This window comes from Ranitomeya imitator, chromosome 3, assembly GCF_032444005.1.
Source record: "Ranitomeya imitator isolate aRanImi1 chromosome 3, aRanImi1.pri, whole genome shotgun sequence".
In the NCBI taxonomy this organism is placed as follows: Eukaryota; Metazoa; Chordata; class Amphibia; order Anura; family Dendrobatidae; genus Ranitomeya; species Ranitomeya imitator.
In genome coordinates, this window is record NC_091284.1 from 178,743,148 (window position 1) to 179,896,580 (window position 1,153,433).

At 44.4% G+C, this 1,153,433-nt stretch overlaps 3 protein-coding genes across 9 annotated transcripts; 1 reads left to right on the forward strand and 2 right to left on the reverse strand.

Moving 5' to 3' along the window:
- The first annotated feature begins 48,884 nt into the window (after nucleotides 1-48,884).
- On the forward strand, nucleotides 48,885-209,789 carry LOC138673069 (amine oxidase [flavin-containing] B-like). 2 transcript variants are annotated; one of them, XM_069761650.1, is made up of 15 exons: nucleotides 48,885-49,042; nucleotides 75,484-75,578; nucleotides 92,647-92,784; nucleotides 111,361-111,465; nucleotides 117,605-117,696; nucleotides 120,203-120,344; nucleotides 131,210-131,359; nucleotides 138,743-138,902; nucleotides 142,282-142,378; nucleotides 151,063-151,116; nucleotides 158,264-158,321; nucleotides 161,468-161,565; nucleotides 170,339-170,450; nucleotides 202,933-202,995; nucleotides 209,467-209,789. In XM_069761650.1, the coding sequence occupies exons 1-15, from the start codon at nucleotides 48,997-48,999 to the stop codon at nucleotides 209,632-209,634; spliced, it is 1,578 nt and encodes a 525-aa protein (XP_069617751.1). In that variant the 5' UTR covers nucleotides 48,885-48,996; the 3' UTR covers nucleotides 209,635-209,789. The 2 variants fall into 2 exon arrangements, with proteins under 2 accessions (XP_069617751.1, XP_069617752.1); XM_069761651.1 differs by lacking the exons at nucleotides 48,885-49,042; nucleotides 75,484-75,578 and adding an exon at nucleotides 108,852-108,934 and having other exon boundaries at nucleotides 92,650-92,784.
- Nucleotides 209,790-237,392: 27,603 nt separating this feature from the next.
- Nucleotides 237,393-538,963, reverse strand: LOC138673071 (amine oxidase [flavin-containing] B-like). Its single transcript, XM_069761652.1, has 15 exons — nucleotides 538,672-538,963; nucleotides 349,877-349,971; nucleotides 341,412-341,549; nucleotides 309,622-309,726; nucleotides 309,198-309,289; nucleotides 307,354-307,495; nucleotides 304,587-304,736; nucleotides 296,408-296,567; nucleotides 295,747-295,843; nucleotides 286,467-286,520; nucleotides 280,324-280,381; nucleotides 257,909-258,006; nucleotides 256,843-256,954; nucleotides 253,353-253,415; nucleotides 237,393-243,445 (listed from the first exon to the last, which is right to left on the reverse strand). The coding sequence occupies exons 1-15, from the start codon at nucleotides 538,715-538,717 to the stop codon at nucleotides 243,293-243,295; spliced, it is 1,563 nt and encodes a 520-aa protein (XP_069617753.1). The 5' UTR covers nucleotides 538,718-538,963; the 3' UTR covers nucleotides 237,393-243,292.
- A 170,623-nt stretch (nucleotides 538,964-709,586) lies between these two features.
- NDP (norrin cystine knot growth factor NDP) lies at nucleotides 709,587-993,581 on the reverse strand. 6 transcript variants are annotated; one of them, XM_069761656.1, is made up of 4 exons: nucleotides 993,496-993,581; nucleotides 991,770-991,882; nucleotides 830,592-830,939; nucleotides 709,587-710,233 (listed from the first exon to the last, which is right to left on the reverse strand). In XM_069761656.1, the coding sequence occupies exons 3-4, from the start codon at nucleotides 830,763-830,765 to the stop codon at nucleotides 710,006-710,008; spliced, it is 402 nt and encodes a 133-aa protein (XP_069617757.1). In that variant the 5' UTR covers nucleotides 830,766-830,939; nucleotides 991,770-991,882; nucleotides 993,496-993,581; the 3' UTR covers nucleotides 709,587-710,005. The 6 variants fall into 6 exon arrangements, with proteins under 6 accessions (XP_069617757.1, XP_069617760.1, XP_069617755.1 ...); XM_069761659.1 differs by lacking the exon at nucleotides 993,496-993,581 and adding an exon at nucleotides 992,236-992,406 and having other exon boundaries at nucleotides 830,592-830,936; XM_069761654.1 differs by lacking the exon at nucleotides 993,496-993,581 and adding an exon at nucleotides 992,236-992,406.
- Between the last annotated feature and the right edge of the window lie 159,852 nt (nucleotides 993,582-1,153,433).

Consider the following 1,153,433-nt stretch of genomic DNA (forward strand, 5'->3'; position numbering starts at 1 on the left):
TCCCAGGTGGAAATGTTTGTCAGCCCATACACTTAGTGTATGGGCATTGCAAGTCTAAGAAACCAGCTCCTTTACATTGGGCCTAGTTTTTAATGAGGCCTTCATCAATGTCTCATCATTCTCCGACAGTAGATCACCAGGGTTAACATGTTCCTTTCTGCTGCAACTAGTCAATTTTTGGACAAGGGTGTCTATGATCCCCATAAAATATTTTTTTAAAATGTACCCCGTATAGGGAAATGTTTGTCAGCCCATGCATTTATTGTATGGGCATATCGAATCTAGGAGACCCACTCCTTTGTAATGGGACAGTTTTTTGTAGGAGGCCCTCCTCCATGTTTCTTCCAAGGGGGGATTGTGTTGCGTGCAAATTTGTGTCAAGGAGGCCCTTGCATTCAATGTATACGGAAACAGTATGGCAGAACCAACGGAAGAATGTGAAGTGGGTTTTCCTGTGGCCATCCAGTACCTGGGTTCAAAGGCTTATTGGGGTGCATATGACTTGGTAGCAGGGTAGGCCTAGCTTTTAATACATGCAAACAGTATGGGATTACAAAATGACTAATGTGAAGTGTATTTTCCTGTGGCCATCCAATACCTGGGTTCAAAGGATTCTTGGGTGCAACATTTTTTTCAGGAAGCCCTCCTGTACCTCTTGTGAAAGGGGTATTTGGGTGCATCACAATTCTTGGAAGCCCAGCCACTCACTGCTGAGGCAATAACAGCATTGGAGACCCACTGTTTAATAATGGCCCTTTAAGAATATTAATACCGCCTTATACCCCTCTAAAAATAGGCTTTGTGACTTTAAGAGTACCTACATCATAAGTGAAACAAGATGGGTCTGCTTATGTGTCACACAACACATGGCCTGCGAGGATTGTTAAATGTTACAATGACATTTCCCAGTGAATGTATTTGTATTGGTCAAAAGCAATGTTAAAGTTGAAAAACGCATCAAAAACGCTGTGTGTGAACATAGCCCTAGTGGTAGAGGAACATTTTGGTCTGGGTTTAATTATTTTGCCTTATTTACATTACCCTGGAAAGGATGTACATTAACATATTTAACAGCAAAATCCATTTTGGTTTCTTTTTTGCATGTTTTTTGGTGCACCTGTAAAAATGGCATGAAACTGTGACAACATTGCTTACAGCTTTGACCTAGAAGTCAGAAATGGGGCGATCCCCATGATGGGGCGATCCCCATTGAGCAGTATTTCCATCATTTTCAGACGTTTTTAGACCTTAAAAGGACCCCTGGGGCGATCGCGGTAAAAATGTTCAGGTTTCCCATATACTTATATTGGGCTCCTTGCTCGGGTCTAGTGCCTGAGTATTCCAATTTCCTCGACCTGAGCGACGAGCACCCGAGCATTATAGTACTTGCCCATCACCAGTTAACAACTGAGGGCTCCACTCTGCTCCACCCGCAATTGTTTGCAGCAGGTTCTGGCTGTAATACACAGCCATTGCTTGCCGGGTATGTGGCTGGCTTGCTGCGTGAACCCGCTCCATACACCTGCTTCCGACTTGTGCCATATATTTACGGTGCATGTCATGAAAGAGTTAAAAAAAAACACGTGCCCAATATAACCTACGCTGCTATGCACATGTCTATGTCTTGGAGAACAGGAGGAGGTGCCATTCAATACTCTGCTGAAGGAAGATTGATGGCAAGGTGAAATCAACAGTATTTTATTGTAAAGGTTTACAAGTAAGAGGTTACGTATAGTGTTGAGCGATACCGTCCGATACTTGAAAGTATCGGTATCGGATAGTATCGGCCGATACCCGAAAAATATCGGATATCGCCGATACCGATATCCGATACCAATACAAGTCAATGGGACATCAAGTATCGGAAGGTATTCTCATGGTTCCCAGGGTCTGAAGGAGAGGAAACTCTCCTTCAGGCCCTGGGATCCATAGGGATGTGTAAAATAAAGAATTAAAATAAAAAATATTGATATGCTCACCTCTCTGGCGGCCCCTGGACATCACGCTGCTAACCGGGAGGCTTCTTTGTTTAAAATGCGCGCCTTTAGGACCTGCGAATGACGTCCCGGCTTCTGATTGGTCGCGTGCCGCCCATGTGACCGGCACGCGACCAATCAGAAGCCGCGACGTCATTCGCAGGTCCTCAATTCCTAGAATTAGGAGTTTTTGTGAATGAGAATGACGTCGCGGCTTCTGATTGGTCGCGTGCCGGTCACATGGGCGGCACGCGACCAATCAGAAGCCGCGACGTCATTCTCATTCACTAAACTCCTAATTCTAAGAATTGAGGACCTGCGAATGACGTCACGGCTTCTGATTGGTCGCGTGGCGGTCACATGGGCGGCACGCGACCAATCAGAAGCCGGGACGTCCATCGCATGTCCTAAAGGCGCGCATTTTAAACAAAGAAGCCTCCCGGTTAGCAGCGTGATGTCCAGGGGCCGCCGGAGAGGTGAGCATATCAATATTTTTTATTTTAATTCTTTATTTTACACATCCCTATTGATCCGATACCGATTCCCGATATCACAAAAATATCGGATCTCGGTATCGGAGTTCCGATACCGCAAGTATCGGCCGATACCCGATACTTGCGGTATCGGAATACTCAACACTAGTTACGTATGGTTTCCAGAATAACTTCCATTCCCTGCATTGGGTCACACACAACACTATTAAGTGAGCAGTTCTGTTACTTCTTTACTAGTGATGAACATTCCGATGCTACAATATTGGGTATCGGCCGATATTCGCTGTATCGGAGTTTCAATACTGAGTTCCGATACTTTTACAATATCGAATACCGGAATCAGAAGTTCCCATAATACAATGAGCCAGTTGAGGATCCTAAGAAATGTGGGCACATCCTGTTAGGCATGTTAGCCATGTTAACCCCTTCATGACCCAGCCTATTTTGACCTTAAAGACCTTGCCGTTTTTTGCAATTCTGACCAGTGTCCCTTTATGAGGTAATAACTCAGGAACGCTTCAACGGATCCTAGCAGTTCTGAGATTGTTTTTTCGTGACATATTGGGCATCATGATAGTAGTAAATTTAGGTCAATAAATTCTGCGTTTATTTGTGATAAAAACGGAAATTTGGCGAAAATTTTGAAAATTTTGCAATATTCACATTTTGAATTTTTATTCTGTTAAACCAGAGAGCTATGTGACACAAAATAGTTAATAAATAACATTTCCCACATGTATACTTTACATCAGCACAATTTTGGAAACAAATTTTTTTTTTGCTAGGAAGTTATAAGGGTTAAAATTTGACCAGCGATTTCTCATTTTTACAACGAAATTTACAAAACCATTTTTTTTAGGGACCACCTCACATTTGAAGTCAGTTTGAGGGGTCTATATGGCTGAAAATACCCAAAAGTGACATCATTCTAAAAAATGCACCCCTCAAGGTACTCAAAACCACATTCAAGAAGTTTATTGACCCTTCAGGTACTTCACAGCAGCAGAAGCAACATGGAAGGAAAAAATGAACATTTAACTTTTTAGTCACAAAAATTATCTTTTAGCAACAATTTTTTTATTTTTCAAATGGTAAAAGGAGAAACTGAACCACGAAAGTTGTTGTCCAATTTGTCCTGAGTACGCTGATACCTCATATGTGGGGGTAAACCACTGTTTGGGCGCACAGCAGGGCTTGGAAGGGAAGGAGCGCCATTTGACTTTTTGAATGAAAAATTGGCTCCACTCTTTAGCGGACACCATGTCACGTTTGGAGAGCCCCCATGTGCCTAAAAATTGGAGCTCCCCCACAAGTGACCCCATTTTGGAAACTAGACTTCCCAAGGAACTTATCTAGGTGCATAGTGAGCACTTTGAACCCCCAGGTGCTTCACAAATTGATCCGTAAAAATGAAAAAGTACTTTTTTTCACAAAAAAATTTTTAGCCTCAATTTTTTCATTTTCACATGGGCAACAGGATAAAATGGATCCTAAAATTTGTTGGGCAATTTCTCCTGAGTACACTGATACCTCACATGTGGGGGTAAACCACTGTTTGGGCACATGGTAAGGCTCGGAAGGGTAGGAGCGCCATTTGACTTTTTGAATGAAAAATTATCTCCATCGTTAGCGGACACCATGTCGCGTTTGGAGAGCCCCTGTGTGCCTAAACATTGGAGCTCCCCCACAAGTGACCCCATTTTGGAAATTAGACCCCCCAAGGAACTTATCTAGGTGCCTAGTGAGCAGTTTAAACCCTCAAGTGCTTCACAGATTGATCTGGAAAAATGAAAAAGTACTTTTTTTTCACAAAAAAATTCTTTTCGCCTCAATTTTTTCATTTTCACATGGGCAATAGGATAAAATGGATCCTAAAATTTGTTGGGCAATTTCTCCCGAGTACGCCGTTACCTTATATGTGGGGGTAAACCACTGTTTGGGCACACGGCAGGGCTCGGAAGGGAAGGCGCGCCATTTGACTTTTTGAATGGAAAATTAGCTCCAATTGTTAGCGGACACCATGTCGCGTTTGGAGAGCCCCTGTGTGCCTAAACATTGGAGCTCCCCCACAAGTGACCCCATTTTGGAAACTAGACCCCCCAAGGAACTTATCTAGATGCATATTGAGCACTTTAAACCCCCAGGTGCTTCACAGAAGTTTATAACGCAGAGCCATGAAAATAAAAAATAATTTTTCTTTCCTCAAAAATGATTTTTTAGCCTGGAATTTCCTATTTTGCCAAGGGTAATAGGAGAAATTGGACCACAAATGTTGTTGTCCAGTTTGTCCTGAGTACGCAGATACCCCATATGTGGGGGTAAACCACTGTTTGGGCACATGCCGGGGCTCGGAAGTGAAGTAGTGACGTTTTGAAATGCAGACTTTGATGGAATGCTCTGCGGGCGTCACGTTGCGTTTGCAGAGCCCCTGATGTGGCTAAACAGTAGAAACTCCCCACAAGTGACCCCATTTTGGAAACTAGACCCCCAAAGGAACTAATCTAGATGTGTGGTGAGGACTTTGAACCCCCAAGTGCTTCACAGAAGTTTATAACGCAGAGCCATGAAAATAAAAAAAAAATTATTTTCTCAAAAATGATCTTTTAGCCTGCAATGTTTTATTTTCCCAAGGGTAACAGGAGAAATTTGACCCCAAAAGTTGTTGTCCAGTTTCTCCTGAGTACGCTGATACCCCATATGTGGGGGTAAACCACTGTTTGGGCACATGCCGTGGCTCGGAAGTGAAGTAGTGACGTTTTGAAATGCAGACTTTGATGGAATGCTCTGCGGGCGTTACGTTGCGTTTGCAGAGCCCCTGATGGGGCTAAACAGTAGAAACCCCCCACAAGTGACCGCATTTTGGAAACTAGACCCCCAAAGGAACTAATCTAGATGTGTGGTGAGCACTTTGAACCCCCAAGTGCTTCACAGAAGTTTATAATGCAGAGCCGTGAAAATAATAAATACGTTTTCTTACCTCAAAAATAATTATTTAGCCCAGAATTTTTTATTTTCCCAAGGGTTACAGGAGAAATTGGACCCAAGTAATTGTTGCGCACTTTGTCCTGAGTACACTGATACCCATTATGAGGGGTAAACCACTGTTTGGGCGCACGTCGGGGCTCGGAAGTGAGGGAGCACCATTTGACATTAGTGTTTCCAGCCATGGCCGATGATATTGCAGCATCGGCCATGGCTGGATTGTAATATTTCACCAGTTTTAATAGGTGAAATATTACAAATCGCTCTGATTGGCAGTTTCACTTTCAACAGCCAATCAGAGCGATCGTAGCCACGGGGGGGTGAAACCACTCCCCCTGTTCCTGCAGATCGGGTGAAATGGGAGTTAACCCATTCACCCGATGTGCAGGGACGCGATCTTTCCATGACGCCACATAGGCGTCATGGGTCGGATTGACACAGACTTTCATGACGCCTACGTGGCGTCATGGGTCGGGAAGGGGTTAACTAATGGCATGGCTGTGATTGGCTGCTGAAATGATGTCATGATGCAGTATAATGGAGTGTGGGCGATGTGTGGGCGGAGACTGCGTGTCTGTGTGTGCAGGCGGGGTCTGTGCGTGACTGTGTGGTGTCTATGCGGGCCTGCCAGGGGTCTGTACGGGCCTGCCGGGGGTCTGTGCGGGCCTGCCAGGGGTCTGTACAAGTCCCATCGGGCTGTGCCTTCTACAATGACAGTGATTGACATATTGGCCAATGATGGGACAGTAGTAGTCCCATCATCCGACTAATGTGTTGAATGTAAAAAAAACCCACAAACATACATACTACATACAACATACTATGTACATGCAACATACATACTACATACATACTACATACATACTACATACAACATACATACATACATACAACATACATAGTATGTATGTTGTATGTACAGTACAGACCAAAAGTTTGGACACATCTTCTCAATTAAAGATTTTTCTGTATCTTCATGACTATGAAAATTGTACATTCACACTGAAGGCATCAAAACTATGAATTAACACATGTGGAATTATATACTTAACAACAAAGTGTGAAACAACTGAAAATATGTCTTATATTCTAGGTTCTTCAAAGTAGCCACCTTTTGCTTTGATGACTGCTTTGCACACTCTTGGCATTCTCTTGATGAGCTTCAAGAGGTAGTCACCGGGAATGGTCTTCCAACAATCTTGAAGGAGTTCCCAGAGATGCTTAGCACTTCTTGGCCCTTTTGCCTTCACTCTGCTGTCCAGCTCACCCCAAACCATCTCGACTGTGTTCAGGTCTGGTGACTGTGGAGGCCAGGTCATCTGGCGTAGCACCCCATCACTCTCCTTCTTGGTGAAATAGCCCTTACACAGCCTGGAGGTGTGTTTGGAGTCATTGTCCTGTTGAAAAATAAATGATGGTCCAACTAAACGCAAACTGGATGGAATAGCATGCCGCTGCAAGATGCTGTGGTAACCATGCTGGTTCAGTATGCCATCAATTTTGAATAAATCTGCAACAGTGTCACCAGCAAAGCACCCCCATACTATCACACCTCCTCAATGCTTCTAGGTGGGAACCAGGCATGTAGAGTCCCTCCGTTCACCTTTTCTGCATCGCACAAAGACACGGTGGTTGGAACCAAAGATCTCAAATTTGGACTCATCAGACCAAAGCACAGATTTCCACTGGTCTAATGTCCATTCCTTGTGTTCTTTAGCCCAAACAAGCCTCTTCTGCTTGTTGCCTGTCCTTAGCAGTGATTTCCTAGCAGCTATTTTACCTTGAAGGCTTGCTTGTGCAGCAAGCCTTCAAGGTAAAATAGCTGCTAGTCTCCTCTTAACCGTTGTTGTAGAGATGTGTCTGCTGCTAGAAATCTGTGTGGCATTGACCTGGTCTCTAATCTGAGCTGCTGTTAACCTGCGATTTCGGAGGCTGGTGACTCGGATAAACTTATCCTCAGAAGCAGAGGTGACTCTTGGTCTTCCTTTCCTGGGGTGGTCCTCATGTGAGCCAGTTTCTTTGTAGTGCTTGATGGTTTTTGCCACTGCACTTGGGGACACTTTCAAAGTTTTCCCAATTTTTCGGACTGACTGACCTTAATTTCTTAAAGTAATGATGGCCAGTTGTTTTCTTTACTTAGCTGCTTTTTTCTTGCCATAATACAAATTCTAACAGTCTATTCAGTAGGACTATCAGCTGTGTATCCACCAGACCTCTGCACAACACAACTAATAGTTCCAAAACCATTTATAAGGCAAGAAACCCCACTTATTAAACCTGGGCACACCTGTGAAGTTAAAACCATTCCCAGTGACTACTTGAAGCTCATCAAGAGAATGCCAAGAGTATACAAAGCAGTCATCAAAGCAAAAAGTGGCTACTATGAAGAACCTAGATTAAAAGACATAATTTCAGTTGTTTCACTTTTTTGCTAAGTTTATAATTCTACATGTGTTAATTCATAGTTTTGATGCCTTCAGTGTGAATGTACAATTTTCATATTCATGAAAATACAGAAAAATCTTTAAATGAGAAGGTGTGTCTAAACTTTTGGTCTGTACTGTACATACAACATACATACTACATACATACTACATATATACAACATACTACATACATACAACATACATACATACAACATACTACATACTTACTACATACATACTACATACATACAACATATTACATACTTACTACATACATACTACATACAATACATTCTACATTAAATACAATACATACATACAGTACATATAGCATAGAGTACATACCATTACTCACCATCACTTGTCACTTTGATCCCGGAAGTCAGTGTCATCTGTAAAAAATATTAAAATAACAAACAAACAATATACTTCCTGATCCACAGAAATCCAAGAGTGCCCCACGACGATCTCCTGTAGAGAACAGCAGCATCAGCTGATGTGACCGCTCTCTAGGGGCTCGAGGAATACAATGACGAGGGGAAGGTATCCTTCTGCACAGTATTCCTCCGCCACTGTTAAAAAAATAGTCCCTAGTCTCACTTTTGGCATTGCTGTGTGAGAAATTTCCCACGCAGCAAATGCCATAAAGTGAGACCAATGAACTAAAGTTACCTCTCAGTGATGCACTGCAGGAGCCGTTGTCTCCTGTCAGTGAGTAACTGAAGGTCCCATAGAGCAGTGACATCACCCGATGTCACTGTTCTATAGGGGAGATCATCGTGGGACACTCGTTATTAATTGGACTATGGCTAACAGGTAGTATACGGTTTATTATTTTATGTTTTTTGCAGGCGCTGAAGTATGGTAAGTATGGTGAAATTAAGAATAATAAAATACTTTTTTCTGGCTGTGTCTTTATTTTGTTTTTAACTCTTTCACTACTCTAGGATTCATAATGGATAGGCGTCTTATTGACACCTCTCCATTATTAACCCGGCTTAATGTCACCTTACAATAGCAAGGTGATATTAACCCCTTATTGCTCCATTTCCCACCACTACACGGGAGTGGGAAGAGAGGGGCTAAGTGCCGGAATTGGCGCATTTTACAGATGCGCCATTTCTGGGGCGGCTACGGACTGGTATTTGTAGCCAATATCCATGGCCTCTCTCTAGGCTATGAATATTAGCCCGCAGCTGTCAGCGTAGCCTTTCTGGCTATAAAATATAGGGGGACCCCACGTCATTTTTTTGGGTGTCCCCCTATTTTAATAGCCAGTAAAGGCTACACGGACACCTGTGGGCTAATATTCATAGCCTGGGAGGGGCCATGGGTATTACCCCCTTCCCAGGCTACAAATATTGGCCCCCGGCTATCGGCTTTTCCCCTCTGGCGCAGAAAATTACGCGGGAGCCCACATCGTTTTTTTTCCCATTTTTTTTCTTTATGTTCATTTATCAACATCGGCCTATCTATGGATTTATCTATAGATATATATATATATAGATACATAGATGTTTCTATCCATATATCTATCTGGCTAAATTCACACATCAGGTTTTTGCCGTCAGGCACAATCCGGCGAGTTTTGAAAAAAAAGGATCCATTTTTTTTTCTGCTGGATCCGTTTTTTCTCATAGAGTTGTATTAGCGCCGGATTGCGCCTGATGGCCACACGTTTCATCCGTTTTTTTGCCGGACCCGTCAAAAAAGCTGTTTCCGCCGGACGGAAAACACATACAGAGGAATGGTTTTCCTGTCTGGTGAAAAAACGCACTGCGACGGATCCGGCGAAAAACGTATGAAACTGAGATGTGAAATGATGAATCCGTCCTCCGACTGCATTTTTTCATGCATGTTTCCATTTAAATCATGCACATTTTCCGTTAATTTATTTATTTATTTCCAAAAACTGCATCAAAACCGCGCAAAAAACTCACCAAAAACTGCATCAAAACTGCACCAAAAACTGCACCAAAACTGCATAATAAACGCACCAAAAATGCATCAAAACTGCACCAAAAACCACATCACAAACCGCACCAAAAACTGCATTAAAACTGCATAAGGCTATGTGCACACGTATAAAGATCCTCTGTGGATTTTTCCGCAGCGGATTTGATAAATCTGCATTGGAAAACTGCTGCGGTTTTTAATGCGGATTTATTGCGGATTCTACTGTGGATTCTGCTGCGGTTTTACATCTGCAGTTTTCCATTGGAGCAGGTATAAAACCGCTGCGGATTCCACACAAAGAATTGACATGCTGCGGAAAATAATCTGCTGGGTTTCCACGTGGTTTTTCCGCAGCATGTGCACTGCGGATTTCATTTCCCATAGCTTTACATTGTACTGTAAACTCATGGGAAACTGCTGCGGATCCGCAGCTGTGGAAACGCTGTGGATCTGCAGCAAAATCCGCATCGTGTGCACATACCCTAAAAACTGCTTCAAAACTTCTTCAAAAACTGCATCATAACTGCACCAAAAACTGCATCAAAACTGCATCAAAAACCGCACCAAAAACTGCACCAAAACTACATAAAAAACGTATCAAAACGGCACCAAAAACTGCATCAAAACCTGCATAAAAAACTTGTGCAGTTTTGGTGCAATTTTTGGTGCATTTTTTTATGCAGTTTTGGTGCAGTTTTTGGTGCAGTTATGATGCAGTTTTTTATGCAGTTTTGATGCAGTTTTTGGTGCCATTTTGGTGCCGTTTTGAAGCAGTTTTGATGCAGTTTTTGATGCAGGCTTTCATGCAATTTTTGGTGCGGTTTTTGATGCAGTTTTTGGTACAGTTTTGATGCAGTTTTTGGTGCAGTTTTGATGCAGTTTTTGGTGTGGTTTTTGCGTGGTTTTGATGCAGTTTTTTTAAAATAAATAAATAAATAAATGGAAAATATGCATGATTTGAATGGAAGCATGCATGAAAAAACGGATTCGGAGGCCGGATTCATTATTTCACATCTCAGTTTCATACTTTTTTCGCCGGATCCGTCGCTGTGCATTTTTTCGCCTGACAGAAAAACCGTTCCTCTGTATGTGTTTTCCGTCCGGCGGAAACAGCTTTTTTGACGGATCCGGTAAAAAACGGATGAAACGTGTGGCCATCAGGCGCAATCCGGCACTAATACAACTCTATGAGAAAAAACTGATCCAGCAGAAAAAAAATGGATCATTTTTTTCAAAACTCGCCGGATTGTGCCTGACGGCAAAAACCTGATATGTGAAAATAGCCAGATAGATATATAGATAGAAACATCTATGTATCTATAGATATATCTATAGATAGATATATCCATAGATAGGCCGATGTTGATAAATGAACATAAAGAAAAAAATGGAAAAAAAAAACGATGTGGGCTCCCACGCAATTTTCTGCACCAGAGGGGGAAAGCCGATGGCCGGGGGCCAATATTTGTAGCCTGGGAAGGGGGTAATACTCAAGGACCCTCCCAGGCTATGAATATCAGCCCGCAGCTGTCTGTGTAGCCTTTACTGGCTATTAAAATAGGGGGACACCCAAAAAAATGACGTGGGGTCCCCCTATATTTTATAGCCAGAAAGGCTACGCAGACAGCTGCGGACTGATATTCATAGCCTAGAGATGAGCCATGGATATTGTCCCCCCCCCCCCGGCTACAAATACCAGTCTGCATCCACCCCAGAAATGGCGCATCTGGAAGATATAACCTTATACTACCTGTCCGCCGTAGTCCAATTAATAACGAGTGTCCCACGATGATCTCCCCTATAGAACAGTGACATCGGGTGATGTCACTGCTCTATAGGACCTCCAGTGACACACTGACAGGAGACAATGGCTCCTGCAGTGCATCACTGAGAGGTTACCTTAGTTCACTGGTCTCACTTTATGGCATTTCCTGCGTGGGAAATTTCTCACACAGCAATGCCAAAAGTGAGACTAGGGACTATTTTTTTTACAGTGGTGGAGGAATACAGTGCGGAAGGATACCTTCCTCCTGTCATTGTATTCCTGGAGCCCCTAGAGAGCGGTCACATCAGCTGATGCTGCTGTTCTCCACCGGAGATCGTCATGGGACATTCGTGGATTTCGGCAGATCAGGGAGTATATTGTTTGTTTGTTATTGTAACATTTTTTACAGATGACACTGGCTTTAGGGATCAAAGTGACAAGTGATGGTGAGTATGTACTCTATGTTATATGTACTGTATGTCTATATGTATGTATTGTATGTAATGTATGAATGTATTGTATATAGTATGTATGTAGTATGTATGCATGTTGTATGTATGTTGTATGTATGTAGTATGTTGTATGTATGTAGTATGTATGTTGTACGTATGTATGCTGTATGTATGTAGTATGTTGTATGCATGTATTTTGTATGTAGTATGTATGTAGTATGTTGTATGCATGTTGTATGTATGTATGTAGTATGTATGTAGTATATAGTATGTTGTATGTATGTATGTAGGTAAGTAGTATGTAGTATGTATGTTTGTGCTTTTTTCTTTTTACATTCAACATATTAGCCGGATGATGGGACTACTACTGTCCCATCATTGGCTAATGTGTAAATCACTGTCATTGTAGCAGGCATAGTCCGATGGGACTTGTAGTCCCATCGGATGATGCTTGCACACAGACCCCCGAGAGGCCCGTACAGACCCCCGAGAGGCCCACACAGACCACCGGCAGGCCCGCACAGACCCCCGAGAGGCCCGTACAGACCCCCCGGCAGGCCCGCACAGACCCCCAAGAGGCACGTACAGACTCCCGGCAGGCCCACACAGACCCCCCACGGTCTCGCACAGTCCCCGCCCGCACACACAGACACGCAGTCTCCGCCCATGCACCGCCCACACTCTTCCCCCCTTTCAAACTGGATGTACAAAGGAAAGAAAGGGTTTATTTTCATTCCGATGTTTGTGTCCCATTGACTTGCATTGGTTTCCGGTATCGGAATTGGCGATATCCGATATTTTTTGGGTATCGGTCCGATCCAATCTGATATTTCCCGATATCGGAAGGTATCGCTCAACACTATTCTTTACTAATCATTTATGATGGATAAGACCCTATTGCGCTCTTCCATTTCTTTATAGTGCTCTGCTTTCACATATAAGCAATTTGTAAATGGTATACTACCTGTAGCAAATGTGCCACCTAAGAGGTCCAAACTGTCTGTGACCCACCACCACAATGTCATTTTGCCTAACTTCTTCCAGGTGGGTGTCTAAGGTAAGGGATCAAGAAGGATCAAACACCTTTATTTGAGTGTTTATACTTTTGTGGGAATTTCTGTGTATCATTTTTGGAGTTTTTTTTCTTTCCCTGGCTTATTATTTTGTATTCATTTTTATGCGTTAACTTTATAAAAATATTTTTAATCTTTACTGCTGGAATCTACAGTAGATATGTATTATTCCTTGGTGTTTTCGTGATATATTTAACTAGTGTCTGTGTCTAGCATTACAATTTTCTTTGGACTATTGTTATTGAGTATAATAGTTGTGGACTAGCCAAGGAGTGCCACTTTATGTTTGTTCAGTGTAGGGATAGGAGCACACAGCTCACTCCACTTAGAGATTGAAGAAAAAGGCCTAATTTGACTGTTGTGTACCAGTGTCAGTGCTCAAACAGATTAAAAATGGCTGTGCTAGTCTCTGTATGTGAATATTAATCCAAATATGTAAGTGATACTGTATATAGGGAAGTTCTGTAGCTGTATAGTCACTCAACATAACTGAATTGATTGATATGAGATTTATTGCAGCAACAGCACCAATATGACAGCTTTCTTTTTATTCTTCACACAATGCAAACAAGGATGGCTGCCGGGCCACCATCATTGCATTACTGTCCTTACTATTGTATGGGTCCCAGTGATGAAAACTAAAAGGGGGCGGACTCAGTTTTGGCACAGGGAGCCTTCGTTGAAGCTCCACGTAACAGCCATACAGTTCCAAAGGAGTCCCTCTACCTTTTCTGTGATGCGTTGGTGATGGCATATATGCATGCCACTCTCCAGGAGGATATTACAAGTGGAGCTGCGCCTGAAGGTGGATCACGAGAGGTAAGTATGAAAACTTTTTTTTATTAATACAATGAATTAAATGGGCTTGGGGGGAGCAAGTGATGATGAATTCAGGATGTGGGATGGGAGACAGTGAATTTAGGAGGGTGAGAGCAAATAATGATTAATTGTGGGATGGGGACAGCAATTGATGACTTTGGGAGGGTAGGGAGAGCAAATAATGATGAATTGAGGGTGGGGTATAGCAAATGATATTGAATTGATTTTGAGGGTGGAAAGAGCAAATAATGATGAATTGGGGTGGGGACAGGACATGATCAATTGAGGGTGGAGGGTGGGGGACAGCAAATGATCAATTGACGTGGGGAGAGCAAATAATGATTAATTTAGGGTGGCGGACCGCAAATGATGACCTGAGAGGAAATGACATAATGAATTGAGGCGGAAGGAGGCATGTAAATATAATTGATCAGGAAAGCGGGAAGTACAGAGTGGGGGTGTTGAGAATGTAAGAGTGTTACGGGTAATAAATTGGGAGGAAAGTACAGGTTCTAATTAATTTATATATTTATTGGGTAGGGAAAGTGGTTATTTATAGTTGGCTGGGAGCACAGAGATGCATTACAGTTTATAATTGGAAGGGTATGTTGCATAAAAACTAATTATATATTAAGGGTGGGTGCACGTTTGTATGTAGCTGTGTAGTGTATAAATTGGGGAAAAAGTGGGGAATGTGCTCTGGAAACAGTGCTCTAGATAACTGCAGAGACGAGTCTTGGCTGGAAGAAGTGATGGTGGTGTGCGCTGAAAGAAGAAGAAAAGCGAAGTCAGTGTGTTACCTGTACGCTGACACTATACACTGTATACTATATACAGAGCTCCGGTATATAATGTCACTGATGTTCACTGTATTACCTGTACACTATATACAGAGCTCGTTTGTATAATGCCACTGGTGATCACTGTATTACCTGTACACTGACACTATATTCAGAACTCCTGAGTATGATGTTACTGGGGATTACTGTATTACTTGTACACTGACACTACATACAGAGCTCCTGAGTATAAGACCCCTGTGTTACATGTACACTATACGCAGGAGTCCTGTGTTTAATGTCACTGGGGATCTCTGTATTTCTTGTACGCCATACACTATATACAGAGCTCCTGTGTATAATGTCACTTTTGATAATATTATTATTGTGACTTTTTTATTAATGATTAGTATTGTAGTATTCAGTCACTTTGTGGTGGTAATATGTGGTCTGGTCATGGTGTGGTGGTATTTATTCCTTTTATGTGGTATTATTCAGTCACTATCTGGTGGGAATACAGTGGGGCAAAAAAGTATTTAGTCAGTCAGCAATAGTGCAAGTTCCACCACTTAAAAAGATGAGAGGTGTCTGTAATTTACATCATAGGTAGACCTCAACTATGGGAGACAAACTGAGAAAAAAAAATCCAGAAAATCACATTGTCTGTTTTTTTAACATTTTATTTGCATATTATGGTGGAAAATAAGTATTTGGTCAGAAACAAAATTTCATCTCAATACTTTGTAATATATCCTTTGTTGGCAATGACAGAGGTCAAACGTTTTCTGTAAGTCTTCACAAGGTTGCCACACACTGTTGTTGGTATGTTGGCCCATTCCTCCATGCAGATCTCCTCTAGAGCAGTGATGTTTTTGGTTTTTCGCTTGGCAACACGGACTTTCAACTCCCTCCAAAGGTTTTCTATAGGGTTGAGATCTGGAGACTGGCTAGGCCACTCCAGGACCTTGAAATGCTTCTTACGAAGCCACTCCTTCGTTGCCCTGGCGGTGTGCTTTGGATCATTGTCATGTTGAAAGACCCAGCCACGTTTCATCTTCAATGCCCTTGCTGATGGAAGGAGGTTTGCACTCAAAATCTCATGATACATGGCCCCATTCATTCTTTCATGTACCCGGATCAGTCATCCTGGCCCCTTTGCAGAGAAACAGCCCCAAAGCATGATGTTTCCACCACCATGCTTTACAGTAGGTATGGTGTTTGATGGATGCAACTCAGTATTCTTTTTCCTCCAAACACGACAAGTTGTGTTTCTACCAAACAGTTCCAGTTTGGTTTCATCAGACCATAGGACATTCTCCCAAAACTCCTCTGAATCATCCAAATGCTCTCTAGCAAACTTTAGATGGGCCCGGACATGTACTGGCTTAAGCAGTGGGACACGTCTGGCACTGCAGGATCTGAGTCCATGGTGGCTTAGTGTGTTACTTATGGTAGGCCTTGTTACATTGGTCCCAGCTCTCTGCAGTTCATTCACTAGGTCCCCCCGCGTGGTTCTGGGATTTTTGCTCACCGTTCTTGTGATCATTCTGACCCCACGGGGTGGGATTTTGCGTGGAGCCCCAGATTGAGGGACATTATCAGTGGTCTTGTATGTCTTCCATTTTCTAATTATTGCTCCCACTGTTGATTTCTTCACTCCAAGCTGGTTGGCTATTGCAGATTCAGTCTTCCCAGCCTGGTGCAGGGCTACAATTTTGTTTCTGGTGTCCTTTGACAGCTCTTTGGTCTTCACCATAGTGGAGTTTGGAGTCAGACTGTTTGAGGGTGTGCACAGGTGTCTTTTTATACTGATAACAAGTTTAAACAGGTGCCATTACTACAGGTAATGAGTGGAGGAAAGAGGAGACTCTTAAAGAAGAAGTTACAGGTCTGTGAGAGCCAGAAATCTTGATTGTTTGTTTCTGACCAAATACTTATTTTCCACCATAATATGCAAATAAAATGTTAAAAAAGCAGACAATGTGATTTTCTGGATTTTTTTTTCTCAGTTTGTCTCCCATAGTTGAGGTCTACCTATGATGTAAATTACAGACGCCTCTCATCTTTTTAAGTGGTGGAACTTGCACTATTGCTGACTGACTAAATACTTTTTTGCCCCACTGTATGTGTCCTGGTCTTGGTGTGGCGGTGTTTGTTTCTCTGTATGTGGTATTATTCGGTCACTAGGTAGGGTTAAAATGTGGTCCGGTCATGGTGTTTTGGTATTTGTTCCTTGTATGTGGTTTTATTCGGTCACTATGCGGTGGTAATATGTCGTCCGGCCATAGTCTGATTGTATTTGTCCCTTGTATGTGGTATTATTGTTCATTTTAAAAAATGTAGTGTATATGATACATTCCCTTAAAGAAAAATAAATAAAAAGATACAAGATATTTTAAGATATTTTAAGAAATGTTTAACCCCTCTCTGACCTCAGACATACTATTCCATCCATGTGACCTGGGACTTAATTCCCATGGCCGGAATAGTACATTATTAGCGATCGGTCGCTCACACAGGGGGTGTGCGGCCAATCGCAGCTGGGTGTCAGCTGATTCTCACAGCTGACACCCAGCACTAAGTGAAAGGAGCTGTCACGGAACCGCTCCCGGGACTTTAACCCACGGAATACTGCGATCGAACACGATCGCAGCATTTCCAGAGCAGGCAAAGGGCTGACAGCCCCTCTGCCTTTGGATCAGAGACCACGCGGCATGACGCGAGGTCCCGATTGCTTCCATGGTAACCTGATGTCGTCATGACAACATCCTGGTTACCAGAGCTGAGCATGTCAGGAAGTCTCTCAGGTCAGTGTGAACCCACAAGCGTTTTTGCTTCTTATTGCACCTTTTGGAATCGTTCTGATGTTTTTTCTTAAAAGCTGATATAAATATGTATATATTGTAGGGGTTCATAGTCTCAGATAGCAACTTGAAACACAATGCCACAAGGTTTTCAATATCATGCACAGCATAATGATTATTTTCACTGGTTGTACAGTACCAAAACAAAACCATGAACATAAAATCTCAAGCCTTGTCCTGGTGCTACCTAAACAATACAGACCCTGGCTACCCAAACACGGCTATCTAAGTTTGGTCACACAAAACAGCTATCATCCATAGCAACCAGTAATACCAGACGAAGGCACGCTTGTGGAAATACATGTAGGGGAAGTTTAAGCATTGCTTGGTTAAGGTACAGTTTCTAGTCTTTTGTACTTTTGTTTTGTTTATGGCTTGTTTTTCTTTTGGGCGGGTACTATTTTGCCCTAGCATCTTTGTACATGCACTAAGCACTTTAAGATGTCAGTTTGGCCTGCACTAGCTCCTAATAGAAAGTTTTTTTTCATGGTTCAATGCCTATAAATTTTCTAGAGTAATTGCATTAGTTCTGACCTTTGTCTATACGATGCCAACCTGTGGTGCCTCCAGTTTTCATTGATTCTAGGCCATTATTTACCCATCCCACCTTTTTAATATCTTTGTATTTGTATTATTCAATGAAAAATTGTGTTTTTATACTCAGTTAAGTGTGCTTGTCATGACTCTGCTGTCAGATGTCCTGGGACCATGGGCTCCTTACTTTCCCTAATGCTAGCGGTGCCCTAGCTCTCCCTGTTCCACAGATTACTTCTGATGGTGAAGATGCTGGGGCCACATACCTTGCCTTAGCTCCTGAATCCGTCCTCAGTCTGTACCCTTCCTTCACCCAGGGAAGAGGAGAGTGGTAGTATACCATAATACACCAACCATACCGGCAAGGTAGTACCAACAGGGGTAGAAAAAATACCAAACATATAAATATACTCACACATACAACATACAAAATTTTGCATTCCCATGCGGTCACCGCACACCTCAAATCGCCGCATGCAGATGCATCTGCATACAATGCATGTCCCTGCGTACCCAATGTTAAGGATAGGTACGCAGGGAAACACATGACGCAGGTGGCAGTAGGCGGAGTCTGGGCGGAGCTTCACGGAGGAAGCAAGGAGGAAGTACACTGCCATCCGCAGCGCACAGCAACGCAAGTCTGAAACCAGCCTAAGCACTGTGCATGATTCAATAGGGCCCCAAGATCTAGAGGACAGTTCCAATGTCAAAGTTAGGGTAAATAAAGTCTAAACTGGCATCTTTAGGGGGTGATATAATCCAGTGTTCCCCAACTCCAGTCCTCAAGGCCCACCAACAGATCATGTTTTCAGGTTTTCCTTTGTTTTGCACAGGTAATGCAATTATCACCTGGGCAACACTAAGGAAATCCTGAAAACATGACCTGTTGGTGGGCCTTGAGGACTGGAGTTGGGGACCCCTGATATAATCTATGCAAAATATACCAGATTTAAAAATAGATTATTTTTTCACAAATGAATAAATATACAGTACAGACCAAAAGTCTGGACATACCTTCTCATTTACAGATTTTTCTGTATTTTCATGACTATGAAAATTGTACATTCACACTGAAGGCATCAACACTATGAATTAACACATGTGGAATTATATACTTAACAAAAAAGTGTGAGACAACTGAAAATATGTCTTATATTCTAGGTTCTTCAAAGTAGCCACCTTTTGCTTTGATGATTGCTTTACACACTCTTGGCATTCTCTTGATGAGCTTCAAGAGGTAGTCACCGGGAATGGTCTTCCAACAATCCTGAAGGAGTTCCCAGAGATGCTTAGCACTTATTGGCCCTTTGCCTTCACTCTGCGGTCCAGCTCACCCCAAACATCTCAATTGGGTTCAGGTCTGGTGACTATGGAGGCCAGGTAATCTAGCGTAGCACCCCATCACTGTCCTTCTTGGTCAAATAGCTCTTACACAGCCTGGAGGTGTGTTTGGGGTCATTGTCCTGTTAAAAAATAAATGATGGTCCAACTAAACGCAAACCAGATGGAATAGCATGCCGCTGCAAGATGCTGTGGTAGCCATGCTGGTTCAGTATGCCTTCAATTTTGAATAAATCCCCAAAAGTGTCACCAGCAAAGCACCCCCACAACACCACACCTCCTCCTCCATGCTTCACGGTGGGAACCAGGCATGTAGAGTCCATCTGTTCATCTTTTCTGCGTCGCAAAAAGACACGGTGGTTGGAACCAAAGATCTCAAATTTGGACTCATTAGACCAAAGCACAGATTTCCACTGGTCTAATGTCCATTCCTTGTGTTCTTTAGCCCAAACAAGTCTCTTCTGCTTGTAGCCTGTCCTTATCAGTGGTTTCCAAGCAGCTATTTTACCATGAAGGCCTGCTGCACAAAGTGTCCTCTTAACAGTTGTTGTAGAGATGTGTCTGCTGCTAGAACGCTGTGTGGCATTGACCTGGTCTCTAATCTGAGCTGCTGTTATCCTGCGATTTCTGAGGCTGGTGACTTGGATAAACTTATCCTCAGAAGCACAGGTGACTCTTGGTCTTCCTTTCCTGGGGCGGTCCTCATGTGAGCCAGTTTCTTTGTAGCGCTTGATGGTTTTTGCCACTGCACTTGGGGACACTTTCAAAGTTTTCCCAATTTTTCAGGCTGACTGATCTTCATTTCTTAAAGTAATGATAGCCACTCATTTTTCTTTACTTAGCTGCTTTTTTCTTGCCATAATACAAATTCTAACAGTCTATTCAGTAGGACTATCAGCTGTGTATCCACCAGACTTCTGCACAACACAACTGAAGGTCCCAACCCCATTTATAAGGCAAGAAATCCCACTTATTAAACCTGACAGGGCACACCTGTGAAGTGAAAACCATTCCCGGTGACTACCTCTTGAAGCTCATCAAGAGAATGCCAAGAGTGTGCAAAGCAGTCATCAAAGAAAAAGGTGGCTACTTTGAAGAACCTAGGATATAAGACATATTTTCAGTAGTTTCACACTTTTTTGTTAAGTTTATAATTCCATATGTGTTAATTCATAGTTTTGATGCCTTCAGTGTGAATGTACAATTTTCATAGTCATGAAAATACAGAAAAATCTTTAAATGAGAAGGTGTGTCCAAACTTTTGATCTGTACTGTATGTAAAAATTTTATAAGATCACAGTGTGAGTTTGGGAATACCCCTTTATCGACTTTTGTATCTATACTGAGTTAAGATCCTATTTATGCATGCTATCCTGAAGGCCAAAACAATGATTGAATAGGTTTACTCAACTGCTCTTTAAACACACACAATATATGTTTTTTCCAGCTTCCGACAGTTTTCTGGGCTCAGTGCCATGTTGTACAAAATGAAAAGCATCAGAGTGGTTTAATTGTGGTTTAATAATTGTACAGAACCACACAACATGAACGGATTCTTACTGTTTGCAATGTTTTTTTTTCCATGGCAACTTACAAGCTAGATGACATTGGACAGGTTGAATATATTCACCAGTATCAACACAGAATACATACAACCGTGTGAATGAGTGTTACCATGTTACCATGGCGACACCTTATAAAAAACTAGGCCGGTGGATAACTGTTACACAACTTATCTGCCTTTTATGTAAAGCATTAATACAAACTAAACCTATATAGTATACAACACTATACTTGTGTGTTAAAACACCTTTATTGCAGCATTTTAGATACTTATTGATTACCCTTCTGTTTAGCATCTATAGCAGATAATGTAATAGACCCTTTTGACTAGAGAATCTGTTTGCATACTGCTGAGACACATTTCCTTAAGATATGTAACCAGGCCCATGATTCTCAATCATTAATTTACAAAATATAATATTATATTAAAAACAATATATACAGTAACATATGAGGGTTTTTTATTGTTCAAAACCCTGTATTTTTTACAGACCCCACCTGGATGGCAAATCACTCAATGCCAGTTAAGCCCTCTAAATTAAGATTTAAAATACACAATAACTTATTGTGAGTGTCTCATTGTTTTTTTTAATGAGGTTGGATTAATAAAGTTTCATATGGAAGTGAATACATTACTGGGACAGACTTATTCTGACAACCAGAATAATAATTGTTTTTTTATGTTAAATTCGCACCAATTTTGTATATTGACTAGTGTTGAGCGATACCGTCCGATACTTGAAAGTATCGGTATCGGATAGTATCGGCCGATACCCGAAAAATATCGGATATCGCCGATACCGATATCCGATACCAATACAAGTCAATGGGACATCAAGTATCGGAATGTATCCTCATGGATCCCAGGGTCTGAAGGAGAGGAAACTCTCCTTCAGGCCCTGGGATCCATATTAAAGTGTAAAATAAAGAATTAAAATAAAAAATATTGTTATATTCACCTCTCCGGCGGCCCCTGGACATCAGCGGGAGGATCCGGCGTCCGGCACGGCTTCTTTCTTCAAAATGCGTGCCTTCAGGACCTGTGGAATGACGTCCCGGCTTCTGATTGGTCGCGTGCCGCCCATGTGACCGCCACGCGACCAATCAGAAGCCGCGACGTCATTCCTCAGGTCCTAAAAGGCGCTCATTCTAGGACTTTAGCTGAGGAATGACGTCGCGGCTTCTGATTGGTCGCGTGGCGGTCACATGGGCGGCACGCGACCAATCAGAAGCCGGGACGTCATACCACAGGTCCTGAAGGCGCGCATTTTGAAGAAAGAAGCCGTGCCGGACGCCGGATCCTCCCGCTGATGTCCAGGGGCCGCCGGAGAGGTGAATATAACAATATTTTTTATTTTAATTCTTTATTTTACACTTCCGATACCGATACCCGATATCACAAAAATATCGGATCTCGGTATCGGAATTCCGATACCGCAAGTATCGGCCGATACCCGATACTTGCGGTATCGGAATGCTCAACACTAATATTGACACACATATCTATTAGGCTTGAGCGACCTTTACTTTTATAGGATCGGGTCGGGTTTCACGAAACCCGACTTTTTCAAAAGTCGGGTCGAGTAAAATCGGCCGATCCTATAAAAAAGTCGGGGTCGGGGTCGGCCGAAACTCGAAACCCAATGCAGTGCATTGGGTTTCCAATGGTTCCCAGGGTCTGAAGGAGCGGAAACTCTCCTTCAGGCCCTGGGATCCATATTTAAGTGTAAAATAAAGAATTAAAATAAAAAATATCGCTATACTTACCCTCTGACGTGCCCTGGTACTAACCGGGAACCTTCCTTCCTTCGAATCAGCGCTTCCAGGACCTTGCGGTGACGTCGCGGCTTGTGATTGGTCACGCGAGCGGTCACATGGGCGGCCGGCGACCAATCACAAGCCGCGACGTCACCGCGACGTCACCGCAAGGTCCTGGAAGCGCTGATTCGAAGGAAGGAAGGTTCCCGGTTAGTACCAGGGCGTGTCAGAGGGTAAGTATAGCGATATTTTTTATTTTAATTCTTTATTTTACATTAAATATGGATTCCGATACCGATTTCCGATATTGCAAACATATCGGAAATCGGGATCGGAATTCCGATACCACATTCAGAAGATCGCCGACTTCATGGCCGACCCCACACAAAAGTCGGCGACTTCTGAAAGTGGCCGACCCGTTTCGCTCAACCATAATATCTATATCTCCTCAGCTATTTTGTAAACTTCACACCGCACAAATAAGTCATTTTTTCATAAAACACCATCCACCTTCTCGTCTCTTAAAAGGGAACCTGTCACCTACAGAAATGCTATTTTCATGTTGATATAGTGATAATCCACATGTAAATAGTGTTTAAACTATGCTAGGCTGGTTTACTGGTAGTGCAGCTACAGGGAAAAAATACAGTTATATTGTCCCTGCAGCCGCTCCATTCTCCTGGCTGGGACTATGGGAGCTGTAACAGTCACCAGAATTCTGGTTTGGCTTTTATCCTAAGTCATGTGACAAAGTTCATTAAAGGGTCGACATTGACTGTTAGGATTCCTACTTCCAATAGGTGGCACTAGAGTTCTAGTCCTCTTCCTCTCTGAAGAGATAATTTGCATATGTAAATGTATAAAATTATTGTTCTGAGTTTTAATCCAGTTAAAGAAGCATTCCTATATTTTTTTTAATTCATTAAATGTGTATATATACACATGTAATGTAGAGTGTAGTGTACGTACAGCTGCTCTCTCTGGTGTCCAGCACCATTATTTTCTGCTTCTTAGTGACATCACAGCAATTGCAACAAACCAGCTCATTCTATGAGCTGGCCAGAAATCTCATACAATGTAAGTCCGTGCAGGGCTGACACTAGGAATTTAGGGGCCCCATACTGGCAAAATTTTCTGGGCACTTGAGACTCCGCCCAGGCTCCACCCCAGCCTCGCCTTCAACCCTCGAACTTTCCACAGTCCCACCGCCCACTCATAGAAAAACTCCACATCTTCACCACATCCTCATCAATCACACATTTAGGGTATGTGCACACGTTGCAGATTTGCCTGCGGAGTTTTCTGCACTAAATCCGCAGCTCTTGACAGAGAATGAGGGTGCATTTTTGATGCGTTTTTTCACGTTTTTGATGCGTTTTTGCATATTTTTGATGCGTTTTTGCATGCGGTTTTGAAAACTAAATAAAGATGTATTATTGGGCAAAAAAAAAAATTGTGATGTCATTTCTTGTCCAACCTCCTCTTTTACATTTGTCCAACCCACACTCCATTACACATAGATAGATAGATAGATCTATAGATATATGAATAGATAGATCTATGTATCTATCTATAGATATATCTATGGATAGATATATCTATGGATAGATGTAGATATAATATGGATAGTTAGGCTACTTTTAAACATCAGTTTTTTTCCGTCAGGCAGGATCCGGCAAATTTTTGAAAAAACGGATCCGTTGCAAATAGTGAAAAACTGATGCAACTGATCTGTTTTTTTTTTTAGAGAGATATAGAGAGAGAGAAGGGAAAATGTGCATGATTTGAATGGAAAAATGCATGAAAAACCGGATTTGGAGGCCGGATTCATCATTTCACATCTCAGTTTCATACGTTTTTCGCCGGATCAGTCGCTGGGCATTTTTTCGCCGGACAGAAAAAAACCTTCCTCTGTACGTTTTGTCCATCCACTGGAAACAGCTTTTTTGACGAATCCGGCAAAAACTGATGAAACATCTGGCCATCAGTCACAATCCGGCGCTAATACAACTCTGTAAGAAAAAAACGGATTCGGCAGAAAAAAACGGATCCTTTTTTTTCAAAACTCGCCGGATTGTGCCTGACGGCAATAACCCGATGTGTGAAAGTAGCCAGATAGATATATGGATAGATATACTGTATCTATGTATATATAGATATACAGTAACTATCTATCTATAAACATATCTATAGATAGATATATATCTCTATTTGATGTATGGATGCGTCTGCATCCCCACTGATCGTGCACTCCTCCCATTGACCTGGCAGGTGGTGGTAATCTACTCTACCTGCCCATAAATTGTAGGTTTAGCCCGAAGTGACATGTTTTGTCCAGAGTTGTAGGCTGGTTGCCCAAAAGTGGCATGTATGGTAGTGTAGGACCCATCAGAGGGAGATCACCTTGCCATGGTTGATGGGCACACATGAATTGGCCAATTTATGTGCTTAGAATCTTCATTTTATCTATAACTAAGTTTTATGAAAAAAAAATTTTGAAAATTTTTTTTATGAAAAATATTTTTGAGAAGTATAATTATTTATATTGAATATTTGTCTGTGTTTTCACATGGCCTAGATTCATCATGTACATGTGCTGCTGTGTTCTTCTTTATCTATATGATGCAGCTTGCAGCTTGCACGTGTTTACATTAGGAGTGCTGGTTGGTTTTTTTCTCTATTACCGTATATACTCGAGTATAAGCCGAGATTTTCAGCCCACTTTTTTGGGCTGAAAGTCCCCCTCTCGGCTTATACTCGAGTCATATACCCGGGGGTCGGCAGGTGAGGGGGAGCGGGGGCTGTGTAGCTATACTTACCTGCTGCGGCGCGGTCCCTGCAGTCCCTGGCTTCCCCGGCGCTGCAGATTCTTCCTGTACTCAGCGGTCACATGGCACCGCTCATTACAGAAATGAATAGGCGGCTCCACCTCCCATAGGGGTGGAGCCGCATATTCATTGCTGTAAATGATCGGTAACTGTGACCGCTCAATTACAGGAAGAAGCTGCAGCGCCGGGGAAGCAGGGACCGCGCCGAAGCAGGTAAAGGGGAGCGCAGCGCTGCGCGATATTTACCTGCTCCTTGCTCCGGTGCGGCTCCGTCTGCAGCGTCTCCTGGCAGTGACGCTCAGGTTAGAGGGCGCTGTGACGTATTCAGTGCGCGCCCTCTGCTGAGCGTCAGTGCTGGAGACGGAGCCGCACGAGGAGCAGGTAAATATTGAAAGCGCTGGCGTCCTGAGCAAGAGAGGTGAGTATGTGATTTTTTTTTTATGGCAGCACCAGCAGCATTCTATATGGCACAGCATTATATAAGGAGCATCTATGGGGCCAAAAAGTACGGTGCAGAGCAATATATATGGCACAGCATTATATAAGGAGCATCTATGGGGCCAAAAAGTACGGTGCAGAGCATTATATATGGCACAGCATTATATAAGGAGCATCTATGGGGCCAAAAAGTACGGTGCAGAGCATATATATATGGCACAGCATTATATAAGGAGCATCTATGGGGCCAAAAAGTACGGTGCAGAGCATTATATATGGCACAGCATTATATAAGGAGCATCTATGGGGCCAAAAAGTACGGTGCAAAGCATTATATATGGCACAGCTTTATATGGAGCATCTATGGGGCCATAAAGAACGGTGCAGAGCATTCTATATGGCATAGCTTTATAAGGAGCATCTATGGGGAAATAATGAACGGTGCAGAGCAATATACCGTATATGGGGCACAGCTTTATAAGGAGCATCTATGGGGCCATAATCAATGGTGCAGAGCAATATACCGTATATGGGGCACAGCTTTATAAGGAGCATCTATGGGGCCATAATGAACGGTGCCGAGCATTCTATATTGCACAGCTTTATAAGCAGCATCTATGGGGCCATAATCAACGGTGCAGAGCAATATATATATATGGCACAGCTTTATAAGGAGCATCTATGAGGCCATAATGAACGGTGCAGAGCACTAGAACTACTGATGGAGTCATTTTGACTCCTTTCGTTTTTTATTTCTCTTCTGTGACTACATTTTTCAGAATTCCGGCTTGAAACTCGGTGACTTTTCCTCAAATATGATGTGAAAAAAGATTTTGTGAGAATAAATAATTTTGGTAAAAAATTTGCGCGTTTTTTTCAAAATTTACCAAGAACTACTGAAGGGAGTCATTTTGACTCCCTACTATATTTTGAGGTCCTTTTGTCACTAAATGTTGCTATAAAGTTTTGTGCATAATTTTTTCACTCTGTCTTATTTACCCTGATGTTCATATAGATGTAGTTCAATCTACATGTCAACTTTTCACATTTTCCTTGTGTTTTACCTGCTTGTATTACTGTGTAATGCTGAACAAAATAGCTTGTTTACTCTAGGCTCTTATCTTATGCTAATGAAGGGTGGTGTTTTTCTAAGGTCCTAGCAGGAGACAGTATTCTGGATAGTAACTTTACTTTCAGTTCAGCTGAAGAGACAAAGAGAACAGACGCAGACATACGAGCTCTGAAGACTCATACAGGTATGAATTGTTATGAAATAGTTTAGCTGTCTGTCAACTGATTCAGCCCACCTACTTTTAAAGGTGGCAGAACAGTTATTATTTCTTTTAGTTTTCATTTCATTTCTATTTTTCAGCAGTGAACTATATAGAATTATGGAATTTGTGAGGAATATGGAGAGAAGACGTTTGATAAAGCCTCAGGATATTCTGGCTACTTTGCAATCCATACCGGAGGATGAATCGGAATCCGAATTGCAGGAACATGTATTTGATTCTGACAGTGATGAAGATTTCATTCCTCAGAACATATCAAGTGAATCTGAAGACTCAGAAGGAACAAATCCAGAAGGTAAGTAGTTATGTGTATTTATTTGTTCTTCCACACACTGAGTTAGGGCCTGTGCACACTAGCAGAATTCTGGCTGAATAGCCATCTGGATATTCTTGCGGCAATACAGGCCGTACCTGCCCGCTCATGCCTGAAGCTCCGCTCCAAGCCCCGGGCTGGAGCCGCTGTCAGGGACAGAGCAGCGCTTGCTTACGCGCGAGCACGGCTCCGTCCCAGACAGCGGCTCCAGCCCGGGGTTCGGAGCGGAGCTTCAGGTATGAAACTCCGCTCTGTACCTGAGCGGGCAGGTACGGGCCAGATTGTGGTGAGAATATCCGGTCGGATATTCCGCCGCTAATCCAGCCAGTGTGCACAGACCCTTACAAAACAAAAATTCTAAATATTCATCAACTTTTTTCCAGATATTCCAAGCACATCAACTGGGGATCGGGCTCATGCAGTTATGTTGCCTCGTGACCATCCTCCTGGTCGTGGACAGAAAAAATCAGCAAAACGTCCCAGAAATGAAAGAACAACAGATAACGATGGCGGCGAAGGTAATGCAACAACAAACACCAGAGAAGGCGAATCTGAAGGAATACTAGTTTCAGCGGATGGTATTCAATGGAAACCTGTTGAAATTGGACAACACTTGCCTGGTAGGCGTGACAGCCAAAATATTCTTCGAGAAGCACCTGGCCCTACAGGATACGCCAGAAGAAATATCATTATCGATAGTCCTTTGAGCGCATGGCGTTTATTTTTTGATTCATATATATTGACACATATAAAGAACTGTACGCTTGCAGAAGCATGCAGGAACAATAATTTACAGTTTACTCTATCTGATGAGGAGCTAGATGCATTCATTGCGATATTCTATGCTCATGGAATATCTGGCACGAACCATCACTCGATTAGCAGTATTTGGTGTAATGACTGGGGAATACCGTTTTGCAAAGCGACAATGTCTAGGGACCGCTTTGTTGAAATTATGAGGTTTCTCAGATTTGATGAGAAATCTACTCGATCGGAGAGACTGCAAACGGACAAGTTTGCTCTATTTTCTACTGTGTGGGACAGGTTTATTGAAAATTGTATTGCGTGTTACAAACCTGGCCCATACATAACGGTGGATGAGCAACTTTTCCCAAGCAAAACTAGGTGTCCATTCACGCAGTACATGCCTTCCAAACCAGATAAATATGGCCACAAATATTGGCTAGCTGTTGATAAGGAGAGCAAATATCTGGCAAATGGCTTCCCTTATCTAGGCAAAGATGACACACGCCGTGCTGAGGACCGTTTAGCTGACCATGTGGTAATGAAGTTATTGGACCCGTTTTTGAAAAAAGGTCGCAATGTTACAACCGATAATTATTTTACTTCAGTAAAATTAGCTAAACAGCTAAAAAGCAAAGGAACAACCATCGTGGGAACACTGAATAAGATAAGGCGAGAAGTGCCTAAAGAAATAAAATCCATGAAAGAGGAATTGTACAACACTAAAGTGTTTAGAAATGAAGACAATTTTACACTTACAGTATATCAAGGAAAGCCCAACAAAAATGTTGTCATTTTGAGTTCCGTCCATCCAGATGTTGTTGTTGCGTCTGATTCCGCTAAAAAAACTTCAGAAACGGTAAAGTTTTACAATGAAACAAAATATGGAGTAGATGTAGTGGATCAGATGGCACGAAAATATACCACACGAACATCCACAAGGAGATGGCCTGTTCATGCATTTGAAAATGCCTTAGACTTTGCGGGTATAAATGCATGTATAATATTCAAGGAGATTACCCACCAAAAAATGTCACGCAAGGCATTTTTGCAAACGCTTGTGAGAGAGTTGAGTGGTCCTTATGTCACAGATAGGGAAAAGGGTTCCACGTCCCAAGTTTCTACATGTTCAGAAGTGATGGTTCAAACAAAATTTTGCCAGATCAAAGAAAAGTGCAAGAAAAATAGATCTGTCGGCAATTGTAAGACTTGTGGTAAGTCTTTGTGTGGGCAATGTACTGCCATAAATCAAAGGCAATGCCTAAAATGCGAAACACCAAATGTTTAGAAGGTGAATTCTGCGCCATATTTTCATTTTTATGCTCCTCCACCTACATTTTCTCTGCTTTTTGTTCTTCAGTTGTTGTTTATATGTGTGCACTTGAATAAAAAAAAATGTTTGAAAAACGTCTATTATAATTATTGTTATTTTCTGTAGAAAAATAAGAAAAGCAGAAAAAAAACAATCAAAAGCATTACTGTTGGATCTCACAATAATAATACATTACAAAAAATATAATTATTAATAAATAACCACAAATGAAACTCTAAAAATAAACGAAAACAAGCAAGGAGTCAAAATGACTCCTTTCAGTAGTTCTAGGCGGGGTCACGAGTCCAGTAGTCCTAGTGTTATATGTGGCACAGCTTTATATGGAGCATCTATGGGGCCATAATGAACGGTATAGAGCATTCTATATAGCACAGTTGTATATGGAGCATCTATGGGGCAAAAATGAACGGTATGGAGCATCTATTTTTATTTTTGAAATTTACGAGTAGCTGCTGCATTTTCCACCCTAGGCTTATACTCGAGTCAATAAGTTTTCCCAGTTTTTTGTGGCAAAATTAGGGGGGTCGGCTTATACTCGGGTCGGCTTATACTCGAGTATATACGGTAGATATATCCAGTTATATCTATAGTTATATCCATAGTTGTATCTATATATATATCCATAGTTAAATCTATAGATATATCCATAGTTATATCCATCGATATATCTATAGATATATCCATAGATATCCATCTATAGCTATATAGATATATCTATAGATATCCATAGAGATATACAGTTGTGGCCAAAAGTATTGACACCCCTGCAATTCTGTCAGATAATACTCAGTTTCTTCCTGAAAATGATTGCAATCACAAATTCTTTGGTATTATTATCTTCATTTAATTTGTCTTAAATGAAAAAACCCCAAAGAGAATGAAGCAAAAAGCAAAGCATTGATCATTTCACACAAAACTCCAAAAATGGGCCAGACAAAAGGTCTGGACTCATTGCTGGCCACCTTAGAAGTCTCCAGTGCTTTCTCTCAAACCATTATCTAGTGCTTTTTGAAGTGTGTTTTGGGTCATTGTCCTGCTGGAAGACCCATGACCTCTGAGGGAGACCCAGCTTTCTCACACTGGGCCCTACATTATGCTGCATAATTTGTTGGTAGTCTTCAGACTTCATAATGCCATGCACACGGTCAAGCAGTCCAGTTCCAGAGGCAGCAAAGCAACCCTAAAACATCAGGGAACCTCCGCCATGTTTGACTGTATGGACCGTGTTCTTTTCTTTGAATGCCTCTTTTTTTCTCCTGTAAACTCTATGTTGATGCCTTTGCCCAAAAAGCTCTACTTTTGTCTCATCTGACCAGAGAACATTCTTCCAAAACGTTTTAGGCTTTTTCAGGTAAGATTTGGCAAACTCCGGCCTGGCTTTTTAATGTCTCGCGGTAAGAAGTGGGGTCTACCTGGGTCTCCCACCATACAGTCCCTTTTCATTCAGACGCCGACGGATAGCACGGGTTGACACTGTTGTACCCTCGGACTGCAGGGCAGCTTGAACTTGTTTGGATGTTAGTCAAGGTTCTTTATCCAACATCCGCACAATCTTGCGTTGAAATCTCTTGTAAATTTTTCTTTTCCGTCCACATCTAGGGAAGTTAGCCACAGTGCCATGGGCTTTAAACTTCTTGATGATACTGCGCACAGTAGACACAGGAACATTCAGGTCTTTGGAGATGGACTAGTAGCCTTGAGATTGCTCATGCTTCCTCACAATTTGGTTTCTCAAGTCCTCAGACAGTTCTTGAATCTTTGGTCTTCTTTCTTTTCTTCATGCTCAATGCGGTACACACAAGGACACAAGACAGAGGTTAAGTCAACTTTAATCCATGTCAACTGGCTGCAAGTGTAATTTAGTTATTGCCAACACCTGTTAGGTGCCACAGGTAAGTTACAGGTGCTGTTAATTACACAAATTAGAGAAGCATCACATGATTTTTCGAACAGTGCCAATACTTTTGTCCACCCCCTTTTTTATGTTTGATGTGGAATTATATCCAATTTGGCTTTAGGACAATTCTTTTTGTGTTTTTTCATTTAAGACAAATTAAATGAAGATAATAATACCAAAGAATTTGTGATTGCAATCATTTTCAGAAAGAAACTGAGTATTATCTGACAGAATTGCAGGGGTGTCAATACTTTTGGCCACAACTGAAATAGCAAGGCCAATGTTGATAATGAACATGTTTAATAAAAAAAAAAAACGGGAAAAAATGGCGTGGGCTCCCATGCACTTTTCTGCGCCAGAGGGGGGAAGCCGACGGCCGGGTGCCAATATTTGTAGCCTGAGAGGCGGGTAATACCCATGGCCCCTTCCCAGGCTATGAATATCAGCCAGCAGCTGTCTGTGTAGCCTTTACTGGCTATTAAAATAGGGGGACCCCCCCAAAAAAATGACGTGGGGTCCTCCTATATTTTATAGCCAGAAAGGGTATGCAGACAGCTGTGGACTGATATTCATAGCCTAGAAAGAGGCCATGGATATTGCCCCCCCCCCGCTACACATACCAGCCCCCAGCCGCCCCAAAAATGGCGCATCTGTAAGATGCACCAATTCCGGCACTTACCCCCTCTCTTCCCACTCCCCTGTAGCGGTGGGATATGGGGTAATAAGTAGAGTTGAGCCATCTCCCTAGTGTTCGGGTTCGGTTCGGTTCATTGAACAGGGACGTGTTCAACGAAATGTTCGTCGAACGTTCGACGAACACCGTCGAACCCCATTGAAACCAATGGCAGGCAAACACAAACACATACAAACACATGGAAAACACATAGAAAACACCTTAAAAGGTGTCCAAAAGCAGACAAACTGCTCAGGAGACACAACAAACACATGGAAAAGTCACAACTACATATAGTCATGCGAAAAGAAAAGAGGTGGAGGAGTAAAAGGAGGAGGAGACACAGATATAGGCATGTAATGCCCTTCTAAAATCAAGAAAGGCTGGAGTACAAATCTAAACTCACTCTACCAACACCCAGACGTCTTGACAAAAAAAAGAAAAAAAGAAATATCTTTAGGTAGAATGGCGGCGGGTCCATTCAGAACACTTTCCTTAGAAGATGTAGTGGTACCCCCGTTGAGAGTTGTGCCAAAAAATGAACCCAATACATTCAGACTAATCCACCATTTGTCATATCCAAGGGGCAGGTCAGTAAACGACCACATCGACGCGGAACCAAGTACAGTACTATGTACTGTACCTCCTTTGACGAGGCAATCAGGCAGGTCAAGAAATTGGTAAAGGGCACCCTAATGACCAAAACAGACATTAAGGGGGCGTTCCGGTTTCTACCTGTGCCTCCGAATAGTGTCCTCCCATTGGGCTGCCTCTGTGAAGGAGCATACTACATAGATCGCTGTTTGCCCATGGGGTGCTCCATATCCTGCTCACTATTTGAGGCGTTTATTTGCCTCATCGAAGGTGTCGTCATGGACGTTTTGTAAGGCGGCACATATTGTGAGCTCGGGGGGTTTGTGGCCCCCCTGTGCCACAAACCTGACTACCCTGGAAGGGGTGTGACTATGACAGCTGCCTGGGTTTTCACTGGAGCCTCTGATGGTGAGGACAGGCTTGTGCAGCAGGCAGCTGCCAGGTGCTACTCCAGGGTGGTGTCTGGCTGTGGCTGCTGATCCCACTTGGGAGACAGGAACACCAGGATTGGTGCGGGCATTAGGCAGGACTGGCAGAAGAGCACGGCTGGAACACAGACGAGTAGGCTGGCACGGCTGAGACAGGGCTGGCAGAGACACGGCAGAGAACTCAGGGCTGGCAGAGACACGGCAGGAAACAGGACTGGCTAGGACAGCAGGAACACAGGACTGGAAGGAAGGGCAGGAACGGCAGGACTGGCAGGAACACAGGATTGGGAGGCACTGCAGAGAACACAGGACTGGAAGGCAGGGCAGGAACGGCAGGACTGGCAGGAACACAGGATACACAGGACTGGTTGATGTGGTGTATGAATCAAGCTGCACTCAGATGACACCTGAGTGCAGTCCTATTGTGAGAGTGATGAAGGAACAGGTAGGGACCTGTACACACAGAAGATGCAGGTACGGAAACAAGCCAGAAGGAAAGGAGAATGAAGGAACAGGTAGGGACCTGTTCACACAGGAGGTGCAAGAAAGGAAACAAGCAGAAAGGAATGAGGTATGAAGAAACAGGTAGGGACCTGTTCACACAGGAGGACCAAGTAACAAGTAGAAGGTGGAACTAAGAAAAAAGAAGGAGAAGACAGAGCCAAGGGCAGAGACGCTGGAGGCGGAGCCAAGAGCAGAGACGCTGGAGGCAGAGCCAAGAGCGGAGATGCTGGAGGCGGAGCCAAGAGCGGAGACGCTGGAGGCGGAGCCAAGAGCGGAGCCACAGAGCAAAGCCAGAGAGTGCGAAGCAAAGTCTGAGTGCAGAGCCGCAAGAGTGCGGAGTGTAAGCAAACAGAAAACACAAGGAAAGAAAGCAGGGAAGGAAGCCACAGACAAGGAGACCGAGAAAAGACAAAGTACAGACAAGGCAATAGAACTAGACACAGGGACAAAGACACAGGGACCAGGATATTCTGCCTCCTGGAGGGTGGACTACAAGAACAAGGCAAAAGCACAGAGAAAAGCTCAGAGGGAGTAACTCAGAGCAAGGCCAGGCAAACTCAGCAGCTAAACACTAACTGAGCTAACACATTGCACAGGCCCAGACCACAGGGTGGAGCTGCACTATATACAGGAGGCCTCCTGGTAATTGGTCAGGAACTGATTAGACAGGTGCACCTGATTCCTATAAGAACCAGAGAGTTCAGGCGCCGGCCCCCTATACACATAGCCATGAGGCATGCACCGAGCAGAGACACAGAACATGGAGCTGGCATTAAAGAGAAAGCACATCATGGCCTGGAGCAGTGGGTAAGATTATGTGAGAGATGTGAGGCCATGCTGTGATGCCAGCAGAGTTGTTACATCCATTACCTCGACGACTTCTTATGCCTGGGCCCAAAAGATTCGCCACAGTGTGAAAACACGCGGTAGTCCACCTGTGAGAAGGAGAGAGCTGGAGGGACACCCCAGAGCCGAGGGGTTAGATTGAGAAAGAAAGAAGGCGGTGTAGCTTGCTTCATGGGTGGGGTACTCTGCTGAGTAGCAGAAATTGCTACAATGCCCAAAAGGATTTCCTGGGCCAAATGCTGTGAAAAAATAGTACTTATGTAAACAGGCGGTGTAGCTTGCTTCATGGGTGGGGTACGCTGCTGAGTTGCACCAAATTCTACTAGGCCCAAAATGATTTCCTGGGCTAGATGCCGTTAAAAAATAGTACTTAGGTAAACAGGTGGTGTAGCTTGCTTCATGGGTGAAGTACGCTGCTGAGTAGCACCAAATTCTATTAGGCCCAAAAGGATTTCCTGGGCTAGATGCCGTTACGAAATAGTAGTTAGGTAAACAGGCGGTGTAGCTTGCTTCATGGGTGAAGTACGCTGCTGAGTAGCACCAAATTCTATTAGACCCAAAAGGATTTCCTGGGCTAGATGCCGTTACAAAATAGTAGTTAGGTAAACAGGCGGTGTAGCTTGCTTCATGGGTGGGGTACTGTGCTGAGTTGCACCAAATTCTACTAGGCCCAAAAGGATTTCCTGGGCTAGATGCCATTAAAAAATAGTACTTAGGTAAACAGGCAGTGTAGCTTGCTTCATGGGTGGGGTATGCTGCTAAGTAGCACCAAATTCTATTAGGCCCAAAAGGATTTCCTGGGCTAAATGCCGTTACAAAATAGTAGTTAGGTAAACAGGTGGTGTAGCTTGCTTCATGGATGGGTGAAGTACGCTGCTGAGTAGCATCAAATTCTATTAGGTCCAAAAAGATTTCCTGGGCTAGATGCTGTTACAAAATAGTAGTTAGGTAAACAGGCGGTGTAGCTTACTTCATGGGTGAGGTACGCTGCTGAGTAGCACCAAATTTTACTAGGCCCAGAAGGATTTCCTGGGCCAGATGCCGTTAAAAATAGTACTTAGGTAAACAGGCGGTGTAGCTTGCTTCATGGGTAGGGTACGCTGCTGAGTTACACCAAATTCTACTAGGCCCAAAATGATTTCCTGGGCTAGATGCCGTTAAAAAATAGTACTTAGGTAAACAGACTTAATCATGCAAAATCATGCTTCCTTCCTCTGCCCTCTCCCCCCAACCTCGCACAACAGAAATTTGATCAAGGTCTCCCTCATCTGATGAGTCTTCCATGCCCAGTGCCAGTTCGTCCTCCACTTCTTCCTTGCCTCCTGCACCTTCCTCAACAGTTTGGCTGCTACCATGCACCCTCGGTAATCCCTCTTCCCCAGCCTCCAATGCCAGCCGCCTTGGTGCTGCCAACCTTCTTGACCTTGGAGATATGATCCCTTCCGCATATGACTCCTCCTGTTCCGCCTCCTCCTCCTCTTGTTCCACCACCTGACTCCGAACACTGTGTAAGGTGTGCTCCAGCATGTAAATCACCAGAATGGTCATGCTGATAATGGCATCGTCAGCACTAAACATCTTCGTTGCTATTTCAAAACTGTGCAGAAGGGTGCATAGGTCCCTGATTTGAAACCACTCCTGCAGCGTGATTTGCCCCAGCTCTTGATCTCGTTGGCCCAGGCTATACGTCATAATGTATTGCACCAGGGCTAGTCGGTGCTGCCACAGTCGCTGCAACATGTGCAGAGTTGAATTCCACCGTGTGGGCACATCGCATTTCAGCCGGTGAACTGGCAGGCCCAACGACTTCTGTAGAGATGCAAGTCGTCGAGCTGAGGGATGCGAACGGCGGAAGTGAGCACACAGCGACCGTGCCCTCTGCAGAAGCCCATCTAGTCCGGGATAGTGGGATAAAAATTGCTGGACAACCAGGCTCAAAATGTGAGCCATACAAGGCACGTGTGTGACATTGCCCCAGTGAAGGGCCACACCCAGGTTTGCAGCATTGTCGCACACAGCCTTCTCTGGCTGCAGGTTGAGTGGAGACAACAATTGATGGATCTCGGTCTCCAGAGCTGACCACAACTCCTCAGCTGTGTGACTCACATTTCCCAGACATTTCAATGTAAACACTGCCTGATGCCATTGAGCCCTGGTGACACATAGTGAAGAGGTGTGCAGGATTCCTTCTGCACAGTTACAATGCAGGTGGCATTACCAGACAGGCTTTGGGTGCAGGTGGAGGTCCGAGAGGAGGTTGAGGAGGCAGAAGCAGTGGAGGAACTTCTAGATACAGAGGATCGACAAGCAACTCGTGACGACGGCAAGACTTGGACAGCAGCCCCTTCTCCAGATGTCGCCGTAGTTACCCAGTGCCCAGTCACCGACATGTAACGCCCCTGTCCATGACTATTCGTCCAAGTGTCTGTGGTGAAATGCACACTGTCGCACACAGAGTTTCTCAAGGAAGCGGTGATGTTGTGTGCGACATGCTGGTGTAGCGCAGGCACAGCTTTCTTTGAGAAGTAGTGGCGACTGGGCATCTGGTACTGGGGCACCGCAACGGACATAAGGTCTCGAAAATCCAGCAGGTGTTTCCACGTGCAAATGTCCTGTGAGCTCCGATCATAGGCCGGTGCCTAGCAACACCGGCGTCACCAGGGCCTCCTCTGATTGGTGGGATCGATGTGATCATCGATCCCACCAATCACAGGTCACAGCAGCAGTATGACCGCTCTGTGACCTGTCTCACCTGCCCCTAATCTGTCTGACTGCTCTGCAAGAATCCTCACACTTGGTGAGGATTCCTGCAGAGCGGTCACGCTGAGAGATCCCCTCCTGTGCTGAGACTTGTGGTGCCACAGTAGCCTGTGACATCACAATTCTTGCTAAATTAAAAAAAAAGAAGACAGAAGAAAGAAGAGATACTACAACCGTAAGTGTTGATACCCCAATCCCGGCCCGATGTCTCTTCATCCCCCCATCTCCCCTTCCCTTTCCCCCTCCACCTCCACCTTGCGCCGCATCTGTGCACAAATTTAGCAGCCGCCGAGCGTTGATTGGTGACACAGTTCACCGATCAACACTCATGCTCACTTTTCTATTTCCCATCCCCGTGCGCTCACCCAGCCGCCGCGTCTAATATGTGCCTTGCCTTTTCTTTTTTTTCACATCCCCGTGTGCTCACCCCGCCGCCGCATGTAATCTGTGCCTTCCATTTTCTTTTCTTTTTTTCCCATCCACGTGCGCTCACCCAGCCGCCGCGTCTAATCTGTACCTTCCCTTTTCTTTTTTTCCCATCCCCGTGCACTCACCCCACCGCGTCTAATCTGTGCCTTTTCTTTTTTTTTCATCCCTGTGCGCTCACCCCGCCGCCGCTTCTAATCTGTGCCTTCCCTTTTCTTTTTTTCCCATTCTCGTGCGCTCACCCTGCCGCCGTGTCTAATCTGTGCCTTCGATTTTCTTTTTTTTTCCATCCCCGTGCGCTCACCCAGCCGCCGCGTCTAATCTGTGCCTTCCCTTTTCTTTTTTTTCCCATCCCGTGCGCTCACCCCACCGCATCTAATCTGTGCCTTCCCTTTTTTTTCCCATCCCCGTACGCTCACCCCGCCGCTGCGTCTAATCTGTGCCTTCCCTTTTCTTTTTTTTTCAATCCCTGTGCTCTCATCCTGCCGCCGCATCTAATCTGTGCCTTCCCTTTTCTTTTTTTTTCCCATCCCCATGCGCTCAGCCTGCTGCGTCTAATCTGTGCCTTCCCTTTTCTTTTTTTCCCATCCCCATGGGCTCAACCAGCCGCCGCGTCTAATCTGTGCCTTCCCATTTTTTTTTTCCCATCCACGTGCGCTCACCCCGCCGCCACGTCTAATCTGTGCCTTCCCTTTTCTTTTTTTTCCCATCCCTGTGCGCTCACCCCGTCGCGTCTAATCTGTGCCTTCCCTTTTCTTTTTTTCCCATCCCCGTGCGCTCACCCAGCTGCCGCGTCTAATCTGTGCCTTCCCTTTTCTTTTTTTCTTTTTCCATCCCCATGCGCTCACTCCGCCACCGCGTCTAATCTGTGCCTTCCCTTTTCTTTTTTTTTCTCCATCCCCGTGCGCTCATCCAGCCGCCGCGTCTAATCTGTGCCTGCCCTTTTCTTTTTTTTCCTATCCCTGTGCGCTCGCCCCGCTGCGTCTAATCTGTGCCTTCCCTTTTCTTTTTTTCCCATCCCCGTGCGCTCACCCTGCCGCCGCCACATGTAATCTGCTCCTTCCCTTTTCTTTTTTTCCCATCCCCATGCGCTCGCCCGCCGCGTCTAATCTGTGCCTTCCCTTTTCTTTTTTTTTTCCATCCCCGTGCACTCCCCCTGCCACCGCGTCTAATCTGTGCCTTCCCTTTTCTTTTTTTTTTCCCATCCCCGTGCGCTCACCCTGCCGCGTCTAATCTGTGTCTTTTCTTTTTTTTCCATCCCTGTGCGCTCACCCCGCCATCGCGTCTAATCTGTGCCTTCCCTTTTCTTTTTTTCCCATCCCCGTGCGCTCACCCCGCTGCCGCATCTAATCTGTGCCTTCCCTTTTCTTTTTTTTTCCATCCCCGTGCGCTCACCCAGCTGCCACGTCTAATCTGTGCCTTCTCTTTTCTTTTTTTCCCATCCCCGTGCGCTCACCCAGCCGCCGCGTCTAATCTGTGCCTTCCCTTTTCCTTTTTTTCCCATCCCCATGCGCTCACCACGCCGCCGCGTCTAATCTGTGCCTTCCCTTTTCTTTTTTTCCCATCCCTGTCCGCTCACCCAGCCGCCGTGTCTAATCTGTGCCTTCCTTTTCTTTTTTTTCCCATCCCCGTGCTTTCACCCTCCCACCACGTCTAATCTGTGCCTTCCCTATCCTTTTTTTCCCCATTCCCGTGCGCTCACCCAGCCACCGCATCTAATCAGTGCCTTCCCTTTTCTTTTTTTCCCCCATCCCCATGCGCTCACGCAGCCACTGCATCTAATCTGTGCCTTCCCTTATCTTTTTTTTCCCATCCCCGTGCGCTCAGCCCGCCGCGTCTAATCTGTGCCTTCCCTTTTCTTTTTTTTTCCATCCACGTGTGCTCACCCAGTCGCCACATCTAATCTGTGCCTTCTCTTTTCTTTTTTTTTCCCATCCCGTGCGCTTACCCCGCCGCGTCTAATCTGTGGCTTCCCTTTTCTTTTTTTTTCCCATCCCCGTGCTCTCACCCTCCCACCACGTCTAATCTGTGCCTCCCCTTGTCTTTTTTCCCCCATCCCCGTGCGCTCACCCAGCCACTGCGTCTAATCTGTGCCTTCTCTATCCTTTTTTTCCCCATCCCCGTGCGCTCACCCAGCCACCGCATCTAATCTGTGCCTTCCCTTTTCTTTTTTTCCCCCATCCCCGTGCGCTCACCCAGCTGCCGCGTCTAATCTGTGCCTTCCCTTTTCTTTTCTTTTTTTCATCCCCGTGCGCTCATCCAGCCGCCGCTTCTAATCTGTTCCTTCCCTTTTCTTTTTTTCCCCATCCCCGTGCGCTCAGCCCGCCGCGTCTAGTCTGTGCCTTCCCTTTTCTTTTTTTTCCCATCCCCATGCGCTCACTCCGCCACCGTGTCTAATCTGTGCCTTCCCTTTTCTTTTTTTCCCATCACTGTGCGCTCACCCCGCCGCGTCTAATCTGTGCCTTCCCTTTTCTTTTTTTCCCCATCCCGTGCGCTCACCCAGCCGTCGCGTCTAATCCGTGCCCTCCCTTTTCTTTTTTTTTTTTTCACATCCCCATTTGCACACCCAGCAGCCACCGAACTCTGATAAGTGACACGGTTCACTTATCAGAGCTCTCGTGCCTGCCGTTTTTTTCACATCCCTGTTCGCACACCCAGCAGACGCCGAACTTTGATGAGTGACGTGGTTCACTTATCACAACTAGGGCCTGCTGTTTTAGACTTTTCCTTTCACAGGTATTTTTTTCTCCCCATTTGCTTTTTTTCCTTTAGCTTTTTCTTTTCAGAATAGTTTACACCAAACACTATCCCCCCCACACGTACACATAGTTACCAATAAAGTACAGCCAAGCACCATACTCACAAATAAAATGTCCCGCTTGTTCCGTTCGTCCCAACAGCGCTATTCAGCGGAGGAGGCATATTCTTTCCTTGCCTCCGACACTGATAGCGAGGGAGATGATCCGAATTTTCTTTATTTTTCTGATTCTTCCTCATCCTGTTTCCACTCCTCATCTTCCTCCTCCGGCCCTGTGGAACCGACACGCAGACGTCGCAGGACTGAAGCAGTGCCCATCATTCATGAAGATGAAGATGAGACAGGGCCTACTCCTGAAGATGAACCAGCGCGCCCCTCTTCGGACCCCGTATGGACCTCGCCCCCCGAAAATTACGAGCCACTGATTCCTGATTTTGTGGCAGAATCAGGAATCAGGTTTGACACCACCGGCCTCACAGAAATAGACTTTTTCAAAGTCTTTTTCTCTGAGGATTTTGTTAACCTCATGGTGGAGCAAACTAATTTGTATGCTCGTCAATTTTTGGAGCAAAACACCGGTTCATCATATTCTAACTGGTCTCCTGTAGATGCAGTTTTGGGGCCTGGTCCTTCATATGGGGCTCCTGAAGAAGCCAGAAATTCGGCAATATTGGAGTGTTGATATTATATACAACACTACAGTGTTCCGAAAGGTCATGGTCCGGACGGGTTTTGAGGCCATCCATAAGTTCCTGCATTATTCTGATAATGCACAGTGTCCCGCATGAGATGACCCCAACTTTGACCGTCTGTTCAAAGTTCAGCCTGTCATCGAACACTTCAACAAAAAGTTTGGTGAAGTGTACGTGCCCAAAAGGGACATCTGCGTGGATGAGTCCTTGGTTCATTTTAAGGGGCAGCTCAGATTCCGTCAATACCTGCCCAACAAGAGGGCCAGGTACAGAATCAAACTCTACAAGCTGTGTGAGAGTACCTCAGGGTACACCTACAGCTTTAGAGTCTACGAAGGGAAGGACACGAGGATTGAACCCCCTTAGTGTCCCCCTGTGATGGGAGTGAGTGGGAAAATTGTGTGGGATTTAGTTCACCCACTGCTGGATAAAGGTTATCACCTGTACACTGATAACTTTTATTCCAGCATCCCACTCTACAAATCCCTCTCTGCGCGAGGTACCGCAGCCTGCGGTACTGTCTGCAAAAATCAGAGAGGCCTCCCAAAAACACTACTTAGGCAGATGCTCAGAAGGGGTGACAACAGAGCCCAATGTAGCGACCACCTGCTGGTGGTCAAGTACAAGGACAAGAGGGATGTCCTTCTCTTGACCACCATATACGGTGATGGCAGTGCCCTCAGCACTGTACGAGGTACCTCTACACAGGTCAGCAAACCTGACTTTGTACTGGGGTACAACAAAAACATGAGGGGCGTTGATCTCTCTGATCAACTCCTCCAACCGTACAGTGCTTTGAGAAAGGCCAAGGTGTGGTACAAAAAGCTGTCCATGTACATCGTACAAATGGCAATGCTCAACACTTTCCTGCTGTCACGATGTGCACGCTCACTGATACATCATGCCTTCAGTACCAGGAGGTAGTGGTTAAGGCCCTGATATTTGGCACGAGGGAAGGAGCGGGTCTCAGTACTTCCGGAACTGAAGATGCTCGTATCGTACCAGGTCAGCATTTCCCGGGGGACGTCCTGCAAACTGGAAAAAGAGGTAAGTCGCAAAAAAGGTGCCGAGTGTGTTACAAAAGGGGAATACGCAAGGATACCATTTATCAATGCGACACCTGCCCCGAAAAACCTGGCCTGTGTACGACGGATTGCTTCAAATTGTACCACACCTCCATGCACTACTAATTTACTTTACAGGAAACAGTAGATTAGTTCCAAAAAGGAGGCACATCTATGTAAGTTCATTGGGGGTCTAGTATACAAAATGTCACTTGTGTTTTTTTTTACTGTTTAGGCACATCAGGGGCTCTGCAAATGGAACATGACGCCTGCAGACTAGGGTTGAGCGACCTTTACTTTTATAGGATCGGGTCGGGTTTCACGAAACCCGACTTTTTCAAAAGTCGGGTCGAGTGAAATCGGACGATCCTATAAAAAGTCGGGGTCGGGGTCGGCCGAAACTCGAAACCCAATGCAGTGCATTGGGTTTCCAATGGTTCCCAGGGTCTGAAGGAGCGGAAACTCTCCTTCAGGCCCTGGGATCCATATTTAAGTGTAAAATAAAGAATTAAAATAAAAAATATCGCTATACTTACCCTCTGACGCGCCCTGGTACTAACCGGGAACCTTCCTTCCTTCGAATCAGCGCTTCCAGGACCTTGCGGTGACGTCGCGGTGACGTCGCGGCTTGTGATTGGTCGCGCGGTCGCCCATGTGACCGCTCGCGCGACCAATCACAAGCCGCGACGTCACCGCGACGTCACGCAAGGTCCTGCAAGAGCTGATTCTTAGGAAGGAAGGCTGCCGGAAAGAAGCAGGGCGCGTTCGAGGGTGAGTATATTCCTATTAGGTATATACTCACCCTCGGACGCGCCCTGCTTCTTTCCGGCAGCCTTCCTTCCTAAGAATCAGCGCTTGCAGGACCTTGCATGACGTCGCGGTGACGTCGCGGCTTGTGATTGGTCGCGCGAGCGGTCACATGGGCGGCCGCGCGACCAATCACAAGCCGCGACGACACCGTGACGTCACCGCAAGGTCCTGGAAGCGCTGATTCGAAGGAAGGAAGGTTCCCGGTTAGTACCAGGGCGCGTCAGAGGGTAAGTATAGCGATATTTTTTATTTTAATTCTTTATTTTACATTAAATATGGATTCCGATACCGATTTCCGATATTGCAAACATATCGGAAATCGGGATCAGAATTCCGATACCACATTCAGAAGATCGCCGACTTCATGGCCAACCCCACACAGGGGTCGGGTCGGGTTTCATGAAACCCGACTTTGCCAAAAGTCGGCGACTTCTGAAAGTGGCCGACCTGTTTCGCTCAACCCTACTGCAGACCATTCCACCAAAGTCTGCTTTCCAAAACGTCACCACTTCCGTGCCCAGACGTGTGCCCAAACAGTATTTTTTCCCACATATGGGGTATCAGCGTATTCAGGAGAAATTGGACCCCAAAAGTTGTTGTCCAATTTGTCCTGTTACCCTTGGGAAAATTAAAAATTGGGGACTAAAATATAATTTTTGTAGGAAAAAATAGGATATTTTATTTTCACGCCCGGGCGTTATAAATTTAAGTGAAACACTTGGAGGTTCAAAATTCTCACCACACACCTAGATAAGTTCCCAATTAGGTTTAATTTCCAAAATAGGGTCACTTGTGGGGGATATCTACTGTTCAGGCACATCAGGGGCTCTGCAAATGGAACATGACGCCCATGTACCATTCCATCAAAGTCTGCTTTTCAAAACGTCACTACTTCCCTTCCGAGCCCCGAAGTGTACCCAAACAGTAGTTTTCTCCCACATGTGGGGTATCAGCGTACTCAGGACAAATTACACAACAAATTTTGGGGTCTAATTTCTCCTGTTACCCTTGGGAAAATTAAAAATTGGGGACTAAAATATCATTTTTGTGGGAAAAAATAGGATTTTTTTATTTTTACGCCCGGGCGTTATAAATTTAAGTGAAACATTTGGGGGTTCAAAATTCTCACCACACACCTAGATAAGTTCCCAATTAGGTCTAGTTTCCAAAATGGGGTCATTTGTTGGGGATTTCTACTGTTCAGGCACATCAGGGGCTCTGCAAATTGAACTTGACACCGGCGTACCATTCCATCAAAGTCTGGTTTTCAGAACGTCACTACTTCCCTTCCGAGCCACGAAGTGTACCCAAACAGTAGTTTTCTCCCACATGTGGAGTATCAGCGTACTCAGGAGAAATTGGACTACAACTTTTGGGGTCCAATTTCTCCTTTTACCCTTGAGAAAATTAAAAATTGGGGACTGAAATATCATTTTTGTGGGAAAAAATAGGATTTTTTATTTTCACGCCCGGGCATTATAAACTTCTGCGAAGCACTTGGGGGATAAAAGTGCTCACGACACATCCAGATAAGTTCCTTAGGGGGTTTGGTTTCCAAAATGGGGTCACTTGTGGGGGGTTTCCATTGTTTAGGCACATCAGGAGCTCGCCAATCGCGACATGGCGTCCGATCTCAATTCCAGCTAATTTTAGCTTGAAAAAGTCAAATGGCGCTCCTTCCCTTCTGAGCCCTGCCATGCGCCCAAACAGTGGTTCCCCCACATATGGGGTATCTGCAATAAATTTTGCTGTAAAAATGAGAAATCACTGGTTAACTTTTAACCCTTATAACTTCCTAACGAAAAAAAAATTTGGTTCCCAAATTGTGCTGATATAAAGTAGACATGAGGGAAATGTTATTTATAAACTATATTCTGTGACATATTTCTCTGTTTTATGGGCATAAAAATTAAAAGTTTGAAAATTGCAAAATTTTCCAAATTTTTGCCAAATTTCCATTTTTCACATAAATAAATGTAAGTAATATTGAAGAAATTTTACCACTATCGTGAAGTACAATATGTCACGAGAAAACATTGTCAGAATCATCAGGATTCGTTGAAGCGTTCCGGAGTTATAACCTCATAAAGGGACAGTGGTCAGAAATTGGCCTGGTCATTAACGTGCAAACAACACTCGGGGGTAAAGAGATTAAATATATCACCTCAGTAATAATATCCCTTAATTAGACCCTATGATAATAATATCCCCCATCCTGGCCTTCATGTTTCTCATTCCTGGCTCCAGCCATATGTTCTCCCATCCTGCCCTCATAAGTATCCATCCTGCCCCATCTGTCCCATGATCCTACCCCATCGGTCCCATGATCCTGCCCCATCTGCCTCATGATCCTGCCTCATCTGTCTCCATCATATCCATCTTGCTCCATGATTCTGCACCATATGTCTCCATCCTGCCCCATGTCTTCATCCTGCCCCATGATCCTGCACCATGTATCTCCATCCTGCCCCATCTGTTTCCATCCTGCCCCATATTCCTGCCCCATCTGCCTCCATCCTGCCCAATATTTCTGCCTCGTTTTTCCATCCTGCCCCATATTCCTGCCTGTGCCTCCATTCTGCCCCATATTCCTGCCCTGTGTCTCATTCCTGCCCCATGTCTCCATCCTGCCCCCTGTGTCTCCATCTTGCTCTCGCATCTCCATCCTTCCCCCTGTGTCTCTATCCTGCCCCAAGTTTCCATCCAGCTTCCTGTGTCTCTATCCTGCCCCCTTGTTTTCATTTCTGAGCCCTGTGTTTCCATTCCTGACCCCTGTGTTTCCATTCCTGCCCCCTGTGTCTCCATCCTGCCTCCTGTGTTGCTATACTTTCCCCTGTGTTTCCATTCTTGTCCCCTGTGTTTCCATTCCTGTCCCCTGTCTTTCCATTCCTGTCCCCTGTCTTTCCATTCCTGCCCCGTGTCTCCATCCTGCCCCCGCGTTTCCATTCCTGCCCCCTGTGTTTCCATTCCTGCCCCCAATGTTTCCATTCCTGCCCCCAGTATTTCCATTCCTGACCCCTGTGTTTCCATTCCTGCCCCCAGGGTTTCCATCCTGCCCCCTGTGTTTCCATTCCTGCCCCCTGTGTTTCAATTCCTATCCCTGTGTTACCATTCCTGCCCCCATGTCTCCATCCTGCCCCTGTGTCTCCATCCTGCCCCCGTGTCTCCATCCTGCCCCCTGTGTTTCCATTCCTGCCCCCTGTGTTTCCATTCCTGCCCCGTTTCCATCCTGCCCCCAATGTCTCTATCGAGCCCCTGAGTTTCCATCCTGCCCCCTTTGTCTCCATCCTGCTCCCTGTCCCCATTCCTGCCCCCAGTGTTTCCATTCCTGCCCCCTGTGTTTCCATTCCTGCCCCGTTTCCATCCTGCCCCCAATGTCTCTATCCTGCCCCTGAGTTTCCATCCTGCCCCCTGTGTCTCCATCCTGCTCCCTGTCCCCATTCCTGCCCCCAGTGTTTCCATTCCTGCCCCCAGTGTTTCCATTCCTGCCCCCTGTGTTTACATTCCTGCCCCCTGTGTTTCCATTCTGCCACCTGTGTTTCCATTCCTGCCACCTGTGTTTCCATTCCTGCCCCCAGTGTTTTCATTACTACCCCCAGTGTTTCCATTCCTGCCCCCAGTGTTACCATTTCTGTTCCCTGTGTCTCCCATCCTGCCCATTTTGTCTCCATGAAGCCCCCTTTGTCTCCATTCTGCCCTGGGCCACTTTCAATAAAAATAAAAAAAAACCTTTCTCCTTACCTGGTAGTGCTCCATCAACGACATACACCCCAGGCATTTCAAGAGCGTACTCACCGGCAAATGACAATGACATCATACGCCGGCAGCCTGCATGCTCACATCAGCTGCCAGCCTCCGATTGGCTGTAAAAAAAAAACAGCACTCTAACTTAGCTTTGGTCAGTGGATTAATTGTGTCCACGTTAAACAACAGAAACATTTCGGTCCTAATTTTCGGACCTTCCTCAGTCACAGTAATAAGATGTGGTTGACACCAGGCAGACCCCAGGATTGCGAGATCTCAGTAGATTCATGGGGGATGGTGGACACAGACAGTGTCTCAGGGCTTGTATAAATATCTGGAGGGTGCCCTTAAGGAGAATCTGGAGCCTGTGTGTGTGGTCTGAAGGGACGCGGCATTCACCGTAAGTCCATGCGACGACATCAACCCCAGGCATTTCAAGAGCGTACTCACCGGCAAATGACAATGACATCATACGCCGACGGCCTGCACGCTCACATCAGCTGCCAGCCTCCGATTGGCTGGCAACTTTTAACTATTGCCATGTGGATGCCGGTTCAGTTACTGCACCAGCAGAAGCCTGCCGCTGGGGCCCGATGAGTGGAAGAGAGGGAGCCCGATGCAGGTCCCCTCTGTTCATAGGGCCCCATACGACAGTCATGGCAGTAATGGCCTGATGGCGGCCCTGTGTCTATGGAACTTCATTCTGAAGCTCCATAGACTTAAATTGTAGTCGTCTGACCTGGGTATAGGGGTGAAAGACTACTCGAGCCATCTAGTAGCTGGTTCTCTCCGAAGTTTCCCTCAGTATAGCTGTCGCGCTCCAGACAGCCAGTTTTATCCGGTAAAGGAAATGATTAGAAGTCTTGGGGCCGAAACGATCTCAACCTATTCTCAAAGTTTAAATGGGCAAGAAGCCTGGCTCGCTGGCCTGGAGTCAGGCGTGGAATGCGCGTGCCCAGTGGGCCCCTTTTGGTAAGCATTGACCTGGCCATTCTGCAGAGCGGTGACATCACTGAGAAGAGGAGCTGGACACTGGAGAAAGCAGCGGTATTAGAGTATATTAATAAGCTAAATTACATGCATATATACACAGATTTAATGAATAAAAAAAGTCTTATGGAAGTGCTTTATTAAATCAACACTAAGGAATTACTTTTTTTTAGGCAGATGGGTCTTGCATTCTGGTTGTATATACGTCTCTTCCTTTTATCCTCTTTTATCCCTCCGTCGATCTTAATAGATGTGTTTTTTTCAATTTTACTGACTATTTAACTATGTCACATTTTAATGAGTATATTTAAAAAAGCAAAATTTGTCTTTGCAGATGGCAATTACATCCAAAAGAGCCACCAGAGTGGCATGTGATAGTCGATACATACTAATTTGCTTCTAAAGGTAGAGTACATAGATTTTTGAACAAATCATTTTAATCCTAAACTATATTCTACGTATACATTACATCCACTTCTATGTCTAGTTCAAAAATTTGCTATCATTGATATATGTCTAATAAGATTTCTTAAATCCTATGTGATATACAACTTTTAGTTTACAGTGTCTTTAACAGGAAAGATATATTTCTTTCCTGTATCAAAATGGAGGATACCAGAATGTACCGCATCTTTATGGAACTATCCACTGGCTAACACGGTACCAAGATATATTTCTTTCCTGTATTTAATTGCATGATCATTTCAAGAGAAACATAATCAATGTGGGGAAGCTGTGAATGTTAATCATTAACCACGGATTCACAATAGGGTTTACTGATTAAAATCTTACATAATCTGATGATTTTAAGCAAGCTAAGCATTTACATGAGATTTCAAATGTTGCACCAGAGCAGTTAACATACTCTATAAATTGTTTATATGGGCAAGCTTCCAGATCCACGCTTCCTTCTTACGCCCACTCCTTTAGCAACCAATCCCAAAGCTCTGCGCTCCTAAGCTGTAAGTAACTGGCTGTAAAAGAGCAATAACAGGGACTCCACTCCCTTCTGACAGCCTCAGCGTGGAGAAGACACCCGTGCATTCTAACCAAGGCTCCTGGGGAGAGAAGAGCAGGGACATGAAGGACACGTACGATGTGATTGTCATTGGAGGAGGCATTTCAGGTCTGTTGCATTGCAATTTTAATGAATTAATACTTGTGGCTTCTAATGATTTTATAATGAACTAGATGGTGGCCCGATTCTAACGCATCGGGTATTCTAGAATATGCATTTCCACGTAGTATATTGCACAGCCCACATAGTATATTGCCCTACCACGTAGTATATTGCCCAGCCACGTAGTATATTGCCCAGCCACGTAGTATATTGCCCTGCCACATAGTATATTGCCCAGTCTCATAGTATATTGCCCAGCCACGTAGTATATTGCCTACCACGTAGTATATTGCCCTGCCACGTAGTATATTGCCCTGCCACATAGTATATTGCCCAGTCTCGTAGTATATTGCCCAGCCACGTAGTATATTGCCCTACCACGTAGTATATTGCCCAGCCACGTAGTATATTGCCTACCACGTAGTATATTGCCCTGCCACGTAGTATATTGCCCTGCCACGTAGTATATTGCCCAGTCTCGTAGTATATTGCCCAGCCACGTAGTATATTGCCCTACCACGTAGTATATTGCCCAGCCACGTAGTATATTGCCCAGCCACGTAGTATATTGCCCTGCCACGTAGAATATTGCCCGGTCACGTAGTATATTGCCCAGGTACATAGTATATTGCCCAGCCACGTAGTATATTGCCCAGCCACGTAGTATATTGCCCAGCCACGTAGTATATTGCCAGTCACGTAGTATATTGCCCAGTAACGTAGTATATTGCCCAGCTACGTAGTACATTGCACAGCAACGTAGTATACAGCACAGAGCTATATATACAGCCACGTAGTATATTGCCCAGTCACATAGTATATTTCCCAGCTACATAGTATATTGCACAGCAATGTAGTATACAGCACAGAGCCACGTAGTATATTGCCGAGCCACGTAGTATATTGCCCAGCCACGTAGTAAATTGCCCAGCTATGTAGTATATTGCCCAGTCACGTAGTATATTGCCCAGTCACGTGGTATATTGCCCAGTCACGTGGTATATTGCCCAGTCACGTAGTATATTGCCAAGTCACGTAGTATATTGCTCAGCCACGTAGTATATTGCCCAGCCACATAATATATTGCCCAGCGACGTAGTATACAGCACAGAGCCACGTAGTATACAGCAGGGGTGTCAAACTGCATTCCTCGAGGGCTGCAAACAGGTCATGTTTTCAGGATTTCCTTGTACTGCACAGGTGATAATTTAATCACCTACACACATAATGATTGCAGCACCTTGTGCAATGCTAAGTAAGTCTTGAAAACACGAATGGTTTGCGGGCTCTCGAGGAATGCAGTTTGACACCCCTGGTATACAGCACAGCCACGTAGTATACTGCCCAGTCACGTAGTATATTGGCCAGGCACGTAGTATATTGCCCAGACACGTATGTGATAGGTTAAAAAAGAGTTAAAATAAAAAAAACATATACTCACCTTCCGAGGGCCCCTTGTAGTCCTGTTGCCGGTGTGCGGTGTACGCGGTAGCTTCCAGTCCCAGGGTTGGATGAGCGCAGGACCTGTGATGATGTCACGGTCACATGACCGCGACGTCATGGAAGGTCCTTCTCGCGTACCATCCTTGGCCCCAGAACCTGCCGCTTGCACTGACGAGGAGAGGACGCAACGGCAGAGGGTGAGAATAACGTTTTTTTATTATTATTATTATTTGTAGCATTAGATCTTTCTACTATTGATGCCGCATACGCATCATCAAAAGTAAAAAGTTGGTCACACAGGTTTAATAGCTGTATAAATAGAGTTACACCGCGGTCCATTAACGCTGGCATTAACCCTGTGTGAGGGCTGACTGGAGGGGAGTACGGAGCGGGCACTGACTGCGGGGAGGAAGAAGCGGCCATTTTTCCGCCGGACTGTGCCGGTCGCTGATTGGTCGTGGCTGTTTTGCCGCGACCAATCAGCGACTTGGATTTCCATGACAGACAGAGGCCGCGACCAATGAATATCTGTGACAGAAAGACAGACAGAAAGACAGACAGACAGAAGTGACCCTTAGACAATTATATAGTAGATGTATATACATAACCATCCACTATAAAAAAAAAACTTAAGCCCTCAAATACTGTGTCACAGACTTTTCACTCAAATTGTCCACTGATGGGTGGTAAACCCCCACACAGCTGTAGGCAGATGGGGGATTCTAGTTTGGTTTTGTATCCTAAGTGTTGTGGCAAGTCTGTTTAACCCATTAACGACCAGAGGTACCTTTGTTTTTGTTGTTTCATTTTTTACTCCCCTTCTTCCCAGAGCCAGAACCTTTTTAATTTTTGGTCAAAATGGCCATGTGAGGGCTTGTTTTTTTGCAGGAAAAGTTATACTTTTGAATGACACCATTGGTTTAACATATCATGTACTGGAAAATGGGAAAAAATTCTAAGTGCGGTGACATTGCAAAAAAAAAAAGTGCAATCCCACAGTTGTTTTTTGCTTTTTTTTTACGATGTTCACTAAATGCTAAAACTCACCTGTCATTATGATTCTCCAGGTCATTATGAGTTCAGAGACACTAAACATGCATAGGTTCTTTTTTATTTAAGTGGTAAAAAAAAAATTGGGCAATTTTACGATACCCATAGTGTGTCCATTTTTCATGATCTGGGGTTGAGTGAGAGCTTATTTTTTGCGTGCCGAGCTGACGTTTTTATTGGTGCCATTTTGGTGCAGACGCAATCTTTGGATCGCCTATTATTGCATTTTAATGCAATGTTGCAGCGATCAAAAAAACGTAATCCTGGCGTTTTGACTTTTTTCTCATTACGTTGTTTAGAAATCAGGTAAAAAAAATGTTATTAATAGAACAGACGATTCTGAATGTGGTGATACCAAATATGTGTATATTTGACTTTATTTATTATTTTATTTTGAATTTTTTAAAAATATTTTTGAAAACTTTTTTTTTTACATTTTGCATGCTTCAATAGTCTCCATGGGACACTAGAAGCTGCAGTACTTTGATCTGCTCTGCTACACACAGGCGATGATCAGATTCCCTGTGTGTAGCAGAAAAGCTCACTTGCTGTGAGCGCTGACCACCAATTGGCGCTCATAGCAATCTGGCAATGACAACTATAGAGGTCTGCAGGAGATATCTTGTTGTCTTGTTTTCATGCCAACCCATCGGTGACCCGGGATCATGTGATTGGGTCACCAATGGGCAGGATTTGTTGCGTTTCCGTGTGGTCGGCGGGCGCGTCAAGACGACGCATCGGCATACATCTGCATGTCCTGCTTATCCAATGTTAAAGGTAGCTATGCAGGAGGCATGCAGAAGTAGGCAGACCTAAAAGGAAGAAGTGCAGAAGTGGGCGGAGCTTCATGGAGGAAGTATGCAGCCGTCCGCAAAGCCCGGTATGCAAGTGTGAACTTAGCCTCAGATACCCAAGTTTGCCAATGGTAAAGATTTATCTTTTGTATATATCACAGCCCAGGGGCAGATATAGACAGAAGAGGGCACTTGTGCAACAACATATGGCCCATTTACAGACCAATAATGTGTCTGTGACAGAATCCGCTTGCTTCTTTGGAGGTGGAAGTGGACCCCCTTACACCTTGGGCTCCTGTGCGGCTGCACAGGTTGCACCAATGGTATGTCATAGCCGAAATGTTCAGTGCAAGCAGCATTGGTGTGTACAGAAAGACATTCACAGGGACAGTTCTCAGGCAGGAAACGTTCTGGTCACTGAGGCTGGTGCTGACTTCATCCTGGAGTCAGCTCAATACAGTATTCGGTTCTGTCTTAATTATTTCATTCATCATTTTTTATTTTTTTATTTTGGTTTTTTCCTCCACTTTTAGAAGAGTTATATCATATAAATTCTTCCATGGATACAACCATGTGAATCAACAGCTGGGGATGAGATGTGGTAAATGACACCATTCATTTTATCATATAATCTACTGAAAAATAGTAACAATTTTCCTATAAGGATGAAATGGAGAAACAAATATAATTCTTCCATCAAACCTGCATAGTTTTTTCTTTTATTTTGCTGGGTTTAAGTACATTTAGATCTTTATATAAAAAAAAATGCCTATATTTTTTTATTTTCCATTGATGGGTTGTGTGTAATGGATTTCTCTTTGCATGGTTGGTCGTACTTTTAGTTGGTGCCATTTTGGTGTATATTCATTTGGAATGATTTTATTGCACTGTAATTAAAAAAAATGCCTTTACCATATGGATTAAATAGTTTTACATAGTTATATAGGTTAAAAAAAGACATACGGTACCAGAGCTGCAGCGACGTGAGCAGTCAGCAGTGCGGTGCGGCTGGATGACATAATTCAGCGCCGTGGGAGTGGAAGCTGCTGGCTGCTGTGAGGGAGTGCATTGAAAGGTGTTTGTGTGTGTAGTGATGGAGAAGGCAATGATGGGGGTGTGAGGGCAATGATGGAGGTGGGGTTACCATGTGTCGCCATTATACTGTACACATCATCATGTGAGGCCAATATACTCTATGTAGTATCATGTGGGGCCATTACACTGTACACAGAATCATGTGGGGCCATTATACTGTAGGCAGCATCACTTGGGGCCATTATACTGTACCCAGCATGGTGTGGGGCCATTATAATGTATGGAGCCTCATGTGAGGCCATTATTCTGTACGCAGCATCATGTGTGGCCATTATACACTATGCTGCATCATGTGGGGCAATTATACTGTATGGAGCATCACGTGGGGCCATTATACAGTATGGAGCACTATGTGTTGCCTTTATACAGAATGGAGCATCATGTGTGGCCATTATGCATTATGGAGCATCATGTGTGGCCACTATACAGTATGGAGTATCATGTGTGGCCATTACACAGTATGGAGCATCATGTGTGGCCATTATACAGTATTGAGCATCATGTGTGGCCATTATACAGTATGGAGCACTGTGTGGCCATTATATAGTATAGAGCATAATGTGTGACCTTTATACAGTATGGAGCTTAATGTGTGGCCATTATACGGCATAGAGCATACTGTGTGGCCATTATACAGCATGGAGCACTGTGTGGTTGAGCATCATGTGTGGCCATTATATAGTACGGAGCACTATGTGCGGCCATTATACAGTATGGAGTATCATGTGTGGCCATTATACAGTATGGCGCATAATGTGTGGCCATTATACAGTATGGAGCACTATGTGTGGCCATTCTACAGTATGGAGCATCATGTGTGGCCATTATACAGTATGGAGCATCATGTGTGGCCATTATACAGTATGGAGCACTATGTGTGGCCATTCTACAGTACGGAGCATCATGTGTGGCCATTATACAGTATGGAGCATCATGTGTGGCCATTATACAGTATTGAGCACTATGTGTAGCCATTATACAGTATGGAGCACTGTGTAGCCATTATACAGTATGGAGCACTGTGTGGCCATTATACAGTATGGAGCACTGTGTGGCCATTTTTTTGTGTATAATTATTGTTTATGAAAAAGTGTGATTAGCAGTGCTAAATGGGTGTGGTTGGGGCAGGATATAGGTGTGAATAGTTGTGAAATGGGTGTGATCAGAGGCGTGGCCGTAAACTTCGCCCCTCTTTCCCTTCTTCAAAAGTTGGGAGGTATGCAAACATGTACAGGTTCTTTGTGTTGCAAATCTGGAGTTACATGTTTACCTGGGTTTTGTATACTGCTGGTAAATAAAGTGAACGTGTGCAAAGTGCAATGAGTACAAGTTAGCAGAAAGATTTCATGCAGCAGATAAGCATTATCTTATCTGTTTTGCACGTATGTATCGGCCCTAAGCAGAAGTTCATATGTGCAGAGTGCAATGAGTGCAGGTTTACATGGAGATTTCATGCAAGTTTGTCTTCTTTGCTTTGCATATGTGTACTGCCTCTGAGCATAGTTGTCTGATGCAGAGTGTATTGTATAAAGGAGTGAAAGAATGCTGATATACCTGATACAGTACTTGTCCCGATTGTGAATACAGTAGAATAGGAGTTGTGTACTTCAGCTTTTGGGACATACTGTATGTATATAGCATTGTAAAGATGGTATAACAACAAAAAGATACTTGACTGATTTTTATGTGGGAATTGTAACTGCAATGGGATATTTCATCTTGGTTCTAGATAAATTATTTTTTAATGGATAAATTACTGTCAAACATACAGTGGGGCAAAAAAGTATTTAGTCAGTCAGCAATAGTGCAAGTTCCACCACTTAAAAAGATGAGAGGCGTCTGTAATTTACATCATAGGTAGACCTCAACTATGGGAGACAAACTGAGAAAAAAAAATCCAGAAAATCACATTGTCTGTTTTTTTAACATTTTATTTGCATATTATGGTGGAAAATAAGTATTTGGTCAGAAACAAAATTTCATCTCAATACTTTGTAATATATCCTTTGTTGGCAATGACAGAGGTCAAACGTTTTCTGTAAGTCTTCACAAGGTTGCCACACACTGTTGTTGGTATGTTGGCCCATTCCTCCATGCAGATCTCCTCTAGAGCAGTGATGTTTTTGGCTTTTCGCTTGGCAACACGGACTTTCAACTCCCTCCAAAGGTTTTCTATAGGGTTGAGATCTGGAGACTGGCTAGGCCACTCCAGGACCTTGAAATGCTTCTTATGAAGCCACTCCTTCGTTGCCCTGGCGGTGTGCTTTGGATCATTGTCATGTTGAAAGACCCAGCCACGTTTCATCTTCAATGCCCTTGCTGATGGAAGGAGGTTTGCACTCAAAATCTCACGATACATGGCCCCATTCATTCTTTCATGTACCCGGATCAGTCGTCCTGGCCCCTTTGCAGAGAAACAGCCCCAAAGCATGATGTTTCCACCACCATGCTTTACAGTAGGTATGGTGTTTGATGGATGCAACTCAGTATTCTTTTTCCTCCAAACACGACAAGTTGTGTTTCTACCAAACAGTTCCAGTTTGGTTTCATCAGACCATAGGACATTCTCCCAAAACTCATCTGGATCATCCAAATGCTCTCTAGCACACTTCAGATGGGCCCGGACATGTACTGGCTTAAGCAGTGGGACATGTCTGGCACTGCAGGATCTGAGTCCATGGTGGCGTAGTGTGTTACTTATGGTAGGCCTTGTTACATTGGTCCCAGCTCTCTGCAGTTCATTCACTAGGTCCCCCCGCGTGGTTCTGGGATTTTTGCTCACCGTTCTTGTGATCATTCTGACCCCACGGGGTGGGATTTTGCATGGAGCCCCAGATCGAGGGAGATTATCAGTGGTCTTGTATGTCTTCCATTTTCTAATTATTGCTCCCACTGTTGATTTCTTCACTCCAAGCTGGTTGGCTATTGCAGATTCAGTCTTCCCAGCCTGGTGCAGGGCTACAATTTTGTTTCTGGTGTCCTTTGACAGCTCTTTGGTCTTCACCATAGTGGAGTTTGGAGTCAGACTGTTTGAGGGTGTGCACAGGTGTCTTTTTATACTGATAACAAGTTTAAACAGGTGCCATTACTACAGGTAATGAGTGGAGGAAAGAGGAGACTCTTAAAGAAGAAGTTACAGGTCTGTGAGAGCCAGAAATCTTGATTGTTTGTTTCTGACCAAATACTTATTTTCCACCATAATATGCAAATAAAATGTTAAAAAAACAGACAATGTGATTTTCTGGATTTTTTTTACTCAGTTTGTCTCCCATATTTGAGGTCTACCTATGATGTAAATTACAGACGCCTCTCATCTTTTTAAGTGGTGGAACTTGCACTATTGCTGACTGACTAAATACTTTTTTGCCCCACTGTATATATGAACCAACAAACATAATCCTCTAAAGGGTGTGCCAGGCAGAGGATAAGAAGTGAAATGAACAGCAATAAATGTTAAAATAACTATTTATTAATACATAGATTAAAAAACAAGGGGAACACGAAAATGTATAATACAAAAAAGACGCAAAAATGGGACCTCTAAGTGGTAAAGGGGGAGAGGAGCCACCAGAATAAATCAATAACAAAAGTTGCAAGATAGTCTATATGCCGCTTGGAAAAGATCCCCCTCCAACACAGGGCATTAATATTCTTAGAAATATAAATATGGCTGCAAGAAACGGTATGGCTAGCTAGCCTGATCTGTGGAGTAAAAATACCTTAACAGAGCCATCACATACGTAGAGTATATAATAATGAAACAAGAAAGCTGAGCGGTGGTAGGGGCTATTTCCAAAGTACAGAGAGCCACTGGTGCTAAAACGCTACTCAAGAGGCTAATACAGGAATCCCTATGCACTCATAGCATCAGTAATATGAGGAAGTAGATGGCGTATTGTGAAGTAGGTATTATTACCTGTGCAGAGTCGTGGAGGAGATGGGGGCCAGAGCCCTGGGATCAAGCAGGCATAGGGGGTGTGTGGCTGTGCTCTCCCGACGCCCGACGAGCGCCGTTTCGCAAGGATGCTTCTTCCGGAACTTATCTAGAGGTGTAGTGAGCACTTTGACCCACCAAGTGCTTCACAGAAGTTTATAATGCAGAACCGTAAAAATAAAAAATCATTTTTTTTTCACAAAAATTATCTTTTTGCCCCCAATTTTTTATTTTCCCAAGGGTAAGAGAAGACATTGGACCCCAAACGTTGTTGTACAATTTGTCCTGAGTATGCTGATACCCCATATGTGGGTGTAAACCACTGTTTGGGTGCATGGGAGAGCTCGGAAGGGAAGGAGCACCGTTTGACTTTTCAATGCAAAATTGACAGGAATTGAGATGGGACGCCATGTTGCTTTTGGAGAGCCATTGATGTGCCTAAACATTGAAACCCCCCCACAAGTGACACCATTTTGGAAAGTAGACCCACTAAGGAACTTATCTAGATGTGTGGTGAGCATTTTGACCCACCAAGGGCTTTACAGAAGTGTATAATGCAGAGCCGTAAAAATAAAACAAAAATTTTTTCCCACAAAAATTATTTTTTAGCCCCCAGTTTTGTATTTTCCCGAGGGTAACAGGAGAAATTGGACCCCAAACGTTGTTGTCCAATTTGTCCTGAGTACGCTGATACCCCTTATGTGGGGGGGGAACCACCGTTTGGGCACATGGGAGGGCTCGGAAGGGAAGGAGCGCCATTTGGAATGCAGACTTAGATTGAATGGTCTGCAGGCGTCACATTGCGTTTGCAGAGCCCCTAATGTACCTAAACAGTAGACACCCCCCACAAGTGACACCATTTTGGAAAGTAGACCCCCCCTAAGGAACTCATCTAGATATGATGTGAGAGCTTTGAACCCCCAAGTGTTTCACTACAGTTTATATCGCAGAGCTGCGCAAATAAAAAAATATTTTTTTTCCACAAAAATTATTTTTTAGCCCCCAGTTTTGTATTTTTCCAAGGGTAACAGGAGAAATTGGACCCTAAATATTGTTCTCCAATTTGTCCTGAGTACGCTGATACCCGATATGTGGGGGGGAACCACCGTTTGAGCGCATGGCAGAGCTCGGAAGGGAAGGAGCTTAATTTGGAATGCAGACTTAGATGGATTGGTCTGCAGGCGTTACATTGCGTTTGCAGAGCCCCATATGTACCTAAACAGTAGAAACCCCCACAATTGACCCCATATTGGAAACTGGACCCCCCAAGGAACTTATCTAGATGTGTTGTGAGAACTTTGAACCCCCAAGTGTTTCACTACAGTTTATATTGCAGAGCCATGAAAGTAAAAAATCCTTTTTTTCCCACAAAAATTATTTTTTAGCCCCCAATTTTGTATTTTCCCAAGGGTAACAGGAGAAATTGGACCCCAAAAGTTGTTCTCCAATTTGTCCTGAGTACGCTGATACCCCATATGCTGGGGTAAACCCCTGTTTGGGCACACGGGAGAGCTCGGAATGGAAGGAGCACTGTTTTACTTTTTCAACGCAGTATTGGCTGGAATTGAGATCGGACGCCATGTCGCGTTTGGAGAGCCCCTGATGTGCCTAAACAGTGGAAACCCCCCAATTATAACTGAAACCCTAATCCAAACACACCCCTAACCCTAATCCCAATGGTAACCCTAATCCCAACCCTATTTCCAACCGTAAATGTAATCCAAACCCTAACTTTACCCCCAACCCTAACTTTAGCCCCAACCCTAACTGTAGCCTTAACACTAGCCCCAACCCTAACCCTAGCCCTAACCCTAGCCCTAACCCTAACCCTAGCCCTAACCCTAGCCCTAACCCTAACCCTAGCCCTAGCCCTAGCCCTAACCCTAGCCCTAGCCCTAACCCTAGCCCTAGCCCTAACCCTAACCCTAGCCCTAATGGGAGAATGGAAATAAATACATTTTTTAAATTTTTTAATTTTTCCCTAACTAAGGGGGTGATGAAGGGGGGTTTGATTTACTTTTATAGCGGGTTTTTTAGCGGATTTTTATGATTGGCAGCCGTCACACACTAAAAGACGCTTTTTATTGCAAAAAATATTTTTTGCGTTACCACATTTTGAGAGCTATAATTTTTCCATATTTTGGTCCACAGAGTCATGTGAGGTCTTGTTTTTTGCGGGACGTGTTGATGTTTTTATTGGTAACATTTTCGGGCAAGTGACATTTTTTGATCGCTTTTTATTCCGATTTTTGTGAGGCAGAATGACCGAAAACCAGCTATTCATGAATTTCTTTTGGGGGAGGCGTTTATACCATTCTGCGTTTGGTAAAATTGATAAAGCAGTTTTATTCTTCGGGTCAGTACGATTACAGCGATACCTCATTTATATCATTTTTTTATGTTTTGGCACTTTTATACGATAAAAACTATTTTATAGAAAAAATATTTTTGCATCGCTTTATTCTGAGGACTATAACTTTTTTATTTTTTTGCTGATGATGCTGTATGGCGGCTCGTTTTTGCGGGACAAGATGATGCTTTCAGCGGTACCATGGTAATTTATATCTGTCTTTTTGATCGCGTGTTATTCCACTTTTTGTTTGGTGGTATGATAATAAAGCGTTGTTTTTTGCCTCGTTTTTTTTTTCTTACGGTGTTTACTGAAGGGGTTAACTAGTGATACAGTTTTATAGGTGGGGTCGTTACGGATGCGGCGATACTAAATATGTGTACTTTTATTGTTTGTTTTTTTATTTAGATAAAGAAATGAATTTATGGGAATAATAAATATATTTTTTTTTCATTATTTAGGATTTTTTTTTTAATTATTTTTTACACGTGTGGAAATTTTTTTTCTTACTTTTTTACTTTGTCCCAGGTGGGGACATCACAGATCGGTGATCAGACAGTGTGCACAGCACTCTGTCAGATCAACGATCTGACTTGCAGCACTGCAGGCTTCAGAGTGCCTGCTCTGAGCAGGCTTTGTGAAGCCACCTCCCTCTCTGCAGGACCCGGATGCCGCGGCCATATTGGTTCCGGATCTGGAGCAGGGAGGGAGGTGAGGAGACCCTCGCAGCAACGAGATCACATCGCGTTGCTGCGGGGGGCTCAGGGAAGCCCGCAGGGAGCCCCCTCCCTGCGCGATGCTTCCCTGTACCGCCGGCACACCGCGATCATGTTTGATCGCGGTGTGCCGGGGGTTAATGTGTCGGGGGTGGTCCGTGACCGCTCCTGGCACACAGTGCCGGATGTCAGCTGCGATAGGCTGGACGTACTATTCTGTCCTTGGGAAGTAGGGCCCACCCCACATGGACGGAATAGTACGTCCATTGGTAGAAAGGGGTTAAAAACTAGATGGTGGTCCAATTCTAACGTATCGGGTATTCTAGAATATGCATGTCCACGTAGTATATTATATTGCACAGCCCACGTAGTATATTGCCCAGCCACGTAGTATATTGCCCAACCATGTAGTATATTGCCCAGCCACGTAGTATATTGCCCAGCCACGTAGTATATTGCCCAGCCATGTAGTATATTGCCCAGCCACGTAGTATATTGCCCAGTCACATAGTATATTGCCCAGTCACATAGTATATTGCCCAGTCACATAGTATATTGCCCAGTCACGTACTACATTGCCCAGTCACGTACTATATTGCCCGGCCACATAGTATATTGCCAGCGCGCGTAGTATATTGCATAGCCCACGTAGTATATTGCCCAGCCCGCATAGTATATTGCCCAGCCCGCAAGGTATATTGCACAGCCCACGTAGTACATTGCCCAGCCCGCGTAGTATATTGCCCAGTCACGTAGTATATTGCCCAGTCACATAGTATTGTGCCCAGCCATGTAGTGCAGTGCACCAGAGATCTGGTCGTTGCAGTAACGTTGCTCTGCCACTAAGGGGAGTGATGGTACGTCTGACTGCACTAAAGGAGTTCTACTGACCAGGTATCACCAAGCACACACTACACTTCACACTCCGGCCACTAGGGGAGTAAAAGGCTTTATTTATTGGGCCACTCCTCACATTGGTAAAACAAGGGGTTGGACAGGAAGTTAGGGAGAACGAAGCCTAGGAGAGCTCCAGGGAGGACCTGTCAGAACTGGGAAATCTGGCAGGTACCTAGTGAAAGGACAGATTGTTACGGTACCGCGCCTGCACTACCTTGCGGCGGTATCCTAAGAAAGAGACACGAAGCGAAGGATATTGTGGAACAGTGAGAAACAAGATCAGCACAAAGGAGATCCAGTAGGAGTCGTGCTCCGAGAACGGCAACATCCTACTGAGGCGCATAGCCGGTGGCCGGAGCACCGAGGAAGTAACAGTCTCCACACATTACTTCAAACAGCGGCAGGACAGTTAATTACAGGTTGGCTGTCTACCATACAACACCTAAGAAGGACATAGGAGGCATTCGTGGGAGAGGGGCGACAGTAGGGTTCCAGAATAACTCCAGGCCTACCTGTCATAAAGGTGTGTCCTAGCCATAACATACCTGGGGGACGGAGAAGAGAAAGATCTAGAAAGAACAAGAACAGAAGTTGTGAGGACTATCCTGAATGCTCAGCAGGGAAGCACTACAACACACAGGCGCTAGTAGGTAGACACTGATTTCCACCTGCAAGGGGAACTCTGGATGTGCCTTCGGACCGGCCGGTCTCAGACAGCCCTGTTGACAGTGCCCCAGATTGAGGATCCTGAAACCTTCAGTAAAAGGTAAAGAAACTGAACCCTGTGACCTCGTTATTCCTCGCACTACGCACCATCACCCTTTATTGGACACCCCTTAGCAGGGTCACGGACCGGGTCCAGCCACCGTGACATCCCCAGAACTGAGCCAGCAGAGGACCGGTACCGAGTAACCCGTGGCCCTGTGTCTGGGGGCGATCCATAGTATATTGCCCATTCACGTAGTATATTGCCCAGTCACGTAGTATATTGCACAGCCCGCGTAGTATATTGCACAGCCCGTGTAGTATATTGCAGAACCTGCATAGTATATTGCACAGCCCACATAGTATATTGCACAGCCGCGTAGTATATTGTCCAGCCCACGTAGTATATTGCCCAGCGCGCATAGTATATTGCCCAGCCCGCGTAGTATATTGCCCAGCGCGTGTAGTATATTGCCCAGCCCACGTAGTATATTGCCCAGCCCGCGTAGTATATTGCCCAGCCCGCGTAGTATATTGCCCAGCGCGCATAGTATATTGCCCAGCGCGTGTAGTATATTGCCCAGCCCACGTAGTATATTGCCCAGCCCGTGTAGTATATTGCCCAGCCCGCATAGTATATTGCACAGCCCACGTAGTATATTGCCCAGCGCACGTAGTATATTGCCCAGCCCGCATAGTACATTGCCCAGCCCGTGTAGTATATTGCACAGCCTACGTAGTATATAGCAATGTGGGCATCATATCCCTGTTAAAAAAAGAATTAAATAAAAAATAGTTATATACTCACCTTCCGTTGGCCCCTGGATCTATGAAGCGTTTACCGACGCTCCTCGTGCGCTCCGGTCTCAAGAGTGCATTGCGGTCTCATGAGATGATGATGTAGCGGTCTTGCGAGACTGCTACGTAATCATCTCGCGAGATCGCAATGCATGGACCGGTCGCCGGAGCATCGCCAGGAGTGGAAAAGGCGCCGGAAGGTGAGTATATGATGATTTTTTAATTTCTTTATTATTTTTAACATTAGATCTTTTTACTATTGATGCTGCATAGGCAGTATCAATAGTAAAAAAGTTGGTCACACAGGGTTAATAGCAGCGTTAATGGAGTGTGTTACACCGCGGCATAATGCGGTCCATTAGCACTGCCATTAACCCTGTGTGAGCACTGACTGGAGGGGAGTACGGAGCAGGCATTGACTGCGGGGAGGAAGGAGCAGCCATGTTGCCGCCGGACTGCACCCATCGCTGATTGGTCGTGGCAATGGTCGTGGGCGTTTTGCCACGACCAATCAGCGACTTGGATTCCATGACAGACAGAGGCCGCGACCAATGAATATTCGTGACAGAAGGACAGACAGACAGAAAGACAGAAGTGACCCTTAGACAATTATATAGTAGATAGGGGCCATCACACACAATTTTTTTAAATTTATTCCTAGAAAGCTGCCGGATATCTTCCATCTATTTCTCTATTTCTCTGTAGCTATCTAAGCTATCTATCTATTATATATCTATATATCCATCCCTCTATCCCTTTAACTAAGCCCTTTTTCCTCAACTAACTTTAAACAGCATTCAGTGCTATACAGAAATGCAGGTAAAAATGTGGTAAAAACATGTGTGCACACAGCTGGGAGACTTTAAGGTTACTGGAGTTCCCAGCTACTGGGACACCTGTAGGCTGTGAACTAAGGTTACAGCAATTCCACCAAGTCCCTCGGACTGCCGGTCACAGTGCTCTGTGAGGTTTCCAGTATTCACAGCCTCTAGGTGTCCCAGGAGCTGGGAGTGCCTGTAACCTTAAAGGCACCCTTAAGTTTTCCGGGCCTCATAGCTGCCGCAAAACCCAGTGGCTGTGAACTCTAGTAAGTTAACAGCCAACAGGTCTAGCGGTAGCTGTAAGGTTTGGAAATCTTAAGGAGAGACTTTAAGGCTACTGGAGTTCCCAGCTGCTGGAACACGTGGAGGCTGGTAATTAAGGTTCCAGGAATTGCACCAAGTAATGAGGACTGCTGGTCACGGTGCTCTGTGATGCTCAGGCGATTGTGAACTAATGTAACTTTACTGATGTCACTGAGGTTACATCAGTTCATAGCTGGCCAGTATCGTGTAATTACACAGGAAAAAAATGTTTCCAAACATTTTTCCCTGTAAAATGCATTTTATCTTCGGTTTTGCATGTTTTAGTGTCAGTATGTAAAAGTGGCGTAATACTCTGGCAACATTGTTCCCAGCAGCGACCTGGGAGTCAGAGATGTGTCTGGAGGTCACTTCTGGGGGGTTTCCACTGTTAAGGCACATCAGTGGGTTTCCAAACGCGACATGGTACCCGTTATCGATCCCAGCCAATTTTGCGTTCAAAAAGTCAATCGGTGCTCCCTCCCTTCTTAGCCTTTTCATGCACCCAAGCAGTGGATTTACCTCATACATGGGGTATCGGTGTACTCAGAAGAAATTGCACAACAAATATTGGAGTCCATTTTCAACTGTTAACCTAATGAAAATAAAAAAGTTTGGGTCTAAAGTAAATTTTTTGTGAAAAAAGTTAAATGTTAATTTTTTTCCTTCCATGTTGCTTTAGTTCTCGTGAAGCACCTTAAGAGTTAATAAACTTCTTACATGTGGTTTTGGGCAACTTGAGGGGTACAGTTTTTAGAGTGGTGACACACTTGGGTATTTTCTGTCATATTAACCCCTCAAATTGACTTCAAATGTGCTATGGTCCCTAAAAAATGGTTTTCTAAATTTTGTTGGTAAAAAGAGAAATCGCTGGTCAACTTTTAACCTATAACGTCCTAACAAAGAAAACTGTTTCCAAAATTATTCTTAGGTAGAGTTGACATGTGGAAAATGTTATTTATCAACTATTCTCTGTGATATAAATCTCTGATTTAAGGGCACAAAAATTGCAAAACTTTCAAAATTTTTGCCAAATTTCCATTTTTTTTTCCATAAATAAACACAAGCCGTATCAAATAAATTTTACCACTACCATGAAGTACAATATGTCTGGAAAAAAAAGAATCTCAGAATGAGTGAGATCCATTGAAACGTTCCAGAGTTAAAACCACATCAAGTGACACTGGTCAGAATTGTAAAAATTGGCCTGGTAATTAAGATCAAAATTGGCTAAGTCACTAAGGGGTTAATGGCATTCCAGCTGGAAAACTGTATTTTTGACACTTTGAACTCTCACTTTAAGGCTATGTGCACACGTTCAGAATTTTTTGGGTGTTTTTCGCAGTATTTCGCTATAAAAACAATATAAAACCGTGAAAAAAACAAATACATTAAGCATCCTATTATTAGAATGTAATCTGCAATTTTTGTGCACATGCTGCATTTTTTTCCGCAGCGGAATCGTATTCCGGAAAAAAAATGCAGCATGTTCATTCTTTGTGCGGAATCGCTGGGATTCCGCACACATAGGAATGCATTTTCCGCTTACTTAGGCAGCATCAATAGTAAAAAGTTGGTCACACTTGTCAAACACAATGTTTGACAAGTATAACCAACCTGTCAATCAGTTTTCCATGGCCATCTCCAGGAGCGGATCTGTCCTGGTGACAGACATCTTTGGTTAGCATTAGAGTCTCTGTAGGGGGTGGATCCAGCTTTCGTGCCGGTTCTTGATCTCCACCCATGGCAACACATCTTCTTCCTCCTTTATCCACCTCGTGGTGCAATAGTGGCGGCCATTACACAAATCAATACATTCCATTACAGTCCATGGCGCACAGGACCCATTTTAATGGGTTGGTCCATCCTGTTCGTGATGCCAAAGTTGAGTCGCCCACCAGGGCAATGGGGATACTCGGTACCGGGTACGGTCACTCTTAAAGGGGATGTCATGGTAGCTGCGACTCGGTCTGTGGCCCTGAGCACTCAATAGAAGGGGAAATGTATTTAAAGGGATATTTAGTAATAAAGTCAATTTGTGACGCCACCTGTGGTTCTCGGTCAGAGGGACCGACACTACTTAAAGGGGTCCTCTGGGGTGATGTTGTTGCAGCAAGATGGTGTCACTTCCCACAGGTGAAGCGGGGTCCCCAGGGCTCCCAAGGTTTATGGCAAGGATGGTGGGTTGCCAGTAATAACGGAAGACACAGATTTGTAAAGCCTTTACCTGGTTTACTGATCGGTCCAGGATACCAGGCACGGGACGGGAGGTGATGTGATCTGGCCGGCCTGGAGTCAAAGGTGACCGCTCTCCCAGGTGAGGTCCGTAAGCCTTCCTACTCATGCTAATATGCGAGTTCCCTGCTGCCTATAGCTTGCTGGCAAAGTCCTCTCACTCCTGTCCTAGAACAGATACCCATATGATGGGCAACTTGAACCATTTAATTGGGTCTCTATCATGTTCCAGGCTCTTTAGGTGCTGCTTTATCTTCAGGCATGGTGTGGGCAAATAACGTACAGTCCTATGCCCTCCGGTTCTGCTGTGTCCTAGAGTACCACAAAAGCCTCGGGCTCCCTGTGCCCGGTTTCTGCGCTTCGGCTCTGAGGGTGCCCAGTCTCAGTTCCCCTCTGAGCCCTTTTCCACTCCTTTGCTCCTTCCCTCAATGGCTCCACTACATGCAACAAACCGTGTGAGGGCTTGTGTTTTGCGGGACGAGTTGTACTTTTGAACCTCACTATTAATTTTACCATATAGCCCAAAAAAACGGGAAAAAATTCCAAGTGCTCTGAAATTGCAAAAAAAGTGCAATTCCACAATTGATTTTTTTCTTTTATCATGTTCACTAATGCAAAAACTGACCTGTCATCATTATTATCCAGATCAGTATGAGTGTGCAAATAGCAAACATGTATAGGTTCTTTTCTATTTAAGTGGAGAAAAAAAATCCAAAGTATGTAAGAGAAAAAGCGGTGCCATTTTCCGAGAACCATAGCTTCTCCATTTTTTGGGATCTGGGGCTGGGTGATGGCTAAGGCTACTTTCACACATCCGTCTTTTGCCATCAGGTGCAATCCGGCAACTTTTGAAAAAACTGGATCAGGCGAAAGATGCTGCTGGATCCTTTTTTTTCCCATAGACTTGTATTAGCGCCACATTGTGACGGATGACCTTACGCTTCGTCCGGTTTTTGCTGGATCCGGCAAAAATGTCCTTTCCAGCGTCTGAAAAAAACGTACACAGTAACGTTTTTTGTCTCTGGCAAAAAAGTTGGAAGCGCCGAAGGCGCTACAGGCTTTTTGCTAGAATTGAAGCCTATGGGCGCCGGATGGCGCCAGATCCAGCAAATGACGGATTCTGGCACCGAATTCTGTTTTCTTAAACTGAGTATGCCCTGAAATAATTGGCCAGACCCCAATTAGGAAGCATATATAAAACCAGCCAAGTAGTCCTTCATTCATCCATTTACCTGCCAGCAAGAGAACACCTGCTTCAAGAGCTGAATCTGCCACCGGATCCACAGCTGAACCTGCCACCGGAGCCAGAGCTGAACCTGCCACCGGAGCCAGAGCTGAACCTGCTCTAGGACAGCCAGCCAGCAGCCAAGCCAGCCAGCTCCAGCCAGCAGCCATCTTCAGCTACAGCCACAGTTCCACCTACACGAACAGCTCCAGTTCCAGCCACAGCTCCAGCCACAGTTCTAGCCACAGCCACAGCTCCAGCTACAACCACAGCTATAGCTACAGCCACAGCTACAGCCACAGACACGGCTACAGCTACAGCCACAGCTCCTGCCACAGCTCCAGCTCCAGATACAGCCACAGCTACAGCTCCAGCTCCACCCACAGCTCCAGCCACAGCTCCAGCCACAGCTACGGCTACAGCCACAGCTCCAGCTGCAGCTCCAGCCACAGCTCCAGCTCCAGCCACAGCTCCAGCTCCAGCTACAGCGACAGCTACAGCCACAGCTACAGCCACAGCTCCAGCTACAGCCACAGCTCCAGCTCCAGGCACAGCTCCAGCCACAGCCAGCCAGAATTGTCTTCTTCTGGGAGCCCTCCCTCTCATCGCTAGTGCTGTAAGGTAAATATATATCTTATTGGTTTTTGTTTTTGGCGATGTTCAACTAACAATATGCTTTAATTCTTATCAGGAACCTGCAGCGTCAGAGGTGCTTCCAGAAGGAGACGGAAGGGGTGGAAAGATACCCGGAGCGGGCGCGCATGTAGTAAGTATCTACATGCTTCGCAGAACCACATCATCACTGACATCACAGTACACACAACACATAAAAACAGATCATTACAGACATTACAGAATGCACAACACATAAGCCAACATCCAAGCACATATTTTTTTTTTGTTTTTCTTTTTTCTTTTAGTCTTCCGATTTTGGGGTTCAATCCAGAGGTCCTCAAAGCACCTCCCAGGGTCGTCGTCGTGAACGTTGTGGCGGTCACCACCAAGTAAGTATTTTTTTCTACCTTTTTTTTATTGATTTGAGTCTAATCTCTTTTGTTTTTTTTTAACAGGCTTCACAGTGGGCTCCTGACTCTGACAGTGAGGAGGCCGGTCTAAACATCGACCTCCTCATCATAGTAACATAGTAACATAGTTATTAAGGTTGAAAGAAGTCTTTAAGTCCATGTAGTTCAACCCATAGCCTAACCTAACATTCCCTAACATGTTGATCCAGAGGAAGACAAAAAAAAACACATGTGGCAAAGAGTAAGCTCCACATTGGGGGAAAAAAAATTCCTTCCCGACTCCACATACTGCCATCAGACTAGTTCCCTGGTTCAAAACCCCATCAAGGAAGCTAATATATATAACCTGTAACATTATACTTTTCAAGAAAGGCATCCAGTCCCCTCTTAAATTTAAGTAATGCATCACTCAATACAACATCATATGGCAGAGAGTTCCATAGTCTCACTGCTCTTACAGTAAAGAACCCGCATCTGTTGTTATGCTTAAACCGTCTTTCCTCCAGATGTAGAGGATGCCCCCTTGTCCATGTCACAGGTCTATGATTAAGAAGATCATCAGAAAGGTCTTTGTACTGTCCCCTCATATATTTATACATTAAAATAAGATCACCCCTGAGGCTAAGTGCACACGTTCAGGTTTTTTCACGTTTTTTTTGCGCTATAAATGCTATAAAACTCATTTAAAAATGCATACATTATGCATTCTATCATTTAGAATGCATTCTGCATGTTTTGTGCACATGAATGCGTTTTTTTCCGCAAAAAAAACCGCATAGCGGTAAAAAATGAGCATGTTCATTATTTTTGCGTTTTTCCCGCAATTCTATGCATTTGGGAAAAAACGCACAAAAAGCGCATCAAAAACACGTCTAAAAATGCAAAAAAAAAACCGCATGCGGATTTCTGGCAGAAATGTCCAGTTTTTGTCAGGAAAATTTCTGCCAGAAATCCTGACGTGTGCACATAGCCTTAGCTTTCGTTTTTCCAAACTAAATAGCCCCAAGTGTAATAACCTATCTTGGTATTGCATACCCCCCAGTCCACTAATAACCTTGGTCGCTCTTCTCTGCACCCGCTCTAGTCCAGCTATGTCTTTCTTATACACCGGAGACCAGAACTGTACACAGTATTCTAAGTGTGGTCGAACTAGTGACTTGTATAGAGGTAAAATTATGTTTTTCTCATGAGCATCTATACCTCTTTTAATGCATCCCATTATTTTATTTTATTTCATCTAGTCTGAGAGCTGGAGCCGCTGTGGAACATGGGGGACCGCCGCCACCCTGATCTTGGTGTTACCCAACGGCTCTGGGAGGAAGTCTGCCAACAGATTGTGGACAACTGAGAGACCTCGTTGTTCGGGCCCAGATTCAAGCACGTAAATATTCACAGTTCAGTTATGTTGCTGGATGTAATGTGTTGTGTACTAACCAATTGTGCTTTCACTTTACAGGTGAAAGAGTTGTCAAGCTGTGGCGGTCAATCAGGGATCGCTTCAAGAAAGAGTTCAACAAGGAGATGCAGGCCCCGAGTGGATCCGGAGGACGCAGGAGCAAGTATAAGTATGCGAGTGCCCTGTCATTCCTCAGGTCAATGATGGTGAGCAGAAGGTAAATATTACCCACCCCATTTAAAAATGTTTACATGTCTAACCTTTTTTTTGGTTTCAGCCAGTGCCAAGCAATATCAATATATTTCAATTTTTTTCTTTTTTCCACAGCACCGTCTGCAGCACTTGGGAGCCTGTAGAGTTAAACCCTTCTGAAACGATCCCTCAGGAGTCTGCCACCGAGGGACACTTTGACAAACCCGACCCCTCTGCACCTTCCCAGCCTTCCCGCACATGCGATCCCTCGGTCCCATCCACCAGCGCTGGAGCATCGTGGCAGACTTCGTTACATGAAGCTGCTGGTGAGGATATAGCTTTTCCTTTACCCCACCCTTCTGATGCTGCCACCGCTAGAACACCTGTGGGTTCTGGGCGGCAGCGCCAGAGGGGTCAGGTACAGAGCTATGCGCCCAAGTTCTTGCATCTGAATGCAGCCTTCCAGAACTGTCTCAAACTGTTGTCTGAGCAAATGACTGCAGAATTTAATTTGCTCAGCAACAGTATTCTTGAGTTGCACACATGACTGGATAGGATGCATTCAGATGCAAGAAGATCGCCTAACCACTTGTTTTTCCAGGCGGTTGTCAAGCGCATAGACAAGCTATCTCCTGACCAGCAGATGCATGTAATGCAAGCCTCCCCCTCTGCTCTCGCACCTGCCTCCCTTCCAGCCACTGTCCCTCTGCCACCCCCTTTTCAATATAATCATACTGGCCAGTACCATCATCCTGGCCAATACCATCATCATGCCCAGTGCCAGCATCCTGCCCCGCACCAGTTCCCAACCACATCTGTGCCCCCACTCCCTGACCAGTACCACCAGTCTCCTACATCACCCATCATGCCACAAACACATCCCTCTTCTCCACCCTCCACCTCCTCTGTCTCCCAATCCCTTCACTCCACCCCTCAAACCTTCCAAGTTCCCACCACTACTCACGGTTTCATGTCCACACATTCTCTTACTTTCTCCACCCCTTCACCTTCTGTTTTTCCTCCTTATCCTTCAGCACCATCCTCTCTCCACACTCCCACTGTCGAAGTGACCCAATCTGACAGTACCTCCAGTATTATATCCACCTCACAGTTTTTAAATTTATAAAAGTTTTGTTAAAAGATTTCTCAAATAAAGTACTTTTTTGGTTTAAAAAATTGGTGTAATTTATTACATTATAAGGTTTAATAGTATGGGTAAAATAGATACAATACTTTGGGTTAAAAAGGTAATAAACATTTGGGAAATCACAACCAGGTACAATACATTGGGTAAAACAAATACAATACAGGTAATAAACAAGCTAATACTCGGTAAAAAAAGGTAATAAACTTTGAGAAAATCCCAACCAGGTACAAAACTTAGGTAAAAACATGTACAACACTTTGGGCAAAAAAGGTAATAAACAAAGTAATATTGGGTAAAAAAAAGTAATAAACTTTGGGAAAATCACAACCAGGTACAATACTTTGGTTAAAAAAGGATAAATACTTTTGGTAGCAAGGTCCAAAACACAATTTTCAAACTCTCTCATCCTGCCAGTCTACTCTTCCTTGAGGTGACATAAAGTATTCAGCAAATTTGTCCCTCATTCTGGAAACTGTCACAGAACTTCTAAAAGTAATGTTCTGATAATCATGCAAGGTGGTTTCTTCAGAGTGGTCACCAATGGTTCCTTTCACATAACAAAATTGTGCAGGACCACACAAGCTTTCACCACCTTGTCAACAGTGTCAGCCTTCGGTTTGATAGCGGTCAAGAGAACTCACCATTTGGCTGTTAGAATTCCAAAAGCGCACGCCACCATTCTTCGTGCTTGTGTTAGGCGGTAATTAAAAATTCGTTTAGTTGCCGTCAATCCACTACTGGAGTATGGTTTCAGCAGGTGCTCCGATAGTTGAAATGATTCATCTCCAACACATACAAATGGCAATGGTGGCCCAGAGGTTTGAGGAAGTGGTCTTGGTGGTTGAAATTCAAAGGTGTTTCCTTCCATAGAGATGATGCTCCATTGCAGACACTTTAAACACTTGTGAATCATTGGAGCGTCCATAGGCCCCAATATCGACCGCTATAAATTTGTATTCAGTATCTGCGATGGCCATGAGCACGATGGAGAAATATTTTTTGTAGTTAAAATATACCGATCCAGCAGGTTTTACGATGCGTATATATTTCCCGTCCACAGCTTTCAAGCAATTGGGAAACTGACAAATTTGTGCGAATTTGTCCGCAATCTCCAGCCAAATCTCCATTGTGGGATGTGGTATAAATTCCGCATGTAGACTGTCCCACAATGCACGGCAGGTGTGCTTGACAATTCTGAATATGGTGGAAATCAAAAATCGGAACTGGAAGCGAAGTGACGAAAGGGATTCTCCAGTTGCAAGGAATCTGTGGAAAAAAAGTCAAAGATTAATGCAAAATGCCAGTAATAACTTTACAGTTATAAGTCAGCTTTAACAGTTGGAGAGGAGATACAATAAAAATAATATTTAAAAACTACCAGCAACAACATTACAGTTATAATTGTGCTTTAACAGTAGGAGATACAATAAAAATGGCTTACCGAAGAGTCACCATCAGACGCTCTGCCGGTGAAACGGAGAAGCAGCAATACGTATCACTTCTTGCGATGAGGTGTCCAATCCATTCCACAAACACGTCAAAGTTCTGCGCTTTCATCCGCACGTAGCTGAAAAACTTCTCAGGGTTTCCTCGTAGCTCCATGTATAAAGTGGAATAGACTCCCCGCGTCATTCTCTGTGCTGTGATGGGGTGTATCCACAAACACCGTCGCCGCTGACGCATGATGCGCTGTTGTCTCTCTCGCTTCGCTCCTTCTCCAGAACAGTCGCTTTCAAACAATTTGCCTCCACACTAAAATCCACATTAATCTTCAGAATCTTCGCAATAATGCCTTCCATCTTGCTCTCCAACCACTTGCTCTCCAACCTGTCAAAGATGGGCTGTAGGTACATAGGATGTTTTGTTGGCCTGTAATTGCATTTTATTGCAATGTTGTGGCGAGCAAAACAACGTAGTTCTGACATTTTGTTTTTTCTTGTAACGCTGTTACCGATCGGATGATTCTACTTTATATTTTGATAGATCAGAAATACCAAATGTGTATTTATTATTATTTATTTATTTTATTCTTTTTTTTTTAATTAAAATATTTTTTTGCTTTTATTTTATACAATCGTCCCGTTAGGAGACTTGAAGCTTCAACCATCCTTCAGCCCTGTTATGTGTAACAGGAATCATCATCATGAGCCACAGGCTGAAATTCATAGGAGATCTGCAATGACAAGAACGGGGGTCTTCTGCAAACCCCCGGCTGCCATGTCAACTCATTAGCACCCCCTCTATCACATGACGGAGCACAGATGGGCGGGTCTTATGACGTGCATCTGGTTTAAGTGAGTTAAATGCCGCTCTCAGAGATTGACAGCGGAACTTAGCATATTAACAGCCAGGGCCGGACTGGCCATCTGGCAATTCTGGCAAATGCCAGAAGGGCCTGTCTGGTCATGGGCTGCCTTGTCTGCTATGTTGTTAACAGAATCAGTGTTCTCAAGACACCCATACTGTTAAGAGTTGTAATGGAGCACAAAGTCGCTGACTACGTCACTTACCCCAGCAGGTCACCGGTATCATTAGAAATATTGGTCTTGTAGAAAATCTTCCTTTCTCTTCCATCCAGGGTAATATTAGTAATATATCCCATCTGGTTCATGTGGATGGGGACAACCTGGGCCTGTGTGATTTCAAATGCCAGGACTGAATTTCAGCCCCAGTCCGTACCTGTTAACAGCCACAGGTGGTTTGCGATTCCAACAGCAACTGTTTTGGGCACATGACAGCTGGTCAAAGGTCACCCAAGGTCATAAAAGGGTTAACTAAGAGATTAGAAAGAATCTTTTATAGAATGTACCATTTACGACGACTTTGTTTCCTGTTTTTTAACCAATTCTTTACCTTTCTGCATATAGGTTTCCCCAGTCCCTGGTTCTGGAACTTAAGTATAAGGCTGTTATGTGGTACAATATCAAGTGCCTTTTCAAAGTCCACAAAAATCACATCAGCCGTATTACCTATTGTACATCCAGATTTGCACTCACCTCCTCATAGAAACCAAACATGTTAGTTAGACACGACTTAGTCTTCATGAATCCATGCTGGCTGTCAGTTATTATATTATTATCTGCAATATATTTCTGCAGGTCATCTCTTACAATCCCCTCAAAAACTTTGCACACTACTGATGTCAGACGTCCCGGAATGTAGTTGCCTGAATCCACCTTCTTATATTTCTTAAATTCCACATGAGCCATCCTCCAGTCCTCTGGCACCAACACTGTTACAAGAGAGTGTCATCACCACAGAATGTGGGACGTTCTGATATGTGGTACCTGCTCCAAATTAAATTGTAAAATCTAAATACGTAGAGAAGTACCATGTAGAACACTCTTATGTATCTAAGCAGAACTCTCTCTTGGTGTGGTACCTCTCACTTTCACTTTGCTACGTTATCTCTAAGTCCTGTTAACGAAATTCCTGAGAATCCATTTTGGAAAGAAATGAGATGCATGTAGAACAACCAAAACGGAGTCAGGACAGATAAATGAATCTTGCTCTCACAAGAGTCTAAGAAGATGAAAAACAGTGGTCTGTCAATTACTGAACTCAATTTCCTCAATGTCTGTGGATGATGATACACATGAATAATCACACCCTAGCTACTGGTATGGGAACCATTTAAAATGTCAATGTAATTGATGATTCATCTTATAACAAAACTAAACTGCAAAAGAACAGAACAAGTAGTACCAAACATGGAAGCAGTCGATATCAGATAGAAATAAACTAGTATCTACAATTACAGAATCCCATAATGAGACTAATATGTATTGTGGTAGATCGGCTCTCTCAGCTGCACACGCAGGTAGATACAAGTACACTGTCTCATTAAATCTTTTGCTGGTTTATTAGACAGGTGGAATAAACCAATGTGAAGTAAAAATAAACATGGCCCCTTGGGCAAAACAGGAAAGAAAAAAACAAAATCGTATACAATCTCTGCAGCTGCTGGGATCCGCCCGCTCAGCATATAACAGTCAGGTTCTAAAAACCACTTCTCCAGATCTGGAGGCCTGGTGGACAACCTCCCACCTAATCTATGGTTGCTCACAAAAACTCAGGCCTTAAAATGGCCGATTAACCCCTCTCAACGCATAGTGTGCTGGAGGAAACTTCTGGGTTTCAGATCACTGAATTGCCTCAGTGAAACGTATTTCCCCTCCAGCACTCTGCCAGTGACTTTGTTACAGTATCTATAGTACTACACAATAAATTATCTGAATTACAGTACACTACACCAAATACTTCGCATTTCCTAATTGTTCGTGAATGTGTAAAGTTTGTAATTGGTTTTGTATATTTTTTTCAGGCCTTTCAGCTGCTAAACTTCTGACAGAAGCAGGACTCAATGTCATTGTGTTGGAGGCTCAGGACAGGGTTGGTGGACGAACACATACTATTCGGGTGAGGTATTATTGATTTAACTGCACATAATCTGTTTTTTCACTTAAAATAAAAATGTTGAAACCCATGAGTTTTGCGGTTTATGGAACTAATGAGAACAATCATGGGAGTTTTACATGGCAGAAACGCAACACATTTTTCTTTGTTCACTATGTGCGATCTAGTAAGTGGATGTGTTATAAAAATCCCTGTGCATTTTTTTTCCTGTAATAACAAGTAATGTTTAATACTGGCTAAAAACACAGAATGCACAGTGAATATTGAAAGAACTGCATGTTGCTTCAATAGTTTTTAATTTGTTTTGTTTTGCTTATAGTATATTCACACAATGTGTATTATAGATGGAAACATATTCCGCTCAAAATCCACATGAAAAGCCTCTTCAAATACTCTCAAAATAATGTTCCATTTCATGTTAAATGGAAAACTATACCCATATTGCACATGGTGCAATCTTTTTATTTCATGTGGAAAAACAAGCAGCATGTGAATTCTTCATGCAGTTCTGCTTGAAAAATAAACCCTATTTAAATCTGACTACTCAATGTACTGAAGCAGAAAAAACAATAGCACAATCCCCCTCCCCAAAAAAGTGTATATTTTTTTTAAGTACTTTATATGTAGATTTTTAATCCAGAAAAATCCATGTCGAAAGCTTCCATGTGAATATACACTTAAACACTTATGGATGATTTATCAATGCAGTCACAAGAGTTTTGTTGCAATGTAAAATCATGTTACTAATTTGCAACAGCTGCTGCTGTTGATCCTGGTCTCTGTTTACAAACAGCCAGCATGTGACCAGCATGTGACCACTGCAGTCAGTCAGTGACAGAAGCAGTCATGTGCAATACTACTTGCATCATTGTTAAGGGCCCAAGCAAGGTAGTCATGGATGAACTGCTGCTTCCACTTTCTCTGGAACTCTACATAAAACATGTGTCCCCGTCTCGGTGTGCTGCTGTGTGTGGGGTACATCACACTTACTTCTGGCCCACAGGCTTCCATTGGCTCCAGGTTTTTCTCTTCTGGAATCTTGGCAGCAATCAATCCAGGGGACACAGGATTCCTAAAAACAATCTAAATTTTACTTGACAGCTGGCAGTCTTTACAAAACGACATAAAGGATAAGGCCCAATGGGTTGGTGTCTTTCCAACAGATACCGGACAAAACTTCAGCCCTGGTTCTCCGCATGGGTAAAGTGTCCCTCTTGTTACCTTCTCTAGCACTAGGAATTCTTCTCCAACACTAGCAGTGCACCCAGATTGCATCACCTCCCGCCTCTTAAGTTTGAGTCGATCTTTCCCTGTAACTTCACAGGCCTTGACATCCATCTCGAGGTTTCCAGGTCAGCAGACGGATTCACATGGAAGGGTTCTTTGGCAATCCACTGCACTGAGTATTAGGCCCACTTTGTCCCTAGTAGCCTAGTGCCTGCGACTGCTGCTGTCACTTTGCACAACTCCTCTCCTTTGAAATATCACTTCCTGAACATGGCACTAACTCTTAGTTCCCCCTCCACAAACTGGGCTGGCCTTTACAGTTAACCCTATCTAGGCTAGACTGCAGCCCCAGTGGGTGTTACCCTGGACAACACCCATTAATGCAAAACACATTTAACCATTTGGGGTATCAAGGAGCAGGACATCACCACCACCATTCCTACATCATTGCTCAGCGACAAAACCAATTATGCCAGTTGTATGGCACATGGCCACTGCAATTTCTGATTGGCTGAAAAAAATCACATTCCAGTTCGATGTAAGCAAAGACCAGGTGCACCACTGGAGTGGTCAGTGAGAAACAGTCATGGGGAAAATAGGTTTTTATAACATCTTCAGCTGTATATATACAGTGGGGCAAAAAAGTATTTAGTCAGTCAGCAATAGTGCAAGTTCCACCACTTAAAAAGATGAGAGGCGTCTGTAATTTACATCATAGGTAAACCTCAACTATGGGAGACAAACTGAGAAAAAAAAATCCAGAAAATCACATTGTCTGTTTTTTTAACATTTTATTTGCATATTATGGTGGAAAATAAGTATTTGGTCAGAAACAAACAATCAAGATTTCTGGCTCTCACAGACCTGTAACTTCATCTTTAAGAGTCTCCTCTTTCCTCCACTCATTACCTGTAGTAATGGCACCTGTTTAAACTTGTTATCAGTATAAAAAGACACCTGTGCACACCCTCAAACAGTCTGACTCCAAACTCCACTATGGTGAAGACCAAAGAGCTGTCAAAGGACACCAGAAACAAAATTGTAGCCCTGCACCAGGCTGGGAAGACTGAATCTGCAATAGCCAACCAGCTTGGAGTGAAGAAATCAACGGTGGGAGCAATAATTAGAAAATGGAAGACATACAAGACCACTGATAATCTCCCTCGATCTGGGGCTCCACGCAAAATCCCACCCCGTGGGGTCAGAATGATCACAAGAACGGTGAGCAAAAATCCCAGAACCACGCGGGGGGACCTAGTGAATGAACTGCAGAGAGCTGGGACCAATGTAACAAGGCCTACCATAAGTAACACACTATACCACCATGGACTCAGATCCTGCAGTGCCAGATGTGTCCCACTGCTTAAGCCAGTACATGTCCGGGCCCGTCTGAAGTTTGCTAGAGAGCATTTGGATGATCCAGAGGAGTTTTGGGAGAATGTCCTATGGTCTGATGAAACCAAACTGGAACTGTTTGGTAGAAACACAACTTGTCGTGTTTGGAGGAAAAAGAATACTGAGTTGCATCCATCAAACACCATACCTACTGTAAAGCATGGTGGTGGAAACATCATGCTTTGGGGCTGTTTCTCTGCAAAGGGGCCAGGACGACTGATCCGGGTACATGAAAGAATGAATGGGGCCATGTATCGTGAGATTTTGAGTGCAAACCTCCTTCCATCAGCAAGGGCATTGAAGATGAAACGTGGATGGGTCTTTCAACATGACAATGATCCAAAGCATACCGCCAGGGCAACGGAGTGGCTTCGTAAGAAGCATTTCAAGGTCCTGGAGTGGCCTAGCCAGTCTCCAGATCTCAACCCTATAGAAAACCTTTGGAGGGAGTTGAAAGTCCGTGTTGCCAAGCGAAAAGCCAAAAACATCACTGCTCTAGAGGAGATCTGCATGGAGGAATGGGCCAACATACCAACAACAGTGTGTGGCAACCTTGTGAAGACTTACAGAAAACGTTTGACCTCTGTCATTGCCAACAAAGGATATATTACAAAGTATTGAGATGAAATTTTGTTTCTGACCAAATACTTATTTTCCACCATAATATGCAAATAAAATGTTAAAAAAACAGACAATGTGATTTTCTGGATTTTTTTTTCTCAGTTTGTCTCCCATAGTTGAGGTCTACCTATGATGTAAATTACAGACGCCTCTCATCTTTTTAAGTGGTGGAACTTGCACTATTGCTGACTGACTAAATACTTTTTTGCCCCACTGTATATACAGTTAGGTCCATATATATTTGGACAGAGACAACATTTTTCTAATTTTTGTTATAGACATTACCACAATGAATTTTAAACAAAACAATTCATATGCAGTTGAAGTCCAGACTTTCAGCTTTCATTTGAGGGTATCCACATTAAAATTTGATGAAGGTTTTAGGAGTTTCAGCTCCTTAAGATGTGCCACCCTGTTTTTAAAGGGACCAAAAGTAATTGGACAATTGATTCCAAGGCTATTTCATTGACAGGTGTGGGCAATCCCTTCATTATGTCATTCTCAATTAAGCAGATAAAAGGCCTGGAGTTGATTTGAGGTGTGGTGTTTGCATTTGGAAGGTTTTGCTGTGAAGTAAACATGCGGTCAAAGGAGCTCTCCATGCAGATGAAACAAGCTATCCTTAAGCTGCAAAAACAGAAAAAACCCATTCGAGAAATTGCTACAATATTAGGAGTGGCAAAATCTACAGTTTGGTACATCCTGAGAAAGAAAGAAAGCACTGGTGAACTCATCAAGGCAAAAAGACCTGGGCGCCCACGGAAGACAACAGTGGTGGATGATCTCAGAATAATCTCCATGGTGAAGAGAAACCCCTTCACAACAGCCAACCAAGTGACCAACACTCCCCAGGAGGTCGGCGTATCAATATCCAAATGTACCATAAAGAGAAGACTGCATGAAAGTAAATACAGAGGGTTCACTGCACGGTGCAAGCCACTCATAGGCATCAAGAATATAGGCTAGACTGGACTTTGCTAAAAAACATCTAAAAAAGCCAGCATAGTTCTGGAAGAACATTCTTTGGACAGATGAAACCAAGATCAACCTCTACCAGAATGATGGAAAGAGAAAAGTATGGTGAAGGCGTGGTACAGCTCATGATCCAAAGCATACCACATCATCTGTAAAACACGGCGAAGGCAGTGTGATGGCTTGGGCATGCATGGCTGCCAGTGGCACTGGGTCACTAGTGTTTATTGATGATGTGACACAGGACAGAAGCAGCCGAATGAATTCTGAGGTATTCAGAGACATACTGTGTGCTCAGATCCAGCCAAATGCAGCCAAACTGATTGGTCGTCGTTTCATACTACAGAAGGACAGTGACCCAAAACATAAAGCCAAAGCAACCCAGGAGTTTATTAAAGCAAAGAAGTGGAATATTCTTGAATGGCCAAGTCAGTCACCTGATCTCAACCCAATTGAGCATGCATTTAACTTGTTAAATACTAAACTTCAGACAGAAAGGCCCACAAACAAACAGCAACTGAAAACCACCACAGTGCAGGCCTGGCAGAGCATCAAAAAGGAGGAAACACAGCGTCTGGTGATGTCCATGAGTTCAAGACTTCAGGCAGTCATTGCCAACAAAGGGTTTTCAACCAAGTATTAAAAATGAACATATTTTTTTAAAATTATTGAATCTGTCCAATTACTTTTGGTCCCTTTAAAAACAGGGTGGCACATGTTAAGGAGCTGAAACTCCTAAGCCCTTCATCCAATTTTAATGTGGATACCCTCAAATGAAAGATGAAAGTCTGAACTTCAACTGCACCGGTTTTGTTTTGTTTAAAATTCATTGTGGTAATATCTATAACCAAAATAAGAAAAATGTTGTCCCTGTCCAAATATATATGGACCTAACTGTATATAGTACAGACCAAAAGTTTGGACACACCTTCTCATTTAAAGATTTTTCTGTATTTTCATGACTATGAAAATTGTAAATTCACATTGAAGGCATCAAAACTATGAATTAACACATGTGGAATTATATATTTAACAAAAGAGTGTGAAACAACTGAAAATATGTCTTATATTCTAGGTTCTTCAAAGTAGCCACCTTTTGCTTTGATGACTGCTTGGCACACTCTTGGCATTCTCTTGATGAGCTTCAAGAGGTAGTCACCGGAAATGATTTCTTTTCACAGGTCAGGTCTAATAAGTGGGATTTCTTGCCTTATAAATGGAGTTGGGCCATCGGTTGAGTGGAGCAGAAGTCTGGTGGATACACAGCTGATGGTCCTACTGAATAGACTGTTAGAATTTGTATTATGGCAAGAAAAAAGCAGCTAAGTAAAGAAAAACGAGTGGCCATCATTACTTTAAGAAATGAAGGTCAGTCAGTCCAAAAAATTGGGAAAACTTTGAAAGTGTCCCGAAGTGCAGTTGCAAAAACCATCAAGCGCTACAAAGAAACTGGCTCACATGAGGACCACCCCAGGAAAGGAAGACCAAGAGTCACCTCTGCTTCTGAGGATAAGTTTATCTGAGTCACCAGCTTCAGAAATCACAGGTTAACAGCAGCTCAGATTAGAGACCAGGTCAATGCCACACAGAGTTCTAGCAGCAGACACATCTCTACAACAACTGTTAAAAGGAGACTTTGTGCAGCAGGCCTTCATGGTAAAATAGCTGCTAGTAAACCATTGCTGACAGGCAACAAACAGAAGAGACTTGTTTGGGCTAAAGAACACAAGGAATGGACATTAGACCAGTGGAAATCTGTGCTTTGGTCTGATGAGTCCAAATTTGAGATCTTTGGTTCCAACCACCGTGTCTTTGTGCGACGCAGAAAAGGTGAACGAATGGACTCTACATGCCTGGTTCCCACCTTGAAGCATGGAAGAGGAGGTGTGATGGTGTGGGGGTGCTTTGCTGGTGACACTGTTGGGGATTTACTCAAAATTGAAGGCATACTGAACCAGCATGGCTACCACAGCATCTTGCAGCAGCATGCTATTCCATACGGTTTGCGTTTAGTTGGACCACCATTTTTTTTCAACAGGACAATGACCCCAAACACACCACCTGGCTGTGTAAGGGCTATTTGACCAAGAAGGAGAGTGATGGGGTGGTACTCCAGATGACCTGGCCTCCACAGTCACCAGACCTGAACCCAATCGAGATGATTTGGGGTGAGCTGGACCGCAGAGTGAAGGCAAAAGGGCCAACAAGTCCTAAGCATCTCTGGGAACTCCTTCAAGATTGTTGGAAGACCATTTCCGGTGACTTACTACCTCTTGAAGCTCCTCAAGAGAGTGTGCAAAGCAGTCATCAAAGCAAAAGGTGGCTACTTTGAAGAACCTAGAATATAAGACATATTTTCAGTTGTTTCACACATTTTTGTTAAGTATATAATTACACATGTGCTAATTCATAGTTTTGATGCCTTCATTGTGAATTTACAATTTTCATAGTCATAAAAATACAGAAAAATTTTTAAATGAGAAGGTGTGTCAAAACTTTTGGTCTGTACTCTATATATACACTGCTCAAAAAAATAAAGGGAACATTTAATCAACAGAATATAACTCCAAGTAAATAAAATTTCTGTGAAATCAAACTGTCCACTTAGGAAGCAACACTGTTTTACAATCAATTTCACATGCTGTTGTGCAAATGGAATAGACAACAGATGGAAATTATTGGCAATTATCAAGACACCCCCTATAAAGGAGTAGTTCTGCAAGCGAGGACCACAGACCATATCTCAGTAACAATGCTTTCTGGCTGATGTTTTGGTCACTTTTGAATGTTGGTTGTGCTTTCACACTCGTGGTAGCATGAGACGGACTCTACAACCCACACAAGTGGTTCAGGTAGTGCAGCTTTTCCAGGATGGCATATCAATGTGAGCTGTGGCAAGAAGGTTTGCTGTGTCTGTCAACGTAGTGTCCAGAGGCTAGAGGCGCTACCAGGAGACAGGCCAGTACACCAGGAGACGTGGAGGGGCAGTAGGAGGGCAATGACCCAGCAGCAGGACCGCTGCCTCAGCCTTTGTGCAAGGAGGAACAGGAGGAGCACTGCCAGCGCCCTGCAAAATGACCTCCAGCAGGCCACAAATGTACATGTGTCTGCACAAACGGTTAGAAATCGACTCCATGAGGATGGTCTGAGTGCCCGACGTCCACACATGGGGGTTGTGCTCACAGCCCAACACCATGCAGTACACTTGGCATTTGCCACAAAACACCAGGATTGGCAAATTTGCCACTGGCGCCCTGTGCTCTTCTCAGATCAAAGCAGGTTCACACTGAGCAAATGCGACAAACATGACCGAGTCTGGAGATGCTGTGGAGAGTGACCTTCTGCCTGCAACATCCTTCAGCATGACCGGTTTGGCAGTGGGTCGGTAATGTGTGGGGTGGCATTTCTTTGGAGGGCTGCACAGCCCTTCATGTGCTCGCCAGAGGTAGCCTGACTCCCATTAGGAACTGGGATGAGATCCTCAGACTCCTTGTGAGGCCATATGCTGTTGCGGTTGTCCCTGGATTCCTCCTAGTGCAGGACAATGCCAGACCTCATGTGGCTGGAGTGTGTCAGCAGTTCCTGCAAGATGAAGGCATTGAAGCTATGAACTGGCCCGCCCATTCCCCAGACCTGAATCCGATTGAACACATCTGGGACATCATGTCTTGCACCATCCACTAACGTCACGTTGCACGACAGACTGTCCAGGAGTTGGCGGATGCTTTAGTCCAGGTCTTGGAGAAGATCCTTCAAGAGACCATCCGCCGCCTCATCAGGAGCATGCCCAGGCATTATATTGAGGTCATACAGGCACTTGGAAGCCACACACACACTGCTGAGCATCGTTTCCTTGTTTTGAGGCATTTCCACTGAAGTTGGACCAGCCTGTAATTTGATTCTTCACTTTGATTTTGAGTATCGTTCCAAATCCACTGGTTAATAGATTTGAATCCTATTAATGATTTTTGTGTGTTTTTGTTGTCAGCACATTCAACTTTGTACGGAACAAAGTATTCAATGAGAATATTTCATTTCATTCAGATCTAGGATGTGTTATTTGAGTGTTCCCCTTATTTGTTTGAGCAGTGTATATATATATATATATATATATATATATATACATATATATATATATATGTATATATATATATATATATATATATATATATATATAAAAACAGGAACAGCATCAATATTACCGCAATTATGGTGCAAAGCTTTCCAAACCAGAGGTCCAATGGCTTCAATTATAGAAGTAAAAGAAGGAGAAGGAAAACAGCACACAAAAAAAAGAAAAAAGTGGGCTTTTAATGCCTGAACGGCGTGGCAACGTTTCAGATATGGTATCCTTTTTCAAGCTTTATATATATATATATATATATATATATATATATATATTGGATAGCCCCTTGAAGACCAGATGTACATTTCATCTGGGCACTTAGCTTAAAGTATACATTGAGAACTTGTCACGACTTACACTGTAACGTGCCCTTAGGACCCAACTAACCAGATGGAAGCCAAAAGTGTGCTTTATCCACCTCTGTCTGGCAGGTGTGCACAGGCAAATTGTTTAACTGCGTAGAAAGTGCAGAAGAGTGTGCTTTCCTATACAGAGACACATTATGCAATTCTTTACTGTGGGTCCCTATGTGGGATGAATGCCTTAACCCCTTTCTGGCATTTGACATACTATTCCGTCCATGTGACCTGAGACTTAATTCCCGTGGACGAAATAGTACATCATAGGCAATCAGCCGCGCTCACGGGGGGAGGGGGGAAGGGGGGATCGTGGCCGATCACGGCCGGGTGTCAGCTGATTCTCACAGCTGACACCTGGCACTTTAACCCCTGGAACACTGTTATCAAACATGAGTGCAGTGTTCAGGAGTCGGCAGAGGAGCTGATGTATTTGAATAAAAAAATCTAAACAATAAAAGTACACATATTTAGTATCACCGCGTCTGTAAGACCAAACCTATAAAACTGTCCCACTAGTTAACCCCTTAGTGAACACCATAAAAAAAAAAAACAAGGCAAAAAAAATGCTTTACCATCATACCGTCGAGCAAAAAGTGGAATAACACACGATCAAAAAGACAGATATAAATAAACATGGTACCACTGAAAACGTCTTTTTGTCCCACAAAAAACAAGCCCCCATACAGCTCCATCACCGGAAATATAAAAAAGTTATAGCTCTCAGAATAAAGCGATGCAAAAATAATTATTTTTTATGTAAAATAGTTTTTATTGTATAAAAGCGCCAAAACATAAAAAAAGATATAAATGAGGTATTGCTTTCATCATACTGACCCGTAGAATAAAACTTCTTTATCAATTTTACCACACGCGGAACGGTATAAACGCCCCCCCCAAAAGAAATTCATGAATAGCTGTTTTTTTGTTTATTCTGCCTCACACAAATCGGAATAAAAAGCGATAAAAAAATGTCATTAGCCCGAAAATGGTACCAATAAAACGTCAACTCGTCCATCAAAAAACAAGACCTCACATGACTCTGTGGGCTAAAATATGGAAAAATGATAGCTCTCAAAATGTCGTGATGCAAAAACTATTTTTTTGCAATAAAAAGCGTCTTTTAGTGTGTGACAGCTGCCAAACGTTATAAAAGCCTGCTATAATCAGTAAGTCAAACCTTTTTATCACCCCCTTAGTTAGGGAAAAATAATAAAATTAACCCCTTCATGACCCAGCCTATTTTGACCTTAAAGACCTTGCCGTTTTTTGCAATTCTGACCGGTGTCCCTTTATGAGGTAATAACTCAGGAACGCTTCAATGGATCCTAGCGGTTCTGAGATTGTTTTTTCGTGACATATTGGTCTTCATGTTAGTGGTAAATTTAGGTCAATAAATTCTGCGTTTATTTGTGATAAAAACGGAAATTTGGCGAAAATTTTGAAAATTTTGCAATTTTCACATTTTGAATTTTTATTCTGTTAAACCAGAGAGTTATGTGACACAAAATAGTTAATAAATAACATTTCCCACATGTTTACTTTACATCAGCACAATTTTGGAAACAAAATTTTTTTTTGCTAGGAAGTTATAAGGGTTAAAATTTGACTAGCGATTTCTCATTTTTACAACGAAATTTCCAAAACCATTTTTTTTAGGGACCACCTCACATTTGAAGTCAGTTTGAGGGGTCTATATGGCTGAAAATACCCAAAAGTGACACCATTCTAAAAACTGCACCCCTCAAGGTACTCAAAACCACATTCAAGAAGTTTATTAACCCTTCAGGTGCTTCACAGCAGCAGAAGCAACATGGAAGGAAAAAATGAACATTTAACTTTTCAGTCACAAAAATTATCTTTTAGCAACAATTTTTTTATTTTCCCAATGGTAAAAGGAGAAACTGAACCACGAAAGTTGTTGTCCAATTTGTCCTGAGTACGCTGATACCTCATATGTGGGAGTAAACCACTGTTTGGGCGCACGGCAGGGCTTGGAAGGGAAGGAGCGCCACTTGACTTTTTGAATCAAAAATTGGCTCCACTCTTTAGCGAACACCATGTCACGTTTGGAGAGCCCCCGTGTGCCTAAAAATTGGAGCTCCCCCACAAGTGACCCCATTTTGGAAACTAGACGCCCCAAGGAACTTATCTAGATGCATAGTGAGCACTTTGAACTCCCAGGTGCTTCACAAATTGATCCGTAAAAATGAAAAAGTACTTTTTTTTCACAAAAAAATTCTTTTAGCCTCAATTTTTTCATTTTCACATGGGCAACAAGATAAAATGGATCCTAAAATTTGTTGGGCAATGTCTCCTGAGTACACTGATACCTCATATGTGGGGGTAAACCACTGTTTGGGAACATGGTAAGGCTCGGAAGGGAAGGAGCGCCATTTGACTTTTTGAATGAAAAATTATCTCCATCGTTAGCGGACACCATGTCGCGTTTGGAGAGCTCCTGTGTGCCTAAACATTGGTGCTCCCCCACAAGTGACCCCATTTTGGAAACTAGACCCCCCAAGGAACTTATTTAGATGCCTAGTGAGCACTTTAAACCCTCAAGTGCTTCACAAATTGATCTGTAAAATGAAAAAGTACTTTTTTTTCACAAAAAAATTATTTTCGCCTCAATTTTTTCATTTTCACATGGGCAATAGGATAAAATGGATCATAAAATTTGTTGGGCAATTTCTCCCAAGTACGCCGATACCTCATATGTGGGGATAAACCACTGTTTGGGCACGCGGCAGGGCTCGGAAGGGAAGGCGCGCCATTTGACTTTTTGAATGGAAAATTAGCTCCAATTGTTAGTGGACACCATGTTGCGTTTGGAGAGCCCCTGTGTGCCTAAACATTGGAGCTCCCCCACAAGTGACCCCATTTTGGAAACTAGACCCCCCAAGGAACTTATCTAGATGCATATTGAGCACTTTAAACCCCCAGGTGCTTCACAGAAGTTTATAACGCAGAGCCATGAAAATAAAAAATAATTTTTCTTTCCTCAAAAATGATTTTTTTAGCCTGGAATTTCCTATTTTTCCAGTTTGTCCTGAGCACGCTGAAACCCCATATGTGGGGGTAAACCACTGTTTGGGCGCACGGCAGGGCTCGGAAGGGAAGGCACGCCATTTGGCTTTTTAAATGGAAAATTAGCTCCAATCATTAGCGGACACCATGTCACGTTTGGAGAGCCCCTGTGTGCCTAAACATTGGAGATCCCCCAGAAATGACCCCATTTTGGAAACTAGTCCACCAAAAGAACTAATCTAGATGTGTGGTGAGGACTTTGAACCCCCAAGTGCTTCACAGAAGTTTATAATGCAGAGCCATGAAAAAAAAAAAAAAATATTTTCTCAAAAATGATCTTTTAGCCTGCAATTTTTTATTTTTCCAAGGGTAACAGGAGAAATTTGACCCCAAAAGTTGTTGTCCAATTTCTCCTGAGTACGCTGATACCCCATATGTGGGGGTAAACCACTGTTTGGGCACATGTCGGGGCTCGGAAGTGAAGTAGTGACGTTTTGAAATGCAGACTTTGATGGAATGCTCTGTGGGCGTCACGTTGCGTTTGCAGAGCCCCTGATGTGGCTTAACAGTAAAACCCCCCACAAGTGACCCCATTTTGGAAACTAGACCCCGAAAGGAACTTATCTAGATGTGTGGTGAGCACTTTGAACCCCCAAGTGCTTCACAGAAGTTTATAATGCAGAGCCGTGAAAATAATAAATACGTTTTCTTTCCTCAAAAATAATTATTTAGCCCAGAATTTTTTAATTTTCCCAAGGGTAACAGGAGAAATTTGACCCCAATATTTGTTGTCCAGTTTCTCCTGAGTACGGTGATACCCCATATGTGGGGGTAAACTACTGTTTGGGCACATGCCGGGGCTCGGAATTGAAGTAGTGACGTTTTGAAATGCAGACTTTGATGGAATGCTCTGCGGGCGTCACGTTGCGTTTGCAGAGCCCTGATGTGGCTAAACAGTAGAAACCCCCCACAAGTGACCCCATTTTGGAAACTAGACCCCGAAAGGAACTTATCTAGATGTGTGGTGAGCACTTTGAACCCCCAAGTGCTTCATAGAAGTTTATAATGCAGAGCCGTGAAAATAATAAATACGTTTTCTTTCCTCAAAAATAATTATTTAGCCCAGAATTTTTTATTTTCCCAAGGGTTACAGGAGAAATTTGACCCCAAAAGTTGTTGTCCAGTTTCTCCTGAGTACGCTGATACCCCATGTGTGGAGGTAAACCACTGTTTGGGCACACGTCGGGGCTCAGAAGGGAAGTAGTGACTTTTGAAATGCAGACTTTGATGGAATGGTCTGCGGGCGTCACGTTGCGTTTGCAGAGCCCCTGGTGTGCCTAAACAGTAGAAACCCCCCACAAGTGACCCCATTTTAGAAACTAGACCCCCCCAAGGAACTTATCTAGATATGTGGTGAGCACTTTGAACCCCCAAGTGCTTCACAGACGTTTACAACGCAGAGCCGTGAAAATAAAAAATCATTTTTCTTTCCTCAAAAATGATGTTTTAGCAAGCATTTTTTTATTTTCACAAGGGTAACAGGAGAAATTGGACCCCAGTAATTGTTGCGCAGTTTATCCTGAGTATGCTGGTACCCCATATGTGGGGGTAAACCACTGTTTGGGCACACGTCGGGGCTCGGAAGTGAGGGAGCACCATTTGACTTTTTGAATACGAGATTGGCTGGAATCAATTGTGGCGCCATGTTGCGTTTGGAGACCCCTGATGTGCCTAAACAGTGGTAACCCCTCAATTCTACCTCCAACACTAACCCCAACACACCCCTAACTCTAATCCCAACTGTAGCCGTAACCCTAATCACAACCCTAACCACAACCCTAATTCCAACCCAACCCTAACCCTAAGGCTATGTGCCCACGTTGCGGATTCGTGTGAGATTTTTCAGCATCATCTTTGAAAAATCCGCGGGTAAAAGGCACTGCGTTTTACCTGCGGATTTTCCGTGGATTTCCAGTATTTTTTGTGCGGATTTCACCTGCGGATTCCTATTGAGGAACAGGTGTAAAACGCTGCGGAATCCACACAAAGAATTGACATGCTGCATGGTATTTTCCGCACCATGGGCACAGCGGATTTGGTTTTCCATATGTTTACATGGTACTGTAAACCTGATGGAACACTGCTGCGGATCCGCAGCCAAATCCGCACCGTGTGCACATAGCCTAATTCTAAAGGTATGTGCACACGCTGCGGAAAACGCTGCGGATCCGCAGCAGTTTCCCATGAGTTTACAGTTCAATGTAAACCTATGGGAAACAAAAATCGCTGTACACATGCTGCGGAAAAACTGCACGGAAACGCAGCGGTTTACATTCCGCAGCATGTCACTTCTTTGTGCGGATTCCGCAGCGGTTTTACAACTGCTCAAATAGAAAATTGCAGTTGTAAAACCGCAGTGAAATGCGCAGAAAAAACGTGGTAAATCCGCCATAAATACGCAGCGGTTTAGCACTGCGGATTTATCAAATCCGCAGCGGAAAAATCTGCAGAGGACCAGAATACGTGTGCACATACCGAAACCCTAACGCTAGCCCTAACCCTACCCCTAGCCCTAGCCCTAACCCTACCCCTAGCCCTACCCCTAGCCCTAACCTTACCCCTAACCCTAACCCTAACCCTACCCCTAAGCCTACCCCTACCCCTACCCCTAACCCTACCCCTAACCCTATCCCTATTCTAACATTAGTGGAAAAAAAAAATCTTTATTTTTTATTGTCCCTACCTATGGGGGTGACAAAGGGGGGGGGTCATTTATTATTTTTTTTATTTTGATCACTGAGATATAATCTATCTCAGTGATCAAAATGCACTTTGGAACGAATCTGCCGGCCGGCAGATTCGGCGGGCGCACTGCGCATGCGCCCGCCATTTTGGAAGATGGCGGCGCCCGGGGAGAAGATGGACGGACCCCGGCAGGATCGGTAAGTATGATGGGGTGGGGGGGAGCACGGAGGGGGATCGGAGTATGGGGGGTGGATCGGAGCGCGAGAGGGGTGGAACGGAGCACGGGGGGTGGAACGGTGCATGGGGGGGTGGAACGGAGCACGGGGGGGTGGATCGGAGTGCAGGGGGGGTGATTGGAGCACGGGGAGGGTGATTGGAGCACGGGGGGAGCGGACAAAAGCACGGGGGGAGCCGGAGCACAGGATGGAGGGGAGCCGGAGCAGTGTACCGGCCAGATCGGAGGGCTGGGGGGGGGCAATCGGTGGGGTGGGGGCACATTATTGTTTCCAGCCATGGCCGATGATATTGCAGCATCGGCCATGGCTGGATTGTAATATTTCACCAGTTATAATAGGTGAAATATTACAAATCGCTCTGATTGGCAGTTTCACTTTCAACAGCCAATCAGAGCGATCGTAGCCACGGGGGGGGGGGGGGGGGGTGAAGCCACCCCACCTGGGCTAAACTACCACTCCCCCTGTCCCTGCAGATCAGGTGAAATGGGAGTTAACCCTTTCACCTGGCCTGCAGGGACGCGATCTTTCCATGACGCATATGCTGCGTCATGGGTCGGAATGGCACCGACTTTCATGACGCAGCGTATGCGTCAAAGGTCGGGAAGGGGTTAAAAAATGTATTTATTTCCATTATCCCATTAGGGCTAGGGCTAAAGTTCGGGTTAGGGTTGGGGCTAAAGTTAGTGTTAGGGCTGGGGATAAAGTTAGGATTACGGTTAAGATTAGGGTTAGGGTTGGGATTAGGGTTAGGGTTTGGATTAGAGTAAGAGGTGTGTTGGGGTTAGGAGTTAGAATTGTGGGATTTCCACTGTTTAGGCACATCAGGGGCTCTCCAAACGCGACATGCCTCCTGATTTAAATTCCATCCAATTCTGCATTGAAAAAGTCAAATGGTGCTTCTTCCTTTCTAAGCTCTGCCCAAACAGTGGTTTACCCCACATATGGGGTATCAGCGCACTCAGGACAAATTGCACAAGAAGTTTTGGGGTTCAATTTCTCCTGTTACCCTTGGGAAAATAAAAAATTTTAAAAGATTTTTTATTTTTATCACTCTACATTTTAAATTCTGTGAAGCACTTGGGGGCTCAAAGTGCTCAACACACACCTAGATACGTTCCTTAGGGGGTCTACTTTCCAAAATGGTGTCACTAGTGGAGGGTTTCTACTGTTTAGACACATCAGGGGCTCTCCAAATGTGACATGTCGTCCGATCTCAATTCCAGCCAATTTTGCTTTGAAAAGTCAAACGGCACTCCTTCCCTTCCGAGCTCTGCTATGAGCCCATACAGTGGTTTACCCCCACATATGGGGTATCAGTGTACTCAGGACAAATTGTACAATAACTTTTGGCATCCAATTTATCCTGTTACCCTTGGTAAAATAAAACAAATTGTATCTGAAGTAATTTTTTTGTGAAAAAAGTTAAATGTTATTTTTTTTAAACATTCCAAAAATTCCTGTGAAGCACCTGAAGGGTTAATAAACTTTTTGAATGTGGTTTTGAGCACCCTGGGAAGTGCAGTTTTTAGAATGGTGTCATTTTGGGGTATTTTCTATCATATAGACCCCTCAAACTGACTTCAAATGTGATTTGGTCCCTAAAAAAAATGGTGTTATAAAAATGAGAAATCGCTGGTGAAATTTTAACCCTTATAACTTCCTAACAAAAGGTATATGAAGAAAGGTATTCAGAGCAAAGAGCTTGAGACCAACAACTCTCTCCTTCACAAGTATAATATTTATTTACAGTAATGTACGATACACCTTGTATTCCCATCTCTACCTTTCATAGCAAGTCCACAGGATAAATCGTGAATAAATAGCAGTTGCTGGTGTCGCCAACGAGACTTGCATCAATTTTTAGAAATGGGCACTGACGCGCACCACGGTCACTTGAGAGGCGGTAGGCATTTTAATTTCTGGCTAACTCCATTAATTTGTATAGGAATTCCTAATAATTTCTACTGACAGAAGCGATTGACAGGACCCAGTTCTTAAGATACAAGAGGATCCTATTGGTGTGGTCTGCAATTACCATACTTTTATGGAATATATTGTGAATATGCCATAATTCTCTGAAAAAAACAAAAAACAAATAAGGGGTGAATTCACATGTTGCACATTTGTCGAATTAATATCTGTTATTGACTCATCTGAGCTGGATCTGCAAAAATCAAAATTCAGATGAATGGAACGGATTTTCAGATTCACGTCTGCTCTAATTTGCTGTATGTGAATACATCCATACTTGTTTTACATGCTGAAAAATATTATTAAACAATCCCATATATGAACATACCTTTGTGTGATAAATTATGAGTTTGCTAAAGTAAACTTTACTATTTTATCCTCTTTTTTTTAAGAACAAGGAAGTTCAATATGTGGACGTTGGAGGTGCTTATGTGGGACCGGCACAAAATCGTTTATTACGGATGGCAAAAGAACTCGGCGTGGAGACGTATAAAGTATATTTAAATGGTCATCTCCTTCAGCATACAAAAGTAAGACAAGCAATGGCAATAAGTATCATTGTATAATGTTATCATATTCATAACAAGCGGACATTGGAAAAGAGGTGCTTTGCATCTTAGCATATTCAACTCATGGGTTATAATTGTAAGCAAGCAGTTAGGTAGTTACTTTTGTCTTTATACACGCATGATATTATGCAGGCATGAACATATTGTAAGATCCAATTTAATGTTTAGTGCTTTCCATAGACATTGCTCAGGTCCTAAATTATCAGGGGCCCAAGCCCTAAAGTGTGTGTCTCCCCATATGACCATCCCATCATTTAAAAGAGGATCCATATGTAAGTACAGTACACCACTGTTGCTAACCAAAAATACACTATACAAATACCAATATGATCAAAATTACTAACACAAAAGGTCAAAATAATATGGCTACACAACGTCCCCTACCATTACCACTACACAGTGAATCTAATACAGATCACATGCTTTTCCAGTCTTTCTATCTAGTTCAGACTTCTTCTTCCAGCCACGAAGAGATGCAGAGATTACTACAAAGACACATTTGACTTTTCACATTTCCAGCACTGTCCCCATCTAGTCCCAACCTAATAAAACCTCCCCAGTCTGTGTGCACCTGCAGCATGGAACAGTTATCCCAATATTTAAAAAATTGTGTCCCCCAAAAAATTAAATGGTGTCCTATAGAAAGTTTTAATGCCCCTACTGTACTACCTAGAAAGTAATAAGGCCTCGTATGCTCCTTTGAAGGATATATGCAAATTGCCTCTTCAGAGAAAAAGAGGACTCTATAGCGCCACCTGTTGGAAGTAGCGATCTTATAAGTCACAATCAACCCTTTAACGAGTCGTGCAATATGACTTAGGATAAAAGCCAAATCAATATCTCAATTTGCAGACACGGTGTTTCGGGCTGTTGGCCCTCGTCAGTGCGAAGCATGAGAACTAATTTGGCTAGGTGAGAGGCTCTGGACTGAGGTCTAAGGGGTAAGGTTTCTCCTTGTGGAGAGTGACATACCAGCTCTGGCTTGTCAAGGTAAGGAGGCTTGAAGAATATAATATCCCAAGTGCCCACTTCCAGCAACAAATACCCTTGAGTGTCCACTTAAAGTTAGCAATGCCCCCCTGAAAAAATAATGGAACCAGAATGCCCCAATCCAAAATAATAATGCCCCATTTACATCAAATAATGTCCTCTTAGTTCCCACACAGCTCTGTATATACAGTATGATGGCCCTACTGCTTCCTATAAACAATATAACGGCCCCAAAGCTACTTATTATACATTGAGCATCCCAGAGTTCCCTGTTTATAGTAAAATCACTACAGAGATGCCTATATACAATATGATGCCCCAACAGCTCCCTATATATAGTATTATGTCATAACTGCCCCACTATATATAGTATGAAGCTCTACAGTTTCCTATATATAGTATGAAGGTGCCCAAAGCTCCCCACAAATAGTATGATGTCTCAGCAATCCCCTATATATAATACTAGCTGAAGAGCCCGGCGTTGCCTGGGCATAGTAAATATCTGTGGTTAGTTATAGCACCTCACTTCTCTTATTTTCCCATCACGCCTCTCATTTTCCCAATCACATCTTTCATTTTCCCCCTCACATCTCTCATTTTCTCCCTCACATCTCTCATTTTCTCCCTCACTCCTCTCATTCCCCCCTAACACTTGTCATTTCAACCTCACATCTGTCATTTTCTGATCACTCCATTATTTTTCCTCACTCCTCTCATTTTGCACTCACACCTTTTCATTTTCACCTCACACCTCTCATTTTCACCTCATCACCTCAGTATATACATGTTTGTCATCTCCCTTATATATAGTATACATCTGTATGTCATCTCCTGTATATAGTATATACCTGTATGTCATCTCCCCTGTATATATTATATACCTGCTGTGTGTCATCTCCCCTATATATAGTATATACCTGAATGTCATCTCCTTCTATATATAGTATATACCTGTATGTCATCTCCTCCTGTATATAGTATATACCTGTGTGTCATCTGTTGTGAATTCTGTGGCTGAGTTCACTTCTGTGGTCACAAGTGGTATTGCAGTCTCTGGGCTTCCTCCCTCAGGTGTTTTGGTGAGCTCGTTGGCTGCCTTGCTATTTAGCTCCACCTGAGTCTGTCTTCCTTGCTCCTTGTCAATGTTCCAGTGTTGGATCTGAGCTACTGCATCTTTCCTTGGGCCTGCTGCTCTGCTAGATAAGTGCTTCTAGTTTGTTTTCTGTTTTTTCTGTCCAGCTTGTTATTATCTTTTGCTGGAAGCTCTGAGAAGCAAAGGGGTGCACCGCCGTGCTGTTAGTTCGGCACGGTGGGTCTTTTTGCCCCTTTGCGTGGTTTTCGTTTTAGGGTTTTTTGTAGACTGCATAGTTCTCTTTGCTATCCTCGCTCTGTCTAGAATATCGGGCCTCACTTTGCTGAATCTATTTCATTCCTACGTTTGTCTTTTCATCTTGCTAACAGTCATTATATGTGGGGGGCTGCCTATTCCTTTGGGGTATTTCTCTGAGGTAAGTCAGGCTTGTATTTCTATCTTCAGGCTAGTCAGCTCCTCAGGCAGTGCCGAGTTGCATAGGTAGTTGATAGGCGCAATCCACTGCTGCTTCCAGTTGTGTGAGGATAGATCAGGTACTGCAGTCTACAGAGATTCCACGTCTCAGAGCTCGTCCTATTGTTTTGGGTTATTGCCAGATCTCTGTATGTGCGCTGATTACTGCACGCTGTGTTGCCTGATTGCCAGCCATAACAGTACAAGGAGCCATTCAATGATTTCCAATAGAGGGAAAAAAGAAATCCTGACATCATTTTTTTTTCTTAGCTCTGTCTTCAGTCTTTTTTTTCCCCTAGACATTAGAGTGCTTCAGGACACAGCTGTGGACATGGATATTCAGGCTCTGTGCTCCTCAATGGATAATCTCGTTGTAAATGTACAAAAGATTCAAGATACTATTGATCAGAAATCGATGCTAGAACCAAGAATTCCGATTCCTGATTTGTTTTTTGGTGACAGAACTAAGTTCCTGAGCTTCAGAAATAATTGTAAGCTATTTTTGGCCTTGAAACCTCATTCTTCTGGTAATCCTATTCAACAGGTTTTGATTATTATTTCTTTTTTGCGCGGCGACCCACAGGACTGGGCGTTTTCTCTTGCATCAGGAGATTCTGCATTGAGTAATGTTGATGCATTTTTCCAGGCGCTGGGATTGCTTTACGATGAGCCTAATTCAGTGGATCAAGCTGAGAAAAATCTGCTGGCTTTATGCCAGGGTCAGGATGATGTAGAAGTATATTGTCAGAAATTTAGAAAATGGTCAGTACTCACTCTGTGGAATGAATCTGCACTAGCGGCTTTGTTCAGAAAGGGTCTCTCTGAAGCTCTTAAGGATGTAATGGTGGGATTTCCTATGCCTGCTGGTTTGAATGAGTCTATGTCCTTGGCCATTCAGATCGGTCGTCGCTTGCGCGAGCGTAAATCTGTGCACCATCTGGCGGTATTGTCTGAGAGTAAGCCTGAGCCTATGCAGTGCGACAGGACTATGACTAAAGTAGAACGGCACGAACACAGACGTCTGAACAGACTGTGTTTCTATTGTGGTGATTCTACTCATGCTATTTCTAATTGTCCTAAACGCACTAGGCGGTTCGATAGCTCTGCCGTTATTGGTACTGTACAGTCCAAATTCCTTTTGTCCATTACCTTAATGTGCTCTTTGTCATCATATTCTGTCATGGCGTTTGTGGATTCAGGCGCTGCCCTGAATCTGATGGATTTGGATTATGCTAAACGTTGTGGATTTTTCTTGGAGCCTTTGCGGTGTCCTATTCCGTTGAGAGGAATTGATGCTACACCTCTGGCCAAGAATAAGCCTCAGTACTGGGCCCAGCTGACCATGTGCATGGCTCCTGCACATCAGGAAGTTATTCGCTTTTTGGTACTGCATAATTTGCATGATGTGGTCGTGTTGGGGTTGCCATGGCTACAAACCCATAATCCAGTATTGGATTGGAACTCTATGTCGGTAACCAGCTGGGGTTGTCAGGGAGTACATGGTGATGTTCCATTTTTGTCTATTTCGTCATCCATTCCTTCTGACATCCCAGAGTTCTTGTCGGACTTTCAGGATGTATTTGAAGAGTCCAAGTCTGATGCCCTTCCTCCGCATAGGAATTGTGATTGTGCTATCGATTTGATTCCTGGTAGTAAATTCCCTAAGGGTCGTTTATTTAATTTGTCCGTACCTGAACACACCGCTATGCGCAGTTATGTGAAGGAGTCCCTGGAGAAGGGACATATTCGCCCATCGTCGTCACCATTGGGAGCAGGGTTCTTTTTTGTAGCCAAGAAGGATGGTTCGCTAAGACCGTGTATTGATTACCGCCTTCTTAATAAGATCACTGTTAAGTTTCAGTATCCCTTGCCATTGATTTCTGACTTGTTTGCTCGGATTAAGGGGGCTAGTTGGTTTACTAAGATTGATCTTCGTGGTGCGTATAATCTGGTGAGAATCAGGCAGGGAGATGAATGGAAAACGGCATTTAATACGCCCGAGGGTCATTTTGAGTATCTGGTGATGCCGTTCGGACTTGCCAATGCTCCATCTGTTTTTCAGTCTTTTATGCATGACATTTTCCGTGAGTATCTGGATAAATTCTTGATTGTTTACTTGGATGACATTTTGATCTTCTCAGATGATTGGGAGTCTCATGTGAAGCAAGTCAGAATGGTTTTCCAGGTACTGCGTGCTAATTCCTTGTTCGTGAAGGGATCAAAGTGTCTCTTCGGTGTGCAGAAAGTTTCATTTTTGGGGTTCATCTTTTCCCCTTCTACTATCGAGATGGATCCGGTTAAGGTTCAGGCCATCCAGGATTGGACTCAGCCGACATCTCTAAAAAGTTTGCAGAAATTCCTGGGCTTTGCTAATTTTTATCGTCGCTTCATCTGTAATTTTTCTAGCATTGCCAGACCATTGACCGATTTGACCAAGAAGGGTGCTGATTTGGTTAATTGGTCTTCTGCTGCCGTGGAAGCTTTTCAGGAGTTGAAGCGTCGTTTTTGCTGTGCCCCTGTGTTGTGTCAACCTGATGTTTCTCTTCCGTTCCAGGTCGAGGTTGATGCTTCTGAGATTGGTGCAGGGGCGGTTTTGTCACAGAGAGGTTCTGGTTGCTCAGTGTTCAAACCATGTGCTTTCTTTTCCAGGAAATTTTCTGCTGCTGAGCGTAATTATGATGTGGGCAACCGAGAGTTGCTGGCCATGAAGTGGGCATTCGAGGAGTGGCGTCATTGGCTTGAGGGTGCTAAGCATCGCGTGGTGGTTTTGACTGATCATAAGAACCTTACTTATCTTGAGTCTGCCAAGCGCTTGAATCCTAGACAGGCCCGTTGGTCGTTATTTTTTGCTCGTTTTGATTTTGCGATTTCATACCTTCCGGGCTCTAAAAATGTGAAGGCGGATGCTCTGTCTAGGAGTTTTGTGCCCGACTCTCCGGGGTTATCTGAGCCGGCGAGTATCCTCAAGGAAGGAGTCATTGTGTCTGCCATCTCCCCTGATTTGCGGAGAGTGTTGCAGAAATTTCAGGCTAATAAACCTGATCGTTGTCCGGCCGAGAAACTGTTCGTCCCTGATAGGTGGACTAGTAAAGTTATCTCTGAACTTCATTGTTCGGTGCTGGCCGGTCATCCAGGAATCTTTGGTACCAGGGAGTTGGTTGCTAGATCCTTCTGGTGGCCATCTCTGTCACGGGATGTGCGTGCTTTTGTGCAGTCCTGTGGAATTTGTGCTAGGGCTAAGCCCTGCTGTTCACGTGCCAGTGGGTTGCTTTTGCCCTTGCCGGTCCCGAAGAGGCCTTGGACACATATTTCGATGGATTTCATTTCTGACCTTCCCGTTTCTCAAAAGATGTCTGTCATTTGGGTGGTCTGTGATCGCTTTTCTAAAATGGTCCATCTGGTGCCCTTGGTTAAATTGCCTTCCTCCTCTGATTTGGTGCCTTTGTTCTTCCAGCATGTGGTTCGTTTACATGGCATTCCTGAGAATATTGTTTCTGACAGAGGTTCCCAGTTTGTCTCGAGGTTCTGGCGAGCCTTTTGTGGTAGGATGGGCATTGACCTATCTTTTTCCTCGGCCTTCCATCCTCAGACTAATGGCCAGACCGAACGAACCAATCAGACCTTGGAAACATATCTGAGATGTTTTGTTTCCGCTGACCAGGATGATTGGGTGTCATTTTTGCCGTTGGCTGAGTTCGCCCTTAATAATCGGGCCAGCTCGGCTACCTTGGTCTCTCCATTTTTCTGCAATTCTGGGTTCCATCCTCGTTTCTCTTCAGGACAGGTTGAGTCTTCGGACTGTCCTGGTGTGGATTATGTGGTGGACAGGTTGCAGCAGATCTGGACTCAGGTAGTGGACAATTTGACCTTGTCCCAGGAGAAGGCTCAGCTTTTCGCTAATCGCAGACGCCGTGTGGGACCCCGACTTCGTGTTGGGGATCTGGTTTGGTTATCTTCTCGTCATATACCTATGAAGGTTTCCTCTCCTAAATTTAAACCTCGTTTTATTGGTCCGTATAGGATTTCTGAGATTCTCAATCCGGTGTCTTTTCGTCTGACCCTCCCAGACTCCTTTTCCATACGTAATGTATTCCATAGGTCGTTGTTGAGGAGATACGTGGCACCTATGGTTCCATCTGTGGAGCCTCCTGCCCCTGTTTTGGTGGAGGGGGAATTGGAGTATATTGTGGAGAAGATTTTGGATTCTCGTGTCTCTAGACGGAAACTCCAGTATCTGGTCAAATGGAAGGGTTATGCTCAGGAAGATAATTCCTGGGTTTTTGCCTCTGATGTCCATGCCCCAGATCTTGTTTGTGCCTTTCATGTGGCTCATCCTGGTCGGCCTGGGGGTTCTGGTGAGGGTTCGGTGACCCCTCCTCAAGGGGGGGGTACTGTTGTGAATTCTGTGGCTGAGTTCACTTCTGTGGTCACAAGTGGTATTGCAGTCTCTGGGCTTCCTCCCTCAGGTGTTTTGGTGAGCTCGTTGGCTGCCTTGCTATTTAGCTCCACCTGAGTCTGTCTTCCTTGCTCCTTGTCAATGTTCCAGTGTTGGATCTGAGCTACTGCATCTTTCCTTGGGCCTGCTGCTCTGCTAGATAAGTGCTTCTAGTTTGTTTTCTGTTTTTTCTGTCCAGCTTGTTATTATCTTTTGCTGGAAGCTCTGAGAAGCAAAGGGGTGCACCGCCGTGCTGTTAGTTCGGCACGGTGGGTCTTTTTGCCCCTTTGCGTGGTTTTCGTTTTAGGGTTTTTTGTAGACTGCATAGTTCTCTTTGCTATCCTCGCTCTGTCTAGAATATCGGGCCTCACTTTGCTGAATCTATTTCATTCCTACGTTTGTCTTTTCATCTTGCTAACAGTCATTATATGTGGGGGGCTGCCTATTCCTTTGGGGTATTTCTCTGAGGTAAGTCAGGCTTGTATTTCTATCTTCAGGCTAGTCAGCTCCTCAGGCAGTGCCGAGTTGCATAGGTAGTTGATAGGCGCAATCCACTGCTGCTTCCAGTTGTGTGAGGATAGATCAGGTACTGCAGTCTACAGAGATTCCACGTCTCAGAGCTCGTCCTATTGTTTTGGGTTATTGCCAGATCTCTGTATGTGCGCTGATTACTGCACGCTGTGTTGCCTGATTGCCAGCCATAACAGTCATCTCCCCTGTATATAGTATATATCTGTGTGTCATCTCCTCCTGTATATAGTATATACCTGCATGTCATCTTTTATATATAGCATATACCTGTATGTCATCTCCTCCTGTATATAGTATATACCTGTAGGTCATCTGCTCCTGTATATAGTATATACCTGTGTGTCATCTCCTCCTGTATATAGTATATACATGTATGTCATCTCCTCCTGTATATATATGTACCTGTATGTCATCTCCTCCTCTATATAGTATATACCTGTGTGTCATCTCTCCTGTATATAGTATATATCTGTGTGTCATCTCCTCCTGTATTAGACCTCGTTCACACGTTATTTGCTCAGTATTTTTACCTCAGTATTTGTAAGCTAAATTGGCAGCCTGATAAATCCCCAGCCAACAGGAAGCCCTCCCCCTGGCAGTATATATTAGCTCACACATACACATAATAGACAGGTCATGTGACTGACAGCTGCCGTATTTCCTATATGGTACATTTGTTGTAGTTTGTCTGCTTATTAACCAGATTTTTATTTTTGAAGGATAAGACCAGACTTGTGTGTGTTTTAGGGCGAGTTTCGTTTGTCAAGTTGTGTGTGTTGAGTTGCGTGTGGCGACATGCATGTAGCGACTTTTGTGAGATGAGTTTTGTGTGGCAACATGCGTGTAGCAACTTTTTGTGTGTCGAGTTGCATGTGACAGGTTAGTGTAGCAACTTGTGTGCAGCAAGTTTTGCGCAATGCGAGTTTTGCGCCTGGCGAGTTTTGTGTGGTGCCTTTTGAGTATGTGCAAGTTTTGTGTGAGGCAAATTTTGCATGTGTTGCAACTTTTGTGCATGTGGCAATTTTTCCGCGTGTGCAAGTTTTGCGTGTGGCGAGTTTTCCATGAGGTGAGTTTTGCACTTGTGGCGAGTTTTGCAAGAGCCTAGTTTTTGCATGTGGCGAGTTCTGCGCGTGGCGAGTTTTGAGCGGCGACTTTTGTGTTTCGACTTTTATGTGGCGAGGTTGGAGAATGTGTGGTGAAATGTGTGCTGAGGGTGATATGTGTTCAAGCACGTGGTAGTGTGTGGCGCATTTTGTGTGTGTGTTCATATCCCCGTGTGTGGTGAGTATCCCATGTCGGGACCCCACCTTAGCAACTGTACGGTATATACTCTTTGGCGCCATCGCTCTCACTCTTTACGTCCCCCTTGTTCACATCTGGCAGCTGTCAATTTGCCTCCAACACTTTTCCTTTCATTTTTACCCATTATGTAGATAGGGGCAAAATTGTTTGGTGAATTGGAAAGCACGGGGTTAAAATTTCACCTCACAACATAGCCTATGACGCTCTCAGGGTCCAGACGTGTGACTGCAAAATTTTGTGGCTGTAGCTGCGACGCCTCCATCACTTTTCCTTTCACTTTTTCCCCATTATGTAGATAGGGGCAAAATAGTTTGGTGAATTGGAAAGCGCGGGGTTAAAATTTCACCTCACAACATAGCCTATGACGCTCTCAGGGTCCAGACGTGTGACTGTGCAAGATTTGGTGGCTGTAGTTTCGACGCCTCCAACACTTTTCCTTTCACCTTTTTCCCCATTATGTAGATAGGGGCAAAATTGTTTGGTGAATTGGAACACGCGGGGTTAAAATATCGCCTCACAACATAGCCTATGATGCTCTCGGGGTCCAGACATGTGACTTTGCAAAATTTTGTGGCTGTAGCTTCGACGCCTCCAACACTTTTCCTTTCACTTTTTTCCCCATTATGTAGATAGGGGCAAAATTGTTTGGTGAATTGGAACGCGCGGGGTTAAAATTTCGCCTCACAACATAGCCTATGACGCTCTCGGGGTCCAGACATGTGACTGTGCAAAATTTTGTGGCTGTAGCTTCGACGCCTCCAACACTTTTCCTTTCACTTTTTTCCCCATTATGTAGATAGGGGAAAAATTGTTTGGTGAATTGGAACGCGCGGGGTTAAAATTTCACCTCACAACATAGCCTATGACGCTCTCGGGGTCCAGACGTGTGACTGTGCAAAATTTTGTGGCTGTAGCTACGACGGTGCAGATGCCAATCCCGGACATACATACACACATACACACATACACACATTCAGCTTTATATATTAGATGATGGTCTCCACAAATCATTATTACAGATATTATGTCCCCCACAGAACCTTATATATAGTATGACGATCCCACAGCCCCTCTATATATAGTATCATGTCCCTATAGCTCAATATATGGAATATGATGGCCCCAAAGCCCCCTTATGATAGTCCACACAGTTCCTCTATATATAGTACTAGCTATTGAACGCCCGGGTGGCGAGCATTTATATTGGTATATTGTCTCCATCATGGTATGTGCTGCTCCATCCTGCGTCCCCATCCTGTCATGTGCTGCTCCATCCTGCGTCCCCATCCTGTCATGCGCTGCTCCATCCTGCGTTCCCATCCTGTCATGTGCTGCTCCATCCTGTGTCCCCATCCTGTCATGCGCTGCTCCATCCTGCGTTCCCTTTCCTGTCATGCGCTGCTCCCATCCTGCGTCCCCATCCTGTCATGCGCTGCTCCCATCCTGCGTCCCCATCCTGTGATGCGCTGCTCCCATCCTGTGATGCGCTGCTCCCATCCTGCGTCCCCATCCTGTCATGTGCTGCTCCATCCTGCGTCCCCATCCTGTCATGCGCTGCTCCATCATGCGTCCCCATCCTGTCATGCGCTGCTGCATCCTGCGTCCCCATCCTTATGTGCTGCTGCATCCTGCGTCCCCATCCTGTCATGCGCTGCTGCATCCTGCGTCCCCACCCTTATGTGCTGCTGCATCCTGCGTCCCCATCCTTATGTGCTGCTGCATCCTGTGTCCCCATCCTTATGTGCTGCTGCATCCTGCGTCCCCATCCTTATGTGCTGCTCCATCCTGCGTCCCCATCCTTATGTGCTGCTCCATCCTGCGTCCCCATCCTTATGTGCTGCTCCATCCTGCGTCCCCATACTGTTATGTGCTGCTCCATCCTGCGTCCCCATCCTTATTTGCTGCTCCATCCTGCGTCCCCCTCCTTATGTGCTGCTCCATCCTGCGTCCCCATCCTTATGTCCTGCTCCATCCTGCGTCCCCATACTGTTATGTGCTGCTCCATCCTGCGTCCCCATCCTTATGTGCTGCTCCATCCTGCGTCCCCATCCTTATGTGCTGCTCCATCCTGCGTCCCCATCCTTATGTCCTGCTCCATCCTGCGTCCCCATACTGTTATGTGCTGCTCCATCCTGCGTCCCCATCCTTATGTCCTGCTCCATCCTGCGTCCCCATACTGTTATGTGCTGCTCCATCCTGCGTCCCCATCCTTATGTCCTGCTCCATCCTGCGTCCCCATCCTTATGTGCTGCTGCATCCTGCGTCCCCATCCTTATGTGCTGCTCCATCCTGCATCCCCATCCTTATGTGCTGCTCTATCCTGCGTCCCCATACTGTTATGTGCTGCTCCATCCTGCGTCCCCATCCTTATGTGCTGCTCCATCCTGCGTCCCCATCCTTATGTGCTGCTCCATCCTGCGTCTCCATCCTTATGTGCTGCTCCATCCTGCGTCCCCATCCTTATGTCCTGCTCCATCCTGCGTCCCCATCCTTATGTCCTGCTCCATCCTGCGTCCCCATACTGTTATGTGCTGCTCCATCCTGCGTCCCCATCCTTATGTGCTGCTCCATCCTGCGCCCCCATCCTTATGTGCTGCTCCATCCTGCGTCCCCATCCTTATGTCCTGCTCCATCCTGCGTCCCCATACTGTTATGTGCTGCTCCATCCTGCGTCCCCATCCTTATGTGCTGCTGCATCCTGTGTCCCCATCCTTATGTGCTGCTCCATCCTGCGTCCCCATCCTTATGTGCTGCTGCATCCTGCGTCCCCATCCTTATGTCCTGCTCCATCCTGCGTCCCCATCCTTATGTGCTGCTGCATCCTGCGTCCCCATCCTTATGTGCTGCTCCATCCTGCGTCCCCATCCTTATGTGCTGCTCCATCCTGCGTCCCCATCCTTATGTGCTGCTCCATCCTGCGTCCCCATCCTTATGTCCTGCTCCATCCTGCGTCCCCATACTGTTATGTGCTGCTCCATCCTGCGTCCCCATTCTTATGTGCTGCTCCATCCTGCGTCCCCATCCTTATGTCCTGCTCCATCCTGCGTCCCAATCCTTATGTCCTGCTCCATCCTGCGTCCCCATACTGTTATGTGCTGCTCCATCCTGCGTCCCCATCCTTATGTGCTGCTGCATCCTGCGTCCCCATCCTTATGTGCTGCTCCATCCTGCGTCCCCATCCTTATGTGCTGCTCCATCCCGCATCCCCATCCTTATGTGCTGCTCCATCCTGCGTCCCCATACTGTTATGTGCTGCTCCATCCTGCGTCCCCATCCTTATGTGCTGCTGCATCCTGCGTCCCCATCCTTATGTGCTGCTCCATCCTGCGTCCCCATCCTTATGTGCTGCTCCATCCTGCGTCCCCATCCTTATGTGCTGCTCCATCCTGCGTCCCCATCCTTATGTCCTGCTCCATCCTGCGTCCCCATACTGTTATGTGCTGCTCCATCCTGCGTCCCCATCCTTATGTGCTGCTCCATCCTGCGTCCCCATCCTTATGTGCTGCTCCATCCTGCGTCCCCATACTGCCTCTGACCCGCTCGGCGCCGAGTGCTGGGGGGCCTGAGCAGGCGGGGACACCGGCGCGCTGTGGGGGTCAGGTGCCGGTATCGCCGCCAGCTCAGGCCCCCCAGCACTTACTATACTCACCTGTCCGGCGTTCCATCGCTGAGCGCCGCCATCTTCCCGGTCTCCTGGCTGTGACTGTTCAGTCAGAGGGCGGCGCCGGCGCGCATTAAGCGCGTCATCGCGCCCTCTGAACTGAAGGCCACAGACCGAAGACCGGGAAGATGGCGCCGCTCAGCGATGGAACGGGGACAGGTGAATATAGGCCGATACTCACCCTCCTGGCGGTCCCTGCTTCTGCGGTGGAGATCGCGGTGTGTGTTCAGTGTGAACGCACACCGCGATCTCCCGGGAGCGTCGCTCTGTGAGGCCCAGACTGCGCCGGCGCTTGCGCTTGCGCAGTCTATAGAGGCTTCGGACAGAGTGACGCTCCCAGCGTTATATTATAGATTGAACATAAATGTGCAAAGGAACAAAACACCAGATGTGTTATATGTATCAAAATATAAATATTTATTAGTGTCGGTATGGACAAAGAATGGAACCACTCGGATTAACAGGAGAAACCAAAGGGGAAAGAGAGCCGAGGCACGATGGAATAGATAGATAACAAGACAATAAAAAGAATATAAATGAAATGCCTTTATTAACAAGTACATGGGCGAGACGTGGCACCGGATGCGCATGCAAACAATAGATATAAAATATGTCTAAAAATACTTAGGAAAGTAGTGCAACACCCCAGGTAACCGATTGATCTGTTTTATTTGGGGCAAAAGAATAAAATATTGAAGTGACAACAAAAATTTATTATCTTAAATACAAATTTGTATTAAGGCCGGCTTCACACTCAGCGTATGAAAATACGGTCCATATATTACGGCCGTAATACGCTGAAATGTCCCGAAAATAGTGGTCCGTAGCTCCTCCGTAGGCAGGGTGTGTCAGCGTTTTTTGCGCATGGCATCCTCCGTATGTAATCCGTATGGCATCCGTACTGCGTGGTTTTCTCGCAGGCTTGCAAAACCAACATACCGCTATAGAAATGATCCATGTGTCCCAAAAAGAAAGAAAAATATATATATACTGTCTATATATATATATATATATATATATATATATATATATATGTCATTAGACACATATATGTATATATATATTAATATTTATTCTAGCGCTATACAGCTTGAAAGCCGGTAATTCAATTACCGGCTTTTTCTTTCTCCTTCTTAAAACCCGACATGATTTGAGACATGGTTTACATACAGTAAACCATGTCTTCTCTCCATTTTTTTTGCATATTCCACACTGCTAATGTTAGTAGTGTGTATCTGCAAAATTTGGCCGTTCTAGCTCTTAAAATAAAGGGTTAAATGGCGGAAAAAATTGGCGTGGGCTCCCGCGCAATTTTCTCCGCCAGAGTAGTAAAGCCAGTGACTGAGGGCAGATATTAATAGCCTGGAGAGGGTCCACGGTTATTGGCCCCCCCCTGGCTAAAAATATCTGCCCCCAGCCACCCCAGAAAAGGCACATCTGGAAGATGCGCCTATTCTGGCACTTGGCCACTCTCTTCCCACTCCCGTGTAGCCTGGGAGCTTTCTAGGAAATTTCCCACGATCTATGAACATCCAGCAGAGGGCGCCTCACCGCAAATGAAGCTAAATATAGCTCATTGATCTATATTTAGACTCATTCCCCGGGGTTTTGCAGCGAGGAGCAGCCTGCATTAGCAAAGCTCCTTGCTGCAAAATGTTTTAACCCCTTCAGAAGGATTTACATCGTTGGACGTTACAGATCTGCGGAGGGTAAGTATATTGTTGGTTTATTATGTTTTTTCTTTCACAGAACGAGGGTCTTCAGTGATTGGATTGGGCGTAGAATAAAATACTCCAACAACCATTGTTTTTATTTCATTAAAATAATTTTAAATAATGTGTTTGTGTTTTATTTAACCCTTTCATTCAATTGGATTAATAATGGATAGGTGTCATAATTGACGCCTCTCCATTATTAATTAGGCTTAATGTCACCTTACAATAGCAAGGTGGCATTAACCCTTCATTACCCCATATCCCACCGCTACACGGGAATGGGAAGAGAGTGGCCAAGTGCCAGAATAGGCGCATCTTCCAGATGTGCCTTTTCTGGGGTGGCTGGGGGCAGATATTTTTAGCCAGGGGGGGGCCAATAACCGTGGACCCTCTCCAGGCTATTAATATCTGCCCTCAGTCACTGGCTTTACTACTCTGGCGGAGAAAATTGCGCGGGAGCCCACGCCAATTTTTTCCGCCATTTAACCCTTTATTTTAAGAGCTAGAACGGCCAAATTTTGCAGATACACTCTACTGACATTAGTAGTGTGGAATCTGCAAAAAAAATGGAGAGAAGACATGGTTTACTGTATGTAAACCATGTCTCAAATCATGTCGGGTTTTAGGAAGGAGAAAGAAAAAGCCGGTAATTGAATTACCGACTTTCAAGCTGTATAGCGCTGGAATAAATAGTAATATATATACATATATGTGTCTCACTGACATATATATATATATATACCTATTCTATGTGTACACATTTATTCTACCTATTGGACTGTAAGCTGTCAGTGTGATTTTACTGTACACCGCACTGAATTACCGGCTTTTCTCTCTAAAAGCGCTGCGTATTTCTCGCAAGTCACAATGCTTGTCCGTGTGAAATCCGTATTTTTCACGCTTCCATAGACTTTCATTGGCGTATTTCTTGCGCAGTACGGTGACAAACGCAGCATGCTGTGATTTTGTACGGCCGTAGAAAGCCGTATAATACTGATCAGTAAAATACGGCAGATAGGAGCAGGGGCATAGAGAATAATTGTGCCGTATTTTTTGCGAGTTTTACGGACATAGTTTCTGCGCTCTTACGTCCGTAAAACTCGCAAGTGTGAAGCCGGCCTAATTCATACAAAAACAGTATTATGCTAAAATTCAGAAACAAGGTACTGGAAAATTATTTATCACACGCCCCCGGAAGAAGCTGGGCGAAACACGCGCGTCGGGGCGCGAGGTCCTCTATATTCCACCAGTGGCATTTTCTGGATTACAGCGATTTAAACGGTAAACTTTACTTTCTATTAGATGCTTGTCATTGGTATGTGTATTTATTTATATGATCCTCTTGGAACGGCAGACTTGTGATATATTTGCTTGTGAAAGCTTCACTATATGATATAAAGTATTTGTATATAGATCGGTATTAGTAACACGGGTAATCCAGTAAAATATAACAAGAGTGCCATCTAGCGTTTATTTGTAATTATGACAGTCTAACATCCATAAATCACAGTATTAGGCATTTTTGGCTTGATTAAAATATGTATTTTGGATGGATTGTTTAATACATCTTAATATGTGCATGTAGATAATATTTATATAAAAGAATGGTTAATTTATAGAGGGACCTCGTTTTTTTCCAGTACCTTGTTTCTGAATTTTAGCATAATACTGTTTTTGTATGAATTAATAAAAATTTGTACTTAAGATAAAAAAAATTTTTTGTCACTTCAATATTTTATTTTTTTGCCCCGAATAGAACAGTTCAATGGGTGTACACAAAAATATAAGGTGTTTTCCATGTTTCTGGGTTAGTAATTTATTCTTGAGGACTTTTTGTCTTGACCCCAGGTAACCGGTTGTTGCAGTGATGCTGCCTTCCTTTCGGGGAGGGTAATATCACACTTGGAGGCAAGGGAGATTCTTTCTATCAGGTAAGGCACTCGTATTCAACACATCTGAATCTAGGCCAGAAGGGGGAGCTCAGGACCCGGATTCAGGGGAGCTTCCTTACACTTTGTATCCTGGTCTGGAGGAGGAGCTAGATAGCCTGAGGGAGACAGTGGAGGGAGACAGTTGGTCTCCAGGAGAGCAGAAGGATGTCTGGAGCAGACGTAGGGGCCAAGCAGCCACGAGGGAGCTGCTACCCCTGGAAAGAGTGAGAAGCAGAAGGAGAGTTGAATTGTGGAGGAGCTTAGAGGGAAGAAGCACAGAGGAGGAAGAGGCTCAGCAGGGGAACAGTGGAAGGACACCCTGGGAGCCAGAGCGCAGAACCGGGTACCAGGATCCCAAGGCTATAGTGGGACTCTACGACACTTAGCAGAACTGGAGAGCATAGGACTGTATGTCAATTGCCTGCATCAAGTCTGAGGTGAAGCAGTAACTTTAGAGCCCGGGGCATGATAGAGTCCCTATAAACAGGCTCAAACTGCCTATAGTACAGACATCTGTCTTAGGACAGGAGAGAGGGGACTTGCACTGAGCTTCAAGCGGCAGGGACCTAACCAACTAAACAGCGCAAATAGGAAAGGCTCACGGACCTCACCTGGGAAAGGGATCTCCTATTGCCTCCAAGCCGGCTGGACCACAGCTACCCTGCACTTGGTACCATGGACTGAGGACTACTACTACCATCAGTAAACTAGGTACAGACTTTGCAAACCTATGTCCTCGTTCTTTGCTCATTTATCGGCTTACACCATCTTGCCATACACTTGGGAAGCCCTGGGGACCCTGTTGTGAGTTCTGTTTTTGGGCTCCCTCTGGTGGTTAGTGATGGTACTGGGTGACTTGTGTTCTCTGCGGTCTCTGGTGTCCACCTGTTCCATCAGGTTATGGGAGTTTCCTATTTAACCTGGCTTTTTTGTCATTTCCTCGCCGGCTATCAATGTAATCAGCGTGTCTTTTTACCTCTGCTCCCTGCGTCTGTTATCTTCAGGACAAGCTAAGTTTTGATTTTCCTGTTCCACGTTTTGCTTAATTTTTGTCTTAGTCCAGCTTGCAGATATGTGATTCCTTGCTGCTGGTTGCTCTAGTGGGCTGAAATTACTCCTCATGTTCCATGAGTTGGCACATGAGTTCAAGTAATTTCAGGATGGTTTTTTGAAGGGTTTTTCGCTGACCGCGCAGTTCACTTTTGTATCCTCTGCTATCTAGCTTTAGCGGGCCTCATTTTTGCTGATTCTATTTTCATAACTACGTATGTGCTTTCCTCTCATTTCACCGTTATTACATGTGGGGGGCTGCTATTTCTGTGGGGTGTTTCTCTGGAGGCAAGTGAGGTCTGTGTTTCTTCTTATAGGGGAAGTTAATCCTTCGGCTGGCGCGAGACGTCTAGGAATCATCGTAGGCACGTTCCCCGGCTACTGCTAGTTGTGTGTTTAGGTTCAGGATCGCGGTCAGCTCAGGTTCCATCACCCTAGAGCTTGTTTTGTTTTTGTGCTTGTCCTTTTGTGATCCCCTGCCATTGGGATCATGACAGGACCCCGCTTCACCTGTGGGAAGCATCACCATCTTGCTGCATATGACCACCCCAGAGGACCCCTTTAAGCAGCGTCGGTTCCCACTGACCGAACACCACAGGTGGAGTCACGAACAATAGACTTTACTCACAATCCCTTAAAGACCTTCCCCTTTAATTGCACGCCCAGGGCCATGGACCGGGTCACAGCCATCGTGACATCCCCTTTAAGTACCCCACGGCCCAGGCGGGCGGCTCAGTAGGACAACACAGCAGCAGATATTAAATACAATAGTATCATACCTCTGAACGTATCAATAAAGTGCAATGTGCCAGCAGCATAAGGAAGTACACATATAATAAGGGGTAAACAATAGAACACTGCTGCAGAAAATGAAAGTGCAGAGAAGCCTTGATTGATACACAAGATGTATGACCACAGGACCTATGGTATAGACATATAGGTAAAAGCTAACCAAGATGTTATAAGGAGTAAATAATATAGTCAAATTCAAAGTTGTAAATGTATCTAGAGGATAGTAAGGAAAAAAGTCCTTAGAAGGGTAACTTGCCATGGTGGCATCATATCAGTAGGTAGCCTGTGGTGGAAGTCATGGAATGCTCATGATGTACAGTAAGGCACCTATGTATGTGCGGGTACATACCAAGTAGCTGCTGTGTGTACAGACCACAGCGCCAAACCCCGACGCGCGTTTCAGACCAGACCTTCTGCTATAGGCGGTGAGCCACTGCTCTTGAGTGTATGTGCCAAACAGTGGGAGAAAACTGAGTGTGTCCCTAGTCAGAGCTTGGCTACATTGTATATATGTCAAACCATAGAACATTTTTACTTACCTTTCATAATGATAAAAAAATATGTCAATGCATCTTTATTTTCAGGGTAAATCATACAAATTTCAAGAAACTTCTCCACCAGCCTATAATCCTCTGGTTTTATTGGATTATAACAACTTCATGAGAACTATGGATCACTGGGGGAGTGAGGTATGATACTGTTATTTCTTGGTCTGTATGTAAAAAGTTTGTTTGCATTTACAAACATTGTAGTTAGAAGGTTTAACCCTTTAGTGACTGAGCCAATTTTGACCTTAACCCCTCCAGTGGTAAACCTACACCTTTTCTGGGACATGACAGATGATCTGATCAGCTGACATATGCCCTGTACAGCCGCCGGTGAAATCATGATTCACCCGCGGCTGTTAACATTTTAAATGCTGCTGTCAAACACTGACAGCGGTATTTAACATGGATGCGCAGGAAGCATGTCATTCCCTCCTCACATCGGCGCCTGTGTCACATGACCGTGGGTCACCGACGGGTTGGCATGACAACCCGGGGTCAGGAGGAGACCCCTGTGGCTGTCATTACTGAATCTATCACAAACCTATCCATTACAGTAAATGGCTGCCCACTCTCCCCATTCCCACAAGCTTGCTGTCTCAGGGTAATCCTTGACACTGATCTCTCCTTCAAACCGCATATACAAGCCCTTTCTACTTCCTGCCGCCTTCAACTCAAAAATATTTCATGGATCCGTACATTCCTAAACCAAGAATCTGCAAAAACCCTAGTCCATGCCCTCATCATCTCCCGCCTCGACTACTGTAACCTGCTCTGTGGCCTCCCCTCTTAAGGTACCGTCACACTGGACAATATCGCTAGCGATCCGTGACGTTGCAGCGTCCTGGATAGCGATATCATCCAGTGTGACACGCAGCAGCGATCAGGCCCCTGCTGTGATATCACTGGTCGGGGCAGAAAGGCCAGGACTTTATTTCGTCGCTGGCTCTCCCGCTGACATCGCTGAATCGGCGTGTGTGACGCCGATTCAGCGATGTCTTTGCTGGTAACCAGGGTAAACATCGGGTGAGCGCCGGGCAGCCGGAAAGCAGAGCTCACAGCCAGAGCAGAGAAGCAGAGCGCCGGGGACAGACAGCGGTAGGTAAGTATGTAGTGGTTGTTTTTTTTACTTTAACGATGGTAACCAGGGTAAACATCGGGTTACTAAGCGCGGCCCTGCGCTTAGTAACCCGATGTTTACCCTGGTTACCGGCATCGTTGGTCAATGGAGAGCTGTCTGTGTGACAGCTCTCCAGCGACCAAACAGCGACGCTGCAGCGATCCAGATCATTGTCGGTATCGCTGCAGCGTCGCTTAGTGTGACGGTACCTTAACACTCTCGCACCCCTCCAATCTATTCTAAACTCTGCTGCCTGACTAATCCACCTGTCCCCCCGCTATTCCCCGGCCTCTCCCCTTTGTCAATCCCTTCACTGGCTCCCCATTACCCAGAGACTCCAGAACAAAGCCTAACCATGACATACAAAGCCATCCACAACCTGTCTCCTCCATACATCTGTGACCTCGTCTCCCGGTACTTTCCTGCATGCAACCTCTGATCCTCACAAGATCTCCTTCTGTACTCCCCTCTTATCTCCTCTTCCCACAATCGTATACAAGATTTCTCTCGCACATCACCCCTACTATGGAACTCTCTACCACAACATATCAGACTCTTACCTACCATCGAAACCTTCAAAAAGAACCTGAAGACCTACCTCTTCCGGCAAGCCTACAACCTGCAGTAACCACCGATCGACCAAATCACTGCACGACCAGCTCTATCCTCACCTATTGTATCCTCACCCATCCCTTGTATATTGTTAGCCCTCACGGGCAGGGTCCTCTCTCCTCCTGTACCAGTTGTGACTTGTATTGTTCAAGATTATTGTACCTGTTTTTATTATGTATACCCCTCCTCACATGTAAAGCGCCATGGAATAAATGGCGCTATAATAATAAATACTAATAATAATTGCTATGAGCACCACCTAGTGGTCGGCATTCATAGCAAATGAGCATTTCTGATACATAGAGCAGGGCTGCAGCCCTGCTCTATGTTTTAGAGGCGATCAGACAAGTGCAGATTCTAGTCTCCCATGGAGGTTATTGAAGCATGTAAAAAGTAAAAAAAATGTTTTTAAAAATATTACCCCCCTTTTACCCCATTCAAAAAAAACAAGAAAAAAAATCAAATATACACTTATTTGGTATTGCCGCATTCAGAATCGCCCAATCTATCAATATAAAAAAAAATAATCAAATCGGTAAACGGTGTAGTGAGAAAAAAATTCAAAACATTAGAATTAGGTTTTTTTGGTCGCTGCAACATTGCAATAAAATGCAATAACGGGTAATCAAAATAACGTATCTGCACCAAAATGATATCATTAAAAACGTCAGATTAGCACTAAAAAAATAAGCCCTTAGCCGGGCCCAGTTCCTGAAAAATGGAGACGCTGCAGGTCTCGGAAAATGGCAACTTTTTTTTTTTACCCACTTTGGAATTTTTTTTCACCACTTAGACAAAAAAAACGTAGACATGTTTGGTGTCTATGACATGGGAATCATAATGGCAGGTCAGTTTTACCATATAGTGAACCTAGCAAAAAAGCCAAACAAAAAAAAGTGTGGGATTGCACTTTTTTTGCAATTTCGCGGCACTAGGAATTTTTTTCTCATTTTTTTGTTACACGACATGGTAAATCCAATGGTGTCGTTCAAAAGTACAACTAGTCTCACAAAAAACAAGCCCTCACATGGCCATTTTGATCAAAAAAATTAAAAAGTTATGGCTCTCAGAAGAAAGGGATCAAAAAATGAAGATGCAAAACCAAAAATACCCCTGTTGTTAAGGGGTTAATGACTGAGCCAAATTTTACAATTCTGACCAGTGTCAATTTATGAAGTTATAGCTCTGGAACATTTTAACAGATTCCACTGATTATGAGAATGATTTTTCGTGACATATTGTACTTCATGTTATTGGTAAAATTTACACTAAGTATTGGGAGGCGTTAGTGTGATGAGGAGGGTATTACTGTAGCTGCAAATAGAAAAACACCACAGAGGTGTCACAATGTGTCTTAATATATACTTACCTTGTAATATCTTCACATCCTGTTCCGGCCAGATGTGTCCGGATCCCAGAATTCCAAGCGGCCGAAGTTCACCGACTGCCATATTGGGACACCAAAGTGATGGGTGTCTCAATATGGAACCAGCCTCTTGCGCGGTACCACCAGCGGAACACCGTCACACCACACACACACAGAAACACTGTATACGCCGTACACACCAGACACAAACACACACTGTAAGTGCCGTACTCACCACACACTGTATATGCCGTACGCGCCACACACACACACTGTATACGCCGTATGCAGCCTCTTGCGTTGTACCACCAGTGGAATACTGTCGCGACCATGCTGTCGCCGGGATTAGCCAAATGATTCACTGACCGCTGCCATCTTTGTACAGGAGGAGCGCATGAACAGTTTTAATTTGGCGACCGCTATCTGCACAAAGATAGCGGCGGCCTGATTTACTGCGCCTGATCCCGGCAGCAGATGCGTGACGTGTCTACAGGCAGAGGAAGCTGTCACATTAAAGGGGTATCCCACGAGCGAAAGTTCATTTTAAAAATTGTCTGTGTCTGACCCTGTACGGAGCATACCACATCTCCTGGGCAGGGGAGAAAAAGACAATATTAAAATTACAGCAGGGAATCACGGAGGATTCATTTTGTCAGGTTAAATAATCCACTGACTGCTATTAAACAATATTTTACCTCATAAAATGGATAAGTCAGCACATGGGGAAAAACAGAGTGTATAGTTGGGTGAGCACATGGGGGGGAGATATTCTCAGTGCTGCAAAGCCTGCCCCCATCGTGATATTACCGCCCTCCCGATGCGATTGCATCGGGCCTCCATCTAGTAATACTATAAATAGGAATCAGTAATTGCGCTACAGGTACCTTCTTTATAAGGTGGAGTAACCGGTGATTTAATGAATGAGACAGATTGGGATAATTAAACAAATGTATTCCAAGCAGTAGAGCAGTAGAAATGGCATACAGTTACACTGAAGGTCACTTAAATAGATGTTGGAGTAAGAGGCATGATAGGAAGGAATTGGTCCCTATTGCGCCTCTTACTCTGCCGAGACACATGACCACCTAAGTCACCCAGGTCATGCTGGCTCCAGAGATGCCGTAGGACTTTATCGCTTTGGAAGATTCATCATCATATAGCTACCACAAGTCTCTATCTTGTGAGGTATACCCACCGACGACCCTACATCTTCTGTAATCAGAAACGGAAAGGCGCCTCAGCCAATTGGAGAAAGGTAAAATCCTGCTACTGAAAATTATCAGGCTATCCATGAGCCTTCATTTGACTACCAACCTCTAACACTGACTATTTCGAACTGTACTCTTAATATGTTTTAAATCCAACATCTATTTAAGTGACCTTCAAGGTAACTGTATGTCATTTCTACTGCTCTACTGCTTGGTATACATTTGTTTGATTGTCCCAATCCATCTCATTTATTAAATCACCGGTTACTCCACCTTATAAGGAAGGTACCTGTAGTGAAAATACTGATTCCCATTTATAGAGGCAAAATTTATTCGATATGACTTACGTTTACTTATGAAAAAAAATGGAAATTTGGCAAAAATTTTAAACATTTGGCAATTTTCAAACTTTTTATTTTTGTGCCCATAAATCAGAGAGTCGTGCCACACAAAATACTTCAGTTAATAATTTTACATTTTCCACATTTCAACAGCACAATTTTGGAAACTTTTTTTTTGTTAGGGCGATATAAGGGTTAAAATTTGACCAGTGATTTCAAATTTTTCCAACAAAATTTACAAAACCATTTTTATAGGGACCATCTCACATTTGAAGGGACTTTCGGGGGTCATTATAACAGAAAATACCAAAAAGTGACACCATTCTAAAAACTGCACCCTTCAAGGTGCGCAAAACCAGATTCAAGACGTTTATTAACCCTTCAGGTGCCACACGAGAACTAAAGCAATGAGGAAGGAAAAAATTAACATTTAACTTTTTTCACAAAAAATTTAATTTAGACCCAAACTTTTTTATTTTCATAAGGGTATCGAGATAATGGACCACAAAATTAGTTGTGCAATATCTCCTGAGTACGCCGATAGCTTGTATGTGGGGGAAAACCACTGTTTTGGCACATGGCAGTGCTCAGAAGGGAGGGAGCACTGTTTGACTTTTTAAACACAAAATTATCTGGAATCGGGCACCATGTCGCGTTTAGAGACCCCCTGATGTTCCTAAACAGTGGAAACCCCCCAATTCTAACCCCAACCCTAACCCCAACACACCCCTAACCGTAATCCCAATCCTAACCCTAACCACAACTCTAACCCCAACACAACCCTAACCCTAACCACAACCCTAACCCCCAACCCTAAAAAGCGGTGCTGAGGAATATCTACCTTTAACTGCCACTGTTAAAAGGCATAATGGCAGTCATTAAGGGGTTAAAGGGGTATCCCCGTTTCCAAGATCTTATCCCAATATGTAGCAGGTATAATAATAAGATTAAGAAATACCTCCAGTTAGAGATGTGGTGTAATATGCTACTCATATTAGCTGTTTCACTTACTACATGTGCAGGGCATTGCAGTAGCTTAGTTATCCATGAATATGACCACTAACAGCTAACTAACTAATTGTCACTATATCAGTGGCTGCAACTCTGGATACCTAAGCTACTGCAATGCCCTGCACTTGGGGTAAGCTACAATATTTGTGAATTTATTACAACTGTTGTATCTTTTTCACACTGTGGTTTGTTAGTATTGCGATTATGATTTCCTATGCTGGGTAAAATTTAATGAAGCTCTCCCAAGAAAATGTATATTCCAAAAATCTTTCTAAGTATGTGTGTAGTGTAGTGTGAGTGCAATAAAATACTCACTGATGGTCATTTCCCCCAGTGACTTCAATTCCGACTATCACACTTTAAGTCTATGGAGCGTCATTTTTAGACTCAATGATTTACATTGTAAAAGTAACTTCCAGTTTACACATAAGTCCCAGTGTGATCCAACAAGTCCTAATAGTAGTCGCATGAGTCAGGAGACGACCGGAGCCGCGTTGGAAACTGGGGAAGACGACGTTCAGTGAGTATTTTATTGCACTTACACTATACTACACTCATATTTAGATAGGTCTAGGGAATACAAATTTTCTTGGGAGTGCTTGTTTAATGTTGATATTGCTGTCAGATTCCTGCAGATGCACCATGGAAAGCTCCTCATGCTAAAGACTGGGACAATATGTCAGTGAGAGAATTCATAGACAAAGTATGCTGGACAAGGTAAGCTTCTTTTAGGGCTAATTATTGCAGTGCATACAACACTAGATGACCAGGGAATTCACATTGCACAACATAGCTACAGTGAATTTTCATTTACAGATCAGCACAAAGGGCAGAGTACTTGAAGAATAATGTTCAGACCTGCATTTCTATATGTCTTCATCTATCTCTGCGTAAAAGATTGGATTATGTTTTTTGTTTCAATGAAAGCTTCTATTCAAAGAAACTGGATCGTTGGCCTTAAGTATTGAGGCTTATGCTGAAAAATGGCAATTGAAGTGTAATTTAGATAAATGGAAGGTCATGCACTTGGGCAGAGAAAATAAAATGCATAATTATGTACTAAATTGTAAAACTGTCACTGAAAAAGACTTGGTGCATGGGTGGACGTCAACCTCAACTTTAATGACCAGTGCCAGGTAGCTGCTGCCAAAGCAAATAAAATAATGGGATGCATTAATAAAGGCATAGATTCACAAGAGCACAGTTTGGCCTCTATACAGATCACTAGTGCGACCACGTTTAAAATACTGTGTACTGTAGTCTTCTGTGTATAAAAAGTACATGGCTGAACCAGAGCGGGTGCAGAGAAGAGTGACCAAGGTTATTAAGGAAATGGGTGTATTGCAATACTAAGACAGGTTATCAAGCTTAGGGGTATTCCATTTGAAAAAATGAAGGCTTAGGGGCGATCTTATTACAATGTACAAATATATAAGGGGAAACTATAGAGCTCTTTCTAATGAGATTTTACACCTAGGTCTGTGACGGTGACATCTAGTGGAAAAAAGGTTCAATAATAACCACAAACGCTGGTTCTTTACTGCTATAGCAGTGAGACTGTGGAGCTCACTGCCATATTATGTTATAAGGAAAAAAGAAATAAATAAGCTCACCACGCCAATGTTGTTCAGAATACATCGGAAAGTTGATGAATGGGCGAAAATTCCTACTTGTGATGCGCAGATATTGTAGAACTGTTGAAGAAAACCGGTTTTTGGGTACTTCCATCAATAAAATTAGCCCTTTTATTAGAAACTAGATGGTGGCCCGATTCTAACGCATCGGGTATTCTTGAATATGCATGTCCACGTAGTATATTGCCCAGCCACGTAGTTTATTGCCCAGCCACGTAGTATATTGCCCAGCCGCGTAGTATATTGCACAGCCGCGTAGTATATTGCCCAGTCACATAGTATATTGCACAGCCACGTAGTATATTGCACAGTCACGTAGTATATTGCCCAGCCACGTAGTATATTGCACAGCCACGTAGTATATTGCCCAGTGACGTAGTATATTGCACAGCGACATAGTATACAGCACAGAGCCACGTAGTATATTGCCCAGTCACGTAGTATATTGCCCAGCCACGTAGTATATTGCACAGCCACGTAGTATATTGCCCAGCCACGTAGTATATTGCCCAGTCACATAGTATATTGCCCAGCCACGTAGTATATTGCACAGCCACGTAGTATATTGCCCAGCCATGTAGTATATTGCCCAGCTACGTAGTATATTGCCCAGTTACATAGTATATTGCACAGCGACGTAGTATACAGCACAGAGCCACGTAGTATATTGCCCAGCCATGTAGTATATTGCCCAGTGATGTAGTAAATTGCCCAGATGATATTCGAGTGATGTGCATTGTCTCACTCACACCCATAGGCTTATATGGGTGCGAATCAGCCGAGTCTCAGCCGAGTGTTGGTGACAATCGCAGCATGCTGCGATTTCACTCGCACACTGAAAACAGCCGAGAAAAAATACGGTGAGCTACCCCATATATGAATACTGGTCCGAGTGCTATGCGATTTTTCATCGCATAGCACTCGTCTGTATTCAACGGTAGTGTGACTCCAGCCTTAAAGGGAGTCTGTCTGTAGAATCAACCCTGAGTCCTAAGCCATTTATATGAGCATGTAGGTCATAGGAATTTAAATAAATTGATACCTTGATATCTGTGATCTGATGTTTTATTACAGAGTCATCCACATTTTTGTTAATATGTAAATCAGCTGTTAAGATCTATGAATCAGACATAGATCTCCCTGAGAATTTGCCTCTACAGCTTATTTTAAATGAAAGATGGCTTTACCAGAGTGGAACAGTAATGGCTGACAGTCTTCTCTCCTGATTTATATGTCTCTCACTGGTAGCGCCCCCTTTAGGGGAGATCTGTGTCTGTGTCATAGATCACAGATATCAAGATATCATTTTTTTCAACTTTTTATGAACTACATGCCCATATGGCTTAGATGGGTTGATCCCCATGACAGATTCCCATTAAAGCTGCTTTATTCGCTTTATTCATTTTTAAAAGTCAAAGTAATATAGTTGCATGATGCTAAGAATAGGATGACAGTGGAGCATTTATGGCTTTTCCATAGGTCTTGGAGGTGCAATTTATTAATTTATTAAATATAATTAAAATACTTAAAAAGTGTTATTATTGCATTTATATTAAATTTATATATATATTTGATATCTATTTGAACAGAGCAGGAAGGCGGTTTGCAGAGTTAGTTGTGAATTTGGTTGTTACTGCTGAAACACAACAGGTTTCTACACTATGGTTCCTCTGGTGTGTAAGGATCAGTGGTGGAACTGCAAGAATGTTCTCAATTGACAATGGTGCACAGGTAAATTTTTATTGTATATTTACTTTTTAGCTTACTATAAAAAAAAAAATACATTATTGAATGTTTGCATGCGATGACGTAACAAGAGTCTTATGGTCCTCAGAGGAAACTTTGGACCTTAGCCCCTACCAGAAGGTTGTTCAGATGTTAGGGCCCCTGTACTAATATCCAAGTCCTGGTCCCAATCTTGTAATAAAGTTTTCCATCCTGTAATAATGTAATAATGATCCCTAACCTGGCCTCTGTACTGCAATAATGGAGTTTGGAGTTTCCAGAAAGACAAGGTGTTCAGTGCTCAGAGTCATGGCCAAGATAAGGAAGGCTGAAACCCGACAACCACTGAGCAAAATACCTAAATTGTATTGACTCAGCCGGGAAATATCTGAAGACAGATCAGATGGATGGGTTTATGGCTGGATCAGTAATGGTCATAGATTTCCACGTCGAGGATAGAGGTGGGGTATTACCAGGGCCGGACTGGGACTAAAATTCAGCCCTGGCATTTTAAGTTACACAGGCCCACTTGTCACATGGTGACTGTATAATATCTTTGTAAACTTGTAGGCAGGGCCGGTTTTAGGCAAAGTGGGGCCCTAGGCAAAGTTTAAAATGGGGCCCCAAATGCTAACATATTGCACATCACACAAAAGCATTTCGGTTGTATTTACATGCGATGATCTCAGGCTAAATGAGTTTGATCGACAATACTGAAGTTGTTCAACACTTGTTTCCCGGCCTCTTTCCACCAGCTGAGGAATAATGATGGGACAGAACCATCACTAACAGATCACTAACAGATCACCATACAGTATCATGTTATCAGCAGCACATCTACAGTTTACATGGGCGATGTGCTGCTGAGAACAATGATTTTTGTTCCAGCAAAAACAATCTGAATATGCAGCATTTTACTTGTTTAGTAAAATACACCCCATAGTCCTCCATATATTATAATGTGCACTACAGTCCTCCATATAGTATAATAAACTCCCTATAGTTCTCCATATATTAAAATACACTGCTCAGTCCTCCACATAGTATATTACACTCCTCATAGTCCTTCATACAGCATAATACATTCCTCATAGTGCTCCATATAGTATAATACTCCACCATAGTCATCCATGTAGTACAATTCACTTCCCATAGTATAATGCACCCCATAGTTCTTCATATAGTATAACGTATTCCCCACAGTCCTCAATACAGTATAATGCAGCCCACATACTGTTAGGGTTGGCGGAACGCACCAAATATATTGTTTATTAAAAGGAATTGGTGCGTTCGCAACCCGGGATCCACCGTGCAGGAAAGTACCTGCTGCTAAATAATGGCGGCTCTATATGGCGGTATATACTAACTCTGTTAGCTTCACAGAGTAACCGCGAGAGGTGAGCTCTGTGCCCTGTTAGACTTTCACAGAGGCACAGGCCAACTACCCAGATGTGAGCAGTGAGTGGTCATGCATGCATACTCAATCTCCTCGCCGGAGGAGCCAGCATTCTAGGGGCTTATTTCAGCCGGGTCCCTGAACACATTTATACACAATCTCCTCGCCGGAGGTGCCAGCATTCTAGGGGCTTATTTCAGCCGGGTCCCTGAACACATACAAACACATGACCATATTGGCGCAAAGCATATAGCAAAAGACGATACTAGCGCATGGCCGTGCGGTCATGCGCAGTTTATATAGTTGCAGCACAGGAAGCTGCTACTGAAGTTTTTGCCCTTTCAGGACCTTCCAGAAGGACCAATGGAAAGTGCTGCAGTACCTGAGCATGTTTTGCCCTTTCAGGACTTTCCAGAAGGACCAATGGAATGTACTGCAGCACCTGAGCATGTGACTGAACATGTGGCCCTCGACCTCCAATGGGAGACCCTGCCCTGGGCATGCTCAGTGTGAGTAAACAAGGACTTAGTCCCAGAGAGGCTCGCTCACCGCAGATCAGTGCAGGGTACCATAGGAAAGCCAGAAAAGGCAGTAGTGACCCTATGCACCGAATCAGCCCCAGTGAGACGCTGGGAGCGACGTCTCCGCTGAGCAGAGCCCACTGCGGCCGATACCGAATGGGAGACCGCAGCAGACACGGATCGAGATTCCCCCTGTGCAGCAGAGGAAACTCGACTCCTAACATTACCCCCCCCTCCTAGGGCCCCCCCCTCCTTGAGCCTCACTACGCTCAAAAGCTGCGATAAGCAGCGGAGCCCGAATGTGATCCACAGGCTCCCAGGTTCTATCCTCTGGGCCGTGACCCTTCCAGTCCACCAGATAAAATTTCTTGCCACGTACCACCTTGCACCCCACAATAGCATTCACCTCAAACTCATCCGTGGATGAACCCGATGTCCCAGCAGATGACTCGGAAAACCGGGACAAATGAACGGGCTTTAAGAGGGAAACGTGGAAAGTATCGGTGATACCAAGGCGTGGAGGAATAGCCAAACGGTAGACCACAGGGTTGACCTGTTCCAGAACCTTAAACGGGCCAATGTAGCGAGGAGCAAACTTAGTGGACTCAACTCGCAGCCTGATGTTACGGGCGGAGAGCCACACTAAGTCGCCAGGAGCAAAGACCGGAGCGGGGCGCCGGTGTGTATCAGCCGAAACCCTCATTCTCTCCTTGGAGGCCCGGATGGCATCCTGTGTGCGGTCCCAGATGTCACGTGCCTCCACCGCCCAGTCTGCCACCCTAGAATCGGTGGATGACACGGGCATGGGCACAGGGACACGCGGATGCTGGCTGTAATTAAGGAGAAAAGGAGTTTGACCAGTGGAATCGGCTACGGCGTTGTTCAGGGCAAATTCCGCCCAAGGTAGCAAAGATGCCCAGTCATCCTGCCTAGCAGAGACGAAATGTCGCAAATATGTCACCAGAGTCTAGTTGGTTCTCTCCACCAACCCATTCGTCTCGGGATGGTATGCAGAGGAGAGGTTTAACTCTATGCTGAGTAAACGGCAGAGCTCTCTCCAAAACCGAGATGCGAACTGGGGACCCCGATCGCTGACAATCTTATCAGGCATACCATGCAAACGGAAAACATGTTTAATGAACAACACCGCCAAGGCCCGTGCTGAGGGTAACCGAGGAAGCGGCACCAAATGCACCATCTTGGAGAAATGGTCGGTGACAACCCAAATAATGGAGCAGCCACGCGACTTGGGTAGACCCACCACAAAGTCCATCCCGACCATCTCCCAGGGCCTGTCTGCCACCGGTAGAGGGTAAAGCAACCCAGCAGGCCGTTGCCGAGGAGACCGATTCTGGGCGCAAGAAATGCACGCCTGAATATAGTCCTTGACATCTCGGGCCATATGCGGCCACCAGTATGTTCTCGCCAGAAGCTCAGATGTCCTCTTGGTCCCAAAATGCCCACCCACTCTGGAGGAGTGAGCCCAAGAGAGAACCTCCGGTCGCAAGTTAGCTGGTACGAAAGTCTTGCCCGGGGGCACAGACTCTAGCGAAACCGGAGCTACAGTTCTCAGGCTCTCAGAAGCGACAATAAGCCGAGGCTCCTCCTCCTCCTCCTCCGATGACACCACGGAGCGGGAGAGAGCGTCAGCACGAACGTTCTTCTCCCCGGAGAGGAAATGGAGAGTAAAATGGAACCGGGAGAAGAACAGGGACCATCTAGCCTGGCGAGAATTCAGCCGCTGGGCCGTTTGCAGATACACCAAGTTCTTGTGGTCAGTGAAGACTTGGAAGGGAAAGCGAGCTCCCTCCAAGAGATGTCTCCACTCCGAAAAAGCCAACTTCATGGCCAGCAACTCCCTGTCCCCGATGGAATAATTCCTCTCCGCTGGTGTGAAGGTCTTGGAGAAGAAGAAGCAAGGATGCTTCCGACCTTGAGCATCCTTTTGGAAAAGGACTGCTCCAGCACCAACGGATGAGGCATCCACCTCCAAGATAAATGGCTTATCAACATCGGGGCGATGTAGGATGGGAGCGCTAGCGAAGTGTGACTTGATCGAGAGAAAGGCTTTGGAGACCTCCTCTGACCACAACTTGGGATTTGCTCCCTTCTTGGTGAGGGCAACCAAGGGAGCTACCAAAGTTGAGAAGTGTGGAATGAACTGGCGATAGTAATTAATGAACCCCATAAAGCGCTGCACCGCTTTAAGAGAATGGGGTTCTTGCCAGTCCATTACAGCCTGTAGCTTGGCAGGATCCATAGCCAAACCCTGGGCAGAGATGATATAACCAAGGAAAGGCAAGGACTCCTGCTCAAACACACACTTCTCCAACTTGGCGTAGAGGGAGTTTGCCCGTAAGAGGTCGAAGACTTTGCGAACATCTCTCCGATGGGAGTCAATATCTGGAGAGAAGATGAGAATATCATCCAGATAGACTACGACCGAGGTGGTGAGCCTATCCCGGAAGATGTCGTTCACAAAGTCTTGGAAAACGGCTGGGGCATTACAGAGCCCGAAGGGCATCACCAGATATTCATAGTGCCCATCCCTGGTGTTAAAAGCCGTCTTCCATTCATCCCCCTCACGGATGCGAATCAGGTTGTAAGCACCCCGCAGATCTAACTTTGTAAATACCCTCGCTCCCCGTAGCCTATCAAACAGCTCAGATATCAGGGGTAGTGGGTACTTGTTCTTAACGGTGATGGCGTTAAGACCCCTGTAGTCTATGCATGGACGTAAGTCTCCAGTCTTCTTCTGTACAAAGAAGAACCCTGCCCCTGCCGGAGACACTGACTTCCTAATGAATCCTCTTGCCAGATTCTCCTGGATGTACTGGGACATTGCCTCCGTCTCCGGGAGAGATAACGGATAGACTCGACCCCGGGGAGGCTCAGCACCAGGCAAGAGGTCAATAGGACAGTCATAGGGGCGGTGAGGCGGAAGGGTCTCCGCAGCTCTTTTGGAGAACATGTCTGCATAGGGCCAATAGTGCTTGGGGAGAGAGGAAAGATCTGTGGGTACCTGTGTAGTAGCAACCTGAACGCACTCCCTCAGACATCTACCCTCGCAAGATTTACTCCAACCCAAAATTCTCCCAGAGGACCACTCAATATGAGGAGAATGGTAGCGAAGCCATGGTATCCCCAACAGGACCTCATCAATTCCCTCAGGAATGACTAATAGGGAGGTTATCTCCTGATGTGATGGAGACACAGATAGCGTGAAAGGAATGGTTTGGTGGGTAATCTGTGAAGGTAGTGTTGACCCATTTACCACTCAAACGGTTACCGGCTTGGCGAGCATCACCAAGGGTATTGCGTGACGCTGGGCAAAAGCGGAAGACATAAAGTTACCCTCTGCCCCAGAATCCACGCATAGCTCGACCATAAGAGTGGATGGGCCTATGGTAATTGTCCCCTTGAAGGACAACTTTGAGGCAAACGTCGCCGTGTCTAGTGTACCTCCTCCAACTGCCACTAGACGCTGACGTTTCCCCGACCGCTGAGGACCCTTGGAGGCAAGGTGTCCTGACGGCTGGCAAACATGACGGACCTTATGTGCACGGGCAGACTGAGACTTGGATCCCGCTCGTGTCACCTCTAAGGCCTCATGTGACTCGGATGCCTGGACTGGAGATTCCAAAGGTTTGGCGAAGGTGGGAGCCAGCCGAAACCTCTGCCTACACTGGGCTCGCTCCAACCTCCGCTCGTTAAAACGGAGGTCAATACGAGTAGATACGGCTATGAGCTCCTCCAGTGTGGCGGGAATCTCCCTAGTGGCCAAAGCGTCCTTCACATGGTCAGCCAGCCCCCTCCAAAATACGGGAATGAGGGTTTTATCTGGCCATTCCAACTCAGACGCTAATGTCCGGAAGTGAACAGCAAAATGGCTGACCATGGTTGAACCCTGAGTCAAAGCCAGCAGTTGGAGCGCTGTATCATGGGTGACTTGAGGTCCTAAAAAGACCTGTTTCAGAGTGTCCAGAAACCTAGGAACACTCCGCACCACATGATCGTTGCGCTCCCACAGCGGCGTAGCCCACTCCAACGCTCTGTCCGACAGGAGAGAGATTATGAATCCCACCTTTGCCCGCTCAGTAGGGAAACGTGCAGCCAGAAGCTCGAGGTGTATACCACATTGGCTCACGAAACCCCTACAGGACTTACTGTCCCCAGAGTATCTCTCAGGCAAAGGAAGGTGAGATAGGGTCGGAACAGAGGTGGCAGTGGGTAAAGCTGCTGCAGCCACGCTAGCAGCCTGAACAGCTATTGCGGTAACATCCACCGCCGAGGTTGCACGCTCAAGAGACGCCAACCGGCCCTCCAGCAGCTGGATGTACCCCTGCAATCGCTGTTCATCCGCCATTACTTAGCCAGATCCTGGCGCTAGTATACTGTTAGGGTTGGCGGAACGCACCAAATATATTGTTTATTAAAAGGAATTGGTGCGTTCGCAACCCGGGATCCACCGTGCAGGAAAGTACCTGCTGCTAAATAATGGCGGCTCTATATGGCGGTATATACTAACTCTGTTAGCTTCACAGAGTAACCGCGAGAGGTGAGCTCTGTGCCCTGTTAGACTTTCACAGAGGCACAGGCCAACTACCCAGATGTGAGCAGTGAGTGGTCATGCATACTCAATCTCCTCGCCGGAGGAGCCAGCATTCTAGGGGCTTATTTCAGCCGGGTCCCTGAACACATTTATACACAATCTCCTCGCCGGAGGTGCCAGCATTCTACGGGCATATTTCAGCCGGGTCCCTGAACACATACAAACACATGACCATATTGGCGCAAAGCATATAGCAAAAGACGATACTAGCGCATGGCCGTGCGGTCATGCGCAGTTTATATAGTTGCAGCACAGGAAGCTGCTACTGAAGTTTTTGCCCTTTCAGGACCTTCCAGAAGGACCAATGGAAAGTGCTGCAGTACCTGAGCATGTTTTGCCCTTTCAGGACCTTCCAGAAGGACCAATGGAATGTACTGCAGCACCTGAGCATGTGACTGAACATGTGGCCCTCGACCTCCAATGGGAGACCCTGCCCTGGGCATGCTCAGTGTGAGTAAACAAGGACTTAGTCCCAGAGAGGCTCGCTCGCCACAGATCAGTGCAGGGTACCATAGGAAAGCCAGAAAAGGCAGTAGTGACCCTATGCACCGAATCAGCCCCAGCGAGACGCTGGGAGCGACGTCTCCGCTGAGCAGAGCCCACTGCGGCCGATACCGAATGGGAGACCGCAGCAGACACGGATCGAGATTCCCCCTGTGCAGCAGAGGAAACTCGACTCCTAACACATACAGTATAATGCAGCCACCACCCTACAGAGTATAATGCAGCCACCCCAGAGTATAATGTAACCCCCCAAAAATATAATGCAGCCCCCCATAGAGTATGGTGCTATCACCCCTCATATAATATAAATATAATACAGCCCCCCATAGAATACAATGTAGCCCTGAATAGAATAGAATACAGCCCACCTCCCCATAGAATATAATGCAGCCACATCAAAGAGTATGATGCAATCATCCCTCATAAAATCTAATACAGCCCCCCATAGAATATAATGCAGCCCACCTCCCCATAATATATAATGCAGCCCCCCCATAGAATATAATGCAGCCTCCATAGTATATAAGACAGCCTCCCCCATAGAATATAATATACCCCCCATAGTATATAACACAGCCTCCCCCATAGAATAGAATATACCCCGCAATAGTATATAACACAGCCACATAGTATATAAAACGGCCTCCCCCATAGAATATAATATACCTCCCATAGTATATATCAAAGCCCACATATAATATAGCACAACCTGCATAATATAGCACAGCCCGTGTAGTAGTATACAGCACAGCCCGTGTAGTAGTATACAGCACAGCCCGCGTAGTAGTATATACAGCACAGCCCGCGTAGTAGTATATACAGCACAGCCCGAGTAGTAGTATATACAGCACAGCCCGCGTAGTAGTATATACAGCACAGCCCGCATAGTAGTATATACAGCACAGCCCGCGTAGTAGTATATACAGCACAGCCCACGTAGTAGTATATACAGCACAGACCGCGTAGTAGTACATACAGCACAGCACGCGTAGTAGTATATACAGCACAGCCCGCGTAGTAGTATATACAGCACACCCCGCATAGTAGTATATACAGCACAGCCCGCATAGTAGTATACACAGCACAGCCCACACAGTGGTATATACACAGCACAGCCCACACAGTGGTATATACACAGCACAGCCCACACAGTGGTATATACACAGCACAGCCCACACAGTGGTATATACAGCACAGCCCACACAGTGGTATATACACAGCACAGCCCACACAGTGGTATATACACAGCACAGCCCACACAGTGGTATATACACAGCACAGCCCACACAATGGTATATACACAGCATAGCCCACACAGTGGTATATACACAGCACAGCCCACACAGTGGTATATACAGCACAACCCAGATCTCATCCCCCCGATAATGGCTCCACAGTCCAGTTAAAAAAAAAACAAAAACCCTCTCCACACCTTTCCTCTTGCCCGCGCTGCTCCTGGCTCCTGGCTCCTGTCTCGTCGGCTGTAGTCTGCCCGGGACACAGCAGGTGCGCGATGATATGAAGTTATCGCGCACCGCCAGTGTCAGAGGCAGAGTGAGGAATGATGGGAGAGGGAGCGTCAGCGGACGCTCTCTCCTCCATCATTCCATTGAACTATACCGGCGTCATAGATGCCGGTATAGTTGAATGCGGCGGCGGCGGCACTGGTGAGGGGAGGGGGGAAAGAGTGCAGCGGCCCACTACTGGCACCGGCCCTTCTGGCATTTGCCAGAAGTGCCCGATGGCCAGTCCGGCCATAGGTACTACTATGGGCTGGTAGAGATAAGCTAGTTTGCCCTTTTCACATTGAAGATAGAATAAAAATCAATTCCCAAACCTACTGCTAGTTTTTAGAAGACTCTTTCTTCAAATAGTGGTACAGGAAAAAGTGTGCATCTTTCAAGAAAACCTTTATTTTTATGCAGTGTAATGCTCCATTGCATGCATCAAAGAATGACACTGCTTAGCTAACTAGTAAAAGCCTAAAACATAAAAATAATGTCTTGGCCCCCTTTCTCATCTAACCTAAACCACCCAGGATAAAGAAGAAGAGTTATGAGAATGGCAAATATTTGCTCTTTGGACAAAAAGCAGCAGATGCTCGTTAACCTGAGTTATTTCTGTTACAAAATTCATTTGTGTTTTGTTTTTTTTAGTTTGTGGTGAACATGTAACCAAGTAATTTTAGTAGTTTCCAGACTCTTGCCAGGAGCTACAGAGATAAAATCAAATCAATAAAAAAGTGCATAAGTGTGCAATAAAATGTTATCTATGTTATAAAAAATGCAGGGAGATTATATGAATAGCATAATGGTTTACTGTTAACTGGGGACATAGGGTAAGATATGTGCTCACAGAGGTTGCCAAGAAACCACCCTTTAAGGGTATTTAGATAGGGAAGGATATCTCAATTGAAAAAATATTGTATTAGTTACACAACAGCCAGTTTCCAGAGATTCACAAGCTTTCTCTGATAACTTAAGACATTCTTTAAGTTTAATGGAAAAGACAATTAATTTACAGTAAAAGCCTCATTGTGGCAACATGATATATCGTTTCTACTCATGCAAAGATAGGCAGAAACAAAAGGTTGTTAAGAATTCAAGGTGACCTTAGAAGACACATTTGGCTGACAGCAATCCCCCATACTCATGCAAATGCATGTTGGTCTCACCACTGAACTTCATGTATCTATAATATAAAGAAGGAATAGAGTCAGTCAAGCATCGATCACCCTTCACTTCATACCCATTAGATGGATGGCTAACCCAAGCTGACATAAATCTGATATGTAGTGCCACCTTAATACATTTTTTTGCACAGATTATAGTCCCACATAGTAAAAATCATGCACTAGAGCTTATTTTAATTCAATACCTTAAAGACCTACCAGCTACTTAATTGCAATGAATAAGCGTTACTAGAGATTAATATTTTTAAAGAAAAACCCATGAGATATAGTGTTTTTAATCAGACATCAGTGGAATCAATGATGTTGGCAGCAAATGCTAATGATGTGTTCTGTCAAGTACCCGCACACATCGTCTGTCTGCCAGCAAATTATTTATTAATGCTCATTGGATCATGGCAATAATGATGACTTGTAATAGTGTTAGCATTGATTTTCTGGTGCTCAATAAAGCTATGCTGCAATAAAGTTTAATGTGTAAATGTGGCTGTATCTTTAAATTACATCTATAGGCCAACAAATGATGTCCCTTATGTGCTTGAAGAGACACATCCAGAGATGTTGCAGATCATGGTAGCATGTCTAGGCCTCCTAGGTTGATCACTGTAACAACAGGAAGACGTGGCTCGTTATTATTGTTCCCGGGGCACTTTAGAGAAATGGGCATATCACTGGTTTCATAACCAAATCACTTAAATGCAGAGCTTTAGTGTTCCTGAAGTGAAGATTAAAGAGGTCCAGTTACCATACACTATGCCATACCGCACTATTATCCCAGAAGTAGATGTGGTGTGATGTTCCCTCCTGGAGGACTGTTCATTGTGTTTCCCACTTTTCCTCCACTTGTCCGTATATCATTGCATCCAAGACAAAAGCGCTGAAAAAGATAGACTTTCATTCCAGCCAGCTTTGCCATCTTGCTCAGCATAATTCTAGCCTTTGAGAGCACTGGAGTGAAGGGAACGAAGAGGCCTTCAAGAGGGAACATCACATCACTCCAATTCACAGGATTACGGTGTGGGGTAACATAATGTTCAGCACCTTGACCTCTCCAGTCTTCATTACAGGTATTCCAACAGCATACAGTACTGTAGAATATTTATTAAATGCAAAATATAACTATGTTTCACAATTTGCCTATGGTTTTAGGAAAGAAAGTTTGTAGGAGGATCTGGGCAGATAAGTGAAAAGATAATGGCACGTCTCCAGGATCGAGTGAAGTTAGAGAGACCCGTGATCAGGCTGGATCAGTCTGGCGAAGTTGTCATTGTGGAGACATTAAATCATGAAGTCTATCAGGTAAATGCAATAAACTATTTATTAATATATTTTTACTTTTGAACATGCTATCTATATTTTCAATATATTCCATTCTATTCTAAACAGAAATTTACATTATCATATGTTTTATAAAAAAATTTGAAGCATGAAAAACTGTACAGGATTAATAGCTTTGCATTGAGCCCGTGCGCCGCACTGTGCCCATGCTCAGACCAATTATTTGAATTTACTGGGACTTATGAATTGATTTCTTGTGACATATTGTACTTTATGATAGTGGTAAAATTTTGTCGATTTGACTTGCATTTATTTGTGAAAAAAAATGGAAATTTGGCAAAAATTTAGAAAATTTTGCAATTTTTAAACTTTTGGTTTTTATGCCCTTAAATTAGAGAGTCATATCATACAAAATAGTTAATAAATAACATTACCCACATGTCTGCTTTACATTAGCACAATTTTGGAAACATAATTTTTTTTGTTAGGAAGTTATAAGGGTTAAAAGTTGACTAGCGATTTCTCATTTTTACAACAAAATTTGCAAAACCATTTTTTCTAGGGACCACCTCACACTTGAAATCACTTTAAAGGGGTCTATATGACAGAAAATGCCAAAAAGTGAAACCATTATAAAAACTGCACCCCTCAAGGTGCTCAAAACCACATTCAAAATGTTTATTAACCTTACAGGTGCTTCACAGGAATTTTTGGAATGTTTAAAAAAAATTGAACATTTAACTTTTTTTTTTTCACAAATTGTCTCTTCAGAGAGGAAGAGAACTAGAACTCTAGTGCCACCTATTGGAAGTAGCAATCCTAACAGTCAATGTTGACTCTTTAACGAGCCTTGTTACGTGACTTACGATAATAGCCAAACCAGAATCTCAATTTGCAGACACTGTGTTTCAGGATACTGCCCCTCGTCAGTGCAAAGTGGAGATCTGGTTTGGCTGATTGAGAGGCGTCTGACCGGGATCCAAGAAATATTGTTTATCCTTGCGGAGAGTGAGATGATAAGCATGTCGAGGTGAGGAGACTTAAAGCCGCAATGCTCCACTGGGAAATATGCAAATTGTTTCTTCAGAGAGGAAGAGGACTAGAACTCTAGTGCCACCTATTGGAAGTAGCAATCCTAACAGTCAATAGGTGGCACTAGAGTTCTAGTCCTCTTCCTCTCTGAAGAGACAATTTGCATATTTCCCGGAGGAGCATTGCGGCTTTAAGTCTCCTCACCTTGACATGCTTATCATGTCACTCTCCGCAAGGAGAAATGATTTTTACTTCAGGTCCAATTTGTTTTATTTTACCAAGTGTAACAGGAGAAATTGGACCACAAAAGTCATTTTACAATTTGTCCTGAGTACGCCGATACCCCATATGTGGGGGTAAACCACTGTTTGGGCACATGGCAGAGCTCGGAAGGGAAGGAGCGCCGTTTGACTTTTCAAAGCAAAATTAGCTGGAATTTAGATCTGACACCATGTCGCGTTTGGAGAGCCCCTGATGTGCCTAAACAGTGAAAACCCCCCACAAGTGACACCATTTTGGAAAGTAGACCCCCTACGGAACTAATCTAGATGTGTGGTGAGCACTTTGAACACCCAAGTACTGTTTATAATGTAGATCCTTAAAAAAAATATTTGTTTCACAAAAAATTAACTTTTTGACCCAAATTTTTTATTTTCCCAAGGGTAACAGGACAAATTGGACCCCAAAAGTTGTTGTGCAATTTGTCCTGAGTACGCTGATACCCCGTGTGGGGGTAAACCACTGTTTGGGCGCATGGCAGAGCTCGGAAGGGAAGGAGCGCCGTTTGACTATTCAATGCAAAATTGGCTGGAATTGAGATTGGACACCATGTCTCATTTGGAGAGCCCCTGATGTGCCTAGACAGTAGAAACTTTCACAAGTGACCCCATATTGGAAACTAGACCCCCCAAAGATCTTATCTAGATCGAGAAAAGAAAAAATATATTTTTTCCACGAAAATGATATTTTAGCCCCCACATTTTTATTTTCCCAAGGGTAACAGGAGAAATTGGACCCCAAAAGTTTTTATCCAATTTTTCCTGAGTACGCTGATACCCCATATGTGGGGGGAACCACTGTTTGGGCGCACGGCAGAGCTTGGAAGGGAAAGAGTACCTTTTGGAATGCAGACTTAGATGGATTGGTGTGCAGGCATCAGGTTGCATTTGCAGAGCCCTGATGTACCCCCCACAAGTGACTCCATATTGGAAACTAGACCCCCAAGGAACTTATCTAGATGTGTTGTGAGAGCTTTGAACCCCCAAGTGCTTCACTACAGTTTATAACACAGAGCCGTGAAAATAAAAAATCTTTTTTTCTTCCACAAAAATTATTATTTTTTAGCCCCCGGTTTTGTATTATCTCAAGGGTAACAGGAGAAATTCGACCCCAAAAGTTGTTGTACAATTTGTTCCGAGTACGCTGATACCCCATATGTTGGGGTAAACCCGTGGTTGGGCACACGGGAGAGCTCAGAAGGGAAGGAGCACTATTTTACTTTTCAACGCAGAATTAGCTGGAATTGAGATCGGACGCTATCTTGCATTTGGAGAGCCCCTGATGTGCCTAAACAGTGGAAACCCCCCAATTCTAACTGAAACCCTAACCCAAACACACCCCTAACCCTAATCCCATTGATAACCCTAACCACACCCCTAACCCTAATCCCAACCCTAATCCCAACCGTAAATGTAATCCAAACCCTAACTTTAGCCCCAAACCAAACCCTAACTTTAGCCCCAACCCTAACTCTAACTTTAGCCTCAGCCCTAACCCCATCCCTAACTTTAGCCCCAACCATAACCCTAGCTTTACCCACAACCCTAACCCTAACTTTAGCCCCAACCCTAACCCTAACTTTACCCCTAACCCTAATAGGAAAATGGAAATAAATACATTTTTTTAAATTGTATTATTTTTCCTTAAGTAAGGGGGTGATGAAGGGGGGTTTGATTTACTTTTATAACTTTTTTTGGCAAATTTTCATGATTGGCAGCCGTCACACATTAAAAGATGCATTTTATTGCAAAAAATAGTTTTTGCATCACCACATTTTGAGAGCTATAATTTATCCATATTTTGGCCCACAGAGTCATGTGAGGTTTTGTTTTTTTGCGGAATGAGTTGACGTTTTTATTGGTACCATTTTCGGGGACATGACATTTTTTGATCGCTTTTTATTCCAATTTTTGGGAGGCAGAATGAACAAAACCCAGCAATTCCGTAATTTCTTTTAAGGGGGGCATTTATACTGTTCCGCGTGTGGTAAAATTGATAAATCAGCTTTATTCTTAGGGTTAGTACAATTACAGCGATACCTCATTTATATCTTTTTTTAACTTTTGGTGCTTTTACACAATAAAAACTATTTTATATAAAAATTAATTGTTTTTGCATCTCTTTATTCTGAGAGCTATAACTTTTTTATTTTTTGCTGATGATGCTGTATGGCAGCCTATTTTTGTGGGGCAAGATGACGTTCTCAGCAGTACCGTGCTTATGTATATCCGTCTTTTTGATCACATTTTTTTGCACATTTTGTTCGGCGGTATGATAATAAAGCGTCGTTTTTTGCCTCGTTTTAATTTTTTTTTTTTTTTGCGGTGTTCACTGAAAGGGTTAACTAGTGGGATAGTTTTATAGAGCTTGTCGTTATGGACCCAGCGATGCCAAATATGTGTACTTTTATAGTTTTTTTTAATTTACATAAATAAATGGATTTATTGGAAAATATTTATTTAATTATTTATTTTTTTCTTTATTTTGGGGATTTTTTTTTTTTTATACCTTCTATTTTTTTTTACACTTTATAACATTGTCCCGGGGGGGACATCACTATATTTCATCAGATCGCTGATCTGACACTTTGCATAGCACTGTGTTAGATCAGCGATCTGACAGGCAGTGCAGGAGGCTTTCCGGCGCCTGCTCTGAAGGACCCGGTAGGAGCCCCGCGGCCATCTTGGATCTGGTGACTCCTTCCAGAATACCGGAACAATGCAATCGCATCGCGTTGTTCTGGTGGGAGAGGCAGGGAGCCCCCGTCCCCGCACTATGCCCCTCTATGTCGCTGTCACTACTGACGGTGGCATCAGAGGGGTGAAATGCCCAAGATCGGCGCTAGCGCCAATTGTGGGCATTGTCATTGAGGGGTGTCAACTGTCACATACAGCTGACACCCGCATGCGATCGCTGCGGTGCTCACTGTGAGACCGCGCATACTCAGTTCCTGCAGAGCAGTTCTAGTACGGAGCATGTCAGGAAGGGGTTAAATTAATTTGATAATATCTAGCACTGACCTGATGAATCATGTTGTCAGGTCAGTTTTATGTCACAATGAATATCAAAATGCAGCACTCAAAAAACAATTGCAGAGTTTGTAAATATTTTTGTCATTTCACAGCACTTAAAATGTTTCTCCATTTTCTAGTACATTATATGGTAAAATGAATGGTTTCCAAAAAAGCACAACTTGTCCGCCAGAAAACAAGCCCTAATATATAGTGGGGCAAATAATTATTTGATCCCTTGATGATTTTGGAAGTTTGCCCACTGACAAAGACATGAACAGTCTATAATTTTAAGGGTAGGTCAATTTTAACATTGAGCGATAGAATATCAAAAATAAAATCCAGAAAATCACATTGTATAAATTTTATAAATATATTTGCATATTACATTCATAAATAAGTATTTGATCCCCTGCCAACCATTAAGGGTATGTGCACACGTAGCAGATTTGCTTCTGGGATTTTCTGTGCGGATTCTGCATCTCTTGGCAGAAAACGCAGGTGCAGATTTGATGCGCTTTTCTTGCGGATTTTGTTTGTTTTTCCTGCGGATTCTGTGCGGATTTCATACGTTTTTACCCCTGCGGAGTTCAATAATGGAATGGGTGCAGAAACGCTGCAGATCCGCACAAAATAAGTGACATGGTCCTTTTTTGAATCTGCTGTGTTTTCTCTGCAGATGTTTTCTCACCTTTAGCATGGCATTTTTTTGCCATTGATTTACATTGTACTGTAAATCACTTGCAGATCTGCAGCAGATCGGCAGGAGTTAGATGTTCCTAATCAACTTGTTACCTGCATTAAAGACAGCTGTCTTACATTGTCACATTTATAAAAGACCCCTGTCCACAGACTCAATTAATCAGTCAGACTCTAACCGCTACAACATGGGCAAGACCAAAGAGCTTTCTTAAGGTATGTGTCCACGTGCAGTAAACGCTGCGTGTTTGACGCTGCATAGGGACGCAGTGTCAAGCACGCAGCGTCCAGATGTTACAGCATAGTGGAGGGGATTTAATGAAATCCCGTCTCCACTATGAGTGGTAACACGCACGCGGCGGCCCTGTGACTCCGGACATGCTGCGCGTCTTTTCAGATCGCAGCATGTCCGTATATCTTGCAGCGACGCTGCGTCGCCGCAAGATATGGCACAGGGCCCTATGGTGGGGAGCGATGATGCCGGATGTGTGCTGTGAACACATCCGGCATCATCGCGTCCCAGAAAGGGGGCGGGGCTTAGCGCAGAGCGGCTAAGCCGCTCCGGCGATACCGCCGGCCATCCTGAAAATGGACACATACCCTAAGGATGACAGGGACAAGATCATAGACCTGCACAAAGCGGGAATGGGCTAGAAAACCATAAGTAAGATGCTGACTGAGAAGGCGGCAACCTACCCTTAAAACTAAAGACTGTACATGTCTTTGTCAGTGGGCAAACTTACAAAATCAGCAAGGGATCAAATACTTATTTCCCCCACTGTAGCTTGGATGAAGAGGAGGAAAAAACAATTGCACGGAAGCAAAAATTGGCCACAGCGGGAAGGGGTTAATATACCCTGCTTGAAAACTTATTGCCAGATTTCCCCACAGATTATTGATGATTGCTGAGTGTGAGTCCTATGAATGTGACATTAACCCCTTCATGACCTTGGGATTTTTCGTTTTTCCGTGTTCGTTTTTTTCTCCCCTCCTTCCCAGAGCCATAACTTTTTTATTTTTCCGTCAATTTGGCCATGTGAGGGCTTATTTTTTGCGGGACGAGTTGTACTTTTGAACGACATCATTGGTTTTAGCATGTCGTGTACTAGAAAATGGGAAAAAATTCCAAGTGCGGTGAAATTGCAAAAAAAGTGCAATCCCACACTTGTTTTTTGTTTGTTTTTTTGCTAGGTTCACTAAATGCTAAATCTGACCTGCCATTATGATTCTCCAGGTCAGTACGAGTTCATAGACACCTAACATGTCTAGGTTATTTTTTATCTAAGTGGTGAAAAAAAATTCCAAACTTTGCTAAAAAAAAAAAAAAAAAATTGCAGCATTTTCTGATACTCGTAGCGTCTCCATTTTTTGTGATCTGGGGTTGTTTGAGGGCTTATTTTTTGCGTGCCGAGATGATGTTTTTAATGATAGCATTTTGGTACAGATACGTTCTTTTGATCGCCCGTTATTGCATTTTAATGCAATGTCGCGGCGACCTAAAAAACGTAATTCTGGCGTTTCCAATTTTTTTCTCGCTACGCCGTTTAGCGATCAGGTTAATGCTTTTTTTTAATTGATAGATCGGGCGATTCTGAGCGCGGTGATACCAAATATGTGTAGATTTGATTTTTTTTTATTGATTTATTTTGATTGGGGCGAAAGGGGGGTGATTTAAACTTTTATATTTTTTTTATTTTTTTCACATTTTTTTTTACTTTTTTTTTTACTTTTGCCATGCTTCAATAGCCTCCATGGGAGGCTAGAAGCAGGCACAACGCGATCGGCTCTGCTACATAACAGCGATCTGCTGATCGCTGCTATGTAGCAGAAATGGAGGTGTGCTGTGAGCGCCGACCACAGGGTGGCGCTCACAGCTGCCGGGGATCAATAACCATAGAGGTCTCTAGGACCTCTATGGTTACCATCCAGACGCATCGCCGACCCCCGATCATGTGACGGGGTCGGCGATGACGTTATTTCCGGCCGGCCGGCCGGAAGCGGTAGTTACATACCGCTGTCTGCGTTTGACAGCGGCATTTAACTAGTTAATAGGTGCGGGCAGATCGCGATTCTGCCCGTGCCTATTACGGGCACATGTCAGCTGTTCAAAACAGCTGACATGTCCCGGCTTTGATGCGGAGCCCTGCATCAAAGCAGGTGATCTGACCTCGGACGTACTATCCCGTCCGAGGTCAGATAAGGGTGAAATAACTTGATTTGGTTAAAGGTTCCTTATATTTACAGTTTATCCAAAGCAGACAATGCCATTAAAAGTTCAGTCAAGACATCAGTAAAGTCAGGACCAGTTCCCTCTAATTGTTAAAATTCGATCCTGTAAATAATACAAATCATGAAAGTGCAAATTTGTTTTTTCCTCGTTCAGAGCAAATTTGTCATCAGTGCTATACCACCAGTACTGACCACAAAGATTCATTTTAATCCAGAGCTACCACCAATCAGAAACCAGCTAATACATCGTCTTCCAATGGGATCTGTGATCAAGTGCATGGTCTATTATAAGGAAGCCTTTTGGAGGAAAATGGGTAAGCATTCAATTCATTTTGCCTGTATGGACTCAATATATTCTTCAGCACTGCACACAGTTTGTGATGACTCTCATTAGTTCTTGCTCCAAAGGGTTTACAATCTAATAGAGCAAATTGTATAAGAAAGCAAATGACCTGTCAGTAAAGTTACAGAAAGTCTTCTAAGACCATACATCAATATTGAACACACCATGTAATCGTAGTTAACTGGAGAAAATTGATGCAACTAATTTCTTAAGAAAAAACAAATTGTCTTGAGTTATTATTATCCAGGAAATAAAAGATGATGTAAATCTTAAAATAAAATAATACTAAAACTAATCCTGCTTCACCATACAACAGTTTCCAGTACCCCCATATGTTCTCTTGTTAATAACATTATGTTATATAATTTATGTCACATAACAGCTATGAGCAACTATGTAAAAGTAGAGAAAAAACTATAATCAAAATGTAATACTGTACATTCAAATCTAGATGTACCTATATAAATCCATAAGAGACCGCATCTCTATATAAAAATGAGAAAAATAAAAAAAACGATATTGTAGAGACAAAAAGTAAACTTCAATGGCTGCCACAAGCGTTACTAGGGCCATACAAGAATAGGGGCACAAGTCTCCCCATATTAGCCATTATGCCAAATAAAATAAAGCTTTAAAAATATACAATTATATATATATACAGCTCTGGCAAAAATGAAGAGACCACTGCAAAATGTTCAGTTTGTCTGATTTTTCTCTTTATAGGTATATTTTTAAGTAGAATAAAAATTGGTCTTTTATTGTATAAACTTCTGACAATGTCTCCAAATTTTCAAGCAATAAATTTTTTATTTTTCTTCTGAAAAAGAAAAATGGTCTAAATTAAAAAAACAAACAGGGCTTTCAGACTTCAAATAAGCCAAAGAAAACAAGTTAATAATCATTTAGAAACAACAATACTAATGTTTTAACTCAGGAAGAGTTCAGAAATCAATATTTTGTGGAATAACCATGATTTTTAATCACAGCTTTCATGCGTCTTGGCATGCTTTCCACCAGTCTTTCACACTGCTCCTGGCGCAAAAATGTAAGCAGTTCTTCTTTGTTTGATGGCTTGTGACTATCCATCATCCTCTTCATTACATTCCAGAGGTTTTCAAGGTGGTTCAGGTCTGGAGATTGGGCTGCCCATGACAGGATTTTGATGTGGTGGTCTCTTAATTTTTGCCAGAGCTGTATATGTGTTAACAATGATACTTCTATACAAAGACTATATAAGGTAATCCTTACCTACTGTTCCAAACAAATCCCACTTTACAAAGCCAATATTGCCAATAATACCACAATACTAAGCTGAAAGAATACTGCCATACCATGATAACAACCACTATCATAACATAGTGAATAAATATTGCTTCTACAGAACAAAACACACTGTACAAAAGCAGTTTTACCAATAATATCACTGTACACCGCTATATACTATATACCACTAGAAAGTCACTAAATTGCACTACCAAACTATTATGGAAAAAACTTACATTGACTATCCAGTGGTAAATACTACTTCTGCAGACTGTGTAAGTGAATACAGTTCAGTTATATAGTGACTTACAGCTGATGTTATTTCTTATTGGAGTCATCCACTTTTCTTGATTTTTCCAACCCACCCACACTGCCATGATGACTTCACTCTGCAAATTTTGTAGCCCAAAAACAATTTGCATCTCACATTTCCAGCATCATCCCCACATATCCCCAACCTACACAAACTACCCATTGCACTGTTACCCCCAGTTATGTGGCTCAAGTAATAATGCCTCTTGACTGTTCCCATCAAGGAATAATGATCAAGGAACATTTGGATATTTATACCATCCTTTCAGGGCCATACAAACCTTACACTAACTCCACCCACAAAGTATGTCTTGACGCTGGCACTGATGTCATGACGTAATTTTATGTTGCATGTGCCTCAGCGTTCAGTAATGAATGCAGTGAGCATGTGCTCACTGACCAAGAAGAAATAGAAAGGCTGGTGGCCGTCAAAACATAGCTGCTGACCCAAGCCCTGCTGTCCCCAGGAATTCTCTGAGGGCCAGAGAAAAGGTCATTGTGGGTCGTAAATGGCCCATGGGCTTGAGGTTCCCCACCCCTGCCTTACAACAATAATGCTTGATTAGTGCCCCTCCGGCAATAATACTCCATTTACTCCATTAGTGCCCCATCCATTAATACTGTTTCTTTGGTGTTCCCTCCATTAACAATGTTCCATTAGTGGCCCCTGCAGTAATAATTCTTCATTAATGTTGCCTCCATTATTAATGTCCCATTAGTTCTCCTTTCAAGTACTTCAGTATTAATGCCCCCTCAACTAATACGTTTCTATTAGTTTATTAGTGCCTATTGGAGAAAAAATGTCCCTTTAGTTTCCCTTCCATTAATAATGCTCTATTAGTGGCCCCTCTGATAATAATTTCTCATTATTGCCCCCTCCAGAAATAATTCTCTTAGTGCCCCATCCAGTAAAATTTTCCATAAATGCCCCCTCCAGAATTAATGCTCCATTAATATACCCCCAGTAGTAATGTTAACCGTCTAGTAATACCCCAGTAATAATAATGCATTGGTGCCACCTGCAGAAATAATGTTCCATTATAGTGGGCCTTACAGTAATAATGTTTCACTAGCGCCGTCTCCAGAATTAAGGTCCCGTTATTCCCCCAACAGCAATAATGTCCCCTTCACCAGTAATAACTTTTTAATTGGTGCCCCCTTCAGAAATAATGCTCGATCAGTACCGCTCCATTAGGAATGCTCCATTATTTTGCCCTCCAGTACCAATCTTCTATTAGTTCCCCTGCAGTAATAATATTCCCCCCTCCAGAAATAATGCTCTACCAGTGCCCCCTTCAGAGTTAATGCCCCACTATTCTCCCTCCATAACTAATACCCCAATAGTGCTCCCTCCAGTAATAATATTCCATTAGTGAACCCTCCAGTAGCACTGCCCCATTTTTGCCAATATCAACACCCCTAATGGAGTCACTCTTCCTCAGGAGTAAAGAATGTGGTTGTTATGTGCAGGTTCAGATAATTACTGCCTAAGAATCTCATCAAAGAATACCAAAGAAAATGAAAGTATAGATAGGTAATTATTACATTGTTTTGGTTTCAGCCAAGGGCAAGGTAAGTGGAGGCTGACAGAGCCCATGGATGGTGAAACCCATGCTGTTAGGTTTCACCATGTGCTCTGTAGAGGATCTATAGTAATGGCAGGTACATCATTCATAAAAAGGGATAGCATACATTTCTGTGACTTCCAAGGATACATATATAGAATTTTATTAATACAATAAACTCTGAATCCCTCTTTTTCTGTATCTAATAAGGATGCTGTGGATGTATGATGATTGAAGATGAAGATACACCAATAGGATTCACGTTGGATGACACTAAGCCTGATGGTTCTGCACCTGCTATCGTAGGGTATGGATTAATGAGTAGTGAAATCATTTCAGCATATGAAGTACAGGTTAAAGCTACAAAATGCACAATATAAAACTCATTTAAACTTTTGATTTTTCAATGTACAAGAACCCCCCCCCCCCCGATAAATTTATTTATTATCATACATACATTTTTATAGCGCCATTTATTCCATGGCGCTTTACATGTGAATACGGGGCAAATATAGACAAATGCATTAAACATGAGCCAAAAATAAGGCACACGGGTACATAAGGAGGGAGGACCCTGCCCGCGAGGGCTCACAGTCTGCAGGGGATGGGTGATGAAACACTAGGAGAGGGTAGGGCAAGTTGTACGGGGGTTCAGTAAGTTCAGGATCACTAAATCTGATCAGACTCGGATCACAGTGTGATCTGAATGTGATACCAGTGTCATCAGATTTTCTCGTCTAGAGAATTTCTAGAGAAATTCAAAAAATAAATAAATCCTCCATCTTATTTGTTCTGAAAGTCTATGAAAATTGGACTGCATTTGGATGTCTTCCAAATATGGTCCGATTTTTTTCACGAACCCATTCAAACACATTGGTGATTTTGATCCAACCCTTGGATCAAAATCGGACATGTCTCTACAATTTTCCGAGGACTTCTCGATCCTCGAAAATTTCACAGATGTGTGCATGGCTCCATAGACTAGCACAAGTACGAGTGCCATCATGAATAATGAATAGCACTCAAATATAAAAATCAGACATGTGAATGATCTGCTCGGACACCCGGTAATAAGCTCAGTTTCCATGTAGCAGGGTGTAGTAAGCGTTTCCCACTGCGTCCAATTTTCATTTTTGTGGTTTGGGGTTTTCCTTCCCTTTTTCCAAGAGTCATTACTTTTTTTCTGTAGTCCCAGGCATATGAGGGATTGTTTTTTGCATCGCGAGTTGTAGTTTCGAATGACAAATGCATGTTACCAATGGGCAGCAAATGTGTAAAAAAATACAAGTGTTGTGAAATAGTGAGGAAAAAAACAATTCCAACCTTTGTTATTTGTGTTTCATTTTCAAAGCATTCATAGAGCCAAAAAGTGATCTCATTTTACAAGTCAGTATAATAGTGATGCCAAACATGTATGTATGTGTTTTAATTCTAATAGTGATTTAAAAAAATTCTGAACTTTGCAAAAAAAATTGATTTCTGTCACTAATATATTCCTGGACCCACCAGTTTTTTATTTTTCTGTCAGTGGAAGTTCATTTGTTTGTGCTTAGCTGTAGTTTTTTAATGCTACTATTTTGGTTAGTTTTTATTGTATTTTTGTGGGATGTATATAGCACAAAAAGTGGCAATTTTGTTATTTTAATTTTTTTCTTTGACATTTACCTTGTGAATTATCCCTTTCATGACATGCCCCATACTAGCATGTCGTGTCTCCCCTTTTGATGTGGGCTCCAGCGGTGAGCCCACATCAAAGTCACGACCTGTCAGCTGTTTTGTACAGCTGACATGTGCGTGCAATAGCGGCAGGTGGAATTGCGATCCACCTGCTGCTATTAACCAGTTAAATGCCGCTGTCAAACGCTGACAGTGGCATTTAACTACCGCTTCTGGCCGCGCGGCCAGAAATGCGCGCATTGCCGACCCCATCACATGATCGGTGGTCAGCGATGCATCGGCATAGTAACCAGAGTCTCCTTGAGACCTCTATGGTTACTGATGCCGGCGTGCTTTGAGCGCCACCCTGTGGTCGGCGCTCATAGCCAGCCTGCAATTCATATACATAGGAGCGATCTGATGATCGCTGCTATGTAGCAGAGCCGATCAGGCTATGCCACCTTCTAGCCTCCCATGGAGGCTATTGAAGCATGGCAAAAGTTAAAAAAAAGGTTTTAAAAAAATATGAAAAAAATAAAAAAAATATTAAAGTTTAACCCCTTCCCGACCTTTGACGCCACGTAGGCGTCATGAAAGTCGGTGCCAATCCGACCCATGACGCCTATGTGGCGTCATGGAAAGATCGCGTCCCTGCAGATCGGGTGAAAGGGTTAACTCCCATTTCACCCGATCTGCAGGGACAGGAGGAGTGGTAGTTTAGCCCAGGGGGGGTGGCTTCACCCCCCCGTGGCTACGATCGCTCTGATTGGCTGTTGAAAGTGAAACTGCCAATCAGAGCGATTTGTAATATTTCACCTATTATAACTGGTGAAATATTACAATCCAGCCATGGCCGATGCTGCAATATCATCGGCCATGGCTGGAAACACTGATGTGCCCCCACCCCACCCCACCGATCGCCCCCCCAAGCCACCGATCTGTCCGGTACACAGCTCCGGCTCCCCTCCGTCCTGTGCTCCACTCCCCCCGTGCTCTTGTCCGCTCACCCCCGTGCTCCAATCACCCCCCCTGTGCTCCAATCACCCCCCCTGCACTCCGATCCACCCCCTCCGTGCTCCGTTCCACCCCCCTGTGCTCCGTTCCACCCCCCGTGCTCCATTCCACCCACCCAGTGCTCCGTTCCACCCCTCCCGCGCTCCGAGTCACCCCCCCATGCTCCGATCCCCCCCCCCGTGTTCCCCCCACCCCATCATACTTACTGATCCTGCCGGGGTCCGTCCGTCTTCTCCCCGGGCGCCGCCATCTTCCAAAATGGCGGGCGCATGCGCAGTGCGCCCGCCGAATCTGCCGGCCGGCAGATTCGTTCCAAAGTGCATTTTGATCACTGAGATAGATTATATCTCAGTGATCAAAATAAAAAAAATAATAAATGACCCCCCCCCTTTGTCACCCTCATAGGTAGGGACAATAAAAAAATAAAGAATTTTTTTTTTCCACTAATGTTAGAATAGGGTTAGGGTTAGGGGTAGGGTTAGGGTTAGGGGTAGGGTTAGGGCTAGGGCTAGGGTTAGGGGTAGGGTTAGGGGTAAGGTTAGGGGTAGGGTTAGGGGTAGGGTTAGGGTTAGGGGTAGGGGTAGGGTTAGGGGTAGGGTTAGGGGTAGGGTTAGGGTTAGTGGTAGGGTTAGGGGTAGGGTTAGGGGTAGGGTTAAGGGTAGGGGTAGGGTTAGGGGTAGGGGTAGGGGTAGGGTTAGGGCTAGGGTTAGGGTTTCGGTATGTGCACACGTATTCTGGTCCTCTGCGGATTTTTCCGCTGCGGATTTGATAAATCCGCAGTGCTAAACCGCTGCAGATTTATGGCAGATTTACCGCGTTTTTTCTGCGCATTTCACTGCGGTTTTACAACTGCGATTTTCTATTTGAGCAGTTGTAAAACCGCTGCGGAATCCGCACAAAGAAGTGAAATGCTGCGGAATGTAAACCGCTGCGTTTCCGTGCAGTTTTTCCGCAGCATGTGTACAGCGATTTTTGTTTCCCATATGTTTACCGCAGCGTTTTCCGCAGCATGTGCACATACCTTTAGAATTAGGCTATGTGCACACGGTGCGGATTTGGCTGCGGATCCGCAGCAGTGTTCCATCAGGTTTACAGTACCATGTAAACATATGGAAACCAAATCCGCTGTGCCCATGGTGCGGAAAATACCGCGCGGAAACGCTGCGTTGTATTTTCCGCAGCATGTCAATTCTTTGTGCGGATTCCGCAGCGTTTTACACCTGTTCCTCAATAGGAATCCGCAGGTGAAATCCGCACAAAAAACACTGGAAATCCGCAGAAAATCCGCAGGTAAAACGCAGTGCCTTTTACCCGCGGATTTTTCAAAAATGATGCTGAAAAATCTCACACGAATCCGCAACGTGGGCACATAGCCTTAGGGTTAGGGTTGGAATTAGGGTTGTGGTTAGGGGTGTGATTAGGGTTATCGCTACAGTTGGGATTAGAGTTAGGGGTGTGGAGGGGTTAGGGTTGGAGTTAGAATTGAGGGGTTTCCACTGTTTAGGCACATCAGGGGTCTCCAAACGCAACATGGCGCCACCATTGATTCCAGCCAATCTTGTATTCAAAAAGTCAAATGGTGCTCCCTCACTTCCGAGCCCCGACGTGTGCCCAAACAGTGGTTTACCCCCACATATGGGGTACCAGCATACTCAGGACAAACTGCGCAACAATTACTGGGGTCCAATTTCTCCTGTTACCCTTGTGAAAATAAAAAAATGCTTGCTAAAACATCATTTTTGAGGAAAGAAAAATGATTTTTTATTTTCATGGCTCTGCGTTGTAAACGTCTGTGAAGCACTTGGGGGTTCAAAGTGCTCACCACATATCTAGATAAGTTCCTTGGGGGGTCTAGTTTCTAAAATGGGGTCACTTGTGGGGGGTTTCTACTGTTTAGGCACACCAGGGACTCTGCAAACGCAACGTGATGCCCGCAGACCATTCCATCAAAGTCTGCATTTCAAAAGTCACTACTTCCCTTCTGAGCCCCGACGTGTGCCCAAACAGTGGTTTACCCCCACACATGGGGTATCAGCGTACTCAGGACAAACTGGACAACAACATTTGGGGTCCAATTTCTCCTGTAACCCTTGGAAAAATAAAAAATTCTGGGCTAAATAATTATTTTTGAGGAAAGAAAACGTATTTATTATTTTCACGGCTCTGCATTATAAACTTCTATGAAGCACTTGGGGGTTCAAAGTGCTCACCACACATCTAAATAAGTTCCTTTCGGGGTCTAGTTTCCAAAATGGGGTAACTTGTGGGGGGTTTCTACTGTTTAGCCAAATCAGGGGCTCTGCAAACGCAACGTGACGCCCGCAGAGCATTCCATCAAAGTCTGCATTTCAAAACGTCACTACTTCAATTCCGAGCCCCGGCATGTGCCCAAACAGTAGTTTACCCCCACATATGGGGTATCATCGTACTCAGGAGAAACTGGACAACAAATATTGGGGTCAAATTTCTCCTGTTACCCTTGGGAAAATTAAAAAATTCTGGGCTAAATAATTATTTTTGAGGAAAGAAAACGTATTTATTATTTTCACGGCTCTGCATTATAAACTTCTATGAAGCACTTGGGGGTTCAAAGTGCTCACCACACATCTAGATAAGTTCCTTTCGGGGTCTAGTTTCCAAAATGGGGTCACTTGTGGGGGGTTTCTACTGTTAAGCCACATCAGGGGCTCTGCAAACGCAACGTGACGCCCACAGAGCATTTTATCAAAGTCTGCATTTCAAAACGTCACTACTTCACTTCTGAGCCCCGGCATGTGCCCAAACAGTGGTTTACCCCCACATATGGGGTATCAGCGTACTCAGGAGAAACTGAACAACAACTTTTGGGGTCAAATTTCTCCTGATACCCTTGGGAAAATAAAAAATTGCAGGCTAAAAGATCATTTTTGAGAAAATATTTGTTTTTTTATTTTCATGGCTCTGCGTTATAAACTTCTGTGAAGCACTTGGGGGTTCAAAGTCCTCACCACACATCTAGATTAGTTCCTTTGGTGGACTAGTTTCCAAAATGGGGTCATTTCTGGGGGATCTCCAATGTTTAGGCACACAGGGGCTCTCCAAACGTGACATGGTGTCCGCTAATGATTGGAGCTAATTTTCCATTTAAAAACCAAATGGTGTGCCTTCCCTTCCGAGCCCTGCCGTGCGCCCAAACAGTGGTTTACCCCCACATATGGGGTATCAGCGTACTCAGGACAAACTGGACAACAACATTTGGGGTCCAATTTCTCCTATTACCCTTGGCAAAATAGGAAATTCCTGGCTAAAATATCATTTTTGAGGAAAGAAAAATTATTTTTTATTTTCATGGCTCTGCGTTATAAACTTCTGTGAAGCACCTGGGGGTTTAAAGTGCTCAATATGCATCTAGATAAGTTCCTTGGGGGGCCTAGTTTCCAAAATGGGGTCACTTGTGGGGGAGCTCCAATGTTTAGGCACACAGGGGCTCTCCAAACGCGACATGGTGTCCGCTAACAATTGGAGCTAATTTTCCATTCAAAAAGTCAAATGGTGCGCCTTCCCTTCCGAGCCCTGCCGAGTGCCCAAACAGTGGTTTACCCCCACATATGAGGTATCGGCGTACTCAGGAGAAATTGCCCAACAAATTTTATGATCCATTTTATCCTATTGCCCATGTGAAAATGAAAAAATTGAGGCGAAAATAATTTTTTTGTGAAAAAAAATTACTTTTTCATTTTTTACAGATCAATTTGTGAAGCACCTGAGGGTTTAAAGTGCTCACTAGGCATCTAAATAAGTTCCTTGGGGGGTCTAGTTTCCAAAATGGGGTCACTTGTGGGGGAGCGCCAATGTTTAGGCACACAGGAGCTCTCCAAACGCGACATGGTGTCCGCTAACGATGGAGATAATTTTTCATTTAAAAAGTCAAATGGCGCTCCTTCCCTTCCGAGCCTTACCATGTGCCCAAACAGTGGTTTACCCCCACATGTGAGGTATCGGTGTACTCAGGAGAAATTGCCCAACAAATTTTATGATCCATTTTATCCTGTTGCCCATGTGAAAATGAAAAAATTGAGGCTAAATTAATTTTTTTGTGAAAAAAAAGTACTTTTTCATTTTTACGGATCAATTTGTGAAGCACCTGGGGGTTTACAGTGCTCACTATGCATCTAGATAAGTTCCTTGGGGCGTCTAGTTTCCAAAATGGGGTCACTTGTGGGGGAGCTCCAGTTTTTAGGCACACGGGGGCTCTCCAAACGTGACATGGTGTCCGCTAAAGAGTGGAGCCAATTTTTGATTCAAAAAGTCAAATGGCGCTCCTTCCCTTCCAAGCCCTGCTGTGCGCCCAAACAGTGGTTTACCCCCACATATGAGGTATCAGCGTACTCAGGACAAATTGGACAACAACTTTCTTGGTTCAGTTTCTCCTTTTACCATTGGGAAAATAAAAAAATTGTTGCTAAAAGATAATTTTTGTGACTAAAAAGTTAAATGTTCATTTTTTCCTTCCATGTTGCTTCTGCTGCTGTGAAGCACCTGAAGGGTTAATAAACTTCTTGAATGTGGTTTTGAGTACCTTGAGGGGTGCAGTTTTTAGAATGGTGTCACTTTTGGGTATTTTGAGCCATATAGACCCCTCAAACTGACTTCAAATGTGAGGTGGTCCCTAAAAAATGGTTTTGTAAATTTCGTTGTAAAAATGAGAAATCGCTGGTCAAATTTTAACCCTTATAACTTCCTGGCAAAAAAAAATTTTGTTTCCGAAATTGTGCTGATGTAAAGTAAACATGTGGGAAATGTTATTTATTAACTATTTTGTGTCACATATCTCTCTGGTTTAACAGAATAAAAATTCAAAATGTGAAAATTGCGAAATTTTCAAAATTTTCGCCAAAATTACGTTTTTATCACAAATAAACGCAGAATTTATTGACCTAAATTTACCACTAACATGAAGCCCAATATGTCACGAAAAAACAGAACCGCTAGGATCCGTTGAAGCGTTCCTGAGTTATTACCTCATAAAGGGACACTGGTCAGAATTGCAAAAAATGGCAAGGTCTTTAAGGTCAAAATAGGCTGGGTCATGAAGGGGTTAAATCATCCCCCTTTCGCCCCATCCAAAATAAAAAAAAAATAAAAAAAATCAAACATACATATATTTGGTATCGCCACGTTCAGAATTGCCCGATCTATCAATAAAAAAATCATTAATCTGATCGCTAAACAGCGTAGAGAGAAAAAAATATAAAAAAACGCCAGAATTGCATTTTTTTGGTCGACGTGACATTGCATTAAAATGCAATAACGGGCAATCAAAAGAACATATCTGCACAAAAGTGGTATCATTAAAAATGTCAGCTCGGCACACAAAAACAAGCCCTCACCTGACTCGAGATCCCAAAAAATGGAGACGCTGCGGGTATCGGAAAATGACGCAATTTTTTTTTTTTAGCAAAGTTTTGAATTTTTTTCACAACTTATATAAAAAATAACCTAGACATGTTTGGTATATATTAACTCGAAATGACCTGGAGAATCATAATGGCAGGTCAGTTTTAGCACTTAGTGAACCTAGCAAAAAAGCCAAACAAAAAACAAGTGTGGGATTGCACTTTTTTTGCAATTTCATCACACTTTTTTTTCCCGTTTTCTAGTACAAGACATGGTAAAACCAATGGTGTCGTTCAAAAATAAAACATGTCCTGCTAAAAATAAGCCCTCACATGGCCAAATTGATGGAAAAATAAAAAAAGTTATGGCTCTAGGAAGGAGGGGAGCGAAAAACGAAAATGCAAAAACGAAAAAGGCCTGCGTCTTGAAGGGGTTAAACTTTTTAAAAATATTTTTAGAGATTTGATTCCAAATTTTATGCTTTATTAATATTACTATTTTTTTCTGCTTTTAATTTATACTTTATTTTTTAGTCCCCATAGGGGACTTGAATTTCTAATCTATTATAGTATTGCAATACATTAGACAAATCGTAGTCTGCAGACTGTTATAGAGCTTCACAAAAGTATTGTCTTGGCAGCGACAGGACCTGCCACCAATGATGCAGGCAAGATCATACGGCTTAAATGCTGATGTTAGTGATTGACTTTTAGGGGCAGACACAGGTTTTGTAACACAGCTAGTATCCGGCCTGTAAATTGCTCCTGAGCCTGCTTCACACACTTTGACCCACTCAAAGATGTATATACCTTCATTCAGCTTTAAGGTATTCAATTTAAAGGTCCTTGACTGTTTCTAATTTGGCTTGCAACAAAAATATGGAAAGATAATATAAAAAATTATTATACATTCAATTGCTCTATTTAATTGTCATTTTTCTCATAGATTTATTTTGGCAAGGAAAGCATCGTTATTTGCAAATCTGAGCAAGGAGGAAAGGTATTTTTGGTTTGGGTATAATATAATGTAAAATTGTTTCAAAGGAATTGTCTCCTTACAGAATTGATCATTGTAAAAAAAACAAGCTAAGAATAACACTACCTGGCTCTAGCACTATCTCTTTCCTGCTATCCCAGTCTCTGTTGTTTGTCTGTAGCGCTGAGCTCAGTGGCTTTGCCTGTGTTGGAGCCCCTAAACTCTCTGATTGGCTGGAAATGTTAATTCTGCATAGTGACACCATAGATTGGGGCAGTGGCAAAGAGCCAGCAGTGGCCCGAACCAGGGAGGGTAAGAAATATTTGGTTTGTTTTTGTATAACTACTGCAACTGATAGCAGAATGTTTTCTGAAAGGAAGAAGCAATTCTGGGTTTTCCTGCACGTGGGGCAAAAATTCAGTTTGGTGCATCTGCTATACATAGCTTAAGTGGTTTAGTGTTATGATCTGGTGGTTTAGGAACAACATTAGACAAGCTCTGAAGGAGCCCTCGGCACAGCCTAAGATCTAACTTCCCCTAAAGATGGAAACAGGAAACCTATCTTGCCTCAGAGAAAATCCCCAAAGGAAAGACAGCCCCCCACAAATATTGACGGTGAGAGGAGGGGAAAATAACATACGCAGAGATGAAATCAGATTTTAGCATAGGAGGCCAGTCTAGCTTGATAGATAGGACAGGAAAGGATACTGTGCAGTCAGTATAAAAACTACAAAACAATCCACACAGAGTTTACAAAATCTCCACACCTGACTAAAGGTGTGGAGGGTAAATCTGCTTCCCGAAGCTTCCAGCTAACAGAAAAAATCCATAATGACAAGCTGGACAAAAATAGAATGCACCGAACAATAAGTCCACAACATGTGGACTGAAATGAGCAAAGCCAGAACTTATCTTTGCAGAACTGGTCAGGAAACCAGGATAATCCAAGCAGAGATGTGAATCCAGCCTGAAAACATTGACAAGTGGCATAGGCTGAAGACTAGAGCCAGGTTAAATAGCAGAGCCAGGAGAGACGATTAGTGAAAGCAGCTGCTAAAGCTAAACCCAAGGAGCGGCAGTTCCACTCAAAACCACCAGAGGGAGCCCAAGGGCAGAATTCACAAAAGTGCCACTTATACAACCACCGGAGGGAGCCCAAGAACGGAATTCACAACAATACCCCCCCTTGAGGAGGGGTCACCGAACCCTCACCAGAGCCCCCAGGCCGATCAGGATGAGCCAAGTGAAAAGCACGAACCAAATCGGTAGCATGGACATCGGAGGCAACAACCCAAGAATTATCCTCCTGGCCATAATCCTTCCACTTGACAAGATACTGGAGCCTCCGCCTCGAAAAACGAGAATCCAAAATCTTCTCAACCTCATATTCCAACTCTCCCTCAACCAACACCGGGGCAGGAGGGTCAACCGAGGGAACAACGGGCACCACATATCTCGGCAACAAAGATCTATGGAAAACATTCTGAATGGCAAAAGAGGCTGGAAGAGCCAAACGAAAAGAGACCGGATTAATAATTTCAGAAATTTTATAGGGACCAATAAACCGAGGCTTAAACTTAGGAGAAGAAACCTTCATAGGAACATGACGAGAAGACAACCAAACCAAATCCCCCACACGAAGCCAGGGACCAACACACCGACGGCGGTTGGCAAAACATTGAGCCCTTTCCTGAGACAACGTCAAATTGTCCACCACATGAGTCCAATTCTGCTGCAGCCTGTCCACCACAGAATCAACACCAGGACAATCAGAAGGCTCAACCTGCCCAGAAGAAAAACGAGGATGAAAACCAAAATTACAAAAGAAAGGTGAAACCAAAGTAGCCGAACTAGCCCGATTATTAAGGGCAAACTCGGCCAACGGCAAGAAAGACACCCAATCATCCTGATCAGCAGACACAAAGCATCTCAAATAGGTCTCCAAGGTCTGATTAGTTCGCTCAGTTTGGCCATTAGTCTGAGGATGAAACGCCAAAGAAAAAGACAAATCAATGCCCATCCTAGCACAAAAGGCCCGCCAAAATCTAGAGACAAACTGAGAACCTCTGTCAGACACAATATTCTCCGGAATTCCATGCAAACGAACCACATGCTGAAAAAACAATGGAACCAGATCTGAGGAGGAAGTCAACTTAGGCAAAGGTACCAAATGGACCATTTTAGAGAACCGGTCACAAACAACCCACATAACAGACATCTTCTGGGAAACAGGAAGATCGGAAATAAAATCCATGGAATAATGCGTCCAGGGCCTCTCAGGGACCGGCAAAGGCAAAAGCAACCCACTAGCGCGGGAACAGCAAGGCTTGGCCCGGGCCCAAGTCCCACAGGACTGCACAAAAGCACGCACATCGCGAGACAAGGAAGGCCACCAAAAGGACCTAGCAACCAAATCTCTGCTACCAAAAATCCCAGGATGACCAGCCAACACTGAACAATGAACCTCAGAAATGACCTTATTTGTCCATCTATCAGGAACAAACAGCTTTCCCACTGGACAGCGGTCAGGCCTATCAGCCTGAAATTCCTGAAGCACCCGGCACAAATCAGGGGAGATAGCAGAAAGAATCACCCCCTCCTTAAGAATGCCAACCGGCTCAAGGACTTCAGGAGAATCAGGCGAAAAACTCCTAGAGAGGGCATCAGCCTTAACATTCTTAGATCCAGGAAGATACGAGACCACAAAATCAAAACGTGAGAAAAACAGGGACCATCGAGCCTGTCTAGGATTCAGCCGCTTGGCCGACTCGAGGTAAATCAGATTCTTTAGATCGGTCAGGACCTCAACGCGGTGTTTAGCTCCCTCAAGCCAATGTCACCACTCCTCAAACGCCCACTTCATAGCCAACAACTCCCGATTGCCGACATCATAATTGCGTTCCGCAGGCGAAAACTTTCTGGAAAAAAAAGCACACGGTTTCATCAAAGAACCATCAGACTCCCTCTGAGACAAGACGGCCCCTGCCCCAATCTCAGAAGCGTCGACCTCAACCTGAAAAGGAAGAGAAACATCCGGTTGACGCAACACAGGGGCAGAAGTAAGTCGGCGTTTAAGCTCTTGAAAGGCCTCAACAGCCTCAGAGGACCAATTTGTCACATCAGCGCCTTTCTTCGTCAAATCAGTAAGGGGCTTAACCACACTGGAAAAGTTGGCAATGAAACGGCGATAGAAATTAGCAAAGCCCAAAAATTTTTGAAGATCGTTCACAGATGTGGGTTGGATCCAGTCATGAATAGCTTGGACCTTAACAGGATCCATTTCTATAGACGAGGGAGAAAAAACAAAACCCAAAAAAGAGACCTTCTGAACTCCGAATAGGCACTTAGACCCCTTCACAAATAAAGCATTATCACGAAGGATCTGGAACACCATCCTGACCTGCTTCACATGAGACTCCCAATCATTGGAAAAAATCAAAATATCATCCAAATATACGACCATGAATTTATCAAGATAATTGCGGAAAATATCATGCATGAAAGACTGGAACACAGATGGAGCATTAGAAAGCCCAAATGGCATCACAAGGTATTCAAAATGGCCTTCGGGCGTATTAAATGCAGTTTTCCATTCGTCACCCTGTTTAATACGAACAAGATTATATGCCCCTCGGAGGTCAATCTTAGTAAACCAACTAGCCCCCTTAATCTGAGCAAACAAATCAGTAAGCAAAGGCAAGGGGTATTGGAATTTGACCGTGATCTTATTAAGAAGATGATAATCAATACAGGGTCTCAAGGAGCCATCCTTCTTAGCAACAAAAAAGAAACCTGCTCCCAATGGTGACGAAGAGGGCCGAATATGCCCTTTCTCCAAAGATTCCTTAACATAGCTCCACATGGCGGCATGCTCTGGCACAGACAGATTGAAAAGTCGGCCCTTAGGGAACTTACAACCAGGAATCAAGTTAATTGCACAATCACAGTCCCTATGTGGAGGAAGGGAACTGGACTTGGGCTCTTCAAATACATCCTGGAAATCCAACAAAAACTCAGGGACCTCAGAAGAGGGGGAAGAGGAAATTGACATCAAAGGAACGTCACTATGTACCCCTTGACAACCCCAACTAGTCACAGACATAGTTTTCCAATCCAGCACCGAATTATGTTCCTGTAACGATGGAAATCCCAGCACAACAACATCATGCAGGTTATGCAACACCAGAAAACGGCAATCCTCCTGATGTGCAAGAGCCATGTACATAGTCATCTGTGTCCAGTACTGAGGTTTATCCTTAGCCAAGGGTGTAGCATCAATGCCCCTCAAAGGAATAGGGCTCTGCAAAGGCTGCAAGGAAATACCACAGCGCCTGGCAAATTCTAAGTCCATTAAGTTCAGGGCAGCGCCTGAATCCACAAATGCCATGACAGAAAAGGACGACAATGAGCAAATCAGGGTCACAGATAAGAGAAATTTAGGCTGTATAGTACTAATGGTAACAGACCTAGCGACTCTCTTAGTAAGCTTAGGGCAATCAGAGGTAACATGAGCCGAATCACCACAGTAAAAACACAGCCTATTCTGACGTCTGAATTCCTGCCGTTCTATTCTAGTCAAAATCCTATCACATTGCATAGGTTCAGGACTATGCTCAGAGGATACTGCCATATGGTGCATAGCTTTGCGCTCGCGCAGACGCCGATCAATCTGAATGGCTAGAGACATAGATTCGTTCAAACCGGCAGGCGTAGGAAAGCCCACCATAACATCTTTAAGGGTTTCAGAAATACCTTTTCTGAAAATAGCAGCCAGAGCCTCTTCATTCCATTTAGTGAGCACAGACCATTTTCTAAATTTCTGGCAGTATAACTCTGCTGCTTCCTGACCTTGACACAGGGCCAACAGTGTTTTCTCAGCATGCTCTACCGAGTTAGGTTCGTCATACAATAATCCGAGCGCTTGAAAAAATGCGTCTACATTCAGTAATGCCGGATCCCCTGTTTCAAGAGAAAAAGCCCAGTCTTGCGGATCACCACGCAGCAAGGATATGATGATTTTCACCTGCTGAATGGGATCACCTGAAGAACGGGGTTTCAAAGCAAAAAACAATTTGCAGTTATTTTTAAAGTTCAAAAACTTGGATCTGTCCCCAAAGAACAAATCCGGAGTAGGAATTCTTGGCTCTAAAGCCGGAGTCTGGACAACATAGTCCTGGATATTCTGTACTCTTGCAGCAAGTTGATCCACACGAGAAAACAAACCCTGAACATCCACGCCAAAGCATATATCCTGCACCACCCAGATATCAAGAGGAAAAAAGAAGCAAACCAGAGCACAGAAAAAAAATGGTTCAGAACTTTCTTTTCCTTCTTTTGAGATACATTTAATTCATTTTTGGCCACTTGTACTGTTATGATCTGGTGGTTTAGGAACAACATTAGACAAGCTCTGAAGGAGGTGGTATCTGTACTGACCGCAGACCCTGAACCTAGCAGCGCAACTAGAAATAGCCGTGGGGGGTACCTGACGCTCCCTAGACCCCTCGGCACAGCCTAAGATCTAACCTCCCCTAAAGATGGAAACAGGAAACCTATCTTGCCTCAGAGAAAATACCCAAAGGAAAGACAGCCCCCCCACAAATATTGACGGTGAGAGGAGGGGAAAATAACATACGCAGAGATGAAATCAGATTTTAGCATAGGAGGCCAGTCTAGCTTGATAGATAGGACAGGAAAGGATACTGTGCGGTCAGTATAAAAACTACAAAACAATCCACACAGAGTTTACAAAATCTCCACACCTGACTAAAGGTGTGGAGGGTAAATCTGCTTCCCAGAGCTTCCAGCTAACAGAAAAAATCCATAATGACAAGCTGGACAAAAATACATTATCACAACCATCAGCAGTACATACTGTAAAAAACAATATTACAACCACCGACAGTGCAAAAATACATCACCAAAACCACTATTAGTACAAAAATTCATCCCCAGACAATCAGTAAATGAATACATCAAAATTAGTACAGCAATAAATTCTAATGTCCTTTCAAAAATACATTACATCACCAGAACCACCAAAGTTGTAGAAATGCAGAATTACAGCCACCATTAATACTGGACTACAACACCAGAACCAGCATCAATACAGGAATACATCACCAGAACCACCACCATCAGTACATGAATACATCACCAAAACCACCACCAGTACATGACTAAAGCACAAAACTTGTGCATCAATTGTAAGAACTACCATAAGTACAAGAATACATCACCAGTACCGCCAACAGTACAGAAATATAGCAGCACAACTATGACTAGTACCAGAAGACATCACCAGAACCACCATTATTACAGAAACACATTACCAGAACCACGAACAGTACAGAAATAGAGCATCACCAGAACCACCATCAGTACATGAAAACATCACCAGAACCACCATTAGTTCATGAATACATTACCAGAACTACCATCGGTGCATAATTACAGAAATCATGCTTATCACAGTGATCAATTGTAATATCAAGTTAGCCTTATGTACAATTGTATCGCATGAACCTAGAACACCGAGTATATCCATTACCATAAGTGAGAAGTTACTTGGAGTTGGTCTTATCAACCATCATCAGACTATAGATCATACAGGAATTAAAGTACTCATGAGACACAGGCACAACACAACTATACATCCAGCTGTCTTATAGTTGACATCTTCTCTGACTGGAGTCATTCTCTTTTTTTCTTCTCCATCTTGTGCAAATGCCATGATGAATTTTCACATCCACAGCTCACCTCTGCAATCTTCTCTCTGGTCTTCTGTGGCACACTCTGACACATTGCCCTTAAAAATAACAGTGTTATTAAAATGGCACTGAATACAAATATCATTTTTTAGATTGTACCCCCTCCTCATACTCCCACCCACTCTGTATACTCTCCCCTCTATACTGTACACTCACACTGTTCCCCATGCTGTCCCCTCTATACTGCCCCCCACAATATCTATCCTGGGCCCCCTCACACTTTTCTATTCTGCACCTTAGCCTCCTCCCTCCACCCTTCCCAGAAGAAACCTTTTGTGCTTCCAATCTAAAGTAACAGAGAGAGTTATTGTTTTATAGGCCTAATTCAGATATGAATGGAATTACTACAACAGTGTTTTCAGAAATTAAAATCCAAGATCTAACAAATGTTTTCTCATTAGGAAAATAAAAATATGTGAATACTATGCCAAAGTAATGGGAACTGAAGAAGCATTACATGTAAGTTATTACTGCCCAATGTATTAAATGTATAGTAAAATGCAAAATAATCATGAAATCAATCAATAGTAAATCCAGCTCCAGTTAAAAATTATTTAAAGTTCAAGTTTATTCTATCAGCAATAAAAATCAAATTAGTGAATAAAATAAATTGCAAAAGAGAAACACATAACCTATGCGTCTCAAACATGGCCACTGTGTGCTTTTATTTAGAGATGAGTGAATATCTTCGGCTCCCTCCTTATTCGACAAGCTACAGCCCTCACCAAAGAAGCTGCATCGGGAACCTGGCTAACTGGAGCGCTCCCGATGATCAGCTGTTCTGAGCCGCAGCTCATCTCTATTCTTAATCATAGCAAAGTGTAGCACATTATACAAAGTTTACATATAATCTATTATTTGAACAGCAACTTGGAGAAAATCACATTGAGTATAACATCCATTGATTAATTAGCAAGAAAGTGGGAAAAGTGTGAAGATTAACCCCTTCACAATCGAGCGATTTTTCATCTTTTCATCTCTGTTTTTTCCATCCCTTTTTCCAAGAGCCATCATTTTTTTTTTATTTTCTTCAGTAACATAAACGTATGAAGGATTGTTTTTTTCCAGGATGAGTTGCTCTTTTGAATAACACCATCCATTTTATCATGTGATATACAGGAAGCAGAAAAAAAGAAATTCCGAGTGCAGCGAAATTGCTATTCTGCCAATGTTTTTAGGGCTTGGTTTTTGCAGCATTAATTATATGATAAAAATGACCTGGCAATGTGATTCTCCAGGCCAGTATGATTATGAGGATACCAAACATGGCTACTTTCAATTTTATTTTGTTGTGAAAAAAATTGGAAATTCACCCTCCCCCCCTTTTAAAATTTTTTGGGCTGTATCACCATTTTCTCAGACCCATAGAGTTTTCAATTCACAGCAACGCCATCATGACAAGATATAAAATAAGGTTGCACTCTATCGTGCCAAAGCATGTCGAATATGAAATACTTGAAATATGAATAGCAAAATGGCTTTTGAACACTAGGAAAAGTATTTAAGAGACGCATTGCACAAAATTTGGCCAAATAGTGTGAAATCATCATGACAGGAACAAGGGTCTTCAATTGAGCCCTTGTCATCATGCTAACCCATTTGGTACCCCGATTGCTTCACCCCGGGCTGTGTGCTATAAATGCGGCTGTCAGAGATTGACATTGGTATTTAACCGATTAACAGTCGCTAGCGGAGCTCCGCTATACCTGCAGCTGCTAGAGGCAGATGACGTCTGATTGGCTGCTGAATAATACAGGTATCTTCTGAGCACGCATCAAAGTCAACGAGCAAAGATAATAAACCGAATGTGACCAGTAATTTCTTTATTCCAGATAACGGACAGAAACGTGATTATTTCCTTCCTACTGAAAAGTAAATAAGACATGACATAAAACACAGTAGGACATACAGTTTACTTTAAGGAGTAGTGGTAACGATATCATGTATCTAGCGGAGTTTCTCTTAATGTTCACATCTACTAACATGTTGCTTTTTACTCAAGACTACAGGCTAAGGAGAAAGGAAATTCCCTGCAGTCTATTTTCAAAATAATCCTACAGTTAAATAATAAAAGATGTGATCATTACATTAAAAAGACCCTTGTTATCTGTGTTTTTATTTTTCAGGTCACAAAGTAATAAGTAATTTCTCCAAACGTCTCTTTTTTTCTAAATAAAGTGAAAGGGCAGAAAGTGTTAGGCCGGAGTCACACTACAGCGAGATACGGCCGAGTCTCACTGGTTAAAACCAAGCTCTGGCACCGGCACTCCGGAGCGGAGCATGCGGCTCCATGTATTGCTGTGCGTCCGCACGCTCCGCTCTGGAGTGCCGGTGCCAGAGCTTGGTTTTAACCTGCGAGACTCGGCCGTATCTCGCTGTAGTGTGATCTCGGCCTTAGGGTGCTTTCTTAATGCGCTTTGTCACATTTGTTGGTCCTGTAGGGGCTTACTACTCAACCCCAATTCCCAGGAAAAACAGGATTCGGGCGCATGCGCCGACGGGACCATAGATGATAATAGTGCTGACAGAGTGAAAGTGCGCTCTTGCGTGCATCATTTTCAATCGTGTACGCCTATTGGAGGTGGACATAGTAGATCACATCTAGGTTTCTGTCTCCAGTAGGCGTATACACTAAAAAATGATGCACTTCAGAGCGCACTTTCGCTCTGCTGGCACCATTATGGGCTATGGCCCCATCAGCGCACACATTCAAATCCCGTTTTGTGGGGGGTTCAGACGTAAGCCCCGATGGGACCAATGAACGTTTGACAAAATGTAGTGTGAAAGCACCCTTAGGCCGGTTTCACACGTCAGTGGCTCCGGTACGTGAGATGACAGTTTCCTCACGTACCGGAGCCACTGACACACGTAGACACATTAAAATCAATGCATCTTTGCAGATGTCATAGATTTTTTGCGGACCGTGTCTCCGTGTGCCAAACACGGAAACATGTCAGTGTTCGTGGGAGCGCACGGACTACACGGACCCATTAAAGTCAATGGGTCCGTGTAAAACACGTACCGCACACTGCTCCCATAGGGGTGGAGCCGCATATTCATTACTGTAAATGAGCGGCCCCACGTGACCGCTCATACAGTAGAAGGTGCGGCCAGGACAGGAAGCAGTGCCAGCCAGCGAGGGAGCTGGGTGAGTATTTTAAGAACAGCGGGCGGGCGCACAGGGTGTGGGAGGGGCGTGGACACATAGATCTTTATTTTAAACATGATTATTCATATCTTCTCTACAGCAAACGCTGCTGCAGGGAAGATATGAATCGCGGTTTCAGCACCAGATGCAGGGGACAGCGCTAAACTTTAGCGCTGTCTCCTGCATGCTCCGTGTGGTACCCAGTGGGCACACGGGCGGCACACATGTGCCGCCCGTGTGCCACACTGATGTGCCACAGAAACGCACCGGCACACGGACACAGATAATTCCGGTACCCATTTTTCCAGTACCGGAATTATCTGGACGTGTGAGACTGCCCTTATTATGAGTGGATTCCATGTCACAAGATACTGCTGTAAGGGAATGTTGTGTTGGGGGCTTTTTATTTTTCCTCTTTATTTAACTATTGATAAACTATTCTAATTATTATTCATAGCCAGTGCACTATGAAGAAAAGGACTGGTGTAAAGAACAATACTCAGGCGGATGCTACGCAGCATACTTTCCCCCTGGAATTATGACTCAATTTGGAAGGTATGTATGTATAGAAGTTAAAATACACATGATAATATAACTGATTACTTATTCTGCTCTATCATCATTTAAAGGGAATCTATCATCGAATTTCGGCTACCTAATTTGAGATAGAGACCCTAATTCCAGTGATGTGTCATTTACTGGGCTGCTTGCTATAGTTTTGATAAAATCACTGCTTTATCAGCAGATGATTATCACTAGAGGACTAGTAAACCTGTTGCCATGTAGTCATCATATGAGCTCCGTAAAACCCTGCCTCCAACTCTGATTGGCAGCTTCCTGCCTATTCACAGTGTAGTCAAAAAGCTGCCAATCAGTGGTGTGGGCGGGGTTATACAGAGCTCAACATGCAGAGAACTGGGAGATCTGCAGCAGATAAAACAGGGATTTTATAAAAACTACAGAAAGCAGCCCAGTAAGTGGAATCAAGGTCTCTACCATTGCATCATGTTGCTCTCAGATGGGATAGCAAAATGCTGGTGATAGATTTTTTTTAAATTCTATTATATATGTATTTTCTAGATTAGTGAACATTATGCTAACCGCATAATCTCTACTAATCTATTTAATGTGCTACAGTTTCAGCCATCTGTCTATTTAAATTCAGCGATTGATAATGTTAACGTTTATTCTAGAGATCATACTCTGCTAATAAACTTACATATAAACTTACATATAGACATACTTGTGCATTATGTATTACACGACACCTGTTGTCTCATATGGCCTTCATAACCACTGTAATTACAGTAATACATTAAAATAAAGCCATATATATATATATATTTACTGTATATGCACGCATGCACCGTATGTGTGTATATATATGTACAGTACAGACCAAAAGTTTGGACACACCTTCTCATTTAATGATTTTTCTGTATTTTCATAGCTATGAAAATTGTACATTCACACTGAAGGCATCAAAATTATGAATTAACACATGTGGAATTATATACTTAAAAAAGTGTGAAACAACTGAAAATATGTCTTATATTCTAGGTTCTTCAAAGTAGCCACCTTTTGCTTTGATGACTGCTTTGCACACTCTTGGCATTCTCTTGATGAGCTTCAAGAGGTAGTCACCTGGAATGGTTTTCACTTCACAGGTGTGCCCTGTCAGGTTTAATAAGTGGGATTTCTTGCCTTATAAATGGGGTTTTGACCATCAGTTGTGTTGTGCAGAAGTCTGGTGGATAGTCCTACTGAATAGACTGTTAGAATTTGTATTATGGCAAGAAAAAAGCAGCTAAGTAAAGAAAAATGAGTGGCCATCATTACTTTAAGAAATGAAGGTCAGTCAGTCCGACAAATTGGGAAAACTTTGAAAGTGTTCCCAAGTGCAGTGGCAAAAACCATCAAGCGCTACAAAGAAACTGGCTCACCTGAGAACCGTCCCAGGAAAGAAAGACCAAGAGTCACCTCTGCTTCTGAGGATAAGTTTATCCGAGTCACCAGCCTCAGAAATCGCAGGTTAACAGCAGCTCAAATTAGTGACCAGGTCAATGCCATACAAAGTTCTAGCAACAGACACATCTCTACAACAACTGTTAAGAAGAGACTTTGTGCAGCAGGCCTTCATGGTAAAATAGCTGCTAGGAAACCACTGCTAAGGACAGACAACAAGCAGAAGAGACTTATTTGGGCTAAAGAACACAAGGAATGGACATTAGACCAGTGAAAATCTGTGCTTTGGTCTGATGAGTCCAAATTTGAGATCTTTGGCTCAACCACCGTATCTTTGTACGATGCACAAAAGGTGAACGGATAGACTCTACATGCCTGGTTCCCACCGTGAAGCATGGAGGAGGAGGTGTGATGGTGTGGGGGTGCTTTGTTGCTGACACTGTTGGGGATTTATTCAAAGTTGAAGTCATACTGAACCAGCATGGCTACCACAGATATGTGGATACTTCCTGAAGAAGAAGCCATGAGCTTTGAAACATGTTGAATAAACCACCCAAACAATTGATAACTATATCTGGATCCATCATTTGTCACAGCAGCACGGATTTTATCCACATTCATCTATTATAATGGTTCTGAGAGGTCGCAACGCCGACCTGCGGATCTGCAGCAGCTGACAACTACATGCTTTTACTTTGTACCACCAGGTGAGCAGTTCTCTCATAATTGATTGGAAACAATCCTGGGGATAAGACCCTATTTGCGCTTTTTTGTCTCCTACCTTTCTATACTACCAATTTGGATGATGCAATCCTTAACTTAAGGTTCTTAGTTGACAGCCAGACCAAGTGTCCTACCTTGAAGGCTGGTGCGGGTTTACGAAACTTATCAGCTGCTCTCTTATATTTCTCCTGAGCCGATTCCACCTGTTCTCTGGGAGAGTATAGCTCCGATGGCACAGTCCGAGACATCCACCTCTGCTATGAAGGCCAGTTCAGGGTTGGGATGCACTAGGATAGGTGCTGTGGTAAATTTACTCTTCAGGTGAGAAAATGTTTCTTGGGCTTGAGGAATCCAGGTGAAGATAGATCTTTTACAGGTAAGTTGCGTGACAGGTGACACTACCTCAGAAAAGTTCCTAATAAAACGCCTGTACAAATTGGCAAACCCGATGAAGCGCTGTACTTCTTTCACATTCTTAGGAACTGGCCAGTTCTTGATGGCTTGGGTCTTACTTTCATCCATACAAATTCCTCGTGATGACATTACATACCCCAAAAATTTAATCTCGGTCTGATGGAATTTGCATTTTTCAAGTTTGATATAAAGATGATTCTGTCGTAGGCATTCTAAGACCAACTTCACATGTCCATGATGTTCCTCTGTGGAGTTAGAAAAAACCAAAATATCATCTAAATAAATCACTACAAAAGTATCCAAGAGATCCCTGAAAATGTCGTTCACTAAATGTCGGAAAGTTGCTGGGGCATTACACAGACCGAAAGGCATGACTAAGTATTCAAAATGTCCATAGCGTGATCTGAATGTGGTCTTCCATTCATCCCCAGATCTAATACGGACCAAATTATAGGCCCCACGGAGATCCAGTTTAGAAAAAATGTTGTCATGCTGTACTTTTTCAGGGATCAAAGGCAGTGAGTAACAGTTTCTGATAGTAACCTTATTAAGCTCCCGGTAATCTATGCAGGGTCTAAGAGATCCATCTTTCTTCTTCACAAAGAAGATGGGTGCACCTGCAGGAGATGAGGAGTGGCGTATGAAGCCTTTGGATAAATTCTCATCAATATAGTCCTTAAAAGCCTTTAGCTCGGGCCCTGCCAAAGGGTAGATCTTACCAAAGGGTATACCTGCTCCTGGCAAGAGTTCAATTGGACAATCATATGGATGAAGAGGGGGAAGCTGGTCAGCATTCCTCTTGTCTCATACGTCGGCATACTCACGGTACATAGCTGGTAGCTCTGAAAGCGTTGAGGATCCCTCAGGAACAGCACAAGCTGCAACTTCTGGACCTATCTGTTTCTCTGGGAAGTGCAGCTCCTTGGTCTCCCAGTTAATTGTAGGGTTCTGAGCCTGCAGCCATGGCAGCCCTAAAATGATGGGAAAATGGAAAGAAGCGATAAGCATAAAAGACAGTCTTTCTTGATGATCTTTACCCATGAACACCTTCAAGGGTTCCGTCTCTTGATCCACTGGTCCAGTTTAACATGGAGCCATCCACAGTCTCCATCTGTACAGGAGTAGCCTTCTTCATGGGACGTATCCCCTGTTTCTGGGCAAAAGAGATGTCCATAAAATTGCCGCTTGCCCCTGAGTCAATCATGGCAGAGCTACACACCCATACCAAGTCAACCCAGAGTTTGATGGAGAGGGAGCAATGAGAGTTGTTCTTCTTACAGCTCAACTGGGATACTGTTGGGGAAACTTGAAAAATTGCTGCATTTATACAATCATTGGGCTTTGAAATAATGGAGTTTAAGTCCGAGAAGTCAGTATCTAAAGCTGCAGATCTCCCTAGAACTTGAGGTTCGGATTTGACAGATCCCCTTTCGCAGCACTCACAGTGTATGACTGCTGCAGCAGTCTTACGAGAACGGCTGGGGAAGCTTGTAATGAAGTGCCCTGACTACCACAATAGAAACATAGATTTTCTTTTAGTCAATGTTCTTTGCGGGCATCACTCACCCGTCTCTGTAAGGAGTCCACCTGCATCGGTTCAGGTTCTGGTTCCTGTGTGGTCCGGCTCACAGGCTCTTTAGCTGGGGAGGAAGGCAGGAAATGATTAGCACAATTAATTTCAGATCATCTCTCCTGTCTGCGTTCAGTAAGACGGCATCAATACAGATGCAGTAGTTAATAAAGTCTCCAAATGTGGTGGGAGGGTCGGCACGAGCAAGTTCGTCCTTAATCATTGGAGACAGTCCTTTACGGAAAATGGATGTTTTGCTGAACTGTCTCAAGTGGTATCAAGGGCCCATCTCTTGAAATCCAAGATATATGGCTGCTTCAGCTGTTGCACCTCGGTTTGGGTCATCAAAAACCTGCCCCATGGCTGAAATGAAAGCTTTAAAATTATTTAGACATTCATCCTCAGTCTCAATCAGGGGGTTTGCCCACATCACAGCTCTGTTGGAGAGCAGCATGATTATGGTTAGCACCTTGGATCGTTCAGAGATTAATTGTGAAGCATGAGCAGAGAAAAACAGTTTGCACTGATTAATAAATCCCCTAAATTTTTCCCGTTCACCGCCAAAATGGAAAAGTGGCAACTTTGGAAACCCAGAACCGGGGGGTGTGGATGGTGCCAGGACTCGTTCCTCCAGAGACTGATCCTAGTTCGCAATTCCTGCGTATTTTGTCCGAAAACTTGCAAATTGTGATTTTTGCTGGCTTGCAAAGCTGGTCTTTAAAGCCTGAATATCCGCAAGAATTTTATCAGTAACTCCACATAAGTCTTTTACACGAGCCTCCATCTTCCCAGATACTTTAAGGCAGAAAAGCTGGAAGAGAGAAAAGGGCGCACAATAGTGTTTACCTGTGGTAACACACCTGGCTGAAAAAAGAGAATGCACTCACCTGAAATGGTTGTGAGAAGTCACAACCACTGTCGTCACAGAATGTATAAATTAATATCTTCCCAGATCCTTTAAGATAGAAATGCTGGAAAAGAAACAAGGACGCACAATAGTGTTTACCTTTGGTAACACACCTGGCTGAAAAAAGGGAATGCGCTCACCTGAAATGCTTGTGAGAAGTCACAACCACTGTCGTCACAGAAGGTATAACTGGATATCTGGCATCCACGGTCCACAGCAGACTCGGTGTTCCCAGACCCAGCAGACACTAATGTTGGCTTCAGAATCCTGTCAAATATAAAATACAGTCTGTATAGAGTCTTGTGCTTGGAAACATAGAAGACACAGGCTTGTTTAAGTAGTTCTTGTATTACTTCATACAAGTAAGGGTTAACACAGTTGCAGGCAGGAGACAAGACAGGCAGGAATAAACCTTAACTCCATCTAGTCACAGAAACAGGTTAAAGGTTCACTCCCTACTTCCTTTGCCAATGTTGATGGTAAGCTGAGGGATTCCTGAGTCCACGCATATCCAATGATCTGAAGTTTATTCTCTGTCCTCCTTAGTACATGCCTGCACAAGGCAATCTTGCCTTGCGCAGGCGTGTACAATGAAGGAAAGAGAATGAACTTCAATCCAATATTGCAGCCAGCATGCAGCCAGCGGGTAAGGAAAGGGTGAATCAAACACCCGAAAACCCCGCCCCTATGGCTGAAGATTGTTCCCTCCAAATGCAGGTGACAGAGTCCCTTTAAGCAATAATGCTGATCAAAATTCACATATTCAATGTTCAAATATACCTTAGCACGCTTAGGTTGCTAGTTCATTTGTTTGCATGATAATGAAGAGTTAAAGCATCCTGAATATGTTCACATTTGTCTCATTTTGTCAGCAAGTGATGGTCAGTTTTGTTTTTTTCTGCTAGCATGCATTTGAGAGTACTGCCTGCCTCTATAAATATTTGGCTGAGGGCTACTTCCCTCTATGAAAAACTGTTTCTCACTAATAGCTGGATCTATGTCCTATTTTATTGTTATATTGCAGGCTTTGGGCTGGAAGAGCTCAGTTTAACCCCTTTCCGACATTGGGTGCAATAGTCCACTAATGCCAGACTCCCTCCATTTGATGTGGGCTCTCGCGTTGAGCCCACATCTTTAATGAGACATGTCAGCTGTTTTGAACAGGTGACATGTGCCTCTAAAGGCCGCAGGTGGAATTCCGATCCACCTGAGGCTGTTAACTAGTGAAATGCCTCTGTCAATCTCTGACAGCGGCATTTAACATGCACTTCCGGCAAGTGTGCTGGAAATCCCGCCCATCAGTGACCCCGTCACGTGATTGCGGGTCACCGATGGGTTGGCATGACATCAGAGGTCTCCAGCAGACCTTTGTGGTTGCCACTGCCGGATTGCTATGTGAACAATTCTGCTACATACAGGCAATCTGATCATCACCTGTGTGTTGAAGAGCCGATCGTATCACGGCAGCTTCTAGTCTCCCATGGAGACTATTGAAGCATGCCAAAAGTAAAAAAAAGTTTTAAAATATAAAAAAAATTAAACAATATAAAAGTTCAAATCATCCCCCTCTTACCCCATTCAAAATAAAACAATAAAAAGAAATCAAACATACACATATTTGGTATCACTGTGTTCAGGATCGCCCAATCTATCAAAATAAAAAAATAATTAACCTGATCGTTAAACGGCGTAAGGAGAAAAAAGTCTAAATGCCAGAATTAGGTTTTTTTGGTGGCTGCAACATTGCAATAAAATGTCATAACAGGTGATCAAAAGATCGAATCTGCACCTAATTGGTATAATTAAAAACACTAGTTTGGCATGCAAAAAATAAGCCCTTGCTCAACTCAAGATCACGAAAACTGGAAACGTAACAGGTATTGGAAAATGGCGCATTTAAAAAAAAAAAAAAAATCAGAATTTTTTTTCACTGCTTAAATAAAAAAGAACTTTTTATAATTTAGGGAACATGCTAAAAAAGAAACCCAAATAACAACTGTGGAATTGCACATTTTTTGCAATTTCACAGCACTTGAAATTTGTTTCTTGTTTTTGAGTACACAACGTGGTAAAACCAATGGTGTCGTTTAAAAGTGCAACTCGTTTCACAAAAAGCAAGCAAGGGAGAAAAAAAATGAAAATGCAAATCCAAAAGTATCTCTGATCATTAAGGGATTAAATTTGATAGTACAGGTTCCCATCTACAAAATATGCCTTGTCATGAGAGATGGGCACACAACAACTGATAAATTAATGTGCAAAGAACCTTCATTCTACAAATCTTGTCTATAGAGATGAGCAAATCTTTCATTTACCAAAGTTTTCTTGGCAACTCAGTTCGTGGAAAATACATTTTCCACAGATCAAAAGGACTCTAAAACCTCTAATAGTCATAAAAATTGTGTATGACACCATCTGCTTTTGCTGTGCTGTCATACAGTATATGTACAGTTTCTTCAGTATTTTATGGAATTCTCTCCCTATTTTATGGCTAAGCTGTCAGCTGTGATGTCCTCTCATGATCAAGATTAACCACAATACGGCTGCTGTATTTCCTGCTTTGCTTTTTTACAGGCTATAATAGTAGCTCCCACCAGAGTTCATGTGATGCTTCTCTGGCTGATGCAATCTTCTGCAATGTGTACAATGGCAGTGACCAACTTTAGGCAATTCAATCAAAGCAAATTGAAAACTGTTCACTAGGGTTGAGTGACTTTTACTTTTATAGGATCGGGTCGGGTTTCACGAAACCCGACTTTTTCAAAAGTCGGGTCGAGTGAAATCGGCCGATCCTATAAAAAAGTCGGGGTTGGGGTCGGCCGAAACTCGAAACCCAATGCAGTGCATTGGGTTTCCAATGGTTCCCAGGGTCTGAAGGAGAGGAAACTCTCCTTCAGGCCCTGCTATCCATATTTAAGTGTAAAATAAAGAATTAAAATAAAAAATATCGCTATACTCACCCTCGGACGCGCCCTGGTACTAACCGGGAACCTTCCTTCCTTCGAATCAGCGCTTGCAGGACCTTGCGGTGACGTCGCTGCTTGTGATTGGTTGCGCGACCGCCCATGTGACCGCTCGCGCGACCAATCACAAGCCGCGACGTCACCGCAAGGTCCTGCAAGCGCTGATTCTTAGGATGGAAGGCTGCCGGAATGAAGCAGGGCGCGTCCGAGGGTGAGTATATTCCTATTAGGTATATACTCACCCTCAGACGCGCCCTGCTATTTTTTATTTTAATTCTTTATTTTACACTTAAATATGGATTCCGATACCGATTTCCGATATTGCAAACATATCGGAACTCGGGATCGGAATTCCGATACCAGATTCAGAAGATCGCCGACTTCATGGCCGACCCCACACAGGGGTCGGGTTTCATGAAACCCGACTTTGCCAAAAGTCGGCGACTTCTGAAAATGGCCGACCCGTTTCGCTCAACCCTACTGTTCACATTTGCTGTTTTCAGCAAATTAAGAAAAATTAGAAACAAATTTGATTTGTTCAAATCAATTTGCTCATCTATAATAGTATATGTAACAGTAACGCAGTTCAAAATTCACACATTTAATGCTGATATAAATCTTATAGCACTCAGTGTGCTGCTGTACGTGTTTGTATATAATTGCAATTATAGCAGCTTGCACCAGTTCAAATGTGGTTCATTTTACATATATATAAGCAACTACTCATTCTAATAAAATTGTGGATATGAACTTTATATATACAGTATATGTCATATGTTCCCACAGTGTCATTCGAAAACCTGTTGGAAACCTTTACTTTGCTGGTACAGAGACGGCTACAGTGTGGAGTGGATACATGGAAGGTGCTATAGAAGCTGGAGAAAGGGCAGCCAGAGAGGTGAAGTAAAATTGCATGTTTGCATGTAAATAGTGAAAGGGATATTGTGAAGCAGCTCCTGTGTTGTGCAGATCAAAGAGAACCTCAGAGATTTGTCATTAATGTCAAAATCCCCAAGAACTCATTTAACTATCTTTATCAATGTATTGTATTGAAATTTATATCTCGTCAAGAACATAATTTCTGTAAGCTTTTTACACTTCTACTTTGTGCTATCTTGTCGAAATTGCTAAAAGGCAAAAATACCTTTGTTGTAATTTGGAAAGTACAGAATTGTCATTTGAAATTCCAAGCTTCCAATGAAATGTCAACAAAGCAATAACTGGTAATAAATATACCTCATTCCTTAAATCAGCACTCCAGCAAAAACAAAAATATTTCTTTTGCATATATATTGCATCATAAATTAAAAATCTGGCCCATAATCTCTTCTTTAGACGATGGCAAGCAAAAGGGTAACAATGTTGCTGCAGAAACCTCTTGCTGCAGATCCACTCCACATTCCTTGTGGCTCCACTCTGCTTAGCTTCTGCTGCTGCAGAAACCTCTTGCTGCAGCTCCTCTCCACATTCCTTGTGGTTCCGCTCTGCTTAGCTTCTGCTGCTGCAGTAATCTCTTGCTGCAGCTCCTCTCCACTTTCCTTGTGGCTCCGCTCTGCTTAGCTTCTGCAGAAATCTGTTGCTGCAGCTCCTCTCCGCATTCCTTGTGGTTCTGCTCTGCTTAGCTTTTCTTGCTATGTTATCTCTTGCTGCTCTTCCGCTACTATTTGCAGCCTTGCACTTCTCTTCCTGTGTGAACAGGTCCCAACCTGTTCCTTCATTCTCCTTTACTTCTGGCTTGTTTCTGTACGTGCATCTCCTGTGTGAACAGGTCTCAATCTGTTCCTTCATACTTCATTCCTTTCTGCTTGATTTCTTACCTGCACCTCCAGTGTGAACAGGTCCCTACCTGTTTCTTCATTCTACATATCCATACCTGCACCTCCTGTGTGAATAGGTCCCTACCTGTTCCTTCATACACCAACCAGTCCTGTGCTCCTGCCGTCCCTGCCAGTCCTGTGTTCCGGCCAGCCTTGTGTTCCCTGCCGTCCCTGCCAGTCCTGTGTTCCTGCCAGCCCTGTGTTCCCTGCCATGCCTGCCAGCCCTGTGTTCTCTGCTGTGCCTGCCAGCCCTGTGTTCTCTGCTGTGCCTGCCAGCCCTGTGCTCTCTGCTGTGCCTGCCAGCCATGTGTTCTCTGCCGTGTCTCTGCCAGCCCTGTGTCTCAGCCGTGCCAGCCTACTCGTCTGAGTTTCAGCCGTGCTCTTCTGCCAGTCCTGCCTGATACCCGCACCTGTCCTAGTGTTCCTGTTCTCCAAGTGGGATCAGCAGCCACAGACAGACACTGCCCTGGAGTAGCACCTGGCAGCTGCCTGCTGCACAAGCCTGACCTCACCATCAGAGGCTCCAATGAAAACCCAGGCAGCTGTCATAGTCACGCCTCTTCCAGGGTAGTCTGGTTTGTGGCACAGTGAGGCCACAAACCCCCCGAGCTCACGCCCACCAGTCAGGGCGTGAGCGTGACAATAGATATGCACAAAGCATAAGCACAAACCTCTAAATTAATGTGCTTTAATAATAGCCTAAGCTGCTCTTTATAGGCTTTTTTGGGGGGGAGAAGGGGGTAGAGGAATGTGAGATGGGGTGGAATCTAGAGTGCTTCTTTTATGATATGATCTATTAAGGTATACAGTGGTTTGCGAAAGTATTCAACTTTTTACTTATTTTGTCACAAGTTGCGTTTAAATTTTATTAATCCAATTTGTGTGTGATGAATCAGCACTAAATAGTCTAAGTTGGTGAAGTGAAATGGGAAAAATATAGGCAGAAATTAAATTTATGAGATCAAATAACTAAAAATTGGCATATGCATATGTATTCACCTGTTTTGCTATGAAGCCCTTAAAAATTTCTGGTGCAAGCAATTAATAATTCAAAATGCTTACTGAAAGGAAGCTCACCTGTGTGCAATCTAAGTGTCATATTATCTGTCAGTATATGTACAACTTTTATGAGAGGCTACAGAGGCTGCAAGACCATTAAGCAAGAGTTATCACTAACCAAACAACACCATGAAGACCAAGGAGATCTCTAAACAAGTCAGAGAAAAAGTTGTTAAGAAGTACAAATAAAAAATATCCCAATCACTGACAATCCCACAGAGCACCATCAAACCCATTATCATCAAATGAAAAAAAACATGATACCACAGCGCATCACTCCAAGAACACCATCCCCACAGTGAAACATAGTGGTAGCAGTATCATGCGGTGGGGATGTTTTACAAGAGCAGGAAAAATGGTCCTAGTTGAGGGGAAGATGGATGGTGCGAAATACAGGGATATTCTTGAGCTAATCCTGTTTGTCTATATTCCAGCAAGAGAATGACCCAAAGCATACTGCTAAAGCAACACTGGAGTAGCTTAAAGGGAAACATGTAAATATTTTGGAGTGTCCTACTTAAAGCTTAGAGTTTGTAGTCAGACTTGAAGATTGCTGTTCATCACAGGAAATCACTTAACTTGAAGGAGCTGGAATAGTTTTGCCTTGAGGAATGGGCAAAAATTCCAGTAGCAAAATTTAGAAAGCTCATAGAGACTTATCCAAAGTGACTTGAAACTGTCACTAAAGGTGGCTCTGCAAAGTACTGACTTTAGGGGGAGTGAATAGTTATTAGTGATGAGTGAATAGTGAAATATTTAGATTCCAGAAAATTGGCAACAATAATTTCTAATATACAGTACGTGTATTCGTACTTAATAATGAATCCAATGCAAGTCAAAGGGAAAGGCATGAGAAAAAATCTGAAATGGATGGGAAAGAGCAAAAACTAAATGGGAACAGCATGGAGAAGATGCCTGCATGCCTTTCTGGTTCACATATGGTATCTGGGAATCATGTTGTCAGACTATTGTGCTGGTTTTATGGATTTTTACAAAGACCTACCCAGCCAAACCAAAATAAAATTTTAAAGTGAAATATGCTAAGAAACGTTATTTCCTTCATAATTACATGTACAGTACAGACCAAAAGTTTGGACACACCTTCTCATTTAAAGATTTTTCTGTATTTTCATGACTATGAAAATTGTAAATTCACACTGAAGGCATCAAAACTATGAATTAACACATGTGGAATTATATACTTAGCAAAAAAGTGTAAAACAACTGAAATTATGTCTTATAGTCTATGTTCTTCAAAGCAGCCATTTTTTGCTTTGATCACTGCTTTGCACGCTCTTGGCATTCTTGTTATGAATAGGTAATTCAGAACCACAATGGACCTTGAAGTTTAGAGCACACAAAGTGACCTGACAATAACCAAAAAACATAGGACGAGCTCTGAGACGTGGGAACTCTGCTGACCGCAATCCCTAATCCTATCACACCACACTAGAGGTAGCCGTGGATTGCGCCTAACGCTCCCTATGCAACTCGGCACAGCCTGAGAAACTAACTAGCCCTGAAGATAGAAAAATAAGCCTACCTTGCCTCAGAGAAATTCCCCAAAGGAAAATGCAGCCCCCCACATATAATGACTGTGAGTTAAGATGAAAATACAAACACAGAGATGAAATAGATTTAGCAAAGTGAGGCCCGACTTACTGAACAGACCGAGGATAGGAAAGATAGCTTTGCGGTCAGCACAAAAAACCTACAAACAACCACGCAGAGGGGCAAAAAGACCCTCCGCACCGACTAACGGTACGGAGGTGCTCCCTCTGCGTCTCAGAGCTTCCAGCAAGCAAGAAAAACCAATATAGCAAGCTAGACAGAAAATATAGCAAACAAAAGTAACACAAGCAGAACTTAGCTTATGCTGGCAAACAGGCCACAGGAACGATCCAGGAGGAAGCAAGACCAATACTAGAACATTGACTGGAGGCCAGGATCAAAGCACTAGGTGGAGTTAAATAGAGCAGCACCTAACGACTTAACCTCATCACCTGAGGAAGGAAACTCAGAAGCCGCAGTACCACTCACATCCACCAACGGAAGCCCATAGACAGAATCAGCCGAAGTACCACTTGTGACCACAGGAGGGAGCTCGACCACAGAATTCACAACACATTCTCTTGATGAGCTTCAAGAGGTAGTCACCGGGAATGGTTTTTACTTCACAGGTGTGCCCTGTCAGGTTTAATAAGTGGGAGTTTTTACCTTATAAATGGGGTTGGGACCATCAGTTGTGTTGTGCAGAAGTCTGGTGGATACACAGCTGATAGTCCTACTGAATAGATTGTTAGAATTTGTATTATGGCAAGAAAAAAGCAACTAAGTAAAGAAAAACGAGTGGCCATCATTACTTTAAGAAATGGAGGTCAGTCCGTCCGAAAAATTGGGAAAACTTTGAAAGTGTCCCCAAGTGCAGGGGCAAAAACCATCAAGCACTACAGAGAAACTGGCTCACATGAGGACCGCCCCAGGAAAGGAAGACCAAGAGTCACCTCTGCTTCTGAGGATAAGTTTATCCAAGTCACCAGCCTCAGAAATTGCAGGTTAACAGCAGCTCATATTAGAGACCAGGTCAATGCCACACAGAGTTCTAGCAGCAGACACATCTCTACAACAACTGTTAAGAGGAGACTTTGTGTAGCAGGCCTTCATGGTAAAATAGCTGCTAGGAAACCACTGCTAAGGACAAGCAACACGCAGAAGAGACTTGTTTGGGGTAAAGAACACAAGGAATGGACATTAGACCAGTGGAAATCTGTGCTTTGGTCTGATGAGTCCAAATTTGAGATCTTTGGTTCCAACCAACGTGTCTTTGTGCGACGCAGAAAAGGTGATCGGATGGATTCAACATGCCTGGTTCCCACCGTGAAGCATGGACGAGGTGTGATGGTGTGGGGGTGCTTTGCTGGTGATGCTGTTGTGGATTTATTCAAAATTGAAGGCATACTGAACCAACATGGCTACCACAGCATCTTGCAGCGGCAAGCTATTCCATCCGGTTTGCGTATAGTTGGACCATCATTTATTTTTCAACAGGACAATGAGCCCAAACACACACCCAGGCTGTGCAAAGGCTATTTGACCAAGAAGGAGTCCAGAGTCATCAGACCTGAACCCAATCAAGATGGTTTGGGGTGAGCTGGACCGCAGAGTGAAGGCAAAAGGGCCAACAAGTGCTAAGCATCTCTAAGAACTCCTTCAAGATTGTTGGAAGACCATTCCCGGTGACTACCTCTTGAAGCTCATCAAGAGAATGCCAAGAGTGTGCAAAGCAGTCATCACAGCAAAAGGTGGTTACTTTGAAGAACCTAGAATATAAGACATATTTTCAGTTGTTTCATACTTTTTTGTTAAGTATATAATTCCACATGTGTTAATTCATACTTTTGATGCCCTCAGTGTGAATGTACAATTTTCATAGTCATGAAAATACAGAAAAATCTTTAAATGAGAAGGTGTGTCCAAACTTTTGATCTGTACTGTATATGACACAACATTTTAAAAAAATATATACCTCACCTTTAGAATATGTTCACACGGAGCATTTTGGCTTTACTTTTTACTTTAACATTTGTGAGGGCTCTCACTCCTACATTTGGTAGGTCTTTCATGCAAATTAGTTAGCAAGATAGTGAAATACATATTCCCCATCCCTTTAGAATGCTATTTCAAACATGCCTATTTGAATTTTGCAACCCTTGCTGATAATTAACCCCTTAAACCCCAAGGGTGGTTTGCATGTTAATGACTGGGCCAATTTTTACAATTCTGACCACTGTCCCTTTATGAGGTTATAACTCTTTAACTCTTTCATGGATCCCGGTGATTCTGACACTGTTTTCTCGTGACATATTGTACTTCATGTTAGTGGTAAAATTTCCTTTACATTACTTGTGCTTATTTGTTAAAAAAAATGGAAATTTCGCGAAAATGTTGAAAATTTCACAATTTTCCAACTTTGAATTTTCATGCCCTTAAATCACAGATATGTCACACATACGTCATATGTCATACATACAACACTTAATAAGTAACATTTCCCACATGTCTAATTTACAGCAGCACAATTTTTGAACCAAAATTCTTTTTGTTAGGGAGTTATAGGGGTTTAAAGTTGACCAGCAATTTCTCATTTTTACAGTACAACACCATTTTTTTTAGGGACCACATCACAATTGAAGTCACTTTGAGGGGTCTACATGATAGAAAATACCCAAGTGTGACACCATTATAAAAACTGCACTCCTCAAGGTGCTCAAAACCACATTCAAGAAGTTTATTAACCCTTCAGGTGTTTCACAGGAATTTTTGGAATGTTTAAAAAAAAGGAACATTTTACTTTTTTTTATTTTTTTATTTCAGATCCAATTTGTTTTATTTTAGCAAGGGTAACAGGAGAAATTGGACTCCAAAACTTGTTGTACAATTTGTCCTGAGTATGCCGATACCCCATATGAGGGGGTAAGCCACTGTTTGGGCGCATAGCAGAGCTCGGAAGGGAAGGAGTGCCATTTGACTTTTCAATGCAAAATTGGCTGGAATTGAGATAGGACACCATGTCTCGTTTGGAGAACCCGTGATGTGCCTAAACAGTGGAAACCCCCTAAAGTGACACCATTTTGGAAAGTAGACCCCCGAAGGAACTTATCTAGATGTGTGGTGAGCACTTTGAACCCCCAAGTGCTTCACAGAAGTTTATAATGTACAGCCGTAAAAATAAAAAATCTTATTTTCTTCACAAAAATGATTTTTTGCCCCCAATTTTTATTTTCAAAAGGGTAGCAGGAGAAATTGGACCCCAAAAGTTGTATTGCAATTTGTACTGAGTACGTTGGTACCCCATATGTGGGGATAAACCACTGTTTGGGTGCATGGCAGAGCTCGGAAGGAAAGGAGCGCCATTTGACTTTTCAATGCAAAATTGGCTGGAATTGAGTTAGGACGCCATATCTCGTTTAGAGAGCCCCTGATGTGCCTAAACAGTGGAAACCCCCCAAAGTGACAGAATTTTGGAAAGTAGACCCCCTAAGGAACTTTATCAATACACTCTTAAATCACTTAAATTTAATAGATCACATGAATTGATGAGGCAATAAATTCCCCTACTAGACATAAGATAACACCACAACCCCAAAAATATAAATTAAAGGGGAAAGAGGATACATTGCAAAAAATTATAAACATATAAATTTTATTGCAGAATACTTAAAAGCAATTAAAACTCCAAGCATGGGAACACAAACCAAGTGATATGTTAATGATGATATGAATATACACTCCTGTATAAGGTCAACATCACAGACAAAAAAACCTTTTTGAAGGAGGATATTTAAATAAAAATGTGTAGGAATTACATAACATATCCTACCTAAAAAAATCAATAAATAGTTCAGCAGCTTTCAGATATAAAGTGTATGTGCATAAATTTAATTTGAAGAATTTTATCTAAATTACTATATTACTGAACGAAAAAAAATTTTTGTGCAAAAAACTTTTTTGTGCAAAATAAATGTGTCTGCTTGATGCATCAAGATCAAAATTCAACAATAGTTCCACAGCTCTTCAATATTATATTCATGTGCATATATAAAAGCTATAAATCATATTGCCGAAATTGAAAGAGAGCATCCAAAACAAAAAAGCAAGTCTCTTGAATACAAGTGAATATACTTACAAATGCTGATGTGCCTATAAGATGAAGATAACGCATCACCACCCTGGATGACGCTGTTTCGCTAAAGTGAAGTTTAGAACGTAGAGCCTTGAAAATAAAAAATCATATTTTTTCCACAAAAATTATTTTTCAGCAACAATTTTTTTATTTTCACAAGTGTAAAAGGAGAAATTGGACCCCAAAAGTTGTTGTCCAATTTGTCCTGAGTACGCTGATACCCCATATGTGGGGGTAAACCACTGTTTGGGTGCACGGCAGAGCTCGGAAGAGAAGGAGCACTGTTACTTTTTCAACACAGAATTAGAAAAAATTGAGATTGAACATCATGTTGCATTTGCAGAGTCCCTGGTGTGCCTAAACAGTGGAAACCTCCCAATTCTAACTCCAACCCTAACCCCAACACACCCCTAACCCTAATCCCAACCCTAACCACACCCCTAACTCCAACACACCCCTAACCCTAATCCCAACCCTAACCACACCCCTAACCCAAAAAGCACACCCCTAAACCTAATCTCAACCCCAACACACCCCCAATCCCAACACACTCCTTACCCTAATCCCAACCCTAACCATACCCCTAACCCTGACACACCCCTAACCCAACCGTAAATGTAATCCAAACCCTAACCCAAACTCTAGCCCCAACCCCAACTTTAGCCCCAACTCTAATTTTATCCCCAACCCTAACACTAACTTTAGCCCCACCCCTAACTTTAGCTTCAACCCTAACTCTAACCCTAATGGAAAAATGGAAATAAATACATTTTCTTAATTTTATTATTTTTCTCTAATTAAGGCGGTGATAAAGGGGGGTTTGATTTACTATTTATAGTGGCGTTTTTTAGTGGGTTTTCATGTTTGGCAGCTGTCACACACTAAAAGACGCTTTTTATTGCAAAAAATATTTTTTGCTTTACCACGTTCTGAGAGCTATAATTTTACCATATTTTGGTTTACAGAGTCAAGTTGACCTTTTTATTGGTACCATTTTCGGGCACATGACATTTTCTGATCGCTTTCTATTCTGATTTTTGTCAAGCAGAATGGACAAAAGCCAGCAATTCGTGAATTTTTTTTGGGGGGGCCTTTTAACCGTTCCATGTTTGGTAAAATTGATTAAGCAGTTGTGACGCCCAGGAGACCGGGATACCCAGCACCGGACCAATGGAGTCTGTCTCTTGAGGGGGATGTCACGGGTGGCTTGACCCGGTGCTGTGGCCTCAGGCAATGCACAGTGTAAGGGGTATCATGAGGAGACAGGCACTTACTTGATCAGCAGCAGGTTCTCCCAGCGGTGACGATCTCGATCCTGGATAGATGGCTATTGTCCAAATGAAAGACTGAGGCACTGAAACGTTTAACCAGTTTACTTTAACATAAAAGGATTTACAACCAGTCCTGTCACCGGAGTCTGTATGGGAACTCTGAGTTACTTTGACCCTGCCGGGGTCTTCGCCTCTTATTGTGCGCAATTTCTGTGTGGCCCTGCTTCTGTATGTGAACTGGCTGCCGGCCCAATCTGTCCCCTCTGTCCCTCTCACTATCAGCTCCTTGGCCCAACTGCCATTTCTTCTCTCAGACCAGAATGGATCAAGGGGAGTCTCTGGAGCTCCCCCTTCTGGCCGGAGGTGGTAGTGCAGTCTTGCTATTTTAGTATTTGTACTTACTGTCAGTAACTATTTTTGTGGCAAATACCCCTAGGGGTGCCACATTCCCCCTTAGTTAAGAACAGTACTCCGGGACTGTGGGACAATAACATTTTGAAATAACAATTAATATGTACAGAGTCTTAAAAATGAAAAGTTACAAAAACCACTCAAGGAAACAAAAATAGAGTTCTGTAAAAAGTCACTTCAAATAGCGTCCATTAATACAGTTCTATCCTTGAAGGTATTAGGAACGGCACTGTACTTAGTGTCCAGGAATTTAGTTCCATTTTTCCAACGGAGTTATCAATATAAAGTCTAAAGAAAGTTCAAAAAGAGCAAAAAGCAAAGTTCAAAAAGCAGTCTTTCCGGAGCTTTGATTTAGTGCCTCCGGGCTGATAAAAAGTTCAAGAATATGCACTAAGTTCATACAGACAAGTCTCTGTAGGCACTAGGCTTAAACGTTGCAGACTGATAGCAATGACTATACTACATTTTCTGTTTAACTATATACGGCATAACATATATACAATTCACATTATGAGCTTTATAGTTGGTAATCTGCATACCTGGCCGGTAATTGACCCTGGGTACTACGCTGTGATCTACGTAATAGCGGTGTCTCTTCATGTGGTGTACTACTGTCTACTGCGGATGTAGTATCTGCCCGCTCTGCTAAAGATAATTCCACGACTATGGAGTTGGCAAGTCCACCGTGAATGGGATTACTCTGACCAGGAATCTGTTCTTCCTGGCCTGGAACCTCCTGTAGTACGGGGTCAGCCTCTTCCTGTCTTGGGACTTCTGTTATTGGGTTCGGTGTTGGGTAAAAGGCCACCATGGGAACCACTACTGCACCATGGTATGTTAGTAGGGTTTTGGGAAAGTCTCCTATACAGGTGTGATACACTTCCTCTTCTTTTTCCTTTACTGGTTGAACCTGTATGGGTTGAATAACTTCTGGTTCTGGCTGGACAACGTCTGGCTCTTTCAATGCTTCCGGACATAATTTAAGATTGTCTCTTGACACTAGTACAGATGTTAAGCCTCCGTTTTTGCTAATGAGACACATTTTAGGATTATCCACTCTTGTTGGTAAAACTGTGTAGGGTACGGCTTCCCACTGATTGTCCAGTTTATTGGTTCGACGATTTCGCTTGAGCACTTGGTCACCCGGTCTTAATGGGGTCGCTAGAGCATTCTGGTTGAAAGTTCGCTCTTGTCTTTCTCTAGTTTGCTGAAGGCTTCTTTCCACACTCTCTTGCACTTGGCGATACTGCTTTTGCCGTATGATATCCCAATTGGAGTCTTGAACTTCTGCGTCTGGTTTCAGAATTCCCATTTCTAGATCGATTGGTAATTGGCCGGGTCTTGCACGCATAAGGTAAGCTGGGGTGCAGTTGGTGGAGCTCACCGGGACATGATTATACAGATCCACCAAGTCAGGCAATTTCTCTGGCCATTGATTCCTTTCTGTCTCAGGTAAAGTCTTTAGTAGGTCTATTACAATATGGTTCATCTTCTCGCATAAGCCGTTTGTTTGTGGATGATAGGCCGTCGTCCGGATCTTTTTGCAACCATACATATTACAGAATTCTCTGAAGATCTCTGATTCAAAAGCTGTACCTTGGTCGGTGAGAACCTGTTCCGGATATCCATGGGGTCTACAAAAGTACGTTTGGAACGCTTTGGCTGCTGTTTTTGCTGTCAGATCTTTTACGGGTACTACTACCAAGAAACGTGAATAATGGTCCACGATGGTCAAGGCATAGACATAGCCGGACTGGCTTGGTGTCAACTTCACGTGGTCCATGGCTACAAGTTCAAGTGGTTGTTTGGTGATTATGGGCTGCAGTGGTGCTCTTTGGTTCTTTTGATCGTTTCTTCTGAGGTTACACGGGCCACAATTTCTGCACCACTGTTCGATTGATTTTCTCATCCCGACCCAATAAAATCTTTCTCTTAGAAGTACTTCTAACTTTTTCCAACCGAAGTGACCAGCACCATTATGGTGAGCTTCGAGGACCATCTTCACATCTTGTTTAGGCACAATAATCTGCCAAACCAATTCATGTGTTTTCGGATTGGTGTATCTTCTACAGAGCTTCCCTTGATACAGGAACATTTTGCCTCTCTCTTTCCAGAGTTGATGCGTCTCTTCTGGGGCATCCTCATAGGGATATGCACTTTGCTCAGTCAACAGTTCCTTCACCAACTTCACAGCCGGATTGCTGTCTTGGGTGTCAGCCCATCTATGGTGTGCTAACGGATTAAAATTCACCTCTTGTTGTTTCTGATAGGTACTTGACTGATGATGTTTTGCCTTGGGACGATGGAAGGCTGGTAGTTCAATTTCTTCAAGCTCCCCCGTTTCCTCTTCTACATCTCTCAAGTGTGGCATCCGGGATAGGGCATCGGCATTTCCATTCTTGCGACCTGCTCGATACTTGATTATGAAGTTGTAATTAGATAACCGGGCTATCCATCGCTGTTCTAACGCACCTAATTTGGCTGTGTCCAGGTGGGTCAACGGATTGTTGTCAGTATAGACAATAAATTCTGCAGCGGCCAGATAGTGTTTGAAACGCTCCGTCACAGCCCAAACTACTGCCAGTAGTTCCAATTTGAAGGAGCTGTAATTTTCTGAATTTCTTTCAGTAGGCCGGAGCTTTCTACTTGCAAAGGCGATGACTTTCTCCCGACCTTCTTGCTTTTGTGACAGCACCGCTCCTAGTCCCACATTACTGGCATCGGTGTAGAGGATGAAAGGTTTATGGTAATCTGGGTATGCCAGAACCTCTTCTCCGGTTAGTGCCTTCTTTAGTTGTTCAAAGGAGTCTTCCCTTTCGTCGTTCCACTGAAAAGGAGGGTTTCGGTTTGAAGGTTTCTTCGTCTGCCCTACCAAGGTGTCTTGCAAGGGTGCTGCCAACTTGGTAAATCCTTTTATAAATCTGCGATAGTAACCCACCAATCCCAGGAATTGTCTCACTTCTTTTGCGCTGGTAGGTCTTGGCCAATCCCTTATGGCGCTTATTTTCTCGTGATCTGGTGCTACTCCCTCCGAACTCACGATGTGTCCCAGGTACTGTACCTTTGGCTTGAGAAGGTGACATTTGGATGGCTTGACTTTCATGCCATACCTGGATAAGGCTTCGAACACTTCTGCCAGGTCTATTAAGTGTTGTTCGTAAGTCTTTGAGTAGACGATCACATCATCTAGGTACAGGAGGACGGTCTCGAAGTTCTTGTGTCCGAGGCAGCATTCCATCAGCCGCTGGAAGGTACCGGATGCGTTGCAGAGTCCGAACGGCATGCGATTAAATTCACATAGACCCATTGGTGTGGTGAATGCCGTCTTTTCCTTATCTCTCTCAGCCACAGGGACTTGCCAATACCCGCTTGTTAAGTCTAAGGTGGAAAAATAATTAGCAGATTTCAAAGCAGTTAAGGACTCTTCTATCCTAGGCAAGGGGTAGGCGTCTTTATGGGTGATGTTATTAATCTTCCGGTAGTCTACGCACATTCTCATGGTTCCATCCTTTTTTTTGACAATCACTAGAGGGGCCGCCCAGGGGCTACAGCTGTCTCTTATTACCCCGGCCTGTTTCATTTCCCTCAGCATATCTTTTGCACATTGATAGTGAGCGGGCGGTATGGGTCTATATCTTTCTTTTATTGGGGGATGGTCACCTGTGGGGATTGTGTGTTCTACCCCTTCTATCCGTCCGAAGTCCAATGGGTGTTTACTGAAGACTTGTTTATATTCCTTCACTAGCCTATACACCCCTTGTTTTTGATGGGTAGATGTTGAATTTATGCCCACGTGTAGCTGTTGGCACCAATCCTCCATTTCTCCATCTGAGCCATTGCCTTCCACCTGACAGGTTGGTTCTAAGGGCTCAATGGTTGTGATGGCATTGTTGTCAACAGTATATAGCTTTGCCATTGTAGCATACCTTGGCAAAGTGACCTCTTCCTCTCCACAGTTCAAAAGTCGTACCGGCACTCGTCCCCGGTGTACCTCGACTATCCCTCGTGCTGTGAGTATAGTGGGCCTGCTGTCGGTGTACACTGGTTCTATTAAGGCTTGATAATCTCGTCCCTTAGTACCAATGGCTGCTCTACACCATACCAGCATTTCTGTTTTTGGTGGGATTACAATAGACGTTGGATCACTTACCCTCACACTGCCGATTTCTCCACCTGCAACTTCTACCTGTTGCCTTAACATCAATACTTTTATTTCCCTCCGGAGAACTCTCTGCTGGCAGGATTGGGCAGTTTCAGCAATTTGCTGTAAGACAGAAATGACTTCGGAAAAGCAGTTCTCTAACACATTCATTCCTATCAATACAGTTGGTTCACAGTTCCGCCGGTCAACATCAACAACAATTATACCCTGTTTCTTCAGTTCTACTTTACCAATCTTCATGGTCATCTCCCTGAATCCTAGTTTCGGTACCAACTTACCATTACTGGCCCATATATCTAGTTCAACATCAGAGGGCCCTTTATCAATATCTGCATCAGCCCAGTACCTCTTATAAAGGATATACGGTATAGATGAAATCTGGGAACCTGTGTCCAGCAAAGCGTTGAGGGGAATTCCGTCCAGCACGATAGGGATAATGGGTCGTCCTCCGATGTACCTGTCGTGCCAGGGTGTTGGGCCTTGAAAGTTCATTCCTGCGAAGCGGCCCGCATTCCCAGGGGATTCCCGTTTAAATCACAATCTCGTGCAAAGTGGCCCGGCTGCTGGCAACGGCGGCAAATGGGCTGTCCATCCGGTTGGTAGCGGTCGCGGGGTCGTCCTCTCCATGTCGGGTATCTCCGGGGTCTCATCCATGGAACATCCTCTCTACAGTTTGCCAACTCCATCTTGTGTCCTCTCATCTCCTGCATGGTTTTAGCCATTGAAGCAACAACATCAGCTAAAGAGTCAAGCTTTTGTTGAAGAGCCTCATTAGTACTGGGCCCCAGGGGCTTAGCAATGGCCCCAGACATAGCTGATATCACTGGCACTCCCTGTTGTTGAGGTGCCTCTGCCATGGGTTGCGCAGGATCCTGATCCCGAGGTGCCTCTGCCAGCTGGAGACGTATAGCGCTCTCCTTTAATTGGGCAAATGTCAATTCAGGGTTCTTAAAAACAAGCATGCTCACATGCCCCCGGTGAGAAGGGGTGTAGAGTCCCTCAATAAATTGATCTCTTAGCAGTTTATCCGCTCCGGTGTTAAAAATGGGTTCAGCCAGTGTAAGTGATTTAAGGGCTTCCTGCAGGTTTAAGGCAAAGTCTCTCACGCCCTCATTAGCTTTTTGTTTGCAACTAAAGAATCGTATTTTAGCTTTGCTGCTGGCCGTGGTTTCAAATGTAGCTTTTAATCCAGCAAATATGCGTTCAACAGTGCCTTTTAGATCAGCTGCCCATGCTGTGACTTCTCGCTTAGCATGGCCACTTAACTGCATCATCAGGAGACTAACACGCTGAACTTCACCCACAGGGAACATGTCAAAATGGGCCAGCATCTTTTCTCTGAAATCGTCAAGGGTATTAGGCTCACCTTCATACATTGGAAGCCATGGGCCACCCGGGGTATATGGCATCAGCACCGCGGCATGATGGGCGCCACTCCTTGCACCGCTGCGCTGCCGGACTCTCTATTGACACTCTGTCTTTCAGCTGCATTAGCGTTGCCGAGTGCTGCGGCGTCTCCGTGCTGCGACATACTGTGCCCCCTTAGTTAATCCAGACCCTTCCGGTCCTCCGCTTCCGTCGGGATAGTGTAGATTCGTTCCGCTGTGCAGCAGGATTGATTTTCCCCTTGCTCTGATGTCAGAGCGCTCAGCTTGGTGCCGCCCACAATGACACGCCCCCTGCTGCTCCCACCCACCGCGCTCTGTAATGGCGGATTCTGAAGTATTTCAGTTAGACTGGGGCTCAGGTGATGGCGTAGCTCAATTAACAGTCTCGTGCCTAACGGTTATGAAGTGATTACCTCAGGGGATGGCGGCCATCTTTACTCCATTATAACCAATGGGGAAAAGTCACTTTCAATAGTTTTCAATGGGGAATGGATTTTTCTTTAATAAAGTCAATTTTCAAGATTTTTCATCCCAGTTTTCACAGTTTTGGGCTCCAATCACGGCACACAATACCCGGTATACGGGCTGGCTAGATCCTGTTCGTGACGCCAATTGTGACGCCCAGGAGACCGGGATACCCAGCACCGGACCAATGGAGTCTGTCTCTTGAGGGGGATGTCACGGGTGGCTTGACCCGGTGCTGTGGCCTCAGGCAATGCACAGTGTAAGGGGTATCATGAGGAGACAGGCACTTACTTGATCAGCAGCAGGTTCTCCCAGCGGTGACGATCTCGATCCTGGATAGATGGCTATTGTCCAAATGAAAGACTGAGGCACTGAAACGTTTAACCAGTTTACTTTAACATAAAAGGATTTACAACCAGTCCTGTCACCGGAGTCTGTATGGGAACTCTGAGTTACTTTGACCCTGCCGGGGTCTTCGCCTCTTATTGTGCGCAATTTCTGTGTGGCCCTGCTTCTGTATGTGAACTGGCTGCCGGCCCAATCTGTCCCCTCTGTCCCTCTCACTATCAGCTCCTTGGCCCAACTGCCATTTCTTCTCTCAGACCAGAATGGATCAAGGGGAGTCTCTGGAGCTCCCCCTTCTGGCCGGAGGTGGTAGTGCAGTCTTGCTATTTTAGTATTTGTACTTACTGTCAGTAACTATTTTTGTGGCAAATACCCCTAGGGGTGCCACACAGTTTTATTCTATGGGTTAGTACAATTACAGCGATACCTCATTTATAATTTTTATGTTTTGGCGCTTTACACAATAAAAACTATTTTATAGAAAAAATAATTATTTTTTCATCGTTTCATTCTGAAGGATATAACTTTTTTATTTTTTTGCTGATGACACTGTTTGGCAGCTCATTTTTTGCGGGACACGATGACGTTTTCGGCAGTACCATGTTTATTTATATCCGTCTTTTTGATCACGTGTTATTCCACTTTTTGTTCAGCAATATGATAAAGCATTGTTTTTTGCCTCGATTTTTATTTTATTTTTTACAGTGTTCACTGAAGGAGTTAACTAGTGGGACAGTTTTATAGGTTGGATCTTTAAGGAAGCGTCAATACTATATATACTTTTATTATTTATTTTTTTATTTACATAAAGAAATGTATTTATTGGAACAATATTTTTGTATTTTTTATTTAGGTTTGTTTTTTTTACACATGTAAATTTTTTTTTTTACTTTGTCCCAGAGTGGGACAGCATGGTATAGTGTCAGATTGCTGATCTGACACCTTGCACAGCACTATGTTAGATCAGCGATCTGACAGGCAGTGCTGCAGGCTTGCAGGCACTTGCAAGCCACCTCCCTGCAGGACCTGGAAGGCCCACCGCGACCACCTTGGATCCGGGGCCTGCAGGGAGGAGGACGGAGGAGACGCTCGGAACAACGCGATCGCATTGCATTGTTCCAAGGGTCTCAGGGGGCATGCATGCTGCCAGAACACTGCGATAATGTTTGATAGCAGTGTTCCGGGAGTTAATGTGCCGGGAGCGGTCCGTGACCGCTCCTGGCACATAGTGTCGGATGTCAGCTGTAATAATCAGCTGACACCTGGCCATAATCGGCCGTGCTTCCCCCGTGAGCACAGCCGATCACCTATGACGTACCATCCCATCCCTGGGAATTAAGTCCCAGGTCACCTCGACAGGATAGTACATCTGATGGCTGAAAGGGGTTAACAGAGTGCCCGTAGGTGCTGTGAACCCTGAGTTTGGTAATTGGTAAGGGCCTTGAGGTGGCCCTGTATCATACATTTGGGAGAACTCTCACTTTTACATTCGGTAGGTCCCTCCCTCATGCCAAATAGTTAGCCAGATAGTGGAATACATATTTCCCATCCCTTTACAATGCAATTTCAAACATGCCCACTTGAATTTTGGGCTTTACCCACCACCACCACCATGTCCACTGCCATGTCATTATGCGTTATGTGTTTTGTAAGCTCCAGAGTTCAGTTTTGCCACTGGATCCCAATGGAACTACTATAATAGTGGGTGAAGCCACTGTAAGGTGAATACAGGATTGGGAGAGCTGTATGAGCAATGTCAGTAAATTTGATTCTTCCAAACACCAAAAGCATTAGAATTAAATTCTGAATACAGTGGATGCAAGTGAGGGGCTGCATTGTGGTCAGTCTGTTAGGCCTGAAACCCATTTCAAGAACATTTACAAGCCTCATTTTACTTTGAAGCAGCCTCCTCAAGGAAAGAGACAGGGGTGTTATTGACCAATCTGTGCAAGCCTATGCATTTTGTATTGGTCTAATAAATAGCAAATCTTTATCTAGCAGTTGTGCGACTGGCGCAAAATCTGCAGAGATATATGACTATGTATCTCTAACTTTTGTAAGTCTGCTGTTACCACGTGTAATAAAACTTATATCTTATATCTTTAAAAAATGCCACACATTGCTAGATATATTGAATTTGTACATAACACCTCTTTGAGGGTACTTGTCAAAAATAAAGCAAGGAAAAAAAATTTCATAAGTATAAAGCATTCAATATGAGAAATGGTGACGTTAAGGGATGTGGATGAGGTGGTGCCCGCCAAGGCATTGTTACAGATCAGAAGGTGACTTGATCTCATTCTAGCTTCCTGACAAAATGTGGTCAGCGCGGTACACCCTTGACAAACCCAGACAATTGCCAGGATGTTGTGGGTTGGATGACAGACAAAGGCTCCAGTGTGTTGACAAGCAGCACCATGAAATTATACACATGGTCCAGTCTCAGTAGCCAAGAAGCTGGGCCTCTGAATCCTCAACTATGGTCTTTCTTCCTCCCACCATCAAGAGTCCCAGGAGACATATGACCCCCAACGCTGGCCACTGTGAGGGACTGTTTAAGTTCCCTTGTAATTTGTCAGGCCTCTCAACATGCATCATTAAAAAGGGTCATGAAGAGGTGGAGTACAGTGATGCCCAAATGTTTGAGCACCCACAACCAGAGAAAGCTACATTGGAGAAGGTCAATTCTTGTCTCAAGAGGTGGATGATAATTGTGATGCAGAGTTGCTATGAAGTCAGCCTAAAGTCGCAACTCAGAAGGAGGATGAAATTGAGGTATTGGAAGATGACATGATTGATGATAAAGCCACTGATCCAACCTGGCACGGCAAGCACAAAAAGTGCAGACAGGGATGGATCCATAGCACAAAATCAGGCAAGAAGAGGTAATGGTTTGACCAGAGGGAGAACTTGGTCAACTGTTCTACAGAACCCCCCCCGCACTAGGCTAGATAATAGGCCAAGGGTGCGATATTCCCCTGTATGGTAGTTTTTTTATGAAATTCCTTCAGACAAAACAACCGTAATTTGCATCGTCTGACAAACCAAGCTAAGAACAGGCAAGAAAACTATCAACCTGAGCACCACTAGCATGTAAAAGCATATGGCAGCCAAGCACCCCAGTAGGTGGATGAAATGCCTGGCTACAAAGTATTTGTCTGATGGTGAAACCACTGCTCCTTCCCCTGTGTTATGGCCTTCCAAATCTGCTGTCCATGAAGCAGGCGCTGATGCCTCCTGCCCACAAACTGCAGTTGCACAGACACAACAGTCAGCAACCACATCCAGTTCATTGTCCCAGCGTAGTGTTCACTTGTCCCTGCACCAGACATTTAACAGAAAGCAGAAACCTCCATCCACTCATAGGCAAAAACTGTAAACCCTCACATTGGCAGATTGGTAGCCCTGGAAATGTGGCTGATTCGACTTGTGGGAACTAAGTCTTTCTGCGACCTCTTGGCGGTGGCAGCACCACGGTACTCGATTCCTATTGTACACTATTTTTCACAGTGTGCTGTCAATGCGTTACATAAGCAAGCATGTGTTACATAATAACAGCCGTACTGTGGCAAAGCAATCACAGGGAAGGTCTACTTTACCATAGACATGTGGACAAGTTCTTGTGGACAGGAATGCTACATTTCCCTTTTGGCACACTGGCTGAACCTGTTGGAGTTTGGGACAGAGCCAGAGGCTGGGATATCACACATCTTACCCACAGTCCCAACTTCCATCAGGGTTTCAGTCTCCTCGTATTACAGTTCCTGTCTCTACTTCTCCTCCTCACCGAAATTTGCCTCCCCATCACTCCTGAGCTGGGAGAGATGCATTACTGCCTTGGCGAAGCAGCAGCACGCTCTGCTGAAGCTCATCTTTTTAGGTAATAAAGCTTATAATGCAGCTGATCTGTTGAAGGTGATACATGAACAGACCAATCAGCGGCTCTCCCCGCTGAACCTCCAAGCAGGTCTTGTTGTGTCTGATAATGGGTGTAACTTGGTGGCGGCTTTAAAGCTTGGCAAGGTAGTAAACATGTTCCATGCATGGCCCATGTGCTGAACCTGGTTGTATAGCATTTTTTAAAAACATACCCTGACATGCCAGACATACTTGCCAAGATACGGCGTGTTAGCACACATTTGCGAAAGTCATCTCAGGCTTTTGCCAGACTAGCTTTACTGCAGCAGTGCTTTAATTTGCCTTGTCACCGACTGATTTGTGACCTACCCACACGCTATATAGTAACATAGTAACATAGTAACATAGTAACATAGTTAGTAAGGCCGAAAAAAGACATTTGTCCATCCAGTTCAGCCTATATTCCATCATAATAAATACCCAGATCTACGTCCTTCTACAGAACCTAATAATTGTATGATACAATATTGTTCTGCTCCAGGAAGACATCCAGGCCTCTCTTGAACCCCTCGACTGAGTTCGCCATCACCACCTCCTCAGGCAAGCAATTCCAGATTCTCACTGCCCTAACAGTAAAGAATCCTCTTCTATGTTGGTGGAAAAACCTTCTCTCCTCCAGACGCAAAGAATGCCCCCTTGTGCCCGTCACCTTCCTTGGTATAAACAGATCCTCAGCGAGATATTTGTATTGTCCCCTTATATACTTATACATGGTTATTAGATCGCCCCTCAGTCATCTTTTTTCTAGACTAAATAATCCTAATTTCGCTAATCTATCTGGGTATTGTAGTTCTCCCATCCCCTTTATTAATTTTGTTGCCCTCCTTTGTACTCTCTCTAGTTCCATTATATCCTTCCTGAGCACCGGTGCCCAAAACTGGACACAGTACTCCATGTGCGGTCTAACTAGGGATTTGTACAGAGGCAGTATAATGCTCTCATCATGTGTATCCAGACCTCTTTTAAGGCACCCCATGATCCTGTTTGCCTTGGCAGCTGCTGCCTGGCACTGGCTGCTCCAGGTAAGTTTATCATTAACTAGGATCCCCAAGTCCTTCTCCCTGTCAGATTTACCCAGTGGTTTCCCGTTCAGTGTGTAATGGTGATATTGATTCCCTCTTCCCATGTGTATAACCTTACATTTATCATTGTTAAACCTCATCTGCCACCTTTCAGCCCAAGTTTCCAACTTATCCAGATCCATCTGTAGCAGAATACTATCTTCTCTTGTATTAACTGCTTTACATAGTTTTGTATCATCTGCAAATATCGATATTTTACTGTGTAAACCTTCTACCAGATCATTAATGAATATGTTGAAGAGAACAGGTCCCAATACTGACCCCTGTGGTACCCCACTGGTCACTTCGACCCAGTTAGAGACTATACCATTTATAACCACCCTCTGCTTTCTATCACTAAGCCAGTTACTAACCCATTTACACACATTTTCCCCCAGACCAAGCATTCTCATTTTGTGTACCAACCTCTTGTGCGGCACGGTATCAAACGCTTTGGAAAAATCAAGATATACCACGTCCAATGACTCACCGTGGTCCAGTCTATAGCTTACCTCTTCATAAAAACTGATTAGATTGGTTTGACAGGAGCGATTTCTCATAAACCCATGCTGATATGGAGTTAAACAGTTATTCTCATTGAGATAATCCAGAATAACATCCCTCAGAAACCCTTCAAATATTTTACCAACAATAGAGGTTAGACTTACTGGCCTATAATTTCCAGGTTCACTTTTAGAGCCCTTTTTGAATATTGGCACCACATTTGCTATGCGCCAGTCCTGCGGAACAGACCCTGTTGCTATAGAGTCACTAAAAATAAGAAATAATGGTTTATCTATTACATTACTTAGTTCTCTTAGTACTCGTGGGTGTATGCCATCCGGACCCGGAGATTTATCTATTTTAATCTTATTTAGCCGGTTTCGCACCTCTTCTTGGGTTAGATTGGTGACCCTTAATATAGGGTTTTCATTGTTTCTTGGGATTTCACCTAGCATTTCATTTTCCACCGTGAATACCGTGGAGAAGAAGGTGTTTAATATGTTAGCTTTTTCCTCGTCATCTACAACCATTCTTTCCTCACTATTTTTTAAGGGGCCTACATTTTCAGTTTTTATTCTTTTACTATTGATATAGTTGAAGAACAGTTTGGGATTAGTTTTACTCTCCTTAGCAATGTGCTTCTCTGTTTCCTTTTTGGCAGCTTTAATTAGTTTTTTAGATAAAGTATTTTTCTCCCTATAGTTTTTTAGAGCTTCAATGGTGCCATCCTGCTTTAGTAGTGCAAATGCTTTCTTTTTACTGTTAATTGCCTGTCTTACTTCTTTGTTTAGCCACATTGGGTTTTTCCTATTTCTAGTCCTTTTATTCCCACAAGGTATAAACCGCTTACACTGCCTATTTAGGATGTTCTTAAACATTTCCCATTTATTATCTGTATTCTTATTTCTGAGGATATTGTCCCAGTCTACCAGATTAAGGGCATCTCTAAGCTGGTCAAACTTTGCCTTCCTAAAGTTCAATGTTTTTGTGACTCCCTGACAAGTCCCCCTAGTGAAAGACAGGTGAAACTGCACAATATTGTGGTCGCTATTTCCTAAATGCCCAACCACCTGCAGATTTGTTATTCTGTCAGGTCTATTAGATAGTATTAGGTCTAAAAGTGCTGCTCCTCTGGTTGGATTCTGCACCAATTGTGAAAGATAATTTTTCTTGGTTATTAGCAGAAACCTGTTGCCTTTATGGGTTTCACAGGTTTCTGTTTCCCAGTTAATATCCGGGTAGTTAAAGTCCCCCATAACCAGGACCTCATTATGGGTTGCAGCTTCATCTATCTGCTTTAGAAGTAGACTTTCCATGGTTTCTGTTATATTTGGGGGTTTGTAACAGACCCCAATGAGAATTTTGTTACCATTTTTCCCTCCATGAATTTCGACCCATATGGACTCGACATCCTCATTCCCTTCGCTAATATCCTCCCTTAAAGTGGACTTTAGACAAGACTTTACATAGAGACAAACCCCTCCTCCTCTCCGATTTTTACGATCCTTTCTAAACAGACTGTAACCCTGTAAGTTAACTGCCCAGTCATAGCTTTCATCTAACCATGTCTCGGTTATTCCCACTATGTCAAAGTTACCTGTAGATATTTCTGCTTCTAGTTCTTCCATCTTGTTTGTCAGGCTTCTGGCGTTTGCGAGCATGCAGTTTAGAGGATTTTGTTTTGTTCCAATCTCCTCACTGTGGATTGTTTTAGAAATGTTCTTACCTCCCTTCTGAGTATGTTTTCCTGGGTCGTCTTTGTTCGAGTCTAATGTTTTTCTTCCCAACCCTCTTCTTCTAGTCTAACGCCCTCCTGATGAGTGTAGCGAGTCTTCTGGCGAATGTGTGTTTCCCAGGTTTGTTGAGGTGTAGTCCGTCTCTGGCGAGGAGTCCATCATACCAGTAATTCACACCGTGGTCCAGGAATCCAAATCCTTGTTGTCTGCACCATCGTCTTAGCCAGTTGTTTGCATCAAGGATCCTGTTCCATCTCCTGGTGCCATGCCCGTCTACTGGAAGGATAGAAGAAAAAACTACCTGTGCATCCAGTTCCTTTACTTTCTTCCCCAACTCTTCAAAGTCCTTGCAGATTGTCGGTAGGTCCTTCCTTGCCGTGTCATTGGTGCCAACATGTATCAGAAGAAATGGGTGGACGTCCTTGGAGCTGAAGAGCTTTGGTATCCTATCGGTCACATCCTTGATCATCGCACCTGGAAGGCAGCATACTTCTCTTGCAGTTATGTCCGGTCTGCAGATGGCTGCTTCGGTGCCTCTCAGTAGTGAGTCTCCCACCACCACCACTCTTCGTTGCTTCTTGGCTGTACTTTTTGCTGTCACTTGTTGCTGTGTGCCCTTTTCTTTTTTGCTTGCTGGTATTGCTTCATTCTTAGGTGTGCCATCTTCATCCTCTACAAAGATTTGATATCGGTTCTTCAGTTGTGTGGTTGGTGATTTCTCCATGGTCTTCTTGCTTCTTTTGGTCACATGCTTCCACTCATCTGCTTTTGGAGGTTCTCTGACACTTTTTGCACCTTCTGTGACCAGTAGAGATGCTTCTGTTCTGTCTAGAAAGTCTTCATTCTCTTTGATGAGTTTCAAAGTTGCTATTCTTTCTTCCAGACCCCGCACCTTTTCTTCTAAAAGGGCCACTAGTCTACACTTCTGACAGGTGAAATTGGATTCTTCTTCTGGTCGATCTGTGAACATGTAGCACATGCTGCAGCTCACCATGTAGGTTGTCACATCTGCCATGTTGCTCCTAGATCCTGCTGACTTGCTGTGTGTTTTCCTTCTTGTGTAATCTACTCAGCCAAGCTCTCTTGCAATAATGTCCTACAGGCAAAAATTTGCGCGCCGTAAGGCGCGCGGTTTGGTGATGCTTTCGAAGCAGCTGGTCCCGGCTGTACCCAACGATCTTCTAGCTTAGGGAGACTTCGCTTCTCCCAGAAGGCACCTGGAATATGCAAATTAGCCTCCTGAAGCTTGAATCCCTGGTTTGGTGATGCTTTCGAAGCAGCTGGTCCCGGCTGTACCCAACGATCTTCTAGCTTAGGGAGACTTCGCTTCTCCCAGAAGGCACCTGGAATATGCAAATTAGCCTCCTGAAGCTTGAATCCCTGGTTTGGTGATGCTTTCGAAGCAGCTGGTCCCGGCTGTACCCAACGATCTTCTAGCTTAGGGAGACTTCGCTTCTCCCAGAAGGCACCTGGAATATGCAAATTAGCCTCCTGAAGCTTGAATCCCTGGTTTGGTGATGCTTTCGAAGCAGCTGGTCCCGGCTGTACCCAACGATCTTCTAGCTTAGGGAGACTTCGCTTCTCCCAGAAGGCACCTGGAATATGCAAATTAGCCTCCTGAAGCTTGAATCCCTGGTTTGGTGATGCTTTCGAAGCAGCTGGTCCCGGCTGTACCCAACGATCTTCTAGCTTAGGGAGACTTCGCTTCTCCCAGAAGGCACCTGGAATATGCAAATTAGCCTCCTGAAGCTTGAATCCCTGGTTTGGTGATGCTTTCGAAGCAGCTGGTCCCGGCTGTACCCAACGATCTTCTAGCTTAGGGAGACTTCGCTTCTCCCAGAAGGCACCTGGAATATGCAAATTAGCCTCCTGAAGCTTGAATCCCTGGTTTGGTGATGCTTTCGAAGCAGCTGGTCCCGGCTGTACCCAACGATCTTCTAGCTTAGGGAGACTTCGCTTCTCCCAGAAGGCACCTGGAATATGCAAATTAGCCTCCTGAAGCTTGAATCCCTGGTTTAGGGATGACCTTTAATAATAATAATAATAATAAAAAAAATAATAATTTTATTTCTGTAGCTCCAACATATTACGCGGCACTTTACATTTTAGCAGGGATTTGTACAGACAATAAAAGACATTACAGAATAACAATAATCACATAAACAACAGATACCAAAAGGTATGAGGGTACTGCTCGCAAGCTTACAATGTATGAGGAAATAGGGGAGACACAAAAAATGGATGGCAACAATTCTTTTCATTGTTCTGACCAGCCATAATATAAGGAATCGGGTATTCATGTAATGCTGCATGAATCGGTTACAAACCAGTATATGTAAATGCACATACACAGAGGGCACATACACAGAGGGCTAATTAATGTATAAAGCGTGTAAGAACAAGATACAAGGATGCTGGTTATGAGGAAAAAATTTTATTGGTAACACAGGGATAATTAGATAAATGTGCTGAGGCGGTAGGCAGTTAATATATTGGCAAGACTTAGAGGGCAGCAGAGAGGTGTTTGAATTCCAGCTTCTCAATGCCTGACGGAGTAACACTCAGCCCGCACACATAACAACTGCCAACTGAGTGTGGATCGATGACATTTATGAGGTTCTTCAAAACTTTGAGTACTGCACCAAGATGGTGAGCGCTATTTTAAACGTAACCTTCCCGCTACTCTGTTTATTAAAACGTTCGCTGCAGAATCGCAAAGAGGAAGCTTTAAATGCCGAGCAAGTGGCTATGGAGCAAGATTTTACAGTGGCTGATTCCACACAGCCCAGCCTCACACAATATTCTCAAGCCACATTGGGTGATAACGAGGAACAGGAGGAGGAGGATGAGGAGGAACAGGAGTTTTGACTCTGGGCTACAGAGTGGAATCCCAATCCCAGATTCTTCCTTGTCCAGCATGGATGGCCTGAAGTGGAGGAAGAGGAGGAGGCCAGTCCTCGTGAGGAGGAGAGAATGGTTAGTGTTCTTCCTTGAAAGGACACCTAAAGTTTGACTCTTTATAGTCTGCCACACTTGGCAGAGTTGATGTCCAAATGCCTTTCCCATGACCCTTGCATGGAAGACATTTTGTTCACCATGAATTACTGGCTGTGCAGCTTTCTTGACCCATGGCACAAGGAAAAATTTGCTTCTCTCATGTCGGAGGTAGATGGGACATTTTCAGTGCATGCATGCCAGAGGGCCATTGAGGATGACTTGCTGAAAAGATTACTCTGTTAGCAGAGGTACTGGCTCTTTTCACCCACAAGGATTACAGGGGAGGGCCATGCACACCAGGTGCAACTCAGGGGGGAATTGTCCACAAACTGGGCCATTTTCATGAGAATGTCACATCAGCAAGGGCTATCTGTCGGTGTAACTATGACGAAGAGGCAGAAGTTGACCAAGATGGTGAAGGACTACTTAAGTTATCATACCAGTGTCCTTCCTTAGTCTTCAGTGCCCTTTAACTATTGGTTGTCCAAGCTCCACATTTGTCCCGACCTCTCCTTCTACACCTTTGAGGTGCTGCCATGTCCTGCTGCAAGTGTGTTGTCTAAGTGGGTTTTTAGTTCTGCTGGTGCAATCATAATGGATAGGTGCCCACACCTGTCAATGGAAAATGCAGACAGGCTGACTCTTCCACAATTGAACAAGGTCTGGATTTACTGCGTCTTTGTAAGCCTTACGGATGACAGCAATATGATGTAAAAGCAGCCCAAATATATTTTTGGGGAAGCTGTCTTAACATCCACCCCTTACCATCCAAACCCATTTTATTCATGAAATCACCTCCTCTTCCTCCTTCTCCTGCTTTTGCAACAAGTACTTAGTGGTCATGTATGTATACCCTACGTGGCTAATGTATTGTACTTTGTGAAAACTTTGCACTTTGTGCAATAGGGAAACTTGTTCTCCCTATCGATTGCCTGGCTGACACTTCACTCTCCAACAGAGTAGTAATGAAGATTATTGCCCCTGCTAAATTGTCACATAAGATTATCTGGACCTGGATTGTTCCAGTCGCACAACTGCTAAATAAAGATACGCTATTTTTTAAACCAATAGAAAATTATGATTTTTTTTTAATTGCTTTGCTGACACACTCCAAATGCGGAGCAATGAAGATTTTTGCCAATGCTAAATTGTCATGTAAGATTATCTCTACCCAGATTGCGCCAGTCACACAACTACTACATAAAGAAAGGCTATTTTTTAAACAAATATTTTTAGGGTGGATTTTTTAAATCACCTTTATGAGGCATACCAACAGCAGACTCAGGGAATTAATGGGAAATAGTGACATTTCCATAGCTCGAGGTTTTGCGCCAGTTGCACAACTGCTAGACAAATATTAAGTATTTGAGCAATAGATAAGGAATATTATGTAGCAATTAGATTAAAGAATGGATGTTACTATATATTGGCACTGACGAGTATTATTTTGTGCTAAAAAAAACAAAACTGCTAGACAGGAATATTATGTAGCTCCCAAAAATATGTTTTTGTATATGCTGTTACTACTGAATATTTAATTCCCTCTACAAATAGATGATTTGTTTATTATGGCAGTGGATGAAATTTTTACCCTATCCCACAGTCTGTAATAATAATTACTATGCAACACAGTGTAAAATAGCAGAGAGCTGCAGCTTGTACTTACAATGATCAGAACACTCACCCAGATGTCTGCCTTTCACCCACCCTCCCTCCTATTACATCTCTCACACAACTGAAATTCCCACCTAATAAACAAGCAATCTAATTTGTTCACAATCTTCAGCTCTTAAAAGAGCTTTTTGAAATGAATAAACGCTCACTATAACCTCCTATCACTCTCCCTACTTTCACTGTCCCTACGCTCAAACTATGCTCTCCCTACGCTGTTTCTGGCTGGAATGTACGCAAGATGGCGCTGGCAGCCTTTAAATAGTCCCTATGAAGCTGGAAGGCCAGCCAATTATAGTAATGCCACACCAAAGATGGCACTGGCATTACTGTGATTGGCAAGCGAGCCCAGCATGTTCATTGGCTGCAAATAAAGCACCAAACATGCTGGACTGGTCACTCGAATATACCGAGGCAAATACCTAACTAGTCACCGAGCAACGAATAGCCCGAATACCGTACTATTCGTGTAAGTAACGAATAGTGCTGAATGTATTCGCTCATCACTAATAGTTTTGCATACTGAAGTTTTCAGTTATTTTGTCTTATTAGTTGTTTTCTTCTCAATAAAAAAAAAAAATGTTCACAGTTGTAGGCATGCTCTTTACATGAACTGATGGAAACCTTGAAAAAAACTATGAAATTCCAGGTTTGGAGGTAGCAAAACACAAAAAATTTCCAAAGGGGGGTTAATAATTTTACAAGCCATTGGGTCTGACAAATATTTCATTGATTGCAAGGACATAAAATTTACCATTTCACGACACAGCAAATATTAACCCCTTAATCCCCTATGACGTACTATCCCGTCGAGGTGGGGTGGGCTTTAATTCCCACCGACGGGATAGTACATCATAGGCGATCGGCCGCGCTCACGGGGGGAGCGCCGCCGATCGCGGCCGGGTGTCAGCTGCCTATCGCAGCTGACATCCGGCACTATGTGCCAGGAGCGGTCACGGACCGCCCCCAGCACATTAACCCCGGGCACACCGTGACCAAACATGATCACGATGTGCCGGCGGTGTAGGGAAGCATCGCGCAGGGAGGGGGTTCCCTGCGGGCTTCCTTGAGCCCCCCGCAGCAACGCGATGTGATCCTTCCTCCTTGCTGGACCCGGATCCAAGATGGCTGTGGCATCCAGGTCCTGTAGGGAGGGAGGTGGCTTCACAGAGCCTGCTCAGAGCAGGCACTGTGAAGCCTGCAGTGCTGCATGTCAGATCGGTGATCTGACAGAGTGCTGTGCAAACTGTCAGATCATCGATCTGTGATGTCCCCCCTGGAACAAAGTAAAAAAGGAAAAAAAATATTTTCCAAATGTGTAAAAAAAATAAAAAAAAATATTCCTAAATAATGAAAAAAAAAAATATTCCCATGAATACATTTCTTTATCTAAATAATAAAAAAAAACAATAAAAGTACACATATTTAGTATTGCCGTGTCTGTAATGACCCGACCTACAAAACTGGCCCACTAGTTAACCCCTTCAGTAAACACCGTAAGAAAAAAAAAAAATGAGGCAAAAAACAAGCATTTATTATCATACCGCCGAACAAAAAGTGGAATAACACGAGATCAAAAAGACAGATATAAATAACCATGGTACCACTGAAAGCGTCATCTTGTCCCGCAAAAAACGAGCCACTATACAGCATCATCAGCGAAAAAATAAAAAAGTTATAGTCCTGAGAATAAAGCGATGCAAAAATAATTATTTTTTCTCTAAAATAGTTTTTATCGTATAAAAGCGCCAAAACATAAAAAAATGATTTAAAGGAGGTATTGCTGTAATCGTACTGACCGGAAGAATAAAACTGCTTTATCAATTTTACCAAACGTGGAACGGTATAAACGCCTCCCCCAAAAGAAATTCATGAATAACTGGTTTTTGGTCATTCTGCCTCACAAAAATCGTAATAAAAAGTGATCTAAAAATGTCACGTGCCCGAAAATATTACCAATAAAAACGTCAACTCGTCCCACAAAAAACAAGACCTCACATGACTCTGTGGACCAAAATATGGAAAAATTATAGCTCTCAAAATGTGGTAATGCAAAAAATATTTTTTGCAATAAAAAGCGTCTTTCAGTGTGTGACGGCTGCCAATCATAAAAATCTGCTAAAAAACCTGCTATAAAAGTAAATCAAACCCCCCTTCATCACCCCCTTAGTTAGGGAAAATTAAAAAAATGTATTTATTTCCATTTTCCCATTAGGGTTAGGGCTAGGGTTAGGGTTAGGGCTAGGGTTAAAGCTAGGGTTAGGGTTAGGGCTAGGGTTAGGGATAGGGCTAGGGTTAGGGTTAGGGCTAGGGTTAGGGCTAGGGTTAGGGCTAGGGTTAGGGTTAGGGCTAGGGTTAGGGCTAGGGTTAGGGTTAGGGTTTGGGCCACAGTTAGGGTTGGGGCTAAAGTTAGGGTTAGGGTTGGGGCTGAAGTTACGGTTAGGGTTTAGATTACATTTACAGTTGAGAATAGGGTTGGGATTAGGGTTAGGGGTGTGTCAGGGTTAGAGGTATGGTTAGGGTTACTGTTGGGATTAGGGTTAGGGGTGTGTTTGGATTAGGGTTTCAGTTATAATTGAGGGGTTTCCACTGTTTAGGCACATTAGGGGCTCTCCAAATTCAGCCAATTCTGCGTTGAAAAAGTAAAACAGTGCTCCTTCCCTTCTGAGCTCTCCCGTGTGCCCAAACAGGGGTTTACCCCAACATATGGGGTATCAGCGTACTCAGGACAAATAGGACAACAACTTTTGGGGTCCAATTTCTCCTGTTACCCTTGGGAAAATACAAAACTGGGGGCTAAAAAATATTTTTTTGTGGGAAAAAAAACGATTTTTTATTTTCAAGGCTCTGCGTTATTAACTGTAGTGAAATACTTGGGGGTTAAAAGTTCTCACAACACATCTAGATGAGTTCTCTGGGGGGTCTAGTTTCCAATATGGGGTAACTTGTGGGGGGTTTCTACTGTTTAGGTACATTAGGGGCTCTGCAAATGCAATGTGACGCCTGCAGACCATTCCATCTAAGTCTGCATTCCAAATGGCGCTCCTTCCCTTCCGAGCCCTCCCATGCGGCCAGTGGTTCCCCCCCACATATGGGGTATCAGTGCACTGAGGACAAATTGGACAACAACTTTTGGGGTCGAATTTCTCCTCTTACCCTCGGGAAAATACAAAACTGGGGGCTAAAAAATAATTTTGGGGGGAAAATATGATTTTTTATTTTTACGGTTCTGCATTATAAACTTCTGTGAAGCACTTGGTGGGTCAAAGTGCTCACCACACATCTAGATAAGTTCCTTAGGGGGTCTACTTTCCAAAATGGTGTCACTTGTGGGGGGTTTCAATGTTTAGGCACATCAGGGGCTCTCCAAACGCAACATGGTGTCCCATCTCGATTCCAGTCAATTTTGCATTGAAAAGTCAAATGGCGCTCCTTCGCTTCCAAGCTCTGTCCTGCGCCCAAACAGTGGTTTACCCCCACATATGGGGTATCGGTGTACTCAGGACAAATTGTACAACAACTTTTGGGGTCCATTTTCTCCTGTTACCCTTGGTAAAATAAAATAAATTGGAGCTGAAGTAAATTTTTTGTGAAAAAAAGTTAAATGTTCATTTTTATTTAAACATTCCAAAAATTCCTGTGAAGCACCAGAAGGGTTAATAAACTTCTTCAATATGGTTTTGAGCACCTTGAGGGGTGCAGTTTTTAGAATGATGTCACACTTGGGTCTTTTCTATCATATAGACCCCTCAAAATGACTTCAAATGAGATGTGGTCCCTAAAAAAAAATAGAGCAAAAAAAGGGGAGAAGCCAGCCCAGCCTAAGGTTAAGACGCAATACATAAAGTGCAAATATATATATGCTCCAGGTACAGCATGTTTTTAATGTGGTCTTGCATTTAGTTCATTTAGGAGGCCTTTATGGCACAGCGAATATAAAAAACGTAGTGTAGGACTGCCCCAATATGAGATTGCCGTGAAGAGGCGGGGTGGCTCAAAGAATTGATCAATTGTTTGCTAAATGTCTCATTTTGATAATACAGCTAGAAATTAATATGTGCATTTGCACTTTATGTATTGCGTCTTAACCTTAGGCTGCGCTGGCTTCTCCCCTTTTTTTGCCCTAAAAAAAAATGGTGTTGTAAAAATGAGAAATTGCTGGTCAACTTTTAACCCTTGTAACTCCCTAACAAAAAATAATTTTGGTTCCAAAATTGTGCTGATGTAAAGTAAACATGTGGGAAATGTTACTTATTAAGTATTTTGTGTGACATATCTCTGTGATTTAATTGCATAAAAATTAAAAGTTGGAAAATTGCGAAATTTTCATAATTTTCGCCAATTTTCCGTTTTTTTCACAAACAAACGCAGGTACTATCAAAGAAGTTTTACCACTATCATGAAGTACAATATGTCCCGAGAAAACATTGTCAGAATCACTGGGATCTGTTGAAGCTTTCCAGAGTTATAACCTCATAAAGGGACAGTGGTCAGAATTGTAAAAATTGGCCCGGTCATTAACGTGCAAACCACCCTCGGGGCTTAAGGGGTTAATGTTAATCAGTTGTTAATATATACGGCCTCCCAATTTAATATGTTTCACTTGAGTGTGTTCTGTTTTTCAGAAAGGGTGGTGTTATCCCAATACAAATTCTGCTTTTGCTTTGTTAACAGTAAAAGTCTCATTAGGAATCATAAGTACATTTACTACAATGCCTAATTTTGTATTATTTATGCCTGTGACTAAGATTTCTACTAATTTCTGAACTTATTTATAACTATATCAGGTAAAACACTTGATTTATTTTAAAACAGTTTGAAATGAAGAATCTAGTTAATCAACATAAGATAATTGATATAGAATTTTAGTCTCATAAAATGTGTCCTTGCAGATTATGTGCAGGATGGGACTAATCGGAGAGAACCAGATATGGGTCCCAGAGCCAGAATCTGTGGTATGTATAACAATAGAAAAAGAAGAATTTACTGTATATTGCATGACAAAATGATAGATAAATAGATAAATTCATTGTTTATCTATTTATAATCATTCAAAAGGGGTTTACTACCTTCCAATGGCTTTTAAAATAAGTACACAACAGTTACTTACATACAGTATTTTCATTTGATCTAACATTAACCTTCCCTGTGGATATATTCTCATTCTAGAGATCCCAGTTGAACAGTAAAACAGATAAAACATGATTTTACATGTCTTTTATGCTTAAGGGAGTATTTCATCAATGGAAAAAAAAAAGAAAAGAAGCACTGAATTTATGTTTTTTTGTAATATTGATTTTTGTTATAAATCATTTCCCTTATATGTGATTCAGCATGATTATTCTCTTCTATATATAGTACTATGAAAAACTTTTAGGCAAGAATAATACGATAAAAAATGCTTTAAGAAATAGAAGTGCTAATAGTTTATTTTTATTAATTAATCAAAAAATGAACAAATAAAAAATCTAACGAACATCAACATTTAGGCATATGGCAGGGAGGTTGTTTCAGACATCTTGGAGAACTAACTACAGATCTTCCATCTCTTCATATAATCACAGGCAGACTCAATGATGTTAATCCCTTAACGACCAGAGGTATTTTTGGTTTCGCATTTTCATTTTCTGCTCCCCTTCTTCCCAGAGCCATAACTTTTTAGGTTTTGGTGAAAATGGCCATGCGTGGGCTTGTTTTTTGCAGGACGAGTTGTACTTTTGAACAACATCATTGTTTTTACCATGGCATGTACTCAAAAACGGGAATAAAATTCAAAGTGCTGTGAAATTGCAAAAAATCCCTGATCTCAATCTGCACATGTGCCGCCTCTGGTGGCCATTTTCCAGGAGGCCACCGCAATACAGCAATGGAAGTGCGGGGGCTCTGGGTTTTCACAAAATGTCGGCGGAGCCCCAGCACCACCGAGCATCGCCGAAACTGCCACGCACCACCTTGGGATGGATGTGCGGGGGCTCCGGGGTTTTTAGAAAATGTCAGCGGAGCCCCAACACCACCGAGCATCTCTAAAACTGCCACGCACCAGCCTGGGATGAGTCTCCTGGTAACTACATCCAGACTATAAGACACATCCCCATTTTCCTCCAATATTTTGAGGGAAAAAAGGGCATCTTATAGTCCAAAAAATATAGTAGATTGTATTGTGATAATAATATTGTCACGACGCCTAGGTATTGCTGCTTCAGGGGAAACTGCACCCAGTAGCATTGAAGCTGGACTAGATACTGAGTAACTAGCTCAGCGGGACCTTAGACATGTGACAGAGTGATCAGGTAAAGCAACAGGACCTTAGACATGTGACAGAGTAGGAGGAGATCAGGGGGCGCATCCAGACTCCTGGAGGGGACACAGAATCAAAACTTTGGATAAGGCATCCACCTTTACATTTTTAGACCCTGGTCGGAACGTAATGACAAAATGAAACTGAGAAAAAAAAGTGCCCACCGAGCCAGTCTGGGGTCAATCTCTTAGCGGACTCGATATAGGAGAAATTTTTATGATCAGTGATGACTGTAACAGGATGAACAGCCCCCTCCAAAAAATGCCTTCATTCTTCAAAGGCCAATTTAATTGCCAACAATTCCCTGTTGCCAACAACATAATTTCTCTCAGCCAAAGAGAATTTTTTAGAGAAAAAGGCACAGGGTGTAAGGTTAGTAAGGGTGGACGGGCCCTGAGGCAACACTGCCCCCATCTCCGAAGCGTCGACCTCTACGATAAAAGGTCTCGACGGATCGGATTGTATCAACACGGGGGCTGAAGTAAAACATTTCTTCAGTGTCTGGAAGGAATTTTTTGTAGCCATGGACCAATTTTTTACCTCCGCCCCTTTGAGTGTGAGGTCCATTAAGGGTTTCACTGCCCAAAAATTGCTACAACCACTTCAGGTCATGAGGTTGCACTCAATCAGAAATGTCCTGAACCTTCTCCGGATCCATGTGGAACCCCTGACCAGATAAAATTAATCCCAGAAAAGACAGTTCTTGCATAAAGAATGAGCACTTCTCCAGCTTTGCGTATAAATGATTCTCCCTGAGTCTCACCAGAACTGTATGAAGATGGTGTATGTGAGACTGACTGTCCTCTGAGTATATCAAGCTGTCATCCAGGCAAATGACAACATAGTGCCCAATCAGGTCAGAAAAAACAGCATTAATGAAACTCTGGAAAACAGCAGGGGTGTTAGTGAGACCGAAGGGCATAACCAAATTTTCAAACAAGCTCTCGGTAGTCAGAAACGCTGTTTTCCATTCATCTCCATCTCGAATCCTTATCAGGTTATAAGCTCCTCATAAGTCAAGCTTAGAAAACCTTTTGGCCCCAGTGAGTTGATTACATAAATCAGGAATCAGAGAAAGAGGATACGTGTATTTTACAGTAATCTTATTTAGTTCCGGAAAGTCGAGGCACCGTTGCAAACCACCATCTTTTTTCTTCACAAAGAAAAACCCCGCTGCGATGGGTGAAACAGAAGACCGAATATGTCCCTTGCGGAGACTCTCAGCGATGTACTTTCATGGCTTGGGGCTCGGGCCCAGACAAATTGTATAAACGAGCCTTGGATAATTTGTCTCCTGGGAGTAAATTAATAGCACAATCACCGGGTCGATGTGGTGGAAGTGCCTTGGCCTCAATTTCAGAAAACTCATCTTCAAAGTCTTTCAGGTACTCCGGAATACCCTCCAGACCGACAGATGACACAGATACAGACTTTATAGGGTTAACAAAGGGTCCCAGGTTACAACACGGACCATTATTCTTACATCTCCATTGAGTGATCTCCCTCGCCACCCAATCAATGGCAGGATTGTGGCGTTGCAGCCAAGTACCAGTCCTGCAGGCAGATTATTCAATACAAAACTTTCAGAGAAAAAATATCAGTTTTGAAACAAATTCCATCATGGGTAAGAGGGGACAAATCAACAGCCACAATTTTAACAGTGATTTTCAGCCTACCTGTCCCTATCTTATTACGAGTCACAACTTGGGCATCAATCAAATTTATTGAAGAACCGCAGTTAACAAAAGTGGTGGTCCCCACAAGACCGTCAGCAAGTTCCAATTCCACCTGGAGCACTATTTTTGTAAGCGAGAAAAAATGTACCTGGGAGTCTGGACAACCTCCTTGATTTTTGCCCAGACTCAGTCGTTTCTCAGACGGTTTCACAGAAGAAGGGCAGGATGGACAGTTCCTTTTCCAATGTCCTGAGGCTACACAGTAAAAACACAGTTGTGCCAAAGCATCCTTCAGACGGTCAGACAGACCCATGCGGAACAATCCCCTCAGGGCTGCATCATTCTAAGAAACTTTGGATGCCCAACACCTAAACTCGGAGCAGAACCATTCAACTGAGTGCTTCCCCTGTGTCACTCATCACCATATCCTCTGCCAGATGCACTTTATCAGGCTCATCATAAATGTGCCCCAGAGACTCAAAAAAGAGGTTCACAGACATACTTTCAGGAGCAGAGGAAGAGATAGAGAAGGCCCATGCCTGCGGGGACCCCCTGAATAAGGACATACCTACCCCCACCCTCTGCCTTTCATTTCCAGAGGCAACTAAAAAAACAACTTACATCCCTCCTTAAAAACCCTGAACAATTTTTTATCCCCCCAAAAAGTGTCGGGTAATTTTACCGGTGATTCGGGGTCCGCTAAGGATACATCACAGGGGCCCCCCTCCTGTGACCGAAATGGAGCAGACATCTGTAAAGCACCTGCCACATCTCTCTGCACCTGTTGGTACGAGTGGACCAGGGCCTGCTGTTCCACAGACAGCTTCTGCAAAAGCTGGGAAAGCTCATTAACCTGTCCCGTGAGATCCTGCACTGAGTCCATGGCATACCAACACCCTCCCACCAGGGAGAAAGACTGTGCAGTCAGCTATAATGTCATGACGCCCAGGTATTGCTGCTACAGGGGAAACGGCACCCAGCAGCAAAGGAGTTGGACTAGACACTGAGTAACTAACCTGATCACCAACGGGACCTTACAAATTTGACAGTGATCAGGTAAAACAACAGGACCTTAGACATGTGACAGAGTGGGAGGAGATCCAGGGGCGGAGACAGATGCTGGGAACAGAGAAGGGACAAGCATAAAGGAATAGTCAAACAGAGTGTAACAACCCTGCCGGCATCACTGCATGGCCTTCCATTCCCCACCTGCCTGTTACATCAACTCACTCACCCAGTGCCATGCTGTGAGATCTGTCTGCTGCCGGCTCCATGCCATGCGCTTCATGGCGGCTTGCTGTGTGTACACTTCCTGGCTGTGTGCATAGGGGGGCGGCGCCAGCCACTCCAGATTCTTATTGAGACTGTGTGCACCTCCCTTGGGTGTTCCTGGCCAATAGCCTTGAGGTCTCTGATATTTAAGGCATCCTCACCCATTGGAGGATGCCTGAGCAAACTATTCCCCTCAGTTAGCACTTGCTACTGAGCTGCCAGGTCGTGTCTGTTTCCTGTTTCAGAGGGCTGCAATACTGCAGGCCTTCATCTGTGTTCTGTTTGTGTATTCGTGTCCGTTCCTGTCTGAACTCTGGTCTAAGTCCGTTCCTGTTCCTCCTTTGTCATTTGTCATTTCCCACTCTGCTGTGTGTACCTCCACCTTATCTTCCTGCTCTGCTTGCCACTTTCTGTGGCTCTGCATCTCTCTGCTCTGTTCTGCCACAACCTGTGGTTCTGTGCCTCTCGGCTTTCCTTGCCACAACCTGTGGTTCTGCACTCTTTTGCTCTTGGCGTCACCTCCTGTGGTTCTGGCTTTTGGCTCCGCCTCCAGCATCTCCGCTCTTGGCTCCGCCTCCAGCATCTCCGCTCTTGGCTCTGCCTCCAGCATCTCCGCTCTTGGCTCAACCTCCAGCATCTCCGCTCTTGGCTCCATCTCCAGTGTCTCCGTTCTTGGCTCCGCCTCCAGCATATCCGCTCTTGGCTCCGCCTCCAGCATCTCTGCTCTTGGCTCCGCCTGCAGCGTCTCCGCTCTTGGCTCCGCCTCCAGTGTCTCTGCTCTTGGCTCCGCCTCCAGCATCTCCGCTCTTGGCTCCGTCTCCAGTGTCTCCGTTCTTGGCTCCGCCTCCAGCATCTCTGCTCTTGGCTCCGCCTCCAGCATCTCTGCTCTTGGCTCCGCCTGCAGCGTCTCCGCTCTTGGCTCCGCCTCCAGTGTCTCTGCTCTTGGCTCCGCCTGCAGCGTCTCCGCTCTTGGCTCCACCTCCTGTAGCTCCGTCCTTTGCTCTGCCTTCTCTTTCTCTACTCTTTTGCTCTGCCTTCTCCTTCTCTACTCTTTGCTCTGTCAGTCAGAAGCCAAGCCAGGGGTCAGTAAGCCAGGAAAATGAATTAAGTAAAGCGTGGAAAGCAAGAACATTATGCAAGTAGACTGAAGTAAACCTATAGCTGACAAGGATACCAGGTTAGGAGCGAGTATAAATAGCCCTCCCATCTTGAAAGAGAGGCTAACAACATTAACCCTGAGAGAACAGGACATTAACCATGTCCTAACCATGACAAATATAATTTGTTATTGAGAATTTTATATATTAAGAAGAATTGAATGGTAGTAGTAGAGAAGCTTATTATTAACTCTTTCCTAATGAGGCCAGTTTCGCTTTTTGCGCTTACGTTTTTTCCTCCCTTTCTTCCCAGTACCATAATTGTTTTATTTTTCTGTCCAAATAGACATATGAGGACTTGTTTTTTTGCAAAATAAGTTGTACCACACACAGTGTGCTGGAGAACGGGAAAAAAATTCCAAATGATCCACCAATATTATTCTCCTCATTAGTACAATTATGAAGATACCAAACATATCCAGTTTTTATTACTGTATTTTAGTGAATACAAAAATCAGAAGTTTAAAAAAAAAGTTTTTTGGATTGTGTTGCCATTTTCTGAGAACCGTAACGTTTTCATGTTTTTGTCGATAGAGCTGTGGTGGGGCTTACTTTTTGTGGGGTGCGTCAACGTTTTTATTGACACTATTTTGGGAGAGATCTGACGTTTTGAACACTTGTTACAGCATTTTTTGTGATATTGCAAAGACCAATTCAATGTTGATGTTTTCAAATGTCTTTCTTTTTACTGTGTTTACAAATCACGTTTTTTTGGATGATACTACATATGTGCATTTTATTGTTATCTTTATTTTTAATTTGGGAAAAGAAGGGTGATTTGAACTTTTATTTTTTTTATTTTTTCATATTTTTAAGACTTTTTTTTTACTCGTGAATGTATTTATTAGTCTCCCATAGTATTACTGCATATAGTAAAAATGAAGGTCTCCTTTGAAGCTACTTCATTATTAGGACCAATGTTATCTAATAATTTAGACATTGAAAATCATATCCTAAAAGACGTATATAATCATTTGGAACTAATTTAATGAGCAATTTTCTAATTATATTTCCTCACTATAGGATGTTCCAGCTCTGCCAATTTCTACAACATTTTTGGAGCGAAACTTGCCTTCTGCTCAAGGTTTCCTTAGATTCATTGGCTGTACCACCTTCTTAGCAACAGCTGCAGCTGGAATTCTAGCCATCAAGAAGGGATATCTAAGCTTTAAATTAAATTTTAGATCTTAACTTGATATAAAAATGTTTATTTACCATGACATCATAATCTAAACTGAAACTGGCAGGCAGCTACTCCTCTATTTAGCATTTGAGATTTTATCACAGAGGATTGTAGTGGCCACAGGATTAAATACTGTATTGTAATAAACACATTTCATCACTACAATAATTTTATTTGCTATTATTTCTGTGAAAAACGTTGTCCAAAATCTTACATTTGTTTTACAATGCAGTCAAACCAAGGTTTTTCTACTATATTATGTGAATAAGGTTATAACCCCTTCACGCCGCAGCCCATTTTAGTTTTTTCATTTCCGTTCTTTTTCCTTTCCTTCTTGTCAGAGCCATAACTTTTTTATTTTTATTTCCAAAGAGACATCAGGGCTTGTTTTTTGTGGGACGAGTTGTACTTTTGAATGATACCATTCATTTTACCACAAAGTGTACTTGAAAATGGGAAAAAAATTCTACGTGAGGTGAAATTGTGAAAAAACACAATTCAGACATGACTTATGATGAGGAGCAGTACCCCAAAACACAGTGTCCGCAAATTGAGATCTGGTTTGGCTCTTATCCTCATGTGCCAAGGCTCCTTAAAGGGTCGACATTGACTGTTAGGATTGCTACTTCCAATAGGTGGCACTAGAGTTCTAATCCTCTTCCTCTCTGAAGAGACAATTTGCAAATTGAGATCTGGTTTGGCTCTTATCCTCATGTGACAAGGCTCCTTAAAGGGTTGACATTGACTGTTAGGATTGCTACCTCCAATAGGTGGCACTAGAGTTCTAGTCTTCTTCCTCTCTGAAGAGACAATTTGCATATTTCCCAGAGGAGCATTGCGGCTTTAAGTTGCCACACCTCGACATGCTTAATATGACACTCTCTGCAGGGAGAAACGATACTTGGTTTTTGGTCAGACGCCTCTCAATCAGCCAAAGCAGATCTCCACTTTGCACTGACGAGGGGCAGTTCCCCCGAAATACAGTGTCTGCAAATTGAAATCTGGTTTGGCTCTTATCCTAATTCATGTGACAAGGCTCATTAAAGGGTCGATATTGACTGATAGGATTGCTACTTCCAATAGGTGGAACTAGAGTTCTAGTCCTCTTCCTCTCTGAAAAGACAATTTGCATATTTCCCAGAGGAGCATTGTGGCTTTAAGTGTCCTCACCTCAACATGCTTATCATGTCACTCTCCGCAAGGAGAAACAATACTTCTTGGATCACGTCAGACACCTCTCAATCATCCAAACCAGATTTTCACTTTGCACTATTGAGGGGTAGTACCCCGAAACACAGTGTGTGCAAATTGAGATCTAGATTGGCTCTTATCCTAAGTCATGTGACAAGGCTCATTAAAGGGTCGATATTGACTGTTAGGATTGCTACTTCCAATAGGTGGAACTAGAGTTCTCTCCACAAGGAGAAACTATACTTTTGTGGGAATTTCTGTGTATAATTTTAGGAGTTTTTTTCTTTCCTTGTCTTATTATTTTGTACAGGAAATATATATATCTTGGTACCGTGTTAGCCAGTAGATAGAAAAATATTTAGAATTGAGAGTCCTCAGTGGTTATTATTTTGTATTCATTTTTATGTGTTAACTTTATAAAAGTATTTGTAATCTTAACTGCTGGAATCAACAGTAGATATGTATTATTCCTTGGTGTGTTCCAAGGTAGCTAGAAGGAATATAGAGCGCACATAGGGTCTTATCCGAGATAAAGGGAATATTCATGAGAGATAGCATAAATTCACTCAACTATTATGGTTGTGTAAGAGACAACCACTGCACTTAGCATTGGCGGCTGCTGCAAGCCCCGATGTGATGGTCCTTCGCTAGGTGAAGAGAATGGGGCATTAGACTGCGCTGCTCGCCTCTCAGGATAATGTACCTGAGAAGTCCAAATAGATGGACTTCTGAAAATCCACAAAGATGCTAAAAGCCCCCCTGGGAGACCCATAATTTCAGGGATAGGGTCCCTGGCATCAAACCTTGCAAATTATGTGGATGTAGTGATGCACACACATGTAGACCAACTACACAGTTACTTGAGGGACTCCAGTCATCTAATCTGACTTACGAAGGACATCCCATGGAATAAAACTTTTGTTTTTATTTCCATGGATGTATCCACCCTCTATTCCAGCATCCCACATGATTTGGGACTGGTGTGTTTTAAAACCTTCATAGACATTGATCCACGGTTGACACCTAGACAAAAAGATTTTTATATGAAAGCATACAGTTCATACTCCTTAATAATTTCTTTACTTTTCAAGATACTGTATACCATCAGATACTTGGGACCGCGATTCGCTCGAAGTTGGTGCCAACTTATGCAAATTTGTTTATGGCCATCTTCGAGTCCATCTTCATATACAGCAGCATACATGCACCCAACATCATCATTTACAAAAGTTACATAGATGATTTATACTTTATTTATGATAATTCAAACAATGATGTGGGGTCATTCCTCAGGAGCATTGAAGATAACACCTGGGGTTTGGGTTTCACCCCCGTAGTAAACCCTGAAACAGTTGATTTCCCTGACCTCACTTTTTTCATGACAATATAAAAATTGATACAAGAACCTACTTCAAACCTGTGGATGTGAACAGTTTTGTCCATTATCAAAGTGGACACCACCAAATGGTTGAGGAATATTCCACTCAACCAATACAAAAGAATCAAGAGGAACTGCAGTATGGACATAGATTTCATTAACCAATCAAAAGTTATATCACATATATTTCTTGAAAGAAAGAAGATTCAATTTTATTACCACTTTTTCAGCCCAGAACAAGAGAATTCGCCTGGTTCTGAAAAAACACTGGGGCATACTTCTTAATGATCCCATATTGGGGAAGCTTCTTCCCAGCAATCCGCTGATAACATTTCGAAGGGCCCCAACATTGAAAAACATGTTGGCCCCCAGCCAGCTAAAGAAAAAAGAGGATCTCAATCCCTCTACAAAAAAGCCCAGACAAGGCTCCTATAGATGTGGCATCCCGAGATGCCTATGCTGCCCCAGCATAATTCATGAAAGATGCAAAAACCTTTTCATCAGACAGTGGAAATTCAGATGAGTTTCAAATCAAATACTATTTGACTTGCCAATCCAGTTTTGTCATCTATGTCATTATATGCGAATGTAAGAAATTATATGTGGGCAGGACAACGCAACAGCTGCATAAAAGAATAAACTCGCACAGGTATAATATAAAAGAAGGTTTTTACAGCATGGCCTTTCCAGGCATTATGCAATATATCACAACAAAAGGATCTCCTTCAGGGTGATCCCTATTGACCATGCCCCCCTTGATAATCCTAATGGAGTCCAGACTCTCAACAGAAAAGAGATCTTCTGGAGTCACAAGCTGAACACTATAAATCCCCATGGACTCAACGAAACAACCGATTTGTTCAATTGAAAAAAGGAAAAAATAAAAAGAGGAAGGAAGAAAGAAAAGAAAAAAACTATTCTCAGGGATTTTTTTTTCTGGAGTTTTTTTTTGTTTTTGTTTTCCACTGTTATCTCTTTGATTTCACAGACTCTTGTGAAACTACCACCAAACAAAACAATCCAATCAAATCCACCCACGGCTCAATGGTTCACAACATCAGTAGCAGGGTCATGACAAAGAACAACTGTTTTAACACCGTAGGTTCTAGCACTCCCCAGCTTGCAAAAGTTATTATTTGCTTAACTACTCTTTTTAATGTGTTTTTTTTGTATTTAGATTTTTACATGTATGAGCAATGGTTTTAAGTGCTATACTCAATTATATTTTATGATTGTTTCGTGTGTTTTATGATGTACATATATGTTTGAATACGTGTTTAAGTCAGATTCCCCACCCACTGGGTGTGGTGTTTTGTTTTTTTGAAAGGAGGCATCTCCATGTGCCTTTTTTTGCTATAAATACAAGACCGTCTATGTGTATGTGTATAGACTGTCCTGAGGAAGTGGTGTGATCACCGTGAAATGCGTATAAATGAAGTCTATTCTCTATTACAGCTACTTGGACTTCTCTGGTACATTATCCTGACAGGCGAGCAGCGCAGTCTGATGCCCCATTCTCTTCACCTAGCAAAGGATCCTTGTGTGTTCGTGATATATTTATCTAGTGTCTAGCATTATAGTTTTCCTTGGACTATTGTGATTGAGTATAATAGTTGTGGACTAGCCAAGGATTGTCAATTTATGTTTGTTCAGTGTAGGGATAGGAGCACGCAGCTCACTCCACATAGAAATTGAAGAAAAAGACCTAATTTGACTGTGGTGCACCAGTGTCAGTGCTCAAACAGATTAAAAATGGCAGTGCTAGTCTCTGTAAGTGAATATTAATCCAGAGATGGAAGTGATACTGTATATAGGGAAGTTCTGTAGCTGTATAGTCACTCAGCGTGACTGAATTGATTGATCTAAGATTTATTGCAGCAACAGCACCATAATGACGGCTTTCTTTTTATTCTTCACACAATGCAAACATGAATGGCAGCAGGGCCGCCATCATTACATTATTGTCCTTACTATTGTATGGGTCCCAGCAATGAAAAATAAAGGGGCGGACTCAGTTTTGGCACAGGGAGACTTCGTTGAAGCTCCACGTAACATCCATGCAGCTCCAAAGAAGTCCCTCTACCTTTTCTGTGATGCGTTGGTGATGGCATACAGCACAGATCAAAAGTTTAGACACACTTTCTCATTTAAAGATTTTTCTGTATTTTCATGACTATGAAAATTGTAAATTCACACTGAAGGCATCAAAACTATGAATTAACACATGCGGAATTATATACTTAACAAAAAAGGGTGAAACAACTGAAAATATGTCTTATATTCTAGGTTCTTCAAAGTTGCCACCTTTTGCTTTGATGACTGCTTTGCACACTCTTGGCATTCTCATGATGAGCTTCAAGAGGTAGTCACAGGAAATGGTTTTCACTTCACAGGTGTGCCCTGTCAGGTTTAATAAGTGGGATTTCTTGCCTTATAAATGGGGTTGGGACCATCAGTTGTGTTGGGAGAAGTCTGGTGGATACACAGCTGATAGTCCTACTGAATAGACTGTTAGAATTTGTATTATGGCAAGAAGAAAGCAGGTAAGTACAGAAAAACGAGTGGCCATCATTACTTTAAGAAATGAAGGTCAGTCAGTTCGAAAAAATGGGAAAACTTTGAAAGTGTCCCCAAGTGCAGTTGCAAAAACCTTCAAGCTCTGCAAAGAAACTGGCTCACATGAGGACTGCCCCAGGAAAGGAAGACCAAGAGTCACCTCTGCTTCTGAGGATAAGTTTATCCGAGTCACCAGCCTCAGAAATCGCAGGTTAACAGCAGCTCAGATTAGAGACTAGGTCAATGCCATAAAGAGTTCTAGCAACAGACACATCTCTACAACAACTGTTAAGAGGAGACTTTGTGCAGCAGGCCTTCATGGTAAAATAGTTGCTAAGAAACCACTGCTAAGGACAGGCAACAAGCAGAAGAGACTTGTTTGGGCTAAAGAACACAAGGAATGGACATTAGACCAGTGGAAATCTGTGCTTTGGTCTGATGAGTCCAAATTTGAGATCTTTGGTTCCAACCTCCGTGTCTTTGTGCGATGCAGAAAAGGTGAACGGATGGACTCTACATGCCTGGTTACGACCGTGAAGCATGGAGGAGGAGCTGTGATGGTGTGGTGGTGCTTTGCTGGTGACTAGGGTTGAGCGACTTTTACTTTTATAGGATCGGGTCGGGTTTCACGAAACCCGACTTTTTCAAAAGTCGGGTCGAGTGAAATCGGCCGATCCTATAAAAAAGTCGGGGTCGGGGTCGGCCGAAACTCGAAACCCAATGCAGTGCATTGGGTTTCCAATGGTTCCCAGGGTCTGAAGGAGAGGAAACTCTCCTTCGGGCCCTGTGATCCGTATTTAAGTGTAAAATAAAGAATTAAAATTAAAAATATCGCTATACTCACCCTCGGATGTCGGACGCGCCCTGGTACTAACCGGGAACCTTCCTTCCTTCGAATCAGCGCTTGCAGGACCTTGCGGTGACGTCGCGGCTTGTGATTGGTCGCGCGACCGCCCATGTGACCGCTCGCGCGACCAATCACAAGCCGCGACGTCACCGCAAGGTCCTGCAAGCGCTGATTCTTCGGAAGGAAGGCTGCCGGAAAGAAGCAGGGCACGTCCGAGGGTGAGTATATTCCTGTTAGGTATATACTCACCCTTGGACGCGCCCTGCTTCTTTCCGGCAGCCTTCCTTCCTTCGAATCAGCGCTTGCAGGACCTTGCGGTGACGTCGCGGCTTGTGATTGGTTGCGCGAGCGGTCACATGGGCGGTCGCGCGACCAATCACAAGCCGCGAGGTCACCGCAAGGTCCTGCAAGCGCTGATTCGAAGGAAGAAAGGCTGCCGGTTAGTACCAGGGCGCGTCAGAGGGTGAGTATAGCGATAATTTTTATTTTAATTCTTTATTTTACACTTAAATATGGATTCCGATACCGGATTCCGATACCGGTTTCCGATATTGCAAACATATCAGAACTCAGGATTGGAATTCCGATACCAGATTCAGAAGATCACCGACTTTATGGCCGACCCCACACAGGGGTCGGGTCGGGTTTCATGAAACCCGACTTTGCCAAAAGTCGGCGACTTCTGAAAATGGCCGACCCGTTTCGCTCAACCCTACTGGTGACACTGTTGGGGATTTATTCAAAATTGAAGTCATACTAAACCAGCATTGCTACCACAGCATCTTGCAGCGGCATGCTATTCCATCCGGTTTGCGTTTAGTTGGACCATCATTTATTTTTCAACAGGACAATGACCCCAAACACACCTCCAGGCTGTGTCAGGGCTATTTAACCAAGAAGGAGAATTATGGGGTGCTACGCCAGATGATCTGGCCTCCACAATCACCAGACCTGAACCCAATCGAGATGGTTTGTGGTGAGCTGGACAGCACAGGGCCAACAAGTGGTAAGCATCTCTGGGAACTCCTTCAAGATTGTTGGAAGACCATTTCCGGTGACTACCTCTTGAAGTTCATCAAGAGAATGCCAAGAGTGTGCAAAGCAGTCATCAAAGCAAAAGGTGACTACTTTGAAGAAACTAGAATATAAGACATATTTTCAGTTGTTTTACACTTTTTTGTTAAGTGTATAATTCCACATTCATAGTTTTGATGCCTTCAATGTGAATTTACAATTTTCATAGTCATGAAAATACAGAAAAATCTTTAAATGAGATGGTGTGTCCAAACTTTTGGTCTGTACTGTATATGCATGTCACTCCCCAGGAGGATATTAGAAGTGGAGCTGGGCCTGAAGAGGATCACAAGAGGTAATTATGCAAACTTTTTTTAATAAAATGAATAAAATGGGATTGGGGGAAGCATGTGATAATGAATTCTGAATGTGGCATGGGGGACAGTGAATTGAGGAGGGTGAGAGCAATTAATGATTAATTGCGGGATGGGGACAGCAAATGATGACTTTTGGAGGGTAGTAAGAGCAAATAATGATGAATTGAGGGTGGCGTATAGCAAGTGATAGTGAATTGATTTTGAGGGTGGAGAGAGCAAATAATGATGAATTGGAGTGGGGGACATGAAATGATCAATTGAGGGTGGAGGACAGCAAAAGATCAATTGAGGTGGGGAGAGCAAATAATGGCTAATTTAGGGTGGGAGACAGCAAATGATGACCTGAGAGGACATGACATAATGAATTGAGGTGGAAGGAGGCATGTAAATATTGATCGGGGAATCGGGAGGTACAGAGTCAGGGTGTTGAGGATGTAGGAGTGTTACTGGTAATAAAGTGGGGGTAAAGTACAGGTTCTAATTAATTTATATATTAATTGGGTGGGGAAAGTGGTTATTTATAGTTGGAGGGGGCACAGAGTTGGATTACAATTTATAATTGGAATGGTGGGTTGCATAAAAACTAATTATATATTAATGGTGGGTGCACGTCTGTATTTAGCTGTGTAGTGTATAAGTTGGGGAAAAAGTGGGGAATGTGCTCTGGAATCAGTGCTCTAGATAACTGAAAAGATGAGTCCTGGCTGGAAGAAGTGATGGTGGTGTGCGCTGGATGAAGAAGAAAAGCGAAATCAGTGTGTTACCTGTAAACTGACACTATACACTGTATACTATATACAGAGCTCCTGTATATAATGTCATCGATGTTCAATGTATTACAGTTAGGGCCAGAAATATTTGGACAGTGACACAATTTTCGCGAGTTGGGCTCTGCATGCCACCACATTGGATTTGAAATGAAACCTCTACAACAGAATTCAAGTGCAGATTGTAACGTTTAATTTGAAGGGTTGAACAAAAATATCTGATAGAAAATGTAGGAATTGTACACATTTCTTTACAAACACTCCACATTTTAGCAGGTCAAAAGTAATTGGACAAATAAACATAACCCAAACAAAATATTTTTATTTTCAATATTTTGTTGCAAATCCTTTGGAGGCAATCACTGCCTTAAGTCTGGAACCCATGGACATCACCAAACGCTGGGTTTCCTCCTTCTTAATGCTTTGCCAGGCCTTTACAGCCGCAGCCTTCAGGTCTTGCTTGTTTGTGGGTCTTTCCGTCTTAAGTCTGGATTTGAGCAAGTGAAATGCATGCTCAATTGGGTTTAGATCTGGAGATTGACTTGGCCATTGCAGAATGTTCCACTTTTTGGCACTCATGAACTCCTGGGTAGCTTTGTCTGTATGCTTGGGGTCATTGTACTATGAAGCGCCGTCCAATCAACTTTGCAGCATTTGGCTGAATCTGGGCTGAAAGTATATCCCGGTACACTTCAGAATTCATCCGGCTACTCTTGTCTGCTCTTATGTCATCAATAAACACAAGTGACCCAGTGCCATTGAAAGCCATGCATGCCCATGCCATCACGTTGCCTCCACCATGTTTTACAGAGGATGTGGTGTGCCTTGGATCATGTGCCGTTCCCTTTCTTCTCCAAACTTTTTTCTTCCCATCATTCTGGTACAGGTTGATCTTTGTCTCATCTGTCCATAGAATACTTTTCCAGAACTGAGCTGGCTTCTTGAGGTGTTTTTCTGCAAATTTAACTCTGGCCTGTCTAATTTTGGTATTGATGAATGGTTTGCATCTAGATTTGAACCCTTTGTATTTACTGTCATGGAGTCTTCTCTTTACTGTTGACTTAGAGACAGATACACCTACTTCACTGAGAGTGTTCTGGACTTCAGTTGATGTTGTGAACGGGTTCTTCTTCACCAAATTAAGTATGCGGCGATCATCCACCACTGTTGTCATCCGTGGACTCCCAGGCCTTTTTGAGTTCCCAAGCTCACCAGTCAATTCCTTTTTTCTCAGAATGTACCCAACTGTTGATTTTGCTACTCCAAGCATGTCTGCTATCTCTCTGATGGATTTTTTCTTTTTTTTCAGCCTCAGGATGTTCTGCTTCACCTCAATTGAGAGTTCCTTTGACCGCATGTTGTCTGCTCACAGCAACAGCTTCCAAATGCAAAACCACACACCTGGAATCCACCCCTGACCTTTTAACTACTTCATTGATTACAGGTTTACGAGGGAGACGCCTTCAGAGTTAATTGCAGCCCTTAGAGTCCATTGTCCAATTACTTTTGGTCCCTTGAAAAAGAGGACGCTATGCATTACAGAGCTATGATTCCTAAACCCTTTCTCCGATTTGGATGTGGAAACTATCATATTGCAGCTGGGAGTGTGCACTTTCAGCCCATATTATATATATAATTGTATTTCTGAACATGTTTTTGTAAACAGCTAAAATAACAAAACTTGTGTCACTGTCCAAATATTTCTGGCCCTAACTGTACCTGTACAGTATACACTATATACAGAGCTCCTGTGTATAATGCCACTGGTGATCAATGTATTACCTGTACACTATATACAGAGCTCCTGTGTATAATGTCACTTTTGATATTAGTATTGTGTCTTGTTTATTAATGATCAGTGTTATAGTATTCAGTCACTTTGTGGTGGTGATATGTGGTCTGGTGATGGTGTTGGGGGTATTTATTCCTTGTATGCAGCATTATTCAATCACTATCTGGTGGGAATTATGTGTCCTGGTCTCGGTGTGTTGGTGTTTGTTTCTTGTATCTGGTATTATTCCGTCACTATCTAGGGTTAATATGTGTTCCAGTCAAGGTGTGGCGGTATTTGTTCCTTGCATGTGGTTTTACTCGGTCACTATGCGGTGGTAACATTTGGTCCGGTCATGGTCTCATTGCATTTGTCCCTTGTATGTGGTATTATTGGTCATTTTAAAAAATGTATGTGATACATTCCCTTAATGAAAAATAAATAAAAAGATACCTAAAAAGAGTACTGGATATTTTAAGAAATATTTAATAGGTTAGAGTAGAGAGCGGCCCTGCCAAAAGAATCTACCTTGGTGTGGTGGTGACTTAAAATTTGTTGGGCCAAAACAAAATCTGCTAGCTATGTATGTGATGTGGTGTTTGATGGAAACTTTTATTGTGTGATTAATGAGGACATTGTGCAGAAATTGAGTTTTTCCAAGAGTGGGCGGTGGGACTGTGGAAGGTTTGAGGGGTGGAGGCGGAGCTAGGGTAGAACCTGGGCAGAGTCTCAAGAGGGCCTGAAAATTATACTAGTATGGGGCCCTGAAATTCCATGTGGCAGCCCTGGATGGAAGTAATAAGCTTCTCAGCACTATGTCGTGCCTTCTGCCTTGTAAAACGGCAAAAATTAAACACAATTTTCTACCACGCAAAGTGTGCACATTGTAAAAAAAATGTATTTTATTGTACACTTTTCTGACCTTGTGGACACTTGAGTATTTGGTGAGTTTTTTGCCTAAGTATTTTTAAGCTAAAACCAGGAGCAGAATAATCGGAGCAAAATTATAAAAGAAACATGTGCACCACACGTGCCTTTTTTAATTGTCCAATTTATTAACCAAACCGCTCATACCCCACGACCATGCTGCATGAAAAATCTATGGATAGCTACTTCACAAGTAGTGTTTCAGTGTTATTTAACTTACTTTGCATTTTTGTTGAAATCGGGAATAGTTAAAATTAAAAGAGTAAATATAAAAAAGATTAAGGCTTTGCCGCTGTAAAACTAGTTGCATTTAAGAATCAAAGGTGCCAGAACAATACTGCTGGCTGCTGCAAATTATTTTCTATGCATGTATCTAGAATTAAACCTATTTGCAAACCTACAACATTTAGACAAGCCTGTGAAATACTGGGAGAATAGAGGCTGGTCAGATAATACCAAAATTGAAGTCTTTGGTTGCCATAATACATACCATGTTATGAAGCCAAAAGGCACTTTGTATCACCATAAAAACACCATACTAACAGTGAAGTTTGGAGGTGGGAACATTTTGGTGTGGGGCTGTATTTCAGCACATGGCACTGATGAACTTCATATGATTGAAGGAAACATGAATGGACAAATGTATAGAGACATTTTTCATACAACTTTGCTGCTATCTACCAGGATGATGAAAATGGAAGGAGGGTGTAAACTGTAAGAATGGCTCAACCAATCACCTGACCTGAATCCAATAGAAAATTTATGGAAGGATGTAAAGCTCCGCGTTCATAGAAAGAGCCCACTGGACCTTCAGAATTTGAAGAGTGTTTGTGTGGGAGAATGGGCCAAAATCACATCTGAGTAATGCATGCGACTAGTTTCTCCATACAGAAGGTGTCTTGAAGTTATCATCACCAATAGAGGATTTTGTACAAAGTATTAAATAAATTTCACTAAGTGTGTTCAATGCTTTTTTTCTGTGTCATTTCTCATTATTACACATAACTTAGCTTATGTCCATCTATGGTTTGAATTATATCTTTGCTTCTTTGGATTGGATGGCTTGTTTCCAACATCTGGTGATAATTTCATGTCAATAGCACCTATAAAAATATATTTACTAAGAAAATTGGTGATGCTTTTGCAGCGCCCCAGAGTCCTGGTCGTTGCAGTAATGTCATTCTTCCACTAGGGGGAGCAATGTTACGTCTGATGGCACAAAAGAAGTTCACCCTGCCAGGTATCACAGCCACACACACACTTCACACGCCAACCACCAGGGGGAGCAAAAGGTACTATCTATTAGGCCACTCCTCACACTTGGGTAAAACTGGGGGTTTGGTTAGGAAGTGAGGTCAGTTGGAGAAGGAGACAGTCAGGAGGAGAGGAGTGGACTGTGCTCGGCCCAGGAAGGAAAGAAGGACACGGAGCTGTGCCTGCACCCCATGCGGCAGCCTCCTAAGAAAGGACAAGAAAGGAAGTGTGCCGTAGTGAGTGAGCACCGAAGTCGTAGCAACAGGAGTAAAACACCAGTGGGATACCAGCTAGAAGCAGGCTGCCTCCCACTGAGCGCAGATCCGGTAGCCGGAACACCGAGGGAGTAATAGACTCTACGCTTTACTTCAGAGACCAGCAGGACAGTCGATTCCAAGTTGGCTGCCCGACCTAAGAACCTAAGCAGACAAGGTGGCAACGCGGAGGAGGGGCGACACTAGGGTCCCTATAAAATAGCCTCAGGCCACCACCGTCATACGGGTTTGTCCTATCCATCTGGGGGACAGAGAGAAGAGTAAAAAGAGTGAGGACCCTATGGGAGCTAATGCACGTAGGGACCTACTACGTTACTGTGCGCAAGGGGAAGGCTACTGATTTCCACCTGGATAAGGGGACTCTGGAATTGACATCAGACCGGCCGGACTCTGCCTACCCTGTGATCCGGCACTCTGGACTGTGGATGCTGAAGCCTTCAGTAAAGGTAAAGAGACTGCACCCATTGTGTCCTCGTTATTCACCGCGCCTTGCACCACCGACCATCACCATCTACACTTCTGGGAAGCCCTGGGGATATACTTCACCTGTGGGAAGGTATACCATCTAGCTGCCATTCCATCACCCCAGCGGACCCCAAAGCAGCGTTGGTCACCCTGACCGAATACCACAGGTGGTGTCACGAACACTACCATTATCTACAAACTCTAACCCCTTTTATTGGGCGCCCCTCATAGGGCCACGGTCCGGGTCGGGCCACCGTGACATCCCAGCTGAGGGAACTGAAGGATCCGGTAACGAGTACCCCATTGCCCTTACGTGGGGGTGTTGCAACAATCTTGGTGTCACGAAAAGGATCTACTTAAGCCTGAGAATTCGGGTCATGTGTGCCTTAGGACTGTGTCAGAATTGTGCTTGAACTGTGATCTGCTTAAGAACTGTGTATTGCTATTCCCCGCAAAGATTCCCGCCAAAACCGCCGCCATTGCTGCGCCACGAGGAGTGCAGGAGAAGAAGGAGGGCGTGCCATGGGAGGAGACCGCGAAAGCGGCGCCAAAAGTAGCGACTGCCTTCTCCGACTACGGCTGAAGGATGACGAGCTCAGAAATGCAGGAGCCGAAACTCCAGAAAATGGAGGAGCAGCATGCGAGAGCGAGCGAAGATCCCGGAGCAGAGATGGCTACCGGCGGGGACCAGGGAGAGAGCAACTTGCCTTCTTGCGGCCTCAAGTTGTCATCGGAGGACTATTCGGACATGCCACCGCTAGAGGAGATCGACTTCGTGCAGCTATGGGTGGAACAGCTGCATCGACTGTCGCAGCACCACGGCTTTACGGCACCACGGGCAACGAGATCCACCCTATCCCAAGAGAACACCCAGGCGGAGTCATTGTCTGTGCCGCTAACGGTTTCCGCATCCCGGACGGCAAAGTGGCTCGGTTCCGGGGGGACCGTGGCCAGAACACGTATGAAGGATACCGGCACCCCCGAGATTGGGCTGATCCCGGCGGTCACTCGCCGCCCCGCATCTGACCTGTCCCCTGCGCTTCCGGTGCGGTGGGGGGTAGTGGTGGTCTCTCCCCACCAGACTGGGATGGGGTATATACAAGAGATAGATCCACCAATCGGGACCCCCACCACCGACCATGAAAGACCATCTCCCGTGGGAACCGACTTTATTGTCTACGAGGCACAAAAGGGAGACATAGTCACGTACAACCGCTATTGGAAAGATGACGGTTGGCGTGCACGAGAAGTGAGAAAAAGTGCCCCTTTAATGTTGTCACCCGATGCCTGGCAGCCTGACTTGATCACCCTCGCAACCACGCAAGACTTGACCGCACAAGCTGATGCAGTGACTACCCTGCAAACCGCATTTGCAGTCCCTGACCTGACCGTGCCAGAGCAACTGATCCACGGGGTCGACGCGGACGAGGACATATATACGGATTGTCCGAGGCCAAAGGGTACCAGATACCGTACCGGTCCCTGGATGCAAATGCCCTCAGAACTTCAATAAACCTTGAAAACCTGAAAAATGTACATAGTTAACTGTTTCCTTCTTTTGCTGCTTAAACCCGTTCAGGGTTAACTTTTAAAGGGATCCCTTAGTTTACCCGGGATTCCTATTTTGTTCCAGTTTGCACAAGTTCATCATGGTTTTAAAGGAACATTGGAATCATAGACGGTGAATGGTTCCCAAACTGTCCTCTGTAAATAGTTTGCACCTTCTTAAAGGTGCTCTCTACTGGTTTTACAAAGAAAGAAGACTTTGAGAAGAAACTATTCCTGATGACGACATGAAAGTTTCTCTTGTCTTAAAGTTTATTAGTGACTTGTTGATTGTTTGCACTACCTCAGAAAAGACTGATTTTTCCTCTTAAAGGGAATGTTTACTCGTTGCAGTTTGATAATGTTTACATAGTAGATAGTATGTAGCAAGAAAGTTAGTAAATGATAGAATGTTAATGACGTACTTTAGATAAAAGTTAGGTTTTAGGAAGAAAAATGCAGTAGGCCCGTAGCGGTAGACAGATAGTCCTGCATGTTAAAAAGAAGAATAAAGAAAAGGTTAAAATTGCACATTAAGGGTTAATGATAGTATACCCTTGGAGGGTACTTGCACTTAGTAAGATAGAATATCTGTATGGGTAATTGTATTTCATAGTAAGTAAGTTAGTAACTGTTCTCTTTTATAATATGCAAAATGTGAATATGTTTTTGTTTGCAACGTTCAAGTGTTCTCACCTCCCATAAAGGGAAGCACTGTTAATTTATGTGTTTAAAGCTTATCAAAATTTTGCATGTCTTTGGCTAACCTGTAATTGTTGTGTTCTTTTCCCAGCCCGGGAGTGCTGGATTTAACGGGGTGAGTGCAGCGCCCCAGAGTCCTGGTCGTTGCAGTAATGTCGTTCTTCCACTAGGGTGAGCGATGTTACGTCTGATGGCACCAAAGGAGTTCACCCTACCAGGTATCACATTGCTGCTATGTACCAGGATGATGAAAATGGAAGGAGGGTGTAAACTGTAAGAATGGCTCAACCAATCACCTGACTTGAATCCAATAGAAAATTTATGGAAGGATGTAAAGCTCCGCATTCATGGAAAGAGCCAATTGGACCTTCAGAATTTGAAGAGTGTTTGTGTGGGAGAATGGGCCAAAATCACATCTGAGTAATGCATGCGACTAGTTTCTCCATACAGAAGGTGTCTTGAAGTTATCATCACCAATAGAGGATTTTGTACAAAGTATTAAATAAATTTCAGTAAGTGTGTTAAATACTTTTTTTCTGTGTCATTTCTCATTATTACACACTAGATGGCAGCCCGATTCTAAAGAATCGGGAGTCTAGAATCCATATATACTTTATTTATTCAAATGTAAGAATAATACAATTAATAAATAATAGTAAGAAAGAACAAAAATAATAGGCAGTATATGGAGAAAAAGTTCAAAATTGGTGTGAAAATGTCACTGAACCACTTCACAACTAAATATATATAGTTTTGGTAAATGGTATTATCATTTTTTTGACGAAATTCGGCAGGAGCTTGAAGAGCAACGTCACTGGGCCCGCCTCCACGCAGTAGAAACTTGCTGTGAGGTAAAAATTCAAAAATCACACCAAAATGGCGGGCGGAGTGTGTCACAGTACGGCACGTTTCTGATTGGTCGCTCGCAGCAGGCGGCAACCAATCAGACACTGGACACTGTTGACGTCACTTATCTCCGGACATTAGCTCCGGACATTAGCTCCGGACATTAACTCCGGACATTAGCTCCGGACATTATCTTCGCACATTAGCTCCGGACATTATCTCCGCACATTAGCTCCGGACATTAGCTCCGGACATTAGCTCCGGACAAAGCCACGGAAGTTGGCACAAATTGCAGGAAGTAGTATTCTAGGCAATTAATCTCCGGACATTAGCTCCGGACATTAGCTCCGGACATTAGCTCCGGACAAAGCCACGGAAGTTGGCACAAATTGCAGGAAGTAGTATTCTAGGCAATTATATATTAGATAACTTAGCTTATGTCCATCTATGGTTTGAATTATATCTTTGCTTCTTTGGATTGGATGGCTTGTTTCCAACATCTGGTGATAATTTCATGTCAATAGCACCTATAAAAATATATTTACTAAGAAAATTGCTGATGCTTTTGCAGCGCCCCAGAGTCCTGGTCTTTGCAGTAATGTCATTCTTCCACTAGGGGGAGCGATGTTACGTCTGATGGCACCAAAGAAGTTCACCCTGCCAGGTATCACAGCCACACACACACTTCACATGCCAGCCACCAGGGGGAGCAAAAGGTTCTATCTAATAGGCCACTCCTCACACTTGGGTAAAACTGGGGGTTTAGTTAGGAAGTGAGGTCAGTTGGAGAAGGAGACAGTCAGGAGGAGAGGAGAGGAGCGGACTGGGTTCGGCCCAGGAAGGAAAGAAGGACACGGAGCTGTGCCTGCACCCCATGCGGCAGCCTCCTAAGAAAGGACAAGAAAGGAAGTGTGCCGTAGTGAGTGAGCACCGAAGTCATAGCAACAGGAGTAAAACACCAGTGGGAGACCAGCTAGAAGCAGGCTGCCTCCCACTGAGCGCAGATCCGGTAGCCGGAACACCGAGGGAGTAATAGACTCTATGCTTTACTTCAGAGACCGGCAGGACAGTCGATTCCAGGTTGGCTGCCCGACCTAAGAACCTAAGCAGACAAGGTGGCATGTTGTGAATTCCGCTCTTGGGCTCCCTCCGGTGGTTGTAAGTGGCACTTTTGTGAGTTCTGCTCTTGGGCTCCCTCTTGTGGTTTCAAGTGGTATGGCTGCTCCTTGGAGTTAGCTGTCTTCAGCTGCCTCCACTTATCGTCTCTTCTGCTCGGCTATTTAGGCCTGGCTTTTCCTTCAGCCAGTGCCACTTGTAAATGGTTCCTGGTTGGATTCACATCTCTGTGGAGTTCCCTGTTATCCTGACCAGTTCAGCAAAGCTAAGTTTTTGCTTGCTCTTTTCTGTCCATAGATTGTGGACTTATCCATTCTGTGCTTTCTATGTTTGTCCAGCTTATCAGTGTGAATTAATTCTGTCTTGCTGGAAGCTCTGGGAGGCAGATTTGCCCTCCACAGCTTTAGTCAGGTGTGTAGATTTTTTTGTAAACTCTGCGTGGATTTTTGTAGTGTTTTATACTGACCGCACAGTATTCCATCCTGTCCTATCTATTTATCTAGACTGGCCTCCTGTGCTCATCCTGGTTTCATTCTGTGTATGTCTTTTCCCTCTCCACTCACAGTCATTATTTGTGGGGGGCTAATCTATCCTTTGGGTATTATCTCTGAGGCAAGATTGCTTTCCTGCTTCTTTCTTTAGGCGTAGTTAGCTCTTAGGCTGTGAAGAGATGCCTAGGGAGAGTTAGGAGCATTCCACGGCTACTTCTAGTGTTGTGTTGAGCTTAGGGACTGCGGTCAGTACAGTTACCACTTCCTTCAGAGCTCGTTCCATGTTGCTCCTAGACCACCATATCATAACAATGGCAACGCAGATGAGGGGCTACACTAGGGTCCCTATAAAATTGCCTCAGGCCACCACCATCATATGGGTTTGTCCTATTCATCTGGGGGACAGAGAGAAGAGTAACAAGAGTGAAGACCCTATGGGAGGTAATGCACGTAGGGACCTACTACGTTACTGTGCGCAAGGGGAAGGCTACTGATTTCCTCTTGGATAAGGGGACTCTGGAATTGCCATCAGACCGGCCGGACTCTGCCTACCCTGTGATACGGCACCCTGGACTGTGGATGCTGAAACCTTCAGTAAAGGTAAAGAGACTGCACCCATTGTGTCCTCCTTATTCACCGCGCCTTGCACCACCCACCATCACCATCTACACTTCTGGGAAGCCCTGGGGATATACTTCACCTGTGGGAAGGTATACCATCTAGCTGCCATTCCATTACCCCAGTGAACCCCTAAGCAGGGTCAGTCACCCTGACCGAATACCACAGGTGGCATCACGAACACTACTATTATCTAAAAACTCTAACCCCTTTTATTGGGTGCCCCTCATAGGGCCACGGTCCGGGTCGGGGCACCGTGACATCCCAGCTGAGGGAACTCAAGGATCCTGTACCGAGTACCCCATTGCCCTTACGTGGGGGCGTTGCAATTTCATTACTTATTTCACCTGCTGTATATATTTAAAAGCACATATACTGTGTATATGGTGTGTGATATATATATATATATATATAGAAAAAAAAACAACCAGCACTCCTAATGTGAACACGTGCAAGCTGCAAACTGCAATATAGATAAAAAAGAGCACAGCAGCACATGTACATGAATCTAGGCCGTGTGAAAACACAGACAAATATTTAATATGAATAACACTTCTCAAAAATATTTTTCACACATTTTAAATTTTTTTTTATTTTTATAAAACTTACAGTAATGGAAAAAATGAAAATTCTTAGCGCATAAATTGGCCAATTCATGTGTGCCCATCAACCACAGCAAGATGATCTTCTTCTGATGGGTCCTACTCTACCATATATGCCTCGTTTGGGCCACCAGCCTACAACTATGGACAAAACATGTCACTCTGGGCTAAATCTACAATATATGGGCAGGTAGAGTTGATTACCGCCACCTGCAAGGTCAATGGGAGGAGTGCAAGAATTGTCTGGATGCAACCAACATCCAATAACTAAATAGAGAAAAAAAACAACCAGCACTCCTAATGTGAACATGTGCAAGCTGCAAACTGCAATATAGAAAAAAAGAACACAGCAGCACATGTACATGAATCTAGGCCATGTGAAAACACAGACAAATATTCAATATGAATTATACTTCTCAAAAATATTTTTCACAAATTTTCTCAAAAATTTTTTTTTATAAAACTTACAGTAATAGATGAAATGAAGATTCTTAGAGCATAAATTAGCCAATTCATGTGTTAGGACTGGTGGAACGCACTAAGTTTAAGATGGAATAGTATTAGGTGCGTTCGCAGTCTGAGGTCCACGATGCAGGTGAAACCCTGCTGTTAGTAGTGACGGAGGATATGGCGGTACAATGTGAATACACACACGGCACAACTTCACCCTGTGTGAAGGAAGAGAACCCTGTTGCGTCACAGGGCCGCGGTACCGCACCAAGAGCGCAAGCAGGGAGTCTCAGAACTCAATCCCAAGACACAGGATTTGAGTTCATAAGGACCTCATGCGCTTGACACCGCAACTGGGGTGTCAGAGTGACAGAAATAATTGAATTTAAGATGCATGCGGTGCCGCACTGGTGGACACCACTAACCACCCAGGTTTGGGTCAGGAAAGCGCATGGCGCCGCACTGGCGGTCACAGCAATTAGAAGCTGTAATGTGTGAAACGTGCTGATGGCTTGGTCGGGCGCTAGATAGCTTCCATCATTCGCGAACAGTCAACAACACTAGGAATGGGAATGATATAGGAGCTTTCATCCATCGACATACATCCATCTACACACACACATTATAAAGTCAATACTAGCGCATGGCCGTACAGCCATGCGAGCCTTAAATAGTTGCAGCACGTTTAGGACCTTCAAAGACGGACCAATTGAGTTGCTGCAGTACCTGAGCATGTGACCCCAGATCTCCACTGAGAGATCTTGCCCTGGGCATGCTCAGAGTGCAAAGCAGGAATTAGTCCTAGCACCTACAAGGACCTTCCAAGAAGGACCAATGACCTTAGCTGCAGTATCTGATCATGTGACCCTCGATCTCCACTGAGAGATCTTATTCTGGGCATGCTCAGAACGTGAAAAGCAGGACTTAGTCCCAGAAGCGTCTGCTCACTGCTGCCCAGCACTGACTTCAATGGCAGAAGCAGGAAATGCAGCAGTAACTCTAAGCACAGAGTCAGACTGAGCGAAAAGCTGGGATCGACGTCTCCGCTGAGCAGGCTCCACTGCGGCACGAGAAGAATGGGAGACTGCAGCGGAGATGGCCCAAGATTCCCCCTGTGCAGAGGCAGGAACTCAACCCCTAACATGTGTGCCCATCAACCACGGCAAGGTGATCTCCTTCTGATGGGTCTTACTCTACCATATATGCCACTTTTGGGCCACCAGCCTACAACTATGGACAAAACATGTCACTCTGGGCTAAACCTACAATATATGGGCAGGTAGAGTTGATTAGGAACTCTCTACCCCAACACATCAGACTCTCGCCTACCATAGAAACCTTCAAAAAGAACCTGAAGACCCACCTCTTCCGACAAGCCTACAGCCTGCAGTGATCCTGAAGTTACTGAACTGCCGCGCAACCTGCCCTACCCTCTCCTAGGGTTTCAAAAAAAATTTTTTTTATAAAACATACAGTAAAAGATGAAATAAAGATTCTTAGCGCATAAATTGGCCAATAGTTGTAGGCTGGTGGCCCAAAAGTGGCATATATGGTAGAGTAGACCCATCAGAAGGAGATCACCTTGCCGTGGTTGATGGGCACACATGAATTGGCCAATTTATGCGCTAAGAATCTTCATTTCATCTATTACTGTATGTTTTATAAAAAACAATTTTTGAAAAAATTTGTGAAAAATATTTTTGAGAAGTATAATTCATATTGAATATTTGTCTGTGTTTTCACATGGCCTAGATTCATGTACATGTGCTGCTGTGTTCTTTTATATATATATATATATATATATATATATATGTATATATATATACATATATATATATATATATATATATATATATATATAAATATATAGTACAGACCAAAAGTTTGGACACACCTTCTCATTTAAAGATTTTTCAGTATTTTAATGACTATGAAAATTGTAAATTCACACTGAAGGCATCAAAACTATGAATTAACATATGTGGAATTATGTATATATGTGTGAAACAACTGAAAATATGTCTTATATTCTAGGTTCTTCAAAGTAGCCACCTTTTGTTTTGATGACTGCTTTGCACACTCTTGGCATTCTCTTGATGAGCCTCAAGAGGTAGTCACCGGGAATGGTCTTCCAACAATCTTGAAGGAGTTCCCAGAGATGCTTAGCACTTGTTGGCACTTTTGCCTTCACTCTGCGGTCCAGCTCACGCCAAACTATCAGGTCATCTGGCGTAGCACCCCATCACTCTCCTTCTCGGTCAAATAGCCCTTACACAGTCTGGAGGTGTGGTTGGGGTCATTGTCCTGTTGAAAAATAAATGATGGTCCAACTAAACGCAAACCAGATGGAATAGCATGCCGCTGCAGGATGCTATGGTAGCCATGCTGGTTCAGAATGCCTTCAATTTTGAATAAATCCCCAACAGTGTCACCAGCAAAGCACCCCCACACCATCACACCACCTCCTCCATGCTTCACGGTGGGAACCAGGCATGTAGAGTCCATCCGTTCACCTTTTCTGCGTCGCACAAAGACACGTTGGTTGGAACCAAAGATCTCAAATATGGACTCATCAGACCAAAGCACAGATTTTCACTGGTCTATTGTCCATTCCTTGTGTTCTTTAGCCCAAACAAGTCTCTTCTGCTTGTTGCCTGTCTTTAGCAGTGGTTTCCTAGCAGCTATTTTACCATGAAGGCCTGCTGCACAAAGTCTTCTCTTAACAGTTGTTATAGAGATGCGTCTGCTGCTAGAACTCTGTGTGGCATTGACCTGGTCTCTAATATGAGCTGCTGTTAACCTGCTATTTTTGAGGCTGGTGACTTGGATAAACTTATCCTCAGAAGCAGAGGTGACTCTTGGTCTTCCTTTCCTGGGGCGGTCCTCATGTGAGCCAGTTTCTTTGTAGCGCTTGATGGTTTTTGCCCCTGCACTTGGGGACACTTTCAAAGTTTTCCCAATTTTTCAGATGGACTGACCTCTATTTCTTAAAGTAATAATGGTCACTCATTTTTCTTTACTTAGCTGCTTTTTTCTTGCCATAATACAAATTCTAACAGTCTATTCAGTAGGACTATCTGCTGTGTTTCCACCAGACTTCTGCTAAACACAACTGATGGTCCCAACCCCATTTATAAGGCAAGAAATCCCACTTATTAAACCTGACAGGGCACACCTGTCAATTGAAAACCATTCCCGGTGACTACCTCTTGAAGCTCATCAAGAGAATGCCAAGAGTGAGCAAAGCAGTCATCAAAGCAAAAGGTGCCTGCTTTGAAGAACCTAGAATATAAGGCATATTTTCAGTTGTTTCACATTTTTTTGTTAAGTATATAATCCCACATGTGTTAATTCATAGTTTTGACCCCTTCAGTGTGAATTTCCAAATTTCATAGTCATGAAAATACGGAAAAATCTTTAAATGAGAAGGTGTGTCCAAACTTTTGGTCTGTACTGTATATATATAGATATATATATATATCTATATATATAATTGCCTAAGGTTTTTCCGCCTGTCTGTCTGTCTGTCTGTCTGTCCTGGAAATCCCGGCTCTCTGATTGGTCGAGGCCACCAGGCCTCGACCAATCAGAGACCGGCACAGCATCGACGTAGAAATCCCGCGTCTCTGATTGGTTGAGGCCGCCAGGCCTCGACCAATCAGCAACGGGCACAGCGACGATGATGTCATAAAGGACGTAGACATCCCGCGTCTCTGATTGGTCGAGGCCGCCAGGCCTCGACCACTCAGCAACGGGCACAGTGACGATGATATCATAATGGTTGCCATGGCGACGATGATGTCATAAAGGTTGCCTCGATCAATCAGCGACGGACACAGTCTGCCGCGAATTCTGGAATCATCATTGTCCATATACTACGGGGACATGCATATTCTAGAATACCCGATGCGTTAGAATCGGGCCACAATCTAGTATATATATATATATATATATATATATACAGTATATATAACGTAAAACATATTACTTACCACATGGAGTGCAATATTAATATATAATATATATAATTCCCATTTATGATATATTTGATTTATTAAAATAGTCACTAAGGTTAAACCGAACATAAAATAACCCACATGTGAAATGGTAGTTTTATTTTAATCAATAAGATTTCACAAGTTGGTTTAGAACACTGCCACAGAGACACTTGTAGAAAACAAAATCCATTTAAGGCACAAGCCTCTGTATTTCAAAAGAAAAAAATTGGTGTCTGGATGCATTAGCGCTAATAGACATACCACATATACTTCAGCAAAGTGTTCAGCAAGGACCCACCTTTAGTACTTAGAATACATTCTGCAATATTGTTATTGCAATTTATCATGAAGTGAAATTTATTTAACAATGATTGCTCGGGCTAAAATATTTTTTACAAATTCAATCTTTATTTATAATATAATCCTAACTGAATAATTGTGACTATATTCACTAATAGTAAACTGTGCTAGGACTCAAACTCTAGAACATGATTTGGGCAGGGCTCCATTTGTGGACTACTTAATGATCCTACTATTCTCAGTTAACAGTCTCAAGATTCATTACTGGTTAGGATAGCCACTTTAATCTGGTGTCACACAACTGTAATGTACATTTTAGCTTTAGGATTATGGTAATAACAAGTCCCTCTTCTTATGATTCAACATTTCGACATCTACTAAAACAAATCTAGAACACAAGAGGATGATAGGCAGCATTGGATCTCATAAATTTAGGCAAAACACATGTACAGATGTATCATACTTTAACTTGACTCTTACAGAACCACAAACACCGCCCATTAGCAAAGTCATCTTAAAAGTTTCCAAGATTTGTAATTATGTGCTTTTAAAACATTTATCTCTGGTTCTTTTTGTTATTTGGTATCCTTAACTTTATGGTTCATTCTAGCTACACACTGCTTGATTATTTTTTTTAAAAAAAGGTTGCTCAATAAAGTGGATCCAAAAGAGATTCTTTTTCACTAAAACTCACTAAACTACAATAATTATTAAATAGCTTAAATACATTAACCATATCAACCATTTTTTAGAATTCGGAGTAAAAAAAATCAACAAAAGCTACAAAGCAAAAATAAAAAAGTCACTTGAAATTCAAATGATGAATCGGGCTCTTAGACTTAACAGTTTAACCTTTCACAAGCTCTAATATCCAGCACGAGCTACTGTGGGTATTTTAAGACTGTCTAGTCTAAGTCTTAAAATTAAGTACATTTAAAAAAATCTACTCAACTGATTCTGATTCCATCGATTTTTTGTTTCACTTACTTCTGCACACAAATGGCCTGCTGTGTTCCCACAAATGTGTAGTGCAGCATATGTTAATACATAAAAAGTACTCTTAATAGTTTGTTTATAATGGAAAGGACTTCTAGGTCTTGTTCACCAACATGTATAGCACAGCCTTCTTGTGGGCACACAGATGGGTAAGGAAATTGAGTACAAACATGAAAAAGGCACATTGTGATTTAGTTTTTAATCTAGTTACTGATTACTGTTGCTTAGGGGGAGTTTTGTATGCGAGAGAGTCTCTTTTATTGTACATGAACATGTTTAACACTTATGGTAGGTACTTTTCTACCAATACCAGAAAAACTATATTACCACTAATATAATCATAAACTTACTGTTTTCAAGAAACAGATATAGAAATCGGATGTGTTCTTGAGGAAAATAAAGCATCCCAGATTTTTCTCTTCCTCCATATTTTCAACTACATATGAAGTCACAAATTTAGCTGAAGGGTGAGCCCTAGATCTGGATTAGAGATCCAATTTACCATATCATTCATCAAATAATTTTTCCAGAGGTAAAACTATTTTAAGTGTCCTGCAAAAAACTTGGGACTTGGGGCGTTTTTATGCCAGACACAGATAGCTCTACTCACTTTTTGAAAAGTTATCAATGCTTATCTCAGAGGGGGGTAGTGAAGCACAGCTGAAAAAATCTTAATAATTTGTTGACATAAATTACAACAGAAATGTAATCTAGTCCCTGACTGGTGTACATTTATTGTGGTAACTAATGGCAGCTATAAGATCAACTAAATTCATTAAGAGTTGCCATCCTCCTAAAGAATTTGGCCTATCTTACCCCAACACAACCCTTATTAAGACAGACATGCAAAATGTCACTCTGAATGATTTGGGGCCATAAACTTTTTAAAAAGTCACCAAGTTATTTTTGGCATAGATACACATATGTATGTTAAAGCAGTGAAGTTAAGGAGTTCTCCAAGAACATAATTAAATGATCCCATCGCATACTTACAATGGTAGCCCATCTTAGTCTGAAATCAGGATGGACTTTAGTTTAAAGAAACTTAGCTCCCAAATCCTGTACCTCAACTGACAGAAGTGCTGTATCATAAGCAAACATACCTCGGTGAGCCAAGGAGAAAGTTAAATTAAAAGGAGTTCTGTGGATATTATCCGCGCTGCTGAAAAAATGCAGGTCCAGACTTGTTAAATAACAGAAAATAGTGGATTAATCTACACGTTTCAAAGTCCAAATGACTTCTTCATCAGGAAATTACCACATGATTTTTTTACACGTCTGGACCTGCATTCATTCAGCAGCGCAGATTATATCCACAGAACTCCTTTTAATTTATCTTTGATACTTCACTGCTGCAGCTGATATGTCTTCAATATCTACATGCTTTACCAAAAGCCTATATCAGGTTAGCAGAATCTAAGTGTATGCTTTATATATCCACCAGATAAGACCCTATCTGCGCTGATCTCTCCTGCAGTTTTATCGAAGGAAAAAGGTTGTGACATGAGAAGAAATAAATCTTCTACTCTGCCGAGAGGATTTTTTTTTTACCAGCTTGAGTCAGCCAAGGAGAAGATTTACTTCTTCCCTTGTGATTGCCCTTCTCGGAGTTATCTGTGCTCAATGGAGCTGAAAAGTTGCATGGGTTAATAAAAGGTTCATTTTACTGGACGTGCTGCCTCACTCTCCATACCTGTTAACTGTTGGTGTCTGTTGCATCAAATTCTTAGAGGCGTGCACCGTTTTTTTAAGTTGCCAGTGCTGCTACCTTTCCTTTAATGTTAACTAGGGTTGAGCGACCTTTACTTTTATAGGATCGGGTCGGGTTTCACGAAACCCGACTTTCTCAAAAGTCGGGTCGAGTGAAATCGGCCGATCCTATAAAAAAGTCGGGGTCGGGGTCGGCCGAAACCCGAAACCCAATGCATTGCATTGGGTTACTATGGTTCCCAGGGTCTGAAGGAGAGAAAACTCTCCTTCAGACCCTGCGATCCATATTTCAGTGTGAAAGAAAGAATTAAAATAAAAAATATTGCTATACTCACCCTCTGACGCGCCCTGGTACTAACCGGCAGTGTTCCTTCCATAGAATCAGCACTTGAAAGATCTTCGGTGACGTCGCGGCTTGTGATTGGTCGCGCGACGGCCCATGTGACTGCTCACGCGACCAATCACAAGCCGCGACGTCACCGAAGGTCCTTCAAGCGCTGATTCTTAGGAAGGAAGGCTGCCGGAAAGAAGCAGGGTGCGTCCGAGGGTAAGTATATACCTAATAAGAATATACTCACCCTCGGACGCGCCCTGCTTCTTTCCAGCAGCCTTCCTTCCTAAGAATCAGTGCTTCAAGGACCTTCGGTGACGTCGAGGCTTGTAATTGGTCACGTGAGCGGTCACATGGGCCGTCGTGCGACCAATCACAAGCCGCGACGTCACCGAAGGTCTTTCAAGCGCTGATTCTAAGGATGGAAGACTGCCGGCTAGTAGCAGGGCGCGTCAGAGGGTGAGTATAGCAATATTTTTTATTTTAATTCTTTCTTTTACACTTAAATATGGATTCCGATACCGATTTCCGATCTTGCAAAGATATCGGAACTCGGTATCGGAATTCCGATACCAGATTCAGAAGATCGCCGACCTCATGGCCAACCCCACACAGGGGTCGGGTCAGGTTTCATGAAACCCGACCTTGCCAAAAGTCGGCGACTTCTGAAAATGGACGACCCGTTTTGCTCAACCCTAATGTTAACTGTTGGTGTCTGCTGCATCAAATTCTTAGAGGCGCACACCCCCTTTTTTAAATTGCCAGTGCTGCTACCTTAATACAGCAAGTATTAAAGAAGTTATGAGATCCCTGTATTTTCCAGCTAAGCGCTCCTCCACCTTTTATGACTCTGGCTACAGAAAGCTTAACAATAGCCCATCAATCATATGTGTCATTTGGGCTAATAGTGCAGGAATTAGTACATTATTTGTATAGTGTATGGGCCCCAATTTCTTCTCTAACCACTGTCACATTGACATAGCATTTTAGGAACACACGCAGTGTAACCTGGTGCCAGTCCATAGACTAAAAATCACCTATTTTGAAATTTGGAGGTGGGAGTAGAGAGAATTACTGACAGCTTACTTTATCCTCACCAAAACACTCTCTAGCCAACACATTATTTTAACATAGTAATACTTTATCAAACATTGATAGATTTTCTAACTTACAAAATGGACACAATGTATAATGATTAACCAATACCCAAAACATGAATAGATTCACCAGTACACGACACAAGTTCTAAATCTTTATTACATTGTATTCTTTAATTTGAAAGCACAGTAGTAGTCAATAATTTGACAATGTAATTATAAGTAAATTAATACAAATTTTGACCATCAGTATGTCTGAGTTTCAACAAGTTGTATTAGTCACAATTACATATGTCTAAATATATGTATAGATATCCACTACTGAAATTATATTTCTAATATAGATACGAACATTGATCACTTTCTTTTCACTCATCTTATCTTTTTTAAAATGCTACATGCAAATTGTAAAGGACAAGTGGATTACAAAAGAACTATGCAGTAACAAATTTTGTCTTAACACTTATCGATCAAGAGTAGGTTTAGAATTCAAACATAGTGACATCATTATCATCAACGAAAAGAAGGTTTATGAGCTACCAAGGTCATAAAATGGGCAAGTATCCTGGCAGTTAATGAGGTTGTCCACTATTAAATTTGATATTTAAATTGTGTGGTGTATAAATTGAAACAACTCAAGATACTCACTTACCGGGCCCCCACAAACAAAAATGGAGACTGTTGTACAAAATATTAAAGTTAGAATTGATCATTCCAAGCTAATTGGTTGCAAAAGTTATGTGATATCATAAAAGAGGGCTAGAAGACTGTCAAAGTTCACAGATAACAGAGTATGGCCAATAAAATTTTAAAAAACTTGAACTCTACATAGTTCTACCAAATTTTCATCATCATAGAACCCTGTGGTGATTTCAAGTCGGGTTCTGAGTGTTATCATGATGTCTTTTGTGACTTCATTTTGAATTAAAGAAGTCTGTGACCACCACTGCCAAAAGTCTTTCTGCAAAGCCAGGACCTATTTTAGATAATATGAAGCCCTGGGCAAAATTAAAAGTGGGGCCCCCAAGTACTAACATATTGCACCATAATATAGAAACAGGTTGCATTTAAGGAAGTAGCTTTCAGTCCATTAAATGATCACCAACTGGTTATATTCAAGTTGTTGGTGCTTTTCTATCGGGCTCTTACGCAGGCTAATGAAGAACTATAGGGACAGAATGATTATTAATACATGGTTTTATATACGGTACAGTTTCATGTCATCAGAGCCACATCTCTTATTTACACAGAAATGTGCGGCCGAGAACAATGATTTTTGTTCCTGCATATACGATCCAATCACCCGATGAATTAACCTTTTACTTGTGTGTTAGGTGATTGTTTACACTTAAGAATGCTCATCTGTGCTGCCAGTGTTTTTATATATGGATAGTGATGGGTGACTCCCCGATGATCGGGTTCGCCTGAGTTTTTTTAAATTTCGAGTTCGGGGCCGGAGATGAAGCGAACTTGTGTCCGAACCCCGAACTTGGACTTTACAGATATGGGATGGGGCGGGGAGGGGGCTGTAAAAGAAAGAATAAAATTAATAACAAACATTATAAATATTATACTTACCTGTCTAGTGACGCTTCCTCCTGTAATGAGAAGGTAATGAGCGGTCCCAGAAGCAGATGTGGCCGGGAGACAGTGGGACGGGAGGAAGCGTCGCTGGACAGGTAAGTATAATATTTATAATGTTTATTATTAATATTATTCTTTCTTGTACAGGACCTGGATCCGATCTGGACCCCATGGAAACCTGTGTTCAGGAACTTTACAGTTTGGGTTCGCCCATCCCTATGTATGGATGCTATACATGCCATTTATGTAACATACACTCCACGCTGCATGTTACACACACTGTATGCTAAACACACACACTCCATGCTACATACACACATTGCATGTTCCTTGTATAGACAAGTAGTACAGGACATAATACATTATTAGCATAGTTTTTGGCTTGAAAAGGGAGGACGCATCAGACTGACAAGCCAACAAAGCTTGCAGCTGTATAGCTTGTCGCTAGGACCCCCTTTGGGAGGCCAGAGCAACTGCCCTAAATGGCGGTCCTGATAGCATCTCATGGGAAATTTAATCTTGGAGCTTAACCACTGTGTTCTCAGTTTGAAGCCAATTACCACTATTTAAGTAAATAACATCAAATGCTAATATATTATGTGCTACATATGGATAGTGTGTATGTAACACACAATGTACACAATAATACGTCTAGTGACCAAATTTAAGTAATTTAATAATTTAACTGTTCTTTATGGGGTTTTATTTTAGAGAGTAATTCCTAAAGAGTAATTTAAACTAATTATACTGGTAACCCCTTAGTGACCGAGCCAAATTTTTTAAATCTGACCAGTGTCACTTTATGTGGTAATAACTCTGCAACGCTTCAACAAATCCCAGTGATTTTGAGATTGTTTTTTCGTGACACATTATACTTTATGATAATGGTAAATTTAGTTCAACATTTTTTGTGTTTATTTATAAAAAATATAAAAAATTTGAGAAAAATGTTAAAAAATTAGCAATTTTCTAAATTTGAATGATTATCCCTTTAATCCAGATAGTCATATAACAGCAAACCATTAATAAATAACATTTCCCACATGTCTGCTTTACATCAGCACCATTTCTAAAATGTTATTTTATTTTGTTAGCATTTTAGGAGGTTTAAAAATGTAGCAGCAATTTATCATTTTTTCAAAGAAATTTACCACATTTATTTTTTTAGGGACATATCCATGTTTAAAGTGACTTTAGGGGTCCCATATATTGGGAAACCCCCAAACGTGATACCATTTTAAAAACAGCACCCCCTGACATATCGAAAACTTCTGTCAGGTAGTTTATTAACCCTTCAGGTGCTTTACAGGAATTAATGCAAAATGGCATGACAGAAATGAAAATGTGTATTTTTACCACCTAAATGTTGCTAACTTCTAAACAGATTACTATAGCCGGCAGACTCTAAGGCCGCTATTTGGTCATGAATTGCCATCGCAAACATCAGGACAACAAAATCATGATCTGAGGGCACCAATTGGGATAAAGAAGAAGCCCCCACACTCTGTTAACCATTTATAATGATGTAGTCACTATTGACAGCAGCATCTAAGGGGTTAAACAGATTTAGAAGGCGCAAATACTGATCGTGGCTGATACAGCAAGTTGTCAGCTATAGTGTACAACCAACAGATGCTGGATTGTCATCTGTATGGGGAGGCTATTCTCTTATATCTCAGGTCAGTTAAAAGACGTATTGGCGGTCATTAAGGGGGTAAAGGAAGCACATGTAAATTGGATAAATGAAACTTATATCTAGAAAATATAGTTCATTATACATGTAGTATTGTGGATACATGTAAAAAGATACGTTCTTATAAATGTTCTGAGGTATTTGTATACTTTTAGACTAGCTCTTCCAGGCTAAGTATAGTCAATTGAAAGCAGCAATACAGACTTGGGATTATCGCAACCATGGGACATCATCAATGTTTCCTTGTAAAAAAAAAAGAATAGTAGCAACCATGTGTAAATTCCTAAAAGGACTAGGCCTCACTAAAGAGTAACCCTCACTAGCAGATGCTAAAACTTAACTTCTAATGCATTATTCTAAAACATGTAAACTAATTCGACATTGAGCCATCCCCTGAGGATACTGTGTATTTGGTGAAGTATGATGCGGGGACATGTGTCTGGTGTTTAGTTTTAAACCTATTGCATCTACCTCTAACTACCAATTGTTGCTCCAACAATCCTAATATTATCTCCATTAGTTTAGAGGAAATCCAACTACCGTATATGATCGAGTATAAGCTGACCCGAGTATAAGCCGACCCCCCTAATTTTGCCACAAAAAACTGGGAAAACCTATTGACTCGAGTATAAGCCTAGGGTGGAAATGCAGCATTTACCGGTGAATTTCAAAAACAAAAATAGATCATTATTTCCCCATAGCTGTGCCATATAGTGCTCTGCACTGTTCATATTGCCCCATAGCTGTGCCATACTGTGCTCTGCAGCGTTCATGTCTCCCATAGCTCTGCCCCATACTGTGATCTGCAGCGTTCATGTCTCCCATAGCTGTGCCCCATACTGTGCTCTGCACTGTTCATGTCTCCCATAGCTCTGCCCCATATAGTGCTCTGCAGCGTTCATGTCTCCCATAGCTCTGCCCCATATAGTGCTCTGCAGCGTTCATGTCTCCCATAGCTCTGCCCCATATAGTGCTCTGCTGCGTTCATGTCTCCCATAGCTCTGCCCCATACTGTGCTCTGCACCGTTCATGTCTCCCATAGCTCTGCCCCATACTGTGCTCTGCAGCGTTCATGTCTCCCATAGCTGTGCCCCATACTGTGCTCTGCACCGTTCATGTCTCCCATAGCTCTGCCCCATATAGTGCTCTGCTGCGTTCATGTCTCCCATAGCTCTGCCCCATATAGTGCTCTGCTGCGTTCATGTCTCCCATAGCTCTGCCCCATACTGTGCTCTGCTGCGTTCATGTCTCCCATAGCTCTGCCCCATACTGTGCTCTGCACCGTTCATGTCTCCCATAGCTCTGCCCCATACTGTGCTCTGCACCGTTCATGTCTCCCATAGCTCTGCCCCATACTGTGCTCTGCAGCGTTCATGTCTCCCATAGCTTTGCCCCATATAGTGCTCTGCTGCGTTCATGTCTCCCATAGCTCTGCCCCATACTGTGCTCTGCACCGTTCATGTCTCCCATAGCTCTGCCCCATACTGTTCATATCTCCCCATAGAGCTCCACATAAATCTGTGCCATGGCCGCTGCTGCTGCAATAAAAAAAACACACACATACTCACCTCTCTTGATTGCAGCTCCCAGCGTCCGGTCCCGGCATCTCTCCGCTCTGACTGATCAGGCAGAGGGCGCCGCGCACACTATATGCGTCATCGCGCCCTCTGACCTGAACAGTAAGAGCGCAGATGCCGGGAAGATGGAGCGGCGCCCGGCGGCTGGAACGTGGACAGGTGAATATAACATACTCACCTAGTCCTGGCGATCCTCGCGCTGTCCCTTCCTGTCGCAGCTGGTCTTCGGTGCCGCAGATTCTTTCTCTATCAGCGGTCACCGGCACCGCTGATTAGAGAAATGAATAGGCGGCTCCGCCCCTATGGGAGGTGGAGCCGCCTATTCATATCTCTAATGAGCGGTCCCACGTGACCGCTGAAGAGGGGAAGAAGCTGCAGCACAGAAGCCCGTGGGACGGCAGGGGGAGCGCCAGGATCGCTGGGACTAGGTAAGTATACCTCAGCGCCCTCTCCCCCTCACCCACCGACCCCACCGCTGCCGTGACTCGAGTATAAGCCGAGAGGGGCACCTTCAGCCCAAAAATTTGGGCTGAAAATCTCGGCTTATACTCGAGTATATACGGTATTTTATTCATAACCCATATTAGTTTGCATTTTTTTAACATAATGAATTAAAAGTTATGTTTTACAACCTGCTAGTAAGGGTTACTATTTAATGGGCCTTGCCCTTTAAGGAATTTATACTATAACATATCTCTCTCTCATAGGTGATATTATCTCTATGGGCTATTTTCATTACTCAATTAATATCAAACATCGACTTAAAATAAAACAAATTTGGTTGAAACATAGCTTGTGACATTTAGATTTCATTAAACATTGACTCGGGCAATGACTCTTAGCCTTACGTTGAATAGTGTCAATCAATTGTATCTTGTACAAACCTCACAAAATACATGTAGAATTGGCATTCAGCAGTTTTGTCAAAATTTCTTGCTTTACAAAATTTTTAGGAAATATCAAAAAGAATATGTTCTAAACAAAAATCAACACTAAAAAACTAAGCTACAAAATAATCCAACACTTACAGTTAATGACATTTTCAATCATTGACTTGAAAATTATTTTTAAACTATATTGGGATTATTAAAACGCAAATTAACTGTTCATTTATGAAATGAGATACAATATGATATTTCACAGACTAGAATTGTAGACTAGAACTAAATCTTTGGAATAAAGCAACTTTTAATTCCGAATAGGAAGTCCTTTTTTGTAAAACATTAAACCTAAAAAGACTGTTGTTATAACTGTTGAAAATCCAAAAAGACTCAGTAAACCGCCCACAGAAGGTAAGTTTCTTTCCAAAAATGTAGTTGTAATTGGAATTGCTGGAATATCCTACAAAAATGTGAGAAGAAAAAAGAACAAGTTACACACAAATCAATTCTCAAAATTCCAAAATATTTATTAAAGTGTAACTACATTTCTGTAAAGTAAGTGGTTAAAAGAATTAGTCATGCTTAAAGGCATTGTCCCATGAACAAAGTACATTTTAATCACAAAATATTGGTATAAAAATTGCTTCCACAACTGGATGTGGTAAAAGAAATGTTCCTGTGCTGATACCGTGCAGGAACATGGTCAGCGCATACCCAAGCTCCTGACCAGAGATGGGCAGACACCTGGATGTTGGGGTCCGGCGGGTTCGGCTAAATAGTTGCAAAAAGTTCGGGTCCAAACACGAACATCCAGTGTTTGCCACACTGTCATGTGCATGACACAGTGGCAAAAACTGCTTCTGATATGTGGTCAAATCATCCCCGCCGGTCAGACAGCTGTGGTTCCCCCACTGTCAAAAGACAGAAGGAGCATGCAGCTGTGATCGGAGGTATAAAATTTACCTCTGGTCACTGATGTCAGCTGAAGGGGTTACTGCTCCCATCAGATGACGCCTGCTGCCGCTAATAACAGCGAGAGCAGGTGCCGCTGCTGGGAGTTTTCATCAGCCGGCGCCTGTGCTGTAAATAAATAATAAAAAAATGGCATGGCTTCCCTCGTATTTTTGATAACCCGCCAGGCAAAACTCACAGCTGAGGGCTGTAACCTACAGCTGTCAGCTTCAGTAAGGCTGGATATCAAGAATAGAGGGGTCCCTGCACCGTATTTTTTAATTATTTAAATAAATAATTTTAAAAAACATTGTGGGTTCCCCCCATTTTTGACAACCAGACAAGCTAAAGCAGACACCGCCACAAGAACACGGAGCAAAAAAGTCCACGTCAACATAGTTATATATATCAAAATCTTCAAAGAATTTTTTATTAGTTTATAACAATCACATTCATGTATCAATACACAATATTCAAGTACAAAATATGTGTGCTGTCTGCACAACCATATAGCAGGAAACAATAAAAAGAAGATGTGACGATAGCCAACTTAGAGGGGGAGTGCTACAATACATCCTTATGGTAACAGCATGAATCCATAATACAACGTTCTATACATGGCCATATGTGTTTATAATATTGTGTCCAGCAGTACACTCATCCAACTACCTCTGTATACCAAGTCACACAAATACACATGGCTCATGCTTACCCATCGATAGTCAGGGAAGGTACCCCCACCTCGCTTGGCACCCTGGACGCGCATTTTGCGTGGCTTTTTCAAAAGGGTCCCTGAGACCCTGTTGAAAAAGCCACGCGAAACGCGCGTCCGGGGTGCCAAGCGAGGTGGGGGTACCTTCCCTGACTACCGATGGGTAAGCATGAGCCATGTGTATTTGTGTGACTTGGTATACGGAGGTAGTTGGATGAGTGTACTGCTGGACACAATATTATAAACACATATGGCCATGTATAGAACGTTGTATTATAGATTCATGCTGTTACCATAAGGATGTATTGTAGCACTCCCCCTCTAAGTTGGCTACCGTCACATCTTCTTTTTATTGTTTCCTGCTATATGGTTGTGCAGACAGCACACATATTTTGTACTTGAATATTGTGTATTGATACATGAATGTGATTGTTATAAACTAATAAAAAAAAATTTTGAAGATTTTTACATATATAACTATGTTGAAGTGGACTTTTTTGCTCCGTGTTCTTGTGGTGGTATTAGTATTGTGGATTGGTCCTGGAGGTTGGGCACCCGTGGGGTGCGTCGAGAGAGCTGGTACTATCCGCTCACGATTACAATATATACTGGTGCTTCATGATTGTAGTATTAAATAAAGCTAAAGCAGACAGCTGGGGGCTGGTACACTCAAGCAGGTAATCGGCTATGGATATTGGCCCCCAACCTAAAAATAGCAGTCTACTGCTGCCCAAAAAAGACACAGGTGTTAGATATGACAATTCTGGTGCTTTGCCCGACTCTTCCCATTTGCCCTGTAGTGGTGGCATGTGAGTTTCATATTTGTGGGGTTGATGTCACCTTTGTATTGTCAGGTGATGTTAAGCCCACGGATTAGTAATGGAGAAGCGGATATAAGACACCTATCCAATAATAATCCAACAGTTGTGTTGGAAATAAAGACACAGCCAGAATAAAGTCTTTTATCTGAAATAAAACAAAACACCTGGGACTTGGGATGTGGGTCGATAAAGGGAATTTACAAGGTTTTTGAATGTATTATAATTGTGAATTTTCAGTTATACCAACTATATATAGTTTGTATCAATAAATTTGTTTTATTTTACCAAAACCAAAAGTGATTAGGGAACAGGGGCGTTAAAGGGAATCGGTCAGTAGGATCAATCCTCCTAAGCCGTCTGTATGGTCATAGGAAGCTGAATAAAATGATACCTTGATATCTGCGATTTGATGCATTATTTCAGAGAAATCCATAGACTGCTGAGCAGAGTGATACCTGTATGCCTCATGTGTTGTCAATACATTTTCTTATATCAGGTTATGTAAATTACCTCTTCCAGGTTATGGGAAGGATGTTGCCTGGAAGATAACTCTTCCTCCATAGCGTATTTTAAATAAAAGGTGGATTTCCCAGTGTGAGGCAAGTAACTATCACAGAACCGGAGAAATGAAATTTGTCTTTGTGCAAACACATTTTTTGCTTCTCTCTCAGCTCTACTGTATTGCAGCAATATTACAACACTGTCTGCCTGTGAGATGGAAGCTGAAGCTGAGAGCAAATTGCAGATGTGTCTGGTATAATCACACACAGCTCTGCAGGAGAGCAGAGAGCAACCATCACAGATCACACTAGTTCATGCAAAACAAGCTCTGGAGGCAGAGTTCTCTTCCAGGCAGCATCTGTTATGATCTGGTGGCCTAGGAGCAGCATGAGACGGACTCTGGAGAAGGTGGTCCCTGTACTGACCGCAAACCCTGAACCTAGCAGCGCAACTAGAAGTAGCCGTGGGGGGTACCTGACACTCTCTAGACCCCTCGGCACAGCCTAAGATCTAACTTCCCCTAAAGACAGAAACAGGAAACCTATCTTGCCTCAGAGAAAATCCCCAAAGGATAGATAGCCCCCCACAAATATTGACGGTGAGAGGAGAGGGAAAAAACATACGCAGATATGAAATCAGATTTTAGAATAGGAGGCCATACTAGCTAAAAAGAAAGAATAGAACAGAGTACTATGTGGTCAGTATAAAAACACTAGAAAATATCCACCACAGAAAATACGAATCACCACATCTGACTAAAGACATGGGGGGTATATCTGCATCTCCAGAGACACAGCTTAGCTGCAAAAAATCCTTCACAGACAAAGCTGAACAAGACAAAAACATGAATATGCACAGAATTATAAGGTCCACCGCAGGTGGACAGCAAAAACAAAGCCAGGACTTATCTTTGTAGAAAAGCACAGCAAACTGGAGAGATCAGCAGGAAAGTGAATCCTTCAAAAACAATGGACAACTGGCAGGGACTAAAGAGTCCAGCAAGGCTATATACCCCAGTCAGTTTTGCAATTAGTAGATACACCTGTCCAATCCTGCAGTCCAGTCACAACTGCATTACCCTCTACAACCACCGGAGGGAGCCCAAAAGCTGAATTCACAACAGTACCCCCCCTTGAGGAGGGGTCACCGAACCCTCACCAGAGCCCCCAGGCTGATCAGGATGAGCCTGATGAAAGGCAAGAACCAAATCAGCGGCATGGACATCAGAGGCAGAAGCCCAAGAATTATCCTCCTGGCCATCACCCTTCCATTTGACAAGGTACTGAAGCTTCCGCCTCGAAAAACGAGAATCCAAAATCTTCTCAACCACATACTCCAACTCCCCATCGACCAACACAGGGGCCGGAGGAACAACGGGCTCCACATATTTCCGCAACAAAGATCTATGGAAGACATTATGAATAGCAAAAGAGGCCGGAAGCGCCAGGTGAAAGGACACCGGATTAATAATCTCAGAAATCCTATAAGGACCAATAAATCGAGGTTTAAACTTAGAGGAAGAAACCTTCATAGGAACATGACGGGAAGATAACCAAACCAGATCCCCAACCCGAAGCCGGGAACCAACACACCGACGACGGTTAGCAAAACGTTGAGCCTCCTCCTGAGACAACACCAAATTGTCCACCACATGAGCCCAAATCTGCTGCAACCTGTTGACCACAGAATCCACACCAGGAAGGTCAGAAGGCTCAACCTGCCCAGAAGAAAAACGAGGATGAAAACCAAAATTACAAAAAAAAGGCGAAACCAAAGTAGCCGAACTAGCCCGATTATTAAGGGCAAACTCGGCCAATGGCAAAAAAGCCACCCAATCATCCTGATCAGCAGACACAAAGCATCTCAAATAGGTCTCCAAGTTCTGATTAGTTCGCTCAGTCTGGCCATTTGTCTGAGGATGAAATGCAGAAGAAAAAGACAAATCAGTGCCCAGCTTGGCACAAAAGGCCCGCCAAAACCTAGAAACAAACTGGGAACCTCTGTCGGACACAATATTCTCTGGAATGCCATGCAAACGTACCACATGCTGAAAAAACAATGGAACCAAATCAGAAGAAGAAGGCAATTTAGGCAAAGGCACCAAATGAACCATCTTAGAAAATCGGTCACAGACAACCCAGATAACCGACATTCTTTGGGAAACAGGAAGATCGGAAATAAAATCCATAGAAATATGTGTCCAGGGCCTCTCGGGGACCGGTAATGGCAAAAGCAATCCACTAGCGCGGGAGCAGCAAGGCTTAGCCTGCGCACAAATCCCACAGGACTGCACAAAAGAACGCACATCCCGCGACAAAGAAGGCCACCAAAAGGACCTACCAACCAAATCTCTGGTACCAAAAATCCCAGGATGGCCAGCCAACACAGAACAATGAACCTCAGAAATCACTTTACTAGTCCATCTATCAGGAACAAACAGTTTCCCCACAGGACAGCGGTCAGGTTTATTAGCCTGAAATTCCTGAAGAACCCGTCGCAAATCAGGGGAGATGGCAGAAAGAATCACCCCTTCCTTGAAAATGCCGACCGGCTCAAGAACCACAGGGGAATCAGGAAAAAAACTCCTAGAGAGGGCATCCGCCTTAACATTCTTAGAACCAGGAATGTACGAGACCACAAAATCAAAACGGGAGAAAAACAAGGACCATCGAGCCTGTCTAGGATTCAGCCGTTTGGCAGACTTGAGGTAAATCAGATTCTTATGATCGGTCAGGACCACAATACGGTGCTTGGCCCCCTCAAGCCAATGTCGCCACTCCTCAAATGCCCACTTCATAGCCAACAACTCCCAATTGCCGACATCATAATTGCGTTCCGCAGGCGAAAACTTCAGAGAAAAGAAGGCACATGGTTTCATCAAGGAACCATCAGAATTCCTCTGAGACAAAACGGCCCCTGCCCCAATCTCAGACGCGTCAACCTCAACCTGAAATGGAAGAGAAATATCTGGCTGACGCAATGCAGGGGCAGAAGTAAATCGGTGTTTAAGCTCCTGAAAGGCAGAGACAGCCACGGAGGACCAATTCGTCACATCAGCGCCTTTCTTGGTCAAATCAGTCAGAGGTTTAACCACACTGAAGAAGTTGGCAATGAAACGACGATAAAAATTAGCAAAGCCCAAGAATTTCTGAAGGCTCTTCACAGATGTGGGCTGAATCCAATCATGAATGGCCTGAACCTTAACCGGATCCATTTCTATAGATGAGGGAGAAAAAATGAAACCCAAAAAAGAAACCTTCTGCACTCCAAAGAGGCACTTTGACCCCTTCACAAATAAAGCATTATTACAAAGGATCTGAAATACCATCCTGACCCGTTTCACATGAGACTCCCAATCATTGGAAAAAATCAAAATATCATCCAAATATATAACCATGAATTTATCAAGATAACTCCGAAAGATATCATGCATGAAGGATTGGAACACAGATGGGGCATTAGAGAGTCCGAATGGCATCACAGGGTATTCAAAATGGCCTTCGGTCGTATTAAATGCAGTTTTCCATTCGTCACACTGCTTGATACGAATAAGATTATATGCCCCTCGAAGGTCAATCTTAGTAAACCAGCTAGCCCCCTTAATCCTAGCAAACAAATCAGTAAGCAAAGGCAAAGGATATTGAAATTTGACCGTGATCTTATTCAAGAGGCGATAATCAATACAGGGTCTCAAGGAGCCATCCTTCTTGGCAACAAAAAACAACTCCGCTCCCAACGGTGAAGAAGATGGCCGAATATGCCCTTTCTCCAAAGACTCCTTAACATAGCTCCGCATGGCGGCATGTTCAGGCACAGACAGGTTGAAAAGTCGGCCCTTAGGGAATTTACAACCTGGAATCAAGTCAATAGCACAATCACAGTCCCTATGCGGTGGAAGGGAACTGGATTTGGGCTCATCGAATACATCCTGGAAGTCTAACAAAAACTCAGGAATTTTAGAAGGGGGGAAGAGGAAATTGACATCAAAGGAACCTGATTATGAACCCCCTGACAACCCCAACTAGTCACAGACATGGATTTCCAATCTAACACCGGATTATGTAGCTGCAACCATGGAAAACCCAGCACAATATCATCATGCAAATTATGCAACACCAGAAAACAACAATCTTCCTGATGGGCTGGCGCCATGCGCATGGTCAGCTGTGTCCAAAACTGGGGCTTATTTTTAGCCAACGGTGTAGCATCAATGCTCCTAAAAAGAATAGGGTTCTGCAAAGGCTGCAAGGAAGGGAAAACCACAACGTCTGGCAAATTCTAAGTCCATTAAGTTCAGAACGGCGCCTGAATCCACAAATGCCATGACAGAAAATGATGACAATGAGCAGATCAAGGTCACAGATTACAGAAATTTAGGTTGTATAGTACTGATGGTAGCAGAACTAGCGATTCTCTTTATATGCTTAGGGCAATCAGAAATAACATGAGCAGAATCGCCGCAGTAAAAACACAACCTATTCTGACGCCTGAATGTTTGACGTTCAGCTCTAGACAAAGTCCTATCATACTGCATAGGCTCAGGGCTCCGCTCAGAGGACAACGCCATAGAGTGCACAACTCTGCGCTCGCGCAAGCGCCGATCAATCTGAATGGCCAGAGACATAGAATCACTCAGACCAGCAGGCATGGGGAACCCCACCATAACATCTTTAACGGATTCAGAAAGACCCTTTCTGAAAATTGCCACCAAGGCATCCTCATTCCATTTAGTCAGTACAGACCATTTACTAAATTTCTGGCAATACGATTTTGCTGCTTCTTGACCCTGACACAGGGCCAACAAGATTTTCTCAGCCTGATCCACAGAATTAGGCTCATCATACAACAACCCCAATGCCTGAAAGAAGGAATCAACATTAAGCAAAGCAGGATTGCCAGTTTCCAGGGAAAATGCCGAATCCTGTGGGTCACCACGCAGCAGAGATATGATGATTTTAACCTGCTGAATAGGATCACCAGAAGACCGGGGTCTCAATGCAAAAAACAGTTTACAGTTATTTTTGAAACTCAAAAATTTGGATCTGTCACCAAAGAATAAATCAGGAGTGGGAATCTTAGGTTCTAAGGCAGGAGTCCTAACATTATATTCTGAAATACCCTGTACCCTAGCAGCAAGCTGATCCACACGAGAAACTAACTCCTGAACACTCATGTTATTACTAGGTTCCGCAGCCACCCAGAGGTAAAGAGGGAGGAACAGACCAAACAGGCTAAGGAAAAAAAATGGCTCAAAAGCTTCCCTCCCTTCTTCTGAGATGCAATTAACTCATTGTTGGCCAGTTGTACTGTTATGATCTGGTGGCCTAGGAGCAGCATGAGACGGACTCTGGAGAAGGTGGTCCCTGTACTGTCCGCAAATCCTGAACCTAGCAGCGCAACTAGAAGTAGCCGTGGGGGGTACCTGACACTCCATAGACCCCTCGGCACAGCCTAAGATCTAACTTCCCCTAAAGACAGAAACAGGAAACCTATCTTGCCTCAGAGAAAATCCCCAAAGGATAGATAGCCCCCCACAAATATTGACGGTGAGAGGAGAGGTAAAAAACATAAGCAGATATGAAATCAGATTTTAGCATAGGAGGCCATACTAGCTAAAAAGAAAGAATAGAACAGAGTACTATGTGGTCAGTATAAAAACACTAGAAAATATCCACCACAGAAAATACGAATCACCACATCTGACTAAAGACATGGGGGGTATATATCTGCATCTCCAGAGACACAGCTTAGCTGCAAAAAATCCTTCACAGACAAAGCTGAACAAGACAAAAACATGAGTATGCACAGAACTATAAGGTACACCGCAGGTGGACAGCAAAAACAAAGCCAGGACTTATCTTTGTAGAAAAGCACAGCAAACTGGAGAGACCAGCAGGGAAGTGAATCCTTCAAAAACAATGGACAACTGGCAGGGACTAAAGAGTCCAGCAAGGCTATATACCCCAGTCAGTTTTGCAATTAGTAGATACACCTGTCCAATCCTGCAGTCCAGTCACAACTGCATTACCCTCTACAACCACCGGAGGGAGCCCAAAAGCTGAATTCACAACAAGCATCCCCCTCAAAGCCTGGAAAAGGTCATTTACATAAAGGGATGAATGAAAATTTATCAACAACACATCTGATATGAGGCATACAGGTATCACTCTCCTCAGCAGTCTATAACCTGTATGCCCATATTACTAGTTTAGATAGGTCAAATGTGACAGATTCCCTTCAATATAAAGGAAAATGAGGGAAGACAAGGGAAGCAATTGTTGTACAGTGCACAACAATATCATCAGGTTTGAGATCTATTTCATTTTGTTATTTTGAAGTCTGCTAGTCACATTTGTGTTAATTTTGGAGTTTGGGATTTGAAAGAAAAATATAGCAACTCAAACAAAAGTTTTTTTCATAAAGTTAATTAAGTGTAAACATAAATTTGGACAAGCAAGGCAGAGAATAAAGTATCTGCATATAACAAACACTGCTGGAGAAATGCAGCCTCTCTCTCAACAAGACATTTCAAACAAGTGCGATACTTATGCACTATGCATTTATAATGCGGCCGCAAGTCACAGCAAGTTTAATGATCTGAGCTAACAGTGTCATAGGCATCCCTGACGCTAGAAGTTTAGATCACTAGACCTGAAGAGAAAGTGATTAATGTTCATAATAAAGCTATATTTTACACATGCATGACCATAATCTGACATATAGTAACCCGGGAATATACTAACAAAGAATGTGGAATGACAGATCTATGGGCTTTTGATTCTTAAGACCATTTTCAACATCATTTGCTATTCTGCAAGTGAAGGTAGCATCTGGTATGCCTTTTCCTGCTGTATTTATGCGTGCAATTCAATTTACTATCATTAGGCCATCAATATTAGATTAATGGGAAGAGGAGACAATCAGCTTTTGCTAGGAGTCATTTTGGTGTGACAAGTTGAATGTTCTCTCTATTGAATACCAGTCAAAGCACCATATATTTACGACAGGTTGTGCCTGGTATTGAAATGCACTACAGATTTGTCCTATTCAAGTAAAATGAGAAATGATGTCAGATGCAACTGTTACTAAAAGTACAGTGCTGTGATGAATTGAGCATTTTAAACACTACAAGCGGTGTGACTCCTGCCAAAGCAATGCAGCCCCTAAAGCTGATCACCGGTGGTGCTGAAAGTAGAAATTCTGACAATTAGATATTACAGGGATTTTTAATATTATCCTTTAATACTGTTCCTTAAAACTTATTTCTGGCACATAAAATAGTATACCAAGCAAGACCGACTCTAGCTGGATCCCTGGGTACACAGTTTTGTATTGAACCAAGATAAGGGACCTAATATTCAGAAACATAATTCAGCTCTTACCAATGACTGTGGTTCTGTCATCAAAATATCATTCTCGGAAATTTTTCCCAGCTCAAATAAAATCTAAAACAGAAATAATAAGAAAAGTTATAGGATTTATAGCCAGACTGTGTAATAAAAATGTAATAACAATTATGCAAGAATAATGTCATTATTTTGGAAATGTATCAACATTTTATGAGTTAACAAATTAATTAGACAATACACATGCAGATAAATCACATTTACAGTATGTCAACTTTAAAAGGTTTATACGAAAAACAGCTATTGATGACTGAATTAATTATATCCAAACACTACTTCTTATTAGTAGGTTCATCTAATTCAGATACCGTCCCTGATCACAGGGTTATTAAAAGAATGCATACAGCAATGTAATGATCAAATTAAATTTACCAGGTTCGACAAATTTTTGCCCAAAATTTGATTTGAACCAAATAGATTTGTCAGGGAATTTCTTTAGTAGTTTTAAAAAAACAATTACCCCACACCTCTTCACAGAATTGCACAAGAAATGCAAACATTCAGTAAAGTTGCTTGTGATATGTAAGTACACCCACTTTGACTGACATTGGTTTCATTTTTTATTTGGCAAAAACTATTGTGTTTGCTTGCTGCTGCTTTCTATTGCGTTAAAATTAACAAAAAATATGTTGTGATTATTATTTGAATGCAGCAAGACAGATGCCAGGTACACCACTGTCTGTAATTGTTGCTGCTGGTACCTCACCTATCTCTCTCTCTCCCTATTTATTGCATTTTTGTATTATTCACATACTTCTATAATCATCTTCATTGCTGCAGGTATGCAACACCTTACTAACTGGAGAATGGGTCCAATTTTCCAGAGCTTTCTATTCCCATCTTTATTGCTGAGCTTTGAGCATTGACATCCTCTCACTATCTTATATCACTCTAAAATTGCTGCTGCATTCCCTAACTAGGCTTGTAAACTGGCTGGATAGTACCTCCTGATTGGCTGATTGGCTGCACTACAACATGTGATATGACATCTGCAAGGCATTATGGGGACACCAGCACGATCATACCTGAGGTCATTTCAGCCTTCTCTGGCTGTTTCAATCTTCCACAAGGTGTGTAAAGGCGGAAAACATTGTGTTTTTTTTTGTGATCCGCACAAATCAAATCACAATTAGTTGAATTCACCAGGATCTACAAATTTCATGACTTTTGACTGAAATTCAATTAGCACTGAAGTGATTAGCTCATCTCTTCTCTGCATAGAACCATAACAATAACCATTAACCCCTTCATGACCTTGGGATTTTTCATTTTTCCGTGTTCGTTTTTCACTCCCCTCCTTCCCAGAGCCATAACTTTTTTATTTTTCCGTCAATTTGGCCATGTGAGGGCTTATTTTTTGTGGGACGAGTTGTACTTTGAACGACATCATTGGTTTTAGCATGTCGTGTACTAGAAAACGGGAAAAAAATTCCAAGTGCGGTGAAATTGCAAAAAAAGTGCAATCCCACACTTGTTTTTTGTTTGGCTTTTTTGCTAGATTCACTAAATGCTAAAACTGACCTGTCATTATGATTCTCCAGGTCAGTACGAGCTCATAGACACCTAACATGACTAGGTTATTTTTTATCTAAGTGGTGAAAAAAAATTCCAAACTTTGCTAAAAAAAAAAAAATTGCGCCATTTTCCGATACTCGTAGCGTCTCCATTTTTCGTGATCTGGGGTCGGTTGAGGGCTTATTTTTTGTGTGCTGAGATGACGTTTTTAATGATAGCATTTTGGTGCAGATACGTTATTTTGATCGCCCGTTGGCGCTCACAGCCACCGGTGATCAGTAACCATAGAGGTCTCTAGGACCTCTATGGTTACCATCCTGACGCATCGCCGACCCCCGATCATGTGATGGGGGTCAGCGATTACGTCATTTCCGGCCGCCCGGCCGGAAGCGGTAGTTAAATGCCGCTGTCTGCGTTTGACAGCGGCATTTAACTAGTTAATAGGTTCGAGCAGATCGCGATTCTGCCCGCGCCTATTACGGGCACATGTCAGCTGTTCAAAACAGCTGACATGTCCCGGCTTTGATGCGGGCTCACCGCGGAGCCCTGCATCAAAGCAGGGGATCTGACCTCGGACGTACTATCCCGTCCGAGGTCAGAAAGGGGTTAAAGGGAAACTGTCAGCAGGATTTTGCTATGTAATCTGAGGACAGCATAAGGTAGAGGTTAAAACACAGAATTCAACAATGTGTCATATATCAAGCTGTGTGATGTTGTTTACCAAGACTTAAGATTTAATCACCTGGTGACTACTATTGCAGTGACTAGCTGGCACACACTTTCAGGTCTGACTCTGCCACCTTCTGTGATAAGCAGCTCACTGTCTTTAAACATGGTCACTGAAAGGCTGGTATGGGTGGGGTTAACTTTCTTAGCTCTGCTGCATTGCTAAATCTAAAAACTCTGAGTCAAAACTGCTGCACACAATAAACTAACTGATACATCACTGGATTCAGGGTCACTTTGCCTACATCAAGCAAAAACCTGCTGACAGATTCCCTTTAATATCTTTAGGATTATAGAACAATTTGGACTGAACCTTATCATAAAGCATCTATACCTATTCTCAATAATCCTTTTAGGTTTTAATAAACCCACATTTGCCTAAAAAATTAGGCTAAGTGTAACAAAAGGCAAATACATAAATATGTAAATGTGATTATTTCTTATCCGTAAAATCTAAAAACTATAAAACTATGCAAAAGGGACATACCGTATTTTTTCACAATATAAGACGAACTTGTTTCCTCCAAAATATTGGAAGGAAAATGGGGATATGTCTTATAATCTGAATGTAGCTTACCTGCTGTGGTGGAGAGGGGTCACAGGAGGCAGGGTCACTGCTGTAGGAGGCTAGCGGCGGGAGTAGTGGGATGATGCTGAGGACCCCACGGGGTGTACTGGCGGTGCAAGGCTACGGGCCCTGGGCTTTGAGCATAGTCTCCTTTACATTGATTTTCCTGTAGTAGGCTTTTGGAAAATGGCCACCAGAGGCAGTGCAGGCACAGATTAAGATCTCGGGAAAAGGGACCTTCAGCATTGCCTTCATTCCTGTAGCCACTGCTGACAGCCTCCCGCAGCAGTGACTCTGCCTCCCATGACCCAGCTCCACCACAGTCACCCCCCGTAGAGCTATCATAAAATTGGACTATAAGATACACCACCATTTTATTTAACAATTTTTCCTATTTTTCTCCCTAAAATTGAGGGTGCATGTTATGGTCCTGTGCATCTTATAGTCTGCAAAATATTGTACATCGCAAGTGCTATTTTGTGGTGCTTACACTAGTTGAGTCTTTTTTGTAACCGCAATCTCAGTAACAGAACTGTGCTAGTCTGGAAAGGCTAAAAAAAGTTCTCAGCATGCAGAGTGTACTCTGCACTGCACTTATTAATTATCATTCAACACTTATCAATAATCAATGACCCCAAAGAAAATATAAAATTAGACCTCTCTAGCAGCTCTTTCTCCAGCTTGGATTGCTCCTTCGAGATATCCACTCCACTCTGTGGCTGTCTCTGTGCCAGCAAAAAAGAGCCGACCAAAAGGTTGTCGTAGAACCCTTAAAAAAAGAGGAGAAAGTTATTCAATTTCTGGCATATACCTATGTATATTACAATGGTATTTCTATCAGCAGCCTTATACTTCACTAATGAAATTGTCACAGGTTTACCGGGACAGAGTGGAGCCAGACTGCAGTGTCTGATTTCTCCTACCCCTGCGCTGATTGGAAGCACTTCACATTCTTATTAAACAATGTCATTTTATTTTGGCAGTGCAGGGGTTAATCTGCCTTGCTGAGAGCTCCTGGAGTGTTTAGGCTCTCAGCTGTGCACTATTAGCCACTCACATTTCCTATATAATCTGGGCCCTGGCTAGCACTCAATGTCAGAGTAGCTTATGCTGCATGGCTGGAAGTTGTTGGTGGTTATTATAGAAGAAGGCATTTGTTTATCTGTGACTGTTGCTAGAGTTTTGAGAGTGTGATAATTCCCTTTCTTCTCCTACTTTGGTTTAACCCCATCCTCCATTCTCCAGTGTTATATGTGTGAGTATATTTGTATGTTTGGTATTTTTCGTTATCCCTGTTAGTATTACCTCGTTAGTCTGATTGGTGTACTATGGTAGTAGTATACTCCCCTCTTCCCTGGGTGGGGGAAGGGTACAGACTGACAGAGGATTCAGGAGCTAAGAATGGGTGCAGGGTTCATGTGACATAACAACCGCACATGAGCCTCAGGAATGCCAGTGCTGACACCGCTGGAACAGCCCCAGCATGGTAGGTGAGTATAAGTATTTTTACTTTCAAGAGGCAAACATTCAGATTGAGAAGGGGGTTGTCCTAGTAGTGGACAACCCCTTTAAGTGTAAAAGATGCACATTTTTTCTGGCAGTACAGAAGGCCATTATTTGTGTTAGTTACTCTTCTTTTTATGAAAGATGATAAGATAAAAAGATGTAAATAAACCCATTGTAAAAATGCCATTGTTTGGTAAGAGTTAACTCTAAAACTTACCTTCCATACTGAGTCAGGATTCCCGGTGGAAAATAAGCCGTATAACATCCCCCAGAATACTGTTCCTCACACCAGTTCTTTTCCTCATAATGTATCGGCTGTTAATAGACTTACAGTTATGTACTTAAAATTGTTTTCTACTCTTTTTTTTAAAGGGTCGAAACACGTTTTGTTGACACACAATAGTAAGGCATTAGTTTTAAAAAATTCCCTATTGTATTCCTTGCAAGTTAATAAACATTGGTATCAAGGACTGTAAATTTCTGTAATCTGCAATGCAAGTACAAAGATAGACTCAAAGATCACGGTGCTTGGAGTACTGCTGATCAGACTTTGTTAGTATATTGTACCAATTTCAGTGTATTAGTGACTTCTCATTCCAAAATGTTTCCACTAAAATTAAAAATGGTGCTGCTACTTAAGTGGATTGTCCAGGACTTATTTATTTGCAACCAATCTTAGGACGGGTCATTAATATCGCATCTTTGGAGGTCTAACACCAGTCACACCAATTAGCTGTTTGCAGCCACCAGTGTATGCACAGTACAGAGCGGAGCAGCATGGCTCCGTAGACTGTTTAGGGGCTGATATACAGTAGACATGGAAAGTATTCAGACCCCTTAAATTTTTGCACTCTTTGGTTCATTGCAGCCGTTTGGCAAATTCAAAAAAGTTATGTACACTCTGCAACCCATCTTGACTGAAAATAAACAGAAATGTAGCAATTTTTGCAAATTTATTAAAAATTAAAACTGAAATATCACATGGTCATAAGTAGGGTTGAGCGAAACGGGTCGTTCATTTTCAAAAGTCGCCGACTTTTGGCAAAGTCGGGTTTCATGAAACCCGATCCGACCCCTGTGCGGGGTCGGCCATGCGGTACGCGACTTTCGCGCCAAAGTCGCGTTTCAATGACGCGAAAAGCGCCATTTCTCAGCCAATGAAGGTAAACGCGGAGTGTGGGCAGCGTGATGACATAGGTCCTGGTCCCCACCATCTTAGAGAAGGGCATTGCAGTGATTGGCTTGCTGTCTGCGGCGTCACAGGGGCTATAAAGGGGCGTTCCCGCCGACCGCCATGTTACTGCTGCTGATCTGAGCTTAGGGAGAGGTTGCTGCCGCTTCGTCAGAAGCAGGGATAGCGTTAGGCAGGGTCCATTAACCACCAAACCGCTTGTGCTGTAGCGATTTCCACTGCCCAACACCACCTTCGGTGTGCAGGGACAGTGGAAGCTACATTTTTTTTTTTTTTTCCCTCAGCGCTGTAGCTCATTGGGCTGCCCTAGAAGGCTCCCTGATAGCTGCATTGCTGTGTGTACGCCGCTGTGCAAACCAACTGCTTTTTTCAAAGCACAAATCCTCTTGTTCCTTCCTTTCTGCACAGCTATCTTTTTGGTTTGTCCACACTTTTTATTTAATTTGTGCATCAGTCCACTCCTTATTGCTGCCTGCCATACCTGGCTGAGATTACTGCAGGGAGATAGTAATTGTTGGACACTCCCTGTTTTTTTTTTGTGGGAGATTAAGATTGACATTTCTGCTAGAGTGCCATCCCTGTCTGTGCCATCTCTCACTCAGTGGGCCATAGAAAGCCTATTTATTTTTTTGCTTGATTTGGGTTATAAAATCTACCTGAAAAAATCACTACATCAATCAGTGGGAGAAAAATATTAGCCTCAGGGCTTGTGTGCCACTCTTGACTCCTGTGTGTGCCACCTCTCAGTCAGTGGGCCATAGAAAGCCTATTTATTTTTTTGCTTGATTTGGGTTCTAAAATCTACCTGAAAAAATCACTACATCAATCAGTGGGAGAAAAATATTGGCCTCAGGGCTTGTGTGCCACTCCTGACTCCTGTATGCATCATCACTCACTCAGTGGGCCATAGAAAGCCTATTTTTTTTTTTTTGCTTTATTTGGGTTCTAAATTCTACCTGAAAAAATCAATAAATCAATCAGTGGGAGATTAATATTGGCCTTTGGGCTTGTGTGCCAGTCCTAAGCGTGCCATCTCTCTCTCTCAGATAGTGGGCCATAGAAAGCCTATTTATTATTTTTTTTATTGGGTTTATAAATTTTCCCTGGAAAAAAAAAAAAAGTGGGAGATTAATATTGGCCTCTGGGCTTGTGTGCCAGTCCTGAGCGTGCCATCTCTCTCACAAATAGTGGGCCATAGAAAGCCTATTTATTTATTTTTTTTTGGTTTTATAAATTCTCCCTGAAAAGAAAAAGGGAGATTAATATTGGCCTATGGGCTTGTGTGCCAGTCCTAAGCGTGCCATCTCTCTCTCTCAGATAGTGGGCCATAGAAAGCCTATTTATTATTTTTTTTATTGGGTTTATAAATTTTCCCTGAAAAAAAAAAAAAAGTGGGAGATTAATATTGGCCTCTGGGCTTGTGTGCCAGTCCTGAGCGTGCCATCTCTCTCACAAATAGTGGGCCATGGAAAGCCTATTTATTTTTTTGGTTGATTTGGGTTCTAAATTCTACCTGAAAAAATCAATAAATCAATCAGTGGGAGATAAATATTGGCCTCTGGGCTTGTGTGCCACTCCTGACTCCTGTGTGCGTCATCTCTCACTCAGTGGGCCATAGAAAGCCTATTTTTTGTTTTATTTGTTTTATAAATTCTCCCTGAAAAAAAAAAGGGAGATTAATATTGGCCTTTGGGCTTGTGTGCCAGTCCTAAGCGTGCCATCTCTCTCTCTCTCAGATAGTGGGCCATAGAAAGCCTATTTATTATTTTTTTTAATGGGTTTATAAATTTTCCCTGAAAAAAAAAAAAAGTGGGAGATTAATATTGGCCTCTGGGCTTGTGTGCCAGTCCTGAGCGTGCCATCTCTCTCACAAATAGTGGGCCATAGAAAGCCTATTTATTTTTTTGGTTGATTTGGGTTCTAAATTCTACCTGAAAAAATCAATAAATCAATCAGTGGGAGATAAATATTGGCCTCTGGGCTTGTGTGCCACTCCTGACTCCTGTGTGCGTCATCTCTCACTCAGTGGGCCATAGAAAGTCTATTTTTTGTTTTATTTGTTTTCTAAATTCTCCCTGAAAAAATCATTTTATTTTATTTGGTTTCTAAATTCTTACTGAAAAAATCATTTTTTTTATTATTTTTTTTTTCTAAAGTCTCCCTGGAAAAAAAAAAAAAATCAAATCAGTGGGAGATTAATATTGCCTTTCTGCTTGTGTGCCAGTCTTGACTCCTGGGTGTGCCATCTCTCTCTCTCTCTCCAATTGTGGGCCATAGAAAGCCCATTATTTTTTTAGCTTGATTTGGGTTCCAAAATCTACCTGAAAAAATCACTACATCAATCATTGGGAGAACAATATTGGCCTCTGGGCTTGTGTGCCACTCCTGACTCCTGTGTGCGTCATCTCTCACTCCGTGGGCCATAGAAAGCCTATTTTTTCTTTTATTTGTTTTCTAAATTCTCCCTGAAAAATCATTTTATTTTATTTGGTTTCTAAATTCTTCCTGAAAAAATATTTTTTTTTTATAATTTTTTTTTTCTAAAGTCTCCCTGGAAAATAAAAAAAAAATCAAATCAGTGGGAGATTAATATTGCCCTTTCTGCTTGTGTGCCAGTCTTGACTCCTGGGTGTGCCATCTCTCTCTCTCTCTCTCTCTCTCTCCAATTGTGGGCCATAGAAAGCCTATTTTCTTTTTTAGCTTGATTTGGGTTCCAAAATCTACCTGAAAAAATCACTACATCAATCATTGGGAGAACAATATTGGCCTCTGGGCTTGTGTTCCACTCCTGACTCCTGTGTGCGTCATCTGTCACTCAGTGGGCCATAGAAAGCCTATTTTTTCTTTTATTTGTTTTCTAAATTCTCCCTGAAAAAATCATTTTATTTTATTTGGTTTCTAAATTCTTCCTGAAAAAATCATTTTTTTTTATTATTTTTTTTTCTAAAGTCTCCCTGGAAAAAAAAAAAAAATTAAATCAGTGGGAGATTAATATTGCCCTTTCTGCTTGTGTGCCAGTCTTGACTCCTGGGTGTGCCATCTCTCTCTCTCTCTCCAATTGTGGGCCATAGAAAGCCTATTATTTTTTTAGCTTGATTTGGGTTCCAAAATCTACCTGAAAAAATCACTACATCAATCAGTGGGAGATAAATATTGGCCTCTGGGCTTGTGTGCCACTCCTGACTCCTGTGTGCGTCATCTCTCACTCAGTGGGCCATAGAAAGCCTTTTTTTGTTTTATTTGTTTTCTAAATTCTCCCTGAAAAAATCATTTTATTTTATTTGGTTTCTAAATTCTTCCTGAAAAAATCATTTTATTCTATTATTTTTTTTTCCTAAAGTCTCCCTGAAAAAAAAAAAAAAATCAAATCAGTTGGAGATTAATATTTACATTTGTGCTTCAGTGACAGTCCTGCGTGTGTGGCATCTCTCTCATTTGTTGCCACCAACAACAGAGTGTGTAACATTGTGCCTGATTTTCGTTGTGGTCTCACTCACCTGTAAAGGGGTAGCTAAATCATACTGAAGTTATAGCTCACCGTGTAAGTTGTGTGACAGCAACAAATACCGTTAGTTTGGTTACGTTTTTAAAACAATGAGGAAGTCTGGTGGAAGAGGTCGTGGCCGGGGGCGTTCATTGTCAGCTGGTAATGAGGGTAGTGGTAGTGGTGGAGCATCAGCTGGTCGTGGGAAAAAAAATATTGCACCTAAGTCTGGAGCTGTGGAGCCAGGTTCGTCGTCTGGCTACACAAGGCCTCGAACGCTCCCTTTTCTGGGAGTAGGAAAACCGCTTTTAAAGCCGGAGCAGCAAGAGCAAGTTTTGGCTTATCTTGCTGACTCAGCCTCTAGCTCTTTTGCCTCCTCTCGTGAAACTGGTAAATGTAAAAGCAGCGCGTCGTTAGTGGATGTTCACGGTCAGGGACAAGTCGCTTCCTTGTCCTCTTCAGCAAAAACAACAACAGAGAAGAATGCAGCAGGCGACACAACGGGTTACTCCATGGAGCTCTTTACACATACCGTCCCTGGCTTAGAAAGTGAAGCAGTTAACGGTCCATGCCCATTACAAGTTGAATCTGACATGGAGTGCACTGATGCACAGCCACAGCCAGACTACTATGCTGGTCCTTTGACTTAGACCACAACATTGCCCTCGCAGGGTAATGATCAAGAATCAGACCCTGATGAGACTATGTTGCCCCATCACGAACGCTATACCACCGACCGACACGGTGACACAGACGAAGTTGCACACGAGCTACAAGAAGAGGTAATAGATGACCCAGTTCTTGACCCCGATTGGCAGCCATTGGGGGAACAGGGTGCAGGCGGCAGCAGTTCTGAAGCGGAGGAGGAGGGGCCGCAGCAGGCATCAACATCGCAACAGGTTCCATCTGCCGGGCCCGTATCTTGCCCAAAACGCGTGGCAAAGCCAAAACCTGTTGGAGGACAGCGTGGCCATCCGGTTAAAGCTCAGTCTGCAATGCCTGAAAAGGTATCCGATGCTAGAAAGAGTGCAGTCTGGCATTTTTTTTAAACAACATCCAATTGATCAGCGCAAAGTCATCTGTCAAAAATGTTCAACTACCTTAAGCAGAGGACAGAATCTGAAAAGTCTCAATACAAGTTGCATGCATAGACATTTAACCACCATGCATTTGCAAGCCTGGACTAACTACCAAACGTCCCTTAAGGTTGTAGCACCCTCGGCCAATGAAGCTAGTCAGCAACGCAACATCCCTTCCGGCAGTGTAGGGCCACCATTTTCCGCACCACCTGCAGTATCTGTGCAGGTTTCTTTGCCAGGCCAAAGCAGTCAGGGTCAGGGAATCACCAGTTTCGTAGTAGGAAACACTGCATCTAGGGCACCGGCGGCAACAATACCATCTCCCACCGTCTCTCAGTCTGCCATGTCCACCGGCACCCCCGCTAGTTCCACGATCTCCAGCTCTCCAGTCCAGCTCACCCTACATGAGACTATGGTTAGAAAAAGGAAGTACTTAGCCTCGCATCCGCGTACACAGGGTTTGAACGCCCACATAGCTAGACTAATCTCGTTAGAGATGATGTCCTACCGGTTAGTTGAAAGCAAAGCTTTCAAAGCCCTGATGGACTACGCTGTACCACGCTACGAGCTACCCAGTCAACACTTTTTTTCCAGAAAAGCCATCCCAGCCCTCCACCAGCATGTTAAAGAGCGCATCGTCCATGCACTCAGGCAATCTGTGAGCACAAAGTTGCACCTGACAACAGATGCATGGACCAGTAGGCATGGCCAGGGACGTTACGTGTCCATCACGGCACACTGGGTGAATGTTGTGGATGCAGGGTCCACAGGGGACAGCAAGTTTGGGACAGTTCTGCCTAGCCCACGGTCTAGGAAACAGTTGGCTGTAGCCGTTCGCACCCCCTCCTCCTCCTCTTCGTCCTCCTGCAGAAGCGAGAGCTCGTCCACAGACCGCAGTCGCACAACCACTCCATCCGCAGCTGCCACTGTTGCACACCAGGTCTCCCATTATGGGGCAGCTACTGGCAAACGTCAGCAGGCTGTATTGGCTATGAAGTGTTTGGGCGACAACAGACACACCGCGGAAGTTCTGTCCGAGTTCTTGCAGAAAAAAACGCAGTCGTGGCTGGGCACTGTAGATCTTGAGGCAGGCAAGGTAGTGAGTGATAACGGAAGGAATTTCATGGCTGCCATCTCCCTTTCCCAACTGAAACACATTCCTTGCCTGGCTCACACCTTAAACCTGGTGGTGCAGTGCTTCCTGAAAAGTTATCCGGGGTTATCCGACCTGCTCCTCAAAGTGCGTGGACTTTGCTCACATATCCGCCGTTCGCCCGTACACTCCAGCCGTATGCAGACCTATTAGCGTTCATTGAACCTTCCCCAGCATCGCCTAATCATAGACGTTGCAACAAGGTGGAACTCAACACTGCACATGCTTCAGAGACTGTGCGAACAGAGGCGGGCTGTTATGTTTTTGTGGGAGGATACACATACACGGGCAGGCAGTAGGATGGCAGACATGGAGTTGTCAGGTGTGCAGTGGTCGAAGATTCAAGACATGTGTCAAGTCCTTCAGTGTTTTGAGGAATGCACACGGCTGGTTAGTGCAGACAACGCCATAATAAGCATGAGCATCCCCCTAATGCGTCTGCTGATGCAAAGTTTGACGCACATAAAGGATCAGGCGTCTGCAGCTGAGGAAGAGGAAAGCCTTGATGACAGTCAGCCATTGTCTGGCCAGGGCAGTGTACAGGACGAGTTAGCGGGCAAAGAGGAGGAGGAGGACGAGGAGGATGATGGGGATGATTATATTTTTAATGAGGAAGCTTTTCCGGGGCCACTGGAAATTGGTGGCGCGGCAAGGCCGGGTTCTGGTTTTTGGAGGGACACAAGTGACGTGGATTTGCCTGAAACTGCCCCTCAACCAAGCACAACCGCAGATTTGAGAACTGGAACTTTGGCCCACATGGCGGATTATGCCTTACGTATCCTCAAAAGGGACACACGCATAACTAAAATGATGAACGATGACGATTACTGGTTGGCCTGCCTCCTTGATCCTCGCTATAAAGGCAAATTGCAAAATATAATGCCACATGAGAACTTGGAACTAATATTAGCAACCAAACAATCAACTCTTGTTGACCGTTTGCTTCTGGCATTCCCTGCACACAGCGCCCGTGATCGTTCTCACACGAGCTGCATGGGCCAGCAGACCAGAGGAGTTAGAGGGGCAGAAATCAGAAGTGGCGTTGGCCAGAGGGGTTTTCTGACCAGGTTGTGGAGTGATTTTGCTATGACCGCAGACAGGACAGGTACTGCAGCATCAATTCAAAGTGACAGGAGACAACATTTGTCCAGTATGGTTACAAACTATTTTTCATCCCTTATCGATGTTCTCCCTCAACCGTCATTCCCATTTGATTACTGGGCATCAAAATTAGACACCTGGCCAGAATTGGCAGAATATGCATTGCAGGAGCTTGCTTGCCCGGCAGCTAGTGTCCTATCAGAAAGAGTATTCAGTGCTGCAGGTTCAATACTAACAGAAAAAAGGACTCGTCTGGCTACCCAAAATGTAGATGATCTAACCTTCATTAAAATGAACCACAACTGGATTTCGAAATCTTTTGCCCCACCTTGCCCGGCTGACACCTAGCTTTCCTATGAAAAGGTCTTGCCTGTGGACTATTCTGAATGACTTTTCCAATCTCGTAATTTTCTGCACCTGATTGTCCAGCATACGACATGTTTACACCTCACTAAATGGCCAAACTCCCCACACGGGGCCGTGGTATCGACACTTGGCGCCAGCACCCATGAGAGTGCTGTTTGTCTGAAGAGGTGGGTGTGCCCGCTTTTGGTCGACGGCACTGCCACTGGGTCCCTCCTAGTACAATAAAGTGTCTCTGGCGGTGGTGGTGCGCACCCAACGTCAGACACACCGTTGTAATATGAGGGGCCCTGGGCCTGTACCGCCGGCCACAAGACAGTTCCCCCCCCAGCTCAAACAGTGCTCTACCACTTGCAAAATTATCTCAAAGCTCCACCAAAGTTTAGTCTATGCGCTGACATCCTTCAATGCCTGCCACTGACAATACCATTGCATTGACATTTTTGTTATGTTAGGCCTTCGAAGCCTGTCTGCGGTCACTCCTTCCACTATGCCTCCACTGACCACACCACTGCTGCCCGTGTACCCCTGGAACCAATTTAAAATTGCCTACAGCCTTGTGTTATTATTTTAGGCCTTCGATGCCTGTCTGTGGTCACTCCTTACAATATGCCTCCACTGACCACACCACTGCTGCCCGTGTACCCCTGGAACCAATTTAAAATTGCCTACAGCCAGCCCAATTTTTTTATTTTAGGCCTTCGATGCCTGTCTGCGGTCCGTTCTTTCTACTACTACTACACTGACCAGGCCACTGCTGCCCGTGTTCCCCTGGAACCAATTTAAAATTGCCTACAGCCATGTGTTATTATTTTAGGCCTTCGATGCCTGTCTGCGGTCACTCCTTCCACTAGGCCTCCACTGACCACACCACTGCTGCCCGTTTACCCCTGGAACCAATTTAAAATTGCCTACAGCCAGCCCAATTTTTTTATTTCAGGCCTTCGATGCCTGTCTGCAGTCCGTTCTTTCTACTACTACTACACTGACCAGGCCACTGCTGCCCGTGTACCCCTGGAACCTATTTAAAAGTGCCTACAGCCATGTGTTATTATTTTAGGCCTTCGATGCCTGTCTGCGGTCACTCCTTACAATATGCCTCCACTGACCACACCACTGCTGCCCGTGTACCCCTGGAACCAATTTAAAATTGCCTACAGCCAGCCCAATTTTTTTATTTTAGGCCTTCGATGCCTGTCTGCGGTCCGTTCTTTCTACTACTACTACACTGACCAGGCCACTGCTGCCCGTGTACCCCTGGAACCAATTTAAAATTGCCTACAGCCATGTGTTATTATTTTAGGCCTTCGATGCCTGTCTGCGGTCACTCCTTCCACTAGGCCTCCACTGACCACACCACTGCTGCCCGTGTACCCCTGGAACCAATTTAAAATTGCCTACAGCCAGCCCAATTTTTTTATTTTAGGCCTTCGATGCCTGACTACGGTCCGTTCTTTCTACTACTACTACACTGACCAGGCCACTGCTGCCCGTGTTCCCCTGGAACCAATTTAAAATTGCCTACAGCCATGTGTTATTATTTTAGGCCTTCGATGCCTGTCTGCGGTCACTCCTTCCACTAGGCCTCCACTGACCACACCACTGCTGCCCGTGTACCCCTGGAACCAATTTAAAATTGCCTACAGCCAGCCCAATTTTTTTTATTTTAGGCCTTCGATGCCTGTCTGCGGTCCGTTCTTTCTACTACTACTACACTGACCAGGCCACTGCTGCCCGTGTACCCCTGGAACCAATTTAAAATTGCCTACAGCCATGTGTTATTATTTTAGGCCTTCGATGCCTGTCTGCGGTCACTCCTTCCACTAGGCCTCCACTGACCACACCACTGCTGCCCGTGTACCCCTGGAACCAATTTAAAATTGCCTACAGCCAGCCCAATTTTTTTATTTTAGGCCTTCGATGCCTGTCTGCGGTCCGTTCTTTCTACTACTACTACACTGACCAGGCCACTGCTGCCCGTGTTCCCCTGGAACCAATTTAAAATTGCCTACAGCCATGTGTTATTATTTTAGGCCTTCGATGCCTGTCTGCGGTCACTCCTTCCACTAGGCCTCCACTGACCACACCACTGCTGCCCATGTACCCCTGGAACCAATTTAAAATTGCCTACAGCCAGCCCAATTTTTTGATTTTAGGCCTTCGATGCCTGTCTGCGGTCCGTTCTTTCTACTACTACTACACTGACCAGGCCACTGTTGCCCGTGTACCCCTGGAACCAATTTAAAATTGCCTACAGCCATGTGTTATTATTTTAGGCCTTCGATGCCTGTCTGCGGTCACTCCTTCCACTAGGCCTCCACTGACCACACCACTGCTGCCCGTTTACCCCTGGAACCAATTTAAAATTGCCTACAGCCAGCCCAATTTTTTTATTTTAGGCCTTCGATGCCTGTCTGCGGTCACTCCTTCCACTAGGCCTCCACTGACCACACCACTGCTGCCCGTGTACCCCTGGAACCTATTTATAATTGCATAGAGCATCCTTTTTTTAATAGTAGGCGTACAAAGTCTGTCTGCGGTTCACTATTGAAATTGTCCTCCACTGCCCAGAGCACTGCAGCTTGTGTACCCCTGTAACTTTTTTCTGCTGCAGTGAGCCACATTTTTGGTTTGAGTCCTACTACCTGTGTCTGTCTGCGCCACTCAATTCAGCTGTGTTCCTTTGAAAAAAGCTGAGCGTCAATAGTCTTGTTTTCAGCCTCTAGGAATTTTAAAACTGCATTGGGTGTACAACTTTGGTAGGGCCTACTAACGGTGTCTGCCTCCCCAAGGTGTTCCCCAGGTTTCCTCTCCATTGCTTCAATCTTCATGCTCTCGTTTAGTAGTTGTTGGAAACTACGCTGCATTAGGCCTACAAATTGGGTATGGGGTGTAGAGAGATGGTGTGTTACACTCCAAGGTGTTCCCCAGGTTTCCTCTCCATTGCTTCAATCTTCATGCTCTCGTTTAGTAGTTGTTGGAAACTACGCTGCATTAGTCCTACAAATTGGGTATGGGGTGTAGAGAGATGGTGTGTTCCACTCCAAGGTGTTCTCCAGGTTGCCTTTCCTGAGCTTCAATCTTCATGCTCTCGTTTAGTAGTTGTTGGAAACTACGCTGCATTAGGCCTACAAATTGGGTATGGGGTGTAGAGAGATGGTGTGTTCCACTCCAAGGTGTTCCCCAGGTCTCATCGCCATTGCTTCGATCTTCATGCTCTCGTTTAGTAGTTGTTGGAAACTACGCTGCATTAGGCCTACAAATTGGGTATGGGGTGTAGAGAGATGGTGTGTTCCACTCCAAGGTGTTCCCCAGGTTTCCTCTCCATTGCTTCGATCTTCATGCTCTCGTTTAGTAGTTGTTGGAAACTACGCTGCATTAGGCCTACAAATTGGGTATGGGGTGTAGAGAGATGGTGTGTTCCACTCCAAGGTGTTCTCCAGGTTGCCTTTCCTGAGCTTCGATCTTCATGCTCTCGTTTAGTAGTTGTTGGAAACTACGCTGCATTAGGCCTACAAATTGGGTATGGGGTGTAGAGAGATGGTGTGTTCCACTCCAAGGTGTTCCCCAGGTTTCCTCTCCATTGCTTCGATCTTCATGCTCTCGTTTAGTAGTTGTAGAAAACTACACTGCATTAGGCCTACAAATTGGGTATGGGGTGTAGAAAGACGGTGTGTTACACTCCAAGGTGTTCCCCAGGTTTCGTCCACATTGCTTCGATCTTCATGCTCTCGTTTAGTAGTTGTAGAAAACTACACTGCATTAGGCCTACAAATTGGGTATGGGGTGTAGAGAGATGGTGTGTTCCACTCCAAGGTGTTCCCCAGGTTTCCTCGCCATTGCTTCGATCTTCATGCTCTCGTTTAGTAGTTGTTGGAAACTACGCTGCATTAGGCCTACAAATTGGGTATGGGGTGTAGAGAGATGGTGTGTTCCACTACAAGGTGTTCTCCAGGTTGCCTTTCCTGAGCTTCGATCTTCATGCTCTCGTTTAGTAGTTGTTGGAAACTACACTGCATTAGGCCTACAAATTGGGTATGGGGTGTAGAGAGATGGTGTGTTCCACTCCAAGGTGTTCTCCAGGTTGCCTTTCCTGAGCTTCAATCTTCATGCTCTCGTTTAGTAGTTGTTGGAAACTGCGCTGCATTAGGCCTACAAATTGGGTATGGGGTGTAGAGAGATGGTGTGTTCCACTCCAAGGTGTTCCCCAGGTTTCCTCGCCATTGCTTCGATCTTCATGCTCTCGTTTAGTAGTTGTTGGAAACTACGCTGCATTAGGCCTACAAATTGGGTATGGGGTGTAGAGAGATGGTGTGTTCCACTCCAAGGTGTTCTCCAGGTTGCCTTTCCTGAGCTTTGATCTTCATGCTCTCGTTTAGTAGTTGTTGGAAACTACGCTGCATTAGGCCTACAAATTGGGTATGGGGTGTAGAGAGATGGTGTGTTCCACTCCAAGGTGTTCTCCAGGTTGCCTTTCCTGAGCTTCAATCTTCATGCTCTCGTTTAGTAGTTGTTGGAAACTACGCTGCATTAGGCCTACAAATTGGGTATGGGGTGTAGAGAGATGGTGTGTTCCACTCCAAGGTGTTCCCCAGGTTTCATCGCCATTGCTTCGATCTTCATGCTCTCGTTTAGTAGTTGTTGGAAACTACGCTGCATTAGGCCTACAAATTGGGTATGGGGTGTAGAGAGATGGTGTGTTCCACTCCAAGGTGTTCTCCAGGTTGCCTTTCCTGAGCTTCGATCTTCATGCTCTCGTTTAGTAGTTGTTGGAAACTACGCTGCATTAGGCCTACAAATTGGGTATGGGGTGTAGAGAGATGGTGTGTTCCACTCCAAGGTGTTCCCCAGGTTTCCTCTCCATTGCTTCGATCTTCATGCTCTCGTTTAGTAGTTGTAGAAAACTACACTGCATTAGGCCTACAAATTGGGTATGGGGTGTAAAGAGATGGTGTGTTCCACTCCAAGGTGTTCCCCAGGTTTCGTCCACATTGCTTCGGTCTTCCGACTCTCGTTTAGTAGTTGTAGAAAACTACACTGCATTAGGCCTACAAATTGGGTATGGGGTGTAGAGAGACGGTGTGTTACACTCCAAGGTGTTCCCCAGGTTTCGTCCACATTGCTTCGATCTTCCGACTCTCGTTTAGTAGTTGTTGAAAACTACACTGCATTAGGCCTACAAATTGGGTATGGGGTGTAGAGAGATGGTGTGTTACACTCCAAGGTGTTCTCCAGGTTGCCTTTCCTGAACTTCTATCTTCAGGCTCTCATTAAATTGTAGTTAAATGGAACAACTGCATTTGGCGTACTAGTTGGTTTGGGGCCTACTATCGGTGTCTGCCACTCCTTGCTGTTCTCCTGGTTTCCTGTCCTGAAATTCCATTTTCAGGCTCTTGTTAAGTAGTTGTTAATGTTAGACTGCATTTGGCCTACTAGTTGGGTTGGGGCCTACTATCGGTGTCTGCCACTCCTTGTTGTTCTCCTCAACTGAACAAAGCTGGGCCGCCTGTTTACTACGGTTGCCAATTTTGAACTGCATGTCGACTACTTACTGATTTGGGCCTACTCTCTGTGTCAGCCTCTCATTCCAGTTGTCCTCCACTGCAATGCCCCCTGGTTAGTCCTGTGTTACCAATTTTGAACTGCATTTAGCCCACTTTATTCTTTGGGCCTATATCTGTGTTTCCTCCTCATCCTGCCCATTGCCCAGCCAGTGATAGATGAGTCTGCTGGTACATTGACCCATAACGCAAAATTCCCCGTGCACGCTATACAGCAAGATTGTGACCCTGCTGAAAGTCAGGTTCCTCTTCACGCATACCATACCACCTTACACGGGGATAAAGAGGAAGGTGCAGATGAAAGTGCAGGTTCCTTCATCAGGTGGGGGGAGGAATACTAGTTGGCGACGTCACTGGCACAGGGCCTCTCATAGTACGCAAAAGTGTTGCTGCCGGTGGGAGGCGCCCCCGCCGTGCAAACACACCGCTGTACTTTGAGGGGCCCTGTGCCAGTGCCAATGCCAACGAGTGGGCCCCCCCTGCTTGCTCAGGATCACAGCACTTGCAAAGTTGAATTACTTACCTCTCCCTGCTCCACTGCCGTGACGTGGTCCAGATTTACTGGGCCCACTAATTACTTGAACCAGAGCTACCCCCCACAACTTTAGCCAAATGACCCCCAATTTCAAATGCCTTCCAATTATTATAAGGTAAATTACGATTGACAAGCTTCTTTAACAAGAATGGATGTTTTTGCCATTAAAATGGGCAGTGTAGGTGTTTTCCTGGCCTCCACTCACTGCCGACTATGCTCCCCCATTGACTTGCATTGGGTTTCGTGTTTCGGGCGACACCCGACTTTTCGCGATAATCGGCCGATTCCACTCGACTCGACTTCTAAGATAGTCGGGTTTCGCGAAACACGGCTCGACTCTAAAAAGGTCAAGGTCGCTCAACCCTAGTCATAAGTATTCAGACCCTTTTGCTAAGTATTGAGCAGAAGCGCCATTTTGAGCTAGTACAGCCATGAGTCTTTTTGGGAATGACTAGAAATACGAACATTTCCACCGGAGCATATACAATATGTCCCCAACTCAAACAATCAGTAGCACAACAAAAGGGAAATTCTAAATATAAAGAAACCCAAGAAAGAGTATCTTAAGGAAAATGTAAATTTATTAAACACATAAAATCTGGTAATCCATAGCAGAGTAGAGCTAACCAAGCAGGACAGGAAGGTACATATTCACCACTAGGGTTGAGCGAAACGGGTCGGCCAGATTCAGAAGTCGCCGACTTTTGGCAAAGTCGGGTTTCATGAAACCCGACCCGACCCCTGTGTGGGGTCGGCCATGAGGTCGGCGATCTTCTGATCTGGAATCGGAATTCCAATACCGAGTTCCGATATGTTTAAGATATCGGGAATCGGTATCGGAATTCATATTTAAGTGTAAAATAAAGAATAAAAAAAAAATATTGATATACTCACCCTCGGACGCGCCCTGGTTCTCACCGGCAGCCTTCCTTCCTAAGAATGAGCGCCTGAAGGGCCTTCGATGACGTCGCGGCTTGTGATTGGTCGCGTGAGCGGTCACATGGGCGTCACGCGACCAATCACAAGCCGCGACGTCATCTAAGGTCCTTCAGGTGCTAATTCTTAGGAAGGAAGCGTCCGAGGGCGCGTCCGAGGGTGAGTATATTCCTAATAGGTATATACTCACCCTTGGACGCGCCCTGGTTCTAACCCGCAGCCTTCCTTCCTAAGAATCAGCGCCTGAAGGACCTTAGATGATGTCGTGGCTTGTGATTAGTCGTGTGACGCCCATGTGACCGCTCACGCGACCAATCACAAGCCGCGACGTCATCGAAGGTCCTTCAGGCGCTCATTCTTAGGAAGGAAGGCTGCCGGTGAGAACCAGGGCGCGTCCGAGGGTAAGTATATCAATATTTTTTATTTTGATTCTTTATTTTACACTTAAATATGGATCACAGGGCCTGAAGGAGAGTTTCCTCTCCTTCAGACCCTGGGAACCATTAGAAACCCAATGCACTGCATTGGGTTTCGTGTTTCGGCCGACCCCGACCCCGACTTTTCTATAGGATCGGCCGATTTCACTCGACCCGACTTTTGAAAAAGTTGGGTTTCGTGAAACCCGACTTGATCCTATAAAAAGAAAAGTCGCTCAACCCTATTCACCACAATAATCAACAGGCTTTATATAGCACTATTTTAATACCAAATGAATAATAAGGATATAAGCTCACTATTAGGAGCCATCTCTAATCTGTAGTAAATCAAGGCTAACAAGTATCATACACAATTATGAAATATAAATATGTAAATAGATAGTATATACCAATGCTATCAGTAATCCAAATATAACCCTCTATTGCCGAAAGGAGGTACCATGTGAAATGTACATATAATCAAAATGCAAGGTGCAGAGGAGTGCTGAGCAAAGGAGAATGCAAAGTGCAAAATGCGTTATTAACCCCTTTACCCCCAAGGGTGGTTTGCACGTTATGGACCGGGCCAATTTTTACAATTCTGACTACTGTCCCTTTATGAGGTTATAACTCTAGAACGCTTCAACGGATCCCGGTGATTCTGGCAATGTTTTCTCGAAACATATTGTACTTCATGATAGTCGTAAAATTTCTTTGATATTACCTGCGTTTAATTGTGAAAAAAACAGAAATTTGGCGAAAATTTTGAAAATTTTGCAATTTTCCAACTTTGAATTTTTATGCAATTAAATCACAGAGATATGTCACACAAAATACTTAATAAGTAACATTTCCCACATGTCTACTTTACATCAGCACAATTTTGGAACCAAGAATTTTTTTTGTTAGGGAGTTATAAGGGTTAAAAGTTGACCAACAATTTCTCATTTTTACAACACCATTTTTTTTTAGGGACCACATCTCATTTGAAGTCATTTTGAGGGGTCTATATGATAGAAAATACCCAAGTGTGACACCATTCTAAAAACTGCACCCCTCAAGGTGCTCAAAACCACATTCAAGAAGTTTATTAACCCTTCAGGTGTTTCATAGGAATTTTTGGAATGTTTAAATAAAAATGAACATTTAACTTTTTTTCACAAAAAATTTACTTCAGCTCCAATTTGTTTTATTTTACCAAGGGTAACAGGAGAAAATAAACACCAAACGTTATTGTACAATTTGTCCTGAGTACGCCGATACCCGACATGTGGGGGTAAACCTCTGTTTGGGCACATGACAGAGGTCGGAAGCGAAGGAGCGCCATTTGACTTTTCAATGCAAAATTGACTGGAATTGAGATGGGACGCCATGTTGCGTTTGGAGAGCCACTGATGTGCCTAAACATTGAAACCCCCCACATGTGACACCATTTTGGAAAGTAGACCCCCTAAGGAACTTATCTAGAGGTGTGGTGAGCACTTTGACCCACCAAGGGCTTCACAGAAGTTTATAATGCAGAACTGTAAAAATAAAAAAACGTTATTTTCACAAAAATTACCTTTTCGCCCCCAATTTTTTATTTTCCCAAGGGTAAGAGAAGAAATTGGACCCCAAAATTTGTTGTACAATTTGTCCTGAGTACGCTGATACCCCATATGTGGGGGTAAACCACTGTTTGGGCACATGGGAGAGCTCGGAAGGGAAGGAGCGCCGTTTGACTTTTCAATGCAAAATTGACAGGAATTGAGATGGGACACCATGTTGCGTTTGGAGAGCCACTGATGTGCCTAAACATTGAAACCCCCCACAAGTGACACCATATCGGAAAGTAGACCCCCTAAGGAATTTATCTAGATGTGTTTTGAGCGCCTTGACCCACAAGGGCTTCACAGAAGTTTATAATGCAGAGCCGTAAAAATAAAACAAAAATTTTTTCCCACAAAAATTATTTTTTAGCCCCCAGTTTTGTATTTTCCCAAGGGTAACAGGAGAAATTGGACCCCAAAAGTTGTTGTCCAATTTGTCCTGAGTGCGCTGATACCCAATATGTGGGGGGAACCACCGTTTGGGCACATGGGAGGGATCGGAAGGGAAGGAGCGCCATTTGGAATGCAGACTTAGATGGAATGGTCTGCAGGCGTCACATTGCGTTTGCAGAGCCCCTAATGTACCTAAACAGTAGAAACCCCCCACAAGTGACACCATTTTGGAAAGTAGACCCCCTAAGGAACTCATCTAGATATGATGTGAGAGCTTTGAACCCCCAAGTGTTTCACTACAGTTTATAACGCAGAGCCGCGCAAATAAAAAATATTTTTTTTCCCACAAAAATTATTTTTTAGCCCCCAGTTTTGTATTTTTCCAAGGGTAATAGGAGAAATTGGACCATAAATATTGTTGTCCAATTTGTCCTGAGTACGCTGATACCCGATATGTGGGGGGAACCACCGTTTGAGCGCATGGCACAGCTCGGAAGGGAAGGAGCATCATTTGGAATGCAGACTTAGATGGATTGGTCTGCAGGCGTCACATTGCGTTTGCAGAGCACCATATGTACCTAAACAGTAGAAACCCCCACAAGCGACCCCATATTGGAAACTAGACCCCCCAAGGAACTTATCTAGATGTGTTGTGAGAACTTTGAACCTCGAAGTGTTTCACTACAGTTTATATCGCAGAGCCGTGAAAATAAAAAATCCTTTTTTTTCCCACAAAAATTATTTTTTAGCCCCCAGTTTTGTATTTTCCCAAGGGTAACAGAAGAAACTCGACCCCAAAAGTTGTTGTCCAATTTGTGCTGAGTACGCTGATACCCCATATGTGGGGGTAAACCACTGTTTGGGCACACGGGAGAGCTCGGAAGGGAAGGAGCACTGTTTTACTTTTTCAACGCAGAATTGGCTGGAATTGAGATTGGACGCCATGTCGCGTTTGGAGAGCCCCTGATGTGCCTAAACAGTGGAAACCCCCCAATTATAACTGAAACCCTAATCCAAACACACCCCTAACCCTAATCCCAACGGTAACCCTAACCACACCTCTAACCCAGACACACCCCTAACCCTAATCCCAACCCTATTCCCAACCGTAAATGTAATCCAAACCCTAACCCTAACTTTAGCCCCAACCCTAACTGCAGCCTTAACCCTAGCCCAACCCTAGCCCTAACCCTAACCCCAACCCTATCCCTAGCCCTAACCCTAGCCCTAACCCTAGCCCCAACCCTAGCCCTAACCCTAGCCCTAACCCTAGCCCTAAACCTAGCCCTAACCCTAACCCTAGCCCTAACCCTAGCCCTAACCTTAGCCCTAACCCTAACCCTAACCCTAGCCCTAATGGGAGAATGGAAATAAATACATTTTTTACATTTTTTAATTTTTCCCTAACTAAGGGGGTGATGAAGGCGGGTTTGATTTACTATTTATAGCGGGTTTTTTAGCGGATTTTTATGATTGGCAGCCGTCACACACAAAAAGACGCTTTTTATTGCAAAAAATATTTTTTGCGTTACCACATTTTGAGAGCTATAATTTTTCCAAATTTTGGTCCACAGAGTCATGTGAGGTCTTGTTTTTGCGGGACAAGTTGACGTTTTTATTGGTAACATTTTCGGGCACGTGACATTTTTTGATCGCTTTTTATTCCGATTTTTGTGAGGCAGAATGACCAAAAACCAGCTATTCATGAATTTCTTTTGGGGGAGGTGTTTATACCGTTCCGCGTTTGGTAAAATGGATAAAGCAGTTTTATTCTTCGGGTCAGTACAATTACAGCGATACCTCATTTATATCATTTTTTTATGTTTTGGCGCTTTTATACGATAAAAACTATTTTATAGAAAAAATAATTATTTTTGCATCGCTTTATTCTGAGGACTATAACTTTTTTATTTTTTTGCTGATGATGCTGTATGGTGGCTCGTTTTTTGCGGGACAGGATGACGCTTTCAGCGGTACCATGGTATTTATATCTGTTTTTTTGATCGCGCGTTATTCCACTTTTTGTTCTGTGGTATGATAATAAAGTGTTGTTTTTGCCTCGTTTTTTTTTTTTTTCTGCGGCCATCTTGGATCCGGGCCTGGAGCAGGGAGGGAGGTGAGCAGACCCTCGCAGCAACGCGATCACATCGCGTTGCTGCGGAGGGCTCAGGGAAACCCGCAGGGAGCCCCCTCCCTGCGGGATGCTTCCCTGTACCGCCGGCACACCGTTTGATCGCGGTGTGCCGGGGGTTAATGTGCTGGGGGCGGTCCGTGACCGCTCCTGGCACATAGTGCCGGATGTCAGCTGCGATAGGCAGCTGACACCCGGCCGCAATCGGCTGCGCTCCCCCCGTGAGCGCGGCCGATCGCGCTGGACGTACTATTCCGTCCTTGGGAAGTAGGGCCCACCCCACATGGACGGAATAGTACGTCCATTGGCAGAAAGGGGTTAAACTAAAGTGCATATCTAGTGCAAAGTAGAAAATATGCGCAAGATTACCTACATGTGGTAAGAGACCTGAGACCCCAGCCTGCCACCTGAGGAACTGAGAGGATCTTCAAGGAAGAATGGCAGAGGATCTCCAAATCCAGGTGTGAAAAACTTGTTGCATCATTCCCCAGAAGACTCATGGCTACTAGCTCAAAAGGAAAATTGTCTGAATACTTATGACTGTGCGATATTTCAGTTTTTCTTTTTAATAAATTTGCAAAAATTTCTACATTTCTGTTTTTTTCAGATGGGGTGCAGAGTGTACATTAATGAGAAAAAAAATCAACTTTTTTGAATTTACCAAATGGCTGCAATGAAACAGAGTGAAAAATTTAAAGGGGTCTGAATACTTTCCGTACCCACTGTATATGCAATAGCTTGATGATGTAATTTAGTTCTAGCAGCCACTCAAAGGGGCATCACAAATCTTTGGCCCAACCATTTAAGGAGAGGCAACTTTTTATATGCAATAAGTTTTTCTTAAAATTCATGAAATCATTGCGAGTTGCACTGTGATCATACATGCAATATTCTTATGTATTTTATGGAAGTAATTTGTGGGCATCTACTGATTTTATCCTTTATGGATCACAACACTATTTACCTATTTTTCTTTGTTTTTTTTTTCTTTCCATTGGCACCTTTATTAGCATAAAGTTACTGTAATACAGGTCCTTCTCAACAAATTAGCATATAGTGTTAAATTTCATTATTTACCATAATGTAATGATTACAATTAAACTTTCATATATTATAGATTCATTATCCACCAACTGAAATTTGTCAGGTCTTTTATTGTTTTAATACTGATGATTTTGGCATACTACTCCTGATAACCCAAAAAACCTGTCTCAATAAATTAGCATATCAAGAAAAGGTTCTCTAAACGACCTATTACCCTAATCTTCTGAATCAACTAATTAACTCTAAACACATGCAAAAGATACCTGAGGCTTTTATAAACTCCCTGCCTGGTTCATTACTCAAAACCCCCATCATGGGTAAGACTAGCGACCTGACAGATGTCAAGAAGGCCATCATTGACACCCTCAAGCAAGAGGGTAAGACCCAGAAAGAAATTTCTCAACAAATAGGCTGTTCCCAGAGTGCTGTATCAAGGCACCTCAATGGTAAGTCTGTTGGAAGGAAACAATGTGGCAGAAAACGCTGTACAACGAGAAGAGGAGACCGGACCCTGAGGAAGATTGTGGAGAAGGACCGATTCCAGACCTTGGGGAACCTGAGGAAGCAGTGGACTGAGTCTGGTGTGGAAACATCCAGAGCCACCGTGCACAGGCGTGTGCAGGAAATGGGCTACAGGTGCCGCATTCCCCAGGTAAAGCCACTTTTGAACCATAAACAGCGGCAGAGGCGCCTGACCTGGGCTACAGAGAAGCAGCACTGGACTGTTGCTAAGTGGTCCCAAGTACTTTTTTCTGATGAAAGCAAATTTTGCATGTCATTCGGAAATCAAGGTGCCAGAGTCTGGAGGAAGACTGGGGAGAAGGAAATGCCAAAATGCCTGAAGTCCAGTGTCAAGTACCCACAGTCAGTGATGGTGTGGGGTGCCATGTCAGCTGCTGGTGTTGGTCCACTGTGTTTCATCAAGGGCAGGATCAATGCAGCTAGCTATCAGGAGATTTTGGAGCACTTCATGCTTCCATCGGCTGAAATGCTTTATGGAGATGAAGATTTCATTTTTCAGCACGACCTGGCACCTGCTCACAGTGCCAAAACCACTGGTAAATGGTTTACTGACCATGGTATTACTGTGCTCAATTGGCCTGCCAACTCTCCTGACCTGAACCCCATAGAGAATCTGTGGGATATTGTGAAGAGAAAGTTGAGAGACGCAAGACCCAACACTCTGGATGAGCTTAAGGCCGCTATTGAAGCATCCTGGGCCTTCATAACATCTCAGCAGTGTCACAGGCTGATTGCCTCCATGCCACGCCGCATTGAAGCAGTCATTTCTGCCAAAGGATTCCCGACCAAGTATTGAGTGCATAACTGAACATTATTATTTGATGGGTTTTTTGTTTGTTATTAAAAAACACTTTTATTTGATTGGATGGGTGAAATATGCTAATTTATTGAGACAGGTTTTTTGGGTTATCAGGAGTTGTATGCCAAAATCATCAGTATTAAAACAATAAAAGACCTGACAAATTTCAGTTGGTGGATAATGAATCTATAATATATGAAAGTTTAATTGTAATCATTACATTATGGTAAATAATGAAATTTAACACTATATGCTAATTTTTTGAGAAGGACCTGTATATTAACCCTTGTTAAGCACCAGTATAAAAAGCTTGTAATGAAATAAATGACCTTACATGTAAGGCTTCCTCAGACTCCAATACTCTTGCATACAGCTCGCATATCTTTCTTTTTCTAAACAAAAAAGGTAGGACACTTTTATTACTTGCAAGTTTGTTTATAACAAGTGGACACATGTTTCTAGTGATAAAGTATATGTTACCTTTTGAACTCCGATAAATGTACGAGGGTGAGTCGAAAATGCCACACTATGGTTATATTAAAATGTCTGTTTACTGCACTGTCTTATCAGAGCTTTCCGTATGAGACCGATGTATCTGCAATCACTGGTGTTTCAGGTTTCAATATGTTATATCAGTTCATTTTTGACTGTAATGTGAGAAAAAATGGCTCCTCACTTGTAATTTGCATGAAACATGAGCAGCTTACTGTGATTAAATATTTTGGGGTATGAGGGTATGTCTGGTGCTTATATTTATCGAACACTTTGAGGACAGTATGAAAAAAGACTTTTGACATGAAAAAATGTGCATTAATATGGTGGTTGAGTGGTTAGCACTAGTCCTGCAGAACTGGGGTCCTGGGTTCAAATCCCACCAAGGACAACATCTGCAAGGAGTTTGTATGTTCTCCTCATGTTTGTGTGGGCTCCATCAGGGTTCTCTGGTTTCCTCCTACACTGCAAAGACATACTGATTGGGAAATTAGACAGTGAGCCTCAATGGGGACAGTGCCGGTAATGTCTGTAAAGCGCTGTGGAATTAATGGCGCTATGAAGAAGAGACAGATGCCCTTCCTTGACTGAAGACAACACTAAGAGTGCATGTGAACTGATCCTGTTGGATAAATCAGTGACTGTAGACTATTTCCTCTGAAAGAAGCTCTACTAGGATGGAGATTCAATTTTAATTAAGAAGTGAATACAGTGGGGCACTCGTGGCTCACAGCTCAGTCTAAAATACTTTTAAAGAGGAAATATCCAAGTTTGATGACAGATTGATAAAGTGTAGAGAAATCAGGGACAGTATGTAAAAAATGATGTAAAAATCTGTTCTGAAAGTTGATTGTACATAATTTTTGACTCTCCCGCTTATAAATTCTATACAACATAAATATATTATAATGCCTATATTATTATATGGCAAAAGTAAAACATAGTTCTTGCCAAAACGGCTGTTAATTATACTGACAAAATATTTATTTTTAGTTATTTAGTTAAATACAATAATGACTTTACATTGTCATAAAAAGTGAAAATACAATAAAGCTTATTCACATGACTGCATTACAAATTCATGATTCATTCCATTAATCTGTTACTCTGTACCAATGCATGCTTCTGATATTACACAGAAGCACGCAAAGACTTTTATTTAAAAAAGTATGTCAAGTTCTGTCACATGTGTACGTAAAAGCTGGAAAACCAAAAAAGGGCCTTATCTGCATTACAAAGGAAAAAGTAAAATCAGGATTTGCTCACCTTTATTAACTTGTAAGCAAAGACTGCTGCTGCAGATCCACCAAACAGATACTAAGCAAACAAGTTTGCTCAAGTTCTGCCACATATTATGTTACAGAACTTGGAGCTGCGAGGTCAGTTGGCACACAAGGACTTATATGGGTAAGATCCCTCTATATGGCTCTGTGATATTTATTTGATGATGGGTGTCTCTGTGCAATTTCAGCAATAGTGGCAATTTTTATTCCTATGTGGATTGTTTACAATTGAAGAGTTCTTATTATTGGCCATCTTGCAGTGGGATTACCATAATATACAGTGTTATGGCATAGGGCCCATAGGAGGTTAACTTCCAGGTCCGTATAATTTGTGTTTGCCTATGACCTTGTATTGTTCGTGTCATTCTTGGAATTCCTTTGTCCCTGTAATTTTCTCTTAACTATTTATGATGATGTTTTGATATAATTTAATTAAAGATTTTTGTAACAATGTTAAACAGGTTATCTGTACTCCTTTTTCTCGTTGTCTGCACACATTATGTTATGCAGGTATTTGTTTATAGGGTAAAATAAAGTACCTCAAAACATCAAATGGTGGAACAAACAGTTCCTTTAGTTCCATAATCCAACAAACCCATAAGGGCTACACTGACAAGAGAAAGGGTAACAATGTTTTGAACTTTTAACTTTCGGGCTCCATATCTCAACATTCACTACTGCTTCATACAGTTAAGTCCATATATATTTGGACAGAGACAACATTTTTCTAATTTTGGTTATAGACATTACCACAATGAATTTTAAACAAAACAATTCAGATGCAGTTGAAGTTCAGACTTTCAGCTTTCATTTGAGGGTATCCACATTAAAATTGGATGAAGGGTTTAGGAGTTTCAGCTCCTTAACATGTGCCACCCTGTTTTTAAAGGGACCAAAAGTAATTGGACAATTGACTCCAAGGCTATTTCATGGACACGTGTGGGCAATCCCTTCGTTATGTCATTCTCAATTAAGCAGATAAAAGGCCTGGAGTTGATTTAAGGCAGTGGTCCCCAACTCCAGGCCTCGAGGGCCGCCAACAGTGCAGTTTTTCAGGATTTCCTTAGTATTGCACAGGGGTTGGAATCATCACCTGTGCAGATGATCACATTATCACCAATGCAATACTAAAGAAATCCTGAAAACCTGCACTGTTGGCGGCCCTCGAGGCCTGGAGTTGGGGACCCTTGATTTAAGGTGTGGTGCTTGCATTTGGAAGGTTTTGCTGTGAAGTAAACATGTGGTCAAAGGAGCTCTCCATGCAGGTGAAACAAGCCATCCTTAAGCTGTGAAAACAGAAAAAACCCATCCGAGAAATTGCTACAATATAAGGAGTGGCAAAATCTACAGTTTGGTACACCCTGAGAAAGAAAGAAAGCACTGGTGAACTCATCAATGCAAAAAGACCTGAGCGCCCACGGAAGACAACAGTGGTGGATGATCGCAGAATAATCTCCATGGTGAAGAGAAACCCCTTCACGACAGCCAACCAAGTGAACAACACTCTCCAGGAGGTAGGCGTATCAATATCCAAATCGACTATAAAGAGGAGACTGCATTAAAGTAAATACAGAGGGTTCACTGCACGGTGCAAGCCACTCATAAGCATCAAGAATAAAAAGGCTGGAATGGACTTTGCAAAAAAAAAAATCTAAAAAAGCCAGCACAGATCTGGAAGAACATTCTTTGGACAGATGAAACCAAGATCAACCTATACCAGAATAATGGAAAGAGAAAAGTATGGCGAAGGTGTGGTACAGCTCATGATCCAAAGCATGTAAAACACGGCGGAGGCAGTGTGATGGCTTGGGCATGCATGGCTGCCAGTGGCACTGGGTCACTAGTATTTATTGATGATGTGACACAGGACAGAAGCAGCTGAATGAATTCTGAGGTATTCAGAGCCATAATGTTTGCTCAGATCCAGTCAAATGCAGCCAAACTGATTGGTTGTCATTTCATACTACAGATGGGCATTGGCCCAAAACATAAAGCCAAAGCAACCCAGGAGTTTATTAAAGCAAAGAAGTGGAATATTCTTGAATGGCCAAGTCAGTCACCTGATCTCAATGCAATTGAACATGCATTTCACTTGTTAAAGACTAAACTTCAGACAGAAAGACCCACAAACAAACAGCAACTGAAAACCACCGCAGTGAAGGCCTGGCAGAGCATCAAAAAGGAGGAAACACAGCGTCTAGTGATGTCCATGAGTCCAAGACTTCAGGCAGTCATTGCCTACAAAGGGTTTTCAACCAAGTACTAGAAATGAACATTTTATTTAAAATTATTTAATCTGTCCAATTACTTTTGGTCCCTTTAAAACCAGGGTGGCACATGTTAAGGAGCTGAAACTCCTAAAACCTTCATCCAATTTTAGTGTGGATACCCTCAAATGAAAGCTGAAAGTCTGAACTTCAACTGAATCTGAATTGTTTTGTTTAAAATTCATTGTGGTAATGTCTATAACCAAAATTAGAACAATGTTGTCTCTGTCCAAATATATAAGGACTTAACTGTATGTGAGACTACCATAATTTTATAGACAATCATCTTAGCTATGTCATACATAAATTTGACTTGCAAATTTTTAGCATATGATTAGTTATGCACAATCTTGTCATGTCACTGCATTGTTACTGTTTTGCTCCTATCTCTTGTAAAAGAAAACTACATGCCCGTTGGAAGTCCGTCCATTCAAAAGCCAAGAGGTGGCCGTCAAGGCAAAATTTGGAAGTCAACAAGTTGGCTCATCACAAGTTCTGTCAGTTCTGGTAGAGCACATGCTTCATAATAGTGAGGTCACAGATATTCATGCAAGCACCATGTGATGCACAATACACAAGTCTGGAATGGTGGCTCAAAAAAAGGTGAAGAAACCTCGAGTTCAATATTGTCATAAGAAGCGTCGTCTCGAGTTTGCAAAACAGTATGAAAAGTGGACAGTAGAAGATTAGAAGATTAGAAATGGGTGATTTGGTGTGATGAGATGAAAGTCAATAGATTAGGCTCTGATAGGTGCAAATGGGTCTGAAAGAAACAAGGGAAATGGGGACTAACAAATTGAGAAATTTAAGGAATTGTCAAGTTTGGTGGATGAAGCCTGATGAGATGGGGTTGTTTCACAGCCAAAGCTGTTGGATATTTGACCAGGATCGATGGGGGTCTCAATGCTGAGCTATACGTGACTATTCTACAAGACAAGTTACTTTAAACATTCGAGTACTATAGCAGCAGGACAATGACCCAAAGCATACATCAAGATTGGCAAAGAAATGGTTCAGTGATAGTGAAGTAGAGGTGCAGGATTCCCAGTTCCCAGACCTCAACCCAATCGAACACTTGTGGGTAGAGTTGAAGAAAAAACTGTTTACATACCCAAGTAAGTTGACCACTATGCACCAACTTTGGGAATGTGTCGGAGAGACCTAAGATCAGATTTTGGTAGATACATGCTTGAATCTGACAGAGAGCATTACCAGAAGAATTCTGGAAGTGTTGAAAACCAAGGGTGGATTTACAAAATACTGACAAAATAATAAACATAAAAATTTAGATTTTAAGGGGCAAAACAGTAACAACGCAGTGACATGACAAGAACCTGCATAACAAATCATATGCTAAATAGTTGCAAGTCAAATTTATGTATGAGATAGTCAAGATGATTGTCTATACAATCATCTTAAGGCCCCTTCACATTAAGCGACGCTGCAGCGATACCGACAACGATCCGGATCGCTGCAGCGTCGCTGTTTGGTCGCTGGTGAGCTGTCACACAGACCGCTCTCCAGCGACCAACGATGCCGGTAACCAGGGTAAACATCGGGTAACTAAGCGCAGGGCCGCGCTTAGTAACCCGATGTTTACCCTGGTTACCATCCTAAAAGTAAAAAAAAACAAACAGTACATACTTACCTAACTCTGTCTGTCCTCCAGCGCTGTGCTCTGCACTCCTCCTGTACTGTCTGTGTGAGCACAGCGGCCGGAAAGCAGAGCGGTGACGTCACCGCTCTGCTTTCCGACTGACCGACGCTCACACAGACAGTACAGGAGGAGTGCAGAGCACAGCGCTGGAGGACAGACGGCTGTAGGTAAGTATGTAGTGTTTGTTTTTTTTTACTTTTAGGATGGTAACCAGGGTAAACATCGGGTTACTAAGCGCGGCCCTGCGCTTAGTTACCCGATGTTTACCCTGGTTACCAGTGAAGACATCGCTGGATCGGTGTCACACACGCCGATCCAGCGATGTCAGCAGGAGCCCAGCGACGAAATAAAGTTCTGGACTTTATTCAGCGACCAACGATCTCCCAGCAGGGGCCTGATCGTTGGTCGCTGTCACACATAACGATTTCATTAACGATATCGTTGCTACGTCACAAAAAGCAACGATATCATTAACAATATCGTTATGTGTGAAGGTACCTTTAGTCTCACATTTGAAGTAGAAGTAGATGGTGAGATAAGGAGACTGAAAGTCAAAAGTTCAAAACATTTTTACCTTTTTGGTGGTCAGTGTCTGTGTTCCACTGTATAAGGCAAAAGATATTATCTTTGTAAACATAAAATGCATGAAACACACGAAAAAATAAACAAGAGAATATATTAGGGAAATTAATTCATTCACATATACAGTAATATGAAGCTATACTAATAAAATTTGAACTGTAAAAAATCAAATCAGAAGAAAATACACTTCTCTTACCGTTCATCTTTGGTAAGACTAACCAGCCTCCTTGACTTGCGGGCAAGTATGAATCTACAATGAAATGAAAAATGCTGATAAATATCTTCAGCATTTGTTTAGGCTGGTTTCACATTTGCGTTTTTTGCCACTGCGTTTTAGCGCAAAAAACTGCATGCATTTTTTTCCTATACTTAACATTAAAAACGCATGCGTTTTTTTGCATGCGTTTGCCGCATTTTGCCGCCACATGCATCTTTTCTATGCATGCGTTGTGTTGCAGAAATGCAACATGTAGTAATTTCTAGCTGCGTTTTTTTGCAACACACAAACACAATTATACACACTGAAAAGCCAACCCCAAACCCTAACCCTAACCCTAAGGGATCCTAACCCTAACCCTAAGGGTTAGGATCCCTGAGGGTTAGGGTTAGGATTCCTTAGGGTTAGGATCCCTTAGGGTTAGGGTTAGGGTTAGGATCCCTTAGGGTTAGGGTTACGGATAGGGTTAGGGTTAGGATCCCTAGGGTTACTAGTGATCCTAACCCTAACCCTAACCCTAGCTATTTCTGTTTAAAGTGGGTTTTCTTGTTGATTTTGATGACTGGCAGCTGTCAGACACTTCTCATCATGCGCTCTAAAAACGCAAACGCAGGAAAAAACGCATGTAAACGCGTCAAAATGCCGCATTTGTATTAAAACATGCAAAAAACGCATGCGTCTAAAAACGCGGTGTTTTAACGCATTTACATGCGTTTTTTTCACCACATGCATTTGCGTTTAAAACGCTGCATTTTTAAACCCAAATGTGAAACCAGCCTTACTCATTCGATTTTATTTTTGTTTATTTTGGCTTTTTAACAAACTACCTAAGTAATACACTGCTGAACATCGCTCATATGCCAACACCTTTTGGTAACTCTTACCAAAAGGTGTTGGCATATGAGCGATGTTCAGCAGTTATCCAAATGATAGGTAATAAAAGTATACTGTATTTGCTGGACGTCCCAATGGAAACGTGCTAACTATTCTTGAGAACAGGGCTCCTGTGTGCATCAGTTGAAAAAGGCATGGCCACACATGCGCACTCCCCTCTATTCAGCGTCTTTGAGTCTAACAAAGATGTTTTGTTTCAATCAGTACCTTAGACAGTGAATGAAGCAGAAGTAATAGCTGATAACATAGTTACATAGTTACATAGTTATTAAGGTTGAAGGAAGACTATAAGTCCATCTAGTTCAACCCATAGCCTAACCTAACATGCCCTAACATGTTGATCCAGAGGAAGGCAAAAAAAAACCCATGTGGCAAAGAGTAAGCTCCACATTGGGGAAAAAATTCCTTCCCGACTCCACATACGGCAATCAGACTAGTTCCCTGGATCAACGCCCTATCAAGGAATCTAGTGTATATACCCTATAACATTATACTTTTCCAGAAAGGTATCCAGTCCCCTCTTAAATTTAAGTAACGAATCACTCATTACAACATCATACGGCAGAGAGTTCCATAGTCTCACTGCTCTTACAGTAAAGAATCCACGTCTGTTATTATGCTTAAACCTTTTTTCCTCCAAACGCAGAGGATGCCCCCTTGTCCCTGTTTCAGGTCTATGATTAAAAAGATCATCAGAAAGGTCTTTGTACTGTCCCCTCATATATTTATACATTAAAATAAGATCACCCCTTAGTCTTCGTTTTTCCAAACTAAATAGCCCCAAGTGTAATAACCTATCTTGGTTTTGCAGACCCCCCAGTCCTCTAATAACCTTGGTCGCTCTTCTCTGCGCCCGCTCCAGTTCAGCTATATCTTTCTTATACACTGGAGACCAGAACTGTGCACAGTATTCTAAGTGTGGTCGAACTAGTGACTTGTATAGAGGTAAAATTATGTTCTCTTTATGTGCATCTATGCCTCTTTTAATGCATCCCATTATTTTATTTGCCTTTGTAGCAGCTGCCTGACACTGGCCACTGAATATGAGTTTGTCATCCACCCATACATCCAGGTCTTTTTCATTGACGGTTTTGCCCAGAGTTTTAGAATTAAGCACATAATTATACATCTTATTACTTCTACCCAAGTGCATGACCTTACATTTATCCCCATTAAAGCTCATTTGCCATTTATCAGCCCAAGCTTCTAGTTTACATAAATCATCCTGTAATATAAAATTGTCCTCCTCTGTATTAATTACCCTGCGGAGTTTAGTGTCATCTGCAAATATTGAAATTCTACTCTGAATGCCCCCTACAAGGTCATTAATAAATATGTTAAAAAGAAGAGGGCCCAATACTGACCCCTGTGGTACCCCACTGCTAACCGCTACCCAGTCCGAGTGTGCTCCATTAATAACCACCCTTTGTTTCCTATCCCTGAGCCAGCTCTCAACCCACTTGCACATATTTTCCCCTATCCCCATTATTCTCATTTTATGTATCAACCTTTTGTGTGGCACCGTATCAAAAGCTTTTGAAAAGTCCATATACACTACATACACTGGGTTCCCTTGGTCCAATCCGGAACTTACCTCTTCATAGAAACTGATCAAATTAGTCTGACATGAACGGTCCCTAGTAAACCCGTGCTGATACTGGGTCATGAGGTTATTCCTCTCCAGATACTCCAGTATAGCATCCCTTAGAATGCCCTCCAGGATTTTACCCACAGTAGAGGTTAAGCTTACTGGCCGATAATTTCCGAGTTCAGTTTTTGTCCCCTTTTTGAATATTGGCACCACATTTGCTATACGCCAGTCCTGTGGTACAGACCCTGTTATTATGGAGTCTCTAAAGATTAAAAATAATGGTCTATCAATGACTGTACTTAATTCCTGCAGTACTCGAGGGTGTATCCCATCCGGGCCCGGAGATTTGTCAATTTTAGTGATTTTTAGACGCCGCCGCACTTCCTGCTGGGTTAAGCCGGTGACATTTAATTGGGAATTTTTATCACTAGTCATTTTGTCTGCCATGGGATTTTCTTGTGTAAATACTGATGAAAAAAAGTCATTTAGCATATTGGCTTTTTCCTCATCCTCATCCACCATTTCACCCAGACTATTTTTAAGGGGACCAACACTATCATTTTTTAGTTTCTTACTATTTATGTAGTTAAAGAATATTTTAGGATTATTTTTACTCTCTCTGGCAATGAGTTTCTCTGTCTCAATCTTTGCTGCCTTGATTTGCTTTTTACAGAATTTATTTAATTTTTTGTATTTATTTAATGCCTCCTCACTACCTACTTCCTTTAATTCTATAAATGCTTTCTTTTTATCACTTATTGCGCCCCTTACAGCTCTATTTAGCCATATTGGTTTCCTCCTATTCCTAGTATGTTTATTCCCATACGGTATATACTGTGCACAGGTCCTATCCAGGATGCTAATAAATGTCTCCCATTTTCTTTGTGTATTTTTGTGTCTCAGGATATCGTCCCATTTAATTGCACCAAGATCCTCTCTCATCCGTTGGAAATTTGCCCTCCTGAAATTTAGTGTCCTTGTAAGCCCTCTACTACAAATCTTATTAAAGGGTACATGAAAACTTATTATTATTGTGATCGCTATTTCCCAAGTGACCCCCAACCCTTATATTTGCTATGCGGTCTGGCCAACCATTTAATGAATATGCTTGCCTCCCGACACCCCCACCACATTATCACAATTATATTGTAGGAGATAAGGATCTGGTGCTTAGAATTAATTTACCCAATTCATTTGTTCTGGGAAAATTAGTCATTTCCAGTGGTCCTGGCAGTGACTACCCCTTCTCTCCATAGAGAACTCTGAAATGCTCTGGTGTACTGAGCTGAACATACCAAGCTGAGCATTCTAGATGTATTTGGGAGTTGAGAGAGATTGTTGTCAGTAAAACAATTGTTCATTTGACATTATATAATGTGTATGATCAACTTTGAAAGATAATTATCAGGTATTAATAATAAATATGCTCGACTTCGAGACAAAATTTGAGCAGTTTACAGGCCCAAGCAAATTCAATTTACGATTCGACAACAGTGTGCGATCTACTGTTTCATTGATGTGTGCAGGGGGCAAAATTTCCAATGTGTGAATGCTGTGTGCAGTATAAAGTGTCCCTACTATATATGATAACATATATAAGATCTATAAGCAATGTATATATGCAAAGTGATAACTATTATTGCATTGCTGGAAATTATGCCTCACAGTGCCTACAGATAGCACTCTGTGGGCAGTCAGGTGTAATGGACTGATCCTTAGAGGGAGGTTATTACAGTACATTTATACAACAGTTAAATTCAAATGATACTTTACAACCTTGTTCTAGACTCCTCTTCAGTTCCAACTAGACCCTGCTTCAACCAGCACCTGGACATTAGCAGAAGCCCAGAAGCAAGAACGGTAAGTTCATGAGTCCGGTCTGTGTATTGTAGCATATTACTTGAATGAAACTTGTTGTATTTCATGGACACAATTAAAAGTGAAGTTGTTGCTTCTAATTTAAAACCCATTTTTAATGTGCGTTTTAGCTGTTTTCTTGCGTGCTACCTTCAGCCACAAGATGGTTAGAATTCCCATTGCCTTGTATAAGAATTTCTACCACCTGTCCCCAAAAAGCAGCTCACTTCATTGCCCCATTCTCAAGATAGATGTATGTACGTCTTATTGATGAGATCCACATCTCCTATTTATTTATGGCTCGTATGCCATAAATATATTGTACAAGATGGGAATACCCCTCTAAGGATGAGTTTCAGTGCAATACATCTGGAAGGCATCATTTCACTGTACGAAACTGGTGACCACTTGAGCAAGGCATTTTCACCAGAATTATGGCATAAAACACTCAATTGTTGGGACTCCACTCATCCTTGGAATATGTATAGAGCTACTTTATGTATTGCACAAAAAGAAAAAGAAGAAGCAATAGCATTGTATCTGGGTGCCATGCCCCCCAGGCAAATACCTAACCTTCAATATAGTAGAAAAAAATGGGGGCAGCACACCAGCATGTAAAGGTGAAAAAAAGGTGCTTTTAATAGCCCATAATGGTTACATTTCGGCTCCAATTGTGAGCCTTTCTCAAGCTTGGAACTGAAATGTTGCCATTATGGGCTATTAAATAGTTCTTTTGTCACCTTTACAAGCTGGGGTGCTGCCTCCATTTTTTTCTACTACTTCAGTCATTAGTGATTTATCTCCGTATCATTGATGTATTTGACAGCATTGCCAATGAAATACTGTAGAATACATACAAGGATAGCATTGGGCCACAGAATCATCTATGTTATATAATCCATATTTGTTCTTAGTGATACACTATCATTCATGCATTACCGTTTTTAAGTACATAACTATCTGCACCTTACATTTTATCCACTTCACTTATATGCGGTATCTCAACTTTTGTTAAAATGCCTCCCTCTAAACTACAGCTCTGACAAAAATTAAAGAGACCACTGGAAAATTTTCAGTTTGTCTGATTTTTCCCTTTATAGAAAGATTTTTGAGTAAAATGTAAAATGTTCTTTTATTCTATAAACTACTGACAACAGGTCTCTGAAGTTCCAAGCAATAAATTTTGTATTTATTTTCTGAAAATGAGAAATGGTCAAAATAACAAAAAAATACATTGCTGCAGACTTCAAATAATGCAAAAAAAAAACAAAACAAAACAAAAAGAAGTTCATAATCATTTAGAAACAACAATACTAATGATTTAACTTAGGAAGAGTTCCAAAATCAATATTCTGTCTTGGCATGCTTTCCACCAGTCTTTCACACTGCTTTTGGGTGACCTTATGCCACACATGGTACAAAAATGGAAGCAGTTCTTCTTTGTTTGATGACTTGTGACTATCCATCTTCCTCTTGATTACATTCCAGAGGTTTTTAATAGGGTTCAGGTCTGGAGATTGGGCTGGTCATGACAGGGATTTGATGTGGTGGTCCTTCATCCACACCATGATTGACCAAGTTATGTGGCATGGCGCATTGTCCTGCTGGACATAACCTTGTATGCGGCTTGATTCATACGTCCTTCACAAAGATTAACCTGCCCAATTCCAGCCTTGCTGAAGCATCCCCAAATCATCACCAATCATCCACCAAATTTCACAATGGGTGCAAGAAACTGTGGCATGTACACCTCTCCAGGTCTCCGTCTCATCATTTGATGACCAGGTGTTGGGCAAAGCTGAAAATTAGACTCATCAGAGAAGATTACCTTACTCCAGTCCTCTATGGTCCAATCCTTATGGTCTTTGGCAAACTTCAGCCTGGCTCTCCTTTGCTTCTCATTGATGAAAGGCTTTTTTTTTGATGAGTCCTGTCTCCAGGAGCCTTTTACGAACTGTTCTTGCAGTGTACTTCACCCCAGCTGCCATTTGCCATTCCTTTGGAGGTCTCTTGATGTCATCCTGTGGTTGCCGAGTGACATTCGAATAAGATGACGATCATCCCGGTCAGTGGAGAGTCATTTTTGCCCTCTGCCGGTCTGTAGCTTTGTTGTCCCCAATGTCTGCTGCTTGACCTTGTGTTCACTGGCTCCCATTCCCTCAGCATATCCAGTTCAAATTACTAATACTGATCCACAGTCATCCATATCCTGTCTCCTCCATATATTTCTGAACTAATCTCCTGATATCTTCCCTCATGTAATCTCCGGTCCTCCCAAGAACTCCTTCTCTCCTCCACATTTATTCGCTCTTCAACTAATTGCCTCCAAGACTTCTCCCGAATATCCCCCATCCTCTGGAATTCTGTGCCCCAACATGTCTGACTATCAACCACATTCGGATCCTTCAGACGGAACCTGAAAACCCACCTCTTCAAGAAAGCCTACAGTCTGCAATGACCCCACTGCCTCCTCACCACTAATGGAGCAAACGCCTCTTCAACACCGGAGGTGCGACAACTCCCAACCTACTGTCTCTTTCCCCACCATCTTGTAGAATCTAAACCCGCAAGGGCAGGGTCCTCTCCACTCTGTATCAGTCTGTTTTTGTTAGCCTGTTTACTGTAATTTGTATGTGAACCCTACTCATGTACAGCACCATGGAATCAATGGTGCTAAATAAATAAATAATAATAATAGTAATAATAATAATGGTGTCAGGATCCCTGCGATAGACTTATAGCTGGAGTCTGAATCAAGGTACTAAAAACTGACTCACCAAGGAGTTAAGGGGTCCGGCTAGCTGAAGCGGGCAAGGGGTCTGAGCAGCAGAGCCAAGCGGTAAGAAAGTTGGCTAGATGCTGCAACAGGACCTGTGGCACATGACCGGTCACGTGATATGGAGGTGGAGTCTCCGCAGGTCTGCAGTGTCAAACAGGAGAGCACGGCGGCGATGATACAGGACACCGCAATGGGGGTAAGCGCATTGGGGTGGGTGAGAACAAAGGGAGGTCAAACCAAAGCCGAGATCAAAGTTACCAGACAGGACAGACAGTGCAAAAGGGAAGCCAAAAGAGAAACCATGAAACAAGCCAAAAGTCAGAACCAAGAGAGCAAGCGAAGTACCCAATCAGCAGGCAGAATTAGCAACAGGAAGACAGACTGGGACAAAACCAAATCTCACAAAATACAGGCACAAAGACACAGGCACAGTGGGGTCGACCACCTCAGCCAAGGGCACGAGTATAACTGACAAGGTCGGAACCCACAGAGAGGCTATAAAAGGCCTCACTGATGCCAAAAAGAAGCTCCCAAAGATTAACCCCAAAGATACCACAACCATGAAATAGACAGAACCATGACAAATGGACTGCCATCTTAGAAATTTTAAGGGTGGAAGCAACATGACGCTCACTGTGTCCCTCTGCTAGTAAAGCCAGAATTGAGCCCTTATTTTCCTACCTCAAGACTTTTCTTTTCAACTCCTTTGGCATGGTTAAAAGTTCTTTTTTCTTTCCTATTACTTTTGGGATATTACTAGCACTTGTTTTGCCATCCAGCTTGTCCTATTGCAAGAGGATTGTGAACACCACAGCAGTGTTTTTTATACTTTCCTTTGTTAAATAAGATTTGGTTCAGGTGAGCACCTAATCAGAAGCACATTAAGTAGAATGAGGTGTACTCTGGTTGGAATTCAACTGACACTGGAATGGAAGCTGATTTTTATGAAACTGTGCAGTGGTCTCTTAATTTTTGCCAGAGCTGTATGTCTCCCTCCAAACATATGATGCTCTCCAAATTTTATATTTGTTTGGGTGTGTGCCCTCTATTTTTGTACATCCACTACTCACCACCTTGATCCCTAATAAATGATCCATTCTATAGATTCGAGTGATTTGTGGACTATTAGGTTGGGTTTTCTTATTTCTATAGGTTTTGTATTTTTACTGACTTGTTCAGTTGGCATTATTGTCTTTCTATTTGCATATTAAATTCATCAGTATTCCGTATACTTCTTGACATCTAGAGAGATACATATTTCCTTTGTCCCCTATTTGTTATGATATAGCTGCATATAGCACAAACAATCAGACAATCGTAGGTTCAAATCCCCTAAAGGACTAATAAGTAAAATTCAAAAGAAAAAAAAATTGATAAAAAGAAAAAATACAAAAGTTAATTCCCCTTTTACCGCATTGAAAATAAAGATAATCAAAAATAAAAAATACACATATACGGTATAGCCACGTTTCCTTTGTTTTCTGTATAAAAATAAGTAACCTAATCTGCAAACATTGTCAAAAAATGAAAAAAAAAATACAAAATTAGGTTTCTTTGGTCAGTGCAATACCATGAAAAATTCTGTAACAAGAATTCAAAATGTCATAGCTATCCCAAAATACTATCAATAAAAACATTGTCTGGCTTCGCAAAAAATAAGCCCTCACACAGCCCCATTGACCAAATAAAATGAAAATGTTGCAAGAAGGCATGAGCAGACCCGTGGAAATTCAGGATTTGGTACCCAACCAAACTTCAGTACAACCCATACTTGAACCTCATCCCGAACCCCATATTTGGAGCAGGAAAATCTTTCTCCCATTGTCCTCACTTTTTCTCTCTCTTTCCCCCTCTTTCTTCCTATCTCCCTCTCTCTCTCACTCACGCCATAAAAACAATTTCTAAAAATCAATGTCAAAATTCTGTTTATTTCACATTTCACTACACTTGGAATTTTTTAAACGTTTTCCAGTACATTTATGTGGTAAAATTGGCCGCATTGGGAAGGGGTTAAACTACCAGTAAAACCTCATGAATATATATATTTGTATTATCATATTATTAGATTAAATCAGGGACAGAGATATCCACTCTGAAGAATTAAATTTACTTTTTTTTTAATGCAGAAGACATATTACCCCATTATAGCTGGCACTGTGCCGTCAGGTTTTGTATCATCCAAGGTTAGACCAATTGGTGCCTCTTCATCTTCAATAATCATACTCCCACAATAATCTAGTGAATTAAAAAACAGAATAATAACTAACTTATAATAATTGGAGCTGGTGTGAAATAATTTGAAGGCTCCAATCCATTGGCCATGTCAGTAATCTCTGGACAGTTATCTATGGCTCTTCTTTTGATTAGCCAACCTGGTGCGATCTCACATGCATGACATGCTGATCTTAGTAGGAAGGTTCTCGGGGTTCACATCCAGCAGTCACTACTGTTGTGGCCATAAGATGGGGCCCTACAAATAGATCATCCCAGCTCTAGTAATTACATTTTAAAATGTCTATAACTGAGAAAATGGTTTAAGCAGTGTTTTCTGAGTGGTAAATTGATGTTTTAAATCTCTTTAGATTAAATCTTTGACTTCAGTTCAAGTAGTTTTATGCCTTATTCTTCGAAATGAAAGAATTTAAATCTAACAATTTTCCATGGCTTGGTTAATAATAATGTGTTAAATTAGAATGAAAGTAATTATGGGGCGTTAATTGTAAAATATTTATGTATGTTCTGTATACATATTTGCATATAGACCAATAAAAGCAGTCCCTAATGTCTAAGAGTCCATACCTTTTTTTCTCCAGAAGGCCTCCTTATAATAAACCATGCACTTTATAACTGAGCCCATAGGAACACGGTTAATTAGCTGATTCCTTAGCGGAGGCAAACCAGGATTAAAATGAATTTTAAGACAAAGAGCGGGTGGAATGGCACTGATGACATATTTGGCCTGTAACAATATAAAAGTGGTTTAAACACAAGAAATAATGTTTGAATGCTTTCTATAGTAGAGGAAATAAGTATTTGATACACTGCTAATTTTCCAAGTTTTCCGACCTACAGAGAATGGAGAGATCTGCAATTTTGATCGTAGGTACACTTCACCAGTGAGAGACAAAATCTAAAAATAAAAAATAGAAAATCACATTGTATGATTTTTAAATTACGAAATTGCATTTTGCTGTATGAAATATGTATTTGATCACCTATCAGCCAGCAAGAATTCTGTCTCTCACAGACCTGTTAGTTTTTTTTAAGAAGCCCTCCTACTCTGAATTCATTGCCTGTATTAATTGCACCGGTTTCTCCTCGTTACCTGTATAAAAGACACCTTTCCACACACTCAATCAATCACACTTCAACCTCTCCATCATGGCCAAAGAGCTGGATACATGTTAGGCCGGTGTCACACTAATCGTAAGTAAATACGGTCCGTAATACGCAGAAATGTTCCCAAAATAGTGATCCGTATGTCATCCGTAGGCAGGGTGTGGCAGCGTATTTTGCACATGTCATCATCCGTATGTAATCCGTATGGCATTCGTACTGCGAGATTTCCTCACCGGCTTGCACAACGGACATACAGACATACAATGGATCCATAGGCTCAAATATTCGTTAAAACATACAGTATATACAGTCTATATATATATATATGTCAGTGAGACACACATATATATATATGTATATTTCATACAGCGCTAGATGGCAGAAAAGCCGGTAATTCAATTGCCGGCTTTTGCTATCTCCTTCCCAAACCCGACATGATATGAGACATGGTTTACATACAGTAAACCTTTTCATATCCCTTTTTTTGCATATTCCCCACTACTAATGTTAGTAGTGTGTGTGTGCAAAATTTGGGCGCTCTAGCTGGTAAAATAAAGGGTTAAATCGCTGAAAAAACTGGCGTGGGCTCCCGCGCAATTTTCTCGGCCAGAGTGGTAAAGCCAGCGACTGAGGGCAGATATTAATAGCCTAGAGAGTGACCATGGTTATTGGCCCCCCCTGGCTAAAAACATCTGCCCCCAGCCACTCCAAAAAAGGCACATCTGGAAGATGAGCCTATTCTGGCACTTGGCCACTCTCTTCCCATTCCCGTGTAGCGGTGGGATATGGGGTAATGAAGGGTTAATGCCACCTTGCTATTGTAAGGTGACATTAAGCCAGATTAATAATGGAGAGGCGTCAATTATGACACCTATCCATTATAAATCCAATAGTACGAAATGGTTAATAAAACACACACATTATTAAAAAGTATTTTAATGAAATAAAGACACATGATGTTTTAATATTTTATTATACTCTTAATCCACCTGAAGACCCTTGTCACCTGAAATAAAGTTGAAAAAAGTGGCAGTGATGCGCCCTCTGCTGGATGAACTCATATGAACTCGAGCGTGGGAAAATATTCTGAAAAGTTCCCAGGCTCGAGTTCATATGAGTTCATCCAGCAGAGGGCGCATCACCACGACTCGAGGTAACTACAGTACATTCCCCTGCATTCCATTCATTCACCAAGTTTTACAGTCAGGAGAACAGCTGTATTAGCAGAGCTCCTGGGTGTAAAATGATTTAACCCCTTCAGATGGATTTACAGCGTGGGACAAGACTGTAACGACGGAAGGTATGGAATATTGTTGTTTTTTTTTTTTACTTTATTTCAGGTGACAAGGGTCTTCAGGTGGATTAAGAGTATAATAAAATATTAAAACACCATGTGTCTTTATTTCATTAAAATGAAATAAATCACTAAAGATGACTGTAAATCATCCTCAGCCTGGGGCTCTATCTTAGATCTCGACTCGTGGGGTATGCATGATTTTGAGAAAGGTCATGAATCAGACCAGAACTAAATGGGAGGACCTGGTCAATGACCTGAAGAGAGCTGGGACCACAGGCTCAAACTTTACCATTAGTAACACACTGCACCATAATGGATTAAAATCCTGCAGAGAACTACAGGAAACATCTGACCTCGTTAATTGTAAACAAAGGTTTTTGGACTAAATATTAGGTTCAGTTTTTCTATTGTATCATATACTTATTTCATGCAATAAAATGCAAAAATCATACAATGTGATTTTCTGATTTTTATTTCTAGATTATTAGTAGATTGTATGCTCGTACGGGCAGGGCCATCATCAGCTTTTCTTTATTATTGTATTATCTTTAACGTAGTTTCTTATGACTTGTATATGAACAGTGGAATATGTTGGCGCTATATAAATAAAGATTATTATTATATAAAGATTATTATTATTCTGTCTCTCACAATTGAAGTGTACCTACGATAAAAATTGCAGGCCTCTCCATTCTCTGTGGGTAGGAAAACTTGTAAAATCGGCAGTGTATCAAATACTTATTTTCCCTACTGTAAATTAAAACTGTTTACCTGTTAGGCCTCTTTCACATTACACTTGCAGGCATTCTATTGTGGGATAATTTGTTTTGGTTTTTTTTTGTTAATTTTGGTCAGGTTTTCATATAATTTGTAAAAGATCTGTTACCAGGTAAAAACTGATTAGTTTTTGCTTTTACTTTATTTCAGCTGCTCTCCTGATTAATTCAGTTTTTTTTTTAAATCTGCTTCGGTTCCATAAATATGGAACTTTAGTTAGGGCAAATCTGTATAGACTTTACCAAGGAGATGTGTCGCGGATAGCACACAGATGACACATGGATTGAAAAAATGTACACATGAGCGTTGAAAAATTAAGCACACGAATGGTCAATACAGAACTTTTCCACATGGAATTGTTTTTATGCAAAGGGGGCCTAAAATGTATTGTAAAATAGGAAAAAATGCAAGTGCAGCGGAATTGTGAAAAGAAAGAAATTCTGCCACTGTTTTGGGGATTTTGTTTTTATGGAACTCACTATGCGATAAAAGTTTCCTAACAACATGATGCAATTACATAACAGGTTTTTTTTTAAACTGAGCCTGTCAGGTCTGATGATGCTATTAAGCAGCCGATATAGGGTTAAGTTGCAGTTGAATGGCATTATGAAAGTGTCTGGCAACAGGGAGAGCTTATTGACAGCCGGTTCTGCAGTGCATCAGTGCAGAGCAATGACTATACCCCGGGCACAACTATATGACTAAAAAATAACATTCTTTTTCTCCTGGGTGCCACACTTTCAGTAGTAAGGGCTAAGCTCTTTCATAACATTATTAACATACAGATTAACTATTCAAGTTAATAGTGTCACCGGACCTAACAGGTTTCTAGAAATGAGCGAACCCGTAAAAGTTTGGGATTTGTACTTTAAGTCTGTTACAATGTTCGAAGTTCCGGGGAGAGAGAGAGAGAGAGAATATTTTCCATCTCAAGTTTGGGTCCCTATTGTTTTCAATGATGTTCTGGTTATGATTCAATTTCGGGTACAATTCTGTAAGGAGAGAGGAGGTGATTTTTTTGAGTCCCGATATTGGAGGCTGAAATCTGTGTGTTGGGTGCCACTCCTGCTGGTCCTATGACTAAGGGCGCTTGGACACCAGAAATGCATCAGATTTTTATATATATTTTTTGGATTCAATGTTTTCAATGACTTTTAATAAAGTATGAACTAATTTTTATACATTGTGGACAGATGTGCCGCTCATTTGTCTATCCTTGAATCTTTGGCTACAATACTGTTACCCGCACCGAACTTTCCATGGCTCCGCTCATCCTTAGAGGTTTCCTTTAAGAAGTGAAAAAATTGAAAAATTTGTAATGAAAAAAAAAAAAACACATTGATTTGGCAAAACAAAACCTGAAACAATTTAACATTTCTTTCGACTGAGCTGCGTGAATGCTTGCTTTTTGAGTGGCAGGAAGTTATTTTATTGGTATCATTTTGTTAGAAAGTTATGTTTTGAATGCTTATTATTGTGTTGTTTAGTAATGGAGCGATAACTGAAAAAATAGGGTTTCTATTTTTTTCCAGTGACGTCACATCATAGTCGTGCGACTGCGCAACAGCGGCCATCTTTTTTGTATCTCCGCATGTATCCAGGGGAGTGGCGTATCTAGGGGGGGGCAGCCGGGGCATGGCAGGGGGGCGCAGTCGGGCCACCTAAAGCGGCGGTCCGCAGTGTCTCCCCTGGTGGCTGCATTCTGCCGCCCCCCGCACTGGGAGTCTGCTGAGATGCAAGTACAATTGAAGCTCTGACTGCCGGGTCAGAGCGAAGCCAGCAGCGTGATCAGGTCATGTAATCACGCTGCTGACGAGCTGCAGAGCAGAGGCAGAGAAGAGGCACTGAGACGCAGATCGGTGGTAAGTGCTCTAGTGGAGCTGAAGACACCGAAGGTGCAGGGGGGGATTTAATGTGAGTGGGAATTGGGGGGATATATTGTTGGGGAGATTTAATGTGAGTGGGGATGGTGGGATTTATTATTGGATGGGGATATTTAATATGAGTGAAGATGGGGGATTTATTGTGGGGAAGGGATTTAATGTGAGTGGAGATGGGGGATTTATTGTGGGGGGATTTAATGTGAGTGGGGATGGGGGGATTTATTATTGGATGGGGGAGATTTAATATGAGTAGAGATGGGGGGATTTATTGTGGGGAAGGGATTTAATGTGAGTGGAGATGGGGGACTTATTGTGTGTGGGGAGAATTGGAGTGGAGATGGGAGATTGAATGTGTGTGGGGGGAGATTTGTCATGGGGATGGGGGTGTTTAATGTGTGGGGTGATATTTGGAGTGGGGATGTGGGATTTAATGTGTGGGGGAGATATGAGGACACAAAATGAAGAGCAAAGGGGGAGATGGGGGGCTGTTATGATGCGGTGGTCTAGGAGCAACATGGAACGAGCTCTGAAGGAAGTGGTAACTGTACTGACCGCAGTCCCTAAGCTCAACACAACACTAGAAGCAGCCGTGGAATGCTCCTAACTCTCCCTATGCATCTCGTCACAGCCTAAGAGCTAACTACCCCTAAAGACTGAAGCAGGAAAACTATCTTGCCTCAGAGAAAATCCCCAAAGGATAGATTAGCCCCCCACAAATAATGACTGTGAGTGGAGAGGGAAAAGACATACACAGAATGAAACCAGGATGAGCACAGGAGGCCAGTCTAGCTTGATAGATAGGACAGGATGGAATATTGTGCGGTCAGTATAAAACACTACAAAAATCCATGCAGAGTTTACTAAAAATCTCCACACCTGACTAAATGTGTGGAGGGTAAATCTGCTTCCCAGAGCCTCCAGCAAGACAGAATTAATTCATACTGATAAGCTGGACAAACATAGAAAGCACTGAACGGATAAGTCCACAATTTGTGAACAGAACAGAGCAAGTAAGAACTTAGCTTTGCTGAACTGGTCAGGAAAACAGGGAAATCCAAAGAGATGTGAATCCATCCAGAAACCATTTACAAGTGGCACTAGCTGAAGGAACAGCCAGACCTAAATAGCCGAGCAGAAGAGAAGATAAGTGGAGGCAGCTGAAGACAGCTAACTCCAAGGAGCAGCCATACCACTTGAAACCACAAGAGGGAGCCCAAGAGCAGAACTCACAAAAGTGCCACTTACAACCACCGGAGGGAGCCCAAGAGCGGAATTCACAACAGGGGGCATGTATGAGGAATCAATACCGGGGAATGGGGGTCATATATGAGGAAACAGTATGGGGATGGGTGCAGACAGTTTGGGGAGCAAATGGGAGAATGTATGCAGACACAGTATGAGTAGCGATGTGAAAAACGTATGTGGACAGAGTACGGGAAGTGAGGGTGTTGGGATGTGTGCATGCGTAGCATGGGGGGACAGTGTAAGGGCACAGCCAGGAAGGGACAGTATACTAAGGAAGGGGAGTGTGATGAGAGAGTACAGTATAAATACTTGGCCCTATAGGGGGAACACAGTGTGAGAGGACAGTGTGAAAATGGGGGCCGGTATGGAAAGGAGAGGTCAGTGTGAAGAACATGTACAATAAGAGGGACAGTGTGGGGGTCATATTTTATGCAGACAATATAGTGAGGGGCAATTTTTCATTCAGGAGCATTATAATGACACTTGTATCTTTAAGGGCATCATGTAGAGATTTTCTGCAAAAGAGCGGAGAAGATGGAAGTCTGCAGCGACGGCTGTGGATGAGAAAACTCATCATGGGGTCTGGACAAGATGAAGAAAAGGAGAACGGCTCGAGAGACGACGCCATCTTTAATGTGCCTGGATGTAAATGATATTTGTGATACTGACTAATTCTCATGTTTTTATTTATGTTAGGAGCATTAAAGGGGATGTCCAGGTTTGTAATGAGTCTGCAGTCATTCTTTGTGACTGCAGACTTCTGACTTCTCACAGTGCGCACTGCACACTGTCAGGATTCTCTGGTGCTGGTGATTTACATACATGCAGTCATGTGCTGACTAGACATGTGTGGCCTCACTCAATGAAAATGAACTCAGCGAGGCCGGGCACATCTAGTCGGAATGTGGTCAGAAGTATACAAATCACATGCTTGTGCTGACATGACTGTCCACCGGCAAAGGAGAATCCTAAAAGTGTGCAGTGCATTAGTTGTGAGAATTCAGAAGCTGCGATGTCAGGATTCAGCTCTGCAGGTTCCAGTAGTCATCACATGGACACTTCACTCACATGCGATTTTCATACTTATGGTCCTGTGACAACGAGCTTCTCTTCCCGCTTCTCTCAGTTTTTAACTGAACATTAAGAGCATTAGGGAGAGGAGCTCGTGGGTACATGACTAAGTGTGCAAATTGCATATGTCCTGGGGGGGCGCCAAAATGAATTCTTGCCCCGGGTGCCAGAAACACTAGATACGCCTCTGATCCAGGGACGCCGCCGGCCGGGGTGCCTCTGGCTCTACTCGCTTTGACATTTTCCCCTCCACGTATTGCTCCGCCTACAAGCTATACCGGGTACGTGCACACTTGCTTCGGCTCTGCAGAGACCCACAAGTACTGATTGCACAAACAACGCATGCTGGAGCACTCCCACACAGCATTAGACTCCACACGCTACTAAGGTATGTGAAACACATATGTATGCTTATCTGGTAACGCATGATTAACATAGGGATGATTGAATATGAGTACATACCATAGCAAATTATAAGTGTGATCAAACAGCTAGTGATTGACTCTATAGAGCACAGCAGTACCTTCTGCGTATTCATTTCCAGTTAATTGAACCCCCAACTCCCATGAGATTTTTTCCGTAGCGCGGTATTTTACAGTGTTTCTTGATTTGGGTTAATTATCCGATAGAGGGAAGCACAGCCTCTATCTAAATACCAGCAGCTTGTTCTCTTCTTTTCCCTCCCTCTCTTCCTCTCCTTCACCCCCCCCCTCCTAGCAGCGCCAGCGTGGTTCTCCTATTCATCGAAAAAAAAAACACATTGATTTTTGTGTCTAAACAAAACCTGAAACAATTTAACATTTCTTTCGACTGAGCTGCGTGAATGCTTGTTTTTTGAGTGGCAGGAAGTTATTTTATTGGTATCATTTTGTTAAAAAATTATGTTTTGAATGCTTATTATTGTGTTGTTTAGTAATGGAGCGATAACTGAAAAAATGGGGTTTCTATTTTTTTCTTTATAATACGGGTTAGACAATATTATATGTTGATGCGGCAATATCAAATATGTTTATAAATATTACAACTTTTTAATTTATTTTTTTAATCAAATTGTTACATTATTATTTTTAAAATATTTTTTTTCAGTTTTTTTCAGTATAATTGATAAGAGAAGGGGAGAGTAGAGAGATATACGATATCTGCAGGTTAATAACATTTTTTCAGGTGACAAGTTCCCTTACATTTAGAAAGCAGCTGAACAATTAAATGAACAATGACAATAAATCTGTGCAAAGATACACATGAACTTTAACCTTTCATGCATGTACAATTGCAACTTGATGTTTACAAAGGTTTTTGGGTGTGTAACTTGCTAACAAAGGAATCCGACTCAAATTTTAACAAATAAACAAAATTAAATTCCTACCTCATATATTTCATGATTGACAGTTTCTACTGTAATATTCTCAGCAGATTGATCAACACGAACAACAGGCCTCTGTAGTTTTACCCGACCTGGTAAGCGTTCTGTCATTTTTTCACTAATTTGTCCAGCTCCACCGATAAATTTTCTTTCCTTAAGAAACAAAATGGGATTTATAATGATTTAATAATATAATAGTTAAGAATATAATGAAAGACTAATAGTACTTTGCATTGTATATGTTTTATGGTGTCCTTTTTTTTTTCCTCCGGAATATATATTAATAAACTGTCAGTGCCCTTGTAAATGTTAAAGTCCCGATACCAAATTATTCATATACTCTGAGGAGTAATAAAAATGGCATAGACAATGCAAAACTTTTAAAACATGCTTCAAAATTATTATTTCATTGGCTAATCAAGTTAATTCATGAATACTGACAAGGCCTCTTTAAAGGGAACCTGAGAGCTGATTTCTGCTGCCTGAACATACTTTGAAAAGGAGGTCATTGACAATGCATCTTGGATGACTGGTCCGAGGCAGAGCCCTGGGGGCATCTCTCTGCCCCACTCCCTATGCCGACAGGTCTCTCTTTGTACAGCACACATAGGGACAGACCTGTCAATCATGGGGATCAGGGCAGGAAGAAGAATCTGGGGACCTGCCTTAAGCTAGTCGGTTGAAATGCAAAGTCTCCAGCCTGCATTTCAAAGTAGTTTTTATCTGAAATACTGCAGCTTTTCAGAGTAAAAGCATACAAGTATACAAGTGTCTTGGGGTTACCACGACTGAGAAGAGCCAGAACATGACAGCATCTGATTGCTCCTACACCTGCTCTGAATAGAAGCACTTCAACTTCTTTTTAAATGATGTAAATTTCATTTGGCAGTGCAGGGGCATAATTGCTCTGTTGACACCTCTGGGAGCTAGGGCTCTCAGCTGAGCACAGTTAGCCACTTCTATCCCCTATATAATTTGGGTCCTGACTAGTGTTGAGCGATACCGTCCGATACTTGAAAGTATCGGTATCGGATAGTATCGGCCGATACCCGAAAAATATCGGATATCGCCGATACCGATATCCGATACCAATACAAGTCAATGGGACATCAAGTATCGGAATGTATCCTCATGGATCCCAGGGTCTGAAGGAGAGGAAACTCTCCTTCAGGCCCTGGGATCCATATTAAAGTGTAAAATAAAGAATTAAAATAAAAAATATTGTTATATTCACCTCTCCGGCGGCCCCTGGACATCAGCGGGAGGATCCGGCGTCCGGCACGGCTTCTTTCTTCAAAATGCGCGCCTTTAGGACCTGTGGAATGACGTCCCGGCTTCTGATTGGTCGCGTGCCGCCCATGTGACCGCCACGCGACCAATCAGAAGCCGCGACGTCATTCCTCAGGTCCTAAAAGGCGCTCATTCTAGGACTTTAGCTGAGGAATGACGTCGCGGCTTCTGATTGGTCGCGTGGCGGTCACATGGGCGGCACGCGACCAATCAGAAGCCGGGACGTCATACCACAGGTCCTAAAGGCGTGCATTTTGAAGAAAGAAGCCGTGCCGGACGCCGGATCCTCCCGCTGATGTCCAGGGGCCGCCGGAGAGGTGAATATAACAATATTTTTTATTTTAATTCTTTATTTTACACTTCCGATACCGATACCCGATATCACAAAAATATCGGATCTCGGTATCGGAATTCCGATACCGCAAGTATCGGCCGATACCCGATACTTGCGGTATCGGAATGCTCAACACTAGTCCTGACTGACACACATCGTCAGATCTAGCTTATGCTGCATGTTTAGGAGGATAGTAGTTGGTGGTTATTTGCGTGGGCATTTAGTGGGTTTATCTGTGACTGTTGCTCGGTTTATTGAGTGTGTTTGTTCCCTTTCTTCTCCTACTTTGGTTTTATCTCATCCTCCACTCCCTGATGCATTCCTCTGTTATATGTGAGTGTATATTTGTATGCCTTATATTTTACGTTTAGTCCTGTTTATGTTACCTTGTTTGTCAGATTGTTGTATTACATTGCACTTCTACTCCCATCTTCCGTGAGTGGCAGAAGGGTACAGACGAAGGGTGGATTCAGGAGACAAGGCAAGGTAAGTGGCCCCAACCTCTTCACCTTCATAAGTAACTCAGGGAACAGGGTGAGTTAGAGACAGGGAAGGAGCCCCTGTTCCTGGGTCACCCAATACTAGAGTCGTGACAACAAAGCTGTAATAATGCAGCAAGAGTCTGGTTCATGCAACATAATTTAGCTGACAGATTTCCTTTAAAGAAACACTCCCATGAAGAATTAAATAAGTTAATAAACGTGTCTATATGTGCATGTAGTGTAAAGTTTTAATATACTCACCAACAGCTGCCTTCCTCGGTGTCCAGTGCCGTTCTGCTCCTGTTCAGAATGACGTAACCACTCTTCAGCCTTTCTGGGTCACATTGCGCTCTGCGTGACCCAGAAATAGATTTTACAATGTAAGCCTAAGAGGGTCAGAACATAAAGAGACTTCTGGCTCACGTATAGAGCACAGTTAGCCGGATAGTCTGAAGTGCAGTGATGTCACTGGAGAAGGCAGCGGTAGGTAAGGATATTAACACATACACACTACGCTATATACTCATATATACAGATTTAAAAAAAACATCTCCATTGGAGTACTTCTTTAAGCTCTCAGGATGAAACATAATGAAATTATGGTTGAACAATTTAAAACTGTCATCTAAATTTTAATTATAATTTAAATTAGTATTAGCTTTACCTGACCACCATTAGATGTCGAAAAAATTCTTGTGGTTCCTCCACATTGCTTTACATACCACAAGAACCAAAGTGCTGAAACTTCATGAGGTTCTGACGTTACATTTACATTCACAAAAAGTGTTGCAAACTTCTTGGCTGTGCTGGAAGATCATAAGAAATTAATATACTATGCTTAAATACATATACATCATTTAAGTATGTATGTCTTGATTCTCAAGAATAGAGGTGGTATTGTATAGTCTAGCCATGTTATTGTTTTGTGTTCTTTATTACACTGACTTTAGTATCAACTTTTATAAGCTTTTGCTAGTATAAGCATTTGCATTCATATCTTGAGCTCCCCCCTTACACGATAGATTTAATTATTGGCTGACAGCTGTCTCCCAGACTCCCACAACTTCACAAAGAAAAACTTGGCTTAGCCCCTGTCTTATCTTCAAGATAACCAAAAAAAATTGGCGATCGGAAATTCAACAGACCGGATTCTTCTCTCCCCCCCAAATCATTTTGGATCAAAGTCAGGAAGCCTCAATACAGATTACAGATAGCCCGACATTGGTGGGTTCGGACAATTTCAGTCTAATTTGCATGGGGGTTTTTATACATCAAATTTCATGTCTCTCGCTTGTATGTGAGCTCCGGTGCTGAGCCCGCATCTTTCTCAACCCATGACAGCTGATTTGATCAACTGTCATGTGCCTCTAACATTTGCCTGTGGAATCGAGATTCATCCCCGGCTGTTAATTTGTTAAATGTCGCTGTCAATCTCTGACAGTGGCATGTAACATAAGAGCACCGGAATCGCTGTGATTCTGCACAAAGAAGTGACATGCTGCGGGTTATAAACCGCTGCTTTTCTGCGCGGTTTTTCCCACAGCATGTGCACAGCGGATTGCGGTTTCCATAGGGTTTACAGGTTACTGTAAACGCAATGGAAACTGCTGCGGACCCGCAGCGGCAAAATCGCAGCGGTTCCGTGGTAAAAACCGCAACGTGTGCACATAGCCTAACCGCTCTAATGATGTTACCATTAAGGCCTCTTTCACACTTCAGTTGTTTGGCGTCAGTCTAAGACCGCCATTTTCCTCAAATAACGGATCCATCATTTTTTTTTGGCGGATCCGTTATTTTCCCATAGACTTGCATTAGCGATGGATTGTGATGGATGGTCGTCCGTTCCATCCGCCATGCGACGGATCCGTCGAAATTTGGCGGACGTTGTCTAGACATAGACGGACACTGAAACGTTTTTTGTCAGCGCCGAAATGGCGGATCGCGACGGATTCGTTGCGTCCGCCATTCCATAGAATGGCCGCCTATGGGCGACGGATCCGTCGCGACCATCATTTCAGCGGATCCGTCGCCCCAATCCGCTTTTTCAATTGCGCATGCTCCAAAAAGTAGATACTTTTCCCAGACAACCCCCAAGTAACTGATCCGTCAAAAAAACGGATCCGTTAGAACCGTTTTCTCAACAATTGTGACGGATCCGTCGATCCGTCACTATGTCGGAAGTGACTGATGCCAAACAACTGAAGTGTGAAAGAAGCCTAACAGCTTAGTAAATTTCTCCACAGGCCTGGTTAGTACAAAGAGCCAGAAATTGCTCTCTCACTATGAGAGTGACTGCACAGTGTTGTGGGATCCCACTCTGTATATTAGAATCCCAAAACCCTGCAGTTTGGACATTTGCTAGAAAATCAGGCTTTTTCGGGGGCATTAGAGTTACTTATGAGCACTTTTGGCAAAAACTTTTAAAATCAAATCACCACTTTGGGGCTGCCCACTCTTTTATTTGACTGCAAATGCCTACTTTCGAGTTGTAGGGTTTTTTACACTTACTTGGTCCAGCATAACTTGTCAATCAGCTCTTTCATTGTTATTTTATCCCATTTTTCAGCATGTGGTGCATTCCAAGGAGAGTCACTGGGAATCTGAAATAAACAGTTTAAAACTAGTAAAAATATGATTTTTCCCTCCTACTCATTATTTACTGTCAAGAATTATATGGTTATTTTGCCAATGCCCAAAAGAAAATTGATATTTGAGCAAAAATAAAGTATTAGGTTTGAGGTATCCTAAATACGTAGCCGTGAACCCAGAGAACAGCAAAAAGTAAATCATTATGGCACCCCAAAATGTTTTCTATTATGGAATTGTCACTTTGTAGTCTATCAGCACTTTCCTACAAAACTACAACACTTTATATATTTTGGGATTTGTTTTTAAATTATGATATAATTATTCAAATTTTATTCAACGTTACCTCCTTTCCCATTTCATCCATAGTTCTCCAGAGATTGTTGTAATCCAAGTAGACAATTGGATTCCACATTGGAGGAAAAGGACCTTTGAAGGCATATGTTTTACCCTAAAAGACAGTGAATTAAGAAAAAAATATATACGGTATTTGTGTGAAGAATGTTATAATGATAATATCTTCATACACATAAGAAATATGTGTATGAAGAATACTTCATAGTACATAAGAAAATATGTACTTGTAGAAAAATTCACAAAAAATTCACTAGAGACTAAATTGGTTTTAATTTTACTATTTAAATGCTTTAACCCTTTCACGACATGCGCCATACTATTACTGCGCATGCCGTGTCACCCCCTTTGAGAGCCCACATCAAAGTCGCGACATGTCAGCTGTTTTGTACAGCTGACATGTGCGCGCAATAGCGGCGGGTGAAATCGTGATTCACCCGCTGCTATTAACCTGTTACATGCCGCTGTCAAACGCAGACAGCGGCATTTAACCGGCGCTTCCGGCCGGGCGGCCGGAAATGATGTCATCGCCGACCCCCATCACATGATCGGGGGTCGGCGATGCATCAGGATGGTAACCATAGAGGTCCTTGAGACCTCTATGGTTACTGATGCTGGCCTGCTGTGAGTGCCCCCCTGTGGTCGGCGCTCACAGCACACCTGCATTTCAGCTACATAGCAGCGATCTGATGATCGCTGCTATGTAGCAGAGCCGATCAGGCTATGCCAGCTTTTAGCCTCCCATGGAGGCTATTGAAGCATGGCACAAGTAAAAAAAAATGTTTTTAAAAATATGAAAAAAATATAAAAAATATAAAAGTTTAAATCACCCCCCTTTCGCCCCATCCTAAATAAAACAATTTAAAAAAAAAAACCTACACGTATTTGGTATCGTCGCGTTCAGAATCTCCCGATCTATCAATAAAAAAAGCATTAACCTGATCGCTAAACAGCGTAGCGAGAAAAACATCCGAAACGCCAGAATTACGTTTTTTTGGTCGCATCAACATTGCATTAAAATGCAATAACGGGCGATCAAAAGAACGTATCTGCACTGAAATGGTGTCATTAAAAACGTTAGCTCGACATGCAAAAAATAAGCCCTCACCTGACCCCAGATCACGAAAAATGGAGACGCATTTTTTTTTTTTTTTTTTAAGCAAAGTTTTGAATTTTTTTTCACCACTTGGATAAAAAATAACCTAGACATGTTAGGTGTCCATGAACTTGTAATTACCTAGAGAATCAGAATGGCAGGTTAGTTTTAGCATTTAATGAACCTAGCAAAAAAGCCAAACAAAAAACAAGTGTGGGTTGCACTTTTTTTGCAATTTCACCGCACTTGGAATTTTTTTCCCGTTTTCTAGTAAAAGACATGGTAAAACGAATGGTGTCGTTCAAAAGTACAACTTTTCCCGCAAAAAAATAAGCCCTCACATGACCATATTGATGGAAAAATAAAAAAAACTATGGCTCTGGGAAGGAGGGAAGTGAAAAACGAAAACGCAAAAACGAAAAAGGGCCACGACTTGAAGGGGTTAAAGGGGGTATCTGGGACTTTGTAAACAACAAAAAATGTTGCTACCTACCTGCCTGTTGTGCTCAACACCATTCTTAGCCAGCACATACCGATCACAGACCGCTCCTGCCAGGGATCCAGCTGCCTCTGCTGACATCTCATTGACAAAGAGGTGGCCTCTTTTCCTCCCTATTATATTGACAGGGTGTGACTTCAGACATCATTCTAATTAACATTTGTCTCTCCCAGTTAGGCAGAAGGGATATGGCTGTGAATCTGAAAGACATTGGCAGTCCCACCCTGTCAATAGAGCAGAGCGGAAAACAAGCTCCTACTGTGTTGATGTGACATTAGCAGTGGCAGCTGAATTACTGGAAGGAGCGGTCTGTGACCACTCTGTGCCTATGAAGAATGTCCCGAGGCACAACAGGCTAAGTAATATACAAAAAAGATACATTGTACAAATAAGGCACATCAAATAATCGAAATAACATCTCTGCAACAGTAATAAAGTTTATCTTTAAACTATATAGAAAAAAACACTAATAAGAACAACTAAAATACACACTAAACTACTACCACTCACGACCACTGGCTCAGCCAAGTGGCAACACGCTGTGCTGAAGCTAATCTGCTTAGGTGACAAACCGCACAATCCTGAACAATTGTGGACAGCGCTGAAAGAGCAGTCAGATTTTTGAATGACACCGCTGAACCTACAGCCAGGCATGGTCGTGTGTGACAATGGCCAGAACCTGGTGGCGGCTCTGACGCAAGGTGAGCTCACACACAAACCTTGCCTGGTCCATGTGCTTAACCTCATCGTATAATGTTTTCTGAAAAGCTACCCAGAGCTGCTGGATTTGCTAGTGAAAGTATGCCACCTGTCTGCCCATTTTAGAAAGTCAGCTACAGCTACAGCCGCCCCTGCCATGCTTCCGCAGCGTTGGCATCTTCCGGCTCACCGAATGGTGTGTGATGTCTCCACGCATTGAAACTCTACACTGCATATATTGGAAAGGATTTGTAAACAGAAGAGGGCAGTGACTACAAGCACCAACAAGGCTGTCGTTATTCAGTTCAGACTCCACACATAAGGCCACAGGAGTAAACATGGATGTCAGACATATGTATCATCCTCCAAAAGTTTGAGGACTGCATCAAGATGGTGAACGGTGATAAGTAACACCATAATTAGCATCACCATCCCACTTCTCTGCATTCTGAAAACCTCTCTGCTAACAATTAAAGAGGATGCATTGCAGGCAGAGCATGAGGACATGAAGCAAGGAACCATACATTGTGACTAAACTCAGCCCAACCTCATGTCGTCCCAACGTGGATTGGTAGACAATGAGAAAGAGGAGGAAGAACAGGAGCTACTTTCATGCGCTATAGACGGTACTACAAGCACAGCTGTCATATCATCTGTTCAGCGTGGATGGCCTGAGGACAGGGAGGAGGAGGAGGACAGCATGGTCAGTCATCCTGTTGGTGAGGACACGGAAGTCTTGTCTGTTAGCAGTCTGGCACGTATGGCTGACTTTATGTTGTGCTGTGTTTCCCATGACCCTCGCATTATTAAAATTTTTGGTGACACTCATTACTGGTTGGTGACATTTCTAGACCCACGTTACAAGGAGAACTCTCAATCTCTTCATCCAAAAGTAGACAGGTGTACTAAAATGTTGCAGTACCAGATGGCTCTTGTAGCGGAATTACTAAAAAAATTCCCATCTTAGCAGGCTGGCAGCAGACGTCAGAGTTTGTTGTACTTCCAAGGAGTCCAAGCGAGAGAGACAGAAGTACAATCCAGCTCAGGCAGGGGAACAAAATTCTGTTCTGGGACAGTTTTCTCAGACCCTCCCATCCTGGCGGTACAGAGGCAAGGGGTGCTGTCAGACGAAGTGCAATTTTTGGGGAAATGCTGAGGGAGTACCTTGCTGATTGTATTCCTCTGTGCCTTTTAATTATTGGGTATCCAAGCTGGACACATTGCATGAACTGGCTCTCTACGCCTTGGAGGACCTGGCCTGCCCTGATGCTAGCGTTCTGTCAGAGCCAGTTTTCAGTGCCGCTGGCTGAATTATAACAGATAAGCTTTCCCCATAGTTTGTAAGCTTGCGAGCAGGGCCCTCACTCCTCCTGGTATCTGTTTTGAACTGTATTTCTGTTATGCTGTAATGTCTATTGTCTGTACAAGTCCCCTCTATAATTTGTAAAGCGCTGCGGAATATGTTGGCGCTATATAAATAAAAATTATTATTATTATTATAAGCACATCTGCCTGTCAACTGAAAGTGCTGACAGGCTGACTCTTATAAAAATAAACAAAGGCTGGAATGGGCAAGACTTCTGTACACCACCAAATGAAAACAGCGAAATATAACCTCAAATACATTGTCTTTTTTGTGGAAGTGTATTCTCATGCTCCTTTTCACAACCACACATGGGTATACGCTTGCTGATTTGGTCTGTTTGGTGTTATCCTCCACCTTATCCTCATCATCCACAACCATACGAACACCAGGGTGAACGTATTCCGTGATGAAAAAGTCACAAATTTTTTGTGCAAGGGTGTTTTTATGATGCTCATTACCAGGGGCGTAACAACTGCGGTCGCAGGGGTCGCGACTGCGACGGGGCCCACAGTGTTTTCAGGGCCCGCCCAGTCCAGCAAACAAGTAGCAGGGGAAGGAGACAAGACACGCACGCATCCTGCTGGCCACGCCCACAGCTTCCCCAGACTTTCAGCAGTGTGCGGCGAGTGGGCGTGTCCGTGAAGGACATGTGACCTAGCAGAAGGGCTGTGCGTGTCACTGACTGAAGCTGGAGAGATGGCAGGCATTAGCTGGTGAGTGATGTGCTGCTTACACCTGACACACACACACACACACACACACACACACACACACACACACACACACACACACACACACACACACACACACACACACACACACACACACCTGTTCTATGCGCACAGGACCTGTGATGAGGTCACAAGAGGGGAGGAGTCAGGGGTCACATGATCAGTGGCCTCAGTGTATGCACTATGCAGGACTCTGCTGTCCTTGATTGTCATGGTGCTGAATGAGGGGATGTTTATGTAACAGAGCCGTGTGTGTACAAGGTGTAGAGAGCGGAGCCGTGTATGTGTGTAGTGGAGCAAGGTGTACGGAGCGGAGTCAGGTGTGTACGAGGTGTACAAAGCTGAGCCGTGGGTGAAAGAGGTGAGCGGATTCGTGTATGTATGGGGTGTATGGAGTGGTGCTGCATGTTTAAGAGGTGTATGGAGCGGAGCCGCGTGTGTACAAGGTGTATGGAGCGGAGCCGCGTGTGTACAAGGTGTAAGGAGCGGAGCCGCGTGTGTACAAGGTGTAAGGAGCGGAGCCGCGTGTGTACAAGGTGTAAGGTGCGGAGCCGCGTGTGTACAAGGTGTACGGAGCAGAGCCGCATGTGTACAAGGTGTAAAGAGCGGAGCCGCGTGTGTACAAGGTGTAGGGAGCGGAGCCGCGTGTGTACAAGGTGTAGGGAGCGGAGCCATGTGTGTACAAGGTGTAGGGAGCGGAGCCGCGTGTGTACAAGGTGTAGGGAGCGGAGCCGCGTGTGTACAAGGTGTAGGGAGCGGAGCCGCGTGTGTACAAGGTGTACAGAGCAGAGCCGCTTGTGTACAAGGTGTAAAGAGCGGAGCCGCGTGTGTACAAGGTGTAGGGAGCGGAGCCGCGTGTGTACAAGGTGTAGGGAGCGGAGCCATGTGTGTACAAGGTGTAGGGAGCGGAGCCGCGTGTGTACAAGGTGTAGGGAGCGGAGCCGCGTGTGTACAAGGTGTAGGGAGCGGAGCCGCGTGTGTACAAGGTGTAGGGAGCGGAGCCGCGTGTGTACAAGGTGTACGGAGTTCTCGGAGCGAAGCCGTGTGTTCAAGGTGTAGGGATCAGAGCCGCGTGTGTACAAGGTGTACGGAGCAGAGCCGTGTGTGTACGAGTTCTCGGAGCGAAGCCGTGTGTGTACGGGCTGTGGGCAGAGCCCAGCATGTGCACTGTGGGGGAGTATTGCGTGTACTTGCCAGTGTCAGAATGTGCAGTGCGCATGCTCCAGAGCCAACCAGTACACCCAATACACCCCCACACTGCACAGGTCTGGAAATGACGCACTGCAGCGTCATACCAGGAAGAAACAGCACACAGAGTTCAAACGCCAGGAGTGCGCTTGGAATTAGAGCGAGGGAGGACATATTACTATAGGGACATGTTAGTTATAAAATCATTTTTCTCAGCGATTACAGGGCAGTATTAGGTCAGACTACGCAACATTGCAACACAACTATAGTGTGCGAAATGAATAGGGAAAATGTGAATTTCGGTGGGAAATATTTTGGCGCGGGGGGGGGCCCCATTTCAAAGTTCGCATCGGGGCCCCTCACTTTGTAGTTACGCCACTGCTCATTACTAATTGTAAACCAAAAAATTTTTTAGCTTAATTTGGGCCTAGTTTTTAATGAGACCTTCATGAACATCTCATCATTCTCTACCACTAGATCACCAGAGTTAACCTATTCTGTGCTGCTACATCCAGTCCTATTTTTGGCAAGGGTGTCTATGATGCTCATAAAATATTTTTAAAAAATGTACCCCCATGGGGAAATGTTTGCCAGCCCATGCACTTAGTGTATTGGTATTACAAGTCTAAGAGACCCGCTCCTTTACATTGGGCCTAGTTTGTAATGAGGCCTTCCCCCATGTATCATCATTCTTCACCACTAGATCACCAGGGTTAACGTGTTCCTCTCTGCTATACCCAGTCAATTTTTGGCAAGAGTGTCTATGATGTCCATAAAATATTTTTTTAAAATGTACCCCGCATGGGGAAATGTTTGTCAGCCCATGTACTTGGTGTATGGGCGTTACAAATCTAGGAGACCCGCTCTTTTACATTGAGCCTAGTTTTTAATGAGGTCTTCCTCAATGTCTCATCATTGTCCGTCACTAGATCACCAGGGTTAACGTGCGTTGTGCTGCTACAGCCAGTCCAATTTTTGGCAAGCGTGTCTATGGTGCCCATAAAATATTTTTAAAAAATGTACCCCCATGGGTAAATGTTTGTCAGCCCATGCACTTAGTGTATGTGCATTACAAATCTAGGAGACCCGCTCTTTTACATTGAGCCTAGTTTTTAATGAGGCCTTCCTTAACGTCTCATCATTCTCCACCAATAGATCACCATGGTTAACGTGCTTGGTGCTGCTACAGCCAGTCCAATTTTTGGCAAGGGTCTCTATGATGCCCATAAACTATTTTTTAAAAATATACCCCCCATGGGGAAATGTTTGTCAGCCCATGCACTTAGTATATGGGCATAACAATTCTAGGAGTCCCACTCCTTTACTATGGGCCTAGTTTTTAATGCGGCCTTCCTCAAAGTCTCATCATTCTCCACCACTAGATCACCATCGTTAACGTGCTTTGTACTGCTACAGCCAGTCCAATTTTTGGCAAGGGTGTCTATGATGCCCATAAAATATTTTTAAAAAATGTACCCCTCATGGGGAAATGTTTGTCAACCCATACACTTAGTGTATGGGCATTACAAGTCTAGGAGACCCGCTCCTTTAATTTAGGCCTAGTTTTTAATGAGGCCTTCCTCAGTGTATCATCATTCTCTGCCACTAGATCACAAGGGTTAGTGTGCTTGTGCTGCTACAGCCAGTCCAATTTTTGGCAAGGCAAGGGTCTCTGTGATGCCCATAAAATATTTTTTAAAAATGTACCCCCATGGGGAAATGTTTGTCAGCCCATGCACTTAGTGTATGGGCATAACAAGTCTAGGAGACCTGCTTCTTTACATTGGGCCTGGTTTTTAATGAGGCCTTCCTTAGCATATCATCATTCTCCACCACTAGATCACCTGGGTTAACCTGTTCTGTGCTGATACATCCTGTCCTATTTTTGGCAAGGGTGTCTATGATGCTCATAAAATGTTTTTAAAAAAATGTACCCCCATGGATAAATGTTTGTCAGCCCATGCACTTAGTGTATTGGTATTACAAGTCTAAGAGACCTGCTCTTTTACATTGGGCCTAGTTTTGAGGCCTTCCTCAACGTCTCATCATTCTCTTCCACTAGATCACCAGGGTTAACGTGTTCTAGTTTTGGGCAAAGGTGTCTATGATCCCCATAAAATGTTTTTTTTAAATGTACCCCCATGGGGAAATGTTTGTCAGCACATGCACTTAGTGTATGGGCATTACGAGTCTAGGAGACCCATTCCTTTGTAATGGGACAGTTTTTTTTATGATGCCCTCCTTCATGTTTCTTCCAAGGGGGGAGTGTGTTGCCTTCAAATTTGGGTCAAGGTGGCTCTTGTATTCAATGCATAAAGAAACAGTATGGCAGGACCAACTGAATAACGTGAGGTGGGCTTTCTTGTGGCCATCCAGTACCTGGGTTCAAAGGCTTATTGGGGTGCATATGACTTGGTTACAGGGCAGGCCTTGCAGTTAATACATAAGAAAACAGTATGAGATTACAAAATGAATAATGTGAAGTGGGTTTTCCTGTGGCCATCCAGTACCTAACTTCAAAGGATTCTTGGGGTCATAGAGTAGGCCTTGCATTCAATGCAACATTTTTTCAGGAAGCCCTCCTGTACCTCTCGTGAAAGTGGTATTGGGGAGAGTCATAATTCTTGGCAGCCAAGTAACTCACTGCATAGGCAATAGCAGCATAGGAGACCCACTGTTTATAAATGGCCCTTTAACCCCTTTACCCCCAAGGGTGGTTTGCACGTTAATGACCAGGCCAATTTTTACAATTCTGACCACTGTCCCTTTATGAGGTTATAACTCCGAAACGCTTCAACGGATCCTGGTGATTCTGACATTGTTTTCTCGTGACATATTGTACTTCATGATAGTGGTAAAATTTCTTTGATAGTACCTGCGTTTATTTGTGAAAAAAACGGAAATTTGGCGAAAATTTTGAAAATTTCGCAATTTTCAAACTTTGAATTTTTATGCAATTAAATCACAGAGATATGTCACACAAAATACTTAATAAGTAACATTTCCCACATGTCTCCTTTACATCAGCATAATTTTGGAACCAATTTTTTTTTTGTTAGGGAGTTATAAGGGTTAAAAGTTGACCAGCAATTTCTCATTTTTACAACACCATTTTTTTTTAGGGACCACGTCTCATTTGAAGTAATTTTGAGGGGTCTATATGATAGAAAATGCCCAAGTGTGACACCATTCTAAAAACTGCACCCCTCAAGGTGCTCAAAACCACATTCAAGAAGTTTATTAACCCTTCAGGTGTTTAATAGGAATTTTTGGAATGTTTAAATAAAAATGAACATTTAACTTTTTTACACAAAAAATTTACTTCAGCTCCAATTTGTTTTATTTTACCAAGGGTAACAGGAGAAATTGGACCCAAAAAGTTGTTGTCCAATTTGTCCTGAGTACGCTGATACCCCATATGTGGCAGTAAACCACTGTTTGGGCGCATGGGAGAGCTCGGAAGGGAAGGAGCGCTATTTGACTTTTCAATGCAAAATTGACAGGAATTGAGATGGGACGCCATGTTGCGTTTGGAGAGCCACTGATGTGCCTAAACATTGAAACCCCCCACAAGTGACACCATTTTGGAAAGTAGACCCCCTAAGGAACTTATCTGGATGTGTGGTGAGCACTTTGACCCACCAAGTGCTTCACAGAAGTTTATAATGCAGAACCGTAAAAATAAAAAATCATATTTTTTCACAAAAATTATATTTTTGCCCCCAATTTTTTATTTTTCCAAGGGTAAGAGAAGAAATTGGACCTCAAAAGTTGTTGTCCAATTTGTCCTGAGTACGCTGATACCCCATATGTGGCAGTAAACCACTGTTTGGGCGCATGGGAGAGCTCGGAAGGGAAGGAGCGCAGTTTGACTTTTCAATGCAAAATTGACAGAAATTGAGATGGGACGCCATGTTGCGTTTGGAGAGCCACTGATGTGCCTAAACATTGAAACCCCCCACAAGTGACACCATTTTGGAAAGCAGACCCCCTAAGGAACTTATCTAGAGGTGTGGTGAGCACTTTGACCCACCAAGTGCTTCACAGAAGTTTATAATGCAGAACCGTAAAAATAAAACAAAATTTTTTTCCCACAAAAATTATTTTTTAGCCCCCAGTTTTGTATTTTCCCTAGGGTAACAGGAGAAATTGGACCCCAAAAGTTGTTGTCCAATTTGTCCTGAGTACGCTGATACCCCATATGTGGGGGGGAACCACCGTTTGGGCGCATGGGAGGGTTCGGAAGGGAAGGAGCGCCATTTGGAATGCAGACTTAGATGGAATGGTCTGCAGGCGTCACATTGCGTTTGCAGAGCCCCTAATGTACCTAAACAGTAGAAACCCCCCACAAGTGACACCATTTTGGAAAGTAGACCCCCTAAGGAACTCATCTTGATGTGTTGTGAGAGCTTTGAACCCCCAAGTATTTCACTACAGTTTATAACGCAGAGCCATGCAAATAAAAAATAATTTTTTTTCCACAAAAATTATATTTTAGCCCCCAGTTTTGTATTTTTCCAAGGTTAGCAGGAGAAATTGGACCCTAAATGTTGTTGTCCAATTTGTCCTGAGTACGCTGATACCCGATATGTGGGGGGAACCACCGTTTGGGCGCATGGGAGGGCTCGGAAGGGAAGGAGCATCATTTGGAATGCAGACTTAGATGGATTGGTCTGCAGGCGTCACATTGCGTTTGCAGAGCCCCTAATGTACCTAAACAGTAGAAACCCCCCACAAGTGACCCCATATTGGAAACTAGACCCCTCAATGAACTTATCTAGATGTGTTGTGAGAACTTTGAACCCCCAAGTGTTTCACTACAGTTTATAACGCAGAGCTGTGAAAATAAAAAATCTTTTTGTTTTCCCACAAAAATTATTTTTTAGCCCCCAGTTTTGTATTTTCCCAAGGGTAACAGGAGAAATTGGTCCACAAAAGTTGTTGTCCAATTTGTCCTGAGTATGCTGATACCCCATATGTTGGGGTAAACCCCTGTTTGGGCACACAGGAGAGCTCGGAAGGGAAGGAGCACTGTTTTACTTTTTCAACGCAGAATTGGCTGGAATTGAGATCGGACGCCATGTCGTGTTTGGAGAGCCCCTGATGTGCCGAAACAGTGGAAACCCCCCAATTATAACTGAAACCCTAATCTAAACACACCCCTAACCCTAATTCCAACGGTAACCCTAACCACACCTCTAACCCTGACACACCCCTAACCCTAATCCCAACCCTATTCCCAACTGTAAATGTAATCTAAACCCTAACCCTAACTTTAGCCCCAACCCTAACTGTAGCCCCAACCCTAACCCTAACCCTAGCCCTAACCCTAGCCCTAACCCTAACCCTAGCCCTAACCCTAGCCCTAACCCTAGCCCTAACCCTAGCCCTAACCCTAGCCCTAACCCTAGCCCTAACCCTAGCCCTAACCCTAACCCTAGCCCTAACCCTAGCCCTAACCCTAGCCCTAACCCTAGCCCTAACCCTAGCCCTAGCCCTAACCCTAGCCCTAACCCTAGCCCTAACCCTAGCCCTAGCCCTAACCCTAGCCCTAACCCTAGCCCTAATGGGAAAATGGAAATAAATACATTTTTTTTTATTTTTCCCTAACTAAGGGGGTGATGAAGGGGGGTTTGATTTACTTTTATAGCGAGTTTTTTAGCGGATTTTTATGATTGGCAGCCGTCACACACTGAAAGACCCTTTTTATTGCAAAAAATATTTTTTGCAATACCACATTTTGAGAGCTATAATTTTTCCATATTTTGGTCCACAGAGTCATGTGAGGTCTTGTTTTTTGCGGGACGAGTTGACGTTTTTATTGAAAACATTTTTGGGCACGTGACATTTTTTTATCGCTTTTTATTCCGATTTTTGTGAGGAAGAATGACCAAAAGCCAGCTATTCATGAATTTCTATTGGGGGAGGCGTTTATACCGTTCCGCGTTTGGTAAAATTGATAAATCAGTTTTATTCTTCGGGTCAGTACGATTACAGCGATACCTCATTTATATCATTTTTTTATGGTTTGGTGCTTTTATACGATAAAAACTATTTTACAGAAAAAATAATTATTTTTGCATCGCTTTATTCTCAGGACTATAACTTTTTTATTTTTTTGCTGATGATGCTGTATGGCGGCTCTTTTTTTGCGGGACAGAATGACGCTTTCAGCGGTACCATGGTTATTTATATCTGTCCTTTTGATCGCGTGTTATTCCACTTTTTGTTCGGCGGTATGATAATAAAGCATTGTTTTTTGCCTCGTTTTTTTTTTTTTTTTCTTACGGTGTTTACTGAAGGGGTTAACTAGTGGGACAGTTTTATAGGTCGGGTCGTTACGGACGCGGCGATACTAAATATGTGTACTTTTATTGTTTTTTTTTTTATTTAGATGAAGAAATGTATTTATGGGAATAATATATTTTTTTTTTTTTCATTATTTTGGAATATTTTTTTTAATTTTTTTTACACATTTGGAAAATTTTTTTTTTACTTTTTTACTTTGTCCCAGGGGGGGACATCACAGATCAGTGATCTGACAGTTTGCACAGCACTCTGTCAGATCACTGATCTGACATGCAGCGCTGCAGCCTTCACAGTGCCTGCTCTGAGCAGGCTCTGTGAAGCCACCTCCCTCCCTGCAGGACCCGGATCCGCGGCCATCTTGGATCCGGGGCTCGAGCAGGGAGGGAGGTGAGGAGACCCTCGCAGCAACGCGATCACATCGCGTTGCTGCGGGGGGCTCAGGGAAGCCCGCAGGGAGCCCCCTCCCTGCGCGGTGCTTCCCTGCACCGCCGGCACATCGCGATCATCTTTGATCGCGGTGTGCCAGGGGTTAATGTGCCGGGGGCGGTCCGTGACCGCTCCTGGCACATAGTGCCGGATGTCAGCTGCGATAAGCAGCTGACACCCGGCCGCGATCGGCCGCGCTCCCCCCGTGAGCGCGGCCGATCGGCTATGACGTACTATCCCGTCCAGGGTCAGATAAGCCCAGGGCACCTCGACGGGATAGTACGTCTAAGGTCACAGAGGGGTTAAGAATATTAATGCCTCCTGATGCCCCTCTTAAAATAGGTTTTGTGACTTTAAGAGTCCATCCTCCATAAATCAAACAAGATGTGTCTCCTTATGTGTCACACAACACATGGCCAGCTAGGGTGGTTAAATGTTATAATGGCATTTCCCAGTGAATGCATTTGTATTGGTTGAAAGCAATGTTAATGTTGAAAAACACATAAAAACGCTGCGTGTTAACATATCCCAAGTGGTGGAGGAACATTTTGGTCTGGGGTTAATTATTTTGCCATATATGCAACTCATTACCCTGGAAATGATGTATCTTAACATATTTCCCAGCAAAATCCATTTTGGTTTCGTTTTTCTATGTTTTTGTGTGCACCTGTAAAAATGGCGTGAAACTCTGACAACATTGCGTACAGCTGTGACTTAGGAGTCAGAAATGCTTCCAGAGGCGATCCCCATTATGTTTCCATGTCATTTGAGCAGTGTTTCCATCATTTTCAGATGTTTTTAGACCTTAAAAAGACCTCCAGAGGGGATCGCGGTAAAAATACTCAGGTTTCCCATAGACTTACATTGGACATGCTGCTCGTGTCGAGTAATTGAGTATTCCAATTTGCTCGACCCGAGCAACGAGCACCCAAGTAATTTAGTGCTAGCCATCACTAATTGCTAGTAATTCATTTATATCATGTAGAAAGAAAACTAGAAACAAAAGAAAGGATGGGATGTTCAATTTAGCCATGTGGTCTTGGATTATGTTTTTTACTTATCAAGCAAGTTTTAAAAAGTGATGTTTTACTAAAAGGAGAGTCCAGTCATCTAAAAAAGACCCTTCGTTACAAAAGGTTATTAGTAGTATAGAAGTGCAGTACCTGGCAGTGGCTGTTACACATTGAATGGAGCTGTGCTGTTCAATGTTTTCATCTGGCCCCTACCAGAGGTATGACAGCTGGGGTGCCAGATATTGGATCTCTACCAACCCAACATGGATGACCCATCTCAAAGGTAGGTAATCAAAATTGCTCAGACAGCCCCTTTAATTATTTAGAAGTATGGTAAAAGACAATGTTTCTTTGCTAACTGATACTGGCATTTTTTTCATCCTGTAATTAAATTTACTATCGGGTTCGAGATTCAAACCTACATCCAATATGGGTACACTTAAATAAGAAGCCACAGCTGCAGAGAAAATGGTCAAAGACTGTAACTTTATCTTCAGATTTATTAGTATATAATCCTCAACATAGAAATTACAACACCAAAATAGAAAAATCATGCAATTATGGGAATCCCAGAATGGGTAGACATGTTAATAATATGAAAATAATGAAAAAATGGAAACAGCATTTTCAAAACATCTCAATTTATTCAGTATTGTGTATGAGAATCATGTCCAGAAATACAAGCACTTACACACCTTGACTGCTATCCAGAATGGCATTTCTGGTTGTCTGAGGAATGTTTTACCACGCTGAATGCACTTAGGTACGTAAATCATCAAGATCTGCTGCTGGCAGCATTGTTTGCGATTGCCAATCTTTTATGTCTCTAATGTGTTTCATGGGAAACAGGTCTGGAGATTCTGTAGGACATGGTAGCTCATTTAGGCCACACAGTCTGCTCACAATATGAAGAGAAACATGTGGCCCAGCAATGTCAAGTTAAAGAACAGTACCTTGCACACTCTGGAGAAATGGCTGTATCACTGTTTCTAAGAACAAATCAGCACAATGCTGAGCAGTTAGTGCACCTATAATGAAGATAAGAGGGGTCCAGCGACCTTAGATAATACCATTTCCCACCTTAATCCCTGGAGTAAGACCGGTGTGAAGTTTCTTTGTGAAGGCCTCTTCATGGTGTGGCCCACTTGGTCTCCACATCACTCTGGGGCTATCATTGCTCTCAATATAAGAGTGGGACTCATCTCTGGAGACCACATGGGCAGTGCCATGAAGAGGTCTTCACAAGGGAATGGCTTCATTACAGGTACACCAACAAATTGTCAATATATTGATTTAATGGTGGAACCAGTGTTAGTGCTATTTTTCCAGTGTACTAGGACCTGTTTTCAACATGATAACACTAGACCACATTTTGCTTTTGTTTTCATGGCCTGCAGAGCCTCCTGACATGTCCATCATTAAGCACATTGGGGATATCATTGGTCAACAATTGCAAGGGCAGCTGCCATTTGTAAATCTTTATGATCCTGTGCCCGTTACTAAAAATAAATGAATATTCATTGCACTTGCAGTGAACATTCTTTTCTCTTATAGCGCGCACACAGTGTCAGCAGCAGTCGCCGGCTTCCAGCAGCTGCCAGGTTATCGAGGGTGCCCGCTCATTAAGGTAATGAATATTCACCTCTCTCCACTCCCATAGGCATGGAGAGAGGTGAATATTCATTCCATTAATAAGTGGGGACACATGATTGCTCAGCCGCAGGAGCTGCTGATACTGGAACGAGATGCTGTGAGGGCATGCGGGGAAGGTAAGTAGGATTTTTTTATGCTTTTCTCATGGGGTCAAACATACAAGGATGGGGATGAGGAACCATGCAGACAAGGATGAGAATAAGAAGCCATGTAGACAAGGATGGGAATAAGGAGCCATGCATGCAAGGATGGGAATAAGGAGCCATGCATACAAGGATGGGAATAAAGAGCCATGCAGACAAGAATGGGAATAAGGAGCCATAAAGACAAGGAAGGGAATAAGGAGCCATACAGACAAGGATGGGAATAAGGAGCCATGCATACAAGGATTGGAATAAGGAGCCATGTGTAAGGGGGTGTCATGCCTCTACCCCCTTAAAGATGTATATTTGTCATGCTGCTATGTATATACAGTACATAACAAGAGTTTGGACACACCTTCTCATTTAAAGATTTTTCTGTATTTTCATGACTATGAAAATTGTACATTCACACTGAAGGCATCAAAACTATGAAGTAACACATGTGGAATTATATACTTAACAAAAAAGTGTGAAACAACTGAAATTATGTCTTATATTCTAGGTTCTTCAAAGTAGCCACCTTTTGCTTTGATGACTGCTTTGCGCACTCTTGGAATTCTCTTGATGAGCTTCAAGAGGTTGTCACCCGGAATGGTTTTCACTTCACAGGTGTGCCCTGTCAGGTTTAATAAGTGGGATTTCTTGCCTTAAAAATGGGGTTGGGACCATCAGTTGTGTTGTGCAGAAGTCTGGTAGATACACAGCTGATAGTCCTACTGAATAGACTGTAAGAATTTGTATTATGGCAAGAAAAAAGCAGCTACGTAAATAAAAATGAGTGACCATCATTACTTTAAGAAATGAAGGTCAGTCAGTCCGAAAAATTGGGAAAACTTTGAAAGTGTCCCCAAGTGCAGTTGCAAAAACCATACTAGCTAATAAGAAAGAATAGAACAGAGTACTATGCGGTCAGTATAAAAACACTAGAAAATATCCACCGCAGAAAATACGGATCACCACATCTGACTAAAGACATGGGGGGTATATCTGCATCTCCAGAGAAATAGCTAGGCTGCAAAAAATCCTTCACAGACCAAGCTGGACAAGACAAAAACATGAAAATGCACAGAACTATAAGGTCCACTGCAGGTGGACAGCAAAAACAAAGCCAGGACTTATCTTTGTAGAAAAACACAGCAAACTGGAGAGACCAGCAGGGAAGTGAATCCTTCAAGAACAATGGACAACTTGCACTGACTAAAGGATCCTGCAAAGCTATATACCCCAGTCAGTCCTGCAATTAGTAGATACACATGTCCACTCCTGCAATCCAGGCACAACTGCATTACCCTCTTTCACCACCAGAGGGAGCCCAAAAGCTGAATTCACAACAGTACCCCCCCTTGAGGAGGGGTCACCGAACCATCACCAGAGCCCCCAGGCCGATCAGGATGAGCCCGATGAAAGGCACGAACCAAATCAACAGCATGGACATCAGAGGCAGAAACCCAAGAATTATCCTCCTGGCCATAACCCTTCCACTTGACAAGGTACTGAAGCTTCCGCCTCGAAAAACGAGAATCCAAAATCTTCTCAACAACATATTCCAACTCCCCATGGACCAATACAGTGGCCGGAGGATCAACAGAGGGAACAACGGGCTCCACATATTTCCGCAACAAAGATTTATGGAAGACATTATGAATAGCAAACGAGGCCGGAAGCGCCAGGCGAAAGGACACCGGATTAATAATCTCAGAAATCCTATAAGGACCAATAAATCCAGGCTTAAACTTAGGGGAAGAAACCTTCATAGGAACATGACGGGAAGATAACCAAACCAGATCCCCAATCCGAAGCCGGGAACCAACACACCGACGACAATTAGCAAAACGTTGAGCCTCCTCCTGAAACAGCACCAAATTGTCCACCACATAAGCCCAAATCTGCTGCAACCTGTCGACCACAGAATCCACACCAGGAAGGTCAGAAGGCTCAACCTGCCCAGAAGAAAAACGAGGATGAAAACCAAAATTACAAAAAAAGGCGAAACCAAAGTAGCCGAACTAGCCCGATTATTAAGGGCAAACTCGGCCAATGGCAAAAAAGCCACCCAATCATCCTGATCAGCAGACACAAAGCATCTCAAATAGGTTTCCAAGGTCTGATTAGTTCGCTCAGTCTGGCCATTAGTGTGAGGATGAAATGCAGAAAAAAAAGACAAATCAATGCCCAGCTTGGCACAAAAGGCCCGCCAAAACCTAGAAACAAATTGGGAACCTCTGTCGGACACAATATTCTCCGGAATACCATGCAAACGCACCACATGCTGAAAAAACAACGGAACCAAATCAGAAGAAGAAGGCAATTTAGGCAAAGGCACCAAATGAACCATCTTAGAAAATCGGTCACAGACAACCCAGATAACCGACATTCTTTGGGAAACAGGAAGATCGGAAATAAAATCCATAGAAATATGTGTCCAGGGCCTCTCGGGGACCGGTAATGGCGAAAGCAACCCACTAGCGCAGGAACAGCAAGGCTTAGCCCTCGCACAAATCCCACAGGACTGCACAAAAGAACGCACATCCCGCGACAAAGAAGGCCACCAAAAGGACCTACTAACCAAATCTCTGGTACCAAAAATCCCAGGATGGCCAGCCAACACAGAACAATGAACCTCAGAAATCACTTTAGTAGTCCATCTATCAGGAACAAACAGTTTCCCCACTGGACAGCGGTCAGGCTTATCTGCCTGAAATTCCTGAAGAACCCGTCGCAAATCAGGGGAGATGGCAGAAAGAATCACCCCTTCCTTCAAAATGCCGACCGGCTCAAGAACCCCAGGGGAATCAGGAAAAAAAACTCCTAGAGAGGGCATCCGCCTTAACATTCTTAGTACCAGGAATGTACGAGACCACAAAATCAAAATGGGAGAAAAACAGGGACCATCGAGCCTGTCTAGGATTCAGCCGTTTGGCAGACTCGAGGTAAATCAGATTTTTATGATCGGTCAGGACCCCAATACGGTGCTTGGCCCCCTCAAGCCAATGTCGCCACTCCTCAAATGCCCACTTCATAGCCAACAACTCCCAATTGCCGACATCATAATTGCGTTCTGCAGGCGAAAACTTCCGAGAAAAGAAGGCACACGGTTTCATCAAGGAACCATCAGAATTCCTCTGAGACAAAACGGCCCCTGCCCCAATCTCAGATGCGTCAATCTCAACCTGAAGTGGAAGAGAAACATCTGGCTGACGCAACACAGGGGTAGAAGTAAATCGGCGTTTAAGCTCCTGAAAGGCAGAAACAGCTGCGGAGGACCAATTCGTCACATCAGCGCCTTTTTTGGTCAAATCGGTCAGAGGTTTAACCACACTGGAGAAGTTGGCAATGAAACGACGATAAAAATTAGCAAAGCCCAAGAATTTCTGAAGGCTCTTCACAGATGTGGGCTGAATCCAATCATGAATGGCCTGAACCTTAACCGGATCCATTTCTATAGATGAGGGAGAAAAAATGAAACCCAAAAAAGAAACCTTCTGCACTCCAAAGAGGCACTTTGACCCCTTCACAAATAAAGCATTATTACGGAGGATCTGAAATACCATCCTGACCTGTTTCACATGAGACTCCCAATCATTGGAAAAAAATCAAAATATCATCCAAATATACAACCATGAATTTATCAAGATAACTCCGAAAGATATCATGCATGAAGGATTGGAACACAGATGGGGCATTAGAGAGTCCGAATGGCATCACAAGGTATTCAAAATGGCCTTCAGGCGTATTAAATGCAGTTTTCCATTCGTCACCCTGCTTGATACGAATAAGATTATATGCCCCTCGAAGGTCAATCTTAGTAAACCAGCTAGCCCCCTTAATCCTAGCAAACAAATCAGTAAGCAAAGGCAAGGGGTATTGAAATTTGACCATGATCTTATTCAAGAGGTGATAATCAATACAGGGTCTCAAGGAGCCATCCTTCTTGGCAACAAAAAAGAACCCCGCTCCCAACGGTGAAGAAGATGGCCGAATATGCCCCTTCTCCAAAGACTCCTTAATATAGCTCCGCATGGCGGTATGTTCAGGCACAGACAGGTTGAAAAGTTGGCCCTTAGGGAACTTACAACGTGGAATCAAATCAATAGCACAATCACAGTCCCTATGCGATGGAAGGGAACTGGATTTGGGCTCATCGAATACATCCTGGAAGTCAGACAAAAACTCAGGAACTTCAGAAGAGGGAGAAGAGGAGATTGACATCAAAGGAACCTGATCATGAACCCCCTGACAACCCCAACTAGTCACAGACATGGATTTCCAAACTAACACCGGATTATGTAGCTTCAACCATGGAAAACCCAGCACAATATCATCATGCAAATTATGCAACACCAGAAAACGACAATCTTCCTGATGGGCTGGTGCCATGCGCATGGTCAGCTGTGTCCAAAAATGAGGTTTATTTTTAGCCAACGGTGTAGCATCAATGCCCCTCAAAGGAATAAGGTTCTGCAAAGGCTGCAAGGGAAAACCACAACATCTGGCAAATTCTAAGTCCATTAAGTTCAGAGTGGCGCCTGAATCCACAAATGCCATGACAGAAAATGATGATAATGAGCAGATCAAGGTAACAGAAATTTAGGTTGTATAGTACTGATGGCAACAGAACTAGCGATTCTCTTAGTACGCTTAGGGCAATCAGAAATAACATGAGCAGAATCGCCGCAGTAAAAACACAACCTATTCTGACGCCTGAATGTTTGACGTTCAGCTCTAGACAAAATCCTATCACACTGCATAGGCACAGGGCTCCGCTCAGAGGACAACGCCACAGTGTGCACAATTCTACGCTCGCGCAAGCGCCGATCAATCTGAATGGCCAGAGACATTGAATCACTCAGACCAGCAGGTGTGGGGAACCCACCATAACAACTTTAACGGATTCAGAAAGACCCTTTCTGAAAATTGCCGCCAAGGCATCCTCATTCCATTTAGTCAGTACAGACCATTTTCTAAATTTCTGGCAATACAATTCTGCCGCTTCTTGACCTTGACACAGGGCTAACAAGATTTTCTCAGCCTGATCCACAGAATCAGGCTCATCATACAACAACCCCAATGCCTGAAAGAACGAATCAACATTAAGCAAAGCAGGATTGCCAGATTCCAGGGAAAATGCCCAATCCTGTGGGTCACCACACAGCAGAGATACAGTTAGGGCCAGAAATATTTGGACAGTGACACAAGTTTTGTTATTTTAGCTGTTTACAAAAACATGTTCAGAAATACAATTATATATATAATATGGGCTGAAAGTGCACACTCCCAGCTGCAATATGATAGTTTCCACATCCAAATCGGAGAAAGGGTTTAGGAATCATAGCTCTGTAATGCATAGCGTCCTCTTTTTCAAGGGACCAAAAGTAATTGGACAATGGACTCTAAGGGCTGCAATTAACTCTGAAGGCGTCTCCCTCGTTAACCTGTAATCAATGAAGTAGTTAAAAGGTCAGGGGTGGATTCCAGGTGTGTGGTTTTGCATTTGGAAGCTGTTGCTCTGAGCAGACAACATGCGGTCAAAGGAACTCTCAATTGAGGTGAAGCAGAACATCCTGAAGCTGAAAAAAAAGAAAAAATCCATCAGAGAGATAGCAGACATGCTTGGAGTAGCAAAATCAACAGTTGGGTACATTCTGAGAAAAAAGGAATTGACTGGTGAGCTTGGGAACTCAAAAAGGCCTGGGCGTCCACGGATGACAACAGTGGTGGATGATCGCTGCATACTTAATTTGGTGAAGAAGAACCCGTTCACAACATCAACTGAAGTCCAGAACACTCTCAGTGAAGTAGGTGTATCTGTCTCTAAGTCAACAGTAAAGAGAAAACTCCATGACAGTAAATACAAAGGGTTCACATCTAGATGCAAACCATTCATCAATACCAAAAATAGACAGGCCAGAGTTAAATTTGCAGAAAAACACCTCAAGAAGCCAGCTCAGTTCTGGAAAAGTATTCTATGGACAGATGAGACAAAGATTAACCTGTACCAGAATGATGGGAAGAAAAAAGTTTGGAGAAGAAAGGGAACGGCACATGATCCAAGGCACACCACATCCTCTGTAAAACATGGTGGAGGCAACGTGATGGCATGGGCATGCATGGCTTTCAATGGCACTGGGTCACTTGTGTTTATTGATGACATAAGAGCAGACAAGAGTAGCCGGATGAATTGTGAAGTGTACCGGGATATGCTTTCAGCCCAGATTCAGCCAAATGCTGCAAAGTTGATTGGACGGCGCTTCATAGTACAGATGGACAATGACCCCAAGCATACATCCAAAGCTACCCAGGAGTTCATGAGTGCCAAAAAGTGGAACATTCTGCAATGGCCAAGTCAATCTCCAGATCTAAACCCAATTGAGCATGCATTTCACTTGCTCAAATCCAGACTTAAGACGGAAAGACCCACAAACAAGCAAGACCTGAAGGCTGCGGCTGTAAAGGCCTGGCAAAGCATTAAGAAGGAGGAAACCCAGCGTTTGGTGATGTCCATGGGTTCCAGACTTAAGGCAGTGATTGCCTCCAAAGGATTTGCAACAAAATATTGAAAATAAAAATATTTTGTTTGGGTTATGTTTATTTGTCCAATTACTTTTGACCTCCTAAAATGTGGAGTGTTTGTAAAGAAATGTGTACAATTCCTACATTTTCTATCAGATATTTTTGTTCAACCCTTCAAATTAAACGTTACAATCTGCACTTGAATTCTGTTGTAGAGGTTTCATTTCAAATCCAATGTGGTGGCATGCAGAGCCCAACTCGCGAAAATTGTGTCACTGTCCAAATATTTCTGGCCCTAACTGTATGATGATTTTAACCTGCTGAATAGGATCACCAGAAGACCGGGGTCTTAATGCAAAAAACAGTTTACAGTTATTTTTGAAACTCAAAAATTTGGATCTGTCACCAAAGAACAAATCAGGAGTGGGAATCTTAGGTTCTAAGGCAGGAGCCTGAACAATGAAATCTGAAATCCCCTGTACCCTAGCAGCAAGCTGATCCACCCGAGAAACTAACTCCTGAACATTCATGTTAATACTAGACTCTGTAGCCACCCAGAGGTAAAGAGGGAGGAACAGACCAAACAGGCTAAGGAAAAAAAAAAAAGGCTCAAAATCTTTCCACCCTTCTTCTGAGATGCAATTAACTCATTGTGGGCCAGTTGTACTGTTATGATTTGGTGGCCTTGGAGCAGCATGAGATGTACTCTGGAGAAGGTGGTCCCTGTACTGACCGCAAACCCTGAACCTAGCAGCACAACTAGAAGCAGCCGTGGGGGGTACCTAAAACTCCCTAGACCCCTCGGCACAGCCTAAGATCTAACTACCCCTAAAGACAGAAACAGGAAACCTATCTTGCCTCAGAGAAAATCCCCAAAGGATAGATAGCCCCCCCAAATTTTGACTGTGAGAGGAGAGGGAAATAACATACGTAGATATGAAATCAGATTTTAGCATAGGAGGCCATACTAGCTAAAAAGAAAGAATAGAACAGAGTACTATGCAGTCAGTATAAAAACACTAGAAAATATCCACCGCAGAAAATACGGATCACCACATCTGACTAAAGACATGGGGGTATATCTGCATCTCCAGAGAAATAGCTAGGCTGCAAAAAATCCTTCACAGACCAAGCTGGACAAGACAAAAACATGAAAATGCACAGAACTATAAGGTCCACTGCAGGTGGACAGCAAAAACAAACTCAGGACTTATCTTTGTAGAAAAACACAGCAAACTGGGGAGACCAGCAGGGAAGTGAATCCTTCAAGAACAATGGACAACTGGCACTGACTAAAGGATCCTGCAAAGCTATATACCCCAGTCAGTCCTGCAATTAGTAGATACACATGTCCACTCCTGCAATCCAGGCACAACTGCATTACTCTCTACAACCACCGGAGGGAGCCCAAAAGCTGAATTCACAACAGCCTTCATGGTAAAATACCTGCTAGGAAACGACTGCTAAGGACAGGCAACAAGAAGAAGAGACTTGTTTGCACTAAAGAACACAAGGAATGGACATTAGACCAGTGGAAATCTGTGCTTTGGTCTGATGAGTCCAAATTTGAGATCTTTGGTTTCAACCACCGTGTCTTTGTGCAATGCAGAAAAGGTGAACGGATGGACTCTACATGCCTGGTTCCCACCGTGAAGCATGGAGGAGGAGGTGTGATGGTGTGGGGGTGCTTTGCTGGTGACACTGTTGGGGATTTATTCAAAATTGAAGGCATACTGAACCAGCATGGCTACCACAGCATCTTGCAGCGGCATGCTATTCCATCCGGTTTGCCTTTAGTTGGACCATTATTTATTTTCAATAGGACAATGACCCCAAACGCACCTCCAGGCTGTGTAAGGGCTATTTGACCAAGAAGGAGAGTGATGGGGTGCTACGCCAGATGACCTGGCCTCCACAGTCACCAGACCTGAACCCAATCGAGATGGTTTGGGGTGAACTGGACTGCAGAGTGAAGGCAAAATGGCCAGCAAGTGCTAAGCATCTCTGGGAACTCCTTCAAGATTGTTGGAAGACCATTCCCAGTGACTACCTCTTGAAGCTCATCAAGAGAATGCCAAGAGTGTGCAAAGCAGTCATCAAAGCAAAAGGTGGCTACTTTGAAGAACCTAGAATATAAGACATATTTTCAGTTGTTTCACACTTTTTTGTTAAGTATATAATTGCACATGCGTTAATTCACAGTTTGGATGCCTACAGTGTGAATGCACAATTTTCATAGTCATGAAAAAACAGAAAAATCGTTAAATGAGAAGGTGTGTCCAAACTTTTGGTCTGTACTGTATATTCCATTTTGTGTATTGTAGTGGTGATAGGGCAAGTGTAGAACCTGTTATCGGACACTAGATGGGGCTCGACAGCATACATAGTTATGCAGGAGGGGCTGTCTTTGTTAAGTGCAAGAGCCTTCCTGTTTGTAGTGAGTAAGGGCCTAGTGCCCGTGCTAGGCAGACAGCTCCTCAACATTCAAGCCTCATACCCAGCTGTTCAGTGTCCGGATGGACAGGAAGTACAGCTGAGGCAACAGCGGTACCACAGTTCGGAACAGGAGTTGGAGAAGTAGTCCTTGACCAGTACAGGGACACAAGTCGCTCACCATGTGTCAGATCATTGCTTGGGCTGATGGCCTTCATACCAGGCGAAGCAGATGAGGGAACACTCAAGTGTGGTGAGCTCGCACAGGGAGGACGCTGCATTATTGCAAGAGGTGTTATGTCCCCATAATGTACTGCAGGACATAGGGGAAAGCGTAGGGAGAGTGGAGAACGCGAACTGCTTGGAACCTAATGCTGATGGTGTAACTCACTGGAATGTGCTGCAACAAGCAAATAATAAAATTCATCGTTTTAAGTTGGAAAAAGACTCTGTCTCTTATTGTTCAATGGAAACAGCGGAACGTCAGCCAGCCCGATGGTACCCAGATGGTACAGAGGGTGAAGTGAAAGGTATGCTGCAGAAGGGACATTGTATGCATGTAACTGGGGGTCAGGGCACGTGTAAACAGTTGTCCTCAGCCTCGACTACGGCCCTGGCCTGGCCTTTTACACTTGGCATAGTGCGGCAGGATGCTACAACTGTGCAGCGTGGGAATGTCGCGAAAGATATTATTGATGCGACTAGAAAGAGTGAAGATTAAGAAATTGTGAATGTTACTGAAATACTGGATGTGACTGATATTATGGACATGTCTAAAACCCTAAATGCGACCGACGTGATCATGGAAAAGATGGCAGCTATAAAGATGGCGGAGTTTGGTGCCAACAAAGAGAATGACAGCTGTGAATTCACTCTTCGTGGGCGTGATTCCCTTAAGATTGTGCAACAATCTTTCTCACCATGTCCCTTGCCTCGCCCGTGGTGGGTGCATCGCAGGAGGAGAAGGTCTCACCCTCTGGCACATGCTACTAGGAAATGAGTAGAGAGGCCGGAACGGGTGGGCCCACAAGAAAACCCTGGATGCAGCTGTGCGGTGTCATTACGAGACACGGCAGTGGCAGCGATGCATCACTCCTGTGCTTGTCACTGCGGGGGCGTAGGCCACATAGAATGGAAATGGCGGCATGAGGAAGAGAGGGCCTGACCCAGGCAACAGAGAGACGATGCTGTGGAAACATCCTCGTTACCTGCATAAAAGAGCTGCCGGCGGCTGACGGAGACAGAGTGCCATCCACCAGAGCCCAATCCACGTCGTGCAAAGCAAGAACATCAGTGGGAAAAGGAGCCTCAACATCTTCCAGAGCGGGGGGCCTAGCCTTTAAGAGTCAGAACAGCAGCGGGCCAGTACGCCTCTACCCCCTTAAACATGTATATTTGTCATGCTGCTATGTATATATATTCCATTTTGTCTTTTGTAGTTGTGATAGGGCAAGTGTAGACCCTGTTATCGGAAACTAGATGGGGCTCCACAGTATACATAGTTATGTAGGAGGGGCTGTCTGTTTTAAGTGCAAGAGCTTTGATGTTTGTAGTGAGTAAGGGCCTAGTGCCCATGCTGTGCAGACGGCTCTGCAATATTCAAGCCTTATACCAAGCCATTCAGTGTCCGGATAGACAGGAAGTACAGCTGAGGCTCTAGCGGTACCACAGTTCGGAACAGGAGTTTGAGAAGTGGTCATTGACCTGTACAGGGACACAGGTCACTCACCATGTGGCAGATCATTGCTTGGGCTGATGCCCTTCATACCCAGCTTATACTTGAGTCAATACGTTTTCCCAGTTTTTCGAGGCAAAATTAGGTGCCTCGGCTTATATTCGGGACAGCTTATACACGAATATATGTACGGTAAGTTCTATGTTTTTTCTGAAAAGCTAGACTGTTCACAGAACAATATCCCTGGCTGCAATTATGCAGTTAAACTCCGATTCATGTTTTCCGTTAGTTAGGCAGCATAAATCATGCGACAGGTTCCCTTTAATATGTCTTTCTGTCAAGTAACATAGTAACATAGTAACATAGTTAGTAAGGCCGAAAAAAGACATTTGTCCATCCAGTTCAGCCTATATTCCATCATAATAAATCCCCAGATCTACGTCCTTCTACAGAACCTAATAATTGTATGATACAATATTGTTCTGCTCCAGGAAGACATCCAGGCCTCTCTTGAACCCCTCGACTGAGTTCGCCATCACCACCTCCTCAGGCAAGCAATTCCAGATTCTCACTGCCCTAACAGTAAAGAATCCTCTTCTATGTTGGTGGAAAAACCTTCTCTCCTCCAGACGCAAAGAATGCCCCCTTGTGCCCGTCACCTTCCTTGGTATAAACAGATCCTCAGCGAGATATTTGTATTGTCCCCTTATATACTTATACATGGTTATTAGATCGCCCCTCAGTCGTCTTTTTTCTAGACTAAATAATCCTAATTTCGCTAATCTATCTGGGTATTGTAGTTCTCCCATCCCCTTTATTAATTTTGTTGCCCTCCTTTGTACTCTCTCTAGTTCCATTATATCCTTCCTGAGCACCGGTGCCCAAAACTGGACACAGTACTCCATGTGCGGTCTAACTAGGGATTTGTACAGAGGCAGTATAATGCTCTCATCATGTGTATCCAGACCTCTTTTAATGCACCCCATGATCCTGTTTGCCTTGGCAGCTGCTGCCTGGCACTGGCTGCTCCAGGTAAGTTTATCATTAACTAGGATCCCCAAGTCCTTCTCCCTGTCAGATTTACCCAGTGGTTTCCCGTTCAGTGTGTAATGGTGATATTGATTCCCTCTTCCCATGTGTATAACCTTACATTTATCATTGTTAAACCTCATCTGCCACCTTTCAGCCCAAGTTTCCAACTTATCCAGATCCATCTGTAGCAGAATACTATCTTCTCTTGTATTAACTGCTTTACATAGTTTTGTATCATCTGCAAATATCGATATTTTACTGTGTAAACCTTCTACCAGATCATTAATGAATATGTTGAAGAGAACAGGTCCCAATACTGACCCCTGCGGTACCCCACTGGTCACAGCGACCCAGTTAGAGACTATACCATTTATAACCACCCTCTGCTTTCTATCACTAAGCCAGTTACTAACCCATTTACACACATTTTCCCCCAGACCAAGCATTCTCATTTTGTGTACCAACCTCTTGTGCGGCACGGTATCAAACGCTTTGGAAAAATCGAGATATACCACGTCCAATGACTCACCGTGGTCCAGTCTATAGCTTACCTCTTCATAAAAACTGATTAGATTGGTTTGACAGGAGCGATTTCTCATAAACCCATGCTGATATGGAGTTAAACAGTTATTCTCATTGAGATAATCCAGAATAACATCCCTCAGAAACCCTTCAAATATTTTACCAACAATAGAGGTTAGACTTACTGGCCTATAATTTCCAGGTTCACTTTTAGAGCCCTTTTTGAATATTGGCACCACATTTGCTATGCGCCAGTCCTGCGGAACAGACCCTGTCGCTATAGAGTCCCTAAAAATAAGAAATAATGGTTTATCTATTACATTACTTAGTTCTCTTAGTACTCGTGGGTGTATGCCATCCGGACCTGGAGATTTATCTATTTTAATCTTATTTAGCCGGTTTCGCACCTCTTCTTGGGTTAGATTGGTGACTCTTAATATAGGGTTTTCATTGTTTCTTGGGATTTCACCTAGCATTTCTTTTTCCACCGTGAATACTGTGGAGAAGAAGGTGTTTAATATGTTAGCTTTTTCCTCGTCATCTACAACCATTCTTTCCTCACTATTTTTTAAGGGGCCTACATTTTCAGTTTTTATTCTTTTACTATTGATATAGTTGAAGAACAGTTTGGGATTAGTTTTACTCTCCTTAGCAATGTGCTTCTCTGTTTCCTTTTTGGCAGCTTTAATTAGTTTTTTAGATAAAGTATTTTTCTCCCTATAGTTTTTTAGAGCTTCAGTGGTGCCATCCTGCTTTAGTAGTGCAAATGCTTTCTTTTTACTGTTAATTGCCTGCCTTACTTCTTTGTTTAGCCACATTGGGTTTTTCCTATTTCTAGTCCTTTTATTCCCACAAGGTATAAACCGCTTACACTGCCTATTTAGGATGTTCTTAAACATTTCCCATTTATTATCTGTATTCTCATTTCTGAGGATATTGTCCCAGTCTACCAGATTAAGGGCATCTCTAAGCTGTTCAAACTTTGCCTTCCTAAAGTTCAATGTTTTTGTGACTCCCTGACAAGTCCCCCTAGTGAAAGACAGGTGAAACTGCACAATATTGTGGTCGCTATTTCCTAAATGCCCAACCACCTGCAGATTTGTTATTCTGTCAGGTCTATTAGATAGTATTAGGTCTAAAAGTGCTGCTCCTCTGGTTGGATTCTGCACCAATTGTGAAAGATAATTTTTCTTGGTTATTAGCAGAAACCTGTTGCCTTTATGGGTTTCACAGGTTTCTGTTTCCCAGTTAATATCCGGGTAGTTAAAGTCCCCCATAACCAGGACCTCATTATGGGTTGCAGCTTCATCTATCTGCTTTAGAAGTAGACTTTCCATGGTTTCTGTTATATTTGGGGGTTTGTAACAGACCCCAATGAGAATTTTGTTACCATTTTTCCCTCCATGAATTTCAACCCATATGGACTCGACATCCTCATTCCCTTCGCTAATATCCTCCCTTAAAGTGGACTTTAGACAAGACTTTACATAGAGACAAACCCCTCCTCCTCTCCGATTTTTACGATCCTTTCTAAACAGACTGTAACCCTGTAAGTTAACTGCCCAGTCATAGCTTTCATCTAACCATGTCTCGGTTATTCCCACATTGTCAAAGGTACCTGTAGATATTTCTGCTTCTAGTTCTTCCATCTTGTTTGTCAGGCTTCTGGCGTTTGCGAGCATGCAGTTTAGAGGATTTTGTTTTGTTCCAATCTCCTCACTGTGGATTGTTTTAGAAATGTTCTTACCTCCCTTCTGAGTATGTTTTCCTGGGTCGTCTTTGTTCGAGTCTAATGTTTTTCTTCCCGTTATGGAGTGATCTCCATAATTCCATGATTTCTTCTTGGTGTTGTAATGTCAATATTATATGTTAATGTTTAAATTCTATTATATTTTCACAATTTTATTTACCATATTTATCACAATGATACAAACACAGTAGATATGTAGATATGTATTAAGAAAAATATATATATACAGTGGGGCAAAAAAGTATTTAGTCAGTCAGCAATAGTGCAAGTTCCACCACTTAAAAAGATGAGAGGCGTCTGTAATTTACATCATAGGTAGACCTCAACTATGGGAGGCAAACTGAGAAAAAAAAATCCAGAAAATCACATTGTCTGTTTTTTTATCATTTTATTTGCACATTATGGTGGAAAATAAGTATTTGGTCAAAAACAAAATTTCATCTCAATACTTTGTAATATATCCTTTGTTGGCAATGACAGAGGTCAAACGTTTTCTGTAAGTCTTCACAAGGTTGCCACACACTGTTGTTGGTATGTTGGCCCATTCCTCCATGCAGATCTCCTCTAGAGCAGTGATGTTTTTGGCTTTTCGCTTGGCAACACGGACTTTCAACTCCCTCCAAAGGTTTTCTATAGGGTTGAGATCTGGAGACTGGCTAGGCCACTTCAGGACCTTGAAATGCTTCTTACGAAGCCACTCCTTCGTTGCCCTGGCGGTGTGCTTTGGATCATTGTCATGTTGAAAGACCCAGCCACGTTTCATCTTCAATGCCCTTGCTGATGGAAGGAGGTTTGCACTCAAAATCTCACGATACATAGCCCCATTCATTCTTTCATGTACCCGGATCAGTCATCCTGGCCCCTTTGCAGAGAAACAGCCCCAAAGCATGATGTTTCCACCACCATGCTTTACAGTAGGTATGGTGTTTGATGGATGCAACTCAGTATTCTTTTTCCTCCAAACACGACAAGTTGTGTTTCTACCAAACAGTTCTAGATTGGTTTCATCAGACCATAGGACATTCTCCCAAAACTCCTCTGGATCATCCAAATGCTCTCTAGCAAACTTCAGACGGGCCCGGACATGTACTGGCTTAAGCAGTGGGACACGTCTGGCACTGCAGGATCTGAGTCCATGGTGGCGTAGTGTGTTACTTATGGTAGGCCTTGTTACATTGTTCCCAGCTCTTTGCAGTTCATTCACTAGGCCCCCCCGCGTGGTTCTGGGATTTTTGCTCACCGTTCTTGTGATCATTCTGACCCCACAGGGTGGGATTTTGCGTGGAGCCCCAGATCGAGGGAGATTATCAGTGGTCTTGTATGTCTTCCATTTTTTAATTATTGCTCCCACTGTTGATTTCTTCACTCCAAGCTGGTTGGCTATTGCAGATTCAGTCTTCCCAGCCTGGTGCAGGGCTACAATTTTGTTTCTGATGTCCTTTGACAGCTCTTTGGTCTTCACCATAGTGGAGTTTGGAGTCAGACTGTTTGAGGGTGTGCACAGGTGTCTTTTTATACTGATAACAAGTTTAAACAGGTGCCATTACTACAGGTAATGAGTGGAGGAAAGAGGAGACTCTTAAAGAAGAAGTTACAGGTCTGTGAGAGCCAGAAATTTTGATTGTTTGTTTCTGACCAAATACTTATTTTCCACCATAATATGCAAATAAAATGATAAAAAAACAGACAATGTGATTTTCTGGATTTTTTTTCTTAGTTTGTCTCCCATAGTTGAGGTCTACCTATGATGTAAATTACAGACGCCTCTCATCTTTTTAAGTGGCGGAACTTGCACTATTGCTGACTAAATACTTTTTTGCCCCACTGTATATACATATATATATACATGTGTATATATATATATATATACATGTATATATATGTATATATATATATATATATATATATATATATATATAATTAGCTGTAGCTGATGAAGCAAAAGAATTGTAAGGAAATATATCTTTGACACCAGATGGGGCTATGAGTGTTTGCATATGATTGCAATCTGTTCCTGACATCCAGCAAAGCCCTCAGGTTTTTATTTTATTTTGATCACTCTTTTCCCTTCAGCACTTGTCTGGTCTTTTACTGCTTTGATCTACTTCCCACATTCTTTCTTATACTTAGTTGCCTCCTTGTCATATTCACCCATTTTAGATTTTCTCTTTGCTAAGACTTAAAAAAGCTTTTCATCATTTGCATGAATTACCAGAAAGGTGCTGTACTGTGAAGAAAACAATAATAATACAGCAAATATGATTATGTAAGGCCACCTATTCCAGAGCAAAAAATAGATATTATAAAATTCAAATTCTACCAAAAAATTATAGTTTTTAAACTTTTCACTGAAAGAAGCCATAGAAATGGAATACTAATATAACTCATAGAATATTATGTTGTAATTCATTGATGGTTACAGTCATAATAGTAAGTGAAAACTAATACTAGTGAAGAGCAGTATTATCCGAGCATCAAGTATTTTCGGCATGCTCCTACATGTCTCGCAGCTGTTTGACAGCCGCAACACATGCAGGGATTGCCTATCCAACAGGCAATCCCTGCATGTGTTGCAGCAGTCAAACAGCTGCGAGACATGCAGCTTCGGAGATTCAAGCATTTTTTTTTTGCACAATGAAAATACTTGGTTAGGACATGAGCGTACTCAGATAATTCCTTATCCGAGCACATTAACTACTGTACAATTACTTTGCACAGTGTAAAATATAAACCTTACCTTGACATAATGAAGGAGTTGCTGCTCTTCATTTACTTTATATGTCTCCACTCCAAGTTCTTTGGCGACTCTTATGATTCTGTTCTGAGTGGGTCCGATATAAGCACCACCGAGATCCACATATTTTGTTTTGCTGTTCTGATATGAAAACAAGTAGAATGATAATTCATAGATGGGACATTTATAAAATCTGTTCTAATACAAAAGAGCTCAAACTAGGATATAAATAAGAGAGGCGTTCATTAAAGATTTCCCCTGACCCACTTCTATTTATCACAGTACGTTGAAACTGCACATGTGCAATGATATGTCTCTCTATGTTGTGTTCCAATTTGCAACTCAGAACTGATAACGATCTTGATTTTACATGCACTGAAGTGGTGTGAGGTTTGAAAATGAACCAGTGGAATACAGAGAAGTTCCTTTACCTGAAAGGACACACACCAAAGGAGACGTAGTCAAGAACTGTCATCGTCAATTCAAATGTGGTCGGACTTTGGTGTAAACAGCTCCAATTCAAGGGTGACCCCACTCTACTATTGATGAACACACCATCCAACAAGTGGTGGTGGCCATTTTGCAAAATCACCGCATAACCATTAGCCACCTAGCCCAAAATGTCAAGATTAGTTTAGGGTCCATGGAATTATTCATCCAAGACCATCATCACATGCATAAGGTATTTGCTTGCTGGGTTCCCCGGCTGCTCACACCTTTCTAGAAGCAGGAACAAGTTGAATGCTCTCAGGCTCTATTGACGATGTGCCATGGAAACCCAGAAGATTTTTTCAACAGACTGATCACACAGCATGAAAGCTGGGTCCATCACTATGATCCTGAGACTAAAGTCCAGTTGATGCAATGGAAGCATCATGACTCTGTAACACCCCAGGTAACCGGTTGTTACAGTGATGTTGCCTTCCTTTCGGGAGGGTGGTGTCACTCCTGGAAGCAAGGAAGATCCCTTTAACAGGTAGTACACCTTCATGCAACACATTTTGATTCCAGGCCAGAAGGGGGAGCTCAGAACCCAGTTTCTTGGGAGCTTCCCCATATATATATTCTGGATTGGAGGAGGAGTTAGGCAGTTGGTCCAGGGAGACCAGAGGAGTGAGAGCTGATCTGGGGCCGTGCAGCCACAAGTGATGCTGCAGCTCCAGGAGAGAGAGAAGAGAAGCAGACTGGTTGCATTGATAGCAAGTGCCAGAGGGGAGAAGCACAAGAGAACAAAGGAGCTTGAAGGAGGGCTGTGATTGGGCTCCCTCCGAGCTGAAGTGCAGGAACCAGGCACCGGGAGCCCAAGGCTGTGTAGTACTTTATGTCCCACAGCAGAACTGGAGGACAGTAGATTCTATGTCGACTGTCCACACCCCAATCTGAAGGTACAGCAACACAGAGCCCGAGTCATGAGAGAGACTCTGTAAAAAGGTTTAAGTCACCTACCATGCAGGTACTGTCCCAGGACAGGAGAGAGAGGACCTTGACAGAAGCCACAGGCACCAAGGAACTCACTTAAAAGCGCAAGACGGAAGGCTTATGAACCTCACCTGGGAAAGGGATCTGTAATTGCTTCCAGGCCGGCTGGACCTCACCAACACCTGTTGCTGGTACACTGGACTGAGGCTGTCTACCTTCAGTAAACCAGGTAAAGAGACTGCAACCCTGTGTCATCCATTTATTTCCGGCACCACACCATCCTTGCCAAACACATCGGGAGCCCTGGTGACCCAGCTTCACCTGTGGGAAGCCATACCATCACTTCTGCCATAACACCACCCCAGAGGACCCCTTTAAGCAGCATCGGCCACCCCTGACCAAGTACCACTGGTGGCGTCACAAACTTTTATTTCACAAACCCCTTTAAAGACTGTCCATTTTACTTGGGCGCCCAGGGCCACGGACTGAGTCACCGCCGCCGAGACACATCCCTTTAAATACCGGACCCGGTACAGAGTACCCCACCACCCTGGAAAGCATTCCAACTGACCCCATCCAAAGAAGGCACATGCCCAACACTCAGCAGGCAAGGTCGTGCTCACAATGTTTTGGAACCAGCACAGGGTAGTATTGATGGATTTCCTAGCAAATGGTACCATGATCACTGGTGCATACTATGCTTCACTGCTGCAGAAATTGCAGGAGGCCAGTGTGGGAGGCCATCAAAACCAAGAGACATGGCAATCTTTCAAAAGGTGTCCGCCTTCTGCAAGACAATGCATCAGTTCAAAACTCAAAAGAAATCTAAAATGCAGCTCAACAAGGTAGTGAAAGAACCTTTTCTTTATTCACTAGAAAATGTGCTCAATAGAGCATAAAAACTTCAGCGTAAGCAGTGACTAAAATGCGATATATGTCATCCACATGAGAATATCTTTCCTATTCTTATGCATATCCATGCAAGGCGATGTCAAGTGCCCATTATGTTGTCAGCATGAAGCGAGAACTGATGGAGGTTTTCCAACCAGTCAGTGAAAATCGGACAGCACATTCAAGCACGTGGATGGTATCCGTAGGCCATTCATTATTTTTTTCACTGACCCATTCATTTGAACTGGCAAACTCTTTTGACAAAATGGACCAGAACCGGGTAGTTTTTTTTTTTTTTACATGGACCATTTGTCAGCAAAAAAGAAAAATTGACTGTGAACAGCCACAAAGAAGCATAATGTGTCAGTTTGTTGTCACTGAAAAACAATGACAGCACACGAAGGAGAATTACTGAAATGTGAACAAGACCTTATTGTTAGAAATGAAGAAACCAATCTCTGGGGAATCAACTTTGAGTCAGATTAGCTGAAGTTATCTTCATGAATTCAAGAATTTTGCAAATCCGTTCATGAGGATTGGAAAAAAAATGCCAGTGTAATTTCACACACTTCTGAAGCATCAGTGAGCAAGGTAATGACGTTTTGCGCTGCCATGGTCGCAGCATCAATTTATGCTTTTACATTGTAGAAATAGGAGGTCATGCCACATTGGAATAAAAAAAGGCCTAATTTGATTGTGGTTACCGCTGCAGTGATGAACTACATTGAAATGTGAGTTTTAGTCTCAGTCTGTGAATAATAATCCAAAGATTCAAATGACAAATATGGAGGTGCTAGACCTACATAGTCAGCACCATTGTGAATTGATTGATCTGTGAAATACTGCAGGAAGGCTAGGTTCACACTAGCGTTAGGGCTGCATACTTCTTACCTTCCGATCTGCATACATCCGCATCCGTCCTGCGTACCTATCTTTAACATTGTGTACACAGGGACTATGCAGCTAAAGTATTTTGTGATCAAGGGGGTAAATTTAATAAGACTGGAGTTCTTTACACCAGTGTTGATTCAGGGTCCACTAGAGTAAAGGTACCGTCAAATTTAGCGACGCTGCAGCGATCTAGACAACGATGCCGATTGCTGCAGCATCGCTGTGTGGTCGCTGGAGAGCTGTCACACAGACAGCTCTCCAGCGACCAACAATGCCGAAGTCCCCAGGTAACCAGGGTAAACATCGGGTTACTAAGCGCAGGGCCGCGCTTAGTAACCCGATGTTTACCCCTGTTACCAGTGTAAATGTAAAAAAACCCAAACACTACATACTCACATTCCGGTGTCTGTCGCATCCCCGGCGTCCGCTTCCCTGCACTGTGTAAGCGCCGGCCGTAAAGCACAGCGGTGATGTCACCGATGTGTTCTGCTTTACGGCCGGCACTGATACAGTGCAGGGAAGCAGAAGGCCAGGGGACGCGACAGACACCTGCAATGTAAGTATGTAGTGTTTTTTTTTTTTTACATTTACACTGGTAACCAGGGTAAATATCGGGTTACTAAGCACGGCCCTGCGCTTAGTAACCCGATATTTACCCTGGTTACCAGTGAAGACATCGCTGAATCGGCGTCACACACGCCGATTCAGCGATGTCTGCGGGAGATCCAGCGACGAAATAAAGTTCTGGCCTTTCTGCTCCGACCAACGATGTCACAGCAGGATCCATATCGCTGCTGCGTGTCAAACACAACGATATCGCTATCCAGGACGCTGCAACGTCACGGATCGCTAGCAATATCGTTGTTAAGTTGTTCAGTGTGAAGGTACCTTAAGATTCAATTAATTTATGAAGACAAAAAGGTACATATCTCTTAATTTGGCACAACTTTCAGCTGCCTGTGTGCCAGAAATGTACTCAAGTCATAGAGTGGATTAAATTTCTGCTATAACTCAAGTCGATTTTGTGAAATAAGTTAGAGTGAATTTTTTTAGCAGTATCTGGCCATACCCTTTTAAGGAAAAGCTCTGACTACTTAATAAATAACGGAGGATCTGGTGTAAAAACACCTCCAGATGCAAAATTGTAACACCAATTTTCTGGCAAAAAAATGGCTTTGGAAACTAGCCACATAGTGCTTTATTGTGATGATTTGGGGCTTGTGAGGCTATACACATGGTCAAAAGTGTTTGTACCCCTTGTTTAATAACAGAAAAACCCACAATGGTCTCAGAAATAACTTGAATCTGACAAAAGTAATAATAAATCAAAAATCTATGAAAATGAGCAAATTAAAATCAGACATTGCTTTTCAAACATGCTTCCACAGAATTTAAAAAAAATAAAACTCATGAAATATATTTTCTTGCACAACCTTTTGAGGCAATCACTGCAATCAAACAATTTCTGTAACTGTCAATGAGACTTCTGCACCCCTCGACAGGTATTTTGGCCCACTCCTCAAGAGCAAACTGCTCCAGTTGTCTCGTGTTTGAAGGTTGCCTTTTCCAGACAGCATGTTTCAGCTCTTTCCAAAGATGCTCAATAGGATTTAGGTCAGGGCTCATAGAAGGCCACTTTAGAATAGTCCAATAGTTTCCTCTTAGCCATTCTTGGGTGTTTTTAGCTGTGTGTTTTAGATCATTATCTTATTGCAAGACCCATGACCTGCGACTGAGACCTAGCTTTCTGACACTGCACAGCATATTTCTCTCTAGAATCCCTTGATAGTCTTGAGATTTCATTCTACCCTGCACAGATTCTATACACTCTGCGCCAGATGCAGCAAAGCAGGTCCGGGGCTTCCCATCTTCTTACAATGACGTCTTCTTCTTGTATTCACGCTGCGGCTCCGGCGCAGGCGTACTTTGTCTGCCCTGTTGAGGGCAGATCAAATTACTGCAGTGCGCAGGAGCTGGGCCTCTCTGACCTTTCCTGGCACCTGCGCACTGCAGTACTTTGCTCTGCCCTCAACAGGGCAGACAAAGTACGCCTGCGCTGGAACCGCAGCATGAATACAAGAAGACGACGTCATCGTAAGAAGATGGGAGGCCCCAGACCGCTACACTCATCGGACCAGAACCGGACCGGGACCGCCCCTGGATGAGTATAATCTAACCTCTTTTTCTAATCTTTCAGGATACATCGGGGGCTTATCTACAGCATTCCAGAATGCTGTAGATAAGCCCCTGATGCTGGTGGGCTTTGCTCACCTTTGATTTTGAGGGTGACAGGTTCCCTTTAACATGTTTGTCTATCATTTTCTTTCTAATCTCCTGAGACAAATCTTTCCTTCGCTTCCTCTGGTCCATGTTGAGTGCGATACACACCATGTCACCAAACAGCACAGTGAGTATCTGTAGCCCTATATACAGGCCACTCATTGATTCCAGGATTGTAGACACCTGTGATGCTAGCTAGTGGACACAACTTGATTTAACATGTCCCTTTTGTCATATTATTTTCAGGGATACCATCATTTCTGTCCAGTCCTATTTCATGAGTTTTATTTTATTTTTATAATAATAATAATCTTTATTTATATAGCGCCAACATATTCCGCAGTGCTTTACAGTTTAACAGTTTCAAACACAACAGTCATAAGTAACAACGTTAACAATACAATAATTAAATCAAAATAAGCCGACCCTGCTCGTGAGAGCTTACAATCTATAATGAATATTTTTTTTAATCTGTGGAAGTATGGTTGAAAAGCAATGTCTGACTTTCATTTGTTCATTTTCATAGACTTTTTATTTATTATTATTTTGTCAGAATCAAGCTATTTCTGTGACCATTGTGGGTTTTTCTGTCATTAAACGAGGGTTACCAACAATTTTGACGATGTGTGTAGAAATTTCAATTTGGGAGTTATTCATGGAGCTTGCTGGCAAATGGACGGCCTTGCTGGTATCTTTAGAATAGTATCTTTGGAATCTTTGGAATAGTAAGGTAACTTGTAATCCCACCAAATGCAGATAATTGTCCCTTCATGAGCGGAACATCTCCAATAGAGTGATTTTATAAAGTCAAGTTGTAAATGTAGTAGCTGTTATCTGTTCAACCCATGTAACTTTATTTGCAAATTGGTTTTGTTACATTAATTGTCAAAAGTTGTTTTGTACTTATGAGTAACTTGATAATTGTAGCTTGTGAAAATAGAAAGAATATCTGTGCAAATGACGCATGTGCTTCTTCTTAGAGAATGTAATAGACCAATTTGTTATCTAGTAAACATGGAAATAAATCATGGGACTTTTTGAAAGGGTTATTTAGGCCCAAGAGGTTTCCTAGTTATATTGTTCAGTCTAAAACGACAAGCCTGCAGAAGACTTGAGAACCTTCACATAGCACACAATGCATGCTGTGAGGATTCTCCAGTGTCAGTGCCATGAACAGTGGTCACATGATGGCAAGTATATTCGATGTGTACTCCCAGCCAGAATCGGACCAAACTGTTTCTGGCACACTCAATGCAAACATATTATCCGAGACCAAAATAGTCTAGTCGGATTTTTGCATATCGCATACTTGTGGTCATGTGACTGCCGCTCCCGGGGCTGACACTGGGGATTATTCACATCGTCCAGTGCGCACTTTGTGAGGGTTCACAACTCTGCTGCCACCTAGAGTGACTGCAAACTTTTTGTTTTAGAACAGACAACTCCTTTAAGGAGAAAGAAATTGGGAGTTATTTTAGTCATCTTGGAAATCACATAACACATTTTCAGAGGACTATTGGCAAAAAATGATTTCCAATTTTATTCTGACAAGGTCTTGTGTTTGCACGAGTAGTTTGTGGAATGGTTTATTGCACCAGGCTGTATTATACCAGTTGTGCTTGTTGTATAGGTTAATATTAGGTTTTGACAGTAATAAAACTGATTATTTAAAGATGTTTTGATCTTAGTAGTGATATCCTATGTTATGTTCATGTTTCTGCCTTACATAGAATTATCTTAATATGTTGCAGAAACGGCAATAAATAATTGTTGCTTGTAACAGATGCGTTACTCTAGAAATTATCCTCTTTTTTTAAAGGCTGATTCTTCAGGATGTGAAAACAAATTCTCAACCAGTTTAAGATGTTATCTATGAGGGTTATCCTTGGGTTGAAGTTAAGAAAGAACCAAGAGTTTCGTAAGGTGGAAATTAGCATTTGAAAACTAACTTCATTTCAAGACCATTTTACACTAATCTAGTAGTACAGATTATAAAAATTAGTTTGTCTTAATTTCTGTGCCATTACATTTCTATTTACTGGTTAGCGTCTTACATTTTTTACTCTACTTAAAAGGAACCTGAAAGGGGACAGCACGTATCAGATACTGGCTTTATAATTTCAGCTAGCTGAGTAATTTCAAGGAAAATCTAACATTTATAAGCTGTCCGGGAACCATATCGCTTTAGTGACTAATCCGAAAGGCTGGTCTCTGGTGAATTCTCCCTGCTCCCCTTGAGGGATATATCTCTCCATATCCACCCACCCACATAGAGAGAGACATCTGTCACTCAAGGGAAGTGGGAAGAAATTTCTGGTGACCAGTCTCTTTAACAAGTCCCTTGAATGGCATGGCCCTCGACCGCCTTTCAAATGTCGCAGCATTTCAGAGTAAATCATACCTGACTGAAATTAAAGAGTCAGTGTTTGATATGTGCTGCTCAAGGTCTAGTCAACATGTACAGTATAAGCTGTCAAGTTCCCCTTAACAACAGTTACCAGTTTCTTGAAGGTGTGGTCCAACTTATTTTTTCCTTTTATCCATTGACTTCTTGTTTATAAATTACCGAACACAGCAATACCCTAGTGGTGGTCCAGTGCCAACACTCAAATAGCTGTAACTTTAGTTGTATTTGTTATTTTTATGTACTAGAAGCCAATGGAATAAAACTAGTGATAAGCGAACGTGCTCAGATAAGGTGCTATCCAAGCATGCTCGAGTGCTGATTGAGTATTTTCAGTGTGCTCTAATATTATGTTCAAGTCCTGTGGCTGCATGCCTAGCAGCCTTTCGACTGTTCTAACAAACAGGCAGCCATGGTGACTCGATCATAGTATTAGAGCCCACCGAAGATACTCTATTAGCACTCGAGCATGCTCGGATAGCACCTTATCTGAGCACGTTCAATCATTATAAAACAGAATTCCACCGGAGAACCAATTAATACATCCATTCGCTTTGCCATTATTTATATTCAGCAAACTTACCTTTACAGTGAATGTTCGTCCTCCTACCCGGTCACGAGCTTCAAGCACAACTACACTCAGACCTGAGTCTACAAGCACTTTAGCTGCCGAGAGACCTGGGAAAGAAAAAAACATAATTCATAGACATATTTATGTGAGCGATGGGTTAATAAATAGGGTTTATTGCTATGTTTTAATGCATTTATTGCTATTTTTTGAAAATTAAACTCAGTGTGGGTAACAGGGAAACATTTGGTGAGGGGCATGAGTACAGGTGAGTACAAAAGAAGGCTGATTATGATTACACATTAAAGGGAACCTGTCACTAGATTAATGCTGTCTATACCACGGGCTGCATGAATCAGAGTCTGCTTGTACAAGTGAATCCAAGTATATTTTAGTTCTCTGAAATTCTTTGAAATTATAGTTTACCATCACTATCCCCCAAAAAACAACGTTACTTTGGTTTTAGATGCGTGAGGATAAGAAAATAACCATTTCCAGTCCTTCTGTATGAAATGTAGCTAAATAACTTATCATCAGCTTAAAATTATAGTAAACTAGATGGTGGCCCGATTCAAACACATTGGGTATTCTAGAATATGTATGTACGTATATAGCAACCACATAGTATATAGCACAGGCCACGTAGTATATAGGAGTACTACGTGGCCTGTGGTATATACCATGTGGCTGCTATATACATACATACATACATATTGTACAATAGGCCACGCAGTAAATAACACAGCCCACATAGTATATAACACAGCCCACACAGTATATAGCAGCCACGCAGTATATAGCAGCCAAGCAGTATATAACACAGCCCATGTAGTATGTAACACTGGCCACATAATATATAGCACAGCCCACGTAATATATAGCACAGCCCACATAGTATCTAACACTGCCCACGTAGTATATAGCAGCCATGTAGTATATAACGCAGCCCACGCAGTATAGAACACTGCCCACATAGTATCTAACACTGGTCACGTAGTATATAGCAGCCACGCAGTATCTAACACAGCCCACGTAGTATTTAGCAGTGTGTGCACCATATGCCTGTTAAAAAATTAATTAAAAAAATAGTTATATACTCACCCGGCAGGATCCAGCGTAGATTTAACGAACCTCTGGCGATGCGTGCGCGGCTGCTGCCATCTTACGTTCCCAGGATGTATTGCAAAATTACCCAGATCGCTTAGCGGTCTCGTGAGACCGCTAAGTCTTCTGGGTAATTTTGCAATGCATCTCTGGGACCGGAAGCTGGTGGCAGGCGTGAGCACATCGTCGTACTATGGAAGGTGAGAATAGCAGGTTTTTTGTTTTTTTTATTATTTTTAACATTAGATCTTTTTTACTATTGATGCTGCATAGGCAGCATCAATAGTAAAAACTTGGTCACACAGGGTTAATAGTGGCGGTAACAAAGTGAGTTACCCGCGACATAACGCGGTCCGTTACCGCTGGCATTAACCCTGTGTGAAGCGGTGACTGGAGGGGAGTATAGAGCGGGCACTGACTGCGGGGAGTATGGAGTAGGCGCCGGGCACTGACTGCGGGGAGTAGGGAGCGGCCTTTTTTCCACCGGACTGTAACCATCGCTGATTGATCGTGGCTGTTTTGCCTCGACCAATCAGCGACTTGGATTTCCATGACAGACAGAGTCCGCGACGAATGAATATCCATGACAAAAGGACAGACAGAAAGACGGAAGTGACCCTTAGACAATTATATAGTAGACTAGATGGTGGCCCGATTCTAACGCACCGGGTATTCTAGAATATGCATGTCCACATAGTATATTGCCCAGCCACATAGTATATTGCCCAGCCACGTAGTATATTGCCCAGCCACATAGTATATTACCCAGCCTTGTAGTATATTGCCCAGCCACGTAGTATATTGCCCAGCCACGTAGTATATTGCCCAGCCACGTAGTATATTGCACAGCCACGTAGTATATTGCCCAGCCACGTAGTATATTGCCCAGCCACATAGTATATTACCCAGCCATGTAGTATATTGCCCAGCCACGTAGTATATTGCCCAGCCACATAGTATATTGCCCAGCCACGTAGTATATTGCCCAGCCACATAGTATATTTCCCAGACACGTAATATATTGCCCAGTCACGTAGTATATTGCCCAGTCACATAGTATATTGCACAGCGACAGAGTATACAGCACAGAGCCACGTAGTATACAGACTTAAAATAAAAAATAAACATATACTCACCCTCCGTTGAAGTCCCGGCCCTGTGTGCGGTGCACGCGGCAGCTTCCAGTCCCAGGGTTGGTATGGGAGCAGGACCTGTGATGACGTCGCGGTCACATGACCATGACGTCATGGCAGGTCCTTCTCGCAGGACCTGTGATGACATCACGGTCATATGACCGTGACATCATGGCAGGTCCTTGTCGCATACCATCCTTGCCACCGGAACCTGCCACTTGCATGGAGCGGTCACCAGAGCGTCGTGAGGAGCGGGAAAGGCGCCGAAAGGTGAGTATATGATGATTTTTTTTTTTTTTTAATTATTTTTAACATTAGATCTTTTTACTATTGAGGCTGCATAGGCAGGATCAATAGTCGAAAAGTTGGTCACACAGGGTTAATAGCAGCGTTAATGGAGTACGTTACACCACAGCATAACGTGGTCCATTAGCGCTTCCATTAACCCTGTGTGAGCGCTGACTGGAGGGGAGTACGGAGCGGGCACTGACTGCGGGGAGGAAGGAGCGGCCATGTTGCCGCCGGACTGTGGCTGTCGCTGATTGGTCATGGCAATGGTTGTGGGCGTTTTGCCACGACCAATCAGCGACTTGGATTCCATGACAGACAGAGGCCGCGACCAATGAATATCCGTGACAGAAAGACAGAAGGACAGACAGAAAGACAGACAGAAAGACGGAAGTGACCCTTAGACAATTATATAGTAGATTAGAGGTGAAAAGTAAATACGTAGTATGAGCAGACCGGGCTGCAGCACTGATGTGGCTTTTTATGACGTTACCTAAATCAAATATTGTCCTTATCTGACAGAGTAATGCTTAATGCTGGCTGTCCATATCAATTTCCTGCTTTTCTGTACGACTGACCTTTCCAGCAGCCAGCTGATATCTTGCAATAATATTGTGTACAAGGAATACAACGTCCACATTTCCTATAGTTACATGATAGCAGTTATTCTGCTGTATATTCACATAAAGAATTTGGACAACTAGGTAATGCTCACGCAGGGCTTTCTTTGCGCTGTGAGAATGTGATTTTAGTAATCTGATTTATTTAGCTGTAACTGTTTTTTAATGAATAATTTTAAATGTATTTATAGTCTGATTTTATGTAGCCATGCCCCTTATGTGTTTTCAATCACAGAAGTATACCTTCAGAACATAGAAAATAGTTTTTTTTCCACCCCCATAATACTATTGCATTTAGGCATCTAGACTGTGAAACTAACAGGATAGGCTGGTAAAGCTCTAAAGTACTGATATACACCCAGAGACACAGTACATGAATAATGGCAGAGAGAAATGTAGTGAGTTAAAAATTCGAGAATACTTGCAGTGTACACACAAATAATTATCTATCACAGCTGCATAAAGATGAAAAACACTTGCTGAAAAAAATTCAAAAATAGCACTTGTTGCCAACAATATATTATGGGGTGCACCTTGTTGGATGTTGCTGGTATCTAATGCAGGGCCACCATCAGGAATTTCTGGACCCCACACAGCCAAGGAGATTTGGCTCCTACTATCCCCCTCTTTACTCTATTGGGTTCCATGTACAAGATTAATACTCAGTAAATGCTCCTGGGACGGCACAAAGTTGCAGGGCTGTGTGAGGAGGACAGGGTTGAGATACTAGTAGGTATAAATACTTTTTGGAGACCCTAGTGGCAGGACTATGTAGGATAAATGTCTAGGGAAATGGAATGTGACAGGTGTTCGAAAAAGGGCAGAGGGAATGTATAATCTGGCAAGGACTATATGGAAAGGCAGAGAAGAAAATGAGATGGCTAGGAAAGTGCCAAAGGCAAAGCTTTCTGGGAGAGATGTGGCTAGATCAGACGAAAATAGCAGTATGAGGTAACTTTGCCATAGGACCTTTGGAGGTACAGTAAGTGGAAAGGCAATTGCAATGGCTTGGAGAAGTCAAAAAATGATTGGGGCTTTGTGAAGTCATAACAGCGTAGACAAAGGATCTGTTGTAGAGGGGCAGGTACAAAATCAACTACACTTACATTAAAAATTTAAGCAGGGGTGGATTACTTAATGAACCCCAGGCTATTTAGAACGTGTGAGTCCCCTTCCAGTACAGAATTTTTAAATTATTAGCTACGCTAAGTGAATTAGTAATTTAAGCAATAACTTTAAAAAGCACTGCAAATTATACTCAGTTATAATTTTATTTATGTGTAGGTCCATTGGCACATCCATAGCTGAAATTCCAGTTTCAATCATAGAATATTTATTGCAGATAGTTTAAAAAATGCATTTCAAATATGCCATTGAAAAATACTAAGGATGTGAATATAGCCTTACAGAAGCAAGCTTACTGCAGTGACACATTAGCAGGACCAAACCTATTTATGGAATGGTAACAGAACCAAGCTTAGGCTAGTTTCACATTTGCAGTTAAGTCCGCAGCGTATCATCCGCAACCGCAACCGCATGCACAAATGCATGCAAACGTCTGGTAACGCAGCGTCTATTATCCGCATCAGCTTCAAACATGATGGTAAAAAAACGCAGCGTTTGCATGCGTTTTACATGTGTTTGTGCTTTTTATGCGCATGCGTTTGGCATTTACAGGAGGGTGTGTCTTTAATGGGCATGTCTTAATCAGTTCCTGGACATGCGCAGTCCGAAGTACGCAAGCGCATCAAATGCATGCGTATGCAAAGACATGTGTACGCATGCGTTCCCATAGGCAGTAATGCATTTTTTTGCCGCATTCCTTGCGCTAACAACCGCATGCTACATGCTGTGTTTACCGCGCCAAACTGCAGACGACGAAACAACGCATGCGTCGTGAAACGCGGCAAAACGCAACCGATCGTCCCTAATGTTAAATATAGGAAAACACAATGCATGCGGATAATTGCGGAAGAAACGCTGCGGACACAACCGCAAATGTGAAACCGGCCTTACTGCATAAGTATAGTAACACTACCAAGTTTACTAAAAAAATACACATACTAGAGCAAACATTCATACATACCCAGTATTGGAGCCAAGTTTATCACATAGAAACAGTACCTGAGACAAGGTTACCCCCTACCACCATGCTGAAATCAAAGGGATCACAAATAGACAGATATCTTAAAACTTTTGCCGCAATTGTAAAACACAGGTCTTATAAATGTCCACAATTATTTATATGAGGTGCTCATACACATGTTCATGCAATCATTGAAACGCATACAATTGTTCATCAAACATATGGAAACAGTTCTATACACATTCACCCCTCTCATGGATGCAGTCATATTCATCACACGTGAACTCACTAGTACACATATTCACCATACTCGGATACACTCATACATACATTCACCACAAATGTGGACAGGGTCGGACTGGCGGTCTGAGGCCCACCAGGGGAATGGACTCTAGGGGCCCACTCTACAGCTATATATAAATATCTGTCAGTCGTTATCCCCATTATAGTGGAGCATTGACTGTAAAACACAGGTGGCTCCTGCGCATCTACTGTGCGCCCCAATAACTGGGATGGGGATGTTAAAACAAGTTATCACAGATCCATGGGCTCCACAGGATAGGTGATCGCTTAGGTCTGACCATTAGAAACAGCACCGATCGGAAGAATGGGAATGTTTTATCCCTGACAGGACACTTATCCCCTTTTTAAAATGCAGCAGCAGTTCAGATGTCTGACCACAGCTCCATTCATTTTCTTTGGGGCTTCCAGAAAAAAACAAGAGCAGCGCTCACAGCTACAGAGTGAATTAATGGATCGGTGGTCAAGTCGGACATACCGCTCTAGTCTAATGGGGATAAAAGTTCCACATTCTGCCGACTGGGTCTCAGCAGTCAGAACCCCCACCACCACCACCAATCAATACGTTATCACTATTCCTGTGGAGAGATGATTACTTTCTTCAAAAGAAAATCCTGTAAGTGCATCTTTGATGCTGTAATCCAAGTATCCAATCTCTAATGGAAATAAAGAATCTTCTCCTAATTAATATCAGATAGAACAGATGACTGCTATATACAACACAATCAACTATACCAAGACCAATAATACCCATACAAGGGAAGAAATACCACCACACCATAACCTGACCACATAGGCACCAAATATTATTATTATTATTACTTATTTATATATCACCATTAATTTGATGGTGCTGTACATGTGAAAAGGGGTTACAAACAGGGTTATAGATATCGTTAACAGTAAACAAATTTGCAATGACAGACTGGTACAGAGAGGAGAGGGCCCTGTCCTTGCGGACTTACATTCTTCGGGATAATGGGGAAGAGACCGGAGGTCGGTGTGCTGCAGTACTGGTGGTGGTGAGGCGGCAGCTCTGGTGGTGGTCAGGCGGCCGCTTGGGTGGTTGGTTAGGTGGCAGCTGGGGTGGTTGGTGAGGCGGCAGCTTGGGTAGTTGGTGAGGCGGCAGCGCGGGTGGTTGGTGAGGCGGCAGAATGGTTATTGCAGGCTGTAGGCTTTCCTGAAGAGATGGGTTTTCACGTTCCATCTGAAGGATCCGAGGGTGATGGATAATCGGACGTGTTGAGGCGTGGAATTCCAGAGGATGTGGGATATTTGGGAGAATTCTTGGAGGCGGTTGTGTGAGGAACGAATAAGTGTGGAGGAGAGTAGGAGGTCTTGGGAGTATTGAAGATTACGTGACGGAAGATATTGGGAGATTAGTTCAGAGATATAGGGAGGGGACAGGTTGTGGATGGCTTTGCAGATCAGTGTTAGTAGTTTGAACTGGATTCGTTAGGGACTTGGGAGCCAGTGGAGGGATTTGCAGAGGGGTGAAGCAGGGAAATAGCTAAGAGAGAAGTGGATTAGCCGAGCAGCAGAGTTGAGGACAGACTGGAGTGGTGCAAGGGAGTAAGCGGGGAGGCCACAGAGGAGAGTGTTGCAGTAATCGAGGTGGGAGATGATGAGGGCATACACAAGAGATTTAGTAGATTGTGGGCTGAGAAAGGGACAGATTCTGGCAATATTTTTGAGTTGGAGGCGACAGGAGGTGGCAAGAGTTTGTACGTGCGGTTTGAAGGACAGGGCAGAATCGAGAGTTACCCCGAGGCAGCAGAATTCAGGTGCGGGAGAGAGCGTGATGCCGTTTACCATAATAGATAGATCAGGTAGGGGGGATACGCGAGATGGGGATAGGATGATGAGTTTATTTTTGTCTACATTGAGTTTTAGGAAGCGAGAGTTGAAGAAGGAGGATATGGCTGACAGACACTCTGGGATTCTGGACAGAAAAGAGGCGAAATCTGAGCCAGAGAGTTAGATCTGAGTGTCGTCCGCATATAGGTGGTACTGGAAGCCATGAGACTTTATGAGTTGTCCTAGGCCAAGGGTATAGATGGAAAAAAGTAGAGGCCCTAGGACAAAGCCTTGAGGGACTCCAACAGAGAGGGGGCGGGTGAGGAGGTAGTGTGGGAGTGGGAAACGCTAAATGTGTATCACATACAAGGAGAAATACTGCCACACCATAACTAGACTACATATTCCACCATAGTGACTGAATAATATCACATACAGGGGATAAATACCACCACATATTACCATCACATAGTGACTGAATACTACAATACTGATCATGAATACAAACTAAAACACTAACAACACTGGTATTACCACCAGTGACATTATACACAAGTACATAAGAGCTCTGTATATACTGTCAGTGTACATGTAATGAAGGGATCACTGGTGACATTATTCACTGGAGCTCTGTATATAGTGTCAGTGTACAGGTAATGCAGGGATTACCAGTGACATTAAACACATGACCTCTGTATAGTGTCACTGTACAGGTAATACTGTGATAACCAGTGATCACCAGTGACTTTACACACAGTAGCTCTGTATAATGTTGGTGTATAGGTAATACAGTGACCACCAGTGACATTAAACATAGGAGCTCTGTATACAGTATCACTGTACAGGTAATACAGTGATCACCAGTGAAATTATACACAGGAGCTCAGTATATAGAGTACAGGTAATACAGTGATCACCAGTGACATTATACACAGGAGCTTAGTATATAGTATATAGTGTGCAGGTAATACAGTGATCACAAGTGACATTATATATAGGAGCTCTGTATATAGTGTCAGTGTACAGGTAATACAGTGATCACTGGTGTCATTATACACAGGAGCTCTGTACATAGTGTATAGTGTGCAGGTAATACAGTGATCACCAGTGACATTTTACACAGGAGCTCTGTATATAGTGTATAGTGTGCAGGCAATACAATTTTCACCAGTGACATTATACACAGGAGCTCAGTGTACAGGTAAAACAGTGATCACTGGTGACATTATACACAGGAGCTCTGTATATTGTGTCAGTGTACAGGTAATACAGTGATCACCAGTGGCATTATACACAGGAACTCTGTACACAGTATATACTGTATAGTGTGCGTGTACATGTAATACACTGACTCACCGGTGACGTCTCTAGTTGAAATCCTTGTTCTTCGCTTTTCTTCCTCAGCCAGCACAGACTACCATCAATTCTTCTAGCCAGGACTCATCTCTCCAAAAAATAACACACAGTCATCAATTGCTGATCGCTTCCAGAACACTTTCCCCACTTTTTCCCTGATTTCTACACTATGTCAGATGAAGAAAAAAAATGACGCCCTGCACAGTAACAGGATCGCCATTTTGTTCCCTCCATGAAATACAGTATAATAAAAAAATAAATTATATTACAGTAGTAATAATGTCCCTAATTAGACCCTAAAGAGATTATGCTCCCCACTTGTCACCATAAGCTAATATAGCATGTTCCTCATTCTGGCCCCCAAACAGTAATTATGTCCCTCATCCTGGCCCCCTTTATTTAATAATCTCTCCTAGCCTGGTCCCCTTTATTTTATCATATGCCCCAGCCTGGCCCCCTATGTCCCTTGTGTAGCCTGGCCCCCAGATATCCATCCTGCCCCCCAGCTATCTATGCTGGCCCCCATATGTAACTTGGTCTCCACCATATATCTCTCCTGGACCCACATATATCCATCCTGGCCCATTGTCCGGGCCTCCCATCCATCCTCGCTCCCCCCATATGTCCATCCTGATCCCACTTATTTATGCATCCTGGCTCCCTCATTTAGCCATCCTTGCCCCCATATATAACTATCCTGTCTCCTACATATATAACTATCCTGGCTCCCCATATATAACTGTTATGACCTGGTGGTCAGGACAATAATGGACCTGGTGGTTAAGAGCACACGGAATGACCTGATAGTTACTGATAATAAGGACGAGCTCTGGGACGTGGGAACTCTGCTGACCGCAATCCCTAAACCTATCAAACACACTAGAAATAGCCGTGGATTGCGCCTAACGCTCCCTATGCAACTCAGCACAGCGTAAGAAACTAGCTAGCCCTGAAGATAGAAAAATAAAGCCTACCTTGCCTCAGAGAAATTCCCCAAAGGAAAAGGCAGCCCCCCACATATAATGACTGTGAGTAAGGATGAAAATACAAACACAGAGATGAAATAGATTTAGCAAAGTGAGGCCCGACTTACTGAACAGACCGAGGATAGGAAAGGTTACTTTGCGGTCAGCACAAAAACCTACAAAAAGACCACGCAGAGTGCGCAAAAAGACCCTCCGCACCGACTCACGGTGCGGAGGCGCTCCCTCTGCGTCCCAGAGCTTCCAGCAAGCAAGACAACAAATTAAATAGCAAGCTGGACAGAAAAATAGCAAACCAAAGAAATACAAGCTGGAACTTGGCTTCTGATGGGAAGACAGGTCACAAGAACGATCCAGGAGTGAACTAGACCAATACTGGAACATTGACAGGTGGCATGGAGCAAAGATCTAAGTGGAGTTAAATAGAGCAGCAGCTAACGAATTAACCTCGTCACCTGTGAAATTCAGAAACACCCACCAGAGGAAGTCCATGGACAGAAGCAGCCGAAGTACCATTCATGACCACAGGAGGGAGCCCGACAACAGAATTCACAACATACAACCATCCTGGCTGCCCCATATATAGGCATCCTGGCTTCCCAATATTTATATGCATCCTGGCCCCCATATATATCCATCCTGACTCCCCAATATATATCCATCCTGGCTTGCCATATATATCCATCCTGGCCCCACCATATATGCATCCTGAACCCCCATATATATGCACCCTGGTCCCCCATATATATGCATCCTGGTCCCTTGTCCTGCCCCCATAAATCCATCCTGCCCCCATATATATCTTGGCTCTACCATATATCAATCCTGCCGCCCCCCTTATATCCATCCTGGTCATTTTTTCTGCCCCCATATATCCATTCTGCCACCCCCTTTATATCCACCTTGGTCCTTTTATCCTGCTCCCCATATATCCATCCTGGTCCTTTTTTCTGCCCCCATATATCCATCCTGCCGCCCCCTTATATCCATCTTGGTCTTTATTTCCTGCTCCCCATATATCTATCCTGCTGCCTCACTTATAGCCATCCTGGTCCTTTATTCCTGCCCCCATATATCCATCCTACCACCCCCACTTATATCCATCCTGGTCCTTTTTTCCTGCCCCTATATATCCATCCTGCCACCCCCTTTTTATGCATCCTAGTCCTTTTTTCCTTTCCCCCCAATATATCCATGCATTCCTGCCGCCCCCTTATATCCATCCTTGTTCTTTTTTCCTGCTCCCCCTATATTCATCATTGCACATTATCCTGGTTTCATGGAGAGACAGACAGAGAGAAAGACAGAAGATTCCTCTTACCTTCCTGCGCTCCCAGCGTCGGGCGGCATTCTCCTTCTCCTCTCTGCAGGTTGGCATGCACATAGTAAAATGGCCGCCAACCTAGCAGAGGCCAGGGGCTGATGTGCAACTGTCGCATGTGGCGCATGACACTAACGTCATATGCCGGTGACGACAGGCGCACACTTGACAGCTACTATCAGGACGTGCAACGCCGCGGTTCAGGTAATGACCACTGCATGCACGCGCCCCTGCACTTTCTCTGTGTGCGCTTTTAAAGGGCCCGTGGCCCTAAAATCCGCAGCCTTTTTTTCTTCTTCTCCTCTCCTGCCTCCAGAGACAAGGGCCCACCGGGGATTTCCCCGATACCCCGCCAGGCCAGTCCGACCCTGCATGTGGATACGCTCGCATACATGTACACAACACACAAGGAAGCACTCAAGCACACTAAAACAAAGCACATACACTGGACACAGTCATACAAGTACATTTGTAATACCACATACATGGACATACTCATACACACATTTTAAGCACACTATGCTTTCATACACATGTTCACCACATACATGGATGCAGTTTACTACCTAGTCTTCAAAACAAACGCACCAGAGAGTCTGAACATACATACAAAAAATTATATATATATATACTGTATTTATATATATATATACATAATTGCAGATATTTATGACCTTGTTGGTGAGGCCAGGAGCCTGCCTAAGCATGAGGCAGGTGATATAATAGATATAATAGATATAATATACAATATATCGAAAGAAAATCACGGAGTAAATCAAGTTTACATAGCCAATAAAATTAAATCTAAATTTTATTCGTTCAAAAAATAGCACCAATACATAACAAATAAACCAAAAATACAGAAATATAATATACTAGCTGAAGAGCCCGGCGTTGCCTGGGCATAGTAAATATCTGTGGTTAGTTATAGCACGTCACTTCTCTTATTTTCCCATCACGCCTCTCATTTTCCCAATCACATCTTTAATTTTCCCCCTCACATCTCTCATTTTCTCCCTCACACCTCTCATTTTCTCCCTCACTCCTCTCATTCCCCACTAACACGTCATTTCGACCTCACAGCTGTCATTTTCCGATCACTACACTATTTTCCCTCACTCCTCTCATTTTGCACTCACACCTTTTCATTTTCACCTCACACCTCTCATTTTCACCTCAGTATATACATGTTTGTCATCTCCCTTATATATAGTATACACCTGTATGTCATCTCCTGTATATAGTATATACCTGTATGTCATCTCCCCTGTATATAGTATATACCTGCTGTGTGTCATCTCCCCTGTATATAGTATATACCTGTATGTCATCTCCTCCTATATATAGTATATACCTGTATGTCATCTCCTCCTATATATAGTATATACCTGTATGTCATCTCCTTCTATATATAGCATATACCTGTATGTCATCTCCTCCTGTATATAGTATATACCTGTGTGTCATCTCCCCTGCATATAGTATATATCTGTGTGTCATCTCCTCCTGTATATAGTATATACCTGTATGTCATCTTCTATATATAGCATATACCTGTATGTCATCTCCCTCTGTATATAGTATATACCTGTAGGTAATCTGCTCCTGTATATAGTATATACCTGTGTGTCATCTCCTCCTGTATATAGTATATACCTGTATGTCATCTCCTCCTGTATATAGTATGTACCTGTATGTCATCTCCTCCTCTATATAGTATATACCTGTGTGTCATCTCTCCTGTATATAGTATATATCTGTGTGTCATCTCCCCTGTATATAGTATATACCTGTGTGATCTCCTGTATTAGACCTCGTTAACACGTTATTTGCTCAGTATTTTTACCTCAGTATTTGTAAGATAAATTGGCAGCCTGATAAATCCCCAGCCAACAGGAAGCCCTCCCCCTGGCAGTATATATTAGCTCACACATACACATAATAGACAGGTCATGTGACTGACAGCTGCCATATTTCCTATATGGTACATTTGTTGCTCTTGCAGTTTGTCTGCTTATTAATCAGATTTTTATTTTTGAAGGCTAATACCAGACTTGTGTGTGTTTTAGGGCGAGTTTCGTTTGTCAAGTTGTGTTGAGTTGTGTGTGGCGACATGCATGTAGCGACTTTTGTGAGCTGAGTTTTGTGTGGCAACATGCGTGTAGCAACTTTTTGTGTGTCGAGTTGCATGTGACAGGTTAGTGTAGCAAGTTGTGTGCAGCAAGTTTTGCGCATGGCGAGTTTTGCGCGTGGTGAGTTTTATATCTGGTGCCTTTTGAGTATGTGCAAGTTTTGTGTGAGGCAACTTTTGCATGTGTTGCAAATTTTGTGCATGTGGCAATTTTTCCACGTGTGCAAGTTTTGCGTGTGGTGAGTTTTCCATGTGGCGAGTTTTGCACGTGGCGAGTTTTGAGCGGCGACTTTTGTGTTTCGACTTTTATGTGGCGAGGTTGGTGTATGTGTGGTGAAATGTGTGCTGAGGGTGGTCTATGTGTTCAAGCACGTGGTAGTGTGTGGCGCATTTTGTGTGTGTGTTCATATCCCCGTGTGTGGTGAGTATCCCATGTCGGGGCCCCACCTTAGCAACTGATCGGTATATACTCTTTTGCGCCATCGCTCTCATTCTTTAAGTCCCCCTTGTTCACATCTGGCAGCTGTCAATTTGCCTCCAACACTTTTCCTTTCACTTTTCCCCATTAGGGGAAAAATAGTTTGGTGAATTGGAAAGCGCGGGGTTAAAATTTCACCTCACAACGTAGCCTATGATGCTCTCAGGGTCCAGTCGTGTGACTGTGCAAAATTTTGTTTCTGTAGCTGCGACGCCTCAAACACTTTTCCTTTCACTTTTTTCCCCATTATGTAGATAGGGGCAAAATAGTTTGGTGAATTGGAAAGCGCGGGGTTAAAATTTCACCTCACAACGTAGCCTATGATGCTCTCAGGGTCCAGACGTGTGACTGTGCAAAATTTTGTTTCTGTAGCTGCGACGCCTCCAACACTTTTCCTTTCACTTTTTTCCCCATTATGTAGATAGGGGCAAAATTGTTTGGTGAATTGGAATGCGCGGGGTTAAAATTTCACATCACAACATAGCCTATGACGCTCTCGGGGTCCAGACGTGTGACTGTGCAAAATTTTGTGGCTGTAGCTGCGACGGTGCAGATGCCAATCCCGGACATACACACATACACACATACACACACATTCAGCTTTATATAGTAGATGTTTTTTTTTAGAATCAATAGGTGATTAAATCCACAGGTGTGAAAAACTGAGGCCGAAGGAAGGTCAGGACACATGCATATGTGGGGTGTAGCAAGCAAGTATATAGTAAGTTACCATGGACTGCAGTGTATCGTATCCATACAGCTGGATGTACTCGTACTGACTGCCATGACATATAGTACAACAATCATTGCTGCTTTCCCCAACTTCAGTATGTAAAAGCGTATTTAATAATTACCCATGGTGATGATAATTCCTGCATTAACCTCGGCCACGTACCCTGACGCGCGTTTTGCGTTTAAAATACCGCTTCCTCAGGGCCCCCTGGGTATTTTCACAATGCATCACTGGGAACGGAAGCTGCCGAGAGCATTGTGAGGAGCGGGAAAGCTGCGGAGGTGACGGAAGGTGATAATAGCATGATTTTTTTTCCTTTTATTATTTTTAACATTATATCTTTTACTATTGATGCTGCATAGCCAGCATCAATAGTAAAAAGTTGGTCCGGGACACACTGGCGCTGACTGGAGGGGAGTAGGGAGGGGCCAACTTGCAACCAGACTAAGCCTGTCGCTGATTTCCATGGGATTTCCGTCTGGTCAGCACCGTTATACTGATTAAAATGACACCTTGGTTGATGAAATCCATCTTGTGGTTGTTGTCTAATCTTTATTTTCAATTTTGACTTAATGATATGCTCGTGCTCCGCTTCGATTAGCTGTTCACACTGATGGCTGCTGACAGTTCATTGATCCCTCAATGACCTGCCCCCTAGTTTACATAGTGAATATTATATGTACATACTGAAAATAAAAAACCCTTCTGCAGGCCAGCGCCAGCAATGACACCTGAGCTTCAGCATAATCACATGTGTACTGTGTATATAATTAATATGTTTCAGGTTATTCTGATATTCCAAAACAAAAAAAATCCATTTGAAAATGGCACCCGCCAAGCCTGCGCAGTAGAAGGTTATTGGTTAGAGGTTATCCGATAGCTGCTACAGCGCAAGCAGCACCACCTTGCTCCTCCAAGATGGCGCCTCCAATGCCTGAGCAATAGCAACTATTGGCAATCGCTGATAGCTGCAATTGCGCAGGCACCAGCGGTGCCATCTTGGAGGAGGACTTCTTTTTTCCTTAGTAAGATGGCACCGCCGGTGCCTGTGCAATAGCAGCTATCAGATCACTGATAGCTGCTACTGCACAGATGCGGGGGGCACCATTTTAAAGTGGATTTTTTTGGCGGGTAACATCATGATAACATCAAGCATATTAATTATATACACATTAAATATGTGATAATGCAGGTGCCACGGCTGCAGAAGGTTTTTTTTCTATATGTATATGTAATATTCATTACGTAAACTCAGGGACAGGTCACTGAGGGAACGGATTTATACCTAATCAGAGCACCACATGAAGACCTCCCACAGGCCGCCCCGGAGCACGAGCAAATCATTAACTCAAAACTGAAGATAAAGATTACACAACAACCACAAGACGGATTTCATCAACCAAGGTATAATTGTAATCAGCATAATGGCGCCGCCCTGACCTGTGTGTAGGCTACTGTGCACAATCCTGCTGACAGGTTCCCTTTAAAGCACACAAGTTGTTTCACCAAAGAAGAAAGTTAAAGTTTTGGAATGGCCAAGTCAACTCCTTGTGGATACATCTGAAGCAGTTCATGGGGGGAAAATCACCAACATATCAGAGTTGAAGCTGTTTTGCATGAAAAAATGGGCTAAGATTCCTTGAAGCTGATGTGCAGGACAAATCAACACCTACCAAAAATGTTTAGATCCCCCTAGAGCACAAAAGTAGTCACTCCAGAAAATGAAAACACTCACAGACATCATTAGAACATATTCTTCATTTAAAAAAGATAACAAGGCCTAATATTTTTGACTTGCTGTATTTTGTTCTCTTCATCTAGTTTTCGGACTTGTGTGAGAATCTGATATAGATTTAGGTAAACTTTTTGCAGAAATATGGAATATTCTGATGGGTTCACAAACTTTCAAGCACCACCGTAATTCTACATTCTTAATAGAAAATGTAATAGGTTCTGGTTTTGCCCATTTTTGCACATAATCATTCTATTACCTCTTTTTTCCTGATACCATTATAAGTTATTCTGTAGCATTTTCTGTAACATTAAGAACATGATCACATGGAGATAATTATTTGAATAGTTGCAACAGTATTCGATTTTATATCTATCAAATTACATTTGTTTCTCTTACATTTATTGGCACTCGGGGGAATGCTTTATTTTTATATTGAAGTCTAATGGTAAGCACAGCAGTAAATGCCAGGGGCGACGTGTAGATTTGTTTAATTGAATAATGGTTTACGACAACCTTATTACATCTGTCTTTTGGTTTTATCAAATACTATTACTTTTATTAAGAAAAATGACCACAGCTAAATGGGAAATCAGAAAAACACACAAACAATGGGGTACAAGTAGTGTTGAGCATTCCGATACCGCAAGTATCGGGTATCGGCCGATATTTGCGGTATCGGAATTCCGATACCGAATTCCGATACTTCCCGCGTATCGGATACCGGAATCGGAAGTTCCCAGAATTCAAATTGAACGCAGCAGCCAATGAGGAATGAATGAAAGTGTGGGCACATCCTGTTTAGCATGGTGGGCATGTAAGTACTGGCAAGGCTGGGATTGGCTGCTGAAATGATGTCACTCTGCACTATAAAAAAGCGCTGCCGCCATTTTGCGCTCACTCTGCTGTGATTTCAGTTAGGGACAGGACGCTGTGTTCTAACTGAGGGCCAGTTGAGCTTGCTAATTGCTTTATTTTCCTTTCCAAAGGCTAATTTAGCAAAACGCTGTGTGTTCTTCACTGTTCACCTTGCTCTTGCCTTGCAGCGCTGTTTTAACAGCGTTCTGCAAGGTCTCTGTGTGTGTGTGTGTGTGCAGCTCACTCTGTAGTCTGTGTGCAGCCATATACCCGGTTGTATTCAGCTCAGGGGGGGTTCACACTGCCTCACACAGTTGTTCTTTTTTGCTCTTAGTGCAGCCTGCTGCACATTTTTTCTCAAATTTCCTATTAGTGTTTTTCCACCAGTCTCCAGCTCTATTGTGGAAAAACACTACATAGGATAACCTAGAGGGTTTTTTTAGGGCCTTGCAGCGCCGTTTACGGCTGTCTGCACGGTCTCTGTGTGAGCCCAGCTCGCCCTGCAGTCTGTGTGCAGCCATAGCCGGTTGGATTCAGCTCAGGGTTCGTTACTGGCTCATACCTTGAGAAAAATTTTCCTTTTTTTCAAATAGTGCAGCCTGTTTAAAATTTGAAAAAAAAAATTCCTATTAGTGTCTTTCCACTCGTATCCAGCTAAATAGTGGAAAAACACTATATAGGATAACCTAGAGGAGGGTTTTTTGGCCTTGCAGCGCCGTATACAGGAGCTCTGTATACAGTATCAGTGTACAGGTAATACAGTGATCACCAGTGACATTATACACAGGAGCTCAGTATATAGAGTACAGGTAATACAGTGATCACCAGTGACATTATACACAGGAGCTTAGTATATAGTATATAGTGTGCAGGTAATACAGTGATCACAAGTGACATTATATATAGGAGCTCTGTATATAGTGTCAGTGTACAGGTAATACAGTGATCACTGGTGTCATTATACACAGGAGCTCTGTACATAGTGTATAGTGTGCAGGTAATACAGTGATCACCAGTGACATTTTACACAGGAGCTCTGTATATAGTGTATAGTGTGCAGGTAATACAATTTTCACCAGTGACATTATACACAGGAGCTCAGTGTACAGGTAAAACAGTGATCACTGGTGACATTATACACAGGAGCTCTGTATATTGTGTCAGTGTACAGGTAATACAGTGATCACCAGTGGCATTATACACAGGAACTCTGTACACAGTATATACTGTATAGTGTGCGTGTACATGTAATACACTGACTCACCGGTGACGTCTCTAGTTGAAATCCTTGTTCTTCGCTTTTCTTCCTCAGCCAGCACAGACTACCATCAATTCTTCTAGCCAGGACTCATCTCTCCAAAAAATAACACACAGTCATCAATTGCTGATCGCTTCCAGAACACTTTCCCCACTTTTTCCCTGATTTCTACACTATGTCAGATGAAGAAAAAAAATGACGCCCTGCACAGTATCAGGATCGCCATTTTGTTCTCTCCATGAAATACAGTATAATAAAAAAATAAATTATATTACAGTAGTAATAATGTCCCTAATTAGACCCTAAAGAGATTATGCTCCCCACTTGTCACCATAAGCTAATATAGCATGTTCCTCATTCTGGCCCCTAAACAGTAATTATGTCCCTCATCCTGGCCCCCTTTATTTAATAATCTCTCCTAGCCTGGTCCCCTTTATTTTATCATATGCCCCAGCCTGGCCCCCTATGTCCCTTGTGTAGCCTGGCCCCCAGATATCCATCCTGCCCCCCAGCTATCTATGCTGGCCCCCATATGTAACTTGGTCTCCACCATATATCTCTCCTGGACCCACATATATCCATCCTGGCCCATTGTCCGGGCCTCCCATCCATCCTCGCTCCCCCCATATGTCCATCCTGATCCCACTTATTTATGCATCCTGGCTCCCTCATTTAGCCATCCTTGCCCCCATATATAACTATCCTGTCTCCTACATATATAACTATCCTGGCTCCCCATATATAACTGTTATGACCTGGTGGTCAGGACAATAATGGACCTGGTGGTTAAGAGCACACGGAATGACCTGATAGTTACTGATAATAAGGACGAGCTCTGGGACGTGGGAACTCTGCTGACCGCAATCCCTAAACCTATCAAACACACTAGAAATAGCCGTGGATTGCGCCTAACGCTCCCTATGCAACTCAGCACAGCCTAAGAAACTAGCTAGCCCTGAAGATAGAAAAATAAAGCCTACCTTGCCTCAGAGAAATTCCCCAAAGGAAAAGGCAGCCCCCCACATATAATGACTGTGAGTAAGGATGAAAATACAAACACAGAGATGAAATAGATTTAGCAAAGTGAGGCCCGACTTACTGAACAGACCGAGGATAGGAAAGGTTACTTTGCGGTCAGCACAAAAACCTACAAAAAGACCACGCAGAGTGCGCAAAAAGACCCTCCGCACCGACTCACGGTGCGGAGGCGCTCCCTCTGCGTCCCAGAGCTTCCAGCAAGCAAGACAACAAATTAAATAGCAAGCTGGACAGAAAAATAGCAAACCAAAGAAATACAAGCTGGAACTTGGCTTCTGATGGGAAGACAGGTCACAAGAACGATCCAGGAGTGAACTAGACCAATACTGGAACATTGACAGGTGGCATGGAGCAAAGATCTAAGTGGAGTTAAATAGAGCAGCAGCTAACGAATTAACCTCGTCACCTGTGAAATTCAGAAACACCCACCAGAGGAAGTCCATGGACAGAAGCAGCCGAAGTACCATTCATGACCACAGGAGGGAGCCCGACAACAGAATTCACAACATATAACCATCCTGGCTGCCCCATATATAGGCATCCTGGCTTCCCAATATTTATATGCATCCTGGCCCCCATATATATCCATCCTGGCTCCCCTATATATATCCATCCTGACTCCCCAATATATATCCATCCTGGCTTGCCATATATATCCATCCTGGCCCCACCATATATGCATCCTGAACCCCCATATATATGCACCCTGGTCCCCCATATATATGCATCCTGGTCCCTTGTCCTGCCCCCATAAATCCATCCTGCCCCCATATATATCTTGGCTCTACCATATATCAATCCTGCCGCCCCCCTTATATCCATCCTGGTCATTTTTTCTGCCCCCATATATCCATTCTGCCACCCCCTTTATATCCACCTTGGTCCTTTTATCCTGCTCCCCATATATCCATCCTGGTCCTTTTTTCTGCCCCCATATATCCATCCTGCCGCCCCCTTATATCCATCTTGGTCTTTATTTCCTGCTCCCCATATATCTATCCTGCTGCCTCACTTATAGCCATCCTGGTCCTTTATTCCTGCCCCCATATATCCATCCTACCACCCCCACTTATATCCATCCTGGTCCTTTTTTCCTGCCCCTATATATCCATCCTGCCACCCCCTTTTTATGCATCCTAGTCCTTTTTTCCTTTCCCCCCATATATCCATGCATTCCTGCCGCCCCCTTATATCCATCCTTGTTCTTTTTTCCTGCTCCCCCTATATTCATCATGGCACATTATCCTGGTTTCATGGAGAGACAGACAGAGAGAAAGACAGAAGATTCCTCTTACCTTCCTGCGCTCCCAGCATCGGGCGGCATTCTCCTTCTCCTCTCTGCAGGTTGGCATGCACATAGTAAAATGGCCGCCAACCTAGCAGAGGCCAGGGGCTGATGTGCAACTGTCGCATGTGGCGCATGACACTAACGTCATATGCCGGTGACGACAGGCGCACACTTGATAGCTACTATCAGGACGTGCAACGCCGCGGTTCAGGTAATGACCACTGCATGCACGCGCCCCTGCACTTTCTCTGTGTGCGCTTTTAAAGGGCCCGTGGCCCTAAAATCCGCAGCCTTTTTTTCTTCTTCTCCTCTCCTGCCTCCAGAGACAAGGGCCCACCGGGGATTTCCCCGATACCCCGCCAGGCCAGTCCGACCCTGCATGTGGATACGCTCGCATACATGTACACAACACACAAGGAAGCACTCAAGCACACTAAAACAAAGCACATACACTGGACACAGTCATACAAGTACATTTGTAATACCACATACATGGACATACTCATACACACATTTTAAGCACACTATGCTTTCATACACATGTTCACCACATACATGGATGCAGTTTACTACCTAGTCTTCAAAACAAACGCACCAGAGAGTCTGAACATACATACAAAAAATTATATATATATATATACTGTATTTATATATATATATACATAATTGCAGATATTTATGACCTTGTTGGTGAGGCCAGGAGCCTGCCTAAGCATGAGGCAGGTGATATAATAGATATAATAGATATAATATACAATATATCGAAAGAAAATCACGGAGTAAATCAAGTTTACATAGCCAATAAAATTAAATCAAAATTTTATTCGTTCAAAAAATAGCACCAATACATAACAAATAAACCAAAAATACAGAAATATAATATACTAGCTGAAGAGCCCGGCGTTGCCTGGGCATAGTAAATATCTGTGGTTAGTTATAGCACGTCACTTCTCTTATTTTCCTATCACGCCTCTCATTTTCCCAATCACATCTTTCATTTTCCCCCTCACTAGAGTTGAGCGACCTTGACCTTTTTAGAGTCGAGCCGGGTTTTGCGAAACCCGACTATGTCCAAAGTCGGGTCGAGTGAAATCGGCCGATTATGACGTAAAGTCGGGATCGACCGAAACACGAAACCCAATGCAAGTCAATGGGGCAGCATAGTCGGCAGTGAGTGGGGGCCAGGAAAACACCTAGAGTGCCCATTTTAATGTCAAAACCATCCATTCTTCTTAATGAAGCTTGTCAAGCATAATTTACCTTATAATAATTGGAAGGCATTTGAAATTGGGGGTCATTTGGCTAAAGTTGTGGGGGGTAGGGCTGGTTCAAGTAATTAGTGGGCCCAGGAAATCTGGACCACGTCACGGCAGTGGAGCAGGGAGAGGTAAGTATTTCAACTTTGCAAGTGCTGTGAACCTGAGCAAGCAGGGGGGGCCCACTCGTTGGCATTGGCACTGGCACAGGGCCCCTCAAAGTACAGCGGTGTGTTTGCACGGCGGGGGCGCCTCCCACCGGCAGCAACACTTTTGCGTACTATGAGAGGCCCTGTGCCAGTGACGTCGCCAACTAGTATTCCTCCCCCCACCTGATGAAGGAACCTGCACTTTCATCTGCACCTTCCTCTTTGTCCCCGTGTAAGGTGGTATGGTATGCGGGAAGAGCAACCTGACTTTCAGCAGGGTCACAATGTTGTTGTGTAGCGTGCACGGGGAATGTTGCGTTATGGGTCAATGTACCAGCAGACTCATCTATCACTGGCTGGGCAATGGGCACGATGAAGTGGAAACACAGATATAGGCCCAAAGAAGAAAGTGGGCTAAATGCAGTTCAAAATTGGTAACACAGGAATAACCAGGGGGCATTGCAGTGGAGGACAACTGGAATGAGAGGCTGACACAGAGAGTAGGGCCAAATCAGTAAGTAGTCGAAATGCAGTTCAAAATTGGCAACCGTAGTAAACAGGCGGCACAGCTTTGTTCAGTGGAGGAGAACAGCAAGGAGTGGCAGACACCGATAGTAGGCCCCAACCCAACTAGTAGGCCAAATGCAGTTTAACATTAACAACTACTTAACGAGAGGCTGAAAATGGAATTTCAGGACAGGAAACCAGGAGAACAGCAAGGAGCGGCAGACACCGATAGTAGGCCCCAAACCAACTAGTACGCCAAATGCAGTTGTTCCATTTAACCACAATTTAATGAGAGCCTGAAGATAGAAGCTCAGGAAAGGCAACCTGGTGAAAACCTTGGAGTGTAACACAACCTGTCTCTACACCCCATACCAAATTTGTAGGCCTAATGCAGCGTAGTTTCCACCAACTACTAAACGAGAGCCGGAAGATCGAAGCTCATGAAAGGCAACCCGGGGAACACCTTGGAGTGTAACACAACCTCTCTCTACACCACGAAAGGGCTGATTCTTAGGAAGGAAGGCTGTTGTAAATAAGCATTGCGCGTCCGAGGGTGATTATATTCTTATTCGGTATCTACTCACCCTCGGACGCGCCATGCTTCTTGATTTGTAATTAATGTTTATTTGCAATGTGCTTTTGACTTACTCAATTATTTTTTTAATTATTGATTTTATTAAATTAATAGTTTAACATCTTATTGGAAATAATTTAAAGGAGACGCGACAGGACAACACTCGGTGGATGCCATATCTGTGTTAACAACTCCAAAAAACTTTCAGTTAACTTCTTGCAGGAGAAAGAAATTGTAGCTGTTGGACCTTTGTAGTACAGTTCCAGATATTTGTTGTGTGTTTGTTTTGATTGTTAAAATGTCTGCATTTGAGATCTCAACACGATCTTATTTTTTATAATCAAATTAATTTTTTAAATATTTTATTAGGTTGGTTCAAGGGGTACACGGGCCGCAGTAGACAGGTCAGTGGAGGCCTAGTGGAAGGAGGGACCGCAGATGCGCCACTGTTTCACCCATACACAATTAGTAGGCCTAATGCAGCGTAGTTTCCAACAGCTACTAAACGAGAGCCGGAAGATCGAAGCTCAGGAAAGGCAACCTGGGGAACACCTTGGAGTGTAACACAACCTCTCTCTACACCACGGAAGGGCTGATTCTTAGGAAGGAAGGCTGTTGTAAATAAGCATTGCGCGTCCGAGGGTGATTATATTCTTATTCGGTATCTACTCACCCTCGGACGCGCCATGCTTCTTGATTTGTAATTAATGTTTATTTGCAATGTGCTTTTGACTTACTCAATTATTTTTTTAATTATTGATTTTATTAAATTAATAGTTTAACATCTTATTGGAAATAATTTAAAGGAGACGTGACAGGACAACACTCGGTGGATGCCATATCTGTGTTAACAACTCCAAAAAACTTTCAGTTAACTTCTTGCAGGAGAAAGAAATTGTAGCTGTTGGACCTTTGTAGTACAGTTCCAGATATTTGTTGTGTGTTTGTTTTGATTGTTAAAATGTCTGCATTTGAGATCTCAACACGATCTTATTTTTTATAATCAAATTAATTTTTTTTATATTTAATGATGTTGGTTCAAGGGGTACACGGGCAGCAATAGACAGGTCAGTGGAGGCCTAGTGGAAGGAGTGACGGCAGACAGGCATCAAAGGCCTAACATTGGGCTGGCTGTAGGCAAGTTAAAATTGGTTCCAGGGGAACACGGCCATCAGTGGCCTGGTCAGTGTAGTTGTAGTTGAAAGAACGGGACGCAGACAGGCTTCGAAGGCCTAACATAATAACATAGGGCTGGCTGTAGGCAAGTTAAAATTGGTTCCAGGGGAACACGGCCATCAGTGGCCTGGTCAGTGTAGTTGTAGTTGAAAGAACGGGACGCAGACAGGCTTCGAAGGCCTAACATAACAAACTTGGGCTGGCTGTAGGCACTTTTAAATTTGTTCCAGGGGTACATGGGCAGCAGTGTATGGTCAGTGGAAGTCTAGTGGAAGGAGTGACCGCAGACAGGCTTCCAAGGCCTAACATAACAAACTTGGGCTGGCTGTAGGCACTTTTAAATTGGTTCCAGGGGTACACGAGCAGCAGTGGTCTGGTCAGTGGAAGTCTAGTGGAAGGAGTGACCGCAGACAGGCTTCCAAGGCCTAACATAACAAACTTGGGTTGGCTGTAGGCACTTTTAAATTGGTTCCAGGGGTACACGGGCAGCAGTGGTCTGGTCTGTGGAAGTCTAGTGGAAGGAGTGACCGCAGACAGGCTTCGAAGGCCTAACATAACAAACTTGGGCTGGCTGTAGGCACTTTTAAATTGGTTCCAGGGGTACACGGGCAGCAGTGGTCTGGTCAGTGGAAGTCTAGTGGAAGGAGTGACCGCAGACAGGCTTCCAAGGCCTAACATAACAAACTTGGGCTGGCTGTAGGCACTTTTAAATTGGTTCCAGGGGTACACGGGCAGCAGTGGTCTGGTCAGTGGAAGTCTAGTGGAAGGAGTGACCGCAGACAGGCTTCCAAGGCCTAACATAACAAACTTGGGCTGGCTGTAGGCACTTTTAAATTGGTTCCAGGGGTACACGGGCAGCAGTGGTCTGGTCTGTGGAAGTCTAGTGGAAGGAGTGACCGCAGACAGGCTTCGAAGGCCTAACATAACAAACTTGGGCTGGCTGTAGGCACTTTTAAATTGGTTCCAGGGGTACACGGGCAGCAGTGGTCTGGTCAGTGGAAGTTTAGTGGAAGGAGTGACTGCAGACAGGCTTCCAAGGCCTAACATAACAAACTTGGGCTGGCTGTAGGCACTTTTAAATTGGTTCCAGGGGTACACGGGCAGCAGTGGTCTGGTCTGTGGAAGTCTAGTGGAAGGAGTGACCGCAGACAGGCTTCGAAGGCCTAACATAACAAACTTGGGCTGGCTGTAGGCACTTTTAAATTGGTTCCAGGGGTACACGGGCAGCAGTGGTCTGGTCAGTGGAAGTCTAGTGGAAGGAGTGACCGCAGACAGGTTTCGAAGGCCTAACATAACAAACTTGGGCTGGCTGTAGGCACTTTTAAATTGGTTGCAGGGGTACACGGGCAGCAGTGGTCTGGTCAGTGGAAGTCTAGTGGAAGGAGTGACCGCAGACAGGCTTCGAAGGCCTAACATAACAAAATTGGGCTGGCTGTAGGCACTTTTAAATTGGTTCCAGGGGTACATGGGCAGCAGTGTATGGTCAGTGGAAGTCTAGTGGAAGGAGTGACGGCAGACAGTCTTCGAAGGCCTAACATAACAAAATTGGGCTGACTGTAGGCACTTTTAAATTGGTTCCAGGGTAACACGGCCAGCAGTGGCCTGGTCAGTGTAGTAGTTGTAGAAAGAAGGGACCGCAGACAGGCTTTGAAGGCCTAACATAACAAAAATGTCAAAACAATGGTATTGTCAGTGCCAGGCATTGAAGGATGTCAGCGCCTAGACTACACATTGGTGAAGCTGTGAGAGATAATTTTGCTAGTGGTAGAGCACTGTTTGAGCTGGGGGGGGGAACTGTCTTGTGGCCGGCGGTACAGGCACAGGGCCCCTCATATTACAACGGTGTGTCTGACGTTGGGTGCGCACCACCACCGCCAGAGACACTTTATTGTACTATGAGGGACCCAGTGGCAGTGCCGTCGACCAAAAGCGGCCACACCCACCTCTTCAGACAAACAGCACTCTCAAGGGTCCAAGCGCAAAGTGGCGATAGCACGGCCCCGTGTGGGGAGTTTGGCCATTTCGTGAGGTGGAAACATGTCGTATGCTGGACAATCAGGTGAAGAAAATTACGAGATTGGAAAAGTCATTCAGAATAGTCCACAGGCAAGACCTTTTCATAGGAAAGCTAGGTGTCAGCCGGGCAGGGTGGGGCAAAAGATTTTGAAATCCAGTTGTGGTTCATTTTAATGAAGGTTAGATCATCTACATTTTGGGTAGCCAGACGAGTCCTTTTTTCTGTTAGTATTGAACCTGCAGCACTGAATACTCTTTCTGATAGGACACTAGCTGCCGGGCAAGCAAGCTCCTGCAATGCATATTCTGCCAATTCTGGCCAGGTGTCTAATTTTGATGCCCAGTAATCAAATGGGAATGACGGTTGAGGGAGAACGTCGATAAGGGATGAAAAATAGTTTGTAACCATACTGGACAAATGTTGTCTCCTGTCACTTTGAATTGATGCTGCAGTACCTGTCCTGTCTGCGGTCATAGAAAAATCACTCCACAACCTGGTCAGAAAACCCCTCTGGCCAACGCCACTTCTGATTTCTGCCCCTCTAACACCTCTGGTCTGCTGGCCCCTGGAGCTCGTGTGAGAACGATCACGGGCGCTGTGTGCAGGGAATGCCAGAAGCAAACGGTCAACAAGAGTTGATTGTTTTGTTGCTAATATTAGTTCCAAGTTCTCATGTGGCATAATATTTTGCAATTTGCCTTTATAGCGAGGATCAAGGAGGCAGGCCAACCAGTAATCGTCATCGTTCATCATTTTTGTAATGCGTGTGTCCCTTTTGAGGATACGCAAGGCATAATCCGCCATGTGGGCCAAAGTTCCCGTTGTCAAATCTGCGGTTGTGCTTGGTTGAGGGGCAGTTGCAGGCAAATCTACGTCACTTGTGTCCCTCAAAAAACCAGAACCCGGCCTTGCCACGCCACCAATTTCCCGTGCCCCCGGGAAAGCTTCCTCATTAAAAATATACTCATCCCCATCATCCTCCTCATCCTCCACCTCCTCTTCGCCCGGTACCTCGTCATGTACACTGCCCTGACCAGACAATCGCTGACTGTCATCAAGGCTTTCCTCTTCCTCTGGTGCAGACGCCTGATCCTTTATGTGCGTCAAACTTTGCATCAGCAGACGCATTAGGGGGATGCTCATGCTTATTATGGCGTTGTCTGCACTAACCAGCCGTGTGCATTCCTCAAAACACTGAAGGACTTGACACATGTCTTGAATCTTCGACCACTGCACACCTGACAACTCCATGTCTGCCATCCTACTGCCTGCCCGTGTATGTGTATCCTCCCACAAAAACATAACAGCCCGCCTCTGTTCGCACAGTCTCTGAAGCATGTGCAGTGTTGAGTTCCACCTTGTTGCAACGTCTATGATTAGGCGATGCTGGGGAAGGTTCAAAGAACGCTGATAGGTCTGCATACGGCTGGAGTGTACAGGCGAACGGCGGATATGTGCGCAAAGTCCACGCACTTTGAGGAGCAGGTCGGATAACCCCGGATAACTTTTCAGGAAGCACTGCACCACCAGGTTTAAGGTGTGAGCCAGGCAAGGAATGTGTTTCAGTTGGGAAAGGGAGATGGCAGCCATGAAATTCCTTCCGTTATCACTCACTACCTTGCCTGCCTCAAGATCTACAGTGCCCAGCCACGACTGCGTTTCTTGCTGCAAGAACTCGGACAGAACTTCCGCGGTGTGTCTATTGTCGCCCAAACACTTCATAGCCAATACAGCCTGCTGACGTTTGCCAGTAGCTGCCCCATAATGGGAGACCTGGTGTGCAACAGTGGCAGGTGCGGATGGAGTGTTTGTGCGACTGCGGTCTGTGGACGAGCTCTTGCTTCTGCAGGAGGACGAGGAGGAGGAGGAGGAGGAGGGGGTGCGAACGGCTACAGACAACTGTTTACTAGACCGTGGGCTAGGCAGAACTGTCCCAAACTTGCTGTCCCCTGTGGACCCTGAATCCACCACATTTACCCAGTGTGCCGTGATGGACACGTAACGTCCCTGGCCATGCCTACTGGTCCATGCATCTGTTGTCAGGTGCACCTTTGTGCTCACAGATTGCCTGAGTGCATGGACGATGCGCTCTTTAACATGCTGGTGGAGGGCTGGGATGGCTTTTCTGGAAAAAAAGTGTCGACTGGGTAGCTCGTAGCGTGGTACAGCGTAGTCCATCAGGTCTTTGAAAGCTTCGCTTTCAACTAACCGGTAGGGCATCATCTCTAACGAGATTAGTCTAGTTATGTGGGCGTTCAAACCCTGTGTACGCGGATGCGAGGCTAAGTATTTCCTTTTTCTAACCATAGTCTCATGTAGGGTGAGCTGGACTGGAGAGCTGGAGATCGTGGAACTAGCGGGGGTGCCGGTGGACATGGCAGACTGAGAGACGGTGGGAGATGGTATTGTTGCCGCCGGTGCCCTAGATGCAGTGTTTCCTACTACGAAACTGGTGATTCCCTGACCCTGACTGCTTTGGCCTGGCAAAGATACCTGCACAGATACAGCAGGTGGTGCGCTAAATGGTGGTCCTACACTGCCGGAAGGGATGTTGCGTTGATGACGAGCTTCATTGGCCGAGGGTGCAACAACCTTAAGGGACGTTTGGTAGTTAGTCCAAGCTTTCAAATGCATGGTGGTTAAATGTCTATGCATGCAACTAGTATTGAGACTTTTCAGATTCTGACCTCTGCTTAAGGAAGTAGAACATTTTTGACAGATGACTTTGCGCTGATCAATTGGATGTTGTTTAAAAAAATGCCAGACTGCACTCTTTCTAGCATCGGATACCTTTTCAGGCATTGCAGACTGAGCTTTAACCGGATGGCCACGCTGTCCTCCACCAGGTTTTGGCTTTGCCACGCGTTTTGGGCAAGATACGGGCCCGGCAGATGGAACCTGTGGCGATGTTGATGCCTGCTGCGGCCCCTCCTCCTCCTCTGCTTCAGAACTGCTGCCGCCTGCACCCTGTTCCCCCAATGGCTGCCAATCGGGGTCAAGAACTGGGTCATCTAATAACTCTTCTTGTACCTCCTGCGCAACTTCGTCTGTGTCACCGTGTCGTTTGGTGGTATAGCGTTCGTGATGGGGCAACATAGTCTCATCAGGGTCTGATTCTTGATCAGCACCCTGCGAGGGCAATGTTGTGGTCTGAGTCAAAGGACCAGCATAGTAGTCTGGCTGTGGCTGTGCGTCAGTGCACTCCATGTCAGATTCAACTTGTAATGGGCATGGACTGTTAACTGCTTCACTTTCTAAGCCAGGGACGGTATGTGTAAAGAGCTCCATGGAGTAACCCGTTGTGTCGCCTGCTGCATTCTTCTCTGTTGTTGTTTTTGCTGAAGAGGACAAGGAAGTGACTTGTCCCTGACCGTGAACATCCACTAACGACGCGCTGCTTTTACTTTTACCAGTTTCACGAGAGGAGGCAAAAGAGCTAGAGGCTGAGTCAGCAAGATAAGCCAAAACTTGCTCTTGCTGCTCCGGCTTTAAAAGCGGTTTTCCTAATCCCAGAAAAGGGAGCGTTCGAGGCCTTGTGTAGCCGGACGACGAACCTGGCTCCACAGCTCCAGACTTAGGTGCAATATTTTTTTCCCCACGACCACCTGATGCTCCACCACTACCACTACCCTCATTACCAGCTGACAATGAACGCCCCCGGCCACGACCTCTTCCACTAGACTTCCTCATTGTTTTAAAAACGTAACCAAACTAACGTTATTTGTTGCAGTCACACAACTTACACGGTGAGCTATAACTTCAGTATGATTTAGCTACCCCTTTACAGGTTGGTGAGACCACAGCGAAAATCAGGCCCAATGTTACACACTCTGTTTTTGGTGGCTGCAAATTAGAGAGATGCCCCACACGCAGGACTGTCACTGAAGCACAAATGTTAATATTAATGTCACACTATTATTTTTTTTTTATTTTTATTTTTTTCAGGAACACTTTAGAAACCCCAAAAAAAAAAAAAAATAGATTTTTGCAGGGAGAATTTAGAAAACAAATGTAACAAACTATATGCTTTCTATGGGCCACTGAGTGAGAGATGACGCACACAGGAATCAGGAGTGGCACACAAGCCCAGAGGCCAATATTTTTCTACCAATGATTGATGGAGTTATTTTCTCTGGTAGATTTTGGAACCCAAATCAAGGAAAAAAAATATAGGCTTTCTATGGACCACAATTGGAGAGAGAGAGAGAGAGAGAGAGAGAGAGAGAGAGAGAGAGATGGCACACCCAGGAGTCAAGACTGGCACACAAGCAGAAAGGCCAATATTAATCTCCCATTTTTTGGGGGGGTTTGTTTTTTTTTTTTTTTTTTTTTTCAGGGAGACTTTAGAAAAAAAAATAATAAAAAAAATATGATTTTATCAGGAAGAATTTAGAAACCAAATAAAATAAAATGATTTTTTCAGGGAGAATTTAGAAAACAAATAAAACCAAAAATAGGCGTTCTATGGCCCACTGACTGAGAGAGAGAGAGAGAGAGATGGCACGCTTAGTACTGGCACACAAGCCCAAAGGGCAATATTAATCTCCCTTTTTTTTTCAGGGAGAATTTCTAAAACCCCAAAAAAAAAAAAAAAAAGGCTTTCTATGGCCCACTATTTGTGAGAGAGATGGGACGCTCAGGACTGGCACAGATGGCACGCTCAGGACTGGCACAGAAGCCCAGAGGCCAATATTAATCTCCCTTTTTTTCTGGGAGAATTTATAAAACCAAAAAAATATTTAAATAGGCTTTCTATGGCCCACTATTTGTGAGAGAGATGGCACGCTCAGGACTGGCACAGATGGCACGCTCACAACTGGCACACAAGCCCAGAGGCCAATATTAATCTCCCTTTTTTTCAGGGAGAATTTATAAAACCAAAAAAAAAATTAAATAGGCTTTCTATGGCCCACTATTTGTGAGAGAGATGGCACGCTCAGGACTGGCACAGATGGCACGCTCACAACTGGCACACAAGCCCAGAGGCCAATATTAATCTCCCTTTTTTCAGGGAAAATTTATAAAACCAAAAAAAAAATTAAATAGGCTTTCTATGGCCCACTATTTGTGAGAGAGATGGCACGCTCACAACTGGCACAGATGGCACGCTCACAACTGGCACACAAGCCCAGAGGCCAATATTAATCTCCCTTTTTTCAGGGAAAATTTATAAAACCAAAAAAAAAATTAAATAGGCTTTCTATGGCCCACTATTTGTGAGAGAGATGGCACGCTCAGGACTGGCACAGATGGCACGCTCACAACTGGCACACAACCCCAGAGGCCAATATTAATCTCCCTTTTTTTCAGGGAGAATTTATAAAACCAAAAAAAAAAATTAAATAGGCTTTCTATGGCCCACTATTTGTGAGAGAGATGGCACGCTCAGGGCTGGCACAGATGGCACGCTCACAACTGGCACACAAGCCCAGAGGCCAATATTAATCTCCCTTTTTTCAGGGAAAATTTATAAAACCAAAAAAAAAATTAAATAGGCTTTCTATGGCCCACTATTTGTGAGAGAGATGGCACGCTCAGGACTGGCACAGATGGCACGCTCACAACTGGCACACAAGCCCAGAGGCCAAAATTAATCTCCCTTTTTTTCAGGGAGAATTTATAAAACCAAAAAAAAAATTAAATAGGCTTTCTATGGCCCACTATTTGTGAGAGAGATGGCACGCTCAGGGCTGGCACAGATGGCACGCTCAGGACTGGCACACAAGCCCAGAGGCCAATATTAATCTCCCTTTTTTTCAGGGAGAATGTATAAAACCCAAAAAAAAATAAAATAGGCTTTCTATGGCCCACTATTTGTGAGAGAGATGGCACACTCAGGACTGGCACACAAGCCCAAAGGCTAATATTAATCTCCCACTGTATTTTTATCAGGGAGAATTTATACACCCCACAAAAAAAATACAGAAAAATGAAAAGGCTTTCTATGGCCCACTATGTGAGAGAGATGGCACACACAGGGATGGCACTCTAGCAGAAATGCCAAATTGCCAATCTTAATCTCCCACCAAAAAAAAAAAAAAACAGGGAATGTCCTACAATTACTATCTCCCTGCCTGCAGTAATCTCAGCCAGGTATGGCAGGCAGCAATAAGGAGTGGACTGATGCACAAATCAAATAAAAAGTGTGGACAAACAAAAAAGATAGCTGTGCAGAATGGAAGGAACAAGAGGATTTGTGCTTTGAAAAAAGCAGTTGGTTTGCACAGCGGCGTACACACAGCAATGCAGCTATCAGGGAGCCTTCTAGGGCAGCCCAATGAGCTACAGCGCTGAGGAGGGAAAAAAAAAAAAAAAACTTCCACTGTCCCTGCACACCGAGGGTGGTGTTGGACAGTGCAAATCGCTGCAGCACAAGCGGTTTTGTGGTTAATGGACCCTGCCTAACGCTATCCCTGCTTCTGACAAAGCGGCAGCAACCTCTCCCTAAGCTCAGATCAGCAGCAGTAAGATGGCGGTCGGCGGGAACGCCTCTTTATAGCCCCTGTGACGTCGCAGACAGCAAGCCAATCACTGCAATGCCCTTCTCAAAGATGGTGGGGACCAGGACCTATGTCATCACGCTGCCCACACTCTGCGTTTACCTTCATTGGCTGAGAAATGGCGCTTTTCGCGTCATTGAAACGCGACTTTGGCGCGAAAGTCGCGTACCGCATGGCCGACCCCGCACAGGGGTCGGATCGGGTTTCATGAAACCCCGACTTAGCCAAAAGTCGGCGACTTTTGAAAATGTTCGACCCGTTTCGCTCAACCCTACCCCTCACATCTCTCATTTTCTCCCTCACACCTCTCATTTTCTCCCTCACTCCTCTCATTCCCCCCTAACACGTCATTTCGACCTCACATCTGTCATTTTCCGATCACTACACTATTTTCCCTCACTCCTCTCATTTTGCACTCACACCTTTTCATTTTCACCTCACACCTCTCATTTTCACCTCAGTATATACATGTTTGTCATCTCCCTTATATATAGTATACACCTGTATGTCATCTCCTGTATATAGTATATACCTGTATGTCATCTCCCCTGTATATAGTATATACCTGCTGTGTGTCATCTCCCCTGTATATAGTATATACCTGTATGTCATCTCCTCCTATATATAGTATATACCTGTATGTCATCTCCTCCTATATATAGTATATACCTGTATGTCATCTCCTTCTATATATAGTATATACCTGTATGTCATCTCCTCCTGTATATAGTATATACCTGTGTGTCATCTCCCCTGCATATAGTATATATCTGTGTGTAATCTCCTCCTGTATATAGTATATACCTGTATGTCATCTTCTATATATAGCATATACCTGTATGTCATCTCCTCCTGTATATAGTATATACCTGTAGGTAATCTGCTCCTGTATATAGTATATACCTGTGTGTCATCTCCTCCTGTATATAGTATATACCTGTATGTCATCTCCTCCTGTATATAGTATATACCTGTATGTCATCTCCTCCTGTATATAGTATGTACCTGTATGTCATCTCCTCCTCGATATAGTATTTACCTGTGTGTCATCTCTCCTGTATATAGTATATATCTGTGTGTCATCTCCCCTGTATATAGTATATACCTGTGTGATCTCCTGTATTAGACCTCGTTAACACGTTATTTGCTCAGTATTTTTACCTCAGTATTTGTAAGATAAATTGGCAGCCTGATAAATCCCCAGCCAACAGGAAGCCCTCCCCCTGGCAGTATATATTAGCTCACACATACACATAATAGACAGGTCATGTGACTGACAGCTGCCATATTTCCTATATGGTACATTTGTTGCTCTTGCAGTTTGTCTGCTTATTAATCAGATTTTTATTTTTGAAGGCTAATACCAGACTTGTGTGTGTTTTAGGGCGAGTTTCGTTTGTCAAGTTGTGTTGAGTTGTGTGTGGCGACATGCATGTAGCGACTTTTGTGAGCTGAGTTTTGTGTGGCAACATGCGTGTAGCAACTTTTTGTGTGTCGAGTTGCATGTGACAGGTTAGTGTAGCAAGTTGTGTGCAGCAAGTTTTGCGCATGGCGAGTTTTGCGCGTGGTGAGTTTTATATCTGGTGCCTTTTGAGTATGTGCAAGTTTTGTGTGAGGCAACTTTTGCATGTGTTGCAAATTTTGTGCTTGTGGCAATTTTTCCACGTGTGCAAGTTTTGCGTGTGGTGAGTTTTCCATGAGGTGAGTTTTGCACTTGTGGCGAGTTTTGCGTGAGCCTAGTTTTTGCATGTGGCGAGTTTTGCGCGTGGCAAGTTTTGAGCGGCGACTTTTGTGTTTCGACTTTTATGTGGCGAGGTTGGTGTATGTGTGGTGAAATGTGTGCTGAGGGTGGTCTATGTGTTCAAGCACGTGGTAGTGTGTGGCGCATTTTGTGTGTGTGTTCATATCCCCGTGTGTGGTGAGTATCCCATGTCGGGGCCCCACCTTAGCAACTGATCGGTATATACTCTTTTGCGCCATCGCTCTCATTCTTTAAGTCCCCCTTGTTCACATCTGGCAGCTGTCAATTTGCCTCCAACACTTTTCCTTTCACTTTTCCCCATTAGGGGAAAAATAGTTTGGTGAATTGGAAAGCGCGGGGTTAAAATTTCACCTCACAACGTAGCCTATGATGCTCTCAGGGTCCAGTCGTGTGACTGTGCAAAATTTTGTTTCTGTAGCTGCGACGCCTCAAACACTTTTCCTTTCACTTTTTTCCCCATTATGTAGATAGGGGCAAAATTGTTTGGTGAATTGGAAAGCGCGGGGTTAAAATTTCACCTCACAACGTAGCCTATGACGCTCTCAGGGTCCAGACGTGTGACTGTGCAAAATTTTGTTTCTGTAGCTGCGACGCCTCCAACACTTTTCCTTTCACTTTTTTCCCCATTATGTAGATAGGGGCAAAATTGTTTGGTGAATTGGAATGCGCGGGGTTAAAATTTCGCATCACAACATAGCCTATGACGCTCTCGGGGTCCAGACGTGTAACTGTGCAAAATTTTGTGGCTGTAGCTGCGACGGTGCAGATGCCAATCCCGGACATACACACATACACACATACACACACATTCAGCTTTATATAGTAGATGTTTTTTTTTTAGAATCAATAGGTGATTAAATCCACAGGTGTGAAAAACTGAGGCCGAAGGAAGGTCAGGACACATGCATATGTGGGGTGTAGCAAGCAAGTATATAGTAAGTTACCATGGACTGCAGTGTATCGTATCCATACAGCTGGATGTACTCGTACTGACTGCCATGACATATAGTACAACAATCATTGCTGCTTTCCCCAACTTCAGTATGTAAAAGCGTATTTAATAATTACCCATGGTGATGATAATTCCTGCATTAACCTCGGCCACGTACCCTGACGCGCGTTTTGCGTTTAAAATACCGCTTCCTCAGGGCCCCCTGGGTATTTTCACAATGCATCACTGGGAACGGAAGCTGCCGAGAGCATTGTGAGGAGCGGGAAAGCTGCGGAGGTGACGGAAGGTGATAATGGCATGATTTTTTTTCCTTTTATTATTTTTAACATTATATCTTTTACTATTGATGCTGCATAGCCAGCATCAATAGTAAAAAGTTGGTCCGGGACACACTGGCGCTGACTGGAGGGGAGTAGGGAGGGGCCAACTTGCAACCAGACTAAGCCTGTCGCTGATTTCCATGGGATTTCCGTCTGGTCAGCACCGTTATACTGATTAAAATGACACCTTGGTTGATGAAATCCATCTTGTGGTTGTTGTCTAATCTTTATTTTCAATTTTGACTTAATGATATGCTCGTGCTCCGCTTCGATTAGCTGTTCACACTGATGGCTGCTGACAGTTCATTGATCCCTCACTGACCTGCCCCCTAGTTTACATAGTGAATATTATATGTACATACTGAAAATAAAAAACCCTTCTGCAGGCCAGCGCCAGCAATGACACCTGAGCTTCAGCATAATCACATGTGTACTGTGTATATAATTAATATGTTTCAGGTTATTCTGATATTCCAAAACAAAAAAAATCCATTTGAAAATGGCACCCGCCAAGCCTGCGCAGTAGAAGGTTATTGGTAAGAGGTTATCCGATAGCTGCTACAGCGCAAGCAGCACCACCTTGCTCCTCCAAGATGGCGCCTCCAATGCCTGAGCAATAGCAACTATTGGCAATCGCTGATAGCTGCAATTGCGCAGGCACCAGCGGTGCCATCTTGGAGGAGGACTTCTTTTTTCCTTAGTAAGATGGCACCGCCGGTGCCTGTGCAATAGCAGCTATCAGATCACTGATAGCTGCTACTGCACAGATGCGGGGGGCACCATTTTAAAGTGGATTTTTTTGGCGGGTAACATCATGATAACATCAAGCATATTAATTATATACACATTAAATATGTGATAATGCAGGTGCCACGGCTGCAGAAGGTTTTTTTTCTATATGTATATGTAATATTCATTACGTAAACTCAGGGACAGGTCACTGAGGGAACGGATTTATACCTAATCAGAGCACCACATGAAGACCTCCCACAGGCCGCCCCGGAGCACGAGCAAATCATTAACTCAAAACTGAAGATAAAGATTACACAACAACCACAAGACGGATTTCATCAACCAAGGTATAATTGTAATCAGCATAATGGCGCCGCCCTGACCTGTGTGTAGGCTACTGTGCACAATCCTGCTGACAGGTTCCCTTTAAAGCACACAAGTTGTTTCACCAAAGAAGAAAGTTAAAGTTTTGGAATGGCCAAGTCAACTCCTTGTGGATACATCTGAAGCAGTTCATGGGGGGAAAATCACCAACATATCAGAGTTGAAGCTGTTTTGCATGAAAAAATGGGCTAAGATTCCTTGAAGCTGATGTGCAGGACAAATCAACACCTACCAAAAATGTTTAGATCCCCCTAGAGCACAAAAGTAGTCACTCCAGAAAATGAAAACACTCACAGACATCATTAGAACATATTCTTCATTTAAAAAAGATAACAAGGCCTAATATTTTTGACTTGCTGTATTTTGTTCTCTTCATCTAGTTTTCGGACTTGTGTGAGAATCTGATATAGATTTAGGTAAACTTTTTGCAGAAATATGGAATATTCTGATGGGTTCACAAACTTTCAAGCACCACCGTAATTCTACATTCTTAATAGAAAATGTAATAGGTTCTGGTTTTGCCCATTTTTGCACATAATCATTCTATTACCTCTTTTTTCCTGATACCATTATAAGTTATTCTGTAGCATTTTCTGTAACATTAAGAACATGATCACATGGAGATAATTATTTGAATAGTTGCAACAGTATTCGATTTTATATCTATCAAATTACATTTGTTTCTCTTACATTTATTGGCACTCGGGGGAATGCTTTATTTTTATATTGAAGTCTAATGGTAAGCACAGCAGTAAATGCCAGGGGCGACGTGTAGATTTGTTTAATTGAATAATGGTTTACGACAACCTTATTACATCTGTCTTTTGGTTTTATCAAATACTATTACTTTTATTAAGAAAAATGACCACAGCTAAATGGGAAATCAGAAAAACACACAAACAATGGGGTACAAGTAGTGTTGAGCATTCCGATACCGCAAGTATCGGGTATCGGCCGATATTTGCGGTATCGGAATTCCGATACCGAATTCCGATACTTCCCGCGTATCGGATACCGGAATCGGAAGTTCCCAGAATTCAAATTGAACGCAGCAGCCAATGAGGAATGAATGAAAGTGTGGGCACATCCTGTTTAGCATGGTGGGCATGTAAGTACTGGCAAGGCTGGGATTGGCTGCTGAAATGATGTCACTCTGCACTATAAAAAAGCGCTGCCGCCATTTTGCGCTCACTCTGCTGTGATTTCAGTTAGGGACAGGACGCTGTGTTCTAACTGAGGGCCAGTTGAGCTTGCTAATTGCTTTATTTTCCTTTCCAAAGGCTAATTTAGCAAAACGCTGTGTGTTCTTCACTGTTCACCTTGCTCTTGCCTTGCAGCGCTGTTTTAACAGCGTTCTGCAAGGTCTCTGTGTGTGTGTGTGTGTGCAGCTCACTCTGTAGTCTGTGTGCAGCCATATACCCGGTTGTATTCAGCTCAGGGGGGGTTCACACTGCCTCACACAGTTGTTCTTTTTTGCTCTTAGTGCAGCCTGCTGCACATTTTTTCTCAAATTTCCTATTAGTGTTTTTCCACCAGTCTCCAGCTCTATTGTGGAAAAACACTACATAGGATAACCTAGAGGGTTTTTTTAGGGCCTTGCAGCGCCGTTTACGGCTGTCTGCACGGTCTCTGTGTGAGCCCAGCTCGCCCTGCAGTCTGTGTGCAGCCATAGCCGGTTGGATTCAGCTCAGGGTTCGTTACTGGCTCATACCTTGAGAAAAATTTTCCTTTTTTTCAAATAGTGCAGCCTGTTTAAAATTTGAAAAAAAAAATTCCTATTAGTGTCTTTCCACTCGTATCCAGCTAAATAGTGGAAAAACACTATATAGGATAACCTAGAGGAGGGTTTTTTGGCCTTGCAGCGCCGTTTACGGCTGTCTGCACGGTCTCCGTGTGAGCCCAGCTCGCCCTGTAGTCTGTGTGCAGCCATAGCCGGTTGGATTCAGCTCAGGGTTCGTTACTGGCTCATACCTTGAGAAAAATTTTCCTTTTTTTGAAATAGTGCAGCCTGTTTAAAATTTGAAAAAAAAAAAATTCCTATTAGTGTCTTTCCACCAGTTTCCAGCTCAATTGTGGAAAAACACTACATATGATAACCTAGAGGGTTTTTTTTGGGCCTTGCAGCGCCGTTTACAGCTGTCTGCACGGTCTCTGTGTGAGCGCAGCTCGCCCTGTAGTCTGTGTGCAGCCATAGCCGGTTGGATTCAGCTCAGGGTGCGTTACTGCCTCATACCTTGAAAAACAATTTACTTTTTTTCAAATAGTGCAGCCAGTTTAAAATTTGAAAAAAAAAATTCCTATTAGTGTCTTTCCACTTGTATCCAGCTAAATAGTGGAAAAACACTATATAGGATAACCTAGAGGAGGGTTTTTTGGCCTTGCAGCGCCGTTTACGGCTGTCTGCACGGTCTCCGTGTGATTTAAACTAGCTCTGTAGCCCGATCTGCACCAAAAAAAAAGTTAAGTTCACCAAACACAACTTAACACTTGTGTAGGCCACATTTGAAAAATAATAAAGTTTAGTCCACACTTTACAACATTAGTGTTTCTTACACCTGTTAGGAGGAGCATTACAGGAATAAGCACACTAAGGCCTTAGTACTTTTCTGCTTATCTTTATCTGTCAACCAAGATGAAGAGGGCAGGGAGTAAGGCACGTGGGCGTGGGCGCGGAGCAGGGAGAGGAGCAGGGAGAGGACGTGGTGATTCTGTGCCTGCTGCTGGCGCCGGTGACTCGTCATCACTCAGTTTCAGCAGGGAACAGTCCTTCATGCGCAGCTTTGTCGGAGAGCGCCGTGCACCGCTGCTGCGTGAAGACCAAATTGAAGCCGTTGTCGGGTGGATGGCAGCTAACGCCTCGGCATCGACTTCAGTTAGTGCCACATCCTCTCAGGCACAGAGCACTGGAGAGCAGCCATCTGTCTCTTCACCACCTGCCAAATTGGCCAGGCAGTCAGAGAGCCCAGGACAGGAGCCGTCTCTACTTCTGTTCTCTGAATCTCTTGGCTTGGAAACAGGGGGCCAGCCAAGCAGCATTGGAGAAATGGAAGAAGAGGCAGTGTGCAGTGATGCCCAACAGCTTTTTCTCTCTGACTCTGAAGAGGCAGGTGGGCCAGTGCCTCCGGTGACCACAGCGCAGTACGCATCTGATGATGAAACTCAGGTGCCGCTTTCTCGTGCGTACTGTGCTGCTGAGACTACCCAGGAGGAGCAGTTGGTGGCAGAGGGTAGTGGAGATGATGAGGTCCTTGACCCATCGTGGCGTGAGGAACAGGAAGGTGGTGGGAGCACCTCAGAGGAAGAGCTTCCTCTTACGGGCCAAAGAGGGAGAGGGAGGGGGAAGACTGCGGAGCCTGTAGCCTCCACTTTGGCACCCGTTAGGAGCCTGTCTCTTTCCAAAGCCAAAAAGGGCGCTCCCAAGACTTTCAGTGCCTGGTCCTTTTTTGACACAGTTGCAGATGACATTTGTTTTGTCAAATGCAAGCTGTGTCATCATAAAGTAAAAAGAGGGAAAAATGTCAGCAACCTCAATACCACAAATATGTGGAAACATGTGCGGACCAGGCACGCGGTGGAGTTACAGAAACACACTGAAGATGTAGGCCAACCAACAGCGGCAGCTACCACCTCTTCAGCTCGTGTTGCCTCTTCCTCCAGCTCACGCACAGCTGGTTTGGCTTCCTCCCAGAGACCTTGTGTAATTCCACCCACAGCACCACCTTCCCAGTCATCCTCACACTCCCAGTCTACTCTACAGCCATCGGTAGTACAGGCATGGGAGAAAAGGCGGGCATTCTCGGCCAACCACCCCCGAGCACAGGCTCTGAATGCAGGCATTGCCAAACTGTTGTCCCTGGAAATGCTCTCGTTCAGGCTGGTGGAGACTGACAGCTTCCGTGACTTGATGGCATTGGCAGTCCCACAGTACAAGGTGCCCAGCCGCTTTTACTTCAGCAGGCAGGCTGTCCCTGCCCTGCACAGGCATGTTGAGGCAAACATAAAACATGCGCTACTGAACTCCGTCAGTAGCAAGGTCCACCTCACCACCGATGCGTGGACCAGTCAGCATGGACAGGGGCGATATGTTTCCCTCACTGCCCATTGGGTTAATGTTGTTGAGCCAGGTATAGATCGTGCGAGTGGCGCAGGACGTGTCCTGCCCACTCCAAGGATTGCAGGAATCCAGTCTGTACGCATCGACTCCTCCTCTTACACCAGTTCCTCTGATTCCTCTCTGCAGGATCCGTCACAGTCCACCCCCACATGGACCCGTGAACGTTTACCTATGACCGACATGAGCACAGCCGTGGCCAAACGTCAGCAGGCCGTCTTGAAACTAGTTTCATTGGGGCATCGAAGCCACACAGCGCAGGAGCTCTGGAATGCCATAAAGCAGGAGAGCGATGTGTGGTTACTGCCAGCGAATCTCCAGCCAGGCATGGTAGTGTGTGACAATGGCCGAAATCTGGTGGCAGCTTTGGCCCTTGGCAACCTCACTCACATCCCATGTCTGGCACATGTGCTCAATTTGGTTGTGCAGAGTTTTCTGAGGGACTATCCGGATCTTGATGCCCTGCTGCACAAGGTCCGCCTAGAGTGTGCTCACTTGCGGCGTTCCAGCTTGGCCAGATCCCGCATTGCTGCTCTGCAGCGCAGATTCCGCCTTCCGGAACACCGCATCATATGTGACCTACCTACCCGGTGGAATTCCACGTTACATATGTTGGAGCGGTTGTGTGAGCAGCAGCAAGCAGTTATGGAGTACCAGCTGCATCAGGCGCAAAGAAGTCGCAGTCAGCGCCGATCAGACTTCACAACCACAGAGTGGGCCACTATGAAGGACGTCTGCCAGGTTTTGCGTCCTTTTGATTATTCCACGCGGATGGCAAGTGCAGATGATGCACTAGTCAGCATGACTGTCCCCCTTATCTGCCTGCTTCAGCAAACTTTGCAAGGGTTAAGGGATGATGTGGTGGAAGAGGTGGAGGATGAGGAGTCACCTTTTCCATCAGCTTCTGGAGAGTCAGCGCCACGTGGTTCCTCACAAAGGGGTACGCAGGGGCCAATTTGTGAGGATGAGGAGGAGTCAATGGACGAGGAAGAGCTCCGTCCAGAGGAGGGAGCGACACAATTGTCCAGTGGTCAGTGTGTACAGCGAGGGTGGGGTGATGACGAGCGGGCAGAGATCATGTCTCAAGCAGGGGACAGCGTTTCTGGGCCGGTTGGCACTCTGCAGCACATGGTGGATTTTATGCTGCAGTGCCTGAGAAATGACCGCCGCATCGACCACATTCTCAACATGCCTGATTATTGGGTGTTCACCCTCCTCGATCCTCGCTACCGGGACAACGTCCAAAACCTCATCCCTGCGTTGACCCGGGAGCGTAAATTGCGGGAGTACCACGACACACTGGTGAATTCCATCATCTTCTCCTGTCCAACTGAGAGGAGTGCTGCTAGTGCTTTACAAAGCAGCTCAGTGCGTCGAGGCAGTGGGGGAGGCTCTGCCCAAAGAGGGAGCAGAAGCAGTGCCTCTGCCCAAGGCAAGCCGAGTATGGCACAACTCTGGCACACTTTTGTGTGCCCGCCCCAAATGTCTACACCATCACCGGCGGCTCCAGTCAGCAGGAGGCAACGGTTCCGTCAGATGGTGACAGACTACATGGCTTGCCCTCTTACTGTACTCCCCGACGGCTCTTCCCCGTTCAAGTTTTGGGTCTCTAAGCTGGATACATGGCCAGAGCTAAGTCAGTATGCATTGGAGGTGCTGGCTTGCCCTGCGGCTAGTGTCTTATCGGAACGTGTCTTTAGTGCCGCAGGTGGTGTACTAACAGACCGTCGCATGCGACTATCCTCCGATAACGTTGACCGGCTTACTTTCCTGAAAATGAACCAGGCATGGATCTCGCAGGAATTTGCCACTCCTCTGCCTGATTAATTAATTGGGTGTCATCCATGTCTTCTGCTGTGTTCATCTTTCTACCACCTGAAATGCTATTCCTGGGCTCCAACACCGCCAGTTGCGGCTCAGAAGTGCAGGCTGCACAGTCAAAACATACGACCCAGTGTTATTGGGTTTCAGTAACGTCAGCTGATCCCCAGCTGTGTAGCCGGCAATGTGTCCTGCGACCGCTACGCTGGCACAACAACCTGAATGTAAGGGAACCTGCCCCCCCCCCCGTCACTTGTTACTGAAAGAGCCATCTTGTGCAGCAATAATGCTGCACAAGGAAAAGGTAGCTATTTTTTTTGGGCTCCTTGCACACGCAGAACTTAACACTTATAAAATGTGTTCACTGATACCGTTATACCGTCCCAGAGCTGGGACTTTCCTTCGTAATGTGACGCAGCACAGCTGTCATTCCTACCCCCTTGGTGCCATGCGCTGCCTCCTCAGCGTTGTTTTAAGCTGTCACGGAGCCTGCGCTGTTCTGTTATCCCTTGGCCATGCCCTATTTGCGCTGCCTGTCTTCTGACATAATTTGGTGTCAGGCTGGCTGCGCCTGTGCGGCCGCGCTGCCATAGATCCCGCCTCGCAGTGTCTTCTGATTGAGTCACACTGCGGGCCTGGGATCCATGGGCATGCGCAGTGCATATCTTCCCCTCGGGCTCTCGCTCATTTCCCTCCGCCTTCTTTAGACTGTGCGCCGTCAGCTGATCCCTAATAGCATGCCACGGCCGTGACAACGCACAGTCTGAAGAAGAGGGAAGGAGGGGAGTGAGAGTCGAGGATATGCACTGTGCATGCCCATGGATCCAAGGCCCGCAGTGGGATTACGTTAGACGAGACTGCGAGGTGGGATCTGGAGCAGCGTGGACGCACAGGCACTGACAGCCTGACACCAAATTATGTCAGAAGACAGGCAGCGCTAATTGGGCATGGCCAACGGATAACAGAACAGCGCAGGCTCCGTGACAGTTTAAAACAACGCTGAGGAGGCAGCACATGGCACCAAGGGGATAGGAATGACAGCTGTGCTGTGTCCCATTACGAAGGAAATTCGCACCTCCGTGACGGTTTAACGGTATAAGGGGACACATTTTTAGTGTTTACTTCTGTGTTTGCAAGGAGCATAATTAAAAGAGCAACCTTTTCCTTTTGCATCCTTAGCGCTGCACAAGATGGCTCTTTCAGCTACAAACGTCTTGGGGGGGGGGTTAAAGGTTCCCTTTCAACTTGCTCCAATCAGGCTTCGGCCTACACTCTGTTCCTCTGCTCCTCCTGCTGTCCCTGGGCTCTAACACCGCCAGTTGGTGCCTGGAAGTGCTGTGTGCACAGTCAACAGTCGCTCCTCTGTTATTGGGGTTCAGTAACGTCAGCTGATCCCCAGCTGTGTGTGCGGTAATACCTCCAATCTGCTCCTCCTGCTGTCCCTGGGCTGTAACACCGCCAGTTGGTGCCTGGAAGTGCTGTGTGCACAGTCAACAGTCGCTCCTCTGTTATTGGGGTTCAGTAACGTCAGCTGATCCCCAGCTGTGTGTGTGGTAATACCTCCAATCTGCTCCTCCTGCTGTCCCTGGGCTCTAACACCGCCAGTTGGTGCCTGGAAGTGCTGTGTGCACAGTCAACAGTCGCTCCTCTGTTATTGGGGTTCAGTAACGTCAGCTGATCCCCAGCTGTGTATCCGGCAACGTGTCATGCGACCGCCACGCTGGCACAACTAAAATGTAAGGGGACCTGTCCCCCCCCCCCCCTAGGCGTTTGTTACTGAAAGAGCCACCATGTGCAGCACTAATCCTGCACAAGGGAAAGGTCGCTCTTGAAATTATGCTCCTTGGAAACGCTGAACTACACACTCATGTAATGTGTCCCCTCACACCGTCCAACCGTCCCAGAGGTGGGACTTTACTTTGTAATGTGACGCAGCACAGCCGTCATTGCTACCCCCTTGGCACCGTGCGCTGCCTCCTTAGCGTCGTTTGATTCCGTCATGGACCTTGCACTGTTATGTTATCCCTTGGCCATGCACAGTTTGCGCTGCCCGTCCTCTGACATCATTTGTTGTCGTCCTGGCTGCGCCTGTGCGTCCACGCTGCCCGAAATCCCACCTCGCAGTGTCGTCTAATGTGATCCCACAGTGGGCCTGGTATCCATGGCCATGCGCAGTGCATATACTAGCCTCTCATTCCCCTTCTTCATGCTTCTTCAGACTAGGCGGCGTCAGCTGATCCCTAATAGCATGCCACGGCCGTGACGCCGCACAGTCTGAAGAAGCATGAAGGAGGTGAGTGAGAGGCGATGATATGCACTGCGCATGCCCATGGATCCCTGGCCCGCAGTGGGATTACATTTGATGACACTGCAAGGTTGGATCTCGGGCAGCTTTGACGCACAGGCACTGCCAGCCTGACACCTAAATGATGTCAGAAGACGGGCACCGCTAACTGTGCATGGCCAAGGGATAACATTACAGCGCGGGCTCCGTGACAGAACCAAACAACGTTGAGGAGGTGGCGCACGGCACCAAGGGGGTTGGAATGACGGCTGTGCTGTGTCACATTACAAAGGAAAGTCCCACTTCCGGGATGGTTTGACGGTGTGAGGGGACACATTATATGAGTGTGTACTTCAGCGTTTGCAAGGAGCATAATTTTCGGAGCCACCATTTTCCATGTGCAGTATTACTGCTGTACAAGATGGCTCTTTCAGCAACAAATGCCTGGGGGGGGGGGGGTTAAAGGTTCCCTTTCAACTTGCTCCACTGCAGGCTTCGGCCTACACTCTGCTCCTCTTTGATTCCCTGGGTTTCAACACTGTCAGTTGACACCTGGAAGTGTTGTCTACACAGAAAAAACACTAGGTGATGTGTCAGTGGGGTTCAGCACCGCCAGCTGTTCCCCTGCTGTGTAGTCGGCATCGTGTCCAGCACAAGCCACGCTGGCACAACCGACCAAAAGCTTCCACCAGTGCAGGCTTCGGCCTACACTTTGCTCCTCTCCTCCTCCTGCTGACCCTGGGCTCAAACACCGCTAGTTTTTGCCCGGAACTGCTAGCTGCATAGAGAAAAACACCAGCCAATGTGTTAGTGGGGTTCAGCAACGCCAGCTGTTCCCCTGCTGTGTAGCTGGCAACGTGTCCTGCAAACGCCACGCAGGCACATGAACTGAAATTCAAGGGAGCCTGGCCCCCTCTCCCCCAGGTGTTTCTATGTATAACAGCCACCTTGTACAGTAGTACTGCTGCATTTGTACAAGGTGGCTGACTTTTTATCCTTGCCCACGTGGAACTCAACACGTACAAAATGTGTCTCTTTGAGACCATTCCACTGTCCCTGCGGTGTGACTTTCCTTTCTAATGATACGCAGCACCCCCCTTGGTAGCGCTTCCCATGTTCTGACATCATCGGTTGGCTAGTTGCGCCTGTGCGTCCGCCCTGCCTGAATAAAATGCTCCTCGTTGTCTTAATTATTTTGACTGCGAGGGTGTGATTGATGGGCACGAGCAGTGCATATCTTCGCCTGTCTTAACTCATCTCCTTCCGCCTTCTTCAGACTGTGCAGCCTCATGGCCGCGGCATGCGAGAAGGGATCAGATGAGGCCGCCCAGTCTGAAGCAGGTGTAAGGACATGTGTGAGCGGCAAACATATTTAGTGCACCAGGGCACAAATCCCAGCACCGCAGTGTGATTTTTTAAAAACACACTGTGGGTCTGGGATTCATGTCCACCGCTAACCGCAACGGCCAACATGAAATGAGGTCATAAGACAGGAAGCGCTCACAGCGCATGGCCAAAGGATCACAAGAGCGCAGACTCCTGTACAGCAACTAACAACGCTCAGGAAGCTGCGCCCATGCAAAAAGGTGTTGTTTTCGACACCTGTGCTGCTTTTCTTTAAAAAGACAAGTCACGCCTACACTACTGTTTAACAGTATAATGGGCTAAATAGTGTACGTGTTGCATTCAGCGTGTGCAAGTAGACAAATTAATAGAGCAACCTTTTACTTGTGCAGCATTAATGCTGCAGAAGGAGTGGCTCTTGTACTTTGTAACACCTGAGGGGGGGTTAAAGGTAACCTTTGAAATTGGTTCAACTAGGCTTCGGCCTACACTCTGCTCCTCTCCTCCTCCTGCTGACCCTGGGTTCTAACAACGCTAGTTTTTGCCCGGAAATGCTAGCTGCACAGAGAAAAACGCCAGCCAATGTGTTAGTGGGGTTCAGCAACGCCAGCTGTTTCCCTGCTGTGTAGCTTGCATCGTGTCCAGCACAAGCCACGCTGGCACAACCGACCAAAAGCTGCCACCAGTGCAGGCTTCGGCCTACACTTTGCTCCTCTCCTCCTCCTCCTGCTGACCCTGGGCTCTAACACCGCTAGTTTTTGCCCGGAACTGCTAGCTGCACAGAGAAAAACACCAGCCAATGTGTTAGTGGGGTTCAGCAACGCCAGCTGTTTCCCTGCTGTGTAGCTTGCATCGTGTCCAGCACAAGCCACGCTGGCACAACCGACCAAAAGCTGCCACCAGTGCAGGCTTCGGCCTACACTTTGCTCCTCTCCTCCTCCTCCTGCTGACCCTGGGCTCTAACACCGCTAGTTTTTGCCCGGACATGCAATCTGCACAGAGAAAAACACCAGTCAATGTGTCAGTGGGGTTCAGCAACGCCAGCTGTTCCCCTGCTGTGTAGCTTGCAACGTGACCTGCAAACGCCACGCAGGCACATGAACTGAAATTGAAGGGAGCCTGCCCCCCACCCACAGGTGTTTCAATGTATAACAGCCACCTTGTACAGCAGTACTGCTGCATTTGTACAAGGTGGCTGATGTTTTCTCCTTGCCCACGTGGAACTCAACACATACAAAATGTGTCTCATTAGAGACCAATGCTAATGTCCCTGAGGTGTGACTTTCCTTTTTAATGACACGCAGCACCCCCATTGTTAGCGCTGCCCGTCTTCTGACATCATTGGTTGGCTGCCTGTGCCTGTGCGTCCGCCCTGCCCGACACAACGCCCCTCGTTGTCTCATATTTTGGATGCGAGGGTGTTATTGATGGGCATGTGCAGTGCATATGTTCGCCTGTTTTAAGTCACCTCCTTCCGCCTTCTTCAGACTGGGTGTCCTCATGGCCGCGGCATGCGATAAGGGATCAGATGAGGCCGCCCAGTCTGAAGCAGGTGTAAGGACATGTGTGAGCGGCAAACATATTTAGTGCACCAGGGCACAAATCCCAGCACCGCAGTGTGATTTTTTAAAAACACACTGTGGGTCTGGGATTCATGTCCACCGCTAACCGCAACAGCCAACATGAAATGAGGTCATAAGACAGGAAGCGCTCACAGCGCATGGCCAAAGGATCACAAGAGCGCAGACTCCTGTACAGCAACTAACAACGCTCAGGAAGCTGCGCCCATGCAAAAAGGTGTTGTTTTCGACACCTGTGCTGCTTTTCTTTAAAAAGACAAGTCACGCCTCCACTACTGTTTAACAGTATAATGGGCTAAATAGTGTACGTGTTGCATTCAGCGTGTGCAAGTAGACAAATTAATAGAGCAACCTTTTACTTGTGCAGCATTAATGCTGCAGAAGGAGTGGCTCTTGTACTTTGTAACACCTGAGGGGGGGTTAAAGGTAACCTTTGAAATTGGTTCAACTAGGCTTCGGCCTACACTCTGCTCCTCTCCTCCTCCTGCTGACCCTGGGCTCTAACAACGCTAGTTTTTGCCCGGAAATGCTAGCTGCACAGAGAAAAACACCAGCCAATGTGTTAGTGGGGTTCAGCACCGCCAGCTGTTCCCCCGCTGTGTAGCCGGCATCGTGTCCTGCAAAAGCCACGCTGGCACAACCGACCAAAAGCTGCCACCAGTGCAGGCTTCGGCCTACACTTTGCTCCTCTCCTCCTCCTGCTGACCCTGGGCTCAAACACCGCTAGTTTTTGCCCGGAAATACTAGCTGCACAGAGAAAAACACCAGCCAATGTGTTAGTGGGGTTCAGCACCGCCAGCTGTTCCCCCGCTGTGTAGCCGGCATCGTGTCCAGCACAAGCCACGCTGGCACAACCGACCAAAAGTTGCCACCAGTGCAGGCTTCGGCCTACACTTTGCTCCTCTCCTCCTCCTGCTGACCCTGGGCTCAAACACCGCTAGTTTTTGCCCGGAAATGCTAGCTGCACAGAGAAAAACACCAGCCAATGTGTTAGTGGGGTTCAGCACCGCCAGCTGTTCCCCCGCTGTGTAGCCGGCATCGTGTCCAGCACAAGCCACGCTGGCACAACCGACCAAAAGCTGCCACCAGTGCAGGCTTCGGCCTACACTTTGCTCCTCTCCTCCTCCTCCTGCTGACCCTGGGCTCTAACACCGCTAGTTTTTGCCCGGACATGCAATCTGCACAGAGAAAAACACCAGTCAATGTGTCAGTGGGGTTCAGCAACGCCAGCTGTTCCCCTGCTGTGTAGCTTGCAACGTGACCTGCAAACGCCACGCAGGCACATGAACTGAAATTGAAGGGAGCCTGCCCCCCACCCCCAGGTGTTTCTATGTATAACAGCCACCTTGTACAGCAGTACTGCTGCATTTGTACAAGGTGGCTGATGTTTTCTCCTTGCCCACGTGGAACTCAACACGTACAAAATGTGTCTCATTAGAGACCAATGCTAATGTCCCTGAGGTGTGACTTTCCTTTTTAATGACACGCAGCACCCCCATTGTTAGCGCTGCCCGTCTTCTGACATCATTGGTTGGCTGCCTGTGCCTGTGCGTCCGCCCTGCCCGACACAACGCCCCTCGTTGTCTCATATTTTGGATGCGAGGGTGTTATTGATGGGCATGTGCAGTGCATATGTTCGCCTGTTTTAAGTCACCTCCTTCCGCCTTCTTCAGACTGGGTGTCCTCATGGCCGCGGCATGCGATAAGGGATCAGATGAGGCCGCCCAGTCTGAAGCAGGTGTAAGGACATGTGTGAGCGGCAAACATATTTAGTGCACCAGGGCACGAATCCCAGCACCGCAGTGTGATTTTTTAAAAACACACTGTGGGTCTGGGATTCATGTCCATCGCTAACCGCAACGGCCAACATGAAATGAGGTAATAAGACAGGAAGCGCTCACAGCGCATGGCCAAAGGATCACAAGAGCGCAGACTCCTGTACAGCAACTAACAACGCTCAGGAAGCTGCGCCCATGCAAAAAGGTGTTGTTTTCGACAGCTGTGCTGCTTTTCTTTAAAAAGACAAGTCACGCCTCCACTACTGTTTATCAGTATAATGGGCTAAATAGTGTACATGTTGCATTCAGCTTGTGCAAGTAGACAAATTAATAGAGCAACCTTTTACTTGTGCAGCATTAATGCTGCAGAAGGAGTGGCTCTTGTACTTTGTAACACCTGAGGGGGGGTTAAAGGTAACCTTTGAAATTGGTTCAACTAGGCTTCGGCCTACACTCTGCTCCTCTCCTCCTCCTGCTGACCCTGGGCTCTAACAACGCTAGTTTTTGCCCGGAAATGCTAGCTGCACAGAGAAAAACACCAGCCAATGTGTTAGTGGGGTTCAGCACCGCCAGCTGTTCCCCCGCTGTGTAGCCGGCATCGTGTCCAGCAAAAGCCACGCTGGCACAACCGACCAAAAGCTGCCACCAGTGCAGGCTTCGGCCTACACTTTGCTCCTCTCCTCCTCCTGCTGACCCTGGGCTCAAACACCGCTAGATTTTGCCCGGAAATGCTAGCTGCACAGAGAAAAACACCAGCCAATGTGTTAGTGGGGTTCAGCACCGCCAGCTGTTCCCCCGCTGTGTAGCCGGCATCGTGTCCAGCACAAGCCACGCTGGCACAACCGACCAAAAGCTGCCACCAGTGCAGGCTTCGGCCTACACTTTGCTCCTCTCCTCCTCCTCCTGCTGACCCTGGGCTCTAACACCGCTAGTTTTTGCCCGGACATGCAATCTGCACAGAGAAAAACACCAGTCAATGTGTCAGTGGGGTTCAGCAACGCCAGCTGTTCCCCTGCTGTGTAGCTTGCAACGTGACCTGCAAACGCCACGCAGGCACATGAACTGAAATTGAAGGGAGCCTGCCCCCCACCCACAGGTGTTTCTATGTATAACAGCCACCTTGTACAGCAGTACTGCTGCATTTGTACAAGGTGGCTGACTTTTTCTCCTTGCCCACGTGGAACTCAACACGTACAAAATGTGTCTCATTAGAGACCATTACAATGTCCCTGAGGTGTGACTTTCCTTTGTAATGACACGCAGCACCACCCTTGTTAGCGCTGCCCGTCTTTTGACATCATTGGTTAGCTGGCTGCGCCTGTGCATCTCCCCTGCTCGAAACAACGCCCCTCGGTGTCTTATTTTTTTGGACAGCGAGGGTGTGATTGATGGGCATGTGCAGTGCATATGTTTGCCTGTGTTCACTCATCTCCTTCCGCCTTCTTCAGACTGGGTGTCGTCATGGCCGCGGCAGGCGATATGGGATCAGATGAGGCCGCCCAGTCTGAAGCAGGTGTAAGGACATGTGTGAGCGTCAAAAATATTTACTGCACAAGGCCACGAATCCCAGCCACGCAGTGTGATTTTTTGAAAACACACTGTGGGTCTGGGATTCATGTCCACCGCTAACCGCAACGGCCAACATGAAATGAGGTCATAAGACAGGAAGCGCTCACAGCGCATGGCCAAAGGATCACAAGAGCGCAGACTCCTGTACAGCAACTAACAACGCTCAGGAAGCTGCGCCCATGCAAAAAGGTGTTGTTTTCGACACCTGTGCTGCTTTTCTTTAAAAAGACAAGTCACGCCTCCACTACTGTTTAACAGTATAATGGGCTAAATAGTGTACGTGTTGCATTCAGCTTGTGCAAGTAGACAAATTAATAGAGCAACCTTTTACTTGTGCAGCATTAATGCTGCAGAAGGAGTGGCTCTTGTACTTTGTAACACCTGAAAAGGTAACCTTGTAAAGGTAACCTTTGAAATTGGTTCAACTAGGCTTCGGCCTACACTCTGCTCCTCTCCTCCTCCTGCTGACCCTGGGCTCTAACAACGCTAGTTTTTGCCCGGAAATGCTAGCTGCACAGAGAAAAACACCAGCCAATGTGTTAGTGGGGTTCAGCACCGCCAGCTGTTCCCCCGCTGTGTAGCCGGCATCGTGTCCAGCACAAGCCACGCTGGCACAACCGACCAAAAGCTGCCACCAGTGCAGGCTTCGGCCTACACTTTGCTCCTCTCCTCCTCCTCCTGCTGACCCTGGGCTCAAACACCGCTAATTTTTGCCCGGAAATGCTAGCTGCACAGAGAAAAACACCAGCCAATGTGTTAGTGGGGTTCAGCACCGCCAGCTGTTCCCCCGCTGTGTAGCCGGCATCGTGTCCAGCACAAGCCACGCTGGCACAACCGACCAAAAGCTGCCACCAGTGCAGGCTTCGGCCTACACTTTGCTCCTCTCCTCCTCCTGCTGACCCTGGGCTCAAACACCGCCAGTTTTTGCCCGGACATGCGATCTGCACAGAGAAAAACACCAGCCAATGTGTTAGTGGGGTTCAGCAACGCCAGCTGTTCCCCTGCTGTGCAGCTTGCAACGTGACCTGCAAACGCCACGCAGGCACATGAACTGAAATTGAAGGGAGCCTGGCCCCCACCCCCAGGTGTTTCTATGTATAACAGCCACCTTGTACAGCAGTACTGCTGCATTTGTACAAGGTGGCTGATGTTTTCTCCTTGCCCACGTGGAACTCAACACGTACAAAATGTGTCTCTTTGAGACCATTCCACTGTCCCTGAGGTGTGACTTTCCTTTCTAATGATACGCAGCACCCCCCTTGGTAGCGCTTCCCGTCTTCTGACATCATTGGTTGGCTACTTGCGCCTGTTCGTCCGCCCTGCCTGAATAAAATGCTCCTCGTTGTCTTAATTATTTTGACTGCGAGGGTGTGATTGATGGGCACGAGCAGTGCATATCTTCGCCTGTCTTAACTCATCTCCTTCCGCCTTCTTCAGACTGTGCAGCCTCATGGCCGCGGCATGCGAGAAGGGATCAGCAGAGGCCGCCCAGTCTGAAGCAGGTGTAAGGACGTGTGTGAGCGGCCAAAATATTTACTGCTCAAGGCTACGAATCCCAGCACCGCAGTGTGGCTTTATGAAAAGACACTGTGGGTCTGGGATTTATGGCCATCGTTAACCGCACCGGCCAACATGAAATGATGTCATAAGATGGGCAGCGCTAACAGGGCATTGCCAAGGGATAACACAAGAGCGCAGACTCCTGTACAGCAAATAACAACGCTCAGGAAGCTGCGCCAAGCACCAAGGCGTTATTTTGGACACCTGTGCTGCGTCTCATCAAAAAACCAAGTCACGCATCCACTACAGTTTGACTGTAGAATTGGGGTAAATTGTGTATGTCTTTCATTCAGCGTGTGCAAGTAGACAAATTAATAGAGCAACCTTTCACTTGTGCAGCATTAATACTGCACAAGGTGTGTCTCTTGTACTTTGTAACACCTGAGGGGGGGGTTAAAGGTTTCCTTTGAAATTGGTTCAACTAGGCTTCGGCCTACACTCTGCTCCTCTCCTCCTCCTCCTGCTTCAACACGGGCTCTAACATCGCTAGTTTTTGCCCGCAAGTGCTAGCTGCACAGAGAAAAACACACGCCATTGTGTTAGTGGGGTTCAGCAACGCCAGCTGTTCCCCCAGTGTGTAGCCGGCAAAGTGTCCTGCAAACGCAACGCAGACACAAAGCTGCCTCCAGTGCAGGCTTCGGCCTACACTCATCTCCCCCTGCTTACCCTTTGCTCTAACACCGCTAGTTGGGGCTCTAGGAAGACAATCTTTAATAGGCAAGGCAACGCATCTGGGTTCCAGCACCGCCAGCTGGTTCTCGGCAGTGTTCTTGTCACAGGTACTCCCTCGTGCCAAGCCTGGTTTCAGCACCGTCAGCTGTTTCCGGGTTGTGTCAACTTCACTGAGACGCCTATGCTTGCCCCGTCGTGGTGCGGTCGAGTTAGCCAACTCCAGGGTGCCTCCAGTTTAGGAGCTTCCTATGTGGGCTGCGTGAACTGGTAGTCAAGGCTGGTTCTGTAGTGCCAGTAGGCCCAGCTCCCCCTGTAGGACTGTTGGGGTTCGGTAACTGCGGCTGCCTCGCGGCCTAGCTGTTCTCTCCTCTCCTGTGGACCTTCGGGTCCACCACCTGGTTCCAGCACCGTCAGCTGGTTCCGGGCCGAGCCTTTGGCTTAGGTGCCTCCTCCTGGGTATCCGAGTTCCGCCAACGCCAGGCGGTCCTTGGTAGTGCTTTTAAGCGCGGGCACCTACAGCTTAGTAACCGGGTTCCAGCACCGTCAGCTGGTCCTCGGTCGTGCCATTGGCTCTTGCACACTGGGGCAACGCATCCGGGTTCCAGCACCGCCAGCTGGTTCTCGGCAGTGTTCTTGTCACAGGTACTCCCTCGTGCCAAGCCTGGTTTCAGCACCGTCAGCTGTTTCCGGGTTGTGTCAACTTCACTGAGACGCCTATGCTTGCCCCGTCGTGGTGCGGTCGAGTTAGCCAACTCCAGGGTGCCTCCAGTTTAGGAGCTTCCTATGTGGGCTGCGTGAACTGGTAGTCAAGGCTGGTTCTGTAGTGCCAGTAGGCCCAGCTCCCCCTGTAGGACTGTTGGGGTTCGGTAACTGCGGCTGCCTCGCGGCCTAGCTGTTCTCTCCTCTCCTGTGGACCTTCGGGTCCACCACCTGGTTCCAGCACCGTCAGCTGGTTCCGGGCCGAGCCTTTGGCTTAGGTGCCTCCTCCTGGGTATCCGAGTTCCGCCAACGCCAGGCGGTCCTTGGTAGTGCTTTTAAGCGCGGGCACCTACAGCTTAGTAACCGGGTTCCAGCACCGTCAGCTGGTCCTCGGTCGTGCCATTGGCTCTTTCACACTGGGGCAACGCATCTGGGTTCCAGCACCGCCACCTGGTTCTCGGCAGTGTTCTTGTCACAGGTACTCCCTCGTGCCAAGCCTGGTTTCAGCACCGTCAGCTGTTTCCGGGTCGTGTCAACTTCACTGAGACGCCTATGCTTGCCCCGTCGTGGTGCGGTCGAGTTAGCCAACTCCAGGGTGCCTCCAGTTTAGGAGCTTCCTATGTGGGCTGCGTGAACTGGTAGTCAAGGCTGGTTCTGTAGTGCCAGTAGGCCCAGCTCCCCCTGTAGGACTGTTGGGGTTCGGTAACTGCGGCTGCCTCGCGGCCTAGCTGTTCTCTCCTCTCCTGTGGACCTTCGGGTCCACCACCTGGTTCCAGCACCGTCAGCTGGTTCCGGGCCGAGCCTTTGGCTTAGGTGCCTCCTCCTGGGTATCCGAGTTCCGCCAACGCCAGGCGGTCCTTGGTAGTGCTTTTAAGCGCGGGCACCTACAGCTTAGTAACCGGGTTCCAGCACCGTCAGCTGGTCCTCGGTCGTGCCATTGGCTCTTGCACACTGGGGCAACGCATCTGGGTTCCAGCACCGCCACCTGGTTCTCGGCAGTGTTCTTGTCACAGGTACTCCCTCGTGCCAAGCCTGGTTTCAGCACCGTCAGCTGTTTCCGGGTTGTGTCAACTTCACTGAGACGCCTATGCTTGCCCCGTCGTGGTGCGGTCGAGTTAGCCAACTCCAGGGTGCCTCCAGTTTAGGAGCTTCCTATGTGGGCTGCGTGAACTGGTAGTCAAGGCTGGTTCTGTAGTGCCAGTAGGCCCAGCTCCCCCTGTAGGACTGTTGGGGTTCGGTAACTGCGGCTGCCTCGCGGCCTAGCTGTTCTCTCCTCTCCTGTGGACCTTCGGGTCCACCACCTGGTTCCAGCACCGTCAGCTGGTTCCGGGCCGAGCCTTTGGCTTAGGTGCCTCCTCCTGGGTATCCGAGTTCCGCCAACGCCAGGCGGTCCTTGGTAGTGCTTTTAAGCGCGGGCACCTACAGCTTAGTAACCAGGTTCCAGCACCGTCAGCTGGTCCTCGGTCGTGCCATTGGCTCTTGCACACTGGGGCAACGCATCTGGGTTCCAGCACCACCACCTGGTTCTCTGCAGTGTTCTTGTCACAGGTACTCCCTCGTGCCAAGCCTGGTTTCAGCACCGTCAGCTGTTTCCGGGTTGTGTCAACTTCACTGAGACGCCTATGCTTGCCCCGTCGTGGTGCGGTCGAGTTAGCCAACTCCAGGGTGCCTCCAGTTTAGGAGCTTCCTATGTGGGCTGCGTGAACTGGTAGTCAAGGCTGGTTCTGTAGTGCCAGTAGGCCCAGTTCCCCCTGTAGGACTGTTGGGGTTCGGTAACTGCGGCTGCCTCGCGGCCTAGCTGTTCTCTCCTCTCCTGTGGACCTTCGGGTCCACCACCTGGTTCCAGCACCGTCAGCTGGTTCCGGGCCGAGCCTTTGGCTTAGGTGCCTCCTCCTGGGTATCCGAGTTCCGCCAACGCCAGGCGGTCCTTGGTAGTGCTTTTAAGCGCGGGCACCTACAGCTTAGTAACCGGGTTCCAGCACCGTCAGCTGGTCCTCGGTCGTGCCATTGGCTCTTGCACACTGGGGCAACGCATCCGGGTTCCAGCACCACCAGCTGGTTCTCGGCAGTGTTCTTGTCACAGGTACTCCCTCGTGCCAAGCCTGGTTTCAGCACCGTCAGCTGTTTCCGGGTTGTGTCAACTTCACTGAGACGCCTATGCTTGCCCCGTCGTGGTGCGGTCGAGTTAGCCAACTCCAGGGTGCCTCCAGTTTAGGAGCTTCCTATGTGGGCTGCGTGAACTGGTAGTCAAGGCTGGTTCTGTAGTGCCAGTAGGCCCAGCTCCCCTTGTAGGACTGTTGGGGTTCGGTAACTGCGGCTGCCTCGCGGCCTAGCTGTTCTCTCCTCTCCTGTGGGCCTTCGGGTCCACCACCTGGTTCCAGCACCGTCAGCTGGTTCTAGGCAGTGTCTTTTGCTCTTGTACCTTCTGCTCCCCATCCTGATTCCAGTAACGTCAGCTGGTTCCGGGCAGAGCCTTTGGCTTAGGTGCCTCCTTCTGGGTATCCAAGTTCCACCAACGTCAGGTGGTCCTTGGTAGTGCTTTCAGGCACGGGTACCTCCTGCTTAGTAACCGGGTTCCAGTAACGTCAGCTGGTCCTTGGTAGTTCCATTGGCTCTTGGACCTTCGGCTACCCATCCGGGTTCCAGTACCGTCAGCTGGTTCTCGGCAGTGTCTTTTGCTCTTGTACCTTCTGCTCCCCATCCTGGTTCCAGTAACGTCAGCTGGTTCCGGGCAGAGCCTTTGGCTTAGGTGCCTCCTTCTGGGTATCTGAGTTCCGCCAACGTCAGGCGGTCCTTGGTAGTGCTTTTTAGCACGGGTACCTCCTGCTTAGTAACCGGGTTCCAGTAACATCAGCTGGTCCTCGGTAGTTCCATAGGCTCTTGAACCTTCGGGTAGCCATCCGAGTTCCAGTTCCATCAGCTGGTTCTTGGCATTTTCTCAGCCTTCTTGTACCTTCTGCTACATTTCCAAGTTGAAGACCCTAAAGTCGACGACCCGGAAGACCACCCCGATGACGACGACGACGACGACCCGGAAGACCACCCCGATGACGACGACGACGACGACGGCGGAGACGACGACGGAGACGACGACGGCGGAGACGACGACGGCGGAGATGACGACACTGAAGACGACGACCCTGGAGACGACGACATGGAAGACCGAGAAGCAGAAGAACAAGAGGCTGCAGAACAAAGAGCAGAAGAACATTAAGCATAACACTTAATATCAGAGCAAAAGATATTATCTAAATTATATGCAGAAGAAGACTAAGCAGTGTATGGGGGTGAGTCCGTTCCTCCTCGTGGTGCCCCTGGATAAAGCCTGATGCTGCAGGCCAAACTGAACGCGGACAAATGTAACTTTTGTGACTGGCAGAACGGAAGGTGTAATCTTCCAACTTTTATAGATAACAACTACGGGAATGCCTGTCACAAATGAGAATATGATGAAGAAGTAGAATAGGAAGAATAATAACAGTGGAATAAAAAGAATATGTAGAATAGGAAGAATAATAATAGTTGAAGAAAATGAATATGAAGAATGTAATAAAAAAAAAAAAATAGGTAGAAGATGAAGAAGAAGATGAATAAGGTGAAGAAGTTGATGTCAAAGATGCTGATGATGATGAAGATGAAAGTGTGGGAAAAGGAAAAAAAAGAAGGGGAAGGTCGTGGAATAGTGAAACATCAATATCTGACAAAATAAAAAAAAATTTACATAGTCAATATCTTTTTCAATCCGAACGTCTTTAAAAAAAAAAAAAATCATGCTATTCTATTTGATTGGACTAATCCTCATTGCCTTTAATGTCTCCGCCACCTCCCCCATACATCCTACATTATTCTTAGTTGTTTTCCTTCATGTAGAATGAACCTACAAGGAAAGAAAGGGTTTATTTTAATTCCGATATTTTGGTCCCATTGACTTGCATTGGGATCGGGTATCGGTATCGGCGATATCCGATATTTTTTGAATATCGGCCGATCCAAACCGATACCGATACTTTCCGATATCGGAAGGTATCGCTCAACACTAGGTACAAGTCTAAAAAAGGGACCAGTAATGTGCAAATGCTGTTAGAACTTTGTGCCTTACAGTAACAGTATATGCAAATTGCCTCTTCACAGAGGAAGAGGACTTGAACTATATATATATATAGCGCCGCCTGTTGGGAGCAGCAATCTTACGAGTCACTATCAAGTCTTTAATGGGTCTAGAAATGTTTCTTAGGATAAAAGTCAAATCAGAATCTCAATTTGCAGACACGGTGTTTCGGGATACTGCCCCTTGTCATTGTGATTGATCGGCAGTGCGCATGAGCGGGATTTTCGAGGCCGTTGTCGTGACATCAGGCCAATCAACGCAATTAATCACAATGCAGTGGGTGTGGATAATTTTGAACAGGACCATGACTAACTGTCAGTAGCGTAGCTACCGGGGGGCAGAGCGGGCCATCGCCCTGGGCCCCGCGCTCTGAGGGGGCCCACCCGGAGCTACGCTACTGTAACTGCATCGGCGCACGCAGCGTGCTGATGCAGTTACATCCTGCGACAGGGCAGGGAGAATCGATCTCCCTGCTCTGCCGCTATAGGGCCCCTGGGCAGGCGGGGGGGGGGCGGTGCCAGCAGTGGGCCCCCCGCCCGTTATCGCAATGTGAGCTGTATCAGCATCTAGCCGATACAGCTCATCGCAGTGATGAGGGAAGGAGCGCTGCGCTCCTTCCCCCATCATCCCCCACACTGACAGTGGGCGCGATGACGTCACCGCCCTGCGCCCGCTGTCAGTATATGAGCGGGAAATAATACAAAACCCGGCACTCAACTTTGTGGTGTGAAGAAACGAAAGATTTATTATCCCAAATCAGAAAATGCTATTCAGCGGTGGACGCCGCAATGACAGCACCCATATAGGCTGTAACTTTTCTCTCTGGATATCCAATACTATATTGGTAGCTACCTCCGGGCAGGCCATATAGCCACTTGAATCTATATATTGTCCCAGTAAACGTTACTGATGAAGGTCCAGTTGTGGGACCGAAACGTTTTCTGATTTGGGATAATAAATCTTTCGTTTCTTCACACCACAAAGTTGAGTGCCGGGTTTTGTATTATTTGCTGATTACGGTTTGGGAACCTACCCGTGCACCTCATACGGTTGTGCACACGTGTTTCTAACTAGTATATGAGCGGGAGCAGGGAGCGCCGCTGGAACAAGGAGGAAGAGAGGTGAGTATTGTTTATTTATAGGATCTGCCTATGGGGGGAGTGCTGCCTTATTTATAGGATCTGCCTATTGGGGGGGGGAGTGCTGCCTTATTTATAGGATCTGCCTATGGGGGGAGTGCTGCCTTATTTATAGGATCTGCCTATTGGGGGGGGGATGCTGCCGTATATAAATGATCTGCCTATTTGGGGGGGGGGGAGTGCTGCCTTATTTATAGGATCTGCCTATTTGGGGGGGAGTGCTGCCTTATTTACAGGATCTGCCTATTTGGGGGGGGAGTGCTGCCTTATTTACAGGATCTGCCTATTTGGGGGGGGAGTGCTGCCTTATTTACAGGATCTGCCTATTTGGGGGGGTGCTGCCTTATTTATAGGATCTGCCTATTTGGGAGGGAGTGCTGCCTTATTTACAGGATCTGCCTATTGGGGGGGGTGCTGCCTTATTTACAGGATCTGGCTATGGGGGTGCTGCCTTATATACATGATCTGCCTATTTGGGGGGGAGTGCTGCCTTATTTACAGGATCTGCCTATTGGGGGGAGTGCTGCCTTATTTACAGGATCTGCCTATTTGGGGGGCTGCCTTATATACATGATCTACCTATTTGGGGGGGAGTGCTGCCTTATTTACAGGATCTACCTGTTTGGGAGGGGAGTGCTGCCTTATTTACAGGATCTGCATATTGGGGGGTGTGCTGCCTTATTTACAGGATCTGCCTATTGGGGGGGCGCTGCCTTATATACATGATCTGCCTATGGGGGGGTGCTGCCTTAAATACAGGATCTGGCTATGGGGGTGCTGCCTTATATACATGATCTGCCTATGGGGGGAGTGCTGCCTTATATGCATGATCTGCCTATTTGGGGGGGAGTGCTGCCTTATATGCATGATCTGCCTATTGGGGGGGTGCTGCCTTATTTGCAGGATCTGCCTATTGGGGGGGGGGTGCAGCCTTACATACAGGATCTGCCTATTGGGGAGGGTGCTGCCTTATATACAGTATCTGCCTCTGGGGGATGCTGCCTTATATACAGGATCTGCCTATGGGGGTGCTGCTTAATACTACAGGGTCTGCCTATGGGGGTACTGTCTTATACTACAGGGTCTGCCTATGGGGTGCTGCCTTATACTACAGGGTCTGCCTATGGGGGTACTGTCTTATACTACAGAGTCTGCCTATGGGGGTACTGTCTTATACTACAGGGTCTGCCTATGGGGGTACTGTCTTATACTACAAGGGCTGCCTATGGGGTGCAGCCTTATACTACAGGGTCTGCCTATGGGGGTACTGTCTTATACTACAGGGTCTGCCGATAGGGGTGCTGTCTTATACTACAGGGTCTGCCTATGGGGTGCTGCCTTGTACTATATTGAGGACTATCTGGCACATTATACTATATGGAGGTTATCTATGGGGCCATCACACAGTGAAGGAGCATCATACAGTGTGGGGATTACAGTGTGGGGGCCATGATATAGTGTTGGAGCCATCAAACAGTTTGGAGGCTAATAAGGGGTCAGTATACTGTGTGGGTGGTACTATACAGTTAGGGGGCATTATACTTTGTATAGGGGAGCTGTACAGGGGGGAGACTGAGGACATTATTATTAAATGTAAAGTGGGCACTTATTGTTATAGGAGAACTCAGGTTGCTTTGACTATCAAAGGGGCACACAGGGCAATATTACTTTCTAGGGGGCAAAATGTGGGCACTAATTTCTAGGGCACTTGCACCCGGCATTACTTTAGAGGGTACAGAGAACCACACAGCAGGTGCAGTAATAGGGACACATACGGCAGCAGCGGCTCAGTATTGGGGTATCAGGTGCAGTAATAGGGACACATACGGCAGCAGTGGCTCAGTATTGGGGTATCAGGTGCAATAATAGGGACACATACGGCAGCAGCGGCTCAGTATTGGGGTATCAGGTGCAGTAATAGGGACACATACGGCAGCAGTGGCTCAGTATTGGGGTATCAGGTGCAGTAATAGGGACACATACAGCAGCAGTGGCTCAGTATTGGGGTATCAGGTGCAGTAATAGGGACACATACGGTAGCAGTGGCTCAGTATTGGGTATCAGGTGCGGTAATAGGGACACATACGGCAGCAGCGGCTCAGTATTGGGGTATCAGGCGTAGTAATAGGGACACATACGGCAGCAGCGGCTCAGTATTGGGGTATCAGGGGCAGTAATAGGGACACATATGGCAGCAGCTCAGTATTGGGGTATCAGGAGCAGTAATAGGGACACATATGGCAGCAGCGGCTCAGTATTGGGGTATCGGGGGCAGTAATAGGGACACATACTGCAGCAGCGGCTCAGTATTGGGGTATCAGGTGTAGTAATAGGGACACATACGGCAGCAGCTCAGTATTGGGGTATCAGGGGCAGTAATAGGGACACATACGGCAGCAGCGGCTCAGTATTGGGGTATCAGGCGTAGTAATAGGGACACATACGGCAGCAGCAGCTCAGTATTGGGGTATCAGGTGCAGTAATAGGGACACATACGGCAGCAGCGGCTCAGTTCAGTATTGGGGTATCAGCAGGATGAAGAGTTTGTGCAGGTTGGGAATAGATGGTGATGGGACTGGAATATTAGAAGTGAAACGTGTCTTTGTTGTATTCTCTGCAGATGAGTCCTGGCTGGAAGAAGTTGTCATGTCGGTCTGGGCCAGATGGAAAAGACATGAAAAGTGACGATTCCATCATAAAGGACATCAGCGGTAAGAGATTATCTGTAACTGTGCTGTGATCTCTTACATGTTCCGTAGGACTGGTATCTACTACTGACCATATGGCGGTAATATCCATGTTGGTCTTTATATAGAGATCATCTTCAATAATAGCACGGTCATCTGCTGAAGTTCTCCTCCACTATTAGGGCGCGTCACCCAGTTATAATAAAAGTTACCTGGTTAGGGGCCCACTCAGAAGCTTCGCCCCCCCCTGAACCAAAACCCTAGCTACGCCTCTGCTAACTGTGACTGAACTGGTAAAAAACGCCACCCCTACGACTAAAGCAAAAGGTATGTAATGCAATCTACTAATGATATAAAGTGTTTTTACATCTTTATACTTGGAGCTTTCCTTTCAGAAAACAATGTTAGTGATGCACATTGCATCAATAACAACACACTTGGGGCAGTTTAAAACACAAAAAGGACATGACAGGTTCCCTTTAAGGTGTAAAGAAGGCAAAAGTTCACCATGCTCAAACTATAACCTAACATGTTGATCCAGCAGAAGCTAAAATCTCAAATGGAAGAAACGAATTGCTTAATATTATTGGGAAAATTCCTCCCTGACTCCACATACATCAATCAGACTAGTTCCCTGGATCAAGGCCCCATCACAGAATCTAATACTCATAACGTGTAATATTATTTTATTCATACATGTATTTATTTTTTAAAGGCATCCTTCTTGAACTTTTTTAGAGAATCAACCATTGTAATGTCATGTGGCAGAGAGTTCCATAATCTCACTGCTCCTATAGTGAAGGATCTCAATCTGTAATTATGATTAATCAGTCTTTCATATAGATGTAGGGGATGTAGATGTAGCCCCCTTTTCACCATCACATGCTTAGGAGAAAAAAGATTATTAGAAAGATCTCTGTACTGTCATGTATTTGTACATTATAATAAGATCGCCCCTAAACCATTCTTTTTCCAGACAATAGCTTTGAGTTTGACAACCGATCTTGGTATTGCAGTCCACCAATTCCAAAAAGAACCTTGGTCGCTCTTCTCTGTTCTCGCTCTAGTTCAGCTATGTCCTTCTTAAACACTTGAGCCCAAGAATTGTATACAATATTCTAAGTGTATAATGGGGATAATGAATACACAGCTGTAGTGTGGGCTACTAGAGACAATTCCTCCAATGGGCCTCAGACACCCCAGTTTGGCCCTGCTCATATGCTTATGTAGGTGGTAAAATAAAAAAGTTATAGCTCTTGAAATAAGTGGAGGAAAAAAATGAAAGTGCAAAAATGACAAATGATTTTTGTTTGTCCGTTGTGTTGTGCTCCTGATTGATTGACAGGTTGGACGAGTTTCTTGATTGTGCGGTTTACTCAAACTGTGCGCTCTCCGATGCTTAAAGCTGTGGCAACTCGGCCTCTGCCGTATCGGAGGAGACAGTGGCACTGAATCTAGCCAGTTCCAGAGATCAGTAACACTTCAGAGCAGCGCTTACGAACGTTATAGTAAAAAGCTTGTAATGGCTGCACTGGTTTCTTAGGAGACTAACAACTGCCGATAAATTGTAGGGATGGCAGGTGAAGAATAAAATTAAAATTAAAAATTCTGTACTTGAGAGTATTTTTTAGTTACAAGTATACTGGAAAATTGCTTGTTTTTTACAAAACACTTTGCAGTTTTACCCAGTTTAGGAAGATGAGGCAACCTATTCAAGAGGCTAATTTAGCAGGGGAGCACTATATGGCCTATGAGTATCCCTAAAGGGGTTATCTCAAGAACAAACTACATTTTAGTTAATAGATCTTGGAATAATAACAATTTCCACAATTAGATAAGGTACAAAAAGTTCCCCTGCTGTGTACTGTGTAATAGCTATTTCTGACTGTGCAGGAACATGGTCTGATCGTACCACAGCTCCTGGGCAGGGGGGGACGCAGAAGAGAAGATACAGACAGGATGGCACGGGGAAAATCAAAAAAATGCGTTAAACCGCACCTTACACCCATACGGCCTTAATAGGCTTAGTGGCGCACGTCACTGCCAGGGGGTCAGCCCAGCTACAAAGTCCAATCCATAACAAAGCAGAAGACAGCGCCACATCGGTCAGTGAAAAATGACTTACAGATTTAATCTGCCATCTGCGGCGACGTTTCGGTACAATGACCTTTACCTTGATAAAGGTCATTGTACCGAAACGTCGCCGCAGATGGCAGATTAAATCTGTAAGTCATTTTTCACTGACCGGTGTGGCGCTGTCTTCTTCTTTAGGATGGCACGGGGATCACAACTGATTATTTCTGTGAAGTTAAATATGGTTTTAAGCATAAAAAACATGTTTTTAAACATGCTGAGAAATGTTTTACATCACAGAAACAAGCAGCAGTGACCCCATGCTGTCCTGTCTGTATACTCTTTTGCTTTCCCCCTGCCCAGGAGCTGTGATATGATCAGACCATGTTCCTGCACGGTCAGACACGGCCATTACACAGTACATAGCAGGGACACATTCATAAGATTATCTCAGCACAAGAGCATTTTTTAACTCATCTATTTGTGAAACTTATTATTATTCCAAGATCTATTGGTTAAAATGTAATTTGATTATCCCTTTATATCAGCTTCGCACTGTCTACAAGGAGAGACTCTAACTCTTAGTCTAGCTTCACACTAGCGTTCGTCAGGGCTGCGGATGGCAGTCTTCTTCCTCAGTTAAGCCCTGCCCACTGCTGCACCTCTTCCTTCAGCTCCGCCTATGTCTGCATGCGTTCTGCGTACCCTATCTTTCATTGGGTACGCAGACCATGCGGATGTATGTGGATGCCTCCTCATGTATCGTTTTGAAGCTGCGCCGACCGCAACAAAATACTAACATGTTGCGTTTGACGCAGGTCAGCGCAGCGTCATGACGATGCATGCAGAGGCATTCGCATACATCCGCATGGCCTTTGCACCCAATGTTAAAGATAGGGTACACAGAACGCATGCAGACATAGGCGAAACTGATGGAAGAGGCGCGGCAGTGGACAGGGCTTCACAGAGGAAGAAGGCTGCTGTCCGCAGCCCTGCCGAATGCTAGTGTGAAGCCTGCCTTAGTTTGGGGTCACATTAGCATATAGTCACTCGGCTCAAACTCTGCTACGAGCTGAAGCCGAGTGTCAGTGCTCTGTGCTCCAATCCTCTCGTATGAGAGAATCACAACACAGGTGTGCAGGAGGCGGAGAAAGTAATTTCTCCATCACCTCCATTGCCAGCGTGCTCAGCAATTGCACTGCACTTGGGTGACATCGGACTGCAGTGTAATGTTTCACACGCACCCATAGACTTGTATAGCTGCGTACGATCTGATTTTCCCAGCCTCTTGTAGCATGCTGCCTCTGTTTTATCATGCCGAATCGGCATCAGATAATAATTGCAGATGTGAGCTGCTCCATAGAATAACACTGGACTGAGTGCAATCTGATATTTAATCGGATTTCCCATGTCCCATTTATAGCCCTTAGACAGCCTTTATATAAAAGGATAAATGTTATCACATTTTCATTCCATTGTGTAATCAAAGTTGTAGCTGACTATATAGTGCTCCTTATAGCTGTGCACAAAAGTGACCATCTTTCTTAATTCCTTTGAAGTGAAGGTGGTTGGAGAAATACTTGACATTCCCAATGTTGTGCAAGATAATTGATTTCTTAGTAACAAAGAATATTGTTTGGCAGCCCACATTTACTGTACTTATATGTTGCATTACATTTGTCCAGGCTTGGTAGAGAACTGGATTTATTTGGTCTTGGCAGCAATCCTTTATAAAGTGCAGGCTATAATTTGATTTCAGTTGTTGTAAAGGAGGATGGATCAAGGATTGCTGCCCCAATGACCCATGTATGTTTAGTTGAAAGAGGACAGTAGAGCATATGTCTCGTTAGAAGCTGGAGGCTGATTGCTGACATATGCTTAGATCATCTTACAAACCTATTGTTGCTCCAGGTTCTCATTGGTTACCATGGAAACGCTAAACCAAGATGTATCTACTTGTAGATACAGTGACAGAGGGATATCTGCAGCTGCATCTTTCTCTATGCTTCACATCCAGAGCGGGGAGCAAACTTGTAAGAGCATGAGACAAACAATTATTGGAATATTACTAATTTTGCCCAATATTTTTTGTGACTTCCTTAGTCCCGTTCCTTATGTGTCGGTGATTATTCTGGTGTTTATATTTCATTTGAGATTTAATTTTTATAATTTTTCTGGCTCGTATTTTTAACCAGTAATTATTCATTAAGTGTTTTGTGTGTGGTTTGTGTAGTACTGGCTTTAACTGTGTACAAATGTGACTTTTATGTTTACTAATAATTTAATCCTTACTGTGATCTATACTTAATCAATGTTATGTTGCTATTTTAACCTTTTACAATTTATTACTTCGCTGTGTTTTTTTTATTCCCCTTTACACACCACACTGCAATATAAGGTGCCAGAATTAGTGATTTAAACCATTTGCGCCAGATCCTGTTTTCACCTTAATGACCAGGCCAATTTTTTTCATTTCTAACCAGTGTGTTCCAGTGTGATCTGGAACACTTCAATGGACCCCACTGATTCTGAGACTGTTTTGTCATTTGTCGTTTTATCAGCAATTTTTCATTTTTCCACAAAAATTTACAAAACCAATTTTTTCAGGACACATCACATTTAAAGTGAATTTGAGGGGCCAATATGACAGAAAATACCCAAAAGTTACACAATTTTAAAAACTGCACCCCTCAAAGTGCTCAAAACCACATTAGAAAAGTTTATTAAACTTTCAAGTGCTTCACAGGAATTAAAGTAATATTGAAGGAAAAAATTAAATTGATACTTCCCCCCCAAAAAAAAAACCTGGTTTAGCCCAAAATTTTGCAAGGGTAACAGGAGAAAATGGACTGTACAAATTGTTGCAGAATTTCTCCTGAGTACACTGATACGTCATATGTGGTGGAAAAATACTGTTTGGGTGCATGGCAGGGCTCGGAAAGGAAGGACCACCATTTGAGTTTTGCAATGCACAATTGGCTGGAACTGATAGCAGATGCCATGTTACGTTTGCAGAGCCTATGATGTGCTTAAACAACAAAAAGACCCCCCAAGTACACCTGAGCTATATGACAGCTTGTTTTCTGCGGGACAAGATGGTGTTTTCAGCTATGCCATTTTTATTTCAATTTGTCTTTTTGATCGTGTTTTATTCCACTTTTTGTTAGGCAGTGTAATGAAAAAGTATCTTTTTTTACAGTGTTCACTGAAGGGGTTAACTATTCTAACATTTTTATAGAATGACTCCTTAAGGATGAGGAGATATCATATTCTAAATGCCATATTCTAAATGTACATACCATACCATATAACACACCATTCTAAATATTCTAAATGCCATATAAATACTGATACCATATTCATTCTCTAAAGAACCAAAATGTCCAAGAATTATGGTAGTTTTTGCTAAACGAAATTTTCACTGCACAATCAGTAACAATCCTGAAAAGAAGAATTGGAAGCATTTAAACAGACCAGGATTGTTGTGAATTCTGTGGCAGAGCTCCCTCCTGTGGTCACAAGTGGTACTTCGGCTGATTCTCTCTGTGAGCTTCCGTTGGTGGAGGAAAGTGGTACTGCGGCTTCTGAGTTTCCTTCCTCAGGTGATGGGGTGAAGTCGTTAGGTGCTGCTCTATTTAACTCCACCTAGTGCTTTGATCCTGGGCTCCAGTCAGTGTTCTAGTATTGGACCTGTTTCCTCCTGGATCGTTCCTGTGGCCTGCTGCTCTGCATAGCTAAGTTCTGCTTTGCTATTTTGTTTGCTGTTTTTTTCTGTCCAGCTTGTCTATTTGTTTTTTCCTGCTTGCTGGAAGCTCTGGGACGCAGAGGGTGTACCTCCGTGCCGTTAGTTCGGTACGGAGGGTCTTTTTGCCCCCTTTGCGTGGTTTTTGTAGGGTTTTGTGTTGACCGCAAAGTTACCTTTCCTATCCTCGCTCTGTTCAGAAAGTCGGGCCTCACTTTGCTAAATCTATTTCATCTCTACGTTTGTCTTTTCATCTTAACTCACAGTCATTATATGTGGGGGCTGCCTTTTCCTTTGGGGTATTTCTCTGAGGCAAGGTAGGCTTATTTTCTATCTTCAGGCTAGCTAGTTTCTCAGGCTGTGCCGAGTTGCATAGGGAGCGTTAGGCGCAATCCACGGCTGCCTCTAGTGTGGTTGGAGAGGATTAGGGATTGCGGTCAGCAGAGTTCCCACGTCTCAGAGCTCGTTCAATGTTTTTGGGTTATTGTCAGGTCACTGTACGTGCTCTGACCTCTATGTCCATTGTGGTACTGAATTACCTTATCATAACAGTACTGGAGGCCCAAAGTACTAATGATTCTCAATAGAGGGAAAAAAGAAGTTCTGAGACCATTTTTTTTTCTCTGCACTGTGTTTTGCCTTTTTTTTCCCCTAGACATTTGGGTGGTTCAGGACACAGGTGTAGCGATGGACATTAAAGGTCTGTCTTCATGTGTGGATCAGCTCACGGCAAGAGTACAAAATATTCAAGACTTTGTGGTTCAGAATTCTATGTTAGAACCGAGAATTTCTATTCCTGATTTGTTTTTTGGAGATAGAACTAAATTTCTGAGTTTCAAAAATAATTGTAAACTATTTCTGGCTTTGAAACCTCGCTCCTCTGGTGACCCAGTTCAACAAGTTAGGATCATTATTTCTTTTTTATGTGGCGACCCTCAGGACTGGGCATTTTCTCTTGCGTCAAGAGATCCTGCATTAAGTAATATCGATGCGTTTTTCCTGGCTCTCGGATTGCTGTACGATGAACCTAATTCAGTGGATCAGGCAGAGAAAAATTTGCTGGCTCTGTGTCAGGGTCAGGATGAGATAGAGGTATATTGTCAGAAATTTAGAAAGTGGTCCGTACTCACTCAATGGAATGAAGGTGCGCTCGCAGCTATTTTCAGAAAGGGTCTCTCTGAAGCCCTTAAGGATGTCATGGTGGGATTTCCTATGCCTGCTGGTCTGAATGAGTCTATGTCTTTGGCCATTCAGATCGATCGACGCTTGCGTGAGCGTAAATCTGTGCACCATTTGGCGGTATTACCTGAGCTTAAACCTGAGCCTATGCAGTGCGATAGGACTTTGACCAGAGTTGAACGGCAAGAACACAGACGTCTGAATGGGCTGTGTTTCTACTGTGGTGATTCCACTCATGCTATCTCTGATTGTCCTAAGCGCACTAAGCGGTTCGCTAGGTCTGCCACCATTGGTACGGTACAGTCAAAATTTCTTCTGTCCGTTACCTTGATCTGCTCTTTGTCATCGTATTCTGTCATGGCATTTGTGGATTCAGGCGCTGCCCTGAATTTGATGGACTTGGAGTATGCTAGGCGTTGTGGGTTTTTCTTGGAGCCCTTGCAGTGTCCTATTCCATTGAGAGGAATTGATGCTACGCCTTTGGCCAAGAATAAGTCTCAGTACTGGACCCAGCTGACCATGTGCATGGCTCCTGCACATCAGGAGGTTATTCGCTTTCTGGTGTTGCATAATCTGCATGATGTGGTCGTGTTGGGGTTGCCATGGCTACAAGTCCATAATCCAGTATTAGATTGGAAATCCATGTCTGTGTCCAGCTGGGGTTGTCAGGGGGTACATGGTGATGTCCCATTTCTGTCTATTTCGTCATCCACCCCTTCTGAGGTTCCAGAGTTCTTGTCTGATTACCGGGATGTATTTGATGAGCCCAAGTCCGATACCCTACCTCCGCATAGGAATTGTGATTGTGCTATCGATTTGATTCCTGGTAGTAAATTCCCAAAAGGTCGACTGTTTAATTTATCTGTGCCTGAGCACGCCGCTATGCGGAGTTATGTGAAGGAGTCCTTGGAGAAGGGGCATATTCGCCCGTCATCGTCGCCATTAGGAGCAGGGTTCTTTTTTGTAGCCAAGAAGGATGGTTCGCTGAGACCTTGTATAGATTACCGCCTTCTAAATAAGATCACGGTTAAATTTCAGTACCCCTTGCCGTTGTTATCTGATTTGTTTGCTCGGATTAAGGGGGCTAGTTGGTTCACCAAGATAGATCTTCGTGGTGCGTATAATCTTGTGCGTATTAAGCGAGGCGATGAATGGAAAACTGCATTTAATACGCCCGAGGGCCATTTTGAGTATCTAGTAATGCCATTCGGACTTGCCAATGCTCCATCAGTGTTTCAGTCCTTTATGCATGACATCTTCCGAGAGTACCTGGATAAATTCCTGATTGTGTACTTGGATGACATTTTGATCTTCTCGGATGATTGGGAGTGTCATGTGAAGCAGGTCAGAACGGTGTTTCAGGTCCTGCGTGCTAATTCTTTGTTTGTGAAGGGATCAAAGTGTCTCTTTGGTGTTCAGAAGGTTTCATTTTTGGGGTTCATCTTTTCCCCTTCTACTATCGAGATGGACCCTGTTAAGGTCCAAGCCATCCATGATTGGACTCAGCCGACATCTCTGAAAAGTCTGCAAAAGTTCCTGGGCTTTGCTAATTTTTATCGTCGCTTCATCTGCAATTTTTCTAGTATTGCTAAACCATTGACCGATTTGACCAAGATGGGTGCTGATGTGGTCAATTGGTCTTCTGCTGCTGTGGAAGCTTTTCAAGAGTTGAAGCGTCGTTTTTCTTCTGCCCCTGTGTTGTGTCAACCAGATGTTTCGCTTCCATTCCAGGTCGAGGTTGATGCTTCTGAGATTGGAGCAGGGGCTGTTTTGTTGCAGAGAAGTTCTGATTGCTCGGTGATGAAACCATGCGCCTTCTTTTTCAGGAAGTTTTCACCTGCTGAGCGAAATTATGATGTGGGCAATCGAGAGTTGCTGGCCATGAAGTGGGCATTCGAGGAGTGGCGTCATTGGCTTGAAGGAGCTAAGAATCGCGTGGTGGTCTTGACTGATCATAAGAACTTGACTTATCTCGAGTCTGCCAAGCGGTTGAATCCTAGACAGGCTCGTTGGTCGCTGTTTTTTGCCCGTTTTGATTTTGTGATTTCGTACCTTCCGGGCTCTAAAAATGTGAAGGCGGATGCTCTGTCTAGGAGTTTTGTGCCCGACTCTCCGGGTTTATCTGAGCCGGCGGGTATCCTCAAAGAGGGAGTAATTGTGTCTGCCATCTCCCCTGATTTGCGGCGGGTGCTGCAAAAATTTCAGGCTAATAAACCTGATCGTTGCCCAGCGGAGAAACTGTTTGTCCCTGATAGGTGGACGAATAAAGTTATCTCTGAGGTTCATTGTTCGGTGTTGGCTAGTCATCCTGGAATCTTTGGTACCAGAGAGTTAGTGGCTAGATCCTTTTGGTGGCCGTCTCTGTCGCGGGATGTGCGTTCTTTTGTGCAGTCCTGTGGGATTTGTACTCGGGCTAAACCCTGCTGTTCTCGTGCCAGTGGGTTGCTTTTACCCTTGCCGATCCCGAAGAGGCCTTGGACACATATCTCTATGGATTTTATTTCAGATCTTCCCGTCTCTCAAAAGATGTCAGTCATTTGGGTGGTCTGTGATCGCTTCTCTAAGATGGTCCATTTGGTACCCTTGTCTAAATTATCTTCCTCCTCTGATTTGGTGCCATTGTTCTTCCAGCATGTGGTTCGTTTACATGGCATTCCAGAGAATATAGTTTCTGACAGAGGTTCCCAGTTTGTTTCGAGGTTTTGGCGAGCCTTTTGTGGTAGGATGGGCATTGACTTGTCTTTTTCCTCGGCTTTCCATCCTCAGACTAATGGCCAGACCGAACGAACCAATCAGACCTTGGAAACATATCTGAGATGCTTTGTTTCTGCTGATCAGGATGACTGGGTGTCCTTTTTGCCTTTGGCTGAGTTCGCCCTTAATAATCGGGCCAGCTCGGCTACCTTGGTTTCGCCGTTTTTCTGCAACTCTGGGTTCCATCCTTGTTTCTCTTCAGGGCAGGTTGAGTCTTCGGACTGTCCTGGTGTGGATACTGTGGTGGACAGGTTGCAGCAGATTTGGACTCATGTAGTGGACAATTTGACCTTGTCCCAGGAGAAGGCTCAACGTTTCGCTAATCGCAGATGCTGTGTGGGTCCCCGACTTCGTGTTGGGGATTTGGTTTGGTTATCTTCTCGTCATATTCCTATGAAGGTTTCCTCTCCTAAGTTTAAACCTCGTTTCATTGGTCCGTATAGGATTTCTGAGGTTCTTAATCCTGTGTCTTTTCGTCTGACCCTTCCAGATTCTTTTTCCATACATAACGTATTCCATGGGTCATTGTTGCGGAGATACGTGGCACCTATGGTTCCATCTGTTGATCCTCCTGCCCCGGTTTTGGTGGAGGGGGAGTTGGAGTATATTGTGGAGAAGATTTTGGATTCTCGTGTTTCAAGACGGAAACTCCAGTATCTGGTTAAGTGGAAGGGTTATGCTCAGGAAGATAATTCCTGGGTCTTTGCCTCTGATGTCCATGCTCCCGATCTTGTTCGTGCCTTTCATATGGCTCATCCTGGTCGTCCTGGGGGCTCTGGTGAGGGTTCGGTGACCCCTCCTCAAGGGGGGTACTGTTGTGAATTCTGTGGCAGAGCTCCCTCCTGTGGTCACAAGTGGTACTTCGGCTGATTCTCTCTGTGAGCTTCCGTTGGTGGAGGAAAGTGGTAGTGCGGCTTCTGAGTTTCCTTCCTCAGGTGATGGGGTGAAGTCGTTAGGTGCTGCTCTATTTAACTCCACCTAGTGCTTTGATCCTGGCCTCCAGTCAATGTTCTAGTATTGGACCTGTTTCCTCCTGGATCGTTCCTGTGGCCTGCTGCTCTGCATAGCTAAGTTCTGCTTTGCTATTTTGTTTGCTGTTTTTTTCTGTCCAGCTTATCTATTTGTTTTTTCCTGCTTGCTGGAAGCTCTGGGACGCAGAGGGTGTACATCCGTGCCGTTAGTTCGGTACGGAGGGTCTTTTTGCCCCCTTTGCGTGGTTTTTGTAGGGTTTTGTGTTGACCGCAAAGTTACCTTTCCTATCCTCGCTCTGTTCAGAAAGTCGGGCCTCACTTTGCTAAATCTATTTCATCTCTATGTTTGTCTTTTCATCTTATCTCACAGTCATTATATGTGGGGGCTGCCTTTTCCTTTGGGGTATTTCTCTGAGGCAAGGTAGGCTTATTTTCTATCTTCAGGCTAGCTAGTTTCTCAGGCTGTGCCGAGTTGCATAGGGAGCGTTAGGCGCAATCCACGGCTGCCTATAGTGTGGCTGAAGAGGATTAGGGATTGCGGTCAGCAGAGTTCCCACGTCTCAGAGCTCGTTCAATGTTTTTGGGTTATTGTCAGGTCACTGTATGTGCTCTGACCTCTATGTCCATTGTGGTACTGAATTACCTTATCATAACACAGGATAGATGAATACAGAACTTCAACACTTGATAAAAAGGAAACAAGAAGTGTGTATCAAATGGAAAGTGTGGGGTATATCTAAAAAGTAATATAATAGAATATAATGCTTTCTGCAGAGAATGCAGGGCAAGTATTAAAAGACTTAAAGCCAGTAATAAAGTGAGGCTTGCAAGGGAGGCCAAAGGCAATAAAAAAAGCATTTCCATGGTATGTCAAAAGCAACCGAAAAGTCAAAGATGCTATAGGATTTTTACAGAATGGAAAGGGGAAAGTGGTCAAAAATGATGTTAAGAAGGGCGAACTTTTGAATTCAAATTTTGCATCTGTCTTCTCTAAGAAAGCAAAGGTAACATTATCTGATCTTCACTATGCTACTGAAGGAATAAAAGAATCCACACTATCTATAAACAGAGAGATTGCGAGGGAACACTTAACAAATTTAATGTAGCAAACAAGTCAGGCTACACTAATCTAATTTACTTTTATGATGGAATCACTGACTGGGTAGATCAGTGAAATAAGGTAGATATAGTATATGTCATCTTCAGCAAAGCATTTTATAAAGTATGATGAAGGTCGTTATATGACCGAATCATCTTCTTTTATTTTTAGATTGCCTGCACACAATAACATTATCAACAAGATTTATATGTGCTGTAGTTGTGATGTCTTAACAGCAGCCTTTCCACAAAGATTGGATCAGTATCAAAGGGGCAGCACTGGAACTGAGAAAGGAGAGTATTGGTGTGCTTGTTATTTTCTATGTCAGCAACCATATAATGCAAAATTATTCCTCACAACCCCTTTAACATTGTATTTATTTTGTATTGTGAACAGTGAAAATAAACCAGGCACACAGACACACAAAAACACAATAAAAGTTAATATATTGAAAGTACCTTAAAACTGTTCCCACTGAAGAAAAAACTTATTCTCCCCAAATACAAGCTATGATGCAAGTATATTGATAAAGATATGGAATACTGTGATCAATCTATATCAAAAACAAAATTAGAATTCTTGTAATTTTTACATTTGCCACTGTAGATATTTTAGACTCTTGTTTCCTATCCTTAAAGGGAACCTGTCACCCCGTTTTTTGAGATTGAGCTATAAATACTGTTAAATAGGGCCTGCGCTGTGTGTTCCTATAGTGTATGTAGTGTACCCCGATTCCCTATGTATGCTGAGAAATAACTTACCAAAGTCGCCGTTTTCGCCTGTCAATCAGGCTGGTCAGGTCGGGAGGGCGTGGTGACATCGGTGGTTCTTCCTCAGCTTTACGTTGGTGGCGTAGTGGCGTAGTGGTGAAGACACAGCGCGCGATCTGCGCTGTCGTCCCTTTCGTCGGTGGGGGCGGCCATCTTCCTGGGGCCGCGCGTGCGCAGATCGAGTGCTCTGCTGCACGGGGCTTCAGGAAAATGGCCGCGGGATGCCGCGCGTGCGCATTAGAGATCGCGGCGGCCATTTTCCCAAAGCCGAGTTTGCATCTCGGCTTTGGGAAAATGGCCGCCGCGATCTCTAATGCGCACGCGCGGCATCCCGTGGCCATTTTCCTGAAGCCCCGTGCAGCAGAGCACTCGATCTGCGCACGCGCGGCCCCAGGAAGATGGCCGCCCCCACCGATGCAAGGGATTACAGCGCAGATCGCGCGCTGCTTGTTCACCACTACGCCACTACGCCACCAACGTAAAGCTGAGGAAGAACCACCGATGTCACCACGCCCTCCCGACCTGACCAGCCTGATTGACAGGCGAAAACGGCGACTTTGGTAAGTTATTTCTCAGCATACATGGGGAATCGGGGTACACTACATACACTATAGGAACACACAGCGCAGGCCCTATTTAACAGTATTTATAGCTCAATCTCAAAAAACGGGGTGACAGGTTCCCTTTAAAGGAAGGATTTTCAGCAGACTCTTGATCACAGCAGGCAGGATTACAATGACAGGTAATACCTCTATACACAGCAGAGAACACATGATCCACCAATTACAATAGGTAATTTCACAGTTCTACTTGTTCTCCCTCCTTTTACAATGACCTTCAAATATGCTCCTTATATTTTTATGGAAAACAGATGGTAGAACAAAAAAGGAACAAGACTATCATGCTTTCTCCTTGATTAGGGTGCCATTTTTTGTATGTATGCTCCTGTGATCATATAGAGACTGCTTGTGCTTGTGGATAGCCTATTTTTTTTCTTTAAAAATTTAAACTACAGAGACTCAACTCTCCAACTACAAAGGAAGTTTCATGTCTTTTAAAAGTAGTAGGTTTCAAGTGTCCCTAATTTTGATACACAGGTATACAAAATTTGTATACAGTCCACCTGTAAATTCAGAAAGGTATTTTAGTAAGCTACAATTGTTGTTGTTCTTCTTAGACAATACAAGTCACAGCACTATTTCATTTTTAACAGATGGTTTGATGAAGGAATGACTTGTCAAATTCAATGTCTAAAATACGGCTCTAAGAAGGATTGAGCATAAGAGTGGGTTTAGGTTGCTACATTTAGCTCATTTAATAAAGGCAATCAATGTTGTTTTTTACTTCTGCGATTCACTACCTTGAGATTCTGATGACAGGATCAGACATCACATCATTGTGTTGAAATAAATACTGTGAAACTACAACTCCTAGTGAATGTGAAGGAAAAGTGAAGTAGCCTAACTAATGGACCAAGAGAAAATGTCTCAAATTTGGCTTTTGTCTCACTTGCTATGGATTCATGCAATCAATCTGCCAGTGCATAAACCAGAACTTTATTTTTTATATTTATTTTTTTGAAGAATGTTCTTAGCTCTTAGGCAGTTCACAAAATAATAGAGGTATCATATTTCCTTGTATACACTGATTTAGAGCTAGTAAAATGTTCATTATAATTTATACATGAATTGATCATATTTTATGGCAAATTTTACATCAAATTGCCTCTGTGACTACATATTAGTAGAATTAATCAAATATATTAGCATACAAACTTATTTGAATCACATCCTTCAAATAAGGCTACTTTCACACTAGCGTCGGAATCTCCCCGTCGCAATGCGTCGGGGAGAGATTCCGACCCTAGCGTTTAGCGCATTGCACAATGGAGGCAGCGGATGCATTTCTCCGGCACATCCGCTGCCCCATTGTAAGATGCGGGGAGGTGGGGGCGGAGTTCCGGCCGCGCATGCGCGGTCGGAAAAAGCGGTCCGTCAGGAGCAAAAAACGTTACATGTAGCGTTTTTTGCTCCCGACGGTCCACAGAAGCACGACGCATCCGTCGCTCGACGGATGCGACGTGTGGCAATCCGTTGCAAATGCATCGTCAATACAAGTCTATGGGGAAAAAACGCATCCTGCAAGCACTTTTGCAGGATGCGTTTTTTCTGCAAAGCGACGCATTGTGATGGATTGCAGAAAACGCTAGTGTGAAAGTAGCCTAAGTCTGCATGTAAGGTTCCCATACACCATAGATAATTCAGAGACAGTTGTCAGCCAAGCTTTCAGTCCTGGCTCCTCTACATGTAGGCACTTCTGGTGGCTGAGAGGACAAAAGGATCAACACTTGAAATGCCTGATCTTTTTTTCCGAAAATAAAGAAAAGTAACATAACATAATGATAGGACATCCCATGATCTGTTTTCTTTTTTGCTGCTCTACGGGCATTTTCCTCTTATAAGATGGCCACTGTCACTATGTATGTGTGCGCATTGAGCGCTCGGCTGTGGGAGAACACTTCACTAATATCAGTTGGGAAAACACTATGGACGCTTGCCAATATGGCCTTGGTGGCATCATCCACCAAGGTCTATGCATCTTGTAGGGTACATAGCACCCTCACCATGTACAATGTGTACGGAAAGTATTCAGCCCCCTTTACATTTTTCACTCTTTGTTTCATTGCAGCCATTTGGTAAATTCAAAAAAGTTCATTTTTTTCTTATTAATGTACACTGCACCCCATCTTGACTGAAAAAACAGAAATGTAGACATTTTTGCAAATTTATTAAAAAAGAAAAACTGAAATATCACATGGTCATAAGTATTCAGACCCTTTGCTCAGTATTGAGTAGAAGCACCCTTTTGAGCTAGTACAGCCATGAGTCTTCTTGGGAATGAGGCAACAAGTTTTTCACACCTGGATTTGGGGATCCTCTGTCATTCTTCCTTGCAGATCCTCTCCAGTTCCGTCAGGTTGGATGGTGATAGTTGGTGGACAGCCATTTTCAGGTCTCTCCAGAGATGCTCAATTGGGTTTAGGTCAGGGCTCTGGCTAGGCCAGTCAAGAATGGTCACAGAGTTGTTCTGAAGCCACTCCCTTGTTCTTTTAGCTGTGTGCTTAGGGTCATTGTCTTATTGGAAGGTGAACCTTCGGCTAAGTCTGAGGTCCAGAGCACTCTGGAAGAAGTTTTCATCCAGAATATCTCTGTACTTGGCTGCATTTATGCTTCCTTCATTGGCAACCAGCCATCCTGTCCCAGCAGCTGAAAAACACCCTCATAGCATGATACTGCCACCACCATGTTTCACTGTTGGGATTGTATTGGGCAGGTGATGAGCAGTGCCTGGTTTTCTTCCCACATAGCACTTAAAATTATCACCAAAAATGTCTATCTTCATCTCATCAGACCAGAGAATCTTATTTATCATAGTCTGGGAGTCCGCCATGTGTTTTTTAGCAAACTCTATGCAGGCTTTCATATGTCTTGCTCTGAGGAGAGGCTTCCGTCGGGCCACTCTGCCATAAAGGTCATACTGGTGGAGGGCTGCAGTGATAGTTGACTTTGTGGAACTTTCTCGCATCTCTCTACTGCATCTCAGGAGCTCAGCAGTGATCTTGGGGTTCTTCTTTACCTCTCTCACCAAGGCTCTTCTTCACAATGGCTCAGTTTGGCTGGACGGCCAGGTCTAAGAAGACTTCTGGTGGAGGTCATTGTGCTCTTAGGAACCTTGAGTACTGCAGAAATTCTATTGTAACCTTGGCCAGATCTGTGCCTTGCCACAATTTTTTCTCTGAGCTCCTTGGCCAGTTCCTTTGACCTCATGATTCTCATTTGGTCATGCACTGTGAGGTGTGAAGTCTTATATACAGAGGTGTGTGCCTTTCCAAATCAAGTCCTATCAGTTTAATTAAACACAACTGGACTCCAATGAAGGAGTAGAACCATCTCAAGGAGGATTACAAGGAAATGGACAGCATGTGACTTAAATAAGAGTGTCTGACAAAGAGTCTGAATACTTATGACCATGTGATATATCAGTTTTTCTTTTTTAATACATTTGCAAAAATTTCTACATTTATGTTTTTTTCAGTCAAGTGTACATTAATGAGAAAAAAATTAACTTTTTTGAATTCACCAAATGACTGCAACAAAACAAAGAGTGAAAAATGTACAGTTATATGAAAAAGTTTGGGCACCCCTATTAATCTTAAGCTTAATGTTTTATAAAAATTGTTTTTTTTGCAACAACTATTTCAGTTTCATATATCTAATAACTGTTGGGCACAGTAATGTTTCTGCCTTGAAATGAGGTTTATTGTACTAACAGAAAATGTGCAATCTGCATTCAAACAAAATTTGACAGGTGCATAAGTATGGGCACCCCACCATAAAAGTGACATTAATATTTAGTAGATCCACCTTTTGCAAAAATAACAGCCTCTAGTCGCTTCCTGTAGCTTTTAATGAGTTCCTGGATCCTGGATGAAAGTATTTTTGACCATTCCTCTTTACAAAACAATTCCAGTTCAGTTAAGTTTGATGGTCGCCGAGCATGGACAGCCCTCTTCAAATGATCCCACAGATGTTCAATGATATTCTGGTCTAGGGACTGGGATGGCCATTCCAGAACAGTGTAATTGTTCCTCTGGATGAATGCCTGAGTAGATTTGGAGCGGTGTTTTGGATCATTGTCTTGCTGAAAGATCCATCCCCTGCGTAACTTCAACTTTGTCACTGATTCATGAACATTATTGTCAAGAATCTGCTGATACTGAGAGGAATCCATGCGTCCCTCAACTTTAACAAGAGTCCCGGTGCCGGCATTGGCTACACAGCCCCAAAGCATGATGAAACCTCCACCAAATTTTACTGTGGGTAGCAAGTGTTTTTCTTGGAATGCTGTGTTTTTTGGCCGCCATGCGTAACACGTTTTTGTATGACCAAACAACTCAATCTTGGTTTCATCAGTCCACAGGACCTTCTTCCAAAAAAAAATTGGCTTCTCAAAATGTGCTTTTGCATACCTCAGCCAACTCTGTGGCGTGCTTGCAGAAACGGCTTCTTTCGCATCACTCTCCCATACAGCTTATCCTTGTGCAAAGTGCGTTGTATAGTTGACCGATGCACAGTGACACCATCTGCAGCAAGTTGATGCTGCAGCTCTCTGGAGGTGGTCTGAGGATGGTCCTTGACTGATCTCACCATTCTTCTTCTCTGCCTTTCTGATGTTTTTCTTGGCCTGCCACTTCTGGCCTAACAAGAACTGTACCTGTGTTCTTCCATTTCCTTACTATGTTCCTCACAGTGAAAATTGACAGGTTAAATCTCTGAGACAGCTTTTTGTATCCTTCCCCTGAACAACTATGTTGAATAATCTTTGTTTTCAGATCCTTAGACAGTTGTTTTGAGGAACCCATGATGCCACTCTTCAGAGGAGATTCAAACAGGAGAACAACTTGCAAGTGGCCACTTTAAGTAGCCTTTCTCATGATTGCATACACCTGGCTATGAAGTTCAAAGCTCAATGAGGTTAGAAAACCAAAAAAAGTGCTTTAGTAAGTCAGTAAAAAGTAGGTAGGAGTAGAGTTGAGCGACCTTGACCTTTTTAGAGTCGAGCCGGGTTTCGCGAAACCCGACTATCTCAAAAGTCGGGTCGAGTGAAATCGGCCGATTATGACGTAAAGTCGGGATCGACCGAAACACGAAACCCAATGCAAGTCAATGGGGCAGCATAGTCGGCAGTGAGTGGGGGCCAGGAAAACACCTAGAGTGCCCATTTTAATGTCAAAACCATCCATTCTTCTTAATGAAGCTTGTCAAGCGTAATTTACCTTATAATAATTGGAAGGCATTTGAAATTGGGGGTCATTTGGCTAAAGTTGTGGTGGGTAGGGCTGGTTCAAGTAATTAGTGGGCCCAGGAAATCTGGACCACGTCACGGCAGTGGAGCAGGGAGAGGTAAGTATTTCAACTTTGCAAGTGCTGTGAACCTGAGCAAGCAGGGGGGGCCCACTCGTTGGCATTGGCACTGGCACAGGGCCCCTCAAAGTACAGCGGTGTGTTTGCACGGCGGGGGCGCCTCCCACCGGCAGCAACACTTTTGCGTACTATGAGAGGCCCTGTGCCAGTGACGTCGCCAACTAGTATTCCTCCCCCCACCTGATGAAGGAACCTGCACTTTCATCTGCACCTTCCTCTTTGTCCCCGTGTAAGGTGGTATGGTACGCGGGAAGGGGGACCTGACTTTCAGCAGGGTCACAATCTTGCAGTGTAGCGTGCACGGGAAATGTTGCGTTATGGGTCAATGTACCAGCAGACTCATCTATCACTGGCTGGGCAATGGGCAGGATGAGGAGGAAACACAGATATAGGCCCAAAGAATAAAGTGGGCTAAATGCAGTTCAAAATTGGTAACACAGGACTAATCAGGGGGCATTGCAGTGGAGGACAACTGGAATGAGAGGCTGACACAGAGAGTAGGCCCAAATCAGTAAGTAGTCGAAATGCAGTTCAAAATTGGCAACAGTAGTAAACAGGCGGCACAGCTTTGTTCAGTGGAGGAGAACAGCAAGGAGTGGCAGACACCGATAGTAGGCCCCAACCCAACTAGTAGGCCAAATGCAGTCTAACATTAACAACTACTTAACGAGCGCCTGCAAATGGAATTTCAGGACAGGAAACCAGGAGAACAGCAAGGAGCGGCAGACACCGATAGTAGGCCCCAAACCAACTAGTACGCCAAATGCAGTTGTTCCGTTTAACCACAATTTAATGAGAGCCTGAAGATAGAAGTTCAGGAAAGGCAACCTGGAGAACACCTTGGAGTGGAACACACCATCTCTCTACACCCCATACCCAATTTGTAGGTCTAATGCAGCGTAGTTTCCAACAACTACTAAACGAGAGCATGATGATCGAAGCATTGGCGAGGAAACCTGGGGAACACCTTGGAGTGGAACACACCATCTCTCTACACCCCATACCCAATTTGTAGGCCTAATGCAGCGTAGTTTCCAACAACTACTAAACGAGAGCATGATGATCGAAGCATTGGCGAGGAAACCTGGGGAACACCTTGGAGTGGAACACACCATCTCTCTACAGTGGAACACACCATCTCTCTACACCCCATACCCAATTTGTAGGCCTAATGCAGCGTAGTTTCCAACAACTACTAAACGAGAGCCGGAAGATCGAAGCTCAGGAAAGGCAACCTGGAGAACACCTTGGAGTGGAACACACCATCTCTCTACACCCCATACCCAATTTGTAGGCCCAATGCAGCGTAGTTTCCAACAACTACTAAACGAGAGCATGATGATCGAAGCATTGGCGAGGAAACCTGGGGAACACCTTGGAGTGGAACACACCATCTCTCTACACCCCATACCCAATTTGTAGGCCTAATGCAGCGTAGTTTCCAACAACTACTAAACGAGAGCATGATGATCGAAGCATTGGCGAGGAAACCTGGGGAACACCTTGGAGTGGAACACACCATCTCTCTACAGTGGAACACACCATCTCTCTACACCCCATACCCAATTTGTAGGCCTAATGCAGCGTAGTTTCCAACAACTACTAAACGAGAGCCGGAAGATCGAAGCTCAGGAAAGGCAACCTGGGGAACACCTTGGAGTGGAACACACCATCTCTCTACACCCCATACCCAATTTGTAGGCCCAATGCAGCGTAGTTTCCAACAACTACTAAACGAGAGCATGATGATCGAAGCATTGGCGAGGAAACCTGGGGAACACCTTGGAGTGGAACACACCATCTCTCTACACCCCATACCCAATTTGTAGGCCTAATGCAGCGTAGTTTCCAACAACTACTAAACGAGAGCATGATGATCGAAGCTCAGGAAAGGCAACCTGGGGAACACCTTGGAGTGGAACACACCATCTCTCTACACCCCATACCCAATTTGTAGGCCTAATGCAGCGTAGTTTCCAACAACTACTAAACGAGAGCCGGAAGATCGAAGCTCAGGAAAGGCAACCTGGGGAACACCTTGGAGTGGAACACACCATCTCTCTACACCCCATACCCAATTTGTAGGCCCAATGCAGCGTAGTTTCCAACAACTACTAAACGAGAGCATGATGATCGAAGCATTGGCGAGGAAACCTGGGGAACACCTTGGAGTGGAACACACCATCTCTCTACACCCCATACCCAATTTGTAGGCCTAATGCAGCGTAGTTTCCAACAACTACTAAACGAGAGCCGGAAGATCGAAGCTCAGGAAAGGCAACCTGGAGAACACCTTGGAGTGGATCACACCATCTCTCTACACCCCATACCCAATTTGTAGGCCCAATGCAGCGTAGTTTCCAACAACTACTAAACGAGAGCATGATGATCGAAGCATTGGCGAGGAAACCTGGGGAACACCTTGGAGTGGAACACACCATCTCTCTACACCCCATACCCAATTTGTAGGCCCAATGCAGCGTAGTTTCCAACAACTACTAAACGAGAGCATGATGATCGAAGCATTGGCGAGGAAACCTGGGGAACACCTTGGAGTGGAACACACCATCTCTCTACAGTGGAACACACCATCTCTCTACACCCCATACCCAATTTGTAGGCCTAATGCAGCGTAGTTTCCAACAACTACTAAACGAGAGCCGGAAGATCGAAGCTCAGGAAAGGCAACCTGGGGATCACCTTGGAGTGGAACACACCATCTCTCTACACCCCATACCCAATTTGTAGGCCCAATGCAGCGTAGTTTCCAACAACTACTAAACGAGAGCATGATGATCGAAGCTCAGGAAAGGCAACCTGGGTAACACCTTGGAGTGGAACACACCATCTCTCTACACCCCATACCCAATTTGTAGGCCTAATGCAGCGTAGTTTCCAACAACTACTAAACGAGAGCATGATGATCGAAGCATTGGCGAGGAAACCTGGGGAACACCTTGGAGTGGAACACACCATCTCTCTACAGTGGAACACACCATCTCTCTACACCCCATACCCAATTTGTAGGCCTAATGAAGCGTAGTTTCCAACAACTACTAAACGAGAGCCGGAAGATCGAAGCTCAGGAAAGGCAACCTGGAGAACACCTTGGAGTGGAACACACCATCTCTCTACACCCCATACCCAATTTGTAGGCCTAATGCAGCGTAGTTTCCAACAACTACTAAACGAGAGCCGGAAGATCGAAGCTCAGGAAAGGCAACCTGGGGAACACCTTGGAGTGTAACAAACCCTCTCTCTATACCACGGAAGGGCTGATTCTTAGGAAGGAAGGCTGTCGGAAAGAAGCAGGGCGCGTCCGAGGGTGATTATATTCTTATTAGGTATATACTCACCCTCGGACGCGCCCTGCTTCTTTATTTGTAATGAATGTTTATTTGCAATGTGGTTTTGACTTACTCTATTTTTTTGGTAAATAATGATTTTATTATTTTCATTGTTTTGCATCTTCTTGGCAATAATATAAAGAAGACGCGACAGGACAACACTCGGTGGATGCCATATCTGTGTTTAAAATTGAAAAAACCTTTCAGTTAACTACTTGCAGGAGAAAGTTATTGTAGCTGGTGGCCATTTTTAGTACTGTACCAGATTTTTGTTGTATGTGTTTGTTTTTAATGTTAAAATGTCTGCATTTGATATCTCTCCAGTATTTTCTTTTTTATAAGCAAAATACTTATTTTTATATTTTCTGATGTTGGTTCCAGGGGTACACGGGCAGCAGTGGTGTGGTCAGTGGAGGACTAGTGGAAGGAGTGACCGCAGACAGGCATCGAAGGCCTAAAATAATAACACATGGCTGTAGGCAATTTTAAATTGGTTACAGGGGTACATGGGCAGCAGTGGTGTGGTCAGTGGAGGCCTAGTGGAAGGAGTGACCGCAGACAGGCATCGAAGGCCTAAAATAATAACACATGGCTGTAGGCAATTTTAACCCCTTCCCGACCTGTGACACAGCGTATGCGTCATGAAAGTCGGTGCCAATCCGACCTGTGACGCATATGCTGTGTCACAGAAAGATCGCGTCCCTGCAGATCGGGTGAAAGGGTTAACTCCCATTTCACCCGATCTGCAGGGACAGGGGGAGTGGTAGTTTAGCCCAGGGGGGGTGGCTTCACCCCCTCGTGGCTACGATCGCTCTGATTGGCTGTTGAAAGTGAAACTGCCAATCAGAGCGATTTGTAATATTTCACCTAAAAAAATGGTGAAATATTACAATCCAGCCATGGCCGATGCTGCAATATCATCGGCCATGGCTGGAAATACTAATGTGCCCCCACCCCACCCCTCCGATCGCCCCCCCAGCCCCCCGATCTGTGGCCCGCTCCCCTCCGTCCTGTGCTCCGCTCCCCCGTCCTCCTGTCCGCTCCCCCGTGCTCCAATCACACCCCCCCGTGCTCCAATCAAACCCCCCCGCACTCCGATCCCCCCCCGTGCTCCGAACCACCCCCCCTGCACACCGATCCCCCCCCCTGCACACCGATCCACCCGCCCGCACACCGATCACTCTCCCCCATGCTCCGATCCCTCCCCCCCCGTGCTCCGACGCCCCCCCGTGCCCTGATCTCCCCCCCCTGTGCCCTGATCTCCCCCCCTTATACTTACCGATCCTGGCGGGGTCCGTCAGTCTTCTTCCCCGAGCGCCGCCATGTTCCAAAATGGCGGGCGCATGCGCAGTGCGCCCGCCGAATCTGCCGGCCGGCAGATTCGTTCCAATGTGAATTTTGATCACTGTGATATAATCTATCACAGTGGTCAAAATAAAAAAACAGTAAATGACCCCCCCCATTTGTCCCCCATAGATAGGGACAATAATAAAATAAAGAATTTTTTTTTTTTTTCACTAAGGTTGGAGTTACAACTAGGGTTAGGGTTAGGGTTAGGGGTAGGGGTAGGGTTAGGGGTAGGGGTAGGGGTAGGGTTAGGGGTAGGGGTGGGGGTAGGGGTAGGGTTAGGGGTAGGGGTAGGGGTAGGGTTAGGGTTAGGGGTAGGGTTAGGGGTAGGGTTAGGGGTAGGGGTAGGGGTAGGGTTAGGGGTAGGGTTAGGGTTAGGGTTAGGGTTTCGGTATGTGCACACGTATTCTGGTCCTCTGCGGATTTTTCTGCAGCGGATTTGATAAATCCGCAGTGCTAAACCGCTGCGGATTTATGGCAGATTTACCGCGGTTTTTCTGCGCATTTCACTGCGGTTTTACAACTGCGATTTTCTATTGGAGCAGTTGTAAAACCGCTGTGGAATCCGCAGAAAGAAGTGACATGCTGCGGAATGTAAACCGCTGCGTTTCCGTGCAGTTTTTCCGCAGCATGTGTACAGCGATTTTTGTTTCCCATAGGTTTACATTGAAATGTAAACTCATGGGAAACTGCTGCGGATCCGCAGCGTTTTCCAAAGCGTGTGCACATACCTTTAGAATTAGGCTATGTGCACACGGTGCGGATTTGGCTGCGGATCCGCAGCGGATTGTTCCATCAGGTTTACAGTACCATGTAAACCTATGGAAAACCAAATCCGCTGTGCCCATGGTGCGGAAAATACCGCACGGAAACGCTGCGTTGTATTTTCCGCAGCATGTCAATTCTTTGTGCGGATTCCGCAGCGTTTTACACCTATTCCTCAATAGGAATCCGCAGGTGAAATCCGCAGGTAAAACGCAGTGCCTTTTACCCGCGGATTTTTCAAAAATGGTGCGGAAAAATCTCACACGAATCCGCAACGTGGGTACATAGCCTTAGGGTTAGGGTTGGGTTGGAATTAGGGTTGTGGTTAGGGTTAGGGGTGTGTTGGGGTTAGGGTTGTGGTTAGGGGTGTGTTGCGGTTAGGGTTGTGGTTAGGGTTACGGCTACAGTTGGGATAAGGGTTAGGGGTGTGTTGGCGTAAGAATTGAGGGGTTTCCACTGTTTAGGCACATCAGGGGGTCTCCAAACGCAACATGGCGCCACCATTGATTCCAGCCAATCTTTTATTCAAAAAGTCAAATGGTGCTCCTTCCCTTCCGAGCCCCGACGTGTGCCCAAACAGTGGTTTACCCCCACATATGGGGTATCAGTGTACTCAGGACAAACTGGGCAACAATTACTGGGGTCCAATTTCTCCTGTTACCCTTGAGAAAATAAAAAATTGCTTGCTAAAACATCATTTTTGAGGAAAGTAAAATGATTTTTTATTTTCACGGCTCTGCGTTGTAAACGTCTGTGAAGCACTTGGGGGTTCAAAGTGCTCACCACATATCTAGATAAGTTCCTTGGGGGGTCTAGTTTCCAAAATGGGGTCACTTGTGGGGGGTTTCTACTGTTTAGGCACACCAGGGGCTCTGCAAACGCAACGTGACGCCCGCAGACCATTCCATCAAAGTCTGCATTTCAAAACGTCACTACTTGACTTCCGAGCCCCGACATGTGCCCAAACAGTGGTTTACCCCCACATATGGGGTATCAGCGTACTCAGGACAAACTGGGCAACAATTACTGGGGTCCAATTTCTCCTGTTACCCTTGAGAAAATAAAAAATTGCTTGCTAAAACATCATTTTTGAGGAAAGAAAAATGATTTTTTATTTTCACGGCTCTGCGTTGTAAACGTCTGTGAAGCACTTGGGGGTTCAAAGTGCTCACCACATATCTAGATAAGTTCCTTGGGGGGTCTAGTTTCCAAAATGGGGTCACTTGTGGGGGGTTTCTACTGTTTAGGCACACCAGGGGCTCTGCAAACGCAACGTGACGCCCGCAGACCATTCCATCAAAGTCTGCATTTCAAAAGTCACTACTTCCCTTCTGAGCCCCGACGTGTGCCCAAACAGTGGTTTACCCCCACATATGGGGTATCAGCGTACTCAGGAGAAACTGGACAACAACTTTTGGGGTCCAATTTCTCCTGTAACCCTTGGGAAAATAAAAAATTCTGGGCTAAAAAATTATTTTTGAGGAAAGAAAACGTATTTATTATTTTCACTGCTCTGTGTTATAAACTTCTGTGAAGCACTTGGGGGTTCAAAGTGCTCACCTCACATCTAGATAAGTTCCTTTCGGGGTCTAGTTTCTAAAATGGGGTCACTTGTGGGGGGTTTCTACTGTTTAGCCACATCAGGGGCTCTGCAAACGCAACGTAACGCCCGCAGAGCATTCCATCAAAGTCTGCATTTCAAAATGTCACTACTTGACTTCCGAGCCCCGACATGTGCCCAAACTGTGGTTTACCCCCACATATGGGGTATCAGCGTACTCAGGAGAAACTGTACAACAACTTTTGGGGTCAAATTTCTCCTGTTACCCTTGGGAAAATAATAAATTGCAGGCTAAAAGATCATTTTAGAGAAAATAAAATTTTTATTTTATTTTCATGGCTCTGCGTTATAAACTTCTGTGAAGCACTTGGAAGTTCAAAGTCCTCACCACACATCTAGATTAGTTCCTTTGGGGGTCTAGTTTCCAAAATGGGGTCATATGTGGGGGATCTCCAATGTTTAGGCACACAGGGGCTCTCCAAACGTGACATGGTGTCCGCTAATGATTGGAGCTAATTTTCCATTTAAAAAGCCAATTGGCGTGCCTTCCCTTCCGAGCCCTGCCGTGCGCCCAAACAGTGGTTTACCCCCACATATGGGGTATCAGCGTACTCAGGACAAACTGGACAACAACATTTGCGGTCCAATTTCTCCTATTACCCTTGGCAAAATAGGAAATTCCAGGCTAAAAATCATTTTTGAGGAAAGTAAAATGATTTTTTATTTTCACGGCTCTGCGTTGTAAACGTCTGTGAAGCACTTGGGGGTTCAAAGTGCTCACCACATATCTAGATAAGTTCCTTGGGGGGTCTAGTTTCCAAAATGGGGTCACTTGTGGGGGGTTTCTACTGTTTAGGCACACCAGGGGCTCTGCAAACGCAACGTGACGCCCGCAGACCATTCCATCAAAGTCTGCATTTCAAAACGTCACTACTTGACTTCCGAGCCCCGACATGTGCCCAAACAGTGGTTTACCCCCACATATGGGGTATCAGCGTACTCAGGACAAACTGGGCAACAATTACTGGGGTCCAATTTCTCCTGTTACCCTTGAGAAAATAAAAAATTGCTTGCTAAAACATCATTTTTGAGGAAAGAAAAATGATTTTTTATTTTCACGGCTCTGCGTTGTAAACGTCTGTGAAGCACTTGGGGGTTCAAAGTGCTCACCACATATCTAGATAAGTTCCTTGGGGGGTCTAGTTTCCAAAATGGGGTCACTTGTGGGGGGTTTCTACTGTTTAGGCACACCAGGGGCTCTGCAAACGCAACGTGACGCCCGCAGACCATTCCATCAAAGTCTGCATTTCAAAAGTCACTACTTCCCTTCTGAGCCCCGACGTGTGCCCAAACAGTGGTTTACCCCCACATATGGGGTATCAGCGTACTCAGGAGAAACTGGACAACAACTTTTGGGGTCCAATTTCTCCTGTAACCCTTGGGAAAATAAAAAATTCTGGGCTAAAAAATTATTTTTGAGGAAAGAAAACGTATTTATTATTTTCACTGCTCTGTGTTATAAACTTCTGTGAAGCACTTGGGGGTTCAAAGTGCTCACCTCACATCTAGATAAGTTCCTTTCGGGGTCTAGTTTCTAAAATGGGGTCACTTGTGGGGGGTTTCTACTGTTTAGCCACATCAGGGGCTCTGCAAACGCAACGTAACGCCCGCAGAGCATTCCATCAAAGTCTGCATTTCAAAATGTCACTACTTGACTTCCGAGCCCCGACATGTGCCCAAACTGTGGTTTACCCCCACATATGGGGTATCAGCGTACTCAGGAGAAACTGTACAACAACTTTTGGGGTCAAATTTCTCCTGTTACCCTTGGGAAAATAATAAATTGCAGGCTAAAAGATCATTTTAGAGAAAATAAAATTTTTATTTTATTTTCATGGCTCTGCGTTATAAACTTCTGTGAAGCACTTGGAAGTTCAAAGTCCTCACCACACATCTAGATTAGTTCCTTTGGGGGTCTAGTTTCCAAAATGGGGTCATATGTGGGGGATCTCCAATGTTTAGGCACACAGGGGCTCTCCAAACGTGACATGGTGTCCGCTAATGATTGGAGCTAATTTTCCATTTAAAAAGCCAATTGGCGTGCCTTCCCTTCCGAGCCCTGCCGTGCGCCCAAACAGTGGTTTACCCCCACATATGGGGTATCAGCGTACTCAGGACAAACTGGACAACAACATTTGCGGTCCAATTTCTCCTATTACCCTTGGCAAAATAGGAAATTCCAGGCTAAAAATCATTTTTGAGGAAAGAAAAATTATTTTTTATTTTCATGGCTCTGCATTATAAACTTCTGTGAAGCACCTGGGGGTTTAAAGTGCTCAATATGCATCTAGATAAGTTCCTTGGGGGGTCTAGTTTCCAAAATGGGGTCACTTGTGGGGGAGCTCCAATGCATAGGCACACAGGGGCTCTCTAAACGCGACATGGTGTCCGCTAACAATTGGAGCTAATTTTCCATTCAAAAAGTCAAATGGCGCGCCTTCCCTTCCGAGCCTTGCCGTGTGCCCAAACAGTGGTTTACCCCCACATATGAGGTATCGGCGTACTCGGGAGAAATTGCCCAACAAATTTTAGGATTCATTTTATCCTATTGCCCATGTGAAAATGAAAAACTGAGGCGAAAAGAATTTTTTTGTGAAAAAAAAAAGTACTTTTTCATTTTTACAGATCAATTTGTGAAGCACCTGAGGGTTTAAAGTGCTCAATATGCATCTAGATAAGTTCCTTGGGGGGTCTAGTTTCCAAAATGGGGTCATTTGTGGGGGAGCTCCAATGTTTAGGCACACGGGGGCTCTCCAAACACGACATGGTGTCCGCTAACGATGGAGATAATTTTTCATTCAAAGAGTCAAATGGCGCTCCTTCCCTTCCGAACCTTACCATGTGCCCAAACAGTGGTTTACCTCCACATGTGAGGTATCGGTGTACTCATGAGAAATTGCCCAACAAATTTTAGGATCCATTTTATCCTGTTGCCCATGTGAAAATGAAAAAAATTGAGGCTAAAAGAATTTTTTTGTGAAAAAAAAGTACTTTTTCATTTTTACGGATCAATTTGTGAAGCCCCCGGGGGTTCAAAGTTCTCACTATGCATCTAGATAAGTTCCTTGGGGCGTCTAGTTTCCAAAATGGGGTCACGTGTGGGGGAGCTCCAATTTTTAGGCACACGGGGGCTCTCCAAACGTGACATGGTGTCCGCTAAAGAGTGGAGCCAATTTTTCATTCAAAAAGTCAAATGGCGCTCCTTCCCTTCCAAGCCCTGCCGTGCGCCCAAACATTGGTTTACCCCCACATATGAGGTATCAGCGTACTCAGGACAAATTGGACAACAACTTTCGTGGTTCAGTTTCTCCTTGTACCATTGGGAAAATAAAAAAAATGTTGCTAAAAGATAATTTTTGTGACTAAAAAGTTAAATGTTCATTTTTTCCTTCCATGTTGCTTCTGCTGCTGTGAAGCACCTGAAGGGTTAAAAAACTTCTTGAATGTGGTTTTGAGCACCTTGAGGGGTGCATTTTTTAGAATGGTGTCACTTTTGGGTATTTTCATCCATATAGACCCCTCAAACTGACTTCAAATGTGAGGTGGTCCCTAAAAAAAATGGTTTTGTAAATTTCGTTGTAAAAATGAGAAATCGCTGGTCAAATTTTAACTCATAACTTCCTAGCAAAAAAAAATGTTGTTTCCAAAATTGTGCTGGTGTAAAGTATACATGTGGGAAATGTTATTTATTAACTATTTTGTGTCACATAACTCTCTGGTTTAACAGAATAAAAATTCAAAATGTGAAAATTGCGAAATTTTCAAAATTTTCGCCAAATTTCCGTTTTTATCACAAATAAACGCAGAATTTATTGACCTAAATTTACCACTAACATGAAGCCCAATATGTCACGAAAAAACAATCTCAGAACCGCTAGGATCCGTTGAAGCGTTCCTGAGTTATTACCTCATAAAGGGACACTGGTCAGAATTGCAAAAAACGGCCAGGTCATTAAGGTCAAAATAGGCTGGGTCATGAAGGGGTTAAATTGGTTCCAGGGGTACACGGGCAGCAGTGGTGTGGTCAGTGGAGGCCTAGTGGCAGGAGTCACCGCAGACAGGCATCGAAGGCCTAAAATAATAAAACATGGCTGTAGGCAATTTTAAATTGGTTCCAGGGGTACACGGGCAGCAGTGGTGTGGTCAGTGGAGGCCTAGTGGAAGGAGTGACCGCAGACAGGCATCGAAGGCCTAAAATAATAACACATGGCTGTAGGCAATTTTAAATTGGTTCCAGGGGTACACGGGCAGCAGTGGTGTGGTCAGTGGAGGCCTAGTGGAAGGAGTGACCGCAGACAGGCATCGAAGGCCTAAAATAATAACACATGGCTGTAGGCAATTTTAAATTGGTTCCAGGGGTACACGGGCAGCAGTGGTGTGGTCAGTGGAGGCCTAGTGGAAGGAGTCACCGCAGACAGGCATCGAAGGCCTAAAATAATAACACATGGCTGTAGGCAATTTTAAATTGGTTCCAGGGGTACACGGGCAGCAGTGGTGTGGTCAGTGGAGGCCTAGTGGAAGGAGTCACCGCAGACAGGCATCGAAGGCCTAAAATAATAACACATGGCTGTAGGCAATTTTAAATTGGTTCCAGGGGTACACGGGCAGCAGTGGTGTGGTCAGTGGAGGCCTAGTGGAAGGAGTGACCGCAGACAGGCATCGAAGGCCTAAAATAATAACACATGGCTGTAGGCAATTTTAAATTGGTTCCAGGGGTACACGGGCAGCAGTGGTGTGGTCAGTGGAGGCCTAGTGGAAGGAGTGACCGCAGACAGGCATCGAAGGCCTAAAATAATAACACATGGCTGTAGGCAATTTTAAATTGGTTCCAGGGGTACACGGGCAGCAGTGGTGTGGTCAGTGGAGGCCTAGTGGAAGGAGTGACCGCAGACAGGCATCGAAGGCCTAAAATAATAACACATGGCTGTAGGCAATTTTAAATTGGTTCCAGGGGTACACGGGCAGCAGTGGTGTGGTCAGTGGAGGCCTAGTCGAAGGAGTGACCGCAGACAGGCATCGAAGGCCTAAAATAATAACACATGGCTGTAGGCAATTTTAAATTGGTTCCAGGGGTTCACGGGCAGCAGTGGTGTGGTCAGTGGAGGCCTAGTGGAAGGAGTGACCGCAGACAGGCATCGAAGGCCTAAAATAATAACACATGGCTGTAGGCAATTTTAAATTGGTTCCAGGGATACACGGGCAGCAGTGGTGTGGTCAGTGGAGGCCTAGTGGAAGGAGTGACCGCAGACAGGCATCGAAGGCCTAAAATAATAACACATGGCTGTAGGCAATTTTAAATTGGTTCCATGGGTACACGAGCAGCAGTGGTGTGGTCAGTGGAGGCCTAGTGGAAGGAGTGACCGCAGACAGGCATCGAAGGCCTAAAATAATAACACATGGCTGTAGGCAATTTTAAATTGGTTCCAGGGGTACACGGGCAGCAGTGGTGTGGTCAGTGGAGGCCTAGTGGAAGGAGTGACCGCAGACAGGCATCGAAGGCCTAAAATAATAACACATGGCTGTAGGCAATTTTAAATTGGTTCCAGGGGTACACGGGCAGCAGTGGTGTGGTCAGTGGAGGCCTAGTGGAAGGAGTGACCACAGACAGGCATCGAAGGCCTAACATAACAAAAATGTCAATACAATGGTATTGTCAGTGGCAGGCATTGAAGGATGTCAGCGCATAGACTAAACATTGGTGGAGCTGTGAGATAATTTTGCAAGTGGTAGAGCACTGTTTGAGCTGGGGGGGGGAACTGTCTTGTGGCCGGCGGTACAGGCCCAGGGCCCCTCATATTACAACGGTGTGTCTGACGTTGGGTGCGCACCACCACCGCCAGAGACACTTTATTGTACTAGGAGGGACCCAGTGGCAGTGCCGTCGACCAAAAGCGGACTCACCCACCTCTTCAGACAAACTGCACTCTCACGGGTGCTGTCGCCAAGTGTCGATACCACGGCCCCGTGTGGGGAGTTTGGCCATTTAGTGAGGTGTAAACATGTCGTATGCTGGACAATCAGGTGCAGAAAATTACGAGATTGGAAAAGGCATTCAGAATAGTCCACAGGCAAGACCTTTTCATAGGAAAGCTAGGTGTCAGCCGGGCAAGGTGGGGCAAAAGATTTCGAAATCCAGTTGTGGTTCATTTTAATGAAGGTTAGATCATCTACATTTTGGGTAGCCAGACGAGTCCTTTTTTCTGTTAGTATTGAACCTGCAGCACTGAATACTCTTTCTGATAGGACACTAGCTGCCGGGCAAGCAAGCTCCTGCAATGCATATTCTGCCAATTCTGGCCAGGTGTCTAATTTTGATGCCCAGTAATCAAATGGGAATGACGGTTGAGGGAGAACATCGATAAGGGATGAAAAATAGTTTGTAACCATACTGGACAAATGTTGTCTCCTGTCACTTTGAATTGATGCTGCAGTACCTGTCCTGTCTGCGGTCATAGCAAAATCAATCCACAACCTGGTCAGAAAACCCCTCTGGCCAACGCCACTTCTGATTTCTGCCCCTCTAACTCCTCTGGTCTGCTGGCCCCTGCAGCTCGTGTGAGAACGATCACGGGCGCTGTGTGCAGGGAATGCCAGAAGCAAACGGTCAACAAGAGTTGATTGTTTGGTTGCTAATATTAGTTCCAAGTTCTCATGTGGCATTATATTTTGCAATTTGCCTTTATAGCGAGGATCAAGGAGGCAGGCCAACCAGTAATCGTCATCATTCATCATTTTAGTTATGCGTGTGTCCCTTTTGAGGATACGTAAGGCATAATCCGCCATGTGGGCCAAAGTTCCAGTTCTCAAATCTGCGGTTGTGCTTGGTTGAGGGGCAGTTTCAGGCAAATCCACGTCACTTGTGTCCCTCAAAAAACCAGAACCCGGCCTTGCCGCGCCACCAATTTCCAGTGGCCCCGGAAAAGCTTCCTCATTAAAAATATAATCATCCCCATCATCCTCCTCGTCCTCCTCCTCCTCTTCGCCCGCTACCTCGTCCTGTACACTGCCCTGGCCAGACAATGGCTGACTGTCATCAAGTCTTTCCTCTTCCTCAGCTGCAGACGCCTGATCCTTTATGTGCGTCAAACTTTGCATCAGCAGACGCATTAGGGGGATGCTCATGCTTATTATGGCGTTGTCTGCACTAACCAGCCGTGTGCATTCCTCAAAACACTGAAGGACTTGACACATGTCTTGAATCTTTGACCACTGCACACCTGACAACTCCTTGTCTGCCATCCTACTGCCTGCCCGTGTATGTGTATCCTCCCACAAAAACATAACAGCCCGCCTCTGTTCACACAGTCTCTGAAGCATGTGCAGTGTTGAGTTCCACCTTGTTGCAACGTCTATGATTAGGCGATGCTGGGGAAGGTTCAAAGAACGCTGATAGGTCTGCATACGGCTGGAGTGTACGGGCGAACGGCGGATATGTGAGCAAAGTCCACGCACTTTGAGGAGCAGGTCGAATAACCCCGGATAACTTTTCAGGAAGCACTGCACCACCAGGTTTAAGGTGTGAGCCAGGCAAGGAATGTGTTTCAGTTGGGAAAGGGAGATGGCAGCCATGAAATTCCTTCCGTTATCACTCACTACCATGCCTGCCTCAAGATCTACAGTGCCCAGCCACGACTGCGTTTCTTTCTGCAAGAACTCGGACAGAATTTCCGCGGTGTGTCTGTTGTCGCCCAAACACTTCATAGCCAATACAGCCTGCTGACGTTTGCCAGTAGCTGCCCCATAATGGGAGACCTGGTGTGCAACAGTGGCAGCTGCGGATGGAGTGGTTGTGCGACTGCGGTCTGTGGACGAGCTCTCGCTTCTGCAGGAGGACGAAGAGGAGGAGGAGGGGGTGCGAACGGCTACAGCCAATTGTTTCCTAGACCGTGGGCTAGGCAGAACTGTCCCAAACTTGCTGTCCCCTGTGGACCCTGCATCCACCACATTTACCCAGTGTGCCGTGATGGACACGTAACGTCCCTGGCCATGCCTACTGGTCCATGCATCTGTTGTCAGGTGCACCTTTGTGCTCACAGATTGCCTGAGTGCATGGACGATGCGCTCTTTAACATGCTGGTGGAGGGCTGGGATGGCTTTTCTGGAAAAAAAAGTGTCGACTGGGTAGCTCGTAGCGTGGTACAGCGTAGTCCATCAGGGCTTTGAAAGCTTCGCTTTCAACTAACCGGTAGGGCATCATCTCTAACGAGATTAGTCTAGCTATGTGTGCGTTCAAACCCTGTGTACGCGGATGCGAGGCTAAGTACTTCCTTTTTCTAACCATAGTCTCATGTAGGGTGAGCTGGACTGGAGAGCTGGAGATCGTCGAACTAGCGGGGGTGCCGGTGGACATGGCAGACTGAGAGACGGTGGGAGATGGTATTGTTGCCGCCGGTGCCCTAGATGCAGTGTTTCCTACTACGAAACTGGTGATTCCCTGACCCTGACTGCTTTGGCCTGGCAAAGAAACCTGCACAGATACTGCAGGTGGTGCGGAAAATGGTGGCCCTACACTGCCGGAAGGGATGTTGCGTTGCTGACTAGCTTCATTGGCCGAGGGTGCTACAACCTTAAGGGACGTTTGGTAGTTAGTCCAGGCTTGCAAATGCATGGTGGTTAAATGTCTATGCATGCAACTTGTATTGAGACTTTTCAGATTCTGTCCTCTGCTTAAGGTAGTTGAACATTTTTGACAGATGACTTTGCGCTGATCAATTGGATGTTGTTTAAAAAAATGCCAGACTGCACTCTTTCTAGCATCGGATACCTTTTCAGGCATTGCAGACTGAGCTTTAACCGGATGGCCACGCTGTCCTCCAACAGGTTTTGGCTTTGCCACGCGTTTTGGGCAAGATACGGGCCCGGCAGATGGAACCTGTTGCGATGTTGATGCCTGCTGCGGCCCCTCCTCCTCCGCTTCAGAACTGCTGCCGCCTGCACCCTGTTCCCCCAATGGCTGCCAATCGGGGTCAAGAACTGGGTCATCTATTACCTCTTCTTGTAGCTCGTGTGCAACTTCGTCTGTGTCACCGTGTCGGTCGGTGGTATAGCGTTCGTGATGGGGCAACATAGTCTCATCAGGGTCTGATTCTTGATCAGCACCCTGCGAGGGCAATGTTGTGGTCTGAGTCAAAGGACCAGCATAGTAGTCTGGCTGTGGCTGTGCATCAGTGCACTCCATGTCAGATTCAACTTGTAATGGGCATGGACTGTCAACTGCTTCACTTTCTAAGCCAGGGACGGTATGTGTAAAGAGCTCCATGGAGTAACCCGTTGTGTCGCCTGCTGCATTCTTCTCTGTTGTTGTTTTTGCTGAAGAGGACAAGGAAGCGACTTGTCCCTGACCGTGAACATCCACTAACGACGCGCTGCTTTGACATTTACCAGTTTCATGAGAGGAGGCAAAAGAGCTAGAGGCTGAGTCAGCAAGATAAGCCAAAACTTGCTCTTGCTGCTCCGGCTTTAAAAGCGGTTTTCCTACTCCCAGAAAAGGGAGCGTTCGAGGCCTTGTGTAGCCTGACGACGAACCTGGCTCCACAGCTCCAGACTTAGGTGCAATATTTTTTTTCCCACGACCAGCTGATGCTCCACCACTACCACTACCCTCATTACCAGCTGACAATGAACGCCCCCGGCCACGACCTCTTCCACCATACTTCCTCATTGTTTTAAAAACGTAAACAAACTAACGGTATTTGTTGCTGTCACACAAATTACAAGGTGAGCTATAACTTCAGTATGATTTAGCTACCCCTTTACAGGTGAGTGAGACCACAACGAAAATCAGGCACAATGTTACACACTCTGTTGTTGGTGGCAACAAATGAGAGAGATGCCACACACGCAGGACTGTCACTGAAGCACAAATGTAAATATTAATCTCCCACTGATTTGATTTTTTTTTTTTTTAAGGGAGACTTTAGGAAAAAAAAAATAGAATAAAATGATTTTTTCAGGAAGAATTTAGAAACCAAATAAAATAAAATGATTTTTTCAGGGAGAATTTAGAAAACAAATAAAACAAAAAAAGGCTTTCTATGGCCCACTGAGTGAGAGATGACGCACACAGGAGTCAGGAGTGGCACACAAGCCCAGAGGCCAATATTTATCTCCCACTGATTGATGTAGTGATTTTTTCAGGTAGATTTTATAACCCAAATCAAGCAAAAAAATAAATAGGCTTTCTATGGCCCACTGAGTGAGAGATGACACAGACAGGGATGGCACTCTAGCAGAAATGTCAATCTTAATCTCCCACAAAAAAAAAAAAAAAAACAGGGAGTGTCCTTCAATTACTATCTCCCTGCAGTAATCTCAGCCAGGTATGGCAGGCAGCAATAAGGAGTGGACTGATGCACAAATTAAATAAAAAGTGTGTACAAACCAAAAAGATAGCTGTGCAGAAAGGAAGGAACAAGAGGATTTGTGCTTTGAAAAAAGCAGTTGGTTTGCACAGCGGCGTACACACAGCAATGCAGCTATCAGGGAGCCTTCTAGGGCAGCCCAATGAGCTACAGCGCTGAGGGGAAAAAAAAAAAATGTAGCTTCCACTGTCCCTGCACACCGAAGGTGGTGTTGGGCAGTGGAAATCACTACAGCACAAGCGGTTTGGTGGTTAATGGACCCTGCCTAACGCTATCCCTGCTTCTGACGAAGCGGCAGCAACCTCTCCCTAAGCTCAGATCAGCAGCAGTAACATGGCGGTCGGCGGAAACTCCCCTTTATAGCCCCTGTGACGCCGCAGACAGCAAGCCAATCACTGCAATGCCCTTCTCTAAGATGGTGGGGACCAGGACCTATGTCATCACGCTGCCCACACTCTGCGTTTACCTTCATTGGCTGAGAAATGGCGCTTTTCGCGTCATTGAAACGCGACTTTGGCGCGAAAGTCGCGTACCGCATGGCCGACCCCGCACAGGGGTCGGATCGGGTTTCATGAAACCCGACTTTGCCAAAAGTCGGCGACTTTTGAAAATGAACGACCCGTTTCGCTCAACCCTAGGTAGGAGTATTTAAAACAAGAAAATGATAAGGGTGCCCATACTTATGCACCTGTCAAATTTTGTTTGAATGCAGATTGCACATTTTCTGTTAGTACAATAAACCTCATTTCAAGGCAGAAACATTACTGTGTCCAACAGTCATTAGATATATGAAACTGAAATAGCTGTTGACAAAAAAAACAATTTTTATAAAACATTAAGCTTAAGATTAATAGGGGTGCCCAAACTTTTTCATATAACTGTAAAGGGGTTTGAATACTTTCCGTACACGATGCATGGACCTTGGTGGATGATGCCACCAAGGCCATATTGACAGCACTTTCTAGGACATGGAGAGTTCAGATTGGTATCACGTCATTAATTTGTACATTTTGGACAATATTTAACCTTCACTATTACTCATATTTGACTATATTTTGATTCACTTCTTCATTTAACTGGATTTTCTTGTCTTGCCTTTCTTCGCACATACTTTTTTACTTTTTGCACACCACAGTTTGTCTACAAATATCTGAAGGGATATCACAGTATAGAGGAATCATCCTTATTCTCATCTGCCATGGAAACACGAGAAGCAATGAAATTAAACTGAAAGGGAGAAGAAACTGATTAGATATTAGAAAAATCTTTTTGACAGTGAGGGCGATCAGTGAGTGGAACAGGCTGCCAAGGTGGTGAGTTCTCCTTCAATAGAAGTCTTCAAACAGAGGCTGGACAGAAGTCTGTCTGAGAAGGTTTAGTGAATCCTGCATTGAGGAGGGGGTTGGACATGATGACTCTGGAGTTTCCTTCAAACTCTAACATCCTATGCATCTTTGATTCTATGATATGCTTTAAATGTTGATTTATGCTCCTGACAATATAGGATTCCTTTACATAGTAACATAGTAACATAGTTAGTAAGGCCGAAAAAAGACATTTGTCCATCCAGTTCAGTGCTGTCTCTTACAATGAGACACTGTCTTGTTCCAAATTACCACCTTGTTTTACTTCTCACCTGACCACACATTGGCTTAATTTTGTAATTTATACTCAGTTATCATTATTGCCTATAGTAGGTTACATTTTGCTCCATGCTCTACTGACTATGCACTTTATTGCTGCTCATTGTGGTTTCTAATATACAGTATGATCTAATTATTGCATAATTTGTACTGATTCAGGTTTGTTCACTTAGTAAATATTTCCATGTCTATAACTAGCTCTACGTACTGTATTTATTTGGCTGTGTTCCTTCACCCTCTATGGTTGTAAATATCCTGTCATTATGTTTTTTACCTTTGTGTCCAACCATATGTTATAATAAAGTACATCTTTTTGATTTATGTTTGCTTCCTTGGAGCTCATTTTCCTTTTTGTATGACATGTTCAGCTTCTGCTTTTAGTCCAGTGGACCTTTTTGTGATTATAAGTGCTGATCTGAGTATATCCCTCTGATTATACGTGTTCAACTTTAAGAATATGCTAGCTTCACCTCTGCACATTCTAGCTCCAATTTTGAACTCTATTTAATGATGTGTTCCATACCCACTACATAGAGAGAAGGATTCATACTCTTCTTTCTCTGTAGCGCGAGACAGAAGCAGCAGTGCCAACATGGAAATTCTTGTTCGCTGTGTAGCTGTGAATCCATCTCTGCATTGAGCTAAAACTATACTTCAAGGTGCAGCTCCATCTGCCAGAGTCTCCTCTGTCTGCCTGGTCTCTTCACTATGCTGAGAGATCTCGCCCCTCAGCCCCTTTCCTCTCCACAAAAAATACAATAGTTTGTCTAATCTGACAACTAACTGTGTTGTCAATTTGTCTTGCTTTGATCATGACAGATTGGAGAAGGTTTTTTTTAGAATGGATGATAATTTGTCATTAGGCAGAAAAAGTGGCTCATAAGAGCAGAAAGAAACAGATTTCTCTGTTAATATGTATTACAAAGTTTCTTTATAACATTGATTTATGCAGTTTATTTCAACAACAAATGACATTTAAGGGTTTGTTTCCACGTGGCGTATTTGCTGCGGATTGGATGCTGGCATACAGCCGCAGCATTCAGATGGGAATGATTTTATAAAATCCCATCTCCACTATGCATACACAAATGCAGGTGGCAAATCTGTGTTTATGCACATGCGTCTTTATAGCATGTCTATTTATCTTGCGTAATTATAATTATAAGGAAATGGCGTGCACTCTGATAAAATAGGACAGGTGCAGGCTGAACCTGGAGTAGATCCAGTTAAATCATAAAATTGAAAAAACAACTGCACTCAAGAAATGGGCTTTCAGATGCATAACATAGACATCACCACAGGGATCTCAACGCTCCGGACCTGCAGCTCTCACTGGGACCATGTCCCCTGTCATGATCCCAATGGCAGGGGATCACAAAAATGACAAGCACAGATAAAAACAAGCTCTAGGGCGATGGAACCTGAGCTGACCGCGACCCTAAACCTAACACACAAATAAAAGTAGCTGGGGAACGTGCCTACGATGATCCTAGACGTCTCGCTCCAGCCGAAGATCTAACTTCCCCTATCAGAAGAAACACAGACCTCTCTTGCCTCCAGAGAAATACCCCACAGCAAATAGCAGCCCCCCACATATAATGACGGTGAAATGAGAGGAAAGCACATACGTAGTATGAAAACAGTTTCAGCAAAATGAGGCCCGCTAAAGCTAGATAGCAGAGGATACAAAAGTGAACTGCGCGGTCAGCGAAAAACCCTTCAAAAAACCATCCTGAAATTACTTGAACTCATGTGCCAACTCATGGTACATGAAAAGCAATTTCAGCCCACTAGAGCAACCAGCAGCAGAGAATCACATATCTGCAGGCTGGACTAAAAACCAAATTAAGCAAAACACAAAACAGGAAAATCCAAACTTAGCTTGTCCAGAAGGTTCTAGGAGCAGGGAGCAGAGGTAACAAGACACACTGGATACATTGATAACCGGCGAGGAAATGCCAGCAAAGCCAGGTTAAATAGGAAACTCCCATATGCTGATGGAACAGGTGGAACCCAGAAACCCAGGAAAGACAAGTCACCCAGTACCATCAGTAACCACCAGAGGGAGCCCAAAAACAGAACTCACAACAGTACCCCCCCCTTGAGGAGGGGTCACCGAACCCTCACGAGAACCACCAGGGCGACCAGGATGAGCCCTATGAAAAGCGCGAACCAAATCATCAGCATGAACATCCGAGGCAACCACCCAAGAATTATCCTCCTGACCATAACCCTTCCACTTGACCAAATACTGGAGTTTCCATCTGGAAACACGAGAATCCAAGATCTTCTCCACAACATACTCCAATTCTCCCTCCACCAGCACTGGAGCAGGAGGCTCAAGCGAAGGAACAACAGGTACCTCATACTTCCGCAACAACGACCGATGGAACACATTATGAATAGCAAACGATGCCGGGAGATCCAAACGAAACGACACAGGGTTAAGAATTTCCAAAATCCTATAGGGACCGATGAACCGAGGCTTGAACTTAGGAGAAGAGACCTTCATAGGAACAAAACGAGAAGAAAACCACACCAAGTCACCAACAAGAAGTCGAGGACCCACGCGGCGACGGCGATTAGCAAACTGCTGAGCCTTCTCCTGGGACAACTTCAAATTGTCCACCACATGACTCCAAATCCGATGCAACCTATCCACCACCATGTCCACTCCAGGACAATCAGAAGGTTCCACCTGACCAGAGGAAAAATGAGGATGAAACCCCGAATTACAAAAGAAAGGAGAAACCAAGGTAGCAGAACTAGCCCGATTATTAAGGGCAAACTCGGCCAGCGGCAAAAAGGTAACCCAGTCATCCTGATCAGCAGAAACAAAACACCTTAAATAAGTTTCCAAGGTCTGATTAGTTCGTTCAGTCTGGCCATTCGTCTGAGGATGGAATGCAGACGAAAAGGACAAATCAATGCCCATCTTAGCACAGAACGTCCGCCAAAATCTAGACACAAACTGGGATCCCCTGTCAGAAACGATGTTCTCAGGAATCCCATGCAAACGAACCACATTCTGAAAAAACAGAGGGACCAACTCAGAGGAGGAAGGCAACTTAGGCAAGGGTACCAGATGAACCATTTTAGAAAAGCGATCACACACAACCCAGATGACGGACATTTTTTGAGAGACAGGGAGATCCGAAATAAAGTCCATGGAAATGTGCGTCCAAGGCCTCCTCGGGATAGGCAAAGGTGACAACAATCCACTGGCCCGAGAACAGCAAGGCTTAGCCCGAGCGCAAACCTCACAAGACTGCACAAAAGAACGCACATCCCTCGACAAGGAAGGCCACCAAAAAGACCTGGCCACCAAGTCTCTAGTACCAAATATTCCAGGATGACCTGCCAACGCAGAAGAATGGACCTCGGAGATGACTCTACTGGTCCAATTATCTGGAACAAACAGTCTCTCAGGCGGACAACGATCAGGTTTACCCGCCTGAAACTCCTGCAAAGCACGTCGCAAGTCTGGGGAGACAGCAGACAAAATCACCCCATCCCTAAGGATACCAGAGGGCTCAGAATTTCCAAGGGAGTCAGGCACAAAACTCCTAGAAAGAGCATCCGCCTTCACATTCTTTGAACCTGGCAGGTATGAAACCACAAAATTGAAACGAGAGAAAAACAGTGACCAACGAGCCTGTCTAGGATTCAGACGCCTGGCAGACTCAAGGTAAATCAAATTTTTGTGATCAGTCAAGACCACCACACGATGTCTAGCACCCTCTAGCCAATGACGCCACTCCTCAAATGCCCACTTCATGGCCAAAAGTTCCCGATTACCAACATCATAATTCCGCTCGGCCGGCGAAAACTTTCTAGAAAAAAACGCGCATGGCTTCATCACTGAGCCATCGGAGCTTCTCTGTGACAAAACCGCCCCCGCTCCAATCTCGGAAGCATCAACCTCAACCTGAAAAGGGAGTGAAACATCTGGCTGACGCAACACAGGAGCAGAAGAAAACCGGCGCTTAAGTTCCTGAAAGGCCTCCACAGCCGCAGGAGACCAATTAGCAACATCAGCACCCTTCTTAGTCAAATCCGTCAAAGGCTTAACAACACTAGAAAAATTAGTTATAAAACGACGATAGAAATTAGCAAAACCCAAGAACTTCTGTAGACTCTTAAGAGATGTAGGCTGCGTCCAGTCACAAATACCCTGAACCTTGACGGGATCCATCTCAATAGTAGAAGGGGAAAAAATATACCCCAAGAAAGAAATCTTCTGGACTCCAAAGAGACACTTTGAGCCTTTTACAAACAAGGAATTGGCCCGCAGGACCTGAAACACCTTCCTGACCTGCTGAACATGAGACTCCCAGTCATCAGAAAAAACCAAAATATCATCCAAATACACAATCATAAATTTATCCAGATATTCACGGAAAATATCGTGCATAAAGGACTGGAAGACTGAAGGAGCATTAGAAAGTCCAAAAGGCATTACCAAATACTCAAAATGGCCCTCAGGCGTATTAAATGCGGTTTTCCACTCATCACCTTGCTTTATTCGTATAAGATTATACGCACCCCGAAGATCAATCTTAGTGAACCATTTAGCCCCCTTAATGCGAGCAAACAAATCAGTCAACAATGGCAAAGGATACTGATATTTTATGGTAATCTTATTCAAAAGACGATAATCTATATAAGGCCTCAAGGAACCATCTTTTTTGGCCACGAAAAAAAAACCTGCTCCCAAAGGGGACAAAGATGGACGGATATGTCCCTTTTCCAAGGACTCCTTAACATAATCCCGCATAGCAGTATGCTCTGGCACTGACAGATTGAACAAACGACCTTTAGGAAATTTACTGCCTGGAATTAAATTTATAGCACAATCGCAATCCCTGTGAGGAGGAAGCGAACTGAGCTTAGGCTCCTCAAAAACATCCCGATAGTCAGACAAAAACACAGGAATCTCAGAAGGAGTAGATGAAGCGATAGAAATCGGAGGTGCATCATCATGAACCCCCTGACAACCCCAGCTTAACACAGACATTGATTTCCAGTCAAGGACTGGATTATGAGTTTGTAACCATGGCAGACCAAGTACTAGAACATCATGCAAATTATACAGTACCAGGAAGCGAATCACCTCCTGATGAACGGGAGTCATACGCATGGTCACTTGTGTCCAGTACTGAGGTTTATTTATAGCCAAAGGTGTAGAGTCAATTCCCTTCAAAGGAATAGGGACTTCCAGAGGCTCCAGACTAAACCCACAGCGATTGGCAAATGACCAATCCATAAGACTCAGGGCAGCGCCTGAATCCACATAGGCATCGACGGAAATGGATGATAATGAACAAATCAGAGTCACAGACAGAATGAACTTAGACTGTAAAGTACTAATGGCAACAGACTTATCAACCTTTTTTGTGCGTTTAGAGCATGCTGATATAACATGAGCTGAATCACCACAATAAAAGCACAACCCTTTTTTCCGCCTATACTTTTGCCGTTCACTTCTGGACTGAATTCTATCACATTGCATTATCTCAGGTGACGGTTCAGACGACACCGCCAAATGATGGACAGGTTTGCGCTCCCGTAAACGCCGATCAATCTGAACAGCCATAGTCATAGACTCATTCAGACCAGCAGGCGCAGGGAACCCCACCATAACATCTTTAATGGCCTCAGAAAGGCTATCTCTAAACTTTGCAGCCAGAGCGCACTCATTCCACTGAGTAAGTACCGACCACTTCCGAAATTTTTGACAATAAATTTCTGCTTCATCTTGCCCCTGAGAGAGGGCCAACAAAGCTTTTTCAGCCTGAATCTCTTGGTTAGGTTCCTCATAGAGCAAACCCAATGCCAGAAAAAACGCATCCGCATTAAGCAACGCAGGGTCCCCTGGTGCCAATGCAAATGCCCAATCCTGAGGGTCACCCCGCAGGAAAGATATAATTATCTTGACTTGCTGAGCAGGGTCTCCAGAGGAGCGAGATTTCAAAGAAAGAAACAACTTGCAATTGTTCCTAAAATTCAGAAAATGAGATCTATCTCCAGAAAAAACTCTGGGACAGGAATTCTAGGTTCAGACATAGGAGCATGTACAACAAAATCCTGTATATCTTGAACCTTAGCGGAAAGATTATTCAGGCTGGAAGCCAAACTCTGGACGTCCATGATAAACAGCTGAGATCAGAGCCATTCAAAGATTAAGAGGAGGAGGAAGTAGCCAGGCTGCAATAAGGCTAGGCAGCAAACTCTGAGGGAAAGGGGAAGAAAAAAAAAAAAAAAAAAAAAAAAACTTCCTCAGACTACTTATCCTCCTACTTCAGCCAATACAATTAACACTTTGTGGGCCGGTTATACTGTCATGATCCCAATGGCAGGGGATCACAAAAATGACAAGCACAGATAAAAACAAGCTCTAGGGCGATGGAACCTGAGCTGACCGCGACCCTAAACCTAACACACAAATAAAAGTAGCCGGGGAACGTGCCTACGATGATCCTAGACGTCTCGCTCCAGCCGAAGATCTAACTTCCCCTATCAGAAGAAACACAGACCTCTCTTGCCTCCAGAGAAATACCCCACAGCAAATAGCAGCCCCCCACATATAATGACGGTGAAATGAGAGGAAAGCACATACGTAGTATGAAAACAGTTTCAGCAAAATGAGGCCCGCTAAAGCTAGATAGCAGAGGATACAAAAGTGAACTGTGCGGTCAGCGAAAAACCCTTCAAAAAACCATCCTGAAATTACTTGAACTCATGTGCCAACTCATGGTACATGAAAAGCAATTTCAGCCCACTAGAGCAACCAGCAGCAGAGAATCACATATCTGCAGGCTGGACTAGAAACCAAATTAAGCAAAACACAAAACAGGAAAATCCAAACTTAGCTTGTCCAGAAGGTTCTAGGAGCAGGGAGCAGAGGTAACAAGACACACTGGATACATTGATAACCGGCGAGGAAATGCCAGCAAAGCCAGGTTAAATAGGAAACTCCCATATGCTGATGGAACAGGTGGAACCCAGAAACCCAGGAAAGACAAGTCACCCAGTACCATCAGTAACCACCAGAGGGAGCCCAAAAACAGAACTCACAACAGTCCCCTCCTCGTGCTTTGCTGGACTATTGTATACAATACCAATAGCTCTCTCTAGGAGCCCCTACAAAAAAAATGTTTTCTACTGCGGTGTCTCCTTCCTATAACTAACTCTACTTCAAGCGAGGTTTGATAAAGACCCACTACGGGGTCGAAACGTTACCTCGACACTCTAATGTTACTGTGGTGACTCTGAAAACCCATATTTTGAGTGGTTTTTTTTTTTCAATTTTATTATTTATCTTGCGTAAACGCACAGTCAACGCAAGATAAATAGCACCGTTCTATGTATAGGATGCGGTGATTCCGCATGTGTTCCATGAACACATGCGAAATCACCGCGCGTAGAAAAGCCGACAGAGCTTAGGACGTAGCGGGGATCCACTGCATACAAAGCGCTGCTGGTACGTCACGTGAAAACATGGCCTAAGACAACCTATCAGTTGGCTTACGTTATGCCAGTAATGTGTGCAATTTTTGCCCAATTTTTGTTGCAAATTAGACAATATTATTTTTTCACAGTGAGGCCAAGCCGACTTGTGAGGCAAGAAACAGAAAGTACATAAAATACATGCAAATATGGTTCAAGCTATGAAAATTGGAAATTTCACCAGAATTTGGGTGAATTTGGCTTGATAAATTCCACCAATGTTTTTGCCTGCTAGTTGCTGGTTAAAAAATAAATAAATTGCTATCTGACTAATATTAGGCTTTATTAGTTGTATGCTTTGCTTTTTCACTCACTTCACCTGCACTATCAGAGGCTGACAAAATTGTATAGATGCAAAGCAAACAGCAGTGTGGATGAAAAGGTAAATATATACATCCCAGTTGCTAAGATTTCGAGGAATTGTTAAAGGTCAGGATCCTGAATGTAATCTACACAGTGTGCTCACTCAAGCATAGTTCATAGAAATAGGAAAGCCTGGGAAAACATTCATTTTTTTCATGTAGTAGTATTGCCTTGTAAAATAAAAAAAAATTAAAATATGGCAAAACAAAAGTTCTTCAAACTACACACATATTTCTTCATTTTAAATCATTGTCTGATACTTTTGAAAACCTTCCTAAATTCTTTTAAATTATGCTATGCTTTATGTATACTTTCAGAAAAATAACTGTAGTACAGGAGTGTGGAGAATGTTGACTAATCATTTTTCAAAATCTTTTTATTTTCAGTTATGCTCTGATTTATAGCATGGACCAGCATGGATAGCTGTCTCACAAGTTTTTGCATATATAGAAAGCAGTAATGTTAAAGATTGTGTGATTCCACAGTGTTTGCCTCCACAGTGGAAATGGAAACCTAGAAGATGCTGCAATTCAGAGCAAACTCAGAGTGCAACTCTCTTAAGTGTACATGAAAAATATAGCAGAAATGTACTACACAAGCGAATAATAGGTAAAATCTACTATCTAAGGCTAACTGAACTTTCCCTTTTTATAATTATTCCATAAATTCACCTTTTCAATATGCTAACATATGCCATTACAGTTATTGCTCCACTGTCAATAAGCATGCTGTCAAATATGGTCTTCCCCTGTCTAACCAATCACACTTCTACTTCCCGTTACTCTACCTTCTTTGGAAGCTCACCCTGATCACATCTTTGCTCCCTTCAAACTTCAAAGGACTTATTGACTCCAAGGATCTGACACCGGTTTTATCGACCACTTCACCACCTCAATGTTACACTTTCTCTCTCCTGACTTTCCCACCACTGTCATGGGTGATTTTAACATCCTCACTGACCCACCAGTCATCAGCCTCTAAAGTCTTGTCACTTTCTTCGACATTTGGTTTTACACAATGATCCTCCACAGCCACCCATACAAAAAGATATGCACTAGATCTCATCTTCACCTGTCTCTGTGCCCTTTCAAATCTTATAACCTTGTCCCTCCCTCTTTCTGACCACCTTCTACTCACATTTTCATTAACTGACCCTTAAGTCCACCAATTAGCACAACACTGTGGAAACCTTTCATGTCTATACATTCATACACTCTCTAACTCTATTTTACTGTCAGGCATATCTGCACTCCACAATGCAGGCACAGCCACAGTTTTGTGCAATGCCTCATTTGCATCAGCCATTTACTGAGTATCTATTCTTACGCATAATAGAATGGGAAGAATCAAAAGACCACCCTGGCACGCTAGCCTCATAAAAGAGTGAGGACAGGCATCCAGAGTTGCAGGGTAGCAAAAGGAAGAAAACCCAATCACAGGAAGACTTCATTACATTCAAGCAAGCAATTTTCAAATTCAAATCATCCTTCGCCTCTAATAAACAGGAATGCTTCACAACATTTATATATTCTTTATCCCACAATCCCAAAGTTTTTCAACACTTTTAATTCCCTTCTCTATTCTCTATTGACTTCTCCTACATCCCTCATTTTACCAGAATACTCTTCCTCACATTTAAAAAATAAGATACATCACAGAATAGAAAACTAAAGTACAACACTCACAACCCTACTGTATAACGGATCAATGCCCTTCCCCCATAACCTTCCTTCCCACCATTACTGAAGAAAATATTGCTCATTTTCTCTGCAAGTAACACATCATTCCTTGTGAACTTAACTCTATTCCATCCAACCAACTCCTTAAACTCATTGTTAAGGACTGGCGGAACGCACCAAGAATCAGATGTTATGGTATTAGGTGCGTTCGCAGTCCGAGGTCCGCCGTGCAGGTAAAAGACCCTGCTGCTAGTAAGACGGACTATATGGCGGTACTAAGTATACACACATGGGTTAACTTCACCCTGTGTGAAGGAAGCGATCCTGTTGCGTCACAGGACCGCAGTACTGCACATAAAGCGCGAGCAAGAAGTCAGCGGACTCAACCCCTACACAGGATTGAAGTCCGATTAGACACTTGCTGGCACAACACCGCAACTGGGTGTGTCAGAGGAACATAAATAATAATATTAAGGCACAAGAGTGCGTGCGGTGCCGCACTGACGGATGTCACTAACCACCCAGGCTTGGGTCAGGAAAGCGCAGAGCAAGCGCACAGCGCCGTACTGGCGGACACAGCAACTGGTAGCTGTAATGTGTGTTTCGTGCTGTTGGATAAGTCGGGCGCTAGATAGCAAACATACACCTTCCGCGAACAGACATTCAATAGGGAGGGTTATTTAAAGAGCGACTTTCACTCACAACACACACACATATTTACAAGACAATACTAGCGCATGGCCTTGCGGTCATGCGCAGTTTATATAGCTGCAGCACAGGAAACAGCTACAGAAGTTTTGCCCTTTCAGGACCTGCCAAATAGACCAATGGGATGTGCTGCAGTACCTGAGCATGTGACCCTCGATCTCCAACGGGAGATCCTGCCCTGGGCATGCTCAGACAGAGAAAAGCAGGACTTAGATCCAGAAACGTCCACTCGCCGCTGCCCAGCACTGGCTTCAATGGCAGAAGCAGGAAAAGCAGCAGTAACTCTTCGCACAGAGTCAGACTGAGCGAGACGCTGGGATCGACGTCCCTGCTGAGCAGACTCCACTGCGGCTGGAGAAGAATGGGAGACCGCAGCGGAGACGGATCGAGATTCCCCCTGTGCAGCAGAGGAAACTCGACTCCTAACATTACCCCTCCTCCTAGGCCCCCCCCTCCTTGGGCCTCGCTACGTTCGAAGGCAGCAATGAGCTGCGGGGCCCGAATGTGCTCAACAGGCTCCCAGGACCTGTCCTCGGGGCCATAACCCTTCCAGTCCACCAAATAAAATTTTTTGCCACGTACCACCTTGAACCCCAAAATAGCGTTCACCTCATAATCGTTCGTAGACGAACCCGATGTCCCAGCAGATGACTCGGAAAACCGGGACATATACACGGGTTTCAAGAGGGACACATGAAAGGTGTCGGTGATACCCAGGCGTGGCGGAAGGGCCAAACGATAGACCACAGGATTAACCTGCTCGAGGACCTTGAATGGGCCCAAGTAGCGAGGAGCAAATTTAGTGGACTCAACTCGCAGCCTGATGTTACGGGCGGAGAGCCACACTAAATCGCCAAGAGCAAAGGTCGGGGCAGGGCGCCGATGTGCATCGGCGGAGGACCTCATTCTCTCCTTCGAGGCCCGAATGGCATCCTGAGTGCGGTCCCAAATGTCCCGTGCCTCCACTGCCCAGTCTGCCACCCTGGAGTCAGCAGAGGACACGGGCATAGGCACAGGAACCCGCGGATGCTGGCCGTAATTAAGGAGGAAAGGAGTCTGACCGGTGGAGTCGGCTACAGCGTTATTAAGGGCGAACTCTGCCCATGGTAATAAAGATGCCCAGTCATCCTGCCTGGCAGAAACAAAATGTCGTAGATATGTGACCAGAGTCTGACTGGCCCTCTCTACCAACCCATTCGTCTCGGGATGATATGCGGAAGAGAGATTTAACTCAATGCTGAGAAGACGACAAAGCTCTCTCCAGAACCGAGACGCAAACTGGGGACCCCGGTCACTGACAATTTTGTCAGGCATGCCGTGTAGGCGGAAGATGTGTCTTATGAACAACACTGCCAAGGCCCGTGCAGAAGGTAACCGTGGGAGCAGCACCAAATGCACCATTTTCGAGAAATGATCGGTAATAACCCAAATGATGGTACAGCCGCGAGACTTGGGCAAACCCACTACAAAGTCCATCCCGACCATCTCCCAGGGCCTGTCTGCCACCGGCAAGGGATAGAGTAACCCAGACGGCCGTTGTCGAGGAGACTTATTTTTGGCGCATGAGACACACGCCAGAACGCAATCTCTGACATTTCAAAGTATATGCGGCCACCAGTACGTCCTCGCCAGCAGCTCAGATGTCCTTTTTGTCCCAAAGTGTCCACCCACCCTGGAGGAATGAGCCCAAGAGAGAACCTCCGGTCGCAAATTTATGGGCACAAAAGTCTTGCCCGGAGGCACAGACTCAAGCGACACCGGAGCCACGGTTCTCAAGCTCTGAGAAGGAACAATAAGCCGAGGCTCTCCTTCCTCCTCCTCAGATGACACAACAGAGCGAGAAAGAGCATCAGCTCGAATATTCTTCTCCCCAGCGAGATAATGGAGGGTGAAGTGGAATCGGGAGAAGAATAAGGACCATCTGGCCTGGCGAGAATTTAGCCGCTGGGCTGTTTGCAAATAGAGCAAATTTTTGTGGTCTGTAAAAACTTGAAAGGGAAAACGAGCCCCCTCCAAGAGATGTCTCCACTCTGAGATAGCCAATTTCATCGCTAGCAACTCCCTGTCCCCGATGGAATAATTCCTCTCCGCTGGTGTGAAGGTCTTGGAGAAGAAGAAGCACGGATGCTTCCGACCTTGAGCATCCTTTTGGAAGAGGACTGCTCCAGCACCAACGGAAGAGGCATCCACCTCCATTATAAATGGCTTATCGACATCGGGACGATGTAGGATGGGAGCGCTAGCAAAATGAGACTTAGTAGAAGAAAAGGCCTTGGAGACCTCTTCAGACCACACTTTGGGATTTGCTCCCTTCTTGGTGAGGGCTACCAAGGGAGCTACCAAAGTTGAGAAATGGGGAATGAACTGGCGGTAATAATTAATGAACCCCATAAAGCGCTGCACTGCTTTAAGTGAATGGGGTTCTTGCCAGTCCATCACAGCCTGTAGTTTGGCAGGATCCATAGCCAATCCCTGGGCAGAGATGATATAGCCCAGGAAAGGTAAAGACTCCTGCTCAAACACACACTTCTCCAACTTTGCGTAAAGAGAGTTTGCCCGTAAGAGGTCGAAGACTCTGCCAACATCTCTCCGGTGGGAGTCAATATCTGGAGAGAAGATGAGAATATCATCCAGATAGACTACGACCGAGGTGGAAAGCATATCCCGGAAGATGTCGTTGACAAAGTCTTGGAAAACGGCTGGGGAATTACAGAGCCCGAAGGGCATCACCAGATACTCATAGTGCCCATCTCTGGTGTTAAACGCCGTCTTCCATTCGTCCCGCTCATGGATGCGAATCAGGTTATAAGCTCCCCGCAGGTCTATTTTGGTAAATACCTTAGCTCCCCGTAGCCTATCAAAAAGCTCAGAAATCAGGGGCAGCGGGTACTTATTCTTAACGGTGATGGCGTTAAGACCCCTGTAGTCTATGCAAGGACGCAACTCTCCATTCTTCTTCTGTACGAAGAAGAACCCTGCCCCTGCTGGTGACACTGACTTCCTAATAAACCCTCTTGCCAAATTCTCCTGGATGTACTGGGACATAGCCTCCGTTTCCGGGAGAGAGAGGGGATAGACACGTCCCCGAGGAGGTTCTGCTCCAGGCAAGAGATCTATAGGACAGTCATAGGGACGGTGAGGCGGAAGGGTCTCCGCAGCCTTTTTGGAGAAGACGTCTGCATAAGACCAATAGTATTTGGGGAGAGTAGAGAGATCTGCGGGCATCTCAGTGGTGGAAACCTGAACGCACTCTTTCACACATCTGCCCTTACAGGATTCACTCCAACCCAATATCCTCCCAGAGGTCCACTCAATATGTGGGGAGTGGAAACGGAGCCAGGGTATTCCCAGCAGAATCTCATCCATTCCCTCGGGAAGGACAAGAAGGGAAATAATCTCCTGGTGGGATGGGGACATGGCTAACGTGAAAGGGACAGTCTGATGTGTGATCTGTAGCGGAAGTGTCGACCCATTCACCACTCTAACGGTTACTGGTTTGGCAAGCATAACCAGAGGTACTGCGTGGCGCAGAGCAAAAGCAGAAGACATAAAATTTCCTTCTGCTCCTGAATCCACACAAAGCTCTACTGTAAGAGTGGATGTGCCTAACAGGATTGTCCCTTTAAAGGACAATTTGGAGGAAAATGCTGCTGTGTCCAGTGAACCTCCTCCAATGGTCACTAGACGCGATCGTTTTCCCGACTGCCGTGGACATTTATTAGCGTAATGTCCCGGTTGCTGGCAATTTTTACACACCACAGGTACTCGAGCGGTCTGAGACCTAGGTCCCGCTCGAGAAACCTCCATGGCCTCATGGGAGTCAGATGCCATAACAGGAGATTCTAGAGGTTTGGCAAAGGTGGGAGCCAGCCGAAACCTCTGCCTACACTGGGTCTGCTCCAACCTCCGCTCGTTAAAACGGAGATGGATGCGGGTAGCTATAGTAATAAGCTCCTCCAGTGTGGCGGGAATCTCCCTGATGGCCAAGGCGTCCTTTACATGATCTGCCAGTCCTCTCCAGAACACCGGAATAAGGACTTTATCCGGCCATTCCAGCTCAGAAGCTAGAGTCCGGAATAGGATGGTGAACTGGCTGACCATGGACGAAGCCTGAGTAATTGCCAACAATTGGAGCGCGGTATCGTGGGTGACACGGGGTCCCAAAAAGACCTGCCTCAGAGCGTTCAGGAAGATAGGAGCACTCTGTACCACACGATCACCACGTTCCCAAAGCGGCGTTGCCCACTCCAACGCCCTGCCCGACAAAAGAGACAAGATGAATCCCACCCTCGCCCATTCCATAGGAAAACGTGCAGCCAGCAGCTCGAGATGTATGGAGCACTGGCTCACGAATCCCCGACATAGCTTACTGTCACCAGCAAACTTGTCTGGAAGCGGGAGATGGGATAAGGTCGGAGCAGGGGTGGCAGCGGACAAACTGGCTGCAACTGCACTTGCAGCCTGAACAGCGACAGCAGTAACGTCCACAGCTGAGGTTGCACGCTCTAGAGCCGCCAACCAACCCTCCAGCTGTTGGATGTACCGCTGTGAACGCTGATCGTCCGTCATTACTAGCCAGACCTTGGCGCTAGTATTCTGTTAAGGACTGGCGGAACGCACCAAGAATCAGATGTTATGGTATTAGGTGCGTTCGCAGTCTGAGGTCCACCGTGCAGGTAAAAGACCCTGCTGCTAGTAAGACGGACTATATGGCGGTACTAAGTATACACACATGGGTTAACTTCACCCTGCGCGAAGGAAGCGATCCTGTTGCGTCACAGGACCGCAGTACTGCACATAAAGCGCGAGCAAGAAGTCAGCGGACTCAACCCCTACACAGGATTGAAGTCCGATTAGACACTTGCTGGCACAACACCGCAACTGGGTGTGTCAGAGGAACATAAATAATAATATTAAGGCACAAGAGTGCATGCGGTGCCGCACTGACGGACACCACTAACCACCCAGGCTTGGGTCAGGAAAGCGCAGAGCAAGCGCACAGCGCCGTACTGGCGGACACAGCAACTGGTAGCTGTAATGTGTGTTTCGTGCTGTTGGATAAGTCGGGCGCTAGATAGCAAACATACACCTTCCGCGAACAGACATTCAATAGGGAGGGTTATTTAAAGAGCGACTTTCACTCACAACACACACACATATTTACAAGACAATACTAGCGCATGGCCGTGCGGTCATGCGCAGTTTATATAGCTGCAGCACAGGAAACAGCTACAGAAGTTTTGCCCTTTCAGGACCTGCCAAAAGGACCAATGGGATGTGCTGCAGTACCTGAGCATGTGACCCTCGATCTCCAACGGGAGATCCTGCCCTGGGCATGCTCAGACAGAGAAAAGCAGGACTTAGATCCAGAAACGTCCACTCGCCGCTGCCCAGCACTGGCTTCAATGGCAGAAGCAGGAAAAGCAGCAGTAACTCTTCGCACAGAGTCAGACTGAGCGAGACGCTGGGATCGACGTCCCTGCTGAGCAGACTCCACTGCGGCTGGAGAAGAATGGGAGACCGCAGCGCAGACGAATCGAGATTCCCCCTGTGCAGCAGAGGAAACTCGACTCCTAACACTCATCACCATGCTTATTGCATGCTTATGCAATTCTTCAACTTATTAACCTATGGTGTCTTTTCCTCCTCTTTCACACATGCAACCAACACACATATGGTGTCTCCCATTCTCATACTATATCCTCTTCCTGCCCTCTTGCTGCTGGTGTCCCTCAAGACTTTGTCCTGAGACCTTTTGTCTATTTATACATTTGGCCTGGAACATCTCCTAACGTCCCACAGTTTTCAGTTCAACCTATATGCTCAAATTTACCTCTCTAGTGTCCAGAATCTCATAGAGTATATCAGCTATAGTCTCCTTCTTCTCATCTTGCTTTCTAAAACTCAATCTGGAAAAAACTGAACTCATCATCGTTCCTCCATGTCACTGAAGCCTCATACCAGATTTATTACAATAAATAATATCACACAATTTTCTATATCACAAGTCCACTATCTAGGTTTTACTCTGAGGCAATTTTCATTAATCAGGCCACTAACATTTGTTATAGAAATCAGGGAACCTTGTCACATAGATTTCTTATAGCAGTGCAGTGGTCCCTATTTACTCAATAAAATTGTACAATTAGTGGACTAGTAAGTCCTTAAGGTCCCTTCAGACTGAATGATACCGCTGATGATTGCAAAGCTAGAGGGTTCAAGCACCATAAAAAAGTATTTATTTCAGAGTCGGGTGTCGGGATTCAGAGTCGGGTGTCAGTCGGGTGTTGGGTGTCAGTCGGGTGTCGGGTGTCAGAGTGTCAGGTGTTGGAGTGTCGGGGTGTCGGGTGTCGGAGTGTCGCAGTGTCAGGTGTCACAGTGTTGGGTGTCGTGGTGTTGGAGTGTCGCGTGGTGGGTGTCGGGGTGTCGGGTGTCGGTAGTCACTCCCTGACGAAGCAACGTGTGAAACGCGCCTTGGAGTGTGAGGCAGTGGTGTCAGCACGTTTACCATGAGTACTGGTTAGTATTTACTATGCACTATGCATTCTTCTTGCTTTGAAACTGCTCCTGTGGAGGATATTTGTAGTGCATAGGATGCCACTTACTTATTTCGGCAAACATATTTTTGCACATCTATCCTCACCTTTGTCCCATTGTGGATATTGATTAATTGTGGTATTGCAGTTAAAAATTTGTTTTGTGCTACCAGTACTCCACACTGTGGAATTGATATCTTTTTTGATATGTATACATATTTTTTGTAATGCTATGAGTGCTAAACTGCCCCTCTTGTTTTTAACCGTTGTGAATCGTTTTTTTGGTGTGAAATAAAATAATTTAAATTTTATATGACTTTTTGATTACTTGTTTCAAGTAGTTTTTTTTTGGGTTGATACAACAGCTCCACCTTGTCTACTGTTAAGTGTCAGGGTATGAGAAAAATATAGGCAACAATATGTGATAGCAGCAGAGGTGGTGATCGACTGCTGGATCCAGGTTTCTGTAAGAGACAGAAAGTAAAGGGAGTTTAAAAGGAAAAAGTCATGGATGTTGGAGAGTTTATTACACACTGATCGTGAGTTCCAGGGGGAAGAGTTAAAGGGGATGGAAGGCATGCAAGGAATATTTATGATATTTGTAGGGTTTCTGAGTGTAACAGGGAAGAAGTTAAAGTTACTATTACAAAAAGGGCTTGGGTTAGAGGAGATATCTCCTGCAACTAGAAGGAGAATAGAGAGAGTAAACAGATAGTTGCAGTAACTGATTTGTGAGAGTGTCTCTTGTGTTGTATGGTGACAGTAAAGGTACCGTCACACTGAACGATATCGCTAGCGATCCGTGACGTTGCAGCATCCTGGCTAGCGATATTGTTCAGTTTGACACGCAGCAGCGATCAGGATCCTGCTGTGATGTCGTTGGTCGCTGAAGAAAGTCCAGAACTTTATTTCGTCCCTGGACTCCCTGCAGACATCACTGAATCGGCGTGTGTGACGCCGATTCAGCAATGTCTTCACTGGTAACCAGGCTGGTTGCCATGGCGACGATGATGTCATAAAGGTTGCCTTGACCAATCAGCGACGGGTACAGTCTGCCGCGAATTCTGGAATCATCATTGTCCATATACTACGGGGACATGCATATTCTAGAGTACCCGATGCGTTAGAATCGGGCCACAATCTAGTGTAGTAATAAAAAGCAGAAAATCTCATTGTATGATTTTTAACTAATTAAATGTCATTTTTTTGCATGAAATAAGTATTTTATCACTTTCCAAACAGCAAGAATTCTGGCTCTCACAGACCTGTTAGTTTTTCTTTAAGAAGCCCTCCTACTCTGTACTCATTACCTGTATTAATTGCACCTGTTTGAACTCGTTACATATATAAAAGAACCCTGTCCACACACTCAATCAATCATACTCCGACCTCTCTAACATGGCCATGACCAAAGAAGTGTCTAAGGACAAAATTGTAGACCTGCACATGGCTGTGATGGGTCAATAAGCAAGCAACTTATAGAGGAAGCAACAACTGTTGCACAATTATTAGAAAATGGAAGCAACACAAGGTGATTGTCAATCTTCCTCAATCTGGGGCTCCATGCAAGATCTCGCCCCATGGAGTAAGGATGATTCTGAGAAAGGTCAGTAATCAGACCAGAACTACTTGGGAGGCCCTGGTCAATTACCTGAAGAGAACTGGGAACATTGTGATGGATTAAAATCCTGCAGGGTGCGCAAAGTCTCCCTGCTCATGCCAGCACATGCCCAGGCCCGTTTGAAGTTTGCCAGTGAGCATCTGGATTGCCCAGAGGAGGCATGAAAGAAGATCATGTGATCAGATGAGATGAAAAAATAACTTTTTGGTATCATCTCCTCTCACCATGATTGGAGGAAGAAGAAGGATGAGTACAACGCCAAGAACACCGTCCTTACCATGAAATATGGTGGGAGAAACATACTTTGGGGTGCTTTCCTACAAAGGGGAATGGATGACTACACCGTATTGAAGGGAAGATTGATGGAGTCATATGTCACAAGATTTTGGCCAACAACCTCATTCCCTCAGTAACAACATTGAATATCGGTTGTGGCTGGGTCTTCCAACATGACAATTATTAGAAACACACAACCAGGGCTACTAAAGAATGGCTCTGTAAGAAGCATTTCAAGATCCTGATGCGGCCTAGCCAGTTTCCACACCTGAACCCAATAGAAAATCTTTGGAGGGAGCTGAAACTCAATCTTGTCCAGCAACAGCCCTGAAACCTGAAAGATCTGGAGAAGATCTGTATGGAGGAGTGGGCCAAAATCCCTGCTACAGTGTGTGCCTGGACACTGGCATAGTGTCATCAAATTGGCCCTGGCCTTTGACAGTGTATCTGACCTGTGCTTTGTGTCTCTCTCTCCTCTCTGCTTCTTCATTGGACAAGGATGCTTGCCCCTTGCTGCCAGCATTGTCTCACGTGAATTTTTAAAACTAGGTTTACATGATAGCCTTCTGCTATAGCACCATTTTAGTGACCTCTGTGTCTCAGGAAAGAAAGATGCAAGGTTTTTCTTGTACCATGGGTCTAGGATGGTGAACAACCATTACTCTTTTTTTGGCCAAGATGAATGTAATGTGAAGGTCATGGGAAAGGCAGCAGTACATAAAAAATTAGCCATGTGTGCCAAGGTCCTTAGAGCCAGACTTCCCTGTCTCCGCATGATGACTACTCACCATCTCCTAATCCTCCTCCTCCATCATCTATTCGTCCTCATTCCCCTCCACAGCACATCCGCATAGGAGAGAGGGGACTAAGCTTGTGTGGATACTAGCCTCTATTATGCTAACAACCAATTCTTGTTCCTCCTCCACATCAGCCTTCACCTTCTCATTGTTACCCAATCAGTGCTGAGCAGATGAGATGAGGCTTGGCTGGGTAGCATGTCCCTTTCTCATGTCTTCCTCCATCTCCACCTGGTCTGCATGCAAAGCTTCATGTTTAATTGTCAGCAGCGACTGTTTAAGTAGGTACAAAAGTGGGATTGTTGCGCTAATGATGACATCATCACTGCTCACCGTGTTTATGGAGTCCTTAAATCTTGGAGAACTGCACAAATGTCAGACATCCATGCCCACTCTTCAGTTGTTATGTACAGAGGCTGAACTGAATACCGATGAGCATGTTGGAGATGGTATTCCACAACTGGTCTCTGCTGCTTACAAATGCTTACCAGCATATGCAGTGTGGAGTTCCAGTGCGTGGTGACGTTGCATAACAGTCAGTGACCTGGCATTTGTATGCGCTGGCACAGCACTGCCATGGCGGCAGCAGCTGTACCTGACTTGCGGAAAGGGACTCTGATACGGTGTACATTGACCAGAAGCTCTGGCAAATATGGGAAGGTTTTCAGAAACTGATGAACTACCAAGTTGAGCATGTGGGCCAAGCATAGTACTTGTATGTGTGTGAGCTTGCTAAGATTCTCAGCTGCCACCAGGTTATGGCCATTATCAAGCATGACCATGACTGGTTGTAGGTTCAGCGGCAAGAGCCACAGAACTGTTTGGTCTATTTTTTCTTTTCATAACTGTGCTGGATTGTACAGTTTGTCTCCTAGACAAATTAGCTTCAGCAGAGTCTGTTGCCGCTTCGCTGAGGCAGTCTTGCAGACTTTCCAGCTGATCTGTGCTCTGAGATAGCATGTTGGAGATGGAGGATGAGGAGCAGGAGGGAGTGCAGGAACTGGTGTAGGAGGGGGAGGAAACCCTGATAGAAGTAGGGCCATCAGTCCTCGGCATCGGTAGCACATGTGCCGAACGTGGGACTCACCTCCGGCCTCCACAATGTTCACCCAATGTGCTGTCAGTGAAATGTACCATTCCTGACAACATGTTGGTCTCTAAGTGGACAATCCCAGTAAGCATGTTGGTAAGGACACGGATAATGATCCTTGGACCTGGACACATGCTGTACAAGGCAGGGATGCCATACCAGGAGAACTAGAGGCGGCTGCGGACCGAGTACAGAGTAACCAAATTTTTACACCTGTTTTACACCTGTAGCAGGCCAATTTTGGTTTTTATTTCAAAGCAACTAAATTACACACAAACCAAATTCTATAGTATATATAACAATGGTAAATTTTTAAACAGCCAAATTTGTACACCTGTATCAGGTCAATTTTGTTTTTTATTTCAAACCAGCAAAATTTCACACAAAGCAGGTTCTACAATATACATAACAATTTTCAATTTTTGAATAACAAAATTTGTACACCTGTAGCAGGTCAATTTTCCTTTTTTTTATTTCAAACCATTGAATCTTCACACAAAGCAGGTTCTACAGTATGTATAACAAAAGTCAATATTTTTTAGCAAAAATATTTTGTGAACTGTAGCAGACCAATCAGTTTATAAAAATTTTATCCACCATAAATTTAAATAAAGCACATTAAACTGTATGTATGCCTAACTAAATCCATAAAAATTTTGGAAGGATTTTTGAGAGTTTTTTTATACCAACTTAATGCAACAATAACTACAAAAACCATGTTAAACTGTATGGATGAATAATTAAATGCATAACAAAATTTTGAAGGGTTTTGGGGAGTGTTATATACCACTATAATGTAACAAGAACCATGTTAAACTGTATGGATGAATAATTAAATCCATAGAAAAAATATAAACACTTTTTTTGGAGGGTTATATACCACAGATATAGAACACAAAACAGGTAAAACTATATGGATAAGTAATTGAATCCAGACAAATTTTTCAAAGCTTTTTTGGAGTTTTATATACCACCAAAATTTAATGAAAAGCACGTAATACTCTATGGATGACTAGTTTTATCCAAATTTTTCAATGCTTTTATTGGAGTTTCATATACCACCATAATGTCACAGAAAGCACCAAATACTTTATGGATGACTAATTGAATATATAGCACACAAATTTACCATGAGGCACGTAATACTTCATGGGTAAGTAATTAAATGCAGAAAAACATTTCACTCTTTTTTTGGCATGTTGTATGCCACCAAAATGTACCACAAAGCACGTAATACTCTATGAATGAGTAATTGAATCCACAAAAATTAAAAATGCTTTTTTGTAGTGTTATATACCACTGTAATTGACCACAGATCATTTAATACCGCATGGATGAGTAATTGAATCCAGAAAAAAATTTCAACGCTTTTTTGGAGTGTTATATACCACAGCAATGTACAACAAAGCATGTAATACTCTATAGGTGAGTAATTAAAGCTAGAAAAATTTGTCGACACTTTTGTGAAGTGCTATATACCATCGATGAGTTTCACAGAGCTCGTAATACTCTATGGTGAGTAATTGAATCCAAAAAAATGTTCAATGCCTTTTTGAGTGTTATGTAGCACAGAAATGTACCACAAAGCAAGTAATATTCTGTTAATTTAGTCAATTTTTTCATCTAAAAAGAAAAAGATGTGGTCATATGAAGCAGATATATAATTAGTAATGGACTGCAAACCCTAGTCCCTCCTTAGAGACTGTATTCTGCCACTCTCCCTGCTCTTGCAACAGTTCCTCTCTAGAATGTATCTGACACAAACAGCAAAGCACAGATTCAGCCCTTACAAAGGTTGTTAGTATGATGATTCAAAACCAGCACAAGTTTCAATGCTAGAGGACTCTGATTCGTTCAACTGTTTCAACTGTGCACACACAGGCCTGGACAAGCATTCATTCCCTCAAATAAGAGGGAATGAATGCTTGAGCTGTGCGATGGCATTAGTGTAACTGTCCATTTATAACCCCTGATGATGTCATACGGCCAGCCTATAACAGTAATGCCACTACCAAGATGGCTACGGAATTACAGTGACTTCCAGGCAATCCCCGCATGCTTCTTGGCTGTGTAACAGGTGCCAAACATATGGAGTGAGGATTCCAGTTTCAGTTTCGAGCATCAGCTAATGCTCGCCAAAGGACGAGCACATCCGAGCACCCAGATACTCGAGTGATATCCGAGTATCACCAAGCGCGTTCACTAGTACCTACAATAAAAATTACAGACCTCTCCATTCTTTGTAGGTGAAAAAGCTTGCAATATCAGCAGCATATCAAATACTTATTTTCCACACTGTATGTGAACCCTTTTCACATGTACAGCACCCTTGAAATAATTAATGATGCTTTAAAAATAAATAATTAAATAATAATAACAACAAAAATACAAGTTGTTTAGGGAAACAATTAAATAATGTTAAGATGAGAAAAAACATGTTTCGGCAGCAAGCTGTGTTAGATGTAAGCTGAATCAGATTCCTCATCAGCATATATAGCTTATGGGATATCTTCCACTCTATTTAGGTTTTTTATTAGAATTTTATTGCTCCTTATACTTGACCCAAATCATTCCATCACATTCAAATATTTTCTATTGTGCATGTCACATCTCAATAATGAAGTTAGGTTAACGTGTGCACAACCGAATCAGGTGCATGGGTAGGTTCCCAAACCGTAATCAATAAATAATACAAAACCCGGCACTCAACTTTGTAGTGAGAAGAAACAAAAGATTTATTATATCCCAAAGTAGAGTTGAGCGACCTTGACCTTTTTAGAGTCGAGCCGGGTTTTGCGAAACCCGACTATGTCCAAAGTCGGGTCGAGTGAAATCGGCCGATTATGACGTAAAGTCGGGATCGACCGAAACACGAAACCCAATGCAAGTCAATGGGGCAGCATAGTCGGCAGTGAGTGGGGGCCAGGAAAACACCTAGAGTGCCCATTTTAATGTCAAAACCATCCATTCTTCTTAATGAAGCTTGTCAAGCGTAATTTACCTTATAATAATTGGAAGGCATTTGAAATTGGGGGTCATTTGGCTAAAGTTGTGGGGGGTAGGGCTGGTTCAAGTAATTAGTGGGCCCAGGAAATCTGGACCACGTCACGGCAGTGGAGCAGGGAGAGGTAAGTATTTCAACTTTGCAAGTGCTGTGAACCTGAGCAAGCAGGGGGGGCCCACTCGTTGGCATTGGCACTGGCACAGGGCCCCTCAAAGTACAGCGGTGTGTTTGCACGGCGGGGGCGCCTCCCACCGGCAGCAACACTTTTGCGTACTATGAGAGGCCCTGTGCCAGTGACGTCGCCAACTAGTATTCCTCCCCCCACCTGATGAAGGAACCTGCACTTTCATCTGCACCTTCCTCTTTGTCCCCGTGTAAGGTGGTATGGTATGCGGGAAGAGCAACCTGACTTTCAGCAGGGTCACAATGTTGTTGTGTAGCGTGCACGGGGAATGTTGCGTTATGGGTCAATGTACCAGCAGACTCATCTATCACTGGCTGGGCAATGGGCACGATGAAGTGGAAACACAGATATAGGCCCAAAGAAGAAAGTGGGCTAAATGCAGTTCAAAATTGGTAACACAGGAATAACCAGGGGGCATTGCAGTGGAGGACAACTGGAATGAGAGGCTGACACAGAGAGTAGGGCCAAATCAGTAAGTAGTCGAAATGCAGTTCAAAATTGGCAACCGTAGTAAACAGGCGGCACAGCTTTGTTCAGTGGAGGAGAACAGCAAGGAGTGGCAGACACCGATAGTAGGCCCCAAACCAACTAGTACGCCAAATGCAGTTGTTCCATTTAACCACAATTTAATGAGAGCCTGAAGATAGAAGCTCAGGAAAGGCAACCTGGGGAACACCTTGGAGTGTAACACACCATCTCTCTCCACCCCATACCCATTTTGTATGGCCTAATGCAGTGTACTTTTCTACAACTACTAAACGAGAGTCGGAAGACCGAAGCAATGGCAAGGAAACCTGGGGAACACCTTAGAGTGTAACACACCCTCTCTCTACACCCCATACCCAATTTGAAGGTCTAATGCAGTGTAGTTTCCAAGAACTACTAAACGAGAGCCGGAAGATCGAAGCTCAGGAAAGGCAACCTGGGGAACACCTTGGAGTGTAACACACCCTCTCGCTACACCCCATACCCAATTTGAAGGCCTAATGCAGCGTAGTTTCCAACAACTACTAAACGAGAGCCGGAAGATCGAAGCTCAGGAAAGGCAACCTGGGGAACACCTTGGAGTGTAACACAACGTCTCTCTACACCACGGAAGGGATGATTCTTAGGAAGGAAGGCTGTTGGAAATAAGCATTGCGCGTCCGAGGGTGATTAGATTCTTATTAGGTATATACTCACCCTCGGACGCGCCCTGCTTCTTTATTTGGAATGAATGTTTATTTGCAATGTGGTGTTGACTTTCTCTATTATTTTGGTAATTAATGATTTTATTATTTTCATTATTTTGCATCTTCTCGGCAATAATATAAAGAAGACGCGACAGGACAACACTCGGTGGATGCCATATGTGTGTTTTCAATTTAAAAAACCTTTCAGTTAACTACTTGCAGGAGAAAGTAATTGTAGCTGGTGGCCATTTTTAGTACTGTACCAGATTTTAGCTGTTTGTTTGTTTTTAATGTCAAAATGTCTGCATTTGATATCTCACCAGTATTTTCTTTTTTATAAGCAAAATCCTTTTTTTTTTATTTTATGATGTTGGTTCAAGGGGTACACGGGCAGCAGTAGACAGGTCAGTGGAGGCCTAGTGGAAGGAGGGACCGCAGACAGGCTTCGAAGCCCTAACATAATAAATTGGGCTGCCTGTAGGCAATTTAAAATTGGTTCCAGGGGAACACGGGCAGCAGTAGACAGGTCAGTGGAGGCCTAGAGGAAGGAGGGACCGCAGATGCGCCAATGTTTCCCCCATACCAAATTTGTAGGCCTAATGCAGTGTAGTTTCCAACAACTACTAAACGAGAGCCGGAATTTCGAAGCTCAGGAAAGGCAACCTGGGGAACACCTTGGAGTGTAACACACCCTCTCTCTACACCCCATACCCAATTTGAAGGCCTAATGCAGTGTAGTTTCCAACAACTACTAAACGAGAGCCGGAATATCGAAGCTCAGGAAAGGCAACCTGGGGAACACCTTGGAGTGTAACACACCCTCTCTCTACACCCCATACCCAATTTGAAGGCCTAATGCAGTGTAGTTTCCAAGAACTACTAAACGAGAGCCGGAAGATCGAAGCTCAGGAAAGGCAACCTGGGGAACACCTTGGAGTGGAACACACCATCTCTCTACACCCCATACCCAATTTGAAGGCCTAATGCAGAGTAGTTTCCAAGAACTACTAAACGAGAGCCGGAAGATCGAAGCTCAGGAAAGGCAACCTGGGGAACACCTTGGAGTGTAACACAACGTCTCTCTACACGACGGAAGGGCTGATTCTTAGGAAGGAAGGCTGTTGGAAATAAGCATTGCGCGTCCGAGGGTGATTAGATTCTTATTAGGTATATACTCACCCTCGGACGCGCCCTGCTTCTTTATTTGGAATGAATGTTTATTTGCAATGTGGTGTTGACTTTCTCTATTATTTTGGTAATTAATGATTTTATTATTTTCATTATTTTGCATCTTCTCGGCAATAATATAAAGAAGACGCGACAGGACAACACTCGGTGGATGCCATATGTGTGTTTTCAATTTAAAAAAACTTTCAGTTAACTACTTGCAGGAGAAAGTAATTGTAGCTGGTGGCCATTTTTAGTACTGTACCAGATTTTAGTTGTGTGTTTGTTTTTAATGTTAAAATGTCTGCATTTGATATCTCACCAGTATTTTCTTTTTTATAAGCAAAATACTTATTTTTATATTTTCTGATGTTGGTTCCAGGGGTACACGGCCAGCAGTGCCCTGGTCAGTGTAGTAGTAGTTGAAAGAATGGACCGCAGACAGGCATCGAAGGCCTAAAATAAAAACACATGGCTGTAGGCAATTTTAAATTGGTTCCAGGGGTACACGGACAGCAGTGGTGTGGTCAGTGGAGGCCTAGTGGAAGGAGTGACCGCAGACAGGCATCGAAGGCCTAAAATAATAACACATGGCTGTAGGCAATTTTAAATTGGTTCCAGGGGTACACGGGCAGCAGTGACCTGGTCAGTGTAGTAGTAGTTGAAAGAATGGACCGCAGACAGGCATCGAAGGCCTAAAATAAAAAAATTGGGCTGGCTGTAGGCAATTTTAAATTGGTTCCAGGGGTACACGGACAGCAGTGGTGTGGTCAGTGGAGGCCTAGTGGAAGGAGTGACCGCAGACAGGCATCGAAGGCCTAAAATAATAACACATGGCTGTAGGCAATTTTAAATTGGTTCCAGGGGTACACGGACAGCAGTGGTGTGGTCAGTGGAGGCCTAGTGGAAGGAGTGACCGCAGACAGGCATCGAAGGCCTAAAATAATAACACATGGCTGTAGGCAATTTTAAATTGGTTCCAGGGGTAGACGGGCAGCAGTGACCTGGTCAGTGTAGTAGTAGTTGAAAGAATGGACCGCAGACAGGCATCGAAGGCCTAAAATAAAAAAATTGGGCTGGCTGTAGGCAATTTTAAATTGGTTCCAGGGGTACACGGGCAGCAGTGACCTGGTCAGTATAGTAGTAGTTGAAAGAATGGACCGCAGACAGGCATCGAAGGCCTAAAATAAAAAAATTGGGCTGGCTGTAGGCAATTTTAAATTGGTTCCAGGGGTACACGGGCAGCAGTGGTGTGGTCAGTGGAGGCCTAGTGGAAGGAGTGACCGCAGACAGGCATCGAAGGCCTAAAATAATAACACATGGCTGTAGGCAATTTTAAATTGGTTCCAGGGGTACACGGGCAGCAGTGACCTGGTCAGTGTAGTTGTAGTTGAAAGAATGGACCGCAGACAGGCATCGAAGGCCTAAAATAAAAAAATTGGGCTGGCTGTAGGCAATTTTAAATTGGTTCCAGGGGTACACGGGCAGCAGTGACCTGGTCAGTATAGTAGTAGTTGAAAGAATGGACCGCAGACAGGCATCGAAGGCCTAAAATAAAAAAATTGGGCTGGCTGTAGGCAATTTTAAATTGGTTCCAGGGGTACACGGGCAGCAGTGGTGTGGTCAGTGGAGGCCTAGTGGAAGGAGTGACCGCAGACAGGCATCGAAGGCCTAAAATAATAACACATGGCTGTAGGCAATTTTAAATTGGTTCCAGGGGTACACGGGCAGCAGTGACCTGGTCAGTGTAGTTGTAGTTGAAAGAATGGACCGCAGACAGGCATCGAAGGCCTAAAATAAAAAAATTGGGCTGGCTGTAGGCAATTTTAAATTGGTTCCAGGGGTACACGGGCAGCAGTGGTGTGGTCAGTGGAGGCCTAGTGGAAGGAGTGACCGCAGACAGGCATCGAAGGCCTAAAATAATAACACATGGCTGTAGGCAATTTTAAATTGGTTCCAGGGGTACACGGGCAGCAGTGACCTGGTCAGTGTAGTAGTAGTTGAAAGAATGGACCGCAGACAGGCATCGAAGGCCTAAAATAAAAAAATTGGGCTGGCTGTAGGCAATTTTAAATTGGTTCCAGGGGTACACGGGCAGCAGTGACCTGGTCAGTGTAGTAGTAGTTGAAAGAATGGACCGCAGACAGGCATCGAAGGCCTAAAATAAAAAAATTGGGCTGGCTGTAGGCAATTTTAAATTGGTTCCAGGGGTACACGGGCAGCAGTGGTGTGGTCAGTGGAGGCCTAGTGGAAGGAGTGACCGCAGACAGGCATCGAAGGCCTAAAATAATAACACATGGCTGTAGGCAATTTTAAATTGGTTCCAGGGGTACACGGGCAGCAGTGGTCTGGTCAGTGGAAGTCTAGTGGAAGGAGTGACCGCAGACAGGCTTCCAAGGCCTAACATAACAAACTTGGGCTGGCTGTAGGCACTTTTAAATTGGTTCCAGGGGTACACGGGCAGCAGTGGTCTGGTCAGTGGAAGTCTAGTGGAAGGAGTGACCGCAGACAGGCTTCCAAGGCCTAACATAACAAACTTGGGCTGGCTGTAGGCACTTTTAAATTGGTTCCAGGGGTACACGGGCAGCAGTGGTCTGGTCAGTGGAAGTCTAGTGGAAGGAGTGACCGCAGACAGGCTTCCAAGGCCTAACATAACAAACTTGGGCTGGCTGTAGGCACTTTTAAATTGGTTCCAGGGGTACACGGGCAGCAGTGGTCTGGTCAGTGGAAGTCTAGTGGAAGGAGTGACCGCAGACAGGCTTCCAAGGCCTAACATAACAAACTTGGGCTGGCTGTAGGCACTTTTAAATTGGTTCCAGGGGTACACGGGCAGCAGTGGTCTGGTCAGTGGAAGTCTAGTGGAAGGAGTGACCGCAGACAGGCTTCCAAGGCCTAACATAACAAACTTGGGCTGGCTGTAGGCACTTTTAAATTGGTTCCAGGGGTACACGGGCAGCAGTGGTCTGGTCAGTGGAAGTCTAGTGGAAGGAGTGACCGCAGACAGGCTTCGAAGGCCTAACATAACAAAATTGGGCTGGCTGTAGGCACTTTAAATTGGTTCCAGGGGTACATGGGCAGCAGTGTATGGTCAGTGGAAGTCTAGTGGAAGGAGTGACGGCAGACAGTCTTCGAAGGCCTAACATAACAAAATTGGGCTGACTGTAGGCACTTTTAAATTGGTTCCAGGGTAACACGGCCAGCAGTGGCCTGGTCAGTGTAGTAGTTGTAGAAAGAAGGGACCGCAGACAGGCTTCGAAGGCCTAACATAACAAAAATGTCAAAACAATGGTATTGTCAGTGCCAGGCATTGAAGGATGTCAGCGCCTAGACTACACATTGGTGAAGCTGTGAGAGATAATTTTGCTAGTGGTAGAGCACTGTTTGAGCTGGGGGGGGAACTGTCTTGTGGCCGGCGTTACAGGCACAGGGCCCCTCATATTACAACGGTGTGTCTGACGTTGGGTGCGCACCACCACCGCCAGAGACACTTTATTGTACTATGAGGGACCCAGTGGCAGTGCCGTCGACCAAAAGCGGCCACACCCACCTCTTCAGACAAACAGCACTCTCAAGGGTCCAAGCGCAAAGTGGCGATAGCACGGCCCCGTGTGGGGAGTTTGGCCATTTCGTGAGGTGGAAACATGTCGTATGCTGGACAATCAGGTGAAGAAAATTACGAGATTGGAAAAGTCATTCAGAATAGTCCACAGGCAAGACCTTTTCATAGGAAAGCTAGGTGTCAGCCGGGCAGGGTGGGGCAAAAGATTTTGAAATCCAGTTGTGGTTCATTTTAATGAAGGTTAGATCATCTACATTTTGGGTAGCCAGACGAGTCCTTTTTTCTGTTAGTATTGAACCTGCAGCACTGAATACTCTTTCTGATAGGACACTAGCTGCCGGGCAAGCAAGCTCCTGCAATGCATATTCTGCCAATTCTGGCCAGGTGTCTAATTTGGATGCCCAGTAATCAAATGGGAATGACGGTTGAGGGAGAACGTCGATAAGGGATGAAAAATAGTTTGTAACCATACTGGACAAATGTTGTCTCCTGTCACTTTGAATTGATGCTGCAGTACCTGTCCTGTCTGCGGTCATAGAAAAATCACTCCACAACCTGGTCAGAAAACCCCTCTGGCCAACGCCACTTCTGATTTCTGCCCCTCTAACACCTCTGGTCTGCTGGCCCCTGGAGCTCGTGTGAGAACGATCACGGGCGCTGTGTGCAGGGAATGCCAGAAGCAAACGGTCAACAAGAGTTGATTGTTTTGTTGCTAATATTAGTTCCAAGTTCTCATGTGGCATAATATTTTGCAATTTGCCTTTATAGCGAGGATCAAGGAGGCAGGCCAACCAGTAATCGTCATCGTTCATCATTTTTGTAATGCGTGTGTCCCTTTTGAGGATACGCAAGGCATAATCCGCCATGTGGGCCAAAGTTCCCGTTGTCAAATCTGCGGTTGTGCTTGGTTGAGGGGCAGTTGCAGGCAAATCTACGTCACTTGTGTCCCTCAAAAAACCAGAACCCGGCCTTGCCACGCCACCAATTTCCCGTGCCCCCGGGAAAGCTTCCTCATTAAAAATATACTCATCCCCATCATCCTCCTCATCCTCCACCTCCTCTTCGCCCGGTACCTCGTCATGTACACTGCCCTGACCAGACAATCGCTGACTGTCATCAAGGCTTTCCTCTTCCTCTGGTGCAGACGCCTGATCCTTTATGTGCGTCAAACTTTGCATCAGCAGACGCATTAGGGGGATGCTCATGCTTATTATGGCGTTGTCTGCACTAACCAGCCGTGTGCATTCCTCAAAACACTGAAGGACTTGACACATGTCTTGAATCTTCGACCACTGCACACCTGACAACTCCATGTCTGCCATCCTACTGCCTGCCCGTGTATGTGTATCCTCCCACAAAAACATAACAGCCCGCCTCTGTTCGCACAGTCTCTGAAGCATGTGCAGTGTTGAGTTCCACCTTGTTGCAACGTCTATGATTAGGCGATGCTGGGGAAGGTTCAAAGAACGCTGATAGGTCTGCATACGGCTGGAGTGTACAGGCGAACGGCGGATATGTGCGCAAAGTCCACGCACTTTGAGGAGCAGGTCGGATAACCCCGGATAACTTTTCAGGAAGCACTGCACCACCAGGTTTAAGGTGTGAGCCAGGCAAGGAATGTGTTTCAGTTGGGAAAGGGAGATGGCAGCCATGAAATTCCTTCCGTTATCACTCACTACCTTGCCTGCCTCAAGATCTACAGTGCCCAGCCACGACTGTGTTTCTTGCTGCAAGAACTCGGACAGAACTTCCGCGGTGTGTCTATTGTCGCCCAAACACTTCATAGCCAATACAGCCTGCTGACGTATGCCAGTAGCTGCCCCATAATGGGAGACCTGGTGTGCAACAGTGGCAGGTGCGGATGGAGTGTTTGTGCGACTGCGGTCTGTGGACGAGCTCTTGCTTCTGCAGGAGGACGAGGAGGAGGAGGAGGAGGGGGTGCGAACGGCTACAGACAACTGTTTACTAGACCGTGGGCTAGGCAGAACTGTCCCAAACTTGCTGTCCCCTGTGGACCCTGAATCCACCACATTTACCCAGTGTGCCGTGATGGACATGTAACGTCCCTGGCCATGCCTACTGGTCCATGCATCTGTTGTCAGGTGCACCTTTGTGCTCACAGATTGCCTGAGTGCATGGACGATGCGCTCTTTAACATGCTGGTGGAGGGCTGGGATGGCTTTTCTGGAAAAAAAGTGTCGACTGGGTAGCTCGTAGCGTGGTACAGCGTAGTCCATCAGGTCTTTGAAAGCTTCGCTTTCAACTAACCGGTAGGGCATCATCTCTAACGAGATTAGTCTAGCTATGTGGGCGTTCAAACCCTGTGTACGCGGATGCGAGGCTAAGTATTTCCTTTTTCTAACCATAGTCTCATGTAGGGTGAGCTGGACTGGAGAGCTGGAGATCGTGGAACTAGCGGGGGTGCCGGTGGACATGGCAGACTGAGAGACGGTGGGAGATGGTATTGTTGCCGCCGGTGCCCTAGATGCAGTGTTTCCTACTACGAAACTGGTGATTCCCTGACCCTGACTGCTTTGGCCTGGCAAAGATACCTGCACAGATACAGCAGGTGGTGCGCTAAATGGTGGTCCTACACTGCCGGAAAGGATGTTGCGTTGATGACTAGCTTCATTGGCCGAGGGTGCAACAACCTTAAGGGACGTTTGGTAGTTAGTCCAAGCTTTCAAATGCATGGTGGTTAAATGTCTATGCATGCAACTAGTATTGAGACTTTTCAGATTCTGACCTCTGCTTAAGGAAGTAGAACATTTTTGACAGATGACTTTGCGCTGATCAATTGGATGTTGTTTAAAAAAATGCCAGACTGCACTCTTTCTAGCATCGGATACCTTTTCAGGCATTGCAGACTGAGCTTTAACCGGATGGCCACGCTGTCCTCCACCAGGTTTTGGCTTTGCCACGCGTTTTGGGCAAGATACGGGCCCGGCAGATGGAACCTGTGGCGATGTTGATGCCTGCTGCGGCCCCTCCTCCTCCTCTGCTTCAGAACTGCTGCCGCCTGCACCCTGTTCCCCCAATGGCTGCCAATCGGGGTCAAGAACTGGGTCATCTAATAACTCTTCTTGTACCTCCTGCGCAACTTCGTCTGTGTCACCGTGTCGTTCGGTGGTATAGCGTTCGTGATGGGGCAACATAGTCTCATCAGGGTCTGATTCTTGATCAGCACCCTGCGAGGGCAATGTTGTGGTCTGAGTCAAAGGACCAGCATAGTAGTCTGGCTGTGGCTGTGCGTCAGTGCACTCCATGTCAGATTCAATTTGTAATGGGCATGGACTGTTAACTGCTTCACTTTCTAAGCCAGGGACGGTATGTGTAAAGAGCTCCATGGAGTAACCCGTTGTGTCGCCTGCTGCATTCTTCTCTGTTGTTGTTTTTGCTGAAGAGGACAAGGAAGTGACTTGTCCCTGACCGTGAACATCCACTAACGACGCGCTGCTTTTACTTTTACCAGTTTCACGAGATGAGGCAAAAGAGCTAGAGGCTGAGTCAGCAAGATAAGCCAAAACTTGCTCTTGCTGCTCCGGCTTTAAAAGCGGTTTTCCTAATCCCAGAAAAGGGAGCGTTCGAGGCCTTGTGTAGCCGGACGACGAACCTGGCTCCACAGCTCCAGACTTAGGTGCAATATTTTTTCCCCCACGACCACCTGATGCTCCACCACTACCACTACCCTCATTACCAGCTGACAATGAACGCCCCCGGCCACGACCTCTTCCACTAGACTTCCTCATTGTTTTAAAAACGTAACCAAACTAACGTTATTTGTTGCAGTCACACAACTTACACGGTGAGCTATAACTTCAGTATGATTTAGCTACCCCTTTACAGGTTGGTGAGACCACAGCGAAAATCAGGCCCAATGTTACACACTCTTTTTTTGGTGGCTGCAAATTAGAGAGATGCCCCACACGCAGGACTGTCACTGAAGCACAAATGTTAATATTAATGTCACACTATTATTTTTTTTTTATTTTTATTTTTTTCAGGAACACTTTAGAAACCCCCCAAAAAAAAAAAAAAAGATTTTTGCAGGGAGAATTTAGAAAACAAATGTAACAAACTATATGCTTTCTATGGGCCACTGAGTGAGAGATGACGCACACAGGAATCAGGAGTGGCACACAAGCCCAGAGGCCAATATTTTTCTACCAATGATTGATGGAGTTATTTTCTCTGGTAGATTTTGGAACCCAAATCAAGGAAAAAAAATGTAGGCTTTCTATGGACCACAATTGGAGAGAGAGAGAGAGAGAGAGAGAGAGATGGCACACCCAGGAGTCAAGACTGGCACACAAGCAGAAAGGCCAATATTAATCTCCCACTGTTTTTTTTTTTTTTTTTTTTTTCAGGGAGACTTTAGAAAAAAAAATAATAAAAAAAATATGATTTTATCAGGAAGAATTTAGAAACCAAATAAAATAAAATGATTTTTTCAGGGAGAATTTATAAAACAAATAAAAACAAAAATAGGCGTTCTATGGCCCACTGACTGAGAGATGACGCACACAGGAGTCAGGAGTGGCACACAAACCCAGAGGCCAATATTTTTCTACCAATGATTGATGTAGTTATTTTCTCTGGTAGATTTTAGAACCCAAATCAAGGAAAAAAAATATAGGCTTTCTATGGACCACAATTGGAGAGAGAGAGAGAGAGAGAGAGAGAGAGATGGCACACCCAGGAGTCAAGACTGGCACACAAGCAGAAAGGCCAATATTAATCTCCCACTGTTTTTTTGGTTGTTTTTTTTTTTTTTTTTTCAGGGAGACTTTAGAAAAAAAAATAATAAACAAAATATGATTTTATCAGGAAGAATTTAGAAACCAAATAAAATAAAATGATTTTTTCAGGGAGAATTTAGAAAACAAATAAAACCAAAAATAGGCGTTCTATGGCCCACTGACTGAGAGATGACGCACCCAGGAGTCAAGACTGGCACACAAGCAGAAAGGCCAATATTAATCTCCCACTGTTTTTTTTTTTTTTTTTCAGGGAGACTTTAGAAAAAAAAATAATAAAAAAAATGTGATTTTATCAGGAAGAATTTAGAAACCAAATAAAATAAAATGATTTTTTCAGGGAGAATTTAGAAAACAAATAAAACCAAAAATAGGCGTTCTATGGCCCACTGACTGAGAGATGACGCACCCAGGAGTCAAGACTGGCACACAAGCAGAAAGGCCAATATTAATCTCCCACTGTTTTTTTTTTTTTTTTTCAGGGAGACTTTAGAAAAAAAAATAATAAAAAAAAAAAGATTTTATCAGGAAGAATTTAGAAACCAAATAAAATAAAATGATTTTTTCAGGGAGAATTTATAAAACAAATAAAACCAAAAATAGGCGTTCTATGGCCCACTGACTGAGAGAGAGAGAGAGAGAGATGGAACGCTTAGTACTGGCACACAAGCCCAAAGGGCAATATTAATCTCCCTTTTTTTTTCCAGGGAGAATTTCTAAAACCCAAAAAAAAAATAAAATAGGCTTTCTATGGCCCACTATTTGTGAGAGAGATGGGACGCTCAGGACTGGCACAGATGGCACGCTCAGGACTGGCACAGAAGCCCAGAGGCCAATATTAATCTCCCTTTTTTCAGGGAAAATTTATAAAACAAAAAAAAAAAATAAATAGGCTTTCTATGGCCCACTATTTGTGAGAGAGATGGCACGCTCAGGGCTGGCACAGATGGCACGCTCAGGACTGGCACACAAGCCCAGAGGCCAATATTAATCTCCCTTTTTTTCAGGGAGAATTTATAAAACCCCCAAAAAAAATAAAATAGGCTTTCTATGGCCCACTATTTGTGAGAGAGATGGGACGCTCAGGACTGGCACAGATGGCACGCTCAGGACTGGCACACAAGCCCAGAGGCCAATATTAATCTCCCTTTTTTTCTGGGAGAATTTATAAAACCAAAAAAAAATTTAAATAGGCTTTCTATGGCCCACTATTTGTGAGAGAGATGGCACGCTCAGGACTGGCACAGATGGCACGCTCACAACTGGCACACAAGCCCAGAGGCCAATATTAATCTCCCTTTTTTCAGGGAAAATTTATAAAACAAAAAAAAAAATTAAATAGGCTTTCTATGGCCCACTATTTGTGAGAGAGATGGCACGCTCAGGGCTGGCACAGATGGCACGCTCAGGACTGGCACACAAGCCCAGAGGCCAATATTAATCTCCCTTTTTTTCAGGGAGAATTTATAAAACCAAAAAAAAAAATAAATAGGCTTTCTATGGCCCACTATTTGTGAGAGAGATGGCACGCTCAGGGCTGGCACAGATGGCACGCTCAGGACTGGCACACAAGCCCAGAGGCCAATATTAATCTCCCTTTTTTTCAGGGAGAATTTATAAAACCAAAAAAAAAAATAAATAGGCTTTCTATGGCCCACTATTTGTGAGAGAGATGGCACGCTCAGGGCTGGCACAGATGGCACGCTCAGGACTGGCACACAAGCCCAGAGGCCAATATTAATCTCCCTTTTTTTCAGGGAGAATTTATAAAACCCCCAAAAAAATAAAATAGGCTTTCTATGGCCCACTATTTGTGAGAGAGATGGCACACTCAGGACTGGCACACAAGCCCAAAGGCCAATATTAATCTCCCACTGTATTTTTATCAGGGAGAATTTATACACCCCACAAAAAAAAATACAGAAAAATGAAAAGGCTTTCTATGGCCCACTATGTGAGAGAGATGGCACACACAGGGATGGCACTCTAGCAGAAATGCCAAATTGCCAATCTTAATCTCCCACCAAAAAAAAAAAAAAAAAAAAAACAGGGAATGTCCTACAATTACTATCTCCCTGCCTGCAGTAATCTCAGCCAGGTATGGCAGGCAGCTACTATCTCCCTGCCTGCAGTAATCTCAGCCAGGTATGGCAGGCAGCAATAAGGAGTGGACTGATGCACAAATGAAATAAAAAGTGTGGACAAACAAAAAAGATAGCTGTGCAGAAAGGAAGGAACAAGAGGATTTGTGCTTTGAAAAAAGCAGTTGGTTTGCACAGCGGCGTACACACAGCAATGCAGCTATCAGGGAGCCTTCTAGGGCAGCCCAATGAGCTACAGCGCTGAGGGGAAAAAAAAAAAAAAAAAAACTTCCACTGTCCCTGCACACCGAGGGTGGTGTTGGACAGTGCAAATCGCTGCAGCACAAGCGGTTTTGTGGTTAATGGACCCTGCCTAACGCTATCCCTGCTTCTGACAAAGCGGCAGCAACCTCTCCCTAAGCTCAGATCAGCAGCAGTAAGATGGCGGTCGGCGGGAACGCCTCTTTATAGCCCCTGTGACGTCGCAGACAGCAAGCCAATCACTGCAATGCCCTTCTCTAAGATGGTGGGGACCAGGACCTATGTCATCACGCTGCCCACACTCTGCGTTTACCTTCATTGGCTGAGAAATGGCGCTTTTCGCGTCATTGAAACGCGACTTTGGTGCGAAAGTCGCGTACCGCATGGCCGACCCCGCACAGGGGTCGGATCGGGTTTCATGAAACCCCGACTTAGCCAAAAGTCGGCGACTTTTGAAAATGTTCGACCCGTTTCGCTCAACCCTATCCCAAAGCAGTTAACGTTTCGGTCACACAAAGGGACCTTCATCAGTAACGTATACTGGGATAATGTATAAGTTCAAGTGGCTATATGGCCTGCCCGGAGATTGCTACCAATATCATATTGGATACCGGAAGAGGAAGAGAGATTACAGCCTATATGTGAGCTGTCATCGCGGCATCCAGTATATCCCAGTTATCCCAGTATACGTTACTGATGAAGGTCCCTTTGTGTGACCGAAACATTTACTGCTTTGGGATATAATAAATCTTTCATTTCTTCTCACTACAAAGTTGAGTGCCGGGTTTTGTATTATTTACATCTCAATAATGAAACACTACAGTAGATAAAAGATGTCAAATAATTGCATACATACATTTTGTACGAAAAAATTTAAAAAAGTAATAGAATCTAATATCATATTCCAGTAATCTTTCAAATCGTATTTGCATTGCAATTAGTCTGCAAACACAGTCCCACCAATAAGCCATGTTTTAGGGTACCGTCGCACTATACGATTTACCTACGATCACGACCAGCGATATGACCTGGCCGTGATCGTAGGTAAATCGTAGTGTGGTCGCTGGGGAGCTGTCACACAGACAGCTCTCCAGCGACCAACGATGCCGAGGTCCCTGGGTAACCAGGGTAAACATCGGGTAACTAAGCGCAGGACCGCGCTTAGTAACCCAATGTTTACCCTGGTTACAAGCGTAAAACTAAAAAAAAACAAACAGCACATACTTACATTCTGGTGTCCGTCAGGTCCCTTGCCGTCTGCTTCCCGCACTCACTTACTGCCGGCCGTAAAGTGAAAGTGAAAGCACAGCCGCTGTGCTCTGCTTTCACTTTACGGCCGGCAGTCACAGTGCGGGAAGCAGACGGCAAGGGACCTGACGGACACCAGAATGTAAGTATGTGCTGTTTGTTTTTTTTTAGTTTTACGCTTGTAACCAGGGTAAACATCGGGTTACTAAGCGTGGCCCTGCGCTTAGTAACCCGATGTTTACCCTGGTTACAAGCGAACGCATCGATGGATCGCATCACTAGATCGCTAGATCGGTGTCACACACACCGATCTAGCGATGACAGCGGGAGATCCAGCGATGAAAGAAAGTTCTAAACAATCTGCTACGACGTACGATTCTCAGCAGGATCCCTGATCGCTGCTGCGTGTCAGACACAGCGATATCGTAACGATATCGCTGGAACGTCACGAATCGTACCGTCGTAGCGATCGAAATGATATAGTGTGACGGTACCCTTAGTGATTTTCCAGTGACCTGATCACCAGTTAAGAGTCAGACCATTAGACTAATTTACACGTGCAGTGAGGAATATTTTTTAATTGTTTACTTTAGGAGAGGCTTGAGATAACCTGATATACAGTTTACTGATTGCTGTGCTTAAAGTACATCCACTATATCCATGAAATTACTTTGCAGCATATATAAGGAAAAATCCTCCAGAATAACTATATCCAGGTTGCAAACCTAATTTTTTTTAAAAATTAATGGCCTGAAAACTTTTTTTAAGAGCATTTTGGAAAAGCAAAATATTTGTTAAATATTATAAATACTGCCCATCTATACTTTGAAGGAGCTATCTTCTTTCATAATATACTTTTATGCATCTAGTATTAAATGATAATTACTAAGGAACGCCCATTCTTGCCCTTATTATACTCTAGATGCTGAAAACCCTGGCAGGGGTATTAAAATTTGGCTGACTCAAACATTTATGACTCTCAGATTGCCAATCAAGAACTTGGGATCAGGCTCAGTGGTCCTAATATTCTAATCCTTACACTTTTTTAACATATCTGCTAAAAAACACTCTTAATGACTTTGGCAATGTTTCATACTATTACACTTCTAATTCTAAATCTGAATTCAAGAAGTATCGTTTCTCCTTGTGGAGAGTGACATGTTAAGCATGTCGAGATGAGGAGACTTAGGGTATGTGCACACACTGCGGCCTGGTGTGCAGATTTTTCCGCACTGATTTTGATAAATCCGCAGGGCAAAAACACTGTGCTTTTCCTGCGGATTTATCGCGGATTTTCTGCGTTTTTTGTGCGGATTCTACTGCGGTTTTACACCTGTGTTTTTTTAATATGGAGCAGGTGTAAAATTGCTGTGGATTCTGCACAAAGAATTGACAAGCTGCGGAAAATAAACCGCAGCGTTTACACAGCATGTGCACAGCTGTTTATGTTTTCCATAGGTTTACATGGTACTGTACACCGCATGGAAAACTGCTGTGGATCCGCAGTGTCAAAAACGCTGCGGATGCGCAGTAAAAACCGCAACGAGTGCACATGGCCTTAAAGCAGCAATGCTCCTCTGGGAAATATGCAAATTGTCTCTTCAGAGAGGAAGAGGACTAGAACTCTAGTGCCATCTATTGGAAGTAACAATCCTAACAGTCAATGTCGACTCTTTAACGAGCTTTGTCACGTGACTTAGGATAAAAGCCAAACTGTTGTGAATTCTGTGGCAGAGCTCCCTCCTGTGGTCACAAGTGGTACTTCGGCTGGTTCTCTCTGTGAGCTTCCGTTGGTGGAGGAAAGTGGTACTGCGGCTTCTGAGTTTCCTTCCTCAGGTGATGTGGTGAAGTCGTTAGGTGCTGCTCTATTTAACTCCACCTAGTGCTTTGATCCTGGCCTCCAGTCAATGTTCTAGTATTGGACCTGTTTCCTCCTGGATCGTTCCTGTGGCCTGCTGCTGATGCATAGCTAAGTTCCTCTTTGCTATTTGTTTGCTGTTTTTTTCTGTCCAGCTTGTCAATTTGTTTTTTTCTGCTTGCTGGAAGCTCTGGGACGCAGAGGGTGTACCTCCGTGCCGTTAGTTCGGTACGGAGGGTCTTTTTGCCCCCTTTGCGTGGTTTTTGTAGAGTTTTGTGTTGACCGCAAAGTTACCTTTCCTATCCTCGCTCTGTTCAGAAAGTTGGGCCTCACTTTGCTAAATCTATTTCATCTCTACGTTTGTCTTTTCATCTTAACTCACAGTCATTATATGTGGGGGCTGCCTTTTCCTTTGGGGTATTTCTCTGAGGCAAGGTAGGCTTATTTTCTATCTTCAGGCTAGCTAGTTTCTCAGGCTGTGCCGAGTTGCATAGGGAGCGTTAGGCGCAATCCACGGCTGCCTTTAGTGTGGTTGGAGAGGATTAGGGATTGAAGTCAACAGAGTTTACACGTCTCAGAGCTCGTTCTTGTTTTTTGGGTTATTGCCAGGTCACTGTATGTGCGCTGACCTCTATGTCCATTGTGGTACTGAATTACCTTTCATAACAGTACTGGAGGCCTAAAGTACTAATGATTCTCAATAGAGGGAAAAAAGAAGTTCTGAGACCATTTTTTTTTCTTTGCACTGTGTTTTGCCTTTTTTTCCCCCTAGACATTTGAGTGGTTCAGGACACAGGTGTAGCAATGGACATTAAAGGTCTGTCTTCATGTGTGGATCAGCTCACGGCAAGAGTACAAAGTATTCAAGACTTTGTGGTTCAGAATTCTATGTTAGAACCGAGAATTCCTATTCCTGATTTGTTTTTTGGAGATAGAACTAAATTTCTGAGTTTCAAAAATAATTGTAAACTATTTCTGGCTTTGAAACCTCGCTCCTCTGGTGACACAGTTCAACAAGTTAGGATCGTTATTTCTTTTTTGCGTGGTGACCCTCAGGACTGGGCATTTTCTCTTGCGTCAGGAGATCCTGCATTAAGTAATATCGATGCATTTTTCCTGGCGCTCGGATTGCTGTACGATGAGCCTAATTCTGTGGATCAGGCAGAGAAGAATTTGCTGGCTCTGTGTCAGGGTCAGGATGAAATAGAGGTATATTGTCAGAAATTTAGAAAGTGGTCCGTACTCACTCAGTGGAATGAAGGTGCGCTCGCAGCTATTTTCAGAAAAGGTCTCTCTGAAGCCCTTAAGGATGTCATGGTGGGATTTCCTATGCCTGCTGGTCTGAATGAGTCTATGTCTTTGGCCATTCAGATCGGTCGACGCTTGCGCGAGCGTAAATCTGTGCACCATTTGGCGGTATTACCTGAGCTTAAACCTGAGCCTATGCAGTGCGATAGGACTTTGACCAGAGTTGAACGGCAAGAACACAGACGTCTGAATGGGCTGTGTTTCTACTGTGGTGATTCCACTCATGCTATCTCTAATTGTCCTAAGCGCACTAAGCGGTTCGCTAGGTCTGCCACGATTGGTATGGTACAGTCAAAATTTCTTCTGTCTGTTACCTTGATCTGCTCTTTGTCATCGTATTCTGTCATGGCATTTGTGGACTCAGGCGCTGCTCTGAATTTGATGGACTTGGAGTATGCTAGGCGTTGTGGGTTTTTCTTGGAACCCTTGCAGTGTCCTATTCCATTGAGAGGAATTGATGCTACGCCTTTGGCCAAGAATAAGCCTCAGTACTGGACCCAGCTGACCATGTGCATGGCTCCTGCACATCAGGAGGTTATTCGCTTTCTGGTGTTGCATAATCTGCATGATGTGGTCGTGTTGGGGTTGCCATGGCTACAAGTCCATAATCCAGTATTAGATTGGAAATCCATGTCTGTGTCCAGCTGGGATTGTCAGGGGGTACATGGTGATGTCCCATTTCTGACTATTTCGTCATCCACCCCTTCTGAGGTTCCTGAGTTCTTGTCTGATTACCGGGATTTATTTGATGAGCCCAAGTCCGATACCCTACCTCCGCATAGGGATTGTGATTGTGCTATCGATTTGATTCCTGGTAGTAAATTCCCAAAAGGTCGACTGTTTAATTTATCTGTGCCTGAGCACGCCGCTATGCGGAGTTATGTGAAGTAGTCTTTGGAGAAGGAGCTAAGCATCGCGTGGTGGTCTTGACTGATCATAAGAACTTGACTTATCTCGAGTCCGCCAAGCAGTTGAATCCTAGACAAGCTCGTTGGTCGTTGTTTTTTGCCCGTTTTGACTTTGCGATTTCATACCTTCCGGGCTCTAAAAATGTGAAGGCGGATGCTCTGTCTAGGAGTTTTGTGCCCGACTCTCCGGGTGTATCTGAGCCGGCGGGTATCCTCAAAGAGGGAGTAATTGTGTCTGCCATCTCCCCTGATTTGCGGCGGGTGCTGCAAAAATTTCAGGCTAATAAACCTGATTGTTGCCCAGCGGAGAAACTGTTTGTCCCTGATAGGTGGACGAATAAAGTTGTCTCTGAGGTTCATTGTTCGGTGTTGGCTGGTCATCCTGGAATCTTTGGTACCAGAGAGTTAGTGGCTAGATCCTTTTGGTGGCCATCTCTGTCGCGGGATGTGCATATTTTTGTGCAGTCCTGTGGGATTTGTGCTCGGGCTAAGCCCTGCTGTTCTCGTGCCAGTGGGTTGCTTTTGCCCTTGCCGGTCCCGAAGAGGCCTTGGCACATATCTCTATGGATTTCATTTCAGATCTTCCCGTCTCTCAAAAGATGTCAGTCATTTGGGTGGTCTGTGATCGCTTCTCTAAGATGGTCCATTTGGTACCCTTGCCTTAAATTGCCTTCCTCCTCTGATTTGGTACCATTGTTTTTCCAGCATGTGGTTCGTTTGCATGGCATTCCAGAGAATATCGTTTCTGACAGAGGTTCCCAGTTTGTTTCGAGGTTTTGGCGAGCCTTTAGTGGTAGGATGGGCATTGACTTGTCTTTTTCCTCGGCCTTCCATCCTCAGACTAATGGCCAGACCGAACGAACCAATCAGACCTTGGAAACATATCTGAGATGCTTTGTTTCTGCTGATCAGGATGACTGGTTGTCCTTTTTGCCTTTGGCTGAGTTCGCCGTTAATAATCGGGCCAGCTCGGCTACCTTGGTTTCACCATTTTTCTGCAACTCTGGGTTCCATCCTCGTTTCTCTTCAGGACAGGTTGAGTCTTCGGACTGTCCTGGTGTGGATACTGTGGTATTACGGTGGCTAATCGCAGACGCTGTGTGGGTCCCCGACTTCGGGTTGGGGACTTGGTTTGGTTATCTTCTCGTCATATTCCTATGAAGGTTTCCTCTCCTAAGTTTAAACCTTGTTTTATTGGTCTGTATAGGATTTCTGAGGTTCTTAATCCTGTGTCTTTTCGTCTGACCTTTACAGATTCTTTTACCATACATAACGTATTCCATAGGTCATTGTTGCGGAGATACGTGGCACCTATGGTTCCATCTAGGGTTGAGCGAAACGGGTCGAACATTTTCAAAAGTCGCCGACTTTTGGCTAAGTCGGGGTTTCATGAAACCCGATCCGACCCCTGTGCGGGGTCGGCCATGCGGTACGCGACTTTCGCGCCAAAGTCGCGTTTCAATGACGCGAAAAGCGCCATTTCTCAGCCAATGAAGGTAAACGCAGAGTGTGGGCAGCGTGATGACATAGGTCCTGGTCCCCACCATCTTAGAGAAGGGCATTGCAGTGATTGGCTTGCTGTCTGCGACGTCACAGGGGCTATAAAGAGGCGTTCCCGCCGACCGCCATCTTACTGCTGCTGATCTGAGCTTAGGGAGAGGTTGCTGCCGCTTTGTCAGAAGCAGGGATAGCGTTAGGCAGGGTCCATTAACCACAAAACCGCTTGTGCTGCAGCGATTTGCACTGTCCAACACCACCCTCGGTGTGCAGGGACAGTGGAAGTTTTTTTTTTTTTTTTTTTCCCCTCAGCGCTGTAGCTCATTGGGCTGCCCTAGAAGGCTCCCTGATAGCTGCATTGCTGTGTGTACGCCGCTGTGCAAACCAACTGCTTTTTTCAAAGCACAAATCCTCTTGTTCCTTCCTTTCTGCACAGCTATCTTTTTTGTTTGTCCACACTTTTTATTTCATTTGTGCATCAGTCCACTCCTTATTGCTGCCTGCCATACCTGGCTGAGATTACTGCAGGCAGGGAGATAGTAGCTGCCTGCCATACCTGGCTGAGATTACTGCAGGCAGGGAGATAGTAATTGTAGGACATTCCCTGTTTTTTGTTTTTTTTTTTTTTTTGGTGGGAGATTAAGATTGGCAATTTGGCATTTCTGCTAGAGTGCCATCCCTGTGTGTGCCATCTCTCTCACATAGTGGGCCATAGAAAGCCTTTTCATTTTTCTGTATTTTTTTGTGTGGGGTGTATAAATTCTCCCTGATAAAAATACAGTGGGAGATTAATATTGGCCTTTGGGCTTGTGTGCCAGTCCTGAGTGTGCCATCTCTCTCACAAATAGTGGGCCATAGAAAGCCTATTTTATTTTTTTTTGGGTTTTATAAATTCTCCCTGAAAAAAAGGGAGATTAATATTGGCCTCTGGGCTTGTGTGCCAGTCCTGAGCGTGCCATCTGTGCCAGCCCTGAGCGTGCCATCTCTCTCACAAATAGTGGGCCATAGAAAGCCTATTTATTTTTTTTTTTGGTTTTATAAATTCTCCCTGAAAAAAAGGGAGATTAATATTGGCCTCTGGGCTTGTGTGCCAGTCCTGAGCGTGCCATCTGTGCCAGCCCTGAGCGTGCCATCTCTCTCACAAATAGTGGGCCATAGAAAGCCTATTTAATTTTTTTTTTTGTTTTATAAATTTTCCCTGAAAAAAGGGAGATTAATATTGGCCTCTGGGCTTGTGTGCCAGTTGTGAGCGTGCCATCTGTGCCAGTCCTGAGCGTGCCATCTCTCTCACAAATAGTGGGCCATAGAAAGCCTATTTAATTTTTTTTTTGGTTTTATAAATTTTCCCTGAAAAAAGGGAGATTAATATTGGCCTCTGGGCTTGTGTGCCAGTTGTGAGCGTGCCATCTGTGCCAGTCCTGAGCGTGCCATCTCTCTCACAAATAGTGGGCCATAGAAAGCCTATTTAAATATTTTTTTGGTTTTATAAATTCTCCCAGAAAAAAAGGGAGATTAATATTGGCCTCTGGGCTTCTGTGCCAGTCCTGAGCGTGCCATCTGTGCCAGTCCTGAGCGTCCCATCTCTCTCACAAATAGTGGGCCATAGAAAGCCTATTTTTTTTTTTTTGGGGGTTTTAGAAATTCTCCCTGGAAAAAAAAGGGAGATTAATATTGCCCTTTGGGCTTGTGTGCCAGTACTAAGCGTTCCATCTCTCTCTCTCTCTCAGTCAGTGGGCCATAGAACGCCTATTTTTGGTTTTATTTGTTTTCTAAATTCTCCCTGAAAAAATCATTTTATTTTATTTGGTTTCTAAATTCTTCCTGATAAAATCATATTTTTTTTATTATTTTTTTTTCTAAAGTCTCCCTGAAAAAAAAAAAAAAAAACAGTGGGAGATTAATATTGGCCTTTCTGCTTGTGTGCCAGTCTTGACTCCTGGGTGCGTCATCTCTCAGTCAGTGGGCCATAGAACGCCTATTTTTGGTTTTATTTGTTTTCTAAATTCTCCCTGAAAAAATCATTTTATTTTATTTGGTTTCTAAATTCTTCCTGATAAAATCATATTTTTTTTATTATTTTTTTTTCTAAAGTCTCCCTGAAAAAAAAAAAAAAAAAACAACCAAAAAAAACAGTGGGAGATTAATATTGGCCTTTCTGCTTGTGTGCCAGTCTTGACTCCTGGGTGTGCCATCTCTCTCTCTCTCTCTCTCTCTCTCTCTCCAATTGTGGTCCATAGAAAGCCTACATTTTTTTTCCTTGATTTGGGTTCCAAAATCTACCAGAGAAAATAACTCCATCAATCATTGGTAGAAAAATATTGGCCTCTGGGCTTGTGTGCCACTCCTGATTCCTGTGTGCGTCATCTCTCACTCAGTGGCCCATAGAAAGCATATAGTTTGTTACATTTGTTTTCTAAATTCTCCCTGCAAAAATCTATTTTTTTTTTTTTGGGGGGTTTCTAAAGTGTTCCTGAAAAAAATAAAAATAAAAAAAAAATAATAGTGTGACATTAATATTAACATTTGTGCTTCAGTGACAGTCCTGCGTGTGGGGCATCTCTCTAATTTGCAGCCACCAAAAAAAGAGTGTGTAACATTGGGCCTGATTTTCGCTGTGGTCTCACCAACCTGTAAAGGGGTAGCTAAATCATACTGAAGTTATAGCTCACCGTGTAAGTTGTGTGACTGCAACAAATAACGTTAGTTTGGTTACGTTTTTAAAACAATGAGGAAGTCTAGTGGAAGAGGTCGTGGCCGGGGGCGTTCATTGTCAGCTGGTAATGAGGGTAGTGTTAGTGGTGGAGCATCAGGTGGTCGTGGGGAAAAAAATATTGCACCTAAGTCTGGAGCTGTGGAGCCAGGTTCGTCGTCCGGCTACACAAGGCCTCGAACGCTCCCTTTTCTGGGATTAGGAAAACCGCTTTTAAAGCCGGAGCAGCAAGAGCAAGTTTTGGCTTATCTTGCTGACTCAGCCTCTAGCTCTTTTGCCTCATCTCGTGAAACTGGTAAAAGTAAAAGCAGCGCGTCGTTAGTGGATGTTCACGGTCAGGGACAAGTCACTTCCTTGTCCTCTTCAGCAAAAACAACAACAGAGAAGAATGCAGCAGGCGACACAACGGGTTACTCCATGGAGCTCTTTACACATACCGTCCCTGGCTTAGAAAGTGAAGCAGTTAACAGTCCATGCCCATTACAAATTGAATCTGACATGGAGTGCACTGACGCACAGCCACAGCCAGACTACTATGCTGGTCCTTTGACTCAGACCACAACATTGCCCTCGCAGGGTGCTGATCAAGAATCAGACCCTGATGAGACTATGTTGCCCCATCACGAACGCTATACCACCGAACGACACGGTGACACAGACGAAGTTGCGCAGGAGGTACAAGAAGAGTTATTAGATGACCCAGTTCTTGACCCCGATTGGCAGCCATTGGGGGAACAGGGTGCAGGCGGCAGCAGTTCTGAAGCAGAGGAGGAGGAGGGGCCGCAGCAGGCATCAACATCGCCACAGGTTCCATCTGCCGGGCCCGTATCTTGCCCAAAACGCGTGGCAAAGCCAAAACCTGGTGGAGGACAGCGTGGCCATCCGGTTAAAGCTCAGTCTGCAATGCCTGAAAAGGTATCCGATGCTAGAAAGAGTGCAGTCTGGCATTTTTTTAAACAACATCCAATTGATCAGCGCAAAGTCATCTGTCAAAAATGTTCTACTTCCTTAAGCAGAGGTCAGAATCTGAAAAGTCTCAATACTAGTTGCATGCATAGACATTTAACCACCATGCATTTGAAAGCTTGGACTAACTACCAAACGTCCCTTAAGGTTGTTGCACCCTCGGCCAATGAAGCTAGTCATCAACGCAACATCCCTTCCGGCAGTGTAGGACCACCATTTAGCGCACCACCTGCTGTATCTGTGCAGGTATCTTTGCCAGGCCAAAGCAGTCAGGGTCAGGGAATCACCAGTTTCGTAGTAGGAAACACTGCATCTAGGGCACCGGCGGCAACAATACCATCTCCCACCGTCTCTCAGTCTGCCATGTCCACCGGCACCCCCGCTAGTTCCACGATCTCCCGCTCTCCAGTCCAGCTCACCCTACATGAGACTATGGTTAGAAAAAGGAAATACTTAGCCTCGCATCCGCGTACACAGGGTTTGAACGCCCACATAGCTAGACTAATCTCGTTAGAGATGATGCCCTACCGGTTAGTTGAAAGCGAAGCTTTCAAAGACCTGATGGACTACGCTGTACCACGCTACGAGCTACCCAGTCGACACTTTTTTTCCAGAAAAGCCATCCCAGCCCTCCACCAGCATGTTAAAGAGCGCATCGTCCATGCACTCAGGCAATCTGTGAGCACAAAGGTGCACCTGACAACAGATGCATGGACCAGTAGGCATGGCCAGGGACGTTACGTGTCCATCACGGCACACTGGGTAAATGTGGTGGATTCAGGGTCCACAGGGGACAGCAAGTTTGGGACAGTTCTGCCTAGCCCACGGTCTAGTAAACAGTTGTCTGTAGCCGTTCGCACCCCCTCCTCCTCCTCCTCCTCCTCCTCGTCCTCCTGCAGAAGCAAGAGCTCGTCCACAGACCGCAGTCGCACAAACACTCCATCCGCACCTGCCACTGTTGCACACCAGGTCTCCCATTATGGGGCAGCTACTGGCATACGTCAGCAGGCTGTATTGGCTATGAAGTGTTTGGGCGACAATAGACACACCGCGGAAGTTCTGTCCGAGTTCTTGCAGCAAGAAACGCAGTCGTGGCTGGGCACTGTAGATCTTGAGGCAGGCAAGGTAGTGAGTGATAACGGAAGGAATTTCATGGCTGCCATCTCCCTTTCCCAACTGAAACACATTTCTTGCCTGGCTCACACCTTAAACCTGGTGGTGCAGTGCTTCCTGAAAAGTTATCCGGGGTTATCCGACCTGCTCCTCAAAGTGCGTGGACTTTGCGCACATATCCGCCGTTCGCCTGTACACTCCAGCCGTATGCAGACCTATCAGCGTTCTTTGAACCTTCCCCAGCATCGCCTAATCATAGACGTTGCAACAAGGTGGAACTCAACACTGCACATGCTTCAGAGACTGTGCGAACAGAGGCGGGCTGTTATGTTTTTGTGGGAGGATACACATACACGGGCAGGCAGTAGGATGGCAGACATGGAGTTGTCAGGTGTGCAGTGGTCGAAGATTCAAGACATGTGTCAAGTCCTTCAGTGTTTTGAGGAATGCACACGGCTGGTTAGTGCAGACAACGCCATAATAAGCATGAGCATCCCCCTAATGCGTCTGCTGATGCAAAGTTTGACGCACATAAAGGATCAGGCGTCTGCACCAGAGGAAGAGGAAAGCCTTGATGACAGTCAGCGATTGTCTGGTCAGGGCAGTGTACATGACGAGGTACCGGGCGAAGAGGAGGTGGAGGATGAGGAGGATGATGGGGATGAGTATATTTTTAATGAGGAAGCTTTCCCGGGGGCACGGGAAATTGGTGGCGTGGCAAGGCCGGGTTCTGGTTTTTTGAGGGACACAAGTGACGTAGATTTGCCTGCAACTGCCCCTCAACCAAGCACAACCGCAGATTTGACAACGGGAACTTTGGCCCACATGGCGGATTATGCCTTGCGTATCCTCAAAAGGGACACACGCATTACAAAAATGATGAACGATGACGATTACTGGTTGGCCTGCCTCCTTGATCCTCGCTATAAAGGCAAATTGCAAAATATTATGCCACATGAGAACTTGGAACTAATATTAGCAACAAAACAATCAACTCTTGTTGACCGTTTGCTTCTGGCATTCCCTGCACACAGCGCCCGTGATCGTTCTCACACGAGCTCCAGGGGCCAGCAGACCAGAGGTGTTAGAGGGGCAGAAATCAGAAGTGGCGTTGGCCAGAGGGGTTTTCTGACCAGGTTGTGGAGTGATTTTTCTATGACCGCAGACAGGACAGGTACTGCAGCATCAATTCAAAGTGACAGGAGACAACATTTGTCCAGTATGGTTACAAACTATTTTTCATCCCTTATCGACGTTCTCCCTCAACCGTCATTCCCATTTGATTACTGGGCATCCAAATTAGACACCTGGCCAGAATTGGCAGAATATGCATTGCAGGAGCTTGCTTGCCCGGCAGCTAGTGTCCTATCAGAAAGAGTATTCAGTGCTGCAGGTTCAATACTAACAGAAAAAAGGACTCGTCTGGCTACCCAAAATGTAGATGATCTAACCTTCATTAAAATGAACCACAACTGGATTTCAAAATCTTTTGCCCCACCCTGCCCGGCTGACACCTAGCTTTCCTATGAAAAGGTCTTGCCTGTGGACTATTCTGAATGACTTTTCCAATCTCGTAATTTTCTTCACCTGATTGTCCAGCATACGACATGTTTCCACCTCACGAAATGGCCAAACTCCCCACACGGGGCCGTGCTATCGCCACTTTGCGCTTGGACCCTTGAGAGTGCTGTTTGTCTGAAGAGGTGGGTGTGGCCGCTTTTGGTCGACGGCACTGCCACTGGGTCCCTCATAGTACAATAAAGTGTCTCTGGCGGTGGTGGTGCGCACCCAACGTCAGACACACCGTTGTAATATGAGGGGCCCTGTGCCTGTACCGCCGGCCACAAGACAGTTCCCCCCCCCAGCTCAAACAGTGCTCTACCACTAGCAAAATTATCTCTCACAGCTTCACCAATGTGTAGTCTAGGCGCTGACATCCTTCAATGCCTGGCACTGACAATACCATTGTTTTGACATTTTTGTTATGTTAGGCCTTCGAAGCCTGTCTGCGGTCCCTTCTTTCTACAACTACTACACTGACCAGGCCACTGCTGGCCGTGTTACCCTGGAACCAATTTAAAAGTGCCTACAGTCAGCCCAATTTTGTTATGTTAGGCCTTCGAAGCCTGTCTGCGGTCACTCCTTCCACTAGACTTCCACTGACCAGACCACTGCTGCCCGTGTACCCCTGCAACCAATTTAAAAGTGCCTACAGCCAGCCCAAGTTTGTTATGTTAGGCCTTGGAAGCCTGTCTGCGGTCACTCCTTCCACTAGACTTCCACTGACCATACACTGCTGCCCATGTACCCCTGTAACAAATTTAAAAGTGCCTACAGCCAGCCCAAGTTTGTTATGTTAGGCCTTCGAAGCCTGTCTGCGTCCCGTTCTTTCAACTACAACTACACTGACCAGGCCACTGATGGCCGTGTTCCCCTGGAACCAATTTTAACTTGCCTACAGCCAGCCCAATGTTAGGCCTTTGATGCCTGTCTGCCGTCACTCCTTCCACTAGGCCTCCACTGACCTGTCTATTGCTGCCCGTGTACCCCTTGAACCAACATCATTAAATATAAAAAAAATTAATTTGATTATAAAAAATAAGATCGTGTTGAGATCTCAAATGCAGACATTTTAACAATCAAAACAAACACACAACAAATATCTGGAACTGTACTACAAAGGTCCAACAGCTACAATTACTTTCTCCTGCAAGAAGTTAACTGAAAGTTTTTTGGAGTTGTTAACACAGATATGGCATCCACCGAGTGTTGTCCTGTCGCGTCTCCTTTAAATTATTTCCAATAAGATGTTAAACTATTAATTTAATAAAATCAATAATTAAAAAAATAATTGAGTAAGTCAAAAGCACATTGCAAATAAACATTAATTACAAATCAAGAAGCATGGCGCGTCCGAGGGTGAGTAGATACCGAATAAGAATATAATCACCCTCGGACGCGCAATGCTTATTTACAACAGCCTTCCTTCCTAAGAATCAGCCCTTCCGTGGTGTAGAGAGAGGTTGTGTTACACTCCAAGGTGTTCCCCAGGTTGCCTTTCCTGAGCTTCGATCTTCCGGCTCTCGTTTAGTAGCTGTTGGAAACTACGCTGCATTAGGCCTACTAATTGTGTATGGGTGAAACAGTGGCGCATCTGCGGTCCCTCCTTCCACTAGGCCTCCACTGACCTGTCTACTGCGGCCCGTGTACCCCTTGAACCAACATCATTAAATATAAAAAAAATTAATTTGATTATAAAAAATAAGATCGTGTTGAGATCTCAAATGCAGACATTTTAACAATCAAAACAAACACACAACAAATATCTGGAACTGTACTACAAAGGTCCAACAGCTACAATTTCTTTCTCCTGCAAGAAGTTAACTGAAAGTTTTTTGGAGTTGTTAACACAGATATGGCATCCACCGAGTGTTGTCCTGTCGCGTCTCCTTTAAATTATTTCCAATAAGATGTTAAACTATTAATTTAATAAAATCAATAATTAAAAAAATAATTGAGTAAGTCAAAAGCACATTGCAAATAAACATTAATTACAAATCAAGAAGCATGGCGCGTCCGAGGGTGAGTAGATACCGAATAAGAATATAATCACCCTCGGACGCGCAATGCTTATTTACAACAGCCTTCCTTCCTAAGAATCAGCCCTTCCGTGGTGTAGAGAGAGGTTGTGTTACACTCCAAGGTGTTCCCCAGGTTGCCTTTCCTGAGCTTCGATCTTCCGGCTCTCGTTTAGTAGCTGTTGGAAACTACGCTGCATTAGGCCTACTAATTGTGTATGGGTGAAACAGTGGCGCATCTGCGGTCCCTCCTTCCACTAGGCCTCCACTGACCTGTCTACTGCGGCCCGTGTACCCCTTGAACCAACCTAATAAAATATTTAAAAAATTAATTTGATTATAAAAAATAAGATCGTGTTGAGATCTCAAATGCAGACATTTTAACAATCAAAACAAACACACAACAAATATCTGGAACTGTACTACAAAGGTCCAACAGCTACAATTTCTTTCTCCTGCAAGAAGTTAACTGAAAGTTTTTTGGAGTTGTTAACACAGATATGGCATCCACCGAGTGTTGTCCTGTCGCGTCTCCTTTAAATTATTTCCAATAAGATGTTAAACTATTAATTTAATAAAATCAATAATTAAAAAAATAATTGAGTAAGTCAAAAGCACATTGCAAATAAACATTAATTACAAATCAAGAAGCATGGCGCGTCCGAGGGTGAGTAGATACCGAATAAGAATATAATCACCCTCGGACGCGCAATGCTTATTTACAACAGCCTTCCTTCCTAAGAATCAGCCCTTCCGTGGTGTAGAGAGAGGTTGTGTTACACTCCAAGGTGTTCCCCAGGTTGCCTTTCCTGAGCTTCGATCTTCCGGCTCTCGTTTAGTAGCTGTTGGAAACTACGCTGCATTAGGCCTACTAATTGTGTATGGGTGAAACAGTGGCGCATCTGCGGTCCCTCCTTCCACTAGGCCTCCACTGACCTGTCTACTGCGGCCCGTGTACCCCTTGAACCAACATCATTAAATATAAAAAAAATTAATTTGATTATAAAAAATAAGATCGTGTTGAGATCTCAAATGCAGACATTTTAACAATCAAAACAAACACACAACAAATATCTGGAACTGTACTACAAAGGTCCAACAGCTACAATTTCTTTCTCCTGCAAGAAGTTAACTGAAAGTTTTTTGGAGTTGTTAACACAGATATGGCATCCACCGAGTGTTGTCCTGTCGCGTCTCCTTTAAATTATTTCCAATAAGATGTTAAACTATTAATTTAATAAAATCAATAATTAAAAAAATAATTGAGTAAGTCAAAAGCACATTGCAAATAAACATTAATTACAAATCAAGAAGCATGGCGCGTCCGAGGGTGAGTAGATACCGAATAAGAATATAATCACCCTCGGACGCGCAATGCTTATTTACAACAGCCTTCCTTCCTAAGAATCAGCCCTTCCGTGGTGTAGAGAGAGGTTGTGTTACACTCCAAGGTGTTCCCCAGGTTGCCTTTCCTGAGCTTCGATCTTCCGGCTCTCGTTTAGTAGCTGTTGGAAACTACGCTGCATTAGGCCTACTAATTGTGTATGGGTGAAACAGTGGCGCATCTGCGGTCCCTCCTTCCACTAGGCCTCCACTGACCTGCCTACTGCGGCCCGTGTACCCCTTGAACCAACCTAATAAAATATTTAAAAAATTAATTTGATTATAAAAAATAAGATCGTGTTGAGATCTCAAATGCAGACATTTTAACAATCAAAACAAACACACAACAAATATCTGGAACTGTACTACAAAGGTCCAACAGCTACAATTTCTTTCTCCTGCAAGAAGTTAACTGAAAGTTTTTTGGAGTTGTTAACACAGATATGGCATCCACCGAGTGTTGTCCTGTCGCGTCTCCTTTAAATTATTTCCAATAAGATGTTAAACTATTAATTTAATAAAATCAATAATTAAAAAAATAATTGAGTAAGTCAAAAGCACATTGCAAATAAACATTAATTACAAATCAAGAAGCATGGCGCGTCCGAGGGTGAGTAGATACCGAATAAGAATATAATCACCCTCGGACGCGCAATGCTTATTTACAACAGCCTTCCTTCCTAAGAATCAGCCCTTTCGTGGTGTAGAGAGAGGTTGTGTTACACTCCAAGGTGTTCCCCGGGTTGCCTTTCATGAGCTTCGATCTTCCGGCTCTCGTTTAGTAGGTGTCGGAAAGTAGGCTGCATTAGGCCTACAAATTGGGTATGGGGTGGAGAGAGATGGTGTGTTACACTCCAAGGTGTTCCCCAGGTTTCCTTGCCATTGCTTCGGTCTTCCGACTCTCGTTTAGTAGTTGTAGAAAAGTACACAGCATTAGGCCTACAAAATGGGTATGGGGTGGAGAGAGATGGTGTGTTACACTCCAAGGTGTTCCCCAGGTTGCCTTTCCTGAGCTTCGATCTTCATGCTCTCGTTTAGTAGGTGTCGGAAAGTAGGCTGCATTAGGCCTACAAATTGGGTATGGGGTGGAGAGAGATGGTGTGTTACACTCCAAGGTGTTCCCCAGGTTTCCTTGCCATTGCTTCGGTCTTCCGACTCTCGTTTAGTAGTTGTAGAAAAGTACACAGCATTAGGCCTACAAAATGGGTATGGGGTGGAGAGAGATGGTGTGTTACACTCCAAGGTGTTCCCCAGGTTGCCTTTCCTGAGCTTCGATCTTCATGCTCTCGTTTAGTAGGTGTCGGAAAGTAGGCTGCATTAGGCCTAAAAAATGGGGAATGGGGTGGAGAGAGATGGTGTGTTACACTCCAAGGTGTTCCCCAGGTTTCCTTGCCATTGCTTCGGTCTTCCGACTCTCGTTTAGTAGTTGTAGAAAAGTACACTGCATTAGGCCTAAAAAATGGGTATGGGGTGGAGAGAGATGGTGTGTTACACTCCAAGGTGTTCCCCAGGTTGCCTTTCCTGAGCTTCGATCTTCATGCTCTCGTTTAGTAGGTGTCGGAAAGTAGGCTGCATTAGGCCTACAAATTGGGTATGGGGTGGAGAGAGATGGTGTGTTACACTCCAAGGTGTTCCCCAGGTTTCCTTGCCATTGCTTCGGTCTTCCGACTCTCGTTTAGTAGTTGTAGAAAAGTACACAGCATTAGGCCTACAAAATGGGTATGGGGTGGAGAGAGATGGTGTGTTACACTCCAAGGTGTTCCCCAGGTTGCCTTTCCTGAGCTTCTATCTTCAGGCTCTCATTAAATTGTGGTTAAATGGAACAACTGCATTTGGCGTACTAGTTGGTTTGGGGCCTACTATCGGTGTCTGCCACTCCTTGCTGTTCTCCTGGTTTCCTGTCCTGAAATACCATTTTCAGCCTCTCGTTAAGTAGTTGTTAATGTTAGACTGCATTTGGCCTACTAGTTGGGTTGGGGCCTACTATCGGTGTCTGCCACTCCTTGCTGTTCTCCTCCACTGAACAAAGCTGTGCCGCCTGTTTACTACGGTTGCCAATTTTGAACTGCATTTCGACTACTTACTGATTTGGCCCTACTCTCTGTGTCAGCCTCTCATTCCAGTTGTCCTCCACTGCAATGCCCCCTGGTTATTCCTGTGTTACCAATTTTGAACTGCATTTAGCCCACTTTCTTCTTTGGGCCTATATCTGTGTTTCCACTTCATCGTGCCCATTGCCCAGCCAGTGATAGATGAGTCTGCTGGTACATTGACCCATAACGCAACATTCCCCGTGCACGCTACACAACAACATTGTGACCCTGCTGAAAGTCAGGTTGCTCTTCCCGCATACCATACCACCTTACACGGGGACAAAGAGGAAGGTGCAGATGAAAGTGCAGGTTCCTTCATCAGGTGGGGGGAGGAATACTAGTTGGCGACGTCACTGGCACAGGGCCTCTCATAGTACGCAAAAGTGTTGCTGCCGGTGGGAGGCGCCCCCGCCGTGCAAACACACCGCTGTACTTTGAGGGGCCCTGTGCCAGTGCCAATGCCAACGAGTGGGCCCCCCCTGCTTGCTCAGGTTCACAGCACTTGCAAAGTTGAAATACTTACCTCTCCCTGCTCCACTGCCGTGACGTGGTCCAGATTTCCTGGGCCCACTAATTACTTGAACCAGCCCTACCCCCCACAACTTTAGCCAAATGACCCCCAATTTCAAATGCCTTCCAATTATTATAAGGTAAATTACGCTTGACAAGCTTCATTAAGAAGAATGGATGGTTTTGACATTAAAATGGGCACTCTAGGTGTTTTCCTGGCCCCCACTCACTGCCGACTATGCTGCCCCATTGACTTGCATTGGGTTTCGTGTTTCGGTCGATCCCGACTTTACGTCATAATCGGCCGATTTCACTCGACCCGACTTTGGACATAGTCGGGTTTCGCAAAACCCGGCTCGACTCTAAAAAGGTCAAGGTCGCTCAACTCTAGTTCCATCTGTTGATCCTCCTGCCCCGGTTTTGGTGGAGGGGGAGTTGGAGTATATTGTGGAGAAGATTTTGGATTCTCGTGTTTCAAGGCGGAAACTCCAGTATCTGGTTAAGTGGAAGGGTTATGCTCAGGAAGATAATTCCTGGGTCTTTGCCTCTGATGTCCATGCTCCCGATCTTGTTCGTGCCTTTCATATGGCTCATCCTGGTCGTCCTGGGAGCTCTGGTGAGGGTTCGGTGACCCCTCCTCAAGGGGGGGGTACTGTTGTTAATTCTGTGGCAGAGCTCCCTCCTGTGGTCACAAGTGGTGCTTCGGTTGGTTCTCTCTGTGAGCTTCCGTTGGTGGAGGAAAGTGGTACTGCGGCTTCTGAGTTTCCTTCCTCAGGTGATGTGGTGAAGTCGTTAGGTGCTGCTCTATTTAACTCCACCTAGTGCTTTGATCCTGGCCTCCAGTCAATGTTCTAGTATTGGACCTGTTTCCTCCTGGATCGTTCCTGTGGCCTGCTGCTCTGCATAGCTAAGTTCCTCTTTGCTATTTGTTTGCTGTTTTTTTCTGTCCAGCTTGTCAATTTGTTTTTTTCTGCTTGCTGGAAGCTCTGGGACGCAGAGGGTGTACCTCCGTGCCGTTAGTTCGGTACGGAGGGTCTTTTTGCCCCCTTTGCGTGGTTTTTGTAGAGTTTTGTGTTGACCGCAAAGTTACCTTTCCTATCCTCGCTCTGTTCAGAAAGTTGGGCCTCACTTTGCTAAATCTATTTCATCTCTACGTTTGTCTTTTCATCTTAACTCACAGTCATTATATGTGGCGGCTGCCTTTTCCTTTGGGGTATTTCTCTGAGGCAAGGTAGGCTTATTTTCTATCTTCAGGCTAGCTAGTTTCTCAGGCCGTGCCGAGTTGCATAGGGAGCGTCAGGCGCAATCCACGGCTGCCTTTAGTGTGGTTGGAGAGGATTAGGGATTGCGGTCAACAGAGTTTCCACGTCTCAGAGCTCGTTCTTGTTTTTTGGGTTATTGCCAGGTCACTGTATGTGCGCTGACCTCTATGTCCATTGTGGTACTGAATTACCTTTCATAACACCAAACCGCAAATTGAGATTCTGGTTTGGCTTTTATCCTAAGTCATCTGACAAGGCTCGTTAAATGGTCGACATTGACTGTTAAGATTGCTACTTCCAATAGGTGGCACTAGAATAAAAACATGATTCCAGCTCACCTATTAGCTCTATGCTCATCCACCTGGGGCTCAGACACCGACCTCGCCCTGGCCTCATATCAAGGAAAATAGGAAAAATTGGAGTCTGGCTCAACAAGACTGGATTTTCCTTTTGTTTTTCTTTAAAAAAAAAAAATATACTGCATTCAAAAGAAAAATTTACATGGTTGACATGACCCAGTCCACCCGTTTCGACTGCACTAAGCACTAAGCAGTCTTACTCACGACTGGGTCATGTCCACCAATTTTTCTTTTGTATGCACTATATTTTCTTTTGAAAAATAAAAAGAAAAGAAAAATACAGTCCTATCGAGCCAGACTCCAATTTTGTTCTATTTTCCTAGGTGGCACTAGAGTTCTAGTCCTCTTTCTCTCTGGAGACAATTTGCATAATTCTAAATCTGAAATTTTAAATATTGGAATCAATGTGCCTCATTCTACTCTCATACAATTCTATTCTCAGTGGAAGTCTTATATCAGAGATGTATGTTGGGCATATTCCAAATATATACAGTACCAAAGATGTAAGATTCTGACAATATGTGCATAGTGGCCTATCTACTTTTAGACTTTCGGTATATTTATGTAATTTTTCTTTATGTGATTATGAAGCAACCACCTAGCATCAGGTGCTGCTCTAATCTTTAAATACAGCAATTTCAAAAATGTATTTGGTGTCCCATAGCTTGCAAAAATATAAATGTGACTCATTTACGGTACTTCTTCTCCCCCCTCCATGTTTAGGGAGGAGAAGGAGTTGAACTGTCCTCATCAGCTATTATCAGAGGTAGATTCTAATATTATCTTCATCCATGTTTATGACAGGGTAGTCTTTCTTCACTCTGTTCTCCTGATGTACCGAAATATTCAAAAGATCAAGCCCTGAAAAATGCAATTATATCCTATAGTATTGCATGTTGTCCATAGGCTCCTGTATTATAAAAACAATGCTTTAGGTATGACCATAGCCTTACCTTTCATTTTAATGCTAATGTATGATTATAATTGTGTATCTAAGGCTACGTTCACATTTGTGTTGTGCGCCGCTGCGTCGGCGACGCAACTCACAACACAAATAAAAATGCACCAAAACGCACGCAAAACGCTGCGTTTTGCGATACATGCGTCGTTTTTTGCCGAAAGTTGGACGCAAGAAAAATGCAACTTGTTGCGTTTTCTGCGCCCGACACTTGCGGCAAAAAAAACGCATGGGTCGCACAACGCAGCACAACGCATGTCCATGCATCCCCCATGTTAAATATAGGGGCGCATGACGCATGCGTCGCCGCTGCGTCGCCCGACACAAACACGCAAAACGCTAATGTGAACGTAGCTTTACTTACTATGCACCCAGTGTACACAGCACAACGCACGAGCTAAAGATAGACCTCGCTACAACCTAGTATGTTTGTGGGTGTTTCTGATGGTTTTCTAAGAAATTGTTCTAGGCTAAAATAGGTTTAAAACATAAAATTTTTTTTTTTTTACAGCAGTTACTGTTAGGGGTCGAGTTTCCGCCTCTGTACAGGGGTACTCTCGAACCATCTCTGCTGCGGTCTCCCATTCATCTCCAGCTGCAGTGAAGCATGCTCACCAGAGATGTCGGTCCCAGCATCTGGCTCAGCCTGATACTGTGTAGATGGTTACTGCTGCCTTTCTAGGCTCAGCCATTGTAGCCAGTACTGGTTAGCGGCGAACAGACATCTCTGGGAATAAGTCCTGCTTTTCCCCTTCTGAGCATGCCCAAGGTAAGACCTCTCATTGGAGGTCAGAGGTCACATGCTCAGGTACTGTAGCAGCTACCATTGGTCCTCTAGGAAGGTCCTGAGGTTGCTCAGGTACTGTAGCATCTCCCATTGGTCTTCTAGGAAGGTCCTGAAGTTGCTGCAGCTATAAAAGATTCGCATGGCCGCACGGCCATGCACTAGTATCAACTAAAGTTATGTGCTCTGCGCCAGTGTGATCTTATGCATGTGGATTCAGGGTTCGGCTGTAATAAGCCTTTAGAATACCGGCACCTCCAGTGAGGAGTTTTGTGTGAGTGATTCAGGGCCCGGCTGAAATAAACCCCTAGAATACCGGCACCTCCGGTGAGGAGTTGTATGTAAGCTTTGCTGACTGCATGACCACTGTTGACTCTATTTGCTAGCTGTTCCCCTGTGAGGTTAACAGGGCACAGCTTTCTCTTTTCTCAAGCGTCTCTGTGAAGCAACATAGTTCGCTTATACCGCCATATAGTACCGCCATCCACTAGCAGCAGGTTTCTCTCTTGCATGGTGGACCCCGGGTTGCGAACGCACCTACTATTCAATATATATTTACTCGGTGCGTTCCGCCAACCCTAACAGTGACAATATACTTAGTGGTTGGTTACAACTCTTACTTAGGGTATTAAAGCTTGGTGGTTGCAGTTCATTCTATATGGTGCTAATGCTTGGATGTTTCAGTAGTCACTTAAACAGTTATTGTAATTTTCCAGATAAGATTTCCTCTCAGGTCAGTGATCACTTGACAGGTTCTTTTCAGGCTAGTGTTGTTTTCACACCAATCTACAGACATTATTGACTTCGCTTTGTTTTTTAGCACTGGTTTTACCACACCTCCTCTTTCCCACCACACTCCAGCTCCTCTTAAGCCCAGTATGATTGGAGACTGACTGAAACAGGTTACACCTAGGATCTCAAGGAAGCCAACCTGCCTTTACACAATGTCCACTAAGCCTCCTTAGGCTAATCACTCATACATTACCTCCACACAGGTTTAGGCCATGTGCACACGTTCAGTATTTTTCGCGGTTTTTTCGCATTTTTTCGCTATAAAAACGTGATAAAAACGCGAAAAAAATGCTTACATATGCCTCCTATTATTTACAGTGTATTCCGCATTTCTAGTGCAAATGTTGCATTTTTTTCCGAGAAAAAATCGCATTGCGGAAAAAAAGCAACATGTTCATTAAATTTGCGGAATTGCGGGGATTCCGCCCACCTAGGAATGCATTGATCTGCTTACTTTCCACATGTGGCTGTGCACACCATGCGGGAAGTAAGCAGATTATGTTCGGTTGGTACCCAGGGTGGAGGAGAGGAGACTCTCCTCCAAGGACTGGGCACCATATAATTGGTAAAAAAAAAAGAATTAAAATAAAAAATAGTGATATACTCACCCTCTGATGGCCCCGGAGTCTTCCCGCCTCTCATCGGTGCATGCTGCCGCTTCCGTTCCTATAGATGCTCTGTGTGAAGGACCTGCGATGACGTCGCCGTCTTGTGATTGGTCGCGTGACCGCTCATGTGACCGCTCATGTGACCGCGACGTCATCGAAGGTCCTGCACACGCACACCATCTATAGGAATGGATGCCGCTGAGGAGATCGGCTGTCTGCAGGTAAGTATAACCTTTTTTTTATTTTTTTTATTATTTTTAAACATTCTATCTTTTACTATTGATGCTGCATAGGCAACATCTATAGTAAAAAGTTGGTCACACTTGTCAAACACTATGTGTGACAAGTGTGACCAACCTGTCAGTCAGTTTTCCAAGCGATGCTACAGATCGCTTGGAAAACTTTAGCATTCTGCAAGCTAATTTCGCTTGCAAAATGCTAAAAAAAAACGCGAAAAAAACGGGAAAAAAACGCAAAAAAAAAGCGGATTTCTTGCAGAAAATTTCCGGTTTTCTTCAGGAAATTTCTGCAAGAAATCCTGACGTGTGCACATACCCTTAGCCTTCGCATGGGAATTAGTCTAAGAACCTGTCAAGTCACTCTGGCTTCTTCTGATACTGACAAACCTTTCAGGCACAGCAGGTTCCCCAAAACAGACCACTCTCATGCTGTCAAATCTGTTCAGCGACCACGTGCACAGAATTCTGCAAGCTGCTTACTTTTATGGCACAGTTATATCCAGTCCACTACTCTAAAGTTGCAATGGTAACAGCAGGTCAACTTATCATCTAGTCATTGAATTTATAGACCTTGCACTGTCATGCTGCTTGAAAGCTATCATCCATGAGAGGAGCAAAGAAATATAGCTGTTGACCCACTGTGCAGGGTTCCACTGGCCTTGTGTTACACTTTCCAGTTCTCAGCCCATTGACATTTCTGCAGTGGACAAACCACTTTGCCTCTACTGGATCTCAGCCCAGTGAACCAACCTATATTGGCCTACTGGATCTCACAGGCCAAACAAAGGTTCATTGGCCTCACACACAAACTATCCACATGCATCAGCAATTCAGCATTGCAGCATAGCAATTTGACATTGAAAGACTTTTAGCAATGGTAGTAATAGACCCATTCAGGTGCTGGTACTTATTTTTCTTTGAAGCTGCGAGCTGAGAAACAAAACATTTCAAGTGTCAACTTCTGTGACTAACTAGGTTTGTAGGAAAAGCTAAATATTACAGCCTGACAGTCTAGCAATAAGGTTACAAAGACATATAACAGCACAATATTAGGCCACCTTCACAAATCCATATAAAATACGTAAGTGAAAAAATGATACCATTGTCACACCCACAGGGGCGTGATAGCATGGAAAGAGGGATGACTAGTCTGGGGAAACTAAAGCCCCATCGACTAGTCAGAGCCCTCATTAGCATTGGAAAGGGGGACATTATAAATGCTTTTTTTATACATTGTCTTCATTCAGTAACATTATATAGGGCACATTAGACAGAAAATTTGCTCATACATAGGTGAATGCTGCTAGGTTGGAGTCATGGGGAACTTGACAGGTTCTCTTTAAGTAAAAATGATAGTAATGCATGTTTGTTGTGAATCATTCCCTACGTAACCACATACAGGTTAATTATGGACTTTCACAGTAATCCTAATAGACACGTGCACAGTCAGAAATATTCCTAAACATGGCTTTGGTGTTATAGAAAGGATTGTGAATCCCTGATTTGCAGCATACTGATCTCCTTATTGGAGTTTCCTAAGAGCTTGGCTCATTATTTTTATACTATTTATAACTGACCTGGAAAATCATCCATGCTGTTTTTGCTTTAATAGCAACGTGAACCTAAATCACGACTAACCTATTCTTCTTCTTCTTACTCACTCTATTGATGGTATGGATTTCTGTTAATCACTATGCTATTCTCTACCAGCAGCTTTAGACTAGGCTCAGACGAGCACATAAAATAATCAATAGATTTTCAGCCAGAAAAAATGGGTGATTTCATCCGTATTGTCATCTATATGTTATCCATTTTTTTACATCAGTATGGCATCTGTTTTCCATTTATATCCGCATGTTAAAAAATTACATGATCAAACACGATTCCTATGATAAAAATTGCAATGTTTCCTTTAAAATTAGATGCAGTTTTGATGATCAGTATGGCAACTGATTTTTTTTTTGTGCATTGTTCTTGAATAGGCGAGTATCATTGGAAAAATGGAGGAGGCCATAAAATAACTTATGGTCCATGTGAAAAAGTGTCACCTGAACAATCCTATTCAATGACAGCTGTTAGTATGCGGTCCATGTGATATCTGATTATAAAGGGGACAGCACACGTATGTATAAAATACTTGTCTGAAAAAGCATTTATTTGCAAATACATTGCACATTGCCCCACCTTATCATATTTCTATTTCTTTCCTTACGATCTCTGTTTTTACTTGTGAATCTGGTTTAAAATGGCTTGGTCGAAGATCATTTAAAAATAGTTCTGTGAATCAGGCCATGGATGGGGCGATTTTATCGAAGTCCAAATCCTTTTTTTTATTTTTGTTTGTGCTAAATTTAAGTTGATATGAAGGAATTATTTTCTGTTGAGAAAATTGTTTTCTAGTTTTGAAAATATTGCTCTTTGCACATATATTTTTTATACTTTCTGTACTCAATTCAACATGGCCATAGTAAAATTTTATTAAAAAAGAAGTCCTTTACTTATTCTAAAGGGTGGAAATAATTTTCCGCTGATTGAGGCAAATTGGTCCAGCATCTATGATATAATCATTATTGGCATTTAAAGAGCTAAGGTTTCATAGTTTCATAGTTTTTAAGTTTGAAGGTAGACTTACGTCCATTGAGTTCCACCTATAACCTAACATGTTGATCCAATGAGTTTTTTTTTATCCAAAAACCCCATGGGGCAGACACAAATATCTCCATATTAGGGGAAAAATTCCTTACCGACTCAACATACAGCAATCAAACTAGTTCCCAGGATCAAAGCCCCATCATAGAATCTAGTACACATAACCTGTAATATTAGATTTTTAAAAAAAGGCATCCAGGCCCTTCTAGAAATTTAGTAATGCATCAACCAATACAATATCATGTGGCAGAGAGTTTTATAATTTCACAGCTCTTACAGTAAAGACTCTGTGTCTGTGATTGTCATTAAACCTTCTTTTCTCTAGATGTAGAGGATGCCCCATTACAGGCCTAGGAGTAGAAACATCATTAGAAACATTTCTGTACTGTAGCCTCATATATCTGTACATGTTAATAAGATCGCCCCTAAGCCTTTGTTTTTTCCTAACTGATTAACCCCAAGTTTAATAACCTGTCTTGGTATTGCAGTCCTCCATCGCCCTTAATGACCTTGGTTGCTCTTCTCTGCACTCGCTCTAGCTTAGCTCAGACCTTTTTTCACACCAGAGACGAATATTGTACACTGTATTTTAGGTGTAACCGCAATAGTGACTTGTATAGAGCCAAAAACTATGTTCTCATCATGAGCATCTATGCCACTAATAATGCATTCCTTTATTTTTATTAACCTTGGCAGCAGCTGCCTGGCACTCGTCACTAAGGTTCAGTTTGCCGTCCACCCATGTGCCCATGTATCAAAGCAGTTTGACATCTTAAATCTGTTTCATTAGAAAGTATTTAAATTTCAACCTAAGGTAGTATTACCTGCAAGGTAGGGCTTTGGTTAGAAAATTACCATGTTGCAGTTTCCAACATACCAGGTGGCTGGAAAAGTACTCTAACTATTTGCACCAGCCTGATATAGTCAAGATTTGCTTGTTTCCAAGCTATATTTGGGAATTAAAAAGGTGTTATTATTGGCTGCACAATATGTAGATATAAGTACTTAAAATTTTCTGTTTAAATAGTTATTGGTGCTTAGTGACCATCTCTCTCTATAGTCACTCTATACTTGTTAGATAGCATAGGTTATCTCCACAATTTTTAAGCCTCTAATTGTTCTTTTATGGTTCAAAAATGTTGGTGTATTTAAAAAGGTTGACCAATACTTTTTAACTGATGACCTATACTTATACATTGATAGGTCATCAATGTCTGAACAGCCTGGATCCGACACCCGGCACCCACGCCGAGCAACTATTATCAGTGATGACAGCGGCGGGAGGAGGCCATAAGTACTCAATTGAGGAGCTGCTCCATCTTCTGGTAGTGGCTGCCACAGGGTACTGCACATCCACCTATTGATTTGAATAAGAGGCGGATGTGTAGTACCAACCTCAGCCACTATCAGAAGACAGCCAGCTCTGTCATGATCCCAATGGCAGGGGATCACAAAAGGACAAGCACAAAAAACAAAACAAGCTCTAGGGTGATGGAAACTGAGCTGACCGCGATCCTGAACCTCAACACACAACTAGCTGTAGCCGGGGAACGTGCCTACGATGATTCTAGACGTCTCGCGCCAGCCGAAGAACTAACTTTCCCTATTAGAAGAAACACAGACCTCTCTTGCCTCCAGAGAAACACCCCACAGAAATAGCAGCCCCCCACATGTAATGACGGTGAAATGAGAGGAAAGCACATACGTAGTTATGAAAACAGATTCAGCAAAATGAGGCCCGCTAAAGCTAGATAGCAGAGGATACAAAAGTGAACTGCGCGGTCAGCGAAAAACCCTACAAAAAACCATCCTGAAATTACTTGAACTCATGTTCCAACTCATGGAACGTGAGGAGTAATATCAGCCCATTAGAGCAACCAGCAAAAAGGAATCACATATCTGCAAGCTGGACTAAGACAAAAATTAAGCAAAACGTGGAACAGGAAAATCAAAAACTTAGCTTGTCCTGAAGAATACAGAAGCGGGAAGCAGAGGTAACAAGACACACTGATTACATTGATAGCCGGCGAGGAAATGACAAGAAAGCCAGGTTAAATAGGAAACTCCCATATCCTGATAGAACAGGTGGACACCAGAGACCGCAGAGAACACAAGACACCCAGTACCATCTGTAACCACCAGAGGGAGCCCAAAAACAGAATCCACAACAGTACCCCCCCTTGAGGAGGGGTCACCGAACCCTCACAAGAACCACCAGGGCGACCAGGATGAGCCCTATGAAATGCACGGACCAAATCAGCAGCATGAACATCAGAGGCAACCACCCAAGAATTATCCTCCTGACCATAACCCTTCCACTTGACCAAATATTGGAGTTTTCGTCTGGAAACACGAGAATCCAAGATCTTCTCCACAACATACTCCAATTCTCCCTCCACCAGCACCGGAGCAGGAGGCTCAAGCGAAGGAACAACAGGTACCTCATACTTCCGCAACAACGACCGATGGAACACATTATGAATAGCAAACGATGCCGGGAGATCCAAACGAAACGACACAGGGTTAAGAATTTCAAAGATCCTATAGGGACCGATGAACCGAGGCTTGAACTTAGGAGAAGAGACCTTCATAGAAACAAAACGAGAAGACAACCACACCAAGTCCCCAACACGAAGTCGAGGACCCACGCGGCGACGGCGATTAGCAAACTGCTGAGCCCTCTCCTGGGACAACTTCAAATTGTCCACCACATGACTCCAAATCTGATGCAACCTATCCACCACCATGTCCACTCCAGGACAATCAGAAGGCTCCACCTGACCAGAGGAAAAACGAGGATGAAACCCCGAATTACAAAAGAAAGGAGAAACCAAGGTAGCAGAACTAGCCCGATTATTAAGGGCAAATTCGGCAAGCGGCAAAAAGGTAACCCAGTCATCTTGATCAGCAGAAACAAAACACCTTAAATAAGTTTCCAAGGTCTGATTAGTTCGTTCCGTCTGGCCATTCGTCTGAGGATGGAATGCAGACGAAAAGGACAAATCAATGCCCATCTTAGCACAGAACGTCCGCCAAAATCTAGACACAAACTGGGATCCCCTGTCAGAAACGATGTTCTCCGGAATCCCATGCAAACGAACCACGTTCTGAAAAAACAGAGGGACCAACTCAGAGGAGGAAGGCAACTTAGGCAAGGGTACCAGATGAACCATCTTAGAAAAGCGGTCACACACAACCCAGATGACGGACATTTTTTGAGAGACAGGGAGATCCGAAATAAAGTCCATGGAAATGTCCAAGGCCTCTTCGGAATAGGCAAAGGTGACAACAATCCACTGGCCCGAGAACAGCAAGGCTTAGCCCGAGCGCAAACTTCACAAGACTGCACAAAAGAACGCACATCCCTCGACAAGGAAGGCCACCAAAAAGACCTGGCCACCAAGTCTCTAGTACCAAATATTCCAGGATGACCTGCCAATGCAGAAGAATGGACCTCGGAGATGACTCTACTGGTCCAATTATCCGGAACAAACAGTCTTTCAGGCGGACAACGATCAGGTTTATCCGCCTGAAACTCCTGCAAAGCACGTCGCAAGTCTGGGGAGACAGCCGACAAAATCAGCCCATCCCTAAGGATACCAGTGGGCTCAGAATTTCCAGGGGAGTCAGGCACAAAACTCCTAGAAAGAGCATCCGCCTTCACATTCTTTGAACCTGGCAGGTATGAAACCACAAAATCGAAACGGGAGAAAAACAGTGACCAACGAGCCTGTCTAGGATTCAGACGCTTGGCAGACTCAAGGTAAATCAGATTTTTGTGATCAGTCAAGACCACCACACGATGTCTAGCACCCTCAAGCCAATGACGCCACTCCTCAAATGCCCACTTCATGGCCAAAAGCTCCCGATTACCAACATCATAATTCCGCTCAGTGGGCGAAAACTTTCTAGAAAAGAACGCACATGGCTTCATCACTGAGCAATCGGAGCTTCTCTGTGACAAAACCGCCCCCGCTCCAATCTCGGAAGCATCAACCTCAACCTGAAAAGGAAGCGAAACATCTGGCTGACGCAACACAGGAGCAGAAGAAAACCGGCGCTTAAGTTCCTGAAAGGCCTCCACAGCCGCAGGAGACCAATCAGCAACATCAGCACTCTTCTTAGTCAAATCCGTCAAAGGCTTAACAACACTAGAAAAATTAGTTATGAAACGACGATAAAAATTAGCAAAGCCCAAGAACTTCCGTAGACTCTTAAGAGATGTAGGCTGCGTCCAGTCACAAATAGCCTGAACCTTGACGGGATCCATCTCAATAGTAGAAGGGGAAAAAATATACCCCAAAAAAGAAATCTTCTGGACTCCAAAGAGACACTTTGAACCTTTTACAAACAAAGAATTGGCCTGCAGGACCTGAAACACCTTCCTGACCTGCTGAACATGGGACTCCCAGTCATCCGAAAAAACCAAAACATCATCCAAATACACAATCATAAATTTATCCAGATATTCACGGAAAATATCGTGCATAAAGGACTGGAAGACAGAAGGAGCATTAGAAAGTCCAAAAGGCATCACCAAATACTCAAAATGGCCCTCAGGCGTATTAAATGCGGTTTTCCACTCATCACCCTGCTTTATCCGCACAAGATTATACGCACCCCGAAGATCAATCTTAGTGAACCATTTAGCCCCCTTAATGCGAGCGAACAAATCAGTCAACAATGGCAAAGGATACTGATATTTAACTGTAATCTTATTCAAAAGACGGTAATCTATACAAGGCCTCAAGGAACCATCTTTTTTGGCCACAAAAAAAAAACCTGCTCCCAAAGGGGACGAAGATGGACGGATATGTCCCTTTTCCAAGGACTCCTTAACATAATCCCGCATAGCAGTATGCTCTGGCACTGACAGATTGAACAAACGACCTTTAGGAAATTTACTGCCAGGAATCAAATCTATAGCACAATCGCAATCCCTGTGAGGAGGAAGCGAATTGAGCTTAGGCTCCTCAAAAACATCCCGATAATCAGACAAAAATACCGGAACCTCAGAAGGAGTAGATGAAGCGATAGAAATCGGAGGTGCATCATCATGAACCCCCTGACATCCCCAGCATAACACAGACATCGTTTTCCAGTCCAAGACTGGGTTATGAGTTTGTAACCATGGCAGACCAAGCACTAAGACATCATGTAAATTATACAGTACCAGGAAGCGAATCACCTCCTGATGAACGGGAGTCATACGCATGGTCACTTGTGTCCAGTACTGAGGTTTATTCATAGCCAAAGGTGTAGAGTCAATTCCTTTCAAAGGAATAAGGACTTCCAGAGGCTCCAGACTAAACCCACAGCGGTTGGCAAATGACCAATCCATAAGACTCAGGGCAGCGCCTGAATCCACATAGGCATCGACGGAAATGGCTGATAATGAACAAATCAGAGTCACAGACAGAATGAACTTAGACTGTAAAGTACTAATGGCAACAGACTTATCAACCTTTTTTGTGCGTTTAGAGCACGCTGATATAACATGAGCTGAATCACCACAATAAAAACACAACCCATTTTTCCGCCTATAGTTTTGCCGTTCACTTCTGGACTGAATTCTATCACATTGCATTGTCTCAGGTGCCTGTTCAGAAGACACCGCCAAATGGTGCACAGGTTTGCGCTCCCGTAAACGCCGATCAATCTGAATAGCCATAGTCATAGACTCATTCAGACCTGTAGGCGCAGGGAACCCCACCATGACATCTTTAATGGCCTCAGAAAGGCCATCTCTGAATCTTGCAGCCAGGGCGCACTCATTCCACTGAGTAAGCACCGACCATTTCCGAAATTTCTGACAATATATTTCTGCTTCATCTTGCCCCTGAGAGAGAGCCAATAAAGCTTTTTCAGCCTGAATCTCTAGGTTAGGTTCCTCATAGAGCAAACCCAATGCCAGAAAAAACGCATCCACATTGAGCAACGCAGGATCCCCTGGTGCCAATGCAAATGCCCAATTCTGAGGGTCACCCCGCAGGAAAGATATAACAATCTTGACTTGCTGAGCAGGGTCTCCAGAAGAGCGAGATTTCAAAGAAAGAAACAACTTGCAATTGTTCCTAAAATTCAGAAAACTAGATCTATCTCCAGAAAAAAACTCTGGGATAGGAATTCTAGGTTCAGACATAGGAGCATGTACAACAAAATCTTGTATATTTTGAACCTTAGCAGCAAGATTATTCAGGCTGGAAGCCAAACTCTGGACATCCATGATAAACAGCTGAGATCAGAGCCATTCAAGGATTAAGAGGAGGTAAGACGCAGCCAGGCTGCAATTAAGGCTATGCAGCAAACTCTGAGGGAAAAAAAAAAAAACTTCCTCAGACTACTTTTCCTCCTACTTCAGCCAATACGATAACCTCTTTTTGGCCGGCTATACTGTCATGATCCCAATGGCAGGGGATCACAAAAGGACAAGCACAAAAAACAAATCAAGCTCTAGGGTGATGGAAACTGAGCTGACCGCGATCCTGAACCTCAACACACAACTAGCTGTAGCCGGGGAACGTGCCTACGATGATTCTAGACGTCTCGCGCCAGCCGAAGAACTAACTTTCCCTATTAGAAGAAACACAGACCTCTCTTGCCTCCAGAGAAACACCCCACAGAAATAGCAGCCCCCACATGTAATGACGGTGAAATGAGAGGAAAGCACATACGTAGTTATGAAAACAGATTCAGCAAAATGAGGCCCGCTAAAGCTAGATAGCAGAGGATACAAAAGTGAACTGCGCGGTCAGCGAAAAACCCTACAAAAAACCATCCTGAAATTATTTGAACTCATGTTCCAACTCATGGAACATGAGGAGTAATATCAGCCCACTAGAGCAACCAGCAAAAAGGAATCACATATCTGCAAGCTGGACTAAGACAAAAATTAAGCAAAACGTGTAACAGGAAAATCAAAAACTTAGCTTGTCCTGAAGAATACAGAAGCGGGAAGCAGAGGTAACAAGACACACTGATTACATTGATAGCCGGCGAGGAAATGACAAGAAAGCCAGGTTAAATAGGAAACTCCCATATCCTGATAGAACAGGTGGACACCAGAGACCGCAGAGAACACAAGTCACCCAGTACCATCTGTAACCACCAGAGGGAGCCCAAAAACAGAATCCACAACACAGCTCCACTAGAGAGTACTTCTGGAGGAAGGCTGTTGTGAATTCTGTGGCTGAATTCACTCCTGTGGTCACAAGTGGTACTGCAGCTTCTGAGCTTCCTCCCTCAGGTGTTCTGGTGAGCTCGTTAACTGCTTCATTACTTAACTCCGCCTGATGCTGCTATCCTTGCTCCTTGTCAATGTTTCAGTGTTGGATCTGAGCTTCTCCTGATTGTTCCTGTGACCTGCTGCTCTGTATAGCTAAGTGCTTTTTGCTTTTTTTTTGTTGCTTTTTTTCTGTCCAGCTTGTCTTTTGTTTTGCTGGAAGCTCTGAGACGCAAAGGGTGTACCGCCGTGCCGTTAGTTCGGCACGGTGGTTTTTTTTTGCCCCCTTTGCGTGGTTTTGCTTTAGGGTTTTTTTGTAGACTGCAAAGTTCGCTTTACTGTCCTCGCTCTGTCCTAGAATATCGGGCCCCACTTTGCTGAATCTATTTCATCCCTACGTTTTGTCTTTTCATCTTACTCACAGTCATTATATGTGGGGGGCTGCCTTTTCCTTTGGGGAATTTCTCTGGGGCAAGTCAGGCCTATTTTTCTATCTTCAGGCTAGCTAGTTTCTTAGGCTGTGCCGAGTTGCCTAGGTAGTTGTTAGGCGCAATCCACAGCCGCTTTTAGTTGTGTTTAGGATAGGATCAGGTGTGCAGTCTACAGAGTTTCCACGTCTCAGAGCTCGTTCTTGTATTTTTGGGTATTTGTCAGATCACTGTGTGCGCTCTGATCGCTAAGCACACTGTGTTTCTGGATTGCCTTCATAACACCTGTCATTAGCAAACATAACAGTACAAGGAGCCAAACTAATGATTCTCAATAGAGGGAAAGAAAAAGTTCTGACATCATTTTTTTTTTTTCTGCTCTGTGTTCACTTTTTTTTTTTTTTCCCCTAGACATTTGGGTGATTCTGGACACAGGTGTGGACATGGATATTCAGGGTCTGTGCTCTTCAATGGATAATCTCGTTATAAATGTACAAAAAATTCAAGATACTATTGATCAGAAATCTATGTTAGAACCAAGAATTCCTATTCCTGATTTGTTTTTTGGAGATAGAACTAAGTTTCTAAGTTTCAAAAATAATTGTAAGCTATTTCTGGCCTTGAAACCTCATTCTTCTGGTAATCCTATTCAACAGGTTTTGATTATTATTTCTTTTTTGCGCGGCGACCCTCAAGACTGGGCATTTTCTCTTGCGCCAGGAGACCCTGCATTGAGTAGTGTCGATGCGTTTTTCCTGGCGCTCGGATTGCTGTACGATGAGCATAATTCAGTGGATCAGGCTGAGAAAAATTTGCTGGCTTTGTGCCAGGGTCAGGATGATATAGAAGTATATTGTCAGAAATTTAGGAAATGGTCAGTACTCACTCAGTGGAATGAATCTGCGCTGGCAGCTTTGTTCAGAAAGGGTCTCTCTGAGGCTCTTAAGGATGTCATGGTGGGATTTCCTATGCCTGCTGGTTTGAATGAGTCTTTGTCTTTGGCCATTCAGATCGGTCGACGCTTGCGCGAGCGTAAATCTGTGCACCATTTGGCGGTACTGCCTGAGGTTAAACCTGAGCCTATGCAGTGCGATAGGACTATGACTAGAGTTGAACGGCAGGAATACAGACGTCTGAATGGTCTGTGTTTCTACTGTGGTGATTCCACTCATGCTATTTCTGATTGTCCTAAGCGCACTAAGCGGTCCGCTAGGTCTGCCGTCATTGGTACTGTACAGTCCAAATTCCTTCTGTCCATTACCTTGATATGCTCTTTGTCGTCGTTTTCTGTCATGGCGTTTGTGGATTCGGGCGCTGCCCTGAATCTGATGGATTTGGATTATGCTAAACGTTGTGGGTTTTTCTTGGAGCCTTTGCGGTGTCCTATTCCATTGAGAGGAATTGATGCTACACCTTTGGCCAAGAATAAAGCTCAATACTGGGCCCAGCTTACCATGTGCATGGCACCTGCACATCAGGAAGTTATTCGCTTTCTGGTGTTGCATAATCTGCATGATGTGGTCGTGTTGGGGTTGCCATGGCTACAAACCCATAATCCAGTATTGTATTGGAATTCCATGTCTGTATCCAGCTGGGGTTGTCAGGGGGTACATGGTGATGTTCCATTTTTGTCGATTTCGTCATCCACCCCTTCTGAGGTCCCAGAGTTCTTGTCTGATTATCAGGATGTATTTGAAGAGCCCAAGTCCGATGCTCTACCTCCGCATAGGGATTGTGATTGTGCTATCAATTTGACTCCTGGTAGTAAATTTCCTAAAGGTCGATTATTTAATTTATCCGTGCCCGAACACGCCGCTATGCGCAGTTATGTGAAGGAATCCCTGGAGAAGGGACAAAATCGCCCATCGTCATCACCACTGGGAGCAGGGTTCTTCTTTGTAGCCAAGAAGGATGGTTCGCTGAGACCGTGTATTGATTACCGCCTTCTTAATAAGATCACTGTTAAATTTCAGTATCCCTTGCCATTGTTATCTGACTTGTTTGCTCGGATTAAGGGGGCTAGTTGGTTCACTAAGATAGATCTTCGTGGTGCGTATAATCTGGTGAGAATCAGGCAAGGAGATGAATGGAAAACTGCATTCAATACGCCCGAGGGTCATTTTGAGTATCTAGTGATGCCGTTCGGACTTGCCAATGCTCCATCTGTGTTTCAGTCTTTTATGCATGACATCTTCCGTGAGTATCTGGATAAATTCCTGATTGTTTACTTGGATGACATTTTGATCTTCTCAGATGATTGGGAGTCTCATGTGAAGCAGGTCAGAATGGTTTTTCAGGTCCTGCGTGCTAACTCTTTGTTTGTGAAGGGATCAAAGTGTCTCTTCGGTGTGCAGAAAGTTTCATTTTTGGGGTTCATCTTTACCCCTTCTACTATCGAGATGGATCCAGTTAAGGTCCAAGCCATCCAGGATTGGATTCAGCCGACATCTCTGAAAAGTCTGCAAAAGTTCCTGGGCTTTGCTAATTTTTATCGTCGCTTCATCTGTAATTTTTCTAGCATTGCCAAACCATTGACCGATTTGACCAAGAAGGGTGCTGATTTGGTTAATTGGTCTTCTGCTGCTGTGGAAGCTTTTCAGGAGTTGAAGCGTCGTTTTTGTTCTGCCCCTGTGTTGTGTCAGCCAGATGTTTCTCTTCCGTTCCAGGTCGAGGTTGATGCTTCTGAGATTGGAGCAGGGGCGGTTTTGTCACAGAGAGGTTCTGATTGCTCAGTGATGAAACCATGTGCTTTCTTTTCCAGGAAGTTTTCGCCCGCTGAGCGTAATTATGATGTGGGCAATCGAGAGTTGCTGGCCATGAAGTGGGCATTCGAGGAGTGGCGTCATTGGCTTGAAGGAGCTAAGCATCGCGTGGTGGTATTGACTGATCATAAGTACTTGACTTATCTCGAGTCTGCCAAGCGCTTGAATCCTAGACAGGCCCGTTGGTCGTTATTTTTTGCCCGCTTCGACTTTGTGATTTCGTACCTTCCGGGCTCTAAAAATGTGAAGGCGGATGCTCTGTCTAGGAGTTTTGTGCCCGACTCTCCGGGTTTATCTGAGCCAGCGGGTATCCTCAAGGAAGGAGTCATTGTGTCTGCCATCTCCCCTGATTTGCGGCGGGTGCTGCAAAAATTTCAGGCGAATAAACCTGATCGTTGTCCAGCAGAGAAATTGTTCGTCCCTGATAGGTGGACTAATAAACTTATCTCTGAACTTCATTGTTCGGTGTTGGCTGGTCATCCTGGAATCTTTGGTACCAGAGAGTTAGTGGCTAGAACCTTCTGGTGGCCATCTCTGTCACGGGATGTACGTACTTTTGTGCAGTCCTGTGGGATTTGTGCTAGGGCTAAGCCCTGCTGTTCTCGTGCCAGTGGGTTGCTTTTGCCCTTGCCGGTCCCAAAGAGGCCTTAGACACATATTTCGATGGATTTCATTTCTGACCTTCCCGTTTCTCAAAAGATGTCAGTCATTTGGGTGGTCTGTGATCGCTTTTCTAAAATGGTCCATCTGGTGCCCTTGGCTAAATTGCCTTCCTCCTCTGATTTGGTACCTTTGTTCTTTCAGCATGTGGTTCGGTTGCATGGCATTCCTGAGAATATTGTTTCTGACAGAGGTTCCCAGTTTGTTTCAAGGTTTTGGCGAGCCTTTTGTGGTAGGATGGGCATTGACCTATCCTTTTCCTCGGCTTTCCATCCTCAGACTAATGGCCAGACCGAACGAACCAATCAGACCTTGGAAACATATCTGAGATGTTTTGTTTCTGCAGACCAGGATGATTGGGTGTCCTTTTTGCCGTTGGCTGAGTTCGCCCTTAATAATCGGGCCAGCTCGGCTACCTTGGTTTCTCCATTTTTTTGCAATTCTGGGTTCCATCCTCGTTTCTCTTCAGGACAGGTTGAGTCTTCGGACTGTCCTGGTGTGGATTCTGTGGTGGATAGGTTGCAGCAGATCTGGACTCAGGTAGTGGACAATTTGATCTTGTCCCAGGAGAAAGCTCATCGCAGACGCCGTGTGGGTCCCCGACTTCGTGTTGGGGATCTGGTTTGGTTATCTTCTCGTCATATTCCTATGAAGGTTTCCTCTCCTAAATTTAAACCTCGTTTTATTGGTCCGTATAGGATTTCTGAGGTTCTCAATCCTGTGTCTTTTCGTTTGACCCTCCCAGACTCCTTTTCCATACATAATGTATTCCATAGGTCGTTGTTGCGGAGATACGTGGCACCTATGGTTCCATCTGTTGAGCCTCCTGCCCCGGTTTTGGTGGAGGGGGAATTGGAGTATATTGTGGAGAAGATTTTGGATTCTCGTGTTTCTAGACGGAAACTCCAGTATCTGGTTAAGTGGAAGGGTTATGCTCAGGAAGATAATTCCTGGGTTTTTGACTGTGATGTTCATGCTTCCTATCTTGTTCGTGCCTTTCATGCGGCTCATCCTGGTCGGCCTGGGGGCTCTGGTGAGGGTTCGGTGACCCCTCCTCAAGGGGGGGTACTGTTGTGAATTCTGTGGCTGAATTCACTCCTGTGGTCACAAGTGGTACTGCAGCTTCTGAGCTTCCTCCCTCAGGTGTTCTGGTGAGCTCGTTAACTGCTTCATTACTTAACTCCGCCTGATGCTGCTATCCTTGCTCCTTGTCAATGTTTCAGTGTTGGATCTGAGCTTCTCCTGATTGTTCCTGTGACCTGCTGCTCTGTATAGCTAAGTGCTTTTTGCTTTTTTTTTGTTGCTTTTTTTCTGTCCAGCTTGTCTTTTGTTTTGCTGGAAGCTCTGAGACGCAAAGGGTGTACCGCCGTGCCGTTAGTTCGGCACGGTGGTTTTTTTTTGCCCCCTTTGAGTGGTTTTGCTTTAGGGTTTTTTGTAGACTGCAAAGTTCGCTTTACTGTCCTCGCTCTGTCCTAGAATATCGGGCCCCACTTTGCTGAATCTATTTCATCCCTACGTTTTGTCTTTTCATCTTACTCACAGTCATTATATGTGGGGGGCTGCCTTTTCCTTTGGGGAATTTCTCTGGGGCAAGTCAGGCCTATTTTTCTATCTTCAGGCTAGTTAGTTTCTTAGGCTGTGCCGAGTTGCCTAGGTAGTTGTTAGGCGCAATCCACAGCCGCTTTTAGTTGTGTTTAGGATAGGATCAGGTGTGCAGTCTACAGAGTTTCCACGTCTCAGAGCTCGTTCTTGTATATTTGGGTATTTGTCAGATCACTGTGTGCGCTCTGATCGCTAAGCACACTGTGTTTCTGGATTGCCTTCATAACACCTGTCATTAGCAAACATAACAGAAGGCCAGATCAGACATTGATGACCAATCCTTAGGAAAGATCGTCAATCAAAAAGTAGTCAACAACCTCTTTAACCTTTTTTATTTATATATTTTATTTTTCATTTAAATACCTGTATGTTGGTGTGTTTTTTTAGATGCAAGTATAATTTTTCAGTGGTACTGCAGCACCCCAGGGTCCTGGTCATTGCAGTAATATCATTCTCCTCTAGCGGGGAGTGGTGTTACGTTTGGAGGCAAAGAAGGACAACTGAATCCAGATATCACAAACATGCAACACATTTTGCACTCCAGGCCACCAGTGGGAGCTATGCTCCTATTTATTAGGGCACTCTTCACACTTAGGTAAAACTGGTTGCCTGGGGAGGAAGTTAGTTAGTTGCTGGCTGAGCTTCGCTCAGTTAGTTGGTCCCTGACAGGGGTGGAATCCTGTCAGAGGTCGAGACAGAAGGACACGGAGCTGTGCCTGCCCTGAGTGCGGCAGCTTCCAGAAAGAGGCACAGATGGAGAACTGTATTGTAGAGAGCGTGAAGAAGTCGTAGCAAAGGAGTGGATATCAGAGGAGTTCTGCCCTGCACAGACTGCCTCCTTCTGAGGCGAAAGATCCCGCTAGCCGGAACACCGAGGGAGCAACAGTCCTTTTTGCCTTGCTCCAGAGACCGTCAGGATAGTTAATTTCAAGTTACCTGCCTGCCCTATACCCAGGAGGCAAGGTGGCACCGCTTAGAGGCTGGGGCATGATAGAGTCCCTGTAAAAAGCCTCAAGCCACCGGTCATATGGGTTTGTCCTATCCATCTGGGGGACAGAGAGAGAAACATAACACCTACAACATCTGTGAGGACCTTATGAGACGCTTAGCAGGTACTACAACACCTTCTAGAGGAAGGCTACTGATTTCTACCTGGACAAGGGGACTCTGGATTTGCCTCCAAACCGGTCGGACTCTGCCTGTCCTGTGGTCTGGTACCCTGGACTGTGGATGCTGAAGCCTTCAGTAAAAGGTAAAGAGAATGCAAACTTGTGTCCTCGTTCTTCACTGCGCCTTTCACCATCCACCATCTACACACTGGGAAGCAATGGGGATACACTTCACCTGTGGGAAGGTATACCATCTAGCTGCCATAACATCACCCCAGCGGACCACTTAAAGCAGCGTCGGTCACCCTGACCGAATACCACAGGTGGCGTCACGAACATTTCCCCTTTTAAGACCTTCCCCCTTTAACTCGGATGTCCCGAGGGCCACGGACCAGGTCAGCCACCATGACATCCCCCTTGAGAACCGAAGGACCCGGTACCGAGTACCCCGCTGCCCTAGGGGGCGCTCCAGTACTATGTAGGAGTACATTTAGCTTATTGATCCACTTTATTAACTGCTTCTTGTGGTAGATTGGGAAAAAAAGCAATTTGAACACTATTTTTTTCCTGCTTACTACGCAATGGAAAGACCATGTTAAATTTTATTTTGGGTTGGTCTAAATAGGGAAATGGGTTATATACCTCTCTTTGTCAAATGCATTACAGTAGATGGAACAGGCCCTACTATTGTGGTACATATGGGAACATTTTCTAGCATCTCACTAGGGTTATATTTACCCATCACATGATAAAAATTTACATCTTATAGGCAATTACTGGAAGTCTATGTAGTATACTGTGTTATTCTTTCCAGAGGCATCCAGCACCAGTTTTAACCCCTTCGTGAACCGGGGTATTTTAGTTTTTTCGTTTTCGTTTTTGCTCCCTTCCTTCCCAGAGCCATAACTTTTTTATTTTTCCATCAATATAGCCATGTGAGGGATTATTTTTGTGGGACGAGCTGTACTTTTGAACGACATCACTGGTTTTAGCATGTCATGTACTAGAAAACGGGAAAAAAATTCCAAGTGCGGTGAAATTGCAAAAAAAGTGCAATCCCACACTTGTTTTTTGTTTGGCTTTTTTACTAGGTTCACTAAATGCTAAAACTGACCTGCCATTTTGATTCTCCTGGTCATTACGAGTTCATAGACACCAAACATGTCTAGGTTATTTTCTATCTAAGTGGTTAAAAAAATCCCAAACTTTGCTAAAAAAATATTGCACAACTTTCCGATATTGGTAGCGTCTCCATTTTTCGTGATCTGGGGTCGGGTGAGGGCTTATTTTTTGTGCGCTGAGCTGGTTTTTTTAATGATACCATTCTGATGCAGATATATTCTTTTGATCGCCCGTTATTACATTTTAATGCAATGTTGTGGCGATCAAAAAAAGTAATTCTGGCATTTCAAATGTTTTTCTCGCTACGCCGTTTAGCGATCAGGTTAATCCTTTTTTTTATTGATAGATCGGGCGATTCTGAATGGAGCGATACTAAATATGTGTATATTTGATTTTTTGATTATTTTATTTTGAATGGGGCAAAAGGGGGGTGATTTAATCTTTTATATTTTGTTTATTTATTTTTTTAATTTTTTTTTACTTTTGCCATGCTTCAATAGCCTCCATGGGAGGCTAGAAGCTGGCACAACTCGATTGGCTGTGCTACATAGGAGCGAAGCTCAGATCGCTCCTATGTAGCTGAATTCCTGCATTGCTATGAGCGCTGACCACAGGGTGGCCCTCATAGCAATCCGGCATCAACAACTATAGAGGTCTCAAGGAGACCTCTGATTGTTATGCCGACGCATCGCTGACCCCCGATCACGTGACGGGGTCAGCGATGCGCTCATTTCTGGCCCGATGGCCGGAAACAGTAGATAAATGCCGTTATCAGGGTTTGACAGCGGTATTTAGCTAGTTAATAGCGGTGGGTGAATCGCGATTCCACCTGCCGCTATTGCAGGCACATGTCAGCTGTTCAAAACAGCTGACATGTCCTGGCTTTGATGCAGGATCACCACAGGAGCCTGCATCAAAGCAAGGGATCTGACCTCGAACGTACTATCCCGTCCGAGGTCAGAAAGGGGTTAAAACTTGGTAGTGATTAGAAATGCCCACCACTATAATATGTCTACAATTTAAATTCAAATTGTCTGTTCAGATAAAAGGAGGACTTGATCTCTATTGCCAACTATTGGAAATAGCAATCCTAAAAGTCATGAGCCTGGCATTATGACTTAAAGGGACACTGTCACCTGAATTTGGAGGGAACAATCTTCAGCCATGGAGGCGGGGTTTTGGGGTTTTTGATTCACCCTTACCTTACCCGCTGGCTGCATGCTGGCTGCAATATTGGATTGAAGTTCATTCTCTGTCCTCCGTAGTATATGCCTGCACAATGCAATCTTGCCTTGCGCAGGCATGTACTATGGAGGACAGAGATTTCGCATGCAGCCAGGTAAGGAAAGGGTGAATCAAAAACCCCAAAACCCCGCCTCCATGGCTGAAGATTGTTCCCTCCAAATTCAGGTGACAGTGTCCCTTTAAGATAAAAGCCAAACCAGAATCTTAATTTGCACACATGTGTTTTGGGGTGTTGCCCCTCCTCAGTGCAAAGCATGAGATCTGATTTGGCTGTAAGAAAGGCCTCTGACTGGGATCTAGTTCAAGTTCTCTTCCTCTCTGAAGAGACAATTAACATATTTAATTTCCCAGAGGAGCGTTGAATGGCTTATAGTTCTCCTTATCCATGTCACTCTCTACAAGGAGAAACGTTACTTCATACTTCTACAATTTACAGGGTGCGGTGTGACTGGTGGATGCGTGGTTAATGGGAGGTATGTGTCACAGGGATGGATGCTCCCTGCGATGCAACCCGGAGTATTTTGTCTTTAGTGCACGTGAACACTAAAGATGTCGCTTAGTGCACCTGGGTCCGGGTTGCGGGTAGCTATGAGAGATGGAAGGGTCTGGCTACCCATATACCTCACCTCTGAGTGGGGGCGCTCACTGTACCCTTTTCCCTGCAGGAGTTTGAGCATCTGCAGTGATGTCATGGTCATGTGACCAGCGCACGTGATGTTACCTCACCTGTGGGTGTTGTTACAGGCTACCTAATGGAGGTGTGTATGGCACATGTGAGTGTTTGGTAGTCTGCCAGTGTGGACAGACTTCCATGTGTCCAGGCTGGACACTACAGGGTGGTCTGTGTGCAGAGTCAGTGACGGCACTGTGTTGGGGAGCTACTGACCTTCGGTGGGCCTGGACTGTCGTGAGTGCCCTGGTCACAAGGACAGTGATCCCCATAAGGCAGTTCCCCAGGAGAGAGAACTGACAGGAGGTCAGTGTGTGGAGCAGGAGCTCCTAGAAAGTAACCTCAGACAAAGGGGTTGTACGAAAGGCAGATAGGTTTATCTGCTATATGAACTGACTGATGTCCTATAATGTTTCGTGGATGTAATGAAACAGACTGTACACTATCTGGTTTTGCTGGAATTAAATAAACCGGATTGCCTGCTTAAGTGAAACCGTGCCTGAGTGCTTGAATCCCGTGCCAAGCGAGTGTCCCCCAAGACATGCAGTAAGCGCTATTTTACAAGTGGTATCAGAACCTTCCATTGAATGTATAGGGTAGAAAATCCTTGCAAGGTATAGCTCTGATGGGATTGTCAATAGTGATGTACACAGAACCATTCATCAATTAAAAAACATTAATCCTATGTATGATTTTTTTTTATAGTTTGAGGATTTTCCAGTGAAAATTTGGCCTGTAGAAAACCATTTTATATCTTCAATTAAAACATAAAAAATAGTTTAACCCCTTAACGACCGCCGATACGCCTTTTAATGGCGGCAGTTGAGGGTACTTAAACCACAGCGCCGTTAATTAATGGCGCTGTGGAAAAAGTGAATAGCACCCCCCAGAGTCGGATTTTCTCTGAGGTCTCGGTTGCCAATGGTAGCCGAGACCCCAGAGAACATGATTTGGGGGGTTTTTACAGACCCCCGGGTTGCGACCGCCGGTAATTAACCATTTACCGGCGGCTGCAATAAAAAAAACACGATTTCCCATTTAATTTCTCTGTCCTCTGATGTGATTGCACATCAGAGGACAGAGAAATTGGGTCCCCGATAGCCCCCTGATACTTACCCGTCTCCCCCGATGCTCCTCGTGCCTCCCGATGGGCACCGCTATCTTTTTCCGGGGGAAAAAAGGCAGGCGCATGCGCAGTGCGCCCGCCGGCCGGCACCCGGCAGATCTTTGGAGTCTCGGCTGCCAGGGGTAGCCAAGACCCCAAAGAACATGATTGAGGTCGGTTTTTAATTAACCGTTTACCGGCAAACGCAAAAAAAATCTGCGTGTCATTCTCTGTCCTCTGATGTGATTGCAAATCAGAGGACAGAGAAATAGGGGGATTCGGGGACCCTATCATACTTACCGGCGTCCCTGGGTCCTCCTGAGTGTGCAGTGCGCCCGCCGTGATGTGCAGGCCGGCAGAAGAAGATTCTTCCTCTTGTTTTATTTTGGCCACTGTGAGATCCTATCACAGTGATCAAAATAAAAAAAAATAGTAAATAACCCCCCTTTATCACCCCCTTAGTTAGGAAAAAATGATAAAATAAAAAAAGGATGTATTTCTATTTTCCAATTAGGGTTAGGGTTAGGGCAAGGGATAAGGGTTACGGTTAGTGCTAGGGTTAGGGCTAGGGTTAGGGCTAGGGTTAGGGATAGGTTTAGGGCTAGGGTTAGGGATAGGATTAGGGCTAGGGTTCGGGCTAGGGTTAGGGTTAGGGCTAGGGTTTGGGCTGGGGCTAAAGTTAGGGTTAGGGTTAGGGCTAAAGTTAGGGTAAGGGCTAGGGTTGGGGCTAAAGTTAGGGTTAGGGTTGGGGCTAAAGTTAGGGTTGGGGCTAAAGTTAGGGTTAGGGTTGGGGCTAAAATTAGGGTTAGAGTTGGGATTAGGTTTTGGATTAGGGTTAGGGTTGGTATTAGGGTTAAGATTGGCATTATGGTTACGTTTGGGATTAGGGTTAGGTTTGGGATTAGAATTAAGGTTGGGGTTGGGGTTAGGGTTAGGTTTGAGGTTAGGGTTGAGATTATGATTAGGAGTGTGTTGGGCTTAGGGATTTGATCAGGGTTAGGGTTGTGATTTGTGTTAGGGGTGTTTTGGCGTTAGGGTTGTGATTATGGTTATGCCATAGGGTTAGGGCTAGGGGTGTTTTGGGGTTAGGGTTTTCATTAGGGTTATGGATTGGGTTGGGATTAGCGTTAGGGGTGTGTTGGGGTTATGGTTGGAGTTAGAATTGGGGGTCTCCAAACGCGACAGCCAATTTTGCGTTCAAAAAGTCAATTGGTGCTCCCTCCTTTCTGAGCTTTTCCGTGCGCCCAAACAGTGGTTTACCCCCCAAATACGGGGTATCAGCGTACTCAGGACTGATTCTACGTTTTTGGGGTCCAGTTTCTCCTGTAACCCTTGCGAAAATAAAAAAAATTTGGGGCTAAAAATTCATGTTTGTGGGGAAAATAATGATTTTTTTATTTTCATGTCTCTACATTATAAACTTCTGTGAAACAGTTGGGGGTTCATAGTGCTCACCACACATCTAGATAAGCTCTTTGGTGGGTCTAGTTTCCAAAATGGGGTCACTTGTGGGGGGTTTCTACTGTTTAGGCACATCAGGGGCTCTGAAAATGCAACATGACACCCGCAGACCATTCTATCAAAGTCTACATTTTAAAACGTCACTACTTCCCTTCCGAGCCCTGATGTGTGCCCAAACAGTAGTCCCCCCCACATATGAGGTATCAGCGTACTCAGAGCAAATTGGACAACAAATTTTGGGGTCCAATTTCTCCTGTTATCCTTGGGAAAATAAAAAATTGGGGGATAAAAAAATCATTTTTGTGGAACAAAAATCTATATATATTTTCACGACTCTGCATTATAAACTTCTGTGAAGCACTTGGGCGTTCAAAGTTCTCACCACACATCTAGATAAGTTCCTTAGGGGGTCTAGTTTCTAAAATTGGGTCACTTGTGGGGGGTTTCTACTGTTTAGGTACATCAGGGGCTCTGCAAACGCAATGTGACACCCGCAGACCATTCCATCAAAGTCTGAATTCCAAAACAGAGCACTTCCCTTCAGAGCTCTGCCATGCGCCCAAACAGTGGTCCCCCCCACAAATGAGGTGTCAGCGTACTCAGGATAAATTGCAGAATAAATTTTGTGGTGCAATTTCTCCTGTTAGCCTTGTGAAAGTAAAAATCTGGGGTGAAAAGTTCATTTTTGTGGAAAAAATATGTTTTTTTTATTTTCATGTCTCTACATTATAAACTTCTGTGAAACAGTTGGGGGTTCATAGTGCTCACCACACATCTAGATAAGCTCTTTGGTGGGTCTAGTTTCCAAATGGGGTCACTTGTGGGGGGTTTCTACTGTTTAGGCACATCAGGAGCTCTGCAAATGCAACATGCCCGCAGACATTCCATCAAAGTCTGCATTTTAAAACGTCACTACTTCCCTTCCGAGCCCCGACGTGTGCCCAAACAGTGGTCCCCCCACATATGGGGTATCAGCGTACTCAGGACAAACTGGACAACAAATGTTGGGGTCCAATTTTTCCTGTTACCCATGAGAAAATAACAAATTGCGAGCTAAAAAATCATTTTTGAGGAAAGAAAAAGGATTTTTTATTTTCACTGCTCTATGTTATAAATTTCTGTGAAGCACTTGGGGGTTCAAAGTGCTCACCACAAATCTAGATAAGTTCGTTAATGGGTTGAGTTTCCAAAATGGGGTCACCTGTGGGGATTTTCTACTGTTTAGTCACATCAGGGGCTCTCCAAACGCGACATGGCGTCCAATCTCAATTCCAGCCAATTCTGCATTGAAAAAGTCAAACTGAACTCCTTCTCTTCCAAGCTCTGCTATGTGCCCAAACTGTGGTTTACCTCAACATATAGGGTATCGGCACTTTCAGTACAAATTGCACAACAACTATTCGGGTCTAATTTCTCCTGCTACCCTTGTGAAAATAAAGATTTTGGGGCGAAAATATCATTTTTTGTAGAAAAAATTAGATGTTTTATTTTCAAGGCTCTACGTTATAAACTTCTGTGAAGCACCAAGGGGTTTAAAGAGCACATCTAGACAAGTTCCTTAAAGGGTCTAGTTTCCAAAATAGGGTCACTTGTGGGGGGTTTCCACCGTTTAGGCACATAAGGGGCTCCATTTTTGTAGAAAAAATTAGATTTTTTATTTTCACGGCTCTACGTTATAAACTTCTGTGAAACACCTGGGGGTTTAAAGTGCTCACCACACATCTAGACAAGTTCCTTAAAGGGTCTATTTTCCAAAATGGGGTCACTTGTGGGGGGTTTCCTCTGTTTAAGCACATCAGGGGCTCTCCAAAAGTGACATGGCGTCCGATCTCAATTACAGCCAATTCTACATTGAAAAAGTCAAGCGGAATTCCTTCTCTTCCAAGCTCTGCCGTGCGCCCAAACTGTGGTTTACCTCCACATATGGAGTATTGGCATACTCAGGACAAATTGCACAACAACTTTTGGGGTCTAATTTCTCCTGTTACCCTTGTGAAAATAAAAATTTGGTGGCAAAAAATCATTTTTGTAGAAAAATTAGATTTTTTATTTTCGTTATAAACTTCTGTGAAGCACCTGGGGGTTTAACGTGCTCACCACACATCTAGATAAGTTCCATAAGGGGTCTAGTTTCCAAAATGGTGTCACTTGTGGGGGGTTTCTACTGTTTAGGCACATCAGGGGCTCTCCAAATGCGACATGTCGTCCTGTCTCAATTCCAGCCAATTCTGCATTGAAAAAGTCAAACGGCGCTCCTACTCTTCCAAGCCCTGCCGTGCGCCCAAACAGTGGTTTACCACATATGGGGTATCGGCGTATTTAGGAGAAATTGCACAACAAATTTTGTGGTTCATTTTCTCTTTTTACCCTTGTGAAAATAAAAAAAAAATTGGTTCTGAAGTAAAATGTTTGCAAAAAAAAGTTAAATGTTCATTTTTTCCTTCCACATTGTTTCAGTTGCTGTGAAGCACGTCAAGGGTTAATAAACTTCTTGAATGTGGTTTTGAGCACCTTGAGGGGTGTAGTTTTTAGAATGGTGTCAAGTTTTGGTATTTTCTGTCATATACACCCCTCAAAGTGACTTTAAATGTGAGATGGTCCCTAAAAAAATGGTTTTGTAACACTTATAAATTTTAAGCCTTATAACTTCCTAACCAAAAAAAATTGTTTCCAAAATTGTGCTGATGTAAAGTAGACATGTGAGAAATGTTATTTACTAACTATTTTGTGTGACATATCTTTCTGATTTAAGGGCATAAAAATTCAAAGTTTGAAAAATTGTAAAATTTAAATTTTTTTTGCCATATTTCTGTTTTTTCCATAAATAATTGCAAGTAATATCTAAGAAATTTTACCACTATCATGAAGTACAATATGTCACGAAAAAACAGTCTCAGAATCAGTGTGATCCGTTGAAGCGTTCCAGAGTTATAACCCCATAAAGTGACAGTGGTCAGAATTGTAAAAATTGGCCCGGTCATTGGCTCAGTCATTAAGTACCGAATTGGCTCAGTCACTAAGGGGTTAAAGGGAACCTGTTATTTGATTCATGCTGCCCAAACCACTGGCTGCAGTCTGGTATATTATTCTCTAAAATGTCAGAAAGCAGAGAGAAAACATTCTTTGAAGAGCTGACCAGGGACAATAGTTGGAGACCAGACTAATCCAGCTCTAACGCCAGCCAGCTCTTCCCATTGTTGCTGCAGATGATTGATGGGTCTCTTCATCTCGTGTACATAGACACCTGTCAATCACCTCTATATGAATCAGTCTTGCATATGCAGCATGAGAAGCACAGTGAGACTGAACATGGCGAGGATCATAAGATAACCATTTGCTTCAGAGATCCCTGCCATCCTCAGGTTAGTGGTTATAAACTCAGCTGAAAAGAGCTTGTAAGCTCTGTGTATGTTCATCCATCGCTCATAGACAGCAGCAGAGGCTGGTAACCAAGGCAACAAGCAATAAACAAAAAAAAGAAAATTGGGATAACATAAGAACAGAGACAGATAGAAATAGAGAGTAGATTTCAAACTTGCTTAACGTCTCACTGTCCATTGTTTTCTTCCTATTTTGCAACACGAGAATAACCCTTTAACTCTCATACACTTAAGAAAAAAGAAGACAAACAAACTAGTCAATTTCGGAAGGACCAACCAACCATAAAATGTGTATAGGAGCCTTCAAACTTTCTGGGGAGAGAAAGATCAAGCACTTTATATACATCAGTCCTTAAATTCTCCCAATAGATCAGCTGCTGGTAGAAGTGCATGGTAGTGGCATTCTCTACTCTCCCAACTGAAAACACATGTAGTCACAATTATGCAAGTTAATGGAAGAAGCAGGAGCTATAGCTAAAGTACATAGATACTTTTATTCCAAGTCTTTTGTGGGCATTTATCAAGCACTTTATGCCAGTTTTCTGGAATATAAAAGTCTTCATTCATTGCACAATCCATAGTTCTTCCCAAAAAAATGTGACTTTTTGTGTTTTTATGCTGGCCCAACCACTTTTCTAAGAAAATGATCAAGGCATAATGGGAGGGATGTGGTGAACAAAGGCCTAACATATTTATTTTAACTTATGCTACAAATTGATGTAAATTATAATAGAAATCTATTCCAGTTAATAATTGGCATAGATTTTGGTTTATGACAAATTAAAGGTGAGAAAAAATATTTTAGAGGCTTATTATCATGATTCATTTTTGGATTTGTGGCAGCTCTGGTTCTGCTATAATTTAAACCTTTTTTCCTTTTGGACCAGCAAAGGTTAATGTCAGTTTCCTTGATAGCAGCTGCTTTGTTCCTAGTCAGCTGGTGTGGGTGGTGGCCACTCCCACCATCCTTTAAATCATCCCATGATGCATCAGCTGATTGTTGGTAATATTATTATTATTATTATTATTATTATTTATTATTATAGCGCCATTTATTCCATAATAGAGTTATTCTATGAAGATCAGCCTAGGAGTTTGTTGATCTCTGGTGCTAGCAGTGTATCTGCTGCTACTGTGGAGTTTGGGTTCCTGGTTCTGTATCCTCTGCTGTTTGGGGCTTGGCAGCAGAGCTAAGTATCGTTTTCTCTTCCTTGTCTGTCTTGTGTTTGTCATTTCCCCTGTGTTGATACTATCTGCAGTGAGGTTAGTGTCCTTGTTGGCCAGTGCACTAGCCAGGGAATCATGAGGTGACAGATAGGACTTAGGCACATGATGGTGGAGGGGGGGAGGACCCACATAGGGCGTTTGGGGAGCTCAGGGATAAGCACAGGTTGTAGTTAGGAGGTGCCCCATCTCTCGCTCCCTTCTTTTAGGGCCTTCCTCTCCCTTTTTCCATCCCGTTGTTTGTGTATGTTGTGTCGTCTGCCGAACTTACCCATCCAGAGCGTGACACTTGTGCATCTCATTGAAGTTTGCACAAATTACGGTACTCAAATATAAGAAATGGATAAGAAATGCTAGTCTTGAAGGATCATCTTTTCCTTTTATATTAAAAAAATGTGAATTAATTATTTTAATAGTGTTACTCCAACATACACACCTTTGACCGCAAACATAAGGTTTGAAAAGGGTTTAAAAAACTAAATCTAAGCATACATTTCATACAGCAATAGTGAAAGGGGACTAAGCCTCTCCTTATTTTCTCTGAACACAAAAAAGATTGAACCTATTAAAATCCAACAGCCAAATCTTTTCTTTCCCCCAACATATGCTGCCAGAGGTCGCACTCGTACACATTAGATGGTTGGGGGGACCTGCTAATATCTGCGGGTTTGGTTGATATTACTCTAATGTGTATGGCTACTTTTCAGAATAGCAGTGCATGTTCTAGCGCTGATCTCTAAGGAGTGACTCCACCCTACCACAAAGCTAATCATATATATTGAATGCTACCTACAACTTGTTGCTACATATAGTATGTTTTGTACCCATTCTATTGCTCAACTTAGTTCTTCTGCGCCCATTCTTGTCCCTTTTGTAAACTTACCATATTTTAACCATATCTCATTATTCACAATGGCGAGGCCCAACGCTGTTGAATTAGTACAGTGTGATCTGCTTCCACAAATCTCACCCATACAGATTACAAAAGGATCTTGTTAAACTGTGGTATTACATTTCTAGACGTCTGTGATAATCATTGTAGCACCCACAATCCTGAATAATGAATAGTGGCACCTTCTTTAAAATCCCATGTATTGCAAATAAACAATAATCTCGCTCCACTGATGTTCTTTGTCAGGTTGAGCCCTGCAGCCTAGACGGATTACAAAGATAGTTTCTACAGGATCACAGTGGATTAAGCAATGTGTAAAGAAAAGAAAAGCTCAGTATTTGAATTGACAACAGAGGAATATTTACTATGTATCTTCATCATGGATCTCTATTTATAAAGGACCAACAAAGGCGATAGGGCTAAAGTTGGTCTAACAAGTGACACAATTTATTGAGTCAAAATATTATGTTGATACAAGATGAAGCGTGTCTGTTACGCACCTGAAATGCCCGCTCCAATGACGACCACGTCGTATTTGTTGCTCATGTTGCAAATTGTTATTTTCTACCGGATCTGATTCTTCTATTCCTTTTGCAGCTGAACTAATGCTAAGGATGAGTGAAGCTGGCAAGGATCTTCCCCTGTCAGCTGTCAGCAGTTCTGTATTCCAGGAGGTGGTTTTATTCTTACCAGTGTGTCTCCTCTGGACTCCTCCTTCCCCCTCAATGATGGAGAAACTGAAATGATCCTCTTAGTATAAAAACCTGGAAGCTCCGAGCTCTTGTGCACAACAAAGATCATCCCGCTTTATGTGCAATCTATTCAGCTAATCAAATCTGTAGCCACAAACTCCCTCAAGTGGTGAAACCGAAATATATCACATCACAAAAAGACAGCAATAAAGCAAGGTGATAAATCAGTGTGTGTTACCTGACAACCACAAAATGCTATAGCAACTGAGAGGGAGACACAATTCTGATTAGATTAATAGATTATTGCAGCGCAATTAGCATAAATGACAAAGACAAAACCGCAAGTAAATATTTTGCATTGACCAAGCATGGTCTAAGCAGGCATTGTTTTTAAAGGGAATCTGTCAGTAGGATCAACCCCCCAAAGCTGTCTATACGGACATGCAGGACATAGGAAGCTAAATAAAATGATGCCTTGATATCTGCAATTCGATGTTTAATCCAAAGAAATTCACATTTTTCTTACATGTTTATGAGCTGTTCAGAACTAGGGGCCGTACACTGATCTACATGAAAATTTGCCCCAGAGATTATTGTAAGTTAAAGAGGACATTACCAGTGTGGGACAAGTAACTAACACAGAACAGTAGAACTAAACTTTGTCTTCTTGCAAACACATTTTGTGCAGCTCTCTAAGCTCTGCTGTATTACAACAATATTGCTGCCTTGTCTGCCTGTGAGATGAAAGATGGGAGGAATCTGCAGATGTATAATCATACACAGTTCTGCAGTCAGATCAGAAGAGCAGAGAGCGGCCATTACATATCACCAATGTCAGACTGGTCCTGCAGAGAACCCAACGTTCCTCTGGTGGACCCTCCCCCTTGCTCCTGAATCCTGAATGTTTGGAGCAGAGACAATTTAGCTGAAATCTGGAGCATAAATTAAGGTTTGTATTGACATAGACACTGTTCAAAAAAATAAAGGGAACATTAAAATCCCACATCCTAGCTATCACTGAAGGAAATATTCCAGTTGTAAATATTTATTCATTACATAGTGAAATGTTATGAGAACAATAAAATGTAAAAATTATCAACATAAATCATAACTAATAACCCACAGAGGTCTGGAGTTGGAATGATGCTCAAAATCAAAGTGGAAAATTAAGTTACAGGCTGATTCAACTTCAGTGGAAATGCCTCAAGACAAGGAAATGATGCTCAGTAGTGTGTGTGTGGCCTCCACGTGCTTGTCTGACCTCCCTACAATGCCTGGGCATGCTCCTGATAAGGTGGTGGATGGTCTTCTGAGGGATCTCCTCCCAGACCTGGACTAAAGCATCCACTAACTCCTGGACAGTCTGTGGTGTAACGTGACGTTGGTGGATGGTGCGAGACACGATGTCCCAGATGTGTTCAATCAGATTCATGTCTGGGGAACGGACGGGTCAGTCCACAGCTTCAATGCCCTCATCTTGCAGGAACTGCTGAAGGATGTTGCAAGCAGCAGATCACTCTCCACAGCATCTCCAGACTCTGTCACGTCTGTCACATGAGCTCAGTGTGAACCTGCTTTCATCTGTGAAGAGCAGAGGGTACCAGTGGCAAACATGAAATCCTGGTGTTCTGTGGCAAATGCCAAACACCCTGCATGGTGTTGGGCTGTGAGCACAACCTCTGTGGACGTCGGGCACCTCCGTGGACCATCCTTATGGAGTCAGTTTCTAACTGTTTGTGCAGACACATGCACATTTGTGGCATGCTGGAGGTCATTTTGCAAGGCTCTGGCAGTGCTCCTCCTGTTCCTCCTGGCACAAAGGCTGAGGTAGCGGTCCTCATGCTCGGTTGTTTCCCTCCTACGGACCACTGCTTGTCTCCTGGTGTACTGGCCTGTCTCCTGGTAGCGCCTCCAGCCTCTGGACACTACGCTGACAGACACTGCAAACCTTCTTGCCACAGCTCACATTGATGTGCCATCCTGGATGAGCTGCACTACCTGAGCCACTTGTGTGGGTTGTAGAGTCCGTCTCATGCTACCACGAGTGTGAAAGCACAACCAACATTCAAAAGTGACCAAAACATCAGCCAGAATGCATTGGTACTGAGAAGTGGTCTGTGGTCCCCACCTGCAGGACCACTCCTTTATTGAGTGTGTCTTGATAATTGCCAATAATTCTCATCTGTTGTCTATTCCATTTTGCACAACAGTATGTGAAATTGATTGTCAAACAGTGTGGCTTCCTAGGTGGACAGTTTGATTTCACAGAAGTTTGATTTACTTGGATATGCATTCTGTTGTTTAAGTGCTCCCTTTATTTTTTTGAGCAGTGTATATTGAGTTCTGCAGTACTACCTTAATAAACTCTCTGTGCCACCTTAAAACCGCCTTCCTTCCACTCATACACCCTTCTGTCTTCCATGCTGTAAGGGCAGAGAGAGGGGGAGGGTCTGCAGGCTGCAACTACACAAGTAGAGGCTTTTATCCTGCACTCAGCAACACAGCTGGGTTTTGTGTGTAAAGTGAAAGTATTTATTGAGTACATATGTTTATTGTGTACACTGTGTAAGTACTTATACTCATGTATAATGTTATTCAGTAAGGGGTGATATGGGTGGTAGAGGAGGGACCCCTCAGTTACTAATGGCTCCCATCCCACAACACCCATCTTACGTTTCTGAATGAGGGCCCCCAAACTCATGCTGCCCGCTATACATGCATTGTAAATGAATATAAACATTCATACTCCCTATACCCATGTACACATTCACACTTACTGACAGCTGTGTGGGTTGAACTCTGGGCCCTAAATCAGTTATGACCTTACAAGTGGTATAAAACTTTCCATAGGAAGTCTATAGAGCTGGAGAGTTAAAAATGTTCAGTTTCTATACTAATAAAGCCATAATAATTGGAAAAGGGCCCTCTCCCATCCACCATCTCCATCATTAAGAGCTCTTTCACACATGAGTTTTTTTTGGTACATGTGCAATCAATTATTTTTGCAGTTAGATCATGGATCCATAACAGTAAATATGCTTTTTCATCATTTTTGGAAGAAAAATAAAACATAAGACATATGCTACTTTGATTAGTATTAGCAATAACCGCATTTATTACTTACAGATTTTACTGCGCATTTTACCCTGTGCAATGCAAGGGTTAAATCCTCAGAGAAAATTAACACAAAGAATTGACACAAAGTGGAATTTTCATATTGCACTCTAATGATAAGAAATACTGCATGTGATAAAAATCTAGCGCTTGTACTGTACCTGCTTGTAAGTGCTGATTCCACGTGCAGTTCACCATGAAACCAAGGTATACTAGGTGAGAATAACAGTGGGCTATTATTCACTTGATGTGAAAATTGTGCACATTATTACTATGTCCATAAACATTATTTATGGTGAAACCTTCAGTTAGATGCACCACCCCTGGGGAAACAGGTACAGTGATACAGGAAGGCTTTCTGTGGTCACCACTGAGTTTTTTGCAGACCGTGTGTCCACATCTGAAAATAATTTCCGTATATACTTGAGTGTAAGCCAAGATTTTCAGCCCATTTTTTGAGGCTGAAAATTCCCCTCTTGGCTTATACTCGAGTCATACCCAGGGGTCGGCAGAGGAGGGGGAGCGGGGGCTGTTTAATTATACTCGCCTGCTCCTGGTGCGGTCCCTGCACATCTTTTCCCCGGCGCCGGCAGCTTCTTCCTGTACTGAGCGGTCACATGGTACCGCTCATTACAGTAATGAATATGCGGTTCCACCTCCCATAGGGGTGGAGCCGCATATTCATTACTGTAATGAGCGGTAACAGTGACCGCTCAGTACAGGAAGAAGCTGCCGGCGCCGGGGAAGCAGGGACTGCACAGCGTCAGGAGCTGGTGAGTATAACGGGGAGGGGAGCACTGCGCGATATTCACCTGCTCCCTGTTCCGGCGCCGCTCCGTCTTCTGCAGTGACGCTCAGGTCAGAGGGCACAATGACGTGGTTAGTGTGCGCCCTCTGCCTGAACGTCAGTGCAGAAGACGCTGAAGATGGAGCGGCGCTGGAGCGAAGTCAGGTGAATATTGAAAGTGCCGGGGGCTTGAGCGACGGAGAGGTGAGAATGTGATTTTTTTTTGTAATTGCAGCAACAGCAAATGCGGCAAGTGTCTGTATGGAGCATCTTATGGGGCCATAATCAACGTTTGTGCAGCACTATATGGGGCCAGTGTCTGTATGGGGCCATAATCAACGCTTGTGCAGCACTATATGGGGCAAGTGTCTGCATGGGGCCATAATCAACGTTTGTGCAGCGCTAAATGGGGCAAGTGTCTGTATGGGGCATCTTATGGGGCCATAATCAACATTTGTCCAGCAATATATGGGGCAAATATCTGTATGGAGTATCTTATGGGGCCATAACGTTTATGTAGCACTATATGGGGCAAATATCTTTATGGAGCATCTTATGGGGCCATAATCAACATTTGTGCATCATTATATTGGGCAAATGTGTCTATGGAGCATCTTATGGGGCCATTATTAACCTTTATGCAGGATTATATGGGCCATATTTTAATATGGAGCATCTTATGGGGCCATCATTAACTGTATGGAGCATTATATGAGGCTCCTGATTCAATATGGATATTCAAAAACACTTAACCTACTGATGTCTCAATTAATTTTACTTTTATTGGTATCTATTTTTACTTTTGACATTTACCGGTAGCTGCTGCATTTCCCACCCTAGGCTTATACTCGAGTCATTAAGTTTTCCCAGTTTTTTTGTGGCAAAATTAGGGGGGTCGGCTTATACTTGGGTCGGCTTATACTCGAGTAAATAAGGTACTTATGCACGTCAATTTTTGATCAAAGTTACAAATCAAAATGACCTACACAAGTCTTCTTTTTATTGTATTGTACTTATTTCTATACTGACCTGGTATTTTATTATTATATTTGGCGTTCTGTTGCATTATTGGGTCAGTGATGGATTGTGGGTCCATTCACGGTGTACAGATGGTTTACTTGTGTGTTGTCATTTTTTTTAGTGTGTACTAGCATATTTTGGAAGGCTATTATGGAGATTGCATTTGTTCATGGTCCTTTTATTTCTTGTTTGGTGTATGTAGTTATGTTCTGAGGAGTGTTGTGCACCTGCCGCACTTCCCGTACTTTACATTGATGACTGCACTGCAATCTGAACCTTTTGTTTTGCTGCAGTTTCCATGTTAGGACAAAGCATGTGAAAGTAAATATAAAAGATTACTTTCATTCGTCTCATTGTTTTTTGTGTTTTTACTTTTTAAAGGTTTGTAGTAAGGTCAACATTGGATTAGGTGGACGAAGTTTGACCTACATTGCATCCAAGTCTTTAACAAAATGGTCAGAGGGACAGTGCCATGAATGTTTTTTTTAAATAATATAACTTACATTATTTAACACTTTATTACAGTATTAGCATTGGTGTAATGACTGTGGTCACAGCAGTCACTGCTGCGACCGGGCCTGGCGGGGCAGAGACCCACAGACACCAACAGAAACGTCAACTGAATGTGCCTCCTCAGACTATGGGGAGCATTGTACTTTATGGATGACTATGGGGTGCATTATACTTTATGGATGACTATGGGCCGTGCATTATACTATATGCATGACTATGGGATGTGCATTGTATTATATGGAGGATATGGGATGTGTATTTTACTAATATGGATGACTATGTATTATACTACGTGGATGACTGTGAGCTGTGCAGTATATTATATCAAGGACTATGGGATGTATTATACTATATAGAGGACTATGGGGGTGTATTATACTTCTGCTGTGGAGCCCATGACTTCTATGTGCACCCCTAATGAGTATAATGGTTAATTTTTGTCTTTGCATTAAATAACAGTGGCAGAACAGCGGACATAGAATCATAGAATGTTAGAGATGGAAGAGACCTCCAGGATCATCGTGTCCAACCCCCTGCTCAAAGCAGGATTCACTAAACCATCTCAGATAGATGTCTATCCAGCCTCTGTTTGAAGACTTCCATTGAAGGAGAACTTGCGACTTCTCGGGGCAGCCTGTTCCACTCATTGATCATCTCACTGTCAAAATGTTTTTTTCTAATATCTAACCTGTATCTTCTCCTTTTCAGTTTAATTCCATTGCTGCTCATGTTTCCATGAGCAAATGAGAATAATGATGATCCCTTTACACTGTGACATCCCTTCAGCTATTTGTAGACAGCTATAAAGTCTCCTTTTAGACTTCTTTCTTGCAAGCTAAACATTCCCAAATCCTTTATCTGTTCCTCGTATGACATACTTTGCAGTCCACTCACCATCCTGGTAGCTCTTTTCTGAAATTGCTCCAGTTTTTCAATATTTTTTTAAAAACGTGGTGCCCAGAACTGAATAAAGTATTCTAGATGAGGCCTGACCAAGATGGAGTAGAGGGGGATAATTATTACATGTTATCTAGACTGTATGCTTCTCTTAATATATCCTAGTATTGTGTTTGCCTTTTTTGCTGCTGCATCACACTGTTCACTCATGTGTAGTCTGTGATCGTATAGTATAACAAAGCCTTTTTCACGTGGTGTTGCTTAATTCTATTCCTCTTATTCTATAGATGTAATTTTCATTTTTGCCCAGATGTAGAATCCTGCATTTTTCCCTGTTAAATACCATTCTATTAGTCGCTGTTCATTGTTCAAACTTACCTAGAGCCTTCTGAACCCTTTCTCGGTCTTGTCTAGTATTAGATATTCCTCATACTTTGCATTGTCAGCAGATTTGATTAGTTTACCTTCAGTTCCCTTATCTAGATCATTTATAGAAATTTTGAACAACACTGAGGCCAGGACAGAGCCTTGTGGTACCCCACTTGAAACACTTTTCCAATTGGATGTGCAACCATTTTTTTCCACTCTTTGAGTATGATCACTAAGCCAGTTATGAATCCACCTAACCATAGCCTTGTCAATCCCATACTTAGTCAATATTTCAATAAGGATAGTATGAGATACAATCAAATAAAAAATCATCAATTGCTTTTATTAAGTCAAGATATACTATATCTACCGCTTTTCTCCGATCCAAGTGATTAAGTTCTGTATTCATCTACCCGGGACTCTTTAAATGCTTCTAATTCTTCTTTCTTTTTGGGATTGTTAACAATTGTGTAGTGAGAATTTCATTTAGCAAAATCCGCCATGCCTCTTGGACATTTCTGTCCTTCAGAACATCCAGCAATTGGACTCCCCTACCCTCTTTCTGAGTCCATTAAAATCTGCCTTTCTGAGATCCAACCTTAAAGTCTTAGGCAAATTTCACATTTGCGTTAGAATCCGCAGCGTTTAATCCGCATCCGCAAGTACAGGAAAAAAAACGCATATAAAAACACGTACAAACGCAGCATTTTTTAGACGCATGCGGGAACGCATGCGGTTAAAAAAACGCCGCGTTTGCATGCTTCTCAATGTGTTTTCTCCTGCGTTTGCGTTTTTGGTGCTCATGGTGACAAATTTTACAGGAGAAAAATCTAGATAACCAGACACCGCCAATGTGACTACAGAGGGGTCTATATCGTTATATAGACCAATGAACAGCTAAAATCTTCAGATTTTGCTCCTGTATCCTGTGTCATAATGGATCTTCGCATGGAGAGCTTTTATTTCAACCTGGATTTAAGCATCAAGCTGTTTCTTGCCAGTGCGTTTGCTTGGGAGCAAGATAGAAATCGAGAAATATGGAGAAGGAGATGTAGTAGGCGTTTTTGGAGACACCCCATTATTGAACTACGTGAGAGCCGTGGAGCCTATCATACGCTGTATGGCGAGCTTAATGCCAACCCGGACAAAATCCCAGAATATACAAGGATGTCGCAAGACTCGTTCCGGGATTTGCTTGCTCGTGTCCAAGGAACCATACGGATACAGGACACCCAGCTCCGTAGCGTGATTCCACCAGAGGAACGTCTGCTGGTTAAATTAAGGTACATAACAAATCTAAACCAATTGCAGTGTAAAGTTTGGTAAAGTACCAAGATATATTTCTTTAGTGTAAAGTTTGGGTGTTCTGACATGTATTTTTTTGGTATTTTCCTTTATGTCTTTAGCATAACAACACCATATATAGAATTGATTGTAATTTCTTTTTTTTTTTCTTCCAGATTTTTGGCAACCGGAGAGAGTTTATCATCCCTCCACTTCCAATAACGGCTGGGAATATCCACCCTGTCCGGAATAGTTGTGGACACCTGCCGGGCTTTGTGGAATGTACTCCGGGATGAGTTTATACCCCTACCCACCTTGTACATGTGGATTGGAATTGTGGAAAAATTCTGGAGTGTGTGTGATTTCCTCAACTGTTTGGGAGCGGTGGATGGAAAGCACATCCGCATTATCAAACCAGCCAGAACAGGATCGAAATACTTCAATTATAAAAAATATTTTTCTGTTGTGCTCATGGCAATAGCCGATGCGGACTGTCACTTCATCGCAGTGGACATTGGAGCTTTTGGCAATGATTCCCAGACTTTTAAGAACTCTGATATGGGCCGCCATGTGTATGGCAAAAATTTTAATTTTCCATGGCCACGACCGCTCCCCAACACTCAAGGTCCACCAATGCCATTTGTTATGGTTGGTGATGAGGCCTTTCAGATGTGTGATAACCTACTGAAGCCATATTCCAGTTGGGACTTGAACCACACTAAAAGGATTTTTAACTACAGACTGACCAGGGCCCGAAGAACAGTAGAGTGTACCTTTGGGATTCTAGTATCAAAATGGTGCATTCTTGCATCAGCCATTAATCTAAAAATGGAGACAGTCGACGAGGTGGTCAAAGCCTGTGTGGCTCTGCACAATTACATAATGGCTAAGGAGCGGCCCAATATTGAACTGGATGAACCAGTTGCACACCCACTGCCCAATTACCAGCATCACCCGCTGCGGTCAACAGCTGAAGTTGGCCACATGCGGGACCAATTTGCTGCCTTTTTTTATTCAGATATTGGGCGTGTGTTATGGCAGGACAATTTTGTGTAAATGTCATGTTGGGATTTTATCTGTACCAGTTATTTTATTAAATGTTACTAATATTTCTCATTAATAAACTTTATTTTTTGGTGTCTTGACCGTGTCTCCTATGTATGTCCTCTACAAACCAAGGCTGTCCTCACACTAGCAGTATTTGGTCTGTATTTCATATCAGTATTTGTAATCTAAAACCAGGAGTGGGTGATAAAAGCTGAGATGCTAGATATGTTATTATTTTAATTTTCCTCTAATTGTTCCAATCCTTGTTTTGGCTTACAAATACTGATATAAAATACTGCCCACATACTGTTATTGTGACGGCAGCCATGTTGTTTTAGTGGTAAGGTTGTTGACATCATTGCGTCCTGATTCTGTTCTGCAGCATCCATTGGACACAGACTGAAGAGACAATGACTGTCATACAAAACAGATCTATACTCATCAAGTCAGGTGTCAGAAATAATCACTATTTCTGACACATGTCCAGGTGAGCATAGATATGCCTTGTATGACCGCCATCGTCCCTTCACTTTGTGTGAAATAGATTACGTACACAGAAGAGAAAATGGAGGTTATACAAGGCAGTTCTCTACTCACCAGGTCAGGTGTCCTAACTAATGAGGTTTTGGACACCTGACCTGTTGAGTATAGTTCTGCATTGTATTTCCACCATTTTCTCTTCAGTCTGCAACACTAGTCACAGACTAAGCAGAAGGAAGAGATTATAGAGATAATACAAGTATAAATTTTTTGGCCCACCTCATATCTCTATACTAATGACACTCAAAGCTGCAGTCTTTTACTTGCTAACTATTGGAGTTATGATGTGGCCAAAAAATTAAGTGTTCGGCTCACGGTGTGTGTTGACAGCGGCAAAATACACAATTAAACCACACATAATTGGGGGCTAAAAATATTATTATTTATTTTTTTATACACAAACTTTTTATTTAACTGCGCCTGTTTGGGGTAGAGTGATGGGAATGGGGGGGGGGATGGGGTGAAGCAGTGAGGCCTGGCTAACAGTGGACAATGCAGGGGCGGCAGGAGAAAAGGCAATGAAACTTGTGGGGTCTGGTAGTTCGGGGATAGGGCTTGACACATGAGAGGCCTGAGACGCACTGGAAGGGTGAGACAAACCTGACATTACAGACACACTGGGAGGTGAGGGGGGAGGAATACTAAGAGTATTTTTATTTTTCTTCCTTTCTGGGATCGCCGGGTTCTGGTAAGCCTCGGTGGGCTCATATGTCATGGCATGGTCGTGGTTGATGACCTGTCAGGGTCCGCTGCACTGTGCCAGAGTCCATAGTGCTCGTAGAGCATGCAGCCATGCCAGAGTCCATAGTGCTCATAGAGCGTGCAGCTATGCCAGAGTCCATAGTGCTCGTAGAGCGTGCAGCCATGCCAGAGTCCATAGTGCTCGTAGAGCGTGCAGCCATGCCAGAGTCCATAGTGCTCATAGAGCGGAAGGCCATGCCAGAGTCCATAGTGCTTGTAGAGTGGAAGGACATGCCAGGGTCCTGCTGCATCGTGGTGGTGGCGGTATGGAAGGCCATGCCAGGGTCCTGCTGCATCATGGTGGTGGCGGTACGGAAGGCCATGCCAGGGTCTTGCTGCATCGTGGAGGTGGCGGAATTGAAGGCCATGCCAGGGTCCTGCTGCATCGTGGTGTCAGTGGAGGAAGTCCAAGCAGGAGCAGCGGTTGTCATGGTGGTGGCGGTGGGCTGTTCAACAGCACTCGGCATGGTGGTGGTGCTGTACTGGTGTCCGGCAGTGCTAGGAATAGAGGTGGCCGTGCAGTGGTATGCAGCAGAGGTCGGCATTGATGTTAATCGTGACAGTGAAGGCACAGGTGGATATGCCACCACTGTCTGCTGAAAATACCGACTCTGCTGCATAGCCTGCATGTAAGCAGCATTGCAGGCCTGCATGACACTAAGCTGGAGATGAGGAGTAAGGTGTTCCGACATGCCCTGCTCAATTTGGTTAAAAAAATGATGTGCTGGCCTCTGGAGGTCGGCTTTTACTTGGTCAAGGCTTTTGGTGACCTTCTGGATACATGTATTCATGTGGCTAAGGGAAATATCCATTCCTTCACCCAAAGCCTTGAGTCCTTCATGAAAAACCGAGCTCAAGTGCAAGAACTCGGGCATGAGGGACCTGTCCGATGCCCTCTGCTGCTGCCGGGAGGAGCCCACAAAAAAGGGGGCAGAGGCAGAGGACTGGAAAGGGGAACACCTGATGGACCAGCTTCCTGGTCTCCAGTTTGTGTGGCAGGCCCACTTGCTGCAGCGCTGCTAGATGGCTGGGATGGGTCCCTGGCTGTCTGATGAAGTACCACTCCAGAACCTGGGCCAACAGTGCTGCTCCATGTGCTGTGAAAAAAGGAAAAAAAATTAATAACAAAAATTAACCAGATGCCAACTCCTGTGGAATAGAAACATGCAGATTATGGCAATACAACACAACCTAATGCACAGGAGAAATACGTTCTCTGGGCAAGGACCGGTCTTAAAAATGCCAGGACGCGATGGTATTTGTACTTTCGGATCCTTGCTCCTGAACCACTGGGAACACGGCTCTCTTGATGCAGGTCCTTGTTGAAGCAGTCCTTCATCGAACACCAACGTGTTTTGACTTTGAGCGCTGTTGAAAAAACAAAAAATTATGGTTAGACAATGTACTTTTGGCCGTGCTCACACAACTGTGTGTGATGAGAGAAACTCCTGAGCATAATTTCTTTGTCTGGAGGCATTCCCACTGAAGTTGGATCAGCCTGTAACTTAATTTTCCACTTTGATTTTGAGCATTATTCCAACTCCAGACCTTCGTGGGATATTAGTTGTGATTTACATTGATTATTTTTTTGTTTTATTGTTCTCAACACATTCCACTATGTAATGAATAAAGATTTACAACTAAAATATTTACCGTATATATTTGAGTATAAGCCGACCCGAGTATAAGCCGACCGCCCCTAATTTTGCCACAAAAAACTGGGAAAACTTAATGACTCGAGTATAAGCCTAGGGTAGAAAATGCAGCAGCTACCGGTAAATGTCAAAAGTAAAAATAGATACCAGTAAAAGTAAAATTAATTGAGACATCAGTAGGTTAAGTGTTTTTCAATATCCATATTGAATAAGGAGCCCCATATAATGCTCCATAAAGTTTATGATGGCCCCATAAGATGCTCCATATTAAAATATACCCCATATACTCCTACATAACGGTTAATAATGGCTCCATAAGATGCTCCATAGACACATTTGACCATTATAATGCTCCACAAACGTTAATTATGGCCCCATAAGATACTCCATACAGACACTTGCCCCATATAATGCTCCACAAATGTTAATTATGGCCCCATAAGATGCTCCATAAAGATATGTGCGCCATATAGTGCTGCACAACGTTGATTATGGCCCCATAAGATGCTCCATAAAGATATTTGCACCATATAGTGCTGCACAAACGTTGATTATGGCCCCATAAGATGCTCCATACAGACACTTGCCCCATTTGCTGTTGCTGCGATAAAAAAAAAAAATTACATACTCACCTTTCCATCGCTCAGGCCCCCGCCACTTTCAATATTACCTGACTTCGTTCTGGCGCCGCTCCATCTTTAGCGTCTTCTGCACTGACTTTCAGGCAGAGGGCATGCACTAACCACGTCATCGCGCCCTCTGACCTGAGCATCACTACAGAAGATGCTGAAGACAGAGCGGCGTCGGAACGAGGAGCAGGTGAATATCGCGCTGCGCTCCCCTCCCTGTTATACTCACCTGCTCCTGGTGCGGTGCAGTCTCTGCTTCCCCGGCACCACAGCTTCTTCCTGTATTGAGCGGTCACCGTTACCGCTCATTACAGTAATGAAGATGCAGCTCCACCCCTATGGGAGGTGAGCCGCATATTCATTACTGTAATGAGTGGTACCATGTGACTGCTCAGTACAGGAAGAAACTGTGGAGTCGGGGAACCAGGGACCTGCAGGGACCACGCCAGGAGCAGGTGAGTATAATTAGACAGCCCCCGCTCCCCCTCCCCTGCCGACCCCTAGGTATGACTCGAGTATAAGCCGAGAGGGGGACTTTCAGCCCCCAAAAATGGGCTGAAAATCTCGGCTTATACTCAAGTATATACGGTAATTAAGTGATATCTAGGATGTGGGATTTTAGTATTCCCTTTATTTTTTTGAGCAATGTACAATTGTTTGCGGAAATGCACCTCACACGACGCCTTAAATGTACTTTGACTATCGTGAAGGGGTTAAAGAGATTGTCCACCTTTGGAATCAATTTTTGCTGCTTACTTAAATGCATGCAATTGGCGCAAAAAATATTTTTTACAATTTTGTTTCATTAAATATTTTGCACTATATGCCTCCTGTAGGCTCTGTATTAGGCCGTGTTCACACAAGCATAGATTCTCTCCTCCGAGTGAATCGGATCGATTATAGTAATGACACTCCTATCAATCTCTGGTCCGAGTTTGATCTGAGTGTCAGCTTAGCGTGATCGGAGGAGAGAATTGTAGCACCAGTGAGGAGCAGATAGAGAACAAAGTTCCTCAATTTTCTCCATTCTGTGAGTCCACGTAAAGTGGACTGCACTTGGAAATCACCCGAGTGCAGTCCAATTATTTCCATGCACATATAGACTTGAATCAATGATTTCCACGCACCCATAAACTTGAATGGGTGCGTGCATCCGATTTGTGCTGAAAATTGCAGCATGCTGTGATTTTTTTCTCATGCCAAATCGGTATTGAAAAAAAAACCTCTGATCAGCATTACCCCATTACATATCATTAGTCCGAGTGCTATGCAATTAAACACCACTCATCTGATGTATACTGTACACTCGTGTGAACAGGCCCTAGCACTGACTGCAAACTAAAGGTACCTTCACACATAACGACATCGTTAACGATATCGTTGCTTTTTGTGACGTAGCAACGATATCGTTAAGGAAATCGTTATGTGTGACAGCGACCAACGATCAGGCTCCTGCTGGGAGATCGTTGGTCGCTGAACAAAGTCCAGAACTTTATTTCATCGCTGGATCTCCCGTGGACATCGCTGGATCGGCGTGTGTGACACCGATCCAGCGATGTCTTCACTGGTAACCAGGGTAAACATCGGGTAACTAAGCGCAGGGCCGCGCTTAGTAACCCGATGTTTACCCTGGTTACCAGCGTAAAAGTAAAAAAAAACAAACACTACATACTTACCTACCGCTGTCTGTCCCCGGCGCTGTGCTCTGCAGTCCTCCTGTACTGGCTGTGAGCGTCGGTCAGCCGGAAAGCAGAGCGGTGACGTCACCGCTCTGCTTTCCGGCCGCTGTGCTCACAGTCAGTACAGGAGGAGTGCAGAGAAGCAGAGCGCCGGGGACAGACAGCGGTAGGTAAGTATGTAGTGTTTGTATTTTTTTTACTTTTACGCTGGTAACCAGGGTAAACATCGGGTTACTAAGCGCGGCCCTGCGCTTAGTAACCCGATGTTTACCCTGGTTTCCCGGGGACTTCGGGATCGTTGGTCGCTGGAGAGCTGTCTGTGTGACAGCTCTCCAGTGACCAAACAGTGACGCTGCAGCGATCCGGATCGTTGTCGGTATCGCTGCAGCATCGCTTAATGTGAAGGGGCCTTTAGGTAAATGGATTGGCCACATTATCTTATCTTATCCACCAGCAACCATTGTTTGGACTGAATAGGTGTGCAGTCCGTAATGATAAGCCATGATATCTCCAAAGAATTCTTGCAGAATTTGCCATAAATAAGTAGAGACTGCCATCTGCTGGTCTGGCGAAATCAATCAGAGCCAAATTGTGCTGGACAATTTGAAGGGGGAGGACTTTCTGTGCTGGACTGGATCAGGTCACTCACAGGAAGGACCTCCTTGATATAACAGCCCTGTGCATCAAAACGCAAGAAGATTTGATGCCAGAAAAGAGAGGGGAGCAGAAATTCTCCAGGGACAACGCTGAGGCCAGTGTGACAGTCAAAGTCCCAGAGTCAAACTCAGTAAAAAAAAGTTTAAAAAAAATATAATAATAATAATAAAATATATGTATTGTACCGATAAATAGATATTTTTATGAAAATAAATAATAAAAAAGTACACATATTTGGTATTGAGTTTGACACATCTGGAACAACACAACCTATAAAACTGTGCCTCTAGTTAATCCCTTCAGTGAACTCTATAAAAAAAAAAAAAAAAAAAGAGGCCAAAAACGATGCTTTTAAATCATACTGCTGAACAAAAAGTTGAATAAATCGTGAACTAAATGATAAATGTACATAAGAATGGCATAGCTGATAACGTCCAGCAAAAAAACAAGCCGGCATACAGCTCCGTAAGCAGAAAAATAAAAAGTTATAGCTCTCAGAATACAGCGGTACAAAAATAATTATTTTTTCAATAAAATAGTTTCTATTGTGTAAAAGCGTCAAAACATTAAAAATTATACAAACGTGATATCACTGTAATCGTACAACCCAAGGATTAAAGCTCCCTTATCAATTTTATCACATGCAGAATGGCATAAAAAAAAATTCCTAAATTGCTGGTTTTGTTCATTCTGTCTCCCAGAAATCGAAAACGATCAAAGTATGTCATGCGCCCGAAAATGGTACCACTGAAAACGTCAACTTGTTCTGCAAAGCACAAGCACTCACATGACTCCGTTGGAGGAAATATGGAAAAGTTATAGCGCTCAAAGTATGGAGATGCAAAAACTAGTTTTTGAAAAAAAAGTATGTGACAGCAGCCAAACATTAAAAAAATATACAGCTGGTGTCTCTGTAATTGCAGCAACCTACAGAATAATGTTGTCTAATCACTTATAATACAAAATTAACGGTGTAAAAAATAAATAAAACCAATTCTTCACCTGGTGCTGATTTGTTCATTCTGCCTCCCAAAGATTGCAGTAAGGCTTTGCTCACATTTATCCTGTGTGTGCACTGAGTGCTTACACCGAGATTTCTGTGTAAATCTCTGAAATATGTGATTCAGATTGAATCACAGGCAGGAGATTCCCTATAATAAGGCAGATGGAGGCATTTTGAATGCTGTCTGGCCTATAATCTGGTGGTGTCTGTCTTTTTAGGCATGCATAAAAGTGCCATTGGCCACAGTTTTGTGCAACTGTGAAAAGAAGGGCACCACTGAACAGAGGCCATCTGGAGTCCAGAGTAACTCTGCTGCCTCATTATAATGAATGGATCCCTCGGAGGTTTCATCTAAATCATGTAATTAGGAAATTTAGATGGAAACCCCACTGCAAGTGCTCAGCATATAGCGCTGGATAAACACGATCCCAAACGTTGTATGAAAGTTCCCAAAAAAAGCTTCATCTCAATCCACAAAAAAAGCAAGTACGCAATTAGGTTCGTCTTTAGTCAATGGAAATATAGTTAGCATCCATATTACTGGTAGTCCAAAGGCTCTGGATAAGTAGAATTGCTCTTCACCCCCCCCCCCCCCCACCCCCCCAAAAAAAATAAAAAAGAAATCCAGCAAATTCTGAACTTCCAAATCCAAATAATTCAGATGAGAGCATGCTTAATTTACTGGTGCATGTCTCCAGAAGAACGAGCTGGAGATAACGTACTTGGCACTACAACATACTGGGCGCTACAATGCACTGGGTATGGACACTACAATAGCAGATTTGCAATTTTCACTAAGCAACATCCACTGCTCCTTGTTTCTGGAGAGCACCCATTGAGTCAAAATCATGACTACACCTGTAGAAAAATTCCCAAAGGGATATAATTTCCAAAATGGAGTCAGTTGAGGGGGGGATTCTGCTCTTCTAGCACTTATAGGCTCTGTACACGGAGTTTGCAAACTACTGTAGGAAAATCTGCTCTACTGGAGGCAAGTAGCGCTCAGTCTTGCCGTGTGGCTAAGCAGCACTGTACAGCCGCATATGGGGTATTTCGTGTTCATCAGAAATTGTGTGAAAAACAAATATTTTGTGGTAGAAATATCATTATTTTTTCTTCACTGTCCAATGGTAAAAAAATTATGTGAGACACCTGTGGTGTCAATATGATCACTGTACCCTTAGATGAATTAATTGAGAGGTGACAGTAACAGTAAAATCTGCACTAAATTTTGACATTCCTTCCCTTATGAATTTTGCACTGTGCCTCCAAAGTAGTTTCCGATTAAACAGAGGGTACTGGTGTACTCAGGAGAAATTGCAAAACAAATTGAGAGGTCCATTTTCTCCTATTATCCCTTAAAAAAAATAACACATTTTTACCGCTAAAACAACATTTTATCTGTAAAAATGTAATTATTCCTTCTTCGCCACCCAATGGTATAAGTTTTGTGAGGCACATGCTGTGTCAACATGCTATGCTCACTGCACCCCTAGATGAATTCATTGAGAGGTGTAGTTGGAAAAATAATGTCCCTTATGAGGGGTTTCTGCTGTTCTGGCACCTTTGGGGCTCTGCCAATGCGACATGGCACTCTCAAACCATTCCAGCAAATCTTAACTCCAATTTGGCATTTCTACCCTTCTGAGTTTTTCACTGTACCTCAAAAGTAGATTTGTGACCCCATATGAGATATCGGTGTACTCAGGAAAAATTACGCAACAAATTTTATGGTTCAATTTCTCCTGTTAACTTTGTGAAAAAAAATTGGGGCTAAAAGAAAAATTTTGTAGGAAAAATTTAATTACAGATCAACCTTATAAACTTCTGGGAAGCACCTGGAGGTTCAAGGTGTTCACTACACATCTAGATACATTGCTTGAGGGGGGACTAGTTTCCAACATGGCATCACTTGTTGGGGGTTTCCACTATTTAGGCACATCAGGGGCTCTACAAACATGACATGGTGCATGCTAATGATTTCAGCAAATTTTACATTCAAAAAGTCAAGTAGTGTGACAATTTCCTGCTGAGCTTCACATCAAATTTTAGGGTTCATTTTTTCCTGTTATTCTTGTGAAAATTAAAATATGGCTAAAAGAGCAATTTTTGCGGGAAAAATAAAAATTTTTATCTTCACAGTTCAATGTTATAAACTTCTGTGAAGCACTTGGGGGTTCAAAGTGCTCACTAAACATCTAGGTACATTCCTTAATGGGTCTAGTTTCCAAAATGGCATCACTAATGGAGAGTTTTCAACATGGCATACGCTAATGATTCCAGCTAATTTTGCATTGAAAAACTCAAATGGTGCTCATTCCCTTCCAAGACCTGCAGTGCGCCCAAACAGTAATTTCCTCCACATATCAGCTTCGGCGTACACAAGAGAATTGCACAACAAATTTTGTGCTTTATACTCTCCTTTTACCCTTGTGAAAATACAAAAAAATGGGGCTAAAAGATCATTTTTGTGGGATAAATTATTTTTTTTTCAAGGCTCAACATTATACGTTTCTTTGAAGCACCTGGGGGTTCAAGGTGCTCACAACACATCCAGATAAGTTCCTTGAAAGGTCTAATTTACAAAATGGGGTCACTTGTGGGGGATTTTCGCTGATTAGGCACATCAGGGGCTCTTCAAATGTTACATGGTGTCCGCTCTGGATTCCAGCCAATTTTTCATTCAAAAAGTCATGCGGTGCTCCATGCCTTCTGAGCCCTGCCATGCAAACAAAGAGTAGTTTTCCCCCACATATGGGGTGTTGGCATGCATAAGAGAAATTGCACAGCAAATTTTGGAGTCCATTTTTTCCTGTTAAAATTAAAATTGTTTTGAAAAAATATAGTGCTTCAAGCACCTGAAGGGTTAATAAACTTCTTGAATGTGGTTTTTCAGTACCTTGAGGGATGCAGTTTTTAGAATGATGTCAACTTTGAGTATTTTTTATCATAAAGGCCCCTCTAAGTCACTTCATATGTGATGTGATTGGGCCCTAAAAAATGTTTTTGTAAATTTTGCTGTAACAATGAGACATCGCTGGTCAACTTTAAACTATTATAAATTCCTAACAAAAAAATATGCTTCACAAATTGTGCTGATGTAAAGTAGACTTGTGGAAAATTTTATCTATTAACTATTTTGTGTGACATAACCTTCTGGTTTAAGGGCATAAAAATTAAAAGTTCGAAAATTGCAAAATTGTTAACATTTTCGTAAAATTCCCACTTTTTTCACAAATAAACATGTCATATCACCCAAATTTTATCACTATCATGAACTACAATATATCATGAAAAAACATTCTCAGAATCAGTGGGATCCGTTGAAGCGTTCCAGAGCTTTTATCACAAAAATTTACACTGGTCAGAATTGTAAAATTTGGCCTAGTCATGAAGTGAAAACAGGCTTGGGTGGTGAAGGAGTGGAAATGATGTACAGTGTATATTTACTTAAAGACTGTAAGGAACTACCAGAGAGAAAAGTATTGAACATAAAGTTATGATTTTAAAATTTTAAAGGCTTTGAACCTTTGATTTTTTTAATCAAACAACCAGTTTAATGTCAAGAGGACTATTTTGATAAAAGAAAAACAAAATTCCTGTGTATTTTTAGAATTCAGAACCTTATGTATAGTGAAAGGATGATGATAATAATAATAATAATAATAATAGTAATAAAAATCAAAGAAATTCCAAATCATTTAGCCATGCCTCACAGGACATTGTTTGCAGACTGGTCACTGAACTTGCTCCAGTTTGTTCATGTCTTTTTTAAAATGTGGTGCCCAGAACTGGACACAGCATTCCAGATGGGATCTAGACTTCATGCTTCTGTTAATGCAACCCAGAATTGTGTTTACCTTTTCTGCTGCTGCATCACACTGTTGACTCATGTTAAGTCTGTGATCTATTAGTATACCCAATTCTTTTACACATGGGCTCTTGCTATTCCTCCCATTCTGTAGATGCTTTTTTCATTTGTCTTGCCCAGATGTAGGACTCTGCATTTCTCCCTGTTAAAAATCATTCTGATAATAATAATAATAATAATAATAATAATAATAATAATAGTTTTATTTATATAATGCTAACATTATATAGTACCAACAGCAGAACTGTAAAATTTGGAAAAGCATTCCATTCAGAGCTTAGAATTTGAAACAAATGAGGGGTAATTTTGTCCAGTCTAACAAGTAATACAAGGAGCATTTTGCTAAGGCTGCCTGAGTCATTGACCCAGTCAGCATTTACCGTATATACTCGAGTATAAGCCGACCCGAGTATAAGCCGACCCCCCTAATTTTGCCACAAAAAACTGGGAAAACTTATTGACTCGAGTATAAGCCTAGGGTGGAAATGCAGCATTTACCGGTGAATTTCAAAAATAAAAATAGATCATTATTTCCCCATAGCTGTGCCATATAGTGCTCTGCACCGTTCATATTTCCCCATAGCTGTGCCCCATATAGTGCTCTGCCCCATACAGTGCTCTGCACCGTTCATTTTGTCCCATAGCTGTGCCCCATACAGTGCTCTGCACCGTTCATATATCCTCATAGCTGTGCCCCATACAGTGCTCTGCACCGTTCATATATCCTCATAGCTGTGCTCCATACATTGCTCTGCACCGTTCATATATCCTCATAGCTGTGCCCCATACAGTGCTCTGCACCGTTCATATATCCTCATAGCTGTGCCCCATACAGTGCTCTGCACCGTTCATATATCCTCATAGCTGTGCCCCATATAGTGCTCTGCACCGTTCATTTTGTCCCATAGATGCTCCACATAAATCTGTGCCGCTGCCGGTGCTGCAATAAAAAAAAAACCACATACTCACCTTTCTTGCTTGCAGCTCCCCAGCGTCCGGTCCCGGCGTCTCTCTCCGCACTGACTGATCAGGCAGAGGGCGGCACGCACACTATATGCGTCATCGCGCCCTCTGACCTGAACAGTCAGAGCGGAGCGACGCCGGGAAGATGGAGCGGCGCCCGGCGGCTGGAACGCGGACAGGTGAATATTACATACTTACCTGCTCCCAGCGCTCCTGATGCTCCCTCTGCCTGTCACAGCTGTCTTCGGTGCTGCAGCCTCTTTCTCTATCAGCGGTCACCGGCACCGCTGATTAGAGAAATGAATACGCGGCTCCACCCCTATGGGAGGTGGAGCCGCCTATTCATTTTTCTAATGAGCGGTCCCACATGACCGCTGAAGAGGGGAAGAAGCTGCAGCACAGAAGACCGTGGGACGGCAGGGGGAGCGCCAGGATCGCTGGGACTAGGTAAGTATACCTCAGCGCCCTCTCCCCCTCACCCACCGACCCCACCGCTACCGTGACTCGAGTATAAGCCGAGAGGGGCACTTTCAGCCCAAAAATTTGGGCTGAAAATCTCGGCTTATACTCGAGTATATACGGTATATAAACATGGATATAAAGTTGCAAATAAGTACAAAATTCATAATTTTGCTATGGGTCACACGTTGATCTGGCTATTGCAGTTAAATTATGTAATATAAGCATATACAGTACTTTATGGAGAAATTCGTTTTCAAGGCACTTTTAATGCCGTTAGGCAACGTTCATACGTTGAGTATTTGGTGAGTTTTAACCTCAGTATCTGTAAGCCAAAATCAAGAGTGGATGAAAAATGCAGAAGTGGTGATGCGTTTCTATTATACTTTTCCTCTGATGTTACCACACCAGATTTTGGCTTACAAATACTCATGTAAAATACTGACCAAATACTGAACAAGTGCATGTGGCCTTAATATTTTATCAAGGCAATTTTTAGGCTCTGAGAACACCTCGATCACTAATTTACCTAGGAGTAGACAACAGGGAAAATTAGATTTTGCATTGTTGGGTTTGTTTGGTGTCTTCGCTCCACATGCTGGTTCTCCCATGACAGCCGCCATGCCCCCTAATGTCAGTCATTGTAAGGCATCCACAATTCCAATCACAATGGCTCATGGCTACAGAAATATTTCCATGGCAGCCACTGGGCTTTCCATAACAGCTAAAAGGCACCATTTACCATCTGCACAATCTGCCTGTCTAAGAGAGAGGAGATAAAGGATGTGAAATATTTTTTATTATATGAGAATCACAATAAGATTACAAGATGTTAGGTCATGTGAGAAGTTTGCCGCATATAGCTTCAATAGGCATAGAGAGTATATCGTGCTTTCATATCTCAAAACAAACCTGCGTGTAGTCTGATCCTGCAGTTTTGTGCTCATTTATTCATGTTGTCCTTTAGGCTAGTTTCACACTAGCGTTTACCTGATCTGCGGCGGGCTATGGACTTCCTCCGTGAAGCCCCGCCCTCCGCCGCACCTCCACTGCTAGCTCCGCCTACATCTGCATGCGGCCCACATGCAGCCTGTGTACCTATATTTAACATTAGGTACGCAGGTCATGCGGCTGTATGCAGATTGTGCCGCATGCGTCGTTTTGACGATGCGGAAAAAAAAATGCTACAGGCTGCATCTACACTGGTCGCCGCATCGTCAAAATGACGCATGCGGCACCATCCGCATAAAGCCGCACGACCTGCGTACCTAATGTTAAACATAGGTATGCAGGCCACATGCGGGCCGCATGCAGAAGTAGGGGGAGCTAGCGGTGGAGGTGCGGCCGAGGGCGGGGCTTCACAGAGGAAGTCCGCAGCCCGCCGCAGATCAGGGAAATGCGAATGTGAAACCGGTCTTAGATGTTGAACATGGTGCAGATGTCAGGGAGTAACTTTTGACTGTAAATTCAAATTACACGAAAAACGTAAAGACAATAAAATGATAGGACATTTCTGACTTAAAATTGTTTGCAAAGTTGATTTATTTCAGGTTTAGAATGCACTGGTGAAGTATAAATTACATATCCATTAAACAGTCACTGTATTTTCTGTCATCTAGATCTTATTAAAACAAAAATGTGATAAATAGGCAATCTGCAAATCCTTATTTTAAAATGTCTTAGGAAAATAAGAAACAATGGGAAGTGGCACAGGAAGCCCTGACATCCCAGCAAAGTATGTTTATTAACCCCTTCACCCCCGGAGCTTTTTCCGCTTTTTCATTTTCGTTTTTTGCTCCCCTCCTTCCCAGAGCCATAACTTTTTTATTTTTCCATCAATATGGGCATGTGAGGGCTTATTGTTTGCGGGATGAGATGTACTTTTGAACGATACCATTGGTTTTACCATGCCATGTAACAGAAAACGGAAAAAAATTCCAAGTGTGATGAAATTGCAAAAAAAGTGCAATCTCACACTTGTTTTTTGTTTGGCTTTTTTGCTAGGTTCACCAAATGCTAAAACTGACCTGCCATTACGAGTTCATAGACACCTAACATGTCTAGGTTATTTTTTATCTAAGTGGTGAAAAAAAATTCCAAAGTTTGCTTAAAAAAAAAAAAATTGCGCGATTTTCCGATCTGGGGTCAGGTGAGGGCTTATTTTTTGTGTGCCAAGCTGGCATTTTTAATGATAGCATTTTGGTGCAGATATGTTCTTTTGATCGCCCGTTATTGCATTTTAATGCAATGTCGCGGCGTCCAAAAAAACGTAATTTTGGCAATTTGATTTTTTTTCTCGCTACGCCATTTAGCGGTCAGGTTAATCCTTTGTTTTTATTGATAGACTGGGCGATTATGAACGCAGCGATACCAAATATGTGTATGTTTGATTTTTTTAAAATTGTTTTATTTTGATTGGGGCAAAAGGGGGTGATTTGAACTTTTATATATTTTTTATTTTTTTATATTTTTAATCACTTTTTTTTTAATTTTGGCATGCTTCCATAGGAGGCTAGAAGCATGCACAACTCGATCGCCTCTGCTACATAGAGGTGAAGTACAGATCACCTCTATGTAGCAGAAATGCAGGGTTGCTTTGAACGCTGACCAAAGGGTGGTGCTCAAAGCAATCGGCCATCAACAACCATAGAGGTCTCAAGGAGACCTCTGGTTGTTATGGCAATTCACTGCTGACCCCGATCATGTGACGGGGGTCAGCAGTGCGAGCATCACCGGCCGCGCGGCCGAGAGCGCTAGTTAAATGCCGCTGTCAGCGCTTGACAGCGGCATTTAACTAGTTAATGGGCGCCGGCGGATCACGATTCCGCTCGCGCTCATTGCACGCACATGTCAGCTGTACAAAACAGCTGACATGTCGCGGCTTTGAGGTGGGCTCACCGCCGGAACCCACCTCAAAGCAGGGGATGTGCCAGCTGACGTACTATTCCGTCAGCTGGCAGAAAGGGGTTAAACAAAAATATTTTATTGAAGGAGTAAGAGCAGGACATTTAATGGCAACAATCGTTAAGGCAGTAGAAGAGTCGACATTGGATTAATATCGGCAGAGGCGGAGAGAGTTACAGATACATCAGCTGTTATTTACACATTATGTTCCTATTACGGTGATCGGTATGCACTTAAATGCCTGCCCAAGAGGAGGAAATGTCTTCCTATTTAGATAATATTAAACTCCCCAGGCTGTTGGCAGATTCCAAAGAGGTTTTGGACTGGCACCTGATAGTGTAAAATTTTGAGAACGCAAAACAACTTCAAAATGAAAAAGCATTGGGCTCAGATGGTCTTCCAGGTGAATTTTATAAAGAACATGGGGATGAGAAAGTACTACTAATTTTTGGCAATGTTTGAGGAAGCTGAATCAGTGGCGAGTTTGCCTGCCTCTATGAATGAAGCAATTATTTTTGTTGAAACCAGGAAAAAATTCAGAACAACCAGATTCATATTTGAGCAATATTTATGCTTCTGGTAGATGTAAAACTGTTAAAGCTAAAGTGATTTTGAGTAGACTGAATAATATAATAACTGAAGTGGTCCAGGAAGATCAATCTGTATTTATACATAATAAATCAACTGCTATTAATCTAAGACATTTATACCATAATTTACAACTGTGCAGTACAGACACTGGACCTAGAGCAATAATTTCCCTCAAAGCTACAAAAGCTTTGACAGCATTGAAGGGAAAAACTTGTGGATGGTATTAGAAAAAATAGATTTTGTTCATAAGTTTACAAGTTTACAAGTTTGACAGTAAACGGCCGGTTATTTTGTCCCTTTGCGCTGAGGAGTGGCACTGGACAGGGTTGTCCCCTATTGCCCATCTTCTTCCCTCTGGCAGTTGAGTCCATGGCATATAGGTTATGAGATTCAAGGGAATCGAAGGTTCTCAGTGTAATAATGTGGAATAAAGCGTAAACCTCTATGCAGAGGACATACTGCTCTTTCTGAGTGATGTAAAGTCATCTATTGGCCCAATAATGACAAATATAACAGTGTTAATTGGGAAAGATCATTGTTGATGCCTTTAGAAACTCTCTCTCCTTCAGAAGTAATTGAGCTCTCAAAGATACAAGTGGTTGATAAGTTCAAATACTTGGGTGAAGTGGTCAGTTCTTTTCTGAAGGATTACATAACGCTCTATACAAACCCCCGCTAGACAAATTTAGATCCAACATAAATACATGTGCAGGCTGCCTTTAACAGTAATAACAAAAGTGAATTTCATCAAAATATTGTCAACCACTCAATTGCTTTACCTGTTACACAACTCCCTGAGCTGGATTCCACCCCACATTTTTCGTAAAATACAAACCATGTTTAGGGATCTGATATGGAGCAATCAGCATGCAAGAATCAAGCTGATGACACTTCAGAGACATAACGCAGCAAGTGGACTGGCAATACCAGACCCATGGTTTTAATTTATATAATCTCACACACAGCATTTCCATGGCTGGGGAGGGTAAAATAGGATGTCTTGTTTAGAAACGCTATGCTATAATATGAAACATTTGTTGGCAACCAAATAGAAGTCATCAAATATTCATTCAATTGAAGATATAATACATAAAATTTCATTCCATAACACATTCAAATTATCCTCCTAAATTAGAAATGACACTCTCCAAAAATATAGAGTCAAATGGTATCTCTGGAATAAAGAATTCCAATCCTAGGAGAATACTGCCACTAATACAAATGTTTAAAATGGTCAGAATCTTGAAAACCAAACTTTGATTGATGTTATTTTCTCAGTTATTTGTTTATAACAATAATTTGAGTATATATACTCATGTTTTTCTATAATGTAGTAATGCTCGGAGACATACCCCTTTTTCTCTAAAAAAAAAAGCCAAGAAGCCAGCGCTGCCTATGGTTAACATGCAATACATAAAGTGCATATGCACATATTAATTTCTAACTGTACTTTAAACTGAGACATTTAGCAAACAATTGATCAATTCTTTGAGCTACTCCGCTATGTCATGGCATTCTCAGATAGGAGCAGTCCTACTCTACATTTTTTATATACGCTGTGCCATTATGACCTCCTAAATGTATTAAAAGCAAGACTATATATCACACTGAGTCTTGCTTGAAGAACTGGACTTCGCTCGAATGTAGAATGCCTCAGGTGTGGAATGGATAAGTGGCATCTGATGCTTATGTTTTCGGAGTGCAAATGGTTAGGCACATATTGGAGTGATGCATTGTCCTTAATAGAAAGGATAATGGGTGTGAAAATTCATGCAGACTCTAAAACATGTATACTGGGTTTCTTAGGGGATTCGGATGATTTTCAATCTCTGATTGCTATAGGTATATCATGCATTTTATATCAAGTGCACAAGTTTTTTGCAGTTCATTAGTTAGATGACCAATCAACAACCAATGCTCGATCACTAAGAAAAAAACAAACAATACTATATGGCTGGAAAAAGGGATGTAGAAAAAGAGAAAGACGAAATTTGAATTCATTGGGGGACCATGGCTGAATGTTCAAGGATTACCATCCAGAGTCTTGTTGAGATACCCGGTATTGTAGCTATTAATTCCTTGATAATGGCATCTGAGTGTTATAGCTTTTCTGATTAAGCACATTATTGTGGTGGTCAAAAACACACATTCATTTTCATTCTAAATATTTATCTATTTAATGCCATAATCTAATCTATTTTCTAGTATACTTTAATTAAAAAGTCCCTAACATTTCCTCACTACACTCTCCAACTGCTTTATTTTTGTTTTTGCAATACACACAGTGACAGTACACTTGCTTGCCGACTCTGATCGGAAGTGAGGAGCCTTCAAGAGATCCCATTGTAAAAGCACTTTGTAAGAAGAATACCCAGTGCACAGAGAACAGCACCGCTCCTGCAAGTGATGTCACAGTAACTGACAGTGCACTCTCTTGGTGGCTCCTTCTGATTAGAGCCAGCGAGTGAGCGCATTGTCACTGTGCGTGTTGCATACATTGGAAATAACAACCAACACACGCTAAAGAGAGCATGAACTAGCCCAGCTACTGAACTGGAGGTCACTAATGACACTTCATTTCAGGGTGGTAGTAGAGGCTGTTCCTTGATGATGACTCATTTGAGTATTCCAGCATGCACTGAGATTCTCACACGAAGCATCAGCAAAAAGGAAGTAGTACAATATAAAAGAGTTACATAGTGTAGTTAAGGAATAGTGGGGCCTTTTTAATTAACCCCTTAACGACTGCCCTTACCCGTTACGCATTAAACAGCGGCAGTTAAGGGTACTTATTCCTCAGCGCTGCTTTTTAACGGCGGTGAGAAATAAGGGTATAGCACCCCACGGTGTAAGAAAAATTTCGGGGTCTCAGCTACCAGGGGTAGCCGAGACCCCGGAGAACATGATTTGGGTCTTATTTTTTTACTGTTCCCAGTGTTGTGATCGCTGTTATTCTCAGAATGCACTAAAAAAAAGTCAAATTTTCCATTTATTTCTCTCACCTCTGATAAGATCTAGCATACCAGAGGAGAGAGAAATGGGGTCCCACGAGTACTCCCTCGGTACCTCTAGTGTCCTCGGACCCTCCAGCTCTGTCCCCCGGCATCTTATTCTGGGAAGAAAATGGCAGCCGCATACGCAGTGCACCTGCCGAGATCTGCCGGCTGGCACCCAGCAACAATAGAAGATTTTTCCTATAAGTTCATTTTGATCACTATGATAGACCCTTTCACAGTGCTCAAGATAAAAAAAAATTGTAAATCAGACCCACACTTATCACACCTTTAGTTAGGTAAAAATATTAAAATAAAAAAATGGATTTTTTTCCATTTTTTTCCATTAGGGTTAGGGTTAGAATTGTGGTTAGAGCAAGGGTTAGGGCTTGGCTAGGATTAGGGTTGGGGCTAGGGTTAGGGTTGGGGCTAGAGCTAGGGTTAGGGTTGGGATAGGGTTAGGGTTGGGGCTAGGTTTAGAGCTAGGGTTAGGTTTGGGCTATGGTTGGGCTAGGGTTAGGGTTGGGACTAGAGTTGGGGTTAGGGTTGTGTTGGGGTTAAGGTTGTATATGGGTTAGGAATGTGTTGGGGATATGGTGGTGTTGGGGATACAATTGTGTTGGGGTTACGGTTGTGTTGGGGTTACGGTTGGGGTGTTGAGATTAGGGTGGTGTTATAGTTGGGATTAAGGTTGTGGTTAGGGGGTTAGGGTTGGGATTAGGGTCAGGGGTAGGACTGTGTTAGGGTTGGAGTTAGAATTGGGGGTTTCCACTGTTTAGGTAGATCAGGGGTCCCCAAACGTGACATTGCGCCAGCCTTTGTTTCCAGCCAATTTTGCATTCAAAAAGTCAAACGGTGCTCTGCTCACTCCCTTCTGGGCCCTGTCATGCACCCAAACAGTGGCGTTCCCCCACATACGGGGTATCGACGTACTCTGGAGAAATTGCACAACAAATTTTGCGGTCAATTTTCTCCTGATACCCTTGTGAAAATATAAAAGTTTGGTTCCAAAGTAAATTTTTTGTGAAAAAAGTAAAATGTTCATTTTTTTCTTCCACATTGCTTTAGTTTTCCTGAAGTACCTTAAAGGTTAATAAACTTCTTGAATATGGTTTTGAGCACCTTGAGGGGTGCACTTTTTATAATAGTGTCAATTTGGTGTATTTTCTGTCATAGAGACCCCCAAACTCACTTCAAATGTGAGGTGGTCCCTAAAAAAAATGGTTTAGTAAATTTTGCTGGAAAAATGAGAAATCGCAGGTCAACTTTTAACCCTTATAACTTACTAATAATATAAAAATTATGTTTCCATAATTGTACTGATGTAAATTAGACATGAGGGAAATGTTATTTATTAACTATTTTGTGTGATATGACTCTCTGATTTAAGATATTTTTTCATGACACATTTTACTTTATGATAATGGTAAATTTAGGTCAGTATGTTTTGTGTTTATTTATAAAAAATATCAGAAATTTGAGAAAAATGTAAGAAAATTAGCCATTTTCAAACTTTGAATGAGAATCCCTTTAATCCAGATAGTTATACCATTGCAAAACATTAAGAAATAGCATTTCCTTCATGTATGCTTTACATCAGCACCATTTCTAAAATGTTCTTTTATTTTGAAACATTTTAGGAGGTTTAAAAATGTAGCAGCAATTTTTCATTTTTTCAAGGAAACTTACAAAATTTATTTTTTTACGGACTTATCCGTGTTTGAAGTGACTTTATTGGTCCCATATATTGGGAAACCCCCAAAAGTGATAGCATTTTTAAAACAGCACCCCCTGACATATTGAAAACTGCAGTCAGTTAGTTTATTAACTCTTCGGGTGATTTTCAGAAATTAATGCAAAGTCGCATGACAGAAATGAAAATGTGTATTTTTACCACCTAATTGCCTCTAACTTCTGAACAGATTACTACAGCTGTCAGGCTCTAAGGCCGCTATTTGGTCTTGAATTGCCATTGCATTGTTTTTTGTTTCGCTTTTTTGCTAGATTTACTAAATGCTAAAACTGACCTAATATTATGATTCTCCAGGTCATTATGAGTTCATAGACACAAAACATGTCTAGGTTATTTTTCATCTCAGTAGTGAAAAAATTTCCAAACTTTGTTAAAAAAAAAAAAATTGCGCCATATTCTGATACCCATGGCGTCTCCATTTTTCATGATTTTGGGTTGGGTGAGGGCTTATTTCTTGCGCACCAAGCTGACATTTTTAATGATACCATTTTAGTGCAAGTGACGGCAACCAAAAATTCTGGTGATTTGACTTTTTTCTTGCTACGCTGTTTAGCGATCAGGTTAATTTTTTTTTTATTGATAGATCAGGTGATTCACAATGCGGCGATACCAAATATGTGTATGTTTGATTTTTTAATTGTTTTATTTTGAACGGGGCGAAAGGGGGATGATTTGAACTTTTATATATTTATTATTTTTTTTTTTTTTTTTTAAACATTTTTCTCTTACTTTTGGCATGCTTAAATAGTCTCCATGCGAGATTAGAAGCTGTCATAACCTGCTCAGCTACATATAGGCGATGATCAGTTTGCCTATATGTAACAGAATTACTCACTTGCTATGAACGCTGACCATTGGGCGGCGCTCACAGAAAGCCAGCAGTGACAACTATAGAGGTCTCCAGGAGACCTCTGGTTGTCATGCCAATCCATTGGTGACCCGCAATCATGTGACGGATCACCGGTGGGCAGATTTCCAGCGTGATTGCCGTAAGTGCTTGTTAAATGCCGCTGTTAGCGGCATTTAATGGGTTAATAGCCACGGGTGGATCACAATTCCCCCCGCGGCTGTTCCGGGCACATGTCAGCTGTTCAAAACAGCTGATATGTGCCAGGAAAGATGTGGGCTCACCGCCGGAGCCCACATAAAAGGGATGAAGTCCGACATCGGTGTGCTGTTACTGTATTTCAAGTAGAGATGGGAAGACTTCAACTTTCATGTGAAGACAGGCCTGGTAAGCTGCAGGGCAATGCAAATGTCCTTTCTAGACCTTTCTGTTTGGTGACTGAAGGTGCCAAAAACCCCTGGCTTTTTGGCAAATGGGGGAATATGTGAGAAAGTCAGTGGCACAATACTAGAGGGGAGATATGTAGCAACTCATGTTGTTAGCTTCAGTAATATAAATCTAGGAAAAATCATCCATCACACTTAAGGTACCGTCACACTAGACGATATCGCTAGCGATCCGTGACGTTGCAGCGTCCTCGCTAGCGATATCGTTTAGTGTGACAGGCAGCAGCGATCAGGCCCCTGCTGTGCTGTCGCTGGTCGGGGAAGAAAGTCCAGAACTTTATTTGGTCGCTGGACTCCCCGCAGACATCGCTGAATCGGCGTGTGTGACACCGATTCAGCGAGGTCTTCACTGGTAACCAGGGTAAACATCGGGTAACTAAGCGCAGGGCCGTGCTTAGTAACCCGATGTTTACCCTGGTTACCATCCTAAAAGTAAAAAAAACAAACACTACATACTTACCTACCGCTGTCTGTCCTCCAGCGCTGTGCTCTGCACTCCTCCTGTACTGGCTGTGAGCGTCGGTTAGCCGGAAAGCAGAGCGGTGACGTCACCGCTCTGTTTTCCGGCCGCTGTGCTCACACAGACAGTACAGGAGGAGTGCAGAGCACAGCGCTGGAGGACAGACGGCTGTAGGTAAGTATGTAGTGTTTGTTTTTTTTACTTTTAGGATGGTAATCAGGGTAAACATCGGGTTACTAAGCGCGGCCCTGCGCTTAGTTACCCGATGTTTACCCTGGTTACCGGCATCGTTGGTTGCTGGAGAGCGGTCTGTGTGACAGCTCTCCAGCGACCAAACAGCGACGCTGCAGCGATCCGGATCGTTGTCGGTATCGCTGCAGCGTCGCTAAGTGTGACGGTACCTTAAGTGATGAGAGGGGTTAATCAGCCATGTTTAGTGCTAGGATTATTGAGTGGGAGGAGTCCAGCAGATAAATACCAAGCATTCTTAAGTATTTGAGTGTGGGTGGGTATGGAGGTGCAAGTTCTGGAGATTTGCTTTTGTGTTAAGGAAAACTGGACGTATGGAAATGTAATGTCTCCTAGATTGAATGTCCTTTGATAAAGGACATGTAAGCTGGATTCTAAGCCAGGTGGGCTAACCTGCACTATTGTATGGACATGTTACTTTATATTTTACCTTCTGCCAGACAAAGGATGTATTTAGATTTTCTGGCAACGTGGTTTATGAGGATTGCAATAAACCAGGTAGACTTTAAAACGGTCCATGTGTCTACCTCTTTAAGAAACCAAGTGAGTCAATCTACCAAAATATACAGTATATACTGTAAATATATAGAGACAGACAGAGCGCTTCTTGGAGTATATGTAAATAGATATTACTACGTTTATGGAATTATCTATATGAGGTTTTTTTTTCTTCTTTTATTGTATTTTAGGCATCAGTTCGTAGTCCATGCACCTTTGATTGGTGCAATTTTAGCTTTATTTTAACAGAAAACAATATGACTCTAAATATTGATTTGGATGAAAAAAATCAATACAAACATTTATTGGCTAGACTGATCGTGGCTTAGTGGTGTATATTTGTTCTGTGTATCTCAAGAGCAAGAAGCAGCAGGTTTCTTGGCCCTTTAGCTAAGATGTAAAACAGTGTCTGCTCTTATCAGTGAAAGAGATGTGACAGTACAAACAGCATGTAACTCTTCACTTGCCTTGAGGCTTCCGGAGACGTGCACCTGCATGAGCCATCCATATGCTTGTCAATGTATACCATTATTGTGGATGAAAGACTGGGATTGTAACCTTGTTTATCAAGTATAACAGTATAATTGCATTACGGATTATGGATATTGCAAGGAGTTTTTCTTCTATCTACAGTAAACTAAAATTGTCTGTATCTTGTCACTTTATTTTACTATCCTCCTGTGCTCTCTCTAATATCTGTCAGATTACACTTTTATCAGTTCTCCTGTTTTATTTTACTCAGTCCAAACAAAACTTCATTTCTGCTTACAAGGATTATAAAATGTTCTCTAATATTGGGATGACAAATTTTGGAAAATTAGGTGATGATATAACAGATAGAGTTGCAATCCCCCCATGCTTCTTCATTTTTGTGTTTTTCGTTTTTTCTTTCCTTCTTCCAAGAATTATAACCTTTTTGGTTTTCCAATGACAGTTGTGTGAGGGCTGTTTTTTTTAAGGATGCAGTTTTGAATTACACCATTTATTTTAACACTAGATGGTGGCCCGATTCTAACGCATTGGGTATTCTAGAATATGCATGTCCTCGTAGTATATTGCCCAGCCACATAGTATATTGCCCAGCCACGTACTATATTGCCCAGCCACGTACTATATTGACCAGCCACGTACTATATTGACCAACCACGTACTATATTGCCCAGTCACGTACTATATTGCCCAGCCACGTACTATATTGCCCAGTCACGTAGTATATTGGCCAGCCACATAGAATATTGCCCAGCCACGTACTATATTGCCCAGCCACGTACTATATTGCCCAGCCACGTACTATATTGCCCAGTCACATACTATATTGCCCAGTCACATAGTATATTGCCCAGCCACGTAGTATATTGCCCAGTCATGTAGTATATTGGCCAGCCACGTAGTATATTGCCCAGCCACGTAGTATATTGCCCAGTGACGTAATATATTGCCCAGCCACGTAGTATATTGCCCAGCCACGTAGAATATTGCCCAGCCATGTAGAATATTGCCCAGCCACGTAGTATATTGCCCAGTCACGTAGTATATTGCCCAGTCACGTAGTATATTGCAAAGCCATGTAATATACAGCACAGAGCCACGTAGTATATTGCACATCCACGTAGTATATTGCACAGAGACGTAGTATATTGCCCAGCAACGTAGTAATTGCCCAGTCACGTAGTATATTGCCCAGCCACATAATATACAGCACAGGGCCACGTAGTATATTGCCCAGCCACGTAGTATATTGCACAGCGATGTAGTATATTGCACAGCGATGTAATATACAGCACAGACACGTAGTATATTGCCCAGCCAGGTAGTATATTGCCCAGTCACATATGTAACAGGTTAAAAAATAAAAAAGAAACATACTCACCATCCGAAGAGCCCGTTGTAGTTCCAGCGCTTGTGTGCTGTGTCCGGTCCCAGGATTGGTATGAGCGCAGGACCTTCCATGACGTCGGGGTCACATGACCATGACGTCGCGGTCACATGACCGTGACGTCATGGAAGGTCCTTCTCCCATAGCATCTTTGGAAGCAGAACCTGCCGCTTGCAGTGCCGAGGAGAGGACGCGACGGCGGAAGGTGATAATAAGGTTTTTTTTGTTTATTATTATTATTATTTTTAACATTAGATCGTTTTACTATTGATGCTGCATACGCAGCATCAATAGTAAAAAGTTGGGGACACACAGGGTTAATAGCGGCGGTAACGCCAGCATTAACCCTGTGTTAGCGGTGATCGAAGGGGTGACCGAAGGGGAGTATGCGGGCGACAGGCACTGACTGCGAGGAGAAAGGAGCGGCCATTTTCTTCCGGACTGTGCCCGTCGCTGATTGGTCGCGGCAGCCATGACAGGCAGCTGCCGAGACCAATCAGCGAATGAATAACCGTGACAGACAGGCACTGACTGTGGGGAGTAAGGAGCGGCCATTTTCTTCCAGACTGTGCCCGTCGCTGATTGGTCGCGGCAGCCATGACACGCAGCTGCCGAGACCAATCAGCGAATGAATAACCGTGACAGAAGAACAGACAGACAGACGGAAGTGACCCTTAGACAATTATATAGTAGATACAATGTGCTCGAGAACCGGAAAAAAAAATCCTAGTACAGTGAAATGGTGAGAAAGATTATTTTTTTGTTTCATTCTTACAGTGTTCATTGTGCAATAAAAATGACCTGCTGCTATGATTTTTCAAGTCAGTATAAATACAGCAATACCATTTTTTTTTCTAGATTTCTAATTTAAGTGTCAAAAAAAATTGGAAAATCTGTAAAAAAATAAATAAATAAATTTTTTTGAGGCCCGTAACTTTTTGGAGTTTCATCAACGGACTTGTATGAGGACTTGTTTTTTTATGTGACAAGATGACATATTTATCTATCAGAAGTACTTACAATGTTTTAATCTCTTTTTATTGTATTGTTTAGGGGGTTTCTGCTACAGAAAAATGTCAAATTGATTTTTTTTCTCTTAATCTACCTTACGGAACCGATTAATTAATTTATAGTTTGATAGGTCCAACTTTTATGAATGTGAAGATATCAAATATGTTTAGGTGGGAAAAGATATCCATTTTGTGTGTACAAGTGCTAAACATGTTTTTTCACAGATACCACTTGTAACTATAATAGTGAATGGGCAATTCACATGTCTGTGATTTTTCTGATCAAAATCGGCAATGCAAGTCTCTGAATCCATGAAAAAACAATCAGACAGTATTCTGATTCCCTCCATGTACTGTCCGGATTCATTCCGAGTGCTAGATAGGAGGACCAAGAAGGTAGCCATGAGGACATTCAGCAGGACCACAGATGCCTTCAGAACACATCAGCAACTTGCAAATGCAGCAGTGGAGAGAAGGTCGTTGGCTTATGGCTGCCTATGTATTTGAGCACTGATAATAATCATAATAATCAGTCCATTTAAATGATGCTATCAGAGACTGACAGTGGCATTTACTGTAAATGAAGAAATAAGAATGAAACTCCTGAGCTTCTCCTTAAATATGAGACCGATGAAGGACAGACTATTAAGTCCCATGTTAGGAAAGGTTTGAGAAAAACCTAAACATGATACTGATCCATTTTTCATATATTATTCAATGGTTTATTCCACCATTATGTAGTATTATTCAGAAATGATTTATTGACATATTCTATGTATTGGGGATCAGGGAACTTTTAACTGTTTGGGATAAGCAGACCCATGGAAGTTCGAGTTCTGGTACCCGACCTGAACTTTATGCCAGAAAACATTGGGGACCCAAACTTTTGAGCTGTGGAAATTCTCTTTCTCTCTGCCAACATTGCAATGGACTTCCGTGTTCAGCCTTTAGCACCGGAGACTAAATGTTAAATATTTGGACTTACAGGCAAGTCATTAACCTGCAAAGGATGTACCTTGACATATTTCCCAGCAAAACCCGCTTTGGTTTCGTTTAATGTGGTTTTTGTGGCACCGGGAAAAATGGATGAATCTCGGAAAAAATTGAATAAAACTGTGAACTAGGAGTCAGGAATGTTTTCCCAGGATGTCCCTGTGTCATTTGAGCAGTGTTTTCATCATTTTCAGACGTTTTTAGACCTTAAAAGAACCCCTGGGGGGATCGCGGTAAAAATACTCGGGTCTCACATAGACTTACATTGGGCTTGTTGTTCTGTCCGACTCCCGAGTATTCCAATCTGCTCGACCCGAGCAACGAGCACCCGAGCATTTTAGTGCTCGCTCATCACTAGTGGGCACAACACTCTTTAGTTCCTTAGTAAGTGTACATCTTCAGCATCCCTATGCCTGTCCCTATGTCTGTAGCTGACAGATGTATTTTTACCAACACTACAGTATGCATTGCATTTGCATACATTGAACATGTTAAATATACTGTATACTGCTTATCAAAGTCTATCTTATCATATGGTCAAACCTTATGTTCTAAAACCTAACCTATGTATTATATCATTTAACTTATACTTTACACTTCCTGTACAGCACCCTATGCCTATTATGCTAACAATACTTGTTCCCAGGGATACATTAACCAGGTTACACCTATAATGCTTATCACATGTATGAAAAAACAAAAGGAGGGTGGGAAGCTCACCTATGTTGCTAATAGGGATAACCGCTTGAAATAGTGCAACACGGTGGGTGGAGTATTCAGCTGGCAGTTTGCAGCCATAATAGGCAGTAGAAAAGGAAATTCCCTCAGCTGTCAGCTTTAGCAAAGGCTGGTTATCAAAGAGGGGTCCTTATGCCATTTTTTAAAATCTATAATATAACGCTGGGAGCGTCACTCTGTCCGAAGCCTTTATAGACTGCGCAGGCACAGAGCCACAGAGTGACGCTCCCAGGAGATCGCGGTATGCGTAAGCACTGAACGCATACCGCGATCTCCACCGGAGAGTCAGGGACCGCCAGGAGGGTAAGTATATTCACCTTTCCCCGTTCCAGCGCTGCGTGCGGCTCGGTCTCCCGGCTCCTCTGCTGTGACAGTTCAGAGGGCGCGATGACGCGCTTAATGCGCGCCGGTGCCGCCCTCTGACTTACCAGTCACAGGCAGAGGAGCCGGAGTGTGTCTTCAGGAAAATGGCGCCGGAAAGCGCGGACTGCGCAGGCGCCGATTCCTGCTGCCGGAATCGGCGCCTGCGCAGTCCGCGCTTTCTGGCGCCATTTTCTTGAAGACACACTCCGGCTCCACTGCAGGTGTGTCTTCAAGAAAATGGCGCTGGAAAGCGTGGACTGCGCAGGCGGCGATTCCTGCTGCCGGAATCGGCGCCTGCGCAGTCTGCGCTTTCCGGCGCCATTTTCTTGAAGACACACCTGCAGTGGAGCCGGACGATAGGCGAGTATGGTATTTTTTTTTTTTCATATGGCAGCAGCATACGGGGGCATATACACTGGAGCGTCTTATGGGGGGCATATAATACAATGGTGGCGCAGGATGGGAGCAGCACATGACAGAACGGGGGCAGGATGGCAGCAGCACATGACAGAACGGGCGCAGGATGGCAGCAGTACATGACAGAACAGGCGCAGGATAGCAGCAGCACATGACAGAACGGGCGCAGGATGGCAGCAGCACATGACAGAACGGGCGCAGGATGGCAGCAGCACATGACAGAACGGGCGCAGAATGGCAGTAGCACATGACAGAACGGGCGCAGGATGGGAACAGCACATGACAGAACGGGCGCAGGATGTCAGCAGCACATGACAGAACGCGCGCAGGATGGGAGCAGCACATGACAGAACAGGGGAGCAGGATGGGAGCAGCACATGACAGAACGGGCGCAGGATGGCAGCAGCACATGACGGAATGGGCGCAGGATGGCAGCAGCACATTACAGAACGGGCGCAGGATGGGAGCAGCACATGACAGAACGGGCGCAGGATGGCAGCAGCACATGACAGAACGGGCGCAGGATGGGAGCAGCACATGACAGAACAGGGGAGCAGGATGGGAGCAGCACATGACAGAACGGGGGCGCAGGATGGGAGCAGCACATGACAGAACGGGGGCGCAGGATGGGAGCAGCACATGACAGAACGGGGGCGCAGGATGGGTGCAGCACATGACAGGATGGGAGCAGCAAATGACAGAATGGAGGCGCAGGATGGGAGCAGCACATGACAGAACGGGCGCAGGATGGCAGCAGCACATGACAGAACGGGGGCGCAGGATGGGAACAGCACATGACAGAATGGTGCCGCAGGATGGGAGCAGCACATGACAGAACGGGGGCGCAGGATGGGAGCAGCACATGACAGGATGGGAGCAGCAAATGACAGAATGGAGGCGCAGGATGGGAGCAGCACATGACAGAACAGGGAGCAGGATGGGAGCAGCACATGACAGAACGGGGGCGCAGGATGGGAACAGCACATGACAGAACGGGGCCGCAGGATGGGAGCAGCACATGACAGAACGGGGGCGCAGGATGGGAGCAGCACATGACAGGATGGGAGCAGCAAATGACAGAATGGAGGCGCAGGATGGGAGCAGCACATGACAGAACGGGGGCGCAGGATGGGAGCAGCACATGACAGAATGGGGGCGCAGGATGGGAGCAGCACATGACAGGATGGGGATGCAGGATGGAGCAGCACATGACAGAATGGGGGCACAGGATGGAGCAACACATGACAGAATGGGGACGCAGGATGGAGCAGCACATGACAGGATGAGGACACAGGATGGAGCAGCACATACCAGGATGGAGACCATATACCAATATAAATGCTCGCCACCCGGGCGTATAACGGGTTCAATAGCTAGTTATTTAAATAAACAATTAAGAAAAATGTTGTGGGATCACCCCCATGTTTAAATAAAAGAAAAAATGAATGGCACTGAGATTTGTAAAGTAATGAGTTTCTTACTGGTGTGGAGGAGTACACTCTGAATCATTGGCACATTGTGGGAGTGGAGTCACTTGGTGGAGGTTGCTTGCCAGGAAAAAACATGTAGATGAATCCAAATAAGGAAAAAAGCAGCAACACTTCCGTTATGTGACAAAAACACATCAGTCCTTTATTTCAAATAAATATTCATGGACAAGGTAATGCGAGCAGGGACAGTGCAAATAAAGGGACGATGGCCGTTTCGCGTTAAACACGCTTCCACGGGTCCAGATTCTGGGGTGATATGGCAGAAGGGGATGTCAAAACCAGAAAGTACATCAAATGGCTAGTCAGAGGTCAAATCTTGGGTCAGATACCTGAAGTTTGAGAGCACGAAAAGCAGAAGAAATAATCCACGAGAATTGTCAGAACAGAATAGTCAAAAACGAGTTCAGAAGTCAGACACAGGTCCTGCTCACAACACCCAGCAAATCATCAGAGAACAGGAGGCATCTGAGGAAACGCAGACCAGACGAGATTGAACAGCAGATTGTCAATCAAAATGCTGACTGCCCTGCACTCCCCGGCATCAGATTGGATGACAGGACTGTCAGTCACAAAACCATCAGTCCAGCACAATCCAGATTCCATAGGACGCACTCACAGCGTTCCCAGCCCACAGTTATTTATGAAAACATGACACGAGGCTGGAGGAGGAAAGAATTACAATTATTTCTGTGAATTTAGAGTTACATGATAAGGTTTCATTACCTCATTATGAAATGCACCCATACTGCAGAGGTTTAGTTTGAGGATTTTTTTTACATGTTTTATGAATGTACTGTTTTTAATAATAATATGTTTAACTTTTTCACACATTTTGCCCTGTGATTAGAAAAGGCTGAAAAAGATCTCCCTTCAGTAGTTTTCTGTATATACATCAGTTATTTAATGACTACTCAGCAATAAACTACTATAAATAATGATTTCCATAGTGAACAGGAGGAAGAAGACTTCATTGGCATATTCCAACAGGACTGCCACTAGGAATTTCAGGGCCCCATACTGGCAAAATTTTTGGGCCCCTAGAAACTCCATCCAGGCTCCACCCCAGCTCCGCCTCCACCCCTCAAACCTTCCACAGTCCCACCACCCACTCTTGGAAAAACTCCACTTCTGCACCATGTCCCCACCAATCACTCATTAACAGTTCCCATTGAACACTAGTTCAGATATATAGCCATCAGTTTTTGTTTTGGCCAAAAGATTTTTTAAACCGCCACCATGACAAGGTATACTCTTTTGACAGCACCCTACTGTACTCTGAGCTATTTAACATTACTTAACCCCTTTCTGACCTTGGACGGGATAGTACGTCCGAGGTCAGATCCCCTGCTTTGATGTGGGCTCCGGCGGTGAGCCCACATCAAAGCCGCGACATGTCAGGAGTTTTGAACAGCTGACATGTGCGCGCAATAGCGGTGAGTGGAATCACGATCCACCCACTGCTTTTAACTAGTTAAATGCCGCTGTCAAACGCTGACAGCAACATTTAACTGCCGCTTCCGGTCACGCGGCCGGAAATGCGCTCATCGCCGACCCCTGTCACATGATTGGGGGTCAGCGATGAGTCAGGATAGTAACCATAGAGGTCCTTGAGACCTCTATGGTTATTGATGCCGATTTTCTGTGAGCGCCACCCTGTGGACGGCGCTCATAGCAAGCCTGCAATTCAGCTACATAGCAGCGATCTGATGCTATGTAGCTGAGCCGACCGAGTTGTACCAGCTTCTAGCCTCCCATGGAGGCTATTGAAGCATGTCAAAAGTAAAAAAAATTAAAAAAAATGAAATAAATTAAAAAAATAAAAAAGTTTAAATCACCCCCTTTTCGTCAAAATAAAACAATAAAAAAAAATCAAACCTACACATATTTGGTATCGCCACGTTCAGAATCACCCAATCTATCAATAAAAAAAAGGATTAACCTGATCGCTAAATGGTGTAGTGAGAAAAAAATTAGAAATGCCAAAATTAAGTTTTTCTGGTCGCTGCAACATTGCATTAAAAATGCAATAATGGGCAATCAAAAGAACGTATCTGCATCAAAATGGTATCACTAAAAAGGTCAGCTCAGCATGCAAAAAATAAGCCATCAACCAACCCCAGATCACGAAAAGTAGAGACGCTATGGGTATCGGAAAATGGCGCTTTTCTTTTAGCAATGTTTGGAATTTGTGTTCATCACTTAGATAAAAAATAACCTAGACATGTTTGGTGTCTATGAACTTATACTGACCTGGAGAATCATAGTGGCAGGTCAGTTTTAGCATTTAGTGAACCTAGCAAAAAAGCCAAACAAAAAACACGCATGGGATCGCACTTTTTTGCAATTTCACCGCACTTGAATTTTTTTTTCCCATTTTCTAGTACACGTCATGGTAAAACCAATGATATCATTCAAAAATACAACTCGTACCACTAAAAATAAGCCCTCACATGGCCATATTGACAGAAAAATAAAAAAGTTATGGCTCTGGGAAGGAGGGGAGTGAAAAACGAACACGGAAAAACGGAAAATCCCAAGGTCATGAAGGGGTTGACAAGGTAGACTCTTTTGGCAGCACCCTACTCTACTCTGACCTATTTAACATTACTTAAAATGTCCAATACTTTTTTAGGTATATTTTTATTTGTCTGTAAGGGAATTAGTCACATACATTTTTTTAAATGACCAATAATACCACATACAAGGGACAAATACTGTCACACCATGACCCGACCACATATTATCACCACATGGTGACCAAATAATACCACATACAGGGGACAAATACCTCCACACCATGACCAGACCATATGTTACCACCATATAGTGACCAAAAAATACCACATACAAGGGACAAATACTGCCACACTATGACCAGAGACATATTATACCACATAATACCACATACAAGAAACAAACAAAGCCACACCATCACTGAACCACATATTACCATCACATTTGTAACTGAATAATACCACATGCAAGGAATAACTACCACCACACCATAACCAGACCACATATTACCACCAAATAGTGGCTTAATAATACAACAAACAAATATCAAATACCGCCACACCATGGCTAGACCACATATTACCACCACAGAGACCAAATACTACAATACTGATCATTAACCCCTTAATGACAGCATCTTTTTTCAGTTTTGCGTTTTCGTTTTTTGCTCTCTTTCTTTCCAGAGCCATAACTTTTTTATTTTTCTGTCAATATGGCTATGTGAGGGCTTATTTTTTGTGGGACGAGTTGTACTTTTGAATGACATCATTGGTTTTAGCATGTTGTGTACTAGAAAACAGGAAAAAATTCCAAGTGCGGTGAAATTGCAAAAAAGTGCAATCCCACACTTGTTTTTTTTTTTTTTTTTTTTTGCTAGGTTCACTAAATGCCATTATAATTCTCCAGGTCATTGTGAGTTTATAGACAGCAAACATGTCTTGGCTATTTTTTATCTAAGTGGTAAAAAAAATTCCAAACTTTGCTAAAAAAAATTAAAAATAAAAATGTTGCGCCATTTTGCATTACCCGTAGAATCTCCATTTTTTGTGATCTGGGTCGGGTGAGGGCTTATTTTTTGCATGCTGAGCTGACATTTTTAATGATACCATTTTGGTGCAGATACGTTCTCTTGATCGCTTGTTATTGCATTTTCATGCAATGTTGTGGCGACCAAGAAAACACAATTCAGGCGTTTTGAATTTTTTTCTCGCTATGCCGTTGGCGATCAGGTTAATCCTTTTTTCATTGGTAGATCGGGAGATTCTGAATGCGGCGATACTAAATATGTGTATGTTTGATTTTTTTATTGTTTTTTTTTGAATGGGGCGAAAAGGGGGTGAACTGAACTTTTATTTTTTTCATATTTTTTTTTACTTTTGCCATGCTTCAATAGCCTCTATGGGAGGCTAGAAGCTGGCATAACCTGATCGGCTCTGATACAAAGGAGCGATGCTCAGATCGCTCCTATGTAGCTGAATTACAGCATTGCTATGAGCGCCAACCATAGGGTGGCGCTCACAGCAATCTGGCATCAACAACCATAGAGGTCTTCAGTAGACTTCTGGTTGTCATGACGATGCATCGCTGTCCCCCGATCATGTGACGGAGCCAGCGATGCGTGCATTTCCGGCCTGATGGCAAGAAGCGCTAGTTTAATTGCCGGCATTTACCTAGTTAATAGCGGCAGGTGGATCGCGATTCCACCTGTCGATATTGTTTTATACAGCTGACATGTCCCGGCTTTTATGTGGGCTCACTGCCGGAGCCTGCATCAAAGCGGGGGTTCTGTCCTCGGATGTACTATAATAAAAAAAAATAATAAGTGCCATAATACACAGAAACTCTTTATATAGTTTCAGTGTAGAGGTAATACACTGATCACCGATGATATTATACACAGGAGATCAGTATATAGTGTCAGTGTAAAGGTAATGCAGTGATCACTAGGGTTGAGCGAAACGGATCAGCCAATTTCAAAAGTTGCCGACTTTTGGCAAAGCCGAGTTTCGTGAAACCCGACCCGATCCCACTGTGAGATCAGGTCAGCGGTTGGCGATCTTCGCTCCAAAGTCGGGTTTCGTTTATATATATATATATATATATATATATATAGAATGTAAGTCTGCAAGGACAGGGCCCTCTCCCCTCTGTACCAGTCTGTCAATTAAAACCTGCTTACTGTAATCGATATCTATAACCCTGTATGTAACTCCTTTCTCATGTACAGCACCATGTAATTAATGGTGCTATATAAATAAATAAATAATAATAATATATATATGTCATTGATACACATATATATATATGTATATTTATATTTACTTCAGCGCGATATAGCAGAAAAGCCGGTTATTCAATTGCCGGCTTTTCATTTCTCCTTCCTAAACCCGACATGATATGAGACATGGTTTACATACAGTTAACCATGTCATATCACAATTTTTTTTGCATATTCCACACTACTAATGTTAGTAGTGTGTATGTGGAAAATTTGGGCGCTGTAACTATTAAATTTAATGGTTAAATCGCGGAAAAAATTGTCGTGGGCTCCCGCGCAATTTTCTCCGCCAGAGTGGTAAAGCCAGTGACTGAGGGCAGATATTAATAGCCTAGAGAGGGTCCACGGTTATTGGCCCCCCCTGGCTAAAACCATCGGCCCCCAGCCACCCCAGAAAAGGCACATCTGGAAGATGTGCCTATTCTGGCACTTGGCCACTCTCTTCCCACTCCCGTGTAGTGGTGGGATATGGGGTAATGAAGGGTTAATGTCACCTTGCTATTGTAAGGTGACATTAAGCCAGATTAATAAAGGAGAGGTGCCAATTATGACACCTATCCATTATTAATCCAATAGCATGAAATGGTTAAAAAACACACACACACAATATTGCAAAGTATTTTAATGAAATAAACACACAGGTTGTTGTAATATTTTATTGCACTCTCAATCCACCTACACACCACACATACACACTACTAACATTAACAGTGTGGAATATGCAAAAAAATGGGAATATGACATGGTTTACTGTATGTAAACCATGTCTCATATCATGTTTAGGAAGGAGAAATGAAAAGCCAACAATTGAATTACCGGCTTTTCTGCTATATCGCGCTGAAGTAAATATAAATATATGGAGATTTCCCATTGACTTGCATTGGGTTTCGTGTTTCGGCCAATACCCCGACTTTTCAAGATAATCGGCCGATTTCACTCGACTCGACTTTTGAGAAAGTCAGGTTTCGCGAAACCCGACTCGACCTCAAAAAAGGAAAAGTCGCTCAACCCTAGTGATCACCAGTGACATTATACACAGGAGCTCTGTATATACAACCCCTGGCAGAAATTATGGAATCACCGGCCTTGGAGGATGTTCATTCAGTTGTTTTAATTTTGTAGAAAATAAGCAGATCGCAGACATGCCACAAAACTAAAGTCATTTCAAATGGCAACTTTCTGGCTTTAAGAAACACTAAAAAAAATCAAAAACAAAAAATGTTGTAGTCAGTAATGGTTACTAGAGTTGAGCGACCTTGACCTTTTTAGAGTCGAGCCGGGTTTCGCGAAACCCGACTATCTCAAAAGTCGGGTCGAGTGAAATCGGCCGATTATGACGTAAAGTCGGGATCGACCGAAACACGAAACCCAATGCAAGTCAATGGGGCAGCATAGTCGGCAGTGAGTGGGGGCCAGGAAAACACCTAGAGTGCCCATTTTAATGTCAAAACCATCCATTCTTCTTAATGAAGCTTGTCAAGCGTAATTTACCTTATAATAATTGGAAGGCATTTGAAATTGGGGGTCATTTGGCTAAAGTTGTGGTGGGTAGGGCTGGTTCAAGTAATTAGTGGGCCCAGGAAATCTGGACCACGTCACGGCAGTGGAGCAGGGAGAGGTAAGTATTTCAACTTTGCAAGTGCTGTGAACCTGAGCAAGCAGGGGGGGCCCACTCGTTGGCATTGGCACTGGCACAGGGCCCCTCAAAGTACAGCGGTGTGTTTGCACGGCGGGGGCGCCTCCCACCGGCAGCAACACTTTTGCGTACTATGAGAGGCCCTGTGCCAGTGACGTCGCCAACTAGTATTCCTCCCCCCACCTGATGAAGGAACCTGCACTTTCATCTGCACCTTCCTCTTTGTCCCCGTGTAAGGTGGTATGGTATGCGGGAAGAGCAACCTGACTTTCAGCAGGGTCACAATGTTGTTGTGTAGCGTGCACGGGGAATATTGCGTTATGGGTCAATGTACCAGCAGACTCATCTATCACTGGCTGGGCAATGGGCAGGATGAGGAGGAAACACAGATATAGGCCCAAAGAATAAAGTGGGCTAAATGCAGTTCAAAATTGGTAACACAGGAATAACCAGGGGGCATTGCAGTGGAGGACAACTGGAATGAGAGGCTGACACAGAGAGTAGGCCCAAATCAGTAAGTAGTCGAAATGCAGTTCAAAATTGGCAACCGTAGTAAACAGGCGGCACAGCTTTGTTCAGTGGAGGAGAACAGCAAGGAGTGGCAGACACCGATAGTAGGCCCCAACCCAACTAGTAGGCCAAATGCAGTCTAACATTAACAACTACTTAATGAGCGCCTGAAAACGGAATTTCAGGACAGGAAACCAGGAGAACAGCAAGGAGCGGCAGACACTGTTAGTAGGCCCCAAACCAACTAGTACGCCAAATGCAGTTGTTCCATTTAACCACAATTTAACGAGAGCCTGAAGATAGAAGCTCAGGAAAGGCAACCTGGAGAACACCTAGGAGTGGAACACACCATCTCTCTCCACCCCATACCCATTTTGTAGGCCTAATGCTGTGTAGTTTTCTACAACTACTAAACGAGAGTCGGAAGACCGAAGCAATGGCATGGCAACCTGGGGAACACCTTGGAGTGTAACACACCATCTCTCTCCACCCGATACCCATTTTGTAGGCCTAATGCAGTGTAGTTTTCTACAACTACTAAACGAGAGTCGGAAGACCGAAGCAATGGCAAGGCAACCTGGGGAACACCTTGGAGTGTAACACACCATCTCTCTCCACCCGATACCCATTTTGTAGGCCTAATGCAGTGTAGTTTTCTACAACTACTAAACGAGAGTCGGAAGACCGAAGCAATGGCAAGGCAACCTGGGGAACACCTTGGAGTGTAACACACCATCTCTCTCCACCCGATACCCATTTTGTAGGCCTAATGCAGTGTAGTTTTCTACAACTACTAAACGAGAGTCGGAAGACCGAAGCAATGGCAAGGCAACCTGGGGAACACCTTGGAGTGTAACACACCATCTCTCTCCACCCGATACCCATTTTGTAGGCCTAATGCAGTGTAGTTTTCTACAACTACTAAACGAGAGTCGGAAGATCGAAGCAATGGCGAGGAAACCTGGAGAACACCTTGGAGTGTAACACACCATCTCTCTCCACCCCATACCCATTTTGTAGGCCTAATGCTGTGTAGTTTTCTACAACTACTAAACGAGAGTCGGAAGACCGAAGCAATGGCAAGGCAACCTGGGGAACACCTTGGAGTGTAACACACCATCTCTCTCCACCCGATACCCATTTTGTAGGCCTAATGCAGTGTAGTTTTCTACAACTACTAAACGAGAGTCGGAAGACCGAAGCAATGGCAAGGCAACCTGGGGAACACCTTGGAGTGTAACACACCATCTCTCTCCACCCGATACCCATTTTGTAGGCCTAATGCAGTGTAGTTTTCTACAACTACTAAACGAGAGTCGGAAGATCGAAGCAATGGCGAGGAAACCTGGAGAACACCTTGGAGTGTAACACACCATCTCTCTCCACCCCATACCCATTTTGTAGGCCTAATGCAGCCTACTTTCCGACAACTACTAAACGAGAGCATGAAGATCGAAGCTCAGGAAAGGCAACCTGGGGAACACCTTGGAGTGTAACACACCCTCTCTCTACACCACGGAAGGGCTGATTCTTAGGAAGGAAGGCTGTCGGAAAGAAGCAGGGCGCGTCCGAGGGTGATTATATTCTTATTAGGTATATACTCACCCTCGGACGCGCCCTGCTTCTTTATTTGTAATGAATGTTTATTTGCAATGTGGTTTTAACTTACTCTATTTTTTTGGTAAATAATGATTTTATTATTTTCATTGTTTTGCATCTTCTTGGCAATAATATAAAGAAGACGCGACAGGACAACACTCGGTGGATGCCATATCTGTGTTTTAAATTGAAAAAAACTTTCAGTTAACTACTTGCAGGAGAAAGTTATTGTAGCTGGTGGCCATTTTTAGTACTGTACCAGATTTTTGTTGTATGTGTTTGTTTTTAATGTTAAAATGTCTGCATTTGATATCTCTCCAGTATTTTCTTTTTTATAAGCAAAATACTTATTTTTATATTTTCTGATGTTGGTTCAAGGGGTACACGGGCAGCAGTAGACAGGTCAGTGGAGGCCTAGTGGAAGGAGGGACCGCAGACAGGCTTCGAAGCCCTAACATAATAAATGGGGCTGGCTGTAGGCAATTTAAAATTGGTTCCAGGGGAACCCGGGCAGCAGTAGACAGGTCAGTGGAGGCCTAGTGGAAGGAGGGACCGCAGACAGGCTTCGAAGCCCTAACATAATAAATTGGGCTGGCTGTAGGCAATTTAAAATTGGTTCCAGGGTAACCCGGGCAGCAGTAGACAGGTCAGTGGAGGCCTAGTGGAAGGAGGGACCGCAGACAGGCTTCGAAGCCCTAACATAATAAATTGGGCTGGCTGTAGGCAATTTAAAATTGGTTCCAGGGGAACCCGGGCAGCAGTAGACAGGTCAGTGGAGGCCTAGTGGAAGGAGGGACCGCAGACAGGCTTCGAAGCCCTAACATAATAAATTGGGCTGGCTGTAGGCAATTTAAAATTGGTTCCAGGGGAACCCGGGCAGCAGTAGACAGGTCAGTGGAGGCCTAGTGGAAGGAGGGACCGCAGACAGGCTTCGAAGCCCTAACATAATAAATTGGGCTGGCTGTAGGCAATTTAAAATTGGTTCCAGGGGAACCCGGGCAGCAGTAGACAGGTCAGTGGAGGCCTAGTGGAAGGAGGGACCGCAGACAGGCTTAGAAGCCCTAACATAATAAATTGGCCTGGCTGTAGGCAATTTACAATTGGTTCCAGGGGAACACGGGCGGCAGTAGACAGGTCAGTGGAGGCCTAGTGGAAGGAGGGACCGCAGACAGGCTTCGAAGCCCTAACATAATAAATTGGGCTGGCTGTAGGCAATTTAAAATTGGTTCCAGGGGAACCCGGGCAGCAGTAGACAGGTCAGTGGAGGCCTAGTGGAAGGAGGGACCGCAGACAGGCTTCGAAGCCCTAACATAATAAATTGGGCTGGCTGTAGGCAATTTAAAATTGGTTCCAGGGGAACATGGGCAGCAGTGGCCTGGTCAGTGTAGTAGTAGTGGAAAAACGGGCCGCAGACAGGCTTCGAAGGCCTAACATAACAAAAATTGGGATGTAGGCAATTTACAATTGGTTCCAGGGGAACACGGGCAGCAGTAGACAGGTCAGTGGAGGCCTAGTGGAAGGAGGGACCGCAGACAGGCTTCGAAGCCCTAACATAATAAATTGGCCTGGCTGTAGGCAATTTACAATTGGTTCCAGGGGAACACGGGCAGCAGTAGACAGGTCAGTGGAGGCCTAGTGGAAGGAGTGACCGCAGACAGGCTTCGAAGCCCTAACATAATAAATTGGGCTGGCTGTAGGCAATTTAAAATTGGTTCCAGGGGAACCCGGGCAGCAGTAGACAGGTCAGTGGAGGCCTAGTGGAAGGAGGGACCGCAGACAGGCTTCGAAGCCCTAACATAATAAATTGGGCTGGCTGTAGGCAATTTAAAATTGGTTCCAGGGGAACCCGGGCAGCAGTAGACAGGTCAGTGGAGGCCTAGTGGAAGGAGGGACCGCAGACAGGCTTCGAAGCCCTAACATAATAAATTGGGCTGGCTGTAGGCAATTTAAAATTGGTTCCAGGGGAACCCGGGCAGCAGTAGACAGGTCAGTGGAGGCCTAGTGTAAGGAGGGACCGCAGACAGGCTTCGAAGCCCTAACATAATAAATTGGCCTGGCTGTAGGCAATTTACAATTGGTTCCATGGGAACACGGGCGGCAGTAGACAGGTCAGTGGAGGCCTAGTGGAAGGAGGGACCGCAGACAGGCTTCGAAGCCCTAACATAATAAATTGGGCTGGCTGTAGGCAATTTAAAATTGGTTCCAGGGGAACCCGGGCGGCAGTAGACAGGTCAGTGGAGGCCTAGTGGAAGGAGGGACCGCAGACAGGCTTCGAAGCCCTAACATAATAAATTGGGCTGGCTGTAGGCAATTTAAAATTGGTTCCAGGGGAACCCGGGCAGCAGTAGACAGGTCAGTGGAGGCCTAGTGGAAGGAGGGACCGCAGACAGGCTTCGAAGCCCTAACATAATAAATTGGGCGGGCTGTAGGCAATTTAAAATTGGTTCCAGGGGAACCCGGGCAGCAGTAGACAGGTCAGTGGAGGCCTAGTGGAAGGAGGGACCGCAGACAGGCTTCGAAGCCCTAACATAATAAATTGGGCTGGCTGTAGGCAATTTAAAATTGGTTCCAGGGGAACCCGGGCAGCAGTAGACAGGTCAGTGGAGGCCTAGTGGAAGGAGGGACCGCAGACAGGCTTCGAAGCCCTAACATAATAAATTGGGCTGGCTGTAGGCAATTTAAAATTGGTTCCAGGGGAACCCGGGCAGCAGTGGACAGGTCAGTGGAGGCCTAGTGGAAGGAGGGACCGCAGACAGGCTTCGAAGCCCTAACATAATAAATTGGGCTGGCTGTAGGCAATTTAAAATTGGTTCCAGGGGAACCCGGGTAGCAGTAGACAGGTCAGTGGAGGCCTAGTGGAAGGAGTGACCGCAGACAGGCTTCGAAGGCCTAACATAATAAATTGGGCTGGCTGTAGGCAATTTAAAATTGGTTCCAGGGTAACCCGGGCAGCAGTAGACAGGTCAGTGGAGGCCTAGTGGAAGGAGGGACCGCAGACAGGCTTCGAAGCCCTAACATAATAAATTGGGCTGGCTGTAGGCAATTTAAAATTGGTTCCAGGGGAACCCGGGAAGCAGTAGACAGGTCAGTGGAGGCCTAGTGGAAGGAGGGACCGCAGACAGGCTTCGAAGCCCTAACATAATAAATTGGGCTGGCTGTAGGCAATTTAAAATTGGTTCCAGGGGAACCCGGGCAGCAGTAGACAGGTCAGTGGAGGCCTAGTGGAAGGAGGGACCGCAGACAGGCTTCGAAGCCCTAACATAATAAATTGGGCTGGCTGTAGGCAATTTAAAATTGGTTCCAGGGGAACCCGGGCAGCAGTAGACAGGTCAGTGGAGGCCTAGTGGAAGGAGGGACCGCAGACAGGCTTAGAAGCCCTAACATAATAAATTGGCCTGGCTGTAGGCAATTTACAATTGGTTCCAGGGGAACACGGGCGGCAGTAGACAGGTCAGTGGAGGCCTAGTGGAAGGAGGGACCGCAGACAGGCTTCGAAGCCCTAACATAATAAATTGGGCTGGCTGTAGGCAATTTAAAATTGGTTCCAGGGGAACCCGGGCAGCAGTAGACAGGTCAGTGGAGGCCTAGTGGAAGGAGGGACCGCAGACAGGCTTCGAAGCCCTAACATAATAAATTGGGCTGGCTGTAGGCAATTTAAAATTGGTTCCAGGGGAACATGGGCAGCAGTGGCCTGGTCAGTGTAGTAGTAGTGGAAAAACGGGCCGCAGACAGGCTTCGAAGGCCTAACATAACAAAAATTGGGATGTAGGCAATTTACAATTGGTTCCAGGGGAACACGGGCAGCAGTAGACAGGTCAGTGGAGGCCTAGTGGAAGGAGGGACCGCAGACAGGCTTCGAAGCCCTAACATAATAAATTGGCCTGGCTGTAGGCAATTTACAATTGGTTCCAGGGGAACACGGGCGGCAGTAGACAGGTCAGTGGAGGCCTAGTGGAAGGAGTGACCGCAGACAGGCTTCGAAGCCCTAACATAATAAATTGGGCTGGCTGTAGGCAATTTAAAATTGGTTCCAGGGGAACCCGGGCAGCAGTAGACAGGTCAGTGGAGGCCTAGTGGAAGGAGGGACCGCAGACAGGCTTCGAAGCCCTAACATAATAAATTGGGCTGGCTGTAGGCAATTTAAAATTGGTTCCAGGGGAACCCGGGCAGCAGTAGACAGGTCAGTGGAGGCCTAGTGGAAGGAGGGACCGCAGACAGGCTTCGAAGCCCTAACATAATAAATTGGGCTGGCTGTAGGCAATTTAAAATTGGTTCCAGGGGAACCCGGGCAGCAGTAGACAGGTCAGTGGAGGCCTAGTGGAAGGAGGGACCGCAGACAGGCTTCGAAGCCCTAACATAATAAATTGGGCTGGCTGTAGGCAATTTACAATTGGTTCCAGGGGAACACGGGCGGCAGTAGACAGGTCAGTGGAGGCCTAGTGGAAGGAGGGACCGCAGACAGGCTTCGAAGCCCTAACATAATAAATTGGGCTGGCTGTAGGCAATTTAAAATTGGTTCCAGGGGAACCCGGGCGGCAGTAGACAGGTCAGTGGAGGCCTAGTGGAAGGAGGGACCGCAGACAGGCTTCGAAGCCCTAACATAATAAATTGGGCTGGCTGTAGGCAATTTAAAATTGGTTCCAGGGGAACCCGGGCAGCAGTAGACAGGTCAGTGGAGGCCTAGTGGAAGGAGGGACCGCAGACAGGCTTCGAAGCCCTAACATAATAAATTGGGCGGGCTGTAGGCAATTTAAAATTGGTTCCAGGGGAACCCGGGCAGCAGTAGACAGGTCAGTGGAGGCCTAGTGGAAGGAGGGACCGCAGACAGGCTTCGAAGCCCTAACATAATAAATTGGGCTGGCTGTAGGCAATTTAAAATTGGTTCCAGGGGAACCCGGGCAGCAGTAGACAGGTCAGTGGAGGCCTAGTGGAAGGAGGGACCGCAGACAGGCTTCGAAGCCCTAACATAATGAATTGGGCTGGCTGTAGGCAATTTAAAATTGGTTCCAGGGGAACCCGGGCAGCAGTGGACAGGTCAGTGGAGGCCTAGTGGAAGGAGGGACCGCAGACAGGCTTCGAAGCCCTAACATAATAAATTGGGCTGGCTGTAGGCAATTTAAAATTGGTTCCAGGGGAACCCGGGTAGCAGTAGACAGGTCAGTGGAGGCCTAGTGGAAGGAGTGACCGCAGACAGGCTTCGAAGGCCTAACATAAGAAAAATGTCAATACAATGGTATTGACAGTGCCAGGCATTGAAGGATGTCAGCGCATAGACTAAACATTGGTGGAGCTGTGAGAGAAAATTTTGCAAGTGGTAGAGCACTGTTTGACCTGGGGGGGGGGGGACTGTCTTGTGGCCGGCGGTACAGGCCCAGGGCCCCTCATATTACAACGGTGTGTCTGACGTTGGGTGCGCACCACCACCGCCAGACACTTTATTGTACTATGAGGGACCTAGTGGCAGTGCCGTCAACCAAAAGCGGGCACACCCACCTCTTCAGACAAACAGTACTCTCACGGGTGCTGGCGCCAAGTGGCGATACCACGGCCCCGTGTGGGGACTTTGGCCATTTAGGGAGGTGTTAACATGTCGGATGCTGGACAATCAGGTGCTGCAAATTACGAGATTGGAAAAGTCGTTCAGAATAGTCCACAGGCAAGACCTTTACATAGGAAAGCGAGGTGTCAGCCGGGCAAGGTGGGGCAAAAGATTTCGAAATCCTGTTGTGGTTCATTTTAATGAAGGTTAGATCATCTACATTTTGGGTAGCCAGACGAGTCCTTTTTTCTGTTAGTATTGAACCTGCAGCACTGAATACTCTTTCTGATAGGACACTAGCTGCCGGGCAAGCAAGCTCCTGCAATGCATATTCTGCCAATTCTGGCCAGGTGTCTAATTTTGATGCCCAGTAATCAAATGGGAATGACGGTTGAGGGAGAACGTCGATAAGGGATGAAAAATAGTTAGTAACCATACTGGATAAATGTTGTCTCCTGTCACTTTGAATTGATGCTGCAGTACCTGTCCTGTCTGCGGTCATAGCAAAATCACTCCACAACCTGGTCAGAAAACCCCTCTGGCCAACGACACTTCTGATTTCTGCCCCTCTAACACCTCTGGTCTGCTGGCCCCTGCAGCTCGTGTTAGAACGATCACGGGCGCTGTGTGCAGGGAATGCCAGAAGCAAACGGTCAACAAGAGTTGATTGTTTGGTTGCTAATATTAGTTCCAAGTTCTCATGTGGCATTATATTTTGCAATTTGCCTTTATAGCGAGGATCAAGGAGGCAGGCCAACCAGTAATCGTCATTGTTCATCATTTTTGTTATGCGTGTGTCCCTTTTGAGGATACGTAAGGCATAATCCACCATGTGGGCCAAAGTTCCAGTTCTCAAATCTGTGGTTGTGCTTGGTTGAGGGGCAGTTTCAGGCAAATCCACGTCACTTGTGTCCCTCCAAAAACCAGAACCCGGCCTTGCCGCGCCAACAATTTCCACTGGCCCCGGAAAAGCTTCCTCATTAAAAATATAATCATCCCCATCATCCTCCTCGTCCTCCTCCTCCTCTTCGCCCGCTACCTCGTCCTGTACACTGCCCTGGCCAGACAATGGCTGACTGTCATCAAGGCTTTCCTCTTCCTCAGCTGCAGACGCCTGATCCTTTATGTGCGTCAAACTTTGCATCAGCAGACGCATTAGGGGGATGCTCATGCTTATTATGGCGTTGTCTGCACTAACCAGCCGTGTGCATTCCTCAAAACACTGAAGGACTTGACACATGTCTTGAATCTTCGACCACTGCACACCTGACAACTCCATGTCTGCCATCCTACTGCCTGCCCGTGTATGTGTATCCTCCCACAAAAACATAACAGCCCGCCTCTGTTCACACAGTCTCTGAAGCATGTGCAGTGTTGAGTTCCACCTTGTTGCAACGTCTATGATTAGGCGATGCTGGGGAAGGTTCAAAGAACGCTGATAGGTCTGCATACGGCTGGAGTGTACGGGCGAACGGCGGATATGTGAGCAAAGTCCACGCACTTTGAGGAGCAGGTCGGATAACCCCGGATAACTTTTCAGGAAGCACTGCACCACCAGGTTTAAGGTGTGAGCCAGGCAAGGAATGTGTTTCAGTTGGGAAATGGAGATGGCAGCCATGAAATTCCTTCCGTTATCACTCACTACCTTGCCTGCCTCAAGATCTACAGTGCCCAGCCACGACTGCGTTTCTTTCTGCAAGAACTCGGACAGAACTTCAGCGGTGTGTCTGTTCTCGCCCAAACACTTCATAGCCAATACAGCCTGCTGACGTTTGCCAGTAGCTGCCCCATAATGGGAGACCTGGTGTGCAACAGTGGCAGCTGCGGATGGAGTGGTTGTGCGACTGCGGTCTGTGGACGAGGTCTCGCTTCTGCAGGAGGACGAGGAGGAGGAGGAGGGGGTGCGAATGGCTACAGCCAACTGTTTCCTAGACCGTGGGCTAGTCAGAACTGTCCCAAACTTGCTGTCCCCTGTGGACCCTGCATCCACCACATTTACCCAGTGTGCCGTGATGGACACGTAACGTCCCTGGCCATGCCTACTGGTCCATGCATCTGTTGTCAGGTGCACCTTTGTGCTCACAGATTGCCTGAGTGCATGGACGATGCGCTCTTTAACATGCTGGTGGAGGGCTGGGATGGCTTTTCTGGAAAAAAAGTGTCGACTGGGTAGCTCGTAGCGTGGTACAGCGTAGTCCATCAGGGCTTTGAAAGCTTCGCTTTCAACTAACCGGTAGGGCATCATCTCTAACGAGATTAGTCTAGCTATGTGGGCGTTCAAACCCTGTGTACGCGGATGCGAGGCTAAGTACTTCCTTTTTCTAACCATAGTCTCATGTAGGGTGAGCTGGACTGGAGAGCTGGAGATCGTGGAACTAGCGGGGGTGCCGGTGGACATGGTAGACTGAGAGACGGTGGGAGATGGTATTGTTGCCGCCGGTGCCCTAGATGCAGTGTTTCCTACAACCTTAAGGGACGTTTGGTAGTTAGTCCAAGCTTGCAAATGCATGGTGGTTAAATGTCTATGCATGCAACTTGTATTGAGACTTTTCAGATTCTGTCCTCTGCTTAAGGTAGTTGAACATTTTTGACAGATGACTTTGCGCTGATCAATTGGATGTTGTTTAAAAAAAATGCCAGACTGCACTCTTTCTAGCATCGGATACCTTTTCAGGCATTGCAGACTGAGCTTTAACCGGATGGCCACGCTGTCCTCCAACAGGTTTTGACTTTGCCACGTGTTTTGGGCAAGATACGGGCCCGGCAGATGGAACCTGTTGCGATGTTGATGCCTGTTGCGGCCCCTCCTCCTCCGCTTCAGAACTGCTGCCGCCTGCACCCTGTTCCCCCAATGGCTGCCAATCGGGGTCAAGAACTGGGTCATCTATTACCTCTTCTTGTAGCTCGTGTGCAACTTCGTCTGTGTCACCTTGTCGGTCGGTGGTATAGCGTTCGTGATGGGGCAACATAGTCTCATCAGGGTCTGATTCTTGATCAGCACCCTGCGAGGGCAATGTTGTGGTCTGAGTCAAAGGACCAGCATAGTAGTCTGGCTGTGGCTGTGCATCAGTGCACTCCATGTCAGATTCAACTTGTAATGGGCATGGACTGTTAACTGCTTCACTTTCTAAGCCAGGGACGGTATGTGTAAAGAGCTCCATGGAGTAACCCGTTGTGTCGCCTGCTGCATTCTTCTCTGTTGTTGTTTTTGCTGAAGAGGACAAGGAAGCGACTTGTCCCTGACCGTGAACATCCACTAACGACGCGCTGCTTTTACTTTTACCAGTTTCACGAGAGGAGGCAAAAGAGCTAGAGGCTGAGTCAGCAAGATAAGCCAAAACTTGCTCTTGCTGCTCCGGCTTTAAAAGCGGTTTTCCTACTCCCAGAAAAGGGAGCGTTCGAGGCCTTGTGTAGCCAGACGACAAACCTGGCTCCACAGCTCCAGACTTAGGTGCAATATTTTTTTCCCACGACCACCTGATGCTCCACCACTACCACTACCCTCATTACCAGCTGACAATGAACGCCCCCGGCCACGACCTCTTCCACCAGACTTCCTCATTGTTTTAAAAACGTTACCAAACTAACAGTATTTGTTGCAGTCACACAACTTACACGGTGAGCTATAACATCAGTATGATTTAGCTACCCCTTTACAGGTGGGTGAGACCACAACGAAAATCAGGCACAATGTTACACACTCTGTTGTTGGTGGCAACAAATGAGAGAGATGCCACACACGCAGGACTGTCACTGAAGCGCAAATGTAAATATTAATCTCCCACTGATTTGTGTTTTTTTTTTTAAAAAGGAGACTTTAGAAAAAAAAAAAAAATGATTTTTTAAGGAAGAATTTATAAACCAAATAAAATGAAATGATTTTTTCAGGGAGAATTTAGAAAACAAATAAAACATAAAATAGCCTTTCTAGGGCCCAGTGAGTGAGAGAGGACGCACACAGGAGTCAGGAGTGGCACACAAGCCCAGAGGCCAATATTTATCTCCCACTGATTGATTTAGTGATTTTTTCAGGTAGATTTTGGAACCCAAATCAAGCAAAAAAATTAATAGGCTTTCTATGGCCCACAATTGGAGAGAGAGAGATGGCACACCCAGGAGTCAAGACTGGCACACAAGCAGAAAGGGCAATATTAATCTCCCACTGATTTGATTTTTTTTTTTTTTTCAGGGAGACTTTAGAAAAAAAAATACAAAAAAATGAATTTTTCAGGAAGAATTTAGAAACAAAATAAAATAAAATGATTGTTTCAGGGAGAATTTAGAAAACAAATAAAAAAAAAATAGGCTTTGTAGGGCCCACTGAGTGAGAGAGGACGCACACAGGAGTCAGGAGTGGCACACAAGCCCAGAGGCCAATATTTATCTCCCACTGATTGATTTAGTGATTTTTTCAGGTAGATTTTGGAACCCAAATCAAGCAAAAAAATTAATAGGCTTTCTATGGCCCACAATTGGAGAGAGAGAGATGGCACACCCAGGAGTTAAGACTGGCACACAAGCAGAAGGGGCAATATTAATCTCCCACTGATTTGATTTTTTTTTTTTTTTCAGGGAGACTTTAGAAAAAAAAATACAAAAAAAATGATTTTTTTTCAGGAATAATTTAGAAACCAAATAAAATAAAATGATTTTTTCAGGGAGAATTTAGAAAACAAATAAAACAAAAAATAGGCTTTCTAGGGCCCACTGAGTGAGAGAGGACGCACACAGGAGTCAGGAGTGGCACACAAGCCCAGAGGCCAATATTTATCTCCCACTGATTGATTAAGTGATTTTTTCAGGTAGATTTTGGAACCCAAATCAAGCAAAAAAATTAATAGGCTTTCTATGGCCCACAATTGGAGAGAGAGAGATGGCACACCCAGGAGTCAAGACTGGCACACAAGCAGAAAGGGCAATATTAATCTCCCACTGATTTGTTGTTTTTTTTTTTTTTTCAGGGAGACTTTAGAAAAAAAATAAAAATGATTTTTTTCAGGAATAATTTAGAAACCAAATAAAATAAAATGATTTTTTCAGGGAGAATTTAGAAAACAAATAAAACAAAAAATAGGCTTTCTAGGGCCCACTGAGTGAGAGAGGACGCACACAGGAGTCAGGAGTGGCACACAAGCCCAGAGGCCAATATTTATCTCCCACTGATTGATTTATTGATTTTTTCAGGTAGAATTTAGAACCCAAATCAACCAAAAAAATAAATAGGCTTTCTATGGCCCACTATTTGTGAGAGAGATGGCACGCTCAGGACTGGCACACAAGCCCAGAGGCCAATATTAATCTCCCACTTTTTTTTTTTTTTCCAGGGAAAATTTATAAACCCAATAAAAAAAATAATAAATAGGCTTTCTATGGCCCACTATCTGAGAGAGAGAGATGGCACGCTTAGGACTGGCACACAAGCCCAAAGGCCAATATTAATCTCCCACTGATTGATTTATTGATTTTTTCAGGTAGATTTTGGAACCCAAATCAAGCAAAAAAATAAATAGGCTTTCTATGGCCCACTGAGAGATGGCACACACAGGAGTAAGGAGTGGCACACAAGCCCTGAGGCCAATATTTTTCTCCCACTGATTGATGTAGTGATTTTTTCAGGTAGATTTTAGAACCCAAATCAAGCAAAAAAATAAATAGGCTTTCTATGGCCCACTGAGTGAGAGATGACACAGACATGGATGGCACTCTAGCAGAAATGCCAATCTTAATCTCCCACAAAAAAAAAAAAAAGGAACTGTCCTTCAATTACTATCTCCCTGCAGTAATCTCAGCCAGGTATGGCAGGCAGCAATAAGGAGTGGACTGATGCACAAATTAAATAAAAAGTGTGGACAAACAAACAAGATAGCAGTGCAGAAAGGAAGGAACAAGAGGATTTGTGCTTTGAAAAAAGCAGTTGGTTTGCACAGCGGCGTACACACAGCAATGCAGCTATCAGGGAGCCTTCTAGGGCAGCCCAATGAGCTACAGCGCTGAGGGGAAAAAAAAAAAAAAAGTAGCTTCCACTGTCCCTGCACACCGAAGGTGGTGTTGGGCAGTGGAAATCGCTACAGCACAAGCGGTTTGGTGGTTAATGGACCCTGCTTAACGCTATCCCTGCTTCTGACGAAGCGGCAGCAACCTCTCCCTAGGCTCAGATCAGCAGCAGTAACATGGCGGTCGGCGGGAACGCCCCTTTATAGCCCCTGTGACGCCGCGGACAGCAAGCCAATCACTGCAATGCCCTTCTCTAAGATGGTGGGGACCAGGACCTATGTCATCACGCTGCCCACACTCTGCGTTTACCTTCATTGGCTGAGAAATGGCGCTTTTCGCATCATTGAAACGCGACTTTGGCGCGAAAGTCGCGTACGGCATGGCCGACCCCGCACAGTGGTCGGATCGGGTTTCATGAAACCCGACTTTGTCAAAAGTCGGCGACTTTTGAAAATGTTCGACCCGTTTCGCTCAACCCTAATGGTTACTTTTTATAACCAAGCATAGGGGAAAAATTATGGAATCACTCAATTCTGAGGAAAAAATTATGGAATCACCCTGTAAATTTTCATACCCAAAAATAACACCTGCCTCAAATTAGATCTGTTCGTTAGTCTGCATCTAAAAAGGAGTGATCACACCTTGGCGAGCTGTTGAACCAAGTAGACTGACATGAATCATGGCTCCAAGACAAGAGATGTCAATTGAAATAAAGGAGAGGATTATCAAACTCTTAAAAGTGGGGAAACCATCATGCAATTTTGCAAAAGATGTTGGTTGTTCACAGTCAACTGTGTCTAAAACCTGGACCAAATACAAACATGGGAAGGTTGTGAAATGCAAACATACTGGTAGACCAAGGAAGACATCAAAGCATCAAGACCGGAAACTCAAAGCAATATGTTTCCAAAACAGGAAATGCACATCAAAACAAATGAGGAATGAATGGGTGGAAACTGGAGTCAACGTCTGTTACCGAACTGTAAGAGGGTGCATCACCGCGAATGAAGGTAACTACAGGTCATTGACCTAGTTTCCATTCATTCGCTGGGGTTTTACAGCCAGGAGCATAACTGCATTATAGCAGAGCTCCTGGCTGTAAAATATTTTAACCCCTTCAGATGGATTTACATCATGGGACGTTACAGATCATCGGAAGGTATGTATATTGTTGGTTTATTATGTTTCCTTTGTTACAGAGCGAGGGTCTTCAGGTGGATTGAGAGAACAATAAAATATTCAAACAAACTGTGTGTTCATTTCATTAAAATAATTTTTAATAATGTGTGTGTGTTTTTATTAATCATTTCATGCTATTGGATTAATAATGGATAGGTGTCAGAATTGACGCTTCTCCATTATTAATCTGGCTTAATGTCACCTTACAATAGCAAGGTGACATTAACCCTTCATTACCCCATATCCCACCGCTACACGGGAATGGGAAGAGAGTGGCCAAGTGCCAGAATAGGCGCATCTTACAGATGTGCCTTTTCTGGGGTGGCTGGGGGCAGATGTTTTTAGCCACGGGTGCCAATAACCATGGACCCTCTCCAGGCTATTAATATCTGCCCTCAGTCACTGGCTTTACCACTCTGGCGGAGAAAATTGCGCGGGAGCCCACGCAAATTTTTTCCACGATTTAACCCTTAAATATAATAGCTAGAGCACCCAAATTTTGCACATACACACTACTAACATTAGTAGTGTGGAATATGCAAAAAAAAATGGGGATATGAGATGGTTTACTGTATGTAAACCATGTCTCATATCATGTCGGGTTTAGGAAGGAGATAGCAAAAGCCAGCAATTGAATTACCGGCTTTTAAGATATCTAGTGCTGCATTAAATATAAAATATATATATATAGGTGTCTCCCTGACATATATATATGTATATATACCTATTCTATGTGTATATATCTACTCTAATCTAAGCTGTCAGTGTGATTTTACTGTACACTGCGCTGAATTACCGGCTTTTCAAAGGAGACCCATGCGTACAAATCGGACAGCAATATGGATGTCATACGGATGTTGCGATAAAAAAATCTCCTCACACTCGCATGACACTCGCATGACACTCGCATGACACTCGCAGACGTTACATCCGTTTTTTCGGTACGTAATTCGGACCTTTTTTTTCTCTCAAGTGGAAAGGGGCCCTAACAGCCAAGCAAAGGCCTAAATAGGCCAATTTACCAACCTCCTGATATTATAAGCATTAGCCACAGCAAAATGCAATCATAATGAATAATTACCCATAGTAGAGCTCGGCATGCGTCCCGGACCTCACTCGCCAACGCACGTCTCGGTGCGAGTTCACCTTCTTCAGGGGAGTTCAGGGCCCCAATTCATCATCATTTGTTGTCTCCCACCTTCAATTCATCATTTACTGTCCCCTTCCACCAGTCTCAATACATCATAATTTACTCCCCCCACCCTCAAAATTGATCATTTTTTGCTCTCCCCCAAGTCATCATTTGCTCTCCCTCCCCACCTTCAATTCATCACTTGCTCTCCCCATCCCCAACCTTCGATTCAACATTTGCAGTCCCCTACCCTCAATTCATTATTCATTTGCTGTCCTCTGTCCCAAACCCTCAATTCATGATTTGCAGTCCCTTGCCCTCAATTCATTATTTCTAGAAACGCTTGGTCAAACCGATATTTCCAGTGTACGGGTGTAAGAGAGTTTTTCTTTTTCTAAATGCATTATGCAGCTAGTGACACTAATATCCACATCCCTTATTCACTAGTAGGGTCAATGCGCATGTACTAATCATACTACATCAGCCCCTTCATTGTGGTGATGGTTGCTCTGTCTCCCCCTCTCTTCATCATGTGCAGTCCCTCTCCTCCACTCACATCTTCATTTGCAGTCCTACTCTCCTCCCTCACTTTATCATTTGCTGTCCACCTCCCTCACTCACTTCATCATGTACAGTCCCCTTCCCCCTCGCTTCATCATTTGCAGTCCCCTCTACTCACTTCATCATTTGCAGTTTGCAGTCTCCCTCCCCCACTCACTTCATCATGTACAGTCTCCATCCCTCCTCACTTCATCATTTGCAGTCCCCTCTACTCACTTCATCATTTGCAGTTTGCAGTCTCCCTCCCCCACTCACTTCATCATGTACAGTCTCCATCCCCCTCACTTCATCATTTGCAGTCCCCTCTACTCACTTCATCATTTGCAGTTTGCAGCCCACCTCCCCCACTCACTTCATCATGTGCAGTGAGCCTTCCTCACTCACTATATAATTTTCAGCCCAACCTCACCCACTCACTGCATCATGTGCAGTTCCAATCCCCACTCACTTCATCATGTGCAGTACCCCTCCCTCCAATCAATTAATCATTTGCAGTCCCCCTTCCCCCAATCACTTCATCATGTGCAATCCCCCTCCCTTCATCATTTGCAGACCCTTCCTCCACAAACTTCATCATTTGCTGTGCCCCTACCCTCCTTCACTTCATCATTTTAAGTCCCCTTCCTCACTTCATCATTTCTTGTCCCCCCCCACAACTTCCTCTTGTGAAGTCCCCCTCTCCATAACTTCATCATCTTCAGTCCCCCTCCCCCCACGTCATCATTTTCAATGTCCCTCCCTCCTCACTTTGTCATTTGCAGTGCCTCTCCCTCCTCCACTTCATTATTTGCAGCCCCCTGCTTCATCATTTGCACTCCCCCTCCCCTACTCATTTCATCATTTGCACCCCCCACTCACTTTATCATTTGCAGTGCCCCTCCCCCCTCACTTCATCATTTGCAGTCCCCCACTCAATTCATCATTTGCAGTCCCCCCACTTCCTTCCTTCATTATTTTCAGACCCCCTCCCCCACTCACGTCATCATTTGCAATGCCCCACACCTCTCTCACGTCATCATTTGTAGTCCCCTGTTATGTTTGCTAATGACAGGTGTTATGAAGGCAATCCAGAAACACAGTGTGCTTAGCGATCAGAGCGCACACAGTGATCTGACAAATACCCAAAAATACAAGAACGAGCTCTGAGACGTGGAAACTCTGTAGACTGCACACCTGATCCTATCCTAAACACAACTAAAAGCGGCTGTGGATTGCGCCTAACAACTACCTAGGCAACTCGGCACAGCCTAAGAAACTAGCTAGCCTGAAGATAGAAAAATAGGCCTGACTTGCCCCAGAGAAATTCCCCAAAGGAAAAGGCAGCCCCCCACATATAATGACTGTGAGTAAGATGAAAAGACAAAACGTAGGGATGAAATAGATTCAGCAAAGTGGGGCCCGATATTCTAGGACAGAGCGAGGACAGTAAAGCGAACTTTGCAGTCTACAAAAAACCCTAAAGCAAAACCACGCAAAGGGGGCAAAAAAAAACCACCGTGCCGAACTAACGGCACGGCGGTACACCCTTTGCGTCTCAGAGCTTCCAGCAAAACAAAAGACAAGCTGGACAGAAAAAAAGCAACAAAAAAGCAAAAAGCACTTAGCTATACAGAGCAGCAGGTCACAGGAACAATCAGGAGAAGCTCAGATCCAACACTGAAACATTGACAAGGAGCAAGGATAGCAGCATCAGGCGGAGTTAAGTAATGAAGCAGTTAACGAGCTCACCAGAACACCTGAGGGAGGAAGCTCAGAAGCTGCAGTACCACTTGTGACCACAGGAGTGAAGTCAGCCACAGAATTCACAACAGTCCCCTACTCACTTCATCATTTGCAGTCCATCTCCCCCACTCACTTCATCATGTGAAGGCCCCCTTCCCTCCTTTCATTTGCAGCCCCCACTCACTTCATCATTTGCAGTTCCCTACTCACTTCATCATTTGTAGTGCCCCTCCCCTTTCTCACTTCATCATTTGAAGTCCCCCCACTCACTTCATCATTTGCAGTCCACCTCCTGGGGTGCTACATTCCCCTCTGGTACAATTAAGTACTCCCAGAATGAGGAAACATAAAGAAAACATGTTAACAGATGAACAATTGTAAAAAGTTTACAGGGTTTCAAAAATATAAAATTTACAAAAAACAAAACAACACGGTAAGAATTGGCCAATTAAGTTCTTGGGGCGATGTTGGTTCATTCCTGTTACCGTCTAGACTTTTGAGTTTCCTCAGTGGGAACCGCCCCAACCCACCTGATGTATCGTCCCTGGTCATGGCTATAGGGCACTCTGTTGATGGGCCTGGCCTTTGGCCACACCGGCGGTTTATTTTCTAGGCCAAATCGGGATAACTATATACAAGAAAAGGACCTGACCAGACATAGTCCTGTGGCCCATTTGTCCTTTAACAGGTTATTATGCATGTTTAAAAGTTCATACTGTAGTCTCTGTAGGTACTCATGCTTTAATGGTTGCAAATTTATACATTTCAACTTATTTATATTAGTATTACAGTGACATTTTAGTCCCTATACTTTGCTGGGATCTGACCTCTGGTTCTACGGGTAGATCTACGCAGTACAGGTATTGATAGTGTGCTTCCTACCACTGGTGTAGTTTACTCGCTATTGGCTACGCTATGGGTGATTCTACGTAGCACAGGTATACTTGATTTTCTATGATTACTCCTGCTCACTGTGGACATGACAGATTCACCATTAGCAAGGGGTAGATTCTCTTCCCCCGCTGCTGGTGTGGCATCTGCTGCTTGAGCCGATGGGTCTAGAGTCTCTGATGCTTCAGGTTGGTCTTGAGTTGCATCTCTTTCTGGCACTACTAATTGGGGAAAGGTCAAGAAAGGTACTACGATGGCTTGGTTTACCTGTGTCCATGACTGGGGAAAGTCTTCAAGAATGGTATGGATTTTATTTTCCTCCTCTTCTATAGGTTGTGGGGCATCTTGGTCTTCTTTCTTGTTTCTTAATTGTTCAGGGCATACCTTCAGATGATCCCTTGATATGGCTGCTGAGGTTTCTCCTCCATCTTTACTGACAATGCATACCTTGGTATTATCACATTTTAAAGGCATGACAGTGTATGGTTCAGCCTTCCACTAATCATCTAGTTTGTGCATCCTCCTCTTTCTTTTGAGAACTTGTTCTCCTGGTACTAAAGGAGTAGCCAGAGCTTGTTGGTTGTAGCTCTTTTCCTGTCTCTGCATGGCTTGGGACAAACTTCATTCCATGCACTCTTGCACTTTGCGGTTTTGCTGCTGCCGCTCTGTATCCCAGTCTGCATCTGGTGATGTGGTTTCAGGTGTTAGGATACCATGTCCAAGTCAATAGATAACTTGCAAAGAGTCGCTCTCATTAGGTAGGCGGGAGTGCAGTTGGTGGAGTTCAGCAAGATATGGTTGTATAGGTCTACCAAGTCTGGCAACTTCTCTGGCCACTGGTTTCTCTTCCAGGGGCAAGATCTTCAATAGGTCAATTACCACCTGGTTCATTTTCTCGCACATGCCATTTGTCTGTGGATGGTATGGTGTTGTTCTGATTTTTTTGCAACTACACAGGTTACAGAATTCTTGGAACACTTCTGCCTCAAAGGCTGGACCTTGGCCAGTGAGTACCTTTTCAGGGTAACTGAGTGGTTGACAAAAGTGTTGTGGAAATGCCTTGGCTGCCGTCTTCGCTGTTTGGTCCTTAACAGCCGCTACTACCAGAAACCTTGAGTAATGGTCCACTATGGTGAGGGCATAGACATAGCCTGACCAGCTTAGGGTTAGCTTCACATGGTCCAAAGCTACCAGTTCAAGTGGTTGTTTGGTGACTATGGGCTGTAGGGGAGCTTTCTAGCTGTTGCGGTCTTTCCTGCTCAAGTTGCATGGGCCACACTCTCGGAATCACTTCTCAATGGCTCTTCTCATGCCAATCTAGTAGAATCTTTCATGAAGTAAGACTTCCAACTTCTTTCATCTGAAGTGTCCTGCTCCATCATGGTACGCTTCTAAGACCGGTTCGGGACTACAGCTGCCAGACCAGTTCGTGTGTGCGCGAGTTGATGTTCCTCCAACACAATTTACCCTCATAGATGAACAGCTTGCCCTTTTCTTTCCACAACTGTTGGTTCTCTTGTGCAGCATCTTGACCAGGGTGCAAATCAGACTGTGTCAGCAATTCCTTTACCAGGTGGACTGTCGAGTCACTATCCTGTATCTCTGCCCATCCATGGTGTGGCAATGGGTTCAGCGTGGCTTCTTGCCTGCCATAGCGCTTGTTCCTCACGCAGTAGGAGCACTGGGCCACCTCGGGGAGGTGGAAGGCTGGTAAATATACTTCATCTAGCTCTTCCAGGTCTTCTCCCACATCTGATACATTGGGCATCCTGGACAGCACATCAGCATTGGCGTTCTTATGCCCCGCTCGGTACTTGATGGTAAACTTGTAGTTGGACAACCGGGCCATGCACCTCTGTTCCAATGCGCCCAGCTTTGCGGCTTTGAGATGAGTCAGCGGATTATGGTCCGTGAAGACGGTGAACTTTGCTGAAGCCAGGTAGTGTTTGAATCGCTTGGTCACAGCCCAGACTATGGCGAGAAACTCCAACTTAAAGAAACTATAGTTGTCGGGGTTCCTTTCAGAGGGACGAAGCTTCCTGCTCGTGTAGGCAATCACTTTCTCTCTGCCTTTCTGCACTTGGGACAGCACTGCTCCCAATCCCACATTGCTGGCATCTGTGTAAAGTATGAATGGTTGGTTATGGTAAGGGAAGGCCAGGACTTCATCTCCCATGAGAGCCAACTTCAACTGAGTGAAGGCTTCTTCTAACCTGTCGTTCCACTCGAATGGAGGATTTTTGTTCTTAGCCTTCTTGGACTGGCCCACCAGAAGATCTTGCAGGGGTGCAGCTATCTTGGTGAAACCTTTGGTGAATCTTCTGTAGTAGCCTACCAACCCGAGGAACTACCGTACTTCCTGAATGGTGCTGGGTTTTGGCCAATCCCTGATCACGGTGAATTTGTCAGGGTCTGGTGCCACCTCTTTGGGGTTTACCAGGTGACCTAGGTACTGCACCTTGGGCTTCACCAGGTGGCACTTGGATGGCTTCATTTGCAGGCCAAAGTTGGACAGGGCTTCGAACACCTTGGCTTCAAGTGGTCTTCATAGGTTTTGGAGAAGATGATTATGTCATCCAGATACAACAGAACAGTTTCAAAGTTATTGTGCCCGAGGCAACACTTCATCATCCTTTGGAACGTCCCTGGTGCATTGCAAAGACCAAACAGCATGTAGATGAACTCAGAGGCCCATTGGTATCGGGAAGGCGATCTTCTCTTTATCCGCCTCTGCCAATACCCACTGGGGAGATCTAAGGTGGAGAAATAGTGAGCAGATTTCAGTGCAGCTAATAATAATAATAATCTTTATTTTTATATAGCGCTAACATATTCTGGAGCGCTTTACAGTTTGCACACATTATCATCACTGTCCCCGATGGGGCTCACAATATAAATTCCCTATCAGTATGTCTTTAGAATGTGGGAGGAAACCGGAGTGCCCGGAGTGCCCCCACGCAAACACGGAGAGAACATACAAACTATTTGCAGATGTTGTCCTTGGTGGGGTTTGAACCCAGGACTCCAGCGCTGCAAGGCTGTTGTGCTAACCACTGCGCCACCGTGCTGCCCTAATGATTCTTCTATTCTAGGTTATGGGTAGGCATTCTTATGTGTAATACGGTTAATCTGCCTGTAGTCAAAACACATCCTCATTGTACCATCCTTCTTTGTAATGAGGACTAATGGAGCTGCCCTGTGGCTACAACTGTCTCTGATCACTACAGCCTCCTTCATCTCCCTTAACATACCCTTGGCACATTGATAGTGAGCTGGAGGTACAGGCCGGTACCTTTATTTAATGGGCGGATGATCTCCAGTGGGGATATGATTTTGGACCCCTATTACCTGCTCAAAGTCTAGTGGGTGTTTGCTTAATACCCGCTCGTATTCTTGGACCACCCGGTAAGCCCTATGCTTTTGGTGCAAAGGAGTGGAATCAGGGCCTATGTGTACCTATGTGTAACTGTTGACGCCAATCCTCCAGCTGTCCTGCAGAGCCATTGTCCTCCATCTGGCCAGATGGGGCTAAGGGTTCTGTTGCTTGTATTGCATTGTTACTGACAGTGAACAGTTTAGCAAGGGTGGCATATCTGGGAAAATGGACTTCTTTTTTCCCCACAATTCAGGATGCGTCTTGGTACCCTCCCGTTGCGGACATCAACTACCCCTCTGGCTGTCAGGATGGTGGGCCTACTATTAGAATACACGGGTTCTACCAGAGCCTGGTAGTCTTAACCCCTGTGGCCTATTGCTGCTCGACAACAGATTAACATTTCACTCTTGGGGGGTATTGCAATGAGGATTGGATCACTAACTCTGACGCTGCCGACATCTCCACCAGACTGTTCTACCTGTTGTTTCTGCATCAGTGCTTTGATCTCTTTTTGCAGAACACGCTGCTCGCTGGAACCAGCAGTTTCAGCTACCTGTTGCAACAAAACAATAACTTTGCCAAGACAGTTTTCTATCACATTAGTACCTAAGGTCATCATTGGGTTACATTCTCAACTATCAATGTCTACAATTACCAGACCTTGGGCTTTCAACTCTACCCTCCCCACCTTAATGGTCACCTCCTTGTATCCCACTTGTGGCAAAGGCTGACCATTGCTGGTGACTTTTGTCAGATCATTATCTGGGCCACGGGTAATATCAGAGTCGATCCAGTACCATTTATAAAGAATATATGGCATAGTCGTCACCTGGGAGCCGGTGTCCAATAAAGCATTCATTGGGATGCCGTCAATCACAATTGGGAGGACCGGTCGTCCTCCAATGTACTTGGGCTGCCAGCTTTGTGGGCCTGGCTATCCTACTCCTGGGGGTTGGCCCTCTACCCCAGGGGTTTCTCATTTAAATTGTAGAATCTTGCAATGTGCCCCACCTTGCTGCAGCGGTGACAGATGGTTCGCCCGTCCTGGTCATAGCGGCTGTTATCTCTCCCTCTGGTTGGTGGGATCCTCTTCTGTCGTTGCCATGAGACATCATCTGGAATGGAAGCCAGCTGGATCTTCTCCATTGGGGACACTTGCATGGACTGCACGGTTTTGGCTACTGCAGCCACACTTTTGGTCAGTTCCTGGACCTGGAGGTGCAGTCCTGCAGCAGAGTCATTATCTAGGGTCTGCGCGTCAGCCTCAACAGGGCCCTGAGGAAAAGATGCCGCTTCCTGATAGTATGTAATTGCTGGGCGCCTAGGGGGCGTTGTGCATCTGGAATTTGGTTCATACAGCACCCGGATGGCCCTATCTTTAAAGTGTAAAGTCCAGGTCAGGATTTTGTAGAGCCAAGATGAGCAGCTGTGTCCTGTGGGTGCTGGACAAGGGTCCCTCAATAAATTGCTCCTTTAGCAATCTGTCCCCATCCTGCACGCTGTCAGGGTCAACCTGCTTAATTGCCCGCAGTGCCTCCTGGAGAATAAGGGCATAGTCCCATATACTGTCCTGCGCCCTTTGTTTTCACCCAAAGAATCTCATTTTAATCTCTGCTGCAGTGCGAGTGTCAAAGGTGTACTTCAGCCTGGTCAAAATTTGCTTAACAGTCCTTTTATCAGTGTCCTGCCAGGACTTTACCTCCCTCTGAGCTGCACCAGTTAACTGGCCAGTTAGGATACTGACCTTTTGATTCTCAGACAACTGGTACACTTCAAAAAAACTGCAGAGTCTCTCCTTAAAATCACTCAGGGTGTTTGACTCCCCTGAGTACTGCGGTAACCAGGCTGCTCCCGGTATATACGGCATCGATAGTGGCATTATGGAGGCTGTAACTGCGGCTACCACTGGATCTGGCTGGTTTATGGGGGTTGTGGCCACTGCTGGATCTGACTTCATCATGGGGCTGCGGCTGTGGCCACCACTGGGTCTGGCGGCATTATGGGGGCTGCGTTCACCGCTTGGTCTGGCTGTATCATGGGGGCTGCGGCTGCAGCCGCCGCTGAATCTCCACCTGAATTGGACACATTCCTTCCCCCTAGTTAACTTCAGCCAGGCCCTGTGTTCTGTTATTGGAGTGAATGGCTGCTCTACCTGCGATCTGGACAGTGCTCCTTCCGGTTCTTAAGTCTGGGGCGTCCTTCTTTTTCATTCACGCACAGCAAAGCCTGGAGCGCAGCTTCCTTTCACGCTCTTTCCTTTGGCTCCACCCATGAAGGCACACCTCCTCTGCTCCTTGCACACCACGCAGCGTGAAAATGGCAGTTATCACACAGTTCTATAAATATTAGGGCACACAGGGCTTGGTGGTACCGGGCTACGATATCCTGTTTGTGACGCCAAGATTGGAGCACACCATAGGACCAAGGGGTACTCGGACCAAATCCAGCGGTACTTAAAGGGGTGGTCACGGAAGCGGTGACCTGGTCCGTGGCCCTGTGCATCCAATTAAAGGGGATGAAATGTAATGGGAAATAAAGTCTATGGAGAAATGTTCGTGACGCCACCTGTGGTACTCGGCCAGCAATGGCAAACGCTGCTTAAAGGAGATCACTGGGGTTTATGGTGTTGCAGCAAAGTTGGTATAGCTCCCCACAGGTAGAACTTAGTCCCCAGGGCTAATGCTGCAGTTGGTAAAGGATGATAGCTGGTGGGGTACAGGAAATAATTGGAGGGCACAGGGATTGCAGTTCCTATACCTTTTTACTGGTGCATTGCAGGTGCAGTCCGGGACACAGGTTACAGGTGTGGATGGGGTCCGGCCAGCTTGGGAGTAACTTGGGATCCACTTGGTCAGGTGGGTTTGGAGGCCTTCCTTTCTGATTTCTCTGTCCCTTGCTGCCTGAAGCATTACACAAGTTCCTCTCAGTGTCTGTTACTCCTAACCCGAGTGGATAACAGCATAAGCCTTTCATGGGCACTGTCTTCTCACTGGCAATCCCAGGCTCCTGACTTGCTGTGGTGCCTCCAGGTATTAGATGGGTCAGGAAACCTGCAATCTCCTGCCCTCCGGTTCTAGTTGCTGGGCGTTTAGGACCCGTGCAACGACAGACTCCGATGTCCTGTTCCTTTTGCGCTTAATCCTGAGAAGAGCTCGATCACAGCTCCACACCCAGTCTCTCTCCTCACGTCCTTCCTCTCCCTTCAGTGGCTCACACAGTGTGAAGAGTCATAAACATGGACATATACACACTTGCATGATATTTGAATAGGTACACAAAAGAGCACATTCACACACATATATTCTCCGACTCAGCACATGCACAATGTGATACACACACATTCTGTATCACACATTTCTGCTCTCTGCTGAATTTCAGCTCCTGGCTTGACAAAGCAGGACAAGGTGATAAAGCCTGCGGTGCTGTTAAAGGGAAGGTGCCATCAAAAAATTTTTTTTTTCAGAAATTGTAAAAATGTAAAGAATTAATGATTACATTTTCTTAAAAAATATTATCATTTGTTTATAATTTAGTAAAATATGAAAAATAATTTGAAAAGTTTTGGAATTTCCACTTTTCAACACTAGGGGAAGCAGCTGCTGAAATTTCAGAAAAACCTAGTGTACAAATAGCTCACATTACAGCACTGCAGTAATTATGGGCGGAGTCTGCTGACCTGTGTGATGTCTCCTCTCCTCCCCTTCTGGGTGTTTGCTAAGGGATTAGAGAGGATGATATTCAGGAACCCAGTGAGCAGCCATTTTGTTGGTGACTGCAGAGTATGGCTGCCGTCACACTATCAGTATTTGGTCAATATTTTACCTCAGTATTTGTAAGCCAAAACCAGGAGTGGAACAAATAGAGGAAAAGTATAATAGAAACATATGCACCACTTCTGCATTTATCACCCACTCCTGGTTTTGGCTACAAATACTGAGGTAAAATACTGACCAAATAATGATAGTGTGAAGGCAGCCTTATACTGACAAGTAGACAGTCACCAAGGATGGCAGGCAGCAAAAGGATTCTGGGAGATATGTGGTGGAGGGAGCAGGGTGACAGCAGCACAGAGTATTTCAGGAGAGCAGTGTGCTGGTCTATAGGGGCCCCCTGTTTGGTGCGCGGAGCAGCCAGGGATTGTACATAGAGCGCTGTCTTTTATACACATGGATGGACCATCTGCTTGTCTGCTCCACAGAAATCCAGGAAACATTTCTGCGGATTGATGGCCTGGTCTGATCCAGACTTTGCATGCAGACCCCATTCCCCTCCTCAGATCCTGTCTTCTCCATCCTGTCCTGGCAATGTGTGAAAGCGAGGCGACAGGCGCAGTCCGGGGTGACGCTGGGAAGGAAATGTAGCCATATAGTAACGATAAAAATGAGACCCCTCTCTTCAGCTGCCTCACCAGCCTTCCCCTGACTGCACCTAACTGCAGGTCACGCTGTCCCCTCTATTACCCCAGACCCGCATGCAGGTGCTCAGCCAGAACCACCATAGAATGGGTCCGCTTTCTGAAGATAATACTGCCATAGTGTTCTCGCATAATACCGCCATATAGATCACACACAATACTATCAAATAGATCACACAATACTGTCATACAGTTCTCACATAATACCACCATATAGATCACACATAATACCGCCAGTGTTCTCACATACCGCCATATAGATCACACATAATACCGCCAGTGTTCTCACATACCGCCATATAGATCACACATAATACCGCCAGTGTTCTCACATACCACCATATAGATCACATATAATACCGCCAGTGTTCTCACATACCACCATATGCTTCTCACATAATACCGCCATATAGATCACCCATAATGCCGCCACATAGATCTCACATGTATTGTAAATAAAGACTCCGCCAGAATAAAGTCCTTTATTTATCTTTTTTATACCATACCGAACGCATAATCCTCGACTCCCTCATCTCCCACAACAAAAATAATAAACCACAATGGGGAAAGACACGCAGGGGGGAGAGGAGTGCATAGGAGAGGATTAGATACTGACTGCTGAGCCGTGTATCTAATCCTGTCCTGTGTGATACTGTGCTGCGCTGTGTATCTAATCCTATCTTGTGTGATACTGTACACAGGACAGGATTAGCTACACAAGACTAGATTAGCTACACAGGACAGAGATAGCAGTGGCAGGCAGCAGTGGTAGATGGTATATAGAGGCAGGCAGCAGTGGTAGATGGTATATAGAGGCAGGCAGCAGTGGTAGATGGTATATAGAGGCAGGCAGCAGTGGTAGATGGTATATAGAGGCAGGCAGCAGTGGTAGATGGTATATAGAGGCAGGCAGCAGTGGTAGATGGTATATAGAGGCAGGCAGCAGTGGTAGGTGGTATATAGAGGCAGGCAGCAGTCGTAGATGGTATATAGAGGCAGGCAGCAGTGGTAGATGGTATATAGAGACAGGCAGCAGTGGTAGATGGTATATAGAGGCAGGCAGCAGTGGTAGGTGGTATACAGAGGCAGGTAGCGGTGGTATACAGAGGCAGGTAGCGGTGGTATACAGAGGCAGGTAGCAGTGGTATATAGGGGCAGGTAGCAGTGGTATATAGAGGCTAGTAGCAGTGGTATATAGGGGCTAGTAGCAGTGGTATATAGGGGCTAGTAGCAGTGGTATATAGGGGCTAGTAGCAGTGGTATATAGTGGCTGGTAGCAGTGGTATATAGGGGCTAGTAGCAGTGGTATATAGGGGCAGGTAGCAGTGGTATATAGTGGCTGGTAGCAGTGGTATATAGGGGCTAGTAGCAGTGGTATATAGGGGCAGGTAGCAGTGGTATATAGGAGCAGGCAGCAGTGGTATATAGTGGCTGGTAGCAGTGGTATATAGGGGCTAGTAGCAGTGGTATATAGGGGCTAGTAGCAGTGGTATATAGGGGCTAGTAGCAGTGGTATATAGGGGCTGGTAGCAGTGGTATATAGGGGCTGGTAGCAGTGGTAGATGCATAAGAAAATAAAACCTCTGTACTTACCTTCCGTCCTCTCCCAGGAAGTGCTGAGTCATGTTCAGGGCAGAGCAGTGTGACATCTCCCTGCTCTGCTCTGAACAGGTCGGCAGTGAGCAGTGATTGCAGCCTGTGCTGTAATAATAAGTACAGGCTGCAATCACAGCTCCTGGCTGCAGATACTCACCCCGACCCTCGCTCCCAGCAGCAGCTTCTCCCTGGCAGCTCCTGCTATGATCGCACACACTGAGCTGTGTGTGCGATGACAGAGGAAAAAAACAAAATGGCCGCGATCTCCTCTCACAGCTGTGACGTAGCAGCCCAGGGGGCGTGCCCAAGTCACAGCTGAGAGGCAGGAGGAGCGGTCGGAGCCCGACTGTTGGCTCCTATGCCCATGGCTGCCGTAAGTGAGGTGTGCAAGTGTCGTGTCCAGACACTTACACCCACACTAATAAAAATGGCGGCCTCCAGTGGCAAAAGTAAAAATGAATAAATAAAAAAGTATTAAAGTACTACATTTACTTTTGTATTAAAAATAATTGATTATATAATCAATAATTATTAATACAAAAACTAAAATCACGGCACCCTCCCTTTAAGTTATGGGAGCTGTCATTCTCTTTCCTTTCTTCTCCAAATTAGCTATGCATTTTATGCTGTCTGTCATCTGCTGGTGAAAGGTCAATACCTTCTATGCAATGTTTTCTTTTTACCAGAAGATGGCAGACAGTATTCTATATGGAACTTAAGAGTAACCATCCTGTTAATTTGTATTTCACAAATCAATAGCACACATGAAAATAAGCAACTTTGCAATATATCTTTTCAGAGAAATCTGCTTCTTTCTCTGCAAAAATTGATCAGTCATCATCATCAAAATTCACAATTCTGAGGTAAACTCAGTATTTAGTGAAGACAGACTTCCCCATTACTGAGACAGAAGATGGCAGGTACTACACATAGATGTAAAGGGTAGGAGGAGAGAGGAGCTCTGCCTCTAGCTCCTCCCTCCTCTCATTTACATAGAATTGTGTTAAATAGTTGCATCTATCTATAAGACAGTAATGCTACTTGATGCATTTCTCATTTAAAGGTAATCTGTCACGTCTAGAAACATTATTTATCTGGATTAAGCTGCTGGTAACTATCATGTAAATCTTGTTTAACTGGCCTACTGAAGCAGCTATGGGGAGAAAATAAAAATGACCGCTGGATGAAGCATTTCTATGCGAAACGTGTGTTGGTTGTGGTGGGTTCCTGGTCAGTACCTTGCATAGAGAATAAAGCGTCTTCTTATCCCTGTTGCCACTTCTCCAGTAACCCGACTCAGGTAAATAGCATTTCTGGAGATGACCAGTTCCATTTAAACCCTAATATTTATGTGAAAAGTTTGTATTCAAACACATAAACTATAATTCACTTAAGGTCAGGAGGGACTCTATTTCCCACACGTAATATTGTTTATGGAACGATATAAACAAGTTCTAGTTTTATGACTGTGTCACTAAGGGGCATGGTGGGAACAGTCATTTTTGTAATAAACATCTTGTTTGTATCAAAAATAGGTTCACATGCTGCGAACACGTGGAAAAGCAGACCCGAGGTTTAGTAATTGCTGTATTACTGGAACATATGTTAACACCTCAAAATTGTATTCACATATACATTTTTTATATTTTTCACTCAATAACAAAAGCTTCAGGGGTTTCTTTTTGCATTTTCTTCTATTATAATACAGTAAATATCAGATCACACTTCTGTACTTAGCTCTTGGGAAATTACTCAGCAGAAGAGATGCACAGGCGAAATAAGACATAAAATAGAAGTAGCCACTGCAGCAGCAGTAGGTCGCAGAGAAGGTATAGCTTGCTCTAGTAGTGTAGCTACTGGGGGGCAGAGGTTCCTCAGAGGGGCCCACCCCAAACTACACTACCCTTAAATGCATCAGCGAGTTAAACACCGAGGTAGAACAGGGAGACACGGTCTCCCTGCACTAACGCTCTCTTTACTGTAGACTGCTGGTCGCATTAAATGGGAGGTCTACAGAACGGCCGAGTCGCCGATGCACGAACAGAACATCAAAGTCCAGGTGCAGTAACTGTTCGTACATTGGTGCTATGACAGCCTACTGGTCCGCCTGAGCCTCGATGGAGTCCTCGAGATCATGGATTAGGTTAGTATATGATTTTTTTGTTTTAATAAAAACTTCTGAGAGCTTCATAAACAATGGAGGACCCAAAAACAGTGGAGGGCCCTCATACATTTTAGTGAATACTCTTTGGGCTCTTATAAAGTATCTGGCCTAATATTTAGTTTGGTGGCTAACACTGTAGGGGCCATTATACAGTGTGAGGGCTTCTGGGAGCGTCATTATTCTGTGTTTCGGGAGAGGAGTGGGGTCATCATACTATGTATAGAAGAGCTGTGGGGATATCATACTGTATTTGATGGAGCTGTGAGACCACCATTCTGTGTGTAGGAGAGCTGTGGGGACATTATATTCTGAAAGCAGTTGTGGACCCACCATACTGTGTATAGAGGAGCTGTACATTGGGGACTCAGTGGACTTTATTAAATGTTAATTGGGCACTTAAGAAGCATTATTGTTATAGAGGCACTCAATATTGTGGCCTTTTAAGGGGCAAAATGTGGACACTATATTTTAGGGCATTTGTATAGGGCATTAATATTTTGTAGGGGGCAATATTACCATCTAGAGGTTAAAAAGGAGGTATTATTATTATGCAAGGAGTGGTGGGCATTCATTTGTAGAGCAGGTGCAGTAATATAGACACATACAACAGAGGTTGCTCAGTATTGGGGTATCAAAAGGATGAGGAGTTTGTGCAGGCTGGGGATAAATGGGGCAGTGCTGGAAATATGAGAAGTCAAATGTGTCTCTCAGCAGACGAGTCCTGGTTGGAAGAAGTTGTCACGTCATTACGGGCAAGATGGAAAAGGTAGGATAATTGAACTAATCCATCAGAAAGAACATCTGTAAGTTATAATATAATACAGAACTGTGATCACTTGTATGTTCTGCAGGACTGGCACCTACCACTATAAGTCAACATTTGATGCTAACATCAGTGTGCCACTATAGTTGTAATCGGAATAACTGGTTAGGGGACCATTTGGATGTTTCACACCCATACCCCCTTGAGCTGAGCCCCTAGCTAAGCCTCTGGTTTGGCCCCAATTGAAAAATCCTATAAAGTTTTTTATGCTTGCTTGTGTAAGAAGAAGGACTGGGCCGGGGGTACCTCTTTTACGCCGGGTCCGGAACTGTCGGGGCCATCTCCTCTGTTGTCCGGGGGAAAGCTTAGAGACCCGGACCGACCTTTCCACTCGTTGGCAGGGGGCATGGCTAGGTTAAATAGGAGAGAGCCCGTGTGGAAGCGTTCAGACTCGGTGGGAAGGGACAGCGCGCGGCAGGTAGAAGCGAGTGCTCCGTCTCCTGAGCGCCAGAGCAGTGCATGCCCACACGACAGCATTTATGCTAGTATTGCCAGAGGCTGTGATCAAGAACGTGCTGAGCGCCTACTGCCCCCTGAAAGGCAAAGTGACAGAGACTCTGGGCCTGTGAGTGCCGCGCGCTTGCCGCCTAAGAAAGACTGGGCGCGCTATCGGGAACTGTGCCCTGAAACCCTGGTCCATACCAGTCAGGCCACGTTAAGCTCCGGCCAAATGCTGAATTTTATTTCTCTGCCGACCCTGCTTTCCCAGACCCTGGAACCTGCGACTGACAGCAAGGACTCGCAGCTCCCTCGGGACCCTGCTTATCCACATCTGGAGGACCATGTCCGACTTACCGCACGCTGATTGTTGTTGCCGCATCTTACTGGTCGTGGACATTCTACTCTGGGAGTCTCCTGGACCAGATAAGTTATACGTTTAAGAACTGTTTGTTGCTCTCCTTTCTACCTGCATCATACCCTACTATTGCATACCCATACCCTGCCTTACCCCCATTTACCATAGTTCTGCCTGCATGGAGTACAAATCTGTTCATACTAAAAACTGTTAACCCATTCCCTGCCTCCTGTCCATTACTGCATCCCGCAACCTGCTCACACTTGGCATATTTGGGAGGATGCAGTCCAACAGCACGGAGGGGGCAGACCAAGCAGTTGGGGTGCTCCAAGGTCCAGCATATCCCTGGGGCAATGTGAAGTAACATCCCAAAATAATCTAGATGCAACACTCTACTATGGGACTTGACTGAGCGGGTCAGGGGTATGATGAGCATGCACCCCATGACCCCGGCATTAGAGGCAGAGGTTGCTATGATGGCTCTAAATGGGAAGGCAAGGAGTTCTGCTCTGCTCCGTCCTCCTTCTCATGAATGGGACACTTTTGAAAATGTGCTGAAGATACTGGAGGAAATGCACGGAGACCCCATGGATGTTGGAGAATTGCGCATGTGTGGCACCCCAGGAGTTTAGGTACCACAGTGGTATTGCCTTCCTCTCGGGAAGGGTAATGCCATGCCTGGAAATGAGGAGAGTCCCTTTGGCAGATAAGCTGTACATTCAACACATTCTGAATCCAGGCCAGAAGGGGGAGCTCTGAACCCGGATTCAGCAGAGCTCCCCTAGATAATATACATTCTGGTCTGGAGGAGGAGTTAGTCTGGTGCAGCCAAGGAACAATGAAGGAGCACAGGAGAAATCAGGAGCTAGAGGAGAGCTGCGAGTGGGCTCCCTCTAAGCTAGAGCGCAGAAACTGGGCACCAGGAGCCCAAGGCTGTGTGGAACTACAAGTCCCACGGCAGAACTGGAGGACAAGAAATTCGTAGTGACTTGTCCACATTACACCTGAGGCCCAGCAACATCTAGAGACTGGAGTCACAGTGTATAGAGACCCCCAGGAATGGCTCAAGTTGCCTACGATGCAGGAACTGTCCCAGAACAGAGAGTAAAAGAGGACCTTGCCAGAAAGCCGCAGGCAGCAAGGGACTATTAATCAGCGCATAGTGGAAGGCTCCCAACGTGACCTGGCAAAGGGGATTCTACTTGTTTTCAGGCTGCCTGGACTCCACTGTCACCTGTTGTTGGTACCCTGGACTGTGGCTGACTACAACCAGTAAACCATGTAAATAGACTGCAGTCCTGTGTCCTCTGTTTACTCTGGCACCATACCATCCCTGTCAACCGCACTGGGAGCCCTGGGGACCCCTCTTCACCTGTGGGAAGCAACACCTTCTTTGCTGCAGCACCATCGCCCCCAGAGGACCCCTTTATGCAGCATCGGTCACCTCTGCCAGAGAACCACAGGTGGCGTCACAAACTTTCATTAATTTACCAATCACTGTAAAAACTGTTACTTTTACTTGGGCACCCAGGGCCAAGGATCGGGTCACAGCCACCGTGAAATCCCCTTTAAGTACCAGACCCGGTACCGAGTACCTCTAGGCCCTGGTGGGCGTTCCACATGCATCTATTTGGCCATATTCAAAGGGAGGGGTGACCATAACTCAATACATAAACACGCTGCAAGAGATCCATGCTGCAGTTATCAATCGGGATGGTGTAGGCGTAGGGACCCTTGATATAGTATTGTGAGATCAGCTGGTAGCAGGCTTGAGTGATGCACTATTAAAGCAGGCCCTAAGGGAATGCTTGCGGATAAAGCCGCGCATGACCTTTTCAGAAGTTTGGTGTGAAGCACGTGCAGGCGAGTAGGAGCAGGGGGTGATGGTCCCGGCAGGGAAGGTACCGAGTGGCGAGGAATCCATGTCAATACTCACCAAACCGAGCTGGGTGGAAGAACTACGGAAGGCGGTTCAAAGCATACAGCAAGAGCCGATTCAAAGAAGAAACCCACTGCACTAGTGAGCTACCCTCCCAGGGGCAGAACTAGTTTTGAACTCCTTCAAGAAATGAGAACATCTCGCAGGGAAGAGCTGCCTACCTGCTACAATTTTGGAGAAATTGGACAGTTCGCCCAAGGGTGTGGATGATGGGGCCAACCTCTCCACTGCCATCCGTTAAATTAGGAATCCCACAAGTCTAGTTTCTATGTCCCCTTTTTTTGGGCCAAGATGGATAGTCGGGCTGTCCGCTGTTTGGTCAACACTGGCTCCCAAGTGACAACGATGCCAGAGACATATTACAGGTGACAATTCTCTGAGGCGATGTGGCCTCAATGGGGCCCGGTAATAAAGTTAATGGCTGCCAATCAACTATTCATCCTGGTCGCTGGAGTGGTTTGGATGTAAATCACCGTTTGTGGCAAAGATGTGGGTCGGAAAGGAGTCGTGTTAACCGCGGGAGACTCTGGCAATGGCTCCACTGTAACTTTGGGGATGAATGTGTTGAAGGAGCTCGGAAATCTTATCATCAACGAATCCGCAGATGCGTTCCTGAGATAATGATGTCCTCGCACCCCTCAAAGAAAAATGTTCCAACAGTTAGTCTGCATAGCTCAGGCCCAAGAGACCTCGAGTGAAGGGAAGACTTTGGGGAATGTGAACATTCCAGCCGCTGCCAACCTCGTTTTGCCACTGGGTCAAACTGTGCTCACTGTGTCTATTCGAGCCTGTATACCTCTGGAAGGAATTGAAGTTCAGATAGAGCCAGCTTTGATGGAGCAGCTACCTACAGGACTCCTTGTTGCATGAACTTTAGCCACCGTACATGACGGACAGGTACCAGTGCGATGTATTAATCCCGGAGAGGATGAGCTCGTGATTTCTCCTAAGAGCGAGCTAGCGCAAATCCTGGGCATGCTGGAAGAGCTTATACCACCAAAGGCTATTCAATTAACCGTGAAACAGGGAGACCCCTGGACAGTAGCTGTAAACGTGTCTTCTGAACCAGAACCCCAACATCTGCAGGAGGGGCTCCAAATATTAGAACAGGTGTGAGGCTGTGTTGGCAGAACTCACACCAAAGCAGGTACAAAATGTGGTGGCTCTGATAGGATGGTATCAAGATCTATTTGCCCGACATGATGATGATTTTGGGTGCACCACGGCCATCACCCATGAGATTCCAACTGGGAGTACCGCACCCATTAGGCTGGCGTCACACTAGAGAGTTTTACGGATGTATGCGAGGCGCAAAAACAACGCATTGCACACGTACCAATGATTCTCTATGTGGCAGTTCCTATTTGGCATATATTACACATCCGTATTTTACGGCCTTTGGTTAATTGCAGCATGCTGCAATTGACAGCGTATTGCACAAAAAATCCGCCAAACAGTGTGACCTGCGTAAAATGCGCAAGAGTTCAGCAGGTGACAGGAAATGTACCAAGCCCTCAATCAGGAAGCTTAGACATGCTAATTAATTAGCTGAAAAAGCCAGACAGACATCCCAGAAGTCTGCCGCACGCTTCCACGGAGTCTCCTGCATCATGTCCAATATTATTAATGTCGAAATGCTGCTGGTCCTGGTGCAAGAAAGGCCAGAAATATGGAATCAGCCAGATGCCCATTATTCCAATCGGGCCAGAAAAGAGGCGGCATGGAGAAGCCTATGTGGGATCCTTTTCCCAGAACATGAGCAGCGGCCACGTGAGGTCCAGAGGTAGATAAGTAAGTACACTCATGTTTCTCTATGAATAATATTGCAAACTGCATTACCTACATGAATTTGGGCCTATTGTTATTTTCATTAAGATTATTCTCATTTATTTATATAGCACCATTAATTACATGGTGCTGGACATGAGAAAGGGGTTACTTACAGAGTTTTATAGATGTCGTTTACATTAAACAAATTTACAATGACATACTGCTACGGGGGGGAGAGGACCCTGTCCTTATGGCCTGAAATTCTAAGTATTTTCCATTATATCGTATTGTGCTGTTTGTGTTTACAATATTTATGTTGATGATATTTTTTAATAAATACAGGTTACTAGGCCACATTAAAATCTGTTATATCACTGACACATTGTGGTACCATTGTGCACAATGGCCTTATACATTATTTTTTTCTCTTTCATTGCAGTGGAAGATGTTATAAGACAATGGCGCAGCATACGTGACCAATATAGGAGACAAAGGCAGCAGCAGGCCAGGAGTGGGTCAGCAGCGCCTGCAAAAAAGAGAAAATATATTTATTACGACCTTTTTACATCCCAGTATGGATCTGAGACCGTAAGTAAAAATATTTAAAAAAATTACACATATGGTTTATAAAGGTAAAATTTTAAATTTGAATTAAATATTCTCCTACTTTACAAACAAAACACAGTCAAACCTCACTGAGAGGGAGACCGGCTCAGACTCAGAGGCCCTGATAGATCCAGTTGGGGAAGGAGAAGAAGTGGCTGGCCCATCTTCACATCCTTCCAGTGACATCCCTCCTGCAACATCGTAAGTTGCACCACAAGATCCAGCAACAACTGGCCAAGAAGCTGCACCACCACCCACAGCAGCACCACATACAGGAAGTAAGGATGATCCAGGAAACAGTAGCAGCCCTGCTGTTCCACTGGAGACATCCCCACAGCCTACTGTCATTTCCCCCTGTGACCGCAGGAGGAGAGAGCTGCAAAAAACTCGCAGGAATGTGGACATTGGGGTCCTTAATTATTTGGCCAGGGCTGCACAGGATGATGGTGAGGAGGCCTATTCGAGGAGCCTGGCCTGGTACCTCCATATTGATGCATGTACCTCACCAAATGAACCGTATGAATTATTTGAGTTCATTGAGAGGTGGCAGCTGTCAGCACGTAACGTCCTGCGCCTTCCATCATCTCAACAGGTGCATGCTCAACAAGTATTTGAAGCACCCCCTCCACGTGTGCCTACACCTCTACCCGTTCCCACCCAAAACCCACCAAGGCCAGCACATTAACATATGCCATCATACCATGAACCTTCCTAACATGGCCACTTGTCCAGACCCAGTGCTGGAGGCTGGTCCCAACCTGGGTTTGGATGACATGGCCATATTTGGGGGGGAGGGGGGTGGTTATGAGGCAAGGCCTTATTTTCAACCTCATGAGGGCCATACTCAAATCCTTATTATAGCCAATACACCACTGGTCAATATGAGCAAGGGCATCATTTTGAGCAGGGACAAACATCATACACACAGGATGATAGACAATTGGCACAACAAAGGCCACCTGACCAGGACCCTGAGCTTCCGCCACCACCTCCACCAACTTACAGAAATCTGTAATGAGAATTGTTTTATGATGATTCTTTTTTTTTGTTTGACTCTGCTGTGATAGCACTTTGTTATATTTATCTAACAAAATGGATTATGTCATGTTTTATGATAAAAAAGACATATGATATTAATATGGTGTTTAAAAACCAAAAAAAGGCTTTTGTTATAATAAACAAATATAGTTAGGCTGTGTGCACACGTTGCGGTTTTTTTTCCAATAAAAATGCTATAAAACCGCAAAAAAAACGCATACAATAAGCATCCCATCATTTAGAATGAATTCCGCATGTTTTGTGCACATGATGCGTTTTTTTCCGCGAAAAAAACGCATCGTGGCAAAAAACGCAGCATGTTCATTAATTTTCCATTTTTTTTGCGGATTTCCCACTCCAAAATGCATTGGGAAGTGTCCGGAAAAAACCGCGACAAAAACGCATCAAAACCACAGCAAAAACGCGGCAAAACCGCGGCAAAATCGCGGCAAAAACGCATGCGGTTTTCTTGCGGATTTCTTACAGAAAATGTCCGGAATTCTCAGGAATTTTCTGCAAGAAATCCTGAACGTGTGCACATAGCCTCAAAAGTAAATTTCAGCTTTTTGGACCAATCATTACAACATCATACTTAATTACTCGGTTGATAAATATCTGTTACATTAGTCAATGAAACACACATAGTTAAGGCTACTTTCACACTAGCGTCGGAATCTCCCCGTCGCAATGCGTCGGGCAGAGATTCCGACGCTAGCATTTGATGCACTGCACAACGGGTGCAGCGGATGCATTTCTCCGGCGCATCCGCTGCTCCATTGTAAGGTGCAGGGAGGTGGGGGCGGAGTTCCGGCCGCGCATGCACGGTCAGAAAAAGCGGTCCGCCAGGAGCAAAAAACGTTGCATGACGGTTGCGACGTGTGGCAAAGCGTCACAATGCGTCGCTAATGTTAATCTATGGGGCAAAAACGCATCCTGCAAACAACAGGATGCGTTTTTTGCCATAAACGACGCATTGCGACGTCTGGCAAAAAACGCCAGTGTGAAAGTAGCCTTAGTAATTTAAACAATGTATGCATTTTTTCAGAAAAAAAAAATATCTATCTATCTATCTAAATTACAACAAAGAAACAGCATTATCTTGCCAGGGAGCAGTTCCCTGAGGAGAAACAAAATAATTTGTAAATGTATCCCTAACTTTTGTACCAGAAAGGGGACGCTGCAGAGGAAGGACTTGTGTTGTAGGCCTACCCACATTAGCCAACATGCCTTCACCACTGTCAGCTGAGGAGCACTCATGAATTCTTGTGAAGTTGTGTAGAGCAACACAAGCTTTTATGACTTCATTAACATTTGCCTCACTCAGCTGAATGGCAGACTGGAGAACATGCCATTTGGATGCCATAATGCCAAAGGCAAACTCCACCAGTCACCGTGCCCGTGAAAGTCTGTCATTAAAGACACGCTGCCGGTGGTCAAGGTTGCGCCAGGGATAAGGCCTCATGACATGCCTGGTCAATTGAAAGGCCTCATCTGCCATAAGGACTGCATACATATGTACTGCTTCAGCATTGGAGCCTGAGAGTTGTCGTGGTGGTGGGAGGTCCAACAGGTTTTCACGTAGCCACCGACCCATAATGGACACATTGAAGACTCTAGAGTCTCCAGTTCACCCATAGCCCCGTTGGAGCCTGGGAGTTGTCGTGGTGGTGGGAGGTCCAACAGGTTTTCACGTAGCCACCGACCCATAATGGACGCATTGAAGACTCTAGAGTCTCCAGTTCGGCCATAGGCCCCAATATCTACAATATCTGTCAACTACAGCTAACAGAACTACAGAGAAAAACTGCTTATAATTATAGAATTGGGTGCCCGAGTTCGGCGGCTTACGCACCCTGATATGTTTCCCATCCAGTGCTCCAATACAGTGCAGAAATTGACAACAGTCAGAAAAGCCACGGGCTATTTTTAGCCAATCCTCCATTTTGGGCTCCGGCATCACAAGTTCATGTAGTTTGCCCCAAATTTGAACATAAGTATTACGCACAATGCCTGAAATAGTGGACCACCCTAAGAGAAATTCAAGATTTATTCCCGCATAAGATAATACAGTTAACAGGAATCTGAAAGAAAAATCAAAAATAAAAATTAGCTATGTCACAATGCTTTTAAAAAGCCCTAGTAAACCAAAGTAATATGAGGATAAAAAAAAGGCAGGAGACCAGTGTACCTTCCTAAATTTACACTGGATACTAACATTTACCATTTAATACATATTTGTATATGATTTATAAAAAATGTATTAATATAATTTAAATAAGATGCTATGAAATTCAAAATGTGAGGATGGTGAATACATACCATAAGGTAAGGCGAAGACGCTCCTCTGCAGATATGCAGTTCCGCATCCTGGTATCCTGATACGTTATTCCTGGACGTATTGTCTCCAACAAGATATCAAAGGTGGGTATTGTCATGCGACAGTACTGGAAGAATTTGTCAGGATGTGTCCGCAGAGCTGAATATAACCTGTGAGAATGCCCTTTAGTAAGGCGTTGACGCAAAAGTGGATGCACTCACATTCTTCTTCTCTTCCTTCGTGGATCAACTATCACGGGGTATGGCTGGCCAAAGCGCCGTTACAAGACCCAATTAAATAACACCCGCTGAGTTGGTGTGAATTGCAGGAGGTCACACATGTTGCCCAAGTACCACCAAAACACCAACATAAGCACAGCAACAAAATGGCCATATGGGAGGGTTTCAGCTGTTGTAGAGGCCTTAAATAGGATTATGCTGATGATTTAAATTCTATTCAGGCCCCAAAACAGTTAAAATGTCCATTTTGTAAGGTTGTGTGAAAAAAACGCAGTACGGATGCCATACGGATTACATACGGAGGTTACCATGCATAAAATACGCAGACACACCCTGCCTACGGATGACATACGGAACACTGTTTTGGGATCATTTCTGCATATTATGCCTGTAAAATACGGACTGTATTTCCCTATGCTGAGTGTGACGCCGGCCTTAGAGAACGATATCGACAGATTCCACCACAAATGTACCAGGAGGTAAAGGGGATGCTGTCACATATGCTACAGAATGGCGTTATTTTGGAGAGCCAAAGCCTGTGGGCTGCCCCTATTGCACTTGTGCATAAAAAGGACGGTACTCTGTGTTTTTGTGTGGACTATCATAAGTTGAATGTCTGCACTGTACAGGACTTGTATCCATTACCACGGATTGAGGAGTCGTTGTCTGCCCTGGGAAATACGAAGTACTTCTCTACATTGGATCTGGCCTGTGGATATTGGCAGGTACCTATGTCTGAGCATGACCAAGCAAAGACCGCGTTCATCCTACCTATGGGGTTGTTTGATTTTAATCAGATGCCTTTTGGTCTTGCTAATGCCCCTGGGACATTCCAGCGGCTAATGGAGAGGTGCCTAGGTGACTTAAACTTCGAGGCCACTCCCATCTACCTAGACAATATTGTCATTTATGCAGCCGCTTTTGAGGTACAACTGCAGAGGCTGGAACAGGTGTTGGTCGATTACAGAAACACGGTCTGAAAGTAAAGCCTCGGAAGTGTCATCTATTCCGTACTCAAATTGAAGACCTGGGGTATGTCGTCTCTTCAGAAGAGGTGAGACCATCACGTGAGAAAATTGCAACAGTACAAGAATGGCCCACCCTGAAGATGGTGATGGATGTTCGGGATTTCCTGGGACTCACGGGGTAGTACAGGCAGTTTGTGAAAAACGTTACTCGTATTGTAAATCCACTGCTAGAACTGCTGAAAGGAGTACCCTCAGGTTCAAAGAACCGGACTATACAGTGGTGAGACTGCCAGGAGGAGGCATATCAAGCCCTCAAAATGGCATTGACCAGGGGTGTCAAACTGCATTCCTCGAGGGCCGTAAACCATGTGTGTTTTCAAGATTTCCTTAGCATTGCACAAGCTGCTGCAATCATTATGTGTGTAGGTGATTAAATTATCACCTGTGCAGTACAAGGAAATCCTGAAAACATGACCTGTTTGCAGCCCTCGAGGAATGCAGTTTGACACCCCTGGCATTGACTGAAGCACCCATGCTGGCCTATGCGGACTTCTCCCAACCATTCATTCCCCACACCGATAGAAGCTTGCATGGACTTGGGGCAGTGTTTTCGCAGATACAGGGTAGAAGAGAGAGGGTGATCGCTTATGTAAGTCAGTCCCTTCACGAATCCGAACAAAATCCCGACGATTGCATTTCTTTTAAGCTAGAGCTGCTGGCGTTGGTGTGGTCTATGACTGAGAAGTTTGCAGAATACTTGTCCAGGTCCGAGGTATTGGTGCTCACTGATAACAACCCTCTGGCCCACCTGGAGAATGCAAGACTGGGGGCCCTGGAGCAGCGATGGGTGGCTCGGATGGCTAAATATCATTGCAAGATCACTTACAAGAGAGGAGCTGAAAACACCCATGCAGGTGTCCTGTCCAGAGTGACACATGAAGGGCCAGGGTCCAACCAAGATAAAGAATTGGAGGCTGAAGAGATCCCAGAGTTCCAATATTCCACCAGGGCGTTGGCGGCCACACAGGAGCAAGTTCAGGCCACAGTCAAGTAAGGCACCTTGGGGCGATCCCGTGACAAGTGGGTGCAACTTAACAGAAGATAAGGAACTTGCCCAGATGAGACGGTGGGTGGCCCTGCAACTACTTCTCAGCCAGAGGGAGAGGAATGCACTGTCCCCGGGAGCACTGCAAATCCTTTCACAGTGGGAAAGGCTTCAGCTAAAAGATGGTCTCTTGTACCGAAAGATCCAGTTGCGCCAGGAACCAGGAGTTACTTGGCAAATGGTGCTTCCTGAGACACTGCTTCCCCAGTTGGCCAAGGAGGCACAAGAGAGAGGAGCTCATTTTGGCCAAGAAAAGATGTTCCACAGTGTATGAAATGGCTAGTTTATCATCCCTGATTAAAAGCTGTGGTGGAAGAGGTCTGTCAGCAGTGCAGAAGCTATGAATTGGCTAAGCCCCTGAAACAGAGAGCTCCCACACAGAATATAGTAACTACTGTTACCCTGGAAATGTTGATGACCATCAGCCCGGCTCACCTGGGGTACAAGCATTGGCTAGTGATGACGAACCACTTTACTAAATTTGCTGTGGTGACTCCGACCCAAAATCAGATGGCCGAATTGGCAGCACATGCCATCTGCAGGGATTTCATCCGAGTGTACGGCTGCCCGAAGAGAATCCACTCAAGGCGCCTCTTTCCATGGGCAAGTGATGGAGGAATTACATAGCATGTATCAGAAGACAAGTCCCGAATGACACCTTATCATCCTCAAAGAAATGGGGCTTGTGAATGGTTCAATCGACTCTTGATTCAGATGTTGAGAACCCTGGAAGAAGACCAAAAAATTTGCTGGCCTGAGTTCGTTTCGGTGTACAGTAGCCAAGTACATTGCACCACACCAATTTTTTATTTCTTTCTAAATAGGAGGAGATATCAGAGGGGACATGGTAGCAGGGAGAGACATTCAGCAGACCGCACAGATCAGCAGGGCATAGACCCAAATCAGGAACTATCCTGCTTTTTTTATATGTTATCATTTTTATTTTTATGTAAACTTGACTATATGAGGTATTGCTTTATTTTTACATGAGCTGTAGTTTTTTAAATCCCATTATACTAAAAACGTCTGAAAGGCGGTGTTGACACATAGTGTAAATGCTTCATTTTTATGCAGTTTTTTATCTGCCTGTTTTCTGCAAGTGTCTGCACGGCCTAACTCTTCAGACAAAGTGGATATGACTTCATGAAAACTCCGTACGTCTAAAGATGCTGTTGAACTGTGCGATTTTTGCTGCTTTTTCCACTATGGGCTTTCATGGAGAACCAAAAAAGTGCATGTAAAAAAACTAAATCTAAAAAAATTCTATTTTTTTTTAAGTGCAGAATCAAAGTGTTTCTGCACTATAAAAAAAACATTAAAATGTTGCTTCAAATCTGCACCAAAAACAAGTCAAATAAGAGGGACATCACAATAAAAATGCATAATCAGAGAGGATTAATATTGTATAGAAAATGTGCAAATCAAGAGCAGCAGAAGGAATGTAGCTTTTACGCTATGTTTGAATATGACCTCAGTGTAAGTTTTTTTTAAAATATAGGTTTAATGGAGAAAAGAATCAGTCATGCCATCTTTATCACACCATTTCTTATGCCCTAATCTCTACAGTTTAGCCTTTGGATCATAAGTTTTGCTGCTGCCTCCAGTAATACAGGCTGGGGGTTTGATTCTCGGGTAGACCAGACTTCATGTAAAGAGAAGGAGTTACTTAAATGTGTTATTATGGCACCATCCACTTTGTGCTTAAGAAAGGCGAGTTGACAGACAGCTAAACTCTTTCCTATCGATGCACTGAGGTAGACACAGGGGGTCCTTTACAACTTTTATTAATAGGACAGTGTAAAACTATAAGAAAAAATGAAAGTACTCAGTACAAGGCATACAACATATCTAAATACATAGCATTATGTATGGTGCAGGACACTCACAGTCTAATTGCACAACATGGCGGCAGTATAAACATCTGTAATATCAAAAGACTACTTTGATATAAAACATATTGAACAGAGTAGCTATATAATACAACATGGTGAGCTCCAACAAGGGAAAAATAACTCACCGACTGTGGTATGTGGAGGTAAACAACCAGATGGGCTGAAAATCAGGGAGAGATAATCAGCATGTCAGTATCCAGGAGGACAAAATAGCTGCTGGAGAAGAAAGGGACAGGGCTAATGCAGAGACTGACGGGCAACTACGGAAGCCATTATAGGCCTTTAAGATTAAATTGCGCAGTAAGCAATGAACAAGAAAGTAAACTGTAACTAGAACATTGTCAATAGATGGAGATGTTGGATAAGTTATCACAATACACCACAGTTCAATATAAGCATAGCAAAACTGATTATATGCATTAATATGAAGGCATGACAAAATGACTGTAACTATAAACAAAGTGCAGAGATACCACCCATCTTCCCATCCTTCCCCTGAGAAGGAGCTACAGAATAGTGATGTGTCAGTCGCGAACGATCCAACACAAAGAGCCGGCTCCCTGCTGTGAACGATGGGAGGCGACACGCCAGTGAGAGCCACTAAAATCCCTCTCGCTGGGTGTAAAATCCCAGGCTTTGGCAGGTGTAACCCCGCCCACCTGAGCAAAACTCCACCCACTCATCAATTTAATTGGTTCCTAGCAAGTGGGTGGAGTTCTGCTGTAGGTGGGTGTGGTTTCGGGTGCCTGAATACACATTCAATGGGGATCCATTTAGGTTCCAAAAAGAGCCGAAAGAGCCAACTCTTTTTGGTGAGCGGAGCCATGAGAGCGGGATCACCAAAAAGAGTCGGACTGCCCATCACTACTACAGAAAGTGAAGGCTTCACTGCAGGAGACATCACAGAGTGAGCGAAAGTTGTGCCATAGCTCTGACCGCTCGGGACAGCAGGACAGTCCTGATCAATATGGGATGGTTGGGATCTATGTATAGTAAATATGAACACTAAATAGTATATAGAAACGTTCATGTGCATATTAAAATATAAAAATAATTAAAATTTATTAAGAGTGAAAAAAATTAAGGTAAAGAAATTCCACAAACAATTACTGTAAATACATTTAACCATATGCAATTTGTACTACCAGTCCAAAGTAATATAATGGTCAGTCCACAGCATAAGTATGCCACATGGGTAAGATCACAATAAGAACATATCAACCACACCTACAAAATAAATGATGAGATAAGAATTATATAATGATGAATGCTAAAGCATAACTAATAAATGAAGTATCAAACCAATTAAAGGGACTCTGTCACCTGAATTTGGAGGGAACAATCTTCAGCCATAGGGGCGGGGTTTTTGTGTTTTTGATTCACCCTTTCCTTACCCGCTGGCTGCATGCTGGCTGCAATATTGGATTGAAGTTCATTGTCTGTCCTCCGTAGTACATGCCTGCACTAGGTGCAATCTTGCCTTGCGCAGGCGTGTACTATGGAGGACAGAGAATGAACTTCAATCCAATATTGCAGCCAGCATGCAGCCAGCGGGTAAGGAAAAGGTGAATCAAAAACACAAAACCCCCGCCTCCATGGCTGAAGATTGTTCCCTCCAAATTCAGGTGACAGTGTCCCTTTAATAGAATATTGTGTGTATGTTTCTAGAATAAAAAATAATAATGTGATATAAAAAAAGAGAAAACAAAGGAAACAATGAAAGAGGTCTCAACATATCAATCTAACGCCATGGGGTATATCCTATGCATATGGACACAGGAAAGGTAGCTTTATCAGGGGTAATACAATATAATATGTACTAGCTATTGAACCTGTTCTACGCCCGGGTTGCGAGCATTTATATTGGTATATGGTCTCCATCCTTGTATGTGCTGCTCCATCCTGCGTCCCCATCCTGCGTCCCCATCCTGTCATGTGCTGCACCCATCCTGCGTCCCCATCCTGTCATGTGCTGCACCCATCCTGCGTCCCCATCCTGTCATGTGCTGCACCCATCCTGCGTCCCCATCCTGTCATGTGCTGCACCCATCTTGCGTCCCCATCCTGGTATGTGCTGCACCCATCCTGCGCCCCCATCCTGTCATGTGCTGCACCCATCCTGCGTCCCCATCCTGGTATATGCTGCACCCATCCTGTGTCCCCATCCTGCGTCCCCATCCTGTCATGTGCTGCACCCATCCTGCGTCCCCATCCTGTCATGTGCTGCACCCATCCGGGGGCCTGAGCAGGCGGGGACACCGGCGCTCTGTGGGGGTCAGGTGCCGGTATCGCCGCCAGCTCAGGCCCCCCAGCACTTACTATATTCACCTGTCCTGCGTTCCATCGCTGAGCGCCGCCATCTTCCCGGTCTCCTGGCTGTGACTGTTCAGTCAGAGGGCGGCGCCGGCGCGCATTAAGCGCGTCATCGCGCCCTCTGAACTGAAGGTTACAGGCCGAAGACCGGGAAGATGGCGGCGCTCAGCGATGGAACGCAGGACAGGTGAATATAGGCGATACTCACCCTCCTGGCGGTCCCTGCTTCTCTGTTGGAGATCGCGGTGTGCGTTCAGTGTGAACGCACACCGTGATCTCCCGGGAGCGTCACTCTGTGAGGCCCAGACTGCGCCGGCGCTTGCGCCTGCGCAGTCTATAAAGGCTTCGGACAGAGTGACGCTCCCAGCATTATATTATAGATATATATATAGTTGTATAGTAAAAAATGAATTAAACAGTACAAAATAAGAAAAATAAAATCCTAGGTGGGAGAAACGCCATGTACAGCCTGTACCGGATTGGGCCCTTATCCCTATATGTGTAGTAGCTTGCACACTATACTTATTCACTATGTAGACAGAAGCAACATTTCACCAATCATTCAATAAACTACCGAGTATATTATTATATAGAGAGAATATGTGAATGAAGGGAATATAATACAGTATTTTAATGTAGCTGAACAGTGGATTCCCAGAATCAATGTTACCGATGGGTCTTTGGTACCCCTGGCCGTCACTGGTGGTGTGTACGATAGTTCGTCATAACCAGTTGCTGGAGTTAAAGTGTGCACACATCACTAAAGCGTCATGACTAGTGTTGAGCGATACCTTCCGATATCGGAAAGTATCGGAATCGGATAGGATCGGCCGATATTCAAAAAATATCGGATATCGCCGATACCGATACCCGATCCCAATGCAAGTCAATGGGACCAAAATATCGGAATTAAAATAAACCCTTTCTTGCCTTGTAGGTTCATTCTACATGAAGGAAAACAACTAAGAATAATGCCGGATGTATTTGGGGAGGTGGCGGAGACATTAAAGTCATTGAGGTTTATCCCAATCAAATAGAATAGCATGTTTTTTGTTTTTTTTTAAGACGTTCGGAGTGACAAAGATATTGACTATGTAAATTTTTTTTTTATTTTGTCAGATATTGATGTTTCACTATTCCACGCCCTTCCCCTTCTTTTTTTTCTTTTTTTTTTTCTTTTCCCACACTTTCATCTTCATCATCATCAGCATCTTTGACATCATCTTCTTCTTCACCTTATTCATCTTCTTCTTCATCCTTTACCTTTTTTTTTTTTTTTTATTACATTCTTCATATTCATTTTATTCAACTATTATTATTCTTCCTATTCTACATATTCTTTTTATTCCACTGTTATTATTCTTCCTATTCTACTTCTTCATCATATTCTCATTTGTGACAGGCATTCCCGTAGTTGTTATCTATAAAAGTTGGAAGATTACACCTTCCGTTCTGCCAGTCACAAAAGTTACATTTGTCCGCGTTCAGTTTGGCCTGCAGCATCAGGCTTTATCCAGGGGCACCACGAGGAGGAACGGACTCACCCCCATACACTGCTTAGTCTTCTTCTGCATATAATTTAGATAATATCTTTTGCTCTGATATTAAGTCTTATGCTTAATGTTCTTCTGCTCTTTGTTCTGCAGCCTCTTGTTCTTCTGCTTCTCGGTCTTCCATGTCGTCGTCTCCAGGGTCGTCGTCTCCAGTGTCGTCATCTCCGCCGTCGTCGTCTCAGCCGTCGTCGTCTCCGCCGTCATCGTCTCCGCCGTCGTCATCGGGGTGGTCTTCCGGGTCGTCGTCGTCGTCATCGGGGTGGTCTTCCGGGTCGTCGACTTTAGGGTCTTCAACTTGGAAATGTAGCAGAAGGTACAAGAAGGCTGAGAAAATGCCAAGAACCAGCTGATGGAACTGGAACTCGGATGGCTACCCGAAGGTTCAAGAGCCTATGGAACTACCGAGGACCAGCTGACGTTACTGGAACCCGGTTACTAAGCAGGAGGTACCCGTGCTAAAAAGCACTACCAAGGACCGCCTGACGTTGGCGGAACTCGGATACCCAGAAGGAGGCACCTAAGCCAAAGGCTCTGCCCGGAACCAGCTGACGGTACTGGAACCAGGATGGAGAGCAGAAGGTACAAGAGCAAAAGACACTGCCGAGAACCAGCTGACGGTACTGGAACCCGGATGGGTAGCCGAAGGTCCAAGAGCCAATGGAACTACCGAGGACCAGCTGACGTTACTGGAACCCGGTTACTAAGCAGGAGGTACCCGTGCCCGAAAGCACTACCAAGGACCACCTGACGTTGGTGGAACTTGGATACCCAGAAGGAGGCACCTAAGCCAAAGGCTCTGCCCGGAACCAGCTGACGGTACTGGAACCAGGATGGGGAGCAGAAGGTACAAGAGCAAAAGACACTGCCGAGAACCAGCTGACGGTGCTGGAACCAGGTGGTGGACCTGAAGGTCCACAGGAGAGGAGAGAAAAGCTAGGCCGCGAGGCAGCCGCAGTTACCGAACCCCAACAGTCTTACAGGGGAAGCTGGGCCTACTGGCACTACAGAACCAGCCTTGACTACCAGTTCACGCAGCCCACATAGGAAGCTCCTAAACTGGAGGCACCCTGGAGTTGGCTAACCCGACCGCAACACGACGGGGCAAGCATAGGCGTCTCAGCGAGTTTGACACAACCCGGAAACAGCTGACGGTGCTGAATCCAGGTTTGGCACGAGGGAGTACCTGTGACAAAAACACTGCCGAGAACCAGCTGGCGGTGCTGGAACCCAGATACGTTGCCCCAGTGTGCAAGAGCCAATGGCACGACCGAGGACCAGCTGACGGTGCTTGAACCCGGTTACTAAGCTGTAGGTGCCCGCGCTTAAAAGCACTACCAAGGACCGCCTGACGTTGGCGGAACTCGGATACCCAGGAGGAGGCACCTAAGCCAAAGGCTCGGCCTGGAACCAGCTGACGGTGCTGGAACCAGGTGGTGGACCCGAAGGCCCACAGGAGAGGAGAGAACAGCTAGGCCGCGAGGCAGCCGCAGTTACCGAACCCCAACAGTCCTACAGGGGGAGCTGGGCCTACTGGCACTACAGAACCAGCCTTGACTACCAATTCACGCAGCCCACATAGGAAGCTCCTAAACTGGAGGCACCCTGGAGTTGGCTAACCCGACCGCACCACGACGGGGCAAGCATAGGCGTCTCAGTGAGCTTGACACAACCCGGAAACAGCTGACGGTGCTGAAACCAGGCTTGGCACGAGGGAGTACCTGTGTCAAGAACACTGCCGAGAACCAGCTGGCGGTGCTGGAACCCAGATGCGTTGCCCCAGTGTGCAAGAGCCAATGGCACGACCGAGGACCAGCTGGCGGTGCTGGAACCCGGTTACTAAGCTGTAGGTGCCCGCGCTTAAAAGCACTACCAAGGACTGCCTGACGTTGGCGGAACTCGGATACCCAGGAGGAGGCACCTAAGCCAAAGGCTCGGCCCGGAACCAGCTGACGGTGCTGGAACCAGGTGGTGGACCCCAAGGCCCACAGGAGAGGAGAGAACAGCTAGGCCGCGAGGCAGCCGCAGTTACCGAATGCCAACAGTCCTACAGGGGGAGCTGGGCCTACTGGCACTACAGAACCAGCCTTGACTACCAGTTCACGCAGCCCACATAGGAAGCTCCTAAACTGGAGGCACCCTGGAGTTGGCTAACCCGACCGCACCACGACGGGGCAAGCATAGGCGTCTCAGCGAGCTTGACACTACCCGGAAACAGCTGACGGTGCTGAAACCAGGTTTGGCATGAGGGAGTACCTGTGACAAAAACACTGCCGAGAACCAGCTGGCGGTGCTGGAACCCAGATGCGTTGCCCCAGTGTGCAAGAGCCAATGGCACGACCGAGGACCAGCTGGCGGTGCTGGAACCCGGTTACTAAGCTGTAGGTGCCCGCGCTTAAAAGCACTACCAAGGACCGCCTGATGTTGGCGGAACTCGGATACCCAGGAGGAGGCACCTAAGCCAAAGGCTCGGCCCGGAACCAGCTGACGGTGCTGGAACCAGGTGGAGGACCCCAAGGCCCACAGGAGAGGAGAGAACAGCTAGGCCGCGAGGCAGCCACAGTTACCGAACCCCAACAGTCCTACAGGGGGAGATGGGCCTACTGGCACTACAGAACCAGCCTTGACTACCAGTTCACGCAGCCCACATAGGAAGCTCCTAAACTGGAGGCACCCTGGAGTTGGCTAACCCGACCGCACCACGACGGGGCAAGCATAGGCGTCTCAGCGAGCTTGACACTACCCGGAAACAGCTGATGGTGCTGATACCAGGTTTGGCATGAGGGAGTACCTGTGACAAAAACACTGCCGAGAACCAGCTGGCGGTGCTGGAACCCAGATGCGTTGCCCCAGTGTGCAAGAGCCAATGGCACGACCGAGGACCAGCTGGCGGTGCTGGAACCCGGTTACTAAGCTGTAGGTGCCCGCGCTTAAAAGCACTACCAAGGACCGCCTGACGTTGGCGGAACTCGGATACCCAGGAGGAGGCACCTAAGCCAAAGGCTCGGCCCGGAACCAGCTGATGGTGCTGGAACCAGGTGGTGGACCCCAAGGCCCACAGGAGAGGAGAGAACAGCTAGGCCGCGAGGCAGCCGCAGTTACCGAACCCCAACAGTCCTACAGGGGGAGCTGGGCCTACTGGGACTACAGAACCAGCCTTGACTACCAGTTCACGCAGCCCACATAGGAAGCTCCTAAACTGGAGGCACCCTGGAGTTGGCTAACCCGACCGCACCACGACGGGGCAAGCATAGGCGTCTCAGTGAGCTTGACACTACCCGGAAACAGCTGACGGTGCTGGAACCAGGTTTGGCATGAGGGAGTACCTGTGACAAAAACACTGCCGAGAACCAGCTGGCGGTGCTGGAACCCAGATGCGTTGCCCCAGTGTGCAAGAGCCAATGGCACGACCGAGGACCAGCTGGCGGTGCTGGAACCCGGTTACTAAGCTGTAGGTGCCCGCGCTTAAAAGCACTACCAAGGACCGCCTGACGTTGGCGGAACTCGGATACCCAGGAGGAGGCACCTAAGCCAAAGGCTCGGCCCGGAACCAGCTGACGGTGCTGGAACCAGGTGGTGGACCCCAAGGCCCACAGGAGAGGAGAGAACAGCTAGGCCGCGAGGCAGCCGCAGTTACCGAACCCCAACAGTCCTACAGGGGGAGCTGGGCCTACTGGCACTACAGAACCAGCCTTGACTACCAGTTCACGCAGCCCACATAGGAAGCTCCTAAACTGGAGGCACCCTGGAGTTGGCTAACTCGACCGCACCACGACGGGGCAAGCATAGGCGTCTCAGTGAGCTTGACACTACCCGGAAACAGCTGACGGTGCTGGAACCAGGTTTGGCACGAGGGAGTACCAGTGACAAAAACACTGCCGAGAACCAGCTGGCGGTGCTGGAACCCAGATGCGTTGCCTATTAAAGATTGTCTTCCTAGAGCCCCAACTAGCGGTGCTGGAGCAAAGGGTAAGCAGGGGGAGCAGAGTGTAGGCCGAAGCCTGCACTGGAGGCAGCTTTGTGTCAGCGTTGCGTTTGCAGGACACTTTGCCGGCTACACAGTGTGGGAACAGCTGGCGTTGCTGAACCCCACTAACACAATGGCGGGTGTTTTTCTCTGTGCAGCTAGCACTTGCGGGCAAAAACTTGCGATGTTAGAGCCCGTGGTGAAGCAGGAGGAGGAGGAGAGGAGCAGAGTGTAGGCCGAAGCCTAGTTGAACCAATTTCAAAGGAAACCTTTAACCCCCCCTCAGGTGTTACAAACTACAAGAGACACACCTTGTGCAGTATTAATGCTGCACAAGTGAAAGGTTGCTCTATTAATTTGTCTACTTGCACACGCTGAATGAAAGACGTACACAATTTAGCCCATTCTACAGTCAAACTGTAGTGGATGCGTGACTTGGCTTTTTAAGGAGACGCAGCACAGGTGTCCCAAATAACGCCTTGGTGCTTGGCGCAGCTTCCTGAGCGTTGTTATTTGCTGTACAGGAGTCTGCGCTCTTGTGTTATCCCTTGGCAATGCCCTGTTAGAGCTGCCCGTCTTATGACCTCATTTCATGTTGGCCGGTGCGGTTAACGATGGCCATAAATCCCAGACCCACAGTGCCTTTTCATAAAGTCACACTGCGGTGCTGGGATTCGTGGCCTTGAGCAGTAAATATTTTGGCCGCTCACACACGTCCTTACACCTGCTTCAGACTGGGCGGCCTCTGCTGATCCCTTCTCGCATGCCGCGGCCATGAGGCTGCACAGTCTGAAGAAGGCGGAAGGAGATGAGTTAAGACAGGCGAAGATATGCACTGCTCGTGCCCATCAATCACACCCTCGCAGTCAAAATAAGTAAGACAACGAGGAGCATTGTTTCAGGCAGGGCGGACGCACAGGCGCAACAAGCCAACCAATGATGTCAGAAGACGGGCAGCGCTACCAAGGGGGGTGCTGCGTATCATTAGAAAGGAAAGTCACACCTCAGGGACAGTGGAATGGTCTCTAATGAGACACATTTTGTACGTGTTGAGTTCCACGTGGGCAAGGAGAAAAAGTCAGCCACCTTGTACAAATGCAGCAGTACTGCTGTACAAGGTGGCTGTTATACATAGAAACACCTGGGGGGGTGGGGCCAGGTTCCCTTTAATTTCAGTTCATGTGCCTGCGTGGCGTTTGCAGGTCACGTTGCCGGCTACACAGCAGGGGAACAGCTGGCGGTGCTGAACCCCACTAACACATTGGCTGGTGTTTTTCTCTGTGCAGCTAGCACTTCCGGGCAGAAACTGGAGGTGTTTGAGCCCAGGGTCAGCAGGAGGAGGAGAGGAGCAGAGTGTAGGCCGAAGCCTGCACTGGTGGCAGCTTTTGGTCAGTTGTGCCAGCGTGGCTTGTGCTGGACACGATGCCGGCTACACAGCGGGGGAACAGCTGGCGGTGCTGAACCCCACTGACACAATGGTGGGTGTTTTTCTCTGTGCAGCTAGCATGTCCGGGCAGAAACTGGCGGTGTTTGAGCCCAGGGTCAGCAGGAGGAGGAGAGGAGCAGAGTGTAGGCCGAAGCCTGCACTGGTGGCAGCTTTTGGTCGGTTGTGCCAGCGTGGCTTGTGCTGGACACGATGTCGGCTACACAGCAGGGGAACAGCTGGCGGTGCTGAACCCCACTAACACATTGGCTGGTGTTTTTCTCTGTGCAGCTAGCACTTCCAGGCTACAACTGGCGGTGTTATAGCCCAGGGTCAGCAGGAGGAGGAGAGGAGCAGAGTGTAGGCCGAAGCCTAGTTGAACCAATTTCAAAGGTAACCTTTAACCCCCCCTCAGGTGTTGCAAGGTACAAGAGCCACACCTTGAACTGCATTAATGATGCACAAGTCAAAGGTTGCTCTCTTAATTTTGCTCCTTGCACACGCTGAATAAAACACGTACACTATTTAGCCCATTATACTGTCAAACAGTAGTGGAGGCGTGACTTGTCTTTTTAAGGAGACGCAGCACAGGTGTACAAATTTACACCTAGGTGCTGGGCGCAGATTCCTTACCGTTGTTATTTGCAATACAGGAAACTGCGCTCTTGTGTTATCCCTTGGCAATACCCTGCTAGTGCAGGCCGTCTCATGACCTCATTTCATGTTGGCCGGTGCGGTTAACGATGGCCATAAATCCCAGACCCACAGTGCCTTTTCCTAAAGTCACACTGCGGTGCTGGGATTCGTGGCCTTGTGCAGTAAATATGTTCGCCGCTCACACATGTCCTTACACCTGCTTCAGACTGGGCGGCCTCAGCTGATCCCTTATCGCATACCGCGGCCATGAGGCCGCACAGTCAGAAGAAGGCGGAAGGAGGGGAGTGAAGACAGGGGAACATATGCACTGCTCGTGCCCATCAATCACACCCTCGCAGTCAAAATATATGAGACAACGAGGGGCGTTGTGTCGGGCAGGGCGGACGCACAGGCACAGCCAGCCAACCAATGATGTCAGAAGATGGGCAGCGCTAACAATGGGGGTGCTGCGTGTCATTAGAAAGGAAAGTCACACCTCAGGGACAGTGGAATGGTCTCTAATGAGACACATTTTGTACGTGTTGAGTTCCACGTGGGCAAGGAGAAAAAGTCAGCCACCTTGTACAAATGCAGCAGTACTGCTGTACAAGGTGGCTGTTATACATAGAAACACCTGGGGGGGTGGGGCCAGGTTCCCTTTAATTTCAGTTCATGTGCCTGCGTGGCGTTTGCAGGTCACGTTGCCGGCTACACAGCAGGGGAACAGCTGGCGGTGCTGAACCCCACTAACACATTGGCTGGTGTTTTTCTCTGTGCAGCTAGCACTTCCGGGCAGAAACTGGAGGTGTTTGAGCCCAGGGTCAGCAGGAGGAGGAGAGGAGCAGAGTGTAGGCCAAAGCCTGCACTGGTGGCAGCTTTTGGTCAGTTGTGCCAGCGTGGCTTGTGCTGGACACGATGCCGGCTACACAGCGGGGGAACAGCTGGCGGTGCTGAACCCCACTGACACAATGGTGGGTGTTTTTCTCTGTGCAGCTAGCATGTCCGGGCAGAAACTGGCGGTGTTTGAGCCCAGGGTCAGCAGGAGGAGGAGATCAGCAGAGTGTAGGCCGAAGCCTGCACTGGTGGCAGCTTTTGGTCGGTTGTGTCAGCGTGGCTTGTGCTGGACACGATGCCGGCTACACAGCAGGGGAACAGCTGGCGGTGCTGAACCCCACTAACACATTGGCTGGTGTTTTTCTCTGTGCAGCTAGCACTTCCGGGCAGAAACTGGAGGTGTTTGAGCCCAGGGTCAGCAGTAGGAGGAGAGGAGCAGAGTGTAGGCCGAAGCCTGCACTGGTGGCAGCTTTTGGTCAGTTGTGCCAGCGTGGCTTGTGCTGGACACGATGCCGGCTACACAGCGGGGGAACAGCTGGCGGTGCTGAACCCCACTGACACAATGGTGGGTGTTTTTCTCTGTGCAGCTAGCATGTCCGGGCAGAAACTGGCGGTGTTTGAGCCCAGGGTCAGCAGGAGGAGGAGAGGAGCAGAGTGTAGGCCGAAGCCTGCACTGGTGGCAGCTTTTGGTCGGTTGTGCCAGCGTGGCTTGTGCTGGACACGATGCCGGCTACACAGCAGGGGAACAGCTGGTGGTGCTGAACCCCACTAACACATTGGCTGGTGTTTTTCTCTGTGCAGCTAGCACTTCCGGGCAGAAACTGGAGGTGTTTGAGCCCAGGGTCAGCAGGAGGAGGAGAGGAGCAGAGTGTAGGCCGAAGCCAGCACTGATGGCAGCTTTTGGTCAGTTGTGCCAGCGTGGCTTGTGCTGGACACGATGCCGGCTACACAGCGGGGGAACAGCTGGCGGTGCTGAACCCCACTGACACAATGGTGGGTGTTTTTCTCTGTGCAGCTAGCATGTCCGGGCAGAAAATGGCGGTGTTTGAGCCCAGGGTCAGCAGGAGGAGGAGAGGAGCAGAGTGTAGGCCGAAGCCTAGTTGAACCAATTTCAAAGGTTACCTTTAACCCCCCCTCAGGTGTTGCAAGGTACAAGAGCCACACCTTGTGCAGCATTAATGCTGCACAAGTAAAAGGTTGCTCTATTTAATTTGCTCCTTGCACACGCTGAATAAAACACGTACACTATTTAGCCCACTATACTGTCAAACAGTAGTGGAGGCGTGACTTGTCTTTTTAAGGAGATGCAGCACAGGTGTCAAAATTTACACCTAGCTGCTGGGCGCAGATTCCTGAGCGTTGTTATTTGCTGTACAGGAGTCTGCGCTATTGTGATCCCTTGGTCATGCGCTGTGAGCGCTTCCTGTCTTCTGACCTCATTTCATGTCGGCCGTTGCGGTTAGCAATGGACATGAATCCCAGACCCAGTGTGTTTTCAAAAAATCACACTGCGTGGCTGGGATTCGTGGCCTTGTGCAGTAAATATGTTTGAAACTCACACATGTCCTTACACCAGCTTCAGACTGGGCGGCCTCATCTGATCCCTTATCGCCTGCCGCGGCCATGAGGACACCCAGTCTGAAGAAGGCGGAAGGAGATGAGTGAACACAGGCAAACATATGCACTGCACATGCCCATCAATCACACCCTTGCTGTCCAAAAAAATAAGACACCGAGGGGCGTTGTTTCGAGCAGGGCAGACGCACAGGTGCAGCCAGCTAACCAATGATGTCAAAAGACGGGCAGCGCTAACAAGGGTGGTGCTGCGTATCATTAGAAAGGAAAGTCACACCTCAGGGACAGTGGAATGGTCTCAATGAGACACATTTTGTACGTGTTGAGTTCCACGTGGGCAAGGAGAAAAAGTCAGCCACCTTGTACAAATGCAGCAGTACTGCTGTACAAGGTGGCTGTTATACATAGAAACACCTGGGGGTGGGGGGCAGGCTCCCTTCAATTTCAGTTCATGTGCCTGCGTGGCGTTTGCAGGTCACGTTGCAAGCTACACAGCAGGGGAACAGCTGGCGTTGCTGAACCCCACTGACACATTAACTGGTGTTTTTCTCTGTGCAGCTCGCATGTCCGGGCAAAAACTGGCGGTGTTAGAGCCCAGGGTCAGCAGGAGGAGGAGAGGAGCAATGTGTAGGCCGAAGCCTGCACTGGTGGCAGCTTTTGGTCGGTTGTGCCAGCGTGGCTTGTGCTGGACACGATGCAAGCTACACAGCAGGGGAACAGCTGGCGTTGCTGAACCCCACTGACACATTGACTGGTGTTTTTCTCTGTGCAGCTCGCATGTCCGGGCAAAAACTGGCGGTGTTAGAGCCCAGGGTCAGCAGGAGGAGGAGAGGAGCAATGTGTAGGCCGAAGCCTGCACTGTTGGCAGCTTTTGGTCGGTTGTGCCAGCGTGGCTTGTGCTGGACACGATGCAAGCTACACAGCAGGGGAACAGCTGGCGTTGCTGAACCCCACTGACACATTGACTGGTGTTTTTCTCTGTGCAGATCGCATGTCCGGGCAAAAACTGGCGGTGATAGAGCCTAGGGTCAGCAGGAGGAGGAGAAGAGCAGAGTGTAGGCCGAAGCCTAGTTGAACCAATTTCAAAGGTTACCTTTAACCCCCCCTCAAGTGTTGCAAGGTACAAGAGCAACACCTTGTGCAGCATTAATGCTGCACAAGTAAAAGGTTGCTCTATTTAGTTTGCTCCTTGCACACGCTGAATAAAACACGTACACTATTTAGCCCATTATACTGTCAAACAGTTGTGGAGGCGTGACTTGTCTTTTTAAGGAGACGCAGCACAGGTGTCAAAATTTGCACCTAGGTACTGGGCGCAGATTCCTGAGCGTTGTTATTTGCTGTACAGGAGTCTGCGCTATTGTGATCCCTTGGCCATGCGCTGTGAGCGCTTCCTGTCTTCTGACCTCATTTCATGTCAGCCGTTGCGGTTAGCGATGGACATGAATCCCAGACCCACAGTGTGTTTTCAAAAAATCACACTGCGTGGCTGGGATTCGTGGCCTTGTGCAGTAAATAGGTTTGCCGCTCACACATGTCCTTATACCTGCTTCAGACTGGGCGGCCTCAGCTGATCCCTTATCGCCTACCACGGCCAGGAGGCCGCACAGTCTGAAGAAGGCGGAAGGAGATGAGTTAAGACAGGCGAACATATGCACTGCTCGTGCCCATAAACCAGACCCTCGCTGACAAAATAAATATGACAACGAGGGGCGTTGTTTCTAGCAGGGCGGATGCACAGGCGCAGCCAGCTAACCATGATGACAAAAGACGGGAAACGCTACCAAGGGGGGTGCTGCGTATCATTAGAAAGGAAAGTCACACCTCAGGGACAGTGGAATGGTCTCAATGAGACACATTTTGTACGTGTTGAGTTCCACGTGGGCAAGGAGAAAAAGTCAGCCACCTTGTACAAATGCAGCAGTACTGCTGTACTAGGTGGCTGTTATACATAGAAACACCTGGGGGGGTGGGGCCAGGTTCCCTTTAATTTCAGTTCATGTGCCTGCGTGGCGTTTGCAGGTCACGTTGCCGGCTACACAGCAGGGGAACAGCTGGCGGTGCTGAACCCCACTAACACATTGGATGGTGTTTTTCTCTGTGCAGCTAGCACTTCCAGGCAAAAACTAGCGGTGTTTGAGCCCAGGGTCAGCAGGAGGAAGAGAGGAGCAGAGTGTAGGCCGAAGCCTGCACTGGTGGCAGCTTTTGGTCAGTTGTGCCAGCGTGGCTTGTGCTGGACACGATGCCGGCTACACAGCGGGGGAACAGCTGGCGGTGCTGAACCCCACTGACACAATGGTGGGTGTTTTTCTCTGTGCAGCTAGCATGTCCGGGCAGAAACTGGCGGTGTTTGAGCCCAGGGTCAGCAGGAGGAGGAGAGGAGCAGAGTGTAGGCCGAAGCCTGCACTGGTGGCAGCTTTTGGTCGGTTGTGCCAGCGTGGCTTGTGCTGGACACGATGTCGGCTACACAGCAGGGGAACAGCTGGCGGTGCTGAACCCCACTAACACATTGGCTGGTGTTTTTCTCTGTGCAGCTAGCACTTCCAGGCTACAACTGGCGGTGTTATAGCCCAGGGTCAGCAGGAGGAGGAGAGGAGCAGAGTGTAGGCCGAAGCCTAGTTGAACCAATTTCAAAGGTAACCTTTAACCCCCCCTCAGGTGTTGCAAGGTACAAGAGCCACACCTTGAACTGCATTAATGATGCACAAGTCAAAGGTTGCTCTCTTAATTTTGCTCCTTGCACACGCTGAATAAAACACGTACACTATTTAGCCCATTATACTGTCAAACAGTAGTGGAGGCGTGACTTGTCTTTTTAAGGAGACGCAGCACAGGTGTACAAATTTACACCTAGGTGCTGGGCGCAGATTCCTTACCGTTGTTATTTGCAATACAGGAAACTGCGCTCTTGTGTTATCCCTTGGCAATACCCTGCTAGTGCAGGCCGTCTCATGACCTCATTTCATGTTGGCCGGTGCGGTTAACGATGGCCATAAATCCCAGACCCACAGTGCCTTTTCCTAAAGTCACACTGCGGTGCTGGGATTCGTGGCCTTGTGCAGTAAATATGTTCGCCGCTCACACATGTCCTTACACCTGCTTCAGACTGGGCGGCCTCAGCTGATCCCTTATCGCATGCCGCGGCCATGAGGCCGCACAGTCAGAAGAAGGCGGAAGGAGGGGAGTGAAGACAGGGGAACATATGCACTGCTCGTGCCCATCAATCACACCCTCGCAGTCAAAATATATGAGACAACGAGGGGCGTTGTGTCGGGCAGGGCGGACGCACAGGCACAGCCAGCCAACCAATGATGTCAGAAGATGGGCAGCGCTAACAATGGGGGTGCTGCGTGTCATTAGAAAGGAAAGTCACACCTCAGGGACAGTGGAATGGTCTCTAATGAGACACATTTTGTACGTGTTGAGTTCCACGTGGGCAAGGAGAAAAAGTCAGCCACCTTGTACAAATGCAGCAGTACTGCTGTACAAGGTGGCTGTTATACATAGAAACACCTGGGGGGGTGGGGCCAGGTTCCCTTTAATTTCAGTTCATGTGCCTGCGTGGCGTTTGCAGGTCACGTTGCCGGCTACACAGCAGGGGAACAGCTGGCGGTGCTGAACCCCACTAACACATTGGCTGGTGTTTTTCTCTGTGCAGCTAGCACTTCCGGGCAGAAACTGGAGGTGTTTGAGCCCAGGGTCAGCAGGAGGAGGAGAGGAGCAGAGTGTAGGCCAAAGCCTGCACTGGTGGCAGCTTTTGGTCAGTTGTGCCAGCGTGGCTTGTGCTGGACACGATGCCGGCTACACAGCGGGGGAACAGCTGGCGGTGCTGAACCCCACTGACACAATGGTGGGTGTTTTTCTCTGTGCAGCTAGCATGTCCGGGCAGAAACTGGCGGTGTTTGAGCCCAGGGTCAGCAGGAGGAGGAGATCAGCAGAGTGTAGGCCGAAGCCTGCACTGGTGGCAGCTTTTGGTCGGTTGTGTCAGCGTGGCTTGTGCTGGACACGATGCCGGCTACACAGCAGGGGAACAGCTGGCGGTGCTGAACCCCACTAACACATTGGCTGGTGTTTTTCTCTGTGCAGCTAGCACTTCCGGGCAGAAACTGGAGGTGTTTGAGCCCAGGGTCAGCAGTAGGAGGAGAGGAGCAGAGTGTAGGCCGAAGCCTGCACTGGTGGCAGCTTTTGGTCAGTTGTGCCAGCGTGGCTTGTGCTGGACACGATGCCGGCTACACAGCGGGGGAACAGCTGGCGGTGCTGAACCCCACTGACACAATGGTGGGTGTTTTTCTCTGTGCAGCTAGCATGTCCGGGCAGAAACTGGCGGTGTTTGAGCCCAGGGTCAGCAGGAGGAGGAGAGGAGCAGAGTGTAGGCCGAAGCCTGCACTGGTGGCAGCTTTTGGTCGGTTGTGCCAGCGTGGCTTGTGCTGGACACGATGCCGGCTACACAGCAGGGGAACAGCTGGTGGTGCTGAACCCCACTAACACATTGGCTGGTGTTTTTCTCTGTGCAGCTAGCACTTCCGGGCAGAAACTGGAGGTGTTTGAGCCCAGGGTCAGCAGGAGGAGGAGAGGAGCAGAGTGTAGGCCGAAGCCAGCACTGATGGCAGCTTTTGGTCAGTTGTGCCAGCGTGGCTTGTGCTGGACACGATGCCGGCTACACAGCGGGGGAACAGCTGGCGGTGCTGAACCCCACTGACACAATGGTGGGTGTTTTTCTCTGTGCAGCTAGCATGTCCGGGCAGAAACTGGCGGTGTTTGAGCCCAGGGTCAGCAGGAGGAGGAGAGGAGCAGAGTGTAGGCCGAAGCCTAGTTGAACCAATTTCAAAGGTTACCTTTAACCCCCCCTCAGGTGTTGCAAGGTACAAGAGCCACACCTTGTGCAGCATTAATGCTGCACAAGTAAAAGGTTGCTCTATTTAATTTGCTCCTTGCACACGCTGAATAAAACACGTACACTATTTAGCCCACTATACTGTCAAACAGTAGTGGAGGCGTGACTTGTCTTTTTAAGGAGATGCAGCACAGGTGTCAAAATTTACACCTAGCTGCTGGGCGCAGATTCCTGAGCGTTGTTATTTGCTGTACAGGAGTCTGCGCTATTGTGATCCCTTGGTCATGCGCTGTGAGCGCTTCCTGTCTTCTGACCTCATTTCATGTCGGCCGTTGCGGTTAGCAATGGACATGAATCCCAGACCCAGTGTGTTTTCAAAAAATCACACTGCGTGGCTGGGATTCGTGGCCTTGTGCAGTAAATATGTTTGAAACTCACACATGTCCTTACACCAGCTTCAGACTGGGCGGCCTCATCTGATCCCTTATCGCCTGCCGCGGCCATGAGGACACCCAGTCTGAAGAAGGCGGAAGGAGATGAGTGAACACAGGCAAACATATGCACTGCACATGCCCATCAATCACACCCTTGCTGTCCAAAAAAATAAGACACCGAGGGGCGTTGTTTCGAGCAGGGCAGACGCACAGGTGCAGCCAGCTAACCAATGATGTCAAAAGACGGGCAGCGCTAACAAGGGTGGTGCTGCGTATCATTAGAAAGGAAAGTCACACCTCAGGGACAGTGGAATGGTCTCAATGAGACACATTTTGTACGTGTTGAGTTCCACGTGGGCAAGGAGAAAAAGTCAGCCACCTTGTACAAATGCAGCAGTACTGCTGTACTAGGTGGCTGTTATACATAGAAACACCTGGGGGTGGGGGGCAGGCTCCCTTCAATTTCAGTTCATGTGCCTGCGTGGCGTTTGCAGGTCACGTTGCAAGCTACACAGCAGGGGAACAGCTGGCGTTGCTGAACCCCACTGACACATTAACTGGTGTTTTTCTCTGTGCAGCTCGCATGTCCGGGCAAAAACTGGCGGTGTTAGAGCCCAGGGTCAGCAGGAGGAGGAGAGGAGCAATGTGTAGGCCGAAGCCTGCACTGGTGGCAGCTTTTGGTCGGTTGTGCCAGCGTGGCTTGTGCTGGACACGATGCAAGCTACACAGCAGGGGAACAGCTGGCGTTGCTGAACCCCACTGACACATTGACTGGTGTTTTTCTCTGTGCAGCTCGCATGTCCGGGCAAAAACTGGCGGTGTTAGAGCCCAGGGTCAGCAGGAGGAGGAGAGGAGCAATGTGTAGGCCGAAGCCTGCACTGTTGGCAGCTTTTGGTCGGTTGTGCCAGCGTGGCTTGTGCTGGACACGATGCAAGCTACACAGCAGGGGAACAGCTGGCGTTGCTGAACCCCACTGACACATTGACTGGTGTTTTTCTCTGTGCAGATCGCATGTCCGGGCAAAAACTGGCGGTGTTAGAGCCTAGGGTCAGCAGGAGGAGGAGAAGAGCAGAGTGTAGGCCGAAGCCTAGTTGAACCAATTTCAAAGGTTACCTTTAACCCCCCCTCAAGTGTTGCAAGGTACAAGAGCAACACCTTGTGCAGCATTAATGCTGCACAAGTAAAAGGTTGCTCTATTTAGTTTGCTCCTTGCACACGCTGAATAAAACACGTACACTATTTAGCCCATTATACTGTCAAACAGTTGTGGAGGCGTGACTTGTCTTTTTAAGGAGACGCAGCACAGGTGTCAAAATTTGCACCTAGGTACTGGGCGCAGATTCCTGAGCGTTGTTATTTGCTGTACAGGAGTCTGCGCTATTGTGATCCCTTGGCCATGCGCTGTGAGCGCTTCCTGTCTTCTGACCTCATTTCATGTCAGCCGTTGCGGTTAGCGATGGACATGAATCCCAGACCCACAGTGTGTTTTCAAAAAATCACACTGCGTGGCTGGGATTCGTGGCCTTGTGCAGTAAATAGGTTTGCCGCTCACACATGTCCTTATACCTGCTTCAGACTGGGCGGCCTCAGCTGATCCCTTATCGCCTACCACGGCCAGGAGGCCGCACAGTCTGAAGAAGGCGGAAGGAGATGAGTTAAGACAGGCGAACATATGCACTGCTCGTGCCCATAAACCACACCCTCGCTGACAAAATAAATATGACAACGAGGGGCGTTGTTTCTAGCAGGGCGGATGCACAGGCGCAGCCAGCTAACCATGATGACAAAAGACGGGAAACGCTACCAAGGGGGGTGCTGCGTATCATTAGAAAGGAAAGTCACACCTCAGGGACAGTGGAATGGTCTCAATGAGACACATTTTGTACGTGTTGAGTTCCACGTGGGCAAGGAGAAAAAGTCAGCCACCTTGTACAAATGCAGCAGTACTGCTGTACTAGGTGGCTGTTATACATAGAAACACCTGGGGGGGTGGGGCCAGGTTCCCTTTAATTTCAGTTCATGTGCCTGCGTGGCGTTTGCAGGTCACGTTGCCGGCTACACAGCAGGGGAACAGCTGGCGGTGCTGAACCCCACTAACACATTGGATGGTGTTTTTCTCTGTGCAGCTAGCACTTCCAGGCAAAAACTAGCGGTGTTTGAGCCCAGGGTCAGCAGGAGGAAGAGAGGAGCAGAGTGTAGGCCGAAGCCTGCACTGGTGGCAGCTTTTGTTCTGTTGTGCCAGCGTGGCTTGTGCTGGACACGTTGCCGACTACACAGCAGGGGAACAGCTGGCGGTGCTGAACCCCACTGACACATCACCTAGTGTTTTTTCTGTGTAGACAACACTTCCAGGTGGCAACTGACAGTGTTGAAACCCAGGGAATCAAAGAGGAGCAGAGTGTAGGCCGAAGCCTGCAGTGAAGCAAGTTGAAAGGGAACCTTTAACCCCCCCCCCCCCCAGGCATTTGTTGCTGAAAGAGCCATCTTGTACAGCAGTAATACTGCACATGGAAAATGGTGGCTCCGAAAATTATGCTCCTTGCAAACGCTGAAGTACATACTCATATAATGTGTCCCCTCACACCGTCAAACCATCCCGGAAGTGGGACTTTCCTTTGTAATGTGACACAGCACAGCCATCATTCCAACCCCCTTGGTGCCGGGCGCCACCTCCTCAACGTTGTTTGGTTCTGTCACGGAGCCCGCGCTGTAATGTTATCCCTTGGCCATGCACAGTTAGCGGTGCCCGTCTTCTGACATCATGTAGGTGTCAGGCTGGCAGTGCCTGTGCGTCCAAGCTGCCCTAGATCCAACCTTGCAGTGTCATCTAATGTAGTCCCACTGCGGGCCAGGGATCCATGGGCATGCGCAGTGCATATCATCGCCTCTCACTCACCTCCTTCCTGCTTCTTCAGACTGTGCGGCGTCACGGCCATGGCATGCTATTAGGGATCAGCTGACGCCGCCTAGTCTGAAGAAGCGTGAAGAAGGGGAGTGAGAGGCTAGTATATGCACTGCGCATGGCCATGGATACCAGGCCCACTGTGGGATCACATTAGACGACACTGCGAGGTGTGATTTCGGGCAGCGTGGACGCACATGCGCAGCCAGGACGACAACAAATGATGTCAGAGGACGGGCAGCGCAAACTGTGCATGGCCAAGGGATAACATAACAGGGCAGGGTCCATGACGGAATCAAACAACGCTAAGGAGGCAGCGCACGGTGCCAAGGGGGTAGCAATGACGGCTGTGCTGCGTCACATTACAAAGGAAAGTCCCACCTCCGGGACGGTTGGATGGTGTGAGGGGACACATTACATGAGTGTGTAGTTCAGCGTTTGCAAGGAGCATAATTTCAAGAGCGACCTTTCCCTTGTGCAGTATTAGTGCTGCACATGGTGGCTCTTTCAGTAACAAACGCCTAGGGGGGGGGGGGGACAGGTCCACTTACATTTTAGTTGTGCCAGCGTGGCGGTCGCATGACACGTTGCCGGATACACAGCTGGGGATCAGCTGACGTTACTGAACCCCAATAACAGAGGAGCGACTGTTGACTGTGCACACAGCACTTCCAGGCACCAACTGGCGGTGTTAGAGCCCAGGGACAGCAGGAGGAGCAGATTGGAGGTATTGCCGCACACACAGCTGGGGATCAGCTGACGTTACTGAACCCCAATAACAGAGGAGCGACTGTTGACTGTGCACACAGCACTTCCAGGCACCAACTGGCGGTGTTAGAGCCCAGGGACAGCAGGAGGAGCAGATTGGAGGTATTGCCGCACACACAGCTGGGGATCAGCTGACGTTACTGAACCCCAATAACAGAGGAGCGACTGTTGACTGTGCACACAGCACTTCCAGGCACCAACTGGCGGTGTTAGAGCCCAGGGACAGCAGGAGGAGCAGATTGGAGGTATTGCCGCACACACAGCTGGGGATCATCTGACGTTACTGAACCCCAATAACAGAGGAGCGACTGTTGACTGTGCACACAGCACTTCCAGGCACCAACTGGCGGTGTTAGAGCCCAGGGACAGCAGGAGGAGCAGATTGGAGGTATTGCCGCACACACAGCTGGGGATCAGCTGACGTTACTGAACCCCAATAACAGAGGAGCGACTGTTGACTGTGCACACAGCACTTCCAGGCACCAACTGGCGGTGTTAGAGCCCAGGGACAGCAGGAGGAGCAGATTGGAGGTATTGCCGCACACACAGCTGGGGATCATCTGACGTTACTGAACCCCAATAACAGAGGAGCGACTGTTGACTGTGCACACAGCACTTCCAGGCACCAACTGGCGGTGTTAGAGCCCAGGGACAGCAGGAGGAGCAGATTGGAGGTATTGCCGCACACACAGCTGGGGATCAGCTGACGTTACTGAACCCCAATAACAGAGGAGCGACTGTTGACTGTGCACACAGCACTTCCAGGCACCAACTGGTGGTGTTAGAGCCCAGGGACAGCAGGAGGAGCAGATTGGAGGTATTGCCGCACACACAGCTGGGGATCATCTGACGTTACTGAACCCCAATAACAGAGGAGCGACTGTTGACTGTGCACACAGCACTTCCAGGCACCAACTGGCGGTGTTAGAGCCCAGGGACAGCAGGAGGAGCAGATTGGAGGTATTGCCGCACACACAGCTGGGGATCAGCTGACGTTACTGAACCCCAATAACAGAGGAGCGACTGTTGACTTTGCACACAGCACTTCCAGGCACCAACTGGCGGTGTTAGAGCCCAGGGACAGCAGGAGGAGCAGATTGGAGGTATTGCCGCACACACAGCTGGGGATCATCTGACGTTACTGAACCCCAATAACAGAGGAGCGACTGTTGACTGTGCACACAGCACTTCCAGGCACCAACTGGCGGTGTTAGAGCCCAGGGACAGCAGGAGGAGCAGGGGAACAGAGTGTAGGCCGAAGCCTGATTGGAGCAAGTTGAAAGGGAACCTTTAACCCCCCCCCCCAAGACGTTTGTAGCTGAAAGAGCCATCTTGTGCAGCACTAACGATGCAAAAGGAAAAGGTGGTTCTTTTAATTATGCTCCTTGCAAACACCGAAGTAAACACTAAAAATGTGTCCCCTTATACCGTTAAACCGTCCCGGAGGTGCGAATTTCCTTCGTAATGGGACACAGCACAGCTGACATTCCTATCCCCTTGGTGCCGTGCGCTGCCTCCTCAGCGTTGTTTTAAGCTGTCACGGAGCCTGCACTGTTCTGTTAGCCCTTGGCCATGCCCAATTAGCGCTGCCTGTCTTCTGACATAATTTGGTGTCAGGCTGTTACTGCCTGTGCGTCCACGCTGCTCCAGATCCCACCTCGCAGTCTCGTCCAACGTAATCCCACTGCGGGCCTTGGAACCATGGACATGCACAGTGCATATCCTCGACTCTCACTCCCCTCCTTCCCTCTTCTTCAGACTGTGCGGTGTCACGGCCGTGGCATGCTATTAGGGATCAGCTGACGGCGCACAGTCTAAAGAAGGCGGAGGGAAATGAGCGAGAGCCCGAGGGGAAGATATGCACTGCGCATGGCCATGGATCCCAGGCCCGCAGTGTGACTCAATCAGAAGACACAGCGAGGCGGGATCTCGGGCAGCGCGGCCGCACAGGCGCAGCCAGCCTGACACCAAATTATGTCAGAAGACAGGCAGCGCAAATAGGGCATGCCCAAGGAATAACAGAACAGCGCAGGCTCCGTGACAGCTTAAAACAACGCTGAGGAGGCAGCGCATGGCACCAAGGGGGGAGGAATGACGGCTGTGCTGCGTCACATTGCGAAGGAAAGTCCCAGCTCCGGGACAGTATAACGGTATCAGTGAACACATTTTATAAGTGTTAAGTTCTGTGTGTGCAAGGAGCTAAAAAAAAAGAGCTACCTTTTCCTTGTGCAGCATTACTGCTGCACAAGATGGCTCTTTCAGTAACAAACGACGGGGGGAGGTGGGGGGGGACAGGTTCCCTTACATTTAGGTTGTTGTGCCAGCGTGGCGGTCGCAGGACACATTGCCGGCTACACAGCTGGGGATCAGCTGACGTTACTGAAACCCAATAACACTGGGTCGTATGTTTTTACTGTGCAGCCTGCACTTCTGAGCCGCAACTGGCGGTGTTGGAGCCCAGGAATAGCAGTTCAGGTGGTAGAAAGATGAACACAGCAGGAGACCTGGATGACACCCAATTACTTAATCAGGCAGAGGAGTGGCAAATTCCTGCGAGATCCAGGCCTGGTTCATTTTCAGGAAAGTAAGCCGGTCAACGTTATCGGAGGATAGTCGCATGCGACGGTCTGTTAGTACACCACCTGCGGCACTAAAGACACGTTCCGATAAGACACTAGCCGCAGGGCAAGCCAGCACCTCCAATGCATACTGGCTTAGCTCTGGCCATGTATCCAGCTTAGAGACCCAAAACTTGAACGGGGAAGAGCCGTCTGGGAGTACAGTAAGAGGGCAAGCCATGTAGTCTGTCACCATCTGACGGAACCGTTGCCTCCTGCTGACTGGAGCCGCCGGTGATGGTGTAGACATTTGGGGCGGGCACACAAAAGTGTGCCAGAGTTGTGCCATACTGGGCTTGCCTTGGGCAGAGGCACTGCTTCTGCTCCCTCTTTGGGCAGAGCCTCCCCCACTGCCTCGACGCACTGAGCTGCTTTGTAAAGCACTAGCAGCACTCCTCTCAGTTGGACAGGAGAAGATGATGGAATTCACCAGTGTGTCGTGGTACTCCCGCAATTTACGCTCCCGGGTCAACACAGGGAAGAGGTTTTGGACGTTGTCCCGGTAGCGAGGATCGAGGAGGGTGAACACCCAATAATCAGGCATGTTGAGAATGTGGTCGATGCGGCGGTCGTTTCTCAGGCACTGCAGCATGAAATCCACCATGTGCTGCAGAGTGCCAACTGGCCCAGAAACGCTGTCCCCTGCTTGAGACATGATCTCTGCCCACTCGTCATCACCCCACCCTCGCTGTACACACTGACCACTGGACAATTGTGTCGCTCCCTCCTCTGGACGGAGCTCTTCCTCCTCCATTGACTCCTCCTCATCCTCCTCACAAATTGGCCCCTGCGTACTCCTTTGTGAGGAACCACGTGGCGCTGACTCTCCAGAAGCTGATGGAAAAGATGACTCCTCATCCTCCACCTCTTCCACAACATCATCCCTTAACCCTTGCAAAGTTTGCTGAAGCAGGCAGATAAGGGGGACAGTCATGCTGACTAGTGCATCATCTGCACTTGCCATCTGCGTGGAATAATCAAAAGGACGCAAAACCTGGCAGACGTCCTTCATAGTGGCCCACTCTGTGGTTGTGAAGTCTGATCGGCGCTGACTGCGACTTCTTTGCGCCTGATGCAGCTGGTACTCCATAACTGCTTGCTGCTGCTCACACAACCGCTCCAACATATGTAACGTGGAATTCCACCGGGTAGGTAGGTCACATATGATGCGGTGTTCCGGAAGGCGGAATCGGCGCTGCAGAGCAGCAATGCGGGATCTGGCCAAGCTGGAACGCCGCAAGTGAGCACACTCTAGGCGGACCTTGTGCAGCAGGGCATCAAGATCCGGATAGTCCCTCAGAAAACTCTGCACAACCAAATTGAGCACATGTGCCAGACATGGGATGTGAGTGAGGTTGCCAAGGGCCAAAGCTGCCACCAGATTTCGGCCATTGTCACACACTACCATGCCTGGCTGGAGATTCGCTGGCAGTAACCACACATCGCTCTCCTGCTTGATGGCATTCCAGAGCTCCTGCGCTGTGTGGCTTCGATGCCCCAATGAAACTAGTTTCAAGACGGCCTGCTGACGTTTGGCCACGGCTGTGCTCATGTCGGTCATAGGTAAACGTTCACGGGTCCATGTGGAGGTGGACTGTGACGGATCCTGCAGAGAGGAATCTGAGGAACTGGTGTAAGAGGAGGAGTCAATGCGTACAGACTGGATTCCTGCAATCCTTGGAGTGGGCAGGACACGTCCTGCGCCACTCGCACGATCTGTACCTGGCTCAACAACATTAACCCAATGGGCAGTGAGGGAAACATATCGCCCCTGTCCATGCTGACTGGTCCACGCATCGGTGGTGAGGTGGACCTTGCTACTGACGGCGTTCAGTAGCGCATGTTTTATGTTTGCCTCAACATGTCTGTGCAGGGCAGGGACAGCCTGCCTGCTGAAGTAAAAGCGGCTGGGCACCTTGTACTGTGGGACTGCCAATGCCATCAAGTCACGGAAGCTGTCAGTCTCCACCAGCCTGAACGAGAGCATTTCCAGGGACAACAGTTTGGCAATGCCTGCATTCAGAGCCTGTGCTCGGGGGTGGTTGGCCGAGAATGCCCGCCTTTTCTCCCATGCCTGTACTACCGATGGCTGTAGAGTAGACTGGGAGTGTGAGGATGACTGGGAAGGTGGTGCTGTGGGTGGAATTACACTAGGTCTCTGGACAACAGTGGAGGAAGAGGCAACACGAGATGAAGAGGTGGTAGCTGCCGCTGTTGGTTGGCCTACGTCTTCACTGTGTTTCTGTAACTCCACCGCGTGCCTGGTCTGCACATGTTTCCACATATTTGTGGTATTGAGGTTGCTGACACTTTTACCTCTTTTTACTTTCTGATGACACAGCTTGCATTTGACAAAACAAATGTCATCTGCAACTGTGTCAAAAAAGGACCAGGCACTGCAAGTCTTGGGAGCGCCCTTTTTGGCTTTGGAAAGAGACAGGCTCCTAACGGGTGCCAAAGTGGAGGCTACAGGCTCCGCAGTCTTCCCCCTCCCTCTCCCTCTTTGGCCCGTAAGGGGAAGCTCTTCCTCAGAGCTGCTCCCACCACCTTCCTGTTCCTCACGCCACGATGGGTCAAGGACCTCATCATCTCCACTACCCTCTGCCACCAACTGCTCCTCCTGGGTAGTCTCGGCAGCACAGTACGCATCAGAAAGTGGCACCTGAGTTTCATCATCAGATGCGTACTGCGCTGTGGTCACCGGAGGCACTGGCCCACCTGCCTCTTCAGAGTCAGAGAGAAAAAGCTGTTGGGCATCACTGCACACTGCCTCTTCTTCCATTTCTCCAATGCTGCTTGGCTGGCCCCCTGTTTCCAAGCCAAGAGATTCAGAGAACAGAAGTAGAGACGGCTCCTGTCCTGGGCTCTCTGACTGCCTGGCCAATTTGGCAGGTGGTGAAGAGACAGATGGCTGCTCTCCAGTGCTCTGTGCCTGAGAGGATGTGGCACTAACTGAAGTCGATGCCGAGGCGTTAGCTGCCATCCACCCGACAACGGCTTCAATTTGGTCTTCACGCAGCAGCGGTGCACGGCGCTCTCCGACAAAGCTGCGCATGAAGGACTGTTCCCTGCTGAAACTGAGTGACGACGAGTCACCGGCGCCCGCAGCTGGCACAGAATCACCACGTCCTCTCCCTGCTCCTCTCCCTGCTCCGCGCCCACGCCCACGTGCCTTACTCCATGCCCTCTTCATCTTGGTTGACAGATAAAGATAAGCAGAAAAGTACTAAGGCCTTAGCGTGCTTATTCCTGAAATGCTCCTCCTAACAGGTGTAAGAAACACTAATGTTGTAAAGTATGGACTAAACTTTATTATTTTTCAAATGTGGCCTACACAAGTGTTAAGTTGTGTTTGGTGAACTTTACTTTTTTTTTTGTGCAGATCGGGCTACAGAGCTAGTTTAAATCACACGGAGACCGTGCAGACAGCCGTAAACGGCGCTGCAAGGCCAAAAAACCCTCCTCTAGGTTATCCTATGTAGTGTTTTTCCACTATTTAGCTGGAGACGGGTGGAAAGACACTAATAGGAATTTTTTTTTAAAAATTTTAAACAGGCTGCACTATTTGAAAAAAAGGAAATTGTTTTTCAAGGTATGAGGCAGTAACGCACCCTGAGCTGAATCCAACCGGCTATAGCTGCACACAGACTACAGGGCGAGCTGCGCTCACACAGAGACCGTGCAGACAGCCGTAAACGGCGCTGCAAGGCCAAAAAACCCTCCTCTAGGTTATCCTATGTAGTGTTTTTCCACTATTTAGCTGGAGACGGGTGGAAAGACACTAATAGGAATTTTTTTTTTAAATTTTAAACAGGCTGCACTATTTGAAAAAAAGGAAATTGTTTTTCAAGGTATGAGGCAGTAACGCACCCTGAGCTGAATCCAACCGGCTATAGCTGCACACAGACTACAGGGCGAGCTGCGCTCACACAGAGACCGTGCAGACAGCCGTAAACGGCGCTGCAAGGCCCAATAAACCCCCTCTAGGTTATCCTATGTGGTGTTTGTCCACTATTTAGCTGGAGACGGGTGGAAAAACACTAATAGGGAATTTTTTTTTAAATTTTTAAACAGGCTGCACTATTTGAAAAAAAGGAAAATTTTTCTCAAGGTATGAGCCAGTAACGAACCCTGAGCTGAATCCAAACGGCTATGGCTGCACACAGACTACAGGGCGAGCTGGGCTCACACGGAGACCGTGCAGACAGCCGTAAACGGCGCTGCAAGGCCCAAAAACCCCCCTCTAGGTTATCCTATGTAGTGTTTTTCCACAATTTAGCTGGACACGGGTGGAAAAACACTAATAGGGAATTTTTTAAAAAATTTTTAAACAGGCTGCACTATTTGAAAGAAAGGAAAATTTTTCTCAAGGTATGAGCCAGTAACGAACCCTGAGCTGAATCCAACCGGCTATGGCTGCACACAGACTACAGGGCGAGCTGGGCTCACACGGAGACCGTGCAGACAGCCGTAAACGGCGCTGCAAGGCCCAAAAACCCCCCTCTAGGTTATCCTATGTAGTGTTTTTCCACAATTTAGCTGGAGACGGGTGGAAAAACACTAATAGGAAATTTGAGAAAAAATGTGCAGCAGGCTGCACTATGAGCAAAAAAGGACAACTGTGTGAGGCAGTGTGAACCCCCCCTGAGCTGAATACAACCGGGTATATGGCTGCACACAGACTACAGAGTGAGCTGCACACACACACACGCACAGAGACCTTGCAGAACGCTGTTAAAACAGCGCTGCAAGGCAAGAGCAAGGTGAACAGTGAAGAACACACAGCGTTTTGCTAAATTAGCCTTTGGAAAGGAAAATAAAGCAATTAGCTAGCTCAACTGGCCCTCAGTTAGAACACAGCGTCCTGTCCCTAACTGAAATCACAGCAGAGTGAGCGCAAAATGGCGGCAGCGTTTTTTTATAGTGCAGAGTGACATCATTTCAGCAGCCAATCACAGCCTTGCCAGTACTTACATGCCCACCATGCTAAACAGGATGTGCCCACACTTCCAATCATTCCTCATTGGCTGCTGCGTTCTGTTTGAATTCTGGGAACTTCCGATTCCGGTATCCGATACGCCGGAAGTATCGGAATTCGGTATCGGAATTCCGATACCGCAAATATCGGCCGATACCCGATACTTGCGGTATCGGAATGCTCAACACTAGTCATGACTCCATTGTAGTTTAACAATTTCAGTGCAAGGATCGACATTCCAAACTAGTGAAAGTGTATAAACGAATACTATGTACAGGATTAAGGAGAAGCAAGGACATTTCACGCCTGTGCATGCACAGAATTTATCTGGTGTGACAAATACATAATTTACAGTGATAATTAAAGAGAATTAATAAGAATGGAACATCATTTTTTTTATTGAACTCAAAATAAGATAATATAAATGAGATACTAACATATGGGTATGGGACAGTGGCACCAACACAACTCAAAACACAAAAGACAAGACCTCATACAGCACTAAATACATAAAAATAAAGAAGTTATGACTTGTATAACTAGGAATGGTAAAATGTAAGCACAAAAACATTCTCTGTATGTCTGCTGTAAAAATTAGCCAGAATTAAAGTGTTGATGTTAAATGTGCGAATTGTCTAAGCATCCCACCCATGTGACTGCACCTTCATAGTTTGTGCTACTGTATATGACTGAGAACTCACATAACACATAGATTTGTTTTTTGCTTTGTTTTTTTTTTTTGGGGGGGGGGGAGTGACCTAATAAATAGGAGCAAGAGCTCCCCCTGATGGCCTGGAGTGTGAAATGTGTTGCATGTTTGTGATACCTGGATGCAGTTATCCTTCTTTGCCTCCAAACATAGCATCACTCTTCCTGAGAGGAAAGCAATACCACTGCGACGATCAGGACCCTGGGGCGCCGCAGATACTTCATGCAGCCATTATATGCATCTGCATATATATTATATTCATGCACATGTCTGTAATTGTATATGTACTATGTGTCCATGCAAGACACACGGAGACATTTCTGCTGTTTAAGGCAGCTTAGATGACAAGAGCCACTACTTTGTGTTTTGGGGTCCGTGAAAAACACATACAGCACACGGATGGCATCTGTGGGTGATCCATGTGCTGTCTGAGTTTAAAATTGCAAAGTATAGGAGAAGCTTTTTCATTTATTTATTTCTTTATTAAAAAAAGATGACACTGATGTTTAAAACGGACACACGAACCGTATATTGATGACACAATGATGGTAAAAACAGACAAACTGATGACACATGGTACCGTTTTTCCACAAACATGTTTTACATGGACGAATGAAAGAGGCCTCAGGCTAAAGTCACACATCTGTGCGACATGTCCTGCCCTAGTGCTGTACAATTTTTTTCTGTGGCAGCACACTGACCCATAAAGTTTCATTGAGTCATACAGTCATCAGTAGGGTTGAGCGAAACGGGTCGTTCATTTTCAAAAGTCGCCGACTTTTGGCAAAGTCGGGTTTCATGAAACCCGATCCGACCCCTGTGCGGGGTCGGCCATGCGGTACGCGACTTTCACGCCAAAGTCGCGTTTCAATGACGCGAAAAGCGCCATTTCTCAGCCAATGAAGGTAAACGCAGAGTGTGGGCAGCGTGATGACATAGGTCCTGGTCCCCACCATCTTAGAGAAGGGCATTGCAGTGATTGGCTTGCTGTCTGCGGCGTCACAGGGGCTATAAAGGGGCGTTCCCGCCGACCGCCATGTTACTGCTGCTGATCTGAGCTTAGGGAGAGGTTGCTGCCGCTTCGTCAGAAGCAGGGATAGCGTTAGGCAGGGTCAATTAACCACCAAACCGCTTGTGCTGTAGCGATTTCCACTGCCCAACACCACCTTCGGTGTGCAGGGACAGTGGAAGCTACATTTTTTTTTTTTTCCCTCAGTGCTGTAGCTCATTGGGCTGCTCTAGAAGGCTCCATGATAGCTGCATTGCTGTGTGTACGCCGCTGTGCAAACCAACTGCTTTTTTCAAAGCACAAATCCTCTTGTTCCTTCCTTTCTGCACAGCTATCTTTTTGGTTTGTACACACTTTTTATTTAATTTGTGCATCAGTCCACTCCTTATTGCTGCCTGCCATACCTGGATGAGATTACTGCATGGAGATAGTAATTGAAGGACACTCCCTGTTTTTTTTTTTTTTTTTGTGGGAGATTAAGATTGACATTTCTGCTAGAGTGCCATCCCTGTCTGTGTCATCTCTCACTCAGTGGGCCATAGAAAGCCTATTTATTTTTTTGCTTGATTTGGGTTATAAAATCTACCTGAAAAAATCACTACATCAATCAGTGGGAGAAAAATATTGGCCTCAGGGCTTGTGTGCCACTCTTGACTCCTGTGTGCATCATCACTCACTCAGTGGGCCATAGAAAGCCTATTTATTTTTTTGCTTGATTTTGGTTCTAAAATCTACCTGAAAAAATCACTACATCAATCAGTGGGAGAAAAATATTGGCCTCAGGGCTTGTGTGCCACTCCTGACTCCTGTGTGCATCATCACTCACTCAGTGGGCCATAGAAAGCCCATTTTTTTTTTTTTTGCTTTATTTGGGTTCTAAATTCTACCTGAAAAAATCAATAAATCAATCAGTGGGAGATTAATATTGGCCTTTGGGCTTGTGTGCCAGTCCTAAGCGTGCCATCTCTCTCTCTCAGATAGTGGGCCATAGAAAGCCTATTTATTTTTTATTTTTTTTAATGGGTTTATAAATTTTCCCTGGAAAAAAAAAAAAAGTGGGAGATTAATATTGGCCTCTGGGCTTGTGTGCCAGTCCTGAGCGTGCCATCTCTCTCACAAATAGTGGGCCATAGAAAGCCTATTTATTTATTTTTTTTTGGTTTTATAAATTCTCCCTTAAAAAAAAAGGGAGATTAATATTGGCCTTTGGGCTTGTGTGCCAGTCCTAAGCGTGCCATCTCTCTCTCTCAGATAGTGGGCCATAGAAAGCCTATTTATTTATTTTTTTTTTTAATGGGTTTATAAATTTTCCCTGGAAAAAAAAAAAGTGGGAGATTAATATTGGCCTCTGGGCTTGTGTGCCAGTCCTGAGCGTGCCATCTCTCTCACAAATAGTGGGCCATAGAAAGCCTATTTATTTATTTTTTTTTGGTTTTATAAATTCTCCCTTAAAAAAAAAGGGAGATTAATATTGGCCTTTGGGCTTGTGTGCCAGTCCTAAGCGTGCCATCTCTCTCTGTCTCTCAGATAGTGGGCCATAGAAAGCCTATTTATTATTTTTTTTATTGGGTTTATAAATTTTCCCTGGAACAAAAAAAAAAAGTGGGAGATAAATATTGGCCTCTGGGCTTGTGTGCCACTCCTGACTCCTGTGTGCGTCATCTCTCACTCAGTGGGCCATAGAAAGCCTTTTTTTGTTTTATTTGTTTTCTAAATTCTCCCTGAAAAAATCATTTTATTTTCTTTGGTTTCTAAATTCTTCCTGAAAAAATCATTTTATTCTATTTTTTTTTCTCCTAAAGTCTCCCTGAAAAAAAAAAAAAAAAAAAAAAAAAAATCAGTGGGAGATTAATATTGCCCTTTCTGCTTGTGTGCCAGTCTTGACTCCTGGGTGTGCCATCTCTCTCTCTCTCTCTCTCTCTCTCCAATTGTGGGCCATAGAAAGCCTATTATTTTTTTAGCTTGATTTGGGTTCCAAAATCTACCTGAAAAAATCACTACATCAATCAGTGGGAGATAAATATTGGCCTCTGGGCTTGTGTGCCACTCCTGACTCCTGTGTGCGTTATCTCTCACTCAGTGGGCCATAGAAAGCCTTTTTTTGTTTTATTTGTTTTCTAAATTCTCCCTGAAAAAATCATTTTATTTTATTTGGTTTCTAAATTCTTCCTGAAAAAATCATTTTATTCTATTTTTTTTTTCCTAAAGTCTCCCTGAAAAAAAAAAAAAAAAACAAATCAGTGGGAGATTAATATTGCCCTTTCTGCTTGTGTGCCAGTCTTGACTCCTGGGTGTGCCATCTCTCTCTCTCTCTCTCTCCAATTGTGGGCCATAGAAAGCCTATTATTTTTTTTAGCTTGATTTGGGTTCCAAAATCTACCTGAAAAAATCACTACATCAATCAGTGGGAGATAAATATTGGCCTCTGGGCTTGTGTGCCACTCCTGACTCCTGTGTGCGTCATCTCTCACTCAGTGGGCCATAGAAAGCCTTTTTTTGTTTTATTTGTTTTCTAAATTCTCCCTGAAAAAATCATTTTATTTTCTTTGGTTTCTAAATTCTTCCTGAAAAAATCATTTTATTCTATTTTTTTTTTCCTAAAGTCTCCCTGAAAAAAAACAAAAAAAAAAACAAATCAGTGGGAGATTAATATTGCCCTTTCTGCTTGTGTGCCAGTCTTGACTCCTGGGTGTGCCATCTCTCTCTCTCTCTCCAATTGTGGGCCATAGAAAGCCTATTTTTTTTTTAGCTTGATTTGGGTTCCAAAATCTACCTGAAAAAATCACTACATCAATCAGTGGGAGATAAATATTGGCCTCTGGGCTTGTGTGCCACTCCTGACTCCTGTGTGCGTCATGTCTCACTCAGTGGGCCATAGAAAGCCTTTTTTTGTTTTGTTTTCTAAATTCTCCCTGAAAAAATCATTTTATTTTCTTTGGTTTCTAAATTCTTCTTGAAAAAATCATTTTATTCTATTTTTTTTTTCCTAAAGTCTCCCTGAAAAAAAACAAAAAAAAAAACAAATCAGTGGGAGATTAATATTGCCCTTTCTGCTTGTGTGCCAGTCTTGACTCCTGGGTGTGCCATCTCTCTCTTTCTCTCCAATTGTGGGCCATAGAAAGCCTATTATTTTTTTAGCTTGATTTGGGTTCCAAAATCTACCTGAAAAAATCACTACATCAATCAGTGGGAGATAAATATTGGCCTCTGGGCTTGTGTGCCACTCCTGACTCCTGTGTGCGTCATCTCTCACTCAGTGGGCCATATAAAGCCTTTTTTTGTTTTATTTGTTTTCTAAATTCTCCCTGAAAAAATCATTTTATTTTATTTGGTTTCTAAATTCTTCCTGAAAAAATCATTTTATTCTATTTTTTTTTCCTAAAGTCTCCCTGAAAAAAAAAAAAAAAAACAAATCAGTGGGAGATTAATATTGCCCTTTCTGCTTGTGTGCCAGTCTTGACTCCTGGGTGTGCCATCTCTCTCTCTCTCTCCAATTGTGGGCCATAGAAAGCCTATTTTTTTTTAGCTTGATTTGGGTTCCAAAATCTACCTGAAAAAATCACTACATCAATAAGTGGGAGATAAATATTGGCCTCTGGGCTTGTGTGCCACTCCTGACTCCTGTGTGCGTCATCTCTCACTCAGTGGGCCATAGAAAGCCTTTTTTTGTTTTATTTGTTTTCTAAATTCTCCCTGAAAAAATCATTTTATTTTCTTTGGTTTCTAAATTCTTCCTGAAAAAATCATTTTATTCTATTTTTTTTTTCCTAAAGTCTCCCTGAAAAGCAAAAAAACAAAAAACAAATCAGTGGGAGATTAATATTGCCCTTTCTGCTTGTGTGCCAGTCTTGACTCCTGGGTGTGCCATCTCTCTCTCTCTCTCTCTCCAATTGTGGGCCATAGAAAGCCTATTATTTTTTTAGCTTGATTTGGGTTCCAAAATCTACCTGAAAAAATCACTACATCAATCAGTGGGAGATAAATATTGGCCTCTGGGCTTGTGTGCCACTCCTGACTCCTGTGTGCGTCATCTCTCACTCAGTGGGCCATAGAAAGCCTTTTTTTGTTTTATTTGTTTTCTAAATTCTCCCTGAAAAAATCATTTTATTTTATTTGGTTTCTAAATTCTTCCTGAAAAAATCATTTTATTCTATTTTTTTTTTCCTAAAGTCTCCCTGAAAAAAAAAAAAAAAACAAATCAGTGGGAGATTAATATTGCCCTTTCTGCTTGTGTGCCAGTCTTGACTCCTGGGTGTGCCATCTCTCTCTCTCTCTCTCCAATTGTGGGCCATAGAAAGCCTATTATTTTTTTTAGCTTGATTTGGGTTCCAAAATCTACCTGAAAAAATCACTACATCAATCAGCGGGAGATAAATATTGGCCTCTGGGCTTGTGTGCCACTCCTGACTCCTGTGTGCGTCATCTCTCACTCAGTGGGCCATAGAAAGCCTTTTTTTGTTTTATTTGTTTTCTAAATTCTCCCTGAAAAAATCATTTTATTTTCTTTGGTTTCTAAATTCTTCCTGAAAAAATCATTTTATTCTATTTTTTTTTTCCTAAAGTCTCCCTGAAAAAAAACAAAAAAAAAAACAAATCAGTGGGAGATTAATATTGCCCTTTCTGCTTGTGTGCCAGTCTTGACTCCTGGGTGTGCCATCTCTCTCTCTCTCTCCAATTGTGGGCCATAGAAAGCCTATTTTTTTTTTAGCTTGATTTGGGTTCCAAAATCTACCTGAAAAAATCACTACATCAATCAGTGGGAGATAAATGTTGGCCTCTGGGCTTGTGTGCCACTCCTGACTCCTGTGTGCGTCATCTCTCACTCAGTGGGCCATAGAAAGCCTTTTTTTGTTTTATTTGTTTTCTAAATTCTCCCTGAAAAAATCATTTTATTTTCTTTGGTTTCTAAATTCTTCTTGAAAAAATCATTTTATTCTATTTTTTTTTTCCTAAAGTCTCCCTGAAAAAAAACAAAAAAAAAAACAAATCAGTGGGAGATTAATATTGCCCTTTCTGCTTGTGTGCCAGTCTTGACTCCTGGGTGTGCCATCTCTCTCTTTCTCTCCAATTGTGGGCCATAGAAAGCCTATTATTTTTTTAGCTTGATTTGGGTTCCAAAATCTACCTGAAAAAATCACTACATCAATCAGTGGGAGAAAAATATTGGCCTCAGGGCTTGTGTGCCACTCCTGACTCCTGTGTGCATCATCACTCACTCAGTGGGCCATAGAAAGCCCATTTTTTTTTTTTTTGCTTTATTTGGGTTCTAAATTCTACCTGAAAAAATCAATAAATCAATCAGTGGGAGATTAATATTGGCCTTTGGGCTTGTGTGCCAGTCCTAAGCGTGCCATCTCTCTCTCTCAGATAGTGGGCCATAGAAAGCCTATTTATTTTTTATTTTTTTTAATGGGTTTATAAATTTTCCCTGGAAAAAAAAAAAAAGTGGGAGATTAATATTGGCCTCTGGGCTTGTGTGCCAGTCCTGAGCGTGCCATCTCTCTCACAAATAGTGGGCCATAGAAAGCCTATTTATTTATTTTTTTTTGGTTTTATAAATTCTCCCTTAAAAAAAAAGGGAGATTAATATTGGCCTTTGGGCTTGTGTGCCAGTCCTAAGCGTGCCATCTCTCTCTCTCAGATAGTGGGCCATAGAAAGCCTATTTATTTATTTTTTTTTTAAATGGGTTTATAAATTTTCCCTGGAAAAAAAAAAAGTGGGAGATTAATATTGGCCTCTGGGCTTGTGTGCCAGTCCTGAGCGTGCCATCTCTCTCACAAATAGTGGGCCATAGAAAGCCTATTTATTTATTTTTTTTTGGTTTTATAAATTCTCCCTTAAAAAAAAAGGGAGATTAATATTGGCCTTTGGGCTTGTGTGCCAGTCCTAAGCGTGCCATCTCTCTCTGTCTCTCAGATAGTGGGCCATAGAAAGCCTATTTATTATTTTTTTTATTGGGTTTATAAATTTTCCCTGGAACAAAAAAAAAAAAGTGGGAGATAAATATTGGCCTCTGGGCTTGTGTGCCACTCCTGACTCCTGTGTGCGTCATCTCTCACTCAGTGGGCCATAGAAAGCCTTTTTTTGTTTTATTTGTTTTCTAAATTCTCCCTGAAAAAATCATTTTATTTTCTTTGGTTTCTAAATTCTTCCTGAAAAAATCATTTTATTCTATTTTTTTTTTTCCTAAAGTCTCCCTGAAAAAAAAAAAAAAAAAAAAATCAGTGGGAGATTAATATTGCCCTTTCTGCTTGTGTGCCAGTCTTGACTCCTGGGTGTGCCATCTCTCTCTCTCTCTCTCTCCAATTGTGGGCCATAGAAAGCCTATTATTTTTTTTAGCTTGATTTGGGTTCCAAAATCTACCTGAAAAAATCACTACATCAATCAGTGGGAGATAAATATTGGCCTCTGGGCTTGTGTGCCACTCCTGACTCCTGTGTGCGTCATCTCTCACTCAGTGGGCCATAGAAAGCCTTTTTTTGTTTTATTTGTTTTCTAAATTCTCCCTGAAAAAATCATTTTATTTTATTTGGTTTCTAAATTCTTCCTGAAAAAATCATTTTATTCTATTTTTTTTTCCTAAAGTCTCCCTGAAAAAAAACAAAAAAAACAAATCAGTGGGAGATTAATATTGCCCTTTCTGCTTGTGTGCCAGTCTTGACTCCTGGGTGTGCCATCTCTCTCTCTCTCTCTCCAATTGTGGGCCATAGAAAGCCTATTATTTTTTTTAGCTTGATTTGGGTTCCAAAATCTACCTGAAAAAATCACTACATCAATCAGTGGGAGATAAATATTGGCCTCTGGGCTTGTGTGCCACTCCTGACTCCTGTGTGCGTCATCTCTCACTCAGTGGGCCATAGAAAGCCTTTTTTTGTTTTATTTGTTTTCTAAATTCTCCCTGAAAAAATCATTTTATTTTCTTTGGTTTCTAAATTCTTCCTGAAAAAATCATTTTATTCTATTTTTTTTTCCTAAAGTCTCCCTGAAAAAAAACCAAAAAAAAAAACAAATCAGTGGGAGATTAATATTGCCCTTTCTGCTTGTGTGCCAGTCTTGACTCCTGGGTGTGCCATCTCTCTCTCTCTCTCCAATTGTGGGCCATAGAAAGCCTATTTTTTTTTTAGATTGATTTGGGTTCCAAAATCTACCTGAAAAAATCACTACATCAATCAGTGGGAGATAAATATTGGCCTCTGGGCTTGTGTGCCACTCCTGACTCCTGTGTGCGTCATCTCTCACTCAGTGGGCCATAGAAAGCCTTTTTTTGTTTTATTTGTTTTCTAAATTCTCCCTGAAAAAATCATTTTATTTTCTTTGGTTTCTAAATTCTTCTTGAAAAAATCATTTTATTCTATTTTTTTTTTCCTAAAGTCTCCCTGAAAAAAAACAAAAAAAAAAACAAATCAGTGGGAGATTAATATTGCCCTTTCTGCTTGTGTGCCAGTCTTGACTCCTGGGTGTGCCATCTCTCTCTTTCTCTCCAATTGTGGGCCATAGAAAGCCTATTATTTTTTTAGCTTGATTTGGGTTCCAAAATCTACCTGAAAAAATCACTACATCAATCAGTGGGAGATAAATATTGGCCTCTGGGCTTGTGTGCCACTCCTGACTCCTGTGTGCATCATCTATCACTCAGTGGGCCATAGAAAGCCTTTTTTTGTTTTATTTGTTTTCTAAATTCTCCCTGAAAAAATCATTTTATTTTATTTGGTTTCTAAATTCTTCCTGAAAAAATCATTTTATTCTATTTTTTTTTCCTAAAGTCTCCCTGAAAAAAAAAAAAAAAAAACAAATCAGTGGGAGATTAATATTGCCCTTTCTGCTTGTGTGCCAGTCTTGACTCCTGGGTGTGCCATCTCTCTCTCTCTCTCCAATTGTGGGCCATAGAAAGCCTATTATTTTTTTTAGCTTGATTTGGGTTCCAAAATCTACCTGAAAAAATCACTACATCAATAAGTGGGAGATAAATATTGGCCTCTGGGCTTGTGTGCCACTCCTGACTCCTGTGTGCGTCATCTCTCACTCAGTGGGCCATAGAAAGCCTTTTTTTGTTTTATTTGTTTTCTAAATTCTCCCTGAAAAAATCATTTTATTTTTTTTGGTTTCTAAATTCTTCCTGAAAAAATCATTTTATTCTATTTTTTTTTTCCTAAAGTCTCCCTGAAAAGCAAAAAAACAAAAAACAAATCAGTGGGAGATTAATATTGCCCTTTCTGCTTGTGTGCCAGTCTTGACTCCTGGGTGTGCCATCTCTCTCTCTCTCTCTCCAATTGTGGGCCATAGAAAGCCTATTATTTTTTTAGCTTGATTTGGGTTCCAAAATCTACCTGAAAAAATCACTACATCAATCAGTGGGAGAAAAATATTGGCCTCAGGGCTTGTGTGCCACTCCTGACTCCTGTGTGCATCATCACTCACTCAGTGGGCCATAGAAAGCCCTTTTTTTTTTTTTTTGCTTTATTTGGGTTCTAAATTCTACCTGAAAAAATCAATAAATCAATCAGTGGGAGATTAATATTAGCCTCTGGGCTTGTGTGCCAGTCCTGAGCGTGCCATCTCTCTCACAAATAGTGGGCCATAGAAAGCCTATTTATTTATTTTTTTTTGGTTTTATAAATTCTCCCTTAAAAAAAAGGGAGATTAATATTGGCCTTTGGGCTTGTGTGCCAGTCCTAAGCGTGCCATCTCTCTCTCTCAGATAGTGGGCCATAGAAAGCCTATTTATTTTTTTTTTTTTTAATGGGTTTATAAATTTTCCCTGGAAAAAAAAAAAGTGGGAGATTAATATTGGCCTCTGGGCTTGTGTGCCAGTCCTGAGCGTGCCATCTCTCTCACAAATAGTGGGCCATAGAAAGCCTATTTATTTTTTTTTTTTTGGTTTTATAAATTCTCCCTTAAAAAAAAAGGGAGATTAATATTGGCCTTTGGGCTTGTGTGCCAGTCCTAAGCGTGCCATCTCTCTCTGTCTCTCAGATAGTGGGCCATAGAAAGCCTATTTATTATTTTTTTTATTGGGTTTATAAATTTTCCCTGGAACAAAAAAAAAAAAGTGGGAGATAAATATTGGCCTCTGGGCTTGTGTGCCACTCCTGACTCCTGTGTGCGTCATCTCTCACTCAGTGGGCCATAGAAAGCCTTTTTTTGTTTTATTTGTTTTCTAAATTCTCCCTGAAAAAATCATTTTATTTTCTTTGGTTTCTAAATTCTTCCTGAAAAAATCATTTTATTCTATTTTTTTTTTTCCTAAAGTCTCCCTGAAAAAAAAAAAAAAAAAAAAATCAGTGGGAGATTAATATTGCCCTTTCTGCTTGTGTGCCAGTCTTGACTCCTGGGTGTGCCATCTCTCTCTCTCTCTCTCTCCAATTGTGGGCCATAGAAAGCCTATTATTTTTTTTAGCTTGATTTGGGTTCCAAAATCTACCTGAAAAAATCACTACATCAATCAGTGGGAGATAAATATTGGCCTCTGGGCTTGTGTGCCACTCCTGACTCCTGTGTGCGTCATCTCTCACTCAGTGGGCCATAGAAAGCCTTTTTTTGTTTTATTTGTTTTCTAAATTCTCCCTGAAAAAATCATTTTATTTTATTTGGTTTCTAAATTCTTCCTGAAAAAATCATTTTATTCTATTTTTTTTTTCCTAAAGTCTCCCTGAAAAAAAAAAAAAAAAACAAATCAGTGGGAGATTAATATTGCCCTTTCTGCTTGTGTGCCAGTCTTGACTCCTGGGTGTGCCATCTCTCTCTCTCTCTCCAATTGTGGGCCATAGAAAGCCTATTATTTTTTTTAGCTTGATTTGGGTTCCAAAATCTACCTGAAAAAATCACTACATCAATCAGTGGGAGATAAATATTGGCCTCTGGGCTTGTGTGCCACTCCTGACTCCTGTGTGCGTCATCTCTTACTCAGTGGGCCATAGAAAGCCTTTTTTTGTTTTATTTGTTTTCTAAATTCTCCCTGAAAAAATCATTTTATTTTCTTTGGTTTCTAAATTCTTCCTGAAAAAATCATTTTATTCTATTTTTTTTTTCCTAAAGTCTCCCTGAAAAAAAACAAAAAAAAAAACAAATCAGTGGGAGATTAATATTGCCCTTTCTGCTTGTGTGCCAGTCTTGACTCCTGGGTGTGCCATCTCTCTCTCTCTCTCCAATTGTGGGCCATAGAAAGCCTATTTTTTTTTAGATTGATTTGGGTTCCAAAATCTACCTGAAAAAATCACTACATCAATCAGTGGGAGATAAATATTGGCCTCTGGGCTTGTGTGCCACTCCTGACTCCTGTGTGCGTCATCTCTCACTCAGTGGGCCATAGAAAGCCTTTTTTTGTTTTATTTGTTTTCTAAATTCTCCCTGAAAAAATCATTTTATTTTCTTTGGTTTCTAAATTCTTCTTGAAAAAATCATTTTATTCTATTTTTTTTTTCCTAAAGTCTCCCTGAAAAAAAACAAAAAAAAAACAAATCAGTGGGAGATTAATATTGCCCTTTCTGCTTGTGTGCCAGTCTTGACTCCTGGGTGTGCCATCTCTCTCTTTCTCTCCAATTGTGGGCCATAGAAAGCCTATTATTTTTTAGCTTGATTTGGGTTCCAAAATCTACCTGAAAAAATCACTACATCAATCAGTGGGAGATAAATATTGGCCTCTGGGCTTGTGTGCCACTCCTGACTCCTGTGTGCGTCATCTCTCACTCAGTGGGCCATAGAAAGCCTTTTTTTGTTTTATTTGTTTTCTAAATTCTCCCTGAAAAAATCATTTTATTTTATTTGGTTTCTAAATTCTTCCTGAAAAAATCATTTTATTCTATTTTTTTTTCCTAAAGTCTCCCTGAAAAAAAAAAAAAAAAAACAAATCAGTGGGAGATTAATATTGCCCTTTCTGCTTGTGTGCCAGTCTTGACTCCTGGGTGTGCCATCTCTCTCTCTCTCTCCAATTGTGGGCCATAGAAAGCCTATTATTTTTTTTAGCTTGATTTGGGTTCCAAAATCTACCTGAAAAAATCACTACATCAATAAGTGGGAGATAAATATTGGCCTCTGGGCTTGTGTGCCACTCCTGACTCCTGTGTGCGTCATCTCTCACTCAGTGGGCCATAGAAAGCCTTTTTTTGTTTTATTTGTTTTCTAAATTCTCCCTGAAAAAATCATTTTATTTTCTTTGGTTTCTAAATTCTTCCTGAAAAAATCATTTTATTCTATTTTTTTTTTCCTAAAGTCTCCCTGAAAAGCAAAAAAACAAAAAACAAATCAGTGGGAGATTAATATTGCCCTTTCTGCTTGTGTGCCAGTCTTGACTCCTGGGTGTGCCATCTCTCTCTCTCTCTCTCTCCAATTGTGGGCCATAGAAAGCCTATTATTTTTTTAGCTTGATTTGGGTTCCAAAATCTACCTGAAAAAATCACTACATCAATCAGTGGGAGATAAATATTGGCCTCTGGGCTTGTGTGCCACTCCTGACTCCTGTGTGCGTCATCTCTCACTCAGTGGGCCATAGAAAGCCTTTTTTTGTTTTATTTGTTTTCTAAATTCTCCCTGAAAAAATCATTTTATTTTATTTGGTTTCTAAATTCTTCCTGAAAAAATCATTTTATTCTATTTTTTTTTTCCTAAAGTCTCCCTGAAAAAAAAAAAAAAAACAAATCAGTGGGAGATTAATATTGCCCTTTCTGCTTGTGTGCCAGTCTTGACTCCTGGGTGTGCCATCTCTCTCTCTCTCTCTCCAATTGTGGGCCATAGAAAGCCTATTATTTTTTTTAGCTTGATTTGGGTTCCAAAATCTACCTGAAAAAATCACTACATCAATCAGTGGGAGATAAATATTGGCCTCTGGGCTTGTGTGCCACTCCTGACTCCTGTGTGCGTCATCTCTCACTCAGTGGGCCATAGAAAGCCTTTTTTTGTTTTATTTGTTTTCTAAATTCTCCCTGAAAAAATCATTTTATTTTCTTTGGTTTCTAAATTCTTCCTGAAAAAATCATTTTATTCTATTTTTTTTTTCCTAAAGTCTCCCTGAAAAAAAACAAAAAAAAAAAACAAATCAGTGGGAGATTAATATTGCCCTTTCTGCTTGTGTGCCAGTCTTGACTCCTGGGTGTGCCATCTCTCTCTCTCTCTCCAATTGTGGGCCATAGAAAGCCTATTTTTTTTTTAGATTGATTTGGGTTCCAAAATCTACCTGAAAAAATCACTACATCAATCAGTGGGAGATAAATATTGGCCTCTGGGCTTGTGTGCCACTCCTGACTCCTGTGTGCGTCATCTCTCACTCAGTGGGCCATAGAAAGCCTTTTTTTGTTTTATTTGTTTTCTAAATTCTCCCTGAAAAAATCATTTTATTTTCTTTGGTTTCTAAATTCTTCTTGAAAAAATCATTTTATTCTATTTTTTTTTTCCTAAAGTCTCCCTGAAAAAAAACAAAAAAAAAAACAAATCAGTGGGAGATTAATATTGCCCTTTCTGCTTGTGTGCCAGTCTTGACTCCTGGGTGTGCCATCTCTCTCTTTCTCTCCAATTGTGGGCCATAGAAAGCCTATTATTTTTTTAGCTTGATTTGGGTTCCAAAATCTACCTGAAAAAATCACTACATCAATCAGTGGGAGATAAATATTGGCCTCTGGGCTTGTGTGCCACTCCTGACTCCTGTGTGCGTCATCTCTCACTCAGTGGGCCATAGAAAGCCTTTTTTTGTTTTATTTGTTTTCTAAATTCTCCCTGAAAAAATCATTCTATTTTATTTGGTTTCTAAATTCTTCCTGAAAAAATCATTTTATTCTATTTTTTTTTCCTAAAGTCTCCCTGAAAAAAAAAAAAAAAAAACAAATCAGTGGGAGATTAATATTGCCCTTTCTGCTTGTGTGCCAGTCTTGACTCCTGGGTGTGCCATCTCTCTCTTTCTCTCCAATTGTGGGCCATAGAAAGCCTATTATTTTTTTAGCTTGATTTGGGTTCCAAAATCTACCTGAAAAAATCACTACATCAATCAGTGGGAGATAAATATTGGCCTCTGGGCTTGTGTGCCACTCCTGACTCCTGTGTGCGTCATCTCTCACTCAGTGGGCCATAGAAAGCCTTTTTTTGTTTTATTTGTTTTCTAAATTCTCCCTGAAAAAATCATTTTATTTTATTTGGTTTCTAAATTCTTCCTGAAAAAATCATTTTATTCTATTTTTTTTTCCTAAAGTCTCCCTGAAAAAAAAAAAAAAAAAAAAAATCAGTGGGAGATTAATATTGCCCTTTCTGCTTGTGTGCCAGTCTTGACTCCTGGGTGTGCCATCTCTCTCTCTCTCTCCAATTGTGGGCCATAGAAAGCCTATTATTTTTTTAGCTTGATTTGGGTTCCAAAATCTACCTGAAAAAATCACTACATCAATCAGTGGGAGATAAATATTGGCCTCTGGGCTTGTGTGCCACTCCTGACTCCTGTGTGCGTCATCTCTCACTCAGTGGGCCATAGAAAGCCTTTTTTTGTTTTATTTGTTTTCTAAATTCTCCCTGAAAAAATCATTTTATTTTATTTGGTTTCTAAATTCTTCCTGAAAAAATCATTTTATTCTATTTTTTTTTCCTAAAGTCTCCCTGAAAAAAAAAAAAAAAAAACAAATCAGTGGGAGATTAATATTGCCCTTTCTGCTTGTGTGCCAGTCTTGACTCCTGGGTGTGCCATCTCTCTCTCTCTCTCCAATTGTGGGCCATAGAAAGCCTATTATTTTTTTTAGCTTGATTTGGGTTCCAAAATCTACCTGAAAAAATCACTACATCAATAAGTGGGAGATAAATATTGGCCTCTGGGCTTGTGTGCCACTCCTGACTCCTGTGTGCGTCATCTCTCACTCAGTGGGCCATAGAAAGCCTTTTTTTGTTTTATTTGTTTTCTAAATTCTCCCTGAAAAAATCATTTTATTTTCTTTGGTTTCTAAATTCTTCCTGAAAAAATCATTTTATTCTATTTTTTTTTCCTAAAGTCTCCCTGAAAAGCAAAAAAACAAAAAACAAATCAGTGGGAGATTAATATTGCCCTTTCTGCTTGTGTGCCAGTCTTGACTCCTGGGTGTGCCATCTCTCTCTCTCTCTCTCCAATTGTGGGCCATAGAAAGCCTATTATTTTTTTAGCTTGATTTGGGTTCCAAAATCTACCTGAAAAAATCACTACATCAATCAGTGGGAGATAAATATTGGCCTCTGGGCTTGTGTGCCACTCCTGACTCCTGTGTGCGTCATCTCTCACTCAGTGGGCCATAGAAAGCCTTTTTTTGTTTTATTTGTTTTCTAAATTCTCCCTGAAAAAATCATTCTATTTTATTTGGTTTCTAAATTCTTCCTGAAAAAATCATTTTATTCTATTTTTTTTTCCTAAAGTCTCCCTGAAAAAAAAAAAAAAAAAACAAATCAGTGGGAGATTAATATTGCCCTTTCTGCTTGTGTGCCAGTCTTGACTCCTGGGTGTGCCATCTCTCTCTTTCTCTCCAATTGTGGGCCATAGAAAGCCTATTATTTTTTTAGCTTGATTTGGGTTCCAAAATCTACCTGAAAAAATCACTACATCAATCAGTGGGAGATAAATATTGGCCTCTGGGCTTGTGTGCCACTCCTGACTCCTGTGTGCGTCATCTCTCACTCAGTGGGCCATAGAAAGCCTTTTTTTGTTTTATTTGTTTTCTAAATTCTCCCTGAAAAAATCATTCTATTTTATTTGGTTTCTAAATTCTTCCTGAAAAAATCATTTTATTCTATTTTTTTTTCCTAAAGTCTCCCTGAAAAAAAAAAAAAAAAAACAAATCAGTGGGAGATTAATATTGCCCTTTCTGCTTGTGTGCCAGTCTTGACTCCTGGGTGTGCCATCTCTCTCTTTCTCTCCAATTGTGGGCCATAGAAAGCCTATTATTTTTTTAGCTTGATTTGGGTTCCAAAATCTACCTGAAAAAATCACTACATCAATCAGTGGGAGATAAATATTGGCCTCTGGGCTTGTGTGCCACTCCTGACTCCTGTGTGCGTCATCTCTCACTCAGTGGGCCATAGAAAGCCTTTTTTTGTTTTATTTGTTTTCTAAATTCTCCCTGAAAAAATCATTTTATTTTATTTGGTTTCTAAATTCTTCCTGAAAAAATCATTTTATTCTATTTTTTTTTCCTAAAGTCTCCCTGAAAAAAAAAAAAAAACAACAAATCAGTGGGAGATTAATATTGCCCTTTCTGCTTGTGTGCCAGTCTTGACTCCTGGGTGTGCCATCTCTCTCTCTCTCTCCAATTGTGGGCCATAGAAAGCCTATTATTTTTTTAGCTTGATTTGGGTTCCAAAATCTACCTGAAAAAATCACTACATCAATCAGTGGGAGATAAATATTGGCCTCTGGGCTTGTGTGCCACTCCTGACTCCTGTGTGCGTCATCTCTCACTCAGTGGGCCATAGAAAGCCTTTTTTTGTTTTATTTGTTTTCTAAATTCTCCCTGAAAAAATCATTTTATTTTATTTGGTTTCTAAATTCTTCCTGAAAAAATCATTTTATTCTATTTTTTTTTTCCTAAAGTCTCCCTGAAAAAAAACAAAAAAAACAAATCAGTGGGAGATTAATATTGCCCTTTCTGCTTGTGTGCCAGTCTTGACTCCTGGGTGTGCCATCTCTCTCTCTCTCTCTCTAATTGTGGGCCATAGAAAGCCTATTATTTTTTTTAGCTTGATTTGGGTTCCAAAATCTACCTGAAAAAATCACTACATCAATCAGTGGGAGATAAATATTGGCCTCTGGGCTTGTGTGCCACTCCTGACTCCTGTGTGCGTCATCTCTCACTCAGTGGGCCATAGAAAGCCTTTTTTTGTTTTATTTGTTTTCTAAATTCTCCCTGAAAAAATCATTTTATTTTCTTTGGTTTCTAAATTCTTCCTGAAACAATGATTTTATTCTATTTTTTTTTTCCTAAAGTCTCCCTGAAAAAAAAAAAAAAAAAAAAACAAATCAGTGGGAGATTAATATTGCCCTTTCTGCTTGTGTGCCAGTCTTGACTCCTGGGTGTGCCATCTCTCTCTCTCTCTCCAATTGTGGGCCATAGAAAGCCTATTTTTTTTTTAGATTGATTTGGGTTCCAAAATCTACCTGAAAAAATCACTACATCAATCAGTGGGAGATAAATATTGGCCTCTGGGCTTGTGTGCCACTCCTGACTCCTGTGTGCGTCATCTCTCACTCAGTGGGCCATAGAAAGCCTTTTTTTGTTTTATTTGTTTTCTAAATTCTCCCTGAAAAAATCATTTTATTTTCTTTGGTTTCTAAATTCTTCTTGAAAAAATCATTTTATTCTATTTTTTTTTTCCTAAAGTCTCCCTGAAAAAAAACAAAAAAAAAAACAAATCAGTGGGAGATTAATATTGCCCTTTCTGCTTGTGTGCCAGTCTTGACTCCTGGGTGTGCCATCTCTCTCTTTCTCTCCAATTGTGGGCCATAGAAAGCCTATTATTTTTTTAGCTTGATTTGGGTTCCAAAATCTACCTGAAAAAATCACTACATCAATCAGTGGGAGATAAATATTGGCCTCTGGGCTTGTGTGCCACTCCTGACTCCTGTGTGCGTCATCTCTCACTCAGTGGGCCATAGAAAGCCTTTTTTTGTTTTATTTGTTTTCTAAATTCTCCCTGAAAAAATCATTTTATTTTATTTGGTTTCTAAATTCTTCCTGAAAAAATCATTTTATTCTATTTTTTTTTTCCTAAAGTCTCCCTGAAAAGCAAAAAAACAAAAAACAAATCAGTGGGAGATTAATATTGCCCTTTCTGCTTGTGTGCCAGTCTTGACTCCTGGGTGTGCCATCTCTCTCTCTCTCTCTCCAATTGTGGGCCATAGAAAGCCTATTATTTTTTTAGCTTGATTTGGGTTCCAAAATCTACCTGAAAAAATCACTACATCAATCAGTGGGAGATAAATATTGGCCTCTGGGCTTGTGTGCCACTCATGACTCCTGTGTGCGTCATCTCTCACTCAGTGGGCCATAGAAAGCCTTTTTTTGTTTTATTTGTTTTCTAAATTCTCCCTGAAAAAATCATTTTATTTTATTTGGTTTCTAAATTCTTCCTGAAAAAATCATTTTATTCTATTTTTTTTTTCCTAAAGTCTCCCTGAAAAAAAAAAAAAAAAACAAATCAGTGGGAGATTAATATTGCCCTTTCTGCTTGTGTGCCAGTCTTGACTCCTGGGTGTGCCATCTCTCTCTCTCTCTCTCCAATTGTGGGCCATAGAAAGCCTATTATTTTTTTTAGCTTGATTTGGGTTCCAAAATCTACCTGAAAAAATCACTACATCAATCAGTGGGAGATAAATATTGGCCTCTGGGCTTGTGTGCCACTCCTGACTCCTGTGTGCGTCATCTCTCACTCAGTGGGCCATAGAAAGCCTTTTTTTGTTTTATTTGTTTTCTAAATTCTCCCTGAAAAAATCATTTTATTTTCTTTGGTTTCTAAATTCTTCTTGAAAAAATCATTTTATTCTATTTTTTTTTTCCTAAAGTCTCCCTGAAAAAAAACAAAAAAAAAAACAAATCAGTGGGAGATTAATATTGCCCTTTCTGCTTGTGTGCCAGTCTTGACTCCTGGGTGTGCCATCTCTCTCTTTCTCTCCAATTGTGGGCCATAGAAAGCCTATTATTTTTTTAGCTTGATTTGGGTTCCAAAATCTACCTGAAAAAATCACTACATCAATCAGTGGGAGATAAATATTGGCCTCTGGGCTTGTGTGCCACTCCTGACTCCTGTGTGCGTCATCTCTCACTCAGTGGGCCATAGAAAGCCTTTTTTTGTTTTATTTGTTTTCTAAATTCTCCCTGAAAAAATCATTTTATTTTATTTGGTTTCTAAATTCTTCCTGAAAAAATCATTTTATTCTATTTTTTTTTCCTAAAGTCTCCCTGAAAAAAAACAAAAAAAAACAAATCAGTGGGAGATTAATATTGCCCTTTCTGCTTGTGTGCCAGTCTTGACTCCTGGGTGTGCCATCTCTCTCTCTCTCTCCAATTGTGGGCCATAGAAAGCCTATTATTTTTTTTAGCTTGATTTGGGTTCCAAAATCTACCTGAAAAAATCACTACATCAATCAGTGGGAGATAAATATTGGCCTCTGGGCTTGTGTGCCACTCATGACTCCTGTGTGCGTCATCTCTCACTCAGTGGGCCATAGAAAGCCTTTTTTTGTTTTATTTGTTTTCTAAATTCTCCCTGAAAAAATCATTTTATTTTCTTTGGTTTCTAAATTCTTCCTGAAAAAATCATTTTATTCTATTTTTTTTTTCCTAAAGTCTCCCTGAAAAAAAAACAAAACAAAAACAAATCAGTGGGAGATTAATATTGCCCTTTCTGCTTGTGTGCCAGTCTTGACTCCTGGGTGTGCCATCTCTCTCTCTCTATCCAATTGTGGGCCATAGAAAGCCTATTTTTTTTAGCTTGATTTGGGTTCCAAAATCTACCTGAAAAAATCACTACATCAATCAGTGGGAGATAAATATTGGCCTCTGGGCTTGTGTGCCACTCCTGACTCCTGTGTGCGTCATCTCTCACTCAGTGGGCCATAGAAAGCCTTTTTTTGTTTTATTTGTTTTCTAAATTCTCCCTGAAAAAATCATTTTATTTTCTTTGGTTTCTAAATTCTTCCTGAAAAAATCATTTTATTCTATTATTTTTTTTTCCTAAAGTCTCCCTTAAAAAAAAAAAAAAATCAAATCAGTGGGAGATTAATATTTACATTTGTGCTTCAGTGACAGTTCTGCGTGTGTGGCATCTCTCTCATTTGTTGCCACCAACAACAGAGTGTGTAACATTGTGCCTGATTTTCGTTGTGGTCTCACTCACCTGTAAAGGGGTAGCTAAATCATACTGAAGTTATAGCTCACCGTGTAATTTGTGTGACAGCAACAAATACCGTTAGTTTGTTTACGTTTTTAAAACAATGAGGAAGTATGGTGGAAGAGGTCGTGGCCGGGGGCGTTCATTGTCAGCTGGTAATGAGGGTAGTGGTAGTGGTGGAGCATCAGCTGGTCGTGGGAAAAAAAATATTGCACCTAAGTCTGGAGCTGTGGAGCCAGGTTCGTCGTCTGGCTACACAAGGCCTCGAACGCTCCCTTTTCTGGGAGTAGGAAAACCGCTTTTAAAGCCGGAGCAGCAAGAGCAAGTTTTGGCTTATCTTGCTGACTCAGCCTCTAGCTCTTTTGCCTCCTCTCGTGAAACTGGTAAATGTCAAAGCAGCGCGTCGTTAGTGGATGTTCACGGTCAGGGACAAGTCGCTTCCTTGTCCTCTTCAGCAAAAACAACAACAGAGAAGAATGCAGCAGGCGACACAACGGGTTACTCCATGGAGCTCTTTACACATACCGTCCCTGGCTTAGAAAGTGAAGCAGTTAACAGTCCATGCCCATTACAAGTTGAATCTGACATGGAGTGCACTGATGCACAGCCACAGCCAGACTACTATGCTGGTCCTTTGACTCAGACCACAACATTGCCCTCGCAGGGTGCTGATCAAGAATCAGACCCTGATGAGACTATGTTGCCCCATCACGAACGCTATACCACCGACCGACACGGTGACACAGACGAAGTTGCACACGAGCTACAAGAAGAGGTAATAGATGACCCAGTTCTTGACCCCGATTGGCAGCCATTGGGGGAACAGGGTGCAGGCGGCAGCAGTTCTGAAGCGGAGGAGGAGGGGCCGCAGCAGGCATCAACATCGCAACAGGTTCCATCTGCCGGGCCCGTATCTTGCCCAAAACGCGTGGCAAAGCCAAAACCTGTTGGAGGACAGCGTGGCCATCCGGTTAAAGCTCAGTCTGCAATGCCTGAAAAGGTATCCGATGCTAGAAAGAGTGCAGTCTGGCATTTTTTTAAACAACATCCAATTGATCAGCGCAAAGTCATCTGTCAAAAATGTTCAACTACCTTAAGCAGAGGACAGAATCTGAAAAGTCTCAATACAAGTTGCATGCATAGACATTTAACCACCATGCATTTGCAAGCCTGGACTAACTACCAAACGTCCCTCAAGGTTGTAGCACCCTCGGCCAATGAAGCTAGTCAGCAACGCAACATCCCTTCCGGCAGTGTAGGGCCACCATTTTCCGCACCACCTGCAGTATCTGTGCAGGTTTCTTTGCCAGGCCAAAGCAGTCAGGGTCAGGGAATCACCAGTTTCGTAGTAGGAAACACTGCATCTAGGGCACCGGTGGCAACAATACCATCTCCCACCGTCTCTCAGTCTGCCATGTCCACCGGCACCCCCGCTAGTTCCACGATCTCCAGCTCTCCAGTCCAGCTCACCCTACATGAGACTATGGTTAGAAAAAGGAAGTACTTAGCCTCGCATCCGCGTACATAGGGTTTGAACGCACACATAGCTAGACTAATCTCGTTAGAGATGATGCCCTACCGGTTAGTTGAAAGCGAAGCTTTCAAAGCCCTGATGGACTACGCTGTACCACGCTACGAGCTACCCAGTCGACACTTTTTTTCCAGAAAAGCCATCCCAACCCTCCACCAGCATGTTAAAGAGCGCATCGTCCATGCACTCAGGCAATCTGTGAGCACAAAGGTGCACCTGACAACAGATGCATGGACCAGTAGGCATGGCCAGGGACGTTACGTGTCCATCACGGCACACTGGGTAAATGTGGTGGATGCAGGGTCCACAGGGGACAGCAAGTTTGGGACAGTTCTGCCTAGCCCACGGTCTAGGAAACAATTGGCTGTAGCCGTTCGCACCCCCTCCTCCTCCTCTTCGTCCTCCTGCAGAAGCGAGAGCTCGTCCACAGACCGCAGTCGCACAACCACTCCATCCGCAGCTACCACTGTTGCACACCAGGTCTCCCATTATGGGGCAGCTACTGGCAAACGTCAGCAGGCTGTATTGGCTATGAAGTGTTTGGGCGACAACAGACACACCGCGGAAGTTCTGTCCGAGTTCTTGCAGAAAGAAACGCAGTCGTGGCTGGGCACTGTAGATCTTGAGGCAGGCAAGGTAGTGAGTGATAACGGAAGGAATTTCATGGCTGCCATCTCCCTTTCCCAACTGAAACACATTCCTTGCCTGGCTCACACCTTAAACCTGGTGGTGCAGTGCTTCCTGAAAAGTTATCCGGGGTTATCCGACCTGCTCCTCAAAGTGCGTGGACTTTGCTCACATATCCGCCGTTTGCCCGTACACTCCAGCCGTATGCAGACCTATCAGCGTTCTTTGAACCTTCCCCAGCATCGCCTAATCATAGACGTTGAAACAAGGTGGAACTCAACACTGCACATGCTTCAGAGACTGTGTGAACAGAGGCGGGCTGTTATGTTTTTGTGGGAGGATACACATACACGGGCAGGCAGTAGGATGGCAGACATGGAGTTGTCAGGTGTGCAGTGGTCGAAGATTCAAGACATGTGCCAAGTCCTTCAGTGTTTTGAGGAATGCACACGGCTGGTTAGTGCAGACAACGCCATAATAAGCATGAGCATCCCCCTAATGCGTCTGCTGATGCAAAGTTTGACGCACATAAAGGATCAGGCGTCTGCAGCTGAGGAAGAGGAAAGCCTTGATGACAGTCAGCCATTGTCTGGCCAGGGCAGTGTACAGGACGAGGTAGCGGGCGAAGAGGAGGAGGAGGACGAGGAGGATGATGGGGATGATTATATTTTTAATGAGGAAGCTTTTCCGGGGCCACTGGAAATTGGTGGCGCGGCAAGGCCGGGTTCTGGTTTTTTGAGGGACACAAGTGACGTGGATTTGCCTGAAACTGCCCCTCAACCAAGCACAACCGCAGATTTGAGAACTGGAACTTTGGCCCACATGGCGGATTATGCCTTACGTATCCTCAAAAGGGACACATGCATAACTAAAATGATGAATGATGACGATTACTGGTTGGCCTGCCTCCTTGATCCTCGCTATAAAGGCAAATTGCAAAATATAATGCCACATGAGAACTTGGAACTAATATTAGCAACCAAACAATCAACTCTTGTTGACCGTTTGCTTCTGGCATTCCCTGCACACAGCGCCCGTGATCGTTCTCACACGAGCTGCAGGGGCCAGCAGACCAGAGGAGTTAGAGGGGCAGAAATCAGAAGTGGCGTTGGCCAGAGGGGTTTTCTGACCAGGTTGTGGAGTGATTTTGCTATGACCGCAGACAGGACAGGTACTGCAGCATCAATTCAAAGTGACAGGAGACAACATTTGTCCAGTATGGTTACAAACTATTTTTCATCCCTTATCGATGTTCTCCCTCAACCGTCATTCCCATTTGATTACTGGGCATCAAAATTAGACACCTGGCCAGAATTGGCAGAATATGCATTGCAGGAGCTTGCTTGCCCGGCAGCTAGTGTCCTATCAGAAAGAGTATTCAGTGCTGCAGGTTCAATACTAACAGAAAAAAGGACTCGTCTGGCTACCCAAAATGTAGATGATCTAACCTTCATTAAAATGAACCACAACTGGATTTCGAAATCTTTTGCCCCACCTTGCCCGGCTGACACCTAGCTTTGCTATGAAAAGGTCTTGCCTGTGGACTATTCTGAATGCCTTTTCCAATCTCGTAATTTTCTGCACCTGATTGTCCAGCATACGACATGTTTACACCTCACTAAATGGCCAAACTCCCCACACGGGGCCGTGGTATCGACACTTGGCGACAGCACCCGTGAGAGTGCAGTTTGTCTGAAGAGGTGGGTGAGCCCGCTTTTGGTCGACGGCACTGCCACTGGGTCCCTCCTAGTACAATAAAGTGTCTCTGGCGGTGGTGGTGCGCACCCAACGTCAGACACACCGTTGTAATATGAGGGGCCCTGGGCCTGTACCGCCGGCCACAAGACAGTTCCCCCCCCAGCTCAAACAGTGCTCTACCACTTGCAAAATTATCTCACAGCTCCACCAATGTTTAGTCTATGTGCTGACATCCTTCAATGCCTGCCACTGACAATACCATTGTATTGACATTTTTGTTATGTTAGGCCTTCGAAGCCTGTCTGCGGTCACTCCTTCCACTAGGCCTCCACTGACCACACCACTGCTGCCCGTGTACCCCTGTAACCAATTTAAAATTGCCTACAGCCATGTGTTATTATTTTAGGCCTTCGATGCCTGTCTGCGGTCACTCCTTCCACTAGGCCTCCACTGACCACACCACTGCTGCCCGTGTACCCCTGTAACCAATTTAAAATTGCCTACAGCCATGTGTTATTATTTTAGGCCTTCGATGCCTGTCTGCGGTGACTCCTTCCACTAGGCCTCCACTGACCACACCACTGCTGCCCGTGTACCCCTGGAACCAATTTAAAATTGCCTACAGCCATGTGTTATTATTTTAGGCCTTCGATGCCTGTCTGCGGTGACTCCTTCCACTAGGCCTCCACTGACCACACCACTGCTGCCCGTGTACCCCTGGAACCAATTTAAAATTGCCTACAGCCATGTGTTATTATTTTAGGCCTTCGATGCCTGTCTGCGGTCACTCCTTCCACTAGGCCTCCACTGACCACACCACTGCTGCCCGTGTACCCCTGGAACCAATTTAAAATTGCCTACAGCCATGTGTTATTATTTTAGGCCTTCGATGCCTGTCTGCGGTCACTCCTTCCACTAGGCCTCCACTGACCACACCACTGCTGCCCGTGTACCCCTGGAACCAATTTAAAATTGCCTACAGCCATGTGTTATTATTTTAGGCCTTCGATGCCTGTCTGCGGTCACTCCTTCCACTAGGCCTCCACTGACCACACCACTGCTGCCCGTGTACCCCTGGAACCAATTTAAAATTGCCTACAGCCATGTGTTATTATTTTAGGCCTTCGATGCCTGTCTGCGGTCACTCCTTCCACTAGGCCTCCACTAACCACACCACTGCTGCCCGTGTACCCCTGGAACCAATTTAAAATTGCCTACAGCCATGTGTTATTATTTTAGGCCTTCGATGCCTGTCTGCGGTCACTCCTTCCACTAGGCCTCCACTGACCACACCACTGCTGCCCGTGTACCCCTGGAACCAATTTAAAATTGCCTACAGCCATGTGTTATTATTTTAGGCCTTTGATGCCTGTCTGCGGTCACTCCTTCCACTAGGCCTCCACTGACCACACCACTGCTGCCCGTGTACCCCTGGAACCAACATCAGAAAATATAAAAATAAGTATTTTGCTTATAAAAAAGAAAATACTGGAGAGATATCAAATGCAGACATTTTAACATTAAAAACAAACACATACAACAAAAATCTGGTACAGTACTAAAAATGGCCACCAGCTACAATAACTTTCTCCTGCAAGTAGTTAACTGAAAGGTTTTTTCAATTTTAAACACAGATATGGCATCCACCGAGTGTTGTCCTGTCGCGTCTTCTTTATATTATTGCCAAGAAGATGCAAAACAATGAAAATAATAAAATCATTATTTACCAAAAAAATAGAGTAAGTCAAAACCACATTGCAAATAAACATTCATACAAATAAAGAAGCAGGGCGCGTCCGAGGGTGAGTATATACCTAATAAGAATATAATCACCCTCGGACGCTCCCTGCTTCTTTCCGACAGCCTTCCTTCCTAAGAATCAGCCCTTCCGTGGTGTAGAGAGAGGGTTTGTTACACTCCAAGGTGTTCCCCAGGTTGCCTTTCCTGAGCTTCGATCTTCCGGCTCTTGTTTAGTAGTTGTTGGAAACTACGCTGCATTAGGCCTACAAATTGGGTATGGGGTGTAGAGAGATGGTGTGTTACACTCCAAGGTGTTCCCCAGGTTTCCTCTCCATTGCTTCGATCTTCCGGCTCTCGTTTAGTAGTTGTTGGAAACTACGCTGCATTAGGCCTACAAATTGGGTATGGGGTGTAGAGAGATGGTGTGTTACACTCCAAGGTGTTCCCCAGGTTTCCTCTCCATTGCTTCGATCTTCCGGCTCTCGTTTAGTAGTTGTTGGAAACTACGCTGCATTGGGCCTACAAATTGGGTATGGGGTGTAGAGAGATGGTGTGTTCCACTCCAAGGTGTTCTCCAGGTTGCCTTTCCTGAGCTTCGATCTTCCGGCTCTCGTTTAGTAGTTGTTGGAAACTACGCTGCATTAGGCCTACAAATTGGGTATGGGGTGTAGAGAGATGGTGTGTTCCACTGTAGAGAGATGGTGTGTTCCACTCCAAGGTGTTCCCCAGGTTTCCTCGCCAATGCTTCGATCATCATGCTCTCGTTTAGTAGTTGTTGGAAACTACGCTGCATTAGGCCTACAAATTGGGTATGGGGTGTAGAGAGATGGTGTGTTACACTCCAAGGTGTTCCCCAGGTTTCCTCTCCATTGCTTCGATCTTCCGGCTCTCGTTTAGTAGTTGTTGGAAACTACGTTGCATTAGGCCTACAAATTGGGTATGGGGTGTAGAGAGATGGTGTGTTACACTCCAAGGTGTTCCCCAGGTTTCCTCTCCATTGCTTCGATCTTCCGGCTCTCGTTTAGTAGTTGTTGGAAACTACGCTGCATTAGGCCTACAAATTGGGTATGGGGTGTAGAGAGATGTTGTGTTACACTCCAAGGTGTTCCCCAGGTTTCCTCTCCATTGCTTCGATCTTCCGGCTCTCGTTTAGTAGTTGTTGGAAACTACGCTGCATTAGGCCTACAAATTGGGTATGGGGTGTAGAGAGATGGTGTGTTACACTCCAAGGTGTTCCCCAGGTTTCCTCTCCATTGCTTCGATCTTCCAGCTCTCGTTTAGTAGTTGTTGGAAACTACGCTGCGTTAGGCCTACAAATTGGGTATGGGGTGTAGAGAGATGGTGTGTTCCACTGTAGAGAGATGGTGTGTTCCACTCCAAGGTGTTCCCCAGGTTTCCTCGCCAATGCTTCGATCATCATGCTCTCGTTTAGTAGTTGTTGGAAACTACGCTGCATTAGGCCTACAAATTGGGTATGGGGTGTAGAGAGATGGTGTGTTCCACTCCAAGGTGTTCCCCAGGTTTCCTCGCCAATGCTTCGATCATCATGCTCTCGTTTAGTAGTTGTTGGAAACTACGCTGCATTAGACCTACAAATTGGGTATGGGGTGTAGAGAGATGGTGTCTTCCACTCCAAGGTGTTCTCCAGGTTGCCTTTCCTGAACTTCTATCTTCAGGCTCTCATTAAATTGTGGTTAAACGGAACAACTGCATTTGGCGTACTAGTTGGTTTGGGGCCTACTATCGGTGTCTGCCGCTCCTTGCTGTTCTCCTGGTTTCCTGTCCTGAAATTCCGTTTTCAGGCGCTCGTTAAGTAGTTGTTAATGTTAGACTGCATTTGGCCTACTAGTTGGGTTGGGGCCTACTATCGGTGTCTGCCACTCCTTGCTGTTCTCCTCCACTGAACAAAGCTGTGCCGCCTGTTTACTACTGTTGCCAATTTTGAACTGCATTTCGACTACTTACTGATTTGGGCCTACTCTCTGTGTCAGCCTCTCATTCCAGTTGTCCTCCACTGCAATGCCCCCTGATTAGTCCTGTGTTACCAATTTTGAACTGCATTTAGCCCACTTTATTCTTTGGGCCTATATCTATGTTTCCTCCTCATCCTGCCCATTGCCCAGCCAGTGATAGATGAGTCTGCTGGTACATTGACCCATAACGCAACATTTCCTGTGCACGCTACACTGCAAGATTGTGACCCTGCTGAAAGTCAGGTCCCCCTTCCCGCATACCATACCACCTTACACGGGGACAAACAGGAAGGTGGAGATGAAAGTGCAGGTTCCTTCATCAGGTGGGGGGAGGAATACTAGTTGGCGACGTCACTGGCACAGGGCCTCTCATGGTACGCAAAAGTGTTGCTGCCGGTGGGAGGCGCCCCCGCCGTGCAAACACACTGCTGTACTTTGAGGGGCCCTGTGCCAGTGCCAATGCCAACGAGTGGGCCCCCCCTGCTTGCTCAGGTTCACAGCACTTGCAAAGTTGAAATACTTACCTCTCCCTGCTCCACTGCCGTGACGTGGTCCAGATTTCCTGGGCCCACTAATTACTTGAACCAGCCCTACCCACCACAACTTTAGCCAAATGACCCCCAATTTCAAATGCCTTCCAATTATTATAAGGTAAATTACGCTTGACAAGCTTCATTAAGAAGAATGGATGGTTTTGACATTAAAATGGGCACTCTAGGTGTTTTCCTGGCCCCCACTCACTGCCGACTATGCTGCCCCATTGACTTGCATTGGGTTTCGTGTTTCGGTCGATCCCGACTTTACGTCATAATCGGCCGATTTCACTCGACCCGACTTTTGAGATAGTCGGGTTTCGCGAAACCTGGCTCGACTCTAAAAAGGTCAAGGTCGCTCAACTCTAGTCATCAGTTTTAAAATCGTGTCTGTCTCTCCCGTCTAGGAAACTCCGTTTATTTCCAAATCTCATCAGATTTTGTGACTCAGACTTTGGGGTTATGGATCCATGAAACATGGATTAAACTAGAAAGACATACTTTGTATATCTTCGGAGTTCCTTTTTATTTTCAAATGTTTTTAACTAATACATTGTTAGAAATGTTCAGACAATCTAGTTGCTAGAGTGAAAAAATAGGATGGGGAAAAAAAACTGATGCAGCTAGGGTGACACCTGAGAAAAAAATAGGTCAGCTTTTCTTAGATGGTAATATGCTGATGTGCGAAATTTTCCTAAGGGCTCATGCACACAACTGATTATATTGGACAAGTGCTATACGTGGTTTTCCTGGATAGCACTCATACCCATGATATTTTATGGGGCTGTTCACATGTCCAATTTTGATCTGAGTGGGGGATCAAAATCGGCAAAACAAGTCTATGGGTCCCTAAAAAACAGACTGAATTTGGAGTGTGTTCAGATTGTCCTGAACTGACAGACTGTAGAGAGTGGAAAAACCTTTCTTATTCTCTATACCTGATGCCACACTGATCAGAATTTGATCAGAATAACCAGACCATTTTTCTTGAGTAAAGCGAAAATGGTCATGTGTACCTGCCTGAAGAGCGCATATACACAGCTTTATAAATTGGACAAGTTTTATCTGACCAAATTGTCCATCTGACCAAGTGATTCAAGAAAAAAATTGCAGCATGCACTGAGAACGAGGCTCAACAGGGTTACTTGCAGTCATCAGCAAGCACGAGCATGACAAACTCCGTATCTGCTACTGAAAGGAAAAGCTTGCTGGTTATTAAAACTGAAAGTACCCTAAAAAAATGATGTGGTGTCCCCCCTATTATTAATAACAGCTAAGGCGAAGTAGACAGCTGGAGGCTGATATTAATGGCTGAGAAGGGCCATAGATATTGGCCCCTTCCCAACCTAATTAGACCTGCCCTCAGCTGCCCCGGAAGTGGAGCATCCATCAGATATGCTAATTCTAGCGCTTAGCCTCAGCTCTTCCCAATTGCCCTGGTACGGTGGCAATTGGGGTAATAGGATTGTGATGTTAATGTCAGCACAAAAAAAATGAAAAAATCTTTATTTGAAAAAAACACACAGATAAAAGTATCTTTATTTGAAAAAAAAACTCCCCAACATTTTCCCTCTTTCCTCCATGTATTAAAAAAAAAGATATTAATCCACAGGGTCTGTCATAATCCAAATGGAGGTCCCACATCAATCCAGTCTATCGAGCGCTGTTCAGAGACTGGGCAGCAGTCACTGCCGAGTCCCGTGCTGTGCTCCATGAGACCTGTCTGCTGTGAACTGAGGTGACTTCAGCTAGGCTACCTCAATTCACAGCAGCCAGTTTTTCACTAGGGTAGCGTGAATGCCGGAGTAATGAGTGACCACTCACCAGTCCAGCACTTGCGCTGCCCTCATGAGAACCAGACACTGTAAACTGAGGTAAACTTACTGACACGGTAGCAATAAGGGCAATTGTTATTGGGGTTAGTAATAGAGAAGTGTCAGTCAGACATACCAATTACTAACCCAGTAGTAAAAATAAATAAACACATACACAGAAAAAACTTTATTTGAGTAAAGTCTCCAATACTCTGGCCCTCACTCACCAATTTATTAATCAAATGATCCTACAAAGTAATCTATGTTTATCTTCTTGGTCTCCTTATCCTGTAGAAAGTAGTAAAACTACTAACTACTACTAACTACTAACTATCTACAGGAACTGGGTGATGAATACTCTCATTGGTGTCGCCTGCTCTCATTGCTATCAGTGACAGCAGGCAACGCTGATGACAGTAGCAATCATCTGCTGGTGCCTGACTGGTGGTAACCTTGTTACTACCAGTCAAAGCCGCTGGTTCACATGCTGTCTTCTGTGTGTCAGCGTGGCAACCCAAAGAGGTCCACGATACCCATTCAGAGCCCCTGTTTCCCACACTGTAACACAGAGAACTGTTTGGGAAGTGCCAGCTAATCTGGCCAGCCTTTCAGTTGAATAGGGTTCGGGATCAGGTTTCAGGCACCATTCTGTTACCTTAACCAAAATTTTTTTTTTAAAGTTCAGCGTAGCCTGACGGACCTGAACAATCATGGCTTCACCCTATTCACCCTATCAAGAGAGGCCTGGATGTCTTCCTGGAGCAGAACAATATTGTATCATACAATTAGGTTCTGTAGAAGGACGTAGATCTGGGGATTTATTATGATGGAATATAGGCTGAACTGGATGGACAAATGTCTTTTTTCGGCCTTACTAACTATGTTACTATGTTACTATGTTACCCATCCCTACTGGCCTAAAAGAGAGTATTCCTATCTTGCTAATTTATCATTATTGCATGTAATAAGCAGAACAATTTCCCATAACAATCAATAAAAATCTTAATTTTATTTTTTGAGCTAAAAAATAACAATCTTATGGCTGCAGTGAACACCTGCTCACCTTGCCCTTTTTCCCATTTTTCCCTTTTTCCCCTAGATCAACAATAGATAACTAATCTATATAGTGCTCTCTGCTGTCATCTTAGCATTTAATGCAATGATATAAAAGTAAATGGCAAAAAAACACATGTAGAATACAAGAATCCATTCTGTTTAATGTCTTGACATTCTGTGGTGTACTGCCCTATTCAGGAAAAAGCGATATTATTAGAAAGATGTGTGAATGAAGACATCAGATTATGCATACCTATTCTCTTCCATTCAAGAAATGTTAGGATCACATGTTCCCTTTATGCTTGTGCTGTAAAACAATATTTGTCCCAAAGATGGTAATTTAATGCATTCTAGCTTAACAACTGTAAAAGTCATATATGTAGTTTTCAATCTTTTAGCACAAAGAAATAATGATTAAAATCTGATACTCCCTGAGAATTGAAATTTTTGTAACATGTTTTCAGGACGTCTGCAATATAAATAATAATTCACAATATTAATAATTTGTACAGTATTTTACTGGTTCTTATATTGGCTTATTTATTTTAATAGTGCCAGGTTAATATTCATTTTATAACTAATAAAACAGCCCAAATATTTTTTTTTTTCAAATAAACATGGCCATATTTTATATTTTCATAAGAGTGGAATTTTGTCTAAATGTGTAAAATGAATTTCAAGGTAATGAGCTTGAGTGCTGGAAGGCAGCATCGTAACTAAAGGACTTGGACAGCTGCAAGATTTTGAAATCAAACCAGATGTTTATATAAAAAAGAGAGAAAGTCCAAGCAACTGGGGCCCAGTGAGTTGTGACGAATGGAAAGACTGTTGTATAAACATGATAGACCATGAGATTTCATAGGATGAGTGTGTTTTGTAACATTCACTCCTATAAACACATATAGGAGCTTGTGTATCACTAGGGTCTTTTACCTTTTGTGGCAATGACAAAAAGATCAAGGTTTCTGTAATAAATAGTCAATAGTCTGTAGCATTTTCAACTTCAGGCAGGTGTCCATTGTGGGATTCATAAAAGACATGGGTCCAAAACTTTAGATTTGTCCAAATGTACTAAAATTTTGTCAAAGCCAATGTCCACTACTTTGCATTCAGATTCATACAGATATTATATACACACGTGGTCAAAATTGTTGGTACCCCTCATTTAATGACAGAAAAAACCACAATGGTCACAGAAATAACTTGAATCTGACAAAAGTAATAATAAATAAAAGATCTATGAAAATGAACAAATGAAAGTCAGACATTGCTTTTCAACCATGCTTCCACAGAGTCTTTAAAAAATTAAAACTCAAGAAATAGGTCTGGACAGAAATGATGGTACCCCTGAAAATAATGTGACAAAAGGAACATGTTAAATCAAGGTGTGTCCAATAATTAGTATCAAAGGTGTCTTCAATCTTTGAATCAGTGCGTGGGCCTGTATATAGGGCTACAGATACTCACTGTGCTGATTGGTGACATGGTGTGTATCATATTCAACATGGACCAGAGGAAGCAAAGGAAAGCGTTGTCTCAGGAAATTAGAAAGAAAATTATAGACAAACATTAAAGGGAAAAATTATAAGAGACTCTCCCAGCAGCTTGATGTTCCTGTGACTACTGTTGCCCATATTATTCTGAAATTTAACATCCATGGGACTGTAGCCAACCTCCCTGGGCGTGGCCACATTAGGCAAATTGATGACAAATCAAAGAGATGGATAATACAAATGGTAACAAAAGAGCCCAGAAAAATTTCTAAACAGATTAAAGGTGAACTTCAAGCTCAAGGAACATCAATGTCAGATCCGTCCAAAGTGGACTTCATGGGAGATGACCAAGGAGGACACCATTGTTGAAAAAAATCATAAAAAAGCCAGACTGGAATTTGCTAAACTACATGTTGACAAGCCACAAAGCTTCTGGAAGAATGAGACAGATGAGACAAAAATGGAACTTTTTGGCAAGGCACATCAGCTCTATCTTCACACATCAAAAAATGAAGCATATCAAGAAAAGAACACTGTCCCTACTGTGAAACATGGAGGAGGCTCTGTTATGTTTTGGGGCTGCTTTGCTGCATCTGGCACAGGGTGTCTAGAATCTTTGCAGGGTACAATTAAATCTCAAGACAATCAAGAGATTCTAGAGAGAAATGTGCTGCCCAGTGTCAGAAAGATTGGTCTCAGTTGCAGGTCATGGGTCTTGCAACAGGATAATGACCCAAAACATACAGCTAAAAACACCCAAGAATGGCTAAGAGGAAAACATTGGACTATTCTGAAGTGGCCTTATATGAGCCCTGACCTAAATCTTATTAAGCATCTTTAGAAAGAGTTGAAACATGCCATCTGGAAAAGGCTACCTTCAAACACAAGACAAATGGAGCAGTTTGCTTTTGAGGAGTGGGTCAAAACACCTGTCGAGAGGCACAGAAGTCTCATTGACAGTTACGGAAATTGTTTGATTGCAGTGATTGCATCAAAAGGTTGTGCAACAAAATATTACGTTAAGGGTACCATCATTTCTGTCGAGGCCTATTTTATGAGGATCATTTTTTTTTATTCTGTGGAAGCATAGTTGAAAAGCAATTTCTGACTTTCATTTGAACATTTTCATAGAGTTTTTCTTTATTATTACTTTTGTCAGATTCAAGTTATTTCTGTAACCATTGTGGGTTTTTCTGTCATTAAACGAGGGGCATCAACAATTTTGACCGTGTGTGTGTAGAAGAAATGGATCATCGACATCTTGTCTGTTTTTCTGACTTGATCAATATTTTTTGGGGCACATACAACCACCGCTATTGGGAGCTAACTGTACATAGACTCATACAGTGAGTTTATTTAATTTTTTTAAAGCCTGAGATAGCGATCTGCATATGAGTTTTCTTAAACAAGTACATTTGGATGCAGTCCTATTGCAGCCCACTCCAGAATGAGAAGATCCTACAATAAACCTTTTAGCAATCCTTCACACCAAGTCAAGTTGAGAGTCAGGGATCAGTGGCCACCCAACATTAAAGGTTAGGAAGAACCAGTTGTGCTCCTAGCATCCACCTTGGCTTCCACCCTAGTGGAACTAGAAATGTCTCTCATACCGAAGCAAAGCTGGGGGTTTGCAGGGGAGAAGCAGAACCTGATGACTATAAAATCCTCATAGTATAATCAGGAGGGAACCCATAAGCGAACCTCACCCTGAACATTCCTTTTGACAAGGTCAGATATTAAAATGGTAGCAAGGTTTTTCAGTGCAAAGCTGACCAGACATTAGTCCAGGTAATTTAAAAACTCCCCATCCTAGGCAGAAGGCCTGGAATAAGGGTGTGAAAAAAAAGGAAGGGAAGCGCATACAAATGGGCCAAAAATTTAAGTGGGGTCCCACACCAAGTGAGTTAGGCTGTGTGCATACTTTGCAGATTTCGTGCGTTTCTGCTGCATTTTTTCAGCCTGGATTCATGGCAAAACCTGATGCCAGTGAAAATAGAATTGAATATAATAACATGAAAGGGGTTCGAAATCACAGTACGCTTACATAGGAAGCCCACCAAAAAGGATATAAAATATAACTTTTAATGTAATTATTAAAACCAACACAAACACCATACATAGTAAGCAAACGTTGAGTATTTTTGACTTGCTGATTTGGTGCAGAAAATAATCTGCAGCATGTCAATTCTCTGTACATTTAAGCCCTGTGTTTTTTACCATTAAGTTCACTCAAATTAATCAAATTAAACACGGGGCAAAAACATGGCAATAACACAGCAAAAACAAGCATTTTTTTAGGTTTGTTTCTCCTGTCAAGAGATGCAGAAATTTTACTCAACATGTGCACATACCCTTAATGCACCTCAGGCTCTCAAACTACTCAACCCATTGCCTTAATCCTGGAGGTTGGAGTCAAATGATGGTATGACTATATAAGCCATGTAGTGTGCACTAATTTATCGGTTTTGCATCAGTTTGCCAGGCCAAACCTACTGACTCCAGCAGACCCTTATTTTAAGGCAAAAAGCTAGTATAGAGCTCAAATGAGACCTTGTGCCCACATCGCTAGTATCATGACAAACACATTCATTTTAATGACTACAAAAATTATCTAAACAAGTCAAAATTGTATTGTCCATCAAAGCTAATCTTTATATACTCTGTACCCAATTCATCAAAATTGTATTGTCCATCACAGCTAATCTTTATATACTCTGTACCCAATTCATTACGACTGCCATTTTGTGTGTCAGTCTTCATGAATTGGACTTTGGAGTAAGGTGCCCCTGATTCATTAAGAGGATTATACCACTTAATGAATTAGGCACATCTGACAACTGGCATACGTCTCAGCCAAATATGTAACTTCAGTCATGGAATGGAGTAACATTTCTATAATAAGTTATGCCACTATGGTGTCATAACGGTTAATGAAATAGGCAGGCTTTATCATGCCTTGTCACCTTTAAGTAAGCTTGCTGATTTTGACATAAAAACATTAAAAGTTATATTTTTGCATAACTTCAATTAGCCCCAACATTTTGCAATTTTGAAGATGTTTTATACCAGAATTCTGGTGGAATCTTTTACCGTGGAAATCTTCTGAATTGTTCTGAATTGGAAAATTCAAATCTAACAAATCTAATGTGGCAAGTATCTATAGATCAGAAATATGTTTTATTGCAGAGTTTCATTATTATATTCACATAAGAGCAAAATGGTAGAATAGCTCACATTTTTATAAAAATAAAATAAACTTATAGACCAAAACTTGACAATGAAAAATCATTCTGCTTCATAAGGTGTAATGGGTAACATTTCTCATTGTGGAGAGTGCAAAGACAGAAAAAAGAGACTTGTAAGCCATGCAATGCTCCTCTGTGAATTTAAATATGCAAACATCTTCAGAGAAGAAGTGGGATTGAAATATTGTGTCACTTACTGGATGTGGCAATCCTAAAAATCAATGTTATCGCTTTAGGCTATTTAGTGGGTCAATATTAATATTTAAGATTGCTACGTACAATTGTTGTCAGTAGACCATATTTCAATTCACATAGGAGCATTGCATGGCCTTTAAGTCTCCTTTTAATGTCTTAGCACTTTCCACAAAGAGAAATGTGTCTTCTTTAACCCTCTGTTAAAGGCTGCTCCCCTTATGAAATCAGAGCTCCTGCTCTGCACTGAGAAGTGGCAAACAGTTTGAAAAAAGCTGTGTGTGGAGAAAAAACCACTGACATCGGCTCACCAGGTGCAGGAAAATACATTGTTTGGGGTGTTGTGAACTGAGGCTCCAGACTGGCTTCTGGTCAATGAAGACGGCAGAAAAATGGATGTGGTTCCAGCTTCCACAAAAAATGTAGGGTGAAATTAAAGGATCACATATATTATTGTTATTAAAATCAGGGACAGTGTAAAATCATGATTAAAAAAGGGGAAAAGAGAGACACTGGGTGTCATGATCCAGTTCTGAGTTTTTGTTCAGCTGTCTTATCTCTAGACTGGTCATGTGGGAGTTAATCCCCTCTGCCTCACTCTGAAGCTGGCCGAGCTATTTAAGTCCTCTGCAGCCTGTGGGCCAGTGTCAGCTATAGTTCATGCTGCACGGCTTGAGCACCTGACCTGGATACTTGTACTAGTGTTCCTTTTGCCTCTGTCTGCCTGCACCCGTTTATGACTTGTTCTGACCTCTGGCTTGTACCCCGACTCCATCTTACGTCTCACGTTTTAGTTACCACGTTCCTGGTAGGCTCTGACTTCTTGCTTTCCCCGACTATTTTTTGCTCACCCCTTCTGTACCGCGCTGCTATCTCCGTGTATGACCTTGGCTTGTCTGACGTCTCTTTCATTACCTGTGACACCTGTGTTGTTGTTCGGTGTTGCTGTGCTGTGTGTACAACCTCTTTTCCTTAATCAGCAGCCCCTGGTGGAGGTTGCTCTACACTGCACTGCAGCAGCACATTACACTGGGTCTATGAGTTTCAAGTTCACTTTTCTTAGTCCTCCTGACTTGTCTGCAAATGGAGTGTTTGGTTTGGCATTATTAGAAATTCCAAAAAGTGGCATTAAAGTTCAAATTCTGTTCCTATCTGGAGTGGGTATTTGCATATTGTATGTCTCAAGATAATAGCATGTAAATATCAGAAGGACAATAACTTGTTCATTGATCACTCACTTAAAATCATACCCATCTATGGCACTATCTACATTTACACTTACAATAGCCATTGATGGCACTCTTGAGAGAATTTTCTAGGCAACTATAATGCTCCATGCTGGTCTAGGAGGGAGCATTTTTTTTGACAACAGCAAGAATCATAATGATGGAAACAGGACCATTGTTAACACCAAAGATACGGGGTACATCCCCTGATTCTTGCCTGGAGCTCCAGCTCCATTTGTAACTGTGTAGGGGATATGATATATTGCGGTTATGTTTTTGCCATATATCATCTGTATTTGTAATATATATACACATTGGAACTGCTACACATTTGAGTGTGTATTATCATTTGTGTATACGGGTACTGCTACACCTCATGTGTATTACTCCTTTTGTAAGTTTATGCCTGTATTAATGTATAAGATTATACCCTTTTATTGTTGTCAGGATAATGTGTGCATAATGCCCCCTGTTAATGTATGTTTGTTCTTAGTGGATTTGGTAAGTGCAGTAAGACGTTCGGCCATAGATGGAAGCATTATAGGATAGGCCATGTAGTATGGTGCAAGTTAGGAATTCAGGACAGTATATGGTTAACAGTAGGAGGGGCTGCTGGGAGTTAAGGCTAGTTGAGTAGGCAGTTAGTTCAGACAGGGCCAGGGCGCCCGAAGTGTCCACATGGGCTATAGGCCCAGGACAGCTTAGCAGCCGTGTAACATTACGCAGGGAAAGTCCCAGTTATCCACAGCTTTTGGACATTGGTACCTTGAACTAGAACAGCAGCCAATATGTGGTGACTCACTGCTTGGGTGGAGGCTCCTAGGGGTGGAGTCGGAAGGGCTGAGGAACAGAAGGATGCTGTAACTTCACCAGGAGAAGTACAGACAGGCTGGATGCTGTTCCAGACGCAACTAAGCCAGGTGGCTGATGATTTTAATTCTGGTGCGAAACAGGCAGGAGGAGCTGTCATCATAGCAAGGTTAGGCCAGGAAGAAGCTGGAAGTCCAGGTACGTGCCGTGTGGAAGTGTCAGCACAGTAGGGAAAGCTTAGGAATCAAGTCACGATGGATGTGTCAGTAATGATGTGCCAACTGTGGATATATTGTGCGAAGTTGTCAGTAAATAAACCATTCAAGTTACCATGAACTATTTGTCAGTTACTTGGAGTCACCTGGGAAGTGGCCGGTGGGACCTGAACCTGGAGATGCAGGTATGCCGAACAATGGACTTTGCTTTCCTTGGGGGGGAAGGCCTGGACGCCAATGCTCTAGCATCCCTGGCCACGACCATAGTCCGGGCCGACTCCTACAACTGTGTCATCATCAATCTGATGCCAAGGCAGTTTTGTTGCATGGCAGATCAAGGAGTAGTATGCTTCTTGATCTACTACTTTCTGTGGCTGGCTTCACACTTGCGTTTAAAAAAAAACGCATGGTGAAAAAGCGCATGCAAGCGCGTGCAAACGCTGCGTTTTTTAGACGCATGCATTTTTGGATGTGGTGAAAAAAATGCGGCGTTTTGACGCGTTTACATGCGTTTTTTCATGCGTTTGCGTATTTTAAATGCATGATGAGAAGTGTGTGACAGCTGCCAATCATCAAAATCAAGTAAAAATCCCACTATAAACAGAAATAGCTAGGGTTAGGGTTAGGGTTAGGGGTAGGGATCCTAACCCTAACCCTAAAGGGATCCTAACCCTAACCCTACCCCTAACCCTACCCCTAACCCTAAAGGGATCCTAACCATAACCCTTAGGGTTAGGGTTAGGGGTAGGGTTAGGGTTAGGATCCCTAGGGTTAGGGTTAGGGGTAGGGTTAGGGTTAGGATCCCTAGGGTTAGGGTTAGGGTTAGGATCCCTAGGGTTAGGGTTAGGGGTAGGGTTAGGGTTAGGGGTAGGGTTAGGATCCCTTTAGGGTTAGGGTTAGGATCTCTTTATCACCTTTATGGTGGGGGGTGGCATATCAGTGTGTTTTCTGTTTTTTTTCTATAAAAACGCATGCGTTTTTAACGCAACCAAAAGCATGTGCTTAAAAACGCATGCGTTTCCATTGACTCCAATCCATTTTTTGCTGCAAAAAACGCAAATGCATGCGTTTTTTTGCATCAAAAAAAGCCTCTGAAAATTACTACATGTTGCATTTCTGCAAAATAACGCATGCAGCAAAAAAACGCATGCGTTCAAAAACGCGACCAAACGCGTATAAAAAAAACGCATGCGTTTTTAATGTTAAACATAGGAAGAAAAACGCATGCTTTTTTTGCGGTACAAATGCTGCAGATAAAAACGCAAGTGTGAAACCAGCCTGTCTTGTACATCTGAGATGTCGATGACATGGCACATGTGGTGCCATGAAGTAACAGCTGCATTGCACAGCCTGTACTGGCCTGCTTGTGTGTGTGTTAGGAAGAAGAGGACTTGGCATTTCAAGGGTTCAGTTTAGGTGACCACAACCTTTGAATGGGTTTTCCCATGAACAAAAGTTCATTTTAATAAATAGATCTTAGAATAATAATAGCTTCCACAATTGGATGTGTTTAAGTAAAATGTTCCTGTGCTGAGATAATCTCATAAATGTGTCCATGCTATGTACTGTTTATTGTCTGGTTGGTGCAGTACTGGAGCCCAGGATACAAAGGTCTTTGTTAGGGGTCGAGTTCCCGCTTCTGCACAGGGGGAATCTCGAGCCACCTCCGCTGCGGTCTCCCATTCTTGTCCAGCTGCAGTGGAGTCTGCTCAGCAAAGACGTCGGTCCCAGCGTCTTGCTCATTCTCACTCTGTTCTGAGAGTTACCGCTGCTTCTCCAGTCTCTGCCATTAAATTCAGTGCTGGTCAGCAGCGAGCGGACTTCTCTAGGACTAAGTCCTTTTCTGCACGTACTGAGCATGTCCAGGGTAAGATCTCCCATTGGAGATCGAGGGTCATGTGCTCAGGCTCTGCAGCACATTCCATTGGTCCTTTTGGCAGGTCTTGGAAGGGCAAAGGTACTGTAGCCACTTCCTGTGCTGCTGCTATATAAACTGCGCATGACCGCACGGCCATGCGCTAGTATTGTCTTACAATTGAATACGTGTGTTTGTTGTGAATGCAAGTCGTTCATTAAATACCCCTACCCTATTGTATGACTGTTCGCGTATGGAGTATGGCTGCTATCTTGCGCCCGACTAATCACTCAACGTGTCACACACGTATCAGCGTCTATTGCTGTGACCGCCAGTGCGGCGCCACACGCCAGAAGTGCAATTCCTGACCCACGTCTGGGTGCTTAGTGGTGCCTGCCAGCACGGCACAGTTCGCACTTCGGTGCTCTAATTATAAGAGTTGCCTAACACACCCTGTTGCGGTGTTGTGTCAGCAAGTGGTCTAATCGGACTTCAATCCTGTGTCTTGGGGTTGTGTTCGCTGACTCCTTGCTTGCACTCTTTAGTGCGGTATTTCGGACCTGTGGTTTTACCGGGTTCGCTTCCACCGCCATATTACGCTGCCATTTACTAGCAGCAGGTTTTTACCTGCATGGTGGACCCCGGACTGCGAACGCATCTATTACATCTTTCTTGGTGCGTTCCGCCAGTCCTAACAGAATACTAGCGCCAGGGTCTGGCTAGTAAATGGCAGACGATCAGCGTTTACAGCGGTACATCCAGCAGCTGGAGGGAAGGTTGGCGACTCTAGAGCGTTCAACCTCAGCTGTGGATGTCACTGCTGTCGCTGTTCAGGCTGCAAGTGTAGCCGCAGCCAGTTTGTCCGCTGCCACCTCTGCCCCGACTTTATCCCGTCTCCCGCTTCCTGACAAGTTTGCTGGTGACAGTAAACAATGTCGCGGATTCGTAAGCCAGTGCTCCATACACCTTGAGCTCCTGGCGGCGCGTTTCCCTACGGAACGGGCGAAAGTGGGATTTATTTTATCTCTCTTGTCGGGCAGGGCGCTGGAGTGGGCAACGCCACTTTGGGAGCGTGATGACCGTGTGGTACAGAGTGCTCCGCTCTTTATGGACGCTCTGAAGCAGGTCTTTTTGGGACCCCGTATTACACACGATACCGCGCTCCAGTTATTGACAATCACTCAGGGTTCGTCCGTGGTCAGTCAGTTTGCCATCCAGTTCCGGACTCTAGCCTCGGAGTTAGAGTGGTCGGATAAAGTTCTAATTCCGGTGTTCTGGAGGGGACTGGCAGATCACGTGAAGGACGCCTTAGCCACCAGGGAGATACCCGCCACACTGGAGGAGCTTATTTCTCTATCTACCCGCATCGACCTCCGTTTTCACGAACGAAGGTTAGAGCAGACCCAGTGTAGGCAGAGGTTTAAACTGGCTCCCACCTTCGCCAGACCTCTTGAATCTTCCGTTTTGGCGTCCGACTCCCATGAGCCCATGGAGGTTTCTCGAGCGGGACCTAAGTCTCAGGCCGCTCGAGTACCCATGGTTTGTAAAAATTGTCACCAACGAGGACATTACACTAATAAATGTCCACGGCGGTCGGGAAAACGATCGCATCTAGTAACCTTAGGGGGAGGTTCACTAGACACAGCGGCTTTTTCCTCCAAACTGTCCTTTAAAGGGACAATCCTGTTTGACTCATCCACTCTACCAGTCGAGCTTTGTGTGGATTCAGGAGCAGAGGGAAATTTCATGTCCTCTGCTTTTGCTCTGCGCCACGCTGTACCACTTGTTATGCTCGCCAAACCTGTAACTGTTAGAGTTGTGAATGGGTCGACACTTCCACAACAAATCACACACCAGACTGTTCCATTCTCGTTGTCCATGTCCCCTTCCCACCAGGAGATTATTTCCCTTCTAGTCCTACCCGAGGGAATGGATGAGATTTTACTGGGAATACCCTGGCTCCGTTACCACTCCCCACATATTGAGTGGTCCTCTGGGAGAATATTGGGTTGGAGTAAGTCTTGTATGGGCAGGTGTGTGAGTGAGTGTGTACAGGTCTCTACTACCGAGGTACCCGCAGACCTTTCATCTCTTCCAAGGTACTATTGGTGCTATGCAGATATATTCTCTAAAAAGGCAGAAGAGACTCTACCGCCTCATCGCCCCTATGACTGTCCTATTGACCTCTTGCCTGGAGCTGAACCTCCTCGGGGAAGGGTATATCCCCTCTCTCTCCCTGAGACGGAGGCTATGTCTCAATACATCCAGGAGAATTTGGCAAGAGGATTCATTAGGAAGTCAGTGTCTCCTGCAGGGGCGGGATTCTCCTTCGTACAGAAGAAGAACGGGGAATTACGTCCTTGCATTGATTACAGGGGTCTCAATGCTATCACCATTAAAAATAAGTACCCGTTGCCCCTGATATCGGAGCTCTTTGACAGGCTAAGGGGAGCAAAGATATTCACCAAACTAGATCTGCGGGGTGCCTACAACTTAATTCGCATCCGTGAGGGGGACGAATGGAAAACGGCTTTCAATACCAGGGACGGGCACTATGAGTACCTGGTGATGCCCTTCGGGCTCTGTAATGCCCCAGCCGTTTTTCAGGACTTTGTCAACGATATCTTCCGGGATATGCTTTCCACCTCGGTTGTAGTCTATCTGGATGATATTCTCATCTTCTCTCCAGATATTGACTCCCACCGGAGAGATGTTGGCAGAGTCTTCGAACTCTTACGGGCGAATTCCTTATATGCAAAGTTGGAGAAGTGTGTGTTTGAACAGGAGTCCTTGCCTTTCCTGGGCTATATCATCTCGGCCCAGGGATTGGCTATGGATCCTGCCAAACTACAAGCAGTGATGGACTGGCAGGAACCCCATTCTCTTTAAGCGGTGCAGCGCTTTATGGGGTTCATAAATTACTATCGCCAGTTCATTCCCCACTTCTCAACTTTGGTAGCTCCCTTGGTATCCCTCACCAAGAAGGGAGCGAATCCCAAATCGTGGTCCGAAGGGGTCTCCAAGGCCTTCTCTTCTATAAAGTCCCATTTTGCCAGTGCTCCTATCTTACATCGTCCCGATGTGGGTAAGCCATTCCTTTTGGAAGTGGATGCCTCATCCGTTGGTGCTGGAGCAGTCCTCTATCAAAAGGATGCTCAGGGTCGGAAGCACCCATGCTTCTTTTTCTCAAAGACCTTCACACCAGCGGAGAGAAATTACTCCATCGGGGATAGGGAGCTGCTAGCAATGAAGTTGGCCTTTTCAGAGTGGAGACATCTTCTGGAAGGTGCACGGTTTCCCTTCCAGGTTTACATGGACCACAAAAATTTGGTCTATTTACAAACAGCCCAGCGGCTGAATTCTCGTCAGGCCAGATGGTCCTTGTTTTTCTCCCGGTTCCACTTTACCCTACATTATCTCGCCGGGGAGAAGAACATTCGTGCTGACGCTCTCTCTCGCTCCTTCGTGTCAGCTGAGGAGGAGGAGGACGAGCCTCGGCTCATTGTCCCTTCGGAGAGTCTGAGAACTGTAGCTCCGGTTTCGCTGGAGTCTGTGCCCCCGGGCAAGACTTTTGTTCCCATCAATTTGCGTCCGGAGGTTCTCGCTTGGGCTCATTCATCCAGAGTGGGTGGACACTTTGGGGCAAAAAGGACATCTGAGCTACTGGCGAGGACGTACTGGTGGCCACATATGGTTCGTGACGTCGGAGACTACGTTCAGGCATGTGTCTCTTGTGCCAAGAATAAGTCTTCCCGACAACGGCCAGCTGGTTTGTTATACCCTCTGCCGGTGGCAGACAGGCCCTGGGAGATGGTCGGGATGGATTTTGTTGTGGGTCTGCCCAAGTCTCGTGGCTGTACCATTATTTGGGTAATCACCGACCATTTTTCTAAAGTGGTGCATTTGGTGCCGCTTCCCCGGTTACCTTCTGCACGGGCCTTGGCAGCGTTGTTTGTCAAACACATCTTTCGTCTTCACGGTATGCCAGACAAAATTGTCAGTGACCGAGGTCCCCAGTTTGCGTCTCGGTTCTGGAGAGAGCTTTGTCGTCTTCTCAGTATCGAGTTGAATCTCTCTTCGGCTTATCATCCCGAGACGAATGGGTTGGTAGAGAGAGCAAACCAGACCTTGGTCACATATCTGCGACATTTTGTTTCGGCTAAGCAGGATGACTGGGCATCTTTGCTACCGTGGGCGGAGTTTGCTCTTAACAATGCCGTCGCTGATTCCACTGGACAGACTCCATTCCTCCTTAACTATGGTCAGCATCCGCGGGTACCTGTGCCCATGCCCGTGTCTTCCGCCGATTCCAGGGTGGCAGACTGGGCTGTGGAGGCACGGGACATTTGGGATCTCACTCAGGATGCCATTCAGGCTTCCAAGGAGAGAATGAGGTCCTCCGCTGACGCACATCGGCGCCCCGCTCCAACCTTTGCTCCTGGCGACTTAGTGTGGCTCTCCGCCCGTAACATCAGGCTGCGAGTTGAGTCTACCAAGTTTGCACCTCGCTACTTAGGTCCTTTTAAGGTCCTCGAACAGGTTAATCCTGTGGTTTACCGTCTGGCCCTTCCTCCACGCCTAGGTATCACCGACACCTTTCACGTGTCCCTCCTTAAGCCCGTCTACATGTCCCGGTTTTCTGAGTCATCTACTGGGACGTCGGGTTCGTCTACGGACGATTACGAGGTGAACGCTATCTTGGGGTACAAGGTGGTTCGTGGCAAAAAATTTTATTTGGTGGATTGGAGGGGTTACGGTCCTGAGGATAGATCCTGGGAGCCTGCTGAGCACATTCAGGCTCCGCAGCTCATTGCTGCCTTCGAACGTAGCGGGGCCCAAGGAGGGGGGGGCATGTTAGGGGTCGAGTTCCCGCTTCTGCACAGGGGGAATCTCGAGCCACCTCCGCTGCGGTCTCCCATTCTTGTCCAGCCGCAGTGGAGTCTGCTCAGCAAAGACGTCGGTCCCAGCATCTTGCTCATTCTCACTCTGTTCTGAGAGTTACTGCTGCTTCTCCAGTCTCTGCCATTAAAGTCAGTGCTGGTCAGCAGCGAGCGGACTTCTCTAGGACTAAGTCCTTGTCTGCACGTACTGAGCATGTCCAGGGTAAGATCTCCCATTGGAGATCGAGGGTCATGTGCTCAGGCTCTGCAGCACATTCCATTGGTCCTTTTGGCAGGTCTTGGAAGGGCAAAGGTACTGTAGCCACTTCCTGTGCTGCTGCTATATAAACTGCGCATGACCGCACGGCCATGCGCTAGTATTGTCTTACAATTGAATACGTGTGTTTGTTGTGAGTGCAAGTCGTTCATTAAATACCCCTACCCTATTGTATGACTGTTCGCGTATGGAGTATGGCTGCTATCTTGCGCCCGACTAATCACTCAACGTGTCACACACGTATCAGCGTCTATTGCTGTGACCGCCAGTGCGGCGCCACGCGCCAGTAGTGCGCTTCCTGACCCACGTCTGGGTGCTTAGTGGCGCCTGCCAGCACGGCACAGTTCGCACTTCGGTGCTCTAATTATAAGAGTTGCCTAACACACCCTGTTGCGGTGTTGTGTCAGCAAGTGGTCTAATCGGACTTCAATCCTGTGTCTTGGGGTTGTGTTCGCTGACTCCTTGCTTGCACTCTTTAGTGCGGTATTGCGGACCTGTGGTTTTACCGGGTTCGCTTCCACCGCCATATTACGCTGCCATTTACTAGCAGCAGGTTTTTACCTGCACGGTGGACCCCGGACTGCGAACGCATCTATTACATCTTTCTTGGTGCGTTCCGCCAGTCCTAACAGTCTTTTCACCCTCTGAAGTCCACACTCTGGAGGTAGCACCCTTTAGGGTCAGAGCAGGGATGGGAGCGGTCTAAGAGGAGAAATGTGGGATGAATTAGCCATAGTAACTGGCAAATCTGAGGAACCTCTGAATTGCCTTCAGACCATCAAGACGAGGCCATTTCAGAACAGCGGATATATTCTCGGGGTCTATCCTTAGTCCTTTTTCAGAGATAATGTACCCAAGGAACGGAAGAGAAGTTTGCTCGAAGACACATTATTAAAACTTTGCCTAGAAACATAGTAACATAGTAACATAGTTAGTAAGGCCGAAAAAAGACATTTGTCCATCCAGTTCAGCCTATATTCCATCATAATAAATCCCCAGATCTACGTCCTTCTACAGAACCTAATAATTGTATGATACAATATTGTTCTGCTCCAGGAAGACATCCAGGCCTCTCTTGAACCCCTCGACTGAGTTCGCCATCACCACCTCCTCAGGCAAGCAATTCCAGATTCTCACTGCCCTAACAGTAAAGAATCCTCTTCTATGTTGGTGGAAAAACCTTCTCTCCTCCAGACGCAAAGAATGCCCCCTTGTGCCCGTCACCTTCCTTGGTATAAACAGATCCTCAGCGAGATATTTGTATTGTCCCCTTATATACTTATACATGGTTATTAGATCGCCCCTCAGTCGTCTTTTTTCTAGACTAAATAATCCTAATTTCGCTAATCTATCTGGGTATTGTAGTTCTCCCATCCCCTTTATTAATTTTGTTGCCCTCCTTTGTACTCTCTCTAGTTCCATTATATCCTTCCTGAGCACCGGTGCCCAAAACTGGACACAGTACTCCATGTGCGGTCTAACTAGGGATTTGTACAGAGGCAGTATAATGCTCTCATCATGTGTATCCAGACCTCTTTTAATGCACCCCATGATCCTGTTTGCCTTGGCAGCTGCTGCCTGGCACTGGCTGCTCCAGGTAAGTTTATCATTAACTAGGATCCCCAAGTCCTTCTCCCTGTCAGATTTACCCAGTGGTTTCCCATTCAGTGTGTAATGGTGTTATTGATTCCTTCTTCCCATGTGTATAACCTTACATTTATCATTGTAAGGTTCTTCCTCAGTCTCTGCAGTACCAGGCGAACATCCCTTCTGTGTGTGGGCACATCGGAAGTGAACACTAATAAGTTATCCAGATAAACCACCACACACGAAAAAAGAAGGTCCCGGAGATATCGTTTACCAGTTCTTGAAAAACTGCTGGGTGATTACAGAGCCCAAACGACATTCCGTGATACCCATAATGGTCATCCTGGGTGTTAAAGGCAGTCTTTCATTCATCTTCCTTACATATTTAGATCAAGTTATATGCCCCCCACAGGTTAAGTTTGATAAAGACTCTGGACCCTTTGAGCCGATCAAACAGCTCTGATATGAAAGGCAGAGGATACTTATTTTTGACCGTTATCAGATTGAGACCCCTATAGTCTATACAGCGACGAAGTGAACTGTCGTTTTTCTTAACAAATAAGAATCCAGCTCTATCTGGGGAGGAAGACTTCTGGATAAATCCCCTGGCTGGGTTCTCCTTGATATATTCGGACATGGCTCGTGTTTCAGCATTCAACAGAAAATAGATACAGCCTTGTGGAGAAGAAGAGCCAGGAAGGATGAATAATGGGCAATCGTATGGCCTGTACTGTGGTAGTGTCTCAACCTCCTTTTTATCTAAGACATTCGCATATGTCCAATAAGCGAGAGGCAGGACAGTTAAGTTTCCTGAATTAACAGGAGGTCTGGCATGGTGATTGGGGACAAGGCACCTCTTGAGAGAGGTCGGGCCCCAACAGAGTACTTCTCCAGATCTCCAATCTAAGACAGGCTTGTATTTTTTAGCCATGGTAGGCCCACAAGTAGAGTTGAGTGAATTTGATCGGGACCCTGCTTCTTCGGCAAGCTATAGCACTTGCTGAATAAGCTGCAGAGGGAACCCGGATACATGAAGTACCTGAGCCAGGAATATAGCTGGCTGACTAGATGTTCACTGCTGGGGATGGTACAGCTTGGGGAAGAGCAGATGAGGCCAAAGATGTAACTGTGTACAGGCTTGTGGTAACTTACCTGCTGGTCTTTCTCATTGGAGACCTCCTGGTACAGGTCAGAGATAGAAGATGATTGGGAGCCAGCGGATTCCATGGCCTGAGTAAATAGTAATGGAAGTGGTGGAACCACTGTGCCATGATCTGAGGAGAGCTTGTAGGGTCATAACTAGGTGAACACTTAGTGCTAAAGTCCCTGATGGTGGGGTTAGAATTAACTCCAGATGGACATCTGGTACTACATCAGGTCGGACCTCAGATGAATTCCAAGTGCATTGCTGGTTTCATGGTGCCTTGGCTGTTCCGTAGAGTCTTGCCTTTTTGTAGAAGGATAAAAATCACTTTTTATACTCACATCTGTGATTCAGGTTATCATCCACAGTTCAGCGGGGAGGTGGAATGAGATTACCTCTCATTGTTTAAGTGTTTAATCAATCTGCATAGTTTGTCCTCCACTGTTTTGCAGGTCAACAAGCTACATGGACTTATACAATGAGTTGTCAAAATATTAGCAAACATCGATTGTTGAATGACCCTGCGTCCCTGTCCTCCAAGATACAAACACAATAAACTATAGGAGCTGATGTAAGAGGTAAACAATAGCCATTCAATAATTCACAAACATCAATTTAAGAGTTAACGTATAGACTCAGACTATTTTTCATATATGTCTCGTGACCAACTGAAAATATATGGCCCCAATCCTGCATTTCCTTCTCCTCTGGTTACTGCCCAGGGTCTTTGCACTGTTCACAAATCTCTGGGCACTGTGCTTATGGGGTGTGTCCTCCCCCTTTCTTAAAGGGAGAGCGTTCACTGTCCTAAAGTCTCCCCAGTCAGTGGCTCGGAGACACTTATTATTTAAGGCACCTCCACTTAATGGGAGGTGCCTGAGCAAAGTGTAATGTCAGTTGTCTGCACGCTTTCTTGTTCTCAGGTCCCCTGTACCCTTCAGTCAGTTTACTTTTCCTGTACCTGTCTGCCCGTACTTGCATTGTGTTCATGTGTTTCAACAATGCCCACCAGCACTTGTCTGCCTTTATATCAGCCGTGCCTGCCAGCACTTGCGGTGCCACCTGTATACCTGCCGTAACAGCCTGCACAAGCCATGCTCACCTGTCTACCAATCGTACCTTTCTGCACTTGTCATGCCCACAGCCACACATGAGTCAATACATGCTGCAGTGCCTGACAGCTGAGTTGCCTGTATTGTCAACAATGCAGATTACAGGGTGGCCACCCTGCTGGATCCTTGCTATAAGGACATCATTGCTTTCATCAGTGGAGCGTGATCTAAAAATACATCAATGCAAGCAGGTGTTAGTACAGTCACTAATGCTGGCTTTTCCACCTGTCAGCGGTTTTTCAGTTGAACAACAAGGCAGAGGTGGAGAAGTAAGTCACCCACATAGCTCTGTCACCACCTCAAAAGACAGGGTTAGCATGACTGCAATGCAGCAAAATTTGATAAGCACGCCACCACATACAGCACCCCCCAGTGATATTGCCTGTATCAGCAGGAAGTAGCATTTCCAAAACATGGTGGAAGAGTACATGTCCACAGATATGCATGTATTAACTGATGGGTCTGCCCCATTTATCTATTAGATGTTATAATTGGAGACATGGCCATAGCTTGCCCTGTATGCCTTGGAGGTGCTGACCTGCCCTAAATGTCATGTCAGAGCATGTCATTAGTATGTATTTAGCCTTCTTTCCAATGACAAAGTGTGGGAGGCTAAGATTCCTAAAAATGAACAAGGCATAGATCACAAAGGACATGACTGTACCTTTGCCTGATTAGAAAATTGTCAGCGACACCCAACCGTGGTTATACTGTATTTGACATTTTTTCCTTTTGTGTTGCCCCAAAATTTAAACAAAATAAAAAATTAAACGAGTGTTGGCCCGCTACTCCTCTTCCACATACACCAACACGTCCACATACACCCCCTCCTCCACTTGGACATCTGCATCATGGTTCTATTTGTTTTATTTTTATTTCACTTTTTGTCCTTGATATTTTAAGTAGTATGCCTAAAAAAATATGGAATGGATGATGGAGGCTACATGAAGGAGGGCTGGATGCATGAATGGATGAGTAATGGATGGATAACGGAGGGAAGGATGCATGCTTGGACCCATTTTTAATAACAAACCAATGGAAAGCAGACATCTGTGGGGCTGCAAACCTTAGCGTCTGCTTTCCCTTAGCTGGCTATTAAAAGTAGGGGCAAAGACACAATGTTTTTTCATTTATTTATTACTATAGTAATGTAAATAAATAAATAAATGGAAAAAATATGTGGAGTCCCCCCTATTTTCATGACCAACTGAGGGAAAACCAATGGCTGGCTTTAAAATTCTGAGAACGGGCCAATAGCCATAAAAGTTCCCAGGCTACTAATATCAACTCAAAGCTGTTTCCATAGCTTTTACTGGTAATTATAGGGAAGACCTGCCAAAAAATGACATGGGGTCTCCCCTATATTCAATAGCCAGCAAAGGCTAAACACACAGCAGCGGGCTGATATTAATAGCCTAGAAAAGGGCAATGGATATTGACCCCTTCCCAGACTAATAACATCAGCTCTCTGTCACCCTAGAAGTGATGTATCCATAAGATATGCCAATTCTGGCACTGTGCCTTGCTCTTCCCACTTGCCCTAGTGCAGTGACAAGTGAGGTAATAGGTTTGGCGTTGATATCAGCTATTCTGTGGTGGCTGACATAAGGCGCATGGGTTAGTAATGGACAAGCTATAGTCAGATCGTAATTAAGACACAGCCAAAATAAAGTCCTTTATTTGAAATAAAACTCCCCATCTTCTTTTACCCATTTATTTACAAAAATTAAAAATAAAATAAAACCAAATTCCTGACCTGTTAAACAATCATTAATATGTCTCATAAATCTCTCCAACCCTGCTACATCTGGATTTCATGGTTTAGTAGAGCCTAAAAACCCCACTGACCTCAGTGCTCGTGAGAAAGTTCTTACGAAGCCAGTGTTGACATCAGTGAGGTCACCAGAGATCTTTGACTATGAACTCCGCTCAACTTATTAACATAACCGCTCGGCGCTGCTGCTCAGTGTCTAATGGATTCATGGCTGAGCAGTTGTATCATGCCAGTGCTCAACCATGAAATCCAGATGTAGCAGAGTTGGAGGGCATCGTGGGACATATGGATTATCATGGGACAGGTGAGGAATATGGTTTGCGAAGGCTGATGAATACTCTCATCATTGTACGCTTGCTATCACTGTTATGCACGAGACCAGGCATACAATGATGAGAGTAGTACTCTCATCAGTCAATGCCTGTGACCGGCGGTAACCTTTTTAGTGCAGGTCACAGGAGCTGGCTCACATACTGTCATCTGTAATGAACTTACCGCTGATCAGAGCCGGTGTTTCTTGTGCTGTCACACAGATGAGAGTGTGAGAAAAACCGGATGTTTGAGCTGTCAAACCTGAACAGTAACAAGGACTTCTGTGTTTGGGGACCGTACACATACACTAGGTGTTCATTACGGACCCGGAACTTTACAGTTCAAATTAGCCTATCCCTACCGGTGATGATTAGACAGCTCTAGTGCCACATTTATAATTTAGATGATGAAAGTTTAGCCTACATGATGGTATACATAATCTACAAGCTTGATTAGGGGATTATAGGGGTGGGATAATCACAGTGTACTAAGTACTAAGGTACTTAGTCTAGCGGGTCATGTGATGCTGGACTGATGCACCTTGGGATTTACAGCCATGCACAGAAAAATAAAGTCCAGGATAAGAGCAAGGAATCAAGATTGAGCCTGAAAGTTTATCAGTGCCAGTGAAATTATGTTAACAAGGGGGTAACCTAGAGGAGGTATTGAGGTAGTTGCCTACAGGCCCTGGTGCCTAAGGACACTCACAGGTCACAAAAACATTTTACATGGTACAATATGTGTGCACTGTTTTTATAATGTTTAACTTGAGGCCTTGGAACTTGTTTTTTACATAAAAAATGCACATTTGCTATTCTTGAATTAACCACTTTATTGTTCTTGTCAGTCCATTGTTGTACACCAATTTTTTCTGTTTAAATCGACCTGCCATTCAGTTTTCATAATTTATTCATACTTTATAAGAATATTAAACCTGGGAATGAAATGATTAAAAAATATATAGGAATACTCTGTACAGGACATAATGATAGTGAGCACATGGTCCATACAATGGAACATATACAATCTGGACCAGAAAATTATTGAATCCTCTGAAAACCTTTACAATAAGAGTAAGGTTCATTTTCATTGCACACTGTATGTCAATATTATCTGCATCACTTAATATTTAATTCACAAATAACACTTTTTAAAAAATAGATCACATATTTTAATGTCCTTCAGGTTTTTTAAATTCCCAAACTCGTTGCCTGTAAAATGTGTCACTAAGAATTGCACTCTTCACAGTGACAAGAAAGAATATAGCGGTATGTGGCGGTGAGCCGGATACCTCCGGAGCAGCGAAGCCTTATTGCTTTCAGCTTAGAAGTTTGTGGTCGGCAGCAATGGCATGTGGAACGAAAAGGTTGTTTTAGAACTGTGCTAAAAGAAACAAGAGGGTCCGAGCGGGATGTTTGACTGCAGCGTCCTTCACACCGGGCCAGCAATACCATCTACAAGATAAAAGGAAAAAGTATAATGAAAGGATGGTAAACTTCAATTTCTTTAACTATGTGTTTAAAGACATATTTTTCATTTTAAAGGGGTGGTTTGAAGGTCAAAGAAATTTTCATCTAAATCCCTATCTATTCAGTATAAAAAAACTGGAGGAAGATGAGTAGCGCGTGAACAAACAAAAGTTTAATTAGTATACATATTAAATACAACTAGTGGTACAACAAGTATGTAAAACAGAACAAAGATAAACAAACCAGAGGTCAGCCAAAAGTTATCCCATCAACTCTGGAAAAGCAATGAATAGTTACTGTATATTAGGATAAAAGAGAGGCACAGCACTGCAATATAAACTGCGTCTGTGAACCAAGTGAACCTACTAGTGCAGAGGTCTCAAACTGCTCGAGGGCCACAAACAGGTCATGTTTTCAGGATTTCCTTGTACTGTACAGGTGATAATTTAGTCACCTGCACAGAATGATTCCAGCACCTTGTGCAATGCTAAGGAAATCATGAAAAAAAGCATGGTTTGAGGCCGTCAAGGAATGCAGTTTGAGACCCCTGTACTAGTATATAAGCGCTATGAAGAAAAAGCCCCTTACCCGACAGATGAGGGAAGACTCAGACTGGAGCAAGACAAAGAAGAGACCCCAACACACATTTCTCATGTGTAACACGTTGCTTTTTCAAGGGGATATGTGCAGATAACCAGAGAGGACCTTCATATTCCCCTGCCGCCGGGTGAAGTGTGCATCACGTGTACAACTGGCAGTGAATGGCAGCGCTGTGCTCAGCGCATGCACACCTGGCGAGTGTACCTTGGCCGTCATGCCCAAACATGCATGCGCGGGAGAACATGTGTCATGAGGTCCCGGTCATGCATGGCAGGCATGGAGAAGCCATGACGCCAGCCATGCCACAGCAACGCGACGCTCATGTGCACTGCGACTGCAGGTGGATACATCAGACCTCAAGGGCACAAATCAACTTAGAATAAATTGTAATAGTACAAGGTCAGATGACATTAATTTCAGAAAATGAGTCATAAAGGAAACAGGGCAAAACACAAGCTAGTGCAGTCAATGGTGATTTGGCACAGTAAAACCAGATCCAGTAGAAGATGTTAAGATTCAGTCCGCTGAAGAAGATGCTCAATAGGGGAGGGAACAACAAAGGTCGATCATGGCATCACAAATAGGGGATATTCTAAAGGTAAATAAAACAAATGCATGAACATACATATACTAAAAAAGCCACTAGGCCTTGGACAAAAAGGTGGGAGCAGATGTGAGACAACAAGAATGTAAGTGTTTATAGAAATTAGGAAACAGAGACATCTGAGGTCAATGTACTCAAAGTGATGATCCACTTGGTTTCACACTGAGTCAGGAGTTTTTTAACGTTTTCCCTCCTAATGCCAGTGTGAATGATGTCAATGCCACTGACCATGAATGATCCTGAATCACAGTCGTGATGGGTCCTGAAGTGCCGGGGGAGGGTCCCAGGGAGGGCTCCATTTGCAAAATTGCCCAATGTTTGGCAAGAATGTTAAGCATACTTGTCCACTCCCCTTCCTCCAGTTTTTTATATATGTGCATGGAATGAGTTTTCTAGATTTTGTGGTCTATATGCACCCATTGGTGGTCCTGTGTTCCACATATCTTATTTATCTGGGTTTATGTTTATTCCTATCTGTTTAGTGTCTACAGTTCCCTAACTACTCTAAGGTTTATTGTATTTTCCCCTACTTTTTTATGATGCTTTATTTGAGAATCCCAGTGCATGCTTGGATACTCAAATGAAGCATCATCAAGAGGCTACAGTCACTGCCGCCACCCCAGCCTCCCCCTGTCATCATTGATACCTTTTTTAGGGGTTGGGCTAGCCCCTATGTGATGTGCACAATCACAGCGCACGCTCTGTGTTGCAAGAGTAACGAGCCAGCAACAGAGAGGAGAGCGCGCTATCAGAGTGTGGTGTCAGGGTACCTGTCATGAAGAGATTAGCGCAGCCCCACAAGTGATGCTATTTTCTGCACATCGCCTGCTATTCTGAGAACACTGTTACAGTGCGCTCTCAGGTGGTGATACGCTTGGGGCTCATCCCTATTTTTAACATTTTCATAAGACAGCAGTACACGTTTTCTTAATCGCAAACCAGGATATTGAGCCAGTGGTTACACTTGTATTTTGTGTTCAGCACTCCCATTGTTATTATTATACTATGTATTGTGGATAGCTGTTTTTTATTATTACATTTGTATATTTGAATGCTGGGCATAGATTCACCCTGATAATTGGTAAACCATACCTAAACAACCCTTGCTTATTTAACCATCATTGGGGTACTAGTAGAGTTAGTATCTTTTTATCTCTTAGATTTATATAGAATTTGGTCATTAGTATTGGTATTAATAGTGGTACGTTACATTTGCAATGATAAAATAATCATGACATCACATCATTCTCATTAATGTTTTTTGCAGGCTTTTTGGTATTTATTGATTGACAGATTGCTATATCTCTTTGGCTTATTAAAAGTTGTAAATTATGTATTCGAGTGTTCCTTGTTGTTTAATAAAAATTATTAGGTTATCCCAAACTGTCTAAGAATACTACTTTTTTTGCTCTCTAAGAAAAAAAAAATTTTTTATCAGGTAATAAATTTGGTATACTCCAACAAATCCCACTGATTTTGAGACTGTTTTCTCATGACATATTATACTTCATGATAGTGGGAACATTTGTTTGATTTGACTTGCAATTATTTGTAAAAATATCAGCAATTTTGAGGAAATGTTAAAACTTTCGCAATTTTCAAACTTTTAATTCTTATGCTTTTAAACAGAGAGTTATGCCACACCTCCCACAAGTGACCGCATTTTGGAAACTGGACCCCTCAAGGAATATTTCTAGATGTATGGTGAGCACCTTGAAACCCCAGGTGCTTCACAGAGGTTTATAACATATATATTGGTGAGAATGAAAAATCACTTTTTTGGATAAAAATGTTCTTTAAACCCCCAACTTTTTATTTTTACAAGGCTATATGGAAAAAATGGACCCAAAAATTTCATGTGGAATTTCTCCTTAGTATGTCAATACTCCATATATGGGGAAAAACTACTGTTTCGGTGCATGGCAGGGTTTGGAAGGGAAAGAGAACCGTTTGACTTTTTGAACGAAAAAATGGCTGGAATCGAGAGTGAACATTATGTCATGTTTAGAGAGCCTTTGATGTGCCTAAACAGTGGAAACCCTCCACAAGTGATCCTGTTTTGGAAATTAGACACTCAAGGAATGTATCTTAATGTTTCCTGAGAACTTTGAACTCCTAGGTGCTTCACAGAAGATTATAACATAGATCTAGAGCCGTAAACAATAACAAATCAAATATTTACATAAAAAACTGTTCATTTATCCTAAATTTTTTATTTTCACAAGGGTAATAGGAGAAAATGCACAATAAAATTTGTTGTGCAATTTCTCCTGATTATGATGATACCCCATATGTGAAAACTGCTTTTGATGCACAGTGCAAAGCTCAGAAGGGATGAAGTGCCATATTGGAGTTCAGATTTTGCTGGAATGGTTTGAGAGTGCCATGTCACATTGGCAAAGCCTCTGACGTGCTAGAAAAGCAGAACCCCCCCTATAAATTATGTAATTTTACAAACTACACCTCTCAATGAATTCATCTACGGGTGCTGTGAGCATGTTGACATCACATGTGCATCTCAGAAATTTACACCACTGGGCGGAAAAGAAAGAATAATTATAATTTTAATGCTGCTAAAATATTGTTTTTGGCCCAAATTTTTAATTTTTATAAGAGCTAATGGAAAAATTGACCTCTCAGTTTATTGTGTAATTTTCTCATGATTGTGAGAAAATACTAAATGTAACCGAGAGCTATTTTTAAGGCACAGTGCAAAGCTCAGAAGGGAAGAAGCACCTTATTATAGTGCAAATCTTACTGTTATGGTTTGCGGGTACCGAGAGAGTAGAATCCCCCATAAGTGACCCCATTTTACAAACTACATCTCTCAATGAATTAATCTAAGGGTGCAATGATCATATTGACATATTGGATGGGTCACATAACTTTACACCGTTTGTCAGTGAAGAAGAAATGAGTACATTTTTACACAAAAATGTTGTTTTAGCCTCAAATTTTACATTTTCACAAGGGGAAATTGGTAAAAATGGCAACAATATTTGTCACATAATTTCATATACAGAGCCCCTAATATCTAGAACAGCAGAATACCCCCTCAAGTTATTCCATTTTGGAACTTATACCCATTTGGGAATTTATCTATAGGCGTAGTGATGATTTAACTCCATGGGTGCTTTCCAGAAACCAGCAGTGGATGTTGCTGAGTGAAAATTGAACATTTGCTATTGTAGTGCCTGTACATTGTAATGCTCAGTATGTTGCAGTGCTTAGCTTATGGTTCTGGAGACACGCACCTGTAAATTGGATGGGCTCTGATCTCTACAGAAATACCAAACATATGAACGCAAAATGTGGTTAAGGCATCTGGGGCTCAGAGGGAAGGTGGACATTTGGATTTGGAGTGCAGAATTCCCTGGATTTCTTTTGGCAGTTGAGGAGCCCTAGCATTTTCCTAGAGCCTTTGTGCTACTAGCAATGTGGATTTCCCGATATTTCCATTGATATATGATGAACCTAAGTGGGAATATTTTGCATAACATTTTGGATCACATTTATCCTGCACTCTATGTTGGGTACATACATGGGGATTTCCATCTAAATCTCAGAATGATGTGCTTCAGATGAAACCTCTGAGGGATTTATTCACTATAATGAGGCAGAAGTGTTACACCGGAATCAGTCTGGCCTCTATTTAGTGGTATCCTTCTTTTGAGAAGTGCATAAAACTGTGGCCGACCGCACTTTTATGCATGCCTAAAAAGACGGACACAGCCGGATCACAGGCTAGACAGAATCCAGAGCATCTCCATCTGCTTCATTATAGGGACTCTTCCGCCGGTGTTTCCACCTGAATTACGTATTCCAGAGATTTACACAGAAACCCTGGTGTATACACTCAGTGTCGAGCACAGGTTAAAAGTGAGCTGCATCTTAGGGTGGTTTCACACTTGCGTTTTTGTCTGCAGCGTTTTTTTTCAAAAAAACGCATGCGTTTTTTTTCCCTATATTTAACATTGAAAACGCATGCGTTTTTTTGTGTACGCGTTTGGTCGCGTTTTTTGACGCATGCGTTTTTTTACTGCATGCGTTCATTTTCTGAAATGCTACTTGTAGTATTTTTAGAAGCGTTTTTTGGACCAAAAAAAAAACGCATGCGTTTTCATGCGTTTTTTTTGGGTCAAAAAATACATTGGAGTCAATGGGGACGCATGCGTTTTTTGGTGCATGCGTTTTTTGCGATAAAAAACGCATGCTTTTTTTATTAAAAAAACAGAAAACACACTGATATGCCACCCCCCAATATAAAGGTGATAAAGCGAACCTAACCCTACCCCTAACCCTAACCCTACCCCTAACCCTACCCCTAACCCTAACCCTACCCCTAACCCTAACCCTACCCCTAACCCTAACCCTACCCCTAACCCTAAGGGATCCTAACCCTAACCCTACCCCTAACCCTACCCCTAACCCTACCCCTAACCCTAACCCTACCCCTAACCCTAAGGGATCCTAACCCTAACCCTAACCCTAACCCTACCCCTAACCCTAACCCTAACCCTACCCCTAACCCTTAGGGATCCTAACCCTAACCCTAATCCCTTTATGGTTAGGGTTAGGGGTAGGGTTAGGGTTAGGGGTAGGGTTAGGGTTAGGATCCCTTAGGGTTAGGGTTAGGGGTAGGTGTAGGGTTAGGGTTAGGGGTAGGGTTAGGGGAAGGGTTAGGGTTAGGATTAGGGTTAGGGGTAGGGTTAGGGTTAGGATGCCTTAGGGGTAGGGTTAGGGGTAGGGTTAGGGTTAGGGTTAGGGGTAGGGTTAGGGTTAGGGGTAGGATTAGGGTTAGGGGTAGGGTTAGGGATAGGATCCCTTAGGGTTAGGGTTAGGGGTAGGGTTAGGGTTAGGGGTAGGGTTAGGGTTAGGATCCCTTAGGGTTAGGGTTAGGGGTAGGGTTAGGGGTAGGATCCCTTTAGGGTTAGGGTTAGGGTTATGATCCCTACACCTAACCCTACCCCTATCCCTAACCCTAACCTTAACTATTTCTGTTTACAGTGGGTTTTTTTACTTTATTTTGATGATTGGCAGCTGTCACACATTTCTCAGCATGCATTTAAAAAACGCAAACGCATGTAAAAACGCATGTAAACGCGTCAAAACGCCGCTTTTTTTCACCACATGCAAAAACGCATGCGTCAAAAAAACGCAGCGTTTACACGCGTTTACATGCGTTTTTTCACCATGCGTTTTTTTGCGTTTTTTACCGCAAAAACGCACCCGAAAAAACGCCAATGTGAAACCAGCCTTACTGCAATCTTCGAGAGGCAGAATGAACAAATCAATAGTAGATCAAGAATTTGAGATGGTGCTATTACAGTAATACCTGATTTATATTGCTTTTTTTGTTTGGCTGCTGTCACACACTAAAAGATGCTTTTTTTGTTGCAAAAACTAGGTTTTGCATTGCCATATTTTGAGAACTATAATGTGAGTCATGTGAGGGCTTTTTTTGTGGGATTAGTTGATGTTTTTAGTGGTACCATTTTCGGGCACATAACATTTTTTGATCTCTTTCTATTCTGACTTTTGGTAGGCAGAACGAACATAAACCAGTGATAACTTTTACATTTTTACACTGATAGAGCTGTATAACATGTTTTATTTTGCGAGACAGGATGGCGTTTTCAGCTATAGCATTTTTATTTGCATTCAACTTTTTGATCATGTTTTATTCCACTTTTTTCCCAGTGGTATGATGAAAAACCATAGTTTGCAATATCTTTTGTATTTCTTTTCACGGTATTCACTAAAGGGGTTAACTAGTGTAATAGTTTTATAGATCAGGTCGTTCCGGATGAAGCAAGACCAAATTTGTTTTTTTACATTAAATATGTATTTATTGGTATAATCTGTTTCTATAATTATTATTATTATTATTATTTTCTATTTTTATATATATTTTTACAATGTTTTAATGTTATTTAAAAAAAAAAAATTACTTTTTTACTTAGTCCCTTTATGGGTCTTTCACTTTTTTTTTTACTTTGATAGCAGGTATAATGCATTGCAATGCACCAGCATTGCAATGCATTATACCTGCACAAACCCATCTTACACCATGCTCTGAGCATGGTTTATGATGGTTTCCGTAGCTTGATGGCCTGAGGGTCATTATAATTACCTCAGTTCACCATGGCAACAATTGGTCGATGTAACGGAGGCGCCTATCTGAAGGGAATGAGAGCTCTTTCTCTCTCTCTCTGCCTCTTAAATGTTGCGATTGGTCTCGATCACAGCATTAAGGGAATTAAACAGCTAGGGGCAATTCTGGCACCATCCCTGGCTGTGACAGCAGGAGCTTGACCACTAGCAGCACCGAACCCCTGTTATGATTTGTGTGGGAGGTGCTAATATTTCAGCACCTACTGGGGGATCCTGCTGTGATTAGACCGTCAGATTGACTGACCGATCACAGCACTCTGAGAGTGGGGACCGATGACATGGGTCCTCACACCACTTCCCGTATCGCTCAGCTGTCTCAGACAGCTGTTCGGCTTTGAACTGTCACTGTGTGTTTAAGTATAGTTGTGGAAGCGCATCCTTACTGTTCTTACAATGCAGCTTTCCTTTATGACTGAAGGCTCTACTCTAAGCAGGGTTAAAGGGTACAGTGACACCAGCACTGATTGGGTGCAGTGCTCGAGTCAAGTGTAATAACAACTGCACTTGAGCCCAGGAACTCGAGGGCCACCACCATTGCATCGGCACAATAGGAAAATATAGTTTTTTTATTTTCACGAGGGGAAACATTTTAGATTGTCAATGTTGAGAAAGTCTGCACTGGGATTGCCATATTGACATTTGCTTTATGCAAATCATGCTTAAACACATTGACTTTTTCTGTAATATGTAAACGGGATGATGATAACCCCATTTAACTCCATCTATCTATATATACTAGATTGTGGCCCGATTCTAAGGCATCGGGTATTCTAGAATATGCATGTCCCCGTAGTATATGGACAATGATGATTCCAGAATTCGCGGCAGACTGTGCCCGTCGCTGATTGGTCGAGGCAACCTTTATGACATCATCGTTGCCATGGCAACAATTATGACATCTACGTCGATACTGTGCCCGTCGCTGATTGGTCGAGACGAATTCGCGGCAGACTGTGCCCGTCACTGATTGGTCGAGGCAACCTTTATGACATCATCGTCGCCATGCTGTGCCCGTCGCTGATTGGTCGAGGCCTGGCGGCCTCGACCAATCAGAGACGCGGGATTTCCAGGACAGACAGACAGACAGAAAAACCCTTAGACAAGGGTTGTCTAAGGGTTTTTCCATCTGTCTGTCTGTCTTTCTGTCTGTCTGTCTGTCTGTCCTGGAAATCCCGCGTCTCTGATTGGTCGAGGCCGCCAGGCCTCGACTAATCAGCGACGGGCACAGTATTGACGTAGAAATCCCGCATCTCTGATTGGTCGAGGCCGCCAGGCCTCGACCAATCAGCGACGGGCACAGTATCGACGTAGATGTCATACTGGTTGCCATGGCAACGATGATGTCATAAAGGTTGCCTCGACCAATCAGCAATGGGCACAGTCTGCCGCGAATTCTGGAATCATCATTGTCCATATACTACAGGGACATGCATATTCTAGAATACCCGATGCATTAGAATCGGGCCACAATCTAGTCTTATATATAGACTAGATTGTGGCCCGATTCTAATGCATCGGGTATTTGTCTAAGGGTTTTTCCGTCTGTCTGTCTGTCTGTCTGTCCTGGAAATCCCGGCTCTCTGACTGGTCGAGGCCGCCAGGCCTCGACCAATCAGCAACGGGCACAGCGACGATGATGTTATAAAGGACGTAGACATCCCGCGTCTCTGATTGGTCGAGGCCGCCAGGCCTCAACCAATCAGCAACGGGCACAGCGACGATGATGTCATAATGGTTGCCATGACGACGATGATGTCATAAAGGTTGCCTCGACCAATCAGCAACGGGCACAGCGACGATGATGTTATAAAGGACGTAGACATCCCGCGTCTCTGATTGGTCGAGGCCGCCAGGCCTCAACCAATCAGCAACGGGCACAGCGACGATGATGTCATAATGGTTGCCATGACGACGATGATGTCATAAAGGTTGCCTCGACCAATCAGCGACGGGCACAGTCTGCCGCGAATTCTGGAATCATCATTCTCCATATACTACGGGGACATGCATATTCTAGAATACCCGATGCGTTAGAATCGGGCCACAATCTAGTATATAGATAATTGTCTAAGGGTTTTTCTGTCTGTCTGTCTGTCCTGGAAATCCTGCGTCTCTGATTGGTTGAGGCCGCCAGGCCTCGACCAATCAGCAACGGGCACAGCATGGCGACGATGATGTCATAAAGGTTGCCTCGACCAATCAGCGACGGGCACAGTCTGCCACGAATTTGCCTCGACCAATCAGCGATGGGCACAGTATCGACGTAGATGTCATAATGGTTGCCATGGTGACGATGATGTCATAAAGGTTGCCTCGACCAATCAGCGACGGGCACAGTCTGCCGCGAATTCTGGAATCATCATTGTCCATATACTATGGGGACATGCATACTCTAGAATACCCGATGCGTTAGAATCGGGCCACAATCTAGTATATACATAATTGTCTAAGGGGTACTTCCGTCTGTCTGTCTGTCTGTAACGGAAATCCCGCGTCGCTGATTGGTCGGCCGCGACCAATCAGCGACTGGCACAGTTCGGCCGAGAATTAGTCCCTCCCTACTTCCGTCCTGTCAGTGCCCGGTGCCCGCTCCATAATACATACTCCATACTCCCTCCAGTCAGCGCTGACACAGGGTTAATGGCAGCATTAACGGACCGCGTTATGCCACGGGTAATGCACTCCTGCTATCAACCCTGTATGACCAACTTTTTACTATTGATGCTGCCTATGGGTAAATTTGAAATGCATCACTGGGAACGGAAGCTGGCGGCAGCAGCGTGCGCATCGGGACAGCTTCGCTTGACGCCGGCGGATGAGTATATAACTATTTTTTATTTTAATTATTTTTTTAACAGAGATATGGTGCCCACACTGCTACATACTACAAGGGCTGTGTTATATACTGCGTGGGGCTATATACTACGTGGCAAGTGTTATTTACTGTGTGGGCTGTTGTGAATTCTGTTATCGAACTCCCTCCTGTGGTCATGAATGGTACTTCGGCGAGTTCTGTCCATGGACTCCCTCTGGTGGCTGTGAGTGGAGTTGCTGGTTCTGAGGTTCCTTCCACAGGTGACCTAGGTTATTCTTAGGCTGGCTTCTCTATTTAACTCCACTCAGATCGTTACTCCATGCCAGCTGTCAATGTTCCTGTACTGGTTCAGTTCGCTCTTGGATCTTTCTGGTGACCTGTCTCTTCCTGCAAGAAGCTAAGTTCCCGATTGTTATTTTCTGTTCATAGTTTCCTTGTCCAGCTTGCTTTCAGGATTTTGCTTTGCTAGCTGGAAGCTCTGGGATGCAGAGTGGCACCTCCGCACCGTGAGTCGGTGCGGGGGTCTTTTTGCACACTCTGCGTGGTCTTTTGTAGTTTTTTGTGCTGACCGCACAGATACCTTTCCTATCCTCTGTCTGTTTAGTTAGTCTGGCCTCCCTTTGCTAAAACCTGTTTCATTTCTGTGTTTGTGACTTTCATCTTTACTCACAGTTAATATTTGTGGGGGCTGCCTTTTCCTTTGGGGAAATTTCTCTGAGGCAAGGTATGCTTTATTTTCTATCTCTAGGGCTAGCTAGTTCTTAGGCCGTGTCGAGGCGTCTAGGCCATGTCAGGTACGCTCCACGGCTATTTCTAGTGTGTGTGATAGGATTAGGGATTGCGGTCAGCAGAGTTCCCACTTCTCAGAGCTTGTCCTGTATCGGTTTAACCGTCAGGTCATTTCGGGTGCTCCTAACCACCAGGTCCATAACAGTACAGCTGGCCCGAAAGTGTTAATGCATCTCAATAGAGGGATAAGAGAAGTTCTGAGACCATTTTTTTTTCTCTACAGTGTGTTTTGTCTTTCTTTTCCCCTTAATCTCTGGGTGGTTCTGGACACAGGTGTAGATATGGACATTCAAGGTCTGTCCTCTTGTGTGGATCATCTCACTGCAAGGGTACAAAGCATTCAAGATTTTGTAGTTCGGAATCCGATGTTAGAACCTAGAATTCCAATTCCTGATTTGTTTTCTGGGGATAGATCTAAGTTTTTGAACTTCAAAAATAATTGTAAACTGTTTCTTGCTTTGAAACCCCGCTCCTCTGGTGATCTTGTTCAACAAGTGAAAATTATTATTTCTTTCTTGCGTGGCGACCCTCAAGACTGGGCATTTTCCCTTGCGCCAGGAGATCCTGCATTGCGTGATGTTGATGCGTTTTTTCTGGCGCTTGGATTGCTTTATGATGAACCAAATTCGGTTGATCAGGCAGAGAAAATCTTGCTGGCTTTGTGTCAGGGTCAGGATGAAGCGGAGGTATATTGTCAGAAATTTAGAAAGTGGTCTGTGCTTACTCAGTGGAATGAGTGTGCCCTGGCGGCAATTTTCAGAAAGGGTCTTTCAGAAACCCTTAAGGATACTATGGTGGGATTTCCCACGCCTGCTGGTCTGAATGAGTCTATGTCCTTGGCCATTCAGATCGATCGGCGTTTGCGTGAGCGCAAAGCTGTGCACCATTTGGCGGTACTCTCTGAGCATGGGCCTGAGCCCATGCAATGCGATAGGACTTTGACCAGAGCTGAACGGCAGGAACACAGACGTCAGAATGGGCTGTGTTTTTACTGTGGTGACTCCACTCATGCTATTTCCAATTGTCCTAAGCGCACTAAGCGGTTGCTAGGTCTGCCACCATTGGTACTGTACAGTCTAAATTTCTTTTGTCCGTTACTCTGATTTGCTCTTTGTCATCCTATTCTGTTATGGCATTTGTGGATTCAGGCGCTGCCCTGAATTTGATGGATTTAGAGTTTGCCAAGCGCTGTGGTTTTTTCTTGGAGCCCTTGCAGTATCCTATTCCATTGAGAGGAATTGATGCTACGCCTTTGGCCAAGAATAAGCCTCAGTACTGGACTCATATGACCATGTGCATGGCTCCTGCACATCAGGAGGATATTCGCTTTTTGGTGTTGCATAATCTGCATGATGTGGTCGTTTTAGGGTTGCCATGGCTACAGGATCACAACCCAGTATTGGATTGGAAATCAATGTCTGTGTCCAGCTGGGGTTTTCAAGGGGTACATGGTGATGTTCCATTGCTGTCAATTTCGTCTTCCACTCCTTCTGAAGTCCCTGAGTTTTTGTCGGATTACCGGAATGTATTTGATGAGCCCAAATCCGGTGCCCTACCTCCTCATAGGGATTGTGATTGTGCTATTAATTTGATTCCTGGTAGTAGGTTTCCTAAGGGTCGACTGTTCAATTTATCTGTGCCAGAACACGCCGCTATGCGGAATTATATAAAGGAGTCCTTGGAGAAAGGGCATATTCGCCCGTCGTCATCACCGTTGGGAGCAGGGTTCTTTTTTGTTGCCAAGAAGGATGGTTCTTTGAGACCTTGTATTGATTACCGCCTTCTTAATAAGATCACGGTCAAATTTCAGTACCCTTTGCCGCTACTGTCTGATTTGTTTGCTCGGATTAAGGGGGCTAGTTGGTTCACCAAGATAGATCTCCGAGGGGCGTATAATCTTGTGCGTATTAAACAGGGCGATGAATGGAAAACAGCATTTAATACGCCCGAGGGCCATTTTAAGTACCTGATTATGCCATTCGGGCTTTCTAATGCTCCATCTGTGTTTCAGTGCTTTATGCATGACATCTTCCGAAAGTACCTGGATAGATTCATGATTGTATATTTGGATGATATTTTGGTCTTTTCGGATGATTGGGAGTCCCATGTGAAGCAGGTCAGAATGGTGTTCCAGGTCCTTCGTGCGAATTCCTTGTTTGTGAAGGGGTCTAAATGTCTCTTTGGGGTTCAGAAGGTTTCATTTTTGGGTTTCATTTTTTCCCCTTCTACTATCGAGATGGACCCTGTTAAAGTTCAGGCCATTTATGATTGGACTCAGCCTACATCTGTGAAGAGCCTGCAGAAGTTCCTGGGCTTTGCTAATTTTTACCGTCGCTTCATCGCTAATTTTTCTAGTGTTGTTAAACCGTTGACTGATTTGACCAAGAAAGGTGCTGATGTGGTCAATTGGTCCTCTGCGGCCGTTGAGGCTTTTCAGGAGTTGAAGCGTCGTTTTTCTACTGCCTCTGTGTTGTGTCAGCCTGATGTTTCGCTCCCGTTTCAGGTCGAGGTTGATGCTTCTGAGATTGGAGCAGGGGCTGTTTTGTCTCAAAGAAGTTCGGATGACTCGGTGATGAAACCATGTGCTTTCTTTTCTAGAAAGTTCTCGCCTGCTGAGCGCAATTATGATGTTGGCAATCGAGAGTTGTTGGCTATGAAGTGGGCATTCGAGGAGTGGCGACATTGGCTTGAGGGAGCCAAGCTTCGCGTTGTCGTCTTGACGGATCACAAGAATTTGACTTATCTCGAGTCTGCCAAACGGTTGAATCCTAGACAGGCTCGATGGTCGCTGTTTTTCTCCCGTTTCAATTTTGTGGTTTCATACCTTTCGGGCTCTAAGAATGTGAAGGCTGATGCCCTTTCAAGGAGCTTTGTGCCTGACTCTCAGGATGTTCCTGAGCCGGCTGGTATTCTCAAAGAGGGGGTAATTTTGTCTGCTATCTCCCCTGATTTGCGGCGGGTGCTGCAGAAGTTTCAGGCTGATAGACCTGACCGTTGTCAAGCGGAGAAATTGTTTGTTCCTGATAGATGGACTAGTGGAGTTGTCTCTGAGGTTCATTGTTCGGTGTTGGCTGGTCATCCTGGAATCTTTGGTACCAGAGATTTGGTGGCTAGATCCTTTTGGTGGCCTTCCTTGTCACGGGATGTGCGTTCTTTTGTGCAGTCCTGTGGGATTTGTGCTCGGGCTAAGCCCTGCTGTTCTCGTGCCAGTGGGTTGCTTTTGCCCTTGCCGGTCCCGAAGAGGCCCTGGACGCATATTTCCATGGATTTTATTTATGATCTCCCTGTCTCTCAAAGGATGTCGGTCATCTGGGTGGTTTGTGATCGCTTCTCTAAGATGGTCCATTTGGTACCCTTGTCTAAACTGCCTTCCTCCTCCGATTTGGTGCCATTGTTTTTCCAGCATGTGGTTCGTTTGCATGGCTGTTATGACCTGGTGGTCAGGACAATAATGGACCTGGTGGTTAAGAGCACACGGAATGACCTGATAGCTACTGATAATAAGGACGAGCTCTGGGACGTGGAAACTCTGCTGACCGCAATCCTTAAACCTATCAAACACACTAGAAATAGCCGTGGATTGCGCCTAACGCTCCCCATGCAACTCGGCACAGCCTAAGAAACTAGCTAGCCCTGAAGATAGAAAAATAAAGCCTACCTTGCCTCAGAGAAATTCCCCAAAGGAAAAGGCAGCCCCCCACATATAATGACTGTGAGTAAAGATGAAAATACAAACACAGAGATGAAATAGATTTAGCAAAGTGAGGCCCGACTTACTGAACAGACCGAGGATAGGAAAGGTTACTTTGCGGTCAGCACAAAAACCTACAAAAAGACCACGCAGAGGGCGCAAAAAGACCCTCCGCACCGACTCACGGTGCGGAGGCGCTCCCTCTGCGTCCCAGAGCTTCCAGTAAGCAAGACAACAAATTAAATAGCAAGCTGGACAGAAAAATAGCAAACCAAAGAAATACAAGCTGGAACTTAGCTTCTGATGGGAAGACAGGTCACAAGAACGATCCAGGAGTGAACAGACCAATGCTGGAACATTGACAGGTAGCATGGAGCAAAGATCTTATTGGAGTTAAATAGAGCAGCAGCTAACGAATTAACCTCGTCACCTGTGAAACTCAGAAACACCCACCAGAGGAAGTCCATGGACAGAACTAGCCGAAGTACCATTCATGACCACAGGAGGGAGCCCGACAACAGAATTCACAACAGTACCCCCCCCTTGAGGAGGGGTCACCGAACCCTCACCAGAGCCCCCAGGCCGACCAGGATGAGCCAAATGAAAGGCACGAACCAGATCGGCAGCATGAACATCAGAGGCAAAAACCCAGGAATTATCTTCCTGACCATAACCATTCCACTTGACCAGGTACTGGAGTTTCCGTCTCGAAACACGAGAATCCAAAATCTTCTCCACCACATACTCCAACTCCCCCTCAACTAACACCGGGGAAGGAGGATCAACGGATGGAACCACAGGCGCCACGTATCTCTGCAATAACGACCTATGGAACACATTATGGATGGCAAAAGAAGCAGGAAGGGCCAAACGAAATGACACAGGATTGATAACCTCAGAAATCTTATACGGACCAATGAAACGAGGCTTAAACCTAGGAGAGGAAACCTTCATAGGAACATAACGAGACGACAAACAAACCAAATCCCCAACACGAAGTCGGGGACCAACACAGCGCCGGCGGTTAGCGAAACGTTGAGCCTTCTCCTGGGACAATGTCAAATTGTCCACCACTTGAGTCCAAATCTGCTGCAACCTATCCACCACAGTATCTACACCAGGACAGTCTGAAAACTCAACCTGCCCTGAAGAGAAACGAGGATGGAAACCAGAATTGCAGAAAAACGGCGAAACCAAAGTAGCCGAGCTGGCCCGATTATTAAGGGCGAACTCAGCCAACGGCAAAAAGGACACCCAATCATCCTGATCAGCAGAAACAAAGCATCTCAGATATGTTTCCAAAGTTTGATTAGTTCGTTCGGTTTGGCCATTTGTCTGAGGATGGAAAGCCGAGGAAAAAGACAAATCAATGCCCATCCTAGCACAAAAGGATCACCAAAACCTTGAAACAAACTGGGAACCTCAGTCAGAAACGATGTTCTCCGGGATACCATGTAAACGAACCACATGCTGGAAAAATAATGGCACCAAATCAGAGGAGGAAGGCAATTTAGACAAAGGTACCAAATGGACCATCTTAGAAAAGCGATCACAAACCACCCAAATGACCGACATCTTTTGAGAGACGGGGAGATCCGAAATAGAATCCATAGAAATATGCGTCCAGGGCCTCTTCGGGACCGGCAAGGGCAAAAGCAACCCACTGGCACGAGAACAGCAGGGCTTAGCCCGAGCACAAGTCCCACAGGACTGCACAAAAGAACGCACATCCCGTGACAAAAACGGCCACCAGAAGGATCTAGCCACCAAATCTCTGGTACCAAAGATTCCAGGATGCCCAGCCAACACTGAACAATGAATCTCAGAGATAACTCTACTAGTCCATCTATCAGGGACAAACAGTTTCTCCGCTGGGCAACGGTCAGGTCTATCAGCCTGAAATTTTTGCAGCACCCGCCGCAAATCAGGGGAGATGGCAGACAAAATTACCCCCTCTTTGAGAATACCCGCCGGCTCAGGAACACCCGGAGAGTCAGGCACAAAACTCCTTGACAGGGCATCAGCCTTCACATTCTTAGAGCCCGGAAGGTATGAAACCACAAAATCAAAACGGGAGAAAAATAATGACCATCGAGCCTGTCTCGGATTCAACCGTTTGGCAGACTCAAGATAAGTCAAATTCTTGTGATCTGTCAAGACCACCACGCGATGCTTGGCTCCTTCCAGCCAATGACGCCACTCCTCGAATGCCCACTTCATGGCCAACAATTCACGATTACCAACATCATAGTTACGCTTAGCAGGCGAAAACTTTCTAGAAAAGAAAGCACATGGCTTCATCACCGAGCCCTCAGAACTTCTTTGCGACAAAACAGCCCCTGCTCCAATCTCAGAAGCATCAACCTCAACCTGAAACGGAAGCGAAACATCTGGCTGGCACAACACAGGGGCAGAAGAAAAACGACGCTTCAACTCCTGAAAAGCCTCTACAGCCGCAGAAGACCAATTGACCACATCAGCACCCTTCTTGGTCAAATCAGTCAACGGTTTAGCAACAGTAGAAAAATTAGCGATGAAGCGCCGATAAAAATTAGCAAAGCCCAGGAACTTTTGCAGGCTCTTCACAGATGTCGGCTGAGTCCAATCGTAAATGGCCTGGACTTTAACAGGGTCCATCTCGATAGTAGAAGGGGAAAAAATGAACCCCAAAAATGAAACCTTCTGAACTCTAAAGAGACACTTTGACCCCTTCACAAACAAGGAATTTGCACGAAGGACCTGGAACACCATTCTGACCTGCTTCACATGAGACTCCCAATCATCCGAAAAGACCAAAATATCATCCAAATACACAATCAGGAATTTATCCAGGTACTCTCGGAAGATGTCATGCATAAAGGACTGAAATACTGATGGAGCATTGGAAAGCCCGAATGGCATAACCAGGTACTCAAAATGGCCCTCGGGCGTATTAAATGCTGTTTTTCCATTCATCGCCTTGTTTAATACGCACAAGATTATACGCCCCTCGAAGATTTATCTTGGTGAACCAACTAGCCCTTTTAATACGAGCAAACAAATCAGACAGCAACGGCAAAGGATACTGAAATTTGACTGTAATTTTATTAAGAAGGCGGTAATCAATACAAGTTCTCAAAGAACCATCCTTCTTGGCTCCTAACGGTGATGACGACGGGCGAATATGGCCTTTCTCCAAGGATTCCTTTATATAACTCCGCATAGCGGCGTGTTCTGGCACAGATAAATTGAACAATCAGCCCTTAGGAAACTTACTACCAGGAATCAAATTAATTGCACAATCGCAATCCCTATGAGGAGGTAGGGCACTGGCTTTGGGCTCATCAAATACATCCTGAAAATCCGACAAAAACTCTGGAACTTCAGAAGGAGTGGAAGACGAAATAGACAAAAATGGAACATCACCATGTACCCCCTGGCAACCCCAGCTGGACACAGATATTGATTTCCAGTCCAATACTGGATTATGAACCTGTAGCCATGGCAACCCCAAAATGACCACATCATGCAGATTATGCAACACCAGAAAGCGGATATCCTCCTGATGTGCAAGAGCCATGCACATGGTCAATTGGGTCCAATACTGAGGCTTATTCTTGGCCAAAGTCGTAGCATCAATTCCTCTCAATGGAATAGGATACTGCAAGGGCTCCAAGAAAAAACCACAGCGCCTAGCATACTCCAAGTCCATCAAATTCAGGGCAGCGCCTGAATCCACAAATGCCATAACAGAATAGGATGATAAAAGAGCAAATCAGATTAACAGACAATAGAAATTTAGACTGTACCGTACCAATGGTGGCAGACCTAGCGAACCGCTTAGTGCGCTTAGGACAATCGGAGAAAGCATGAGTGGAATCACCACAGTAAAAACATAGCCCATTCCGACGTCTGTGTTCTTGCCGTTCAGCTCTGGTCAAAGTCCTATCACATTGCATAGGCTCAGGCCCATGCTCAGATAGTACCGCCAAATGGTGCACAGCTTTACGCTCACGCAAGAGTCGATCGATCTGAATGGCCAAGGACATAGACTCATTCAGACCAGCAGGCATGGGAAACCCCACCATGACATCCTTAAGGGCTTCAGAGAGACCCTTTCTGAAGATTGCTGCCAGGGCACATTCATTCCACTAAGTGAGCACAGACCACTTTCTAAACTTCTGACAATATATCTCCGCTTCATCCTGACCCTGACACAGAGCCAGCAAGATTTTCTCTGCCTGATCCACTGAATTAGGTTCGTCATATAGCAATCCAAGCGCCAGGAAAAACGCATCAACATCACGCAATGCTGGATCTCCTGGCGCAAGGGAAAATGCCCAGTCTTGAGGGTCACCACGTAACAAAGAAATAATGATCTTTACTTGTTGAACAGGGTCACCTGAGGAGCGAAGTTTCAAGGCAAGAAACAATTTACAATTATTTTTGAAATTCAAGAACTTAGATCTATCACCAAAAAATAAATCAGGAATTGGAATCCTAGGCTCTGACATCGGATTCTAAACCACAAAATCTTGAATGTTTTGTATCCTTGTAGTGAGATTATCCATCCAAGAGGACAGACCTTGAATGTCCATGTTTACACCAGTGTCCTGAACCACCCAGAGGTAAAGGGGAAAATAGAGACAAAACATACTGCAAAGAAAAAAAAATGGTCTCAGAACTTCTCTTATCCCGCTATTGAGATGCATTAGTACTTTGGGCCACCTGTACTGTTATGACCTGGTGGTCAGGACAATAATGGACCTGGTGGTTAAGAGCACACGGAATGACCTGATAGTTACTGATAATAAGGACGAGCTCTGGGACGTGGGAACTCTGCTGACCGCAATCCCTAAACCTATCAAACACACTAGAAATAGCCGTGGATTGCGCCTAACGCTCCCCATGCAACTCGGCACAGCCTAAGAAACTAGCTAGCCCTGAAGATAGAAAAATAAAGCCTACCTTGCCTCAGAGAAATTCCCCAAAGGAAAAGGCAGCCCCCCACATATAATGACTGTGAGTAAAGATGAAAATACAAACACAGAGATGAAATAGATTTAGCAAAGTGAGGCCCGACTTACTGAACAGACCGAGGATAGGAAAGGTTACTTTGCGGTCAGCACAAAAACCTACAAAAAGACCACGCAGATGGCGTAAAAAGACCCTCCGCACCGACTCACGGTGCGGAGGCGCTCCCTCTGCGTCCCAGAGCTTCCAGCAAGCAAGACAACAAATTAAACAGCAAGCTGGACAGAAAAATAGCAAACCAAAGAAATACAAGCTGGAACTTAGCTTCTGATGGGAAGACAGGTCACAAGAACGATCCAGGAGTGAACAGACCAATACTGGAACATTGACAGGTGGCATGGAGCAAAGATCTAAGTGGAGTTAAATAGAGCAGCAGCTAACGAATTAACCTCGTCACCTGTGAAACTCAGAAACACCCACCAGAGGAAGTCCATGGACAGAACCAGCCGAAGTACCATTCATGACCACAGGAGGGAGCCCGACAACAGAATTCACAACACATGGCATTCCGGAGAACATCGTCTCGGACAGAGGTTCCCAGTTTGTTTCAAGGTTTTGGCGGTCCTTTTGTGCTAAGATGGGCATTGATTTGTCTTTTTCTTCGGCTTTCCATCCTCAGACAAATGGCCAAACCGAACGAACCAATCAGACTTTGGAAACATATCTGAGATGCTTTGTTTCTGCTGATCAGGATGATTGGGTGTCCTTCTTGCCTTTGGCTGAGTTAGCCCTTAATAATCGGGCCAGCTCGGCTACTTTGGCTTCGCCGTTTTTCTGTAATTCTGGTTTCCATCCTCGTTTTTCTTCAGGGCAGGTTGAGCCTTCGGACTGTCCTGGTGTAGATTCTGTGGTGGACAGGTTGCAGCAAATTTGGACTCACGTAGTGGACAATTTGACATTGTCCCAGGAGAAGACTCAACGTTTCGCTAACCGCCATCGCTGTGTTGGTCCCCGACTTCGTGTTGGGGATTTGGTTTGTTTGTCGTCTCGTTATGTTCCTATGAAGGTTTCCTCTCCTAAATTTAAGCCTCGTTTCATTGGCCCTTATAAGATTTCTGAGGTTCTCAATCCTGTGTCATTTCGTTTGGCCCTTCCAGCTTCTTTTGCCATCCATAATGTGTTCCATAGGTCGTTGTTGCGGAGATATGTGGCGCCTATGGTTCCCTCCGTCGACCCCCCTGCCCCGATGTTGGTCGAGGGGGAGTTGGAGTATGTGGTGGAGAAGATTCGAGATGGAAACTCCAGTACCTGGTCAAGTGGAAGGGTTATGGTCAGGAAGATAATTCCTGGGTTGTTGCCTCTGATGTTCATGCTGCCGATCTGGTTCGTACCTTTCATTTGGCTCGTCCTGATCAGCCTGGGGGTTCTGGTTAGGGTTCGGTGACCCCTCCTCAAGGGGGGGTACTGTTGTGAATTCTGTTTTCGAACTCCCTCCTGTGGTCATGAATGGTACTTCGGCGAGTTCTCTCCATGGACTCCCTCTGGTGGCTGTGAGTGGAGTTGCTGGTTCTGAGGTTCCTTCCACAGGTGACCTAGGTTATTCTTAGGCTGGCTTCTCTATTTAACTCCACTCAGATCGTTACTCCATGCCAGCTGTCAATGTTCCTGTACTGGTTCAGTTCGCTCTTGGATCTTTCTGGTGACCTGTCTCTTCCTGCAAGAAGCTAAGTCCCCGATTGTTATTTTCTGTTCATAGTTTCCTTGTCCAGCTTGCTTTCAGGATTTTGCTTTGCTAGCTGGAAGCTCTGGGATGCAGAGTGGCACCTCCGCACCGTGAGTCGGTGCGGGGGTCTTTTTGCACACTCTGCGTGGTCTTTTGTAGTTTTTTTTGCTCACCGCACAGATACCTTTCCTATCCTCTGTCTGTTTAGTTAGTCTGGCCTCCCTTTGATAAAACCTGTTTTATTTCTGTGTTTGTGACTTTCATCTTTACTCACAGTTAATATTTGTGGGGGGCTGCCTTTTCCTTTGGGGAAATTTCTCTGAGGCAAGGTAGGCTTTATTTTCTATCTCTAGGGCTAGCTAGTTCTTAGGCCGTGTCGAGGCGTCTAGGCCATGTCAGGTACGCTCCACGGCTATTTCTAGTGTGTGTGATAGGATTAGGGATTGCGGTCAGCAGAGTTCCCACTTCTCAGAGCTTGTCCTGTATCGGTTTAACCGTCAGGTCATTTCGGGTGCTCCTAACCACCAGGTCCATAACAGTGGGCTGTGTTATATACTACATGGACTGTGTTATATACTACTTGGGCTGTGTTATATACTACGTGGCTGCTATATACTACGTGATCAGTGTTATATACTACGTAGGCAGTGTTTTATACTGCGTGGCCTGTTTTATATACTGCGTGGGCTGTGCTATATATTAAGTGGGCTGTGTTATATACTGCGTGGCTGCTTTATACTGTGTGGGCTGTGTTATATACTGCGTGGCCTGTATTATATACTGCGTGGGCTGTGCTATATATTACGTGGGCTGTGTTATATACTGCGTGGGCTGTGTTATATACTATGTGGGCTGTGTTATATACTGCTTGGGCTGTGTTATATACTGCATGGGCTGTGCTATATATTACGTGGGCTGTGTGAAATACTACGTGGCTGTGTTATATACTGCGTGTCTGCTATATACTACATGGCTCCTATGTACTACGTGGCCTGTGCTATATACTATGTGACTGCTATATACATACATACATATTCTAGAATACCCGATGCGTTAGAATCGAGCCACCATCTAGTTGCACTATAGGTTGATGCCAGGAAATTTATAGAAAATCCTTGAAGTGTGTGAGAGCTGAAGCTATAACTATCAATCACAAGATTAATATCAAACATCGAAAATGAACATTTATAATACGTTGCAGCATTCAGAGTTTTTTATTTATGCTACACATAAACTGATAAATGGAAGCCTGACTGGTATCAAACTAGTATATTAAAAAAAAAAAATCACAAGTTACTATGTCACTTAACTTCTGTTTGCATTATATCCTGCTGGACGATCAAATCATTTGGGAAAATTCAGCAAAGTTGGCAAATTTGAATTTCAAAGAAATTGACTTGTGACAAATGTATTTGCCACAAATCTTTATACTGCAAAGCCTTTCTCTACCCTGAAGATAGGCATCTAACCCTAGGAGGTCTGGGTAATGACTGTATTAAACCTATTTTATACTGTTTAATGCAAACACTTATTAATGTCCAAGTGATCAAAACCTGTAGACATATATTTAACAACACACTAAAGTATTAAATGCGTAAGTCTAAGTTCACATTTGCGTTGTGCGCCGCAGCGTCGTCGCCGCAACGCACAACGCAAACAAAAACGCAGCAAAACGCATGCACATGCGGCCCATGCGGCGCCAATGTTAAAAGATAGGGCCGCACGATGCATGTGTTTTTGAAAAGGTCGGCGCCGCCCGAAAAATGCAACATGTTGCGTTTGACGCGCCCAGGCAGGTGCGCCCTAACGCCGCATGCGGCGTAAAACGCAACAAAACGCAACACAACGCATGCACATGCGGCCCCAATGTTAAAGATAGGGCCGCACGACGCATGCGTTTTGTTGCGGCGGCGACGCTGCGGCGCAAACCGCAAATGTGAACGTACCCTTAATCTGTTTAAATTGTAGAAATGGTCCATACAGTATCCTTTTTGTGGGAATATGCCTTCTTTGCTGGTGTTTATACTTATGTAGTACAATCAGAAGTTGTGAATTTGCTGAAAAAATTATCAGTTGCTGCAAAAATTATCCTTGCATTGAAAAGTTTAAGCTTTTTTCTTTGCTTAAATAAAAAGTGAAAACTTTATCACAAGGTGTTCAAAAATGGTCCATTTATTTAGGAAGCAAAAACAGGTGTGATAATAAATTTGGAAACTGAAGAAGTAATGGCTTCTCAACTAGTTATGAAAAAAAATCTCTTTTTTGTGGGGTGATTCGCATCACGTTTGCTATTCTCAAAATGAGTAAACAACTACTTAGGCTCTTTATTTTTTTTTATCAAGCCTTCCAAAATGTTTCTCTCTTTAGGGAGTAGGAACAGGCTACCTGTTTGCAAAGTGAAGAAACAATGGCTTGAAGTCAGCAGCCTGTAAAAAAAAGTCCCATTTTGCAGTGGCAGCAGCAGAACCTGCATGATGAAGCATTATAATGGGCAGGCAAGGAGAAGTCTGACAGTGTAAGACTAAGAACAGCTGGATGAACAGGGAGTAAATGCCCAGCTTAATATGGGTTGTTAGAAATTAAAGCAACGTAAGGGTGTATAACACATGCAATTGATAGGCAGACAGAAAGTATGGCTGATTTAATCCTTGGCATCAATCCTTGGTATGCGGAATCACAGACAGGGAAGGAAAGACCCAGTTTACTGTCCAGCCATTGTTCTCCAAAATCTAATTGGCAGGAAACTTTAAATGGTGATTAAAGAAGAACCACAAAGCAGATTTCTTCAATAAAAGCTTCAATTTAATTAGTATTTCAGCATCAATTCAGCTACAGTGGGTTTAATAAGTATTTAGCACATCACCAGTTTTCTAAGTAGATATATATGCTATTGACATGATATTCTTACCTTAAGTTGGTAGCAAATGATTCAATCTACACAAGAAAAAAAATCAAACCGTGGATGTTGATAAATTAGGTTATGTGTAATAATGAGAAATGACAAAGGGAAAAAGTATTGCACACTTAGGGAAACAGGTTTTGCAAAAAGAAATGGAAAGTCATGACACAAACTGAAATCTATCAGCAATTAGAAAGCAATCCACTTAGTGAAAAATAATATCAGCTGGTTCAACTGGTGGCTTATAAATAGGTGTCTTATTACCAAGGTACCACACAAGCAACAACTCATGATGGGTGAAACCAGTGAGCTGTCTCAAGACTTTTGCAACCTTACTGTTGCAAAACACACTGATGACATTGGTAAGAGAAGAATGTCTAAACTATTGAAAGTTCCAGAGAGCACATGTGGGGCTGTAATGGAGAAATGGAAAGAACATAATTTCACCATAAACCAGTCATAACCAGGTGCTCCTGCAAGATTTCAGACAGTGGAGTGAAAAGAATTATCAGACAAATTGTCCAAGAGCCAAGGACAATCTGTGAAGAGCTACAGAAATATCTTGAATCGGCAATTTAATTGTTTCAAACAAAACAATAAGTAATACACTCAACCTCCATGGTCTGTATGCATGCTCACCATGCAAAAGTCCATTGCAGAACAAAAAGCATGTTCAAGTTTGTTCAAATTTGCTCAACAAAATTTAGACAAGCCTATGAAATACTAGAAGAATAGAGTCTAGTCATATGAGACCAAAATTAAACTCTTTGGATGCCACAATACACATCATCTTTGGTGGCCAAAAGGTACTGCATATCACCCCCAAAAGCACCATAGAATATATTTACACACCCGCTATATGTCTTTACTTTTCAAAATGGTACTTTTTGGCTCTCTATATTTTAGTTTTCACTTTTTTTACTTGACGTTGCATTTTGTTTATTGATAATAAACAAACTATTAACACTTCTATTATTGAAAGCATTCTTACGTCGCTGCATTACACACAAATACACGTACACACATACTGTTGGGTTCAATCTCTCTGGAAGCAGCAATGACATGAAGCCACAGGATTTTGACCCAAAAACAGAACAATGTTTATTTCCACTGGTTTCACAGTACCAAAAACAAAACCATAAACATTAAATCCTTAGCTGTATTCAAGCACTAATTAAACAGTACAGGCCCTGGCTACTCAAACACTGCTACTCTCAGTTTGGTGACACAAAACAGCTATTGTCTATAGCAGGGGTCCGCGGGCAAGATGTGGCCCCTGAGGCTGCTTTGTGTCACCCATAGGTACTGTAGACTCCTTGTAATCCTTGTCAAGTTGACAAAGAGAAGCTGCAGTGCGCCACATTCCAGTGATCAATTAAAGGTAATTATTGTGTGTGTGGGGATATTACTGTGTGGGGGATATTTACTGTGCCTGTGTTTGGGGGGTCTTACAGTGTGTGGGTATTTACTGTGTGAGGGGTATTACTGTGTGTGGGTTTATTTACTGTGGGGGGTATTTACTTTGTGTATGAGGGTATTTATTGCCATGGGGGAGAGGTATTTACTGTGTGGGTAAGTTATTTACTGTGTGGGGGAGGTACTTAGGCTATGTGCACACGTTCAGGAATTCATGCAGAAAATTCCTGTGGAAATCCGGACATTTCTGCCAGATTTCCGCATGAAATCCGCATGCGTTTTTTTGCGTGTTTTGCGCGGTTTTGATGCGGTTTTGACGTGGTTTTTGCCAGACATTTCCCAATGCATTACACAGTGGGAAGTCCGCGAAAAAAACGCAAAATTAATGAGCAGGTTCCTTATTTTTCCGCAATGCGTTTTTCATGCGGAAAAACGCACATCATGTGCACAGAAATTGCGGATTCCATTATAAATGATGGGATGCTTAATGTATGCAGATTATTTGTGGTTTTATAGCGTTTTTATAGCGCAAAAACGCTAAAAAACCTCAAATAATCTGCAACGTGTGCACATAGCCTTGCTGTGTGGGGGATATTTATTCTCAAAGGTGTTTACTGTGTGTGGGGGAGGTATTTATTACCCAAGGTGTACTTACTGCCTGAAGGGTATTTACTGTGCGTGGGGGAGACTTACTGTAACGGCCCTGGGGAAGATTTACTGTTATGGGGTATTTAGTGTATCGGGAAAATTTAGTGTAATGGGGGTATTTAGTGTAACGGGCCTGGGGTAGATTTATTGTGATGGGGTATTTACTCTGTGGGGGTATTTACTGTGTGTGTGTGGGGGTATTTACTGCCTGGGGGCAATTTACTGTGTGTGTGGGAAACTTACTGTAATGGGCCTGGGGGAGATTTACTGTGATGGGGCTGTTTAGTGTAAAGGGCCAATTATTTATTCAGAGGCTCAGTGTAGGGCAGATATTTTTATTCAGAATGACACTGCTATTATAAAGACACTGCTATCTTTAAGGGCGTGGTGTGGAGATGTGCTGCAGTGGACCGAAGAAGATGGAAGTCTGCGGAGATGAGCAGTGGATGAGAAAAGTCAACATGGTGTCTGGACAAAATGTAGAAGAAAAGAAAAAGAACGACTCCAGAGACAACATCAACTATCAGGTATCTGGATGTAAATGATTTTATGTGATACTGACTAAGTCTCGTATTTTTATTTGCTAGCATTAAAGGGGTTGTCCAAGTTTGTGATGAGTCTGCAGTCATTCTATGTGATTGCAGACTTCTGAATTCTCACAGTGCGCACTGCACGACTTCAGGATTCTCTCATGCCAGTAATTTGCATACATACAGTCACGTACCGACTAGACATGTGTGACCTCACCCAATGAAAATGTATTGAGCAAGGCTGGACACATCTAGATGGAATGTGGCCAGAAGTAAACAAATCACATACTTGTGGAAGGAAGAATCCTAAAAGGGAGCAGTGCATGCGCTCTCAGAATTCAGAAGCTGCAGTCACCTACAGTGATTAAAGACTATCATCTCCAACCTGGACAAACCCTTTAATTATAAAATGAAGCCCTGTAGCCAATCCTAACAGCATGTAATATCCTCACTGTCAGGATTCAGCTCTACAGGTTCCAACAGTTATCATATTTGCGTTTTCATTTTTTGCTCCCCTTCTTCCCAGAACCTTATCTTTTTTATTTTTCTGTCAAGATGGCCATATGAGGGCTTGTTTTTTTGCGAGACGAGTTGTACTTCTGAAAGACACCATTGGTTTTAACATAGCGTTTACTGGAAAATGGGGAAAAATTCCAAGTGCGGTAAAATTGCAAAAAAAGTGCAATTTCACAGTTGCTTTTTTTTTTTTCACCATGTTCATTAAATGCTGAAACTGAGCTGCCATTATGATTCTCCGCGTCATTACGAGTTCACAGGCACCAAAAATGTCTAGGTTCTTTTTTATTTAAGTGGTGAAAAAAATTCCAAAGTTTGTCTAAAAAAATTGTGCCATTTTCCGATACTCATAGCGTCGCCATTTTTTGTGATCTGTTGTTGGGTGAGAACCAAGCTGATGTTTTTAATAATACAATTTTGGTGCAAATACAATCTTTTGATCGCCTATTATTACATTTTAATGCAATGTTGCAGCGATCCAAAAAAAATGAATTCTGGTGTTTTGACTTTTTTTCTTGTTACGTTGTCTAGCAATCGTGTTAATTCTTTTTTATAATGATAGATCGGGCGACTCTGAACGCAGCAATACCAAATCTGTGTTTATTTGATTTTTTTATTGTTTCATTTTGAATGGGGCGAAAGGGGGGTGATTTGATCTTTCATATTTTTTAATTTTTTAAATATTTTTAAAAACATTTAGTTTTTACTTTTGCATGCTTCAATAGTCTCCATGGGAGACTAGAACCTGCAGTACTTTGATTGCGTCTTCTACACACAAGGGATGATCAGATCTCCTGTGTGTAGCAGAAATGGCTCCTTGCTATGAGCGCTGACCACAAGGTGGGGCTCATAGCAATCCGGCAATGACAACCATAGAGGGGGGCTGGAGACCGCTTGTTATCATGATGACCCATCGTTGACCCATGATCATGTGACGGGGTCACCGATAGGTGAGATTTCAGATGCGTTTTCGGTAAGCAGGAGTTAAATGCTGCTGTCAGAGATTGACAGCGGCATTTAATTAGTTAACAGCCATGGGTGAAATTCCAACTACGGCTGTTGTGGGCTGTATATATCAGCTGACTTATGCCTGGAAAGGTGTGGGCTCCAGAGCTGAGGGGGAGTTCGACATTGACGTACTATTACGCCCAATGTCAGAAAGGGCTTAAACTGAATGACTTGGGTCAAACGTTTGGGATATTCTTCCACAACCTTCTCACAATAGTTGGTTGGAATTTGGGCCCATTCCTCCTGACATAACTGATGTAACTGATCCAGGTATGTAGGTTGCCTTCGTGGCAACTGCCTTTTAAGCTTTGCCCATACATTTTCAATAGGATTGAGATCAGGAGTTTGCGATGGGCCCTCCAAAGCGCTATATAATATTATCTAATGTAGAATACATGATATACTATAAAAATGTACTTATGTGTTTTTTCTATTTATCTTTCTTTGTCGTTTGATTATCATATATACTATTTTTTGGTATGTATGAACAGATTGTCATCCTGATGAAGGCTCGTGCCTGAGCCGAAATGTTGTTTAGAAACTACTTTTTTGTTCAAGATAAACTAATTAAAATTTTGAAAGCAACAAGTTCTCTCTTCACTTTTTTGGAGTGTGGCGGGGTTTGATCTTTTGTATTGTCTTATTGTTTTTAGCCCTGAGCACCTAACTGTGGTTGAGCTTAATCCCATCCGCTTGCAGTATCTATTATTTTTTACCGAACTCCCACATAAACATCAAAAATCTCCCTTTTTTACATGGCCTTCTTTGGCGTATTCTCGTACAATGTTGAACAGACAACAGCCATTCTATCAACTGTATCAACAACAGTATCACTGTGCTTGATTGGCCAGCAAACCAGCCTGGCCTTAATCCCATAGAGAATCTATGGGGTATTGACAAGATGAAGATGAGAGACACCAGACCCAACAATGCAGATAAGCTGAAGGCTGCTATCAAAGCAACTTGGGCTTCCATAACACCTCAGCAGTGCCACAGACTGAACGCCTTCATGCCACACCACATTGATGCAGTAATTGATGCAAAAGGAGCCACTACCAAGTAATGAGTGCATACATTTCAGTAGGCCAACATTTCGGATTTTAAAATCATTTTTCAAGCTGGTGTTATGTGGTATTCTAATTTACCAAGATAATGACACTTGGGTTTTAATTGGCTGTAAGCCATAATCATCAACATTAACAGAAAAATAAACACTTGAAATAGATCACTATGTTTGTGAAGACTCTATATAATATATGAGTCTCATTTTTTGCATTGAAGAACTGAAATACATTAACTTTTTGATGATATTCTAATTTTGTGAGAAGTACCTTTTATTAGGATATGTTATTGGTACTTCATGCGACAGGGCAGACTGAGACCCCCACCAATGGCAAGAAAAAAACTCGGCAGAACTGTCTTACTTCCATTTCGATAAGACACAGTGTCAATTTGGATAGTGCGATCTTGTGCATTGTGTTTCAGACTCATTTACTTGAAGGTGGCACTCTGTAAGGGTACCGTCACACAGTGCAATTTTGATCGCTACGACGGCACGATTCGTGACGTTCGAGCGATATAGTTACGAGATCGCAGTGTCTGACACGCTCCTGCGATCAGGGACCCCGCTGAGAATCGTACGTCATAGCAGATCGTTTGAAACTTTCTTTCGTCGTCTAATGTCCCGCTGTGGCGGCATGATCGCATGGTGTAACATATATCGTATACGATGTGCGCATAGTAACCAATGGCTTCTACATCGCACATACGTCATGAAATTATCGCTCCAGCGTCGTAGATTGCAAAGTGTGACAGCAGTCTACGACGCTGGAGCGATATTGTTACGACGCTGGAGCGTCACGGATCGTACCGTCGTAGCGATGAAAATTGCACTGTGTGACGGTACCCTAAGGCAAATGTGGACCAGCCGTTAGCACAATACCACCTTTAATGAAAAGACAAGCTCATTCAAGATAAATCATCTGTTAAATGTGCTAAACCATGATTTATGGATCCATTAAAGGCAATGTGTAATCAGACCTTTCTATTCAGAAGAGATAATTTTGAATCAGTCATCTCATTATCTTCACTGACCAGATTACAATGAAATGTAACATCTACAGTGAATATATAGATTAGGTTTTTTCCTTTATATTACCCCCCATTACAATATAACCTCCTCATACGTTACAGTGCACACCCACAACACTCTCCCATACAATTCATGGAGTAGTTTACAGTGCATGATGTACATGTAGCAGCTATAAAGCATATCTGTAAATATTGTTTAGAATAACTCAGTTTGTTTTTATCCTCGTAATATATTACAATCATCATATATAGCACTGTCTACTTACAATTGCTCATTTTGCTTTTCTACCCAGCTAATTCATTTCCTTTCCATTAGGTCTGTGACAGCAAATGATTTAAAACAGACTAGCTGAATTCTTCTAAGCTCTATGTAGAATCAGGAGGTAAATATTCGCTATATGAGCCACAAGTCACTTAAAAAATCAATGACAAAGGGAGGAGGGAGTAGCTGTGTTAGGAGTTGAAGATGGGAATGATCTTTGCTGGGAATAAAGACTTCTTGTTTCTACACAGAGCAAAGAAAAGATAAGAATTTACTGGGTAGAAAGGCAAAATGAGCAAATTTGCAGTTTTCCAAATCTGTAAATATTTTGTAATTTATAGAGTGAAATTAAAATATCTTGCACACAAAATGTAGAAAAAAAATCCTAGCTAAGAGAGCAGGTGGCAAACACAATTTTCAAGAATATAGAAAGAGTGGGAAGCCAGCCACCTGATGTCTAGAAAGGATTTTCAATTCCCTTGTTCAAATACAGTTTAAAAAGCAAATTGCTATCTAAATGGATTTTATTATGAAGTCCTCTTTTGCATTTAATAATCCTGGATATTAATGTTATTATATCAAATAAGTTAGGCATATATTTTTTCATATCATTTTATTGTTATTTCTGCTTTTACATGCAAGTCTTATCAATAGAAAATGTTTCAGTAAATAGGAAAAATGCAAGCAAACGGAAAGTAGAGAATGAACTCACTGCAATTAATAATGGAAAATATAGATAAAAAGTGCAATTAAACAATATTCAGTGACTGAATTTCATAACTTTAAATGTGATGGAATAGTAATCATTCTGCATCTACCAATGAAATATTAACACCTTCAAGACCTTTGATGTATATTTACATCAAAGGTTGCGTCCCTAACTTTGATGAGGGCTCTGACGCTGAGACAACATTTTTAATCAGCCATCAAGTGCCTTTAACAGGTAAAACGGGATTTAACATGCCCCTGTCATGTGATTGCAGGGCACCGAAGGGTTGTCATGACAGTTGGTGCTCTGCAGAAAACCCCCATGCCTGTCATTGTGAATCGCCTATGAATGTCGGCTCGTGGCTGGAGTTCAGAGGAGATTGTGATTTTTGCTATACCTATATGCGCTGAAGCTGAATCACAGCTATGTATAGCACAGGCGATCAGATGATTGAAGTTTGACGTCTCTTATGGGAACTATTGAAGTCTATAAAAAGTGTGAAAAAAAGGATCTAAAAATGTGAAATGTATAGAAAGATCACAATAACTTAAATCACCACCCTTTTGCCCCATTGAAAATAAAACAATTAAAAAAAAATATTAAAAACACAGAAATGACTAATCTAGCAAAATATAAAATAAACTAGATGGTGGCCCAATGCTAACGCATCGGGTATTCTAGAATATGCATGTCCACGTAGTATATTGCCAAGCGACGTAGTACATTGCCCAGCTACGTAGTATATTGCCCAGTCACGTAGTATATTGCCCAGCCACATAGTATATTGCCCAGTGACGTAGTATTAGTATATTGCCCAGTTACGTAGTATATTGCCCAGTTACATAGTGTATTGCCCAGTTACGTAGTATATTGCCCAGCCACATAGTATATTGCCCAGTCACGTAGTATATTGCCCAGCCACGTAGTATATTGCCCAGCCACATAGTATATTGCCTAGCCACGTAGTATATTGCCCAGCGACGGAGTATATTGTCCAGCCACATAGTATATTGCCCAGTCACGTAGTATATTGCCCAGCCACGTAGTATATTGCCCAGCACAGAGCCACGTAGTATAGAGACTTAAAAAAAAAATAAACATATACTCACCTTCCAAAGGCCCGTTGAAGTCCTGCTATACTCACCATATGCCGCCTTTCCCACTCATTGGGACGCTCTGGGAATCGCTCCATTGCAAGCGTCAGCTTCCGGTCCCAGGGCTGGTGTGAGCAGGACTTATGATGACGTCGCGGTCACATGACCGTGACGTCACGGCAGGTCCTTGTTGCACACCAGCCCTGGGACTGGAAGCTGCCACTTGCAATGGAGAGGTCCTGGGAGCGTCCCGAGGAGCGGGAAAGGCGGCGGATAGTGAGTATAGCAGGTTTTTTTTTTTTTTATTATTTTTAACATGACATATTTTTACTATTGATGCTGCATATGCAGCATCAATAGTAAATAGTTGGGGACACACAGAGTTAATAGCAGCGGTAACGGAGTGCGTTACACCGTGGGCCGTTACCGCTGCCATGAACCCCTGTGTGAGTGGTGAGTGGAGGGGATTATGGAGCGGGCGCCAGGCAGTGAGTGCAGGGGAGTAGGGGAGGGACTAATCGGACTGTGGCCGTCGCTGATTGGTCGCGGCAGCCATGACAAGCAGCTGCCGAGACCAATCAGCGAATGAATAACCGTGACAGAAGGACAGACAGAAAGACGGAAGTGACCCTTAGACAATTATATAGTAGATTATTCTGCTTGGGAAAAGAAATCAAAATGCCCAAATAATTTTTTTTTGCTTCTGCAACATTGCAATAAATTGTAATAAGACACGATCAAAACATCCAATCTACCCCAAAATGGTATGAATAAAAATGTCAGCTCAGAGCCAGGAAAATTATCCCTTACCCATCCCCAGGTCCAAGAAATGAAAATGCAATGGGTCTCAAAAAATGTCGATATAAACAATTTTTTTTTCTAATAAATGTCGGAATTTTTTTGCACCACTTAAATAAATCCCGTGCTGCTGCTCCAATGGGTAAATGTTAATTTGATATTATTGTGATATTGCATTCATGAATCTTGCATCAGTGCTCCCCTCCAGCGGTTCTTTTTGACCGCTGTCATTGTCTGCGGAGGGTGCATTGAGCTCTATTTGCGCTAGCGGTGACGGACCCGGGAACGCTGCAGCCCGCGTCTCGGGGTCCGTCACATGCCTAATGCATGCCCATTGTGGGTGTGCGCTAGTGATGCATCCGACATTGCATTCAATGGCGGCATTAATGGACTTCGTTAAACCGCGTTATGCCGCGGTGTAACGCAGTCCATCTAACAGATGCCCATAACGCAATGTGAACCCAGCCTTAATGATAAAGCAGTCAGCGACTTTTTGTGTGGCTTGTTTACCCTTGTCCTTTTACATTTGGGTCCCCATTGGTTGGGGAAATAAGTAATTCAGCTACATATAGGCGAACTGATCATTGCCTATATGTAGCTGAGCCGATTGGGTAGTGGAAGCTTTTAGTCTCCCATAGAGACTAATGAAGCATGCCAAAAGTAAATAAAAAATGTTTTTAAAAATATTAAAGAAATAAAAAAAAATAAAAGTTCAAATCACTACCCTTTCGCCTCATGCAAAATAAAGCAATAAAAAAATCGAACATACACATATTTGGTATTGCCGTGTTCAGAATCGCCTGATCTATCAATATTAAAAAGGATTAACCTGATTGGTTTAATGAGAAAAAAAGTAAAAATGCCAGAATTACATTTTTTGGTCGCCGTGACATTGAATTAAAATGCAAAAACAGGCGATCAAAAGATCGCATCTGCACCAAAATGTTATCATTAAAACGTCAGCAAGCTACACAAAAATTCAGCCCTACACCGACCCAAGATCATGAAAAATAGAGGCGCTACGGGTATTGAAAAATGGCGCAATTTTTTTTTAACAAAGTTTGAATTGTTTTTCACCACTTAGATAAAAAAAAACCTAGACATGTTTGGTGCCTATAAACTCGCAATGACCTGGACAATAATAATGACAGGTCAGATTTAGCATTTAGTGAACCTACTAAAAAAGCCAAACAAAAAACAAGTGTGGGACTGCACTTTTTTGCAACTTCACCGCACTTGGATTTTTTTCCCGTTTTCTAGTACATGATATGGTAAAATAAATAGTGTTGTTCAAAAGTACAACTTGTTCCACAAAAAACAAGCCCTCACAGGGCCATATTGACCAAAAAATAAAAAATGTTATGGCTCTGGGAAGAAGGGGAGGAAAAAAATGAAAATGCTAAACCAAAAATACTTCTGTTCTTTAAGGGGTTAATAAATCTTAATTAAACCATACTTACGACATTGCCAGTGGCGTAACTACAAAGTTATGGGCTAGTGTAAAATCCGATCAGACTAGGATCCCAGGAAGTGATAGTGCTAGGAGCATGCCCCCATCTAAAAATACGAGGAGTCGACGTAATAACAAAAGGAGGCTAACCCCTTCACCTACATACGACCGCAAGTCCAGAAATACGGGCCTGCAGGTAATTAATCTCTCCTCCATTTCATTATCTGATACACAGTTGGAATTATTGGGTTTAGGCCTTATTTTTGTACCTAGTAATGGTTTTGATTACTTTACAGTACTAAAAGACTTGCACCTTTTCTGCCGTAAGCTTGTTCTCAAAAAGTTACATCAACAGGCTGACTTCGGCATGGATACCACCGATCTGGTGGAACAACGGGCACTTACCGACTTGGAGGACCTTTTGGGAGAACAGGACATTGGAGATGTAGGTACTTTGCCGCATTCAATTATGCCCAAGTCTTCGACCTTCCCCCCCTTGTCTGTCTGTCCACAGGTTGACATTTTTTTGCAAATTGGTCACTCAAGATCTAAAGAGCGTCTCGGGATATGTGTGCAATGACAATTTGTCAAAGGCACAGAGACAGGCTCTGAGAGAATTACAGACACTTGATACTGTGGTTTTTAAACCAGCAGACAAGGGGGGGAATGTGGTCGTATGGCCAGTTGACCAGTACGAAAGGGAGGCACTCCGCCAACTAAGAGACAAAAACACCTATCGCCTATTACCAAGTAATCCTTTAGAAATTTTCTCTGGCCAACTGGGGACTATCATCTCCAATGCTGACGAATTAGGCCTGGCCCCTAGGAAGGTCCTGTACGGTTTACTACCTAAATATCCCAAAGTACCAACTTTTTACTTATTACCTAAAGTGCATAAAGATCTTTGCAATCCCCCGGGTCGGCCCATCGTCTCTGGCATAGGAGGGCTATGTGACAATGTGTGTAAATATATTGACCATTATTTAAAACCCTTAGTGGAAACACTGCCCTCCTATGTCAGAGACACGATGGATGTACTGACCCGGGTGAATGGGCTCTCTCTTGAGGCGGATATGCTCCTAGTCACTATCGATATTGAGTCACTGTATACTTCCATCAGGCATAGCGATGGTCTCCGGGCGGCCCGCTTCTTCCTCGGGACTACCAACTGGGATGGGCATTTTTCGGAATTTATTTTGGATTTATTAGAGTTCATTTTGACACATAATTTTTTCGTTTTTAAAGACCGGTTTTATTTACAAATTCAAGGTACGGCCATGGGTGCGGCGTGCGCTCCGTCATATGCAAACCTGTTCCTCGGCTTTTGGGAGCGACAGGTTTTCCAGGGTGACGGATCGCACGCCGCAGACCCAGTGGTGGGCTGGTTTCGTTACATCGACGATGTCCTCATGATTTGGAGGGGTGACGAAACCAGCCTTTCCCGTTTTATGCAACTTCTTAATGATAACTCTTTTAATTTAAAATTTACATACAAATTCCATGCACGTTATATTGATTTTCTTGACATCACTTTGTGTGTGGGGGAGGACGGGAACATTGAGACGGACCTGTACCGCAAAGACACTGCGGTCAATTCCCTGCTACATGCCTCCTCCGCACACAATTATTCTACCATTAAGGCCATCCCAGTTGGTCAATTCCTGAGGAATAGGCGGGTGTGCTCTACGGAGGCACGGTTTGAAAAGCAATCAGCTATACTTAGTGACCGTTTTAAGGATAGGGGATATAGCAGTCGTTGTATTAAAAGAGGGTATAGGCGAGCGAGACATACGAATAGGGAGGAGCTTTTGGTGCCGAGAGTGGTGCCCCGAGAAACACCTAATGGGATCAGTTTCATCTCTACCTCAAATTGCCGCTGGGATCAGATCCGTGGGATCTTGTCTAAACATTGGTCGGTTTTGTGTACCGACAGTGCTCTTGCAGCACATGTATCATCTGGTCCTCTGATGACTCAACGTAGGGGGAAAAACCTGAGAGACTATCTTGTTAAAAGCCATTATGTCACTAAACAGCCGACACTGTTTGGTTCAGGAACTAGGAGAGTTGGTTGTTTCCCTTGTGGGTCCTGTGTTGCCTGCCCTAATGTCCTGCGATGTGGTGCGTTTCAGTCATCGGACGGGAGCAGGGAGTATAAGATTCGTGATTACATATCATGTAACACCACACATGTAATCTATTATGCCACCTGCCCCTGCTCCCTCATTTATATTGGCCTGACTTTGAGGGAACTCAAAGTCAGGACACGTGAACACGTGCGGGACATTAGGGCAGCTAGAGATATTGTAGATGCCGAGGCTTTGGCGTCTCTCAAGACACTCCCCAAACATTTTAGATCTTTTCATGGGTCTGATCCCAGCGGTTTGAAGGTGCGGGGCATTGATAGAATTCATAGTGGAATTAGGGGTGGTAATGTGTGTCAAATTTTAGCACAACATGAGTGTCGGTGGATTGCCACCTTGGACACCATGGCCCCTAAGGGTTTAAATGAGAAGTTATCTTTTGCCCCTTCTCGTAATTTGCCATCACTCTTTCTCTTTATGATCCTTTGTATCTTTTTTGATGCCTCAGTATCCACCTTTGTCCATGGTTATTGTGTAGCAGAGATCCCGCCGTACTTATAGTAATATATCATTTTCCCACCCTATTTTTTAGCGTTTTATTTATAATTGTGTTGTGTGTTTTGTTTTTAGCCTTTGGTGTTTACCTTATCTCCTACCCCAGATGCTTGGCGTTCGTTCCTTGACAAGCTCGTACCATCTAAAGTGAATCTAAATGGTGACATTCTATATACCAACATGGACTTGTTGAAGATGTGCCGACTCCGCATAATATTCCAGGATTACTCCATGCCGAGTGGACATTTCGTTTTTTGTTATAGATACGGCGGTTTTGTGTTATTTTATTTCATTACATTATATATATCAATATAATAATGTGTTATGCACTATGTCACTTTATTACTTGTTCACTTGCATTAGGTTGTATATATATGTTTTATATTGCCTAGGTGATTCTTATGGGCCTTTGTATATTAGCAAGTAGATTGTTGCCTTTTTCACGTTGGGATAGTTATACCCATTCACTTATTTGTCAATGTCACAACCAACTATTAGCCATACTTAGTTCGGGACGGCCGACATATAGGAAGGCTTACATGTTCTACACGTCAGTGCTACACGCCCCTATTGGTAGGCATGACTGTGACATCACTTGTGATGCTTCCCTATCCTTCACGCCCATTTTTTCAGAGTCCTTCACTCACTGTCCTTCACTAACATGGCCGCCGTCCGGGTCCTCACCAACATGGATGCCACAGTGCGCACGCTCTGTTTGATCTGCGCACCGCTCATCCATCTCAGCGGCTATCTTCTGTGACGATGTGCGCATGCTCCGTGACGTCACCCGGCAAGATTTTGCCGCATGCGCACATCGTACTGACGGCTTCCAGATGAGATGTGTACTTCCGGTCTGCGCTATTCGAGGCGCGTGCGCCGCACCTGCTGGCATCTGGGGTCATTTCTATTTAAACTCAGGGGACACAACATACGCTACTCCCCTTCTTGAAGAAGCACTCACGCGAAACGCGTGTCAAGGGGTCAGCAGGAGGACCTTGAATACCGATTATTATGGGTGAGTGATGGCACTCCATTGGGATCTGTAGGGGGGGTTTTGGGATCCTATTGTTTATGGCAGCGTCTGCAGGAGTCTTTTGTATAGAACCCGGATGTTGGAGCATTTAGGATCATCCTCTTTTCCCTCCCCCCTTTTTTGGTCTAGGATTTGCCATACTTATCTGTATATATGTTATATTACCGTTCCCAATAGCCTGCTGTACTAGCAGGTTCCTTGGATCTTTTCCTCTTTGTACTTTGCCCTATGATTGGGCTTGTGTTATAGATTTTAGATGTACCAATAAAATGATTGTTTTTTATCTTTCTAATTGATTGGTGTTCATTATACTCCATGTCCTCTAGTTGTTCATATATCTTGGGAGTTTAACACCCACTGTTATCTTTGGCTGCATACATGCATTTACGTAGGGAGCAGGGTTTTAGTCCCTCTCAGCCTTGATATTTTGTTATATTTGTTTTGATTTCTGTTCAAAGTTATGGGCCCTGGTGCGAACTTTCAAATGGGCCCCCCACCATGCCAAAATATTTTCCACCCAAATTCTCATTTTTCCTATTCATTTTGCACACTATAGCTTTATTGCAAAGTTGTATAGTGTGACCTCAGTGGCGTAACTATCCAGTGCCCCTTCCTGGTATATATTTGTCCCCCATACTGCCATTGCTATGTAATTTATAAATGAAAATAAACCATTATACTCATCAGGGGCTTACATAGAAGTCATGGGGATCCATATAAGAAGTTTAATGCACCCCCATAGTCCTCCTTATAATATAATGCACCCCCATAGCCTCTATATAATATACTGCACAGTTCATAGTCATCCATATAGTATAATACACTCCCCATAGTCCTCCATATAGTATAATACACTCCCCATAGTCCTCCATATAGTATTATGCACTCCTCAGTCCACCATATAGTATAATAATAATAATAATCTTTATTTTTATATAGCGCTAACATATTCCGCAGCGCTTTACATTTTGCACACATTATCATCACTGTCCCCGATGGAGCTCACAATCTAGAATCCCTATCAGTATGTCTTTGGAATATACACTCCTCATAGTCCGCCATATACTAACATACACTCCTCATAGTGCTCCATATAGCATAATACACTAGTCATAGTGCTCCATATAGTATAATACACTGCTCAATCCTTCATATAGTATAATACACTCCTCAGTCCTCCATATAGTATAATGCACTCCTCGGTCCTCCATATAGTATAATACACTCCTCATAGTGCTCCATATAGTATAATGCACCACCATCATCATCAATGTCTTACAATTCACTTCTCATAGTATAATGCACCCCATAGTTCTTCATATAGTATAATGTATTCCCCATAGTCCTCAATACAGTATAATGCAGCCCACATGTAGTATAATGCAGCCACAAAACAGAGTATAATGCAGCCACCCCACAAAAGTATAATGCAGCCCCGCCATACAATATAATGTAACCCCCATAGAATATAATGCAGCCCCCCTCATAGTAGAATGCAGCCCCTCCATACAGGGGCAGTGAGAAAGTCACAGGCAAATGGTGACTAGGGGGCAGGGGAGAAGGACACAAGGGGGCTAGGGGAGACAGGCAAAAGGGTGACACAGGGAGGCTAGGGAGCAAAGAAGACAGGAACAAGGGGACACATGGGGGCTAGGAGGCAGGGGAGAAGGGCACAAGGGGACTAGTGGGCAAGGGGGACTGACACAAAGGGACACACAAGGACTAGGGGGAAAGGGAGACAAGCACAAGAGGACACAAGGGGACTCCGAGGGCAGAGTAGATATGGACGCACGAGGAGACTTGGGAGCAGGGAAGAAGGGGGCACAGAGATTATGAGGACAGGGTAGATGGGGAACACACAGTGAGAAAGGGGACAGGGGAGACTTGAGAGCAGGGCAGACGGGTTACACAAGAACAAGGGGCAGGGAATGCATGGGGGTGCAGGAAGACTCAAGGCATGGGAGATGTGGAGCATTGGGGGACCAGGGAAGGAGTGACAAAGCTCGTACGGGTGTCACAGCAAACACCACAGGCTCTTCCAATATGGCGGCCGCCATCACCTGTGCAGATGCTGCTCTGCCTGGGCCCCACACACAGCGGGTGCGCGATGAAGTGACATCATTGTGCACCCTCAGTCTCAGAGGCTGAAGGAAGTGATGGGAGAGGGAGCGTCAGCTGACACTCTCTCCTCCATCATTGCTTTGAACTCTACCGGAGTCATAGACGCCAGTATAGTTCAATGCGGCAGCGGTGGGGGGAGTCAGGTGCCTCTGACCTGCCAGGCCCCTGACTTGCCAGGCCCAGTTGCAGCAGCGACCTCTGTGACCGTGGTAGTCACGCCCCTGCCTAACACAGACACACATACTACAGATATCACACACACGTGCACACGCACACACACACACACACACACATACACCAGATACCAGCTCATGCATCTCACACTCTCCTCTCTGGTACTGGGGAGGTTGATATAAACATGCAGCCCCTCAGCTTCTCCTGCTTACAGCAGCATTATCCCGCACCTCCCCTGCTCTCGCCTTCTGTCCCGGGGCTGCAGAGCGGAAGAAGCTGTCTCACCGTGATGACTGGAGCTGCTTCCTATCTCTCACATGCCCCGGCTCCCACCTCCCCCTAGATACACCTCTGACTGTTGCCGAGAGGGAGGAATCTCCTGCACTGCAACATGGTGTCAGGTGCCTCTGATCTGCAGGGCCCTTGACCCGCCCCTGGACATTGCCCATTCCACCAACGCCATTGTCTTCTGAAAAAGAGTTGAAATAACAAACAACAATATTACTCACCGTTCTGCAGAGAAGATGATAATCCATTTGTCCTGCAATGGATATAGCTCTGCTACATCTAGATGGCAGGCTGCATGGTAGCCTGACATCCAGCAGAGAAACTGAGCAGCATCTGCTACCCCTGCCCAGTTTCTTGTGTTGAACTCATAAGACCTGCCTGACGTCACTGCGAGCGTGAGAAAGTTGTCACGCTCTTGGTACCATCAGAAAAGTCCTGCGAGTTCACAGCCAATGAAATCAATTCACCTATCTGACATCAGCACGAGCGCAAATAGAAATTTTCCCACAGGGCTTGAGCTAATGTCAAAATGGTATTGGAAAATGTCAGTGTCCATATGTGTAATACTTGTGGCACAAGTGTGGCAACCATGTGCCGGCCGTGTGTTGTACCACACGGCAGGTGCAAGGGAAGCAGTGGTATTGTAAGCGCTAATCCCAGCGGCTCATGCTGAAGATAACTCTCATTAGTCTCCCCTGCTCTGCCGGTGATCAGCACAAGCAGGGGAGAATTATGAGAGTTGTATTCAATTCAGAACAATGACAGCAATCGGCGGCTTTTGGGACCATTACTCCAATCAGCCTACACCTGCTGCCGCTAATAACAGTGACAGCAGGATTGGCTGATGGGAGTATTCCTCACTTGCCACCTGCGCTATAAATAAAACTTAAAAAATGGCATGGGTTTCTCTGTATTTTCTATAGACACCCAGGCAAAACTGACAGCTGAAGGCTGGTTACCGAGGGGTCCCCAAGTCGTACTTTTTAATTATTTAAATAAATAATAAAAAAACAGCATGGGGTCCCCCAATTTTGGCAACCAGCTTTGCTAAAACAGACAGCCGGGGGGCTAATATCCTCGGGCTGGTAAGGGGCCATGGATATTGACCCACCCAGCCTAAAAATATCAACCCACAGCTGCCCAGAAAAGGTGTATCTATTACATGCACTACATGCATCAATTCTGGTGTTTTGCCCGACTCTTCCCACTTGCCCTGTAGCAGTGTCAAGTTGGATTCATAGTTGTGGGGTTGATGTCAACTATGTATTGTCAGGTGACATCTAGCCCACGGATAACAAATGGAGAGGCATCTATAAGACACCTATCCATTACTAACCCTACAGTATAGTTACAGTATATGGTAAATAAAGACACAGCCAGAATAAAGTACTTTATTAGAAATAACACAAAACACACTTTTCCATTTTTATTTAAAAATAATAAACACAGTTATACTCACCTAACACCTAATTCCACTGAATCCCTTGTCTCCTGCAATAAAACAAAAATAAAATAACAACAATATCCCTCACCTCTCCTTCGTTCTGTCTCAAGCTGTAATCCATGTCTGGGGAACTAATAGAGTTCAACCTGGACGGTGCCAAGATGCGACCGTCCAGGCTGAGAACCACTGGCAGCCTCAGTGACCAGCGATGACATCATCAAGGTTACCTCCAGTCAATGAGGCTGCGTTCCAAACCGGGCTGAACTGTGGTGATCTCATCACCATGGGAAAAATTGAGTGATTTTGCATTTCAAGCTTAGTGACTTCACTGCAGATCACCATGAGAATTTCACAGTGAGACATTATCACGTGATCTGCGGTAAAGTCACTGAGCTTGAACTGCGGTGACTTCATCACTGACTTTTCCCATGGTGCTGAGGTAACCACAATTCAGCCCAACTAGGAATTCAGCCTCAGTGACATGTGGGAACCCCAATTATGTCACGCTAGTCATTGACACTGTGCTCACAGCAGCTCTTTCACCAGTTGTTCTCAGCCTGGACGGTCACATCTTGGTACCATCCAAGTTGAAAACTGCTTTTCCCCCAGACATGGATTATGGTGTGGGACAGAACAACAGAGAGGTGAGGGATACTGTTGTTTTTTTATTTTTGTTTTATTGCAGGAGACGTGGGATTCAGTGGAATTAAGTGTTAGGCGGGTATAACTGTTTGTTATTTTTAACTAAAAATGGAAAACTATGCTTTGTTTTATTTCTAATAAAATACTTTATTCTAACTGTCTTTATTTATCATATCAAACAATTATTATATTTATCATATAACTGCAGGATTAGTAATGAATATGTGTCTTATAGACATTTTCTCCATTAGTAAGCCATGGGATTGATGTCACCTGACAATACAAAGGTGACATCAGCCCCACAAATATGAACCCCATTTACCACTGCTACAGAGCAAGTGGAAAGAGCTGGGCAAAGGATCAGAGTTGGCATGGGCTGCTTTTTTAAGGCTGGGGGCAATTTCCATGACCCCTTACCAGCCTGAGATTACCAGCCCCCAGCTGTCTGCTTTAGCAAGGCTGGTTGTCAAAAATGTGGGAGACCCCACACTGTTTTTTTTAATTATTTATATACTGGTAATTAAAAAAAACGGCATGGGAACCCCTCCATTCTTAATAACTGGACTTGCTGAAGCTGACAGCTGAGGGTTGCATCCCCAGCTGTGAGTTTTGCCTGTCTGGTTACAAAAAATACAGGGATTTTTTAAATTATTTATTCACAGTGCAGGATCCGGCTGATGAATACTCCCATAAGCTGCCCCTGCTCTTACTGTTATTAGCGGCAACAGGCATCGGCTGATGGGATCTGTAGTCCCATCAGCTATTACCAGTGACCAGAGGTGAACTTTACACCTCCGATCATGGGAACAAAGGTTATCTGACCTGTGAGGATGGTTTCACTGCTGATCAGAAGCGATGTTTGCCACGTTGTCATGCACATGACAGCGCGACAAACACCCAGTGTTCGGACAGCTAATCACAGTAATGCCACACCAAAGATGGTGCTGGCATTAATGTGATTGGCAAGCATGCCCAGCATGTTCATTGTCTGAAAATAAAGCGCTAAACAGGCTAAGCGGGTCACTTGAATATACTGAAGCAAATAACAAATTACTTGATGAGTAATTAATTGCCTGAACTATGCCGTACTGTAATGAATAGTGACGAATATATTCTCTCGTCACTAATCACAGCTTTTGATCATTTTCATGCATGCACTTGAGGATAGGGTCAAGATTCTAGCAATTTTCCAGAATGACTGACCTTTATGTCTTAAATTAATAGACGAACTATCATTTCTCTTTACTTAGTTGAGTGATTCTTGCTATACTCTGGCTAAAAACAGTTGTGGAATAGGGCTCAGCACCGTATAGAGCTATGTAGCAACTGTGCAAACACTTTTAAAGGTCGTTTATTCCACACACAACTGCTTAATAAGGCATACATGTTCATTGGAAGCCAATCCAGGTGACTACCTCATGAAGCTGCTTTAGAGAATGCCAAGTGTGTCATTGGATTAGGGTGCTTTGAAAATTCTCAGCTTTAACACATATTCTTGTTTTTTTCATGTGTTCCACAATTGTGGTGGCAAAAAGGTTTTTTTTCTTTTTGAAATTAGATAATGTAGTATCATAGTTGAGTTGATAAAGAGTTAGTTCAGAGCTCCTATACACAATAAATTCAGATTGCCAGATTTGCAAACTATGCATGGAAAGCATATTCCAAATAATAATGTAGATTGGTTATTTGCCAGTTCCAACACAGAGGCACTTAAAAGGAAAATATATAGACAGAGCTACTAGACGAAATACGATGGAAAGTTTTAACATTTATTCCAAAAGTAAACTCCCTGCAGGAGTTTTAGATTTTCCTTATTGGGTGTAATCAGTGTAACATCTTTCGTCACTTCCTTCATTCAGTATTATTTGTTTTTGAAAGTGCACTGGGGATTCTAGGAAACCCCCGTAAACCACATTACATTATAATTGCTTGGATTCAGTCATTACAAAATGTAATCCTTTGATATGTTGCAGTAAGCAGCAGTATAAGTCTGTGTTATACAGGGGATTTTGTAGGATATGAAATTACATTTTGTATATAAGCTCTGTTTCTGATATGTTTCATGTTTTACTGGAAGCGAACGGGATGTTCATGACAAAGCTAATTATTGTACATCGCAACTAGATTAGAGATTTCATTAAATAAACTTCTGGTTTACATTATAAATCCTAGTTTGGATGATGCCATGCAGGGCTGAAAGTTTTTATTCTCTAGCTAGGGATTTAATTGAATAAAGTTTACATTCTTTTTTGGGTTAAAGTTTTTGGTTTCTTGAATTCTTTGTCCCATCAGTAATTGAATTATTTCTCTACACATGATAGAGAAAAGTATGGGATTTTTGGTTGCAGAAGGTTGGTGTTCTCAATAACTTTCATATTGTGTTTTGCCACAAAAAAGTTTTTCATTATGTCTCTTTGGCCATAAAACAGAAAAACTATTTTTTTATATTCCTTTTTATATTCTTTGTGTTCAACATAAATAGGAATAGTATGGTATTAAATCTTATAGGATGCAGAAACTGTAGAACACTGGTCTTGGAGCGGAAAGTGAAAAATAGAGAAAACTATTGCAAAGTTTTATTATTTTGCTATTTTAGGCACCAATATACTTTTTGTAAATTAATTGAACATACAGAAAAACAAAGGTGTATAAATATCTCCACTGTGTTTGTAATTAGTAGGCAATTTGTACTTTTGATGATTAATTACAAGTGCATCTCACTAAATTGAGTTATCGTCAAACCCTAACCTCATCTCTAACCCTAACTTTAGCCCCAACCCTAACCCTAACTTTAGCCCCAACCCTAACCCTAACCCCAACCCTAACTTTAGCCACAACCCTAACAGTAACTTTAGCTCCAATCCAAACCCTAACTTTGTCCCCAACCCTAACCCTAACTTTAGCCCCAACCCTAACCTGAACTTTAGCCCCAACCCTAACCCCAACCTTAACGCTAACCCCAACCCTAACACTAACTTTAGCCCCAATCCTAACCCTAATGGGAAAATGGAAATAAATACATTTTTTAAAATTGTATTATTTTTCCCTAACTAAGGGGGTGATGAAAGGGGGTTTGATTTACTTTTATAGTGGGTTTTTTAGCGGATTTTTATGATTGGCAGCCGTCTCACACTAAAAGACGCTTTTTATTGCAAAAAATACTTTTGTGTCTCCACATTTTGAGAGCTACAATTTTTAAATATTTTGGTCCATAGAGTCATATGAGGTCTTGTTTTTTGCAGGACGAGTTGACGTTTTTATTGGTAGCATGATCAGGCACGTGACATTTTTTGATCGCTTTTTATTTCGATATTTGTGAGGTAGAATGAACAAAAACCAGCTATTCATGAATTTCTTTTGGGGGGGCGCTTATACCGTTCCACGTTTTGTGAAATTGATAAAGCAGTTTTATTCTTCAGGTCAGAAGGATTACAGCGATACGTCATTTATATTTTTTTATGTTTTCGCGCTTTTATACAATAAAAACTATTTTAAATAAAAAATTATTATTTTTGCATTGCTTTATTCTGAGGACTATAACTTTTTTATTTTTTCATTGATGATGCTGTATGGTGGCTCGTTTTTTGCAGGACAAAATGACATTTTCAGCGGTATCATGGTTATTTATATCCGTCTTTTTGATCGCGCGCTATTCCACTTTTTGATTGGCAGTATGATAAAAAAGCGTCGTTTTTTCCCTCGTTTTTGTCTTCTTTTTTCTACGGTATTCACTGAAGGGGTTAACTTTTGTGACAGCTGTATTGGTCAATACGGTCGGGTCGTTACGGAGGTGGCGATACTAAATATGCGTACTTTTATTGTCTGGTTTTTTATTTAGATAAAGAAATGTATTTATTGGAACAATATTTTTTTTTCTTTATTTAGGATTTTTTTTTTTTTACACATGTAAATTTTTTTTTTTAACTTTTTTACATTGCCCTAGGGGGGACATTATGCTATAGATTGCTGATCTGACACTTTGCAGTGCACTGTGTCAGATCAGCGATCACACAGGCACTGCAGGAGGCTTGCCGGCACTTGCTCTGAGCAGTCGCTTGCAAGCCACCTCCCTGAAGGACCCGGAAGGCCCCCCGTGGCCATTTTGGATCTGGGCCTGCAGGGAGGAGGAGGTAGGAGACCCTCGGAACAACGCGATCACATCGCGTTGTTCCGAGGGTCTCAGGGAAGCCCCCTCCCTGCGCGATCTTCCCTGTGGCACCGGAATGCTACGATCATCTTAGATCGCAGTGTGCCGGGGGTTAATGTGCGATCTGTGACCGCTCCTGGCACATAGTGCCGGATGTCAGCTGCGATAGTCAGCTGACACCCAGCCCCGATAGGCTGCACTCCTCCCATAAGCATGGCTGATCGGTAATGACATACTATCCCATCGGTGGTCATACGGGCCCATACCACCTCGATGGGATAGTACGTCAGATGTCAGAAAGGGGATAAAACACAGTGGACCTACACCAGCAGATGACATGGTTCCCCAAACCATCACTGATTGTGGAAACTTCACAGTAAACCTCAAGCACCTTAGATTGTGTACTTTTCCACTCTCCTTCTAGACTCTGGGACCTTCATTTCCAAATGAAATGCAAAATTAACTTTCATCAGAAAACAACACCTTGGACCACTGACCAACAGCCAAGTTCTTTTTCTCCTTGGCTCAGGTAAGACGCTTCTGGCATTGTCTATTGGTCATGAGTGGCTTGACACAAGGAATATGACACTTGTAGGTCATGTCCTGGATACGTCTGTGTGTGGTGGCTCTTGAAGCAATGACTCCACCAGCAGTCCACTCCTTGTGAATCTCCCCAAAATTTTTGAATGGCCTTTTCTTAACAATCCTTTCAAGGCTGTGGTTATGACCGGTTCTTTATTATATGGTCCGGGGTTAGTGTCTGGGATTCTTTTTTGGTGCAGGTACGTCTGTCACCATCTTATCTCATAATTTGGGAATGTATTACAATGCTATTCCATCTATAGCTTTCCCACATATGGGCTCCTCTTTTTGATTACGTTTTTCATCCGGTCGTACTTATGGCTGTTTCATTTTTTGGTGCTATTTTTTGATCCATATATAATATCATACCCTATGACTATGACTTTTGTAGTCATTTATTTTGCTATTTTTCTTGATTTATATGACATGGCACGCCTATATCTTATGTCTAAATAAGACCCTCAATCGCTTCAGCTGGTACTTCTCTGCCTTAACACACAATTATTTTTCCTATTTAGTTGTGCATTTGTTTATTTGTTTTGTCTTTTTTCCACGTAAGTTGCACTTTGGTCGCTTTCATTCTCTCCTGTGCGCGGCATGTACCATACTTGGCTTTGCGCCTTACACTGGTGCTTTCAGCGGCGCGTGCGCGGTCCACTCTCCCTTGTGTAGCCGTTGCGCATGTGCAATGGCACCATGACAACGGCATACACTTCCGGCTATAGCCACTTCCTGTTCTCCTCCACGCGGCCGCTGCGACTGGCGTTCCTAATCCGGCTCTGCACACCGGTGCGTATTTACTCCATAACTACCTATGTATATATATACCTCTTCAAACAACTAATACCCCACTTTCCCTGACGAAGCTGCGCTTAGCAGCGATACGCGTGGGGCTTCTGCCTCACCCCTTTCCCGATCTTGCGTTCCATTGATCATGCGTCATTGACCTGAGCTGCCAGCACCCATGCTGCCTTTTCTACTCTTCCGGTAGTATCAGTTGTTCCCCTGACTGACCTTATAGGGGTACACTTATAGTTGGTTCGTACATTATCATGGGTGCCCCATGCTATATATTGGTTTGATATCAGTTATGTTTGTACATGACTAAGCATTTGTTATGGTATCATTTATATGAGCACATTTTCATGGAAAATCTTTTATATTCAACTACATTTGAATTATATTGTGTACCATTACCTGGTTTTTAGCTGTGCCATCAGGTTAATTAGACTCTTGGGTTACTTATTTATCAGCCCTTTGTTTGCTGCATCATACACCATGTACTAAGGGACGCTATATGTTGTTATATATAGTTATTTATATCATTATTTTTGGTATTATATTTCATTATGCCAAATTTTGAACTATTGTATAGGGGTGGGGCTTATTGGTCCTGTATTTAGGCCGATTTTAAATGATTTTATCTTGTGTTTGTTGTTTTTTGAGGTGCCATTAAAGTTTATATATGTGTTACAAGAGGTACTGCATGTCCTGGATGAAGGCGGCCACAAGCCAGCAAATGACGTCAGACACCTGGAGGACCTGATTAAGCATCTGGTACAAGGGCAGTAGCAACAGCACCAGCAGCAACAGTTATAGCTGGGGCAATAAGAGACCAGTAAGCTGCCTATACAACAGATGCAACAACAGCAGCAGCAGATTGAATTGCTCTCAGAGGCGGTTCTTGGAAGGTCAGCAGTCCCTCCCCCAAGTCCAGGTGATAACACTTATGACCGGAAGGCAGTAAGACGAGTGACACAAAAAATGACCATGATGATGTGGAAGCTTTATTGAATGTTTTGAATGGGTAGCAGAGCGTGAGTAAAAAAACGCCAGAGCAGTAGATGGAGGTGCTGGCCCGCTATCTAACTGGTGAGCCCCAAAAGGCTTATTATGATTTGGCATTACAGGTTGCACAAGAGAATGCCAAATTAAAAAATGAAATTTTGGCATGCGTTGGAGTGACTATGCTAGGCAGAGCACAAAGGGTTCGCCACTGTTCGTATTATGGTGACAAACCTCTTCTCTCACAAATGTTTGATTTATCGCATCTTGTACAGAAGTAGCTGCAGCCAGAGTCTTCTACTCCAGCCCAGATGGTTGAACGGGTCGTAATGGACAAGTTTATCCACTACCAAGGTCTGTGCAGACCTGGGTTGCCCAGAATTATCACCAAAATGCAGACGGCCTTGTTGGCCGAGTAGAAAGGTACAAGATTGTTGAGAGGTCCCTGAGGAAGCTGGGTGGTGTTGCATCTCCATACTGGGGTACCCAGTAGGAGCCCGAATATATCAAAAGAGGGGTAGTAGAAACTCTACTGGGGGGGAGTCCAAGGCCTCAAGGTGTTGCTGAAGGGTTGTCAAAGACTGCAGACTTGATCTGCTGGAGATGTCAAAGTCCTGGACGCAACTGCCAGGTGTCTTATGTCCTACGAATACGATACGAGTCTTTATTAAACGATAATATGGTAAGGGTTATGTACAAGGAATAGTGGTACAAAGTCTTATGGACTTTTCCATCACAGTGTAAAGCATTTTCACAAACATGGTTTCCTTCCACTGACGTCTACTCCAGGGCCAAAGAAGCAAACTGTTTTGTCCTACTTTATCACAGTCTAGTTTGTCACCACAGTCCTGATCAGCAAGTCTTTCTACCTGCTCAACGGTTTTGCGGCCTATTTCTTCCACTACTGGTGCCCTGGATCTATCGCTCGGGAACACCCACAAATTTCACAAACTCAGTCCTGTTTAGCACCGTTACCTTCGGTGCTTTGCAAGCTCAGGGTTTCTCATGAGATGTCATCCTATCCAAGGACCCATTTAAAGTAGAAGGCCACTCTGTCTCATCTTCAGTCAGTTCCAAGTCACGCTACTACCTTGTCCTTTGGCTCCATTGCTGTAGTCCACCGACAACAGCAGCACTTTCTACTACTACTTGAACTTGTCGCTATCTTCCAAACTACAGGTAGTCCTCTCTCTCTAACACCAAACCCCTCCCACTATGGGCTAGTCCCAAACATTAACACTATCTTACCTAACTACAGTCACTAATGTATCCCCCCTATCTTGTGTCCTAAGTCCTAACCTATGGCTTACCCTATGCTGTACACTATGTCCAGCACTATACATTACTGACATTACCTATAACACTGCTACACACTATGCATATTATACTTACAATATTTATCACACTCTATGCATTACACAGGAATTACATTTCAGCATTGAACTTGTTTCTTCAAGGGGAAAGCTTCTCCATATCCTTACAGATGCACCACATTGCTAGGCTACCAGCTCACACTGCTTTTGATGCATGCTCAGTTTTATTTGCGCTAGGTGTCTGGTTCAAGTCTGCACTTTTTACTTATTTATTTTTGTTCTGTTTTGTCTTTATTGCTCAACAACACCCAGCTCTTGTAACACACCAATGGCTAACTCCTTCCTTAGGTTAGACCCAGACTGTGTGGTTGGTGAATCACATTAGTGCAAAACTCTGCAAATTTTGTTGGACAATTGCTGCATTGGTCCCTCAGTCTTAGTGTGGCTTTTATGTAAGCCGATTATGGTGGTTAAGTCAGGATGACTTCCTGAGTAAATTGGTTGGGGCCAGAGCGCCCATAGAGCTCGGGTGGGCTTAAGGCAAACCACATAATGTTTAAGAGGTGAAGTGCCCAGCCATCCACAGTAGCAGGCCAGGATATCAAAGAGCCACAGCAGAGTTGGAATGCAGTCTGGGAATAAGGAAAGGACAGAAGTGCAGCTGGAGCGGTAGTGTGACCGCAGACTGACCTGAGGACAAAAGGCAAGTCCGGTATAGTACACAGGACGCAGGTTGCTCAGAAATGTGGCGGGTCATTGCATGGGCTGAGGCCCTTAGATCCGGTGCAAAACGGACAAGGGAACTCCAATGCTTAGAGACTTTGCTAAAGGAGGATATTGTGTTACCGCAGGAGCCGGTGGCACCCTGTATTGTGCTAGCGGACATAGGACAGGAGGCAGAGACGGAAAACTTTGTGAACTGTGTGAAAACTGATGCTAATGTTGTCACTGACCAGGATGTGCTGTGTGAAAGAAAAAGTAAAGTTCCAAGTTTTAAGTACGTATTGGACTCTGTCTCTCATTGCGCAATAATACAAGCAGTGGAAACTAAGCACACTTGATGGGACCCCGAGGGTGCAGAAGGCGTAACTGTAGGTATGCTGACAGTGGGACAGTGTTTTCATGTGACGGGAGACCAGGGTGCGTTACTACACATAGTCACAGCCACGACTACGGCCCTGGGGCTCTCTCACATCTATACAACATGAAGCTTTTGTTCTGTGCTGATTCTAATGAGGTCATTATGGTATGCAATATAATTTCAGCAAGTTCATTTATCTCTTGTCTGACTGTAACCTGAGGTCTCTGCTTCAATCTATATTCCTGGTTACTAGTTGTTATTCTCCAGTTTATTGCACCTGTATGAGGATTCTCCTGCTCATGCCTAGCCCTTAGCTCACCAATGTGATGTGCTGCAGTGCAGTATAGCGCAACCTCCACCAGGGAGTGCTGGTGAGGGAAAAGAGACCGCACATTCACAGAGCTGCAACACTGAGCAGCCGCACAGGTGTCACAGGTAAGGAAAGAGTGGTCAGACGAGATGAGTCAGAACCTGGCAGGAGCATAAGTACCAGAAGTAATAATAATAATAATATAATATATAATATCTATATATATAATTGTCTAAGGGTTTTTCCGTCTGTCTGTCTTTCTGTCTGTCTGTCTTTCTGTCTGTCTGTCTGTCTGTTCTGGAAATCCCATGTCTCTGATTGGTCGAGGCCGCCAGGCCAATCAGAAACGGGCACAGCGACGATGATGTCATAATGGTTGCCATGGCGACGATGATGTCATAAAAGTTGCCTCGACCAATCAGCGACGGGCACAGTCTGCCGCAAATTCTGGAATCATCATTGTCCATATACTACGGGGACATGCATATTCTAGAATACCCGATGCGTTAGAATCGGGCCACAATCTAGTATATAATAATATAATATAAGAAGAAGAAGTAACAACAATGCACGTAGTGAGGGCAAGCCAGAAATCAGAGCCAGACAGGAGCGCGGAATCCAACATGTAAGACGTAATATGAAGTCGGGGTACAAGCCAGAGACTGGTCGGGGAATGTGGTAACAGAGAGGGTTCAGAGATCAGGCTGAGTCATACTCTGCAGGGAAACAACCAGATGAACACTAAATCAGGGATAGGGAATGGGTCTAATTCAAATACGAGAAGTCAGAAGCAGAAGGATCACCAGGTTATACGGGTCAGCTGCTCTAGCCTGGAAGCATGAACTATCACTGATGCTGACCAGCAGACTGCAGAAGACATAAAAACCCCAGCCATCTCCAAAACCAGGCCGAGTAGATTAACTCCCGCATGACCAGTCCAGAGAGATGATAGCAGAAAACAAACCCTGAACTGGATCATGACAGCACCCCCCCTCTCAATGGGGAGCCACAGGACCCCCAGGCTTCCCTGGACAACGAGCGTGAAAGGCCCAAACCAACCAAGCCGCATGGACCGAATGCGCCGCCAGCACCCATGACAGCTCCTCAGGATTGTAACCTTTCCAATGTACTGAAGTGAATGGCGGAGCGTACGAGAATCCACCATCCGTTCCACCTCATACTCGGTCTGGCCATCCACCACAACAGGTGGCGGGTGTGAGGGAAACACACCTGAGGAAGTCAATGATGGCTTCAAAAGCACCTTATAGAACACATTGGGGACCCGCAACGATGGAGACAAGCACAGGCAAAAGGCCACAGGATTAACCACCTCTAAAATTTCATAAGGGCCAATAAACTTGGGACCCAACTTAGCAGAAGGAATCCTCAATCTGATATTCTTGGTGGATAACCATACCTTATCCCCCACCTGGTAAGCCGGCCCGACAGATCGTCGTTTATCCACAAAAAATGTATGCTTGCTCTTAGCCTCCCCAATGTTTCTCTGAACCTCCCTCTAGACCTCCCCCAACCTCAGAAAGGCCGAATCAGCCCCTGGACACCCCAAATCCAGCCGTGAAAACTCACCAAAGTGAGGGAGAAACCCATAGTTGCAGAAGAATGGGGAAGTACCAGTGGACTGATTGACACGATTATGGAAAACAAATTCCGCCATGGTTACTGCAGAGCACCAATCATCCTGTTTAGATGTGGCAACACACTGTAATATCTGCTCCAAAGATTGAATGGTCCTTTCAGTCTGACCATTGCTCTCGACATGATAGGCCAATGAAAAGGCAGACTGATACCCAGCCTTTTACAAAAAGCCCTCCAGAATTTTGCCACAAATTGCACCCCTCTGTCAGACACCACACTGACAGGCACACCATGCAATCGGACCACATGCTCAATGAATAGTTTTGATAGAGTTTCAGCATTAGGGAGGCCTGCCAACAACGCAAAATGCGCCTGTTTACTGAACCTATCAACAACTACCCAGATCACAGTTTTGCCATTAGAGGGGGGGAAATCGGTGATAAAATCCATGGACAGATGAGTCCATGGTCTATCTGGAATTTGCAGTGGCACCGACTCTCCGGCTGGCCGGTTACGGGGGGTTTTTGCGCAGGCACAAGTTTCACAGGAGGACAAAAAGCCAGTGACGTCAGAAGCCAATGAGGGCCGCCAAAAAAGTCTAGTGATGGCTTTACGCGTGGCCGAGATTCCTGGATGCCCACTCAGAGTCGAGTCATGGAACTCCCAAAGCACCCTTAATCGATAATGAACAGGCACAAAGAGCTTATTATCAGGTATAGACGAAGGAGCAAGAGATTGGGCCTCACGAATATCTCGTTCCAATGCCAAGGATACCGCAGCCACTACCACTACGCACTGAAGAATGGAGTTCAGGAGGTGATATTGGATCTAGGCTATGAGACAAAGCATCAGCCTTCACATTGTTGGACTCCAGTCTGAAAGTAATAGAAAACTGAATTTGGGTTAAAAAGTGACCAACTGGCCTGTCTCATAGTTAAACGTTTGGCGGACTCGATATAAGACAGGTTCTTGTGATCAGTAATGACAGTGATACGATGGACAGCCCCCTCCAAAAAATGCCTCCAATCTTCAAATGCCAATTTAATGGCCAATAGCTCCTGGTAACCCACATCATAATTCCTTTCAGCAGAGGAAAATTTTCTTGAAAAGAAGGCACAGGGTCTTAAGTTAGTCAACGTGGTGGGACCATGAGACAACACAGCCCCCACTCCCACCTCTGAGGCGTCCACCACTGTAATAAATGGTTTAGACAAATCAGGTTGAACCAATACAGGGGCAGGCATGAAAAAGTTCTTCAAGGAAGAAAATGCCGCCACAGCTGGGGCTGACCAGTTCTTCAGATCAGCCCCCTTGTGAGTATGATCAGTGAGGTTTTTGACTACCTGAGAAAACCCCTTAATGAATTTTCCATAATAATTAGCAAAACCCAGAAAACGCTGAAGACCATTGAGATTTTTGGGTTGCACCCAATCCACAATAGCCTGTACCTTCCTAGGGTTCATGCGAAACCCCTTAGCAGACAAAATGACCCCATGGAAGGACAGTTCTTGAGCAAAAAATGAACACTTCTCCAGTTTAGCAAATAGTGAGTTCTCCCTAAGCCTCACAAGAACCGCCCGGAGGTGGCGCATGTGACTCTGTTTGTCAGACGAATATATGAGGATGTCATCCAAATAGACTACCATGAAATGCGCAATAAAATCTGAAAAAATGTGATTCAAGAAATTCTGGAACACTGCTGGTGCGTTAGTCATGCCAAAGTGCACAACCAAATTCTCAAACAAATCCTCCGAGGTGAGAAATTAAATTTTCCACTCATCCCCCTGACATATATGGATGAGATTTTATGCTCCCCTGAGGTCCAAGCTAGAGAACCACCTAGCCCCCAACGATTGTACAAATCGGGTATAAATGGGAGGGGATAAGTGTTTCTTATAGTGATTTTATTCAGTTCTTGAAAATCAAGGCATGGGCATAAACCACCATCCTTTTTCTTCATAAAAAAGAACCCCGCCGCCACAGGAGAGACAGATGGCCGAATGTGCCCTTTAAGGAGGCTTTCAGAGAGGTACTCCTTAATAGCAGCCCATTCTGGGCTGGAAAGGTTGTACAGATGGGTTTTGGGCAATTTGGCACCAGGAACCAGATCAACAGCATAATCAAATGGGCAGTGTGGTGGTAGAACCTCAGCCTCCTTTTCAAAGAACACATCTTCAAAGTCCTTCAGGTACTCTGGAATACCCTACAGACTGATGGATGACTCAAGCACAGTAGTGAGACAATTTTTACTACAATTAGGACCCCATTTAACAATGTCCCGAGATTCCCAGTTTATCACAGGATTATATAACTAGAGGAACCCCAAAACCAGTCCCGCAGGCAGATTGTCCATAACAAAACATGAAATACGTTCCTGGTGTAGGGAACTCACTTTGAGGAGAACCTACTCTGAAACAAATTTGATGGCATTCCAGAGATTTTGTCAATGGCAACAATATGAATAAGATTCTCCAGCCTAACTGTCCCTAACTTACACTTGGACACCAAGTCAGAGTCAAAGCCAGTCGGGGAATGTGGTATGAGAGACGGAAAACAAGAGGCGGGTGTTAGGACTGGCGGAACGCACCAAGACAGATGGTATAGATGCGTTCGCAGTCCGGGGTCCACCGTGCAGGTGAAAACCTGCTGCTAGCAATTAGCAGACTATATGGCGGTACACTAAAGTATACACGCGTGGGTTAACCTCACCCAGCGTGAAAGAAGCAATCCTGTTAAGGCACAGGACCGCGGTACCGCACCTAAAGCGCGAGGAAGTAGTCAGCGAACTCAACCCCAACTAGGATTAAAGTCCGATTAGACCCTTGCTGGCACAACACCGCAACTGGGTGTGTAAGGAAACTGAAGAGCAATATTAAGGCACAAGAGTGCATGCAGTGCCGCACTGAAGAACGCCACTAACCACCCAGGCTTGGGTAAGGAAAGCACAGAGGAAGTGCACGGCGCCGTACTGGCGGTCACAGCAACTGGACGCTATAATGTGTGACTAGTGCTGTAGGATAAGTCGGGCGCTAGGTAGCAGCCATACACCTTCCGCGAACAGCCATTCAATAGGGTAGGGGTATCCAAGGACGACTTGCACTCACAACATACACACATTAGCGATTGAAAGACAATACTAGCGCATGGCCGTGCGGTCATGCGCAGTTTATATAGCAGCAGCACAGGAAGTGGCCACAGCACCTTTGCCCTTCCAAGACCTGCCAAGAGGACCAATGGAATGTGCTGCAGAGCCTGAGCACATGACCCTCGATCTCCAACGGGAGATCTTACCCTGGGCATGCTCAGTACGTGCAGACAAGGACTTAGTCCCAGAGAAGTCCGCTCGCTGCTGACCAGCACTGACTTTAATGGCAGAGACTGGAGAAGCAGCAGTAACTCTCAGAACAGAGTGAGAATGAGCAAGACGCTGGGACCGACGTCTTTGCTGAGCAGACTCCACTGCGGCTGGACAAGAATGGGAGACCGCAGCGGAGGTGGCTCGAGATTCCCCCTGTGCAGAAGCGGGAACTCGACCCCTAACAGCGGGTTTCAGAGATTAGGCTGAGTCATACACTGTAAGGAAACAACCAGACGAACGAAATCAGGAATAGGGAATTGGTCTAATATAAACACGGGAAGTCAGAGGCAGAAGGATCACCAGGGTATTCGGATCAGCTGCTCTAGCCTGGAAGCATGAACTATCACTGACGCTGGCCAGCAGACTGCAGAGGACTTAAAAAGCCCAGCCAGGTCCAAATCGAGGCCGAGGGGATTAACCCCCACATGACCAGTCCTGAGAGATGATAGCAGAAAACAAACCCTGAACTGGATCATGTCAGACATGCTTAGAGCTTGGTAGTAGTAGGTAAATAGTGGGTGATCTGCACTGCTAGTGAACATCCGATGACAGAGTCATAGTCAGGAGAACAGATTCTGTCTCTCTTCTGATTCTCTTCATCTGACTCTTTGATCGGATATGCAGCAGCAGCAGCACAGGTCACCCTCTATTTCAAAATTACTAACACTTGAGCTGAATCAAATTTGATGCCATTTCATTGTTATGTATAATGTAGGGAGATAGACCGGACCTCGGGTACCTGCATGCCGGGTCCGGAACTAGAAAGATTGCATCTTCTGTTCCCATGGGACAGCTTTGAGGAGGCAGACCTTCCACTGCAGCCTGAGGGAAGCCTGAGTGGGAGGGACCTTCCTGCAGACTGTTAAATATTAATTATTCTTATTTTTATTCTGTACCGAGCACATGGTTTCTTGCTGACACTATCAAAAGCTATTTCTGTGTATGTAGCTCAGAGTATAAGTTAACTGCATATACAGAAGACACGTGATCTGTGTTAAACATATATAAACGTCTCTTAGGAGGGTGATGGGGCTTTTTGTCACGTGGGACGGTCACCTCCCTGCCTTCACCATCATTCTCCATGGACATGAGACAAGACACGAGGAACAACAGCTGTTAGCTACTCCATGCTATGATGACTTCAGACTTCACACAGACAGATGACTTCTACCATTCAGGACCTTGGAAAGATGAGTAACAAGAAAAGCGCTGATATCTACACATGGACAATCTATTTTTATGTTTTCTGTAATTTGGTTTTTCTGTGGACTAGTCAATAAACCACTATACTTTCTTCAGAAAATCATGACATTTTTCTTTTAAGAATAACGCACCTGGTTAAGTCTTGATTAGATATTTTTGCGCAATAACGATTTTTAACACAGACCCAGGGAGGAGGGGAGAGCCAGAAAAGGCAGTGGGGCTAGTGAAGAAAAAGCATGCACATGAGGAGAGTTGCAGGCCAGAGCAGTGAGTGGCGCGCTCAGACTTCCTTGGCCTCAGAGAGTACTGGAGCTGTAGCAGGCCGCATAGAGGGGACCCGTTGCCTGCAGAGCCGAGTGTGCCCAGCAGCACTCTGGAGCGATGGACCGCTGCAGAGCCATGCAGAGTGGAGCAGAGCCGTGCAGGACAAAGGTGTGCAGAGTCATGCACACAGAGCGGAGCTGAGCCGAGTGCAGCAGCAAACATAGAGAGACCGGCGTCGCCTGCTACCAACAGCGGGGACCAGGGAGACTGGGATGTGTGTTGTGTGCCTAGTGATAGCCAGAGAGTACCAGGTGCTGGCCACAACGTGACCGTGATTACCACACACGCACTGCCCCCAAGAAAGATCACAGATGGGACTGAGACTTACACCTTGACGTGGCGAGAGAATAGTTGTCCTGACCGTCTGTTACCTGACTACCCCCATTTGAGATAGTTAATGAGCCACGTTGGGCTCACACCGGACTGTGGCCAGTGCCTTTAATAGCCACATTAGTTTATGGACTAGGCCCAGTGGAAGGTACCAGAGACCGACCACTGCCGCCAGAAGACAGAACCAGCAACTACAGTACCCTCCAGGAGGAGGCACTGTGCCCGACGTTGCCGATGCTATTTAGTGCGCAGCAGGAGCTGCAGTGTGAGAACTTGTATATGCTCTTGCTTCCTAATTGTTGTGTTTGAACTGTTGCACTTTACTGTGCCTTTAATACCGTTAACTCATTACCTCCCTGCGTGGAGTATCTCCCCTGTAAATAAACTTGTCAACCCTTGTTCTGCCTCCCATCCTTCACTGCATCCCGCGTTCCTGCTTGATATCCTACATATAACACAACCTTAGTAGATGATCGTTAACGCCTCTGGTCATTGCTTTAATTAGGAAAACACCCTATTCTTTTTTTCAATGTAATTTCTCTATGCTTAGAGCTTGTAATATTATTCCTGATTCTGACTTTATGCTGCGCTCAGATAAGTTAACAAAAGCCTGGGTGACAAATTCCATTTAAATTGGCTGATGAGTTTTACTGGTTGCTGGAGATGAGCAAGTGTACTCGTTGCTTGAGTTTTCCCAAGCACGCTCGGGTGACCTCCGAGTATTTATGACTGCTCGGAGATTTAGTTTTCATCATAGCAGCTGAATGATTTACAGCTAATAGCCATGCTGAGTACATGTGGGGGTTGCCTGGTTGCTAGGGAATCCCCACATGTAATCAAGAAGGCTAGTAGCTGCCAATGAAAACTAAATCTCCTAGCAGTCATAAATAGGGTTGAGCGACCTTGACCTTTTTAGAGTCGAGCCGTGTTTCGCGAAACCCGACTATCTTAAAAGTCGAGTCGAGTGGAATCGGCCGATTATCGCGAAAAGTCGGGTATCGACCGAAACACGAAACCCAATGCAAGTGAATGGGGGAGCATAGTCGGCAGTGAGTGGAGGCCAGGAAAACACCTACACTGCCCATTTTAATGGCAAAAACATCCATTCTTGTTACAGAAGCTTGTCAATCGTAATTTAGCTTATAATAATTGGAAGGCATTTGAAATTGGGGGTCATCTGGCTAAAGTTGTGGGGGGTAGGGCTGGTTCAAGTAATTAGTGGGCCCAGTAAATCTGGACCACGTCATGGCAGTGGAGCAGGGAGAGGTAAGTATTTCAACTTTGCAAGTGCTGTGATCCTGAGCAAGCAGGGGGGCCCACTCGTTGGCATTGGCACTGGCACAGGGCCCCTCAAAGTACAGCGGTGTGTTTGCACGGCGGGGGCGCCTCCCATCTAGTATTCCTCCCCCCACCTGATGAAGGAACCTGCACTTTCATCTGCACCTTCCTCTTTGTCCCCGTGTAAGGTGGTATGGTATGCGGGAAGAGGAACCTGACTTTCAGCAGGGTCACAATCTTGCTGTGTAGCGTGCACGGGGAATGTTGCGTTATGGGTCAATGTACCAGCAGACTCATCTATCACTGGCTGGGCAATGGGCAGGATGAGGAGGAAACACAGATATAGGCCCAAAGAATAAAGTGGGCTAAATGCAGTTCAAAATTGGTAACACAGGACTAACCAGGGGGCATTGCAGTGGAGGACAACTGGAATGAGAGGCTGACACAGAGAGTAGGCCCAAATCAGTAAGTAGTTGAAATGCAGTTCAAAATTGGCAACAGTAGTAAACAGGCGGCACAGCTTTGTTCAGTGGAGGAGAACAGCAAGGAGTGGCAGACACCGATAGTAGGCCCCAACCCAACTAGTAGGCCAAATGCAGTCTAACATTAACAACTACTTAACGAGAGCCTGAAAATGGAATTTCAGGACAGGAAACCAGGAGAACAGCAAGGAGTGGCAGACACTGTTAGTAGGCCCCAAACCAACTAGTACGCCAAATGCAGTTGTTCCATTTAACAACTATTTAACAAGAGCCTGAAGATAGAAGCTCAGGAAAGGCAACCTGGAGAACACCTTGGAGCGGAAGACACCGTCTCTACAACCCAGACCTAACTTGTAGGCCTAATGCAGTGTTGTTTCAACAACTACTTAACGAGAGCTAGAAGATCGAAGCTATGGAGAGGAAACCTGGAGAACACCTTGGAGCAGAAGACACCGTCTCTATGACCCAGACCCAACTTGTAGGCATAATGTAGTGTTGTTTCAACAACTACTTAACACGAGCATGAAGATTGAAGCAATGGAGAGGCAACCTGGAGAACACCTTGGAGCGGAGGACACCATCTCTACAACCCAGACCCAACTTGTAGGCCTAATGCAGTGTAGTTTTCAACAACTACTAAACGAGAGTAGGAAGATTGAAGCAATGTGGACGAAACCTGGGGAACACCTTGGAGTGTAACACACCGTCTCTCTACACCCCATACCCAATTTGTAGGCCTAATGCAGTGTAGTTTTCAACAACTACTAAACGAGAGTAGGAAGATCGAAGCAATGTGGACGAAACCTGGGGAACACCTTGGAGTGTAACACACCGTCTCTCTACACCCCATACCCAATTTGTAGGCCTAATGCAGTGTAGTTTGCAACAACTACTAAACGAGAGTCGGAAGACCCAAGCAATGGAGAGGAAACCTGGGGAACACCTTGGAGTGTAACACACCCTCTCTCTACACCCCATACCCAATTTGTAGGCCTAATGCAGTGTAGTTTGCAACAACTACTAAACGAGAGTCGGAAGACCGAAGCAATGGCGAGGAAACCTGGGGAACACCTTGGAGTGGAACACACTGTCTCTACACCCCATACCCAATTTGTAGGCCTAATGCAGTGTAGTTTGCAACAACTACTAAACGAGAGTCGGAAGACCGAAGCAATGGCGAGGAAACCTGGGGAACACCTTGGAGTGGGACACACCGTCTCTACACCCCATACCCAATTTGTAGGCCTAATGCAGTGTAGTTTGCATCAACTACTAAACGAGAGTAGGAAGATCGAAGCAATGTGGACGAAACCTGGGGAACACCTTGGAGTGTAACACACCGTATCTCTACACCCCATACCCAATTTGTAGGCCTAATGCAGTGTAGTTTGCAACAACTACTAAACGAGAGTAGGAAGATCGAAGCAATGTGGACGAAACCTGGGGAACACCTTGGAGTGCAACACACCGTCTCTACACCCCATACCCAATTTGTAGGCCTAATGCAGTTTAGTTTGCAACAACTACTAAACGAGAATCGGAAGACCGAAGCAATGGCGAGGAAACCTGGGGAACACCTTGGAGTGGGACACACCGTCTCTACACCCCATACCCAATTTGTAGGCCTAATGCAGTGTAGTTTGCAACAACTACTAAACGAGAGTAGGAAGATCGAAGCAATGGAGAGGAAACCTGGGGCACACCTTGGGGCGGCAGACACTGTTAGTAGGCCCTACCAAAGTAGTAGCCCCAATGCAGTTTTAAAATTCCTAGAGGCTGAAAACAAGACTATTGACGCTCTGCTTTTTTCAAAGGAGGACAGCTGTATTGAGTGGCGCAGACAGACACAGGTAGTAGGCCTTAAACCAAAAATGTGGCTCACTGCAGTTTAAAAAAGGTTACAGGCAGCATTGCTCTGGGCAGTGGAGGACAATTTCAATAGTGGACCGCAGACAGACTTTGTACGCCTACTATTAAAAAAAGGATGCTCTATGCAATTAAAAATAGGTTCCAGGGGTCCACGGGCAGCAGTGGTGTGGTCAGTGGACGAGTATTGGAAGGAGGGACCGCAGACAGGCGTAGTAGGCCTAACATAACAAAATTAGGTTGTAGGCACTTTAAAATTGGTTCCAGGGGTACACGTGCAGCAGTGGTGTGGTCAGTGGAGGACAATTTGAATTAGGGACTGCAGACAGACTTTGTAGACTGTCCCCTGTGGACCATGCATCCAATACATTAACCCAGTGCGCCGTAATGGACACGTAACTTTTTGTGGACATGCCTACTGGTCCATGCGTCTCTTGTCAGGTGCACCTTTCTACTGTTTGATTGCCTGAGTGCTATGACAATGCAGAATTTTTCATGCCGGTGGAGGGCTGGGATGGCTTTTCTCGCAAAAGAAATGTCGACTGGGTAGCTTGAACCGTGGTACAGCGTAGTTCATCTGGGCTTTCTAAATATAAAACAAAGAAAAAAAGGAGGCTCCATGCACTTTCAGCTGGGTTCCAGGGGTGCACGGCCAGCATTGGTCTGGTCAGTGGAGAACTATTGGAAGGAAGGACCGCAGACAGGCTTCGAAGGCCTAACATAAAAAAATTGCGCTGTAGGCACTTTTAAATAGGTTCCAGGGGTACACGGGCAGCAGTGGTCTGGTCAGTGGAGGAGTAGTAGAAAGAACGGACCGCAGACAGGCTTCGAAGGCCTAACATAATAAATTAGGGCTGTGGGCACTTTAACATTGGTTCCAGGGGTACATGGGCAGCAGTAGACTGGTCAGTGGATGCCTAGTGGAAGGAGGGACCGCAGACAGGCTTCGAAGGCCTAACATAATAAAATTTGGCTGTAGGCACTTTAAAATTGGTTCCAGGGGTACACGGGCAGCAGTGGTCTGGTCAGTGGAGGAGTAGTAGAAAGAACGGACCACAGACAGGCTTCGAAGGCCTAACATAATAAAATTGGGCTGTAGGCAATTTAGAATTGGTTCCAGGGGTGCACGGGCAGCAGTAGACTGGTCAGTGGATGCCTAGTGGAAGGAGGGACCGCAGACAGGCTTCGAAGGCCTAACATAAAAAAATTGGGCTGTAGGCACTTTTAAATAGGTTCCAGGGGTACACAGGCAGCAGTGGTCTGGTCAGTGGAGGAGTAGTAGAAAGAAGGGACCGCAGACAGGCTTCGAAGGCCTAACATAAAAAAATTGGGCTGTAGGCACTTTTAAATATGTTCCAGAGGTACACGGGCAGCAGTGGTCTGGTCAGTGGAGGAGTAGTAGAAAAAACGGACCGCAGACAAGCTTCGAAGGCCTAACATAATAAAATATGGCTGTAGGCACTTTAGAATTGGTTCCAGGGGTGCACGGGCAGCAGTAGACTGGTCAGTGGAGGCCTAGTGGAAGGAGGGACCGCAGACTGGCTTCGAAGGCCTAACATAATAAATTAGGGCTGTGGGCACTTTAACATTGGTTCCAGGGGTACACGAGCAGCAGTAGACTGGTCAGTGGAGGCCTAGTGGAAGGAGGGACCGCAGACAGGCTTCGAAGGCTTAACATAATAAAATTGGGCTGTAGGCACTTTAGAATTGGTTCCAGGGGTGCACGGGCAGCAGTAGACTGGTCAGTGGAGGCCTAGTGGAAGGAGGGACCGCAGACAGGCTTCGAAGGCCTAACATAAAAAAATTGGGCTGTAGGCACTTTTAAATAGGTTCCAGGGGTACACGGGCAGCAGTGGTCTGGTCAGTGGAGGAGTAGTAGAAGGAAGGGACCGCAGACAGGCTTCGAAGGCCTAACATAAAAAAATTGGGCTGTAGGCACTTTTAAATAGGTTCCAGGGGTACACGGGCAGCAGTGGTATGGTCAGTGGAGGAGTAGTAGAAAGAAGGGACCGCAGACAGGCTTTGAAGGCCTAACATAATAAATTAGGTCTGTGGGCACTTTAACATTGGTTCCAGGGGAACACGGGCAGCAGTAGACAGGTCAGTGGAGGCCTAGTGGAAGGAGGGACCGCAGACAGGCTTCGAAGGCCTAACATAATAAAATTGGGCTGTAGGCACTTTGAATTCTCTTGAAGGGGTACACAGGCAGTGGGCACCATTGGTGTTGTCAGCGGCGGCCGATTGTAATGAGTGTCTGCCAGTTAGTAGTCCCAAAAAATCAATACATGTTAATGTCTCGCATTACAACAAAAAGAAAAACCAAAAGGGTGCAATCATTAGGTACAGGGTTGGGCTCCTCTGCGTAGTTTCAGACCCAGTAATTTTGCACAAAGTATTTACTTGGGTAAATATAGGACACTGCCCCTGACTATGTTAAGTATCATCATACATGTCAACACAATGGTATTGTCAGTGGCAGTAATTTACGGATGTCAGCGCATAGACTAAACATAGGTGTAACTGTGAGAGATAATTGTGCAAGTGGTAGAGCAATGTTTGAGCTGGGGGTGGGTGAACTCTCTTGTGGCCGGCGGTACATGCCCAGGGCCCCTCATGTTACAACAGTGTGTCTGACGTTGGGTGCGCACCACCACGCCAGAGACACTTTATTGTACTATGAGGGACCCAGTGGCAGTGCCGTAGACCAAAAGCGGGCACACCCACCTCTTCAGACAAACAGCACTCTCACGGATGCTTGCGCCAAGTGGCGATACCACGGCCCCGTGTGGGGAGTTTGGCCATTTAGGGAGGTGTAAACATGTCGTATGCTGGACAATCAGCTGCTGCAAATTACGAGATTGGTTAAGTCATTCAGAGTAGTCCACAGGCAATACCTTTTCATAGGAAAGCTAGGTGTCGGCCGGGCAAGGTGGGGCAAAAGAATTAGAAATCCAGTTGTGGTTCATTTTAATGAAGGTTAGATCATCAACATTTTGGGTGGCCAGACGAGTCCTTTTTTCGGTTAATATTGAACCTGCAGCACTGAATACTCTCTGATAGGACACTAGCTGCTGGGCAAGCAGGCTCCTGCAATGCATATTCTGCCAATTCTGGCCAGGTGTCTAATTTGGATGCCCAGTAATCAAATGGGAATGACGGTTGAGGTAGAACATCGATAAGTGATGAAAAATATTTAGTAACCATACTGGACAAATGTTGTCTCCTGTCACTTTGAATTGATGCAGCAGTACCTGTCCTGTCTGCGGTCATAGCAAAATCACTCCACAACCTGGTCAGAAAACCCCTCTGTCCAACGCCACTTCGGATTTCTGCACCTCTAACACTTCTGTTCTGCTGCCCCCTGCTGCTCGTGTGAGAACGATCACGGGCGCTGTGTGCTGGGAATGCCTGAAGCAAACGGTCAACAAGAGTTGATTGTTTGGTTGCTAATATTAGTTCCAAGTTCTCATGTGGCATAATATTTAGCAATTTGCCTTTATAGCGAGGATCAAGGAGGCAGGCCAACCAGTAATCGTCATCGTTCATCATTTTAGTAATGCGTGTGTCCCTTTTGAGGATACGTAAGGCATAATCCGCCATGTGGGCCAAAGTTCCAGTTGTCAAATCTGCGGTTGTGCTGGGTTGAGGGGCAGTTTCAGGCAAATCTACGTCACTTGTGTCCCTCAAAAAGCCAGAACCCGGCCTTGCCACGCCACCAATTTCCAGTGGCCCCGGAAAACCTTCCTCATTAAAAATATACTCATCCCCATCATGCCTCCTCGTCCTCCTCCTCTTCGCCCGCTACCTCGTCCTGTACACTGCCCTGACCAGACAATGGCTGACTGTCATCAAGGCTTTCCTGTTCCTCTGCTGCAGATGCCTGATTTTTTATGTGCGTCAAACTTTGCATCAGCAGACGCATTAGGGGGATGCTCATGCTTATTATGGCATTGTCTGCACTAACCAGCCGTGTGCATTCCTCAAAACACTGAAGGACTTGACACATGTCTTGTATCTTCGACCACTGCACACCTGACAACTCCATGTCTGCCATCCTACTGCCTGCCCGTGTATGCGTATCCTCCCACAAAAACATTACAGCCCGCCTCTGTTCGCACAGTCTCTGAAGCATGTGCAGTGTTGAGTTCCACCTTGTTGCAACGTCTATGATTAGGTGATGCTGGGGAAGGTTCAAAGACCACTGATAGGTCTGCATACGGCTGGAGTGTACGGGCGAATGGCGGATATGTGAGCAAAGTCCGCGCACTTTGAGGAGCAGGTCGGATAACCCCGGATAACTTTTCAGGAAGCACTGCACCACCAGGTTTTAGGTGTGAGCCAGGCAAGGAATGTGTTTCAGTTGGGAAAGGGAGATGGCAGCCATGAAATTCCTTCCGTTATCACTCACTACCTTGCCTGCCTCAAGATCTACTGTGCCCAGGCACGACTACGTTTCTTTCTGCAAGAACTTGGACAGAACTTCCGCGGTGTGTCTGTTGTCGCCCAAACACTTCATAGCCAATACAGCCTGCTGACGCTTGCCAGTAGCTGCCCCATAATGGGACAACTGGTGTGCAACAGTGGCAGCTGCGGATGGAGTGATTGGGCAACTGCGATCTGTGGACGAGCTCTCGCTTCTGCAGGAAGACGAGGAGGAGGAGGAGGGGGTGCGAACGCCTACAGCTAACTGTTTCCTAGACCGTGGGCTAGGCAGAACTGTCCCGAAATTGCTGTCCCCTGTGGACCCTGCATCCACCACATTCACCCAGTGTGCCGTGATGGACACGTAACGTCCCTGGCCATGCCTACTGGTCCATGCATCTGTTGTCAGGTGCACCTTTGTACTCACAGATTGCCTGAGTGCATGGACGATGCGCTCTTTAACATGCTGGTGGAGGGCTGGGATGGCTTTTCTCGAAAAGAAGTGTAGACTGGGTAGCTCGTAGCGTGGTACAGCGTAGTCCATCAGGGCTTTGAAAGCTTCACTTTCAACTAACCGGTAGGGCATCATCTCTAACGAGATTAGTCTAGCTATGTGGGCGTTCAAACCCTGTGTACGTGGATGCGAGGATAAGTACTTCCTTTTTCTAACCAGAGTCTCATGTAGGGTGAGCTGGACTGGAGAGCTGGAGATCGTGGAACTAGCGGGTGTGCCGGTGGACATGGCAGACTGAGAGACAGTTGGAGACGTTATTGTTTCCGCCTGTGCCCTACATGCAGTGTTTCCTACTACGAAACTGGTGATTCCCTGACCCTGACTGCTTTGGCCTGGCAAAGAAACCTGCACAGATACTGCAGGTGGTGCGGAAAATGGTGGCCTTACAGTGACGGCAGGGATGTAGCGTTGGTGAGTAGCTTCATTGGCCGAGGGTGCTACAACCTTAAGGGACGTTTGGTAGTTAGTACAGGCTTGCAAATGCATGGTGGTTAAATGCATGCATTTATGCATGCAACTTGTATTCAGACTTTTCAGATTCTGACCTCTGCTTAAGGTAGTTGAACATTTTTGACAGATGACTTTGTGCGGATCAATTGGATGTTATTTAAAAAAATGCCAGACTGCACTCTTTCGAGCCTCGGATCCCTTTTCAGGCATTGCAGACTGAGCTTTAACCGGATGGACACGCTGTCCCCCAACAGTTTTTGGCTTTGCCACGCGTTTTGTCCCATCTACGGGCCCGGCAGATGGAACCTGTTGCGATGTTGATGCCTGCTGCGGCCCCTCCTCCTCCGCTTCAGAACTACTGCCGCCTGCACCCTGTTCCCCCAATGGCTGCCAATCGGGGTCAACAACTGGGTCATCTATAACCTCCTCTTCTAGCTCGTGCGCAACTTCGTCTGTGTCACCGTGTAAGTCGGTGGTAGAGCGTTTGTGACGGGGCAACATAGTCTCATCAGGGTCTGATTCTGGAACAGTACCCTGCGAGGGCAATGTTGTGGTCTGAGTCAAAGGACCAGCATAGTAGTCTGGCTGTGGCTGTGCATCAGTGCACTCCATGTCAGATTCAACTTGTAATGGGCATGGCCTGTTAACTGCTTCACTTTCTAAGCCAGGGATGGTATGTGTAAAGAGCTCCATGGAGTAACCCGTTGTGTCGCCTGCTGCATCCTTCTCTTTTGTTGTTTTTGCTGAAGAGGACAAGGAAGCGACTTGTCCCTGACCGTGAACATCCACTAATGACGCGCTGCTTTTACATTTACCAGTTTCAAAAGAGGAGGCAAAAGAGCTAGAGGCTGAGTCAGCAAGGTAAGCCAAAACTTGCTCTTCCTGCTCCGGCTTTAAAAGCGATTTTCCTACTCCCAGAAAAGGGAGCATTCGAGGCCTTCTGTAGCCAGACGACGAACCTGGCTCCACAGCTCCAGGCTTAGGTGCAATATTTTTTTTCCCACAACCACCTGATGCTCCACTACCACTACCATCATTACCAGCTGACAATGAACGCCCACGGCCACGACCTCTTCCACCAGACTTCCTCATTGTTTTAAAAACGTAACCAAAGTAACGGTATTTGTTGCTGTCAAACAACTTACACGGTGAGCTATAACTTCAGTGTGATTTAGATATCCCTTTACAGGTGGGTGAGACCACAAGGAAAATCAGGCACAATGTTACACACTCTGTTTTCGGTGGCACCAAATGAGAGAGATGCCACACACGCAGGACTGTCACTCAAGCAGAAATGTCAATATTGATCTCCCACTTTTTTTTTTTATTTGTTCAGGGAGAATTTAGAAACCAAATTAAAAAAAAATAGGCTTTCAATGGCCCACTATTTGAGAGAGAGAGATGGCACACCCAGGAGTCAAGACTGGCACACAAGCAGAAAGGGCAATATTAATCTCCCACTGATTTTTTTTTTTTTTCAGGGAGAATTTAGAAAAAAAATAAAATAAAATGATTTTTTCAGGAAGAATTTAGAAACCAAATAAAATAAAATGATTTTTTAAGGGAGAATTTAGAAACCAAATAAAAAAATAGCCTTTCTATGGCCCAGTGCCCACTATTTGAGAGAGAGAGATGGCACACCCAGGAGTCAAGACTGGCACACAAGCAGAAAGGGCAATATTAAACTCCCACTGATTTCTTTTTGATTTTTTCAGGGAGAATTTAGAAACACAATAAAAAAAAAAATAGGCTTTCTATGGCCCAGTGCCCACTATTTGAAAGAGAGAGATGGCACACCCAGGAGTCAGGAGTGGCACACAAGCAGAAAGGGCAATATTAATCTCCCACTGATTTCTTTTTGATTTTTTCAGGGAGAATTTAGAAACACAATAAAAAAAAAAAGGCTTTCTATGGCCCACTATTTGAGAGAGAGAGATGGCACACCCAGGAGTCAGGAGTGGCACACAAGCAGAAAGGGCAATATTAATCTCCCACTGATTTTTTTTAATTTTTTCTGGGAGTATTTAGAAACCCAATAAAAAAAAATAGGCTTTCTATGGCCCACTATTTGAGAGAGAGATGGCACACTCAGGACTGGCACAGAAGCCCAAAGGCCAATATTAATCTCCCACTGTATTTTTTTTTATCAGGGAGAATTTATAAACCCCACAAAAAAAACAGAAAAATGAAAAGACTTTCTATGGCCCACTATGTGAGAGAGATGGCACACACAGGGATGGCACTCTAGCAGAAATGCCAATCTTAATCTCCCACAACAAAAAAAAAACAGGGACTGTCCTACAATTACTATCTCCCTGCAGTAATCTCAGCCAGGTATGGCAGGCAGCAATAAGGAGTGGACTGATGCACAAATTAAATCAAAAGTGTGGACAAACAAACAAGATAGCTGTGCAGAAAGGAAGGAACAACAGGATTTGTGCTTTGAAAAAAGCAGTTGGTTTGCACAGCGGCGTACACACAGCAATGCAGCTATCAGGGAGCCTTCTAGGGCAGCCCAATGAGCTACAGCGCTGAGGAAAAAAAAATGTAGCTTCCACTGTCCCTGCAAACAAAAGGTGGTGTTGGACAGTGGAAATCGCTACAGCACAAGCGGTTTGGTGGTTAATGGACCCTGCCTAACGCTATCCCTGCTTCTGACGAAGCGGCAGCAACCTCTCCCTAGGCTCAGATCAGCAGCAGTAATGGCGGTCGGCGGGAACGCCCCTTTATAGCCCCTGTGACGCAGCAGACAGCAAGCCAATCACTGCAATGCCCTTCTCTAAGATGGTGGGGACCAGGACCTATGTCATCACACTGCCCACACTCTGCGCCACCTTCTTTGGCTGAGAAATGGCGCTTTTCGTGTCATTGAAACGCGACTTTGGCGTGAAAGTCGCGTACCGCATGGCCGACCCCACACAAGGGTCGGATCGGGTTTCATGAAACCCGACTTTGCTAAAAGTCGACGACTTTTAAAAACGAACGATCCGTTTTGCTCAACCCTAGTCATAAATACTCGAAGGTCACCCGAGCGTGCTTGGGAAAACCCGAGCAACGAGTACACTCGCTCATCACTACTGGTTACCTTCATTTCTATGGTGAGGTAAAAAAAAATGGTCAAACAGAAGGCTGACTTACGCCACGTTCACACATTCAGTATTCTGTCAGTATTTACATCCCAAAAAATGCTGTGCCAGGCAAAGTATTTACTAGGCAGCTCCTCCCTCCTCACCTTTGCCTGAGCTTAGGTTCTAGTTACATTTGTATCTAGCTTCCTGACCTGTGTACCTCAGTTTAGTCTCCTATGTTATCGACCCAGCCTGTATACTCATCTATTCTGCTCTCATCTCCTGACTCTGGCTTCTTTTTGTAAAACCTGTGCTGCCTGTCCCGACCCCGGACTGTCTGAATACGCTTCTGTCTTGCCCTTCCATACCTCCCATACCTGCTTTGACCCATAGGTCAGCTGCTCCAAGCCCAGGAACTGCCCTGGAGTGACACCTGGTGACTTCCTGCAGTTAAGCCAATCTTCCCCACCAGAGGCTCTAGAGAAAAACCAATTAGTCGCTTAGTCACGCCCCTCCAGCGTAAACCCGGCTTGTGGTGCAGTGGGTCCACATGCCACAGCGTTACAAGAATATTGTGCTGTCTAGTGTATTAAAAATGAAGAAAAAAGTGTAATTGTTATTCAATGCCTCTGTACAAATCCCTAGTTAGACCGCACATGGAGTACTGTGTCCAGTTTTGGGCACCGGTGCTCAGGAAGGATATAATGGAACTAGAGAGAGTACAAAGGAGGGCAACAAAATTAATAAAGGGGATGGGAGAACTACAATACCCAGATAGATTAGCGAAATTAGGATTATTTAGTCTAGAAAAAAGACGACTGAGGGGCGATCTAATAACCATGTATAAGTATATAAGGGGACAATACAAATATCTCGCTGAGGATCTGTTTATACCAAGGAAGGTGAGGGGCACAAGGGGGCATTCTTTGCGTCTGGAGGAGAGAAGGTTTTTCCACCAACATAGAAGAGGATTCTTTACTGTTAGGGCAGTGAGAATCTGGAATTGCTTGCCTGAGGAGGTGGTGATGGCGAACTCAGTCGAGGGGTTCAAGAGAGGCCTGGATGTCTTCCTGGAGCAGAACAATATTGTATCATACAATTATTAGGTTCTGTAGAAGGACGTAGATCTGGGGATTTATTATGATGGAATATAGGCTGAACTGGATGGACAAATGTCTTTTTTCGGCCTTACTAACTATGTTACTATGTTACTTACTATGTAACAAAGGCCAGCTATACCATAATTAATCACACTGAGACTTTTACTACTGTATTATTGAAAGACTACTAGACTCATTTACTTTAAAACTGCAGTTATACAAGACATAATTATCCTATGTTTTAGATCATTCTTTTCCTATATCTATTGCTGTACTTTGAGCTCTGATGTACTCTCACTGACGTGTTTCTGTGTGACTTTATACAGGCTATGATGGTCACACCTGATTGGTTACACTATACCATGCGATGTGATAGCTGCAAGGCATTATGAGGAAGACTGAGTGTTACCTCTGGGGTCATGTCGGCCATATGTGACTGATGCAATCTAATGCAATGTGTGTAATTGAGCAAATCAGACCTGAAAATTTCAGCCAGTCTCTTGTCCAGTGGTTGTGTCTGGTATTTCACTTAAGTCATACAATATCACAATACTAGACTGACCTATTAAAGGGCAACTATCGTGTTGTGCAGCTCAGCCGCAATACCATGCAGAATGACTGGACAAAAAAAGCACAAAAAATCAAAGGGCTTTGTTTCTGGAACAAACTGAACATTTTAAAAACTCTGATATAGCACCCACAACTATGCCCATGAACCATGGCATCCACATCTAACAATGGAGAAGTAGAAAAATAAATCTGAGCTATGTCATGCATCTAAGTGATATGTTCTAGAAACATTTCACATCACAATTGATTAATTAGTGCTACGAAAGTTTCTCGAGTATATTATACTCTGTGTACTGTAGTCAATATTTCTATTACATTTTTTGATTGAATTATGCCAAAATATTCTAGAACATCTGTATACACTTATGCAGTAACTTCAGTTTTATCAGTTTGTGGTGTGTCATACACTGTTAACTTACGTTTGAATGCATGCATTTGGTGAACAGATGCTTATCGTAAATAACGATGTAACTAATAAAACGAGCCAAGTTTATTTGAGTGAAATATATTTTGATACTTTATGAATTCTTCATGACTAATCTCTGCCATTTTACCCGAATGATTTACAGTTTATATGAAGCCATTATCAGCATAATAAATTGAGTGGCTTTGTAAATACACTCCTCAACGTTGAAATTGCAACATCAAGAAAGAAAAGAAATGTGATTATGTAAATCACAGGATCAATAGACATGTTAATGATATACAAATCATGAAAAAAATGAAAGGAAAATTTTAAAAACATCTTGATTCATTCAGTATTGAGTATAAACATCACAAACAGGAATACATGTACTTAAACTCATTGTCTCATCAATGAGATTACTAAAAGATATCTAAGGAATGTTCTGCTATGCTGAAAGCACTTGGGCATGCAAATCATCCAGATCCGCTGCTGACAACTTCTTTTGCAATTGCTAATCAATAAGATCATATATATGCTTGATGGAGACAAGTTTGGAGATGTTGTAGGCCATGGTAGCACATTTAGGCCATGCAGCCTGCTCACAGTATCATGAATAGCAAATGACTTGGTGTTGTAGTGTTGAAAAATGTCTCCTTGGAAACTTTGGAGAGATTGCCAAACCACTGGTTCCATAACTGATCCATTCTGTTTTGCAAGTCAAATTGGACATCACACACCAAGCCATAGCCATCAAATCATGTCTACACAAGCCATCAGAAGGTACAGTATTATTATTATTATTTATTGTTATAGCGCCATTTATTCCATGGCGCTTTACATGTGAGGAGGGGTATACATAAAAACAAGTACAATAATCTTAAACAATACAAGTCATAACTGGTACAGGAGGAATGAAGACCCTGCCCGCGAAGGCTCACAATCTTCAAGGGATGGGTGAGAATACAGTAGGTGAGGGTAGAGATGGTCATGCAGCGGTTTGGTCGATCGGTGGTTACTGCAGGTTGTAGGCTTGTCGGAAGAGGTGGGTCTTCAGGTTCTTTTTGAAGGTTTCGATGGTAGGCGAGAGTCTGATGTGTTGTGGTAGAGGGTTCCAGAGTAGGGGTGATACGCGAGAGAAATCTTGTATACGATTGTGGGAAGAGGAGATAAGAGGGGATTAGAGTAGGAGATCTTGTGAGGATCGGAGGTTGCGGGTAGGTAAGTACCGGGAGACGAGGTCACAGATGTATGGAGGAGATAGGTTGTGGATGGCTTTGTACATCATGGTTAGGGTTTTGTAGTGGAGTCTCTGGGCAATGGGGAGCCAGTGAAGGGATTGACAGAGGGGAGAGGCCGGGGAATAGCGGGGGGACAGGTGGATTAGTCGGGCAGCAGAGTTTAGAATAGATTGGAGGGGTGGGAGAGTGTTAGAGGGGAGGCCACAGAGCAGGAGGTTGCAGTAGTCAAGGCGAGAGATGATGAGGGCATGGACTAGGGTTTTTGCAGATTCATGGTTGAGGAATGAACAGATTCATGAAATATTTTTGAGTTGAAGTCGGCAGGAAGTGGAAAGGGCTTGGATATGTGGTATACACATAAAGTTGGGCCACAAGTCAGATGTTCAGTTAGGTTGTGGTGTAGTGTGGCATAATTAAGAGTGAACATCCTGTGTGGTCTAGTTCTGCCATCATGGCCTGCAGCGCCTTCAGACTTGTATTCCATAAAGAATATCTGGGACATAATTGGTCAACAATTGCAATGGGAACTGCCAGTAGCAGATCTTGATGATTTCATTGCAGCCATTTGGTAAATTCCAAAAAGTTATTTTTTTCTCATTAATATACACTCTGCCTGTACTGTCTTTGACTCTTAGTCTATTCTACTGTCCTGATGCTTGGGGTCAGCTGCCACGGTACCGGGACCTGTATTTTAGTAGCACCTGGCATCTACCTGGGCCAAAGTCTAACACCACCATCAGGGCTCTAGTGAAAAATCAGGTGGTTGCTTAGTTACGTCCCTGCAGGCTCTCCTCAGTTCGTGGCACAATAGGTCCATGATCCACAAGTGTGACAGCTTGCTGACATCATGAACCCTGTGAATCCCAAGACCTCTCAGCTTTTCAAATTATTTCCAGAGATGTGCTGGCAATGTGGTCAACAGGATAGGATTCAAGTTGCAGCAGCCGTTGCCATGACTACTTTGCCTAGAACTCATGCATGTGAATCTGCACCTCGTTTGTCTGCACCACCATGCCACCACATCTCGATGGTGATCTCAAGCAGTGCTACAAGTTTATTAATCAGAGAGACCTGCACTTTGAACGGCTGGCCGACCAGTTCCCCTCAGACTAGACTAACATGGTGCGCTTGCACTCCCAATCTCTTAAAAAGACAGCGCATTCAACTATATGTTTCTCCAGCCAATAGCTGGAGACACTTATTACTTAAAGCACCTCCACTTGTAGCAAGGTGCCTGAGCAACAATTGTAGTTAGTCAGCCTGCATGTTGCTAGCTAGTGATCAGTTCCCAGTACCAGATCAGTTAAACCTGTACCCATACCAGTTCTGCTTTCCTGCTCCTGTCTTGTCCGGCAGTGCCTGGACCCAAAACTACTCAAGTGCTACTTGAATCTGAAACTGCTCCGGCAATACCTGACCCTGAAAATGCTCTGCTGGTACCTGAACCTGAAACTGCTCTGGCGGTACCTGAACTTGAAACCACTCTGGCGTTACCTAAATCCGAAATCATTCCGTTGGTACCTGAATCTGAAACCACTCTGGTGGTACCTGACCCTGAAAAAACTCTGGTGGTGCCTGAACCCAAAACCAGTCTGGTGGTACCTGACAATTAAACCACTCTGGCGGTGCCTGAACTCTAAATCGGTCTGGTGGTACTAGATCCAGAACCTTTAACTACAACTGCACTATCTGAACCCTGAAATTGCTCTAACGGTACCTGTGCCTGAATTCGATGCTGCCAGTACTGGTTCCAGTATCTGTCCCATCTGAACTAGCGACTACCTCTAAATTATTTGCATTTAGTCCTTTCTTGGACTCCTAGTCTATTCTACTGTCCTGACCCTTGGGGACAGCTGGCGCGGTATTGGGATCTGTCCTGCTATAATACCTGGCGTCTACTTGGGCCCAAGTCTAACCCCACCATCAAGGGCTCTAGTAAAAACTCAGGTGGTTGCTTAGTTATGCCCCTTCAGGCTCTCCCCGATCCATGGTGCAGTGGGTCCACAATCCACTAGCTTGACAATATTTTTGGCTGAAAGCATGGTTTGTCCATTCCTAGCTTCTAACATTAGAAAGAAATACTGATATGTAAATTATAAATTACAAAACACTGTTTCTAAATTGTATGAACATAAAATCATTGTAGACTTTAAATAAATACTGTTAGTTTCCAGCATGTCTTTTTATTTTCTGAGCAGGTAAAACACTGCTTTAAATATATTACAACAGCAAAGTGGTCTTATAAGAACCTACAAAATTAAGAAGAAATAGTAACCTATCCTTGTTTTATGTTAAGACTGTTTAAACATTTTCCTTAGGTGTCTGGACATCCAACAATAACAATACTTTCCAGAAGTGTAAAAACATTTATGTGTAGTGAAATTGTAGCAAACTTTTTCTAATAGAACCCAGAGAAAACAATAACATTGTTGGGTTTAACAACTGCAGCACATCAAAGAACTAGAATTATTGTTTGGGGCTGATTTAATTAGACTGACATTGCACCAAATTCATTAACTTCTTAACGACCAATGACGGACACAGCACGTAAAGAGCGGGTGTCAGTTCCCGCACCATGGCTTGCTGTGTCCATCATGCATTTAAACTGTCACTGCGTGCAAACAGTGACAGTTCAGTGCTGACAGCTTTCAGTGACAGCTGAGGGGCACAGTAACAGGTGTGGAGACCCATGCCATCGGTCCCCAAACTCAGGGCGTTGTGTTATCGGTAAGTCAATCTTACTGACTGATCACAGCATAATCGCGCAGAAAATGCTGAAATATCATCAAATCCTGCCCGATCACAGGAGGAGCTTGTCGATGCTACTGGCCGAGCTCCTACACTAACAGACAGGGACAGAACCAGCACCGCTCATGGCTTTTTAGCTCACTGAATGCTGTGATCAAGAGTGATAGCAACATTTGAGAGGCAGACAGAGGGAGGGGGCTCCATTTGCCTTCAGAGTTGCACACGATCATTGCCATGGTGTCCTAGGGTCATCATGATGACCCTCAGGTCACCAAGCTACGGAACGCTTCTTAGACCATGGTCACACCATGGTCTAAGAAGTTTCTGTAGAGTTATACTTGCGATCAAACAAATAAAAATGTGACAGTCCCAGAGATGGACTTGGTAACAAAGTTAAAATTAAAAAATTAAAAAAAATTGTAAAAATAAAAAAAATTAAAAAAAAATTACAAAATAGTAATGAAAAAAAGAAAAGAATTCCGCTAATAAATACACTTTGTTATGTTTTTTTACAAAAGTATTTGTTGTGTAAAACCAGCAAAACATAAAAAAGTTATGTAAATGAGGTATTGCTGTAATCGTACTGACCGGAGGAATAAAGTTGCCTGCTCAATTTTACCACTTACAAAATGGCATAACAAAACAAAAATCAACTCATGGATTGCTGAATTTTGTTCATTCTGCCTCCCAAAAATCATAATAGAAAGCGAGCCATAAATGTTATGTACCCGAAAATAATACCAACAAAAACATCAGCTTATCCTGAAAAAACAAGCCCTCACATGATTCTGTCGGCAGAAATATGGAAAAATTGTAGCTTTCAAAAATAGCTATACCAAAACTATTTTTTGCAAAAAATAAAGAGACTTTCAGTGTGTGACAGCAGCCAAACATAAAAAGATATAAATCTGTTATTGCTGTAATCGCAACAACCTGAAAAATGAAGTTGTCTAGTAACTTATATCACCTGAGGAATGGCGTTAAAAATAAATAAATCCACTTTTTCCCCTGTTGTTGATTTGCCTCCAAAAGATCGCAGTAAGCTTCGGCTCACATTTATCCTGCATTCTACTCTGAGCACGTTGACCCGGGTTTCCGCATAAACCTCTGAAATATGTGATTCAGACTGAATTCCCGGTAGAAGATTCCCTGTAATGAGGCACATGGAAGTAGTGTGGACACCATCTAGCCTATCAAGCGGTGTCCGTTTTTTTAGGCATGCATAAAAGCGCAATTGACCACAGATTTGTGCACTTCTGGAAAACACCACTGAACAGATGCCAGACAGTGTCCAGAGTAACTCTGCTGTCTCATTATACTGAATAGATCCCTTGAAGGTTTCATCTGAATCACTTCTCTTGGAGATTTAGTTGAAAACCCCAATGTAAGTGCTTTGCGTAAAGCGCAAGACAAATGTGACCCCAAGCGTCATATAAAATGTTCCCAATAAAAGCTTCAACTCATTCCATAAAAAAGCCAATCTCTACTCAGGTATGTCATCTGTTAACTGAAATATAGGGGGCTTCCACATTACTGTTAGTACAAATGCTCTGGAAAAGAGAAATGGCTCCTCACCCCTTCAAAGAAATTCAGTAAATTCTGCACTCCCAAATCCAAATGCCCCCTCCTTTTTCAGCCCCACAGTGTGCCTAAACCACATTTAGCATCCACATGTTTAGCAGGGGTATGATTTCCAAAATGGGGTCACTTGAGGGGGGTATTCTGTTCTTCTAGCACTTTAGGGGCTCTGCATATGAAGTCTGAAAACTATTCTAGAAAAATCTGTGTGCAAGAAGGCAAATAGCGTTCTGTCCCTCCCGAGTCTCGCTGTGTGGCTAAGGCTGGTTTCACACTTGCGTTTCAAAACGCATGCATTTTTAAAAAAAAAAACGCATGGTGAAAACACGCATGTAAACGCGTGCAAACGCTGCATTTTTTTGACGCATGCGTTTTTGCATGTGGTGGAAGAAACGCGGCGTTTTGACGCGTTTACATGCTTTTTTTCATGCGTTTGCGTTTTTTTAACGCATGCAGAATAATGTGTGACAGCTGCCAATCATCAAAATAAAGTAAAAAACCCACTATAAACAGAAAGAGCTAGGGTTAGGGTTAGGGGTAGGTTTAGGGTTAGGGGTAGGGTTAGGGTTAGGGGTAGGGTTAGGGGTAGGGTTAGGGTTAGGGGAGGGATCCCTTTATCAATTTTATGGTGTGGGGTGGTTTATCAGTGTGTTTTTTTTTTTTAAACGCATGCGTTTTTAACGCATGCAAACGCATGTGGTTAAAAACGCATGTGTTTACATAGACAGCAATGCATTTTTTGCAACGCCGCTAAAAATACTACATGTTGCATTTCTGCAACACAACGCATGCAGAAAAAAACGCATGCGTTGCAAAAACGCGTCAAAACGCATACAAAAAAGCATGCGTTTTTAATGTTAAATATAGGGAAAAAACGCATGCATTATTTTTGCATTTTTTGCCGCAAAAACGCAAAAAAAACCCGCAAATGTTAAACCACCCTAAGCAGTACTGTACAGACACACTCCCCCTTTGAAGAAGCGATAAATGCGAAACGCGCGTCAGGGGTAGTGGGAAGGCCACGCTAATGCGGACTTATGATGGGTAAGTTTATACTATTCTGGTGATATGTGCATATCTTGGATTATATGATCCCTAGCTACAATATGGGGTCTTTTTGGCACCGGAGGGATGGTCCCTCACTGTAGACACCTTAGTATCCTGGATCACCTTAATCTTTTTACTACCTACCCAGGTCTCATTGCATTTGTGTGCTTTACCGTTAGTGTACCGGCTGGTTTTCCTGCTCTCCGCATGGTGGAATTTTGTGTTACAGTCTGCCATGCTTTTTTATATGTATGTCATTTCTTTTGTTATTTACTTATTAATAAAATATTTGTATAATTTTCTACTAAATCTTAGTGTCGATACTCCCTTTTTTTCGCTGGTGTATTACATATGGGATATTGTACATTCAGCAGAAATTGTGTGAAAAATTTTGATGTCATTTTTACTCATTTCCCAGTGTGAAAATGTAAAATCTAGGTCAAAACCAAAACTTTTATGGTAAAAAAAATAATAATTTTTTCTTCACTGTCCAATGGTATAAAGTTCTGCGACAAACCTTTGGTGTCAATATGATCATGCAATCCCTAGATGAATTCACATTGAGAGGTGTAGTTAAAAAATGGGGACACTTATGGGGGGTTCTGCTGTTCTAGCAGCTCTGTGGCTATCCCAGTAGGTCATGACAGCAGTAAACCATAGCAAAATAAAATCTGCGCTATAATATGGCGCTCCTTCCTTTCTGAGCTTTGTACTGAAAAGTAGTTCCCGATTACATGTGGGGTACTGGCAAATCTAGAAGAAATTGCACAACAAACTGATGGCCATTTCTTCCTATTAGCCCTTATAAAAAATTTAAAATTTGTGGCTAATACAACATTTTTGCAGTAAAAATAATTATTCTTTCTTCACTGCCCAATGGTATAAATTTCTGCGAGGCGCATGGTGTCAATATGATCACTATACCCCTAGATGAATTCATTGAGGTGTAATTTGTAAAATAACAATCATTTATAGGGAGTTTATGCTGTTCTAGCACCTCAGGGGCTCTGCCAATATGACATGGCACCCTCAAACCATTCCAAGAAAATCTGAACCCCAATATAGTGCATTTCCCCTCTGAGCTTTGCACTGTGCCTCAAAAGTAGTTTTGCCGTTATGTGGGGTATTGGGGCACTCCAGAGAAATTGCACAAAAAATGATACAGAGCATTTTCTTCTCTTACCCTTGTGAAATAAAACAAATTTGGATTAAAAGGATATTTTGTAAGAAAAATGTGAACTTTCATTTTCTTGACTCTGTTTAGGTACTTCAAGTGCTCTCCAAATACGACATTGCGTACGATCTCGATTCCAGACATTTTTGCATTAAAAAAGTCAAATGGTTCTTCTCTTCCTTCGAGCCCTGTCATGCGCCTAAATTGTAGATTTCCCCCACATATGGGGTACCGTATCGGCATACTCAGGAGTAGTGATGAGTGAGTGTACTCATCGTTCCGGCTTTCCCAAGCACGCTCTGGTGACCTCCGAGTATTTGTTAGTGTTCGGAGATTTAATTTTCATCACGGCAGCTGAATGATTTACAGCTATTAGCCAGGCTGAGTACATGTGGGGGTTGCCTGGTTGCTACGTAATCCCCACATGTAATCAAGCTGGCTAATAGCTGTAAATCATGCTGCTGAGAAGATGAAAACTTAATCTCAGAGCAGTCATAAATATTCGGAGATCACCCGAGCAACGAGTACACTCGCTCATCATTACTCTGGAGAAATTGCACATCAAATTGTATGGTTCAAATTTTCCTTGTGAAAATAAAACATTTAGGACTAAAGTTAAATTTTTGTGAAATAAAGTAAAATGTTAATTTTTTTCCTTCCACATTGCATCAATTCCTATAAAGAACTATAAGGATTAATAAACTTCCTAAATGTGATTTTGATGACTTTGAGGGGTGCAGATTTTAGAATGGTATAACTTTTGGATATTTTCTGTCATATAGGCCCCCAAAGTCACTTCAAATGTGATTGTCACCACCTCGCAGTCCGGGGCGCCTTCTTTCTCTTCCCCGCCTGCTCTTACCTCTTCTGGTCCTGTCCTTAGCCAGCAGGGTCACGCTCCGGTCGTCCGCCGGCGCTCCGGGGTCCGTCCCTACAGACATGCTGCCTGGGTCCTTGCTCCCATGTCTGCTGCACTTCCTCCTTTCTCTCCCTCTCCTAGGGAGTGCATAGGGGGCGGGCAGGTGAGCTCTCTGGCTTCTAAGAGGGTCAGCCCCTCCCTACTCACTGCCCCTCCTCCCAGCCTATCACCTGGAGGCTAGAGGTATATAAGGATCTCAGTCACTCCTGGACGCCGCCTGGGCAACTTCTATTATCCTGAAGTTGCTGCTCCAGGTCTTATCCTGCTAGGCTTATCAGTCCAATTTGCCTGTCTTACTCTGTGTTCCTTTTTCCCTAGGATCGAGTCTGGTCTCCACAGCATCCGGAGTCCAGTATCCTGTGTGGTTCCCTGCAGTCTTCTTCCTGCTTCCAAGTTCCACATTCAGCCCTGTTTTGTTTATTAATTTCTTCCTACCTCCTAGGTCGGTTTAACACAGGTGTCTGCCTCATCGGACCCTCTATTGGTGGTCTAGGGGAAATCCCTGTATAGGGGTCACTCCAAGCCTTGGTCTCCTTAGAGGCTTTCTGGTGTTGTGGCCCTGTGGCCTTCCTTTGGGGTGTCTCCCCTAGTGTTTGTATTACTGTACAATAAAGCGTTTGAACCTGCTTTCCTGGTCTGGTTCTCCCTTCCTGGTATCAGTAACCGCTGTATTTGCGGTCCAGTGGGTCCACCTGATAGACACGTCTGTAGGGCGTGACAGTGATATGGTCCATAAAAAATGATTTTGTAAATTTTCTTTTAAAAATGAAAAATTGCTGATCAACTTTTAACTTTTCTAACTTCCTAAATGTTGTTTTAAAAATTATGTGGTAAATGTTATTTATTAACTATTTTATGTGACATAACTTTCACTCAGGCACTTGGATGAGTAGACATGGACAGGAGCGTTACATGTCGGTGACTAGGCACTGGGTAACTATGGCGACATCAGGAGAAGGGGCTGCTGTCCAAGTCTTGCCGTCCCCACGAGTTGTTCGTCGATCCTCTGTATCTAGAAGTTCCTCCACTGCTTCTGCCTCCTCAACCTCCTCTCGTTCCTCCACCTGCACCCAAAGCCTGATTGGTAATGCCACCCGCGTTCTAACTGCGCAGAAGGAATCCTGCACACCTCCTCACTATGCTGTCACCAGGGCTCAATGGCATCAGGCAGTGTTTACTTTGAAATGTCTGGGAAATGTGAGTCACACAGCTGAGGAGTTGTGGTCAGCTCTGGAGACCGAGTTCCATCAATGGTTGTCTCCACTCAACCTGCAGCCAGGGAAGGCCGTGTGCGACAATGCTGCAAACCTGGGTGAGGCCCATCGCCAGGGCAATGTCACACACGTGCCTTGTATGGCTCACGTTTTGAACCTGGTTGTCCAGCAATTTTTATCCCACTATCCCAGACTAGATGGGCTTCTGCAGAGGGCACAGTCGCTGTGTGCTCACTTCCGCCGTTCACATCCCGCAGCTCAACGACTTACATCTCTACAGAAGTCGTTTGGCCTGCCAGTCCACCGGATGAAATGCGATGTGCCCACATGGTGGAATTCAACTCTGCACATGTTGCAGCGACTGTGGCAGCACCGATGAGCCCTGGTGCAATACGTTATGACGTATAGCCTGGGCCAACGAGATCAAGAGGTGGGGCAAATCACGCTGCAGGAGTGGTCTCAGATGAGGAAAATAGGCACCCTTCTGCACAGTTTTGAAATAGCAACGAAGATGTTTAGTGCTGACGATGCCATTATCAGCATGACTATTCCAGTGATTTACATGCTGGAGCACACCTTAAACAGTATTCGGAGTCAGGTGGTGGAACAAGAGGAGGAGGAGGAACAGGAGGAGTCGTATGCGGAAGGGATCATATCTCCAAGGTCCAGACGGTTGGCAGCACCAAGGTGGCTGGCATTGGAGACTGGGGGAGAGGGATTACCGAGGGTGCATGGTAGCAGCCAAACAGTTGAGGAAGGTGCAGGAGGTGAGGAAGAAGTGGAGGGCGAACTGGCGGTGGGCATGGAAGACTCATCAGATGAGGGAGACCTTGATCAAATTTCTTTTGTGCGAGGTTGGGGGGAGAGGGCAGAGGAAGGAAGCATGATTCTCACCTCGCTGCCACCAAGACAACAAGGACTTGGTCCTCCTGGATGTGCAAGACACATGAGTGCATTCGTGCTGCACTACCTGCAGCATGACCCTCGGATTGTCAGAATCCGAAGTAATGCCGACTACTGGGTTGCCACACTCTTAGATCCCCAGTACAAAAGTCAATTTGGTGAAATAATTCCTGCCATAGAAAGGGATTCATGCATGCAGAAGTATCAGCAGAGACTGTTACAGAATCTAACATCTGCTTTTCCACAAAACACCAGTGGTGCACGTAGTGAATCTCTGAGTTCTAACTTGCCAACCGTGGGACTATCGAGTAATCACTCAAACCGTAACAGTAACATCATATCTGGTAGTAACAGCAATTTTTTCCAAGATTTTTTTAGACCATACTTTGCAAGGCCACAGGAGACAAGAAGTCTGACGCACAGCCAACGCCTAGAGAGGATGGTACAAGAGTATCTCCAAGTTAACATCGATGCCATGACTGTGGAACTTGGCCCTTGCACATTATGGGATTCCAATCTTGAAAAATGGCCAGAGCTCGCCACTCACGTCTTGGAGATCTTGTCGTGCCCCGCAGCCAGCATTCTCTCTGGACATGTGTTCAGCGCTGCTGGTGGTGTGCTGACAGATAAGCGCACGTGGCTGTCCAGTGACAATGTAGACAGACTAACGTTCATCAAGATGAACAAATCCTGGATCCGCAAGGACTTTTCTACCCCTGTGTGATCTTGGGGAGACTAAAAGCTTGATTATTTTTGAAAATCACCTCACAAACCGTTTTAAAAAACTCTGGCTAAATTAATGCCACTTAAGTGGTGTCTGTGGCCGAATTTTTTTAATAAACTCTTTATTGAGTCCCCTTGCTGTGCTTTACATGACGTCTGCAGAGTTGTTTACTCATACTATGGCCTGGGATTCAGAGGTCTGCTCCAAAGCATCAGTGTCTGCTAGTCAGCAGAGTAGCCCAGCCACCCACCACCTGTTTACCTAAGTATTATTTTTAACGGCATCTAGCCCAGGAAATCCTTTTTGGCCTAGTAGCAATTTCTGCTACTCAGCAGCGTACCCCACCCATGAAGCAAGCTGCACTGCCTGTTTACTTAAGTACTATTTTTTAACTGCATCTAACCCAGGAAATCCTTTTGGGCCTAGTTGAATTTTGTGCTACTCAGCAGCGTACCCCACCCATGAAGCAAGCTACACCGCCTGTTTATCTAAGTACTATTTTTTAACTGCATCTAGCCAAGGAAATCCTCTTTTGCCTAGTAGCAATTTCTGCTACTCAGCAGCGTACCCCACCCATGAAGCAAGCTACACCGCCTGTTTATCTAAGTACTATTTTTTAACTGCATCTAGCCCAGGAAATCCTTTTGGGCCTAGTAGCAATTTCTGCTACTCGGCAGCGTACCCCACCCATGAAGCAAGCTACACCGCCTGTTTACCTAGGTACTATTTTTTAACGGCATCTATCCCAGGAAATCCTTTTGGGCCTAGTAGCAATTTCTGCTACTCAGCAGAGTACCCCACACATGAAGCAAGCTACACCGCCTTCTTCCTTTCTCAATCTAACCCCTTGGCTCTGGGGTGTCCACTCTCCCTCCAGCTCTCTCCTTTTCACAGGTGGACTACCGCGTGTATTCACACTGTGGCGAATGTTTTGCGCCCAGGCATAAGAAGTCATCAAAGTAATGGATAATATGTGCCGCCTTACCAACGTCCATGACGACACATTTGAGAAAGCAACTAAACGCCTCAAATAGTGAGCATTATATGGAGCACCCTATGAGCAAACAGAGATCTATGTAGTTTGCCCCTTCACAGAAGCAGCCCAACGGGAGGACACTATTCGGAGACACAAGTAGTAACCAGAACGCCCCCATAATGTCTGTTTTGGCCATTAGGGTGCCCCTTCCGAACTTCTTGACCCGCCTGATTGCCTTGTCAAAGGAGGTACAGTACATAGTACTGTACTTGGTTCCGCGTCGATATTGTAATGAACTGACCTGCCCCTTGGATATGACAAATGGTGGATTAGTCTGAATGTATTGGGTTCCTTTTTTGGCACAACTCCCAACGGGGGTACCACTTCGTCTTCTAAGGAAAGTGTTCTGAATGGACCCGCCGCCATTCTACCTAAAGATATTTATTTTTTTATTTTTTTTGTCACGACATCTGGGTGTTGTGTTATGATCTGGTGATTAAGGAGCGACATGCGTCTAGCTCTGAGCAGGTGGCAACTATACTGACCGCAGTCCCTAAGCTCAACACAACACTAGAAGCAGCCGTGGAATGCTCCTAACTCGGCCTAGGCATCTCGTCACAGCCGAGAGAGAGCTAACTACCCATAAAGATAGAAGCAGGAAAACTATCTTGCCTCAGAGAAAATCCCCAAAGGATAGATTAGCCCCCCACAAATAATGACTGTGAGAGAAGGAAATGACATACGTAGTATGAAACAAGATTTAGCACAGGAGGCCACTTCTAGCTAAATAGAAATAGTACAGAACAGAACGATGTGCCCAGAGCTTCCAGCTTAACTGAATAGATCCATACTGAAAAGCTGGACAAATGAACAAAAACAAACAAAGTGCAGAACAACAAAGTCCACAACAAGAGAACCGCAAAAGGACAAGTAAGGACTTAGCTTTGATGAACTGGTCAGAGTGTCAGGAAAGTCCTAAGAGCAATGACTCCAGGCAGGAACAATTGACAACTGGCATTGAATGAGAGATAAGGCCAGACTAATATAGCCGAGCCAGAAAGACGATCAGTGAAAACAGCTGCTGAAGCTAAATCCAAGAAGCAGCCATACCACTAAAAACCACAGGAGGGAGCCAAAGAGCAGAACTCACAAAAATGCTACTTACAACCACCGGAGGGAGCCCAAGAGCGGAATTCACAACAGTGTTGGTTGGGTGATTTTAGATTTTTACTCCTTTTACTTTCTTGATTTTAGAAGGGCATGACATGCCTATATCTGTGTCTCCTCCTCCTTTTACTCCGCCACCTCTTTTCTTTTTGCATGACGTTATGTAGTTGTTACTTTTCCGTGTGTTTGTTGTGTCTTCTGAGCAGTTTGTCAGCTTTTGGACACCTTTTAAGGTGTTTTCTATGTGTTTGTATGTGTTTGCTTGCCATTGGTTTCAATGGGGTTCGACGGTGTTCGTCGAACGTTCAACGAACATTTGTCGAACACGTCCCAGTTCGACGAACCGAACCGAGCTCGAACACTAGGGAGGTGGCTCAACACTAGCTGCGAGACCAACTGGTGATAGGCTTGCGAGATGTGTTGATGAAACAGGCCCTGCAAGAGGGCATGCGAGTAAAGCCAGATATGACCTTCTCTGAGGTCGGGAGTGAGGCACGCACGCGCAAGCAAGAGGTGGTAGTGCCAATGGGGAAGGTATGGATTGGGGAGATAACTGCCCCTCAATGGACAGAAGACTTGAAGAAGGAGGTTAAGCAGGTCCTTGAGGAAGTGGCTGAATATAAGAAGAACCCTGCTGCAGAGTACAGCCCTCCGGTGCGAGAAAGAGAGATCACCCCCCAAAGTGGGACTAGTGCCGCTCGGCGAAGAAGTCTGCCTACGTGCTACAATTGCAGTGCACCCAGTCAGAATGAAGAGGAGACGACATGGATCTGGGATTCCCGGTTGAAAATAAGAAGAATCTGGGAAGAGTTTGAGAGTCTGGGGAAAGCCCTTTCTGCCGTTTTGGGGACCAGCAGCATACCCCGAGGTAACATGCGGAAGCCACCAGAAAGAGATAGAGGAGAGGTGCGTAGCATGAAGAAGGCTTCAGTGGTGGCCCCAGAGTGTAACTCTGTATCCTGGGGTGAAGAGCAACTGCAGATGAGAGATGTCTCCCGTCGAGGTCGACGATCCAGACTAAAGCACCCTCCAGACAGATGCAGACATGAGTGCTGGTCGTGTAGAAGGGTGGGAAACATGTCCAGAAATTGCCCTACCCGAGAAAAGCGGTAGCAGAGATCCCCTCACCTCTCTAAGGGTCCTGCTAACTGGAGGGAACATCGCCACTGGAGGGAGTGGTATGGCAGGAAGAGAAGAGCCCCACCTAGAGCAAGATAGTACCACAATGTTGGATGCCAAGGAGAAGGGGAGAAAGTTCCAAGTGTTCCTGCGACACTTGTTTTCAAGGTCCTGATCGGACATAGGAAATGGAACAGCTGTGTGAGACGGGGTGTGGCTGAGAGGGCCTGGGAAGTGATGCCAGCAGAGCCCGGCGCAGATGACGAAGAGGCCAGCCTGCATGGTCTTAATCCATCTGATTCTAGTTTCGACAAGAATGCTCTTGTCAAAGAGAGGGGGAGCTATGGAGAAGAATTACTTGTACTAAGCCCCCAGACTGAGGAGCCCGCGCCAGAGAGAAAGCAGCCTGCAGCGCCGCGCTCCCCAAGAGAGAGTGCTCCCCGTGAGGGAACTGAGCCTGAGATACCAGCAGTAGTGAAGGCTGGATGTGAGAGTGTGGACTCGGAAGCCTCCGTAATCAGAGAAGACTTATCCCCTGACAGTGCAGAGGCAGTGACCTGAGCGTGCAGACCCCCCCCTCCCCCCGGTGACCACAGTGACAAGCCAAGACTCCCTGAGTGTGACAAGTAAACTACCCAGTGCGGGTGTAGCACCGCTACTGCAGAGAGACTGCCAGCTTAACATACAGAGACTCGTGCAGCAGTGTGGCTGTTCTACTTCCTGCTTCCAGTTTCACTCTGAGAAAAGGCTGCAAAGATTTAACTACAGTTCGCAGGAGACAGAGCAGAGACTTCAGAATCTTTAAGTGCTGTTGGTGACGGCACCCACGCTGGGAAAAAGACCCTTTCAGCCAGGACCTCGCTGGACTGAAAAGTTACAAGAACACTCGTTAACCATTTCTATTCTGCTTAACTGTTTCATAGCTTCAGTTAGCTTGTTGTGTATTGTTATACTGTTTGCTCTATCTCTATTAACTCCCTGTTTTCTCCCTGTGTGGAGAATCCTATTCCTGTTAATAAATGCCCCTCAACAGTTGGTCTGTCTGTTCCGTGGTGACTTACTCTACCCTGCACTCTATTACACTTACCTTATTCTTACTAATCAACTTTGCAGTCATTACACTATGCACTAGCATTCGTTAATCAGTTTCTTTAAAAGGAATCTGTCACCCCCAAAATTCGCCTATAAGCTAAGGCCACCGGCATCAGGGGCTTATATACAGCATTCTGTAATGCTGTAGATAAGCCCTAATGTACCCTGAAAGATAAGAAAAACAAGTTATATTATACTAACCTGGGGGGCGGTCCGGTGCGGTCCAGTCCGATTGGCGTCGCAGTCCGAGTCCAGCACCTCCCATCTTCATACGATGACGTCCTCTTCTTTGCTTCCTGCAGTGGCTCCTGCACATGTGTACTTTATCTGGTTGAGAGCAGAGTAAAGTACTGCAGTGCGCAGGTGCTGGGAAAGGTCAGAGAGGCCCGGCGCCTGCGCACTGCAGTACTTTGCTCTGCCCTCAACAGGGTAGATAAAGTACGCCTGCGCAGGAGCTACAACAGGAGCAAGGAGGATGACAACATCATGTGAAGATGGGAGGCGCTCGATCCGGACCACGACGCTCATCAGATCGGACCGCAGCGGGACCGCCCCTGGGTGAGTATAATCTAACTTGTTTTCTTATCTTTCAGGGTGACGGAGGGAGCTCCAAGACTTTCCAAGATCCCCACTACAACAGAGCTTCCTCCATCACCCCGACAGCAATTCCGGCTCTGCAAGAATGGACAGGACTCCACGGCACTTGACCGAGATGAGCGACAACAGGGTAGGATACAAGCCATTCAGGCTGCAATGTTCCTCCTATCTGATGTTTTCTCATTGTATCCCTCTTTTTCTACAAGTACTTCCACCTATTGTTTATCATTGCATTTCTCTTTTTCACCAGCAATATTTAATGTGTATTAATTTATACACATTGGCAAAGACGCACTTTGGGTATTGCACTTTTTATGAGAGATTGTGCTTTTAATGAGAGATTGTAGATTATTGCATTTGTAGGTTCAGATGATGAATTGAAATACTGGATCTCACATTGGATGTTGCAATTGATGCTTCTTGGGCCTATGCTTTAAAGCAGTGGATTAAGAACATTGCATGTTGATGCATGGTAATTTGATATATTTATTGGGAGTAACGCATGTTCATCAGATATCCAATTTACGCATATTAGTAATCAGAATAAGGATTAGCGTGACAAACTTGAATTTATATCATTTTGTTTGGACTATTCCTTGGATTTTACATACATAATCCTAATTTTGTCTGCTGCTTGGTATCCTTAAGCTGGAGTCACACATAACGATATTGTTAACGAAATCGTTGCAATGTCACGCTTTTGGTGACGTAGCAACGATCCCTATAACGATCTCGTTATGTGTGACAGCGACCATTGATCAGGCCCCTGCTGGGAGATCGTTGGTCGTTGGGGAATGATCAGGACCATTTTTTGGTCGCTGATCACCCGCTGTCATCGCTGGATCGGCGTGTGTGACGCCGATCCAGCGATGTGTTCACTTGTAACCAGGGTAAATATCGGGTTACTAAGCACAGGGCCGCGCTTAGTAACCCGATATTTACCTTGGTTACCATTGTAAAAGTAAAAAAAAAAAAACAGGACATACATACTGATGTCTGTCACGTCCCCCGGCGTCCACAGGGTTAAAACTGCTTTCGGCAGGAGCGCTGCTAATGCACGCGCTCCGGCCGAGAGCTTCCCTGCACTGACTGTGTCAGCGCCGGCCGTAAAGCAGAGCACAGCGGTGACGTCACCGCTGTTACTGCCGGCGCTGACACAGTCAGTGAAGGGAAGCTCTCGGCAGCAGCACGTGCATTAGCAGCGCTCTTGCCGAAAGCAGTTTTAACCCTGTGGATGCTGGCGGGGGACATGACAGAATATGAGTATGTAGTGTTTTTTTTTACTTTTACAATGGTAACCAGGGTAAATATCGGGTTACTAAGCGCGGCCCTGCACTTAGTAACCCGATGTTTACCCTGGTTACCCGAGTGCTGCAGGGGGACTTCGGCATCGTTGAAGACAGTTTCAACGATGCCAAAGTCGTTCCCCTGATTGTTGGTCGCTGGAGAGCTGTCTGTGTGACAGCTCTCCAGCGACCACACAACGACTTACCAACGATCACAGCCAGGTCGTATCGCTGGTCGTGATCGTTGGTAAGTCGTTTAGTGTGACTAAGCCTTAAGTTGGTGCTTTTCCTTTATCGCTGAGGACGCTACTGTTTTTTCTTTCATTTTACAGAAAACAGAAGTTCTACAATGTCTATGATAGAAAATCAATTTCATTAATGTCACAGTAAAAGAAATATTAAAATTAAAAAAAGGTACAGAATTTGAAAGACTCACATAAATGACTAGCGTACCAGGAAACAAAATACCTTAGATGGTTACTCTCAAAGCTCTTTACAATAACATGTGTAAAAACAGTGTAAATGGTCAAGCAGACTCATTCAACAAATAAAATGCATAAAGGTGTCCGTGAGATGGACATATTAAAGTGCAAAGTGCAATCTATCCTCATTTATAAGGACTTCTTATAAATGTCTTATTTCATTGAATGAATTAACATCAAATATCCCAACAATTTTTACATTTTATGGCTGGTTATATACTGCATGCTTTACTTGACATGGTAATTTGGCATATTTATTGGAAGTAAGGCATGTTCATTAGATATCCTCCTTACGCATATTAGTGATCAGACGAAGGATTAGAGCGACAAACTTGAATTTATATCTTTTTGTTTGGACAGTTCTGTTTTCTACCTGTGTCATTGAGTACCTGGGTAAATATGCTGTACATTCTAATATTAAGGAAGTGTCACTCATTGACTTAAGGTACCTTCACACTGAGCAACTTTAGAACCAGAGCGACAACGATCCGTGACGTTGCAGCGTCCTGGATAGCGATCTCGTTGTGTTTGACAAGCAGCAGAGATCAGGATCCCGCTGTCACATCGCTGGTCGTAGCTAGAAGTCCGGAACTTTATTTGGTCGTCAGGTCGGCGTGATTCGTCATGTTTGACAGCAAAAGCAACGACGCCAGCAACGTTTTACATGGAGCTAACAACCAGCGAGAACGATAAGTGAGTTGCCGTTACGTCACTGGATCGCTCCTGCATCGTTCTGCTGTTGCCGTGTTTGACGTCTCCTAGCGATCTAAACAGCGATGCTGCAGCGATCGGCTCGTTGTCTATATCACTGCAGCGTTGCTTAGTATAATGGTACCTTTAGGGTTATACTACTAATAGGACTAATTTTTTTGTAAACATTAACTCTTATTTGGTCAAGTTGCTGATACACTTATCATGTAGGGGAGTTGGCTGTCTTTCAAGAAGTGATTCTCCTCAATAAACATAAAACATCCCCAACAACAACATGGCAGAGCATTGATTCCCACACACCACCCTCATTCTTTTTGCTCAGGCAAAGTAAACTGCTGCCAAGCAAATTTACATCTTGAAAGCATGGGGTACAAAAGCCATACAGCGGATGAGTTGCTACTGCGCATCTAACAGCAAGTCTCATGCTGGCTCCCCGTCGACTGCAACTGGAAATTTTCATGAGTGACAATGCCCAGAGCATGTTGCCTTACTTATGTGTGCGCAAAGGTACTCATACCCGCTGCATGGCACATGTACTGAATCTAATTGTGCTAGATTCTTTAAGGAAACGTATTGGCTTGATGAAGGTGGTGACTGTAGCCAGGAAAGCATCTGGTTATTTTAACCATTCTTATGTGGTAAAGCACATCTTCCTGACTGACTGAATGGTTAGCCAAAGCACTGTCTGATTTGTAGTGTAGCAACCCACTGGAGTTAGACGCTGCAAATGTTGGGGTGTTTGTACTTGGGTGATGGAGTAATAGGCTATTTCTCTATCGCCTCATTGGGGGACACAGTAACCATGGAACTGAAAGTTTGTTGCCCTGCCGTTCGGTCTCGCAACCGCTCCCAGGGTTTTCACAAAGATCATGGCAGTGCTGATAGCCATCTTGAGGATCAGAGGCCTGGTATTCTTTCTGTACCTCGACAACATACTCATCAAGGCCCTGTCCTTTTCTCAGGCTCACAAAAGTCTGTCCATCGTCCTCGACACCCTATCCCGTTTCAGTGGCTCGTCAACTGGAAGAAGTCCTGCCTTGTTCCCTCTCAGTGCCTCATATTTCTGGGCATGCTCTTCGACACCCGTCAGTCCAGAGTCTTCCTTCCCGAAGAGAAGAGAACCATTCTTCACCGGGAAGTTCACTTGCTCCATTGTCCTCGGCTTCACTCCTTCTGATCAGCCATGAAGGTTCTGGGGAGGATGGTTGCAACATTGGAAGCGATTCCCTTCGCTCAATTTCACTCAAGACCTCTTCAGCAGGCGATTCTCTCACAGTGGGACAGGTCTAACCCTGGGAGCGGTTGCGAGACCGAACAACAGGGCAATGAACTTACAGTTCCATGGTTCCTGTGTCCCCCAATGAAGGCTCTGAGAAACAGATTTTACGGTAAGCAGCCAAAAAAATCCTGTTATTTTGCAGCAGCTAAACTTCAATGTGGGTTACTTTGAGATACACCACTGGCAGCTAATGTGGGATGTTACATCGCCTACTGAAGTCCTTTTTTTAAAAGGCAAATACATTGGCTAGTAGAGATATCTGGGGCATCAACAATGTCATCCTCATCCTGGAAAAACACACTCACCAGGACGAAGGAAGAACAGAAACTTGTACAGGTTCATAGCTGTCTTGGGGATGCTGAGGACCATTAAGGTCCGTCTTACAAGAAGCATGTGGAGAAGTGGGAGAAGAAGCAGCAGCAATTGGATGTGGAGGTGTACATTGAGTAATTCTAGGCACAGGCAGAGGAAGAGGCTGACAGTCAGAATAAAGACATTGTTTTGGTTATTTTGGATATGATATGCTACACTAGTGTATTTTTTTGTGTTTGATGCAACTGTTTAATTTATGATTAATGCCTTCTAACGTAAACGTTTGAGAAAAGTGAAAGTAACATTGCAGACAGAGGGTAAAAGAAGGCTTAGGGTTAGCCAGCCTTGGGAGGAGTTTTTTTTAGTAAAAAAAAGTTATAGCCTCGTTAGAGTGAGTCTGAAGTTAGTAGTGAAGTGAAGAGTCAAGTCATAGAAAGTATGACAAACTAGGCTGAGTGTTCAATGAAGAGATTTTCTTACGTTGTAAACCTTTGTTAGGCTGTGTTCACATGCAGCATTTTTGCAAATTTTTTCGGCATTTTTTTTTCTGCATTAAAGAAAATGTGTTTTATAGTACCCGCAAAAATTAGGACGTTTCAGAAATCTTATGCACACGCTTGTTTTTTCCCTGACCTAATTCGAGCACTGTAGCATTTTTGAAATCTGCAGCATGTCAACTCTTTCAGCATGTCACCCATTATAAGCAATGAAAAATTGCAAAAACGCTGCAAAAAATACAGCTAACAGGTTTTAGCAGCATTTTTTGCTGTGGTTTTGATGAATAAAACTAACTTTATTACACATATACTGTAGACAAATCACTTATGTAATCTGCACAAAAAAAATAACCCGGTTTTATTGGACAGCACTCTGCCCAATGTTATAATATGGGGCAGTACAGATCTGCGATTATTTTCTCATGTCGATTTGGCATGAGAAAATAATCGCAACACTCTGTGAGCGGAACTGAAATTCAGATCATGCACGCCCATACAAGTCTAATGGTGCATGCTAAACATCGGACTGCACTCTGATGTCATCCAAGTGCAGTCCGACGTATGCTTACAGAGACAATGGAGAAGAAGAAGAAATCAATTTCTCCGCACATGTGCTGTGATTATCTCATGTTACAGATTTGGATCACACTCAGATGTTAGTGAAGCTGTCTGCAGACCTAATGCACATTAAAAAAGTTATTATTTTTTCTGCTGCTAAATGTGATACAGACCGCCGTAACCCATGTTGTCATTTTTTGGCAGTGATATGAAGCTGTCTACAGACCTAACGCACCTTAAAATAATAAAATTATAATTTTTTTCTGTTGCAAAACGGGATACAGTCCACCGTATCCCATGTTGTCATTTTGTAGCGGTGATATGAAGCTGTCTGCAAACCTAACGCACATGAAAAAAAAAATTATAATTTTTTTCTGTTGCTAAATGTGATACAGCCTGCCTTATCCCACATTGTAATTTTGTGGTAGTGATGTGAAGCTGTCTGCACACCTCACGCACATAAAAAAATATATTTTTTTCTGTTGATAAATGTGATGCAGCCTACTATGTCCAACGTTATCATTTAGGGGTGCAGAAATTGTTCTGTGTGCAGAGCTGTTGCACACTAAAATTTATTTTTATTTTTTTTACAAATGTGATACAGCAGCCAAGATCTCAGTTTGAAATTGTTTTGAGCCTATCTTCTAGATTATGTGCATCTTTGGCATCCAATTTCTCACGGGCATCTTTTATACCTAGCTTGAGATGCGCATCTGTTGCTCTCTGGTAATTGATGTTGGGTAAATGAGTAATCGTTATAGGCTGGATCCTGGATCTCATACCTCCCATAGCCGCCCTGTTATTGATCCTGTTGTACGATCCCATTCCCACCGTAATCATGCTCCTTTTCCTGATCAGCTCATCTCATGACACATTGTAAAAGGAACAGGGTTTTCCTCCACAAAATATTAAACCTTATGGTTATCTAAGAGGGGACCTCTCCTTACACCTCTATTGAGGTCCGATATCAACTATTAACGCCAAAATTGACTACTAATAATTAATATCCACTTAATACCAAAACGTTATCTTTACCTTATACTATATACTAACTGAGACAAAACAATGTAACAATAAAGGGTATTTATTACACACACACAAGTCTGCAGTCTATAACATACATATATATTTATACCCAAGCTGTCGACTATAAATATATCTACGGATACTACAACTCTAATACAGTAATCTCACTAAAGTATACAATAATATAGCAATATCACATACAGTAATCTCACTACAGAATGCAATAATATAACAATATCACACAGTAAAAACTCACCCTGAATTACCTGTCTAAATTACCCAAATCACACATACAATATCAGCCCTCCCACCTATGTCTCAGCTATCCCTGAGGCCTAGTATACTCAGCCATGTGTGTACGTCCATCCTTGTCCCAGGAATCCAGCAAGGCAAGAGAGTGATAACCACCTGGTCTTGTTCCTTATATGTGACCAACTAAAAGAGGTGTGACCAGCCCCAGGTGTGGGGGATGAGGTCACGGTCTATTGTCCACTAAGATACATCCCTTCAGGTATACAGTGATATCCCAACATTATCACACAGTAATAACCCACAATGACCAGTAATATCACAAGAATATCACACAATATAAAAACCTGCAATTAACTGTCCGATTACCCAAATCACACATACAATATCAGCCCTCCCACCTATGGTTAGCTAACCCTAATACATAGTACTGGGCCTATTAAGAAAAGGGGATACAGAGTATACTTAAGCTATGTGGGTCCATCATCATTCCAGGCAATGCAGGCACAGCAAAAGAGACAGAGCACATGTGTCTTGTGCCTTTTATGTCCAGCTAGAAGAGGTGTGTCAAGCCCCAGGTGTGTGGGGATGAGATCACAAATCTTTTGTCCACTGGCCTAAGTCTTAAATGAAACTTGTTTTTCTAGCTCATGGCAGCTTTGTTTTACAGCAGGCTGGAAAGGGGGGCTTTGCTCCATGTGGCATACATGTATATATAAATATGTATATACATAAATATGCACTAAACACATCTCTATATAGAGATATACATTTTGGGGAATTTCCCTTCTTCACTTCCCTTCTACACACATCGATCATATTTCTCCAGCAAACTTGCACCTTACAAGCAGCAACTGTAGAAAAGAGGGTGATCCAAGGCCAGGAAAAATCTTCTAGATTATATAGGCCTCATCCACACCAAAAATATATTTTTCTTATGTTACTAACGTGATACAGAAGGAGAGATCTCAGTTTGAAATTGTTTTGAGTATCTAGTCTGTGTTATACAGGCCTCATTGACATGCTCCAAAAAAATCTTCTGTTATTAATGTAATACAATAGGGGATATCTCACGTAGAGATTGTTTGGAATATGTAGTCAATGTTATACAGGCCTTATAAACAGGCCTATAAAAATTATTCTGTTACCAACGTAATACAGTAGAGGACATCTAACGTAGAAATTGTTTAGAAAATGTAGTCAATGTTATAGAAGCCTCATCCACACAAAATTTTTTTTAAAAAAAATCTGTTAATAACATCATACAGTAGGGGACATCTCACTTTGAGAAATTAAATAGGGGTATCCCAAAAACATATGATGTATAAAGCAAATTGGAAAATAAAATATAACTTTTATTATTAAAAAGTCACAATACGTCAGTAAATTTCATAAAGTGCAAAGTACAATTAGTGCAAAGGGAATATTAATCGTAATTAAGTTATGCTTCTCCCATTTGGCAAACACTTTAATAACCAAGGTATTTGTCTATTATGTCATAGAGCAATCTTATTGGCACATATAGAATCTCCAAGCTTATCTAACTCCTAAAAGGCTTGGAGATTCTATAAGTATCAGTATGAGATTTATTGACGTATTGTGACTTTTTAAGAGGATTAATAAAAGTTATATTTTATTTCCCAATTTGCTTCATACGACATCTCACTTTGAAATTTTTTGGAGCAGGTCTTCTTTGTCATACAGGCCTCATCAACACAGAAACTATTCTTTCTTCTGTAAGTAATGTGATTCATCACGCCATATTTCACCTTCTAATTTTGTGCCTCTGAAATTCAGCTGTGTGCAGAGGTTGTGCTGAATAAAAAATCTAATTTTTAGTTGATAATAATGTGCTCCTAGCACACTATCTGAGCAACATGACTGTGAAAAAGTGAGATCATGGTGGAAGGGGGATTAGTCTTTGTGTTCGAGGTGTATGTGGGGTAGGTGTTATGGTTTCTGAAGGCACTAGTGAACCAACAATGTGATGTCCTATCCACAAAAAAACTGACAACTTCTGTTACTGGATGTTGTAGTTTTTTGTGTGCTGTGTTGTTCTTGCGTAATTGCAGTCTCTGATATCTTTAGTGGGGCTTATGTGCCTGCTGTTGCTGCTGCTGCTGTAGATGTTAACACTAATTTGTGGAAGTGTGAACAGTCCTGTGTGGGTGTCCATCTGCTGGGTTGGTGTAATGGAAGACCTGTCGGTCCCTATTAAAATGTTTCTACTGTAGTAAAATTGATATCACTATGTTGGTGTCTGCCACAAATTTTTTTAAATGTGAACAATCCTGGTTGGGTGTCCATCCGCTGGGTTGGGGGTAGTGGAAGACCTGCTGGTCCCTATTAGACTATTTCTACTGTGGTGAAATTGATGTCACTTTGTTGGTGTGTGCAAATAAATTTTTGCAAATGTGTAGATTCCGCGATGGGTCTCCTTCATGTGTGTTGCCTGTAGCAGTAGGCCTCCGATACTGTACTGGCAGTCCTCCAGTGTCTTTGAGACAGCTACCCATGTTACTGTCCTTACATTTTTCTGACAATGGCAATCTACGAAACTGATATGTTTGCCACCTGAGTATGGCTGAGCATCACTTTACTTTTTTGGGGGGGTTTTATCACTTATGTAGCACCAATAATTCAACATTCGCTTTACAGACATTACTGGCACTGTCACCATTGGGACTCACAATCTAAATTTACTATCTGTATGTCTTTGTAGTGTGGGTAGAAAAATGATTACTGGGAGTAAACCCAAACACGGGTAGAACATAAAAACTCTTTGCAGATGCTGTCCTTTGTGGGGTTGGAACACAGGACAACAGTGCTGCAAGGCTATCTTCGTGATGCAGATGCAAATTTTGTGCCTCACTGCTGTCTTGGGGAAAACCACTGTCAGGATTGTCTTCCAGCATGTTTTGATACTGCAGAATGGGTGTGTCCTTTTCCATGGGGGGAAGTAACTGACAAAATTTACTTTTGTATTGTGGATAGAACACACAGGCAACCCAGTAGTTAGCTCTGTTGTCTAGTAGTTTAGACAGCTTTGTTGTTGATGCCACTTTGTTTGTGTCTGCCGCTAATTTTTGTGAATGTGTAAACTCCTGATTGGGTCTCCTTCATGTGTGTTGCACACACGGATTCTTCCAAATTTAAAATGTTTGGAAAAGGGGACATTTTCTTGAAATGTTGCAAAGTCTTGGAGTCTGGATCTCATATTGGAGGCTTTTTGTTTCAAGAAAAGTTTATAATTGCTAAACAAGGATTACCACTTTCTGACATGACGTACTATCCTGTTGAGGTGGTATGGGCCCGTATGACCACCAATTGGAGCGCGGCCGATCGGGGCCAGGTTTCAGCTGACTATCGCAGCTACAGCTAACATCCGGCATGGACCGCTCCCGGCACATTAACCCCCGGAATATTGCGATCAAACATGATCGCATCATTCTGGCAGCATATGGAAGCATTGCGCAGGGAGGGGACTCCCTGCGTGCTTTCCTGAGATCCTGGGAGCAACGTGATGTGATCGCGTTGGTCCGAGGGTCTCCTACCTCCTCCTTCCAGGTCCTGCAGGGAGGTGGCTTCCAAGCACCTGCTCGGAGCAGGAGGTGCCGGCAAGCCTCCCTGCAGTGCCTGTCAGATCGCAGCGATCTGACATTATATAGTGATGTCCCCCCACTGGGACAAAGTAAACAAGTAAAAAAAAAAATATTTACACGTGTAAAAAAAAATCCTAAATAAAGAAAAAATATATATTGTTCTAATAAATACATTTCTTTAAATAAAAGAAAAAACAATAAAAGTACACATATTTAGTTAACCCCTTCAGTGAACACAGTAAAGAAAAAAAAAAGGCAAAAAACAACACTTTATTATCATATCGCCGAACAAAATGTGGAATAACACGGGATATAAAAAATGGTACCGCTGCATCATCAGCGAAAAAATAAAAAAGTTATAGTCCTCAGAATAAAGCGATGCAAAAATAATTATTTTTTATATAAAATAATTTTTATCGTATAAAAGCGAGAAAACATAAAAAAAGATATAAATGAGATATCGCTGTAATCGTACTGACCCAAAAAATAAAACTGCTTTATCAATTTTACCAAACGTTGAATGGTATAAACGCTGCCCCCAAAAAAAGAAATTCATGAATTGCTAGTTTTTGGTCATTCTGTCTCACAAAAATCAGAATAAAAAGCATTCAAAAATGGCACATGCCCGAAAATGGTACCAATGAAAACGTCAAATCATTCCGCAAAAAACAAGACCTCACATGACTCTGTGGGCCAAAATATGGAAAAATTATAGTTCTCAAAATGTGGGGACGCAAAAACATTTTTTTTCAATAAAAAGCATCTTTTAGTGTGTGACAGCTGTCAATCAAAAAATCCACTAAAAAACTCGCTGTAAATAGTAAATCAAACCCCCTTCATCACCCCCTTAGTTGGGGAAAAATTATAAACTAAAAAAAATTATTTATTAACATTTTCCCATTAGGGTTAGGGTTAGGGTTGGGGCTAAAATTAGGGATGGGGCTAAAGTTAGGGATAGGGTTTGGATTACATTTATGGTTGGGATTGGGGTTAGGGGTGTGTAAGGGTTAGGGGTGTGGCTAGGGTTATGGTTGGAATTAGGGTTAGGGGTGTGTCGGAGTTAGGGGTGTGGTTAGGGTTGGATTAGGGTAAGGGGTGTGTTGAGGTTAGGAGTATGGTTAGGATTAGGGTTAAGGGCGTGTTCGGGTTAGGGGTGTAGTTAGGGTTAGAGTTATGGTTAGGGTTGGGATTAGGGTTAGGGTTTCAGTTAGAATTGGGGGATTTCCACTGCTTAGGCACATCAGTGGCTCTCCAAACGCGACATGGCATCCAATCTCAACTGCAGCCAATATTGCATTGAAAAGAAAAACGGTGCTCCTTCCCTTCAGAGCTCTGCCATGCGCCCAAACAGTGGCTTACCTCCACATATGGGGTATCAGCGTACTCAGGACAAATTGCACAACAACTTTCGGCGTCCAATATCTTCTGTTATGCTTGGGAAAATAAAAAATTGGGGTCCAAAAGATAATTTTTGTGAAAAAATATGATTTTTCATTTTTTCGGCTCTACATTATAAACTTCTGTGAAACACTTGGTGGGTCAAAGTGCTCACCACACATCTAGATAAGTTTCTTAGGGGGTCTACTTTAAAAAATGGTGTCACTTGTGGGGGGTTTCAATATTTAGGCACATCAGGTGCTCTCCAAACGCGACATGGCGTCCTATCTCAATTCCAGTCAATTTTACATTGAAAAGTCAAATGACGCTCCTTCCCTTCCGAGCTCTACCATGTGCCTAAACAGTGGTTTACTCTTACATATGTGGTATCAGCGTACTCGGGACAAATTGCACAACAACTTTTGGGGTCCAATTTGTTCTATTACCTTTGGTAAAATAGAACAAATTGGAGCTGAAGTAAATTTTTTGTGAAGAAAAGTTAAATATTCATTTTTTGTTAAACTTTACAAAAATTCCTGTGAAACACCTGAAGGTTTAATAAACTTCTTGAATGTGATTTTGAGCACCATCTTGAGGGGTGCAGTTTTTAGAATGGTGTCACAGTTGGGTATTTTCTATCATATAGACCCCTCAAAGCTACTTCAAATGTGATGTGGCCCCTAAAAAAAATGGTGAGAAATGAGAAATTGCCGGTCAACTTTTAACCCTTATAACTCCCTAACAAAAAAAAATTTGGTTCCAAAATTGTGCTGATGTAAAGTAGACTTGTGGGAAATGTTACTTACTAAGTATTGTGTGATATATCTCTGTAATTTAAGGGCATAAAAATTCAAATTTGAAAAATTGTGAAATTTTCAAAAATTTTGCCAAATTTCCATTTTTTTCACAAATAAACGCAGGTAATATCAAAGAAATTTTACCCCTGTCATGAAGTACAATATGTCACAAGAAAACAGTGTCAGAATCATCAGTATCCATTGAAGCGTTCCAGAATTATAACCTCATAAAGGGACAGTGGTCAGAATTTAAAAAATTGTCCAGGTCGTTTACGTGCAAACCACCCTTTGGGGCAAAGGGGTTAAGGCCATTTCATCTATGTATGGCAAACGAAATCTGAAATTGTTATTGAAATTGTACTAAAAGAAATTGCATACATTAAAAGTTTTTCATAGCATATCAATGCTGTGTGCAGTACAATTTTTTTTTCAATTTTGCCCCACTAACCATAACATTGATCCACAATCCAGTGTCATCACTTTCTACCCCCTGCCACCATCTCAATAATGAACAGAATACAGAATAGTTGGTAATACACATAGACTCCCAAGTCCCATGAACAGGCCGGTAACTCAACTCTGAGCATGATAGCAGTAAAACTGAAGTTACACTGTTTGAATGCTTCTTCCCTTATACAGAACTAGCTATTGAACCCGTTCTACGCCCGGGTGGCGAGCATTTTTATTGGTATATGGTCTCCATCCTGGTATGTGCTGCTCCATCCTGCGTCCCCATCCTGTCATGTGCTGCTCCATCCTGCGTCCCCATCCTTTCATGAGCTGCTCCATCCTGCACCCCCATCCTGTCATGAGCTGCTCCATCCTGCGCCCCCATCCTGTCATGTGCTGCTCCATCCTGCGTCCCCATCCTGTCATGTGCTGCTCCATCCTGCGCCCCATCCTGTCATGTGCTGCTCCATCCTGCGTCCCCATCCTGTCATGTGCTGCTCCATCCTGCATCCCCATCCTGTCATGTGCTGCTCCATCCTGCATCCCCATCCTGTCATGTGCTGCTCTATCCTGCGCCCTATCCTGTCATGTGCTGCTCCATCCTGCATCCCCATCCTGTCATGTGCTGCTCCATCCTGCGTCCCCATCCTGTCATGAGCTGCTCCATCCTGCATCCCCATCCTGTCATGTGCTGCTCCATCCTGCGTCCCCATCCTGTCATGTGCTGCTTCCATCCTGCACCCCCGTTCTGTCATGTGTGGATCCTGTGCACACGCTACCTGATTCCTTTCCACCACCATTTTCTTGGTCCTCCTACTGCTGGAATCAGCACCTGCGCAGTCCGTGCTTTCCGGTGCCATTTTCTGCAGTGTGTCTTCAAGAAAATGGCGCCGGAAAGCGCGGACTGCGCAGCGCCGATTCCGGCAGCAGGAGGACCAAGAAAATGGCAGCGGAAAGGAATCAGGTGACGTAACTAACAAATTGCTGTGGCATGAACTGCCAAAGCATCATCAGGGCGCAATCATGTCCACGGTGTCCCCACATCCGGGTTACGGATCATAAATGTCCCCCTGCTCCCGGCAGTCCGCGCTATCCGGCGCCATTTTTTTTCCTGACACTGGCTATAATGTAACACTAGGAGCGTCGCGCCTGCACAGTCTATAAAGGCTTCGGACAGAGTAACGCTCCCAGCCTTAGATTATAGATATTGCTGTAACCAGATTATTATGCTATATCATATGACAATGGATTTAAAAAACTGATGAAAATATATTTATTTATCATTTGTTAAACTTAGTTAATTTAGTCTAACCTAAGATAATGATGTAGCTAAGGTTACCTTAAAGAGAAACTGTCATCAGAAAATGACCTATTGTTTAAATCAGATTTTGTCATGTATTTTTTTACATTTTGTATTGGTTTTGTTTTCTTGTTTTTTTAACATATCACAATCTATATTAAAAATAATAAATAGAAATCTTGGAATTTTCTCTCTGGCCACTTAGACTTTTTTTTATTCCAAATTCCTAATGTTTCAGGAAGTCAACATGTACATAGCCATAATGATCAGATCCTGAGCGTATCTTATTTGTTGATTAGAGATGGGCAAGCCCGAACAGTAAAGTTCGGCGTCCGTACCGAACACCTACTGTTAGGGCATGGACACCGAACACGGACTTCACCAGGAAGTCCGTGTTACTGTTGGGGTGCCGCTGGCCGGACACCGCTTCTGATTGACAGTGAAACATCCCCGCCGTTCAGAGTGCTGCGGATCCCACATTGTCAAAAGACAGCGTGAGCGCTCAGCTGTAATTGGAGGTATAAAATTTACCTCCGGTCACTGGTGTCAGCTGATGGGACAACTGCTCCCATCATCCGACACCTGCTGCTGCTAATAACAGCGAGAGCAGGAGCGACAGATAAGATGATTCATCATCCGCTCCTCCACTGTAAATAAATAATTTTTTTTTTAAAACGGCGTGGGCTCCCCTGTATTTTTTTTTTAACCAGCCAGGCAAAACTCACAGCTGGGGGCTGCAATCCTCAGCTGTCAGCTTCAGCAAGGCTAGTTAACAAGAATAGAGGGTCTCCACGCCGTATTTTTTAATTAATTATTTAAATAAATGATTTTAAAAAACGGTGTAGGGTCCCCCCATTTTTCACAACTAGCCTTGCTAAAGCAGACATCTGGGGGCAGGTATTCTCAGGCTGGTAAAGGGCCATGGACATTGGCCCCACAGCCTAAATATAGAAGCCCGCAGCTGTCCGCAGCTGCAGTGACTGGTGGTGACATCATCAAGGTTACCTCCGGTCACTGAAGCTTCGTTCCCAACCAGGCAGAACTGCAGTGACCTCGGTGACATCACCGCCAGCAATCATAATCACACTCAGCTAGTATTTATCATGCACTTTACAGAAGTTTGTATAATATGTCCTGTGTGTTTCTTGTGCTTTTGTGATGAGTGCTGTGTGCTTGTTATGGATAGGACTAGTGGTAGACATACCGCTGGTGCAAGCTGTCAGTGTGTGCACCTGTGTTGGACATGCTCGGTGTGCTAGTGTGATATGTATTCAGTGATTTTTCTGATGTATACACTAGAGCAGATTTCTAAACACTGCAGTTTAGGAGCGAACTGAACCCAAGCCAACATACTTGCCAGGAAGCCTGGGCTGCTAATTAATTGACAGTTTGGGCTAGCTGCATGGCTGAACTCTCCAATGTTGCAATCAGAGGCAGCATCAGAGAAGTGCAGTGGCAATGAACGTGGCTGGCATCTGGAACTAAAAGTGAACTTTTGCCACCTGGCCAGTTGGAAAGCAGTGCATTCTAGCTCTATGGAGAACAAATTGTAAGAATAAGAAGCTTGTAAAATCAGATTTTTCTTTTTTTTATTTCAAACCAACAAAATTTCACACAAAGCAGGTTCGTACATGACAATAGTCAATTTTTGAATAGCCAAATTTGTACACCTGTAGCAGGCCAATTTGTATTTTTATTTCAAACCAAAGACATTACACACAAACCAAGGTCCCCAGTACACATGGCAATAGTATATTTTTGGACAACCAAATTTATACACCTGTAGCAGGCTAATTTTTCTTTTTTCTTTCAAACCAACAAAATTTTACACAAAGCAGGTTTTACAGTATGTGTGCAGGCCAAGCGGTTTTAAAGATTTTAAACCACCGTAATTTTACACAATGCATATTAAATTGTATGGATAACTAATTAAAGTCAGAAACATTTTTCAACGCTTTTTTTGAATGTTATACATCACAAAAATTTAGCAGAAAGCACATAATACTCTATGATGACCAATTGAATCCCCCAAAAATTTGAATGCTTTTTTGGAGTGCTATATACCACCAACATTTAACAGAAAGCATATAATATTCTGTGAATGAGAATATAGTCAATTTTTAACCCAGTATGATGGTTCAGCTTCAGCACCAGTATCAACACTACAGGACTCTGATTCATTAAACTGTGCACACAGGCCTGGACTAGCACTCTCTCCCTTCAATAAGAACTGTCCATGAACTGTGCAATAGTATCTGTGAGCCTTGTGTGGCGGTGCCTGTCCTTTTACAACCTCTGATGAGGTAATGCACCAAGCCAATCACAGTAATGCCACTACCAAAATGGCTATGGCATTACAGTGACTGTCAGGCCATCTCCAAAGCTTAAAGGCAACAAACATGCTGGGCGGGGATTCGAACTTCAAATCCGAGCACCAGCCAATGCTTGATGGGTGTCAAGCACATCTGAACACCACCCAGATACTCGAGTGATATCTGAGTATCACTGAGCACATTCGTTTATCCATACTGTAGTTATTATACTTAACAGGACCATGGTGTTATAAGATAAGGTCTTTGAGTTTGCATATCCCCTAAGATTTAGTGAGAAAAATCTTGTATTTCTGGTTCCAAAATACTTAGCAATACATCAGGTATAGTGAGTACATTATATGATTGGGTAGTAGAAACAGATTGTTTCAAAACCTTTAGAGAGGCTTGATGCTCAGATTAAGTGATTTAGCTTAGATATAGGTGTTTTTGTAAGTTTAAGGCGAGAAAGTAAAGGTTGGGGTAAAGAGACTTGTTTAACACCTTTCTGACCTCGGACGGGATAGTACGTCCGACTTCAGATCCCCTGCTTTGATGTGGGTTCCGGCAGTGAGCCCACATCAAAGCCGTGACATGTCAGCTGTTTTGAGCAACTGACATTTGCGCGCAATAGTGGCGAGTGGAATCACGATCCACCCGCTGCTATTAACTAGTTAAATGCCGCTGTCAAACGCTGACAGTGGCATTTAACTACCGCTTTCGGCCACACGGCCAGAAATGCACTCATCGCCGATCCCGTCACATGATCGGGGATCAGCGATGCGTCGGCATAGTAACCAGAGGTCTCCTTGAAACTTCTATGGTTGTTGATGCCGGCTTGCTGTGAGCGCCACACTATGGTCGGCGTTCATAGCAAGCCTGTAATTCAGCTACATAGGAGTGATCTGATGATCGCTGCTATGTAGCAGAGCCGATCAGGCTATGCCAGCTTCTAGCCTCCCATGGAGGCTATTAAAGCATGGCAAAAGTAAAAAAAAGTTTAAAAAATATGAATTAAATAAAAAAATAAAAGTTTAAATCACCCCCTGTGAAGGACACTGGTTCCACCCATGTCATCAATCCGTGACGTAACTACACAAGCACAGCTCTCTCCTTTATCTCTCAGGCCAATAAGGGAACTGCACCTAGAGCAAATGGCCACCGGGGAGACTGCTCTATTACCCACGCCGAGTATTCTAAGATTCGCAATCAGAATAAAAGGATCAACCCAAAATTAATTTATGATTTAATTGTCTTAAGGGCACACTAGGTAATTACAAGAAATATACAGTAAAAATATATCAAGAGTTACAGTCAGAGTAAAATATAACCATAACAGTACAAGGCTTAGAGGTATAAAGCTGGAGATCAATTTACCAGGTTGAAGGTCGCTTGTGGAGGCTGGGGAGCTCTGCGTTCCACAGGTACAAGACTTCTAGTGCAGCCCCCAGAAAGCATGTGCTTGCTCCCCTCTGGCTGGCATGCCCTGTTCCTTATTTCATCATCATCTTCTCATGTGTGTCTCACTCTCCATGTATCCTCAGCTCTTAATGCTTCTGTGTCCCTCCCCCTGTACCTGGGTGGGCTAATAATCTCCACCCTCTAGCTTCCCTGCAGAATCTATTCCCAATATCTAATAAATGGAATAACTTCTCTCAGGATGATCGGATCAGTACACGGGCAGTACCAGTGCATGTGGTTTGTTCTGATGGTCATACAGGGATCAAACCTGGACCCATTCGATTGTGGTGGGAGGCTGATCTCTATATCTCGGGTTCCAGAACCCTCACTGACCTGGGAGTTGAACTGTCAGATGCGCAATTTCTTCAGGGCTATGAGGATATTTTTTATGAGCCTGTACCTTGGACAATGCGCCCATAATTCATAATTTCATGTTGTAGACGGTCCGGCTGGGAAAACAATAGACGTGTATCCTGTAGCCACCTGACATGTATACTTTAATTGAGCCCTCAGGCATCTCCTTGCTAACTGCTGGCGTGGCTTCCTCATTCAATCTTTGAAGTGCCATCTGCCTGCTACACTGGCCTCAGTTTATTACCATACTAAAGGTGGGGGGCAAGGTGAATTCTGATATGGGACAAAATGGAGTCAAGCCAATCTCTGTTAGTATGCCCCGTATCCAAGATGGCGGCTGCTCCCTCATCACACCCCCCTTTCGCCCCATTCAAAATAAAACAATCAAAATAAAATCAAATATACAAATATTTTGTATCGCCACGTTCAGAATCGTCCGTTCTATCAATAAAAAAAAGGATTAACCTGATCGCTAAATGGCATAAGGAGAAAAAAATTAAAAACACAAAAAGTACGTTTTTTTGGTCGCCGGGACATTGAATTAAAATGAAATAACGGGTGATCAAGAGAACGTATCTGCACCAAAATTGTATCACTAAAAATGTCAGCTTGGCACGCAAAAAACAAGCCGTCCTCCGACCCCCACATCATGAAAAATGGAGACGCTACGGGTATCGGAAATGGTGGAATTTTTTTTTTTTTTTACAAAGTTTGGAATTTTTTTTCACCACTTAGATAAAAAATAGCCTAGACATGTTTGGTATCTATGAACTTGCAATGACCTGAAGAATCATAATGGCAGGTCAGTTTTAGCATTTAGCGAACCTAGCAAAAAATGCCAAACAAAAAACACACATGGGATTGCTCTTTTTTTGCAATTTCACCGCACTTGGAATTTTTTCCCATTTTCTAGTACACGCCATGTTAAAACCAAGGATGTCGTTCAAAAGTACAACTCGTCCCGCAAAAACAAGCCCTCACGTGGCCATATTGATGGAAAAATAAAAAAGTTATGGCTCTGGAAATGAGGGGAGCGAAAAATGAACACGAAAAAATGGAAAATCCCAAGGTCATGAAGGGGTTAATATCAATCTACTTAACTATAGGTAAAGTTGTCCAAGAATTTTTCCATCTGATCTTAAACTACAGCATGGTAGCATCTGTTTATCATAGGGGATGTTCATTCTTCCAAACTGCTATTAATAAATTAAGGTGTTAAAAAGTACTTTTTTTTTTTTTTTAAAGCAAATAAAATATTTATTATACATTGGTGAGAGGCAGGAAATTATGCAGATAAGGAGACTACAACAGAGCAAAACAAAAATGGAAAGGGTGTGGGAAAAGATATATCTGCTCTGCTGGTGGGTATATTGGCTAATTGCAACTTATTAAAGGGGTTGATCAACGAATATTTTGCTTTTAATATGGATCTAAAAACTGACATATTTCTAACAGAGGTAACTACCTGCCTATTCTATCCGATCACTGACCGCTCCTTCCAGCCATTCAACTGCTCCATGACAAGAGATCAGCTTTTCTTCTTCCAGGCTGCTCTGTCGAAGAGGTGTGACTGCCAATGCCTTGCTGATTGATAGCTAGCTCCCGCAGGGAGGGGGAAACGGCTGTCAATCAGCATGATGTAGGCAGTCATGGCCTGTCAACAGAGCAGAGCCAAAGAGAAGCCACTGCTCTGTTGACATGATGTCAGCGTAAGTTGCGCATAACAAGCAGGTAGTTAGCAACTATCTGCTTGTTAGTTCTTAGGCCCATAATAAATAAATGAATTATTTCTAGATGCTCATGCCAATGACAGATACCTCACCATAGCATCCATCATTCCTTGACTAACAAGGTATACTTTTTATGGACAGTTTAGGAAAAACATGGCTTTAGAATGTTTAAAGAGCAATTGTTTTTTTTGTTTTTTTCCAGAAATGAATAATCAATAGTATACATGAAAATAAGAAATGTTGTCATATATATTTTTAGATAAATCCTCTTCTTCTGTCTTCAGTGAATACAAGTTTTGCCATTACTGAGATAAGAGTTAATAGTTGGTGCTCATAAAGCACTATTGAGAACCGTAACTCCTCCCTCCAACCCCTCCCTCTCCATAGAATTCTAATAAAGCACCAACTTCCATTTCCTATCTTCATAACTGGGAAGTCTGTTTTCACTGAATACAGATGTTAACAATAAATTGAGAATTAAATATCCATCCAGAAGGAGAAAAAAGCAAATGTCTCCAAAAAGATCTATGACAAAGTTGCTTATTTTTATGTGTGCTATTGATTTATTAAATGAAAATTAAACTATCAATTACTCTTTAAGGCAACAATAGATATCTCAATCAGTACTCTAAAAAATACATTGTGCCTTCTATTATACAAAAATGCAAGATGTTCAAGTCTAAGATATTTCAGCAAAAAAGGTGATAATCTAGATGTGAGACCCATCCCTAGCAGAAGGAATCTGCTTCCTCAGAATATTTGAGGGCAGGGCTGTGACTTGTGACTTGAAAATGGCATGAGAATGAATTTTAATGTTTCTGCATAAACCAATGTATTGTTGTAGTAGAGTGATACACAGATTATTGGAAACACATGTTTTTCTGATTACCATTATAGCAGTTCATTTGCTTTTGCATGAAGGAAAACGATTCTTTAAAATGTACTTCACATGCCAATTGTTTCTTATATCACCTTGGGTGGCTTTAAAGCTTATACCAATAAAGTTCTGCATAACATGACATTACAGTTGATAATAGGGCTTGCAACAATAATTCTCTAATAAGGTCACCCATGTAGCCCAACCCTTTCTGAATCCTCTAATTTACCCTGCCCCTGTATGTGACATACATGTTCCTCATGGGTCAAGTGCAAGGGTATGGAGCAGTTTCAACAGCAACTCTGTTCTACACAGGGCAGGTGAGGTCTGCATTTTATAGCTGATACTTGCCTCTAACAGCAGCAATCAGAGCTTGCTCCTGTTGCTGTTCTGCTATTTTGATAGTGGAATTTAAGTACTGTATTGTGTGGCATATAAGTATGTCAGTAGAATGTCTCATTCTTTGTAATTGCTTTGTGTGAAACCAGTAAAGTGGTCCACCATTTTGCTGAACTGTAGAAGGTCATCAAAAGGTTAAAGAAACTAATACTCACTTTACTACTCATCTGTTTATCCACCATCACAACTCACTTCCTGCCATCCAGTCCTCATGACATTACAACTTTACAACAAACGTCACAATCTAATGACGCGCAGAGATGTCCAAGGCCTACTGGCACTCAGAAGTCCCAGCCTAGAATAAAGAGGCTAGAGATGCAGTATGTGATAGAGCAAAGAACAGGCGCAAAGTACCGGATGGAGGCAGCGAGCAGTGAGACTGGACAGGTGACTGTTGTTGTGAGTATTAGTGTTTTATTTATTTTTTTCATCTTAGGTTTATTAGGTTGTGATGTCTCGAGTTCCCATAGAATCATAATAAGGAACATTAAGTTGCCAGTAAATAACAAAATAAAATCAATGCAGTATTATGTAGCCAATATCACCAGATCTACTCATCTCAGGTTTTAAGGTTTCTCAGCATCTACTGAGAGCCTGAAGGAAAAGACATTGGTGACATCATCATCATCATCACCTTCATAATCCACAGCAACACACACACACTGGTAGCAGCATCACGTTCCCCTTAGGCTGCTTTCACACATCAGTTTTTTGCTGTCAGGAACAATCCGGTGATGCGACGGATCCATTTTTTTGACGGATCCGACTAGCTAATCCAGCTAATTGGATCCTAGAAAAATCGGAGCATGCTCAGTTAAAAAAACGCAATCCGTCGTCGGATTCCATCATTTAAAGGATCTGGCGCCATAGGGTTCCATTCCAGCAAACGACAGACAGCGACGAATTCATCGCTGTCCGTTTTTTCGATGGACACAAAAAATGTTACTATGTCCATTGTCTCCGGTCGCCTGAAAAACAATTTTCAACGAAACGTGAGGCCATCCGTCGCAGTCAGTTGCTAATACAAGTCTATGAGAAAAAAACGGATCCAGCAGCAACTTTTGCCGAATCCGTTTTTTCAAAATTCGCTGGATTGTGCCTGACGGCAAAAAACAAATGTGTGAAAGCAGCTTTACTCACCAAAAGAAACATAGCCCTCCAATACACTCCATCTTCTCTGGCAGCATTCTATAATCCTTTCCTATTGACAGAAGAACATGTGATGCTATACACTGTGTGCAGAATTATTAGGCAAGTTGTATTTTGATCACATGATACTTTTTATACATGTTGTCCTACTCCAAGCTGTTCAGGCTTGAGAGCCAATTACCAATTAAGTAAATCAGGTCATAGTAACATAGTAACATAGTTAGTAAGGCCGAAAAAAGACATTTGTCCATCCAGTTCAGCCTATATTCCATCATAATAAATACCCAGATCTACGTCCTTCTACAGAACCTAATAATTGTATGATACAATATTGTTCTGCTCCAGGAAGACATCCAGGCCTCTCTTGAACCCCTCGACTGAGTTCGCCATCACCACCTCCTCAGGCAAGCAATTCCAGATTCTCACTGCCCTAACAGTAAAGAATCCTCTTCTATGTTGGTGGAAAAACCTTCTCTCCTCCAGACGCAAAGAATGCCCCCTTGTGCCCGTCACCTTCCTTGGTATAAACAGATCCTCAGCGAGATATTTGTATTGTCCCCTTATATACTTATACATGGTTATTAGATCGCCCCTCAGTCGTCTTTTTTCTAGACTAAATAATCCTAATTTCGCTAATCTATCTGGGTATTGTAGTTCTCCCATCCCCTTTATTAATTTTGTTGCCCTCCTTTGTACTCTCTCTAGTTCCATTATATCCTTCCTGAGCACCGGTGCCCAAAACTGGACACAGTACTCCATGTGCGGTCTAACTAGGGATTTGTACAGAGGCAGTATAATGCTCTCATCATGTGTATCCAGACCTCTTTTAATGCACCCCATGATCCTGTTTGCCTTGGCAGCTGCTGCCTGGCACTGGCTGCTCCAGGTAAGTTTATCATTAACTAGGATCCCCAAGTCCTTCTCCCTGTCAGATTTACCCAGTGGTTTCCCGTTCAGTGTGTAATGGTGATATTGATTCCCTCTTCCCATGTGTATAACCTTACATTTATCATTGTTAAACCTCATCTGCCACCTTTCAGCCCAAGTTTCCAACTTATCCAGATCCATCTGTAGCAGAATACTATCTTCTCTTGTATTAACTGCTTTACATAGTTTTGTATCATCTGCAAATATCGATATTTTACTGTGTAAACCTTCTACCAGATCATTAATGAATATGTTGAAGAGAACAGGTCCCAATACTGACCCCTGCGGTACCCCACTGGTCACAGCGACCCAGTTAGAGACTATACCATTTATAACCACCCTCTGCTTTCTATCACTAAGCCAGTTACTAACCCATTTACACACATTTTCCCCCAGACCAAGCATTCTCATTTTGTGTACCAACCTCTTGTGCGGCACGGTATCAAACGCTTTGGAAAAATCGAGATATACCACGTCCAATGACTCACCGTGGTCCAGTCTATAGCTTACCTCTTCATAAAAACTGATTAGATTGGTTTGACAGGAGCGATTTCTCATAAACCCATGCTGATATGGAGTTAAACAGTTATTCTCATTGAGATAATCCAGAATAACATCCCTCAGAAACCCTTCAAATATTTTACCAACAATAGAGGTTAGACTTACTGGCCTATAATTTCCAGGTTCACTTTTAGAGCCCTTTTTGAATATTGGCACCACATTTGCTATGCGCCAGTCCTGCGGAACAGACCCTGTCGCTATAGAGTCACTAAAAATAAGAAATAATGGTTTATCTATTACATTACTTAGTTCTCTTAGTACTCGTGGGTGTATGCCATCCGGACCCGGAGATTTATCTATTTTAATCTTATTTAGCCGGTTTCGCACCTCTTCTTGGGTTAGATTGGTGACCCTTAATATAGGGTTTTCATTGTTTCTTGGGATTTCACCTAGCATTTCATTTTCCACCGTGAATACCGTGGAGAAGAAGGTGTTTAATATGTTAGCTTTTTCCTCGTCATCTACAACCATTCTTTCCTCACTATTTTTTAAGGGGCCTACATTTTCAGTTTTTATTCTTTTACTATTGATATAGTTGAAGAACAGTTTGGGATTAGTTTTACTCTCCTTAGCAATGTGCTTCTCTGTTTCCTTTTTGGCAGCTTTAATTAGTTTTTTAGATAAAGTATTTTTCTCCCTATAGTTTTTTAGAGCTTCAATGGTGCCATCCTGCTTTAGTAGTGCAAATGCTTTCTTTTTACTGTTAATTGCCTGTCTTACTTCTTTGTTTAGCCACATTGGGTTTTTCCTATTTCTAGTCCTTTTATTCCCACAAGGTATAAACCGCTTACACTGCCTATTTAGGATGTTCTTAAACATTTCCCATTTATTATCTGTATTCTCATTTCTGAGGATATTGTCCCAGTCTACCAGATTAAGGGCATCTCTAAGCTGTTCAAACTTTGCCTTCCTAAAGTTCAATGTTTTTGTGACTCCCTGACAAGTCCCCCTAGTGAAAGACAGGTGAAACTGCACAATATTGTGGTCGCTATTTCCTAAATGCCCAACCACCTGCAGATTTGTTATTCTGTCAGGTCTATTAGATAGTATTAGGTCTAAAAGTGCTGCTCCTCTGGTTGGATTCTGCACCAATTGTGAAAGATAATTTTTCTTGGTTATTAGCAGAAACCTGTTGCCTTTATGGGTTTCACAGGTTTCTGTTTCCCAGTTAATATCCGGGTAGTTAAAGTCCCCCATAACCAGGACCTCATTATGGGTTGCAGCTTCATCTATCTGCTTTAGAAGTAGACTTTCCATGCTTTCTGTTATATTTGGGGGTTTGTAACAGACCCCAATGAGAATTTTGTTACCATTTTTCCCTCCATGAATTTCAACCCATATGGACTCGACATCCTCATTCCCTTCGCTAATATCCTCCCTTAAAGTGGACTTTAGACAAGACTTTACATAGAGACAAACCCCTCCTCCTCTCCGATTTTTACGATCCTTTCTAAACAGACTGTAACCCTGTAAGTTAACTGCCCAGTCATAGCTTTCATCTAACCATGTCTCGGTTATTCCCACTATGTCAAAGTTACCTGTAGATATTTCTGCTTCTAGTTCTTCCATCTTGTTTGTCAGGCTTCTGGCGTTTGCGAGCATGCAGTTTAGAGGATTTTGTTTTGTTCCAATCTCCTCACTGTGGATTGTTTTAGAAATGTTCTTACCTCCCTTCTGAGTATGTTTTCCTGGGTCGTCTTTGTTCGAGTGTAATGTTTTTCTTCCCGTCCCCTCTTCTTCTAGTTTAACGCCCTCCTGATGAGTGTAGCGAGTCTTCTGGCGAATGTGTGTTTCCCAGGTTTGTTGAGGTGTAGTCCGTCTCTGGCGAGGAGTCCATCATACCAGTAATTCACACCGTGGTCCAGGAATCCAAATCCTTGTTGTCTGCACCATCGTCTTAGCCAGTTGTTTGCATCAAGGATCCTGTTCCATCTCCTGGTGCCATGCCCGTCTACTGGAAGGATAGAAGAAAAAACTACCTGTGCATCCAGTTCCTTTACTTTCTTCCCCAACTCTTCAAAGTCCTTGCAGATTGTCGGTAGGTCCTTCCTTGCCGTGTCATTGGTGCCAACATGTATCAGAAGAAATGGGTGGACGTCCTTGGAGCTGAAGAGCTTTGGTATCCTATCGGTCACATCCTTGATCATCGCACCTGGAAGGCAGCATACTTCTCTTGCAGTTATGTCCGGTCTGCAGATGGCTGCTTCGGTGCCTCTCAGTAGTGAGTCTCCCACCACCACCACTCTTCGTTGCTTCTTGGCTGTACTTTTTGCTGTCACTTGTTGCTGTGTGCCCTTTTCTTTTTTGCTTGCTGGTATTGCTTCATTCTTAGGTGTGCCATCTTCATCCTCTACAAAGATTTGATATCGGTTCTTCAGTTGTGTGGTTGGTGATTTCTCCATGGTCTTCTTGCTTCTTTTGGTCACATGCTTCCACTCATCTGCTTTTGGAGGTTCTCTGACACTTTTTGCACCTTCTGTGACCAGTAGAGATGCTTCTGTTCTGTCTAGAAAGTCTTCATTCTCTTTGATGAGTTTCAAAGTTGCTATTCTTTCTTCCAGACCCCGCACCTTTTCTTCTAAAAGGGCCACTAGTCTACACTTCTGACAGGTGAAATTGGATTCTTCTTCTGGTCGATCTGTGAACATGTAGCACATGCTGCAGCTCACCATGTAGGTTGTCACATCTGCCATGTTGCTCCTAGATCCTGCTGACTTGCTGTGTGTTTTCCTTCTTGTGTAATCTACTCAGCCAAGCTCTCTTGCAATAATGTCCTACAGGCAAAAATTTGCGCGCCGTAAGGCGCGCGGTTTGGTGATGCTTTCGAAGCAGCTGGTCCCGGCTGTACCCAACGATCTTCTAGCTTAGGGAGACTTCGCTTCTCCCAGAAGGCACCTGGAATATGCAAATTAGCCTCCTGAAGCTTGAATCCCTGGTTTGGTGATGCTTTCGAAGCAGCTGGTCCCGGCTGTACCCAACGATCTTCTAGCTTAGGGAGACTTCGCTTCTCCCAGAAGGCACCTGGAATATGCAAATTAGCCTCCTGAAGCTTGAATCCCTGGTTTGGTGATGCTTTCGAAGCAGCTGGTCCCGGCTGTACCCAACGATCTTCTAGCTTAGGGAGACTTCGCTTCTCCCAGAAGGCACCTGGAATATGCAAATTAGCCTCCTGAAGCTTGAATCCCTGGTTTGGTGATGCTTTCGAAGCAGCTGGTCCCGGCTGTACCCAACGATCTTCTAGCTTAGGGAGACTTCGCTTCTCCCAGAAGGCACCTGGAATATGCAAATTAGCCTCCTGAAGCTTGAATCCCTGGTTTGGTGATGCTTTCGAAGCAGCTGGTCCCGGCTGTACCCAACGATCTTCTAGCTTAGGGAGACTTCGCTTCTCCCAGAAGGCACCTGGAATATGCAAATTAGCCTCCTGAAGCTTGAATCCCTGGTTTGGTGATGCTTTCGAAGCAGCTGGTCATGTGCATCTCTGTAATGAGGAGGGGTGTTGTCTAATGACATCAAAACCCTATATAAGGTGTGCTTAATTATTAGGCAACTTCCTTTCCTTTGGCAAAATGGGTCAGAAGAGAGATTTGACAGTCTCTGAAAAGTCCAAAATTGTGAAATGTCTTACAGAGGGATGCAGCAGTCTTGACATTGCCAAACTTTTGAAGCGTGATCACCGAACAATCAAGCGTTTCATGGCAAATAGCCAACAGGGTCGCAAGAAGCGTGTTGGGCAAAAAATGCACAAAATAACTGCCCATGAATTGAGGAAAATCAAGCGTGATGCTGCCAAGATGCCATTTGCCACCAGTTTTGCCATATTTCAGAGCTGCAACGTTACTTGGAGTAACAAAAAGCACAAGGTGTGCGATACTCAGGGACATGGCCTAGGTAAAGAAGGCTGAAAAACGACCACCTTTGAACAAGAAACATAAGATAAAACGTCAAGAATGAGCCAAGAAATATCTTAAGACTGACTTTTCAAAGGTTTTATGGACTGATGAAATGAGAGTGACTCTTGATGGGTCAGATGGATGGGCCAGAGGCTGGACCAGTAAAGGGCAGAGAGCTCCACTCTAATTCAGACACCAGCAAGGTGGAGGTGGGGTACTCCACCTGGTATGAGCTGGTATCATCAAAGTTGAACTTGTGGGACCTTTTTGGGTTGAGGTTGGAGTAAAGCTCAACTCCCAGACCTACTGCCAGTTCCTGGAAGGCAACTTGTTCAAACAGTGGTACAGGTAGAAGTCAGTATCATTCAAGAAAAACATGACTTTCATGCAGGACAATGCTCCATCACATGCCTCCAACCACTCCACAGTGCGGCTGGCCAGTAAAGGTCTCAAAGAAGAAAAAATAATTACATTGCCCCCTTGTTCACCTGATCTGAACCCCATAGAGAACCTGTGGTCCCTCATAAAATATGAGGTCTACAGGGAGGGAAAACAGTCCACCTCTCGGAACAGTGCACGCAATGTTGATTGTAAACAGATCAAGCAACTGACAGAATCTATGGATAGAAGGCTGTTGAGTGTCATCATAAAGAAAGGTGGCTATATTGGTCACTAATTTGGGGGGTTTTGTTTTTGCATGTCAGAAATGTTTATTTCTAAATTTTGTGCAGTTATATTGGTTTACCTGGTGAAAATATACAAGTGAGATGGGAATATACTTGGTTTTTATTAAGTTGCCTAATAATTCTGCACAGCAATAGTTACGGTATGTGCACACGTTGCGGATTCTGTGAGGATCCGCAACGTTTTTTGCGGTGCAGAAACGCTGCAGATCCACAATTGATTTACAGTACAACATAAATCAATGAGAAAAAAAAAAAGCTGTGCACACGTTGCGGAAAATCCAGTGCGGAAACGCTGTGGATTAAAAGAAGTAGCATGTCACTTCTTTTTTGCGAATCTGCAGCGTTTTTGTACCCATTCCATTATAGAAATCCGCAGGGGTAAAAAAAGCAGTAAATCAGCAAAAAATCCGCAGCAAAACTGCTCAAACAACGCTGCGGATCCGCACAAAAAAACGCAACAAATCCGCAGCTGCGTTTTCTGCCAGGAGAGGCAAAATCCGAACCAGAAATCCTAAGGCTAATCCGCAATGTATGCACATAGCCTTACCTGCACAAACAGATATCCCCCTAAGTTAGCCAAATCTAAAAAAACCCCACTCCAACTTCCAAAAATATTAAGCTTTGATATTTATGGGTCTTTTGGGTTGATTGAGAACATAGTTGTTTATCAATAATAAAAATAATCCTCTAAAATACAACTTGCCTAATAATTCTGCCCACAGTGTAGGTAAGAGGAAGAGTATACAAAGGGCTCTCGATGCTCCTCTATAATCTATACTGTAGTTCACTTGCAGTATTCAGCATTTCCACTGCCTCCAAGCTGTTCCAGCCTCAGACAGTTAATTAACATAGGATAATTCAATCTCTCAAGTGATGGAAACTGCACTGATAATGCAGGGTAGGTATTATCAGTGCAGTAAGCCTACATACTTATCAAGCTGCAAAAAGGTGAATTGAAAAATAGTTATAAGTTCTATTCCAATTTTATACATCAGTCTACAGGTGATACAGCAAGCAATTTTCCTTAATCATACCTCTCCAAAATACCACTGCTTTAAGAATGCCTCCGTTGATTTCGATCAAATCTTTTCATTATGCATGTTCAATGTCTCTAGCTTCCATATAACTTTATTGGCCTTCTTATTTGAGAGAATCATCCTTGAAGAAGTGAGTTCACCGCAATTTTGTATGGTGATCTTAAATAGGTTTTACTGTTAAGTTAGACCTTGATTAAATAGAGTTTCAGTGTAAAATGATATTCAAGACTATATACACTAACATAATAACCATCTAATATACGGTAATTATATAATGTTGTAAAATATAAACAGTAAGGCTACCTTCAAACAATGACCTTTTGGTGCGTTTTTGATGATGTGTATTTTCGTTGAGTCAAAAATACAGTGTTCTACAATTCCTGCAAAGTGGAAGTAAAGAAATCTAATGCCCACTGTGCTTCTTTTTAACGCAGTGTAAACTAAGGCTACTTTCACACTAGCGTCGGCCCGACGTACCGACGCATATTGTGCAAGCTCCGCACAACGGGGGCAGCGGATGCAATTTTCCAGCTCATCCGCTGCCCCATTGTGAGTTGCGGGAGGTGGGGGCGGAGTTCCGGCCGCGCATGCGCTGTCGGAAATGGCGGACACAACGCAGCAAAAAAGGTTACTTGTAACGTTTTTTGCTGCCGACGGTCCACCACAACACGGCGCAATCGTCGCACGAAGGGTTGCAACGTGTGGCAAAGCATCGCAATGCGTCGCTAATGTTAGTCAATGGAGAAAAAAACGCATCCTGCAAGCAATTTTGCAGGATGCGTTTTTTCTCCTAAACGACTCATTGCGACACTAGTGTGAAAGTAGCCTAACCTGCAATATGTGTTTCAAATCTGGAGCACGTCAATTTCTCCGCAGAATTTCCCCATAGACTTGCATTAGGGGCAGAAATTCCACAGCTGAAAAATGCACATGCGTTTTACGTGGGTTTCCACTATGGAAACTCATCAGAAACACATGTATTCTGCACCTATGTAAGGCAAAAAAGTGTTGTCCAAGCTGAATACCAGAAAGCATAAAAAACAAAGCAGCTTTATTTAAAACGAGACAAAAACTACAGCATAAAAAATGTGATAACAATGCATGTTAACAAAAAGCACACAAAAATTTAATTAAAAAACACAGAAGTAACTAATTTAAATAATAGATGCAGAAATTCTACAACAACAAAAACTCACCAAAAGCTCACTGTGGGAGCGTAGTCTAAGATAGAAAACACAATAACTTTACCTTTGCAGTGCATTTGTGCTGTGGATGATTGATAGAATCCACATAATGGTGCCTCATACATCGAGCTGGGTCTGATTCAGTGATGAAAGTGTTACTTTTTTTAATGTTGGCATTAGTTAATATTGCTATCAGGGACAGTGCAGTAATCCATGAGACGAGGACATAGTTTCCCATTGTTTTCAATTTTTTTGGAGCACAGCAAAATCAGGACCTTAAAAATGTAGGATCCGAAAGTACAAGCCGTGTGGTGTATGAAGATGAGAGTCAACTCCTTTCATTATCTTCCTTGTAGCCATTGGTCTTGGAGCTTTGGTTGGATAAAGAAGCGGTAATCCATTGTTGCATCTGCTAGAGGGTTATATAAAAAAAACATCTATTATAACAAATAAACAGAAAGCATACTTTATCTATCAATAGGATTGTCTGTTAAAAATGCACATAAAAATCTGGTGGAAGATTTTTTTTCTTGTTAAGATTGAAACAATTTTTCCGAAAACATGGACACTTTTGGCATTCTGTTAACCAAATTCATCAAGTCAATTGCAAATTAGGTTTATTAGCAAATTTTAAAAACATTCTACTGTATGCAATAAACCTAGCAAACAAAAATAATGTAAATATCTCAACACAAATATTATAATAAATCGTTTCTTCAAATTCAGCACAAAATGCCACTTTTTATTTAATGCTTCAGTGAAAGAAATATTCATCTCTTTCGTGACAAGTGTCTTTAATATTTAGTACAGCTATTTAGTACTTAGAGTGACTGTAAATGCAGCATGAAAATAAAACCAGAAATGGAACAAATGGAGTAAATATGTGCAGTCTGATCGTAACTAGGGGTGGATGAAGGGTGATCAACTTATTGGATTCTGCTAAAATGGACTCAATGTCAATGTAGACATATAATGTGTCACACTCACGTCCTGTCTGGTGGGCGTGAGCTCGGGGGGTTAGTGGCCCCACTGTGCCACAGACCAGACTACCCTGGAAGGGGCGTGACTGACAGCTGCCTGGGTTTTCACTGGAGCCTCTGATGGTGAGGTCAGGTTTGTGCAGCACGCAGCTGCCAGGTGCTACTCCAGGGTGGTGTCTGGCTGTGGCTGCTGATCCCACTTGGAGGACAGGAACACTAGGACAGGTGCGGGCATCAGGCAGGACTGGCAGAAGAGCACGGCTGAAACTCAGACGAGTATGCTGGCACGGCTGAGACACAGGGCTGGCAGAGACATGGCAGAGAACACAGGGCTGGCAGGCATGGTAGAGAACACAGGACTGGCAGGCATGGCAGAGAACACAGGGCTGGCAGGCACGGCATAGAACACAGGGCTGGCAGGCATGGCAGAGAACACCGGGCTGGCAGGCACGGCAGAGAACACAGGGCTGGCAGGAACGGTGAAGAACACAAGGCTGGCAGTAACACAGGACTGGTTGGTGTGGTGTATGAAGGAACAAATAGGGACCTATTCACACAGGAGGTGCAGGTATGGATATGTAGTATGAAGAAACAGGTAGGGACCTGTTCACACTGGAGGTGCAGGTAAGAAAACAAGCAGAAAGGAATGAAGTATGAAGGAACAGGTTGGAACCTGTTGGCACAGGAGATGCAGGTACGGAAACAAGCCAGAAGGAGAGGAGAATGAAAGAACAGGTTGGGACCAGTTCACACAGGGGATGCAGGTACAGAAACAAGCCAGAAGCAAAGGAGAATAAAGGAACAGGTTGGGACCTGTTCACACAAGAGAAGAAGTGCAAGACTGCAGATAGGAGCGGAAGAGCAGCAAGAGATAGTGTAGCAACAAAAGCTAAGCAGAGCAGAACCGCAAGGAATGCGGAGAGGAGCTGCAGCAAGAGATTACTGCAACAGCAGAAGCTAAGCAGAGCTGAACCACAAGGAATGCGGAGAGGAGCTGCAGCAAGAGGTTTCTGCAGAAGCTAAGCAGAGCGGAACTGCAAGGAATGCGGAGTGGAGCTGCAGCAAGAGATTACTGCAGCAATGGGAGCGGAGCAGAGTAGAATGGAGCAGAACCGCAGGAGTGCGGAGCAGAGGTAAAACCACAAAGGTACAGAGCAGGCAGAGCCGCAAGAGTGCAGAGTGTAAGCAGACTGAGAACACAAGGAAAGACACAGCAGGGAAGGAAGCCACAGGCAAAGAGACCAAGATAAGACTAAGTACAGACAAGGCAATGGAACAAGACACAAGGACAAAGACACAGGGACCAGAATATTCTGCCTCCTGGAGGGCGGACAACAAGATCAAGGCAAGAACACAGCGAAAGACCAATAGAGAGGGAGTAACACAGAGCAAGGCCTGGCAAACTCAGAAGCAAGACACTAACTGAGCTAACACATTGCACAGGCCCAGTCCACTGGGTGGAGCTGCACTAAATACTGGAGGCCTCTTGGTAATTGGTCAGGAACAGATTAGACAGGTGCACCTGATTCATATAAGAACCACAGAGTTCAGGCGCCACCCCCCTATACACACAGCCAGGAAGCATGCAGAGAGCAGAGGCACAGAATATGGAGCTGGCAAGAAACAGAAACCGCAACATGACCTGGAGCAGTGGGTAAGATAGTGTGAGAGATGAGAGGTCATGCCGTGATGCCAGCAGAGTTGTTACATAATGTAATAAAGCCAGTTATAACTGGCACAAATGCTAAAAATCCTGTGTTCATGTGGGTGAAACCAGGCTGGGGGGGAAATATACTCAGAAGGAAGAAGGAGAATACTTAGGTACTCCACAAGAATGGACACTGAGTCCTTAGTTGGAGTTTTGCACCTCAACCAATGAAGCCACAATGTTGACTTTATTACAACTCTCCTGGATATGCAATTTCAGTGTTCAAAGAACCTTTTCATCAAGTAACAGTAGTGCATCTCTTTTACTTGATAAAGGTGTCTTCGAACCCTGATATGTGTTGCATATTGAGGATATTTTATTTAAAAAAAAGTGAACACTATTCATCATCATTGCGGCTTCGTCGATTCACGAGCCCGGACTTTTGTCCCCAGCAAGTGTCCATTCTTATGGCATACATACATCTAGCATTACTCCTTCTTCCACTTGCTGAAAGGCACCAGCTTCTGATAGCATCCATTAGGCATCTTCACCTGTTGGTAAAAAATTTTTGTGGTAGTAGGCAACTGAGGTTTCAGTTTGCACAGTAAGCTCTATACTTAATGATTGAACATCGTCATGATCAAGCTCCAAGACGTACATCTCTTCTAATAAAAAAACATAGGAAATGTCAGCACCAGTATAGTTATATAAATAAGCCACAGAAATTTGGGGATTCTGTGGAGTGATAAAACAAAACTTGAATTTTTCAGGCCTATAGCTCAGCAGTATGTCTGGAAGAAGAATGAAACATAAGCTGAAAAGAACATCCTGTCTACAGTGAAGCATGGTAGCGACTCAATGACAAAATGTTGGCGGAGCACCCGCACCACCGAATACTGCCGCACCACCGAATACTGCCGCACCAGCCTGGGATGCGAGTGAGATCATCCCGCTGCAGCGTCGGACCGACGCAGAATCGCCCGACTCCTACAGCCACCACACTACTGGTAAATACATTTTGACTATAAGATGCAATCCTATTTTCCCAAAAAGTTTTTTGGGAAAAAAGTACATCTTATAGTTCAAAAATACATTATATACTGAAAACAAAACCCTTCTGCAGGCAGGCGTCAGCCCAGGAACCTGTGCTGCAGCATAATCGCATGTGTAATGTGCATATAATTATTATGGTTAAGGTTATCCTGATATTTACAAAAAGAAATCCATTTGAAAATGGCACCCACTGTACCTGCGCAGTTGCAGCTATCTCTGTCTATAAAGGTGATGTAATAGCTGCTACTGCGCATCGCCAATCACCAATAGCTGCTATTGCACAGGAACCAGTGGCGCCATCTTACTAGAGAAGAAAAAACAATTTCTTCCTCCAAGATGGCACTACCGAGCCTGCACAGTAGCAGCTATTAAAGGCACGGATGATTGACTTCGTGGAGACCAAAACATCCAACACCGCGGAGACACCATCACGTGTTTCTCAACGCAGTGATCCAGAACACTGCCCCCAAATATGCAAATGCATGTAGAGAAGCTGCAGAGACACCATCACGTGTTTCTCAACGCAGGCAGTGAATAGCCAGGCCTTTCCCCGGGAAGGAACAACCAAGGGAAGGGCAGCATCCAATAAAGGAAAACATCCAATAAAGGAAAACCACCTATGCCAAGAATGGTATCCATCCACAGACAGCTGTTTCAGTGTTTTTGCCCCTCATCAGTGTGGAGTAGGAAACTGGCTAGATGGATACCATGCTTGGCATAGGTGGTTTTCCTTTATTGGATGTGCAATGCCTGTGCAATAGCATCTATCGACGATCCCCAATAGCTGCTATTGTGCAGGTGCTGGTGGCAACATCTTGAAGGAGGATTTCTTTTTCTCTAACAGTAGCAGCCATTGGATCACCTCTATATGCACCGATAGCTGCTACTGCGCAGGCAAGGTGGGTGCCATTTTCACATGATTTTTTTTTGGACTATCAGGATAATGTCAACCATAATAATTATATTCTCATTACACATGCTATTATGCTGTAACCAAGGCATCATTTTAATTAGTATAACTGCACCGACCTGACACTGTCTGTGGGTTACTGTGCACAATCCTGCTGACAAGTTCCTTTTTAAGAAGCACTTCCACTAATTTATTTTTTCATTAATTATGTTTACCTGCATGTAATGTAATGTGAGTGTATTAATATAGTCACCTACCACTGCTCTCTTCTGGGATTAGCGCTGTTCTTCTTTGCTTATCAGTGACATCACTGCTCTGCAGATTCCTCTGTGTCATGCTGCAATCTGCATGACTTTTACAATGTAAATATTTGGAGCATCACAATGAGGCTCCATAGACTTTCATTGTAAAAAAAAGACTTACGGCTAAGGCATAGAGCATAGAGTGAGCCCAATGGTTGGAATTGCTTTGACGTCACTTAGAAGCAGTGAAGAATGGCGCTGGACACCAGAGAGAGCAGCAATGCATAAATCTGCAACAGAGTCACCAGCAAACACCCCCGTATGATTATACTCCCTTCCCAGTGCCTCACATTAGATTCCATGTATTCAGACATAGAGTTGAGCAAATTTGATTGGGTACCTGCATATTCGACAAGCTATAGTGATGGCTGAACAAGCTGCAGAGGGAACCTGGATACTTGGAGAACGCCGGCTGATCAGCTGTAGCTTGGCGAATAAGCAGGGACCTAATCAAATTCACTCAACTCTATTCTGACATCATCATTTCTCTTTCTTTGGAAAACACAAAAGTATAGAAGTCAGAACTAAAAATCTTATATTTTTAACTAGAAATGAGCAAATCGATTCAAAGCAAATTAAATTCAGTGCGATTTCATTGAATTGGCCAGAATGAAAAGTTTTGGTAATTTGATTTGCTTTAATTCAGATTAATTGTGTTCAGCATCCATTTTACTGGATTTTTTATAATGCAGGCGCAGGGATTAAAAAAAATTGTTAAAATATTATACTCACCTAGCCTCACCTTCCCTGTGACAACTGCCTGTCCACTCACTCCCTCTGGACTTTTGGCGTTGACTTCTAGGGCTACAGTATGTCCAATGCTGACCAGGCCATGTGAACCTTCTTGACATTTATGACAAGTGTCGTGACCAATGACACAAAGCACATCATAGATGTAAATTGTGTACTTAAGACCCAGTAAACACTGAACATTCTGGAGGCTTCATAGTCAGCGGAGGACGACTGGAGAGAGCGAGTGGAGAATCCGGAGGGGAGTTGAAGCAAAAGTACAGGTGAGCGGGCGAGGTGAGTATAATAATATTTTATTATTTTTAATCCCATCCCAGATCTCCATTTTTTATGGTTTGGGGTGTGGAAAGACCTCAGAGCATATTATACAGTTAGGGCCAGAAATATTTGGACAGTGACACAAGTTTTGTTATTTTAGCTGTTTACAAAAACATGTTCAGAAATATAATTATATATATAATATGGGCTGAAAGTGCACACTCCCAGCTGCAATATGATAGTTTCCACATCCAAATCGGAGAAAGGGTTTAGGAATCATAGCTCTGTAATGCATAGCGTCCTCTTTTTCAAGGGACCAAAAGTAATTGGACAATGGACTCTAAGGGCTGCAATTAACTCTGAAGGCGTCTCCCTCGTTAACCTGTAATCAATGAAGTAGTTAAAAGGTCAGGGGTGGATTCCAGGTGTGTGGTTTTGCATTTGGAAGCTGTTGCTGTGAGCAGACAACATGCGGTCAAAGGAACTCTCAATTGAGGTGAAGCAGAACATCCTGAGGCTGAAAAAAAAGAAAAAATCCATCAGAGAGATAGCAGACATGCTTGGAGTATCAAAATCAACAGTTGGGTACATTCTGAGAAAAAAGGAATTAACTGGTGAGCTTGGGAACTCAAAAAGGCCTGGGCGTCCACGGATGACAACAGTGGTGGATGATCGCCGCATACTTAATTTGGTGAAGAAGAACCCGTTCACAACATCAACTGAAGTCCAGAACACTCTCAGTGAAGTAGGTGTATCTGTCTCTAAGTCAACAGTAAAGAGAAGACTCCATGACAGTAAATACAAAGGGTTCACATCTAGATGCAAACCATTCATCAATACCAAAAATAGACAGGCCAGAGTTAAATTTGCAGAAAAACACCTCAAGAAGCCAGCTCAGTTCTGGAAAAGTATTCTATGGACAGATGAGACAAAGATCAACCTGTACCAGAATGATGGGAAGAAAAAAGTTTGGAGAAGAAAGGGAACGGCACATGATCCAAGGCACACCACATCCTCTGTAAAACATGGTGGAGGCAACGTGATGGCATGGGCATGCATGGCTTTCAATGGCACTGGGTCACTTGTGTTTATTGATGACATAAGAGCAGACAAGAGTAGCCAGATGAATTCTGAAGTGTACCGGGATATACTTTCAGCCAAGATTCAGCCAAATACTGCAAAGTTGATTGGACGGCGCTTCATAGTACAGATGGACAATGACCCCAAGCATACAGCCAAAGCTACCCAGGAGTTCATGAGTGCCAAAAAGTGGAACATTCTGCAATGGCCAAGTCAATCTCCAGATCTAAACCCAATTGAGCATGCATTTCACTTGCTCAAATCCAGACTTAAGACGGAAAGACCCACAAACAAGCAAGACCTGAAGGCAGCGGCTGTAAAGGCCTGGCAAAGCATTAAGAAGGAGGAAACCCAGCGTTTGGTGATGTCCATGGGTTCCAGACTTAAGGCAGTGATTGCCTCCAAAGGATTTGCAACAAAATATTGAAAATAAAAATATTTTGTTTGGGTTATGTTTATTTGTCCAATTACTTTTGACCTCCTAAAATATGGAGTGTTTGTAAAGAAATGTGTACAATTCCTACATTTTCTATCAGATATTTTTGTTCAACCCTTCAAATTAAACGTTACAATCTGCACTTGAATTCTGTTGTAGAGGTTTCATTTCAAATCCAATGTGGTGGCATGCAGAGCCCAACTCGCGAAAATTGTGTCACTGTCCAAATATTTCTGGCCCTAACTGTACATCTTTTAATCAGGACACTTTAGATTCACATCAACTAAATTGGATGTGAATCAAATTTCCAGGTCAAATTTGAGCAAATCTCTCAAAATTTGACTTCAAGAAAATTAGCTCATCTCTCAAAAAAACACACAAATGTGTTGAAATGCTGTTTACTTGGGCATAAAAACTGAATAACTGTGCAAAACTCTAACCTCAAACACATTTTGCTGCTTAATATCAAAACTCCTTGTACATCATATTAATATTTTTTTAGTAATTTGCTCCATATGCTTCTCAATCCTTATAAACAGGTTTTTATTAACTCTTGGCAATAATGTGATTTTAGATTCTAAGAGAACAATATGGGTGTACATATGAATGAAACACTACCACAAAACTATGGGTCAAAATACTTGGTCTGCATAAAAACAAGATTGTACATGATCCCTGCCCGTTGGCACTTCCTATTGATGTGTTAAGAAGCCATGTTACAATTACAAACAGATGAATATAAGTGATTAGCTTTTTTGCCAAAGACTTTAAGACATTTGGTTAAGATGGAAAATGCATAAAAAGTTTACTTTTGTAATGTTAACCTCTTGCTGACTTCTAGCTTACTAGTCTAAATGTATATATACAGCTCTGGCAAAAATTAATAGACTACTGCAAAATGTTTATTCTATATTATTCTGACAACATGTCTCCAAATTTCCAAGCAAGAATTTTTGTATTTTTTTTCCATAATCATTTAGAAACAACAATACTAATGTTTCAACTCAGGAAGAGTTCAGAAATCAATATTTTGTAGAATACCCATGATTTTTAATCACAGCTTTCATGCGTCTTGGCATGCTTTCCACCAGTCTTTCACACTGCTCCTGGCACAGAAATGTAAGCAGTTCTTCTTTGTTTGATGGCTTGTGACCATCGATCATCCCCTTGATTACATTCTAGAGGTTTTCAATGGGGTTCAGGTTTGGAAATTGGGCTGCCCATGACAGGGTTTTGATGTGGTGGTCTCTTAATTTTTGCTAGAGCTGTAGGTCAGTTATTGAAGAGGATGCTCCTTTCTATAGGTGGCTGTCGAGCTCTGCAGGGAAAAACCTTTTTTTCACTATTTATTCCTTCTAAATGATTTTACCCTACACTCATTCACGTTTTACTCTTGTATTAATTTGCAATTTATTAAGGGATCATATAACCACTTAGTCTATAGCGGTGTTTCCCAAAGTCCAGTCCTCATGGCCCACAACAGGTCAAGGTTTCAAATTTCCATAATGTTGCAAAGGTAAGAGAATTCCTGATTCCACATGGGAAAAGGGGAAAAAGGATTTTCCCCTACATCCACAGCAGCACAATATGGGGTTACCATGCCCCTGCACGCTAACACGGCAAAGTGGAATATTTAATGATTTTTAGTAGTCCCACCCCCTCATCTCTCCCAAGATAAAGGGGGAAGCATACCAGAAGCCAACAGTTTTTACTTTGTCCTCGTGCTAGCGGGACGTCTCTTGTTTTCCCTCTCTGCCTACCCCCTTACCTGCTTATTCAGGCTTTTAGTCTGCTCCCAGCACCTGGATCCATGGGTGCTGCTGCCATACCGGTGCCATTGCTGAGAGTGCACTTCCAGGTGAAGTAGCTACTTCATGTCAGCACTTTCCATCCATAATTTTCTTGGTGGTATCCACAGTGTCTTCCTCTATGGGTGCCACCATATTGTTCGTGGTTTACTGCTGTGATTGGCAGACTTCATCACAGGGAGTGGGAGAAGTTCCTCCCCTTCTTTTTCTTTCATCCTTTTTAAGTTTTGTTTAGCCTGCATGCTTGTCTTATGGCTTGCTATCCAGTATGTCATCTCGGGTATCTGCCAGGGGTGCCTCTGGCGGCGGGAAAGTGACCTCCAAAAGACATCACCTGGAGTGTGCTTCCTGCGGACTGCCTCTCCCGGATGGTTGGTCTGGGACCATGTGCAATATCTGCGTTCCCAGTATGGAGGAACCCACGATTAGAGACTTAGTCATATGGGTAAAAGACCTAACATGTGGCTCCACAAGATCTAATACCTTACCTTCCAGGGCTCGTAAACGTTCCAGACGTTCCTCCTCTCCACAAGGAAGTGACTCCCAGTCTGAAGACCTTATGGTCCTTGATGAGATCAGAACTTCATCATCGGATTCTGAGGAAGAATTGTTTAAGAAAACCTACTTTCCAGCAGAAAAATCAGGCAGGCTTATTAGCGCTGTGCAGAAGGAACTTCACCCATCAAAGCTGCCTACCACCTCTAAAGTGCCTAGGACCTTTACTGTGGATGATAAGGTCATGGACCTTATGAAGGGTGAATGGCAAAAACCAGAGAAGGAACTGTTTTAATCTACATGGTTTAAAACGCTCTACCCCCTGTATGAATCTCAATTTCAGGACTGGGCGTCTCCCCCTAAGGTAGATACAGCAATCGCTAGATTGTCCAGAAAGATTATTGTTCCTTCCGAAGATGCTATGGACTGGAGGATTGAGGTCTCCTTGAAGAGATCTTATTGCTCAGCAGTTGCATAGTCCTTCGTTGGGATATGAGACCTTGAAACATCTAGGGCCCTTAGACGGTGGGTAGCCAGACTGGAGGAGGATATTGAGTCCAGGGTCTCCAGACAGGATCTACTTAAAGGGTTTAAACATATGAACCTAGCTGTGGATTTTCTGTGCGATGCTTCAGAACAGATGATTAAGTCGGCGGCTAGGGCCCTAGCCGTGACTACTGTGGGGAGAAGAGCGTTGTGGCTTAAGCCATGTTCAAGTGAGATACCTTCCAAATACTATTTCTGTAATCTGGAATATTCTCCGGGAAGGTTGTTCGGCAAGAAGTTGGATGTAATTATGGAGGACCTAGCCTCCAATAGCAATACTATTTTACTTGATTTAATGGATGATTTGGTCACTGAACTCATTGTGATCAAGATAATGCTTGTATATAGTTACCAACTTGGCTCAGGAATGAATAGTGGACAATGACGAATGGACTAATCATCGCTAGGACTATTTTTGAGCTTTGGTTTTTGTAATTTTTTATTTTTGAAATCTTGTAAGTAGTTCTGATTGTTCACTTGTTAATATGTTTACGTTTCCTCAGTTCGGGAGTACTGAATTTCACTGGGGGGGAATGTGGCACCCCTGGAGTCCGGTTGCCACAGTGGCATTGCCTCCCTCACAGGGGGTGATGTCATGCCTGAAAGCAAGGAGGCATCCCCTTACCAGGTAACACCAGCATCCAACACTTTTCCTGACTCCAGACCAGAAGGGGGGCTCTAACACCTGGTTTCAGGGGGGCCCCCGTATAAGTTCTGGCCTGGAGGCGGAGCTAGTCAGTGTAGTCTGAGAGAATGAGAGGAAAGGAGAGAAGTCAAGGAGAACCTGGGGAGTGGAGCTGTAACCAAGCTCACCCCAGAACTGAGCGCTAGAAACTGGACACCAGAGTCCGTAGTTGCACGGGGACTAAAGTCACGACAGCTAAATCCAGAGGGCAGGAGACTGCAGGTTATCTGACCCATCTAACACCCAGAGGCACAGCAGAATTCCAGAGCCTGGAGTCGCCACGAAGGAGCAACACCTGTAATAGACTCAAGCGGCCTGCCATGTGGGTAAAGCGTTATTTTAACTGCCAGACAGTGAGAAGAACTTGAGCAGAGCTTAAAGCAGCAAGGACCTAAATGGACAGCACAGTAGGAAGACCTGGCTAGGTGGATCCTAAATTGCTTCCAGGCTGCCCAGATCTCTATTACCATCTGCTACCCGTGCCCCAGACTGCACCTTCAGCCATCGAGTAAAGGTACAGAAAACTACTGCCCTTGTGACCTCCAGTCATTTCTCGCACCCTCAGTCCTGCACCCTAACGTCCACGATCCCTTACAACAGCACCGGTTGCCCTGGGGCCCTGCTCCACCTATGGGGAGCAGAACCATCCCAGCTGCATCACCATCCGCCCCAGCGGTCCCCCTAAGCATCGTCGGCCATCCATTGCTGAACACGACAGGTGTCACTGGGTCACTGCTACCGTGACAGCCCTCTGAAGAACTGCCCAACCCGGACCGAGTACCCAAAGGCCCCTGCGGGCGTCGCACAATGAACATGTAAGGTTTATAACATATACAGAAAACCCACCCCCACATGTGAAAACAATCACAAACAAATGGACCAATCATTATATGGTGCAATCAACCTTCAAAGCTTGGTCTAGAAGAAAAAAACAGAATTTCAATCATGTGGTGTTAAGATCTGGTGGCCTTGGAGCAGCATGAGACGTACTCTGGAGAAGGTGGCACCTGTACTGACCGCAAACCCTGAACTTAGCAGCGCAACTAGAAGTAGCCGTGGGGGGCACCTAACGCTCCCTAGACCCCTCGACACAGCCTAAGAACTAACTACCCCTAAAGACAGAAACAGGAAACCTATCTTGCCTCAGAGAAAATCCCCAAAGGATAGACAACCCCCCACAAATATTGACTGTGAGAGGAGAGGGAAATAACATACGCAGACATGAAATCAGGATTTAGCATAGGAGGTCATACTAGCTAAAAAGAAAGAATAGAACAGAGTACTATGCGGTCAGTATTAAAACACTAGAAAATATCCACCACAGAAAATACAAATCACCACATCTGACTAAAGACATGGAGGGTATATCTGCATCTCCAGAGACACAGCTAGGCTGCAAAAAATCCTTCACAGACAAAGCTGGAAAAGACGAAACATGAAAATGCACAGAACTATAAGCTCCACAGCAGGTGGACAGCAAAAACAAAGCCAGGACTTATCTTTGAAGAAAAGCACAGCGAACAGGAGAGACCAGAAGGGATGTGAATCCTCCAAAAACAATGGACAACTGGCACTGACTAAAGGATCAAGCAGGACTAAATAGCTGAGTCCAAATTGAACACACCTGATAAATGCTGCGATCCACAGACAGCAGCACTACCACTCATAACCACCGGAGGGAGCCCAAGAGCAGAATTCACAACATGTGGCCAACAAATATCGCTCTATCAAATATTGCTTTTATCATTACTATGCAGAAATAGAACAATTAGTTGACACATATTCAGACACTTAAAAAGATAATAAAGTGTTCACTATTGTAACTGTGATACAATATATCCACCAATAATCATATGAACATTTATCTCAGTTCCCTACAAAAGCCACAAAAAAAGTAAAGGAAAGAGAGAATTCCTGATGCCTTGATGATACTTCCATCACCTGAGCAATGCTAAGGGAATTCTGAAAACATGATAATGTTGGGCGCTGTGAGGACTGGAGTTTGGGAAACACTGGTGTACAGTAGAGTTGAGCGAAACGGATCGGACAAATTCAAAAATCGCCGACTTTCGGCAAAGTCGGGTTTCATGAAATCCAACCCGATCCTAATGTGGGATCAGCCATGAGGTCGGCGATCTGCACGCAAAAGTCGCGACTACAACTGAGGTGGAAAGCATATCCCGGAAGATGTCGTTGACAAAGTCTTGGAAAACGGCTGGGGCATTACAGAGCCCAAAGGGCATCACCAGATACTCATAGTGCCCATCTCTGGTGTTAAATGCCGTTTTCCATTTGTCCCCCTCACAGATGCGAATCAGGTTGTAAGCACCGCGCAGATCTAATTTAGTAATTACCCTTGCTCCCCGAAGCCTATCGAAGAGCTCAGATATCAAGGGCAAAGGATACTTATTCTTAACGGTGATAGCGTTAAGACCCCTGTAGTCTATGCATGGACGTAGTTCCCCATTCTTCTTCTGCACGAAAAAGAACCCTGCCCCTGCAGGTGACACTGACTTCCTGATGAACCCTCTTGCCAGATTCTCTTGAATGTACTGAGACATTGCCTCCATCTCTGGGAGAGATAACGGATAGACTCGACCCCAGGGAGGCTCAGCACCAGGCAAAAGGGCAAATAGGACAGTCAAAAGGGCGATGGGGCGGAAGGGTCTCCGCCGCCTTTTTGGAGAACGTCTGCATAAGACCAATATTGCTTGGGGAGAGAGGATAGATCTGCGGGTACCTCTGTAGTAGCAACCTGAATGCACTCCCTCTGGCACCTACCCCCACAAGATTCACCCCATCCCAGAATTCTGCCTGAGGACCACTCGATGTGAGGAGAGTGGTACCGTAGCCAAGGTATTCCCAACAGGACCTCATCAATTCCCTCAGGAATGACGAGCAGAGATATAATCTCCTGATGGGATGGCGACATGGACAGAGTAAAAGGGATGATCTGGTGTGTTATCTGTGAGGGCAGTGTCGACCCATTCACCACTCGTACCATTACTGGTTGAGGCAGCATAACCAGGGGCATTGCGTGACGTTGGGCGAAGGCAGAAGACATAAAATTGCCCTCCGCCCCAGAATCCACGCAGAGCTCTACCGAGTGGGAGGGTGAGCCTAACGTTATTGTCCCCTTAAAGGACAATTTGGAGGCAAACATCGCCGTGTCTAGTGCACTTCCACCTACTACCACTAGACCCTGACGTTTCCTCGACCGCTGGGGACATCTGGTGGCAAGATGTCCTGACTGCTGGCAAACATGGCAAACCTGGAGTGCACGAGCGGTCCGGGACTTAGATCCCGCTCGTGACACTTCCATGGCCTCATGTGACTCAGGAGCCTGGACTGGAGATTCCAAAGGTTTGGCAAAGGTGGGAGCCAGCCGAAACCTTTGCCTACACTGGGCTCGCTCTAACCTCCGCTCGTGAAAGCGGAGGTCAATACGAGTGGATACTGCTATTAATTCCTCCAGTGTGGCGGGAATCTCCCTAGTGGCCAGGGCGTCCTTAACGTGGTCAGCCAGCGCCCTCCAAAATATAGGAATAAGGGCTTTATCCGACCACTCAAGCTCAGATGCTAGAGTGCGGAAGTGGACTGTAAAATGGCTGACCAAGGACGAGCCCTGAGTCAATGCCAACAGTTGGAGCGCTGTATCATGGGTGACACGAGGTCCTAAAAAGACCTGTTTCAGGGTGCTCAGGAAAAACGGAGAACTCTGCACCACATGATCATCACGCTCCCACAGCGGCGTAGCCCACGCTAACGCCCTGTCCGACAGGAGAGACACGATAAACCCCACCTTTGCCCGTTCTGTAGGGAAACGAGAGGCCAGAAGCTCGAGATGTATAGAGCACTGACTCACGAAACCCCTACAAGACTTACTATTAGGGTTGAGCGAAACGGGTCGAAAATTTTCAGAAGTCGCCGACTTTTGGCAAAGTCGGGTTTCATGAAACCCGACCCGACCCCAGTGTGGGGTCGGCCATGAAGTCGGCGATCTTCTGAATCTGGAATCGGAATTCCGATACCGATTCCCGATATGTTTAAGATATCGGGAATTGGTATCGGAATTCAGATTTAAGTGTAAAAGAATTAAAATAAAAAATATCGCCATACTTACCCTCTGACGCGCCCTGGTACTAACTGGAAACCTTCCTTCCTTAGAATCAGCCTTCCAAGACCTTGCGGTGACGTCGCGGCTTGTGATTGGTCGCGCGGCCGCCCATGTGACCGCTCGCGCGACCAATCACAAGCCGCGACGTCACCGCGACGTCACCGAAGGTCCTGGAAGAGCTGATTCTTAGGAAGGAAGGCTGCCGGAAAGAAGCAGGGCACGTCCAAGGGTAAGTATATACCTAATAGGAATATACTCACCCTCGGACGTGCCCTCCTTCTTTCCGGCAGCCTTCCTTCCTAAGAATCAGCCCTTCCAGGACCATCGGTGACATCGCGGTGACGTCGCGGCTTGTGATTGGTCGCGCGAGCGGTCACATGGGTGGCCGCGCGACCAATCACAAGCCGCGACGTCACTGCAAGGTCTTGGAAGGCTGATTCTAAGGAAGGAAGGTTTCCGGTTAGTACCAGGGCGCGTCAGAGGGTAAGTATGGCGATATTTTTTATTTTAATTCTTTATTTTACACTTAGTTATGGATCCCAAGGCCTGAAGGAGAGTTTCCGCTCCTTCAGACCCTGGGAACCATTGGAAACCCAATGCACTGCATTGGGTTTCGAGTTTCGGCCGACCCCGACTTTTTTATAGGATCGGCCGATTTCACTCGACCCGACTTTTGAAAAAGTCGGGTTTCGTGAAACCCAACCCGATCCTATAAAAGTAAAGGTCGCTCAACCCTACTTACTATCACCAGAAAATTTTTCTGGTAGCGGGAGGTGAGATAGAGTCGGTACAGGGATGGCAGTGGACAAGGTAGCTGCAGCCACGCTAGAAGCCTGAACAGTGACAGCAGTGACATCCACAGCTGAGATTGAACGCTCTAGAGCCGCCAACCTTCCCTCCAGCTGCTGGATGTACTGCTGTAAACGCTGATCGTCCGCCATTTACTAGCTAGACCTTGGTGCTAGTATTATGTTAGGACTGGCGGAACGCTCCAAGTTTAAGATGTAATGGTATTAGGTGCTTTCGCAGTCCGAGGTCCACCGTGCAGGTGAAAACCCTGCTGCTAGTAGAGACGGACGATATGGCGGTACAATGTGAATACACACATGGGTTAACTTCACCCTGTGTGAAGGAAGCGAACCCTGTTGTGTCACAGGGCCGCAGTACCACACCAAGAGCGCAAGCAAGAAGTCTCAGAACTCAATCCCAAGACTCAGGATTTGAGTTCATAAAGACATCATGCGCTCGACACCGCTACTGGGGTGTCAGAGAGACAGAAATAATATAATTAGGAAGCATGAGAGTGCGTACGGTGCCGAACTGGCGGACGCCACTAACCACCCAGGCTTGGGTCAGGAAAGCGCAGAGAAAACGCATGGCGCCGCACTGGCGGTCACAGCAATTAGATGCTGTAATGTGTGTAACGTGCTGATGGTTAAGTCGGGCGCTAGATAGCAATCATCCACCTTCCACGAGCAGTCATACAATAGGGAGGGATTTTAAAGAACGACTTTCACTCACAACACACACAAACACATTTACAAAAGTCAATACCAGCGCATGGCCGTGCGGCCATGCGAGCCTTAAATAGCTGCAGCACGTTTAGGACCTTCAGAGAAGGACCAATGGAGATGCTGCAGTATCTGAGCATGTGACCCTAGATCTCCACTGAGAGATCCTGCCCTGGGCATGCTCAGAGTGCAAAGCAGAACTTAGTCCTCGCACCTACAAGGACCTTCCAAGAAGGACCAATGACCTAGCTGCAGTATCTGATCATGTGACCCTCGATCTCCACTGAGAGATCTTACTCTGGGCATGCTCAGAACGTGAAAAGCAGGACTTAGTCCCAGAAGCGTCTGCTCGCCGCTGCCCAGCACTGATGTCAATGGCAGAAGCAGGAAATGCAGCAGTAACTCTTAGCACAGAGTCAGACTGAGCGAGATGCTGGGATCGACGTCTCCACTGAGCAGGTTCCACTGCGGCCCGAGAAGAATGGGAGACCGCAGCGGAGATGGCCTGAGATTCCCCCTGTGCAGAGGCAGGAACTCGGCCCCTAACATTGACAGATTCCCTTGAAGGGAGTCTGTTATCTACCAATCAGTGTTTGAATCTCACCCGACATCTGTGCCCGAAGAAAAATTTCTGCTTTACTGGTAAAATCCATTAAATAATTTTCACCAATTCATCCTAGATTCCAAAATTAGAGCACCTCGGATTTGGCCAAGTAGTCATATACAACTTTTCATGTACATATCTTCAGCCTATCTTCAACTTTGTCTTGCTTGATTGACAGTGCTGTCTTCACAAGAGCCTGCACTGTCTCCAGTGACATCTTGTTTTTGTGCATGTGCCAGTACTTTTACAAACTGGCACAGTTTAATTGGAAACAAAGCTGACTCCTGTGAACCCAATGCTGTTAATCAAGCAGGACAGAAAACTTGAAGACATGAAAGTGCAATGAACTATTCAGCCACATCCGAGGAGCACCAAGCACATAATTAGAATATTGGAATAAAGTATGATTTAGTTAAATTGATAGATTTTAACACTAACTGTACACAGTTACAGTACCTACAATGTACTGTGCTTGGTATAAATATTGATTGGGAAATTCAAGCTTAAGCATATCTTCAGTGATCTAGTCAAAAGGTTTTGTAGAATAGTCGTCAGCCAAATGTGCATTTAACTGAAAACTATTATTGTTCTCTGCCATATTATACACAAGAGCATCAGTATGTTCAGCAGACAGCTCTCTAACGTATATGGTCAACTTTAATAGAATCTGTCACCCCCTGGTACATATATAACTTATTACTATGGGCATACATAAGAGAATAGTTAAAATAGTCTTACCTGTATCTCTCATAGTTGGGGCCTAGTTGTTGAGAAATCGAGCTTTAATCTTTTATGGTAATGATTTCTTCCAGGGTCGAGGGCATTTAGTGCCCGGAAGAAATCTCTACCTTCTGTCTTCATTTTCAAAGTAACCATTCATGTCACACTGTCCGGTGAGGACTAGTTGTGGTGCCGTAATCCCACGCCTGCTCCATGCACTCATGCTATTATCCGTACCTTAACTGCTCTTCTATGTGCAGGGTCTGCATCCTTCTTTTGAGCATGCGCCGGCTAGTCACCGCTACCACACAGTGACTCGTCAGCGCCTGGTCGGTGACATGCCCATAGTAATAGGTTATATACATCCCAGGGGAAGACAGATTGCCTTTAATAATATAAAGGGAAAAAAGGAAAGTTATAAGTATAAATTGAGCTAGGAAGCTTGTAGAAATAGTGACCATGATTGGAGCTCAACTACTGTATCTGAAATGTGGCAGAAAATGATAACTTTCTTAATGTGTTGGGAATAAAAGAGTTCCACAACACAAATGTCTGAGAATTGAAGGAAAATTCTTAAGAGAAAGACTGGACATAGAGTGCATATAATTTTTATTAATTTTAATAACTTTGGTAAATATTATTTGATATGAATAAATATGTTCACTTGCTCAATGTTAAAACCAATTTTTCCTTTTACTGCTGAAGAACAAATTTTCTTAGGTGAGATGTTGAGACAGTCTGCTCTTTGCCTGTTTTGCACAATTTAATAGCATTAAAACACTTTGCTGTCATATATGAAGAAGATGGCTATCAATCACTCCATAATCTACTGATCTGCTTTCTCCAAGGACAGAGAGGATCTCCTGTTGCCAGAATTCAGAGCTTTTATTGATTATATTTAATAAAATTTCAATAGCTGTCTACAAGTTGGAATTTTGGCTTTACAGCCTTTACTGGGCTGTACTTCAAACACAGCATACCATTGTCTCTCCTGAATAAATTTTCTGTCGGAGCTGATACTCTGATGGGATTTATGCTTTTTATCTAAGTTTAATGGGTTTTAAGAGTTTTCTAAAACAGGTAAATAATTCATAGAAATTACTAAGAGAATTCAGCTGAAAGTTTTATTGTATATTTGGTTAAAATTTGTGCTAATGCAAAATGGGGTGACAAACAGAAATTGTTGTAAAGCATGAATAAATATTACATGTGCATTGTCATATTACTATTATTATGATTAGTATAATTTTAAGGATTCACACTAATTCTAAGGTCTTTGTCAGGAATTTATCATCACTCTGCGCTGCGCCTCAGTAAAATGATCAAAATGTGCCAGTCCTGTCATTTTATAAAAAAGTGAGTAGGGCTTTGTAAAAGGGTGCATGAAAATTGCTGCACAAAAATGTTACTATATTGTATGAAAGAAAGCGGTCATAAATTGCAGGTGAAATCTATACCAAATAAGAGCTGGCATAGATTTATTTTAAGGAAGACTGTAAAAAGGTATTCCAAATTATTAAGAGTTGTGCGCCTCTTAAGAAATTTTGTGCACCAGACTTTTATTTAAAGACTCGCAATGCATATGAAACCTCCTTTAATATGTGGAAAATTAGAATGTTTTATATGAGTAGTAGAATATGCTATGCTATGTATAGAGATCCAGTGAAAATGTATACTGAGAGGGGAAGACTTTACAAAGGGCGCGTATTGGGGGAATATGTCACTACAAGATTGTGGCCCGATTCTAAAGCATCGGGTATTCTAGAATATGCATGTCCCTGTAGTATATGGACAATGATGATTCCAGAATTCGCGGCAGACTGTGCCTGTCGCTGATTGGTCGAGGCAACCTTTATGACATCATCGTCGCCATGACAACCATTATGACATCTACGTCGATACTGTGCCCGTCGCTGAATCAGAAACGTGAGATGTCTACGTCCTTTATGACATCATCGTCGCTGTGCCCGTTGCTGATTGGTCGAGGCCTGGCGGCCTCGACCAATCAGAGACGCGGGATGTCTACGTCCTTTATGACATCATCGTCGCTGTGCCTGTTGCCTGGCGGCTGTTGCCTGTTGCCTGGCGGCCTCGACCAATCAGAGACGCGGGATTTCTACGTCGATGCTGTGCCGGTCTCTGATTGGTCGAGGCCTGGAGGCCTCGACCAATCAGAGATGCGGGATTTCCAGGACAGACAGACAGACAGACAGAAAGACAGACAGACAGACAGAAAGACAGACAGACGGAAAAGCCCTTAGACAATTATATATATAGAAACGTCTATCCTTTTGACTTCCCTATGGAACCAATAAATCATTTCTAGCACTATATACGAATGAGCCAGAATGGCTAAGATTAGATTTACTTGGGGCAGATTTATTGGAGACATTTGTGTCACTGTCCCATTCATCTTGATGGGTGTTGTCTTGATCAAAATCACATTTAGTTGGATGAAACAACTCTACCACTTGCAGTAGGAAATGTCAAAACCTGGAATTTTATGAAAGCTGATTTCAACAACTTAAGGGAAGAGCTAATCGTGTAGTCTGGGACTATGTCATGGTAACTGGGGATGGCGAACATAAATAGGGCATTTTTAAGAAAATGCTACTAGAATCTTGAAGAAAACTTATACCCTCTGGTAATAAAATATCAAGGAACAATAAGAAACAGTTATGGATAAATAAGACTGTGCAAAGTTCAATGAGACAAAACAAAGGGCATTCAAAATCTTGAAATCTGAGAATACTGAAAAAGCATTTCAGAATTATAAAGATATAAATAACAAAAATGTAAAAAAGAAATCAAGCTATCAAAGTTACCTGCAGAGAAACAAATCGCCAATGACATTAAAATAAATCCCCAAACATTTTATGAATACTTCAATGCCAAAAAGAAAAAACAGATGGTATCGGCTCCTTAAAAGACAATAATAACAATACAATTATAGAGGACAAAATAAAGGCTGAGATATGAAACAGGCACTTTTCATCCATGTTCATCAATGAACTGTCTATTACAAGGATCATTCAATGACAACAATAACAATACAATTATAGAGGACAAAGTAAAGGCTGAGATATGAAACAGGCACTTTTCATCCATGTTCATCAATGAACTGTCTATTACAAGGATCATTTAACAAGGCAAAAATCAAAGTTCACAACTTGATATAACTAGTTTTACACAAAAAGAAGTACACCTAGGTCTGAGCAATTTAAACATTGAGAAGTCCCCCAGCCCAGATGGCATTCATCCATGGATACTGAGGGATCTGAGCTCAATGATTGACAAACCACTGCATCTCATATTCTTAGATGATCTTTGTAACAAGGGAGGTGCCATGGGATTGGAGGATAGCTGATTTTGTACCGATATTTAAAAAAGGCAAGAAGGTGGATCCAGGCAGCTACCGTCCAATAAACCTAACATCAGTAGTGTGCAACATTTTTGAGGGCATTATAAGAGATAACCTACAAAAATAGATTGTAGATAGTAATATAATACTCACAACCAGCACGGATTCATGAAGAATAAGTCATGTCTAACTAACATGTTGGGTTTCTATGAGGAGGCAGATGCAAATCTGAATATTGGTAATGAGGTTAATATGATTTATCTGGACTAAGCAAAGGCATTTGATACTGTTCCACATAACAGCCTTAGGCTTGTTTCACACTTCCGTCTTCTGGCGGGCGTTGTAATGCGTTGATGCGACAGATCGACGTACATTTTGACAATAGTGAAAAACGTGTGTAACGAGTCCAGTGTTTTGACAGATGCATCGTTTGTGTTCTTGCCTGAATTTCAATGGAGAAATTTCTGGAGAGACGAGAGAGATTTTTACCCCGATTGGAAAATGTTTCCAGGCATGCTCAAATGTAAAAACGTCACTGGATTCCTGCGTTTCACAGTGATCCTGCGTCCATAGGCTCCAATTCTGTGGAACGACGTATGATGCAGGAGGCGTCCTGGCACATTTTCCACTGCAGACAAAAAACATTCCTTTCAACGTTTTTTCCAAACGACGGGCCGTCAAATTTCACAGGATCCAGTGCACGACGGACGAAACGTGTGGCCATATGTCGCGATACGTTGCTAATACAAGTCTATGAGAAAATGCAGGATCCTGCTAATTTTTTTTGCAAAAAGCGACGTATTTCGCCGGGAGCTCAAAGATGGAAATGTGAAAGAGCCTTATACTGATGTTCCATGAGCGGGGTACAATATGGTTAAGGAATTGGCTAAATGACAGGAAACAAAGAGTTGTCATAAATAGTACTCTCTCCAAATGGGATATAATCAGCAGTGGGGACCTTAGGGATCTGTTTTTTCACCTCTTTATTAATTACCTTGTGCATGGATCGAGAGTAAAGTGTCAGTCTTTGCTGACGACACAAAACAATGTAAGATATTAAAATCTGACCTCGACATTACAATATTGCAAAACAACCTGAATAGGATGTATAAAAAGATTTAAAAAATATATAAAATCCAGTGATCTCAAAGCATTGTTGCCCCTTTATAAAACACTGGTGAAGCCACATTTAGAATATGGGATCCAGTTTGGGGTTCCTCATTTTAAAAAGGATATTCAGAAGTTAGAATCAGTTAAAAAACGGACAAGTAGATTATTACAAGGTACGGAAGGTCTCTCAAGTTGTTTAGCTTAGAAAAAAGACGATTCAGAGGGGATCTCATTTACATGTATAAATATAAGTGTGGCCAGTACAAAACACAGGCACATGACTTATTCCTTCCAAAGACCATACTAAGGACCAGGGGCACTCATTATGGGTGGAAGAAAGGTGATTCTGGCAGCTAAATAGGAAAGGGTTCTCTACAGTTAGAGCAATCAGACTGTGGTATGCCGACCACAGGAGATAGCAATGGCAGACACTATAACAGCTTTTAAAAAAGGTCTGAATGATTTCCTTGATACACATAACATTGTGGGTTATAGTTAAATTAGTGACAAAATGTACAATTGGTGGAGAAAGGTTGAACTTGGTGGACATAGGTTTTTTTCCACCTATGTAACTATGTAAAATGCACAGTGTACAGTCAATTTTTTTTTTAAATATTAATGCACTGTTAATATTTAAAAGGGGCAAGTCGTATTGAAATGGTCTGCAGGCAGGATGTTGTAGAGGAGGAGCTGATCATATTGATATACATTTTTGTAAAAAAAATTTCAGTTAAACTTGCATCTGATTCATTGAGTTCTCTGGTGTTTGTAAGCATATGAGTTAAGTGGGCAGTCCTATTCAGTGAATTAACTGTATATGACGGTGCATGTAATGACAGCATTGAGTGTTGTACCACCAGGGAATTCAATTAGTAAAATACAAGTTTTATTTAATCATTTCTATCCAATCAATATATTATTCTGCTTAGTTTATCCTCTTTACCATGTTGACCAAAGATCAGACTGCATTTACAACACAAGTTCCTTTTAAAGGGAATCTGTCAGCACATTTTGTTATGTAATCTGACAACATCATAAGGTAGGCACAGAGACCTTGATTCCAGTGATATATTATTTAGTTAACTGGGTGCAGCAGTTATGATAGAGTCTCCGTTTTTTTCTGCTGATCTAGCAGAGCTCAGTTGTTGAGCTGTGTATAACTAAGCCCACACCACGGCTCTTTGTGTACACTACATAGTGACAGAAAACTGCTAATCAGTGCTGACTGTAGGGTTGGACAAGAAGGCACGAGGCCAGTTGTCCTCTAGTGATAATCAACTGCTGATAAACACTGATTTTATTGAAAGAGCAAAACATAGTCTAGTAAGTGACATAACACTGTAGTCAGGGTTTCTGTTTCTACACTATAGCGCTCTCAGATTGCATAGCAAAAATCTGCTAACAGTATCCCTTCAAAGGTTAGAAAGAACAAATATTGTTAATATTACAAAACTATTTTTTAACTATTTATGCATTACGTTAGTAATACATACACCAAAGTATACACCTGATAGCTTACAAGGTGATTTCTTGAAGGCCTCTATAAACAATTTTGTCAATACATTACAATAAACATTATAACAACAAAAAAAGTTAGATAGTGAAATCCTGCACAGTATATGGCCTTTTACAAGGTCAAATCAATAGTGCGTTCTGCAAACATGTATTTACTTTACTGAAGCTTGTGACTTTTCCACTTTTGTATTATCCCAGATCTAGCTGATGTTATCTGTCTCGAAGAGGAATCCTATTCAATCCTAGCTGGAGAAGAGCCAGCTCTGGTATAGAAATTATGCATGCTCTAGATAAAATTAAAAATTTATTATCAGAAAATGTACGGTATATTTAGGACAAGAAAGGACCACCATGTGTGAATCTATGTTACTATCTTTTTGCACCCTGTTGTACATTTTTTGGCATAATACATACAGTATAAATGATGCTGCACAGATTAGCTTGTGACTTAGGCAAGAATAATTCAGTTTGCAAATGGCTTTTATATGAATGCCATGAATGCCTAAAGCATGCTGCAATAATATCAAAAGTGCATGTAAGTCACATTGTGGCTTTCGTTCATAATTTATGAAGGATCCCAAAGATGTCAGACAGACCTAACTGACTTACAATGAAGTTGTGGACGTTCCATTATGTTGCCTAATTCTGTGTTATTTTTATTCTTACTTAAAATGTGATTAAACAGCAGACTAAGGCTCTGAAAGGACCTAATGTAAGTCAATAGAGTCCATTCGAAACCAGTAGGGTAAGTCAATAGAGTCAGTTGGATGCCATTCATAACCAAAGTATGATAGATCCAACACTGAATTGTGCCTTCGATGTATTTATAAGTCAACTAGCTGAAGAGCCCGGCGTTGCCTGGGCATAGTAAATATCTGTGGTTAGTTATAGCACCTCACTTCTCTTATTTTCCCATCACGCCTCTCATTTTCCCAATCACATCTTTCATTTTCCCCTCACATCTCTCATTTTCTCCCTCACACCTCTCATTTTCTCCCTCACTCCTCTCATTCCCCCCTAACACTTGTCATTTCAACCTCACATCTGTCATTTTCTGATCACTCCACTATTTTTCCTCACTTCTCTCATTTTGCACTCACACCTTTTCATTTTCACCTCACACCTCTCATTTTCACCTCATCACCTCAGTATATACATGTTTGTCATCTCCCTTATATATAGTATACATCTGTATGTCATCTCCTGTATATAGTATATACCTGTATGTCATCTCCCCTGTATATAGTATATACCTGCTGTGTGTCATCTCCCCTATATATAGTATATACTAGAGTTGAGCGACCTTGACCTTTTTAGAGTCGAGCCGGGTTTCGCGAAACCCGACTATCTCAAAAGTCGGGTCGAGTGAAATCGGCCGATTATGACGTAAAGTCGGGATCGACCGAAACACGAAACCCAATGCAAGTCAATGGGGCAGCATAGTCGGCAGTGAGTGGGGGCCAGGAAAACACCTAGAGTGCCCATTTTAATGTCAAAACCATCCATTCTTCTTAATGAAGCTTGTCAAGCGTAATTTACCTTATAATAATTGGAAGGCATTTGAAATTGGGGGTCATTTGGCTAAAGTTGTGTGGGGTAGGGCTGGTTCAAGTAATTAGTGGGCCCAGGAAATCTGGACCACGTCACGGCAGTGGAGCAGGGAGAGGTAAGTATTTCAACTTTGCAAGTGCTGTGATCCTGAGCAAGCAGGGGGGGCCCACTTGTTGGCATTGGCACTGGCACAGGGCCCCTCAAAGTACAGCGGTGTGTTTGCACGGCGGGGGCGCCTCCCACCGGCAGCAACACTTTTGCGTACTATGAGAGGCCCTGTGCCAGTGACGTCGCCAACTAGTATTCCTCCCCCCACCTGATGAAGGAACCTGCACTTTCATCTGCACCTTCCTCTTTGTCCCCGTGTAAGGTGGTATGGTATGCGGGAAGAGCAACCTGACTTTCAGCAGGGTCACAATGTTGTTGTGTAGCATGCACGGGGAATGTTGCGTTATGGGTCAATGTACCAGCAGACTCATCTATCACTGGCTGGGCAATGGGCACGATGAAGTGGAAACACAGATATAGGCCCAAAGAATAAAGTGGGCTAAATGCAGTTCAAAATTGGTAACACAGGAATAACCAGGGGGCATTGCAGTGGAGGACAACTGGAATGAGAGGCTGACACAGAGAGTAGGGCCAAATCAGTAAGTAGTCGAAATGCAGTTCAAAATTGGCAACCGTAGTAAACAGGCGGCACAGCTTTGTTCAGTGGAGGAGAACAGCAAGGAGTGGCAGACACCGATAGTAGGCCCCAACCCAACTAGTAGGCCAAATGCAGTCTAACATTAACAACTACTTAACGAGAGCCTGAAAATGGAATTTCAGGACAGGAAACCAGGAGAACAGCAAGGAGTGGCAGACACCGATAGTAGGCCCCAAACCAACTAGTACGCCAAATGCAGTTGTTCCATTTAACCACAATTTAATGAGAGCCTGAAGATAGAAGCTCAGGAAAGGCAACCTGGGGAACACCTTGGAGTGTAACACACCATCTCTCTCCACCCCATACCCATTTTGTAGGCCTAATGCAGTGTACTTTTCTACAACTACTAAACGAGAGTCGGAAGACCGAAGCAATGGCAAGGAAACCTGGGGAACACCTTGGAGTGTAACACACCATCTCTCTCCACCCCATACCCAATTTGTAGGCCTAATGTAGTGTAGTTTCCAAGAACTACTAAACGAGAGCCGGAAGATCGAAGCTCAGGAAAGGCAACCTGGGGAACACCTTGGAGTGGAACACACCATCTCTCTCCACCCCATACCCAATTTGTAGGCCTAATGCAGTGTAGTTTCCAAGAACTACTAAACGAGAGCCGGAAGATCGAAGCTCAGGAAAGGCAACCTGGGGAACACCTTGGAGTGTAACACACCCTCTCTCTACACCCCATACCCAATTTGAAGGCCTAATGCAGTGTAGTTTCCAAGAACTACTAAACGAGAGCCGGAAGATCGAAGCTCAGGAAAGGCAACCTGGGGAACACCTTGGAGTGTAACACACCCTCTCTCTACACCCCATACCCAATTTGAAGGCCTAATGCATTGTAGTTTCCAAGAACTACTAAACGAGAGCCGGAAGATCGAAGCTCAGGAAAGGCAACCTGGGGAACACCTTGGAGTGTAACACACCCTCTCTCTACACCCCATACCCAATTTGAAGGCCTAATGCAGCGTAGTTTCCAACAACTACTAAACGAGAGCCGGAAGATCGAAGCTCAGGAAAGGCAACCTGGGGAACACCTTGGAGTGTAACAAACCCTCTCTCTACACCCCATACTCAATTTGTAGGCCTAATGCAGCGTAGTTTCCGACAACTACTAAACGAGAGCATGAAAATCGAAGCTCAGGAAAGGCAACCTGGGGAACACCTTGGAGTGTAACACACCCTCTCTCTACACCCCATACCCAATTTGAAGGCCTAATGCAGTGTAGTTTCCAAGAACTACTAAACGAGAGCCGGAAGATCGAAGCTCAGGAAAGTCAACCTGGGGAACACCTTGGAGTGGAACACACCATCTCTCTACACCCCATACCCAATTTGAAGGCCTAATGCAGCGTAGTTTCCAACAACTACTAAACGAGAGCCGGAAGATCGAAGCTCAGGAAAGGCAACCTGGGGAACACCTTGGAGTGTAACACAACGTCTCTCTACACCACGGAAGGGCTGATTCTTAGGAAGGAAGGCTGTTGGAAATAAGCATTGCGCGTCCGAGGGTGATTATATTCTTATTAGGTATATACTCACCCTCGGACGCGCCCTGCTTCTTTATTTGGAATGAATGTTTATTTGCAATGTGGTGTTGACTTTCTCTATTATTTTGGTAATTAATGATTTTATTATTTTCATTGTTTTGCATCTTCTCGGCAATAATATAAAGAAGACGCGACAGGACAACACTCGGTGGATGCCATATCTGTGTTTTCAATTTAAAAAACCTTTCAGTTAACTACGTGCAGGAGAAAGTAATTGTAGCTGGTGGCCATTTTTAGTACTGTACCAGATTTTAGTTGTGTGTTTGTTTTTAATGTTAAAATGTCTGCATTTGATATCTCTCCAGTTTTTTCTTTTTTATAAGCAAAATACTTATTTTTATATTTTCTGATGTTGGTTCCAGGGGTACACGGGCAGCAGTGGTGTGGTCAGTGGAGGCCTAGTGGAAGGAGTGACCGCAGACAGGCATCGAAGGCCTAAAATAATAACACATGGCTGTAGGCAATTTTAAATTGGTTCCAGGGGTACACGGGCAGCAGTGCCCTGGTCAGTGTAGTAGTAGTTGAAAGAATGGACCGCAGACAGGCATCGAAGGCCTAAAATAAAAAAATTGGGCTGGCTGTAGGCAATTTTAAATTGGTTCCAGGGGTACACGGGCAGCAGTGGTGTGGTCAGTGGAGGCCTAGTGGAAGGAGTGACCGCAGACAGGCATCGAAGGCCTAAAATAATAACACATGGCTGTAGGCAATTTTAAATTGGTTCCAGGGGTACACGGGCAGCAGTGCCCTGGTCAGTGTAGTAGTAGTTGAAAGAATGGACCGCAGACAGGCATCGAAGGCCTAAAATAAAAAAATTGGGCTGGCTGTAGGCAATTTTAAATTGGTTCCAGGGGTACACGGGCAGCAGTGCCCTGGTCAGTGTAGTAGTAGTTGAAAGAATGGACCGCAGACAGGCATCGAAGGCCTAAAATAAAAAAATTGGGCTGGCTGTAGGCAATTTTAAATTGGTTCCAGGGGTACACGGGCAGCAGTGGTGTGGTCAGTAGAGGCCTAGTGGAAGGAGTGACCGCAGACAGGCATCGAAGGCCTAAAATAATAACACATGGCTGTAGGCAATTTTAAATTGGTTCCAGGGGTACACGGGCAGCAGTGGTGTGGTCAGTGGAGGCCTAGTGGAAGGAGTGACCGCAGACAGGCATCGAAGGCCTAAAATAATAACACATGGCTGTAGGCAATTTTAAATTGGTTCCAGGGGTACACGGGCAGCAGTGGTGTGGTCAGTGGAGGCCTAGTGGAAGGAGTGACCGCAGACAGGCATCGAAGGCCTAAAATAAAAAAATTGGGCTGGCTGTAGGCAATTTTAAATTGGTTCCAGGGGTACACGGGCAGCAGTGGTGTGGTCAGTAGAGGCCTAGTGGAAGGAGTGACCGCAGACAGGCATCGAAGGCCTAAAATAATAACACATGGCTGTAGGCAATTTTAAATTGGTTCCAGGGGTACACGGGCAGCAGTGCCCTGGTCAGTGTAGTAGTAGTTGAAAGAATGGACCGCAGACAGGCATCGAAGGCCTAAAATAAAAAAATTGGGCTGGCTGTAGGCAATTTTAAATTGGTTCCAGGGGTACACGGGCAGCAGTGGTGTGGTCAGTAGAGGCCTAGTGGAAGGAGTGACCGCAGACAGGCATCGAAGGCCTAAAATAATAACACATGGCTGTAGGCAATTTTAAATTGGTTCCAGGGGTACACGGGCAGCAGTGGTGTGGTCAGTGGAGGCCTAGTGGAAGGAGTGACCACAGACAGGCATCGAAGGCCTAACATAACAAAAATGTCAATACAATGGTATTGTCAGTGGCAGGCATTGAAGGATGTCAGCGCATAGACTAAACATTGGTGGAGCTGTGAGATAATTTTGCAAGTGGTAGAGCACTGTTTGAGCTGGGGTGGGGGGAAACTGTCTTGTGGCCGGCGGTACAGGCCCAGGGCCCCTCATATTACAACGGTGTGTCTGATGTTGGGTGCGCACCACCACCGCCAGAGACACTTTATTGTACTAGGAGGGACCCAGTGGCAGTGCCGTCGACCAAAAGCGGGCTCACCCACTTCTTCAGACAAACTGCACTCTCACGGGTGCTGTCGCCAAGTGTCGATACCACGGCCCCGTGTGGGGAGTTTGGCCATTTAGTGAGGTGTAAACATGTCGTATGCTGGACAATCAGGTGCTGAAAATTACGAGATTGGAAAAGGCATTCAGAATAGTCCACAGGAAAGACCTTTTCATAGGAAAGCTAGGTGTCAGCCGGGCAAGGTGGGGCAAAAGATTTCGAAATCCAGTTGTGGTTCATTTTAATGAAGGTTAGATCATCTACATTTTGGGTAGCCAGACGAGTCCTTTTTTCTGTTAGTATTGAACCTGCAGCACTGAATACTCTTTCTGATAGGACACTAGCTGCCGGGCAAGCAAGCTCCTGCAATGCATATTCTGCCAATTCTGGCCAGGTGTCTAATTTTGATGCCCAGTAATCAAATGGGAATGACGGTTGAGGGAGAACATCGATAAGGGATGAAAAATAGTTTGTAACCATACTGGACAAATGTTGTCTCCTGTCACTTTGAATTGATGCTGCAGTACCTGTCCTGTCTGCGGTCATAGCAAAATCACTCCACAACCTGGTCAGAAAACCCCTCTGGCCAACGCCACTTCTGATTTCTGCCCCTCTAACTCCTCTGGTCTGCTGGCCCCTGCAGCTCGTGTGAGAACGATCACGGGCGCTGTGTGCAGGGAATGCCAGAAGAAAACGGTCAACAAGAGTTGATTGTTTGGTTGCTAATATTAGTTCCAAGTTCTCATGTGGCATTATATTTTGCAATTTGCCTTTATAGCGAGGATCAAGGAGGCAGGCCAACCAGTAATCGTCATCATTCATCATTTTAGTTATGCGTGTGTCCCTTTTGAGGATACGTAAGGCATAATCCGCCATGTGGGCCAAAGTTCCAGTTCTCAAATCTGCGGTTGTGCTTGGTTGAGGGGCAGTTTCAGGCAAATCAACGTCACTTGTGTCCCTCAAAAAACCAGAACCCGGCCTTGCCGCGCCACCAATTTCCAGTGGCCCCGGAAAAGCTTCCTCATTAAAAATATAATCATCCCCATCATCCTCCTCGTCCTCCTCCTCCTCTTCGCCCGCTACCTCGTCCTGTACACTGCCCTGGCCAGACAATGGCTGACTGTCATCAAGGCTTTCCTCTTCCTCAGCTGCAGACGCCTGATCCTTTATGTGCGTCAAACTTTGCATCAGCAGACGCATTAGGGGGATGCTCATGCTTATTATGGTGTTGTCTGCACTAACCAGCCGTGTGCATTCCTCAAAACACTGAAGGACTTGACACATGTCTTGAATCTTCGACCACTGCACACCTGACAACTCCATGTCTGCCATCCTACTGCCTGCCCGTGTATGTGTATCCTCCCACAAAAACATAACAGCCCGCCTCTGTTCACACAGTCTCTGAAGCATGTGCAGTGTTGAGTTCCACCTTGTTGCAACGTCTATGATTAGGCGATGCTGGGGAAGGTTCAAAGAACGCTGATAGGTCTGCATATGGCTGGAGTGTACGGGCGAACGGCGGATATGTGAGCAAAGTCCACGCACTTTGAGGAGCAGGTCGGATAACCCCGGATAACTTTTCAGGAAGCACTGCACCACCAGGTTTAAGGTGTGAGCCAGGCAAGGAATGTGTTTCAGTTGGGAAAGGGAGATGGCAGCCGTGAAATTCCTTCCGTTATCACTCACTACCTTGCCTGCCTCAAGATCTACAGTGCCCAGCCACGACTGCGTTTCTTTCTGCAAGAACTCGGACAGAACTTCCGCGGTGTGTCTGTTGTCGCCCAAACACTTCATAGCCAATACAGCCTGCTGACGTTTGCCAGTAGCTGCCCCATAATGGGAGACCTGGTGTGCAACAGTGGCAGCTGCGGATGAAGTGGTTGTGCGACTGCGGTCTGTGGACGAGCTCTCGCTTCTGCAGGAGGACGAAGAGGAGGAGGAGGGCGTGCGAACGGCTACAGCCAATTGTTTCCTAGACCGTGGGCTAGGCAGAACTGTCCCAAACTTGCTGTCCCCTGTGGACCCTGCATCCACCACATTTAACCAGTGTGCCGTGATGGACACGTAACGTCCCTGGCCATGCCTACTGGTCCATGCATCTGTTGTCAGGTGCACCTTTGTGCTCACAGATCGCCTGAGTGCATGGACGATGCCCTCTTTAACATGCTGGTGGAGGGCTGGGATGGCTTTTCTGGAAAAAAAGTGTCGACTGGGTAGCTCGTAGCGTGGTACAGCGTAGTCCATCAGGGCTTTGAAAGCTTCGCTTTCAACTAACCGGTAGGGCATCATCTCTAACGAGATTAGTCTAGCTATGTGTGCGTTCAAACCCTGTGTACGCGGATGCGAGGCTAAGTACTTCCTTTTTCTAACCATAGTCTCATGTAGGGTGAGCTGGACTGGAGAGCTGGAGATCGTGGAACTAGCGGGGGTGCCGGTGGACATGGCAGACTGAGAGACGGTGGGAGATGGTATTGTTGCCACCGGTGCCCTAGATGCAGTGTTTCCTACTACGAAACTGGTGATTCCCTGACCCTGACGGCTTTGGCCTGGCAAAGAAACCTGCACAGATACTGCAGGTGGTGCGGAAAATGGTGGCCCTACACTGCCGGAAGGGATGTTGCGTTGCTGACTAGCTTCATTGGCCGAGGGTGCTACAACCTTAAGGGACGTTTGGTAGTTAGTCCAGGCTTGCAAATGCATGGTGGTTAAATGTCTATGCATGCAACTTGTATTGAGACTTTTCAGATTCTGTCCTCTGCTTAAGGTTGTTGAACATTTTTGACAGATGACTTTGCGCTGATCAATTGGATGTTGTTTAAAAAAATGCCAGACTGCACTCTTTCTAGCATCGGATACCTTTTCAGGCATTGCAGACTGAGCTTTAACCGGATGGCCACGCTGTCCTCCAACAGGTTTTAGCTTTGCCACGCGTTTTGGGCAAGATACGGGCCCGGCAGATGGAACCTGTTGCGATGTTGATGCCTGCTGCGGCCCCTCCTCCTCCGCTTCAGAACTGCTGCCGCCTGCACCCTGTTCCCCCAATGGCTGCCAATCGGGGTCAAGAACTGGGTCATCTATTACCTCTTCTTGTAGCTCGTGTGCAACTTCGTCTGTGTCACCGTGTCGGTCGGTGGTATAGCGTTCGTGATGGGGCAACATAGTTTCATCAGGGTCTGATTCTTGATCAGCACCCTGCGAGGGCAATGTTGTGGTCTGAGTCAAAGGACCAGGATAGTAGTCTGGCTGTGGCTGTGCATCAGTGCACTCCATGTCAGATTCCACTTGTAATGGGCATGGACTGTTAACTGCTTCACTTTCTAAGCCAGGGACGGTATGTGTAAAGAGCTCCATGGAGTAACCCGTTGTGTCGCCTGCTGCATTCTTCTCTGTTGTTGTTTTTGCTGAAGAGGACAAGGAAGCGACTTGTCCCTGACCGTGAACATCCACTAACGACGCGCTGCTTTGACATTTACCAGTTTCACGAGAGGAGGCAAAAGAGCTAGAGGCTGAGTCAGCAAGATAAGCCAAAACTTGCTCTTGCTGCTCCGGCTTTAAAAGCGGTTTTCCTACTCCCAGAAAAGGGAGCGTTCGAGGCCTTGTGTAGCCAGACGACGAACCTGGCTCCACAGCTCCAGACTTAGGTGCAATATTTTTTTTCCCACGACCAGCTGATGCTCCACCACTACCACTACCCTCATTACCAGCTGACAATGAACGCCCCCGGCCACGACCTCTTCCACCAGACTTCCTCATTGTTTTAAAAACGTTACCAAACGAACGGTATTTGTTGCTGTCACACAACTTACACGGTGAGCTATAACTTCAGTATGATTTAGCTACCCCTTTACAGGTGGGTGAGACCACAGCGAAAATCAGCCACAATGTTACACAATCTGTTGTTGTTGGCAACAAATGAGATGGCACACACGCAGGACTGTCACTGAAGCGCAAATGTAAATATTTATCTCCCACTGATTTGTGTTTGTTTTTTTTAAAAGGGAGACTTCAGAAAAAAAAATTTTAAAAAAAAATTATTTTTTACAGAAGAATTTATAAAACAAATAAAATGAAATGATTGTTTCAGGGAGAATTTAGGAAAAAAAAAAAAAAAGGCTTTGTAGGGCCCACTGAGTGAGAGAGGACGCACACAGGAGTCAGGAGTGGCACACAAGCCCAGAGGCCAATATTAATCTCCCACCGATTGATTTAGTTATTTTTTTTGGTAGATTTTGGAACCCAAATCAAGCAAAAAAATTAATAGGCTTTCTATGGCCCACAATTGGGGAGAGAGAGATGGCACACCCAGGAGTCAAGACTGGCACACAAGCAGAAGGGGCAATATGAATCTCCCACAGATTTTTTTTTTTTTTTTTTTTTCAGGGAGACTTGAGAGAAAAAAAAATACAAAAAAAAATGATTTTTTTCAGGAATAATTTAGAAACCAAAGAAAATAAAATGATTGTTTCAGGGAGAATTTAGAAAACAAATAAAACAAAAAATAGGCTTTCTAGGGCCCACTGAGTGACAGATGACGCACACAGGAGTCAGGAGTGGCACACAAGCCCAGAGGCCAATATTAATCTCCCACTGATTGATTTAGTGATTTTTTTTGGTAGATTTTGGAACCCAAATCAAGCAAAAAAATTAATAGGCTTTCTATGGCCCACAATTGGGGAGAGAGAGATGGCACACCCAGGAGTCAAGACTGGCACACAAGCAGAAGGGGCAATATGAATCTCCCACAGATTTTTTTTTTTTTTTTTTTTTTTCAGGGAGACTTGAGAGAAAAAAAAATACAAAAAATGATTTTTTTCAGGAATAATTTAGAAACCAAAGAAAATAAAATGATTGTTTCAGGGAGAATTTAGAAAACAAATAAAACAAAAAATAGGCTTTCTAGGGCCCACTGAGTGACAGATGATGCACACAGGAGTCAGGAGTGGCACACAAGCCCAGAGGCCAATATTAATCTCCCACTGATTGATTTAGTGATTTTTTTTGGTAGATTTTGGAACCCAAATCAAGCAAAAAAATTAATAGGCTTTCTATGGCCCACAATTGGGGAGAGAGAGAGAGATGGCACACCCAGGAGTCAAGACTGGCACACAAGCAGAAGGGGCAATATGAATCTCCCACAGATTTTTTTTTTTTTTTTCAGGGAGACTTGAGAGAAAAAAAAATACAAAAAAAATGATTTTTTTCAGGAATAATTTAGAAACCAAAGAAAATAAAAAGATTGTTTCAGGGAGAATTTAGAAAACAAATAAAACAAAAAATAGGCTTTCTAGGGCCCACTGAGTGACAGATGACGCACACAGGAGTCAGGAGTGGCACACAAGCCCAGAGGCCAATATTAATCTCCCACTGATTGATTTAGTGATTTTTTTTGGTAGATTTTGGAACCCAAATCAAGCAAAAAAATTAATAGGCTTTCTATGGCCCACAATTGGGGAGAGAGAGAGAGATGGCACACCCAGGAGTCAAGACTGGCACACAAGCAGAAGGGGCAATATGAATCTCCCACAGATTTTTTTTTTTTTTTCAGGGAGACTTGAGAGAAAAAAAAATACAAAAAAAATGATTTTTTTCAGGAATAATTTAGAAACCAAAGAAAATAAAATGATTGTTTCAGGGAGAATTTAGAAAACAAATAAAACAAAACATAGGCTTTCTAGGGCCCACTGAGTGACAGATGACGCACACAGGAGTCAGGAGTGGCACACAAGCCCAGAGGCCAATATAAATCTCCCACTGATTGATTTAGTGATTTTTTTTTGGTAGATTTTGGAACCCAAATCAAGCAAAAAAATTAATAGGCTTTCTATGGCCCACTCTTTGTGAGAGAGATGGCACGCTCAGGACTGGCACACAAGCCCAGAGGCCAATATTAATCTCCCATTTTTTTTTTTCCAGGGAAAATTTATAAACCCAATAAAAAAAATAATAATAAATAGGCTTTCTATGGCCCACTATCTGAGAGAGAGAGATGGCACGCTTAGGACTGGCACACAAGCCCAAAGGCCAATATTAATCTCCCACTGATTGATTGATTGATTTTTTCAGGTAGAATTATGAACCCAAATCAACCAAAAAAATAAATAGGCTTTCTATGGCCCACTATTTGTGAGAGAGATGGCACGCTCAGGACTGGCACACAAGCCCAGAGGCCAATATTAATCTCCCACTTTTTTTTTTTTTCAGGGAAAATTTATAAACCCAATAAAATAATAAAAAAATAGGCTTTCTATGGCCCACTATCTGAGAGAGAGAGAGAGATGGCACGCTTAGGACTGGCACACAAGCCCAAAGGCCAATATTAATCTCCCACTGATTGATTTATTGATTTTTTCAGGTAGAATTTAGAACCCAAATCAAGCAAAAAAATTAATAGGCTTTCTATGGCCCACTGAGTGAGAGATGGCACACACAGGAGTAAGGAGTGGCACACAAGCCCTGAGGCCAATATTTTTCTCCCACTGATTGATGTTGTGATTTTTTCTGGTAGATTTTGGAACCCAAATCAAGCAAAAAAATAAATAGGCTTTCTATGGCCCACTGAGTGAGAGATGACACAGACAGAGATGGCACTCTAGCAGAAATGTCAATCTTAATCTCCCACAAAAAAAAAAAAAAAAAAAAAAGGAACTGTCCTTCAATTACTATCTCCCTGCAGTAATCTCAGCCAGGTATGGCAGGCAGCAATAAGGAGTGGACTGATGCACAAATTAAATAAAAAGTGTGGACAAACAAACAAGATAGCTGTGCAGAAAGGAAGGAACAAGAGGATTTGTGCTTTGAAAAAAGCAGTTGGTTTGCACAGCGGCGTACACACAGCAATGCAGCTATCAGGGAGCCTTCTAGGGCAGCCCAATGAGCTACAGCGCTGAGGAAAAAAAAAAAAAAAGGAGCTTCCACTGTCCCTGCACACCGAAGGTGGTGTTGGGCAGTGGAAATCGCTACAGCACAAGCGGTTTTGTGGTTAATGGACCCTGCCTAACGCTATCCCTGCTTCTGACGAAGCGGCAGCAACCTCTCCCTAAGCTCAGATCAGCAGCCCCTGTGACGCCGCAGACAGCAAGCCAATCACTGCAATGCCCTTCTCTAAGATGGTGGGGACCAGGACCTATGTCATCACGCTGCCCACACTCTGCGTTTACCTTCATTGGCTGAGAAATGGCGCTTTTCGCGTCATTGAAACACGACTTTGGCGCGAAAGTTGCGTACCGCATGGCCGACCACGCACAGGGGTCGGATCGGGTTTCATGAAACTCGACTTCGCCAAAAGTCGGCGACTTTTGAAAATGTTCGACCCGTTTCGCTCAACCCTAGTATATACCTGAATGTCATCTCCTTCTATATATAGTATATACCTGTATGTCATCTCCTCCTGTATATAGTATATACCTGTGTGTCATCTCCCCTGTATATAGTATATATCTGAGTGTCATCTCCTCCTGCATATAGTATATACCTGCATGTCATCTTCTATATATAGCATATACCTGTATGTCATCTCCTCCTGTATATAGTATATACCTATGTGTCATCTCCCCTGTATACAGTATATATCTGAGTGTCATCTCCTCCTGCATATAGTATATACCTGCATGTCATCTTCTATATATAGCATATACCTGTATGTCATCTCCTCCTGTATATAGTATATACCTGTATGTCATCTCCTCCTGTATATATGTACCTATATGTCATCTCCTCCTCTATATAGTATATACCTGTGTGTCATCTCTCCTGTATATAGTATATATCTGTGTGTCATCTCCCCTGTATATAGTATATACCTGTGTGTCATCTCCTCCTGTATTAGACCTCATTCACACGTTATTTGCTCAGTATTTTTACCTCAGTATTTGTAAGCTAAATTGGCAGCCTGATAAATCCCCAGCCAACAGGAAGCCCTCCCCCTGGCAGTATATATTAGCTCACACATACACATAATAGACAGGTCATGTGACTGACAGCTGCCGTATTTCCTATATGGTGCAATTGTTGTAGTTTGTCTGCTTATTAATCAGATTTTTATTTTTGAAGGATAATACCAGACTTGTGTGTGTTTTAGGGCGAGTTTCGTTTGTCAAGTTGTGTGTGTTGAGTTGCGTGTGGCGACATGCATGCAGCGACTTTTGTGAGATGAGTTTTGTGTAGCAACATGCGTGTAGCAACTTTTTGTGTGTCGAGTTACATGTGACAGGTTAGTGTAGCAAGTTGTGTGCAGCAAGTTTTGCGCATGGCGAGTTTTGCGCGTTGCGAGTATTATGTGTGGTGCCTTTTGAGTATGTGCAAGTTTTGTGTGAAGCAACTTTTGCATGTGTTGCAACTTTTGTGCATGTGGCAATTTTTCCGCGTGTGCAAGTTTTCCGTGTGGCGAGTTTTTCATGAGGAGAATTTTGCACTTGTGGCGAGTTTTGCAAGAGCCTAGTTTTTGCATGTGGCGAGTTCTGCGCGTGGCGAGTTTTGAGTGGCGACTTTTGTGTTTTGACTTTTATGTGGCGAGGTTGGTGTATTTGTGGTGAAATGTGTGCTGAGGGTAATATGTGTTCAAGCACGTGGTAGAGGGTGGCGCATTTTGTGTGTGTTCATATCCCCATGTGTGGTGAGTATCCCATGTCGAGGCCCCACCTTAGCAACTGTACGGTATATACTCTTTGGCACCATCGCTCTCATTCTTTAAGTCCCCCTTGTTCACATCTGGCAGCTGTCAATTTGCCTCCTACACTTTTCCTTTCATTTTTTCCCATTATGTAGATAGGGGCAAAATTGTTTGGTGAATTGGAAAGCGCGGGGTTAAAATTTCACCTCACAACATAGCCTATGACGCTCTCGGGGTCCAGACGTGTGACTGTGCAAAATTTTGTTGCTGTAGCTGCGACGCTTCCAACACTTTTCCTTTCACTTTTTTCCCCATTATGTAGATAGGGGCAAAATTGTTTGGTGAATTGGAACGCGCGGGGTTAAAATTTCACCTCACAACGAAGCCTATGACGCTCTCAGGGCCCCGACGTGTGGCTGTGCAAAATTTTGTTTCTGTAGCTGCGACGCTTCCAACACTTTTCCTTTCACTTTTTTCCCCATTATGTAGATAGGGGCAAAATTGTTTGGTGAATTGGAAAGCGCGGGGTTAATATTTCACCTCACAACATAGCCTATGACGCTCTCGGGGTCCAGACGTGTGACTGTGCAAAATTTTGTTGCTGTAGCTGCGACGCTTCCAACACTTTTCCTTTCACTTTTTTCCCCATTATGTAGATAGGGGCAAAATTGTTTGGTGAATTGGAACGCGCGGGGTTAAAATTTCACCTCACAACGTAGCCTATGACGCTCTCAGGGTCCAGACGTGTGACTGTGCAAAATTTTGTTTCTGTAGCTGCGACGCCTCCAACACTTTTCCTTTCATTTTTTTCCCCATTATGTAGATAGGGGCAAAATTGTTTGGTGAATTGGAAAGCGCGGGGTTAATATTTCACCTCACAACATAGCCTATGACGCTCTCGGGGTCCAGACGTGTGACTGTGCAAAATTTTGTTGCTGTAGCTGCGACGCTTCCAACACTTTTCCTTTCACTTTTTTCCCCATTATGTAGATAGGGGCAAAATTGTTTGGTGAATTGGAACGCGCGGGGTTAAAATTTCACCTCACAACGTAGCCTATGACGCTCTCAGGGTCCAGACGTGTGACTGTGCAAAATTTTGTTTCTGTAGCTGCGACGCCTCCAACACTTTTCCTTTCATTTTTTTCCCCATTATGTAGATAGGGGCAAAATTGTTTGGTGAATTGGAAAGCGCGGGGTTAATATTTCACCTCACAACGTAGCCTATGACGCTCTCAGGGTCCAGACGTGTGACTGTCCAAAATGTTGTTGCTGTAGCTGCGACGCTTCCAACACTTTTCCTTTCACTTTTTTCCCCATTATGTAGATAGGGGCAAAATTGTTTGGTGAATTGGAACGCGCGGGGTTAAAATTTTGCCTCACAATATAGCCTATGATGCTCTCGGGGTCCAGACGTGTGACTGTGCAAAATTTTGTGGCTGTAGCTGCGACGGTGCAGATGCCAATCCCGGACATACACACATACACACACACACACACATTCAGCTTTATATAGTAGATAATAGATCTAAAAAAAAAATACATTTACAAATATACTCTTCTTCTGTTTTACGTAAAATCATATTTTTAAAACTGTCAATGTCAATATTTATATAACTAGATGGTGGCCCGATTCTAACGCATCGGGTATTCTAGAATAGGCATGTCCACGAAGTATATAGCACAGACACGTAGTATATTGCCCAAACACGTAGTATATTGCCCAGACACGTAGCACGTAGTATATTGCTCAGCCACATAGTATATTGCCTAGCCAAGTAGTATATTGCCCAGCCACGTAGTATATTGCCAAGTGACGTAATATATTCCCAGCCACTTAGTATATTGCCCAGTCACCTAGTATATTGCCCAGTCACATAGTATACAGCACATAGCCACATAGTATATTGCCCAGCCACGTAGTATATTGCCCAGTTACGTAGTATATTGCCTAGTGACGTAGTATATTGCGCAGCCACGTAGTATATTGCCCAGTGACGTAGTATATTGCCCAGTGACGTAGTATATTGCCCAGCCACACCCAGCCACTTAGTATATTGCCCAGTGACTTAATATATTGCCCAGCAACGTAGTATATTGCCCAGCCACGTAGTATATTGCCCAGTTACGTAGTATATTACCCAGTTAGGTAGTATATTGCCTAGTGACGTAGTATATTGCACAGCCACGTAGTATATTGCCCAGTTACGTAGTATATTGCCCAGTGATATATTATACTGCACAGAGCCACGTAGTATATTGTACAGCAAAGTAGTATACAGCACAGAGCCACGTAGCATATTGGCCAGTAACGTAGTATATTGCCCAGCTACATAGTATATTGGCCAGTCACGTAGTATATTGCCCAGCTACGTAGTATATTGCCTAGTCACATAATATATTGCCCAGCGACGTAGTATATTGCCCAGCCACGTAGTATATTGCCCAGTTACGTAGTATATTGCCCAGTGACGTACTATACAGCACAGAGCCACATAGTATATTGCCCAGCTACGTAGTATATTGGCCAGTCACGTAGTATATTGCCCAGCTACGTAGTATATTGCTCAGCCACGTAGTATATTGCCCAGCTATGTAGTATATTACCCATCCAGGTTTGTCACAGGTGAAAAAATAAAAAAATAAACATATACTCACCTTTCTGAAGGCCCCTTGTAGTCCACGGCAGCTTCCGGTCCCAGGGATGGTATTAGCGCAGGACCTGTGATGACGTTTTAACATTACATCAATGCATCGTCAATAGTAAAAAGTTGGGGACACACAGGGTTAATAGCGGCTGTAACAGAGTGCGTTACCTGCGGCATAACGCGGTCCGTTACCGCCGGCATTAACCTTGTGTTAGCGGTGACCAGAGGGGAGTATGCGGGCGACAGGCACTGACTGCCGGGAGTAAGGAGCGGCCATTTTCTTCCGGACTGTGCCCATCGTTGATTGGCCGCGACAGCCATGACAGGCAACTGGCGAGACCTATCAGCGAATGAATAACCGTGACAGAAGGACAGACAGACAGACGTAAGTGACCCTTAGACAATTATATATATAGATATGTTAATAGAATCTTCTACGGTTACTTTATGTATTACTTTTCCTTTGAGTTTTCAAAGGAAAAAGAGAAAAAAATCCAAAATGAAATATAAATCCTAAATACAGATATAAAACAGTTCAGTATTTTAATTTATTATCTTACATACCATCATAGATAAAGCAGCTAGATTCTTTCAAAATTAAGTCCACACCAAGGAATCAAAGTGTTTTGCAGGTAAAAAATGTTGTGGTATACATGGATGAAGAGTTCAACTTGAAGGAATCTAGCTACAATTTACATTATTTATGACAGGTGATGTATCTACGGTAATAATTCAGAAGATAGCTGCATTGTATATGTTTATTCTAGTTTTATATTATTTGATTTTCATGTTGAATTTTGAATTTTTAGGTTCTCCAACAAACACGTAAGAGCCCATAGAGTTTTTATTATCTAGTGCAGAGTAAGTTCAGTTTGTATCAAAATGCTGGCAAGACCCGTGGAAAAGACATCGTCATTGGCCACGCTTTTATACAGCTAAAAGCTATTACTCCACCATACACACTCATCTTAGTGTAGACAGACAAAATAATTTGAAATTTTAAAGGCCCATACAGACATTAGATTATCGTAGGCCGAACCCACTAATTTCAATGTGACTAGTTGAATACTTTATCCAAAAAGGGCATCTTGACTAATGCTGGTGGAGATGATGTTTGGGCAGTTTAAATTAAAACATCCAAATCCTTTTAATCTACAGGTAGGTATGCAAATGTCAGAGAATGCTGCCAGTACCTTACTTCACATTCCCCGTAAAAAACACAGAAACACCAAGAATTTCATTTGCATGGATGAGTCAAGTGAGATAGCTGCCTGCCAAATTTTCCTTGGCCAGCTAAACTTCTCACACTGCTTGACATTGTGGCAAGCAGCGTGAGAAGTTTAAATGGGATGTTTTGTGAGCAAGTAAGCCTATTATCAGGACTCAAACCTAGTGATTCCTGTTGACAAGGAAGCAGCTCTTTTCCTTTGAGCTATTCAGCTCTCTGAACAGCTCCTTGCTAATTCAGATACCAGTACTTGTGTTGTCTCTGTTTGCTTCCACCCTGTGATTTCCTGATAGAACACCATATTTGAACCTGGCGTTGCGCTTCCTTTCTTTCGGTATAATTTAGCTCCCAACCTCTGCCTTTCCACTGACAACACTACCTGCTGCTCCTCCATATTATCCTGCTATTCCCATTTACCTATCTCTGACTATCTTCTGATTTTGCCACCTACCTATGCAACAACTAGTTGCTGCAATAATATAATTGCAATCCAGACCCAAGTCCTTACACCCATAGGAATATGGACTGTGGCCAGAATGCAGTTCCACTGAATGTATAACATGGCAGACAATTCTAATGATTTCTTCCTGATGAGTAAAGAAGAAAGGAGAGGGAGCACAGTTAAGTTTTTGGCAGAAAGGCTAGAAATTGTACCTAAGGATCTGATATCAAGGTGAAGGTTATATTTTTCAATTGGAGTATACTTTTTGATTTATAAGTTATTTTCTGGAAATGTGTACAAGTGGTATAAAAGGGTAACCTTTGTTATGCAGAAGGTCACCAGGTACATAAATTTTTCATCCCAATGTTTGTACTACTTATAATTTTTATCCTAAATTTGTCCCTGATGATTTCAACTAAATTTGGCTTCAACACCCTATTAAACTTCAAGACTATCACTGACATAAGAGGATACAGCTATATATCTGCTAGCTAATGAACAGGGAAATATACCTTAGACCAATGTTCCCCAAGTCCGGTCCTCAAGAGCCACCAACAGGTCATGTTTTCAGGATTTCCTTAGTATTGCACAGATGATAATTGCATCACCTGCACAGGCAATAATTCCATCACCTGTGCAATACTAAGGAAATCCTGTAAACATGACCTGTTGGTGGCTCTTGAGGGCCGGACTTGGGGAACACTGCCTTAGACATTGGTATTGTAGAAATTAAATTATTAAAATACTTAAAGAGATGGTCCTAGATCACTACTACTCATATTCCTAACCAAATTCATAAGTTTATTTCCATTTACCAATGATTTATTGTTTTACTCTTTCTGGGATGTTGCTTAAAAAGAAACTTTTGTTATGCTCGTGCAACACACCAGGTAGCCGATTGTTGCAGTGATGTCACCTTCCTTTCGATGAGGGTGATATCATGCTCAGAGGAAATGGAGTTCTCTTCACCAGATAAGGCACCCACATGCAACATACTCCAAATCCAGGCCAGGAGGGGGAGCTCATTCCTAAGCTATATGTATCCTGACCCAGAGGAGGAGCTAGACAGTTGGTCCAGGGAGACCAACCAAGAGAGTCTGATAGAAACACTGGAGGAGACGAAGTCTGAGAGAGCAGAAAGAGAGGCCTGGCAGCCACAAGGGAGCTGCAGCCTTTGAAAGGACAGATAACCTGAGGGGTTGTATGTGGTGGAGCTTCAGAGGAAAGGAGCAAAGGAGAGGAACAGGGCTCAGAGGGGAACTGTGACCGGGCATCCTCAGAGCCAAAGCACAGTACTGGGTATCAGGAGCCCAAGGCCTTAGTGGAACTGTAGGACACTTGGCAGAACCGGAGGGCTGAGAACTTTATGGGATTGGCCCACACCACACCTGAGATGCAGCAGCACCTGAGCAGCCCGGGGCATGATAGAGTCCCTATTAAAAGGCTCAAGCTACCTGTCATGCAGGTGCCTGTTTCAGGACAGGGGGAATAGAGGACTCTGCAGAAAGCTTCAGGCAGAAGGGATTTCATATACAGCATGCGCTAGTTGGAAAGGCTCATGGACCTCAACTGGGAAGGAGATTCTCCCATTGCCTCTGAGCCGGCCGGACCACCACCACCCCTGCCTTGTAGCCTGGAAGAGCATGGCTAAGTGCCTCCCAAAGACAGACCACAGAGACATTGCAACTGAAGATGCCGTGATCCGAGGAGAGCCCGTGGAGGAATGGCCAGTTGCTACACCAGGACTGACCTCGGTCACACAGCAGCTGAGCACTCAATGAGATATGAAAGTTCTTGCAGATAGGACTGCTATATAGACAGGATGGTGTAGGGCCCAGCTCAGACTGAATGGGCAGGAACAGCTTCATGAAGAACTGGGTCACTGGTAGGTACAACTGGAATACAGGAAAGGAGAGTTCAGACAGGACGGACAGAGAACAGGCCAGGAAGAACAGGGTTACTGGCATTGATGTTACTCCTTTCATGTGAAAAAACACTATTAACCTGCAGATATGAGGTTAATCTGCAAATTAATAGCATTCTGAACCTGCCCAGCACCCGCACTTAGTGACCTGTTGCCAGAAATTAACTTTATTCTTCCTGGCAACGTATGTGTTGCAGTCATGGAGGTGGTGCTGCTCTGTGTATTGAGAGCAGCAGCTGTATCAGAGTCCATGGCACTGACTGACAGCTGGCCCAAAATCTGATCCTGCTGTCAGTCAGTGCGGGGGGGAACGCAGTTATACTGCTGCTCTCCATACACAAAGAAGTGACTGAACCCATGCTGGCACCACCTCCGTGACTTAAACCAGAACACTGCCAGGAGAAATAAAGTTCAGTTCCTCCCGGGCAAGGGCTCTAAGTGCGGGTGCCGAGCAGTTTCAGAAACCTTTTGTTAGGGGTTGAGTTCCCACCTCTGCACGGGGGAATCTCGGGCCATCTCTGCTGCGGTCTCCCATTCTCCTCCTGCCACAGTGGGTCTGCTCAACGGAGACATTGGTCCCAGCGTCTCGCTCAGTCTGAATGTGCAAAGAGTTACTGCTGCCTTTCCAGCTTCTGCCATTGTAGCCAGTACTGGGCAGTGGAGAGCAGACATTTTTGGGACTAAGTCCTGCTTTTCCCCTTCTGAGCATGCCCAGGGTAAGATCTCTCATTGGAGATCAAGGGTCACATGCTTAGATACTGCAGCTAATCCCATTGGTCCTCTAGGAAGGTCCTGAAGGTGCTCAACTTCTGTGGCAGCCTCCCATTGGTCCTTCTGGGAAAGTCCTTTACTTGCTGCAGCTATAAAAGGTTCGCATGACCGCATGGCCATGCGATAGTATCAATCCAAGTATGTGATTTGCACCTGTGTGGTCATGTATGATTGTATTCAGGGACCCGGCTTAAATAAACCCCTAGAATACTGGCACCTCTGGTGAGGAGATTGAGTGATTGTATTAAGGGACCTGGCTGAAATAAGCCCCTAGACTACCGGCACCTCCAGAGAAGAGATTGTGTGTTTGCATGACCACTGACTTCTACCAGTTTGGCAGTTAGCTTGTGCTCCTGTGAGTGTCACAGGGCACAGTGCTTTCCTTTCACGGCTACTCTGTGAAGTAACAGAGCTAGTCTATACCACCAAATAGTGCCACCAAACACTAGCAGCAGGTTCCTCCTGCACGGTGGACCCCGGGCTGCGAAAGCACCAATAATAATAAACATCTATATTTACTTGGTGCATTCCGCTAACCCTAACACCTATTGACCTGCAAATTAACTGTAAATCTGCAGGTTAATGTTGTTTTTTTCATATAATAGGTTCGCTTTAAGTGTATTTAATTTGATGTAAGTGAAAACATTACGTTATACATTCACAAATGACAATACCCCCTGTCTAGTTGACACACTTAACCAAACTCTGGTTGAAATTATTTAGCATGTGTGTTATATTTTTCAAAACTTTTGTTAAATGTTTAAATTGTTATGCTGGCTGTTATAGATAAAAATATAACTAGCTATACATTTTTAATCACTTTTGACCATTGATTATAGTTTCTGTGTTTATAATATTGCTATTGCTATTGTGCTTTTTCTCTGGATTATCTAAAATGATGGAAGTTACATATTTGAAAATTATTTTTTACTTTACTTTTGATAAATTTTGAATAAGTGCTTACAACACTTTATCAGCTGTTATTCGTCTTTGTTTAATGGGATAATATATTTTATATTAAATGTGTATATGTTCATGTGATTAAACATTCTTATTACCTATTTATTCATAACAGACAGATTTAAAACAGAATTGAATTATAAAACACCTCATTTCTTGAAACAAAGGCTAAACATTTTGAAGACTTGCCCCATAATTTTATCTTTAAAAAAAATCACATTTTTTCAGTTATTATACATTTATTTTTTCATATAGTGTGGAAAAAAATATGTAAGATTATAAAATAATACATAAACTTTTTTTGTTATATCAAGCTTTAAATTAAACTTTCCAATAACTTTGCATAGAAAACCAGAATAATTACTCTATTGCTGACCTAATTTTGGAAGCCCAAAAGAAGAACTTTTCTAAAATCTATACAATTGGAGTTATAGAGTGGTATGTACAAGTCAGATCACAATTATGCTCTATAATGATTTTTTAGTATTTAAAGGTATGATCAACAATTGGCATGCCCTATTAAATCTTTAACTTAAAGGCATTCTCACATAAGGAAAGCTTTGTCTATATGCCCTATATTTGTACATCATAAAGGGAATGTCCCATTTGTGAAACCACTACGAGGAAGAATTAATTGCTTCTGTATGTGAAGCTACTATTCTAATTTGGGAAGTCCTTTAATTATATAGATTGTCATTCTTTAAAATAGCTGCCATTTAATACTACATTTCTCCTGAAAGGGTGTATTCCACATATTTACTGGAAGGAGAGAGGAAGAGTAATGACTTATCAACTGTTGTTCATAAGTTTAATGCTAAATTACAGTACATGTAAAGATACTTGGGAATATCCACTATATGAAATTATGAATTGCATACAAACTATACTGCTGCTAGAACATTTATGAACGCTTTAGACCTAATGGCAAAAATTGCACTAAATTTAGAAAAATTACCACAAGATGAATTTAGAACAACTCGCAAGGAATAAAATATAATTTTCTACTATTTACACTACCATTTGAGTAACTTACCGTTTGTTCTTGAAAGCTTGTGAATCCTTCAGAACTTTCAAAATTTCTACATAAATTTGACCTAAAACTACACATATTTTTTACAAAGTACTAAAAATAGATAAATAGAACTACAGTCAACAAATTAGAAAAAAATATTCAATATTGAGGAAAATGATCAAATATCATATGTCTGTGAGTAGCAAAAGTACGGTATGTGAAAATTTAGAATTAGCAGATAGAAGGTGAAAATGGAATCTTGTGTTGAAAATCAATCAGATGCCAATCAGGTGTGAGTGGGCAACCTGTTTTATTTAAAGAATAAGGATTTATCAAAGTATGATCTTAACAACGTGTTTCTGGAAGTGCAACATGGCATGGAACAAAGGTGATTTCTTAGGACCTTTGAAGAAGAGTTGTTGCTGCTCATCAGGCTGGTAAAGGTTACAAAACCATATCTAAGGAGTGTAGACTCCACCAATCCATAGTCAGAAAGATTGTGTACAACTGAAGGAAATTCAAGACTAAGAATACCTTCCCTCTTATTAACAATGATTATTATATGCCTTGCACTTGGAGTAATTCAAGAGGTTACAAAGAATACCCAGGTAACCTTTAAACAACTAAAGGCCTCTTTCACATTAGCTAATGTTAATTTTCATGAGTCCCACCATCAGGAGGACATCGAACAACAATGTTGTTCATGGCAGGATTACAAGGAAGAAACCACTGCTCTCCAAAAAATATTGCTGTCCATCAGCAGTTTGCTAAACGTCACCTGGATAAGCCAGGAGGCTTTTTGAACTATGATCTGAAGATGGATGTGACCAAAATAGAGCTTTTTAGTTTAAATGAGATGCGTGCCGATGCAGTTACATTCTGTGGCAGAGCAGGGAGAATCGATCTCCCTGCTTGCCGCTATGGGGCCCCTGAGCAGGCGTGGGGGGGCCCGGTGCCAGCAGTGGGCCCCCGCCCGTCATCGCATAGCGAGCTGTATCGGCATCTAGCCGATACAGCTCACCGCAGTGATGAGGGAAGGAGCGATGCGCTGCACTCCTCCCATCATCCCCCACACCGTCTGACAGCGGGCGCGATGACGTCACCGCCCAGCGCCCGCTGTCAGATGAGCGGTAGCATGAGCAGGAAGCACCGCTGGAACAAGGAGTTAGAGAGGTGAGTATTTATTTGCTGTGTTTTTATGGGGGCTGCCTTATTCTACAGTATCTGCCTATAGGGGAGGGAGTGCTGCCTTATTGTACAGTATCTGCCTATAGGGGGAGTGCTGCCTTATATACAGGATCTGCCTATGGGGGAGTGCTGCCTTATATACAGGATCTGCCGATGGGGGGGAGTGCTGCCTTATATACAGGATGTGCCTATAGGAGGGGAGTGAATCCTTATTGTACAGGATCTGCCTATGGGGATGAGTGCTGCCTTATTCTACAGTATCTGCCTATGGGGGGGTGCTGCCTTGTTCTACACAATCTGCCTATGGGGGGTGCTGCCTTATACTACAGGGTCTGCCTATGGGGGGTGCTTTAAACTACAGGGTCTGCCTACTGCCTATAGGGGTGCTGCCTTGTGCTATATTGAGGACTATCTGGCACATTATACTATATGGCGGTTATCTATGGGGCCATCATACAGTGTGGGGATTACAGTGATGGAGCCATCAAACAGTTTGAAGGCTACTAAGGGGTCAGTATACTGTGTGGGTGGTACTATACAATTAGGGGGCATTATACTGTGTATAGGGGAGCTGTACGGGGGGAGACTCAGGACATTATTAAATTTAAAGTGGGCACTTATTGTAACAGGGGAACTCAGGTTACTGCGACTATCAAAGGGGCACACAAGGGCATTATTACTTTCTAGGGGACAAAATGCGGGCTCTGTTTTCTAGGGCACTTGCACCCGGCATTACTATATTATAGAGGGGTGCTTTAGAATTTAGAGGGTACAGAGAACCACAGAGTAGGTGCAGTAATAGGGTCACATACGGCAGCAGCGGCTCAGTATTAGGGTATCAGGTGGAGTAATAGGGTCACATACGGCAGCAGAGGCTCAGTATCGGGATATCAGGTGGAGTAATAGGGACACATACGGCAACAGCAGCTCAGTATCGGGGTATCAGGTGCAGTAATGGGGTCACATATGGCAGCAGCGGCTCAGTATTGGGGAATCAGGTGCAGTAATAGGGACACATATGGCAGCAGCGGCTCAGTATTGGGCTATCAGGTGTAGTAATAGGGACACATACGGCAGCAGCGGCTCAGTATCGGGGTATCAGGTGCAGTAATAGGGACACATACGGCAGCAGCGGCTTAGTATTGGGGTATCAGGTGTAGTAATAGGGATACATACTGCAGCAGCGGCTCAGTATTGGGGTATCAGGGGCAGTAATAGGGACACATACGGCTGCAGTGGCTCAGTATTGAGGTATCAGCAGGATGAAGGGTTTGTGCAGGTTGGGAATAGATGGTGATGGCTGGAATGTGAGAAGTGAAACGTGTCTTTGTTGTTTTCTGTGCAGACAAGTTGTAGCTGGAAGAAGATGTCATGTCGGTCTGGGCCAGATGGAAAAGACTGGAAAAGTGACGATTCCATCATAAAGAACGTCAATGGTAAGTCATTATCTATAACTGTGCTGTGATCTCTTATATGCTCTGTAGGGGAGGCATCTACCACTGACCATATGGCGGTAATATCCATGTTGGTCTTTGTATAGAGATTATCGCACGGTTATCTGCTGAGGTTCTCCTCCACTATTAGGGGGCATCATCGAGTTGTAATCAAGGTTACCTGGTTAGGGGCCCACTCGGAGGCTTCGCCCCCCCTGGACCAAAACCCTAGCAATGCCTCTGACTGGAGTATAATTTCTGGCATAAAGAACACCACAGTTCATCACGAATTAGACCAGCTGTGGCATTACCCCTCAGTCCTGCCCCACCATGCCCCAGCTTCACCCATTTTGGTCGACCTGTGTGAAACTGGCACGCAAATGCCAAAAGTTGCAAGATTTTTACACAACACATTACGCAATGAAGTTTTGGATTTTCAAAATGATTTACATCAGAATTCTGGAATATTAGCTGTGATGAATTATGGCCTGGGGGGTTAACTATTGAAATAAGCCATTAGCCAGGCCCTTTTCATGTGCTGTCACAGGAAATGCTACCCTATATCAAACACAGTACCAAAGCGAAGCAGTCAGAACTCTGGATTGAACTATTACCAGATAATGTGGACACAAAGCATAATTGTGCAAAGTTAAGAAACTTACACATCATACTATAAAACTCATTTGTATATAATATTGTTTAACTTAGTCTATTTTATGACTCCAGCATATTTAAAGGTAAATCTGTCAGCAGGTTTTTGCTGCCTAATCTATGAGCAACCTTATGTAGGTAAAGAGAAGCTGCATTCAACGATGTATCACTTAGATTACTGGGTGCAGCCGTTCTCACATAATCAGAGGTTTTAAGTTTATCAATGAAGCAGAGTTGAAAAAGCTGTACAACGCCCACCAGGCCCGTGGGGTAATCGGAACCAAGTCTGGTACTTAAAGGGATGTGTCATGGCGGCAGCAACCCGGTCCGTGGCCCTGGGCGCCCATGTTAAATGAAAGGTCTTTAAAGGGATTTGTAAAATAATAAATGTTCATGACGCCATCTGTGGTATTCGGTCAGGAGTTACAAACTGGGGTGATGCTATGGCAGCCAGATGGTATAACTTCCCACAGGTGAAGTATGTCCCCAGGGCTCCCGGTGAATAGATGGAAGATGGTGAGTACTGCAGTAAAGAACAAAGGACAGTTGTGCAGTCTTTTTACCTGGTATACTGATAGCAGCAGGCAGCCACAGTCCAGGACACCAGATCACAGGTACAGTCAGGGTCCAGCCGGCTTGGAAGCGAATTCAGAGTCCCCTTTACCAGGTGGAGTTAAAAGCCTTCCTCATAGCATGGTGGTATTATAGTCTCTTACTGCCTATTGCTTCTGACAAGGTCCTCTCAGTTCTCTCTGTCCTCCATAAATATGGGACACAAACCTGTATGACAGGTGACTTGAGCCTTTTTACAGGGTCTCTATCATTACCCGGGCTCTATGTGTCACTGTGTCTCCTGGGCATTAGGGCAGACATGTTACATGTACTGTAGTCTAGCTGTCCTTCTGGTTTCTGCTGTGCCTCCTAGAGTATGACACAACCTCGGTCTTCCAGTTACCGGTATCTGCGCTCTATCAGGGAGGTAGCCCAGTCGCAGCTATTCTCCCTTGTTGTCACTCTCCTGTGCTTTGCTCTCTGGCACGTAAGCTAAAGGCTGTTCTTCCTTCTGTACCTCGCTATCTAGGAGCTACAGCACCTCTGGCTGTACGGCCCCTCACCTGTCCTTCTGCCTCAGACTGCTCCAGTCTGCTGTCTGGCATCAACGCACTAATTCATCCCAACTGTCTAGCAACTGCCCATCAACTAACTCCTCCTCCAGACCAGAGAGAGTAGCTCCACTTAAGTCAGGTGTAGACCTCCCCCTTCTGGCCTGGAGTCAGAACGGTGTTGTATGTGCTGATTATTACATAACAAAAACCTACTGACAGATTCCCTTTAAGGTATGTTTCAAAAAACTTGAGATCGGTATAAAAAGTGGTGAAAACATTAATATGCTGCCTGCTAGCTACTTCATTTCTGCCACAATCTCTAGTGCATTTGTAAAATACCTTAGCAAATCATTCCCTCGCTAAAGTTTTTTATTCATTTATGCAGAAATTGGAAAATTCAAACTAGCAGAAACCTATCAGCCACCACTACATTAGCATATTGGTTCACTTTATGGAGTGTTTACTATAATCTACCCTAAATCTTTCCCTGTATATAGTACCTGTGTATACTGCACCCTGTATATAGTACCCTGTGTATACTGCCCCCTGTATATAGTACCTGTGTATACTGCACCCTGTATATAGTACCTGTGTATACTGCACCCTGTATATAGTACCTGTGTATATAGTGCACCCTGTATATAGTACCTATGTATACTGCACCCTGTATATATTACCCTGTGTATACTGCCCCCTGTATATAGTACTTGTGTATACTGCACCCTGTATATAGTACCCTGTGTATACTGCCCCCTGTATATAGTACCTGTGTATACTGCACCCTGTATATAGTACCTATGTATACTGCACCCTGTATATAGTACCCTGTGTATTCTGCCCCCTGTATATAGTACCTATGTATACTGCACCCTGTATATAGTACCCTGTGTATACTGCCCCCTGTATATAGTACCTGTGTATACTGCACCCTGTATATAGTACCCTGTGTATACTGCCCCCTGTATATAGTACCTGTGTATACTGCACCCTGTATATAGTACCTGTGTATATAGTGTACCACACTGAACGGGAAACCACTGGGTAAATCTGACAGGGAGAAGGACTTGGGGATCCTAGTTAATGATAAACTTACCTGGAGCAGCCAGTGCCAGGCAGCAGCTGCCAAGGCAAACAGGATCATGGGGTGCATTAAAAGAGGTCTGGATACACATGATGAGAGCATTATACTGCCTCTGCACAAATCCCTAGTTAGACCGCACATGGAGTACTGTGTCCAGTTTTGGGCACCGGTGCTCAGGAAGGATATAATGGAACTAGAGAGAGTACAAAGGAGGGCAACAAAATTAATAAAGGGGATGGGAGAACTACAATACCCAGATAGATTAGCGAAATTAGGATTATTTAGTCTAGAAAAAAGATGACTGAGGGGCGATCTAATAACCATGTATAAGTATATAAGGGGACAATACAAATATCTCGCTGAGGATCTGTTTATACCAAGGAAGGTGACGGGCACAAGGGGGCATTCTTTGCGTCTGGAGGAGAGAAGGTTTTTCCACCAACATAGAAGAGGATTCTTTACTGTTAGGGCAGTGAGAATCTGGAATTGCTTGCCTGAGGAGGTGGTGATGGCGAACTCAGTCGAGGGGTACAAGAGAAGCCTGGATGTCTTCCTGGAGCAGAACAATATTGTATCATACAATTATTAGGTTCTGTAGAAGGACGTAGATCTGGGTATTTATTATGATGGAATATAGGCTGAACTGGATGGACAAATGTCTTTTTTCGGCCTTACTAACTATGTTACTATGTTACTATGTAAATAGGTAAAAGTAGGTATGACAGATTGAAAACAGGATACCCTGATCAGATCAATCACAGGACTATAAACTGCAGTCATAGTAAAATAGCAATAATATTGCTTTAGAAACATGACACTGATTTATTCTGTTCTCGTTAAGATTTTTTGCACACGAAACTTCATTTGCAAAAAATCATTGATAAGTGCATTTCAGATGTCAACTGACAGGGGTTCATTCAAGGTATTAGCCAAATTATTGCTATCTATCAATATAATGTAGCATAACAAGGAAATGTAATAACAAAATAATAACATCAAATTTTGCATACAGTTCTTAAGGAGTTTTGATTAGTTTTCATCTATAATGCATAATTATCCAATACATATGTAAAGTGTGAAAAGATGAGTTGCAGAGACTGTGTCTCTTACAGTCAGAATGTTTTATGGGTTTAGGTCTGTTATGATGTCTTGCTCTGTAACATGCACATAAAACCCTTGGCACGCTGGGCTATGTTTATATTTATAGACAAGAAAGATCCTAATATGTGAAATGTTTATACCTCTCATGTAAGCTACGCTTCCAATCAATGCAAGGTGGTGATTTTTAAAGTTTCTTTTACTTTTTTTATGCTATGTAATTGTTAGTAAGACTTTCTTTTTATACCGTAATTTTGAATACATTACTTGTGTTGAAGGATCTATAAAACATTATTAAAATAATAGGGCCCTTCAAATATCTGCCATGTATTCTGTTATTTTACTGAAAAAAACAACTATTTTTCTGTTTGTATTTACAAAAAAAACTGCAGATGTTACGGAGGATGTAAGGGGGCCCTGCCATGTTTCAAATTTCTGAGCAATTTTGGCACGCTCTACTGTGCTGCCAGCAAAAATTCCAAACATGGGCAGACATCTCATGAGTCTTTGCTGCTGATGCAAATTGCCTCTTCGGAGAGGAAGAGGAATAGAACTCTATCACCACCTACTTGAAGTAGCAATTCTATAGTCAATATTGACCCTTTATCGACCCTTGCCAAATGACTTAAGATAAAGGTACCTTCACACTGACCAACTTCACAACGATATCGCTAGCGATCCGTGACGTTGCAGCGTCCTGGATAGCGATATCGTTGTGTTTGACACACAGCGGCGATCTGGATCCTGCTGTGACATCATTGGTCGGAGCAGAAAGTCCCGAACTTTATTTCGTCGCTGGATCTCCCGCAGACATCGCTGAATCGGCGTGTGTGATGCCGATTCAGCGATGTCTTCACTGGTAACCAGGGTAAACATCGGGTTACTAAGCGTAGGGCCGCGCTTAGTAACCCGATGTTTACCCTGGTTACCAGTGTAAATGTAAAAAAAACCAAACACTTCATACTTACTTTCCGGTGTCTGTCGTGTCCCTCGGCATTCTGCTTCCCTGTCAGCGCCGGCCGGCCGTAAAGCAAATTACAGCAGTGACGTCACCGCTGTGCTTTACGGCCAGCCGGCGCTCACAGTCAGTGCAGGAAAGCACAGCAACGGGGGACAGACACCGGAATGTAAGTATGTAGTGTTTGTTTTTTTTTACATTAGCACTGGTAACCAGGGTAAACATCGGGTAACTAAGTGCGGCCCTGCGCTTAGTAACCCGATGTTTACCCTGGTTACCAGGGGACTTCGCATAGTTGGTCGCTGGAGAGCTGCCTGTGTGACAGCTCTCCAGCGACCACACAGTGACACTGCAGCAATCGGGATCGTTGTCTAGATTGCTGCAGCGTCGCTAAATGTGACGGTGCCATTAGAAGCCAAAGGAGAAACATTTGCAGACTCATGTTTCAGATTGTTTGCTCCTCTGTTATGATACAGTGGTCTAGGAGCAACATGGAACGAGCTCTGAAGGACGTGGTAACTGTACTGACCGCAGTCCCTAAGCTCAACACAACACTAGACGTAGCCGTGGAATGCTCCTAACTCTCCCTAGGCATCTCGTCACAGTCTAAGAGCTAACTACCCTTAAAGAAAGAAGCAGGAAAGCTATCTTGCCTCAGAGAAAATCCACAAAGGATAGATTAGCCCCCCACAAATAATGACTGCGAGTGGAGAGGGAAAAGACATACACAGAATGAAACCAGGATGAGCACAGGAGGCCAGTCTAGCTAAATAGATAGGACAGGATGGAATACTGTGTGGTCAGTATAAAACACTACAAAAATCCATGCAGAGTTTACAAAAAAAACTCCACACCTGACTACAGGTGTGGAAGGCAAATCTGCCTCCCAGAGCTTCCAGCAAGACAGAATAAATTCACACTGATAAGCTGGACAAACATGAAAACACAGAATGGATAAGTCCACAATCTGTGGACAGAAAAGAGCAAGCAAAAACTTAGCTTAGCTGAACTGGTCAGGATAACAGGGAACTCCAAAAAGATGTGAATCCAACCAGAAACCATTTACAAGTGGCACTGGCTGAAGACAGAGCCAGACCTAAATAGCCGAGCAGAAGAGAAGATAAGTGGAGGCAGCTGATGACAGCTAACTCCAAGGAGCAGCCATACCACTAGAAACCACAAGAGGGAGCCCAAGAGCAGAACTCACAAAAGTGCCACTTACAACCACCGGAGGGAGCCCAAGAGCGGAATTCACAACACTCCTCCTCAGTACAAAGCAAGATTTTTGATTTGATAGGTGCTAGGCTAAGAGAGATTTATAGTAAGCACAATGCACCAGCCCATTTCCCCTAACTCCAAGATGGGCAACACTCCAAAGATACTAAATACATACTGATAGTGAAGTTATTAGACTTCACCTAATCAAGAAGCGTTTAAATTTAATTTTAAAACCAATAACTTTATTAACACAAAAACCACAAACATATTAAAAAATGCCTCACAATCAAAGTTGGTGAAATGAAGCAGAGATCAGCTCAAAAGTCGGCAGAACACATGCATTTTGTGATGTTATACGTATGGCATATTCTACCCCACAATTGGGATGGCTACATAACTCTAATAGGTTTACAATGGCGGTACAGACTGTATATATTAGGGACCGTCTAAACGTGCCGAAGCACACTGTATACTCTTATCCCTTACCGCAACCGGCCGTTTACTTTAGTTTCACTTTAATTAGCACGGCTTGTTTTCCTGCTCTCCATGTTACGGGGAGTAGTAACAAACCTGCGTTATCTTGATCCATCGTAGTGAGCCTGAGTCCCCACGATGCTTACTTTGCACTGAGTGTATTTCGGGAGATGCCGGACATAAAGCATTTCGATTGGTTGAGGGTTCTGTGAGGTGTGACTCATCTGGGGAAAGCCCGTTTCCGTGAATCGGATTGGCTGCCCCAGCGTTTAAGACTCTGTGACGCCTTACCTGTGACACGCCCCCAAGAGGAAGCAGATGCGAAATGCGCGTCGGGGTTACGGAGGTTCAGCGTGCCACGAGGCTAGGATTGCGGCGAACACAGAGAGGTAATATGTAGGAGACCATACTATGATCTCTTGACTTTGTTTGTGTGACATATGTGGGCCGTGCGGGAGGTGCCAGAGGGGATTGTCTGGGGATTTTTCTGTCAGATTTGTATACCTTCCTTACACCGGACCTGGGGCTGTGTCGGGTGATACATGCAGGTGATATGGGTTATCCCCGGTGATCGGGCCAGTGGTTTTTTATGGATACAAGGTCTAGTTATGCTGTATCTGTATTGGGCAATTGCTCCTGAAGTGGGGAAGTAATTTTAGCTCCCCCTAAAGATTTTCCTGGCCGGTTGCGGTAAGGGATAAGAGTATACAGTGTGCTTCGGCACGTTTAGACGGTCCCTAATATATACAGTCTGTACCGCCATTGTAAACCTATTAGAGTTATGTAGCCATCCCAATTGTGGGGTAGCATATGCCATACGTATAACATCACAAAATGCATGTGTTCTGCCGACTTTTGAGCTGATCTCTGCTTCATTTCACCAACTTTGATTGTGAGGCATTTTTTAATATGTTTGTGGTTTTTGTGTTAATAAAGTTATTGGTTTTAAAATTAAATTTAAACGCTTCTTGATTAGGTGAAGTCTAATAACTTCACTATCAGTATGTATTTAAGAGAGATTTATGTCTAAGGGGGACTGTTTATCCTGGTGGATAGTGCCAAGCTGGCGTAAAGGAGACTTATGACAGCATTGCCTGGCCTCTAGATTCTTTGTTGCTGTGATACTTGACCATATATTTCCATCCATGGTTTTCTAGGACTATATTTGATGGGCTTATGCTTAGGTTGATCAACTTGCAATACCAGAAACAGACTCATGCAAGGATGGGCCATTGTGCCTAAATAATAAAAGACCTCCACCAACTGAATGCCATTAATGTACACTTTTGAAAAAATTATTTGAAGGTATGTCCTCACTGGACCTCATTGCAATAGTGAAATTTGAGGAATGTGCAGAATAACCTTACATGCTGTGGATTTCAAATCAGCGCTGATCAATTTACGCTGCAGATTTTCTCTGCAGCCACGCCATTATATTTTGTAAAATATTATTCACAATGATGCAACTGTTGAGATAAATGGGTAAACAGATGCACTAGAATAGACAAAGCACTACTATTTCTTGGTAAAACGTCTATTTACTTATGACTTACAGAAAGATTGGAGCATAGTGAATACAGAAACTCCTTATGCAAAGGCTGTTCATGTATTGAACAAAAAGATCAAGACAATCATATCATTGCTCCCTATTAGAGATGGGCAGACCCCTGGATGTTCGGGTCGGGCAGGTTCGGATGAACAGTTGAAAAAAGTTTGGGTTCGGGTATAAAGAACCCGAACCTCATACACTTGAATGGAGGGCCCGAACATCCAGTGTTTGCCATGCTGTCATGTGCATGACAGCAAGGCAAACAGTGCTTCTGATCGGCAGTAATGTCATTACAGCTGAGGATTGCAGCCCCCAGCTGTGAGGTTTACCTGGCTGGTTATCAAAAATACTGGGGAGCCCACACTGATTTCTTTTTTAATATTTATTTACAGAGCAGGCGTTGGTTGATGAATACTCCCATCAACTGCCGCCTGCTCTTACTATAATTAGCGGCAGCAGGTGTAGGCTGATAGCAGTAGTCCCTTCAGCCGATGCCAGTGACCGGAGGTAAACTTTATTCCTCTGATCACAACTGTGGGCTCACACTGTCATTTGACGGCGTGGGAACCACAGCTGTCTGACCGGCAGTAAAGATTTTACCACTGATCAGAAGCAGTGTTTGCTATGTTGTCATGCACATGACAGCACGACAATCTCCCAGTGTTTGGAGGCTGAACCCAAACAGTAACATGGACTTCCTGGTGAAATACATGTTTGGTGTCCGTGCCCGAACAGAAGGTGTTCGGTACGGACGCTGAATTTTACTGTTCAGGCTTGACCCATATCTTCTCCCTATAGATTATTTACACCTATCAAATATGGCAACAAAATTAAAATGTATGTACTTATAGCTTCTTATTTATATGCTCATTCATAGAGCAGTCACTTTAAAGCTCAGTTCACATGAATGTATAAAATTTTTTCCACGTTTTATCCAAAAAACTTGAACAATTTTTTCTCATTTGTCATCCTTCTGCAATCAGCTCTTATACAGCAGCAGTTATTAAAGGAAATCTTTCAGCAGGTCTCATATGACTGCAGCATGATATAGGCAAAGAGAAGCTGAATCCAAGGAGGTATCACTTACTGGATGCAGCCGTTCTCACACAATCAGAGTTTTTAGATTTTGGATGAAGCAAAGCTGAGAAAGCTTACCCCACCCACACCAGGCTCTGTATACACAATGTCCATAGATAGGGAGGTGGCAATCACAGAACAGAGCATGTGATTGGCACCTCACTGGGCTCACATGACCAGCCAGTCTCAGCAATGATAAACTGCTGGTGCTAAAACAATCGTTGCAAGGAAACAATACCACAGAGCTTGATAAGAAAGGCATCGCTGAAATCGGTGTGTTAACCTTTACAACATGATGTCTTCAGATTATACAGCAAAAACCTGCTGACAGATTCCCTTTAATAATTTACAAAACTAAATACAGTTTCTTATGATAACTAATTGCAATGTAAATGTCAAAATAAGGATGCTACTGTATCATGACTCTCTATAGACTTGAGTGGGCGAGTCTCATCCGACCCACAGAAGAGTGTGAAGAAAAATTGCTCATCTACATTGATTGCCCCATTGAATAACACTAGGTTTGAGTTCTGTCCATTTTTTCACGGACAGCGCTCAGACTAAAAATATGCTGGTGCATACCTACCGTAATAATCTTCTGTTTCTCTGCATGCAATTCTCTGTAATAAGCCTCAATTAACCCCTTTCTGCCATCAGACGTACTATTGCGTCCATGGGGGGTGGGCCCTACTTCCCAAGGACGCAATAGTACGTCATATGCGATCGGCAGCGCTCACGGGGGGAGCGGCGCCGATCGCGGCCGGGTGTCAGCTGCCTATCGCAGCTGACATCCGGCACTATGTGCCAGGAGCGGTCACGGACCGCCCCCGGCACATTAACCCCCGGCACACCGCGATCAAAGATGATCGCGATGTGCCGGCGGTGCAGGGAAGCACCGCGCAGGGAGGGGGGCTCCCTGCGGGCTTCCCTGAGACCCCCGCAGCAACGCGATGTAATCGCGTTGCTGCGAGGGTCTTGCCGCCCTCCCTCCCTGCTCCAGGTCCCGGATCCAAGATGGCCGCGGATCCGGGTCCTGCAGGGAGGGAGGTGGCTTCACAGAGCCTGCTCAGAGCAGGCACTGTGAAGCCTGCACTGCTGCATGTCAGATCAGTGATCTGACAGAGTGCTGTGCAAACTGTCAGATCACTGATCTGTGATGTCCCCCCCTGGGACAAAGTAAAAAAGTAAAAAAAAAATTTTCCAAATGTGTAAAAAAAATTAAAAAAAAATATTCCTAAATAATGAAAAAAAAAAAAAAAATATTCCCATAAATACATTTCTTCATCTAAATAAAAAAAAAAAAAAACAATAAAAGTACACATATTTAGTATCGCCGCGTCCGTATCGACTCGCCCTATAAAACTGGCACACTAGTTAACCCCTTCAGTAAACACCGTAAGAAAAAAAAAAAAAAAACGAGGCAAAAAACGACGCTTTATTATCATACCGCCGAACAAAAAGTGGAATAACACGTGATCAAAAAGACAGATATAAACAACCATGGTACCGCTGAAAGCGTCATCTTGTCCCGCAAAAAACGAGCCACCATACAGCATCATCAGCAAAAAAATGAAAAAGTTATAGTCCTGAGAATAAAGCGATGCCAAAATAATTATTTTTTCTATAAAATAGTTTTTATCGTATAAAAGCGCCAAAACATAAAAAAATGATATAAATGAGATGTCGCTGTAATCATACTGACCCGAAGAATAAAACTGCTTTATCAATTTTACCAAACGCGGAACGGTATAAACGCCTCCCCCAAAAGAAATTCATGAATAGCTGGTTTTTGGTCATTCTGTCTCACAAAAATCGGAATAAAAAGCGATCAAAAAATGTCACGTGCCCGAAAATGTTACCAATAAAAACGTCAACTCGTCGCGTAAAAAACAAGACCTCACATGACTGTGTGGACCAAAATATGGAAAAATTATAGCTCTCAAAATGTGGTAACGCAAAAAATATTTTTTGCAATAAAAAGCGTCTTTCAGTGTGTGACGGCTGCCAATCATAAAAATCCGCTAAATAACCCGCTATAAAAGTAAATCAAACCCCCCTTCATCACCCCCTTAGTTAGGGAAAAATAAAAAAATGTATTTATTTCCATTTTCCCATTAGGGCTAGGGTTAGGGCTAGGGTTAGGGCTAGGGTTAGGGCTAGTGTTAGGGTTAGGGCTAGGGTTAGGGCTAGGGTTAGGGCTAGGGCTAGGGTTAGGGCTAGGGTTAGGGCTAGGGTTAGGGTTAGGGCTAGGGTTAGGGTTAGGGCTAGGGTTAGGGCTAGGGTTAGGGTTAGGGCTAGGGTTAGGGCTAGGGTTAGGGCTAGGGTTAGGGCTAGGGTTAGGGCTAGGGCTAGGGTTAGGGTTGGGGCTAGGGTTAGGGCTAGGGTTAGGGCTAGGGTTAGGGCTACAGTTAGGGTTGGGGCTAAAGTTACAGTTAGGGTTTAGATTACATTTACAGTTGGGAATAGGGTTGGGATTAGGGTTAGGGGTGTGTCAGGGTTAGAGGTGTGGTTAGGGTTACCGTTGGAATTAGGGTTAGGGGAGTGTTTGGATTAGGGTTTCAGTTATAATTGGGGGGTTTCCACTGTTTAGGCACATCAGGGGCTCTCCAAAAGCGACATGGCGTCCGATCTCAATTCCAGCCAATTCTGCGTTGAAAAAGTAAAACAGTGCTTCTTTCCTTCCGAGCTCACCCGTGTGCCCAAACAGGGGTTTACCCCAACATATGGGGTATCAGCGTACTCAGGACAAATAGGACAACAACTGTTGGGGTCCAATTTCTCCTGTTACCCTTGGGAAAATACAAAACTGGGGGCTAAAAAATAATTTTTGTGGGAAAAAAAAGATTTTTTATTTTTACGGCTCTGCGTTATAAACTGTAGTGAAACACTTGGGGTTCAAAGTTCTCACAACACATCTAGATAAGTTCCCGGGGGGGTCTAGTTTCCAATATGGGGTCACTTGTGGGGGGTTTCTACTGTTTAGGTACATTAGGGGCTCTGCAAACGCAATGTGACGCCTGCAGACCATTCCATCTAAGTCTGCATTCAAATGGCACTCCTTCCCTTCCGAGCCCTCCCATGCGCCCAAACAGTGGTTTCCCCCCACATATGGGGTATCAGCGCACTCAGGACAAATTGGACAACACATTTTTGGGTCCAATTTCTCCTGTTACCCTCGGGAAAATACAAAACTGGGGGCTAAAAAATAATTTTTGTGGGAAAAAAATTTTGTTTTATTTTTACGGCTCTCCATTATAAACCTCTGTGAAGCCCTTGGTGGGTCAAAGCGCTCACCACACATCTAGATAAGTTCCTTAGGGGGTCTACTTTCCAAAATGGTGTCACTTGTGGGGGGTTTCTACTGTTTAGGTACATTAGGGGCTCTGCAAACGCAATGTGACGCCTGCAGACCATTCCATCTAAGTCTGCATTCAAATGGCACTCCTTCCCTTCCGAGCCCTCCCATGCGCCCAAACAGTGGTTTCCCCCCACATATGGGGTATCAGCGCACTCAGGACAAATTGGACAACACATTTTTGGGTCCAATTTCTCCTGTTACCCTCGGGAAAATACAAAACTGGGGGCTAAAAAATAATTTTTGTGGGAAAAAAATTTTGTTTTATTTTTACGGCTCTCCATTATAAACCTCTGTGAAGCCCTTGGTGGGTCAAAGCGCTCACCACACATCTAGATAAGTTCCTTAGGGGGTCTACTTTCCAAAATGGTGTCACTTGTGGGGGGTTTCTACTGTTTAGGTACATTAGGGGCTCTGCAAACGCAATGTGACGCCTGCAGACCATTCCATCTAAGTCTGCATTCAAATGGCACTCCTTCCCTTCCGAGCCCTCCCATGCGCCCAAACAGTGGTTTCCCCCCACATATGGGGTATCAGCGCACTCAGGACAAATTGGACAACACATTTTTGGGTCCAATTTCTCCTGTTACCCTCGGGAAAATACAAAACTGGGGGCTAAAAAATAATTTTTGTGGGAAAAAATTTTTGTTTTATTTTTACGGCTCTCCATTATAAACCTCTGTGAAGCCCTTGGTGGGTCAAAGCGCTCACCACACATCTAGATAAGTTCCTTAGGGGGTCTACTTTCCAAAATGGTGTCACTTGTGAGTGGTTTCTACTATTTAGGTACATTAGGGGCTCTGCAAACGCAACATGGCGTCTCATCTCAATTCCTGTTAATTTTGCATTGAAAAGTCAAACGGCGCTCCTTCCTTTCCGAGCTCTCCCATCCGCCCAAACAGTGGTTTACCCCCACATATGGGGTATCAGCGCACTCAGGACAAATTGTACAACAACTATTGGGGTCCAATTTCTTCTCTTACCCTTGGAAAAATAAAAAATTGGGGGCGAAAAGATAATTTTTGTGAAAAAATATGATTTTTTTATTTTTACGGTTCTGCATTATAAACTTCTGTGAAGCACTGGGTGGGTCAAAGTGCTCACCACACCTCTAGATAAGTTCCTTAGGGGGTCTACTTTCCAAAATGGTGTCACTTGTGGGGGGTTTCAATGTTTAGGCACATCAGTGGCTTTCCAAACGCAACATGGCATCCCATCTCAATTCCTGTCAATTTTGCATTGAAAAGTCAAACAGCGCTCCTTCCCTTCCGAGCTCTCCCATCCGCCCAAACAGTGGTTTACCCCCACATATGGGATATCAGCTTACTCAGGACAAATTGTACAACAACTATTGGGGTCCAATTTCTTCTCTTACCCTTGGAAAAATAAAAAATTGGGGGCGAAAAGATAATTTGTGTGAAAAAATATGATTTTTTATTTTTACGGTTCTACATTATAAACTTCTGTGAAGCACTTGGTGGGTGAAAGAGCTCACCACACCTCTATATAAGTTCCTTAGGGGGTCTACTTTCCAAAATGGTGTCACTTGTGGGGGGTTTCAATGTTTAGGCACATCAGGGGCTCTCCAAACGAAACATGGTGTCCCATCTCAATTCCTGTCAATTTTGCATTGAAAAGTCAAATGGCGCTCCTTCGCTTCCGAGCTGTGCCATGCGCCCAAACAGTGGTTTACCCCCACATGTGGGGTATTGGCGTACTCAGGACAAATTGTACAACAATGATTGCAGTCCATTTTCTCCTGTTACCCTTGGTAAAATAAAACAAATTGGAGCTGAATTAAATTTTTTGTGAAAAAAAGTTAAATGTTCATTTTTATTTAAACATTCAAAAAATTCCTGTGAAGCACCAGAAGGGTTAATAAACTTCTTGAATGTGGTTTTAAGCACCTTGAGGGGTGTAGTTTTTAGAATGGTGTCACACTTGGGTATTTTCTATCATATAGACCCCTCAAAATGACTTCAAATGAGATGTGGTCCCTAAAAAAAAATGGTGTTGTAGAAATGAGAAATTGCTGGTCAAATTTTCACCCTTATAACTCCCTAAGAAAAAAAAATTTTGGTTCCAAAATTGTGCTGATGTAAAGTAGACATGTGGGAAATGTTACTTATTAAGTATTTTGTGTGACATATATCTGTGATTTAATTGCATAAAAATTCAAAGTTGGAAAATTGCGAAATTTTCATAATTTTCGCCAAATTTCCGTTTTTTTCACAAATAAACGCAGGTACTATCAAAGAATTTTTACCATTGTCATGAAGTACAATATGTCACGAGAAAACAATGTCAGATTCACTGGGATCCGTTGAAGCGTTCCAGAGTTATAACCTCATAAAGGGACAGTGGTCAGAATTGTAAAAATTGGCCCGGTCATTAACGTGCAAACCACCCTTGGGGGTAAAGGGGTTAAACATACTCTAACATTAGATGGTCAGAAAAAAATAACCATCTCATGACAGACTGATCCATGAATACTTATTGTTAGCTTTCTAACATCAAAGTAACTAGGAAAAAGACCAAAGAAATAATTTTGGTCGGAATGTTAAATGTCAATGTCATAGGATCTGCATGTGGTCCCTCAGACTTCTGTATCTCACACTGTTTTACAAGACTGTCTGGGATGTAGAAAAGTCCAAATGTAGTCTCTAAAATAATTCTAATTTTATGAGCTTAATAAATTATTATTTATACAAAAATACTTTTTTGTAAGTTTTTAAGTCTGGCACAGATTTCTTCATTGCTTTATGTGTTTTTCTTGTTTCCTTATGACAACATTGCTGTTTTTGAAACCACACAGTATGTGACTGGCTAATATTTGTCTTAGTTTTGTATAGTGGACACATGTGAAATGCATTAGTATAGCACCTTAAATGACAGCCTATCCCTTTTCCCCTGCTATGGAGGATCTCTACAGGGACATGGAAGTCAGTAAAAGTGGGCGGCGGGGGAAGCAGCTGCCTTTTCGTTTTCATGCAGTACTAGAAAAGGTGAATGAGGCTACATCTGTAACTAACTATGATGAATGCCTGGAATGTCCACATTCCAGTCTTACACATGTGTCAACTTAAATATATTCTAATGACAATTACTATTTGAGAGAATTCAGTTCTTCAAATAATGACTCAGACAACTTGACTCTAATGACTTGTGGAAGATAATATATATATATATAAATGTTAGGGGTCGAGTTCCCGCTTCTGCACAGGGGGAATCTCGAGCCACCTCCGCTGCGGTCTCCCATTCTTGTCCAACCGCAGTGGAGCCTGCTCAGCAAGGACGTCGGTCCCAGCGTCTTGCTCATTCTCACTCTGTTCTGAGAGTTACTGCTGCTTCTCCAGTCTCTGCCATTAAAGTCAGTGCTGGTCAGCAGCGAGCGGACTTCTCTGGGACTAAGTCCTTGTCTGCACGTACTAAGCATGCCCAGGGTAAGATCTCCCGTTGGAGATCGAGGGTCATGTGCTCAGGCTCTGCAGCACATTCCATTGGTCCTCTTGGCAGGTCTTGGAAGGGCAAAGGTGCTGTGGCCAGTTCCTGTGCTGCAGCTATATAAACTGCGCATGACCGCACGGCCATGCGCTAGTATTGTCTTACAATTGCTAATGTGTGTATGTTGTGAGTGCAAGTCGTCCTTGGATACCCCTACCCTATTGAATGACTGTTCGCGGAAGGTGTATGGCTGCTACCTAGCGCCCGACTTATCCTACAGCACTAGTCACACATTATAGCGTCCAGTTGCTGTGACCGCCAGTACGGCGCCGTGCACTTCCTCTGTGCTTTCCTTACCCATGCCTGGGTGGTTAGTGGCGTTCGTCAGTGCGGCACTGCATGCACTCTTGTGCCTTAATATTGCTCTTTAGTTTCCTTACACACCCAGTTGCGGTGTTGTGCCAGCAAGGGTCTAATTGGACTTCAATTCCTGTTGGGGTTGAGTTCGCTGACTACTTGCTCGCGCTTTAGGTGCGGTACCGCGGTCCTGTGCCTTAACAGGATTGCTTCTTTCACGCTGGGTGAGGTTAACCCACGCGTGTATACTTTAGTGTACCGCCATATAGTCTGCTAATTGCTAGCAGCAGGTTTTCACCTGCACGGTGGACCCCGGACTGCGAACGCATCTATACCATCTGTCTTGGTGCGTTCCGCCAGTCCTAACAGAATACTAGCGCCAGGGTCTGGCTAGTAAAATGGCGGACGACCAGCGTTTACAGCGGTACATCCAGCAGCTGGAGGGAAGGTTGGTGGCTCTTGAGCGTTCAACCTCAGCTGTGGATGTTACTGCTGTCGCTGTTCAGGCTGCAAGTGTGGCTGCAGCTACCTTGTCCACTGCCGCCCCTGTACCGACGCTATTTCGCCTCCCGCTACCAGAGAAATTTTCTGGTGACAGTAAGTCCTGTAGGGGTTTCGTGAGTCAGTGCTCAATACATCTCGAGCTTCTGGCTTCTCGTTTCCCTACAGAGCGGGCTAAGGTGGGCTTTATAATTTCCTTATTGTCGGACAGGGCGTTGCAGTGGGCTACGCCGCTGTGGGAGCGTGGCGATCATGTGGTGCAGAGTGCTCCGTTATTCCTGAGCACTCTGAAACAGGTCTTTCTAGGACCTCGTGTCGCCCATGACACGGCGCTCCAACTGTTGGCACTGACTCAGGGCTCGTCCTTGGTCAGCCTTTTTGCCGTCCATTTCCGCACTCTAGCATCTGAGCTGGAGTGGTCGGATAAAGCCCTTATCCCTATATTTTGGAGGGGGCTGGCTGACCACGTTAAGGATGCTCTGGCCACTAGGGAGATTCCCGCCACACTGGAAGAGTTAATAACAGTATCTACTCGCATTGACCTCCGTTTTCACGAGCGGAGGTTAGAGCGAGCCCAGTGTAGGCAGAGGTTTCGGCTGGCTCCCACCTTCGCCAAACCTTTGGAATCTCCAGTCCAGGCTCCTGAGTTCCAGACCGCTCGTGCACTCCAGGGTTGCCATGTATGCCAACAGTCAGGACATCTTGCCACCAGATGTCATCAGCGGTCGAGGAAACGTCAGCGTCTAGTGGTAGTAGGTGGAGGTGCACTAGACACTTTGATGTTTGCCTCCAAATTGTCCTTTAAGGGGACAATTACCTTTGGCTCATCTTCCCACTCGGTAGACCTCTGCGTGGATTCCGGGGCGGAGGGCAATTTTATGTCTTCTGCTTTCGCCCAACGTCACGCAATACCCCTGGTTATGCTATCTCAACCAGTAACGGTACGAGTGGTGAATGGGTCGACACTCCCCGCACAGATAACACATCAGACCATCCCTGTTACTCTGTCCATGTCGCCATCCCATCAGGAGATTATTTCTCTGCTCATCATTCCTGAGGGTATTGATGAGGTCCTGTTGGGGATACCTTGGCTACGGTAACACTCTCCTCACATCGAGTGGTCCTCAGGCAGAATTCTGGGATGGGGTGAATCATGTGGGGGTAGGTGTCACCGAGAGTGCGTTCAGGTTGCTACTACTGAGGTACCCGCAGATCTCTCCTCTCTTCCCAAGCAATATTGGTCTTATGCAGACGTATTCTCCAAAAAGGCAGCGGAGACTCTTCCGCCCCATCGCCCCTATGACTGTCCTATTGATCTCTTGCCTGGTGCTGAGCCTCCCCGGGGTCGAGTCTATCCATTATCTCTCCCAGGAAACGGAGGCAATGTCTCAGTACATACAAGAGAATCTGGCAAGAGGGTTCATCAGGAAGGCAGGGTTCTTCTTCGTGCAGAAGAAGAATGGAGAACTACGTCCATGCATAGACTACAGGGGTCTTAATGCTATCACAGTTAAGAACAAGTACCCTTTGCCGTTGATATCTGAGCTTTTCGATAGGCTTCGGGGAGCTAGAGTGTTTACTAAACTAGATCTGCGGGGTGCTTATAACCTGATTCGCATCCGTGAGGGGGACGAGTGGAAAACGGCATTTAACACCAGAGATGGGCACTATGAGTATCTGGTGATGCCCTTCGGGCTCTGTAATGCACCTGCCGTTTTTCAAGACTTTGTCAACGACATCTTCCGGGATATGCTTTCCACCTCGGTTGTAGTCTATCTGGATGATATTCTCATCTTTTCTCCAGATATTGACTCCCACCGGAGAGATGTTGGCAGAGTCTTCGACCTCCTACGGGCAAACTCTCTTTATGCAAAGTTGGAGAAGTGTGTGTTTGAGCAGGAGTCCTTACCTTTCCTGGGCTATATCATCTCCGCCCAGGGATTGGCTATGGATCCTGCCAAACTACAGGCTGTGATGGACTGGCAAGAGCCCCATTCTCTTAAAGCGGTGCAGCGCTTTATGGGGTTCATAAACTATTACCGCCAGTTCATTCCCCACTTCTCAACTCTGGTAGCTCCCTTGGTAGCCCTCACCAAGAAGGGAGCGAATCCCAAATTGTGGTCGGAAGAGGTCTCCAAGGCCTTCACTTTTATTAAGTCCCACTTTGCTAGCGCTCCCATCTTACATCGTCCCGATGTGGATAAGCCATTCCTACTGGAGGTGGATGCCTCGTCCGTTGGTGCTGGAGCAGTCCTCTACCAAAAGGATGCTCAAGGTCGGAAGCATCCATGCTTCTTCTTCTCCAAGACCTTCACGCCAGCGGAGAGGAACTACTCCATCGGGGACAGGGAGTTGCTAGCAATGAAGTTGGCCTTTTCGGAGTGGAGACACCTTCTGGAAGGTGCGCGGTTTCCCTTCCAAGTTTACACGGACCACAAAAATTTGGTCTATTTGCAGACAGCTCAGCGGCTAAATTCTCGCCAGGCCAGATGGTCCCTGTTCTTCTCCCGGTTCCACTTTTCCCTTCATTATCTCGCCGGGGAGAAGAATATCCGTGCTGACGCTCTCTCTCGCTCCCTTATGTCAACTGAGGAGGAGGAAGAGGAGCCTCGGCTTATTGTCCCTTCCGAGAGCCTGAGAACCGTGGCGCCGGTTTCGCTAGAGTCTGTGCCTCCGGGCAAGACTTTTGTGCCCATTAATTTGCGACTGGAGGTTCTCTCTTGGGCTCATTCGTCCAGGGTGGGTGGACACTTTGGGACAAAGAGGACATCTGAGCTACTGGCGAGGACATACTGGTGGCCGCATATGGTCCGGGATGTCAGGGATTATGTTCTGGCATGTGTCTCCTGCGCCAAAAAAAAATCTCCGCGTCAAAGGCCAGCTGGTTTGCTCTATCCCTTGCCGGTGGCAGATAGGCCCTGGGAGATGGTCGGGATGGACTTTGTTGTGGGTTTGCCCAAGTCTCGCGGCTGTACCATCATTTGGGTCATCACCGATCAATTCTCAAAAATGGTGCATTTGGTGCCGCTGCCGTGGTTACCTTCTGCACGGGCCTTGGCAGCGTTGTTCATTAGACATATCTTCCGCCTACATGGTATGCCAGACAAAATTGTCAGTGACCGGGGTCCCCAGTTTGCGTCTCGGTTCTGGAGAAAGCTCTGTCGTCTTCTCAGTATTGAGTTGAATCTCTCTTCCGCTTATCATCCCGAGACGAATGGGTTGGTAGAGAGGGCCAACCAGACCTTGGTCACATACCTGCGACATTTTGTTTCAGCCAGGCAGGATGACTGGGCATCCTTGCTATCATGGGCAGAGTTTGCACTGAAGAACGCCGTAGCCGACTCCACTGGACAAACCCCATTCCTCCTCAACTATGGTCAGCATCAACGGGTACCTGTGCCTATGCCTGTGTCTTCCGCCGACTCCAGGGTGGCAGACTGGGCTGTGGAGGCACGGGATATTTGGGACCGCACTCAGGATGCCATTCGGGCCTCTAAGGAGAGAATGAGGTCCTCCGCTGATGCTCATCGGCGCCCCGCTCCGACATTTGCTCCTGGCGACTTGGTGTGGCTCTCCGCCCGTAACATCAGGCTGCGAGTTGAGTCCACTAAATTTGCTCCTCGCTACTTGGGTCCATTCAAGGTCCTCGAGCAGGTTAATCCTGTGGTCTATCGTTTGGCCCTTCCGCCACGCCTGGGTATCACCGACACCTTTCATGTGTCCCTCTTGAAACCCGTGTATATGTCCCGGTTTTCCGAGTCATCTGCTGGGACATCGGGTTCGTCTACGGACGATTATGAGGTGAACGCTATTTTGGGGTGCAAGGTGGTGCGTGGTAAAAAATTTTATTTGGTGGACTGGAAGGGTTCTGGCCCCGAGGACAGGTCCTGGGAGCCTGTTGAGCACATTCGGGCTCCGCAGCTCATTGCTGCCTTCGAACGTAGCGAGGCCCAAGGAGGGGGGGGCCCTAGGGGGGGGTAATGTTAGGGGTTGAGTTCCCGCTTCTGCACAGGGGGAATCTCGAGCCACCTCCGCTGCGGTCTCCCATTCTTGTCCAGCCGCAGTGGAGCCTGCCAGCAAGGACGTCGGTCCCAGCGTCTTGCTCATTCTCACTCTGTTCTGAGAGTTACTGCTGCTTCTCCAGTCTCTGCCATTAAAGTCAGTGCTGGTCAGCAGTGAGCGGACTTCTCTGGGACTAAGTCCTTGTCTGCACGTACTAAGCATGCCCAGGGTAAGATCTCCCGTTGGAGATCGAGGGTCATGTGCTCAGGCTCTGCAGCACATTCCATTGGTCCTCTTGGCAGGTCTTGGAAGGGCAAAGGTGCTGTGGCCACTTCCTGTGCTGCAGCTATATAAACTGCGCATGACCGCACGGCCATGCGCTAGTATTGTCTTACAATTGCTAATGTGTGTATGTTGTGAGTGCAAGTCGTCCTTGGATACCCCTACCCTATTGAATGACTGTTCGCGGAAGGTGTATGGCTGCTACCTAGCGCCCGACTTATCCTACAGCACAAGTCACACATTATAGCGTCCAGTTGCTGTGACCGCCAGTACGGCGCCGTGCACTTCCTCTGTGCTTTCCTTACCCATGCCTGGGTGGTTAGTGGCGTTCGTCAGTGCGGCACTGCATGCACTCTTGTGCCTTAATATTGCTCTTTAGTTTCCTTACACACCCAGTTGCGGTGTTGTGCCAGCAAGGGTCTAATCGGACTTCAATTCCTGTTGGGGTTGAGTTCGCTGACTACTTGCTCGCGCTTTAGGTGCGGTACCGCGGTCCTGTGCCTTAACAGGATTGCTTCTTTCACGCTGGGTGAGGTTAACCCACGCGTGTATACTTTAGTGTACCGCCATATAGTCTGCTAATTGCTAGCAGCAGGTTTTCACCTGCACGGTGGACCCGTCCTAACTATATATATATATATATATATATATGTATATATATATATATATATTATGGCTATAGCTGTAGTATATTGGCTTTAACCCCTTAAGCCCCGAGGGTGGTTTGCACGTTAATGACCGGGCCAATTTTTACAATTCTGACCACTGTCCCTTTATGAGGTTATAACTCTGGAATGCTTTAACGGATCCCGGTGATTCTGACAATGTTTTCTCATGACATATTGTACTTCATGGTAGTGGTAAAATTTATTTGATATAACTTGCATTTATTTGTGAAAAAAACGGAAATTTGGCGAAAATTTAGAAAATTTCGCAATTTTCCAACTTTAAATTTTTATGCCCTTAAATCACAGAGATATGTCACGCAAAATACTTAATAAGTAACATTTCCAACATGTCTACTTTACATCAGCACAATTTTGGAACCAAAATTTTTTTTTGTTAGGGAGTTATAAGGGTTAAAAGTTGAGCAGCAAGTTCTCATTTTTACAACACCATTTTTTTTTAGGGACCACATCTCATTTGAAGTCATTTTGAGGGGTCTATATGATAGAAAATACCCAAGTGTGACACCATTCTATAAACTGCACCCCTCAAGGTGCTCAAAACCACATTCAAGAAGTTTATTAACCCTTCAGGGGTTTGACAGGAATTTTTGGAATGTTTAAATAAAAATGAATATTTAACTTTTTTTCAACCAAAATTTATTTCAGCTCCAATTTGTTTTATTTTACCAAGGGTAACAGGATAAATGGATGCCAAACGTTGTTGTACAATCTGTCCTGAGTACGCTGATACCCCATATGTGGGGGTAAACCACTGTTTGGGCGCATGGCAGAGCTCGGAAAGAAAGGAGCGCCATTTGACTTTTCAATGCAAAATTGACAGGAATTGAGATGGGACGCCATGTTGCGTTTGGAGAGCCCCTCATGTGCCTAAACATTGAAACCCCCCACAAGTGACACCATTTTGGAAAGTAGACACCCTAAGGAATTTATCTAGATGTGTGGTGACCACTTTGACCCACCAATTGCTTCACAGAAGTTTGTAATGCAGAGCCGTAAAAATAAAAAATCATATTTTTTCACAAAAATGATCTTTTCGTCCCCAATTTTTTATTTTCCCAAGAGTAAGAGAAGAAATTGGGCCTCAAAAATTGTTGTCCAATTTGTCCTGAGTACGCTGATACCCCATATATGGGTGTAAACCATTGTTTGGGCGTATGGGAGAGCTCGGAAGAGAAGGAGTGCCATTTTACTTTTCAATGCAAAATTGACTGGAATTGAGATGGGACGCCATGTTGCGTTTGGAGAGCCCCTCATGTGCCTAAACATTGAAACCCCCCACAAGTGACACCATTTTGGAAAGTAGACACCCTAAGGAATTTATCTAGATGTGTGGTGAGCACTTTGACCCAACAAGTGCTTCACAGAAGTTTATAATGCAGAGCCGTAAAAATAAAAAATCATATTTTTTCACAAAAATGATCTTTTTGCCCCCAATTTTTTATTTTCCCAAGGGTAAGAGAAGAAATTAGACCACAAAAGTTGTTGTGCAATTTGTCCTGAGTGCCACGATACCCCATATGTGGGGGTAAACCACTGTTTGGGCGCATGGCAGAGCTCGGAAGGAAAGGAGCGCCATTTGACTTTTCAATGCAAAATTGACTGGAATTGAGATGGGACGCCATGTTGGTTTGGAGAGCCCCTGATGTGCCTAAACATTAAAACCCCCCACAATTGACACCATTTTGGAAACTAGACCCCCTAAGGAACTTATCTAGATGTGTTTTGAGAGCTTTGAACCCCCAAGTGTTTCACTACAGTTTATAACGCAGAGCCGTGAAAATATTTTTTTTTTTCGCAAAAATTATTTTTTAGCCCCCAGTTTTGTATTTTCACAAGGGTAACAGAATAAATTGGACCCCAAAAGTTGTTGTCCAATTTGTCCTGAGTACGCTGATACCCAATATGTGGGGGGAACCACTGTTTGGGCGCATGGCAGAGCTTGGAAGGGAAAGAGCGCCATTTGGAATGCAGACTTAGATGGATTGGTCTGCAGGAGTCACGTTGCATTTGCAGAGCCCCTGATGTACCCAAACAGTACAAACCCCCAACAAGTGACCCCATATTAGAAACTAGACCTCCCAAGGAACTTATCTAGATGTGTTGTGAAAACTTTGAACCCCCAAGTGTTTCACTACAGTTTACAACGCAGAGCCGTGAAAATAAAAAATCCTTTTTTTTCCCACAAAAATTATTTTTAGCCCCCCAAATTTTTATTTTCCCAAGGATAACAAGAGAACTTGGACCCAAAAAGTTGTTGTCCAATTTGTCTCGAGTACGCTGATACCCTATATGTTGGGGTAAACCCCTGTTTGGGCGCACGGGAGAGCTCGGAAGTGAAGGAGCACTGTTTTACTTTTTCAATGCAGAATTGGCTGGAATTGAGATCGGACGCCATGTCGCGTTTGGAGAGCCCCTGATGTGCCTAAACAGTGGAAACCCCCCAATTATAACTGAAACCCTAGTCCAAACGCACCCCTAACCCTAATCCCAACTGTAACCCTAACCACACACCTAACCCTGACACACCCCTAATTCTAATCCCAACCCTAATCCCAACCGAAAATGTAATCCCTAACCCTAGCCCTAACCCTAATGGGAAAATGGAAATAAATACATTTTTTTTAATTTTATTATTTTTCCCTAAGGCTAGGTTCACATTGCGTTAGGGAAATCCGTTTAGCGCTAGAGCTAGCGGATTGCGCTAACGCAATGTCTTTTTAGGTGTCGCGTTTAGTGGTCGCGTTAACGTCCCCGCTCTGGTAGATCGGGGATCGGACCTCGGGCGCACCGCGGACGCTGCAAGCAGCGTCCGAGGCGCGCCACAAAAGAACGGCACCTTGCTAGCGCGAGCCGAAAATGGCACGCTCTAGCGATGCGCTACACCCGAAAATCACATTGCTGTCAATGGGTGTGCTAACGGACCCGTTGCACGGAGTTAATTGTGACATTTTCGCCGTGCAACGCTGTCCGTTAGCGTTAACCCATTAACGCAATGTGAACCTAGCCTAACTAAGGGGGTGATGAAGGGGGGTTTGATTTACTTTTATAGCGTTTTTTATATCGGATTTTTATGACTGGCAGCCGTCACACACTAAAAGACGCTTTTTATAGCAAAAAAGTTTTTGCGTCTCCACATTTTGAGACCTATAATTTTTCCATATTTTGGTCCACAGAGTCATGTGAGGTCTTGTTTTTTGCGGGACGAGTTGATGTTTTTATTGGTAACATTTTCGGACTCGTGACAGTTTCTGATCGCTTTTTATTCCGATTTTTTGTGAGGCAGAATGACCAAAAACCAGCTATTCATGAATTTCTTTTGGGGGAGGCGTTTATACCGTTCCGCGTTTGGTAAAATTGATAAAGCAGCTTTATTCGTCAGGTCAGTACGATTACAGCGATACCTCATTTATATAATTTTTTTATGTTTTGGCGCTTTTATATGATAAAAGCTATTTTTTAGAAAAAATAATTATTTTGGCATCGCTTTATTCTGAGGACTATAACTTTGATATTTTTTTGGTTATGATGCTATATCGTGGCTCGTTTTTTGCGGGACAAGATGACGTTTTCAGAGCTACCATGGTTATTTATATCCGTCTTTTTGATCGCGTGTTATTCCACTTTTTGTTCAGCATTATGATAATAAAGCGTTGTTTTTTAGCTCGTTTTTTTTTTTTTTTTTCTTACGGTGTTCACTGAAGGGGTTAACTAGTGGGCCAGTTTTATAGGTTGGGTCGTTACGGATGCGGCGATACTAAATATGTGTACTTTTATTGTTTTGTTTTGTTTTTTTTTAGATAAAGAAATGTATTTATGGGAATAATATTTTTTTTTTTCTTCTTTATTTAGGGATTTTTTTTTTTTTTTTTTTTTACACATGTGGAAATTTTTTTTTTACTTTTTCACTTTGTCCCAGGGGGGGACATCACAGATCACCGATCTGACAGTGTGCACAGCACACTGTCAGATCGGTGATCTGACATACAGCCGGGCAGGATTAGAGCTGCAGCTACAGCCTGATCCTGACCCGGAAGTGCTCCCTGCAGGACCCGGAAGCAGCCCCGCGGCCATTTTGGATCCAGGGCCTGCAGGGAGAAGACGCTCGGTACACGGTGAGTACATCACCCTGTACCGATCGTCTCAGGGAAGCCCGCAGGGAGCCCCCTCCCTGCGCGATGCTTCCCTGCACCGCCGGCACATCGCGATCATCTTTGATCGCGGTGTGCCGGGAATTAATGTGCCGGGAGCGGTCCGTGACCGCTCCTGGCACATAGTGCCGGATGTCAGCTGCGATAGGCAGCTGACACCCGGCCGCGATCGGCCGCGCTTCCCCCGTGAGCGCGGCCGATCGCATATGACGTACTATCCCGTCACTGGGAATTAAGTCCCAGGTCACCCTGACGGGATAGTACGTCATATGGGATTAAGGGGTTAAGCTCTCGTGATTTCATGCTCCAACTGCTTTTCTTTCAGCTGAAGAAAACTATAGTTTAGTGTTGAATTAGATGTGACACATAAAACTGAAAAAAAACTAATGTGCTAATTGGTTTCAGCCTACAAGTATAGTATAATATAGTACATAAACTGGTCAATTTATGCAATAAAGCAGTAAGCATAATGAAGATCAATATGAGTACATCATGTAAAAGTGCAAAAGATTATAAGCATAAGTTATGCATGTTGTTAAAAAGTTTGCACAGAATTAAAAAAAATTCTGGCTGCTTTTTTGCCAAAAACAGAGCCAAGTCTGTCCACAGGTAGTATGCGATAAGGCACTTCAGGCGAAAATACACTTCAAGGAATGAAAGGTACAAACCTCAATAACCAGGGACTCATGGGACTTAGGCCAATGCTCCTTTAACTAGCCTGCTAGGCCTGATGTTTGGCCTGCATTTGTAACTGTATGATACTGTGTGCTGCAAATGAGAGAACCAGAATCCATGGAAGAAGGGCTATGGCAGGTACCAAAAGCTGAGAAAGAAGGAGGGTAGCCTTGCAACTAGAAAATGTCATAAGAGGCCCTTCGATAGGACACAATGCTGGTGCTGGGCACCGTGAGTAACTAGCTGTAAATTTTGTTCCAGTGTTCCCAAGAGAATTTAGATATTAGGATTCCATGTTTCAAAGTTTACTACTGCCTCTGCAGCATGTAGTTGAATTTTTACTTATATAACTACTGTCTCACAGATGATCACAATTTTACTGGTTTACTTGTGTTTATATCAAAAGTTACTCACTTGAAAAAAATAGGTAATCACTTTGGGACTGTTAAACACCTACCAGTAGATGATGTCGACCCATTTGCTTCTATAAAATTGAATTTGGCCTAAATTTGGCAGTTTAGACTAAACAAATTCTAGGTAATCACCCTTTCTCCTCTATACAAGGTTCAGGACTTGGTGTAAGGGAATCCCCAGGTCACTACATCATTAGTCACCTTAGAAACAGCTGATGAGAAAATTACCTATAGACAGCAGGACTCTGTACTAATTCGGTAGACAGAAGTCCTAGTATATGGTCAGGCTGTATATGCCAAGATAGAGATGTGATGAGGGAGCAGCCGCCATCTTGGATACGGGGCATACTAACAGAGATTAATTATCTTGAAGACACCAAAAGAGTTGAAGCTTTTATTGGGAACATTTTACATAACATTTAGGATCACGTTTATCTGGTGCTCTACACTGAGCACTTACATTGGGGTTTTCATCTAAATCTCTGAGTGATGTGACAGATGAAACCACCGATGGATCCATTCACTATAATGAGGCAGCAGAGTTACTCTGGGCTCTGTCTGACCTCTGTTCAGCAGTGTCCTTCTTTTCACAAGTGCACAAAACTGTTGCCGATGGCACTTTTATGCAATCCTAAAAAGACGGACACTGCTGGATCACAGGTCCTATGGCATCCACAGTGCCTCCATCTGCCTCATGATAGGGAATCTTCTGCCAGAGATTCTGTCTGAATAATGTATTTCAGAGATTCACATGGAAGCCCTGAAGAGCTCAGAGTAGGATAACTGTACGCCAAGCCTTACTGCGATCCTTGGGAGGCAGAATGAAAATAAACAACAACATCTGAAGCATTGGTTTTATTTATTTTTTACGCAGTTCATCTTGCGGTATAACTGATTAGGTGACTTTATTCTTCGGGTCGCTGTGATTACAGCGATACCAGATTTATATCGGGTTTTTTATGTTTGGCTGCTGTCACACACTAAAAGACGCTTTTTATTGCAAAAACAGGTTTTTGCATCACCACATTTTGAGAGCTATAATTTTTCCATATTTCGGGCACATAATATTTTGATCACTTTCTATTCCGATTTTTGCGCTTTACGGCAGGCATGACATCCTTTTTTCATCTCCCCAGGACACAGAATTTTAATATCTGGTAATATTTTTGAATTCAGTAAACATTTCTTTATTTTACTACCCTCTCGTTCTTTGTGCAATTTGTTATGTGCTCTCATAGGAGAAGAGAGTGGAGCCCGACCTTGGAGTTGAGATAAGTGCGTAACAGATTCTCATTTAAACTAAAATTCTTCACTTCCATCTCATACATCCACAAAATATTGTTCCAATAGCCTCCTGGCTTGGCTTGTTCAGATGATCTTTACAATGTTTCTTTTTCGAGAGCAGTGGCTTTCTACCCGGCAATATTGCCATAAACCCTATTGTTGTTCAGTGTCCTCCAGATGGTGAATTCATAAAGATTAAAATTAGCAAATGTAAGCTAGGTCTTTACTTGCTTAAAGGTTACCTTGAGGTACCTTTGTGACCTCATGAACTATTATATGCCTTGCTGTTGGTGTGATCTTTGACTAGAGAGGATAATAATGGTTTTAAATTCCCTCCATTTGTACATCTGACTGTAGATTGGTGGAGTCCATACTCTTTGGAGATGGTTTTGTAAACTTTTTCAGCATGCCAGACATCACTAATTCTTCTTTTGAAATCCTCTTAGTTTGTATCACAATATACAGATATGTGTTGTGAATATCAGACCTTGATAGATCTCTGTCCTTTAACCCCTTCCTTAAAACAGGCATAACTGTATTGTGATGCTCGTCACTGCTTAATGTGAGGCAGGATAATTAAGAGGCCTGGGTCAGTACCAAGAGGGCTCGTAATAGACAAAAAAAAAAAATACAAAAGCATTTTTAGGTCACAGTCCGAGGCCAAAAATAAGTGATAAAAAAATTCTACATATACAAAAATTGTACTGTTACAAAGTACAGCTTGTACCACAACAAAACAAACCTTCATACATCTCAATCTACAGTATGTAAAAAAGGAAAGTTACGAGTATCAGAATATAGTGACAAAAATCCTTTATTTATAAGTCATTTCTCGTGTAGAAGAAGTAAAACATAAAAAAATACAAACACTTGGTATTGTTGTGATCATATCTAGTGTTGGATTAGCCTACTAGAGTCTTCCTCTTTAGAGAGGGTGAGGAGCAACACCATGAAACACCTTGTCTGCAAACTGAGAGTTTGGTTTCGATTTTATCCTAAGTCATATGGCAAGGGTCATTAAAGGGTAGATATTGACTTTTAGGATTGCCACTTTCAATATGAGCACTAGAGTTCTAGTCCTTTTCCTCTCTTAAAAGCAGTTTGCATATTTAATTTCCTTGAGAAACATTGCAGGGCTTACAAGCTTCCTCACATTGGCATGCCAAGCCAGGCATGTCACTCTCCACAAGGAGAAATGTTACCTTTAGTTCCCATTGAATTAAACGATCACAGAGGGATAGTGTCAGGAATGTTTTTTTAATAAAGTTTTTTTAACACATTATTACAGCTTTAATAAAGTATGTGACAACTTTTAACCACAATCACTATAAATTGGTATTAGTCAGTGTTGTTCTTTTGTCACCTACTGACTGTACCATCCCTACCCCTCCGCCTCACTCCTAATAATAATAATAATAATAATAATTTTATTTATATAGCGCCAACATATTCCGCAGCGCTTTACAAATTATAGAGGGGACTTGTACAGACAATAGACATTACAGCATAACAGAAATACAGTTCAAAACAGATACCAGGAGGAGTGAGGGCCCTGCTCGCAAGCTTACAAACTATGGGGAAAAGGGGAGACACGAGAGGTGGATGGTAACAATTGCTTTAGTTATTCGGACCAGCTATAGTGTAAGGCTCAGGTGTTCATGTAAAGCTGCATGAACCAGTTACCTGCCTAAGTATGTAGCAGTACAGACACAGAGGGCTAATACTGCATAAAGTGTATGAGAACATGATGCGAGGAACCTTTTTTTTTTTTTTTTTTTTTTTTTTTTTATTATAAATAGGCCACACAGGGATCGTTAGGTTAATGCATTGAGGCGGTAGGCCAGTCTGAACAAATGAGTTTTTAGGGCACGCTTAAAACTGTGGGGATTGGGGATTAATCGTATTAACCTAGGTAGTGCATTCCAAAGAATCGGCGCAGCACGTGTAAAGTCTTGGAGACGGGAGTGGGAGGTTCTGATTATTGAGGATGCTAACCTGAGGTCATTAGCGGAGCGGAGGGCACGGGTAGGGTGGTAGACTGATACCAGGGAGGAGATGTAGGGTGGTGCTGAGCCATGGAGTGCTTTGTGGATGAGGGTAGTAGTTTTGTACTGGATTCTGGAGTGGATGGGTAGCCAGTGTAATGACTGGCACAGGGTAGAGGCATCGGTGTAACGGTTGGTGAGGAATATGATCCTGGCTGCAGCATTCAGGACAGATTGGAGCGGGGAGAGTTTTGCAAGAGGGAGGCCGATTAGTAGAGAGTTACAATAGTCCAGACGAGAATGAATAAGTGAAACAGTCAGAGTTTTTGCAGAGTCGAAATTAAGAAAAGGGCGAATTCTAGAAATGTTTTTGAGATGCAGGTAAGAAGAGCGAGCCAGTGATCGGATGTAAGGGGTGAATGAAAGGTCAGAATCAAGGATGACCCCAAGGCAGCGGGCATGTTGCTTTGGAGTAATGGTGGAACCGCACACGGAGATGGCAATGTCAGGCAAAGGTAGGTTAGTAGAGGGAGAGAACACGAGGAGTTCAGTTTTTGACAGGTTTAGTTTCAGATAGAGGGAGGACATATATACACACAAACTATTATATCTACCCAACGCAGGGGTATTCAAGATGGCTGAGTTACCTTCAGAATTGAGCTATTCAGTGTGACAGGCCACCTCTGGAGTGACTGCTGGTTGTTTTTCGGCTATAAACGGACGAATAACCATGGACCATTACATTCTGATTGTATTAGTTTGCTGCTGTCATTTTTACGTTAATTGGATATGTGAAATCCGAGGAACCCATGCTATTTTTGTTTTCTAACTATTCATTTATGCAAAATGTAACAGTACACTGGGACCATTTATTTCTATTTCTTTTCAATAGAAGCAGTTCATTTTTGCCTTTTTGAGCAACTGGTTATGATTTATTTATTTAATCTTTTTTTTTTTTCATTTTCATTACCAGCCAGGGCAAAATCAACATCAGTAAACTGATACTCTTAAGCTTCATGCTGATTTCTGTGAATCTTAGTCCGATCTCGGACCGCAACGCATGGACTGGCCTTGGGTCTCCCAACCCAAGCGTGACAGTCTCATAGAAATACATGAAGGTGCATTAGTGGTCTGTAGTTTTTCAGCATATTTTCATCATATTGCCAAACAAAAATTGGATTAAAATGCAATTAAAAATAAAGTAAATAAAAAATATATCGCTGAAAATGACATCTTTTCCGCCCCCCCAAAAATTGCCATATAGCTGAATCAGCAGAAAAATAAGTCTCATAGAAATACATGAAGCTGCATTAGTGGTCTGAAGTTTTTCATCTTATTTTCATCATATCGCCAAACAAAAATTGGATTAAAGCTCAATAAAAAAAGAATGTAAATAAAAAATGTATTGCTGAAAACTACATCTTTTCCCACCAAAAAAATTGGCATACAATTGAATCAGCAGAAAAATAAAAAAGTTATACCTCTCAGAATGACGCAATACAAAAATAATTATTTTTTCTATAAAATAGTTTTTATTGTGTAAAAGCGCCAAAACATAAAATGTACCGTATATAAATGTGGTATTACTGTAATTGCACTGACCTGAAGAATAAAGCTATCTTATTAATTTTACCACACGTGGAATAACAGCCCCCCCCCCCAAAAAAAAAAAAAAAAACTGCTCCTGAATTGCTGGTTTTTGCTCATTCTGCCTCCCAAAAATTAGAATAGAAGAAGATAAAAAAGTTATGTGACCGAAAATGGTATATAATAAAAACGTCAACTCATCACACAATATACAAGCTGTCACATGACTCTGTTGATAAATATATGGAAAAATTAAAGCTACCAAATATGGTGATACAAAAAACTAGTTTTTGCAATAAAAAGCATTTTTTAGTGTGTGACAGCAGCCAGCATTAAAACCCGATATACAGTAAATCTGTAATTGCAGTGACCCAAAGAATAAAATTGTCTAATCACTAATACCTCATGAATAATGGCGTAAAAAATAAATAAAATCAGTTCTTCACCTGCTGTTCATTTTTTCAATCAACCTCCCAAAGATTGCTCACATTTATTCTGTGCTCTGCGCTGAGTGCTTACACCGGGGTTTCCGTGTAAATCTCTGAAATACGTGATTCAGATGGAACCCCTGGTGGAAGATTCCCTATAATGAAGCAGATGGAATCATTGTGGATGCAGTCTGGCAGTACCGGTGCTGTTCGCCTTTTTAGGTGTGCATAAAAGCAGGGTCTGCCACAGTTTGTGCACTTCTGAAAAGAAGGAAACCACTGAAAGGAGTTCAAATAGAGTCCAGTGTAACTCTAATGCATCATTAAAGTGAATGGATCCCTCGGGGATTTCATCTGAATCACGTCACTTGGAGATTTAGATGGAAACCCCAAAGTAAGTGCTCATCGTAGAGCGACGGATAAAAGTGATACCAAACATTATGTAAAATATTCCCAATAAAAGCTTCAACTCAATCCACAAAAATACCAAGTCTCCACTCAAGTCCATTACTTGTCAATGGAAATACGTGGGGCTTACACGTTACTGGTAGTACAAAGACTCTGGAAAAGCAAAATGGATCCTCGTACCCCAAAAGAAATCCAGCAAATTTTGTGCTCCCAAATCAAAATGCCCCTCCCTTCTGAGCCCCAGTGTGCCTAAACCACATTTAGCATCCACAAATTTGGCAATTCTGTAGTGATGAGAGACCACCTAATTTACGGGTGCGTATCTCTAGAAGCATGAACTGGGCATAATGTACTGTTCAGTAGAGTTGAGCGACTTTTACTTTTTCGGATCGAGTCGGGTTTCGCGAAACCCGACTTTGTCAAAAGTCGGGTCAGGTGAAATCGGCCGATTATTGCTAAAAGTCGGGGGCCGACTGAAACACGAAGCCCAATGAATCAAAGTCGGCAGTGAGTGGAGGACAGGAAAACACCTGCAGTGCCCATTTTAATGCCAAAAACATCAATTCTTATTTCTTAAGCTTGTCAATCTTAATGTACTTTATAATAATAGTTAGGCATTGAAAACAGGGGGTCATTTGGCTAAAGTTGTGCTGGCTCAAGATTTTCGTGGGCCCAGGAAATGCGGAATACGTCACGGCAGTGGAGCAGGGAGAGGTAAGTATTTCAACTTTGCAAGTGCTGTGATCCTGAGCAAGCAGGGGGGGCCAATCATTGGCACTGGCACAGGGCCCCTCATAGTACCGCGGTGTGTTTGACGGCGGGTGGCGCCTCCCACTGGCAGAGACACTTTTGCATACTATGAGGGGTCCTGTGCCAGTGACGTCGCCAACGAGTATGCCCCCCACCTGATGAAGGAACCTTCACTTTCATCTGCACCTTCCTCTTTGTCTCCGTGTAAGGTGGTATAGTATGTGGGAAGGGGAACCTGACTTTCAGCAGGGTCAGATTCTGGCTGTGTAGAGTGCAAGGGGAATATAGTTTCTGGGTCAATGTACTAGCAGACTCATCTAGCAATGGCTGGGCAATGGGCAGGATGAGAAGGAAAAACAGATATAGGCCCAAATAATAAAGTAGGCTAAATGCAGTTCAAAATTGCTAACAGGACTGAACAGGCGGCATTGCTTTGTTCAGTGGAGGAAAACTGTAATGAGTGGCAGACAGAGTTAGTAGGCCCAAATAATAAAGTAGGCTAAATGCAGTTCAAAATTGGTAACAGGACTAAACAGGCGGCATTGCTTTGTTCAGTGGAGAAAAACTGTAATCAGTGGCAGACACAGTTAGCAGGCCCAAATAATAAAGTAGGCTAAATGCAGTTCAAAATTGGTAACAGGACTAAACAGGCGGCATTGCTTTGTTCAGTGGAGAAAAACTTTAATGAGTGGCAGACACAGTTAGCAGGCCCAAATAATAAAGTAGGCTAAATGCAGTTCAAAATTGGTAACAGGACTAAACAGGCGGCATTGCTTTGTACAGTGGAGGAAAACTGTAATGAGTGGCAGACACAGTTAGTAGGCCCAAATAATAGAGTAGGCTAAATGCAGTTCAAAATTGGTGACAGGACTAAACAGGCGGCATTGCTTTGTTCAGTGGAGGAAAACTGTAATCAGTGGCAGACACAGTTAGTAGGCCCAAATAATAAAGTGGGCTAAATGTCTGACAAAAAATTGTTCATAAATAAACAGGTGGCATAGCTAGGTACAGGGGTGGGCTCCTCTGCTGAGTAGCAGACAGTGGTAGTAGGTGCAAAGTATTAACTGGTCTAAATGGAGGCCAGGGCCCCTGTATATTTTAACTATCATCTATCATTTCAACAAATTTGTATTGGCAGTGCCTTTGAAGGATTTAACAGCACAGACTACACAGTGGTGGAGCAGGGAGAGGTAAGTATTGCAAGTGGTAGAGTGTTATGATCCGGTGACCTTGGAGCAGCATGAAAACTTTCACTGGAGTAGGTGGTAACTATACTGACCGCAAATCCTGATCTAACACTGCAACTAGAAGTAGCCGTGGGTTGTACCTAACAAGTCCTAGACACCTCGTCACAGCCGGAGGACTAAATACCCCTAAAGATGGAAATAGGAATACTATCTTGCCTCAGAGCAGAACCCCAAAGGATAGGCAGCCCCCCACAAATATTGGCTGTGAGTAGGAGAGTCAGAAAACAGGATTTAGCACAAGAGGCCGCACTAGCTAAAATAGGAAAGGATAGGACAGAGTTCTGTGCGGTCAGTATTAAAACCCTTCTAAAAACATCCACAGCAGATTATACAAAAATTCCTCCATCTAACTAAAGACATGGAACGTATATCTGCAACTCCAGAGAATACTAAACCCAGAGCAGGAATACAATAAAAAAAACAAGCACACAGCTTGTGTGCCATAGAAAAAGAAACAGACACTTATCTTTGCTGAATTGGCAGCAAAGCAGGAGAAGCCAGACAGGGATCCAACACTTCCCAAGAAACATTGAGAACTGGCAAGGACTAAAGAGTCCTGCAAACCTAAATACTCCAGTCAGAACTGCAATCAGCAGATACACCTGTCCAAGACTGCAGCCCAGAGACAACTGCATTACCACCTACAACCACCGGAGGGAGCCCAAAAGCAGAATTCACAACAGTAGAGCACTGTTCGAACTGGGGGGAACACTCGTGGGCAGTGGTACTGGCACAGGGTCCCTCACATTACGACGGTGTGTCTGACGTTGGTTGTGCACCACCACCGTCAGAGACACTTCATTGTACTATGAGGGACCCTGTGCCAGTGCCGTCGCCCAAGAATGGGCCCACCCACCTGTCCAGACAAATGGCACTCGCACGGGTGCTTGTGCCAGGTGGTGACCACGGCCCTGTGGGGGGAGTCAGCCCATTTAGGGAGGTAGAAAAATGGCCTATGGTGGATATTCAGCAGCTGCAAAAGGAGGAATTGGAGAAGTCAGTAAGAGGAGGCCAAGAGCAAGACATTTTTCAGGCAAGCTACGTGTCAGCAGGGGAAGGTGGGGCAAAATAATTTGAAATCCATGATTGGTTCATTTTAATGAAGGATAGATCATCAACATTCTGGGTAGCCAGATGTGTCCTTTTTTCGGTCAGTATTGAACCAGCAGCACTGAAGACTCTTTCTGATAGCACACTAGCAGCAGGGCAAGCGAGCTCCTGTAATGCATTTTGTGCCAATTCAGGCCAGGTGTCTATTTTAGATGCCCAGTAATCAAAGGGGAGTGACCTGTGAGGGAGAAAATTGATAAGGGAGGAAAAGTAGTTAATAACCATACTGGACAAATGCTGTCTCCTGTTACTTTGAATCGATGCAGCAGTACCTGTCGTGTCAGCGGTCATTGCGAAATCACTCCACAACCTGGTCATAAAACCCCTCTGTCCAACGCCACTTCAGATTTGTGCACCTCTAACACCTCTGCCATGTTGCCCCTACCGCTCGTGTGAGAACCATCACCAATGCTGTGTGCTGGGAATGCCTGAACCAAACGGTCTACAAGAGTTGGTTGTTTGGTAGCCAATATTTGCTCAAGGTTCTCATGTGGCATGATATTTTGTAATTTTCCTTTATATCGTGGATCCAGGAGGCAGGCCAACCAGTAATCGTCATCGGTCATCATTTTGATAATGCGGGGGTCACTTTTTAGGATATGCAAGGCATACTCAGCCATGTGGGCCAATGTTCCAGGTGTCAAATCACTGCTTGTGCTGGGTTGAGGAGCACTTTCTTGCAAATTAACATCACTTGTGTCCCTGACTTTGCAACGCCACCAGTTTCTATTGCCCCTTGAGAAGCATCCTCCTCCCATAAATATTCATCCCCAACATCCTCCTCCTCCTCCTCTTCCTCCGCCACCTCATCCAGGAGAGTTCCCTGAGCAGACAATGGCTGACTGTTATCAAGGCTTCCCTCCTCCTCGGCTGCAGACGCCAGCTCCTCAATGTGCGTCAAACTTTGCATCAGCATTAGCGGGATGCTCCCACGTGTGCATTCCTCAAAACGCTGAAGGACTTGACAGAGGTCTTGGAGCTTCGACCACTGCACATCAGACAACTCCATGTCTGCCATCCAACTGCCTGCCTGTGTATGTGTATCTTCCCACAAATTAATCACAGCACGCCTCTGTTCGCACAGCCTCTGAACCATGTGCAGTGTGGAGTTCCACCTTGTTGCAATGTTGATTATTAGGCGGTGCTGGGGAAGATTCAGCGATCGCTGATGGTTCAGCATATGGCTGGAGTGTACGGGTGAACGGTGGATGTGCGAGCAAAGTCTTCGCACCTTCAGAAGCAGGGCTGGTAACTCTGGATAATTTTTGAGGAACCACTGCACCACCAGGCTCAAGGTGTGAGCCAGGCAAGGTATGTGCTTAAGTTCTGAAAGGGCTATGGAAGCCATAAAACTCCTTCCGTTATCACTGACTACCTTGCCTGCCTCAAGATGTACACTGCCCAGCCATGACTGAGTTTGTTGCTGCAAGTACTTGGCCAGTACTTCTGCGGTGTATATGTTGTCGCCCAAACACTTCATTTCTAACACAGCCTGCTGATGCTTACTACTAGCTGTTCGATAATGGGACACCTCGTGTGCAACACTGGCAGCTGCGGATGGAGTGGTCATGCGACTGCGCTCTGTGGACGAGCTTTCGCTTCTGGAGGAGGAGGAGGGGTGGTGAACGCCTACAGCCAACAGTTTCCTAGACCCCCCTCAAACTCCGCCCAGACTCCACCCCCAGTTCCACCTCCACCCTAGCTCCGCCTCCACCCATCGAACCTTCCACAGTCCCACCGCCCACTCTTGGAAAAACTCCACTTCTGCACCCCGTCCTCACCAATCACACATTAACACCATATCACATACATAGCTATCAGCTTTTGTTTTAACCAAAAGATTTTTTTAAGCCGCCACCACGACAAGGTAGACTCTTGATCTAACTAGAGGAATCTGACTAGTGGAACCGTTGGTGAATATCGGTCTGCACTTGGGACGGGCCGCGGGTCTCCTAACCTGAACTCAGCAGCCTCACAGCATGTATGAGGATGCTGGTCAGGAGATCGGCGCCCGATCCATGCACTGCTGTGTGAGCGCACCGATTTTCCCCTTTCGAACATTACGCTGCCATAATAATAAAGATGCTTCCCAATCATATAGACTCACTTGCATCAATAATTCTCCACCCACTTCCCAACCTCAACCAAAACAGTTACTGGATGATCCTGAGCTGCTGCCTGATGTTGTATCTGGGCATTAGGTTTTGCAGCAGCTCAGGCTCATCCAGTAACAAATATACATTGCTGTTGGGGAGTGGGAGGGGAAAGGAATGATTGTATCATACAATCACATACTGAAATGGTGGACAAACGAATACATGGACTTGTTATTTACTCACACAGCCGATGTTGCCACAGCGCGCACCACCCAGTCAAGAAGAATCTAATGGTCGCCTCAGCCTGCCCACCGCTGCCGCCTCAGCCTGCCCACCAAATAAATGGAAACAGTGTATATTATTGCATATATAATCACCTATTATGCAAAACTAAAAAATATCTTTATTGGTATTTATTAAAAATCTATAAAGTGTAGAACATAAATACACCTCAAAACTTAACTCAAAGTGATCGTATAAAAAATAAAAAGTAGTCAACAGTAAAGGGGAGATCAACCCATTTATTTACTACCCAGGTTAATACGATTAATCCCCAATCCCCACAGTTTTAAGCGTGCCCTAAAAACTCATTTGTTCAGACTGGCCTACCGCCTCAATGCATTAACCTAATGATCCCGGTGTGGCCCTTTCAAAAAATGTAAACCATAATCAGGTTCCTCGCATCATGTTCTCATACACTTTATGCAGTTAATAGCCCTCTGTGTCTGTACTGCTACATACTTAGGCAGTTAACTGGTTCATGCAGCTTTACATGAACACCCGAGCCTTACACTATGGCTGGTCCGAATAACTAAAGCAATTGTTAAGGTACCGTCACACTGAAACGACGCTGCAGCGATACGACAACGATGTCGATCGCTGCAGTGTCGCTGTTTGGTCGCTGGAGAGCTGTCACACAGACCGCTCTCCAGCGACCAACGATACCGAAGTCCCCTGGTAACCAGGGTAAACATCGGGTTGCTAAGCGCAGGGCCGCGCTTAGTAACCCGATGTTTACCCTGGTTACCAGCGTAAACATAAAAAAAACAAACACTACATACTTACATTCAGCTGTCTGTCCTCCGGCGCTGTGCTTTCCTCTGCATTGTCAGCGCCAGTCAGCCGTAAAGCAGAGCGGTGACGTCACTGCTCTGCTTTCCGGCTGGCCGGCGCTCACAGCTAGTGCAGAGAAGCAGAGCGCCGGAGGACAGACACGGAAGGTAAGTATGTAGTGTTTGTTTGTTTTTTACGTTTACACTGGTAACCAGGGTAAACATTGGGTTACTAAGCGCGGCCCTGCGCTTAGTAACCCGATGTTTACCCTGGTTACCAGTGAAGACATCGCTGAATCGGCGTCACACACGCTGATTCAGCGATGTCTGTGGGAGATCCAGCGATGAAAGAAAGTTTCAAACGATCTGCTACGACGTACGATTCTCAGCGGGGTCCCTGATCGCAGTAGCGTGTCAGACACAGCGAGATCGTAAGCATATCGCTGGAACGTCACGGATCGTGCCGTCCTATCAATCAAAGTGCCACTGTGTGACGGTACCCTTACCATCCACCTCTCGTGTCTCCTCTTTTCCTATAGATTGTAGCTTGCGAGCAGGACCCTCATTCCTCTTGGTATCTGTTTTGATTTGTGTTTATTGTTATGTTGTAATGTCTATTGTCTGTACAAGTCCCCTTTATAATGTAAAGCGCTGTGGAATATGTTGGCGCTATAGAAATAAGAATTATTATTATTTATTTTACTTACTTTTATAGCACCATTAATTCCACAACTCTTTACAATTGTCAACTATTCTTGTTTGCTACCGGTACAGGGGGGAGGCTAGTGGAACTGGGGGCTGCAGGGCCCCGAGGAGAGGCTGGTGGGACTGGGGGCTGCAAGGTCCAGGGGGAGGCTAGTGGGACTGGGGGCTGCAGGGCCCCGAGGAGAGGCTGGTGGGACTGGGGGCTGCAAGGTCCAGGGGGAGGCTAGTGGGACTGGGGGCTGCAGGGCCCCGAGGAGAGGCTGGTGGGACTGGGGGCTGCAAGGTCCAGGGGGAGGCCAGTGGGACTGGGGGCTGCAGGGCCCCGAGGAGAGGCTGGTGGGGCTGGGGGCTGCAAGGTCCAGGGGGAGGCTAGTGGGGACTGGGGGCTTCAGGGCCCAGGGGGAGGCTAGAGGGGACTGGGGGCTTCAGGGCCCAGGGGGAGGCTAGAGGGCTGCATGGTCCAGGGGGAGGCTAGTGGGACTGGGGGCTGCAGGGGGAGGCTAGTGGGACTGGGGGCTGCAGGGCCCAGAGGGGAGGCTGGTGGGACTGGGGGCTGCAGGGCCCAGGGGGAGGCTAGTGGGGACTGGGGGGCTGTAGGGTCCAGGGGGAGGCAGCGGCTAGTGGGGGCTGCAGGGCCCAGGGGGGAGGCTAGTGGGACTGGGGGCTGCAGGGTCCAGGGGGAGGCAGTGGCTAGTGGGGGCTGCAGGGCCCAGGGGGGAGGCTAGTGGGGACTGGGGGGGCTGCAGGGTCCAGGGGGAGGCTAGTGGGGACTGGGGGTTGCAGGGTCCAGGGGGAGGCAGCAGCTAGTGGGGGCTGCAGGGCCCAGGGGGGAGGCTAGTGGGGGCTGCATGGTCCAGGGGGAGACTAGTGGGACTGGGGGCTGCAGGGGGAGGCTAGAGGGCTGCATGGTCCAGGGGGAGGCTAGTGGGACTGGGTGCTGCAGGGCCCAGGGGGAGGTTAGTGGGGGCTGGCAGTCCCACTATCCTCCCACTGAACCATGTTGGATGCAGCCCCCACTCGCCTTCCCTCATCAGCCACACGCTGCCAGGCGCAGCCACCTGAAGCCTCATCTGCTCATGAGACTCTGGACGCAGTGCACTCTCCTTACACTCTGCCTGCCTGACAGCCCGCTGCCTCCCCCTCCCCCTCAGCCTACTTTATCCTCTGACACCTGGCACACCACACAGCACGCTGCTCTGCTCAGACTGAATGAGGAAATGCGAGCAGGAGCAGCGTGACGTCAGGACCATGATGCACCGCCGGTCTCAACTTAAAGGTACAGCGCCCATTTTCGTCCGCCCGATGCATTAACAACACTGTAGGTGTATCTTTAAATCACCACAGTGTTGTTATGCATCGGGCGTTCGGCAGAAGCAGGACACAGATCAAAATGTCCAGGGGCCCGATGAACAACAGAAACAAAGAGAAGGGGGCCCGAGCGGATTGACCTGCCAGCGTGTTCGGGCCCCCCTTTTTGCCTCTGAGCACCGGGCCCCATACTGCAGTAATGGCTGTCATGCCCTGATGGCGGCCCTGATTGCCTCAGTACTACACAAAAACCCAGACTCATAATGAAAGGCGGCCAGGATAGTATTCAGGCCCCTCTAACACCTGCTCCCAATAGACTATGTATATACACAGGAGAACAACAGGAGCGTTTAGGAAAATCAGTATAAACTTTATTAGAAAATATATTAAAAACTGACACACTAAAAACCACCAATAGAAAACACCAGGGAAACACCAGAACAAATACATCAATGCTGGTATTATATATTTAACAATCGGTATCACAGTATAACTGTTGTGAATTCCGCTCTTGGGCTCCCTCCGGTGGTTGTAAGTGGCACTTTTGTGAGTTCTGCTCTTGGGCTCCCTCTTGTGGTTTCAAGTGGTATGGCTGCTCCTTGGAATTAGCTGTCATCAGCTGCCTCCACTTATCGTCTCTTCTGCTCGGCTATTTAGGCCTGGCTGTTCCTTCAGCCAGTGCCACTTGTAAATGGTTCTTGGTTGGATTCACATCTCTTTGGATTTCCCTGTTATCCTGACCAGTTCAGCTAAGCTAAATTTTTGCTTGCGCTTTTCTGTTCACAGATTGTGGACTTATCCGTTCAGTGCTTTCTATGTTTGTCCAGCGTTATCAGTATGAATTATTCTGTCTTGCTGGAAGCGCTGGGAAGCAGATTAACCCTCCACACCTTTAGTCAGGTGTGGAGATTTTTTTTGTAAACTCTGCGTGGATTTTTGTAGTGTTTTATACTGACCGCACAGTATTCCATCCTGTCCTATCTATCAAGCTAGACTGGCCTCCTGTGCTCATCCTGGTTTCATTCAGTGTATGTCTTTTTCCTCTCCACTCACAGTCATTATTTGTGGGGGGCTAATCTATCCTTTGGGGATTTTCTCTGAGGCAAGATAGTTTTCCTGCTTCTGTCTTTAGGGGTAGTTAGCTCTTATGCTGTGACGAGATGCCTAGGGAGAGTTAGGAGCATTCCACGGCTACTTCTAGTGTTGTGTTGAGCTTAGGGACTGCAGTCAGTACAGTTACCACTTCCCTCAGAGCTCGTTCCATGTTGCTCCTAGACCACCGCATCATAACAGTACAAGTGGCCAAAAATGAATTAAATGCATCTCCAAAGAAGGAAAAGAAAGTTTTGAACCATTTTTTTTTCTGTGCTCTGGTTTGTCTTTTTTTTCCTCTTGATATCTGGGTGGTTCAGGATATATGCTTTGGCATGGATGTTCAGGGTTTCTTTTCTCGTGTAGATCAACTTGCTGCAAGAGTACAGAGTATCCAGGACTATGTTGTCCAGACTCCGGCTTTAGAGCCTAGAATTCCTACTCCTGATTTGTTTTTTGGGGACAGATCCAAGTTTTTGAACTTTAAAAATAACTGCAGATTGTTTTTTGCTTTGAAACCCCGTTCTTCTGGTGATCCCATTCAGCAAGTAAAAATCATCATATCCTTGCTGCGTGGTGACCCTCAAGACTGGGCTTTTTCTCTTGAAACAGTGGATCCGGCATTATTGATTGTTAATGCATTTTTTCAAGCGCTCGGATTATTGTATGACGAACCAAATTCTGTGGATCATGCAGAAAAAACCCTGTTGGCCTTGTGTCAAGGTCAGGAAGCGGCAGAGTTACACTGCCAGAAATTTAGAAAATGGTCTCTGCTCACTAAATGGAATGAAGAGGCTCTGGCTGCTATTTTCAGAAAAGGTCTTTCTGAAGCCCTTAAAGATGTTATGGTGGGCTTTCCTACACCTGCCGGTTTGAGCGAATCTATGTCTCCAGCCATTCAGATCGATCGGCGTCTGCGCGAGCGCAAAGCTGTGCACCATATGGCAGTATCCTCTGAGCAGAGTCCAGAACCTATGCAATGTGATAGGATTTTGACTAGAACAGAACGGCAGGAATTCAGACGTCAGAATAGGCTGTGTTTTTACTGTGGTGATTCTGCTCATGTTTTCTCTGATTGCCCTAAGCGTACTAAGAGAGTCGCTAGGTCTGTTACCATTAGTACTATACAGCCTAAATTTCTCTTATCTGTGACCCTGATTTGCTCATTGTCGTCCTTTTCTGTCATGGCATTTGTGGATTCAGGCGCTGCCCTGAACTTAATGGACTTGGAGTTCGCCAAGCGCTGTGGTTTTTCCTTGCAGCCTTTGCAGAGCCCTATTCCTTTGAGGGGTATTGATGCTACACCCTTTTCCAAGGATAAACCTCAGTACTGGACACAGATGACTATGTAAATGGCTCCAGCACATCAGGAAGATTGCCGTTTTCTGGTGTTGCATAACCTGCATGATGTTGTTGTACTGGGTTTTCCATGGTTACAGGAACATAATCCAGTGCTGGATTGGAAAACTATGTCGGTGACTAGTTGGGGTTGTCAGGGGGTACATAATGACGTTCCTTTGATGTCAATTTCCTCTTCCCCCTCTTCTGAGGTCCCTGAGTTTTTGTCGGATTTCCAGGATGTATTTGATGAGCTCAAGTCCTACTGTTAGGACTACAGAGATGGGTACGAGAGTGGACCCTCTGGACCGTAGAAGTCCCCCTCGTGGGCGAGCAGACCCGGTGTTAACCAACCCCTATACAGGGGCTGTTTAGGAGCAGGCCCAGAGGTTACCTTACCATGGTAGCGGATACCAGAAGGGACGGCTCAAGTAAAGGGAAGGCCGAAGAGTAGACAAAACTGAGGACCGGAATCAGCAGCGGAAAATCCAGAGGCAGAAGACACGGGAACGGAAAGCAGGAAATAGTACATAGTAAATAGTAAATAGTAGCGCCGGAGCGCAGAGCAAGTACAGAGACACAGCGAACGGCCAGAGACTAAGCAAACACTAAAGATACTCAGGCACCTCCTAGCAGAGGAGGTGGCCTGAAATACCGTGCTCTCCATGGTGATTGGCTGCAGATGCACCACACCCGGTGCTAGGTGATCCGGAGCTGTGAGGCTGTATCTAATGCTGAAGCCTGTGCACCTGTGCAGGAGCGCCGGAAGTAGGGGCACAGGAACGAGCGATGCCGGAAGAAGATGGCGCCGCCCGAGAGGAGGAGAGGACAACGCGCCGAGCGCTGAAAGAAAAGCGCGCGAGGGGGGCGGAGGCGGCACGCTGAGGACCAGGAACAGAGCGGTGAGCAGCCGCTGTAACAGTACCCCCCTCTTTAAAATCTCCCTTCCTAAAACTAGAGAGGAATTTGTTAAGTAGACGAGGTGCATCGATAATCTCTCGAGGTTCCCAGGATCTTTCCTCAGGCCCAAACCCCTTCCAATCCACTAGGAAAAACTCTCTCCCGCGAATACTCTTCTTGGCTAGAATATCCCTCACCTCAAAGATGTTATCAGCATGGACAGGCTGAGGAGAGGTACAGGAAGAAGGATGGAAGCGATTAAGAACAACAGGCTTGAGCAGAGACACATGAAAAGTATTGGGAATCCGGAGCGAAGCGGGCAACTTCAGCTTGTAGGCAACTTCGTTGACTCGACTCAGAATCTCGAAGGGACCGATGAAACGAGGACCAAGTTTATAGGATGGTATCTTGAGCCTAATGTAACGAGAGGCGAGCCAAACTTTATCGCCTGGTAAAAATGAGAAAGAATCTAAGCGCTTCTTGTCGGCATGTCTCTTCATTTTAACAGAAGTCTTTTTGAGAGCCTCTTTAGCCTCACCCCAAATTGCAGAAAAATTTAAAGTCAAAGAGTCTGCTGCCGGAACTCCAGTAGTGGAAGAAATTGGAAGAGGCATATTCGGATGTTGTCCGAATACGACAAAAAAAGGAGACTTGGCTGAGGATTCACTAGAATGATTGTTATAGGCGAATTCGGCCCAAGGCAGAAGGTTTACCCAATCATCTTGGTGGGAGTTGATGAAATGACGAAGATAGGCAGTCACAATCTGATTTGTTCGTTCAGCTTGACCATTAGTCTGAGGGTGATAGGCTGATGAAAAATCTAGTGATACCTTCAAAAGCTTGCATAACTCTCTCCAGAATCGTGATGTAAACTGGACTCCTCGGTCAGACATGATGTTTAAAGGGAACCCATGGAGTTTGAAGATATTAGAAATAAAGATCCTCGCCAATTCTGGAGCTGAGGGAAGTCCAGACAAGGGAACGAAATGGGCCATCTTAGAGAACTGATCTACCACCGTAAGGATGGCTGTACAACTAGAGGATCTCGGTAAATCGGTAATGAAGTCCATGGCGATGTGTTGCCAAGGACTCGAAGGCACAGGAAGAGGAAGTAACCCTCCACGAGGTAATTGTCTAGGCACCTTGCACTTGGCACAGGAAGGGCAGGAGACGACAAACTCCTCGACATCATGACGTAACGAGGGCCACCAATAGTAGCGAGAGATGAGAAGAGAGGTTTTTCTAATCCCGGCGTGGCCTGCCAATTTGGAGGAATGTCCCCATCGCAGCACTGTCTCTCTGTCCTTCTCAGTGACAAACGTCTTACTCGGGGGTGGACAGCTTATACTTAAAGGGGCCACAGTAATGATTTTACCGGGATCCACAATATGCGCTGGTTCCTCGTCGATGTCCTCAAGCTGCGAAAGTCTGGACAGGGCATCTGCTTTGACGTTCTTGTCGCCAGGACGAAAACGAAGCTCAAAGTCGAAGCGGGCAAAAAACAGGGACCATCGAGCTTGCCGTGGATTAAGTCTGTGTGCGGTCTGAAGATAGGCCAAATTCTTGTGGTCAGAAAAAATCACAAACGGATGAACGGCTCCCTCCAGAAGATGCCTCCACTCCCCAAGAGCCAGCTTTATGGCCAAGAGTTCTCGGTCCCCAATGGTATAATTTCGTTCCGATGCTGAGAATGTCTTGGAAAAGAAGCCACAGGGAACCAGGCGACCAGTAGAAGATCTTTGAGAGAGTACTGCCCCGGCACCGGTAGAAGAGGCATCCACCTCGAGAATGAATGGTCTATTGATCTCTGGATGGTGTAAAACGGGAGCGGAGGAAAAGGATTGTTTCAGAAGCTCAAAAGCTTTTTCGGCCTCTGGCGTCCAAGTCTTCGGATTGGCACCTTTACGAGTGAGAGCAGCAAGAGGCCGAACTACCGAGGAGAAATGTGAAATAAACTGCCTGTAGTAGTTGGCGAACCCTAGAAAGCGCTGGATGGCTTTTGTTCCATAGGGACGTGGCCAACTGAGAATGGTTCTCAGCTTCTCAGGGTCCATCTTGAGACCAGAATCCGAAATGACGTATCCGAGAAAAGGCAGTGAAGTCTGTTCGAAGAGACACTTCTCAAACTTAGCATAAAGACGATTCTCTCTAAGGCGTTGCAAAACCAAACGGACGCTTCTTCTGTGAGATGATAGGTCAGCCGAAAAAATTAGGATGTCGTCTAGATATACTACCACACAGGAGTAAAGAAGGTCTCAGAAAATGTCATTGACGAATTCTTGGAAGACTGCGGGAGCATTGCAGAGACCGAACGGCATGACTAGGTATTCATAATGCCCGTCCCGAGTGTTAAAGGCAGTCTTCCACTCGTCGCCGCCCCGGATTCGAACAAGATTATAAGCACCTCGAAGATCCAGCTTCGTAAAGATTCGTGCTCCTCTTAATCGGTTGAAGAGTTCAGGAATAAGGGGCAGAGGGTACTTGTTCTTGATAGTAATGTTGTTCAAACCTCTGTAATCAATGCAGGGTCGAAGAGATCCGTCTTTTTTCTTGACGAAGAAGAACCCCGCACCGGCAGGGGAAGAAGACTTTCGGATGAATCCCCTAGATAGATTCTCTTGGATGTACTCAGACATAGCTTTAGTCTCAGCAGGAGACAGAGGGTAAATCCTCCCTCTAGGTGGAGTGGAACCGGGAAGAAGTTCGATCGGGCAATCGTAGAGTCGATGCGGAGGAAGACTCTCTGCTTCTTTCTTGTCAAAAACATCGATGTAGGACAGATATGGAGTAGGTAGTCCGGGAAGAACGGAATGAGTCGGAAGCGAAACTACAGGGCGAACAGGCAGAAGGCATTGTGTTTGACACGTAGATCCCCAACGGAGTACATCACCTGAACGCCAGTCCAGGGTGGGTTCGTGCAAACGGAGCCAAGGTAAACCTAGAAGCAGAGTATGGGTTAGATTAGGCAAAACATAGAAAGTTATCTTCTCACGATGAAGAGCCCCGATACATAGGTCTATCTCTTCCGTAATCAAAGTGACGGCGTCTTGCAAGGGTCTCCCATCCACGGAAGCAATCTGACGAGGAGAATCCAACGAGAGAACTGGAACGCGAAGCCTCCGAACCGCCTCAAGACTGATAAAGTTGCCCGCCGCGCCCGAATCCACATACGCGGCCTCAGAAAAACGCTTTTGATTTAGCACTAACAAAACGGACAGAAACAAGGGTTGAGAGGAATCAGAAACACCTAGGGAGGCCTCCCTTACCTGTCCTAGGCGGAGGAGTTTTCCGGCCTCTCAGGACATGTTCGTAGTAAATGTGAGGCGCTACCGCAGTAAAAGCAGATTCCTTGGGATCGTCTCTCTCGACGGCGTTGCTCTGCTAGCTTGACCCGATCTATTTGCATGGGCTCTGGCAAGGAAGTTGTGGTAGATGACAAGGGACGCGGACTTCCTGACCTGCGGATGGGAGGTAGAGAACGAACAGACCTCTTTTCTCTAGTAGTCTCACACGTTCGCTCCTGAAAGCGTAGGTCTATGCGCGTGGACAGGGAAATGAGGTCATCTAAAGATGTTGGGGTATCCCGTCCAGCCAGCTCATCCTTTATTCGACTGGACAGGCCTCGCCAAAAGGCTCCTACCAGGGCCTCGTTGTTCCACCCTAATTCAAAGGCTAAAGTACGAAAACGTATGGCGTATTGGCCAACAGATAGAGAACCTTGCTGGAGGTTGAAAAGCGACTCAGTTGTGGAAGCTAAGCGCCCGGGCTCATCAAAAACCCTGTGAAAAGTCTCTAAGAAAGAAGCTAGTTGGGTAACTACAGGATCATCCCGTTCCCACAGAGGATTGATCCAGGCCAAAGCCTCCCCCTCTAAATGAGATACTATAAAAGCCACTTTGGCCCGGTCGGAGGGATACTGTTGGGGAAGGAGCTCAAAGTGGAGGCGACACTGGTTCAGGAACCCCCTACAGAGCTTGGGATCCCCGCTAAACCTGGGAGGTTTGCCGAGGCGAGGAAGCGGATGGGGCGAGGGAGCCGAATCTTGCAAAGCCTGGGCGGAAGCCGTAGAGAGAGACTGCAAATTAAATAAATGGTCGTCTATGGAAGCCAAATAGGATAGCATACGCGCCTGCGTATCGCGTTGTTGGGAGAGTTCCTGCTGCATGGCTGCAATTTGATTAGTATTAGCAGGGTCGGCGGTTTGCAAAGAGGTTAGGCAAGACTCCAATTTTTTTAAGAAGGACATGATGCGCTGCTGATTGTCGCGCATGTGCGCCAATTCCTTCTGAGCAGAAAACGCGGCACCCGCGGGGTCCATGGCCTGAGTATACTGTTAGGACTACAGAGATGGGTACGAGAGTGGACCCTCTGGACCGTAGAAGCCCCCCTCGTGGGCGAGCAGACCCGGTGTTAACCAACCCCTATACAGGGGCTGTTTAGGAGCAGGCCCAGAGGTTACCTTACCACGGTAGCGGATACCAGAAGGGACGGCTCAAGTAAAGGGAAGGCTGAAGAGTAGACAAAACTGAGGACCGGAATCAGCAGCGGAAAATCCAGAGGCAGAAGACACGGGAACGGAAAGCAGGAATCGGCAGAGGAGAACCAGGGACGGAGAGGGAACTGAAACAAAGTAACGGAAAACAAACACAGTAAATAGTAGCGCCGGAGCGCAGAGCAAGTACAGAGACACAGCGAACGGCCAGAGACTAAGCAAACACTAAAGATACTCAGGCACCTCCTAGCAGAGGAGGTGGCCTGAAATACCGTGCTCTCCATGGTGATTGGCTGCAGATGCACCACACCCGGTGCTAGGTGATCCGGAGCTGTGAGGCTGTATCTAATGCTGAAGCCTGTGCACCTGCGCAGGAGCGCCGGAAGTAGGGGCACAGGAACGAGCGATGCCGGAAGAAGAGGCGCCGCCCGAGAGGAGGAGAGGACAACGCGCCGAGCGCTGAAAGAAGAGCGCGCGAGGGGGGCGGAGGCGGCACACTGAGGACCAGGAACAGAGCGGTGAGCAGCTGCTGTAACACCTGTTCCCTTCCTCCGCACAGGGACTGTGATTGTGCTATTAACTTGATTCCTGGTTGCAAGTTCCCTAAGGGCCGACTTTTCAATCTGTCTGTGCCAGAGCATGCCGCCATGCGGAGTTATGTTAAGGAGTCTTTGGAGAAGGGGCATATTCGGCCCTCTTCGTCACCATTGGGAGCGGGTTTCTTTTTTGTTGCTAAGAAGGATGGCTCCTTGAGACCCTGTATTGATTATCGTCTTCTTAATAAGATCACGGTCAAATTCCAATACCCCTTGCCTTTGCTTATTTGTTTGCTCAGATTAGGGGGGCTAGTTGGTTTACTAAGATTGACCTCCGAGGGGCATATAATCTTGTTCGTATTAAACAGGGTGACGAATGGAAAACTGCATTTAATACGCCCGAAGGCCATTTGGAATATCTTGTGATGTAATTTGAGCTCTCTAATGCTCCATCTGTGTTCCAGTCTTTCATGCATGATATTTTCCGCAATTATCTTGATAAATTCATGGTCGTATATTTGGATAATATTTAGATTTTTTCCGATGATTGGGAGTCTCATGTGAAGCAGGTCAGGATGGTGTTCCAGATCCTTCGTGAAAATGCTTTGTTTGTGAAGGGGTCTAAGTGCCTATTCGGAGTTCAGAAGGTCTCTTTTTTGGGTTTTATTTTTTCTCCCTCGTCTATAGAAATGGATCCTGTTAAGGTACAAGCTATTCATGACTGTATCCAACTAACATCTGTGAAGGGCCTTCAAAAATTTTTGGGCTTTGCTAATTTCTATCGCCGTTTCATTGCCAACTTTTCCAGTGTGGTTAAGCCCCTTACTGATTTGACGAAGAAAGGCGCTGATGTGACGAATTGGTCCTCTGAGGCTGTTGAGGCCTTTCAGGAGCTTAAACGCCGATTTACTACTGCCTCTGTGTTGCATCAGCCGGATGTTTCTCTTCCTTTTCAGGTTGAGGTCGACGCTTCTGAGATTGGGGCAGGGGCCGTTTTGTCTCAGAGGGAGTCTGATGGTTCTTTGATGAAACCGTGTGCTTTTTTTTCCAGAAAGTTTTCGCCTGCGGAACGCAATTATGATGTCGGCAATCGGGAGTTGTTGACTATGAAGTGGGCATTTGAGGAGTGGCGACATTGGCTTGAGGGAGCTAAACACTGCGTTGTGGTCCTGACCGATCCTAAGAATCTGATTTACCTCGAGTCGGCCAAGCGGCTGAATCCTAGACAGGCTCGATGGTCCCTGTTTTTCTCCCGTTTTGATTTTGTGGTCTCGTATCTTCCGGGATCTAAGAATGTTAAGGCTGATGCCCTCTCTAGGAGTTTTTTGCCTGATTCTCCTGAAGTCCTTGAGCCGGTTGGCATTCTTAAGGAGGGGGTGATCCTTTCTGCTATCTCCCCTGATTTGCGGCGGGTGCTTCAGGAATTTCAGGCTGATAGGCCTGACCGCTGTCCAGTGGGGAAGCTGTTTGTTCCTGATAGATGGACAGGTAAGGTTATTTCTGAGGTTCATTGTTCAGTGTTGGCTGGTCATCCTGGGATTTTTGGTACCAGAGATTTGGTTGCTAGGTCCTTTTGGTGGCCTTCCTTGTCGCACGATGTGCGTGCTTTTGTGCAGTCCTGTGGGACTTGCGCCCGGGCCAAGCCTTGCTGTTCCCGTGCTAGTGGGTTGCTTTTGCCTTTGCCGGTCCCTGAGAGGCCCTGGACGCATATTTCCATGGATTTTATTTCGGATCTTCCTGTTTCCCAGAAGATGTCTGTTATCTGGGTTGTTTGTGACCGGTTCTCTAAAATGGTCCATCTGGTACCTTTGCCTAAGTTGCCTTCCTCCTCAGATCTGGTTCCATTACTTTTTCAGCATGTGGTTCGTTTGCATGGCATTCCGGAGAATATTGTCTCTGACAGAGGTTCTCAGTTTGTCTCTAGATTTTGGCAGGCCTTTTGTGCTAGGATGGGCATTGATTTGTCTTTTTCTTCGGCGTTTCATCCTCAGACTAATGGCCAAACTGAGCGAACTAATCAGACCTTGGAGACCTATATGAGGTGCTTTGTGTCTGCTTATCAGGATGATTGAGTGTCTTTCTTGCCGTTGGCCGAGTTTGCCCTTAATATTCGGGCTAGTTCGGCTACTTTGGTTTCACCTTTCTTTTGTAATTTTGGTTTTCATCCTTGTTTTTATTCTGGGCAGGTTGAGCCTTCTGATTGTCCTGGTGTTGATTCTGTGGTGGACAGGCTGCAGCAGATTTGGACTCATGTGGTGGACAATTTGACGTTGTCTCAGGAAAGGGCTCAACGTTTTGCTAACTGCCGTCGGTGTATTGGTCCCCGGCTTAGTGTGGGGGATTTGGTTTGGTTGTCTTCTCGTCATGTTCCTACGAAGGTTTCTTCCCCTAAGTTTAAGCCTCGGTTTATTGGTCCTTATAAAATTTTTGAAATTATTAATCCGGTGTCTTTTCGTTTGGCTCTTCCAGCCTCTTTTGCCATTCATAATGTTTTCCATAGATCTTTGTTGTGGAGATATGTGGTGCCCGCTGTTCCCTCGATTGACCCTCCTGCGCCGGTGTTGGTTGAGGGAGAGTTGGAATATGAGGTTGAGAAGATTTTGGATTCTCGTTTTTCGAGGCGGAGGCTTCAGTATCTTGTCAAGTGGAAGGGTTATGGCCAGGAGGATAATTCTTGGGCTGTTGCCTCCGATGTCCATGCCACCGATTTGGTTCGTGCTTTTAATTTGGCTCGTCCAGATCGGCCTAGGGGCTCTGGTGAGGGTTCGGTGACCCCTCCTCAAGGGGGGGTACTGTTGTGAATTCCGCTCTTGGGCTCCCTCCGGTGGTTGTAAGTGGCACTTTTGTGAGTTCTGCTCTTGGGCTCCCTCTTGTGGTTTCAAGTGGTATGGCTGCTCCTTGGAGTTAGCTGTCATCAGCTGCCTCCACTTATCGTCTCTTCTGCTCGGCTATTTAGGCCTGGTTGTTCCTTCAGCCAGTGCCACTTGTAAATGGTTCCTGGTTGGATTCACATCTCTTTGGATTTCCCTGCTCTCCTGACCAGTTCAGCTAAGCTAAGTTTTTGCTTGCGCTTTTCTGTTCACAGATTGTGACTTATCCGTTCAGTGCTTTCTATGTTTGTCCAGCGTTATCAGTATGAATTATTCTGTCTTGCTGGAAGCTCTGGGAAGCAGATTTACCCTCCTCACCTTTAGTCAGGTGTGGAGATTTTTTTTGTAAACTCTCCGTGGATTTTTGTAGTGTTTTATACTGACCACACAGTATTCCATCCTGTCCTATCTATCAAGCTAGACTGGCCTCCTGTGCTCATCCTGGTTTCATTCTATGTATGTCTTTTTCCTCTCCACTCGCAGTCATTATTTGTGGGGGGCTAATCTATCCTTTGGGGATTTTCTCTGAGGCAAGATAGTTTTCCTGCTTCTGTCTTTAGGGGTAGTTAGCTCTTAGGCTGTGACGAGATGCCTAGGGAGAGTTAGGAGCATTCCACGGCTACTTCTAGTGTTGTGTTGAGCTTAGGGACTGCGGTCAGTACAGTTACCACTTCCCTCAGAGCTCGTTCCATGTTGCTCCTAGACCACTGCATCATAACATATAACCTTATTACCATAAGATGATGCATACATGAGAGATCCATGATACCCACACCGCCACAGAGCAGGACCAGAATGCCAGACCTACCTATCTGTCTAATTAGTACCCAGTAGCGCCAATGTGGCTATAATAATGTGGCAGGTCATGTATATATAATGTGGCAGGTCAGGCCATAAGCAATAGTCCACAATGAGGCTGATTGAGGGAAATGTCCTAAGGGGCGACATAGCTAAGTTGCCAACTGGCATAACACAGCCCTCACCAGAACATAAACCATATCCGGATCTTACCAGTGCTGGTGTCCCTGGATTGGGCGCAACCCCCGACGCGCGTTTTGCTGCTCTTGTGCCTGCTTTCTCAACTCCAACATTTGCTGCTGGTGGTGTCCTAACCGGTGGGCTTACAGTGAGGGAAGCAATGTAGCGTTGCTGACTACCTTTATTCTGAGCAGGTGCACCAACGGTACGGGACGTTTGGTAGTTAGTCCAGGCTTGCAAGTGCATGCTGGTTAATTGTCTAAGCATGCACATTGTATTTAAATTTTGAAGATTCTTCCCTCTGCTAAAAGGTCTTTGAGCATTTCTTACAGATAACTTTTGACTGATCATTCGGATCTTGGTTAAAAAATTGCCACACTACACTCTTCCTACTATGGAATACCTTTTCAGGCATTGCACGCTGTGCTACTTTCACCAAATGGTCACGCTGTCCTAAAACTGTTTTTGTTTTTGACAAACGTTTTTGGCCTGATACGGGCCTGCCAGATGACAGCTGTTGCGATGTAGATGGCTGCTGCGGATCATCCTCTGTCCATCAGTGCACTCCATGTCCGATTCATCTTGTAATGGACAGTTAATAAATTCCCGTTCTAACCCAGGCACGGTATGTGTAAAGAGCTCCATGGAGTAAATTGTAGTGTCGCCTGACGCATCCTTCACTTTTGGTTTGTGTGAAGGACACAAGGAAACGTCTTGTTCCTGACCGGGAGCATCCACTGATGACTCGCTGCTTTTATATTTTGAACTTTCTGAAGAGGAGGTGAAAGAGCTAGAGGCTGAGTTAGCAAGGAAAGCCAAAACTTTTTCCTGCTGCTCCAGCTTTAAAAGCTGTTTTCCTACTCCCAGATAAGGGAGCCTTCGAGGCCTTGTGTAGCCAGACGATGACCCTGGCTCAACACCTCCAGCCTTACGTGCTATTGTGCTTTTGCCACTACCACCAGATGCACCACCACCACCATCAGTACCAGCTGGCAACCACCGCCCACGGGCTCTTCCACCAGACTTCTTCATTATTTTGAAAATCTAACCAAAATAACAACCGTTATATGGTACTGTAAACCAAGGTAGAAGGTGTACAGTATATAAACTTGTTGAGAATTTAAATCTCCCTTTTTTTTGGTAGACTGAACCAAAACTCAGGCCCTGTGCAGAAAACAACACAATGTAAGTGGCAGAAAGTGGCTGGCTGATATACGACAAACTAACAGGACTGAAGTATATCCACTTTGTGAGAATTTGAATCTCTTTTTCTTTGGGAGACTGAACCAAAACTAAGGCCCTGGCATAAAACAACACAATGTAAGTGGCAGAAAGTGGCTGGCTGATATGCGACAAACTAACAGGACTGAAGTATATCCACTTTGTGAGAATTTGAATCTCCATTTTTTGGGGGAGACTGAACCAAAACTCAGGCCCTGTGTATATAACAACGCAATCTTAGTGGCAGAAAGTGGCTGGCTGACATACGACAAACTAACAGGACTGAAGTATATCCACTTTGTGAGAATTTGAATCTCACTTTTTTGGGGGGAGACTTAACCAAAACTCAGGCCAGTGTATAAAACAACACAATGTAAGTGGCAGAAAGTGGCTGGAAGATATATGAAAAAATACAAGGACTGTAGTACAATTTCAATCTCCCTACAATGATCTCAGGACAAGTATGGCAGCAATAAAAAAGACTGCTGCACACAAAAGTATGGACAAATAAACAAGATAACTGTGCAGAAAGGAGCAACAGGATTTTTGCTTTTAAAAAAGCAGTTGGTTTGCACAGCAGTGTGCAAACAGCAATGCGGCTATCAGGGAGCCTTATAAGGCAGCCTAATAAGCTACATAGCTGATGCACAAAAATATAGCCTCCACTGTCCCTGCAAAAAAATGGTGGTGTTGGACAGTGGAAATCGCTACAGCACAAGCAGTTTGGGGATTAATCTTCCCTCCCTAACTATATCCCTTCTTCTAATGAAGCTGCAGCAACCTCTCCCTATGCTATGATCGGCAGAAGTAAGATGGCGGTCGGTGTGCATGCCCCTTTATAGCCCCTGTGACGCCGCAGAAAGCTAGCCAATCACTGTCATGCCCTTCTCTAAGATGATGGGGACCGAGACCTATGTCATCACGCTGCCCACACTCTTCGTCCTCCTTCATTGGCTGAAAAATGTCACTTAAAGCGTCATATGAAACGCGACTTTTGCGCGCAGATCGGCAACTTCATATCCGATCCCACACTAGGATCAGGTCGGGTTTCATGAAACCCGACTTTGCCGAAAGTCGGCGATTTTTGAATTTGTCCCATCCATTTTGTTCAACCCTACTGTTCAGTACAACGCACTGGTCACTACAACTTATTGGGCACTACAATGGCAGTTTGCAATTTTCACTCAGCAATATCGAATGGGTCTAGATTCTGGAAAGCACCCAGGTAGTCAAAATTGTCAATATAATACACCTGTAGATAAATTTCCAAAGGTATAATTTCCAAAATGGCGTTACTTGGGGGGATTCTGCTCTTCTAGCACTAAGGGGCTTTGTATATGGAGTCCACAAACTGTTCTAGGAAAATCTGGGCTCCAAGACTAAATAGTTTCTGACTCTCCTGCATCTCACCATATGGCTAAGCAGTGCTGTACAGCCACATATGGGGTATTTCTAAATTCAGCAAAAATTGTGGGACACATTTCGGTGCGATATTTACCCATTTCTCCTCATGAAAATGTAAAATATGGGGCTAAAACTAAATTTTTGTGGTAAAAATGTAATCATTTTTTTTTGCTGTCAATATGATCTGTGCAACACTAGATTAATTCATCAAAAGCTGTAGTTTGTGAGATGGGTCACTTATGATGAATTCTGCTGTTTCGGCACCTCAGGGGCTCTCCCACTGAGTTATGGCACGCGCAAACCATAACAGTAAAATCTGCACTATAAGATGGCGCTCCTTCCCTTCTGAGCTTTGCAACTGAACTGTGCCTGCAAAGTATTTCCCATTTTCATGTAAGATATTGCCGTACTCAGGAGAAATTTTTACAACAAACAGGTCCATTTTTTCCTATTAGCCCTAAAAAAAAAAATTAAAAACTTGAGGCTAAAACAACATTTTAGCGACATAAATGTAATTATTCTTTCTTCATGCCCATTAGCAGAAAATTCTGTGAGGCACATGTAATGTCAATATGATCACTGCACCCTTAAATTAATTAATTGGGGACTGTAGTCATAGGTCATATATAGGGAAGTTTCTGCTGTTTTGGCACTTTAGGGGACCTGGAGTGCCCTAGCCAGTCTCCATATCTCAACCCTATAGAAAACCTTTGGAGGGAGTTGAAAGTCCATGCTTCCCAGCGACAGGCCCAAAACATCACTGCTCTAAAGGAGATCTGCATGGAGGAATGGGCCAAAATACCACCAACATTGTGTGCCAACCTTGTGAAGACTTACAGAAAACGTTTGACCTCTGTCATTGCCAACAAAGGATATATAACAAAATATTTAGATGAACTTTTGTTAATGACCAAATACTTATTTTCCACCATAATTTGCAAAATAAATCTTGCCAAATCAGACAAGGTGATTTTCTGGATTTGTGTACCTGCGCTACAAACCACATTACATTAAATAGCCACTATTGAAGTTAGTTACCTGTTAAGTGAAAGAAATGCCCAAGTTGCCTTGTGCTGAGGTAAATCGGTTCAGGGATAGTGTGGGGTCAGACTAAAATGAGGAAAGAAAGGGGTGTTTATTTATGTATAAATTTACTGTATTGAGTCTGGATATAGTAGTACCCCCTTTCCTTACATCTATATGTATAAACAAATGAATGAATCAGACAGAGTACTCAATAGTATGGTTAAAAGTTAGATAATCTCTAATATGGACTTAAAAGCCATTAAGGTATTACTTAAAATGACACCCAAGATCTGTGAGGCTTATGACAAAGTTATTGTTTTATACCTGCGGTGCAAGTAGCTGCATCAATTAGAACAATCTGTGGATCCCAAGAGATGGTGGTAAAGTGAAGATACTTATCTGCTGCAGTTGTGTCCGCTTGTGAGTTCCTGAGTAACTTCTGCTCCCACTGAGATCTGTACTCACTTCAGGGGCACCACGTGACTGTCGATCACGTGACCAGAACAGCGGGAAGGTCCTGCCAAACACCGCGCAAAGATCTCTGATGGCGCAAGCGTCCATCACCTGCCGGAACGGCGCTCGCAGGAGTTAATAAACTTCTTGAATGTGATTTTGATCACCTTGAGGGGTGTCGGTTTTAGAATGGTGTCACTTTTGGGTATTTTCTGTCAGATAGTCCCCTCAAAGTCTCTTCAAATGTAATGTGCTCCCTAGAAAAATGGTTTTGTAAATTTTGTTGGAAAAATTAGAAAATGCCGGTCAACTTTTAACCTTTTTTACTTCCTAACAAAAGGAAATTATGTTTCAAAAAATGTGCTTATCTAAAGCAGACATGTGGTAAATGTTTTAGTAATTATTTTGTGTAACATAGTTCTCTGATTTAAGGGCATAAAAATTAACAGTTTGAAAATTTCAAGATTTTCGCCAAATTTGAAAATTTTTCACAAATGAAACACAAGTCAAATCAAATAAATTTTACCACTATCATAAAGTACTATATATCTTGAAAAAAACAATCTCAGAATCAGTGGGATCCATTGAAGTGTTCCAAAGACATTACCTCATAAAAAATGACACTGATCAGAACTGTAAAATTTGGCCTGCTCATGAAGGTGCAAACAGGCTTAGGAGGAGGGGCTAAAGGTGTCTGTCATATTACTAATGTTATAATAAAGTGTTACACAAAAAATTACTTTTTTGAAAAAAAACCCCATCACACGACAATATTCCCTATTAACCATTTTATTAACCAACTAGATCCAATGTTGTTCCAACGTAGTCCATTAAACTCATTGTATTCAAATAGTGATAATAAAAATGAAAGAAACCCCTGATATTTAGATTGTAATGTTTTATCTTAACCCCTTAAGCCCCGAGGGTGGATTGCACGTTAATGACCGGGCCAATTTTTACAATTCTGATCACTGTCCCTTTATGAGGTTATAACTCTGGAATGCTTCAACGGATCTTGGCAATTCTGATATTGTTTTCTCGTGACGTATGGTACTTCATGTTAGTGGTAAAATTTATTCGATATAACTTGCGTTTATTTGTGAAAAAAATGGAAATTTGGCGAAAATTTTGAAAATTTCGCAATTTTCCAACTTTGAATTTTTATACCCTTAAATCACAGAGATATGTCATGCAAAATACTTAATAAGTAACATTTCCCACATGTCTACTTTACATCAGCACAATTTTGGAACCAAAATTTTTTTTGTTAGGGAGTTATAAGGGTTAAAAGTTGACCAGCAATTTCTCATTTTTGCAACACCATTTTTTTTTTAGGGACCACATCTCATTTGAAGTCATTTTGAGGGGTCTATATGATAGAAAATACCCAAGTGTGACACCATTCTAAAAACTGCACCCCTCAAGGTGCTCAAAACCACATTCAAGAAGTTTATTAACCCTTCAGGTGTTTTACAGGAATTTTTGGAATGTTTAAATAAAAATGAACATTTAACTTTTTTTCACACAAAATTTATTTCAGCTCCAATTTGTTTTATTTTACCAAGGGTAACAGGAGAAAATGGACCCCAAAAGTTGTTGTACAATTTGTCCTGAGTACGCCGATACCCAAAATGTGGGGATAAACCACTGTTTGGGCGCATGGCAGAGCTCGGAAGGAAAGGAGCGCCATTTGACTTTTCAATGCAAAATTGACTGGAATTGAGATGGGACGCCATGTTGCGTTTGGAGAGCCCCTGATGTGCCTAAACATTGAAACCCCCCACAAGTGACACCATTTTGGAAAGTAGACCCCTTAAGGAACTTATCTAGATGTGTGGTGAGTACTTTGACCCACCAAGTGCTTCATAGAAGTTTATAATGCAGAGCCGTAAAAATAAAAAATCATATTTTTTCACAAAAATGATCTTTTTGCCCCCAATTTTTTATTTTCGCAAGGGTAAGAGAAGAAATTAGACCACAAAAGTTGTTGTGCAATTTGTCCTGAGTACGCTGATACCCAATATGTGGGTGTAAACCATTGTTTGGGCGCATGGCAGAGCTCGGAAGGGAAGGAGCGCCATTTGACTTTTCAATGCAAAATTGACTGGAATTGAGATGGGATGCCATGTTGCGTTTGGAGAGCCCCTGATGTGCCTAAACATTGAAACCACCCAAAAGTGACACCATTTTGGAAAGTAGACCCCCAAAGGAACTTATCTAGATGTGTTTTGAGAGCTTTGAGCCCCCAAGTGTTTCACTACAGTTTATAACGCAGAGCCGTGAAAATAAAAATTATTTTTTTTTTCACAAAAATGATTTTTTAGTCCCCAGTTTTGTATTTTCACAAGGGTAACAGGATAAATTGGACCCCAAAAGTTGTTGTCCAATTTGTCCTGAGTACGCTGATACCCCATATATGGGGGGAAGCACTGTTTGGGCGCATGGCAGAGCTCGGAAGGGAAGGAGCGCCATTTGGAATACAGACTTAGATGGATTGGTCTGCAGGCGTCACGTTGCATTTGCAGAGCCCCTGATGTACCCAAACAGTAGAAACCCCCCACAAGTGACCCCATATTGGAAACAAGACCCCCCAAGGAACTTATCTAGATGTGTTGTGAGAACTTTGAACCCCCAAGTGTTTCACTACAGTTTATAACGCAGAGCCATGAAAATAAAAATTCTTTTTTTTTTCACAAAAATGATTTTTTAGCCCCCAGTTATGTATTTTCACAAGGGTAACAGGATAAATTGGACCCCAAAAGTTGTTGTCCAATTTGTCCTGTGTACGCTGATACCCCATATGTGGGGGGGAAGCACTGTTTGGGTGCATGGCAGAGCTCGGAAGGGAAGGAGCGCCATTTGGAATACAGACTTAGATGGATTGGTCTGCAGGCGTCACGTTGCATTTGCAGAGCCCCTGATGTACCCAAACAGTAGAAACCCCCCACAAGTGACCCCATATTGGAAACTAGACCCCAAAAGGAACTTATCTAGATGTGTTGTGAGAACTTTGAACCCCCAAGTGTTTCACTACAGTTTATAACGCAGAGTCATGAGAATAAAAATTCTTTTTTTTTTCACAAAAATGATTTTTTAGCCCCCAGTTATATATTTTCACAAGGGTAACAGGATAAATTGGACCCCAAAAGTTGTTGTCCAATTTGTCCTGAGTACGCTGATACCCCATATGTGGGGGGGAAGCACTGTTTGGGCGCATGGCAGAGCTCGGAAGGGAAGGAGCGCCATTTGGAATACAGACTTAGATGGATTGGTCTGCAGGCGTCACGTTGCATTTGCAGAGCCTCAGATATACCCATCCAGTACAAACCCCCCACAAGTGACCCCATATTGGAAACTAGACCTCCCAAGGAACCTATCTAGATGTGTTGTGAGAACTTTGAACCCCCAAGTGTTTCACTGCAGTTTACAACGCAGAGCCGCGAAAAAAAAACTTATTTTTCCCACAAAAATGGTTTTTAGCCCCCCACATTTTTATTTTCCCAAGGATAACAAGAGAACTTGGACCCCAAAAGTTGTTGTCCAATTTGTCCTGAGTACGCTGATACCCCATATGTTGGGGTAAACCCCTGTTTGGGCGCACCGGAGAGCTCGGAAGGGAAGGAGCACTGTTTTACTTTTTCAACGCAGAATTGGCTGGAATTGAGATCGGACGCCATGTCGCGTTTGGAGAGCCCCTGATGTGCCTGAACAGTGGAAACTCCCCAATTCTACCTGAAACCCTAACACACCCCTAACCCTAATCCCAACGGTAACCATACCCACACCCCTAACCCTGACACACCCCTAATTCTAATCCCAACCCTAATCCCAACCGTAAATATAATCCAAACCCTAACCCTAACTTTAGCCCCAACCCTAACTGTTATGACCTGGTGGTTAGGAGCACCCGACCTGATAGTTAAACTCATACAGGACGAGCTCTGGGATGTGGGAGCTCTGCTGACCGCAAGCCCTAATCCTATCGCACACACTAGAAATAGCCGTGGAGCGCTCCTGACGCTCCCTAGGCGCCTAGTCACAGCCTAAGAGCTAGCTAGCCCTAGAGAAGAAAATAAAGCCTACCTTGCCTCAGAGAAATTCCCCAAAGGAATAGGCAGCCCCCCACATGTAATGACTGTGAGTAAAGATGAAAGTCACAAACGCAGAAATGAGATAGGTTTCAGCAAAGGGAGGCACGACTTACTAAATAGACAGAGGATAGGAAAGGAATCTTTGCGGTCAGCACAAAAACCTACAATAGACCACGCAGAGTGTGCAAAAGGGTCCTCCGCACCGACTCACGGTGCGGGGGTGCCACCCTGCATCCCAGAGCTTCCAGCTAGCAAGACAAAATCAAGATAACCAGCTGGACAAAGAAACAAGAACAATAAAAACAATCAGGAACTTAGCTTCTGCAGGAGAAGACAGGACACCAGACAGATCCAGGAGCGAACTGAACCAATGCTAAAACATTGACAGCAGGCATGGAGAAACGATCTGAGTGGAGTTAAATAGAGAAGCCAACCAAAGGATAAACCACGTCACCTGTGTAAGGAACCTCAGAAGCAGCAGCTCCACTCACAGCCACCAGAGGGAGCCCACGGACCGAACTCACCGAAGTACCAATCATGACCACAGGAGGGAGCTCGACAACAGAATTCACAACACCTAACCCTAACTTTAGCCCCAACCCTAACCCTAACTTTAGCCCCAATCCTAACCCTAACTTTAGCCCCAACCCTAACCCTAACTTTAGCTCCAACCCTAACCCCAACCCTAACCCTAGCCCCAACCCTAAACCTAGCCCTAAACCTAGCCCTAATCCTAGCCCTAACCCTAGCCCTAACCCTAGCCCCAACCTTAACCCTAACCCTAGCCCTGATGGGAAAATGGAAATAAATACATTTTTTTTATTTTATTATTTTTCCCTAACTAAGGGGGTGATGAAGGGGGGTTTGATTTACTTTTATAGCGTTTTTTATATCGGATTTTTATGATTGGCAGCCGTCACACACTAAAATACGCTTTTTTTTATAGCAAAAAAGTTTTTGCGTCTCCACATTTTGAGACCTATAATTTTTCCATATTTTGGTCCAGAGTCATGTGAGGTCTTGTTTTTTGCGGGACGAGTTGACGTTTTTATTGGTAACATTTTTGGACACGTGACAGTTTTTTATCACTTTTTATTCCGATTTTTGTGAGGAAGAATGACCAAAAACCAGCTATTCATGAATTTCTTTTGGGGGAGGCGTTTATACCGTTCCGCGTTTGGTAAAGTGGATGAAGCAGTTTTATTAGACGGGTCAGTACGATTACAGCGATACCTAATTTATATCTTTTTTTATGTTTTGGCGCTTTTATACGATAAAAGCTATTTTATAGAAAAAATAATTATTTTGGCATCGCTTTATTCTCAGGACTATAACTTTTTTATTTTTTTGCTTTTTATGCTTTGTGGTGGCTCGTTTTTTGCTGGACAAGATGACGCTTTTAGCGGTATCATGGTTATTTATATCCGTCTTTTTGATCGCGTGTTATTCCACTTTTTGTTCGGCGGTATGATAATAAAGCGTTGTTTTTTGGCTCGTTTTTTTTTTTTCTTATGGTGTTCACTGAAGGGGTTAACTAGTGGGACAGTTTTATAGGTCGGGTCATTACGGACGCGGCGATACTAAATATGTGTACATTTATTGGTTTTTTTTTGTTTTTTTTAGATAAAGAAATGTATTTATGGGAATAATATATATTTTTTTATTTATTTATTTAGTAATTTTTTTTTTATTTTTTTTTTACACATGTGGAAATTTTTTTTTTAACTTTTTTACTTTGTACCAGGGGGGGACATCACAGATCGCCGATCTTACAGTTTGCACAGCACTCTGTAAGATCGGCGCTCTCACTAACATCGCTGCAGGCTTACCAGCACCTGCAGGCGACCCGGAAGTACTCCCTGCAGGACCCGGATGCAGCCCCGTGGCCATTTTGGATCCGGGGACTGCAGGGAGAAGACGCTCGGTACACGGTGAGTACATCACCGTGTACCGATCGTCTCAGGGAAGCCCGCAGGGAGCCCCCTCCCTACGCGATGCTTCCCTGTACCGCCGGCACATCGCGATCATGTTTGATCGCGGTGTGCCCGGGGTTAATGTGCCGGGAGCGGTCCGTGACCGCTCCTGGCACATAGTGCCGGATGTCAGCTGCGATAGTCAGCTGACACCCGGCCGCGATCGGCCGCGCTCCCCCCGTGAGCGCGGCCGATCGCATATGACGTACTATCCCGTCACTGGGAATTAAGTCCCAGGTCACCTGGACGGGATAGTACGTCATATGGGATTAAGGGGTTAATGTACAGTACATAGTAATGTCCTCATTTTATAATATGAACTATAAACAAAATATAGAATTGCTATTTATTAATTTTGCCTCCCAAAGACTGTAATAAAATGTGATACAAAATTAACATGTACCACAAAATCGCACCAGTGAAACTTTTAGCTTGTTATGTCACCTATAAAATAAAATTAACTTTTTTTAGTGTAGGAAAATTTAATATGGAAAAAACTGTGGCAGAATTTTTGTTTTGTTTACAATTATCGCCATAAAGATAAAGTAAAAGTTTGTTAATAAGTTGAAAATTATGCCATAACTCATCCTGAAAAAATCAAGCCCTCATGTGACTATGTTGCAAGAAAAACAAAAAGCTATGGCTGCTTGATCATCACGATAAAATTGTAAAAAAAAAATGGTTTATCATAAAAGGCCAAAACCGGCGGTGTTGTGACACCTAGGACTTATATACAACAGGTCGCCCACCTCACACTAGTTTGTTTTCTTTTTTTTTTTTTTTGAAAGACTTGAAAACCTGCAGGAGGACAGGAACATGCAATTCTATGATTACATGCAGTCATGGCCAAAAATGTGTTTCTTATGCACAAAAAATAAGAAAAAAGAGGCAAATTAGACATCATTTCATACAAAACCGCAAAAATGGTATGGACAAAATTGTTGACACCTATCCAAAATTGTGGGTAGTCAACTTTGTTTCAAGCATGTGATTCTCGTTCAAACTTACCTGTAGCAAGTAACAGGTGTGGGCAATATGAAAATCACACCTGAAACCAGATAAACATAATCAAGACGTTTATAACCCATGGCACTGTAGCTAATCTCCGTGGATGGCAGAGAAAAATTGATGAAACATTCCAATGCAGGATAGTCATTATGGTGGGTCAGCAGCCTCAAACAATCTCCAAAGAAATTCAAGCTATCCTGTAGGCTCAGGGTGCATCAGTGAAAGCACAAACTCTCCGTTAACATTTTAAGAAATGAAACATTATGGCAGGAGAACCAGGAGGGCCCTACAACTGACACAGAGACATTAAAAAGCTAGACTGCAGTTTGCAAAATGTGCGTGATTAAACCAAAACCCTTCTGAGAAAGTGACTTTTGGACAGATGAAACCAAGATAGAGCTTTTTGGTAAAGCACATCGTTATACTGTTTACCAAAAATGGAATGAGGCCTACAAAGAAAATCACACAGTACCTACAGCCATATTTGGTGGAGATTCAGCGTATAACAGACCCAGAAACCATTGTCGGGGCTCTGATTGCCATAGCAGCCAATTGGCACCCCACAATAGCACTATGTGTTGATAGACTGCCAAAGGAGCATTCTCCCTTTGTCACTATTAAAAGCAGTATATGAGGCATTGAACTGCTGCTATTGGTGAGAACATCAATTTTACATCACTTTTATTATGAAATCAGCATGATGGTTGTATCCATCATGAAGCACAAAGTGACATACATATGCTCATGATGGATACGCAAGTCAAATAACAGTAAAGGGTTAAATATGTAGGAAATTTTCATGTAGATTTTATGCTTGACAAAGTTTTGAACTTAATGATGAAAAAAAGGTGAATAGTAGCATACTTATTGAAAAGGGCAGCACGGTGGCGCAGTGGTTAGCACTACAGCCTTGCAGCGCTGGGGTCCTGGGTTCTAATCCCACCCAGGACAACATCTGCAAAGAGTTTGTATGTTCTCTCCGTGTTTGCGTGGGTTTCCTCCGGGCACTCCGGTTTCCTCCCACATTCCAAAGACATACTGATAGGAATTCTAGATTGTGAGCCCAATCGGGGACAGTGATGATAATGTGTGCAAACTGTAAAGCGCTGCGGAATATGTTAGCGCTATATAAAAATAAAGATTATTATTAAAAGGGAATCAATTCAAATGGGATCTTTTTGGTTCCAGCGTCCTCTACACATTTCAGTGATGTGTGGCAATCCTGCACACGGATGTCAGCAGTTTTCGCTATGTAATCTGAGAGCAGCAAGATGTAGGGTCAGAGAGCCTGATTCCAGGTTGGGCTGTGTGTTGCTGTTTCAATAAAATCAGTGTTTTATGAGCAGAAGATTATCACTACAGGGGAGGTACGGTGGCTCAGCCTTGCAGCACTTGGGTCCTGGGTTCAAATCCCACCAAGGACAACAGCTGCAAGGAATTTGTATGTTCTCCCCGTGATTGTGTGGGTTTCCTCTGGGTTCTCTGGTTTCCTCCCACATTCCAAAGACATACAGATAGGGTGTTTAGATTGTGAGCCCCATCTGGGACAGTTCCAATATTGTCTGTAAAGCGCTGTGGAAGTAATGGTGCTAAATAAATGAGTAAAATAAATAAATAAATAAATAAAATGTAATAATAGAAAAGAATGACAAAACCCCCACTGTGTATTAACGTATCCTAAAACGGCAAGAAGTTGCTAAATGCTGCATAGTTTGTAAGATAATGAGAAGATAATCCTAAACATTAAACAAACTTATACTGAAAAAAGTTCAATGCTAACCACTGAGCCACCATGTGAGTGTTACATTTAAAGTATGTTAAAGTATGAGTTAAAAGGAGGAAGAACAATTGCTGCATTTATATTTATGCCATTAAACAATCACACTAACTAATATTTTGACTATATTCTACAGATTGTACGATTACAGTAATATCAAATATTTATGTTTTATTTATTGATTTGTGATCTTTGTTTTAAAAAATTGTATACAAATGTGATTAATATAATTGGTTTTATTCATTTTTGGTAACTTTTTGAAGAAAAAAGAAATTTACTTTTTAGATTTTCTTTTATCCATAATGTACTAGGATATAGCCATGTATCTGTATATACCTATACCTTTTCCTTGTAAAGAAGAAGAATTTTAATTAGATCTTTAGGCAGAGAAAATTCTCTTTAGAAATTAAAGTGCAGCCTATGGCTCACTGCTCAATGTTCTGCTTTCCAGGCAGACTAGTGGTTATGAAAGATGGAAATGTGATGATAAATTGTGCCTTATGTAACTATTTATTGGTGAATGAGGGTCCACAGATTAACCATGTTCTTTGCTAAATAAATAATATTACCCTTTTCTTGGTGCTTATGGGAAGCCTTCTACTTCTTTCTTCAGAAGTATTCTAAGCTTGTGACATTAAACAGAGTATCCTGCTGGGGGCATAACTAGAACTTCAATGGACCACAAGACACTTTGTGGAATGAAATGCATTCATTAATTTACAAGTAAGAGCAACTTGGAGTTTGTATGTGCTTGCTGAATTTGCGTGGGTTTCCTCTAGGTGCTCTGGTTTCCTCCCACAAACTACAAGTGGGTAAAATATAGAAGCAGCAGTAACTGTTTCTTCAGTGTAAAACGGTTGTGAAAGTGATCTGTTAAGCTGCTGAATGTAATTGAACAGCACAGTCTCTTATACTAAAACTGTAGCATTGGTACACCAAGTGCCCCCTTTTGCTAACCAATCTGCTAATATGTGACCCAACTTTTACTCTGCAGAGTTCAGCTCAGAAACCAGTGGTATGAAATCGACTAATTTGGATACTCATTAGCCAATATACAGACTCTCGTCCACTACTGTGACCTCTTTCCACTTTTTGGGCCTCTCTGAAGTTCTCTGCGATACTTGTTTCTGCTGTGCTCTCTGTCTCACACAAACACAGTATCCATCCTTGACCACTGCCCTCTTCTGGTTCTCTCCAAAACCCTTCATTTGAGAGCCAACTGCCTTAATTCTGTGCCCTCTATAGCAGGTTACAATGACAAAGAAATACTCTGTATAAATCTAATGTCTAGACATAAGGTTGGATTTTAATCTGAGTCTTTCTATCCTCCAGAAATAAGTAGTGTTATAGGCGTCTGGATGATAAGTCCACTATTAAAATAACAAGGCCCACATGCACGAAGGAATCCAGACTGATAGTCAGACGGACAGGATTCTGACTCCCAGGATATCCCTACTCTTTATAACATTACCTAGATAAGTATTCTCACCTAACAGCCTTTAACTTTAGTTTCTCAGCTCCTGGTTGACAATATAGGCATCATATATGATAATTTCGCTCATTGTTTCATCCTATAGCCAGTTTCAGATGAATATATCTCTGGAGCTTTAGTGTGTCCATACTACAAATCCATGTCATAGCCCAACTGTGCGTTTAAAGACATCTTCGTAAATCTTTAGAAAGCTGTCAATTCTGTTTTTTTTAACTCACAGTTGGGTCAGGACTTGTATTTGTGAACATGTCAGTTCAGGATTATAAGCTTATGGTTGGGTTGGGACTTTCATCTCTGTGAAGGTGTTAGTTCAGGACCTCAAACTTATGGTTGAACTGGGACTTGCATCAATAAGAAGGATGCACCATTACAACCATACTATGATCGTATAAAATTGTCTATCATATGAAATCAGGAAAAACCCTGCTTATACAAACTAAAATGCAACATGATAAAAATAAGAATATTTTCAACAATTCTGGACTTGTTCAACAACAAAACAATAACAATAGAAGCTTTGCTTGTCAGTGCTTCTCAGTTAAAAAAAAATCAATATAGTCTGCTTCTGACCTTTCAGTGCAGAATTCCTAACGCTATTTTCAATCAATCTTTGTTGTAAGAAATAAATGACATGCCACACAGAGCAATTACTACTATTGATCAGTACGCTCTATTCAGAAATACAGTATATTATCAGCCTATGAAAATACTGGGCTTATTAAATGTGTACAGCGTGGAAATTACATAAATATAATCTGCGACCAAGACAATAAATTTTGTATCTAACGTGGTCACAGAATGGTATTGGCACATTAGTAGACAGTGCATTGAGCACAATATTGATTGCTTAATAATTTTGCATTGCTTTATGATTACAGGATTTTTTGAACTGATTTATGATTTTGTGCTGTTAGTTAGCATTCTTGTGATGTAATTAGATATGTGTATATAAATTGTTTTTATACACATTTGTTAACTTGAAACAGTACCGTATTTACTAGATTATTATGTTGTCGTCTGGCCTTGTTTAAAGTTTAAAGGACATCATGTCATATAGTCCTCTGTTGTGATTCTGGCTTTGTTACTTCCAGTCTGGAATCTGGAATGGAATTAACTAAGTAGCAAACGTCCCTGGTGGGGACGTGGCTAGCTCTCAGCATGCATGGTTAGACTACTGTCACTTACTGAGAGGTAGCCTCTCCCCCAACAATGACGTGCTCTACTCAGTTGTCCGATTATGGCCTCCAGATCGAAAATAGAAGAGCCTGCTTGACAATAGAAGGATACATTACCCACACAGAGCTGAGCAGAGCAGGTAATAAGAGAATATTAAAAAACTGATTATTTGTAAGAGTTAGGATGCATGGAAGGAGGTTAAGTTAGTAGTGCAAAAGCTCTTTAAGCAGGGATTATCCAGTAGCAGGCAAAAACAGGTTAGTGATTGAATTCTTGAGGCAGCATTTACATCCATCCATTGTGAGGCACTGGTACTAGTCAGTAACAGAAAACTTAATTTTTCAGAGGAACAAAAAAATAAATATACATTTATTCACCTATGCAACATTTCGGCTTCTAATGGGAAACTGTGTCAAGCTCTACTCAGGAGCCGAGATCTTGAATTGGTGAATAAAGGTTAATTCTTTGATGAGATTTGAGTGCTGTCGGTCTTCTGATTAGTTTCATCTTTAAGTGACATTCAAGTAAGAAATTCATCTAGCTGATTCTTTCTGATTCTTTCTGCAGATTGTTGCATTTCCCTATTTTATAGGACAAGAAAAGGTATGCACACTGAAATCATGAGGGCTTTAATGTTATATGTTATCTGGAATTAACATATTTGTCACCTATGCGTATGCTTCATAAATTGTTTAGTGAGCTCTCCTAGGTACTTTATCTTATCTTCTGTTCAAGTGAATGAGAGATAATATGCAGTACCCAGGATAGTCCACTAAAGAATGCGTGGAACTGTTCTGTTCTGCACCTTACACTACACTAATAAAAAAAAAAAAATGGAACACCTAAACAACGGAGTATAACTCCAAGTAAATCAAACTTCTGTGAAATCAAACTGTCCACTTAGGAAGCAACACTGATTGACAATCAATTTCACATGCTGTGCAAATGGAATAGACAACAGATGGAAATTATTGGCAATTATCAAGACACACTCAATAAAGGAGTGGTTCTGCAGGTGGGGACCACAGACCACATCTCAGTACCAATGCTTTCTGGCTGATGTTTTGGTCACTTTTGAATGTTGGTTGTGCTTTCACACTTGTGGCATGAGACAGACTCTACAACCAACACAAGTGGCTCAGGTAGCACAGCTCATTCAGGATGGCACATCAATGTGAGCTGTGGCAAGAAGGTTTGCTGTGTCAGTCAGCATAGTGTTCAGAGGCTTGAGGTGATATCAGGAGACAGGCCAGTAAAACAGGAGATGTGGAGGGGCCGTAGGAGGGCAACAACTCAGCAGCAGGACCGCTACCTCAGCCTTTGTGCAAGAAGGAACAGGAGGAGAACTGCCAGAGCCCTTCAAAATGATCTCCAGCAGGCCATAAATGTGCATGTGTCTGCACAAATGGTTAGAAACTGACTCCATGAGGATGGTGTGAGTGCCTGACGTCCACAGATGGGGGTTGTGCTCACAGCCCAACTCCATGCAGGATGCTTGGCATTTGCCACAGAACACCAGGATTGGCAACTTCGCCACTGGTGCCCTGTGCTGTTCACAGATGAAAGCAGGTTCTCACTGAGCACATATGACAGACGTGACAGAGTCTGGAGACGCCATGGAGAGCGATCTGCTGCCTGAAACATCCTTCAGCATGACCGGTTTGGCAGAGGGTCAGTAATGGTGAGGGGTGGCATTTCTTTGGAGGGCCACACAGCCCTCCATGTGCTCGCCAGAGGTAGCCTGACTGCCAATAGGTACCGAGATGAGATCCTAAGACCCCTTGTGAGACCATATGCTGGTGTGGTTTGCCCTGGGTTCCTCCTAATGCAGGTCAACGCCAGACCTCATGTGGCTAGAGTGTGTCAGCAGTTCCTGCAAGATGAATGGTTTGAAGCTATGGACTGGCCCGCCCATTCCCCAGACCTGAATTCGATTGAACACATCTGGGACATCATGTCTCGCACCATCCACCAACATCACGTTGCACTACAGACTGTCCAGGAGTTGGCGGATGCTTTAGTCCAGGTCTGGGAGGAGATCTCTCAGGAGACCATCCGCTGCCTCATCAGGAGCATGCCCATGCATTGTAGGGAGTTATACAAGCACGAGGAGGCCACACACACACTACTGAGCATCATTTCCTTGTCTTGAGGCATTTCCACTAAAGTTGGATCAACCTGTAACTTCATTTTCCACTTTGATTTTGAGCATCATTCCATCTCCAGACCTCCGTGGGATATTACTTGTGATTTACATTGATAATTTTTAAGTTTTATTGTTCTCAACATATTCCACTATGTAATGAATAAAGATTTACAACTGGAATATTTCATTTAGTGATATCTAGGATATGGGATTTTAGTGTTTCCTTTATTTTTTTGAGCAGTGTATTTAGATCCCTCAGCCATAGCAGGCAATAGTTGATCGATGTGTTGGACTCCCACTATATTGTTATGAATGACCTATGTTATGAGTGATTCATCAATATGTTAGTCCTGGATAACCCCTTTAAAAGCATTTAAATACAAATTTGGGTTCACTATTTGAGCTCATACATGTGACTGTGCAAGTGCCCTTTACATGCCTTTTGATTTCAAATAGAGAGAAAGAAGGATTTTCTGTCATATATTGTATGAATCACACAGATAAATATTGTGCCAAGTTCCACACCCTGTACTTATCGAGGTCTTCACCCTTCAAAGCATTGCCTGGAGCTGAGAATATATATTGTGATGTTGCGCTCACTGCATGTGTTGGGGGATACTCGCTTGGCATGGGATTCAAGCACATGGGCACGCTTTTTCACTTAAACAGTCTATGTGGGTTTATTTTATACAGCATAAACCACCAAAGCCAACAACAAATGGACAATCTTTACATCAGGCTTCACATCATTAGCTTGCGTCACTAAACATGCTGATCCTTATCTGACCAGTTGCCATAGGTGACCACACAGTTCATAGAATATCATAAGCACCAACAGTCTAAGGTACCTTACGGTAGCTCCTGCTCCTCCTGCTGACTCCTTGTCAGTCCTCTCTCCTGGGAAAGCTGCCTTACGGAGTTCACCAACTTGCCTAGCAGGCATACCTCAGTGAATCCAGAGCCACCGAAGGACGGCAGCTTCCCCAACACAGACCATCCAGGTAGGCGGTCTCTAAGGTGCTTCCAGGAAGACTCCGCTCACAGAAGCTTCAACACAGACCATCCAGGACCTCCCAACACAGAAGCTTTCCACAGTGCACTATTCAGGATGTCCGTCCCCACCTAGGACCATCTAACACACAGGCGTGTGGCCTGTCCAGGTGCTATTCAGGATGCTCATCCAACACCCCAGGCCACCACGTCCAAAGCCTCACCACGTGCTATTCAGGGAGATAGCACTCCCAACACATAGGCTCTCCAGGACCTACAGCACAGACCATTCAGATCCATACTCAGAGACCATGTGACCAGACCTCAGTCACATTATATGGTTGCAACCACTCCCCTAGATGGGAGTGTGTGTGGCTAGTTCGACACGCCCATCTCTCATAACCAGGGCCGCCATCAGGGCATTACAGCCGTGACTGGCGTATGGGGCCCGGTGAGCAGAGGGGGCCCGCATCGGGCCCCCTTTTACCTGCTCACCGGGCCCCTACCGGCAGCCGCAGGCTGAAGCGGGCCCTTAGCGGCGGCCGGCGCTACAGCTGTACGCTATTGACGTGCGGGCCCGCGCCCGCACGTCAATAGTTAACAGCCGCCAGCCGCAGCGTGCAGGTCGCCGGCGTCTGACGTCATTGTCAGTCGCCGGCGAGTGCACGGTGCAGCTGCGTGGAGAGAGGAGCGCGGCAGGTAAGTAGAACTTTTTTTTTTGAGAGCGGCGATGCGGGGGGGGGGGGGGGCAGGGCAGTAAAGCTGGACACAGGGTGGGGGCCTTGGGCAGTAAAGCTGGACACAGGGTGGGGGCCGGGGGGCAGTAAAGCTGGACACAGGGTGGGGGCCCAGGGCAGTAAAGCTGGACACAGGGTGGGGGCCGGGGGGCAGTAAAGCTGGACTCAGGGTGGGGGCCCAGGGCAGTAAAGCTGGACACAGGGTGGGGGCCCATGGCAGTAAAGCTGGACACAAGGTGGGGGCCCAGGGCAGTAAAGCTGGACACAGGGTGGGGGCCGGGGGGCAGTAAAGCTGGACACAGGGTGGGGGCCCAGGGCAGTAAAGCTGGACACAGGGTGGGGGCCGGGGGGCAGTAAAGCTGGACACAGGGTGGGGGCCCAGAGCAGTAAAGCTGGACACATGGTGGGGGCCCAGGGCAGTAAAGCTGGACACAGGGTGGGGGCCCAGGGCAGTAAAGCTGGACACAGGGTGGGGGCCGGGGGGCAGTAAAGCTGGACACAGGGTGGGGGCCCAGGGCAGTAAAGCTGGACACAGGGTGGGGGCCCAGGGCAGTAAAGCTGGACACATGGTGGGGGCCCAGGGCAGTAAAGCTGGACACAGGGTGGAGGCCGGGGGGCAGTAAAGCTGGACACAGGGTGGGGGCCCAGGGCAGTAAAGCTGGACACAGGGTGGGGGCCCGGGGCAGTAAAGCTGGACACAGGTTGGGGGCCGGGGGGCAGTAAAGCTGGACACAGGGTGGAGGCCCAGGGCAGTAAAGCTGGACACAGGGTAGGGGCCCAGGGCAGTAAAGCTGGACACAGGGTGGGGGCCGGGGGGCAGTAAAGCTGGACACAGGGTGGGGGCCAGGGGGCAGTAAAGCTGGACACAGGGTGGGGGCCGGAGGGCAGTAAAGCTGGACACAGGGTGGGGGCCAGGGGGCAGTAAAGCTCGACACAGGGTGGGGGCCGGGGGGCAGTAAAGCTGGACACAGGGTGGGGGCCGGGGGGCAGTAAAGCTGGACACAGGGTGGGGGCCCAGGGCAGTAAAGCTGGACACAGGGTGGGGGCCGGGGGGCAGTAAAGCTGGACACAGGGTGGGGGCCGGGGGGCAGTAAAGCTGGACACAGGGTGGGGGCCGGGGGGCAGTAAAGCTGGACACAGGGTGGGGGCCGGGGGGCAGTAAAGCTGGACACAGGGTGGGGGCCGGGGGGCAGTAAAGCTGGACACAGGGTGGGGGCCGGGGGGCAGTAAAGCTGGACACGGGGGGGCAGAGTGCTGGGCAGAGTGCTGGACAGAGATGGGGCAGAGTGCTGGACAGAGATGAGGCAGAGTGCTGAACAGAGATGGGGCAGAGTGCTGGACAGAGATGGGGCAGAGTGCTGGACAGAGATGGGGCAGAGTGCTGGACAGAGATGGGGCAGAGTGCTGGACAGAGATGGGGCAGAGTGCTGGACAGAGATGGGGCAGAGTGCTGGACAGAGATGGGGCAGAGTGCTGGACAGAAATGGGGCAGAGTGCTGGACAGAGATGAGGCAGGATTGGAAACAGATGGGGCAGAGTGCTGGACACAGATGGGGCAGGATTGCACACAGACTGGGCAGAGTGCTGGACACAGATGGGGCAGGATTGGACACAGATGGGGCAGAGTGCTGGACACAGATGGGGCAGGATTGGAAACAGATGGGGCAGAATGGAGACAGATGGGGCAAGATTGGAGACAGATGGGGCAGGATGGATATGATGGAGACAGATGGGGCAGGATGGGGAGATCATATGGGGCAGAATGGATACCCATATGGCTGGAGCCTGGAATGAGACACACGGGGGCTAGGATGGCGAATATTACCATAGGGGCTAATTAAGGGATATTATTATTGCAGTGATGTATTTATTTTATTTTTTGAGTATACTGTTTTAAATGGGGGGGAGGTCCTGTTACTGTGTAGAGTGATACTATGTTGCCTTCTTCATGTGGTGTAATGTAGAAGTTGGGAAAATTAAGTAATGTGTTCTACAAGCGGAACTCGAGATAACTGTTTTATTTCCTGCAGAGACGAGTCCTGGCTGGATGAAGTGATGGCGGTCTGTGCTGGATGAAAGATGAAGGACTTCACCTAGAGACGTCACTGGTGAGTCAGTGTTACCTATACACTGACACTATACACTGTATACTATATACAGAGGTCCTGTGTACAATGTCACCAGTGATCACTGTATTACCTATACATTATATACAGAGCTCCTGTGTATAATGTCACCGGTGATCACTGTATTACCTGTACACAGACACTGCTTACTAATTACAGATCTCCTGTGTATAATGGCACTGATGGTGATAGTATTGTGGGGGTTTTTTTATTACTGATCAGTATTGTAGTATTCAGTCATTTGTGGTTATATGCGGTCTGGTCATGGTGTAGCGGTATTTGTTCCTTGTATTTTATATTATTCGATCACTGTGGTGGTAATATGTCATCTGGTCATATTGCGGTGGTATTTGTTCCTTGTATGTAGTATTATAGGTCATTTTAAAAATTGAAAAATAAATAAAAATATACCTAAATTGTATTGCATATTTTAACAAATATTTAGTAGGTTACAGTAGAGTAGGGCCCGGCCAAAAGTGTCTACCGTGTTATGGTGGCGGCTTAAAAAATCTTTTGGCCAAAACAAAAGCTGCCGGCTATATGTGTGATCTGGTGATGGGAACTGTCAATGTGTGATAGGTGAGAAGTGGAGATTTTCCAAGAGAGAGCGGTGGGACTGTGGACAGTTTGTGGGGTGGAGCCTGGAGGCGGGGCTGGGGTGGAGCCTGGGCGGAGTTTCAAGGGGGCCCCGAAAATTTTGCCAGTATGGGGCCCCAAAATTTCTAGTGGCAGCCCTGCTCATAACTAGCCCTGCCAGCCTCCCTTTATAATTATAACAACTATACTTGTGGGACAACAGGTCCCAGAACAACAACATTGCTTTAAGCTGACAGCGCAGAGTATCTTCCTCTGCGACACACATACCGGCCGATCACAATAATGCCAGACTTTATCTCATCACCACAGTTAGTCCTGCAATTGTCATGCATTCCTATGGCCTCAATACACCTCTATACGTATTCTGGGGAGACCATGCTGCGCTCCCTACCTGTAACAGGGGTCACTGCATCACTGCATCACAATATGCACAGAGTTCCATGAAATATATAGTTCTATATTAAAGGATTGGTACAGGCTCTGTTAGGTGCATGGAGTCCTTAGTTGGCTCTTTACAAGATGAAAAGCTTCTGTCCCTTTTCTGAGCAAATATGATGTTACTTACAACCCTTTAATACTATACCAACATAAAATACTATGGAAAGCGTAACAGCTTAAAGAAGAACTTTCACCAGTCTGAGGCTACCATTTTTATTTGACCCCTCCACCCAGAAGCCTGTTTTCACCTTGCTGACAGGTCATTTTTTTCAATTCTGACCACTGTCACTTTATGAAGTCACAACTCTGGAACACTTAAATGGATCCCACTGATTCTGAGACTGTTTTATTGTGACATATTGTAATGTACGATAATTGTAACATTTATTTGATATAACATGTTTATTTGAAAAAAATCTGAAATTTGGCTAAAATTTAGCAATTTTCTAAGTTTTCATTTTTATGCCCTTAAATCAGACAGTCATGTCACACAAAGTAGTTAACAAGCAACATTTCCCACATGTCTACTTTACATCAGCAAAATTTGTGAAACATAATTTTTTTTGTTAGGAAGTTATAAGGGTTAAAAGTTGACCAATGATTTCTCATTTTTACAACAAAATGTGCAAAATAATTTTTTTAGGGACCACCTCACATTTTAAGTGACTTTGGGAGCTATATGACAACACATACTCAAAGGTGACACCATTCTAAAAACTGCACCCCTCAAGGTGCTCAAAACCACATTCAAGAAGTTTATTAATCCTTCAGGTGTTTCACAGGAATTAATGGAATGTGGAACAAAAAAATAAGTATTTAACTTTCTTTCACAAAAATTTTCCTTCAGATGTAATTTTTTTTAACTTTTGCAAGGGTAACAGGAGAAAATGGACCATACAATTTGTTTTGCAATTTATCCTGAGCATACCAATACCAGTATGTGGGGGAAAACAGCTGTTTTGGCACACGGCAGAGCTCAGAAGGGAAGGAGCACCATTTCAGTTTTTGAATGTAAAATTTGCTTTTATAGTTAGCGGACGCCATGTCGTGTTTGGAGAGCCCCTGATGTGCCTAAACGGTGGAAACCCCCCACAAGTGACACCATTTTGTAAACTAGACCCCTCAGGGAACGTATCTATATCTGTGGTGAGCACCTTGAACCCACAAGGCGCTTCACAGAAGTTTATAACTTTGAACCGTGAAAATAGACAAATCACGTTTTTTACACAAAAATGATTTTTAGTAGTGATGTGCGAATAGTAAAATATTCGGATTTGGGAAAATCGGCACAAATAATTTCTAATATCCTTGTATTAGTACTGAATAACAAATCCAATGCAAGTCAATGGGAAAGTAGAATATTTTTCTGCTGGTCCCAACAAACAGAAAAATATGGAAATGGATGGAAATAGCTAAAACTAAATGGGAACAGCATGGAGAAGATGCCTGCATGCCTATCTGCTATCTGGGATTAATGTTGTCAGACTATTGGCCTGGTTTTATAGATTTTTAAAAAGACCTACCAAACCAAATAAAAAATGTTTTGAAAGGGAAAAATGCTGAGAAACATTTTTTCCCTTCATAATTACATGTATATAATGCAAAATAAAATAAAAAAGACAAAATAAAAAAAATTATACCTCCCCGTTAGCATATGTTATCACATGGAGCGTTTTGGCTTTAGTTTTTCCTTTAACATTTGTGAGGGCTCTCATTCCTACATTTGAGAGGTCCCTCACTCATGCTAAATAGCTAGCAAGATAATGCTATTTCAAACATGTCCATTTGAATTTTGGGCTTCATCCGCCACCAACACCATGTCCACTGCCTTGTCATTATGAGGCCCTTGCTTACAATGTGCAGAGTGCCAGCAGGTGCCGTGAAACCTGAGCTTGGTAAGGGCCCTCAAGTGGCCCTATATCATACATTTGGGAGAGCTCTTACACCTACATTTGAGAGGCCCCTCCCTCATGCCAAATAGTTAGCAAGATAGTGGAATAGATATTCCCCATCCCTTTACAATGCCATTTCAAACATGCCCATTTGAATTTTGGGCTTCTCCCGCCACCACCACCGTGTCCACCGCCATTTCATTATGCGGACCTCACTTACAATTTGCAGAGGGCCAGTAGTTGCTGTGAAACCTGCGTTTTGTAAGCTCCACAGTTCATTTTTGCCACCAGATACCAATGGAATAACTGTCATAGCGGGTGAAGACGCTGTAAGGTGAATGATCATACAGCTCCCCCAACTCCTGTATTATAATGTCAGTAAATTGGATTCTACCAGAAACCAAAAACATTAAATTAAATTTTGAATACAGTGTATTCAAGTGAGGGCCTGTATTGTGGTCAGTCTGTCAGGCCTGAAACCCTTGTCAGGAACATGTACAAGCCTCATTTTACTTGGAAGCAGCCTGCTCAATGGAAAGAGACAGGAGTGCTATTGACCAATCTGCACAAACCTTCGCAGTTCTTCTGTAAATTATCCTACCAGGCAGAATGTATATTTTGCATGGTTTTGAGCAACAATGGAGTAATTAAAGGATATGTCCCAGAGAGTGTCGAGGTCTGTGGAGTGTATTGCTCAGGTGACAGGCAGTGCTACAGAGCTCAGGTAAAGGCCTTAGCATGGCAATGACCATGTTCCAATATGTGTAAGGCTGCGGTCTGAATTGGTGTGTGGAGCGTATTAATCCAGTCTCTTGATATGCTTAAATATACATAAACTGGCCAATAACTCACCACCATTTTTTGCAAGTACCCAAATTTAGAAAATGTAAGGGAAGCGAGAGTTTAATAAAGAGACAGAAGTCTCTTTTAGGAGCCAGCAAAAGTCAGCAATGGTCTTTATCCAGCACCGGACTATGTAAAGTACCAACAAATATATATGCCCTATCTAACTAACAATTTGTGAGCAGACATACAGAACAGATCAAAAGTTTGGACACTCCTTCCAGTTTAAAGATTTTTCTGCATTTTCATGACTATGAAAATTGTACATTCACACTGAAGGCATTCCACATGTGTTAATTCATAGTTTTGATGCCTTCAGTGTGAAATTACAATTTTCATAGTCATGAAAATACAGAAAAATCTTTAAATGAGAAGGTGTGTCCAAACTTTTGGTCTGTACTGTATATGCTGACAAGGGACAATTGAAAGTGGTGCCGGGACAACGAACTGGACGTGGTTGCTGTCTGTTGTGTCTGTGTAACTGCAGGTTGTGAACAGGAGGCATCAGTGCCTCCTTCCTGGACAGCAGATTGGGAAGGGCATAACATAGGGGAAGGGACAGTGATTTCACCATCAGATGCAGTTTTTGTACCCAGGTGTTCAGCCCACCTACTGGGGTCCTGCGTATATGAGCAGTATATGATGTATGCTAACAGAGGTATTATGTCGAATTTCCCTATACAAAGGGATTTATGGCTAAGATTTTTGAACTAGCAGCATATATAGAGCAGGCTTCCAGATACATGTTTAAACAGACCGTGAGAAGGGCAACACAATAAAAAAATTATAATAATAGAATATATACAGTATAGATTGAAAGTAGAAATTTGAGCTTTGCACAATGTACAAAAATTACCCCAAGCGGTCTGAATCAGACCAGCTGAAAGATGTCGTGATAAGACACGACAATACACTTTGCAGTTATTACAAGAAGTAGAGATAGGTAGTACAAATTTCACAATTGCACAATGTGCAAAGTTTACCAAAAATTACCCAAGGGGTCTGTATCAAGCTAGTTGAGACGCCATGATGGGGACATCACAATACACTTTGCAGTTATTACAAGAGGGAGAGATTGAGAGTAGAAATTTGACCATTGCACAATGTGTAAAGGTTTCCAAATATTACCCCAAGGAGTCTGTGTCACACATGCTGAAAGAGGTAGAGATAGGGAGTATAAGTTTCAACATTGCACAATGTGCAAAGTTTTCAAAAAGTACAAAAAATTATCCACGTGGGGCATACATATTGTAGATAAACACTGAGTACTTGTTGCAGAAGAAGGAGGAGGAGGTGATTTCCTGAACTAAATGGGTTTGGATGGTAAGGGATAGACATTAAGACAACTTACAAAAAAAAAATTAGGCTGCATTTACCTTACGCTGCTGTCATCAGTAGGGCTTACAAAATTCAGCCTTTATTCAATTTTAGAAGAATAGCCTGTCTGCATTTTCCATTGACAGCCATGTGCGCCTATCCGTTATGATTGCACTGACAGAACTAAAAACCCGCTCAGACAAAACACTTACGGAAGGGCATGGCAGCAGCTCTAAGGCATAGAAGGCAAGGTTGGGCCATGTGTGCAGCTTGGACAACCAATAGTTAAAGGGCACTGAAGAATCAGGAAGGACACTTCACCATCTTAGTCAACTTCTCCCTCCTCATCATAATTACATCCCCAGTTAGCAAATGCTACTGTGACGGTTTCATGAAAATGGTCCAGTTGGTGGACATTTTCCAACCTCCTGAATTGCACCTGGTATGCGTGGCCCTCCCCTGTAATCCTTGTGGGTGAATAGAGCTGGCACCTCTGCCAGCAGGGTTGTCTGAGGGTAATCTTTTTAGCAAGTCTTCCACAATTACCCAATGGCATGCATGCACTGAAAATGGCACGTCTGCCTCCGACATGAGAGAAGCAAATTTCTCCTTGTACCATGGGTCCAGAAAGGTACACAGCCAGTATTTCATGTTGGACAAAATGTGTGTTTCATGCAAGGCTCTTGGGAAAGGCATTTTGACATGAACTCTGCCATGTCTGCCAGACTTCAAAGAATCAAACGTTAAGTGTCCTTACCAGGAAGAACACTAACCATCTTCTCCTCCTCATGATGCATAGCATCCTACTCCTCCTCTTGAGGCCATCCGTGCTGGACAGGCATGAAGCTGAGATTGGGAGTCCCTTCTCTAGTGCAGAGCAAAAACTCCTGTTCCTCCTCCTCCTCTTCCTGTTCCATCACCCAATGTGGCTTGAGAATGTTGTGTGAGGCTAGGCTGTGTGGTATCAGCCACTGTAGATTCTTGCTCCATAGGCACCTGCTTGGCATTCAAAGCTTCCTCTTTGAGATTCTACAGGGAACGTTTTAATAGAGCAGTGGGATGGTTACGTTGATATTAGCATCATCAGTGCTCACCATCTTGGTGCAGTACTAAAGGTTTTGAAGAACCTCACATATGTCAATGATAAACACCCACTCGGCAGTTGTTATGTGTGGGGCTGAGTGTTAGTCGCACGGGTATTGAGAAGCTGGAATTCAGACACTGCCGTCTGCAGTTCACGTAGCCTTGTCAACATTTGAAAAGTCAAATTCCAGCATGTGGTGGGCAGGTCACAAATTAGTTAGTGTTGGGGAATGTTTTTAAAAACTGCTGTTCATGTTCAGCACGTGGGCCATGAATGGAATGTGTACCAACTTGCCGAGCTTTAATGTCGCCAAGTTACACCCATTATCGCACACTACCAGACCTGGTTGGAGGTTTAGCGGGGAGAGCCATTGATCAGTCTGTTCTTCCATCCCTTTCAACAGCTCGACTTTGTTGTGAGCTTTATCACCTAAACAGATGATGCTGCCGGTGATAAGGAGGCTAGTTCTGCCCAGGATGAGCAGGAGGAGAGACAGAAACTGGAATACCAAGAGAGTGAAACCCTGATGGAAGTTGGGACCGCTATTCTTGGTGTCAGTAAGATGTGGGATGTCCCAGCATCTGACTATGTCCCAGACTCCACCAGGTTAACCCAGTGTGCTATCAGGGAATTGTAGCTTCTCTGTCCACAAGAACTTGTCCATGTGTCTGTAGTTAGGCGGACCTTCTCTGTGACTGCGTTGGCCAGAGCACGACTGATATTATGTAATATGTAACGAGGGGACAGCACACCGGGAAAAATAGCGGCGGCTGGGAATCGAGTACCGTGTGGCTGCCACCACTAAGAGGTCGCAAAAAGCCTCAGTTACCATAAGTCAGAAGTCAGAAGGGCAACATTTCCAAAGCTAGCAATATGGCAATGTGGGTGTTTAGCATTTTGGCCTATGGGTGGGTGGATATATCTGCTGGTAAACGTCTGGGGCAGTGACAACTGAATGCTGCACTGGGACAATGAACCGGATATGGTTGCTGACTGTTGTGTGTGTGCAACTGCAGGTTGTGGGCAGGAGGCATCAGCGCCTGCTTCATGGTCAGCAGATTGGGAAGGCCATAACACAGGGGAAGAGGCAGTGGCTTCACCATAAAGCACAGATTTTGTACCCAGGCGTTCCACCCATCTACTGGGGTGTTTGGCTGCCATGTGCTTTTGCATGCTGGTGATGTTCAAGTTGGCAGTGTTTTTGTCTTTTGTTAGCTTGGTTTGGCAGATGCTCCACATTACAATTGTTTTGTCTGAGCGAATTTCTGAAAAAACTGCCATACAGGGGAATAGTTGACCGAGTTCTCCCTCTGGTCACCTCTTACCTCTTCTTGCCTGTTTTCATGCTATGGATTCATGCTATGGATCCGTATCTGGCAATTGTGCCTGATTATGATTATCCTCCACCTCTTCAGACATGAATTGACCTTCCCCAGTGTGGCTTTTTCCTGGCCATGGGTTCTCAAATGTTTTGGCAACACTTCACTCCACCTCCTCATTACCTTCTTTAATGGTGCATGTTGAGGGGCCTGACAAATTACAAGGGAATGTAAACAGTTTCTCAGAGTGGCCAGTGTTCGGGTCATATGTCTCCTAGGACTCTTGATGGTGGGAAGAAGGAAGACTAGGTAGAGGATTCAGAGGCCTAGCCTCTTAGCTACTGAGACTGGACCATGTGGACGACTTTGTGGTGCTGCTTGTCAACACACTGGAGCCTTTGTCTGCCATCCAACCCACATCATTCTCGCATTTGTCTGGGTGCGTTAGTGGTGTAGCGCACTGACCAAATTTTGACAGGAAGCTAGAACGAGATACAGTCACCTTCAGATCTGTCACACGGCCGTGGCGGGCAAAACCACATTCACATCCCATAATGTCACCCTCTCTCATTTTGAATGCGTTATGCTTATGAAAAAAATACCAACGTAAATTACAGGTAAATAGTCATGTTTGCGTATCTCTGCAGGCTTTGCACATGTCACACAACTACTAGATAAAGATACGCTATTTATTAAACCAACAGAAAATTATGATTTTTTTATATTGCCTTGCTGACACACTGCAACAGCGGAGTGATGAATATTATTGACACTGGTAAATTGTGATGTATGCTTAATTTATCTCTACTTGGATTGCGCAAGTCGCACAACTGCTAAAGATGCGCTATTTATTAAACCAATATAAAATTATGATTTTTTTTATATTGCCTTGCTGACACACTGCAACTGCGGAGTAATGAAAATTATTGCCACTGCTAAATTGTCACGTTTGATTAACTCTGCCTAGATTGCACCAGTCGCACAACTGCTCGATAAAACTACGCTATTTATTAAAGCAATAAAAAATTATTATTTTTTTATAATCACCTTGGTGACACACTGCAACAGTGGACTAATGAAAATTATTTCCACTGCTAAATTGTTATGTTTGATTAGCTCTGCACGGATTGCAGCAGTCGCACAACTGCTAGATAAAAATGTGCTATTTTTTAACCAACAGAAATTTTTTAGGATTTTTTTTACATCGACATGCCAATAGCAGACTCAGGGAAATTACTGGTAAATAGTGATGCTTCCATAGCTCAACAGGTTTTGCACCAGTCGCACAACTTCTAGAATAATATTAGGTATTTAAGCAATAGACGAGGAATTGTATTTAGCTATAAGCTTTTAACATGGATGTTACTATATGCAGGCACTGAGGAATATTATTTTGCTGTAAAAAAATATATAAGCTGCTACACAGGAATATTATGTAGCTAAAAAAATGGTTTTGTACATGCTGGTGCTACCTAACATTATTTGCCTCTAAAAATAGCCGATTTGTATATTTTGGTAGTGGATGAAAGCCTCCCTATTTCACCCTAACCCACAGTCTGTTCCTAATGCTAACTATACAACACAGTGGAAAACAGTAGAGATCTGCAGCACATACTTGCAATGATGATAAAACACCCAGGTGCTTGCCTTTTACCCTCCCTCCTGTTATGACCTGGTGGTAAGGACAATAATGGACCTGGAGGTTAAGAGCACACGGAATGCCCTGATAGGTACTAATAATATAGGACGAGCTCTGAGACGTGGGAACTCTGCTGACCGCAATCCCTAATCCTATCACACACACTAGAAATAGCCGTGGATTGCTCCTAACGCTCCCTATGCAACTCGACACAGCCTAAGAAACTAGCTAGCCCTAGAGATAGAAAAATAAAGCCTACCTTGCCTCAGAGAAATTCCCCAAAGGAAAAGGCAGCCCCCCACATATAATGACTGTGAGTAAAGATGAAAATTACAAACACAGAGATGAAATAGATTTAGCAAAGTGAGGCCCGACTTACTGAGCAGACAGAGGATAGGAAAGGTAACTTTGCGGTCAGCACAAAAAACTACAAAAAGACCACGCAGAGGGCGCAAAAAGACCCTCCGCACGACTCACGGTGCGGAGGCGCTCCCTCTGCGTCCCAGAGCTTCCAGCAAGCAAGACAAATCAAAATAGCAAGCTGGACAGAAAAATAGCAAACCAGAGAAAAACAAGCAGGAACTTAGCTTCTGCTGGGAAGACAGGTCACAAGAACGATCCAGGAGAGAACTAGACCAATACTGGAACATTGACAGGTGGCATGGAGCAATGATCTAAGTGGAGTTAAATAGAGCAGCCAGCTAACGAATTAACCTCGTCACCTGTGGAAGGAAACTCAGAAGCCGCAGCTCCACTCACAACCACCAGAGGAAGCCCATGGACAGAACCAGCCGAAGTACCATTCATGACCACAGGAGGGAGCTTGACAACAGAATTCACAACACCCTCCTATTACATCTCTCCCTACGCTATCTCCACCTAAGGCTGCTGTCACACTAGCAGTATTTGGTCAGTATTTTACATCAATATTTGGAAGCCAAAACCAGGAGTGGGTGATAAATGCAGAAGTGGTGCATATGTTTCTCTTATACTTTTCCTCTAATTGTTCCACTCCTGGTTTTGGCTTACAAATACTGATGTAAAATACTGACCAAATACTGTTAGTGTGACGGCAGCCTAACAAAGAACTAATTTTCTCAATCTTCAACTCTTAAAAGAGCTTTTTGGAATGAATTATACTCCCTATAAGCTCCCATCACTCTCCCTATGCTCACACTATGCTCTCCCTATGCTTTTTCCAGCTGCAATGTGCGCAAGATGGCGCCGGCAGCTTTTAAAGGGACTCTGTCACCTGAATTTGGCGGGCTCTGTTAATGGTCAGATGGGCGGTGTTTTCTGTTCTTTCATGCACCCCTTCCTTTCCCACTGGCCGCAATATTGTCTTGAATTTGATTAGTTTTCCTCCGTAGTACATGCGTGCGCAATGCAATCTTGCCTTGCGCACGTGCAGTATGCTTTGCCCAGCTGCAAGCAAAGCCGAAAAGCATTAATGCGCATGTGCCGGCGCACTATGTCCCGGAACACAGCAAAATACTTCCGGGACGTAGTGGGCCGGCACATGTGCACTAATGCTTTTCGGCTTTGCCCGCAGTTGGGCAAAGCATACTGTGCGTGCGCAAGGCGAGATTGCGGCCAGCGGAAAAGGAAGGGGTGCATGAAAAAACAGAAAACACCGCCCATCTGACCATTAACAGAGCCTGCCAAATTCAGGTGACAGAGTCCCTTTAAATATCCCCTATGATGCTGTAAGATCAGCCAATCACAGTAATGTCACACCAAAGATGGTGACGGCATTACTGTGATTGGCTGCAAATAAAGCACCAAACATACTAGGTGGGTCACTCAAATATACTGAGGCAAATGCCTAATTACTCGCCGGGTAACAAATAGCTCGAATAGCGCACTATTCCTGGGAGTAGCGAATAGTGCCAAATGTATGCGCTCATCACTAATTTTTATCTCCAAGTTTTGCATTTTTATAAGGCTAACAGGAGAAATTGCACCATATAATTTGTTGTGCGATTTCTCCTGAGTACGCTAGTATGCAATATGTAGAGGAAAACAATTGTTTGGGTGCATGGCAGGGCTTGGAAAAGAATGAGTGCCATTTGATGTTTTGAATGCAAAATTTGCTGGAATAATTAGTGGATGCCATGTCGCATTTGTAGAGCCGCGTTTATAAAGTTTATAAGGTTGAGCAGTGAAAATATAAAAAAAAAACTATTTTTTCCCCTCAAAAATATTTTTTACCTCCAAATTTTGTATTTTCACAAGAGTAACAGGAGAAAATGAATCCTAAAATTTGTTGTGCAATTTTTCCTGAGTTCACCGATACCCCATATGTGGTTGAAAACTACTTTTGAGGTACAGTGCGAAGGTCAGAAGGGAAGGAGCGCCATATTACAGTGCAGTTTTTGCTGCACTGGTTTGAGGGTGTTGTGTTACATTGGCAGAGCCCTTGATGTGCCAGAACAGCAGAACCCCTGCATAAGTAACCCCATTTTACAAATTAAACCTCCAATGAATTAATTTTTGGGTGCAATCATTATATTAGCAACACAGGTGTGTCACAGAATTTGACACATCTGCACAGTGAAGAAAAATAATTTACATTTTAACCACCAAGATTGTGTGTTAGCCCCAAGTTTTACATTTTCACATTGGAAAATGGGTAAAAACGGCACCAGAATTTGTCCCACAATATCTGAAGAAATACCCCACATGTGGATGTACAGTACTGCTTAGCCACACTGCGAGACTCGGGTGGGACGGAGCGCTATTTGCCTCCTGGAGGGCAGATTTTCTTAGAATAGTTTGTGGACTCCATATAAAGAGCCCCTAGGTGCTAGAAAAGTAGAATCTCCCTTTAAGTGACCCCATTTTGGAAATTATATCCCTTTGGGAATTTATCTACAGGTATATTGACGATTTTGACTCCATGGGTGTTTTCTAGAAACAAGCAGTAGTGGTTGACCGTGTTTTTATACTCCCCTAAAAAGACAGACACTACTGATGACATTTTAAGTGGTCCCATTTTTATTTTTATTTGTCTTTTTGATCGCTTTTGATAGCACTTTTTGTTTGGCGGTTTGATGATAAAGCATTGTTTTTCGCCTTGGTTTTTGTTTTACAGTATTCACTGAAGGGGTTAACTTGTGGGACAGTTTTATAGAGATTGTCATTCCATACCAAATATACTTTTTTTATTTTATTTTTTTAGTAAATAAATATATTTATTGGAATAATATTGTTTCTTTTCTTTGTTCTTTATTTGGGGATTTTTTAAAAATTATTTTACACTTTTTTTTTAAATTTTTACTGCAGATCAACGGAGCAGCACCTGGCAGGCAGGGAAGGAGGCGTGTCAGCTCCTGCTTTAAGCAGGCCTCCTTCCCTGAAGGACCCTATGGCCATCTTGCAGCCGAGGTTCTCTATGGAGACAATCAGTACAACGCGATCGCATTGTGCTATTGTAAGCACACAGAGATCCCCCTTCCATCTGCGACCTCCTTGATCTTACTGTCACTACTGACAGCAGCATCAAAGTGGTTCACTGACCGCGATTGGTGCTAGCACGAATTGCAGGCATTGCTCGTGTGTGAGCTCTCACACAGAGCTGACACATGCATCTGATTGTGACGGTGCTCAGCATGAGGCCCCACGATCCTGCAATGCCGTACATGTATGGCGCATGTCAGGAAGGGGTTAAATAAGGTGTCCACAACTTTAACATTGATGGCCTATCCTTAAGATTTGTCATCAGTGTCTGATGGGTGAGGGGGGTGACACCCGGCACCCCAGCCAATCTACTGTTTCCAGGATTGACAGCCTCCAGAGGTGCTCAGTTATGGAGCTGCTCCATCTACTGATAGTGGCCATCGCCGGGTACTGCACATCTGGCACCTATTCGTACCTATGCTTTACAACATTTGTTTGTTATTCTTTATAGTTATTGTTATTATTATTATTATTTTAAAAAGCACCATTGATTCCATGGTGCTGTACATGAGAAGGGGTTACATACAAATTACAGACTTCACTTACAGTAAGCAAACTAACAATGATAGAGGGATACAGAGGGGCGAGGACCCTATTCTTGCGGGTTTACATTCTATAGGATGGTGGGGAAGAAAACAATAGGTTGGGGGTTGTAGCAGCTCCGGCGTTGGTGAGGGCGTAGTTCCGGTGGTGGTGGTGAGGAGGCAGTGGGGTCATTGCAGGCTGTAGGCTCTCTTGACGAGGTGGGTTTTCAGGTTACGTCCAAAGGATTCGAATGTGGTTGATAGTTGGACGTGTTGGGGCACAGAATTCCAGAGGATGGGGCATATTCAGGAGAAGTCTTGGAGGCGATTAGGTGAGGAGCAAATAAGTGTGAAGGAGATAAGGAGGTCTTGGGAGGACCGGAGATTACGTGAGGGAAGATATCGGGAAATTAGGTCAGAGATATATGGAGGACACAGGTTATGGATGGCTTTGTAGGTCATTATTAGTAAATTTTACTGAATTGTTATGATCTGGTGGTTTAGGAGCAACATGGGACGAGCTCTGAAGGAAGTGGTACCTGTACTGACCGCAGTCCCTAAGCTCAACACAACACTAGAAGTAGCCGTGGGATGCTCCTGACACTCCCTAGGCACCTCGTCATAGCCTGAGAACTAACTACCCCTAAAGATAGAAACAGGGAAACTATCTTGCCTCAGAGAAAATCCCCAAAGGATAGATAGCCCCCCACAAGTAATGACTGTGAGTGGAGAGGGAAAAGACATACACAGAATGAAACCAGGATGAGCACAGGAGGCCAGTCTAGCTAGATAGATAGGACAGGATGGAATACTGTGCGGTCAGTATAAAACACTACAAAAAATCCACACAGAGTTTACAAAAATCTCCACACCTGACTAAAGGTGTGGAGGATAAATCTGCTTCCCAGAGCTTCCAGCTACACAGAATAATTCATACTGACAAGCTGGACAAACATAGAAAGCACAGAACGGATAAGTCCACAACCTGTGGACAGAAAAGAGCAAGCAAGGACTTAGCTTTGCTGAACTGGTCAGGATAACAGGGAAATCCAAAGAGATGTGAATCCAACCAGGAACCATTGACAAGTGGCACTGGCTGAAGAGAGAGCCAAGCATAAATAGCCGAGCAGAAAGACAATCAGTGGAAGCAGCTGCAGACTGCTAAATCCAAGGAGCAGCCATACCACTTAAAACCACCGGAGGGAGCCCAAGAGCAGAACTCACAAAAGTGCCACTTACAACCACCAGAGGGAGCCCAAGAGCGGAATTCACAACACTGGATACGCTGAGGGAATGGGAGCCAGTGAAGAGATTTGCAGAGGGGATAAGCTGTTGGAGTAGCAAGGAGAGAGATTAATTAGTCAGGCAGCAGAGTTAAGGATGGACTATAGAGGTGCGAGAGTGTAAGCAGGGAGGCCACAGAAAAGGATGTTAGAGTAGTCGAGGCAGGAGATGATGAGGGTATGCACAAGCATTTTAGTAGATTGAGGTTGAGAAAAGGACGGATTCTGGAGATATTTTTGAGCTGGATTCAACAGGAGGTGGAAAGAGCTTGGAAGTGCGGTTTTAAGGACTGGACAGAGTCGAGGGTTACTCCGAAGCAGTGGACTTCCGGTACGGGGGAAAGCATGATGTCATTAATGGGGATAGATAGCTCATGTAAGGAAGATCTGGGAGATGGAGGAAAGATGATGAGTTCAGATTTGTCCACATTGAGTTTGAGGAAGCGAGAGGAGAAGGAGGATATGGCTGATAGAAACTCTGAGATTCTGGACAGCAGAGAGGTGACGTCTGGGCCAGATAGGTAAATCTGAGTGTCATCAGCATACAGGTGGTACTGGAATCCATGGGACTTTATGAGTTGTCCCAGGCCAAATATATAGATTGAGAAGAGTAAAGGTCCTAGAACAGAGCCTTGGGGCATTCCAACAGAGAGAGGGTGGGATGAGGAGGTAGTGTGTCCAATGATAATGTGTACAAACTGTAAAGTGCTGTGGAATATGTTAGCGCTATATAAAAAATAAAGATTATTTTTATTAGTGTGGGAGTGGGAGACGCTGAATGTGCGGTTGGAAAGGTATGAGGAGATCCAGGATAGGGCGAGGTTTTTGATGCCAAAAGAGGAGAGGATCTGTAGTAGGAGGCAGTGGTCAACTGTGTCAAAAGCAGAGAACAGGTCTATAAGGAGAAGTATAGAGTATTGTCCATTATCTTTGGTTGTAAGTAGGCCGTAATTTTGGTCAGAGCAGTCTCAGTGGAATGATTTGGACAGAAACCAGATTGTAGGTCAAAGAGCAAGTTAGAGGAGAGGTGGGAGGAAAGTTCAGTGTGGACGTGCTGTTCCAGGAGTTTGGAAGCGAGAGGGAGCAGCGATATTGGGAGATAGCTGGATATAGCGGTTGGGTCTAGGGTTGGCTTTTTAACGATAGGCGTGATTGTGACATGTTTGAAAGCAGAAGGGAAGGTACCAGAAGTTAGTGATAGGTTGAAGAAATGGGTTAGGGATGGGATAAGTGTGGTGGTGAGGTTGGAGAGGAGGTGGGATGGGATGGGGCGCACAAGTGGTGTGGTGTGATTTGGAGAGGAGACAATTAAGCTCCCTTTCAGTGATGTTGGACAGAGAGGTTATGGGGTTTGGACATTGGTTTGCCATACAAAGGGTTTGTGGTGGTTGAGTAATAACGACTTGCCTTGTTTAGTCGATCTTATTTTGTAAGTTTGTGGCAAAGTCATCAGCAGAGATGAGGGAGGTTGGAGGGGGAAGTGGTGGGCGGAGGAAAGAGTTAAAAGTTTTGAATAACTGTTTGGGGTTGAAGGATAGGGAAGATACAAGGGTTGTGAAGTAGGCCTGTTTAGCAGAGGTGAGGGCAGATTTGAAAGCGAGCGTTGCCTGTGTGAATGCAGTGAAGTCATCTTAACCCCTTCGCGACATGCGCCGTACTAGTACTGCGCTGCCGGCACTGCATTAGTGCCAGCAGCAGTACTAGTACGGCGCACCGATCACCGCGGTCTCGCGTTGAGCGCCGTGGTGATCGGGTGCGGGGGTCAGCTGTATATGACAGCTGACACCCTGCAGCAATGCCCACGATCGGCGCTATCGCCGATCGCGGGCATTTAACCCCTCTGATGCCGCTGTCAGTAGTGACAGCGGCATAGAGGGGGATCGCGCAGGGACGGGGGCTCCCTGCGCTCTCCCACCGGAGCAACGCAATGAGATCGCGTTGCTCCGGTGACCCGGAAGGAGTCCCCGGATCCAAGATGGCCGCCGGACTCCTTCCGGGTCATGAAGTGACCTGGCTAGCCGGCGCCTGCTGAGAGCAGGCGCTGGAAAGCCAGCTAAACTGCATGTCAGATCGTTGATCTGACAGTGTGCTATGCACAGTGTCAGATCAACGATCTGATCTAATACAGAGATGTCCCACCCTGGGACAATGTTAGAAAGTTAAAAAGAAAAAAAATAGAATGTGTAAAAAAAAATAAAAAAAAATCCCCCCCCCAAAAAAAAAACATTTCCCAATAAATCCATTTATTTATGTAAAAAAAAAAAAAAAACAATAAATGTACACATATTTGGTATCGCCGCGTCCGTAACGACCCGCTCTATAAACACCGCAAAAAAAAAAAAAAAAACAAGGCAAAAAACAACGCTTTATTATCATACAGGCGAACAAAAAGTGGAATAACACGCGATCAAAACGACGGATATAAATAACCATGGTACCGCTGAAAACGTCATCTTGTCCCGCAAAAAAAAAGCCACCATACAGCATCATCAGCAGAAAAATAAAAAAGTTATAGCTCTCAGAATAATGCGATGCAAAACAATTATTTTTTTATATAAAATAGTTTTTATTGTGTAAAAGCGCCAAAACATAAAAAAAATTACATAAATGAGGTATCGCTGTAATCGTACTGACCCGAAGAATAAAACTGCTTTATCCATTTTACCACACATGGAACGGTATAAACGCCCCCCCTAAAAGAAATTCAGGAAATGCTGGTTTTTGTTCATTCCGCCTCCCAAAAATCGGAATAAAAAGCGATCAAAAAATGTCATCTGCCCGAAAATGTTACCAATAAAAACGTCAACTTGTCCCGCAAAAAACAAGACCTCATATGACTCTGTGGGCCAAAATATGGATAAATTATAGCTCTCAAAATGTGGTGATGCAAAAACTATTTTTTGCAATAAAAAGCGTCTTTTAGTGTGTGACAGCTGCCAATCATAAAAATCCGCCAAAAAAAACGCTATAAAAGTAAATCAAACCCCCCTTCATCACCCCCTTAGTTAGGGAAAAATAATAAAATGTAAAAAAATGTATTTATTTCCATTTTCCCATTAGTGCTAGGGTTAGGGCTAGGGTTAGGGCTAGGGTTAGGGCTAGGGTTAGGGCTAGGGTTAGGGCTAGGGTTAGGGCTAGGGCTAGGGTTAGGGTTAGGGCTAGGGTTGGGGTTGGGGTTAGGGTTTCAGTTATAATTGGGGGTTTCCACTGTTTAGGCACATCAGGGGCTCTCCAAACGCGACATGGTGTCCGATCTCAATTCCAGCCAATTCTGCTTTGAAAAAGTAAAACAGGGCTCCTTCCCTTCCGAGTTCTCCTGTGTGCCCAAACAGTGGTTCCCCCCAACATATGGGGTATCAGCGTTCTCAGGACAAGTTGGACAACAACTTTTGGGGTCCAATTTGTCCTGTTACCCTTGGGAAAATAAAAACATAGGGGATAAAATATCATTTTCGTGGAAAAAAAAATATTTTTTATTTTCACAGCTCTGCGTTATAAACTGTAGTGAAACACTTGTTGGTTCAAAGCTCTCACAACACATCTAGATAAGTTCCTTTGGGGGTCTAGTTTCCAATATGGGGTCACTTGTGGGGGGTTTCTACTGTTTAGGTACATCAGGGGCTCTGCAAATGCAACATGACGCCTGCAGACCAATCCATCTAAGTCTGCATTTCAAATGGCGCTCCTTCCCTTTCGAGCTCTGCCGTGCACACAAACAGTGGTTCCCCCCAACATATGGGGTATCAGCGTTCTCAGGACAAGTTGTACAACAACTTTTGGGGTCCAATTTGTCCTGTTACCCTTGGGAAAATAAAAACATAGGGGATAAAATATCATTTTCGTGGAAAAAAAAATATTTTTTATTTTCACGGCTCTGCGTTATAAACTGTAGTGAAACACTTGTTGGTTCAAAGCTCTCACAACACATCTAGATAAGTTCCTTGGGGGGTCTAGTTTCCAATATGGGGTCACTTGTGGGGGGTTTCTACTGTTTAGGTACATCAGGGGCTCTGCAAATGCAACATGACGCCTACAGACCAATCCATCTAAGTCTGCATTTCAAATGGCGCTCCTTCCCTTCCGAGCTCTGCCGTGCACCCAAACAGTGGTTCCCCCCAACATATGGGGTATCAGCGTTCTCAGGACAAGTTGGACAAAAACTTTTGGGGTCCAATTTGTCCTGTTACCCTTGGGAAAATAAAAACATAGGGGATAAAATATCATTTTCGTGGAAAAAAAAATATTTTTTATTTTCACGGCTCTGCGTTATAAACTGTAGTGAAACACTTGTTGGTTCAAAGCTCTCACAACACATCTAGATAAGTTCCTTGGGGGGTCTAGTTTCCAATATGGGGTCACTTGTGGGGGGTTTCTACTGTTTAGGTACATCAGGGGCTCTGCAAATGCAACATGACGCCTACAGACCAATCCATCTAAGTCTGCATTTCAAATGGCGCTCCTTCCCTTCCGAGCTCTGCCGTGCACCCAAACAGTGGTTCCCCCCAACATATGGGGTATCAGCGTTCTCAGGACAAGTTGGACAAAAACTTTTGGGGTCCAATTTGTCCTGTTACCCTTGGGAAAATAAAAACATAGGGGATAAAATATCATTTTCGTGGAAAAAAAAATATTTTTTATTTTCACGGCTCTGCGTTATAAACTGTAGTGAAACACTTGTTGGTTCAAAGCTCTCACAACACATCTAGATAAGTTCCTTGGGGGGTCTAGTTTCCAATATGGGGTCACTTGTGGGGGTTTCTACTGTTTAGGTACATCAGGGGCTCTGCAAATGCAACATGACGCCTGCAGACCAATCCATCTAAGTCTGCATTTCAAATGGCGCTCCTTCCCTTCCGAGCTCTGCCGTGCACCCAAACAGTGGTTCCCCCCAACATATGGGGTATCAGCGTTCTCAGGACAAGTTGGACAACAACTTTTGGGGTCCAATTTCTCCTGTTACCCTTGGGAAAAAAAAATTGCGGGCTAAAACATCATTTTGTAGAAAGAAATAATGATTTTTTAATTTTCACAATGCTACATTCTAAACTTTAGTGAAACAATTGGGGGTTAAAAGTGCTCACCACACATCTAGATAAGTTCCTTAGGGGGTCTTCTTTCCAAAATGGGGTCACTTGTGGGGGGTTTCCACTGTTAAGGCACGTCAGGGGCTCTCCAAATGCGACATGGCGTCCGATCTCAATTCCAGCCAATTTTGCATTGAAAAGTCAAATGGCACTCCTTCCCTTCCGAGCTCTGCCATGCGCTCAAACAGTGGTTTATCCCCATATATGAAGTATCAACGTACTCAGGACAAATTGCACAACAACTTTTGGGGTCCAATTTATCCTTTTACCCTTGGGAAAATAAAACATTTGGGGCAAAAATATCATTTTTTGTGAAAATTAATAAAAAATTTTTTTTTACGGCTCTACATTATAAACTTCTGTGAAGCACTTGGAGGTTCAAAGTGCTCACCACACATCTAGATTAGTTCCTTAGGGGGTCTACTTTCCAAAATGGTGTCACTTGTGGGGGTTTCCACTGTTTAGGCACATCAGGGGCTCTCCAATCGTGACATGGGCTCCGATCTCAATTCCAGCAAATCTTGCATTGAAAAGTCAAATGGCGCTCCTTCCCTTCCGAGCTCTGCCATGTGCCCAAACAGTGGTTTACCCCCACATATGGGGTATCGGCGTACTCAGGACAAATTGTACAACGAATTTTGTGGTCCAATTTCTCCTGTTACCCTTGGTAAAATGAAACAAATTGGACCTGAAGTAAAAATTTTGTGGAAAAAAAGTTAAATGTTCAATTTTTTTAAACATTCAAAAAATTCCTGTGAAGCACCTGAAGGGTTAATAAACTTTTTGAATGTGGTTTTGAGTACCTTGAGGGGTGCAGTTTTTAGAATGGTGTCACTTTTGGGCATTTTCTGTCATATAGACCCCTCAAAGTCACTTCAAGTGTGAGGTGGTCTGTAATAAAATGGTTTTGCAAATTTTGTTGCAAAAATGAGAAATCGCTGGTCAACTTTTAACCCTTATAACGTCCTAACAAAAAAAAGTTATGTTTCCAAAATTGTGCTGATGTAAAGCAGACATGTGGGAAATGTTGTTTATTAACTATATTATGTGATATAACTCTCTAATTTAAGGGCATAAATACTAAGAGTTTGAAAATTGCTAAATTTTCATAATTTCCGACAAATTTTTGTCATATCGAAGAAGTTTTACCACTATCATGAAGTACAATATGTCACGAGAAAACAGTGTCAGAATCACCAGGATCCGTTGAAGCGTTTCAGAGTTATGACCTCATAAAGTGACAGTGGTCAGAATTGTAAAAATTGGCCCTGTCACTTAGGTGAAAACAGGCTTTGGGGTGAAGGGGTTAATAAAGCCTTATTTTTAGATGTGCGGCTTTTTTGCATTTATTTATTTCCAAATTAGTTTTGTATGCTTTTCTAGCACTCCAAGTAAATACTCAGTGATTCCCCGGCGTATCTTTTCACTACTCAACGATGTGGCCAATTCAGCATGCTAAACCTGTTGAAAAGTCCTTTTTAAATGTTCTGGTTTCGACAATTTACAATGTTTGCTATCATATTCCACATCTTTTTATTGACCTTATTACAGTACTGCTTATGCTGGAGGTCACAATCTAAATTCTCTAACAGTATGTTAGTGGTGTAACTATAAAAGGTGCAGGGGTTACTGTTACTCCAGGGCCATGGAGCTGTGGGTATGGTGGCCCAAAAGGTCCCTTTGGCCCATATGAAAAGACCATTAATATTAAAGACTTGCAATAGTTGGGTGCCCCGTTGGAATTTTTGCATTGGGACATTGAAGTTATGCCACAGGTCATATAATATATTAATATCACGATTTATAAAGTGGCAATATATTTCTGTGAAATGTACTGTATTCACTCATATCAGTCCATGTCCCCAGTATATCTCACAATCTTATTTCCATGTCTCAGGAACATATGGTAGGGTCAATTTCATAGGAAACAATTAATCTAAGTATAGTTTTAGAGTCTCAGGGGAGACCATGAGAATATGGGAGGAACATACAAATTCCAAGCAGATGTTGCCATTGTTAGATTAAAATCTATGCCCAAGCATCCATGCTACAAAGACGAAGTTGACGGAACTAAGATAGATAGATAGATAGATAGATAGATAGAGCACTATAGTAAACAAATAATAGTGGCACTATCTCCTGTCAGTGGTGCAATCCTTTTTAGCATAGAAGGGATTGCATCACTGACAGAAAGTCCTCTAAGGCCGGTGTCAAACTTGCAACTGCAATGCGAGAAACTCGCACGAGTCTCTCGCCTCAATACTCGGCACTGCCGCCGGCACTCGGGAACGGAGTGTGTGGCTGCATGTATTTCTATGCAGCTGAACGCTGAAGTCCGAACCGCTGGCGGCAGTGCCGGGTATTGAGATGAGAGGTTTTTTTTGTTAAAAATAAAGTTTGGGGTCACCTCCCGCCTCTCACCCTCCGTGTGCCCGCCCGCTTGCAAAGAAATACCCAGCTCCCGCGACGCCTCCTCTCAGAGTCGGCAGCTTGTCCTGTGTGAGCGGTCACGTGGTACCGCTCATTACAGTGATGAATATGTGGCTCCACCCCTATGGGTCGCGGGAGCTGGATGAGTATTTCTCTGCAAGCGGGTAGGCGCATGGGGGTGAAAGGCGGGAGGTGACCCCAAACTTTAATTTAAACACACGAAAAAAAAAAAAAACTTGATCTTTCATCCCTTCTCTCCTGCGAGTGCTGCTTTCAGCCGAGCAGGACAGAAGGGATGAATGGTGGCTTCAGCACCACACACAGGGAACAGTACTTACTGTAGCGCTGTGTTCCGTGTCTGCAGACACCAGCAACCGCCAAGTAATAGCCCCTAACGGGACTTCTGCACCTCTCCAGGGATCTGTGCCCTCCTTTTCGTGTCTACTATCCTAAGTAAGGTTTGAAAAAGACCCAGAGGGTCGAAATGTTACCTTGCAACACTGCGGTGATACCTCTATTTTTGGTGTTTCAAAATAAAAAAAAACACATGTTTGGCTCACAATATTCTGAAGATATCTTTTCTTGAGTACGACTGTTGATGTTCTTGACTACATTCTGGAGAATCCCTCCATGTTCAGTCTGCACCAATCTTAGCAAGAGTGCACGTCTTGTTCTTCACTAAGGTTGTGTTCCCACGGTCAGTAATTGGCAGCGACCCAGGTGATTCCACATGTGTTCATTGAACCGTGCGGAATCACCACGCCCAATACACTGTACAGGGACATTTCTCTTGACATATCTTGATAAATTGAAATGCTGCGGTCTGGAAAGACGAGCCGCATGTGCGTCTTCGCTGGGAAGCCACGGGTGCCGGTGCACGCACGGTGGACATGGGATTTCTTCAAATCCCATCCACTATGCTGTAAGATATGGCCGCTGCGGGTTGGATGCTGCGGAGGTACACAGCGGCCAACTCGCAGCGATTATTGACCGTGGGAACATACCCTAATAGAAACACATCACCAATTCTGTATTTATCACCCACTCCTGGTTTTGGCTACAAATACTGAGGTACAAAACTCAAATACTCAACATGTGATCATGGTTTTACTCTTCCAACTAGTGTCACAATTCAAGACTGTTCCTTGAAAAAGGCATTAGTTGGGAAGCTGGTGTGTAGTAGAGAATATGGCCTTATGGAAATCGTATTCAAACTGTGCTTTTTCTTTACTGAAACTGACATGCAGTGCAGGTTTCAAAACTACAACGCGTCAATTTCTCTTGTAGATAGTTTTAAGTGTGGATTTTCTTCAGAATTACATTACATGTGGGAAGTCCACAGGTAAATATATTAATATGCATTTTTATGACTTTCTGCAGCAGAAACACTCAATTATTTTTTTTTTCTTTTCTGACCTCATAAGTAACCGCTGGTTTGGCTTACAAATACCAAGGTAAAAAACTCACTAAATTCTCAACTTGCATGTGTGGCTTTAATCTCCACTTTTTTTTCACTCGGACCACTTAGTGCTACTTTCAGCGTCGGACTGGAGCACCTTGGACCCACCAGAGAAAAATCATTCTTGGGGCCCACTATGTAGCTACATAGAAACAGATACAAGACCACCAATTGTGCGATAAAAGCTCTAATATCAGGGTATAATATAAGGTAGTTCACGTCTTAATTATGTAGCAAGGGTAGGGGTAGCCCCCTCACAGAATATAATGTAGCCCCTCATAGAATATAATGCAGTCCCCTCTCATAGAATATAATGCAGCACCCCACAAAATATAATGCAACCCCCTCAGGTATAACGCAGTTCCCACCATAGAATATAATGTAGCACCCTCATAGGATATAATGCAGCCCCCCTCATATAGTATAATGCAGCCCACCACAGAATATAATGTAGTCCCCTGAGAGAATGCAGCCCCACCACAGAACATAATGCAGCCCCCCCATAGAGTGTACTGTAGCCCCCTCATATAGTATGATGTAGCCCCCCATAATATAATGTAGTCCCCTGAGAATAATGCAGTCCCCCCACAGAATATAATGTAGCCCCTTCATAAAGTATAATGCAGCCCCTCTCCACCCCATCATTGTCCTCATCACCACCTCCATCATTGCCTTCTCCCCCTCCACCCCTATCATTCTCCGCACCACCTCCATCACTGCCCATTTCATCACCTCCATCATTGCCTCCCACCACCACCATTGCCCATCACCTCCATCATTGCCTCCCCCACCACCATCATTGCCCATAACCTCCATCATTGCCTCCCACCATCATTGCCTATCACCTCCATCATTGCCCATCACCTCCATCATTGCATCCCCCACCACCATCATTGCCCATCACCTCCATCATTGCCTCCCCACGATCATTGCCTATCACCTCCATCATTGCCTCCCCCATCATCATTGCCTATCACCTCCATCATTGCCTCCCCCACCATCATTGCCAATCACCTCTATCATTTCCTTCCTCGCCATCATTGCCCATCACCTCCATCATTGCCTCCCCCACCATCATTGCCCATCACCTCCATCATTGTCTTCCCCACCATCATTGTCCATCACTTGCATCATTGCCTCCCCTCACCTCTATCATTGCCTCCCCACCACCACCATCATTGCCCATTACCTCCATCGTTGCCTCCCCACCACCACCATCATTGCCCATTACCTCCATCATTTTGGTTTCCACCCACCATCATTGCCCATCACCTCCATCACTGTCTCCCCCACCAATATCATTGTCCTTCACCACCACATACACACACACACACACACACACACCTCACCGCAGCAGCAGCTCATCACACACACACACATGCAGGCACACACACGCAGGCAGGCACAAGCGCACACACACACACACGCAGGCACACAGCACAGCTCACCTCCCCACAGCAGCAGCACATCCCAGTGGCCCCTTCCTCGCTGGCAGCTTTCTGTCTGAGACAGCACGCTGGATGATGACGTCATCCAGCTGTGCTGTCTCAGACAGGAAGCAGGACGCCAGGAGGTGAGCTGCTCTGTGTGAGTCTGTGTGCCTGCATGTGTGAGTATGTGTGCGGTGCTGTGTGTGTGTGTATGCGTGTGTGTGTGTGGTGGTGGGGCTTTACATGCGGGCAGTGTTAGCTGCAACCTGCGGCTAACGCTGCCCGCTATTAAAGAGAAATGTTATTCATGCCTCTCCACGCCCATAGGGGCATGGTGAAGCGTGAATATTCATTTTGCTTTAGCAGCAGGGACAGGATCCTGTCTCCAGCTGCTGCTACTGGAACAGGGTGGGCCGCCTTGACTCCAGTGCCCCATAGCCACTGGCTGGCGGCTCCTGGAGCAGTGGGGGCCCTAGGCAGCTGTTGGCCAGTATACCAGCAGGTGTCAGTGCCTGGGCCCACCGGAGAATCCTGGCTGGCTACTATCCAAGCCTGGCTACTTTCATATATATTCTTTTACGCTCTGTTCCCACGATCATTATTTGGTGAGTTTTTGACTTTTGCAGAATTTCCGCACCATTTCTGCACCTATAAGGCTATGTGGCCACTATCAGGAATAGTAGCGTTTTGGACACAGCGTATTTTCGCTATACACTTGTGTTCAGGTACATGCGGATTTCCCACATGTAATGACATTCTGTTTCTGAAAATACGCAGTGGAGACTAGCAGAAATTCAAATACTGCGCCTCGTAAACCAGCACCGCGGGTTTTATCGCTCCTGTGTAGTTGCCATCTTTACTTGGGCCCGCTGCACCATGATAGTGCGTTTGATTCAAGGCCTAGACAGGTAAACATCTTTGCCTGTTTTTTTGGGGTGTTTTCTTTAGAATAGTGGAGTTTTTTTTCCTCTTTTTCCTCCTTTTGTGGTTTCAGCACCACATGTGAGTTTACGCAGCGATAAATAGAAGCACAATGGGCGTGAGATTTCTATAAATCCCATCCACTGTGATTGTAATGTAGAACGCAGCGTTTTGAACACAGAGAAAATATGCTGCATCTAAAATTAATATTATTATTATTTATTATTGTAGCACCATTTATTCCATGGCGCTTTACATGTGAGGTGGGGTATACATAATAAAAACAGGTACAATAATCTTGAACAATACAAGTCACAACTGGTACAGGAGGAGAAAGGACCCTGCCCACGAGGGCTCTCAATCTACAAGGGATGGGTGAGGATACAGTAGGTGAGGATAGAGCTGGCCGTGCAGCGGTTTGGTCGATCGGTGGTTACTGCAGGTTGTAGGTTTGCCAGAAGAGGTAGGTCTTCATGTTCTTTTTGAAGGTTTCGATGGTAGATGAGAGGCTGATATGTTGTGGTAGAGAGTTCCAGAGGAGGGATGATGCGCAAGAGAAATCTTGTATGCGATTGTGGGAAGAGGAGATAAGAGGGGAGTAGAGAAGGAGATCTTGTGAGGATCGGAGGTTGCGTGTAGGTAAGTACCGGGAGACGAGGTCACAGATGTATGGAGGAGACAGGTTGTGGATGGCTTTGTATGTCATGGTTAGGCTTTTGTACTGGAGTCTCTGGGTAATGGGGAGCCAGTGAAGGTATTGACAGATGGGAATAGTGGAGGGACAGGCTGATTAGTCGGGCAGCTGAGTTTAGAATAGATTGGAGGGGTGCGAGAGTGTTAGAGGGGAGGCCACAGAGCAGGAGGTTACAGTAGTTGAGGCAGGAGATGATGAGGGCATGGACTAGGGTTTTTGCAGATTCTTTGTTTAGGAATGTACGGATCCGTGAAATATTTTTGAGTTGAAGGTGGCAGGAAGTGGAAAGGGCTTGGATATGCAATTTGAAGGAGAGTTCAGCATCAAGGATTACCCAGAGACAGCCGTTTACTGTAATGGATAGGTTCGTTGGAGTGGTCGCGTGAGATAGGGGAAAAACAATGAATTCTGTTTTGTCCATGTTAAGTTTTAGAAATCTAGCGGAGAAGAAGGATGAAATAGCGGATAGACATTGAGGGATTCTATAAATGCTACTATTCCTGATCGTGGGCACATAGCCTTATACATATTCGCATACTTGCGTTTTTTTCATTGCTTTTTGTGTGCTTTCATCGCATTTTTGACGCTGAATTTTTTGTCTGTTTGGTGTGTCATGCTTTAAATAAAGCTGGTTTGTTTTTGACATTCTCAGGTGGAGATTACATGTGTTTTTTGATGAGTCTCCACAGCGGGAACGCACTAAAAACACACCATGTGTATTTTTAACTTGCAGATTTTCTGCATCTAATGCAAGTTTAAGGGGAAATTCCACTCAGAAAACTCAGCGTAGCGGCAAGAGAAATTAACATTGGAAAAACACACCACAGATGAGTTTAAGCAGCAAAAGGCCGGTTTCACACGTCAGTGGCTCCGGTACGTGAGGTGACAGTTTCCTCACGTACCGGGGACACTGACTCACGTAGACACATTGAAATCAATGTGTCTCTGCACATGTCAGCGTGTTTTCACGGACCGTGTGTCTGTGTGCAAAACACGGAGACATGTCAGTGTTCGTGGGAGCGCACGGATTACACGGACCCATTAAAGTCAATGGGTCCGTGTAAAACATGTACCGCACACGGACGCTGTCCGTGTGCAGTCCGTGTGCCATGCAGGAGACAGTGCTACAGTAAGCGCTGTCCCCCCAGCGTGGTGCTGAAGCCGCCATTCATATCTTCTCTGCAGCAGCGTTTGCTGGAGAGAAGATATGAAAAATCATTTTTTTTTCTTTTAGTGTTTAAAATAAAGATCCCTGTCCCGAACCCCCTCCCACCCCCTGTGCGCCCGCCCGCTGGTAATAAAATACTCACCCGGCTCCCTCGCAGCTTCCTCTCAGCGCCAGCTTCTCCTGTATGAGCGGTCACGTGGTGCCGCCGATTACAGTCATGAATATGCGGCATATTCATGACTATAATGGGCGGCATCATGTGACCGCTCATACAGGAGAAGGTGCGGCGTGGAGAGGATGCTTCAAGGGAGGCGGGTGAGTATTTTAGTAACAGCAGGCGGGCGCACGGCGGGTGGGGACAGGGATCTTTATTTTAAACACGAAAAAAAAAAAAAGGATTTTTCATATCTTATCTCCTGCACGCTCCGTGTGGTACCCAGTCGGCACACGGCTGCCGCACGTGTGCCACACAGATGGCCTACGTGAGCTCACGGACACACGGACACGGATAATTCCGGTACCGATTTTTCTGGTCCTGGAATTATCTGGACGTGTGAGACTGGCCTAAAAAAGAAGCACAGAGGGCATGAGATCTCTATAAATCCCATCCACTTTGCTAGGACTGTAAAATGCTGCGTTTTTTTCCTCGGTGAAAATCAGCAGTGCAAAAACCGTGATTAAAGCTCATCATGGGCAAACAGCCTTATATTGCACAAAAGGGTTCGTATGTGACTTGATTTAATGACTTGGTTAACATAGACCTATTCAGTGTAATTTTGACCTCTTAAAATCAATAAAGGTTTCAAAGTGCAGTGATAGTCATTTAAATTGAAGAAGGCCATGTAAATAATTCCCCTGTTAATACCTCTCCAAAGCTTATAAGAGAAGCAAAGAAAATAAACAATGCCAGGAGGCACATTAAGCGTGCAGCTAAAGTGGAAGTGATTGAAGTGCTGCCCATCAGAGAAACAGTTCAATGTCGGGCATGCACAGACAGCCAGCTGTTCCGAGGGCTCAGAACCTTCTCCTTTATTGTTCTGCTCAGTTAGAGGTGGGGCATGAGAGGGATTCCAAACATAGCACATGTTTATACAGAAATGTTAATATGTTCCACACTCTCACATACATAAAAAGGAAATAACAGCTGATCAGAATCAAACTAGACAGCAATCTCTGACAACACTCATTTGGAGAACTGTGGAAAATCCAGGAGAGTTGGTCGCCCACAGGGAGGCAAGAATAATTTAACTACAGCTGCCCTTTTATCTAGGGATCATCACAATTTAAGCACCCAATGGAAAGACAAAAGTATTTAGCACCAATCTTGCCAGTGCCCTAATGTTAATGCCTTTGTCTGGGTTTGTGAATTCAACATTATTATTTACAAAGCATTCTACCAGCAGGTGACATTCAATACAGTTTTCCAGCATTGATCTTTCACTTTGTGATATTTAGCATTTTGATGTACATTTTCTTAATATTTGCAGACAAGCTTAAAGGGTATCATTATTTTTTTAAACAGATTTTTCACCTACTGTTAGAATGCAACCTTGGAGAAACATAGATCTGCATTGGAGCTGTAGATGTGAAAGGATAGAGCATCATTTGAGTAATAAAAAAACAATAATATTAAAATATTTCCTATTTTTACAATATTTAAGTTATAAAACAAATGATAACTAGCAGTACATGACTTCTATGTGATAGGTACTGGTGACCTAGAGCGGTATTCCCATCCTAGATATTTATAGCACATTCAGGATAAAGGAGAATCCCACCCCTGAGTGGGATGAATAGGGTCTGATGAACAGGGTTCTATCTTGCACCACTGTGAATGGAGAGGTGGCCGTGCATGCGCAGCCCTCTATTCACCTCCATATAACTTCTTAAATTAGCCATTTACTGTTGCATGGATATGTCATAATAGTCTGCAATGGGAATATCCCTTTAAATATCTCTTATCATAAATCACGGACTACACCTCAACAAACCTGGGAAACACACATTCGCCAGAAGACTCGCTACACTCATCAGGAGGGCGTTAAACTAGAAGAAGAGGGGACGGGAAGAAAAACATTAGACTCGAACAAAGACGACCCAGGAAAACATACTCAGAAGGGAGGTAAGAACATTTCTAAAACAATCCACAGTGAGGAGATTGGAACAAAACAAAATCCTCTAAACTGCATGCTCGCAAACGCCAGAAGCCTGACAAACAAGATGGAAGAACTAGAAGCAGAAATATCTACAGGTAACTTTGACATAGTGGGAATAACCGAGACATGGTTAGATGAAAGCTATGACTGGGCAGTTAACTTACAGGGTTACAGTCTGTTTAGAAAGGATCGTAAAAATCGGAGAGGAGGAGGGGTTTGTCTCTATGTAAAGTCTTGTCTAAAGTCCACTTTAAGGGAGGATATTAGCGAAGGGAATGAGGATGTCGAGTCCATATGGGTTGAAATTCATGGAGGGAAAAATGGTAACAAAATTCTCATTGGGGTCTGTTACAAACCCCCAAATATAACAGAAAGCATGGAAAGTCTACTTCTAAAGCAGATAGATGAAGCTGCAACCCATAATGAGGTCCTGGTTATGGGGGACTTTAACTACCCGGATATTAACTGGGAAACAGAAACCTGTGAAACCCATAAAGGCAACAGGTTTCTGCTAATAACCAAGAAAAATTATCTTTCACAATTGGTGCAGAATCCAACCAGAGGAGCAGCACTTTTAGACCTAATACTATCTAATAGACCTGACAGAATAACAAATCTGCAGGTGGTTGGGCATTTAGGAAATAGCGACCACAATATTGTGCAGTTTCACCTGTCTTTCACTAGGGGGACTTGTCAGGGAGTCACAAAAACATTGAACTTTAGGAAGGCAAAGTTTGAACAGCTTAGAGATGCCCTTAATCTGGTAGACTGGGACAATATCCTCAGAAATGAGAATACAGATAATAAATGGGAAATGTTTAAGAACATCCTAAATAGGCAGTGTAAGCGGTTTATACCTTGTGGGAATAAAAGGACTAGAAATAGGAAAAACCCAATGTGGCTAAACAAAGAAGTAAGACAGGCAATTAACAGTAAAAAGAAAGCATTTGCACTACTAAAGCAGGATGGCACCATTGAAGCTCTAAAAAACTATAGGGAGAAAAATACTTTATCTAAAAAACAAATTAAAGCTGCCAAAAAGGAAACAGAGAAGCACATTGCTAAGGAGAGTAAAACTAATCCCAAACTGTTCTTCAACTATATCAATAGTAAAAGAATAAAAACTGAAAATGTAGGCCCCTTAAAAAATAGTGAGGAAAGAATGGTTGTAGATGACGAGGAAAAAGCTAACATATTAAACACCTTCTTCTCCACGGTATTCACGGTGGAAAATGAAATGCTAGGTGAAATCCCAAGAAACAATGAAAACCCTATATTAAGGGTCACCAATCTAACCCAAGAAGAGGTGCGAAACCGGCTAAATAAGATTAAAATAGATAAATCTCCGGGTCCGGATGGCATACACCCACGAGTACTAAGAGAACTAAGTAATGTAATAGATAAACCATTATTTCTTATTTTTAGTGACTCTATAGCGACAGGGTCTGTTCCGCAGGACTGGCGCATAGCAAATGTGGTGCCAATATTCAAAAAGGGCTCTAAAAGTGAACCTGGAAATTATAGGCCAATAAGTCTAACCTCTATTGTTGGTAAAATATTTGAAGGGTTTCTGAGGGATGTTATTCTGGATTATCTCAATGAGAATAACTGTTTAACTCCATATCAGCATGGGTTTATGAGAAATCGCTCCTGTCAAACCAATCTAATCAGTTTTTATGAAGAGGTAAGCTATAGGCTGGACCACGGTGAGTCATTGGACGTGGTATATCTCGATTTTTCCAAAGCGTTTGATACCGTGCCGCACAAGAGGTTGGTACACAAAATGAGAATGCTTGGTCTGGGGGAAAATGTGTGTAAATGGGTTAGTAACTGGCTTAGTGATAGAAAGCAGAGGGTGGTTATAAATGGTATAGTCTCTAACTGGGTCGCTGTGACCAGTGGGGTACCGCAGCGGTCAGTATTGGGACCTGTTCTCTTCAACATATTCATTAATGATCTGGTAGAAGGTTTACACAGTAAAATATCGATATTTGCAGATGATACAAAACTATGTAAAGCAGTTAATACAAGAGAAGATAGTATTCTGCTACAGATGGATCTGGATAAGTTGGAAACTTGGGCTGAAAGGTGGCAGATGAGGTTTAACAATGATAAATGTAAGGTTATACACATGGGAAGAGGGAATCAATATCACCATTACACACTGAACGGGAAACCACTGGGTAAATCTGACAGGGAGAAGGACTTGGGGATCCTAGTTAATGATAAACTTACCTGGAGCAGCCAGTGCCAGGCAGCAGCTGCCAAGGCAAACAGGATCATGGGGTGCATTAAAAGAGGTCTGGATACACATGATGAGAGCATTATACTGCCTCTGTACAAATCCCTAGTTAGACCGCACATGGAGTACTGTGTCCAGTTTTGGGCACCGGTGCTCAGGAAGGATATAATGGAACTAGAGAGAGTACAAAGGAGGGCAACAAAATTAATAAAGGGGATGGGAGAACTACAATACCCAGATAGATTAGCGAAATTAGGATTATTTAGTCTAGAAAAAAGACGACTGAGGGGTGATCTAATAACCATGTATAAGTATATAAGGGGACAATACAAATATCTCGCTGAGGATCTGTTTATACCAAGGAAGGTGACGGGCACAAGGGGGCATTCTTTGCGTCTGGAGGAGAGAAGGTTTTTCCACCAACATAGAAGAGGATTCTTTACTGTTAGGGCAGTGAGAATCTGGAATTGCTTGCCTGAGGAGGTGGTGATGGCGAACTCAGTCGAGGGGTTCAAGAGAGGCCTGGATGTCTTCCTGGAGCAGAACAATATTGTATCATACAATTATTAGGTTCTGTAGAAGGACGTAGATCTGGGTATTTACTATGATGGAATATAGGCTGAACTGGATGGACAAATGTCTTTTTTCGGCCTTACTAACTATGTTACTATGTTACTATGTTACTATGTTATTGAGACCAGTGTAGTTGAATAGCACATAGTTTTACTGATGCAGTGGTCGACTACGAAACAGTTGAAGGACCATGTAGATAAGGGTCCCATTGTCAAAATAAAAACACCTTTCTACCACTCATTAGACTTCATGTTAGGCCCCCTTCACATTTACGTCTTTCTGGTATGCGTGGCATACGTTGCCACACGTACCAGAGACACGTATCTATTAGTGATAAGCGAATATACTCGTTACTCGAGATTTCCCAAGCACGCTTGGGGGTCCTCCGAGTATTTTTAGTGCTCGGAGATTTAGTTTTTCTTGCCGCAGCTGAATGATTTACATCTGTTAGCCAGCATAAGTACATGTGGGGATTCCCTAGCAACCAGGCAACCCCCACATGTACTTATGCTGGCTAACAGATGTAAATCATTCAGTTGCGGCAAGAAAAACTAAATCTCTGAGCACTAAAAAATACTCGGAGGACCCCCGAGCGTGCTCTAGAAATCTCGTGTAACGAGTATATTCGCTCAACACTAGTATCCACACGTAAATTAATTAAAACCTACAGTGATCTTCACATGTCCGGGTTTTCACACGGACCTTGTGTCCATGTGAACCACACGGAGACATGTACATTTTTCCCGGCAGAACAGATGACAAGGGTCAATACAATTTTTTAAGGGTCAATGCAAGTCTATGGATTCGTCTAAATTACGTACAGCACACGGACGGCGGTGTGCTGTACATGTTTAACATTGCAAAGTATAGGAGATTAGAAATTAATTTTTCTTAAGCCATACCGGAAAACTAAATGGTACAATGACGTCACAGGGATGACACACTGATGGCACACTGGTCCAAATCACTGATGACACAGGTGCCTATTCTATGGATGTTTGAAGAGAATCGAAGGCCACGGACTAAAGTAGCAAATTTCATGGCTCAGAACATTTTACTCATCGGTTGTTAGAGAGATTTAAGGCCACGTTACCGCGTTCAGTATTTGGTGAGTTTTATTACCTCAGTATTTGAAAGCCAAAACCAGGAGTGGGTGATAATACAGAAGTGGAGCATATGTTTCTATTATACTTTTCCTCTAATTGTTCCTCTCCTGGTTTTGGCTTACAAATACTGATGTAAAATACTGACCACATACTGAATGTGTGAACATGGCCTTAGACGCCCTTAACACGTCCGTATAATACCGGTTCCAGTGTTATCAGTATTTGGACCAGTGTTCCATCAGTGTGCCAACTGTTTTGTTTCCAGAATGGCTTAAGAAAAATCAATTCTAATGCTTCTCCTATACTTTACAATGTTAAACACTTAAAGCACACGGACGGCACATGGATAACATTCGCGTGCTGTACATGTTTTACATGGACCCATTGGCCCTTGTCATCTACGCTGCCAGGAAAAAAATGGACGTCTCTATGTGAAAACACGGACATGTGATGATCACCATAGGTTTTTGGCTATGTGCACACGTTGCGGATTAGGCTTAGGAATTTCTGGTGCGGATTCTGCCTCTCCTGGCAGAAAATGCACCTGCGGATTTGTAGCGTTTTTTGTGCGGTTCTGCAGCATTTTTTGTGCGTTTTTGCAGCGGTTTTCTTGCGGATTTGCTGCGGTGTTTACCCCTGCGGTTTTCTATAATGAAATGGGTACAAAAACGCTGCATATTCAGAAAAAAGAAGTGACATGCTACTTCTTTTAAACCTCAGTGTTTCCGCAGCAGATTTTCCGCAAAGTGTGCGCAGCATTTTTTTTTCCTCATTGATTTACATTGTACTGTAAATCAATTGCGGATCTGCAGTGTTTCTGCACCTCAAAAAACGCTGCGGATCCGCAGAGAATCCGCAATGTGTGCACATAGCCTTATTAGGTACGTGTGGACAAGTGTCTCCGGTACCTGTGAAAACAGACGCTACATGTGCCTACAACACGTACATGTGAAGGGGGCCTAGGAAAGTCATCTATGCCTCAGCATTACTCAAGTGCCAGGGGCCACTATACTGTTCTTGCGCAGGGCATACTGCTGCCTGTGTGCGTCCCTGTAATGATTCATTCATGCAATTTATAAGTAACAGCACAAGGTGCACAATCTAGTTTTCTCATTTGTAATGCATATATACAGTATAACAAAGTGCATACCCGGAGCTGTTCTTAAGAATCTTTGTGAGCAGATAACTAATTTGTATCTAGCACCTGATTGCATGTCATTGCATATCCTGTGTAAACAGGAGAAAGTAATATGGTCTTCAATGTTCTGACCTCCCACTTTGATATCAAGGAGACTTTAAGCTATAGGGAGAGTACGTAGACCCTCTCTGCAGCCATGGATCAGTGACATCTGATCTCAGGGACCATATTTTATGAAAATGTACAATATATGTGCTCAGCTATTTTAGCCATAGATACAGAATATCACAGAACCCTTACAACAACAAACATATGTACAAACAAAAGACTATAGCAACAAAGTATAGCCTAAGAGCTATGCTAGAATTGAATACATGAATTATTTAGACTGGGTTACTACTGTACAAAATATATTTATAAAATTGAAGGTACCTAGCGCACAAATTACCAATTCACATGAGCCCATCAGCCAACATTTGCATTGCGCATTTCTCACAATGGGCTCAAAGCTCATAATATGTCAACTTTCTCTACTTCTAACTGATTTATGCCACGGTCAGACGTGTGTGTAAAAATGGAAAATTCATTTTATTATCACCCTTATGTCATTTGTATTGTCACCCTTATGCCAATCAATTGCCATCTGTATTTTACGTCCGGGTGACGTCCGTGAGGAATCCATATTTATACATCAACCTATTAAAATATAAGTTAATAATGGCATGTATCCATAAAATATGTATCCAGAAAAATCAGATGCAATACAGCTGTTTAGTATGTGATCTCATATTTTTTGCGCACCCACAGACTTGAATGAGCAAGACTCATGCGATATAAAGAAGAGAATAGAGCATAATGCGTTTTTTTTTTCACAGCCCTTCCTATAGCTTTGATCAGTGTGCTGTACAGTTTTTACTCGAATCGCACTTGTCGGTATAACATGTTTGTCCGATGTTTGTCTGAACCAGCCCTGAAGCTGTTCACTTGGCACACTACTCATAAACAGGCAGTACTGAATGATCACTCCTATGTACTTTACATAAAGATAGATTTATTTCATTGCCTATACTATGACAACAAATTTATTTCCATTTCCTCTATATCCTATTCTGACCTCGTGCATACTCACCCCCTCACGCTAAATACAACTTTAATCCCCTATTTTTCATCCTTCGATCCCATGTTTTTAGATTTTTTTTTTTCATTGTTATTTGCATCAGTCTAAAGTTGTTTATTACTGTATTTTGCCACATTGCACATCATGATAGAGAATGCTGGTTCAGCATCAATAAAAAAATAATCATGTGATAAACAGTATGTACTTATTGTGTGCGACCACAGCATACATCTATCCTACATTATGCACTTATTTTTCTGGAGCTTGTAAGTATGAACAAGTGTATCCAAGATATTAAATATTTTAGTCCTGATGCTTCAGTCCAATAGCTTTTAAAGGAGCTGCTGAATATTTTATTATTATTATTATTACTATTATTATTATTTAATATCTTCAAACAGTTGATGAAAAAAATGTATAGCTACATAATAAATCTAATTGTTATTGCTGGCCTCTAAAGTAAAGCTGTTTGTGTTATGTAATATACACATTTTCTTACCTTTTCAAAGTCCTTTCCAGAAATCCTTTATAACTTCCATTCTTAATCCAAGTGTTTGAAAAAAACAAAAATTATGCAGCCCAGAAATATTTTAAAAATCTTGTATTAGTCCTCTATGGGAAAAGACAAAAAAAAAAAGAATTTGATAAATGTGATTTCTTGTACTGCGCTCATTGTCTCAGATCAGTGCCCTGAGCTCAGCATCTTAGCTGCCTAGTTCACACTTGTTGTGCCTCTGTAACTAAGTCCACTCCTAAATATACTTGTCTGAGGTGCTGCCAACACAAGCACGGTATATTTCCTCCTAGCCGGTAGCCAATCGTAGACCCCCATGAAATCCTTCCTAATCCATAACCAGTGCACTTCAATCCATGACAAAGCTTCTCTAACATTAATATAAATATTATTGTTTAAATTAAAAGAGGGGCCGCGCGGCGTGACACACGTAGCTTTAAATAAGTCTTGCCTATTGTTCCTGTCATCCCAGATATCCCAGGCAGATGCTGTGCAGGAGATCAGTGGACATATGTAATCACAAGAGAACAGGCTCATTGAAATTAGCAAGCGAAGCTTCGGAGGCTGCTCTCAAATCACAAGGCTCTGAGGCATCCATAGAACTAGGAGAACTGAGGTGTCTGTCTCTGGTCACGCTCACTGTAAGCCCAAATGTACAGGCAGGTTGGGCAGAACTTTATAATTAACAGATGTTCCAAATCTCCCCCAGCCGTCTACTTCTAAGCAGTCTCTCCCTGTGCTGTGCGGCTGCAAAGTCATTTCCAAATATATCAGTGTATTTTTCACACTTGCTCCCTCTACGCTCTTAGCTTCATTTAATTCATCCCTTTTTCTCGTCTTCAAATCTCTTGATCTTTTCCACTCTTTTCTCTCTCCTATCTTCCTAGCTTTCTTTCTCCTTTTTTGTCACTCCATGGCTTTTCTCCTATGTCTAGAGCGTTTTCATTTCCACCATTCTCATCATAAAAAAAGCTCTATTACCGACAGTATAGATCCAATCCGTAGAGTTTCCAATTTCTCAAATTTCAATGTAAAAATTAATGTTTTTATCGACCATCACTCAAGACATGTTCTACCTTACGACCTGCTTAATACACCAACAACAAAGATCTGTAAAACAAACCCGTAACTTTGTTGCTTATGAAACAGAACCAAAAATACTATATTATATATATTTAAAAGTTTAGTAGTCATGTCAATGTATAATTCCCAAATAGCACACAAGGAGGAAATAACATTTATAGACGGTTAAATAACTTTCCATATATAACATTTATACTCCTTTTAAAATATCAACGGCTGATCTCAACTCTAGCTGCTGGGACTCTATGTGTCTCCATACAGGCACACAGGTTTAGTAGACGCATGCCACTGAAGGGTTAACATAGGTATCTCTATAGTATACACTGTTCTGTGTATAATCCCTCTGCTCTTGTTCTGCCCCTAGACCACTCTCCTCTTAGCAGACGTCACACTCTGACCCTTCTTGCCAAAATATTCACATAAATTTTCCCTCTCATACTTCTTCCCTAATTTCCTCACCTTGCCAATGTCTCATCTCTCTTTTTTTTTCTTTCTTCTTCATTTCCTCCCTCTGTCACTTTCTCCCTTTTCCCTTGCTCCTTAATTTCCTGTCTTTAATCTCCCTCTGTCCCATTTTCTTAGTTTATCTCCTTTCCTTGTAATCTCTTTCCCTGTTCAGTTCACTCACTTCTCTCCTTCTTTCTTGCATGGATCGCAGACAATAAGTTGGAGCTGTAGCCAGAGCAGAGGAGAGTGGGGTAACGTGAATGTCAGATGGACAAGAGCCATCGCAGTCATATATCAATCAGAATCGCAGCAAATGGGAGTACCAGGGAAACATGAAGCCCTCCTTATCTGGGAAATCACTAAACACAATTTGCTGAAATAACCACAAACTAGATTCACATATTTATGAGCCTCATAATGTGCCCTGGTATAAACCAGAGAGGAATGCTGTTTTTAAGTGCTGTTCTCAAATAAATCATCCCAGCTAATGTCTCTTTATTGTAATAGTCTAGGATAAAGCAGTAATTTGACGTACAGTGCTTCCTGTAAACAAGATATAGAAGAAATTATAGAAGAAAAATTAACACAATTGCTTTCTCCATGTAATATTCTTTCATTTGTTTTTTTGTTTTGTTTTTAAGCCATTTTTTATTTCTTTTTTATTTAGCAAAAACTATTCCATTTTTAATGACCTCTTTCCAAATGCCATTTACGCCGGGTTCAGACGGCTGGAAGAAAAGTTGGGCAAGTCACATCCGCAGAGTGCTGACCTGCTCCATGTTGGTACAGGAAAGATATATATCTTGGTACCGTGTTAGCCAGTAGATAGAAAAATATTTAGAATTGAGAGTCCTCAGTGGTTGATACCTTTTAATGGCTAACTGAAAAGATGGTAACAAATTACAAGCTTTCGAGACTACACAGGTCTCTTCATCAGGCAAACCTGATGAAGAGACCTGTGTAGTCTCGAAAGCTTGCAATTTGTTACCATCTTTTCAGTTAGCCATTAAAAGGTATCAACCACTGAGGACTCTCAATTCTAAATATTTTTCGACCTGCTCCATGTGCAGCTATGTGTGTTACCTGCCATTTACATGCACTAGTCTCTTCCATAAATTTTACTAATGTTCTCCCCGTGTTTGCGTGGGTTTGCTCCGGGTATGGTTTCCTTTCACACTTCAAAGACATGATAGGGAATTTAGATTGTGAGCCCCAATGGGGGCAGCAATGATAACATAAGTAAAACACTGCAGAATATGATGGAGCTGTATAAATTAATGAAATAATAATAATAATGTAATGCATGCTGGGATATTTTTCCATGAAAACCGTTGCCCCATGAGGAAAACTGGCCATGTATACTGGCATATTAGCTTCAATGTGTGCATGTGCCAGAAAGATTTGAGGCTCTTTTTTATTTTGGAATCAATTCCTATTTTTGTGTTTTGCAAATCCTGATGCAAAATCCTGAACATGAATATTGCTGTGGGCAAATAACCGAAGGATAGAAAACAGAAATCCTTTAGTTTTGGAGCTCAAGAGCATTAAAAACAATTATTATTATTATTATTATTTATTGTTATAGCGCGATTTATTCCATGGCGCTTTACATGTGAGGAGGGGTATACATAATAAAAACAAGTACAATAATCTTAAACAATACAAGTCATAACTGGTACAGGAGGAATGAGGACCCTGCCCGCGAAGGCTCACAATCTACAAGGGATGGGTGAGAATACAGTAGGTGAGGGTAGAGCTGGTCATGCAGCGGTTTGGTCGATCGGTGGTAACTGCAGGTTGTAGGCTTGTCTGAAGAGGTGGGTCTTCAGGTTCTTTCTGAACAATGTTGAGAAGCATCGGTGTCTTCTTTTACTTTTCCTTCTTTGTACATCTACTTTTAGGCTTGGCTACAAAAACTGGATTGAAAGCTGAATATGAAGTTCTATCAATGGTTCAAGGGGTACGGTTTCTTCTAGCAGAGATCACCTACTAACTTGAAGAGTCTTACAGGCCAGTCATTGCTCCCCACAATACAGGAGTGCACATTAGAAAGCCGTAGAGAGGTGCCTTGTTGTGGTCACCTATTGGAGATCGCCAACCTGTAAGTAAATAAATGTGAACACTTTAATATGATAAAGATTCTTGGGCCGGGGTCACACTTGCGAGTGCAATGCGAGAAAATCACACGAGTCTCTCGCATTAATACCTGGCACAGCCGTCGGCTCTGGGGAAGAAATACATGCAGCTGCACACTCTGGTCCCGAGTGCAGGTGGCAGTGCCGGTATTGATGCGAGAGACTCGTGCAAGTTTCTCGCATTGCACTCACAAGTGTAACCCCGGCCTTAGCAAGATAAAACAACTCCATCTGCATTTTTCTATTTCAGTGTTTTGCCCCTCATCAGTGAAAATAGGTTACTGGTTGGCAGGGTGAGAAGGACACATATCTTTAAGTTTTATTGCAAGTCTTACTAAAGAGTCAACATTGCTACTTTGGAAAGTCACCTTAGGCATCACTTAGTAAGAAAACAGCGCCCTTAAATTCTTCTCCTTTATTAGTTACATCCAACAGCCTTATTCAGTACAGTTCTTGACTGTCACTTAGGCTGCGCTGACTCTTCGCCTGATGCGGTGAACTTGACAGCATGGGAAAATATTCAGAAACTTTCCCACATTACAGAGTTCATGTCCTGTACGGCAGGGAGGTTGCGCAGGCAGGTTTTCATTCATTCCTCCGTGGTTTACAGACCGGCCAGTAGCATCAGCACCGCTCCGGGTTGAAAGCTAAATAACCTCTTGAGATGGATTTACTGTGTGGGACTTGACTGTATGGCGGACAGGTGTGGGATATTGCTGCTTTTTTATTTTGCTTATTTTTTTACAGAAGAACGAGGGCTTCGCTTGGATTGAGCTTGCAATAAAGATGTTAAACCTGTGTGTTTCTTTATTTCATTAAAAGACTTTATTCTTAATGTGTGAATGTATTTTTTAACCATTTCATACTCTTGGATTAATAATGGATAGGTGTCTTATTGACACCTCTCCATTATTAACCAGTATTAACCAGGCTCAATGTCACGTTACAATAGCAAGGTGACATCTTACAGAGGCGCCTTTTCTGGGGTGGCTGGGGCAGATTTTTGTAGCCGGGGGGCAATAACCATGGTCCCTCTCTAGGCTATTAATATCTGCCCTCAGTCACTGGCTCTCCGTCTCTGGCGGAGAATATTGTGCGGGAGCCCACGCCAGTCTTTTCCATGAATTAATCCTTTAATTTAACACCTACAGCTCCAAAATTTTACACACACACTACTAACATTAATAGGAAGGGATATATAAAATATAGCAGATATGCATTGGTTTACTGTATGTAAATCATGTCTCATATCCTGCCGGGTTCGGTAATGATTTAGCAAAAGCCGACAAATGAATTACCGGCTTTTCTGCTATCTAGCTCTGTATGAAATATAAATATATATATATATATATATATATATGTGTGTGTCTCACTGACATATATATACAGTACAGACCAAAAGTTTGGACACACCTTCTTATTTAAAGATTTGTCTGTATTTTCATGACTATGAAAATTGTACATTCACGCCGAAGGCATCAAAACTATAAATTAACACATGTGGAATTATGTACTTAACAAAAAAGTGTGAAACAACTGAAATTATGTCTTATATTCTAAGTTGTTCAAAGTAGCCATTTTTTCCTTTGATGACTGCTTTGCAGACTCTTGGCATTCTCTTGATGAGCTTCAACAGGTAGTCACCAGGAATGGTCTTCCAACAATCTTGAAGGAGTGCCCAGACATGCTTAGCACTTGTTGGCCCTTTTGCCTTCACTCTGCGGTCCAGCTCACCCCAAACCATCTCGATTGGGTTCAGGTCTGGTGACTGTGGAGGCCAGGTCATCTGGTGTAGCACCCCATCACTCTCCTTCTTGGTCAAATAGCCCTTACACAGCCAGGAGATGTGTTTGGGGTCATTGTCCTGCTGAAAAATAAATGATGGTCCAACTAATCGCAAACCAGATGGAATAGCATGCTGCTGCAAGATGCTGTGGTAGCCATGCTGGTTCAGTATGCCTTCAATTTTGAATAAATCCCCAACAGTATCATCAGCAAAGCACCCCCACACCATCACACCTCCTCCTCCATGCTTCACGGTGGGAACCAGGCATGTAGAGTCATCCGTTCACCTTTTCTGCATCGCACAAAGACACGGTGGTTGGAACCAAAGATCTCAAATTTGGACTCATCAGACCAAAGCACAGATTTCTGCTGGTCTAATGTCCATTCCTTGTGTTCTTTAGCCCAAACAAGTCACTTCTGCTTGTTGCCTGTCCTTAGCAGTGGTTTCCTAGCAGCTATTTTACCATGAAGGCCTGCTGCACAAAGTCTCCTCTTAACACTTGTTGCAGAGATGTGTCTGCTGCTAGAACTCTGTGTGGCCTTGACCTGGTCTCTAATCTGAGCTGCTGTTAGCCTGCGATTTCTGAAGCTGGTGACTCAGATAAACTTATCCTCAGAAGCAGAGGTGACTCTTGCTCTTCCTTTCCTGGGGCGGTCCTCATGTGAGCCAGTTTCTTTGCAGCGCTTGATGGTTTTTGCCACTGCACTTGGGGACACTTTCAAAGTTTGCCCAATTTTTCAGACTGACTGACCTTCATTTCTTAAAGTAATGATGGCCACTCGTTTTTCTTTACTTTGCTGCTTTTTTCTTGCCATAATACAAATTCTAACAGTCTATTCAGTAGGACTATCAGCTGTGTATCCACCAGACTTCTGCACAACACAACTGATCTTCTCTACTAATTTTTTCACTTGGATTATAAAGTTTTAGTTATATCAATAAAAAACATTATTTTAATCTTTTAGAAATCACAACATTTTTATGGCTTAACATATAGCACTATGTAGGGTCATTATTCTGTATGGAGCAGTGTGTGGGGCACTTTAGACTGTATTGAGCACTATGTGAGGCCATTTTACTGTATTGATCAGTATGTGGAACTCATTATTCTGTATCGAGTACTATGTGGGGTCATTATACTGTAATGAGCACTATATGAGGAACATTATGCTGTATTGAGCACTATGTGATGTACAGTATACTCAATGGAACATTATGTGGTGCCATTTTACTGTATTGAGCACTATGTGGGGCACATTTTACTGTATTGAGCACTACAGTGTGTGGGGCACATTATACTGTATTGACAGAGGCGTAGCTAGAGCTTTTGCCGCCCGGGGCTGCTCCCGAGTTTGGCGCCCCCCCCCCCCCTCCCCCCCCCCCCCCTGCTCAATACACACAAAGGTACCAAAAATAGTTTTCCTGTTTTGTAGAACTTAAACTGGGCCTAATGGTGTCACCCCCACATGCCAAACCTGTGACTTTTAAATAATTAAAATCAGAGAGAACAAATGACCGCCATACACAACAGAATCCACTATACCAAGACCAATAATATCACATACAGGAAGAAACACCACCACACCATGACCAGACCACATAGGGACCAAATAATACTATATACAAGGGACAAATACCGCCTCACCATGACCAGATCACATATTACCACCACTTGGTGACCAAATAGTACATACAAGGGACAAATACCACAACACCATTTCCAGACCACATATTACCACCACATAGTGACTGAATACTACAATACTGATCAGTAATAAAAAAAAAGCACCATACTATCACCATAAGTGCCATTATACACAGGAGATCTGTACTTAGTATGCAGTGTCTGTGTAGAGGTAATACTGAGATCACTGGTGATATTATACACAGGAGCTCTGCATATAATGTATAGGTACAGTGATCACTGGTGACATTGTACACAGGACCTTTGTATATAGTATACAGTATATAGTGTCAGTGTATAGGTAACACTGACTCACCAGTGACGTCTCTAGATGAAGTCCTTCATCTTTTATCCAGCACAGACCGCCATCATTTCTTCTAGCCAGGACTCGTTTCTGCAGGAAATAACACAGTTATCTCGAGCTCCGCTTGTAGAACACATTACTTAATTTTTAACAACTTCTACATTACACCACGAAGAAAAAAAGGCGATATAGTGTCACTCTGCACAGTAACAGGACCGCCCCCCATTTAAAACAGTATACTCAAAAAATAAAATAAATACATCACTGCAGTAATAATATCCCTTAATTAGCCCCTATGGTAATATCCCCCATCCTGGCCCCGTTTATCTCATTCCTGGCTCCAGCCATATGTTCTCCCATCCTGCCCTCATGAGTATCCATTCTACCCCATATGATCTCCCCATCCTGCCCCATCAGTCTCCATCGTATCCATCCTGCCCCGTATCTACATTCTGCCCATGCCTCAAGTCCTGCCCCCAGTGTGTCCAGCATATTACCCCCATGTTGTCCAGCAATCTGCCCCAGTGTGTCCAGCAATCTGCCCCAGTGTGTCCAGCAATCTGCCCCAGTGTGTCCAGCAATCTGCCCCAGTGTGTCCAGCATTGTCCCAGTGTGTCCAGCATTGCCGCCAGTGTGTCCAGCAATCTGCCCCAGTGTCCAGCATTGCCCAGTGTGTCCAGAAATCTGCCCCAGTCTGTCCAGAAATCTGCCCCAGTGTCCAGCATTGCCCAGTGTGTCCATAAATCTGCCCCAGTCTGTCCAGAAATCTGCCCCAGTGTCCAGCATTGCCCAGTGTGTCCAGAAATCTGCCCCAGTCTGTCCAGAAATCTGCCCCAGTGTCCAGCATTGCCCAGTGTGTCCATAAATCTGCCCCAGTCTGTCCAGAAATCTGCCCCAGTGTCCAGCATTGCCCAGTGTGTCCAGAAATCTGCCCCAGTCTGTCCAGAAATCTGCCCCAGTGTCCAGCATTGCCCAGTGTGTCCAGAAATCTGCCCCAGTCTGTCCAGAAATCTGCCCCAGTGTCCAGCATTGCCCAGTGTGTCCATAAATCTGCCCCAGTCTGTCCAGAAATCTGCCCCAGTGTCCAGCATTGCCCAGTGTGTCCATAAATCTGCCCCAGTCTGTCCAGAAATCTGCCCCAGTGTCCAGCATTGCCCAGTGTGTCCAGAAATCTGCCCCAGGGTCTCCAGCATTGCCCCCAGACAGACATAAAGAAAAAAAAAAAAAAGTAAAATCCTCACCTCTCCCGTTCCCAGTGCAGGTCCGGTGCAGTCAGCGTCTCTCCGGCTCTGCGACGCTCAGGACAGAGAGGCTGAGCGCGCAGTGATGATACAATCGCACCCTCTGCCCTGAGACGTCGCAGAGTCAGAGGGCGCTGAAGACGCTGGCTGCAGCTACCGCGCAGCCGCAGGAACCAGGAGAGGTGAGTATTATTAGCGCTGGCACCGGGGGAAGGGGGCGGGCGCCCGAAGACTTAAAGGGCCCACGTTTTTTTTTTTTTCTCCTCCTTCTGCAGCGCCGGCCGACCCGCCCCCCGCAGTGTGCCGCCCGGGGCGGCCCGCCCCCCCCGCACCCCCCTTCCTACGCCACTGTGTATTGAGCACTATGTGGGGCACATTATACTGTATTGAGCACTATGAAGGGCTATTATACTGTACAGTGCACTATGTTGGGCCATTATACTGTATGGTGCACTATGTGGAGGCCATTATACTGTATTGAGCACTATGTGGGGTGCATTATACTGTATGGTGCACTATGTTGGGCACATTATACTGAATGACGCACTTTGTGGAGCTCATTATTCTGGGTGGTGCATTATGTGGGGCCCATTGTGCTATATGGAAGGGAACATGTGGCCCATTGTACTATGTAGGCTGAAAATTACTTTGTAAGAGCTGCAAAGTTATGAGATATGCTCTTTCGTGACCCTGCTGAATATTAATATTTTTTTTGGGCTTGGGGGGACAATTACAACTTCTGCTATGAAGTCCCATAATTTCTACATATGTCCCTGGTGTACCCCCCAGACCCATGTATCTAATGCCTGCTCAGTCCACTTCTATGGTAGTGTGATGTGTGACCCTGCTCTGTTCACTTCTATGGGAGCAGTGGTGTATTGTGTGACTCCATTCTATCTACTTCTATTGGAGCAGTAATTTAGCTGATGGAGCACGGTCAATATACTACTGCCCCCATTGGCGTAGACAGAGAGAGGTCACCCATTACACCACTCCTCCCATAGAGGTGGACAGAGCAGTGTCACACATTACAACAATGCTCCCGAAGAAGTGGATGGAGTGCTGTCACTCATTACATAAATTAGATACTGCGCATCTAATCCCATCCTGTGTGATACACTCCACTAAGCCCTATATCTAATCCCATACTGTGTGATACACTACACTGAGCCCTATATCTAATCCCATATTGTGCTACACTACACTGAGCCCTGCATCTAATCCCAGCGTATGTTACTATAAGCTTATCTAATTACAGCACATAATAGACTCCTCATATCTATTCCCAACTTATGATGCAGTGAGCAACTAATAGAATCAGTGCTACCAACTGTCCTCGGTGACATTGTTAACTTGTCACCCAACACCCAGAAGCGGAAGGGACGAGTGACATCACACACATGAGAACAGACCCAGCCCACATTTACTGCAGTTGTAATATAAGCTAGCACTACACTAGGTTTTCATGGCAAATTTCAGCAGCTGCTCCCCCTAGTATTTTAAAGTGGAAAATATCAAACCTGTTGAGTTATTAAGAAGGCACTTAGAAAAAATCAAATAAACATGTGGTCTCTATAAAGTGCAGTAATCATAGAAAAGAGACCTAAAAACTATTTTTATTAGATATGCTTTAAAAGGATGTGTAACATCCAATAACAGGCATACATACAAGAAAGTTAAAAAAAAAGTAGAGAGATGTAACAGGGAAATGCTGTCCATACCCTAGCCTTATATCTATTCTGTAGCCTACCTGTCAGCGGAGGTTCGCACCCTAAGTGGATTCTATAGTATTGCCACTGTTCCACGGTGGCTGACCCTATTAGCCCTGGAAAGTCCTAAACATAAAGGGGGACAAAAGGGTGTGTGTGTGGAGACTTAGATACAAAGATGCACAGAAACAAATAATTAAGACAGTATACTGGTAATAATGCCCTGATCATACATGTCAAAAAGTACAATAACCACCTGAAACCAGTGTAAGAGTAGGACTGTGTGTGTTTTTGATGGTACCGCTAAAGCGGTAAGGCAGCTGAACAGTAGTGTCAATGGACTAAAGTAAAATTTCAGCTCACCTTTCCCTACCTTATACCCTCCACTGTTCCCTGCCTGCCAGTGGAGGTTGGCACCCTAGGGAGAGCGATGTTGGTGCCCCAACTCCTCGGTGGCTGCCCCTAATATCACCGCATTAAGCTCTGATGTAATCCCTAGGGTGAGCTGTCAATGTCATAGGCGTAGAGTAACAATAGGTTAGTCAGGACAATCAACCACATAAAAAATTGGTATAACATTAACAAAAGCAGAATACCAGTAGTCTGTCTACAAATAAAAAAAGTGAAAGGTATAGGGAGGTAGCAAAAGAAAAATTAGTTCCCTATAAACAATAAGGATCATAATTACCTCAAAAAATGTCTAAAGATGAGCTGGTGGCAGGCGATCTTTTTCAAGTCTGTGTGAACTTGCATTGGAAGTTAATGAACTTAGAAACCTGTTCACCATTCTACACACTGTACTGGTGTAGGTATGGTTATGCTCTAAAAACAATTATCAAAAATGCACATACCATAACAATTTATACACTTGGGACATTCAAAAATGAGTATGGCATACAATGACGGATTACGAAAACATATATGTTCCACCAGTTTCACTATAGAGATGCAGAAGTATGAAGCATGCAGTTTTCTTCACGCCTATGAAGGACTATTGAACATCATTGTATGTATATATATATATATATATATATATATTGTAGGGATTCCACTCACTCAGCTGCGACGGCTGACACTCAGGAGGCAGGTTCCTTTAAAGTTCACTGGGTTTATTACTCCATAAACCATATGACAAAACAACAGAAAGCAAATAGCCTTTGGTTCAGGCAAAGAAAAAACAAGTGTCCAGTTCATCCGGCTCAGTCCTGAAGCCGTAACACACTCAGGAGGGTTTTTCCTCCACACATATCTACCTGTGTTAAGCATTAGGCTTTCTTTTATATGTCTAACCACACCCAGAACCCATCACATGACCAGACATGTGGTTGTGACATCACCACAGGTCCTGAAACACATATAGGTAGCTATGGTTACATCACAGTAGCAAGCCATCTATAAGGGACATATCTCCCATCGATTAGACATCCTTTAGCCACGCTACATACCTCCCCCCTCTGCCTAAAGCCGTGGGGCTTGGCACTTTCTCCCACTAGACAAGGGATTCTTGACAGGGCATCAGCATTACCGTGCAGCTTTCCGGCCCTATGTTCCACATGGAAACAGAAGTCCTGCAGGGCTAAGAACCAACGGGTGACCCTAGCATTTCTACCCTTCGTTTCCCTCATCCACCTAAGTGGGGCATGGTCGCATATCAGTCTAAATTTACGTCCCAGCAAATAGTACCGTAATGTGTCGACTGCCCATTTTATGGCCAAGCACTCCTTTTCAACGACTGAGTAGTTCTTTTCAGACGAGGACAGCTTCCTACTCAGATAGAGAACAGGATGCTCCTCTCCATGTAGTTCTTGGGAAAGGACTGCTCCCACCCCAACATCTGAGGCATCTGTTTGAAGAATAAACTCTTTCTTGAAGTTTGGGGCCATCAGAACGGGTTGCTTACATAAAGCCTCTTTCATTTCTTGGAAGGCTGAATCTGTTTCTTCGGACCACTTAACCATTACTGATTTTGTCCCTTTTAGCAGGTCAGTCAGAGGCGCCGCCATTGTGGCGAAGTTTGGGATGAACCTCCTGTAATATCCCACGATTCCCAGGAAGGCTTTAACTTGCTTCTTGGAAACTGGTTTTGGCCATGTTTGAATTGCCTCCACTTTACTGATTTGGGGTTTTATTTCTCCATGACCCACTATGTATCCAAGGTACTTAGCTTCTTCTTTACCCAATGCACACTTCTTCGGGTTTATCGTAAATCCGGCCTCTCTTATAGCATCAAACACCGCTTGGACTTTCTCCAGATGACTCTCCCAGTCCGGGCTAAAGATGACGATATCATCTAGGTACGCAGCAGCGTATGCCTTGTGGGGTGCAAGGACTCTATCCATAGCCCTTTGGAAGGTGGCCGGAGCTCCCTGTAGGCCAAATGGCATCCGGACATACTGGAAGCACCCATCTGGTGTAGAAAACGCCGTCTTCTACTTGGCTTCCTGTGCCATGGGGATCTGCCAATACCCCTTCGTCAAATCCAAGGTGGTTATGTACCTGGCGGGCCCAAGCCTTTCGATGAGCTCATCAACGCGGGGCATGGGATATGCGTCGAACTTAGAGACCTCATTCAACTTCCTATAGTCGTTGCAAAATCTCCACTCCCCATCAGGTTTTGGGACCAGGACAATTGGGCTCCACCAACCGCTCTTGGATTCCTCAATGACTCCAAGCTTCAACATACGCTCCACTTCTTTGGAGACTATTTCTCGACGGGCCTCAGGAATTCTATAGGGCTTCACGTTCACGCGCACATGGGGCTCTGTCAGGACCTCATGCTCTATGACCTTCGTGTACCCAGGCAACTCGGAAAACAGGTCCCTGTTTTTCTGGAGTAACTCCCGGCATTGCTGTTTCTGGGACTCCGATAGCGTCTCCGCTATAGTAACCGCTCCAACCTCATCTTCTGGGTTGCTTAACAACGATGGAGTTACTGTCGGCTCTCTATCTTGCCACGGCTTGATAAGGTTGACATGGTATACTTGGAATGGTTTCCGTCTTCCTGGTTGGTGAATTTTATAGTTTACTTCACCAAGTTTCTCGACAACCTCATATGGCCCTTGCCATTTGGCCAAGAACTTGCTTTCCACTGTCGGAACTAACACAAGAACTCGGTCTCCCGGATTGAATTGCCTCACTCTTGCAGACCGGTTGTAGACCCTGGCCTGAGCTTCTTGTGCTTGGAGAAGGTGTTCTTTCACGATAGGCATCACCTTTGCAATCCTCTGCTGCATCAGGGCCACATGCTCAATGACGCTTCTGTGGGGCGTGACTTCGGCTTCCCAGGTTTCCTTGGCTATATCCAGGAGTCCTCGTGGATGTCGGCCATACAGAAGCTCAAACGGTGAGAAACCTGTGGAGGCCTGTGGAACTTCACGAATGGAAAACATCAAATAGGGTAAGAGACAATCCCAGTCTCTACCGTCTTTTTCTATAGCTTTTCTCAGCATGCTCTTCAGTGTCTTGTTAAATCTCTCAACAAGGCCATCTGACTGGGGATGGTACACCGAGGTCCTCAACTGGGAGATTTTCAGGGCTTTGCATAGTTCCCTCATCACCTTGCTCATGAAAGGTGTCCCCTGGTCAGTCAGGATCTCCTTCGGCAGACCTGTCCGGGAAAAGACATGGACCAACTCGCGAGCTATACTCTTTGAAGAAGAATTTCTCAAGGGAATTGCCTCAGGATAGCGTGTGGCATAGTCCAGGATAACTAATATATACTGATGGCCCCGGGCTGATTTAACTAAGGGACCGACCAAGTCCATGGCAATTCTCTCGAATGGCACCTCAATAATGGGCAGTGACACAAGGGGGTTTCGGAAATGAGGAGTGGGAGCAGTTAGCTGACATGTAGGGCAGGACCTGCAATAGTTCACTATTTCCCGGTGGCACCCAGGCCAATAGAACCTCTGCACAACCGGTTCCTGCATTTTTTCCACCACTAGGTGTCCACCCAAGATGTGTGAATGGGCCATGTCCAACACCTTCCGTCTATATGGACCCGGCACTACCAACTGCTCTACCAACTCCTCCCTTATTTTCGTGACCCAGTACAACAACTCCCTGCTCATTAGAAAATGGGGAAATCTTGTGTCTGCCCCCGGCTCCTGTACCACCCCGTCAATAACTGTGACATTATTAAAGGCTTCCCTCAGAGTGGGGTCCCTATGTTGGGCAGTCCCAAAATTTTCACCGGATACCTCTAACTCCAGAATGTCAGATGCAGGGGACACTTCCTCCTCATCTCCAGCCAGGACACAAAAAGGAAACCTGTCTGACTCTGGGTGTGGCACCACCCTTCCAGGGTTCACTGGTTCCCTACTCTTGCTAGGGAGCTCAGAACCTTTCCCCCACAAATCCCAAAACAAACAGAAATCCCGGCCAATAATTATAGGGTGCAACAAGTACTGAACGACGCCGACTATGTGGGACTCCGTGCCACATGTCGTTTCAATGTTCACACTAGCCACAGGGTAGTCCTTTGCATCACCATGTATGCACCGCACTCCGACCTTCTTTCCCGGGAGCAGGTGGAGAGGAAAAGTGGCCCTCACCAGGGTCACTAGGCTCCCCGAGTCTAACAGTGCCGTTACTTCTCGACCGTTCACCTTTACGGGACACGCTTGAGGTCCCTCGTTGGGCGGAGAGTTCACACTGCAGGCTGGATACGCATAGTATGAACAACGGCGTCCCATGCTACAGTCCATCTGCTCAGTGGTCTGGGAACATCGGGCAGCTATATGTCCTGGCTTGTGGCACCTCCAACAAACAATATCACCCGTAGGGACCTTGGGCACCACCTCCCCCGCCCTTGGTGACCTTGGACGCGCCACCCCTTTTTGGGGCTCAGCTTCCTTCTGGGACCCCCAGTATGGCATGGGCTGCCTCCTGAAGGAGCCTTCCAACCCTTGGTATCTCTCAACCAGTCCGATCAGCTCGTCGGCATTCTGGGGATCACCCTGGGCAACCCAAGTCTGTATAGGCCTCGGGAGGGAATGGACAAACCGATCCATCATCACCCGTTCTACCATTTGAGCAGGCGTAGATGACTCTGGCTGCAGCCATTTCTGGACCAGGTGCAACAGATCAAACATTTGGGAACGAGGTGGTTTGTCCCGGTGATAGCCCCAGGAGTGAACTCGCTGTGCCCTGACAGTCAGTGTCACCCCCAAACGTGCGAGAATCTCGGCTTTCAATTTGTGATACTCTTTGGCATCCTGCAAGGTCAAATCATAGTACGCCTTCTGGGGTACTCCTGTCAGGTATGGCGCAGGTACCTCTGCCCACTGCTCTGGCGGAAGTTTTTCCCTCTCAGCGACCCTCTCAAACACCGTCAGGAAGGCCTCAACATCATCCCCGGGAGTCATTTTCTGCAATACGCGTCTTACCGTCTTTCGGACGTGGGTGTCATCAGCCAAACCTGGGGTTGGGGCGCTCGCCTTGCCCTGGATGGCGGTTGCCAGAAGCTGCATCTGCTGCTGGCTCTGTTGTAACTGCTGCCGTTGCTCCTGCTGGCTCTGTTGTATCTGCTGCATCAACAGCCTGTTGGTCTCTTGCTGCCTTTGCTCCTGCTGGACCAAGTGTTTCAGCAAGTCCTCCATTTTCTCCGGCAATGCTTGCTGGCTTGCAACAGCCTTGACCCAGGACATTCAAAAATAAACTCACTTCTCCGCTGCGAACGCTGCCCGCATTCTCCACCAATTGTAGGGATTCCACTCACTCAGCTGCGACGGCTGACACTCAGGAGGCAGGTTCCTTTAAAGTTCACTGGGTTTAATACTCCATAAACCATATGACAAAACAACAGAAAGCAAATAGCCTTTGGTTCAGGCAAAGAAAAAACAAGTGTCCAGTTCATCCGGCTCAGTCCTGAAGCCGTAACACACTCAGGAGGGTTTTTCCTCCACACATATCTACCTGTGTTAAGCATTAGGCTTTCTTTTATATGTCTAACCACACCCAGAACCCATCACATGACCAGACATGTGGTTGTGACATCACCACAGGTCCTGAAACACATATAGGTAGCTATGGTTACATCACAGTAGCAAGCCATCTATAAGGGACATATCTCCCATCGATTAGACATCCTTTAGCCACGCTACAATATATATATATATTGTGATGCAGCGATGTCCTTGCTGTGCAGTGAGAAGGCAGTGACCCATATAAAGTTCAAAATAAAGTCTTGTTTATTTTATAGCATACTCACAAACCGAAAACATAGCAAACAAGTCCTTTGGTACGCAGCCGGGAAAAACAAAGACCGTCCAAAATCCGTTGCCGTGAACGTATTACACCACTGTGTACGCTGGGGTGTCAGGCTTTTTAGGCTCTGCCTGGCCCGTGTTGTTCCACACGGAAAGAGCTCCTCATAAGCCTCCTGCTAGGTCTGACTCCCAGACCAATACTGACACACCCAAACTCTCTTGCCAGGTTTTTTTTTCTTTCCACTAGATTCTATGGCCATGGGCCACTATAAGATCTGAGCTGGAGGAAACGTACCGGGCCTACTACCGGCAGTCCGTATCAAAAATAAAAGCCCATAGCGGGTTTTCCTGAATAATTTCTGGGTCTAATAACTTGACCTAGTTCACACTCACTTTTATTCTTCCCTGTATCTCACAGACAACCTGCTGTGAGCACAGGGCACTCCAGCGGATCTAATATGCTTCTAAGCACATCTTGGGGGATACATAGAGACCCTCGCATATGACACCGGTCACTGCCTCACATACCCCCCCCCCTCTGTTCAGACTTGTGGGGTTGAACATTTGTCAGCATACATGGTGCAATTTCCCTGTGATTTCCCAGCCCGATGTTCCACAGAGAAGCTGAAGTTTTGTAGGGACAAGAACCATCTGGTGACACGGGCATTCCTCTCTTTTGCATTTCTCATCCAGACGAGGGGTGAATGGTCCGTTACCAACCGAAACTGACGCCCGAGCAAATAGTAGCGTAGGGACTCCAAGGCACATTTAATGGCCAAGCACTCCTTCTCCACTACGCTATAATTTTTCTCTGCCGTGGTCAGTTTCCTGCTTAAATAGGTGACTGGATGCTCATCCCCGTTCACCTCTTGTGACAGCACCGCTCCTAAGCCTACCTCTGAGGGATCAGTTTGCACTATAAAGGTTTTCTTGAAGTCGGGGCTGATGAGGACCGGCTGTCCACACAACACCGACTCCAGACACTGGAATGCTTCCTCTGCTTGAGGATTCCACTTGACCATCACCGTTTTCTTCCCTTTTAACAGGTCCGTTAGGGAAGCCGATTTACCTGCAAAATTGGGTATAAATTGACGGTAATACCCAATGATGCCAAGGAATGCCCTCACTTGTTTGGTACTTAAGGGCTTAGGCCAGTTTTGAATGGCCTCAATTTTGTTCACTTGAGGTTTGATAACCCCCCGGCCGATCATGTATCCTAAGTGCCAGGCTTCCGTGAGACCTATCGCGCATTTCTTTGGATTTGCTGTTAACCCTGCAGCTCTAAGAGACTCCAGCACTGCTTGTACCTGGGATAGATGTGTATCCCAGTCGGTACTAAAGATGACTATGTCATTCAAATAGGCCGACGCGTAATCTCTATGTGGTGCTAACACAATGTCCATCAGCCTCTAGAATGTGGCCGGAGCCCCATGTAAGCCAAAAGGTAAGACAACGTATTGATAGAGACCCTCTGGGGTTATAAAAGCAGTCTTTTCCTTCGCTGACTCTGTTAAGGGAACCTGCCAGTAACCTTTTGTGAGATCCAGCGTGGTGAAGTACTGGGCCTTCCCCAGTCTCTCAATTAGCTTGTCCACCCGTGGCATGGGATAGAGGTCAAATTTTGACACTTCATTTAACTTCCTAAAGTCATTACAGAAGTGTAATGACCCATCTGGTTTTGGTATTAGAACAATGGGGCTAGCCCACTCACTTCGGGACTCCTCAATGACTCCCAACTGAAGCATTTGCTTTACCTCGGCCGCGATGGTTTGCCTTCAGGCTTCTGGCACTCGGTACGGTTTCATCCGCACCTTTACCTAGGGCTCAGTGACAATGTCATGCTGAATCACCGAGGTTCGCCCCGGCAGCTCTGAGAATACATCCATATTCTGCTGTACCAAAGCTCGAGCCTCCCGCCGCTGCTGTTTTGTGAGGGCATCATTGACTTTTACCTCACAGCCGGCTGTGTCCTTGGCCAGTGCCAGAGGGACCTCCGATGGTATGACCGTAGTTGCCTCTGTGACCAAACATTCTCGGTCCTTCCAGGCCTTTAGCAGGTTTACATGGTACAGCTGCTCGGGTTTTCTTTTCCCGGGTTGGTACACTTTGTAATTCACTTCACCCACCTTCCCCCGTATCTCATACGGCCCTTGCCACTTGGCCATGAGTTTACTCTCTGGGGTGGGTACTAGTACCAACATCCGGTCTCCTTCTTTAAAGGTCTTGACTGTGGCCCTTTTATTATATGTACGGCTCTGAGCGGTCTGGGCATCCAACAGATGATCCTTTACTATGGGTCGCACCACCGCAATCCGATCCTGCATACTTGCCACATACTCGATGACACTCTTATGAGGAGTGGGCTCCTGTTCCCACATCTCTTTGGCTACATCCAGAAGTCCCCTCGGGTGCCTGCCATACAATAACTCAAATGGGGAGAATCCCATGGACGCCTGTGGTACCTCGCGTATGGCGAACATTAAATATGGCAATAACATATCCCAATCCCTCCCATCCTTGGCGACCACCTTTTTGAGCATGGCCTTGAGGGTTTTATTAAACCTCTCAACCAACCCGTCGGTTTGTGGATGGTACGCTGACGTACAGTACGTAATTGTTTAATTTGGAGCAATTTACATAGCTCCTTAGTCACTTTAGACATAAAAGGAGTTCCCTTATCCGTAAGAATCTCCTTGGGTATCCCAAGGCGACAAAACATGGCAAACAGTTCACGGGCTATTAATTTAGCCACAGTGTGCCGGAGCGGTATCGCCTCTGGGTATCGGGTGGCGTAGTCTACGACTATTAATATGTGCTGGTGGCCCCGGGCGGATTTTACTATTGGTCCTACCAGATCCATCGCTATCCGCTCAAAAGGTACTTCTATGATGGGCAGAGGCACTAATGGACTCCGGTAGTTCGTGGTGGGTGAGGTTAGTTGACACTCAGAACATGTGTCACAGTACTTTGTAACCTCAGGGTAGACACCAGGCCAAAAAAACCTCTGTAATATGCGCTCTAATGTCTTTTTGGCCCCCAAGTGCCCCCCCAACATGTGAGTGTGAGCCATGTCGAGCACAGCCCGACGATAGGGTTGGGGCACTACCAGTTGTTCCACCACCTCATCCCGGATTTTATCAACCCTGTACAGTTACTCCTGGTTGATCATCATCCGGGGAAACTCCTTTTCTACACCAGGTTGTTGTGCCACACCATTCACCTCGATTAAGCTTTCCCTTGCCCGGGTCAGAGTGGGATCCTGGAGCTGGGCAGTCCCAAACTTACCAGGTGACACCTCCAGCTCAGGAATTGGTGGATTCTCTTCCACTTCTCCTGCCAACACCTCTAGGGGAAACCTATCGGGATTACACACTGTCCCTATCGTGGCGACCCCTACGGCAGGTGTCCCTGACTCGGGATCTTCGGGTTCTGCACCCGGAATGCTTTTTACCCTGAGAGAGTTAACTCTGGTCTCCCAGAAGGACCAGAACAAGGGCAAGTCTCTACCCATCACGGTTCCATACAGAAGAGTCTTTACCACTCCCACCACATGTTTTATCTCTCCACATGGAGTGGAGAACGTGACCTCCGCAGTCGGGTACTCTCGGAGGTCCCCATGTATGCACACTACCCCCACCTTTCGTCCATTAGGACTGTCCCCAGCAACCAGGGACCCGTGTACCAGGGTCACCAAGCTCCCCGAGTCCAAGAGAGCATCCATCTGGTACCCGTTAACGAGTACTCTGCACAGCTGAGGTTCAGTACCAGCAGGGTCTGTAGTGGCAATGCAGACTGGCTGGGCATACATAGACACCCGGCGGGTATACCTGCAGTCCATGGGTTCTGTTGTTAGGGGGCAATTAGCAACCACATGTCCAGGTTCTTGGCACCGCCAACATGTAATGACTGTGGCATGAGGTAACCTTGGGGCCAGTTTAGGGGACACCGGTCTGTGGTCACTCTCTTTCCAAGACAACCCCTCAGCACGGACTCGGTCCGGTTTTGTCTCAGTGGAGGGTCGTGGACTTTTCCCAGACTCCTGAGCTGGCGGAGCCTTACTTGATAGCCGAAGCGGAGCAGTGTCCCGGGTGGCTTTATATCGCTCTATCAGACCTACAACCTGGTCTAGGGTACCCGGGTCCCCTTGACCCCCCCAACGCTGTATGGCTGCTGTCAGAGCCCTCACCAGTCGGTCGACCACCACCCTCTCCACTATCTGACTTGTGGATAAAGTCTCAGGTTGGAGCCACCGTTTCACAAGCTGCAGTAAGTCAAAAATCTGAGACCGGGCAGGCTGGGCTTCCAAAAAAGTCCAAGAAAACACCCGTTGAGCTCTCACATAAGTATTAACCCTCAGTCGGGCAAGGATCTCACCTTTTAGCTTGGAATAGTCCTGGGCATCCTCCCGACTGAGGTCAAAGTAGGCCTTTAGCGCATCACCCCTCAAGAATGGAGCCACAACTTCGGCCCACTGTGCTGCTGGCAGATTCTCCCGCTCTGCCGTGCACTCATAGACGGTGAGGAAAGCTTCCACGTCATCTTCCGGACTCAATTTCCTCAAAGCGGAGCGGACCTTGGCTCAGGCATCGCGACATTCCGGGGTCGGTGCTGGAGGTGTCTCACGCAGGGCTGTAATTTGCTGCAGCAACAGGTTAATAGTTTGTTTCTGTTGTTGCTGTGTGAGGACCAGCTGCCTTAGGATCTCCTCCATTTTGTCTGTAGGCCTGAATTGTAATGTAGCAGGCTTAATAACAGACTTGCAAATGGTGTTAGGGTATGCCTTAATTCACACTGCTCCGCATTCTCCAACCAAATGTGATGCAGCGATATCCTTGCTGTGCAGTGAGAAGGCAGTGACCCATATAAAGTTCTAAATAAAGTCTTGTTTATTTTATAGCATACTCACAAACCGAAAACATAAGCAAACAAGTCCTTTGGTATGCAGCCGGGAAAAACAAAGACCGTCCACAATCCGTTGCCGTGAACGTATTACACCACTGTGTACGCTGGGGTGTCAGGCTTTTTAGGCTCTGCCTGGCCCGTGTTGCTCCACACGGAAAGAGCTCCTCATAAGCCTCCTGCTAGGTCTGACTCCCAGACCAATACTGACACACCCAAACTCTCTTGCAGGGTTTTTTTTTCTTTCCTCCAGATTCTATGGCCATGGGCCACTATAAGATCTGGGCTGGAGGAAATGGACCGGCCCCACTACCTTCCTGCAGTCAGTTTCAAAAATAAAAGCCCATACCGGGTTTTCCTGAATAATTTCTGGGTCAAATAACTTGACCCAGTTCACACTCACTTTTATTCTTCCCTATGTCTCACAGACAACCTGCTGTGAGCACAGGGCACTCCAGCGGATCTAATATGCTTCTAAGCACATCCTGGGGGATACGTAGCGACCCTCGCATATGACACCGGTCACTGCCTCACAATATATATATATATATATGTTGCTGTACTGTATAGATAGGGAAAGTGTGGTATTTGGATTAGCCCACTAGAGGGGGGCATTGTGGTATGGTAATAAGAATAGGATAGGAACTAGTTAAGTTAGGAAGGGCCAACTGTGTAAGATATAGAGGGCTTCCTGAATTGATGCAGTAGGGCCTGGGAGCCTGGGCAGGGCAGCTGTGCCCCGCAACGTACAAGTAAAGGAGCCCAGCTCATCCAGGGTCTAGGAGCAACGGTCATTTGAGAGACTAAGGAATACAGGGCAGCTTCAACATGGTTGCAGTAAACTACATAGGAAAACGCCTAAGTGTCAGGTGCGAAACGGACAGGGAAATATTGAAGGTAGTTAGGCTGGCCAGACAGAACGCTGCAGTACCAGACATGACGGTATGACCCTGTGATATTCCTGGGGGTGTACGGGACAGCACAAAGAAAGGAAAAGTTATGATGTGTGAAGGATCCTGTGTTGTACCTGTGATTAATCTGGACGAGCTGAGACAAGAATTGAGTAAAATTGTTAGTTTAAAACTGGATTTGGACTCTGCCTGTCTTCGCATGATATTTGGGAAAGGAAATTCCAAGCAGACTGGAAAGGGCTCGGATGTGTAAGTAAGTGAGCCATCCAACATACAACAGAAGGGACATTGTATTTATGTGACGGACGGCCAGGGTGTGCAAGTACTACCACCCTCTGCCACGACTACCCCCCTGGCCTCTGTTACAATATAAGTGTGTAGGCTGAGCTTAGTTAACACAGCAGGTGCTTTGTTATATAGCTGGCCTATCTTTTAAAGAGATACATAATCATATTAATGGTTTGCGGGTAGTGTAAAGGTTTCTGAAAAGTTCCCTTAAGGGGTTAATCAAAATTGATATTCTAGTATGTCCCCGTGGAGGTGTGATCAACTAGTGAGCTTCTCCCTACCTAGCAGCTGATAGCAAGTTACAAACGCACTTGAGTGATAAAGAAACGCGTTGGTTTTAATGGTTTTCGTGGATATTGTTCATTTTTATGAATCTAAACAAATAGGTTTTTTATACCTACCTGATGGATCTGATGCATTCCCCTCCCTTCTTTTGTTATTGCTGTGCTACACCAGCGGGATATAGCACCCTTTGTTTACAATGCAATAGCATCTTAGAACTCATTCAAATGTACATTTTTTAAAATAAGTGGAAAGAACAGCTCAATTTTCATCAATGCTTTGGATCACATTTCCATCAGTATTTGGTCAGTGTTTGACTATGTGCGCATGACCAGAATCTACACTGAAAAGACAACACAAAGGCAATAAAATGAATATAGTATCAACATCACATTGCTGTGCACGTTCCATCTTATGCTACATTATTAACTACTCATTCTTGGTGGCATAAAGTAATAGACGCAGGTGACAGAGTCGCTGAAAGAAGAAAAACAAGCCCAATTAACAAAGCAGCTTCAGGAAAAGACTGCCCACATGATCCTGAACCGGCTTCGCCTGGCAAAACTTGTTGGATGCGTCGGCGTCTAAAAGATGCCGTGTGCACATAACCTTTTAGTTTTTACCATCAATGTTCTCATCAGTGACTTTCACATATGAAAGAAAAAATTGCAAACCTTCTCAAACCCATTGTAACATTGCAAACGGATAGTGCACGGATTACACAAGAATGGCATCTGTGATTTTCATGAAACTATAGATTTGCAGGGATGAGTTTAATATATAACTTGGATCAAAATTTTCAATTCATGTTTTCTGGATTTTTTTCACGGACACTAAAACTACAAAAAAATGCAAACTTGTGAACAGTCCAGTAGACTATAATGAGTATGTGTTCCATAAACACTCCAGCCGATCCGAGAAAAAATCTGACATTTACACGGCCCATAGACTAACAATAATATGGGTGCGATCCTATGTTTTGTTAGATCGAACTCGGCCCGAAAATTCTTTTGTCTACACCTGACCTTAGAGTGAAACATTCATAAAAAGTCTTGCACGCTTTTATTATGATTGGATTGCAAACCTTTTGGGGCAATCTGAAGAAAATATCTCAGAGAAACAGAAGGTCAGAAAGCCTTATTCTAAAGCAAATGTTATTTCATGTTACTAAACTGGATGCATCAAGTGATTGAATAATACTCCAATAATAAACTTTAACTCAATCTGACAGGATATGATGCTGTAGGGCCTAGGAATTGGAGCAAACATAGGCCAATGGGTTAAATCGCATCTTCAGTGTGAGTATGGATGTATTGTAGCCTGCAGCAAGTTTTGTGCATCTGTATACATTGACATATCCTGTAAAGAGAAGTATAATAAAAAACAATTTCTGTAGATATGATTTAGATATATTGCAATATCTAATATTACAATATAAAATCTATACATTATATTAAGAGTTCATTCTTTTCTTCTTGTGACATTCAATTTTCACAATGCATAACTCTGCTTCTAGTAAATATTGCAACACAATTGTGTGAAGTCACAACACTTTATATCTATAGCACATGTTATATTACAGAGCTTTTAAAAGCACCTTTAGAAAAAGCATACCACATTTTGTAGCTTCAGATGCTATTATTTATTATTATTATTTATTTATATAGCACCATTGATTCCATGTTGCTGTACATGAGAATGGGTTACATACAAATTACAGATAGCACTTGCAGTAAGCAAACTACTAATTACAGACTTATGCAGAGGGGTGATGACCCTGCCCTTGCGGGCTTACATTCTACAGGATGGTGGGGATGGAGACAATAGGTTGAGGGTTTTAGAGCTCCAGTGTTGGTGAGGCGGTAGTTTTGGTAGTGGAGAGGAGGCAGCAGGGTCCGTGCAGGCTGTAGGCTTTCCTCAAGAGGTAGGTTTTCAGGTTCCGTCTCAAGGATCCGAATGTGGTTGATAGTCAGATGTGTTGGGGCAAACAATTCCAGAGGATGGGGGATATTCTGGAGAAGTCTTGGAGGTGGTTGGGTGAGGAGCGGAGGAGAGAAGGAGGTCTGGGGAGGACCGGAGATTACGTGAGGGAAGATATCGGGAGATTAGTTCAGAGATATATGGAGGAGACAGGTTATGGATGGCTTTGTAGGTCAGTATTAGTAATTTGAACTGGATATGCTGAAGGAAAGGGAACCAGTGAAGAGATTTGCAGAGGGGGGAAGCGGAGGAGTAGCGAGGAGAGAGATGAATTAGTCGGGCAGCAGAGTTAAGGAGGTGTAAGGGTGTTACCAGGGAGGCCACAGAAAAGGATGTTGCAGTAGTCAAGGCGGGAGATGATGAGGGCATGCACAAGGCGACAGGAGGTGGAAATTGCTTGGATGTGCGGTTTGAAGGACAGGGCAGAGTCAAGGGTTACTCCGAGGCAGCGGACTTCCGGTACGGCGGAAAGCGTGATGTTGTTAATTGCGATAGATAGGTCAGGTATGGAAGGTCTATGAGATGGAGGAAAGATGATGAGTTCAGATTGGTCCACATTACGTTTGAGGAAGCGAGAGGAAAAGAAGGAGGATATGGCTGATAGACACTCCGGGATTCTGGACAGCAGAGAGGTGACGTCTGGGCCAGAAAGGTAGATCTGAGTGTCATCAGCATAAAGGTGGTACTGGAATCCATGGGACTTTATGAGTTGTCCCAGGCCAAGTCTATAGATTGAGAAGAGTAACGGTCCTAGAACAGAGCCTTGGGGTACTCCAACAGAGAGAGGGTGGGATGATGAGGTAGTGTGGGAGTGGGAGATGCTGAATGTGCAGTTGGAAAGGTATGAGGAGATCCAGGATAGGGCGAGGTCTTTGATGCCAAAGGAGGAAAGGATCTGTAGTAGGAGGCAATGTGTCAACTGTGTCAAAAGCAGAGGAGGAGTACAGAGTATTGTCCGTTAGCTTTGGCTGTAAGTAGGTCATTACATTAGTGATTTTGGTCAGGGCTGTCTCAGTTGAGTGATGGGGGCGGAAACCAGATTGTAGATTATCAAAGAGCAAGTTAGAGGAGAGGTGGGAGGAAAGTTCAGCGTGGGCGTGCTGCTCCAGGATTTTGGAAGCGAATGGAAGCAGCGATATTGGGCTATAGCTGGATATAGCTGTTGGGTCTAGGGTTGGCTTTTTAAGGTTAGGCTTGATTGTGGCATGTTTAAAAGCAGAATGTAAGGTGCCATAAGTTAGTGATAGGTTGAACAGGTGGGTTAGGGATGGGATGGTGGTGAGGTTGGGGAGGAGGTGGGATGGGGTCAAGCGAACAGGCGGTGAGGTGCGATTTGGAGAGGAGACAATTAAGCCCCCCTTCAGTGATCTTGAAGAGGGACGTTATGGGGTTTGGGCATTGGTCTAGAATACAAAGAGGTTCTTGTGGTGGAACAATGAAGACTTGCCTTGTTTGGTCGATCTTATATTTAATGTGTGTGGCAAAGTCCTCAGCAGAGATGAGGGAGGTTGGAGGGGGCAGTGGGGGGCGGAGGAGGGAGTTAAAGGTTTTGAATAACTGTTTGGGGTTGTAGGATACGGAAGATATGAGGGTTGTGAAGTAGGCCTGTTTAGCAGAGGTGAGAGCAGATTTAAAAGCGAGTGTTGCCTGTTTGAATGCAGTGAAGTCATCTTGCGAATGTGTTTTCTTCCAATGCCGCTCTGCAACCCTGGACAGTTGCCGTAGCTTTTTAGCGGTGTTATTGTGCCAGGGTTGTCTATTGAGACGTCACACTCTGCCATGAACGAAAGGGGCGACCGTGTCAATCGCTGATGTGAGAGTGGCATTGTAGAAAGCAATGGCACTGTCTGTGTCATGGAGTGAGGATATGGATGCCAGTGGTAGGATAGAGTCAGAGAGCATGTGGGAGTCTAGGTGTGCAAGGTTTCTGTGGGGGTGCGCATGTTGCTGGACGTGGGTAACCGGTGAGGAGGACAGGGATGAGAAAGTGAGCAGATTGTTGTCGGATAGAGGGAGACGGCAGGTGGTGAAGTTAGATAGAGAACAGAGACAAGTGAAGACCTGGTCTAGGGTATGTCTGTCTGTGTGGGTGGCTGCGGAGGACCACTAAGTCCAAAAGATGAAGTAAGGGACAGAAGATTGGAGGCTGTTGACTGAGGGGTATCAGTGGGGATGTTGAAGTCACCCATGATGATGGTGGGAATGTCAACAGAGAGAAAGTGAAGAAGCCAGGTGGAGAATTGGTCAATAAAGGCAGTGACCAGGCCCGGTGGTCGGTATATGATGGCCACTTGGAGGTTGGAGGGAGAGTAGATGCGGATAGAGTGGACTTCAAAAGAGGGGAGGATAAGGGAGGGTAGAGGTGGGATTGGGTTAAAGGTGCAGTTAGAAGAAAGGAGAAGACCCACTCCTCCACCATGTCTGTTGCCGGCACGAGGGGTGTGGGTGAAGTGGAGGCCGCCGTAACACAGTGCAGCAGGGGAGGCGGTGTCAGAGGATGTTAGCCATGTTTCTGTGAGGCCAAGGAAGGCAAGATTGTGAGAGAGAAAAAGTTCATGAATCACATGAAGCTTATTGCAGATTGAGCGGGCATTCCAGAGTGCTCCAGAGAGAATGAGCAGGAGGGTGGGCATCAGGGGCACGGGTTTTATGTTGGAAAAATTGTGGTAGTTCATATTAGATAGGGAGCGATAGAAGGGGGTAGTCATGGGAGGTATGAGTTGTGGTGGTCCAGGGTTGGGAAATATGTTGCCAGCAGTGAGGAGAAGCAGAGAAAGGGAGAGCAGGAGGGAGAAGGAGAGTGGGCGACTTGTTTTACATTTTATTGGGACAGATTTGAGGTTGAGGAGCAGGTCAGCAGAGGAGGACAGGTGGGGAGGTAAGAGTGCAGTGGAGATGATTATTTGGTTAGAGGGTGCTGGGGTTTGTGAATAGCTAAGGAGAGAGAGGATTAGTGGAGAAAACACTGTAAAGGCATATGTAAACATGATGGAGTAAGATGGGTTAATAGAAAAGCTAGATTCAAGTAATTAGAAGTGCTTACTGGGCAGACCCAAATGAGACAGTGACATAGAGTGGGGTCCTGACTCCTGCCATGACTAATGGCCGTTGAAATGACTGTGGTGTCTCTATGCTTAGCTGCATGACTGCCGTTTAAATAACTGCGGCATCTCTATGCTTAGCTGCGTGATGCTTTGCTGCAGGGATGCGCATGCCTGACCCCACATGCGTGCACCCCTTATGATGCTACTAAATTTATAGAACTGAGTAAAGGACCAGGTGAGAGGGATTGTGGGACCTGATGGGGATAAATTAGCAATTGGCCAACACCCCAGGGGAGGTTACATGATAAAAGGCACTGAGCCTGGCTACAACCATATGCTCTAACACCTCCTTGCACAAGATAATATCTCCTGTGACCCCAGCATGGATGTGTAGCAGTAAGTATTTAATACAATACAACAAATTAATTAAGCAGACATTCAGCAGGCATTTCAAAGGAATTGATAACAGAAATCCCAAATACATATTATGAGGTCGAGAATGTGGTGAATAATAATGTCCACTCCCAAACTCACTCAATCCGCTCTAAAAATATCATGTGAATAAGGAGAAAATGTGGTGAAAAATAAGTAACAAATTTTATTTTAGTAATAATCCATATAAATGTTAAAATTGTTTATACCATAAAGTAACACACTCACAAGATGATGCCAATGAAAATGCTGAAATGCCACCCACAACAGCCCAAAAATAGGGAAACACCATAATCTGATAATGTAAAAAAAAATGACAAACAATAACAAATGGTCTATACTAGGTAAGCCAGCTGAACAAGATGTATTGTCATGACCACAGACATCCCAAAAGTATGTATTAAGTGTCGCTGAATCCCATAACAAGTAAAAGGAGTCTGATAAGCATAGGCCAGGCTTAGCAATAGGGGGGATGAAGTGGGGGGACAGCCGGAGGATGGACCCCGACGCTCCTTTTGCGGCAGCACTGTGCAGCTTTCTCAAGGGAATAGCATTTGATACCAAATAGGATCTTCAAATAGACTGATGACCCCGGTCACATGGTTGCCAACAGCAAATCACAGCGGCGCTTTCGGCACGTGCGCATTGCAGCTGCCAGGTCCGCGGACACAAGCATCAAGCCAAGCGCGCAAGCGCAGGGAAGGAAAAGTTCTTGGAGCATGCGCGCAGGGCAAGGAGACACCGGTCCACAATCGGGCGCAGCAGGCAGCAATGCGACATGCACGGCCACAGCAGAAATCATTATACCTCTTGCAATAACACCCATCACGGACTGTGGACACATCACAGTTAATCACTATGTACATCACAACAAACACTTCTTATAAAGAGTGGTACAGAATGGAAATAATGTCTCTATGCATAATAGTACAAGTCCACAAATTGGATAAATGTCAGTCCATTCAGAATATACAGTTGTATGCCATGATGGCCAAAAGGCCACCATAGGCCCTGGAGTGTCACAAGTCACTAATGATGCAAAAAATAAAAAGCATTAAAAATCACACAAAAAGCAATAAGATAAAAACATCGAAACCGGCTGGAAAAAGGAAGGGGGGATGAAAATAAATTAATGGGAAACAGGAGGAGACCTAACGTTAAACATAACCAAGAAAAGCCGGGGGGAGGATAATAAAGGATCAAGAAATTCATAGAAAAGGAGCGAAACTTAATGTTTTGTTTAAACAGTTCGGTGACATAGTATCAAGTTGCACAATCCACCTTGTTTCGATTTGTGCTAGAAGTTTCTTATTGTCACCACCTCTAATCCCCATGTGCAAAGCATCAATCCCCCTCACCTGAAGTAATCTTGCGTCACGTTTGTGATGCGACCTGAAGTGACGGGGGATTGTTTTTAAATCAGAAATGTCGGACACTGTCTTGGCCGCACCAATGTCCCGCACATGCTCCCGAACGCGAACTCTAATTTCACGGGTGGTAAGTCCCACATATTCCATGGGACAAGGGCATGTAGCATAGTAAATCACTTTGGTGGTACTGCAAGAAATCCGCTGTCTGATTTGAAATTCCTTAGATCCATCAGCGTAAACAAAGCTGGAACAGTGCAGGACATTGGTGCATGCAAGAAAGTGCCCACACGGGAAGCACCCCCAAATGGGGCCATTAGTACCAAATGGGTTACTCGGAGTCGTGATATAATTGCTCCGAACTAATAGATCGTTTTTAGATTTCTGTTATCAATATTTGTTTCTGTGTCTTTCACAGCTTTTCCCATTCTTAGTATGGACTTCCGTGCAGGTGATCGCACTTGGCGTGCACAGATCAATGATATTTGCCTTGATAATGCTGATGGGGGTATTGATGGGTCAAGTAAAAAGCTAAGACTGGGCAAAGAGGACGCTTTAGGAATGGTAAGCACAGTCCGTTCTGGAATCAGGCTTAGTAAAGATGAAGGAAAGACAGAGAAAGAGGAGAAGCTGTGTAGTGCAGAGCCTGGTATAGATGATGACAAAGGAAAGAGAGGAGACACGGACAGAGAAGAAACTGTGTATTGTAAAGCCTTCTGTAAATGCTGAAAAGAACCATTATGTGCCTGTTTCAAGTAAAGTTCATTGCTCAAGCATTCAACGGGACTGTGACTCTGTTTATTCTGCTTCGGCTGAGGAAAAAGTGCAGATCTTTATAGGAAGCCCCAAGGGAAAAGGAGCTGCAAGTATGCTGACTGAGAGTCGTGGAGTGTATGTGAGGGGAGGTCAGGGTGTGCAAGAGACTTTTACCTCAGCCATGACTACCACCCTGACCGACCCTTACATTAGAAACAAAATTAAAATGCTCTGATAGGGAAGCAAAACTTCTGTGTATCTGTAAATAAGATTGAAGGCAAAGGCAGATAACGTAATTGTGCCTAATTACTAATTTGTACAGTTCGAAGGTTGGAATCAGCCATCTAAATGGAGCCTAATACTGCATGTTAAAACTGGAGTCCCCATCCCATTATGCTGTAAGTTGCAAGTTCCCACCTGTCACCAGGTTTTTCCCATATAACCTACAGACACACCTAGAATGCTGTCCTATGATGAGGCTGCAAGGTGTTGGCCCTAGGCTATATGGAAAAAAACAGTGACCGGTTCCCTTGAAGATATATTGTTTTATTTAATATGAATGGCTTATAATCTCTCTAAGAACATAGCTATCAAAAACCATAAAACAGGTTTGGGCAATAAGTTCCATCCTCTAAAAAACTAACCTTGACCCAACTGCTATGCCCAGCTATTGCCCCATATCACTGCTCCCATTTGCTTCAAATATCCTTGTGCAGCATGTCCATGCTCAACATTCCTCCCACCTCTCATCTAACTCTCTCCTTGACAACCTCCAATCTGGCTTCTGCCCCCACCACTCCACCGTAACATTCTCACCTGTGACCTGTTTGCTTTGGTATGTAAACTTTTGAACACAACTGTATGTATATCTATATAATAATAATAATAATGTTATTTATATAGCGCCAACATATTCCGCAGCGCTTTACAAATTATAGAGGGGACTTGTACAGACAATAGACATTACAGCATAACAGAAATCACAGTTCAAAATAGATACCAAGAGGAATGAGGGCCCTGCTCGCAAGCTTACAAACTATGAGGAAAAGGGGAGACACGAGAGGTGGATGGTAACAATTGCTTTAGTTATTCGGACCAGCTATAGTGTAAAGCTCGGTGTTCATGTAAAGCTGCATGAACCAGTTATCAGCCTAAGTATGTAGCAGTTCAGACACAGAGGGCTAATAACTGCATAAAGTGTATGAGAACACGTTGCGAGGAACCTGATTATGTTTTTTGTTTTTTTTTTGAATGGGCCACACAGGGATAGTTAGGTTAATGCGTTGAGGCGGTAGGCCAATCTGAACAAATGAGTTTTTAGGGCACGCTTAAAACTGTGGGGATTGGGGATTAATCGTATTAATCTGGGTAGTGCATTCCAAAGAATCGGCGCAGCACGTGTAAAGTCTTGGAGACGGGAGTGGGAGGTTCTGATTATTGAGGATGCTAACCTCAGGTCATTAGCGTAGCGGAGGGCACGGGTAGGGTAGTAGACTGAGACCAGAGAGGAGATGTAGGGTGGTGCTGAGCCATGGAGTGCTTTGTGGATGAGGGTAGTAGTTTTGTACTGGATTCTTGAGTGGATGGGTAACCAGTGTAATGACTGGCACAAGGTAGAGGCATCGGTGTAACGGTTGGTGAGGAATATGATCCTGGCTGCAGCATTCAGGACAGATTGGAGAGGGGAGAGTTTGCTAAGAGGGAGGCCAATTAATAGAGAGTTACAATAGTCCAGACGAGAATGAATGAGTGAAACAGTAAGAGTTTTTGCAGAGTCGAAAGTAAGAAAAGGGCGAATTCTAGAAATGTTTTTGAGGTACAGATAAGAAGAGCGAGCCAGTGATCAGATGTGGGGGGTGAATGAAAGCTCGGAATTAAGTATGACCCCAAGGCAGCGGGCATGTTGCTTTGGCGTAATGGTGGACCCGCATACGGAGATGGCAATGTCAGGCAAAGGTAGGTTAATAGAGGGAGAAAATACGAGGAGTTCAGTTTTTGACAGGTTCAGTTTCAGATAGAGGGAGGACATGATGTTAGAGACAGCGGTAAGACAATCACTGGTGTTTACTAAAAAGGTCGGTGTGATAACAGGAGAAGAAGTGTATAATTGGGTGTCGTCAGCATAAAGATGGTACTGGAAACCAAATCTACTGATTGTTTGTCCAATAGGGGCAGTATACAAAGAGAAAAGGAGGGGGCCTAGGACTGATCCTTGAGGAACCCCAACAGTAAGGGGAAGGTGAGAGGAGGAGGAACCAGCAAAAGAGACAGTGAAGGATCGGTCAGAGAGATAGGAGGAGAAAAAGGAGAGAACGGTGTCCTTGAGGCCGATGGAGGGGAGCATAGAGAGGAGGAGCTGATGATCCACAGGGTCGAATGCTGCGGAGAGATCCAAGAGAATTAGCATGGAGTAGTGACCATTAGATTTAGCTGTTAGTAGGTCATTAGAGACTTTAGTGAGATATATATATCTATCTCTCTCTCTCTCTCTATATATATATATATATACAGCATATATATATATATATATGTATATATATAGTCCAGACCAAAAGTTTGGACACACCTTCACATTTAAAGATTTTTCTGTGTTTTCATGACTACATTCACACACAAGGCATCAAAACTATGAATTAACACATGTGGAATCATATACTTAACAAAAAAGTGTGAAACAACTGAAATTATGTCTTATATTATAGGTTCTTCAAAGTAGCCACCTTTTGCTTTGATGACTGCTTTGAACACTCTTGGCATTCTCATGATGAGCTTCAAGAGGTAGTCACTGGGAATTGTTCTCACTTCACAGGTGTGCCCTGTCAGGTTTAATAAGTGGGATTTCTTGCCTTATAAATGGGGTTGGGACCATCAGTTGTGTTGTGCAGAAGTCTGGTGGATGCACAACTGATAGTCCTACTGAATAGACTGTTAAAATTTGTATTATGGCAAGAAAAAGCAGCTAAGTAAAGAAAAACGAGTTGCCAGCCATTGTTACTTTAAGAAATCAAAGTCAGTCAGAAAAATTGGGAAAACTTTGAAAGTGTCCCCAAGTGCAGTGGCAAAAACCATCAAGCGCTACAAAGAAACTGGCTCATATGAGGACTGCCCAAGGAAAGGAAGACCAAGAGTCACTTCTGCTTCTAAGGATAAGTTTATCTGAGTTACCAGCCTCAGAAATTGCAGGTTAACAGCAGCTCAGATTAGAGATCAGGTCAATGCCACATGAGTTCTAGCAGCAGTCAAATCTCTACAACAACTGTTAAGAGGAGACTTTGTGCAGCAGGCCTTCATGGCCTTCGTGGTAAAATAGCTGTGCAAAGCAGTCATCAAAGCAAAAGGTGGCTACTTTGAAGAATCTATAATATAAGACATAATTTCTGTTGTTTCACACTTTTTTGATAAGTATATAATTCCACATGTGTTAATTCATAGCTTTGATGCCTTCAGTGTGAATGTACCTTTTTCATTGTCATGAAAATACAGAAAAATCTTTAATTGAGAAGGTGTTTCCAAACTTTTGCTCTGTACTGTATATATATATATATATATATATATATATATTTATATATAGTACCGACCACAACTGATGGTCCCAACCCCATTTATAAGGCAAGAAATCCCACTTATTACACCTGACAGGGCACACCTGTGAATTGAAAACCATTCCCGGAGACTACCTCTTGAAGATCATCAAGAGAATACCAAGAGTGTGCAAAGCAGTCATCAGAGCAAAGGTGGCTACTTGAAGAACCTATAATATAAGACATAATTTCAGTTGTTTCACACATTTTTGCTAAGTACCGTATATACTCCAGTATAAGCCGAAATTTTCAGCCCTTTTTGGGGGGCTGAAAGTAACCCTCTCGGCTTATACTCGAGTCAAAACCCAGGGGTCAGCAGGGGAGGGGGAGCGGGGGCTGTCTAATTATATTCACCTGCTCCGGGCGCGGTCCATGCAGGTCCCTTCTTCCCCGGTGCCGGCAGCTTCTTCCTGTAGTGAGCGGTCGCATGGTGCCGCTCATTACGGTAATGAATATGCGGCTCCACCTCCCATAGGGGTGGAGCTGCATATTCATTACTGTAATGAGCGGCACCATGTGACCGCTCACAACAGGAAGAAGCTGCCGGTGCCGGGGAAGCAGGGACTGCACCGCACCAGGAGCAGGTGAGTATAACGGAGAGGGGGACCACTGCGCGATATTCACCTGCTTCTCGTTCCGGCGCTGCTCCATCTTCAGCGTCTTCTGCAGTGACGCTCAGGTCAGAGGGCACGATGACATGGTTAGTGCGCGCCCTCTGCCTGAACGCCAGTGCAGAAGACCCTGAAGACGGAGCGGCGCTGGAACAAAGTCAGGTGAACATTGAAAGTGCCGGGGGCCTGAGCGACGGAGAGGTGATTATGTGATTTTTTTTTTTTATCGCAGCAACAGCAAATGGGGCAAGTGTCTGTATGGAGCATCTTATGGGGCATAATCAACATTTGTGCAGCACTATATGGCGCAAATATCTTTATGGAGCATCTTATGGGGCATAATCAACGTTTGTGCAGTACTATATGGAGCAAATATCTTTATGGAGCATCTTATGGGGCATAATCCATGTTTGTACAGAACTATATGGCACAAATATCTTTATGGAGCATCTTATGGGGCATAATCCATGTTTGTACAGAACTATATGGCGCAAATATCTTTATGGAGCATCTTATTGGGCATAATCAACGTTTGTGCAGCACTATATGGCACAAATATCTTTATGGAGCATCTTATGGGGCCATAATCAACGTTTGTGCAGCACTATATGGCGCAAATATCTTTATGGAGCATCTTATGGGGCATAATCAACGTTTGTGCAGCACTATATGGTGCAAATATCTTTACGGAACATCTTATGGGGCATAATCAACGTTTGTGCAGCACTATATGGCACAAATATCTTTATGGAGCATGTTAGGGGGCATAATCAACATTTGTGCAGCACTATATGGCGCAAATATCTTTATGGAGCATCTTATGGGGCCATAATTAACGTTTATGGAGCATTATATGGGGCAAGAGTCTGTGTGGAGCATCTTATGGGGCCATTATCAAGGTTTGTGCAGCACTATATGGGGCACATATCTGTATGGAGCATCTTAAGGGGCCATAATCAACATTTGTGCAGCATTATATTGGGCAAATGTGTCTATGGAGCATCTTATGGGGCCATTATTAACCTTTCTGCAGGATTGTATGGGGCATATTTTAATATAGAGCATCTTATGGGGCCATCATAAACTTTATGGAGCATTATATGGGGCTTCTGATTCAATATGGATATTCAAAAACACTTAACCTACTGATGTCTCAATTAATTTTACTTCTATTGGTATCTATTTTTACTTTTGACATTTACCGGTAGCTGCTGCATTTTCCACCCTTCCAGGCTTATACTCGAGTCATTAAGTTTTACCATTTTTTTGCGGCAAAATTAGGGGGTCGGCTTATACTCGGGTCGGCTTATACTCGAGTATATACGATATATAATTCCACATGTGTTAATTCATAGTTTTGATGCCTTCAGTGTGAATGTACAATTTTCATAGTCATGAAAATACAGAAAAATCTTTAAAAGAGAAGGTGTGTCCAAACTTTTGCTCTGTACTGTATATATATATATATATATGCATTGCCATAAATAATATATATTTATCTATATATAGTAATAGTCCCACCCCTGAAGTAGTGAAAAACAGTCATAGTAGAAAGCATTAGACATAGCCAATACAAAAGTAAATATGCATAATACAAGAAAGGATAGTATGCCATAAGAAAAATATATAAACATGCAATAAAGATCAATATTGGATTATAGTAATATATTATAAGATTATCACCCACAAAACACACTGACGCACGTATCACAAATGCTTCAATGCTTCATCAGGGGTCAGAATGCATAGAAAGTAACTATATAGGCCCCAATAATATTCGATCTTTATGTAGAGCACGTAATGCTAATCCATAATGAAACATAAATAGCTGATGACTTTAAATAATTATCACATGACACGTCTTATCAAAATGCAATACCCCTTAGTCAAGAAGGAAAGGTTTTAAGTAAGTCTCACACATCTTGAAGACTGTCCTACATAACCTTTTGCTGCTATCATAATCCTTACTTTCTACTTCAGTGATAGTACATAATCCCATCTATTTCTAACTCTGGATATAGACTGTACACAAAATCTTCGCATTTGTTACTTGATTTGTTTATGACAGCTTTCATCACAAGCTAAATGATCATTAATGAAACTCTCATAATTGAGGAAAGCATTGTATTTAATTAAATTAATAAAATGTAATTATGCTGTAATTTGTACTGTACTTCAGTAGATAAATTTCAAAGCAGATTGCATATGGAAAATCTGTAACTAATCCTCTGCTTGGGAGCATGATCAACGCTTCTGAATGTTCATATGGGAAATAATGCCAAAGGATATAAAATCATATACAGTAGGTGTCATGTAGTCGTTTTCTGCAATCTAGTTCCAACATGTGCTTTCCCTGTTATTAAAAAAGCCCTAACACTACCAGAAGAGATGTTTGGTGGTTTTGAAAAAAAAAAATCATTATGTTCTATAACTTGTTTTTAGCCAATTTGAAAGAATGTGATTTTACAAAATTACTTTATCTAGAATTGAATATGATCACTGCAGTAATGTGTCAGTATGTCCTAAATTAACTTGTACCACCGTTAATATTCATGTATATTAGGTGAATATACAGTTGATTTGAGATGTGTGAACAGAGTCATGGTCAGCTGTCTGCTCTGTGCTTACTTGTCCGGTAAATTAAGGATTCACTCCTGTCCTGAGTGACAGGTTTATCTTCTGTAAAGCATTCCATCATCCTAGAACACCCATTGCATGAACAGGATTCCAGATGGTAATTTATCACAGGAAGAGATATCACAAAATAAGTTTGATAATCTCTGTAGTTAATGTGGTGTAAATGTGTGATTCAATTAAGTATTTATTAGTTATCAAGTGCCATTCTATTTCATATGGTTACAGTATATACAGACAAGCATCAATGAAAATGCAAAGGGTTTTATTCCAATTGAGTAATGAAGAAGATAGGGAAATCATTCAAACTGGACAGTTCAGGTACATTTGGCTGTGGCATAAAGTATGGTGCAGAGCCCCCTCCAGTTGATGTTCCCATAAAAACGTAAACGCGTAAGCTTCAAGATCCTGCCTCCTTCCTGCCCCAACTTTCCCAACCTGAACAACTTCTGTTGACGCTAGGGACTGCCCATCCAGCGTTCCTGAGGCCCACCACTATTCTCCCTCACGCTTCCCTAATCGACCTCTTCCTCTTAGGAGAGAATGAAACATGGACTATAATGCCTCTTTCAGGCCATAGACCTTCAAGGGATCTGCGCCGTCCTGCTGCTTGGAAGGTTAGTACTGTTTGGCCTCATCGCAGCTTGTATGTGAACTTGAAATTTGCACTAACACTGTGTTAGGACTGGCGGAACGCACCCAGAAAGATGATTTAGATGCGCTCGCAGTCCGAGGTCCACCGTGCAGGTGAAAACCCGCTGCTAGTAAATTGCAGACTATCTGGCGGTACACTAAAGTAAACACACGTGGGTTCAACCTCACCCAGCGTGAAGGAAGCAATCCTGTTGCGTCACAGGACCGCGGTACCGCACCTAAAGTGCGAGCAAGCAGTCAGCGTACTTAACCCCAACAGGGATTGAAGTCCGATTAGACCCTTGCTGGCACTACACCACAACTGGGTGTGTAAGGAAACTAATTAGAAATATATAAATGCACAGGAGTGCGAGCAATGCCGCACTGTCGGACGCCACCAACCACACAGGCTTGTGTATGGAAAGCGCAAGGCAAGCGCACGGCGCCGTACAGGCGAACACAGCAAGAGGACGCTGTAATGTGTGTATCGTGCAGATGGTTAGTCGGGCGCTAGATAGCTACCAACATCCGCGAGCAGACAACAACTCTAGGGAGGGATATTTAGGAGCTTTCATCCATCGACATACATCCATCTACACACACATATATCATTATGAGACAATACTAGCGCATGGCCGTGCGGTCATGCGCAGTTTATATAGTTGCAGCACAGGAAGTGGCTACAGAACTTTTGCCCTTCCAAGACCTGCCAAGAGGACCAATGGAATGTGCCGCAGAGCCTGAGCACCTGACCCTCGATCTCCAACGGGAGATCTTGCCCTGGGCATGCTCAGTATGTGCAGACAAGGACTTAGTCCCAGAGAAGTCCGCTTGCTGCTGACCAGTACTGGCTTTAATGGCAGGAGCTGGAGAAGCAGCAGTAACTCTTAGAACAGAGTGAGATTGAGCAAGACGCTGGGACCGACGTCTTTGCTGAGCAGACTCCACTGCGGCTGGAACAGAATGGGAGACCGCAGTGGAGATGGCTCGAGATTCCCCCTGTGCAGAAGCGGGAACTCGACCTCTAACATTACCCCCCCTCCTAAGGCCCCCCCTCCTTGGGCCTCGCTACGTTCGAAGGCAGCAATAAGCTGCGGAGTCCGAATGTGCTCAGCAGGCTCCCAGGACCTGTCCTCAGGGCCGTAACCCTTCCAGTCCACCAAAAAATATTTTTTGCCACGTACCACCTTGCACCCCAAGATAGCGTTCACCTCGAAATCGTCCGTAGACGAACCCGATGTCTCGGCAGATGACTCAGAAAACCGGGACATGTATACGGGCTTAAGGAGGGACACATGAAAGGTGTCGGTGATACCAAGGCGTGGAGGAAGAGCCAGACGGTAGACCACAGGATTAACCTGTTCGAGGACCTTGAAGGGACCCAAGTAGCGAGGAGCAAATTTAGTGGACTCAACTCGCAGCCTGATGTTACGGGCGGAGAGCCACACCAAGTCGCCAGGAGCAAAGGTCGGAGCGGGGCGCCGATGAGCATCGGCGGAGGACCTCATTCTCTCCTTAGAGGCCTGAATGGCATCCTGAGTGCGGTCCCAAATATCCCGTGCCTCCACAGCCCAGTCTGCCACCCTGGAGTCTGCGGAGGACACGGGCATAGGCACAGGTACCCGTGGATGCTGACCATAGTTGAGGAGGAATGGGGTTTGTCCAGTGGAGTCGGCTACGGCGTTGTTCAGCGCAAACTCTGCCCATGATAGCAAGGATGCCCAGTCATCCTGCCTGGCTGAAACAAAATGTCGCAGGTATGTGACCAAGGTCTGATTGGCCCTCTCTACCAACCCATTCGTCTCGGGATGATAAGCGGAAGAGAGATTCAACTCAATACTGAGTAGACGACAAAGCTCTCTCCAGAACCGAGACGCAAACTGGGGACCTCGGTCACTGACAATTTTGTCAGGCATACCATGTAGGCGGAAGATGTGTTTTATGAACAACGCTGCCAAGGTAACCGTGGTAGCGGCACCAAATGCACCATTTTTGAGAAATGATCGGTGATGACCCAAATGATGGTACAGCCGCGAGATTTGGGTAAACCCACGACAAAGTCCATCCCGACCATCTCCCAGGGCCTATCTGCCACCGGCAAGGGATAGAGCAACCCAGCTGGCCTTTGACGCGGAGATTTATTTTTGGCGCAGGAGACACACGCCAGAATATAATCCCTGACATCCCGGACCATATGCGGCCACCAGTACGTCCTCGCCAGTAGCTCAGATGTCCTTTTTGTCCCAAAGTGTCCACCCACCCTGGAGGAATGAGCCCAAGAGAGAACCTCCGGTCGCAAATTAATGGGCACAAAAGTCTTGCCCGGAGGCACAGACTCCAGTGAAACCGGCGCTACGGTTCTCAGGCTCTCAGCAGGGACAATAAGCCGAGGCTCCTCTTCCTCCTCCTCAGTTGACATAAGGGAGCGAGAGAGAGCGTCGGCACGAATATTCTTCTCCCCGGCGAGATAGTGAAGAGTAAAATGGAACCGGGAGAAAAATAAGGACCATCTGGCCTGACGAGAATTCAGCCGCTGGGCTGTGTGTAAATACACCAAATTTTTGTGGTCCGTGAAGACCTGGAAAGGAAACCGTGCACCCTCCAGAAGATGTCTCCACTCTGAAAAGACCAACTTCATCGCTAGCAACTCCCTATCCCCGATGGAGTAATTTCTCTCCGCTGATGTAAAGGTCTTTGAGAAAAAGAAGCATGGATGCTTCCGACCTTGAGCATCCTTTTGATAGAGGACTGCTCCAGCACCAACGGATGAGGCATCCACCTCCATTAGGAATGGCTTATCAACATCGGGGCGACGTAAGATGGGAGCGCTAGCAAAGTGGAACTTAATAGAAGTGAAGGCCTTGGAGACCTCTTCCGACCACAATTTGGGATTCGCTCCCTTCTTGGTGAGGGCTACCAAGGGAGCTACCAGAGTTGAGAAGTGGGGAATGAACTGGCGGTAATAGTTAATGAACCCCATAAAGCGCTGCACCGCTTTAAGAGAATGGGGCTCTTGCCAGTCCATCACAGCCTGTAGTTTGGCAGGATCCATAGCCAATCCCTGGGCGGAGATGATATAGCCCAGGAAAGGTAAGGACTCCTGCTCAAACATACACTTCTCCAATTTTGCATAGAGAGAGTTTGCCCGTAGGAGGTCGAAGACTCTGCCAACATCTCTCCGGTGGGAGTCCATATCTGGACAAAAGATGAGAATATCATCCAGATAGACTACAACTGAGGTGGAAAGCATATCCCGGAAGATGTCGTTGACAAAGTCTTGGAAAACGGCTGGAGCATTACAGAGCCCGAAGGGCATCACCAGATACTCATAGTGCCCATCTCTGGTGTTAAATGCCGTTTTCCATTCGTCCCCCTCACGGATGCGAATCAGGTTATAAGCACCCCGCAGATCTAATTTAGTAAACACTCTAGCTCCCCGAAGCCTATCGAAGAGCTCGGATATCAAGGGCAAAGGATACTTGTTCTTAACGGTGATAGCGTTAAGACCCCTGTAGTCTATGCATGGACGTAGTTCCCCATTCTTCTTCTGCATGAAGAAGAACCCTGCCCCAGCAGGTGACACTGACTTCCTGATGAACCCTCTTGCCAGATTCTCTTGAATGTACTGAGACATGGCCTCCGTCTCCGGGAGAGATAATGGATAAACTCGACCCCGGGGAGGCTCAGCACCAGGCAAGAGATCAATAGGACAGTCATAGGGGCGATGGGGCGGAAGGGTCTCCGCCGCCTTTTTGGAGAACACGTCTGCATAAGACCAATATTGCTTGAGGAGAGAGGATAGATCTGCGGGTACCTCTGTAGTAGCAACCTGAACACACTCTCGGTGACACCTACCCCCACATGATTCACCCCATCCCAGAATTCTGCCAGAGGACCACTCGATGTGAGGAGAGTGGTACCGTAACCAAGGTATCCCCAACAGGACCTCATCAATCCCCTCAGGAATGACGAGCAGAGATATAATCTCCTGATGGGATGGTGACATGGACAGAGTAAAGGCCCCTTCACATTTAGCGACGCTGCAGCGATACCGACAACGATCCGGATCGCTGCAGCGTCGCTGTTTGGTCGCTGGAGAGCTGTCACACAGACCGCTCTCCAGCGACCAACTATGCCGGTAACCAGGGTAAACATCGGGTAACTAAGCGCAGGGCCGTGCTTAGTAACCCGATGTTTACCCTGGTTACCATGCTAAAAGTAAAAAAAAACAAACACTAGATACTTACCTACAGCCGTCTGTCCTCCAGCGCTGCGCTCTGCTTCTCTGCTCTCCTCTTGTACTGTCTGGGAGCCGGAAAGCAGAGCGGTGACGTCACCGCTCTGCTTTCCGGCTCACAGCCAGTACAGGAGGAGTGCAGAGCGCAGCGCTGGAGGACAGACAGCGGTAGGTAAGTATCTAGTGTTTGTTTTTTTTTACTTTTAGCATGGTAACCAGGGTAAACATCGGATTACTAAGCGCGGCCCTGCGCTTAGTTACCCGATGTTTACCCTGGTTACCAGTGAAGACATCGCTGGATCGGTGTCACACACGCCGATCCAGCGATGTCTCCAGGGAGTCCAGCGACGAAATAAAGTTCTGGACTTTCCTCAGCGACCAACGATCTCCCAGCAGGGGCCTGATCGTTGGTCGCTGTCACACATAACGATTTCATTAATGATATCGTTGCTACGTCACAAATAGCAACGATATTGTTAACAATATCGTTATGTGTGAAGGTACCTTAAAAGGGATGGTCTGATGTGTTATCTGTGCGGGGAGTGTCGACCCATTCACCACTCGTACCGTTACTGGTTGAGATAGCATAACCAGGGGTATTGCGTGACGTTGGGCGAAGGCAGAAGACATAAAATTGCCCTCCGCCCCAGAATCCACGCAGAGCTCTACCGAGTGGGAGGATGAGCCAAAAGTAATTGTCCCCTTGAAAGACAATTTGGAGGCAAACGTCGCAGTGTCTAGTGCACCTCCACCTACTACCACTAGACGCTGACGTTTCCTCGACCGCTGATGACATCTGGTGGCAAGATGTCCTGACTGTTGGCATACATGGCAAACCTGGAGCGCACGGGCGGTCCGGGACTTAGATCCCGCTCGTGACACCACCTTAGGTTCATGGGACTCAGGAGCCTGGACTGGAAATTCTAAAGGTTTGGCGAAGGTGGGAGCCAGCCGAAACCTCTGCCTACACTGGGCTCGCTCTAACCTCCGCTCGTGAAAACGGAGGTCAATACGAGTAGATACAGTTATTAATTCCTCCAGTGTGGCGGGAATCTCCCTAGTGGCCAGGGCGTCTTTAACGTGGTCAGCCAGCCCCCTCCAAAATATAGGGATAAGGGCTTTATCCGTCCACTCCAGCTCAGATGCTAGAGTGCGAAAGTGGACGGCAAAAAGGCTGACCAAGGACGAGCCCTGAGTCAATGCCAACAGTTGGAGCGCCGTATCATGGGTGACACGAGGTCCTAAAAAGACCTGTTTCAGAGTGCTCAGGAATAACGGAGCACTCTGCACCACAAGATCGTCACGCTCCCACAGCGGCGTAGCCCACTGCAACGCCCTGTCCGACAATAAGGAAATGATGAAGTCCACCTTAGCCCGCTCTGTAGGGAAACGAGAGGCCAGAAGCTCGAGATGTATTGAGCACTGACTCACGAAACCCCTACAGGACTTACTGTCACCAGAAAAATTCTCTGGGAGCGGGAGGCGAGATAGCGTCGGTACAGGGGCGGCAGTGGACAAGGTAGCTGCAGCCACACTTGCAGCCTGAACAGCGACAGCAGTAACATCCACAGCTGAAGTTGAATGCTCTAGAGCCGCCAACCTTCCCTCCAGCTGCTGGATGTTCCGCTGTAAACGCTGATCGTCCGCCATTTACTAGCCAGACCTTGGCGCTAGTATTATGTTAGGACTGGCGGAACGCACCCAGAAAGATGATTTAGATGCGCTCGCAGTCCGAGGTCCACCGTGCAGGTGAAAACCCGCTGCTAGTAAATTGCAGACTATCTGGCGGTACACTAAAGTAAACACACGTGGGTTCAACCTCACCCAGCGTGAAGGAAGCAATCCTGTTGTGTCACAGGACCGCGGTACCGCACCTAAAGTGCGAGCAAGCAGTCAGCGTACTTAACCCCAACAGGGATTGAAGTCCGATTAGACCCTTGCTGGCACTACACCACAACTGGGTGTGTAAGGAAACTAATTAGAAATATATAAATGCACAGGAGTGCGAGCAATGCCGCACTGTCGGACGCCATCAACCACACAGGCTTGTGTATGGAAAGCGCAAGGCAAGCGCACGGCGCCGTACAGGCGAACACAGCAAGAGGACGCTGTAATGTGTGTATCGTGCAGATGGTTAGTCGGGCGCTAGATAGCTACCAACATCCGCGAGCAGACAACAACTCTAGGGAGGGATATTTAGGAGCTTTCATCCATCGACATACATCCATCTACACACACACATATATCATTATGAGACAATACTAGCGCATGGCCGTGCAGTCATGCGCAGTTTATATAGTTGCAGCACAGGAAGTGGCTACAGAACTTTTGCCCTTCCAAGACCTGCCAAGAGGACCAATGGAATGTGCCGCAGAGCCTGAGCACCTGACCCTCGATCTCCAACGGGAGATCTTGCCCTGGGCATGCTCAGTATGTGCAGACAAGGACTTAGTCCCAGAGAAGTCCGCTTGCTGCTGACCAGTACTGGCTTTAATGGCAGGAGCTGGAGAAGCAGCAGTAACTCTTAGAACAGAGTGAGATTGAGCAAGACGCTGGGACCGACGTCTTTGCTGAGCAGACTCCACTGCGGCTGGAACAGAATGTGAGACCGCAGTGGAGATGGCTCGAGATTCCCCCTGTGCAGAAGCGGGAACTCGACCTCTAACACACTGTCTGAGATTCCGAACAACACCTTTCCAGGAAGTGCTTCCATTTTTGTTTGCTATAACCCATCCTAGTATGTGGATTTTTCCCAAAGCATTTAACTGTGTATTACACAATGTGTATGAACCATATCCTTACAGCCCTTGACTGGTTCCCTTAGTGGACAGCCCTCAGTCTACCTGGGGATAAAATACACTTTCTTAATATATACTTAGATTGTAATGTCTTCACATCCTGTTCCGTCCAGATGTGTCTAGATCCCAGAATTCCAAGCGGTAGAAATTCACCAACCTACATATTGGGACACCCAAGTGATGGGTGTCCCAATATGGAAACTGCTGGTGGTACCAGCCTCTTGCGTGGTACCACCAGCGGAACACTGTTGCACCACACACACACACACACTGTATACGCCGTACGTACCACACACACATAAACACACACTGTATATGCCGTACACACCACACACACACACACACACACTGTATACACCGTATGCAGCCTCTTGCACAGTACCACCAGCAGAACACCATCCCGAACACGCCGCCGCCGGGATCAGCCAAATGATTCACTGACCGCCGCCATCTTTGAACAGGAGGAGAGCATGCACAGTTTTAATGTGATCGCTACTATCTGTCTGCGCAAAGATGGCGGCGGTTTGATTTACTGCGCCTGTGTGAATTCCGCACAGGCGCAGTGAATAATTCAGCTGATCCCATCGGCAGATGTGCGACGTTTCTACAGGCAGAGGAAGCCGTCACATTAAAGGGGTTTTCCCAAGAACGAAAGTTCATTTTAAAAATTGACTGTGTCTGACCGTGTACAGAGCATACTACATCTCCTGGTCAGGGGAAGAAGCAAAAGACAATACTGACATTACAGCAGGGGATCACAGAGGATTTCTTTTGTCAGGTAAAATATTTTACTGACTGTTTTTAAACAATAGTTTACCTCACAAAATGTATCCTCTGCGATCTCCTGCTGTAATGTCAGTATTGTCTGTGAGGGGAGAACATAGCACAGGAAGGAGACAGCAGACAAGGGGTATAGCACATGGGGTAGACAGGTCAAAGAAGAGAGCACAGACGGAAGAAGTCAGCACATGGGGAAAGAGAGAGTGGATAGGTGGGTGAGCACATGGGGGAGAGATTCTCAACGCTGCAAAGCCTGCCCCCATCGCAACATTACCACCCTCGCTATGCGATAGCATAGGGCCTCCATCTAATTTATATTTAAATAACATACAGTGGCATGCATAAGTTAGGGAACCCCTGGTCAAAATTACTGTTAATGTGAACAGTTAAGCAAGTTGAAGATGAAATGATCTCCAAAAGGCCTAAAAATAAAGATGACAAAAAGGAAAATGAATTAATGCAAAAATGTTGGCACTCTACATAGTAGCACTGCCTTTTTGAAAGTTTCACAGCTTGTAAATGCTTTTTTAAACCAAACAAGAGTCTTTCAATTTTGTTTAAGGGATTTCCATCCATTCTTCCTTGGAAAATTCTTCCAGTTCTTTAAGATTCATGAGTCATCTTGAATGCATGGCTATTTTGAGGTATAGCCACAGATTGTAAAACCCTTCAGCTTCCACCTTTTTAGGTAGACTATTGTGGATTCTGATGTGTGTTTATGATCATTATTCATTTGTAGAAGCCATCTTATTTTTAACTTCAGCTTTTTTACAGATGATGTTATATTTCCATCAAAAATATGTTGAAATTAAATTCAATCCATTCTTGCCTCTACCCGTGAAATGTTCCCTGTGCCATTGGATGCAACAAAACCCCAAAATGTAATTAATCCATCCCCATGTTTAATGGTTGGCGTGATGTTCTTTTCCTCAAATTTTGTGCCATTTTTTCTCCACACATACCTTTAATCATTGTGGCCAAAGAGTTCTATTTTAACCTCATCCGTCCATAGGACTTGTTTCCAAAATGCATCAGGCTTGTTTAGATGTTCTTTTAGCATACTTCTGATGCTGAATTGTATGGTGATGATACAGGAAAGGTTTTCTTCTGATGACTCTTCTATGAAGGTCATATTTGTGCAGGTGTCTCTAAACAGTAGGATAATGTACTACATCTCTAGAGTCTGCTAAATCTTTCTGAAGGTCTTTTGCAGTCAAGTGGGGGTTCTGATTTGCTCATCTAGCAAACCTACTAGCAGCTCTCACTGAAACTTTCCTTGATCTTGCAGACCTTGTCTTGACCTCCACTGTTTCTATTAACTGCCATTTCTTAATTACATTTCGAACTGAGCACAGTGCAAATTCAAAACGCTTTGCTATATTCTTATATAGCCTTTTCCTGCTTTTTGGGCCTCCATCATTTTTATTTTCAGAGTGCAAAGCAGCTGCTTACAAGACCACATGGCTGCTATTTTTTAACACAAGTTTAGAGAAGGCTGGGTTTTTATAAAGCTGGGAAATTTGCATCACCTGGCCTTTCTTAACAATTATAGTGAACAAGCCACAGCCCTACTAGGCCAATTAAGGTCTGAAACCTTGGACAAATTTCCAAGGGTACCCAAACTTTTGCATTGACCCGTTTTTTTTTTCTGCAATTTTTAAAATGCAAAAGAAGAAACAATGTGTTAGGGTTGGCGGAACACATCGAATATATTTATTAAGTGAGATTGGTGCGTTCGCAACCCGGGATCCACCATGCAGGAAAGAACCTGCTGCTAAGTAAACGGCGGCACTATATGGCGGTATGAACCAGCTCTGTTTGCTTCACAGAGCAGCCGAGAAGGCAAGGCTCTGTGCCCTGTTAGACTTTCACAGAGGCACAGGCTAACTACCCAAATGAGAGCAGTCAGTGGTCATGCATGCACACAAAACTCCTCGCCGGAGGTGCCAGTATTCTAGGAGCTTATTTCAGCCGGGTCCCTGAACATACATAACACAATCTCCTCGCCGGAGGTGCCAGCATTCTAGGGGCTTATTTCAGCCGGGTCCCAGAACACATACGAACACATGACCACACTGGTGCAAGGCACATAACATATGAAGATACTAGCGCAGAGTCTTAAATAGCTGCAGCACGTTCGGGACCTTTCAAAGAAGGACCAATGAAGTTAATAATAATAATAATAATTTTATTTATATAGCGCCAACATATTCCGCAGCGCTTTACAAATTATAGAGGGGACTTGTACAGACAATAGACATTACAGCATAACAGAAATCACAGTTCAAAATAGATACCAAGAGGAATGAGGGCCCTGCTCGCAAGCTTGCAAACTATGAGGAAAAGGGGAGACACGAGAGGTGGATGGTAACAATTGCTTTAGTTATTCGGACCAGCCATAGTGTAAGGCTCCGGTGTTCATGTAAAGCTGCATGAACCAGTTAACTGCCTAAGTATATAGCAGTACAGACAGAGAGGGCTATTAACTGCATAAAGTGTATGAGAACATGATACGAGGAACTTTTTTTTTTTTTTATGATAGGCCACACCGGGATCATTAGGTTAATGTGTTGAGGCGGTAGGCCAATCTGAACAAATGAGTTTTTAGGGCACGCTTAAAACTGTGTGGATTGGGGATTAATCGTATTAACCTAGGTAGTGCATTCCAAAGAATCGGCGCAGCACGTGTAAAGTCTTGGAGACGGGAATGGGAGGTTCTGATTATTGAGGATGCTAACCTGAGGTCATCAGCGAAGCGGAGGGCACGGGTAGGGTGGTAGACTGAGACCAGAGAGGAGATGTAGAGTGGTGCTGAGCCATGGAGTGCTTTGTGGATGAGGGTAGTAGTTTTGTACTGGATTCTGGAGTGGATGGGTAGCCAGTGTAATGACTAGCACAAGGTAGAGGCATCGGTGTAACGGTTGGTGAGGTGAGGAATATGATCCTGGCTGCAGCATTCAGAACAGATTGGAGCGGGGAGAGTTTGGTAAGAGGGAGGCCGATTAGTAGAGAGTTACAATAGTCCAGACGAGAATGAATGAGTGAAACAGTAAGAGTTTTTGCAGAGTCGAAAGTAAGAAAAGGGCGAATTCTAGAAATGTTTTTGAGGTGCAGATAAGAAGAGCGAGCCAGTGATCGGATGTGGGGGGTGAATAAAAGCACGGAATCAAGGATGACCCCAGGGCGGCAGGCATGTTGCTTTGGAGTAATGGTGGAACCGCACACGGAGATGGCAATGTCAGGCAAAGGTAGGTTAGTAAAGGGAGAAAACGCGAGGAGTTCAGTTTTTGACAGGTTCAGTTTCAGATAGAGGGAGGACATGATGTTAGAGACAGCGGTAAGACAATCACTGGTGTTTTCTAAAAAGGTCGACGTGATAACAGGAGAAGAGGTGTATAATTGGGTGTCATCAGCATAGAGATGGTACTGAAAACCAAATCTACTGATTGTTTGTCCAATAGGGGCAGTATACAAAGAGAAGAGGAGGGGGCCTAGGACGGATCCTTGAGGAACCCCAACAGTAAGGGGAAGGTGAGAGGAGGAGGAACCAGCAAAACATACAGTGAAGGATCGGTCAGAGAGATAGGAGGAGAACCAGGAGAGAACGGTGTCCTTGAGGCCGAAGGAGCGGAGCATATTGAGGAGGAGCTGATGATCCACAGCATCGAATGCTGCGGAGAGATCCAAGAGAATTAGCATGGAGTAGTGACCATTAGATTTAGTTGTTAGTAGGTCATTAGAGACTTTAGTGAGGGCAGTTTCAGTAGTGTGGAAAGAGCGGAAACCAGATTGAAGAGGGTCTAGAAGAGAGTTATCTGAGAGATAGCGGGTAAGACGGGATTGGACCAGGCGTTCGAGGAGTTTAGAGATGAAGGGAAGATTAGAGACAGGTCTATAGTTAGCGGCACAGTTTTGGTCGAGGGATGGTTTTTTAAGTAATGGATGTATGATGGCATGCTTAAATGAGGAGGGAAAAATACCGGAAATGAGAGAAAGGTTGAATATTTTTGTTAGGTGAGAGGTGACAGCCGGGGAAAGGGACTGGAGGAGATGTGACGGAATGGGGTCACTGGTGCAAGTGGTTGGGCGAGAAGTTGCAAGGAGCCTGATTACTTCTTCTTCTGTAACTGGTTCAAAGTCAGAGAGTGAACTAGATGCAGTAGGGGAGGGAGGACAGTGCATGGTATGAAGAGATTGGGAGATGATTTCCTGTCGAATGTGGTCAATTTTTTCTTTGAAGTAATTGGCCAGATTGTCAGCGCGGAGATCCGTGGTTGGGGCCTGCACTCTTGGGTTGAGTAGGAACTGGAAAGTGTCAAAGAGACGTTTAGGTTTATTTGACAGTGAGGTTATGAGGGTGTTGAAATAGGTTTGTTTGGAGAGGTGAAGGGCAGAGTTGTATGTTTTTAGCATTAATTTATAATGGATGAAATCTTCGGGTAGATTAGATTTTCTCCACAGATGTTCGGCGTACCTGGAGCACCGCTGCAGGAAACGTGTTTGCAGCGTGTGCCAACGGTTGTTGCCATTTGTGCTGAGTTGTTCTATGTATAGGAGGTGCAGCTTCATCCAGGGCACTTTGCAGGGTTTCATTGTAATGCTTCAGAGCAGAATCAGGACATGAGATGGAGGAGATTGGGGCCAATGATGACTGCAAGTTCTTCATAAGTTTCAGGGTGTTAATGGCCTGTATGTTTCTATAAGTGTGGAAAGTGAGGGTGACCTGAGCGGGATGGCAGTTCTTGATAGAGAATGAAAGAAGGTTGTGGTCAGAGAGCGGGAGAGGGGAGTTTGTGAAATCATCCACTGAGCAAAGCCGGGAGAAGACCAAGTCGAGGGAGTTTCCATCTTCATGTGTTGAAGAGTTAGTATGCTGCGAGAGGCCGAAAGAGGAGGTTAGAGATAAAAGATGAGAAGCAGATGGGGAGAGGGGAGAAGCAATGGGGATGTTGAAATCACCCATGATAAGGGTGGGGGTGTCACAGGAGAGAAAGTGTGGAAGCCAGGTGGCAAAGTGATCCAGGAACTGATGAGAGGGGCCAGGAGGACGATACACCACTGCCACTCGCATGGAGAAGGGGATGTAGAGTCTGACAGCATGGACCTCAAAGGAAGGGAGTACAAGTGAGGGTACTTGGGGGATAATTTGGAAGGTACATTTGGGTGAAAGGAGCAGACCAACGCCTCCACCTGCTCTGTTGTCTGATCTTGGGGTATGAGAAAAGTGTAGTCCACCATATGAAAGAGCAGCAGCAGCGGTGGTGTCTGACTGCTGGATCCAGGTTTCAGTAAGGGCCAGGAGATTAAGACAGTTAGAAAGGAAGAAGTCATGAATGAAGGAGAGTTTATTACACACAGAGTGAGAATTCCAAAGGGCACAATTGAAAGATACAGAAGGCATGCATGGAATATTAATAAGGTTAGAGGGGTTTCCGAGTGTAGTAGTTGGGAGGTTTGACTGTTCCTGCAGTACCTGAGCATGTGACCCTAGATCTCCACTGAGAGATCTTGCCCTGGACATGCTCAGTGTGTGCAAAGCAGAACTTAGTCCTAGCACCTACAGGACCTTCCAATAAGGACCAATGGAAGTTGCTGCAGTACCTGAGCATGTGACCCTAGATCTCCACTGAGAGATCTTGCCCTGGGCATGCTCAGTGTGTGCAAAGCAGGACTTAGTCCCAGAAAAGCCTGCTCACCGCAGATCAGTGCAGGGTACAATAGCAGAGCCTGGAGAGGCAGTAGTAACCCTTTGCACAGTGTCAGTCCCAGTGAAACACTGGGAGCAACGTCTCCGCTGAGCAGGCTGCACTGCGGCCGATGCAGAATGGAAGACCGCAGCAGACACGGATCTAGATCCTCCCTGTGCAGCAGAAGAAACTCAACTCCTAACATTACCCCCCCTCCTAGGGCCCCCCTCCTTGAGCCTCGCTACGCTCAAAAGCTGCAATGAGCAGCGGAGCCTGAATGTGCTCCACAGGCTCCCAGGTTCTATCCTCTGGACCGTGGCCCTTCCAGTCCACCAGATAAAATTTCTTGCCACGTACCACCTTGCACCCCACGATAGCATTCACCTCAAACTCATCTGTGGATGAACCCGATGTCCCGGCAGATGACTCAGAAAACCGGGACAAATGAACGTGCTTTAAGAGGGAAACGTGAAAAGTATCGGTGATACCAAGGCGTGGAGGAATAGCCAAACGGTAGACCACAGGGTTTACCTGTTCCAGAACCTTGAACAGGCCAATGTAATGAGGCGCAAACTTAGTGGACTCAACTCGCAGCCTGATGTTACGGGAGGAGAGCCACACTAAGTCACCAGGAGCAAAGGTCGGAGCGGGGCACCGGTGTGTATCAGCCAAAACCCTCATTCTCTCCTTGGAGAGCCGGATGGCATCCTGTGTGCGGTCCCAGATGTCACGTGCCTCCACCGCCCAGTCTGCCACCCTAGAATCGGTGGATGACATGGGCATGGGCACAGGGACACGCGGATGCTGGCCGTAATTAAGGAGAAAAGGAGTCTGACCAGTGGAATCGGCTACGGCATTGTTCAATGCAAATTCTGCCCAAGGAAGCAAAGATGCGCAGTCATCCTGTCTAGCAGAGATAAAATGTCACAAGTATGTCACCAGAGTCTGGTTGGTTCTCTCTACCAACCCATTCGTCTCAGGATAATATGCAGAGGAGAGATTCAGCTCTACGCTGAGTAAACGGTAGAGCTCTCTCCAAAACCGAGACGCAAACTGGGGACCCCGGTCGCTGACAATATTATCAAGCATTCCATGTAAGCAGAAAATATGTTTTATGAACAACGCCGCCAAGGCCCGTGCAGAAGGTAAACGTGGAAGCGGCACCAAATGCACCATCTTAGAAAAATGATCGGTGACTACCCAGATAATGGTGCAGCTACGAGACTTGGGTAAGCCCACCACGAAGTCCATCCTGACCATCTCCCAGGGCCTGTCTGCCACCGGTATGGGGTAAAGTAACCCAGCAGGCCATTGTCGAGGAGACCGATCCTGGGCGCAGGAGACACACGCCCGAATATAGTCCCCGACGTCACGGGCCATATGCGGCCACCAGTACGTCCTCTGTTGTGAATTCTGTTGTCGAACTCCCTCCTGTGGTCGTGAATGGTACTTCGGCGAGTTCTGTCTATGGGCTCCCTCTGGTGGCTATGAGTGAAGCTGCTGCTTCTGAGGTTCCTTACACAGCTGACGTAATTTATCCTTTGGTTGGCTGCTCTATTTAACTCCTCTCAGATTGTTACTCCATGCCAGCTGTCAATGTTTTTGCATTGGTTCAGTTCGCTCCTGGATCTCTCTGGTGACCTGCCTTCTCCTGCAGAAGCTAAGTTCCTGATCGCAAAGTTACCTTTCCTATCCTCTGTCTATTTAGTAAGTCTGGCCTCCCTTTGCTGAAACCTGTTTCATTTCTGCGTTTGTGACTTTCATCTTTACTCACAGTCAATATATGTGGGAGGCTTCCTTTACCTTTGGGGAATTTCTCTGAGGCAAGGTAGGCTTTATTTTCTATCTCTAGGGCTAGATAGTTCTTAGGCTGTGACGAGGTGCCTAGGTCTGGTCAGGAGCGCTCCACGGCTATTTCTAGTGTGTGTGATAGGATTAGGGCTTGCAGTCAGCAGAGCTCCCACATCCCAGAGCTGGTCCTGTATGAGGTTTAACTCTCAGGTCATTCCGGGTGCTCCTAACCACCAGGTCATAACAGTCCTCGCCAAAAGCTCAGATGTCCTCTTGGTCCCAAAATGTCCACCCACTCTGGACGAGTGAGCCCAAGAGAGAACCTCCAGTCGCAAATTCGCTGGTACGAAAGTCTTGACCGGGGGCACGGACTCTAGAGAAACCGGAGCCACAGTTCTCAGGCTTTCAGAAGGGACAATAAGCCGAGGCTCCTCCTCCTCAGATGACACTACGGAGCGGGAGAGAGTGTCGGCACGAATGTTATTCTCCCCAGAGAGAAAATGGAGAGTAAAATGGAACCAGGAGAAGAACAGGGACCATCTAGCCTGGCGAGAATTCAGCCGCTGGGCCGTCTGTATATATACCAAGTTCTTGTGGTCAGTGAACACTTGGAAGGGAAAGCGAGCTCCCTCCAAGAGGTGTCTCCACTCTGAAAAAGCCAACTTCATGGCTAGCAACTCCCTGTCCCCGATGGAATAAGTCCTCTCCGCTGGTGTGAAGGTCTTGAAGAAGAAGAAGCAAGGATGCTTCCGACCTTGAGCATCCTTTTGGAAAAGGACTGCTCCAGCACCAACGGATGAGGCATCCACCTCCATGACAAATGGCTTATCTACATCGGGGCGATGTAGGATGGGAGCGCTAGCAAAGTGTGACTTAATCAAAAGGCCTTGGAGACCTCCTCTGACCACAAATTGGGATTTGCTCCCTTCTTGGTGAGGGCAACCAAGGGAGCTATCAAAGTTGAGAAGTGTGGAATGAACTGGCGATAATAATTAATGAACCCCATAAAGAGCTGCACTGCTTTAAGAGAATGGGGTTCCTGCCAGTCCATCACAGCCTGTAGCTTGGCAGGATCCATAGCCAAACCCTGGGCAGAGATGATATAACCAAGGAAAGGCAAGGACTCCTGCTCAAACACACACTTCTCCAACTTGGCGTAGAGGGAGTTTGCCCGCAAGAGGTCGAAGACTTTGCGAACATTTCTCCGATGGGAGTCAATATCTGGAGAGTTGATGAGAATATCATCCAGATAGACTACGACCGAGGTGGTGAGCATATCCCAGAAAATGTCGTTCACAAAGTCTTGGAAAACGGCTGAAGCATTACAGAGCCCGAAGGGCATCACCAAATATTCATAATGCCCATCCCTGATGTTAAAAGCCGTCTTCCATTCGTCCCACTCACGGATGCGAATCAGGTTGTAGGCACCCCGCAGATCTAATTTTGTAAAAACCCTTGCTCCCCGTAGCCTATCAAAAAGCTCAGATATCAGGGGTAATGGGTACTTGTTCTTAACGGTGATGGCGTTAAGACCCCTGTAGTCTATGCATGGACGTAAGTCTCCAATCTTCTTCTGTACGAAGAAGAACCCAGCCCCTGCAGGAGACACTGACTTCCTAATCAATCCTCTTGCCAGATTCTCTTGGATGTACTGAGACATTGTCTCCGTCTCCGGGAGAGATAACGGATAGACTCGACCCCGGGGAGGCTCAGCACCAGGCAAGAGGTCAATAGGACAGTCATAGGGGCGGTGAGGCGGAAGGGTCTCCACAGCCCTTTTGGAGAACACGTCCACATAGGGCCAATAGTTTTTGGGGAGAGAGGATAGATCTGCGGGTACCTGTGTTGTAGCAACCTGAACACACTCCCTCTGACATCTACCCTCGCAGGATTTACTCCATCCCAAAATTCTCCCTGAGGACCACTCTATATGAGGAGAATGATAGCGTAGCCATGGTATCCCCAACAGGACCTCATCAATTCCCTCAGGAATGACTAATAGGAAGATAATCTCCTGATGTGATAGAGACACAGAAAGCGTGATAGGAATGGTTTGGTGGGTAATCTGTGAGGGTAGTGTCGACCCATTTACCACTCGAACGGTTACAGGTTTGGCGAGCATAACCAGGAGTATTGCGTGACGCTAGGCAAAAGTGGATGACATAAAATTTCCCTCCGCCCCAGAGTCCACGCATAGCTCTACCATAAGAGTGGATGGGCCTAAGGTAATTGTCCCCTTGACAACTTTGAGGCAAACATCGCCGTGTCTAGTGTACCTCCTCCAACTGCCACTAGACGCTGATGTTTCCCCGACCGCTGAGGACACTTGGAGGCAAGATGTCCTGACTGCCGGCAAATATGACAGACCTTATGTGCACGAGCAGACTGGGACTTGGATCCCGCTCGTGTCACCTCTATGGCCTCATGTGACTCGGACGCCTGGACTGGAGATTCCAGAGGTCTGGCGAAGGTGGGAGCCAGCCGAAACCTCTGCCTACACTGGGCTCGCTCCAACCTTCACTCGTGAAAACAAAGGTCTATGCAAGTTGATACAGCTATAAGCTCCTCCAGTGAGGCGGGAATCTCCCTAGTAGCCAAAGCGTCCTTCACATGGTCAGCCAGCCTCCTCCAAAATACGGGAATGAGGGTTTTATCTGACCATTCCAACTCAGACGCTAATGTCCGGAAGTGAACAGCAAAATGCCTGACCATTGTTGAACCCTGAGTCAAAGCCAGCAGTTGGAGCGCTGTATCATGGGTGACTTGAGGTCCTACAAAGACCTGTTTCAGAGTGTCCAGAAACCAAGGAACACTCCGCACCACATGATCGTTACGCTCCCACAGCGGCGTGGCCCACTCCAACGCCTTGTCCGACAAGAGAGATATTATGAATCCCACCTTTGCCCGCTCTGTGGGAAAACGTGTAGCCAGGAGCTCGAGGTGTATATCACATTGGCTCATGAAACCCCTACAGGACTTACTGTCCCCAGAGTATTTCTCAGGCAAAGGGAGGTGAGATAGAGTCGGAACAGAGGTGGCAGTGGGTAAAGCTGCTGCAGGCATGCTAGCAGCCTGAACAGCAATTGCGTTAACATCCACCGTCAAGGTTGCACGTTCAAGAGACGCCAACCGGCCCTCCAGCAGCTGGATGTACCCGTGCAATCGCTGTTCATCCGCCATTACTTAGCCAGATCCTGGCGCTAGTATACTGTTAGGGTTGGCGGAACGCACCGAATATATTTATTAAGTGAGATTGGTGCTTTCGCAACCCAGGATCCACCGTGCAGGAAAGAACCTGCTGCTAAGTAAACGGCGGCACTATATGGCGGTATGAACCAGCTCTGTTTGCTTCACAGAGCAGCCGAGAAAGCAAGGCTCTGTGCCCTGTTAGACTTTCACAGAGGCACAGGCTAACTACCCAAACGAGAGCAGTCAGTGGTCATGCATGCACACAAAACTCCTCGCCGGAGGTGCCAGCATTCTAGGGGCTTATTTCAGCCGGGTCCCTGAACACACATAACACAATCTCCTCGCCGGAGGTGCCAGCATTCTAGGGGCTTATTTCAGCCGGGTTCCTGAACACTTACGAACACATGACCACACTGGCGCAAAGCACATAACATATGAAGATACTAGCGCATGGCCGTGCGGCCATGCGAGTCTTAAATAGCTGCAGCAAATTCAGGACCTTTCAAAGAAGGACCAATGGAGTTGCTGCAGTACCTGAGCATGTGACCCTAGATCACCACTGAGAGATCTTGCAGTAGAAACCCTTTGCACAGTATCAGTCCCAGTGAGACGCTGGGAGCGACGTCTCCACTGAGCAGGCTGCACTGTGGCCGATGCAGAATGGGAGACCGCAGCAGACACGGATTAAGATTCCCCCTGTGCAACAGAGGAAACTCGACTCCTAACACAATGTATTTATTTTTTTACCTAAAATACAAAGGAAATTTGTAATCTATAACTTTAGGCCTTTTAAAGTTAATTTCATCTTCAACTTGCTTAACTTTTCAAAATAACAGTAATTTTCACCAGGAGTGCCAATACGTTTACATGCCACTGTGTAACCTGACTGTAAAGGCCTTGGGCAATATAAAGAGAGTATGAGGCTGCATTCCCACTATGAGTATTTGGTGAGTTTTTGATGCAGCAAAGTTTCTGCACCAATTAGGTCACTTGCATTTTTTCATTGCATTTTTAAGTGCATTTTTCCCCCTTTCCTGATTTCCTATTCTTTTGCAAGTTTGTAACGCTTAAATGTTTCAGATCACCAAAAAAATTTAAATATTAGACAACGATAACACTAGTAAATACAAAATGCAGTTTTTAAATTAAGGTCTTTATTATTAAGGGGAAAAGAAATACAAACCTATATGGTCCTGTGTGAAAAAGTAATTCCCCTCCCCCCCTTACTTAAAACATAAACTAACTGTGATCTTTGGGAAGCTGAGTACAAATTTAATTAATGTTTAAATTTATTTGGTTATCTGAAACATTTAAGTGTGACAAACATGCAAAAGAATAGGACATCAGGAAGACAGCAAACACTTTTTCACACAACTGTAGTTAGGTGCATATTATATGTGTTTTTGATGTACTTCAGGAAATGCACTTAAAATGCATGTGCGTTTTGTACCTGCAGAATTTCCACACCCAATGCCAGTTTATGAGGACAATCTAGACTGAAACCTCAGCGTACTTGCAGCGCCCCAGAGTCCTGGTCGTTGCAGTAATGTTATTCTTCCACCAGGGGGAGTGATATTATGTCTGATGGCACTAAAGGAGTTCACAGGTATCACAAACCATACACTACCCTTCACACTCCAATCCACCAGGGGGAGCCTTGCTCGTATCTGCTAGGGCACTCCTCACATTAGGGTAGAACTGGTGGGATGGATAGAAAGTTAGTCAGACGCTGCCTGGGCTTCACCCAGTCAGTTCCTGTCAGGCAGACAACGGGAAAGGAGGAACACCACAAAGCTGCAGACAGAGGGCCCCAGACAGGGATGGGATCCTGTTAGAGGCCTAGACAGAAAGACATGGAGCTGCGTCTGCCCCACATGCGGCAGCATCCTAAGAAAAGATACGAAGAGAATTGTATTGTAGAGAGTGAGAATCAAAGTCATAGCACAAGGAGAAGAAAACAAAAAGGAGTTCTGCCCTGAGAGAGGCTGCCTCCTTCTGAGGTGCGTAGCCGGTGCCCGGAACACCGAGAGACTAATAGACTCTACGCTTTACTTCAGAGACCGGCAGGACAGTCATTTCCAAGTTGGCTGCCCGACCTTAATACCTAAGAAGACACGGTGGCAAATTGTGGGGTCGGGGCATCTCTAGGGTCCCTATAAACAAGCCTCAGGCCATCAGTCATACGGTTTTGTCCTATCCACACCATCTGAGGGACAGAGAGGAAAAAATAACATCTAGAACATCTACAACAGTTGTGAGGACCTTACCGAGTTGCTCAGCAGGGAGGTACTACAACACCCAGGCGCTAGTAGGAAGGCTACTGATTTCCACCTGGATAAGGGGACTCTGGATGTGCCTTCAGCCCAGCCGGACTCTGCCTACCCTGTGGTCTGGTGCCCTGGACTGTGGATGTTGAAGCCTTCAGTAAAGAGACTGCAACCTTGTGTCCTCGTTATTCTCTGCACCTTACAACATCCACCATCTACCAACTACACTCTGGGAAGCCCTGGGGACACACTTCACCTGTGGGAAGGTATACCATCTAGCTGCCATAATATCACCCCAGCGGACCCCTAAGCAGCATCGGTCACCCTGACCGAATACCACAGGTGGCATCACGAACACTATCCCTTTAAAGACCTTTCCCCCATTTCATCAACGGACCTCCCGAAGGCCACGGACCGGGTCAGCCACCGTGACATCCCCACTGAGTACAGAAGTAGGGCCCGGATCCGAGTACCCCACGGCCCTTGGGGGCACTCCATACTCATAAGAGAAATTAACATGCTGCAGATTTAAAACATGCATCTCAGGTCAGTTTATGCTGCATTAAAAAGAAGCACAGTGGGTATGAGATTTCTATAAATCTTATCCACTTTCTTGGAACATTAAGATGTTTTTGATGCAGCAAAAATAAGCAGCGCTAAAAACACACCAAAAGCTCATTGTGGGAACACAACCAGAGTCTCTCCATGTGCTACTATATAGTGATCTACAAGGCAACATCATCATAATATGGCCAAAAAAGCATGAGCATAAGGAGGTACAGTGTGGTACTATATAAGACCTTGGGTCATAATACATCCTTGTGCATGAGTTTTTGAGAAACTTGAGAAATCATGAGATCAATAGACATGCTGATGATATGCAAATGGAGAAAAAAATAAAATAATTTTTCAAAGCATCTTGATTTAGTCAGTATTGCGTATGAGCACCAACCAGAATCAGTGCAGAACCAGTGGTATGGCCATTTCCTGCAAATGAGCCATTTTACAGCAAGACAACACCATGTCACATGGTGCCCATGGTACTATGAGCAGCCTGTGTGGCTTAAACTCCCATTGAGCACATGTGGGACGTCATTGGTCGGCAACTGCATAAAATGTTGCCAGCAGAGTTTCTCAATGATTTCAGTGCCCAAGTGCATTCTGCATGGGGGAACAATCCTTAAATAACCATTATTAACCACATTGATAGTAGTTAAGAAGTGTAAGTGCATGTATTTCTGCTCATGGTGGAAATAAAACTAGGAGAGAGAAGAGCTCAATAGGACCTTATCCAATGGTAACGGAAAATTAGAAAAGTAAGGTCATCCACCTGGAGAAGCTGCAATATAGCAACATTTGGTAGGCACATAATACAGGTGCTGCCTGGTTCTATTTCTGATCGTAGTGCTCATATTCGATACTGAATAAATCGAGATGTCTTGAAAATATTTCCATTGTTTATCAATTAACATGTTTGTTAAAGTTGAGCTAGCACTAAAATGCCCAGATGCTTGTTACCCGAATCCAGCAATTTTTAATGCTTGGATCGAATGCTCATGTTGAGCAATGAATAAAATGAGAAATCTGAGCATTTTTCCCGCAGGCCCTACAAGGAGGTCTGGAGGACAGTGAGAATGTTGAAATAGATCGAAGAAGTGCTAAATGGAAGGAGAACGGCATAGGGAAGACCCCTGGAATCATCTCTAATTCCCATATCGCTGCTGAGAAACAATGGTGTCACACTTTTACGCTATTTTAAGGACTTATGAGACATTAAAAAGTGATGAGAAATTAAAGTTTATAGGAAAAAAATGTTAAGAAACATTTTTCCTGTATAATGACTTGTATGTATATAAGGCAAAATCTAAATAGGAGTAAAAAAATAAATTTAAGTAATTCAAAATTGATTTTTCTTATTTAAAAATTGGAAATTTCAGTGTAATTTATGAAGGAAGCAAGAAGTGCCAAAAGTTAGAGACTCAGAGGGACTCAGATATACCCTGTACTAGACATAAAGGAGAGCCTCATACACATTCCGTTCAAATTGTCATGTAGCGGTACCCCTAAACTCATAAAGGCTAAGCATTAAGTGAAATGCCTGCCAAAAATTGGAAGCAGTGTTACTCATACACTCTTGAAGGATAAATAAACCCTTGAAGGCAGCAATTGTAGTGCCTCATTTAGATATTGTGAACAAAGTGTAGGTGTGTTACTTCTACACTCATAAAAGCTCAGCACACAGTGCAAAGCCTGTCAATAATTATAAGCAGGGTCATCCATACACACTTGAAGTCACCAACTGGAGTGCCTTATAAAAAATAAGAAAGTATAGTAGTGATTCTTCTACACTCATAATGGCTTTGTACAAAGTACAAAGTCAGGAAAAAATTATAAGTAGGTTCATCCAGTTATCCACAGACCCTAGAAAGCAACAATTGTCAGGCCTCATTCAAATATTGAACATAATATACACTTTATGTGCTGCTGTCATCTGATGGTGTGGATTAGTTGAGTCCAATCTAGTCTTTCTTCATTTTTATCACAGCCTAGACTAGCCTGGAGTGAGGAGCTTTCCTGTGTTGGTGGTTTTGCTGCAGCTGTGTAAGTTCAGATACCTTGTGCTGTATTCTATGTTGCTGTGGAGCTTGGCAGCAGAACCTGAAACTGAGTATATTGTCCCTTTTTCTTTGTCTGTTCTGTGTTTGTCTCTGTTTGTCTCTTCCCCTGTGTTTTACCATCTGCAGTGTTGAGGCTAACTTCTTTGCCAGCCAGTGCACTAGCCAGGGTACTTTGAGGAAACAATCAGGGACTAGGCAAGTGAGGGCGATGAGGGGAAGGACCTACATAGGGCATTAGGAGAGTTTAGGGACAGACACTGGTTGGTGTCAGGATGTGACCAATCCCTTCCTTTCTAGCTAAAGGGCCTTTCTCTCCCTTTTCCATCCCGTCGTAGTTGTACACTGTCCATCAGTCTTACCCATGTCCGAGCGTGACACCAACCTTGTCAAGAATACCTGGTCATAAGGACAAGGATGCTGGCAGTGTATTATGAAATTTGCCCAGGCCTTTGAAAGTGCACCACTGCCTCTGCTGTACCGGGTGTGTGTCTTCCTGGCCTCTCCTCTTTGGTTGGGTAAGGAAGCTTGTTTCCTGCCATTACCATTTCCACTGTTGGACAAACATAATGACCTCCCCCAGGATGCCAACTGTTGGTATGTTGTGACTAGCAGGCCCACTAGTATTTGTCCAGCCCTGGTCCTTGATCGCCTCCTTCTCTCTTCTAACTAGCCTACACCTCGCAGTTCACTCACTAGTTGCTCTTGCCTGCAGTCTACAAGAACCCCAGCTGTGAAAGCTGCAGCCTGGGTTGGAGCCTTGGTGGTTCTGGGAAAGTGGACAGTTTTGGATCACAGGCTACCTCCGCTGTTGCACCAGCTTGGTTTGGCTCTGATATTTCTCCTGTTGCTGCCTCGGGAGTCTCATAGGATTCTGACATCTTTGTTGCCCACTTAATATGTTACATTGTATGGATTACTAATTCATTCAAGAAAAATGTTTCAACTCTTTTTTAGAATGTTATATACAACTTAAATGTACTCCAGAGCATGTAATACTCTATGAATGAGTAATTGAATACCAAAATAAATGTAATAGCTTTTTTCGAGTGTTATATAACACAAAAATGTAACAGAAAGCACGTAATACTCTATGGAGGAGTAATTGAATCCAGATACATTTTCAATAGTTTTTTGTAGTGTTATATACAACAGAAATGTAGCCCTGTGCACGTAATACTCTTTGGATGAGTAACTGAATGTTGAAAAATTTTTGAATTCTTTTTTGGAGTGTTATATGCCACAGAAATGTACCACAGAGAACGTGATCTGAATCATTTAAGTGTGGCAAACATGCAAAAGAATACAAAATCTGGTAGGGGCAAGCACTTTTCCACACTACTGTAGTATATACCACAGAAATGTACCCCAGAGCAAAAAATATTATATGGATAAGTAATTGAATGCAGAAAAAAGTCAATGCTTTTTTAAACTGATATATACCACAGAAATTTACCCCAGAGCAAGTAATACTCTGTGGATGAGTAATTGAATACGGATACATTTTTTCATTTTTCAATGCTAATATTCGATGGATGAGTAGTTGAATACAGAAAAAATTTTCAATGCTTTTTTGTAGTGATATATACAACCGAAATGTTACAGAAAGCACATAATGCCCTATGGATAAGTAATTAAATACAGAAAAATATTTGAACCCTTTTTTGAAGTATTATATACCACAGAAATGTACCCCAGAGCACGTAATACTCTATGGATGATTAATTGAATACAGATAATTTTTCAACAATTTTCTGTAGTATTGTCTACCACATAAATGTTACAGAAAGCATGTAATTCTCTATGGATGGGTAATTGAATAAAGATACATTTTTCAACGCTTTATATAAATGTAGTGTTATATATCACAAAAAATGTACCCCAAAGCACATAATGAATAATTTAATACAAAAAACTTTTTGAAAGGTTTTTTGGAGTGTCATATACCCCAGAGCAGGTAATAAGTGTAATGAGTAATTGAATACAGATACATTTTTCCATGCTTTTTTAGTGAGTTATATGCCACAGAAATGTACCTAAGAGACCACTAAATACCCTATGGATGAGTCATCAAATACAGATACATTTTTCAACCTTTTTTTGCAGTGTTATATAATAATAATCTTTATCTTTATATAGCACTTTACAGTTTGCACACATTATCATTGCTGACCCCGATGAGGCTCACAATCTAAATTTCCTATCAGTATGTCTTAGGAATGTGGGAGGAAACCGGAAAACATGGAGGAAACTCACGCAAACACGGGGAGAACATGCCACCGAAATGTTACTGAAAGTGCATAATACTATATCGTGTTTATCTTTGGGGTCATCTGAAGGCAATTGTCTATGCTGTGAAGATACGAGATGTGCAGCATTTGAAACAACGCATACTGGAAGCCGCTGCTAGCATTTTTTCTGTGGTGTTGCTATCTGTGTGTCAAGAGTGGGAGAAGAGGGTTGCATTGACAATCCAACACAATGGGCAGCACTTTGAGCGCATTTTATAAGCGGTCATAAACTTGTAAATAACTCATGAAAGAATAAAGTTACGTTAAAACCAAGCACACCATTGTTTTCTCGTGAAATTCTCAATAAGTTTGATGTGTCACATGACCCTCTTCCCATTGGAAGAAAATGGCTGACTTAAAAAAAATGGCTGACTTCAAAATGGCCATCATGGTCACCACCCATCTTGAAAAGTTTTCCCCTCCCATATACTAATGTGCCACAAACAGGAAGTTGATATCACCAACCATTCCCATTTTATTTAGGTGTATCCATGTAAATGGCCCACCCTGCATAACACCGAAGTGTACCACAAAGCACGTAATACTCTATGGGTAAGTATTTGAATCATGAAGTTTCCAGCACTTTCTTGGCGTTCTACTTACCACTGTAATGTAACAATAAACGTGTTACACTGTATGGATAACTAATTGAATCCTGAAGTTTTGGAACGCAAATATTTTGAAAGTGTACTTCATGTATTCCTATACTCCTAAATGTTTTTCATAAAATGCAAAAAAATTATAATGAGAGTCATCCATTCATTCATAGAACCCTGAAAGTCAACAACTGGTGGGAATCATTCAAATATGTGTAGTTGCTGTACTCCTTCACTCATAAAAGCTTTGAGTGCAAAACCTGGAAAAAATTATAAGGAGGGTCATCCATACACCCTTGAAGGCAATAATTTGAGGGCCTCATTGAAATACTGAATGTTAAAAACACTTTATGTGTTGCTGATTTCTGGTGGTGTGGAAAAGTGGGGATAAGCCAGGCATTGTTCATTTTAATGAATGAGCCTGTCAGCATTCTCTGCTGACAAGCACCTCTCTGTTATGACCCCCCCTGTGGCACTAAAAACCCACTCAGACAAGACTAGCAGCAGGGCCGCGCAAAATCTTAAAGGCATAGTAGGACAGCTCATGCCAGGTATCCAGCTTTGAGACCCAATAGTTGAAAGTCATAAAGGTATTAAGGAGCGCGCTTCTTTGGTTGGCTAACTTTTCCCTCCTTGTCAAAAATACTTGGTCATCAGTTCCTGGATGCTGGGATGGTGTCAAGAAATTGACACAGGCCTTTGACAGTGTCTCAGCTGTGTGTCTTCCTCATCACTTCTCCTTGGTTAGGCAAGGAAGCATGTCCCCTGCTGCTAACGTCTGATGGGAATTTTTTGAACATATTTTCCACTTTAAAGCACCACTTTAGAAGATGTCTCCACCTTAGGAAGAAGTAATGAAATGCTCTCCTTGTAGTGTGGATCTAGCAGGGTAAACAATCAATTTTCTTTTTTGACAAAGATGACTGTAACATGAGGGTCACATGAAAGGAAGCGGTTTATAAAGTCCGCCATATGTGCTAAGCTCCATAAAGCCAACACTTCCCTGTTTCCACAATGATGAGCACTATTCATTTTCTCCTCTTCCTCCCTTTCTTTCTCCTCATTCCAATCCTCAGCCCATCCTCATAAGAGAGATGGGACGAAAGTTGTGTGGCTACTAGCCTCTGTTGCGCTAGCCACCAGCTCCTGTTCATTATCTTCCTCCTCCTCAGGGTTCACCTCTTCATTGATACTCAATCCATGCTGAGCAGATGAGATGGGACTGGGCTGGCTTTAACCTCTTTGTGTTATATCTTCCTATGCCTCCAGCTGCTCCACATGCAAAGTTTCATGTTTAATTGTGAGCAGCGATTGTTTAATTAGGCACAGAAGCAGGATAAAAAAATACAAAGGTATGAACTGGGATATAAACTCGTGTGCATGCAACATGTAAGCGCACGTTTACACCAGCCACTAAACAGAAAAAACAAAGACAGAAACATAGTAATTAAATACCCTGCAGTAAATAAATATCATAGTGCATAAAAATAATATACGCTACTTAGTTAACATTTTTTTATCATAAAAAATGCGAAAGCCATCCCGCCCCATCACGGCTACTGTAGTTGAGACAGTCCTAACTCTAATAAAAACTTTATTGTTTGTCAAGTGACATGCATGGAGATAAGAGCTGAGAGTGAGCCCAACTAGTGGACATACAGCCAAGGGAGAGCACATCAATCATGCAGGCCAAACCTGAATCTTTAATTATAGCCCTAGCCCCCGGAGGAAGTCGTTGTGACAAAACTTTTTGGGGTGGCTATGTGATTGTGTTTTAGCTTGCACTTGAGACCAGTGTATATCTTAAATAGACAATCAATCTGCCTTTAATCCATGAACTGCAGTCATTGCAATATTGAAAATGAAAAAGTTGCTCTGTGTACTTAGGAGGTCTTACAGATTAGCAATAGTATAGAGATAACACTGGCACAATAGTGTTTTTTTAAATTTACTTCGCACTTTTAATACATAGAAAAAAAAGGCATGCTTTCAATGCATCCCTTAATTAAATAGACCCATATTTACCCTCTAGGTAATTTGGTATTTCTGCACAATCGAGCACCCAGATACTCGAGTGATATCCGAGTATCACCAAGCACATTCACGGATCCGTAATGTCTATCCATCCTGTGATTTCCACAATTCCACTACTTTTCCCTTTTGGTGTTGCAATTTCAACATTGAAATTGTTGAGGAGCTTATATGGTTAATTTTGAATATATACAAAAACCTTGCTTGTTTGTCCTGAACCTATATTCATTGGATAATATGTTTTTTTTAAGCTATAAAGTTTATGTAGTTAAATTGTCCAGTCTCCAGAATTGTGCTGTTTAGTAGTCATACATCTGGCAACTTTACATCTGGATACCCTACAGAAGAAAATATATACGGAGAAAATCCAGCCCAATTTACAGTAACATTTATTGCAAAGTTTAATCCTATATCGAGCTCCCTATAATTATGCAACTGAATTTGAGATGCCTAATTTTGGTGTTTTGCATTTTTTTCTAAACATTACAGGGACAGTTAAAAAAATATTTAGCATTGAGAGTCCTCAGTGGTTGATAAACCACTGAGGACTCTCAATTCTAAATATTTTTCTATCTACTGGCTAACACGGTACCAAGATATACAGTATATCTTTCCGGTATCAAAATCAGGGACATTAAGTGCTTCTCCTAATAATCCTGTTGTAAATCCAGAAGCATCAGGATTCTAAATTCTAGGAAAAAAAACATAATGAGTTAAAGATTTTCTTAAGTTACAGGAAATCCGGAACACATGAGAGCAAGTAGAAATTATTGGCATGGTATACAGTATTTCAACTAACACCCGTAAAACACCAATTTAATATTTTATATCATATGATAAAGATGTAACAAAACATGAGTTTCGTGTAAAATAAATTCTTACATAAAATAGCTTTATCATTAAAGTCAATGTACACATTCCTAGCTGTTGTTTATGCTGCTCCAAATAAGTTAGAAATTAAAAGGCACAATTTTGAAATAGTATGTAGAATGTACATTTGTGTACACAGCTCCTATGCAGACCTATGCAGCTGCGAACTTTGATTATGCAATGATACTCTTCCATTTGTCCCCTAAACTCTTACTAACTTTTCTTTGTATTGCTGTTCTGTGGATAGAAAATTAAATTATGTAACTACATAAATGGTGCTCACAATTCCTTGGTCCAGCGCTGCCCTTTGATCCTCCTCAGACACAGGTGCATCTGGTTTATCTCTCCAGCAACATGCATGAGCTCAAACTTTCCTGCATTCTTGGTTTCAACTTTTCTTGTTCTGGAATGCAGGGTTTCTAAATGTCTTAATCAAAAAAAGTTATTACATGGTATCGTAACACTTCATTAACATAGGTCATCAATGTCTGATCAGCCGGTCACTGTTCTCGGTGACGGCTGTGGTGGATGTGCTCAGATAAAGAAAACAACTCATAGCGACTGCGGCCGGGTGCTGTACATCTGCCTCCTATTGATTTGACTAGCAGGCAGATGTGTAAGAAGATAGACATAATGCCCACGTTTCCCTAGTGCAGAATTAAGTTTAATATTATATGATGTACTGTAAAGTGTGATATGTAATATGATTTGTGATGTGCATTAAAGGTGTTAGTAATACTGATAGTGTGTAGTTTTACACTAGGTATAGTGATAGTTAATGTTTGGGATTAGCCCGGAGAGGGAGGGGCTAAGTTGAAGGGAAAGTGACGATTTCCTGTTAGACAGAGATAGGGTCTTGAAAGCATAGAGAAAGGACCTAAGATCCATTGTGACCAGAGCCACATTCTTGTGTGTCCCTAGAGTGAGATGAGATCAGAAGAAGAGATAGCAAGAACTGGAGCAGATACAGAGTGATCAATGGGTGATAGGTCCTGGGAGAGGACACCTAGCAGAAAGGCAGCATGGTGGCTCAGTGGTTAGCACTGCAGCGCTGGAGTTCTGGGTTCAAATCCAACTAGGGACATCTGCAAGGAGTTTGTATGTTCTCCCCGTGTTTGCGTGGGTTTCCTCTGGGTTCTCTGGTTTCTTCCCACATTCCAAAAAAGACATACTGATAGGGAATTAAGATTGTGAGCCCCATCGGGGATAGCGATGATAATGTCTGTAAAGCGCTGCAGAATATGTTAGCGCTATATAAAAATAAAGATTATTATTATTAAAGGTCCAGAGTATATATCTCTTGAAGGTAATGGACCTGAACAGGATTGAGTGCATGAGACAAATAGAATGTCCTGGGCTGGAGTTCCAGAGCATCAGCACTAGAAAAGATAAGTACCTGCCATACTGGTGATCAGTGGGGAAAGAAGATGCAGAACCGTGGGTCGAGTGAAGGACTCTTGCTTAACAGGACTGTAATACTAAGCTGGGTTGTGGTGAAGTAGTGAGAAACAGTGGAGGCAGAGGACAAGTAGAGAGAGTTATGGGGAAAGGAAAACAATAGAGAGACAAAGGAAGGAAACTGTGTGGAGAATGTTTTGAGTTGCAAAGGAAATGTTCATAGAACTGTGTCTACCCACTATCTCTTGTACATATTCCCCGCCAAGTTCACATTCAGTAAAAAGTTTTCAAATGGTGGTATCCCTCATTGAACAGTCCAACAACTTGTCCTGGCAAACCAGTAACATGAATCACATGCGACCTGCACAGGCGTAGAGCCACACACCCAACCAGGACCCCCTTTTTCATTCAACATGCCAGGGCTCTATAGATGAGTACATATCCCATGGCTAATACCCCACGCCTCATTACAGATGGGCACTCCCTGCCTGTAGCCACTATCAGTAGACAGAGCAGTTCCATAACTGAGCATACATGGCCACCGTCAGCACAGAGAACTGCTGATTGGCAGTATGCCAGGAGTAAACCCCCACCGATCAGACATTGATGACCTATCCTTTGCTCTGACCTAGACATCAGGTGACTAAGCCTTTTTTTTGCTACATTCCTCTAACAATCTGGGAAATCATGAGGCCCAAAATTCAGAGCCTCCCAATAGCAAAATCCAGATCGCTGTATAGAGATTACAAAGCTCATACCAGGGAATCTCTTCCCAATCGGGTTGCAGTTTAGAAAGTCTGCTATCACCATCACCTAGGTGTGAGATGTAAGTTTCTTTTGAATACCTATGTAGTGATATAGTGACATATCCTAAGATCATTGCTCATTACGCTCTACTTTTCCTATTGTGCTCTGCTTGTGACTACTTTAAAGAATCCTGGGAGTGGCGGAATCCTCATATCAGTTACCACTGTACTTATCTGCATTATCCACCTTCTGATAGCCTGTAAACTAGTTTGACAAATTCAGCACTTAATCAGAAAGTAATGGGAATTTCCTCTGCTATGGATGTGAAAATGACTAAAGTAAATGAAAATGACACTCATGTCGATGGCATCACTGTTTTAGCCATCTATTTACCTCTTTAATTCCCCTTCACTACTTCTCCTCAATATATGGATATCTATTAAATAGTATTGTGCTTTCTACTTTTGCCTGATTTAGTTTGGGTCCACATTATGTATGTGCTGTACACTTGGTGTAAGCTATGCTTCCTACATACCCTCTAAACAAATCAATATGGTTACATAGTCATTAAAGTGTTCTTTAGTCCTCCTTCTAGCCAGGACACATCATATGCACAAGAAAAAAAGAGATAAAGTAGTATGAAAGACCAGTGGCGTAGGAAGGGGGGCGGCACAATGCGGGGGGCGGCCGGCGCTGCAGGAGAAAGGGGAAAAAAAAAAAAAAGACGACCCTTTAAATCTTCGGGCGGCGCCGTCTGCTGCCACGACCAGGCTCCCCCCGCCCCTGGGCCCCCGCCCCCCGCTCTATACTCACCTCTCCTGGTTCCTGCAGCGCCGGCAGCTACAGCGTCCTCTGACTCTGCGACGTCTCAGAGCAGAGGGCGCGATGACGTCACTACTGTGCGCGCCGCTCTGCCTCTCTGTCCTGAGCGTCGCAGAGCCGGAGAGACGCTGACTGCATCGGACCTGCGCTAGGAACGGGAGAGGTGAGGATTTTACTTTTTTTTTTTTCTTTATGTCTGACTCTGGGGGCAATGCTGGAGACCATTGGGCAGATTGCTGGACACACCGGGGCAATACTGGAGACCATGGGGCAGATTGCTGGACACACTGGGGCAATACTGGAGACCATGGGGCAGATTGCTGGACACACTGGGGCAATACTGGAGACCATGGGGCAGATTGCTGGACACACTGGGGCAATACTGGAGACCATGGGGCAGATTGCTGGACACACTGGGGCAATACTGGAGACCATGGGGCAGATTGCTGGACACACTGGGGCAATACTGGAGACCATGGGGCAGAATGCTGGACACACCGGGGCAATACTGGAGACCATGGGGCAGATTGCTGGACACACTGGGGCAATACTGGAGACCATGGGGCAGATTGCTGGACACACTGGGGCAATACTGGAGACCATGGGGCAGATTGCTGGACACACTGGGGCAATACTGGAGACCATGGGGCAGATTGCTGGACACACTGGGGCAATACTGGAGACCATGGGGCAGATTGCTGGACACACTGGGGCAATACTGGAGACCATGGGGCAGATTGCTGGACACACTGGGGCAATACTGGAGACCATGGGGCAGATTGCTGGACACACTGGGGCAATACTGGAGACCATGGGGCAGAATGCTGGACACACTGGGGCACTACTGGAGACCATGGGGCAGAATGCTGGACACACCGGGGCAATACTGGAGACCATGGGGCAGATTGCTGGACACACAGGGGCAATACTGGAGACCATGGGGCAGAATGCTGGACACACCGGGGCAATACTGGAGACCATGGGGCAGATTGCTGGACACACTGGGGCAATACTGAAGACCATGGGGCAGAATGCTGGACACACTGGGGCAATACTGGAGACCATGGGGCAGAATGCTGGACACACTGGGGCAATACAGGAGACCATGGGGCAGATTGCTGGACACACTGGGGCAGATTGCTGGACACACTGGGGGTAATATGCTGGACACACTGGGGGTAATATGCTGGACACAATGGGGGTAATATGCTGGACACACTGGGGCAGATTGCTGGACAACATGGGGGTAATATGCTGGACACACTGGGGCAGATTGCTGGACACACTGGGGGCAGGACTTGGGGCATGATTGGAGACACGGGGCAGGATTGGATCATGGGGCAGGATGGATACGATGGAGGCTGGTGGGGCAGGATGGGGAAATCATATGGGGCAGGATGGGGAGATCATATGGTGTAGAATGGATAGTCATGAGGGCAGGATACGAGAACATATGGCTGGAGCCAGGAATGAGATAAACGGGGCCAGGGTGGGGAATAGTGTTACCATAGGGGCTAATTAAGGGATATTATTACTGCAGTGATGTATTTATTTTATTTTTTGAGTATACTGTTTTAAATGGGGGGGCGGTACTGTTATTGTGCAGAGTGACACTATATCGCCTTTTTGTCTTCATGTGGTGTAATGTAGAAGTTGTGAAAAATTAAGTAATGTGTTCTGCAAGCGGAGCTCGAGATAACTGTGTTATTTCCTGCAGAAACGAGTCCTGGCTGGAAGGAATGATGGCGGTCTGTGCTGGATGAAAGATGAAGGACTTCACCTAGAGACGTCACTGGTGAGTGAGTGTTACCTATACACTGACACTATACACTGTGTACTATATACAGAGGTCCTGTGTACAATGTCACCAGTGATCTCTGTATTACCTCTACACAGACACTGCATACTAAGTACAGATCTCCTGTGAATACTGGCACTTATGGTGATAGTATTGTGTTGTTTTTTTTTTATTACTGATCAGTATTGTAGTATTCAGTCACTATGTGGTGGTAATATGTGGTCTGGAAATGGTGTTGTGGTATTTGTCCCTTGTATGTAGTATTATTCGGTCACTATGTGGTCTGGTCACGGTGTGGTGGTATTAAGTCACAGGTTTGGCATGTGGGGGTGACACCATTAGGCCCAGTTTAAGTTCTACAAAACAGGAAAACCATTTTTGGTAACCTTTGTGTGTATTGAGCCGGGGGAGGGGGGGGGGGCGCCAAACTCGGGAACAGCCCCGGGCGGCAAAAGCTCTAGCTACGCCTCTGTGAAAGACTATACTATTTAATTCAATGGTATACAGTAATAAAAAAAAAAATGTTAACTATGAGACTTCCATGTGCGCCTCATATTTTGAATGGACAATTCCGATCTGCAAAAACAGATCAGAATAAGACGTGCTCTGATTTTTTAGAACGGAAAGTACAGCACTGTTGTCTGAATGTGCCCTAACATAACTCTATGTATGGATATTTGGCAATAATTGTACTTTAACTCATTAACCCATGTGTATCCAGAAATAATAATATACTGAACAAACACTCTAAGTATGTGATGGTTTGTAATCTGTTCAGTCATACACATGTATATGTCCTCTCAGATCTTTTTAATCTTCAAGAAATTGGCAAAACTTTAAACAGTCAAAATAAATTACTAGAGAAAGTCTTTTTTTCTACGCATCAATGGGATTTTCAATGGAGTCAACATGAAGCTGTGACCTTTCGTGTGATTCAAGCTGAATTAAAAATAAAGTATTTTTATTACAGTTTCATCATGTGACAAGCAGATGTCTTTTCTCTGTGTTCAGAAAACTTCAAGTAAAGTTTTAGATCTGTATTAACCATTTATAGACAAAGCTGAATTAGGGAGTGTTACATCATTGTCTCATATACAGTATATGTCAGAGAAAACATTAAGATCCATAACATACTCCAGTGAGGGGGCATTCAAGGAGATAAAGCTACAATCTAAGCCTCCTTGAAATAGGATTAAACAGTTGACATATGGGAAGTGAGGAAATTGCATATAGCTAAGAAGTGACAAAATTAATTTAAACTCCATTAGAAGTAGAGGACCCCTACCTGGCCAAGCAGGATGTCTATTGTAAGGAAGACTGAAATTTATAGATTGAAGAGGAAGAGAAGCAGGAAATGTTACACCATTAAAGGAAACTTTACATCTGCAACCAGACATTTGTAAAGTTATCAATATTGGGGTTTGGATGGATTCGATATTGATGGGACATATTGTACAGTGGGGGAAATAAGTATTTGATCCATTACTGATTTTGTAAGTTGCCCACTGACAAAGACATGAACAGTCTATAATTTTAAGGGTAGGTTATTTTTAACACTGAGGGATAGAATATCACAAATAAAATCCAGAAAATCACATTGTATAAATTATATACTATGTGGTGCAGTGACCAATGTTACAGCGAGGGGGCGCTGCATCTGCACTTCAAGATGCACTTGGAGACATAATTGTGTTGAAACAACGACTGGTCATGTGATTGGTGGACGGTATGTGTCGCAGAGGGAGTCTGTGTGGTAAGTCTGATGTAATGTGGTTATTCTGGGACCTATAGTCCCTCAACAGTTGGTGTAGTGTTGTATAATAAGCAAGGGTGACTTACTAGGCTAGTTGTATGAGATGGGCGGGACAAACTAGCCACACATCCACACTCCCACCCAGGGGTGTGGTTTCAGGGTATATAATGTGACCAGGGTGTGGGTCACATGGTTCCTGTGTTTGGATCTGAATGGTGCAAGTGCAAGGCCCTGGAAGCCTGTGTTGGACAATCCTGGGATTAGGACCGGATCCCTGAATAGCACGAGGTGAGGACCGGGATCTGCAGAGCCAGTGACAGCTACTGTGTGGGGAAGCTACAGTCCTTCGGTGGGTCTGGACTGACTAATGTGTGCCGGCCAGGCAAGTTGGTGATCCCTGTGAGGCAGCTTACCCGGAGGAGTGGACTGACAAGGAGTCAGCAGGTGGAGCAGGAGCTCCCGTCAGGTACTATACAGACTGTTGGTGCTTGTGAGGTTCTATGAACTGTGTAACACAATGGACTCTACGTCATGTGGTTTATGATGTGTAATAAACCAAATAAGATTGATATGTGTGAGATATCGTGCCTGAAGTGTTTATCCTGCTGCCAAGTGAGTGTCCCCCAACACACTCAGGTAGCGTAATCTTACAACATTTATTTGCATTTTGCAGTGAGAAACAAGTATTTGATCTCCTAACAACCATTAAGAGTTCTGGCCCTACAGACCAGTTACACACTCCTAGTCAACTTGTTACTTGCATTAAAGACAGCTGTCTTACATAGTCACCCTTATAAGAGACTCCTGTCCACATATTTAATTAGTCAGACTCTAACCTCTATAACATGAGCAAGACCAAAGAGCTTCCTATGGATGTCAGGGACAAGATGACAGACCTGCACAAAGCTGTAATGGGCTACAAAACCATAAGTAAGATGCTGGATGAAAAGGAGACAACTTTTAGTGCAAAAGTAAGAAAATAGAAGAAATGCAAAATGACTGTCAATCGACATCGATCTGGGGCACCATGCAAAATCTCACCTCGTGAGTTATGCTTGATCATGAGGAAGGTAAGAGATCAGCCTAAAACTACATGGGGGAACTCGTTAATGATCTTAAGACAGCTGGGACCACAGTCATCAAGAAAACCATTGGTAACACATTTCGCCGTAAAGATTTAAAATTCCGTAGTGCCTGCAAGGTCCCCCCGCTCAAGAAGGTACATGTGCAGGCCCATCTGAAGTGTGCCAATGGATGATTCTGTGAGTGATTGGGAGAAGGTGCTGTGGCCACATGAAACAAAAACTGAGGTCTTTGACATTAACTTAACTCGCCGCATTTGGTGGAAGCAAAATGCTGCCTATAACCCAAAGAACACTGTCCCTACTGTCAAGCAACAGTTTACCGGCGATCGCAAAAAAAAAACAAACGCGATTTCTTTTTAATTTCTCTGTCCTCTGATGTGATCGCACATCAGAGGACAGAGAAAAGGGGTCCCCTATCGCCCCCCGATACTCACCTGTCTCCCCCAGTGCTCCTCGTGGCTCCCGATGGGCGCCGCCATCTTCAAAATGGCGGGCGCATGCGCAGGGCGCCCGTCGGCCGGCCCCGAGACAATCTTTGCGATCTCGGCTACCGGGGGTAGCCGAGACCCCAAAGAGCATGATCGGGGTTGGTTTTACCGACCCCTGTTTTGCGATCGCCGTTAATTAACTGTTTACCGGCGACCGCAAAAAAAAAAAAAGCAAAGTGTAATTCTCTGTCCTCTGATGTGATCGCACATCAGAGGACAGAGAAATAGGGGGATTTGGGGACCCTATCATACTCACCGGTGTCCCTGGGTCCTCCTCCTGCTCCTCCTGGCCGCCGGGGAAAAGAAAATGGCGGGCGCATGCGCAGTGCGCCCGCCATCTGTCTCCATCTGCCGGCCGGCAGGAGAAGAGCAGTTGGGGCTAAAATTATGGTTAGGGCTAGGGTTAGGGTTAGGGCTAGGGTTAGGGTTAGGGCTAGGGTTAGGGCTAGGGTTAGGGCTAGGGTTAGGGCTAGGGTTAGGGTTAGGGCTAGGGTTAGGGCTAGGGTTAGGGCTAGGATTAGGGTTAGGGCTAGGGTTAGGGCTAATTTTAGGGTTAGGGTTGGGGCTAAATTTAGGGTTAGGGTTGGGGCTAAATTTAGGGTTAGGGTTGGTGCTAAATTTAGGGTTAGGCTTCTTTCACACTTACGTCGGTACGTGGCCCTCACAATGCATCGGCCCGACATACCGACGCACGTTGTGAAAATTGTGCACAACGTGGGCAGCGGATGTAGTTGTCCAATCTATGTCCCGGGGAGGAGGGGGCGGAGTTACGGCGGATGCGACATACAAAAAAAGTTACATTGAACGTTTTTTTATGCTGACGGTCCGCCAAAACACTGATCCAGAGCACGACGGACGCGACGTGTGGCCATCTGTCACGATCCGTCGGCAATACAAGTCTATGGGCAAAAAACGCATCCTGCGGGTACATTTGCAGGATCCGTTTCTTGTCCAAAACGACGGATTGCGACGGATGCCAAACGACGCAAGTGTGAAAGTAGCCTTAGGGCTAGGGTTAGGGTTGGGGCTAAAGTTAGGGCTAGGGTTGGGGCTAAAGTTAGGGTTAGAGTTGGGATTGGGGTTAGGGTTTGGATTAGGGTTAGGGTTGGCATTAGGGTTATGCTTGGGATTAGGGTTAGGTTTGGGATTAGTGTTAAGGTTAGGGTTGTGATTAGGGGTGTATTGAGATTAGGGTTAGGTTTGAGGTTAGGTTGAGATTAGGATTAGGGGTGTGTTGGATTTAGGGTTTTGATTAGGGTTATGGTTAGGGTTGACATTAGGGTTGTTTTGGGGTAAGGGTTGTGATTATCATTAGGGTTAGTGATTAGGATTATGGATCGGGTTGGGATTAGGGTTAGGGGTGTGTTGGGGTTAGGGTTGGAGCTAGAATTAGGGGGTTTCCACTGTTTAGGTACATCAGGGGGTCTCCAAGACAACCAATTTTGTGCTCAAAAAGTCAAATGGTGCTCCCTCCCTTCTGAGCTCTGCCGTGCGCCCAAACAGTGGGTTACCCCCACATATGGGGCATCAGCGTACTCGGGATAAATTGGACAACAACTTCTGGGGTCCAATTTCTCCTGTTACCCTTGTGAAAATAAAAACTTGGGGGCTACAAAATCTTTTTTTGTGGAAAAAAAAATATTTTTTATTTTTATGACTCTGCATTATAAACTTCTGTGAAGCACATGGGCATTCAAAGTTCTCACCACACATCTAGATAAGTTCCTTGGGGGGTCTAGTTTCCAAAACGGGGTCACTTGTGGGGGGTTACTACTGTTTAGGTATATCAGGGGCTCTGCAAACGCAACCTAACGCCCACAGGCCATTCTATCTAAGTCTGTCTTCCAAAACGGCGCTCCTTCCCTTTCGAGCTCTGCCGTGCACCCAAACAGTGGTTTATCCCCACATATGGCACATCAGCATACTCGGGATAAATTGAACAACAACTATTGCAGTCCAATTTCTCCTGTTACCCTTGTGAAAATAAAAACTTGGGGGCTACAATATCTTTTTTGTGGAAAAAAAATATTTTTTATTTTCACGACTCTGCATTCTAAACTTCTGTGAAGCACTTGGGCATTCAAAGTTCTCACCACACATCTAGATAAGTTTTTTGGGGGTCTAGTTTCCAAAATGCGGTCACTTGTGGAGGGTTTCTACTGGTTAGGTACATCAGGGGCTCTGCAAACGCAACATAACGCCCGCAGACCATTGTATCAAAGTCTGCATTCCAAAACGGAGCTCCTTCCTTCTGAGCTCTGCCGTGCACCCAAACAGTGGTTTACCCCCACATATGGGGTACCAGCATACTTGGGACAAATTGGACAACAACTTTTGGGGTCCAATTTCTCTTGTTATCCTTGTGAAAATAAAAATTGGGGGTTAAAAAAATCTTTTTTGTGGAAAAAAAAATATTTTATATTTTCACGACTCTGCATTCTAAACTTCTGTGAAGCAATTGGGCATTCAAAGTTCTCACCACTTATCTAGATAAGTACCATGGGGGGTCTAGTTTCCAAAATGGGGTCACTTGTGGGGGATTTCTACTGTTTAGGCACATCAGGGGCTCTCCAAACGCGACATGGCATCCGATCTCAATTCCAGACAATTCTACATTGAAAAAGTAAAACGGCACTCCTTCTCTTCCAAGCTCTGCGGTGCGCCCAAACAGTGGTTTACCCCCACATATTGGGTATCAACGTACTCAGGAGAAATCGCACAAAACTTTTTTGGTATAATTTCTCCTGTTACCCTTGTGAAAATAAAAATTTGGGGGCAAAAAGATCATTTTTGTAGAAAAAATGTGATTTTTTTTCACGGCTCTACGTTATAAACTTCTGTGAAGCACATGGGGGTTAAAAGTGCTCACCACACATCTAGATAAGTTCCTTAAGGGGTCTAGTTTCCAAAATGGGGTCACTTGTGGGGGGTTTCCACTGTTTAGGCACACCAGGGGCTCTGCAAACGCAACATGGCGTCCGATCTCAATTCCAGACAATTCTACATTGAAAAAGTAAAATGGCACTCCTTCCCTTCCAAGCTCTGCGGTGCGCCCAAACAGTGGTTTACCCTCACATATGGGGTATCGACGTATTCAGGAGAAATCGCACAACAACTTTTGTGGTCTAATTTCTTCTGTTACCCTTGTGAAAATAAGAATTTGTGGGTGAAAAGATCATTTTTGTGTAAACAAAAGCGATTTTTTATTTTCACGGCTCTATGTTATAAACTTCCGTGAAGCACTTGGGGGTTCAAAGTGCTCACCACACATCTAGATAAGTTCCGTAAGGGGTCTAGTTTCCAAAATGGTGTCACTTGTGGGGAGTTTCCACTGTTTAGGTACATCAGGGGCTCTCTAAACGTGACATGGAGTCCGATCTCAATTCCAGCCAATTCTGCATTGAAAAAGTCAAACGGCGCTCCTTCACTTCCAAGCTCTGCGGTGCGCCCAAACAGTGGTTTACCCCCACATATGGGGTATTGGCGTGTTCAAGAGAAATTGCATAACAAAATTTATGGTTACATTTCTGTTTTTACACATGTGAAAATAAAAAAAAGGTTCTGAATTAAGATGTTTGCAAAAAAAAGTTAAATGTTCATTTTTTCCTTCCACATTGTTTCAGTTCCTGTGAAGCACGTAAAGGGTTAATAAACTTCTTGAATGTGGTTTTGAGAACCTTGAGGGGTGTAGTTTTTAGAATGGTGTCACACTTCATTATTTTCTATCATATAGACCCCTCAAAATGACTTCAAATGTGATGTGGTCCCTAAAAAAAATGGTGTTGTAAAAATGAGAAATTGCTGGTCAACTTTTAACCCTTATAACTCTCTAACAAAAAAAAAATTTGTTTCCAAAATTGTGCTGATGTAAAGTAGACATGTGGGAAATGTTATTTATTAACTATTTTTCGTGAGTTATCTCTCTGATTTAAGGGCATAAAAATACAAAGTTTGAAAATTGCAAAATTTTAAAATTTTTTGCCATATTTCTGTTTTTTTCATAAATAATCGCAAGTAATATCGAAGAAATGTTACCACTATCATGAAGTACAATATGTCACAAAAAAACAGTCTCAGAATCAGCAGGATCCGTTAAAGCGTTCCAGAGTTATAACCTCATAAAGTGACAGTGGTCAGAATTGTAAAAATTGGCTCGGTCATTAAGTACCAAATTGGCTCTGTCACTAAGGGGTTAAATATAAAATTTAAAAGTTCTTCTCCTTTTTTTCTGAAAACCGCACCCCTAAAAGCCATATGCTGCCTGAAACGGCGTCCCCATGTTTCACCACATTTGCGGCATCATCGGGGATGGGACACAAGCCAGTGTCGTATCTCCTGATGAAGTCGCAAATGTGGTGAAACATATTGAGGGGACTAGTGCATTAAATATATACAGTATGTCCTATTCTGCCAGACAGGTGTTAACACCACAAGGTGTTACCCATTAATCATATGAAATTGAACATTAAGCACTTCATTAGTAAATGAATCCTAAATCTTTTTAAATACTAATAAAAGCTTAAAAGTTACATTTTAAGGTTTGAAAGTGAGGGTTTATTTGGGGTTCTCCTCATTTTGTTAATAATTGATGTATCCCTCCAAAGCCTTTATCTTGTCTTCAAATTTGAACTTTGCTATCATGGTCTTTTCACTAGACCTTACTAAAGAAAAGGGATCACACTGTGACTGACGCAAAAAAGACCAATGTGAGCACTTAGCTGTTTTCAATGGTCCCAATAAGGAATTTATTTTTTATAAGCTTAAAAGAATCTGTCAACCTTTTGAGCTAATAATATGGGCATACAGGTTGTGAACAGCTTAAATTAGACTGCCTCCTGTCTTCACTATACAAGATTTCTCTGGGATCAGAAGTGTAGAGGAAAATTGGCAGCCAGAATGTGAAAGCACAGGATTTCTGGTCGGGCACATGACATCTAAGGGATGTTTGAAGAGACAGGGAGGAGAAATCTTGTATAATGAAGGCCGGCCTTGAAGATCTAAGCTATAAAAGATGATTTTTACTGAAAAAGGCCACATCCAGGAGGCATACAGGTATGAGTAATTTCAGCTGTATACAACCTGTAAGCACTGTGGTAGTTCACTCACGCGGCGGCACAGAGAGGTAGGAAAAATGGGAATGCCGTCTCTTTAAGTCTTTGTTGGTTTATTGTCAGGCAGCATAAACCAACCCATGGGAACAAAACTCAGCCTTTCTGACTAAAACAGAAACAAAACAACTAAAGGAAAACAAAAATGCTGCAACACAGTATGTATGTTGTTGGTGGTGGCACCCTGCTCTGGAGCAGCACAGGCTCAGTCTGTGCTTGAGGAACCACAAAGCCTATGTCTCCTAGGCTAGCTGAACCCAGACTGCCTGTAGAGCTTGGTTATTTAAACCTAAGCCTGTGTTTTTCCCATCACGTGATTGATCACATGATCATGACCTCACACAGGTCCTGGCAGGTTTGCCAGGGAAAATAAAGTGGACCCTCTCCCATCCACTCTATGAAGGTCCACATTAAACCAGCCCTTTTGTGCAGCTTAATCCTCACAACACGTAGTGTGCTGGAGAAAAATGCTCTGATTTCATATCACTGATGCCATTAAGCACAGTGACACATATCTCCCCTCTACCACCCTGCCAGTGACTCTGTCACAGCCCATAACTCAAAAAACTCAAAAGGGTGACAAATTCAAATTAAAACTATTGTAGATAATTCTGGGAAAAATAGGACATTTAGCAACCTACTAATTTACTTGTCATTGGAAAGTCGCCTAAATTTTCAGCTACTGGGTCTCTTAGTATAAGTTACTTTTGTAACAGAAATATAAAAAAAATTAGATTGAAACTCATTTTAACTTCTACAGAAAATTTATCACTACATGTAGCCAACTAGTCTGCTAAAAGAGCACCTAAGAAATTAAATGGGCTGGCTTATATTTGGTGATTTTACTAATTAACATTTATTTGGAAAATGTGAGCAAGTGTCACTAATGGCTCCCTCTGTAAATCATTCAGCTGCCACGATGAAAAAATAATCTCCAAACACTAACAAATAGTCGGAGGTCACCTGAGCGTGCTCGGGAAAACCCGAGCAACGAGTACACTCGCTCATCACTACTAATAATGGCTGCTAGGGACTCACCCAGCTACAGTGAACTGAAAGGTCCTGCCATGAGAAAAGGTCTAATATACTGTAATGCAAAGGCATTGCAGAGTATTAGACCAGCAATCAGAGCAGTACAAATTGATGTCCCATACTGGGAAGGAGCAAAACAGTAAAAAAAAAAAAGTCAAATAAACTTTGTAAAAATGTGAAAAAAATGAAAGAGGAAGTATTAAAAAAATTATATCAGATTAATAAAAAAGATATAACTCTCAGAGAAAGTCGCACGGTGCAGAGGCGTGTTCACCGCAATTAAAATTCATCGCAGTGAAATTCTCCCGGTGAACTCACCTCTGCACCATGTGGCTTTCTCACGGTCCTAGTGGGGATCTCACCAAGGTCACTGCATATAGCCCGGCTGTGATCACAGCCTCAGTGATGTCACCGGTAGTCACTGAGGCTGTACTCGCAGTAGTTCATTCCCCAGTTGTTCTCAGCCTGGATGGTCTCATATTGGCACTGTTCAGGTTGAAAACTATTTCTCCCCCAGACATGGAATATGGAATGGGACAGAACAACAGACAGGTATGGTATATTGTTGTTTTTTTATTTTTCGCTTTCTTTCTCTCCTTTTCCTCATAGTTTGTAAGCTTGCGAGCAGGGCCCTCATTCCTCTTGGTATCTGTTTTGAACTGTGATCTCTGTTATGCTGTAATGTCTATTGTGTGTACAAGTCCTCTCTATAAGTTGTAAAGCGCTATATAAATAAAAATTATTATTATTATTATGGACCCGTAGAAGCACTCTCAGGCAGCGCAAAACGGCCGTCGTCCCACCTGTCGCACTCTCTCTGTTCACTTCCCTCTCCCCCGTGCCGTGAAGAATGTGCCGGTTGGCACTGAAATAAAGGACGTTTGTAACTGCTTTTGGTGAGTGCATCTGCTTTCTTCTCCTTCTGCTGGATTTTTCATGGACTGTTCTCCTGCAGATTGCACCTCCATTTTTCATTTCCTAGACTGCTATACACATTGATTGTGTGCCACCTGTTTTCTCTAGTCATAATGGCTGTGCCGCTCTCTTTTTCTCTTTTTGGTTATTATTATTACTAGATTGTGGCCCGATTCTAACACATCGGGTATTCTAGAATATGCATGTCCCCTTAGTATATGGACAATGATGATTCCAGAATTTGCGGCAGACTGTGCCCGTCGCTGATTGGTCGAGGCAACCTTTATGACATCATCGTCGCCATGGCAACCATTATGACATCATCGTCGCTGTGCCGGTTGCTGATTGGTCGAGGCCTGGCGGCCTCGACCAATCAGACGCAGGATTTCTACGTCCTTTATGACATCATCGTCGCTGTGCCCGTTGCTGATTGGTCGAGGCCTGGTGGCCTCGACCAATCAGAGACGCGGGATTTCTACGTCGATGCTGTGCCGGTCTCTGATTGGTCGAGGCCTGGCGGCCTCGATCAATCAGAGACGCAGGATTTCCAGGACAGACAGACAGACAGACAGAAAGACAGACAGACAGACAGACGGAAAAACCCTTAGACAATTATATATATAGATTATTATTACAGGAGAACAAGGGCTTCAGGGGAAATAGGCAAGGTTGTAAGTAAGATTTAATTATTATTAAAGGAGTCTGTGTCTTTCTTTCACTTAAAGGACTTTTTTCTGGGTGTCTGGGGGCAGATGTTTATAGCCTGGGAAGCGGTTAATACCCATGGAACTTCCCAGGCTATTAATATCAGCTCACAGCTGTATAATTAGCCTTTACTGGCTATTAAAATGGGGGACCCTAAAAAAAAGATGTAGGGTTCCCCTAAAATTAATAACCAGCAAAGGTTATGCTGAGGGCTGATATTAATAGCCAAGGAAAGAGCCATGGATATTTCCCCCAGGCTAAAAACATTAGCTCTCAGCCGTCCCAGAAAAGGCGCATCTCTAAGATATGTCAATTCTAGCACTTAGCCTCACTCTTCCCACTTGCGCTGTAGTGGTGGCAATTGGGGTGACAGTTGTGGGGTTGATATCACCTTTGTAAAGTCCTTTAATTGAAAAAATTCTCCTTTAATAATCTTGATTAAACCATACTTACAATTTTGACTAATTCCACCTAAGCCCTCGTTCTCCTGTAATAAATCTAAAATAAAAACAACAACAATATACCATACCTGTCTGTCGTTCTGTATACATACAGTTCTGGCAAAAATTAAGAGACCACCACATCAAAACCCTGTCATGGGAGCCCAATCTCCATGCCTGAACCTCTTTTAAAACCTCTCGAATGTAATCAAAAGGATGATGGATAGTCATAAGCCATCAAACAAAGAAGAACTGCTGAAATTTTAGCACCAGAAGCGTTGTGAAAGCCTGGTGGAAAGCATGCCAAGACGCATGAAAGCTGTGATTAAAAATCATGGCTATTCCACAAAATATTGATTTCTGAACTCTTCCTGAGTTAAAACATTAGTATTGGTGTTTCTAAATGACTATGAACTTGTTTTCTTTGCATTATTTGAGGTCTGAAAGCCCTGTTTTGCGTTATTTTGACCATTTTTCTTTGTAAAAAAATGCTAAATTTATTGCTTGGAAATTCAGAGACATGTTGTCAGAAGTTTATAATAATAATAATAATAATAATCTTTATTTTTATAGACTAAAAAAAACAATTTACATTTTACTCAAAAATATACCTATAAAGAGAAAAATTAGACAAACTGAACATTCTGCAGTGGTCTCTTAATTTTTGCCAGAGCTGTATAAATATATATATATATATATATATATATATATATATATATATAAATAGCAGCGCCCAGCAGCCCCAGAAATGGCGCATATGTTCGATGCGCCAATTCCGGTACTTAGCCTCTCTCTTCCCACTGCCCTGTAGCGGTGGCATATGGGGTAATAAGGGGTTGGTTAATGTCACCTTTGTATTGTAAGGTGACAATAAGCCCGGTTAGTAATGGTGACGCACCAATAAGACCCCTATCCATTACTAATCCTATAGTAGTGAAAGGGGTAAAACAGACACAGCCAGAAAAAAGTATTTTAATATTCTTAATTTCACCTTACTTACAACCACGCCTAATTCCTGAAATGCCCTCGATCGCCTGCAAAAAATAAAAAATAATAAACCAACCATATGCTCCCTGTCCAACGCAGTCCAATTAATTATGAGTGTCCCATGACGATCTCCCCTATAGAGCTGTCACATCCCCTGCTTCACCATTCTGATCATAGCTACACCTGTAACTGCAATATGCCCTCATGGCCTCACTACGCCTCCGTGCACATTCTGAAGAGCACAAACAGCACCCCCTAGCTGTAACAGGCATCACTGCCTCACATATCCTCCCCCCTGTTCATACCTGTGGGGTTGAACATTTGTTACCCCGTATGGGTGCAAGACACGACATCTGCATGCCCCTTTGACATCCCCGCCCAACACTACGCTAAGAAACCAAACTAGGGACCGGAACATTGATCGGCGCATGCATCCCTCCCCTTTGCATTTCTCCTTCACTCTTCATTATGGGACCATCCACCCCATTCTCCATTGCAGAAGCCAAGCCCTCTTTTCTGTTTAACCGTAGATTTGGGCCAGATTTGGGTGGTCTCGACCTTGTTTATTTTAGGTTCACTAACCCTGCGAGTCATCTTGTCACCTAAGTATCTACTTTCGGTCCCCTGGTACCGTTTCCTCTGTACTCTTACCCGTGCCTCAGTGACTGTATCACGCTGAAACGCAGCAGACCGTGCTGGCAACTCCGAGCATATGTAACATAGTAACATAGTAACATAGTTAGTAAGGCCGAAAAAAGACATTTGTCCATCCAGTTCAGCCTATATTCCATTATAATAAATACCCAGATCTACGTCCTTCTACAGAACCTAATAATTGTATGATACAATATTGTTCTGCTCCAGGAAGACATCCAGGCCTCTCTTGAACCCCTCGACTGAGTTCGCCATCACCACCTCCTCAGGCAAGCAATTCCAGATTCTCACTGCCCTAACAGTAAAGAATCCTCTTCTATGTTGGTGGAAAAACCTTCTCTCCTCCAGACGCAAAGAATGCCCCCTTGTGCCCGTCACCTTCCTTGGTATAAACAGATCCTCAGCGAGATATTTGTATTGTCCCCTTATATACTTATACATGGTTATTAGATCGCCCCTCAGTCGTCTTTTTTCTAGACTAAATAATCCTAATTTCGCTAATCTATCTGGGTATTGTAGTTCTCCCATCCCCTTTATTAATTTTGTTGCCCTCCTTTGTACTCTCTCTAGTTCCATTATATCCTTCCTGAGCACCGGTGCCCAAAACTGGACACAGTACTCCATGTGCGGTCTAACTAGGGATTTGTACAGAGGCAGTATAATGCTCTCATCATGTGTATCCAGACCTCTTTTAATGCACCCCATGATCCTGTTTGCCTTGGCAGCTGCTGCCTGGCACTGGCTGCTCCAGGTAAGTTTATCATTAACTAGGATCCCCAAGTCCTTCTCCCTGTCAGATTTACCCAGTGGTTTCCCGTTCAGTGTGTAATGGTGATATTGATTCCCTCTTCCCATGTGTATAACCTTACATTTATCATTGTTAAACCTCATCTGCCACCTTTCAGCCCAAGTTTCCAACTTATCCAGATCCATCTGTAGCAGAATACTATCTTCTCTTGTATTAACTGCTTTACATAGTTTTGTATCATCTGCAAATATCGATATTTTACTGTGTAAACCTTCTACCAGATCATTAATGAATATGTTGAAGAGAACAGGTCCCAATACTGACCCCTGCGGTACCCCACTGGTCACAGTGACCCAGTTAGAGACTATACCATTTATAACCACCCTCTGCTTTCTATCACTAAGCCAGTTACTAACCCATTTACACACATTTTCCCCCAGACCAAGCATTCTCATTTTGTGTACCAACCTCTTGTGCGGCACGGTATCAAACGCTTTGGAAAAATCGAGATATACCACGTCCAATGACTCACCGTGGTCCAGCCTATAGCTTACCTCTTCATAAAAACTGATTAGATTGGTTTGACAGGAGCGATTTCTCATAAACCCATGCTGATATGGAGTTAAACAGTTATTCTCATTGAGATAATCCAGAATAACATCCCTCAGAAACCCTTCAAATATTTTACCAACAATAGAGGTTAGACTTACTGGCCTAAAATTTCCAGGTTCACTTTTAGAGCCCTTTTTGAATATTGGCACCACATTTGCTATGCGCCAGTCCTGCGGAACAGACCCTGTCGCTATAGAGTCACTAAAAATAAGAAATAATGGTTTATCTATTACATTACTTAGTTCTCTTAGTACTCGTGGGTGTATGCCATCCGGACCCGGAGATTTATCTATTTTAATCTTATTTAGCCGGTTTCGCACCTCTTCTTGGGTTAGATTGGTGACCCTTAATATAGGGTTTTCATTGTTTCTTGGGATTTCACCTAGCATTTCATTTTCCACCGTGAATACCGTGGAGAAGAAGGTGTTTAATATGTTAGCTTTTTCCTCGTCATCTACAACCATTCTTTCCTCACTATTTTTTAAGGGGCCTACATTTTCAGTTTTTATTCTTTTACTATTGATATAGTTGAAGAACAGTTTGGGATTAGTTTTACTCTCCTTAGCAATGTGCTTCTCTGTTTCCTTTTTGGCAGCTTTAATTAGTTTTTTAGATAAAGTATTTTTCTCCCTATAGTTTTTTAGAGCTTCAATGGTGCCATCCTGCTTTAGTAGTGCAAATGCTTTCTTTTTACTGTTAATTGCCTGTCTTACTTCTTTGTTTAGCCACATTGGGTTTTTCCTATTTCTAGTCCTTTTATTCCCACAAGGTATAAACCGCTTACACTGCCTATTTAGGATGTTCTTAAACATTTCCCATTTATTATCTGTATTCTCATTTCTGAGGATATTGTCCCAGTCTACCAGATTAAGGGCATCTCTAAGCTGTTCAAACTTTGCCTTCCTAAAGTTCAATGTTTTTGTGACTCCCTGACAAGTCCCCCTAGTGAAAGACAGGTGAAACTGCACAATATTGTGGTCGCTATTTCCTAAATGCCCAACCACCTGCAGATTTGTTATTCTGTCAGGTCTATTAGATAGTATTAGGTCTAAAAGTGCTGCTCCTCTGGTTGGATTCTGCACCAATTGTGAAAGATAATTTTTCTTGGTTATTAGCAGAAACCTGTTGCCTTTATGGGTTTCACAGGTTTCTGTTTCCCAGTTAATATCCGGGTAGTTAAAGTCCCCCATAACCAGGACCTCATTATGGGTTGCAGCTTCATCTATCTGCTTTAGAAGTAGACTTTCCATGCTTTCTGTTATATTTGGGGGTTTGTAACAGACCCCAATGAGAATTTTGTTACCATTTTTCCCTCCATGAATTTCAACCCATATGGACTCGACATCCTCATTCCCTTCGCTAATATCCTCCCTTAAAGTGGACTTTAGACAAGACTTTACATAGAGACAAACCCCTCCTCCTCTCCGATTTTTACGATCCTTTCTAAACAGACTGTAACCCTGTAAGTTAACTGCCCAGTCATAGCTTTCATCTAACCATGTCTCGGTTATTCCCACTATGTCAAAGTTACCTGTAGATATTTCTGCTTCTAGTTCTTCCATCTTGTTTGTCAGGCTTCTGGCGTTTGCGAGCATGCAGTTCAGAGGATTTTGTTTTGTTCCAATCTCCTCACTGTGGATTGTTTTAGAAATGTTCTTACCTCCCTTCTGAGTATGTTTTCCTGGGTCGTCTTTGTTCGAGTCTAATGTTTTTCTTCCCGTCCCCTCTTCTTCTAGTTTAACGCCCTCCTGATGAGTGTAGCGAGTCTTCTGGCGAATGTGTGTTTCCCAGGTTTGTTGAGGTGTAGTCCGTCTCTGGCGAGGAGTCCATCATACCAGTAATTCACACCGTGGTCCAGGAATCCAAATCCTTGTTGTCTGCACCATCGTCTTAGCCAGTTGTTTGCATCAAGGATCCTGTTCCATCTCCTGGTGCCATGCCCGTCTACTGGAAGGATAGAAGAAAAAACTACCTGTGCATCCAGTTCCTTTACTTTCTTCCCCAACTCTTCAAAGTCCTTGCAGATTGTCGGTAGGTCCTTCCTTGCCGTGTCATTGGTGCCAACATGTATCAGAAGAAATGGGTGGACGTCCTTGGAGCTGAAGAGCTTTGGTATCCTATCGGTCACATCCTTGATCATCGCACCTGGAAGGCAGCATACTTCTCTTGCAGTTATGTCCGGTCTGCAGATGGCTGCTTCTGTGCCTCTCAGTAGTGAGTCTCCCACCACCACCACTCTTCGTTGCTTCTTGGCTGTACTTTTTGCTGTCACTTGTTGCTGTGTGCCCTTTTCTTTTTTGCTTGCTGGTATTGCTTCATTCTTAGGTGTGCCATCTTCATCCTCTACAAAGATTTGATATCGGTTCTTCAGTTGTGTGGTTGGTGATTTCTCCATGGTCTTCTTGCTTCTTTTGGTCACATGCTTCCACTCATCTGCTTTTGGAGGTTCTCTGACACTTTTTGCACCTTCTGTGACCAGTAGAGATGCTTCTGTTCTGTCTAGAAAGTCTTCATTCTCTTTGATGAGTTTCAAAGTTGCTATTCTTTCTTCCAGACCCCGCACCTTTTCTTCTAAAAGGGCCACTAGTCTACACTTCTGACAGGTGAAATTGGATTCTTCTTCTGGTCGATCTGTGAACATGTAGCACATGCTGCAGCTCACCATGTAGGTTGTCACATCTGCCATGTTGCTCCTAGATCCTGCTGACTTGTTGTGTGTTTTCCTTCTTGTGTAATCTACTCAGCCAAGCTCTCTTGCAATAATGTCCTACAGGCAAAAATTCGCGCGCCGTAAGGCACACGGTTTGGTGATGCTTTCGAAGCAGCTGGTCCCAGCTGTACCCAACGATCTTCTAGCTTAGGGAGACTTCGCTTCTCCCAGAAGGCACCTGGAATATGCAAATTAGCCTCCTGAAGCTTGAATCCCTGGTTTGGTGATGCTTTCGAAGCAGCTGGTCCCGGCTGTACCCAACGATCTTCTAGCTTAGGGAGACTTCGCTTCTCCCAGAAGGCACCTGGAATATGCAAATTAGCCTCCTGAAGCTTGAATCCCTGGTTTGGTGATGCTTTCGAAGCAGCTGGTCCCGGCTGTACCCAACGATCTTCTAGCTTAGGGAGACTTCGCTTCTCCCAGAAGGCACCTGGAATATGCAAATTAGCCTCCTGAAGCTTGAATCCCTGGTTTGGTGATGCTTTCGAAGCAGCTGGTCCCGGCTGTACCCAACGATCTTCTAGCTTAGGGAGACTTCGCTTCTCCCAGAAGGCAACTGGAATATGCAAATTAGCCTCCTGAAGCTTGAATCCCTGGTTTGGTGATGCTTTCGAAGCAGCTGGTCCCGGCTGTACCCAACGATCTTCTAGCTTAGGGAGACTTCGCTTCTCCCAGAAGGCACCTGGAATATGCAAATTAGCCTCCTGAAGCTTGAATCCCTGGTCTGTATGTCTGTATTACATCGCACTAGAACCTGAGCTTTCCAACACTGCTGTCTAGCGAGCACTCTAATTTACCCTTACCCCCAGCCCCATCCTTGGCTGGTGCCAGAGGGTTCCGTGTGCACACATCTCCCGTCGCCTCATGACCATACACTCCCGGCTCTTCTCATACCTGTGTCTCAGTGTGGGACCTGTTATGATCTGGTGGTTTAGGAACAACATGAGACAAGCTCTGAAGGAGGTGGTATCTGTACTGACCGCAGACCCTGAACCTAGCAGTGCAAATAGAAATAGCCGTGGGGGGTACCTGACGCTCCCTAGACCCCTCGGCACAGCCTAAGATCTAACTTCCCCTAAAGATGGAAACAGGAAACCTATCTTGCCTCAGAGAAAATACCCAAAGGAAAGATAGCCCCCCACAAATATTGACGGTGAGAGGAGGGGAAAATAACATACGCAGAGATGAAATCAGATTTTAGCATAGGAGGCCAGTCTAGCTTGATAGATAGGACAGGAAAGGATACTGTGCGGTCAGTATAAAAACTACAAAACAATCCACACAGAGTTTACAAAATCTCCACACCTGACTAAAGGTGTGGAGGGTAAATCTGCTTCCCAGAGCTTCCAGCTAACAGAAAAAATCCATAATGACAAGCTGGACAAAAATAGAATGCACAGAACAATAAGTCCACAACATGTGGACTGAAATGAGCAAAGCCAGAACTTATCTTTGCAGAACTGGTCAGGAAACCAGGAGAATCCAAGCAGAGATGTGAATCCAGCCAGAGAACATTGACAAGTGGCATAGGCTGAAGACTAGAGCCAGGTCAAATAGCAGAGCCAGGAGAGACGATTAGTGAAAGCAGCTGCTAAAGCTAAACCCAAGGAGCGGCAGAGGGAGCCCAAGGGCAGAATTAACAAAAGTGCCATTTACAACCACCGGAGGGAGCCCAAGAACGGAATTCACAACAGGGACCCTGGATCTGAGCCGTCCCAAACTTACCAGGAAACACCTCCAGCTTGGGGTTCAATGGGGTCCCCATGACCTCTACTGCCACAACCTCTAGGGGAAGCCTATTGGGATTACACTCTGTCCCTAGGTTGGCGACCCATATGGCAGCTATCTCAATATCTTTGGGTTCTGTACCCTGTACAACATTTTCCGTGAGAGGGTTGACACTGGTCTCACACAAGTACCAAAACAGGGGTAAGTCTCTCCCCAACACAGCCCCATATGGAAGGGTCTTCACCACTCCCACCACATGTTTAATGTCCCCACATGGTGTGGAAAAATTAACCTCCGTGGTTGGGTACTCAAGGATTTCCCTGTGGATACCCATCACCTGCTCTTTTTGTTCCTTTGGGGTTGTCACCGGCAACAAGGGACCCATGAACCAAGGTCACTATGCTCCCCGAGTCCAGGAGATCCTCTGTTTGGTACCCATTCACAAGTTCATGGCACAGTTGTGGTTCGCTGTTGGCAGTGCCTGTAGTGGTGGTACCGACTGACTGGGCAAACGTAGAAATACGGCAACCGTACCTGCAGCCTATGGGTTCAGTCAACAGCGGGCAGTTAGCAGACACATGGCCACGCCCTTGACACCGCCAACACCTGATCGCTGCGGCATGATTGTGTCCATGAGCCATTTCAGTTTTCCCCGGCTCCTGGGCTGGGGAAGCCTTACGTGACAGCTGAAATGGAGCAGTGTCTCGTATAAAGAACTGAGTGGCTGTATACCACTCTACCAGTCCCACCACCTCATCCAGAGTGCCTGGGTCCCCTTGTTCCACCCAACACTGTTTGGCTGCTGGCAGGGCCCTCACCAGGCGGTCAACCACCACCCTCTCTACCATCTGGAATGGGATTAATATCTCAGGATGAAGCCATTTTTTTACCAGTTGCAGCAAGTCATATGCCTAGGATCAGGCAGGGCGAGTCTCAGAAAAGGACCACTGGAACACCCTTTGGGCCTGCACATACGTATTTCCCCCAGTTTGGCAAGGATCTCACCTTTCAGCTTCTCATAGTCCAGGGAATCATCCTGACTGAGGTCTATGAAGGCTTTCTGGGCATCTCCTGTCAGGAAGTTGGACACAACCTCAGCCCACTGAGTCACCGGCAAGCTCTCCCGCTCCGCAGTGTGTATGATGATAGTGAGAAAAGCCTCCATATCGTCCTCGGGTTTCATCTTCCTCAGCGCTGAGCGGACCTTGTACCGGGCTTCTAACCAGTATATGGTTGCTGAGGGATCTGCCTCTCGCATAGCCGCGATCTGCTGCATCAATTCAGTTGTCCGCTGCTGTTAGTCATTATGTAGCTCCTGCTGCCATTGCTGCTGCGCCAGCTGCTGCCGCTGCAACTGCAGCGCCTCCTGCTGTTGTGATTCAGACACCGCCAACTGTCTTTGTATTTCCTCCATCTTGTCCACAGACTTGAGCTGTATCGTTGCTGACTTAATTATTGCCTCAGTTCACAATGCACGCATTATTTCCACCACATGTAATGTAGCGGCAGCAACGTACGCAGTGAAAAGGCAGTGACCCAAGCAAGTCCACCCCAAACACTCGCACTCAGTCAGAGGGGGCATCGCCCATAGGTCAATCCGGAGCTGCCACATCACCAGAGCAGAAAGCATCCGAGCACCAATGACAAGGCGCCACATCATGGACATGCTCAGTAAGGTGATTTCTGGACTTAGACTCCAGAGAGTGGGGCTGTCTCTGTATACCACTGGTTACTATAAACTTTAGCTCGACAGCTAGCAGTAACCACATGTATAAAAGGAGTCTGAGCATGATGCTGGGACCAAAATTTTTCATTTTTATGTCCCAAAGTTATAAACTTTCGCGAAACACCTTTAAGCCTGAAAAAAGTCAGTTCAACCTCAAGATTAATTCTTTGAACTTTTAGTAAAAGAAATGTACTTTTTCATTTTTTTTCATTACACTTTACATTAATTCATGTAAAGCACAGGAAAAGTTAGAGTGGTGGAAATAAGTATTTGATCCCTTGCTAAATTTGTACGTTTGCTCACTGACAAAGACATGAGCAGTCTATAATTTTAAGGGTAGGATTAATTTTAACATTGAGAGATAGAATATCAAAAATAAGATCATCCAGAAAATCACATTTGATCCCTCTGGCAAACAAGACTTAATACTTGGTGGCAAAACCCTTGTTGACAATCACAACAGTTCGATGTTTTTTGTAGTTGATGATCAGGCTTGCGCACATGTCAGGATAAATTTTGGTCCACTCCTCTTTGCAGATCATCGCTAAATCATTAAGATTTTGAGGCTGCCGCTTGGCAACTCGGAGCTTTAACTCCCTCCATAAGTTTTCCCTTAGCAGAGAAACACCCCCAAAGTATGATGTTTCCACCTCCATACGTGACAGTGCGGACGGTGTATTTTGGGTCATAGGCAGCATTTCTTTTCCTCCAAACATTGCAAGTTGAGTTAATGCCAAAGAGCTCAATTTTTGTCTCATCTGACCACAGCACCTTCTCCCAGTCACTCACAGAATCATCCAGGTGTTCATTGCAAACTTCAAATGGGTCTGGACATGTGCCTTTTTGAGCAGGGGGACCTTGCGGGCACTGCAGGATTTTAAACCTTTACGGCGTAATGTGTTACCAATGGTTTTCTTGGTGCCTGTGGTCCCAGCTTCCTTGAGATCATTAACAAGTTCCTCCCATGTAGTTTTAGGTTGATCTCTCACCTTCCTAATGATCAAGGATACCTCACGAGGTGAGATTTTGCATGGTGCCCTAGATCAATGTCAATTGACAATCATTTTGTATTTCTTCCATTTTCTTCCTATTGCACCAACAGTTGTCTCCTTCATGCAGCATCTTACTTATGGTTTTGTAGCCCATTCCAGCTTTGTGCAGGTCTAATATCTTGTCCCTGACATCCTTATATAGCTATTTGATCTTGCCCATGTTGTAAAGGTCAGAGTCTGACTGATTAATTGAGTGTGGACAGGAGTCTTATATAAAGGTAACTATGTAAAACAGCTGTCTTTAATGCAGGTAACAAGTTGAATAGGAATGTCTAACTGGTCTGTAGGAGCCTGAACACTTAATGGTTTATAGAGGATTAAATACTTATTTCTTACCACAAAATGCAAATAAATACATATAACTTTTCTGGATTTTATTTGTGATATTCTATCTCTCAATGTTAAAATGTACCTATCCTTAAATTTATAGACTGTCCATGTCTTTGTCAGAGGGCTAACTTAAAAAATCAGCAAGGGATCAAATACTTATTTTCCCCACTGTATGTCCCATCAATATCGGATCCATACAAACCCCAATATTCATAACTTTGCAAATGTCTGGTTGCAGATGTAAAGTCCCCTCTAACCGTGCAACATTTCCTGCTTCTCTTCCTCTTCAACCTGTAAATTTCAGTCTTCCTCACAATAGACATCTTGCTTGGCCCTGCAGGGGTCATCTGCTTCAAATGAAGTTTTAATTAATTTTGTCACTTCTTAGCTATATGCAATTTCCTTACGTCCCATATGTCAACTATTTAATTCTATTTCAAGGAGGCTTAGATTGCAGCGGTTTCTCCTTGAATGTGATTTTCTGGATTTTATTTTTGATATTCTATCTCTCAATGTTAAAATTAACCTACTCTTAAAATTACACTATGTAACACAATTTTTGTCTCCAGCTTTTAAGTGCTATATTCCAGTTGCTCATGCCTAAATAGTCAAGAAAAACTATTTAATTAATTATAGACCTTGCTTTCGTGACCAGGACAATGATACGTATTTGCATAGGGAAATCGAAAATATTCATCATTTCTTTTTGTTGCTACAGTTAGAAAATCATTGTATATGCATTTAATATTGGCCAAGATGAGCAAGAGTGGTTTACAAGTGAGTAGCTTTTGTCGATTTATGATTATACTGCAAATCACTTTCATGAATCAACCCCCAAATACAGTCTCCCATCATGTTTTCATTTTACTGTCCTTGGTAGTGTCATTCAAAGTCCTTTATATCCTGATGAAAGCGCTTGCCTTGCTCTTCTGAGTAAGCCCCCATGTTTTCCTTGAATTTGTCAAGATGAGCATCCAAGATATGTACTTTGAGAGACATCCTACATCCCATTTTTGCAAAGTCTTTTATCATAGTCTGAACCAGTTGCACATATCTCTCATCCTTGTGATTGCCCAGGAGACCATGCACAACTGCAGCAAAGCTGCTCCAAGCTGTTTCTCTTTTCTGGTCAGCTTCTTTATGAATTCTTCGTTCTCTAGAATCTGCTTGATTTGTGGTCCAATGAAGATACCAGCTTTTACCTTTGCCTCAGGTAGCTTAGGAAAGAGATCTTATAGGTACTTGAAGGCTGCCGATTCTAGGTCAAAAGCAGTGCCAAACTGTTTTATCAGGCTTAACTTGATGTGCAGGGATGGCATCAGCACGTTCTGTGGGTCCACCAATGGCTCCCACTTCACGTTATTATTTCCCACAGAAAACTTGGTCCTGTGTGGCCAGTCCCGACTCTGATAGTGCTGATCGGTGTGCCGGCTGTCCCAAAGGCAAAGAAAACAAGTAAACTGTCTCCAATGACATCCCAGCCATAATCCTTGTACTTCAAGACACATAACAGCAGCTTGACAGCACAGCTTTGAGGCTCCGGGAACTATCTATGAATAGGCGCCACTCGCTCGCGTTGCACGTGATTCCTATAGCTTCACATAGACCCACCACATTGTTGAAGAAGCATGGTCCATCTTACTGACTGAAGAAACTGGCAAAAGTTTGATGACACTTTCTCTGATCAGATACTTTGACATTTTTGTCTAACAAGTTCCACTGTTTGAGCCTGGACGTGAGAAGCTCAGCGTTTGACTTGTTAAGACCGAGGTCTCTTCTGAGATCGTTAAGGTCTTTTTGGTTAGTGTAGTAAGGTGTTCTTTCTTCTTCGAAACTGTATTCTGGATCTGAATTGTCTTCCTCACTCTCAGACTGCCTACATTCTCCTGAAGATGCCTGAACTCCCTCTGGAGGAATGGGTAGGGGCAGCTCGGGGCAGTGTGAAACTGGAACAATTAAGGAAGGAATGTCTGGATAGGTGATAAGACGTGCACGCTTACCAGTTTGACGTTTGGATGCGTCCACCATACAGAAGTAACAGTTGTTGATGTGGTCAGTAGGCAGTCGTCAAATTCGTGGGACAGCAAACTTCATTGCCCTTTTTTCTCCTCTGTACCAGCCTTTATTACACATGAGAATAAAATATATAAGTGTATTGAACTGAATGATATACAATTATACCTGTTTTTCTATAGCAGCAAAAAAGATTACACTTATTTTAACAACCGTTTTTTAAGCTGAAATGAGGAATTAAAAAAAATTAAATCTTGATATCTTAGATATCAACAATTGTTCACCTTACCTTCAAGAGTTCTCTTGCAGTATTCATATATGAAATGAGGCGCCCTTGGTTTGTCTTGATCCCCTACAGGCATGCCAAAGTAGGCTCTGTAGGACTCACACATCTTAGAAGATGCTGCCACATTTTATCTTTTAGCTCGTGTTTTTATAAAGTCGCCACAGATGTAGCAAAATGCATCCACCAGATACTTACAACCTCTTGTTGCCATCTAAATTAAATATGAAACACCGGAGAACAAATAGAAGTTTTGTATAAAACGTGAAAAAAGCTTTATTTATAATAAAACAAACTGCCAAAAATGATTTCTTTAAAAAACTGCACCCCTTCAAGAATTCAAAAGCGCATTCAGGAAATATGTTACAGTGGGGAAATAAGTATTTAATCCCTTGCTGATTTTGTAAGTTTGCCCACTAACAAAGACTGCAACAGTCTATAACACTATGTATCAAATTTAAATTTTTTGTTTGTCCTTGGGTTCCAGTGGTGTTTTCATAATCACTTATGTCTAAAGTGAAAAGAAAATGGCAAAAATTCGCAAGAGAGTTTGCTTTTGTGGTCAGGACATTGATAATTTGAAATCTATGTTTTCTCAAACATTAGCAAAACGTGCAATGTTGTGTAAACCACGAGAAGCTTCCGGAAATGTGAGAACTGTCGATAAAGTAGTATAATTACAGGATCCTTAATTGTCCATTTCTGTTTGTATTTCAGTTGATACGTATCTGCATTTAATTTAGATGGTGTAACAATTTCCAGATTCATATTGTGACTCCTCTTAGTCACTAAATAAATTCATATACCTCCACATATTAGCTATATGAAACACCGGAGAACAAATAGGAGTTTTGTATAAAAAGTGAAAAAATGCAATCAATCACTTTTAGTGACCTAAGGGAGTGTCTGTATGAAAGACCACCAGTTCTATAAGGCATCTAACCATAACCTATGCCCGACCTGGTGGGCCTAAGAACGAGTACATCAAGAGAGCATGTCTCACCTTGCACTAAAGAGCCCACTGCACGCACCCGACGTGCGTTTTGCCGCTGTCAGCCTCGCTTTCTCAAGGGAAAGTGTGATTTCGGTTGGCTACAGGACCTTAAGTATCCATAGAGACACATCATGTGATCATCACCTGACTCCACTGGATCCTAGCTGTGTAAGTATGGCGCATGCGCGCGCCGCCGTCTGGGTTAACCGCACACACGAGTGGGCACCAACAGGTCCCAGTCGCGCCTGCAGCAAGATGATGCCAGATAGGGGGGACAACCCCAGACCGCCAGCACGCCCACGCGCACCACAGCCCTTAAAGGTACCAAATACATATATCCACACTTATTTATAACAAAACATTAGCAATGCAATAAAGGGATCATCCAATCGATAAAGTATAAAGAATCAAATATGGATTCCATTCCAGATCTGACGGGCAGGGTTGAATCATTCCTCTTTTCATGTCATCAGTCTTTACCTGCATTTTTGGAAGCAATCAGATCCAAAGAAAGCCATAATAGCTAAAATTATCCAGAAGGAACCTGTATATAATATATCACAAAAACATAAATATTAAAACCAAACACACAAAAACAGTTAAAATACAAGTGAAGAGAATTAATTCAAGGGTCGGAGATTAGATAACCTTACAAAAAGGGGCCAAAATTCAGGGATTCATTTAGGCCAGCAGGTTTCGAAGTTCCCAATGTCACAATCCATTTTAATTCCCGTTGCGCTAGGAGTTTTTTTTACATTGCCCCCCCTAATTCCAACATGTACAACATCTATGCCTCTATCCTTAAAATCCTTTGGATTGCAGTTGTGGACCTGTTATGATACGGTGGTCTAGGAGCAACATGGAACGAGCTCTGAAGGAAGTGGTAACTGTACTGACCGCAGTCCCTAAGCTCAACACAACACTAGAAGTAGCCGTCGAATGCTCCTAACTCTCCCTAGGCATCTCGTCACAGCCTAAGAGCTAACTACCCCTAAAGAAAGAAGCAGGAAAACTATCTTGCCTCAGAGAAAATCCCCAAAGGATAGATTAGCCCCCCACAAATAATGACTGTGAGTGGAGAGGGAAAAGACATACACAGAATGAAACCAGGATGAGCCCAGGAAGCCAGTCTAGCTAAATAGATAGGACAGGATGGAATACTGTGCGGTCAGTATAAAACACTACAAAAATCCACGCAGAGTTTACAAAAAATCTCCACACCTGACTAAAGGTGTGGAGGGCAAATCTGCCTCCCAGAGCTTCCAGCAAGACAGAATTAATTCACACTGATAAGCTGGACAAACATAGAAAGCACAGAATGGATAAGTCCACAATCTATGGACAGAAAAGAGCAAGCAAAAACTTAGCTTAGCTGAACTGGTCAGGATAACAGGGAACTCCAAAGAGATGTGAATCCAACCAGGAACCATTTACAAGTGACACTGGCTGAAGAAAGAGCCAGACCAAAATAGCTGAGCAGAAGAGACGATAAGTGGAGGCAGCTGATGACAGCTAACTCCAAGGAGCAGCCATACCACTAGAAACCACCGGAGAGAGCCCAAGAGCGGAATTCACAACAGTACCCCCCCTTGAGGAGGGGTCACCGAACCCTCACCAGAGCCCCCAGGCCGATCAGGACGAGCCAAGTGAAAAGCACGAACCAAATCGGTGGCATGGATATCGGAGACAACAACCCAAGAATTATCCTCCTGGCCATAACCCTTCCACTTGACAAGATACTGAAGCCTCCACGTCGAAAAACGAGAATCCAAAATCTTCTCAACCTCATATTCCAACTCTCCCTCAACCAACACCGGGGTAGGAGGTTCAACCGAGGGAACAACGGGCACCACATATCTCCGCAACAAAGATCTATGGAAAACATTATGAATGGCAAAAGAGGCAGGAAGAGCCAAACGAAAAGACACCGGATTAATAATTTCAGAAATTTTATAAGGACCAATAAACCGAGGCTTAAACTTAGGAGAAGAAACCTTCATAGGAACATGACGAGAAGACAACCAAACCAAATCCCCCACACGAAGCCGGGGACCAACACACCGACGGCGGTTAGCAAAATGTTGAGCCCTTTCCTGAGACAACGTCAAATTGTCCACAACATGAGTCCAAATCTGCTGCAGCCTGTCCACCACAGAATTAACACCAGGACAATCAGAAGGCTCAACCTGCCCAGAAGAAAAACAAGGATGAAAACCAAAATTACAAAAAAAAGGCGAAACCAAAGTAGCCGAACTAGCCCGATTATTAAGGGCAAACTCGGCCAACGGCAAGAAAGACACCCAATCATCCTGATCAGCAGACACAAAGCATCTCAAATAGGTCTCCAAGGTCTGATTAGTTCGCTCAGTTTGGCCATTAGTCTGAGGATGAAACACCGAAGAAAAAGACAAATCAATGCCCATCCTAGCACAAAAGGCCCGCCAAAATCTAGAGACAAACTGAGAACCTCTGTCAGACACAATATTCTCCGGAATGCCATGCAAATGAACCACATGCTGAAAAAATAATGGAACCAGATCTGAGGAGGAAGGCAACTTAGGCAAAGGTACCAGATGGACCATTTTAGAGAACCGGTCACAAACAACCCAGATAACAGACATTTTCTGGAAAACACGAAGATCCGAAATAAAATCCATGGAAATATGCGTCCAGGGCCTCCCAGGGACCGGCAAAGGCAAAAGCAACCCACTAGCGTGGGAACAGCAAGGCTTGGCCCGGGCGCAAGTCCCACAGGACTGCACAAAAGCACGCACATCGCGCGACAAGGAAGGCCACCAAAAGGACCTAGCAACCAAATCTCTGGTACCAAAAATCCCAGGAAGACCAGCCAACACTGAACAATGAACCTCAGAAATTACCTTACTTGTCCATCTATCAGGAACAAACAGCTTCCCCACTGGATAGCGGTCAGGCCTATCAGCCTGAAATTCCTGAAGCACCCGCCGCAATCAGGGGAGATAGCAGAAAGAATCACCCCCTCCTTAAGAATGCCAACCGGCTCAAGGACTCCAGGAGAATCAGGCGAAAAACTCCTAGAGAGGGCATCAGCCTTAACATTCTTAGATCCCGGAAGATACGAGACCACAAAATCAAAACGGGAGAAAAACAGGGACCATCGAGCCTGTCTAGGATTCAGCCGCTTGGCCGACTCGAGGTAAATCAGATTCTTATGATCGGTCAGGACCACAACACGGTGTTTAGCTCCCTCAAGCCAATGTCGCCACTCCTCAAACGCCCAATTCATAGCCAACAACTCCCGATTGCCGACATCATAATTGCGTTCCGCAAGCGAAAACTTTCTGGAAAAAAAAGGACACGGTTTCATCAAAGAACCATCAGACTCCCTCTGAGACAAGACGGCCCCTGCCCCTATCTCAGAAGCGTCGACCTCAACCTGAAAAGGAAGAGAAACATCCGGTTGACGCAACACAGGGGCAGAAGTAAATCGGCGTTTAAGCTCCTGAAACGCCTCAATAGCCTCAGAGGACCAATTCGTCACATCAGCGCCTTTCTTCGTCAAATCAGTAAGGGGCTTAACCACACTGGAAAAGTTGGCAATGAAACGGCGATAGAAATTAGCAAAGCCCAAAAATTTTCGAAGACCCTTCACAGATGTGGGTTGGACCCAGTCATGAATAACTTGGACCTTAACAGGATCCATTTCTATAGACGAGGCAGAAAAAATAAAACCCAAAAAAGAGACCTTCTGAACTCCGAATAGGCACTTAGACCCCTTCACAAATAAAGCATTATCATGAAGGATCTGGAACACCATCCTGACCTGCTTCACATGAGACTCCCAATCATCAGAAAAAATCAAAATATCATCCAAATATACAACCATGAATTTATCAAGATAATTGCAGAAAATATCATGCATGAAAGACTGGAACACAGATGGAGCATTAGAGAGCCCAAATGGCATCACAAGGTATTCAAAATGGCCTTCGGGCATATTAAATGCAGTTTTCCATTCGTCACCCTGTTTAATACGAACAAGATTATATGCCCCTCGGAGGTCAATCTTAGTAAAACAACTAGCTCCCTTAATCTGAGCAAACAAATCAGTAAGCAAAGGCAAGGGGTATTGGAATTTGACCGTGATCTTATTAAGAAGACGATAATCAATACAGGGTCTCAAGGAGCCATCCTTCTTAGCAACAAAAAAGAAACCCGCTCCCAATGGTGACGAAGAGGGCCGAATATGCCCTTTCTCCAAAGATTCCTTAACATAGCTCCGCATGGCGGCATGCTCTGGCACAGACAGATTGAAAAGTCGGCCCTTAGGGAACTTACAACCAGGAATCAAGTTAATAGCACAATCACAGTCCCTATGTGGAGGAAGGGAACTGGACTTGGGCTCATCAAATACATCCTGGAAATCCGACAAAAACTCAGGGACCTCAGAAGAGGGGGAAGAGGAAATTGACATCAAAGGAACATCACTATGTACCCCTTGACAACCCCAACTAGTCACAGACATAGTTTTCCAATCCAGCATCGGATTATGTTCCTGTAACCATGGAAATCCCAGTACAACAACATCATTCAGGTTATGCAACACCAGAAAACGGCAATCTTCCTGATGTGCAGGAGCCATGTACATAGTCATCTGTGTCCAGTACTGAGGTTTATCCTTGGCCAAGGGTGTAGCATCAATGCCCCTCAAAGGAATAGGGCTCTGCAAAGGCTGCAAGGAAAAACCACAGCGCCTGGCGAATTCCAAGTCCATTAAGTTCAGGGCAGCACCTGAATCCACAAATGCCATGACAGAAAAGGACGACAATGAGCAAATCAGGGTCACAGATAAGAGAAATTTAGGCTGTATAGTACTAATGGTAACAGACCTAGCGACTCTCTTAGTACGCTTAGGGCAATCAGAGATAACATGAGCCGAATCACCACAGTAAAAACACAGCCTATCCTGACGTCTGAATTCCTGCCGTTCTGTTCTAGTCAAAATCCTATCACATTGCATAGGTTCAGGACTTTGCTCAGAGGATACTGCCATATGGTGCACAGCTTTGCGCTCGCGCAGACGCCGATCAATCTGAATGGCTAGAGACATAGATTCGCTCAAACCGGCAGGCGTAGGAAAGCCCACCATAACATCTTTAAGGGCTTCAGAAAGACCTTTTCTGAAAATAGCAGACAGAGCCTCTTCATTCAATTTAGTGAGCACAGACCATTTTCTAAATTTCTGGCAGTATAACTCTGCCGCTTCCTGACCTTGACACAAGGCCAACAGGGTTTTTTCTGCATGATCCACAGAATTAGGTTCGTCATACAATAATCCGAGCGCTTGAAAAAATGCGTCTACATTCAATAATGCCGGATCCCCTGTTTCAAGAGAAAAAGCCCAGTCTTGAGGGTCACCACGCAGCAAGGATATGATGATTTTAACTTGCTGAATGGGATCACCAGAAGAACGGGGTTTCAAAGCAAAAAACAATTTGCAGTTATTTTTAAAGTTCAAAAACTTGGATCTGTCCCCAAAAAAAAAATCAGGAGTAGGAATTCTGGGCTCTAAAGCCGGAGTCTGGACAACATAGTCCTGGATACTCTGTACTCTTGCAGCAAGTTGATCCACACGAGAAAACAAACCCTGAACATCCATGTCAAAGCATATATCCTGAACCACCCAGATATCAAGAGGAAAAAAAAAGACAAACCAGAGCACAGAAAAAAAATGGTTCAGAACTTTCTTTTCCATCTTTTGAGATGCATTTAATTCATTTTTGGCCACTTGTACTGTTATGATACCGTGGTCTAGGAGCAACATGGATCGAGCTCTGAAGGAAGTGGTAACTGTACTGACCGCAGTCCCTAAGCTCAACACAACACTAGAAGTAGCCGTGGAATGCTCCTAACTCTCCCTAGGCATCTCGTCACAGCCTAAGAGCTAACTACCCCTAAAGAAAGAAGCAGGAAAACTATCTTGCCTCAGAGAAAATCCCCAAAGGATAGATTAGCCCCCCACAAATAATGACTGTGAGTGGAGAGGGAAAAGACATACACAGAATGAAACCAGGATGAGCACAGGAGGCCAGTCTAACTAAATAGATAGTACAGGATGGAATACTGTGCGGTCAGTATAAAACAATACAAAAATCCACGCAGAGTTTACAAAAAATCTCCACACCTGACTAAAGGTGTGGAGGGCATATCTGCCTCCCAGAGCTTCCAGCAAGACAGAATTAATTCACACTGATAAGCTGGACAAACATAGAAAGCACAGAATGGATAAGTCCACAATCTATGGACAGAAAAGAGCAAGCAAAAACTTAGCTTAGCTGAACTGGTCAGGATAACAGGGAACTCCAAAGAGATGTGAATCCAACCAGGAACCATTTACAAGTGGCACTGGCTGAAGAAAGAGCCAGACCAAAATAGCCGAGCAGAAGAGATGATAAGTGGAGGCAGCTGATGACAGCTAACTCCAAGGAGCAGCCATACCACTAGAAACCACAAGAGGGAGCCCAAGAGCAGAACTCACAAAAGTGCCACTTACAACCACCGGAGGGAGCCCAAGAGCGGAATTCACAACATGGACCATCCTGAAGTGTCTTGGGATGGTCTTGAGAGTCGACACATCCTCCACTAGCTTGGCTGCGCCAATGTCCCGTACGTGTTTTCTCACACGTACCCTCAGTTCACGTGACATTAATCCTATGTATATAAGGGGACAACTACATGTCGCATAATAGATCACATTGTTCGTATTGCAAGAGATATATTCTCTAATATCAAATTCTTTGTGATCCACTGAACTGAACATACATGTTTGAAGAACGTTGGCGCAAGCCAAGCAGTGGCCACACTTAAGAGAACCCTTCCTAGGTTTAGTGCTACCAAAATAGGTTACACTAGGTGCTACATAATGGCATCATCTTGCTGCAGGCACGACTGGGACCTGTTGGTGCCCACTCGTGTGTGCGGTTAACCCAGATGGCGGCGCGCGCATGCGCCATACTTACACAGCTAGGATCCAGTGGAGTCAGGTGATGATCACATGACGTGTCTCTATGGATACTTAAGGTCCTGTAGCCAACCAAAATCACACTTCCCCTTGAGAAAGCAAGGCTTACAGCAGCAAAACGCGTGTCGGGTGCGTGCAGTGGGCTCTTTAGTGCAAGGTGAGACATGCTCTCTTGCTGTACTCGTTCTTAGGCCCACCAGGTCGGGCATAGGTTATGGTTAGATGCCTTTTAGAACTGGTGGTTGTTCATACAGACACTCCCTTAGGTCACTATAAGTGATTGATTGCATTTTTTTTAACTTTTTATACAAAATTCCTATTTGTTCTCCGGTGTTTCATATAGCTAATATGTGGAGGTATATGAATTTATTTAGTGACTAACAGGAGTCACAATATGAATCTAGAAATTGTTACACCATCTAAATTAAATGCAGATATGTATCAACTGTAACGCAAACAGAAATGGACAATTAAGGATCCTGGAAATTATACTACTTTATCGACAGTTCTCACATTTCCAGAAGCTTCTCGTGGTTTACACAACATTGCACGTTTTGCTAATGTTTGAGAAAACATAGATTTCAAATTATCAATGTCCTGACCACAAAAGCAAACTCTCTTGGGAATTTTTGTCATTTTCTTTTCACTTTAGACATAAGTGATTGGGAAAACACCATTGGAACCCAAGGACAAGCAAAACATTTAAATTTGATACATAGTGTTATAGACTGTTCCAGTCTTTGTCAGTGGGCAAATTTACAAAATCATCAAGGGATTACATACTTATTTCCCCACTGTAACATATTTCCTGAATGCGCTATTGAATTCTTGAAGGGGTGCAGTTTTTTAATGAAATCACTTTTGGCAGTTTTCTGACATATGGGCCCCTTCAAAACTAAATAGGTCTGTAAAAAAATAGATTTTGCTAATTTTGTTGAAAAAAAATTGCTTCTAAACTTTTAACCCTTGCAACATGCTAAAGAAATAATAGGGCATTTAAAAAATGAGGCAAATGTAAACTAGACATTTGGGAAATTGCATTATATTTATAAACTATTCTATATGGCATAATTTTCTGTTAAAAGCGCATAAAAATTATAAGTTTGAAAATTGCTAATTTTTCCAAATTTTCACCAAATTTTGGATACTTTCATAAATGCAAATTTTATAGACTAAAAATAATGACTATCATAAGTACAATGTGTCATGAAAAAAGAAGGAAATGCTAAAGTATTCCAAAGTTGCTGTTACCACGTAAACTGAAACATGTCATATTTGAAAAATAGGGATCTGTCCGGAAGGTAAATACAGGCTTTGATGGTAATGTGTTTATGGACTATTAGGGAAACTTGCCAGCCTTTTTTAAAAATAAATGTTAAATACTAAAATTGTCAATTTAGTAATTTACAGCTGCCCATTGTTATCTTAAATAAGAATGGCAACCACAGATTGGTAATAAGTACTCTTTACTTCAAGTTGGAAACAAAACTACAATACATGATTGAAAGACCATAAAATGAAAAAAAAAAGTTTCAAGACCACGTAATTTATCTGTGGAATATAGGAATATCATACACACAACTATATTTGCCACTAGGCACTTGAGGGCACGTGCCTAGGGCGGGAAGATGCGGGGGCGGCACCTAAGCAAGGTTTTTTTTTTAACTAGTCCAGTGCATCCGTTCCTGAAGATAGGGGGCACCAGAGCAGCAGTCAGAACACGTGGTGCTGGTGCCGAGCTGCCAACTCTTTCTACTCCCTGCAGAGTGAGACACAGTGAGGCCCTTGCTCACAGCCTCACTCGTGCCTGGCCAGAAGGTGACTGTGACTGCTGAGGTGCAGCGGTAGCACCCTGTCTCCCAACCCTGGGTCCTGGACATACATTCCTGGACTCGCAATAGAGCAGTACACAGTAAGTACTGTAATGATCTCCCTCCACCCACATGCTGCCTGCTGCACGGCTCTATCCGTGATTCACCTCCCTCCTTCCCTCAGATTCCTCAGCCTCGTTTGTGCCTGTAGTGCCTGAGGCTGGAGAAGCCATGCAAACGCAGCAGCACTGGAATTTTTGATGTTTGTGTGATGTTTCCTCCCAGGAGTTGGAGCCAATACACCATGTATTATACACCCCCACTCACTCTATCTGGGTTCTGGGAGTGTTTGTGTGCAGAGCTGTGTGTGTGCGCAGAGCTGTATGCGTGTGTGTGTGTGCGGAGCTGTGTGTGAGCGCAGAGCTGTATGTGTGTGCGTGGAGCTGTGTGTGTGCGGAGCTGTGTATGTGTGTGTGCGAAGCTGTATGTGTGTGTGTGCAGAGCTGTATGTGTGTGTGTGTGCCAAGCTGTATGTGTGTGGGGCTGTATGTGTGTGTGGGGCTGTATGTGTGTGTATGGGGTTGTATGTGTGTGTGTGGGGCTGTATGTGTGTCTGTGGGGCTGTGTGTGAGCGGAGCTGTATGTGTGTGCGGGGCTGTGTGTGTGTGGGGCTGTATGTGTGTGTGTGCGGAGCTGTGTGTGTGTGCATGGAGCTTTGTGTGTGCGGAGCAGTATGGGTGTGTGTGTGTGGAGCTGTATGTGTGTGTGCGGAGCTGTATGTGTGCAGGGCTGTATATCTGTGTGCAGGGCTGTATGTGTGTGTGTGCAGGGCTGTATGTGTGTGTGCGAAACTGTATGTGTGTGTGCGGGGCTATATGTGTGTCTTCGGGGCTGTAAGTGAGCAGAGCTGTATGTGTGTGTGTGTGTATGTGTGGGGCTGTATGTATGGGTGTGTGTGCAGGGCTGTGTGTGTGTGTGGGGCTGTATGCATGGGTGTGTGTGTACAGGGCTGTGTGTGTGGGGCTGTATGTGTTTGTGTGTGGGGCTGTATGTGTGTGTGTGTGTGGGGCTGTATGTATGGGTGTGTGTGGCTGTATGTGTGTGTGTGTGCGGGGCTGTATGTATGGGTGTGTGTGCAGGGCTGTGTGTGTGCAGGGCTGTATGTGTGTGTGCGTGTGCGGGGCTGTATGTGTGTGTGCGGGGCTGTGTGTGTGTGCAGGGCTGTGTGTGTGTGTGCGGAGCTGTGTGTGTGTGCAGGGCTGTGTGTGGAGCTGTATGTGTGTGTGTGTGCGGGGCTGTGTGTGTGTGCGGGGCTGTGTGTGTCTGTGTGGGGCTGTGTGTGTGTGTGTCAGGTATTGTCCAATGGGACAAATAGTCCCATCCGGCTATGCCTGCCACAGGGACAGGTAGCCGGATGATGGGACAGTAGTAGTCCCATCATCCGGCTACTGTGTTCAAGGGCTAAAAAAAACAAAACACATATATACAGTGCCTTGTGAAATTATTTGGCCCCCTGGAACTTTTCAACCTTTTCCCACATATCATGCTTCAAACATAAAGATACCAAATGTAAATTTTTGGTGAAGAATCAACAACAAGTGGAACACAATTGTGAAGTTGAACGAAATTTATTGGTTATTTTAAATTTTTGTGGAATTTCAAAAACTGAAATGTGGGGCGTGCCTTTAACTTAATACTTTGTTGTGACACCTTTTGCTGCAATTACAGCTGCAAGTCGCTGGGGTATGTCTCTATCAGTTTTGTACATCGAGAGACTGAAATTCTTGCCCATTCTTCCTAGGCAAACAGCTCGAGCTCAGTGAGGTTTGATGGAGATCGTTTGTGAACAACAGTTTTCAGCCACAGATTCTCGATTGGATTGAGGTCTGGACTTTGACTTGGCCATTCTAACACCTGGATATGTTTATTTGTGAACCATTCCATTGTAGATTTTGCTTTATGTTTGGGATCATTGTCTTGTTGGAAGACAAATCTCCGTCCCAGTCTCAGGTCTTTTGCAGACTCCCAACAGGTTTTCTTCAAGGATGGTCCTGTATTTGGTTCCATCCATCTTCCCATCAATTTTAACCATCTTCCCTGTCCCTGCTGAAGAAAAGCAGGCCCAAACCATGATGCTGCCATCACCATGTTTGACAGTGGGGATGGTGTGTTCCGGGTGATGAGCTGTGTTGCCTTTACACCAAACATATCGTTTGGAATTGTTGCCAAAAAGTTCGATTTTGGTTTCATTTGACCAGAGCACCTTCTTTCACATGTTTGGTGTGTCTCCCAGGTGGCTTGTTGCAAACTTTAAACAACACTTTTTATGGATATCTTTGAGAAATGGTTTTCTTCTTGCCACTCTACCATAAAGGCCAGATTTGTGCAGTGTACGACTGATTGTTGTCCTATGGACAGACTGTCCCACCTCAGCTGTAGATCTCTGCAGTTCATCCAGAGTGATCATGGGCCTCTTGGCTGCATCTCTGATCAGTCTTCTCCTTGTTTGAGATGAAAGTTTAGAGGGACGGCCGGGTCTTGGTAGATTTGCTCCCATAGGGGTGGAGCTGCATAATCATTACTGTAAATGAGCGGCCCCACGTGACCGCTCATTCAGTACAAGGTACGGCCAGGACAGGACGCTGCGAGGGAGCCGGAAGTTGGGTAAGTATTTTAATCACAGCGGGGGGGGGGGCGCACAGGGGGTGGAAGGGCGCACATAGGGGACCTGGATCTGGATTTTACACACTATTATTCATATCTTCTCTACAGCAAACACTGCTGCAGGGAAGATATGAATGGGGCTTCAGCACGATGCAGGTGACAGCGCTAAACTTTAGCCCTGTCTCCGGCACGGTGCGTGTGGTACCCAGTGGGCACACGGGTGGCACACGTGTGCCGCACGTGTGCCACACTGATGTGCCACAGAAACGCACCGGCACACGGACACAGATAATTCCGGTACCGATTTTTCCGGTATCGGAATTATCTGGACGTGTGGGACTGCCCTAAGAAACACAAAGACTGGATGAAATCTGCATATTGCAAACTGATGAAAACCATTCCATATTTTCTTTTAGGCAAAAAAAGAGATGCCTTAATGGGGCTTTATAGTACAACTCCAGCAATTTTTTGTGATTTGCTATCTGAAATGTACTGATGGCTGCTAAATAGTATTGTCATGATGATGAACTGAGCTGTGGATCTCATTTTTTTCAGCACATGTATCCACAGAATTAAAAAAAGTTTTGTATCAAAACATTGCCATTTTTTGTAGCTTTCATCCTTTCTGGAGTTCTAAAGAAGCATTGTACTCATAGCAAATACCTGTGATTTCTAATGGAAAGGTAAATAGCTTGCAAGAATTAGCAGCTATAGTAGTGGTTCAAAACTGCCCCAACTTGCACAAAACAGAATTTTCAATACTTATTTCTTTTATTTAGCCTATACAAACTGAAAGATTTGAAAAATATCTACCTTAACCCCTTAAGCCCCGAGGGTGGTTTGCACGTTAATGACCGGTCCAATTTTTACAATTCTGACCACTGTCCCTTTATGAGGTTATAACTCTGGAACGCTTCAACGGATCTTGGCGATTCTGACATTGTTTTCTCGTAATATATTGTACTTCATGATAGTTGTAAAATTTATTCGATATAACGTGCCTTTATTTGTGAAAAAACTGAAATTTGGTGAAAATTTGGTAAATTTTGCAATTTAATTTTGGAACCAACATTTTTTTTTTGTTAGGGAGTTATAAGGGTAAAAATTTGACCAGCACTTTCTCATTTTTACAACACCAATATTTTTTAGGGACCACATCACATTTGAAGTCATTTTGAGGGGTCTATATGTGTGACACCATTCTAAAAACTGCACCCCTCAAGGTGCTCAAAACCACATTCAAGAAGTTTATTAACCCTTTAGGTGTTTTACAGGAATTTTTGGAATGTTTAAATAAAAATGAACATTTAACTTTTTTTTCACAAAAAATTTAATTCAGCTCCAATTTGTTTTATTTTACCAAGGGTAACAGAAGAAAATGGACCCCAAAAGTTGTTGTACAATTTGTCCTGAGTATGCTGATACCCCATATGTGGGGGTAAACCACAGTTTGGGCGCATGGCAGAGCTCGGAAGGGAAGGAGCGCCATTTGACTTTTCAATGCAAAATTGATTGGAATTAAGATGGGACGCCATGTTGCATTTGGAGAGCCCCTGATGTGCCTAAACATTGAAACCCCCCACAAGTGACACCATTTTGGAAAGTAGACCCCTTAAGGAACTTATCTAGATGTGTGGTGAGCACTTTGACCTAACAAATGCTTCACAGAAGTTTATAATGCAGAGCCGTAAAAATAAAAAATCATATTTTTTCACAAAAATGATCTTTTTGCCCCCAATTTTTTATTTTCCCAAGGGTAAGAGAAGAAATTGGACCCCAAAAGCTGTTGTGCAATTTGTCCTGAGTACGCCGATACCCGAGATGTGGGGGTAAACCACTGTTTGGGCGCATGGCAGAGCTCGGAAGGGAAGGAGCGCCGTTTGACTTTTCAATGCAAAATTGACTGGAATTGAGATGGTACACCATGTCGCATTTGGAGAGCCCCTGATGTGCCTAAACATTAAAACCCCCCACAAGTGACACCATTTTGGAAAGTAGACCCCCTAAGGAACTTATCTAGATGTGTTTGAGAGCTTTGAACCCCCAAGTGTTTCACTACAGTTTATAACGCAGATTTTTTAGCCCCCAGTTTTGTATTTTCACAAGGGTAACAGGATAAATTGGACCCCAAAAGTTGTTGTCCAATTTATGCTGAGTATGCTGATACCCCATATGTGGGGGGAACCACTGTTTGGGCGCATGGCAGAGCTTGGAAAGGAAGGAGCGCCTTTTGGAATGCAGTCTTAGATGGATTGGTCTGCAAGCATAAACGTTGCATTTGCAGAGCCCCTGATGTACCCAAACAGTAGAAACACCCCACAAGTGACCCCATATTGGAAACTAGACCTACCAAGGAACTTATCTTGATGTGTTGTGAGAACTTTGAACCCCCAAGTGTTTCACTACAGTTTATAATGCAGAGCTGTGAAAATAAAAATTATTTTCTTTTTTTCACAAAAATGATATTTTAGCCCCCAGTTTTCTATTTTCACAAGGGTAACAGAATGAATTGGACCCCAAAAGTTGTTGTCCAATATGTCCTGAGTACACTGATACCCCATATGTGGGGGAACCACTGTTTGGGCGCATGGCAGAGCTTGGAAGGGAATGAGCACCATTTGGAATGCAGACTTAGATGGATTGGTCTGCAGGCGTCACATTGCATTTGCAGAGCCCCTGATGTACCCAAACAGTAGAAACCCCACAAGTGACCCCATATTGGAAAATAGACCTCCCAAGGAACTTACCTAGATGTGTTGTGAGAACTTTGAACCCCCAAGTGTTTCACTACAGTTTACAAGGCAGAGCCGTGAAAATAAAAAATCTTTTTTTTCCCACAAAAATGATTTTTAGCCCCCCAAATTTTTATTTTCCCAAGCGTAACAAGAGAACTTGGACCCCAAAAGTTGTTGTCCAATTTGTCCCGAGTACGCTGATACCCCATATGTTGGGGTAAACCCCTGTTTGGGCGCACGGGAGAGCTTGGAAGGGAAGTAGCACTGTTTTACTTTTTCAACGCAGAATTGGCTGGAATTGAGATCGGACGCCATGTCGCGTTTGAAGAGCCCCTGATGTGCCTAAACAATGGAAACCCCCAATTCTAACTGAAACCCTAATCCAAACACACCCCTAACCCTAATCCCAACAGTAACCCTAACCACACCCCTAACCCTGACACACCCCTAACTCTATTCTAAACCCTAATCCCAACCATAAATGTACTCCAAACCCTAACTTTAGCCCCAACCCTAACCCTAACTTTAGCCCCAACCCTAACCCTAACTTTAGCCCCAAGCCTAACACTAGCTTTAGCTCCAACCCTAACCCTAACTTTAGCCCCAACCCTAACTTTAGCCCCAGCCCTAACTCTAACTTTAGCCCCAACCCTAACCCTAACTTTAGCCCCAACCCTAACCCTGACTTTAGCTCCAACCCTAGCCCCAACCCTAACCCTAGCCCTAACCCTAGCCCTAACCCTAACCCTAACCCTAGCCCTAGCGGGAAAATGGAAATAAATACATTTTATTTTATTATTTTTCCCTAACTAAGGGGGTGATGAAGGGGGGTTTGATTTACTTTTATAGCATTTTTTATAGCGGATTTTTATGATTGGCAGCTGTCACACACTAAAAGACACTTTTTATAGCAAAAAAGTTTTTGCGTCTCTACATTTTGAGACCTATAATTTTTCCATATTTTGGTCCACAGAGTCATATGAGGGCTTGTTTTTTGCGGGACGAGTTGACGTTTTTATTGGTAACATTTTCTGACATGTGACAGTTTTTGATCGCTTTTTATTCCGATTTTTGTGAGGCAGAATGACCAAAAACCAGCTATTCATGAATTTCTTTTGGGAGAGACGTTTATACCGTTCCGCATTTGGTAAAATGGATAAAGCAGTTTTATTCTTCGGGTCAGTACGATTACAGCGATATCTCATTTATATTTTTTTATGTTTTGGCGCTTTTATACGATAAAAACTATTTTATAGAAAAAATAATTATTTTGGCATCGCTTTATTCTCAGGACTATAACTTTTTTATTTTTTTGCTGATGATGCTGTATGGCAGCTCGTTTTTTGCGAGACAAGATGACATTTTCAGCGGTACCATGATTAGTTATATCCATCTTTTTGATCGCGTGTTATTCCACTTTTTGTTCGGCGGTATGATAATAAAGCGTTGTTTTTTGCCTCGTTTTTTTTTCTTACGGTGTTTACTGAAGGGGTTAACCAGTGGGCCAGTTTTATAGGTGGGGTCGTTAGTTACGGACGCGGCGATACTAAATATGTGTACTTTTATTGTTTTGTTTTTTTTATTTAGATAAAGAAATGTATTTATGGGAATAATTTTTTTTTCTTTATCTAGGAATATTTTTTTCTATTTTTTTTTTACACATGTGGAAATGTTTTTTTTAACTTTTTTACTTTGTCCCAGGGGGGGACATCACAGATCGCTCATCTGACAGTTTGCACAGCACTCTGTCAGATCAGCGATCTGACTTAGAGCAGTGCAGGCTTACCAAGCGCTTGCTCTGAGCAGGCACTTGGTAAGCCACCTCCTTCCCTGCAGGACCCGGATGGCGCAGCCATTTTGGATCTGGGCCTTGCTGCAGGGAGGAAGGTAGGAGACCCTCGCAGCAACGCGATCACATCGCGTTGCTGCGGGAGTCTCAGGGAAGCCCGCAGGGAGCCCCTTCCCTGCGCGATGCTTTCCTGCACCACCGGCACACCGCGATCATGTTTGATCGCGGTGTGTCGGGGGTTAATGTGCCGGGAGCGGTCCTTGACTGCTCCTGGCACATAGTGCCGGATGTCAGCTGCGATAGGCAGCTGACACCCGGCCGCGATCGGTCGCGCTCCCCCCGTAAGCACGGCCGATCGCATATGACGTACTATCCCGTCACTGGGAATTAAGTTCCAGGGCACCTTGACGGGATAGTATGTCATATGGGATTATGGGGTTAAAGGGTTAATATTTTCTAGAAAATCCTTGTGTCACAGGTTTACCTTGACAGAGAGGAGCCAGAAGACCGCAGTTTTTGATTTCTCCTACTCCTGCACTTTTTATAAGCACTTCATCTTTATATTAACCTGTGTAAATATCTTTTAGCTGTTCAGGGGTTAATCTGCTCAGTTCAGAGCTCCTGGACCGTTTAGGCTCTCAGCTGTGCACCGTTGGCCATTCCCATTTCCTATATATTCTGGGCCCTGGCTGGCACTCATTGTTAGAGCAAGCTCCTGCTGCATGGCTGGAGGTTGTTGGTTGGTGGTTGTTATTCGAGAAGGAGTTTGGTGGATTTATCTAAGACAGTTGCTAGGTTTTGAGTGTGTGACAATGTCCTTTCTTCTCCTACTTTGGTTTACCCCATTATCCAATCCCTGGTGTTTACCTCTGTTGTTTATGTTGTATATTTGCATGATTGGTATTTTCCGTTATACATGTTTGTATTGCTTTGTTATTCTTTTTGGTGTATTACGGTACACTACTACTCCTCTCTTCCGTGGGTGGGGGAAGGGTACAGACAGATTTGGAAGCTAAGTCAAGGTGCGTTTCCCAGGGACACCCGACAACAGAGTCATGACGCCATGTCTGCATAGTTAATTTTGGATATAGAAAGCAAGAAACAGATACACAGCGAGGACAGACTACTCTGTTATTGTCTACAAATTCCCTAATGAACAGGGCCACATATTACCACAGTGAATCCCAGTAAATAGTTAAAGGGTCACTGTGTATGTGATACGGACTATCGCCCCTATCATTCATATCATTCATATAAACGCAACAACGTCCACACAACAAATATGATTACAGGGTCATAAATACATGGAAAAATTTATAATTTATTAATTAAAATGACCAAACAACAAGGTCATATAGCAAAATCACAACATAGCATAACATATAGGGGGGAGATAATGCAAAAGATAGAAAAAATGCATATGGAGTGCTGTATACGTTAGAACACACCAGGACATTGGGGGGTAACTGAGGCAAAAGGAGATATAACCTCGAAAACCGGCAGGATCTAATCCAATATAATAACCCCTAAGCTAACAGTCTAGGTCTAGCAGCCAATAATGCCCGAGGTACCCATATTCACAGTCATATTGACTCTCCTCAGCCTATTACTAGTTGCAAGGTAACCACCACATTATCACATCATATCCATAATTACCTGATGGTGAGCAGTACCCAGTACCAAAAACCTCCCAATGACCCGGTCCGTCCGCCCGTCTGTTATTGTCTGTAGAACCAAGTCCTCTGTGTTAATGAGTTTCCTAAAACAAAGGTGCGTGAGGCATAATAACATAATGTAGAGCTTTATTTGATTTTTGCATATAAACATACATCCTCGTTTTTGCAAACAAGACTCATCATTCACTTTGTTCCTTTCTCACAAATTTAGCTCCATTTAAGTTGTACAACACAGTAGAGTAGAAATAAGCTTGGAAATCCAGCTCATTCCTTAATTGGTTGGGATAGTTGAAGATCACAGATAATTTGCACATCATTAACTTACATAAACATTCCGAGCTCTGTGCCCTTTATAGCAATGTGGGAAATAGAACATTTCCTCTTCTCCGAGGGATTGTAAAAGCTAGTGGGATTGTAAAACCTAGTGGCTATAGATGTTTGCTGTAAAGCTTGAAAGCTTGGAGTAAACATGGCTGTGACAAGTAACGCAGAGCGATTTTATGGAGAAATATATTGTACATGACTCATGCAGAATAAAGTAAAGAAAGCTAAAAATCCAAATTATAGCTTGCAGACTTAGACACTACATACTTCTGCAGAAGTGAACTTAGATCAACATAAGAATCTATTCTGTGATGTTAGTAAAGCAAATATTAAAGGGCTTGTCAGCAAAACAGAATGTACAGACATTGGTTCTGCGCATACATGTGAATTGCAGTCAAAACTGGTGATGAACGAAATTATTCGGAAAACACACCAAACATAAATTCGGTACGAATATGGCACATTCGGATTTGTGATTAGAAACATGAGCAAAACTTTATGAAATCGGTAAAAATCGGCATCATTCTGTAAATTCTGTAAAAAGTACGGCAAAATATTTGCATTGCCACAAAAGTGTTTTCAGCACTGTTGCAACGATAATGGTTGTGTATCATCAACGTCTTGCATGTGTTTGATGAGAAGAAGGAGTTTACAGAGCTCAGGGGTGCGGCGTTCTTGTAAACTTTTTTTTATCCCTAACTTTATGTGTACACATAGCGGCTAGCCAATCAGAGTGCAGGAAACATCCACAATGTCCTGACACCATGGCTTGTTTCATTGGCTGCTGAAATCACATGTCCCTCTACATATAAAGAGCAGACACCTTGTTTTAGTGCTATTTTGACACTGTAACAATGGCTGCTCCTGATGCTGGCAGAGTTACAAGCTAGATTTTAGCTAGTTAGTCAGGCGGTTGTATATCAGTCAGATAGTGTAGCTAACTAGTGTCCAGTGTGGCTGTTAAAATTACCTTCCACATTTTTTTTTGTTTTTGGCCATTACTGAGGTGCACAAACAAAGCCAGCAGGGCACATGTCATACAAGTGTGCTGTGCACTGCTTCTACTGTGCTCCATGCACGAGTATAGCATTGTAAATAATGTTTTTCAATGTGAAACAGCTGTATCCCACCTTGCCATTTAGTGCCGTGGTGATATGAAACTGTCAGCAGACCTAACACACATTTAAAAAAAAAAAAATTCAGTGGCAAAAAGTAAGACAGCCCGCCGTATCATACTTGGTCATTTTGTTGGGTTGAAATTAAGCTGTCTCATGATATCACACACATAACCAAAACATTATTTCATACAGTAGGGGCCCTGACTTTAAAATAGTTTGTCGCCTCTAGTGTGTTCTAGAGATCTGATCCAGAGGCCAAACATTTTTTGTCTGTTCTTAGTATCATACATATACTACCATAGAAAAAAGACGATCAAACACCCAGAAACTATATAGTAGAAAAATAATACTTTATTAAATATACATAAAGCAAGGTATTCAGGAAAAACCAGGGGGGGAAGGATGAAATCACTCAGGTCACATGTGCAACAAGAAACTGCCAGGGGTACAGGCATGTGGACCATAAACAAATAGAACTAATCAATGACTAGGTTCCAAAAGCGGACTCCTATGGATCGCCATGGCAGGAATCATAGTCTCAAAGAAAAAAATATTGAAATAAACAAAGTACACCATCAGCAATAACTGCTATAAATGTGAAAGATAATTACCTGCGTAGGCACAGAAAATGACCACGGTCCACAGCGTGTACCCACCCCAACGCACGTTTCGGCGTAATGAGCCTTTTTCAAGGGGTGATGGGTCATGGAAAGTGGGATACATAAAATAGCAAACGCCCACCAATCACCGCTCAGAGTATCAGCTGGACATTATCATCACAATCAGAGGATGCCGGGAACAAGATGTAATGAAGAAACATATTGCAGTCACTCACATAACGCTATGCCGCCATTACCATATGTCAGGGAGTCGCTGCCTTGATAGAATGACGTAACACGCCCAACTTAGATAGTGCACGCCCACTTCCGGTGACAAGTACATCACCATAACAACCATATACGCCAGGCAATGCCAGACGCCAGGTAATGCCGGCATCATACGCCCAACTCACATAGTGCACGCCCACTTCCGGTGACGAGTACGTCACCATAACAACCGTAGACGCCAGACAAATGCCGGCGCCTGTCGTCAGAAAGGAGGAGGCACAGGGGCGTGCCCAAACCCACCAATGACCGCCCACCTCTGGTGACGCGTACGTCACCGAGGCAACCGGGGACGCCGAGCGGCGCCGGCGTCTAAAGCCGGGATAGAGGAAAGACTCCTCACTCCACAACAAACAAGACGCCGGAAGCCGGACGACGGACCAGGCGCCCCAGCGCGCACGCGTCAGAGTGACAGCCATTGGGGGCAAAGACATGGCAGCGGCAGCACAAGACACGCGTGCAGCATGCCAGAGGCGTGCCATCCATTAAAGTCAACCCGTAAAGATGTCAATGTGAACATACCACATAAAACGAGCTAGCCTATGGAAATACATAAGTAAAAAGGAAAAAGCCACCTCTAAATATATACATATATATCAATCCTGCGAAGAAACATAACTGTTCACATATATTCCAACTGTACTAGTATATAACAAATAGTAAAACATACAAATACATCATGTTAGCATACACAGAGAGCAATACATTATGGATATATAAGATAGTAAGAAGTAAGTCCAGATGTTATTATGGCCGCATATTTTCAATCAACATGATGTCATATTACTCCGGCATAGTCCAGAATGTCCAGATATCGTCAGCAATACATAGACTGAGCAGCAGAGAAGTGGATGAATACTAGATAAAAAAATAAAACAGTTAAAAACAAAGAACCGCCTAATTGTGCACAAAACAGAGGAAGCAATACATAATATAATGTAGTTAGATTTAAATTAAGTTTAATTCAGGCCCGGAGAGAGAAAACTACCTCATAAAAAGGAAACAAAACTAATTGTTTCGTTTAGCCCCTTGGGCTGGACAGTGTCCAAAACCCAAATCCACCTCGTCTCGCAGCGGGCTAATTTTTGGCTCAAGTTGCCACCACGGATTCCAGGAATAATGGTATCTATACCCCTAACCCTAAGAAGGGAGCTGTCACAGTCATGATGGAGTTTAAAATGACGTGGTAATGTCCTGAGCGTGGCTACGTCATCATGGCCGGCCGCCGCCTGTATCCCCAACACATGTTCACGCACCCGCACCTTGAGTTGGCGAGTAGTCATACCGACATAGATGAGATTACAGGGGCACGTAGCAAAGTACACCACATACCGTGAGGTACATGTGATGTGCCTCCTGATCTCATATGTCCTAGTGCCAGCAGAGTTAACAAAGGAGCGGGTGCGTTCCACATTGGGGCAGGCGACGCACCGGCCACAAGGAACACAGCCACACACAGGACGACCCACATCAAGAAACGTAGATTTAATTTCTCCCTGATAGTGACTATGCACCAGATGGTCTCTCAGATTACGTGAACGTCTTACCGTAATACTAGGGGCAGCGGGCAGTAATTGATTCAAAACCGGATCGGTTTGTAGGATCGGCCATGCTTTTTGAAGACAACTCCGCATCCGCAAAAATTGAGCGTGATAGTTAGTAATAAACCTAACCTTTTGGTTACTCTTGGGGGTTTTGTTCTTATAAAGCAAGGATTGCCTAGTTGAATGTAAAGCTCTATTATATGCTCTCTTTATAGAGCGTCCACTGTAGCCCCTTTCACGAAATCTCACGCTTAGCTCATGGGCTTTAAGTTTGAAATCACTCTCGTCAGAACAAATCCTGCGAAGACGCAGGAATTGTCCGACCGGAATCGAGTTAATGAGCAGCCTCGGGTGGGCAGAGGAAGCATGTAGCAACATGTTGGATGCAGTTTCTTTTCTAAAGATGGTAGCTTGCAGAGTATCCTCCAAATCCCTTCATACCTTGACATCCAGGAAGTCAACGCTGGTGACATCCTGGTGGTAGGTGATATGGATGTTTTTATCATTTTGATTGACTACCTCCATAAATTCTGATAATTGAACGTGATTCCCCTGCCAGATCAGGAAAATGTCGTTGATGTACCGTACCCAAAAAAGGATACGGTCCATCGACACCCCCCGATCTGACAGGGGGAGGTCCCTCTCCCACAGCCCCAGGAACAGGTTGGCATATGCCGGGGCAAAAGCCGCACCCATGGCAGTGCCCTGGAACTGTAGGAAGAAGGACCCCTTAAAAATAAAAAAATAAAAAATAAAAAAAATGACGTAGCCACGCTCAGGACATTACCACGTCATTTTAAACTCCATCATGACTGTGACAGCTCCCTTCTTAGGGTTAGGGGTATAGATACCATTATTCCTGGAATCCGTGGTGGCAACTTGAGCCAAAAATTAGCCCGCTGCGAGACGAGGTGGATTTGGGTTTTGGACACTGTCCAGCCCAAGGGGCTAAACGAAACAATTAGTTTTGTTTCCTTTTTATGAGGTAGTTTTCTCTCTCCGGGCCTGAATTAAACTTAATTTAAATCTAACTACATTATATTATGTATTGTTTCCTCTGTTTTGTGCACAATTAGGCGGTTCTTTGTTTTTAACTTTTTTATTTTTTTATCTAGTATTCATCCGCTTCTCTGCTGCTCAGTCTATGTATTGCTGACGATATCTGGACATTCTGGACTATGCCGGAGTAATATGACATCATGTTGATTGAAAATATGCGGCCATAATAACATCTGGACTTACTTCTTACTATCTTGTATATCCATAATGTATTGCTCTCTGTGTATGCTAACATGATGTATTTGTATGTTTTACTATTTGTTATATACTAGTACAGTTGGAATATATGTGAACAGTTATGTTTCTTCGCAGGATTGATATATATGTATATATTTAGAGGTGGCTTTTTCCTTTTTACTTATGTATTTCCATAGGCTAGCTCGTTTTATGTGGTATGTTCACATTGACATCTTTACGGGTTGACTTTAATGGATGGCATGCCTCTGGCATGCTGCACGCGTGTCTTGTGCTGCCGCTGCCATGTCTTTGCCCCCAATGGCTGTCACTCTGACGCGTGCGCGCTGGGGCGCCTGGTCCATCGTCCGGCTTCCAGCGCCTTGTTTGTTGTGGAGTGAGGAGTCTTTCCTCTATCCCGGCTTTAGACGCCGGCGCCGCTCGGCGTCCCCGGTTGCCTTGGTGACGTACGCGTCACCAGAGGTGGGCGGTTATTGGTGGGTTTGGGCACGCCCCTGTGCCTCCTCCTTTCTGACGCCAGACGCCGGCATTTGTCTGGCGTCTACAGTTGTTATGGTGACGTACTCGTCACCGGAAGTGGGCGTGCACTATGTGAGTTGGGCGTATGATGCCGGCATTACCTGGCGTCTGGCATTGCCTGGCGTATATGGTTGTTATGGTGACGTACTTGTCACCGGAAGTGGGCGTGCACTATCTAAGTTGGGCGTGTTACGTCATTCTATCAAGGCAGCGACTCCCTGACATATGGTAATGGCGGCATAGCATTATGTGAGTGACTGCAATATGTTTCTTCATTACATCTTGTTCCCGGCATCCTCTGATTGTGATGATAATGTCCAGCTGATACTCTGAGCGGTGATTGGTGGGCGTTTGCTATTTTATGTATCCCACTTTCCATGACCCATCACCCCTTGAAAAAGGCTCATTACGCCGAAACGTGCGTTGGGGTGGGTACACGCTGTGGACCGTGGTCATTTTCTGTGCCTACGCAGGTAATTATCTTTCACATTTATAGCAGTTATTGCTGATGGTGTACTTTGTTTATTTCAATATTTTTTTCTTTGAGACTATGATTCCTGCCATGGCGATCCATAGGAGTCCTCTTTTGGAACCTAGTCATTGATTAGTTCTATTTGTTTATGGTCCACATGCCTGCACCCCTGGCCGTTTCTTGTTGCACATGTGACCTGAGTGATTTCATCCTTCCCCCCCTGGTTTTTCCTGAATACCCTGTTTTATGTATATTTAATAAAGTATTATGTTTCTACTATATAGTTTCTGGGTGTTTGATCGTCTTTTTTCTATGGTAGTATAGTTTCAGTTAGCTATTATCCCATAGTTTATCCTTTATGGCCCATTACTACTTTTGATTATATTTTATGTTGTAACTACTGTTATATGGGCATGCTTCCCATGAAGTTGTGGTTCTTAGTATCATACAGTAGGGGACCTGACTTTATCCCCTTTACCCCAACTGTGGCTTGCACTTTAATGACCAGACCAATTTTTACATTTCTGACCACTGTCCGTTTATGAGGTAGTAACTCTGGAATGCTTCAACGGATCTTGGTGATTCTGAGATGGTTTTTTCGTGACATATTGTACTTCATGCTAGTAATAAAACTTCTTCGATATAACTTTCTTTTATTTGTATAAAAATGGAAATATGGTGAAAATTTGAAAATTTGGTAAATTTTGCAATTTTCTAAATTTGAATTTTTACGCCCTTAAATCAGAGAAATATGTCACACAAAATAGTTCATAATAACATTTTCCACATGTCTACTTTACATCATCACAATTTTGGAAACAAAATTCTTTTTCGTTAGGAAGTTATAAGGGTTAAAATTTGACCAGTGAGTTCTCATTTTTACAACTAAATTTACAAAATCATTTTTTAGGGACAACCTCACATTTGAAGTGACTTTGAGGGGCCTATATAACAAAAAGTACCTAAAAGAGACAACATTCTAAAAACTGCACTCCTCAAGCTGACCAAAAACACATTCAAGAAGTTTATTAACCCTTCAGGTGCTTCACAGGAATTAATTGAATGTGAAAGGAAATTTTTTTCACTAAAATGTAACTTTACACTATTTTATTTTTACTTTCACAAGAGTAACAGGAAAAAATGAACCCCACAATTTATAAATCAATTTCTCCTGAACATGCCAATACCAAATATATGGGGAAAAACACTTTTTAGGTGCACGGCAGAGCTCGGAAGGGAAGGAGCGCCGATTGACTTTTTCAACGCAAAATTGTCTGGAATTGAGATCGGACGCTATGTCATGTTTGGAGAGCTCATGATGTGCCTAAACAGTGGAAACCCCCACAAGTGACCCCATTTTGGAAACAAGACCCCCCAAGGAACATATCTAGATGTTTGGTGAGCACTTTGAACTCTCAAATATTTCACTAAAGTTTATAAAGTAGAGCTGTGAAAATGAAAACCCATATTTTTTCCACAAAAATGATTTTTAACCACCATCTTTTTTTGTTGTGCAATTTGTCCTGAGCACGCTGATACTCCATATGTTGGGGAAAACCACTGTTTGGGTGCATGGCAGAGCTCGGAAGGTAAGGAGTGCCGTTTAACTTTTTCAAACCAAAATTGGCTGGAATTGAGATCCGACACCATGTCGCGTTTGGAGAGCCCCTGATGTGCCTAAACAGTGGAAACCCCCCACAAGTGACCCCATTTTGGAAACTAGAACCTCCAAGGAAATTATTTAGATGTGTGAAGAGCAATTTCAACCCCCAAATGTTTCACTAAAAGGATTGTGGTTGCAGGAGGGTGACGACACCCACAGGATGATGGCACCATCTACTCAGAGGTAAGATGGTGCCGGAATTTCGGCAGTGTCACATTAAAAAAAGACATAATATTCCATCCATGGTCAAATAGGTCAGGTTACATGGACTTCCGATGTCATAAAATTAAAATACATTGGTTAAAATAGTTTGTGGCATCTAGTGTGTTATAGAGGCCTGATCCAGAGAGCACAAAAATTCTTCTGTTCCCAGTGTCATACAGTAGGGGACCTGACTTTAAAATAGTTTGTAGCATCTAGAGTGTTATAGAGGCCTGATCCAGAAGCAACCAAAACATTCTTGTGTTCGCTAGGGTTGAGCGAAACGGGTCGGTCATTTTCATATGTCGCCAACTTTTGGCAAAGTTGGGTTTCATGAAACCCGACCCGATCCCTGTGTGGGGTTGGCCATGCGGTACACGACTTTCGTACCAAAGTCGCGTTTCAATGACAAAAAAAGCGCCATTTCTCAGCCAATGAAGGTGGACGCAGAGTGTGGGCAGCGTGATGACATAGGTCTCAGTCCCCACCATCTTAGAGAAGGGCATTGCAGTGATTGGCTTGCTTTCTGCAGCGTCACAAGGGTTATAAAGGGGCGTTCCCGCCTACCGCCATCTTACTGCTGCTGATCTGAGCATAGGGAGAGGTTGCTGCCTCTTCGTCAGAAGCAGGGATAGTGTTAGGCAGGGTACATTAACCCCCAAACCGCTTTTGCTGTAGCGATTTCCACTGTCCAACACCACCTTTTGTTTGCAGGGACAGTGGAGTCAAAAAAAAATTTTCCTCAGCGCTGTAGCTCATTGGGCTGCCCTAGAAGGTTCCCTGATAGCTGCATTGCTGTTTGTACACCGCTGTGCAAACCAACTGATTTTTTCAAAGCACAAATCCTGTTGCTCCTTCCTTTCTGCACAGCTATCTTGTTTGTTTGTCCACACTTTTGACATTTTTGTGCAGCAGTCCACTTCTTGTTATTGCTGCCTGCCATACTTTGCTGAGATTACTGCAGAGAGATAGTAATTGTAGGACAGTCCCTTTTTTTTTTTTTGTTTCGTTATATCTCTTCAAGCCACTTTCTGCCACAGAAAATATACTCTAATACAGTGGCCCAGATTTATTCACTAGTCTCCATGAAGAAAAAAAAAAGGGTGCAGATTAAAATTGGCAAATCTGTATCAGTGGCAGTCCTGTGTGTGGCATCTGTGTCTCATTTTCTGGCACAGAAAACATACAGTCTAACAGTGGGCCTGATTTCTTGCCAATTCTCCCATAAATAAAAAAAAATAGTGGGAGATTAAGATTGGCAATTTTGCCTCAGTGCCAGTGCTGTGTGTGGCATCTGTCTCTAATTTTGTGCCACATTAAACTTAGTGTGTAATACTGGGCCAGATTTCTTTTAAATTCTCCCTGAAAAAAAAATAGTGGGAGATTAAGATTGGCATTTCTGCTTCAGTACCACTCCTGTGTGTGCCACCTGTCTCAAATTTTGTGCCACATTAAACCTAGTGTGTAATACTGGGCCAGATTTCTTTTAAATTCTCCCTGAAAAAAAAAATAGTGGGAGATTAAGATTGGCATTTCTGCTTCAGTGCCACTCCTGTGTGTGCCACCTGTCTCAAATTTTGTGGCACATTAAACCTAGTGTGTTAAACTGGGCCAGATTTCTTTTAAATTCTCCCTGTAAACATAAAAATAGTGGGAGATTAAGATTGGCATTTCTGCTTCAGTGCCAGTCCTGTGTGTGCCACCTGTCTCAAATTTTGTGCCACATTAAACCTAGTGTGTAATACTGGGCCAGATTTCTTTTAAATTCTCCCTGAAAAAAAAAAAAAGTGGGAGATTAAGATTGGCATTTCTGCTTCAGTACCACTCCTGTGTGTGCCACCTGTCTCAAATTGTGTGCCACATTAAACCTAGTGTGTAATACTGGGCCAGATTTCTTTTAAATTCTCCCTGAAAAAATAAAAATAGTGGGAGATTAAGATTGGCAATTCTGCCTCATTGCCAGTGCTGTGTGTGCCACCTGTCTCAAATTTTGTGCCACATTAAACCTAGTGTGTAATACTGGGCCAGATTTCTTTTAAATTCTCCCTGAAAATAAAAATAGTGGGAGATTAAGATTGGCATTTCTGCTTCAGTGCCACTCCTGTGTCTGCCACCTGTCTCAAATTTTGTGCCACATTAAACCTAGTGTGTAATACTAGGCCAGATTTCTTTTAAATTCTCCCTGAAAAAAAAAAATAGTGGGAGATTAAGATTGGCAATTCTGCCTCATTGTCAGTACTGTGTGTGGCATCTGTCTATAATTTTGGGCCACAGAACATATACTGTGTAAGAGTGGGCCACATTTCTTCAATATTCTCCCAGAAAAAATAGTGTCTGCATCAGCGTCAGTCCTGTTAGTGGCATATCTGTCTGCCACTGAAGCTGTGTACTGTTATACATTGGGCCAGATTTTCCCTGCAGTCTCACCCACCTATAAAGGGATATATAAATCCAACAGAAGTTTGAGTTCACCTTGTAACTGGTTTTACAGTAACAAATACCATTAGTTTGGTTACGTTTTTCAAACAATGAGGAAGTCTGGTGGAAGAGGTCGTGGCCGTGGGCGGTCATTGCCAGCTGGTAATGATGGTAGTGGTGGTGGAGCATCAGGTGGTCATGGGAAAAGCAATATAGCACCTTAGTCTCGAGTTGTTGAGCCAGGTTCGTCGTCTGGCTACACAAGGCCTCGAACGCTCCCTTTTCTGGGAGTAGGAAAACCGCTTTTAAAGCCGGAGCAGCAAGAACAAGTTTTGGCTTTCCTTGCTGACTCAGCCTCTAGCTCTTTCGCCTCCTCTTCTGAAACTGCTAAATGTAAAAGCAGCGCGTCGTTAGTGGATGTTCATGGTCAGGGACAAGTCGCTTCCTTGTCTTCTTCACCAAGAACAACAGAGAAGGATGCGTCAGGCGACACAACGGGTTACTCCATGGAGCTCTTTACACATACCGTTCCTGGGTTAGAAAGTGAAACAGTTAACAGGCCATGCCCATTACAAGTTGAATCGGACATGGAGTGCACAGATGCACAGCCACAGCCAGATTACTATGCTGTTCCTTTGACTCAGACCAGAACATTGCCCTCGCAGTGTACTGATCCAGAATCAGACCCTGATGAGACTATGGTCCCCCGTCACGAAAGCTATACCACTGGCTTACACGGTGACAGAGACGAAGTTGCACATGAGATAGAAGAGGAGGTCATAGATGACCCAATTGTTGACCCCGATTAGCAGCTATTGGGGGAACAGGGTGCAGGCGGCAGTAGCTCTGAAGCGGAGGAGGAGGAGCCGCAGCAGGCATCAACATCGCAACAGGTTCCATCTGCCAGGCCCATATCTGGCCAAAAACGCGTGGCAAAACCAAAACCAGTTGTAGGACAGCGTGGACATCCGGTTAAAGAAGCTCAGTCTGCAATGCCTGAAAAGGTATCCGATAGTAGAAAGAGTGCAGTCTGGCATTTTTTTAAACAACATCCAAATGATCAGCGCAAAGTCATCTGTCAAAAATGTTCAACTACCTTAAGCAGAGGTCAGAATCTTAAAAGTCTAAATACAAGTTGCATGCGTAGACATTTAACCACCATGCATTTGCAAGCCTGGACTAACTACCAAACGTCCCTTAAGGTTGTAGCACCCTCGGCCAATGAAGCTAGTCAGCAACGCTACATCCCTTCCCTAACTGTAAGCCCACCATTTCCCGCACCACCTGCAGTAAATGTGCAGGTTTCGTCGCCAGGCCAAAGCAGTCAGGGAATCACCAGTTTCGTAGTAGGAAACACTGCATGTAGGGCACCAGCAAGAATACCATCTCCAACCCTCTCTCAGTCTGCCATGTCCACCGGCACCCCCGCTAGTTCCACCATCTGCAGCTCTCCAGTCCAGCTCACCCTATATGGGACTCTCGTTAGGAAAAGGAAGTACTCATCCTCGCATCCGTGTACACAGGGTTTGAACGCCCACATTGCTAGACTAATCTCATTAGAGATGATGCCCTACCGGTTAGTTGAAAGCGAAGCTTTCAAAGCCCTGATGGACTACGCTGAACCACGCTACGAGCTACCCAGTCGACACTTCTTTTCGAGAAAAGCCATCCCAGCCCTCAACCAGCATGTACAAGACCGCATCGTCCATGCAATCAGGCAATCTGTGAGTACAAAGGTGCACCTGACAACAGATGCATGGACCAGTAGGCATGGCCAGGGACATTACGTGTCCATCACGGCACACTGGGTTAATGTGGTGGATGCAGGGTCCACAGGGGACAGCAATATTGGGACAGTTCTGCCTAGCCCACGGTCTAGGAAACAGTTGGCTGTAGGCATTCACCCCCCTCCTCCTCCTCCTCGTCCTCCTGCAGAAGCGAGAGCTCGTCCACAGACCGCATTATGGGACAGCTAGTGGCAAGCGTCAGCAGGCTGTATTGGCAATGAAGTGTTTGGGCAACAACAGACACACCGCGGAAGTTCTGTCCAAGTTCTTGCAGAAAGAAATTCAGTCATGGCTGGGCACTGTACATCATGAGGCAGGCAGGGTAGTGAGTGATAATGGAAGGAATTTTATGGCTGCCATAGCCCTTTCCCAACTGAAACACATTCCTTGCCTGGCTCACACCTTAAATCTGGTGGTGCAGTGCTTCCTGAAAAGTTATCCGGGGTTAGCCGACCTGCTCCTCAAAGTGCGTAGACTTTGCACGCATATCCGCCGTTCGCCCGTACACTCCAGCCATATGCAGAACCATCAGCGGTCTTTGAACCTTCCCCAGCATCGCCTAATCATCAATGTTGCAACAAAGTGGAACTCCACACTGCACATGCTTCAGAGACTTTGCGAACAGAGGTGTGCTGTTATGTATTCGTGGGAGGATACACATACACGGGCAGGCAGTAGCATGGCAGACATGGAGTTGTCAGGTGTGCAGTGGTCGAAGGTACAAGACCTTTGTCAAGTCCTTCAGTGTTTTGAGGAATGCACACGGCTGGTTAGTGCAGACAACGCCATAATAAGCATGAGCATCCTCATAATGCATCTGCTGATGCAAAGTTTGACGCACATAAAGGAGCAGGCGTCTGCAGCCGAGGAAGAGGATAGCCTTGATGACAGTCAGCCATTGTCTGGTCAGGGCAATCTACAGGACGAGGTAGCGGGTGAAGAGGAGGAGGAGGACGAGGAGGATGATGGGGATTAGTATTTTTTGAATGAGGAAGCTTCTCCGGGGCCAATAGAAACTGGTGGCGTTGCAAGGCCGGGTTCAGGTTTTTTGAGTGAGACAAGTGACGTAGATTTGCCTGAAACTGCCCCTCAACCCAGCACAACCGCAGATTTGACAACTGGAACTTTGGCCCACATGGCGGATTATGCCTTACGCATCCTCAAAAGGGACCCACGCATTATTAAAATGATGACCGATGACGATTACTGGTTGGCCTGCCTCCTTGATCCTCGCTATAAGGGCAAATTGCAAAATATCACGCCACATGAGAACCTCGAACAAATATTAGCAACCAAACAAGCAACTCTTGTTGACCGTTTGATTCAGGCATTCCCATCACACAGCGCTGGTGATGGTTCTCACACGAGCTTGTTATGACCTGGTGGTTAGGAGCACCCGGCACGACCTGATAGTTAAACTCACACAGGACAAGCTCTGGGATGTGGGAGCTCTGCTAACCGCAAGCCCTAATCCTATCACAACAACTAAAAATAGCAATGGAGCGTTCCTGACTCTCCCTAGACGCCTCTTCACAGCCTAAGAGCTAGCTAGCCCTAGAGATAGAAAATAAAGCCTACCTTGCCTCAGAGAAATTCCCCAAAGGAAAAGGCAGCCCCCCACATATATTGACTGTGAGTAAAACGCAGAAATGAAACAGGTTTCAGCAAAGGGAGGCCAGACTTACTAAACAGACAGAGGATAGGAAAGGTATCTTTGCGGTCAGCACAAAAACTACAAAAGACCACGCAGAGTGTGCAAAAAGACCTCCGCACCGACTCACGGTGCGGAGGTGCCACTCTGCATCCCAGAGCTTCCAGCTAGCAAGACAAAATCATGAAAACCAGCTGGACAAGGAAACAATGAACAAATAATAACTATCAGGAACTTAGCTTCTGCTGGAGAAGACAGGTCACCAGAAAGATCCAAAAGCGAACTGAACCAATGCAGGAACATTGACAGCTGGCAAGGAGTAACGATCTGAGTGGAGTTAAATAGAGCAGCCAACCAAAGGATAAACCACGTCACCTGTGCAAGGAACCTCAGAAGCAGCAGCTTCACTCACAGCCACCAGAGGGAGTCCATGGACAGAACTCGCCGAAGTACCATTCACGACCACAGGAGGGAGTTCAACAACAGAATTCACAACAGTACCCCCCCTTGAGGAGGGGTCACCGAACCCTCACCAGAGCCCCCAGGCCGATCAGGATGAGCCAAATGAAAGGCACGAACTAGATCGGCAGCATGAACATCAGAGGCAAAAACCCAGGAATTATCTTCCTGACCATAACCCTTCCACTTGACCAGGTACTGGAGTTTCCGTCTCGAAACACGAGAATCCAAAATCTTCTCCACCACATACTCCAACTCCCCCTCGACCAACACCGGGGCAGGAGGATCAACGGAGGGAACCATAGGCGCCACGTATCTCCGCAACAACGACCTATGGAACACATTATGGATGGCAAAAGAAGCTGGAAGGTCCAAACGAAATGACACAGGATTAAGAACTTCAGAAATCTTATATGGCCCAATGAAATGAGGCTTAAACTTAGGAGAGGAAACCTTCATAGGAACATGACGAGATGACAACCAAACCAAATCCACAACACGAAGTCGGGGACCAACACAGCGCCGGCGGTTAACGAAACGTTGAGCCTTCTCCTGGGACAATGTCAAATTGTCCACCACATGAGTCCAAATCTGCTGCAACCTGTCCACCACAGTATCCACACCAGGACAGTCCGAAGGCTCAACCTGCCCCGAAGAGAAACGAGGATGGAAACCAGAATTACAGAAAAAAGGAGAAACCAAAGTAGCCGAGCTGGCCCGATTATTAAGGGCGAACTCAGCCAAAGGCAAGAAGGACACCCAATAATCCTGATCAGCAGAAACAAAGCATCTCAGATATGTTTCCAAAGTCTGATTAGTTCGTTCGGTTTGGCCATTAGTCTGAGGATGGAAGGCCGAAGAAAAAGACAAATCAATGCCCATCTTAGCACAAAAGGACCGCCAAAACCTCGAAACAAACTGGGAACCTCTGTCCGAGACGATGTTCTCCGGAATGAAATGCAAACAAACCACATGCTGGAAAAACAATGGCACCAAATCAGAGGAGGAAGGCAATTTAGACAAGGGTACCAAATGGACCATCTTAGAGAAGCGATCACAAACCACCCAAATGACCGACATCCTTTGAGAAACAGGAAGATCAGAAATAAAATCCATGGAAATTTGCGTACAGGGCCTCTTTGGGACCGGCAAGGGCAAAAGCAACCCACTGGCACGAGAACAGCAGGGCATAGCCCGAGCACAAGTCCCACAGGACTGCACAAAAGAACACACATCCCGTGACAAAGAAGGCCACCAAAAGGATCTAGCCACCAAATCTCTGGTACCAAAGATTCCAGGATGACCAGCCAACACCGAACAATGAACCTCTGAGATAACTCTACTAGTCAATCTATCAGGGACAAACAGTTTCTCCGTAGGACAACGGTCAGGTCTATCAGCCTGAAACTTCTGCAGCACGCGCCGCAAATCAGGGGAGATGGCAGACAAAATTACCCCCTCTTTAAGAATACCCGCCGGCTCCGGAACACCCGGAGAGTCAGGCACAAAACTCCTTGACAGGGCATCAGCCTTCACATTCTTAGATCCCAGAAGGTATGAAACCACAAAATCAAAACAGGAGAAAAAGAGCGACCATCGAGCCTGTCTAGGATTCAACCGTTTGGCAGACTCGAGATAAGTCAAATTCTTGCGATCCGTCAAGACCACCACGCGATGTTTAGCTCCTTCAAGCCAATGTCGCCACTCCTCGAATGCCCACTTCATGGCCAACAACTCACGATTACCAACATCATAGTTACGCTCAGCAGGCGAAAAGTTTCTAGAAAAGAAAGCACATGGCTTCATCACCGAGCCATCAGAACTTCTTTGCGACATAACAGCCCCTGCTCCAATCTCAGAAGCATCAACCTCAACCTGAAACGGGAGCGAAACATCTGGCTGGCACAACACAGGGGCAGAAGAAAAACGACTCTTCAACTCCTGAAAAGCCTCTACAGCTGCAGAAGACCAATTGACCACATCAGCACCCTTCTTGGTCAAATCAGTCAACGGTTTAGCAACAGTAGAAAAATTAGCGATGAAGCGCCGATAAAAATTAGCAAAGCCCAGGAACTTTTGCAGGCTCTTCACAGATGTCGGCTGAGTCCAATCGTAAATGGCCTGGACTTTAACAGGGTCCATCTCGATAGTAGAAGGGGAAAAAATGAACCCCAAAAATGAAACCTTCTGAACTCCAAAGAGACACTTTGACCCCTTCACAAACAAGGAATTCGCACGAAGGACCTGGAACACCATTCTGACCTGCTTCACATGAGACTCCCAATCATCCGAAAAGACCAAAATATCATCCAAATACACAATCAGGAATTTATCCAGGTATCCGGAAGATGTCATGCATAAAGGACTGAAATACTGATGGAGCATTGGAAAGCCCGAATGGCATAACCAGGTACGCAAAATGGCCCTCGGGCGTATTAAATGCTGTTTTCCATTCATCGCCTTGTTTAATACGCACAAGATTATACGCCCCTCGAAGATCTATCTTGGTGAACCAACTAGCTCCTTTAATATGAGCAAACAAATCAGACAGCAACGGCAAAGGATACTGAAATTTGACTGTAATTTTATTAAGAAGGCGGTAATCAATACAAGGTCTCAAAGAACCATCCTTCTTTGCTACAAAAAAGAACCCTGCTCCTAACGGTGATGACGACAGGCGAATATGGCCTTTCTCCAAGGACTCCTTTATATAACTGCGCATAGCGGCCTGCTCTGGCACAGCTAAATTGAACAATCGGCCCTTAGGAAATTTACTACCAGGAATCAAATCAATTGCACAATCGCAATCCCTATGAGGAGGTAGGGCACTGGTTTTGGGCTCATCAAATACATCCCGATAATCCGACAAAAACTCTGGAGCTTCAGAAGGAGTGGAAGACGAAATAGACAAAAATGGAACATCACCATGTACCCCCTGGCACCCCAGCTGGACACAGACATAGATTTCCAGTCCAATACTGGATTATGGGCTTGTAGCCATGGCAACCCCAACACGACCACATCATGCAGATTATGCAACACCAGAAAGCGAATATCCTCCTGATGTGCAGGAGCCATGCACATGGTCAATTGAGTCCAGTACTGAGGCTTATTCTTGGCCAAAGGCGTAGCATCAATTCCTCTCAATGGAATAGGATACTGCAAGGGCTCCAAGAAAAAACCACAGCGCCTAGCATACTCCAAGTCCATCAAATTCAGGGCAGCGCCTGAATCCACAAATGCCATAACAGAATAGGATGACAAAGAGCAAATCAGAGTAACAGACAATAGAAATTTAGACTGTACCGTACCAATGGTGGCAGACCTAGCGAACCGCTTAGTGCGCTTAGGACAATCGGAGATAGCATGAGTGGAATCACCACAGTAAAAACATAGCCCATTCCGACGTCTGTGTTTTTGCCGTTCAGCTCTGGTCAAAGTCCTATCACATTGCATAGGCTCAGGCCCATGCTGAGATCGTACCGCCAAATGGTGCACAGCTTTACACTCACGCAAGCGTCGATCGATCTGAATGGCCAAGGACATAGACTCATTCAGACCAGCAGGCATGGGAAACCCGACCATGACATCCTTAAGGGCTTCAGAGAGACCCTTTCTGAAGATAGCTGCCAGGGCACATTCATTCCACTGAGTGAGCACAGACCACTTTCTAAACTTCTGACAATATATCTCCGCTTCATCCTGACCCTGACACAGAGCCAACAAGATTTTCTCTGCCTGATCCACTGAATTAGGTTCGTCATAAAGTAATCCAAGCGCCAGGAAAAACGCATCAACATCACGCAATGCCAGATCTCCTGGCGCAAGGGAAAATGCCCAGTCTTGAGGGTCACCACGTAACAAAGAAATAATGATCTTTACTTGTTGAACAGGGTCACCTGAGGAGCGAGGTTTCAAGGCAAGAAACAATTTACAATTATTCTTGAAATTCAAGAACTTAGATCTATCACCAAAAAACAAATCAGGAATAGGAATCTTAGGCTCTGACATCGGATTCTGAACCACAAAATCTTGAATGTTTTGTACCCTTGTAGTGAGATTATCCATCCAAGAGGACAGACCTTGAATGTCCATGTTTACACCAGTGTCCTGAACCACCCAGAGGTAAAGGGGAAAAGAGAGACAAAACACACTGCAAAGAAGAAAAAAAAATGGTCTCAGAACTTCTCTTATCCCTCTATTGAGATGCATTAGTACTTTGGGCCACCTGTACTGTTATGACCTGGTGGTCAGGACTATAATGAACGTGGTGGTTAAGAGCACACGGAATGACCTGATAGTTACTGATAATAAGGACGAGCTCTGGGACATGGGAACTCTGCTGACCGCAATCCCTAATCCTATCAAACACACTAGAAATAGCCGTGGATTGCGCCTAACGCTCCCTATGCAACTCGGCACAGCCTAAGGAACTAGCTAGCCCTGAAGATAGAAAAATAAAGCCTACCTTGCCTCAGAGAAATTCCCCAAAGGAAAAGGCAGCCCCCCACATATAATGACTGTGAGTAAAGATGAAATACAAACACAGAGATGAAATAGATTTAGCAAAGTGAGGCCCGACTTACTGAACAGACCGAGGATAGAAAAGGTTACTTTGCGGTCAGCACAAAAACCTGCAAAAAGACCACGCAGAGGACGCAAAAAAGACCCTCCGCACCGACTCACAGTGCGGAGGCGCTCCCTCTGCGTCCCAGAGCTTCCAGCAAGCAAAACACAATAAAAATAGCAAGCTGGACAGAAAAAATAGCAAACCAAAGAAATACAAGTTGTAACTTAGCTTCTGCTGGGAAGACAGGTCACAAGAACGATCCAGGAGTGAACTAGACCAATACTGGAACATAGACAGGTGGCGTGGAGCAAAGATCTAAGTGGAGTTAAATAGAGCGGCAGCTAACGAATTAACCTCGTCACCTGTGGAAGGAAACTCAGAAACACCCACCAGAGAAAGTCCATGGACAGAACCAGCCGAAGTACCATTCATGACCACAGGAGGGAGCCCGACAACAGAATTCACAACAATTAGGCCTACAAGTTGGGTCTGGGTTGTAGAGATGGTGTCTGCCGCTCCTGTTATGATCCGGTGACCTTGAAGCTGCATGAGAACTTTCACTGGAGAAAGTGGCCACTATACTGACCGCAAACCTGAACTTAACACCACAACTAGAAGTATCCGTGGAGTGTACCTAACACACCTAGTCACCTCGTCACAGCCGGAGGACTAAATTCCCCTAAAGATGGAAATCGGAATACTATCTTGCCTCAGAGAAAATCCCCAAAGGATAGACAGCCCCCCACAAATATTGACGGTGAGTCGGAGAGGAAAAAACATACACAGGCAGAAAAAACAGGGTTTAGCACAGGAGGCCACTCTAGCTAGATAGGACAGGATAGGACAGAGTTCTGTGCGGTCAGTATTAAAACCCTTCAAAAAATCCACAGCAGAATATACAAAAAACTTCCTACATCTAAGTAAAGATGTAGGAGCGTATATCTGCAACTCCAGTGAATCCTACAAACAGAGCAGGAATAAACAGATACAAAAACAAAACACTTATCTTTGCTGAAATTGGCAGCTAAGCAGGTGAGGCCAGGCAGAGATCCAATACTTCCAAAGAAACATTGAAAACTGGCAAGGGCTAATGAATCCTGCACACTTAAATATCCCAGTCAGAGCTGCAATTAGCAGATACACCTGGCCAGGACTGTGACTTAGAGACAACTGCATTCCCACCTACCACCACTGGAGGGAACCCAAGAACAGAATTCACAACAGTACCCCCCCTCCCCTTTGAGGAGGGGGTCACCGAACCCTCACCAGGACCTCCAGGACTATCAGGATGAGCCAGATGAAAGGCACGAACCAAATCAGCAAGCATGAACATCAGAGGCAAAAACCCAAGAATTATCCTCCTGGCCATAACCCTTCCATTTGACAAGGTACTGAAGCTTCCACCTCGAAAAACGGGAATCCAAAATCTTCTCAACAATATATTCCAACTCCCCATCAACCAACACAGGGGCCGGAGGATCAACAGAGGGAACAACGGGCTCCACATATTTCCGCAACAAAGATCTATGGAAGACATTATGGATAGCAAAAGAGGCCGGAAGCGCCAGTCGAAAAGACACCGGATTAATAATCTCAGATATCCTATAAGGACCAATAAACTGAGGCTTAAACTTAGGAGAAGAAACCTTCATAGGAACATGACGGGAAGACAACCAGACCAGATCCCCAACCCGAAGCCGGGAACCAACACACCGACGATGGTTAGCAAAATGCTGAGCCTCCTCCTGAGACAACACCAAATTGTCCACCACATGAGCCCAAATCTGCTGCAACCTGTCAACCACACCAGGACAGTCAGAAGGCTCAACCTGCCCAGAAGAAAAACGAGGATGAAAACCAAAATTACAAAAGAAAGGCAAAACCAAAGTAGCCAAACTAGCCCGATTATTAAGGGCAAACTCGGCCAATGGCAAAAAAGCCTCCCAATCATCCTGATCAGCAGACACAAAGCATCTCAAATAAGTCTCCAAAGTGTGATTAGTTCGCTCGGTCTGGCCGTTTGTCTGAGGATGAAATGCAGAAGAAAAAGACAAATCAATGCCCAGCTTGGCACAAAAGGCCCGCCAAAACCTAGAAACAAACTGGGAACCTCTGTCGGACACAATATTCTCTGGAATACCATGCAAATGGACCACATGCTGAAAAAACAACGGAACCAAATCAGAAGAAGAAGGCAATTTAGGCAAAGGCACCAAATGAACCATCTTAGAGAATCGGTCACAAACAACCCAGATAACCGACATCCTCTGGGAAACCGGAAGATCGGAAATAAAATCCATAGAAATATGCGTCCAGGGCCTCTCAGGGACCGGCAATGGCAAAAGCAACCCACTAGCACGGGAGCAACAAGGCTTGGCCCTTGCACAAGTCCCACAGGACTGCACAAAAGAACGCACATCACGCGACAATGAAGGCCACCAAAAGGACCTACCAACCAAATCTCTGGTACCAAAAATGCCAGGATGACCAGCCAACACGGAACAGTGAACCTCAGAAATCACTCTACTAGTCCATCTGTCAGGAACAAACAGTCTCCCCACAGGACAGCTGTCAGGTTTGTCAGCCTGAAATTCCTGAAGAACCCGTCGTAAATCAGGGAAAATGGCAGAAAGGACCACCCCCTCTTTCAGAATACCGACCGGCTCTAAGACCTCAGGAGAATCAGGCAAAAAACTCCTAGAGAGGGCATCAGCCTTAATATTCTTAGAACCCAGAAGGTACGAGACCACGAAATCAAAACGAGAAAAAAACAAGGACCAACGAGCCTGTCTAGGATTCAACCGTTTGGCACACTCGAGGTAAATCAGATTCTTATGATCGGTCAAGACCACAATACGGTGCTTAGCTCCCTCAAGCCAATGTCGCCACTCCTCAAACGCCCACTTCATAGCCAACAACTCCTGACTGCCGACATCATAATTGCGTTCAGCAGGCGAAAACTTACGAGAAAAGAAGGCACACGGTTTCATTAAGGAACTAACAGGATCCCTCTGAGACAAAACAGCCCCTGCCCCAATCTCAGAAGCGTCAACCTCAACCGGAAACGGCAGAGAAACATCCGGTTGACGCAACACTGGAGCAGAAGTAAAACGACGTTTAAGTTCCTGAAAGGCAGAGACAGCCGCAGGGGACCAATTCGCCACATCAGCGCCCTTCTTCGTCAAATCAGTCAAGGGTTTAACCACGCTGGAAAAATTTGCAATGAAACGGCGATAAAAATTAGCAAAACCCAAAAATTTCTGAAGGCTCTTCACGGATGTGGGCTGAATCCAATCATGAATGGCCTGAACCTTAATCGGATCCATCTCTATAGACGAGGGAGAAAAAATAAAGCCCAAAAAGGAAACCTTCTGCACCCCAAAAAGACACTTAGACCCTTTCACAAACAAGGCATTGTCACGAAGGATCTGAAATACCATCCTGACCTGCTGCACATGAGACTCCCAATCATCGGAAAAAATCAAAATATCGTCCAAATATACAATCAAGAATTTATCAAGATAATCCCAGAAGATATCATGCATGAAGGACTGAAAAACAGATGGAGCATTAGAGAGTCCGAATGGCATCACAAGGTATTCAAAATGGCCTTTGGGCGTATTAATCGCAGTTTTCCCTTCATCACCCTGTTTAATACGAACAAGATTATAAGCCCCCCGAAGGTCAATCTCAGTAAACCAACTAGCTCCCTTAATCCTAGCAAACAAATTGGAAAGCAAAGGTAAAGGATATTGAAACTTGACCGTGATCTTATTCAAGAGGCGATAATCAATACAGGGTCTTAAGGAACCATCTTTTTTAGCAACAAAAAAGAACCCCGCTCCCAACGGTGAAGAAGATGGCCGAATATGCCCTTTCTCCAAAGACTCCTTAATATAGCTCCGCATGGCGGTATGTTCAGGTACAGACAGGTTGAAAAGTCGTCCCTTAGGAAACTTACAGCCTGGAATCAAGTCAATAGCACAATCGCAGTCCCTGTGCGGTGGAAGGGAACTGGACTTGGGCTCATCGAATACATCCTGAAAATCAGACAAAAACTCCGGAATTTCAGAAAAGGAAGAAGGGGCGATAGACATCAAAGGAACATCATTATGAACCCCCTGACAACCCCAACTAGTCACAGACATGGACTTCCAATCCAAATCGGGATTATGTACCTGTAACCAGGGAAAACCCAGCACGATAGCATCATGCAAATTATGCAACACCAGAAATCGACAATCTTCCTGATGGGCTGGCGCCATGCGCATGGTCACCTGTGTCCAAAACTGGGGCTTATTTTTAGCCAAGGGTGTAGCATCAATGCCCCTTAAAGGAATAGGGTTCTGCAAAGGCTGCAAGGGAAAACCACAACGCCTAGCAAAGTCAAAGTCCATTAAGTTCAAGGCAGCGCCTGAATCCACAAACGCCATGACAGAAAATGATGACAATGAACAGATCAAGGACACAGATAACAGAAATTTAGGTTGTACAGTACTGATGGTAAATGAACTGGCGATCCTCTTTGCCCACTTAGGGCAGACAGAAATGACATGGAAAGCGTCGCCACTAGGGTTGAGCGAAACGGGTCGGCCACTTTCAGAAGTCGCCGACTTTTGGCAAAGTCGGGTTTCATGAAACCCGACCCGACCCCTGTGTGGGGTCGGTCATGAAGTCGGCGATCTTCTGAATGTGGTATCGGAATTCCGATCCCGATTTCCGATATGTTTGCAATATCGGAAATCGGTATCGGAATCCATATTTAATGTAAAATAAAGAATTAAAATAAAAAATATCGCTATACTTACCCTCTGACGCGCCCTGGTACTAACCGGGAACCTTCCTTCCTTCGAATCAGCGCTTGCAGGACCTTGCGGTGACGTCGCGGTGACGTCGCGGTGACGTCGCGGCTTGTGATTGGTCGCGCGAGCGGTCACATGGGCGGCCGCGCGACCAATCACAAGCCGCGACGTCACCGCGACGTCACCGCAAGGTCCTGCAAGCGCTGATTCAAAGGAAGGAAGGTTCCCGGTTAGTATATACCTAATAGGAATATACTCACCCTCGGACGCGCCCTGCTTCTTTCCGGCAGCCTTCCTTCCTAAGAATCAGCTCTTGCAGGACCTTGCGTGAAGTCGCGGTGACGTCGCGGCTTGTGATTGGTCGCGCGAGCGGTCACATGGGCGGCCGCGCGACCAATCACAAGCCGCGATGTCACCGCGATGTCACCGCAAGGTCCTGCAAGCGCTGATTCGAAGGAAGGAAGGTTCCCGGTTAGTACCAGGGCGCGTCAGAGGGTAAGTATAGCGATATTTTTTATTTTAATTCTTTATTTTACACTTAAATATGGATCCCAGGGCCTGAAGGAGAGTTTCCACTCCTTCAGACCCTAGAACCATTGGAAACCCAATGCACTGCATTGGGTTTCGAGTTTCGGCCGACCCCGACCCCGACTTTTTTATAGGATCGGCCGATTTCACTCGACCCGACTTTTGAAAAAGTCGGGTTTCGTGAAACCCGACCCGATCCTATAAAAGTAAAGGTCGCTCAACCCTAGTCTCCACAATAATAACACAACCTATTGAGACGTCTGAAACCTTGTCGTTCCGTTCTAGACAGAATTCTATCACATTGCATAGGCTCAGAAATTTGCTCTGAGGATAACGCCACAGCGCGCACAGTTCTGCGCTCCCGCAGGCGTCGGTCAATCTGAATGGCCAGAAACATAGAATCACTCAGATTGGAAGGCGTGGGAAACCCCACCATAACATCTTTAAAACCCCCTTCTGAAAATTGCCGCCAAAGCATCATTATTCCATTTAGTCAACACAGACCATTTTCTGAATTTCTGACAATACAATTCTGCCGCCTCTTGACCCTGAGACAGGGCCAACAAGGTCTTCTCAGCTTGATCCACCGAATTAGGTTCATCATACAGTAATCCTAACGCCTGAAAGAAGGAGTCTACATTAAGCAAAGCAGGATCCCCAGATTCCAGGGAAAATGCCCAATCCTGTGGATCACCACGCAGCAGGGAAATGATGATTTTAACTTGTTGAATGGAATCACCGGAGGATCGAGGTTTCAATGCAAAAAACAGTTTACAGTTGTTTTTAAAACTCAAAAATTTGGACCTGTCACCAAAAAAACAAATCAGGAGTAGGTATCTTCGGTTCTAAAGCAGGAGTCTGAACAATGTAATCAGAAATACCCTGTACTCTAGCAGCAAGCTGGTCTATACGAGAAGCTAATTCCTGAACATTCATGCTAGCACAAGGCTCTTCAGCCACCCAGAGATAAAGAGGGAGGAGAAGACAAAACAGACTGAAGAAAAAAAAATGGCTCAAGACCTTTCCTCCCTTCTTCTGAGATGCAATTAACTTATTGTTGGCCAGTTGTACTGTTATGATCCGGTGACCTTGGAGCTGCATGAGAACTTTCACTGGAGAAAGTGGCCACTATACTAAAGGGGAAAAGAGAGACAAAACACACTGCAAAGAAGAAAAAAAAATGGTCTCAGAACTTCTCTTATCCCTCTATTGAGATGCATTAGTACTTTGGGCCACCTGTACTGTTATGACCTGGTGGTCAGGACTATAATGAACGTGGTGGTTAAGAGCACACGGAATGACCTGATAGTTACTGATAATAAGGACGAGCTCTGGGACATGGGAACTCTGCTGACCGCAATCCCTAATCCTATCAAACACACTAGAAATAGCCGTGGATTGCGCCTAACGCTCCCTATGCAACTCGGCACAGCCTAAGGAACTAGCTAGCCCTGAAGATAGAAAAATAAAGCCTACCTTGCCTCAGAGAAATTCCCCAAAGGAAAAGGCAGCCCCCCACATATAATGACTGTGAGTAAAGATGAAATACAAACACAGAGATGAAATAGATTTAGCAAAGTGAGGCCCGACTTACTGAACAGACCGAGGATAGAAAAGGTTACTTTGCGGTCAGAACAAAAACCTGCAAAAAGACCACGCAGAGGACGCAAAAAAGACCCTCCGCACCGACTCACAGTGCGGAGGCGCTCCCTCTGCGTCCCAGAGCTTCCAGCAAGCAAAACACAATAAAAATAGCAAGCTGGACAGAAAAAATAGCAAACCAAAGAAATACAAGTTGTAACTTAGCTTCTGCTGGGAAGACAGGTCACAAGAACGATCCAGGAGTGAACTAGACCAATACTGGAACATAGACAGGTGGCGTGGAGCAAAGATCTAAGTGGAGTTAAATAGAGCGGCAGCTAACGAATTAACCTCGTCACCTGTGGAAGGAAACTCAGAAACACCCACCAGAGAAAGTCCATGGACAGAACCAGCCGAAGTACCATTCATGACCACAGGAGGGAGCCCGACAACAGAATTCACAACAATTAGGCCTACAAGTTGGGTCTGGGTTGTAGAGATGGTGTCTGCCGCTCCTGTTATGATCCGGTGACCTTGAAGCTGCATGAGAACTTTCACTGGAGAAAGTGGCCACTATACTGACCGCAAACCTGAACTTAACACCACAACTAGAAGTATCCGTGGAGTGTAGCTAACACACCTAGTCACCTCGTCACAGCCGGAGGACTAAATTCCCCTAAAGATGGAAATCGGAATACTATCTTGCCTCAGAGAAAATCCCCAAAGGATAGACAGCCCCCCACAAATATTGACGGTGAGTCGGAGAGGAAAAAACATACACAGGCAGAAAAAACAGGGTTTAGCACAGGAGGCCACTCTAGCTAGATAGGACAGGATAGGACAGAGTTCTGTGCGGTCAGTATTAAAACCCTTCAAAAAATCCACAGCAGAATATACAAAAAACTTCCTACATCTAAGTAAAGATGTAGGAGCGTATATCTGCAACTCCAGTGAATCCTACAAACAGAGCAGGAATAAACAGATACAAAAACAAAACACTTATCTTTGCTGAAATTGGCAGCTAAGCAGGTGAGGCCAGGCAGAGATCCAATACTTCCAAAGAAACATTGAAAACTGGCAAGGGCTAATGAATCCTGCACACTTAAATATCCCAGTCAGAGCAGCAATTAGCAGATACACCTGGCCAGGACTGTGACTTAGAGACAACTGCATTCCCACCTACCACCACTGGAGGGAACCCAAGAACAGAATTCACAACAGTACCCCCCCCCCTTGAGGAGGGGGTCACCGAACCCTCACCAGGACCTCCAGGACGATCAGGATGAGCCAGATGAAAGGCACGAACCAAATCAGCAGCATGAACATCAGAGGCAAAAACCCAAGAATTATCCTCCTGGCCATAACCCTTCCATTTGACAAGGTACTGAAGCTTCCGCCTCGAAAAACGGGAATCCAAAATCTTCTCAACAATATATTCCAACTCCCCATCAACCAACACAGGGGCCGGAGGATCAACAGAGGGAACAACGGGCTCCACATATTTCCGCAACAAAGATCTATGGAAGACATTATGGATAGCAAAAGAGGCCTGAAGCGCTAGTCGAAAAGACACCGGATTAATAATCTCAGAAATCCTATAAGGACCAATAAACTGAGGCTTAAACTTAGGAGAAGAAACCTTCATAGGAACATGACGGGAAGACAACCAGACCAGATCCCCAACCCGAAGCCGGGAACCAACACACCGACGATGGTTAGCAAAATGCTGAGCCTCCTCCTGAGACAACACCAAATTGTCCACCACATGAGCCCAAATCTGCTGCAACCTGTCAACCACACCAGGACAGTCAGAAGGCTCAACCTGCCCAGAAGAAAAACGAGGATGAAAACCAAAATTACAAAAGAAAGGCAAAACCAAAGTAGCCAAACTAGCCCGATTATTAAGGGCAAACTCGGCCAATGGCAAAAAAGCCTCCCAATCATCCTGATCAGCAGACACAAAGCATCTCAAATAAGTCTCCAAAGTGTGATTAGTTCGCTCGGTCTGGCCGTTTGTCTGAGGATGAAATGCAGAAGAAAAAGACAAATCAATGCCCAGCTTGGCACAAAAGGCCCGCCAAAACCTAGAAACAAACTGGGAACCTCTGTCGGACACAATATTCTCTGGAATACCATGCAAATGGACCACATGCTGAAAAAACAACGGAACCAAATCAGAAGAAGAAGGCAATTTAGGCAAAGGCACCAAATGAACCATCTTAGAGAATCGGTCACAAACAACCCAGATAACCGACATCCTCTGGGAAACCGGAAGATCGGAAATAAAATCCATAGAAATATGCGTCCAGGGCCTCTCAGGGACCGGCAATGGCAAAAGCAACCCACTAGCACGGGAGCAACAAGGCTTGGCCCTTGCACAAGTCCCACAGGACTGCACAAAAGAACGCACATCACGCGACAATGAAGGCCACCAAAAGGACCTACCAACCAAATCTCTGGTACCAAAAATGCCAGGATGACCAGCCAACACGGAACAGTGAACCTCAGAAATCACTCTACTAGTCCATCTGTCAGGAACAAACAGTCTCCCCACAGGACAGCTGTCAGGTTTGTCAGCCTGAAATTCCTGAAGAACCCGTCGTAAATCAGGGAAAATGGCAGAAAGGACCACCCCCTCTTTCAGAATACCGACCGGCTCTAAGACCTCAGGAGAATCAGGCAAAAAACTCCTAGAGAGGGCATCAGCCTTAATATTCTTAGAACCCAGAAGGTACGAGACCACGAAATCAAAACGAGAAAAAAACAAGGACCAACGAGCCTGTCTAGGATTCAACCGTTTGGCAGACTCGAGGTAAATCAGATTCTTATGATCGGTCAAGACCACAATACGGTGCTTAGCTCCCTCAAGCCAATGTCGCCACTCCTCAAACGCCCACTTCATAGCCAACAACTCCTGACTGCCGACATCATAATTGCGTTCAGCAGGCGAAAACTTACGAGAAAAGAAGGCACACGGTTTCATTAAGGAACTAACAGGATCCCTCTGAGACAAAACAGCCCCTGCCCCAATCTCAGAAGCGTCAACCTCAACCGGAAACGGAAGAGAAACATCCGGTTGACGCAACACTGGAGCAGAAGTAAAACGACGTTTAAGTTCCTGAAAGGCAGAGACAGCCGCAGGGGACCAATTCGCCACATCAGCACCCTTCTTCGTCAAATCAGTCAAGGGTTTAACCACGCTGGAAAAATTTGCAATGAAACGGCGATAAAAATTAGCAAAACCCAAAAATTTCTGAAGGCTCTTCACGGATGTGGGCTGAATCCAATCATGAATGGCCTGAACCTTAATCGGATCCATCTCTATAGACGAGGGAGAAAAAATAAAGCCCAAAAAGGAAACCTTCTGCACCCCAAAAAGACACTTAGACCCTTTCACAAACAAGGCATTGTCACGAAGGATCTGAAATACCATCCTGACCTGCTGCACATGAGACTCCCAATCATCGGAAAAAATCAAAATATCGTCCAAATATACAATCAAGAATTTATCAAGATAATCCCAGAAGATATCATGCATGAAGGACTGAAAAACAGATGGAGCATTAGAGAGTCCGAATGGCATCACAAGGTATTCAAAATGGCCTTTGGGCGTATTAATCGCAGTTTTCCCTTCATCACCCTGTTTAATATGAACAAGATTATAAGCCCCCCGAAGGTCAATCTCAGTAAACCAACTAGCTCCCTTAATCCTAGCAAACAAATTGGAAAGCAAAGGTAAAGGATATTGAAACTTGACCGTGATCTTATTCAAGAGGCGATAATCAATACAGGGTCTTAAGGAACCATCTTTTTTAGCAACAAAAAAGAACCCCGCTCCCAACGGTGAAGAAGATGGCCGAATATGCCCTTTCTCCAAAGACTCCTTAATATAGCTCCGCATGGCGGTATGTTCAGGTACAGACAGGTTGAAAAGTCGTCCCTTAGGAAACTTACAGCCTGGAATCAAGTCAATAGCACAATCGCAGTCCCTGTGCGGTGGAAGGGAACTGGACTTGGGCTCATCGAATACATCCTGAAAATCAGACAAAAACTCTGGAATTTCAGAAAAGGAAGAAGGGGCGATAGACATCAAAGGAACATCATTATGAACCCCCTGACAACCCCAACTAGTCACAGACATGGACTTCCAATCCAAAACGGGATTATGTACCTGTAACCAGGGAAAACCCAGCACGATAGCATCATGCAAATTATGCAACACCAGAAATCGACAATCTTCCTGATGGGCTGGCGCCATGCGCATGGTCACCTGTGTCCAAAACTGGGGCTTATTTTTAGCCAAGGGTGTAGCATCAATGCCCCTTAAAGGAATAGGGTTCTGCAAAGGCTGCAAGGGAAAACCACAACGCCTAGCAAAGTCAAAGTCCATTAAGTTCAAGGCAGCGCCTGAATCCACAAACGCCATGACAGAAAATGATGACAATGAACAGATCAAGGACACAGATAACAGAAATTTAGGTTGTACAGTACTGATGGTAAATGAACTGGCGATCCTCTTTGCCCACTTAGGGCAGACAGAAATGACATGGAAAGCGTCGCCACTAGGGTTGAGCGAAACGGGTCGGCCACTTTCAGAAGTCGCCGACTTTTGGCAAAGTCGGGTTTCATGAAACCCGACCCGACCCCTGTGTGGGGTCGGCCATGAAGTCGGCGATCTTCTGAATGTGGTATCGGAATTCCGATCCCGATTTCCGATATGTTTGCAATATCGGAAATCGGTATCGGAATCCATATTTAATGTAAAATAAAGAATTAAAATAAAAAATATCGCTATACTTACCCTCTGACGCGCCCTGGTACTAACCGGGAACCTTCCTTCCTTCGAATCAGCGCTTGCAGGACCTTGCGGTGACGTCGCGGTGACGTCGCGGTGACGTCGCGGCTTGTGATTGGTCGCGCGAGCGGTCACATGGGCGGCCGCGCGACCAATCACAAGCCGCGACGTCACCGCGACGTCACCGCAAGGTCCTGCAAGCGCTGATTCAAAGGAAGGAAGGTTCCCGGTTAGTATATACCTAATAGGAATATACTCACCCTCGGACGCGCCCTGCTTCTTTCCGGCAGCCTTCCTTCCTAAGAATCAGCGCTTGCAGGACCTTGCGTGACGTCGCGGTGACGTCGCGGCTTGTGATTGGTCGCGCGAGCGGTCACATGGGCGGCCGCGCGACCAATCACAAGCCGCGACGTCACCGCGATGTCACCGCAAGGTCCTGCAAGCGCTGATTCGAAGGAAGGAAGGTTCCCGGTTAGTACCAGGGCGCGTCAGAGGGTAAGTATAGCGATATTTTTTATTTTAATTCTTTATTTTACACTTAAATATGGATCCCAGGGCCTGAAGGAGAGTTTCCACTCCTTCAGACCCTAGAACCATTGGAAACCCAATGCACTGCATTGGGTTTCGAGTTTCGGCCGACCCCGACCCCGACTTTTTTATAGGATCGGCCGATTTCACTCGACCCGACTTTTGAAAAAGTCGGGTTTCGTGAAACCCGACCCGATCCTATAAAAGTAAAGGTCGCTCAACCCTAGTCTCCACAATAATAACACAACCTATTGAGACGTCTGAAACCTTGTCGTTCCGTTCTAGACAGAATTCTATCACATTGCATAGGCTCAGAAATTTGCTCTGAGGATAACGCCACAGCGCGCACAGTTCTGCGCTCCCGCAGGCGTCGGTCAATCTGAATGGCCAGAAACATAGAATCACTCAGATTGGAAGGCGTGGGAAACCCCACCATAACATCTTTAAAACCCCCTTCTGAAAATTGCCGCCAAAGCATCATTATTCCATTTAGTCAACACAGACCATTTTCTGAATTTCTGACAATACAATTCTGCCGCCTCTTGACCCTGAGACAGGGCCAACAAGGTCTTCTCAGCTTGATCCACCGAATTAGGTTCATCATACAGTAATCCTAACGCCTGAAAGAAGGAGTCTACATTAAGCAAAGCAGGATCCCCAGATTCCAGGGAAAATGCCCAATCCTGTGGATCACCACGCAGCAGGGAAATGATGATTTTAACTTGTTGAATGGAATCACCGGAGGATCGAGGTTTCAATGCAAAAAACAGTTTACAGTTGTTTTTAAAACTCAAAAATTTGGACCTGTCACCAAAAAACAAATCAGGAGTAGGTATCTTCGGTTCTAAAGCAGGAGTCTGAACAATGTAATCAGAAATACCCTGTACTCTAGCAGCAAGCTGGTCTATACAAGAAGCTAATTCCTGAACATTCATGCTAGCACAAGGCTCTTCACCCAGAGATAAAGAGGGAGGAGAAGACAAAACAGACTGAAGAAAAAAAAATGGCTCAAGACCTTTCCTCCCTTCTTCTGAGATGCAATTAACTTATTGTTGGCCAGTTGTACTGTTATGATCCGGTGACCTTGGAGCTGCATGAGAACTTTCACTGGAGAAAGTGGCCACTATACTGACCGCAAACCTGAACTTAACACCGCAACTAGAAGTAGCCGTGGAGTGTACCTAACACATCTAGACACCTCGTCACAGCCGGAGGACTAAATTCCCCTAAAGATGGAAATCGGTATACTATCTTGCCTCAGAGAAAATCCCCAAAGGATAGACAGCCCCCCACAAATATTGGCGGTGAGTCAGAGAGGAAAAAACATACACAGGCAGAAAAAACAGTGTTTAGCACAGGAGGCCACTCTAGCTAGATAGGACAGGATAGGACAGAGTTCTGTGCGGTCAGTATTAAAACCCTTCAAAAAATCCACAGCAGAATATACAAAAAACTTCCTACATCTAAGTAAAGATGTAGGAGCGTATATCTGCAACTCCAGTGAATCCTACAAACAGAGCAGGAATAAACTGAAACAAGCACACAACAGTGTGCCACAGATACAAAAACAAAACACTTATCTTTGCTGAAATTGGCAGCTAAGCAGGTGAGGCCAGGCAGAGATCCAATACTTCCAAAGAAACATTGAAAACTGGCAAGGGCTAATGAATCCTGCACACTTAAATATCCCAGTCAGAACATTAATTAGCAGATACACTTGGCCAGGACTGTGACTCAGAGACAACTGCATTCCCACCTACCACCACTGGAGGGAACCCAAGAGCAGAATTCACAACACGCTCCAAGATGTTCTCCTGGTTGCCTTTCCTGAGCTTCAATCTTCAGGCTCTTGTTAAATAGTTTTTTAATCGAACAACTGCAGTGGGGCTACTAGTTTGGTTGGGGCTACTAACAATGTCTGCCGCTCCAAGGTGTTCTCCTGGTTGCCTTTCCTGAGCTTCAATCTTCAGGCTCTTGTTAAATAGTTTTTTAATCAAACAACTGCAGTGGGGCTACTAGTTTGGTTGGGGTCTACTAACAGTGTCTGCCGCTCCAAGGTGTTCTCCTGGTTGCCTTTCCTGAGCTTCAATCTTCAGGCTCTTGTTAAATAGTTTTTTAATCGAACAACTGCATTGGAGCTACTAGTTTGGTTGGGGCCTACTAACAGTGTCTGCCGCTCCAAGGTGTTCTCCTGGTTGCCTTTCCTGAGCTTCAATCTTCAGGCTCTTGTTAAATAGTTTTTTAATCAAACAACTGCAGTGGGGCTACTAGTTTGGTTGGGGCCTACTAACAGTGTCTGCCGCTATAAGGTGTTCTCCTGGTTGCCTTTCCTGAGCTTCAATCTTCAGGCTCTTGTTAAATAGTTTTTTAATCAAACAACTGCAGTGAGGCTACTAGTTTGGTTGGGGCCTACTAACAGTGTCTGCCGCTCCAAGGTGTTCTCCTGGTTGCCTTTCCTGAGCTTCAATCTTCAGGCTCTTGTTAAATAGTTTTTTAATCAAACAACTGCAGTGGGGCTACTGGTTTGGTTGGGGCCTACTAACAATGTCTGCCGCTCCAAGGTGTTCTCCTGGTTGCCTTTCCTGAGCTTCAATCTTCAGGCTCTTGTTAAATAGTTTTTTAATCAAACAACTGCAGTGGGGCTACTAGTTTGGTTGGGGTCTACTAACAGTGTCTGCCGCTCCAAGGTGTTCTCCTGGTTGCCTTTCCTGAGCTTCAATCTTCAGGCTCTTGTTAAATAGTTTTTTAATCGAACAACTGCATTGGAGCTACTAGTTTGGTTGGGGCCTACTAACAGTGTCTGCCGCTCCAAGGTGTTCTCCTGGTTGCCTTTCCTGAGCTTCAATCTTCAGGCTCTTGTTAAATAGTTTTTTAATCAAACAACTGCAGTGGGGCTACTAGTTTGGTTGGGGCCTACTAACAGTGTCTGCCGCTATAAGGTGTTCTCCTGGTTGCCTTTCCTGAGCTTCAATCTTCAGGCTCTTGTTAAATAGTTTTTTAATCAAACAACTGCAGTGGGGCTACTAGTTTGGTTGGGGCCTACTAACAGTGTCTGCCGCTCCAAGGTGTTCTCCTGGTTGCCTTTCCTGAGCTTCAATCTTCAGGCTCTTGTTAAATAGTTTTTTAATCGAACAACTGCATTGGAGCTACTAGTTTGGTTGGGGCCTACTAACAGTGTCTGCCGCTCCAAGGTGTTCTCCTGGTTGCCTTTCCTGAGCTTCAATCTTCAGGCTCTTGTTAAATAGTTTTTTAATCAAACAACTGCAGTGGGGCTACTAGTTTGGTTGGGGCCTACTAACAGTGTCTGCCGCTCCAAGGTGTTCTCCTGGTTGCCTTTCCTGAGCTTCAATCTTCAGGCTCTTGTTAAATAGTTTTTTAATCAAACAACTGCAGTGGGGCTACTGGTTTGGTTGGGGCCTACTAACAATGTCTGCTGCTCCAAGGTGTTCTCCTGGTTGCCTTTCCTGAGCTTCAATCTTCAGGCTCTTGTTAAATAGTTTTTTAATCAAACAACTGCAGTGGGGCTACTAGTTTGGTTGGGGTCTACTAACAGTGTCTGCCGCTCCAAGGTGTTCTCCTGGTTGCCTTTCCTGAGCTTCAATCTTCAGGCTCTTGTTAAATAGTTTTTTAATCGAACAACTGCATTGGAGCTACTAGTTTGGTTGGGGCCTACTAACAGTGTCTGCCGCTCCAAGGTGTTCTCCTGGTTGCCTTTCCTGAGCTTCAATCTTCAGGCTCTTGTTAAATAGTTTTTTAATCAAACAACTGCAGTGGGGCTACTAGTTTGGTTGGGGCCTACTAACAGTGTCTGCCGCTATAAGGTGTTCTCCTGGTTGCCTTTCCTGAGCTTCAATCTTCAGGCTCTTGTTAAATAGTTTTTTAATCAAACAACTGCAGTGGGGCTACAAGTTTGGTTGGGGCCTACTAACAGTGTCTGCCGCTCCAAGGTGTTCTCCTGGTTGCCTTTCCTGAGCTTCAATCTTCAGGCTCTTGTTAAATAGTTTTTTAATCGAACAACTGCAGTGGGGCTACTAGTTTGGTTGGGGCCTACTAACAGTGTCTGCCGCTCCAAGGTGTTCTCCTGGTTGCCTTTCCTGAGCTTCAATCTTCAGGCTCTTGTTAAATAGTTTTTTAATCAAACAACTGCAGTGGGGCTACCGGTTTGGTTGGGGCCTACTAACAATGTCTGCCACTCCAAGGTGTTCTCCTGGTTGCCTTTCCTGAGCTTCAATCTTCAGGCTCTTGTTAAATAGTTTTTTAATCGAACAACTGCAGTGGGGCTACTAGTTTGGTTGGGGCCTACTAACGGTGTATGCCGCTCCCTGCTGTTCTCCAGGTATCCTGTCCTGAAATTCCATTTTCAGGCTCTCGTTAAGTAGTTGTTGAAACAACACTGCATTAGGCCTACAAGTTGGGTCTGGGTTGTAGAGACGGTGTCTGCCGCTCCAAGGTGTTCTCCTGGTTGCCTTTCCTGAGCTTCAATCTTCAGGCTCTTGTTAAATAGTTTTTTAATCAAACAACTGCAGTGGGGCTACTAGTTTGGTTGGGGCCTACTAACAGTGTCTGCCGCTCCAAGGTGTACTCCTGGTTGCCTTTCCTGAGCTTCAATCTTCAGGCTCTTGTTAAATAGTTTTTTAATCAAACAACTGCAGTGGGGCTACTAGTTTATTTGGGGCCTACTAACAGTGTCTGCCGCTCCAAGGTGTTCTCCTGGTTGCCTTTCCTGAGCTTCTATCTTGAAGCTCTCGTTAAGTAGTTGTTGAAACAACACTGCATTAGGCCTACAAGTTGGGTCTGGGTTCTACAAACAGTGTCTTCCGCTCCAAGGTGTTCTCCAGGTTGCCTTTCCCTAGCTTCTATCTTCAGGCTCTCGTTAAATTGTTTTTAATATAACACTGCATTTGGCCTACTTGTTTTGTTGGCCCTACTAACGGTGTCTGCCGCTCCTTGATGTTCTCCTACACTGAACAAACCAGTGCCGCCTGTTTACTTCAGTTACCAATTTTGAACTGCATTTAGCCTACTTAATGATTTGGGCCTACTCACTGTGTCAGCCTCTCATTACAGTTGTACTCCACTGAACAAAGCAATGCCCCCTGGTTAGTCCTGTTACCAATTTTGAACTGCATTTAGCCCACTTTATTATTTGGGCCTATATCTGTGTTTCCTCCTCATCCTGCCCATTGCCCAGCCAGTGATAGATGAGTCTGCTGGTACACTGATCCAGAACGCTACATTCCCCGTGCACGCTACACAGCCAGAATGTGACCCTGCTGAAAGTCAGGTTCCTCTTCCCGCATACCATACCACCTTACACGGGGACAAAGAGGAAGGTGCAGATGAAAGTGCAGGTTCCTGCATTGGGTGGGGGGGAATACTCATTGGCGACGTCACTGGCACAGGGCCCCTCCTAGTACGCAAAAGTGTCGCTGCCGGTGGGAGGCGCCCCCGCCGTGCAAACACACCGCCGTACTTTGAGGGGCCCCTTGCCAGTGCCAATGCCAACGAGTGGGCCCCCCCCCATGCTTGCTCAGGTTCACAGCACTTGCAAAATTTAAATACTTACCTCTCAATCTGGTCCAGATTTCCTGGGCCCACTAAATACTTGAACCAGCCCTACCCCCCACAACTTTAGCCAAATGACCCCCAATTTCCAATGCCTTACTATTATTATAAGGTAAATTAAGATTGACAAGCTTCAGTAACAAGAATGGATGTTTTTGCCATTAAAATGGGCACTGTAGGTGTTTTCCTGGCCTCCACTCACTGCCGACTATTCTCCCCTATGGACTTGCATTGGGTTTCGTGTTTCGGTCAATCCCCGACTTTTCGCGATAATCGCCCGATTCCACTCGACTCGACTTTTGAGATAGTCGGGTTTCGCGAAACCCGACTCGACCCTAAAAAACTAAAAGTCACTCAACCCTAGTGTTCGCAACATCATACAGTAGAGGACCTAACTTTAAAATAGTTTGTAGCATCTAGGATGTTATAGAGGCCTGTTCCACAGGTGACCAAAAATTATTCTGTTCCTAGTGTCATACAGTAGGGGAAATAATTTAAAAATACTTTCCGGCATCTAGTGTGTTATAGTGGCCTTATCCAGAGGCCACAAAAATTATTTTGTTCATAACGTCATACAGTAGGGGACATCTCACTTTCAAATTGTTTGTCGCATTTCTTCTTTGTCATAAAGGCCTCGTCCACACTCAAACAATTCTTTCTTCTGTGCATCCATACAGAGGTCTTTGTCCATGCCAGTTAACATGTTGATATGCGATGTTCCTGCATGGTGGAATTCCACCCTGCACATGTTGCCGCGACTGTGGCAACAGCAACGAGCCCTAATGCAGTATGTCATGTCGTATAGCCTGTGCCAATACAGTACAGATGTGGCGCATATCACTTTATGGAGTGGGCACAGATTAAGGACCTCTGCAGCCTTCAAAAGTTTCGAAATTACTACTAAGATGGTTAGCGCTGACTATGCCATCTTCAGCATCATTATGCTGGTCATCTATATGCTAGAGAAACTTTGAATTGCCTGCGGGAGGAGATGGTGGTCCCAGAAGAAGAGGAGGATGCAGAAGGGATTACATAGTCTCTAAGTTCCAGACTGTTGTCACAGAGGTGGGTGCCAAGGAAGGGTGGATTACTGCGATCGATGGTGGCTGGTAATAACAGACAAACTGTTATCGAAGGTGCAAGATCTGTGGAACAAATGGAGGAGGAAGAGGCGATGGGCGAGCAACTGTCAAATGAAAAGGATTATCCTCCCCTTTCTGTTGTGGGAGGGGACGGAGGAAACAAGCATCATTGTTACCCAGCCACAAACACAGCATGGGCTTGGACCTCATGTTAGAGCCTGACATATGAGAGCTTTCTTCTGCAACATGATCCATGTAAAGTTATGATTAGTAATACTGCTGACTACTGGGTTACCACTCTGTTAGATCCACGTTATAAAACCAAATTTTGTCAGATGCTTCCTGCCCTGGAAAGGGACCAACTAATGCTGGAGTATCGAAACACGCTTTTACACAATCTTACCAGAGCTTTTCCCCAAGACAGCAGTGAAGCACACAGTTCACATCACAGCTCTAGACATCCAAACTCCAGCACATCAATTCGTCAAGACCAAAACATTAGCAGCAGCAGGAGCAGTGGTGTAAGTGTAAGATGCAATTTCTGTGAGTCCTTTGACACTTTTTTCTGAAAAGCTTGTGCACCAGCACAACAGAGTCCAAGTCTTACACGTGGTGAACAAATGGAGAGGGTGGTGCAGGAGTATCTAGAATTGAATATTTTGGTCTTCCAAAATGGAAGAGTGGTCTGAACTTGCCTTGCACGCCTAGGAGGCTTATATTGTGCCTGGCAGCCAGCATTCTCTCAGAATGTGTATTCAGTAGAGTTGAGCGACCTTGACCTTTTTAGAGTCGAGCCGTGTTTCGCGAAACCCGACTATCTCAAAAGTCGAGTCGAGTGGAATCGGCCAATTATCGAGAAAAGTCGGGGATCGACCGAAACACGAAACCCAATGCAAGTCAATGGGGAAGCATAGTCGGCAGTGAGTGGAGGCCAGGAAAACACCTACACTGCCCATTTTAACGGCAAAAACATCCATTCTTGTTACAGAAGCTTGTCAATCGTAATTTAGCTTATAATAATTGGAAGGCATTTGAAATTGGGGATAATTTGGCTAAAGTTGTGGGGGGTAGGCCTGGTTCAAGTAATTAGTGTGCCCAGTAAATCTGGACCACGTCACAGCAGTGGAGCAGGGAGAGGTAAGTATTTCAACTTTGCAAGTGCTGTGATCCTGAGCAAGCAGGGGGGGCCCACTCGTTGGCATTTGCACTGGCACAGGGCCCCTCAAAGTACAGCGGTGTGTTTGCACGGCGGGGGCGCCTCCTACCGGCAGCAACACTTTTGCGTACTATGAGGGGCCCTGTGCCAGTGACGTCGCCAGCAACGAGTATTCCTCCCCCCACCTGATGAAGGAACCTGCACCTTCATCTGCACCTTCCTCTTTGTCCCCGTGTAAGGTGGTATGGTATGCGGGTAGGGGGACCTGACTTTCAGCAGGGTCACAATCTTGCAGTGTAGTGTGCACGGGGAATGTTGCATTATGGGTCAATGTACCAGCAGGCTCATCTATCACTGGCTGGGCAATGGGCAGGATGAGGGGGAAACAGATATGGCCCCAAAGAATAAAGTGGGCTAAATGCAGTTCAAAATTGGTAACAGGACTAACCAGGGGGCATTGTTTTGTTCAGTGGAGGACAACTGGAATGAGAGGCTGACACAGAGAGTAGGCCCAAATCAGTAAGTATTCTAAATGCAGGTCAAAATTGGCAACAGTAGTAAACTGGCGGCACAGCTTTGTTCACTGGAGGAGAACAGCAAGGAGCGGCAGACACAGATAGAAGGCCCCAACCCAACTAGTAGGCCTAATGCAGTGTTGTTTTCAACAACGACTAAACGAGAGCCAGAAGATCGAAGCAATGGAGAGGAAACCTGGGGAACACCTTGGAGTGGAACATACCGTCTCTACACCCCATATACCCAATTTGTAGGCCTAATGCAGTGTAGTTTTCAACAACTACTAAACGAGAGTCGGAAGATCGAAGCAATGGAGAGGAAACCTGGGGAACACCTTGGAGTGGAACACACCGTCTCTACAGCCCAGACCCAACTTGTAGGCCGAATGCAGTGTTGTTTTCAACAACTACTAAACGAGAGTCGGAAGACCCAAGCAATGGAGAGGAAACCTGGTGAACACCTTGGAGTGGAACATACCGTCTCTACACCCCATATACCTAATTTGTAGGCCTAATGCAGTGTAGTTTTCAACAACTTCTAAACGAGAGTCGGAAGACCCAAGCAATGGAGAGGAAACCTGGGGAACACCTTGGAGTGTAACACACCGTCTCTCTACACTCCATACCCAATTTGTAGGCCTAATGCAGTGAAGTTTTCAACAACTACTAAACGAGAGTCGGAAGACCGAAGCAATGGAGAGGAAACCTGGGGAACACCTTGGAGTGGAACATACCGTCTCTACACCCCATATACCCAATTTGTAGGCCTAATGCAGTGTAGTTTTCAACAACTACTAAACGAGAGTCAGAAGATCGAAGCAATGGAGAGGAAACCTGGGGAACACCTTGGAGTGGAACACACCGTCTCTACACCCCATATACCCAATTTGTAGGCCTAATGCAGTGTAGTTTTCAACAACTACTAAACGAGAGTCGGAAGACCCAAGCAATAGAGAGGAAACCTGGGGAACACCTTGGAGAGGAACACATCGTCTCTCTACACCCCATACCCAATTTGTAAGCCTAATGCAGTGTAGTTTTCAACAACTGCTAAACGAGAGTCGGAAGATCGAAGCAATGTGGACAAAACCTGGGGAACACCTTGGAGTGTAACACACCGTCTCTCTACACCCCATACCCAATTTGTAGGCCTAATGCAGTGTAGTTTTCAACAACTACTAAACGAGAGTCGGAAAAACGAAGCAATGGAGAGGAAACCTGGGGAACACCTTGGAGTGGAACACACCGTCTCTACACCCCATACCCAATTTGTAGGCCTAATGCAGGGTAGTTTTCAACAACAACTAAACGAGAGTCGGAAGACCCAAGCAATGGAGAGGAAACCTGGGAAACACCTTGGAGTGTAACACATCGTCTCTACACACCATATACCCAATTTGTAGGCCTAATGCAGTGTAGTTTTCAACAACTACTAAACGAGAGTCGGAAGATCGAAGCAATGGAGAGGAAACCTGGGGAACACCTTATAGTGGAACACACCGTCTCTACACCCCATACCCAATTTGTAGGCCTAATGCAGTGTAGTTTTCAACAACTACTAAACGAGAGACGGAAGACCCAAGCAATGGAGAGGAAACCTGGGGAACACCTTGGAGTGTAACACACCGTCTCTCTACACCCCATACCCTATTTGTAGGCCTAATGCAGTGTCGTTTTCAACAACTACTAAACGAGAGTCGGAAGATTGAAGCAATGGAGAGGAAACCTGGGGAACACCTTGGAGTGGAACACACCGTCTCTACACCCATTTCCCAATTTGTAGGCCTAATGCAGTGTACTTTTCAACAATACTAAACGAGTCGGAAGACCCAAGCAATGGAGAGGGAACCTGGGGAACACCTTGGAGTGGAACATACCGTCTCTACACCCCATACCGAATTTGTAGGCCTAATGCAGTGTAGTTTTCAACAACTACTAAACGAGAGTCGGAAGATCGAAGCAATGTGGACGAAACCTGGGGAACACCTTGGAGTGTAACACACCGTCTTTCTACACCCCATACCCAATTTGTAGGCCTAATGCAGTGTAGTTTTCAACAACTACTAAACGAGAGTCGGAAGACCGAAGCAATGGAGAGGAATCCTAGGGAACACCTTGGAGTGGAACACACCGTCTCTACACCCCATACCCAATTTGTAGGCCTAATGCAGTGTAGTTTTCAACAACTACTAAACGAGAGTCGGAAGACCCAAGCAATGGAGAGGAAAACTGGGGAACACCTTGGAGTGGAACATACCGTCTCTACACCCCATATACCCAATTTGTAGGCCTAATGCAGTGTAGTTTTCAACAACTACTAAACGAGAGTCGGAAGACCCAAGCAATGGAGAGGAAACCTGGGGAACACCTTGGAGTGTAACACATCGTCTCTACACCCCATATACCCAATTTGTAGGCCTAATGCAGTGTAGTTTTCAACAACTACTAAACGAGAGTCGGAAGACCGAAGCAATGGAGAGGAATCCTAGGGAACACCTTGGAGTGGAACACACCGTCTCTACACCCCATACCCAATTTGTAGGCCTAATGCAGTGTAGTTTTCAACAACTACTAAACGAGAGTCGGAAGACCCAAGCAATGGAGAGGAAAACTGGGGAACACCTTGGAGTGGAACATACCGTCTCTACACCCCATATACCCAATTTGTAGGCCTAATGCAGTGTAGTTTTCAACAACTACTAAACGAGAGTCGGAAGACCCAAGCAATGGAGAGGAAACCTGGGGGACACCTTGGAGTGTAACACATCGTCTCTACACCCCATATACCCAATTTGTAGGCCTAATGCAGTGTAGTTTTCAACAACTACTAAACGAGAGTCGGAAGATCGAAGCAATGGAGAGGAAACCTGGGGAACACCTTGGAGTGGAACACACTGTCTCTACACCCCATACCCAATTTGTAGGCCTAATGCAGTGTAGTTTTCAACAACTACTAAACGAGAGTCGGAAGACCCAAGCAATGGAGAGGAAACCTGGGGAACACCTTGGAGTGTAACACACCGTCTCTCTACACCCCATACCCAATTTGTAGGCCTAATGCAGTGTAGTTTTCAACAACTACTAAACAAGAGTCGGAAGATCGAAGCAATGGAGAGGAAACCTGGGGAACACCTTGGAGTGGAAGACACCGTCTCTACACCCCAGACCCAACTTGTAGGCCGAATGCAGTGTTGTTTTCAACAACTAATAAACGAGAGACGGAAGACCCAAGCAATGGAGAGGAAACCTGGGGAACACCTTGGAGTGGAACATACCATCTCTACACCCCATATACCCAATTTGTAGGCCTAATGCAGTGTAGTTTTCAACAACTACTAAACGAGAGTCGGAAGACCCAAGCAATGGAGAGGAAACCTGGGGAACACCTTGGAGTGTAACACATCGTCTCTCTACACCCCATACCCAATTTGTAGGCCTAATGCAGTGTAGTTTTCAACAACTACTAAACGAGAGTCGGAAGACCCAAGCAATGGAGAGGAAACCTGGGGAACACCTTGGAGTGGAACACACCGTCTCTACACCCCATACCCAATTTGTAGGCCTAATGCAGTGTAGTTTTCAACAACTACTAAACGAGAGTCGGAAGACCCAAGCAATGGAGAGGAAACCTGGGGAACACCTTGGAGTGGAACATACCGTCTCTACACCCCATATACCCAATTTGTAGGCCTAATGCAGTGTAGTTTTCAACAACTACTAAACGAGAGTCGGAAGACCCAAGCAATGGAGAGGAAACCTGGGGAACAACTTGGAGTGGAACATACCGTCTCTACACCCCATATACCCAATTTGTAGGCCTAATGCAGTGTAGTTTTCAACAACTACTAAACGAGAGTCGGAAGACCGAAGCAATGGAGAGGAAACCTGGGGAACACCTTGGAGTGGAACATACCGTCTCTACACCCCATATACCCAATTTGTAGGCCTAATGCAGTGTAGTTTTCAACAACTACTAAACGAGAGTCGGAAGATCCAAGCAATGGAGAGGAAACCTGGGGAACACCTTGGAGTGGAACACACCATCTCTGCACCCCATACCCAATTTGTAGGCCTAATGCAGTGTAGTTTTCAACAACTACTAAACGAGAGTCGGAAGACCCAAGCAATGGAGAGGAAAACTGGGGAACACCTTGGAGTGGAACATACCGTCTCTACACCCCATATACCCAATTTGTAGGCCTAATGCAGTGTAGTTTTCAACAACTACTAAACGAGAGTCGGAAGACCCAAGCAATGGAGAGGAAACCTGGGGAACACCTTGGAGTGTAACACATCGTCTCTACACCCCATATACCCAATTTGCAGGCCTAATGCAGTGTAGTTTTCAACAACTACTAAACGAGAGTCGGAAGATCGAAGCAATGGAGAGGAAACCTGGGGAACACCTTGGAGTGGAACACACCGTCTCTCTACACCCCATACCCAATTTGTAGGCCTAATGCAGTGTAGTTTTCAACAACTACTAAACAAGAGTCGGAAGATCGAAGCAATGGAGAGGAAACCTGGGGAACACCTTGGAGTGGAAGACACCGTCTCTACACCCCAGACCCAACTTGTAGGCCGAATGCAGTGTTGTTTTCAACAACTACTAAACGAGAGACGGAAGACCCAAGCAATGGAGAGGAAACCTGGGGAACACCTTGGAGTGGAACATACCATCTCTACACCCCATATACCCAATTTGTAGGCCTAATGCAGTGTAGTTTTCAACAACTACTAAACGAGAGTCGGAAGACCCAAGCAATGGAGAGGAAACCTGGGGAACACCTTGGAGAGGAACACATCGTCTCTCTACACCCCATACCCAATTTGTAAGCCTAATGCAGTGTAGTTTTCAACAACTGCTAAACGAGAGTCGGAAGATCGAAGCAATGTGGACAAAACCTGGGGAACACCTTGGAGTGTAACACACCGTCTCTCTACACCCCATACCCAATTTGTAGGCCTAATGCAGTGTAGTTTTCAACAACTACTAAACGAGAGTCGGAAAAACGAAGCAATGGAGAGGAAACCTGGGGAACACCTTGGAGTGGAACACACCGTCTCTACACCCCATACCCAATTTGTAGGCCTAATGCAGTGTAGTTTTCAACAACAACTAAACGAGAGTCGGAAGACCCAAGCAATGGAGAGGAAACCTGGGAAACACCTTGGAGTGTAACACATCGTCTCTACACACCATATACCCAATTTGTAGGCCTAATGCAGTGTAGTTTTCAACAACTACTAAACGAGAGTCGGAAGATCGAAGCAATGGAGAGGAAACCTGGGGAACACCTTATAGTGGAACACACCGTCTCTACACCCCATACCCAATTTGTAGGCCTAATGCAGTGTAGTTTTCAACAACTACTAAACGAGAGACGGAAGACCCAAGCAATGGAGAGGAAACCTGGGGAACACCTTGGAGTGTAACACACCGTCTCTCTACACCCCATACCCTATTTGTAGGCCTAATGCAGTGTCGTTTTCAACAACTACTAAACGAGAGTCGGAAGATTGAAGCAATGGAGAGGAAACCTGGGGAACACCTTGGAGTGGAACACACCGTCTCTACACCCATTTCCCAATTTGTAGGCCTAATGCAGTGTACTTTTCAACAATACTAAACGAGTCGGAAGACCCAAGCAATGGAGAGGGAACCTGGGGAACACCTTGGAGTGGAACATACCGTCTCTACACCCCATACCGAATTTGTAGGCCTAATGCAGTGTAGTTTTCAACAACTACTAAACGAGAGTCGGAAGATCGAAGCAATGTGGACGAAACCTGGGGAACACCTTGGAGTGTAACACACCGTCTTTCTACACCCCATACCCAATTTGTAGGCCTAATGCAGTGTAGTTTTCAACAACTACTAAACGAGAGTCGGAAGACCGAAGCAATGGAGAGGAATCCTAGGGAACACCTTGGAGTGGAACACACCGTCTCTACACCCCATACCCAATTTGTAGGCCTAATGCAGTGTAGTTTTCAACAACTACTAAACGAGAGTCGGAAGACCCAAGCAATGGAGAGGAAAACTGGGGAACACCTTGGAGTGGAACATACCGTCTCTACACCCCATATACCCAATTTGTAGGCCTAATGCAGTGTAGTTTTCAACAACTACTAAACGAGAGTCGGAAGACCCAAGCAATGGAGAGGAAACCTGGGGAACACCTTGGAGTGTAACACATCGTCTCTACACCCCATATACCCAATTTGTAGGCCTAATGCAGTGTAGTTTTCAACAACTACTAAACGAGAGTCGGAAGACCGAAGCAATGGAGAGGAATCCTAGGGAACACCTTGGAGTGGAACACACCGTCTCTACACCCCATACCCAATTTGTAGGCCTAATGCAGTGTAGTTTTCAACAACTACTAAACGAGAGTCGGAAGACCCAAGCAATGGAGAGGAAAACTGGGGAACACCTTGGAGTGGAACATACCGTCTCTACACTCCATATACCCAATTTGTAGGCCTAATGCAGTGTAGTTTTCAACAACTACTAAACGAGAGTCGGAAGACCCAAGCAATGGAGAGGAAACCTGGGGAACACCTTGGAGTGTAACACACTGTCTCTACACCCCATATACCCAATTTGTAGGCCTAATGCAGTGTAGTTTTCAACAACTACTAAACGAGAGTCGGAAGACCCAAGCAATGGAGAGGAAACCTGGGGAACACCTTGGAGTGGAACACACTGTCTCTACACCCCATATACCCAAATTGTAGGCCTAATGCAGTGTAGTTTTCAACAACTACTAAACGAGAGTCGGAAGATCGAAGCAATGGAGAGGAAACCTGGGGAACACCTTGGAGTGTAACACACCGTCTCTCTACACCCCATACCCAATTTGTAGGCCTAATGCAGTGTAGTTTTCAACAACTACTAAACAAGAGTCGGAAGATCGAAGCAATGGAGAGGAAACCTGGGGAACACCTTGGAGTGGAAGACACCGTCTCTACACCCCAGACCCAACTTGTAGGCCGAATGCAGTGTTGTTTTCAACAACTAATAAACGAGAGACGGAAGACCCAAGCAATGGAGAGGAAACCTGGGGAACACCTTGGAGTGGAACATACCATCTCTACACCCCATATACCCAATTTGTAGGCCTAATGCAGTGTAGTTTTCAACAACTACTAAACGAGAGTCGGAAGACCCAAGCAATGGAGAGGAAACCTGGGGAACACCTTGGAGTGTAACACATCGTCTCTCTACACCCCATACCCAATTTGTAGGCCTAATGCAG

Excerpts from the sequence above, each read along its gene's own strand:
- LOC138673069 (XM_069761650.1), top strand. The coding sequence starts at position 48,997 with ATGAAGGACACGTACGATGTGATTGTCATTGGAGGAGGCATTTCAG. Across the intron at positions 75,579-92,646 it reads GACGAACACATACTATTCGG|AACAAGGAAGTTCAATATGT; the intron begins GTGAGGTATTAT and ends CTTTTTTTTAAG. Across the intron at positions 151,117-158,263 it reads AATCTGAGCAAGGAGGAAAG|GAAAATAAAAATATGTGAAT; the intron begins GTATTTTTGGTT and ends TTTTCTCATTAG.
- LOC138673071 (XM_069761652.1), bottom strand. The coding sequence starts at position 538,717 with ATGAGCAACAAATACGACGTGGTCGTCATTGGAGCGGGCATTTCAG. Across the intron at positions 296,568-304,586 it reads TCAATCATGAAATATATGAG|GCCAAATATGTCATCAGTGC; the intron begins GTAGGAATTTAA and ends ATATTGTTACAG. Across the intron at positions 253,416-256,842 it reads GAGAAAGAGCTGCTAGAGAG|ATTTTATTTGAGCTGGGAAA; the intron begins GTCTAATTTTAT and ends TTTCTGTTTTAG.
- NDP (XM_069761656.1), bottom strand. The coding sequence starts at position 830,765 with ATGGGAAACTATGTCCTCGTCTCATGGATTACTGCACTGTCCCTGATA. Across the intron at positions 710,234-830,591 it reads AGCACAAATGCACTGCAAAG|ATGGTATTGCTGGCCCGGTG; the intron begins GTAAAGTTATTG and ends TTTATCTTGTAG.